General features: G+C 42.4%; 3 protein-coding genes and 1 long non-coding RNA gene across 43 annotated transcripts; 1 reads left to right on the top strand and 3 right to left on the bottom strand.

Annotated features, from left to right (window-relative positions):
• Positions 1–25,931: 25,931 nt before the first annotated feature.
• PPIF (peptidylprolyl isomerase F) lies at positions 25,932–41,279 on the bottom strand. Its single transcript, XM_005300594.5, has 6 exons — positions 40,992–41,279; positions 37,107–37,137; positions 35,038–35,126; positions 31,206–31,302; positions 30,165–30,240; positions 25,932–27,999 (listed from the first exon to the last, which is right to left on the bottom strand). Exons 1-6 carry the CDS (start codon positions 41,157–41,159, stop codon positions 27,864–27,866), a joined length of 597 nt encoding a protein of 198 aa, XP_005300651.2. The 5' UTR covers positions 41,160–41,279; the 3' UTR covers positions 25,932–27,863.
• Positions 41,280–80,402: 39,123 nt separating this feature from the next.
• On the bottom strand, positions 80,403–577,878 carry ZMIZ1 (zinc finger MIZ-type containing 1). Of its 39 annotated transcripts, XM_065553356.1 has the most exons (26): positions 577,583–577,869; positions 503,114–503,236; positions 457,582–457,706; positions 412,361–412,440; positions 379,046–379,189; positions 295,742–295,852; positions 268,908–269,021; positions 250,693–250,798; positions 144,213–144,357; positions 120,632–120,746; positions 118,592–118,809; positions 116,615–116,813; positions 115,305–115,595; positions 111,021–111,203; positions 109,190–109,364; positions 107,499–107,685; positions 103,346–103,556; positions 101,995–102,100; positions 100,565–100,725; positions 99,420–99,487; positions 98,451–98,519; positions 97,538–97,785; positions 97,059–97,139; positions 94,446–94,609; positions 88,525–88,773; positions 80,403–84,689 (listed from the first exon to the last, which is right to left on the bottom strand). In XM_065553356.1, exons 6-26 carry the CDS (start codon positions 295,799–295,801, stop codon positions 84,582–84,584), a joined length of 3,258 nt encoding a protein of 1,085 aa, XP_065409428.1. In that variant the 5' UTR covers positions 295,802–295,852; positions 379,046–379,189; positions 412,361–412,440; positions 457,582–457,706; positions 503,114–503,236; positions 577,583–577,869; the 3' UTR covers positions 80,403–84,581. The 39 variants fall into 39 exon arrangements, with proteins under 39 accessions (XP_065409428.1, XP_023963003.1, XP_023963002.1 ...); XM_024107235.3 differs by lacking the exon at positions 379,046–379,189 and having other exon boundaries at positions 107,499–107,640; positions 577,583–577,871; XM_024107234.3 differs by lacking the exon at positions 379,046–379,189 and having other exon boundaries at positions 115,305–115,577.
• Positions 166,988–169,034, top strand: LOC135972889 (uncharacterized). Its single transcript, XM_065553382.1, has 2 exons — positions 166,988–167,564; positions 168,559–169,034. The coding sequence occupies exons 1-2, from the start codon at positions 166,988–166,990 to the stop codon at positions 169,032–169,034; spliced, it is 1,053 nt and encodes a 350-aa protein (XP_065409454.1).
• Positions 577,879–654,459: 76,581 nt separating the features above from the next.
• Positions 654,460–694,253, bottom strand: LOC135972887 (uncharacterized). 2 transcript variants are annotated; one of them, XR_010589477.1, is made up of 6 exons: positions 693,932–694,253; positions 693,325–693,434; positions 686,510–686,621; positions 675,748–675,832; positions 667,667–667,773; positions 654,460–657,884 (listed from the first exon to the last, which is right to left on the bottom strand). It is a non-coding gene; the product is annotated as an uncharacterized LOC135972887 (long non-coding RNA). The 2 variants fall into 2 exon arrangements; XR_010589478.1 differs by lacking the exon at positions 686,510–686,621.
• Positions 694,254–1,045,831: the final 351,578 nt, after the last annotated feature.

Genomic DNA, 1,045,831 nt, shown 5'->3' with positions numbered 1-1,045,831 from the left:
TGTAGCTCTGCTGTCCTAGCCCTCGCTGTAGATGAGGCTAAGTTATGGAAGAATGTTTCTGTCAACCTAGCTACCATCACTCAAGGGGGCAGAGCTCCCACAGCAACAGAAAACCCTCTTCCACATCTACACCACAAGGTTACAGCGTCAGAGCTATGCAACTGTAGCACCCCTAGTGTCGACATGGCCTTAGTCTGCAGCAGAACAGTGAAACGCTGGGACTTGTAACCGGACAAGGGGAGAGGAGAAACCTCTACAGAACAGAATCAAGAAGAGATAACAGGGAGGGATCGGGAAGCCAAGGTTAAGGGCAGAGAAGATGGCTGTGAAAGAGAATCTCACCATGAGATTCCAGTGCATTGTATGTAAGGGCCTTTTCTTGAGGGGTTTGAATGTTGTTTTTTTCATGTCACAGAAATGGAATTAATCTTCTGCATTGAGAAAGAGAAAAAGTGCGTTCTGCATGGGTGCTAAGTCATTCCTCCTGATGCACAAGCCTACAAATGCACTTGGAGATTATTCCCAGAATTTTACAGTATTTCACAAACTACCTGAGAGACGTTATCACCTGTCGTGTGAGACCAGTGCAGTATGTTACTGCAGTTATTTAGAAGGAAGCTGTTCGCGCCATTTTTTTTTTTTTGGGGTGGCACCTAGTTAGAGACACCAGCATCATCAGGAATAAATGTGAGGGTTGGACTAGACAGAGGATTAAATCTGAGAAAAATATGGAAAATTATCTCTCATTCACTACCCAGGATTAACTGCGACAAGAAGCGTATATAGAGAAGGCCAGATTGCGACTTTTGGCTCAGCCCCAAGCAAGCAGAGGTGTGTAAACTACAATGCTGTGGGAGGCATTCTGATTCCTCCCTTACTTCCTGCTTGCCCTGCTGGGTAGCAATTTGTTCCTGGTTTATACCAACAAAAGTTCTAGCAGCCCCAGTTACACTGGCCAGTGAGATGGAGAGAGTTGCATGCTGGGATACCTATTCATGGTGCCTCATATGTGACATCAACACAAGTACTCCTGATGAGTATGCACAGTGCTGTCGCAAGCAGCCGAGCATGCAAACTTCGACAGCTGTATGCTCATTAACTTGTGACAACCAAAGTTTGTAGTATAGACACAGCCTGAGAATTAACACTCAACCTGCAGAATAATTATATTAGCTGCAGTGATTGCATTAGCAGCAGAGAGTGACTGTGTAGGCAAATGACAATTTGTGCTCACTCTAACTGTAGCCTGTGCCCCCTGGTGGGCCAGGCAACTTGAGTTAGAAGTGCCACTACATTGGAATTAAGGGATTTTGAGTGTAGACAGGATTCAAGTTAACTCTCTGAAGTCAAAGGGTATATCTACACTAGAAATGCTACAGTTAGGGTGACCAGACGTCCCGATTTTATCGGGACCGTCCCGATATTTCCTTGTTTGTCCCGCGTCCCGACCGACGTGCGGTCGGGACAACCGGACAAACAAGGAAATGCCCCGAGCCTCGAGCCCGGAAGTGCTCGCGCCCCCCCCCCCCCTGCCCCGACTCCGCCCCCTCCTCCCCCGATTGGCTCCCTCCCCGAATCCCCGCCTCTTCCCCGGGCTCACCATTCCCCCTCCCTCCGCAAGTGCTGGAGGGAGGCCCGGGAGACTCAGAGGCAGCGCGGGGCCGGGGTGAGTAACAGTCCGGCCTGGCCCAGTGCAGGCAGGACTCGGGTGGTGGGAGAGGAGGGGGGCGACCCGCGGGGCCAGGCGACGGGGGAGGAAGCGGCCATGGCGCTCGGCGGCTCTGGCGCCCCCGAACCCCCCGAGCCGGGGCCTGCAGCAGCGCGTACGCTGGGCCCAGCCCCTGGCTAGGCACGTCTGGGCTGCCCAGCTGGTGCTATCGCGCGGTGGCCCCGGGGTGGAGGCATCGGCCGCCCAGCCCCGTTCGTTCCCCTGCGGGACGGGGGGGCTGGGGCCTGCTGCCCCCACTCCGGGGCCGCCGCGGGATAGCACCAGCTGGGCAGCAGCCCAGACGCTGGCCAGGGGCTGGGCCCAGCGTGCGCGCTGCTGGGTCCCCGCAGCAGGCCCCGGCTCGGGGGGTTCGGGGGCGCCAGAGCCGCAGCCGCCGAGCGCCATGGCCGCTTCCTCCCCCGCAGCAGTGGGAGCTGCAGCCGCGGCTGCTCCCGAGTCCCGCTGCCCGGGGGTGAGAACAGCCACCACCTGGCCCCGTGGGCCGCCCCCCTCCTCGCCCTACCACCCGACTGAGTCCTGCCTGCTCGGGGCCAGGCCGGACTCTTACTCACCCCGGCCCCGCGCTTCCCCTGAGTCTCCCGGGCCTCTCTCCAGCGCTTGCGGAGGAAGGTGTTTTTTTTTTTTTTTTTTTTGGCCCCGCCCCCCGCCACGCCCCCCCCACGTCACCCCCCCCCCCCCCCCGCGTCCCGATATTTGTCTTTGGTGATCTGGTCACCCTAGCTACAGTTGTGCTTCTGTAGCGTCTCCAATGTAAACACTTATTACAGTGACAGAAGGGGTTCTTCCATCACTGCGGTAAATCCACTTATCCAAGTGGCAGTAGCTAGGCCGATGGAAGAATCCTTGCATTGACCTATCAGTGTCTACACCAGGGCTTAGGTCAACTTAACCACATCGCACAGGTTGTGAAATTGTTCACAGCCCTGAGTGATATAGTTAGGTTGAATTAACTTATAAGTGTAAACTTAGGCCATGTCTACACTATGGGCACTATAGTAGCATAGCTACAGAACCATACTTGTGCCGGCATAACCCAGAGTGTAGACACACCCTAGAGCAGGGTTTTCAAACTGGGGGTCGGGACCCCTCAGGGGGTCATGAGGTTATTACATGGAGGGGTCGCGAGCTGTCAGCCTCCACCCCAAACCCCGCTTCACCTCCAGCATTTATAATAGTGTTAAATATAAAAGAAGTGTTTTTAATTTATAAAGGGGGTCACACTCAGAGGCTTGCTGTGTGAAAGGGGTCACCAGTACAAAAGTTTGAGAACCACTGGCCTAGAGGGAGGAAAGAGTTTTTCCATCACTGTACACCGGGGATTACACTGACATAGTTACGGCACTCAGGGGTATGAAAAATCCTGCCAGTGTAAGTGTAGTCCATACCTTACTCCCTTGCCAAGGAACATTGTCAGAGTCACAATGTAGTCCTCAGTGTCAGATCCTGTCTTGAATTTGGAGTAAAGGGTGCGTGGGAGGGGCAGGTCTCATTGGGATCTACATAGATAGGGAAACACAGAAAGAAAACCTGTTGGAAGGGTGGCAAGTGTAAGCTCTTTAAAACTGTGTGTGTTTCTTCTGATACAGCCCTCAGTCTACCGGGTAATGGGAAGACAGTCAACACAATGTGCTGTGAGGCAGCTGAAAATGAACTGAAGTCTCATGGGGAAGATTTTAAAAACACATTGTACTGGGAGGAATGGATGACTCAAAGAAACATAAATTAGATTCCAACCTACTTCTAGAACAGTTGAATAGTCCAAAGAATAACTGCCTAATTTTAAAAGATTAGAAGCATTTCTGATTACTAAAGCAGAATCAACTCGCTCACTGTCAGGGTTGTCCCTAGGGGGGTGCGGAGCCCGGGGCAGAAGTGACGGATTCGTCTCTTCTGGGACCGACCGCACGGGCCAATTGCACCGGCCCGTGGGGCCTGGAGTGGTCACCCCGATTTGCCCTACCCAAGGGACAGCTCTGCTCACTGTCACACCTCTGGCATCACAAATGACATCTCTTTTCCAGCACTAGGGTCAGAAATGCCAATTGCAATATTAAAAAAAACAGCATAAACAAATGGGTTTCACAGTTAATTCATTTTGACAAGGGCTTCTTACCCTTTGACCCTTCCTATGACTGGTGGGGAAAAACAACCCACAGTTTTCCTTAAAGTCCAAGGACTTCTGCCAGCTTATTCAGTGAAGCCCTCTCCAAGTCTCCGTCTCCTGAGCAATCTGCTATGCCCATAAAAAGAGCGCTCTGGGACAGATCTTCAGCTGGTACGCCCTGGCATTGCACCACTGAAGTCAGTCGAGCTATGCCACTTTACAGCAGCGGAGGATCTGGCCTTGCATGTTTATTTTTAATCATGTAAGCATTTCCCCCCCTTTTCAAAATCCATGCAATGAGTTTGTCATGCCCATCTGTAGTAACCTCCAATCAAAATCATTGACTGTCCTTGCCAACAGACTCTGGTCAATCCCAAAAACCCTCTCTGCAAGACTATTGCATTTGCTAGTGATAACTCAATGGTGCTTTCTGGAGGCTCACCTCTACTAAGGCAGGGCCGGCTCTACCATTTTTGCCACCCCAAGCAAAAAAAAAAAAAAAAAAAAAAAAAAAAGCCGCTCGGACTGCCGCCCGAACTGCCAAAGCAAAAAAAAGCCATTCGGACTGTGCCACCCCAAGAATGGTTGGAATGCCGCCCCTTAGCATGTGCCACCCCAGGCACGTGCTTCCTCCGCTGGTGCCTGGAGCCGGCCCTGTACTAAGGGAAACTAAATGAGGTGGGGACGAAGGACTAACAACTCTTTTCCATACTGAGTCTGGATTGTCCCAGGCTAAAATTAGCCTTTTGATTTAGATGAAGTGATCTCACTTTCTGCCATGTTATAATTGGTGAAAATATATAAATAGAGGGGAATTTTGCCTGTCTGTAAATAAAAGTTTGGTTGTGTAGCAGCACACACCAATCATATTTAGACCTTCCCGAATCTAATAATCACCATGAAATAGAACTGGCATGATGCATTGTGCAAACAAGCATCTTGTGTGAACTTTTCCTCCTCCACTCCCTTTGCCTGATGATATCCTCCCCCAGTGTCACATCAAATTGAATCCAAACAATAGTAGATATTCAGTGTCTAGGGGCAAAGGTGGTGCCTTTTTATGCTCTCTGTACAGCTCCGTGCACGTCTGTGGTACTATGCAAATGGTAACTAACTATGATAATAATTCATGATAAAGTTCCCCACAAGCTGAATCAAGCAGCAGAGAATCTTTTGTTGAATAGCTACAGTTCCATTTACTAAATAAAGCCCCAGTCCTGCACACTGCTTTGCACAGGCAGACCCTTGCACATGAGCAGATCACTAATGAAGTCCATGGGAAAGCTGTGCATGCACAAGGGGCTGCTCATGTTAATCATTTTGCAGGATCAGGGCCTTAGTAACCATTAGCAACTAATATAGAAAGAAAAAAATGTCAGTGATCTTGTTAGCAGTGTAGACTGAAAAACAGTAATTTCTGGATAAGCTGGGAGCATTTCCCACTACAGAGCTACCATCAGGCCTTTATTTATGATTGTCTTAAAAAAATATTGCATTTCAAGCTGTCAGCTTTTTTTTTTAAAGATATCTCAGTTTTGTTACAAAAAAAAATCTAGGCAGGAGTGCTGAATATTAAAAAGTAGTGCCAATAAAAATTAGCCAGAAGACCAAAATTCCTTAAAGAATCCACAGTAAAAAGAGTTGGACATGAATATGACATTTTGGAGCATGGGCAAGAGAAATTAATACTTTCACTGTAAATTATTTTTTCAGACAGAACAAAACATCAATGAATTATAAAAAAATAAAATCACTGATCCCTGCCTGGCCTGGGATGAGTTTAAAAGGAACCACAAAACTAGAACAGCTTCAGACTCCGCTCTCCACAGCAGGAGTTTTGCCATTTACTTCAATGAGCCAGGATTTCGCCCACAAGCTTTACAGCAATGATGTTTATGAGTGCCTTAAAAAACCCCAGCATTGACGCATATTTTAAACAAGCAGCAAATTCCGCATACAGATCTACCCTTTCCAAAGTTCAGGGATGTTCAGATCCAATGGCTTGGTCTAGGCCCATTTCGATTTTTAATAGACTAGTGCGTACAGCACAGGAAGGGGAGATGTAGAACATGGAGAACTAAAGTATACCTTGTATAGTTTGTCCTGCAAGGTAGATAATTGGTGTGTCACTGGTGAGTATTAGTAGTTGCTGGGATCAGAGATGGAGAGAGTAAGGGGTCCCGTTTATTTTTTGTTTTTATTCTTTTCCATTCCATTTTAAGGCACCTTTGCACTGCATCTTGTGGCGGCATTTGCACCAGTACAAAGTGGTTATAAACCACTACTAATCTGGTAGCGTTTTTACACCCACCTTGCATTGGTATAAATGACTACACACGGGGCCTGCCTTTACACTGGTGAACATCACTGACTTCCATGAAGTTACTCCTGATTTATTGGTGTGAGAACAGAATCAGGCCCAAAGTGCAGATCAGTGGGAAGCGGGTGTCTTAATTGCCTTTCCATTTAGTGTAATTATTTTATCATCCAGACACATTTTTTTTCTCCCAGAGCTATTGAGGGCTTGACTGACCAAAGGATACATGTTGAAGCCATAGTTTTAGAGACAAGAGAAGTCCAAACAATTAAAAAACAGGATAACAAATGACATCACTGGAACAAGAACAATTTGGGATCTTGTTAAACCTAGGACCTTAGTCAGCGATTTCATGCTGTGGCAACATTATTATAACCTGTCTGACTCCTTGATATAGTATTCAGTCTATCTTTTTTTTAGGCGCCTACTCTCAAAAGAGTAACATGGAGTGAGTTTATGTATCTGCAGGCTGCTAATAGCCATTGCAAACCTGCCTGCTTCATTTTTGGGAAATTGAGATATGACTATCTGGAGGTTGACTAAGCCAGCAAGGAATGGTCCTTCAATTCTTTTGCAATGTGACAAGAAGAAACTGAAACACTCTTAGGAGATGACACACAACAATGGTTGCAACTGAGAATCCTCACTGATATAAAGGAATAGCCGTTATGCTGTACATGTAAGACACAGCTAAAAGATTAAAGGACAATTCTGCAAGCTATTCATTATTTCTAGTGCCTGTGGAAGGGATCAGGTTGACATTCCTTATATGTGAAAGAACATGAATTGTAAAGGCAGAAGGTGTTCAACTTTCCCCAGCTATGTACCTCAACCCTGAAGTGAGAAACCACTTCCAAGGATGAGAGGATAGTTTCATGGCCATTCAATCCACAACCTCTCTTCTGGGACTGCCAACAAGGGGACAGATATTTGTGATGTGGACCCCATCCAGTAGGAACTAGACTGAGATCAGCATCACCATGGAGTTCTCACTTACAAGACATGACAGTGCTGTACGGCCCTAGCGTTTGTGCCAAGTTCCAATTCGCTGAGGGCACATTCAGTTCAGATGTCAGGGCAAACATTGACAGGATAAAAAAAAGCACATTACAATGAATATTTTAAAATACAATGGACCCACCTTAAATGGCCCCATAGGTGCATGTCTGTACCAAGGCTCTGCTCCTGCATTGAAATCAATGGAACCCAAGGGGGACACCCAAATAGAATTCATTACAGGAGCATGGCCTAAGTAAGGAAGCCATTTCTGGTCTACTGGTTACATGTTATACATTGCTTGTGCTTGCCATGGTTTAGGGGGTCTTTTAAGATGCACTGCGCCATGCCATCATCTCAATGTGTAAACTACTATGCCACAAACCATAGGGGAAACAACCCCTGTCCAAAGTACACCGATCCAAAACACATGGGAAATGTCCACAGAGCAATCAGCTTGAGGAGTATGGAATATGAATAGGAATATGCCCCTAGGAGTCATGAGCTTCCTGTACCCCACAAATCCACATGGTCTGTCTACATTTCTTGTCTGCCTGCAGACTCAAACATGTATCCTGTTTAACCACTGAGAAGAATTACCAGGCAACTTCAATTCATTTCGGTCATCCTTTTTGCCTACTAAGATACACAGCAAGAGACCAGGTTAAAAAGGTGTATCTTGTGTTACTGTTGGCCCCTCCTCTTTAGCCATGACCACATCCCCTAATATCTCTTCCATCTGTTTAGCGTTACTTGTAATCCAACAGCAGATTTGGCATATTAATAAAACCTAACTCTTATGTAGCACATTTCATCAGTAGATCACAAAGCGCTTTACAAAGGGGTCAGTCTCATTACCCCTCCTTTTACAGATAGGAAAACAGTGGCACAGAGCAGGGAAGCGACTTGCCCAAGATCACCCAGCATCAGACCTGGGACTAAAATGCAGGATTTAGGAGTCCCAGACTAGCATACAGGGGCGGCTCTATGTTTTTTGCCGCCCCAAGCACAGCAGTCAGGCGGCCTTCGGTGGCATGCCTGCGGGTGGTCCGCTGGTAACGTGGATTCGGTGGCATTTCTGCGAGTGATTTGCTGGTGTACCCGCCGCCGAATTGCCGCTGAAGCTGCGGGACCGGTGGACCTCCCACAGGCATGCTGCCGAAGGCTGCCTGACTGCCACCCTCACGGTGACCGGCACACTGCCCCCCGCGGCTTGCCGCCCCAGGCACGCGCTTGCTGCGCTGGTGCCTGGAGCCGCCCCTGCTAGCATACTATCTTTTAGGCCACGTTGCCTCCAGAGTTCTAGCACAGCTTGCATCAGCACCCTTCCATCTGTACTGTGCTCTCATGGGAACAATCGTGCATGCAAACTAGAAATGGCAAAAAATACACACGTCTTCCCTACCCTATAGTCTCATGTGCTATTGAAATAGCTTATATTTTTCATTAACAACAAAGGATAGAGTTTAGATTATATTTTCAGTCTGTGATTAGATTGATGGAATGCATCCCATGACCCCCTATTCTTCTGAGTCATTCAGAGGCTGATGTAAGTGAGCAGCAGTGGGAGAAATGTGATTGGCCTAGATTAAAATTTTACAGGGATGACTGGGCTGCAAAATTGAAAAACAAATTTTGAAACCCCCGAAGTTTGAGTATGTTCAGATCTGGTCTTTGGTTCACCCATTATAGAAATAGGAGCTAGCTACAAATTTTGGGATTTGAATATTTAAACTCCCCCAGACCAAAAGACATTTAGCTCTAGGGTTCCAGTTAGGGCCCCATCTTTACTGAATTACATTAAATTCAAATAAGTGACATCAGAAATATACACAGTATCTATAATAGGTGGGGTGGGGTGGGGTGGGGTACATTTTTTACCAAATTCTTTCAGTTCATTATAAGGGTATAATTTATTTTCTTCCATTCATTCTGAAGCCAGAATGGTGTGGGGAAATAAGACTTGGAGCTCAAGCTAAAAATAACGTGCACTTCGCTTTAATCAATGATAGGCTAAATCCCAACCAAAATCAAAAATATCTTCACACCAGTTCCAAATCAATGTTCACGCATCTATAATAAAACACAACATAATCCCCCAATTTATGCCAGAAATGAGGTCTTCATTCCATGTAAAGGAAACATCTTGTTTTCCTTCATGATGTCCTGCTGCATATGTGTGCATGAATACTATTTTCCAAAGCTTAGAAGCATCATGATGTCACAATACTTGGAAATGAAACAGAATTAAGACAACTGGAAAATGACCTGCTATGTCTTGACCCAATATGACTCAGTTCATTCCAATGAACTATTGGTAAAAACATCCACAGCAAAATAAAAGGTAAATAGGCTTACAGTTATGTCTCTGCTTTGTATAAGACAAGACAGCCTGCTTTTCTGCTCCCAGTGAAGTCAATAGGATATTTGCTACTAAGTGAAATGGGTGCAGGAATAGGCCTTGCATTATAGGGCCAGTTCCTCAGCTGGTATAAATCAGTGTAGCTCCATTGACTTCAGTGGAACAATGACCTCCATTGAGCCATGTAGATTTACACCAAGTCAAGATTTAGCCCCATATTAGCTCTGGGGGGACTCTGATTGAGAGATGGTCCTAAGCTACAGAGACATTCACATCTAAGTCCCTTGTCCAAAGCTACTTCAATGGCATAGGTGGCACGGATTGGTTGTCTCTGTCAACCAACATATCTGCCACTACAGCTGGCACCCTTATTGGCAAACACCACTGAGGTGCCAAGGTGAAGGAGCTCAGATACTGAACCCCTCGTAGCAGCAGTCCCTCCAAATTAAAGGTTGAGGTTCTGGGAGGAGGCTTGCTCAGTAATTTGTTACCCATGTGCCCAAGACCCTGTGCTCCGGTTAAACAGAGGATTTCGGTTTCCAACATTGCCAATCCAACAGCTTCCAGGTGCACTAGATTTGCTTTAAAAAATTAAAATAAACTAATAATGGTAGAGTTGACCTGAGGACAGTGAATCACAGGAAGTCCAAGAATCTGTACTGCCCTTTGTCTTTGTGAAAGTAAGGAATTTACTTTAAAACAAAAGATTCTCATTAAGATTCAACTGGAAGTTTCACTGAATCAAGTGTACTTGAAGTCGCCACAATTAATTGCATGTTTACTTAAAAAAAAAACAAGGCTTTTAATTGACTTGTCCTATATCTAACTGTGAAGCTGCATCTGTTCCTTGCTAATCAAGCTGCAATGGGAACATTCTGTACACTAGCAGCTGAGGGCAAGGATTTTTGCCAAACAGGTGGGTTTCTTCTCCCATCATGATGTGCTGCCCTGGCTGACTAGTACATGTAACTGCCTGCAAAGGAAAGACAGGAATAGCTACAGTCTACTACACCTTCCATTTTGTGAGATGATAGGGAACCACACCTGCCTAGCCAGGAGTCTTTGGCCTTGGACTCAGGCCTCATGGGAATTCCTTCGGCCTGTCTCCAAACTCTCAGGGCTTTTGGCACTGCAGCTGTGAAAATGATGTTGAATAGAAGAGAGGCTTAATAGAGAGAAAGATGGCATTCGAATACATCTGAGCTTCAAATAAGACAGTTCATGAAACCCTCCATTGCCCTTCCTTCTTAAGGCTAGGCCAGGCGTGTATTTAATGCCAGATACAGAGCTGTGATGCAGCTAGCTTCTGGTGCCCTGTTGGTGTAGACATCCCAAAAGCCAGCTCTCAGAGAATGATCTCAGTGCTGGAGGATCTTCTTTGCGTATAAAGCTGGGGTAGCAATGTCTACCACATTTCACCTCCCTGCAGCCAGTGTAGAGAGAGAGCATGGGTGTACCTGCACCCCAGTGATTATTGGCTGCCATATCCACCTACTGGGACTATTGGCAACTGGTGCAAGTTAGAGCTGCCCTCAGGCTGCCTGCTTGGTCTTACCTCAGGCGACTGGCCGGCCCGTAACCAGCCCAGGATCAAGATAGCTTAAAGCCTCCTTTGCTGTCCCCTTCCTGATTTGTTCTGTGCACTCATTGGCCCCTGACAATGATCTGGGCCATTATTGTCCAGATTTTTAAATATGTTTTATCTTCTTCCCATCTGAGGGAGAAACGGTGTGTGTTGGCGTGAGAAAGAGAGAGAAATAACAGTGGACTTTTGGGTTAGCCACAGAGAAATTTGCCGGGTACTTTTTCATTCCTCCCTGTAATGGGATACTGAAGAGAATTCAAAACAACTATTGTGGAAGAATTGTTGCCATTAATGATCCCATGACTTTTTTTCACTGATGGGCTGTTAGCATCAGTGCCTGGATCAAATTCCAATCTAAGTTATAAGGAACTATTTGAAATACTGCTTTGGATATACATTACTGTTCCTATACAATACCATTATGTTTTATTGCTCTGTAGTGTAGAACTCAATCCAATATCTGCTGAAGTGGATGGAAGAATTTCATTGACTTCAGTGGTCATAGGATCATAAGATTTGTTCATAAATGGCTGCTTTGTTCCACCAGAGAGGCAGCTGTAATTTAGTGGTTGCAATTCCTGTATATATATATATATATATATATATGTTTTAGTGTTACAGTTTGCAATTAACTTAAGCTACAATTAGCTGTTCATTCAGGTAAAACAAGTAGATAAAGCCCGTTACCAAAAGTAGAATGTGTGGGTCTTGGTGCCAAATCAAGCTTTAAGGTTCATAATTTAAGGACTCCAGGAAGACAAGGATGGTCTTGCTGTTAAGACACTGGGTTGGATCTCAGAGAGACCTGGGTTTATTCTGAGCTTTGACACTGGCTTTCTGTGTGACCTTGGACAAATCCCTTAACCTCTCTGAGTCTCATTTCCCCATCTATGAAATGGGGATAAGACCTCCATTCTCCCACACTCTTTGTCTACTTCGATTGTAAGCTCTTTGTGATGGGGGCTATCTCTCACTATGCATAAATACAGAGTCCAGTACACTGACGCCCCGGTTCCAACGGGATCTCTAGGTGCTACTGTAATTTAAATAATAACTGAAACAGACTGCGTGATCATAAAGAGTAATAAATGCACACACTGTTGTGTACATGATGTAACAATATGCATTGTTTTTACAGTTTTGAACATGTGTTTAGTGTTCGCGAACACAAGGGAGTTAACAGGGCCACGGGTTAGTGGGTGAAGACAGGCATAATGTCATTTCAACAAACATTTCACACTTAGGGTGTGGAATATAGGGTGTAACTGAGCATTGGGTGTAACTTGAATGCTGGATCCAAGTTACATCTTCTGCACCTCTTTATAGCCAGCCCTCTCACACCCGGCTCACACACATAACCATCCAAGTGTGGCTGCACAGCCCTTGATGTGCTCAAGAAAAACAGATCTGAAAATATTTCACCCATGCACCCAAGAACATTGGTAATACAAAAAGGAAGCATTGAAAACTTTCTGAGAGTTTGGCAGTATAGCCCTGTCCTGTGACAGTCTGCAGCAGTGTGGTTATGGGCTGGCATCCCGTGACTCTTAATGTACAGAGTTACACAGCTCTTTCAGAGGACTCTTTGCACTTTATTTGGCCTTGGCAATTATCAATCTAACAGCGAAATCACTTCCAAAAAAAAAAAAAAATCCTAACCACAGACTGACTTTCAACAGGAAAAAAAAAATCCAAGACACTGCCTCATTTGGACCCCGTGCTGGTTAGCACTAATGTACAATTTATTACTCCAGCAAACCCTAAACATTAGCAGCTGCCTTCTCATCGCACTCCTCCGTCTCTCAAAGGACTCCCTCACATCAGCTGTGCCAGTGGTGGGGCTGGATTAGTGACTCCTCTGAGGTCCATGCTAGGCCTTGTTCAGAGCCCCTCCTATGGGCTGAGGTCCCACTGGAGGCTCATGTTCCAGCTGACACATATCACAAACAGATTACGTCTGGCTCTTCCAGTGGCTGTTGTTAGAGAGACACCAGCGGCTCTACAGCTTCTCTGGAGGATACTGCAGTGAGTAGGGGATGAGGCAGGGGTGGATAGAGAGAGCAGGAAAACCACAAAACACTTGCGCCTACTAAATATGATTCCCACTTGGTAATTTTAGCAGCTGTTGTGTCCCTCTGCCCAACCTGCTGGATACATTTTATGTAAGAGGTAAGTGAAAATGAGAATTGTGACAGGGTTTTTCCCTCAACCTCTATCTCCACACATTTCAATTTCTCAGTGACCTCTTCTCAAAGACACACAGCCATCTTTCCTAGCCACATATTTTTAGTCCAGGTGGGTGAAAATAGCTGGATATTCAAACTCATGTCTCTCAAGTGTGGTTGAAAACAACGACACTTGAGCGTTAGAATGAGCTGAACAGCTGCTCTTGGCTTGTCCCTTCTCCCCTCCCTCCCCTCACTTAACAGGAAATTTCAGTTTTAGGTGTTAAGACTGGATACAAATGAACAAATTTGGAGCTTTTTAAACATGGGAATGAATAACTGCAGGCCAAATATATAGCATCATATCCTTATTGTGGTGCTTAATAATGGAATCGGTCTTCAAAATAAACAACACAGAACCATCTAGGTCAACGCACTTGGATTTATTTTCTGCTGGTAACCAATGCTAGCTTAAATAGCTATCTCCAGGTTTATTTCTTGTTGTCTCTTATCTGCTCTCTCTCAAATCCATAATACTTCACAGAAGTGAGGAAGATTCCATGACATGTCTGTTATCAATGTTGAGCAGCTATATGTAAATATAGATAGAGCCTACATGGCAAGTATATAGCAAGAAATCCAAGATATAGTCCCCTGTGCTACAAAGACTAACACGCTTGCTTAACTTGGCTCACGGACATCAAGGCTTCCACACAGCTTAAGTTCCAGCTTCATCTACTTGATTTGCCAGGGAGCATGTCATGCCTAGCATGCTGCACAGCTCCCAGGAACCTCTAGTGGCTAAATGATATGCTACATGTAACCATCATTACCAGTCTCTTCTTGTTCAAGTTATTATATCCAAGGCAACTTATCTGTTTTCATCTACCATTCTGAACAAAAGGGGAGTGGGGGCTGATGCTGAACCATTAGGCTGAGTGCTCGGATAGGAATCAGGGGGTTCCTGTTCATTCCCCTGAGAGTTGGGCATCCTGCTTGGAACAGGTATCTCTTGGAAGTGGTGGCGGTCTCCCTCTCCAGTGAGGACTGGATATCTGAGCGGAGATTGACTTGCACATAACCCAACTCTTCCAAAACTGGTGTATGTTTTCAGCCAAGAAACTGGTTTAAGCAGAGCATATACAGCATGTAAAATAGTTTTCTACTAAGGACAGTAACTGAGCCTATTATTCACTTATTAAACTAAGAGGAACTGGCTACAGGGGGCCAAAAGAGCACTGTTTTCAATGCCCTTTGGTCGACAAGGTAATGAAATCCTAATGCATAGCTACACTTCAGCTTTGCTACCGCTAGAACTGCACACCTCAACCCACTGGCATGTTTTACACTGCCTCCCTAATGAGTGTATATGTGCATAGGGGCATACATTGTGTATACACACACACACACACAGAGAGGGAGAGAGAGAGATTGAAAAGCCAGAGATTTTCCTCCTAGCTATTTCTTGCACCTTTTCCCCAAAAGTTTCTGTTTGATGTAAATTATGTCAAATCTCAATAACCTATTCCCCCACTTTAGGGTGAGTGTGGACCAACGTCTCAGAGCTCAAGAACTGTCTCCTTGATATTCTGCCTTAACAGGATTTGTTTGTCTATCCCTCCTCTGCTCTGTTCAATGTCACTTTCACAGCTGTAGTACCAAGACTCCTGAGATTTTAGAGACAGGATGGAGAGACCTCTATAAGAGCCTGAATCTCAGACCGAAAGCCTGGCATTATGCAAGCATGGGGCTTAAAGGCACACACATTAACACAATCACAACAATGCTACAGTTCAGATTGTGATGTGGTTTCTACTCTAACCCTCTCCCGTACACACTACAAACTGCATCTATTTGTAATCCCCAACAAGGCTACATAGTGCAGCTAGGCTTGTATAAGTAAAACAAAATGCATTGCACATTGCTAGTGGAGAGGAAGAACTGACTCTTGAATGGGTTATGCTGAGGGATGGGGTGCAGTTAATTTTGTTTACATTCAGTTTATCATCTTGGATGTGTTGCACTTCCAAAACAAACAGTTGAGACCTGGGACTTTTCCTAGAGCCTTATTGACTGACTAGGAGCACTGATAACAAGCAGCTTTGCTTTAGTCCGTTTGAGCTAAAGCTGCTTGAGTTTTCTTTCAAACAAACAATAATGTGGGGGCAGATTCATCCCTGGAGTAATGCCCCTGAAATCAGGTCCAAGACACAAAAAAACATTTTGTTTCCAATACCAAGAATGGCCCAGGAGCTCTCCTGCTTCAGCCCAGATACATTAGCTACTAATAACTCTCTACAATCAGGCTCCATCCGGTCATGTGATATGACCTCATCCTACACCATTCACCCACATCGCCCATGACAGAGAATGTTCCAATCCCCCCATTTCCCTGTTCTTTACAATGTCCACAATAAGCTTTCCAATCACACCTGATGCTTCCCCAAAGCCTCTGCCCCATCCAAAGCTTAAAGCTCACTCCCAGTTAGGCTCCCCTGGAACCTCCGCCACCCTGCCAAATTCCAGAGTCTCATCTTTAGCTCCTTCTCCTAAATCACATTCCTTCCAATAGATTCTCCTTCCTAGAGGCTGGGTTTGTTGTTGTTGTTTTTGCCAGAGTTGAGGTCAATCCACTTACCTTCTTGCTGCCACTCCCCACACCACCTTCTGCTTTTTCCATCGTGCTGGGCCTTCTCCGTCCACAAAGCATTGCCATCGTCCAGGCCTGCGTCTCTGCCATCTCCCACTGTTGGTGGCATCATGATGCAATATGGGGAGGAGACATCTTGTAAAACAAGAGCATACTGAACACCACTAAGACATGAAGGTGGGAGTGCCCCCTCTCTAGGAGTTGGGTGTGAGGTAAAGCCCCATTTGGGGGGCATGTCAGCAAAGGGAGTAACCAGTTTTAATACAACATTTCCTGTCCATACTTTCTTTTTTCAGTTGGCTGAGAAACCTCTCTGCCTTTACTCTTCTCCGTGTTCCTGTAGGGAGGAGCTGCTAGACTGTACCTCCCTAGCATCAGCTGAATGGCATCGCTGTTGTAATTGCTATTTGTTAAGCTCTCTGGTAGTATGCGTGGCACTGTATAAAACAGGGTCCCTCCCCCCAGAAGAGTTCTCCTAATATGCTAAGGCTATACTAACTGCATTGGGGAGGGGCAACATGACTCCGGGTTTGGGAGGTTGTCCTGGCCTTTGGTCTACAGGAGACTTACTGAAGAAACAAGAAAGAGAAATCCTTCAAGAATGAGGGGTTTTGACAGAACAGATGCAGAGCATGAAAGCCCAAGCTAGCTCATCTTAAGCACTTGGGTGTCTGGAGCTGAGGTTTGGTCAGGTAACAACTATGTGGAATGGCTACCCCTGAAGGGAGCTCTCAGCCCTAACTAAAAAAAAGCACTCTATGCTGGCTCATGGTAATTGGTGCCTGAGGTGAGGGTAGCTATGTCACTTCTCCCTGCACACTGTGCCCCTCCCTCCATCCCATGGCCTTCCCTCTTTCCAGTCACACCTTGGTGCTCCCCTTCTAATCCAGCTGTTGACTCGTTCCTGTGGTACGAGAGAGAGAAACCCACATTAAAAGCTGGATGAGTGTCTCTGTCTAGTGGTTAGACCTCATAGTAAGGTTTGTGAGTCTAGTTACTGCCTCTGAACTAATGTACCTGGGTGGGGGTCCTTTAGCTCAAACACTAGACACTCATGCTTTTGATCCAGAGGACCCATGTCCAATTCTCACTGTTGATCCACACAGGAGGTGGTTACATGAGCAATGTTTATGCTGCTGTCAGTGCATCTGATTTATTGTGCTCCTGCTGATTGGCTCTACGGTTATTGGTAATGGGGGAAGGGAGCATGAAATGGACCTCTTGTTGTGAAAGAATCTTGTGCAGTCTTTTCCAGAGGATTTAATGACAGCATGATGTCAGGACACCATCTCACAGTAAGAGTGTACTAGAAAATGGAGGGAATTCTCAGAAATGTCAGTTAAAATTAGAGAAGGCTGAAGGGGTGGTTTTCACTAGGACTTTTTAAGATTTTCAGCTGGGTTCCAGTTTGAATTTGACAGTGCCAAAATGCTGTGGGATCTTCTAAAGATTTTGGCCCAAAGTTGCAGAAATCTTCTGAAATCAGTTGATCTCACAAGACTTCTGCCATCATGAATGGTGAAAAATCTCATAAATTCACCTATATTGACATGGTGCCTTCCTTAAAACCGGAACTGGGAATTAGGCTCTTTCTTGTTTTGGATCAAACTCCAAACCAGATAGATTGAGATCTGGGGATTTCAACTTTAACTCTTCCAAGATTCAAAGGGTTGTAGATTTGAGACTCTAGTCAGAACCCATCTAGTTTTAATCTGTGGAGAAGTGCTTTTTACATTAGGAATTTTCAGAATGCAGAACTGAGCAAAGTGGGTTCTCTTTTAAAATCAAATAAAGTGATCATTGCAAATTTGTGTAAATACACTTTGCTGAAAGTCCTTAAATACTGAAGTTCTGCCACCTGCTGAAATCCCACAGGATCATAAGAGAGAACAATAGTTACGTCTTGGGTGCCTCTTCTCCAAGTATTTTAATTTTTCCAAACAAGAGGACAGATCCTCAGTGTCGCAACAGTAAAATCAATTTACATCAGCTGTGGGTCTGGAACAAAGAATTACATCACAAGGCTAAACAAAAAGGCTTGCTGAACAGCTGGAACAACTTTAAAATCTGATTTTATTTTAGTGGGGAATATTTGGTAACACTAAAAAAAATAGAATCTGTAAAGGATGTTAATCACATGTGTATTGCATTTGGAATTACATCCACATTAACAAATAATGCCACCACTTGTATTCTTTCATTGCATTCATATCTCATGCCAGAAGAATTCAGTGTTGGCTACAGAGGGCATAATAAAATATTCTTTCAGTGTGAAAATCCTCACCATAAACATTAAGGTGTAAACTTCTGTCCTTCTGAGCATGGTGACCTTTCTTAGCACAGTTTATTAACAAAACTATCTACAATGTCTTTTAGTAGCACTCTTTTCCTTTTTGAACAAGGAAAATTAGAATTGCTCAAGGCTTTTAGAAGATGAGTCAAATCAAAAAGACTCTTAGCACATGTATTTCCATTGTTATAACATCTTCCACATCATCTTTAAGTTAGATTATGATAATGTGGTGTGATTGCACTTAGTAAAATTTTATAAGATTAATAATATTGTCCGACCTCCCAATGCCAAAACACTAAACTAATCTACACTTCTTTTTAGCAAGTCATGCAAATCAAAATGCAGTCACTTTTAGTACCTCCAGAGACTATACCAGTGGGATGAGATGAATGCAATGTAACTGAGGGAGAACTAAGAGCATTAAATAGAAACAGTATTAGAATTTTACTTAGAATTCAGATGCTCTTAATAAAAGCTGTATACTGTGACTTCAAGGTTTCTGCTCTGAATGTTAATGAAAATGCATTTGCAAGTCTATCGTTGGGACTTGCTCTTAGCAGCTGTCAACTGAGCAATGGACAATCCTTTGGTGCCACCTAGTGGTAGAATAAGACTAAATAAAACCTCCCTAGCAAAGTCTATAGATTTAGGATCATAAGGCATTAATGGGAGCTCATGGCAAAGGCCTTGGGGTAGTAAGTATCACCTCTTGAAAGAGTTATATGAAATGTGCTCAATAAAAAGTAGGAGGGAAAATTAGTTTATATATGAGAAACTGATAGTTAAGGTACAAGTTCTATACAAGATAATATTTTAGATAATTTAAAACTCTTCTGCTAAAGCAATATTGTACCAGTCCACTATCAGTTCATAAATAAAAATGCATACTAATTGTGTCGTATAACGATCAGCAAGTTGAACACAGCACTGCACGACTATCAAATGCACCACAGCCATAGAACAGATACAACTTAGAGAATTTTTCACTTGACCAGAGCTCTACTACACCTATAGCAGGATTAAAACCACAACTCAAATCTCCATCTTTACAACTTAGATACATTGGTGAAGAAAATTCCAAGTCAAGACTCAAAATTTTACTTGACAACTAAAATCTAAATACATGAAAAAATTACCATAACTGACCTATTCACTAAACCCAAAGTAATTGTGCTCCTGTTATTTTGTGGAGTAATTAGTATTCCACTCTGTCCCCAGTTCTGCTGCAGGATTCCTGTATGCTATTGCAGAAGCCACAGCGTTGGGAGCTGTAGCTCCTTCGAAAAAAAATCATATCACACTTCAGCTCTACTCTTGCAACTCTTCACATGCCTAATTTATTTGAGACGGCTAATTAACTTCTATGAGACTATTCACATGCTTAAAGTTAAGCACCTGCTTAAGTGTTTTGGCGATCAAGGTCTTTTTCAGGTTTTTGAGACCCAATTTAGAACAGCATGCCTATCCAGGACAACACTTAAGGACATGCTTGACTCCCATAGCTGGCCCGAATACAAAGGGACTTAAGCATGTGCTTAAGTTCTATCCTGAACTGGGGCCTAAATATTGATTTAGTACTTAAACTTTGTACACCCAAGTTGAAAACTTCTGTCTCTAAGCTTCCCCCTCCCTGTCCCTATTTGTAAGATAGGGAATAGTTATCTACCTTACAGGAGAATTGAGGCCCCGCATATTCATGGTCTGTAAAATGCTTTGAGATCCTCAATTATATGTTTAATCCTCACCATATCACCACACCCAATATGTTTTCCAGGCAGGGATTTTACCTTCTTAAGTGCATTTGGACAAATGCATGAGGTGGGGTTTTAAATCTCACAATTTAAATTAATTAATATCCATGTTGCACATTGGGGTGCTTTATCATGGTAACAACCATTTAAATATCCAAGGGTACCCGCATGGCCCCACAATATGCCAACATTTTTATGGCTGACTTAGAACAACGCTTCCTTAGCTCTCGTCCCCTAACGCCCCTACTCTACTTGCACTACATTGATGACATCTTCATCATCTGGACCCATGGAAAAGAAGCCCTTGAGGAATTTCACCATGATTTCAATAATTTCCATCCCACCATCAACCTCAGCCTAGATCAATCCACACAAGCGGTCCATTTCCTGGACACTACTGTGCTAATAAGTGATGGTCACATAAATACCACCCTATACCGGAAACCTACTGACCGCTACACTTACCTACATGCCTCCAGCTTCCATCCAGGACACACCACACGATCCATTGTCTACAGCCAAGCTCTAAGATATAACCGCATTTGCTCCAATCCCTCGGATAGAGACAAGCACCTACAAGATCTCTATCAAGCATTCTTAAAATTACAATACCCACCTGCTGAAGTGAAAAAACAGATTGACAGAGCCAGACGAGTACCCAGAAGTCACCTCCTACAAGACAGGCCCAACAAAGACAATAACAGAACACCACTAGCTGTCACCTTCAGCCCCCAACTAAAACCTCTCCAGCGCATCATCAGAGATCTACAACCTATCCTGAAAGATGATCCTTTACTCTCACAGATCTTGGGAGACAGACCTGTCCTTGCTTACAGACAACCCCCCAACCTAAAGCAAATACTCACCAGCAACCACACATCACTGAACAAAACCACTAACCCAGGAACCTATCCTTGTAACAAACCCCGATGCCAACTCTGTCCACATATCTATTCAAGTGACATCATCATAGGACCTAATCACATCAGCCATACATACCATCAGGGGCTCGTTCACCTGCACATCTACCAATGTGATATATGCCATCATGTGCCAGCAATGCCCCTCTGCCATGTACATTGGCCAAACCGGACAGTCTCTACGCAAAAGAATTAATGGACACAAATCTGACATCAGGAATCAAAATACTCAAAAACCAGTGGGAGAACACTTTAACCTGTCTGTTCATTCAGTGACAGACCTGCGAGTGGCTATATTACAACAGAAAAACTTCAAAAACAGACTCCAACGAGAGACTGCTGAGCTGGAATTGATATGCAAACTAGACACAATCAACTCCGGTTTGAATAAGGACTGGGAATGGCTGAGCCATTACAAACATTGAATCTCTCTCCCCTTGTAAGTATTCTCACACTTCTTATCAAACTGTCTGTACTAGGCTATCTTGATTATCACTTCAAAAGTTTTTGTTTTTTTTTCCTCTTAATTAATTGGCCTCTCAGAGTTGGTAAGACAACTCCCACCTGTTCATGCTCTCTGTATGTGTGTATATATATCTCCTCAATATATGTTCCATTCTATATGCATCCGAAGAAGTGGCCTGTAGTCCACGAAAGCTTATGCTCTAATAAATGTGTTCGTCTCAAAGGTGCCACAAGTACTCCTGTTCTTATTTTTATTTAAAACTCCACAACAGCTTCAGCGACCTATAGCTTCTAAGCACATAATAGATCTACCAGATAGGGCTTGGCCACATAAGAAAGTTGCACTGGTTTACCCTAACATCTGAAATTAAACTGATGTGGTGAAACAGGGGTGTGGACAGTCTTATTTCAGTTTAAATCCACTGGGAACAAGTTTAAGCTAAATGAAAATCAGAGCATACACACAGGAATCTGCACCAGTTTAATTGCAAGCAATTAGGTACTTGGGTGCTGAGAGTACTCTACACATCTGAAAATAAAGCAACTTTTATTTAGGTGCGTAAAGTTAGGTAGCTGATTGAAAATTTTGGCACCAGTGTTTTATCTTCTACCATGCTGATTTCCTATCTAAGGCTAAGTTTGTAGATAAAAATCAGACCATGATGATTGCATTAATCACCTGTAACAGATCATATTTTTCTTTAATTGAATTTACATAATGATCTTTGTTTTCCAGTAATTTACAAGTGCAGAATTGAACTAATTTTGCTACATCTATTTATACCACACAGAGGCCTTGACAGAGTAATGAATATTTGTTAAACACTCAGCTTCTCAGTTGAAATATACATCCTTAGTAATTGGCATTCTTTATTAAAAACACCATTACCTGTTTTAAATTAATTAATAACTCAGCCACAGCATCATCAATTAATAGGGATCAAAATGCTAACAAACTAAGCCAGATGTCCCAATTTTATAGGGACAGTCCTGATATTTGGGGCTTTTGTCTTATATAGGTGCCAATTCCCCCCACCCCATCCCAATTTTTCACCTTTGCTATCTGGTCACCCTAGGATCACAACCCTGTTTAAATGGGGTTGCTAGGGCTGGTATTAGACTTACTGGGCCTGGGGCTGAAGTCCTTCGGCTTTGGGCCCCTGTACTGGGTGGCAGGGCTCGGGTGGGCTCAGTCTTTGGCCCCCCCTCCTGAGGCTGTGTAGGCATTGTTAGAACAGGGTCACAGTGCAATGAAGTTGGAGAACTGCTAGTTAGCCTGATATCAATTCCAGGCAAAGTAATTCTTTATCAGTTGAATCACTTACCAACTTTTCCATTAAAGGATAGGAACAGAACAGTGCTAGTCAATCTTTTTTTTTTTTTTTGGGGGGGGGGGGAGGGGGGGGAGAGAGCATAGATCTTGTCAAACCTGATTTCATTTTCTGAGAATACAAGTTTGGTTGATAAAGGTAGCCATGTAGATGTAATAGACTTTAAGGTATTTTGTAAGGTGTACCAAATGGTAGATTAAAAAATTAGCACTACATCAATAAAGCACATGGATTTCAAGAAGGCAGACTTTAGCAAACTCAGGAAGTTGGTAGGTAATATCCCATGGGAAGCAAGTCTAAGGAGAAAAACAGTTCAAGGGCGTTGGCCCTTTTTCAAAGAGACCTTATCAAGAGCAAACTATCCCACTGTGTAGGAAAGATAGGAAGTATGGCAAGCGACCACCCTAGCTTAACCAGGAGATCTTCAATGACCTGAAACTCAAAAGAGTCCTATAAAAAGTGGAAACTAGGTCAAATTATAAAGAATATATATATATATATAAACAAAGAACATACGCACGTAGGGACAAAATTAGACAGGGCAAGGCAAAAAACAAGATCAAACTAGCTAGAGACAAAGGGTAACAAGAAAACATTCTACAAATACATTAGAAGCAAGTGGAAGACCAAGGATATGGTAGGCCCCATTACTCAATGGGGGTGGGGGGGAGGGCGGGGAGAGAGAGAGACAGTAACAGAAAATGAGGAAATAGAAGTGCTAAATGATTTGTTTCAGTTTTCACCAAAAGGGTTACAAGCAATTAGATGTCTAACATAGTGATGTGGTATATCTTGATTTTAGTAAGGCTTTTGATACTATCTCACATGATCTTCTCAAACAAACTAGGGAAATACAACCTAGATGGAGCTACTATAAGATGGGTGTATAACTGATTGGAAAACCCTCCCAGAGAGTAATCATCAGTGGTTCACAGTCAAGCTGGAAGGGCATGTCAGGTGGGGGCCTGCAGGGATCAGTTCTGGGTCCCTTTCTGTTCAATATCTTCATCAATGATTTAGATAATGGCATAGAGAGTGAACTTAAAGTTTTCAGACAAAACCAAGCTGGGAGAGATTGAAATGCTTTGGAGGATAGGATTTGACACAATCTGGCCAAAATGGAGAAATGGTCTGAAGTAAATAGGATGAAATTCAAAAAGGACAAATGCAAAGTACTCCACTTAGGAAGGACCAATCAGTTGCCCACATACAAAATGGGAAATAACTGCCTAGGATGGAGTACTGCAGAAAGATCTCAGGGTCATAGTGGATCACAAGCTAAATATGAGTCAGTGTAACACTGTTGCAAAAAAAGCAAACATTCTGGGATGTATTAGCAGGAGTGTTGTCATCAAGACACAAGAAGTAATTCTTCCACTCTACTCCGTGCTGATTACTCCTCAACTGGAGTACTGTGTCCAGTTCTGGGAGCCACGTTTCAGGAAAGATATGGACAAATGGGAGACAGTCCAGAGAAGAGAAACCATTATTAAAGGTCTACAAAACATGACCTCTGAGGGAAGATTGCAAAAAAATGGGTTTGTTTAGTCTGGAGAAGAGAAGACGGGGGGACATGATAACAGTTTCCAAGTACATAAAAGGATGTTACAAGGAGGAGGGAGAAAAATTGTTCTACTTAAGCTCTGAGGATAGGACAAGAAGCAATGGATTTAAATGGCAGCCAGGGTGGTTTAGGCTGGACATTAGGATAAACTTCCTGTCAGGGTGGTTAAGCACTGGAATAAATTGACTCGGGAGGTTGTGGATTCCCCATCATTGGAGATTTTTAAGAGCAGGTTAGACAAACACCTGTCAGGGATGGTCTAAATAATACTTGTCCAGTCCCCTGCACTCAAGGCAGGACTAAGATGACCTCTCGAGGTCCCTTCCAGTCCTACAATTCTATGATTCCATGTTAAAAGCATTAAGAACTGGCTAATTGACAAATCTCAAAAAAGTAGTAGCAGACAATGGGGAATCATCCCTGAATAATTGTTTCTAGTGGGATTCAGCAGTGATTAGTACTAGGCCTGGGATTCAGAAGTAAACATATAATCACTGCTGATAAAATTTGCAAATGACACAAAGATTGGGAAAATTATAAATAACGATGACAGGGCAGTCATACAGTGATTGCTTGGTAAGGTAGGCCCTTTCAAACAAAATGTGTTTTAATGCAGCCAAATGCAATGCAGCCAAATGCAAAGTTATTCCTCTAGGAACAAGAGCTCAGACTTACAGGAAGGGTAACTTTATCCTGAAAAGCAATGACTCCAAAAAGGATTAGGGGGTCATACTAGACAAGTAACTCCCACGTGACCTTCCAGTGGAGTACTGTGGCAAAAAGGGCTAATGCAATCTGTGGATGTATAAACAGAAGTAGTGACTAGGACCAGGAAGGTGATTTTACCTCTTCATATGACAGTAGCGAGAGACAGATAGTGGAATACTGCATCAAGTTCTGGAGTCCATATTTTAAAGAGGATATTGAAAAATTGAAGACTGTTCAAAAAAAAAAAACCAAATGATTTGAAGGCTAGTGAAAATTCCCTCCATTGAGATAAACTAAACAAGATTGAGTGCTGTGTCAAAAAACATTAAGAGTGTATAAGTGCCTTCACAGTGTATAAGTGTATTACAGTGTATAAGTACCTTCACAGGGAAAAAGATACTAGATTTCTTTAATCTAGTGGAGAAAGGTATGCTAACAACCAATGACCGGAAGCTAAAAATCAGACAAATTTCAAATTAGAAAGAAGGCACTTGTTTAAACAAACAAAACAAAAATTAATTACTGAAACAAATTGCCAGGGGAAGTTATGGATTCTCCATCTCTTGATATCTTCAAATCAATATTGGAGGCCTTTCTGGAAGTTTAACTTCAGTTTGACTAAAGCATTTGAGCTCAGTACAGGGATAACAGTGAAATTTTATGTCTTGTGTTATCCAGATCAGGCCAGATGATCCCTTCTGGCCTTAATCTCCACAAGCACATATTAACCCATTTTAGAAGAGCTATCTTGCCAGCGTAAGATGATCATAAAAGTTTGACTTGCTGACTACAACCAGTTTTGTGGCCCTCAGTATCTACTAAATGAAGAAGTGGCAGCTCTGAGGACCATTGATATAGACCATATGACAAAGGGGAATTTCAGAGAATAGTGCAGCCTGAGTAAAACACAATCAGTGCAGTGATATTTCAGCTGTTTGCATGCCAGTTTTCAATCAATGGGCAACATTATACTCACATAAGAAACAGACACTTTTTTAAACCAAAAAAATGTATTTAATGATTTTCCACATACAAATGAAGGGAACATAAAATATTTTATGTCAAAATTCAACATTAGCTAAAAAAGTTAAAATTAATATTTAAAAAACATTTCAAAAGAAAAATCAATAGTGGAACTATAATAAAAAGCTGTTCAGTCCCATTTTCTGTGACATTATACTTGAAATTCCATCACACACATACACAAATGTATGTAATCTTCAATTAGCTAAAAAGACATTGATCTAGTGCAAGATACATTTTAAACTTGCATACTGTTGTTCTATATGATGGACATTAACTCACATTTGGAAAGAGCCTTCACATTTTAGTTTTATTTCCTGAATAATTACTGTACTAGCCACCAAGGCGCTTCTTCCACCACTAATACATATATATTTAGCAGTTTAAGTGACTCTAAAAATGCCATTATAAGGTTTTATCATCATTATTTCTCAATGCTTCCCTATCAGATGTACACAGTTTACAAGTGAAAAGATGTATTTTCTAACTGCCAGCCCTGAAAACTCTTGCTGGACTCTCAGTCCATCTGTATTCTTTCCTTCTCACACATCAAGCCCAGTAATAATGGTTCTGCAGATTAAACCAGGCCTCAGTTACACTGAGTAACCAATTTTAAATTAGTAATTCTGATGATGATGCACCAGAAGAAACGGAATCCAGCTAATCCCCAAGATGAGTTGGCTCTGATGGGCTAACAAACAAAAAGCAGTAAAACTTATTTGTCATTTGGGATAGCATTCTGAATACACACAGGGAACGAATCTGCTGTTATTTTTACCTAGTCAGGTTTCAGAGTACAGCTGCACTGCAGGTTAGTTTGCAGTTGCAGTACAAAAAAGTCACTTGATCAGTTCTGGTTATCTCTTGATTCTATCAAGTAAACGACTGGAGCTGTGGTAGCATGCCCACCAACTCAGTTTCATATAATGTAAAGCAAAAAGTTAAGATCAATTAATTTAGATACAAGATACTTTATGTCTTAAGTTTCCCTCCCTCTGTTGAAGAATTAGCAATGGCCCAAGACAATAGAAAGCCATGGATTTAAGTTGTGTTGTAAGTTTTGTCATCTTTTGCAGAAAGAAGATTCTAGCCCTTCTGGTTGCAGAGATAGCCTTGAGAGCATTAACTAATTTGCTTTATCAATACAACTTCAAGTCTGCAACCAGACGGGAATGAAACATAGCACCAAAGGAAAGGCAGCATTCTTTATTTCATCTTAATGAAGCATTTTAACCCCAATTACAAAAGTTTAAATGCAACATCCTTAATTACTTCACTGTTGATCCTACTGCCTGAAATATCCAGCTAATGAATTTATCCCCTGTACCTGAATGTATTTATCAATCACTAACTTTACATTCATTTGAAATAGAGAAGGGTGCAAACACTGACTAGCCAAGTCAACAACAAGGTAATCTTTCAAATATTCTGATAAGGCTCACAATGTTTCTTGAAACACATGACAAAATTAATATTCATATTGCTGCCAAATACAGTGTTGAATGACTGCACTTCAGCTTGCAGGATACTATGGGGTTCTCTATCAAACTTGGCCTGAGAGCCTCTATTTTGGTAGTTTAGTTTAACACGCTAATACATACTTTAAGAAAATGCTTATTGTTCTTAGTAAATATTATACAACAATGTAAAAGTTGGGCCAAGTTAGATAGAAAATGTGGACTCTCTAGACCCTACCCACAGTAAGTTGAATAAATTTTTAACTAGAATTCCTCACATTTCTACTGTCCCTGATCATGGTACCTTCAATGAATTATCTTGAACAGAAATAAATAGATTTTCACATCAGCAATTAACAACCCTAAAAGTGAAATCAGATATACTTCTTTCTCATTTTTCTTTTTCACAGCATCTAAGTTCTCCTGAGTTACAGGCAGTGGGGTTATGACAGCTGACCACAGTCAGTAATGACAATCTTTTTTGATGTCTTTCCATTCTTGGAGCCAAAGCTCTCGATTTTTTTCACAACTTCCATTCCTTCCTTTACATGGCCAAACACAACATGTTTTCCATCTAGCCTGTAATAAATAATAAATAAGTGTAAGTAAAAGCAATATTAAACTAAATACACACTAAAGTAAGGGGGGTGCTGAATATGAATGCATATTCAGACTAGCTGATGACATTCTGACCAACTCTAGTTACCAAAAAAGTAAAATACAATACAGCTTTAGGACCTGATCCTACAGGACCTTCCTCACATGAATAAAGGTTAGCAGCATAATGACCTTATCTTGCGTAGTGCCCATTACTTAAAAACGTAAAGCATGTCAGGTTGCAAGCCTTAAGTACCAATAGCAGAGGGAGATAGATATAGAAGGGAACTGGTATAGTTGGGGAGGATGGGCAAGGAGAATGTCTTAAATATTGGAACAAAACATACTGACACAATGAGGCAGAGAGCTACAGAAAATGTGTTCCAGATGGCAGGAGCAGTAGAGAGGGATATCTGAACAAAGGCTGTTCTAAGCGGGGCTAATCCAAAGCTCACTGAAGTCAACAAACATCTCTCTTGAGTACAATTCAATCTGGATCAGGCCTTTAGGGACTGTAGGGCAGTATGGTGTCTAGTGAACCAAACAGGTCTGGGAGACCGGAGGCCCTAGGATTGACCAAATCACTTAACCTTTCCATCTCCACTTGTCAGTAAGTATTCTATACATCATGGGGCTACAGTGAGAATTTGTTCATGGAATCTTTTCGCATGGAGGGGAGGGGAAAGCATAGATTGCATTCATTACTGTCCTGCAGTTTTGTAGGATGTCTCAATACACTTACAAGATTGTTATTTAATTATGTGGCGGGGGTGGGAGGGGAAGATGCATGAACCTTCAGCTAACCAAGGTTTTATATTTTCTAACTCACATAATGCTTAGTGAAGTAGTCCCAGAGTCCAGAATCACTTGTGATTTCTTTAGAAGTTAAAAAAGTAAGCTTTTTAAACATGCAATGGAGAGCAGTCCTCCACCCATGTTCAATCCATTAACTTATGTTTAGAGCTTCTGGCTCAAACAGAATATTTCCTAGTAAGTGATGGAGAAATTTAAGGTCACAACTCACAAGGTAAATATTTGGTTAAGGCTGACTCTTTTCTTAATTGCCACTCCTGACCTATGGCTTCACCCTGCTCTACACCAATGCTAATCATTTTGGACCTGGAAAAAGCAAAGGCTTGTTCCAGCAATGAGGGAGTATTGCTGAAGTATGCTAGAAACAGCAGGAAGTACACTACTGCATCCAAAGAAAATGAGAATAAAAATCAACATGATGCCTTCATTTTATAATAGAAAAAAATCAATCTTATTGGACCCCATTCAAATGCACAGAGCAACATCAACTGTTTGATTTATCTCCCTTATGTCTTCAGTTTCCTCCAACCTCCCCAAATCATAGAATCATAGAAGATTAGGGTTGGAAGAGACCTCAGGAGGTCATCTACTCCAACCTCCTGCTCAAAGCAGAACCAGCACCAACTAAATCATCCCAGCCAGGGTTTTGTCAAGCCAGGCCTTAAAAACCTCTATGGATGTAGATTCCACCACCTCCTTAGGTAACCCATTCCAGTGCTTCACCACCCTCCTAGTGAAATAGTGTTTCCTAATATCCAACCTAGACCTCCCTCACTGCAACTTGAGACCATTGCTCCTTGTTCTGTCATCTGCCACCACTGAACAGCCGAGCTCCATCCTCTTTGGAACCCCACTTCAGGTAGTTGAAGGCTGCTATCAAATCCCCCCTCACTCTTCTCTTCTGCAGACTAAACAAGACCAGTTCCCTCAGCCTCTCCTTGCAAGTCATGTGCCCCAGCCCCCTAATCATTTTCGTTGTCCTCCGCTGGACTCTCTCTCCAATTTGTCCACAGCCTTTCTGTAGTGGAGGGCCCAAAACTGGACGCAATACTCCAGATGTGGCCTCACCAGTGCCGAATAGAGGGGAATAATCAGCTCCCTTGATCTGCTGGCAATGCTCCTACTAATGAGGCCCAATATGAAGCCCCTTAGCCTTCTTGGCAACGAGGGCACACTGCTGACTCATATCCAGCTTCTCATCCACTGTAATCCCCAGGTCCTTTTCTGGGGAACTGCTAGGCTTGTAATGACAAAGCAATTAATGTAGATACATTTTTAAAAACTGCAGACCCATGGGTTAAGTGTTACCACATGTATTTCTACGGAAAACTTACCAGTCAGTTTTGGCAGTGCAAATGAAGAACTGAGACCCATTTGTATTGGGTCCTGCATTGGCCATTGAGAGTATACCTGCAAAAACATGAACGTTTTAGCGATGTATTCTTCTGAAAAATGTGCTGCAGAGAAAATGCACTTTTCCTTTGCATATGTAAGGCTAGTAGAGATGCGGAATAGGGGAAAGGCATGTTGCTTCAACCTGACTGCTAATGTCCCACCCTTTCCTTCGCCTGTCCTCTGTCTCCTCCAGCAATGGTAGTATGGGGCTAGTTCATCTGCCATTGGGACCCTGAAGGTGGCTCCTACCTTGTAACGACTATTGTGCCTTGCATGTAAATAGGGAAAACCAACACCAACTTGGTTCCCATGATAAATGGAATGGTCTGGTCTGATAGGAAATGTCTTTGCAATTCTAACATAAGTGTATGTTCCTAGATGACTGGGTTCTCCCCCCCCCCCCCCTCCCCCGCCACCCCCACATCTACCTGCTCTTTTGGCTATAGTTGGTTATAATTGGTCTGTTGGTATAACTGATCTTTTGGCTAAAAGCTTGTGTGCTCCCTTCCACACCATCTAGCCAGTGGACAGCCAACACCATGGTGACCAGTCAGATAGACCCATGACCACTTCATTTCACTCTGAGTAAAAAGTCAAGTCAGGAGATTCACAAAACAGAAAACTTAGCCAAATTCCATTCCATTACAAAAAAGTTGTTCCACATTTGGGAGTTTGTAAACATAAAACGGAACATAATCATGTTAGGCTATGATAATTTGCATAGCAGCCACTTAAAGCAAACTGTAAGCAATAGGTGTGATGATCTGACTGTCACCCATCAGAGGCGGTCTACATGATCACTGTATACTAGCACAGCTGAACTAGTAACACCTCACCACTTCGACACCACCTCAATGACCTTTTTGTAACGATCAAGTACCTCACCCACCTCAAATATGTGCTCCTTAAAATGACATTTTCTACAGGTAACAATCATTATAGGTTACTCAGCAGAAGGGAAAAAGAATAAGTTTATTTACCAGGTCCAACATGCTTAAGTATGAAATTTTCATCTGGAAATCGACTGCCATAAATGGATTTTCCTCCTGTGCCATTGTGGTTGGTAAAGTCCCCAGCCTGAAACATAAGTGATTTTTAACTTTACTAATGTACAGGTTGCATTTTTTTACTAGAATGGGTGCTATTAAAAATATACCCACTTTTGTAATTAAAATTTACATGGAATATACGGGCCCAAAGGAGTTAATATGACCCTGTCACCATCCAACATTAAACAACATTAAGCAAGGTTCAGGCTTTGGTATACAGAGACCTCATCCTGCTTAGTACCACAGCAAACACATGATTAAAAATTTTAAAGCTTTTATTAAAGATATAGAAATGAAGGAAAAACAGTTAACACATTTGAAATATAAAGTATTAAGTTGCGCTTTCATTTTAACATCTTTGTTCCCTTTAGCTGTAGAGAGTCCTTAAAGGGAAAAAACCAAAACCATCGTTCGACAGTTTTTTAGATGGTATTAAAGATGGAAATAACTCTCTCTCTGGCTTGGTCTGGTTAGGATTAGGATGATGAAGGCTCAGTGATGTGGTGGATCCCAGAGTACCAGGAAACGATGGGGGTGGCAGCAAGGATCATATACCTTGCTCCTGTCCTGTCTGCCCATTTCTCAGTCAGCAGTTGTCAGACAGCTGCTTCTGATAATTTCCCCCAAAAAGTCTTCTCATCATTTGTTATAGGTTCCTGTAGCAATTTTATAAACTTTCACTCACTTTTTCCAGTTGAGTTCACAATTAGGATAACTTTGCAGGAAAGAAGGTCGCCAATGGATATTTTATTCACCACTCCAATACAGAGGTACTGAAGATTCACCTGGTGATTATGCAGTATTGGCAGACTTCCTACCCTCAATGGAAGAGATTCAGATACTGTGGGAGTCTTAATCCAAACATTTTGCTTTTGTAGTTTTAAATTTGGAAAGAAGATCTGATTCTAGTCACGCTTGCAGCTGAATGCGAGTTTTCGTAGAGACAGCAGGATCAGGCCCCCCAATAGCTTTTCTTTTACAGGACAAAAATTGTTAGGCAATTAATCCTAATTCATAGGATCACCTGACATGTCATCTACCTGACTTGTTTTATCTGCCTTATAATTACCATAGTCTGAACGTTCCTCGAGACACAGACTGAGACTTCTTATGTATGTACAGTGCCAAGCACACTGCTGCAAACGAAAGCTAATCCTTGCAAACAGAAGATTAGGAACTATTAGGAAAGGGATAGAAAATAAGTCAGAAAATATCATAATGCCACTGTATAAATCCATGGTGCGCCAACACCTTGAATACTGTGTCCTGTACTTTAAAACCCATCTCAAAAAGGATACGATAGACTGGACAAAGTTCAGAGAAGGGCAAAAAGATGATCAAGGATATGGAACAGCTTCCATATAAGCAGAGACTTAAAAAGATTATAAATAATTTAATAAATTAATGGAGATATCCCATCTCCTAGAACTGGAAGGGACCTTGAAAGGTCATCGAGTCCAGCCCCCTGCCTTCACTAGCAGGACCAAGTACTGATTTTGCCCCAGATCCCCAAGTGGCCCCCTCAAGGATTGAACTCACAACCCTGGGTTTAGCAGGCCAATGCTCGAACCACTGAGCTATCCCTCCCCCCACTTCAGCTTAGAAGAGGGATGACTAAGGGGGGATATGATAGGGGTCTATAAAATTATGAAAAGTGTGGAAAAAGTGAATAGAGAAGTGTTATTTACTGGGGTCACCTGATAAAATTAAAAGGTGGCAGGTAGAATACAAGTAAGAGGAGGTACTTTTTACACAACAAAAAACTAACCCATAGAACTCATTGCCACAGGATGTTGTGATGGCCATAAGTATAACTGGGTTCAAAAAAGGATTGGAAAAGTTCATGGAGAAATAGGTCCATCAATTGCTATTAGCCAAGATGGTCAGATGCCACTCCATGCTGGGGGCAGGTCTAAAACCTCTGACTACCAGAAGCTGGGAGTGGAAGACAGGGGTAGATCACTTTAGAATTGCTCTGCAAATCTCCCCTAAAGCTCTGGCACAGGACACTATTGGAGACATAATACTGGGCAAGACAGACCATAGTCTAACCCAGTATGGTAGCTCTTATGTTCTTTGGAATCATAAGATATTGTGTATGACATTCACATTTTCAAGATTGCCTTGAACAGCCCGAGGTTGTGCTTTACATAATAGTGTGGCAATTCTTGTGTAATCCCAGAAGCATGCTTTACGTGCTGTGTATCATCAAGTGGCATTTGAATTGCAAAGTAAAGTACATGGCAACCTTTAATTAGGTGTATTCGTCAGGCTGCATCACACTAACACTGCACCTCCTACAAGTGGAATGGCCTTCACTATTTCCACCAGCTTTAGAATGTGAAAAGGAAAATTGTCCTAGAATTATTATATCGGCCTTGAAGCGTATAGCAGCAGTTACACATCTGTAACAAATACAGAGCACTTTACAAACACTAACTCATCATCTCAACACTTCTGAGAGACAGGCAACTAATTTTCCTGTTTTACAAATGGGCAAACAGAGGCAATAGGGACTATATGATTTGGATAGAACTATGTTAAGTTAGTGGTGGAGCAGCAATCAATATTTTCAAGTTCCTGATCCCAGGACACAGTCTAGACCTTGCTTCTTCACCACCACCAAAAGATCCAACATGTATTTTTTAAAAAAAAAGTCAGTCTACTGCAGCATATTTGTCCACTTTCTCTTATCAAAAGTAGGACAACATAAGAACATTTGCTTTTTGGTATTTTTTAAATTTTAAATGCAGTTTTTTGCTCAAGATGCAAGTGCCTTCAAGGTTATCAATTAATAACAGCAATTATTTACATGTTTATAAAGCCTTTCACCTCAAATAAAATCAAAGCCATTCAAAAACTCTATAAATACACTACTGTTGAAATGCAGCCTTCAGTTGGGTGAGAGAAAGCAACCAATTATCCAGTACACTGCAGCAATTGGGGGCGGGGGGAATTTTGTCCAAGTGCAATGGAACAAACCCCTACTGTCATGCACAGCATCATGGAATGTTAATACAGCATCCATACAAAACAGATAAATTAAATCACCTATCTTCCAAAAGCATATATACACTTTATTTTAAACAGGATCATAGTCATGTTTGTGTATACTTTGTAGCACTTTAGAATGATTCAGTCTTCAAATTAGAAGTAATTGCCACATTCAAAAATCTCTTAAGACACCAAGTATTCTTTTAGTGAGTTAGCCTATTTACTTGGAAAACACAGTAGGTGTTCTTTTTTCCCCAGGTGAGGTGTTCATAGGAAGCCTCTGATTGTTTTCTTTTAAATGCCTATATCTCAACAGCAAATATAACAAGATGTCAGCAAAGAAAGAACTGATACATTGTTCTCTTATCTCATATGTGCTACTTTACACTGATTATAATTCTACACACAGACTGTTTTCCTAACCAAGAGCCATTTTACTGAGCACGTCACTTGTTAAAATACATCACTACACAAAAGCACAGCTCCCGAAGTCAGGATTTCTAAAGCAGTCTGAGCGGCATTTGCATTTAGTTGTACAAACTCATGTGCTACACAACAGCCATAGCAACAGGATCAGAAATGCAAGGCACATTGTCATATCTTCCTTCTGCTGTTAAGAGGTTACACAGCAAAACTATTTAAAAGTTAAACTTGTGTTCTAATGCAAATAAAAATTATTCTTAACCAGATATCAGAATTCAGCATAATAGATCCATTATAATAGGTTTCCCAAAATAAAAGTTGGTGAAAATACTAAAGGTTACATTACCTGGCACATAAATAAAGGAATCACTCTGTGAAAGGTGGATCCTTTATACCCGAAACCCTTTTCACCGGTACAAAGAGCTCTGAAATTTTCTGGTAAAACAAAAACATATATGAACTACTATCATGTAACATCAGCATTATACAGTACCCTACAACCAAATTAAAATAAACTGGCAGGTAATTTAGGTCCCACCATCAGTGTTTTTTAAAAAACGTTTAACGCACATTCTTTAAAAAAGTTTAGTGCCCAACAGGAATATAAAGTCCTATTAATTTTTTTTAATTCTTCTATTGTTCATGCTTGAGAGATTTGTATTAGTGAAAGATGCTTATGAGAGAGTTTTGATGAAAGACAGTTTGTTTACCCCCACTACTGTGCAGTATTATAGGTAGCTGCAATGCAAGGTTTCTCATTTCACTTGCACTCTTTTGGCCTGGTCTACACTACAGCTAAGTGCCTCTCCCCTGACTGCAGCCCTGAGCCCCCTTTCCCTCCGTCTCCCAGCCCAGGTGCTGCTGAAGGTAGAGAAAGCTGGGGGGGCAGGGGGAGTCCTTTCTCCCCACTGTAGCCCCCAGGCAGCCTGCACCCCAAACCCTTCATCCCCAGCCCCACCCCAGAGCCTGCACCCCAAGCCAAAGCCCTCAACCCTCCACACCCCAATCCTTTGCCCCAGCCCTGAGTCCCTCAGCCCCCACACCCACCACATGAATTTTGTTATGTGCACCAATTCATTCCACATGTGTGGGAAAAATTAGAGGGAACACTGCACTACAGATAGGTCGACAGAAAGCAGCTTATTTCAACCTAACTCTGTAAGCATCTAAACTAAAACGTAGCTCCCACCGATGTAACTCGCCAATACAGTGACTTAACTCCACATCCATGAGAGGTGTAGAGCTTAGGTCTACATAGTTAGGCCGATGCAGTGTCAGTGCAGACACTGTGTTGCTTACAAGTATCAGGGGGTAGCCGTGTTAGTCTGTATCTACAAAAAACAACAAGGAGTCTGGTGGCACCTTTGCATCCGAAGAAGTGAGGTTTTTACCCACGAAAGCTTATGCCCAAATAAATCTGTTACTCTTTAAGGTGCCACCAGACTCCTTGTTGTTTGTGTTGCTTGCATCAACTGTTGCTGCCTTTCAGAAGCCATCCCACAATGCCCCACACTGACAGTTAAATCAGTGCAAGGGGTCCTGGGCACTGCTGGCACAAGGAGAGTAATTTGGGCATGCAAAAGCAATTCAATCACTGAGGTGGCTGTACATCAAGATTAGGTTGACTTAATTTTGTAGTCTAGATTTGCCCTTAATCTCAGTTTGAAATAACACCTCTACGAGTGAGATTTCAGTCTCCATGCCTTTTAAACCTTTGCTCTTGCTACCAGTTGTGAAAGTGGTATTTTTCCCAGGGATACTTGTCTACTAGAAAGTAGACCAAGACAACCAACTCATAGACTAAGGTCAGAAGGGACCATCATGATCATCCAGTCTGACCTCCTACACACAGCAGGCCACCCAGTCCTGTAACAGACCTATAACCTCTGGCTGAGTTACTGAAGTCTTCAAATCATACTTTAAAGACTTCAAGTTCACTTGGGTCATCAAAGAGCCCTCAAAGAAAAACTTTTGATCACTATCAGGGTAGGAGGATTGAAACCAGCTTAGAGGTGAAAGGGAAAAAGTCTATATCCCCATTACCAATCTCCCAAACCACACCATCCCCACTCCACAATTCCTCCAGTTTGCTGTTACTTTGGATTTCAGTGAAAGAAGTGCATGGGATTTTTTTGGTTAAACATTTTTGTCCAGCGTTGGTAACCAAAACATATCACTACCTTGCCTGTGCACAAAAGTTAACCCAACTGTGTCGGGGAAAAAAATTAGAAAAATTTGTGACGAAACATGCATTAATATTTTCCTATTTTTAACCAACTATTGAGCTAGTTAAAGTTTCTCTAAAGCTTTAATTTTGAATGAAACTGGAGGGAAAAATGCATCCTCCTGCCCCCCCCACAATCTAACCTAAATCTTAAAATCACAAAGTATGAAACTTTCAAGACACTTTCTTACCAGCTGTCTTTGGAACCACATCAGCTTTCAGCTGTTAAAAAGAGAGAGAAAAAGCACAAAAAGTCAGCTTTTACATAACAAAATAGACACATGAAAAACAGTTGAAAAGATACCTACATCTGTTTCATGAACTAAGCCAATGCAAGGAGGGGGAGACCTGTACTAAGGATGACCTTTTATTATACAATAAGCCACCCCATGTCCTAAACAACCATTTTAACATAGCCTAATAGTTTCTACAATAATGCGGTTTGACCTGTAATTAAAGACCACCTCTTCAAAGCAACTATTTTTTGTTGGGCCTGTGGTCAGTCATTTAAGACTGATTCATGTTGTATTGTTAATTATAGTTCTTAAATACAACTGCAAATTCAGGAAAAATTTGAAATTTGACTAGAAACACTCCGGATCACTGACCAAAACTATTTTGGACTATCATTGCAATTAAATTACTTCCAGCAGAGACCAAACTTTGAAGCCTGCTTAAAAATAGTTATATTAGGGAAACTGAGGTAGCAGGAACAGAAAGAAGAGCAGACGTTGCACACCTAAAATGAATTCCCAAAGTCACACACTGGCAAATTAATAAGTCTTCATTTCTAAAGATTTCACAGGAAGTACTTTTGTAGACAATACAAAACTCGTCATAACAGCCAGCATGAATTTTTTAAGACTAGTGACCATCTGCAAAAAATGTACATGATTGTTCTCAGGTACATATTGTCCCTCAATCAACTTAGACCCCAAATTAGAGCAGAGACAGATATCCTTGTGAAGATGCAGGCGTTGCCAGATCCACGAAGGGTACGTATTGGATCTGCAAGTGCAATGGCAGTTATCTTGGCTGACACACCAGGACTGAACTGGGAGCCTCCAGAGCTAAAAGCATGACCAAAGCTCTCTAGCTGGGGCTTTAACAGACTCATATCCTCTGCAGTTCAGCACAGAGGGGACCCTGTAGTATGTTCTCAACAGTTACTCACAAGGATAACACTATTGCCACATAAGTACAGTCACTGAAAGACCATGCAACCATGAACACCATGCTACAGCCAAGCATGCGGACTTCCTCCTGTTACCTTAACATTCAGTCCCAAGAAGGTGCTATCTTTATAATCCCATCCAATTTATAGGAATGATTTTATGATACCAAAAGAGAAGACTATCTGGTAATGAACTACTTGCACAATGGTATTTTTACCAGAAGTCCCTCTAGTCAAGACAATGTGAAGATTATTTGGTTTTGGTTAGTTTTCACAGCAATACTTTCAACAAAGGTTTTGGCCACATGGAAACCCTTCTCTGAGGGAGCATTTGAACCCTCATGTGCTACATCAAAAGAAACCTATGGATGGGTGGGCAAGAAAGAAGCTGTGATGAACTTTCTATCAATATCAAATCAGAATGGAACATGACAGTCTTTCTTGTCTTCATATTTTGAAGCATAAACATTTCAGTCCTTCTCCTACGCAATGTGTTCACAAACAGGTACTAATGATATAAGTGATGCATCACTATTATAGATTCAGTATTTGTCATGACTATCACAGGAGTAATACGTGCCATGATTTTTCTGTTTCTATAGCTTTACTGGCAAAGATTTTTCAGTATCTGTGAATTATTATGACCTAGCAAGCAACCGCTTGCATGGTTGAGTGGATGTGAAAGACAGCAGCTGCCCTAACTTGTAGAGTGTGATCCTGCAGGATCCTAATGCAAAGCGTAGGAACTGGGACAACACCTCCAGGAAACAAGACAAGGAACCAGAATAGTAAACGCCATTCCCTTAACCAGAGTACAAAACACACAAAATAAAGGAAAAACAGGCAACCCTAAAACTTTATGGAAGTATTTTTAACAAATAAAGCAGCTGAAAACTCAGAAGCCTATGAGAAAGAAAGAGACAATAGCTACAGACCCAAAAGTCTCAAGTGCGTTTACATAAGCTATACTAAAGACTGCAACTGGAAAGGCAGTTTTGGACAACTGAAATAGAGTTTCTGGTGTTTTATTATTTTGGAAACACTTTGCTTACTCTATGCAATTTAAGCATAATTTTCTAGATACATATTTTGTTTTTAATCAATTTAAAAATTCAGAATTTTTCTTCAAAGCATTTTAGTCCAAACTTGCCTCTTAGTTCAAAGATTAACAGTTGAAGCAAACCAGTATTACTCATTTCTCTCCATTTCTAGATGCATTATTTAACTTCTCAACAGAAATTGTGGGGACATAACCCAACAGAAAGCTGAGAAAGCAAAAACAGATGGATCATTTTCTGTGTGTATTACAAACATACTCATTCCCAGGACCTTTCATAATTGTCTATCTCTCCACAATTTCTATGATTCTTTTACAGGTAATTTTCATACTTCACCTTAACAAAGAAGCCAGCCTTAACAAAGCTCTTTAGCTGAAAGAAGACAAACACCACATATAATGCCAGAAGCCTACCACTGAAAAGTTCTCAAAAAACTGCCCTATCAGATCGTGAGGAAGTTAAATAATAATAGCCACATACAGGAAGTGGGCGGTTTCATTTTCATAATGAAACTTAAGCTTAAGAAATAGGATTTTGGGAGGAGTGGGAGATAAAATAAGAGGATCCAAAGTCTGTGGAAGTTACTAAAACTGTACAGCTTGAATTTCAGTAGATTGACTGATTCTACAAAGGAGAATTTTACAGTCTTAACTACTCCATTGTATCAGTATTTATGTACTTTCATAGCTGAGTTCCTGAAGACAGAGCAACAGTTCATTGAGCGCTCAATATGTACCCAAACACCTGGGGGTTTTGCTGTTTGAGTTTGGCTAGGGAGTATATACTTGCAACACCCTACTCAGTAACATTTCCTGTTTGAACGTTTTGGTGCTCTCCCTTGGTAAATGACAGTTCTGCTGAAGTGGTAAAGTCTGCTCCTCTGCCAATCATGACCTTGCCTGTGTCATTTTCAAAGTCAGGCACTCATCTCCTCTATGACAGGACTTTTTGCCCCCACCTCATCAATTTAGAGTAAATCAACATACAAATAAGTCTGGATATCCAGCCTTGCCTGAGACACTTTATATACTAGATATTAAACCAATTCCTCCTGGAGTTCCTTCTGGTGCTGCCTAGAACAGGCATTCAGCAGCAGGAGAGGGAACAGGAGGGAACATATTATATTGAAAGGATGCATGGTCTAGCAATTAAGGCACAGGACTGGGAGTCAGGATATCTGGTGTGCATTCCCAGCTCTGGCCGGACTTACTGTGTGACCTTGGAAAGTGCAAAGTAAATAATAAGAACTCAGCCTGCCAGTGGTCTCTAAAAGGCAGTGATGGGGACTGTCCTGTTGCATAATTTGAAGACAATGTCCCTACCACACACTCCCTGTGCGTGCGAGACACAGGCCTGGCGATTTCAAAGGCGCTCGGGAAGAGTGTTTAGAGGGCTATTTGTAAGGCAAATATTCCTGTAGCAGCTGGGTACGATACAGGTGGTTCAGATCTGGAGCAAACACTATTTCCAGATAACAATCCTTATTGAATCCCGATTCCCAAAGGGCTTTTTACAGCTGCCTCCCCCCGATCTCCTTGGCCAGGCGCAGAGAGGGGGGGGGGGGGGGCGCTCAGGCAGCAGCCGGAACTCGCCCAAGGTCACACCGCCAGCCAGTGGCGAAGCCAGGAACAACCCCGCGGCGACTCTCTGGATTCCCAGGCTGCTTCGGGCACCGGACACCATCACCCCGAGCCGGGGTCTCCCTCACCCCACGCACCGCCTCAGCCCGCTGCAGGAGCCTGGATCAGAGTTGGGGGCTGCTCCGGCTAACTCCCAGCGTGGGGCCAGCAGAGCCCCGCCGGCCAGGCACAGGGGACCCCGAGGGAGGGGGGGGGGGCGGCTACCTCCAACACGACGCGCCCCAGGGGCTGGTTGTCGGCTCCCACGTCCAGGTAGACCAGCGGGTTCCGCGGGCTGGCGCTGCTGCAGCCCCGGCTCCAGACGGCCCGCGGGCAGGCGAGCTGCGCCGGGCACAGCAGGAGCAGGCGGCGGGCGGAGCTCAGCGTGGACATGCTGGCGCGGCGGAGCAGTGCGCACGCGGCCGGTTCTCTGCGCTGCGAAGGGGGGCGGGCGGGGCCGCAAAATACTGTGGGGCCGCTACTGCGGCGCTTTTTATGGCCTCCGCCGGGAGCTTCCGCAGCGCCTCTAGAGGTGGAAAGCGCCAGGAGGCGGCGGCCAGGTGAGGTGACGCGCGCCAGCTGCCCGGGGCACGGGCCAGGCCGGTGCTGCAGGGAGCCAGATGCAGGGAAGAGGCAGATGTAGGGAAAGTGGGGGGAACCGGGGAGAGATGGGCAGCTGGGAAAACACTGCTCTTGCCAGTCTGTGACAACCCTGGCCTTGCTGCCTCAGCACCTGCTTGCCCAGCACCCAGCCTGAACAACAGCCCTGACACCCTGGGCTAGTAACTAATACATGATTCAAACTTGACAGCCCAACTGTTTAGATCTGAGATTCCCACACAGCGGTGTGTGGCAGGCTGGTAGGTCCCCTGGTGCTGCCCCTTTCTGCCTCCATCTTTCCAACTGTTAAATCACACCAGACAGTTAAAAATACATTAAATACTTTCCTAATGCTACTTTTCTATGGAAGCAATTGCTAGAATTGCCACTGTCTTAGACCTTTGTGACTAGGAAAGAAGGCGGTGATGAGACAATCTAGGTATTGAGGTCTGGGTCATGCTATAAAAAAAAAGTTTGAGAACCTCAGACTGAGACTGTCCGTGTTTTGGAACAAAGACTATGTCGGTATTCTGTCAGAACTGGGTGTACAACTCAGGGCCATAAACCGACCATAATTCATCTCCGGAAAGAGAACCAGCACCACTTAAAGTGCTCAAACTAGGTTGAGTTTCTGACTGAAATAGGTTGAGTTTCTGGCTGGTTTCCACATAAAGGGGCATTGCCAAACTGAAATTTAGGCCCTGGTTCTCATTGCCATACACCTTTTTCTTGACCATTTCTGTCACAGGAGATGTTTAATTTCTTACCATACATACATAACTACATTCTTAAGAGTTGCCACTTTTAGAAGGGTGATTCATCATATTAGTTCAAAAAACTGAATAGCCATCACCATTAAGTGTTAAGAAGGGAATGAATAGACTCTGCCAACTAATACCCCAATTCTGCAATTGATGGCCCACCAACATGCAGGGTCAGGGCCTAAACTAGTTTCGCTGACCCAACATGTTTATAATAATAATTATTTGTAGCATGCCCAAAAGTGGGATACGCCCTCAGCTATTATTTATTTAATTTTTGTTGGCAAACTTCCCCAGGAGGTGCTTTAACTTTGACATGCAATGACCAGCTCAAAGACAGGGTACTACTTTCTTCTGAGACTATGCACAAGGGTGAAAGTGGATTTTGACAGAGTTGGTAATCTACCCACTAAGAGCTAAATAGAAGCCATCAACTAATTTCCCCAGTCCCAGAACAACCATCCAATGAGACACACACTTGGAGCACTAAGATGTGAAATGCAATTAAATTGGTTATTACCACATGCATTGGGTAGTGTGATGAGCCACAAGGTCAGAGAAGAAAAGTAATTAGCTACCCATGGTGTACAGCAACCCTTTACAAATGCATTGACTGGAACATATTATTACCCATTATGAAACAGTATTTATAAATAGAAATAAGTAAAACAGTCACACCCAGGTGTGTAATATGACTCTGACATCACAGACATCCACAGACATCCACAGGTGCCCAGGATACTAAAATGCTTTCCTAATCCTATGTAGTTTCCTGTTGTTACCTAAGAGACTATTACAATGATACAGTATGTCATTATACCATATCATGGTGCGCCAGGTTATGCTGGTTTATAAAGGAAAGTTGTGTTTCTGTTTAGTAAGATTAACAATTTACAAAATAACAAAAAGCCACAGTCTGGCAGCTTAGTTGCAGTTCTTCACCCTAAATTAGTAACATTTAGTTCAACAATATTTACTAATACATTACTAACTCTTTTTTAGCAAATTTCATCCATTATTTTAGAATTATTCCCATTGAGTTTCCGTATTCTGTTCATTTGCCAAAATTTTCAAAATCTCCTGCTACTACAAGCTCTTTTGGGACTCTGTTGTGCTCTGTTGAAATCAAAGGCAACATTTCCAATAATTCTCACTGGTAGCAGGATGCGGCCTTTAGTAAATCATTCCCCCGCTTTCTTTTTCTCTTTTTAAAAACATTACAGTGCAGTTTCTATAAAGGGAAACAGTAATTCTCAGACCTGCTAGAGTTCTTTGAAAAAATGAATAAAGTAACAGCTAAAGATGACTTGATTGACATAATTTACCTGAATTTTCAAAAAGCTGTCAACAAAGTTTCTTTCAAAGTCATTCTGAAGAAAAAGATAACTATGGGATAAATGGCAAGGATACAATATAAAACTATGAAGATTATGAGAAATCCCTTATGAGCACATTTGGTCAAATTCATCCCTGGTTCACTGCCAGTTTCTTCATGGCATGTATTCCCAGATACCATCATATAATGTAAAGTAAGTGAAGGGGCACCAGAGTAAATTTGGCTCATTGGGTCAAATGCAATACTGTATGCTAAGTCAATAGTTGACCTCCTTATGCAATGGCAGGTAAGTAAACCCCATACTCATCCTCCATAAGACAAGCCATACTGGGTTAGACCAATTGTCCATCTAGCCCAATATCCTGTCTTCCAGTAGTGGCCAATGCCAGATGCTTCAAAGGGAATTAAAAGAACAGGGCAATTATCAAGCAATCCATCCTCTGTCATCCAGTCCCAGCCTCTGACAGTCAGAAGCTTAGGGACACCCAGATCATGGGATTGCATCCAGAACCATTTTATAGTGTTGGCCTTCACAGCATCCCCTGGCAAGGAGATGATTGACTGTGTGTTGTGTGAAGAAGTACTGTCTTTTTTTTTGTTTTGTTTTAAACCTGCTGCCTATTAATTTCATGGGGTGATCCCTGGTTGTTATGTTATGTAAAGGAGTAAACAATACTTCCTTATTCATTTTCTCCACACAATTTATGATTTTGTAGACCTCTGTCATATCCCTCCCTCATTTGTTTCTTTTCTAAGCAGAACAGGCCCAGTCTTTTTCATCTCTTTTCCTACTGAAGCTGTTCCATACCCTTAATAATTTTTTTCCTTCTCTGTACCTTTTCCATTTCTAATATATCTTTTTTGTGATGTGGCGACCAGAAGTGCATGCAGTATTCAAGATATGGTCGTACCATGTAGTGGCAGTATGATATTTTCTGTCTTATTATCAATCCCTTTCCAAACTTTGCCTTTATCAACGTTGAATTTCATCTGTCCTTTTGTTGCCCAGTCACCCAGTTTTGTGAGATCCCTTTGTAATCTTCACAGTCTGCCTTGGACTTTACTATCTTGAGTAATATTGTATCTGCAAACTTTGCCACCTCACTGTTTGCCCCTTTTTTCAGATCATTTCTGAATATGTTAAACAGCACTGATCCTTGTGGGACCCTGCTATTCACCTCTCCCCACTCTGAAAATCGACCATTTATTCCTATCCTTTGCTTCGTATCTTAACCAGTTACTGATCCATGAAAGGGCCTTCCCTTATTCTACGACTGCTCAGTTTGCTTAAGAGCCTTTTGAATGGGATCTTGTCAAAGGTTTTCTGAAAGGTCAAGTACATGATATCCACTGGATCACTCTTGTCCACATGTTTGTTGACCTCTCAAAGAATTCTAATAGATTGGTGAGGCATGATTTCCTTAACAAATCATGTTCATCTAGGTGGTTGATAATTCTGTTCTTTATTATAATTTCAACCAATTTGCCTGGTACTGCGGTTAGACTTACCAGCCTGTAATTGTCAGGATTGCCTCTGGAGTCTTTGTTTAAAATTGGCATCACATTAGCTATTTCCAGTCATCTGGTACAGAAGCTGATTTAAGTGATAGGTTACATACCACAGTTAGTAGATCTGCAATATCATATTTGAGTTCTATTAGAACTCGTGGATGAATACCATCTGATCCTGGTGACTTTACTGTTCAACTTATCAATTTGCTCCAAAACCTCCTCTATTGATACCTCAGTCTGGGATAGTTCCTCAGATTTGTCACCTCCCTTATTAGAAACACAGCAGATGTTTGCAGGTGGCATCAGGTCTGGTTATGAGAGAGGTTCTGGGTGCTGGCCCCAACACCTATTATATACAGTGATTGGAGCACACACCATTTGGACTTAGTCTGCCACCCTGGACCCATTTTTGACACTCAGTGGTAACCCATCAGCAAGAAAATTTTAATTGCTGCCACATGTTAGGCATATGTGTGGTGGTTATCACCAAGGTAGAGATAGATCTGGAAATGATGCAGTTTTTCTTTATCACCTAATGTTTAAATATTATTGAGCACCAAGGCTGAAAAAAATCATAAAATCGCACAACCGGCCATAACTCATAAAAACTTAGTTTAATTTTGACCAAAATTGGCAGATAGCTTCAAAATACAATTTATAATGCAACTACGTACTCAAAATAGTACAGTTTTGGAAAGGTTGGGAAATATTTAGCCCCAGGTAATATATTTTGTCCATTTTCCCATACTACTTTGTGTCTGGTTAAAGCAAAAGTCTGTAGTCATACCACAGTATGAGCTTGTTTGTACCATGCAATGTATCAAAATATTTGTCATTATTTGTAGAATGGATTTATTTGAGAACAGTTTTTCCATCTGCTATTTTTATGAAGTTATGTAGATAATAAGACTCCTGTCCCCTAATTACAGAACTTTTTTATGTAATCTGCTCAGCTGGAGTCATAACTCTAAAGCACACATAGTACACCTGTAATTATCTTCTTACTATCACTGAGTAAAATGACAATACATGTAAGCTACTTATGTAACAGTAAAAACTCTTAGTAGAAGGGATGTAGAATGTCTTGTATGAATATAATATGTGAATAACAAAGTGTAACCATATATGGTTTTGTAACACCTGTTGGGATGGTGCCGAATTGGTGTGGCCATACTGAATGAATGGTGAGAACATGGCTTGACATGACTGAACTGCGAAAGAGGATTCTGGGAGCAGAATCCTTCTCTTAGCATCAGGCAGATGGCAGAGGTGAAATTGACTGGCTCCATGCTGCATGTATGATCAGTACTGATCATTGGGTCAGCAAATATGTCCACTTGAAAGGAAGCAACACATGTAGAACATCCTGAGTGGAGTATGGGCTGACCAGGGCATCTCGACCCTGTTGAAGGACATCATGCAGGGAGCTGAAGTAAATGATTAATAAGGGAGTGAATGTAGGGTAATGTTCAGTAGGCACCACTCTGCAGTCTCCTCCTAAAATATTAACTAGATAAAAATTAGTAGCCACATGCTTGTAAGACATGTGACTCCTTTGAAGAAAGAGTATAAAAATCAAGCAAATTAAATTACTGTTGGGAATTCCTTAATTAACACTTAAAGAAGCAACGCTGCTAGACAGAGTAGCCAAAACTCTGCTCCGTGGGCTCGAGTAGGACTGTGAAGCCAAGGCCTTGCCTCGAGGAAATCAGAGACAGATCAGAGGGCTGAGGAGACCAGACCTGGAGGGAAGAAGTCTTCCATGGAATTGGTAACCACCTTCTCTACCAAGCAGGAACTGTGTGAGCTAACACAGGGCATGTTTGTGAAAGAGAGGCTCACTAAGAGGAATGTATAGCTCTTACTGTATAGTTTTTTAATGTCTAACATAGAAGTTATGTGCTCAATGTAACCTTTACCATTTGTGTAATTCCCTCTCAAATAAACATTGGTATGACAGTAATCTGCTCCTCTGGGAGCCATTAAAGATCCAATCAGGGATAGTAGCCCCTGATGCCAAAATTTGGTAGCAGAGGATGGTTACTGTCACGTCCAAGAAAAAAGGGTCTTTAAACTGAATCAAACTGTTTTCTGGACTGGTGGCCTTTGAGGAGTTTGGTATCCTGAATCGCTGGTGTTAACCAACTAATTTAAACATTGTTCTGAATCAGTTCTGCTTTATATTAATTTTAGCTCGAGGGACCAGATTTAGTTACAGTACGCAGAAAGGGAAATATACCAGTGAGCGGGGTTGTATTGGTCATTCCTAGAGTCAATAATTTTTACAAATGCAGGCAGGGAAAGGTCATCAAACTGGAGGATGAGGGGGACACCCCAAATCCTCCGCGTGTGGTTGATGAGTGTTTGTTAAAACAGGTGTTTAAAAGCTTGGGGTCTGATCCATGTCTGGCTGATGCAGTCCCCACACTGCATAAGAAAGTTTTGGACAACTTGTTGTTGAGGTACCGAAAAGGTTACACTCCCAAGAAAGCCCAAACCGAAGCACATGTCATCTGTGCTATGTATTGTGCTGTAGATAATCTTGTAAAGGAGCGAGATGTTGTGCAAGAAAGTTTGGAACAGGAATTGGAAAAACTAAAATTGCAGAATGAAAGCCTGAAACATGACTTGCAAACTGCTGTAGCACAAAATGTAACCAAGGCTCAGCAGATAACAGTTTTAACCCATACATGTACAGAAAGAATAAATCTATATGTGGAAGAGAAAGAGGAGCCCCTTCCAGGGCCTCCAGCAGCCCAGCCAGTAGTGATAGCAAAAATGCCTCAGCCTTCACGGCAAATACGAGAGGAAGTAAATCGTCCTCTGACTGAAACTATAAAACAGGCACTGGCTAAACAAATGGACTCTTTGACTAAGAAAACATGTTTGTCTTGGCTGTTGGAATACATGGCTAGAAAACCTTTAGATCTTGAAGATTTAGAAGAACTGATAATAACTTGTGCTGGCCCTACGGAAGGAACGGCTTTGTTGGCAGAAATTGAGGCAGAGTTAAACAAAGGTGATAGAGGTGGGGTTATCCAGAAGGTAGCTCGATACTTTCTGACCCCCTCTGAATTGAGGACAGCTTTGTTAATACATCAGAAGGAAGGAGACTCTGTTATGGCTTATTGTATTAGGTTGTTGTTGGTATGGTCTCTGGCTGAAATCAAGGAGAAACAGCTGACATTTAATCTATGATGGTTTAAGAAAACCTATTAAGGTGTTCATAGGATCCTGGATGGATTTAGATCAGGTTGAATTGATTAAAGCAACTCGGGAGGCAGAAAGGGTAGGAAGTGGAGCAGGTAGTTCTTCTCGGAAAGTGATTAGTGAGGCTCCCTACATGCAATCAAGCAGGCTATAATGGCTCCAACCACACTGATATGTGACGTGCTAGTTTCAATGACATAGGACAAGGCCGAGGACGGTATGGTAGGAGACGTGGAGTGTTTAGTGGGGGATCATTGCGAGCACAGATATGGTCTCAACTTCAGGAAAGAGGGGCAGATATAATCTGTTTGAATAGGCAACCTCTGGAGACTTTGCTAACTGCTTTCATAGAATCATAGAATATTAGGGTTGGAAGAGACCTCAGGAGGTCGTCTAGTCCAATCCCCTGCTCAAAGCAGGACCAACACCAACTAAATCATCCCAGCCAGGTTTTTGTCAAGCCGGGCCTTAAAAACCTCTAAGGATGGAGATTCCACCACCTCCCTAGGTAATCCATTCCAGTTCTTTACCACCCTCCTAGTGAAATAGTGTTTCCTAATATCCGACCTAGACCTCCCCCACTGCAACTTGAGACCATTGCTTCCTGTTCTGTCATCTGCCACCACTGAGAACAGCCGAGCTCCAGCCTCTTTGGAACCCCCCTTCAGGTAGCTGAAGGCTGCTATCAAATCCCCCCTCACTCTTCTCTTCTGCAGACTAAATAACCCCAGTTCCCTCAGCCTCTCCTTGTAAGTCATGTGCTCCAGCCCCCTAATCATTTTCGTTGCCCTCCGCTGGATTCTCTCCAATTTGTCCACATCCTTTCTGTAGTGGGGGGACCAAAACTGGACACAATACTCCAGGTGTGGCCTCACCAGTGCCAAATAGAGGGGAATAATCACTTCCCTCAATTTGCTGGCAATGTTCCTAGTAATAGAGCCCAATATGCTATTGGCCTTCTTGGCAACAAGGGCACACTGCTGACTCATATCCAGCTTTTCATCCACTGTAATCCCCAGGTCCTTTTCTGCAGAACTGCTGCTTAGCCAGTCGGTCCCCAGCCTGTAGAGGTGCATGGGATTCTTCCTTTCTAAGTGCAGGACTCTGCACTTGTCCTTGTTGAACCTCATCAGATTTCTTTTGGACCAATCCTCCAATTTGTCTAGGTCACTCCAGACCCTATCCTCCAGCATATCTACCTCTCCCCCCCAGCTTAGTGTCATCTGCGAACTTGCTAAGGGTGCAATTAATCCCATCATCCAGATCATTAATAAAGATGTTGAACAAAACCAGCCCCAGAACTGACCCCTGGGGCACTCCGCTTGATACCGGCTGCCAACTAGACATCGAGCCGTTGATCGCTACCCGTTGAGCCCAACAATCTAGTCAGTTTTCTATCCACCTGTCACGGAGTATTGGGGGACTCAGGGCCCTGCACCCCCGGCTTCCTGCGATCCACCATGACTCTCAGCCAGCCAGTAAAGCAGAAGGTTTATTTAGCTGACAGGAATACAGTCCAAGACAGGTCTTGCAGGCACAGACAACAGGATACCCCTCAGTTAGGTCCATCTTGGGGTCCCCGGGCACCCTAGCCCCCCTGGGAGGTCAGAGCCCCGGCTGCTTCCCAGCTATGTCCCTAGCCAGCTTCCACCACTCTGCCTTCAGCGACCCCTCCCACAGCCTTTGTTCAGTATCCCGGGGCCAAGGTGTCACCTGGCCTCCAACCCTTTCCTGGGTTCTCATGTTACACGCTCAGGTATTTTCGGGCAGTCTCCCATCCCCCAATGCAGACTATCCCAGCCACACTCCCCTGTCAGCATTCACAGACCACAGTAAGAACAGTCCCAGTTCGTCACATCTCTCCCCCCTTCGAGACCGAACTGAGCAGGGTCACTTTAGCCAGTGACCCGGGGAAGTTCGAACCTACCCCCGTTCCCATGGATGCCCCCGCATCCCTCCTATTCCTTGGTGAGAATTACACCAGGCCCCTCCAGTTTCACGCTCCCCCTTAGGTCGGGGGTGCTTGATGGCACTCGCAGTTCGCATGTGGGAAGGTTTATGCGGCCTGTGCCCTTTTCCCACCCCAATACCCCTGGGGTTCCAACTGGGCTGTGGTCTTCTCCCAGCGCTCCAGTCTGGAGGTCTGTGCTTTGGGCTCTCTTGGTTCAGAGCCGCCCTTTTAACCTTGGCCACCCTCCGGAAAGGCTCCTCTATGCTGGGCAAGGGTCCTAAAGCCATTTTCCCCTTGTCCCGGGCCTTCCTCCCCCTCTGACAGGGGTCACAGGATCGGCAGTACTGTCGGACAGTAACAAAGACCCCAGGCCAGTAAAAGCTCCGTAGCAGCCTCTGCTGGGTACGCCAGGTTCCCTGGGGGTGTCATGGGCCTGGCACAGCAGCTGGCGGCGATACTTCTGGGGTACCACCAGCTGCCTCCTGATCCCCCCTGACTCCATTTTCCCTGGGGGACCCCATTCTCGGTACAGGAACCCCTTCTCCCACAGGAACCTTTTCCGGCCACCTCTCCCCATGGTCTGTACCGCATTGAGGTCGGCCAGGTCCCTTATCTTCCGCAAGGAGGGATCTTTCTGCGACTCGGCCTGGAACTCAGCAGCTGGGACAGGGATGGCCACCTGCTCTTTCTCGCCAGCTGGGTCTGAAGCTGCAGCCTCCCTGAGCCGTGTCCCTGGGCGTTCCCTCCCCACCAGGTTAGGGTCCTGCGCCTCAGGCCAGGCACCCTCCCCAAGGCCAGGGCGCAGTGCCCCTCGCCGGCTCTGACTGCGGGTCACAACCAGTGCCCTTTGGGGGTTGCTTGGCCAGTCCTCCAGGTCCCCCCCATCAACACCTCAGTGGGCAAATACGGGTGTACCCCCACATCCTTGGAGCCCTCCTTGGCCCCCCACTTCAGGTGTACCCTTGCCACGGGCACTTTGACTGGTGTCCCGCCCACCCCCGTCAGGGTCAGGTAGGTGTTGGGCACCACCTGATCTGGGGCCACCACCTCGGGCCGGGCCAGCATCACCTCTGCGCCCGTATCCCAGTATCCATTGACCTTCCTCCCATCCACCTCCAGGGGAACAAGGTACTCTCTCCGGAGGGACAGCCCCGCGCCCACCGTATAAACCAAAAACCCTGAGTCTGGAGCATCCAGCCCCCCAGAGGAGCTGGCCTGGAGCTCTCCCTCCTTAGCAGGTGGTACTCTGCCAGCCCCCCTTCCCTGGGAATGCTGCCTCTCCCGGCTGGGTCTCTACCCAGTCAACCCTCTGTGGGTTTGGTCTGCTCAGTCTGTCCCTGAGCCTGGGGCACTGGGCCCGTATGTGGCCTTTCTGGCCACAGTGGTAGCAGCCCATGTCCCATGGGTCCCCTTGAGTGGGTCGGATGGTCCTGACGCCGGATGTTCCCCTTTGATGGGGTTTTTCTGTATTTTCCCACGGGGAGGTCCCACGGTGACTCTCTCTCTGCGTTGTGGTGGGACTGTTCCTTTGGGACTCCTCCCTGTTATCCCCTGACCGGCTCTTTACAAACTCATCGGCCAGCCGCCCTGCTTGTCACGGGTTCTCTCCTTCGTCTGGGCCCCATCAGCCCACTTGCTGGCGTATCCCTCCATGCGGACGGCTAGTTGCAGATATGAGAACTCAGGGGGTTTATCCTGACTCCGGAACCTTTCCCGGTACATCTCAGGGGTCAGCCCAAACTCACGTAGCAGGGCCTTTTTGAATAGTTCATAGTCCCCTTTCTCTGCCTCTTCCAGTTGGCGGTACAATGCCACGGCTTTGGGGTCCAGTAAGGGGGTAGGGACCCGGAGTCTGTCCGCGGGATCAACCCGGTGCAGCTCGCAGGCTGTCTCAAAGGCATCCAGGAAGTCATCCATGTCCTCCCCCTCCTTGCGTGGGGCCAGGATGCACTTATCAAAGCTCCGGGCAGTCTTGGGTCCCCCCCCTCACTCACCGCAGCCGGGGGTCCCTGTTACTGCAAAAGTCCTTCTCAGGTATTCTTCGGGCAGTCTCCCATCCCCCAATGCAGACTATCCCAGCCACACTCCCCTGTCAGCATTCACAGACCACAGTAAGAACAGTCCCAGTTCGTCACACCACCTTATAGGCTGTGACGGGTTAGAGTCACAGAAACCCCCTTGGGAGCTGCCACCTGATGTGCTAAGACTACTTCTATCCCTGTTTTCCCTGCCAGCTCAGGACTCCAGCACTCTGTCTTGCTGAGCCAGACACTCCCATCTGCTCCAACACAGACCCAGGGTCTGAATCACTTTCCCCAAAGCTGCAGGTTTACCTGAAAACAGCTCACAGAAGTGTGCTTGTCTTTAGCACTCAGATGCCCAACTCCCAATGGGGTCTAAACCCAAATAAATCCGTTTTACCCTGTATAAAGCTTATTCAGGGTAAACTCATAAATTGTTTGCCCTCTATAACACTGATAGAGAGATATGCACAGTTGTTTGCTCCCCAGATATTAATACATACTCTGAGTTAATTAATAAGTAAAAAGTGATTTTATTAAATACAGAAAGTAGGATTTAAGTGGTTCCAAGTAGTAACAGACAGAACAAAGTAAGTCACCAAGCAAAATAAAATAAAATGCACAAATCTATGTCTAATCAAACTAAATATAGCTAAGATCCTCACCAGTTCCAGAATGCTCCTTTTTACAGACTAATCTCCTTTTAGCCTGGGTTCAGCAATCACTCACACCCCCTGTAGTTACTGTCCTTTGTTTGGCTGTATAATTGCTTGATTTCTAAGTAGCAATGTTTATAACTTTGAACACACAAATGGTGCCTGCATACAACTAGAATAAACATAACCAGTAAGTCATAATCTTTACATAGATATGTTACATGGCATATGTAGCAAAATCCTATTCAAGGTATATTATAGATACATTTATAAGCACATCCCCCCATAAAGCCTTATGGGGTACACAGTCACATAGGCCATTCATCCAATCCATACTTTTTTAACTTGCTGGCAAGAATACTGTGGGAGACCATATCAAAAGCTTTGTTAAAGTCAAGATATATCACATCCACCGCTTTCCCTATACCCACAGAGCCAGTCATCTCATCATAGAAGGCAATCAGGTTGGTCAGGGATGACTTGCCCTTGGTGAATCCATGTTGACCGTTCCTTATCACCTTCCTCTCCTCCAGGGGCTTCAGAATGGATTCCTTGAAGACCTGTTCCCAGATTTTGCCGGGGACTGAAGTGAGGCTGACTTGTCTGTAGTTCCCTGGGTTCTCTTTCTTCCCTTTTAAAAATATGGGCACTATATTTGCCTTTTTCCAGTTGTCCGGGACCTCCCCCGATCACCATGAATTTTCAAAGATAATAGTCAAAGCCTCTGCAATCACATCAGCCAATTCCCTCAGCACCCTTGGATGCATTAGATCTGGACCCATGGACTTGTGCACGTCCAGCTTTTCTAAATAGTCCTTAACCTGTTCTTTCACCACTGAGGGCTTCTCACCTCCTCCCCATACTGTGTTGCCCAGTGAAGAAGTCTGGGAGCTGACCTTGTCTGTGAAGACTGAGGCAAAAAAAGCATTGAGTATTTCAGCTTTTTCCACATCATTTGTCATTAGGTTGCCTCCCCTATTCAGTAAGGGTCCCACACTTTCCCTGACCTTGTTCTTGTTGCTAACATACCTGTAGAAACCCTTCTTGTTACTCTTCATATCCCTTGCTTTGGTCTTCCTGATTACACCCCTGCATGCTCGAGCAATATTTTTCTACTCCTCCCTAGTCATCTGTCCAAATTTCCATTTCTTGTAAGCTTCCTTTTTGAGTTTAAGCTCACTGAAGATTTCACTGTTAAGCCAAGCTGGTCACCTGCCATATTTGCTATTCTTTCTGCACTTCGGGATGGTTTGTTCCTGCTCCTCAATAAGGCTTCTTTAATATACAGACTGCTCTCCCGGATTCCTTGCCCCCTCATATTAGCTTCCCAGGGGATCCTGCCCATCAATTCCCTAAGGGAGTCAAAGTCTGCTTTTCTGAAGTCCAGGGTCTGTATTTTGCTACTCTCCTTTAAATGATTTGATGGCAAGAACTAGATCACAGTCAACACTGCAACCAGGAGTTAAGGCTGTTGAGACCGTGGGAACAGGTACAGAAGATCTGCCGGTGAGTTCTTATGGCTTGTTATCTCCGGAATTGGCTCAAATGAAACTGGCAGCTCCCTATCAGGGTGGCTCCACGTTTCAGTAAAAATGCCTCGCCTTCAGCAACCCCTGTCCCTGCCCATCTTGGCTAATAGCCTCTATGAATTTAGCTCTTTCTTTAAAAAAAACAACAACAAAACACCTTGTTATAGTCTTGTCCTTTATAACATTTTCTGACAAGAAGTTCCACAGGTTAATTTTCCTGTGTTTATTTCCTTTTGTTTATTTTAAACCTGCTGCTTAGCAATCTTAATTGGTAACCCCTAATTCTTGTGTTACATATATAAAAAAAGAAGTAAATAACACTTTCTTATTTACTTTCTCAACAACAGTCAGATTTCATAGACCTCTATTGTATTCCCCATTTAGTTCCCAAATTGGAAAGTCCTAGTCTTGTTAATCTTTTCTTATATAAAGTTGTTCCAGACCCCTGATTATTTTTGTTGCTTTTTTCCTATCCTTTTTTTCTTGGATATGGCTATTGCACATTAAGTGAATGTTTTTAGGGATCTATACACAATGATTCCAGAACCTTTTTTCTTTTGGGTGGTAGCAGCTAATTTAGACCCAATGTTTTATACGTATAGTTGGAATTATGTTTTTCCAACGTGCATGACTTTGCATTTGTCAGCATTTAATTTCATCTGCTTAGTCACCCAGTTTTGTAAAATCCCTTTGCAACTCTTTAAAGTCTGTTTTGGACTTGACTATTTGAGGTTTTGTGTCATCTGCAAATTTTTGCCACTTCATTGTTTGCCTTTTTAATATATAGATCATTTAACAGTACTGCCTTTTCCCAGTACAGACCCCTGGAAATGCCACTGTTTACCTCTCTCCATTCTAAAAACTAACCAGTTATTCTTGCCTTTTGTCTCTTATCTTTGAACCAGTTATTGATCCATAAAGAACTTTCTCTCTTATCCAATAACAGTTCACCTTGCCTAAAAACCTTCAGTAAGGGTTCAAAGACTTTCTGAAAATCTAAGTGTACTATATGCACTAAATCATCTTGTCTGTATCCTTGTTAATCCTCTCAAAGAATTCTAGTAAACTAATCTTTACTATGATTTCTTAACTGTAAAGATGAATGCAAATTTCTTTAGTTCTTCTATATTGGCTTTATTCTTCTTGGGTGTTCCAAGGTGCTAAGGAGACCTTAATTACCCAATGGCCTGACTGGTTCTGTAGTAGGCTTCCTGCTTTTGATATTCTAGCAGTATAGGAAAATCTCAAAATCTGAAAGCAGCCTCCAGGCTTGATTCTCTGAGGAGGGGAAAGTTTAAAAAAAAAAAGATTTTGGAAAGTCTAAATTCCAGTATTGGGATAGATAACAGTGCAGATTTAATCAAAGTCCTAGCCAAAGTAAACCTTACTGTGGGACCAACTTGAAGCCAACCTCTGCAAAAAAGTCCTGTACAAAAGTCATGTTAGAGTTGTTTCCCTGATAATGTTTACTCTAGCAGCATTTATTTCACTAAGCTCAAAGGAAAAGAAAAAAGGCTGAAAGAAAGCAAAGTAAAAGGGAATAAAAGAAACTTCTATCCAGGTAACTGATTTTCCAGTACAAAAGCTCTCCACAACTCAATAAAGGAATATCAAGTTGCTAAACCCAGTAAAGGGGATGATAAGAAGGAAGAATTTGGAAGATGGGGAAATCTGGCACTCTATTGTAACAGAATCTGCCATTCCCTTTAAGGCCATAAAAGACACTCAGGGAATATGGACATTTCATATACCAAATAAGGCATGTATTTCTGTGTGGGTACAAGGATTAACATCCAAGATATTAACATAAGGGTGGCAAGAAGCTTCAGGAAAACATGCTTTAGTAGTTAAGAGGGAATATAATCAATCTGACAAAAGGTGCTTAGGGATCTCAAGTGTAATAAATGGTGCATATGCATTGGGGGCCAACGTATCCCAAGCAATTAATACCAAAACTGGGGAATTGTGGGACGCACATACACCACATAAAAAAAACCCTCAGATGCACCAACACCATCAGAAAAAAGCACCCCAAGAATACATAATTCAAGGGGCTTGCTTTAAAAATAAAACTAAAATTCCAGTCATAAATATAGGATCAAGTGTAAAATTGTATAACATCACTGAGAATATGAAAATGTGTCAATGAAAATGTAATTGGTGCACACAGAACACATTTACTGGGGTATGGTAATAAATCTGTATTTAAAGTGTCCAAACAAAAGTTCTCTAACATAGATGTGCTTTAAAATGCCATACCACATATGGGGACAATATGTAATATATGGAAGTATAAACTTGGGTTAATGTAACCAACTCAACACAAAAACACCACAATGTTCCTAAACGTATGAAATGGTTATTTCCCAATTGTAATCATAGTATATACACACAAGGAATCTAAATTTAAGATTTCTGTAATCTTACTTCCTCCCTAAGAAGTGGATAATCAACAGTCTGTCACAGAGTCACCAGACTAATGTTCTAAAACTGCTCTCTAAAAAGCCAGTCAAAACCCTGGTAAAGCATGCCTCCCCTCACACTGTTGCCGGGGCAAAAAAGCCTAAGTCAGGGGTCTCAAAGTCCCAGCCCGCGGGCCATCTGCGGCCAGAGAACCTCCCCACTACGGCCCGCGAAGGAGAGACGCATGCAGCCACGCGGCCAGCACTGTCTGCTGCAGGCACCGCCCCCCGCAGCTCCCATTGGCTGGGGGAGAGGGACAGAGATACCATCACTAGTCGCCGGGCAGAGTCAGCCATGGAGGCACATCACTTTTTTCCACAATGAATATAAACGAGTCAAAATACTGAACACAACACTCTGATGCACACCTTGCTGCAATCCTGAAGGTTTCAACTGCTCAGTCACTGAGGCCAGACATCAACAAACTGACAGAACTGAATCATTGCCAGGTGTCTGGCAAACACTAAAAACTCTCTGGCAGGTGAAGAATTATATAAAGTTGTATGACAGTTTTATTATTTCTAAGAAATTTGAAATAAAAAATACAATATAAACGTTTTCTTTTCTGAACACCATCTTCAGTGTCATTATTGGCCCGCTGGGAGGATTTGAGGACTGGCACTGGCCCTTAAGTAAATTGAGTTTGAGACCCCCTGGCCTAAGTGGTCTTGGCCTTCCTGTGTCTGACCTCGGGGAATTTAGTATCCCCGCAGTGAGTCCACCTGGGCACGGCTCCTGAGGAAGCCAAGGGGCCCTGTGTGTCAACTCTGTAGTCAGCTGTAACTCTCAGCCAACATTGTAAAACAGAGGGCTTATTAATTAACAGGTGTACAATGTGGAACGGACTTGTTGGCATGGGAATCGTTAAATTTTAGCCAAGTCCATCTTGGTTTCCCTGCCTCTCTCCCAACCACAGACTGCCCAGCTTCTAGCAACCCGATCTCCAACACACCCATTGCTCCTCCTCCTGGTCTTTGGCTCATTTCCTGGACAAAGTGTCAACTGGTCGCATCCCCCATGCCTAGGTTTTAGGTTACGAAGAGCACCTTCTATAGCTTACGTGCAGGCAACTGTAGTAGCCATACCTGCCCTCAAGGGTCTTAGCAAGTCACATACCCTTCTTCTTGGGGGGAGGGATAGCTCAGTGGTTTGAGCATTGGCCTGCTAAACCCAGGGTTGTGAGTTCGATCCTTGAGGGGGCCACTTGGGGATCTGGGGCAAATATCAGTACTTGGTCCTGCTAGTGAAGGCAGGGGGCTGGACTCGATGACCTTTCAAGGTCCCTTCCAGTTCTAGGAGCTGGGATATCTCCATTAATAATAATTATAACTCTCCTACCACCTAAGCATTGGTGCAACACACAGGTAAACTAAGGCACCACACAGTATTTGTGCAAAACAGTCAGAACTCACATAGATTCACAACAAAAAAATGTACCAGGTAATATATGCCAGCACCTGGAAAATAAAACAGGATATTATGGCATAGTACCAGAAGGAAATGGATTATAGTAAATACCCAAAGTGAAATGGAAACAAATAATAGGAGCCCAGTAAAAATAGGGCACCTTAATCATAGAAGGAAATTGAAATTTGGATTAAAAAGGGGGTAACCTCACCAGAATTTACAGTGAAAAAAGGATTGTTGGAAATTATATAAAATAAACCAAAACATATGTTGGTATCAAAAGGAAAAGAGTAATGTAGTAATAAATAACCTGGCCTATGGACCAAGGAATGTAACGTACTCGTGAAAAATGTAACTCACTTCCAGTATGAACAATATCAATGGCACCCTCAGATAACTAAAACCTTTATGACTCACCCTGGATTAGCATCGCCAAATTTAAGGAAATTAAAGTGAAATGATACAGATTGGGATATGAAAATACAAACTAATCAAGGCATACTAGACCAAATAGAATGGTCAACTAGATTGATAATATCTGTAAAAGGTACGCTTGCTCGGAAACATAAAATTGTTAAAAAATCTGTAGAAAAAATAAGATCTCAAATGTGTGCTTGGTATAATGTTGTATGTCAAGTTACAGCATAAAATGAAGTTGAATGGACAATGTTATTTTAAATTTCTAAAACTGCAGCATTATTCCTTGTATGTTTCTGTTTTAAATACCAAATGTGTAAACAATATAAAAAAAAACAAGCTTTGCAAAAAACTTATAAAATTAAGTTATTGGATTATGCTACTAAAAATCATAAGATAATGCTTTGAGTTTTATAAAAACCAGAAAAGGAGACACACAATCTAATAGTGTACAAATTGTGGGTATGATTGATGCAATATTACAATTATCTTTGTTAATTGAATATTGAATGGGGGACTGTTGGGATGGTGCCGAATTGTTGTGGCCATACTGAATGAATGGTGAGAACATGGCTTGACATGACTGAACTGCGAAAGAGGATTCTGGGAGCAGAATCCTTCTCTTAGCAGCAGGCAGATGGCAGAGTTGAAAGTGACTGGCTCCATGCTGCGTGTATGATCAATACTGATCATTGGGTCAGCAAATATGTCCACCTGAAAGCAAGCAACACATGTAGAACATCCTGAGTGGAGTATGGGCTGACCGGGGCATCTCGACCCTGTTGAAGGACATCACGCAGGGGGCTGAAGTGAATGATTGATAAGGGAGTGAATGTGAGGTAATGTTCAGTTGGCACCACTCTGCAGTCTCCTCCTAAAGTATTAATTAGGTAAAAATTAGTAGCCACACGCCCATTGGGCATGCTTGTAAGACATGTGACTCCTTTGAGGAAAAAGAGTATAAAACTTAAGCAAATTAAGTTACTGTTGGGAATTCCTTAATTAACACTTAAAGAAGCAACGCTGCTAGACAGAGTAGCAAAAACTCTGCTCCATGGGCTTGAGTAGGGCTGTGAGTCAGAGGGGTTTCTAGGCAGCCAAGGCCTTGCCTTGAGGGAATCCAAGACAGATCAGAGGGCTGAGGAGACTAGACCTAGAGGGAAGAAGTCTTCCATGGAATTGATAACCTCCTTCTCTGTTTGCCAAGCAGGAACTGTGTGAGGCTAGCACAGGGCCTGTTTGTGTATGTTTGTGAAAGAGAGGCTCGCTAAGAGGAATGTATAGCTCTTACTGTATAGTTCTTTAATGTCTAACATAGGAGTTATGTGCTTAATGTAACCTTTACAGTTTGTGTAATTCCTTCTCAAATAAACTGCAGTTTATGCAAGTTAATTATTGTGGACCTTTTTCATTGGTATGACAGTAATCTGCTCTGGCAGGAGCCATTAAAGATCCAATCTGGGGTAGTAGCACCTGGTGCCAACTACCCCTACATATAACTATGAGCTACTGAATGTCTAATGCAACACCTCCTCAACCTATATTTACTCACAAAAATAGTCACAGTAATTTGCAGATAGTTGAAACATTTCTACTCACCCTCCAAACCTGTGTCTAATGAGTACATACACGTGTCACTGTCACAATTGAATGCATTGAATGCACGGAATCTTCCCTGTGACATTTGCATCTCCTTGTTGCACAGGTACTCACACAGCCACATTGCACAAAGGTGGGGATGGCTTCTGGAACAGGTGGCAGTGTGACAGATTTTCGTTACCAATCTGCCTGGAGCATTAGGTGATCAGGCTGATGCTGCAGGATCATTTGGGGAGGAGATGACGTAACACACCAAGTGTTTAAATTTTAAAGCTTTATTAACAAAATAATAAAACTACAGCAGAGAGTGCTGGGAATGCTCCCATGTCACTCAAGGGAAGAAAGAAAGCAATAGAGACCCAAGCCCTAACCCACTTTCAAACGCAGACCCCCACTACCCAAAGCTGGCCAGGTCTGGGTGTAACGTAAGAAGAAGAGGGGAAGGGGTGGACGGGAGTTCTTGCCCTGGGCCCAGGTCGTCCGGGGGATCCACTGTAATCTCCGAATTGCTCCAGCTCTCAGGAGGGTTTTAAGTCCTGTGCTCCTTTGGGGGTTTTCCATTCCGCGACCTCTGTTCCTGGTGCTCCTTGTGCCAGTCCAAATCGCTTTCTGTGGTCTCTTTCCCTTTCCCAATACATCCCGGCTCTGAAGACTGTTTTCTTTTCTGTCTTGGCCTTCACTGACCTCACTGTTATCTTTGCAGCTCTGTGTCTCACTTAGTTCTTCTTTTCTCACAGCTGGTTGGGGGGGGGAGTTGGACTTCCCCCCTTCTGTCTTGGTGGGTAGCAGCTGGCCTTGGGCAGGAGTTCTCTTATCTTTGGACTGAGCTTGTTAATTGCAGTGTTGAGTTAACCCATTCTCTGCTCTTTTCTTTTTCTTCTCCCCCCTTTTCAGCCTCTTGTGACCTACAAAAAAACCTTCCACTCTCCACTCACACACCTTTAATCCTCCCCAAAATGCTTTGCGATGCTTGCAACAGTGTTAGCAATATACAGTGCTGATCTGCCTTCCCAGGGGACTCCCTAAGGGGAGGGAGCCATTGGGTTGTGACAGCAGCACCCTTATTTTAGGAACAAGATGTTCTGAGTTACCTATCACCTATCCGTTGTTGACAGGGGACACTTGAAAATACTGAACTGTTGCATGAGTCTATATATATATATATATGACTGATAATTTGCACATTTCAGGTACTGCCTGAAGGAGTCCATTGTTGGTGGCAGTTTCTCACTTGTTTTGTTTTTCTTAGCAAACAACTCATAGTACACATTATCCAAAGATGTGTGTTTCTTACTACAGTATAATAAAGATACCAGTGAGACAGGGAGAGGAATAGACAGAAGCAGTCTGAGATGCACTGCTTCCAAGATGCTTCAAACCCTCCGTTAGCTCTGGGTGTTCATCTGCTGTCTTCAGCCATCTTTTTTCCCATGCCACTGAAAGCTGAAGTAGAGTCACATCCATTGACTGCATGAATGTTTGGCAGCATAAGACACATGTCCATTCTTAGCTCCGTAGCCACTCCATGCATGGGAATGAATCTCTTGTTTTGGCCAAAACCTCTTCTGAATAGATATGTACCCCAGAAACAGAGCAATATCTTGGGCACATAGATGCAACATCTGAGTCCAGTCTCCACATTAGCACCCTGTTTACTCTGACAGTTTGCTTTGCGTGAACATGCAAAAGCAGGCATGAATCTGCTTCCTTGTGAACTGCCTCGAGTTCTGCTATTGCAGAATGGTTGCTGGGCACTATTTTCACTGCTCATGCAATGTCGCAAAACCCAACAGCAAGGTATACTTCACGATGAGGTGACAACCTCCATTCACACTCCATGACCCAGTTACTAAGGAGAAAGTTTGCAATGTTTGGTTTATTCTTTGAATTTGATACCTTCAAGTGCTGCTTTGATATGATGGAAAACAAAGTGGGGTTCTGAACGTCTTGCATTTCGACAATGCGGGCTCTCTCACCAGATTTGATTGATTCTTCATTGGCATGATTGTCACCACCCAACAGCAGTGTATTGACATTTTAGTCCAAGGATAATGGTCAGCAGCTGATCGACAGCTCCCCAAAAGTTTTACATATTACACTCTTAGTGCACATCATCTGCAGAAGATCATGAGGTCAATAATAGCTAATGTTGGCTCACAGGATGGTGGTACCTCAAACAATGACAGATTTTTCTCCTGCTAAGACAGTGTTGCTTTTTTGAGTCTTTCTTAGAGATCCATTCAAGTTGAAGAGGGAAAGATGCCAACTTATATTTTATCAGACCTTGGCTGTCAACATCTCAGGACTGGGAAATAACTCTCAGCTTGCTGAATAGCTGGCGATCAGTAGTTATTCCTTGTGAAATCTGCTTCTACTTTTGTTTGATTGTTTTGTTGAGATTTTCAAATGATTTGAGATTATGCCTTTTTAAGGAATCAAAGACATCTCCCTCACCCCTTTGCGGCCTGCTGGTTAAAAACTACTTCATTTCTTGTGTGCCATTCTCTCTTATCATGCACAAATTTCTGCAATTTCAGTTGTGGTCACAGTAGACGATGCAGTGTCCACAAGTGGCAGTCTGTTGTCTGGGATTGTTCCAGGTTCAACGCTAAAAGTATTTGTCATTCAGTCACAGTGTTTACAGTTTGTTGTTTAGGAGTTTCATCTGCAGCAATGCACTTTGTGGTAGCTTCTTTGTGGAGATTTGGTACTGAAGGCTGCATTCTGCACATTTGTTATGTCATAGCTGTTACAGCTGGCTTAAAATGTGCAGTCTGGTAATACTTGGTCAGAGGTTTATCTTTCATGCAAAGATGTTGATGCTTCTCACAGTCCTTGTTCAGAAATTGCTTGATGGCCACACCATGCCATACACCACCAAAGGGTCTGGCAGTCCAGTATACTACTCCTTGACTATCAGCTAGACAGAGCATGATTTTTATCCGTCTTCTGCTACATTTATACAATTCACATGACCATACTGGAAGGCAAATGGAATAATCTCTGCAAATGTCTCATGCTCCACGGACTTGTTTTTGTCTCTCTTTGCTACTATATAATCCATCAGTAGCTGGGAAAAACCCATTACATCGTTTTTCCAGAACAGAAATGTATCTGAATAGGTTTTTTCCTTGGGTATTCTAAGTGTCCATGAGCTGCTGGAGTGATTGGGTATTGTTCATGAAGTCTGCCAGAGCATTTTAAACATCAAAAACATTTTATAATTAGGGGCTAAGCGTCTTAGTTGCATAACTTCATAAAAAAGAAGACAGAAAAACTACTCAGATCAGTCCATTCTTCAAATAATGACAAATATTTTGATGTTTGCCAGAAGCTGGGAATGGGCAATGGGATGGATCACTTGATGTTTACCTGTTCTGTTCATTCCCTCTGAAGCATCTGGCATTGGCCACAGTTGGAAGACAGGCTACTGGGCTAGATGGACCATTGGTGTGATCCAGTATGGCTGTTCTTATGATATATTACATGGTACAAACAAGCTCATACTGTTGTGGGACTACAGACTTTTGCTTTAATTAAAAATACAGTCTCGCCATAGCTTACTTAGGGTGCAGTGCGTAAGGTTACATCTTCAGTGCAGTAACCCACATGGGCACAACAGCACTTCACCAGACAGTGATGTAGCAGTTACTTGCAGATCTTTGCCAATGTAGCCTTCCCTGAACACACAGCAGCTTGCTACATTACTATATTTTAACAGTCAGGGAAATCTGTTGCCTGCATAGGACTGGAGAATTCACTCTACAGAGCTGGGGTGGGGAGATTTGAGGGGTTGGAAGCACTTCAAGTAGGTACTGATTTTTCATCTGTCCTCCAACATAACTGGGTCTGCAGCCCAGTCTTTCACAAAGCTTTAGCATAGCAAAGCTCCCAAGCTTCATCAAAGCAGAACTTCTCCTTACCCCAAACCTGAATAATGTATCAGGCCACTTTTTCCTTAGGGTAGGTCTACACAGCAAAAGATGTGCCTGGGCTGGCCTACCCAAGCTTGCTTGAATTCAGCTTGCATGTGTAAAACTGTGAGCGAAGACAGAGCAGAGTGGTTTTCAGAGCAGGCTAGTGGGCTAAGCAGGTACCCATTGGCTGTGCCAGGCTTGTACTACCCGTTCTGGAGTCTGTATGGCTATTGTTACCCACGCTAGCTAGATTCAAACTAGCCCAGGTAGGCCAGTCCGTTCACAAATAGGACTCTGAAAAGATACCCTGCCCAAATGGCAGCTCGGGGTTTCGTATTTAACATCTCCATGTTTTCCATATCACATTGCCCAGAAAGGAATTAATCTCAGTCTCTCCCAATTGTGTTGGCTCTGCAGTACTAAAAACTTCACTTTGTCACCCCAGGGGATAAATCTGGTTTTGAATGCACAGGGGGAGCAGACCTGCCCCTAAATGGACACTGGGAGAAGAGCTGTTGAATGAGAAGGCACTATTTCTGCATAGTCTATTTAAAGCATGGGCCACACCTTAAACATTCCTTTCCCCCTTACAATATGGTTCTTCTCTAGCTGTGCCTTTTGCCAGTATGTTAATTGGGTGTTTTCTCCTAAACTAACCTTACACTGTAACTCTCATTCTCTTTCCCTCAACAGGAAGCAGCTATGCAGATAGTCAGAAATTACACTTATCTCACTATTAGTTTGGCTCAAAAAGTCTGATGCAGACCGATAAACTCTACCGCCAGCCACGCTGCCTGTCACAGCCCTGTGGGGTTCCCTAAAGGCAGTCAGCTATTCAAAATGTATACACATACCCTCGCTCCCCAACCACTACATATACCCATCATCTTATAAAGTGAACCTGCCACGATCCAAAATACAATCTGTTATACTTCAGATACAGTCAGATGGAGAGATTCAACAGTTGTTAAAAAGCCTGATCCTTTGGGGAATGAAAGGGAAGTCTGTAAGAAATATTGTGCTTAGGAACTAAAAATGACTTCCCATGGCATATCCCTTTGTAAATGTATATCCAGAAGATGAAAAATCATTCATAGTTAACAGCAATGTGTATGTTACAGAGTATTTAAACATACCATACAGTACTTTTGAAGGAAAATATTTGGAGAACATTTCTGTATATGTTCCTTAAAGCAAAACACTATGTTTTCATATATTTAAACAGCAAACAAATGCTGTTACTGCAAGAAACCAGCTAATTAAATATGCCAGATAGCTGATTTTACACTAATTGCTGGAATAATTGCTACCATGTTCCTAAGCAAAATTAGAACATTTTGTGTATGTAACAATATAGCCACCTCAGTATTTACCAAATTAATTCTTGTTCTTGGCTCATCTATATTTAATAGGAAGACTATTATAAAGACTATTATACTAACCTCTAAAAGATAATATAGATATGTACTGCACCAAGCTAATTGGCTCACTCATCCGTATAGGAAAGGTGGTGTGACCTCTATTATCCTAACATGTGTTTATTCATAAATATAAATTCCTTTGTTTTGCTTTATTCTAATTGCACTCCATTGTGCCTCACTGTGTTAGCTGGGCTCTTGAATGAATATGGACAGGATAGAGGAGAGACAATGTCTATCAATAAGGCAGTGGACTGGGAAGTGAAAGCTAGGTTCTCTTCCAATCTCTGCACTGATCTGCTGTGCAGTCACATCACTTCACCCCTTTCCACTCCCACCCTTTGCCCGTTTAAATTGTAAGCTCCCCAGGGCTTAATGAGCATCTTAATGTCTCTTAAAGAGCAGCAGTACAGGGTCTAGCACAATGGGGCCCTGATTTTGGCTTGGGCCTGTGGCAGGGCACCATCCGCTATGTGCCCCCTCATGGAATGACATGGCTCAGGTCCCTCCTAGTTCTCGCAATAATTTACTTGTGCCCCAAAATACATTCCTTTTCTAGGGATCTAATTATAAAAATACAATCCCCCTTTGGCCCCTCAGACCCAAACCCTTCCCTCTTGGGGCTTCATGTTCACTCTTGTTCCAAGGCTTCAGGTGCATAGTACCCATACAGTTCCTCTGAACAAGGAAGCTTCCCAGTCCCAGGGCAGCCCCTGGCCTCTCTGAAGAGGCTTTCCTGCTTGCATCCTCATGCCCTGGTCCCTAGGCTTACAATTCCTTCCCCCGGGTTAAGGAAGTCCAGAACCCTCTTCTTGATGGGGCTATGCAGGCTTACCCAGCTCACCAGGATCTGGGTCCCAGCCCCACTCCCTGGGGGGGTACCCTTTGTCTAACACACTTCTTCCCCTTGGTTCAGGGGCCTCACATCCCTCCTTGTAGGGCTGTGCTACAGTTCAGGCAGGCTTCCCCATCCCTTTCATTCCCACCCCAGGGAGCCTAGCTGATTCAGTGTTCCCAACTCAGCATTCTTCAGGTTATCTGTCCTCTCTCTCCTCTTCCTGGCATCAGCTAACCTCTGGGCTTTATCATGTTCAAGAAGCAGCTCCCTGATTAACACCTGTCCCTTAGTCCCCAGTTTGTCTGCTGCTCCCTTGAACACCTGTTTCCTTAAAGGGGCCATGTCATGAAACAGGGTTTGACTGGCCCTGAGTTCCCCTCTCTCTTACTGGGGACAAACCATGCTGTTACAGGGCATTTAGGTACTACCATAATATAAAGAATAAATGACATGGCCCAGAGGTTCACAGGGGCAAGAGGGTGGTAGAGAAGGGCTTGGAAGGGGTATGAACTTGAAATGTCATTTATCACCTAAAAGGAAATGGATATTTGGATTTCATTGAGTTGCATTTCAGTCTAAAAGGAACTCCACACCAAAAGGCACTCAGCCAAAGCTCTTGGGACCCTTGATATGCCTTTAATAACACAATCATACTGTTGTCACACGACATAAAATGGAGCAGGACTTTTCTTCCCTCCTACCATGTATCCTTTAATTACCAGTTATGCAAACCATACAGCTAATGAAGAATTATTAATGACCATTTGATTTCAGTGCAAGGTAGAGACGGAGAGTAGACAGTTGGATATTTGGAAAGGACACCCGAAAAAGCTGCGTCCCATAACATCAGAAGATCAAAGGAAAGGAGAAGGCTCCTGAACAGCTGGCCGAGGTGAGCCTACTGTAAGGTTGACATCTTTACTTCAAAGTTGGAGGAATTATAAAAGGGATTGGGTGGCTGAGCAAATGTGCCATGCTTCTCACAGCTCTGAGAAAGTGCCAAGGCTTTTACCATGTATGGGACAAGGCAAACTATCCACTTGACGCCTGGGCTGCACTACGGGGTTAGGTCGAATTTAGCCGCATTAGGTTGATTTAAAAATGACTGCGTCCACACAACCAACACCATTCCGTCGACCTAAAGGGCTCTTAAAATTGACTTCTGTACTCCTCCCAGACAAGGGGAGTAGCACTAAAATTGACCTTGCTGGGTCGAATTTGGGGTAGTGTGGATGCAATTTGACAGTATTGGCCTCTGGGAGCTATCCCAGAGTGCTCCTTTGTTACCGCTCTGGACAGCACTTTGAACTCTGATGCACTAGCCAGGTACACAGGAAAAGCCCCGGGAACTTTTGAATTTCATTTCCTGTTTGGTCAGCGTGGTGAGCTCAGCAGCACAGGTGACCATGCAGGCCCCCCAGAATCGCAAACGAGCTCCAGCATGGACCGAAAGGGAGACACTGGATCTGATTGCTGTATGGGGAGAATCTATGCAGGCCGAACTCCGATCAAAAAGAAGAAATGCAAATATATATGCCAAAATCTCACAAGGCATGTTGGACAGAGGCTACAACAGGGACACACCGCAGTGCCCCGTGAAAGTTAAGGAGCTCAGGCAAGCTTACCAAAAGACAAAGGAGGCAAACGGTTGCTCCGGGTCAGAGCCCCATACATGCCGCTTCTATGATCAGCTGCCTGGCAGTCTACGTGGGGACCCTACCACTATCAAACCACTGTCCGTGGACACCTGCAAGGGGGGAGTCTAATGCAACAGGGAGGAGGATTTTGCGGATGAGGAAGAGGAAGAGGAGGAGAATGTACAGCAGGCAAGCGGTGAATCCGTTCTCCCCGGCAGCCAGGACCTTTTCATCACCCTGGAGCCAATACCCTCCCAAGGCGGGATCCCCGACCCTGAAGCCGGAGAAGGCACCTCTGGTAAGTGTATATTTGTAACTACAGTACAGGGTTTAAAAGCAATTGTGTTTAATGTTTGATTTGCCCTGAAGAACTGGGATGCATTCGCAGCCAGTACAGCTACTGGAAAGGTCAGCTCACATGTCTGGGGATGGAGCAGGAATCCTCCAGGGACATCTCCATGAAGCTCTCCTGGAGGTACTCTGAAAGCCTTTGCAGAAGGTTTCTGGGGAGGGCTGCCTTATTTCGTTCTCCACGGTAGGACACTTTACCATGCCAAGCCAGTAGCAAGTAGTCTGGAATCATTGCAGCACAAACCATGGCAGTGAATGGTCCTGCGTTTTGGTCACATTCAAGCAACATTCAACCTATATCTTTCTGTGTTAGCCTCAATAGAGTGATATCATTCATGCCCACCTGGTTGAAATAGGGGAATTTTTGTAAGGGAACAGTAAAAGGACCCCGTTTATGCTGGGCTGTTTGCGCTTGGCTAAAATGGATCATCCCAGAGAATAGCCACGCAGTGGGGGTAAGGGGTGAAGGGATCATCCCGGAGAATAACCATGTGGCAGTGGGAGGGGAGAAGGGATCATCCCAGAGAATAGCCACGTGGTGGGGTGGGGGTAGGTGTGTGCTGCACATCCACCCGAAAACCGCAGCCCCTCCTTTTAAATGTGAAACCCAACCCACTGCTTGCTCTGGGAAAGGAGTACACTGCAGTTTGAAAACATTCCCACATGTTATGAAGGCATAAGAAGCCAACCAAAAGGCTTACCATGGCTGCATGGAAACAGAATTCTGTTGCCCAGCCGTGTGTGATGTGTCACCATACCGGCAGGCGCTCAATATAAAAGGCATAATGTGACCTTGTACCTAAAGTACATGTGCTGTCTGCTGTGAATTGCTTGATTCACTGTGAAAGAGTCTCCCTTTTGTTCTCAGAAATGTATCACCTTAAATTTTACTCTCCCTTTTTATCTCCCCCCGGTGCAAATGTTTCTATGCTCCCCCTATCATCTCCATTCCTGAGGTTATCGCAGATTAGAAGGCGAAAAAAACGCACTAGCGATGACATGTTTTCCGAGCTCATGCAGTCCTCCCGCACTGATAGGGCACAGCTTAATGCATGGAGGCATTCAGTGGCAGAGGCCAGGAAAGAATTAAGTGAGCGCAAAGAGCGGAGGCAGGACGCGATGCTGAGGCTAATGGGGGAGCAAACAGACATGATGAAGCATCTATTGGAGCTTCAGGAAAGCCAACAAGAGCACAGACCCCCCCTGCATCCACTGTATAACCGCATGCCCTCCTCCCCAAGGTCCATATCCGCCTCACCCAGACACCTAAGAACACGGGGGAGGAGGCTCTGGGCATCCAGCCACTCCATTCCAGAAGATGGCCCAAGCAACAGAAGGCTGTCATTCAAACAGTTTGATTTTTAGTGTGGCTACAATAAACAATGTGGCCTTGTCCTTCCCTCCTCCCCCACCCCACCTGAGCTATCTTGTCCGTTATCTCATTTTTTTTTTAAATTACTAAAGAAAGAATGCATGGTTTCAAAACAATAGTTACTTTATTTCGAAGGGGGGAGGATGGTTGGCTTAGAGGGAATTAAAATCAACAAAGGGGGCGGGTTTGCATCAAGGGGAAACACACACAACTGTCACACTGAAGCCTCGCCAGTCATGAAACTGGTTTTCAAAGCCTCTCTGATGCACAGTGCGCCTTGCTGTGCTCTTCTAATCACCCTGGTGTCTGGCTGCATGTAATCAGCGGCCAGGCGATTTGCATCAACCTCCCACCCCACGATAAACGTCTCCCCCTTACTCTCTCAGATATTATGGAACACACAGCAAGCAGCAATAACAATGGGAATGTTGGTTGTGCTGCTGTCTGACCTAGTCAGTAAACAGCACCAGCGAGCTTTTAAACGTCCAAAGGCACATTCTACCACCATTCTGCACTTACTTAGCAGCCTATAGTTGAACTGCTCCTTACTACTGTCCAGGCTGCCTGTGTAAGGCCATGAGCCATGGGAGCAAGGGATAGGCTGGGTCCCCAAGGATAACTATTGGCATTTCAACATCGCCAATGGTAATTTTCTGGTCTGGGAAGTAAATCCCTTCTTGCAGCTGTTCGAACAGCCTGGAGTTCCAGCGAGCATCATGCACCTTTCCCAGCCATCCCACGTTGATGTCGGTGAAACATCCCTTGTGATCCACAAGTGCTTGCAGCACCATTGAGAAGTACTCCTTGCGGTTCACGTACTGGTTGGCAAGGTGGTCCAGTGCCAAGATGGGGATATGCGTTCCGCCTATCGCCCCACCACAGTTAGGGAACCCCATTGCAGCAAAGCCATCCAGTATGACCTGCACATTTCCCAGAGTCACTACCCTTGATAACAGAATGTCATTGGCTACTTGGATCACAGCAGCCCCACAGTAGACTTGCCCACTCCAAATTGATTCCCGACTGACCGGTAGCAGTCAGGCATTGCAAGCTTCCACAGGGCTATCGCCACTCGCCTCTCAACTGTCAGGGCAGCTCTCATCTTGGTATTCCTGAACTTCAGGGTGGGGAAAAGCAACTCACAGAGTTCCTGGAAAGTGGCCTTACGCATGCAAAAGTTTCACAGCCACTGTGAATCATCCCATACTTGCAACACTATGCAGTCCTACCAGTCTGTGCTTGTTTGCCGGGCCCAGAATCAGTGTTCCACTGTATTAACCAGCCCCACTGCCATCATGATGTCCCAATTGCCACAGCCTGTGCTTTCAGGAACATCTGTATCCATGTCCTCATCAAAATCCTCCTTGTGCTGGCGTCTCTTAGCCCAGTTCTCCATATACTCAAGGATAATGTGCAAGGTATTTACAATGCTCACAGCAGCAGCGGTGATGGTGAGCTGAGAGGACTCCATGCTTGCCATGGTATGGCATCTATATGGGTAACCCAGGAAAAAAGGCACAAAACGATTGTCTGCTGTTGCTTTCACAGAGGGAGGGGTGACTGACGACATGTACCCAAAACCACCCATGACAATGTTTTTGCCCCATCAGGCATTGGGAGCTTAACCCAGAATTCCAATGGGCAGCGGAGACTGCGGGAAATGTGGGATAGCTACCCACAGTGCACCACTCCATTAGTCGATGCTAGCCACAGTAGTGAGGACGCGCTCCGCCGACTTAATGTGCTTAGTGGGGACATATGCAATAGACTGTATAAAATCGATTTCTAAAAATCGACTTCTATAAAATTGACCTAATTTCGTAGTGTAGACATACCCTGAGTCTCTAACGATAATTAGCAACTAGGCAGAAGGTGCTTTTCACAGTAGCTGGAGCAGGCATGTATTATCTGACCCTTTTCGTTTTGTTCTCTCTCATCCCTGATTTTATTTCATCTGATTGATAATACTTGCTGATGATCACAAAAGAAAAGAAGCTCTTATTGCTGTTATATTACTTGTATCACTGCAGCACCCGGATTGGGGCCCTATTGTGTTAGACACTGTACTCACACAGAATAAGAGACAGTTCCTGCCCTGAAGAGCTTCTGATCTAAACAGACAAGAAAGACGAAAGGTGGGAGAAAGGAAGTATGATCCCCATTTTACACATGGGAACAGAAACAGAGACACATTAACTAACTCTCCCAAAAGTACACAGGAAAGTCTGTAGCACAGCGGGGAAGAGAATGCAGGTCTCTTTAACCATAAGAACGTGCCTCCTTCCTTAGTGACTGTTTGCTCAGATTTGGAAGTTTCTGGTGCATTGTTATTTTTCCAGATGTATTAAAACAATACAACTGTCCAGTCACTTGGGATTATGATGTTTATTGTTGTGCAGCAGGCAGAGTTAAAAATAATATGAACTGATGAGCTAGTTCCAAAGAGTTCACTCTCCAGTAAAGATTTAAAATGTGAAAAATTCCTCTGGAAACTCACTGTCAAACGATTATCTTAGGTCACTAGACAATGAGGTCTAAAGCTAGCTGAGCTCACTCAGAAGTGAAATGAGTTTGGTGATGGTGTCAAGCCTTGTTGCTTGAAGACATTTGGCCACATCACTGAAACTCCACAGGATTTGGCTAGAAAATCAGCACAACTGGTGCCCTCTGCACCTGCAGTGATAAAAAGTGGAATGAGAAGGCTCGGTTACAAGTCAGGACAGGTAAGTTGGCAGAGTTATAAAGGAACTTTATATAAGCACTAGAAATTACATCTATTCATTGGGATCATGTCTAGTCCCGGCACATGGGCACAAGGTGGGAGGTAAGAGGGTGGAAGGAGCCTTACTTGCACAAGGTCAGACACATTTGGCCTTAAGAGACTTGTCCCAGATCACAGAAAGTGTCTTTGGTAGGGTGGTTATTAGAACCTAGGAGGAGTCCCAGATTCCTGCTTCCTGCTCTACTCACTAGCCTACACTATGTTTACACACATTCTGCTTATGAGATGGGATCTTAAAGTTATTTTAAAGTTCCTTAAAAATTCAGTTCCCCTTTTAAAGTCTGCCTCCTCCTGCTTTGATATTTCCCCCTCTGCGGCATAGCCAGAAAAGTGTGTGCCCTTGAGAAAAGAGGCAAAGTGTATTGAACAAATGACAAACTATTTTCAGAAAAAAGAGACATTTTTCCAGCACAATAAAAGAAAACAAAACACAATAGCCATCCATTTAACAAGCCTTGTCCCAGAGTTTTTAGTTAGTTCCAAGCCTCCGTCCCCCAAAAGGCAATACAAAATTATACAAGTAAACAACATAAGAAACCAACAGGAAAGCCCTTATAGAGAGGGCTCATAAATGGACCCTGGATAAGACATATTAAAAAAAATACCACAAGGAAAAGAAATCAATGTATGTAGCACTCGAGGTGAGCGTGGGGGTTTCCAGTTTTTTCATATGGTTATATCAGTATTTAGTATTTATACAGTGCTTTTCAAATTCCAGGCTTTTTACCCATGTGAGGTAGGTCAGTAAATGGTACCCACATTTTGCAGATGGCAGACAGGTTAAGTGACTTGCTCAAAGCCACAGAGGGGGTAAATGCAGGAGCCAGGATGAGAACTCAGGAGTTCTAGTCTCCAGGGACTTAGACATGGCAGCATAGTCCAGTAGACAGGGCACTGGACCGATAAGGAAGGAGATCTGGATTCTATTCCTGACTCTGCCACTGACAAGCTCAAAATCTTGTCTCACTCACCAACAAAATTTGGTCCAATAAAAGCTATTGCCGCTAACACCTGATGTCTCAATATCGTGGGACCGACATGGCTACCACTGCACTGCATATGGACCTGTTGTGTGACCTGGGGCAATTCACTTAATCTCTCTTTGCCCAAGTTTCCTCTGGCATACTTTGTCTCTCTAGTTTAGGTAGAATTTATGCATTTTGGGTTAGGGACTGCCACACACTATGGGTGAATGCCTTACCTTATTGAAGTCCAGGGGAGTTTTGCCATTGATTTTAAAGGAATTGTGGTTTCACCCTACAGTGCATAATACAATGGCCCTCCAGCTTCAGATGGGGTCTATCAATGGTACTGTAACAAATAATCCTGTAATATGCTTAAACATGCTATGAACATAATTGTTACGACAATAGCTGAGAAAATGCACAACATCCTTGCCATACAATGGAGCCACACAAAGTTCCATTTATAACATGGTGATTCGATAGCTATTTTTTAAAGTTAAAATAAAGGATTACTGTAGTTTCATGTTTAGCCTTGTTGAGAAAGAAATAGGGCTACTAAAACTGACAATACCTGCTCCATAGCTCTCTGCTGAGTAAGAAGATAGGTACAATAATTGCATGTCTGAACGAAGACCTTGAACCTGATGTTACTTAGTGTAGTATAGTTTTAGCAAAGACAATGATGCAAACCTTGGAAATCTGATGACAAAATTCTGGTGCGAAATTTAATTAATTAATTAAGACTACCCATCATAAATTCTGTATGCTTTGCAAGATTAAAACACACAGTATTGCAAACAAAAAATTAAAAAAAAATCTATAATTGACTTGCGATGAATCTTTCTCAGTTCAGAAGCCAAGATTAGCAGGGAGACCCACTACCACATACTTAGAATTTAGCGCTAAAAATTAGAGATGGATCCAAACTGGAACAAGTGTATATGAACCTCACTGGAACCTTGAAGAATAGCAAATCTAGATCCAGACTTAGATTCAGACTAAGAACTAAATCTATTGAGAATATACTGAGATGTTTGGCTAGGAGAAAAGTAGATGACAGCATTTTAGTTAACTTCTAAACAATGGGTTTGACTAAGAAACTCTACTTATCTCCCTCATTTAAAGTGACGCATCCACTGAGGCTGTTGTCTTATGAGGTAGTGGATGAGTATAGCTGGCTATACCACCACATCATCTACTTTCTTTTCTAAAGATCCAATTGCAGAGAAGACATGCTCTCAACTGAAAGGCCATGCATTCCTGGCAATGACTGAGCAAGTAGAAAGGATTTTCTGGTATGGAATCCAGAGCCAGAATGAGTAGCGCTGAGTGAAAAAATGTGGACAAAAAGATGGGCTGACTCAAAACAAACCAAGAAAAATTTTTTTTTGCATCAACCTGAAATATTTTGGTCAATTTGAAATGAATTTTTTTTAGTTCTTCACTTTTTTTTTTTTTTTTTTTTTTTAAAGATGGCTTTGGTTCAAATTGAACTGGATTTTTTTCTTTTAGTTTTTGATTCAGTTCCTGAAGGCTCTCTCTGACCCAAACTCAATATCTAGATGAATTTGGGGCTTTGACAAGAGCTAGGTGGCTGCAACTTGGTACAGCTAAGCCTAAAGAAATGTTGGTGGGTTGGATGAAGCATGCACAAATATCGAAGTTAAGAAAACAAGAACTGCCATATTGGGTTAGACCATGGTCAGTCTTGCCCAGTATAGCATCTCCAACAGTGGCCTATACCAGAGCTTCAGGTGTGAAAAGAACATGGCAATTATGGAGTGACCCATCCCTGTCTTCCACTTCCGGCTTCTGTGGTCAGAGGATTAGGGTCATCCCGAGAATGAGGTTGCGTCCCTAACCATCTTGGCTAATAGCCATTGATAGAGCTATCCTCCATGAACTTACCCAGTTCTTTTCTGTACCCTGTTATGCTTTTGACCATCACAAGGCAATGAGTTCAATAGGTTAGTTGTGTGTTGTATGAAAAAGTACCTCGTTTGTGTTAAACCTGCTGCCTATTAATTTCATTGGGTGACCGCTGGAATTTGTACTGTGTGGAAAGATAAATAATACTTTTCTGTGAATTTTTTCCATACCATGCACGAATTTATAGACCTCTGTCAGCTATATGACAGATGTCTCAAGACATCTAGATAGACTTATGTGCAGTGCTGGGGAGGAACTAATGGTTGTGGTACTTGTAGGTACCAGTGACATAGGGAAAGGTAGGAGAGAGGTTCTGGAGGCCAAATTTAGGCTGTTAGGTAAAAGATTGAAGTTCAGGACCTTCATGGTAGCATTCTCTGAACTGCTACCATGTCCAGTTAGACAAGGTCTCAGTGTGTGGATGAGACTATGATGTTGGGAAGAGGAATTTAGATTTATTAGGACCTGGAAAACCTTTTGGGAAAGGAGGAGCCTATAGAGGAAGGATGGGCTCCACCTAAACCAAAAAGGAGCCCAATTGCTGGCATGTCAAATTAAAAAGTTCATAAAGGAGTTTTTAAACTAAGGGCTGGGGGAATGCCAACAGTTCAAACAAAGACATCCCCTAGGGGATGATCTATTAAAGGGGATACTCTATATCATGGTAAAGAGGAGAAAATAGAAGTTGATAAAATACAGGTAGGAACTGAAGAGAAAAAGTCAAATGAAAAAGAGTCTCAGTTACATCACTCGAAGGCAGACAGCTAAAATGACAAATTTTGTAAGTTCTTAAATGCTAGAAGTTTAAAAACTAAGATGAGTGAATTTGAGTGCCTGGTATTAAATGAGGATATTGATATAACAGGCATCACATCTTTCTTGGGTGGTAATAGCTAGTTTAGAGGTTTTTTTAGGTGTAGAGTTGGGGTATTTCCCACCCCCCCCCACACCCAGTGTACATTACTTTTCACTTATCAATATTGAACTATATTGGCACGCCTAATACAGCGAGTCCATCTGCTCTTTTATAATGCAAATTCATAAATTAGGTATATTAATAGATCTTGGGTCATTCCCAGTAGCAGCTGTGTTCAAGAGCACGTTCTTCCACCTCTAGGTGGTGATAAGTGTGACCATTTATCTCTAACATGGATCTAGCCCCAATTATCCATGCCTTTTGCTGTGATGTGCCCTACCTTGGCCTACACATTTGAGACTCCACAGAAAAGAACCCTAATGCAGACTGCAGAGATCTGTTTATCAAGCACCGTTTCACATGAGAAGCACATTACCCCTGTGACTTAGGGTCTTCACTGCTGGTAAGTAGGTTTCCAACTTGTTGGTTTTAACCAATGGCTTGGGACCTCAGACACTGTATCAAGGTCATGTCAGGTTTTAAAGAGAGTTGGCTGTTGTCAGGACATTACCGTTGAAAGGTTCTCAGCTTTGCAATTACCCCTTCTTCATCCTTAATCTGACAGAGCCTGGAACTGTCACCCTGCAGGGCACACCAAAAGGGTCATTTTTCTCCCAATGGTTTGAGGAGGATGGGCTGAGAGTGGGTGTGGTATTTATGTCAGCTAGCTAGAGCTTTTATTAGCTGGTGTGTATTTTGTTCATTAGTAGATTTGGCATGGGAAAAGAGGGTGAAATAGTTGTCCATCACATTACTAGATTGTGAAATTAAACTATGTAAGAGCCCCCAGCGCATGAAAAGGGACACACATGTGTTTATAGATTGAAAGAAACACTAATAAATATTTGCTCTGATTAATAGGTCTATTCCTCAACTTCCTCTTACAAACATGCAGTGACTTGTCTCGCAACACAAACCTTCTCTCTGTCACACACTGTCCAGAAAGAATGGAGTTCCCCACATCTCATCTTAATTACCTACAAAAAGCCATACGAGAAAAACCTCATCCTCCTACTCATGCTTCTTATTACCATAATTAGGCAGTTTGGTTTCAAGTGTACTGAATGACGTTGTATGCCTGGAATTCATTACTCGACCTGCACTATGTATCATTTTATAGAATGCCTTTAGCTAGCCCCAGAATGCCTTACAGGGGTGCTTCCCAAATGGTGGTCAATGGAACACGTGGTCTATAAGGCAGTTCCTGTGGTCCACAATGAGCTGTTTGGTCACAATGGGCCAGTTTTTAAAAAAGTTCTTCATTGCCTAAAGATGCAGATAGGTGCCCAGTGCGTTTTACAAATACCCATTAATACCTACCTCCCATTAAAAATCAATGAGTTCCAGGATCACTTGTGGGAGAAGAAGAGGTCTGCACAATCGTGAATGAGAAGGTCCATGAGATGATCCCTATTAAGATGAGGCCCCATTCTGTGAAAACGTTTGGGAATCCCAGCGTTATTGAATTAAAAACTCTACATCTATAGGAATCCATTCACTTTACCTATCTGTAAAATACCACCTTTGACGCAAGAAGCAGCTACCACTATGATAGAACCAGCCACACTAATTCTGGAACAGGATATGAATATTGCCTTATCCAGTTGAAGCAAGAGGGAATTTGGGAGACAGGAGGCAGAATGCAGTTAATCAAAATGGAAGTGGCCCAGGACTCTTACAGAAGGACAAAGAGCTCTTTAATGATCATGAAGACTCAGTTTCCATCCCACAGGATGGCATAGCCAGCACCACGTTGCCCCCCAGCACCATACTGGGACATTACTACACTACTGGCTGAAATGCAAATGTGCCATCTATTGCAATACTACTTCTTGACGCACCTGTTTTTTTCCCTGTCTGTCTCATCCAACAACTCTACTGACCGAGTCTCAACTTGATTATATAAGGATACCTGACGAAATCACAACTGGATGCTTGTCAACACCACATGCTAGATTAGTATCTACTATCAGAAACATATGCGTTAAGATAAAAAGTGCCAATATATTTTGACTATATTAAGATTGTCAGAGTGGGGCTGTAAAATTGCAGATTATGGCAGCTCTGAGGGACTAATCTTGTTTACAATTTAAATAAACAAGACAGAGAAAAGGTAGAAAGGGAAACAGAAGCATACAAAAATGAAGTTATTTGCCCAAAGTCTCACACATCTGTAGCAGAGCCAGAAACAGAACCCAGGACTCCTGACTTGCAGTAGAGTGCCCTACCTACTAGACTACACTACACTACCTTTTGCTACATGTTGCCCTATATATTAAAACTGGCCAAAAATGGAATCTCTATCCTATGGGAAATTCCAACATTATGAAATTGTCTCATCCCAAACCGGGACAGAAAGTTGAAATCTTGGAATTTTTTGCCAAGATAATATTTTATCTTGACCTTATTGAAAGGTTTTGTGTTGATAAGGTCAAAACATTTTGTTTTAGGGGATTGTTTCACCTGTTTATTATATTATACATTGTATTACAACATAAATCAAAACAATGTCAAAATGAAATCTTTTGATAATTTCCCATTGACAATGTGGATGAAATTGGTATTTTCCCATACAATGTTTGATTTCTGACCAGCTCTACTAGATATCCAGACAATATAATGAAATCTTTTATGGGATGGGTTTTGATACTACCCTTCCCCAGCATATTAGTCACCCATTCTCTTTCCTCTCAGACCCCTCCTCAAATCTCACGTGGCCCCACGAATGCTAACCCATAAAGTATTTCATAAAAATATCAACCACGCATCTAAAAACAAAACAAAACCCTTCAAGACAGAATCTTCGTCTGAGCCTCCCAGTGCATTTTGCACTGTGACTAATTAGACTGTAAGCTCTTTGAAGCAATTCTTCCACTGTGTCTTGTACAGCACCAGGCAGTCTGTACTAAACTAGCAATAACAATAGTTTTGAGGCAGCTGCTCTTGATCCCATGAAATCACAGCAGAAATCTATGAGCTAACAATGGCTAGTAGAATGAGTTACTAGTTCGGAGCAGAGTCAATTAATCTTGGGGAAACCTACCTTTTATTTATTAATTATTATTATTATATAAAGGCAGCTCCATTAGTCTTGCAACAAAACTTTAAAATTCCAACTAATTCTTTAACATTAAAGTCCATCCTAGAACAGATATATCATGATGTCTCTGCTTCCTCTGTATTTAGCTCCACTTTTTGCTATATAAAAGGATTACCTTTCAGTCTTTAGCAATGTTAGCATGCTTGCCAATGCACTGCTTTACGACATACCTCGATGACAACCGCATGTGGCAATTCTGGATACATAACTCCTCACTTGTGGTTCTGGTACAATTGTCAAGAGTACATTAGTATCTGTGCCACATGTATAATTTCACAACAGGTGATAAAACAAGATTTTACAATGAAACGTTATGGAATATTTAAAATGTGTGTGACTCAGGGGCCTAAAACATTTTGACTCAATGTTTTTCCATGACATTTTTATCCTCAGTCATGAAATAGGAATCTGAAAATACTTTTTTCCACACAAGGACTGAAGTTCATAATTTCTACAGCCAGTGGAAAAAAATCAGTTTTGTAATCAAATAGCATTTATTTAAAACAAAAAATTTCCATTAAAAATTTCATTTCCTTCAAAATTTTCCAGTTTTAGTTTGAAAAACCTCAAACTGAATATTTTTTTGGTTTTTCATTGAAAAATAGAAACATTCCATTGAACATTTTGAAAAAAATACTATTTTATTTCTTTCAAAAATTTTCACAGAAAATACTGGCCCTCGCTGTTCTCACTTTTCCTCCCACATACATTAGAGTTACTTTTAAATTAACATACAAACTGGGTTTTGTTTGTTTGTTTGTTTTAAAAAGAAACTTCAAATTTACAAAACCGCTGCCAATTAGCCAAACCTTAATTTTGTAAATTTATTTAGAAAAAAAATTAACATGAGCAAATGAGAATATTTCAGTGTTACAACAGAATATATGTGTCTAGCAATTGTCAAATAATTTGATTTTTAAATACAAAATAACCACATGAACACCTAATATACAGGTTTCATCTGAATACATATTTATTAGATAAATATTAGGTTGTCACATCATCTAACTACATACAGTTTTGCAAGACTAAAAATCACAATTATTTTTTCTGACCAGTTTAAAGTATGAAATGATTGCATTGTACTGTACATACAATGTACAAACAAAGACAATGGCCATTTTTGCATGTTACTTCAGATTGTACTTTTTTTTTTTAATTCTCCTCTGATCATGATATCAAAAATTGTACAAAGTATGAATTTGGTTACAATTTTTTTAAATCCCCTTATTTTCTTCATTATTTCTGTAGCACCCTAAAAATACACAGGTGATAGACTAGTACACTTAAGCTAATTATTACATGTAGGTAAAACAAAAACAAAACAAACAAAAAAATTCTTTCCACAAAGGGTCAGAGTATATTACAGAAGTGAAAGTGAAACAAATGCTGAGACTTCACAAACGCTAACGAACAGGATTCATTTTCCACATAAGATGGCGCTTCAAGCTTTTTTTTTTTTCCTGCAAAATAAAAACAATGCACATTCCAAGGAAAATGAATGCGTTTCTGTTAACATGTCTCTATTCATCATTTACATATGTACAGATGTCCCTTGAGTCTCCACTGCAGACATCGGTGTGTATCTGTCAGTCTTATAATAATGTCTTGGCAGACTGTAGATCGTTGTGGGTTCTTTCCCAGATGAGCTTCCATAAGGAAACAATTTTTAAAAACCAAAAAGCAGATTAAAACACTACTGGGAATTTGATATAATAATTAAGCTTTAAAGGAAAATAACTGTGATTATCCTATTTGGTAGGTCTTTCCCTACATTTTAACATTATGGCAGTGAACAGATTAAAAATTATCCGTATTTTCATTTAGAAGTTTTTTCATATTGAATCTATTGTACAGTACCTGACGTCAGCTGACGAACAGTCTTGAAACTGTCTCAAATTTCTGACAGTTTGATGATGGCTAAAAATCCTAGTGTCACTTTTTCTTAGGAACCAAGTGTTTCTGTAGGCTTAAAATATCCATTTAATTCTCTGTTATTAATGTACGAAGTAGAAAACCACCCCAACCACATTGCCATTCTCTGTGGGATTTTCTGTTTATGTTTCCCAACAGGTACCTCTACATGATACAGTTAGACGACTACCAATTAGCAATAGATTGATTCTTAACGTATCTGGTTTGAAAAGCGTAGACTCATTTTAATAGATGAATCATTTCAGGTGGCTAATTTAGCCAGCTATTCGAGCAACAATAGGGTAGAGCAATTAAATAATCATTAACAAAATCAATTACAGAATCCGAGCAACCAATTCCAACTCAGAGTGAGAAGTGTTCTTTATTCCAAGATCTAGGACTAAAACCCCCCAAATACCTAAAGGCAATACAAAGTCAGTTTATCATTATCTGCCCATGCAAATGACTTCAACACCTACATAAATGATGCAGCAAAAATACAGGGGGAAAACTACTACAGTAAAACCGGCTACAAAACACATTGGTAACTGAAGGATGGTCTTTCCTACTAATTGCGTGAGAGTGGCACCACACCACAACCACGTCACCATGTATTATACCAAGATCTCTTTAACATTCTGCAGAGATCCTCTACATGTGGTCAAGTCTAGAGAAGAAAAAGACAGTTCTAAGCAGAATAAAACATACTGTAATGTTTCCCTGCCCCACCCACCAACACACTTATGTGTTAGACAGCTCCAGTCTCGAAGGCTGGAGGAACAGAAGAGTGATATACATATTGTATCTTATATACTTGCTGCTTGCCTTAATGCATGTTTACTTGTTTTCAGGGCTGGCTTTAGGAGTTCTGCTGATGTAGGCAAAATGTCTGCCACTAACCAGCCCATAATCACCCACACAAGTCAATGAAGATTATTTTGTGCCCCAGGAAATTATTATTCACTTTGCATGGCAGAGCTGGAACCTGATTACCCAGGTACTGCCTGATGTATCAATTCATTTGAGAAATGGATATGAAAGTTGGGCTAATTTATCAAAGAAAAAATGCTCCCTCATTCTGTTAAAGAACCCTACTTTGTTTTTTTTTTAAGGACCCATTTTTTTTCCAGACAAGGTATTTAAAAACACCAGCAAAATGATAACCAGATGATGAAAATGTTGAATATTATCAAAGACGATACTAAAATATTCACAAAGATATTTACAATAGCAATTCTTAAAATAATTGATTTTGCATAATGAACAGCGCCTTTTAAAAAAACGTAAAACAGGAAAAATATAAGCGTGGGAACACCTCTACATAAAATGTTTGACAAATTCAATACGCCTATTGGAAAATAAAAGAACTAAACCGCCATTTCCTTTAATATCTACAGCAAGGTGCTGCGGACTAGCATATATATATATCACGATGCATGTACAGCAGTAGTGGGAAATGTTAACAAAAAATATGCAAAGAATTTACAAATATTGACTTTGGTGAGGAAAGCAAATCCAGAACTGTAAGCACATGTCATGCCATTTACAGCATTGCAAACTAAAAGGGAAATGGGGGAGGAGGGATTACATATTCAAACAGACAAAAAAAAAATCCTAACAAAATTCTATCTGGCACTTAAGTTTAAAACATATTGTTCAGAACAACTAAGGGACTATTTGATAGGATGTGGTGGTCAAATTTGCTTTTGTAATAAAGAAAGCAATAACTGTACAGTGGGCAAAAGCTGAAATGTCGCACCACGAGGGCAAAGTTGGCACACATGCACTTTTTACACAGCTACTGTACATAATTTATGAGAGCGCGAGAGCGAGCGCACAAAAATGGGCACCGAAGCAGTAGGAAGCTCATGCAGGAGAAGCAACCACACGAGAAGCACAGATCACAAGGGCAAGACAGTGATTGTGGCAGCAGGGTCTGTTGAGGGCAGTAGTAACCTACTAACAATTACTTATTCTCCCCATGCCCATCCTTCTTGAAAAATAAAACCTCCTGGGCTGCTAAAGAGTTAAAAAAACAGGGCAGAAAAAGGCTTAATTACGTGTAACAGTCTTGTAAACAAAACATAAAGCAAAACAAAAGAGAAGCTCTAAGGTGTCTGTCCAATTTCAATGCTCCTTTCAAGCTCTTAAAAAAAAAAAAAAAAAAAACGCCAAGAGCGATGTCACTCTCCCCATCCGGCATGGAGCTCTTCCCTGCCTTCATCCAGCTTGTCCTGCTAGGTATTGTGTAGTACAGAGGATCTAATGACACAGAGGCTGAACACACTGAAGGCTCTGGGAGATAGAAAACTTTTTACACTTCCTCCCCGCTCTTTTTCTGCTTTGTATGGATACATGGGATAAAAATAATCATGTCAACAATTGGATAACGACACAGTTACAAATGGTAGTGATTGGAAACCAATCTCCCCGCCCCCCCAAAAACCAAAACAAATTTAAAGGTTTTTTTCTGAGTCTGTGTGTCTAAGCAGAGGGATCCCTTGCAAACAGGTGTCGCAGATTCCTACGCTTTATAAACACAAACACACACTGTCTGCAGCCTGGAGATTCTCAGGGCTCCTCTACTGAAGACAAACATTAGTTATGCAGATGTCTCCCTTTGATGCATTTCTTCCCGACTTTTGATTTTTATTGTATTATTTGTGCTTTTTGGTGATTTAGATGTTTGTTTGTTTTCCTTTATGCGTGTGGCCAATACAATTTGTCCAACACAAATCTGCAGTTGAGGGGGGAAGGAGGGAAAGCAGGGGAAGGGTTTAAAAAAAATGGAAGAACACTCGTTGGAAGGACATTCCGAGACCGGTCAATTAGGACAGTTCCATTCTTTTGCCTTTTGTTTCCTTGCCAAGATCGGTTCTTGCCAGTATACTTCACACTATGTGTATCATAGAACTCTCTCCCTATAGGATTAACAATGAATGGGGTTTCCATTAGCTGCACTATTGTCTATGCTTTGTTATGACAAGTAGCGGCAGTCTACGAGATCACTGCATTTCTTTCTTTTCCCCCCTCGCCTTGCTTTCACAGTCAGTGAAGCTGACAAAACCAGTTCTGAGATGAAGAAAGCGGGGAGTGCACCATTCGATCGAGTCTGAGTTTGTTGGTTTTTCTGTGGAAAGGGAGTGTGAAGATTCCTCTTTGTGCAGCTACCCACGTGTGGACAAGTGAGGGAGTGGGGAAAATACATAGGGTTTCAGTTGTTCTCAAAGAGAGAGAGAAGGTCGTCATTGCTATTGCTTGGCAAGTCGGGAGGATCCAGGTACGAAAGCAGCTCATCTGGATTTGTGAGTTCTGGAAGCAGCTACAAAATATAAAGTTAAAAGGAAAATTAAAGGTAATAAAATTAGATTGGCAGAACGAGGGATTAAAAACTGCACATACCTGGAAACTGACTGTAATATATCTACATCAGAACAAATCCAAAGCATAAACAAGAAATTAAGATGGTGTAATGTCAAGATTTTTTGGCCACTTCATAGAGTCTAAGACTAGAAGGAACCACTGTGATCATCTAGTCTGAGCTCTTGACTGGGAAAGTCTGTATAACCCACTTTTGGCATGAGAATTGCAGTCATCCCAGTACGTCAATTACAGTCTCAAGGCCAACATCCTTAACATGAATTCCTTTTGTGTAGGGCAAAGTGAGTTTATTCCATGGGTTACAATTTATTCCCTGGCTGGTGATATTTGCAAAGGTTTTTCTTGCCCATGTATATGACTTTCTCATAGGGAGCACTCATAAAAGTTATATGCAAATACATACTCTAAATATGCACTAAGTTTGATCAACAATTATCTCTCAGCTTTATGTAGGCAAAGTAGGATTATGCATATCTGCATGGAAAGATGAATCGGCAGCAGCATCTTATGGGTGACCCAAGCTGGGTTAATGACTCAGAGGCACTATACCCCTGTCTGACAGCAGAGTGCACTCACTATTCACTATAGCTTTTGAAGAGTAACTGCAGAAATATTTTGAGATATATTCCCACTGACATAATGCTTCAAACAGGGAAAATTTCTTCTTCAAAATTCCATTCAGATCCCTTTTTGGTCTGACATATACACAGGAATCCTAACTACTCAGTTTTACAACCAGTGACATTTTACAGTTTATTCTGCTCCTAACACTTTCTTGGTAAAAAGCAAAAATGACAAATTTAAACTGTGGCAGTGAAAAGGAGTATGTAATAAGCACTTTTTATATTCAAAATTCTTTTAGTGCCAAAATAAAAAATATGGATTACTTCAAAAAATGAGATAGCAGCTCAGATGCACACTTGTAGTTGCTATGTGTTTATCCAATGCTGCAAAACTAAAAGCTAGACTTTAATATATTACACTTTGTATATTAACGTTACACTAATATATTTTTAGTATTCTTATGCAAATACAGGTTTCATTCCCTAACTTTAAACAGGTAAATTTATATTGCAATATTTTAAAAATGAAATGTAAACATAATCTCTAAGTTTTATGAGAAACACAAAGATTGTATTTTTTGTATTTGCTTTTTAAAAGTATGATTGCGATGATTAAAAAAGTTGCATCTCCCAGAGGAAATAATTGTTATTGTTCTTAACAATATCTACCTTCTATTCAGGAACATGCATTTAATGTAAAAAAAGCATTGTCACCACAAAGATTACTGGGCATAATTTGCATTACAGTTCTGTATAGAGGGCCCTGTTCAGAACTACGGCCCCACCGTGCAAAGCGCTGTACAGAGTACAAGGCAGCCCCCACTCTCAAGACCTTACAGTTAATTAATGATAAAGAATTAACGTAATGTTATTGAGGCTCACTGTATTCATTTTTTGCAAGGGTGGATGTAAACAATCTCTCCTTCCACTATCCCGCAAGCCATACTTTTCCAAGTTTGGGGGGTGCATTTAAAATAAAGAAGCAGTTGTAAAAGATCAGGGAGTCGTTAGTATGTGGCTGAAACCAAGCAGTTATACCTGTGTGGCCCTCCGTGAATTATTGTGTAAACATAATCTGTTTAGTTATTTGTGTCAGTTATTAGGTATCTTGGCACACTGTCTGAGCTTGTAAAAAGAAGACTTCTGAAAACTAGAGTGTCTTGAATTGCTGTATAAACACAAGAACAGATCTACATCTATATCTGGATAATGTAGATCTTTGTACAGAAGAGAAATTCTCATGTTACGGGAATCATCATACTGAGCCACACTGAAGCAGATTATTCTGCCCAACAACGAGTACACCATGCTAGATTACTAGCCATTGCACATTTGGAAGTTATCTTTTAGTTCACTGATAACACTGCATGGCATTTTTATCCAATCGTTACTTCATAACATGTTCACTGAAGTCATCACCTAATGAACTCAAAGAACTCCCACTGAACATTCTGCAGTATTTGTCTCATTACCTAGGTAAAGCAATTTCAGGGCCTCTTCAAGAATCCAACATGAGTCTATCGGTGATAACCATCTCTATCTATCCAGATTTCTATACTATGATTATCCCCAAAGAATGAGTGCTTCAACCAAAAGAGCATTCTCTACGTTACCTAAACATGTGTATGAGAAGGAGCCTAGCTGTTTATGTGACCCATTAACACTATTTGAATGTGGTCTTTAATGGCTTTGTTCAGTCTCTGCCCCCTCAAAGTGCATCCCCCAACGGCTTAAGTGAGCTTGCTATGAATGGCAGCAGAATCTGGCTCACAGTAAGTCCATGTCTATACTAACACTTACGTGGGCAAAACTTTTGTCGCTCAGGGTGTGAAAAAACACCCCCCAGAGCGACATACATTTTGCCAGCATAAGTGCTTGCGTGCACAGCACTATGTCGGCAGGAGACGCTCTCCCATTGACATAGCTACCTCTGCTCGTTGAGCTGGTTTTATTATGTCAATGGCAGAGCTCCCTCCCGTCGGCATAATGTGGCTACAGGAGCACTCTTACAGTAGCACCCATATCAGTACAGCTGTGCCGCTGTAAGCTTGTAAACGTAGACATGGCCTTAGAAACTGACCTGCCTAGAACTTTCATAGTTATTAAAGGAGGAATGACCAAAATGACTTGGGTCATCCTGTTTCCCCTACTTCCATCCTTCCTCCTTTTGTATGGTTATTTAAAGACACAGTGCTGTTCTGTGACAGAGAACATTTAAAAGCACGAGCAATAAATACATGTGCAAGACTGCAGCACAACAGTAAGCACTTCTTTGGAAGTTATAATCACACCATGTATTGAGTTCACAATAGAGACTGAAAATATGAGGATAGGAGCAAGGTATTCAAAACCAAACCAAATCAAACCAAACCCTAGCATTAAGAAATGTATGTTCGAAGAAGTGCCTGGCTGACCAAAAGGATTCCTGGAGACAGATAAACTAACTCCTTAACCTTGTTTGAAAGAGAGGATTACGATTTGCCTTAAAACAGGATACAGAAGTAACTCAGGATTCAGTCATGAGCTGCCTTAAGCAACCAAACAGGGAAGTAAAGGGACAAAAGGCATTCTCTTAGCTTGCTCCTCTGCAGTGGAACCGTCAGGGCTGGTCAGTGCATAGTGAGGGAGAGCAGCCATTGCAGGGCTGCTACTGCACAGGTGGGTGTGGGTGGAGATAAGCTTTCACCCAGACACCAGTTAGCATGGAAAGGGATGGTAAAGGATGCCAGACTGGCGCAGATTACTATGTCCTAGGAGCAAGTGGGGAAGCAGGCTCTGAATTGTGACTTTCTCAGTACAATTCAGTCCATTCACCTGGGGAGGGCAACTGTGCCCTGCCCCTGACTCAGGGCCTGTGGTAACTTCAGGATCTAGCCCTTAATATGCAGGCTCACCAGTCCAAAGAAGAAAAACAAATCAGATGCTTAAATGATCTGTTGTCTTGAGAAAAGGTTGGCCCCATGGAAACACCCTCACTAGAAAGAAGATACGGCTTGCGTTTCATGCAGCTGCTTACAACAGAAAGGTTTTCTCAGCAAGCCAAGAGTGCCTATCATCTCAGCTTCAGTGATTACGTTCATGTAACAATGCATGAAACGATGACATGTGCTGTGAAAGCTGTTTCCCCTTCCCTCTCCCTGCCCTCCCCCGCCATCTCTCAGAAATGTAAAGCACATTCCAAGGCAGGCAGATGATAGTATGACACAAACTTACATCCAGTGAGGGCTCCGGCATGTCAGATGCTCCCTGTCCACCAGCCTGACCTTCTAAGGCTGAGGAGGGGTTAAAAGTCAGGTCACTGTGTGGATGGTTGCTAGAAGCGGCCTGTGGTGGCTGCCGGGACTGCTGGGTAGGAGGACCACTGTGATGTAATGGCTGCCCTGACTGGCTGCTGGGGTGAGGTACGTGCAAACCTTGCTGCATGGAACTATGGGATTGATCAGTGCTGCCAGGATGAGGGATCTGCGAAGGAGGAAAAAAGCAGGAAAAGAAAGTGAGGCCACAAGGTACAGTGCTCAAGGTGTTTGAAGAAAATGAAATTCCTCAACTGAATGTTAAAACAAAACAAAACAAAAAAAGCCATCAGAAAAGAGAATCCCATATCCCAATATCAGAGGAAATGTTTGTCTCTTAAAGGTTTTCCACAAAGGGGGGAGGGCACTGAATTTGTGCTATTTATTTGCTTCTTCATGATGGGTAAACAAAGCCTTAAACGTGAGAAAAGAGCAGGGTAGGAAGGTTCTGCTTATTTCTTTGCATTAATAATCCAGGTCTGGTTGACCCTGTTTTTCCTGGAAGTGTCTATGGATGACTGGAGAAATAGTAGGTGACATCAAAGAAGCTAGTCAAGGGAAACCTGCTTAACTGAGAAGACAAGTGATCGTTATTCAGACTATTTTGGTTAAGTTGGTAATATTAACAACACTTTATTCCATTCTGATTATTACTTTATTAAAAACACCTGGCAGAAAACCTTTCTTTGTCAGGGACCTCTGTCCTTCAGTTAAAGGTGGAGAAAGTTCCCAGTCCACCTCTGAGTCACCCAAGAACTCCTCTTTCAAATCCGAGAGGGTGAGGACTTGCCAGTCCTGACATTTCTATGTGCAAAAAAATTCCAACCCCCCAAATTAAACAAATATTCAAAACTCTGTTATTGGGGTGGTGGGGAATGGTCTTCTGTTCTTCAATTCACATCATAAAGAAGCAATCAAAGGGCACAAGCCCTATTTCCCCCCTTCCTTTCCATGCTACCTTTAATGTTGGAGTGTTCCTGGGAATTTGATCTTGGTGCCATGAGAAAAAAAGTGCATGAATGTTCATGGAACCAATGTGTTCAAGTTAACTGGGTAGATGGATAAGCAAATGTGAACATTTTTTGAGGAATGCTACATATTGCCACAAAGTAGAGCTGAAATAAAAGAGCAAATGCAAACAACAGCATGAAAACAATCCAACACAAACCGACAAAAGCCAGCAAAACTCTGTCAGAATTCACTTCAAAGGGAATTGTCAGGTTATTTAGCTAGAACATTTTAATTTTAATTTTTGGAAAGTAAAAGGGAGGTTTATTATAAAAGCCTATGTTAATAGAAATATTTTACAACAGTCAAAAATATAACTGAAACCAGTCATTTTTAGTCAAATATTTGTCTACAATTCTGTATTTTAATTTCCAGTGGGCCTGACTGTCATTTACACAGAGGGCCCTTTACAATACTCTGGCTATGTAAATGGTGCTGAAAGTGGGTGTAACTGTAATTTAGGTCTCTTTATATTTCCAGAATAGTGCAAGGGAGCCTTAAGCCTTGTCAACACAAAATTGCACTCCTTTAACTATACTGGTATAGTTAAAGTGGTGTAACCCACCCTAGTGTGGGCTTTTGTTATGCCAGTATAGTTATTCCCATATAAGAAGGGGAATAAGCTCTGTACTAGTTATAAAGCACCTTTATGCCAGTATAATTGTGTCCACAGTAAGGGTTCTACTGGTATAACTAGATCAGTACCAAAAAAAAAAAAAAAAAATTCACATCCCTCACTGATGTAGTGATACAAGTACAGGCCTTACTGTACATGAGTGTCAAAGCTAATAAAGTTATGAAATGCAAGAGAAATTGGACAGTCAGTGTATATCTAACCAAGTGAGTAAATGTACACCAGAAGTCGGGAAAAGTAAGCTAGCATTTTTAAAAATATATTTATTTTTAATAATTCAAAGTAGTGTTGATAAAATGGGAAAGATTTTTAAAAAAATATGATTATCTTGGACTCCTGTTTAATTTATGCCACTTAAACTGAAAAGGCACAACAGTATAAGTATGCTGGAATAATTGCTAGAAATTTATAAAACCAATTATTTAAACCAAGAGTCATTCTTATGTTCTCAGACAGACACACTTCAAAGCAGAGAAATATTTTAGGCAATATGTGAATACCACTGTTGACAAATGATATTTCTGGCTAGCGAAATAAATATTTTGGTGCCTGAGCTATTTACTGGATGGACAATGGTCGTTCATAACAACATCAAAGGATAGGGAATCCAAAAAAGCTGCATTATAGACCAATGTCTAACTCTACATTTGAGTGTTGTTTATAAGGTGAACTTGTGTCTCAGACAGACATCTGGCCTTTAAATCCACCTTATTTAGTGTATTATTTACCATAAAACCCCATAAAATCTACCCGTGAAAAAAAGCCCATGAGGATGCAAAAGCAGGATACAGCATTTCTAAACATCACTCAGACATCTTTAATTTCTTCATGTCCCTATCCTTGTATCTTAGAGACACGAATCCACATTATAAAAAAGCTGGATGCACAGTCTAACAAAACTGCTTTTGTTTTACAGCGTGGCATACACACCAAAGACATCTAAGACCACAAACTTTTCTGGGTTTTTGTACTCCTATAACTTAAGATGGAGATATACACAATCTATACAATAGCAGTTTATACCAGAAATAGGGATGCAAGCCCCTTTTCCAATTTAATGTCACAAAATGGCACTGACCACAGTTATAAGACTGACACTAAGTTCTAGGAATCTTGATGTGAAGTACACCTGCTTACTATTTTGAAAATGCCAGCCAAAACCTAATATTCCTTTGACCTCAATAGAAAATTGATGGTGGGAAAAGGACTAAGAGGTAAATTCGGCAGCCCATCTTTGGATCTCACCGCAGAGAATTACAGTGCTGCTAAATGTACGGTATTAATCTGGGTACCAAGTTCATATGGAACTCTTCTCCTCTGCTTTTCAGAGCAATAGGCTTGAAATTAGTCTGAAATCTCCTTCTCCTTAAAACGTATTTGAAACCTCTGAAATGTTATGAAAATATATAAATATGAAGGAATTGCACCTACTATGTTGCAGTCTTATCTTACATCTGTATAGAGCCTTTCCCTCCACGGAATACCAAAATACTTTATAATCTAGGGGTTTATTTCTCCTCTCGTAGCCACACGCTGGATTGGGGATTGATTTTCTCTTCTTGCTACATAGGTGGAACACCACTGTTGACAATGATATTTCTGATGATCAAATTCACTGTTACCAGAATCTGTCTATGTCTCACCACACACATTTCCTGGAGCGATCTACATTGTGTGCGAAGAAGGATCAAGTTTCACTAGCTTCCCCTCTATGCAGGCTACTCTATATAGTCCATTAAGGGATTACTTGCAACTTCCTCTGAAGTATCCGGCATTCACTGCTCAATGTTAGTTAGATACAGGACACTGGCCTAGATGGCCATTGGTATGGCAATTTTATATTTCTATATTCTCAGTGAATAGCAGAATAATAAACAAGCTATCTGTATAGCGCTAAAGGTAAACAGCATATAAAAAATGGTCATTGAGTAGTTTGTGTGTTAATACATCTCTTATCATGCAGTGTGTTACTTAGTTATTTTAATGTATTGATGTCCAGTTCAGGTATGCACTTTATGAGTCTGTGCAATGGAATGCAGTTACTGAAAAGCTGAGGGTTTAAAGTAATCTTTCCTGAATGCTTGCTATAGGTCAAGCCAAGATTTATAATTTTAAGGGAGGGAAGAGAAAGAAAGACAAAGGGATAAAAATGGATACTTTATAATACTCAAATAGCTAAATTAGAATCCTGACGTAACCTCTTCTATGGGAAATATCTGAAGATTTAGGGAAAGATTCTCTAATCCAATCTGATTTCCTTGTGCTATTCAGGCAGCACAAGGGAGATGGAAACTGTCTATAACTTGTCAGCTGAGAATCCCCCTCATGTACAGGAAGGAACTATGAGCTGACATAAACTGGATGGAGCCTACTTTAGTGCCATCTCCACTCCACTAGCATAGAGTGCACTTCATGGTGGGGAGAAAGCGAAACAAAGCAAAGCTCTGTTCCATCAGTTACCAACTAGTATGAGTAACTAGCTCACAAACTGATCACAGAATCAAGGAGCCATAAATAGCTCCATAATTGCCCCTTCAGTCTCCTGCACCAAGTGAAGCCCAGAGACTGGAGAGAATTTTGCCCTTCATATTTTCTCTTAGCTTACCGAAGGCCACACAGCTCCTCAAGCTCTGCATTCTAATATCAAGCCACTTGCCTTTTGAATCTTCTGCCACTTGTCATGTGAAATGTCACTGGGCCAACTAGAGGAGCAGTGACATTGCTTAACTCTGATGAAGTCAATCTGCACTGGCTGGCTTAGGACTCTTGTTTGAAGTGTTTCATAGCTGGAGGCAAAGCAGAAGTCCCTGCAGCCTTTATATAAAGGGATAGTTGCTTTGCATGGATAGTTCTTGCTGGTAGCAAATCCTCACTATATTATATTTTAGGGCTATTTCAGTTGGCTCTGATACAGATAGTCTGGACGGTTCAACAAGCTGATTTCCCAAGGCTTGTATGTATGCCTTGCACTATTGCTTATTAGCCTACAATTCACAAAGTTGCTATGGTTTCTGGACTTTTCCTCTGCCGCCAGCCTTCTGTTCACTGGGACACTTGGGCCTGTCCTAAGTTCCCTTTTCTCTTCTCCCTTTATTACCGTCTTCCTAATTCCCCACCACCCTCTTTCAGGAAAACCTGCTGCCATCTAGAAGAGACCTGTCCTAAGCTGCTGCCACCACATGTCCATGTTACACACTGTAAATGTGCTTCACAATACTCATTAAAAACGCGGCACATCTGACATGTCAAGTTTTGCATTCTTCCTTTGCATGTAATGCAGTGCCAGACGATATACAGCCCCTACCCTGTTACTTAAACAAATACAGAGGGGGATATATATATATACACATTAAATTGTACTGCGCTAGTTAAAACAGATGATTAGCCAAGCCTAAAAGCTAAGTGTTGCTGTTAGGTTTTGTACTGCTGCTGTTGCTGCAGTGCTGTATTTTCTGGATATAAAGTTCCGTACATGAAATAGTCACAATCCAGTGTTCTGAAATGAACAAACTCTGTTCCTAACTTGTGGTCTTGTGTCTCCATCTGAGATCTGAGGATCCTCTGTTTTTTTCTCTCCTCAACGACTGATGTCCTTTCAGCACAGAGTTGGCATCTATCCTTGAAATCCACAGGTCTACCTCGCCTCATCCAAGGTACTCTCCTATGTCCTGCCAGACCAGTTTACAGGCTGTTTACCCCCTCCCGCCTCAGTTTACCTTGGGAAGGATACAATGTTACAATACTGTGATGCAAAATTCTCTCCCAAACGACAAAGGCAGACAAGATAGCACCCATGCGTTGAAGCTAGTCAGTGCCATGCTTTAACAGGCTCTCTGTTGAGGATGAGTATTTACAGACCCTGCTGCCTAGGGAATGAAACACTGGGAATGAAATCTATGTTTTCCATGTGCTAGCACAAACCACTGCGACTAACATACTGGACCAGGCTGCCTCTTTCAAATAGACAAGGTAGAGTGACAACTCAAAAAGCTCAGAACTGCTGCTTCACAGGCCCCAACCTAGACTCTAAACGTGGCACTTCTGACTCTATTACCAGGACATATCTTTTTTAAGAATTGACAAGGGGAATCCACTAAGAGCTATGAACAGCTCACAGTCTGATACAGATTCCTCTAGTGCTGCAAGACCTCCACCCTGCATAAGGAAAAAACAGAAAGATCTGATGTAAGGTTACTTACTGATTCTTGCATGGGGTGACTGAGGGGTTTGTCAAGAGCTGCCATACTGCTCGGCATGTCTGGAGGGTGAGACAGCTGTGGCCCGTGCATGAAGTCGTTCATAGAAGTTCCACCAGGATTCCCATGAGGGAAATCAAAATTGCCATGACCTTGGTAACTGTTGCCTAAAAAAAGCCAAAAAAGAGTTACCATGAAAGAGACTCTTAGCTTTCTCTCACTGCTCCCTCAACAGTGCAATTCACACTGCACAGCGCTGCAATGCAGTGATTTGGACTCTTACTGTGGAATTTTGTTCTGTGTACTAGAGCAAAGTAGAGGAAGAGAAACAAATACCAAACCAGTCTCTTATATGTCGTCTTCCACAGAAAAGTAACCATTCACCGATTGATACCACATAGTTCCTATTCTATGAATAAGGGGAAACTGAAGCAGCTCAGATACATTCATGTAGTAACTTGGCAAATGCTGGTATTTTAAATGGCAACCACTTCAACTTAGCACATTCATTTAAGAAAGGAGAAAAACAATACACAGTAGCGAAGACATAAAATCCTGGAGGATATTCCACTTCTGGGGACATGGGTTCAAATTTGACTGATGTCCTACATCCAAAAGTGTGTGGTGGTCTTTGTTCCTAAAGATTATTGTCTAACTAGGATTACACGCTTGTTGCAGTTAATCAGGAGGCTTATTGGCAGAACTGCGTAAGGAAGTTACTGCAGTGCGTGCTCACTGTTGGCATCTATTTTACTGCCCCCTCTTTAGAGTAAACATATAGCTTCCTTTAAGATTAATACAGAAGAGGCCTTAATGCTTTGGCTCAAGCCTGTGCTATCATGTTCCTTGTTTTCACAAAACCTAATAAAATTCACTCAGTGATTTGGAAAATGGAACATTAATGATCTACTTTTTAAGGCATTTATTCTTTTAATTTGCAGTGTTACAATCTGACTGTGGCCAACATTTTAAAACATGAAGTGAACATTCTTAACGGAAGATTAATGAATTTCCAAAACTAAATTGAGGTTGGTTTGAGTCTGAGTTCCTTGAAGCACAAAAGTTCCAGGGGTTTTCAAAATAAATGTTTTGGTTTTAGCCCTCACTCACCTAGTTTTAAATGAAGTTAGAGCTGGTGAGGGATGGGAGATTGCCATATCTAGAGAATAAAATCCTCTCTTTGTCTGCAGATAAGGTACTGTATGGCCAGCACCAGTGTGTTTTGCTCCATTCCATTCCAGCGACTGTGCTCCAACTCTCTTCTGAACTGATCCTCTATAGGTGAACAGATAAGTTCACCCTCCATATCCTTTTCTATCCTGGGTGTCTCTGTTAAGATTTCCAACTGGGCTGCCAACTCTGGTGGTTTACTTGATATGAACAGTGGAAACTGAACTAAAGCTACCAAGCAATCACATAAGCCAGGAATGGGATCAGATTGAGCTCTGAAATAATACAACGGCTTTGGAGCTTGTTTGCAGTTTGTCAGCTGAAGTAGAGCAGCTTTAAATGTACAAGTCAAGCAGGTAGTTTGACAAACTGAAGTATCTGCATCATTTGCTTTTCAGCACAGCTCATTTTAAGCAGAAGTTTAATCTCAGAGGAATAGAAGTCATTAGCCATGTAAGAGTATTTCTCAAAGAAGTTGGGACTTTGATCTATCATGTAAATGCTGTAGAGCCTTTCTAATTCTCACTTTGCTAATCTGCAAACTGGATAAGTCTCATAGTACAGAGCTGGTCTCACACCATTTCTCAGGAAAGATTTAGTAGCAGGGAGCTGGAATGAGGTCTCGTATTACTGACATACTGCAGTGTGTTTACTGCTATACTGGAAAATATTGCAATAAATAAATAAAACTAAGCTACGAACATCAAAGTAGTACTATTACTACTACTTTGTCCTTCTACAGTGCCTTTCATCACAGGACATTAAATGCTTTTAAACACTCAGTCTCACTGTCCGGCTATGTGTAATGAGAGGAAAAGCGGTAATTTGCCCCAGGTGTCACAGTCAGTGGGAAGAGCAGGGAGCAAAGCCCAAATTAAGTGACTCCTGGTCTCATGCTCTAACTACGCTTCCTCCCTATTGACTGAGTGAAACACACTTTGTGATGGAGTACCCATGATATTGTTATAGTGTTTGTCCCCCTACTTGATAATTCAAAAAGCTGGATAATCTATTGTTGGTCTCACAATCATTGGAGTAAATTATATATATATATTCTCTCCAAAATGCCTGTAAGAAGCACATCTATTGTCTTGTAATGACATTTTCTGAAACTACTGAGAGCTGTACTGAGAGTCATATCATACCACTGCAAAGATAATTGTTTCTAGTTTTACAACAATATCATGAGAATTTGAGCTACAACCTGCCCCTATAATATACCAGGTCCTTGAACAGATATCTCCACCGCCTGCATTTAGTCCAGTGTTTCCCAACCTTGGGGCATGTGGTGGTGGAGAAATTCGCATGACTCTAAAACTGACTTCCTAATGCAAAAACACTCCTGTGCTTCTCAGCAAAGCGGTGTATGGTTCTTTAAAAGTTGCCCACCTTCTGTCCCTACACCCACAGTGGCCCTTAATGAAGCTGGCCAATGGAGAAGCTTACATGTACAGGACTGCAGGCTCAGACGGCAGCCCACTGGCCCAAGCTTCTCCATGGTTATCACCCTCAGCAGTATGTGGCCTTCTGTAGAGCGGGAACAGGGAAAGGAAGTCACCAAAGGGAGGGATGGAGGAAATGGACAGAAAGCAAGATGAAGGGAACTGTGTTGGGGCATGACAAAAGCAGACATGGGAGCAGCCGCTGCTCATCCATTGTAGGGGGGATAGAGGTGCTTTATCATAAAATGGGTGAGAATAATTGATTTACTTCATTACAGATTTTTGCCTAAATAAATTCTAAAGTGAAAGGGCTGCGTTAGTGTTTCATATCAGTAGCTGTATATTTTCTTACTTGCTCAAACAATCTTCCATGCAAGGGCATTCATAGATTACACTGCTACACATGTGGATCACAAAAACTGACTGAATCGCTCAACAATTTTTGGGATATGTTTTCTATACTCTTGAAATAATAAAACCAACCTTGGTTACCATACTCAGAGGAGTTATTGCCCCCTGGTGGAGGTGGAAGGGATGGGTAAGGTGATGGGCCGGGACCCAAAGCTGCAATCATCTCCATCACATTTGGCATGATCATCTGGCTGGGACTCATGGTTTTAAATCTCTTGGAAGGAATGCCATCTGGATCATCTTTGATGTGAATATCTGACTTTATAGGGACTGGCCTCCAACTGCACGTTGGGTCGATTGTAACTTCTTCAAACTCAGAGCTATAAGACAGAAACAACTTAGCAAAGCAAGAGCCAGTGATATTGTATCAGTTCTTCTGAACTTCCCACGAAAAGCTGCATTGTAACTTGTGAATTCCATTTGCCCCAAAGACAATACAATTTCAAAGTGTTTCCTTTGCAAAGAATGTGTAGGCAGCACTCTTAAAAGGTGATAGTTTCAGAGTCTTGAAAAATGAACTCCTCCCTTTGTCCACAAGTGGGTACAGTAGGACTGCAGCATTGCAAACATCTCTGTATGGTCCTGCCTAAAGTGCCACCAACCTGAGTTAGACGGGTCGCTTCTAGAAGCGAGAAAATAGTTCATTCCCCATTCCATCTTTTGCCTCTCTGATGAGTCTGCCATCAAGAGTGCCAATTAGGAGCCAGGTCCATTAGCAACCAGACTGAGACCAAGTCACTTCACCTAAGTTACCAAACAGCCATCAGATTTATAATGAATTTCACTTACTACTAACCTGCCCTGCAATTGAACAGGTGACAAGCTTCATACTCAGTAACCCAAGCTATTCAGTCTCTCCCTTGCAACTTACAGATCTAATACCTTTAAAGAGCCCTAATCATTCTGGGGAAAATCTTTTTAACCCAAGCAGAGAACTGATGCAGCTGGTCAGAACCAAAACCGGAAATAAAGAGAGTTCACTTACTTTTGTATAGCGTTCAGAATACCCCACATATACTGGTCGACCTCCAAGCCCTCCAGTAGAGCAGTTTTACTAGAAAGGAAGAAGCCTAAATTGTAATAGCTGCAAGTATGTATATAGAGAGGAAGGATGGTTTGGGGGTAAGTCACCAGAATGAGACCTGTTCAGTTACTGGATGTGCCACTTTCTTCAGGAACTTGGATTTTGTGACTAGCCTATCCCCAGATTAGAACATTATAAGGAGCAGTGCATTACTGTTTCAAGCTCAGTGTAGATTTCCTCTCCCCCTCTACAGTAGATTGATTCCCACCTCTAAAACGTGACCTTGCCTATATTTTCCCAGTGGATGTACTGAATGTGAGCACTTTAATATCTGCTCATCTGAAGTTTAGTCATTTGTGAATTACAACATAGAAGAACAGAAATGCAATCTCAGAACAGACCAGAAGTCCTTCTACTCAGGTATCTTGTCTCTGATTGTGGCTTACACTTGATGATCCAGAGGAAGGCAATGAACCCACAATTCAATTGTCCAGTGCCACCGCTGCTTGGTAGAGAGTTTCTTCCTGAATTTACCTGGAGTTCATACTGTGATGCATAAGGAATGACAGCCTTAGTAACTATTATCCTAGCTGAAATAACCAGGTAGGTACCAATCTTATCAATATAAAGGTTCAAATCTCTTTTTAATCCTGCACAACTCCTTGCCTCATTAATATCCTGAATCAGTGAGCCACAGGTTATGAATTGCAGGGGAAAGTATTTTCTTTCATTCATTTTAATTTTGTCGCCCTTTAAATATCATGGAGTGTCCCCATATTCTTATAACATAGAACAAGATAAACCAAACATTCTTAATGGCCTTCTCCATTCTTTTCAACATCTCTATCCTATTGCCTCTTATTGTTTGTTTTGGAAGATAACTTGGGACAAATTCTATGCAACTTGCATTTGACATAATGTTTCACTTACTTGCATACAGGACACCTCCAAGTTCCTCGTTCACAGTTCAGTTGCAAGTAAGATTCCAGATCAAAGCACTGCAAGTCAAATACACACACACACACAAACAGACCATATTAACTGAGCCAACTGAGCAAAAATAAAACTGCAGACAGTGGAGAAACAAGACTGCAAGCACTGAGACATAAATCTTCAGAAGTAAGAAGGTGGCTTATGGGAAATATCCTTTTCCCTGCTGCATAAAGGCACATGAGACTTTCCAACATTTCCCCCCTTGGTAAAAAAATGAAGACAAAGAAGGGGGATCGTTTTCTTGGATAGTGATTGGTAATAGGAATTGTTCAAAACAAGCAGATGCATTGTGTTTATTTATTTACATTTACAAAATGCTGAAGCCAAGTGCTGACCATATGTTCTAGGCACCCTTGATATGGCTTAAAAATACATCACAAATAATTCCTTGAGTGCAGCAGTACAATTCAAGAGGACCCACAATCAATAAAACTGGGTAACTTAAAAACTCAATCCCCAACTGATCCCTCCAATAATTTCTCAGCCCATTTTCAAATGCCTGGAAATAAAGGTGAGCCAAGCCACCAGAGACTGGACACAAAGCATTTTGGGCCAAATCTGGAAGGCCTTACTTTTTTAGTTCATGTTCTTACTTAAGTCTTTACTCTGTCAATGAAGTCAGTAGCAGCTCGCCTGTTTGCCTACGTAAGGACTCAGGCGCTGTTCCTACAAATACATACATGAGTAGTTCCACTGAATTCAATGGGATTACTGACATGTGTAAGTGTTTCAGGACTGGAGTCTCAGTAGCAACCTGAGGATCTGGCCAATGATGGTATTATTCACGATTACAAGTGAAATGTTATGTGACATTTCTTATTTCATTCATCACACTCCATGTGATTTTGCAATAGGATAAGAGGAATTAAAGCTTTCATCATCAATTGAACAACTTAGTATTTATTTAAAAAACAGTCATACCCTTTGGTTGAAATTAGACAAATTTAAAATATGATCTCGAACCACAAAATCCATATGATAAACAGAGAAATTCATCACATCTCCTACCCACAAAAAACCACTCAAAAGACATTGTAATGCACAGCATAGGGAAAAATATCAGGACACTGAAATGCACTCACTTGTACATGCTTGCAATCATGGCCTCTCGCTGGGAGCTGGATTCGCCGGAATGTGATTGGACATTTCAGAGACACTTTAATAGCTGTCTGCTCCACTCCATCCTCACCGTTTAGTGTTGCATTGCCAGAGGAGGCTGCCACGCTGCTGAAGTTCCTCTTGACTGTTTAGGAAGATGGTATATGTATGTGAAAGAAACCACTCATGCACTATGGTTTCTAATGTAACTGCTTGAAGTCTGGCTGTGCAAATACACCTCTACCCCGATATAACACGAATTCGGATATAACGCAGTAAAGCAGTGCTCCGGGCGGGGCTGTGCGCTCCAGCAGATCAAAGCAAGTTCAGTATAACGCGGTTTCACCTATAACGCGGTAAGATTTTTTGGCTCCCGAGGACAGCGTTATATCAGGGTAGAGGTGTAGCGTCTTCCTCTGATCTGATAAACTGCTCTTAGGAGATGGCATAGAATCCTATATACTTAAGCCAGGTATTGTGTGCACAACTGAATATAAGCATAGGTATGATAAAAATCAAATTTAGAGAAACTATCACATACTGAAAAGTTATAGGGCTCAGGCCCAGTTTGTCCAATTTGTGTTGCAAAGGGGATGGAAAGCAGCCCTAAATGGACAGCTAGGGATTCCCCCAGCTTGGGAGGATCTCTGAGTGATGAAAAGCTGACATGGTTAGGGATTCCCCCAGCCTGACAGTTCTTGGGTCGTGTAAAGCTGACATCACTGGTCGCTCTGCCCTGTTTTTCACTCCAGAATTGGAGTATGCCAGGGAGGTAGCCCAACAGCATGATGCTCTGGCAAGCCCAGGCCAGAGTTATTAAAAGTTTCAATAGGTGAATAAAATATTATAGCTGATTATAAGGCACTTTGGATAGTCTTGGTTAATACAATTAATACAGTCATTGTTTGCAGTGTTGTTGTAGCCGGGTAGATCCCGGGATATTAGAAAGACAAGGTGGGTGAGATAATATCCTTTATTGGACCAACTTCTGTTGGTGAGAGAGACAAGCTTTCGAGCTTACACAGAGCTCTCCTGAAGCTGGGAGCATGCGGCAGGGAGAGAGGAAGCTGCTGGACTGTAATCCTGTTCTACGTTTTCTTACAGAATGCAACTTTGTTCCTGGTGGTTTGTCTGAGTAGGTCTGGTCTGAGTTGAATACACACTGGCACACAAAGCAGAGTACACTGAGGAACCTCAGGCCCTGGCCCCCAAAGCTGTGTAAAAAGCCACAAGGCAGACTTATCCTGCCTTTAACAACCCCACCCTGGCCTGGTGGACAGGAGGGGGTTACATTTTATTTGGCTGAAGAAGATCGAAAGCTTGTCTCTCTCAGCAATAGAAGCTGGTACAATAAAAGATAATCCCTCATCCACCTTGTCTCTAATACATTCTCTCTCACACACACAAAACTCACTCTTAGTGATACAATGTTCCGCTGGGAGAAGACGTTTCTTTAGCAAGCCTTGAAGCACAGAACGAACTGATGGCCGGTGCACTAACTGCAACACGAACAAGTGTGACTGAAAAAAAAAAATCACTGAGTTACTAACAGAACCACGCATGTTACGTTGTTATAGACCACTGGGTGGCGCAGAGTTCTGCCCTTGGATGGCACATATGCAGCTCTGCACTGATTCCAATGGGAACCCTGCAAATACATGCTAGAGTGGATTTTGCTCATCTGAGTTAACACACTCTCTTTAAGGACAGTCTGAAGTTGCAGTCTAGGATTGGGTAACACCTATCACCTGGCTACGTTGCTGTTAAGAAAAGGTAACATTCGCTGCATCATTTTCCCCTTGAAAGTCAAAAACGTGATGCGATAATCTGTTATTTATGGGGTTTGTCACAGTGACCTCTGGATTTTCTACCCCTGCCCTATTGCCCACTTGCCCTGCACTCAGAATAGCTAGGAGGGTTGCTGAGATGACCTCTCCTCCTAGCCATCAGATAAGTGATCCACCACTACACTGTGGGGCACAAGACAAGGAATGTGAGACTGTGCACGGAAGAAGAAGTCTGAAGTAAAACAATGGGTTTAAGCTTGAGGTCTCTCTTCAAATTGTCTCAGACTCTGACCCTGGGAAAGCTGTCCCCAGACTCTCTGCCCTTGCCAATGGCAATGAAATGGCAGAAAGCCCAGACTATGAAGTGTGCAGCCCCTCTCCATTAAAAGTACAATCTATGCTAATTGTAATTGAGAGCTATCAGTGGGAGGCAAGTTGCATGGCTCAGTGGATTGAGTAATGGGATATGAGCCTTTCACCTTTATCTCACTGGTTTAAACCCAGCCCAGAGTCACAGTGGCAAACAAATGGCAATTTGATGCTCTGTGTGAAGTAAGATTTTGGCCTCAGTCCAATTCCCAGTGGACAAGTGTCCACAGCAAGAAAACCATCCACCGTCACATTACCTGCCTTGCTATCAGGACTGTTATCCAGGCAAGTACTGACTGGGCACAGAGAGCTGATGCACTCTCCCCTTCAGAGGTGGGTCCTTCTAGACATATTGGCAAGGTAGCTGCTCTGCCCATGCTGCCCCAGTTCTACAGCTAATTATGATCTGGTCTTTAGCGCTCTCTCTCTGGCCCTGTCCTGTCCCAGCGCTACAATCAGTGACACCTCCCTTCCCCCACAATGAACATTTTAAAAAAAGTAAAAGTGAAAGAGGTAAGAACTGCTGGCCTAAGTGAATATTTCCAAACAGTTCTTTCCTGTGCCGCAGACCTTTAGAGTCAGCGGCAGCAGCAAGCCCCATGTACTTACACAACAACACGCTGTTACTGTAATTTGAATTGTGTTTCTTCCCGGCTGACAGACGTGCTTTAGGTGCAGAGGTTTATGAGATGTCTTGTTGTCGCCACGTTCAATGGTAAGAGGAGTTGCATTAACGCTGACCTGGACCGATGCTGGCCAGTTTGTGTTCATTTGTCTGTCTTCATGGTGGTAGCACTTGAACTGCAGCTCCAAGTCAGACCTGTACCGCAAGGCACAAACGTGGCTTAAACTCTGTTTTCATATGACTAAAGGATTTTTTTGTGGATGCTAGAAATTCTATGCCATCCCACCCCCTTCACTTTAACTCTGCTTTGCTCAACTCTGATTTTTTTTTCTGGAAATGTCTCACAAATAATAAATGCATAACACATATCCTCCCCATAAAAGCCATTAACAGAAACAACACAGGATGGCTCATGCATCTGAAATTTGAGAGAATAATAATAATAATACTTTACACTTATACAAGACTTTTCACGTGGAGATCTCAAAGTGCTTTACAAAGGTGGGTTGTAAGTCGGTGGAATGACTCAGCAGAAAGGAAAAAGTTGCAGTCAGGTAGGTCTTTCCTCAAGCGTTAGTGTTTATAATAAGAAAATAAAGCAAGTAACACATTCAGAGAGTAAGCAGAACTCACCCAGCCTGGGGATCATCTCAGTAGCAGAATCCCTGCCTACCTACCTAAAAACACATGTCCCACTCTATCTCCAAAGCAACCACTCTTGATCTACCACAATGATAGATAATACCAAACTGAGCTGAAGTTAACCCTTGAGTAACTGAAGGTATGTCTAGACTACAGCCGCTACAGTGACACAACTACACTTCTGCAATAGTGTCATAGTGTAGAACAGTCCCACACTGATGGAATTATTTTTGTAATCCATCTCTCTGATTTTTCATCAACCTAGCTGCATCTACTGTGGGGGTTAGGTCGACCTAACCATGTCGCACAGAGCACAAAATTTTTCACAGCCCTGAGTGATGTATCTAGGTCAACCTAAATCTTAGGTGTAGACCAGGCCTCAGTAGATAGTAGTGCACTTGCACCTAATCACGTCGGTATTAACCTCATTTTACAAATGAGTAAACTGAAATACAGAGAGGTTAAAGGTGGACTGGAAAGTTAAACTGAAATTTTGGGGTTTTGTCCTTCACTGTTAATTTATTATGAACAAAGACTGCCACAAAGTCCATTGATGACCATTTTTTACATAAGAAAAATCAGGTGCTCATTTCCTTCTTTTTGCTGGACTCTCCTGTAAGACCTTTGAAGGCCATGAATAGTGATGTCATATGAGACCATAATCTGAGATGCAACTTGCTCTCTCCCCCACCCCCAGCAGGTGGGAAGAGTATGCAATTTGTTAGAGTCTAAGAATGGAGGCCCTGTGCTGAGACTGTTTCTTAGAATCTGATAATTTTTTTAAAAAAAGCAATGGGCAGCCTCGCGTTTAGACTGCTTTTACTGAAGGCCCAGATATTTGTACTCAGTTTTTTCCCTGTAAAGGTCATGTTTATGTCCTATACTGGTGGTGTGGCCATGCTCAGAAATTCAGGAGCTTTAGGTTAGAATCACAATCTCTATTTTTGGGGAAGGAAAGCAACTCAGGTGAAGATCTCAAGTGACATCGCTATTCAGAGCCTACAGAAATCTAGTTAGCACAAAAAATAAAAAGAGGGAAGCAGGGACCCGATATCTCTAACCTAAAACCAAGTAGATTAAAAAAACCAGGGAAAGTCTTTATACATTACGCAGAAGCTGTAAAAGACAAAACTGCCTCCCTGACCCCTCTTAAAAAGTTTGTCCACGGTCACATAGGGAGGAATGGAAATGCGGAGAATCTCGTGTTCTAGCCAGGCTGCTCCACAATAATAGATAATACATAAATTGTGGTGAGCAAAGACTGATCCATTTTTAAGGCAAAATTCTCTTGGTTGATTTCCTCTCCGTTCTTTTGCTTTGTAAGAGCATGGAGTCCCCAGTAGGGAGAAGAACATTTGCGTCGCCATCAGATGTGTGACTATCAGAGGGATATTTTACTCAATATTTTAACTAGCATAAAAACCTTCACAGCTGGCCCCATTCCATCATTCTCTATTAAAATCTAAAGGCTTGGTCTAGAATTCACGTGACTAATACATGCATTGGAATCCACACAGTCCAAGGTAAACTTCATATTTACTTCATTATAATTTCAACGTGCAAAATCTCTTAATGCCATCTAATATCTATTCTCTTTTAGCCGAGCTATTGTACAACAAATGCTAACACAACTGATGCTCCACACACAGCTGACAGGGTTAGAGACACAGTCTGGGCATTTTCCATGTGGGTGTAACTGTGTGATCAAGCAGAGAAAAATGAATGAGATAAGGATGACAGACACAAGACTCAGTTTTCTGAGTGTTCAGACTGCCCCTGGCCTCCCATCACTAACAAGTTTTTCAAGGTGGCAAACCTGAGCACAAATTACCGATGAGTCTTCATTAAAATGAATTTAAATACAAGTCCAAGTCAGGGTGCTAAAGCTGTTTTTTGTTTTTTTTTTTTTTAAAGAAAGATCAGGTATTAAGAAACAGCCTCATGCCTCAGTGCAGCTCTATAAATCTATAGAACTAGCCTGCACAATCCCCAACGGTGATTACTTATTAATAAGAACCAGCAAATAACTGCCAAAACTCCCTCTTGCTGTGAGTACTCCAGGATAATGAAATGCAAGTAAGCAATAACTGACCTCAAAGTTAGGCATTAATTATTGGATGTAGCCTATTTTAGATCTCTCACATTTCTAATTCCTAGGCTTGAGACTACCAACATCATGCAGGCAAATAAGTATCTATATTCTAGGTCAAATCTCAACCAGGAGTCGTGATGCCCAGGAGATTACAACCACCCACCCTTCCCACATTACAAAATGGGTGGGTGATTGCAATGGATCCCAGTATGGAAAATGTTGAGGTCATAAAACATTATTAATCCAATGATTCACCTAGCTTGAAGGATGACTTAGAGAAACTGGAAGAAGGGGAATTTTGGGCACACTGGAAAGTGTGTTGACGAGAACAGGTTTCATTTGCTCAGCTATTTCATGTGTTACAAAGGAAAGCTCCATACAATAAGACAAGATAATGAGAAACTAAATTCTCCAAGGCACACAAGCACAGATTCAAAACAAGTCCATCCTACAGTATTTGGAAATGAAAACAAATCAAGGCTTTGGTTTTGATTTGATTTAATGCCATTTCATTCCTTGTCCATATATCAAAGCCAGTACAGAATCTGGAATCATTTTATGCAAGTTTGAATTACAGAGCTGCAAAATATAATCCAGAGGGACTATTCGCTCTCTCTGTCTCTGATCAAAAGTAATATTTACTGTAGGTGAAAGAGCTATATCGTGTGGGGAAAGCTGCACTTCAGCCGCTTGGCTCATTTCTGTTCTGGGTAAGTTAAAACAGCTCTTTAAAATCAACCTTCTATCTGAAATTTGGGCCTTATCCTGAGAGGGGTTTAGCACCTATAACTGCCACTGAATTTACCATCTCTCTGAATCAGGTCCTTAATTTGCCTACAATTTTTATTTTCGGATACCTTTGCACCTCTGAGTTCCAGCTGAAAATAGAAGCAACCTTGTCAAGTTATTGCGAGAAAGCTTATCACAGATTGTCCAGACCAACTACCAACACAGTAACAAAAGATCACCTGTGGATGATGCAAGGAGTATGCCTAGTTCAGAAATATTCCATGAATGATCCTTGCATGCTGGTCTCAGCTACGCATGCTCCTAGCACTTTTACCAGAAAGAGCAGAAGCAAGTCAAAAGGTACATTTAAATAATTATTTTCCAGACATTGCCCTTTGCCTCATTCACATTGATTCCATCAGGTTTGCTTGGAAGGATGGCATATAACTTGGCACCAGCCAAAGGGTTGGGAGCTGAATCAGGAAGCATATTATTGCACTTTACTCTCTGGAAGTTGAGGGTTGTTCACATATATATGAGCTAAAGGGATTTTTTTTCTATCCAGACCATATTTACTAATGTTGAAATCCATGACTGACTCAAACAAAGTTCATCTGCCCCACCATTTTGCTTTCAGTCACGCAAGATTGCCTCACAACACTGCTCAAACCTACCTCCACATCAACGTCTGATGGACGGTTGGCCGCAAGTGAAAGACATGGTTACTGACTGCCAGGTTGTGCTCCAGCCGAAAGGGCTCCAACACCACCCCATCTCTCACAGGGAATGTCAGACGCAGCTCATCGTTGTGGTTGGCTGGGATCGAAGAGGGAGAGAAAGTGTGAACTTTCCCTTTAGCATCTGCAGTGCAATAACAATGTGTATATTTATACAGAATAATGACAAATGATACAGTGATCTATTGCTGGGGTTAACCTAGTAGAATCACATATAGAAAAGAAAATGACAAATAATTGTATAGGTGGATTTCGCGCAGGTGATAGGGCACAGACTGACAGCTCTGGAGACTGATGTCTTCTACTTATATCCACAGATAAGGTTTATGAAAGGAGCAGCAAAAGTGCCTCTCACTACAGTCATGCCTTACACCTGATGTGGGGGGAGCATTTTTCATTGTGAGAGATTAGTTCAGTTACCATTCAATCACTCTGCTGAGCCTGCCAATTAGTGCCAGTTGTGGTGGTGCGTTGCTATTTGTTTTTCTGTGATGTGGCTATTTTCCCCATAGAAATTGGAATTGAGATTACCAAACTCATTTCAAATGTGCCAGTAGATAGTAATGACTCTCGGTTCTAATGGTGATCTACAGATGGAAGGCTCTGGTATTCTATTACTAGTTCCACAAACAATCCAGTCTCCCATCATGAAGAGCTTTGCTGCTTGTTATGCACAATTTATGATGGGCAACTATTTTCAGCAGATATGTTCTGGCTGAAAAAACGGGTTTGTTTGAAGTGATTCTGAAGCAGGAAGACCTGGAGTATGAAAAGGTTACCAGTGTCCATTGTAATTACTGGATTTAAGATTGTGTTTCTTCTTTACTCATCAGAAGCTGCTGTTCAACTCTTACCTAAAATACTCTCCTCCCTCTGAGGCTGCATGAACCCCAAAATGCTGGTTGTAAAGAGCTAATACAACAGAGATCTTTCTATAGAGAACATATTGCTTCTTCCAGTGCCTAACTTTTGATTATTCTTTAGTCACTTTTAGACTGTAGACAAATTGTATGAGTACACAGCCACTGAGATGGTGTTATTCCTGACTCACTCTCAGCCAAACATAGCTGTGAAGTTGAGTGGCTTTGAAAGGAGTATACATTATTTTTTTGGCACTCTATTGAATATTTTTAAGGGGTCTGCATGGACATAATAGGAGTACCATTATAAATATTCACCCTTTAAGCTATTCTTCAGTAGTATTCAAAAGCTTTGCCCTTGACCAAAACACACTACATTACTATTGATGGAGATTCTATGCAATAAACAAACCCAACAACATGAAACAGCTGAAAATTAAGAGTTTCATTCTGAGAAATCAACTACAGGAATATTTAAGGGGAAAAGTCCTTAAAAGTTTAACTTTGGAGAGAGTTTTCCATCTGGCATTTTCCAGTACTTTGTTTGGAAACAAATATTCTTCTTTCCTGTTTCCTTCCTCTCTGAGTAGCTTGCATAATGTGGTTGGTTGATGCCATGTATCAACTGGCAATCAACATTTCTCTCCATGTCAAAAAATAGCAAACAAGATGCTATTTTTAAAGCATCACTTCTGGGTTGCGTGATATGCATGGCAGAGGAAAGAGAGACAGTAAAAGGCTGAGGGGCCGGCTGCATTTGCTACTCACTTGGAGGTGGCGGTAAAGCATTGATATTTGGCTTAATGTCAGGTGGGAATGGTGGTTTGACATCCTGGTTAGGTGACAGGTATGGTGGAATACTGCTCCCTGGTGTCATGGGTGGTGTGGGGTTTCCTGGAACTGGTGAGTGAGGGTAATTTGCCACAGGTACAGGCCTTGATGGCTAGAAAATAAATAATACCAAGTTGTTACTGAATTTTGAAAAAAAAAAAAAAGACCTAATCATATGTACCGCTATTAAACACTGAATCTATATCTAGGTACTGTGGCTTGGGCCTGGCACTATTTAAAACGTACTGAGTAGGAGAGCTAAAACCTAAAACCTTAATTACTTTTTTCTTTGCATTTACTTCTCACTTTTAAAACATACAGTAGTCTAAATTTGAGACAAGAAGTTGCAAGCCCCAGAAACTGCAGATGCTCCCCTTTTTCATTCTTCCCTGCCCCTTTATCCAGCTTTCCACCTTTGATCTCTCCTATTTTTGCCCTAATTTTCTTACTCTTCTCCTCTCCTCTTGATGTAGCAGTAAATATTATAGCACCTCATCTTTGGCTGAGAGCATTTTATCTTTGGTCACTGAGCAGTCACAGGTTGAAAGGCACTACAGACTATACCCATCCCTGTCTCCGCTGAGACCAAACTTCCTCACAGTTCTCAATTCATCAAGGCTTTAGTCTCCACAATCTTCAAACTCCCAAAGACCAGGTCATCAATATTGCAAATCAGAGCCTTGCCCCCTAGCTGGGAGAACTGTCTTTCTCCATGAGCTAATCTCATCTATTCATCCTGTCACCGCATCAATCTATATTTCCATGAAAAACATGCAACGCATTTCGATAGACCAAGGATTCCCCTTTCAAATTTTGTTGTGATTTTCTTCTCAAACCAAACTAAGATTCCCTTGTAATAGCCATGGGTCACTCCCAGAAAAGGCTATTTTATTCCTTAAACTGCTCCGGCTATAAAACAAAACAAAATGTTAAAAACCTAACAAAAATAAACAGGATAAAAATATATATAGAATCTTTCACCTTTAAAACACTCGTGACTGATCTTCAGCTGGCATAAATCATTGTAGCTTCAGTCACTGCAATGGAGCTACACTGATTTACACCGGCTGAGCATATAGCCCCTTGGAGCATTCATCTTGACAATGTGGGACAGAAGCTGCCACAGTATAACCAAAATTTCTTTAGAAAAAGCAATGTTTCTAGGCATCCCACATCAGGCAATGAGTGACCTGACTGCATGCAAGACTGATGTTCTGTGGGAAATGATTCCTTATTCTTTTCCAATAGTGCTGTCATCTCAAACAGTACCCACCTCCCATGCAACTAATGACAAAACAACCCCATTTCCAGAACCATATGCGTCTTAATGGCCCTAAGATTCTTCTGGCTCAGAATCCAACACCAGAAATGACTTGGCTACTCTAATCTTAAAGCAGATCTGATCTACCAGCTTTACTGCAATTTTCTCAGTTAATCCAAGAACCGTGCACTGTGTGCCCTCATTGTGCTTTGCCACAACTAGAAACGTCAAACCTCAAAGGCAGGCTCAGTTTGGCATTCACTTTTACTTTGGTCCACCATTTAGCTAAAGTGCCCCCAAGTTATGATGTGGCATAGCTTACTGTACTATGGGCTTGATTCTGACTCATTAAAGGCAATGGCATAACTTCCATTGCCTTTAATAGCGTATTATCAGGCCCTATCTGGGGATCCTATGGTATTGCCGGCGTCTCATTTTATCCACCAACAAGGAAGAAAGAACTTTCACCAGCACCAGATGAGAAAGTCAATGAACCCAAGGTCTCACCTTGTAATACTGTCCCATGTTGACTGTCGGAGGAGGGTACTGCCCCGTGTTTTGCTGGGTAGGCATCCTCTGTCCAGGGTAATTGGGAGATGTAAGAGGTCTTGGAGGGTTGGGAGTTGGATACTGACCAGGCTGGGTAGGAAACTGGCTATTTGGTCCATACTGCTGGTTTCCATAATTTGGCTATTTTACAACAGAGATGAAACAAACCAAGAGATAATTTTGAACGGAACTTTGAACTATAGAATTAAAATGAAAATAAAATCAGGCTGATGTCCCCTGTCTCATGAACTCTTTGCCCAACATTTTCAAACCTGGGTGCCTGGAGTTGGGCCTTTGAGGGACAGGGGATTACGGACATTCAAAGGTGCTCAAATCTTATTAATGTTCAGTCTGGGGCACCAAACCATTTGTGCCATTGAAAATCTCCACTCCAGGATGCCCAATTTTAGGCACTTAAATAAATAGACAGATTTTCAGGAGCCGAGCACCTGCATCCATCTATCTAAAGTACTTTTATGGTCCCATAACCACAGTATCTGAGGGCCTTACCACCTCACGTGTGTAATGTTCACAACACCCCTGGGAGACAGAGAAGGGCTATTAACTCCATGTTTTACAGTTGGGGAACTGAGGCATAGAGCTATTAAGTCACAGAGACATAGAGTTTAAGGCCAGAAGGGACGACCAGATCATCTAGTCTGACCTCCTGTGTACAACACACCACCCAACAACATACACACTAAATCAAACAACCGAAATGAAACCAAAATTATTACACTCCCCAGGAGATAGACTATTATATGCCACAGGAAGAAAATAGGAGGGACTGAGAAGCATCAGTGCCTGAGGCCACTTCAGTGGCAGGGAAAGGATTAAGTGAGATATACCCAGATAATCCTTGCAAGGACCCACACCCACATGCTATTAGGATTCTTTGAGGGGGGTCAACAAACACATGAACAAGGGTGATTCAGTGGATATGGTGTACTTGGACTTTCAGAGAGCTTATGACAAGGTCCTTCATCAAAGGCTCTTAAGAAAACTCAGCAGTCATGGGATAAGAGGGGAGGTCTTCTCATGGATCAGTAACTGGTTAAAAGACAGGAAACAAAGGGTAGGAATAAATAGTCAGTTTTCAGAATGGAGAGAGGTAAATAACGAAATCCCCCAGGGATCTGTACTGGGACGAGTGCAGTTCAACATACTCATAAATGATATGGAAAAAGGGGTAAACAGTGAGGTGGCAAAGTTTGCAGCCCATACACAATTACTCAGGATAGTTAAGTCCAAAGTAGATTGCGAAAAATTACAAAGGGTGACTGGGCAACAAATGGCTGATGAAATTCAATGTTGATTAATGCAAAGTAATGCATATCGGAAAACATAATCCCAACTATATATACAAAATGATGGTATCTAAATTAGCCATTGCCGCTCAAGAAAAAGATTGTGGATAGTTCCCTGAAAACATCTGATCACTGTGCAGCAGGAGTCAGAAAAGCTAACAGAATGTTAGGAACCATCAGGAAAGGGATAGATAATAAGACAGAAGATATCATAATGCCACTTTATAAATCCAGGGTAGGTCCACAACTTGAATATTGCATGCAGTACTGGACACCCCACCTCAGAAAAGATGCATTAGAAATGGAAAAGGTATAGAGAAGGGCAAAGAAAAATGATTAAGGGTGTGGAACAGCTTCCATATGAGGAGAGATTAAAAAGACTGGGACTGCTCAACTTGGAAAAGAGATGACTAAGGGGGGAATAAAAAATCATGAATGGTATGGATCAAAAAAAAAAAAAAAAAGAAGTGTTGTTTACCCCTTCACATAGCACACGAGCAAGCGGGATGAGGGTGGGGTGTCACCCAATGAAATTAATAGGCAGCAAGTTTAAAACAAACAAAAGGAAGCACTTCTTCACACAATGCACAGTCAACCTGTGGAACTCATTACCAGGTGCTGTTGTGAAGGTCAGAACTATAACTGGGTTAAAAAAAGAACTAGATAAGTTCATGGAGGATAGGTCCATGAATGGCTATTAGCCAAGATGGTCAGGGATGCAACCCCATGCTCTGGGTGTCCCTAAACTTCTGATTGCCAAGTGCTGGGACTAGATGACAGGGGATGGATCACTTGATAATTGCTCTGTTCTGTTCATTCCCTCTGAAGCATCTGGCATTGTCCACTCTCAGAAGACAGGATACAAGGCTAGATGGACTATTGGTCTGGCCCAATATGGCCGGTCTAATGTTCTTATGTTACAAAGAAAGGCTAAAGCCCTCAAAGATCACTGCCAATATGACCTGGGGAAAAATTCTTTCTTGACCCCACGTATCAGTTAGACTCTGAGCATGTGATTAAAAACCAGCCAGCCAAGCACCCAAGAAAGAGAGAATGCTTCATACCACGTCAGAACCTTGGCCCTTTCTGGCCAATGTCCCATCCCCAGCTGCGGTAATCATGGATGAAATGAAATTCCCCAAAACTAGAATACGTTGGGGGGTGCGGACGGAATCCTTATAGGTGGCTGGCTGAAACGCTGAAGCAAGTGACTTGCCCAATGTCACAAAAGAAGTCTGTGGCAGAGCAGATGACTGAACCCAGGCCTCTGAAATCCTAGGCTAGTGCCCTAACTCCTGGGCCTAAGTTCCTTCCTATTTTCCCTGCAGTGATCCAACAGGAAGTCAATGGGCATGGTTATTGCTCAGCACCTTTAGGGTGAGGTCAAGAATATTACCGTTCTGATGGCAAATCTATTTATGAATATTGAATACTGACAACAAAAACAAAATAATTCTGGAGCAAGCTAATTTATAACAACTATCCCCTTTATGACATTTTCATAAATCAATCAATAAATAGCATCTACTAAACTTACACAGCACCCTTACGACAAGCATATGATTTTATAGCACTGTAAAATGCGTATTACTTGAGAACATTCTTGTATTCACTTGTGACGAAAAACATGCTATTGGAACAGTGAGGAGGGATTCCCAATCTTCAACAAAGGTGTGAAATATGAAATATAACAATGAAAATAATCATCTGAAGAAGTCACACACTATGCATTGTTAGCTCAATTGGAAAGGAATGATAGCATTTACAGAGTAGAAAAGCCTTGTTAGATAAGCAACTCCTGCAGCAGTAAGTCATTTTTGATGTATAAGGTAACAACAACAACAGAATTCATTTACAGACCAGGATACATTGCATTTAGAAAAACTGCAAGAAACTCAATAAATATTTGTTAAATGTTGGATATCAGTTGTATATTTTCTGTAAACTTACATTGCCACTATTATATTTTGGCCAATAAAATGCTAGTGTAAACTCTACCGACTAAAAGCATAGCATCAATTTAGTATATGTTATGATTCTATCTAAAGTTATAGACTAAGGGCTAGATTTATAAAGGTATATAGGCCCCTAAAGATGAAGATGGGTAACTAGTGGGATTTTCAAAAGCATCTCGGTGCCTAACTCCCATTGATTTCAATAGAACTTCCCTGAAATCATACAGCAAGCCAAAAGCTGTGTGATTTTGATTACTACGTCTTGGGAAATGCTAACATCCTATGCTAATCTTATAAAAACCTGGAGAGACAAATAGATATAGACAGGCAGACAGGAAAAGAACTCAGATAATCTTCACCCCAGACCAAAAGAAAATGACCTAAATGACACCGTGGGAATTTTCAGGGATGCTGAGCTCAACAGGAGTTTTGAGTTTGAGCACCTATGAAAATCAAGCCACAGGAGGTTTGGAAAGCAATGGGATTTTTAAAAGTTTTACACGCTTTTGGTGTTTATGTGAGGTACTGCCCCATATTTCTTTAAAACAATAAAAAATCCAGAGTAAAGAAAGCTTATGCTCTGCCCATGACAAATTTATTTTAAGCATTCAGGTTGAAATTCGTCTCTGCGCAGAGAGTCTGTATAAGACTTATGAACTTAAGCTCTATTATGAGGGCTTCAAAGTGATGTTCTGAGGGCTCAAGAACTTCACAGGGCTGTGTGGGCTTGGTGGTGGCCATCTTGGCTGACACACCAGGGACTGAACTCTGGGGACCTCCAGAGCTAAAAAGCACAAGCAGCTAAAGCTTGAGCTGAAGCTCCATAGGCAGGGCTACTATTTGTGGACTAATCACAGAGGTGACCTGCTACACACACTCACCAGGGTGTTATACAGGTTTTCTCCACAGGGTGAATTTCATCCATAGCATAATTGGTATCGTTTGTAAGACAAAAGGAATAAGGGAGCGAGAATACTCACCTCTCCTGGGTACGGTCTCTTCATGCCCTGTATAGGCAAAGACTGGGGGCGTGGGCCTGGGTAAGCTTGCTGTGGCATCCTCTGCCCATGGCTGCTGAAGGGGCTTATCCCAGGGGGCCTCGGCTGGCTCATACCCATAGGCGGCCCACTCATGCTGGAAGGTGTCATTCCGGCTCCCATGCTCGCTGGGTTCATGCTGCCTGGCATAGAAGCAGGGCCGCGAGGGCCAGGTTGATTCATGAACTGGCTGTTGTAAGCCTGAGTCGGACCCATCTGGAAAGAGGAACAAACCTTCAACGGAAGAAAAAAAGAAAAGAAAAGAAAAAAAAAGAATAAAATGCGACATGCATTTAAAATGGGAGCGGGGAGCTGAACATGTTTGTTAGCAGGGGCTGGGATTATGTCGCATTTTCTTTTTATGTTCTGTAACCTTCTGTGAGGTTTTTTTTTTTTTTGGCATAATAATAATTCAACTGGAATTCTAAAAGCAACAAGAGACAAAAATAATAGTTTAGTAAGAGAAAAACTGCTTTAATATGAGCAAATAAAAATCCACTGACATGATCAGTCATCTTCCTCAAGGTAATGGCCCGGGATCCTCAGCTGGTGTAATTCAGCATCCCTTTATTGACTTCAAAGGAGCTTTGCTTATTTACGCCAGCTGAGGTTCCGCATGCGCCCCACCCTCATCCCCTATGCTTAGAACCACTACACGGAATGGAAGCGGTGACAAAAGCAGCTGCACAGATCAAACACTCATTCCTTTTTCATTAATAGTTATTACAGGAAATAATTGTGTGTTGAGCTTAGGGTCACCAAAAACGGGTGCTTCAAATTGCTATTCTCACAGATAATACCTTAAAAGGTGGGGTTTTTACTGTATTTAGAAAAACTAAACTGAGTTGATCAACATAATTCATTAGAGAAACAGCAAGGCCCTAAAATAAAGCTTTAGAACACTTAGCTGTGTGCTAAAGTTTGGGGGAGGGGAAGTACTAATACATCACATTAGAAGTGGGTATAAAACTTTGTATGCAATTTTTTTTAACTAAGTGATGTCCTCTTTGAAGTACAAATGCATTACTAGTGCAGATAACAGGGATTCATAAAGATGATGTATTGGCCACTCTGTGTCATTAATGTACACATACTTATACATGCTACAAGAGATCTCTTGGTCTCCGTCTCTTGTGCACACAGACACACAATACAGCTGATACCGGAATAGCTCACATACTAAACAGGGGCACTCACTTCTCTCTAAAGGCAGAAGTCAGAAGGATACGAGTTTGCAAGATCTACTTTCTTACCGGTCCATACTGGTTCATGTCCTTGTTCTGGGTTTCCTGAAGGGCTGCTACAGTGGCTGTAGCTGTAGCTGTTGCTGTGGCAGCTGCGGCGGCAACTGCAGCTGCGGCGGCAGCTGCAGCCGGCTGAGTGAAATCTGCAGGCGGCCTCGTGTGTGGAGGGATCCCCATTCCCGCAGGAGTATTTGGGCCACCAGGGTAACTACCAGGTGAAGAAAGAAAGGAATATTAAAATGGGCCTAGTGTTTTGGGCCTAGATTTGGGGCCTCAGTCTGATGTCATTTGGAACAGTTCCAAAACCATGTCTAAGTTTCTATTGAAACAAGCACTCTGACAGGAAGAGAGAAGCAGGGATGTAAATGAGGATATAAGAGCTGCTCTGGCATAGAGTGCAGATAACGTTGGCACTTTTCAATGGAGTTAGAAACTCCAGACTTCAGGAGTTTCTAACTAATTTTTAATTCTCTGTTCTACCAAGCTGCTGGACTCAGAGGTTGTAAATGAACGTGTGCGCTGATTATCCACAATTTAGGGGCAGCACGGACAGTAGCATCCGTTTTGAGCTTCCTCCACAATGCGCCATCTATGTACCTCAACAGTGGAATGTATCAGCTTTTCCAGGAGTAGAAAAGTAAATCTGTCCCCACTGAAGTCTCAGCAAAGAGGCCGACAGGGGCCATTTGTGATCGACAGTGACTGACAGCTGTCATTTGGTGCCTCTTCAGAGTTCTGCATGAAGCAAGTTGGCTGTGCCTGCACCTGCACACTTCATGTACTAATCACAAAACTACCACAAAATAAATAAATGAATAAATAATCTAAAGTACTTCACACCTGTAATCTTTAAAGGTCTTTAAAAAGGTGGGTCAACATTATGCTCATTTTACAGATGAACTGTACAGAAAGTTTAAGTGAATGGTACAAATTCATGTAGCGAGACAGTGGCAGAGATGAAAACAGAGGCTAGGTCTCCCAATTTCTAGGATAGTGCTGTTCCACTGTACCCTGCTGGTACCCTTTTCAGCAGTAACAACAAAGGAACCCAGGGATTGATTAGGACCGGAGACAGAGCTCACTATCACCATAGAAATGCATTCAGGAAAAGCGTTAGGAGCATGGGAAGCTTGCATGCTTACTGCCTGTGTTTACTTTTTAACTGCCCATGCCTGTGTTTTGTAGATAACCTGGGCTATTAATTTGACACATTTCACAAGAACTACACTTACCCCACAAAAATAAATACATAACTTAAAATTTAAGACCAAAGCCCCGTCCCTCATTCATCTGAAGTGCTTTATAAATTCCTGTAGTGGTGCAAACCTTCTGTTATTAGCTTTGCAGGACTGTAGCCTTACTAATATTCGAGCTCATTTCTTTGTACAGACTGATGGAAGTTGTACCATCAATACTTCTCACATAGTAGCCCTACTGAATGTTAATCATTCCTAGGAGCTTGGTTTGTGTCTTGTATTTGTGGTAATTAAAACTTTATTTTTGGTGTTTGTCAGCGGTAATTGATTGACCTAATTTCCAGGTATAGTGATGAATTTCCTGCTCTTTGGGTAGCCAATTTTTCAAGCAATGGACCCAGTATGCAATTTAGCTAGGCCTCATGAAATAACCACCAAGACTTGGGGTATTTCTAAGCAGCAGCTGGGAGGTGTGCTTACCAGCACAAGTAAACATGTGCTAGCCCTGATCAAGCTAAGAGCAGCGTGGCTGCAGTGGCCTGAGTATGTACCCAGGAAGTTGGGTGGCTTGCCGGAGCAGCTGCGGCCACGCTGTTATTTTTATTACACTAGCTTAAGCAGAACTAGCCCATGTACGTCTACCCAAGATGGGAATCACACCATCCAGCTGGTGTGTAGACTTACCCTTTAACCAAAGGGAACCTATGGCATATCCAGTAGATTGCTATGCAAAGCTAGAACACCCTGAACTATTCACATCCAATTTCCATCCCATACAGACTCGACTTACCTCCCGCCAAAGCCTCCACTTCCGGGATAGTTGGGTCTCCCGTACATGCCCTGCTGCATATAAGGTTGAGCGGAGCCTGCCTTGGCTGAAAACTGCTGCTGCTGCCCAGCAAACTGAGGGGAATTAATGCCAGGATTGCTGGTAGTCATCCCAGAAGCCATGGGGTTTCCTGCTGGGTTCATAGGGTTATTGGCATTTGCCATTGGGTTTCCCAGCACCTATGAGGAGAAATATTCAAAATAAAGAGAAAGCCCTTAGAGAGTTTGCTACAGACATTAACGTACAATCAACTAACCTATATACTCTGTACTCAAATGAGTCCAGGGTTCATTGTGCTATATGTACCTAGGTATGTTAATTTCTTATGAGCTCTCCCTTGCCATTTTCTGTTCCCTACCATAAGATTAGTCCCTCACTGAAGCTTCTGAAAAGTTACAATAAGGAACAGCAGATATCACATTTTTTTTTATCATGTGGAGAATCCATCTGATTAAGTGAAGAAGCAAGAAACAACTGTGTTATTTGACAATTTGTTGGTCTCCAAGATGACAATTTGATTTAAAAAAAAAAATATTTTGCCCCAACATAATGTCTTTGATGTAGGACCTCAAAATGACTTACAAATATTAATTAAGCCTCACAACACTACTATAAAGAAGTATCTCCATTTTACCGATGACCAAACCAAAGCTACGTCTACACTATGAGCTATGCTGTGATTCCCCTGCCCATGTAACGTGTACTTGTGTTAAGTCTCTTCGAGCTATCACAAGTACAAATAGCAGCATAGCTGCAGTGAAGGCACAGCTGAGCCGTGTCTAGTACATATGCTCTGGTTTCAGGCAGGTTTCCACTCGGTACGGATCAGCCGTGCCTCCAGTGCTGCTGCCTGTGCTACTGTGGTTACAGTACTATTTACACTCGTGCTAGCTCGATGAGACTAACACAAGATGCTCACAGGAGATGGGGAATCACACTCCTAGCCCATAGGGTGGACATAGCCTAAGGCATAAAGTGGTTCAGTGACTTGACTAATGTCACATACAGTGGGTGGTCCTGGATCCAGCTCCTTTTCAAGTAAAGGGAAGTCTTTCTACTGGCTTCAACATCAGCTGGATGGAGATTTGAGTCCTTGATATAGAGAACTGGTTGCGAATTTGCCAGCTGAATGATTTACCAATAGAAAATAGAGTTTTCACAAAACTGAATTTTTCTGTGGCAAAATGTAAATTTCCCTGAAAAATGTCAATTTTCCACTGAAAAAAATTGAAATGACAGCTCCCAGCTCAAGAGAAAGCAAAATGGACAAGAACATTCCAGTCAGGCAGCCAGACAGATGTAGCTGTGCTGGGGGAGAGGTGGAGAGCCAGGTGCTTGGCCTCTGGCATTTTGATTGGAAGGTTCTGGTCAATTTCACTTTCTGCCTGCAGGGAAAAAGTGAAATTGACAAGAACTGTCCAGGCTGGCTGCCTGCAAGCTAAAACATTCCATTTCAGTTCTCCTGAAACAAAATTTTGTGGAAGTCCCTTCCTGTGAAAAGTTTCGTATTTTGAACTTTTCATCCCAATATGAGATGACATTTTGTTCAAAAATACAACATTTTTCACGGGAACGGATTTCTATTTTCTGGACAGTTATACTCTGGCACTAACCACTTAGCTCTTGCCTCTGTCCCAACGCTTCAGAACATTGCACCAGGCTAAACGAGAAAAGTTTTCCATTAAGGACTCAAGAAAAAGGCTATAATAAACACGTTAGGTCTGATAATCACCCCTCTCCTGTACAGAAAGCAAGTGATGCTTGCAACTGCCACCAATATAATCTGACACTTCCACCCACATAGTTAAATGTGTTACCAGCTCAAAATACGTCAAACCCTAATATGTAGCCATTGTGCTGCCAGAAGAAGAAAATAAGTGGGAAAAAATACAGTTTTATAACAGTCCTTTCCCTTCTTTTCTCTATTTTTTTTTTCATTTTACTGACAAACATTTAACCAAAATGCATAGCTCAGGGTAGCGAGCATAAAATGAAGCTTACCTGGCTTTGGGAGGTATTAGTCACACCCCATACTGTAGTGACCACCGATAAAGAACCTGGTGGTTGGTTGGTGTTTTGCTGCCAAGGAACAGAGTCATAGGGGAAAGACCCATCACTGTAAAACACAAACACACCAGAGTCATGGTTTGGAACATGGAACATTAAATGAACGATGGTTGGGGAAGAGGGATTGATTTCTTAACTGACAAAGGCAGATGGAGCAATCTTAACTCCTCTCCAACTCATCAGCTTTATAAGTATCTTAGTATGTTTAAGAAGTGGGAAGTTTCTGTTTGGTTACAAGCAAAGCGATCACCACAGCATCAAAGCAGAAGGGAAATTAAGTTAATTCATTGCACATAAACCCATTTGGTGATGGATGAAATGAAGAGTTCACCCCTAAAACTCTGCCACCTGCGGAAGTAAAAATAAACTCTCGGCCACAGCTTTCAACAATAAGAACATTAAGCTAGCTGGATGTTTGGATGCATTCATTTTGCAAAAGTCATCCATCTCAAGCTCTTCAACAATCATTGCTTCAGCTGTCTCATTCCAATTCAATTAGGTTTTGAGACTAGACTGCAGCCCCACTGTCTGCAGTTGGTACCAGCATGGCCAGAAGAGCCTTTAAAGGAATAGCAGTCCAACAATAATTTTCAAAAAGTGAATTAAAATCCAGATGGAGTCCTACCGCACGATGGATGAGCTGTATGCCAAAAAATATTAGCTAATCAGTATTCTAGAAAATCAACTGCTGAAACTAAAAATGCTCCTTTCAGATAACTATGTGGTGGAGAGCATTGGGTTTTTCCATAAACTAAATCCAACAGATACAAGCAAGAAGCCTGTTACATACAAGTCTTGGTGCATCTAATACAGAGAAAGAATATGTATATGTATATATTTTGAACTAAAACACTGTGTATATGCAATATAATTACCGGATACGTCAAACCTCAGTTAAATAACCAGAGGTATAAATACAATATTTTTTCCTACGTATCCTATCATGTGTTATTATTCATTACTTTTTAAAGTTGATTTTATGTTTATGACTTTTTCCAAGTATATACAAGCTATTTAAGGAACACACATATTGTCCTTTTATTTTAAAGAGATACTGATAAGCGGTATAGGCCATGAATTCATTTTTAAACTAAATTACAAATTATAACTCTGACCCTGCAAATGCTTATCTGGCTATCTAAGAAACTCATACAACTTCCATTATCATAGAATCTGAGTGCCCCACAATCTTTATCCTGCAAGGCAGGGAAGTACTGTTCTCATTTTCCAGCTGAGACACAGAAGTGTCATGCGGGGGTCTGTGCTGAGCAGGGAATTGAACATGGGTATCCAACTATCACTCTGACCACTGGACGATCTTTCCATTCCCCTATGCCTCAGGACTACTTGAGTGTAAAACTGAGTTAATAGGTATGTACTTGAAGGATCAAAAGACATAAATATTTTTCTTTTCAAAACTTGGTGTGAATATTATGGGGTCTGGGATGCCCTTGTGTTAAGTACTGTACATGCATGCTCCTTGCCCCCAAAGAGGCTACAATCTAGTAAGAGTAACATTAATAATATAAATTAAAATTAAGTAATTAACATACATTTGTAAAAGGGGGGGGGGAAATCTTTAAAACTGATTTTCCAATTTTAAAAAAAAACTTTCTCCTGACACAGACAGGAAGTCCACCAAATCTACATTTTAATAATAATAATAAATTAATTAATATAATAATAATAATATGGAGATATCCTATCTCCTAGAACTGGAAGGGCCCCCAAATGGTTATCACATCCAGCCCCCTGCCTTCACTAGCAGAACCAAGTACTGATTTTGCCCCAGATCCCTAAGTGGCCCCCTCCAGGATTGAACTCATAACCCTGGGTTTAGGAGACCAATGCTCAAACCACTGACCTATCCCTCCCCCCATTTTCTGTCTTATACAGCACATCACAATGTTTTTCACTGCACAATGTTTCAGCATGATGCTATATTTTTAATACATGCAGCAGCAACATCCCTCCATCAACACTGCAAAAAAGCATATACAGCCAAGGATGGGAGATCCTCAGGGTCTGGAATTAGGGGCTGATTTGGACTTCTGCTTTAATGCCTTCCACCTTTTCCCCTCTACCCATGTGATGTTTGCCACTTTTACTTCTTTCCTTACTCCTTTTGGTGGATGTCTACACTGGCCTTCTGTAGTCATTTATGGTACATTCTAACATTTGAAGAAAAATCCTCTCCACAACATTGTTCTTGTTGAACAGCACAAGGGTAATTAAGTCTCTTCATTACACCCTGGAGGGCAGTGAGTCAGCTGGAGTTCACTAAAAGAATATTGGCTAATTTAAAATAATGTTAATGAACCCCCACATGCTAGGGGTCAGCAGAGGCGGGCCAAGCAGCAGAGGAAGCAGGAGCGGTGCCAGGGTTTTTGCCACCCTAGGCGGCAGCGCTCCTCCTCAGAACATTCGGCAGCGGGGGTCCTTCCGCCCCGTGTCTTCGGTGCGCTTCGGTGGCTGGTCCCAGAGCAAGTGAAGAAGCAGAGTGGAAGGACCCCCGCCGCCAAATTGCCGCCGAGGACAGCAAAATGCTGCTCCCCAAATCCTGCCGCCCTAGGCGACTGCCTAGGGTCGCCTAGTGGATTCGCCGGCCCTGAGAGGAAGCCATCAGATGAAAAGGAAGGCGATTACTTCTCAGGCTATGATGTAGCGATGCTGCAACCATTCACCACAGTGCAAAGAAGAAAGATATAAAAAAAGATTCCCTAGCTGCTAACGCATATTGAAGCCAATAGTCAGTCAACACTGATGTCAAAGAGGTAAGTGAGGCTTTACGTTTAAATAACCTTTTTTAAAATAGTGGCATTCAAAGAACAAACTGACAAACTAACACCATGAGTTGGTTTCAGATTTCCATATCAGACCTGGATTCACTTTTCTTCCTGACTCCTCTTCCAGGTTGACACAGGGTCGCAGGTGCCCATGATTCTTCACCACGCTGTCCATGGCACAGGTTCATAGGTCTTGGAGTTCCAGTCCTTTTCTCTCAACAGTCTTTCCATCGAACCTTTGGTTTTCCATGTCCTTTCTTGCTGTCCTCTTCCTCTTATGTTTTCTTTGCTGGTCGTTCTTCTCCCGATCTTATCACACCCAGTCTACCTCAGATGTGCACTCCCGGCCTATCACGTAGAGTCCTAAGTTCATTTATCCCCTAATTTCTCCCAGGCACATGTTCTACCCTCCACTTGCCTGCCATTATCCTCAGTATATTATCTTCTACTGCCTATATCTTCTTTTCTTCCAACTCCATAAGGCCCACTGTTTCCAAACCATAGAGTAGGCAGGGACAAAAACATGCAGCATATATCTCTTCTTTCAGTTACTTAATTGCCAGTGCTGCAGTACTCCTGCCACCTTTTTCACTGCCACCCAGGCACACTGGGTTCTTATTTTCAATTCTCCAGATCTCCCTCTGATGGCACAAAGTGTACTTCCCAAGTACACTAATTCTTTCTTATGATTCAGCTTCTCTCCTGAAACGTCCATCAATAGCTTGTCTTCAGTTTTCTTTGTGTTTTACCTTCAGAGTATGATCTTCAAACTCAGATGCCCACTCTGATACCAATTTATCAGTTCCTCTTTGTCATCAGCAAAAAGGGCTAGATTGTCAACATGCATTAGTTTTCTCTGTCTCTTCACAGGCTCAATTCTCCTACTAGTTGTCTCCATAACTAGGATGAAGTGAAGTGGACTCAGCACACTGCCATGTCTCAATCCCACCATCACCTCAAAATGCTTCAAAATTCCAAGTGCTATCACCATATTTCCTGACCCTCAATACAACTCCTTATTCTTGAAGTCCCGCTGCCATCCATCTCAATACTCCAAATACCAATTCCTGCAGAACCAACTCATAGGCTTTCTCAAGATCAATAAATGTAACACAGCAATTACACCCTCCATTTATCATTCTTTCAAACTTCTGTCTCATTGCAAATGTCCTTCCCTTCCTAAAAACATGTTGCTCCTCTCCTACGTTTTCCTCCACCTTACCCTCAAACTTGCCTGCAAAACTCTCTCAAGGAATTTGAGGGTTGACTTAACAAAGTGATGCCACATTAGGCATTGGGATCATTTGCATCACCCTTACTCTTCTAAAGAGGCACGATCAATCCTGATCTCCAGTCTGGTATCCTTATTTGATCCCAGTAAACACACAGTAATCTATGAAACCTCTTTACTCCGGTACTTCCAACTACCTTGATCATATCAACAATTATGTCATCTTCACATCTGCTTTACCATTCTTCATCTTATTCAGTGCTGCTTCTACTTCATGTACAGAGATTGATATCTTTTGAAACATCTCCATAATTGTTGACGGTGTTTGCGCTCGCAAATCTTTCTTCTCATTTAACAACCTTTGAAAATATCTTTTCCATACCTCTACTACCTCTTTAGACTTAGTCACTGATTTCTTCATCTCTTGTGCTTCATTGTTTCTTTTTTGCCAACCCAAAAATCAACTTCCTGCCATCATCTTCCTCCAGCTTTCTGTACAAATTCCTCTTCAGCCTCCAATCTTGCGTTAGCAACTTCCTTTTTTTCCTGTTTGAATTTTTGATTGTTTCATTATCAAAACCTGCTTCCTCAATCTCTTTGAATAATACTTTTCTTCTTTTTAACTTCTCTGGTACATCACATTCTATCACCAACTTGTTCTCCGAAAGCACCCCATCTTTCTACTCATTCTGCCACGTATTATCTCCATGAAAAATTCTTCAAAATTCCTCTGTTCTCCCCCCGCTTACTTCATTGCCATTGGCATGAAAGCCTTCACTGACTTTTTGGCAAAACTTTTCCTTTCTCCCCTCCCTTACATAATCGCCAATGCAATTTCTTTCTCAATTTCATCTTCTTTCCTCAGGTTGCTGTCAGATTCCAGTTATTAATACTGTATGTTGTTCTGCTACATATTTATTTTATATCTTTCACCATTTTCATATGTTCTCTTCTTATCAAAGTACAGGCGACACAGTCTTTACTTTTTCCACTGTAGTGTGTTACCAGGCAGGATTCTCTTTTTTCAATCCATGTAGTCATCACTGAAAACCCATTAAACAAACACCACTCAATTCACTTTTTTCCTTCTGCATTTCTTTTATCAAAGCCAAATTTACCCGCTTCTCCTTCTACTGGTCTCCCTTCACCAAAATTAGTGTTAAATCTTCACCGACCACTAACAAATTATTACTCTCAACCACACCAGTCATCATGTCGGACATGGATTGTTAGCTAAATTCACTATGAGAAGTCACTGCATGAAAAATGAGGTTTACGTAGTGAATAGAAACTAGTGATTTGCAATGATTCACACATGATTTGTGGCATTTATTTGGAAATACTGTGTGTATGTGTAAACTAAGATTTATTTTAAAAAAAGGTTTACATAACTGACATTAATTTGTTAGTTCGCTTGTTAATGCAAGTGTGTGCGTGTATTGGACACTCCATTTACACACCTCCACTCACTGAGAGAGCAGCGATTCACATTGCTTTTAGTGCATGGAGAGGGTTAGGTTTGTTTAGACAATTACTTACCTTTATGTTTATAAACTATTTATTTTAATAAAAACAGTCAGTTTAAACATAGCAAATACATTACCTATAGTATGTAAATGGGCAGCTTTGTTCATGAGGTAATAAACATACGATTTACATGGTCAAGGATTTGCAAAAGGTAATCTAACAAAGAATAATAATGAAGATGTATGAAAGATTTTTGGTGATGTATTTGTATTAGCATAAAGGACAACTACTGATATACAGACGTAATACAAACCTCACAGCAAAGTTAAAGTGAAGGAAGGGGAAAGGACAGACTAGCTAACCTTTAAAATGTTTCCAGTCCATGCATATGCTGTGATGAACATACTTCTCTTGTTACCTTTTTCCTGTTTTATGGTTCTGGGGTTCCCAACAAAGCCCTAAAGGCTGATGGAGACACAACCCACATGTACTTTATAGCACTAGGCATTAGCTTTCCTGAATAAATTTCACCACTTTCACTTCAAAGTTAGGCTACGGTTATGCATAAACCCAGCTATTTCATGCAATTAGGCTCCCAGCAATTTATTTCCATTGTTTTTTCCCACGTCTGCTCTCCAGTTTTGGTTGAATCTCTGTCATTTGAGGCATAGGTGCTCTCCTTGGCTTAACTACAGTATCTGCAAAACTGCTAATACATAAAAACAGTCCTTTAAATATACTACCTGCACCAGTGATCCTTGGAATGACAGTGATGTGGATAGACAACGGCCATCACAACACTCACTGTCATTTCTCCCATTTCCTTGTCTGTTAGTCACCTATGGACACCTACAGAAACACTTGGTTGCAGGGAGTGAAATTCCAGAGTTCAAAACTAGACCAACTTTCTTGGCTCCTTTTCACAATCATTTAAATGAAAGCAGTGTGGTCTAGTAGATAGCATGCTGGACTGGGACTCAACAGATTTAGATGCTATTCCTGGATTTGTTGTTTGATTGACCTTGGGCACGTCACTTTGCCTCTCTGTGCTTTTCTTCTGCCTTTCCGCTGTCTTATAGTTAGATTATAGCTCCTTGGAGCAGAATCTGCCTCTTACTATGTGTATGTATAGTCCTATTGACTATACATACACATAGTATGTATGTATAGGATCTCAACCTTGGTTATGGCCTCTGGGTGCTTTTACTGTAATACAAATTAAATATTTATTATTAATAATAATAAATATCCTCCCCCCAAAAAACCCAGAAAACAAAAAACAAAAACCATTACACCTACAATGGATAAATACAAAAAGCCCAGAGTGAGAAAAAGAAATAAACCCTCAAGCCTCTCTTGTACCAATCAAAGGATTTCTTATTATAGGTCTATAAATTTAATAGCTTTATGAGTTTCTACTTTATTTTATTTAATGTTTATGTGAGATTCTCTATAACTGCTATACAAGTTAACTAATGACACATTGCCATCAGTGAGCTCTCTTAGTCAGGTCACCATTGTAAACTTAGTGTCAACTTATTTCAATGGTTTCTTATTGTAGAAGATCTGCTATATTACTAAACACACACACACTGAATTCCAACATTCTTTAGATTTTTCAATGTGCTCACCGCATAGTGTGACCAGGCTTCTCTGCTTCGTTCCTTTTGTGTACATGAATAGAACCGTCTTCAATAAAAATGAAATTACAAAAATGGACAGAACTCCATTAATACCTTAGTTTTGATAACAGTAGAAGGCTTCAGAAAGGAACTCAGGTTGTATCTCACCACTGCTCTGAAACTGGATGTTCCTGGTAACCTTTTCAATATATACTGAAGCAAGTCAAAATTTTTATTCAGAAATTATTTTTGGACGAAGAATGGCTTTTGTAGTGGTCAACACAGAAGTTCCCATGGGAAATAGCTGATTGTGAGAAAATTTTGGGGACCCCCAAACTTGAAAATCAAAATGCTTCTGCTTTTGGCAATCAAAACCAAAACATTCTCAGGTTTCAGTTTTTCAACAACCCCCCAAAACTTCTGAAGAAAATTTTTGACGTTTTCCACTTTATTGAAATTATTTCACAGGAACAAAAACGAACTCCCGAGTAGCTGTAACACACACATGCATGTATGTATGTATACAGTGCACCGTTCATTCAGCAGAATGTAGAGTACATATCTACAGAGTCCTCCTAGCACAGGTATAAACAGCACTGTAGCTGATGGGGCATGGCTGAGGCAAGGAAAGACACACCTGAAGGGTGTGGGTATGTATGCAAGCACATATCATACATGCTCTACACTCACCCAAGCCATGTCTTTCTGTCTCCTCTGCAGCAGTGTGGTGTCCTCCTGTCTCCCTGCTTCTGGATCCTTTCCCTGCTATAAGGAAAGCCTCCCCGCAGTGGGGAAAGGATCTGGTCGGGGGAAGGCAACGGAGAAAGGCTTAGGCAGCTCCTTCCCCTGGAGCCTTCCCACAATGAAAGGCTCCAGCTGCGGGGAGCTGCTGAAGCTTTCCTCTATTGCCAAAGACTTTCACTGACACATGTAGCTACACTCCAGAGTGTGGACACAGCCTGCTTTTCACTGCAGTGTCTGGCTACACATATGCTATGCCACTGCCAGTTGTGTGCAGTGTAGATGTAGGCCCTCCAACACCCCCACAGATGGAGTGTTCCAATTTGGAGCTTTTTTGGTTTATAGTCAACTTAAAAAAAAAAAGCATTATTATTAACTACATTTTATCAAAAGTTACATGTAGTGAAGTTATCACGTCCTTTTAGATCTTTTATGTGGATTTTAAAAAACATTGCATACCATACAGAAACACACAAATACATATTTACATATAAGCACATATAGTCTTAACTTTGAATACCGATACATTTGAAGCTTGCCGCTATGAATGCTGTGAGTTGTAATCAGATGCCTTTCTGTACGGGGATGGCCAGACCCTGGATATATGCAAGATAGGGACCAGAAAGCAAGCAATGGCATGGGAATGGGCATAAGGACCACATACATTTGATTAATTCATTTTTATTAATGATTTCGGGTGTAGCCTAAGTGGTCCAAGCCAACAGGGACATCTAAGGAGTCACTGTAAGGACAACAAATAATATCTCCATTTATGTAATATCCTCTAAAAACTGGTTTTACGTGTTTATATATATGATAGAGAATGAAATAAAAGAACCCAAGCATGATGGTGTCATGGTGTAAAGATTTGTACTAGCGTAAGTTTGGGGTGGCTACAATACTTTGACTGTTGAATTCTGCAGCTCTTCCTAAAATAAGAGTCAATATTTACTTAATATTGTCATTTGTATTATGGTCATTCTTAGTGGCCCTTAGCATGAATTTGGACTCCACTGTGCATACAAATATATAACAAAGAGATGGTCTTTGCCCCAAGCACCATAAAAACTTTATCTCACGTCACATCACTGACTAGTCTGAATATGCCACATGTTATAGAAAAGCTATTTTAGAAATGTTTCAAAAGGTTCTTATTGAGACTATTTTTTGTATAATCTCCACCAGACTTTCTTAGTAGCATGAGTATAAATGCACAAACCACAGAGGGCAAGACAAAATATAATTTTTTTAAACTTCAAAAATGACCCCAAGATGTTTTCTATACATAAAAATGTCTAATCTGATATCTCTCAAACTTCCCAACAAGATGCATGTGTTGCGTCTCCCTTTGGAAGGCTCTGAATCTCCCATTTCCAATGGCATTAAAGCAGGCATTTCTAGCGCCTGAACCCCAATGTTCCAGGACTGAATGTTGCCTATATTGGGCCATGGGCCAATGTAAATTGGAAGGGAAGGGGGTTAGGAATTCCACTTTTGGGTGGAAAAAAAGGTAGAGTTTTTCTGGCTGGTTGTTTGGGGGGAGGGGGAGAGTAGCTGATCAAAACTGCTCTAGACAGACAATTTGTCCGGTTTTAAGCGGGACAGTTCTGTTTTTAAATGGTTTGTCCCCAGTCCAGTTCTGAGAGAAAATCAGATGTGGTTTTGTCTGGTATCACAGATGAGGGCTGCCAGTCAGGGCCGGCTTTAGGAAGTGCGGGGCCCGATTCGAACAGTTTAGACGGGGCCCCGACAGGGATGACTAAAAAAAAAAAAAAAACCACGTAAAAAAACCACGTGGGGCTTGTACTCACCAGGCCGCGCTCCTAGTCTTTGGCGGCGGGTCCTTCACTCACTCCGGGTCTTCAGCGGCACTGAAGGACCCGCCGCCAAAGTGCCCCCAAAGATCCGGAGCGAGTGAAGGAACCTGCTGCCAAAGACCTGGAGCGCCGCCGGGTGAGTAAAAATTAAAAAGGTGCCTCTAGGCAAGGAAGGGATTCTCTGCCACTTGCCCCCCACTCTGGGCAGCCCTGCCACTGGGCGTGGGGCCCTCTTAAGCGCGGGGCCCGATTCGGGGGAATTGGTGGAATTGGCCTAAAGCCGGCCCTGCTGCCAGTTTCAAGAGCGTGCTGCTCTGCCCCCGCTGTGATCATGTGTACATGATGTGTGCAAGGTCACACCAGTTGGGGCTTGGTGTGCTCTTCAAAATGGTGTTCTCCATGCATGCAAGGTTATGCCAGCATGAATGGACCCACCCATTCTGTTCCAGGAAGTACTGGAATGTCTGGTATTCTTGGAATGCAAGAGTGGCCACCCTAAAACTGCTCTGAGGTTTGGAATGTCACTCCCCATAAAGATTAGTCAGTGGGCAGAAGGCAGGTTACATAGTGAAGAGGTGCATGATAAATGCAGTTCATAACATGGCTCTGCAATTTAGCACATGGCTAACACCACCAAATGCACACAGATGTTCATTAACCACCATCGCTACTGAAAATCAGCTATTTTTGGGGTGGAATCTGGTGGATGTTTAACACTGCAAAATAAAACCCGGAGGTTGGAGGAGGATAGCACCTCTGGATGCTGTGTGACTTGAACATTTTTTCTTTGAGGTGTGCAATGGCCCAAGCCTGTGAGGCCTACACAGCCTATGTATCGCATTGGGGTTACTTGCATAGTAAGACACTACTCAACTTGAGTTAGAGTATTGGGATCTGACTCTCTATATCTGAATATGAATCAGGCCCAAGTATTTCCCTTATAAATAAATTCACGTTTCTTAACCTGATACAAACTACACACAGAGTCCTGTTATATTATATATTCCACATGTCCAGACACATGTGCATGCAAACATACACAGCTATATGCAACTTAGTTTTGGTTGTGTAGAACAAATGACAACAAAGCTATGCAGTTAAGAAACAAACACACTCCCTGCATCAAAAAGAAGCTGGATGGGGTTATCACCATATGACATTGTGGGACTACAGCATCCATTCTGATTAAAGAAGAAAGATTAAAGCATCACATCCAATTCTGTCTATTGTTACACAAGTAGACCATGCAATGTGCTATCACAGTCGCAGATTACAGTTACAAATTCCAGCACTAATGGCTCTGTTATTAACATGCCACCTGTTACCTTTTCTAAGATGTTGAAAAATATCTTAAGAACATTTTCAGCTTGACAAACGCAGTTTAATTTTTATTGCCTTTCATAGTACAGCCAGACCCATGTCTTATTTATCTCATGTGCCAGAATGCAAAACCAATTCCTCAGTTTCCCCCCCAGTCAGTTGCAAGGCATTCATTTTGCTCTGGTTTATCAATATACCTGGGATTCCATATCCGATTGCTCCTTTGCAATAATAAAAAAACAAAAAAACAAACACCCACCCAGTATTCTACCATTGCCTGTTGCCTTGGTAATCCAAATGCCTGGGTACTCGCTGATTATCGGAGAATGAGACTCGCATTGTTCACACCGCAGCGCGTCTGCTATGTTAATGTGAGATAATGGCAGCCAGAAGACTCCTTTTGTTCCCAGCTTTGCTGTTTATTCATAATGCCTGGAGGTCAGCGGCTGCTACAACAACCCAGTAAGGAACCGCTGAAAGCGTGAGCAGATTCCACTTCTGCTTTTGCTTCTGAGACAGCGGGTGGGGGGGATGCACAGAAATAAGACTACTGGAAGATCTGCAGACAGTCTGACTCAGAGAGAAGGTGCAGCAGCAACCAGGAGGGTTTGATGCAATTGCACTTCTGAGATTACAGACGAAGCTGTCCCCCAAAAAGCAGAAAAATTGCTTTCTTTAAAAAAAAAAAAAAAAAACCCTACAGGAACTGAGGCCGTTGATGAATTATTTTCGATGGAAAAGTCACAATGAGATTAGCTTGGTTTTGAATTTCAGACGCGAGTTCAGGGGCTGATCGATTTGCAGTTCAGATACCTCAACACCTCTGAATAGAAGGAAATTACTGAATGAGCAGCTTGTGCCTTTTGATCGGAACCAATGAATTATTTTTTTAAAATTTCGATTTCTAGGACAGAACAAATTGGCCCATGCCCAGTGGAAGAGAATGAGCTTTTAGAATGAAGCAAAGTAATTAAGTAAAATGTGTGGATGGATTTTCCTTTGTTTTACTTTGAGATGCAGTTTGTGGACTAATTCTTAGTAGTCTAAGACAAACACAGCATAGTGCTTCCACAGAGATCAGGGATGTGAGTATGTTGTGTTAATACAGAGATTCAGATTAGCCAGGGGTGACTGTACTGGGGGGTTCAAATGGGGGGAGGGAGGTGGAAAGCCTTCCCTAGGCAAATATGACTTCACTGTTCTGATGTGACTAAACTTCATAGCATGTAAAGGACAGGTTTGAGAAATGTTAACAGAAGTCTTTAATACTTTGCCTGTCAAAATTATTTGGAAAATGCTATTGCTTTGAAACAATGACAGTGGCAAACAAACTATCACATCATATCTCCTTTGACATGGTAAGTGGTAAATGAGAGCATGAACAGGATTACTGCACGTTCCCTGAATTCCTTACTTAGCATGGTGGGAGATGAGCAAATTCAAGCAGCTCCCTTGGCTAATGTGTTTTTCCTCACTCTTTTAACAGCCTCTTTATTTGAAGAAATAACCAATGCCCATTAAAGGCATTGTCAGTATCTAATTAATTTCACAGATACATCTGTACAGGTTGTTGATGTGCTCTGTCTATTGAACAGTCTTTGTTGTTATCGCTAATGAAACACAGGCAGTGATTTTAGCTAGAGTTCCTACCCACTTTAATTTAGGGGAACCATTAGAAAAGCCCTCCATCACTTCAATTACTAGCGACTACTTCCCTTTCTTCCCACTGTGAAATTTAGTGAAACTTGAGAGCCCAAGTGTATGAGAATGTTCAAAAAATAAAAAAAATGATAGTCATAGATGAAGAATTTATTCCTTTTATAATTTCCACCTTAACTGAGGTAACTTATTGAGGAGGTAATTGAGGAGATTCATATTTTCATCCAAGTGAATTAATTACAGGTATTTTTTAAAGAGAAGGTGTCAGGATAAAAATCATATTAAAATTCTCATAGGTGTTACCACTAATATTAGAGCAGGGGTTCTCAAACTGGGGGTCGGGACCCCTCAGCGGGTCAGGAGGTTATTACATGGGGGCGTCATGAGCTGTCAGCCCCCAGCCCAGACCCCACTTTGCCTCCAGCATTTATAATGGTGTTAAATATATTAAGAAGTGTTTTTAATTTATAAGGGGGGGGTCACACTCAGAGGCGAAAGGGGTCACCAAAACAAAATTCTGAGAACCACTGCATTAGAGTATTAATAAAGAATTCTAAAAAACAAATGCACTTTCTACCATTTATGCCATTTTTTTTTTACTTTTTGCATTTCACTTAGATTTGAAAATGAAGCTAGATTGGTAAATTCACTTTCCATTCAGAGTCCTGTCACTTTCTGGTTTTCAAGCAAGAATGTGATGTTAGCCAATTGTTTGGGTTTCCATCACTTCAGACAGCCCTTTAAATAACTATCAAAGTAACAACCATTTCTATCAGTAACACCTTGTAAACCATGTCCCCTCCCACCAACCTCACCCTCTCGTTCTCTCTCTTTTTTAAAAACAGACACAAAACTTAATTTGGACCTGAAACTATAGTTGTCTTTTAAATGGAAAATCCTGATGCTCAAAGGGCCTGATCCAAAGCTTACTAAAGTCAGCAGAAAGACCCCCCAATGACTTTAATGAGTTTTGGATCAGGCCCTATATAAAGTACACCTCGCAGTGTCACCACACAGTTATCAGGCTGACAATCAAATTGGTAAAGACAAGAGATATGGCCACAGCTGAATGATTTTAATACAATGCCATCATAAAGGAGTTGGTTTCACCAAAGACAAGTGACAGAGGGAACCTTCCTATCACACTAGATGGGCACAAACAGGGTTGTATATTCAGCACCAATTATTTGCTTTGTACAGTAGCCTTCATGTAAAGAGATGATACTGTTATGAAAGTCAGTAAACTAAACAGTAAGTTACTAATGTATTAACTGCAAATAGTAAATATTCAGCAAAGTTTCTCCAGAAGCATTTTAAAACCCTAGCATAGGCAGGGCAAGCTGTATTTCAACAGGTTTTGGCCACCTGAGGTGAACCCTAGCAAGCCGCTAAAGTTTAATCGCAAACAGCTAGCACATGTAAAATTAAAACTTGCCCTATCTACACTAGGGTTTTAAAATGTGTTAGCTAATACCTTGTATTTTAAAAAAATCACCTTGTATCCTAGCGTAGACAGGACAACAGAATAATATTTTAAACACAATTCTAATACATATACACACATTCACAAAAATACATACATGTAAATTGTATGCTATTAATATCATTGCTATTTATTATTAGCATTGCAGTAATACCTAGAGGCCCCAGTCAAGAATCATTGTGCTAGGCACCCACCGCACACAGAAATAATTAAAAGCTGGTCTTTGCCCTAAAGAGCTTGCAGTCTAAGTGTACATAAAGAATATACACTTAAAAGAAGACATAAGAAGGAATCTTCCAATTGTTCTTTGAAGAAATGAAGTCTCTAATCCCCATGTGCACCATTAAGACAGATCTCCAAATTATCTTGTCCAGAATGTAAACACCACTCTTTTACATTCTTTATTTAAAAGACAGTATCTAGCAATTATAAATCATAAGATGTGGTGAACAGTGTCTCAAGACTTCAATGCTAGAATCTGGATACTTATCATTTGGCTTTTGCTTCTGCACTTCTGGCCACAACATGCATTCAAGACCTTCTTCCATCTCTTCCTAATACAACATGCTGACCCCAGATATTAATAGTGGTCTCATTTACAGAGCAGCATGTTGAGCAAAGGCAAGATTGCACAGAACATTTTGGGGAATCATTTCCTAACAATCACATCACAACCTTTTCTGTACAAAGTTTTCAAGCACGAGTGGCCACTTTTACCACAGTTTTAAGCAAACAACTTCTAGGCACCGCAATGCTTTCCCTAAGTCTTACTACTTGATCAAGGATTTATCATACAGAACCCAACAGATTTTGGATTACGAACTTTTCTTTAATCTGTTTCCTTCTGATGGTGCAGTCCACCACCTTCCCACATGATAACACCACAACATCACCACTACCCTTGCAGAATCAGGAGTAGCATAGGTTGTCTTACTGGACATATTCCTTTAAATTAAGCATTCACCATCTGTTAGTCCTGTTCAGTCCCTTATACATATTTCACAGTTTCATCACAAAAAGATAGACATTCTCTGAAAGTCAGCAGATGCCGCATTTGTGTGGATTTTCCCCATGTTTCAAGCCCAAGCTAGGTGTGGAAAGGACCCAAACTCTCAGAACAGAAGTGTACATAATATAGAAAGGGTTGTTTTCACACAAAAAATGGCCTCTGTTCCACTGCTTCTACTTTTAAAATTACTGGACTTGGAGAGTGTTTAAAGCAGCTATCTTCACTGTTAGTCAAAACTGCCAGAGATAGTGATGGAGGCAGGCTCTCCAGTTGCTTCAGAAATGATTCCATCAACACTCTGGAACTGGATGACATCTGACCTTAACAAACCATGCACAGGGCAGGACCCTAAGCGCACACAAAAAATTTAGCTGCAAATTATCTCCAACAAGCCACAAACACCTCCCTACAAAATACCTCAGTTACTGGCTATATTTCAAATGGAAAAAAACACCACCACGCTACCTACCTTAAAACAATTTTAAACAATATCGAAAGTGCTATTTTGGAGCCATGGCTTAGACATAAAATAATAATGATAATTAAGAAATAAAGTGCCTAAAACCTAACTGAATTACTGGTTAATTTGAATGTCAGTTTAATTTTATCACAACCTCCAGAACCAAATCATTTGTATTAAAAAATAGCTGTATCCCTCTATTTCAATCAATTTTGATTGCTCTAAGCAGGCATTATTATAATTCAATCACTGGCTATAAGAAAGCTGCCATTTAATTAATATGGAAGGCCAAAATTCAAAATGAGATAGAAGATAAAAAGAACCAAAGGAAGACTCATGGTAACATATGAGACTACAGCAGCCAGCTGTGTGGTTTCAGACATTGTTATTGACAGTGTAATCATAAATATGCGCTGTACCATCTGTAATATGCACCCTGGCACTTATACAGAGTCAAACTCATCACAAGCAGCAGTAACATGTAGCTCCCACACACTTTGAAGAAAGCTGTGCCCATTTAAAGCTGGGCTTAATAAGGTCCATGTAGAACAAGGTCAACCACTTAATTCAATAAATGCGGTAAGCATAGACTTGATCAAAATAAGAGGAAGATACTGTAATAATAATAATAATTTGTACTTACACAGCACCATTCCCCCAGGATCTTTAAGTACTCTACAAATATTAATTAAAACTCAACTACCTTGTGTGATAAGTATGTGTTGTTATACATATTAGCACAGATTGGGAAACTATAGTGTATGTCACTTGCCCACAGCCACATAGTGCGAAATTTACCCTATGCTGAGGGCCAACCACAAGATTATATGCTAAATCCCACTTAAACTCTCACAGGAGGGCTAATTTGGGACTTAAGTGATGGACAGGTCTCATGTTGGCGCTCTGCTCAGGGATGGATTTTCATTAATCAACAATAGTGTTGCGAACAAAATTCATGAGTTTATTATCCAGTCTTGCACTAACTACCGCACCACACTGTGATTACTGAAATATTAAATGAGTTATTTAAGAGCCAACGGAGATCTCAGTGCTCCATAAAACACAGATGACAATTCCTGCCACAAGGAGCTTACAATCTAACCACATTTCATGTTAAACCAAAAGCATGTCTTTTTTCAAATTGAAGTCTTTATTTTATTGAACTGTTTGGCTTGCATGCAACTGACTGCACACCCAGTTACTTTACTATTAGTGAAAAATATTGAATAAATAATTAGAGCACATAATTGCCTCTAACCTTTAAAAGACAACATTTTGTATTTATGAAAAACCCAAGCAGAGAGGGATTTTCAGGTTCTGTGTGCTCAGAACCACACAACCCGAAGCCAATGCTAAAACCATCCAAATATATACCTTTTAACACAAGAAACTTTCAGCCTTGCTTTCTGCTTCCCTTTGCCCTATGTTTGACCTGTCAGGGCCCTCTTGGCCTAGTTGTTTAAATTCTTCACCAACCCAGCTTAAGCTTTCAAAAAACAGTTGGACTATACATGAGGAATGGGACAAACCTGGAATCTTGTCCCTGAGTTCCTTTGAAATTCATGTGCATGTATAATCACTGATAATTCAGATGAAAATTATCTTGACTGTTATGATTCAACATCTTAACAGATAAAAACACAAGATGGGGTATTAGTTGGCGTATGCTACAGACCACCAAATGACACTACGGAACAGGATGTAGGGCAAAAAAAAGCTGTATGATCATGAGGGATTTCAATTTGACATAGGCTGAAGGTCTCATGCTGCCAGTATTAAAACATCCTTGGAATTCCTAAACATTATAGATGACAATCTCCTAACTCAAAAGTGTTGCAGCCAACATGGATGAATTCTTTATTAGAGCTTGTCTAAAAGAGGAACAGATCACAGAACTAATAAATAAAGGTAGCTTAGGTACAAGAGATCATGACTTGATCACATTTATAATGTGCAAGCAGAATAAATTCCAGAATAAATAAATATATATATTTATTTATTCTGCTTGCACATTATAAATGTGATATATATATATATACTTGGTCCCAAATCTGAAAACAATTGAGCCAAATCAGCTGGAAGGAAGAATTTAATCAGAAAAATGTGAATGATAATTGGGAATCATTTAAGAAAGCTTTATTATATCCCCAAAAACCCACGATCCTGGAAGAAGGCTGTACAAGTTAAAAAATCAACCTGGTTTAGAGGGGAAGCGAAGGCAACTTTAAGCAATAAAATATATAACAAATAGAAGAATAGGGAAGTTGACAGCACTGAATACAAATCAGAAGTTAAGAATTGTAGAAAATTTATAAGGGAAGCCAAGGGACACAAGGAGAAATCTATGACCAGGATAGTTAAGGAATGAGAAGGAGTTTTTTAAACATATGAGGAACAAAAAGAACCATGACAATGGTATTGGTCCATTAGTAGATGTAAATGGTAGAATTATCAGTAATAATGCAGAAAAGGCTAAGTGTTCAATAAATATTTTTGTCATGTATTTGGGGGAAAACATATGATATAGTCTCATTAAAGTGATAACACTCTTTCTATTCCACTAGTATCTCTGGAGGTTGTTAAACAGAAGCTATTAAAGTTAGACTTTTTAAAATCAGCAGGTGAATATGACTTGCATTCAAGAGTTTTAAAAGAGCTGGTTGAAGAGCTTGCCGGACCCTTAAGGTTAATTTTCAATAAGTCTTGGAGCACTGGGAAAGTTCCAGAAGACTGGAAGAAAGCTAATGCCTCCTCAACCCAGTTTGACTTTGTATCCTTGAGGGGAGATTTAATGGTTGCTGTTGGTCCTCTATTTTTTAAAAGGCAAAATAGAATAGAATAAAATAATAATAAAAAAAAAACACCCAAAACCAAAAACCAAAAAACAACCCAGTAAATCCCCACTCTATATTTAATTTCTGTTTTATAGGTTCACTGCAGAACAATCATGGAAATGTACAGTTTCAGTAAGGACTGCAAGGCAGTTGCAAATCAGCTACATCTGTCCTACCATCTGACATATAATTTACAGTGGCTAGATTAGGGTCCAATTTAGAGCTGAAATGAATGCACATTCTGAAGTGATGATACAAATACCCAACAGGCCTCAGAGGCTGCTGCGTGCCATTATGTTAAATTTCACCACTACAAGAAGATATGCCACAGAATTGATGTTTCCAGCGGGACATCACAGCATTGGACAACTCTGATTTAGGATTTACCTCATAGTGTCAGCCAAAGTAAAGCTTTTTTTTTTTTTTTTCAAGACAGTATTCCAGGAGAAAGAGAGAGAAGTGTGGTGTTCAACTGGACATGCCCATTTGTGAACATAACTGGAGGGCATGCATTAGTACAGGCAGTGATCTATTACGGGTACATGAAATACACGAAGAATATAGTATTGGTTTTATAAACATAATATGTATCAGTATGGGCTAGGGATTTTATTCTAACCCCATGGAGGAGTTACAGGAGTTTCCTAGAGGAACAAAAATCACTGGGGGGGTAATACAAATTCCTAGGCCAGTAACCTCAACGCTTCGGGGGAAACTGTATATACTAGTGTAACCTGGTTTAAAAGACCTGACACACAAAGAAAGGAGAACTGTGTAAAGTGACCAGCCTGACATAGAGAGGGAGGTCACTCTCACTCAGTATAAGAACTGACATGCTGAGACCAACAGGGACAGACTTTGAACCCTGCCAGGGTCTCCAGGTGGGAGAGGGATGTCTGCCTGGTAAGCTAAGGCCTGCACGTAAACTGTGTATGGTTTTTAAGATAAGTTTTCTCTGTAATGCTTATATTCTGAATAAATAATAGTTGCTTTGAAAAGCACTGGAAAACCCTGGTCACTGCCCCTGAGAGAACAGGACAGGAGAGGCTGAATTGCTAAGGTGATCAGACTTGCTAAGGTGATCACTGTGAATGGAATTGTAGACTAACTCCCTGGTCTACAGGGAGAGTGTTGCAGGACTCTGCCTGAGAAAGGTGACAGCTAGAGGCCTAAGACTTAAGTGGGATGCCCTCAGAGAGGCCACAAAGGGGTCAGAGGTGTAATTAACTCAGGAACTGTGACATAAGTCAGTCAGGTATTTCAAGACCTAACAATCTTAGAATCTAAATCTAGGCTTTGACAGGATACATTATTTACACTATGATACATGATGGACTGGTTCACTGGATGACAGCCATACAGGATTATTGCTGATTGCTTTTTTTATCCCTCTTAGCTACTTATATGGTCTCCATTACTGTACTATTTGAGAGCCTCACAATATTTAATGTATTTATCCTCAACGCCTAGGAGGTAGGGTGGTGCTATTATCTTCATTTTACCGATGAGGAACTGAGGCACAGAAAAACTAAGTGACTTTCTCAAGGTCACACAACAAGTCTGTAGTGGAACAGGGAATTGAACTCAAGTGTCCCAAGTCCCATACTAGTGCCCTAAACATTGGACCATTCTGTCTTTCCCTAGCTCTACTGACTAGTCCCTGTGGGTCCCAATAAGAGCATGTTACTATGCAGACTTCCCATCTGATTTCATCTTGGATGATGAAAAGAGGACAGTAGTTTATTTAAAGTCCAAACAGCAGGAGCCCAACTATTATTTTTAGAATCAAAGGGGTTTTCTAGTAAGAAATATGTTTTCGTCAATCTAATGTAATTAAGTATTTGATCCAAATCATTTCATAAGCTAAGTTAGAAAAGAAGCAGCCTATTCACAGATATCACTCAAATCAGTGATAGGAGAATAAGGGGCATTGCTATACCTTCCATTCATTAAACAGAAATATACCAAAACAAAAACAAAAGGAAAACCCCAAAACCCAAACCTGAAAATACAGTGCCAAACACAGTGGCATAAAGTGGAGGCATAAAGTGGCAATTCAACTTAGTGTACAGTGTTATCATGATTTAATAATAAAAGTTTCCTACATTTTGGCTATAAACAGAGCAGCTGTAGAAATTATTTTTGGTTTGTGATGTTAAAAATAAAGAAAAACAGAAACATATGGGATGCAGTTCCAATGTTTGATGTTGCCTACATGAATCCTCCCAATCTCTCATTGACCTGAAGCAATACCACTGCTCTTTTCCCAGCTAACTGGGAACTCGAGGTTTCAAATCCTGCATGCTTTAGTCTCTCCTCAGACAATCCTTGGGGCTCACTTTTCCACTCAAATGTTATAATTCTTTTATGAATTTCTCCTGACTGATGACATTAGAGTGCAGTGAAGGTTCTCATTTCCCTGATTAACCCCATAATATTAACACCTTCATGCAACATCCAATCTACTCTAATCTATACAGATTTTTCTAATGCAACCATCAGCATGGAACCTAAAAGAAAAAAAACCTTCAATAAAACATTTGCAGCCCAGAGAAAAAGCAGTGTTCTTTAAATATTCCATGGGAAAAAAATCTGATGAGTGATGCACAGCAGTGTTGTTTTAATTAATGTCAGTACAGTTTGCCTCCTTAGGGTGGGGCTTAAGGCTTGATGTCTCAGGGGGCCAATTACACACTTCTTTGCTAAACCTGAACTCAGGTTGGGAAATGGAAAAGTCACATCACCATGTACTGGGTAGTTAGCAATGCTGAAAATTTAGCTTATTTAATATGTGCTGGTATCTCTAGTTCCAATCAGTGAAGGAACCACTTTAGCTGTCCTTCGTTACAGAATCATAAAAGTGTAGGACTGGAAGGGACCTCAATAGGTGATCTAGTCCAGCCCCCTGCGCTCAAGGCAGGACTACGTAATAACTAGACCATTCCTGACAAGTGTTTGTCTAACCTGTTCTTAAAAACCCCCAATGATGGAGATTCCGCAATCTGCTATGCAATTTTTCCCCATGCTTAACTACTCTGATAACAATTTAAACCCATTGATTCTTGTCCTATCCTCAGAGGTTAAGGAGAACAATTTTTTACCCTCCTCCTTGTGACAACCTTTTATAGGTACTTGAAAACTGTTATCATGTCCTCCCTCAATCTTCTCTTCTCCAGACTAAACAAATCCAAGTTTTTCAATCTTCCCTCATAGGTCATGTTTTCTAGACCTTTAATCATTGTTGTTGCTCTCTTCTGGACTTTCTCCAATTTGTCCACATCTTTCCTGAAATGTGGCGCCCAGAACTGGACACAATACTCCAGTTGAGGCCTTATCAGTGTGGAGTAGAGCAGAATTACTTCTCGTGTCTTGCTTACAACAGCTCCTGCTTATAAATCACAGTATGATGTTTGCTTTTTTTGCAACACAGTTAAACTGCTGACTCATATTTAGCTTATGATCCACTATGACTCCCAAATCCCTTTCCACAGTACTCCCTCCTAGGCAGCCATTGCCCATTTTGTATATGTGCAATTGATTGTTCCTTCTTAAGTGTAGCACTTTGCATTTGTCTTGATTGAAGTTAATCCTATTTACTTCAGACTTATTTACTATTTTCTCCAATTTGTCCTGATCATTTTGAATTTTAATCCTATCCTCGAAAGCACTTGCAACCCCTCCCAGTTTGGTATCATCCACAAACTTTGTAAGTGTACTTTCTCTGCTATTATCTACATCATTTATGAAGATATTGAACAGAACTGGATCCAGGACTGATCACTGCGGGAACCCACTCAATATACCCTTCCAGGTTGACTGTGAACCACTGATAACTACTCTCTGGGAATGGTTTTACAAACCAGTTATGCACCCACCTTATAGTAGCTCCATCTAGGTTGCATTTCCCTAGTTTGTTTATGAGAAGGTCATGCAAGACAGTATCAAAAGCCTTACCAAAGTGAAGATATACCACATCCACAAGGCTTGTTACCCTGTCAAAGAAAGCTGTTGGGTTGGTTTGACATGATTTGTTCTTGACAAATCCATGTTGACTGTTACTTATCATCTTGATTGCTTGCTTATTTGCTCCATTATCTTTCCAGGAACTGAAGTTAAGCTGACTGGTCTGTAATTCCCTGGGTTGTCTTTATTCCCCTTTATATTTTCCCTCTTCCAGTCCTCTGGAATCTCTCCACCCTTCCAAGAATTTTCAAAGATAAATGCTAATGGCTCAGATATTTCCTGAGTCAGCTCCTTGAATATTCTAGGATTTCATCAAAGACAGCTAACTTGTCTAAATAATTTTTAACTTGTTCTTTCCCTATTTTAGCCTCAGATCCTACTTCATATTCCCGAGTGTTCACTATGTTAGATGTCTGATCTCTACTAACCTTTTTGGTTAAAACTGAAACAAGAAAGGCATTTACCACTTCCGTAATTTCCATATTTTATATTATTGTCTTTACCCGCTCATTGAGTAATGGGCCTACCTTGTCCTTGGTCTTCCTCTTGCTTCTAATGTATTTGTAGAATGTTTTCTTGTTACCCTTTATGTCTCTAGTTAGTTTAATCTCATTTGGTGCCTTGTCCTTTCTAATTTTATCCCTATATGCTTTTGTTCTTTGTAATTTGACCTAGTTTCCACTTTTTGTAGGACTCTTGAATTGAAGATCTCCTGGTTAAGCCAGGGTGATCTCTTGCCATTTTTCCTATTTTTCCTATGCAGTGGGATAGTTTGATTTTGTGTCCTTAATAATGTCTCTTTGAAAAACTGCCAACTCTCTCAAACTGTTTTTCCCTTAGACTTGCTTCCCATGGGATCTTTCCTACCAACTCCCTGAATTTGCTCAAGTCTGCCTTCTTGAAATCCATTATCTTTATTCTGCTATCTTCTCTCCTACCAGCTGTTAGAATCATGAACTCTACCATCTCATGATCACTTTCACCCAAGCTGCCTTCCACTTGCAAAGTCTCAACCAGTTCCTCCCGATTTGTCATGGTAATAAGCATTTCAGTTAAAAGATTTCTCACTGTAATGAATTTGTATATGCATCTACTTTCGTAATAGCAGGCTTGTGTGACTCACCTATGAGAGAGTGTGGGTTTCATGGAGCTCATAGAGTTCATGGGGGGTTGCATGGGTAGCTTCCCAGGAGGATCGTTTTGCCGGCTTTTCTGGTGACGAAGGAGCAAGAGCCGTCCCAACTCCTCACACCACGACGAAAGCAGCGCTGTGCAAACACAACAAAATGAAGGTGTACAATGAAGAGTCCAGCTGTGTTGAGATGCAGGATATTTTAACCACATTAGTCACTAACTGAATGGACATACACCAGTTCTGAAAACTTTCCCCATGAGCCATTACCATCATATGAAGAATATGTTGCTACACTAAAAGGGGAAAAACTATGGGAAGAAACAGAGATCATTGGTAGATAAGAAGGGAGGGGAGCAAGAGAAATCAAGATTTCTTTCTACAGTCTCCCACAACCCGTTCCACCTCTAATGTTAATAGGCAACGGATGATAGCTTTAGTTCTGTTAGTTATTCTAGTTTGGATTTAGTTTATTATAGATAAACTCCACAATCTGCACAATCAGCATTTCTTAATATAGCCAGTCTTATATATGATTTATTGTGATGGCTGTTCTTTGCCTTCTTGCATAACTAAAATAGTATCATTCCGTATGATTGACAATACTGCAATTTCTTTGTATGAAATTTTATTGCAGAAGACACAGATTACAAAAGAAAAAATCAGGCGTTGGATTTAATTTGCAACATTATATTACCTACCCCAACTGTGAATGAGCTTACAAAATAGAGTGGCCATGATATTCAAATTTGGGTGCTTAAAGTTAGACACTGGATCCATATTTGGGGCCTAATTCAGCAAAACACCTAAACATATGCCAAACTTTAAGTATGTGAATATTCCTTTGGTCAATGGGACTACTCATATATTCACAGATCAGCACATTCTTACACAATTTGATAAATTGGGGCCTTAGGCACCTAAATAAGAGGCCTGATTTTCAGAGGCACTAAAATTCTGGCCTATGTTACAAAAGCATACAAATTCTGATAAACAGAGCCTCTAGAAATGACAGTGAGCACAATCTAGGCTCCATTGATTGCAGTGAAGCAGGATTTTATCCAGTACGTCTTCATAGAAAAGTGATTAAACCAAGGAGCTGCCCTTTTAAATTCCAATGTGATAACTAACTGTTGTGAAATGTAATTAAAGATCTTTTGCGCTAAGTGGTGGGTGAAGAATTCCAATAAGATACAGCTCAGACCAACTGCAAAATTTTGTGGTTGATACAAACAACTTTGTCAAACAGAAGGGTCTATTTTGTTCTTCCTTAAAAAAAGGTTTTGCAAATCTTCATGCCGATAAAAAATGGTCTTGAATGTCAATTAAAAGGTTTTAAAATGTAGATGTTTCCCTACAAACAACAATTTGTTGTGTACCCAAACAACAATTTGTTCTAGTGGGCAAGAACCAGAAAGCCAGTCTAAAATAAACATGTGGTATAAATAGTCAAAAACAGATGAGGTTTAAAACATTATGTCAGGTTTACCAATGTAAGTGACACAGGTGAGGAGATGTCCAATACATGGATGTTTATTTTCACTTGTATGCTTTTTGTAATGGTGTGATACCATAATTACCCATCATTTAAAAGGGACCTCACCTTCTTCTTCCATTATACACTCAAAAGTGGTGTAATTGATAATTATCAGAACCAGTTTTAAAGGATGTAATTGGAAAGTTACACTGTGAAAAGTGTAAGATTCTCAGATTTTGACAGGAACACAGAAAAATATGTCTCTATATAAAAACACTAGAAATTAAAAAAAAAAAATCAACTGGCCATACCAGAGAAATATTTAATAAAACCAATTCTATTAAAGAAAAGTAAACACACATCGGGGTATTGAGGATGTAGTAATTTCTTTGTATTTACCACATGCAAGGTCAATAATGGTGCTTTGGGAGGTACTTTAGAGTCCTTCTATGACAAGAAGGGGATACTGCTTCTTTATATAACTAAATATGGTTGCTCTGAAATTGTTAGAATCACATCTAGCCTACAGAAAGCATTCCCAGTGAGCTCCGTGCCTAAATGTTCTAGCAACGAGTGTCATTCTAAGCTGCTTCTCTATTAGCCAAGGAATCTGTCAACAAGCATTTGATCAAATTATACTCACCTTTTATCCCTGGCATGTCATTACTTATGTGCCAGTGACAAAGGGTCTTTCCTCTCCACCCCCTTTTCAAGCCGCCTGCAGATAAAAATCACTGCCTAACATAGTTTCCTCATGCACACTATGGCTACTTGAGTTCTGAGAAAAATGAACAAAGTGTTCTGCCGAGCTGTAAATGCAGCCATGTCAGAATAATAGCGGATGCTGAGCACTTCCACAGCTGAGTGTAATTACTATGGTGTCGAATGGAAACCGTCCATCTTAAACGTGGCTTTGATGTGAGGAGGGAGCTGTTCCTAGTGCACACATATAAGTGCTTGACAAATAAAGATAAAAAGCAGCTGCCTAATGGATTTGAGGACATGAATCTGCAAACAAAGCCAGTACCTGCTTTGAAAAAACAGAGTTAACTCCTGGCCAAATAATTTGCAATGGAAATGAGATAACATCGCATTGAGTAGGTAGGGAAGGTTAGATATTAATGAGTTATTATTATTACTAATATCAAATGCACACATTTGTAAAGGTGAAATGTAAATGTCAGAGAATGGCCAGGCTTTTGAGATAAGGGAGACAGTTACATGCTACAAATTATCAGGAGATGACTTACATTTTTGGAAAGTAAGAATCTGAAGGTATAAAACATAACAAATGTACTCATCCCCATCTCACTGCTCATTACTGAGAGGTTTAACCTTTCCTCTCCTAGGACTTTTCCCAGTCATGTACCATGTATAATAATAATTTGTGTTTGTGCACTGAATGAAAAGAGACCGGTTCAGAACTGTCTCAAAAAATGTCAAATCCACCATTATCTCCATCAAAGCGGGGAGGTGGGAGAGAGAAAACCCCTCTGGGTATGCCTACACTGCAATGTAAGCCCTGGATAATTGGAACTTGAGGTAGCTGATCCTGGGTTTGTTAAGCTAGGACTTGAGCATCTACATTCATTTGTAACCCTAGATTAGGAACTGCAGAACCCTTGGGTCCCAGCCTGAGGCTGCAGGATCTACATTGCATTATGCAGGCCTGAGTCCAACCACCCGTATCCCAGACTCCCTAGCACTCTCCCAAAACGTGGTCACTCTAGCCTTGTGTTTGTGATGCAGTGTGGGAAAACTTTACTGTCCAGAGGATAAAAAATCAGCCAGTGGGGTTCTTTTGGTGGACCTCCAGATCAAGAGTCCAGTGGGGTTGTGTCAACACTGCAAAGCAGTTGGTCTTGAACTCTGGGTCCCGGCTTGACTCAGGTTCGGACCCTCCAACACCATGGGGTCCTTGGACCTGGGGTCCAAGCCTGAGGTTAGTGCAATGTTTGTGTAGACTGAAGAGGGGTTAGGCTTGAGCCCAAGTTCAAATCCTGGGCTTACACTGCCGTGTAGACATTCCCTCAGTGATTTTGCCATTGTCTGTCTGAAATGTTGCAACTTCTCCCATACCTCCCCCGCCTCTTATATTGGTTTGCACTTAGTGTAGTGAGATGAAATGCGCCACACAAGCATCTGGTACAGCTGGATTCTGAAGAACATTACTTCCTTTGCCTATTCAAGTAAGATGAAAATGAATTTACAGATTACACTATTCATCTTTAGTGTACTTAGTTTCAGCTTTTTGTGCTGACAGTATTAGGCACATCTCAACTCATTTAAACTCAAAGCACGAGAAATTCAGCATCACTCTAATGAACAGATAAAGAAGGAAGCACAAAGGACAGCTACAGATGGTGCCAACAGTCAGTCTCTCCCTCTCAGAGAATAGCCAAGCAGCTGCTTTTTCTCTCCCCACACCCTCTAATCCCTCCTCCTTGTAATACAGGAGCACAGATTTTGCAGATGGACCATCCACACTACCTCTCTCAGCCTCTTTCTGCTGCAGTTTAATGATTGATTTAAATTGTGTTCCTATGCTGCATTGCTACAATGCCCCTTCAATATAATAATGTAGCTTGCTTGTTAAAATAAAAAGTCAACGTTTGCAAGGGTAGAACAGGAATTCTTTATACCTCCATATCCCCATCCCAAACCCAAATATAAAGGATATTCTGGTTAAAATACTAAAATTGACATTTTCCCACAATACTCAGTCACATGGGCTTTGCCAGGTCACACCAAAGCAGCATATACAGTCAACCAAATGATGGGCTGACAATTTTAGTGTATTTCCCATTTATTTTTCTTAAAGGGACATTCTCACAGTTGATTGGCACAATATTTGACCTACTTCTCTTTTGTAAAACCCATGTAATTCTTCATGTGATTATTTTATTTTAAGGATTTCAGTATTTTTAGTAAAACAAATTAATGCTAGCTTGCTAAATTGGATGACAGGAGCAAACCAACACCAAAACCTATAGCAACAGGCCTGTATGTTTGTGAAATGGAGAAAAATGGAATCAGTAAAAAAAAAAAAAAAGGGGGGGGGGAGAGAGCGATTTCATTTACAAGCAGCCAAGGAGTTGTTGAAAAAGTGAGAAAAATATATTTGAAAGTTAGGAAAGGTACTTTCAATGGTGTCAGCTCCTGCCATCTAGCTCTGTTGTCTTACTTTCATTCTTCCAGGGGGACTTACAAATATAGTGCCACATGATGTGTTCACATGTGCATACCTGAAGACAGAGTTTAACCCATATCCTCTCAATATTAAAATCACGTCCTATTACATCCATTTTATAGCCTTTTGCATATTTAAGATCCAGTATTGCCAAACCCTCATATTTAAATGAGTTACGCCTCAAAAAATCATGAAGAATGGTTTAAAAACATTATATATATATGTGTGTACACACACACACACACAGACACACACACACATTCATATGGTGTTCTTTTAATTTCCTTCTGACTTTTAAGAGACACTTGAATAACATCTCTCTGCAGCCATGTGGGCTACAAACTTACTAAAACACGGAGATGTTTGTATAATCACTTGAGTCTAGAGTCTGGGGCTTTAAAGAAAAACACTCGATATCTCAAGACTTGCGATTAAAAAAAAATCATGAGAGTTGGCAACATACCTTAATATTGCTCCTATCTTGTTAGGCCCCCTTTATACTGAGATGTTGTCCACACAGTGCAACATTGTTTCCACCAAACATACTCCGGTGTATTTGATCAATGTATTGCATAATTATAAGTGTATCAATCATTGTCTTGAAATTAAAAACATGTTTTTCAAAAATATTTTAATAAAATACTGATAACTATGATCTTAGAAAGTGCTATGCATGTTCATGTGGACCCAGGATGTAGCACAGTCATTGCAAGTGCCTATATATGTGCTGACGTGACCAAAAAAGGGAATCCATTCTGAAAGACGGGTCACTAGGTGGTGCAGGAGAAATGGGAAAAGGAAGCAGCCTGTTTGGAAAGAACAGAGAAACTATTTGAGGAATGACAGAACAGGAAGGGTTCATGGTTAAAATGTATGCTTCTGCATCAGTGCTCAAAGGTTGAAAGACTAGTACAATTTAATTAGTAAAATGAGTTTAGTGGTCCTGGCTCAGCCCAGAGCGATCACCTGTTACACAGACAAGAGATGCTCGGGACTGAAGAATGCATCGCTACCTGCCCTGAGGGCAGCCTTGGTTTAGGTCATTAACACAGAACAAATAAACAATGCTTCGGCTAATTAAAGATCCATAGTCTCCAGAAAAGCCAGACTTTTAAGAATGTAAAAGTAATTAATCCAAGATGGGGAAACCATGGATGAAACCCAGAATGCATATTCAGTTTTTAACACCTTGCTGCAAATGATCCGACTGTACTTCACATCATTCAAAACCCCAAAATAAAATAATGATGCATTTCAAAATATATAATCATGGTACTGAATAATGGATTCCATTATAATCCTTTTATGGGGGGAGAGGTGTTGAGGGAGAAAAGAAGAGATCCTAAACAATCAATGCTATCTGATAGATTCACTAATGCATTTCATTAGCTTTATACATACAACCATCAATAGCTACAATCCTGGAACTGATTTAACTCCACGTATTGCAAAGTGCTGTAGTAAGCATCTACAATGAATGAATGAGCCAGTGGACTCCCTAGAAAGCAAAATACAGAGAAGCACTGTGCTAATCTATTTACCTATTATGATACCCTAGTATTAGTTACAGCTTATCACCTCAGTAAATCACCTCCTCTTGTTAGGGAACGTGCTTAAAGGTGCAGCAAACTGTTATTTATAGGCAGACACTATATTTACAGCTACAAAGGCAGGTGAGGAAGGGACAAGACAACTGCTCAGTAATTTCAATGCCTTCTGCTTCCCAGGAGACTGCTGTAGGAGCACAATAGGATTACTGTTTTCTTGCTGCAGTTAAGCTGCAGCAGATAGTTCAATAGGCAGCTTGGCAGACTCATATTTCTTACTCAGTGCAATGAAAATTGTGAAGAAATATCTGTTGAGCACCATCCCCCAGTTTTTGTTTTGTTTTTGAATCTCAGCAAGAAATGCAATAAGGTGCAAGGGCTTTTGTGGCAGATGCAGCGCCTTTCACAGATCTACACCAATAAATTACATGTCGCTTTTAAAGGCAAATTCACATTTTCTTTATGCAGAATTTTTTAGACCTTTCAGGTGGTGCTGTATCTTCTGCTGTACAAGCAGAGTCTGCAACACTCTTTTTGACAAATCATCCTGGCAGATAATTTGTGGCATTGGGGGAGAGAGAATATTGTGCTGGCTATTTATTTATTTCATTTCTATCCTCACAAGGGACAAATAGGATGCAGAAGATACAGTCACATATCTATCTATATGAATGCTAGATAGATTTCAAATCAATATTTAACTGTCACATAGATTGAAGTCTTCAGTCATGATTTTGGAATACAGCAAAATTGAGTGCTCTCTCTCTTACTTAAAAGGGTGGCAGGTTTTGGGGAGCTGGAGAAGAGAGGGGCAACTCTGTGGCCCCAAACTACTCAATTAATTAATTAAAGACCTCTTCTTCCTGCTCACCACTACGGTCTGAAAATCACTTTCACTCACTTAACAAACCTGGCTAGGTTCAAACCAGGGACTCCAAGGTGAGAAGCTGTGTTTCCCATTATCAATACCCTGAGCTAGCAAAGTACCACAAAAGCATCTTCTGAGAAGCATTTTTGTTTATGCTAACAGGTGTTAGGAAAGGTGTTTAGGTGCTTATTGTCTAGCATATGGGAAATCTATGCTCTGTCATATTACTTTACACAGCTATTCAAAACAAAGATTTTGAATTTGAGCAAAGTTAAGTTTGAATTCTTTCTTGTATTCTGTTTTTTCAGAATAATAATTTTACTTGAAATCTATAACATTTTAGTTATGGAATAAACAGCTCCTTACAAAGATCAGTAAACTAAGCCACCCAACAAAGACTAAATTTTAAAGATGGAGAAACTACAGCATAGACAAGAGGGGAATTCCTCAAGGTCACATTGTTAGTGGCAGAATCAAGATGAGAACCCAGGAGTCCAGATTCCTAGGAGACCACACTCCCTTCTCTCAGTGGAAGGAAAAACCACATCAACCACATCAAGGTTAGTTTTCTAGCCCCATATTTTCAGTACTGGCCCTGGAACATGTTCATACAACAACCATAAATCATCTGTACACGCTTTCAAAAAGGGAGAAAAAAATATGAAAACCATGCAGCCAAAATTTATTGCACAAATGTATTTCCTAACTTAACATCATGCTGCCAGATTCCCGGAGAAGACCCACAAGCTATTTTAAGAACTTTTGCTCTTGGGTTTTGGTTAAGGCTCGACTTAACTTGAATTTTACACTTTTACCTTGTGTGTAAAAAAAAAAAGTTTTATTATTTGATAGCTACAGAAAATATTTTTGAGCAGAGAAGAAGGATAAGATCATTTGGTCCTAGCCGATTTTACTTAAACTGTTAAAAAAAAAAAATCAGTCTTGAAAGCTGTGGAGGTGGTTTTTTTGTGACATGGACACCTGACTGCTTGAACTGAGACCATCCACCCAGTTCACTGTGGACACCTGATTTGACCACATCCCAGTTTCCCCCTTGTCTTTCATATGAATATAATTGCAGAAGACTATTTAGCCTGCAAGAGATTTGAAGTTAATCATAATCCTAATGATGCAAGGTAGCTAGAATGATGCAGAACAGGTGTAAGGGATATATAGAACAGATATGCCTTGATTGATTAATAATTACTGATTCCTTATGGCCCTTAAAAATTAGAAAAGCTATTCACCTCTGTTTATTCCTAAAACAAGATCCGCCTAGGAAGAGAAGAAAGCGGCATCCATCACATGAGACACTTTGTCTAAGGACCCACAGATCAGCCAAAGTCAGGAGTTCTCCCCAAGAATAGAAACTAAAATGGCTAAATGAGAGTATCATTAATCACCTCGGCAGGAATCTCTCAGAATTTGCATATGGATAAAAGCTCTTTCTCTCTTCCAATCTAGCTAAAAAGTATTCCAGGTCTTTCATCCCAAATAAGAATCTGCATATTTGTTTGCCTTGTGAGTCAGATCAACATCCTTTTACATGTGGGAAATGTCTATTGTAAGTCCTAAATAAGGTGAACTGCTTAATATAAGAATGGCCATGCTGGGTCAGACCAATGGTCCATATAGTTCAGTATCCGGTCTTCAAGAGTGGCTAATGCCAGTGCTTCATTCATCTCCTGTTGTCCAGTCCCAACATCTGGCAGGCAGAGGTTTAGGGATACCCAGAGCATGGGGTTGCACCCCTGACCATATTGGCTAATAGCCAATGATGGACCTATCCCCCATGAATTTCCCTTATTTTTTTTTTGAACCCAGTTATAGTTTTGGCCTTCACAACATCCTCTGGCAACAAGCCTTCCAAATTTAGAAGATTATAAGGATTGTGTTGGTTATCACTGTAAATAATTGCATTGTAGAAATAATAGCAGAGGTGAAAGTAAACCAGTACGGTCCAGTACGCTGTGCCGGCAAGAGCCGGTACGCCGTGCCGGACTGGACCGGCTTCTCCAGCGGTGATTTAAAGGGCCCAGGGCTTCAGCCACTGCGGGGAGCCCCAGGCCCTTTAAATCACTGCTGAGTTCCAGCCGGGCTCGGGCAGTGCTCCTGCAACGGCAGGAGCACCGAGCCCTTTAAATCACCGCGGGAGCCCTGCCGCCACTACCCCAGGGCGGCAGGGCTTCCGCGGTGATTTAAAGGGCCCAAAGCTCTGTGGCGGCCGGAGCCCCGAGCCCTTTAATTCACCCCTGAGCCCCGGGGATCCCAGCCGCCTCTGCAGCTGGTAGCTCCGGGGTGATTGAAAGGCCCCCCCCCCTTCTGGTTGAGGCCACGCCCTCACTCAGGACTCCGGCGTACCGGTAAGTCCTTTAAGTTACTTTCACCCCTGAGTAATAGGAATTGTCTGGCACTGGCACAAGGAAAAATAAATGTTAAAAGACATAAATGAAGCTATAAACTTTGGGATATTAAAATAAAAGGAGGGATCCCAACTGACAGTAGCGGCTAATAATGAAATACAATCCTTGAAATAGATCAGACTTAAAAAGCCTCCGATAAGAAAAGGATTGAAGAAATCTGTTATACACTATCACCATCTACTGGATACCAATGGAAGCTGCAAAGAAACTGAAAACTCTAAAACTTGATCACTCTCTTGGCATGTTCCCAGTAGCAATGGGGGGTGGGGGAGGGTGTGTGTGGATGAGACCCTCCTACAAGACCTGAAACTAGGTTGTATAAACTGAAGTCACCATGTGCTCAAGAGAGTTGACTGGGAACAATGCCTGTGGGAAATGCCCCTTCCCCCATCCCAGGATGAACAGGATAAGAAGCTGAGATTTCATTTCAAAGACTACTGGCTCCTCTCCTTTTTAATATAAATCATTAAACATTATCTTGCTGAGTCTACGCTCTCTAGTGATACCTCAAGTAACCATATTTTAGATTTTAACTCCTTTATAAGTCCAAGCAAATTGGCCTAAGAAATACTGAAAAAAATAACTTTAAGCAATTTGTTTTAATATTCTAAACTTGTCCCTTTGGGATTAATCTAGTCAAAGAGACACAACCGTATGGTTCAAAGCTCCTTAAAGACAGGTATACCCATGGAAGTGTGATAAATGTATTAGGTACTAAAGAACTGGGAACTCATGGTCATATGTACATGTAATAAGAAATCTTGGTAATTTGCATTGTTTCTTGATATAACTGCTGAGCCTCAACTCTAGTCTGTGATAATTGCTCTCAAACCTGTATTTGTGCATGTAGTACACACGGTTGCATTTACTGTTGATTGTATATTAATGCGGTTCTGGGTGAATTAATAAATTGTTGGTTGGTTAAGAAGAAACAAGTGTCCTGATTTGAGAAATACTGTTCAAGTTAAAAGTTGACCTGAAAACCCTCCAGCATTAAAACTAGTAAGACTAACCACTCCCTAGACTCAATAAAAAAGTGTCATCCTCTTGGATTCGATTATATATTGCAAAACCGAGTTTGCTAGATTTCAGCTTTAAAAATCTAAATGACATCTTGGCAAATTCATAAATTGACCCCCTTTCATGCTTACACATGCATGCATGGTGTTTATCTACTGCAATTAAACAGCTGCTGTGTTTCACCTCTAAGGTGGCTGCATTATACTGGTGGGGTATTGAAAATGGAATATATGATTTCTTATATATTCCAAAGCTTATTTTCCACAAATATGGCAAAGAAAATAAAGCTATTATATTTTCTATTTAAGCCTAAGTTTTCAAACCTGGGAACTAAAATAAGGAACCAAAAACCTAAATACACACCAACAGATTTTCATGGGTACTTAGTGAGCACACACAAGCCTGAATGAAATCATTGGGAGCTACAGATACTCAGCACTTTGGAATATCAAACAGTTATTATTTGGGAGCCTAACTTCAGACAGCCTGATCTGGAAAAAGTTGGTCTTTGTCTTCAGTGGAACACGTATTTTTTCCCCCTGAGTTACAACAGGTTGTATGGGGAAATGGAAGAGAGGAGAAAAGAATGATCATTTAAGGACCTGGTGATTCAATTTTGTTATGCACATCCAGAGAAGAAGCCAGTGACAATCACAGCCCATTCTAATTTTTTACAATACCCTTTATTTTCTGCCTTTGAAAATAAAAAGATGGGGAAGGCTATTCTGCAATCATCTGATAGTTGGAACATTTACAAAACGAGCCATCGATCTGAATTCTTGTGGAAGGCATCTGGCCCTGTATCGCTACAGAAGAACACTATAATTTCAGTCCTGAACGGTGCTAAAAGATAATGCCATCACTACCCCTACCATCTATAAATAACAGCTGCACTGGATTCAACAGGGTCACGTGGAAAGGCTGACTAAGGATATATGTATGTGTGTGGGAGCACGCATTTGGAAACCAAGCTTTAGTGTTCCAAATTTAGCTCTGGTCCATTCACTCCCTCTGGTCTCCAGAGAAGTACCGTTATTTATTTATTTTCCAATCCAGCTCTTCCCTAGGAAGCTACTGAGTAGGATATTAACTGGGTATTGTGTAAAATCATATCATGTGCTGCTGTGCACACAGACAGCTCAGAAAGGCGGACAAGAATCAATTCCTGAGGCAGCTCTGTTAACCCTCCCGCCCCTCTAATTGACACAGTATCTCAACCACTGAAAAGGCGAATGGGCCCAAGAGATGCAGATGAAGGAAAGGAGTGGGTGGCATAAAAGAGCAAGCATGCACAAGACAGCACAGAATGGAGGCCACACAGTGAAACAGTTTTGCGGTCTTGTACTGAACTGCAGTTTGTCTACCCCCTCCCTCCTATGAATATTTCAGAAGCAGGATTAGGACAATGCAGAAATGAATAAAATCTGAATGAGTCAAGAAATCAGATCTTAAGACCAATTTCATATGGCAAAACTAGCTGTAGAAATGCAGAAGAACCAAATGATTTTATCTGCTTTGACTGCTTAAGTAATTCTACAGTATTAGTAACAAAGGTAGATAGGAAAGCATTTTGGACAAGTTATACCCGACTCCTCAGGGTTTCTCTTTGAAAATGTTTCGAATAGAAGCTGACACGGCCAATATAGAATGAAAAAAAATGTTTTGTTTATCTATCTGTAATAACCCCAAGTCGTTATCAGGAGGTAGATTTTGATCTTTGGGAGCAAAATCTGGGGGGAAAAAACAAAAACAAAAACAAAAACAAAAGGATGTTCCCAAGGCTTCAGTTCTGTTATTTCTACAGAGCTGTTGTTGTGTGTGGAGGTGTGGGGTTTTTTTGTTTTGTTTTTTTAAATATAAACACAGACAACCTTTCTGATATCTTATTCTGCAAAAAATCAACAGCTCACATCACTACCGATCATTTTATTGGAATAGAAACTAAATATGTGAGACAATTCCATGGCATCTGGAGAAAAGGAAACAGAGAGGACATCAGAACACAAAGTATCGCTACATGACAATTTGGAGGATGCTATCCAAGAACATAAGATGGTGAATAACAGGTCCAGTTTCTTCTTGATCAGCACAAATCTGGATTTGATCCTGCTAGTGAAGTCAGTGGGAGTTCTGCAATTGACTTCAACGGTAGCAGGACCAAGTCTTCTGTTACCTCTGTACAATGCCTACAGTTCTGATCCTTCTAGGGGAATATACAGTCAGATGTCATGTTGCAAAAGGCATTTCTATTCTTCAAATTAGAGAAAACTGTAATCTGCTGATCTGACATTTTTAAACTTTAGTGATAAGATCATATAAGTTATGGAAAAAATGACTGAAATGGGGGTGCGAAAAGAAGAGAAAACAGAACAGACGGTAAGAGCTCTATAAAAGTGGAGAAATACAGATTTTCACCAGTGTTTGGAGATAGCACTCCAGTGAAGTTATCAACTGTCTACAGACTGTTGTGAGCATACATGGTCCTTTGCAAATACAAAAGACTTGGTCCCTATTCTGTGGAACTTGAAACAAACACAATACATGGGATAATAGTTCAAAACAAGATGGCTTGGACAAGGAATTTTCAAAGATTCTAATGTTAAACTAAACACAGGCAATCTGCCCACGCTCCCGTATTGGTGTAGTCCCATTAAAAGAGAAAAGCAGGGTTGACACCTAGATTCTTCTTGATGATGACATCAGGAACATGTATCTGCACGTGTACAAGCATCTATTATAGGGGTCGGCAACCTTTCAGAAGTGATGTGCTGAGTTTTCATTTATTCACTCTGATTTAAGGTTTTGTGTGCCAGTAATACATTTTAACGTTTTTAGAAGGTCTCTTTCTATAAGTCTATAATATATAACTAAACTATTGTATGTAAAGTAAATAAGGTTTTTAAAATGTTTAAGAAGCTTCATTTAAAATTAAATTAAAATGCAGAGTCCCCTGGACCGGTGGCCAGGACCCGGGCAGTGTGAGTGCCACTGAAAATCAGCTCGCGTGCCGCCTTTGGCGCACATGCCATAGGTTGCCTACCCCTGATCTATTACATGTGGGTGGAATGGGATCAATGCAGAATACCAGCTGAAGTTCAAGTGCCTGCCATCCAAAGTCTAAGAATTAAAATGAGAAAAGCTGCTATTATGGTACAGTCACTGTGGTTTAAGTGTTGCAATGGCCAGAAGACTAGTATCATAATTACCTTCCTGCACAACATACCTTCTCTCCCTGAGTCTTCTGAGTCATATCTGCTCATGCTACTGACAAAAGCCTTGCAGGGTCAAAACCATCAAGGAAGAAAAAGATACATTTTGTGCTCTCTCCTGCATTATCAACAAAATTATCAACTAAGTTCTAGCTGCAAAATCTTTATTGCTAGAAATGATAGAAGAAGCAGAAGGAACATCTTGATTTCAGGTTCCAGTGTGACTTTGCAGGACTGGACAGCTGGGAAAAAATAACCTCTGACTTGTAAACAAGGGACAATTGATGTGGAAGATACTGAGGATAATAAGGTGCCCATCTAACTCCTTTTAAAGATGATCAACACTTCAGCAAGGCCGGGACAGTGTCCACTTCAACTTTTGCACACCACTCATTGTAGTGGGACCAGAATCCAAACTGGGGCTCTTGGTATTACCATAATAAAATTATTAAATATCAATAATAATGTGGAATATTTTCAAAATAGGAAAAATATCAGGATTAAGAGGGCCGTATTCAATTCTGCTAATACTCAGCATCTCTCTTTTATTGTTCTGTAATATTTATACTGCAGCAGCGTCCCAAATTAGGTACTTTCCAAACAGAGGAATGCACAGTGCCTCTGTCAAAGAGCATGTATTCCAACAGATATACATGTACATAAAGCACTTTTAATCTTTAAGTCACCTGATGAACACTCGCTAAGCTGCACCTAACCTGTGAAGCATGCATCATCCTAATTTTACAAAGGGAGAAACTGAGGCAGCAAGATTATCCCTTAGGAAAATGGCCAGAGGGCTGTGCTGTAGGGACTAGTTTATTTCATGGGGGGTATGGTGAGAACCCCATCATGGACACAGCATCAGGGATAAACGAGGTCTGTGGCTGCTGAGTGGCGGTTCTGGAGCAGGACTCCTGCCTACAATCTGTTTGGTCACATTCTGCTGACAGGAACCATGCTGTCTCCCTAGTTGGGTAAGAGTGGACATGAGGGGTACAAGGGAGAGCTAGAGCTTGGCCATGCATATAGGGGAGGAATCTTCAAATTTCTATAGCAGGGCCATGGAAAGATGGGAGGGAACTGTGCTGAAGGATGAATATCCTTCAAACTCAGTATCTCAGAGTCAGTTACTGAGGACAAGCATACTTGACCATAGCATCCTAAAAGGCAGACATTGCTTAAATCAGCATCAGAGCTGGAATAAAGACTCAAACTCCTTTGAGGTCTGTGCTGAGATCACTAGATCACACTAAGTTGGCTATCCAACTACAGAAGCAGTTTCTCCTCCCTTGGTGTTCACACCTCAACTGCTAGCAGAGCACCTCACCCTCCCTGATTGAACTAACCTCGTTATCTCCATACTGATTTATACCTGCCTCTGGAGATTTCCATTACTTGCATCTGAAGAAGTGAGGTTCTTACCCACGAAAGCTTATGCTCCCAATACTTCTGTTAGTCTTAAAGGTGCCACAGGACCCTCTGTTGCTTTTTATAGATCACACTAAATTGTTGTTAATGTCTTGCACTATCACTGGGAGAGATCCTCAGCTGGTTGAAATGGGCATAGTGTCATCAACTTCAATGCCATTCCATTTGACTCCAATGGAGTTATCCAGCTGAGGATCTGGCCCCTCTGTTTCTTTTGGGCAATTTAAAATATATGGACTAATAATTATATGGGATAAAAGAGAAAGATATCGAAGAAACTGAACCCTGCATAGCACAATGAGTTCTGCAAAGGCAGCTGGAAGAGTCACAAATGTAATATTTCTATTTCATAAAGGAATAATTGTAAAAATGTTCCTAGTATGATGAGCACACCAATGAAGACTTGTAAAGAAATAAAGGCTGGGTCACTAATCTTCCTTAATGGGTGGGATTCTAGGAATACCCTGAAATTAATGGAGGTTAGTTCATGTTCTTGGTATAATGTAGAGACTTAGTTACACATTTTGATCAACACCAATAAAGATCAAAGGCTATTCTGGTTTTAGCCCTAGAAAATGTAAGTCAGGTACATTTTAAAAAAGGAGTAGAGGCTGAGGAACAGGATCTAGCAATCAACAATATAAAATGAAGTAGGCTAGGCCACTGAAATATACATGAAAGGCCACCTCAGGAGGCCTGGACTTAAAGCTTTCATAAAGTACAGAATAAGCTTATGCTATTAAAGTCTGGAATAAACTAATATAGAAAAGTAGGATATGTTTAAGGAAGCATTAGAATGGCAGCAGCGTAAATTCATCCCAGTAAAATCTAGGAATAAAAAAGGATAGCAGGACGCAACATGGCTAAGCCAAGATGGACCCTATGTAAGTTAAAAGGAATGCACAGAAAAGGTACAAAGGTCTTGGTATAAGGGAAGACTGGAAGAATGATATGGTCTACAGCCCATAAACTGGAAATGACATGATGAAATAAAATTAATATTCTAAATAAGAGAACATCTTAACTAACTAAATGTTCCTCAAGAACAGACAATAGACGAATAGTGATTTTTTTTTTTTTTTTTTAAGAAAAGAACTGGCCCTTTGAGGACTAAGAAGAGGAAGAAACTGAAGATATGAAGAATAGTCATTAAGCAAGAACAGTGACTCTCTTTATAAATGGAGAACACTTGCCTAAGTCAAGGGTAAGGTGTTTAGGCAAGGAGATGAGAAACTATTATAACAAGAGCTGATAGAACAATTAACAAACAAAGCTGGAAGTTTTTAAAACTGATAAAACTTAATGTCATAGCGCTGACGTTGCACACAGCAGTCTACAAGACATGGGATCACTACTAGAGAAATCTTTGCTCATATGGGAAGCTATAATGAATCAGCCAATTGGTTCAATAAGCCCAGTTTTCTTCATCAATAAGTGGCCAAACTTGATGCTTCAGAGGAACGAGAAAATATTTCCAACACATTTACTTATTCAGTTGTATTTTCCAGGAATTTCCAACTCCTGTGGTGCACAGTTGAAGCCCAGACAAATGAGTTTTAATTATAATTTTCTATGCACACAGATCTTGAAATATAACTGGTCACAAAATCAGGTAAGTTAAACCTAAATTCTAAATAGAGTCTTGAAATATATTAACAATTCCTTTTTAAGTGGATCATGCAGCAGTTGCTTCTAGAATTATTTTCATCAGTGAATGAATTTTATCAATTTAATTGTAGTCCTGTTTGATGATGTACTGGAATCTTTTTGATCTACTAGAGTTTATATATTCCATCCAGGCAAAAAACCAGATAAATAAAAAGTGCTACTATAACTACAAAAATGCACAAGTGATCTACCAGATAACCAGAAGTGAGTGGTGAAAAGAAATCACTCTAAGTAAGTGAAAGGACTAAATTAGAAATCTGCTTAGATCTTTGGAGCAGGGAGTGTGTCTTTGCCCAACAATTTTGGCATGGCAAGCTGAATAGTGTCTGAAGCCTTACATAAGTCAGTATTTAACTCTTAAGATCACAAAAAGGTGAAAAATTAAAATCAAAAGCAAGTCAAAAGTGGCAAGGGGAACAAGACGCAAGCCACAAACAGTTTAAGCAGGAAGGAGCCGACAAGAACGCATCAGGTGCATCAATTCTGAGAGCCAGTACCATTCTTCTATATGAAACCATGTGGCTGCTGGCTACAGAAGTTTGGCATTTGACTGCAGTTAACTTACTGTCCTGAGTCAAAACAAGCTGTGCTGTATATATAAATAAATGGTTTGGCTGTTGGCAACAAAAGGAGAATACATATTAAAGTTTCAAAAGAACATTCATTAATTGGGATGCAAAGCAAGTAATGAGAAACAATCTAGTCAGCTACAGGAGAACTTTAGATAATTATGTTACCTAGCTCAGATGGTACATGCAATCGGAGAAGGTAAATATATATCTGGGAACTATATGCCAAAAGAGAAGACAGGTCAGTGGACAAAGTGCTAACAAGAAATGACCTGTAAGCACAGTGGGTAAAAGTATGATTTCCATGTGCTTAAAACAAGCATATTGTGACAAGGCACAAGTAACAGAAGGGCAATGTTTGGTTTATGCTTGCAAGGATATCGTCACACCTAAGGGCTAAAAAAGTACTTAAATCAAAGCTTAGATTTTGAAAATATTGATGCCACTTGCTTGGGAAACTTTCCTTTTTACCCCTACCAAGGAGGAATGTTCAAGCCCTGCAGCAGGAGTTCATTACTACGCTGTATAAAAAACTCCTTAGACATTCAGTTCCCCAGGACACTGTTGATTAGCATGTTAGACACTTTGAGGCAATGTAACAATTAGGAAAACAACTCAAATATTTCAGAAGAGAAATGCTGCTATTGCTTCTAGAGTTGTTTCTCAGTGAAAAGAAATGAGTTAGGTGAACTAAATAGTTCTGCTTTCTATCACTGAAGATAATAAATGTGATCTAGGCAAACATTTTATATTGCAAAAACTGCTTCCCAAACAAATTGGGAGACACTGCCCAATTAGAACCTGTAAGCAAACAAGATTTCTATATAGCTCATTCACAAAATATGAAAGAGTCACCAAAAGGGGCCGTTGAAGCACCAATAGTGTCAATCAGTTCATGAGACCTACAGTAGATGTGTTTCTATTCAAACGATCCTTCCCCTCCAAAACCTCCTACCCTTGCCACTTCCTCTCCCCCAGACTCCCAATCCCAGATTCCCCTCCTTGTCCCTCTTTACTCCTTTTCCTTCCCCCAGTCCGGCTTTTGTCCCCGTTGTGTCCAAATCAAGTGGCTTCCTCCTGCATGCTGCTTGAGTGCCAGCAGGGGGAGTTTTGACACCACAGGAGAGACAAGCTCCCTGTTCTCAGTTGTGGTTGGTACCTGTCCCCTGGCCCAGAGCAGCAGGGACCGTTCAGTTCTGCCTGGGTAGCCCTGCACAGGAAGGAGCATGCTCTGTCACTCTGTGGGGATGGCACATACAAAGTCCTGTTACACACAGGAGCTGTGAAGGAATGGAGCAGGCAAAGGGCTTGTCTACACTGGCACTTTACAGTGCTGCAACTTTCTCGCTCAGCGCTGTAACGTGCCGTGCTCCCAACGCTGGTAGCTACGTCCCTCGTGGAGATGTTTTTTTTAAGAGCTCTCTCCCAGCGCTCTGCCACGACTACACAAGCCACGTTAAAGTGCTGCTGCGGCAGCACTTTAACATTGCCAGTGTAAACAAGCCCTAAGTCACTCTGTGGGGATGAGTCATGCGTTGTCTGGTCAACACTAGGAGTTGGGAGAGGCTTGACATGCTCAAGTGTGGCCAGAATCTTTGGAGATTTAGCTGCTAAAATCGAAGTAGTTGCTATTGAGCCTCTGCAAAATGCATTCTTTCAAAGGCTTATGATTAGCCAAATTTGGGGAGATTTTCCAGGGGATGGCCAAATGCGCATACCTCTCACAAAGGCCACCTCCTGCCAAATTTCAAGTCCCTGATTCAAAGCATGGGGTATTAGAGCTGTTCAAAAAAAAAAAAAAAAGTCACCAGTTTTTGTTTTTTAACAAAACAATGTATTTTTGTCCTAGCTTTGTTCACAGAAATGGCGGGACCATTTTGGCTGAAATTCATATATAAGCCTGATGTAGACACTCATCATATAAAATTTCAACCCAAATGGTTAAAGTTTGGCAAAATTATAAGAAACTGAAATTAGGGTCTAATAATAGGCAGTGACAGTCTACCTTAACAACAGGCAGGGCCTACCAGCCCTACCTGCAAAATAAATACATGAATTGAATGCTCAGATTTTACCATTGCACCATGTAAGACTAAAATGATGCAGATGATCTTCTGTCAAGAGCTTTAAACCAAAGAAAGCTTGATGAAATTTCCCTCTGTAACGGCTAATGTAATTTGGGTATTAAAATGTAGCCTAAAGCGTATGGCATAAAGCACTGATACAGCTTACAATATGATGATTTATTTTGGTCAGGTCAGCCTTTTCCTGCCTACATGAAAAAACTGGCAATGAACAGTGTATAGGAAGAACACACACACACAGTATTTAGTTTCCTAAGCAACACACACACATGCAGGATTTAGTTTCCTAAGCAATGAAACTCGTCTACTATAGGGTGATTTTTTAACAAGGTGAAGTTATTATTCCAAAAAAAACATTCAAATATGTTCTTTCTAGACTCATTCCCCCCACCTTTCCCCCACTGGTGAAATGGAGAATAACTTGAATTCAGGTAGTCTAAAAGCCCCATTTTTCTTACAGGCTATGACATTTAGTACCACTATCAGCCACCCTCAAGGGTGCCAGAGTCACTGAACTTTTTCTTAATGTGAATTTAGTGGCTCATGAAAGGTTCTGGAGTGACAAATTTGGGAGACTAAGGCCCTCTATTTAACCAGAGAAAAGTTACAACACAGAGAACACACATGAGCTTTTCCACACAGCCCACCAATATCCCCTTACCTAGAAGAACACTGCATTTTGGGAGATGCCCATTTAATCTTTATTGAGACTACAACATGAGTGCCAACTGTAATGGTAATTTAGGAGGTGCAGACACCTGTTCACTAGCAACTGGAGTGAGATCAATGGCTATTTGAAAGAAAGCATCAAATCGCTGTCAGAGTCAACTACTTGAATTAACTCTCTCCTTTATGAGAGAAGGGAGAGAAACTTCAAATTGCTTGGTGGGGTTTTGTTTTTTGATCAGGAGCTCAGATGCTCCAGAGAAGAGTGGATATAAGCAACAAGATAGATTAGAGATCTTAAAGTTACAGATAATGATGTTAAAGGTGTCTTTTTTTCTTGTAGAACAGTTCATTCTTTTTAAGTGGCATAAACTGTTTAGGTGCAATTTTTTCAGCTTTAACAAATACTTCCCCCCCCCCCCCCCCGCCTTTCCAAGAAGTTCTTTCTAATCTTCACACATCTTCACAACTGTACTTTGGAAATGAATGGGATACTGAAAACCAGTTGGCCAAAGCCTACAAAATTGCAACAAAGTCAATAAATACACTGACCCCTCCCCCGCCCAAATCAGCACTCACTGAAAGCATCATTTAAGTGCTTCCATATGTAATTAGAGGAGATTGTGGTAAAAGTTAGCAAATGGTATCTTTTAATGGATTATGTTGCACGTTTCTTTAAATGAAAAATAATTCATTCCCATCCGGATGAGGCAAGAAAGTCTTTTTTTCATTCCCATTTTAAAGCTGGGAAAGCTAAGATGCAGAAAAACAAATTAAAACTTGGAATAAGCAGGAAGGTGCAATTCCACTGAAGTCGGGTATGAATTTGCCCCACAGGCTAAAAATCAACATTTTCTAAAGTGGCCTCTGATTTTAGGTATCCAAACTCAGATGCATAGGGCCATATTTTCAGAGGCTAAGTACCTATAGCAAATTAACTGACTTCTGTTAATTCTGGATGGAACCAGAAGAGGACACAATAACATTTTGTGAGAAAGGCTGTTCTTGCTTATTTACAACTCTGCCAAGAGGCAGTAATAACTGGGGAACCTGGAGTTCTGATAGCCTGGAGACCTGAGTTCTATTCCCAATTGCCTCTGACTTCCTGTGCAATCATGAGCCAGCCACCTGGCCACACTATGCCATAGTTTCTCTGTCTGAAATAGACAGATATTTGAAATTTACTCTGGTGCAATACAAGAATAACTAGCATTATCATAGCTGTGAAGTACTAACCATCTCATTAAGTGAGACAACCTGTTCTCACGAGGTACCACATTCCAGGGTGCCATCCAGACCAGTAAGGGGCTATGTCATGCTTGCCCTGCAACCTGGGGTGCCTCACACAGCTTTGCTGCTGTAGCTCCCAGCTGGGCCTCTCACAAATAGTCTGCCAGTATACAGGTCATACCCTGAGTATCTGTGTACAGTCACATCCCTGGTCCAGCAGCTCTGACCCCTGCAACCTGTCGGCAAACATCAGCCATACTCTGGCTTCCAGCTGTCTGGTTACTGTTTGCAGGGTGACCCCAACACACTCCCAGTCTCAAATTCCCCCCGCCCCCACCCAAAACGTGTGTTCTGCACTGTCCAGCCCTCTCCTGGACAGTTTAGATGTATTAGGTCGGTTGCCCCTCTAATGGGATCAATATTCAACAGTCTGCTACCTTAAACGGAGTTACCCAGTGTTGTGAATTTTGGGTAAGTTTTTATTAAAGAATAAAACAAGTTTATTTGACTACAAGGAGATAAGTTTTAAGTGAGTACAAGTAAAAGGCATTAAAGTCAGAAATGCTTACAAGAGAAATAAAGTAGTGCTGTCAATTAATCAGAGTTAACTCACATGATTAACTCAAAAAAATTAATCATGATTAATCACGATTAATTTTTTTAATCGCACTGTTAAACAATAGAATACCAATTGAAATTTATTAAATATTTTGGATGTTATTCTACATTTTCATATATTGTATTCTGTGTTTCAATTGAAATCAAAGTGTATATTATTTTTAATTACAAATATTTTCACTGTAAAAAATGATAAAAGAAATAGTATTTTTCAATTCACCTTATACAAGTAGTGCAATCTCTTTATCGTGAAAGTGCAAGTTATAAATGTAGATTTTTTTTTGTTACATAACTGCACTCAAAAACAAGACAATGTAAAACTCCAGAGCCTACAAGTCCACTGAATCCTACTTCTTGTTCAGCCAATCACTAAGGCCTGCTCTACACTAGGCGTTTATGTCGAAGTTAGCGCCATTACATCGAATTAACCCTGCACCCGTCCACACTGCGATGGTATTTAGTTCGACATAGAGGTCTCTTTAATTCGACTTCTGTACTCCTCCCCGACGAGGGGAGTAGCGCTAAATTCGACATGGCCATGTCGAATTAGGCTAGGTGTGGATGGAAATCGACGCTAATAGCTCCGGGAGCTATCCCACAGTGCACCACTCTGTTGACGCTCTGGACAGCAGTGCGAGCTCGGATGCTCTGACCAGCCACACAGGAAAAGCCCCGGGAAAATTTGAATTTGAATTCCTTTTCCTGTCTGGCCAGTTTGAATCTCATTTCCTGTCTGGACATCGTGGCGAGCACAGCAGCACTGGCAACGATGCAGAGCTCTCCAGCAGTGATGGCCGTGCAGTCTGGGAATAGAAAGAGAGCCCCAGCATGGACTGATCGTGAAGTCTTGGATCTCATCGCTGTGTGGGGCGATGAGTCCGTGCTTTCCGAGCTGCGATCCAAAAGAAGGAATGCAAAGATCTACGAGAAGATCTCTAAAGACATGGCAGAGAGAGGATACAGCCGGGATGCAACGCAGTGCCGCGTGAAAATCAAGGAGCTGAGACAAGGCTACCAGAAGACCAAAGAGGCAAACGGACGCTCCGGATCCCATCCCCAGACATCCCGTTTCTACGAGGCACTGCATTCCATCCTCGGTGCGGCCGCCACCACTACCCCACCAGTGACCGTGGACTCTGAGGATGGGATACTGTCCACGGCCGGTTCCTCGGACATGTTAGGGGACGGGGAAGATGAGGAAGGAGATGAGGAGGGCGAGGCAGTCGGCAGCTCTCACAACGCTGATTTCCCCGACAGCCAGGATCTCTTCATCACCCTTACAGAGATCCCCTACGAAGCGTCCCCAGCCGTTACCCCGGACACAGAATCTGGTGAAGGATCAGCCAGTAAGTGTTGTAAACATCTAAACATTTATTTTTAACAAAACAGGAATATTAACAATTAAAAGAATGGGTTGTTCATGATTAGTGTGCCCTAGGCGCTTAACGGTTTAGTAATGGGCAGTGCAAGTTTTGAAAAGAAATCTAGCAATGTCCGGTTTTCAGTGATTGTCCTGCACAAGCCGCTCTACTGTTTATTCCCTGCTACTGCAGCTACAGTAAAATGCGGTCTATGTGTCCGGGGATAGAGCAGTAATCCTCCTGGGACATCTCGATGAAGCTCTCCTGGAGGTAATTTGAAAGCCGTTGCATGAGGTTCTTGGGAAGAGCGGCCTTATTGGGTCCTCCGAAGTACGACACGTTGCCGCGCCACGAGATTATCAAGTACTCGGGGATCATTGCTCTGCACAGCAGGGCGGCATACGGCCCTGGTCTTCGGAGGCTTTCCCGGAGCATTCTCTCTTTGTCGCTCTCGGAGATCCTCATCAGGGTGATGTCGGCCATGGTGACCTGCTTTTAATTAGGTAGGGGAATGTTAGTGTTGGGACTGCTTTCCCGTTCCTTTACAGAACTGTAACCGCTGGTTTGCAGCCACGCGGTGGAGGCGGGAGAGGGGCAGCCGAAAGGGATCGTTCCCGGGGACAGCCGCGAGGGGGTAGGACAGGGGCAGAGTTCCCGCTTGCCGGATTGCTGGCAGCAGGGACTGACATTGCTTTAAATGTGAAATGAGGCCAGTGGTAATATAAAAGTTTTAAACTGCCATAAGTGTACGGCTTACCATGTCTGCCTGCAACAGAAATTCCGTTGTGCTGCCTCGCTTCTCAAATGTGCTGTTCAAGACCCCAGGCACTGAATGCGAAGGCCGAGAATTCGACCTTGTGCTGAGTGCGCATGTGAAAGGTGCTGTGCATGGTCTTGTTCACAGAGAAAGACTATGTTCTTTGTTCACAACTACATTTATCTTTCTGAGGAATTCACTCCCTTTTTCCCATTTCCACAGCCCCGTCTGCGACTGTCTCACAACCTAGCCTGGAATCACACTCCCAGAGGCTAGCGCGGATTAGGCGTAGGAAGAAGAGGACACGGGAGGACATGTTCTCTGAGCTTATGGCCTGTTCCCAAGCCCAGGCAGCACAGCAGACCCAGTGGCGGGAGAACTTGACCCGAATGCACCAAGCCAACATGGATCGGGAGGAGAGGTGGCGGCAGGAAGACCAGCAGGCGACTCAAACGCTGCTTGGACTACTGAGGGAGCAAACGGACACGCTCCGGCGCCTTGTGGATGTTCTGCAGGAACGGAGGCAGGAGGACAGAGCCCCGCTGCAGTCCATCTCTAACCGCCCTCCCCCGCCACCAAGTCCCATACCCACCTCACCCAAAGTGCAAAGAAGGAGAGGCGGCAGAGTCCCTGCTAAGTCTCACTCCACCCCTGCAGAGAGCTCTAGTAGCAGAAGGCTCTCATTTCCCAAAATTTGAAAAGTTCTTTCCTTCCCGCCTGACACAAGCCCACGTCCAAGTTTCACCTCCCAATGCCATGTGTAGTTGATAATAAAAAATTCGTTTCTATTAACTACTGTTTCAATCATGTTCTTTTGGAGGAGGAGGGGAAAGGGGGTTGGTAATTGGACAGGACAGTCTCCTTTGGCAGGGTACATAGTCGGGGGCAGGCACAGCAGCAGGGCACATACACAGTGCAGTGATGCAGTGACTAGTTACCCCGGTTAGTCTGGGAGGTTGTTTTGATGTAATGTTGGGGGGGGGTGGGTTGCTCTGTGACTTTGTGGCGGGGGAGGGCAGTTACAGATCTTAAGCGCCGGTCCTTAGGCAGGATCACAGAGCCACAGAGCATGGGATCTGTAACCGTCCTCCCCCTGCCACAAAGTCACATAGACCCCCCATACACACAGTCCCGATCAGGAGGGGTGACAGGCTCCGTTGAAACAAGCATCCCACCGCAGCGGAGCCTGTCAATCCTTGAGTTTAGAAGCTGCATTCGCGTCACAACACTACACCCGCTCCGCACCACAGTCTGCGTCCCAGTTTTAAAAAATTCCCGCGAAAACAGTATTAAAGAAAACGGTGTGCTTTAACAAAGTAGAACTATTTTTATTTCGACACGTGTGTTGGAGGGGGGGTGAAGGGGGTATGTAACTGGATAGGATAGTCAACATTAACTGGGTAAAGAAACGGGGGCAGGTTTAGCTTCTCAGTACACAAACTTTAAAGTCACAGGTTACCCTGCTCACTCAGGAACTTTGCTTTCAAAGCCTCCCGGATCCACAGCGCTTCCCGCTGGTCTCTTCTAATCGCCCGGCTGTCTGGCTGTGAGTAATCACCAGCCAGGCTATTTTCCTCAACCTCCCACCCCGCCATAAAGGTCTCCCCCTTGCTCTCACAGAGATTGTGGAGCACACAGCAAGCTGCTATAACAATGGGGATATTGGTTTCGCTGAGATCACAGCGAGTCAGTAAGCTTCTCCATCTCCCCTTGAGACGGCCAAAAGCACACTCCACCACCATTCTGCACTTGCTCAGCCGGTAGTTGAAGAGTTCTTTTTCAGTGTCCAGGGCGCCAGTATAGGGCTTCATGAGCCAGGGCATTAGCGGGTAGGCTGGGTCCCCGAGGATGACTATAGGCATCTCCACATCCCCAACAGTTATTTTGTGGTCTGGGAAGTAAATACCTTGTTGCAGCCGTCTAAACAGACCAGAGTTCCTGAAAACACGAGCGTCATGAACCTTGCCCGGCCATCCGACGTAGATGTTGGTAAAACGTCCCCTGTGGTCCACCAGTGCTTGCAGCACCATGGAAAAGTAGCCCTTTCGGTTAATGTACTGGGTGGCCTGGTGGTCCGGTGCCAGGATAGGGATGTGAGTTCCATCTATGGCCCCACCGCAGTTTGGGAATCCCATCGCTGCGAAGCCATCTATGATCGCCTCCACGTTTCCCAGGGTCACTACCTTTGGCAGCAGTACATCAACGATTGCCTTGGCTACTTGCATCATAACAACCCCCACGGTAGATTTGCCCACCCCAAACTGGTTCGCGACTGACCGGTAGCTGTCTGGCGTTGCAAGCTTCCAGAGGGCTATGGCCACTCGCTTCTGTACACTCAGTGCAGCTCGCAACCGGGTGTCACTGCGCTTCAGGGCAGGGGACAGCAACTCACAAAGTTCCAGGAAAGTTCCCTTCCGCATGCGAAAGTTTCGCAGCCACTGGGATTCATCCCAGACCTGCAGCACTATGCGGTCCCACCACTCAGTGCTTGTTTCCCGTGCCCAGAATCGCCGTTCCACAGCATCAACATGACCCATTGCCACTGTGATGTCCTCGGCGCTGGGTCCCCTGCTTTCTGACAGGTCTGTGCTACTCTCAGACTTCAGGACATCACCGCGGTGCCGTAGCCTCCTCGCCTGACTTTTCTGCATCTGCCTCAGGGAAACCTTTATGATAAGCTGCGAGGCGTTGAGAGCGGCCACAACTGCAGCGATGGTCGCAGCGGGCTCCATGCTCGGAGTACAGTGGCGTCCGCGCTGTCAATGACTGGAAAAGCGCGCGAACTGATTTCCCGCCGGCGCTTTCAGGGAGGGAGGGCGGGAGTGATGGACGGATGACGATAGTTTCCCAAAAGCACCCTGGACTCATTTTGTTACCCAGAAGGCATTGCCGGCTACACCCAGAATTCCAATGGGCAGAGGGGACTGCGGGAACTGTGGGATAGCTGACCACAGTGCACCGCTTCGAATGTCGACGCTTTCACCGTTAGTGTGGACGCACAAAGTCGAATTACTGTCCTTAGTGTGGACACACACGTTCGACTTTGCAATATCGATTACAAAAATTCGATGCAAGTAAAATCGAACTACTCTCGTAGTGTAGACAAGGCCTAAGACAAACAAGTGTGTTTACATTTACAGGAGATAATGCTGCCCTCTTATTTACATCATGAGAAAGTGAGAACAGGCATTTGCATGGCATGTTTGTAGCCGGCACTGCCATGTATTTACATGCCAGATATGCTAAACATTTGTATGCCCCTTCATGCTTTGATCACCATTCCAGAGGACATGCTTCCATGCTGATGACACTCGTTAAAAAAATAATGCGTTAATTAAATTTATGACTGAACTCCTTGGGGGAGAATTGTATGTCCTCTGCTCTGTTTTACCCGCATTCTGCCATACATTTCATGGTATAGCAGTCTCAGATGATGACCCAGCACATGTTCATTTTAAGAACACTTTCACTGCAGAATTCACAAAATGCAAAGAAGGTACCAATGTGAGATTTCTAAAGATAGCTACAGCACTCGACCCAAGGTTTAAGAATCTGAATTGCCTTCCAAAATCTGAGAAGGATGGGGTTTGGAGAATGGTTTCAGAAGTCTTAAAAGAGCAACACTCCAGTGTGGAAACTACAGAACCCGAACCACCAAAAAAGAACATCAACCTTCTGCTGGTGGTATCTGACTCAGATAATGAAAATGAAAATGCGTCGGTCCGCACTGCTTCTGATTGTTATCGAGCAGAACCTGTCATCATCATGGACAAATGAAGCATGAAGGGACAAATGAATCTTTAGCGCATCTGGCACATAAATATCTTGCGACACCAGCTACAACAATGCCATGAAAACGCATGTTCTCACTTTCAGGTGACATTGTAAACAAGAAGCGGACAGCAATATCGCCTACAAATGTAAACAAACTTGTTTGTCAGTGAAATTGGCTGAACAAGAAGTAGGACTGAGTGGACTTGCAGGCTCTAAACTTTTACATTGTTTTATTTTTGAATGCAGTTTTTTGTACATAATTCTATATTTGTCAGTTCAACTTTCATGATAAAGAGATTGCACTACAGTACTTGTATTAGGTGAATTGAAAAATACTATTTATTTTGTTTTTTACAGTGCAAATATGTATAATCAAAAATAAATATAAAGTGAGCACTGTACAATTTGTATTCTGTGTTGTAATTGAAATCAATAGATTTGAAAATGTAGAAAACATCCAAAAATATTTAAATAAATGGTATTCTATTATTGTTTAACAGTGCGATTAATCGCACAATTAATTGCTATTAATTTTTTTAATCGCTTGACAGCCCTAAAATAAAGATAAAATGCTCCCTAAGACTAAAACTTAACAAGCTAGACTTGGTTCAAGATAAAATTCTTACCAAATGCTCCCAAGTTTCAGGTCAGGGTCTCTCCCAAAGTAAAATGGGCTGGTTTCTTTTGTGCTCTTAGGTGAAAGAGAGAGAGATGGTATTTTTGTCCCTCACTTTTATAGTTCAGTCACCCTTTAAAATGCATTTTCCTGAGGGTTACCCGGAGATAAAGTTCATTCATGCTATGAGGATGAAGACAAGGAGTCTGGTGGTAAAAGAGGTTTCATGCTGTTGTTAGCTAAGATGCAGATCTGTTTGCTCTTGCCCTCCTCCCTTGCCATAGAATGGCCACTTGACAGGCCCCTGCCCATCAACTTTGAGGACACCTGGCTAGAGGCATTAGCTTCTCCTTTGTCTTTGAGAAACTGGTCTACCCACTGCCCAGACTTCTCTGGTAAACACACTTAAGTCATGATTGCAGCTTATGTTCATAACTTTGCATATAATGTTGCTACATATATTTCACCATGATATTACTGACCAGTATGTTATTCATTTTCAAACAATACCTCTCAAGGCTTATTTTGTACAAAGATTATTACAATAGTCAGTGCTTAGGGTGCAAATACAGGGGTGCATTCAGTCTCACCAAATACCTGTCAGGATCTCAGCTGCCTCCGGGCACAGCTCCGTTGCAACAGCAGCACTGTGGCTGGTCAATGCATTTCACACCAATAATTGTGCCAGACCTGCTTCCTATCTGGCACTTGCTCCAACCTTTGCCTACTCTGCTCCAGCCCTAGTCCCTGCCTACCTCTGAACTCCTGATTCTTGGCTCTGACCACTGGACTGTCTCCTAACCATGACTCTGCTTCTGCCCTTTGTTTCTGTTCTGGCTCCTGGATCCAATCATTGGCTTATGTCCTGACCACGCCTCTGATTCTGCTTCGAACATGAGGTCAGACTCCTGCTCTGACCATTAGGTCGCACTGTGATGTGTGACAGTATGCCACTCAAAAGAGGATAATCCAAGTAGTTGGTTCACAGCTAGGGGGTCACATACTGGCATGGCAACCATCCATCTCAAAAGATATGGTGTAAGCGCCAAAGCAGTTCAGGCACTGTGTCATGTTGCAGGATCATGAATGGCTAAAACCCTAATTCTTGAGCAATAACCCTTGTCACAAATAGTGCACGCATAAGGCACAGGGTCAGCAGATGAAGCCACCACACTACGAGAGCCTGAGGCCTGCTGTGCTTTCCTCTCTCCCAAGCACCTTTCTTCATCCTCTTTGACTCCCTGGCACAGTACACTTTCCAGCGTGACCTGTTGCTACCCATATCTTTCCAGCTTGTGGTGTCAATGTTGGAAGTTTTCAAGTGCTTCTTCCAAATGTCCTTGAACCTGAAACCTGAACTTGGGGTCACATCCCATGAAAGGGTTTCCCCTACTGCTAAATGGGAGATGAATACCAGATAGATCCTGGCTCTACGGGAGGATGGTCCCAGTATGGGAAAGTTTCAGAGCCAATGATTTAAGGTAAAGATAAACATAAGATCGACTGGACACTTACCCTGTTGAATCCTCAGACCTATTTAAGTCCATCTGTTATTATGAAAACAAGTTTTGTAAGTGTACCTGGGGAGAAAAACCCTAGCTACATAGCTTTGTCTGCTTGTCCAGAAATACAACCTAGTTTGCTCGCAAGAGAAACTATTCATGGATAGAAAAGGCAGTGCATAATTTGTAAGTGTTTCCAGGGTGCTTTCCCCCCCCAAGATTCCCTTTTCCTAGAAACAGCATGAGCCAGACAGAGCTTTGCTCCCCCCTACTAGTCTTGACTATTTTAGGGCTTGTATGAGTGAATCGTGAAGAGCTCTAGACACAAAGTTCAGTATAAGTAACTGCCAAGACGGAAAGCACTCATTACTAGTTTAAAAGCACCCTTTGTGTGAATGACTACAGTAGGGAATGTTGAATTAAAAAAAAAAAAAAACTCCACACATGCAAAATGAACAGAGTCCATCTATCCAATGCAGCATAAACAGCCGGCAGACACTACTTTCTCCTTTATCCGCTTTCTCAAGCTGACCTTGTTGATCCAATAGAGCGTGAGTCAGTGCACTGTATTTATAATAACAGAGAGCGCCAGCAGACAGCTGACTTCCACTAGAATGTCAGCAAAATGCCAGCTTTTCCTTTGCCTTCAAGACTCCCTTCTGACCGCCATGCAATTAGAGCCTCAGGAATAAAACATTTGAAAAGTTTGCTCAAGGAGTGCCAATCAATTAATACTATAGACAATTACAGTATCATAGAATAGATCCAAGAAGAAAAGGAAGGTTTTGTATTGCAGTTCAAACCCAGTGACACCCATCAGTTTACAATTATATACTATAAATCATTTACATTCTGTATTGGCAACAATCTGATTATTATGCTTTAGACTAAAATGGAGGATCAACAAGTTTTCCCCTTCACCTCATGTAGAGTCTATTACATACACTTATCAGGACATTTGATCTAAACCCTCCCTTTAAAAACAAAAAGGAGCAGAGGTGTTAGGGGTCATCCTGGGAATTTCAGATGAGTAGATCTTGCTTCGGTGCCAGGGAAACTGGTTGAAACGGTAATTAAAAATACAAGAATAAAACAACCAGATGATTTGCATATGAGAGAGGTAAACTACTAGAATTCTTTGAGTATGTCAGCAACATGTCAATCAGAACATGCTCAGATAATTTGGGTTGGTACTATTTAGTTTAGAAAGCAGATGAATAAGAGGGGACAGAGAAGTATACAAAATAATGAATTGTCCAGAAAAAGGAAGTTGAGCACTCCTGTTTCCCCTTTCACATAATCCAAAATGCTAGTGTGTGGAACTAACATATATCACTGACGCCAAGAGCACAGCAGAATTCAAAAGATGATTAAGCACTTATGTGAATAATGAGCACGTCTCCAGTGACGTTAGAAAGGATAAAAAAATAGGGACATAAAGGGACCGCTGGCATTGGCATTTGCCAACCACTAACTTGTTTGGGGCCCTTATAGTTATCCCAGTGTGTGTGCGCATGTGTGCACACATTCTGACTGTGTGGTGGTGTCTGTAGTTTTTAAGAACTGAAAGCACGAGAACAAATCATACCATTTTATCCATTTGCTGAAACATGGAATACCATGGGAGTTCAGACCCATCAAACTAATGTTACTTAATATTTTACTTTGATTTTCACCTCCACAATGAAAGTAGCATGTCTAAATCTCTTGTATGACTAAGAGCTATAAAGGACAACAAATCAAATCAGAGGATCAGAAAAAACAAGATTAGCAAATCAAGGGTCAGAAAAAAAGAACTGCATTATATAAGACCGTTGCCTATACAGTCTGTTGGACTGGTGCTTTTCAAAGTAAGCTGTTCATTCCAGGCAGCATGTACATCAAGACAATTATTTGTTTTTATTTCTCCAGTGTTTAATCACCATAAAAACGTAACTCTGCGCCTTACATTTCTGATGACGCTCATAAAAAATTAATAGAAAGAGACGAAGGAAACATGATGTGAGGTGATATTACATCCAGATGACAAGACGACAATTGCAAGCCTTGTATGCCCATCACAAATAGTAACACTTGCTTCATTTTTAAAGGGAAGGCAGGTATCATTTTGAAACTAGAAACTGAATTATAAAATACACAGCAAAAGTTGTTAGCCATGACGACAGAAGTATATGCACTGGTCAAATATACTGATTTTATTTGTTAGGTTCTTTATAGTTTAGTTTTTGGGAGACACAAATATAGGAGAAAAAAACTCTTGTGGTGACATCCCAACCTCATTGACGTCTATGGCAAAACTTCCATTGACTTCAGTGGGGCCAGGATTTCACCCCTTTGGATGAGATTCTGATTGTGCAGCCCAGAACTCAGACTCTAAGGTGGCTTTAAACCAACTGCATCCTCCTGATCCTGGAATGCTCTACAGCCCCCAGCATAATTAAGATAACTTATGGGTCCATGGCACTACCCAGAATCATTGCAGATCTGTGTGTTGTGGCCCTGCCCCTGCCCCAGCTCTGCATTTCCTTGCAGTATTCCCTGGGTCAGGATTTGCAAGGGGATCACTGGAAATTTCTATCAGTTCTGTTATCTTCTGATGAAGGACTGACTAATAACTTAGGCTATGTCTACACTAGCGTGGTAAGTCGACCTACGCTACGCAACTCCAGTTACGTGAATAATGTAGCTGGAGTCGACGTACCTTAGGTTGAGTTACCGTGCGGTCTACACCGCATATGTGTGTGGGGGTGTCGTCAACGGGAGAAAATCTCCCATCGACTTACCCTACTCTTCTTGTCGGGGGTAGAGTACAGGGATTGACTAGAGAGCGTCTGGAGAGCGTCAATCCCTGCCGTAGTGTAGAATTGCCCTTATTTACATATCAGTGATGAGCAAAGATACTCCTTTCACAACAAACACTCCTTCTAACTTACAGCAACCTAATACAATAGGTGGGCTTGCTGTACTTTTTCCAGCATACTTATACTATCCTACTCTTGCAATACTGTGCTAAATCAGAGCTGCAGAGTTACTGTTTAGCTTCATAGCAGTAGGCCTGCACATAAGAGTACACTGAAAATGTTATTATTTCCTTCTGAAATAAAAGTGCCAACACATAAATGGCAACAACACATCAGATGAAAATCAGTCACATAGAATATACATTAGAACTGAACTTAAATCATAGGACTTAACCTGTTTCAATGAGGGGATTTAACTCAGTTGTAGAAAGGAGATGGTTAGATTTCTTATTTATTCCTCTCCATGACATTCAGATCAAATCTGATCAGTTTACAAGTCAAAAGCTGATTCTTACATCTGTTCTGCAATCTTGCCCTGGGATTTCAAAACTCAGCTATGTTTTTTGCTCATTAACATCACTGCGAGAGGAAAAAAAAGTTAGAATTTAGTTGGTGATTCATGAGAATAAAACCCAGTTCACTTTCCAAAGCTGTATTTTATCTTCAAGGCTAACAGTAGTAAAGCAAGTAGATAAGAACCCAAAAGAGAACAGCTATGAAGAACTGGAAGAGGCTGTTTTCAGTTAGTGACTTTTCTGACTAAAAATTACAGTTTAAAGTTTCAAGCATTAGATCTAATAATAGTACAGAAACATTTCTGAAACGAAAAGAGCTACCTTCTCGAGTGGAGAAAATGGCATGTTTAAAATGATCTGCCCTATCTCCTCTAACATTTTGACACACTTCTGATACACATTAAGCAAATTTTGTATAATTCCACAGTAAATCTTGCAATTGTTTTTGGATTTCTTGCTGTATTGTACTTGTCTACACAATTACATCTCCGGCTGATGTTTTGCTACTGTAATTGTATGGTAATTCCCTGTGTGTTTATGATTGGTGCTTATAATGCTATTGTTTTCTAAAGCACTATTTAAAAAAAAAAAGAATAAGTATTTACCTCAGTGAGTTTGTACCCCTCATAAAAATTAAATTAAATTGAACAAAAACTTCTTGTACTAATCCCTCTGATGAGCAGACTGACTGGGGCTGTCTACTAAACAGATCAGCAGCATTCTTGAATCATATTAGTAAGCAATATAACAAGCCACTAAGCTTAAAAGGGATGGAATTATAAATACTAATGAATCGTAAGAAGACAGATAGCAACAGAGATTACAATTCGATGAAAACTACCCTTCCATTAACAAGGACAATGAAAGAAAATGTACAGCACATACTAATTCAGTCCCCTCGCAAACTGGTGCTCTGCAAGACCACTTAGAGTGTCAAGATTAATCATTTGATTCTGGTTCAGAATCATGCCTCTGCTTATGTCATTTTGCTTTTCACATCTGTCCTAACTATTATATACCTGTTTATTTAAAGAAAAGAGCATATGGCACTGGAGAGACTCAAATAGCAAATGCAGACTAATGGGTACAGCTGTGATGCAGAGAAGTCGCTCAGGTACATTCACCCATCTGTCAACGCAGACCTAGCATAACATCGGGCAGCCCCCTCCAGCAAAAAAGAACAGTTCTGAAAATGGGAAGGTTTCTTAAACTGTAGTTCGAATTGTATTCGCCTTTCACATTTTAATTCAACAAAGGTTTTATTTTCAGGCTAAAATGACAACCAAAGACTCATTGTTTCCATTAAGTATTAACACGTGCAGCAAAAAGAGACATTTGGATACCTTATTATGGGCTTGATTCCCATCTCATCTGCACCAGTACACAGTTGCTTTGACTTATGGATTTATTCCTGATCTGCACTGGAATAAGTGAGATCCAAATCTGGTGCTATCTGTTCCATAGTTGCGCATATTGGTGATTACCCATGTACGTGCGTGTCCTTTTGACTTCAACCATAATGACTGTGGTTTAGTGGGTGTTCCATTGTTTATTTAGCTGTGATTATTTTGGAATCAGATCGCTAGCAGAACCCTTTTTATATAGTGCAAACAGACTGGGTTACAGATTTACTGCATCAAACAATTTTCTTCACTATATTTATTCACTTAAATGTTGCTTTTCTCTATTTCCCTATTTATTTTGTATTGATCTTTACAAAAATCTTTCAAATATATATTTTTTAAACACAGCCAAAGAGAGTCTGGAAAACTGGACCACATGAATTTTGGTCTAGAAGGCATTACTGCATTTCTATTCATTTACTAAAGCTCCATAGATGTGATTTAGACCAGTGTTTCTCAAGCTGCAAGTATGTCTTGCCCTCATAAGCATCAATTTCTTCCAAGAGGTGGGTCTAAGTGTGGGAGTGCAGAGAAAGCACAGGTAGTACAGGGTATATGTGAAAGCATTTTCACTCAGGGCTACAGCAATGCGTATTTGCTTGAAACCAGGCTGACCTGACTTAGTTTTCAGTATAGTTATCAAAGGAAACTCAGGCCAGGTTGGCCAAAGAGCAAGAAGAGATTGAATGACCTAGGGTCAAGTCTTGAGCAACTACAAATTCAGATAAAGAGAATGTGAAACTCACTAGTTACAATCATTAGCAGAGCCAAGCCTGTTTCTGCTGAGTTCTGTTACGAATTTTTTTGTGGTTCTTTGAACCAGAAACTTGAAGTGAAACTTAGGGTGGGATCAAATCCATCCAAACTGAAACCTCCAAATTATGCTCAGCTCTACTAGGACTCATCTTAAATGTGACCTGCAAAAGGAAAAAAAAAAGTGTTTTTTTTATGCTGCTTTATGATGTCAGGAAGGGAGAACAAGAACAAGTCTGAGAAGCTGCTCTAGTGTAGTTAAATCACTTCAAATCTACAGATCTTTTCTTTATCTCTTTGCAAAATTGCAGACTATTCAGGTTTACTGGCACAATACCATTACTTGTGACACTAAAGGGATGTCACAAGATAAAGGAAAATATAATGCCACAAGGAGAATGGCTGTTTCTAGCTAGATATTGAAGAGTGTCCACAGGAGACTTTCTGGGAATGAGTTTTATTTTTCTTTTGTGGGAACTTGAAGAAACAGCCTGAACTAACCTCACAAGCTTTTAGAGTATATTCATAATTCTGACATTCATGAACGAACAACAGGGAAGATCTAGGTATGATTACTCAGTGTGAGAGACAAAGAGGAGTATAGAGAAACCAGTGATCGGTGAGACCTCAAAAAAAGTTTGCAAGTTCAAATCAGCACTGAGAAATTTTGATAGTCCCAGAATTTTAATGCATCTTGCCTCTTTTGCTACTTGAGACAATTCGAGTAGATCAGTGGTTCTCAAACTTTAGTACTGGTGACCCCTTTCACATAGCATACCTCTGAGTGCGACCCCCCCTTTATAAATTAAAAACATTTTTTATATATTAAACACCATTTTAAATGCTGGAGGCAAAGCGGGGTTTGGGGTAGAGGCTGACAGCTCGCGATCCCCCAGGTAATAACCTCACGGGGGGTCTCGACCCCCAGATGGAGAACCCCTGGAGTAGATCTTCCATCCACCCAACAACCCTAGAAAAGGTTTGGTGTAACTATACCAGCAATTCCTCCTAGTGTAGATGTAGCTTTTAGGCCTTGTCCACACTGCCACTTTACACCACTGCAACTTTCTTGCTCAGGAGTGTGAAAAAACACTACTCCCCTCGTGAGGGTGGTTTTTTTACAGCGCTGGGAGACCTCTCTCCCAGCACTGGTGCTGCCACTACACAGCCATATTCACGTTGGTAGTGAAGACATACCCTTAGACTGTCAAAAAAGTGCTTTTTCCAGTATAGTTTATACTGGTTCCCTGAGCAAAATACTGTATATACTCGATCATAAGCCAGTTCATTTATAAGCCGAGCCTCTCCGAAGATGGATAAGTAAAAATGGAAATTTTTTATAACCCATTCATAAGCCGACGCTATAATTCAGGGGTCAGCAAACTTTGGCTCCAGGGCCATCAGGATAAGGCGCTGGTGGGCCAAGATGGTTTGTTTACCTCGAGCGTCTGCAGGCACGAAGGCAAACCTAAGTAAACAAAGTGTCCCGGCACGCCAGCTGCTTACTCTGATGGGCTGGGACAGCAACTGGTGGGGAAATTTTGGGGGGGGGGGGGGGGTGAGAAGCTGGGGGTCAGGGGAGTAACCCCTGTGACCACCACCCCTCATGACCCCACTCCTAGGGACCCCCACACTCTCCCCAACCCATCCCTTCCCACCTTATCTGGGGAAGGCCAGGGGAGGATGTCTCTGGCCTGGCTGGAGCTGCTCTGGCAGGCTGGGCAGGGCGGCCGCAGCCTGCTCCGGCGGGCCAGACCAGGTGGCGTGGCCGCAGCATGTTCCAGCGGACTGGGCTGGGTGGCACGGCCGCAGCATACTCCGGCGGGCTGGGCGGCCGGCCCCAGCCTGCTCTGGGGGGCGGGGCCGAGCGGCAGGGCTGTAGCCTGCCAGCCCCGGAGCTGCAGCTACTTCGGAGGCTGGGGGGAGAGCAGCGTGGCCAGAAGCAGAGAGACTCTGGCCCTACCTCTTCTCTACTGGCTGTGCTGCCTTGTTGGGGGGAGGGGCTGTGTCCCACATCTCCCTCTCTCTACCTGTTCATAAGCCGACCCCCTTCTCTGGTGCTTCCCTTTTTTACTAAAAAAAGTTGGCTTATGAACGAGTATATACAGTAAGCTATATCAGCAAAAGCATTTTTTTGCCAGTATAATTGCGTCTATACTAGGGCTTAGCCAGTATGGAAATGTCATTAAAAAAAAAAAATCACACCCCAAACCAACATTACTATATTGGCAAAAGTTTTAAGTGTAGACCCGTATTCTCTTCTCCACACTGCAAAACTCCTCATCATTCTGTGCCTTCATTGTGTTATTCCCAGAAGAGACAGGCTGTCTAAGCACGCTTGCTTTCTCTTCAGAGACAGTTAACAAGTACCACACTGTTCTTATGCATTCTTAAGGTAAAAGCATTACAGAGAAAACATTAAAAATAATAAAAGAACCTACACTCATGCTAATATGTTTACCAGAGATCACCCCAACCCTAACATAGATTCTGGTGGGCAAAGTTCTTCAAATTCCCAACCAAAGGGATTCCTTGTGGTAACAAGTTCATTACAGTTTCAGCACCATGGGGCCAAGGTAGGCCTAGTTCTTCCACCCCTAACCTAAGGATTGTGCCCTCTCAGGACCAGGAAGAAGGCCCTGAGCCAGTTTAAAACCAGGGTATTTATTCAAAAATCTTTTTTTTTTTTGGTCTGTTGGTCCCTGGAAAATCCATTTTGAATGTATATGCACAGGCTCGGCTCCAGGGTTTTGGCCACCCCAAGCAGCAAAAAAAAAAAGCCGTGATCGCGATCTGCAGCGCCAATTCGGCAGGAGGTCCTTCGCTCGGAGCGGGAGTGAGGGATCGTCCGCCAAATTGCCGCCGAATAGCTGGACGTGCTGCCCCTTTCCGGAGCGGCCGCCCCAAGCACCTGCTTGCCAGGCTGGTGCCTGGAGCCGGCCCTGTATATACACACCTCCCTGAGAGGGTGGAGGGGGAGGGAGAGATGTGGCTTCCAAGGGCTGATGGTGGCATAAGTACATTAGCAACCCCTTCCTCCTAGAGAAGGTTTTGCATTTTTTATACAATATACCCCAAAGGTGTTAACCTGAATTCAATTTGGGGCCACGAAATGAAATTAATGGGCAGCAGGTTTAAAACAAATAAAAGGAAGTTCTTCACACAGCACATAGGCAACCTGTGGAACTCCTTGCCTGAGGAGGTTGTGAAGGCTAGGACTATAACAGGGTTTAAAAGAGAACTAGATAAATTCATGGAGGTTAAGTCCATTAATGGCTATTAGCCAGGATGGGTAAGGAATGGTGTCCCTAGCCTCTGTTTGTAATAGGGTGGAGATGGATGGCAGGAGAGAGATCACTTGATCATTACCTGTTAGGTTCACTCCCTCTCGGGCACCTGGCATTGGCCACTGTTGGCAGACAGGATACTGGGCTGGATGGACCTTTGGTCTGACCCAGTATGGCCATTCTTATGTTCTTATAAGGTTTAACTTCACTCAATAAAGTTCATTTTAATTCCACAAGGTTTGTTGAGGCTATTACAGGATATTGTCACAGTCTGTCACAATTTCCTATATGAATTTACACCAAAAATTAAGTGGAATTATTTTCAAGCTTGTAAGAGAGACATTGTCAACATGGAGGAATGAGCAAGACTAACACCAGCAAAGACAAAAAGACTTGAGAGTGTCCTTTCATACAACAAAACTACATTACAAAAACATGACAAGCATCTTCAACATGGGAAGTGTAAAGGTGGATGACCCCATATCTTTGATTCACCAGAGTGTACATAGATATTGCAGCACATATGGAATGTAACACTAGCTTTGACCCCTGTCCTAATTAAGTTAAACTGGGTGAGTAAAGGATAGGCTGGACGGGTCTCAATCTTTGAGGAAATCTGAGCAGAAGCTTCTGGAGTTCGCAAGTTAGATTTTCTCCCAGAAAACTTAGTTCATGCATAACCAGTTTCAAAAGAGATTACCAGGAGGTGGCAAATACAAGTGGGAAAGCTCTGCTGTAGGTTCTTGTTATAGATTATGCCAGTGGGTAAAATTTTCAAAAGAGCCTTAGGGCTGGTCTACACTGGGGGGAAGGAGGGGGTCGATGTAAGATACGCAACTTCAGCTACGGGAATAGCGTAGCTGAAGTCGATGCATCTTATTTCGACTTACCTCGGGTCCTCACGGCGCGGGATTGACAGCTGTGGCTCCCCCGTCGACTCCGCTTCCGCCACTTGCTCTGGTGGAGTTCCGGAGTCGACGGGAGCGCGTTCAGGGATCGATACATTGCGTCTAGATGAGACGCGATATATCGATCCCTGATAGATCGATTACTACCCGCCGATTTGGACGCACCCTTAGTAACTATGGAGCTTGAGTTCCACTGACTTTAAATATTGTGTACAGTTCCACTGCTTGCGCTGGGTAAAATTTTCCAAGGTGCCTAAGTGATTTAGCAGCCTAACACCCAATGGAAATTCAGGTTTCAGAGTAACAGCCGTGTTAGTCTGTATCCGCAAAAAGAAGAACAGGAGTACTTGTGGCACCTTAGCGACTAACAAATTCAGAATTTTTTTTCAGAATTTTACCCAGTGTTACCAATGGAACTATACAAAAGATCTAATTGGAATAATTAGGAGGGTGGTATAATGACATGAAACTGAGATCCACAATTATCCACAGCTAAAAGTATACAAGGGTGACCAGATGTCCCGGTTTTATAGGGACAGTTCCGATATTTGGGACTTTGTCTTATATAGGCGCCTACTGACTATTATCCCCCACTCCCATCCTGATTTTTCACACTTCGTGTCAGGTCACCCTAAAGTATACAGATGCTTTCAGAAAGAGATTTTGTGAAATTCTGAAACTTTCTGATATGCTATTTGAAGATTAAAGACTTTTCATTGTCATGTTAACTGATTAATAAATGAATATTACTTCCACTCTAAGACACTGGCTGCTATATTTCAGCCCCTAAGACATTTTTACAGCTAGGTTATCATATAAATGTAGACAGAACCTAAAACTAAAGCTGTATGTAGATAGGACTGAATTACAAAAGAACCACTCTGGCTTTATTTAGGACTTCACTTTAAAAATAAAGTGTTTAACTCACATGGTATTATTCTGCAATCAGATTCTGCCTTCTTGAAATAAATTCTCCTGTTTCAATCCGCTCTGGGTCACCCTGACACCTTTTGCAATTTGTACATCCTTAAACTGATTAAATGTCTGGAGAACAGAATGCATATTTCAAGTAAAGTACCTGTCACCCAGTATTTCGGATGATTTAGGCAAACTCTTTGAGTGTTCAAATGGGCTGCGTGCATGTGGGGCTAGCTGCAAGGAGGGCATTTATAATTGAGAACTGTGGAGCTGTGAGTGAACACTGGGCTCGTGTTGGGTGAGATTTCAGATAAAGAAATCTTAGTACTTACAGCGATCTAATACGTGGTGCAAATCAGCTCTGTTGGCTTCTAATCTAAATAGTCACCATGCTGCCAAAATTATAAATAAAGATCCTGTCTCCAGTGGTAGTTCACAGAACTATAATTCTCCTTCTAGAAATGCTGAGCATAGGCTGGGTCACATTTACAACAAAGGCTTTGAATAACATACACATTTTAAAATAATGTATTTGAAAAGTCTCATTGATTAATTGTTTTCTTGGTCACTAATAAATATGAAGCATGTGAGACTGGGAATACCTTTTGTTTTGTTTTTTTAAGATGTAGGTCCAGTTTTCCACTGGGTTACACGACTGACGTGAGTCCAGGGAGAGTACAGTGGACAATCACGTGAATTTGGTACTAGGGAAAGTCGCAGTGGCAGTGCAAGCATCCCATACACAATGTCTCACTATAACAGTTCAGCCATATTCGGGCACGCCTTGGATTACGTGCTGGTGTGATCTCCCCTAGAAATGAGAGAGTGCCATTTCAATTTTCACTCAAATCCTTGGTGTCTCAGCTATGGCTGTCAACGAAGCTGCCAGTTAGTGCAAGCTATGATAGTGGTTCTTGTTGTATAGGTGATGGCACACAAGGAAGTGGATTGACTCCACCTGCTCATTTCACAGACGCCAAAGAACAACCATCAGATGGCAATGAATAATAATGTCAGGTTACTATTGACCCAGGACAGATTTCAACAAATGACAGAGACAAATGGCTCTACATACTGTACTAGTAGGGATAATGGCTCATTGCAGTAAATTATATGAGAAGTAATGGTCTTATCACGGGGAAGAAAAAGGTACAAATCAGAAATGTATAGTTAAGTCACATATTTCCTGGTTTCAATCAAAACACCCTTCACTTTGCAACTTGGGGACGAAAGCCCCCCCACAAACAAGCAGACCAAAAAATAACCAAAGAACACCCCTTTGGTAAGCCCATTCCATTCGAAAACATTTAACCAGCATCTTAAACCCATTGAAAACCACTAGCCTGGGGTTTGGTTGTCCAGTGCTGTAGCAGCAGTGTGGAAAGTTCTTTTTCAGAGCTGCTTTCCTCTCATCTTTGCAATGGAAGCAGGAGCACTGCACAGACTCCTTTTATGTAAGCTCTGGGTCTGTATTTACCATAAACCTGAGAAATCACAGAAGCCCACCAATGGCAACCCATTAGTCCCCATTCATTTGGGCAGGGAGCTGGATCCATCTCTCTGTCAGCTGAGTATTTAACTCTAATCCACACCCAACATTCCCAAAATATCAAATGTCACAGACAATTGTGTTTAAATACGAAAATCAGAGAACGCACTACTCTTGTGACAAAAAATGAAGCAGTAGCTATTAGCTAATCCCCTGATGCAGCCAGCCACCCGGGAAAATATTTTACAGTTGTGGGTACTGCCTCAAAACTTCAATTTTGATCAGCTAGCAGCAGCAGACAATGAGCTAAACTCACTCACTCCTGGACTGCCAAGGATTGAGAATGCTGCTTTGGCAGTGTATTGAAGGGGTACCTATCTCATAACACTTGCCAGTGTCCCCTGCTGGTTGACTTCAGTAACGTAATCACATCCAGTCGTACACTGTACGGAGGGTCATTGTATAGTAAGTTTTGGGGGCCTAAGGATAATCCTCGGGACTAAGACTCCCTAGGGAAAAGCAGCACATCTGTTTTATTTTAAAGGTCAGACCCTTGAGCATTCCTAGTCACCATCATAGGACTCAGAATTGAGCCTGAGTGCTCCTGGAGGCTCCCAAATATGATTTTGGTCAGCGAAGCAGGAGAAACTTCCCCTCCAGAAGGATACAAATTCTGCTATTTGTTCCCTCTGTTTAAAGGCCATTTTGTGCCATCCCCTACCCCAATTAATTTCTCCTTTAAACAGCCCCAAGATGGCCTTTTACTGCCCCCCAAAATTAGATTGGATTAGAGTTCAAGTGTAAGGACCATATTTTGTTTTTCTTTTTCACATCTTACTGTGCTTGGCTGTAATGTTATATGAAAATAATGGAGATGTGAAAACTCACTGAAAGAGAAGGTCTTTTCCATACAAATGCAAGGGCTGCAGGACATTTCCCTCCATCAGTTATATATCAGGTCTCAAACCAGGCATATTTTCAAACAGCCACATACAGTTCACCCTCCATCTTTGCCTTGAGTCACTCTCCTACTTAGTGTTTTGAATCAGCACAGCACTGTTGCTTCACATGTCAAAGTCAGATTAATCTTTAACTAACCAGAATAATGTTAACAAAATCCAGTCATTTGAGACTAATCATTTCACATCTACGACCTCCCTGTAAATAGGGAAGATCATCTGTGGATAGGGCACTATACTGTGACTCCTGAGACCTGGGTGCAGGTGAAGTGATTTGCCTGGCTTAGCCACAGACTTCGTGTGTGACCTAGTGCCTCAGTTCCCCATTTGTAGATGAGGATAATACTTTCTACCTCACAGACATGTTCTGAAGTGCTCCAACGCTGTGGTGATGGGGGCCATAAAAGTGGCTACATAGTTTCCAACGTTGCAATAAAGTTGAGGTTGAGTTGTCAGCCATTAATCGACAGAAAATTCAAATTCTACAATGGGGACTGGGTGGCTTGGGAACTGGAAAGCAGAGCTATTCACCTTGACGACACCTATTTGAAAATATTCTACTTTGGTAGTGACTTCAAGCTGTCACCAGCTGCTTACTGGCTTGTGTGCAAGTATCCAGTAGATTCAGTCTATTTCTATGTGCGAACAACAAGGTGGGAGTGGTTTTTATGGGCAGTATCAGCAGGGAAGGAAGGCTGAACTAGCTAAGAGTAGACTACCCTGTATCTGTCATTTATTTCCTTGAGCTCAGGGTGAGACACACTGGTGATGTAGTGTAGGGAAATTTGCACTGCTACTGCTATACACTTGCACTGCAGATTAAGCAGATGACATCAGTTGCTGGAGTTGTCAGTTCGACACCTTCCATGAGCACAAAATTGATTTTAAAAAACCATACAAAGCAAGACTGACATTCCATTCTAAGTCATGTCATCATGTGGTGTAAATTGACTGACAAATGCATGTGCTGGATTGTGGTTATTGCTTACTTAAGGGGCTATGTTCCCACTGAAAAACCTGTAGAATGTCCATTACTATTAATGGGAGCTCTACAGGTGCAGTGAAGGGAGAAGAGTAGGGAATCCAAAAAATACTAGTGAAACTGAACCAAGGAGGGGAAAGCTGTACAGTACTTTTTCTTCTATATGGAAAGGAAACTGGTTCTTACAAGTTTTTAAATAAGAATAGGGGGAGGGGACCTTTAACCAGGTCAAATGTATATTCAAGTGGAGGTAAGAAACCACTTAAAGCTCTTATAGGATTCCCTTTGACAGCTCTGATTATTTTAAAGGCTTAATTCCATTACAGTATCTGGCAGCCTGCAAGGGCATATTTTACTAACTATAGGTCATACAGTCATGATAGATGTTGACAGAAAACATTAAAGGTTAAGTAGATGCAAGACTATAAAACATTTCAAGCTGTACTATGCCAACCGCATTAACTAACAAACATGCAGCTACTTAAGAGAAAAAAAATCTATTCATCTTTTCCAGATTTAAGTTGCACTGACTTCTAGAACAAACAGTATTTCCGTGAGGGTTTGCAATGGTTCTTGATGTATGCATAATTCGTGTAATATGGGACATGCTTATACTTAAGTAAATACATTCTTCATTACATTTAGGTGTGTGGCAATACTCCACAAGGACCGTATTTTTACAGTTCAATGTATCCATGCTACACACACACACACACACACACACTTTAAAAGCTTATTTTATGTATATTTAGATGAGATAGGAGGTGGAGTTGTCAAATGGTGCCATAACCCTGTAGGCAAGGTGAAAACATGGTACCCAAAACTGAGAGGGACATTTTTTTGCAAAGTTTCAGAAACATGGCAACATGACTAGTACTACAGTGTTTACTATTTAAGTTAATGTCAACACCTTAATATGGTGTTTATTCGTCAAAGCTACCAAACAACAATGTATTAAAAGATTTGTATTGGTTTTGCATGGGCAAGTTTTTTTTTTTCCAGAAATGATTAAACTATTTAGCATGTGGCAAAAAGGATAATATCAGCATTTTCAATATACTAATATGAAATGCTTTCACATTGCATATTCTTAATTGTCAACGTATCTCACAAGTGATTCGAATAGTATTCTGTATTTTTAATTGAAATTTTCTGACCAGATCAGTCTGAAGGTTGTGTACCAGAAGCAGTAGATTGTATGCCCACAGTTCGTAGTGCATAGTGGGTAGATATAAATGTACATGAATTCCTAATGTAATACTTCTCTATTTGTAAGCTTTTGTACCTACAACATAGCATCTAATCTGCCCTATGCATGCAGTACTAGCCTTTGAAATATTATAGAAACTAGCTTTTTAATTCAGTGACACTTATGCACAGGTTAATATTATGTTAGAGGTGACAATACACAGCTTCATATTGGGTTTCAAAGAGCGTACTAAACAAAAATGCTATTTTGATACTGACCAATTAATCTAATTTATATCTAATTTAGCACAAGTCTGTATATGTGTACAAAATGAAAACTGGCGGTGGTGGGCATGGTAATGCTAACAATATACTTCAGGAATTTTCCTCTACAGGCAAGTTACTGCATATGAAGACATGGAGAATACAAGCCCCTCAAAGCTTACATCAAGGAGACAAAGACTCCCCACAAACTTTGAAAAATGTGTTATTTGTCAAGAAATTCAAAAGAATGCAGAAACTGTCAAAAGCCACCAATGCTGGACAGAATTCTGTGACGCTGGCAGCAGAAACCAGGAGAGATGAATTGTACTGGATCAGTTTTCTAGTTTAAATGATGTGTCACCAATATTCTATCGCAGGGGTTGCTTTTAGAAATACACAAGCAAGTTGGATTTGGCACATGTCAGAACTGTATTGAACCTAGGAACGAAAACAGAAATCAGAAATCTAATCAGAGAGCATCATGTTGACCTGCTTTTATAGCCACCAGAACAAGCACATCCTCCAGCGATTAGTCCTATTGTATTGTTTGCCTGAGAAACACACACAAAACAGATAAGAACCTTCATAAAACAGAAAAATTTGAAAGAGCAACCAATCTAAAGGAGGCAGTTCTTCAGAGAAAAGATGACATGCTCACAGAATATCTGTGGAAGACTTGATTGCTAAGAATGTAGTTTATCACTCACCATGCCTTTCTTCCTACTTAAGTTAAATGAATCTAAGCAAAACCATCTAGTTACACTGCAACAATACAGTCACCTTATGCATTTTATCCGCTGATTGAAGACCTAGACAATGATCTTATACACAAGCGGCTCTTCTCCTGTCCTAGTTGCTACCAAGGTATAAAGTCCTACTAAGATGTAGAAACTGCAAACTATTCCAGTAGCAAGTTACAGGCAAGGTCAGAAAAACGTTATGGTTCTGCAATTTTGTTCCATGCACAACAACATTAGCCGATGCTATCCAAGCTGCTCGTAATCTGAAGCAAGAACTTAAGTCATCCAAATGTTTATGGATGTTTTTCTGGCGAGTGAGCCTGATAAACAGCTTTCAAGTAAACAAGTGGTTTTGTACAATGTCGCTTCAATCCTTTGGTCTGAAATAGCCAAAAATGAAAGCCTCCGAATATTATCCAAAGCCAGGCGACTGTAGTTTACAGAGGTCAGCTACTTATGTGCCGGAGTTTCTCCTTTGGTTGATATACAAAGAGGCACCTAATTTAGCCAGCAATGTGTATCATCCTTCAGAAGACATTCAAAGAAGGCCCCTTTCAGTTGCGGAGTATATAGTATGTAACAGTTGCAAAATTATCACACCACTGCACATAAGCCTTAGTGCACAGCTACACCATGAGTTTGGGTCTTGCAATGTAATTGACATACAAGAAAGAAGCTGGCCCTTGTCAGATTGACCCTCACAAGCCATGTTCCGTGTGACTATGCAAAAGTTACGAGAGAAAGAAGTGACCGAAGAAGAAGTAGTGAAGTCAAAGTCCAAAAGTATTACTGAAAAAAGCAGATCGTGGTGAAGAAGAAATGAGAGATTTGTGATAGGTGCACGTGATTCTGGTGATTAATGTAGCTTCTTCAGGCCCAGTCAAGAAACCTGGCAGCAAAACATTTGCTGACATGGCCAAGAGGATCAAATTTAAGTCTGGCAAGGAAGGGACAATCACAGCAGCCAACTGTCCAGAAAATTGTTTTTTGCAGAGCCCTGTCCTTAACAAGGTGCAAAGATGATATTTCAGTGGCAACTGTTCTTATTCATCCAATAGAACCTGTGTGATGATGAACAGTGAGAAAAAAAGACAAAGCTGAATAGGGCATCAAGCTGGAAGTTCAAGCTGAAAGAGTCCTTGAGCTAAGCATATGTAAAAAGAAACTACAGTGTACATCAGAGATGCCATGGCTGTCATACAAATGACGGCTGGAGACAAATTCCACACATTTGATGAATTGGCTGCTGAGTACTTGAGGCAAGGCCCTAAAAGGATTTGACAAAGCTAATTCTATAATTGACTCTTTGACAGATACGACAACAGTAACTCTGTGAAAACTGCAGAAAGACAGCGCTGGACAGGATCTAAGATTGGATTCAAGAAATACCAGGAGGTAAGTGGACACGCTGGAAAAAATTTCTATGTGTGTCACCCAACAAGCAGTCACTTGTAAAATTCCTCTGTGAATATATGGTTCAAAATGCACCTGAGTGTGTAGGAGTGCAAACACTCCTTCTTGCTGGAGGTTTCTCCAATAGTGAAGTAGCAAAGTCCATCACCAGCAGAGGTGTTGAAGAAACCCAAGTCCTTTACACTACTTTAGAAGAAGCAGACACAGGATGCTTCTGCATGCTGTATGTGCCAATGACTTTTGGGTCAGTTGGTGTCAGAGGAACCATACTAATTAGGTCACCAGATACAGATGTTTTGGTTCTTGCTGTTCACTACTTTCCAAAAATGGAACACACAGATAACATGTGGATTGAAACAGGCACCATTGCCAGCACCAGTGACAAGTTTTGAAGAATATGTCAAAAGAGGATCTTGGCAATCAAAAAGTTAGATGTCTTCACAAGTAAGTAAACCAGATATTGGATTACCATTGCAACATACATGGAAAAATGTGGATGATGAACTGCTTCCTGTATTCTTCAAGGGCCCAATGGCATCTGAGCTTCTACAAGACCCCATTCGTGCCTGTATCAGTAGGAATCGCTGCACAATCAACTGTGTTTGTAGTCAGAACAATCTCCTTTGTACCAAACTGTGTACATACTGAAGAGAGTGGTAACCCACACACTCTCGACAGATTACAATGATAAATAAGATGATAATGTTGACTAGAAATGTCACCAGTACTATTACATTTCACAGATACCTGGATAAATTTATTATTAGATTTTGATTTACCCTTTAGATTGTTGTAGGGGGTGTGCTGAGGTCACAAAGGAATCCAATTTTATGTCTTGAAATAATACATAGAGATATTAAACTAAGAGAAACAAATGTAAATATTTCAAAGTGGTCATTTTAACATGTTGTTAGTGTCATTGTTTATCCCCATTTCTATGGTAAAGGCACCACTTAATCAGGGCCGGCTCTAACTTTTTTGCCACCTCAGGCAAAAAAGAAGAGCGCCGCCCCGCCGTAACACCCCCCTGCGAGCAACGCGCAGCCGAACCCACCTCCACCAGCGCCGCCCAAAAGCTCCGCCCCCCCAGCGCCGCGCAAGCCCCCGCCCCCCCAGCGTCGCGCTGCCTGAAGCCCCGCCCCCTCCAAGCGACGCGACGCCTGAAGCCCCCGCTCCCCCTCCGAGCGACGCGTCCCTGCCCCCCCTCTGAGCAACACGCCGTGCCAAGCCCCTGCCCCCCCTCTGAGTGCCGCACCAAGTCCCCGCCCCCCCGAGCGCCCCGCCTCCAAACCAAAATAAATAAATAAAAATCCTAGCACTGCCCCACTCCAAGGTGCCGCCCCAAGCACGTGCTTGTTCGGCTGGTGCCTGGAGCCAGCCCTGCACTTGATAGCTCCATATCATACCTCATCTTGAAGTAGCCATAATAAGCTTTCAAATGCATGTAGACAGGGTACATTAAGTTCATCAAATCGGTGATGTCTACCGCTTGACTAATTGAAGTCTGAACACCATTTTAAACTTACTGTGTACAAGTACAAGCTTATATTCACTTTGCACAAACCACTATCAGACACTTATTCAGTTGAATACACCAGTTTGCTTCAGTCTATTCTTGGGGATGGGCTTGTATGAGTAAATTAATAGGTTGATTAGAATAGAAATGCTGAGCTCCCACAGCACGGAGTTGTAGGTTCTCAGAACTCTGAAAGGCCAGCAATAATATACAACCAGCACATAGCCAGTAAAGATACTTAGGCTTTGGCTACACTGGCGCTGTACAGCGCTGCAACTTGCTGCGCTCAGGGGTGTGAAAAAACACCCCCCTGAGCGCAGCGAGTACAGCGCTGTAAAGCGCCAATGTAATTAGTGCCTGCAGCACTGCACACTCCTCGCAGCGCTGCAAGCTACTCCCCTCGGAGAGGTGGAGTACATACAGCGCTGCGAGAGCTCTCTTGCAGCGCTGGCGGCGCGACTACACTCGCGCTTCACAGCGCTGTGAAGTCCCAGGTGTAGCCAAGCCCTTAGTTGCAATTGTCAGAAAACATGTATTGTCTCTATTGCTACAATAAAATCATATCATTTTACCTTCGAAAGGTGAAGCTTAGAACAACACAGCGATGAAAGAAACCACATTCATTTTTCTACTGCACTACAGAACTATAAGTGTGAGTCGCACAGCAAAAGAACAGTTTAACAGATTATAGAGCAGGGATTCTCAAACTGGGGGTCAGGACCCCTCAGGGGGTCACGAGGTTATTACATGGGGGAGGGGGGTGATCTGTCAGCCTCCACCCCAAACCCCGCTTTGCCTCCAGCATTTATAATGATGTTAAATATACAAAAACATGTTTTTTAATATTATGAGGGGGGGTCACACTCAGAGGATTGCTATGTGAAAGGGGTCACCAGTACAAAAGTTTGAGAACCACTGTTATAGAGCACACCTCACGCCTTTTGTACTTGCATAATAATAAATAAAATAACACTTCAAACTACTAACACAACATTGACTTATCATTTTGGTTATTGTCTCTTGTAGGTCCTCGGATATAATGGAAATGGGCACCATCATAAGATGATGAGATAGAAAGAATAAATGAAGTTGAGCCCTTCTAGTACCCTGCTCTAACCATCAGACAACTATCCTTAAAATCTAACATTTCAACATCCCAAATGTGTTTAAAAAAAAATTAAACCTCCTCAGATAGTTTCTGTCTCGTTTCAGAAATGCTGTAATGTACATGTAAGAGGCAATATTTTCATCCATCTTTATTTATGATCATATTAACAAACAATTACTTCAGTTTTTAAAAAAGGTCCTCTTCTGATTGACACCTGTCTGGATAATAATTTGCCTCCATGATAAACAATTACATTAAAAGCTGTTCAAATGTGGGGAGTGTGGGTGAGAGGGGGGGAGGTACCACCCATACCTAACGTGCAAATAGCTTGTTAATTTGTCAATCAGCCAAAATAAACAGAATGGGCATGCAACAGATTTAGTTAAATGCCTGAGGAATAGATGTCAAATAAATCACTTAGTTAGCCCTATCTACCATGCTAAATTATAGTCATTTAACAAGGAGGAGGATTTCTTTTGTTAAAGCTTTTTTCCTACTCAGAATCCATCAAATGTAGTTTGTGTCATTTTGAAGTCCCTATTAAACAGTAGGGGCAGTTGGTGTACAGAATGGCTCTTTTATGCTTTCTTACAAACACTTTAACAAAAAATCTATAGACAGTAGTGTCTTTATGGGCTTTTTCAATAGTTAGCTCCTATTCTCCACCTAGTTCCTTGGCCCTGATTGGCAAGTTAAAAGTTGTGGCTTTCCACTGTGGTTCTTGGGGGCAAAATGCATGGTCCAAAATTACAGCAAAGGTGAGCATTAAACTTGATGAATGCTCAAGATGTGACACTGTCGTGAGAGCCACAATAAGTTCTCTATGTGGGGGGGGGGGAAAGAAAAAGCCTAGCTCAGAGAAATGAAGGCAGTATTTTAATCTGGTTGTGAACTTTGAGGAGCTCGCAGGGGAGGGACAGGGATGGACAGCAGGATACAAGCCTTCAGTGCACTGTGGTACATTGCCAACCTGGTCTTTTTTAGACCCTCACATTTCTATAGCTAAAAAAACTGCTGCAGAAATCAGCCCCTGGTCACAGCATCTCCCTGCTGTACTAGTATCTTCTCTGCCCTCACTCTCCTTGTTGTTACTCTCCACCTAAAGGGAAGTTTTCCCTCCAAGCCCACAAACTCATGTTCTGCCTTCTTTCTCCCTGCTAGCCCTTATATAGTATGCATCTTTGCAGCACCTGTGATAGGTTCTTACTGTCTGAGGCAGGATCAATAGGAGGTCGGCACATGGAGTGAATGAAGAATTGGGACCAACATAAATGCATTTCATGTGGTTGTAGTGTCCAGAGACTCTTTGGCTCCAAGCTGCAGTACATGGAATTGATGGGCTGAATTAAGAATGCAATGGCAGTTTTAACTCTAAATATATTGGCTTTAGTGGATTTAAAGTTGGTTTCAGTATAATTTTCCAGTTTTCTCATATTTCATTTCAGCTGATGCAGCTCTACGAATAAAACACTCAATCGTAAGGATTCTTGTGTACCACTAACTAGGCATGCATCTGACGAAGTGGGTATTCACCCACGAAAGCTTATGCTCCAATACGTCTGTTAGTCTGTAAGGTGCCACAGGACTCTGTCGCTTTTTACAGATCCAGACTAACACGACTACCCCTCTGATACTTAACCAGCAATGTTCCCTGGTTATCTTGCTGATTCTGAGCCATTGCCTCCTGCCCAAATTATGGCCACAATATACCATAAATGACATGCCACTAAATACTGTATGATCACTAACGCTTAAGATGCAGTTGTTTATGGATATTGGGAAGTTTGTTAATGAGAAGTCTAATGAAGGTCAAAAAACATTTGCTAGTCAATGTAAGAAATGTTGCCTCAGGAAATAAAAAACTATACCACAGCACATGCTGAAAGCAAAGAAAGTTGCGCTGGAAGTTCAAAGTTACAATTATTATTCTTCTCACTCTGAATTAGAGTGGAAATTAACAGTAATTACACCCCCCCAAACACACTATTTTATTGGGCCTTTTATGCTAAAACATTGCACAGGCTTATAGGTAAGTAAATTAATCCACCAGGAAAAATCTAATTGGGGGTTCAAAAGGAAAATAGGTTGTCCCCTCACTTTAGAAGATAGGTTTATCCAGAAATAAAACAGAAGCATAACCACCTAAATCTCTTTTCCATAAGGCTTGAAAGTGAATCTTGGAACCACAAACAAATTTTACTTGGAAAATCTAAAAGAACATCTTGCAACGCAGGATTAAGACGCTCAGCAAGATCTGATGGACTAAGGCCATCTAATAGTTTAGAAGTAAGGATCTCAATTTTTAAGCAGAATGCAATGCACAGTGCAGTACATTGTAGACAACCATGTTTTACTCTGTGGAGTCAATGTAAAGTCTCTGTAGGCAAATCAGCCAATTAAGAAATTATAACGTTTCTTCCCCAAGGAACAGAAACAAAACAGGGATAACCATCAGGAGATCTGACTGAAACAGAAAAGCGCATACACTGGAAATGCTCCCCCTAAATGGTAAGAAGATATAGGCCAGATGTTTCTTCAAAGATAACCCTTCATTTCTGTACAGCTAGAAAAATAATATGATTTCAAACAAATGAAATATTATGTAGTAGCAACAAAAGACCAACGCGATGTTTAGGGCTACGAGCATTTCATTTTATTAGAGCGAAGACAGAAGGAGTTTTCCAATACTCAAGACCAGATAGATATCTGACAGATAAGTGCACTGGAACCAAAAACGATGTACTGATAAGAATAGACAAAACTCAAAGAATAAATCCAGATTACAGCTATAGTGCTTATTAAAGGTATCATCACATGTAGTAAAAGGCATAGCACACTGAACATAAAGAGAATCAATCAGAGATAAAACTATTGACAGCAACAAAATGAGAATGTAGAGAAATATAAGAAGTAAACCAAGTTAACAGAACCTGGGAGACCTAAAAGTTGCTCAAGGCAGTCAAATAACATTCTGTGATCAATAGAATCAAATGCTGTTGACAGATCAAGCAGGATCCAGGCTACCTAAGCCACTGAAGTTTGCATGAACAAGTAAATCAGGATGGGCTCTACCGAAAGTATTGGTGTTATAGGTAGGAGTGAAACCAGAGTGAAATTTCCCAAACAGTTTTACAGCTGCTAGATAAGACAGTGCAAGTAACTGCACAACCACCACACTTCCTAGAGATGTAGCCAAAACACAGGTAATTCATTGGCAAAGTATTCTCACAATGCACATTTTTTGCTTCCTAGTGATGCCCAGTAAAGAGATAAGACAACTTCTGACACTTGCCTAAATTTATGATTTCATTAAAACAAACAAGGGGCCAGACTCAGCTCTGACTTTAAGGTTAGAAGGTCATTTAATCTAACCTGCTGCACATTGCAGGCCACAGAACCTCACCTACCCACTCCTGTTAAACAAGGCTAAATGAAGTTTGGCGGGCAGTGGTGGAACAACCAGCCTCTAATAATATCAAGTTTGATCTTTGAGAAAAAGAACGACAGCCACTAAAATATTACTAGTGTGATTTTTACACTGAGCGCTGGCCTAACTCTGCTGCCATTGAATTCAATTGGAGCCAAGTGAGGCCAAAGCTGAGTGCTGTTGAAAATCCCACCCGAGAATTTTAAAATGTCAAGTATTTGAAAAAGAAAAGGCCCTACTGATGTTAACACAATCTAAAAATAAATTACACGCAGCTCATATTTGCCAAGGCTTGTATGTTTTTGTTCACTTCCTCAATGGTGCCAAGATAAAATATAACACTCATAGATGGATGAGCTTCAAGGAAGAGGTCAAAAGACACTAGGAGTCATAGCTAGAAGCCTTCAAACCTGGTTTGAGGAATTAGGTTTCAAGAAAAAAAGAACAGGTATCAAAGTTTGGTTTCTCACAACATTTTTGGGAGTTACACTTGGACTATATCAGACAAAAATTAGGGACATGAATGGGTGGCTGAACATTTTTTGTATTAATACACATAATTTATGCTTTGGCAACAGGTTGAATGGGCTAACTCTCAACAGAAGGAATCTTAGGATATGCCTTCACTACTGGCCGGATCGCCAGACAGAGATTGATCCAGCGGGGATCGATTTATCGCATGTAGTCTAGACGCAATAAATTGATCCCCGAGTGCTCTCCCGTCGACTCCTTTACTCCAGCTCGGCGAGAGGTGCAGGCAGAGTCGACGGGGGAGCGGCAGCAGTCGACTCACTGTAGTGAAGACACCACGGTAAGTAGATCTAAGTATGTCGACTTCAGCTATGTTATTCACATAGCTGAAGTTGCGTAACTTAGATTGAAACCACCCCTCTCCCCCCGAGTGTAGACCAGGCCTTAGTGAAGTGGGCATCAGGATTAACAGTGCTGTAGAGGAGCTGTAAAATATCGGGAATGAAGTACGTTAGTGAAATGCAGCATGATTACAGGTATGCTGGTCGAAAACATTCGATACTGATGAAGTAACTACTGTTTCAACTTCATTTATTTTCATCCCTCTGTTCTCAGGGTTACTTTGTCTTGATACTGAAGGAGAAATTCTTAAAGGAACTTCTAATTAAGAGTGAAAAGATGGTATAATTGTTCTGGGCTTCACTCTCTTCAGTGAGTCCTGAATGAATGATCCTAGGTGTGTGCCAGATGGGCTGGCTTTCAGATTGATGATGAACGATAGACACTCTTCACCATGATTTAGCAGCAATTACTGCATGATTTTATTGTGCACTTGCGTACCTCTTATCATTTTCGAACAGTTACATTTCATAAGGGCTCAACCATCTCTTAATGTTATGTGGATTTCCTGGCTGAAGGGCTTGTTCAGTCAAACACATTTGATTCTTGGCCAACAGTTTGCAAGCTTTTATTTATCCTGACAGGCCTCGATTGCCCTGCCCCAAGCCCTGCTTGGGGTTTGTCCCAAAGTGATCCACAGATGCCATTTTGATTGGGGTATGTCTGTGGGATGACAAGGGCAGATGGGGGCAGTTGATTCTCATGAAGTCTTTAAACCATGATTTGAGGATTTCAATAGCTCAGACATAGGTTAGGGGTTTGATACAGGAGTGGGTAGGTGAGATTCTGTGGCCTGCGTTGTGCAGGAGGTCAGGCTAGATGATCATAATGGTCCCTTCTGACCTTAAAATCTATGATTCTATGATCTCCAGTACCCGTCACCCAAGAGGCAACTTGGCATGACCACATTCACTTGCATTATCTATTTATCTCTGGAAAGTCAGGATGCTTATTCCAAGGAGAACCCCCAAGCATTATCTACATTTTTGGTTCCACTGGAGGAAGAGGCGGCTTTCTAATAGTCTCTCTCCCACACACTTTTGCACACACTAACCACGAGGAGCTTCTTGATCGCAATACTGTTTTAATTGAATAGAAGGGCCTTAATTAGAGTAGCAGAGAGGGAAGATCTACTCATCTGTGCCCTGTCTCCTATTCTGATTTCTATCTTGGATGCTTATTAGGTAGGGAATAACGCTGCCATAGTTCTAGAAAAGCTAAGCAATGGATTAGTGTCATGTAGCAATATTTCTTAGACACTGATGAGAAAAGATGTGCTCACTTTTACTCATTTCACCTCCTCTCCTTGTCTGTGTAAACTGTCTTTCTGTGTCACTTTCCAGACCCTGCTACAAACTGGAATGGGAAACTTTGCCATCTTTTCTGATTTTTTTTTCTCTGTACTTTTCTATCCCACTGTTGAAGCGCTACAGAACAAGGGATTCATTGGACCTGAAGATGTTCTGGGGAGGACTGGGGGAGGGGAGAGCAATGAAAAAAATGGGGGTAGCTATGTTTACAGCACTCCAACCCTATGCTGAGGTGAGGCTTGTTTCTTTCAGCCTGTCTGCAAACTGCAATGGGCTATCCCTGCAGCCCAGCTTGTTTCATGAAGTCTTCTGTAATGACTTCCTATAAGTTTTCTGCGTAAGACACCTAGCAGTTACCCCATTTATAGGGGCAGCAGCAGAGGAAGGAATTTCACTGGTAGTCTCTTTTTACAGATGTTAACGGATATCTCTGGAATGCCAATTTGTGTCAATAACTTTGCAAATCGTAAAAATGTATTTTGTTTGCTGGCATTCCTAAAGCAATAAAAGGTGAACAGGAAAAGTAAACTTGCCTCCTGTCTTAACACAGAATTCGATCTTTTCTTTTGAGTCATCTAGGGAAAGAATATGAATATGATCAAAAATTTCTTTTTGTTCAATAAGATCCTTGCCTCAGTGGCAACTAACACACAGACTTGTGTGTTATCAGTTCAGCTTGTAACATATAGAGCAGCAATAAACAGCTTATACGCAGATTCTTATCCCTGGTTAAACCTCTTGGGTAGGCCACAGCAACTCTTAACCTAATTGTTACGCTAACCTTTAGCGAACAAGAAGTCCATGTTGCCAGATCTCTCTCTAAATTACCTCACTATAATTAAAACCACACAGCTACTACATTGATAAGCGACTTAAATAACCCCCATCCCAAAACGTACTCCCCACATTATTGTCTCACTGTTTCTTTGTATTCCTGTCTTTCTGTAACCCTCTGTTGTCTCTTTCCTTATACTTAGATTGTAAGATGTCTGGGAGAAGGACTGTCTTTCCATTCTGTGTTTGTACAGCACCTGGCCTGGTCCACGACTGGGACTTCCCTAGGTGTTATGGTAATACAAATGTTATGTGAGTGTCACTCAAGCACAGTCAATGCAACATTTCTATCAAGGCCATTTAAACAGAGATGTGGAAATTTTATGTTTGCACCCATTCTGCTACAAAACTATGCAAGATCAAAGATTTTAAGACTCAACTTTGGACCCCTCTTAGGTAAGCATTTTCATTTCCTACCACAAAATTGTCTCTTACATGTTCAGATTGTCTCATAAAAAGATCATAGAATCATACGGTTGGAAGGGACCTCAGGAGGTCATCTAGTCCAACCCCCTGCTTAAAGCAGGACCAATCCCTAGACAGATTTTTACCCCAGTTCCCTAAATGGCCTCCTCAAGGATTGAACTCACAACCCTGGGTTTACAAGGCCAATGCTCAAACCACTGAGCTATCCTCCCCCAAGCAAACTGCTTTGAGCTGGATACTTCGATACTATCAATGCAGTTACATTTCCCCCAAGAACTTTTTCTGGTGGCTCCATCATAAGGGAACCCACTCCTCCCTAAAATTACCGTTTATACTCGATCATAAACCGGTTCGTTTATAAACCGACCCCCCCCCCAAGATGGATAAGTAAAAATGGAAAATTTTTATAACCCGTTCATAAGCCGACGCTATAATTCAGGGGTCAGCAAACTTTGGCTACCGGGCCATGAGGATAAGGCGCTGGTGGGCCGAGATGGTTTGTTTACCTCAAGCGTCCGCAGGCACGAAGGTAAACCTAAGTACACAAAAGTGTCCTGACGCGCCAGCTGCTTACCCTAATGGGCTGGGACAGCAACTGGTTGCTGGCTGTGCTGCCTCTCCTTGCTCCCTCTGTTGGGGGGAGGGGCTGTGTCCCCCCTCTCCCTCTCTCTACCCATTCATAAGCTGACCCCCTTCTCTGGTGCTCAGGACCGGCTCCAGGGTTTTTGCCGCCCCAAGAGGCGGGGGAAAAAAAAAAAAGCGCGATCACAATCGCGATCAGCAGCACTCCAGCGGCAGCTCCATCGCGCCGCCGAACAGCCCGACATGCCACCCCTTCCTCTTGGTCACCCCAAGCACCTGCTTGCTGGGCTGGTGCCTGGAGCCGGCCCTGCTGGTGCTTCCCTTTTTTACTAAAAAAATTCGGCTTACGAACGGTATATATGGTAATTTTAAATGGTTGTAAGCAATTTTTCACCTCAGTTTCAGCCCAAAAGCTTTGCTCCAGATGCCTTTTTGATATACAAAATAAATCAAAAGAGAAATAAAAAAATTGCAGAGCAGTGTGGCACAAAGTAGGAAGAGAATGTATGTTTTTGTTACTTTAAAATGCAGCATCTACTATGTATTATAAAACCAAGACAAAGTCAAACGACAAGTGATTTCTGTGATGGATCCCATTCACATCTACAAGATCCACAGCAACAGATGCTTAATCAAATCTTATTAATAAAATTGTAATAAAGCTCTATGCAAAAAATGGGTAACTATGAATAATTTATTTGAACTTTATTTTTAGTTTAAATACTACCACTTTTCAAATGGCATATTGCTCATACAGATGAAGTTTGTCATCTTGGCCCAAGTAACTGCCTAACCTAACCTGATCAAGATATCACTTCTTAAAATAAACCTGGCTACTTCATTATCAGGCTAGTTCATAGTTTCATCCTGCACACACAAGAGAATACATTTCTACTTATTCGTCTTCAAAAACTAAATCCATAGGTTTTCAGAGCAATCTCCCTTTCGACAGTTGTGTCATCCTGGCATAGGGCAACATGTAAGTGGTTGACAAGAATCACTATAATTGCTCAGTTCAGGCCACTCTGGACTGAAGGCCTGATTCAAAGCCCGCTGAAGCCAATGGATTTTGGATCAGGCCCTAAATGAAAACAGTTCAACTGCATGTCTGACCCTAGATGACTGAAATCAATAGGTGCTTTGCTGCTAACTTCATTGGACATAGGATCAGGCTCTAAAACTACTCAAGACACAACAGGATTCCACCGGATCAGGAGAGTTGTTACATACTGTACTACTCTCCCCCCAGTAAATAGCTGGAAGCATGCTATTCTTTACACCCATGTTGCTGATGTTTATTAGATACACAATTTTGAGTTCCGAATTTATGCACTGCTTCATTCCAACCACATCTCTGCATGCCTAATTTCTGTCCAGATTTAACTGAGCCTGGTTTATTTCACTCTAAAACTATCACTTGCTCTGCTCCATGTAATTAAGAACATCACCAAGGGACTTAGCAGGACTTCAAATGCTTCAGTGTCACTAGTTTTAATTTTCGAACTTTCGAAATACTCTTTCAAATGTATCAATGGTGTCCTGTATTTTTTTTAAATAAAGCTAAATATCACAATTAGTATTGAAGACTGCATTCCACTTGGGAGGAAAAAATACCTGTCAACTTTAGGACCTGAGATTGCTATTGACACCGTCATGTCTGTGTCAGTTTCCTTGACACCACTTGCCAGGATGCATGTTAGTTGTAAGTTACGTACAGCAAGGTCTTTATGAAAGTAGCGTAAATGAAATGGTGACAACACTTACAGTATTTGCTGTTTCCAGAATATCTTTTGGAATATACAACATTCTGACAGTAAAGACAGTTTAAGGAAATGCCATCAATGCTTGATGCACATTCTGCTTTTATGGTTGCAGGTAAAAAAAAAAAGCAAAAAAAGATCTTGTAAAATGTCTGCTTACTAGTCAACATTTCACCCTCTAAAATAACAATGTGCTAAGGATCAATCAATCAAATTAGTAAGATCTGAATATCCCCCAGCTTCCCAAATTCTCTTCAGGGGCAAGCACAAGGAACAGTAACTGTATGCAAATATGTCCCAGTTTCCTACTCAGTCTGCCTTTCATCTCCTTATTCTGCCTTTTCCATCTGACAACATGCAGTATTGCTTTACCCACAATGCTCTCTCTCTCTCTGTCACACATACACCACACACACAGTCTCAGACAGACTGGAGCAAACACACACGCGCACACGCTCGCACACATCCATATATACTCCCTCCCCCCAAAAGAAACCAACTTACCCACAAGTTATATTTCATTCAAAAACTAGTCCTCCTCTGCTCCCCCTCCTCTGTTTTTCCTGCCTCTCTTCCGTTGCAGAAAAAGGCCACATATGTCTGAAAACACTTCTAGGCAGAAACCATCTAGTGCAGAACAAAGACAGCCAGGGTTGCCTTAATCTCAGCATAAGGCAGCCAGTAGCTATTTTCAAGCTTGTTCTCTCTCTCTCCCCCCTCTGAGGGCACCCTGCGCTGCTCTGTTTCTCTCTCTCTCTCTCTCTTCTCTTTGCCTGTCCAGCCACTGCACAACACACATCAATTATTCATTGCTTGTCTCCCGGTTTCCAGGCAAAACCAATCACAGATGGAGTCTTGCTAATGGGCTCATGCCGTACTTGCCAACAGGCTATTTGTGCTCAAGCTACAACCCTCCAGAGACAATAAAGAGAATCAGGTTAAGCTTTAAAACTTCACACATACACGAACAGACCTGAAACAGCGATGTGCATGTCAGCATCCATATGACATTGCTTAGGAGCATGTCTTCAGTGCACAGGATGCAAGAAGGCTGCTTTAAATCTTCTGAAAGGGTTTTAAGAAAAATCAAACACTCAGAAAATCTCACCTCAGCTGCATGTTACTGATATGGCTGGTTTTCTTTTCTGTCTCTAGTGATCCATCTCTCCCATTACACACATCTCTCTCATCCATATATACATCCACTTCTCTCTCTCTCTCTCACACACACACACACACACCACACACACACACATACACAAGCAATCACAACCACTTTGCCCAGAAGGGAGAGAGAGAAAGGAGGAGGGGAGGGGGAAAAAACCCAGGCAGCTCACATTTCAAACTTGCAAGGAGGGGTGGTGCTTAGAGCACTAGGACAAAGCCTCTCTATTTGGCATCCAGCCAAAATACTAAAATAAAATCCCTTGATCAATTAATTTGAAGCAACTTTTGTTCGAATGTATATAACAAATCATTAAGGGTGCGGAGGCTGAAAAGTCTTCAGAATTGGAAAAATTAATACACTTTTTTCCCCCTCCCCTGCTCAGAATGCTGTTGACTAAATCCATCAAACTAGTCATGCTAATTAGCGCCAAGAGAAGCCTCTGCATTTAGGCAGTGCTGGTGGCTTCCTATGTGAAGAGGAATCAGTCCACTGGAGGCAGAGTGGGAGGAAGTGAATGGACAAGTTTTCTAGTCAGATGAATGTTAAATATGCATCAGGAGCATGATTGATCTTAGTTACTTGTTGAAATACAGGAAGGTTGGTTAGTGCCATTTGATCGGCACTTATATCTGAATTTGTTTTTTGGGGTGTGAGGGGTGGGTTGTGAGAAAGGAAGGATTGTGTTACTTGAGCCTTCGTTTTTATTTAGCCTTGATAATCCAAGATACTGCAATAATACTGAGCATTTATGGATCATTAAATATACAAAGCACCATGCAAGTATTTAGCCCTGCCAAATGGATAGGAAATATTATTCCTAATTTACAGATGGGGAAACTGAGACACAGATAAATTGTGCTTTCAAAGGAGCCTAAGGGAATTCAATGGAAGTTAGGCAGCTAATTCCCATGGCCTGCTTTGAAAATCTCACTCAAATGATTTCCTCAAGACCACAGAGAATGGCAGGATTAGAACTCAGTTCGAGCCACCTCAACTACCTACCTGTGACTCATTCTTCTTAATAACTCCAATAATTTTCCATGTAACATAACTAAAACTGTTTACGTTTAAAATTAGACTTGTGCGCATTTTAAATATTTTCAACACTTCAAAAGTACTCTTTACAGAGAAAGATATTTCAATAAGCTCTTCTGTGTAAAGGCTTTCTGTAAGGAGTTGACAATATAAAGGACAAGAAAGAAATGTACAGGAAGCATATGTGACTTTTTTTCCTCCTCTGAGGGAAAACTGGCAGTTTAAGTTGTGGCTGACCAAGAATCAGCCTTTTCCTGACATAGCATCCTGTGGTAAATAGCCGCTTCCTTCCCAGGCACAACCTTCACAAATGTTCCTCCACTTCTTAAAGGGGCACTCGGACATTTTATCACAGAGCTCACTGGGTTAATATGCTGCTGCTTCCATTCCAAAAAAAGAAAACGGACCATAAATTACCAAAAAACAAAAACAAAACACCCCCCACAAAACTAGCAGGCCCACCTACATTCCTTTTTGTTAAAGAACCTAAAAAGGCTCTGCATTTTTTTCCAGTATTCACAGTTACTCACTGAAATGTTTTAAATAAATAAATAAATAAATAAATAAATAAATAAAATACAAGTGTCTGCAACATGACCGATCAGGTCAGCAAACTACCAGAGATACCTAAGTGTGGTTCTGCTCTGAAAAGTGACTCAAAAAATGACATTGTCAGGTTCAATGTTTATTTTTTTCTGTGAATCCAGATCAAACAAGTAAAAATACATTTTATTCTCACTAACTTCCATCCCTGAAAATACAGCTTCAGGTCAGATAGTCAAACTGGGTTCTTGCCTCCTTTCATAGTTCTGCCAGTGTAAAAAGGTGCTGCAAGTCAAATTCTCCTCTCAGTTACAAACCCCAGAGCTGCACAAGTACAACTAATGGCAGAATTTTAAAACAATATGGCTTGCACAGGTGCCACAAAAAGCATGATTTGGCCTATATAAGCGTTAGTATTGATGCATGCATGAGATGGAAGGAATCCAGCTAGATTCTCATAGCCCAGAAAGAGAGTCTGTAGGGGGTGATAGAAAAACAAACAAACAAACAAACAAACAAAAAATATTTTAATTTGCAAACTGATCAAACTTGAGATGGAGGCAATGAGAGAAACACACAGAATCTCATGAAACTGTTTTTATCACTTTTCAGAATAGAACTGTACTTTAAGAAGATGTGAATTATATTGATTGGCAGGCAGAGAAAATGATAACATGTATGAGTTCCAGATGACAATGTTATTCGGAACTGGCAAAACTAGGAGGGATTTAGGATGATAATCCTGAACAAAGACCAAATTCCTTGCTGGCATAACTCCACTGATTTCAGAGTTTGAAGTTATGCCTGAAGAAAAATATATAGATAGATATAATTTCCACTTTGATATGTTTACACTTTTTTTAAACTTTCATTAAAAAAAAAGATCACTATTTTTTTTCTGCTATTATATTCACTTTCCAGTGTCAGAGTGTAGGTTTCTCTTTAAACTGCCTGTCTTTTCAACGGAAGTGGTTTAGAGTAGACAAATCATTTATCTAAAAATTATGTACTTACTTCTCCTTTGACAAATCTTCAGCAGGTTTCTAATCCCACCCTGCCACTTGAAATAACACTTTCTGTGATGACTTTTGAGTCACAGTTGTCAGAGGAATCTGGCACTGTAGTTAAATGGATTAAATCATACTTCATAGCCTACCGTATTTTGGCAAAGAAGTGGTTTATCATTTGTAGAAATTAATCATAAGAGTTTTTTCTGCAGGGCAAATTCCCAATCATTTTTAAGATTACTATGTTTAAGCCCCAATGACAGCAGTATGTCAAATTACATCATAGGAAGGGTTGTCTCATGCAGTGATAACTATTAACAAGACTCACTGAAGTCATTTACCACTGGGAGGAGTGTGTGTCCGTGCTGGGGAAGCCATTTTTAAAAGCCGGTGTAGGAGAGCAAGCCCAGTGGCTGTGCTTTGTGCTGCCATTTGGGAAAACATGGATTCTACTTCCAGGAAAACCACCTCGCTCCTATGACTAGAGAAGTCTGGTGTCCTTTGGACTCTCAGTGTCATTCAGCCCTTGCGGGAAGAGCGAGGAGTACTTTATTTGCAACATCTCTAGCTGATTAAGGAGAGATGGTGATAGACTCCCAAAGGAGTATTGCCCAGCACTTATATCTACCTTGAACTATAAACTCTTTAAGGCAGGGACTGTCTATTTTTGCATACTGTGCAGTGCCAAGCACATTACTAATGCTAAATAAAACCTAAAAAATTAAATAACAAAAAACAACAATAAACATTTCTCAGCAAGCAGAAGAATGAAAATAAGTGGGCTGCAGAAGGGACAATGAACCAATCTCCAATTTAAATGCTTTAGTGCCAATTACAGTGTCAGCCCCACACCACCAGTGGTGCCTGATGTATTGGGATATCATGATACGTCAGCGTGGTTTCGTTATCGTGGCAGGGCAGACACTTATGTGGAGGGGCAAAGCAGTTTAGAGACATGAAGTGCGGGGGATGAAGGAACCACTCATGCTCTTTGTCAAGCAGCGACAATGTCAGTTATTCCCAATTCTGGAATAACATGACACTTTGTATAATTAAAGTATAACTGCTGACTTGGCAAATTACCCATAATGAAAGAAATAAAGCATCTAAAATTATCCAAGGGCCCAATCTGGCAGTCCTTATTCAATGGGAGTTTTAGTGGAGTAAAGTCTTTAACTGCAGGATCAGTCCCTTAGTACATTAATTCAAAGGTTATTTATCTAAAGCAGACAGGAATGCCATCGCTGTGTATACATCTTAGCATTGATGCAATGGCTTTTTAAAACCCTTTAGAAGAATTACAATTACATGTTAAAAATATAGAGACTCCATGGGTCAGTGGCCTTGTGGGTTTTTTTTAAATGTCTCACAGTAGACTGCATCAGTAGAAGCTGTTATAAATCACAAAGCTGCATCCTAGTCAGAAAGCAGCAATATACTTAAAAAAAAAAAGAATATCCTTTAACTCAGCATCAAGTGCCTTTCATGCATAATCCACTTTTCCAAGATCAAACCAACTCAATCCAGAGAGGTGGGAGAGGAAGCCCAGCATATTAAGCAAGGAAAACAAACTCTGCAATGTGGTTAGTCCTGTTCTTTTGTTTAAATCAAAGATTGCTACACTACACAGCTCACCATACCCATGAAGTCCTGATCTCTGCCAGGTGTCTCCAAAAGCAAGGCAGAAAAGTTCCAGAATGTAATGTAGCATCTCGGCTCACACAGGCTCCCTCTTTTCACCACTGCTACTCTGTGCTAACTTTCACGGACTCTACAATTTTAATATTCTGAGGTACCAAAGAATACAGGAAATACTGAAAACACTTCCCTTTGGACAAGCACACCCTATATCTGTTCAAGTGGACTTGACCTTTTCACATTTTCTTTGACAATCTCAGGTGCCATTTTTAATGTTTAAGACCTTGGACATTTTTATGTTCTTTTATAACCCCATTATGAAAGAACCTTCTCTCCTCCAACCCAACAGATGAGGTCAGGATGGACTGTGATTATGGAAGCTCATAACTATTGTAAGGAGGAAATGCCCTCCCCTTTTCCCTTTATAATCACCATCATCTTCGGAAGAGGAAGCCCACCTTACAACCCCATCTCACTTATTAGTGTAGGATTTTGCTACCTTCTCATTCTATTTCTTCTTTATTAAATGTCTTTACCATACATAGACCCAAAAGAGCTATGACAATTACAATGAAATATGGAAAACTACAGAACGATAGAAAAAAAAGCCAAATTCATCATGTTCATATATTTACATTTTATTCACTGCTATCCACTGTAAGAAAACAGAGGGGAAAAGGAACCAAAGCAAAGAGAAAGGAGGACATAAGGGAAAGATCACACTCCCAACATAGTGTGGCAGACAGAAAACGTATCATGAAGAACCAGAAAACCATTATACAATGACACCATCAGTCTATAACTGTCTCCAGTGCTGTTTCACCATTCCCATCAATAGAGCTCCCTGTACACATCGCTAGCTGTCAGACAACTCTAAAAAGAAAGACCAAATATTCTCAAATCTGTTGAGTTTTTCCGTTCGTCTTTCAAGAGCTACTACATCATTTAACTCACCGGGACAGTTTTCTACCCTGGGAGGTGTAGGTGACTTTCAGCATGATAAGATCAGACTCCATACCATTAAGAATAATGAGGATCACAGGAACCAGCATTTTTGTGAATTCATCATGTGGGAGATTTAGGCTGGAGAGTCCCAATATAAATATTTCTGGTTGCAGCAAAAGAGAAGCTCCTACTAGTTATTAAATTCTTACATGTCCCTACTCCCCAATGCTCCTAATTTGTAGACAGTCCCATACAAACCACCATATAGATGAAAGCCAGAAATGTACATTTCCAATGGTCATTTGCATCTTTAATGCCTCCTTTGGACACAGCAGTTGGGAGTCCATTGCATGCAAAGCACTTCTGGTGAATTAGACAGAGACAGAGGCCTTTTTGTACCAAGTCCAATTTCGTTACACTGTTGCGTGATCAAAGGGATTCCCAAAACCAAGCTCCATTTATTTTTAACCATCTCTGTACTTTTTTCAGTAGCCTTCATTAAGTAAGTAGATACTTCTGCAGAGGGGTTGGCAAGCTGCCCAATTTACCTTGTTACTTCAGTAAGTCTAGAGATGCAGGAACTACTTTTAGATGGGGGCAAACCTAATTGACTAATTCTAATGGGCTTATGTGTTATTTAAAGGGTAAAGCCCCCTGTTTTTGCCTATATTTATTTCACAAGACCACCCTTTTGTGCCTGCCTCGTCTAGCATTGCATATTGATGATAATTCAAGCTCATTAGAGGCATCACTTGCTTCACTTTCATCTTGTACCTTCTCCAGCATCTAAGCACAGCTCAAGGCCCACCATGCCTCTCCACAAATGGGAGACCAGTCACATCTATGAGGTAGCTTTGTCTCTGTTTGTTAAGCACTTGAGGATTAGAGTCACTGTCTATTGACTTCAGCAGGAGCAGAGTTAGGCCAATGCTATCCAGGCATTTACTATTATTTATTTGGTTCCACTCCTCTATTTGTTTTGCACTTGCTGTGTGCCAGCAAACTAAAGCCACATGTTGGCACAGGCATGCAGAGGGTTAACTATAGCGAAGCTCCTTCCTCTCCCTGCAAAAGGTGCTCAGGGGTAGATAATGAGGCAGGTCTGGAGACAGCAAGCTAAAAAGAAAGAGGACAGGAAACTCCACAAGGAGGTAGTGGGTGGGGATGCCGTGGAGTAAAGAAAATTCCATCCCCAGTCACTCCATGACTGATAGTAAAAACCCTGGTCTGGGTTCTGTTTTTTCTTGGCACTGTAAGACCAGTTTGTTTTGTTTCAGCTGCTGTCAAGGTTGCTCTCTAAGACCCTCAGGAGATAAAAGCCTTCAGGAAAACAAGGTCAGCCTAAATGACTGTTTTTACTTTGATTATTACAAACATTCCACTACCATTTATCATACCATACCTTGGGTCACTAAATGTCATCTCCTCCTCATTCCATACCCACTCCCCCATGTCAGGGCCATTCAAATGGTTCTGTGAATAGGGCCCTCAGGGTTTGCTTGTACTCATCCCCTTGAGCCTAAGTATGCCACTGTCTGATGCAGCTGAGCTTCAACAGTGAAGGGGAATGTAAAGGTTCCCTCTCAAACCCAACTCATCCACCTATAGCCACAAGAGAGAAGCGAAAGTATTAGAGGGACCAAAACTAAGAAAGAACAAGTGATGCAAATGCACTGAGTAGGACATGAATAAGATAGGAAAAGGCCCTCATCTTCCCACAATGGTTTGCATCTTCTGCATTGGAAAGTCAACAAGAGAATGCCAGTCCCACAGTGGGCATGAGTTGTTAGAGCATTAGAATTCAAATGTAACAAGAAAGCTGAGATGAAACCGATTGGATTCCATTCAAAAAAACGAGGACAATGTTGTGTGCCCCTCTCCCAAGACCACCATCAAACCATGAAAACCATCACAAATGCACACAGCTCTCTTGCTGGTGCCATTCTGCATATGCTAGAGGAAGATGCAGAAGTTGTCAGAAGGCAACATTATCCAGAATCACTTAAGGAATGGCATCAGTGTTTCAGGCCAGAAAAACTGACCTATTTTGAGAGTGGACCACACGCTGGAAAATCTTTCCCGTCTACATGCAAAAAGCATATGTGTGTGTGTGCGCGCGCGAAATCTGTTTCAGAAATACCACTGCATGTTTTTCGCTATCTAAACAAACCTCTGCACATATGCAGATACTTGTTTTTCATATTAATCTGACAGAAAGCCATCCAACATTGCTTTTAGTGGATATTGAGATGTAGCATGGATCAGGTGTTTAAGATCAATAAGGCAAAATTTTCTTGATGTGGACCAAATCCAGTTATTGTCACTTTTTTTCTCCTTGCACCAATCTGACTTTAAGAGCATCCCTCAATACCCATATTTGACTGTACACTAAGGAGGATTACAATATTAGCAAAACCAAAATAGAATTATTAAAGTTTTGTGCTATTTTGAAAGTGAATATATGCAGTTACTGCAGAAGAAAGGGAATGGACCTGAATTGAAAGCGGTGTAGCTCAGAGGAATCCCAAGAGAACACTGGTAGGTAATCACTACAGCTACATAAAGAAGAGCTTTAGGGATAACAGATATTTACCAAATTTCTCTCTACAACATTCTGTTCAAAGCAGGTAGTTCTCCAAAAACTGCAGACCCTTATTATAAGAAAGCCCAGAGCTTAATCTTGGTATTTCAAAGGTTACTGGACTATGGGCTCATTCAACTCTGAATATTATGGGCCTGATTCTCATTTTACACTGAGCTCAGTTACACTTTATGCCCCCTTAGCAGTGTAAAGGAGCCTCCGTGACTGTGTTTCAATACTGGAATGGCTTCTCTTATAGCTAAAAATGCCTTAGACCCCATTAGCTTATTCAGAATCTGAAAAAAAGAGTCACTTCAGCATTTTTTGCGTAGGGAAAAAATATCTGTAACAATTTATAAGAACAAAATTAAAAACAGCAATTAACACAGGCTTCTATCTTTAGTAATTATTCATATACCTGTTTAGCTGATAATAAGTAGTAGCTCCAGGCTGTCTGCCTGCATTGCTAGGACGCAGACAGCAACCTTTGCTAAATTGACTCTATTGGTTACACTCATGCTGCAAGAGCTGTTTTCAAGGACAGATGTACAATGTTATATGGGTAAAGAGACAAGCAAATTAGAGATGGGTGCTCTGTCAGAATTGGACTGAAAAACATGTGTCAGCATTTCCCTACATTAATAAGGCCTTACATTTTTAACTCTTCACCTTCTGGCTATTCCAGGGATGCAAGAAGCATCTATACTCACAAGTACAATATATAACAGAGTTTTGTCTTCTAAAATACATTTATTTATTTAATCCCTGAAATGTAATGGAGGATCAAAAACAAAACAACAGCAAGAGTATGAAAAGGGGTACTATGGGGATTCATACGGAGTATTTAACCCCAATTAGCTCATGGTGCATATTATGTCACAGATTATGGATTAAGCAAGTTTAGAACAGCTAAGCAAAGCGACAGAAAATTGTGTTTTTGCTATTAACCACTAAAATACAATGAATTAGGGGTGGTCAAAAATGACAAACATTTTGTAAAAATGTTTGTAGCCAAGTTTCTACGAAAAAGATGTATCACAATGTTGGAAATTTTTGACCATCTCTATTCTAAAGTCACAGGAGGCACTATGCTGCCTAGTGGATAGAACACTGGACTGGGATTCAAGAGATCTGATTTCTATACGTGGCTCTCCCACTGGCCCGCTGAGTGGCCTTTTGCAAGTCACTTCACCTCTCTGTGCCTCAGTTTCCCCATCTGTAAAATCAGCATGTTTGCTACCTCCTTTGTAAAGTGCTTTGAGATCTACTGATGAAAAGCACTATATAAGAGCTAGATGTTATATTATTATTATTAATGAACAAATGAAGGCAAGCAACAATCATTTAGGCCTACACTAAAAAAGGTTTGCCAGTATAGCTTCCCCTCCCCCCCGCTCAGAGACATATACCAGCAAAAAAGAGTGCTATACCACCACAACCACATTTTTGCCAGTGTAACTGCGCCTATAATAGAGCTTTTGCCAATATAGAAATTCAGTTAAAAAAAAAATCACCTCCCTAACAAACATATCAGCAAAAGTTTGTAGTGTAAACCTGGCTTAACTGGAGGATGACAGCACGAGAGGATGGCTTAACTGGAGGATGAAATCCCCTGAGAGACTGGTAATGAGTTCGATGTGATCAGTCGAATTGGAGTCAGAGGGCCCACATTCTCTGGAGGGGCTGCTATTGACAAGACACTAGGAAAACAGACACCGTGCAGAGTTAGACTAGAAACATCTCAGCCACATGGAGAGGGCTGTGCACAGGGCTTAATAAAGTTCCACTTGTTCAGCTTAGCCTGCATTCAGCTTCACTCTTTGCAAATGAAATAGGATAGCATCTTTCACCTGTGCAAGTTTTCATCATCATGTTCCTATTACGCCTCTGGCGTTTAGGGCAGTGACGAAGCTCCTCCACTCCAGTGTGTTTCTGGCAAGTCTTTCAATGGTTCCCCAGCTGTGCCCCAGGTTTTTCAGCTTGGATTCCACAGCTCTTCACCATGTTGTTTTCGGGCAGCCTCGTTTTCGCTTGCCTTCAAGTATCCATCTTATTGCTACTCTGGTGATGGAATCAGTTTCCATCCGAAGCACATGGCCAATCCATCTCCAGTGCCTCCTGGCAATGATGATGCTCAAATCCTCTTGGCTTCACTGTGTCAATAGATCTTGGTTTGAGATTGTTCTGGGCCAAAAGATACAGAGGATTTTTCTGAGGCAGATTGTATGGAATGAAGACAGTTTGGACATGTCATACTTTCTCATTCTCCAACATTCTGCACTGTAAAGTAGTGTTGAAAGTACGCAGCTCTGACAAATCTTGAGTTTGGTTTTGGTGTTGTATTTTGATGATTTCCAGACTGTATTTAAGCTCCCAAAAGTGATCCTGGCTTTATTGATTTTGTTCTGGATGTCCTGGCTTTTTCCACCGTCCTGGCTGATGGTGCTGCCCAAGTATGTGAATGTTTCCACATTGGTGAGAACATAATCCTCTATCTGTACTGGCGATGGTGAGTGTAAGTGGGGCAGCTGCCCCACTCCAGAAGAGCAGGAGTTAAAAGCAGCCCTTGGAGAGGGCTGTGGCTGGTACCCAATTAGAAAAGGGAGTAAGAGCAGCTGAGGGAGGCTGGCTGGATAGCGGGCCCCAGGTGTGGCTAGCTCAATCAGGACACAGCTTGCCCTGATAAAAGGGCGGTGAGCCAGGAGACAGAGAGTCTCACTCCAGCCTTGGAGTGGGAAGGACCTAGCTGCCCGGGAGCATAGGGTACCTGAAGCAGAGTAGTGCTGGGGAAGGACAGGCAGAGCTGGGGAGCTCTGGCCTGGTGAGTCCCCAGGCTGAGGCTTTGGTGAAGGCCAAAGGAGGTACTGGGGCTGCAGGGAGACAGCTGGGCCAAGAAAAGCAGCAGGTCCAACCCCTTTGCCAGTGATGAGTGGCCATTACAGACTGCAGTCTGTACCAGAGAAAGGGGGCTAGATGATGACTGGCAGTAGCCACTGAGATAAGGTGAACTTAGAGGGTTGGGGGTTCCGAGGGAAAAGGGCACCGGGGTCTGGGACGGACACGAGGCCTGAGGCAGGAGAGACACCGGCCATCAGGGGGCATTCTGAGTGCTGGAATCAAGCTAATTCCAGGACAACCAGCAGGAGGCACTGCGGCAGTGAGTCTGCGATCTGCTACACAGAGACAATATTAAAGGTCATGATATCTGTCTTACTGCGGTTGATTTTCAGTCCAATTTGCTGGCAGAATGTGTTGAGTCGAGTTGTTTTTTCTTGTATATGGCGTTGGGTATGTGATAGGAGAGTGACATCATCTGCGAAGTCCAGGTCTTCAAGGGATGAGAAGAGTGTCCATTTAATGCCTCTTGGCATGTTTTCTTTTGTACGCCGCATTACCCAGTTGATGGCAATGTTGCAGAGGATTGCAGACATGACACACCCCTCAAGTACTCCTGTTTTAACTTCAAAACTGAGCTCACTGTGATCAACACTGCATGTAAAGTTGCAATAGAAGCTTTTGATTACGTTGATTATACGGAAAGGAATTTCATATGCCCGCAGAATGCGCCATAGGCTGGACCTGTGAATGCTATCAAAAGCCTTCTCAAAATTTATGTAGAGTTGCCGTTGCCATTCTAAGTACTGTTCTATTATGTTTCGTAGAATGAAGATCTGGTCTGTGCATCCACACCCTTTCTGAAAACCAACTTGCTCTTTTCTGCGAACGCGATCAACTGCCTCTCATATATGCTGGACTATGATCTTACACAATACTTCGCTTGGCACAGATAAAAGTGTGATACCACGCCAGTTATTACAATCGCTGAGAGTTCCTTTCTTTGGTATCTTTACTATAACCCCATTGGTCCACTCATCTGCACTTTCTCCCTTTCCTAGACTGATGTAAATAGAGGGGCCAGGATAGATGCTGCTAATTTAGGATTTACCTTGAACAATTCTGCATTCAAGTTATCCTTGCCAAGAGCTTTCCCATTTTTTTAAAGATTTGATGGCTTGAATGATCTTTTCCTTAGTTGAGGTGTTTGTGTTGATACCAAGATCTTCTTCTGCCTCCTGGATATTTGTTTCCTCTTTAGGTGGCTCCCTGTTCAGCAGTTCTTTTTTGGTTGTTAGTAGGTTGTTCCTGATGAGAGTGTTTGTTGGTGTTTGCCATTTACCACTGATAAGATGTCACTTTGTTGACGGTTCCTTGTTCACCACGAGCAGCTGCATCCTCTGCTTGTGTTGCCAGATTATCAATATTATGCCATTGTCCGCTCTCACAAGGCATTTGACCTCCTGGTGTGCCTTGTTATACTGCTCACAGTATTTGTCCTTTAGCGTCTGGGATTTTGTGTCTAAAACTTTTTTCTTCAGGGCTTGTCTGGTTTCTATGGCGTTCCATGTGCTGGGTGTAATCCACTCCTTCCTTCTCTCCTGCCTGTAGCCTAGACAGGCTTCGCTGCTCTGTTTATAAATTGCTGTTACTTTGTCCCACTTCTTGTTCATCTCCTCATCCGCATTCCCCTCCTCTTCATCAAGGTCTGCAAGTGCCTGAAACCTGTTCTTTAACTGCAGAACGAAGACTTTCTGTATTTCAGGGAACTTTAGCTTGTCAATATCATAATGTCTATGTCCCTTGTTTGGTGGACCCACACTTCTCAGTTTCAGCTTGATGGAGGCTGTCACAAGGTGGTGGTTGCTGCCAACATCTGCTTCCCTTCTCACTTTCACATCTGTCAGTGAGCATCACCATTTGCCATTGATCACGATATGGTAAATCTGGTTCTTATCTCTGCCATTTGGAGAACACCATGTCAGGTTGTGAATTTCACAATGTTCAAATAGGGTTCCGCCAATGTCTAGGTCATTCATATTACAGAAATCAACAAGCCTTTCTCTGTTTTCATTCATGTCTTTCCATTGCTCTGTCGTTGTTTGTGTTGTCCTTACAGACCTTGGCAGTCAGGTCTCCCATGACAATAGTTAAGTCGTGGCGTGGTACTCTCTCTAACTCCGCCTGTAGTGCAAGGTAGAATTTGTCCTTTACTTCTTCATCACTGTCATTTGTCAGAGCATAGCACTGAATCAGGGTGATATTATTATGTTTCCCTTTCAGTCTGGCTCTCACAAGTCTGCTGCTGATGGATTTCCATTCAAGCAGGGAATGCTCCACTCCCTTCTTCAAAAGGATGGCAACACCCTCATGTTGTTGTCCATCATCCCATCCAGAAAACAGCAAAGTTTCTCCCAAGGCTGTTGTTAATCTTCCTGATCCCATCCATCTGCTCTCGCTGACACCCAGGATGTGTAAGCTGTAGTGTCTCATCTCTGCTGTGACCTGAGCTAACTTCCCTGTTTCGTACATTGTCCGTATGTTCCAAAAAACAAGTTTGGTTTTGTCTTGGTGTTGAGCACTTTAGTCTTCATGCCAGTGGTTTCCTTTCGGCTTTCGCCACTGGCAGTCATACGGGTCATTGACTCCTGAAGGCCATCACAGACAGTAATGGGCAATTTTTCCGTCGCTGTTTCCGTAACATATTTTTTTTACGGGACAGGGTTGTTAGCCCTGTGCCTAAACCCCAACCTGGAGGACCAGGGTGTCTGTTTTGTCTGGCACCTCCCCTACAGACCACTCCAGCATGGCTGAACCTACCAGGAGCAAAAAACCCCACCGACACAGACTCTGGGGATCGTTAGAGCACGGAAGCTGTTCCACCACGACAAGGCATGGACACCAGAGGACAGTCTTGTTTACATGGCATTATAATAATGCATATTTTTATTAAACAAAAAATGCTATTTTACTTGAAGCAAGTAGCAAGTGTGCCAGTTTTAACCCAGTCTATTCCCATCTGATCGCTATTCGGGGCCTAAGTGAAATCAAAGTTGTGATCTTAGTCCATTTTCTAGTAGACAAGTATTCATATCACACATACACAACCCTATTCTTGTAGATGGCACCTCTGATTAGCACTTTAAGGGTCTCACAGGTTTAACTTCAGTGAGGCAGTCTGGTCTAGTGTATAAAGCACTAGACTGGGACTCAGGAGCTGTGGATTCTTATCCTCAGCTCTGCCACTGGATTGATGAGTGACCTCAGGCAACTCACTTCATCGTCCTTTGCTCTCAGTTTCCCCATCTGTAAAAACAGAGATAATGATGACTACTTCCTCTGTAAAGTACTTCGAGATCAATGGATGAAAAATGCTATATAACAGCTATATAATATTATATAGATGTGTATTTTGTGCTTGGCTATGTTTACAATGCAGCTGGGAATGTGCTTCACAACACAGGTACATAGACACACACTAGCATACTAAAAATAGCATCATGGCTGGGGTAGCACAGGCAGCCTCCTGAGTACAAACCCACTCGCACTCTGTGGGTATGCACTTGGGGAGTCAGCCCAAGTCACTGCACATGCTATCCCCAACTACACTGCTATTTTTAGCATGTTAGGTCAAGGAGAGTTAGCACGTACCTGTCTACTTATGATGAGATGCACGCTCCCAGCTGCTGTGTAGATGTACCCTGTGTGCACGTGTAAGGACTCTCCCACATCATTCTGAAATGGGTTACTGTATTTTGGTTTTATTTGTGCCTGTGAATGTACAGCTACAAGCTAAACTGCTGTAAGCCAGGTTTTAATCAATATAAGCCTGTCAACACACAAAGTTGCACAGATCTAACTAACTCACTATAAAATTACACCCCTAACTATGTTGTGCACAGACCAGGTGTAAGATTAGGCAAAGAACAGAATGGGCATTGAGACTGTGCCATCCTTCCACGATTAGAAGTTGTTCCTGTAAGTCAAGGTTTACACACATTGGTACAGAATAGTGGGGAAGCTCAAGTTGCAGATGCCTACATTTTACCTCTTTGCGTAAACAGAAAATTAGGAAAGCTTTTCAGATTTTCACCTGGGATATCTTACTTCCTGGAAATAGATATGAATCTAAGACACATTAAAAATTGCACAGTAGTAATACAAAAGTCATAATGGTATGTTCCTAATAACTATGATTAATGCAAAGTTGATGTGCAATAGACAGTCAGAAGGTAACACAATACAAAATTTTCTTCTAAATGAAAATTGGTTTGTGGTAAGATAGGTAAATTTCCTGTGCAGTTTATTATTTTGTATTAAACAACAGAAACAACCCAAGATGAGGTAACTCTTTAGGGTAATGCAAGGGATAAAACTAGGTTCCAACCATATGATATTAAGAATTGAAAATTTAGGCTATTAAGAAAAGAAACCTTCCTAACACTGCGATTGCTCTGGTTTTGGAATAATCTGCAAGAGGAAGTGGTAAAAACCCCATAAATTTATGGTTTCAGAGAGCGAAGAAGCCACTCATTAGGAGTTTTTCTTAACTTCCTCCTCCACGCCCCCCCCCCCGCAAAAAAAACCAAACAAAAAATACCTTGTTTGAAGACAGAGAAATAAATATTCAAGTTCCTAGTTCAACATTTTGAGCATTTTCAACATTTTGAGCATTTTCATCCATTTGTTAAATAATTTATGCGTTGCGTGAACATGTGTCAATAGCATAGCTACAAAAGTACATATTATGCTATAACCTGGAAACTATCCATCAGTGTTTAAACCGTCATTTTTATATCTCTCATGCACTCATGAGGCCTGCACAAAAGTAGACCGTTAATGATTTACAGCCACCGGGCAGGATTCCTGTCCATAATAAGATACACCATTCAACTGGCTTGAACAAGTCAAAGACTTCTTGCATTCAGACTAACTGATGTTAGCCGGTATTTGTCCCTCCTGCCTGGCATATACACACAATACAAAAAGCCCTAGCACAATGATGATCCACAAAATGAAACATTTTGAGAACCAAGCAATAGGAGACTGGATCTTGGGAGGAGAGGCTGGATCATGAAAGGATGTATTTTAAAACAGGCCTGCACAGTGGATGTTGGAGAATCACACCCCTTGCACGCACAACTCTCTCAAACAGCTTATGTGTCTTTTCCCTCTTTGTCTTGTGTTCAAACTTCTTGTAAGTGAACATTACAGAAGAATGTATCTTACATTAGTTAGAACAAAGACACAGAAGACTTTAACTACTCAGAATTTGGGTTAGTAAACCATGCCACTTTTGGCAATAAAAACTGCCAGATACCACCCACAGCCTTGAATGTTGGGAGCCTTTGTCTGGTCAGGGAAAGAAAAGGGGCTGTAGCTCATTTAAAGGTTAAGGGAGGGGCAGTGGGGACAACATCTGAGCCAGGGTGGACTGGAAGTGGCTCAGGTAGGCCATTGGACCATGGGCACCTGTAGAAGGGAGGGTATCTATACCATGGTGCTGCCAGACAGAGCCCCGTTTCATCCCAGAGCAAAAGCACCCTGCCTCCCACCCACGGGATCAGAGTACGACTGGGGGTTTTCAGGTCTGTGGGGCTGAGAAGAAAATTTTCCCTCCAATTTGTCACCTCCTCTGTAAGCAAAGGGAACAATGTCTCTCCATGAGCTTGGGATCCTTAGACAAGGCGACACGGAGGAGGGAGATCTAGGGAACGGTCAAGTTGGTTTCCTCACTTGTAACTGTATTTCTCCCATGTAAGTAACCAGCTACTGTCAGTCAGTCTTGAACTAATGAGTTTCCTGACCCTAATCCCATGCCACAAAGATGCATCTCTTTTTTGGGTGCCATTAGTGGTCAGCTCCCTCAGTAGCACACTGGGATAAAACTGCTGAAATCCAGAGCCCGGCCATTCATGTTAGGAATGCATGGGCTCTGCACATTGGGCTCACCATGAATCCAGGCAGTATTCTGGGGCTCTTCCTCTTGGCCTAGCAGCAATTCTTGTAGGGATGGGGTACACAGAATGATTCTGAGGGAAGAAGACAATTTCCTCTACTCTATGCTTTTTTGGTGGCTTCAGTGGAGCCCAACATAAAATGAAAAGGTCTCTGCTCCACACTTAGCTCTGTGCACCTGTTATTGGTGTATTGTGGTAGTGCCTAGGAGCCCATGTCCAGCAGCACCCCACTGTGCTAGGCACTGTGCAAACACAGAACAAAAAGACAGTCCCTGGCCTAAGGAGCTTCAATCTAAGGGTATGTCTACATTGCAGCTAGGAGCATGTTTCCCAGTGTGGGAAGACAGACACGCACTAGCTCTGCTCAAGCTAGTGGTCCAAAAATAACAGTGTAGTCAGCATAGCAAGGGTGGCAGCTCAGGCTAGCTGCCTGAGTAGATATCGAAAGGGTCCGGGCAGATTTGTACTCAGGTGCTTAGCCCAAGCTGCTACTGGCAGCTACATTGCTATTAGCTAGGCATACTCTAAGTATTCACAGACAGTTTGGTTTTTTCCTGCAACTTAATCTGCCTATTACTTGACATGGCTTCTAAGAGCAAGAGCAGGGGACGGGTCAATCAGAGGAAAATGAAATGCCAACGGAGTTGGAGGCAGCAGTTCGCTGAAGCAACAAGACATACAAAACTAGTTTCCTGTGATGTAGGATTTGAGGTGCAAACCCCCATCAGGTCAGGTCTGACAGTGAAGCAGTATCTACATGGGACAGGATAATGAGCAAATCCATTTTAAAAAATAAAATAAAAAAACTCACAGGCCGGGAGACACCAATTAAACTGAAGGAATTGCAGGTGTGATTTAATTATTATTAGTATTAGCACTATTGCTGGTATTATAGTAGTGCCTCGTAGAGGCCCTACTATAAATTAGGGCTCTGTTATGCTAAACACTGGAGCGCAAAAAGGAAAATGCAATTAATAATTTTTACTCTTAAAACACAGACAGACACAAGGACATTATCTAATACAAATATAAGTATCATTTTCATGGATATCTAATAATTTAAGAAAGACTTCCAACAGGAAGACTTAATTTATATACTAAACTTTGGAAGATAGGACTCATGTACGTTATCAAATATTTATATGATGTTATACTAAGTAGAAAGAAAAGTATTGATTGTGATGTCTGATTATTTCAAACAGATAAAAACAATTCTTGAAACAGTTGCATTGGATTACAGAAGTGATTCTTTAGTGATTTAATATGTTTTTAGAGTAGTCAGTCATCTTTTAGAAAGAAACATGCAAAGGTAAGACAAAACATGGGCAGGCACCACTTCCATATTTTTATTACATAATCATCTTCACTGATATGTGCATGTCAGCCAACTGCAATGCTAACTGGAGGATACAATCCAACATGAATTATAAATCGTGAAAAAAATCCACAATCTTTTCCATTTACGCCTGCAGTGCTTAGTAGCAGCAAGTGGATTCTTTTGTACAAGCAACCAAGACACAGAGATCAGCAGCAGCACTCTACTATAAACGCTGTTCACTGGCCAGACACGCTTGGGTGAATCAAGGCAACAGTGATGTGTGATCTACTCAACATGGAATTCCTGGGGGTGGTACCAAATCCTCCAGGGTAACCTGGCATGTTTTTCACTCTAGTTTGTAAACATAAACACCTACTTCAAAGAAAGTCACAGGAGAGACAACATTTTTGCCCTTAAACCTTCCCTTTAAAATACAAAAAAATAAAGCCAATCTCCCTATCTATCCTCAGTTTACAAGCAGTAACCAGATGCAATACCTTAATTAGCTTAAAATATACACAGAGTCCGAGAACAGAGGGGGGAAAAGAAAAAAGAGAGTTCACTGTGTTGCCATTTCAGCAGAAATTGAACACATTAACAGAATCAATTATATTAACTCACCATGCATTTGTAATACTGATAAATAAGGAATAAATGACCCAGAGGTCTGTTGACATGTCTGATAGCTAGTGGGTTGGGAAGTCACCTTGCTCTGGGAGACATTTGTAGTTGGGCACAGATCAGGAGCTCTCAGTTCCTGTGGGTAGACTGGCTGCCTAAATCTGTGTTACCAGGAGCTGTAACTTCCTGTTTGTGAGTCCCCTGCTGACAATATCCCTTCTGTTGGGATGGCATCAGTGGCACCTTTCCCTTACAATGAAAACTGAAAACTTCCTTCTATTATCATCTATTATCCTAATTCTAAACTAGGTTCCAGGAATCCACACTCCTTAGACATTTATAATGGGACATCATAGAAATATCCTGTAGTCTGTTCTCTATCTCCCATCTTCAGACAGAAACTCACAAGGGGACACATTAGTTACAGTCACCCTAAAATCTCTCATAATTAGTTAACATTATTACATTCATGGGAGTCTCCAGTGCAAATGCAACGTTTCCATCACTGCCACAGAGGGACTGTCAAATTCAATGGACAGCTTCAGGATTATAGCAAATTCTTTATCCCGGTCCCCCTACAAAGAGGTAAGATCTCACCAGGGAAAATATGATCTTGTGGTTATAGCATTAGACTGAGTTTTAAGAGATGGAGTGCAATGCCTAGCTCTATCACAAACTTTCTGGGTGACGCTGGTTAAGCCATTTAACCCACTCTGTGCCTCTTTCCCCAATCTGTAAAATGGAGATAACACTGCCATTCTTCCACCCTTTGGCTGCCTGGTCTATTTCAATTATAGACTCTTCAAGGCAGCAGACTAACTATGTATGCATACAGTGCCTAGCATAACGGGGTCCCAATCTCACTGGGGCCTCTAGGCATTATTAACACACAAATAATAAAACAACAACAGCATAACAGCCAAGAGATTCTCTGCATAAGATAGGATAGAAAATATAGCAGACACTGTTATAATTTTCCAATTTTACCTTTGATAAATGTGGTAGATGTTATTGCCTTAGCAGATGCAGTATTCCCTTTAACTTCCTTATATTATTTATAGGAAATACTCGGATATTGCAAATACTGACATAACATTATTTAGTTATCTAAGGAATTGACTAAAGGCAAGCAAATTTTTGATTGCTTACTTCAAAGGGGATCACTACATATTTAATAATGAGAGAAGGGAATTAAAAATAATTTTTAAAAGAGGTTTCATTCTAAAGGTTTGTCTGCACAGCACTGCAGTCTATGGGGCTGTGAACTGCAGAGTGCTCTAATGTGTTGCACTCCAACTGCCCCATGTAGACCTGCTGGAGCAAACCAAAAGGTGCCTAGTATGCATTAACCTAGTCCTGTTTAAAATGGGACTAGGTACCGTGTAGTTGCGCCAACAGGGTCTACACAAGACACAGAGAGTGCAACACGAAAGAACATTCTATAGTTCACATCCCATACCCTGGACAGCAGTGCCATGTCATGCCATCTAGAGAAGCCATAAGTCCCATTTTTTGTTAATTGGGATAAAGCAGCCTTTCAACTATAGGCTGGCTTGAATCCCGCCCAGGCTATCTTGTTACCATTGATGGCTGTTCAGTGGCCTGTGTGAAACGAACATGGTGGCTGCAGTCTAGTTGCCAGTGGACAAATGTCCACATCACCAAAACACTTAATCTAAATTTGGTAACTTTGTCGTCAGCCTCAAAGGTCTGAATGGGCCTGGATACTGAACACTAGAGATGCTTCCTCCCAGATCAGGTTTGAAAAACACTGGCAGGAATGACGAGGCTAGTTTGCAATGCCTTTGCCTATGTGGTACCTGTCCAGTGGATGACTAGAAGACTGCAATCCTAAGGGATTTTGCTTTGAGCAACATTATATTCACATATACAGCTGTGGGGGTGTCTCATTTTTCAGATGACACCTAATGCCTAAGAAGCTTCTGAAACATCCATCAGCCTTAAATAAAAGCCTTAAATAGCTACTTAGAAGGACAGACACACAGTGACAGTCCTGTCATCATTCTCTTGTAAACCATTTGCACTTCTGCAGACTAAGATCTATGTAACAAAAGAAGCAAAATACTGTGGAATCTTATCACTAATCTGACACCACCACTTCTTGCTATTAAAACACACGCACACAAGCACACACACACACTTTAATTCAAGATAATTTGCCACCAGACAAGCTTTTATTTGCAAAGCTGCTGAACTTCCATCTGCAAAGGTTTATGTTCGTGTCTATTTGCTTTTTTTATTGGTTTCTCCCTCATAGGATAAAATTAAGGTTTTTCTCCAATTTCCTCATGAATGCAGCTCTCCTTTTAATCTTCCCTCCTATTCCCCTAAGGCAGTCACCACTCAATATTTTACTTCAGCCAGGGAAACTACAAAAGCATTTCTAGCTGCCAACCTCACTATCTCTCCTACCAGTTACAAGACTGAAGTCCTAATATGCCATAGCCCCAAATCATACCCACACAAAGCCCATGTCCCCCACTTCCAAGACCTCTATGAACTTGGTGGTCAAAGAATGTGATTGTCATGTGAGTCACAATTTGCTAGCATAGTCTCATTGCACAATGCTCGGATTTTTAATTTTTTAAACAGCGAAACTCTCATTCGATAAAACAGTCGAAGCTAAGAAAATCAACTAGCTAAAATTGCCCTCCTCCCTGATAAAAAAATTACCACATAAATCCACGTTATCATCTCTCTTAACCCGCCAAGGCCCAAATATAGGATGCTATTTGTGACAAAGGCCCAAAAATGAGGTGAAACAGACATTATCTATTTAACTTTAAATGAGGCGAGATTCATTCCTTTTGCCTAAATAACATTCTATATCGCCAGTTTCATGATTCTTTATTTCTGATGTAAGTAATTTTCAATCATAAAAGTAAGGAGAGGCCAAATTTGTGTGGAATTTGGGAACTTTGGGACTACTGAGTAATATCCCTTGAAATCAGAGACAACTGAGACATGTGTTTGTCACTAACAAAAAACCACAGAAGATACACAAAAAAGAACCTTACTTTTAAAAATGTACTTAAAACCACCACTCTGTCTCCCCCATGGAGTTCAATAAGTGGAGCAATTTCTCACCGTCTGTGCATTAAAAGCCAAGGCAGAGGGAGAAGTTTCCATTTTATCTAGTAAAAAAACTGTTTGCGCATACATGGGCCCTTCAGACATATGCAGCCCTACGCTTCAACACTTCATGGCAGATGTTTAATTGGAAGGAAGTGATTTTAAACATCTGCAAGCAACATCTGAGAAGGTGGTTGAAGACCACACAGAGCCTAAAGGAAATTAAATTGTATGCAATTATGTCACTTCCTATACTGTGTATTTAGGAGAATGAACATAATAAACAAAAACAGAAGTTTCAGTGGTGAGCCATCAACACCCCCACCCCCCCAGCAAAGAAAAATGATGGTGCTTTAAAAGATACAAAGATATTGAATCACAGCCACATTTGATGCCAGCCAGTATTTGACCAACAGAAGATGTTGCCATCCATAGAAATTTGCCCCCTAGGGAAAAAGGAAAATATAGACTCAGAAACAATTTATTACCAAGCCCTTAAATCCCCTCAAGGTTTGGGTGGCTGAAGATGTAGTATATATAAATACTGTCAGGCTTTTCACCAAAAAGGCAGGAGACAGTGTCCTACTGCAGTTCTCCAACCACACTGCAGAACCTTTGCTGGTGGCCCACACAAAACTGGCAACCTACATGGTACTTGCTCCTTTCCCTTGTTGTTTCTAGCTACACCTAGAAAACTTTAGGCTCTTTATTACAAAAAAGCATTGGGGATACTTGTAAAAGCAGCTAGTAGCAAGGAAGAGTAATCAGCCTAGCTTTCTCTGCTAGGGTTGATGCTACCTTGGAGGAAGAGGACAAGAAATGAGAGTGGATCACAAGTACTGGAGACAGCAGCAGGACAGGGGCTGCTAAACAAGTAACTGTAAAAAGTATCCGCAAGACAATTTTAAGAATTCGTCCACATTATACAGTTTAACAAACCCAGGTGCAATAAATCCATCTCCCAGGAAACATTTTCTGAAGTTTTCATTTTTCAGCACTGCTTTGAAGATTTACTGTAAGGTAACTAAACACAGCAACATTTGTACTGACAATGTTGGAATGGTTTTAAATGAAAAATATGGATGCTTTCTTGGTCCTTCCTTTATGTCAATAACTTCAGAAGTCCTTTGCTTGCACCTGTGTTTTACACTCTTAGGATCTTAAGTTACAGTAACTCCTCGCTTAGCATTGTAGTTATGTTCCTGAAAAATGCGACTTTAAAGCGAAACGATGTTAAGCGAATCCAATTTCCCCATAAGAATTAATGTAAATAGTGGGGGTTAGGTTCCAGGGAAATTTTTTTCACCAGACAAAAAACTATCTATTATACAGATATACACATAGTATAAGTTTTAAACAAAATTTAATACTGTTCACAGCAATGATGATTGTGAAGCTTGGTTGAAGTAGTGAAGTTAGAGGGTGAAAGAGGGAGGGATATTTCCCAGGGAGTGCCTTGCTGCTAAATGATGAACTAGCATTGAGCTGAGCCCTCAAGGGTTAACACATTGTTGTTAATGTAGCCTCTCACACAAGGCAGCATGAACACGAGGGAGGGGAGACAGCATAGCAGACCGAGACAGACACACACCTTGTGTGTGGGGGAGAGAGATGCACACTGCCCCTTTAAGTAAGCTGACCCACTCTTAAGTGGATCAGGAAGTTGAGAAAGCAGCTGCTGCCCCAAGCTCTCTCTGTCTCTCTCCGTCCATGTCCCCTCCCTGCTCTATATGGAGAAGGGGTAAGTGGGGTACAGGAGCAGGGGGGAGGAGGACACCCTGACATTAGCCCCCTCCCTTCCCCCCCTGCACAGCAAGCCGGAGTCTCTGGGAGCAGCTCCAAGGCAGAGGGCAGAAGCAGCACATGGCAGTGGGGGGAGGGACAGTGGAACTGCCGATTGATAGCTGCTGGGCAGCTGCCGCACAGGGAACTTAGGGGAGTGGGGAGCTGATAGGGGGGCTGCCTGTCCACCCTGGTTACAAGACCCCATCAGCTAGCTGCAACGGGCTGCTCTTCCTGCAAGCAGTGGACAAAGCAGGCAGCTGCCAAACAATGTTAGAAGGGAGCACTGGGAAACTTTAAATGAGCATGTTCTCTAATTGATCAGCAATGTAACAACGTTAACTGGGACGACTTTAAGTGAGGAGTTACTGTATTTTAAAAGAGAATAATATTCTAAGCAACTTATAGGCCTACACTTGAGTCCCAACCACAGTGTAGAAGTTACTCGTAATATCTGTATTAGAGTTATTTTTAAAATAAACATTATTTCACCAGGAATGTATAAAAATAACTGTCCCATGGTTGGAGGTGACGTGAGTTAAGAGTTGTGGGAGCTCAGCATCTCTGAACATGAGACCACTTACTTAAGTGTCTAATATAGCCCTAGATGCCCAACTTCAGACAAGTCTGAAAATGTTGGCTTATCATTCCAATAGTTAAACATATGTCAATAATTAAATAGCACCACTGTGAAGTTTTGATTTAATTTTTGAGACTACTAAAGTGCTGAAATCTTTAAACTGAATTAGGATCAAGCCAATTGAAAGGCAAAGGCTGAACTTACACAGGGACATCATACAGTTTCATAAAAGTAGTAAGTGACCCATAAATCTTTTCTATAAAACTGTATGATCACTTAAATGTTCTGCAGGGGGAAACCAACCCTTTTGATCAGCTCATTGGGAGCGATGAGCTACTACTTAGAGTGCCCTGTAAATAGCACTGGTAGTCTACTGGAACTGGGTAATATCAAAAGAACATTTAAGGATATGTGACCTACAAAAATACTGGAGTGATGCCCAGCAGAATATGAAGAAATGGGAGGAGAGTATGCTGTGCTCTTGCTATAATATTCTCCCTTATATAGCTGATATGCCTTGACTTCCCACTATAAATCCTTTCTTAATCTAATGGAGAGTCAAAGACTTTGAAGATAAAAGCAAAAAAAGGGCAACCTAAAAGGGATGGCATCCCTGAGGAAGAGATGACTCCACACCATTTGTCAGCCCCTGTCTTAACTCTTATATGCAATACACTTTTCTCTGGAAGATTGATAGTTTTATAGTATGGAAAGAAGGCTGCTAATCCACTTCTGGGCAACTTGGAAACATTTACAGGCCAGTGGCCACAGGTTACCAAGCTCACACATATTGGACAATGTGAAACACACTTTGGTGGAAAGCACTGTCAACTCTTTATTCTCTAAATGCTATAAACTGGAACTGTGCCTGTCTTCCTCCAGGAAAAAAAAACAGTCATAACAGAAGCAGGGAAAATAATTGCTTAAAGTGATGTAAAAAGGTCTCATTTTGTCACACAGAATGCATAGTACTTAGCAACGGTGGTGTTGCCCCAACTTGTGGCATGTACCTTCATTTTGAAATATTAAAAATATTTTTTTAAATTAACCGCTGAGAAGGAGCAACTCAAGATGGAAAAGCGAGTGCTTTCTCCCCTCTGACAAGTTACAGTGGCCCACTCAGAGCCACCTAAGGAACTAATGTGGTTGTTTTAAGAAGCAAGATAGCAAAAGATTACATCTTTGCCAGCTGTTAAGCCATCAATTTCATCACGCCTGTTCTGTACTCCATAATTTTACCAGATTATGGGTTTCACTTCATTTGTGACAGAAAACAAACACTGTGCTTTTGGAATTGGGGAGAAACAGTCTCAAAATGGAGCTGTTGAGGAAAGAAAAGGGCTCAATATTTTTGTGCATTAAAGTGTGTTAAACCAACTCCTCCCCTTACATGAGGAATTCTGTGTGTGTTTTGAAGCAAAAGCAAATTGGAATGCGCCACACTGACCTGAAAAATGAGGATGTGGGAAATAGCTGTTGTTAAGCACTTTACTGAGGCAGTACAGTGGATCTTATCATTATTTCCAAAGGAAGACTCTAAAAGTACCTGTTGCTCCTCTAAGAAATCTATTATTAGTGAAAAGGGCAGATTTCTTCAGATCAAAAGTTGTAATTTTTCCATGTAAGCTCTTAGTGTTACAAGAAACTGTGGGTATAATAATGGTCAGTGAGTATCCAATGAATAAGAGCCGGTCTCTCCCAAAACACAGCACATCCCTTCCTCTCTCTCCCCACCATGAACAAACAACAGGCAGTTCTCTGAGATCACATGTTCACAGAAGAAGTTAGTCCCACAGTTAAATTCACCCATCCAATAACTTCTTAACACCTATTATAGGGTTTGTCTTCACTGCAGAATTAGCCCAGATGATCGGCACCTGGCTCTGATTCCTTCCCAGTGAATAGTGGGAGAACTTGTTTGTCCTCTGGGCAGACAGTAGGGAACTGTGGGATGGCACTGGAGTACTATCAGCACTGCAGTGGTTTAGCCTGTCTCCTCACTGCAAACTAGGCAGGTTACCAGCACAAGTGAATGTGGAACGCCGGCTCTAACCCATTACCCCAGTCAAACTAGCTAGCCTAGATTGAAAACACTACTAAGCTTTGGGTAAGAAGTTTTGTTTGTGATTTTAAAGTGAGCAATTTGTTTGTGAATGGAAGGGGGTTAGGGGCAACACCCAAGTAAAAGCCTGGGCTAACTCTGCAGTGAAGACATAGAGGAGGCCAGTCAACATGAAGCACCCTCTTGCTGAATGATCTGCCAAGGATCCTGATAATAACTCACATATATATTATAATTATTGATTTCAGTGGGACTACTTCAGGGAATGAAGTTAAGCACATGCATTAAATGTTGCTGAATCATGACAAAATCTAACAGAACTGGCCAGCAAATGGGGAAATAAATAAATTGAAATAAAATTCACTGTCACCAACATTTTTCAATCAGTCCCTTATAAATAACTTAAATTTATCATCTTCTGCAATAGTCAAAACTAAAAAGGGAAAGGCATATATTGATTTTAAAGTGAGCAATTTGAATGTGTAAGCAATCTGAATACAAGGAGAAATGTGCAGAACAGGACTTTTGATGGGAGAAATGCACTTTACAATATGGTGTGTTGTGTCGTTTAAAAAATTTTTAGTTGAATTTTACATATAGATAAAAATACATACAAAAAGAAATAGTCAAATATATAATGAATCAAGAGCTTGACTAGAATGTAAAATTGGCCAACAGAACGTAAGAAAAATTAGTATTAGTATTCTATTAAGTGTGCTATATTATGCTGTAAGATTTGCCATATTGAGGCAAAACATAAATCTGTATGTTCACAGTTGACAGCATAACATCTCTCAAAGGAGTAAGTCTAGAAGATGGAATGGATCCAATGGTTTATATAAGGTTGTGTATCAACTTTCCATTAATGAAGGATTATTTCAACGGATTCATCACCTTTCATCTCTGCACACACAGTTGAAGTATAACAAAAAGGTTACCACAGGAGAAGTTTTCTTTTCTCACAACACTTGAAAATACAGTGAGGTATATTTCCTTCTTTTTAAACTTTTAAGGGCCTGATTTTTAGAGGTGTTCCAATTGAAGTTAATAGAAACTGTAAGTGCTCAGCAGAAGACATCTTTAGTTTTTAGCCACACACTAGGGTAGGCACGGTCAACAATATATTCCCGGGCTGTAGTTGACCTGGCCTAGTTCACCTCCTGATAAAAATGACAAGTGTCTAGTCTCCACTAGGATTTTACAGCAGGATAGCTAATGCACATTAATTATCCTGCTGTAAAGACCCCACCATTTCTGCAGTGAAGTCATAGCTTGAGACTGTGAACACAGCTGCTAGCTGGCATGCAAGTAACATTTCTGACAGAGATACACATTTGCTGAGAACCTCTCCTCCATCAAGTCATCTCATGAAGACAACCAAGCAACTTCAGAAACCAATAACTTTCAGTGGATACTAACCTGAAGAATTCAATGCAGAAACCTAGAAGGGAAAGGTGTTTATTTTCACCTTTTAAACATACACACACGCAATCATCAAACATGGTGCTTCATTTCCAGTATCTTAAGGCAGCCTATAATTTTAAACTTGTAGGCTCAAGCAATTACCAGGAAATAAGGATTAGAAGATGTGTGCATCTGATCAGAATATTAAGCACATTTTAAAATAGAAGTCATGATTTATTTAGCCCTCTTACCTGCTTTTCCTTTCTGAATTAATTGCTGTTGATAACTTTATTAACTTCCTGTGCAGCCCATCAGTCCCCATGGCAGGAGTTTTACCAAGTGGAAGAAATCTGATCTTTTGCAGTATACCTACTTGATTAATCCCCTGGTAGTACATCAGGGCAAGTTTACTGTGTTATTTAGGGAGGGAGCATACTTAAAAGCTCACAATCAACCCTAGTCATTTAGGAAGCTTTACTGAAGGTCCCACGTGAACATCTCCATGTGAGGAGTATCACGTTGTCCTTTACATCCCTTTGGGGAAAATTCCTACTAACTCCTTAATGAGCTAAAACCAGCAAATGCTGGCTTTATTTATGACATTAAAAAAAATCAAGCATAGAAAACCAAAAGAATAAAAGCTTCTCACAAAAGACAAGGAATCTTCCTTTAAATAATTTCCCCCCTTACACACTTTCCTTGGTTCCAATTTTGTAACAGAGGCAGCTGGGTAATTTGGTTTCAAAGTACGGGCAAAAAGAGACTCATTTAAAAAAGGATATGAAAAAAACAAAGTTGAAGAGATCTGTGTGTCAGGCAATATTTTTGAATACCATGAGGTGCGTTAAAAATACCTGAGATCAGACAGACACACGTTTCATTCCGTCCTTACAGTATTGTTGACTTAAATTAGGAAAAACTCAAAAACACAGATGTTTAACATTGTTTCACAAGGGAATTAACCCCAGAAATATATCATAGGGACTGTTAAGAGACTAGGAGAAGGTGTTTGAACACCTTTCCATTCACAATAGTGTATGTTTTACCAATAACCATTTCCAGTAACTCAGTGGTTTGAATACACCTGATTCATCGAAGAACTTAAGCATTTGCCTAAATTTAAGCACTTTAAACTAACTTTGATGTCAATGAAACTACTCGTATGCTCAGTGTTAGACATGTTCTTGATGAATCAGAGCCCATCTCAGTAGAATTTCATTGATTCTGATTTGGCCACATATTCCCTTCTGCTGCCTCCTCTCCTTCTTTATCGTTTGCAATAACTGAAGGGAAGTGAGGTTTTTTTTACCCACGAAAGCTTATGCCCAAATATATCTGCTAGTCTTTAAGGTGCCACCAGACTCCTTGTTGTTTTTGTGGATACAGACTAACATGGCTACCCCCTGATACTGAAGGGTTAGTATTAACATCCTGATTCAAGAAAGCACTTTAAGCAAGTTCTTATCTATAAGGGCATGCACTTAAAACCCACAGAGTTCAATGGAAACTAAGCATGTGCTTAAATCTAAGCAAGTGTTTGAGTTTTTCTGAGTAAGGATGATTTAATGAATGGCCACTTAAGTCGATGACAAAAATGGGGCAGGATTACCCTTTTAAAAAGCTCAACAGCATGAATTCTTTGGTAGTGACAAAATGTTCCTTTTTTACTTATTTAAGGGAAGAGCTGCAGACTGATACGGCTTGTCTCCAATGAAAATAAATTGACAATTGAGTAGATGCATTAGATAGAATTTGATTCCTACATAGAAATCCTTTTCTAATTTTGGTGTGTACCAGCCTGCTGTAAATCTTTCATTTACTGAACAGAATGATGTGTAATTCTAGATCCATAAATCAGAAACATTTTAACAATTTAGAAATAATAAAGTATTAATTTAAAAAAGCAAACAGTTCTAATAGTGCTCAGAAGATAAACAAACCTTATCGAGAGAGCAGAAATAGCAATGGGAGTCCCTGGAGGTCAAAATACAGCTAGCTGCCTCTGCAACACAGAGCACCAGGGCAACGCAGCAGAATCAAAACCGAGACTCCCACCAGACTGCTCTGCTAAACACTTCCACAGGAATATCTGATTTCTTTTAACATGCCTGTGCAATTTTATTCAGCACACAGAGAGCAGCTCAAACAAGCCTCTAAGGCTATGTCTACACCAGAGAGCTTACAGCAGCGCCGCTATAAGATCTCTCGTGTAGCCGCTCTATGCAGACAGGAGAGAGCTCTCCTGTTGACATAATTAATCCACCCCACAAGCAGCAGCTTATGCCGGCGTAATTTGTGTTGCTCGGGGGATGGAATATTCACACCCCTAAGCGACATAAATTTTGCTGACATAAGTGGTATCATAGACATGGCCTTAGCTTTGATAATTCAGCCCATTCCTCTCATTTATGGCCATTTTAAATTTAATTTGACAGACTATATGACAACCATTATTAAGTGCTGCAGTGTTGCAATTAAAGGTGGATGTGGAAGGATACAGACTGTGAGGCGAGGCGGGGGCAACAGTAAACATATCAAGCAAAGATGTAACTTCTAGACTGGTGCAACTAGATTTTGGTGCAACTGAGGACTGTTTAATGAAAAATGTTACAGAAATATAACTATTTTCAAGTATACAAACAAATAGGATAGTTATGGAGTGCTACATCCTTTAGTCTCACTGATCTGCGGAACTCATCTCCGGTGTCCCCAGGGGCCCCAACTCAGCAAGGTACTTACATGTTAGCACATGATGGGATTACTCACACGTTTAAAGTTAGGCACACTCTTCACTATCATGCTACATCAAAGCCACAATGCTGACAGTACTACTGTTGTGTAGAGCAGCGGTTCTCAATCTTTCCAGACTACTGTACCCCTTTCAGGAGTCTGATGTGTCTTGCGTAACACAAGTTTCACCTCATTTAAAAATTACTTGCTTATAAAATCAGACATAAAAATACAAAAGTGTCACAACACACTATTCCTGAAAAGTTGCTTACTTTCTCATTTTTACCATGTAACTATAAAATAAATCAATTGGAATATAAATATTGTACTTCTGTTTCAGTGTATAGTATATAGAGCAGTATAAACAAATCATTGTATGAAATGTTAGTTTGCACTGATGTCGCTAGTGCTTTTTATTTAGCCTGTTGTAAACCTAGGCATATATCTAGGTGAGTTGATGTACCCCTCGAAGACCTCCGTGTATCCCACAGGAACGCGTACCCCTAGTTGAGAACCACTGGTGTAGAGGAACCAAGCAAAGCAAGCACTAGTCATATCCTCTGTGAGACTGTTGCATTAAATGTGCATGTGGGAGGAGGAGGGGACATACAGATTGAGATTTTCCTGTAGCAGATTTAACTATGCATCTTTAGTGACTTTTAATGGAAGACATATGGCTAAATCCCCTACAAGTCTTTGAAAAATTGCAATCACAATTCACATAATCTTGTGATAAAAATCAGAATGAGTAAAGAATATACCAGCTGAATTTTCAAATCAACTAGCTTTAAACAGTCAAATCCTTTTCAGGCCACCCAATCTGCAAATCTGGGCCAACATTCTCATCTTGGGCGGTGATGTGAAATGAACTTCAGTTAACTAAGAAATTTGGTTAATTGGTAGTTTTGTTTGCTTTTTAACCCAAGCATGGATAGTGAGAGCCAGAAGATTAATTGCAGAGCTAGCAGCTAATAAATTGCATGTATCATGTATCTTTTGACTATGTCACCTGCACTCTTCCCACTAATCCCTTTTCACTGCTCTGGGGCCTGTTCAGTTGATCTCATGGTAGCTAAGGCATGTGGCTCTGCACGTTGATAGGGGTGGTGCCCAAAAATAGAACATTTACAATCCTCTAAGGACTGGACTATATGAACATTTAGTTTGCAGTAGGCTGGGGTGTGACTTTACCCCGCAGTAGCCAGCCTGCCATGCACGGACTGTCCATGCAGATCCTGCTGATGTGCATTAACAATTCCTTAGTGTGCTTTAATCAAGGCAGGCTAGTGAGGGGTAGATTCACAATCCAGCTTGATGCGAACTAAGTGTTTGGCTAGACAAGCCCTAAAGCATTGCTATTAGAGTTTTTTCCTCTAGCATAAGTGACATATGCAGAATAAGAGCTTTAGTGGTATGGGATGAGTAATTTACTCACCTGAGTAGTATGATCATTCAAAATTTACAGCATGCTTATAGAGACTTTATATCATACTCAAGCATAGGGTATTTACTTTATAATACACATACATACACTTCTACAAATCCCCAGATTTATATCCAAAATCCTAATCTGTTCCCAAGATTATATGAAGGGTATCACCCACTTGTGCATCTCAACATTTTGAAGAGGGCAAAGGAATCTCTTTGGAGATACCAATTACATCACTCTGTCATCATTCTATTGAGTCTAAAACACTTACCTAACTGTTCATTGATTGATGACCTAAGGTTAAATAAATGTATTCAGCACATTTATCCATCTCCCCCCACGACCACCACACATATCCCTTCATGTTTAGTGCTTGAGCCTCCCACGCACAGGACAGGTTTTGAAAACAAATCACTCCACAGTGAACAATCCCAGCCTCTCTCAAACCTGTACATTTCTCAGTGAAGTCCCTAGGACATGAATTCTACCAGATCATAATGAAATGAGAGAGAGACAACATAGCCTTTAACAAAACAAAAGGCTAGCAGGCTCTGGAGCTCAGTGACTCAAAGAGGGCTGTGTCATAGGAAATTGTCAAGACAGCTCTGACTGTTGGGATTTCTCCTCCATTTCCCCCATGTATCATTTTCGGTGTTTCCTTTCCCCCTTCTCATAATCAAAGCTGTCAAATATCTTGAAGTCCTTCATGTTCCCTGTAATAGGTTCTAGAAGTGTATGTGCTCTCACAGAAGTTTATACACTTAGGCCAAATTTCAGGAGCATTTTGGAAAGAGGTACTTTGATGATACTTGAGTCAAGGGAGAAGAAAAATGCTGATGTGCCAGAGAACACCCAGCCCTATATGGAGCCTGTGTTGAAAGCTGTTCCAATGGGGAGTCTACCTCCCAGCCAGAAGAGAATGCTGCCGCACTTGAGGAGCAGCTAGTCTGCTTGGGGGTACAAGTGTGACTGCACTGGAAGGACTGGCTGCTGCCCTTTGGTCAACTGAGTCTTTGTCCTTGGATGTGGTGTGGGTTCCCATATTTGCACATAAGGCTATTTACTGTAGCTGAACGTAGAGTGCCCTGAATTAATTTTATGCACAATTGCGGGTTAATTTATATACAAGCATATATAGAGTAATCAAAGCCTTCCTTTGAGCCGCAACTAAGAAGTACTTGCCCTGTTTTTATAGTATTATTTATGTTACTGTAGAGGTTTAACTATTGCAATGGGGAGCCACGCTTTTGCTAAGCAGCATTCCAAGGGTGTGGAATTTGCTCCACTCAGAGCATCTGCCTCAGCCAATTCTTCTGCTCTTTGGAAAATAAAGAAAGGACAGTCTCTCTCTCTCTCATCCTGGGACATTGCTAGCCCCTCCTCCCTTTGCTCACTGACGTTCCTCACATTGGTATTTTTACTGGTGCCATGGGGGTTGTTTTTTATATATTTTGTAATGTTTTAACATAAGTGCTAGAACTAGGGGTGATGACACTCCCCCCTTGGTTGAAGTGGTTTCCATTATATACAGTTTGGTTCAATGACTCTCAGCTCCCCCACTATACAAATTGTTCCAGCACCCCCTGTATTTTAAACAACATCCCAAACAATTTAATGCCAGGGCCATATATTTAGCTCCCTCTGTAGCACTCCAGGTGACTGATGTGACCAGGGCAGGGAGAGTACGTTTTGTAACTGTACTTTTGTTGTAATGATTCTCTGGTAAGATTTTGTTCCCAAGAAAACCCCATCCTCTCCCTGCCCCCGCCCCACACGCCTTCCTGCTTTGTGGTTTATACTTTGGTCAATTCACAGTTCTTGGGGTTACCACTAATTATTTCAAAGAAAGACAGATACACATTTGACTGCAGTATTTAAAAAAAAAAAAAAAAAAAGCCAGGAGTATTCCAAAAAAAACCCCTTTCACACTGCTGTCTGGCATTTCAAGGCCAGAAGACGTGCACAATAACACCCAGTGGGAAACGATGACTGTTACAAATTCTCAACAATTTACATCTACCAATCTCATTTTAGACCTGCGGTGAATCATTTTTCACACCGAGAATCTAGAGGCCACTACAATTCTTTGTTTTAATGAAATTGCTTCTATAGTGAGCACACTAAATAATGTGATTTGTTTTTCTTATGATGAAAAGGCCCTAATTTCCAAAGCAAGTAAGATTAATATGATTTGGGTCCAGCCAGGCAATTGTAGAGGAGACCATCATACAAAACCCAACCACTCTGTTTTCAGAAGTTGTCCAGGTTTGTATGTTTAAATGACTCCAAAGTAAAGTAAGAAATAAATAAAATTGACTATTAAAAATATTTTAATATATGAGGCACTGCAAGAGCCTGCATTAGAGGTTTTCAGGGCTCAGAGTGATCAGCTGGAATTCAAGGTATTGGTTTCCATTTGTAAAGCCCTGAGTGGTTTGGGAAATGATTATGTGCTTAACTTCTCTTTCTCTTTCCTTGTGTGAAAATGCCACATTGGGATCAGCAGAGATGCACAAGCTGGTGTCTCCTTGGTTTAACCAGGACAGGGGGCGTTGGCAAGCATTTTCCATGAAAGCACTTAAACTTTGGAACTTCCTTTCTCCAAACCTGGGATCTGAGCGCCGGGATTGATCAGCCTCTCAGTTTCCATTTCATCTGGGGAGGGAATGGGCTGATGGGCTAATGAGACTTCTGTGTGGGGTTTGATTTCAGAGGGGTTTATGGCAGCTTCATGAATTTGTTCATGCTTAACATTACTGTATGGAGTAAAGTATAACATTTTGTAAAGTGCTGAGAGTGTGAGGCTGGTGCTCTAGAATCCACATACAGACATGACTCAGCTTTAGCAAAGGGAAGCAATGGCTCTTCATACGCCTGCCTAATTGTTGCAAACTGAGAAATGAACTAATAATAATATTTAACATTAAAGAACACTTTTACCCCATCTACAAAATGTGTTACAAGCCTTAAACAATTCATCCTCACAATGCCCCTGTGTAGATATGTAGGTAATAATCATCCTCACTTTACATATGGGGTCAAAAGTCTTGTCTAAGGCAGCTCAGCCACACTTCAGCTTCAGTTTTTCTCTCTCTCTCTCACTCACTCTCTCTCTCTCTCTCTCACACACACACACACACACACACACTCTCTCTCTCTCTCTCTCTCTCTCTCTCTCTCTCTCTCTCGCCATTGAGGTCAGCTTCAGAACAATCAGCAGTTGGAGAGTGTTGGTTAAAAGCAGGGGTTTGATTCAGGCCCCATTTCTAGTTTTAGGTCCCTACGTTTTTGATTGATCCAATCTTCATGCAGAACGCTAATTTATTTTTGTAAGTGAAAAGTTATTTCTCCCCTTATTCCTTAATTTATTTCCTACCTATAAGTGCTACATACCATGATTTAGCATGCTTGGATGTGAAGAATACAAAAGAAAAAGGGGATTTGTTAGAAAATTAAAACAGGTCGACAAAAAAAATGCAAATCAAGTAAACAAACAAATAAATAAATAAAATAAGGCAGTTTTCCCTCTACCTGAAACACCTGCAGAGGAAACACACACTGATTGTTTTCTTTATGAGTTATTAAAAACCGAAGTAACATGGAAGAAAAACAATGTATATAAAGAGAACAATCAAGGTACATTTTCAAAGATGGCCAAATTTACTCCACTGAGTTTCATAGAAAACATACATTTATACACTGAAGGGAACAATCTTGCACCAATGAGGGGAATATATGTTTTAAAAGGTCTTTTCATATCTACTCTTCTTTTACTCTAGGACATTGCTCCTTGACTTCCACTTCCATACGATGTCAGAAAGATATGGTTTAAAAATGAACATAATTTATTAGACTGGATCTGCTTGATTCTTTGATTATTCTTATTTGATGTTTAAAATTATGTTTTATCACACAGTACTTAATCTAAATTCTTTGTTACAGGTCTATTATATCTGGAAAGAACTAAGAAGAATGAAAGGAGAAGTAATAGTAAAAACTATTCAAGAAAATAATACTTCTCTGCATGGAAATTAACCTAATTCATAATACTTCTCTGAAAATAAGCATTGTCTACTAACTTTTATACTGGGACATACTAGTTTCCTTTGCAAGGGGTTAAGAGCAAGAACATTCTTTAAGGCTAAGTGACACAGGAATACAAGAATTAAGAAATGGATTTGGGATTTTGACCAGCAGAAACTCAGTTGCATATATTGACTGCAATTGTTATCTTGGGATAGAATGAGCTAATTTGCTCATCCAATTCATGCTCCTGCTAGCACTGCACATCAGTGGCAAAAAGCTATCAATCCCAGTGGAAGCGGCTTATCCTACTGTCCAGGTGGCTGGGCACTGGAATGACCCAAATGTGTACATCTGGATGAAGCACAGCTGGAAAAGGATAACATGCCAGACTGTATTACAGCTCAGAAAGGGCAACTTGTGATGGGCAAATGCCACTATGTCCTTGGCTACACTGGCAATTCACAGCGCTGCACTTGCTGAGCTCAGGGGTGTGAAAAAACACCCCCCCTGAGCGCAGCGAGTGCAGCCCTGTAAAGTGCCAGTGTAATCAGCGCCTGCAGCGCTGCACGCTCTCTCGCAGCGCTGCAAGCTATTCCCCTCGGAGAGGTGGAGTACTTGCAGCGCTGCGAGAGAGCTCTCGCAGCGCCGGTGGCGCAACTACACTCGCACTTCACAGCGCTGCCGCGGCAGCGCAGCCGCAGCAGCGCTGTGAATCTGCGAGTGTAGCCAAGGTCTATAAAGAATTTGCTTACTTCTCTCCTCCGTATGCATATATGCATTCCCCTATCTTCCACCCCTTTTCCTTTCAGGTTTCTGTTGGACAGTTAGGTCACCAATTTCTTCACTTTCGAAGTGCTTTACAAGGATTGGGCCACGGTTTAAGTTTGTCTTTACCTTAAAAAACCCAAGGACAGCATCCTGAAGTAGAGGTTCCACTGAGGGAAGGATACAGTAATAAAAAGGGGCTGAAATCTTTCCACAACCACTGTCAGCTCCAGCCTAGCCCCAAAGTGGATTGTGCTCATTGGGAAATGAATGACAGGATGAGCTAATTCACTGTATCCCTTCCATAGTCTATGCTGATGGGGTGCCCACGGAGCACAGACACAAGCTACAGTCTCCCCCTAGGTAGCATTAACACTGGCTGCTCTCCTACATGGTGAATCACCCTGGTGTGCAGGGGGCCAGGCTGCGCAGGGATGTGGAATTCGTGAATCTAGTCCATTGATCTAAACTAAGTATCAGAGGGGTAGCTGTATTAGTCTGGATCTCTAAAAAGCGACAAAGAGTCCTGTGGCACCTTATAGACTAACGGAAGTATTGGAGCATAAGCTTTTGTGGGTGAATACCCACTTCGTCAGACGCATGTGGTGGAAATTTCCAGAGGCAGGTATAAATATGCAGGCAGGAATCAGTCTAGAGATAACGAGGTTAGTTCAATCAGGAAGGATGAGGCCCTCTTCTAGCAGTTGAGGTATGAACACCAAGGGAGGAGAAACTACTTTTATAGTTGGCTAGCTGTTCACAGTCTCTGTTTAATCCTGAGCTGATGAAGTCAAATTTGCAAATGAACTGAAGTTCAGCAGTTTCTCTTTGGAGTCTGGTCCTGAAGTTTTTTTGCTGCAGGATGGCTACCTTTAAATCTGCTATTGTGTGTCCAGGGAGGTTGAAGTGTTCTCTTACAGGTTTTTGTATACTGCCATTCCTAATATCTGACTACAAAACTAAGTAGTTAGGCATGAATTACCTGCTTGTGTGCTGAAGCCACTATAAATCGTTGAAAAGGAGATTTGTACATTTAATAGAGCTATATTTCTTGGATCTGTACTCCAGCATAGAATTATTATTATTTGAATTCTAGCAGTGCCTAGGGGTCCCACCTGTGATCAGGGCCCCTCTTTGCTAAGCACCGCACAAATACAGATTTAGAAGCAGTCCCTGCCCCAAAGGCCTCTCAATTTCAACAGACCAGGTAGGCCATGGGTGAGAGAAAGGCAAGGCCCCCCACAGGATTCAGGGGGCCTGGGGCAAAACAATTTCAGGGGCCCCTTCCATAAAAAAAAGTTGCAATACTCTAGTAACATGCATTTGGAAATGTAAAAAATAACCAGTGAAATACATTAAAAAATTAATTTTAATAATTTGAAAATACACGAAATACATTATTTAAAAATATTAAATGCTTTAATGGTATGTATACTTTTGCAATTACATAATGGGCTGTTGCTGGGTGATGGTTGGTGCCAATGAGCTGTCGCTGCCTGGGGGTGGCGCTACTGTTGCCCAGGGCTGGGTGGGGAGCTGGGCTCTGGGTTGGGGGGTGCCCGGCTCAAAGGGGCTGGGCTTGGAGCTGGGGGTAAGGGCTGGGGGGGGAGGAGGTGTCTGGCTCAGAGGGGCTGGGCTCAGAGCTGGGGGTCAGGGCTGTGGGGGGGAATGGGGTTGGGGGGTGCCTGGCTCAGAGGGGCTGGGCTCGGAGCTGGGGGTCAGAGATGTGGGGGGATGGGGTCGGGGGGGTGCCCGGCTCAGAGGGGCTGGGCTCGGAGCTGGGAGTCAGGGCTGGGGGGGTGCCCGGCTCAGAGGGGCTTACCATGCTGCTTACCCCCGTCTCCCCCCTCTCCCAGAGCCTCAGCGAGCCGCGTCCAGGAGCTCCTGCCGTTCAGCCCGCCGGAGCTCACAGCCCCGCCCCCTTACCACGCGGCTCCGAGCGGGAGGACCTCAGGCCCCGCCCAAGCCACGCCGCTGAAGCGCTGTCCAGGGCCGCTCCTGGACGCGGCATGCTGAGGCGCCAGGGGATGGGGGAAGGCGGAGGTGGGGGGGAGCCGCCGACATTCTCGTGGGGACCCCTGCGAGGCCCAGGGCAAATTGTCCCACTTGTTGCCCCCTGCCCCCCAGGCGGACATTTTAATCCTTAATTCACAGACGGAGAGCTGAGGCACAGAGAGATTGACTGACTTGCCATGGGGCACACAGTGAGTGTATGGCAGAGCTGGGAACTGAACACAGTCCAGTGTCATACATACAAGACAACCTCAAAAGGTGAGACCTAAAAGCAAATACCACTCTTATTTAACCACCCATGATCAATGTTCTCTTTTAGGATACTGTATATCTAGATTAGAATCCACATGTTTGCTGGAAGCGTAGTGAAGAGCCAAGAGTTCTCTGACTAGATAACCTGTGTTAAAATACGACTCGCCCTGTCCACGCTAATGTTTTAAGTCACATTAGCTAACACACTGAACAAGAAAAAGACCTTTTAGCCTACTCAAGACAAACCCTTTGGCTCCAGCACCATGTCAAGGCTATGTCTTAAAACTGCGACTTGCCAGTTCACTTAACTGCAATACAAACTGGTTATCCCAGGGTCCTTTGTACTGATAACTTTGGTATCTGACCCACTAAAAGCACAGCTTAATTACTCTTACGATAAGCCATTATGGTCTTAAAAGGATACCCCAAAACCAAACAAATCTTAATATACAAAACCCTAATGACATGAAGCTTCATACTTTATTTAATAAAGTCCATAATTAAGAAGATTAAGTAGTGTTATTGTTTAACTGCAATACTAAAGAAAACCAAACAGAGCCAATTGTGGTTGAAAACAAGCCAATCACAGCACTCTATCAAAGAGAAAGGGTTGCTATCTCTGCTATCAAATGTCTAACACTTAGCCGCCCATCCAGGCTGTCACAGGATTCATTTGCTGCAGTTTCTCAGTGACTGCTGAGATACTTTCTCTGCACAATACTGCCCTCAGGCCTCTCTCAGTGCAGAGATATCGAACACTGTCTTTTTCTGACAAAGCTCCTGTATGATCTCATCCTGTCGTCCCCTTGTCTGGCCCCAGCTTGGCCTACTGACAAAAGCAAAAGCTACTCTGAGAGGAAGGAAAAGTTCAGCAGCTTGTTAAAGTATTTATGAATTTTTTTTTAGCAAATGATTAACTTACTGACTTACCAATAAATAAATCAATCAATAAAAATAGAAAACCCACCATGATCTGTGAACTCCATTTTACTTGCATAATAGGCCTTAAAATAAATGTATTATACAACTGAAAATGCTGGGATTGGAAGGGCAAAATCAGCTAAGCTCATGCTCCAAAGAGCCTTCATTTAAATTCTGGAACCTCTAGGGGTTCCAATCAGCACTATGCTACGAGGAGAACTCAGGCAGCACTGAGGGAGGAGGCATTAAGGAGAGAGAAAAGACGGGCAAACACAAAGGCACACAGGTAGCCCTAGTTCAGAAGCAAATGAGCATGTAGCTAACCTGCTGGGCCATTCCCTATAGGTGTCAACAAGTCAATGGAACTTACCCTGATGTTTTGGGAGTAGCTGTCATGAAAAGACTCATAAATCTATTTTTTAAAGCTGTGTCATCTGTCTTCAGGGTGGGAAATGCTGCATTTGACCTGCTACAGAGGCAGTGGCCCAGACACAGCAGCGTGGGCTTTAAGAGTAAATGGAGGTGCAGACATTATGACAGGTTAAATGCCAAGAAACAGAGGCAAGAGGCACAAGTTATTAAATCACCATTACTACTGAAAAACCACACAATAACTTTTTAATACTTTTCACGCCACATGGGTCTCCCTAGGCACCCTCCAGAACAATTCACATTAACCACTTGGATTAGCTAAGTAAAATAAATAAGGACTTACAAGGAGCACTTCAAACCCAGTCTCAGCAACACAGCGCAAGAATGGAAGGAAACTGATGCTCTGAAGAGCTGACAACTCCACGCCCAAAGGGCTTAGGCCAAAAAGTGGAAAAAGAAGCTACACAAGTACACTACGTAGGAGCTGTGCCAGTACTGGATGAACTTTTCAAGGGCTTGGGGTAGATATTTTCCCCAACAATAACCTAACAGGCTTTGTTTTCACTAGGAAAAAACATGTATTCTCAGCTTACGGCAACTAATATGTGGCAACGAACATGGAAGTAAAATCCTAGTGAAGACAAGACCGTTTTTCTACTAACGTGTTAGCAGATCAAGATAAACTCTAGGCTCCCACAGTCTTCACTCTGATTGCTAAACACATGTGAAAACTACAAACTGCCTTCTCTTCACTAGGACTTTACCTCCTTTTAGTGGCAATGCATTAGCTAAGACAATGTAAGAACTCACCTTTTAAAGACGCAGCCCCACAGAAGCCTCTCCTTTCCACCACACCCAATGAACCATCTTCTTTCATCTCTGTCCTTCCCAGGTCTGGAGACCTCTACATGCTGCTCACATCATTACTCTGGCAATGACTGGACCCTCCAGAGCGCACACCATATGCACAGTGCTCTGGGGCACAAGTCGATGTAGGGGTCTAAAATCCAGTGGGCAGCAATTCAGGGCTAAGCAGAGAAACCTAAGGACTGATTTGCCCCAAATTAAAATGTTAGGGGGATGGAACAGTAGTGGGAGGAAAGACATACTGGCTGCAGGGCTTAGAGAGAAGAGGAGGTGGTGAATGACACTGATCTGGATCAATCCAAGCTTCCAGAAAACTTGGGAGACGATTGACATTTGAAGCCACTTGTTACTTGGCACAAAGTCGTTTGTTCATCTCTACAGTATATACAACTCAATGAGTAGTTTAGCAATTGATTTTATTTTAGTATGCCATTTACCAGCCCCTCTCCCCCAAAAAAGAAAAATAATAATAGTTCTAAGAAAGTGGATAGATATTTACAGTTGACACTCTCAGTTTTTGAATGCATATTGTCTTATTGACAATGTAACAACAATCTCTCTCTTTTTTAGGGTGGGGTTGGACATGGGGGAAACAGAACTTTATAAAGCACATTTAATGTTTGTGAAAAGTAGCAGAATGAATTTTCTCTTCATCCACAGAAAAGCTGCAGCACGAACAGCAACGGTGCTGGCTCCTCAAAGTCCCTCAAGCATATTGTGGAGGGTCTCAGTACAAGTTCCAACTCTGGCCTTAATTGTGATATTGATGCTAGTGTAAATTGTTATGCACTTCTTCTACAAGAGTGAGGGACTTGTGTATTGCAAGAAGTCTTGTATTGTGGTACACAAAAAGGCCCATTTATACATTGGGGTGATATCCTGGTCCCACTGAAGCCAATGGGAACTTTCTTTTCACAGAAGGAATGAAAGATAATAGCCAGGTCTTGTGGGACACAAAGTTCTTGCAGTGTGTCTGATGGGTTAATCCAGCTGTTCAGTTGCCTGCACAATACAAACCACTCCACTGCTTTGTCCCAACATTTGCTCTCTTGTCTTTACTTCACAAACTCCTGTGGATCCTCAGGTATTCTGCCTCTCTGATTTGCCAGTCATTCTTTGTTAAGGGGCTATCAAAGTAGAACAGGGAAACCAGACCCTTAAATACAAATTCAATACAGAAAGAAGATTTGCACACCTTCCAAATCTAGTCCCACAGTTAATGCTTGCAAAGTGCTTTAGGATCCTAACATGAAAAGCATTACTGAAGGGCAAATAGTTAACAGTCATACTTTTTCTTAAACCCAAGACTGTTAAAATATTACCCTTTGCGTTACAACAAATGGATGGATCAATTTAGATTGTTAAGAATTTGCATGTGATAAGTTTGCTCTCCAAAATTTTGCAGTGAAGTAATTTGGAGTCTCACCATACTATATGAAGTACTCAGTGTAAACTGTAAAGAAGACGCTCCTTGAAGTGGAAATACTTTCCTACCTGACAGGAAGTGCCAATACCAGCCCCTTTAACCATAACAAAGTAACTGATTCTAGTAAAGCAATTCCAACTCATGGGGGAAAAAAATACTGTTTCTACAAAGGGGAATGACATAAGGGAAAAAAGTTCAAAATCTGCATAATAATAAAAAGCAGATCTTCAGCTCTCAAGACATTGGATTGCAAATGCAAGAAAATGCCTCTGTGAAAAGGCCATTCTAGGGTACCATATTTAGTCTCTCAATTATATCCAGATTAATTCTGCTCAGTTTAAAAGTAAAAAAAAGATGTTTACTCTAATTACCAGCTCTACAAACTAAATCTGAGAACTGAAAATCAAGCTATGTTTCCCCCCCAACATCATCCCAGGAAGAAAGATTCTGCCATTAGAATTTAGCTTACAATTTGGCCACTGATGCATGAGTCAGAATACACTCCAGCTTGATCGCCGAGATATGTATGTCCTGTATGACAATACTCTTCCACACTCACACAAAAGAGGTTTTCAGTAATATTAGCAGGTATGATTTGGGGGATACACACGCAGCAAATATATATTGAGCAAGGGCAATTTTAACACTTTTCTAACTAGAACCTCATTTAAAAAAAGATTCAAATAAGCCACTTTAACTTGTTGGCAATAAATTACTACTAATGGGAACAATTTTCTTTTTTAAGGCAACACTTGACTTTCCTGATGATTTGTATGTAACACATATAGAAACAATAGATAGGGGATACATAACGAACCATTTAAGAATCACTGCATTTCATATTTTTGGACTTTTAAACATAAAAAATGAGGATCATATTCATTTTAGACCAAATAAGTAATCTAGAAATTATGGGCTGGAGAGGCGTTTACAAAAATTTCTGGTTACCTCTCTTTAATGAAATTTTGCTTATCTCACATCTCAAAGAGGTGGACAATATGGAAAAACAGCATTTATAGAACTACCTTTCCTTAATAACATTTAAGTGTAACTTGTAGGAATGGACTCAAGTCCAGAGAAAGAAAATACTCCAAAAAACTATTGGATTAAAAAAAAAATCACACGGGATATACATCAGCACATATTAGGAGTAGGAAACGGGGGGTCATTCAGATAAAGTTTTGAAGGTGTCCTATACAAAATCAATAAGCCAGGCCAGGGAAAAAGAAAATGTTATTCAGAAACTACACATGCAAGAATTCTTGACATAATAACTTAAGTGAGTCATGAAGGGAGCTATAAATACTGAGGAATAGAGAGTACTTAGAAAGATCCAGAGAAAACGCTGAAGGAGAAAAGGTAGTGTCAAGAAATAACTGACAGAAGATCTTAGAGGAGGTTTCATGAGGAGTAGAATCATTGTGGCTTAACAGACCATAAAACAGTGGGGATATCTGGAATTTACTATGAAGCCCCTCCTGTCAGAATGATTAGGAGTGACCATACTTTTGTAACCCGGGTCTGCCTATCTTCCAATTTCCCCACTTATTGTAGTAGCGCTCACATGTCTGCTATGTGAACATAAGCCCTTCTGGGCAAGGACTGCGTCTACTGATGTGAATTTTCACAGATTCATTAATAGATGCCCATGGTTATGCTCCTACTCTAGCAAATTTGGTAATAAGGGCGATTGTGAAAAGTTGATGTTAATGGAAAAGGAAATGCAAAGATTATTGGTGAAACACAGGTAGACAAGACAAAACACAGGCACGGGTGAAAGCAAATACTTAAGGTCATTGGAATTAAAGGATGAGGCTATGTACATGAGGAGGAAATGGCAAGCAAAGGAGGAGAGTGAGAAGATTCTTGCTATCATATGTTAAGCTAAAAATTAAAGATTTTTATTCCCAAATACATAAAGATACAAGCAGCTAATGACAGAGACAGCAGTACCTTTCTGGGGTTGCAAGGGAAATGCACTGAGTGAAGACAGATATGACTAAAAAATAATTATTTGCAGCAGCTAAACACAGACATAACATTTCCCTAGAAGGAATGAAAAACTGGAGGTTGTCAAGACTACGCCAGAAAAGTGAATCAAGAAATGAAAATGTCTGACAACCTTCCCTCTGCCAGCACCGTGATGGGATACATGTCAAGAAAAAGTGGCAAAAGAAATGACACGGCACCTTTAGTAGGTCTATTTTAAACATATTTAGAAATAGAGGAATCTTAATGCACACAAAGGTGGACTTAAAAAGCCTCTGATAAGATTAATCAGGAAAGAACAGATAGCTGTCACTGGAGATAATTCACAAATGGGAGATCATGCCTAATACATTGGATAGAACATTTTGAGAGCCAATAAGTATTTCCTGGAGGTGCTTAGAGGAGTAAAAATCATGGACAATTTATTGGACATTTAGCAAAATTAATAATCTGGTAATCATACAAAAGGCAAATCTGTGAAGTCAATGAGTATGACATAAGGCATGACCCACTATTTGATAAAGAACTGCCTTGAACACTGAAGGCAAAAGTTACCCGTGAATGGAAGTTTGGCACCAATAAGAAACAGCAGTATGATCCAATCAGTTCACTATAAGAATTACTGTCTTGGAAGGAGGTAACATTTGTTAAGGTTGTGACTGTGGTGGCATGGCAGTCAATACTAAGCATGAAGGCAATACAATTAAGTATGTCCAATTCTGAAAACGTGCAGTTATCTGCTCATTTTCCTAGATTATGCGTGTTATATTGACATTCGTCACCTAAGAGAATAGGTGAAAATTAAGCACAGTAAATAAATGTAAGCAAGTGCGACAAAAAGACACAAAACAATGGATTCTTCATCTTTCCCACACAACAGTGACATGTCGAGGGTCCATTATTGCTACTTTGGTAGCAAGCTGTGGTACAATGGAGGAGAATGCATTGTTTGCCAGACTATTGGAATGGTGGTTGCATGGTATTACACAGGTTAAGAATAGGTGAGAATACTACCAAACAGCAAGAATTACAAGAACAAGTGGTACTCTTTATACATCAGAGGGGTAGCCGTATTAATCTGGATCTGTAAAAAGCGACAAAGAGTCCTGTTGCACCTTATAGACTAACAGAAGTATTGAAGCATAAGCTTTCGTGGGTGAATACCCACTTCATCAGATGCTTATGCTCCAATACTTCTGTTAGTCTATAAGGTGCCATAGGACTCTTTGTCATCTTTTATACAGACACCTATGGCCCACACAACAAAAAGTCCACACTAGATAGAGTTAGGATTGTAGGAGGAATTTGAAGGAGTGAGACAAATAGACACATTATGGAAAGGCAATGCGAGAGATTAAAAGTTCACTAAAATGGTGGGAGTGGGTGTATAGTTTCTCCCTTAGGCCTTTTTTTCCATCTCAGGGTTACAGAATATTAGGGACCTTGTTTCTGGAAGTAACACTAAGTAGGAGGAGCACCGGGGCAGCAAGTGACACTTTTTGGAGAGAATGCAGGGGTTCCCAGCATCAGGTATCCCTGGTTCATGGCCAGCACATTCAGTGGCTATGGTGGAGCAAGATACTTGGTGATATTTGTTCAGAATCTGACCCTCAAAGAACCATTGATAAATGGAAATAGCCTTTTCCTACCAGCTGATTTTGGAGTGAATTTGTCCCTGTTGGCTGCACATACGGCCAGTAGCCTGTATCCAAGATCCAAGTCAAATCCTTGCTGTGCTGCCACTCGACTAACAACCTGTGAAGGGAAAGAGAAAGCTTCAGTGGGGGTTACTTCTGGCTCCTTGCAAAGTCACATTAACCTGCTTATTGGCACAAATGGCAAATGACTGTCTGCTGTTGTGACATCCATAGCATATACACGGGTATGAGGCATTGTTCTCCAAGAGCTTTTCAAGCAAGCACAGAAACCTGCACTTTTGCATCTGTTATCTGTTCGTTCCCCTGGAGAGGCAAAGCTTAATACAAACAAACAGTAGAACTTTTATATACACTTAAGCATGACATGTTTTATTGTGTTTAGGAACTATCAGACCAGATCTTAAACACTGATGTACAGACATTAACAAGCACAATGCATTGTTCTTAAGAGCACTGTCTTGATCTTCGTGATTAAAAAAATCCTCCCACCTCACTGCTATGCAACATGCTATGTTCTAGTCAGCTGCCACCCCAGAGATGGCTGCACTTCAGTAGCACTGTATACTGTCTGGGAAATATCTTGGGATACCTTCTGGATAAACAGGATCTATAATAAAAGGTGCTATATAAAGTATTATCCAAACATATATCATACAAGCTGAAAGGAGAACTTAAATAAGGTGTAGGCAGTTTTATTTATTTGTATTGCAACAGTACCAAAAGGCCCCCAGCCACAACTGAAGCTCTATTGCACCAGGTGCCATGAGAGACAATCCGTGCTCATTAGTGTGCAATTAGCTGTGTCTAGAACTGGCTCTCAAAAAAGCAATGGTACAGAACTGAGTTAGAAACCAAGATACACAATAACTTATAAATGGTAATGAAATGTACCATTCTGTGGTAAGTAGTCAGTTCTATCACATGAATCTTCTTATTCCAAATTGTTTTCCAGTATCTACTTTTCCTAATTAACAATAAAGAATCAGATTTCTTTATTAAGAGAGTATTATTACAGATAATGCTGCAGTTTATGGATAGATTTTTGTTGATGTTAATTTGGAAACTAAGATTTATGCAACTGCATCAGGTGATTTCCCCTCCCATTTTCTTTAACACTTCTAATCTCAAAATTGAGCACCAGTGATCTTCATGACAAATAAATAAGATTAAATTTGGAATTATCAACACAATAATATACAGGTCTGGAACATTGCTGCTAGCCCTTTTACATCCAGTTTATCTGTGTTAGTTGCAGAGATATAAAGTAAAATTTTAGATAGGAAGAGAATTATAATTTAGGAGAAAAGACCTGTTTATTTTTTGATAAATCATTAAACATTTTGAACTCAGTAAAATAATCTTCAGACCCTTACATGTAACAGTACAGTTGTTAGTAGACAGTTAGTGTCTTTGTTAAGATTCAAGGTCTAGAGCTTGCAAAAAACTGATGCAGTGGGACGACTCACCTGCATAAAGTTAAGCTCATGCAAAAGTCTTCACAGGATCAGGGACCTGGAGACATTAACAAGACCCCGAGATGGCTCAAGCCCTTTTGGGACGGAGGGCTGTCAGACTCATATTTGGAGTTGGAGGATACTCACATTTGGAAGGCTCCAGATGTTTGCACCCCCTAAACTGAGTATCACCAGAATCCAAATATTAATCTATTTGCCCATTCATACCGTCAGGTACATGTCATGAAAGAGAACTGGAAAAAGCAAACTGGAAGCTAATTTTTTAATCTTGTTAAAGGCTCCTGAGAGGGATCTCCTGTTATTATGCAAATATAATTGAAACTCATTTAGGCACCATCTACTCTAACATCACACACTAGCTAATTTAAAGCATGGCTCACTTCATTGAGATAAGAAAGGGAACCTGCCTCCCTGCCTTTATTAAAATGCTGTTTTGACTGGCACATTATCTGCAAGCTTAATATTTTGAAACTGGATAGGAATGAAAGCAGATACGTCTGCTCATCAATGAAACTAGAGTAAAGTATGTTTACTTGCAAAATTCATTGACATTTTTACGCTTGGTTCTGTTTAAAATATGGACTTATGGACACAGATGCTGCTGGCCAAAGGCCAAGTACGGACTTCCAACCAACGTCTTGCTAATTATGGAAAAAGTTCTCTACATTAATTCAGGAGACACACAATCACAGACCCTGACCCATGACACACAGTCTATGATTAAGGTAACTTTATTAGTCATATCAGAAAGTCAGGGTCAGTTTAAGCCTAAATACAGACAAGGCACAATTTGCTATGCTCATTAATTGCAATAATTATTTATTTATTTAATTTAACTAATTATAGTAAATATTCTTCTATACTTGACCCGATCTTGATCTATAATAATAAATAATAATATATTGAGATATACTTATCTCATAGAACTGGAAGGGACCTTGAAAGGTCATTGAGTCCAGCCCCCTGCTTTCATTAACAGGACCAAGTACTGATTTTTGCCCCAGATCCCTAAGTGGCCCCCTCAAGGATTGAACTCACAACCCTGGGTTTAGCAGGCCAATGTTCAAACCATTGAGCTATCCCTCCCCCCACCAGTCTTATTGGCTTGTCCGGGCCCAATCCAAAAGTGATGTATAAAGTAATTTCTGTAAGTAGGAGTCTGTAAATAAGGGAAGGTGTGAAGCAATCTGAATCTATGGACATCTAAATAATAGAATTGGTCCAGAAATGCTTTTCCCCCCACATAAGAAATTTCATTAAAAAAATATTTTTCCAACAACAATCCAGCATATGTAATCAAAAATGGACATTTCCTGTGGAAATCTCCATTTTGACAAAGTAGCCATTTTCTACTGGGGAAAGCGCCCCCTCCCCCCATTAGTTGTACTAAGTAGAGGGACCACCCATTCTATGTCTGATGGAGGATGCCCTGCTGGAGTCTACAAGATGGTCAGCTCTGATGTCCCTCTGGGCTCCCCTCCTCTCCTCTGCCCTTTTGGCTTCATGAAGCCACACCTATGTCTCTATTGGGTATCTAAGTTAACATGAATAGGGCAGTTCCCACCTCTCAGAGCTTTTGTCCTAGGCCCTCTGCAGATTCACAGATTACATTTGGTTCACATTTTTGATATCTTCTTTGCAACTGTAACAGCTAGAGAGCTTTTGAAAGCCGCTGCCGCCATCAGAGCTAGAGACTTTCTTCTTTTCCTTCTTCTATTTTAAATCAACACTGATTCAGGAGAACAAAACGGCAGTCTCAGAAAGGAATACTAATTTGCTGACTGGTACAACCCAACCCAATTTGAATCAGTTTGTCTGCATTACAAAGTTTTATTGTGTTTGAACCCAGCTGCAAATTAAAGTGCAGATGCAAGTTAGATTACACAGTGTGACCACAAGTTAGTGGTTAGGTTAGGCCAGGATGAATTGTGATCAGCATCATTTTAGCTAACTGTGCAGAGTACAGTCATGATTAGCGGATACACAGCACCAGCTGCAATTTCTCCTGACCTACGCAGACTGCAAATTCATCTTCTACAGTGAGTCAGCTAACTCAACTGTTTACCACCATGGTCAAACATGATGTAATTTTATAATGTAGAAAGCCCATCCCTGCTGGGCCAGGTATGGCGAGCCATAAATCTGGATTTAAAATGAGACCCATCTCTTATAAAAGGGGCAGCTGATACACCTCTACCTCAATATAACGCTGTCCCTGGGAGCCAAAAAATCTTACCGCGTTATAGGTGAAACCGTGTTATATTGAACTTGCTTTGATCCACCGGAGTGCGCAGCCCCGCCCCACCGGAGCACTGCTTTACCGCGTTATATCTGAATTCGTGTTATATCGGGTCACGTTATATCGAGGTAGAGGTGTAGTTATGCCAAGGCCAGAAATTGAGCCCGGGGTCTCCTTCATGGTGATGTAAAGCACTAGATCAAAGCCATTTGGCCAGCCCAAGGTTTGTATTTAATATTTTTCTATGGAATTTTATTGAAGTCCTTAGGGCATTCATAGTTTGCTACATGAAATGGTGTGGTTACTTTAGTTTAGATGTGTTAACAATTTCAAAAGGTGTTTTTAGGTGAAGTACATACACTATTTTCAGATTCCTGTATTATTTCAAATGGTTGCCTACAGGCAGATCTGACTGCCTCCAGTACTTTAAAACCTTTAACCTACACCGTATTGCATTCGTGACTGAAACACCACATTCAGCCGCTGTGACATAGTTCAGCAGTGTTCCAGCAGGTTGGAATCTCATGGGCATCAATAATGAGCAAAAAGATATTAGTGTTGGGTTCTAATAATGGGAAACTGACACCAAGTAAGCACAGAAATGCAGCTATCAACTTCTCTCATTAAAAAGTAGCACTGTTTTTCTTTCCCCTTTTTCTCCTTTTTGTGAGGCAAAGGGCATGACTTGCTGTAGCTAGCTCCACTCCCTGCCCTTCTTGTCATCGCAACATGAAGTACTGGAACAATGCACCTCTTAACCTAACAGGCCTGTTAATCAAGAGAGCTTTATGACTGCTTATTACAAAACTCCCTTCCCATTATGTTGCACTTTCAATGAATCTCTTAACTGGCAGCAGTCAAGAGCACCCCCCCTGCTGGCATCAGAATGAATTTTCCCAATTCAATTTGCCAGCTTTTCAAAAAAATAAAAATGCCAACTGATTGCTAGTTCAGAGGGCTATGTGTTCAGCCACTTGTGTGCCCTTGAAATTATCTGAATACAGTTTGAAGACTACAGCAGAAATTTTGTAATTACAATTCTGCAATGTAGATGGTAATTCCCCTCCCCACCCCCCCAGTAGCAGAGGAAGATCAGATAAACAAGAAGCAAACAGGATTTTTGCAGCAAGACTAGAGAACTGCTTTAAAAAGAACAAGAGGGAAGGGAGGGGAGTTACCTTAGTGAGCTCAGCGCCTCGTTTGACTAGACTCACAGATTCAAATCTCAGCAGGTTTGCTTCAGCAATTCAGATAGCCAAAGTAGGTAAGTAAAATGACACACAATGTATTAGTCTTTCACAATGGACCTTAAAACAGAGATCGTGCCTGTTCTCTGTGGACATAAAAGAGTCTATAAAGTCCCCGTTCCTTAAAGCAGACATTTTCCACATTTCCCTCCCCATCACATGGATAAGGATCATGTTTTGAAAATCAGACCCTGAGACCCTTGTGGCAACAACGATTAGCATTGTGAAATATTTGATTGCTTTGCATCCTGGCTCCTTTTTTAAATCTGTTCCATTTGGAAAAGTTCCACCCAGAGCAGTGGAGTGGAGCTCTGCTTTTGCCCCACATCTGTCTCTCCCTTCCCTGCTCTCTATGGTTCTGGCAACCACAGAGATTAGTTAGGGAAAGGAGGGACCTAAGATCATGTTCCCAATGTTGTCCCCTAATGGGCCAAAGCAGGGATTTTTGACTGATTAGACAGGGTAATCAATTCATTGGACTCATTGCAATATTGTCACCTGTCACATTATGACGAGCTTTGACCTTGAGGAGTGGTTAGTGAGTGATAAATTGGGTTAGCAGTCTACCTCAAACACTTTCAAGCGGTAAAATATACAAACATTTTGACCGATAAAGTGCAAGAACAAAATAAGTGCATAGGACGCCAAGATCTCATATGAAAAGCCAGGACTGACCCAGTAAAACTGGGATTTATGGGTGTCTTTATGCTCCTGCTGTTATGCAGGGTGTTCTGTGCCTGCTGGCTGCCTTTTGATGGTTCAGTACATCCAAAGCAATAAAGTGCTTTGGGATCCTTTGGGATGAAAGGCACTATATACACTTGAGATGTCTCTATAACTACACCTCTATCCCGATATAACATGACCTGATATAACACGAATTCAGCTATAACGCGGTAAAGCAGTGCTCCGGGAGGTGGGGCTGCGCGCTCTGGTGGATCAAAGCAAGTTCAATATAACGCGGTAAGATTTTTTGGCTCCCGAGGACAGCGTTATATCGGGGTAGAGGTGTACTTCGTTCATTTGAAAACCTCACAGGTAGGTAGCACTGACACGGGTAGCTCCCCTTCTTTTTATCTCTTCCGTCTCCTTTTCAATCCATATGCATTAGGGTTTGTACAATATATCCCCTGTAGACTGCAGCCACACATTTCACCCACAGAAGGCAGTGAGTACACTGTATACACACATGAGAGATCAGGCACAAATACAAATCTGTCTTAGGACAGATAGTGCTCTGTGTTCTCCCACCATGCATATGTGCCCAGCTGGGGTCTACTGAGTGGAATGTAAGCGCCTGCTTATAAGTTCAGCCTGATCATGTGAGTGGCAGCAGTCTACAGAAAATATGAACTCTAATACTACTTCACAAGCAGAGCTGTTTCACAGGTGGTTGGAGTATTATAAAAAGTGTATTAAATAAAATTTTAAAAAGAGAAAAATGGATGATCACACGTCTCAAGTCTGTGGCACTGAAGCTAACTATGGGAATCCTGTGGTAAAACTCAAAAATGCCAGGGGGGAGATATGAATTCCTTTGTCGACCTCAGCACCTCACTACCTGGACCAGCAAGGAGCAGAGTGCCAATAAGGACCTTCAGCCCCCCACTCCTCACCCCCAGAGCGAGTGTCTGATGTTGCGTATACACTAAGCAAACTTCCAATGATGTAACTACATTGATGTAGCTACCCAAAGTGCAAACACCAAATGTAGATGAACTGCACAAGCACAAAGCAGGGCTTACCTCTATGTAATACACTGAAGTCAGAGCTCAGGAGCGACCCCTGCAGACAGTTAAAGACTGGCACTGAATGAGCATGAGGGAAATCTTCCTATCTAGTCATCCAAGGATGTCAGAATGGTGGCCATGACACACACCCCTGAGAGAGATCCTAAACTTAGCTGAACACAGTTCACCATTTGAAACACACAAAAATATTTGTCTAATGAATGTAGGGAGAGGACAGGATGGAATCAGAATTTCTCCACAGAAGCCTTAGAAGCAAGTAGGTATGTGCCATCCTTAGGGGTCTGCAGGCTGTCTCCTCTCCTTTCATCAGGGCCGGCTCCAGGCACCAGCCGAGAAAGCATGTGCCTGGGGCGGCACATTGTAAGGGGCGGCATATTCCGGACACCCTGCCGTGGTTTATTTTATTTTATTTTATTTTATTTTGCTTTGGCAGCCCCCCCGGACTTCCGGCCAGCTCCCCGCGCTCTGCTCCCAGCCCAGCCCTGCAGGGGCACGGACCCTGGCCTGGGGGGGCAGGAACTAGCAATCCCCGCCGCTCACCATGCCTCTGGGCTCCCTGGGATGCGCCACTCCCCGCTGCCTGCACCGGCCTCCGATCCCCCACCGCTCTGAGCCTGGCCCGGCCGAGCCGCCTTTAAAGGAGCGGCTGAGCCAGCACCTCCTGCAGCCCCCGGGGGCTCCGCCTGCCCGGCCGGGAGAGACACCCCAAGGCGGGAGGGGGGAACCCCTCTTGCCCGGCTGTGAGTGGGCTGCAGCACCTGGCTGCCCACGAGCGGAGGGAGCGGGTGGGTGCCGCCCTTCACCCCCCTGCGAGCCACCTTGGCTGCCCTCCACGCGGCTGCCGTTTTTTTGTTTGTTTGTTTGTTTTGCTTCGGCGGTCCGGCACCCTTTTTTTTTTTTTTTTTTTTGGCTTGGGGCGGCAAAAAAGCTAGAGCCGGCCCTGCCTTTCATGGGTATAGATGTGATCTTCTATCTGTAATTACTGTGATCCTGATCTGATCTGAAATCTGATCTTTGAAGTGTCACACGTTGATTTTCGATTCTGTACTTCTCTGTATTAAACAGAAAGAGCCTAGACAGGCATGAAGTCAATTTAGTAGCAGATACCTTGCAAACACATTAGCCTAACTTTGTTGTTTCTGCCATCTGAGGCATTCTGTTTTGGAAACCTGACCTCATCCAAACGTATGGTTCTTGTCCTTTTTGTTTTTAATTAAATTTTTTAATTACACGTTTGATGAGCTAAAATGGGTTTCCATATCACAAAACTGACAACAGCTTTCCTATTCTTAAAATGATCTGAAAAACGTCAAGAGCTTTGCTTCAAAGATTTTTTCAAGGAGAAATGGAACTCAGAAGGTTATTTTGCATTGTAAAATGACTGAGCATACGCAATATCACAACCACAAATAAGTGGCCCAAAGCATTGTTCCTTTGGACATTTTAATACAACCATTTTTGACTAATGCTTCTCTTTAGAGTATATAGAGAGCCTCAGGTTACAGAAAGGATACAAATGAAAACCTGGAATTTCAGATACAGCATGACCAGAGTTATCAAAGAATTTTATGTCTAACAATCTTTCTGTCACTTTAGTACAGTCATACCACCTTGGTTATGACTCCATCAGGTCACACCGGCTAAGCAAGGTTGAGCTGAGCCATTATTTGAATAGAAAACCTCCAAGAACACCTAGGCGATGAAAGAAGTGTTGTGAGTCATGAGGTATCACTTCTCCCTCTATCGATGTTTAATGAATACCTCAGCATAGTGTTTGTGGTCAGGGTGGCATGGGAAGTGACATCTGTCAGATGAGATGAGAAAGGTCCTGACCATCTGTGGTCAGCAATCCCACAACACTTTTGATAAGCAGAGTTGCGTAACTCCAGTGTTTTGACCAACAGCCCATTCTGGTAATTACATTCAGCCTGCCTAAATTCCTCCTGCCATCCAAACTGGATATGCTATTGCTTTTCATAACCTATCGTGAACTGTTAAACAACTGCAGTATTCCACACCAGAGATGACTGCATGAAGCTACGTGTCCCTCTCTTTGAACTGCCTTGCAGGCATGTTGTGAGGCCTAAATAATGTAAAATACTGTGAAATAAGAGTGCAAAAGTACTGCTATTATTGTTCCTTGCCGAAAGTGTTCAAAGACAGGCATATGCATATGTCCAGTGGTCTTAGCTCTCCCCTTCTTATTACTACTGCTCCATAGTACGACACAAGATGGAAATCTCCACACCACCATCATTAATATGCCAGGATATTTTTCAATGGTAGAATAATGCAGTGGGATGGGGATGGATTTAAGAATGGGCGAAAGGGAGAGTTACAACTCTTGACCAGATTTAAGTTCTACTTGATACAGTGGTCTAAATTATTTTACTATTGGCTTTGTTTTATTTGGGGGGAGAAAGGAGCAAGACAACAACCTTCACATGTTGCTCCTGTTATGTGTTACTCATTAACACAATGAATATCATCAATTTCTTAGGAGTCCTTGTCTGGGACTTCATTGAAGAACTGCAGGACCAGTTCTATGTATGTACAAACTCAATAGGAAGGTCAGACACATGCCAAATATGCAGCATAGTTGTAGCCGTATTGATCCCAGGATATTAGAGAGACAAAGTGAGTAAGATAATATCTTATTGGGCCAAGTTCTGTTGGTGAGAGAGCTGCACAAGCTCGAAAGCTTGTCTCTCACACCAACCAAATTTGGTCCCATAAAAGATATTACCTCACCCCCCTTCTCTCTCTAACATGCTAAACATGACTATCTTTCAAGAGTTCTCAAGGTGAATAACATCGATGTTGCTCAACAAGAAACTCATACTAACAGGCTATGAGCAAGCTGCAAGATACAAAATTCATGCCTATGAATTAACTGCCACTGTGAACAATGCGAAGTATGCCGACGACATCGCTCTTGTGGTATAAGGCAAAGACCTCGCCACTATTGGTGATATCCTTTCAGCACATCAAGATAATGGTGGCATACTTTTAATACTGGAAGCTCTACCCAAATGCCTCCAAAATTTTGGTAATATCCTTTCACCTAAACAACAAAGCTGATAAGGAACCACTCAGTGTCACCTTTTACAGTCAGCAGGTCTGAAAGGAGCCCTATCTGAAGTACCTGGGTGTAACCTTGGCCTTTTAAACCTTATTTGGAAAAGACATGGAAAAAAATAAAAGCAGGAACTAGTTCATCCAAACACTTGCAAACACAAAATGGGATGATGATGCGCGCGCGCGCACACACACACACACACACACACACACACACACACACACACACACACACACACACACACACACACACACACAGAACAGCGACTCTAGCACTGGTATACTTGATTGCCGAACATTGCGCATCAACATATACTAAATCTTTGGAGGTGTAGTTTAATGTCGCAAGGAGAATCATAACTGGAACATTAAAATCAACAATCCTTCAATGACTGCCCACTTTGGCACATATAGCCCCACCCAAAATCTGGACACGCGCACGCGCACCCACACACACACACACACACACAGCTGGTGCATACAATCAAACCATGGCCAACTAGAATTTACCAATTCATGAGGACCTCCAGAACCTTCCAAAGACATGCCTGAAACCTCACAAACCTATTTGGGATCGGGCTAAAACTCTTGAGGCAGCCTCATTCAATCCTGAAGCACACTGGAGAGAATTCTGGGATAATGCTAATGTCTCAAACAAACACCTGATTGCTGACCCCACAAAAAAACTTCCAGGCTTCAACCTGCCCCAGAAACAATGACTCACTTTGAACCATTTCAGAACATTGAATGGCAGATGCTGTCTCATCTCTTCCACCTCTGGAAAATAGGAGATAATACACAACGTAACTGTGGACACCAGTTGCAAACTATGGACCATACTATAAATCACTGATGCTTCAATCATGTGTCTGTGTTATCTCATGAAGCCACTTCCAAAGGTATTCACTGGCTCACTAATCTGGACTTGGTTATTTGGGGTTGCCATTGTTTGGGAAGATAGTAAGTACAGCTGCATGTATAGTATACTAATATGTATAATACTAATGAATATTCTTATGTTTACAGAGCATAAAGATTATTACTCACATAATGTAACTTTAGTTTTATAAAGCAGATTTAATTCCAAATTGCTTTACAAATTTCACACCCGCTATATTTAGAAAATATTTCTCCTAGCTATGAAATGCAGCCACTTTGGGTTACAAACTGGCAGCTATTTTAATCAGTTTTTTACAACCGTATGCAACAGTTAGTGACAGACAGAGAAGAATACTACATCCAAATAAAACTTCAGGAATATTAACAGGACAGATACAATTTCATTTATAGACAGAATTCAGGCTTCAGAATACAGATTCTCAAATCTGATTTGCAAAGTAACCCTTGTGGAAAAGCAGCTCACACAGCACCTCGTTTTCCTTTGCAAATTAGAAGACTCACACAGGTTCTCACTAGAAGAACACAAATATGTGTTTGCATTTTATGTATGTTTCTACGTATTTCCTCCAAGCTGTTTTCTGTAATCTCTCTCTGGAGTATGTAACTTGCAAGAAGAAAATATATATATAAGATTTACCTCGACCTCCTTGCATGTTCTCTATCTGTTTAAATGGGTTTCTGTTGAAAAGTATATTAAGCTCTCATTTCAGGAGTTTTCATGGGTCAGATATAAAAATCAGTTCTAGGATTACTGTTTTTTGACATTATTTTGCATGGTGGTAGTGCTCGTAGGCTAGGGTTATATCCCCCTAAAGGAAGTGTCCCTTAAAGGGTCTTATTTAAAAGGAAAGGGTCTTCAACAAGATAAATCTAGCTCACTATGGGTCTAATAAAACCTGTCCATTTTCTTTTCTGGCAAAGTTTCAGTAGCTCTGACAAACTCTGAGTTTATTCTTAAAATAAGAAAGCCAGACCTGTTATCTCCAGTATATTCTCACTGGCTCCTATAGGAGCAATTTCAACCTGAATAATGCCAAGTGCAGGGAACGCACAAAGGCAAATCTATTCATTAGCCTAAAATGTGGTCACTGGGAGAAAAGTGATACTGTGAAAATTATGTTTTGATGTTCCACACATGTTCTGTATCCGATTCACGCAGTTTACCAGTCAAAACAAGATTTCCATAACTGCTGGCACTTCAAACTCAATCTAGGATCTGAAAATCATGCTGTGATGGCTTTCTGTTTCTTACATCAACAACAGTGATTTCGCAATCAAAGCAGGCAACTTTGCAGATGACGCACAGAATGATATGCAGCATGTTCTTTTGCAGCTATATTGATTCAGTGGGACTGGCAGAAGGAGAAAATAATTGCTTTTGTTATTAAGCTAAGTAGAGCTAGCTAAGACCGTACACAGGAAACTGGGGTGTAGCCCCAACCTACCATTTCCCAAGAATGACTGTTTGGATCAAAACCACAATTTGAGGGATTTGAAGTAATCTGTCTTATGTAAGGGTAGAACTCTTATTTGTTATTTCAGCAAAAATATTAGTTTTAAAGTGAACTACCTAGGGAAGAAAACTGCTGTTCATGAAGATCTGCCAAATACATTGGACAGGCTTTTCATAACAGCACACAGGTCTGTGTTGAAGACCTGGTCTTGCAACTCACATTTCTAAATTTTGCAGTTTGTGAATGCTCTGCTCATTTTAGAGACAGCCTGCACGTTGTTCGCATTCTCTGAATACTTTAGGATTGGGATCTTGCCTAGTATATCCTGAGTGTTATCCTATAGCACAAAACTCTACATTAGTAAGTTGTTCTTTCATGTCATTTATGTGCTGGAAGGAGTAGTTTCACGTTGAACTTTTTTTTTTTTTTTTGGCAGTGTGCGCAGAAAATCATGTCTGTGTGTTGTATGAAAAATTAAGAAAATAAATTTTTCTTTACACACGAAAAAGGAGGAGACGATACTGCAAACCTTTCTAATGTTTTGTAGAAATTCCTGGGTCATTTATCAGCGTGCTTGCTGCTTTGGAATCCCGTGTAATGCAAATGTTCTAATGATGCCAGAGGCTAAGTGCTTTTTAATTTATATCCCAAAAGTAATGAAGTTCCAAAGTAATTTGTTTTCAAAGGTCATTTTAGGGATTGGAGAAATAAAGAATTAATAATCCTGCTGCAATGGAATGAATAGGCTTTTACACTTTTTGGGGGGGGAGGGGAATCATAGTATAATCCCCCACAAGGTAAAATAATTGATAAACATTTCCAAAGATAAGCAGCTTTGGCTCTTAATATCATAGCGCATGCAGTTGCTAAATTAATATTAATTTTGCTTATGACTAAGGCCCTACTTGAATTGCGGTATGATTGTCAAATAATTGTGGCTGAGTTGTGGACAAGACATGGAAAATCATGGAAAGTAATAAATGGAGCCCCAGCCACCCGGAGCTGACAGCACAAGCCCCACCCACTATAGCTCAGATAAATGGGGTTCTACTGTACTAATGAAGAAAGAAGTGTGTGTTGCAAACCTCAAAATGTATGCAACTTTGTGGACTATGCAAAGTGAGCTAATTAAAATAAAAATTGTGGTGGAAATATTGTAAATTAAGTAGGGCCTTACTTATGACGGTCCAATATACAATTTGTTTTCAGTTGCTCATAACTTTCTGAAAAATTCTCCTTTGGTGTTGAAACACCCCTTGTTTGGTCTTACCCTCCTTACAGGTGGGTTTGTTTTGGTTTGTTACTGAAAATAACGTACATATTCTCACTGTGATTGTGGTGGAAGTTGATGCCATATCAGTTGCATCGACTGCAGCTTGTAAAGAGGTTCTGGCCACTAGTTTGCCCTCATCAATAAGGGCCTGATACTGAGCCTTGTCCTGAGGCAACGTGTTCCTGGAGTCCAGGAACTTAGAGTAATTCAAGAAATTGTATTTGGCATGAAGGGCCTGATAGTCTGAGATTTGACACTGCAGTGGTGGTATATGTAAACACCTTCCACCCCATAAGGTCAAGATGCTTGGCCTCCCTATCTGCAGGGGGGCCCTTGGGTGCTGTTGCCTGGATCATTCAGTGGCTGCCTGGACCTGTAAGGAGTTCAGGGCAAGGTGGGTGAACAAGAATTCTGCTTCCTTAGCTGCAACTAAGGGATGGCTCTGCATGCAACAATATATACCAGTGAGTTTTTTAGTTTTCCAGTGCTCTATTGTGTGCCACCTTTCGGATAAATATCATGATGACAACAGTGTGAGAGATGCACAGAGCTGGCCAGGCCAGGCCATGATTCACAACAGTGTGAGAGATGCACATAGCCGGGGGCTCATGCCATCTGGCCCTGCGGTGCTCTTCAAGCCACAGCAACACAGCCCCTGCTGGTTCTCATATAGCTTAATTTACTGGAAGTGCACCCCGACTGGAGCGCCTGGGCTGCAGGATATCCAGGAGTTTATGCTGAAGGTCCTGGATTTCCTTTAAAGAGATGTGGAGCTCTTGCACCATTCTCCTTAGGAGCTCCTGAAACGGTCTATGATTACCCAGGGGAAAAGAAAAGGTTGGAGCAATCGCCTCATAGAGCAACAATGATGGAACCCGTCTCAGAACCGATGTTACCAGTGGATCCAGCTCATCTTCCCCTTCTTCCATAGGCTCAGGGGATTCAGACTGTCCCCTTGGAGCAGAAGGGCAGTAAGATTTCCTATAGGAACAGATGGATTCTAGGTAATGTGTGTAAAGATGCCATGGGCACCAATAAGGCCAGTATGAGGAGTCGAAGTTGGGTTATGATGGGACCACCTGTCCAGATTAGGAAGTTCCTGTCTCTGTGGTCGAGGCTGGTTCCAGGAAAGTCTTGATCATGTCCGGGCTGAATTCACTGAGTGGAGGAGAAGCTGGTTCCACTGGTATATCTGTCTCCCAAAGATGAAAAAGTCAGATCCTGGTCCATCAGTGGTGCTGACAGATCCATGGAGAGGAAACTGCTGCTAGTGGACGGCACAAGGGGACAGACTTCTCCCAGAGTCTTGCACTCTGTAAGAGGGTCCGGACTCACCCCTGCAGCGCCTCCTGCTGGTCGTCCAGGGAATTAGCTCACCAGCCCCTGGAGTGCCCTCTGCAGGCCGGTGATCCGCCTTGTCCTCTTCCTCAGGCTCCCGTGTCCCTCCCAGGACCCCGGTGCCCCTTGCTCTGGGTGCTGCCCCCTGGCAGTACCCACACACGCTAGGTCTCCCTCCCAGGGGAACCCCCACCCACTAACCCCACCTCACCTCAGGATAAGGCCACTGCCAGTCACCAGCTAGCCCCCACTCTCTGGGGCAGACTGCAGTATAGGCCACTCATCATCGGCAAGGTTGGGTTTGGACCTGCTGCCTTGGCCTAGCCCTGGGCTGCCCTCTGCTACCCCGAGTACCCCTTGGCCTATTACCAGGCCGCAGCCTGGGGCTATCCAGGCTGGAGCTCCCCAGCTCCTCAGACTTTCCCCAGCCCTGCTCCACTCAGGTACCCTATCTAGCTCCCTGCAGCCAGGCCCTTCTCTCTCTGAAGGCAGAGAGCTCCTGGTTCCCAGCCTTCTTATACAGGCCAGCTGGGGCCTGATTGGGGCATGGCCCAGCTGTGGCTACTTCCCCAATCAGCCCAGTAGCTTTTCCCTTTGCCCCAGCCCTCTGCCAGGGCTGTTTTAAACCCCTCAGGCAGGAGTAGGGTAGCCACCCTGCTACACACTCCTACAGGCATTTGCATCTCCCTGGTGCGGACTAGTCCCAATAACAAGGGAGATTGTGGGACCAGGAGGTATCATCTGGAAAGGTTGTCTCTTGTCACTTCATACCACTAGAGTAGGTATAGACAGTGGCCCCTTACAGGAATGTAATGGTACCACCAGTGAATGAGTCACCAACATCACAGTTTTCAGTGGTACCGACAGTTTCCAGTCCTTTGGGTCCCAGTGTTTTATTTAGGTGGTACAGCAGCTGGTGTCGAGGTAGATGCAGAGACTTGTACTGAAGGAGACTTGCTCCTTGGAATCTTTTGAACACGATCATGCAACTTAGGAGTGCCTAAGTCCTTATGGCTTGGGTATGAGCGCACACCCACTTGGATGGGGCTGGGAAGGGATCTCTCCTCCTAGAGGAGGGAGTCTGGGAGAGTGCCCCTTATTCTAATGAGATGGCCCAGCCAAAAGTTCCTTCCCTCTGCATTCCTATCCTTGCCAACTCTGGCCAATGCACAGAGGGTCTCTCAGGTTTGGGTCTGACTGAAACCTTATTGCATGCTCCACTTCTGAAACCAAAGCTCTCATGCTTGCTGTGTTTTGGTGGGGGAAAAAGCAGCAGATACTGCACTTAGTGGAGATCCGAGCTTCTCTGAGGCAGTAGAGGCAGAGCTGGTGGCCATCCAGGCCAAAAAGGAGCAGGGGCAGGAGATGCAGTTTTTGAAGCTCAGTAGCCAGGGCATAATCCCAGGATCAATCCCTTGCTGGAAAGCCAGGAGGGCTCCCTGGGGTGGGAATTCTAACACACACTAACGTAGGAACTACCAAAACACTAACCACAACAAAACTAAGACCAATACAGAATTTGAATATTTACAGGAAGAAGAGAAAGGAGAAGCTCCAGATACTGGAGGATTTTTACTTAGGCCAGGAGGGGGTATAAAGGAACTGGAGAGGCGGAGGGTCTGCCCCCCTTTTATACCTTTGGTGACGAACACATGGAGAGCAGGGGCATAGGTATGGACCAATGGAACTACTTGCAAGAAATCTCTGCCACATGGAATGCATGCATGCCCACAGTGAAATCTACGTATGGACCAGCACTCGGAGAAGGAGGCCCTGATACCAACTGGAGCCTTTGGGGGCTTCAGTTATAATATTATATGTGTGTGGCTTTGTTTACATTGTAAGTTATTTGGGGCAGGGAGCATCTTTTTATTCTGTGCTTGTACAGCACCTAGCACAGTGGGGTCTTGGTCCGTGGCTAAGGTTCTTAGGTGCTGACAATACAAATAATAAAAAACAGACAAATGAATAAATAACAATAAATCATTCAGACAGGAAAAAACTAGGCAACTAGCCATGAGTGGTATCTTGGAGTCTAAATGGGTGATTCTCTGTCACTTGCACAGAGTTGAATCAATCAAATGAAATAGAGCAGGGTGAGCTGGGCATTCCTTTTCTTTCTTGCTCTCTTATTGAACTATCTTTAGCCATGAGGTCAGGTGAGCATAGTTAACCCACAGACACAGGAGTCTACAGGAGTTCATAATGCGCCAGTCTTTCATTTGTCTCCTTTTCACAAACACCAAACTCAGACACAGTGTTTATCAATCGCCAGATACAACATAAACATATAGGGACAGTATAACTATGGCCACATTACATCATGTGTATATTTTGAGAAATCAGGGGATTTGCTGAAGAGAACTTACAGTTTAAACATCATCAGAAGTCTGTGGAGCCCAATAACATTTATAATTCTCTCAAAAAATATTTCCTGCCTGGAAGGATGATATGCAATTTCTTATAGATCACTAGATTCATTCCATACCTTGACAGAGTTCTGAGAGATGCTATACACTTGAACACATTAAGATGGAGCCATTCCTTAACATTTGAAGTATTACAGCTGAATCTGGCTCTTAGTAACTGCTATATGTATGCTCTTTACAAACTGTATGAAACCAATTTGTGTATTTTTGCCTGGATAACAAGCATCTGTCAACACTTATGCTGAAGGATGGCATAAGCTATCTAGGTGATCTATTTGTTTCTCTTGCTATTTTGTTGGCTTTTGTTTTAATTTATCTTTATTATGTAATGTTATGAAAATAGCAAGAAAGCTTTTGAGTACCCCCACCGCACAGTGTTTACTTGACTCTGTGAATATTTCTGGGCTGGATCCTAAATCTGCCAGGCAAGCGGCACCATTCAGAACAAAAATTGCTGCTGTTGTAGGCACTGAAATGTACATTCTGCATTTGATAGTTGCTCTGGGATCAATCACCGCTCATTTGACTCACACAGGCAGTCCCATTAAAGTCAACAGCACTCTCACAAGTAGTAAGACAGGATTTGACCCACGTCTTCATATGAAATAGGCTAAGCCAAATGAAATGGATTTCTCTAGAGTGCTCATCAGCTGATGGACTAGCCCTGGTTACCTCAGAAGAGTGCCCTTCCACCCACTTCCTCAAAAATAAGCAATAGGGGAGATTTGTCTGAAATTTCGATGGCTCCTCTAATTAGTGGCTCAGTTAGTGTATATAGAGAGATGCAGTCTAGCTATATAAGATTTTACCCTCCAAATGATTAATTTCCTATTGCCTTCTTAAGTTGCACGTTAAGTAAGATTAGTCACCCTGATCGCTATGAAATATATAGATATTAGTATGTGGGGATTAAGGAGCCACATGCTGTACAAAACCAGTGACTAACTGCAGACTCAGTTACAAGTCTTTGACAGACAGCACACAGAGAGGAAGAAATGCCATCACAGAAAGAGCTGACGTACCGTCAAACAGCCCATCAGACTCTGCTCAAAAGGTCTCTGGAAAGCTCTCGGGTCTCCACACCAATCCAGGAGCTCTGTAGCTGCATTATGGAAGTTTGCAGGATTCTGTAAGTGCTGAAAAGGGGGGAGATTAAACAATATTGTAAATAAATCATGTTAACTGCTAGATGCATTCTCATCACACTATTTGAAAGCCAAAAAACCAAGGAAATGATAAGAGACGAATAGAGTAGACCAACTTAATTAATTCTCTATTATCTGTATATGGCTCCTAATTTAATTTTATTGCGTAGAGGTAATAACTCAACTGAAAGTCCAGATCCAGTTCCCCAAAACTTCATGAATTGTGCCCAGAGATGTAATAAGTTGAACTAGGACACCAAGGCTCGCCAACCCCAACGCAGGGCAGACTTGAATCTCATTCTGCATTTCACCTCTTTGCCTCAGGCCCAACTCCAACTGCTGGAAAGGGGGACACAGAGCCAGCAATCCTTTTAGAATAGCTAGATTTCAGCATCTGCCCGCTTAATGAATGTGGCCCGACTGCCTTGCTATGGACATTGCTGATACTTATTAAACAGTTTGCACAACTGTAGCTACTGTGGTTGCAACAAATATTGAGACATTTGCGGCACTGTATTTCAGGAAAACAGCACACGGAGGAAAACACTGACACCAAGGTATGGCTGTGACATTGCTACAACTGAAAATACAAAAGCACATAGAGTGTTGAGAAATATCCAAAGGAAATCTCACAACCCCTGCAGGAGCAGGATTTCATTAGCCGGCAAAACTTGGAGAAGGAAACCCATCTAACTGCTACTCTCTTGGGTTCCCCTGCACTGGTCAAATTACAGTCCTGTTTTGGGAGACATTTAGTAGTATTATTTAATACCATAATGCCTACTGTCATATTTCAAAGTACTCTAAAACCAAAATGCTCCAAATTTTTAGCGTGGGGTGGAATTCAAGACGGTAGCCGCTAAATCCCCTGAGAAGAAAGCACTATTTGTCTGGATTTTGAAAACAACTGACATTTACATATATCCATATCCCTATCTGGGTTTGTATAAGGCAGGGGTCGGCAACCTTTCAGAAGTGGTGTGCTGAGTCTTCATTTATTCACTCTAATTTAAGGTTTCGCGTGCCAGTAATACATTTTAAGATTTTTAGAAGGTCTCTTTCTATAAGTCTATAATATATAACTAAACTATTGTTGTATGTAAAGTAAATAAGGTTTTTAAAATGTTTAAGAAGCTTCATTTAAAATTAAATTAAAATGCAGAGCCCCCCGGATCGGTGGCCAGGACCCAGGCAGGTGAGTGCCACTGAAAATCAGCTCATGTGCCGCCTTTGGCACACGTGCCATAGGTTGCCTACCCCTGGTATAAGGTCTCCATTAACATGATGCCTGTGTGCCTACATACTGTACAATGCTCACGCCCAGAATGGGGATACATTATGGGCACAAGAGAGCCACATGGTACAAGTCTTTGCTTGTCGAGCCTTCATTTGTGAGGTCTTTGGGGCAAAGGCCATTTTTTATTGGTGTAGAGCACCTAGCAGACATCAGGCACTATAAGAGTTTTTGCTTGGGGGACAGGCATGACTGGCAAGGTGGTAATAGATCTAATCAGTGGCCAGAAAGAAGCTGGGTTAACAGCTACCAACAGCACAGACAAGGACAGTCTTATTACCCCCAGTATGACTATGGCTACAACTCCTACAATCCAAGGCCTCATTACGGCCGCTATTAATATGGTATTTTGCTGTTAAGTATCCACTAAAACCATTTAACTTGAATGCCAGATTTGGGGTTTTGTTTTGCTCAATTTTCTCATATTTTCTATGTAATGCCTGTTAATAATAAACTAATACTATTATTAAAACAACAGTAGAATTAAAAGAAGAATAAAATAAGAATTCTTAACTAATGGAGACAATCACTACCGTGGCATATGAGGTGTATAAAAGATTTCCACTAGCCTGTGGTGAGAGGGCCTTGAGCTAACAAGCCAATGCTTTCTAGCTGTGGCTGTAACAGACTCATATCCTCTGCACATTGGGCATAGAGAAGGCCCTGTAACATACACTCACCAGCAAGTTACATACTTTCTCCGATCAAAGAAAGCTCAAGCCGACCTCTGAGGCTCATAGTCATCTGAATCCCGACAAGCCCCTATTTACATGGTGGCTGCCATCTTCCTATACCTCCCCCTTTTTATGTATTCATTTATCTAAGAGCTGGAGGACATATTCTATGTCCAGGAGAACAGCACCTGGTTATACCAAAGTTCTGTATATCTGTCCTTCATACCTTGCAATGGAAAATGCAAACCAAAAAAACCCCAAACCAAACCTCATTATTGAAGGACTACACACTATATGCACCAGGAAATTGTCAGCAATTCCCAGAATTGCCATTTTCAGGAGATCGGACTGGCCCATACGGTTCATCAAAAAGGGTGACCCGTTGGCGTCCTCTCTGGCATATCCAAATATCTAACTTTGAGAGTTAGCTGAATTTTTTCAAGCCCTTTGGCTTTTTGCTTCACAGATTTTGCATAAAGGGGATTTCTGTCAATGGAAAACTTGGAGAACTCTCCAGCTCAACAGAGCCAGCAGCGCTGACAAAAATGAGATGGTCAGTGAGGACCCAAAACTACTTTACTCAGTTTATACATGTTCCAATAAGACTTCACAGTAATTAAAAATACTGATATTCACTCTAAAGATTCACTTATTTACTTTCCCATGTGTATCATCAAATCTCATGTAAGTATCTTCCTAAATAGGCTACATACACAGTAATGCCAGCTCTCACAATAGGTGTGATGTTTGACTTAAAGCCCAAACTTCTACAGACAAGAGCTCACATGGGAAACTCAGCTTGATTTTTAAAAAGTAAGGTCCTAGCCTTTCTGGTTGCAGAGAAAAGTCTGAAAATGTGCACCCAGAAGGCTCAAAACCCAGACGGCAAATAAAAGGAAACCAACAATAAAAGGAATTTATTAAATTCTCATTATTTTTAAGCCAACCTGATGAATTTAGGGAGGTTGTTTGACTCATGATTTTTGAATATTTGGAGTTGGCATTGCTATAAACATATGTCCTACATCCAAAATCTATTCACATGAAAGAATATTCAGTTCTCTCCCCCTCTTATTCTCATGCCAGATAAACCAAATAAATTAGCTCCAAGACAGCGGAGTGAAAACAAGTATCCTCCCACACCAGGGTGTGACAAGCTCTTATGTCTGTGACCTTTTGGATCCTGTTACACTAATCCTTGTTCTATGGAGGATCTTTGTCAGAAGCCCTTGTATTGACAAGAGATGACTGGTATGTGGGGCAGCAAGTTTTAAAACAAAGGAAGAATTAAAAAAAACAAACATTAGGCAGCATGGTATCTTCCCACTCAACAACATGGAGCCAAATTTATACCAACTGCATGACTTCCTCTGGATTGTATTTTCAAAGCAACATTTCCATGCCAGCTCAATGAGAGGAGTCAAAGCTCTTTGTATACTTATGAATATTAACATATCCAAATAAACAAAGATAAGAGGGGTCTTTTATGTCTGTTATAAAAACCAACAGGCCAAGTAGTTTAGGTTATTTGTCCTGACTATATAGCAAGCAGAAAGGTGAGAGATTGGGAGCTTTCAAAGCTGCGAATGTCTGTTGCAAAAGCTCTCAGTATCTACAGTCATTTCAATTCTCCATTCTCATTCAGCAGAAAAACACAAAAACCAACTCAAAACTCCTTAGAGCATCATACACCAAAGGCAACTTCTCCTGCTATAATGCATCTGCAAAAATTGCAGAGAAAGAAAAATGTGAGCGTAACTGGAGCACAAATCATACTGCGATAATCACATGCTGCAGGGGTAGCAAAAAGATCGCATGTTGCAACCTCAATAACACAAAACCAACATTAAATATAATAGAGAGGAAATGTGGTATGCACATGTTGTTGGGCATTGTAGGTTTCGCCACCAAGACTAATACATATTTTTAAACATACACGATTTTGTAGGTGATGTTTCCATCAGACACATCCTGCACTGAGAGCAAAGAACTCACCAATCCTGAACACAAAGCACAGAACAATATAGCTAGTTTTTGGTTGCGGTTTGAGATCATTGGGCCCAAACTGCTTTTCAGTATCACTTCATCAGCTCCTCCTACAGTGACCTGTCAGTCCACACACTCAGAATATGGAAAAAAAATAGTTATTTTTGTTTTACTGATCATCAGGTAAGTCTTGTAGCTCAACTTTTGGGTGCTGAACTGAGATAACTTAAAGGGGCCTGATTTGCAGAAGTGCTGAGCACCTTCCCTCTGAAAAATCAGAAGTCAAGTTAAGAAGTCAAGTTGGGCACCCAAAAATGGAGGCACTCAATCATTTAGGCCACCATTAAAGAGGCCTTACACATGGGTTTAATTTTCACTTCACTGTATCATACACTGACACCTACTTAATGTGAGACTACCAAAAATCAATATGCTTTGACACATGTAAAGGACTGAAATAAGTTTGTTTCATTTTTAAACTTCACTCTAGAGATATATACTCATTTCAATGGGATACGTCAGAGCAGAAGCTACCTCAAAGTGAAGCTATTAATGCAATGTTGATGTTGACTTGGACTTCAATTAATTACGCGTTATGCAACTCTCACTCAAGTCTCCATCTCATCAACCCATTGCACTTAGGCTTTTTTTTTTTTTTTTGGCATGGTCAAGCACAGCAGGGTCCTATCATAAACCAACTACTAAAAGATGGGTCCTCTACTAAAAAATAATTTTATACACACACAGCATGCTGAAAACGTGACGTCCTACACAGCAACTGTGCTACTGAAAATTAATTTATACGTTAGTTATGCAAGATGAGTGACCCCTCCCCCCCACCGTTGTCAATTCTGTCAAAGACAAAAGTTCCAACCAATCTAAAGGAAGAAAAGAACTTGCCAAAACATTAATGGGTTTGATCTCCATCCTCTTTATGTTTGAGTAGTTTCTGGAGCAAGAGAGAGAGTTCATGCTGTACAACGTAGGGAACCTGTTGTAGAGGCTGCATGAAGCCTTTCATGCCAAAAACCTATTTCTCATCCTTTTCTAATTTTCTCAGTACATAATTTTTAAAATAAGTAAGGGTTTGGGGGTTTTTTGCCTGAAATTTCTCAGGATTACAGAGACCAAAGATGTTTTCTGTGGGGATGGGGAGTTGAAAGGAAACCACACATGAATCAAAACATACATATGGAGAAGAGATTACATCCTAGTAAATGTTGCCTTATGCAAGAACTACTACTATAAAACTACCACTACTACTATAAAAAAACTGAAGACTTCAGCACTCACTTTGGGCTATTACATCTAATGCAATAAGCACACAAGACATTAACAGGCTGGCCGAGCTCTAAGCCCAAAGGTTCTACAAGAGAACCACAATATTTAACCTACAACCATGATGTTTAAATACGTGTTACTTATTTTTTCATCACCAACAACGTACTCAACACTGCAGAAGCACTTGTATCAAGGTAGTCGCAGGGAACTCACAATCTAAAATAGCAACAAACAAACCAAGACACACTGTAAGAATCAGTTATTTACAAGACTGATCTTCAGTATTACTTAATTTTACTAGAAAACAACTATTGACAAAACATCACAATTTCATTATTTCACAACCTATCACAGAGGTGGGCAAACTATGGCCCGCGGGCCACATCCGGCCTGCGGGACCCTCCTGCCCAGCCCCTGAGCTCCTGGCCTGGGAGGCTAGACCCTGGCCCCTCCCCTGTTGATCACCCTGGCGAAATGCTCTGGGCGGCGGGGCTGTGAGCTCCTGGGGCAGTCCAGTGCTCTGTGCTGCATGGTGGCAGGGCTGACTCCAGCCGGGCAGCATGGCTGTAGTGCTGCCAGCAACTGGTGCTCCAGGCAGCGCAGTAAGGGGGCAGGGAGCGGGGGGCGGGGGGGAAGGGGGTTGATAGAAGGCAGGGGAGTTCGGGGTGGTGGCTAGGGAGCAGGGGTGTGTGTGGATAGAGGTTGGGGCAGTCAGAGGGCGGGGAACAGGGGTTGAATGGGGGCAGGGGTCCCGGGGGGACAGTCAGGAAGGAGGGGGGGGAACGAATGGTGGGGGGCAGTCAGGGGCAGGAGTTCTGGGGGCAGTCAGGAGACAGGAGAAGGGGTGGTTGGATGGGGCAGGGGTCCCAGTGGGAGCAGTCAGGAATGAGAGGAGAGGTTGGATGGGGGCGACGGGGGTAGTCAGAGGCGGGGGTTCTGGGGGCTGTCAGGGGACAGGGAGCGGGGGGGGTGGATGGGGAAGGGGTCCTGGGGGGGGAGGGGCGTCAGGGAATGGGGGGAGTTGGATGGGGCAGGAGTCCGGGGGGGGAGGGCCATCAGGGGGTGAGAAGCAGTGGGGGTCAGATAGAGAGCAGGGCCAGGCCAGGCCACGCCTGGCTGTTTAGGGAGGCACAGCCTCCCCTAACCGGCCCTCCATACAATTTCCGAAACCCGATGTGGCCCTCAGGCCAAAAAGTTTGCCCGCCCCTGGCCTATCAGAACTTTCAAGTGAAGTTTCCAGAACTGAGTTGTTATAATTAAGTGCTTCTTAGGACTCCAGCTGACTTAACTGAATGAAACTGAGAGACTCGAACGCACAAAAATCAGCGACGTGTGGCTATATATTATTATGGGCAGGAATCACCAGGTGGTGCTGCCAGTCTCCCAAGTTCTTTTTTTTTTTTTGCAAGCAAATTTTAATTTATTTATTTACTGGTGCACTATTTTGCGCAGGGGAGCTATGGTAAGAAGCAAGGGGGTTCTCTCTCTGCCTTAATCTCATTAACTTCTTGAGGCAGAGTTGCTCCCTGGGAAGTAGGAATTGGTGGTTGGGCTGAGATCCCTGAAAGAGAGGATTATCTATATGTTGTCTGTGAGCACCTCTGCTTTGGAACTGGTATATATGTGTAAATAAAAGAAGCTGCATTAAGATTATACCTAAACTCTGCATCACTGATTTTTCCTTCAATGGGAAGTCAACTTGCAAGGCCCTGACATCTGACACCTCTCATCTGTTGGCCTGCAACAGGGGTAGGTAATTATTTTTGGTCAAGGTCCAATTTCTTGGGCAAGATATAGTCAAGGTCCAGACTCCATAGAAAATAATAAAAAAAATAACCACAAGGATAAGTAAATAAAAAGATTTTGGGGTCCGTTCAAAAGCATCTGGTGGTCTGGATTTGGTCCGCAGCCCACCTATTGACTACCCCTGACCTACAATATGTAATCACATGCACATCAACCTGCACACACACACACACACCAGTATATGCCAGTTCATGCACAAATATGGGCAAGACAGGCATATGTAATAAAGATTTGACATTTTCAAAGGATCCCAGAGCACTGTAAAACAAAGTCATATACCCTTTATATACTGAGTTCTCTATACACCCACAACAAAACGCATGCCTTATACAACTGAAATCTTGCGGAAAAAAATTAGGAAGACAGAAATCAGTTACCTGGAATGAAATACGGCTAGGATACCAGGTGTATCTCCTCTAAATACACTGGTCTACAATTTTTGAGAAGTCGTCTGCTTCAGAGATAAAATATACTATTTATTATGTATTTTGATGTGCTGCATTCAAATATGACAATGAAAACAACTGATTGGCTACTGTTTCTAAGATATTTAAGTTTTTACATTTTATGTCTATGTATATTGTGTAGATAGTAGAATTTTAATCATAAATTGTAAACCTAGGTCTTTTCATGTGTTTATGGTTGCTTTACATGATAATATTTCACCTGTCCTGTTTATGTAACACTTTAAAAATCAGCAAAAGGGTTATATAAATAAAATTTTTTATGAAACAAAAGGCAAAAAACTATTATGTACATAGTTTAGTCCTATTCAGTGTCTACTCGGCGCTTCTTGGCTTATCTCTTGTATTCATTAAATGGAGCATCTCTTGTCATTGTCCAGCAATAGTCTGCAAGCACTGATGGGCTCCATTTGCCCTGATAGCGTTTCTCCATTGTTGCAATGTCCTGGTGAAATCGCTCGCCGTGCTCGTCGCTCACTGCTCCGCAGTGCGGTGGAAACAAATCTAGATGAGAGTGCAAAAAATGTATCTTTAGTGACATGTTGCAACCAAGGCTTTTGTATGCCTTGAGGAGGTTTTCCACCAACAACCTGTAGTTGTCTGCCTTGTTGTTTCCGAGAAAATTTATTGCCACTAACTGGAAGGCTTTCCATGCCGTCTTTTCCTTGCCACGCAGTGCATGGTCAAATGCATCATCTCGAAGAAGTTCACAAATCTGAGGACCAACAAAGACACCTTCCTTTATCTTAGCTTCACTTAACCTTGGAAATTTTCCACGGAGGTACTTGAAAGCTGCTTGTGTTTTGTCAATGGCCTTGACAAAGTTCTTCATCAGACCCAGCTTGATGTGTAAGGGTGGTAACAAAATCTTCCTTGATTCAACAAGTGGTGGATGCTGAACACTTTTCCTCACATGCTCCAATGACTGTCGGAGTGGCCAATCTTTCTTGATGTAGTGGGAATCTCTTGCACGACTATCCCATTCGCAGAGAAAACAGCAGTACTTTGTGTATCCAGTCTGCAGACCAAGCAAGAGAGCAACAACCTTCAAATAGCCACAAAGCTGCCACTCATGTTGGTCATAGTTTATGCACCTCAAAAGTTGTTTCATGTTGTCATAGGTTTCCTTCATATGGACTGCATGACCAACTGGAATTGATGGCAAAACATTGCCATTATGTAGTAAAACAGCTTTAAGACTCGTCTTCGATAAATCAATGAACAGTCTCCACTCATCTGGATCGTGAATGATGTTGAGGGCTGCCATCACACCATCGATGTTGTTGCAGGCTACAAGATCACCTTCCATGAAGAAGAATGGGACAAGATCCTTTTGACGGTCACAGAACATGGAAACCCTAACATCACCTGCCAGGAGATTCCACTGCTGTAGTCTGGAGCCCAACAGCTCTGCCTTACTCTTGGGTAGTTCCAAATCCCTGACAAGGTCATTCAGTTCACCTTGTGTTATGAGGTGTGGTTCAGAGGAGAAGGATGGGAGAAAATGTGGGTCCTGTGACATTGATGGTTCAGGACCAGAAGTTTCATCCTCTTCCTCGTCTGACTCAAGTGAGAATGATTCTGGTGCATCAGGAACCGGCAGTCCTTCTCCGTGGGGTACTGGGCGTATAGCTGATGGAATGTTTGGATAATGCACAGTCCACTTTTTCTTCTTTGACACACCTTTCCCAACTGGAGGCACCATGCAGAAGTAACAATTGCTGGTATGATCTGTTGGCTCTCTCCAAATCATTGGCACTGCAAAAGGCATAGATTTCCTTTTCCTGTTCAACCACTGGTGAAGATTTGTTGCACAAGTGTTGCAGCATATGTGTGGGGCCCACCTCTTGTCCTGATCTCCAATTTTGCAGCCAAAATAAAGGTGATAGGCTTTCTTAACCATAGTGCTTATACTGCGCTTTTGTGATGCAAAAGTCACTTCACCACAAACATAGCAGAAGTTATCTGCACTGTTCACACAAGCACGAGGCATCTCTGCTCACTTTGGCTAAACAGAAATGTGTCCCTTTGCACAATCAAACACTGACAAATAAGAGAGCACGACACTGTATGATTTCTAGAGCTGATATAGGGCAATTTGTTCAGCAGAGTGATGTAAGCTTCGTTATGATTGCATCATCCATGACTTCTAGGAATAACATGATGCAATTCATATCATGTATGACGCAATACCAGCTTCAGACTGCATCATTCATTGTTTTGCCTAAAAAGCAAGTACTGTCCAAACCCAGTCATAGATTTATTCATAGATCCAGTCAAAGATGTATTTTAGTCATTTCTGGTTTAAACTGAGATCCCTTCCCTTTATAACTCACTTATCCTAGCCATTCCCAAGTCAAGGATTGTATATACTGACCCAACAGCATATCTTGAAAACTAGAGCCAATCAACAATTTTAAGCATCATTTTCGTTCTCAGTGACCCAGAATTAGTAAAGTTTGACTACATTTATTTCAGAAGCATTTTGGCTGCAGAGCAGTGATATAGAAGATTACAATCCAGATGTATACCAACATGTTGTAGATATAGCAATGCAGTAAATTCTGGGACAACTGTGCAAAATTAAGAGTAATTACAGAGGGTTAATGTTATCATGCATATATCAAGACACCACTGACATGACAGCAATAATATGGAAAACAAAACAATCTCAGTGCAGACTCTGTGTTTTTATATGTTGCTATGGAAATTAAACGTGGAATTTTAATTTACAAGCTTGCATATTTGGGGGGGGGGGGGGGAGTATTTTTTTTCTTTTCTTTGAAACATGCCAGGCTCTGAAGACACAGAACTAATTTACCGTAGCTTAACTGCTGCTCAAATGGGATGTCATGCAAATAGGGTGCTTTTGAGTAGTAAACTGCTTAACTATGCTAAACAAGTTATTGCATTTATTTATGTGATGTCGCACCAAATTATGAAGGCTGACTCAAGTTGTCTGTTTATTTTGCCCAGTTACGTCTGCTCTTTGTCTCATGTCTCGCTTTAATTGAACTGCTGAATGATAACGTAACTAATCACACAGACGCTAAGCCATGTTGCTAGATTCTAGGTTAATTAACAATGGCCTACATTCACTGCATTTCTCACATGGATAGCCACTTTGGCCCCTGCCTAGTCTCTGGCTTCACTAGCCACATGAAGCCTTGCAATTTTGTATTAGAGTAGAAGAACACAACTACCAACAAATGGAGATTTTTCACTGCTTGAAGACATATACAGTATCAACTTGCTCCAACTAGCCATATGTTGCCTTTTCTACACTAGGAAATTAACCCATGACTCCAAGAGCTGGGGATTAAAAAGATATCCACCAAACATCATGAGACCCTATATTAAAATTTCAAGAGTTGGCAACACTGAAATTGGCCTAGTTCCTTTGCAGAGAAGTCAATTAACACCAGCTGACAATCTGGCCAAACTTATTTACCTCTAAAAGCATTTTCTCCATCTCTGGCACTCCCCAAATCTATTCCTTTAGTGTGGAAGATATGGGGTCCAGCTGCTTTTGAAGAGTCCACCAGCCAAGAAAACTTTTTTGGCTGAAGATCAAAAACTATCATTTCTATCTAAAATCAGTCAACGTTTTCTAATCATTTACTACATCTTAATATTCACCTGGACTTGCTTTTCACTGTGTTTAATGAAAATATACTGCAGCCTTGAATACACACAGAACAGCAAAAGACAAACAGGAAAGATGAGAAGGATTCTCTGCAACTTAAACAACATTGGAGCAGAATTAGTGTGGTCCTGTGTACTTGATAAAGCAAGCTTAACGCTGAAATTAAAATAAATTGCCTGTCTAAATAATGTAAACATAACTCTCATTCAGACACCCTTGCCATTGACTAACTGATATGAGACCAGGCAGTTCTTTGTGTATAGCATACAAATATGTGGCTATTAGACCTAAATTTGATAAGTCATTCCCACCACATGCAAAAAGAAAAGGACCTGCATATCAGCCACGATCATTCACGGTAATTCATTAATACAGCCTTTTATTAGTCTAAAAGCTCAAGAGGCTCAGCGAGTAAGCCCAGCCATGATCCCCTCCCTCTCATGCATGGATAACTGCTATGGTTCTTCATTCATGAATTAAGTCCCTTTCTCACTCCCCGACATGTCCTTCATTGGCTCTTACGGAACTAAAGTGGTGTTGTAGAAATATGAGCCTCTAATTGCTGATGTGCTTCTAAAACGGAAAAAGCCATGACCCAAAATAGGTGGTTTTTCTCTTTTGTGATGGTAAAGTAATGCGATTATACATCTGAGAGTCTGTATACGTCAGGAACTATACTTAGTAAATTAAAAACACAACTGAAACCAAGAATCAAAATGTCCTTTCTTTCCTCAGGAGGATAGAGGGGAATATTGAGCTATTTTCTTTCTTTTAGGGAATTGAACTGTGCTTATCTACATATAGCTATACATAGTGCAATTCTCTAAAAGGAATAGCTCTACAGACTCCTTCTGTAGCAAAGATTGTTTTATATATAGGCAAATAAAAAGGTTCAAGCTATGAACTTTGCATCCAGATATAAACTTTTTCAAATTTCAAATGCTTTTCTCATTCCGACTAGTCTTTAAGAATACCTTGCATTTATATGGAGCATCTTTCATCAAAGGCTCTCAAATTGCTCTACAAATGTTTATTAAACTTCTAAACACTCCCTATTATCAATGGGTAAACTGAGGAACAGACAGATTAAATGACTCATACAAGGCCACAGACCTAGGAATAAAATCCACAGCTACTAAGAGAAGATACACTGAAAGCAGACTGCCTTCGATACACTTCAGTATTTGCAGTTCCCATTTCAAGGGAAGGAAAACAATAGACAATGAGCAAGAAAAGAACATCTTTATCCAGAGCATTTCAATGAAAACAGGAAAAATATCAGCACAGACAAGCAGAGTCCAATTCAGTCCCTGGATAAGTAAGTGCCACTCCCATGGAAATCTCTGAGCAAAATTCAGTGTACCTGGGTTGAAAATAGGCGCAAGGAATTGTATAGTAATCAGTGAGGCAGCGTAACTGATACTGATGCAGAATCCAGCAGACATGCAAAGTGTTCTCAATGTACACACCAACAGACCATACTATGTGTTAACGGGAAAAGCAATGAGAGTATACCAAATAAAGCAGTGCTTCCAAGCTTAATTATCCCCTTGCTTTCCTTTTACACCTCTTCTGCTTCTTAACCTTATACTAACGTGTTTATTGCAAAGCCCCGTTTGCTTCCCCACCATTTGTAAGTGACATGCTTTTTTTTGTATGGCCAGTGTACACCAAATCAATTTCTAGGGTTGCACAAATATTTTGGAAATTTTGACAAAGAATTTTTCAAATATTGTTGCTGGGTTTTGTTCAGTTTATAGAGTGGTTGAAATTTTTCAAAAATGTGAAGTTTCAGCTAAAGAATGTTCATGGAAAAATGTTTCACTACCGTTTTTTCTGAAGTTTTCAACAACCTGTTTTCCAACCCGCTTGTCCCCAAACAGGTAACTGACCCCAGTGTGTAGGTCAGAACTGAATCTGGCTCACACTGAATCTTTCCAACTCAGGTTAAATATTCTATTCCCATGAGAACATTGCCCCCGCGGGCAGGGGATCACCTGCAAAACAAAGGCCACTCTCACAATGATACACAGAGGTTTGCAGAATTGATTCCAGAATTTATCCAATTCACTTTTCAAAATTTAAATAGCAATGTCAGCTAAACTACTTTGCAGTGTTGGTCTCTTAATTTAGTGATCACAAGATTTGCTTTTGAATTGCGGAGGAGGAGTGGGGGTGGCTGGGGTAGGGGATAATCTGTGTCTGGGAGCAACTCCATCTTGTCCACCTACTTTAAAAAGCCATGTTGTGTGTCAGCAATATATCCATCATGAGGCTGTTCTTGAAAACCATTAGCAGAAGCTAAAAGAGCTGAAATGAGGATTACTGTCTGCCTTTGCTGATCAGAATTACATGGGCTGCATCTCTTTTCTGGGTTATATGCTTAGTATATAAATAGCTACAGTGCACTCTGAATATTTACAATAGAACCTTTGTCTCCTAATAAGGCAGAAAACGACAAATGCACCTTCTCTATAACAAAAATTATTGGGTGCTGTTGTGCTATACTCTGCCCTGCCAAGCCAGCCAACGTGCCTTTGCGATTTAAGACCAAGATGAGCTGTTGCCGCTAAAGTGAGCCTGTTTTCTCTGCTGGCTATGAGAATGAGATACCAGGCTCACTTTAGCGGCAACAGCTCATTTTGCTCAATAGTAACGCATATATCCAGTAACATTTGCCAATCCAGTCTTTAGCCATGTCACCATCACCACCTGAGGAATGGTAATACTCAACCTGGAGCTCTCAGATCAATGTGGTACATATCAGGAAGGCCTGATTTGTGCCTCTCCTTCTGCCTATTATAAGGTGGAACAAGAGCGATGTCAATCATGAGAACACTCCATGACATGGAAAGTGCCGGACATCTGGATTATCATCATGGACACTGCTTCTTGAATCCTTCCTTCAGAGAGGAGAAAAGTACCTTGGAGGGGGGGAGTGTGACAAGTGAAAGAGATGCCACAGTGAGTCTCAAGATAATCAGACCATAGTGATCAAGTTGCTTCTTTAATCATATTTTCCTGACCAGGCGTAATGATACAAAGCTTCAGTATTACAATGCAAACATCAACATGTAAAGTTAGGATTTCCTGGCACGATTATTTGGTGGCTCTTCAGGACCCTTTTTAATGATTATATGGTTCCTCACATCTTCATGTCTAAGCATCACTGCCTAAGGTTATTAATACCAAAAAAATTATTAAATCTAATTTGTCTAACTGGTGCACTACACTCATATTGGAGAATTAAACTAGACTGATCAATTTCATTTTCTAGCCACCTTGACCTGGTTTACATGTGCTAGCACAACGCACTAGTAATTAGGATTATAGCATTTCTGGAAAACTTTATGTATACTTATACATTTACATCCAAAATATATTAGAAATAAAAAGCCTGTACATGAGTTCTAGGTGCCCCAATAAAAATTAAACGTACGGGTCTCTTAGAATATCACTCATAAGTTAACATACCCACAAGAAAATATACAGAAAAATATACTGCCTCTTCCTATTTCACACAAAACCCAAAACTTCAGCAGCTCCTATCAATTGTGTATGATTTTGCAGTGTCCCCAGAAGGTCAAGAAATTTGGGCCATTTTGGAGCAGGAGGAGTAGGGGAATGAGTGCCAAAGCTAATGGGCTTTCAAATAGAACACACTCTTCACAACCACCCTCTTTTTTATTCTGGGGGACAAGCTAGAGCCAGAACAGTGATATGGGGGTAGGGGTGGGATTCCTAAGTGGGCAGGTTCCGAGCCATTTAGATCTGTGAGATCCTGTCTGCTGTGAAATTTAAGTAATAATCATGAAAACATCTGTACTCGTACTGGACTTTATATAGGTTTCTCCCCCTTTTCCTCCATTTGATTTCCAATATAAAAGGTTGTAATAAAATACAACGCCATGGGTGGGTGAGTCTAACATTTACCCCTATCTATTCTGGATGGGTGAATATTGTATATTGCCCACTCTAGTTAGCCAGAATGTTTACACAAAGAAAACCTCAGCAAAGCTGTTGGGACCAATTTAATGATATAGGAACTTCCATCTGCAATGCCTGTGTCATTTAGCAAGGCCGTTTGAGCTTTTAAATACACCTCTACCCCGATATAACGCTGTCCTCGGGAGCCAAAAAATCTTACCGCGTTATAGGTGAAACCACATTATATCGAACTTGCTTTGATCTGCCGGAGTGCGCAGCCCCGCCCTTCCAGAGCACTGCTTTACCGTGTTATATCCAAATTCGTGCTATATCGGGTCGCGTTATATCAGGGTAGAGGTGTATCTCAACATGTTTCTGAGTTACCATTCTCAAGGTATCTGTCAGTCTTTCCCTCCAAAATATACCAGGTCTCCCTATGTGGATGACAATCTAAACCTTTACTTCAGGTAAAGTTGTTAATGGATATTATTGATGGAAGCTGATTTGTTCCAGACACATGCTTACTTGTCTTGTTTACAAGAAACTACTCGTGCAATGTATTTTAAAATAGGATATGTGGAGACAACAGGTCAGTAGGGTCCTCGGGCTGCAAAATTCCACATTAGGAACAATTATATAATCTGAAGCTGAAATGACAGCATTTTGAATTGTCTGAGTTTATTCATAAGTAATGTCTGAACATTTATTGGAAAACGCAGATTGTTACACATGTGCAAAATACAATTAATAAGTAATTCTATAGCACCTTCCGCTGGAGAATCTGAAACTGATTTAAAGACATGGCACAGGGACATTAAGTGAGTTGCCCAATAGCACAAAGGGAGCCAAGAACAGAGTTGGTAAAAGAAAGCAGAAGTACTGACTCCCATTTCCTTGCTCTTTCCAATGAACCAAACTCAATTTTTATTCTATTTTCTCAATTCTAGTGGCATAAGGGCAGAGATTTTCTTAAAAAACAATAAGAAATCCACAGCCAACAGTCAAATTACATATACTGTATTGGGTTTGACATGTATTTTTTCAAAGGTTTTTTACTCATTTACTGAACACTTAAATATTTATCATGTGTCTTCCTTGTATTTCAGTGTTTTAGCTTTATTATTTTAATCTCATAGTCCATATAGAATGAATAGAACTGATGCCACTCTGATGGCACATACATCCAAACATGTCCTATTCTCACCAGCCCCCATCAGCAAAATATACATTATTAACATGTTTCAAATTCGTACATAAAATGTCTGCATGGGAATGATTTTTCAGTATTCCTAGGAAAGATGAAATTTGCAATACTCATTGCAATAAAGATAAACATGCATTCAGAAAGCTTCTGGGTTATATTTAGGTAGGGCCACGTATAGGAAGAGGCGCATGTAATTGATTAACGTTTTAATTGTCTTAAATTGTCTTCAGGCCAACCTGAAGGCTACAACTAACATTGGAAATTAAAAGTTCCATTGCCAACAGCAATTTTACAATTTCCAGTATGAAGGAGCATTCAGTGATGATTACCCTGAGAAACAACACAAGATATCTGAATGTTCAAAATGTGTTCCAAATCATAACCTGATAAATTTAACTTAATTTCTCACGTTATGATCACTTATAGGATGACTGTTTAAGAGATTCAATTTTGAGTGGTCAAATCCCCCATACCACTAGATTCATAACTCAGTACTTTTTTTTTTTTAAATCATCATCGTCTACTCCAGTTTCAGGAAGAATATGTGTAACTGGCATTGCAGGCAGCTGTTCAGAGTTCGATTTAGTCTTTAAAAAATCATCAATTTCCTTTTCATGAAACCCTGAACAAACATTTTAAAATGCTTTTGTTTGACCACAAACAGAAGACAAATACCCCATAGAACCATTAAGTGTCCTTAATTTTCCAGGATACAGGAATGACACTTGCCATCTACCTTCCTGAAACCTAGAGTCCAACCATCCACTTTACTTCTCCTCTTCTTGTTTATCCCTATCCTACTCTGGAAAAAATAGGACTGATATTTCTGAAGGGAAAAAGGTTTTGCAGGCAGCAATATCAGATAGGAATGCACAAGTTTGTAGGCATATACCTTGTCTGTTCTACTCTTTCTGTACCTCCAATAGACAGGGCTCTTTTAGTTACAGTCCTATACATTTTGCCCACTTCCATCTGTGTTTACAGTTTTCAGTGTAGGACTGCTTCAAAACAAAGTAATAAATAATTTGGGATCCTGGCTTTTTATATAAGCTAAGCATCCCAGTAAGCATCGTATTCAAAAAATCCTTTTCAGGATTCATTTCAGACTCTCACGTTTGGAGTGAAATGAAAAATTGTCTTTAATTAAAGCTCTAGAAGGCACTGCACTGTTGCTTCTGAATCTTACTTCTGCTTTCAGACAGGAATAGAGGGAAACTGACCGTTAAGACATCCTCTCCCTTCCAAGCCTGCTGCCAAAGGGGAAAGCAGGCTGGCCCTGGAGTTCCTGAGCTAGAACAGGAATGCAGTGTCCCTAAAGACCATGACACCTGGAGGTCTCCTCAGTTACTTGTGCCACAGGGCTGGGCCTGTTACGAGATGCCCCTAAATAACCCTCATCTCCTGCTGAGTCATCAAATGATGCTCTCCTTTTAGTTGCTCCCTTGTTTCTATCCTCTGGCTTCAATTTCAAGTTAAACAAAATGCTTGTTTACTAAGCTAAACTGGTTAGACAACATTACCTGTCCAATGCACAGCTCCAGAGCTTGAATTGTCTGTAGTATCACCTCCTCCTCATTATCTGGCTGTGAGAGGCTGACCAAGAAGGGACAATCAGTTGTCACCATACCTCTGATTCCGACTCCAGTCTCAGCAAGTCTAGACTGCTGTAGCAATAACTTTGTAACCGGAGTAACCGCCAAAGTTCTGATCTCAGATTCCTGAGTAGCCCTACTGACTCTCTTCTTGGGAGCCATAATGCTTCCCACAAACAGCGAGAAAGGGAAGAGGAAAACCAGGAATCTTCAAATGCTCAGAGTAGCAGAACTGCACCTCCTGGTAGGTAATTAACAACTAAGGACACAGAGACCCACCCAAAGAAAAACATTTGCTGTTGGAAGTCAAAGTCTCAGCAGCACTATCTCAGCAGCTTCTGTAACCAGTTCATCCAAATAGGAAGTGACCCTCCCCCAAGGAAATTACCCTTCTCCCCACCCTTCCTTACCCCACGTACTTCTGTGTTTTATGCATTTGGGGGAGGAGGGCAACTCTGTCATATCAGCTTTTTTTTTCAGTTAGAAATCAAACAGCTCAAATGTGGGGAGGAGGGCGGGAAGATCTCTGGCAGCTAGCCCTAACCAGCTAAGGAAGAAAAGCTCCATTATGCCATGGAGCACCGTGATTCTGTTAATATAAATGGCCATTATGTCTGCTTGGAAATAACAGTGTCTTCCCCCTACCATGATCCAATATTTAAAGAACCTGATGGAAAATAAGTACTTCAATTGGCATCATAAAAGCTTCTTCCCTCCTCCTTAGCAGAGCAGAACGTCAGGACTGATGGGAGACTTTTCTCAGGGCTTGTCTATATGGAGAGTTAGCGCATGGCAAGCTGAGATGTGAATCTGTAACGCTCTGGCCTGCCACGCACTAACTGGCCATGTGGACTCTGCTAGGCTGAAGAAGACTCTGGAATTTTTAGTGCACAACAGGAGGATCCACATTTGCAGCAGGCCAGAGCATTGTAGATTTACACCTCAGCTTGCTGTGCACTTACACTCTGTAGAGACATGCCAATAAGCATCTGTGGAAACTTACAGACACCTGGAGACTTGCCAGAGCAAAAAGGAACATAGGGTAACATTTTCAAAAGTGCCTTAGTGACTCTGGAGTCTGCTGGCCATATTTCAAAGGTATTTAGGCACCTAAAATGAAATCAATGCTAGATGCTTTTGGAAATCCCACTAGACATTTATCTGCATCTTTAAAAGGCACTTAAGTACCTTTAAAAATCTGGTCTTAAGCCCAATTTCCAAACATGATATAGGCACTTAGGGACCTAAGTCTCATTGAAAGTTAATGGGATTTCAGATCCTAAGTACTTAAGTCACCTTTGAAAATAAGACTTAGGATCCCAAGTCAATTCCGTGCTTTTAAAAATCTGACCAGCAGACTTTTAGCAGATTACCATCTGAATACTGGAATGGCCCACACAATACCCGTTATTAACAGCAACAACATAACAGATTTACGGACTTAAACAATTCATATATTGATTGGGTTTGAACCATTAAGTAAATGAAAGTCAGGCTAACTTCTCACCTAGCAAGCAGGATATATCCCATAGCTGTACAACTGACTCCCTCACCCAAAGACCTAAGTCAGGTACACTAATCATTTACAGAAAAACAAAGGACAACATAGCAAACAACCAACATACTCTGGTGCAGCTCAAGGCTCAGACACAAACTCCAGTTTGAAGATGCATAAAAATGGTGAAAACTTGTGTTCCTTTTTAAAAATCTAATCTCTCTGGAGTTACCGACTTTCAGAACCGCAGCATGCCCTTTGCCCCAGCAAACCCACACATGCTGCTGTGTGGTTTAGCCAACATTCTGAAACTGCATTCACTATCACAATGTGCTGTCTTGGTGCACTTCACATTAATAAATGAGAATGGACCTTCCTGTCTGGTGAACAGAAGAGCACATTCCACCACCACCGACAGAGTTCTCCTTCAGTTTTAATGGCAGAGTTGTGTAAAATGGAAGGATCAGGGTGCTAAAAGAGAGACAGTAAGAAAATTTTGAAGAAAAAAATTGATACAAAAAAAGATTCCGTATTTACCCCTCCCCCCCCATTTTTGGACAGAACTAATCTAATCGAGCTGTCCATGGATAATATATTAATTGTATCCATTGTCTGAAGCACATGGGTTCATTACTGTACTAACAGGTATAAGCATATGAAAAGAAATAAGCAGAACCTTGCTCCTGTAAAGATATTCAACTTGACGGACAAGGCAAAAATGGGATGTCAAAAATCAGAGACATGCTACCAGCTGTATCACATATTCATTGCAGAGCAAAGGCCAGCTGCTAATCAAAGAATTCCATGTGCATGATTGACCCATAGCCTTTTGGATTTCCAGTATTGTTAAAATTATAGCCTTTATTTACCCATGAAAATCACATGCCATTTTTAGCAGTAGGTCAGATGAGATAATTATGTGGAAGAGTAATAGTCTTCCTGATATTGTAGACTTTAAAGATTAAAAGCTTTGAGAGAGTACATTCCCTCTATGGAAAAATCACTCATCCCTTAGAAACAGGTGCTACGATAAGGCAATTGATAGAACTTGGGGAATAGGCACACTCACCACTAGCCCAGATCAAAAAGTTGAAGGATCATATTCAAGAGGCTGCACCTTTCATAAACACAGCCAATTCTCAAGTAACAAGCCACCCAAATTCTGCCTTTGACACAAACATGGGTACAAAGCATACGTTTCCTTCCCCGGGCCTGTTCATACCACGCCACATCTTTTTCTCTTTCCCTCACATCCTGACTGCCCACATCAGAAGGCAGCCTACTAAGATGAAGGATCAAAGATGGTAGAAATGTTGACTGATAAAGTCTATAAATGGTCTTGAGAAGCCAGGGAAGCAAGTCTTTTCCTAAACATATTTACCCACAGCAGAGAGATGTTCCAATGGACCGAGGAGGGAAGCAGACAAAGAATTTGTAACTATACAGGCCTCAGGAAAAATAGGAGCAAGATAGATACTAGGACACTTTTGATGGACAGACCAAACAATAATCTATAACACAACTTTTTTTTAAGGTAAAGAAAGGGCCTTTTTCAACCTTATCTTTATTGGTATAAGCCACTGGATAATTCAGTACTAAAAAAAACAACAGTAGCTACATGGAACTACAACCACTAATAAGAAGGTGTTTCTGCCCAAATATTCTCTATGGCAAAATGCCATTAATTTTTAAAATTAGTGAATTATGCAACTTTCAAGTATCTTTATTACTACCTTTACACCATTAACCCACACCAATCAAAAATATGTTAATAGTGTAGTGCTTTTATGCTTATGAGTTGGGAACACCGACATTAATCTCCAACAAGAGATTTTGGAAAGTAGGAAGATTTTTTTTCAAATGGTTTCAGGATTTTCATGCTAACAGAAGTTATGCAAATATGTGAAGAATCCAACTTTCCACCAAATGGCAAGTTACCAAAAAATCCAAGCACTGAAGGCAGAAAAAGAAAAAGGCTGTTTCCAAGGTTAGTCTGCAATTGCAGAAAGAAAGAAGCAACACAAACACATACAATTAGACTTTTTAGCATACATCTGCTGAATGGCCAGCTAGACAATAAAATGCATTCAAACCACAGCAATTCAGCAAGCTCCTTCTTTGAAGAGAAGGGGAAGAAATGCTAATCTGTTTCTAGAAATCAGCAATATGATGTGTGCTTCCCATTAGGTTGGGTTCACAGAGTGATAGAGCATCGCTTGATGTGACATTGCTCAGTGCACCCTGATGTAACATGACATGCAGCGGAAACAGCACTCTCCACTCCCACCACAGCAAAATACCCCAGATACCAGAGAACCTCCAGATACTTCCTTTAACCTATTACTGGAAATAAACGTGGCTATTTCAACACAGCTTTAACATGCATCATGAAGGCAATCCTCAATCCAATATCAAGATATCAGGTGTATTTTGAAAGGGGTGATTTCCTTGTAATTTTTACATGGAAAGATTTTCTGACCTTCCTCTCTTCAAGAATTTCATAAAAGCCATAAAAAGCTGTATGCACACAGAGCCAGTTCAGAAAGCAGTAGACAGCAGCCAGGAAGTCTCAGGGTTGGGGTAGCTCTACATTTCGGATCTAGACATTTTTAAGGCCACAGGGGTGCAATCCAAAGACTTTGCAGGAGGCCTGGAATTTGCTTGTACTGCCTAAGAAAAATAATGAATGCTATGACTCAAGTCATTATTTACTTGGCTGAAGTATCACAAGGGTATTATGAGGAATGAGTAAAAAAGCAAATACTACTATGGGGATGACAGGATTGCAGGGGGGACTGGTCATGGGCTATACAGTCAGTCTTTTATTATTATTATTATCCTAGTGGCTAGCTCATATCCAGCCCAGTTGTTTGGCCGTTACTGAAAGTTACCAGTATGAATAAGGCTACTGGGTTGCCTCCCAAAATACACCACAGTGTTGCGCACTCATTGGGCAGTCCCAGCAGAGGACTGAAGGGGAACATGGAAACTAAACTACCCTCTCACCACTGCGTGGGCTGGTCAGGCCAGTGGTTCTCATACTTTAGTAACCCGAGGATCCCCATTTTGATTTAAAAATTTTTGCAGCCCCCCCAAGCCTTCCCCGCTCAGCCTCTTCCCCCAAGGCCTCACCCCACCCCACCCCACTAGGGGGGAGGGGGAGAAGTTGATCAGCGGGGCCGGCTGGTATGACTCACAGACTCCCTGAAGTACCCTTGCAGACCTCCAGGGGTCCACGGATCCCAGTTTGAGAAACCCTGGGCTAAGCTATATTAGCCAGATGGCATGGGGGATCTGTCTGTGCTGTAAGTGTTCTGGGAATAAACAGAGAACTTCAGTTTACAGGGGCTATCAGTCCTGCACCTTTGATGAGCACTTCGTTTAAACAAACATGTAAAAATGTAACTAAGGTCAACCCCTCCCCCTCCCCGCCCCCCCCCAGTTCACCCACAACTCTCCTTTGTATCATGGTGAACTAATTGTACATACCAAGGGAAGAATATCACTTAAGTTTTTCTACTGAACACTGAAAAAAAATGTACCCTTGATTTTAGAGAACGTACTCCTATGTATGCTATAGTATTCACACCGAGAGACCACACAAGCTGTTACAGTTTCACAGAACAAAAGGCTGGTAATTTTTTTTAAGAGCTAATATATTTCCTTGTCTGCTGTTTGTCCTGTTTTATCTACTCTGAAACATTTTTGTTACTAATGCACCTCATTTGCTCGCGAGCAGATCAATATACAGGTTTTTGTTTCCTTTTTTAAAATGTAAAATATAAAGAGAAAATCACAACTTTGATCCTGAAACAGGAGTCAGTGGAGTCAGAAAAGGATTGTCTGTGTCTTAGAGACTGGGAGAGCTGGGAAGAAAGAAACCTGCGCTGACCCTCTGTTGTAACCTGATCCAGTTAAAGAGGCACAGGGATTACCATTTATAGTGTTTCTCAGGGGTTGGGGTGAAGGGCAGGGAGTGCAGCAGACAGTTCTCAGTCTGGTTGCATGGGCCAATAGCTGCAGCAAGGTTATAAAATGTGTAGACACTGGAGGCCAAGGAAATATTTTTGATTTTTTTTTTTTTTTTGCTTTGCCTTTCGTGCTCCTGACGTGTTAACCATCTCGCAAAGCACACATCTTTCTAAGAGAGAAGGGTGATGTTACTTTTTGTTCACTAGGTGGTGGGGTGGGTGGTTGTGGTGGAGTGGAGTAGATAAGGTGGGGAAGGATGTCTGACACAGCCATGATTCCCAACTGTCATTACATAGCACAAAGTATTATCAGGCTCCCCACATCAAGGAAGGTGTATGTGAGTAAGAGCAAGGGCCTGACCCTTAGTTGCTGTAAAGCAACATAGCTCCACAGATTTACACCATCTGGGGATCTGGGCCAACCTACGAGCAAACCCAGTTAACATTTTCAAACAAGGACTCTGTTGATACCAGGAGGGCATTTACAAATGCATGGGCCAAAGATTCCCAGCACTGAACCAGTAGGGTGGGTTCAGTTTATGTGATCTTTTCCCACTGTTATAAAAGACATTGTATAGGATTTTAAAATTGCCATTACTAAAACAGTGATAAACTAAGGGGCTATTTATAGGCTAACCTTTTCATGGAAAAAAATACATTACTCTATATAAACAAAGCCCAAAGCAAAGAAGCTTCTGCTGAGGAACTAAACTTGGTGTGCATTCTCTGCGTTCAACTGCTGTCTTGCCAGGCTACAGTTGTTAGTGGGTGAGGGTAAATAAGCAACCGTATTCAAATTTAGATAACCAGAACTCTTCTACTTTCTCCTTTGTAGGAGGTGGTGGGCCATTCTCACTTGCCAAGGTTGCCACTTATCTTCCTGGTGTCTTGCAAAACAAAAATCACTGTGTTTGCTGGGCTGTGGCACCATTCCCTAACCTACACAAATGGAACACAAAGTCTCCTGTTAACTCATCTTCCAGACAACCTCCATTCCACACACAATTGGGAACGTCCTATGAATGCTGGGAAGGTTGCTGGCTTTCCTTCCTTCCTCCTCTTCCTGGTCACTAAATAGAAATACAGGTTAGGTAACTAAATCAAAGCAACAGTGTTTGGGTGCAGTATTAGTGGTTTAACTGACAAATTATCCACTATGCAGCCAAAAACTGTTCTTCTGAAAAAGCTTCATTGTGTTTTGCCTTGGATTATTACAAAAAATATATGTGAATTCTGTGCATATGAAAGGCTGGTGCCTCTGGAAAAGAAGACCCTTCATTTACCCATGGAATACACAGAGAACAGCATCTTCCATCCGGCCCCATCTGTCTCTCTCAACCTGACCTGGAGGTCTACTTCTAGGGCTGGGAAAGCAAGATTGCTCCCCACGCTCCACCTGCTCTTGGCCTCTTGGTTGAGACTGTCAGGAAGCAGGCCAATTAGTGCCAAACAAGATTGATTTGGGGGATGTGGATACTTATCTCCAAGGAGTGGGGCTGAGGCCCCACAACTTAATTTCATTTGGGCCTCTGTACAGCTATGAGATAACTTTCAGGTCACTTGACTTGGAGTGGATTTGGACCAACTGAATTCCATGAACCAGACTCATCGGATTTGTCCCAGCATCTGCGCTTTTGGGGGGGGGGGGGGGGGGGGGGAGGAATCAGCTGTTTTAGACGATCTTCTAACCTTCCCAAAAGCAGCTGTTTTCAGCTCACCACATCAGTAACACCAGACTAGCAAATAAACAAACTTTCAGAACCAAAGCCTCCAGCTGCTTTAAAATAATTGATTTGTATGAAAAAAATATCCTTTAACTTAGAAAACATAATCCTTGGCTAACAGCCACACACCAGACAGTGCTGCATAGTGTGATGCTATAAAACAGTGGCTATTTCTAAAGCTAAGAGTAAGGGAGCAAATAAAAGCAATAGAAGAAGACGTTTCAGAAGTCTAGGTGTAGCCAATATACCACCACTTGTTCTTACTTTAAACTGAGCTTCAAATGAGGATTTAAGCTAGGGTTCTAAATTCTCACTCCACTGTGCAAAAGAAAGTTATGAGGGGAAAGAGGACCACAGCATGATGTATGCTTTTAACAGAGAGAGATTTTTATGCTACAAGGGCAAGATTTCATACTTAGTTAACACACACATTAACCGGGGATCCTACTAGAATTATTTATTATTTGTATCACAGTACTACCTAGGGGCTAGAACCCCATCATGCTGGTAGAGTATAAACATATATTAGAGACCAACCCTGCCCTGCAGAGATTAAAAAAATGGAAGCAAATAATCTATACCGGCCTCTGGATCATCATGGTTCCAAATTTTTCAGGAAGTAGTACAAGAGGTGAACTGGTCAAAAAAGGGGGGAAATTGTGGAAAGTGTTATGAAAAACGTGTCCCCTTTTTTTGGTTGTAATTTGAAATTTCACTGAAACAAAAATTCACAACATTTCATCCAACTCTAATAAGTGATATTTTAGAGTTCATCTCCTGGATCCAGTTGGGTTAAGAGATCTCCCGAATACATTTTACACATGGTTGGAAATAAAATACAGCAACCTTTAGCCTCATCTCAAATTGAGAAACTGCACCCCCACCATCACCCACCCACAGCGACAGATTCCTGTCAGAGAAAGTATGCAGCTGGAGGTCGGGAGTCAGGCAGAATAGCTCACAAGGAGGAGTGAGCAGGCAGAGATGGTGTCAGCTTCTGCCATCAATTAGACAAGCATTTGGAACTACTTCTTTCCTCCCCCAGTAATGCAGAGAGGGTAACAATTTCAAACCCAAAGGGATTCTGGAGCCTAAATTCCATTTTCAAAAGTGTTTTAGGTATTAGGGCCCAGATCCTCAAAAGTATTTAAGCAACTAGTTTCCACTGAAATCAATGGGAGCGCGCCTAAGTCCCACTGACTTTCAATGAAACTTAGGCTCCTAAGTGCCTACATCATTTCTGAATGTGGGTGTTAGATGCTTATGAAAATTTAGCCCCAGTCTCCAGTCCCTAAAACTCAGTTTAGCAAGAAATATTTAAAAAAACCCACACATTAAGAACAAACATCTACTAACTATGAACTCATTCATTTGGTTTGTTCACTGCTCTCCGCTTCTAGGGAACAAATTGATTAACCCAAGCAGACGACTCTCTGGGGAGTTTGAAATCTGTGGCGATCCTTGCAGGAGTCGTTTGTATACTCAGCCAGATTAGAACATTCCCCCCCCCCACACACACACCTTACAAAAAGGCAAAGATGATGATCATTATACAGGCTCTGAAAGCAGCTATGTGCCATGCCAGGCAATGCAATGCAGTGGCTGCTCTAGCTTTACTCGTAGTAGCGGTCTCCAGTTTCAGCTTACCTGTTTTATGCACTGCAGCCGGTCATTGGTCTGCTGTATGTGCCTGTCCATAGAATTCATTTTGATTGTCTCCACTTGGCTTCTACCTGAAAGCCATTAAAATCCCTCAATCTGCAAGATAAAAAGAACAGGAAAGATGACTGAACAAAGTCCATGCACTTCTGCCAACTCTACTGTCAGAGAGACCATGGATGTTACACACCACAGGTTTAACCTTCCTTCCTGGGGATGATTTTTTTCTCTTCTGGTTTGGGAAAGGGGACTGTCAGGGGGCCCACAAGGTATGCACAGGCAGAGGCTCCGTATTTTAAATTCAACAATGACATTCCAAAGTCACATGATGACACCTAGCTAGGTAAAGCAAACTCCACTGGGAGCTTTTGTGAAGCCAATGACAAAGGTTCCTTTTACACAAAGAACTACAGAACTGCTTCACCAAATGCCACTAAAATGAAACAGCAGAGCTGCTGGCAACATCCAAGAAAGTCTAGATTTTATGAAGACAAGAACATAAAGGACTCATCATTCTATTTCTATGGGAAAAAATACCTCTCGCTCTCACAAGTATTTCAGATGCACTGTACCATTACATGACCAGCAAATAAGGACTGGGATTACACAACTGAGCCTAGATATACTTGCCTATGTATTAGTTAGGAAAGCTTTGGATCTCGGTACTTTTAATTAGAATGATAAGAATGCCTTGATATAAAACGTCATTTAAAAATGGTTCTGGAAGGAGTTGTGGTGGCAGCGAGCACAGCACTGGGATTCAGGATTCAGGCAAGATTTTCAAAAGTGACTAGTGATTTTGTGACATCTTGACATACCTTAAAGAAGTCTGATTTTCAAAAGTGCTGAGCAATAGCCACCCTCTAAAAATCTGGATCTTTTCAGATGTCTCTCTTTAAGCCACAAAAACTACTAGTCGCATTTGAAAAATCTTGGCTTGTTTTTATCCCCAGCTTGCTACTGACTTGCTATGTAACCTTAGGGAAGCCACAAACTCTCTGAGCCTCATTTTATGCATCTCGAAAATGAGCAGCATATTCCCATCTCAAAGAGGTGTTGAGAATTTTGATTTGCATGGGAATAGCACTAGGAAATCACCACATGAGAAATGACATCAAGGAATTATGATGATATAAACAGCAAAACTGCTCTGTTGGCCCCACCATCAACACTCAGTAAGAGGAGCAGAGTTAAATAGGTTTCTTAACCCCTTTTCAGAGTCAGGCTTCATGCTACCCTGCACCTGCACATTAGCATCTCTGGTCAAAATAATTAATATATCAGCACAGAATTGTTTTTCAGCAGTGGTGAAATGTAAGTAAAGAATTAAGATCAGTGACCAAGCTAGGGCCATGGAAGGTACTGGGTTAGCAAGTAACCTCTGCATCTCATTCTGGATTCTGTTTTCTAAATCCCTTTTATCTCTGCCTCAGCCCATCCCACAGCTGAAAGTGTCGGCTATGCCACTTATGGCTCCATCCATTTTAGAGACAGGGATAAATATCTACTTGGGATTTTGCTCTTTCAACTACTGTAGTCAAAACTAGGCTTGGCACCTAGGCCAACTGGAATGCAGTACAAACAAAGGTAACCCACTGAGCCCTGCAGCCCATGCGCACTGTCTGTGGATTGAGTTTAACAGAGTCCCTCTTGGCTTTATCTGTTCTTTTACTTTAGTGGCAAAGCAGTTGCTCGGAAAGATGGAAACTTGGATTCCAACCAGCAATTTCTGTCCATAATTCACAATATCAACTGATATGCACTGTAATTTGTTTAAAAGCAGAACTGTGACAAGGCTCCAGCTATGTATAATTGTACTTAACAGGCTTAACAGTTTTAAAGGCTTTTTTCTAATACTCCTTTCTCAGGGACGGGTGATGAGGGCCCCCCCCCCAAACACACACTCCTCTTTCTCCCAACCCCTTTCATGACACTCTGAAGCGAACAAGGAGTGAATATTGTGTCACAAAACTGATCTTTGCCTATATTGATTTCTCTGTCCTTGCAACACTGTAATAGCCAGCTTGGAAGAACACTGTAAGAAGCTACTTTCTCACACCCAATGACTGGGGCGGGGGAGGGAAGGGGAAGAGGAATATTAGGATTTTGGATATTAGGAAACACTATTTCACTAGGAGGGTGGTGAAGCACTGGAATGAGTTACCTAGGGAGGTGGTGGAATCTCCATCCTTAGAGGTTTTCAAGGCCCAGCTCGACAAAGCCCTGGCTGGGATGATTTAGTTGGTGTTGGTCCTGCTTTGAGCAGGAGGTTGGACTAGATGACCTCCTGAGGTCTCTTCCAACCGTAATATTCTATGATTCTATGAGAGGGGAAGGACAGATTCTGCAAGACTCATAGACTTTAGACTCATAGACTTTAAGGTCAGAAGGGACCATTATGATAATCTAGTCTGACCTCCTGCACAACACAGGCCACAGAATCTCACTCACCCACTTCTGTAACAAACCCCTAACCTATGTCTGAGTTACTAAAGTCCTCAAATCATGGTTTAAAGACCTCAAGACACATTCTCATGGCATATTTACAAGAGTGCAAACTTTATACTGGCACAACAGGATTCCAAGTTTGCATTCCAATGTCTGCCGTTGTGAATTCTAGTTTCATTCCTATTACACCTAGCAGTTCGTTTTGTTTATCGTAGCTCTGTCCCTGATGGAACATCTTTACACACACGAGACAGAGGGTGGATTTTTCTGAAGCTCGTTCTGCTAGGGAAGCTAAAACCCTTCCCCACTCCCACCTCACAGCACTTTAAAGCCCTTCAATTAGAGCACCTCTAAAAGCCTGCAGTGTGAATGCCCAGCCCCCAGAAAGGGAATTGTGCTCCCCTGGATGGAGATGCTGAATGCATCACTGTCACAGCACGATGGATTCCAGACCATGGCATCTGCGTGTGTCCCACGCACCCGAGCCGTCTGAGATTTCTGTACCTAACTGATAACGTTCTCTCACGGCTCCTGCTGGATTAGACTCCAGGAAAGAAATCTTTTCTGCTAGACAGCTAAATGAAGTCTTACAACAGCAGCTCAAGCGCCTCATCCCCACACTCCAGACACAAGAGGGTTCAATAAAGCACTCCTGTCAATAAATTATAATACTCATGGAATGGTAAAGCCAGTTTCATGTACAAGTATCATTATTAGACTTTGCCAACGCTACCTTCTCAATGGCAGGCACTGTCCAAGGACCCTTTAGAAAACGCAGATTGATATATTTTATTAAAAACGAGTAACACATTCTTATCTGCGTACAAGACCCCAAAACAACCTCAGTAGCCATGGCGTTTAATCTTTCAGTGGACAGCAGAGGTATTTATCATGAGATAAGCTAGCCCAGACATGACACCACTTCAGCAACAATCCATCTTAAGAATTGGAATACATTATCCGCATTTTAATTGTGTATTGGGACAGAAGGAAAAGAGCATATTACAAAAATCTGCCCCTTCTCCCCCCCACCGCCAAGTGTTGTTAAACATAACTAAGGAATTAAATCACTGGCTTCATTTCTTTTTACAAACAAAACAAAACAAAACAAAAACAGTAGAAATTTTCTTAACCAGGCAGTAATCACAATGCTGTGTTTAAGCTGCTTTTGGAACAGAGATAAGTGCCCTTTTTTTTTTTGCATTATTTAATTAACCCTCTCACAACTATAGAACCCTGTAGAATGCAATCTCAAAAACAACTCTACTCCAGGCAACAGATTCAAGGACATCCCCAATACCTCCAGAAAAAATGATTCCCGTGGATGCAAGGCTGGATGTACCAGGCACTGAAGCTGTCAGCTAATAACAACAGAAAACTCCTGTGTTGCTGTTGGCAGTACAATGTGGGGTTGGGAGACTGGGGGATTCTATAGAGATAATGATAATGACTTGCATTTATGTAGTACCATTCATGCCAGAAGATTGCAAATAATTTTACAAATTGATTTATAAACTGTATATAATACACCTCTAATCATCTGACTTCCAGTTAACCACATGTGTAAATGAAGGTGATCTCAGCTACCTGAACCGTGCATTACTCTCCCATTTGTCCAAAACCCCATTTTCCCCAAGAGCGGTAAATTTCTCAGAAACTTTTCGGAAAATCAGGGCTGTACAACATACATAAATGAACCACGATAGTCATGCAGCTACCTCTGAGAGTAACATGGAAGCTGTTTCATTGCCCATAGCAACACTTAATGGTTTTGGATGGGAAGTAAAGAATAGCAGCATATGCACATGAAATTGCACAGAGAATATAGAAAGCTGAATAACTGCCACGGTACTGAGGGCTGGCTACATGCGGAAAATTAGGCCTGGTCCACACTAACCCCCCATTTCAAACTAAGGTACGCAAATTCAGCTACGTTAATAACGTAGCTGAATTCGAAGTACCTTAGTTCGAACTTACCGCGGGTCCACACGCGGCAGGCAGGCTCCTCCGTCGATGCCGCTTACTCCTCTCGCCGAGCTGGAGTACCGACGTCGACAGCGAGCACTTCTGGGATCGATCCCAGAAGATCGATTGCTTACCGCCGGACCCGGAGGTAAGTGTAGACCTACCCTTTAAGGCACGACTATACTAGTATAATTACACTGCTATAGTTATACCAATAGATCTCTATGTGTGGACACACTCATTCTGGAATAAGAGTGCTGTTTTCTGGTTTAGTTTATGTCTCTTTGAAAGAGGATGCAACCCCACCAAAGATTAGCCACAGTACTGTATCTTACTTTGAAAATAACAGTGTTTAAGCGAGGGCAAGCCCAACAGAGTGGAATGGGACTAGCCTTCTATTATTTAGCTAAGTGCTGTATCAGGTCACAAGTGAAAATGACTTTGTTGGGTCTCATTCTAGTCTCTTGTATATCAGCGTTAGCAAACCATAGCAGGATTCAGCACAACAAGCAGCCTCTGCTCAGAGGAATAGCAGCGGGGGCTGCTGATCAGGATTAAAGGGCATCAACAGAGCTGTGGGGAAGAGGAAGCTTACTTGGTGCCTTCAAAAACAACAAAATATCACACACACACACACACACACACACACACACACACGCACACACCTGTTTTACATGCTAACTCCATCTACAAGGATGAAAAGAACTGTTCTTGTTCCCCTTTGATTATATTGTTCTGTGCACGGAGAGCATATTCTCCTGTTGTGTGTTTCTGAGGCATAGACCTGCTCTCTTTTAAAGAAAATACTATGTACATTATTCTTGCCTTCCCTCCCCGCAAGCATGCGAGTTTATAGCCCCAGGCAGTAATTAAATAGACCTTATTTACATATTTATGATGCCTCAAAAGGGGAAGAGGTTTTTTTTAAAGGAACAGATGTATTGACCTATTAGACAATGATTTTTTTTAACCTTAAATGTATTGAATCTTTCTCTGGTGAACTACAGTTAGTAGCATGTTCTTAAGTAGGGATTATGTAGTGGATAATAGAAAAACTGGAAAAAGGAATTTCACATCTTGCTGTTATAGTCTGTTATATTGGTTGAAATTCCCCACATTTTGAGTTTTCAATTAATTTTTTGTCAAAAGTTTGATTTTCAACCAAAAATATTTTCAAAAAGCATTTCTGTAAAAAAAATTTCAAGTTTTTAATCAGCTTTAGAGCTGTTTGAAACATTTCAAAAGTCACACATTTCAACAACATTTCAAAATTTTGACATTTTTTTAAATTAAAAAGAATGGTTGTTTTGAAAAAAATCATGTTCTTTTTAATCATCTCTACCTCATATGGTAGATTATGACATGAACCACTATTAAATCAATCACAGAACAGATTCAGACTTCAAAATTGCATGTCATTTGTGACATAACTGAGAATTGCTGGCTAGTGACCTCGAGAATGACTAGGGTGACAAGTTGGTTCAAAAATATTGTATTTGGCACTTTACATCCATGAAACCTCGCAACACCCTTGTAAGATAGGTACATGTCAGCCATATTTTACAGGTGGCAAAACACAATCAGAGCTGATTGACTTGCCCATTGCCATGTGGAGAGTCAATGGCATCTAAGAATAGAATCCCTGAGACTCCTGGTCCCAGGTCTGAAGCTCACTGGCGGATTGGTGGGAGGAAGTTGACACATATTTTGTTTTACAACTGGCTCTAATACATGTTGTCAACCACTCACTTTCATGAGCACTCAAGCTGCTGACCAAATTCCTTACTCTACATATACACACAAAGCAGCTACCATCGTGTACACCTACTGTAGCAGACAACATAAAGAGTAGACAAACTGGATTGCATAAAATAAGAGCAGACCCAAGTCATCAGCTAAAACCTGAGTCCAACCTTTTAGAGACGTTATCAAAATTTTGGTCCCTTCTTCACTCAATGCTTGTGCCCATACACACTTTCAGACCACTCCACTTTCTGGTTTTGAGCTGCAAGTAGTATTGAAATACCATAGGAAATTGCTTATGCCTGGTCAATGGAAGTAGTAACTGAGAATGTCCCAAGAAAGCCTATTCAGTAAGTTTCTGCCTGATTTTTAGACCACAGAGGCTCAGATAATACTTACGCACAAAGCCTGGGAACCATTACGCTCATATAGGCCCAGCATATAAACCAAAGAGATCAATTTGTAAACAATTACTAACTGATTAGTTTCAGCAAATAGATGGGAGATCCTTTAACATACAGGAAGAAATAGAGCAATAGAACCTGTCTCGAAAGTAAATAATGCGTCAGCATGTATGATGGGTAATAAATAATACGCCATTTTGTAATTTAATTACTTAATTCATGTAATTACCTAACAGTTGATTAGAACATCACTGACACATGAGATGGCATTTTTAGACTCAAGAGATTAGTGGTAACGTAAATAAAATAAATAAGTAAGTATAGTGGAGTAATAACCGTGAACAAAAAGTAATTACCTGAATTTAAAGTTAATGTTTTAAAAATTAAAGATGGAGTTACAAATAGATAACAAGATAAAGGAGAAGAAGTTTGGCAGGAGTGCACTCCTCTTAACTCACTGCATCTCATCTATTGATTTTTATCCCATCTGCTCTCCGAGAGGTAAAGGAACATCCACCACAATGTATGTGCTAGGAACATCTAGTGTCTAAAAGGGAGAGAAAATAACTGCCGTGGGGCAAAGAACAAGGGCCTAAAGATGTTGCCAGGTGAGAGCTCAGCAGGTCAAGATACTTGGTTTCAATTTTACAAGTTGAGGATATAAGGAAGATGCACACTAGCAGCCACCATCTGGGAAATCATATATTTGTTATCAATAAAAGGGTCAGACTTGGAGCCACTTGGAACCAGTCAATCGAAGTGGGAAATTTATTGAGAAAAGAAATCACACTGGTGTGGTGTATTTCATTTCTTTGTTTTAACCTTAACAAGGTGCGAGAAAGGGAAAGAAAACAATTTCCAAAGCAAGGATTCTACAATACATTTAAATAACCCTGTCTCCCCTCGGTATCGGATGGTAGCATAGGATGAAGCACAAACAACTGGTGAATGCTGTTGCTATGTACTACTGATGCTTGTTTATTCAATCAGATACAATGGAATAATTTGTTATATGTCTCTAATATGCTGAAAATCATAAGAGAGGACTGAGGTTTTTTTTTTCCATCTAATAAATGTCTTTGATCAGGCTACAAACCAGGCTATGAACAGGGTGGGAAGGGATTACATTGGCTAATTAATCAATTAAGTCAGCAGCAAAGAAGTGGCCCAAACTATGGTGTTGTAGTTTAACACAGAGATGATTAAGACAAGACATTTATATTGTACCATTAACACATCAGGGGGGTTAAAAACAATTAATTTGCCTAACATACCATCTCTCTCAGGAGAGCAGCCAACTGAGTGCTTTACCTATACAAAAGGAGTTTAGTTTCTGCACAAAAGCTTGGCCAAGGAAGATCATTACATATTAAGATGGAAGCATGTAAGCCTGGAGGATTTAGCACCATTCATGATTTCACAACACTTGCTGTTCCAATATCAAAGTACTCTATTTACTGAAACACGCCTTGAAATGACATGCACTGTTTTCACTTTATATGCACACATATCCTATATTGCTATTACATATGTTGGTTTGTAGTATACATCTATATTAATAGGAAGAACAATGCTAAATGAAATTATTTCATTTAAAAGTACTTAAAGAACCTTCCTGTTGATTAGCTGGGTTGAAGTGAGGTTGTAGGTCTATCTTGATTAACAAAAGTACTGGACAAATTTCCGCCCCCCCCACCCCATCCTAGACAAGCCAGCAGATGTCTCCCTTTTCTACTAAAGCCGAGAAAGCTCCATTCCTTTCTCACACAGCAGTCTTGTGTTTCTTTAAGCCTTTACAAGCCCCTACAAATCCTTTGCTGCTGCTTCCTAACAGGGAGCACTAAAACTGACACTGTCTGTCTGACCTTGTGGTTATTGATTAACTATCTCCCCATTTGCTGCCATCTTTCACACCTCCAGAGCTTGCAAATAGAGAGCTAAGGAGTTGCAGTCATACTCCGTGACAGCTATTCTCAAAAAGGGCTGCCTTTGGAGATGCAGAGAGAGAACACTGCTGTTTGATCAAATGCGTTAATGTCAAGACTAAATACCAAACAGGTTCTGACAGCGTGTACCGTTTAATATAAATTTGTTACAACAATTCAACACAAATAGGAGAAGGGGAAAAAAGAATCCTAAACCCTATTATTTATTGGCTAAAAAATATTCACTGCACTTTCCTTTCACAGCGATATGCTCCCCTAAAATTCAGAGAGGGGGGGAACAGGGCAGAAAACCACTTGCATGCTAAATACCGAAAACGTTCCTGAATACCATATTCTAATCTATCCATCTTTAACAATACTAATCTCAGAATAGTTTCCAACATTTTAAACACAGTGTTATTCCAATACAACCATCACTCATAAGCATCAGAATTAAATAATGCTTTCCATAGGTTTAAAACATACTTTCCAGTCACAGACCAAGTAGGATTGTTTGAGTGCTCAGGTATTTCTGTTTCCTTATGAAAGGCAGTGAAGGAAACCACTTGCCTTACTAAATATTTTATAAGCTATAAAATTGTATAGTAGGTTTATGTATGCTTGGGATTATAAACATTTTAAATAAATTATAACATTTTTCTTTATTGAAAAGCAGATTTAAAAACAAAGTTACTTCCTGAACAATAGGTGGGGGGACAGGGTTGAGGAGCGGTGGTGACGTATACACACAGATTATATATTAAATTCATTTTTAGGTACTTATGCTAACGTCCTTAGGTATCATAACAAAAAAATGATGACATATAGACCTTTGGGCATAGGCACCTAAAAATAAGATATAATCATTACATATTAAGTATATGCTTTGTACATACACATACTCACAAAAACACCTACATGCTATGATATTACATTAAAACAGCTTTGTTTTTAAATCTGCTTTTCCAAAAAAACATTCAAAAATGCCCTTAAACGTTGTTTTCATCTCGAGAATAAAACTGCGATAAGTTTAATATCCATCCATGACAACTATTTTATTTCCCTTGCTAGATCAGTACTTCAAAAAATGAGAAGCATGAAATGTCAGGTGAAAGGCCATTTAATCATTATACACTTGAAAAAAGGAAGTAGTTTTAATAAAGCTTTATTTACCATAAGCTGCTAAACAGCTACTGCTTTTGGCTTTGAGCTATTAAAAAGGGCCAGATGTGAGACAAAGCAGCGTTTGTTATGCTGGGCGAGGAAGAATAGATATTTGTGCAGTACTGCTTTCCATTGTTGCTCTACAAATGTGCAATAATCCCCCAAAGACTTTCTATCATCTTTGACAGAGAGAAAGCAAGAGAGAGAGAGTTTGTGTGTTTGTGTGCATGCATGCTGCCAATACGCACAGCTTCAGTGAGGGGTGGGAGTGGATTTATTTAATTTATGGTGGCTTGAACTGTGAGCACTGGCAGTTATGTTGGGTTAAGAAAGCTTTTTCTGCAGCCATGTGCTTGAGAACATGTCTATACACATGGTCTATTATAGACAGACGTGCACACAGACACACAAAAAACAAATCCACACATTTCTGAAAAAAAAAGAAGACATGACAGCTTGCATAAGCAAGCCTGCTGGACTCCTCTGGGAGGAGAAGCGGTGGTGCGCAGAAATTATTCAATCATCAAGCACATCTGCAGCCTGATTACAAAAGCAAAGGTGGTAGTGTTATCTGTGGAGCGCAAAGCACTATGATCCGACCTGTGTGGCGTGAGGGTGGGAAACCATACATGAGTGGGATCAGAGGGCCAGAACAGTGGGGGAGGGATAGCTCAGTGGTTTGAACATTGGCCTGCTAAACCCAGGGTTGTGAGTTCAATCCTTGAGGGGGCCACTTAGGGATCTGGGGCAAAATCAGTGCTTGGTCCTGCTAGTGAAGGCAGGGGGCTGGACTCAATGACCTTTCGAGGTCCCTTCCAGTTCTAGGAAATGGGATATCTCCATTTACTTATTTATAATTTATTAACAGTATCACATCTCTAATCAAGTGTAACACTTATTAAAATCTCTACACACTGATCATTGGCCAGTACAATAAACTTAAAGCACATGAGCAGTCTTTTGCACCTCTGGCCACCTGGCTGAAATGACTGGTTTCCCCAGGCCAAATACAGTATCTGTGCAGATCTAGTTTCAAGTAATCGTCCTGCTGCATGCTTATATTATAAGGCTGGTTTCCCTACATTCCACCTAAGCACAAGCATCAAAAACTCTGTCAACCTTGTTATATTTAGAGAGGGTAGGGGGAAAGACAGACACTGCAGTTTATAACAGCAAGAAGTAATAATACAAAATTAAAGGCAAAAGCGCTTAAATGTGTGCTCCTAGGGAGCAGAGCTGACAGACCTGCTGTAGCATTCTCAGAGGCTTTGCACATTACTATGTAGACAGATCAGCCAACACAAACATTGACAGTTCCACAGCAAAGTCCACTGATCCAGTGGTTTATTAAATATACAGTAGCTTGCAGGCAAGAAATGCTAATCCGCACAGGGACAGCTATAAGCAAATGAGCCATCTCTAACTAGTGACCCTGATCACTCAGCTAACACCGCTGCCATCAAAGGAAACTCCCCAGGAAACTTGCAAATGCCTAAAATGACAGGGGACAAGACTCCCCTTTCTCCAATCCGTGGTCCCATTCCAAGAAAGAAAGTAAGCTATTTTAAGTAAATTAATTGGAAGTTTCTATGCACTGGACTGGAGCGTCTGTTGAGGCAATGGGTCCCTTTAAGAGGGGAAGAGAGCAAGGAATGGGATTGGTATCCAAACAGGACACCCTTCACCTGACATTCAGATCTGAAGTTAGGTCTGTAGTGACAATGTTTTTACCATTCTGTGGCCTCCCAGATTTCTCAACAGAGTGGCCTCCCAGAACCCTAAACAGAAGACAGGACTGAGCAGACTAGCCGCCTAGTTAATGATAGTGCTGCGTTTTCTCTCCAAAGACCAGCCTGCTCAGTGTCTGAACACGACAGCTGAGGCCCCCATTGGTAGGCTCAGTGGTGCAATTAAGGATGGAATCTCACTTCTCAGCAGGTGAGGATGGACCATAGGCACACTAGAAGTGGCACAGGGAAACTTCTGTTGCTGCTGCCACCTGTGCTGTACGTGTTCTGTGGGTAAGGGCCCCAGTCTCTAGGGATGTCAATACAGTGTCTTTGCACTGTGTCTATATAGGCTGTCTTGCTGGCCAGTAAGTTACAAATAAACCCCCAACTGGGTTGGACAGGTTCACCCAAGTCCTCTCTGGCTACGGGCTCACAGATGTTGGGTATTGCAACAAGAATTGAAGGAAAAAAAGTCAATATTTTTCTAGGTACCAGAGTGACCAGCAGCAACAAAAGCTTCACAGAGAGGACCTCAGAAACAGGAGTAGAGAAAGATAGAAAAGAGTTAGTACTAGCAGCAAATGTTAGTAACAATTTAACAATTACCTATCAAAAACTGAAGATGCTGGTTTGTGTTTGCTCTGCTCTGATAATATCCCTGCTGTACCAGACAGTCGACAATATATCAAGCAGAGAGAGGTCAAAGCCTCCTGGGCCCAGCCAGCAGAAACGCTCCTAGCAAGGTAAATCTCAAGTCCACCAAGAATGAGAACTGAGAAGGATTGCACTCTGACATGAAATGCCTTCGTGTTTGTTTAATGTAACTAGGCATGTTTTGGAAGCTGCATCATAAAATTTGAAGGGAACATTTGTTGACATGAAAGGTAGCATTTGTTAAAAAATAAAAACAACATTGTACCATCAGGCATTTTCTTGTATTCCCCAGAACCCATTAGCAGTACAAAGCACTTGATCGTTCTCTTCAAAACCATTTTCCACACCTCACATGTACACACAAATGTGGATAGATCTGGATTTTTTTTTGGTCACTAGAATTAAACATAACCCAGAAAAATATATAATTAATTAAAGTAGCTAGCATTTTCCTTTTATGGTCCATAAACACAACACAATTTATTCTGTTGCTCTTTCATTCTAGGAGAACTGAAAAACTGCTCCCAAGACCAATACTTTCTGGTTAACCATCAGGGATTGCTTCACTCTTTCAGAGAAAACCACCGGGGGTAAAAAAGAAGAAAAAAAGAAAAGCATTGCTGCAATTAACAAAATCTCTAGAGAACAGAGAGAACTGAATAGCTGCTGTGGGACATGGACTCTAACAACTTAGATCTACCATTATCCTGGTCTGTTCTGATGAAATTTAAGTAAAGATTTACCCAATTTCCCAGAATGGAAGCACAATGAATTCCAGGGGGATGGGCAAAACTCATAAAAGCTAAACATAGCTGAAGGAAGAAGGTAGAAATTAGATGGCTGAGCATCTTTTTTATCTTTTTTTTTTTTTTTGAGCCAGAGAAACAAAGTAGTCAATGGCTGCTGAATTACATTTTCGACATTGCCTTCCAGTATTTACTGGAATGTAACCTCTCTGTACTCCACATTTATCTCTGCTTACTAGGAGTTCTAGCATTTGGGGTGGTGCTTGTTGATAATGACCGAAGCACAAGATATTAAACATCTACACTTCCTAGACCAGGGAGGGGTTCTCACAAGAAAGTTTTTGGTGGCCTCAGAGTGCAGCCACCAACTTCCCCCGCCCCCAAAATACTTAATTAACTTTAGAAAAAACAAATAAATATGGACATATACATGTCCACATCGTAATTTATTTATGTAGGTTTTTATTGCAGACTCAATAATAAAAATAATGTACTGTTGTATCTACTGTTTACTGGACCTAAACAGAATAGAAACAAATAATTCACTTTGCATAGTCTTGTCTTTTTGTTGTTGTTTCTTTTGCTTTTTTGGTAGGTATTTTCTTTTTTTTAAAGACTTGCTAGCTAATAAGTCTGTTTCTGTGAAAAGTGTATATTTGTTAACACTGCTTTGCCTCCCCAGTGACCACCCAGGAGGCTGTGGCTGCACAAAAAACTCCTGTTGGCCACATTTGAGAAACGTTGTACCTAGACCTACAGTTTTGATATCTTGTTCAGCTTAACCCTTCATCCTTCCCAGGTAGCTATACAGAGGTCCATGCAGTTTACCACGTGGAAGTTTTTGGAATAACACCTTGAAAATAATGGTCTTTGGTCACGGTCCATTTCCTCATGTATGAGTGGCATCTCAAAAGTCCCATCCCATCCCAATTGACAGAAACTGACAGCCTTGTTCGCAGCCTTTGCAAAAAAACAACAAAAACTCAAGGGTTGAATGGGCAAGAAGAGTAACTAATAACGTCCTTAATGGTGGCCCTTGCTGGTCAGGAGTGATGCACACTATCAGGACAGTGCCCGGGATGCTTGGGCTGCCACTGTCACAGCCATACCTATTCTATGGATAAAATATTTCAGTCTCCACAGCTGTCATTCAAGCACACTAAGGAGCAAGTTCAGCCCTGATATAACTCCTCTGAAAAAAATATTTAGGGCATGGCAAAGTCCAAGATCCTGCCTGTTCTGCATAGAAATTAGGATCCTCTGGTACTTCTCCAAGAGAAATAGCTCCCCCTTGACTGTCCTTGGTCAGACCACCCCCTCCATCCACTCTCTAATTTGCCATGTGTTGCATGTCTCTTTCCACCTCATAATTGGCTCTCTCTCCAGAGGTATAGGTAGTCTTCTATGTACATAGATTTCAAAACCTCTGCATAGATGCAAGACATTCTAAATATCTTCAGTTCCAAAACATTTTCCTAATGTCACATTGGGTAACTTCTGCTTCAGGAACACAGGTAGGTCCCTAACCACTTTAACTAAAAGAAACATCTCATTGGGCTGTAAGTACCAATAGGGCTATCTTCTCTAAGCCCCAAGTCACTGAAGGGCAGAGGTGCACATGTCACAGATATGCTTGATAAGGTTCCTCATTCTGTAGAAGTGAGCATGTCCACAAGCCTACTACCATCGTGAGTAGGCAAAATAGGTAGCCACAGGAATAGCGGAAATTGCTGTGGTTCCTTTTTGGTGTCAAAGGGGGTGGGGTGAGAGACAGTGAGAGAGCTGTACAAAATCCCATTTATTTAAGTCTAATTTCCTTTTCACTATGCCTATGGACTTGACATTAATGTCAGAAGGAATAACACACAAGTGTGCCTATAGACCCTTAAGAGCACAAGGAAACTCCCAACAAGTATGAAATTTTCAGTTTACTTGGCCAAGCAATGACTGGCCCAGGCATTTTAAAAAGAAAGTGCTTTCATATGCGAGATTCCACTTAGCGTGACAATATACGAGGGCACTTCATCAAACGGGGAATACCAGCCCATGAAGCCATTGCACATTCTGAGGTTACAGTTCACATCACCAAATGTCTATTGAAATAATAATGCATTTCACCATACAGATACTTCTTTTTATATAGAGCAGCAATTACCATAGTGTAGATGATTTGTATTGTGCAGCAATTTTGTGAAGGGGACTGCTCTCTAGAAGGAACTGAGAAATTAATTTCATCTCTGACTTCTACCAGATAAGAATACATTCTAAGAAATTTAACTAATTCCACTAGTAAGGTACAGATGCCCCATGTATCACTACTAACACATGTCCTGTCTTACATATCCTCTAATCTGATCTAATAACACGCAGTATAGACAGATATTAGTGTCAACAAATAGACTCCCTAATCCAAGATGTAGAATTATAGTGAAAAACATGATATCTGGTAAATAAATTTCACAGTCAACTCTGTTTCTAGAAGTTTGAACAATTCCATGGCAGCGGACTTCTGTCACCTACACTGGTCACTGCAGCTGCATAAAATTCTGACGTATGATCAGGTCTAGAATTCAGCACTTTTTGTTCCAAGAGGACAGAAGATCTCTGCTAGCTATAATTATATTAGAACTTGTAACTTTTGTAACCTGCATCACATGACCATGTGAGCAGATATGAGATGACATGCAGCAGAAAACTAGTGTAGACACTGACTAGACAAAAGCATTAAAAAGCCCACAGGCATTCAGAAGCATTGTGATGGGGTGTCCACCCTACACAAGCCTTATGGGGTAACATTAGGACAATTAACATATAGTCCATTCCTGGAGGAAAACCAGGGAGTGTTAAGGCCTAATTTGCTGATGAAGTCCAGCTCGGGGAGGAGCTGTGTTGGGTTTATAAAGCCAGGAAGTTGGCAACAGATGGGGGCTGCAGGGAAGTAGGCTGCAGTCACTCCCTTGGAGAAGGGACATGTGTTGGAGCGAGACAGTAGCAGCCTACAGTTACTCCCTGGGAAGAGGGAGTTTGAGTTAGTACATCCAGAGAAGTGTGGGAACCAGACACAGTAGGAAAGAATCCCAGGAAGGAGCAACAAGAGCTGAGGGAAGAAGACCACAGGTGCCAGGTACAGGGTCCCTGGACTGGAATTCGGAAGTAGTGGGCGAGCCAGGATTCCCCTGCCGGCCACTGGGAAAGTGGCACTGTCAGGACAGTGCTAAAGGAGACTGCCTGAGACTTTACAGAAGGACTTTGGTTAACACCCGGAAGGGGACACCATGTAGTGGACCGACTGGAGGGCTGAGTCACAAAAAGGAGGCTGCAGTTCCTGGAGCAAGAGGGGCCACAGGATGAGACAGGACGGGTGAAGACACTGCCAGAGGAGGGTGTGATGCCTGGAAGAGCTAATCCCCAAGACAGCCAGGAGGTGGTGCAACCTGCAGTGAGTGGCCCTTGTTACAAGCATTAATTGTACAAATGCCAAGTTGGGTCTTGAGCAAAAACTGGCACAATGGAAGAGATCACCGATCCCCAATTAATCCCGTATCCTTTCTTCAGGAGATGCCACAACCACCACCATCTCCATTGTCCCTGAAAGCCTCAGAATTCTAGTTCAGAGGTTCTCAAACTGTGGTCCGCGGACCAGCTCCATTTTGGTGGTCCACAGATAGTTCCCTCTAAGGTGTGCACCTGAGCAGCTGCACTTGAGAGAACAAAAGGGCCACCCACCTAATTAGTGGAGCCGCGCAGGCGTAGCTCCACTAATTAGGTGCCTGGACCCTGGAGAAGATGCACACGTAAGGTGAGGTGGTGGCCTTGGGGGCAATAGGGGGTAGGAGGGAGGGGGAAGAGGGGTGAGAAGAGGGGGTGGGGGGAATTTGGGACATGCAGGGCTGCGGTGGCCAGAGAAAGAGATGACTTTCCCCAGCTCCAGGGCTGTGGCTGCCGGGGCGAGACGGCCCTCCTTCCCAGACTCAGCTCTGTGGTGAGGGAGATACCCCCATCCTTCCCAGTCGCAGCTCGGGGGCTGCCGGGGCTGGGGAGAGAGGACACATCCATCGCATTAGAAAGGTGAGACTACTGATATTAAAATATGAGTTATGTGCTTTTATTTGTAGAACAAAAAAACGTTTATTATAAAGTTTTTTTTTTATATAGCGCTTTTATCCAAAGTGCTTTACAATAGTTAGCTAACGGTACAAACAACATTTGGAAAGATCATTAAGTGGTCCGTCGAGACCCTCAACAAAATTCAAGTGGTCCACACAAAAAAAAGTTTGAGAACTACTGTTCTAGTTGATGATCATCTTATGTCCCGAAGCATGAAGACTCATAACTGTTATCCTAGTCAGTATATATTCAGTTACTATCTTAATGAATAATGCAAAATAGTCTATGAGACCAAAATACCTGGACTCCTTTGCTTTTTTATTAATTATTATTATTATTAGGTAGCTACACAGACAGAAGCAGGCAAGCTTGCACCATAATTACAGGACAACAGTGTGATCTAGAAGATAGGAATCTGGAGAGAGAGTCAATGGACCTAGGTTTATTCCTAGCTCTGTCACAGACTTCTCTTCTCTGCACCTGTTTCCCTTTGTCGGTCTTGTCTATTTAGATGGTAAACTCTTCAAGGCAGAGACTGTCTCCACCACATGCATGAACACCACCAACACATGTGAGCCCCAATCTCAGATGAGGCCTCTAAGTACTACTGTAATACAAATAATTAATAATATGATAATAATCAGGGTGAAATATAGATGGTACATTCATCTGAACCTTACCTATGCTAATAGAATGTAGCTTCCCATCCTTCCTGCAATTAAAAAAAAAAAAAAAAAAAAAAAGACAAATTTCCAAATACAGCATAAATTAATCTGTTAAACTCATATTACACATGCACATGACATCTGGAATAAAGTAGTCTGGGTCCAGCTGGCAGTTTCTTTTCCTCTTCCCTCTACCCCTCCTTTCATAGGATTTTCTTTCCTTTCCTTTCAAAATGCTCATTATGGCATGGCATAACAGGCCTCAAAACACTGAACACTTTTCTTTTTTGTTCTGAACAGCAACACTACACACTCCAGAGGTCAGCTTTATAGCCTTCAAATTTTTCTGAACCCCTGCTTGATTAGACAAACACTGAAGTGAGTGACATGCATACAAAGTTGGCAGTGCTGTAGGCATTAGTAGGTGCGGCATCTTATTATTTGAAACAATACACAGTTCTACCAAATGTAATAACAAGGATACGCCTTTGAATTAGAACTATCTGTACAAACACAACATCAGATACACTTTGTACATAGACATATGTACCTGGCCTGTAGTGCCCCCTGCTGACCTCGTGTGGCACTGCAGACACTCCCTCAGTTTCGCTTCTCTCAGAGCTCCTGAAGAACTCCACACAGTCCAAAAGGGAGTGAGACAAAATTCCCTCGCTGGGGTTCTACATTATTAAACACAAATTACTTTGAAACAGACTCTCTGCTCTTGGGTGCAGAGATTGCACAGCCTTCCTTCTTGGGGCCTGGGGTCTCTGCAAACTCCTCTCCCTTAGGAGAGTTTCTCTCTCCGTGATCACCTGGCTACAACTGAGCCCTTATGGGCTTTTATCAGCCTGAGGTGCTCATTATTCACTTAACTGCTTAGATAGGTTTGTTTCCCTTAAATTAGATCATCATGGGTTCAGACTCCCATTAAAGGAGTGGCTGGGGGGTGGGCAGGACAGCTTCATCTTCCTCTTTTGGAGATAGAGTTCCCTGCCACCCTTCCCCCCACTGTAAGGTGGTGATGTTAGGTGAAGATTTCTGGTGGTTTCTTCTTTTTCTCCCTATAACCCTCCTAGACAGAAAGAGAAAGGACACTGCAGTTCCAAACGAATCACTTTTTGCCCAATGCTAAACTTCCAATTTGGCTTGATACAGATGTCAGAAGCAAAACAGAGATTCTCTCTTTGAGGAACACTCGACTTGATCAGAACAAGATCAAGCACAATGCACTAAGTTCACAGGTCTCATGAAGCGTAGACCACCGCGTATTTGACAGAGGTCTTTGAGACTAGTCCAAGAGGGCAAAACTCAGGAACCTTCTACTTTGCCCCAAGTCTAACTCTAAGTAGCTGCAACTTTAAGATTAGAGAATGTCCATGAAAAGTTATTATATGGCTGGAGTGGAGTTGCAGAAATATTAATATTTAACAGGAATATTAATTTACTGCCCAGTTCAGAAATCATGGGACAATCCTGTTTTACATTTACTTTGGCCAACATTCTGTGAGCATTCACTTGCAGGACAATGAAACAGACTGGACTTTATTTAATACTAAGGATATTGTGTCAAGACGTATGGAAGAAAAGTTATCACATAACAGTTCAGAATCACAGGGCAAGGGCGGCAGCATCATGATACAATTATTTTATCTCACAGAACAAATAATGATAAAGTAGTTGATCTCTCTTCCAGTTCTGAACTCTTAAACTACTAATTTAATCTTTCAATCTCTAGGCAAGCAGACATGTCACAGGCAGTAAGACAACACCAACAAGGTAGATTTCGCATGAATCTCTTTCATTCACCTGCCAATGTCATGGCCATTTGCAAATGGCTGAGAGATCAAAACAACAAACCACAATCTGACCTTCAGCTGCAGACAACTAAAAATATATATTTTTAAAAGGAGGCTGTAGGAACGAAAGAGAACACACTAGCCGCTAGAACAGTTCTAGTATTGATGGCAAGGTGAAAGGAGAGGTATAAGCAAATGGAAAATCTATGGTACAGTAAGTGACAACAGGCCAACTCTTTTAAACAGTGCTGTGAAAAAACATATCTTCTATTGTAAATCACTGTTAATCCAAATGATACTGAGTAGGTCTGAGTAGATCTGGTTGACATTTTTTGATTTTTCAAAAGTGTGTTGAAATTTGTCCTGGAAAAATTAGCATATTTTTCAACTTTTTAAAGAAAAGTCAATGATTTTTTTATGAAATGTTCACCATCTTTGACCGGCTCAACTACTGAGTTTGACTATTGTATGTGGGGATTTCATATTCAAGATTTATGACAACAATGTTTATGTTTATTTTTCTGTATTGAGCCCAGGCACTTTACCAGGAATTTTGGGGGAGGAGACGGAAGAAGAGGCACTGTTTTACAAATAAAATTATTAACACAGTCCTATGCTTTTCAAGGGCTAGAACAAATGCTCATTCCTCATGTGTTAGGTACCTAAAGTTGGGGATGACTCTCATTGTACATGCTTAATCACAAAGTCCTCCTAACACAGGGGTGGGCAAACTACAGCACGCGGGCTCGATCCGGCCACTCAGGGCTTTGGATCTGGCCTGCGGCACCGCCAGCACCACCTGCCTGCGGCCCCCGGGCAGAAGGCTTTGTGCGATGCCTCCAGCCACCGTCCCCCGGAGCTCCCATTGGCCGGGAATGGGGAACCGCGGCCAATGGGAGCTTCGGGGAAGGTACCTGGAGGTGCGGCAAAGGCAGCACATGAGGAGCTCCGCAGCGCTTCCTGGAGCGGCGCAGGGCCGGGGCTGGGGCTGGGGCTGGGGCCGGGGCCAGGGCATGCCGCTGCCACCCCGGAGCCACTTGAGGTAAGTGGTGCTGGGCCGGAGCCCAAACCACTCCTGTAGCCCGCCCCCCAACTCCCTGCCCTAAGCCCCCTGCTTGCACCCCACACCCCTCCTGCACCCCAACCCCCTGCCCTGAGCCCCGTCGTTCACCCCACATCCCTCCTGCACCCCAACCCCCTGTCGCAGTCTGCACCCCTCCTGCACCCCTGCCCTGAGCCCCCTCATACACCCCGCACCCCTCCTCTGCCCCAATCTCTTCCCTGAGCCCCTTCCTGCACACCACACCCCCTCCCACACCCACACTCCCTCTCACACCCCAACCCCCTGCCTCAGCCCTGCATACAATTTCCCCACCCAGATGTGGCCCTCGGCCCAAAAAGTTTGCCCACCCCTGTCCTAACACCAACAGCAAGAATTCAATTGGTTGGGTGCTATTACCTATATCTGAGCTACAGTATATAGGAGTTGGCATCCCAGAATATCATAACCATTATCCCTTTCCCTTAGCAGTTTTAAATTCTATATATAACTTGTTTAAAACGACAGAAAAGGTCAGCTTACATTACTTGTACTTTAAGTTTCCCCAAACTTCCATATCACTTGTGTAAGCACTTTTATAATACCAATCCCTGTGCTGCAGTTCAAGGAATAACTCATGGATGACATCCAAACTAGTGTTATGAAACGAACACATGCAAAATCCCTGTGATCATGCTGGGAAGCAAAGTTATACAAAGCGTTCTAATTTGGATGAGAAAAACACCTTGTCCTTTTAGTGTTTTCAGCATAAGTTGCACACTCATCCTGGGGCTCAACCAACTGAGTTTAGACTTAAAATGTCGGTTTTGGTTTAAAAAAAAAAAACACATCTGGATGGACAAGTGGGGAAGACATAGATATTTGTAAGAACAAATATAAGCATTACAAGGTTGAACACCCAACTGTAATAGCATTTTGGTAGTGTCCAAAAGACTGAAGTTTACTCAAATGATATTGACCAGATTTTTTTCATTTCCACAATGATGGAATGCAAAAAATGAAGCAACATAAATGGTTTAAAAATACTAGGGCCACGATCGTACACACTGTTCTGCCTGTGCCAAGTAGCTTGCAGAACGGCCTAGATTTTTGCAAATCATCCAATGTGTTAATAACACAGACTAAATTTTAAAGACTGTATGATAAATATGTTTTTATATTGCCAACATCCCAATTTTTAAAATCTGGAAAAAAAGCATGATACATTTGGATTATTTTTAAACACTAATTTAACAAACTATGTTCAGAAATTAACAGAGCAATGTTAAAGAATATATATAATCCGCAAACCCAATGACCTGGTAGGCTCCTTTATGGATTCAGTGAATGATAAGGAAGAAAGAAATGATGATGGTATCCGGAAAGGAGCCTCTTACAACACTTACTGGCATGGAAAATATCAGAGTTGGAAGGTCATATAAATTGCTAGAAAAGATCTGTCAAAAAGACAAACTACCCAGCAATTTTAGCCTATTGACTAGAGCTGTCCATGTCGACATAATGTTAACATATATTACAACCCCATCCCAAAAAAGGCTGTGTAGTGGGAAGAGAAGCTTCATCCCATCCCCTCTCTTCATATAGAACAGACCTGCTAGTAAGAAGTGGCTTAAGGAAATATTTTCTCCTCAACCATTTGATTTCCCCCAGCCTCCCTAAAATTTAAAGTTGTAAATGGAGATTTATTACTGAGGTAAAAGCATCAAAGCTTAGTTCTTTTACCACTACAGGCTCAGCTGGGGCTTCCAATATGGATTCTTCTAATGTAGATGACAATTTTTTAAAAATTAATAATAAAATATTTAATAGTATGAAGCACTGCATTTTGTTGCCAAGACATTAAATAATTTTTCAACATCTTAAATTTATTTGCAATGTATTTGTCAAACACACACACAGTGTAAAATTCAACTATGGCGCTATAACTGGCACCTTCATAATATACTGCTATGTTGCTGATGTCGCTACTGATTCGTAACGGATGCCATTTGACGGTTTTACTTATACTTTATTAATGAACTGCAACTCTGTCCACATTGTAACAGTCCTTCACCTGCAAACAGATTGCCCTAGTCCTCCATTGCCCAATACCATTTTATTACGTTTTGTCACATCTTCCCCCAAGCCTTGTTTGGATCAGTATTTGGAGGAGTGGCCTCCAGGAAGGGCTAATGGGAGTAGTGTTAGTGATTTAGTAAGTCAGATTGTTCCCTGGGAATCAAAATACTAAACAAGCTCTCCAGGGGGACTGTAAGGGGGACTGTGCTCCGAGGGTAGTTTTGGACCATGTCGGGGAGTGTGGATGGTTTTTATGAGACAAGGCCTCTCCACTCAGGAATTGATTGATCCAACAGAGCCAGTCAGTTGACCTTCAAGAGTGGGTGAAATCCTGACTCCACTGAATTCAATGGCAAAACTCCCATTGATATCAGTGGGGTAAGGACTTCGCCTATGCCATACAGCCCATCCTGAGTGAATAGTTTTCCTAATGGTGTAAGTTGGGACGCATTTTAATATTACAACTTGATTTTAGCATCAGCCTGTAGATCAGTTAAAGAATGGAAACACTGATTTGTGAATGTTTTTTGCACATAAAATAAGAGCACTGAGTTGAGTTCTCTAGGATTCATGCGGGTATATTATGTTGCCGAAGTATTCAGACAACTGCTAGGCATTTGTGAATCCCAAAAGTTACACATATTTGATCACAAATGACTATTCATCCAAAAATTCATGCCAGCAGTGCTTTATCCATTGTCACTTTTGCTTCTGGTATGAAGTTTCAATTAGCTGTTCAGAAACAGTATTGTGTGGCTTAAGTACAGGGCCGGCTCCAGGTTTTCTGCCACCCCAAGCGGCGGAAAAAAAACAACAAAAAATTCGGCGGCACATCGGCGGCAGCTCAATCGTTCCGCTCCATTCTTCGGCGGCAGTTCGGTCCTTCACTCCCTCTCTTCCTCTTCAGCGGCGCTTCAGCAGACGCTCAAAGAGGAAGAGAGGGACTGAGGGACTCGCCGCCAAATTCCCACCAAAGACCCGGACGTGCCACCCCAATAGCGGACGGAGTGCCGCCCCAAGCACCTGCTTCCTTAGCTGGTGCCTGGAGCCAGCCTTGCTTAAGTGACCAACTATACATAATGCAAAACTAATAATGAGATTTCAAACCAAAGAGTTCATGAAAAAACAGGTTGAAAACTATTAATCAGAACTATGGAACTTGTAAACTTGTAAGTTATAAATTAAAAAAGCAGCACTAGCACAGGCACAATTTTCCCTTAACCCCATCAACTGCTATCCCCAAACTCATAAATCTTTTTTGATGCTTGAAAACATCAACTACCACATCTGGTTAGTTACTCCATCATGAGCCAAACCTTATTGCTGTAAACGTACACAAGTTACTGTATAGCTGACAACTATAGCAGTTTGTCATACCTTCTCTGAAGCATCTACTATTGCCCACTGTCACACGAGTTACTATACTAGATGCACCACTGGCCTAATCCAATATGACAATTCCTACCATTTCTCTCAACCTTCTGACCTCGCAGTGTGTGACACAAGCAACTGAAATGTGTGGCAAATGACTGAACTGTGGATCCTTTGGCTTTTGTAACATGTCTTCCATAATTGGTAACAGGTAACAGATTTTTAATGGTAAAACCTGCCTTAAAGATTGTTTCTCTCACTCACTGACCCTCTCATGCACCAGATTTTTTTTTTCCCTTAAGGAAACTGGGAAAATGGAAATTCCATCATGGGATAATTATAAGGACCCCCTGTTCTGGACAGTCAGCAGAGTTTGATCTCTGGATCTTCAGATTTCCAGAACAGATCTCTACCACTTAAGCTAGTGGTAGAGCAACATTTCACTAAACATACCCAAACCAACAAAAACAAAATTTCCACTGATGATGATTAACATTTACAGATCAGCAAAGTGAGAAAAATGATGCTTGAGAACTTATTTTAAGGAAATTTATTTTGTATATTTTGACATGTGGTTACAAACTTTTAACTTTTTAACTTTTAACTTTTTATACATAACTTTTTTTTAACTTTTAATATATCAATGTTAAATAACTATTGTCTGATCCCCAACCCCTTAAAGTTCCTGCACACATCTCTGGAAAGGGTGTCTAATCAAGCTACTGGGTTGTGGATGATGGAGACTACACTGACTTAGGAGTCTACATTACCTAATTTATACCTAAAATCATTTCTGTGAATATTTGTTGAGGGGGAAAAAAATGAATCCACTTCATTTGTGTTTGTTTTATGTTAATATTATAGCCAACAAGTCTATGGTTCAATAGCATATATTAAAGGAATTTTAGAGGGTACTGAACTCTCATCTCCTGAGAAAGGCAAATTTCTGGTACATGAGTCAGGCACCATATTATATGCTGCTTTTCATAGATCAGGAGCACTACGCTGTCTAAAACCCAGACTGTGTGACCATATCTATAGTTGAGAAATTTCTAAATACTTCCCACCAATGCTATTATCCATTCAGTTGCACCAGTGGTAGTCTTAGCAAAAAGGGATCTCTGGATAGCAAAGACACTTTATCAACTACTGTGTCATGTTCTTCTGTTTCTCTCATGTGGAGTAAAAAAAAAAAAAATACATGAAGCCTGTCTATACTAGGGCTGCTAATGATGTTAACCCCAGTGGAGATGAACAGATATTGGTGATGGTACAAAATTGTGACAACATGGCCTGCAAGGCTTCACTGATGTGACCCAATTTAAACCTCATCCTTACCCAGGTCCAGTACAGACAACTCAGTAGCATGTCTGGAGAAAGTTGATTTGACTGAGTTTATATCACTGAACGGAAATGTTGTTTAGGAGGAAAAGCCCTATGGCTTAAAGCTTCCAAGCAAAATAATTTTAAAAAAATCTTTATGTTCTACCATATACATAGCACAGTAAAGAAAGCAAAACTGACTGATTCCAAAAACTAAAAGACAAGGCTTTACACTGCTCAGTTTTAAAGATATCATATAAGACAACAACAAATAGGTTGGGATTTACACTGATTCTTTCTTAGGAGAAAAGAAATAACAAAGGTATTTAAAATTAAACAGGACATTCACAATTAATCTGTTTTTTAATTAACTTGCTCTGCTGCTCTAAGTGATTCTGCATTTACTCTCATTCTTTCGAAAATTCCAAGTGCTATTCCTGACCTATGATTTACTGTTGCTGTACATCTTTATAAGCAGTGCTTTAGTTTAAGTGGCAGTTGCATATTAATTACAAAGTTAATTATGTGCTGTGTAATCATGCTGTAATTCATTAGTTTACTCTACAGTGTGAAAGTATAATGCTAAACAGAAGACCTGATGCAAAGTATTTCAGTCATTTCCATATGAAATATTCAAACTATTAACTAGAAAAAAATAAAAACCTGCTCGTTCCTGAGGAATCCTTCACACAAATTATCAGCCTGACTCTGCTAACATTTATGCATGTAACTTTTCTCATGCAAGAAGTTACTCACATGTGTGAAAGTTAGCAGGACTGGGACCTCATCTGAAATCAGTGAGTTTACTTAGGGTTACCATATTTAAAAAATAAAAAAAGAGGACACTCCACAGGGCCCCAGCCCCGCCCCTTTCCCACCCCCAGCCCCGCCCCAACTCCGCCCCTTCCCCAAAGTCCCCGCCCTAATTCCCCCTCCTCCCTCCCAGCCACGCGAAAAGGGCTGCCCAAGCGCTACTGGCTTCACGGTTTGCCGGGCAGCCCCCAGACCCTGCGCCCCCGGCTGGCGCTTCCCCAGCACAGCTGGAGCCCGGGAGGGGAAGCGCGCAGCCGGGGGCGCAGGATCTGGAGGCTGCCCGGCAAACCGTGAAGCCGGTAGCTCTTGGGCTTCGGGCAGCCCCCATGCCTCCGGACCCTGCGCCCCAAGCCGGGCACTTCCCCTCCTGGGCTCCGGCTGCTCTGCTCCTCCCCTGACTCTTCAGATCTGTTTAAGAGCCGAGCTGCCCGAGCGCTACCGGCTTCAGGCAGCCCCCATGCCTCCGGACCCTGCGCCGCCGGAGCAGAGCAGCTGGAGCCCGGGAGGAGAAGTGCCCGGCCGGCGGCTAGGATCCGGAGGCCAGGGGGCTGCCCGAAGCCGGAGCGCTCGGGCAGTTCGGCTCTTAAACAGAACCAAAGAGTCAGGGGAGGAGCAGAGCAGCTGGAGCCCGGGAGGGGAAGTGCCCGGCGGCAAGGGGGCAGCCCGAAGCCGGTAGCGCTCGGGCAGCTCGGCTCTTAAACAGAGCCGAAGAGTCAGGGGAGGAGCAGAGCAGCCGCGGGAGGGGAAGTGCCCGGCCGGTATTTTCCCGGACATGTTCAGCTTTTTGGCAATTCCCCCCGGACGCGGGTTTGATTACCAAAAAGCCGGACATGTCCGGGAAAAACCAGACGTATGGTAACCCTAGTTTACTTCCTTACTGTACAGAAGATCAAAGGCCAAAATTTTCGTTAAGTGATAAGTGATTTTAAGTGCTCAGGTTGAGATGCCTTACCCGGGTCTGATTCTCAGAGGATGGGTGGTCAAGGCTTTCTGAAAAATCAGGCTCCTTCGACACCTAAAAATCACTGGCCAAATTTGAAAATATAGATCACAGTCTTTTGTCATTCTTAGTTGTTGACCTTTTTCATATAGTACTCACCACCAGATACTTTATTAGTGGGCCTGCCTGGAATGTACTAACAATTAGAATTGACGTTTGCAATGGTCTCTAATAGGTCTCTCACCACAGATCTATGTTTGCCAATAGAAATATTGAACACAAAGGTAAATAAAATGTATTTAAGAAAAAGATAATGATTTCTGGGTGAAAAATTAACTATGCACAATGCTATAAAGCTCCCTCTCTCTCCTCCTTACTTTCATTATCCTTGGAACTCTCTAACTCAACCTAATCAATAGCCACAGAAAAATTAATTTTTACAAAATTACTCTTAGTCACAAAGAGTTCTTCTTCAGCTTTGAACATTTCCCTCCACCCCCCAAAACTGACCCAATATTTCCTATTCTTCCTCAAGGAGTGCAGTTTTCCAGCACCAACTCTTCACAAGTTTTAGTCTTTTTCTTTCCCACAAGCTATCACTGCTTTGCAAAATGATGCTCTTTATGTGGCATTTAAAAGCAAACATCAGTAAGAGTATCTCTTCCTAAAAGAACCACCGTAAAATCCACAATAAAAAGCAGCTCTGACTCTTTTTAGTAAACCATCACTTAGTGTAAGACTACAGTCAGAAAAATCACTATATCAGACAGTGACATTCTTACATCACCTGTCTGCTCTCTCTCTGTTTGAGCGATCGGTGCTTACTTTACTAACAATAAATTAAAAGCAATTTTTACTAGTATTAGTCCTGCAGAATCAAAACACCTAGTGAGTGAGCTGGATTCTATTCTGGCTCCTGCATCAGGAACAGAATTGTCAGCTAACTTTTGACTACTGAATCTTTATTCCAATGACTATATTCGAAGACCAAAGGAAAGTCAGCTTGATAATCAGATCCAAAGTTAAGTTTGCAGCACTGGAAGTTACAAAAAGTGCTTTTTCTCTTTTGAACTGAACACGTTTCATGTTTATCACTGAAAAGAGATAGAGATCCTGCACTGTTTTTATAGAGGAATTATGACATTTAAATTTAGACTGTAAATGTTTTCTATCTTCAAATTGTTATTGTTTGATGGGGGAAATTACAGCTGGGATCTAAATATACATATATATAAATATCCACTACATATGTGTGTATGTGTGTGTGTATATGTATCTCAATTAGTCGCTGCCAACACAAAACACATAATTGATTTCTTATTTTTACTTGGGATCTATGCAAAAATGTTTTGTGCTCTGTAGCAATAGACAAAAAATAGATGATTTTTTTCAGATGTTAGTGAACATGGATGGTACGCAACCCAAGAAATACTTTTAAAAATTTGTTAATTTCAAGCTCTGTTAGAAAAAGGAAACTAATTGTTTTGAGCAATACAGAAGAAAAAGGACAAATCTGTACAGAAATTAATTTCACTTTCACAGTTGAATGAAATATCAAAACAGCTAAGAAAAATGAAAATATGGGACAGTCTCTCATTTAGAAACAGCCACAAAAGTTTCAGATTTATATATAAAGTAGGTATATTGCTGAACTGCTTAATGTAATACTGGTATACAAACAGCTGGTTTACAGATACTACATATTCACTGCTGCCTTCGGTTTGTATTTTGGATCAGATACCTGCTGCATATTCATAGAGGGCACGTGATGTGGAAAGGCATATATCTACATTTCTAATAATACAGAACCCAACAGTGTGTGACCTAATGATATGATGCATGATGATACATCCAAAGAATACCAAAACCAAAAAACACATCCTTTAAATGACCTAAATTGTCTATAACAGAAGACATATTAGTTCACTATCTTGCAAACGATTAAAGTAAATGGATGAAGTCTGGGGTGTTCAAACAAGTCCAGGGGAGTTAGGTGAATTTCAGCGGGATTCGAGTGTCTAACTCCCTTCGGCTCCTTTGAAAATCCTGCCCCTAGTGTTTACTAAAAGTGACACGTTTTCGTTAATGAATATTTCCCTCTACCTTTGTAAGAAGCAAATTTATAAGAACTCTAGGGAGGCTGATGAAAATTATTTCACAAAGAGCACCTAATGAGAAGTTATGTGGGGCAACTCAAGAAGCTTTTATATTCATCACAGTTTTCCTTTTGGACATTATACGCTGTAGCTAGAATATTGATGCTATCTCTTAGAAAACCCCAACAGTGACATTCCAATCTAAGGCAAGTTGAAATAAAGTTTCAAACTGTTTCAATGTACCAACTTCAGCTGTAGTTATGGTGTCCTTCCACACATGTAGCAAATTATTCTATAAAATCAAAAAGAGATTATACTCTAAAAGAGGAATCCCAATATATTTCTACTTAAATTGTTTTATTAAGAAACACACATATAAAAAAGCTTCAATTCTAATACTACTGTAGCCATAGGCTTCCTATGTATTTGGGTTCTTAAACTGTACCAAGCACTGTGATATCTGAGCATATAAAAGTTTCAAAAACACCTAAGTAACTTAGAAGCCTATGTGCTTGTCTACACTTACAGCGCTACAGCGCACCAGTACAGCAGTGCCGTGTAGCACTTCATGAAGACGGGAGTCGGCGTAGGTACTCCACCTCCACAAGAGGCAGTAGCTATGTCAACGGGAGAAGTACTCACTTCAACATAGCACTTTCTGCAATGTGAGTAAGGCGGTATAACTATGTCACATAGAGGTGTGGATTTTCCACACCCCTGAGTGATGTAGTTATACCGACATAAGTTGGTACTGTAGACCAAGCCTAGGTGTTACTGACTTTCAGTGAGATTTAGGTGCCCAAGGCCCAGATTTTTAAGGATATTTAGGTGTTGCTGTGCTCAGACTTGCAATGCCTAACTAAATTAGGAGCCTAAAACTCATTTAAGTACCTACGTGACTTTTGAAAATGGTAATTAGGCTCCTAAGTCATTTTTGTGCTTTCAAATTTTTTATCCATAGTTCACAAAGGAAGTTGGGAAGCATTGCTACATTCATTCAGTAGAATTAGCTCTACCAAAATAAAAATTAATAGAATAAAATTTCTGAAAGAAAAGGATCCTAAATTACTGCATGATCCTTGGTTTTCAATTAAAGGGAACTAGACCCCAAACCTGAAAAATCCTTGTTCACTGATGTTTCCTGTTTACAATTATAGAAATATTTATTTTTTAAATATAAATGAGCAAAATTATATTTGCCCATTAGTAAAATATAAGTATTGTATATTTATTGCCAATTGTCATCAGGGTAAGGGGCTGGTGACTAGACTTTGTTCTAGAGGTGCAAAGTTTTACAAGGCATATACAAACATACACAAGATCATTATATATTATAGGGTGAGAGGAATCTGTCCAGTGGTTAGGATGCTAAAGCCAAGGATTTGGGAGACAAAGCTCCGTTCCCAACTCTGCCTTTCTTTGTGACCTAGGGCACATCTGTACAGCGAAGCAATGTTCACTACAGGCGTGTGATTTGTAAAGTCCACTAAAAGTTCCCTAGAGCACTTTGAATTAGGGAACTTTTTGTATCCACCAGCAGGGTCTACGTGAACCAATTAGTGCACAACACATTAGTGTGCTTTAGAAATAACATCCCCATCATGTGCATTGCCACACTATGCAGACATGCCCTCAGTCTTCCTGTGCCTTGATTTCCCATCTATAGAATGAGGATAATAGCACCTTCCTACCTAACATGGGTGTTATAAGAGCAAATACATCAAAGATTGAGCCACTCAGATACTACAGTAATGGGGGGGATCTGTTAAAAATAGATACAAAGTTGAATGACAAAAATTCATTTCAACAGAATTTCCTACAAGAAAGTTGTTAGCCGAGAGTGCTGCCTATACATTTTTGTAGTCCCTTATGCTTTATTAATGACCTTTAATTACCCAAAATTGAAGGCACACAGATTATTCAGGCCCTTTGCCCCTACCAGGGAGGTGATTCTAGTACAAATTTCCTAAGAGCACAAAAAACATTAAAATTTGGGCATAACCATTAAGACGTTCTATTTTTGCCAGACAATACTCTTAACAAAGGACAGTACTGCTGATTTACAACTCTAAAAGTAAACAGAATTGCAAATCTCTCACACAAATCTTCCTTATCACCCTACTAGGGATGTGCAGGCATGTAATGAATTCCCTGGAACAGACAGTTCACCACCTCTTCTCACCTTCCCTAACACAACACTTACGCTTCTACTTCGCTGGCGGATTGCTGCTTAACTGTCCTTCTGTGTCTGTTATGCTCAAACGGTTTACAGCTCATTCAAAGGAAGTCTAATATACACCAACTGCTGTTTACAAAGCAATCTTTAGCTCTGTACTGATTACCAACCACTGGGCAATCAAGATGATACACTCTTTTACTTAATTATTGGCATCTGGATGAGCAGTGTTATTGTTAAACAAGAAAGGGCTCTGTTGTTTAGCAGTTCCCAGTGAATCTGAAATGTTAAGATTTGTTATTAAAAGACTTATTTCCACTAATGAAACTCTAAAACCAATTTTCCCCTTCAATCATTTTGAATGTTAACTAGAGTTAGGCCCAAACCACAAATCTGGATCTGATCGCCTCAGAATTGAAGAGATTGGGTCCATTTCGGATATTGAACATGTGAGCTGCTGCAACTTAATTTCTCTCCACTATGCATCAAGTTTTTATTTGCATTCAGGTAGTTGTTGCAATGCAAAACTAGAAGGAAGATGCAGTACCTGCTGCACAGAACTTAAAATCTAAATTATACAGGTGGAATTGTTCAGACAATATGCAGTATATGGAGAACTGGCAACATCGTACTCCAAACAAGAGCAGCACATTTCTTATCAATTTAGGAAGTCACCCCTTCTAGGATGTGATTTTATGTTGAAATTATTTTTGGCTAACACCACTGCATTAATCCCCCAGTCAAAGACTTCCCCATAGGCCTGACTTTTCCTAAGCTCTTCCTATCATGATTGGTAGCTCCTAGGGTTCCTTCCCTCATAAGCCACTTTTACCTCAATTTAATTAACCTGTAGCCTACTACAGCGTTCCCTCACCTGCTAAGAAGGTTCTCCAGCAACAGGAGAAACATTTCACTCTCAAAATGTGTGAGTGCCCTCTAGTGAGAGTCCCCAAGTGGATATCAGACCCTCCACTAGTGTCAGCTGAATGTGTATTTATGTGGCAGTGGTCTGCTCTGTAGGGTATGCAATTACTATAATATTGTCCCATAACGCACCATCAAGCATGGGAAAGCATTGCCAGTCATCAGTGGACTCTGTAGATAGTACTGATAGCTCAGAAAATTGGCACTAATATCTTTTGTCTCGTTAAAGAAACCACAAAACTAATGCAAAGTTAAAAAGAGTCAACGTGAACCCATTTTACTGCTGCTTAAGGGCTACTTGCTGAGAATTGTTGGAAGTCTAAACTCAGGATGTAGATAGAAACACAAGGCATAGAACTGGAAGGCATCTCCTGGGTCACAGAATTCAATCTCCTGGTATCATAAGCAACTGCATCATACAATCCCATTCATAAATTTATCAAACTCCATCTCAAAACTAGTTAGGTGGTTTACACACACTACTCCTATTGGAAGACTGTTCCAGAACCTCATTCCTCTGGTGGTTCGTACTGGTTAATATTAGGCTTGGCAGAATTTGATTTTTTTAAATAATTTTGATGGATAATATCAATGTTTACTTTTAAGCCTTTTTTATTTTTATTAATTTAAATGTTCTCAGTTGTGGGAAATTATTGGGGGGGGGGGGAGGAGAGTCAGACAATGACAGTATACATTCAAAAAGTTAAAGCTTTGTAACCGTTAAAACACAAACTGTCAACATCATACGTCAACATTTTAGCCATAATTATACCATAGTAAGTTCTCAAACAGTATTTTTCTTACTTTGCTTACCTGTAAAATACGGTTATTATCAATGGAAATATTTTTTTCATTGGTTTTTGTGTGCGTGGGAAATTGCCATTTATCAACATTTACCAATAAAAATCTAATCCTTCCAAGCATAGTTAATGTGATGTAGTATTGTTTGTTAATACGAGCAAAAGTTTAATAAGAGACATAGGCACAAACTGGTACAATTCTTGCCTTCATACGAGACATTTTGTAATGCTCAACTGTAGTCTATGAACATACCCGATTGTGTTGTGCAGGAAAGTAAAATTATTATTGTGTGAACAGATGCAGATAACACACTAAGCAAGTAAAATGTGGTGTATAACTGTCAAATAGGTAAACTGAGAAATTCCATGTCTTACTGATTTAGGCTCCAAAACTGTTGATCCATCTATTATACACTTACTGTAATCATGAATCTTGTAGCGTGCCTGGCAGCATTGCTTGCAGCTGATACCTCAAGGTACTACTCTAACTTACTGTAGATCTTTTTCATCAGCTCGTAATGGCAGTACTTTCTAGACTAAATAGCATCCACATCCACTCTTGTTAGCAATATATAAATAAAAATATATGAATATTTTAAACTAAGAACTTGTATGGATTGGGGAGTACGTTTATCCGTTTGGACTGAGATCTAGAAGAAACACGTGACAAAAAATCCTTATCTAATGGCCATTAATAAAGATAACGGTGCTCTGGGAATGGCAGTTACACCATTTGCACAAAGGAGCAGTATAAGCCATTATGATCTACATTTTATGGGAAGGCGTGGGGTGCCAAGGAAAGCTGAACTACAGCAAGCTGTCCATTGAAGAACATGGAATAACTCACACATGTAAGTGGTGGGTGTTGAATTGTTGCATAGACAGAATCTCACAGGCGGTTGTACAACTGTATACGTGGTGCTGGCCGAAAAGTTTCTGTGCAAATGATTTTCATACGCAAAGCGCATTTTCCACAAAAATCAAAATATTCCAGAGGAAATATTCAATTTTCCCTTGGAAAAATTTCCCCAGCTCCACAGGTCCTCGGCAGCCCTCCTGGACTTCCAGGGTGCCTGGCTCCAGTGCAGCCACTGGATGGACTGACTTGCAGCCATGGTTCTCAGTGCTCCCAACTCCTTAATATCTTGAAAGTCTTGGGAGCCGCAGCTCCCAAGTTTCCCAAGCTCCCTAGCTCAGGAGCCTTAGAAACATTTTAATGGGGTCTGATGAAATGTTTTAGCTTTTTCTAAACAAAATTGCAGAATTCCTGTTCTGTAGGAATTTTCAAATTTTTGGTTGTGTGTTCTGTTTTGGAATGATTTTTTTTTTTTTTAATTTTGTAATTTCCCATGTAATGGGAATTCCAGTTTCTGTCCAGGTCTAGGTGTAAACCACTTCTCGGGAAGCTGTTGTATAATGATGCAAACTATCAACTGGATATTTACTGGAATGACTGAAAGGAAGGCATCCAGAAAGCATCGTCACTATCAAAATAGCAAAATTAGGCAAGTCCCCAAAACACTGAATACCTTCTAAAAAGTGTAAAAAAATAGCTAAACCTGTTTTTCTGAAAATCTCCTTTTCAAAATGCAGGAGGGTTGCTCTTTAGATGGGACATTTTGCATCAAGCTCTCATCAAACGTGAATGTTAATTAATGTGTAACAATCTTACAACAGGAGGGCTTATGACAGGAAAAGTTGACAATTTTAAACTATAACCATGGAATAAACCAGCAGTTCTCAAACTGTGGGTCGCAACCCCATTTTAATGGGCTCAGACTTGGGGCCTGGGGTTGGGACCGAAGCTAAAACCCAAGCGCTTCAGCTTTGGGCTGCCCCTACCCCAGGATGGTGAGGCTCGGGCTTTGGCCCTGCCATCCCAGGAAGCTGGGCTCAGGCTTTGGTCCCCCCTCCTGGGGTCGTGTAGTAATTTTTGTTGTCAGAAGGGGGTCACAGTGCAATGAAGTTTGAGAACCCCTGGAGTAAACAAAACAAAACAAAGTCTTTACAACTGAAGGAGAAAATGTTTTCCTGAACTGTACACATTCATGCATTATTTGGTGCTATGTATTTCCTAGTCTGGGTATCATAATAAATGTATTCAATTGATGGCTCATGGGATCTTAATGGGAGATGGCGGCTTTCACTTCTAGGTCAACAGTTCAAATGCAGCCTAAGTAAGCAATGACCAAACATTGTTACCATCTGCCTGTTCAGTGGCCTATATGAGATGAGTTGTGTTGATGGCCTCTGCTCTGTTCTTAGTGGGACAGCGTCCATGTCACAGAAACCACCATCACAAGTGGCCCTAATTGGGAGTTACAGCAGAGAGGTCAAGGACTGAATGGGTGCAAAGCTTGAATGCACAGATTAAGGATGCAGGCTGTGACGCATGGCTAGAAAGGGTTAAACAGCTTGCAGGCTGAATGACCCAAAGTCCACCTTTAAAGTCATGTTAGAAAGGTATGTGAATGATAATTAGGGCCATTCATGTTAAATAGGCTAGAACTTTGAAGTGCAAACCTATATTGTTAGAAGTAATAATAATTGTGTGTATCTTAGATGCTACCCATAAACAGACAGTTCCTGTCTCTCACTATAACTATTGATTCAGAGATCAAAAGGGAATATTAACATTTAGCTGAATCTTGGGTAAAATAATGTCATTGTCTATATGTCTCTTTCAAGTTTGTAATAGACTACTTAATGGATAAATTGCCTTATGTTAATGTGTGTAACTTATTACTGGTGGTGTTTAGAAAGCAAAAGGTTACATCAAAAGCCTATTGTTTAATGAGGACTGTGTGGTCAAGTGGATGCTAGAACACTGTATAAAAAGACCGTTGGGTCCTGATCCTGTTCATCTCAGATCTGCTTAAGCTTCATCAGGGAAGTTTGAGTCGCAAGACTGAGGTCCCAGTTACGCTGGTACACCCTGAATATGATATTTGGACATTGGACTATAACCTATTAACTAAATTCTAAAGAAACTCTTTGCAACTAAAAGCTCACCATCTCTATTATGAATCTGAACCTCAATGGATTGAACTCATGTCTGTATGTATATTGATCTTTTAACCATACACTGTTGTTTTTTAATACATTTTAGTTTAGTTAATAAGAATTGGCTGTAGGGTGTATTTGGGTAAGATCTGAAACATTCATTAACCTGGGAGGTAATGTGTCCGATCCTTTGGGATTGGCAGAACCTTTTCTTTTATATGATGGATCACTTTAAGCCTTAAAGTTTAAGGGAACTGTTGTTGTTTGGACTTCTGAGTAACCAGTGAGGTGATAAAGAAGCTGTTTTACGCTGGCTTGGTAAATCTAAGTATTGGCATATACACAAGCATTTGGAGTTTGTCTGCCCCATTCTTTGCAGTTCAGTAATTGAGTGACCATAGCTGGCCCCCACTAGGACCCCAGTCACACAGGCCCTTTAGATCAGGGTTAAGGTACTTGGGTTCTTGTTCTCTGGATAAAGAGCATTTCCGTCTCCTGAGCTTACAATGACATGCCTATCACAAGAACGAAAGTCATTTAAAAATGGAAACAATTGAATACGGGACGTTTATAATTTAATTTAAATTTAGCCATCCAAAAGGTATCCATTTCCTTTATAACCAGCTGGAGGTATACGTGTGTGTAGGCCCATTTTATGTCTTACAAAACCACATCATTAAATATCAATATTGTGCCTCAGATTTCATCCAGCTTGAAGGACAGATGAATGATGCCACAGACATGTAAACATGGCCACAGCCATACTACAACCACTACAAACCAAAGCCACTAGGGTTTTATGTAGTAGGCACTGAAAGTCACATACACAGCTGAGATTTAAATAGTCGGTCTTGGAAGGACTGGTAGTGAAAATACTAAATATTGAGCCTAAACTATTTGTCAACCTCCTTGTAAAATTTACCATAAGTTGCTGCTTATTGAAGTTTCACTTAACACTGACACAAAAGTACACTTAAGACTAGGGGGGGGCTGTATTCCCTTAGGGAAGAGAGAAACTTCTACTCTAATTATATTTTTTCTATCTGTATTTGAAGCCTGTAATTCACTTCCTGAAAAATGACAGCTTTTCAAAGATTTGCACTGTCTTTGGCGTGGCAGCAGATGGATGAGTACATATGCTGGAAGAAAGAGGATGAGCCAACAAAGAGAGTCAGAAGAGGTCCTCACAAACAATGGAAAATTATTTTAGCCAACAGGTTTTAATCTCCAATTAACTTGTGTTTCAAGACAGGCTGTGGAGAAACAGCAATGGATAGTTCAGATCCTTTAGAGCGGATTCTAAAAAGATAGTGGGTCAGTGCAAGGGTGCAGGTAAATCACTAACTTTTTAATGTCCTGCCCACGTGAGTACCAACCATGGTGTAAGTGTGTCTTGTCCACAACAAATATTGGAGGCCAGGTCACTCCTTCCCTTCAGCCTTTGAGCCACTTGCTGTGCAATTCTTCCTTACCTCACTGAGTGAGCAATTCCTTTTCCAGTGAGTGTCATTCACCTACCATGGCACTGTGGTTGCCAATTTTGGTTGGACATATTCCTGGAGGTCTCATCATGCCACATAATCTTTAATTAAAGAATTTCATTCCTGGAGACTCCAGGCCAATCCTGGAGGGTTGCCAGCCCTATATGGCACCATCTGTCCTGCAGCATCACCCTAGTTAATTAAGATGTCCTAATTGCCAGGAATGCAGTGTAGTTTAGTATATAGGACATGATACTGGAAGTCAGAAGACCTGAGTCCTGTTCCCAGGTCTGCCACTTACCTGCAAATCACTTCACCTCTCCACCCCTATGTTTCCCCACCCACCCTTTGTCTTATCTAGACAGACTATAAGTTCTTTGGGCTCAGTACTGTCTCTTACTAGGCTTTCGAACAGTGCTTAGCACAATGAGACCCTGATCTTAACTGAGGCCACTTGGCACTAATACACCTCTACCCCTATACAACGCTGTCCTCGGGAGCCAAAAAATCTTACCACGTTACATTGAACTTGCTTTGATCTGCCAGAGTGCTCACCCCCCCCCCACCCCCCGGAGCACTGCTTTATCGTGTTATATCCAAATTCAAGTTATATCGGGTCGCGTTATATTGGGGTAGAGGTGTAGAATATGAACAATAATGTTACCTGTACACCACCTCTCCATGTTAGGTCACAGCATAACCTAAATCGATGCCCACAATTCATTGAAATTACTAGGGTAAAGAGAATTGTGAAAATCCCTGTCTCTTTAGCAACTATCCCCAAAAGCTTGTCTGCGAGGCATTCAGCACTCTAATACTTACCTTACACTGAGCTAAGCAGCCCCTCTAAGATTGCCGGCTCTCATTCTGTGATGAACCCAGCATGCGCTGTTGCTGGTGACAACACATCAAACTGGGAGCCCCTCCGAGTAATGAGTCAGCCATTTTTAATCTGGGCAATACAGCATAATAGTGAACACAAATGAACCCCTCCGAATAAGGGACCGTGGTTCAGCAGGAGACTATGGCGGCTGAAATTGTCATCAGTGCTTTGCACACTGGAACATTATATTGAAGTAGGAGACAGTGAACCAAGTGAGACTGGCTGTCACAGAACCTAGGGAGAGAAAAGTGATTTTATGGGAGTGTGTTGAATTGCCTCACTTAGCTTGGCTATTGGAAGATAGTCAACATGTACTGCTAAAGGTGAGGGTATTCAATTTCCAGGCCACCTTTAGAAATAAGAGACACACTTCTTCCCCATTAAAATTGCTCCCAGGAAGCTAGCCCTTCTTACAATGCTCATCACTCATTACCCAAAGTTATGATTTTCTGTCCTCAAGTAACTGTACCATATAGCCCCTTGCTAAATCACCAGGAAAAACACAGTATTAAAGGTTATGTTTAAATGTTCAGCTATTTAAATATCTTTGCCGTTTTAGTAAAGCAAAAGAAACCAAAAACTGCACACCTGACTAAGGTCCCACATAGAAAAGTGCACTATCAGCTGAATATAATCCAGATACAGACCCATTATCACACCCCTAAAGTCACACATAGCTGCTGCAGGTAAATCTATCAAGTTGTTTTGTTGTAGTCTGCTTTTGTATTCACTGGGAGTTAGCTCATTGAGGAGCCAATGCTGCGGTGCCAAACCAAGCAGAACATGTGAATTGCTGAAGACATGAGTTAATTCTGGAGCCTTAGCTAGCTGGTCACTTGTATACAGGCAAGGTCCAATCTATGCGACACAATCAACTGTGTTTGCAGCTTGCAGCATGTTAGACCAAACTGTGTCCTCCAAACTGTGCTAAAGTCTTCTAGTCTAAGAGACAATACAGTTGACCACAGCACATTACATTTGCCGACCTACCACCAGCAAAATGCTTAATGTGACGGAACTAGAAGATAACTGCATTATTCTTATGAATATAATCAGTGGTTCTGTTTCCCTGTATCAATTTGCCTGCCTGAGTGCACAAAGTTTAATCAAAGGAGACTGTAAAGGGGTTGTAAGAATCGAGCAGAAAAAGTGAAACAATGACACAGATAAAAGCAGCCTCAGGTACACAACTGCAAAGCAACTGAGGGAACAATGGGGCTATCCCAATGGCTGAGACCCCAAAGATCAAAGGATCTTGACCAGATAAAAGGTAGTCCCTGGCAGAAAAGAAGGGGGAGGAGAAGTGGTCAGCATTCCATGAGGCTGATACAGAACTGGGATAGAGGGAAAAGCTCCAGGCAGGCAGGCTCTCTAAGCAGGGCCTATGCATCTAGGCCAGGGTCTCAAACTGGGGGTCGGGACCCCTCAAGGCATCGCGAGGTTTATTACATGGGGGGGGGGGGGATCACAAACTGTCAAACTCCACCCCAACCCTGCTTTGCCTCCAGCATTTATAATGGTGTTAAATATATTAAAAAAGTGTTTTTAATTTATAAGGGGGAGTCACACTCAGAGGCTTGCTATGTGAAAGGGGTCACCAGTAAAAAAGTTTGAGAACCACTGATCTAGGCCAGGAGAAGCTAAAAGGCTGAGTAAGGTCCGTGAGGTTAGGTCTCTTTTTGTGCTGAAGCCATGTCTCTCAATACTGTAGTCCTACGGGTAACATTAAACAATACTGTCTGGGAAGTCTATGTAAGCACTGTATATTTTGCACTAGGCCAAAGAGAAGTCACCAGTACAGTTCAAACACCAGTCGGAACTACTGAAATAGGCCTTATTGGTACTTAGACTGAGAACTTAGCATCTCCTGTGCCTAGTGGCACAAAGCCGTTTTCCCCACAGCTGTCTGTCCTCAGCAAGATGTTTGGCTCCATCATAAATTCTCTCGATGATAGCAGCATCCTTTTAGATTGTCATGTGAAAGGTCAGTCTTTGTCCTCCACGCCTTCTCTTTCCTCTAGGTGGAATCCAATCTAAGACGTACCTTGTGCTTCTGCCACAGGCTAGCCCAATGACATGGCCAAATGACCAAAGTCATTCCTTTCTAATTACTGAATCCACAGTTTGCTAACCCATGCAGGGCAGCACTTCCACAGTGGTTACACAATCTCTCCAATATGGTCCCAAGATTCTTAACACTGGTGGAACGCATTCAGCTTCCTGTTGTGTACTTCCACCTTCTGCCATATTTCTGAGAGATACAATAACATTGGAAGGACCATAATCATTTTAGTGTGTGTATGTATCTTCTTAAGCTTCCAGATGTTTGACAAATGGAAAAACAATCCACTGGCTTTACCGATTCCTGCCTTCACTTACTAAGTGAGCTGGCCTTTAGCAGATATTGTACTTCCAAGACAAACAAAGTCATCAACTCCTTCGTACTCTTCTCCATCATTTACACATACACCAATGTAAACAACATTCTCTCATATCTCCATGTCTTTGGTCTTCTGCATATTGATTTAAAGTCTCACTTTAGCAGCTTCTGCTTTTATGTTCATGAAGAGTCTTTTCATTCCATCCAACTTGGTATCCAGTATGACTATATCATCTGCCAAATCCAAGTCTCACAGCTTATCTCTTGCCTGAATACCACCAGTGTCCTTGGCAGCAGCCATCACTCTTCTCATCACAAAGTCTATGACAATACTGAAGAGAAGCGGGGACAGTATGCAATTTTGTCATATGCCAATAACAATCTTAAACCATTCTGTGTCTCCACTCTGTCCTGATGGAGCACAGATTCATCATATGAAGCTTTTATCAAATTAACCATCTTTGATGGAATTCCATAGTGTCTCAGGATCTTCCAAGGTGCTTCTCTGTGGACGGTATCACTTGCTTTTCTAAAATCAAGAAAAAACATCTTCTGCTGGTATTCTAAGCCTTTCTCAATCAGTCATCTCCAGATGAAAATCTGGTCTCAACATAACCTACCAGAGTGAAATCCAGCCTGTTCTTCTCTGAGTATCAGAGTACTATCACCGGCAGTTTTCACCCTATTAAAAATGATAATGCAACACAGTTTTACATGAAGAGATAAGAATGTCATCCCTTTCCAGTTATCACAAATAAGCTGGTCCTCGCCCCTCTTTTTAGAAATTCTGTGGATAACACCTCTTCTCCAATCTTTAGGAGAAATCGCCTTCTCCCAAAACAGTCCATACAACCTGCACACGTAATTCACCATCACTTCCTCTCTAAGTTTTAACATTATAGTATCTCTCTTATCACAGCCTGGTGCTTTACCATTCTTCAGTCAGTTTATGCCCTCAGTTACTTCCTCAAAGGTAATTACTTCTAGTGATAAAGATAAGTCCTCTATTTCTTCACATCTCTCTCAAAGTGTGTTAGTGGTTCTGACTGGTTGAGCAGAGCCTGGAAATATTCCATCCATTGGGCTCTCTGTCCTTCCTCTGTAACACAAAGTATACCATCTTGAGCCTTCACAGTGCCACAATGGTTTGAGAACTATGACCTCTGTTGTTTAGAAACCAGAAAAACCTTTTTAGAACTCCCTCTCTTCTATGTCTCCTCAGTTTCTCTTGCTTTATTTTCCATCCATTCTTTCTTATCTCTTCCGGTTCATCTTTTAAATTCCATAGTTTTGTCTGCAATATTCTTGTTGCAGAATAGCTCTTACTGCTCTCTCATTCTTGTAGAATTCTCTTCTTTAATTTTTGCCTCTCTTCACCAAGCCTCCATATATTTGGTTGGACACATTCTTCTTTCTTAGATTGTCTCAGCCCCACTGTGGTCCTAGCTGCATCCACACTCGCTTCTTTGAAAAACTTCCATTTTAGTTCTTTGTCTTCCATCAGTGTCTAACTCTTCAGATCTATTGTTAAGTTTCAGCTTGAAACGTGCCTTAACTGCTGGATCTACTTACTTCATAGCATCATACATACCCTCCACCTTGCGTGGTGTTACCTTCCTTAGTTTTATTTTGATTAACCCAAGATCATAATCACATCCAATGTCGACAGTTTTACACACCCTGGGATCCAAAAGTGAACTTCTCCATGTCTATTCATGACAACATGAGCTGTTTCTGGATAAAACTATCATGTTTATGACTTTCCTTGTGTGGAAATAATGTACCACCAAAGCAAAGACTGCACAGGTCACAGAGTTCAACAAAACATTATCCATTGGCAACCTGCCCTGGGATGCCATATCTGCCCATATTGCGGTCATATCCCCAGTATTGTAATGACTAACCCTGTGCATTTAGATCTCCGATGAGGATAACAATGTCAAATTACTGATCTTGCCAAGGATGCTCTGCAATCTTTCATAGAAATAACCTTTGACCCGTTCAGCGCTTTCATTTGTTGGTGGATAACACTGAACCAACGGTTCCTTTTTCATGTTTTGTCACAAGAATTTACCCGATTGACACCCAGCATATTGTAACCCATGTGCTGCTCTAAGAGTGGGTGAACTGCAGAATTCCATCCCAGAAATGGTAAAGAACACCTGTGGGGGTAAATTTGGTGAGACCCTGCGAAGGGAGAGCGATGCAGCTAATCCAGTAACTGTGACACACACACACCCATGCCAATTAGTCTAGTATCATGTCTCAATAGTGACCAGAACCACAAACGTCAGCGGCAGGTGTAAGAAACCTTGTAGTGGACAATACTAGAATAAGTAGAATAAGCCTTAGGGAGGGTGGGCAGAAACTATCACTGAGAGAATGGAATAAGCCATGTGGTTTTATATAAACTCAAATTTTTCAAAAATCCTACCTAATGTAACTGTACACGTCCATATTATATGTTAATGCCTAACCAGTTTTTGAATCCGGCTAAATTCTTTGACTAATAATCTTGTGCAAGGAGTTCTATATGTTAATTATGCATTGTGTAAAAGTGCATTCTTTTATCAGTTTTAAATTATTTTGCCTTTCAGTTTCATGAACTGTGCACCCTTCTTGTATTATGAGAGAGGGTAAGCAGGAGGGCCTGATTTATCTTCTTTAGCTCATTCATTATTTTGTATATGTCTATCATATCCCAGCTTAGGTGTCTTCCTTCTAAACTAAACAGTCCCTATCTGCTATTTCTCTCAGTTTATCACTAATCCTTTTCAACTACAACTTTTTGGTGACATGGTGACCAGAACAGAACACGTTATTTCAGATAAGGATGTACCATTGTTTTATTAATGTCATTATAGTATTTTCAGCATTATTGTCCATTCCTTTACTGAGTTCAAAGTCACCTAAGTTCCAATTTCACTACTTTCTTGTAAGGTTTTAACGTGCTTTTTTAACTTCTATTCTTAATTAAGAATCCAATTACATTAACAAAAACCCCTCTTCATAAACACTCACCTTGTTACAACATGCACATGCTTTTTAATGGGAGACTTGAACAAACAATGGAATTTGTCTTTGTTGAAAACGACAACCTGTGACCACATCATACTTCCCCTCTATATAGCTAGTAATTAGAATGCTACAAGTACTATATCACTATTTATGCTGGAGAGCTTCTTTGAAATCTGTGTCTGGCTACTAATTATGATTTCCCCCCTACCCTCGGATATACAGACTCTATGAAATATGGAAGGCAAACTAATTAAAATTTGACAGATTCCATCTTCAAGACAAGCCTCCCAAGATAACAATTTTCCTATTATTAGTGAGGAGCTTGATCTCTCTTTCACAAAGGCACCTTGTCTCCAACTCCCCAAATGTCATAGCAAGTGGTTTATGTTATCATGCCATCTGATTTACCTATGCGGTACCATGTGGAGAGACTTCTGGTTTTTTTAAGCCTACCTAATATTTAAAAAATTGCTTGGATACCTTCCAGAGTGGGATGCAGGGGTCTGTTTTAGCTCTCAAGATAACATCCTGCCAAGAGTGGCCACTTTAGATAAAAGATGACAAGTCCCTGAGATAACAACTCTTTCCAAGTACAAAGGACTCAAAAGCAGACCCATTTCTGAACTAAATGCCTGTTCTTTTGATTCTATTGCTGAGCCTGGTTACTGGTTAGTGCCTGTGATACTTTTATATACTACAGCTACTGCATTCTGTTAGACCCGAAACGGAAGCCAGCAAGGACCCCTTCCTCACTATCTATACTCAAATCTGCAACTCCTGCAGGAATCTTTACAGCATGCTGCCAATATCATACACAATCTGCCGATGTTCGTTTTCTAGCTCACAGTCCCCCCTCCCATCTATAAATTAGACAACATTTGGCTACCAAATACCACTGTCGTTATAACATTACCAGTGTTTATTTAAATCTCTTCCTACAACTAGGAAGAAAGAATATTTTCTCTCTCTCTCGCACACACACACACACACACACACACACACACACACATACATCATTTCTAATTCAATATGAACATTTCACACTCAGCTCCTTGGTCTGTTTTTTATTACATCAAGGCATTTATCTCAACTCCTTGATTTGTTTGTATTATATCAAGGCATTTATGTGATGCGTATTAACTCTAAGTAGGGTTTATGTTGACTATTTCAGCCATTTTATACACAAAACAGTCATTTAACAACAACAGAATGATAAGACAAATGCGTCTGGACTTTGGACTTAACTTGAAGAGTTTTCCAGTAAATCGCAGAGGCAGAAGATTGAAGTCAGATAATTCAGCATCTTTGGTCATAATCTAGAACTCAAAATACATTCCTTCCCCACCCCAAAATGAGCTCCTCTATTATAATATGCTTTCTGAATGGGACTACTCTACCTTGGTTCTCCAGCGCATTGAATGACATTATAATTGCCCTGGTTATAACAGTGCCTTCTTTCAAATGTTCAAAATGCTTGGCTTCATGATTGCTGGGGTTATAAAGAGGGTGCAATGTAATTGCAAACACTGAAACCGCGACACCAGCTTGTGTAGACAAATCATCATTGTCTGTTTCAGCTCTCTTTAAAAAATTACTTTAAAAAAAAGTCTTTAATGCTATACCACCAACCAGAAAAGTTTAAGATTATGATAATTTTCTGTTACTATTCTATGTCCATGTCTGATACTTTCTTATCTACATTTCTCTTGCTAAAGACATTTGCTGATCTTAAACCTGGCTTGAATGAATAGCAATTGTTCCCTTCTGGTTTTGAAGGTACTTTGTTTGTCTACCCCATTCACTGGCCTGAAATCAGCAAGGCCTCAGATGGCTGTTGCTATGGTAACTCTGTTCATTCAACACTGGCATATAATGAAGACAATGTGTTTTCCATTTAGATGAGTTTTAGAGCAAAAGAGAGGAGACTCCTGCTTAACAGACCCCTAGAATGCCAGAGTAATATAATCAGGTTTTCTGGAGTACCAGTTAAAGCATGATGTGTGACTAAAAGAGAGAAAGTTACACTGATATTTAGCAATAATTACAGCATTGGCCAAATTAATCAACAGTGCTTTTGCAGTTATGTTTATGTTTTAAAGACTTCTCCCTTGAGAACAGAAGTAAAATGCAGTCACAACCAGAAAGCAACAGCTGTGCTCCTACTTTTTTCTATTAATATGACATTTTATACCTCACTGACTTGAAAATGGACTCTTTGGAGCGTCTCTTTAACCCCTATTACTTTCTGTTTCTTTAAGTGGAAAGGATATTTTAAAATACAATCAACATGTGCTATTTTTTTTTTAAACACAAACTTGCATGAATACTCACTGAGGGAATAAATCTAAAACACCAACTTTTTCAGCATTACACTATCATCTGAGTGCTGAGGAGGTAAACTGGACCTACGGGTTAGCGAGCCCAAAAACACCCTTTATGAAGTGTAGGAAATACAGTAAGTTACTTAAAGGGAATTCTAGAAAGATAGTATTATTGATAAAACAGGAACCAGATTTGCTTGGATCAATTCAGTACACAAACAACATGACTCACCCACGAAAAGAATAACATCAGTACAGGCAGAAATATTTCTTTGATTTGATGCATTTTTCATACCTATGCTGTAAACTATCTTGCCTAGTTTGGTTTTGTTAATAGTAAGTTGAAGAAGAGAATAAACAGTGTATCATGAGAAAGGAAAAAATAGGGACTCTTTCCACAAAGAACAACAAACAGCAGGAAAGACTGTTTATTCAATCCACTTAGTATTTGCCTGGGATGTACAGTTGAGTATTGTTACTCTAAATCTACTGCTAAATTGGACATTTTAAAGAGACATTTGCAAACACAGACACTTGCTAACTCAGCCTTCCCCCACCTCAAAAAAAAAAAAATTATACAGCAAAAACTGTTTTAGTCCCTTGATAGATTAGTTATAGACCCCCCCAAAAATGAAAGCCTTTTTCCAGCTTTTATATTACAGCTTCTTGTCTAATTGCTTTTATATCCCTTGTGAACTTCACTCAGGAAAGAAAAAAAGGGACTTTGAGATCCCCAGTAATAACAAAGTGGAAAATGGAAACGAGACGTAGTTTTTCTTCTATTTACAGTGGAAACAGTGACTTGAAAATGTTTCACTTTTCCACTGTTTTTGCAGAGCAGTAGGGAGCAAACACTTCCTGAAGGGAAAGCCAGTTTTCCAAGCTTAGATGAAGTCCAAGATTTTACAATTCAAAAAGGAAACATCATGTTTCCAATTTACAAGTTCTACACTTAATCAAGTAACCGCTCCCTCCCTCCTCTTATTTCATTCCAGAATGGCAGTGCTGGTGGCAGGAAGGTTTTATTTCTTTTAGGAATCACATTCATGCCATTTTTGTTTTAAGAAAATAAAGTGAATTTATGTAGAACAAGAATGTGTGTACAAGACTCATGTTTTTCTACCTTCAAGTTTTGTTCCATACACTCTTTCAAGCCTCACACATGTGAGTAATCTTGACTTTGCCAAGTAGCCCTCATTAAGTAAATAGGATTTTTTGTGTGTGTGTAGGGAAGGGTTACAGAATGATTCTCCAAGTTTTGAATGGTGTGAAGGTAGCAGATATTCTGCTTGGTTTAAATAGCCAGTGTGCACAAAGAATCAGGTTTTGTGAAGCTATAGACATTTGATGAAATGCTATAATAGTACCAGTGTTTGGAATGTCAACAATTACTGTGCCACTAGCTTGTTTAAAATTCCTGAAAACAAAAAAAATATTCCTCGCCCATGTCCAATTACTCATGTCAAGCCAGGCCTACAAAATACACACAATTGTCTCCACACTAAAACCTCTGCCATTTCTAATTGGCTCCCAAATATAAGACCTATATGGATGGATCTAACTAGTATTTCACACTGTTTTCAAGGGAGCTGGCTTTGATGAATTAGGAAACCTAGTGACTAACAATATATTTTGTAAGACTACCTAAGGAAGAGGAAGATGTGTGTCAAGATCTGTGTTCATTCCTTTGTACTTCTACAGTTGAAGAAAGCAGTCATGTTAACGTCTGTCAGTTCTTTTCTGGCTCTTCATGCGTGCTGACAGTCAACAGCCTTACTTCAGCCCCTACAAAGCTTAAAACCTGCAGCTGCACTAGCTGGCATGCCTTTTCTAGTTCCTTTCCCTCCCATTCCCCCACCCTTTTATTTCTAACTTTTTGTGTCTAGATCAAAGGAACAAAGTCACAAAACCTGACTGAGCTCCAAGTACAGACAAAGAGTAAATTTTAACAGATGACTGTGTGTACATATTTATATATAATCATTTTTTCCTTTTCTCCCAATTTCAAACAAACATTCTCCTTTCTAAGGGGTGACTACTTCGGTGATCTCAGTTACTGACAGAATACCAAAAAGCAGACACCACTTACGCAAGGAAGACAGCAATATAAATCAAGACAACCTCAGTGTATTTGAACATAGAACTATTGTCATTTCAGACCTTGAAATACAGTCCTTCGTCTCCTGCCAGCTCAGTCAAGATTCAAGGCTATGACCCTCTGGATAAAATGTCAGACAAACCCATTCTGTAGAACCAGCCCACTGAAAATATATTTTGGTTTAAAAGCAATAGCTACAATTGCTTACAAATAATTTAATACTTAGTTTCTAGAAGAAAATAGGGGGGTTGAATAGATTACCTGTACTTATGGGTCTACATAGCCAGTTTTTTTTTTATTTCAGTGTCCACATGAAGATCTGTAATGTTTAGATATAAAAATAATTATAGCTTGAAATGAAATTATGGTGAATGTAGCTTGCTAGGAGCTAGAGACAAACTTTCAAGATAGCTTGACAAACTAGCTTTAAAATGCACCCAGAGTAACATTGTTCAGGCCTGGCAAACTATTCAGTACAGGATTCATTTTCTCTCTCTTCTTTTCTGGAGAAATGACTGCAGCTTTACTATACTAATTAGAAATAAAAAAGCATATGAAAAAACTAGACAACGGCATACGGAAGACATCAGTAAAGAAGTGGAATGAAAAAAAATCACAAATAAACAAGAAGAGATGAGAGAAGAAAATTTGAAAGGAAAAAAGGCTAGAAACATCTCCCTACTCAACAAACATAACCAAAACAACAGCCACAGCAAAAATCCTTTACCAAAAAACATTTTAACAAAACAAGTTTGAATTGCTATAAATTGGACTACATATATTTAGGCCCTGGTTCAGCAATGTGCTTAAGCATTAATATAATTTGTATTGCAGTAACACTGAGTTAGGTACACTGGTCATGGACCAGGACCTGGTTGTGCTAGGTGCTGTATGGGCCGAACCTCAAGCACGTGAGTTGACCTTTGATGTGACTCACAAGATTAATAGTAGGTACATGCTTAAGTACCTTAGTGTTGAAAAACTACTCTTGAATTTTGCAATTCATTGGATTATTATTGCTAAAATGTTTAGAGGAATCTGGAGTCTGAAAACTTCCTAATTTTAAGAAACAAAATGGGCAGGTCCCCAGCTGCTGTAAATGGTTATAGTTCCATGAAGACAACGGAGATACGACCATTCACACCAGCTGAAGGTCTGACCCAAGTTATTTTAATAAAAGAGTACTTGCCTTTTTTAATATAAATATATATATATATATATATATTTACTTTTCACCATTATGTGTATGAACAGCAACTAGCACCCTGATCTTAGTTGTGGCGCTAAATTGTAACACAAATAATAAATAACTGGAAGAATTCATGCTGCTTACTTGTAATACTTCATTTAGTTTGGACAATGAAAATTAACTAGTCTATTTGAATGTTCTGGTTTTGATTAACTGATTAACAGTAACAACAACGATTAATAATGCATAATAGCAGCAGCTCCATGGTGCAATCTTTAGATTTCAAATGCTGCAGGGAATGTTTAAACATAAAAGAACATAATTTTTAAATTCATTTTCCCTGTGTGTCCCTTATATAGATTAGGCCCCCACCCCGCATTGGCTTCTGCTAGCACTGATCCATGCAGCATCTCACAGGCACAAAACTACATGCTAGTGGATCCTTTTGTAGAACAGAACTAAGGCCTTCATGTGCAAATGGCTTTGAAAAAATAATTGTGTCCACAAAGCATGTAAGTAATAGTTTCTCCCAATAAAAGCTACCTCCTATATGCTCCTATTAGCTTACAAACACTGTCATTTTAAAAAAATCTTCCTCTTGATTTATTCTGTATTTAAAATATATCAATATAGAGGCTGACAAGTTATGCATGCTTGTTTATGACTATTAACAAAGTTTATGCCCTACCCACAACAGAGTTCTTCACACTCTAGATTTTCCCTAACCAGAACCTTAACACACAACTATACAAATTTTCAGCAACAGAATGGAATTTTATGGGAGGAGATTTACTTGGCTAAATGTCCAGTAGTTCTTATTTTGCCCTTTCTGTATTACACTATTGTTTATCAGCTGAGAAATACTGTTTAGTAGAAATATCATAGCAGTAGCAAACACCATGGCTAAACTAAATCCTAATGTAAACTCCAGTTAGAGGGCTTTTACGTTGCTTTCATTTGCTGTGTGTGTACAGTTGCAGACTTTAAGATAATAATATTGCTCAGTAATAGCAATAGTTTAATTTCATGTTGTAACACCCTAATGACTTTACTGTTTCACTCCCATTCGAATTCCAATAGCTATTACCATTTAAACACCTGTATTATCAAAGAGCTGTGCATGAATGCCTTCCGGATAATTTACTTATGTTACAAAAGACTAATTCAGTGGAAGGCTATATGTTTCTCTAACTGTTGCACCATTTATCTTCTCTAGCATAACTGGAATCCATCAGAAGAGCTGCCTAAAATTAAAACAAGTCATACTTCAGCTGATATACAGTATGCATTTCCTTCCATCTGATAACCAGACAGAGACAGAAAAATAAAGATCAATTTTAATTTTCAAAACATTTATAAAATATTCCATGGTGGCAAATTCATTGCTACATAAAATTAAGAAATTTAAGCTTCTCAGACTGTACAGCTAAACTATACATTTAGGCTGACAATTTAAGATTAACCAGTAGAGGCTCAATTATCATTTAGTATTTGAAGAATGTAGTTGACTCCTCCACAGAGTTAACTAATAACTCGAGACCAGTTTAAGTTTCAGTGGAAGGCATGCAAGTCAAATGTGGGGATGTCTCTAACTGACTTACACTGTCAGTGTGACATCAAAGAGGGAAAAAATGACCAATGAGATTAAATTACACTATCTGTTAAAAAGTGACCCATCAATCTAACATCATACCAAATTATGAGAGCTAGTCAAAAAATGAGTCAAAAACTTGATAAAATTTTTGTACCATGTCAGCAAAATTCAAACATTTAATGAAAAATGTAATTGAAATTTCAAAAATTTTCAACTGGGTCTACAAATTATTGCTTGACTCCCACTACTATCAACATGTAGATGAAGAAAAGCCTCCAGAAGAAATGTGGAAGTCATAACTAGAGACAAGTACTTGAACTATATTTCCATACATAAATACTTTCCAACAAGTTAACTCACTGATACTTCTGTGCATTATCAGGGTGTCCAGACAACTGAATGTGGAATCTCTTGGGGCATGAATGGTTGGAATGACGACATTTAATGACTTGCAGCAGCCAGGTTACACGCAATGTGATCTTTCAGGCCCTGTCTTGAACAAATACTGCCATGTTAACCTGGTTACAACTCAGTTGTCTCGTAATCTAGTTAGAAACATGGTTCCAATTTGTACTAAAGTCTAGACCATAACAGTGATTTGTTATCAAGCTGAAGCACCCTTTGCTAATACTTCAGTAAAAGCTCTTTAGAGTGGTTATCAAATGCTACTATGGTCCAGACTTCACTAAAAATTACATCCTTGCCCCTGCAATGGAGGTAACTGTGGGACCAGCGCCCATAAACACGTTAGGAGGCAAAGGAGTCGTAAGCAGCTTTCCTGCCATGGTGGTGCTTCTAGTCATAATCTTTGTTCCCTCTGCTCTTCCATGTGCCTTTTTATTCATGACTGTCTTGGTACCTCAAATGATTCGCATTTTACAGATTACCATTTATTTACACAAATATACTGTATCTATTTTAATCGCAGGTGCGTTGCCAAGTGTTACATCAAACACGCTTTCAACAAACAAAACAGGGCGCTCCAACACAGCAGCACATGTAGATCTTACAGAAGAAAAAACCTCATGCCAGCTCTTCTCAACCCCTCATGTTCCACCCAAGTCTGACACAAGGGCCGCCTCTATGCTGCTTTTCTGAAAACTTTTCCATCTACAAGACCAGAGTTCATATCAACAACAAATCTACATGGGGGAATCGTTCAAACATTCCTACAATTAGCCTGAAGTGTAACAAAGTATTTTTTAATTTGAAATTCTCTCTTGATTTTTCCATTAAAGATACCCAAGACCCCTTTAATAAAACAATTAACTATAAACATGCATTTCTCTGATGCACAAAACTTTAAAGTGTATTTTTCATCGTATATAATGAAAAATATTTCTGCACTAAATCAGCTCCCCATGAAATATAAAGAATCTCTCTCTCAAACGCCAAATATTTGGTGACGCAAAGACCTTGTTTGTCAAAATTCATTAAAACCAGTCATGCCAACATAATTAGTCTAGCCTCAGCATGGGCGGGATTGCTTTTTGAAGTCTCTTCTAGCCCTACATTTCTTTGTTTCTATAATATGCATATCCTGGATTTCTTAATCATGGAGGAAATAATAAAATATATATGTCTATTTTTTAAACAAGTTTTTTACCTATAAAAAGAAAAGCAAAAGTTGAAAATAAGAAATATATATTTCAACCACTGCAAGGAAATGCACAATATAATGGTACTGATAATTTTATTTTAGGGTTCAGATGACTCATGGGTTTGGTAATGCTATATGGAACTTCTCTGGTTTAATTTCCATGGCCTAAAGTTGGTCTATGTTTCAGAAGTAGTAGTGACCAGCCATTGTGACTGTTCTAAAGGTGTTTCGTGGCCTATGTGAATCAGCATGTGATCTCAGTCCAACTTTTAGTTACAGCTATCTGCAATACAAGAAACCAGCACCACAACCAAGACATGTGTTTGCTGTCTCATCCAAGACGCCAAGGACTGCATGGGAATAGAGACTGAATCATCATTACACCCTAAGGTGTAAATACCTTTGAAGTCAGGATTGATGGTCTTTGGTAGGACATTTCTGGGAAGCTTATACCACTAGAGTTGGACCTATTCTGTAGATATTTCAGGGATATGAAGTAAAATTTTGACAGTATTGTCTATACCAGAGGTGGGCAAACTATGGCCCGTGGGCCACATCTGGCCCACGGGACCCTCCTGCCCGGCCCCTGAGCTCCTGGCCTGGGAGGTTCGCCCTCGGCCCCTCCTCCTTCCCCCCGCAGGCTCAGCTCACTGCACTGTAGGCGCAATGCTCTGGGTGGCGGGGCTGCAAGCTCCTGGGGTAGCACAGCTGCAGAGACAAGTCCAATCCGGTGCTCTGTGCTGTGCGGTCCGTGGCTGGCTCCAGCCGGGCGGCACGGTTGCCTGTCTTGGTGCAGCCGCGCCGCCAGCCACCAGGTGCTCCAGGCAGCGCGGTAATGGGGCAGGGAGCAAGGGGTTTGGATAGAGAGCAGAGGAGTTCGGGGGGGGGGGGGCTTAGGGGTCAGAGGTGTGGATAGGGGTGGGGGCGGTCAGAGGGCAGGGAACAGGAGGGTTGAATGGGAACAGAGGTTCCGGGGGCGGTCAGGGAGAAGGGGTGGTTGGATGGGACAGGGGTACCAGGGGCACAGTCAGGAAGGAGAGGGGGGGTTGGATGGAGCGGCGGGGGGCATTCGGGGCGGGGGTTCCGGGGGCAGTCAGGGGACAGAAACCAGCGGGAGTGGATGGAGCAGGGGTTCCAGGGGGGCCATCAGGGGGGCGAGAAACAGGGGGGCTCAGATAGGGGGTGGGGGCCAGGCCACGCCTGGCTATCTGCCTCCCCTAACTGGCCCTCCATACAATTTCTGAAACCCAAAGTGGCCCTCAGGCCAAAAAGTTTGCCCACCCCTGGTATATACTGTATACACATAAGACTTTATCCTGAGAATACTATGGCATTTGTGAGATATGGGGTTGAAATGTATCCTAAGTAAAAACAGAAATATTTGCTTTTTTAATATAATTTAACATTTCATGCATTGTTCACTAGCACTCTGTATTAATGCAGAAACCCTCATTAATGCAAGATTTAGGTTCAGTGTAAACCCTAATTAAGAATGACACCATATTTTTTTTCCCTTTAGAGGAAAAAATTGATACCTGCATCCCCTGTGTATTATAAATGTAAATATCTGTGCTTGAAAGCAGATCCCCTCTGCTGATGGGAATCATAATGAAGTCTTGCTTTTGTGATCTTAACATATAATTCATTTTCCCTATGGTACGGAGACACATTTTCCATGTGAAAGACTAAAGTGGTTTCCTTTCTACATTCTGTGTCACGTTTGAACCGGGAATTTATTTGCCAATATTGTGCATTATTTTCTTTATGCAATGGAAAATAAAGGCTGTTCAAAGCCTGAATGTTTACAAATACCTAGAAGGTGATGCTATATTTTAATGAATCAGAGCACTAGAAAAAGTCGTCCCTGGCTTGCCTGAAATATTCAGCACATCATCAAGATAAATGCACACATGAAGGGCTTGAGGGGGGATGTTCCAAAAAGTTCCTACTTCGGACAGAATGCGCCTGCTGCTACTCTGAAACCTCATCAGCAACAGTCATCAGGCTTCATCTCCATCTTCACTGTAGCCCACAGAGGTATACGATGCTGCATTATTTTTCCTAGAGGGCATTCTTATTGCATCTATGATCTCTATGTAATTCATTTTCTAACACCTTACAAAGACTTACAAAGAGCATCTCACGGAGAGATTTTTAAGTGGTTTTTATGTTTGATTTTTTTAAAAGTATAATTATGGGAAGTAGTGCTTTGTACTGGTGCAACTGGGGGAGCTGGTGTCAGGACTCTTGGGATGTATAAGTACTTATGCCACTGACTCACAGCGTGCCCTTAGGCAAGTGGTACAATTTCTCTGTGTTTCATTTTATCTTTTGTGAAATCCACCTTACATGAGTGTTGAAAAGACCTTCTGAGATCCTTGGACACAAGGATGCACTCAACAACAGATACAAGTGCACTCAACAACAGACAGACCTGAAACGCCCAACCTTGGAACCTGACTTTTGCTTGGAAATATTCATGAATTAACTAAAATTAAATTATTTCACAATACAAATTGGAAAAAATTTGGTTTTCATTGAACTATGGACACAAAAACTCTTCTATGATACTGTTCCTTTCCAATACCTTCTTGATACATATTTGCTTGTTTTTCTGCTCTCCTCCAAATATTCCACAAAAAAGAAACAAAATGGAATTTATTATTAATTATTATTATTATTATTAGTGGTAGCAAGGAACACACGCGCACACACACACACAATGGCAAAATAAATTATTTCACTGCATGAGATACAAAAGACTTGACATTAATTTGTCAAGAGAGAACCAGCAGTAATGTCCATTAAGTATTATTTCAAGGGCAGAAAAATGACCTGCATAGTATTTTTTGAAGAAAAAAGTTCCTTTAAAACATGATTAATAAATTCCATTGACAGGCACTGCAATTAAGATTTTTGTCTGTGTATCAAAACTATCATTTAACAAACCTCTTCTTTAATCTCTTTAATAAGTCAACTTTCCAGTCTATTTAGGAGGTAACGTGAGTGGAACAGCTTTCACAATACAATGGTCTGCTTTTCCAGAAATGCTCAGTATTTATGGAGATTCAACAGCCCTAGCACTACTTCCATCTACACAGAAATCTTTCCCACTTGGGCTCAGAACTAAGGTCCTTGAACCCTCAGCGGCTGGAGAATTCGAGCCCAAGCCAAGCTGGGACCCAGGGTTCGGGCCCTATTGCTTTGTAGGGTTAATACAGCTCCCTGACTCGGGTCCTGGGAGTCCACCAAAAGCAACCCACAATCCCATGGGCCAGCTTTCTTTGTCCTCTCTATCCCAAGGAACTCCAGCAGACTCCAGGGAAATGGGAGCAGCCCCCCTTGGTGTAGTGCAGCAGCTCAGTGGGTCAGTGTTTAACCCTTCCATTGTCTTCTGAAAACCAAGCTGCTAACAAACCAGCAGAGCTTTCTGTGATTGTAATGGAGATTGAAAAGAAGTCTTCTGCAAAGCACACTGCTTCAAAGTCACAGGAGCACAGCCAGATTTTGGTAAATCTCTGGTGCTGAAACCAGGCTCAAAGGAGGTTTTGGAGCAGAAGCAGCAACAGCACATCCTGGGACCATACTCAGAAAAGCTGTTTTATGCCCATCTCCTAGGGAACAGCTGGCTGCAGAGACGGCAGCAGACACAGAAGGGATAGGAGCTGCCCCTGAGCCTAGTAAATTTCTGGCTCCATTTTAATGTTTATTAATACAGTAATGGGAGGGATTTCCATTCTATGAACCAATGCAAAATTAGAGGCCCCACCTAGCAAAGTGTATCCGCTAATGCCAGATTGTATGCCACCAGCAGCTTGGCTCCCCTCACTCCCCATTAAAATGGTGACCAGAAAATGCAAAAGAGTAAAAATGCCTTGAAAGGGAATTTTAATTTGAGATGGCATAGATTTTTGCTAGGGCCTTCCTGTTTCTTAAAAATAATAACCTTACGTTGCCATGCCTGTAAGTACACTGCGCTGTAACCACTCAATAGTGTAACGAGCCACATGGCAACAGTGAGTCGAGGTGAGGGGAGGTGGAAATGTTTTCCATTTACAATCTCGTCCATTTCAATTAAAGGCGGTCCATTGGTGACAAAATCGTTTCTGGATAAAATTTGAAACCCCAATTGAATTTGGCACAAACGTGGTGCGGGGAGGCAAGGGGGTAAGGAGGATGGCTGTGGAATTCCATTGTTTGCATGTCTCCATAACCAAAAGTCTCAGCCATATGGAAGCTAACGCATCATCCCGTTGATTCCATCAAGAATTGTGACCCAATTCTGGGGGCTGAGCACTGCAAACTTTTCCATATTGAAGTAAGAACTCCAGATAGATAGTCACATTATAGGGAAGGGCCAACTCAATAGCTGACCAGCTCACTCCACTCTAGATGTGCTGTTTAGTCATTATATGTTTGAATATTTGGGTTGCATCCACTACAGGTTTCCCAACAGAAACTTGGAATAACATCTCCCTTTGGCAATTGGGCACAACAAGAACTGTTATGTCTTCCAAAATGCAGATGTCCTGAAATGATAGAAAAAGCTTTTGTAGCACAGCCACGGGCAGCACTTCTTCTGGAAACTCAAGTAATTTTGCAAAACAAAAAACAGTTTGAATATTAAACTTAGCATTGTCTCTGCACTTCACTCACTGCTATTAACCAGGCCGTGTTCAAGGAACTTCTGTGTCTGAAGCATCCCTCTCACAATGTACACCAGTTCAGTTTGGAAAAGTAACAATTTATAACCTTGAAATTCAACAGGGATTTATTTTGTGCTCCTCCACTGAGCTATTTAAGACAATAACCTCGCCTTTGTCTTGTCCTATTCCTGGCTCCTCAACCTCTACCGGCTGCAGTACCGTCACAGCTTGCCCATACTGCAGCAAAAGTCTGGGACAACATTCCTTCACTGATCATTCCAAGAGGAAGCATTTCCATGATGAACACATGGTTGAAGTTCTGAACAGGGCCAAGCAGGACAAGTACCAAAGATAGAGGGACTTGCAGCTAAAAAAATAGGATAGCAAGAGGCAAGAAGAAAGACTTAAGCTGGTTGCACAGCTTGAGGAGAGAGTTTCAGCAAGGGAACAGGCACTTGCTTTGCAATTCCTGGAACAGAAACAGTGGCTAAGAGAAGAGGACAGAGCTCAGCAGAAAGAACTGCTTGAGGGGCTCATCTCACTATTGGCTGCAAGAGTATCGACTCCTGCTGCATCAGCCACACCAAAGTCTGAGTCCCCTACCAGTACTCAATGAAGAAATCCAGATACTGGTTGGAAAACTCCATTACTGAGTGACTCATGCAATCAGGCCCCATATATGACTGGGAAGGGCAACTTTGCCCCTTGAAGCCCTCCATATTGCCCCCTCCCCTGTGGATATCTCCATCCCCCTTCCCGGGGCCAAGTGCATGGCAAACGAGGAAAGAAGGGAAAAGAGAATGGGGGGGCTAGAAGACGTGCAACAGTAGGGAATTTCTGTTTTGTAGATAGTATAGGTGTTTGCACATCTTCATGCACTTGTTTGTTTGTTGTTGTTTAAGGTTCTGTTGTTATAGGTGTTTCAGTGTGGTAATGGCAGATGGCTTACCTGGCAATGAGTGAGTGATGTACTTTTCTAATCCATGGTTATAAATAAAACTTTTTATTTCATCACCACAGTTTATTGTTATCATTGTATCACAATGAGCATTTAAAATAATAAAGTTAAACACATGATCAGGGACAATTGGTAATTACTTTGCAAACACTATTCTTCAATACAGTGGCCTACATCACTCTAGACATCAATCACTTCCTTACATCAATCCATATGGTGAATTAACTCCCACCACCGCATTTGATAAGTGATCATGTTATTCACAAAGTACTTTGCAATCAACCCCCCCACAATCAAGGAGCCCCATTCCCACGCCCCACAAGCATGTTCATAAAGGTACTATTCCCCCTCTTCCATTGGGCCATGCAAGTCCATGATGTGGGAGCATCAAGCTACCCTCTGTTGCCTGGGTACATCCAGCTCCACTTGTGGTTGGTGCCCTTTCTGGCTGTACCAGTTCAGCAGCCCCTTGCTGTTACAGGTCCATTCAGGGGGAAATGGTTCACCTCTGACTTCACAAAGATTGTGAAGAGCACAAGAAGCCACAGTAATGCGTACAGCATTGATGATACTGGACTACAAACAGGTCTGTAGACATCTCCAACGGGATTTCAATCTGCCAAAAGCACACTGAACTGAGAGTGTAATTAAGCCATCTTTTTCCAGGGCCTCTTAAATCAGGATACAATTTCATAAGGCAAGCTAAAAGGGTGTATTGTGGGATCCCCCAGAATAATGGTGGGTACAGTAGCTCTATTTATGTTAATGTCATTTGGTAGGAATAGTATCAGAGCCTGTCCATGAATTCAGATTCCTGATCGGCAAAAAACCCTGGCACCATGAACTTTCCCAGTGCAACCCATGTTGACATTCATAAATCGCCCTCTGTAGTCCATGGGGGTCTACATAACAATGGAGTTGTACCCTCTGCAGTTTATGTATTCATGTGGTCCTTGAGGAGGGCAAACCATGGGCACGAGTCCGATCAATGGGCCTGGTGCAGTTTGGAAACCCCCATTCTCTCAAAGTCAGGAATTATATTGAAGTAGCAGAGAGGTTATATTGAAAAGGAGATGCTTCATTAAGCATATATTTGCTTACTGCAAAAAAAAAATTGTATATCTACCCATAAAAAAATATATGTAATCGTTTCCCTAACCACTTTCTCAGGTAGGGTGTATTTAGTGGATAAGCAGCTGGTGTGATGAGGCCACTGCATGACCTGGTGACCAGCACTGTCGTTTTATTTTCTTGTGCTTTCCCACATCTGTTTGTTGTATCCCCTTGGTTGTCTCTTGTCTTAAGACTTAGATTTTAAACTCTTTGGGGCTGGAACCATCTATTTGTTATGTGTTTGTACAGTAGCTAGCGCAATCCATTCCCCCATTCATGACTGCAGCTTCTCAGTGCTACTGAAATACAAACAAATTATATGTAAGTCTGAACGTGTTTGTGCCCACACTATAAATTGCAGATGTCGGGAAAAAGGACAGTTACCTGTTCCGTAACTGGCGTTCTTTGAGATGTGTTGCTCAGGTGTATTCCACAGTAGGTGTGCGTGCTCGCCACGTGCACCGGTGCCGGAAGATTTTCCCTTAGCAGTACCCGTAGTGGGAGAGCCCCACTGCGATCCCTAAAGTGGCGCCTCTATATCATGCTATAAAGGGGGCTGCGCACTTCCCCCACCCTCAGTTCCTTCTTGCCAGACAACTCCGACAGAGGGGAAGGAGGGCGGGATGTGGAATACACCTGAGCAACACATCGCGAAGAACGCCAGTTACGGAACAGGTAACTGTCCTTTCTTCTTTGAATGATTGCTCATGTATATTCCACAGTAGGTGACTCCAAGCTATACCTGATGGAGGTGGGTAGGAGTTTAGAGGTTATCCGGGTGGAGTACTGCCCTACCAAACGCAGCGTCATCCCGTGTTTGGGAGACGATTGCATAGTGCGATGAAAAGGTGTGGACCGAGGACCATGTAGCAACCCTACAGATGTCCTGAATAGGGACATGAACCACGTAGGCAGTCGACGAGGCCTGAGCTCTCGTCGAATGAGCCTTCACTATAAGAGGCAGGGAACCCCCTGCCAGGTCGTAACACGTGCGTATGCACGAGGTGATCCAGCGGGAGATCCTCTGGGTGGAAACCGGTTGCCCCCTCATGCGCTCAGCCGAAGCAATGAAAAGCTGAGGGGGATTTCCGGAATGGCCTGGTTCGGTCTGGTAAAAAGCCAGCGCTCTACGCACATCTAGCATGTGCAGGCGTCGTTCCTTATTAGAGGACTGGGGCTTAGGACACAGGACTGGGAGGAAAATGTCCTGATCAACGTGAGAAGCCGAGACTACCTTCGGCAGAAAAGCCGGGTGCGGACGGAGCTGGACCTTATCCCTATGGAAGACCATATTTGGGAGTTCAGAGGTCAGGGCCCTAAGCTCCGAGACCTGGCAGGCTGAGGTGATAGCCACCAGGAACGCCACTTTCCATGATAAGTGGGACCAGGAACACATGGCCAAGGGCTCAAAGGGGTGACCCGTGAGGCAGGAGAGCACTAGGTTCAGGTCCCAGAGCGGGACCGGGGGTCTGGAGTAAGGGAATGCCCGATCCAGCCCTTTTAAAAACCGGGATGTCACGTGGTGGGAAAACACTGAGTGACCATGCACCGGGGGGGGGGGCGGGGTAGAAAGCCGAAATGGCCGCAAGGTGTACCCTGACCTCCTCGTTTAACCATGGAGCAGCCACGCTGTCAAATGAAGCGTGGCCAGATTGGGGTGGAGGAGACATCCTCCCTCCTGGGAGAGGAGGTCCGGTCGAAGCGGCAGCCTGCGCGGGGGGGCCACTAAAAGTTGCAGGAAGATCCCGTACCAATGTTGATAGGCCCAATCCGGGGCTATCAGGATAATCCACGCCCTGTCTGCCTTCACCTTCTGTAGGACCTTGCTTATCAGGGGGAAGAGCGGGAAGGCGTAGAACAAGCGGCCCGACCACGGAATTAGGAATGCATCCGATATTGCCCCTTCGTCCTCTCCCGTCCTGGAACAGAACCGAGGGCAGAGGCGATTCTGGACGGTGGTGAAAAGATCTACCTGGGGAGTGCCCCACTCTAGGAAGAGCCTCTTGGCCACCTCCCTGTGTAGAGACCACTTGTGCTGTTGGGAGAAAACCCTGCTTAAGCGATCTGCGAGTGTATTGCACTTGCCGGGCAGGTGAAAAGCCCTCAAAAGGATATTGTGGGCTATACAGAACTCCCACAGGTGCTGGGCTTCCTGGCACAAGGCAACGGAACGTGTGCCCCCTTGCCTGTTGATATAATACATCGCGGTCGTATTGTCTGTGAGGACTCTGACCACCTTTCCCCTTAGGTGCTGGCTGAAAGCGTACCGCCCTGAGCTCCTTGACATTTATGTGCAGGGACAATTCCGGGGGTGACCATCTGCCCTGGGTTTTGAAGCTCCCCACATGGGCTCCCCAGCCCAGGTCCAAGGCGTCCGACACCAGATCTAGTAATGGAGGGTTCTCCCGGAAAGGGATACCGTGAAGCATGTTGCTCGGGAGGGACCACCACTGCAGGTTGGTCACTACATTGGGTGGCAACGTGACGACCTTGTCCAGGCCATCCCTGGACTGGGAGTACTGGGAGGCCAGCCAGAGTTGGAGGGGCCTCATCCTGAGCCTGGCATGTCGCACCATGAAGGTGCATGCTGCCATATGGCCTAGGATTTGAAGGCACACCCGTGCCATCGTCACAGGGAAGGCCGTGACCGAGGCAATGAGACTTTGAGCGTCTCGAACCTGTCCCGGAGGAGGGAGGCTGTGGCCTGCACCGAGCCTAACATCGTCCCTATAAAGTGTATGCGCTGAACCGGGACTAATGTGGACTTGTCCTCGTTTACCACTAGGCCTAGACTCATGCAGGTATCTAGCAGGAATTTCATCTGCGCCTGCCCCTGGGACCAAGACCTGCCCTTGAGCAGCCAATCGTCCAGGTAGGGGAAGATCTGCAACCCGTTCCTCCTGAGGTGGGCTGCCACTACCGCCATGCGTTTGGTAAAAACCCTGGGGGCCGTGGAAAGGCTAAAGGGAAGGACCGTAAACTGATAGTGGTCTCTCCCTACCAGGAAGCGGAGGAAGTACCTGTGGCCCTCGAAAATGTGGATATGGAAGTATGCAAACTGGAGGTCCAAGGCTGCAAACCAATCCCCCAGGTCTAGAGACGGAACAATAGAGGCCAGGGACACCATACGGAATTTGCAGCGGACCAGAAACTGGTTGAGATTCCGCAGGTCGAGGATGGGCCTGAGCCCACCTTTCACCTTCAGAATCAGGAAATACCGGGAGTAAAATCCTTTGCCCTGGAATTCGTGAGGTACCCTCCCCACCGCGCCCAGGGTGTGGAGGCGCGTCACCTCCTGAATTAGAAGGAGGGCGTGCTCCGGGTCTCCGGTGACATCACGGGACGGAGGATGGTGGGGTGGGGGTGAATCGAACTGCAGCATGTTCCCCTGGGAGATGGTACTGAGGACCCACCAGTCCGACATTATACGGGACCATTGCACTCGGAAGGCAGATAAATGGTTGCCAAAAACCAACTTTATTAACTGGAGGGGGAGTTTCCCTGGCAACAGGCCAGGTGGCCCCCCGCAAATAGTCAAAAACGCCTCTTCCCCTGCCTCTTGCCCTTCGAGGGACCGGGGCATGGGGTCGAACGGGACTGGCGCTTTGACCTGCACCTCTGGTCCCTAGGCCTCTTAGGCGGGGGCTCGTATCTGCCCCTTACGGGGGGAGACAAGGGCTGCAGCCTGGGTTTGTCCTTGGCTGGAGGGACATACAGGCCAAGAGTCTGCAGGGTGGTGCAGGAGTCCTTCATCCCGTGCAGACGAGTGTCCGTTTGGTCCGCAAACAGGGCCTTTCCATCAAAGGGCAGGTCCCGCATGAGGGACTGGGATTCCACGGACAGCCCCGACAGCGAGAGCCCCGTCGCATGGAGATAGCCGAGGCCATCGAATGAGCCGCTGTGTCGGCCGCATCCAACGGCGCCTGGAGCGCCGCTTTCGCCACTGCCGCACCTTCATCGACTAGAGCCTTAAATTACTTCCTGTCCTTTTCTTGGAGGGAAAGCTCGAATTTCGGCAGAGACCCCCATAAGTTAAAATCATACCTGGTCAGGAGTCCTTGATGGTTTGCCACCCTGAGCTGGAAACTCGCAGAATAAACTTTTTCCCCAAAAGTGTCTAGTCTCCTGGCGTCTTTATCCTTGGGGGTGGGTGCGGGCTGGCCGTGTCTTTCACGGTGGTTGACGGACTCCACGACCAGTGAGTTCGGGGCAGGATGAGTGTACAAGTATTCATGCCCCTTCGTTGGCACGAAGTACTTCTGTTCTGCCTTCTTAGAAATGGGCGGCAGACAGGCCGGGGTTTGCCAGAGCCCGACAGAAATATTGGCTACCCCTTGGTGAAGCGGCAGGGCCACACGGCCTGGTGCCGAGGAGGACAGAACATTAAACAAAATGTCCGACGGCTCCTCCATCTCCTCAGCCTAGAGCTGGAGATTTGCAGCTACGCGTCAGAGAAGCTCTTGATGAGCCTTAAAATCCTCCTGAGAAGGAGGGGGCGCTGCTGCTATGGGACTCGTCCGGTGCTGACGAGACGACCGGTACCGCCCCTAGGGCGTCGGGTGGTACCGTCGGGTTGCACTCCGCGTCTGGGTCCGGGCATGGTGCTGGTGGGTCGGTACTCGAGGACTGCTCTCGGTGCCGAGACGGGGACACCGAGTGGACCTGGGATGCCCCAGCCACTGAATGGGGCCTCGCTGGTGCGGGCGCTTGGGGCCACGGTGCCCACTGGCACCACTATCTTGCCAGGGCGCCCCTTGCCGCTGAGCCGTCTGAGGTCCTAGCAGAGCTGCTTGCTATTGAGGGATGATGCGTCCCAGGGAAGGATGGCAGGGGGCCGAGGCCGAAGTTACCGAGGAGTGCACGGTGCCGTACGAGCGGCTGGACCGGTCCCGGCCATGTCGGCTTCGACCGCGGGATTTGGACCTTGATGACGAGGAGATGTACACGTCGGAGGAGCTATGTCTGGAATCCCTTTGGCAACCGTGGTTACAACGCCTTGGTGCCTGTTGGGATGCACTCCGAGTACGGCACGCGCCATGGTATGAGCGGCGGTGCCGATGGCGTCGAGATCTGCTATCACTCCGAGTGGAAGAGGAGCATCGACGCTTTCTGTCCTGGCACCTGTGACCCTTCTGGGCAGAGGAAGACTCCGGAGACTCGCTCTTAGGCGACCCAGTCAACGGAGTGGAGATCTGCCGCGGGCTACGGGAAGGCCCCGCAGATCAAGCCGGGACTTCAACCTCCGACCTGGCATGGGAGGGCTGGTAAGCGCCCAGCGGCTGTTTCCCTCGAGACCGGGGGCCCGACTCGGGCGGCACGCCCGGCACCGGCAGGACGAGGATATCACGCGCTGCCTGAATTGCCTCCGGCGTCGACGGCATCCTCACCGCCAGAGAGGCACGAGCAGACAGGGCCGGATTACTCCGCTCAACGGGAGTCGGAGGTCTGGGTCCCGAGGGAGATCGTGGGCTGCCCAACTCGGGTCCAGCCTCACCCCTGTCCTTGTCTCGACGCTGCTGGGTCTTATCTTGTTTCTTAGCGGGGGGAGCGGTGCTGACTGGTGGATGGGGCTTTGCTCCGCACCGAGGACGTGGTGCCCGGCGCAGGGTTGGGTCAGCACGCCGGTGCCGGGGCCAATGCCGACTCCATAAGCAGGGTCCAGAGTTGGATATCTCGTTCACGCTTAGTCCGGGGCTTGAATGACTTACAGATTTTGCAGCGCTCACTTATGTGAGCCTCGCCCAGACAGCGAAGACACAGAGTGTGAATCGCTTCTGGGCATGGGATTGTGACAGGAGTCGCACGACTTGAAGCCTGGGGCTTGGGGCATGCCCCGAGCCAAGCCACTAACTACAGAAAACTATTTACGGTTGAAGATCGTACTACTAAGGATAGACTCTACAGTAATGCTGGAGCACAAAGTTCCAACTACCTTCACTGGAGGCAAGAAGGAACTGAGGGTGGGGGGAGCGCACAGCCCCCTTTAGGATGTGATTTAGAGGCGTCACTCCAGCAGTCGCAGCGGGGCTCCCCCACTACAGGTACCGCTAAGGGAAAAACTTCCAGCACCGGTGCACATGGCGAGCACGCACACCTACTGTGGAATGCACATGAGCAATCACTCGAAGAAGAACTTATTTCATGTGTTATTTGCTCGTTATAAGAGGAAAACTAATCAATTTGAGTTGGTCAATGTTAAGGGAACAGTGGATGGGGTGGAGAACAGTTCTAATTAGGGCAGCAACATTGTTTTTACTTCTTATTAATATAACAGAAAAGTAACATCATGCTATATTGAATGGAAAGTGTATGAAACGTTACTTATTTGATGAGGATTTTGCCTTTCATTAGACTATTACTGAAAGACTCCACTAAGATTCTGTATGAAATACATGCCCACATTCAATTAATTACTTTGAACAGAATAGCACTTAAAGCAGGAGATCTTATCAAGATGTAGGAGTAAGAGAATACTACCTGTTTAGGGTGAGATTGAGTTAAATATAAGATCAATAAAAAGAATAGCATAGAGCTGCTGAGCTCTGGAATAATAACACTGCTACCCCATTAGCAACAATATCAATGTCAGCACCCAAGATTTCCAAAAGGTGAGTCTCAGCCCAGAAGCAGTTTGCTTATCATTTGGTTGCTTTGCCAGCCGCTGCACTGGGAGATGGCTGACTTAAAAAAAAAAATCACTAAATTTAGTTTGCTATTGTTTGACTGACGTCACTTCTAATGATTTTTCCAGCATGGCAACTCTAAGGAAACTAACACATACTGAACAGTGTACTGTAAACAAAACCAGAGTCAAATTCCAAGCAGGGCATCACATCCAAATCTGCAGCTTTCCTGCTCTCCCTGAGCCAACTCAAATACTGGATTTCAAGGTATATTTGCTAGTTACCTTGGCACACCCATCAGAGAGGTCTGGTTAAGCTTCAGCTGAACTTTATGGTGGGACAATCTATATGGAATAAGTAATTCACTCCAGGAAGCCCATGAATGTGAAAAATTAGTGTATGCTGGTAAGACAGTCTGGGATAAAGATATAAGGAAATCTAAGCATGGGGACAAATGGGGAGGGGAGGGGAGAAGGGGCGGAAATAACCTTGATATGGATACATTCCTGATTCAGGATGTACACACTCTTTTCTCCTCCCCCTGATCTCTAGAATAACCACCGTCATAACAACATACAACTTGTCTGCAGGTGGCAAAACATCTGACAAACACTCTCAGCCCTTGGCTACACTTACCCGGTAGTTCTGTGGCGAGCGATCGAACTTCTGGGTTCGACTTATCGCGTCTAGTCTGGACGCGATAAGTCGAACCCGGAAGTGCTCGCCGTCGACTGCGGTACTCCAGCTCGGCGAGAGGAGTACCGCGGAGTCGACGGGGGAGCCTGCCTGCCGAGTGTGGACCAAGGTAAGTTCGAACTAAGGTACTTCGAACTTCAGCTACGTTATTCACGTAGCTGAAGTTCCGTACCTTAGTTCGAATTAGGGGGTTAGTGTAGACCTGGCCTCATTCTACAGCACTTTAGCTATTCATGGTCCTCCTTCCTGTCTACGGCCAGTCCCAGTAACACTGGAAAACATATGGAAACGACAAAAAGAGAACAATCCGAGACAGTTCAACGATTACCTGTGTAAACAGAAATGGATCTTAACCTTGTTGTAGCCTCACAAAATGCAAAACAATGTTTCCTCTTCAATTTACGTTACCCCTGAATTCTCACACAGCAGACCTATAATGCAGCATGTACACAGCTGTGCTTTAAGGTCAAGCACATTATTTAGTATAAGGTCCAAGTCAGCAAGGACTCTACCAGAATACAGTTCAAAGCAGTGCACACTTGACAGAGAAAGGCTGACCCGACTGCAAATAGTTATTCCTGAGTAGCAGAAGCCTTTTTGGAGCTGTGATTTGGTATCATAAACCCCACATTTTATTCAAGAAGCAGTCTGGGTTTTCCCAGAGACAGAAGAATAATTTTGTAAGGGGTGAACATTTATTTCCCCCTTTGATTTGCCAGACTGGCAGTCATGGAGGCAGAGCCCTTAGTAGAAAAAGGAAAAGCACAGTGCAGCACAGAGTGTTTCAATCCGATTGTTTGGAAAGCATATGGAGAGCTTTGGATGGTAAGAGCTGTGTAAATGCAATGTATTATTATGTATTATTTAATTATTGTACGGGAACCACTGACAGTGCTGATAAGGCACTTCAGTCCAATTCAAACTTCAACCTCCCTGGTAAGACTGACAGGCTCCTTGGTTTGCAATGGTAGTGTCTGTGACATGGATAGCTGACCACTAGCAATGGAATCAGAACCATACAATCATTTCACAAAGACCCAAGAACAGTCAGACAGTGATAACATTTGGTTACTATCACCATGCCTAGGCTACAGGGATTATAGCAGCATAGATATGGCACCACAGCTGAACCGGCATAACCCCTTAAGTGCAGACGCAGCCTACAGCAACGGAAGGGGTTTTTCCATTGATGTAGGGACACTACCTCCCCTCAGTGAGGATAGCTAGGTTGACAAGAGGCATTCTTCCATCAACCTATCTGCGTCTGCAGCTGGGGTTAGGTCAGCATAGCTAGTCGCTCAGTGATGTAGATGTTTCACACCCCTTGAGTGCCATAGTTGTCAACCTAAATTTCAAGTCTGGACCAGGCTTTTCTTAGGATGGATTTCAACCAGTGAATCATTTAGAGGTGAAAAGCTTCATAGCCCTTGACTACTGAGCCTTCCAGAATTGGACATTTTTAAATCTGTTCCTTAGAAGGGCATTTCTACTAACTGGGTGATACACACTGGATATCATAAAGTGGTTTGATAGTATTAAAATTTCATTTTTAAATGCACGTACAGCAGAAAACAATGGTAGGCAGTGACGTAAATATAGAGATGTGGTTTCCTTACCAAGGCCAGATGTGTATATCTAGAAGTAGAATGAAAACTGAACAGAAATGTCAGTGTAGATCCCACATAGTAAATACTACTTTGATTAAGATCACATAACTTGAAAAAAATTAAGGTGTTTATAAGACAATAGCCGTTAGACATGACACTTACTTACCAGGCAACATTAAAAAAAACAGACCAGCTTAACAGCTCCCTTAATACTTTAAGTGTTCTCTTAACCCTTGGCAAAGACAGTTAATTTCTCAGTGCCTGGTAATATTTCTGTAGGCTACCCAACCCTTTATCTTTTGACATAGCTGAATTTTTTTTTATTAATATTACGCTCAACCATAAAAAATGCACTTTTTCCTCATCATTTCCCATTCCCAAAGAAGAGGTGGAGATAAATTGCATACCTGTTAAAAACAACAAGATTTAAAACTTTACGACAGAACAAGGCTCCTGTTGTACCATCTGGTTAATAAGCTGTCTGTTCGTTTATTAAGAACTGTACAGATCTGATAGAATTTGGGGGAAAGGGTTGACAGCCCATCATATTTCTAATGGTAAGGTACATCCTGTCTTTCAGTTCATTTTGAATAAAACACAATTCCACATGCCAGCTTTGCAAGTGAGCTGCACAAAGAACAAAGACACTCCGAGGGAGGCTTGTAAAGATCTAAGGCTCTGCAGTGTCTAGAGAAATTTATCTATAACGAGGCACTGAAGCAGATTCTCATTCTTCCCCCACCCCGCGATTTCTCCCCTCCCTCCTCCACTCCGTACCACCTTCTTTAGAGCAACACTGTCTGAAGGAAGGTTAGCAGAAGGTAATCAGTCTTCGAGGTTGGGAGGAGGAGTGGGGGATGCCTCATCTGAGTGGCTAAAGGGAGGAAGCTGATCTTAATGGATAGCATCTGTAACTGTTCTCCGGTTGGCTTTTTCAGACTCACTGAAGAACAAAAACAACTCTCAGCTTGATCTGAAAGAAAATGGAGGGGACGTAGGGGAAGAGAAAACCCTTAAGAGTTGTGTTTCACTGCAGCGTAAAGTAGTCTTTGAAAAGAGTTCTTGCAGCACAGAAGCTAAAAGTAACAAAGGTAGCTTTTAGTGCCCTTCCTGGATGTTTTACTACCTCCTCACCAGGGTCTCCATTAAAATCCTATTTAAGTTTAAGTTGCTGGCTGGTTGCAATGTTAAAGTGGCACCCCTGGGATGCTGCCCAATGTGATTAAAAAGCACACCGCAGAGTGTCACAAATTGTCGCTTTTTCGATTGAAAATACTTATGCTCAAAAAAAACCTACATTTAGATTGAAATCTATTGTGTGTAAAAAAAAACAACTTGTGTTACTGGAGGGGGAGGGGAAGGGCACAGCACTAAGTAGTGGGACTCCAGCAAAAGACTGGACAAGTGGTTTGCTTTGATAAAATACCATTTGCCCACTGAAGAGCTTACCTGCCAAATAACCAATAAAAGGAAATTTTCAACATCAAGGAAAGGCAGTCCTGGTTCTCTCCACTCTGACTTCTACCTTCTTTTCCTGGATGTTGCTTGCGACCTTCTGAGATTCGAGCAAAAACACCATAGTATCTATTTATAATTATTTGTTACTTTTATTACAGTAACCTTGAGAGGCCTCAACTGGACATTGTACAAATACACCATAAGGGAGAATCCCTCCCCAAAGAGCTCACAACCTAATACAATGATCCTGCAAAGGCTTAAGCACAAGCTTAAGTTTATGCATTAAGAGCAATGCCAGCATGGACCTATCTTTGCAGGATTGAGGTTTAAATAGACATGTCCATCAAAGGGAGACTGTGAGAAAAGATGTATTATCACAGATGGAGAACTCAGACACAGAGAGGCTAGGTGACTTGACAAAGATTACACAAGGAGTATGTGGCAGAGCCAGAAACTGAACCCAGAGCTCCCAAGTTCCAGTCCTGTGCCTTTATTTATAGTTTCACATTTTTAAAATACAGCCATATTAACAAAAACATCTTTCCTCTTAGTTAATGTTTAGTCAGCCCTGTTTATGAATTCTTGGCTGTGAAACACCTTGAACAGTAGAGGTTGTGCAACAAGTTTAACTTAAAAATGTTACAAAAATGTCCCTGTTATTAAGGTTGATCTAAATCAGCAGTTCTCAAACTATGGTGCTGGCCTACCTAGAGAGGCACAGGACACAGATGTGTCAAGGGAAGCGCAAGCTGTGTGCCTTTTTTTTTTTTTTTTTTTTTTGAGTGCTGGCTGTCAGCCCCAGGTGGCTGGGGCAGAATGGTAATGCACATCTGGGAGGGAGGATAAAGGGGACAGCCAAAGCCCCACCAACCTGGGGCTGACAGCCAGCCACCCAGGCTCTCTGCCCCAATCACCCACCAGGAGGCAGCCTGGGCTCAGGCTCTGCCCCCCCAATACACACAAAATCCCTCACCTGGAGTCAGCAGGGCTCCGGCTGTGACAGCAGCAGCATAGAAGTAAGGGTGGCAATGGGGCGCTAAGTCTGCGGTGAAAAGTGATATTGATAAATATCACTTTTCACATTGCCACCCTTACTTCTGTGCTGCTGCTGGCATGACACTGCCTTCAGAGCTAGGCGCCCAGTGAACAGCCACTGCTCTCTGCTCCGCCTTCAGAGGTGGGTGGCGGTAAATGTACTTATGGGGGTGTGTGCGTGTAAAGGATTACAGACACAAAGAAGGGGGGGGCGATCAAATAAGTTTGATCTAATTGATAAATAATGTATTCGATTTCAAAATTTATTTTTTCTTTGTGGGGGTGGGGGGAAGAGAAGGGATAGGAATCCAGTACTGCTACCTTTATTTTACCTGGATTCTTATCTTTATATACATAAAGGTACTTGATTCTCATAATGCCTACTCTGTTATGTAGGTATTATTGTATAGCCATTTACTGATGAATAAAATGGAGAATCCCATGAAACAGAGAAAATGAGGAGCATAACCAGAAACAAGACCCTTTATTCCAGAGTTCCCATGCCATGTTATTGGCTATTAATTAATATTCTCTGAATATACTAAGGCCATGGTAATATTTACATAGGCCCCAAGCACAGATTTAAAGAGGGTTTCCTACACAGCTTTGAAAATCCTCCCATCCTTCCTAAAATGTCTGTCTAACCCTTGCCCTGCTCCTGGTGGCTTCTCACCAGCCCCATCCTACGAGTTCCTGCTGGCTTTGTCCCTCACCCAAGTTTCTCTGCCCACTTGCATTTGAGGTTACTAAAGGAAGCTGCCATCACTGTTTACCACGCCCTAGTGTGGGTGGCTGCCTTCCTATATGTGCTAATCCCTTGGCTGGCTGCTCCAGGGGCCACCGCATGGGCTGGTGGAAAGGAAAAACATGAAAGCAGCTAAACAATTTTTCTGGCAGTGTAGGGAACTTCCTGCAGTGACAGCTGAGATCTGGAAGCTTTCCTCCATTACTTGTGGTCCTACCCTCCCCTCCACCATTCCCTGCTGTTCCTCCTCTGCCACAAAACTTGGTGAACTGGGCCACAAAATGGCAGATTAAATTCAATGTTGATAAGTGCAAAGTAATGCTCACTGGAAAAAAGAATCTCAACTATATATACAAAATGAGGGAATCTAAATTAGCTGTTACCACTCCGGAAAGAGATCTCAGAGTCATCATGTCTAGTTCTCTGAAAACATCTGCTCAACGAGCAGTGGTAGTCAGAAAAGCTAACAGAATGTTAGGAACCATTAGGAAAGAGATAGATAATAAGACAGAAATTATCATAATGTCACTATATAAATCCATGGTACAACCACACCTTGAATACTGCATGCTGTTCTGGTTGCTCATCTTTAAAAAGCTACTGGTATACTAGACTTGGAAAAGGTACAAAGAAGGACAAAAAATGATTAGGGGTATGGAGAAATTTAAAGGATTGGATTGTTCAGCTTAGAAAAGAGACAACTAATTGGATGCAGGGGAAAGGGGAAGATATGTAAGATATGAAATATTGGGTTTGTTTAGTTTGGAAAAGAGAAGACTGGGAGGAGACATGATAGCAGTTTTCAGATATCTAAAAGGGTGTCATAAAGAGGTGGGAGAAAACCTGTTCATCTTAGCCTCTAAGGATAGAACAAGAAGCAATGGGCTTAAACTGCAGCAAGGGAGGTTTAGGTTGGACATAAGGAAAAAGTTCCTAAACTGTCAGGGTGGTTAAACATTGGAATAAACTGCCTAGAGAGGTTGTGGAATCTCCATCTCTGGAGATATTTAAGAGTAGGTTAGATAAATGTCTATCAGGGATGGTCTAGAGTATTTGGTCCTGCCATGAATGAATCTATGAATCTATGTTAGAAGTCTATAAAATCATGAATGGTGTGGAGAAAGAGAATTAGCAAGTTTTATTTACCCCTTTCACATAACACAAGAACCAGAGGTCATCCGATGAAATTAATAGGCAGCAGGTTTAAAACTAACAAAAGGAAGTACTTCTTCACACAACACATGGTCACTCATGGCCTGGAGACTTTGTAAGAGACATTGTAAAGGCCAAAAGTAAAACTAAGTTAAAAAAAAGAAGTACTTAAATTCGTTGAGTGTAATTCCAGCAATGGCTATTAACCAGAATGATCAGAGATGCAACCCCATATTCCGGCTGTTCCTAAACCTCTGACTTACAGAAGCTGGGACTGGATGACAAGGGATGGATCACTTGAAATTGCCCTGTTTTGTTCATTCTCTCTGAAGCATCTGGCACTGGCCACTGCCAGGAGACAGGACACTGGGCTCGACGGTCTATTGATCTGACCCAGTATGGCCATTCTTATTTTATGTTCTTTCACCACAAGTAGTCAGCTGTAGAGGAAGCGCCAGCCTTTCTGCAATTACCTCCGTGGCAACAGTTGCTTTTGCAGGTCCTTGGACTGGCAGGTCTCCACACGCCACTGGGGCTGCTAGAGCAGGGTTTATTCCCCTATATCTAACTTATACAATTTTTCCTAATATTACAGTCCTGATTCAGCATAGAACCAAAGTATGCAAAACATGTGGTCAATGTTAAGCATGCATTTAACTTCCATTCAAGTCACATGCTTAAAAGCTTTGCTGAATACAGCAAAGGTTACTCTTGTGCTTCAAGTTAAGCATGTCCTTAAGTCCTTTTCTGAAACAGGGCCTATCCTGGAGATTCCCTCATGACTTTTGGGAATCATGCTTTATATCTCAAAATCCATTCACTGGTTATAGCACCTCAGATGTCTATAATGAATAAGCTTTGGGTGTGCAAAATGTGTTTTTAGAAAAAATCTACATTGCACCAGTTCCTCACTGGCCAGACACAAGCACCATGTTTGTTTAAAACACAGACAGTACTTGTTTTGTAATACAGATCTGAGTATGGCTCCCTTATTCATAACCATAAGGAATACACAAGGGACTAAATATGTAGTCATTTTTAAAACTGGGCATTATTTTTCAACACATTGCTCTACTCAAAATTGCAGTTTATTCTCTTCCTTAAAAACAGAATAATGGTAATACAGCAGAAAGGAAAATACATCAGCTCTCCCTTAGGTTCTTGTGTTTATATTTCAAATGTAAGCTTTGTAGCAGAAAGCTGATTTGTGGAAACGCCCGGCATCTGAACACTTTGAGCTGAATAAATGTAGAAATAAGAATCAGCAAATTTGGTTTTGGAATTAAAATTAATGGTAAATCTTGAAAAATGTTCATTCCAATTCTAAAGGCCCCGTAAAGCAAACAGGCTTACCAAAAGCCTCATAAAACCTGCAAGGAGCATGTCATGGTGGGGGAGGGTTTTCTTGGAGTTATACTTTCCCTTCAAATCCACTGGGACCTGCAAGACTCAGACTTCAATCAGAACAGTATTAAATAAAACTCATGTTATATCACACTAAGCTGAAGGTTCCAGAGTGGCTACAAAATCATCCATGAAGTACGATAAAATGGCTTTAGCTCTCATTTTCTAGACACTCCTGGAAAGCCACAAGGCATCCCAACGTTGTCTTGTTCCTGTTCTCTCACCAATGGCATGTAGCTCTGGACCACACAGTAACAGCAGAAACAGGAGGTTGGGTCAGCGGCACATCCATTTGCTTGAATGAGAAAATAAGCAAAAGTTCTAATATCAATAATCCCACTCCACATATATTTATAGCTAATCTCTTGGAAACTAGAAACCCGAAATATGAATGCTGCATTGCTTCCAAGAACAGCCCATTTCTTTTCTTCAAAATTAAAAACAAACAAACAAACAAAAAGCAAAGGGACTCTCTAGTCAGGTGGCTAATGTCTGAAAGGCAGGTTTTTTGGTTAAATTAAAATTTTGAAAAGCCTAATATCAATGAAAACTCTTTAATAAACATCTTTTAAAATCTGTGATGACAGTTCTTACTTCACTTGCAGAATTTGCAAATGATATAAAATTTTGCTAGTGTAGAAGAACCAGAAAGATAAACAGTTAAATGTCTCTCCATTAAAAACTGGAAGTCAAATCCTAGTGAGGAAAATAGTAAGAAGCATAAACTCTGGCAAGCAAAGTGTAAAAGTATGCTAAAACAGATCAAGAAAGAATTTGAGGGGCAACTAGTTAAGGACACAAAAACTAACAGTACATTTTTTTTTTAAGGATATCAGATTCAGGAAGCCTGCCAAACAAGTCAGTTGGGTCACTGATGGACCGAGGTGCTAAAGGAACATTCAAGGAAGTCAAGACCTTTGCTGAGAAGCTAAATGAATTATTTGGATCAGTCTTCAATGCAGAAGATGAGGGGGAGATTTCCATACCTGAGGCATTCATTTTCTATGACAAATCTGAGAAACTGTCTCAGGCTGAGCTGTCAATAGAGGAGATTTTGGAACAAACTGATACATAGTAGAAATCACCAGGATGGAATTCCTCCAGGAGTTCTCAATGAACTCAAATGAGAAACTGCAGAACTACTAGCTGTGGTATGTAACCTATCACTTAAATCAGCCTCTGTACCAGATAACTAGAGGATAGCTACTGTAACATTGATTTTTAGAAAGGCTCCTGAGGTAATCCGGACAATTACAGGTCAGTAAGCCTAACTTTCATACTGGTAAATTGGTTGATGAATATGATATGTTGGAACAGTCAACATGGCTTTGTAACATGGCTTTTGTAAAGGGAAATCATACTTCACCAATCTATTAAACTTCCTTGAGGGAGTCAACAATCATGCGGACAAGAGCGATCCAGTAGATATAGTATATTTGAACTTTCAGAACACTTTGACAAGATCTCTCACCAAAGGCTCTTAAGCAAAGTAAAAAGTCATGGGGTAAGAGGGAAGGTCCTCTCATGGATCAGTAACTGGTTACAAATAGGAAACAAAAATAAATGGTCAATTTTCACAATGGAGAGAGGTAAATAGCCGGGCTCTCCAAGGATCTGTACTGGGACTAGTGCTGCTCAACATATTCATAAATGATCTGAAAAAAGGGTGAATAGTTAGGTGGCAAAGTTTGCAGATGATAACTATCTTGAATAATTTTCTAAGTCCAAAGCTGACTGCAAAGAGTTACACGGGATCTAACTAAACTGGGTGATTGGGCAACAAAATGGCAGATGAAATTCCGTGTTAATAAGGGCAAAGTAACACATGTTGGAAAAAGAATCCTAACTATACATACAAAATGATGGGTTCTAAATTAGCCATGCCACTCAAAAAAGAGATCTAGAGTTATCATGAGTATTTGCCTAAAAGCATCTGCTCAATGTGCAGCAGCAGTCAAAAATGCTAACAGAATGTTTGGGACCATTAGGAAAAGGATAGATAATAAGACAGAAAATATCATAATGTCACAGTATAAGTCCACACTTTGAATACTGCACACTGTTCTAGTCACCTCATCTAAAAATATATATATAATATTATAAAATATATATTAGAATTGGAAAAGATGCAGAGAAAGGCAGAAAAAATGATTTTGGGGTATGGAACAACTTCCATATGCGGAGAGATTAATAAGACTGGGATTTTTCAGCTTGGAAAAGAGACAACTAACGGGGATATGATAGAGGTTTATAAAATCATGACCGATGTGGAGAAAGTGAATGAGGAAGTGTTATTTTCTCCTTCACATATCACAAGTCCGGGGGTCACCCAATCCAATGAACAGGCGGCAGGTTTAAAACAAACAAAAGGAAGTAATTTTTCTCACAATGCACAGTCAACCTGTGGATCTCATTGCCAGGGGATGTTGTGAAGACCAGAAGTATAAGAGGGTTCATAAAAGAACTTGGTAAGTTCATGGAGGATTGGTCCATCAATGGCTATTAGCCAAGATGATCGGAGATGCAATGTGCACATGCTCCAGGTGTTCCTAAACCTCTGACTTCCAGAAGCTGGGACTGGATGACAGGGGGTGGATCATTGAAAATTGCCCTGCTCTGTTAATTCCCGCTGAAGCATCAGGTACCGGCCACTGTCAGAACAGGATACTCGGCTACACAGACCACTGCTATGACCCACTATAGCCATTCTTATGTACTTATAACTAACTGAAGAGAAAATGGTATGAGCAAACCTAGTATCTGTCTCCAAGCTAGAAATTAAGGCATGCACTACACAGAATGATACTTTAAGACCAGAAGGGACCACCAAATGATATAGTCTGACCTGCTGTATATCACAAGCCACCTACATATTAAATCCAACAACCAAAAGCTTTGTCCTTTATGTCCCAGTGCAGGATCATGGATTTTAGCATGGATTTTTTTATTTAAATCAATGAGGGGCTCTGGTCTTTAAAGAAACTATGTACATTGGGACCTTGGGCCTGTTCAGAGCTCAGTGTTAGATCAGGGCCTAAAATACTACTAGTGACACAGGTGAAGAAATTTCCTATGCTTGAACCAATCTGTTTTCCTGAAGCAAAACCAGATTGCAGGTGCAAAACTGGAATTCCTTAATCAGATAATGGATATGGTCATCATGTTTTTATACATAAACATAAATAAAACAGAAAGAACCAACAGTCAACCCTGCACCATTCTACCCACTTGCCAGCAGTAAACTGGGGCCACTATTCTGGGTGAAGACAAACCTAGGACCTGGATTCATCCCAGAAGACGTCCCAATGATTTCAATGGGAATTGCATGCACAAATCTCCGGAGGGTGATCAGGTCACTTATGCTCAATTAACTCTGGCTGGCTGGTACAACTCAAATGAGCGCAATCAGAACTTAGGTCAAAGACACAGAAAGTACTAAATACATAGTATCATCATCTTTTATTATTTTTAAGTAGTAATGGGGTTAAAGATTAAAAAAATACTTTCTCGAATAACAGAGAGCAGAATGCTGCTTTGTGTCCTGTGCTTAAATATAGCTGGCTCTGTTACTGCATCTGCAGTACACATTTCTTAGAAATTTCCCACCACTGTCTCTGGTGCAGCTCCCCTGGTGGTACAAACAGTAAAGAACCAGAGCAGATTGCCTGGTGATGCTTGAGCCATCTACTCAAAGCCAGTGGCTAAAATGCAAGTGGGCCAAGAGCACCCTTGCTTCTACTGGTACAGCTGTATCAGATATAGCAAAAGAAGAGATTTTTAAGAAGAAAAGCGCAGGGTAGGGAAGACCCAAATTGATCAGTTTCTCATCCCCAAACCACTTTAACATCTAATACATGTTACATATTGTTGCACGTTTCCTGTTTTTCAAAGGCAAAATGTGCATCAACCTTTTTTGACATCATTAGTTGTGACTAGCTTTGGGCAAACCTCAAAATTCTCAGAAGTTTGGGCTTGTATGCACAGCTGACATACCTGCCAAACATCTTTGATCTAAAAATCCTGAGAGATTTCCAGTTCTTCCTGGTTCCAAACTGGTAAGAAAAATTTCAAGAATAGACCTTTCTGTGGCCTTTCTCTTTCTTATTCCAAACAAAATCATTAAGTTCAGAGGCATATTAAAAATGTTGTAAAAGTTTATCTATACCTTTTTCAAGCTTCTAAAAAGGTTCAGTTAAATTTTTGGATGAAGACTTCCTTTTAGAGTAGAACATACACATGATTATTAGGTGCTGTAGAAACAGAAAAAAAATTACCCCAAAGGACTTACAGTCTAAGTTTAAGACAAAAGACAACAGATGGATACAAACATGGGGGAGTACAAGGAAACTGTGGTACAGTACTGGTTAGCATGACAGGTACAGATCATGCCAGCAGCCTACTCGTCATCACATACAAATGTGACCCATAACGACTACAAAGTATGTTCAATGCAATAGTTTATTCTATTGAGCAAATGGGACATCCATGTAACAGCCCTTTAGGACTAGTTAATGCATTTAAACCCTTCTACAACAAAGGTCAGAATCTCAACAGTGTCAGCAACTACTCTGCATCATTTACAATGAAGATATGTTTATGTCCATACTTTCCCAATGGAGTTACTCAAGCCAATAGCAGATCTGTCCCTTTAATTTTTAGTTAACCTTGTAACAATGCAGGCACCCTGAAAGCAATCAGGCCTTGCTATTCATTGATTTCAGTGGGAAGTAGATTTTGCACAAGGATGCATTATCATCTCAAGGTTGAAAAAGACTTATATAATGAAACTTTGATAAAAATCAACTCCTAAGAGTAGTTACAGGAGAAATCAAAGGCTCCAACTATTTGAGGCAGCAAATAGGTTTCAAATTATGTTCAATTTAACACCTGCTGGGGCCAAACACTGGATGTGTATCTCCATTAATTTCTACAGAGCTGCATCTGCTTACACTCCGGCTAAGTCTGGAGCCCTATATTAAGGGATGACCTAATGATCCATTCTGGCACTAAAATCTATGAAACATTACATCTATAAGAATAACTGCATTCTGTTTTACAAATGGCTAAATGTTTGGAAAAATGGTCAATTTGTTTTTAACAGTGCGACTATTCCTGTTTCTGATTACTCTACATTCGCATGTTGTATACCGATGGTGGCTGGTTAGTAGTCTGTTGAAGATTCTTGGTCTCAGTTTGGTTGTGTCCTCATTGAAAGGCTTCATCACACTGGAATCCTTAAAAGGTAGTTTCAGGCCAATGACTCAATGGAGAAGGCTGTTAGATATCTTCTCCCCTTTAAGGATTCTCTTCACTACAAAACACAACCCAAATTAGAGGGGCCGAGTTTAAACATGTAGCTTGAATAATGTCGCGGCTGGGTTGTGTTCCCAGATAGGCATGAGCTTTAGACACAACCAAAGCTTTAGCTCAGTTATGTAATATGGATACACGCTAACCATGACAGCAGGGTCAGGGAACAACTGTGTTGTAACTGGGTTCCCCCAATTTTATTGTACTGCAGACAAACCTGCAGAGGAGGTCTATCCCAAAAGAGCACTGGGGCACATTGCCAAGACTGTGAAGAAAAGCTGATATTAGTTCTGCTGCATCTGTTCAGTGGACAAACAGCTGACTTCACTCTCCAGGCCTGTTGAGCCGGTACTTTTTCACAAGCGTGTAATTCATTCAAAAAATAGTCACCCTCCTTCCGCAAGACTAGCGATGCTAACTTATGTTGTTATGTTATTTCCGCAGCCTGGTTACAGAAAACATTTACTGCTTACATAAAAGCTCTGAAGAAAAGTCTTAGAAGAAATAAGGTAGTTGGGCTTTCTATACAACAAGGACCTGTCTAAAAGGCAAACTGATCATAGTTTAACATCAGTGTTATCATTACAACCATTAGGGGGTGGTCCACCTACATCAAACCATATTATAATATGGTCAGGGACAATCTAAAGAGATGAGGGATAGGAGAAAGGATGTACTATTGTCCCCCTTTTAGACAAGGAGGAACTGAGGTGCAGTAGGATTAAGTACAGTGCCCACAGTCAGATAAGAAGTTTGTGGCAGGGCCAAGAATTGAATCCAGGTTTCCTGAATACCTGAACCACAAAACCATCATTCTCCCTGCCATCCCTAGGACGATCAGTCTACCCAGGTAAACTTTTCATCTCTCTCCAGTTTGATCACAGGTCTCCACTTCTGGAGAAGTGTTGTATCAAATGCTCTAATCTGATGGTCATGGGAAATCTTAAGTGAGGAGACTGTAGTTTATTAGTAAACCAATTAGCACCTCACTAGCACCATGTTCATATTTAATTGTATTTTGGAAGTAATTATCAGCACAGGCCTTTGCCAATATCCTCAGCACTGTTAGCAAAACCATGCCCAGGGAGATGATAAATTGAACACTATTCAACAGTTTAACCACTTGACTATTACTTGTTATGCCTGCTGTACACTGGCCCTCTGCACATTTTTAATTTTTTTTATTGCTGTATCCAGTGATTGATCTGTTTAAAACATTGATAAATAAAATATAAACTTGATGCAGAAATTATTGCTTCAGGTTCTGTGACCTGAGTTATGCAGGAGGTCAGACTAGATTATCACAATGCTCCCTGCTGGCCTTAAAGATCTATGAATGATGAAAATCAGACTTTCCTCCCACTATCAAAATATACACAAACTTTCTAAAGCTACCGCCGAGGCCTCACCTGCACTAGCGATTTGTGCTGGTTACATCTATCGGTGCTAGCTCCCAGGGCAATTGAACCAATCTAAACCTTTAACGGAAACAGGTAAGGCTACAGTTTGCCCCCATCCAGCTTTCCTGCTTATCCCAGTAGGTAGGGATGAGCTTCCTCAAAGTGCAAAATGCCAAAAATGTCTGCTCAGAATATTGCCCATGGTATTCTGTATGCCTGGAAGATAAGAAGCTGAAATGAGAATGTGATTGGCTATACACCAGTTCCACAGTTTTATTAATTACTTTGGCACACAGAGAAGGGAACTTTGATGAGCTGCCGGTACCAGAGACACCGGCTGCCTCAGCAGTAGCCTTTCTGGAACATGAAGTCTCCAATTTTGACTGTGACACAAGTTTCTTTGAGGTAGGTAGGATGAGCTTCCTCAAGGTGCAAAATGCCATTTATAGCAGCTTTGCCCATCTGCACTAGGGGGTTTCCACGAGGGGCTCCTATCACTGGCTGAAATCTCCAATGCCGACAAGGCCTCAGAAGCAGATTTCCCCTGTAGTATGAGCCCTCAAGATCCTAGAAGAAGAGCTGATCAGTCCTATCTACCCAGCACTCTGCACTGTTAAAAGGGCCAGCTGAATTCCCTGCGCATGCAGTATGCTCCTAAGACTGTACAGGCTAGTTGCGACCATAGTTTGGCATGGCAGTAATAGCAGTCATCATCTGAAAAAAGTTACTGAATTGCACTGGTCGGAGGGACTGTTTGATTGTATCATGATGTTAACAATAGTTAATATTTACTTAAGTCACAGCTCCTGAACACAAGTGATTCTTAGACAGAAATCTCAACCTTTATTAAAAAAAATTAAGTTATTAACCCACATAATTGTGGAGAAAGGCTTGAATATATGATCCAAGCAAACTGTAAAAGCTCAAAAAACAGAAGGCAAATAAAAGGAACCCCAAATGAATTTTATCTCATGATTTTTAAAGCAATCTTATGACATTTTGGCATCTGACTCATGCATGATATTTGAATGGTTGGTGTTGGTAACTCCAGGATTATTAATTTTATTTTTTTAAAAGACCTATTAAAGCATCTCATTGATATTAAAAGTTCTAAGTCTTTTAGTCAAGTTCTTTCTGTAGGGGTAAGAGGTCAGAGAAGGTACAAGCAGCTAAGATTTTTCCCCCCAATGAAACATCTTTGATGCTAATGCTGCAAAACACAGGGCTAGATTTCCACATGAGCCACACACATTGCAAGTCAAGCTCTATGTGAGGCAAGAGAGCAATCTTCTAATAATGGCTGGTTGTACTGGTAAAGCATTTTGACATGACCTATTATGCAACAGGCTATTTTTCTACACAGGCCATGGGCTAAATAAGAACAGCTCAGCAGCTACACTGCATCACAACGTAAGTAAGTGGCCTGGACACAAGTCAATCATCCAGAGAGGCAATTTCCCTGTGAAGATTTTTCTCCAGCATCAACACAGGCAACAAATTATCAGCTCAAAAAGGGAAAGTGTTTGGAACCAGAGCTTGATCATGTATAATAATCCAGTTACTACACATAACAAAAGCCAGGCTCATTATGATGTTTATATGAATGCAGGTAAAGTTATGACTGGTTGGCTGCCTTTCTCAGAGTGGCTGCCTTCTACTGAGAATGCATGCATTGTGCCTCCAAGTCTAATCACCAGTCAAAGGGGAAACTGCCAGTAAAAACTGCTACATTCGTAGAAAACACTAGTGATAGTTATTTTTTGATGTACTTTTGGAAGATCACTCAATTATCCCATTTATTTAATGTAATCAAGTGGCTATGGAAAGATCTTTAAAAATGACATAAGCAGGTTCCTCTCTGGCAAAAATCAAATCAGGAAAGCAGCAGTATGTAGAAGTCTCTATGTAGCTACTTCCTGCAGCAAAGCAGGGGATCTAGGTTTACACAGCAGCCTTGAACTCCATACAAGTCAGAGAACTGCAACGGTATAGGGCCAATCAGAGGGGAAGGTCTTCTGAGCACCCCTTGACAATCTAAACAGCAGTTTTTAAAACATGCCCAAACAGTCACTATAGATAAGAAGATACTGGGAAACAGATGATCATTTCCAAGAATGAAGTGTTCAAGTGTGTGACACAAAAGGGCCACCTTATTATTGTCTATATTACACTAGCACTGAGAGGACCCAACTGACACCGAGGCCACGATACACTAGAACCTGTACAAAAAAAATACAAGACAGTTCTTGCCCCAAAGAACTTACAATCTAACTAGGCAAGACAGAGAGGGGAAGTGACTTGCTTGCAGTCACACAGAAGGTCAATGACAGACGCAAGGACAAGAGGAGAGGTTACTCACCTTGTGCAGTAACTGGAGTTCTTTGCAATGTGCGTCCCTCTGGATGCTCCACTCCAGGTGCACATGCACTCCATGTGCCTTTGATCAGAAATGTTTTTGGTAGCAATGCCCGTTCAGCCTGCGCATACTTCCTACACATCCTTGTGCCCCGTATCAAGGATATATAGGGCTGCACTGGAGAACTTCCCTCAGTTCCTTCTCCACCACAAAGACCCGGAGAGGAAACTTCAAAGCAGAGAGGAAGGAGAGTGGGTCTTGAAACACCCCAAGGGACACACATCTCAAAGAACTCCAGTTAGGTAAGTTACCTCTTCCCGTCTTCTTTCAATGGCATCCATATGGGTGTATCACTTCAGGTCACTTCCTAACGGTATCTCCTGTTAGGAGAAGTGGGCTTCAGAACAGGATCCAACACTCCAGAAAGGACTGCTGTGCCAACAACCGCGTCTGATCTAGAGACAGATATCAGAGCATAGTGTTTGGAAAAGGTGTGCACTTATGCCCACATTGCAAGTTTTAGCAATTAGAACATCTTTTCTCCCAACTGGGTATCAGCTGCAAATTTTAAAAGTATTCTTTCCACTCCATTATCCTAGTCATTAATGAAAATATTCAACTGCACCAGACTCAGGACCAACCACTGCGGGACCCCACTAGATATACCCCTCAATCTGACAGCAAACCATTGATTTTACTGTTTCAGTATGATCTTTCAACCAGTTCTGCACCCATCTTATAGTAATTTCATCTAGACCAGATTTCCCTAGTTTGCTTATGGGAATGTCATGTGGAACTGTGTCAAAAGCCTTACTAAAATCAAGGTATATCACATCTACTGCTTCCCCCCATCCACTAGCTCAGTAATCCAATCAAAGATATGCATAAAGAAGGTCCCTTGTTCAAGGGATGAGGAACGCATCTCCCAAAAAATGAGGAACCAGACCTCCTCTTGAACAGAATCTTTTGCACTTCCTGTTGATGGCAGTCAGGAAAAGGTCCGCACGTGGAAACCTCCATGTCAGGAATATCTATCTGCGGATCTGAGTGTTCAATTCCCACTCAGAGTCCAGAGAAAAATGTCTGCTCAGAATATTGCCCATGGTATTCTGTATGCCTGGAAGATAAGAAACTGAAATGAGAATGTGATTGGCTATACACCAGTTCCACAGTTTTATTGCTTTGGCACACAGAGAAGGGAACTTTGACGAGCTGCCGGTACCAGAGACACCTGCTACCTCCAGCCTTTCTGGAACATGAAGTCTCCAATTTTGACTGTGACACAGGTTTCTTTGAGGTAGGTTCTCTGTGGAGAGATGAAGAACTCTTCTTGGAAGCTCTAAGAGAATTATCAGAGCTCTTACCCATTGAAGGTCTATGTTCTGAGGTTGATGGGGCACTCTGTTTGCTTGGAGGTAAATGTCCAAGGGTGGTATCCAGGCCTGGACCTGAGTCTGGTCAGAGGGAGGTTCCACCATGAGAAGCTTAAGTTTAATCTCCCAATTTTTATAGGATCTGCTTTTAAAAGCTGAGCAGATCTTGCTCTTTGATGGGATGTGGGTATCACCCAGACAGTGGACACAGTGGAAATGTCCATTGCTGACGAGATAGCTTCCAAGCAGTCAAGACAGCATCTGAATCACAGAAATCCCAGCATACCAGTAGAAGAGAACTCCTGAACAAAACCCCTCTGAATGGAGGGGAGAGGGGAGAGGAAGGGGGCGGGGCATGGAAATGGAGTCCCTCAAAATAAAATCAAAGTTAAATCAAGATAAACTAAACTACACTGACTGAAAATCAAATTTTAAAATTAGAATTTGAGGCTATAGTTATGAGGTGGAAGGCGGGCACTGCCAGACACTCCATCGTAGGCCATAAGTTGGTTGAAAAGGAACTGAGGGCAGTTCGCCGGTGCAGCCCTACAGCCAAAATGCTTCTGAAATAAATGTAGTCAAACTTTACTAATTCTGGGTCACTGAGAACGAAAATGATGCTTAAAATTGTTGATTGGCTCTAGTTTTCAAGATATGCTGTTGGGTCAGTATATACGACCCTTGACTTGGGAATGGCGGAGGATAACTGAGTTATAAAGGGAAGGGATCTCAATTTAAACCAGAAATGACTAAAATACATCTTTGACTGGATCTGGACAGTACTTGCTTTTTAGGCAAAACAATGAATGATGCAATCTGAAGCTGGTATTGCGTCATACATGATATGAATTGCATCATGTTATTCCTAGAAGTCATGGATGATGCAATCATAACGAAGCTTACATCACTCTGCTGAACAAATTGCCCTATATCAGCTCTAGAAATCATACAGTGTCGTGCTCTCTTATTTGTCAGTGTTTGATTGTGCAAAGGGACACATTTCTGTTTAGCCAAAGTGAGCAGAGATGCCTCGTGCTTGTGTGAACAGTGCAGATAACTTCTGCTATGTTTGTGGTGAAATGACTTTTGCATCACAAAAGCGCAGTATAAGCACTATGGTTAAGAAAGCCTATCACCTTTATTTTGGCTGCAAAATTGGAGATCAGGACAAGAGGTGGGCCCCACACATATGCTGCAACACTTGTGCAACAAATCTTCGCCAGTGGTTGAACAGGAAAAGGAAATCTATGCCTTTTGCAGTGCCAATGATTTGGAGAGAGCCAACAGATCATACCAGCAATTGTTACTTCTGCATGGTGCCTCCAGTTGGGAAAGGTGTGTCAAAGAAGAAAAAGTGGACTGTGCATTATCCAAACATTCCATCAGCTATACGCCCAGTACCCCACGGAGAAGGACTGCCGGTTCCTGATGCACCAGAATCATTCTCACTTGAGTCAGACGAGGAAGAGGATGAAACTTCTGGTCCTGAACCATCAATGTCACAGGACCCACATTTTCTCCCATCCTTCTCCTCTGAACCACACCTCATAACACAAGGTGAACTGAATGACCTTGTCAGGGATTTGGAAGTACCCAAGAGTAAGGCAGAGCTGTTGGGCTCCAGACTACAGCAGTGGAATCTCCTGGCAGGTGATGTTAGGGTTTCCATGTTCTGTGACCGTCAAAAGGATCTTGTCCCATTCTTCTTCATGGAAGGTGATCTTGTAGCCTGCAACAACATCGATGGTGTGATGGCAGCCCTCAACATCATTCACGATCCAGATGAGTGGAGACTGTTCATTGATTCATTGAAGACGAGTCTTAAAGCTGTTTTACTACATAATAGCAATGTTTTGCCATCAACTCCAGTTGGTCATGCAGTCCATATGAAGGAAACCTATGACAACATGAAACAACTTTTGAGGTGCATAAAATATGACCAACATGAGTGGCAGCTTTGTGGCTATTTGAAGGTTGTTGCTCTCTTGCTTGGTCTGCAGACTGGAAACACAAAACACTGCTGTTTTCTCTGTGAATGGAATAGTCGTGCAAGAGATTCCCACTACATCAAGAAAGATTGGCCACTCCGACAGTCATTGAAGCCTGGAAGGAAAAGTGTTCAGCATCCACCACTTGCTGAATCAAGGAAGATTTTGTTACCACCCTTACACATCAAGCTGGGTCTGATGAAGAACTTTGTCAAGACCATTGACAAAACACAAGCAGTTTTCAAGTACCTCCGTGGAAAATTTCCAAGGTTAAGTGAAGCTAAGATAAAGGAAGGTGTCTTTGTTGGTCCTCAGATTCGTGAACTTCTTCGAGATGATGCATTTGACCATGCACTGCGTGGCAAGGAAAAGACGGCATGGAAAGCCTTCCAGTTAGTGGCAATAAATTTTCTCAGAAACAACAAGGCAGACAACTACAGGTTGTTGGTGGAAAACCTCCTCAAGGCATACAAAAGCCTTGGTTGCAACATGTCACTAAAGATACATTTTTTGCATTCTCATCTAGATTTGTTTCCACTGAACTGCGGAGCAGTGAGCAACGAGCATGGCGAGCGATTTCACCAGGACATTGCAACAATGGAGAAACGCTATCAGGGAAAATGGAGCCCATCAATGCTTGCAGACTATTGCTGGACAGTGACAAGAGATGTTCCATTTAATGAATACAAGAGACAAGCCAAGAAGAGCCGAGTAGACACTGAATAGGACTAAACTATGTACATAATAGTTTTTTGCCTTTTGTTTCATAATAAATTTTATTTATATAACCCTTTTGCTGATTTTTAAAGTGTTACATAAACAGGACAGGTGAAATATCATGTAAAGCAACCATAAACACATGAAAAGACCTAGATTTACAATTTATGATTAAAACTCTACTATCTACACAATATACATAGACATAAAATGTAAAAACTTAAACTTAGAAACAGCAGCCAGTTGTTTTAATTGTCATATTTGAATCCAGCACATCAAAATACATAATAAATAGCACATTTTATCTCTGAAGCAGACGTTTTCTCAAAAATTGTAGACCACTGTAATCAGTACGGAGCACAATGATGCATAGGACCCATGTGCAGGCTGAATGGGCACTGTTACCAAAAATCTCTGATCAAAGGTGCATGCTCACCTGAAGTGGAGCACCCCAGGGGACACTACTCAAAAAGAACTCCTGTCTCCTGACTGAGGCCAGCACCCTCTCCACTAGACCAGTGGTTCTCAAAGCCGGTCCGCCGCTTGTTCAGGGAAAGCCCCTGGCGGGCCGGGTCGGTTTCTTTACCAGCCGTGTCCGCAGGTTCGGCAGATCGCGGCTCCCACTGGCCGCGGTTCGCCGCTCCAGGCCAATGGGGGCTGCGGGAAGCGGCGCAGGCCGAAGGATGTGCTGCTGCTGAGAATATAAATGCTTTCAATGAAGCCATGAAGTTAACATCTCTGAGGTGATGTGGAAGGGCTGGGGGTAAGGTTCTTGAATTTGTATTATTGCAAGATGAGAGTGAAAGTTCCTGAATTACATCCATAAGGTTACTTTCAAATGGACAAAAGAAACCTTTAATTAAAGTTTATGACCCTAAAATCATAAGATCTGACAAATTGTTCCTCTTGAGATGTTTATTGCTGCTAATCTTCTATGAGCAACATTTTAGGGAGAACTCAAGTAATAAGAAGCATAAGCAGAACTACTATCCTCCTTCCCTGCTTGCCTTTGTTTACCATTTAAATTGCCACCCACACACTTTTCCATATAGAACACTGTGGGGTGTTATTCACCAGCACAGAAATTCAACAAATGCAGCTCCTGTCCCCAGCAGGAATAAGGTTCTGCCTGGCGTTCCCTCTCTTTAAGTCATATAAATTTATTTGGGGGAACAGAAAAGAGGTCTGAAAACAGTCACTGAGCTAATCTGACTTTCGCCTAATGGACTGGGGAAGGTGAGAATAGAAAACACATAGGAATTAGCTAATTTCACGCAAAGTCATTTTTAGTCACATAAATTCTCATTTTATTTGGTTCCTTACCAATATGTATAGCCTACATATTTCATTTAGAATCTGACAAGGTTTAAATAACCCAAAGATCCAGAATCACATAGGTTTCAATTCTTTGAGCAATGAGAGTTGTGCATGAGTATCAGAGTTGAATTTGTCCCTCAGAGTATAACATCTTCCACCTTCAAAGTGCTTTAATAAATACTACATCTCACAACAACTTTGTAAACTATCACCCTACCTGTTTTAGAAATGGGAAACTGAGGCACAATTTAATCAACTTGCCCAGACAAGTCAGTGGCAGCTTTTGCATCTTCTCCCAAAGATTTAGTATATACTAGACAAACCCATCCACTACAGAAGTTTGGTCCATTGATTAGGATGCTCCCCTGGGACTTGGGAGACTTAGATTCAACTCCCTGCTCCACAACAGACTTCCTGCGTGACTGGTGGGCAAGTCAGTCTCTCTGTGCCTCAATTCATCATCTGTAAAATGGGGATAATAGCACTTTCCTACTTCACAGGGTAGCATAAGTACATTAAATACTGCAAGGCCTAGACACTTGTACATTGTAGCTTAGGGGGGGAAATAACACTCTGTGCACAGAGCAACTTTCATCCTAAAAGCACTTCATAAACTTGGGTTTTTACAGATGGGGAAAACTGAGACACCGAAAAGCAAGCCACTGCAGAGCAAGAAACATGATCATTGCCTCCTACAACTGACACACTGCTGCTTTTACAGCCCTGAACACATGTACCCAGAAAGTCCAATATATCTATATTTATTTAGATATAGATACAGATATATACACACACGTACGTATGTTCTGCTTTAGTAAACCCCTAGCGTTACTGCTTTCCTATAAAATTGCGTGATGAAACACATGCCGCTAGGGCAGGAAAGAGCCACAAAGCAACTTAATTCAAAATGCATGTCCAAGCATTTCCAGGTATCGCTTTTCAAGGTACCACGGTAATAAACTTTGGGTAGCTCATAAACACAGCACCGGAGCCTCTTCCAGGTTTCAATTAGTCCTTACTATCTGAAAGTCTTCACTTTTTTGAGTGTGTGTGCACGCACGTGAGTGAAATGCTTTGCCATTAAACCAAATGGAGGATTAGGAGTAATTACTATTAATGGAGTAAATGTTTGTACAATGAAATCATGCTTGTATCTGCAAACAAAGCAAGACAATGAGGACAGCCTTCCCCATTCCAGATTTGCTACTGTGTAGCCTCAACTATTACAGGAAAACAATTTAGAGTGAAGGATTATCCTCCGGCTCTTGATCTGGTGTTGTGTTTACTGGGAACAAACACAGGCAATATTATCCCAAGTGACATGCTTAGCATGTTCAGAACTTCCTTTCTTATTCTGCTGCCTATTTCTTTCCCTCCCTGCCACCTTCTAAAAGAGAGATCTTGTGAAATACTTTAGTATTTTTAAAGGTCTGTTTATTCCCATCACAGAACAATTTCCAAGCTGATGAAGTACGGTGTTCAATACCTAGTACAGCCTGTTTCAATGGGATCCCAAATTTCTCATTTTACAGACCACTTTATAAGAGTAAGACTCTTTCCTTCCAGTCCCAATCTCCCAGTACTTGGTTCTCAAAACATTCCATTCCATGGGCCACCTAAAAGAGATCTATGGCCTACTGTGTGCTCAAATTTTACAAGAGCGCTATATTTTCAAGAGCCAAATTCTGCCTCTGATGTATATAGGTGTGATTCGCATTGAAATCCAATGGGAGTTGTGCGGACAGAATTCAGCCATAAGAAAAATGCAAAGAGTTTGGATGATAGAAATTTCCTGGGAAACTTTTGCAATTGAAGCTGTGTTGGAGAATTTTATTCAGATGGGTTTACACGCGAGTTAAGTTCTGAGTTGCCTTGTGACACATGAGAGCATGATTTTTCACAAATAATTTACTAATTGCACAGTTATTCATACAATTGCCATGACATATCATAAAATATTAGGTTGCTTATTTCAGTAGTGACATGATTTATCCTGAGTTAGTGAGTGCATACCGAGCTATAGCTATAGAAATAGATATTACTCCCAGCCATAATATTATACCAAAAAATATGATTAGGACACGATGAAAATCAGATGTTCATGTTATTGATTACTGTGCACCTCTCTAGATTGTAGATCTCAAAACTATAAAGAAAAACACCTGGTTCTCACTTCTCTGATCATAAACTGCAGTGACACAGTCACGCCTAATTTTTGAATCAGTGATTGCTTACATTACTGTTAACACTTTTAGATACACCTCTACCCCGATATAACGCGGTAAAGCAGTGCTCGGGGGTGGGGGGTTGCGCACTCTGGCAGATCAAAGCAAGTTCGATATAACACGGTTTCACCTATAACGCGGTAAGATTTCTTGGCTCCCGTGGACAGTGTTATATCGGGGTAGAGGTGTAGTTAAAACAGACATTCAGAAGTCTAGTTTATTTCGCATGGTTTATACCAGTTGCTTGTCGCATTTAACTTAGCAGTCAAACTAGACTGGTTTATATTCAGCTTCATGCGCTGGCCCAATGCTGTTGTTTTTGGAATCCAAACTCTGTAAGGGGATATTTAACGGTATCTCTAGGGACCTCTCCTCCACACCCCAGGCAACAGGAAGGGGCACTGGGACTCCCACCCTCCACTGTGGCCTGGGCTCCTTCCCTTCTTCTTTCTGTCATCCCCTGCTCCGTTTCTCTGCCTCCTTTTCCTAACAAGGAGATGAAACAGAGAGAAGGGTATGACACTGGGGAACTGTCCAGGAAGGGAGACATGACACGCACTGGGAAGCGAACATGGGCAGAGGTATGGGTGGTGCTTAGAGTATGGGCCTAAGATGGGAGATTATCACCATTTTCCCCATAATGTGGACCCCTTTTTCTTACATATATGCATACCTATGGAGTGCATGACAATATCCACATGCATGTAAATGGGGATTTGCCCTCATATATCAGAGGTCATAGCCCAGAGAAATCACTGAAGATTACCCTTCCATGAATGACAAGTCCTTACTGACTCAGTTCATGTTCAATCACGCCGTATTTCCTCAGATGCCACGCCTTCAGTAATTCATAGGTGAGTACTGCCCCCCAAATGACAACAGCAAAATTACTGAGCAAGCAGCTGCACCAGACCCTCATAAGGGAAGAATTATGTCAATCTTGTTTGCTATGAGGAATGTAACGCTGCGCTTTTCATTAAAGACCTTCCCTTCCAGAGTGGAGTGACAGCAATTTGTACTTATAGTAACAGGTTCTATTATGGAATTCGTTAGTAGTTCTAAGATAATGATCTGTATTATTTAGGCAACTGCACCTGTGGATTTGACTGGTCAGTGTTGTAGTTAAACCGTTTTAATTAATTTATTTTATTTTTGATGGAAGAAACACAGTCAAGGAGATGTAGATGCTATAATCTTCCAAAGAATACCTAGCAGAGCTCAGGGAGCAGTGAATAGGGGGATACAGTGTAAGGGTACGTCTTCACTTACCGGAGGGTCCGGCGGCAGGCAATCGATGTTCTGGGATCGATTTATCGCGTCTGGTTAAGACGCGATAAATCGATCCCGGATCGATCCCGGAAGTGCTCGCCGTCGACGCTGGTACTCCAGCTCGCCGAGAGGAGTACGCGGCATCGACAGGGGAGCCTTCCTGCCGCGTCTGGACCCGCGGTAAGTTCGGACTAAGGTACTTCAAATTCAGCTACGTTATTAACGTAGCTGAATTTGCGTACCTTAGTCCGAAGTGGGGGCTTAGTGGGGACCAGGCCTCATAAGAGGAGAAATTAAAAGATAAAAGGGAAAAAGGAGTTTCACTTTCTTGTCTTTATAATATTAAACAAACCTTAGAAACAGACATACAGTATAATGTAAAGGAAAGTCAGACACTATCCTTCTAAATATAAATCAATATTGCTACCATTGGTGTTTTAAAATGTGTTCTTAATGATCTTTACAGCCTAAGGCTCAACTGACTTTTTTTTTAAATAGTCAGTTTTCTGATCCTTGGAAAGATTGGTTATGTACAGTATTGTATCCTTCATCCACGCTCCCAGTTACTGCATCTCACTGTTAGTTAACCTATTGTTTGGTCCCTTGTGTGCTGATAATTTCTATCCTTTCCTCTGTGCATGTGTGGGTAGCATGGTCAAAACATTGTATTTTAACTATACAAAGAATACTGTTCTGCTAAATCACATTTATGTCTCAAATGAGTGGCAGAATTAACCACCATTTTTATCTTATAATCAAATATTTCACATGTATTTTAAAAAACTGAAAGGCATTTTTGAGAAAAACACTACCTCCTTCATCCTTGCCTCCCTCTTACCTCCAAAGGAGCCAAAAATACATAGAATCTACAGACATATTAAGAAAATAATTTGAAGGTTTTGAGCTTCTCCTTGCATACGTGCAAGCGACGCTCCACTCATGCCTTTAACTGATAAAGTAATACAGCTGTCAGAATAATGGGTCAGCCTGTAATAAATTTCTTCATACAATATTTGCCTTGGGACAAGGTACAACATACCCCAGGCTGCAATTCAATGTCTAGTAAAAAGAACTTCCAACACATATAAGAGAATGGGGAGAGGGGGGATGGACATCATGTTAAAAATGCTTGATTTATCCTCTAAACTATTGTAAACAATTTTTTCCCCTCAAGGAATCCCAGAGATGTACCTACATTTAATTATACTGACAGCATCCCTGTAGGTTTTATTTATTGGGAATGGTGTGATTAGAGTGAATAGAATTTCCTAATGCTTTCATTTAAGGGTAGTCAACAATAATATTACACCAAGTGCACAAAAACAAGGACTGACCTTTTTATGGCAGGTCCAAGATACCACCCTATCACCCTGACTGGTGAAAATGGTCTATGCCACAAAATTCCCGGAAGTCCAGGGGCATTTATGTCTGAGGCTTTGGTTCAAACCCATCCTTCGTAATTAATAGTTAAGTTTTAACTGCCAACCTAACACACATGCTCACAGATGTTTAATGGAATGGTAAAGTGTGGTCACTTTATCAAAATTAGATTAGATTTGTGCTGATGCTTACATTTGGATTTGTTCAATAGCACATGCTGAAGGGCAGCAGTCTGTATCTGATATCATCGCTGATATCCCAGGTGTACAACCTCAAGCAGGCCAGACAACATGGCAGCTGGCTCCCCTGAGTCCCTTATAAGAGAAGCCAGCCAGCTATCCCCAATAAAACCAACTGTGGGAGAGGAGACTGTCAGCTGCCCCAAATTCTCCCACCCCCAAGAGAAGCTTGCAAGCAGACTGTCTCCTGTTCCCCATGACAACTTGGCATAGACATGTTACTGTACTAGTCTTTAGGCACTGAAGTGCCTATGAGACCAATGAGATTAAGGACTTCAGGGTATTTAAGAGAAACAGATATAGTAATGGTTTGTCCAGGGACATTACAAGAAGTCAATTTTACTGCTAAAAACAGCTCCTATGGCTGTGTACATTACCTTCTAGCTTTGGCCAATACTGGATATATCACAACCTCAAGAATAATTTCTACAGATGAACATTTTTTTACTGCTATTGACTTCTGAACTATTCACTATTTCCATGCTTTAACAAATTTAGCCAATATTTTGCTGACTGTTCATGAAAGGATCTTGATTTCTATGAATACATTTGTTATTCATCAAAGAACAAATTTCAGCCCATGTGTTATTTGTGACCTGTTCACCTCTACTATACGCTACTCATGGTATTCTTGCTGCTCTCTGATCTGGCAATCAAATAAGGAAGAATAGCAAATAACATGCTTCCAACATGAATGTTCAGGAGAATAATTTGTGCTAAAATTCATGGATCTTTCACTTCACTAACATTTTCATGAAAAACCCAGATTTTGCCCAAACACTTGAAAAAAGTAATAATGTGATCCCAGAAACAATAATAGAATCAATTTCTTACATTTACTTACAGATCACTTCTTGTATCCTTCAACAGCTTCATTTTACATAAGTATATATTCAGATACTCATATACAGCATCTTATTGTTAATTACTCTGTCTGAAAGTCTGTAAAATTCCTCTATCCTTTTATTTGTAGCCATTTCCAAGTACTTTCTGTCAGGGTTTGAACACTGGCAAAAGGTATGTAAATTTTTATTAATCAATCAGTGATGGCAGTGGTGGTGTGTTCTAGTTTTTCATTCTGACTGCAAAGCAAAATTAAAAGCTGCATTTTGCAAATTTACGCATTATACATTGCACTGGCAGCTGGTGGACTGCTGCTGAGACAGACCGTCTTTTCCTTTCCAGTCCCCTGTGACCGAGATGGAAGAATTACAGGACAGCAATAGCAGCTGCTACTGCCACCCCACAAGCAGCAAGCCAAGGTCCCGGGGGGAGGAGTGTGTGTGTGGGGGGGGGGGGGGAGGGAGGGGGGTTGGAGGGGGCGGACGACGGCAAAAAGGAAGAAGGCAGTGCCAACGCTGGCAACACAAAACACTGCATCTCACTCACAAAAGAAACAGTGGAACTGGTTTTGGCTTCCCCTCAGCCGACACAGGGGCTCTTGCAGTGCTATTCACTTTGAAAACACTAAAAATTTTGATCAGAGCTTTTAGGAATCAATGGCATTGTTCTCTCCTCTAGATGACTGAAGCAGCTTGTTTTGGGGCCTTCGGTCATTCATAGCCAAGAGTTGCCAATTCTGGTTGGACATATTCCTGGAGGTCTCATCACATGACATAATCTTTAATTAAAGGTTAACCTTTAATTCCTGGGGACTCCAGGACAACCCTGGAGGGTTGGCAACCTAGCATAGCCCCTCTATTAAAAATACAGCATGGCATAAGGAGTCACCCTTTGTTTAACACAGGGCAATTCAATGGCGTGCCACTGAGTAGTGATGACATGAAAACCACATTAGGTGCATCATTTCAGCAATCAGCTCCCCCGCTCCAATGATTGGTAAGCCCCACCACTCCTGCCATGAAATAATGGCTAAGCCACACCACTCCTCCCCTGCAATATTGGCGAAGCCCTTTCAGCCATACCATTCCATGGCTCTCCTGTAGCCATACCATTCCTCTCCTCCAAACCCTCATGCCCATGTTCGGTCATAGTTGCAGTGCCTTGGCACAGGGAGACAGCACCTGCCCATGCTGCTCAGTGCACCGAACGCCAAAAGCATCTGGCAGAGACAAATAGCAACCTGCACAAACACAGTGACCAAGCAATGTTGGCAGCTCCCTGTGCCTACAGTACAGACCCAAGTTTTAGCCCAGAGCATTCACAGATCTTAGTAGATCTGCCAGAGGCCACAGCTATCCATTCACAAACTCTGAGCTATCCCCACTTCAGGCAGCTGCAGAAAGAGACCTCCTGGAACACTCGAGCGTTGTCAAGCAAGTAAAAAAAGAGAGAGTGAAGTACACATTTTTCTAAGGTCATTTTCACTAGAGCACAACTACTCTAGTGATTCATATTTTCACAGAGATATGGTTACAACTTGTATTACACAGGACAAATAAGGTCACTCTTGCCCAGTGTTGAAAAACAACGTTCCTAAGTACTCTCTACACATAGGTAACTACACAAATTCTAAATACTGTTGTGTGAACTGGAGACTGCGTCATTCCCACATTTTTGAGGACAAGGAAAAAAATATCTAGACTAACCACAAGAGAGTCAAATTCTATGAAACATTAGGTTATTGCTTCCTTTTTACATACTAGGATTCTATTCAGGATCTGTATGGGCAGATGAGCATAAAAAACATTCAAATGATCTAAATAATTTTTGGCTGCATAGAAGAACTGATTTGTTGTTTAGGTGTTGATTTTGTGTCCTTATCTTTTAATTGCAAGTGTTCTTTTTCCCAGTATGTTTGGTCATTCAAAAAAAAGAAAAACATCAAATCCTCTTTGAATGAATCCTATACACATAAACTAAAGGATACTTAAGGTCACAAGAAACCACTGGTGGTTGAAACTGTTTTTTTTATCAGTTTTGTTGTGTGTCAGAACCCCCTACAAGATAAGAGCAGAATTCTGAATACAAAACAGCACCATTATAAGCGGATACAGGCCTCTCTCAATGCTCCAACTCCACGTTCATTTTGGGAAGCTAAGCCAACGATTACTATCTGGTGAAACAGCTTTTGAAATATCATCAATTTCCTGAAGAATGTATCAGTTTATTGAGCAGAGTTTTTCAGACTCCTCGTATCTCATTCGATAGGATTATGCCTCACAATTTTTTATGAACCGTATTTAAAATATTGATATGCCTGCACAAGACACTTATTTCCCCAACAATCTAACCACTGTTATCTGCTGTTAAGACTGTCAGGGGCTCAGCCTGTTAAAAAGGTAAAAAGAACAACAACAAAAAAACCTGTCGTCTGAGCGTATTAGATGAAATCCTGTCCTGTATCTAAATCCGAAGAATATCTAGTCAAAACACTTGTTCATGTGTCACAGACTCAGCCTATTGTCGTTAGTTTTTAAATATACATATGGAAGCACTCTCAATAGCATTAAGTCCTTTTTTTCTGCCACAAACCCTTCAGAGCTCCTTCCACACATACAGAGCTTTACTAAATACACCTACAAGCCTTTATCCAGCAACAAAAATTTCAGCCTCATGTCTGCACAGTGTTCATTATGAAACATCTTTCAGATTTAGTTCTATGATAGTACCTGGAAGTTAGCAACCCAAAGTAGGTATCATTTGATGCCTGTTGTAGGGCTACTCTGAAACGAATTGCTCATCTCAGTCCAGCTCCAAGTGGACACGTGACCACAACACAAACTAGTGACACAAATGGCAGGAACCAACATCCTTTCTGGCAGGCTTCGCAGAGGAGCCAAGAACTGAATCACCTTGTTACTCATAGCAGGGTCTCTCACGATCAGGACTGAAGCACAATGAAAGGGCACAACAGGGAATGCTGTTCCCCACAGTATCAGAGTAAGACATTCTGCTGGTCAGCCCAGTTTTAAAGATTGGGAAACAAGGTTCAAGTACAATAAAAATGTTTGTGCTCCTGAGGATGCAGACACACTAAATTGCCACGGATATCCTAATCTGGCCTCACTTGCATTTTTCTCGGCTCTCCTGAAAACATGGGGAACTTTGTTTCATACCTCATTCTTATAATTTGCATTTTCAGAAACAGAACACCTGCTCACATTCTTAGCATGACATTTCGGGAAGATAATGGGTTGTGTGCGTGCATGCAAGAGAGAGAGAATTACAAAAAGCATTCAACTAAAATCATTTGTAAGACTGAAAAAGTTTAAAAAAATAGAATCTCAGTGACACAATGAAGTTATTCTAATAAAAGGAAACACCTTTAGGTGCTTCTCACATTATTGCAGTGATGATGATAACTTATGGTATTTCATCCATGCTATAAACACAGACAGACATGGAAAACTGAGGCACGTCAAAACAAAACAAAACAAAAACAAAACAAACAATAAGCCAAAGATTGGATTACACTACAGGTATATGCTGGGCCATTACACAACCCAGATTCAAGTCTGCTTTCTTCAGAAAATCCCTAATGGCTTTATTTAATAAAATAGGTCAGTTTGGTTAATTCTCTGGGGACATAGAATCATAGAAGTATAGGAATGGAAGGGACCGCAATAGGTCATCTAGTCCAGCCCCCTGCACTCAAGGCAGGAATAAGTATTAATTAGACCATTCCTGACAGATGTTTGTCTAACCTGTTCTTAAAAACCTCCAGTGAGGGAGATTCCATAACCTCCCTAGGCAATTTGTTCCAGTTCTTAGCTACCTTGACAGGAAGTTTTTCCTAACTTCCAACCTAAACCTCCCTTGCCGCAAATTCAGCTCATTGCTTCTCGTCCTATCCTCAGAGGTTAAGAAGATCAATTTTTCACCCTCCTCCTTGTAAGTACATTTTGCATACTTAAAAACTGTTATCATTTACCCCCTCAGTCTTCTCCAGACTAACAAATCCAAATTTTTAAATCTTTCCTTATAGGTCATGTTTTCTAGACCATTTTTGTTGCTCTTCTCTGGATTTTCTCCAATTTGTCCACATCTTCCCTGAAATGTGGTGCCCAAAACTGGAAACAATACTTCAGCTAAGGCCCTATCAGCACAGAGTAGACCAGAAAAATTACTTCTCATGTCTTGCTTACAACACTCCTGCTTATACATCCCAGAATGGTGGGTGTGGTTTTTTTTTTTTTTTAAACACAACAGTGTTAAATAGGTGATTCATATTTAGCTTGTGATCCACTATGACCCCCAGATCCCTTTCCACAGTACTCTCTCCTAGGCAGCCATTGCCTATTTTGTATGTGTGCAATTGATTGTTCCTTCCTAAGTGGAATAGTTGCAACACTCATGTGATGAAACCTCCACGAATACATTCAACCAAATCTGGCAAACCTATTAATTTGTCCTTATTGAAGTTCATCCTATTTACTTCATACCATTTCTCCAGATCATTTTGAATTTTAATCCTACCCTCCAAAGCACTTGCAACCCCTACCAGCTTGGTATCGTCTGCAAACTTTATAAGTGTACGCTCTATGCCATTATGTAAATCATTGATGAAGATATTGAACAGAACCAGACCCAGAACTGATCCCTGTGAGACCCCACTCAACATGCCCTTCCAGCATGCCTGTGAACCACTGACAGCTACTCTCTGGGAACGGTTTTCCAACCAGTTATACACTCACTTTATAGTAGCTCCATCTACAATGTATTTCCCTAATTCGTGTATAAGCTCACAAAGGCAGCAGAACAGAAACCAAGCTAGTCACTGGTGAGCCAGTGTTTCTAATGAGCCATAATTTGTTATTACCTTAACACCACTCACACTGAGCAACTAAGGGATAAACATTCAAAGATAACTTCAAGGAGGCGCCTTACTTCTAAAATGCTCTGAGGGTAACCCATAAGGCTGTCCTCTGAGTAAAGCATCCTCCTCCTTCAAGTATGAGCTGAAAAGTTAACTCGGGAACAGTGCAGCCAATAAACTTTGTTAACATTCAGACTCATTTAAGAGGACTACCGGTCTTGTTGCACACAACTCCCATTCACACTAATGGGTATGGCATGGTTGTATCAATGGGGGAATTTATACCTCTTACAGTTCGATACCTTTTTAAGAAGGTCAGTGGAAAATGAGTATATACAGGGCTAACCTAGCCATATTTTTGAAAAATTGAAAACTAGATCCTCATTCTTAAGCGTTTATAACTTTTAAATGGAGACCTTAATTTGTGATGTTATAGCAGTGGCCAGAATCTGAAGTGGGGCAGCCTCTGATCAATCCAGACAAGTCAGCTGGCACGACGTGAACCACACTACACATTGGAAGCTCTCCAGAGTAAAGTTGCATTGAGGTTTGTACTTAAAGCTGGATTCAAATCCCTCTATTTCATGTTTTAATTATCAAGTTCAGTCTCCAAATGTAGCACAATAATTCTGCATGTGATTTTTGTGGTAATATTTTTACTAACTTTTGTCAAGGAAATGTTGGGGGGGCCCTCTTGCAAAGAATCACAGTCCCTCCAAATTTCTCTTACACACATATATATATGTACTTTAACGAGATCCCAGACATAGGCCACTTTTCAAACATTTAACTTAATCATAAGAAGACAGTCTGAAATGCTAGATTTTAGCTTCTATTTTAATATCTAGTACTTTTAAATATAATTTCCCCCAAACTCTAATAATTCTCCTATGTATCCATCACTATGCAAGTTGGGTATAATATGTTAATATAAACGCATCAACAGGACTTCGCCTCACAGAAATATTAAACATTGCAGACATATGTAGACTTGCACACACCTACCCACCCTTCAAGTCCAGAAACTTATAAATTATAAAATTGCCAATACAAACACTATTCTGTGTAATTATCATCCAATTATGGAAGGAATCAAAGGTAATTAGTTGCAGTCCAAGTGCAAGAGCACTTATCCATAATTTGAGTAGCATTTATTGCTACTGGTAACCTAATGTTTTTAGCTGTTTGTATTAAGCTACAACTGCAGAATGAACTTAGGATAAACTGCTATATGTTTGGGGAGGGAGGAAGAGGTGGACGGGCAGTATTTGCTGTAGATGTTCCTCTTCCTCAAAGAATAGGCATAATTTGTATTTGACAACGTACTTTTCCCAGGAATAAGACCCTTCATCCCTGGAAGCTGCATGTGGTGTAAGATACCAGATAATAGAAACATGCATATCTAGCAGCCTTTATAATGTACCACCAATATGAATTTGGATTATTATTACTATTACTTGTATTCTCACATTGCCCAGTCAGCAGCTTGCTAGGTGCTGTACAAATGTATAATTAAAGACTATCCCCGCATTGCCCCACCAGTAGTCTGACGTGGTCACTTCCACTGACCCCAAAATCTGCCTATAAACATACTGTAACACTTTTAACAGTGTAGCTCTCACCAGGACAATAGCTGGAAAAATTCCATCACATTATGTTGTCATGGGTTGCTGCCTGGCAACAGATATGAAGATATATGACAACATGATATAATTCCCAGTTTCTTACATAAACCTCTATATATTGCCTGGGAAAAGCTTTAATTATATAAACATATGATCTTAAATTATTTAGCAACTTCACTTAGAAACACTTTTTACTTTTTTTTTTTTTTTTTTTTTTTTTTTTGCCTCAGAGCCTTACAGATAAAATGTTAGAAATCTCTTGGATGCCAGCGGAGCAATGCACTATCCACTGATCTGTAAATAAAGATAAACTAAACTGACAGCATAGTCAACAAATTTCACTAAGGCAGCACAGGGCACGTGTGCTACCCTCTCCATATCTACATAAAGAAGCATCCAATTGACTCTGTAATAAGTAGGAAAGCCTGTTAAATATGTATAATCTTATATAGACGTTTGCGTTTGTTATCAGCCATGCTATGCTCACTACCTCCCTAACACTCATAAGGGCTTAATGAGCTGTAGGTGTAGCTGGTTTAGTTTATTGCACTCAAGCTTCATTTAAAGTCTAGTTTTAACAGTCAGACAAGGGAATTTAAGCACAGTGTGGCAAGTTTCCAGACCAAATACTAGGCCAACACTGTTTCAAAATTAGTCTATCCAAACAGCCCATGATGGGTGAAATTGCATGTCACAGAATGCCAAAGGAGTTTGTATTCCAGATATCTGCCTCCAGTGAACTAGGGGAGAAATGGTTTTCAATTATTTACCATCAGTGAAACTGGCAAGATTATTTCCTGCTTTGACTGAAATTTTCAGCTGTTGGATCATCCGAACCCTAACTACAAAATGTGAAAACGGGAGCTGGTCCTGCCACAGATATGCTGAAAGGGCAATTGAACTGGCATGGTGATGTTAAGCAAATAAAAGCATGCATTAAAAGTCTGGGGTGGCACAGGGTTAAGGTTTCTGCCCAGCCTGAACTTTGTGTTACTTCTATTTCACCATGTATGCCTGTGCCCTTCAGGCAGAAGTAGGGGTAACGGAAGGTCCCCAACTTTATTTCAGGCTAGTGCAGGGGTTCTCAAAATTCATTGCACTGTGACCCCCTTCTGACAACAAAAATTACTACACGACCCCAGGAAATATTTATTGATACAATAAAGGGAACAACATCAGATTATTATGTATTTTGCCCTATTTTTTCCTAAGGGATCACTATGCTGACACCTTTCTTACATTTAAGTTTTACAATGAATGTTTTAAATTCTCTATTTTTACTTAAAAATGACAGCTCGTGATTAATCACCAGCCTCCTCGGTCACTAGAGACCCATCCCCGGCTGAGATCTGTTTGTCTAGGGAAATTTCTGAAAAAACACCCATTGACTTTCACTTCAAAAACCCATCCAACACGAGAGCAACATGGAGCAGGAAGCTAAGGTCATGCTGCTCATTTTAAAATGAAGGCTGATTACTTTTAAACCACCACCAAAACTGTGAAATGACCATCTGCTCTGATTTGGGTGGAAATTATCTCTGTGCAGAGGGCCAGGACTAGGTCTATACATCACTTAAGTCCTACTTAACTTCTGTTATAAGTGTTTACATGGTGCTTAGGCCATTCATGATACTCTGACATGGGTGAATTTAATCCATTTGTAAACCCAAACCATTAATGTGATCAAACCCAAGGTTCCCCCCCCCCCCACACACACACACACACACACAATTCCAAAGTCAGAGAGCCCTCACACAAAACACCCTGTCAGCATTCCCTTGCCTTTACATCATATTCAATTCTATCAACATTGAACAGCTGTTATTAGTTTCAAATATAGGTTTATACTAAGATACCACCATCTCCATTACATTTGGAGCACGCAGTGCCTCAGACATTCAGGTGTGTTAGCTGCTGGTAAATGCTGAATTCTAATGGTGATCATTATATAACATCACAGCTTGCACTGTATTCTGTTCTCGGTGCAGCAAAACACTAGCAAAAACTACAGGTGCTTGGCAAGGATCACACCTTTGACAGGTGAGATAAATTTGCCATGTTCTGTTCCAGAGGTTAAGCCATGTAATGGATTTGGGTGGCAAGATCTTGCCACCACATTAAAAAATATGCACTTTTTTAAATGTTACCTTATCTCATTCTTCTAATTTATTATTGCAACTTGCTTTAGACTGGAACCTTCTCAACCACCAGCACTATGCACTGTTTATAGGATTGGCAAGTTGCCGTCAGCACCGCTCCTGCCATTTTAAATAATTTCCAATCACATGGAACATAGCAAGAGGGAAACAGAGTTGCCATACTGTACAGAATCTATCTACATAGGCCAAGATAAATAAGTAGCTGGATTTTCAGAACTGCTGAGCATCTAACATCTCTCACTGAAGTCAACAGGGGCTTCTGGTGCTCTGCACTTTTGAAAAATCAACACACTGATTAAGCTGTCTAAATATGAATTTAGAGGGAGATTTTCAAAGACATGAAGGGGAGCTAGATGCCCACTCCCCATTGTGCTTTCAACAGGCAGTGGGGGCCTAATTGCCCTTTGTGCCTTTCAAAATCTCCTCATTAGGAAGCCAAATTTAGCCTTGTATGTTTGAAAGTCCTGGCCTTCATTCTGAACCTTGCCAATATCTGGTGCTTTATAGGAAGACCAAATCTTCAGATATGCACCTAGCCACTGGCTGCTTAGATTAGATCAGAGAAACTCTCAATAAATGTAGAATTACCAGTTGGCCTCAACAGAGAAAATCTTTAAGCAGATATTCTTTGTAAAACTGGTCTGGATCTGAAAATCCCTCAAATTCAGGTTTTCCCCATTATGTCATCTACCAGTTGAACTATTTACGTAAATGGCCATGTTTCTTATTCCCACTGTCTTCTGTCTCTGTCTGTCTCTGTCTCTCTCTCTCTGTAAGCATTTGTTCTGGTAAGTATTTAGCGGTACAAGCAGCAGATAAATGATGTTCTGGGCTAAGGAAGAGAAAGCGCTTTGGTCCGTTAGGTGTAATTGTTTTTATAAAACCTCTAATCTATGTATTTGGAGAGGCAAAGTAAACACAGTTTATACAATTCACCCTTGACATTCTGCCAAATATCCTCAATCCTATAAAATGCCTCCTAATGACCTGAATGTAATACTGTGATGCTATAGTGTCATTTAACTACTTTAGGGTTCTTTTAACAGCAGCACTATCTGCAGACTTAATATGAAACGTACAGGATTATGCTGCCACTAAAATATTATTCAATGCTGCTGAAATTTCAAATTAATTCCAAGAGACAAATCATTATTCAGTTCTGTCTTTAGCACAGATACAATCCCCCAAGTTAGTTTAATAAAAGCAATTTTACAACTAATGAAGGTTGATATTGTCTTTTTGAGGATACTGGCTAAATGGAAAAATTACTTTTTAAACAGCAAGTGAGTTAGTATCAGCGATTCATTAAGGTTTGTGTGTGACAGAAAAACTTTGGAGGAAAGAAATAATTTGAGGACCATTGAATCGAGTTACAGAAGAGTTGGTATGAAATGTGCTGAGAAAGCATTTTGTTGTTTCATTAAAAGACTAGACTGATCTAGCTTTCACTAGATGTTTCAAAAAATTTTCTCTCTCTCTCTCTCTCTCACACACACACACACACACACACACACACACACACACACACACACACACACACTCTTGCATGCACATATCTTCTCTATGCTGGCAACCCTTCCCCCCACTGCTAGTAACATAGGGAAATTTCCCAAGAATTACTGGCCATGTATGTAGGGACAGAGTCTCAGCTGACGTAAATACATATAGTTGCCGCTAAACCTACTGAAGTCAACAGAACTAGGCCAATTTATGGCAGCTGAGGATGTGGCTCACAGGCTTTGCTGTGCAATGGTTTTCCAAAGTTGAATACACAAACTCTGGCTTTTTAGTTTTGTTTTGACATAATTCCTGTTTCTAGATGAGTATTATATACCTTTAACTTTTTTCATAACTACTGGCACTGAGAAATACCAGTCTGGTACTCTCCTATAACCAATGTATAATTCAGCAGTGAACATTTGCTAACCGACAAGCAAGGGCATTCGTTACAGAAAGTGGTCGGAGCAGAGGGTTGAGATCAAGAGAAAACTTTCCTCCTGTGGAATTCTGTGGGTTTCTAAACTTGTATTTTAGGTTAATTTCTCTTCTCCTTCCCCAGTTAGGACATTGGGCTACTCACCTCCCTCATAATGAAGCAGCTTAAATCTGAGAGAAAATACCCTGGAAAAATTAAAGAAAAAGAGTGTATTTTGGTAGTATTCTAAAGAACAGGAGAAAACACAGTGAAGCCAAAGACAGGGAATGAAAACCATTTATGGTGGCAAGCCTAAATCTGGAATAATCAGGCCTTTTCCTCTTTAATACTGCTACTCACCTCCTCATTCATTAGTCCACCCACTCACCCGGACATAATATTTCCCCCTCCCCATACACACAGTTTCCTACTATTGACAGACCCTTTCATGTCCTGATTGCCTGTGTATCTACTCCTGGCTATTTTGAGCCTGTTTCTTTTCTATTGCCTGCCAGCGCATAGACACTGAAGTGCTCCGAATGCTACTACAGCATGATTGATAAGAGAAAAGCTTGCTGAGGCTTACTAGTGCCACTACAGACAGCAGATGGAAGAAACAGGGACCACTGTCACTCTGGGGATTTCAGGGGAGCTGCAAGAGCTAAGGCAGCAGATAAACAGTTGTGAGTGTAGGGATGGGAAGGAGGAGATGGCTCTGGGGACTGGTAATGGGAATAAGGAGTATTTCACCTCTAGGTCATCAGTTCAAACCAGGTCCAGGATGTTAATGTCTGAAAGGCATTACCATCTGACAGATGTTCAATGGGCTCACGCCAGCTCCTGGTGGGCAGGAATCAATATGACCAAACAAAGGAAAACTACACCCTATTTAGCAGCCCTACTGGTAGTCTCAGCAGAGAGACCAAAGGTGGAATGAGTATGGAGAATGAAATATCTCATATCACACTGCAATGGAGGTTCATACAGAAAGTATTACAATGCCATTATGGAAATCAATGGTGCAGCTGCACCGACTGTACTCTGTGCAGTATTGGTCACCCCACTGCAAACAGAATATTACAGAAGGGGGGGGGGGGGGGAGAAAGGTCAGAGAAATAAACAAAAATTAATAGGGCCTGTGGGTCTCCCAGAGCCTCACAGGCTCACATGTTATGGAACTGTCCCAGGACAGAAGTAGGCAGGAGGAATAATATAATGGAGCCCTCCTAAAAAGTACAGCCCCGAACTGTGTTTTGGGATGTATCTAGGGCCCTATCAAATTCACAGCCGTGAAAAATGCATCATGAACCGTGAAATCTGATCTCCCCTGTGAAATCTGTCGGGGATGGCAAGGCAGGGCTAGAGATGCCCCAGCCAGGGCTCCTACCAGGCCTCAGTCTCCAGCTGCTAGTCCTGGCTGGCCTAGGGAGGGATGGGACTTCCTCTTCTCCTGCAAGGGCTGCTCTGCACTCCTGTCCCACTTCCTGCCCCATCACTCGGGTCTCTGCACAGGGAGCAGCCGCAAAGCTTCATGCAGCGTGGGGGAGGGGGAGGTTTCCAGTGCGGGGTCTGACCTGGCCCTGGGAGCGGCCCCTGCAGGAGAAGAGGAAGTCCCATCCCTCCCCAGCCTAGCTGGGACTAGCAGCTAGAGCCCACCCTACGGCAAAAGCCCCCGGCCAGGGGTACCCCAGCCAATGGCACAAGAATGAGGGAGGGGTCATCCAGGGGGCCATGCCCCCAACTTTTTAACATGGGCTTAGTTTGGGGGGGCAAGGGGCAGCATTGCCCCCCCAAACTGCAAGCCTTGCTCAAACGCAGAGCGGCACTGACAGGGGCTACACTTCGTGGCAGAGGAACTGAAACAGTGATCGGCTCTGTGCCTGCCCAAGGTTGCAATTTGGGGGGGCACCAACACCCTGTCCCCCAAACTAAACCCATGTTAAAGAGTGGGTAGCATGGCCCCCAGCCCTCCTCAGTTCTGACACCAGTGCCCCCATTCCCCCCTCATTTCTACAAAGGTTGTGGTGTCCTTGCCTCCAGCCCTGCACCTCCCCGGCTCCAGGCCCTGCACTCAGAGGTTAAAGGGGCCTTGGGCATTCTGGTGGTTGGGGAGGAACCATAGTGCTCCCTTGACCACAAGGCCTTAAGCAGTCGCCTGCATTCAAGGCTGGTCCTGCCCCTCCACCCCCCACAATACCATCTGACCCTCACGTCTGCACTGCCCATTGCTCTCCGGCTGCCCAGCTCTGAAGGCAGCGCCTCAGTCAGCAGTAGTGCAAAAGCAAAGGTGGCAATACCACAACTCCCCTACAATAGCCTTGCCACCCTTCCCACAACTCTCTTTTGGGTCAGGACCCCCATGGTTATAACACGGTGAGATTTCAGATGTAAATAGCTGAAACCGTGTAATAGATTATTTTTAAAATCCTATAACTATGAAATTTATGAAAATGGACCTTGAATTTGGGAAGGTCCTAAATATATCCCATCATCTTTGCAACTCTCCAACTCACGGAAAGTGTGGTTCTCCAAAGCAGTCCTTGTAGCACAACGCCACATTATTCAGCAGGAAGAACAGACTGCCTGCTGGGATAGGAGCTTGGGTCAGTAATCTGGCAGCTAAAGAGCAGGTAACATTTCAGAGAAGACGGGCTTCCGACATATTTGAAAAAAATTGGCATGACTTATTGGAAATCCTTGGTTAATTTCTGGCTCATGGAAATCAAGATGTCATTCTCTTTTCCCATCCCTGTCCTCCTTCCTTCTTTTCCTTTCTCTCCCTTTCCAACACTTAAACTTCTTTGTTATTTTTGCCTGTTTTTGTTTTGTTCTCTCCTTATTTTGGAGGGATGGGAGGAAATTAATAAAATATGAATAAAAAATTATTAGGACCATAAGGAAATTCTCATATGAAGAGATATTGAAAGGACTGGGATTGTTTACCTTAGAAAAGGGATATGATAAAAGTATATTAAATAATTAATTATCTAGAGAAATTAAGTCAGGAGCTTCTGTTCTCTCTGTCCCATAATGCAAGAACAATGGACCATTCAATTAAATTAACAGGTGGCAAATTCAAGACCAATTACAGCAAACACTTTTTCTAATGTGTAATAAGACCGAGGAACTCTCTGCTACATGATGTCAGGCTTCAGGAATCAAACCAATCTTTAAATAACTATTAGGGAGTACTAGACACCTAACAGGGGAGGCAGATTATCTGACATCTGCCTAATGCAAGGTTTCTTGCATATTCTCCGAAGCATCTGGTGATATTGGAGACTAGATGGACAATAGGTCCAATCCAGTCCAGTCCAGCAACTTTCAGAACTGTTGCTTCCACTTGCACACCTCTTCTTACCCCATTTGTAAAGTACAATTTTTAATGTTCGTTTTTATTTTTGGCTTTATACTGCATATGTTTCAGGGTAGAAACCAGTAACAGGCAATTTACCTTCTGCAAATAAACCATCAAGAAGACATGATCTTTTCTTGTTACCTTTTTTAAGCCGAATTTTGTTTATGTTCATTAGGAGATTTCAAAAAAAGGATTTTTTTTAATTTATTATTATTATTTTGTATATGGGGACATTTGAGGTCTCTCTAACTCAAAAAGTATCCTTTGAAAATCCTGTGGTCCTTAGGGTAAAATAGACATTTTCAACAAATAGCTGATCTACTTTGAATTGAAATCAATTATATTCACGTTAAATCATAATCACGTTAGTTACGTACATTCACCAACCTTGTCTCTCTTCCATTCACATGTGCAGCCATATTACACTGCACTTTGTGTGTGTGTGTGTTATTCAAATAAATAGAAATATTGCAATTTACATATCTTTATGACTTTAACCAGCATTTACATGAACAGGTAATTAATTATTCCCTCCCCCCTCCCATTTTTATATATTATTGTAATAAATCTAGAGGAAATTTAAGAATACAAACTAGATTAAAGTAACGTAAAAAAAGATTAAAGTAAGGTAAAAAGAAAAGATTAAAGTAAGGTTAAGAGACATATCTAGATATACAAAAGGGAATGAAATTCAGAGTTAAGATTGAACTCACAATGTGCCTATGTATTGAAGCTTATATAGTATAAAGGTGGTGTGAACAGAAGTACATTTCACCATCCAGAATCTAGTCCATTTGTTTGTATTACGCCAGTGGCTCTCAAACTTTTTTACTGGTGACCCCTTTCACATAGCAAGCCTCTGAGTGCAACCCCCCCCCCCCCTTATAAATTAAAAACACTTTTTATATTTTAACACCATTATAAATGCTGGAGACAAAGCGGGGTTTGCGGTGGTGGTTGACTACTCACGACTCCCCCCCCCCATGTAATAACCTTGCCACCCCCTGAGGGGTTCCAACCCCCAGTTTGAGAACCTCTGTATTACGCTTTGTTTAATTTTATAGAAACATATGCCACACAAGTCATACTACCCAATTATCCCTTCGACATGCATTTCACTAAAACATGCCAATTCCTAGAACAGCTTATGAAAGACCCCTAGAACAATACATTTCTGATAGCTGGAAGAACACTCTGAACAGATAAACAAGATTAAGAAAAAAAGTAAAAATGTATCCAGTTAGCCAATAAACTGTTTTTATATAGCAGAAAAAAATAAAGACGCGGGCAGTATCTTATTTCTTTTGGAAATATTTCTCTACACACAAAGAAAAAAATGCATGCTAACACCCTTTAAAAGGACACGAAAATACGCTTGGATCTTCTCCATAGCAAAATAAAATGTTTTCTAGTACAGGATACAGCAATAACCGTCCTGAAAGGTTACATGATGATAGAGTATTTGAAAAATTGCTCTTAGTCAGTCTCCTTTAAAGCAGTGCAGACCAAAAAATCCCCAAACAGAAACAAAAAACACCCCACAAGAAGCCCTATTTTCAGAGGAAAGTACACCAAACTAAGGGCCTGTCTACACTGAGTTTTTCTTTTTGCACCCGTGTAACACAAATTCCTGATATGGAAGTGCTACACAGTATAATTTATCCCAGCCAGTAAGGAATCAGGTCGTAGCGTGTCTACATTAGGGGGTTACACTGTTGCAGTTATGTCAGTATAACTTTGCCAGTTCTAAGAACTCAGGTTCAAAAATAGAACCTATTCTGCCCGCTTTTCGTTACCGTGAAGCTCCATCTTTCCCAATCGCTGTGAAATTCAATGAAGGAAGTGTAGCTCGTGAAAAGTTAGTTTCAACTGTGAATCCCTTTGGTCTACCGTATTCAAGATTTCCTTACAAAGGCTTAGAGGGCTTAAGATGACTTTTGATGGTTAAGTCTGTGCATGAAAAATAACCTCCCAAAAATAAACTTCCGTTTAAAAAAATGAGCTGCAGAAACTCCCTTTGGTGTTCCCACTAAGACACAGCTCTCAGATAATGGCAAGATAAACTAAGAGACAAGGGAAAGCACTGAGACATTTTACCTCCAGGAAATGAAACTCACATACAATGTTTGCACTATCTAAGAAGTTATGTTAGTGTCTTTTATTCCAGTTGGGCATTTACCAGGGTGTTACATGTGCCAGCCTTGAAGACAACTCAAGTATAAGGTTAATAAAAGTTTATTCAGTTCTATCCAATACAGAGTTAATTGGGTATTTCTCTATATTTATCTGTGTTCATTTCTCCTCTGTATCAACTTTTTTTTTAAAGGAAATATATGCTTAAAGATCTGGCATACTTATATTTAATCTGGTTAAGACAGTATTTGTTTCACATGTAAAAAACTAATGTTATTTAAGGAATCATTTTACCTGAGATTGTTTTTCTGTCACTTGGCTTCTCTAGTCACAGGCCGATGAGTATTCCCGTTCTGGTCTATGCCACTTTAACAGAGGCAAACAATAACCTTCATATGATTTTTATGACTCAGGACACAGTAGTTTGCTCTGGATTCCTCAACTGAAAATCCTTAGGGGTATGAAGGAAAACTAGGGTACACTTCTAATCCCTAAATGAAACTCCACTAGTGTCAGGTGAGTCTTGCAACAGGTTGATAAGACCCCCCCAAAAAAATAGAGCTTTAAAAAACTTACCCATTTTTAGGTTCAGTGCAGGCATCAACCCAAATTTATGGGTTTCAAACCTTGAAGCAAGGTAGGCTAAGGAACCAGACAGTGCTAACACTGCTGCCCAAGGTAGCACTTGCTGCAGCCTGTCTAAATTTACAAAATTTAATGTACGCGAGAGAGCACTTCCAAAATAGTCACGGTGTACAAAGGGAATACAGCACAGGTGCAAACTGCTCTTCAGTTTACAGGAACTACATCGCTTTCTGACCTGCAAATCTGCCTGTTGTTGGCTTCTATTTCTTCGAGCGTGACAACCCTACAGACACTGTCTCTTTCTTGAGATGTCCCAAAAGGACAAACTAGGCATGAGTTTTACAGGCCAATCAAGAGCTTTGGAGTAAAACTGAATATCAATTCACAGAGGTTAAGATGGAGATTAATTCACTGAGATTGCATTGTATGCCATGTTCCCCTTCCAAAGAGGAACTATAGTCTCTTCCCCGGCAAGGAGACTTCCCTTCATTCATTCCAAGCTACACTCACGAAAAGCAGAGCAGGACTAGTTAGTGGTGTGCTGTAAAATATGGCATCCAGTTTCTTTATCCTCACAACCATGATACAGCTGCTAGAGGATAAAGCCTTCATAGTAAGTGTAACAAGCCCTATAGTTTCCTCCAAACCAGGCTAAAGTACCCAACAGAGGCTGAAAAGTCACTGAATGTAACCTGCAGCCTGTGCTGAGTGTGGAGAGAACTCTTCTGATCGAAAGGCATTCCTGGACCATTTCCATTTCCTGAATATGTCGATTGCTTTTCAGGGACCAATCTACAAGAACAGTTAAACACATCTGCTGTGGTGACCTCTTGATGGTAAAGGGGAGGAGAGATAAGAAACATCTGCTTATCAAGGAAGAGTATTTGACCCAAGCCCTCTAGTATGCCTGTAGATCTTTCCAAACACCCACCGATCTGACTAGCATACTCTGGTTAAAAATAGCCTCTCAGAAGGCCAGTGTGACATGTGGGATTTTCTAACTGCTCTCTAACATTGAATATGTACATCAGAGATCAGCAACCTTTGGCCCGTGGCCCGCCAGGATAAGCACCCTGGTGGGCCGGGCCGGTTTGTTTACCTGCCGGGTCTGCAGGTTCGGCCAATCGCGGCTCCCGCTGGCTGCGGTTCACCGCTCCAGGCCAATGGGGGCTGTGGGAAGCAGTGCGGTCCGAGGGATGTGCTGGCTGCTGCTTCCCGCCGCCCCCATTGGCCTGGAGTGGTGAACCGCAGCCAGTGGGAGCCGCGATCGGCCGAACCTGCGGACGCAGCAGGTAAACAAATCGACCCGGCAGGTAAACAAACCGACCCGACCCTGGCGGGCCGCTGGCCAAAGGTTGCCGATCCCTGATGTACATGTTTATTTGGGTCTCTTTTTTGATCATTGATCTTTAACAGTGACGTTATCACACGATCCCTTAACACTTAAGGTTCGCATTAACAATTCAACTCATCCAATGGTGCACGCTGCAGGAAGACCTAGTAAGACCCTATTCGCTGTGGTAGAATTATAAGAGGTAGAGCTGTGAGCTGTACTTCCATTTTGGTCTTGGGGAAAATAATGGAAGAAAAGACGAATAGCGTGTGACCTCTATTTCCAGTTCCAAAACCCAGAACTGCTGTTACTTCCCACCCACACCTCCTGCAGCCTTGAGACCCAAGGTTGGTACATTTACTTCTCCCTATACAGGTTACTGGCTCCTGCCTTTCCTTTCATGTAATATTTTCCTTCTATGAGCATTGCTTTTTTTTTTTTTTCCCTTTTAGTCTCTTCCATTCCTTTCCTCCCTCACAGCTCCTACTTCTTCTTGTCCTTTGCTACTCTCCTTCTTTCTTTGTCGTCCATTATTGTCCTGGATTTTTTTTGTTTTCTCACCTGCCAACCGGAAGATTGCCTCTCCCCCTCTTCCCCATGTGAGGTTCTTCTCCACTCAGTATCCTTTACTCCCTTCTGTCAGACTTTCCCAACAGACCCTGGACACAAGTCACAGGAGTTCAGTGCTAATAGCTGAGACATACAGGTGGCACCTGGTGTGATCAATATCCCAGAGTTTACTGGAACAGGAAAATATTCCAGTTTCAATAAAGCCACTGAGACTGCATTTGTAGACCAAGATAGTCTCATTCAATAGGAATATTCATTCACAAGATGAACTGCTGAAGAAAAGCTTAAAAGAGAAGGATGGTTTGTGGTTAATGAGCTGGTCTGGGATGCAGGAGCTCTGGGCTCACTATTAGACTCACCTACAGACTTCCTCTTTGGCCTCATGCAAATCACTTAATCTCTCCTTGCCTCAGTTCCACAACCATGACATGGGGGTAATGCTACTACTTTTCCCTGCCCTTTCTCTGTCTTGTCTCTTTCGAGTGTATGATCTCCAGGACAAGGACTGAGTCTTACTATGTGTAGCGTCTAGCACAGTGTGTCCCAGACCTCTGCTGAGGCCTCTAGAAGTACCATATTATAATTTAATGGAGCATGTCAAAAGCATTTTTTGTTTATGAAAAACGGCCTTCCATTTTTAAAGGTGAGTATTTTCACAGAATTGTTCAAAAATTTCTAATTTAAATGAAAACCTGAAAAAGTTAGGTTTTTTTATCTATTTTTTTCCAAACAAAAAAACCTGAGAATTTCAGCAATATTTTTAACCAAGTTTTTTCATTTCTTTCCATTTTTTCATGGATTATACTTACCATTGTCCAAACAGCATTAATGAGAGATTAAAATAAGACGGAGAGTTTTCAGAGAAGTCCAGAGAACTCATTTTTAACAGAAGAAAGATTACTTCCTCTACAAGAAGCCTGTGTTTGCTATTCTCGGGGCCAATGGCTCTTCCCTGGCTGGATGCATCTACAGTATGAAATTTTGCAATGCTGTTTCAACACAGTCTTTGAGAGCAGGTATATATTTTTGAAGTTTAAACAAGGCCACGGTGTCATATTGTGCAATTGCAATGGGACCGGTATGTTCGTCTCTAATTTCATCACTCATCACTAATCTCACTCATGCATAAAGCTGTATCGATATGGCTATAAAGCTTCCACTAACCAGTCACTCGAGTGGAATGGCCCCATCCTGTCCAAGATCGAGGCCCTCTCACTTCATCCTCCAGCCCGGTCTGGATTGGTGTTTACAGAGTCTCAGAAGGAATGTGTGCTTTTCTTACAATGAGAAAGAGCAGGTTTGCATAATCTTAACTGCAGGATCCCAGGAGCCAGAACTAATTCAAAGCTCTCCTAATTTGACTTGGGGATTCTACACTGTGACAGCAAGACTTAGGGAATGGCTCTTCTCTATAACCTTGTTTGAGTGATCATCTTTTGTTTCCATTACTCCAGTTTGCAAGATGACAGCTATCAAGACAGATTCCAGAATGCCTTTTAAAATGACACATGTCAAAAGTGAACTGTTAAGAGCATCTAAACAGAGGGATTTGCGTTAATATTTAGCTTGCCAAGAATCACATTTCAATAACAACTGATTTATTCTCTCACACATGTGCAACAACAAAAACATTGCCTGACATTGTTTTTCTGATTTTTCTTTAATTAAAAACATGCACTTTAAGACACACTTGCACAGTTTATAAGAGAAACCCTCATCATTTGAGCTTTTAGCACTCTTGGATTGTAATGTCCTTGTGCTGGCAAAAAATAAAAAAACCTGCTCTTTCTGTGTGTTTATGAAGCCTCCGGAAATACCATAGCAAACATTCCTGCTCTACAGCAGTGAAACCATGTGACCTGAAGGCACAGCCAGGAACTTCTTTCCCTGAGTTTCTTCATGGAATGGAAAAAGGAAATTTTTCCTTTGAAGCCAGAATCCATGGCCAGGACAGCATACACAAGGTTGTTTTTAAAGATTATTTGGCTGAATTCTCTAATCTATGGCTGGACACGTCATATTATTTTGTACTGAAAGGGTCAAGTCTTTAGACATATATTCAGATGTAGGACACAAACCCGAACGAACCTTTTAGGACACTGCTACAAAAATATTCCCAGGGTATTCTAAAGCAAGGTTTATCATTCTTGTTCTGCAATATTCTATTTCTTGGTATAAATAATTAAGAGGTATTTCCCTCCAGTGAAGACTTGGTTAATTGCTCTCCTTTTTTTTTCAGTCTTCCCATTTTTCAGTTTGTTTTTTGTTAGTACTGTTAATGAACGGATTTGTCCATGCAAGTTCTGCTAAGTGTGACCAAAGATGACTTAAAGCATAAGCCTGAATAATAGCTTTCCATTTTTATCAGTATTTGTAAGTAACCATTCATGATGTAGGGGGTAGAGGGGGGTCATACAATGCTAGTTTTATACCAGTGAATATCTGTTTTCTTGGTTTAAAAGACAAAAAAACACAAAAAAGGAAGGCAGCACTGCAGTAAAAAAGTACAGCAAATGGCAGCCATGCACCACTAACTGGTTCTAGTGGCCATGTCAGAAATGTTTCTAATTATCGGAGGCAAAACTGGGATGGCATTTTCTGCTGGAAGCAAGATTTACATTATACCCTCCCTCCCCACACACCCCCAGCATATAAATATTGGTCAAACAGTTTTTTCTCATTTGGTTCTTGAAATAAGCGGTGGGTAGGAGCAGGGGGCATTTGGAGGGGAGGCTGGGAAGAAATATTGATGAAGAAATGCTTCAGGTCAACCGTCTGCACCTCACCAAGATGTATCATTGAAATGCTGGGGAGCAATATTGGTAGTAATAGATAAGGGAAGTCTATTCAATCATTAATGCCAATCCCTCTCAAAGTGGGCTTTCAAATTATGATCCTTGGACCACTGGCTGGTGAGCTGCAGGAAGCTGGATGGTCACATGGTACTAACACCACCTCCTTATTTCCAGCTGCTAATTTGCATTAAAAACAACTGAAAATACATTAAACATTTCCCTAAAGTCACTTCCCCACCTATGCAGTGCCATGTAGACATTCTTGAGAGTTGAAGTGGAAATGGTCCACATGATAGCAAGTGAGAGGGCAGTTGATTCATAAGACAAAATGTGAACCACTGCAAAAACACTTGAAACCCACTAAGATACTCTGGAACTATGCCAAAGGCAGAGATGCAACAACCTATCATCTTATGTATTTTAAATACTATAAAAAATAGATTGAACCAAACAAAGAGTAGAACAAGTTTGAAGGAAATGTCTAAATATGACAAAAACAAATAAAAAAATACTTGTTGTGTACTTTTCATTCCTCACTACACCTGGATAGAAATACTAAACACTACTTCATTGAAACTACTGTTGAATTTCTACTAAGGAACTGCTAGTTTGTTTATTATAAGTGCATGTTTACTGGGAGCGCGCAGAACATACTATTTTACAGCTGGAAAGGCCAGTGCAAGCATCATTTGTTTGTACTGTATATTAGAATCAACAGAATTAAACCAAGGTAGCCAATGAATGTTTATACCGAGGGCTTTGCTAGCAGTGTTGTGTCATTGCCATCAATTGAACTACTTCTCAAAAGAGCTGATGAACCTTGATAGCAACCAGATGAGTGGTTAAAGTATAAACGATGATGCACTGGCTAGAAAAGACAAGAGGCCCATATGTATTTTACCAGCTGAGAATAAAAATCTTCCTACCTGAGTTCCACAAGTGCCTTCTTCCTCTCAGGAGCTGATGACTATTTCTTCAGTGCCTTCACATAACACGATCCATTTTCCTACAATGAAATATAGATGCGTTACTCACACATCCTCATCGGTATAATGCAGCAGCATTTAAGCTGCAATAGCAGATCTGCAAAAATTCATGGAACTTTAAAAGTTCTAAAAAGCAAGATGTGGGGAGAAAGGATTAAGATTTGGGACCACAGGTTCTATAACAAGCAATTCCACTGATTCGTTGTGGGACTAGGGTGAACCACTTCATCAGTTTAAACCTCAAAGTTTGCTCATCTGTAAAATGAAGATGAGAAGCTGATAGTGAATTTTACTAACATGAGTATCCAGATTTATTAACCTGAAAAGTAAATATTTTTTCTTCAGTTAAATGCCATGTTGAACTCTCTTTCAGTCTCTTTATGGAGAGTCTTTGCTGAATGTTATGAACTATCATTAAAAAAAAAAAAAACAACCCTGAACTTTGCTTAGGTGGAGGAGACAAAATACCACAAAACACCACCCTGTCTGAAGCAAAACAAAGCACATTTACAGATTACTTTGGCACGGCCCCTTGACTTCTAGGAAATGCTGTTTAAATCATAAAAGAAATGCTGTAAGGGGGGGACAGTGGAATGTTTACTGGCAGCATGGGTTCTGTTACATGCTGTCTCAGCAATCAAGCAGGGTATCCTTATAGGCTTCTGTTAATAGGCACTAAAACTCAGAATACTGGGCAGAAAAAATGAAGAACGTTCACACACGAATACCGTTTGTAATCCTTTTTATTCATTTTCCACTAACTTTTACACAATGATTTTTTGTTTGCAAGAACGTTCATGAAAAGCCAGTCTTCTGAAGCAGAAAATATCCCACGTGATTTCAGTGCCCAGTCCATCAGCAACCGCTAATGATCAATTATCAGGAGTTGAAGCCAGATATTAGGGAACAACTCAGACACCGCAAAATACTCACATTCAGGGTTAGATGACAAATGTAGAATATGATTACTTCCTATTTGGATTGCAGGAGCATTTAGTTTGTTAATGGATAATTCACAAAAAGTAAAAAAGCTAAAAATTAAATTGTTTCCTAAGAACAGCATCCTCAACTGAAATAAGTATATTGTCATGAAGACACAATCTGCCTAAGAAACGGATTCGGCTGTATTTCTTATCCAGGTAAAAAATAACCATTTTAGGAAGCCTGCATTTTGACAGACACTATTGGTGAAAAATTGATCTTTAAGTCTCCTGACAATAATCTCTTCAAAACTCCATTATGTATTTGTTCTCTTCCACAGATTCCTTCCCTCTCCCCCCACAATTTTAACTTCTTTCTACTAGAGGTTAAACTTTTGTTCCACCCAGTAGAGAAGTCAGGAGTCCTGGGTTCTATTTCAGGTTCTGCCACTGACACTCTATGTGATTCTGGGTAAGTCACTTCACTTCTCTGGTCCTCAGTTTCCCCATCTGTAAAATGGGAATGATGATACTGATCTTCCCTTTTAAAGTGCTTTCAGATCTATGGCTGAAAAGCATTATGCAACAGCTGAGTATCATTATTATTAATGATCCCACATTATGGATTCTCCATCACTTTTTTAAAAAGCTGGCCCAAATCCATCTCTTCCATGCTGCCCATATCCTATACCCCCACTGACACTCGCTATCACCAACCCATTGGTTCAGTATCTCAAACTTCTCTCTGTCCTTCTGACACTTTCCTGTAAGTACTGCACATGCAATGAGGCAGTTGTATAAGCAGTGCACTGTGAAGAGGAACCGTGTTATACGAACATGGACAATCTCTCCTAACAAAGCTTCCAGTTTGCATATCAGCACTGTCAGTGCAATCATGGCTTGGGGAAGACAGTGCATGTCTGCTGCTCCTGTAGAGCCAGCAGAGGGAGCACAAGAACCAGTTTGTGGGACCCAAAGGAGTCATTTTTTTAGATAAAGTTTCTTGGCTATGAAATGCTAAATCATTAAAATCCAAAGCACTTGGTATTAGATTACTTCTAGTACCAAAGGCATGTGTGGTGCATTACAAGTTATAAGAGACTAAAATCTCTGCTCTGAGGCAATGGCGCTCTAAGATCAATAAGTGAAAGGACAACCAACACATTACATACAGACTAGGAACGTTGTGGGGGTGATGGAAAGACAACAGTGTTGTCTGCCAACTCTTGTGATTTTATCACGAGTCTGACAATATTTGGTGTTTTTCTTTAAGCCTCAGCTCCTGGAATCCTGTGATTACATGAAAATCTCTGTTTCCGTTTTAAAAGAAAGGCAACTGTCCAATTTCTAGCCCCCATCATTGTGCAGAAAAGTTCAGAAACGTGACCCAAGTGCACACCCCAAAGACTCGAAAAACAAAAGACAAATAAAAAGAACCCAAAATATGGGGTGGGGTGGCGGCGCGTGGTTTTATAAGTATAATGACTTTTAAGCCAATCATAATTTTGGGCACGTGACTCATGGTTTTTGAATACTTGGGGTTGGTAATTAGCAATTCTGCAAGAGTAAACAAAGGGAAAGGAAAATATAGCTTGAGATTGCGTAGGACGCACACAGAGCAAACCATGCATGATGGACAGTTTAACATATTTCTCATTTAAATGCATCTCCTCGGTGGCTTATTGTCAGGCCTTATGGAGCAGGGGTTTTTTAAGGCGGGATTAGAACAAAGCCTGTTCCAAGCACAAAAGGGCAGCAAGGAAGAAGGTCTGAAGGCAAGAGTAGGAGCAGGATACACAGGAGGGGCTTGTGCAGGGAAAAAAAGAAAGAGGTGAGCAGAGAGGAATAAGCAGTGATTTAGCCGGAGAAGAGCTGAGCAAAAGCTTGGAAGGCTGAGAGAAGCCAGTGAAAGCGTATGAATAGGGAAGTGACACGATCCAGCGTTGGATCTTAAAATTTGCAACCACTGACAAGGCTCACAAGAAAAGAAGGCTTTCCCTTCCTTCTCACATACACTGGTCCGACATCACAGATACCAGCCTTTTGACACAGGACGGTCAAGACTTCTTCTCAGAGCCAAGCAACTCTGCTTTGCAGTCATCTGGAGAGGTCACTGCTGAGAAACACAAGATATTCCTCCTCAGCTGGAAGAACAATCACATTACATCCCCTTGAGCTCCCACCTCTGTTGACCCAAGGAAAAAGAAGAGAAGTTATGACCAGGAGTCAAACCCCCATCTCTTGAAAGACAGTATAAAAAACTAAAAGCAAAACCCAGGGAAAGTGAAAGCAGGAGAGATCAAACAAGTGAACCCCAGGCAAACCAAAATGGCCTCAGCCCCCAAATCTGCAAAAACTTACACATGTGCCTTAAGCACATAACCTCAGTCTCACTGAGGCCTAAATTACGGTGGGTGCAACTAAACATTTCATTCTGGTTTTAGAGTTATTACCTATTCCACTAATAATCTCATTAAAATGGATGATACCATTCAAATCAGGAATACCCCCAATACCAGAATGAACAGTTTAGTGTGCTAGAAGCTTTGCCTCCTCCTTCATAAACACCATATCCAGTATTATAATTGTATCCTACATGGGAAGCATTCAACAGACACGCTTCCTAAATAAGATTGTTAACCCACAAGTGTACTATACTATTCAGGAAAACAAACAAACGTACAAAATAGTGTCTTTAAACATCAAATATAACCTTCATTATGCAGCCTGTGTTATAAATTAGTTAACTGAGCCCTCTATAGGCTTGCAAAGTTTTTGCAATGTTATTGCTCCAAAATTTGGTGTAGCAATTTATATTCACCATCATTTAAACTCTCTACATATTTCTTAGGCCCCTACAGAGCTCCCACCGAAAAAAGGGGAGGTGTCTGCTAGTTTTATAGTGAAGAAAAGCCTAAGAACTGGTGGTACAGATTTTAAGTGCCATACTGGTAAAGAAATAATGGATATAGATCAAAGAGCCCTGTCACAGCATAGATGTAATAAGACCATTTATTTGATTTAACTAACCTCGTTAACTCTTCTTTCAAAATGCACACGGGTGCTTCCCTGTATAGCAGCACATCATCAGTCTGTGCTCTCTCCAAAGCACAAGCACTGCTCCCTTTGTGTACCCCCTATACAACACCTTAAAAAGAGGACAGGCTTAGATAACCCCATACTCATCAGCCAAAAGAACTAGCTGGCTGCACGGGGCCACAGTCTGTCTCTTTCCCTGTAGTTGTGCACAGACCCCTGCTGCATGCTTGTGAGCTTCAGGGAGCAGCCTGTTTTCCCTGAGCTCCCACTGAGGGCAGTGATGGCTCTATATCCATTATTTCTTTACCAGTATGCCCCTCCTCCCAGCAGAGGGCTGGTGCCCTAAAGGCATAAATGAACCCTTCGTCAACAGCCATGTGCTACATAATTTCTCTTCCAACAGCAGCACAGGGTTCTGTAGGTGCAGAATGAGGCAGTGATTATGAAGCTGCCTTAGGTGTACACTTGGGTGGCTTATCCAGACTATCAAATGTGCACTGTATTATGTTTACACTGTAACATGTTGCTTAAAAACAGCTTACTATGTACTTTTCTCCTAAATGACTATAACGGAATGACTAGTGGGTGCAGTACCAAGAGATTACAGCTGGTCAGGAAAGGATTTTTTTTCCCTTATAAAAAACTGATGAATTTTTTAATTTTGTCAACATTGTCAGGTTTAAAACGGGAAATTTTTGGTTTTCAATAGCTGGGTGGTGGGCAGTTTTGTTCCATTTTGTAACAAAACCCTGTTTTTGTTTAAAAGTAAGTGGGCAATTTTTTAAAGATTTTTTTTTCGTTTTGTCAAAAACAATTTCCATCATAAAATAATGAGGGTAAATTTTCAACCAGCTCTGTACAAGATGCTTCACGGATGTATAGAAGTTTATACGTTAGACTGTATTATTTGAGATAGAGTAATCACAAACTAGACTGAACTGTGTATACGCTTAACTTTGCAACTTCCTGACTTCTAAGTGCCTAACAGTGCATCCTTAACATTCTGTTATTTTCTTATGAAAGCGTATACATCCTCAGACTTCTCCATATGTCTTATGTGGCCAGGTACTCCCAGAAATGGAAGTAGCCTCCTCTAGCCCACCAAAATACCCAGACTCCTTTGCTGCAATACAGCCACTCCTAGCCTGTTCTGCAAAGATCCCCGTATTAGAGGGGCAGGCTTTTCAAATCTGTTCCCTGACCCCCTGCTGTTTGAGGACCTGGAGGCCAGTGATCCAAGACCATGACCCATGCAACCTGGCTTTGCAGTTCAGTCCGATCAAAATGCTATGTACAAATTACCCCTCCACGAACCACCAACCTGAAAGGGCTACCACTAGGGTGACCAGACAGCAAAAGTGAAAAATCGGGATGGGGGTGGGGGTAATAGGAGCCTATATAAGAAAAAGACCCTAAAATCGGGACATCTGGTCACCTAGCTACCACCCAGTCTGGTGCAGTGCATGTGGAGCACCATTTGTGTGGAGAGCACTCTAATACTGACTCATGAGCATCAGACAGTGGTCTCTACTAGAGCGGGTTCAGCATTTTTCAGTGGCATGGATCTGAGGAACAAAGAGAGACATCCCAGAATAGCTGAGAGCAGGGTGGTTAGGGCACTCGTGGGATGTGGGGGACCCAGGTTCAAGTCCCTGCTGAGAACCAGGCAGAGCAAGAACTTGCATTTGTTTCCCCCACATCCAAGGGTAGTGCCTTCATCACTGGGCTATTGGCTAGTTTCTCGCTCTCAAAAAAATTATTTTGTTTATGGAAGGGTCTCAGTTGAATATAGAACAGGGAAATTTCGGAAATTCTGTGAAAATTTTCACACGGTGGCAAAAATGTTTCCTATCCATCTCTAGTCATTATAAATCTTGCCTGGAGATGAACCACTCAGATGGGAGAGCCCGCTCTGTATACTGTTACCAGGAGCACCAGCCATCCAGCCCCGCCGCAAGCGTTTTTAGTCTATTTCGTATTTCTAATTTAACTGAATCCTCCCCCCCCCACGCCCCCCGTAGCTAAACGCACAAACTATCACGCACTCTAGCAGAGCAATAGAAGTAGTCTGTAGGCACAAAGGTTCTGCTTCTGTCATTATTAGAGCATCAGATTCTTCTTTACGTATGGCCACTTGCCCACTGAACACATTTGCAGAGAAGCAGAAGTAACTGATTTTTTTGGTGCATGTGTTGGATACCAAATAACCTGTAGGCAGAAACTACACTTAAAGCAAAGACTAATGATATAGATGAATCACCAGGTAGTTCAGCAGCTATTACTGCTAAAAGAAAAGGTCTGAGTAGGATAACAAGGATAGAAAGCAGTACGCATTAACAAGACTTACATACAAGACCAAATACAGGGAGGAGGTAGGGAGGAGAGAAAATGTCTCAGGTTCTCCTAAAGTAGATTATTGCTGCATCCAGCAGTGAGCCTCCCACCCAAATGTGTGCTATAAACTTAATTCTCAAATGACAGTATCGCTACTGGGTGCATAAACACTGAGACAAGATTAGACATGCTTGTTTTTAACTATTCATTTCTCTCTCCAGTGAAACGCTAACAGCATAACTTTGCTATCAAAATTATTGCCCTTCAGAATGTATGCTTTTAGCTTTATACATAGCAATTATGTCTTAGTGGGTTATTAATGTAAAGTGGCAACAAAAAAAAATCCAAAATGTTTCAAGAAGGACAAATTTGCTTGGTGAGAGTCCAGAGAAAAATCAATCATGCACAATTCGTAGGATGATTCTGTAATCTGGACAGAAACTGAGTTGACAATAAAGCCATTTAAATTGTGGTTTAAATGAAATTTAAAGATATAAAACACCAACATCTAATGAATTTAAGACTTTATTTGCTGGGTCTAATAAATCTATCATAGTAGTTCTGGCCACACATGGATACATTTTTAAAGAGAATTGTTTGCCTCTGGGATCTCCACTCAAGGACTATAGAGCAAAACAGTGTGGACTCTCCAAAGATTTTAGTATATAAGTGCACTTAGCCAATGTGTTTTATTATAGCTGACTGAAAAAGAGAAGTATATTTCACTAAAACTATTGAAAAAAGAAACATGTTTTTTCAGAAATGACTGAAATAAATGATTTTTCATTTTTTTTTAAACAACTTGCTTGTTAATGGAAAAATTTGCTTCATTTTGGGTCAGAAAAAAAACCTTGTAAAAAAAGAAAAGAATGGAGAATGTTCCAGGTGGTAAGCTAAAGGCCTGCATTAGCGAAAACAAGGCCTACCTGCCAGAAGAAAATCATAATTCTGATAACTCAATTTTGTCATCAACCAAAATAGATTATTAAAAGTCTACATCTCATACACTTACCTCACTGGTTAGCAGATATGTAAAAGCCTTGAGCTATCAAACTGTATCCTAAAGCTGGGTATTTAACACAAGAACATCCAAACATTGCTCACATGTACACCTGCACAGCCAAGACCTTTTCCTTCTCATTTTTCTGTGTGGCATCTGCAACTTTGGCTCACCACAGCAGAAAGTATTCTAAGTTACAATACTGTATCCATCTCCTTCTGTACCACTATACATAGCACAGAGCAGTAGAAGGTTTGATTTTGCAGCCCTTACTCATATAAGTAGTCCCATCATTTCTAAGAACAAACGAGTAAAAGCTGCAGCATCACAACCTAAAGGAGATACAAGCACATTATCTAGTTTGATTCTACAGTTCCAAGCCCTTTACCCTGGATTAATGTCACATAAATCCAGCACTGAAGAAAACAACTAGTCACACAACCATGCCTCAAAGGAAAAACCTTCATATACAGGGGTTTGTTGGCGAGAAGCAGAAGGCTTGAGGGCTTTTTTTTCCCACTGCCTTCCAATTTGTTCAGTTACAACAGATGATCGTCAAGAGCTCTCCTTACTGATTTAATCAAATAAGCAGTTATGCAAGTACCCCCAAACCGGTAGGCCTAGATCTTGATTTTCTGATCTTTGGAGATCTTTGGATTTGGAGAGCTTTAGACTAGGATCCAGGGCCCGCCCTCATGACAAACCTAGTCAGCAGGCCCACGCTGAAATTCTAAACCATCAACACAGAGAAGCAGTTGAAAGCAGAAAGCATTGCAAAATTTGTATCCAATATGCAGAACTGACTTGAAAGACAATCTGAAGTTTGCCTCAGGATCTTTGAGATTTTACAAGTTCTTCCTAAACTCTGCCACTGATGAGGATGGCAAAATTCAGTTAAACTGCTATGGCATTTAAGGGGAAAAGCTACTGCCTTGCACCCCACTACTCACACCCACCTAAACAGTTCATCTGTATTGTCTATTCCCTCCACAACAAAAATGGTCTGATCATGAAAAGTGATGAGAATTTGTCACTCTCATTAAAGTCCATGGAAGTTGCTAGTCCTTAGGACCCCTCAGATCAGCGGCTCTGGCAGCAGAAGATACAGCTCAGCTAAGGTATATTTCCATAGAATGAATACTCCCTATCCAGGGGATTCCTCCCCACCCCGCCCCCACTCCCTGAGCAAACAAACATATAAGGGGGGTTGGGAGGGATAAGTGAGAGAAAGGAAACAAGCAAAACAAAACCCAAGCATTAAATATTTACATAAGAATGAAATGTTTCATTAATTACATACAGAATCAATTTGCAGCTATTTTCCTTAAATTTCTCAGTCAAACCCACAGATTTGAAGCACTTTGAACTGCGCTGCACCAGTAATTGTGGATGAATATTTTAAATCAGTCTTGAATCACTGTATTGCATTCACCAAATGAACTAATAAGTTGCTCATGTGTGGACTACTAATGTCTTTTTTCTTTCCTAGACAGATGGAGTGCAGTCCTGAAATCAGTTGCATTTGCTATTGGGAATCTTCAGAAAAAGACTTAAAGAAATTCTTAATTTTTCTGTTTTATTAAAAAACACAACTCTCTAGCCTGTGTGTTAAAAAAGGAAATTATAACAGATTAAGAAAAGCTCAAACAATTTGCAAAGATGGGACACAAGTGTTAGAGTGATATAATTAATCAGAACATTACAATCTTCAGAGAGAGGCAATTGTGAAATACGATTATAATCTATCTAAGGGACAGACATTATTGCCAACTATGGCGTATATATTACAGTATTTCTATTTATAGTCAGACAGTTAAAATGATATACACTGGCACACCAGTTTCCCAAATCTGACAGATACGTTCTAAGCAATCTAAGCAAAAGAACAGGATAGTTAATTGTGACTATTTTTGAGGTGGTTTATGAGACAATAATCTCAATCCCCAAATTTAAAGCAACTGTAAAATTCCCCATAGATTAACCTCCCATTCTTAACTAGAATTAGGATATCCACCCATGCTCCACGGTCATTAAATGTTAGTGTGAACAATACAAGAAAACTTAAGGAATGCTTTGCTCCCCTCTTTGCAAACACAGTCTTAACTGTGATGCAAAATAATACAGTCGAAAAAACAGCATATGACCCTCTGCATAATTAATGCCACGTCTATTGACTTGATACATTATGCAGGGATATTAAGCTCCAAAAAGGAACTTCCTTTAAAAAAAGGGACAGGTGAATACTTTCACATCACATCTATAGAAGGGTGATATTTGCTTTTTTTCACTAGGTGTCTATAATGCTCTCAAAACAAACACACAGGGGCCAGATCCTGCCCAGTGATGGAGAAGTTTTGAGCCAGCCCCTCAGTCAAAGATGCCGCCTAAACCCATCGGACTTGAACCCTTGAAAAGACACACATACACACACCCCTGTGAAAAGGTGTGGGGGGTTTTGAGTGATACAGAGCCATCCAATAGCAGCTCCCATATTACAAACCATCCCCCATCACTACTACCTCCCTAGTAACCAGAGTAGGAGATGAGGCCAAGTGTCCTATACCTGGATAATCTGTAGGTGCTGTAAGAAGCCACTGTAGATTAGGGGAGCCTTTGGGCTGCTCTAATTTATACCAGGGGTTGGACCATATTACTCGCCCTTCTCCAAAGCTGTGCGCTCTAATTTATACCAGGGGTTGGACCATATTACTCGCCCTCCTCCAAAGCTGTGCTGACTGCTCCTTGATTGCATCGGAGGATCTGGACCAGGATCTCAGTTTCTCTCTCTCTCCAAATGGAAAATTATTAAAAACTTAAACTAAATACACACACCGTGTTGTGTGAAGCCTACATGTGTTTTGCAAATCCAGAGGGGCAGCCTGAATACCTCCAGTGCTCCCAGCCCTAAAGTTCACTAGAAACTTTTGAATTCACAGTTATACCTTTATTTTCACATTGGGTTAGCAAACCTCATTTTCAAAAGAGGGTTATAAATCCTAAATTTAGAGTTTAAACCAAGTCAACAGTATCTTTTTAACAAGATGAAGATAGGTGCAGTCTCTCTATTTATTGGACATCACTAAATCTGTGTGCTTTGTGGCTTACAGATCATTGGGTTTTCATGACCAATCTAAATCAACCTAATATTTATTTCACTAAGTAAGTGATCATAAGGCTCAGGTGTTACTTGGTAACCAAGAACTCAAGGATAGAGATACCAATCTTCCATCTGTCTTTTGTTTTTTCTATAAAACATAAACTGACAACCCATCTTAGCCACTGTAACGAGCACATTATTCTTGAGCACCGAGGAAATCAAACCTAAAGTGAGAGTGTAAAAGTTGAGACAAGTCCTGTTAACATGGCCAAGCTTTAAAGAAGGTACCTCGTCGTTTAAAAGTTACTGCATATCCTTTCACTGCTGAATTAAACTAAGACTGCTGTCTCAGTTGCATTAAATTATTAGCTAATTAGCCCTGACTAAGGACAACAGAGTGTTTGTGCTGGCAAGCTGTGAAAAGAACACTTCAGCAAAGAAGATCAATGGCATTTTTGTCTGGCTCACAATAAGAAAACTGCTGGCCCGGGTTATGAGTTTAAGCCATCCTTCATTTGGCAGACAAGACAGCCCTAGTGACAGATCAATACAGTAACTTTATGATAGGCTGCTGCTCCTGCAGATGGCAGAATCATAAACAGGCATCATTTTTAAAGCCATGAGCAGTGTATTACTTGGACAAAAACTACCTGACCTTTTGTAATACTTACACATTTTTTTTTCCTTTTTATGTAGCAAAGAGATAAAACTAGTATGATTTGTATCCAACGCAGCACAGTGATGTCCCTCCAAGATTAGATGTCCTTTGGGGGGGTAGAAGTGGTGTGAGGAAGTCAATTTTTTTGGTTGTGTGTGTGTGTCTTGTCCCTGAGTTATTTGATCTGATCTGGGGTCACTGATGGATCTGTTTATTCATCTATTTTTAAAATATTACCAAGGTTCCCCAGAGTGCTAGAGGGGCACTCTTTCATCGTTGGTTAGTCAAAATTTGACTAAAGAAATTTTCACATGGTCATTTTATTCTTCACCGCTCCATAAGTACGAAGCATTCGTATGTCCGTTATTGCTCCACATCAATATTGGGGTTTTACTAGGCATGTTGCTGCTTTTTCCAAAAAGATGACTGAAAGCAAAAGAAGGAATTCATAATTCTATTGCATAAATGATTAGCTCTGAAACCAGACAGATAGAACATAAAAGATAAGACTTCAATAAACTTTTTAGGCCAGATTTTCAGCTGGTACAAAGTGCTGTCATTCCACTGAGGTCAATGGCGCTACACCCATTTACACAAATTGATCATCTGGCTTTTTGTTGATAGTAAGTTTTTTACCATAAGTCTGGCGTCAACACAGAATATGGTAAATAAACCCTACATACAGATGGATTTCCTTTGCCTCCATTCCCGGGACTGTCTTCTTTTAATAACGGCAGCATCTGCCCAAGAGGGAAACATTCGAAAATAGCACACAGGCACTGTACTTTTTGGTCTCTGCATTATCCTCAATACAAGGGTGGGGGAAAGGGAAGCTATTAATGAGCACAATGCAATAATTGAGCTGGCTGCTTCTTCACATATGGCACTGTGGTTCAAATGGAGCCAATTCTATACTGCATCCTGGGCACCTGAAAATGAATTATGAATTTGATCACTTATTTTACCTCAAACCTGAGAGAAAACAGCACTGTTTTCCCCTAAATAAAATTACTTAATGATCATCTATTAAACTGTTGACTTTATGAAAACATAGGAGAGATAAGGCACTGTTTTTCTAAAAATAACTCTGGTGGCTAAGTCACCCAAAAGTCTACTTAGCCCAAAAACTAAAACATCAAGGTCTTCTGTAAAACATTATAGGGATCAGGTTTCATTAAGGCAGGGACACCCCATATTTAATGTACTTCAAAAACAAATCCAATTTCATTACGCTAAAGGGAGGGGAAGAAAGGTTTGAACAAAGTTTTACGTTTATAATCTCACTTCTTTGCAGTCTAAATTTTCCATGGTGCTGTCAGAGTGCACAAGGGTTCTTTATACCCTGCTGCAATTAGACATTCTGGCTGCCAAGCCTGCCAACCACCGACATTTGGTTTCAACCCAGAGACTCTGCCAGTCTACCGCAAAATTACTGACACATGACATTGAACTGGCACAAACACACAAAACTGTGGCCCAGAATGCCAGTTCACAGGACACTAAATACACTTGGACAAGATGCCTTCATGTCTCCATATAAACAAGACATTTTGAACTAGCAAGTTTTGTTTGTCTGTTTGATATACATCTTCTAGGTCTCTCAGAATCTAGGTTTTTGTATGCAACTGGTATACACATTTGAAAAAAACTATAGAATATACCATTTAGAAATAAAGACTGATACAATGTATCAGTAATACGGTTTGGCTTTTAAAAGAATAAAAATTTTCATTGATACCAAAAAGCCTCAGATACTTAAGTCATATTGAGGCAAGAAGTGATCCTGCACTAAGAGCTCCAAAAACATGAACCATTGCATCAGCCCTTCCCCATCCTTCCCAACTGACTGAAGCCTCAAGCTTAGATCTAAGAGTCACTATCCACAATAGCCAAGCTACGAATGGGGTCTGAAGGAAGGCCCAGTCATGCAGGTCATACTGCTCCAAATCTCCAGGGGACCTGACTACGTCAGAGGAAGCCTACTGTACTCACCTGGAATACCGTCAAGATCAGTAAATGGCAATACTGCAAAGGCATAAAGAAACCACGTGATCAAACCAAAATATGAGGATACATTGCTACTTCCTCCTACCACTCCCCTCATCATATACCCTCTGCAGGAAAACCTCAGTGTTTTATCTGTTAGGATAATGATCCATAAGTATTCAAGATCCTTTTCTTCTGAGTCATCAGTGCTTCGGAAAAGGTAATGCTATTTTTGACAAAGTGCCATTCCCTCTCCCCTTCTCCCACTTGATCCTTCCTAAATAGATTATAATCATTGACTTTAATATTCCACTCACGTGAATCATCCCACCAGGTTTCAGTAATACCAACTAGCCTGAAACTATGCTTATAAATGAGCAATTCCAATTCCTCTTGTTTGTTACCTAGGCTCCTAGCATATAGGCAATTCAAGAATTTCTTCTCTTCATATGTTTTGGTTCCTTGATTCATTTAGTTCTCAACATCTTGATGTTGTACTAAGTGTTCATATCTTCCCTCTTTTGACCCTCCCCTTTGGTTCTTAATTTAACCCATTCCTGACTACTGTAGCCAGCCTACTCCCAAAGAGATTGGTCGCCCTTGTATTGAGGTGGATGCCATCCAAACTATTCAATCCTTTCCCAACAGAAGATGGGCCAGGGTTCTGCAAAACCAAAACCCTCCACCCTATGCCATTTACCTAACCAGCAGTTCACATCCACAATCTACCACCCTCTGTCTTCCTTTGCTTGTGGGACAGGAAGTATGTCAGAGAAGATTGCTTCGACATTCTTTTTCTTCAGCATGCTTCTGAATTCCCTGAAGCCATCTATTGTCTACGAGATATCTTGCAACACAGTGTCATTAGTGCCGATATGAACCATCACCAATGGATCCTTGCCCATCGATTTCAGAAGCCTATACAGTCTTTGAGTGACATCTCTTGTCTTGGCTCCAAGAAGGCAGCATACTGTCCTGTAATCTGCCTGTTCCTTGCAAAATGTTCTTTCAGTTCTTCTGAATACTGAATCTCCAACAAGGATTGTCTGTCTTCCTCGGACAGCTGGATAACTCTGCACACAAGTTTGATTTTCTTACAGATTGGCCTAACCTATCATCCATACATGTGCCCTGTCTATCTCTTTGTTCCCTTAGACCTACTTGATCTTGAAAGGAATCTTCCAAAGTTTCCATGTTGATGCCCTGGTATAGATTTGAAACTTCTGTCTGTGTGGAATTCCTCCTGTTCCTCTTCTCTTTGGTAGCCTCCCACCTTCATCTGTCTCCAGCTGTGTAGAATGCCGCCATGACCTGCTGCCTCTGGTGGCGGCCATCTGCTCTTATCACTTATTTCCCTCAAAATCTCATTGAAATCGGTGCAAAGACTCCCACTGATTTCAGACCAGGCTTTTAAGTGTTCATAATATTTAAGGTCTGAAAACTAAACAGCAATCTCCTTCATATCAAGGAGGAGAAATAATTAGTACATTTTCTCCATTTCTTCTTTTAAAATATTGTTTCAGCATTAACTATTTAACAAAATACATTTTGGGGAAGCTTCTCCCCTTCTTTTCAGAGCTACAAAATACTCAAAAAAAAAAAAGATTTTTAATACGTATAAAACAAGTACAAATTAAGTACACAAAACAAATAGCAGGCTAAACAGTTTAATCCTCACAAGGCAGATAAAGACCATAAATCATGGCTTTCATACGGATGAGATGTGGGTCTATTCTTTATCAGTGGAGATAAATGCTCCCCTCCTCAATCTGTAATATGTTATTCTTACATAACTACGGGGTACATTTCCAGGTCAATCTGTGGGAGATTTAGATACACAATGTTAATCCCAGGGCTGAAAACTGAAGCAACAAGAGCACATTTTCTAAGTGGTGCACAATGTTTTAGCCACAAGCAGTAACTCCCATTAAATAGGACACCATCAAGATAAAAATCATTTATTACTAACCTCCTCAGGCCCTGATCCTGCCAACATTTAAATACATATCAAACGCAAATAGCATTGCCTACTAGTATATATTGGCAGGATCAGGTCGTAAATAAGGATTTTATATATTTTAAACCTTACATTCAAGTGAACATTTATTAAAATTCTAATGACGCGTTCATCATCTGTGCTGCATTTCACTAAGACTGCACAATGACACTAATCGGATCAGTTTCTCACCAATTTCATCACTTGGTTCTCATGTAATTACGATGTTGTTCATGTCTGGTAGGAACATTTACACTAAAGTATACCTTAAATTTTCAGAAGTAACTAGTGACTTTCAGTGCCCAAACTGAGACACACTGAAGAAGCCTGGCTTTCAGAAAGTACAGGGCACAGCCTGCTTTTGAAAATCAGGTTCCTTCGTGGAGTCACAAGCTGGGCACCTAAGAACTGAGACACTCAAAACTGGTCATTTTCAGAAGTGCAGACCTATTCTTCTGACATTAAAATAAATAACATTCTTTTATCACACAAAACCTAAATATCGGGCATTTATGTACACAGGGATTCTGTTAATTTATATGCCATGATGAAAGCCAGATACAGCACGTGAATCAACAGGGTCCTAAACTACTTAATAACGTCCCTTTAAAATGAATGGGAGTCATGCAACTAAATACACTGCACAAGTCTGAAATTATGTTCTTATGTCCAATTTCCCCCAAGGCAAAGCATTAAAATAATCACCATTGTTGTTACATTTGCTGACAATGACCCTCACAAGGTGATAACATTTTGATCTCACTTGATTAAATTCTTGTTAATAGATCCTAATAGAAATACAAGTAAATCCTCTTTCTTATCACTCATTCTCATTAACTTCAGCAGTCACTGTAACTTAACCTCTCAAGGGCCTTCAAGCATACCTTGAGCGCCATTGAAGGGGAATGCGTACTGCCTTACATGCTTCATAACATTCTGAATGAATTAGGATACTTTAAGCGAAGTGCCCCCCAGTATCCAGATAAAGTGGGGTACAGTGTTCCAGGAGGAGATAATCCTATTAATTATTGTTTGAGCACTGACAGTGTGCTCAGCACTGTACAAGAGAGAACAAAATCCAGCCAGGCCTTCTACCAAAGAGCTTGCAATATAAATAAGACAGACTCAAGAATAGACAAGATGCACTGGGAAGCCCATAAAAGAGAATAAATAGGATTATTATTATTATTATTATTGATTTACTTCTTGTTGGCATCATGAAAGAACTGAGTCTTTAGGAGGGATTTGAGCAAAGCGAGGCCATAGTGGCTTGACTTATTTGGAAGTGCATTCCATGCTTAGAGGTTGATGTGGACAAAAAGAACGAACACTGTTGTGGGAAAAGTGGATGAATGGAGCACCAAGACTTGCACTGCCAAAAAGAAAGCCTTCTGGCAAGTACAAGTGCAATGCAGTCACAGTGTCCAAGAAAGGTACTGGAGAATGAAAGAAAAGTGCAAACCACATTGAATGGCTGCTGTTTACGCTTAAGCCACCCCTTAGAAAATAAGACATCCTGAAATCAGACTGGCCCATAAATGAGACAACTGTGCTGAAATCTGGTTTAACTGCATAAGTCAGGGAAGCTCATCAGACAGCTGTTCTGCTATGTAAGTGTAACAAGACACCTGCAGCTCTCTGCTCCTCTGGCGTAATCGCACAATTTTGTCCTTTGTAATAAAACATACTACCTATACAGTATTATAGAGACATAACTAATCCTCACAGATCCCACTGAGAGGCAGTGGATACATATTATCATCCCCATTTTACAGATGGGTAATATATATAATAAAAAAGAACACATTCGTGACTGGCATAATGTGATGCAATTCAATAGACTTGTAGTCACAGCAGCATTCAACTTGGCATGAAGAGGTTGAATGATTTGTTCAGATCCACAGAGATGTTTAGAATGTATTCCTGGCTCCCAGATCTGTGCTCAAGCAATCAGTGGTGGGCAGCTCCCACTGGCCAGGAATGGCGAACCGCGGCGGCCACTGGGAGCTGCGGGGAGCCATGCCAGCGGATGGTCCATGTCAGCAAAATGTCTCGCGGCCTGCAATCAGGTTACCCTGATGGGCCGCAGGTTGCCCACCACTGCATTAGACCATGTTGCCCTCCTGGAAAATACCTTTAATAAAAACAAGTCATAATGAATTGTATAAAAAGTTGTTTAAGCTAAAATAAAGCTAGAACTTTGCTCATTATTCTTACAATGGAAAGAAATCTGATTCTTCCCCAGCTCCACTTATTAAAGGTCTATCCTGCAAACAACTATTTATTATTTGTTTTTGGCAGCACTCACAAAATGCTATGGTAGACGATCTCCAAGTCACAGCCTCTGACAAAGACCAACAGTAGGGGGAAAGAAGGAAACATACAAGTGACATGCAAAGGGGGTACCAGGCTACATTAGCTAATTGGTAGTGTTCTTGCTACGCTGTATTTCTTCACTTTTCTTTTCCTTGGTTAATGTTGAACTATACTGATTATCCCTAAATGCCCAGGACTGTGCTATGATCACCTGGTTAGTTTCTTATTGACAATGCACTGGGTCTGGATGGAGCAGAGGGTAGCTGCCTGGCAGACTAGCTTAGGAGGGGCATTCCACGATTGGAGCAGTATAGAAGCAGATGCAGAGGTTCTTGTTAAAGCAGGGAATCATAAAAAGTGCTTTGAGGCTGGCAGTGGGAAAGGGACAAAGATGGTGAAGCCAGGACTCGTCCTCAGTCATGAGCACTGTGCCTGAGAGTATATGTGCACAGGATTGATTTGTAAGTTCTTCTCATCATGGCGTGTGTCTTCCTGTGTGCCTGTGAAGTGCTCCAAGTTTAAAGTGTTGGACAAGTGATTTTTAATGATCAATAATGCTTTCTTTTCAAACCTGAACAGTCAGCATGTAAACAGACTGTCATTTGAAAAAACAAGTTTATACCTTTTGTATTTCATGGGTTTAAAAAAAAAAAAAAACCTAGCTATTTCAGTACTGGCAACCTCAAATGTTCATGATAATGAATCAAGCCTCATCCCAAATTCATATTATTACAAAATAATACATTTGGGCTTCTTTTTATTTGCCTTAGTTTTTGAGTCTTTAGGATGTATTGGGGTCATATTTTCAATCTTTTCTCTGCAACCAGACTGGTTAGAAATTTCAGGGTTTTTTTAATGACAGCTGATAGTCTCTTATAGTCACATGACTCCAGGAACTGGGGCTTTAAGTAAAACAAAGCATCACAAGACTCATGATAAAATCACTAGTGATGGCAACACAGCAGTCCAGCTCTATTTCCCAGTCTCTCCTCAACCAACACTGATGGCAAGTGGGGGTTGGTTATTTACTGTAAAACCTTACACTGATATAGTTTTATTGCACTGTTTTTGTGATCAACAGACAACATCTGCAAAGCAGTTTTGAATCACAGCATGAAGTTCTAGATGGAGTCGTATAAAGAGATTCCAGTATAATGGCTAGCCCCTGCTTTTCACTAAGGCAAGTCTTAGAGTACATCTACACTGCAAGTGAAGGTGCAACCCTAATGCACGTAAGCATAGCAGTGCTAGCTTTAATCTACCTAGCAACGGTAACAGTAGCAATGAAGACATAGCAGCATGGGTTAGCAACCAGAATATAAACCCACCAGGAGGTCCTGAGTATATTCTCTGGTTACTAGCCCATACTGCTACATCTTCACCGCCTGTGCTAGCTAGATTAAAGCTAGCATGGGTATACCTACCCAAGCTGCAATTACACCTTCACTTGCAGTGTAGACATACCCTTAGTCATGTTTACTTTCAGCCAAGTGGCATTTCCTTTATCACCATCAAAGGTTTCCTCTCAAATCATTTTAAATTTTGGTGGAAAGAGGAGGGAAAGGGAGTTTTGCCCCAAAAATTTAAGTGTTTCCTATTAACCACCAGTCCTCTGGGGAAAAGTGGTGGCTAGAGCTAGGATTGAGGTTCAGAATTTCAATGTTCTGGTCCCAGCACTGCCACAGGCTTCCTGAGTAAGTGGGTCATCAGCACCTATGTCTCTCAGCTTACTCATACATAACACTGACAATGCCACCCAGCCTACAGGGAAATCATGATATTTGCATGTTGCTTGCAAGAAGCTTTGAGATTCTCTGTTGAAAGACACGATAAGGGGTTCTTATAGTGTAATCTAGTGTCACGTTTCTGCCTATTGTTTGCTTGAGGATTCCTGCTAGACTGACGTCTTTTTTGATTGTTAACCAGTTTATTGTATCTAAATGTGAAAAATAGATTTTCCTTCTCCTTTCGTAGAGAACACAGGGTACAATACACTTGATGCAACTGAATTTAGCAAAGATATGAAGGTAAATTATGTGACACCATACACACCAAAACCAGCATTAAAGCAAAAATAACTGTTTTCAGTAATCAGTCCAGCCTGTTCACTAAACTAGCTGGCTAACAGCCAGAAGTTAGCAGTCTGAAGGGGATTTATACAATCACTTCCCCCATCCACCCAAAAAAACAACAAAAAACCACACACCACTTTTCCAGAAAGCATTCACAATTCACCAATTCCTTCTCAATCAAAAGGAACATGTAGAAATGCTACAGCAACCTTCTGTTCATTTTAGAATGTAGACACAGTTCTTGTGATCAATCTCATCTAATGTTTACCCCCCCCCCCCTTTTAGGTTTCTGAGTTACAATTTACCCATGAGTTTTTATGGATTATGTAAACAGTTATTAATAACATATGGTTTCAACTAGTACAGGAAAATCCTGCATGAAACAGTTTGCCAAATTACTTTTTTTCTCCCATTACATTCAAGATTAAGTCTTCTGATGAGAATATCTGCTTTTTAAGTGACATTATTCACTAACAAAGAAGAGAAGTATTCACATCTTTTTAAAAAAAAAAAAAGAAGCCAGGTTCATACAAAATACGATGGATTAGATAGCTGCTTTAGAGAACATCTAAACAAATTAATACCAACATACATGAAAAATGGATGCACAGATTTTAAGGCCAGAAAGGCCTACTGTGATAATCTAATCCCGCCTCCTATGTAACACAATCCATAGAATTTCACCCAGTACAGTAACTCCTCACTTAACGTTGTAGTTATGTTCCTGAACAATGTGACTTTAAGTGAAATGATGTTAAGCGAATCCAATTTCCCCATAAGAATGAATGTAAATGGGGGGGTTAGGTTCCAGGGAAATTTTTTTTTGCAATACGGTACAGTACTATAGTTGGGAGGTGCCCCCACCTTACCCCACACAGGCACATCCCACTGGCTCTGGAGACAATGAGGCAGGCAAGGAGGCTGAAGGTGCTGTAGGCTAGGAGAAGCACGTTGCGCAGCGGGGCGGGGGACTCAACCCTTGGCCCGCCCACACCACCCCCTTCCCCAAGTCCCCACCCTTAACCCGCCTCTTCTTCCCCTCCTCTTCCCCCTTTACTCTGCACGCCGCGTCCTCGCTCCTCCCTCCCCTGCCTCCTGCCCACGGCAATCAGCTGATAGGAGGGCTGCCAGCTGTGGACAAAGCAGGCAGCCAAACGTTATAGTGAAGCATTGCACAACTTTAAACGGATCATGTTCTGTAATTGAGCAGGGACATAAGATCAAAACAACGTTAAGTGAGAGGACGTTAAATGGGGAGTTACTGTGTTTATGAATCAAGCCCATGACTTCTTGCTGAACAAGAGCATGGTAGGGTCACTTTATATTAAGTTTCCATTTATAACTGGGTTATGAAGCATTAATAAATGGTTAATAGATGTAATAAGTATGTTACAGACACACATAGTATGTTTTATAGATGGTTATAAGCCAAGCCAGTCGGAAAATTGGGTTCTACCCCCCACCAGTGGAATATATCAGTGAAAATGAATTTTTTCATTTTTGTCAAAATTTTCAGTGGAAAAATTTAACTTTTCATCAAAAAATAAAACCATGAAAACCAAGTGTATTTTGGGTTTTGACAGATTTGAGCCAAAAATTGCCAGAAGCCAAAATAAAAAAATGGTTTAAACCAAAACCTAATTTTCTGTTGAAAAAATGTTTTGATGGAAAAATGTTGACCATCTCTAGTTATAAGCCATGGTTACAGAAACCAACTGACATGTTGGTCTGTATAACTTTAACCATTTATTAAAATATCTACTAACCATTTCTTAGTTTTTATTAACTATTTATTTACTATTTTATTAACTATTTATAAATGGCATCTGAATATAAATGTGACAATATAAATTGTAGAACTGCCATGTTATATGCTTGCTACTATCCAAAGGATCCCATGTGCTACATATTGATCCCAAGCCTCCTAGCTACTGTCCAAGGCGGCTCTACCTACTGTGAAAGGGAATCAATGCCCCATGTTGCCAGCCCCAGAAGTGATTTAGACCACATTAATAAAACCTGACATTGCAGCAGGGCTCCCAGGTTATGGAGATACACAACCCAGGGACAGATTGAAATGTTAGGGTGTGGAGATTATGGCCCACTCTCCAGAACCAACTGAGGTATAATACAGCCTGCTTTGCACTAACAGAGCTCTTGAGACAACTGGAAGTTCTTGCGCATTCAGGGTGTCTTCCCTTTTTATCATACCATGGGGGGGGGGGGGGGGGAGATTCCTTCCTTTTGTGTTACAACACACAGCCCAGTTCTGCACACATTCTCCCTTCTATTCTCCTTCCCAACAGCTCTTGGGGCAGATGGGAGGGAGGAGATATCTTATGGAATCTTGGGCCTTGGAGCTAGCAGACAAGCACTGAAACGGCTTTTTTTGTCCTGTGGTCAAAGTGTAGGAGAATGGTGTAACCTGAGCACAGGAACGCCTGGCTCAGACTCAGCTGTCTAAGGACACAAAAGACAAGTCACATAACCTTCCTGCCTCGGTTTCCCCAATTACAAAACTGGGACGAAACTCACCTATTTCTGAAAATGTTCAAAGTGCTTTGCACACATTAATTAAGATGAAAATACACTTTACTTCTAGGCTCTGAGCTACTGCCCTCTACTTCAGAGAGCTCACAGCAGCTGGGAGCTTCCTATTCAACTGGATATAAAAGAGACGCCACTCTCTTGACAGCTCTGTGTGACCCACATCTCCCCCGTGAGCCAGCTGATGTAGTATCTAAATGTCAAAGAGTTTATCAGTACATAATTGAAATGCTGTGGGGGGTGGCAGGAAGTGGATTAGTGAAATTATGAGGCAAAATTTATGATATATAAAAATTGCAGCTTATTCAGACTAAATTTATTATAGACCATTTGAGATGAAACATCAAGTATGCATGAAATCTTAACGCTAGCATAATCGAAAAGGGAGACGAAGAGAACAGAAGTCACTGCACGCTCTTAAAGAAGAATCTAATTCTGCAGCTTACCAGGTAAAACCATAACTAGCTTCAAGTTTATATTTGTCCTATCCAGGTATCTATAGCATATAAATAAAGATTAAAAATGAAGCTCTGGAAATTAATGTGGGGGGAGAGAGGGGAATATAGGAACAAGCTGGTAAAGAGTGGATATCAATGGTTTCAAATGTATTTTCTATTATAGTCTGTGGGGTAAAAGCATAATGATTCACAAGAGATCAGGACTGGGACTGTGTCTTATGTGTTTGTACGGTGTCAAGAAAAAAACAGATGGCTGATCTCTGTTGGGATTTCCAGGCACTTCTATAATAAAAAATAATAATGTCGGTTTCCACATCAGAGGTGTGTACTTCAAGTTGTTTTCAAGTGAAGCTTTTCTGGTCCATTCCACGAGTAGTGCTGAGAAACTCTGGAGGCTGCTGTCTTAGCCCTCCTCTACTTGCGGTTATGATTTGCCACACTGCAAAGTCTCTGAAGGCAAGTGTGTAAAGGAAGAAGAATAAGGGACAGAGAATAAGGAGAGCAATCTGATTAGTCTTCAGTCATGCAAATGGCTTCAGTAAGTGGTGAAAGAGGAGCACAAGAAACACAGCTGTGACCACCAGTGGGCCAGAAACTGAGCTGCCTTCTCAGACCTAGAGATGGTCCGTTTAGGGTGTGACTTCAGGGTCTAGGAATGTCACGCTCGCCAGTATCATAAACAGGGCCAACTCTAGGCACCAGCAAAGCAAGCAGGTGCTTGGGGCGACACATTTGCAGGGGCAGCAAGGATCCAGCATGGGAGCTGAGAACCAACAGGGGGCCCTGGGAGCTGTAGTTCCTTGGTTAGCTCCCTGCCTATAGAGCCAGCCCTGGAGCAGGGAAAGAACTACATTTCCCAGCATTCCCTTGGCAGTGATCGACAGGAAAGGGAGGGGGAGGGAGTGAGGTAGCTGAGACCTCATGCTGCAGCTTGCTGTGAATGGAGAGCTCACTGCTAGAACGGGGTGGCACTGTGAACGGGGAACAAGTATGCCCAAGGAGTAGAAGGCTTTGGCCCAGATATCCCCTTCAGAAGACATCCCAAGACTGGATTAGGGATACTGGTGTGACCTTACCTTGCAAAGAAAGAATTGGGTGGACTAAATGGACAGTGCACCTCTCTATCTGAAGCCTAGCAAGGCAGATACGTGGATCCCATCAGAATTTAAAATGAAAAGTAAGGGAGGGGAGGCTCTACTAGAGGACCTGGGCAGCTTCAGATACAGTACCAGGCACGTAGGAGGATTTCCACTTCTGAGCCATGGAAGCAGAGATTGGCTTTTCCTTCCCAGATTTATCTAATATTCTGAAAGGGAATCTAGCACCTGCCTTCCAGATTTGAATACCCTCAAAATTCAGGTGTGCTCAAGCTCAATTTGGGCAGCTGTTACTTCATTTCTCCCAAATCAAATATACTGATCCACTGTAACCTGCTGTAGAAAAAGTAGGATAAAATTGAGCAAGAAATGCTTCCCAGTGGTTATTAGGACTGGAATTGCTATTTTCAACAGCCATTGCCATTTTTTTAATTTTTTTTTTTTTTAGTATTATTTGTTTAAAAGGAAGACAGTGATATTGCATTGGCAAATTCCCCATAGAAACAAAAGTGGAACAAAAGAATAATAAAGGCACCTCAACTTTTCCTCATTTATGTAGGACAGTCTTATAATAAGCATCCAGATATCCTTCAATCACACAAGCTGAAAATTGTTGCACTTTACTGCAGTTCTGTAACCATATAGGAACCAATCCTGTCTGTGTTCTGTGCACATCCAAAATTCCTGCTGAATGACCCGCCCTGGGAGCAGGTTACCAGTGACCCAGGGCTGGGGCGACAGGAGGGTGCAGTTGGGGGGGGGGGGGGGGAAGCCCAGGGCTGGGGCAGCAGGGTGTGGGTGGGTGGGGGGCGGGGCCCAGAACTGGGGCAGCAGGGGGTGTGGGTGCGGGGAGAGCGCAGGGCTGGGGCAGCAAGGGGGGGGGGAACCTAGGGCTGGGGTGGGGGAGGCAGCCAAAAATTTTTTTGCTTGGGGCGGCAAAAAACCTAGAGCCGGCCCTGATCATAAATACTACAATCTAGTTCCTGGCACACATTCCACCCAGCCCCTCTCTTAGCTCAATATTTGCACCAGATGAATACATCACAGTTTTAAATACTGGTTTACAAGGGACTAGATCAAAGCAGCAAATATAAATTGACCAGGTCACTGAGGCATTTTAAATGATATCCTTTTTGAATGCTTTATTTTCCAGATTAAGCAACAATCGAGTACATTGGCATGGCAAACCAGAGCAGTCTTTGGTGCCAGTTAATTAAGGAGTCTAAAGAGGAGGTGACACAACAGACATAGAACTGACTGTTGTGTCAAAAATCCATATACTCTATTATGGTCAGCCAAAACCTGGACATCAAACTGTAATAGTTCCAACCATCAATATGATTGCATCAACAGCACTCATGTTAACAGCTCCTTCAGAATTCAATAGTATAATAGGTCTCACCACCTCCAGTGAGTTTTGTTTATTTATTCGCTTTAATAATAGTACTGGGGGAAATAATTACCCCACAAAGTTGTATTAAAGTTAAGGCCCTGAATCTGGAGAAAGCAACAAGTAGGACATTTGAGAATACACTGCAAAAACCTATGCACAATGAGGTGAGTCGGGGTAACTGAACTGTGATTCCCCCTGTTTTTATAGAAAGTTTTTTTTACAAAACCCAGTATGAAAAAATATATCATTAAATGTAAACACACAAAGCAGGTTCGTTTTGGTTACATTTAAAAGTCCTCTGCAGCGTTGGAAAATATGAAACTGCCACCATAGAATTAGTATTAAAGAAAAGTAAATAATAAATGTATGATTCCACAAAACAGTAAATGTACAGTAAATTGCTGCTAAATAGTAATTTGCAATTTTTTAGTAAAAATTAACTAAGTTTCCCAAAGTAACTAGTGATTTTGGGTGCCCAACCTCAGAGAACAATTCTGGAATAGCTGCCATCTCGCCATAATACCACCTGCCTTCCTGGAGATGTAGTGAGGCTTAATATTTGTATAGCACATTGAAAGCCATGGACAGAATATACTATGTAAGTGTTCCGGGGGTGGGGAGGAGAACGATGTTTCAGCAGAAAACAGCGTTCTTTGGAGTTAAATTAAGAACCTTCATACCATTTTATTACACAACATTTAATGTAGGATCTGCCTGGGTTTAATAACTATATTAATTATTGGCTAAGGGTATGAAACTTTATATCAATGTCAGCTAACAGTGTAGAACTGCAAGGAACAAGATGTTTCATACTTCAACATGTTGGTTTGGGCAAGTATTCTTCAAGCAAATACAAAAATCCAAATCACGTTGGCCAGTGGCCATCAGACAGAAAACACAATGAAGAAAGTTATGGTTGAGCAGCTACACAAGTTTGGGGGGGTTTGTGTTTTTTTTTTTTTTTTTGAGGGGGTGGGGGTTTAGTTAAAAAGAAATCCATACTTCTTGACCAGTTTTCTCTGCTGGGGGTTTCCTAATTCACCCTCAGGCAAATCATGCTTTCTTTGAATTTTCACTGTGAAATTAACTGCTCATAATTTTATCATGGCATTGTTCTTAAAGTCCCAGCATCTGGATTCAGGTCACTATTTGAAAATTGCAGCTTTCACATGTTTTGAAAAGTAAAATTTTAGCCCTCATTGTTGTTAAGAAATGTTTTAAAAGGGTAAAGGGTCAAAAACCAGGCAGCTAATATAATGCACCCCAACACGTGTTTTCGTTAAAATGGGTCTGACTTATGATTTTTGAATGCTTGGGGTAGTGATACTATTAACCGGAGAATGCTGAACCCATTTACATAGTACAGGACTGGTAAACTATGGTACTGTTCTAAAATGCCTACATGGAGTAAAGTGTCAGCCTGCTATTTAACTTGAGGCTTTACTGACATTACAACAGCAGATTCTACCATGTTCCTAACTTAAGGATCACAGTCAAATAGGCAGCTTATAACTACTCTTCTAATTTTAAATGCACATATATGAGAACCTATCTTTTTTGGTGCTCTGCCTCAAGCATGACAACCCTCCCTCTTACCCCACACATACACAGATACTATGATTTGTGCTAAAGAGACAGAAATAGCAGTTTGACAGAGGCCCAAGTGCATGATCTGACGCATGCAGCTGTCTAAATAGCACCAGTCTTGGCTTCACTATGTGCTAATGGCATTCCTTCTGCTTGGTCTCCTCTCTCCCCTTTTCACCGGAGCTTAAAAAGTCAGCCACTTCCAACTCCACCAGGACTGAAGTGCTTACTTAAACAAATAGGAAAAATAGTCACACAACTGGGTAAGATTTCATTCACTTTGGAAGAGATTCAAAAAATCTTGGGTCATATGGCAGCAACCCGACTGTCTGACTTCTGTAGCTTTATGGAGTAACTGTTTGATTGAGGCGGGGGAGGGTATTTTCTTTCCATCCTTAAGGTCTCTTTAGAAAAACATCAGTTTTATTACCTATATTTGAATGACAAATGCAGAGCTGTGAAAATAATGGCAGAAAGATCTTTAGCTGTCTGGTTGTCATTTTCGGAGTCAGTTTTTATAGTAAAAACAAGACTTCTGCTTTTGTATATGCATGCTTTTTTTTTTTTTTTTTAGGTGTCCCTCTTAAATGCTACATAGTCTGGAACAGTTTTTAAAAAATTAACATGAACTATTCCTGCTAATTTGCTAGCCTAGCAGAGATATGTCTTTGTAGCTGTTAGGCACAGACACTTTACCTAGATCTAGAGTGGTAGGGAAGAGAATAAGTTCCAGCATTCCTTTTCTCATATTTTCAGACATATCCTCCATCACTGGTGGACTTGAAATCCTGACACAATGTGGTGGCACAACATTCCTGTCATTTAGCTTCCCTCTCCACAGCAGCAGTGCAACTGGTGAGCTTCGAGAGCTAAAAATATCAGCCAAACATTTCTCTTCTCCAAAGGATTAGGTGTACCAGAGAGAAAACCCACTGGATGATAGTGAAATCCAGGTAACACAAAATTGTATGTAGGCCTTGGGAAGCATTTAAAACTTGTAAAATTGGGATATCATAAAAATGAATGTTGGGTTGGATGTGAATTTCAGATACTGCTCCAGAAAGGAGTGTCAGACAATGTGGATATCTGGGGTTTGGAAAAAAAATAAAAAAGGGTTTATCTGTGATGTTGCAGTCATGGGTTAGCTTTGCAGGAACAAGCTATGAGAAACCACCAGCATTCTTTACCAAAAGATAAGAGGGAACCCCTTCAAAGAGGTGACAAGAATCTCAAATGTCATTTCAAGAGATTGCTAGCAGAATATGAAGCTCTTATGCCTCTATCACCAGATGGAATCCAGCCTAGATAGCAAACAAAAGTTATCCAATCCTATTTGGTGACCTCAGCGCAATTCCTAGTGAACGACTATTCACATCACATAAACCCCCCATCTCACTTAACAATAGTACACGTCCAACTTCAGTGAGAGGGAAACTTGCACCATATGTGTTCTGTGAATACAAAGGAGGCTTTAGTCTCCAGGACTGTCAATCTGGGACTTTTCACCAGCACTCAATTCACTAAAATGGAAACCATTCCTTCAAAGAAAATTAATCCTAGTTATCAAAAGAGATTGAGAAGAGAGACAGAGAACATCACTATTACAAAATAAAGTGATAGAATAACATCACTAAAATGCTTCCAGAGTTCATAGAGCTCTGGTAGATTTATAGATTACAGGGTGATTAAAAAACCTTACATGTGGCTTAAATGTTAACTAGTATACCTAGGTATACCGTTAAAGGTTGAGCTGATCTAGCTTTAGCAATTAAAAAAAAAAAAGTCTTCCTTGTGTTTGCCAATCTGAGCACAGATTTCTGCTTGGCTCCACCCACAAGAAGAGTTTACACCTGTTAATTTCCTTATCAATGGTATAGTGCTGGGTTTGAGTTAGTGACAGTTCCACACAACTGGAGAAAGGGGTGTGTGTGTGTGGAGTTTGAGGGAAATATCGAACATCTGCACAAATCAATGAGTTCAATTTAATTACCTGCTAACAGAAAGATTAAATAGGGTGCAACAGGTGATGTTGAATCTTCCTAACCAACTCCACTATTTGAGGGGATTGCTCATCAAATTGAATATTTTTTAAACAATGTAAAATCAAACATCACTGTAGCCGGGCAACAACTCACCGCTGTGGCGCCTCCTACTGTTTGTCCAGGGAATTAGCTCGCCAGCCTCCGGAGTGCCCTCTGCAGGCCCAAGTCTCGCCTGTCGCTGGCCCCCGTGTCCCTCCAAGACCCCAGTGCTCCTCTACATCAGGGTTTCTGACCCTGCGGTACCCTGCAGTCTCTCGGGGTCTCCCCCTCCCTGGGGAACCCTATCCCCACCTCGCCTCAGTCTTGGGCTACTGCCAGTCACCATCTAGCCCCCGCTCACTGGGGCGGACTGCAGTATAATTTCCACTCATCATTGGCAAGGAGAGTTTGGACCTGCTGCCTTTGCCTCCCCTGGGCCGCACCTCTGCAACCCCATTACCTTTCCCGGCATTTACCAAGGCCTGCAGCCTGGGGGTTTTCCAAGCTGGAGCTCCCCTGCTCCTCTCGCCTTCCCCCAGCCCTGCTACACTCCTGGTACCTTGCTCAGCTCCCAGCAGCCAGGCCCATCTCTCTCAATGAAACTAGAGAGAGTGTCTGTCTCAGCTTCTGGCCCTCAGCCCTCTTAAAGGGCTAGCCGTGGCCTGAATGGGGTCTGGCCTCACCTGTGGCTGCTTCCCCAGTCAGCCTCTCTTTTCCCAGCTGTAGCCCTCTCCAGGGCAGCAGCGGGATGGCCATCACACTACAATCGCTCATGAGATATTGTCACAGTTCCCATCTCAAACTGAGTATATTGTATATAGAAATGTGGGGGTTTTGTAGGGAGTTTTGGTTTCCTCATCTCCTTCCAGCGCTCCAGTTCCGCTGTAAACGAGGTCTGATGGACTAGCAGTGATATACGGCAGCATTGGAATAGTAGCGCCAACCTCAGGATGAAAGGTATACAGGTATACTATTGGTAGGATTCTAAAAGAACTCATCACACTGGTATAGCTCCCATTAACTTCAATGGTAGAAGAGTTAGGCCAACACTTTGAAAGACTACCCCATGTCTAAGAGCAAATTTGTGAGTATACAAGTGACCTCCACAGAATGGTTAATTCGTGGTAACCTCTCTCTCTCATACGGAGACAGCGATCCACATTAAGCACTCGTAAAGTCTGTCCTGTACCACTCTGGATTCAAAAACATGCCAAGTAGACATAGGGACTTTGGTATAAGATAGTTGAGCTTACATCCTGGGTAGATAATCTTTGGTCTCTTCCCTCCCCTTCCATACTCATGTACTGTTGCAGGAGACTGAACCGGAAAGCAGACACAAGAGTGTAAGTTCCATTCCACGAATCCATCATCTTATTTTAATACTTAAAATATTTTTAAATGTTAGGATTTATGCACAGTCTGATGAAGTAAAAAGGGGAAGGTGATATCAGCATTTTCAAGAAAGCAAAAAGAGGACCAAACCCTAAACGGTGCCATGTAACCATGTAATCTGGGAGTTAATTTCATAAATTTGCCTCAGAAATATGATGAATAAAAGCAGACTACAACATTAAATAGAAATTCGTGTTTCACACTATGTTGTTAGAGCAAAGATTTTCAGATGTCACTTGTGATTTTGGGTGTCCAATCTGAGACACCCTAAATGGGCCTGATTTTCATAAAGTGCCTACAACTCAGCTTCTGAAAATCAGAGCCCTTTAAATCACCTTCAGTTGGGGACCCAAATACGGGGGCACATAATATCACCAGCCACTTTTTAAAATCTTGGCCTAGATGGAAGAAGAATGCTAAAACATACCCTCCGCTGCACATTTTTCCTGAATATATTTATTAAAAGGTCCTTGAAGAAACTACACAAGTTATATTTTTGTTTCCTGGAAGAGGCTTCCTTCCTATCAAGAGTGCAAACAAAAAACAGTTAACTCAACTCTGAACATTTCAGGTTAATTTTACCAAATACGGATGTTTCAAAAATGCAACTTGACAAGTTCTATCTTCACCAAAGTGATTTGTAATTTGACTGGTTGCCAAAGAAAGATCCATTTATTCATCAGAGCCTTGTGTTGGGCAAGTGTTTGCTAGGACAATTGTTATCCGTGTCAGAAAGCCTCAACCCTAATCATTAAATGTATTAAGTGCTAAAACGCATCTGATATTTCAAATGAAATCCAAGTGCTGTTGGCATAAAAGGCTCACTGAACAAGAGCAATCAAACAAAAGAAGGCCATATGAAAAGAGCACAACAGACGTCTTTGGAATAGCACAGTTACACCTGTTCAATCAATTTTATTTCTTTGCTAATCAATAGATTAAATGCAATATTTCCAATATCGGCTTTGTGTAACTTTTCCTCATTCCATCATGCATACATGGAAGGAAATCATACTCATCCAGTCTAAAAGTGAAGAGTACATTCCATGTCAGGTCAAAAAGTGAAAAGGGAGGGAAAAGAAGGAAAAAACCCACACCCTGCACAATGTTAAATACCTAACAGGAAATGATAAATCAAATGGGAATTACTGTAGTAAAAACATAATTAAAAACTTGATTGAAGTTAAACAGAATTTACATAACACTGCAAATTAACTTTACACTGAAAGTCTTCACTGAGAAAGCAATAAAAAGGCATTTCATTAGTAATCTATATTTAAACAATACGCACAATAGAGTTGTTCTAATGAGAAACATAGGGTTTTTAATAACAGCCGTTTCCAATGGCTGCCAAGAGACACTGCTATCACTAAGACTGCTGTGTATTAGCAAACAAGCTTTGGGGATATCATTTGTGGACTGTAGCCACAAGAAACCAATGGACAGATAAATGCAGGTTCTTTCTGTATAGCTATTATAAATGGACTGAGTTGAAATCACAAGTACAAAGCCCTAAATTTAATGCACTGTGTGAAATCCTGGTTCCATCTTAGTCAATGGTAACTGAGACTTCAATGGAGCCAAGATTCTACCAATTTTTCTTAAAAATAAGCCTTCAGGAAACCACATTTCTATTGGCTAAACATTACATTTTACTGTAAATTCTTTGGCCAGTGACTTTTTGTTATATGCATAGACAAGTACATTCCACAATGAGGCCAGAAAACAAATATTAAATAGAATTAATACCATTTTTATAAAGTGCATCTAATCCCTGCACAATGTTTAGCTAATGTGAATTTTTTTCAGATTAACAAGACTCATCACCAAATGAAATAACTAAAATGACAACAAGATGAGTAAGAAAAGAAATGTATTACAACTACCCAATGAAAACCAACCAGAAAAACATGGTGCAGGACATTGATTCATCTTATATTTTGTTTGATTTTGTGGGTTTAGTTCATTTTAACTTTTGTCTTATTCTTACCAATGGAGGAACACTGGGTCAACTTTTATTTAGGCAACTCCAACAATTCTTTAATGCTGTTCATTTTGGCAGCTTACAACAGTAGTTTTATTTCATGTTTCTGAATAAGTACTGATTTTCAATGTTTTTAAGTGCCTAAAGATGGAGATAGGCACCTTGTGAGATTTACAAAACTATCCAAGTGTTTAATTTCCATTTTGGGCTCTTTATCTTTAGACACCTAAAAAATAAAAAAATTGTCCCTGAGCTACCAGGCAACAGGGACTATAAAAATGAAGAATCCTAATCAATACATCAAAAAGCAAAGACAATAAAAAATGTCTTGTGTAGATTTCAAGGGTTCTGGGTCCAGACCAGGCATTTTTATGCCTTCTGTAAGATGCGTGGCATGCTGCCCTTTTTTTCGGGGGGGGGGGGGGGGGGGTAGCGGGGCAAGGGGGGTACCGCTCCTGCCCTGCCCGGTTGGAAAATCCCTGAAGAAGGCTGGTGTCTGGGAGCTGCTAAACTGGGCTGATTGGGGAAGCAGCTGCAGCTGGGCCACGCCCCAATCAGGCCTCAGCTGGCTCTATATAAGAGGCTGGGAGCCAGAAGCTCAAGAGTCTCTCTCTGCCTTCAGAGAGAGAAGGGCCTGGGGGGGCGGCTAGACACAGGGTACCTGTAAAAAGAAGAACAGGAGTACTTGTGGCACCTTAGAGACTAACAAATTTATTAGAGCATAAGCTTTCGTGGACTACAGCCCACTTCTTCGGATGCATATAGAATGGAACATATATTGAGGAGATATATATACACACATACAGAGAGCATAAACAGGTGGGAGTTGTCTTACCAACTCTGAGAGGCCAATTAATTAAGAGGAAGAAAAAAAAAAAAAAAAAACTTTTGAAGTGATAATCAAGCTAGCCCAGTACAGACAGTTAAGAAGTGTGAGAGTACTTACAAGGGGAGATAGATTCAATGTTTGTAATGGCTCAGCCATTCCCAGTCCTTATTCAAACCGGAGTCGATTGTGTCTAGTTTGCATATCAATTCTAGCTCAGCAGTCTCTCTTTGGAGTCTGTTTTTGAAGTTTTTCTGTTGTAATATAGCCACCCGCAGGTCTGTCACTGAATGACCAGACAGGTTAAAGTGTTCTCCCACTGGTTTTTGAGTATTTTGATTCCTGATGTCAGATTTGTGTCCATTAATTCTTTTGCGTAGAGACTGTCCGGTTTGGCCAATGTACATGGCAGAGGGGCATTGCTGGCACATGATGGCATATATCACATTGGTAGATGTGCAGGTGAACGAGCCCCTGATGGTATGGCTGATGTGATTAGGTCCTATGATGATGTCACTTGAATAGATATGTGGACAGAGTTGGCATCGGGGTTTGTTACAAGGATAGGTTCCTGGGTTAGTGGTTTTGTTCAGTGATGTGTGGTTGCTGGGTACCTGTAGTGGAGCAGGGCTGGGGAAAGGCTGAGGAGCTGGGGAGCTCCAGCCTGGAAAGCCCCAGGCTGCGGCCTAGGAGAAGGCTAATGGGTACTGGGGGTTGCAGAGGGCAGCCCAGGGCTAGGCCAAGGCAGCAGGTCCAAACCCAACCTTGCCGATCTTGAGTGGCCTATACTGCAGTCTGCCCCAGAGAGTGGGGGCTAGTTGGGGACTGGCAGTGGCCTTATTGTGAGGTGAGGTGGGGTTAGTGGGTGGGGGTTCCCCTGGGAAGGGAGATGTAGTGTGTGTGGGTATTGCCAGGGGGCAGCACCCAGGGCAAGGGGCACCAGGGTCCTGGGAGGGACACAGGGGCCAGAGAAGAGGACAAGGTGGATCACCGGCCTGCAGAGGGCGCTCCAGGGGCTGGTGAGCTAATTCCCTGGACGACCAGCAGGAGGCGCTGCAGGGGTGAGTCCGCTCCTCTACTGTGTGTGTGTGTGTGTGTGTGTGTGTGTATATATATATATATATATACACACACACACACACACACACACACACACACACACACACAAAAACAATGAAATAATAACAACAGGCTCCATGACATTATATAACAATGATCCAGACATAGGCAGAATTCAGCTGCCCAGCAGGGGCATGAGGAAATAGATAACCACTTTATCATCATAGCTGTAACAGACACTCAGGTTAAAATGGAGGCCTAGAGTGAGAAGAAAGAAGGGAACTCACCTTTTTGTTCCGCTTGATTTTGTGTGTTATTGAAATATCCTTACTCCAGATAAAGCATGCAAATTATTTAAAAAAACAGAACTTCTACTTTTATACCCATTCCTTTCTGTCACCATTGGAATTTCATTTCATGGTCATGCCAGCTTTTACCCTTCTCTAACAAATTAGCAACTAACATCAAAAAACTACTAATTCTCCCACTTTACTTTTTAAACAACAAATGTAAGCTAAAAACCCAGCATAGCCACGGGGTTAAGTGCCAATTCATCTTATAGCCTTGCAATTAGTTCCTTTAGGAGAGCAACCTAAGAGGAAAAGGAAATTTTGTTTTAAATAGTCATCCAGACAACTTCACCTTCCCATTGACAGCCATGATGAATTATCACTTTCACAAGGAAAAAAAACACTCTACAATTGGAGAGGTTCAATAACCATGAGAACGACTGTCTATCTTCTCCCCAACCTGCTTAAATATTCATCCAAAACATTAGCCCTCATTATTTTTCATTTTCAGGATCTTCTTGGTTCTTAGGCCTATTGCCATCTGACAGCAGTGAGCTAAGCTGGTGGTAAACTGGGACTGCTGCAGCTACTGTGCATAACATGTTCCTGTTAACTGGTTCCAGTTTCTATTTTGTCTCTGTCTTCCACTTGCTGTGCTTTGCCATAATTCTGGATGGTGAGATGTGTGAGGCTGGGATGCTCTAATTTATAAGCATCTAGTATAATGGGGCCTGGGATCCTGGATTGGGACCTCTGGGCACTACTGTAAGACAAAATACACAAAACAATGAAATAGGTTGTTGCTGGGGAATGTATGGTACACAGAAGCATATTTCGTACATAACTGCAAATATGGAATGACACAGTCCCTGCCTCGAAAAGCTTCCACATTTTATGTTCCTGACAGGCTAAAACTGGAGAGGATGACAAACAGCAGAGACGGAATCAAGTTAAGAAGAACAAGGAGTTACGTAAAAAGGTTCATGTCACTGCTCAAAATATAGTCACATACACATCCACGGAGGTGCTCCTCCCCTTTCACTGACATTAGTGGAGTAAGTGACTCACTTATTGTGGTCATCCCAGAGGAAGTGCTTTCATAAGACTTACATGATGAGAGTGCAGTGGTTAGCAGATAAGGGTTGGAAGGGCATTTCATTTATTGGAGGTTGGATAGCCATCTGTCTTGGATGGTTTAGACACAACAAACCCTGCATCTTGGCAGGGGGTTAGACTAGATGACCTTGGCAGTCCTTTCTCACCCTATGATTCACATAGAGTACCATGAACAATAGTATGGAGATACTTGTAGTAGAAACAGATTAAGGTATCAAAGCTCATGTTGTTGGCAGAGCAGAGGGAGTGAAGACAACACAGTCAGACTAGGTGGGATAAATAGGAAAGAGTCGGAGTGGCATAAGACCTTTAAAGCAAGGGCAAACCCTTTAAATCGGAGGTGATGTAGAAAGCAGAGTCAGTGGAGTTATTCAAAGACAATGACAATGTGACCGTATCAGTAGGCAATTTTACAAGCTGCATTTTGTATGGCTGAGAGGGGATGGTGTGGATGTCTGGAACACCAAAGATTAGGAGGTTGCAGTAATCAAGATGTAAGATGATCAATGCATGGATGAAAGATGGTCTGGATAGAGCTAGAGAGAAAAAAAATAAAATCTCATTAGACAGTGGTGTGGCAAAGTGTACTCATAGTTGGCACAGCTGGGAGACTTGTTCAGTTTAACACATTGGGATGCAGATATGGGCTAACAGGTTGATGCTCCACCCAGATAACACCTAAGTAGCTCTTATAAATGGTGAGATAGCAACTGGAAGGAGTCTTGGAGATTATAGTCTCATTCCTGATATCAAGAGCATGTCCATTTGTTATAAGAACTCTCAGTTTATGGGTCTTGTTGGATTTCCATATGCTGTTGGATGACCACATAGGATCAGTTGTCAGGAGTGTCTTTTCATCACCTGCAGTTGCCAAGGAGGCTGAAACATTTTCCTTTGAATGAAGACCATGCCTTTGTGTCTCAAGGTTGAATTATTGCAATGTGTTCCACATGGGATTATATGTTTGGACTATTCAGAAGCTTCAAGTGCAGAAGAGGGTTGATCGTGCATTACGTGATACTCCGTACGGAACACATTACACCAGTGCTCTGTGAACAGTATGGGCTACTGTTACATTTTGATGTAATTCATAGCACATGTCAATATTAAGAACCAAAAAAAACTGTGTGGGGGGTTTACCAAGATGTCTAACCAAAAGTGGCACTGCCAACCAAAGTGGTCTGTGAACGGTTGTATCTGAGATATCTTATCAAGTCTTTGAAAGACAGCTACTCATCACTGTCAAGGGTTTTCTCTTCACAATGGACAATATCCTAGAAGGTAGAGAATGAAACTGTTTTACTAATGTCTATTGTGTGCCTCTGTCTCCAGAAAAGAGCTTGGAAAAACCTGTTCCATTTAAAAAATTTAATAAGGATGTTCAGGGGGGAAATTGAGGTTTTGTTGGTATCTGGACAGTAATTGATGCTGACAGTCAGGCCAGACTGGTGAGAGAGGGGATTGCTTTCCAGAGATGTAAGCAATTCACTTTTTTCCTCACTCTAAGACAGGGGTCGGCAACGTTTGGCATGCGGCTCGCCAGGGTAAGCACCCTGGCGGGCCGGGCCAGTTTTATTTACCTGCTGACACGGCAGGTTTGGCCGATCGCGGCCCCCACTGGCCACGGTTCGCCGTCCCGGGCCAATGGGGGCGGCAAGAAGCCGCGGCCAGCACATCGCTCGCCCGCGCCGCTTCTCGCCGCCCCCATTGGCCCGGGACGGCGAACCGCGGCCAGCGGGGGCCACGATCGGCCGAACCTGCTGCATCAGCAGGTAAATAAAACTGGCCCAGCCGCCAGGGTGCTTACCCTGCTCTAAGATAAGAAGACCTTATCCTGCTTACAAGAAGTGTAAAACTAGAGATGTTAAGCAAACTATTTATTTTATTTTAATTCCACCTCCTCTCAAATAAATCTTGGTTTTGCTAAGATTACTGTTGAATGGGTAATTCCATGTAAATGCCCCCAATGAGAAAAGAGTAATCCATCTCCTCTAAAGAGATGCCGAGAAGGGAGTCACCTGAACCTATAATCAGGCTTGAAAAGATTACATTTTTATCAGTAAATATTGGTAAATATCGATTTCACCATGCACATACAAACCAACGAAAAATATTTTGATCGATAATAGAAATTTGCACAAAGACAAATGCTCCTTGAGATTATATTAGAGTTTAAGGATATTTACTTTGTATGTTTTGACAATTTGTGTTAACATTTATAAACCTTTAACTTCTTACAGTTGGTATGGCTATTTCCACCTTTTCATGTTCTCTGTATGTATAAATATCTTCTGTGTGTTCCATTCTATGCATCCGATGAAGTGGGCTGTAGCCCATGAAAGCTTATGCTCAAATAAATTTGTTAGTCTCAAAGGTGCAACAAGTACTCTTGTTCTTTTTGCGGATACAGACTAACATGGCTGCTACTCTGAAACCTTTAACTTCTTGAATCTCAACATCTGTTATTAAATAATTATTGTCTGACTCCCCCAAAATTTCCAGAAACTCTGAAAATTTAAACTTGAAAAAATATTGAAAAATGCTAAAAATAAAAATTGATAGCTATCAAAGTTATAAAAAATAAAAATTGAATTCTGCCAATTCTATCTATAACACACCCCCTCAGTCTCAATCAAGGCACACAGACAAACATGTCCTCTCCCAGCAATTTGTTTTGCCATCAATCTGCAACAGGAGAACACAAGGAAAAAACCCCAAAACACCAAGAGATTTTGCCGTGGTATTAGTCACCGTTCCCTGCTGATTTCCGTATCATGATTAAGGTGTTGGTTTTATCCAAAAAAAGCTTAAACAGTTTGGGCCCTGCCTATTGTAAAGGACTCCTCTCTTCATGAGAGATTCCATGGCAGTTGTGATCAATGCTAAGGTAATCAAGCTTTTATTCCCTTTGTGTAAATGAGAGGGGGATGAGGATAGGGCTCTCTGCAAATAGGCCTTGGCTGTGGAAATTAGTTCCCTTCTTGATCCATCAGAGCCCTTTGATAACTTTTAGGGCCCATTTGTTCTTCTGGTCTTTCTTGGGAGATGTGATTTTAGAGAGTTGATTGTTGGCTTTGAGTCAATACATAAATGTTTTTGCCCAATTAGTTTTTACAATATCAGACACAATGCTTGACAGAGTTATGGACCCATTTAAAATTATTTAAATGAAGAAAGATACAAACTTTCCAACAGCATTCGTTTAATAATACTGCCTACCTCTCAAATCTCCTCCTTTTCCCAGACCTTAATGCACTCTAGACCCACTGGTTATTACAATTATATCATGTCCTACAGGAAAGCACATGACACATTCATTAATAGAACATCTGCACATTAGGAAGTGGTAATAAACCAATAACTACAGACTGATTCTTGTTCCTCTAGGACAGCAGTCCCCAAACGTTAGAGGATCGCACCCCCCTTACCCGTATCTGTGTCCCCCCGGAGCCAGCGGGGCCACAGCTCGGGAGGCAGATGGGGGTAAAGGGCTGAAGTTGGGGGTGGGTCTGCAGCCAGGAGCAAGGCTATGGCCAGAGGCAAGGTTACGGGCTGGTGCAGTAGTCATGGAGCCATGCCAAGACTGGGGGGTGGGGCCAGATGCGGAAGCAAGGGGGCGCACCCCACACTTTGGGGACCTCTGTTCTAGGAGGTGATACTTCAGAAGACCACTCCGACAACTACTCCCCAACCTCCCCACCAACTCAAAGGCAATCACATTCTGCTAAATATGATGTGGAGCCTAAACTAACTGGTGGTTCTTGCCATCCGTGTATACTCTGTACAGAAAAGTCCTCTCAGCCTTTCCTGCTCTTGCCCACTGAAAAATTACTAGCTTAAAGCAGCGCAAAGTTATGTTTTATTCTGAAAGTGCCTATGGCGAAATAAAAAAATATTGTCTGGAGAAGGGATGTTTGGGGAAAGGCCCAGTAAGTGTGCTTCAATCATAAAACTGATGGCACTGAAAAGAGAAGCTCTAGACAAGTGGTTTCCAATCATTATTACACAGATACTTCAGCTTTTTCTGATTAGTACTCTATGCTTCCCCCATCCCCACCTTAATGATCTGCTTCTGTGCTAGGTCACCCCAGCGCCATCTCCCAGTGCAGCTGTTTATACTCTTCCCCACAATGGCACACGGGATGCTCACAAGCAAGGTATGGAATAGTCCAAGCTCATTTGTGAGTGGTAACTGAATGGAAATTGGTGGGCACTGGCTGAGAGAGTTGAGCATAAAAGCTATGACCCAATGCTCAGCATATTATGTCATGAAGTTCTTGTACTGCTACTGATTTTGCCACTGGACAAAAGATATATAGGGGAGTATTTTCAAAAGGCACAAAGGCACCAAATTCCCATGAGAAACCAATGGCAACCAGGGGCCTAAAGCCTACCTGTGCCTTTGAAAATCTCCCCCTTAGTGACTTACACTCTCCAGAGAATTGCACAGCTTTTCAGTAGCAATTAAAGTGCCTTTCTCTCATCAAGGAGAATTCTATAGGATAGTTGAGGAAGAGGAGCAACATTTCAGAAAAACCAACCAACCAACCATGCGGTGGCTGGAATCCTAGAATTTCCACCTTTTATTTGGATTTCTGAAAGATAAAATGCACTAGGTACATGTTCATTAAAAACTCCACAAAGTATGTAAGTAACACATGTTTTGGACTGACCAATGTCACATCCGAAGATGTTTTCTGGAGCAGAAAGCTTACTTTCATACCATGGTGATGGGCAACCTTAGAAAAAGATAGATTAGATAGGAAAATCCACCTAGGTTTCGTCTCCCTGACACAGGGAAGGAGCGTGCATGGAACTATTTGAAAAATTGTATAAGTATTAGTGACTCAAGTGGCCAGGTTATATGTTGCTGCTTTGCCCTGGGTAATGTTTCTTGAAAATCTTTGCACACAATAACCTATTTATTACACACTGGTTTTTATGTAGGATGGAATAAATAAAGGATTTTTCACCCAGCTGAGATTTACTCAAATTAACTTCTGTTATTTCTCCATTTCACAGTCATAAAATGAGCTCCTTTTGGAGGAGAAAATAAAACAAACAAGCTATGGTAAAGGTCAGGTGAGAAGTAAAACAAGTGGTGCAATAAACCTAACAAGAATCTATGTCTTGGTAAGCAGATAATCCTGGAACCTCTGCTTGTTACTCCGAGAGCTGATTTCTCCAATTGGCTGCGGGTAGTTATTGTCCCTAGACTTACTCTGGAATGATGATCTCAGGAGAAAGGAATCATCACCATCAGTTCCAAGAAGAGGATCAACACACCAGAAAGCATGCTGCTCTCAGTGCTTTTCCTTTTATACTGTGATATATTTATACCCAGGAGAACGCTGTTCACGTGCAGCATCTGCTCTGGTCAGGGAGGCCCCTACTGTTACCCAATTTTACAACTGAGGCACAAGGAAGGCTGATGCTGGCTAAAATCCTCCTACATATTCCACACATGAGCCAATGAGGGTTGGTAGCAAGAAGAAGATTGTTTTCAAAAATACTCCTCAAATCCTGATTAAGCACCCTTTACACAATACATACATAAATAATAAATGCTTTTCATCCCTAGATCTCTCAGTGGTATACCAAGGAGATCTGTATCATTTTTTCCATCTTATGGCTAGGGCAACCATGCCACAGACAAAAAAGTGTCTTGCCCAAGTTTACCCAGCAAACCAGTGGCAGGAGCTGGCACTAGAACCCAAAGCTGATGTCCAGCACTCTATCCATTAGAAGACACTGCCTCTCTTACCAATTTACATTTATATGGTGATCTCTCCATAGAGGAGCCTTGCAAAATTCTATTTGTTTAGTAATACATAATTAGTCATTTACATAATCATCATGTTCCCCCACCTTGGGTGGGCAAGCAGATTTTGTCCCTGTACGTTCATTATAATTTTACAAGGCAACCGTAGAGTAGGCTTCCAGGATTTTATGTACAATGGTGCTTTATTTTAGCTCATCGTTTTCCAGCCTCTGCCCCCTCATTCTGTGTCTTAGACTATAATCTCCTTAAGGTGCGGCCCATGTGTCTTTCCTATGTTCTATAAAGTGTTGTGTACATTTATGGCAAATATAAAGGTTTAATTAAATACATGACAATGAAAACAAGATCAGAAAGGAGTGCTGCCCTCATGCTGGATGCAGTCCAGCTCCTCAGGGCATGGAAAAGGAATGCTCCAGTAAGAAATGCTGGAACACTGGTCTAGTGGTTAAACATTGGAGTGAGGAAAAGGAGACCAATGCTGCATTCTTGGGTCTGTCACTGACCAGCTATGTGACCTTGGTCAAATCAATGCATCTCTCTGCTCCTGCTTCTACTCCCAGCTTTTGTGTGACTTGTCTATTTGGACTGTGAGTCTTTTGGAACAGGGACTGTCTCTTACTATGTCTGTATAGTGCCTAGTACACAGAGTGGGGGGCTCCCAACAGAACCCTGCCATCCTGACTCCAAGCCTCCTGCTCTGACTAGTAGAAAATGTTTCCTTTAAAAAAATTAAAATTTATAATTCTAAATACTGAAAATACATCTTAGTACTAGCATAACTCTTCCAATGGCTTACACTAATTGCCCTCATTTTTTCTCCTTATTACTACTGCACATTTGTTCCCCATTTCAGAATGCTTGTGATTTTTTCCATAGATTCCTAACTCAAAACAACGTGCTTCTAAAATCCTGACTGTAATTAATCAATACAAATCACTAGCTAAAATCTAGCCAGCCTAAACAAAGAGCATGAAATATTTGCTTTACTACAATATCAACATATTAATAAGCAGACAATCTGGTGTAAGCTTTGGGGATTTTTCCTCTTTTGGAGAGAGTTAGGCAAATTGTCAGGGAAAATTAAGTTTAAAAAACTGCAAGCTAGACAAACCAATATACCTCCAGCTATGAAATCCCTACCTTTGAATTACATTCAACCATAACATTTAAAAATATTGATTGTACCTAAATTCCCTCCTACATGAAAACGATTAAGAGAAGTTGGAGCACTGAGAAAAATACTAGCTCCTCAGGAAAATGAAAGAAAGAGTATGAATAGCAAGATCCTGACACCCTCTCCCGAGTAGGAATCCCGCGTGTTAATGAGACCACTCTGATAAATAAGGTTTGCTAGAAGTTCATTTTGGATCTGAACTAAAGGCAGGTCTACATGGCAATTAGACACAGGTGGCTGGGCCGTACCAGCTGACTCGGGCTTGTGGGGCTCAGGCTCGAGGGCTCTTTAATTGCGGTGTAGCCCTTTGGACCCAGGCTGAGCTCTGGGACCCTCCCACCTCACAGGGTCCTAGAGTCTGGGCTCCAGCCCCAATCTCTACAATGCAATTAAACATCCTCTTAGCCCAAGCCCCAAAAGCCCAATTCAGCTGGCATGGCCCAGCCTCAGGTTTTTAATTGCAGCGTGGACGTACCGTGAGCCCCAAACTTACTCCTGAGTTCTGATATGAACACAACAGAATATCACGCTTCTCGCCCCATTCATTTTATATGCAAGGTGTGTGGTTGGGGGCGCAGGGGAGGGCAGACCCGGGAGAGCTTTGTATGAAATCCTGCTCTTTCATTAGCACCTATTATCGTAATTTACCAGTGGGATGCGATCACACAATTCCCATTACAGCTGATGTGACCTATGCACAGAGAGGGGAAAAACAGACATGAGAGCATGCAAGTGATGCCATACTGGGCAATCTCTAACTCTCAGAGGATGACGTTTCTGATGGTTATTGGCAGATGCCCTTGGCTCTTCATCAGGGCTCCCATCATGATTAACATATTGCTTGATATCTTTAACCTGCTCGATCATTACCCAGCTTTTAACTACCATGGGAGGAGCTGGGGGGGGGGGGGGGGGTGGTAAAACGTGGTACCTGGATCAGCCAATGTGGCGAAGCACCAGACTCCTGTGACATCAAAACCCCTTGGAAAAGGGTCCCCTGTTCTTTACAAACAACTTTCACCCCAGACCTGACAAACTCATGACAGCAGACACACGTCTTTCAGGATATTTATTCATAAAGGGTAACATGTAAGGTATCTACAGAAAGCTCGTAACTTGTCAAGATTCATAATCATGGTGAGATGTCTGTATGAATAATATTTAAGGAATAATGTCTTTCAATATAAAGTATGCTTTATGGACTTTGAAGCAACTGAAGGTAAAAAGGAACTTTGCAAGACAGGGGTTCGCCCTCTGTGAATGGAAACATAAGGCTGTTTTCAGTATAACAGAGGAAGAAGAAGCCCGCTGAATCCTTTCACTGAGGAGACATCTTGAGGAGCAAGGTGTTCTCATGAAAAATTGGATCCTAGTTCTTGAGAAACCAGCCAGCTCTGTAACAGACTGAACTTGATGGGGAAAACCTACTTTATTAGATAGGAAAGGTAACTATTAATAAAGTATATGCAGGTTCGCCTTTTATGATTGTGTTTTGTATTGTAACCATTTGTTTCCATCACTCTCTCTTGTTTCTAGTTAAATCTTTATTGTTTCTTAAATAAACTGACTTTTGTTTTATAAATAAGTGCTCACATGCACTCTGTGGTTCACAGGAGTGGTGGTCTGAGGTAAAACCAGTAAACTTGGGTACGCTGCACCTCGGGGAGCAGAGGATCTGGGATCTCTGTGTGTAGCCAGTGTCAGGGGCTAGATAGCACAAGGGGATGATTCAAAGGCAGTTGTGGGTGGGGGTGCTCCTATTGTTAACCTGCAAGGCGAAGGTAGGGCTGGCATAGCCCAGAGGAGAGTGCGTGAGCAGCTGAAAGGCTGGTGGTGTCAGGGATCTGACATCCAGCCAGACACAGGCAAGACTCCCTCATGCTGGGGGCAGGGCCGGCTCCAGGGTTTTGGCCGCCCCAAGCAGCCAAAAAAAGAAAAAGCCGCGATCGCGATCTGCGACGGCAATTCGGTGGGAGGTCCTTCGCTCCAAGCCGGAGGGAGGGACTGCCTGCCAAATAGCTGGACGTGCTGCCCCTCTCCGGAGGGGCCGCCCCAAGCACCTGCTTGCCAGGCTAGTGCCTGAAGCCGGCCCTGGCTGGGGGAAGGGAGTAACAAGGTGACCCACAGTCCTGGCTGCCCCAAGAACTGTCACAGCTCCCATTTTAATAGGCAGGAAACTGATCCACAAAACAGTTAAACAACTTGCTGAAGGTCGTGGAGTTAATTGGTAGGATAGCCTGGAATAGAATTCAAGTCACCTAATTCCCCACCCTGTGCTATTATTCAGGCTGAACATCACTGCTTCCTTCCTTTAGGGCTCACCTCTGCCAAGTGCTGAGTACCTCCTGCAAGGTGCCATGTACTTTCAACATCCATTGACTTCCAGAGCAGCAGTCAGGTCACACAGGCATTGTTCAGTACCTTGCAGGGCCAGGCACCTCATTAGTATCTGAGCCAATCCACTCCCTCTCTATCTTGCTGGCGCTCATATCACAGTTCACATTACTACTGCTTGGCACTTAAAATAGCACCTCGTATTTTCAAAGCTCTGTACAAACTAGCTCCGTGTATGTACTAATATCAAAATCAGGACCAGCTCGCACCCAGCCACAGCTAGCAACAACATAAGAGTTTCCTCTGCAATCCAAAGGAATAGATATTTAGCAGAAATGCGAAGTCCTAGACAGGCTTTGCGTAAAGGTAGGTCTGATCAGTGGCAGAGCAGATTAGAGAGTTCCCGCCATGTGTCAATAATGACAAAAGAACAAAAGGTATTTGACGTAAACATTGCTTCCAGAAAATTGGCAAGTACCAAGTGTGGTGTCCCTGAACTCTCAAAATCCCAAGTGCTTTTCTTTTCCTTTTTATACTAAATCTGAGCACTATTGCAGCCAGAGACAAAACGTAGCGTCCACACTCTCCTGTGTGCAAGTGAGCTACTTAGATGAGGAATCAAAATGGATGTGGAAACATAACCCAGGCACTTTTGTAACATCTTCAAAAACAGAAAGTTTTACCTTTGCACTGTTCAGCACTTAGGAATAAACTATATGTCTGTTTCGAGTCATTCGTCGGACACTGCTGGCAAGACGTGTAATTTGACGACAAGTGGATCTCGTAGAGCAAATTGCTCGCACTCTCTCTGGAAAAAAAATTAAGAGGAAAAGCATTTTTTTACTTTGTGTGAAAAATCTAAGTCTTTGCTTGAGAAAAGTGAGAGAAAAAGCTAGAATTGTACTCTCAGAGGAGAGAGATCTGTTTGGGAATAGATTACACTTCATCTTTTTATGCAGATAATCTATGTTTTCATTGAGCAACTCATTGTGCAGCAAGCACTTTTGCATGAATTGAAAGAAACTTTGATTTATCCAGCTTGCCAGGTTTTGTTTAAGAAAAACAAAGTAATATCTTGCCTGTGAAGATGATAGTCACTATGACAGGGAAAGGCTAGTATTTTTAGCTGAATATACAAAGCCCTTGCTGTGTCTCTCTCCTCTCCTTTCCCCCCTCCCCCAATCACCAGCCCAGCTTCAGAATTATCTCACATAGCATTGGTTGCAGCAGCCGCTTCCAGCACTGCACTTTGACCTGCTGTTAAGTTCTTTACTAAATATGAATTAGTTAGTAGATTCCTTACTGAGACTGTGTGTCTGCTCACACACACGTGTGTGCACGCACATCTGTATTTCCACTTTACACAAGACTTGCAAAATAAAAAAATCACTGATGATGTGGCAAAGGCTGCTTTTAAATTTACTCTCCCCCCGAAAAGCTTACAGGAAATAGTTTAAACTCAGCAATCCTTAGAAATCATGTGTATGAATTAGTGCATGTTAGTTAATTCAAAACGTCTTCTACACAGTCTAATAATATTTAACATTGATTTCATATACAGAGATCTCCATTAAAATCTGTACCCTTTTACTTTTCACAAGATTGATGGTACTAGAGTATTTCCTGCACTTGGTATAAGGAATACCACTGTAATGCTAATTACCTGCAAACAGCAATTGCAGAGATTTTAATGGGGAGCACTGTCGGTCATACAAGGTTTTAAACCAATTCATGCATACCCAGGTCACTTATATTTTTCTACATTTATGTAGAAAACCTTTTTTATGCACCAAACTAGACGAAATTAGATCCATTCAACATTGAGCTTAATAATTACTAGTTATGGGGGAGAAAAAGAAGCAGAGAACAGGACTAAAGGTCACAAAATGATGTTGCACCTGGCTAGTGTGGTGACATAGAAATCATATAGTTTTCCCTAAAACTAGAAATAGTCCACAAAGCCCTGACTGACAATGCTGCATGCTTGTACACAGACTATTGAAATCAAGACAGAGGATATAGCGTCTAATGCCTTCCAGTAGAACAGAGAGAGAGAAGGGGCTTTTCATTACAATCTGATGAGAACACCACCAGAGAAGCAGGAGATTGGTAATTAGGAGGGGAGATAGGCCAGAAGAGGGTTGCTCTCTGATGAACTGATCCACAGAAGAGGAGGATGACAATTTCCCTTTCCTATTACCTAGAACGTTCACAAATATTTTAGCTGTCTGATGAAAAAGCCAAGCAGGAGGCGGGACCAGGAGAGTCAATGGTTTGGGAGTATTTTAAAGAAGAAATAGGCCTACACCCATTGCCCAAACTCTACTGCTCCCTAAACTTTGGATGTTCCTATGTGGAGGTATTTCAGAATTTGAGTTTTCCATCTTTGCCCTCTCTCCCAAAGGCAAAACCCAAATCCTGCCACACCTGAATTCTGGGTGACAGAACAAAAAAGCCTCCTCTATTGAATCAAGCACATATCTGCTTTAAAAACCTTTACAAAATGCAAACATCCATAAAATCAGGAGATGCACAACAACTAACGTTGATCTTAATCTCCATTGGAGGTCAGAGGAAACACCCTCAGTTTCAATTTACGAGTGAAGCAAACCAGAAAGTTACACCAGCAGAGCTCCTCATTTTAATCGGCCATGCTATCACTGTTTGCATTAAAATTAAAAGAAAAAGACATTGAGGCATATCAAAACGAGTATGGGGCGGAAGCTAGGAGTTCCCTATCACAAAGTCCTAGTTCTTCAGTACACGTGACCAAGTCAATCAACCTTTCTGCCTCAGTCTTCCCCTATATAAAATGAGAGTGACAATCCTTACCACATCAGGACATTGGGAGGAATAATTAACAAACATCTGCAAAGTACTTTTTAAAAATGTCAAGCACTACATAAATGCTAACTATTTCCATTATAATTATTTAAAATGCTAACAACGGTTTAATTTTAATAGGGGGGAACATACAACTACAATTTCATTTTTTTCCACTTGCACAACAGTCAAAGAAAATCCTAGCCAGAGTCAAGCAAAGCCTCTCTTACTGCTCTACCAACTGGGATGGAGGAGACTACATGTGCGCATGTGTGGTGAGAGATGGTGGCGAGGGGAGGGGGAAATGAGGAGAAGGAACATTGCTTTCCAAGGGCCAGACTGGTTTACCACTGAGCTGAGTCCTGGACCGCACAGCTGCAAGTTATAAATGTCCAGGCAGGCAAACATGAGTGGCATCCCCTCCAGTCTGCCAAAATTCCAAGCAATTAGAACAGCTAGCACTTTCAGCTCTTTTGCAGGTTGCCTAGATGGAGCCTCAACAGCAGGGAAGAATGAAGGGAGGGAGCGTTGTTTTAAGAAAATATGTTAAATCAATTTTATTTTTTATTCCCACTGCTGAATATTACTTGGCTCTCTCCACGGCCTTTATGAATGTTTGCCTTACGCTGTAATGTGTTTGCCAGAAATCAATATCCTCTTATCCTCACTAACTAGTAGCCAGTGTCATCACCTTTCAAGCTGCCCAGTGTAGCCGGAACAGGAGAACTGGTTTCTTACTTGTCTCATTTAGACAATTCATAATGTTCGACTTAGACACCAGAGATAAATACTCCTATTGCAGCTGGTTGCCAACAGCTTTTAAATCAAATTCTTTGTCTTTCAAATGCACTTTTCCACTGAGTAAATATGGAGGGGCCATTCCAGGACCTCATTTAAAAAAATAGTGCATGACCAGAATATGGGGAATTTTAAATTGACCCACCAGGATGGCTGGTGAAGGGTTCTTACCCTCAGGAGATGTGGGAGAAAGGAAGGGACAAAGCAAGTGATTTCAAGTGCTCCCATAGAGTACAAATGATGGGAACAACAATTATTATTTGTACGGTAGTAATGCCTAGAGGCCCTGATTGTGCTAGGCACTATATATACTTGTAACAGTGGGCAGTCCCTACAGTTAACAACTCACAATCTGAATGGACAAGAGAAATGGTGAAAGGGCACAAAAAGGAGAAATGATCCCAAGGTCAGTGATAAAGCCAGCAATCAAACCTAGTCATCCTATGTCCCAATCCCATGCCCTAATCACCAAACCATCCCACTCCCTCAGTCATTCAATGGTCCCTCAGCTTCAGCATTTCTGACCCCTAATGCAAAAATCAGAGTAAGTTCCTTAGAAATGGGGGTTACAAATTTTATAAAAGCTTATAGCTTTTTTCCCTCTGTTACAAATCTTCCCAACACATGAACAAATGGTTTCTAGATCAAATTTGTGATATGACAGTATATCCCCTTTGTATTTTAATCTTGCCTATGCTCTTCATTTTCTGTCTTGTAAAAGAGTGTTAATAACAAGCTATCATTCTAATTCTCTGCAACTGCATGCTGGGTATGTCTACACTAAGGAGGCATAGCTCCATAGTGTAGCGAAGACACAGCCTAAAGCGACGAAAGGGCTTTTCTATCAGTATAGGAGCACCACCTTCCCAAGTGACAGCAGCTAGGTCAATGGAAGCATTCTTCCAGTGACCTATCTGTGGCTACACTGGGGGTTAGTTTGGCATAGCTACTTTGCTCCTGGACATGGATTTTTCACACCTGACTGACACAGCTAAGTCAACCTTAATTTTCAGCGTAGACTAGACCTCTATTGAAAGTTTATCCTCCCAGAGCATTGAAGATGAAGTTATTCCAACACCCATCAGTTGGGTAGCATCTGAAAGCAATTCCAGACCATTGGGACAACAGTCTGACTCAAGATAAGCTCGGGAGACTTTACCACAGAGCAGTGCAACCCTGGATGCTTTTTTTGAGTGCCTTCAGGCTCCACCATCTGACAATCACTGCATGGAAATGGTATCTATATGCCAAGGAGAAAAGTTGTGACACTGCCTCAGACACGGCCACCATTCCTCTTTTGGAAAGGACAATGCAAAAATCCAGCTGTCTGAAAAGCATATGTGATTCTACAATGGAAAATAACAACCTTTAATGATCAGGCAGAAGAAATCCCAAAATTCCAGATGACCCAATATCTTGCTTCTGGGAAGCATGTGCGACACATCTTGGTATATGCCCCTTGGATTAGTCCAATCAGTGATAGAAAGCCTGTATTGTTAAAAAGTGGGGAGTGGGGGCTATTTCCTCATCAGCACCACTAGATAAACAAATTCTCACCTAAAACACCAGTGACCCAGCCACATAAACACTGCCCAAGTTAGGGCCAAAATAGCAAGTAGCCAGGAGGCTGAGAGGGAGCTAGTGGTTATTTTGGGGGAGGGACGGGGAGGTTGTATAAAACCCATCTCACTTAACACACAATTGTCCTGTGAAGACTGTGTGAGTCCCAGCATGCAATGCTTGATGTTGCCACACACCGCATTATAGAACGGTCTTTGACCCACACACAGTACAGTACAGGCTGCATGGAACCCGAACCCACACCTACTCAGGGTGGTGCTCTGTCTCCCTTTAGTGGTGGCTGGGCCATATCTACAAGCTGATGACCCTGCTGCAGCCTTGGTGAAAGGAGCCGTGTTTTAGATCAAACAGCAGAGACTCACGCTTTCAGATCCTAAAGGTCCGAGTTTTGATTCCTGCTGCTGATATCACTCAGGGGTGCAGTGTATTATGCACATTGGCCACCCCAATAGAACATAAAATCCTCAAGACCTTATAAGCTAGTCTGTTTATACGCTTGCCTCCTTACACTCATCTCTTGGAATTAAACTGATCAGTTGTAACCTTTATATCAGAATTTCATCATACAGATGCTGGAAAGAAAGCGTCAGAATGCTGCTGTTGGAAATGCCCCTACATTTTCCTCCCAAAGGGATTTAGTATTGCAGTTTAATACATTCTTCTAAATGGGCAAGTGCCAATTTCGACTCTGTTAAGACGAGTACATTTTAAATTTGTAATGCATGCTTGGTAAAAAGACAACAGGCTTGTTCATGAAACACCAAGGTTGGTAGTACAAAATAGTGAAGCAAGAAGTGGCTTATAGTAAAGCAGGATCCGTCATTCTGGTTTTATATTATACCTCTTCAAAACCGTAAAGCTGCCTCTACGGGGAGAGATCCATCATTCAAACAATAGCTTGAAATAAACCACAATCTGATGACTGTCATAGCCCCTTTGACACCACTGCCTACCATCTCCCAGCGTTTATACACTAATCAGTTTAGTCTTCCCACTTGGATGCGCGTGAGGCAGCTGTTTCTAATGGCTTGTATTTTCTTAAAGCCTCATAGAGCAGACAGCCAGGGCTCTACAATTTCCTCTGCTCTCTCGGCACAGACTGCCCCAAAGGAGAAACAAAACAACAAGAAAGAGGGCATGGAAAAAAAAACATTCATTTTCATGCTTCCTGAATCATGGAAAATCTCAGCTCATTCTAGTTAATGATCAATTGTTCTTTTCCAGTGTTTTAAATAAAAGCCTTTCTACAAAATCTGACAGCTATCTATTACTAAAGTTAAAATTCAATCGCTGGTCTCTTCACAAATAGCATAGGGTTTTCCTTTTATTTATTTTTTTAAATTAATATATTCAATTTTAAAAAGATCTTGCCAGCAGCTGAAGTTGATGCACTTGAAGTATATGTGTCACTCTTATTTGTAACTTTGTTTTATAAATAAATTATATAAATAGGCTTCTTTGATTGCTCAGAGCATCCAGCATTAAGTACTGGGGCATAGCTTTAGGCATAATTGTACTACTGAATTCATCAGCTGCCTAATTATCATTCATTTTGCATCTATTTCTGCTAATTAAAAAGAAAAACTCTTAACAACTTTTACATAAATACTATATTTGTTCTCTGTAAAGACATGAGGTTAATTTACCAGTTATTAACAGATTATCTAATTTTATAGCTGTCATTCTGCAGAGGCCAGTACCCCACAGTCCTGGCAAAAGGAAGCAAAAACGGAGAACTGAAGTTCTCTCTCTCTCTCTCTCTCTCTCTCGCTATAACCCCCCTACCTAATCTTAGTCACACTCATTTGCTGCATCATTTCCAACTTTGGATTGTAAGTGGACAATCACCAGGGACTGACCCCAGGGGCTCTCCCAGAGCTAACGGCGGGAACCTCCACACCCTGAGCAGAAGACGACTCACATTGAATTCAATGACTCTTGGATCAAGCCCTAAGGGTCTTCACAGCAATTAAATAACCACAGCTGGTCCAGACCATCTGATTCAGGCTCAGGCTCTGGGGATGTAAAATTGCTGTGCAGATGTTGAGATTTCACAAGCTCTGGGACCCCGCGAGAGAGGAACGTCTCAGAGCCCAGGCTTCAGCCTGAGCCTGAACGTCTACACAGCAATTTTTAGCCCTGCACTCTGAGCCTCAGTTAGAAGACCTGGGCCAGCCATGCCATGATCTTTAATTCCTGAGTGGCCTCGCTGGGAGCTGTAGTAAGCTCCTCTCCACTAAAAAGAATGAGGAGTACTTGTGGCACCTTAGAGACTAACAAATTTATTTGAGCACAAACTTTCGTGGGCTAAAGCCCACTTCATCAGATGCATGGAGTGGAAAATACAGTAGGAAGATATATATATACCCACACACACACACAGAACATGAAAAATGGGGGTTGCCATACCTACTCTAACGAGACTAATCGATTAAGGTGGGTATTATCAGCAGGAGAAAAAAAACTTTTGTAGTGATAATCAGGATGGCCCATTTCAAACAGTTGACAAGTAGGTGTGAGTAACACTAGGGGGGAAATAGTTTTTAGTTTGTGTAATGACTCATCCACTCCCAGTCTTTATTCAAGCCTAATTTAATGGTGTCCAGTTTGCAAATTAATTCCAGTTCTGCACTTTCTTGTTGGAGTCTGTTTTTGAAGGTTTTTTTGTTGAATAATTGCGACTTTTAGGTCTGTAATTGAGTGTCCAGGGAGGCTGACGTGTTCTCCGACTGGTTTTTGAATGTTATAATTCTTGACGTCTGATTTGTGTTCATTTATTCTTTTGCATAGAGACTGTCCAGTTTAGCCAATGTACATGGCAGAGGAGCATTGCTGGCACATGATGGCATATATCACATTGGTAGATGTGCAGGTGAATGAGCCTCTGATAGTGTGGCTGAGGTGACTTGAATGGTGTCCCTTGAATAGATATGTGGACAGAATTGGCAACGGGCTTTGTTGCAAGGATAGGTTCCTGGGTTAAGAGAGCATGACACAAACACACTGAGCTCTTTGGAGCAAGGTCTCGCTCTTTCTTTTTGTATGTCTACATGGAAAAGATGTGTTCTTGACTTGCATTAGCTAACACATTTTAAAACAGCAGTAAAAACAACGAGGAGTCCTCGTGGCACCTCATTGTTTTTACTGATTCAGACTTAACACGGCTACCCCTCTGAAACCTGTCATAAAACAGCAGTGAAAACATATCACTGCCCTATAGAGTAGCCTGGGCTTGCTTGAACTGGAACTGCTAACTCGAGTTAAAAGACAAGTTGCTGTATCTTCACTGATATTTTAATCCAAGTTACTTAACATGAATTAAGATAACCTGAGTTAAATTTCCAATTTCAGGAAATCATGGAGAGAGTCAGACAATAATTATTTAACAACAGTAGAATAGACACATTCAAAAAGTTAAAGCTTTATAACTGTTAAACATAAATTATCAACATCACATCAGAAGATATAAAATAAATATCTTTCAAACCAGAAACTCTAATACAGTCTCAAGAAGCATTTTTCTTGTTTTGCCTCTCTGTAAATTGTGATGATGTTCATCAATGGAAATATCTTTTTCGTTTGTTTGTGTGCAATAGATATTGGCCAACATTTACTGATAAAAGTCTACTTCTTCCAAGCCTGTATATAGATAAAGAGTAGCAGCATTCCCATTTTACCCAGGGGCTGTCCCTGATCCTACCTAGCCACTCCAGACAATGGGCTCTCCAGCCAACCTCACTGGTCTCGGATGGGGACCCAGCAGCACCTTTCAGTAATCCTCTCCCCACCTCCTCTGATTACAACCTTAGCTGCAGCAGCAAGAGCTCCTGCCTTCCTGAGGGCTGCCTCTCAGCTGTGCTCAATGGGAGCCTCTGACTGAAGGTGAGAATCGGCTGCTAGCACTTACTTTAGGCTGAGAAGGTTGCAAAGCCTGCACTCCATGCTGGCATAGAGGTCTGTCCCAGTTCGAAGGAAGGGAGAGAGAAACAGAGCAAGAGCACAAATGATCAGTAGTGAAGGTGAATGACTGGGGTGAATAGCCAATGTAACAAGACAATTCTGTTTCAAACAACCCAGGGATCTGGGGGCAGGTGGGAGACAACACACATTCAGGTGAATTCTCTCTCTCTCTCTCTTTCTTTCTTTTCCTATCACCATTCTAAGGGAAAAAATAACTTAAAACACACCCTACTGCACACAACCCCTTAAATGGTTGGTGGTGAAGACCACCATGCCTTCCACCCAGCACCTCAGCTAACTTGGACAACTGTCCCTTTCAAAAGACAGCTGTCAGCATTTAAAGCCAAGTTCTTTCTCTGAGTGGAGAATGCACATAACCTGATGGAAGTGGAGGGAAAAAGGAAAGCTGTCTCAGGTACATACCTAACCCCTCCAGTCGGCATATGTGCTATTAGGACAAAGGGATCAATACCCAGCCAGCCTCCACCAAAATACAGGGCTTTAAGATGGGCTGAAGGGCATTTAAAGTAGGGAGCCAAATGGGATGGTCCTCAGGATGACATGAAAAGTGCAGATAATCCAGGGGGAAGGAAGTTAAATACCAAAACTACAATTCATTGGTACACCCCCAAAAAAATGTTTAAGGGCCAGATCCTGAGCTGGGGTAAATCAGTGTAGCTCCACTGACTTCAGTTTACGCAAGCTGACAATCTGGCCCTTAGTCTTTAAAGATAGACAATGCAACCAAAAGTTCAGGCAAGAACAAACAAGGCTGATCCCACCAGCTCAGGTTTTGTGGGCAAGCAGCATTTTAGCTCCCCATAAATCTTCTATTGGTGCATTAATTATAAATATTACCACTCCAGAACTCCTCCGCTCCCCGCAGGTAGTAGCTGGGTAGCCAAGTAGCTCAGTTCAAGAAGCATGGGTAGAAGTTTTAATTAAGATTAGACACTACTACTTAGGGTTAGTCACTCTGTACATCAGAAAAGGGGGAGGGAGTGTAGACATTCGTATATTGACTTCTGAAGGATTCTAGTGGGGATAGATCGTATTTAATTTTTTTATCTGAACTGAAATTAAAAAAAAAAAAGAATCCCACCAGACCACAGAGATGTGTAGACTACTATACTATTAACAAACTGTACATGCAAGAGCTAACTGAACATACAGGAAGATGTAAAAGATTAATTTCACTACTAGCAAGGACAGCCAGTGCTGGCCTAGAAGTCGCTAGCCATACATACAGAGTGTTAGATTGAATCATTCATTTGGTAATAGCTAAACATTTGGGTTGGCTCTTTTTATTTTTCTCATGTTTGAGCACCTCATGAGTAGCTCCTTTTTGTTTAGGGTCCTCTTAAATTTCAATACATTATTCAAATTTGAAAAATACACAGCAATAAAATAGAAAATGTTGTCAGAGGAAAAATGAATTCTCTTCACCAGTATCTGGAGTTCTACTGATTCGAAATAACCCACCCTATTAACTGTGGTATGTTCATTGTTTTGGGTTTGGTTTTAGGGTGGGTTATTTTTTATGTTTCTCTTGAAAAATTAAGAATAAGTTTAAAAATAACTGGAGATTACAATTCATAAAAACTAGATTACATTGTTTGATCTAAGCTATTCTCTTATATTACAAAAACAAAACAAATGAATTGGCTAAGTATTTCTTTACCTTGGAATTTTATTGAAGGACTTCATGATATTAAAATGACAAACTAGATCATAGAGTTCAAAAGGCAACATATACTTTATATAAAAATAAAGTGTTACCTTCATCCCCATAGTGTATTAAGAGGGCTAGAATAAATTTAGATAAGATATCCACCAATGGAAACGGGATTTGTGATTACAAAGCCAAATAATGAGACCCAATTCTGCAGAGACTTACAGGTGTACAAGTAACTGGATGCACTGTGAGCAGTCCCATTAAAGTCAGTGGAACTAGTCATAGGGGCAGATCCTCAGCTAGTGTAAGCTGTCCCAGCTCTACTCAAGTCAATGGAACTGTAACCACTGAAAACAGCTGAGGATCTGGCCCACAGTGCATAAACTTAAGCACACAGATAAGTCTATGCAGGATCAGAGCTAAGGGTTTATATTTGGAAAGGTGATTTGTTATCCCCATGTTTAACCCTACCAATGAAAACTAGCTCACTTTAATAGCCAATGAAACTACTAGCCCAAATGAATGTACGTACACCCATCAAAGCTAAAGAAAGTGGCCTCATGGCGGAATTTGATTAAAATATGGAACAAAGCAGTAGGATCTCTAAAAGCAGTCCATTTTTTGACAATATAAAATATAGACATTATTCCAATGCACCTTCAAATGAGCATTGTTAACTGATAGGAAGTAATACCTTATCAGTTAGATTTAATTAATATAGTACTAAAATTATTTCAAAAGACAAATTAGAAGAGTTAAATTTAGCATTTCATAAATATTTACAAATGAGAGAGTGCAAATATTTTGGACCAGATTTATTTACAAGTTTGGACCGCTCTGTATTCCATCGGACAGAAATCTTGTCCATAATTTTGATGAATAAAAAAGCCCTACAATGTTTACCAAAACGCAAACTAGCAATGGCCTCAACAAACAGATATTTTATGGATGAAAGAGTAATGACTAAAATTTTAACTGACGATATATTGCCTACAGTTTTCAGATCAATTAAATATCCTCTACAGATACTACTCTAGATGATTAGTACACTTTTCTAGATTATTTTTTCATATCTACAGATGTAAAGTGACATTGGACACTTTATTTCATATGCTGTGTTCTAGTGCTTCATTAAGAAAATTTTCACGTATTTTGTGAACGTGCTACACACAGTTACTCAAGTGGTCAGACTTTCATGCCCAACTGTGTGTGTGTTTGGCATCTATGTAACCATGCTAGAACGAAGAAAATAAGGAGAAGTTCTGTCCTATGGCTTAGTAGGTGGCCAATGAAGCCGCAACATTGGCAGTTCTGTGGTAGAATTCTTGAGCAGTATTGTCTAGTGGATAAAGCAACAGCCTATGACGCAGGAGACCTGGATTCTAGTCCCAGCTCAGCCACTGGCCTGCTGAATGACCTTGGGCAAGGAACTTCATCTCTGGGTCTCAGTTTCCCTATCTGTACAATGGGAATATGATGGTTGCCTCCTTTGTAAAGGGCTTTTGAAATCTACTAATGGCAAGTGCTATTTTAAAGAATTAGGTACTATTAGCAGTAATCTCATTGTGCCTCTGTTCCTGCAAAATGGGTGAAATATAATCCACTCTCTCTCACTTATCTATTTAGACTGTAAACTCTTTGGAGCAGGGACTGCCTCTTAGTACATATTTGTACAGGCCCTAGTATAATGGTATCCTGACCTCAGCTGGGGCCCTGAGATGCTATTGGAATACAAACAAACAACAAATGCAAAATTGCTGTCCTTTGGAAATATGGCAAATTGCTTAATATGCTTTCTTGATTTAGTTAAAATATTTACTATTTCTAACTAGAAATAACATGACAAGGCATAAGGTTAAGTATATTTTACTCGTCTGGTACCCATAGATAGCCACTTAATTTAAAGTTTATATGGTGTAATTGTGACTTTACTCAATGACAAGAACAACAGAAAGGAAATTTTGGACACAACTAGCAGGATTTTTGGTTTCTGTCACTCCCCCTTTTGTGTGTGTGTGTGTGTGTGTGTGTAAATGATAAAATTATGTAAATAAATGCATTACAAATAATTGACAATTATAGGAGGTACACACATTTATTACTGGCTTTATTATAACTGCATATAATCTGTGCAGGGAGGGGGACTAGATGATCTTTTGAGGTCCCTTCCAGCCCTACAGTTCTATGATTCTGTAACAATTATAAATTGAGATATTTGAATTTATATGTAATTGATCAGAAGTAATAATATTCATGAGCATTTTATTATAATGTTCCTTAATGGACAGAGATCATATTTAATATAACAATTTGAAATTGAATAATAGTATTGTTAGAACTTATTACGAATGGTGAACAGAACAATTTCTGCCTCAGGAATTATTTCAGTAACATTTTATGTCATAAGATATTCATACACTCCCTTTTGTATTTTTATTACTAAGTTCAATCTATAACATTTTTTAAACTGCCAGGCAAAACCAGAAGCTTGTCAGTGACACAATAAAATACATTCAATGTTGAGTAGTCCTTTTCTCACTAAATTTTGCAGATTACAGAGAAAGGGAGGAGGAGAGAGAGGCACAAACATCTGGAATATCTTCCCCCTTTCTATTAATCAAGAAACCCTGTTAAAACCCTCTTCTTCCACCTCACCCTTCATCTCTCAGATCCAGTCTGCTCCCACTTTCCCCCTCATCTTTTATTGCTTGTATTGTAGCTACCTGAGTTAGTCTGTAAGCTTCTGAGGGTAATAAGGGGGTTCCTTTTGAGTTTGTATAATCTAAATTTGAAATTCTAGCTCATTGAAGTCAATGGCAAAACTCCATTGACTTCAATGGGGCCAGGATTTCACCCTAAGTTCTCTGTAAATAGTCACGCTCTCGCCTCTCTTTGCATTATTTACAAGTGGCAAAGCCATTCCCTGGTTTCGCAGGTCTTCCCGAAAGTGGTAACAGAAATCCCAAAAACTTTATAGTACTCCCACACACACACAGTCATCTATGTTGTTATAATCACTGTCTCCTGCTGAATTTTCCCATTTGAAGTCTGTTAGTGGAACAGTTGGGGCGGGGGGCTGACGCTGCTGAGCAACATTTGCAAGTGCTGCACTAACTCTGTTTTTAGAATCATTTGTAATTTAAGCAACCGTTTGTGAAAGAAAAGAACCATCACAAACGCTTATATCCATAGACTGGTATATGGAGAGCAAGTATACACCTGCTACTACACATTCAGTGCGGGGAAGCACAGAGGAGCAATCAGAAAGATGCCAGGGTTGCAAGGGTTAATATATCTGCTCTTTATTTAGATAGACTGAGAACCAGCAACACTCTTGGCAACATTTAGAGTCAGTCTGTGAAAGGCACAGGCATACACAACCTCTCTTTATATTCCCCTTTTCAAAGCACATTTCATGTTTTAATCATTTTGTTTTTAAATTGAGTTCACTTCCAAATATCCCCCCCAGCTCCAGCGCCCCCTCCCCCACCACACACACACACACACACACACACACACACACACACACAACCCTTTATTGCCTGGTTAATATCGTTCATACACGAGGGCAGGCCTGGGAAGCATAATTACATATCTAGTACCTGGCTGTATATGAACACTCCCAGTGATAGGGGGTTCATTGCCAAATCTAATTTGTGAAGAGCACGATTTGCAGCAGATGGATAGAAAAGGCCCCCGCATGGGGTTGCCTTTCATTCTGCCCACTGGCCTCAGCAAGAAGCTATTCACTGCCTCTTCCCAAGGCTAATGATACAGAGCATTCTGCGCAAGACTGAAATAATCCTCGTCCAAAGATTCCAGCATTAGCCTTCCCTTGCAAAAGGAGCACTGTCATATTATAAGACAGAGAATGGCCATATCACAACTATGATTTAAGGAGATTCAGTATACAGTATATTAGTCACCTTGCATTCCTTTGCAGCCTCGAATGGCTCTCTTTAGGCATATCAACACTGCAATTAAAAAAACGCTGGCTGTCCCGTGCCAGCTGACTTGGACCGATGGGGCTCAGGCTAAGGGATTGTTTAACTGCAGTGTAGAAATTCAGGGACCCTCTCAGGACCCTAGAGCCCAGGCTCCAGCCCAAGCCGGAAGGTCTACACTGCAATTAAACAACCCCTTAGTCAGAGTCCCATGAGCTAGAGTCAGCTGGCACAGGCCAGCCATGGGTTTTTAACTGCAGCGTAGACATACCCTTTGTGTCATGCTTCCTTTTGACCTCTTAGCTTCTTCCTGCCAATAAGCTTGGAACAACCTCTAACTTTTGTGTTCCAAATACCTTCCTATTCCTCTAAATGAGTCCTTTAAAAAAAAAAAATCAGCATATATCTTTTGCAAACACACAATGAAATCACTGACATGTCTGATCCATTGTCTTGTGTATTTTTTTTTCTGCATTCTATTATAAGGAACTCGGGGCAGAAATTTGATCTTTACATGTCTTATAAGTCACTGCATACACTTTTTTTCAATTTTAGAATTGCAGAAAAGGTTCCACATATACAATTCTCCCACCAGTTCCTGTTGTTAGTTCTCACTGTTCATACCATGGTTTCTCTACGTGCAGAGAAGCCAGATGGGATTCCTGCTTTCCCTCTCTCTGCACCCCACCTTTTGGTGTTCCATTTATACAATGATTGTTAAAAGAGGAAGCGGAGAAAAACTTGTATGGCTCTTGTTTTGCCATAAAATTGCCAGGTGGGCCAAATGCACATTTGCTGTGAATTGCCATTTGCTTTTCATAAGTTCAAGCTTCATGATGCTAGACATTGGGGAAACACTTTCATTTTGTAAGTGAGCGGCCTTGTCTGGAAGTATCATTAGCAAAAAGAAACCTACATTTCCTATTCACTTTGTCTCATTATCCAAAATACCATGTTCCTTTTTATTAAAGTAAGAAGCATTGGCACTCCCAGCACCCATCCTGCTGCATACCAATTGATTTTTAAGGTTCATGGGGTACCAACAAATGTTTAAGCAAAAATGGCTACCCCCTTGGGTAGTCATATATTAAAGTGTCCTATCTTTACTTCTGTATTTCAAGCAGCAGAATAGTTCCCTGCACAATATGCAATACTCCATGACTTGTTGCAGATGAGAGGTAGTCTATTCTTAGAACTCCTGGTACTGGTATACTGTGGTTAAGCAATGTAAGCTGAAAAGGTCTCAGTAGCAGGATTCTCTACTGCAGTGTAAGATGGATCATTTCAGATTGTCCTCCCCAGTGTGTAAAAAAAAATTCAGAGATTGGAAAGTAAAAGGTACCTTATGTGGATGATTGGTAGGACACAGTAAGCAATGGCCAACAGCAGCATAGCCGTGCTGTCAGAATCTGCACAGCAGTCCCACTGCTACTATATTAATGATTTGGAGTGTTTAGACAAAGAAAGTAGGAGGAGGGAAAGGGTAGCGAAGGTAGGAAATTTACCTCAATCAGATTTTCAATCAAGCTAACTACGCCTGCCATGTATGCACAAAGCCTAAGCTGGTACACTTTGCATAAGGGTAGCAGAAAAAGGAGAAAATCAGAACATAAAACAAAAGCACCCAATGAAGATCAAGTAAGAGTCAATGCAAGTTCACAGACAATTGGAAGAATTTTCCTCTTCCTAGTCTTTTTTTTAATGTTTTCCTGGAAGCTGAATTTGCCAAGAAACAGTTATGAAAATGTCAGGGGGAGGGGAAGAGTTAGCCTCGTGCACCAATTATTCTGACTTTGAGTTTACAAAATGTAAACAGCAAGGTCAGATTGTCAGAGCAAGTGCAGGATGCTTGCATTCCGATCAGCCCGGCTGCTGAGGATTTGGTTCTCTTTGGTGAAAGATTCAGGGTCTGATGAAGTTCATGCCCTGGTTGATAGGGCAATGCTGACCTCAGCTACAATATTCTCTTAGTAAGACAGAGAGTGTCTCTTCCACCCGCCCCCATGAAAGCTCACATTCCCTTGTGGGTGCCATTTTATTGCTATCAGGAGCCCAGCTTGTTCCACCCAGTGCCTAGGCTTGATGCGTGAGGGGGGTGTTGGGAAGAGGGCAGGGAGAGAAAGTGAGGTGGGGGTTAGTCGTGGTTTCTCCAAGCTGCCACAAAATGCATCTCTCCAGAGTTATCCCAGTGCTATTCGTCAACTGTTTTTCAGGGCTGTGAAAAATCAATGAGATTTGTGCTGCAAACTGATCATTATGACAGGAAAAACTCTGCAATGAAATTGATTTGCTTAAACATAATAACAATTTAACAGTGAGTTGTAGGAGGGGAAAACCCTCAAGATCTGAGACAAAAAATGAGATAAGCAATAAACCTCCTTGCTATGCTAACTCAACGGATTTTTTTTTTTAAATAGGCTTCAGACTTGTTAAAATGGAGATTCCCCATTCCAGCTAACACAATGCAGAAAAAGGATAGCGAGGGCAGCCGAATCACAACATGCCTTTGGCTGGGCAAACAAATGAATCCAGATTAGTGCATTTATAAATTACATGCAGCAGAAACAATTAAAGACTGTGAGCTGTCCCAGTCTTTTGGCTTTATTTCACCCTTTTGTAAGAGTGTACAGAGCATATATCTAGCAACATTTCCATGAAATCCCAACCTGCTCTTCTGCAGGGCTCAACACCCTGAAATCAGTGGCGGTCTTGCCATTCAGGGTAAGGAGAACAGAAATTCAAATAGGACAAAGTAAGTTTTTACTTCCATTTCAATTCATAGCTATTAAACTAACATTGTAGCTCTTCTCAATCACAAATCCATTGTAGGGTAACTGCTGCACTGGTCTGGATGGTGTATAATACACATTCCAATCCAGTGGATAGAGCTCTGGACTAAGAGTCAAGAAATCTGGTTTCTATTCTTGGTTCTTCCACTATATACTTCATCTCTCTAGGCCTGCATCTCCTCTCCCATTCTGTATTATTTGTATTATCATAGCCCCTTTGTTTGTCTTGTCTATGTAGATCGTAAACCTTTGGGCCACAGACTGCCTCTTATTACGTATTTGTACAATGACTAGCACAATGAAACCCCTGCCCCAGTCTCAGCTGGGGTCCCTAGGCACTACTGTAATGCAACTAATAAAAATAATAAGAAATAATTCCATTATATGGTTCTATATTAGCATCAATTGAGCTAGAAATGTTACGTATGCTTCATTCAACAAGTTAACAAGGTCAACAGTGAGAAGATCAACTCTTCTCCTTTTCCCCGTGAAGGAAGAAAAACAGAGGTAGATCACACTGACACCACACCACCATTGCTTTTAGTGGCTCAACGCTTTTATGTAGAAATTCAATAGTTTGCATACAAGTCAGAGCATTTTATTTTTGAGGCACTCGCATTCCATTATGCACAAGAATAATGTTTGCACCCAGAATAGGTGCATATTTGAATCCATGGCTAGAAATACAGTCACAAGAAGCACACAGCTAACTGCTTGATTTACAGGCACAAACAGGTAGGTTCCTATCAGAATCAGCTCTACCTCCACTATCCCCATGTAGATGAATTTCAGTTTATGAAATGCCGTGGTGAAGCACATTTCGTCACCACAGGTGAGCATGTGCAGCTTAATGAGTTTGTATGCTTCCGATCTGCTTCACTACCCTCACTGTAAGCATCCTAATTTCCGTGTCAGTTTGGGGTCATCCTCAGAGAAAAATTGCAAGAGAAGAACAGAGTAGTTAAGGTCATATGATGCAAGTCCCCTTTCCATCCCACGCAGTATTCTAGTAGAGTGATTTTATTCCAGAGATTGCACCAAACCCTCCGACAGCAGCCACATGTTGCTCAGAAGTGGTCAATCATGCAGACTGACATTTAATCTCCATCACAGATCCTTTATTTAGAGAAGTGATGGACAACGCTACCTGGGCACATTACAATGGATGAGCTGAAGGACTCATTTCTATGAACCAATCCAATTTTTACAAGAACAGAATCATTGTTTTCTTTCCCCGTTGCAATTTTTTTTAAAACATATGCACTTCAGTCTACTGGGAAGACAACTTCTTTTTCTGCAGGCTACTGTCAGCAGCCTGTTTGCGTCATCATGCAATGGTATGTTTCTTAATATAGCAATAAAGGATTAATCATTCTGCTTGAAAGAGGAGATTCAGACAACCATGGGTGAACACTGAACCAACAAATGAGTGATCAGCAATGTAAAATGAACTTTGTGTATAGCAGATAGAGAAAAGTAAGTATTTAGCATACAGCTCTTGCGAGTGCAGAACACTTCTGAAAATGAATACACTGCAGGTGGAAAGGCAACGGAAGTCAACAAAGAATTATAGTCACAGCTATTTCTCAAATTCAATCCCACCTACAGTAAATGCTTGTAATTGCATCAGTTTTAAATCTGCAACCAGGCGATCGACTGAGATTCAACTTCATGCAGTATTGTGCCATCACTACCACTAAAAACAATGGCTACAGGAGATTGAGAAGTTACAGTTCAATATGTCAGGTGACAACAAAGAACAGAGAAATTGCACGCGTTAAAAATTAAGGGCCAAGATTTTCACAATTTAGGTGCCTAAGTGAATTGTTTTTTTGAAGTGTTCAGCACACAACAGGCAGACTTCGAAGGCAGTAAATGGGACCTTCCAGTTGCTCACTTTTCAAAAACAGGATCCTCACGTAGGTGCCCAATTATGGATCTGGGAGATTAATTTTTGGTGCCAGTTTTTGTTTTTTAAAATCTTGACCAAAGAATTTATCTGGTAATCAGACCAGCATAAGGATCTAGCTAATTCTGCCTTCTCATTTTTAAATTCTTTGCATGAGTTTGATTCCCCTCCAGATACCAATGTTCTTCAGGATCTATAATATAGATCCAATTATTCAATCTACAGGTAAGTCCACTTCTATTGGTGCCAGAAACAAACTGTTCACATCTTCTCATGAATGCACGCTGGAGTTACATGTTGTTTGGGTGGTGGTGGGGGGGGAGTTTATACAGAGATCTGGACATCCGCAAGGGGCAATTGCCCAAATCCCATTGGCTTTCATTAGACTTAGGGACCTAAGCGCACTTTTTGAAATTCTCCCCATCGAAAATTAAATTATATTATCAGACTTATAAAATTACTTTCTAGTAAGAAAAAAATGCTCCTACTTAAGTCAAAAATCACTGCTCCTGTTTCTTCTGCTTCTCTTGTTTCCTGCAAATCTTAGCTTCATCCAAGACCTAAATCACAATACTTCATTATAATGCAAAAACCTCTTATTTCTCAAATCTAGTCATATACTTTCTTACTTCTTAAAGTAAAGAAAGATGGTTTTGTCAATCTGGACAATGCTGACAATATTGATTGTGATTTAATATTCAATTAATGATTATTCTGAAAGTAATCTGAACTATAATTACTGTACGAGATTAATATTATGGCTCCAAGATATGTAATTTCTCTGTTCTTCTTCAAGATGTTTGGAGACTTTACTTTTTTACACGATATGTGGGTATGAACTATTGATATATAATCTTTCAAAATTCTGTCCTTTGCTATCAGTTGATGTCAGAATTGGAGTAAGAGATCTATAATAGTTACATAACCAAGGTAACATCCTAAGAGCAAAGTTCATACTGCTTACTAATTATTATGGTTTCAAAAGCCAAATGATCCAATGGTTAGGGTGTTAGCCTGGATCTGGAACACCCAATTGCCAGCTCTGCCATAGATTTGCTTTGTGACCTTGGGCAAATCATTTAGGCTGGTCTACATTGGGAACTTATGGAAGAGTTCTTCTGTCAACCTGGCTACCTACCTCTCGGGAAGGTGGATTACTTGCACCGACAGAAGAACCCCTCCCATCAGGATAGGTAGTGTGCCGCTGTAGGGCTTTAAATATAGACATACCCCCAGTCTCTGTGTCGCAGTTCTCCCACTATAAAATGGGGATAACAGCACTTCCCTACCTCTTAGGGGTGTTGTGAGGATTGCTATATTAAAAGATTCTGAGGCACTCAGATGGTATTGGGGGCCACAGAAAGTATCTAGTGCAGATAGACACTACATGTTATTGACCAGATTGGTGCTACCACAACAACAGTAATAGATTGCTCCCACAGCAAATAGGGAAGTAAACCTATTTCATTGGGTATGCTCCCCACCCTACATTCTCCTCCCTCACCCCAGTCACACCTCCCTCCTTTACCTTCTTATCAGGGCATTCTTTTCTACAATGTGAAAAAAGTAAGTGCCTCTCCTGAGTTGCCTGATGCCTTTGTTAATCTAATACTCAATCACTACATGTGGATGCCTCCAGCAAGGAGTGGTGAAAAGTCTTTATATATTCAGCTTGGAGAATCCTCCTTAAAACCACAGATGACTTCTCTTGTGGTTGCTAAAGTCCACCTGATATAAGCAGCTAATTTCTATGGTTGAAGCCCATATTGCTGCTCCACAGAAGTCCAACACAGACCCATCTTACTAAAGCCCATGGGATCCAACAGCCAGCCATACATACAAGGATGGTCTACAGTGGACACAGGAAGTGTTAGTGAAACAATATGTTCACTCGCACGTGTGTACACGAACACACACAACCCCCCCTTCGCCAAAACAAAGACAAAGAGAAAAAACTCCGCATGTGCTCATTGGTCAAGAAATCCAGGAGCAGAAAGAAATTAATTACAAGAGTTTATCTCAGAAAATTAAATGAAGACAAAAAGGAATCACTAAACAGAGCTCCCTACTCCCCAAAAGTGCCCAGCTTTCCTGGCCGATATAATGCAATGTCCAAGACCATACTGCTTTATCAAACAACGCTGGCTCAGACAGGGATTTGGAGCAATCAGATTTTTGAATTGCTCTGCTCCAGCACCAATAGTGACTGCTAGAGCTCCGCTCCAGCTCCGGGCAAAAACCTGCAGCTCCACTGCTCCGTGCTCCAGTTCCGGGCTCCGCTCCGAAGCCCTGGGTGCCCTGACAGCTGTGCTCTTCACCCAAATCTGGTCTAACTCTGGTTTACCTTTTGTGAAAGGAGATTATTCTAAATGAAAAACCCTGAACAGGATAGCTCCTCTGGGTGATTTGAGCCCTGCATGATTCCCACCTTGAAAGATGACACTTCAGCATGATAATTTCCAAACACGCAACCAAAGTCCAAAGTCACAGGACAAAGAATCACTATCCTGCTTGCTCTTCTAGACACCACTCTTCAAAACATATATAAAAGCAAGCGAGTCAATTGCAAAGATGGGAACCTCTGGAAGACATCACAAGAATCCTCCACAAGGTCACTAGAATACCCTTCTTGAAAGCAATGGAATTCTTTGTTAGGTAACATCGTAGTTCAATTCCCTGCTGATTTCATTTGGCTGACTGTCAATGGTGTACCCCTTCTGCCAAGTGTATTGGTCACAGAAATTTTGCTCATCACTTCTGAGCCAATAATTCTTGTCCCCCTGTGGTACATGCTATCCAAAGCTGGCAGAGTATTAATAGTAAACATATTCACTAACTTTCCTCACTCATGCTACTGATGGACATTGGTCCCTAGCCATTCTAACCAATGAATCATATTCAGTCTCCTTCCATGCTCTCAGAGTTTTCAGGCCCTAAAATATGATGTTATTCCATTTGGGGGAATTTTTTCAAACGTACCCATGAAAGTTAGGCACCTGAAGGAGAATGAGAATTAAAGTACACAATTCCCATTTGTTCTTTTGAAAAATCTCCCCTTTCCTTAATTGGAAAGAATATCATCACCTCCTACTCCATTCTGTGTATTTTCTTTTTAATAGGAAAAATAATTTTCAGAAGTCACAGCAACTGGGATTTCATATTTACAATCACAATAGAGTAAATTAATTCGCCGTGTTATTTCCCTCAAGTAGGCAGAAGCCAGAGGCATGATGGAGCAGTCTTATCATAGCGGCAAAATATGCCTTGCTAAATGACTGCTCCAGCAGCTGCAGCCCATCTATTTGTTTTATTTGGCCTTTTGAACATCTGCATAACTTGCATGCTTCAAATACTGGGTTACTGTTTTCCTTCTCTACAGAGGAAAAAAAAGGGCAAAAAAAAAAAGCACAGCCTTGGTGTTTACCGGGCTTTCAGATTCACAATAAGTGGGTGAAACACGACACTCAAACTAATGCCATAATATGCTTTAGAGGCTTTGTTTCCTTATATAGAACCAATGTATGGTGTTTCATCCTGGCTCAAGTTACATCCATCAATTACAAAGTTACTAGAAAGAATGATATCCACATAACTAGATTCTTTCTAACTTAAAGACTACCAATCATTATTATTCAGCCCCTTAGCTTACTTGATAACATGTTTGTAGAAGATAAAGACCTTACTACAGATACATTATTTAGAACTATTGAACCCATGTTATCACTTAAAGATCAGATCAAATAAATTCACCTAAATTAGTTTCTTCCTTCCCTCCAGCCAGTCCTCCATGTTGGCTGTACTACCTTTTCCACTCTGTCTGGTGCACTAAGATTTTAAATGTAGGGTCAACTGTACCAGACTGCAAGATACATTAAAAAAAATAACGGGGAGAAAGGAGGAGACCAAAAGTGAAAATTCATGTGTCCTGCAGTAGCAAAAGAGGATGACATCAACTGCACAATGAAAAGTTTGTGTGGTATAGAGTTTTGTCACAGAACCAGTCCTGGAGTTATGGTGCCCACAGCTCTTGTCCCATCCTGAAATCTGGCACCCTAGGCACTGCCTAAAGCTGCCTCTGCATAGAAATCAGTGTTGCATTAGAGAGCACTGCTTTAGTTGCCTTAAAACTTGGTCACCATCAAAGATACTACTATATGCTGAAGTAAAGTGGAATTTAATGAGAGAAGAGTTGTAATGGCCAATCTATGGGTCAGATTCTCAGCTGACGTAAACTAAATTGAAGTCAATGAAGCCACACAAATTTACACCAGCTGGATATCTTACCCTGTAACCAAGTGATGCACAGCTTTTAGAGTCCCTGAGATGGACTAGCAAACACACCATGAGCAAAAGCCTTAGGCCGGGCAATGTTGGCAGTGGAGGAAGAATCAGAGGCATACCGTAGAAATAAAGATGCTAAACTAAAAACATTTGTCATTTTTTAAAAAAAGGTTTGATCTTGTTTAAACCGGTTGTAAAATTAAAACACTCATACAAAATACGTTTCTCAGTATAGTCTCATCAAATTGATCTGCTTAGGAATAGTGACTATTGCAGTGGTTGCAACCTTTTCTATACCATGACCCGCCCCCATTCCCGTTTGGGCATAAATGCAGGGTGGTCTTGAGCCACCAGATCTTTGAAAGGGGCTGTGGCATCCAGGTTCAGAACCCACAGGCTACTGAACTGGGATTAAGAAATGTAACTGAGATCAGTTAGACTATAAAATTGAAATGAATGACATTAAACTGTTGTATCAAAAGTTATTATGCTCACGTGCATACACACCCATTTTAAACTGAAGCATTTGTTTTGGATATATTTCCAAACAAAGCAAGGAAAAGTGAGCCCAAATTCTTCCTAAATTAAAAACAACGTATTACTACTAATTTCCCAACAATCACTTCAATCAACTTCAATCTAAGAAAAAATGATAAAGCGATCAGGTGGGAACATATCAAAATAAAATATTATTCCTGTCTCTTTTCATCTGACAAAAACGTAATGATTCCATAATGTATTTTTTTTCTTATAGCGCAAGGGGACTATGATGGAATTTAAGTGAAACAATCTCTGGGTATTACTGAAAACTATCAACAATTGTACACTCTATTTTGGTTCCATTCACTCACAAATGAACATTTTTCTATAATGGCTGTTGAGACAATCCCTACTGCCTTACAGAAAAAACATTGGTATTAAGGCTTGGTCTACACTACCCCCCCTAATTCGAACTAAGGTACGCAACTTCAGCTACGTGAATAACGTAGCTGAAGTTCGAAGTACCTTATTTCGAATTAGTTGAAACTTACCTTGGTCCACACTCGGCAGGCAGGCTCCCCCGTCGACTCCGCGGTACTCCTCTCGGCGAGCTGGAGTACCGCAGTCGACGGCGAGCACTTCCGGGTTCGACTTATCGCGTCCAGACTAGACGCGATAAGTCGAACCCAGAAGTTCGATTTCCAGCCGTCGAACTTGCCGGTAAGTGTAGCCAAGGCCTTAGTGTATTTTAATCAGGCATTTAAAGCATACTACACACACCCCACTATATCACAAGTACGAATCAGTTGGATAGATTCACTCTTGGTGAAATTTACATGACTGTCAAAAACATCTGAAAGTATCAGTCTTAAGATGTCACTGAGCTTGCATCAAAAATCAGTAAAGTAAAACCTACAAATAACCCTAAAACAAGTCTTCCAGGCACATGGTCCACCACTCTGTATTTCTAAAATAATAAATCAGCAGCAATTCTCGGGGGGTTTTTTTGTGTGTTTGGGGGTGGGGAGAGAGGGATAGCAGGGCAGAAGAAAAAGTAAGAAGGGGGAAGAGAAAGCAGAGGGAAATTTAACTTTACAGGCAATCAATTCATATAATCTGCAAAGCAAGTGAAATTCAAAATTTCTAAATGGGCTACTTCCTTCAAAATGAAAATGGTAATTTTTCCCCCATTAGCAAAATCTGGACCTCAGTGCTGTCTGTTAAACATATTCAGACATTAGCATTTTGACTTATGGTATACTCAACAAACCTCCACTCAGTAACACTTGGGGAATTAAATAGGTACTTTAAATAAATTTTAATAATTTTAATTATAATTTTAATTAAATAGACACATCAATACATGTCAAGTTGTGTTTTTCTGCTTCTATAGAATTTCCTCTCTTTTTGCAATGCACCATAACTGGGGACCTTATCTTTCTGACTTCTTGTTATAAGAATCTATATATGGCTAATTGTAACTATTTATATTCTGCTGCGTGTCCGGTCCTATCTATCTACTATAACATCATAAATGGAAATACTTTGGAAGGTTCCACCTAACAGCGATATATTTCATTCAATAATTTTTAGCTAAGATCAAGTGTAATATCAGATAGGGACTTCAGTTGATGAACTATATCCTGTACATATACAGAGACGGATTTGATTATCTAACAGGTCTGTTTAATCTCCAGACATGTTATAAGTTTGATTAAACTGTGTTCCTGGTTGCAGACTTTCACTAAATGAAATTTATAAAGGATTTTCAGTGTTCCTGTCTAAATGAGTATAATATTTTCGTGTGTGTGTGTGTGTGTGTGTGTGTGTGTGTGTGTGTGTGTGTGTGTGTGTGTGAGAGAGAGAATTTGAAATAAAATATAGGATAATACTGACAACCCCTCATTAAACAGATTCACTCTGCATTCTACAAGAGAACTATGTTCTTATCTGCAATCACATTAAAAATTGCATGTCACAGAATTAAAATCAGTGTGTAGTCCATAAATAGAAAAACAAAATCAAAACAGCATACCATGTCATGAGCACTATTTTACTAGTCTGCTATCAGCCCACACTAGAAATTACCATCAAATCCATTAGATGGCAGGATTAGGCCCATAGTTTGTAAACATCTGGCCCTTTAGTGGGTGGAGGCCTGACATGATGATGGTTGTTATTGGTGCTAAACTTCTAACAGATTTATCATTTGGCACAAATTGTGAAGCTGCTGCTTTTTGGCTCTAAGGGACTTTGTTTCCAATTTCAGGGACATGTTGCATGCAAATTAATGAAGACTGAAAACCCTGGTGCAGTGGTGTGATCACAGTTCTCTTGGGAGCGGGGTGAGGTGGAGATGCATCTAACCAGGTATTTGTACAGTGCCATACCACCATAGTTAGCGGAACACTTGGTCTCATTCAGATACCTTTAGTCCTGCACTCTATGCTTTCTAGGAGTTTCTTCATTATCAGCCAAATTTTGCTACAACAGATAGAGCTAAAAGTGTTAGATACTGACTAGAAGGATTAAATAGCCATAGAATAGATGAACTAATAGAAGAGGGATGTGTTCTATTTTAAATGCAATCCAAACAAAATCATCTCAGCTATTGTAAATTTCCGCCAGTTATACCACAACTAAAATATAAGGGGTGGAGGAAAGGGAATAATTATCAAGAAAGTCATGCCAACTCCTGACAAGAAACTTTTTACCCCATTTAACTAGAAGGGCTTACTACATTTCTGATCTACACTGTCACATTTGACACTAGCCAGCTTGAAGGACAGTATTATTATACTTTGTACCTATGAATATTATTTAATCTAATGATTACATAAATTTCACAATATAAATAATTTTGGGCTCTCTAACAGGATTCCATTTGTAACTCTAAGTAGTGTAAAATACAAGAGTTAATTGCCTGTGCAAATATTTCAGGGTAGTGTTTACGTAATCAACAGTACATTAAGTACCAGAGTTGTGCTCGCTGATAGGTGAAAGAACAAGTTTGAAAGGCAACTGCACTGCCAATTAGCTTTCAACAAATATGTACACAAGCTGTGCTTGCAGGCTTATACTTAGCTTCCTCATTCTCTGTAGGATGCCAGGTTTTAGAATAGCTGATTCTTCTATACTGAAACCCTTAGTTAGCATAGGAGAACTTGAACAAAAGAGGGTGGCAAATTTTGGTCAACCAGAGGTCTAAAATGTCAGACTTTAAATTTCAAATCATTATGGTCATGAATATTGAAGCCAAGGTCTGACTTGGACAAAAACCCAAACCAGAGAAACTTGTGTCTTCAGGTTACCTTAATATCAGGGTCAGTCCAAAGAGGAAGACTGAAAATTGCCTATCCATCCAATGCCTTTCTATTCATAGAGAAGAATACACAGATACTTTGCTTTCTACAGGGCCTCCTACAATTCTCAGATCTTATGCGTCTTCCAGGTACCCCCATTCAAAGCATTATATCCTGCCGGTGGTCAACTGGCTGGGCCAGATGTTTTTCTTAAAAAACACACCACAAGACTTCCATGGATGGCAAGGAGACATTTCATTGCCAAGGTGATGCTCCACATTCCTTCTACCCTTTCCCCACATTCCTAACTCCCCCCCCCCCACTCATTATCCCCTCAGGGATAGCTCATGGAAGTTGGTTGAGTGGAGAAAGGGTAAAAGGAGAACACCCTTCAGATGGTACAACTCCCTATCAGAGCAATGGAACAGGATCCAAACACAATCAATAAGCCTGAAGGAAGTCCATGTATAGAAAAATGTAGCAATTTCTCTCCCAGGCTAGGTACCTTGGATGCTGTGGGTGTGGGCAGAGATGTAAGGTATAAACAGCCCAGGTGTCCCGCAACAGAACAGTTTTCTTTGAAGGAGGACTCATGCTCACAGAGATTTATATTTGGATCCAAAACTGCCCCCAAACTCTGCCCAATAGAACTATTAGACTTCATGGAAAGACTACCTGACTACATGTTTCTAAATATACATGTCCAATTGTAATCACAGACTAGTTAGGAAAGAGGTTTTCTTCCATACAGGATGTAATTTCTCTGCATTTTGGAATATGTGCCTTTTTCCACGTGGCACTACAAATGCCATCACTGGGAAAAAATGCAGAATGACCGGTTCTACCCAAACATTTCAACTGCACTGTATTTTATAGTGAATACGGTTCTCCAACACCCAAATTTGCTTATTAAGGGATTGAAGGTATTCCATTCATGATTCAAAAAAATGCACTTCTGTTTGGCCATGTTTACAGATTGTAAATCCAGTATATCAAGTTGGGGAAAACAGGGAAACCCAGCCATATACCTAAGCAAGTCCACACACAAACAGATCTTTAAACTCTTAAGGGCTGTATCAAGTTTTAAAAGCTCTGTGTTACTCTAGCAAATCTTTAACAGCCAGGAATGGTGACAGTGAGTAAACAAAGGATTTTTCTAGTAATTCATTAGCTGGGTTATGTGGCTAACCAACAAATTAACAACAGTCTATTTTACCCACCCCCTCCTTCCCCACAGAGCCTATGTGGGGGGAGGGAGAAACACATTATAACAGACTCTTCAAGCCCAATCATTCACACACTGCTATTTCCACTGGGGATGTAAGATGAAGATGACAGCTTATGTCCCACACACACTATACTTGCCACAGGAAAATTTATTTAAAATGCAACTAACTGCTTTGATGCCCTGTTCCAGATAAGACCAGTATATCCATAGTTGCTCCTGATTTAAACACACACACACAGAGCTTGCTTTTTCCAGTGAAAACCTTGAAATACACAAAATTCTACTAACCAATAGAAAGAAAAATTACACACATCGGCAGTATATGCGGCTCCCTCTCCACAAGGCACCGGCAATATTAAGAATGTTTTCTCCTGCAAAATATTCTTTACTCTGCTCTCAATCCTCTTTGCAAAAAGGGGACTTTCTACTGAGGCATGTGCAATATGCAATAAAAGGCTCTGAAATGGGCCATCAGCTCTAGATCTAATGGTAGTAATTTGCTACTACTGTGCAAGGGTTCAGGGTTTGATTTGCAGATTAGGGACCTTGCTCCCATGACTGGGAGGCTCATAGAAACAAACAGATTGAACCAAGGGAGAGAATGGATAGGATTAAATAATAGGATCTCTGCCTCTCTTGCAGTGACCCCCACTGGTTTATCAGGAAAGACACAAACTCAGAGACAGAGACTACAACCAAAACAGAAATTGTGGGAAGAAATATTTTATATTATCTGTATATAAAATTAAACTGTAGACAGAACTAGTTTCACTGGGATCACCATTCTCCGAAACTTCTTTGCACTTTTTGTTTTGCCCTTTTATAGCAGTAATTTGAAAAAAAGAGACAAATAATCTCTACTTTTATTTTGATCATCAATCTGAAAGTCACAATTGAGTCCTGCACACCACATTTGCCTGTCACTGGGGTTGTTGGGTTTTTCTTTTCTTTCTTTTTTTTTTTTTTGGTGTGCACTTTCACTCACTCATTGGTCTCTGTACTGTACCAGTTTGAGAGGCACTTCAAAGCCAATTCCTAAAATGGAACAAAACCATTGAGACAAGGACTGCACAGGTTTTTAAGCTAAGTAAAAATGATGTGCTGTCTTTACTAAATTATATCGAAACCACACAGCTCATCAATATTATAGATTAATATTGGCCTTTGCTCTTCAGTTCACAGTATTTCTCCAGATGTATTTAATGGCTATTATCATACTTTCATCTGAATTTCAATTTATCAGCTTTCAAATTTTCCACTATCACCCCTTTCTCATAGTGTCCATAATCCGTGGAGAAGAGATTGCTGATGGTGTTATCACAGGCAAACAGAATGAAGTTAATGGTAACAGGCACTCCTTGCTAGGTAATTATTATAGGAGAAAGAATGCAAATGAGACCTAATCTGTCTCTCACAATGGCAGAGGCCTTGGATTTGCATTAAACCTTTTGCAGCACTCTGCTAGATAGGAGAGTTTACAGATAACAATGCATCTGAAACACAGACTGCTTCCTCGACTCATTGCTGTTTATTAAATTGTTCCCAAGCAGGTACAGTTGTCCCTGAATGCCCTTCCCCTCCTCCTGCATTTCACTGCAACATTCCCCCCTACACACAGACCTTTGATGCAAGAAGCTAACTGTGCATGCCATTTCTGACCGATTCACGTTCACAGTGCATAAAAAGAAAACATTGTCTAGTAATTATAGCAGGAGACTGGAAGTAAGGAAATCGGGATTCCACACCAGCTATGCCGTTTACTTGCCATGAGACCCTGGGCAAGTCATTTAAGCTTTCTGTGCCTCAGTTTGCTCATCTATAAAAAGGCAGAAGTAACATTCACAGGGGCCTAGGGCCATACTGCACCTGAGAATGACATCTACCAAAAAGCTCCCAAGACTTCCCGGAAGGGCTCACAACCAGCCCAATGGAATGAGGACTATGGGCCCTGTCGGAAGGGGTACTGCCTGGCTTCTCTAGCTGTTAATTGGTTTCAGGAGAACAATGGCAACTCCCATCTTTTCATATATATACTGCTTATTGTATTTTTCACTCCATGCATCTGATGAAGTGGGGTTTAGCCCACAAAAGCTTATGCCCAAATAAATATGTTAGTCTCTAAGGTGCCATAAGGATTCCTTGTTGTTTTTGCTGATACAGACTAACATGGCTACCCCTCTGAATCTTGCCCCTTGTTTCACAAGAATGATCCTCTAGACCCTTCAAGAAGGATTTCCTCAACATCCCCAGTGACCAACTTCAGTTACTGTGTACAGCTGTCCCGGTGTCTTCTGCTGGAGTTTTCCTGGGAAGGAATGGGAGTAGTTAAGACACAGTGAACCCCTCACCAAGGAGCCTACTAAACAGAGAGACAGTTCTCTTGGGAACAGTCAGGGGCAGCTACACAGTGTGAGTGTCCCAGTCCCATTATTGTCAACCTCAAGAGATAAACAAATCTGTTGTCAGCCCCTGCCCTCCTCACCCCCAACATCATGAGATTTTTAAAAAAATTATAATGTGTGTGTTTTTAATCTGTTCTTTTGATTTTTGAATTCCACCTGCTCCTCCCCAGCAGCAGTGTATGACTGACAGCTAGTACTGCCACTCCGGAGTTATTAGGTAAAATGACTTTGATCCCTGCTGCAGGAGCATCCCTTCACAACATCTGCCTGTCCCCTGACCAGCAACTAATGCTGCCTCCCAACCAATCTTGTCTCCCCAGTCCCTGCATCAATTCTGCCTCTCAGCTTCTGGCATTCTTCCCCCCGTCCCAGGCCTGAGGTGGGGCCTAGAGTCATCCCCCCGCTCCCCAGGTTGGGTGAGCAGGGGGGAATGAGGAAGAGCAGAGGAACTCTCCTGACCTCACTGTTCACAGGTGGTGTAGAAGTAGCAGAATCACCCTGAGCTACTGGGCTCTTAGCTCCCTCTCCCCTCTTTCGAGAATGCTTTTGGGTTGCTGAGGGGAAGGGGAAAAGACAGAGCTCTTCCTATAGCAGCTCTGATTGGTAGGAGGCAGGCAAGGGGGGCAAAGCAGCCAATCAGAAGGGGCTCTCTCTTCCCCCACAGGCAGGGCTTTCGAGTCCTATGTGTCATAGGACAAGAGGTATTGTTACTTCCACCTACTGGAGACAGCAAAAAGTTTGGTGAGCTAGCAAATCCCTGTCATACAGGGGGATGACTTTCTCAAGATGAGACAGAACACTGAATCTACCTGCTGGCAGAGAGGAACTCGACCTAAACCGATAGAGGACACTGAAGAACAAAATAACCATGGCTTAAAAAAAAAAAAAAAGCAACCAATATATATTTTGAGGACAAATAGAGGCAGAAGGGATGGCAATCAACAAATTATAAACACTGATATTCTGTACTGGGTGTTGCTTCAAAAGCCAACATAAGCGACAATTCAATATTATGTCACCATCTATTCTCAATATTTCACCTAAAGGGCCCACAAAAACAGTACATGTTTATTCTTTAGTTTGTATCTGTAAAATTAGCAGTATGGAAATTATTATTATACTTTTTAAAATTTAGATTTATAAACAGGCAGGGGGCATGCACTGCAAACCTCAGATTAAAATATTTTTTGAAATATTAGTTGCTCACTCCCAAGTCACTGGTATACAGTATTGCCTTTAAGACAGACACATGGAAAATACATTATCAGCAACAATTCAAATGTAACATATCCTATTTCACATAATTTATATTACGAAATAAGAAACTTAAATTTTTGCTAACACTAGAAATTTAATTATTCTAATTTCCTGTACAGTAAGAATAATTAGAGCTGACACCTGTGTAGGACTATGCTAAATGATTTGTTTCCTTGCCCTTCAAGCCACAGATATAGAGACTCTCATGCTCAGTCTAATTTATAAGCCTGTTGTGGGACCTCGTTCACAGAGTTCAACTAAGGAGAAGAAATTCTAGCACCCACCTGAACAGACCAAGATGTCAAATTCCATTGATACCACGACTATGAAATATGCCATTCTGAAACACTAATAGACTCATAGACTCGAAGGTCAGAAGGGACCATTATGATCATCTAGTCTGACCTCCCGCATGATGCGGGCCACAAAAGCTGACCCCCCCCACTCCTGGAAGAATTCTCTCCCTTGACTCAGCTGTTGAAGTCCCCAAATCATGATTTAAAGACTTCAAATCGCTGAGAATCCTCCAGCAAGCGACCCCTGCCCCATGCTGCGGAGGAAGGCGAAAAACCTCCAGGGCCTTTGCCAATCTACCCTGGAGTAAAATTCCTTCACGACCCCAAATATGGCAATCAGCTGAACCCCGAGCATGCGGGCAAGATTCTCTAAGCAGACCCTCTGGAAAAGTTCTCTGTAGTAACTTTTAATATCCCATCACTGACCATTGTTACTAATTACCAGCGATGGCACGTTATTGACCAAAATCACTTTATCCCATCAAACCATCCCCTCCATAAACTTATCAAGCTTAATCTTAAAGCCAGAGAGGTCTTTCGCCCCCATTGTTTCCCTCGGAAGGCTGTTCCAAAACTTCACCCCTCTGATGGTTAGAAACCTTCGTCTAATTTCAAGCCTAAACTTCCCGACGGCCAGTTTATATCCATTCGTTCTCGTGTCCACATTAGTACTGAACTGAAATAATTCCTCTCCCTCCCTGGTATTTATCCCTCTGATATATTTAAAGAGAGCAATCATATCCCCCCTCAGCCGTCTTTTGGTTAAGGTAAACAAACCGAGCTCCTCGAGTCTCCTTTCATACAACAGATTTTCCATTCCTCGGATCATCCTAGTGGCCCTTCTCTGTACCCGTTCCAGTTTAATTTCATCCTTTTTAAACATGGGAGACCAGAACTGTACACAGTACTCCAAATGAGGTCTCACCAGTGCCTTGTATAACGGAACCAGCACCTCCTTATCCCTACTAGAAATACCTTGCCTAATGCATCCCAAGACCGCATTAGCTTTTTTCACGGCCACGTTACATTGCCGACTCATAGTCATCCTGCGATCAACCAGGACTCCGAGGTCCTTCTCCTCTTCCGTTACTTCCAACCGATGCGTCCCCAGCTTATAACTAAAATTCTTGTTATTTATCCCTAAATGCGTAACCTTACACTTCTCACTATTAAATTTCATCCTATTACTATTACTCCAGTTTACAAGGTCATCCAAATCTCCCTGCAGGATATCCCAATCCTTCTCCGAATTGGCAATACCTCCCAACTTTGTGTCATCCGCAAACTTTATCAGCCCACTCCTACATTTGGTTCCGAGGTCAGTAATGAATAGATTAAATAAAATCGGACCCAAAACCGAACCTTGAGGAACTCCACTGGTAACCTCCCTCCAACCTGACAGTTCACCTTTTAGTACGACCCGCTGCAGTCTCCCCTTTAACCAGTTCTTTATCCACCTCTGGATTTTCATATCGATCCCCATCTTTTCCAATTTAACCAATAATTCCTCATGCGGTACCGTATCAAACGCTTTACTGAAATCGAGGTATATTAGATCCACCGCATTTCCTTTATCTAAATAATCTGTTACTTTCTCAAAGAAGGAGATCAGGTTGGTTTGGCACGATCTACCTTTCGTAAAACCGTGTTGTAATTTGTCCCAATTGGCATTGACCTCAAGGTCCTTAACTACTTTCTCCTTCAAATTTTTTTCCAAGACCTTGCATATTACAGATGTTAAACTAACAGGCCTGTAGTTACCCAGGTCACTTTTTTTCCCCTTCTTGAAAATAGGAACCACATTAGCTATTCTCCAGTCAAACGGTACCACCCCCGAGTTTACAGATTCATTAAAAATTATCGCTAACGGGCTTGCAATTTCTCGCGCCAGTTCCTTTAATATTCTCAGATGAAGATCATCCGGTCTGCCCGATTTAGTCCCAATTAAGCTGTTCGAGTTTGGCTTCTACCTCGGATACGGTAATGTCAATCCTCACTCCTTTATTCCCATCCGTATCGCTTCCACTATTCCTCAGCCTTTCATTAGCCTCATTAAATACCGATGCAAAATATTCATTTAGATATTGTGCCATGCCTAGATTATCCTTAATCTCCACTCCATCTACAGTCTTAAGTGGTCCCACTTCTTCTTTCTTTGTTTTCTTCCTATTTATATGGCTATAAAAGCTCTTACTATTGGTTTTAATTCCCCTTGCAAGGTCCAACTCTACACAAAAGACTTTTGGCTTTTCTCACTCCATCTCTACATGCTCTGACCTCAGTAAGGTAGGTTTCTTTGCTGATCCTTCCCATCTTCCACTCCCTGTACGCTTTCTGTTTTTTCTTAATGACCCCTCTGAGATGCTTGCTCATCCAGCTCGGTCTAAATCTCCTGCCTATGAACCGTTTTCCCTTTCTCGGGATACAGGCCTCTGACAGCTCCTGCAACTTCAACTTGAAATAATCCCAGGCGCCTTCCACCTTTAGATCCCTAAATATGTTAGCCCAATCCACTTCCCTAACTAGTCCCCTTAATTTATCAAAGTTAGCCCTTTTGAAATCGTAAACCTTAGTCTCCGATTTAATTCTGTTAATCTTTCCATTTAGTTTAAACTGAATTAGCTCATGATCACTCGAGCCAAGGTTGTCCCCTATAACCATTTCCTCAACGAGGTCCTCACTACTCACCAAAACCAAATCTAAAATGGCATCCCCCCTCGTCGGTTCAGCAACTACTTGATGAAGGAATTCATCAGCTATCACGTCTAGGAAAATCTGAGCCCTATTATTGTTACTAGCATTTGTTCCCCAATCTATATCCGGGAAGTTAAAGTCTCCCATGATTACACAGTTCCTATTAGTATTTACTTCCCTAAAAACATTAAAGAGTTCTCTGTCCATATCCAGGCTAGATCCCGGCGGTCTATAGCACACCCCAAGCACTATCCCAGGGGAGGCTCTAGTAGTTCTTTTACCCAATGTGAGTATTGCCCAGACAGACTCTGTCTTATCCATTCCATAACTTATTATTTCTTTACAGTTTACCTCATTATTGACATACAATGCTACTCCCCCACCTTTACCTTTGATCCGGTCTTTCCTAAACAGCACATACCCTTCCATACCTGTACTCCAGTCATGACTACCATTCCACCACGTTTCAGTTATTCCTACGATATCCGGTTTCATTTGTTGGACCAGGAGCTCCAATTCCTCCATTTTGTTACCTAGGCTTCTCGCATTGGTGTATAAACATCTTAATTTATGCCGTTTGGCCTCTCTCACATTCATTATCCCATTTGGTATGGACACCGTATTGCTAGTATGACCTATTAGTCTAGTATCCATCCCCCCCTCCTCCTTATGTCCAATCTCTTCCCCCCGGTGTATCTGTTCTTATCTCCCTTTCAATGTTATAATCTGGTGTGGAGATGAACTGGACGTCTCCCAACCGTCTCCCCCAAATTCCTAGTTTAAAGCTCTTTTGAGGAGATGAGCCAGCCTCCCTCCGAGAAGTCTATTTCCTTCCCTACTCAGGTGAAGTCCGTCCCGTGAGAACAGTTTTCTGTCCCCGAAAGCCTCCCAGTGGCCATACATCCCAAAGCCCTCTTTATAGCACCACTCCCTTAGCCAACTATTTATCATCACAATCCTGTCACCCCTTTGCTGCCCTTCTCTAGGAACAGGCAGAATCCCACTGAAGATGATCTGAGCCTCGATTTCCTTAAGCATCTTCCCCAGCCTGGCATAATCTCCCTTGATTCTCTCTAGTGAGAACCTAGCTGTGTCATTCGTTCCTACATGAAGGATGATCAAGGGGTTCTTACCTGCTCCTTTTAGGATCCTTTTCAGCCGCAGGTCCACATCTCGTATCTTAGCGTCCGGTAGACAGCACACCCTTCTGTTCTCTGGGTCTGCCCTGGTCATAGGCCTGTCTAACCTCCTCAGTAAGGAGTCCCCAATCACGTAACCTGCCTTTGCCTGGTGACAGTGCGATCTACTAATCTATCCCCTGTTCCCTCTAGTTGCAAGACCTGTCCATTCCTATTTTCCCTTATAATCCCCCTTATGCCATCCTGTACCCTCCCGGGGCCCAGATTTGGTGCTGTCTCCATCAACTCCTCCCCTCTTCTACGGGACTAACCGCTCTTCTCTTTTTCCTCACTCTGCCCCCTTCGGTTACCACCTGCTGCACCCCTTCCTCGTTTTCCAAACACCCAAACCTGTTCCTGAGCTCTATTTCTCCTTCACTGGCCCTCCTTTTCACTTACTAGCTTCATGTTGGAGGAGATCACATGCATTAGTCCTTCAGCCTGTGAAACACTAGCATTTTCCCCTACATTTTTTTCATCAGACCCAGTTTCGAATTAATTGCTGACTTCTAGGCTTCTTCCCTTCTTTATGTTCAATACTCTTCCATTTCCCACTGATGCTATTTTCATGGGTTCAGTGGCTTTTATCCTTCAGGCTTTAATTCAGCCAGTTTAGCATGTGCTAAAGTACAGTTTGCCTTAACTAGAGTTAGTTATAGAAGGTGTTAAGATTATGTTAGCTAGCTCAGTCTAATCCAGTGGTTCCCAAACTGTGGGTCGTGACCTCCTCTGAATGGGGTCACCAGGACTGATTTCCACTTGCTGGGGCGAAGGCCGAAGCCCGAGTCCCACTGCCCAGGGCCGAAGGCAAAGCCAGAGGGCTTCAACCCTGGGCAGCATGGCTCAGGTTGCAGGCCCCATGACTAGGGGCTAAAGCCCTTGAGCTTCAGCTTTGACCCCCCTTCCCAGAGCAGTGAGGCTTGGGCTTTGGCCTCCTCACCCAGGGCGGTGGGGCTCTGGCAGGCTCAGGCTTCCCCACACACACACACTTCCATCCTCCCCCGGGGTTGTGAAGTAATTTTTGTTGTCAGAAGGGGGTCACAGTGTAATGAAGTTTGAGAACCGCTGGTCTAACCTAATGTCATCCTGTTAGATCCAATGCAACACATGGTCCAAACAGGTTGCATGCACTTTTTCTTGCTTTACAGGAAAACAGACCACGTTTTGTTCTGAGTTCTACTTTTAAAGCTTCTCCTCCATAGCTAGCAAGGAAATTCTTATGGCAAAATTATTAAAAAACCAAAATGATGGTTTAGATGCAGAAATATAAAGCAAAAAACCCCAGAGGTAGTTGGCGCATTCTTTGAACAAAATACTGGGACTACAATATTGCCAAACTAGGTAGCATGCTCTCTTCATAAGAAAATAATCGCACAAAAAATGCAATTCCTGAGTTACTGACTCCAGCTTCTCATTTCCCTGGTTCAGCTGTGCTTTCAAGGCACCCCCGGCCTTTTACCTACCATTCTAGCCAGCTTTTTGAGCATTTGTCTCACTATAATGGAATTATTTCGTTCGGTGGATTCAACCTTTCAACTTAAGCCTGCAGTATCACTTACACCCTTGAACCACTAGGGACGTCAGTTTCTCCTTTGTTGCTAGGGAATTCATACTTGAATGACTGTAGGCAGCTTAGTCTTTTAAATAAATTTTCTTTTACTTGCTTATGTCTTACTATCAAGCCACTCAAATCCATTGGATACATTTCTCTAGTTCACACAAGCATATTAACTTATTCCTACAAAACTTTGTAAAGGGACTCAGGAACAATTTAATAGCATGAGTTGTGCATTAAAAGCCCTGCTTAGTCAATTTTTACACCAGTCTGAAATATAAACATTTAAAACAATGTAGGATAGCTCAGAGTAAATTTGCTAATTCCACCAAGAATACACTTTTCCTTTTGTAAAGGGGGAAAGGTTCCCATTTGTTATAACAGAAATACTGACTTTTCAGTAGATCGCAAAGCTCCTCAGCCATTTGCCTACTGTAATTTGCATTGCCATTCATATCCCAGAACACTCTCTTACAGTTTCCACAGCATTTCAGGTGACACCACTGGAACGAGCCCAATAGTTTAGAGGCATTGCTTATGGCAGACGATCATTTGGAAGGGACTAAGCAAATCATCTTCAGTTTAATAGCCAAACACACACTGGCTCATGACCCTCTGAGTCTAGATAAATAGCAGGTAACTCCCTTGTGGATTACTACCCAGAGGCTGCGAACTCCCCTAGATTATGCAGGCAATCATGTGTTGCACCAGTTTGGGGTACACTAACATTAACTAAGCAATACCAAATTGTTTACTTTCACATATTCTAATTTCATTTGTGAAGCTGTGTAGTTTTTCTGTGAAAGCCCAGTTATCCCCAAAGGCAAAATAAGTATCTGAATTATCAGGGCCAGTAATTATTGGCCTCTGGCATACAGGAAAAATGTAAAAGGAACAATTTATCTGTTTTTAATTTAATTCCAGTCCCCTATTTCCCAGCAATTGCACATGGCCACACATTCTAAACACACACCCCTAACTCAGAGTGCAACAAAAGACGCTAGTAATCTCCAAAGCCAATGCCTCACTACAGGCCCAATCAAACCCACATGTGGAGGAGACCAAATATTTTGCATTTTGCTTACTGCTAATAATGCTGCTTCACTTCATTAAAAGCAGCTTATCATTTTATCTACTCTCTCTGATTAATTAACCTCTGGTTAAAATGAATGAGCACTTGATTTCAGGATGCTATTAATGTGTCACTGGTGAGCCACTGCTTGCATATTTCCATTCTTTTCTTTTTATTCCCTGATCATTCACACCACACTAACATTGTTTTTCAGACCTTCCTGCTTACTGTCCCCCCCCCCCCCCCAAAATATGCCACAAATATGTTTTTTTCCCCGGGGGGGGAGGAGATGGGGGAGAGAGAGAGACAGGAGCTGTAACCGAAAACTTTCAGTGCCTCTGCAGGAAAATGCAATTTAATAGTCTGCATTTTAGTATAATTTCCATACTAAAAATAAAAGAATGGGAAGAAAGACTAGGCTGGTGAGGGCAGGTCAAAAGATACCATTAAGACATTCAAATCATTTAGCTATCAGGAGTAGGATATAGTTTTACATGGTAATCACAAACAGTAGCTCCATTAAGAAAACCTACATTCGGAAAGAAGGAAAGAATTCCCTTCCTGAGCCAAATTCCATGTGCTGTATATGAATAGAGACCTGCTACCGTATATACCTGCAAGTTCACCATGGCACGTGATCCCTGTATCTTGATTTCTAAGAAGAAAATAAATAAATGAAATCACACCACCACACTTAAACTAAGTATTTTAGAACTGCAACAATCCCATTCAAACCTACAATTCCCCTTTGACTTTGTATTTCTGAATGGGGAAGTTATTGAAATGTACAAGACTCTCACACGCATGTATATACAGAACCGAAGAATGGAGCAATGTGTACACACACCAGAGCTTCCTTAACAGCAGGGAACAATTCTGCACTTGAGGGGGAAAAAACACTTTTCATTGCAAATTTCCACAAATGGGCCTTAAACTTTCCCATTAGAAGTAATGTGGAACATAGGCAAAAGTAATGATAAAAACTGTCATACACACACACACACACACACTTTTCCTCCCAGTCACTGATTACAGATTAGCTCCACAAACGCACTTTAAAAACTTCATTCTGCGGATTGTTAGGTTGCACTCCCACAACTCTGCTGCAGTCATTGCAAAGCATACTAGTCACAGCTCCTCTTAGTGAGAAGAGAATGTACAAGAGAAAAGACTTTAAATGTATAGCTCTGCAGGAAACTCTTTTCCTGGCCTGGGAAATTTTAAAAATTTAGGGGACAAACATCCCATTCTAAATGGGACAAAAAGTTGAAATCTTGAACATTTTCAAGAACCAACAATGTGAAAAAATTGATTTTGATAATTGCAAAATGTTTTATTACTTTGGCTTCTTTTTTACTGTAATTAGTTAAATTGCAAAAACAAAAAGTCATTTCAAACAAAAATTTTCATCTTAAATTTTTTTTAAAGTATCCAAATTGTCAAAACAGCTCATTAGAACAATTTCAAAACATTCTTCTTCTCCGCCCAAGTTTTTTCTAAACAACACATTCATCAAAATCTATCCTTTCCCATTGACATTTTTGGATTTGATGAACTGGTGTTTTCTGACAAAATGCATTTTTGAAAAATTCCTAACCAGCTCCTCTTAAATGTAAAGTCCGACAATATTTGTTATTTTTTACTGCTTTATTTAGAAGTCTACTTAGTTAAGATTCACATAACAAATGTAAGAGACACAGACCTATTCCACTAATTCTGTACTATGTAGTTTATGATACTGATGTCCAGCCATCATATGTCATGCAAGTAAAAAACTTAGCTCATCTCACAAATTGTCTTCCTCCATATTCTGTGTTCATTTTCTTCTCTTCGCTCCAAGTTTTCTCCCTTCCATATATCTATAACCTGTCCTCAACTCCACAGACTACAGAGGGGGTCTCCTCTTCTCTAATATCAGGGGTGGACAAACTTTTTGGCCCGAGGGCCACATCGGGGAATAGAAATTGTATGGCAGGCCATGAATGTTCACAAAGTTGGGGCTGGGGTACAGGAGGGGGTGAGGGTTCTGGTTGGGGGTGCGGGCTCTGGAGTGGGGGGTGTAGGAGGGTGCTCTGGGCTGGGAACATGGGGTTCGGAAGGCGGGTGGGGGATCAGGGCTGGGGAAGGGGTGCAGGTTCCAGCTGTTGGTGCGGGCTCTGGGGTGGGGCTAGGAATAAGAAGTTTGGGGTGCAGGAGGGTGCTCCGGGCTGGGATTGAGGCGTTTGGAGAACGGGAGAGGGATCAGGGCTGGGGCAGGGGGTTGGGGTGTAGGGAGAGGCTCAGAGGTGCAGGCGCCGAGTGGCGCTTACCTTAAGTGGCTTTCGGAAGCCATGTCCTTTCTCTGGCTCCTATGCGGAGGCGCGGCCAGGCAGCTCTGCACACTGCCCCATCCGCAGGCACCACCCCTGCAGCTCCCATTGGCGCACCGGAGAAGGCCATTGGAGCGTGTAGGAGCCGGAGCGGGGCCATGCCACGGCTTCCGGGACCCCCGACCCAGCGCCCAGGACGGAGCAGGGACGAGCCGCGTGGTGCGGCCCCCCAATCCAGCGTCCTGATGGAGCGCGAGAGAAGGGCGAAGCCGCATGATGTGGCTGCCGACCAAATAACCCGGCCGGAGCAGGGCCAAGCCACAAAGTCTGTCCCCTGCCCTAGCGGGAGCTTGCTGGCCAGCTTAAAACAGCTCGTGGGTCAAATCCGGTCCACGGGCCATAGTTTGCCCACCTCTGTCTTATATGGTATAACAAGACTTGGCAGAATTTGATTTTTTTTAAATATAATTTTACATTATCAATTTTTATTTTAAGCATTTTTCCTATTTTTATCAATTTAAATTTTCAAATCTGTGCAGAATTATGGGGAAAGGGGTCAGCCAATGGTTATTTAATGACAGTGGACACTGATGACATTCAAGATGTTAAAGCTTTGTAACAATTAAAATGTAACAGATGGTCAGCATCACATGTCAAAATATACAAAGTAAATATTCTTAAATGGTTCAAAAAATACTCAGGGAGCATTTTTTTTACTTTGAGTATCTGTAAATTTTGATTACTATTGATGGAAATATTTTTTCGTTGGTTTGTGGGTGGAAAGTGAAATCGACGTTTACTGATATTTACCAATAAAAATCTAATCCTTCCAAGCATAGGCATAACTAGCGCTTAAAGAGAGCTCTTCAGGCAGAGAGAAAATGCAAGCCTCCATGAAGCGCTCCTCCTCCCATCCAAGGAGTGCTACTGAAGGATTACAGGGTCAATGTATAGAAAGGCCCCAATTCAGCAAATCATTTAAGCACGTGCTTAAGTCCATCCCTATTCATCAAAGTACTTAAGCACAAGCATGTGCTTAAAATTTAGCATAACTTAAAGTTAAGCATGCACTTAAGTGGTGATATACTGTTTAATCAGGACTTAAGGCTTGTGTGAAGATTAGGTCTCCAGAGACTGGAACCCCTGGAAACACAAGCTCTGCTGTTAATTCATTGGGACTCAGAAGTCTGACTCCTGGATGGGTTCTGGATAGCTTCATAGCTTTGACACTGGATATGTTTGCTGTACTAGAAATCCTAACTCAAAACCTATCTTAAAAGCTTTTTTTTAAAAAAAAAAAGACATTAAGCAAATATCCTGTTGAAACACTGCTCAAAGTCTTGAAAACTATTAACTTGATTTATGTGTGAAAAGAGAAATACAAACAGAGTAAGCTTACCACCAGTAGATAAGCTATTACAGACACCGCTTAACATATCACAGCGTCACCCACCTGAAATATGTTAGCTAGAAGCTGTATCACCTTTTCTCTGGAGATGGGTTAGGAGAGTGGGAAAAAATAAAATAAAGAGATGACTTTGCTCCAATCTTGAAAGCACTTTTTTCTTCTTGTTATTCTAAGTGTGTCAATTATGAACAGGGTCTCACCTTTGTATATGATTTATACTTTCTAGGAGCAAAAAAAATCTTTGCCCAAGTTTAATTGAAGAAAGGACAAAAAAGGTAACTCCACGTATAGCTATGAAACAACAAACATGAAACTTCAGCAAACGTTTGGCTACTTAACAATCAGACATTTCTTCCTTCCCCACCCCCTCAAAAAATACTTCAAAGTCCAGCAAGAATACCTTTCCTTCTTCCCTCCCCCTCCCCCCAAAAGGTTTCAGCCCAACAAACTTGGGAGAATTTCCTTTTGCTTTGTTTCCAAAATATCACTACCATGTCCCACCTCTTCTCCTAAAGCTTTTCTCCCCAAGGGATACAGACTGGGTGATAGCATTTGATAGCAGACTGCTGCTTAAATACCATACATAAGCAGACAGTTAAAAACACATGCTGCACTAAGGTACTGTCAAGGGGCTTAACAATGTACATTTCCTGGAGTCTGACACATGGAAGCAGTTGGAAAAGGACATCACCCAAAACCACCATGATCTCCCCAGACCTCTGGCATGTTGGTCAGGTGAAGAATAAAGAAAAGAGGGGCATATAGGGACAAGGGGTTTTATGTCTGAGCTCCTGGCGTAAGCAACAGCCGAGGAGGAGGAAAATATCTCTGACTTGTTACAGTAATGTGAGCCAGCAACAGGAAGAGAGGGGGTTATCCAAGGAAAAACCCAGTACTATGCTGAGGTAACAGAGGCACAGACCGAGTACCCTGACCTAAGAGAAATGGCAATAGTCCCAAAGCAGCGCCTTCACAGGAAGAGACTGGGAATATAGGGTAAATGCAAAAGTTTTCAGTGAAAAAAATATGATTGATCAAAACAAAACAAAACACAAACAGAACTCCCCCCCCCCCCCCCGCCCAAGGCTAATGAGCAGAGTCCCACCAAAAACCCCTCCACAACCCTGTGAGATTTGGGTTTACAGGTTTACATTAACCCAGTCCCTGAGAGTTTTGGGGTCTGAAAGAACCCAGAGACTGTAAGCAAACTCAGCTGGAACTGCCAGGTTTTGCAGTGGCTTTTGCCCAGAACTCCAAGTCAGAACAGGCTTGCAAATCTCAGTCAATTTGCTCCAAGTTCTGGGTTTGAAATGAACATATCCCACAGCTCTAATAAAGAATCTATCTGGGGGAAAGTGGACTTAGGGATTGTGAGGTGGCTTCTGCTAGCCTCTCTTCCCTATCAACTCCCTCTTACCCATATGGCTAATTCAGGGAATACATGCCTGAAGTAGTCAAGAGATTCCCATGATTTGTCTGGCAGCCAGGGAGAAAGGTTAGCAGCCATTTTTAAACAAGATGTAGAGAGCCAAGCCAGCTGGGTAGTTGGTGCCATTTTTCAAAGGTGAGAAAGGGAGGAGTGAAACTTACTTTTCTACAGTAATAAGGATTAGTGGTCTGGGAGTCTAGCACTCCTCCCTCATTAAAAGATAGGAGACAAAGTGATAGACAGGTAATTACCTAGAAGGAGCCCTAGGGAAATTCCAGAAGACTCCATTAGAATGCTTCAACTGGTCTGTAGGTTTCTGCTTGTCTCTTAGTATCAATTGAAGCTCCCCAGAAAGAGTAACCCGAAAGGTCCATTGCTTTGTTTCAGAAGGTAATCAGTCACCCAATAGGGGCCCTTCTAATAAAGGATTTGCTTTCTTCCCCACTGTCAACAGCACGGTGGCAAGCATGGGACAGAACTGCTCCAGGCAGATTTGCGTACCTGCAGTTTGTCATTTGGTCAGCAAGTTATACCTTGCGGTATCTGCACTTAGTCTGAGGTTTTACATTTTGCATCAAACAGTCTATGGGGCTGTTGTCCATGGGTGCCCCTGAATCACAGGGTGAATGATTCATTTAGGAATCAGTTATCGTAGGATACAGAGAGCTAAAGAATAAACAATGGGCTTTCCAAAGGAGCCTAAAGGAATTAGGTGCTCAAATCAACTTGGCTTTCAATGGAACTTGGGCACTTAACTCTCTTAGCATCACCTGAAAGTCTCAGCAGGAAGTAACAACATTTAAAAACATGTTCTAAGATAGGTTCATCTAAAATGCTTGTAAGGACAGAAACTGCTTTGCAATCATTAACTTGCAGGGCATTGTGGACATGGAATATAAACCATATTCCAAGAAATGGAAAGATGAGTGAGGATTACATAAGATCACGCCATCATCTATGGCCATGGAATTTATTACATAGAGGCTCACACATACCATATTCTGGCACTTCTGCCTGGAACTAGAAGCATTTAAATACATGAAAAACAAGTTCAGTTGGAAGGAAGCATAGTGTAGAAAAAAGGGCACTGGATTTGGACTTAGGAAACCTGGGTTCAATTCTTGGCTCTGCCACCAGTCTCCTGTGTAACCTTTGGCAAGTCACAACCGCCCATGCCTCACTTTCCTCATATGTAAAAAAAGGATATTGATACTGATTCCGTTTGTAAAGTGTTTTGACATCTACTGATAAAAATTGCTATGTAAGATCTAGGTATTACGATTATTACACAATCTTTTCCAAATCTCAAGGAAAGATGTGATTCAAATGCAGAGTTATTCAAATGTAGGTCATTTTACCTGAACTGGTATTTTGCCCAATGGGAGGCCTTTCTCCCCTGATATTGTTGTTCCATCATTTTGATGCAACAAGAGATTGTAAATGACCACAGAGGACCTGAGGTGGAGGGCAGGGGCCCAGGAACTAAGCTAATGCAGATAGGTCATCATTCCACCAATGCATTGGTCGTTTTTTTAACACATTATGTTTTCTACTAACATTTTAAGCAAACCTTTTCCTGCAGTTGCTAAAAATGAGCCCTCTGTCCTACACGTAGAAATAGGCACAGGACAGGACTGTATACATGAAGGAACATACACAGAAGCCTCTCTTTGCATGAGTACATTGAAGAGGATGGAAAACCATCCTCATCAACTTGGAGATGATCTAAGAAAATAAAAATTCCACATTGACAAGCTTATTCTAACCTTACCCTCCCTTCCTTTCCCACCTGCTCCAAAAGAGGTTTAACAGGCAAGACACCTAAAGCAGGCAGATAACAATTACCTTTTACCTCCTGAAGAGGCCGCCGCCAATTAGCACATTCCTGGAGCTTCTAATTCAGGCAAGAAAAAATAAAGGGGGGGGTGAGCTGGGATTGATGTCTCAGTCTGTAACACACAGTATTTCCTAAGAGAGAGAAAAAACAGAAAAGGGAAAGGTAAATATCAGCTTTCTTGTCCTTTGAAGGTGCAGCAGATTACAGCAACTCCTTAGTCCCGCCCCATTTCTCCAGCCCCAAAATAGCCATCCATGGCTGTACTGATTTGCTGATCATGTCAAGGTCCAGAATGTGTTGGCCAAATCAACTGCTAAAAAAAAAAAAAAAAAAAGAGCATGGATTGATCTGAACTGTCAGATATCTTACCCAAACCAAATGTTTTCCAGGGGTGGGGGTGGGAAGACTCTAAAGAGCAAGATACTGATCCTAAAATAGCCTACAACAGGATAATTGCAAGGGAGATGCTAAAATATACCCAAGTATTCATTCAAATGAATTTGCCTCAGTCACGATCAGGCCCATTTCTGTAAAACATTCACATTAGCTGCTTTTACTGGCAAAACAACAATGGAGGATTTTAAAGTCACATGCCCAAGTATGCGTACACATGCATGCGTGCGCACACACAGACATTTAAAAATCACACATACAAATGATTGTGTGCTCATCCTATCAAAGAACATTAATACCAACACATGACGTATCTGAATAACCACTACCAAATTTAAATATTTTTATTTTTTATTTTCATTCCAGTGTATACAAACACCAAGGAACTCCTAACCCAGGTTACGTTCTTTAACAAATACTTTAAAATACAATCCAATAAGATGAGGCACAAACCAACAACCCTTCTCCAGACTGAGGTACAAACCAGCAACCCTTCTCCAGACTGAGGTACAAACCAACAACCCTTCTCCAGACTGAAGAAGCCAATTCACAAAACAGAAACTTTCCCAACTCAGCTCCCACAATAGCTTAATCCCTCCCCTCAGAGGGATCTCTGGCCCCATATGCCACAACTGGATGTCCAAGGAAGAAACACACCCCTGACTGACACAAGTTTCCCCAAGAAAGGCGCTGGTGTGGACAGTGCTATGTGGGCAGAAGAGGCTCTCCTGCCAACACAGCTACCACTGCTCATTGTGAGTGGTTTAATTATGCTGGCGGGAGAGCTCTCTCCCGCTGGCATAGAGCAGCTACACAGGAGACCTTACAGCGGCTATCCATAGTGCAGACACAGCCGTAGGCAGGCTTAGCATAACCCTTAGCCGAAAGAGAAACTTAGAACAAGGAACCCAATGCTCAGCCTCAGCCTCTAGCTTCTCACAGAGTTTCACTCATTTCTGTTATCCCAGTCAGGACTAACTTGCCCTCCCCCTTCACATACCACTGTCAGAAAAAGAGATGTTTACAGCCTGTTCCATTCCTTCCCCCACAGCTACCACCAATGTTAGGGAGTACTCAAAGGTGTCTCATATTTCATGGTCCTCTTCTTCTCACTGGTGGCTAGCCCCCAAATGAAAGGCAAACAAGTTGGGGGCGGGGGGGATCAAAGAGATACATAGGAAATAAATTTGCCTGATTAATATATTTGAGGAAATGGCAAACTGCTTTCTGCCCTTCTCTGACTGAGGGTTTATTTAAAGAATTGTCCCTGAAAAATCTGAGTATGAATTGTCTGAACACAGAAGAAACTAAGATTACCCTTCTCCCCAAAAAGAAAAAACAAATGCATCTAATACCAAAAAGTGACTAATTGTGCCACTTGATCTCGCTAAAGAGGTGATTTTTATCTGATGCTGGGAAAGCTAACAGGGAGAAAAGGGAAGGCAACCCCATCGTAAGGAAATCTGTTCTTAAAACCATTCAATGCACAGTACAGTTTCTCCAATTCCAAAAGGCCACCGCTTCTGCATCTGCCAGGGGGACTAAACCTCTACTCTTCACCCTTTTCTACCTGATCGGCAGACTTAAAGCTGCAAAGATAATTCTGACCAGCTTCCCCTCTAGATACGTGATGGCCTAAAAAAGAATTCACAAAGTAACAACAATAGTGTAAATAAACAATGAAAACCTCAACAAAGATCCTGGAGGAAAAGACACAGAGACTGCACATAACAGGAGTGAGAGAGATAAAGAACAAAAAAGATCAGTGGCACAAAATGTCTCCTGTTCAGCTCTGCTACATCTGCCCATTGAAGTACCCAGACAAAATAAACCAGTGATCCAGAATGATAGATCCTAAGATACAAAAGAATCATCTATCTTAAAAAAAAAACCCTAACGGCAGACTCTCCCACATAGTAGAAAAGCACAATTATATACAGTTTCCCTATTTGCATCTCCTCTACACATCAGGTACCACGGCTGTTTGCATTAAATTGCCTTTAACCAATTTCAGATAATAAGTAGAGTACTCAAAATGTGACACTTTTTCATGCAAAGGGGAGTAGGCTTAGAGCCCTGATTGTGGAGAACTGAAAAGAAATGACCCTCAATGAACTGGTTGTGACATATGTACTTCCTGAGGCAATGCACTAATCAATATTTACTGACAGACTCACCACAGACCATGTCGGGAAAGACAGCAAAAGAAATACACACACTTATTTTGCATTCATCAGTGATACAAATCAAATACATCCGTCTTTCCTTTTTAATTATTAAATCAAAGACACGCTTTAGGCAGCATTATGATGAAAAGTCTGTACGGATGATTATAAAAACCACAGACACCAGTCAGGTGGAGCCAGTTAGGAGTCGCTATACTAGTTAAATGTCATATATGTTTTAAATACATATTATATATAAAAATCATACACATAGTTTCACTCTCCTAAAACAGATCAGGGACTTGAACCTGGGTCTTCCCCATCCCCGGTAAGTATCCTAACCACTCAGCTATTGGCTATTCTAGATTAAGGGGTGCGGGCATCTCTTGCTTTCACAATTCCATCCTGGTCCCGCGAAACCTTTCCTGATGAATGTTTCCCCTAAACTCACCCTTTTTCAGGAAAAGCTTTGGGTTGGCATTTTCAACAAAAAACAGTTTTCTCAAACATTTCCTGACCAGTTCTAGTCACAAGCCTCACCTAGGTCCAGAGCCAGGACTCAACAATCACTGCTCTTTTAGAGATAGTTGTAGTCCTCTTCCCACCATGAACAAAAAGAGAATTGGGACCTACGGAAAAGCAAAACATCTGCAAAGCTCTCGCATTATCCTCCTTTGCCATAATGCTTACAAAAGAAAGGGAGTTCTGTGTAGTACTTCTTTTTATAAAGATCATATTCCGCTCAGGTTATCTGTGGTATTAACTTGCCTAAATGCCAGGAGCCCAGACACTGGCAAGTGAGGCACAGCCAAACCAAGAATTCCCAAAAGCCATAAAATACATTTTGCATATTCTTTTTTATTTCATTGATAAATATATACAGATTTAAGGACAAATTGTCACTAGGCTTAAATGTCATAACTCACTCTTTCCAGTGGTGAAACACGATGCCAGAAACTTTGAAGAACATAGTGCCACGTGAGACTCAAATCTTGGCATACCTAATAGTGCCTCAAGAAGTTGCCTTGTTACCATGGCAATTTAACAACGCCCAGGAGTCATTTTATAATGGCGTTGCTGTGGTAACCACTGCTTGGTGAGGCCATGGCAGGTTTGTAGCAGCCCAGGATGCAGGAGAGTTGCGGGCATGAGGCCTACACCCTGCGCCTTTCTGACCCCATGTGTGCGCGTGAGGAGCTGCCATTAAGCCCTGTGCCTGCCTTATGCTCTTCTTCCCACCCTCCCACGCTGGGCTGGGTAGCGGCTCCAGCTCCTGGGTTCACCTGCTGCTTCTTCACTGTAAATAAGGACAGCTTTTAGTAGCTATTCAATTAAACACTGGGTAGCCTATTTTGTGATTTATGCCTCGCCAGTCAAAAACTTCACGAGCAACCAGTGGCCAGGAGTTAAATCAAAAGGAGGCTGTAAAGAGAAATGAAACAATGGCAAAGACAAGGGTCCTTGAGGGAAACAATTTGGACAATACCCTGTCTGGCTCCATGCAGCCCAGAATGGATGACTCTTCCCAAGGGTGAGCCTAAGTAGTCTGCTGTACTCAGAGAAGTTGCTTCTCCCTGCCAGTTAGATGGAGTTAGATAAGATGAGAGGAACTTACACCTTAAACTTTCTTTGCCAGCTGTTGTAAATATGACCCAAGAGGCCTTTTATTGTTTTTATCCTTTGCTCTACATGCTTTGTACCTTAGAGGAATGAATAAATTATGCTTTGTTTTGATGATGCTGTTTGTGTCACTGCATACTTAAGATATGCCTGCACTACAACAGCCACACTGGTACAGCTATGGTCATAGTGCCATAGCTGTACCACCATAGTATAGACCAGGGGTCGGCAACCTTTCAGAAGTAGTGTGCCGAGTCTCCATTTATTCACTCTAATTTAAGGTTTTGCGTGCCAGTAATACATTTTAACGCTTTTAGAAGGTCTCTTTCTATAAGTCTATAATATATAACTAAACTATTGTTGTATGTAAAGTAAATAAGGTTTTTAAAATGTTTAAGAAGCTTTGTTTAAAATTAAATTAAAATGCAGAGCCCCCGGACCAGTGGCCAGGACCTGGACAGTGTGAGTGCCACTGAAAATCAGCTTGCGTGCCGCCTTTGGCACGCGTGCCATAGGTTGCCTACCCCTGGTATAGACGCTTCCTCTGTTGACAGAAGGGGTTTTCCTGACGCAGTAGTTAACCCATTTCATGAAAGGTGATGCTTAGGTTGAAAGAAAATTTTTTCCATCAACCTAGCTAGGTCTACAGTGTGGGTTAGGTTGAACTAACTAGGCTGCACATGGTGTGACATTTTTCACAGCCCTGAGCGATATAAATCTAGACATTAGACTAGGCCTTATTACTGTCACAGGCTCCTGAAGGTAAACTATTACAGGTGGCAAAACCAAGTTGGGCCTGTGTTATTAACTCGGTTGGAAACTGGGTGGCTGCAGCCCAGATATCCAGTCAGAGTGGCTGGACTAGAGTGGTTCCATCCAGTGAGGTGCAGGAAGCCAGGCTAGTCACATAAGAACTGCATTCCAGAGGGACTAAAGCGATCTAAGGCACAGTTCATCCTGTAACCATGAAACATGACTCCCCCATGTCTGTCTGCAACTGTTAACACTAGTCTTCTACTTCCAGCGTGAACTCTGGGAGGCAGAAACCATCTTCTTGTTCTGTGTTTGTACAGCGCCTACCACAATGGAGTGTTGGTAAATACACACAAACTACAACATAGTCTGAGAATACAGAAATGGAGAACAGAGGACATTCAGTACTGACACAGAAACTTCAATATTCATTGTAATCAACAGTAACTGATCCTAATTGAAGGGAAGATCCACATATTCACAACACAAGCTCTCTCACAAGATCTGTTGATAAATTCATCAAGGATTTATTCCAATAATTTTGCCATATCTAACTTTTAATAAATATAAGCCTACAGCCACATTCAGCGTGAGGTGAGGTTTCATTAGATCTCAGCCTAAGCAAGATAATTGTAGGTAAACACTAAGGCCATGGGAGCACTGTTCTACTGCAGGTGCCATACATATCCCACCCATTTTTTATCATTCAAAAATCCCACTGTGCTTGCAAGAGTAGGAGTATTAATCCTGGTAGTTCTGCCAATATCCATTCCAGACAGCTATAGCATTCTGCCTACCTAAGCCGTCCAAATCACAGTTCAGGGGGAAAAACAATGAGGAGTCCTTGTGGCACCTTAGAGACTAATACATTTATTTGGGCGTATCTCTAAGGTGCCACAAGAACTCCTCGATGTTTTTGCTGACACAGACTAACACGGCTACCACTCTGAAACAATTCAGGGGGAAGTTATTCCTCATCATTTCCTGACCAAGACTGATCACCTATCCCCCATCCCCCTTTCTCTCTCTCTCTCTCTCTGACTGACACACACACACACCACACACTCAGTGCCAGGGTTTTGGAAGGAGAAGAGATGATTTGGGTAACTGCTCTGTTAAAAGTGATTTGGTTTATAATCTGGTTTTGTTTCTTGATTATTTAAGACCATGCCCAAAAGTTTATTATTTGTGTTACAGTAATACCTAGAGAAATCAACTAAAATCAGAGCCCCATTGTATTAATGCTGAACATATACATAGTAAGAGAAAGTCCCTGATCCAAAGAGTTTACAAGGTAAGTAGGCAAGACAAAGAAAGTATTATCACCATTTTACTGATGGGAAAGTGAGGGAGAGAGAGATTAAGGCTATGTCTTCAATAGCACTTTTGTCAGTCAGGGGAGTGAAAAAGTGTTTTCTTATCCCAGGAACAAATGTTCAAGATGACAAAGTTTTTTTCGCATCCTGAATGGGGATGAAAAGTCAAATCAACAACTCAACAACTTCCACAAACCAAAAATTCAAACAAAAATTTGGTTTACATCTCTCAACTGTTCTTTTTATTTTAATAATTAAAAGTTGTTTCAAACCTAAAACAGAACTTTTCATTTTGAAAGCATCAAAACAACATCGCCATTTCAACTTTTTTCAAAACTGGAAATTTGTTAACACTGCAGAAAGTTTCAATTTTGTTCAACCAGCATTTTTTGACAGAAAAACATTTCATTAAAAGATTCCCAACCAGCTCTATTGCTTACATCGTTAAAGGTTTATTTTGGTCATTTTCATGTTATACCTATATATACTTCCCCAAATACACCCTAAGAACTATTCTTAAATGTATTCTAACCTGGAAAAAGACAAGAAAACCATTTGTCAACGTGAAACAAAGTTTAATATTTATATTCATATTCATACACACACATTTAAATTTACCATCCCAGGCACTAAGTTTACTCACACAGCCTTTAACCACAATGACCAACAAGAAGAAAGCAAATTACATTGGACTATTTCATCAATGTAATTTATACATCCAGGGCAAGTAGAATTTTGCAGTGTGTGTTTATTTTATACACAAGGCCTGAGGACCAAATCTAGCAAGATGCCAAGTGCCTTCCACTCCAAAAGATGACTATGGATGAAGACACTCAGCACTTCATAGGACTGGTGCCTTCCAGAGAAGCAGAGACCCAGTTATATCAGTCCAAATATCTATTTTCCCCTCTCTTTAATTCAGGGATGCCACCTTTCTAAGGGCTGGTAACCTAGAGGCCCCGCCCCCTTCTCTGCCTCTTGCCCCAAGATCCCGCCTCCATCGCTCCCCCCCCCCGCCCCGCCCCCCCTCCCCCAGGTCAGTCGCTTGCTGGATTGTCTCAAGGAGCCTGTCTGCAGGTAGGAGAGGGCGGGTGCAGGTTAATGACCTGGTGCCTCCCCCTACCCCGCGGTAACCAGACTTTTGGTTTAGGTGCCATTTAGGGTTGTCAGGTCCGCTTTTCAACTGGACTTTCCAGTCAAAAACTGGGCACCTGGCAACCCTAAATGGCACCCGGACACAGAAGCCAAAACCTGGACTGTCCGGGTAAAAACTGGACAGGTGGCAACCCTACTTTAATTCCTGATTTGCAGTTTTCGGTACCAGGCTAAGGCAAATGATCCCAAGAGTTACATCTAGAAGTAATCCCCTCTCTTTGTTTTTTGTTTTTATAAATGAATTTGATTATTGGATGCAGATAAATCAAGTCAAATAACATTTCTGTGCGACTTGAGCCCTGGGTTAGAATAGAAAAGGCAGGAATGTCAGGCACATGGATACACTCTCTAGAGTGGCGTTCTCTTGGGGATCCCTGTTAGTTACACCATGTCAGGCTCCTATGCTTTCCATTATCGATGGGCAGCATGCGAACATGACAGCAGACACAGGTTCTTATTTAGCTTTGAAACAGTTTTCAGCGATTCAGAAAACCAGCTATCTTGCTACAACAGAACTAAAGGATACTGAAAAACCAGAACCATTTGTTTCAAGAGAAATACCTCTACCTCATGTCCCCATATTTTTTTTTTAATTAAAAAGGGAAAACCTCTAGCTCCTCAAAACAACATTTGTGAAGCTTGAATCATTTAACCTGCCAAACCCAAGCCTGTAAAATGGGTGCTATTTCTTAAAAACATACAGTAAGTGCATTAAATTATTGATAGCCATTGAACAGGAAAAAAATTAAACAGCTCTCAGCTTTTATCAATCATTAATGCAGTTTCCAGAGCATCTCACTGGGTAGCTATCACATAGCACAGTGCAAAGACTACAAATCCTGAAGGCATGAATTTGTTCACCGTGAATGGAGAAGAAAAAAGAGTTCTGTTGGGAGGGGCTGAAGCAGATAGGGAAAAGGGAGATTTTTGTTGTTAGCAATACAGGGAACTGGATGATTTCATAGAGTGGTAACAGGCTATCCACCTCCCCTCATTTAAGGTCCAATGTGTAAGGTGGCAGGCACCCTCCACTCTTATAAGCCTCAATGGGTGCTGAAGGCACTTGGTATCATCCAGGAAGCATTCAGTAACTTAGAGGATCAGGCCCTTTGCTCTCTAGTTCAAATCTAATCTATCTCAGTAGCAACCAGGGGTGAAATCCTGAGCCCACTGACTTCAGTGAGGCCAAGATTTCACCACACACTGATAACTAGCTGGCAGCTAATGTAAAATGGGTTGTTCACAAAGGCAAGCCACCCCCACCAATAACAACTGGTAGTCTCAGCACAAAAGCCAAGGGCTGATCTGCATACAGACTGATCTCTTTCCCATATATGAACCCTCCGTGGTCAAGGCTGCATCCTACATCTGAACAGAAAAAACTTCAAGGGATCCACCATCCATCAGAGAATACAGGTGGGTCTAAGCTGAAATACTACGCAAAACTGTGTCCCTTTCACTAACGTTTTGTTTGAGGGGAAAACCAACATTTTTGGAACAAAAGGTTTTGATTTTTGTTTGGAAATTACTATTAATAAAAACCACATTTTGATCCACCCAAAATCAACTTTTTTCTCTGAATTTTCTTCTGTATAATTTTTCAGGTTTCATTTCTAATCAGAACAAAGACAAAGACAAATTTCTAAATCTTTCATGAAATGCAATTTCCATCATCTGCACAGCTCTAGTTGTGATATATGGGCCAGGCAGTGATGTTAAGCCTGCAATGCCATGGCCCACGTTGTGACTAAAAAGGAAGACTTCAATATTCCACTGTCAGCCTCGCATCTTTCAACCAGCACTAAATCCACTGAAATTCTTTCTTTTAAAAATTCAGTAAATTAAAGCAATTAAGAACTACATACAGGCTAGATCCACTAATGCACATTATTGTTTGTGAGCCTCTGTTCCCATTATCCAGAACCCAAGTAGAAATTACTGCCAGGAAAGATTCCTGATGATCAGAATGCTGCATTGTACATATCAGCGTAAAAACTGAAGTAGAACATTTCTCTCCATGTAAAAAAAATAATTTAGATGTTACAATAGAACTATGCTTAAACACACAAGATTTAAGTCTCTATTTGCTCCCAAACCTAAATCCTAAGGAGTTTTTTGTTGAAAGCAATTAAAGAAAGCAGAGTCAAGCAATGAAATGGTGCCAAATGTTGATATCCAACTAGCCAGGAAAAGCTGCTGTCATAACAAAACATTTTGTACAATGTTTGTTTACAATCAAAAGCTGTCATCAAAAAACCCCCCACCAAACATGTTTTTTTCAAATTGGTGCAGGAATGCATCAAACTTCTTTAAAATTTCTCTTTCCAAACCAGCTTATGACTCGTATGATAACGAGTCTCATGGAATGTAATACAATAATATTGGTAAAATGAAAAGATATGACAATGTTGAATTATTGATTTTATGCTGCATCACAAGCACTCATTTGCAATCAATTTCAGTACAATATTTCATCCTCATCTCTATACTTAACTACAAGAGTAATAACTCAGATTATTAACATAACAGGCAACAACCGCAAGCTTTCACACTGAGACAGGCACCAGTGTCAACCTCAGAGTAATGCGCTAGCCTATCCTCAGGCCATAAGCAGTCTACCACAATGCTAGCTAACTGCAAAGATAAGGAGGATAAAAATCAGGGTGGGTCCAACAATTCATTGTGCTTGTAACAGCTCCATGGCATGCATGCCAACAACACTGCAGTTAAATCACACACAAGCTGAGCAATCAAGCTGAACAAGGGACATTATGGGTAGCTATATTCCTGCCATCCCAGGCCTTGCCTCCTAGACCTATGTGATGAAATCAACAGCGCTTGCCTGTCTAGAAAGGTATCTTTTTGTCCTGTGCCACCTTTGCAGCTCATGAAGTCATTTGTTTAAAATGGACAGCCCCTGAAACTGTGGCACTATTTACACCTTCGTGTCTATGTACTTCAGATATGTGAATTTAGACATTTTGCATTACTCTTCTTTGGATACAAATACATTTAATTTACTGGAAGCAGAGGAGCGAATTATTAAACAAGTCCTGGGGTCTTCAGAGGGACGGGGACACCTCATGTTCCTACCATGAGCCAATACAATAGACAGCACAGTATTCCATGTACCTTCTCATACATTACCCATTACTTTGATCCACAACAGGAGAGGGCTTTCTGGTCCCATTAATTTGTAGCATTCTACATTGTGGGGTCGCATGCGGAGCGGATAAAGCACATGACCAATGTGGTTGCAAGCTGAATCCAATCCTGTTTATTACAAGCTTTCTTTTATAGTTTTTTCTCAACATTACATAACACAATTAGGCTATAATCACACATCTACGGATTGGACAAGAAGGAGAATCATGTGTTTATCACATGTATAGCCCCACACCAATTGGTTCAACTGTTCCTTACATAAGGCCATGATTTATTACCTTGCAAGTGTCCCATCGTGACCCTTACCTCCTCATGGAACTTTCCATTAGGTTGGTGTAGGGATGATACATCCCCACACTACATGTAACCCATCATAGCTCATCTGTATTTAAGTTTCACTGAGAATGCATGGTTCATCGTTATTTGAATACATCTGACTCATTAGGATAAGCTTCTTGCACCTATTTTTTTCTCAATGTCATGTGCTTAGGTTTATCAGATTTGTTATATTAGATCTTTAAAGTTACGACAAGAAGTAACATACTTGATCACCATCTCCTCTGTTTGCTCTTATGCTTTTGTCTTGTATATGGTACTGTTTAAATGCTGTTATCTATCGCTAGCATTTAAGTGCCTTAAAAACTGCCTTAATATTCCAACATGACCCCAAATAAGTGATACTGATCTGCACAGGTATGCCATGGGGAAGCCTACCAACCTCTACTAGTTTCATCTACAGGAGATGGTACATTTAGTATATGGCGAGTTTTCCATCATAATGTTTTCTGAATGGAAATTGCAATTTCTGGAAAATTTAGGTTTTCCCCACAGGAAAATTTTCCATTTGGAAAATCAAAACATTTTCGTTTTGGGTTAGTGCAACAATGAACTGTAGCTGCTTGAGCTGCTGTATAATGCCTCATCGGAGCTGTAGTATCTCATGTCTCCATTTTTCTCTATAGGCTGAGTTCCTCTAGATTAGAATAGGGGCATGAAGCATCCAAACTACAACTCACATCAGGCACTGAGGCAGTTCAGTGGATGGAGAACAGATGACTGTCGAACCAAAGTAAAATAAAATTTCTTGATCTGAGAACGTTAACACAATCTGTTTCAATGGGCAATGTCTACATGAAATGTTTAGACATTTCCAAATACATATTTTTCAGAACTTTCCATTCCACAAAAGAAATGGATACTTTGCATTTTCACCCCAATTCAGGTCAAAAACAACATTTTGAAATATCGGTTTCCTGTAGTACAGAAATTCCAATTTTCAACCAGCTATAGTGCTAAGGTTAAATATATTATCACTGGAGCCCACGCCCACTCTCCCTCTTTCACAGAATACACATTCACAAAGAGACCACAGCTCCTCTCCATTCTACGTTATATTTGAGATTTCCCCTAGTATTCCTCCTTCATATCTTAAAGCAGCTCTCGTGGAGAGGAGACATAGCCAATGGCCACAAAAAGTTCAATTCTCCAAGAAAAAACATAATATGAAAATGATCTACAGCATCTACAGTTACCTTTGCTAGGATAAATGGGAAGGGTGCTCTGTGAACCAATAAATAAAGGCAATGAAATCCTCATGCTTTAGGGTATAAGCAGATCAGAAAAAATTCATAGCCTGTTCCATTATGACGTTGCACAGTTAGCTGCACTATCGTGGGTCCACATCTGGCATTGGCCTCTTTCAGAGAGAGTGTACCCATCTACCTTTGGACTTCTCTCATATGGCTGTACCAAAAAAGTGTTGGTTTTCCAGAAACTGATCCCTTGACAAGAAAGTCTTAGAATAATGAGGCCACTCATTTGAGCAAACAATTACCAACCCATTGCTAATCTGAAACTTAGAGTAAGGTGTCCTTTTCATAAGTCATTTGCTGATAAATAAAACTGGTCTGAACACCTGGGGGAAGTTACAAGCATAAGAGACAAAATTTCATTATCTGTAAACAAAGATCATTTGGCAAGAGCATCCCCACTATCAAGGACTTGTAATGGTATTCTGATACTTGTAATGGTATTGTCATTTCAAACCATTTCATGTGCAACGGAGGGGAGAGCTGTTTAAAATCTATGGGTCAGTTCTAGTTTTGCAAAATCATAATCAGGGCAATTCTGCTCCGGATCCTATTTTACCTGAGGGCATGGCTACACTCGAAACTCCAAAGCGCTGCCGCGGGAGCGCTCCCGCAGCAGTGCTTTGAAGTGCAAGTGTGGTCGCGGCGCCAGCACTGGGAGAGAGCTCTCCCAGAGCTGCAGGTACTCCACCTCCCCGAGGGGATTAGTTTACAGCGCTGGGGCACTGTTTACAGTGGTGCTTTACAGCGCTGTAACTTGCTGCGCTCAGGGGGGTGTTTTTTCACACCCCTGAGCGAAAAGGTTGCAGCGCTGTAAAGCGCCAGGGTAGCCATAGCCTGAGACTCTCTTAAAAGTCACAGGGTGGTGCTGGCAAAGAGAGAAGAGAATCCTGCCAATGGGTCCAGTTGCATTTCTTTGCGATATATAGGGAAATTAACTTCGACCAGCTCTCTCAATTTTACTAATCATTTCAAGAGTCTGGAGATGTTAAAAATGTAGTGACCTTGAAAGCTAAGGGGAGACACCCTAGCCTACTCATTATCCTAAGTGTATTAAAACAAATTACCACCCTCAAAGAAAGTACTATGACTAACAATGCTTCACTTATATAACTTCCCCCTCATCCTTTCTACATTACACAGGTATTTTGAAGAGCTCGGTGTGTTAAAATACTTGGTTATATTCTGTAACGAAGACCTGCATGTTTAAATAAAAATAGCCATGTGTTCCTTGCAGTCTCAATATTTCTATAAAATACTATTGGCCCTTTTTCTAATAGTAGGATCCCTTTCTGACACCAGCATCATGTCCTGCCAAACAGCAGCAGATGGTCAGGGCCTTGCTGGCTGACTTCCCAATGGAGGAGAAATTATCAATTCATAGTCTGAGTATATTCTTAATGTAACTTATTTTATTATTACATATGCACCAGTTCCGGAACAGCAGCAATCACTACAGCACACAAGTAATCCCTTCTCTCAGGGTTCTCACCCAAACACCAATGTCTGGTTCCTAAAGAGTAAATAAATACATTAATTAATGGAGATATCCTATCTCCTAGAACTGGAAGGTCATTGAGTCCAGCTCCCTGCCTTCACTAGCAGGACCACGTACTGATTTTGCCCCAGATCCCTAAAGTGGCCTCCTCAGGGACTGAACTCATAACCCTGGGTTTAGCAGGCCAATGCTCAAACCACTGAGCTATCCCTCCCCGCTCAAGAACAGACTCTAATTAGAGACCAGGCAGAGAGCAAACTCTCCTGCTCCCACTGCTCTTCCTTCCAGTAACTACAGCCTCTACACAGAAATTTGCATTACCCAAATCACCACCACTCTGGCTTGTCTTCCCGGTGCATGCGCAAAAACCAGTGCCACCTGGCGATGCCGACCATAACTCACTTTTATGAATTAAGTTGTTTTCAATTTTTCTAAAATGGAAATATTTTCACATTATCCTATTTAATTTTGTTCTGCGATCACTGATTTTAAAATGAGGAAATAATTGGAGCAGGGATAAATTTAAAGTAAGGAATATTCAGATGGAATTTGGCAATTTTGGATTTGGATATATATTTGTAAATGTGTGGGGGGAAATCACTTGGCAAGCTGTATTACTTACGGTATATTAGCATGTCCCTTAGAGATTGATGATAACCGAAATTTGCATTAGAGATAAAACAGGTATATGGGTTTCCATTTTGTGAAATTGTATCCAAAAGAATAATTCTGACCTCCGTGTTCACTTATAATATTTATATTGGGATTTTATGTCTTTCCAAAAGCTTCATATGGAGGAATAAGAAATATTTCTAGAACCTGAAATATAGAACTATTCCTAGAAATGTAATATTTTTAAAAGATTACTAACATTATTATTTGATAAATAATTTAACACACATTAAATTTGTAATCAACTGAAAGCAACAGAACTGGTGTTTCAAGGAGATTAGTCCTGCTGGGGTTTCTCAAAAATACTATCGGGAAAGGCTGCGGTGAGGAGAGGAAGTTAAGGACCAAAAGAGAAATAGCCGGCTCCCAGTAGATTAATAAAATCCAGAGGTAGGCTACATGCAAAAAACATTACAAAGCAAGGCCCTGATGCTGTAAATAAAATCATGCAGCTGGATCCTGACTTCAGTAGGGCTTTGTGTGGTTTGATTTGTAGGACTGGGGCCGAAGGCCTGCTCTTACCCATAAGTTAGTCCTTTCTTTTTTGCATCAATGGGAATACTCATGCAAATATGAGCTGCAGGATTGTGCCCTTGGAGTCTGAGCAAATCCAAAAACAAACCCATTGAGTTTCTCTGAAACACACATGTTTTTTTTTTCCAACCAGCCACCACAGCTCTTCTGCACTAGCCTTTCCCTATATACCTTATCATTCCACTCTCCTTGTAGTAGCAACAATTGAGTGCTATAGGGTAGACAGGGCTCTGGGGTTTTACTAGTGTCAATTAGGCCTGCTCTGAGCAGTGTTAGATAACATGGTGTTAAAAGGGCTTCCCCACTGGTCACAGGAGCCCCTCTACTCTAGCACTCTGATAGTGGCAGTAACAATAGGGACATTTTGTAAGGGGGGGGAGGGGGGGAGACTAGTGTAGATACAGAGTAAGATGTTCAAAAGCACTTGAGATTTGAAAACCTAAATTCCAAGTCATTTAGGCATTTTTGAAAGTTTCACCAGTAACCCATATTTCTTGTCTGCCTTCCTCCCACCCTCCACCCCTTACTCTTTTAAAACCTGCCAGGATAAGGTATTAGGACAAACTCTACCCTTCATTTAATCAACAGTCATTGCTTGCTAAAACTACTCCTTTTTTTTTTTTAAAGGTGAATTATAACAGCCACTGTGAGGGAGAATTTCCCATCATGGTGTGGTGTGTATGTAAAGCTTCAGAGCAGATTGTTCCATGACAATGGATTTGCGAAGCAAGAATGGAGGGATTATTTGATTCGGCTCCTAGTCAAGTGGCCAATTCCTTCAGCAATCAATACTAATCAACCGGCTGGCACCTTGCAAGAGAAATCAGACAGTATTTGAATCCTTCCTGTGGCAGGGAGCAGCTCTCTGAGTAAACCTTAACCTTCTATACAGATACTTCACTGCAATTAAAGAAAAGTGATTTTACTTAGGACTGTTTAAAAAAAAAAACTGAATCCAAGCAGAACTCTATATTATGCCTATGGAAGGTATTTCTTGCTCAGCACCTCCAATCTATATTTTTATGTTAAAACATATAGCCAACTAATGGCATCTATTTCTAACTGGCAATTTGGTTTCACAAATGAAACCTTGAGGTGACTGCAGAGGGAAAAATTCTGGAAATGTACTGTTTAAAAAATATGTATCTTACATTAGAAATACTAGGGATTTTAATCTCTTCTATGGTTTTCCTGGGGAGTCAGATGTGGACAGTACAGCTCTGTCAGTTCATAAGGAAAGGAGAGTGCTGAATCTTCAGCAATTGCTTCTCCTCTCCTCCGTCCTCCGCATGTCTGTAGGGTGATTGAGTTAAACTGGTATTTTAAAATACCCAAACCACAGCTTTAAAGTAAAAAATGCCATCTCTCATGTAAATAGATTTCATTTCCTTGGGATCATGCTATGTTATCATAACCCCATTAGTGATCCACTATGCCAAAGAATCTCCCAGGTTAGGCAATACCCAAGAATAAAGATTTGCAAGTTGTTCCTTATGTAATTAAGAAGTGAAGAGAGGCACAAATCCATTTTTCCCCTTTACAGGTCACTTACAAAACTGTCGCAATTATTAAATTATCCTTCGCATAGCTAAAATCATAATGACTGAACCACACTGGAAGAGTCATACAATTGGGAGGCAGGCTGTCTATGCAGCATTCTCTTCTCCTCTCTTCCCACCCCTAATCCAGCGAACACATTACTTTCATGAGTACGATATACAGAGCCGTCCCTTGGGTAGGGCGAATTGGGGTGACCGCATTCTCTCCTCCCCAGCCCCAATCCCCCACTCTGGGCCCCACCCTTTGGGGGGCCCCGCAGGCTGGTGCAATGGGCCGACGCAGTCGGTCCCGGAAGAGACCAATCCATCACTTCCACCCCGGGTACTGCGCCCCCCTAAGGACAGCCCTGACGATATACCATCATGTACGTAATTATTAGAGTACATGACCTTACTTTGGATAACAGGACTTTTTAGCTAATTGAGATCATATTGCATGGCCAAACGAAGTAAAAAGCACTAAAATTTGGGATTATTAAAAAAACCGGTTAAAGAAAAAATGACTGGTTTTACTAAAAAATCAAAAGCATTTCAGGCACACATTTAAGTTGAGGCTCTAAACACTAGTTCAGCTTCTGTTCTTTACAATGCACCATCACTAATCTGATAGTACTCATAATATTCAAATGTCATACCCTATTCTTCTTCAGCCACACAGAATACTAACCTCATTCCCACCATTCTCTCTACTACGCTCATTATGCTGTAATACAAATAGTCTCTAAAACAATGTATCAAATCTCTTAATTATATATAATGAAATTTAAAATATAGCTATGGAACATCTCTCTTTATTTGCATGCACTCTCCATATAGTCAGATTTGTTTAAGTAGAGTAGAGTAAACATTTTAGAGGAGACTGAGTTACAGTTCTTCCACTAGGCAACAATGATTAAAACTTGAATATTTCATACTGGTGGATCACATCACCAGGTCTCTAGGGACTCGAGCAATTTGAATTGGCATAAACTAATGTTTCCCCTATCTGCTGCAGCTTGTATAATGAGTTGTGTTCCAGCCCTGCCAATCATCTCCCTGAACACAGACATCCTCTGCAGCTTGATAGCCTAACCCTCCCCTCACCAGCGCTGGGAAGGCTGTGCTTTCACAAACAGAAACGGCTGTTTCTGTTTCTCACAACCAAAGCATAAGCACTTTGAATCTTTCACCTGAGCCTCCTGTGCACTTCCTCAAAGCTTTTCCAGCTTCAGCTCCACAATGCAAGGACAGAGAGAAAGAAGCCATAGCTGAAATCCCCTGCCTCCTTTCAGTTTTACCTTCTTAAATCACTGAATACACAATTTAGACAATTTCAATACAGGTAACAAGGTTTAGCTTCGCTCCTCTCTAAAACACCCTCCTGCTGGGTTTTTCGTGGGAGAAGGCTCCACTGAACAAGCCCCTAGAAATGTAACACTGATCTCAAAACACTAGTCTATTCCCCTGCTGAAATAGGTTTACCTCACCAGAAAGGGAGGAAGCAAGCTGCCATGCACAGATTAGAGGGGTTGAGCAATAAGTAATGACTAGAGAGCTGTGTCAAACTGTGGTTACAGCAACTTTTTCTTTTTTGGTGTGTGTGGGTTCACACACCAAAGTTTCGCTTTGAGTTTCCTGTTTGAGTGAACCTGAACTTCAACCAAAATTCAGCTGAGAAAACCAGTTGGGTTTGAGACACAAATATTTTCTTCCTGGCACCCACAGACAAGGATTTCTTCCGAAGGGTATGAGAAATCCTGGGAAACCTAGGCCTAATTTCAGGTTAATAACCAAACCATGCGAGTTGGAGTTGTTTTGGAGTTTTGTTTCAGAAAGATGCACAACTGAGCATTTAGACTAACTAGAGCTAACAGATGTTAAGTCAGACACTGCTAAAGTGAGTCAATTCCTTCTTCCCCTCCCAAAATATGACACCTGGCCTGTGAGGCATGGCCAGGGAAAAACACCTTGCAAAATCAGACCAGAACTATTGCATTTACACAGTTAACCAGTAGTCACACAACACACCTTGTTTCTATATGGGCTAAAGTAGCAGAGACAGACACTGCAAAGTATCTACATTTGACTTTCTGGAAGTCTCCCACAGTTCATCAGCTACTACCGCTAACATAGACAGGGTCCGGCATTTTTACCACTGTCAGTTAACCCTGCTCAGAGCTAGCATAAGCAACACGGTGTTAAAAATTCTGACAGCCCTGGTGAGTGCTCTCCCCTTTATTACCATCAGTGGAACTACACTGATGGGAGATTTAAATAAAAGAAGCGAGTTTATGCAGAGACTGAGCCACAGATCCAGAATGCAGCGATGATGAGATGGAATGTAAACATGCAGACATATAATATAGACAGGGCACTTACCAGTATGGCACTGTGTGGCATGTAGGCACTCTAATAAGCGGTCTCTTGGGACCCAATCCAGCTGCCATTGAAATCAAAGGAAGTCTTTCCATTGACTTCAATGAGAGCTGGATCAGGCCCTGGAAACTCCAAACTCAGTATGTAAACTGCCAGAAGTTTAATTTTATTAAATCTACACAAAAGAAAAAGGGATACCTGCAATTAAAACCACCAGAAAACACCTAGCAAGAGAATTAGAAGCCTGGCTCTTTTACACCAACTCCCAATATCACAAATGCAAACCGCTGTCCATCACGCCACTGATTCGAACCCTGCGCCCCGCCCCACACAGCCATCCTAACTGCTCCTACTCCACCAGAGTCAGGTAAGGGGAAGAATTTGGGTTGTCCCAAATGACTTTCCCAGGAGGCTTAGCTCCACAAATGAACTTTATTTTCATTTCTTCATTACTGAACCACTTTTGAGCCCATCTTCAGATCATGCTTTTGAATAGATTCTTCTCTTTTGACATCTTTTCAGAAAGTGAAAAAAACCAACAAACTAAAGCAGTACCACTCTTGGGAGAACCTCTAGAAACCTAAATAAAACAAAAATCCTCAACCGGCGCATGTAACCCAAGTCCTGCACCTACACTTTTCGTTTTCTCAAGTGCTAGTCTTTGAGTGAGTTTATAACAGCATTGGATAAGAAGAGTAAGAGGCACTATTCCAAAACATGGTTAGGGACTTTGTTCATACATTAACCATACCAGATCGCTCCTCAGGTATACCTAAAGCAGATTATTTTAATTATTATATATATTGCAGTATTGCCCACACATCTCAACTGAGATCAGGGCCTCGCTGGACTGGGCACTAAAAAACCATGGTGTATAAAGAGATTTGTTTTTTTAATTTCAAAATCAGATTTTTTTTTTTTAGTACACCTTGCTAGTTCCTTTGTTTCTATTTTTGAGTATAAAATTTTTAACGTGGAGGTTTTGTTCTTGTTTCTCTAATCAATCCTCATTATTAACAGAATTTCTGACTTAACAGTTTCCACTAAGAAGTTTCACACTCTACATGTTCATCTATGCTGAAAAGGGCAAGTGCAATGCCTCATTAGCATCCTTACTGCAAGAAGATCATAAACTCTAAACTCATAAGCAAAAAGCCTGGACTATATTTGCAACAAACACCACCTTCCAATATATTGAACTGCCACATGTCAAGAAAGCTGAAATGCTACAATCTCTTCCATCAGGGTTTCCATCTGGAGGTCAGTGGGATTAGTGCTCAAATCAATTTGGGCCTGTGTACAAAGAAGTGCACAATAACTTTGCAAGTTTATTGAAAATCTAAATAGCTTTTCACTGTTAATGCTAAAGCATTTCTGTTTTGGAGTGACAAAGACGGTATGCCACTAAGTAAAAAGTTTTTAATAAACATACAATTTTTGCCTCTGATGCTGCTAACACTTATGCACATGCTTCACTTTGCTAACAGGGATAGACCTGTTAACTTCAATGGGACTACATATGTGATTAAATTCATGTACCAGTTTAATGGTGAAATCCTTTCAATGATTACATTTATTTCAAGTGTGTAAAGGATCAGGACAATAGTTTTTAGTATTTTCTTGTGCCTATTGCAATTGTGTAAAATTCAAATAAGATATCACAAAAGTAGAGGCATTTAAAAAAACCCTAACGTTTATATATTAATTAATTGTAACTGTTAATCTAAAGTGGCAATAGCTCAAATTCATTTTACAAAGCCTCACCCTGATTTAAACCATTTTAAAAAAAAATTAAGATTTAGATCATGGTTTAAATGGCCTTCATTCAATTTGCTCTACCCTGGTACAAACACATGAAGACACAAGACATCCCTACCTTGAAAAGTTTTCAATTTAAACAGATCAAGGGTGGGAGGGTAAACTGAGGCACGGAGAGGCGACAGTGACTAGCAATGGTCACACAGGAAGTCAGTGGCAGAGCCAGGAATAGAACACTGATGTGAGACCACTGCCCTATCCACCAAGTAGGCCACACTGCCTCCTTTCTAACATTGTAAGCACCCATGATTTCAGCTTTCGTAAATAACACCCATTAATGAGGTCGGTCACCAGTGCCAAGTCAGCAGAAAGAAGCTTTTTTTGAACCCTCCTATCAGTATAATTCTACAGGATTTTAGAGTAAGTTTGTGGAGCGTTATTTCCACAGTGCCAGTGTAGAGGGTAAAATGGGTACTAACTTAATTTTTGCCTTTTACAACAAAACAGTTTCTGGGGCCTGATCCAAAGTCAATTAGTATAAATAGAAAGACTCAGACTGCCTTCTGTGGGCTTTAGTTCAGGACTGTCTATCACTCTTTCGCTGGCCTTGGAACGCGCCACGCTATTAACCCTTTATAAAGTCCACCAGAAGACTGTTTTGTTGTCTAAAAACTCTGGTGCATTTTAAAATTTTAACAGGCTCTGGAACTATACAAGTAAAACTTACATGTACCTATCTTTTTTGGGTAGAGCCAAGGTCTTCTCTCTGTATAGCACTGAACGCTCCCCCATCAGTGCTTAACAGATATTATGCCAAACTCTCCTACTCTACCACTTCCACCATTAAATCAGTATCTGCACAAAGTATAATCAGCACGGATTATTTTCTTAGAATACAGCATGGGAAATATGGAAAAATATCTAATCTAATAAAAATAGAATAACTCATGATTTAATAGAAGGAAATTCTATATAGATGTTCTCATAAAAAATACTGCAGATTTTCTACTTAGCTATTGTGGTTTTAGCAAGTCACCAGAGCCCCTTAATGGAATTGTTCTGCATACAGAAAAGGAATTAACAACTCAAAAGGAATAACAAAAATTAGTTGTTTTTACTCTGTGCGGGCACGTATTTTGGGTGGGGAGCGAAGATACCAAAATGTCATCAGTCATTTTCAAAAGCCCCCCAAAAAATCATGTTGCCAAAAAGCCCAATAGTTCTTTGAAGGAAAACAAAATAATCTCAATTTTTACAAAAATTTTGGCAGACGAGACTTACCATTTTTCAACCATCCCTACTGAGAAAGCTAACCTAGGTTGATGTGGGTTACTTTAGCTGGACATTCATTACTGTGATTAAAGAGCTTGGTGGACAAAACATACTTAGATATTTGGTTATTATTTATACCATACTCAGACAAAGTGCACTTCCCTACCAAAAAACAAACCCACACACTTGTCTGTTTTTTTGGTTTTTTTTTTATATTAACATTTGAAAGGCATGCCTGGTTTGTTTAGGGTTACCATATTTAAACATTAAAAAAAGAGGACACTCCACGGGGCCCCGCCCCTGCCCCTTCCCCGCCCCAACACAAGCTTACTGTTGCAATGATATGATTATTGTACTGTCTCTGATATTTACATAACAAGAATTTGTAAACAGATTAAAACTTCCTAAATAAATAGTTAAAAAAGCTTGCTGGACTATATTTCCAAAATAAGTTATAAATGAAGACTAATGCACATATGCCTCTTTCCAGTCAAGATTTTAAGCAAGTGCTCAATTCCTAGCATGTGAATCGTCCTCCTGAAGTCAAGGGGCTGCGTGTGTGATTCAAGTTAAGCATGTGCTTACATGTTTTGCTTGAATGGAACTACAGCTCCTAACTATATCTTCTTAAAAAAATTATTCTCAGATCCTGCCACTGCACAGGGGGAAAGGAAAATCCTCCCACAAAGGGACCAGGATATTCCAGTGTTCCCTTCATCGTCTTTCTACCAGATGGTTTCGTCAGAACAGGGAAAACAGAAAGTTTGCTTCCCAACTTACAATAAACTCAAAAAACAAAAACCCTAAAAAACTATAACATAACATAAGAATGGCCATACTGGGTCCGACCAAAGGCCCATCCAGCCGAGTATCCTGTCTACCAACTGTGGCCAATGCCAGGTGCCCCAGAGGGAGTGAACCTAACAGGTAATGATCAAGTGATCTCTCTCCTGCCATCCCTCTCCACCCTCTGACAAACAGAGGCTAGGGACACCATTCCTTATCCATCCTGGCTAATAACCATTAAAGGACTTAACTAGATAAATTCATGGAGGTTCTCTTTTAAATCCTGTTATAGTCCTAGCCTTCAGAACCTCCTCAGGCAAGGAGTTCCACAGGTTGTGCGCTGTGTGAAGAAGAACTTCCTTTTATTTGTTTTAAACCTGCTGCCCATTAATTTCATTTGGTGGCCCCTAGTTCTTATATTATGGGAAAACGTAAATAACTTTCCTTATTCACTTTCTCCACACCACTCATGATTTTAAATACTTCTATCATATCCCCCCTTCGTCTCCTCTTTTCCAAGCTGAAAAGTCCTAGCCTCTTTAATCTCTCCACATATGGGACCCGTTCCAAACCCCTAATCATTTTAGTTGCCCTTCTCTGAATCTTTTCTAATGCCAGTATATCTTTTTTGAGATGAGGCGACCACATCTGTACGCAATATTCAAGATGTGGGCGTACCATGGATTTACATAAGGGCAATAAGATATTCTCCATCTTATTCTCTATCCCTTTTTTAATGATTCCTAACTTCCTGTTTGCTTTTTTGACTGTCACTGCACACTGCGTGGACGTCTTCAGAAAACTATCCATAATTAGTTTCTTCTTAGAAAACTTTCCTGATTAGTTGTAGCTAAATTAGCACCCATCATATTGTATGTATAGTTGGGGTTATTTTTTCCAATGTGCATTACTTTACATTTATCCACATTAAATTTCATTTGCCCTTTTGTTGCCAATCACTTAGTTTTGTGAGATCTTTTTGAAGTTTTCACAGTCTGCTTTGGTCTTAACTATCTTAAGCAGTTTAGTATCGTCTGCAAACTTTGCCACCTCACTGTTTATCCCTTTCTCCAGATCATTTATGAATAAGTTTAATAGGATTGATCCTAGGACCTTGGGGAACACCATTAGTTCCCCTCTCCATTCTGAAAATTTACCATTTATTCCTACCCTTTGTTCCCTGTCTTTTAACCAGTTCTCAATCCATGAAAGGATCTTCCCTCTTACCCCATGACAACTTAATTTACATAAGAGCCTTTGGTGAGGGACCTTGTCAAAGGCTTTCTGGAAATCTAAGTACACTCTGGCCACTGGATTCCCCCTTGTCCACATGTTTGTTGACCCCTTCAAAGAACTCTATTAGATTAGTAAGACATGATTTCCATTTACAGAAACCATGTTGACTTTTGCCCAACAATTTATGTTCTTCTATGTGTCTGACAATTTTATTCTTTACTATTGTTTCAACTAATTTTCTGGTACTGACATTAGACTTACTGGTCTGTAATTGCCGGGATCACCTCTAGAGCCTTTTTAAATATTGGCGTTACATTAGCTATCTTCCAGTCATTGGGTACAGAAGCTGATTTAAAGGACAGGTTAGAAACCATAGTTAACAGTTCCGCAATTTCACATTTCAGAACTCTTGGGTGAATGCCATCTGGTCCCGATGACTTGTTACTGTTAAGTTTGTCAATTAATTCCAAAAACTCCTCTAGTGACACTTCAATCTGTGACAATTCCTCAGATTTGTCACCTACAAAGGACAGCTCAGGTTCGGGAATCTCCCTAACATCCTCAGCCGTGAAGACTGAAGCAAAGAATTCATTTAGTTTCTCCGCAATGACTTTATCGTCTTTAAGTGCTCCTTTTGTATCTCAGTTGTCCAGGGGCCCCACTGGTTGTTTAGCAGGCTTACTGCTTCTGATGTACTTAAAAAAAAGACGGTTACTCACCGTTGTAACTGTTGTTCTTCGAGATGTGTTGCTCATATCCATTCCATTAGGTGTGTGCGCGCCGCGTGCACGATCGTCGGAAGATTTTTACCCTAGCAACACCGGCGGGTCGGCTATGGAGCCCCCTAGAGTGGCGCCTTCATGGCGCTGAATATATACCCCAGCCGACCCGGCGCCCCCTCAGTTCCTTCTTGCCGGCTACTCCGACAGTGGGGACGGGGGGCGGGTTTGGAATGGATATGAGCAACACATCTCGAAGAACAACAGTTACAACGGTGAGTAACCGTCTTTTCTTCTTCGAGTGCTTGCTCATATCCATTCCATTAGGTGACTCCCAAGCCCAACTTAGGTGGTGGGGTCGGAGTGAGACATTGCTGTGTGCAAAACCGCTGATCCGAAGGCAGCATCGTCCCTGGACTGCTGCACTAGTGCATAGTGAGCCGTAAACGTGTGGACTGATGACCAAACCGCCGCTCTACAAATGTCCTGGATGGGAACTTGCGCCAGGAAAGCCGTCGAGGAAGCTTGGGCCCTCGTGGAGTGAGCGGTGAGGTGCGGTGCTGAGACACCTGCCAGGTCATAGCAAGTCCGGATGCAAGACGTAATCCAGGAGGATAGGCGTTGTGAGGAGACCGGTGAGCCTTTCATTCGGTCGGCCACTGCAACGAAGAGTTGCGTCGTCTTTCTAAAGTGCCTTGTGCGGTCAATATAGAAGGCCAGGGCTCTGCGTACGTCCAGAGAATGCAAACGTTGATCCTGGCGAGTAGCATGTGGTTTAGGATGAAAGACCGGGAGAAATATATCCTGGTTGATATGAAATGGAGAAACCACCTTAGGGAGAAAGGCAGGATGTGGGCGGAGCTGCACTTTATCCTTATGGAAAACTGTGTAAGGGGGCTCGGATGTAAGCGCCCTGAGTTCAGAAACGCGCCTTGCTGAGGTGATGGCTACGAGGAAGGCTGTCTTCCAGGATAGGTACAGAAGTGAACAGGTGGCCAGTGGCTCGAATGGAGGACCTGTGAGCTTGGAGAGAACCAGGTTGAGGTCCCACGTCGGAACGGGCTGACGTTGTTGTGGGTACATCCGGTCTAAGCCCTTGAGGAATCTAACGACCATCGGGTTAGAGAATACCGAGGACGCGAGTTCTCCTGGGTGAAAGGCTGATATAGCGGCCAGATGAACTCTAATTGAAGATATCGCCAACCCTTGCTGTTTTAGGGAGAGGAGATATTCCAATATGAGAGGAATAGGTGCCTGTAACGGGGACATGGCTCGTTGTTTGCACCAACAGGAGAACCGCTTCCACTTAGCCAAGTATGTGGTCCGTTTTGAGGGCTTCCTACTGCTCAGCAGAATCTGTTGGACAGAGTGCGAGCACTGCTGCTCTGCCTGGGTGAACCATGGAGCAGCCACGCCGTGAGGTGGAGTGATTGCAGGTCGGGGTGACGCAGGCGGCCGTGGTCCTGAGAGATGAGATCCGGGCATAATGGAAGCGGGATCGGTGTCTGAACCGAGAGCTCCAACAGCGTGGTGTACCAATGTTGTCTCGGCCACGCTGGGGCGATCAGAATCACCTGTGCCTGGTCTCTGCGCAATTTGAGCAGTACCTTGTGGACCAGAGGAAACAGAGGGAAGGCATAAAACAGGTGGTCTTTCCAGGAAAGGAGAAACGCATCCGAGGGGGAGCCCGGAGCTCGACCTTGCAGGGAGCAGAACACGTGGCACTTCCTGTTGTCTCGAGATACAAACAGGTCTATCTGGGGAAACCCCCACTTCTGGAAAACGGAATGTATGATGTCCGGACGGATAGACCACTCGTGCGTTTGAAAGGACCTGCTGAGTCGGTCCGCCAGAGTGTTCTGGACTCCAGGGAGGAACGATGCCGTGAGATGGATTGAGTGGGCGATGCAGAAGTCCCACAGGCGAATGGCCTCTTGGCATAGAATTGACGAACGTGCTCCTCCTTGCTTGTTGATGTAAAACATGGCAGTGGTGTTGTCGATGAGAACTAACACACAGCGGCCACGTAGGAGATTGAGAAATGCCTGGCACGCCAGGCGCACCGCCATCAGTTCCCGAACATTGATGTGCAGGGCTATCTGGGGTACAGTCCACAGGCCCTGGGTATGGTGTTCGTTGAGATGGGCGCCCCAACCCAGGGATGAAGCGTCTGTGACCAGGTGCAGAGAGGGTTGTGGGGCGTGAAACGGCATCCCCTCGCAAACCACCTTGTGGTCTAGCCACCATGTGAGGGAGATCAGGACCGAGTTCGGGACCGTGACCACCATGTTCAGGCTGTCCCGATGTGGGCGGTATATTGATGACACCCAGGTCTGGAGTGGGCGAAGCCGAAGTCTGGCATGCCTGGTTACGTACGTGCAGGAAGCTATGTGACCCAGCAGGGTAAGGCACGACCTCACCGTGGTAGTTGGGAAGGCCTTGAGTCCTTGAATGAGGCTCGTGATGGTGCAAAAGCGATTGTCTGGCAGGATGGCTTGTGCACGTCTGGAGTCTAGAACCGCGCCGATGAATTCTATTCTCTGGGTAGGTTCTAGAGTGGATTTGTCCTTGTTGAGTAGGATACCCAACTTGTTGAATGTGTGCACTATTATGTGGACGTGATCTCGAACTTGTTCTTTGGTGCGACCGCGTACCAGCCAGTCGTCTAGGTACGGGAACACCTGTATCCCTTGCCGACGAAGGTACGCTGCCACGACAGCCATACATTTCGTGAACACCCTTGGGGCCGAGGATAGGCCGAAGGGAAGGACTGCAAATTGGTAGTGCACCTTGCTTACCACGAACCGCAGGAAGCGTCTGTGAGGCGGGTAAATTGCTATGTGAAAGTATGCATCTTTCATGTCGAGGGCGGCGAACCAGTCTCCAGGATCGAGGGAAGGGATAATGGTCCCCAAAGGGACCATGCGGAACTTCAACTTTACTACGAATTTGTCGAGTCCGCGCAAGTCCAAGATGGGTCGCAGACCTCCTTTGGACTTGGGAAAGAGGAAGTAACGGGAATAGAATCCCCTGCCCCTTAACTCCACTGGAACCTCCTCTATGGCCCCCATAGTAAGGAGCGTGGAAACTTCCTGTATAAGAAGTTGCTCGTGAGAAGGGTCCCTGAAGAGGGACGGGGAAGGGGGGGAGAAGGGGGGAATTGAGGAAAACTGGATAGCATATCCCCTGTCCACAGTGCGAAGGACCCAACGGTCCGAAGTTATAAGGGACCAGGCATGGTGGAAATGGGAAAGGCGATCCCGAAAGGATGGGGCTGGATCCTGTGGGATGACTGGGGCGCCGTCCTCGACCGCACCTTCAAAAGTTCTGCCTGGGGCCTAAAGGTGGTCTAGGTGGCCCCTGGTTCTGACCAGGTTGAGGGCCGGTCCACCTTCTTCTACCACCTCGCCCTCGCCTCCGGGTCGAGTCCTGTCTCTGACGAGGCGGGGGGGGGGGGGTAGAAGCGCTGAGGCTGCGGTCTAAATGGCCTGCGCTGAGGGCCCACAACATGCATCCCCAAGGAACGCATGATCGTCCTGGAGTCCTTGAGACTCTGCAGGCGAGAGTCCGTCTTTTCTGAAAACAACCCTTGTCCTTCAAAGGGCAGGTCCTGCAGGGTTTGCTGCAGTTCCTGAGGCAGACCCGAAACCTGGAGCCAGGAGATCCTCCGCATAGCGATACCTGAGGCCAGGGTTCTCGCAGCAGAGTCCGCTATGTCTAAGGAGGCCTGTAAGGAGGTCCGAGCCACCTTCTTACCCTCCTCCACCAGGGCTCCAAACTCCTCCCTGGACTCTTGGGGAACCAACTCCTTGAACTTCCCCATAGAGTTCCAGGAGTTAAAGCTATAGCGGCTCAAGAGCGCCTGTTGATTAGCCGCTCTAAGTTGCAGCCCTCCGGCTGAGTAAACTTTACGGCCGAATAAATCGAGGCGCTTAGCCTCCTTCGATTTGGGCGCTGCGGCCTGCTGACCGTGGCGCTCCCTTGCGTTCACTGATGCCACCACCAGTGAACACGGCTGGGGGTGGGTATACAAGTACCCGTAGTCTTTAGACGGGACAAAGTATTTCCTTTCCACCCCTCTCGCTGTGGGTGGGATAGAGGCAGGAGTCTGCCATATCGTAGATACATTGGCTTGTATCGTGCGGATCAGGGGTAACGCCACCCTCGATGGGGCATCCGCTCCGAGGATATTCACGATGGGGTCGTGCACCTCCACTATCTCCTCCGCCTGCAGGTCCATATTACGGGCCATCCTACGCAGAAGATCTTGGTGAGCCCGAAGATCTATTGGAGGTGGACCTGTGCACGATGTGCCCGCCACTGCCTCATCCGGAGAGGAAGAGGAAGATGCCCCCGGTGGAACAGGATCCAAGGGAGGGTCCTGGTCTCCCTGCTCCTGGGCCGGAGCATCACCTGCGCTTGAGTCCAGGGCGTCAGGTGGTGCGGACACGGAAGCCTCCATGCCCCCTGGCGGAGGCCGAGAGATGGTGGACTCCGGGGCCCTTCTAACAGAGTGACCGGAGCGAGAGGTCGAAGCAACTGGAGCCCCTTGCGCCTGATGGTACGTCCACGGGGTCCAAAACGACCAGTGAGATGGGCCATGAGAATGGTCCTCTGTTATGTTCTGCCAATGGCCCAAGTCCTGCTCCTCGGCTTGCCCCTGAGGGGGGTATGCCGATCTCGAGAGGTCCTCCGAGGAGCGAGACCCCGATCTCGATGGCCATGGCGGTGCCGAGAGCGTCGAGACGATTCCCGTGGGCTGCGGTGCCGCACGGTGCCGGTCTGGAGATGATCTATCTCCACGCGGTGCCGGCGATCGGTGCCGGGACCGCGACCGGTGCCGATGACCTCGACGGTGCCGGGAGTCGGATCTGGACCTCGACGAGGACCTGGAGTACGCCCGGTACCGGGAGCGGCCTCTCGACGTCGAGCGGCGACTGTAGCGGTGCCGAGAACTACGTCTCGACGTTGATCGGTGCCGACGATCATAGCGGTGCCGAGACGTAGAGCGGTGCCGCGAAGAAGATCTTGGCCGCGAGTACGACCGGTGCCGAGGTGATATTCGGTGCCGGGACTGCGAGCGGCCTGGGGACCTGCTTCGGGACCTGGATCGGTGCCGAGGTTCCAGCCCTTGCGATGGAGGGCGCATCAAGGCAGGTTTCCCCCTCGACTGGACCGGGCGAGGCAACGGTGCCGTCGGTGCCGGTGGTTGAGGCGGTGCCGGCTCCGTGAGAGCTATTAAGTCTCTCGCCGCCGCGAAGGTCTCTGGCGTCGACGGGAGGCACTGTATCACCGCCGGCCTCGGTGGAGACGCAGTCTGCACCGGACTCAACGGCCTCGGCGCCGGAGTCGACGGTGCTGGAGGCACCTGTTTCCGGTGCTCCACCGGCGTACGCGGCTCTACCCCCGGCACTGGGGGAGCCAGCGTCTTCGGCACGGAGGTCCCCGTCTTATGGGCTTTCTTATGCCCTGGGGATAATGACCGGCGCCGAGGCACTTGCTGTGCTTGCGGTGCCGACGAGGTCCGGTGCCGGGAAGGCTCATCTGACGCCACTCGCGTGGTCGTCATGGCCGGTGCCGCCGGGGCACTGCGCACCGAGGCGCTAGGTGCCGGGGCCTGACTTGTAGATGGAGCGTCCGGACTAAGTGCCGCCTCCATCAGGAGTTGCCGGAGCCGAAAGTCCCGCTCCTTCTTGGTCCTTGGTCTGAAGGCCTTACAGATCTTGCACTTATCTGTTTGATGGGACTCTCCCAGGCACTTCAGACAGGAGTCGTGCGGGTCGCTCGTGGGCATAGGCTTAGCGCAGGAGGCGCACAGCTTGAAGCCGGGAGCGTTGGGCATGAGCCCGGCCCCGCGGCCGGGGGAGGAAGGGGGAGACGACCCCCTTAATCCCCTGACTATTATAACAACTTTTAAAACTATTGAACTATTTAACTATAAACACTAGGACTATAACTATAACTATAACTGCGAATAACGAACTAAGCTAGGGAGAGTGGAGAACAGCTAAGCAGCGCTCCACAGTTCCAACGACCGTCAGGGGCGGTAAGAAGGAACTGAGGGGGCGCCGGGTCGGCTGGGGTATATATTCAGCGCCATGAAGGCGCCACTCTAGGGGGCTCCATAGCCGACCCGCCGGTGTTGCTAGGGTAAAAATCTTCCAACGATCGTGCACGGGGCGCGCACACACCTAATGGAATGGATATGAGCAAGCACTCGAAGAAGAACATTTTGTTATTACCTTTTGAGTTTTTGGCTAGCTGTTCTTCAAACTCTTTTTTGGCTTTTCTTATTACATTTTTACACTTAATTTGGCAATGTTTATGCTCCTTTCTATTTACCTCAGTAGGATTTGACTTCCACTTTTTAAAAGATGCCTTTTTATCTCTCACTGCTTCTTTTACATGGTTAAGCCAAACCACGATGGCTCTTTTTTAGTTCTTTTACTGTGTTTTTTAATTTGGGGTATACATTTAAGTAGATTGCCATTTATCAGTACAACAAACTCTTTAAATAGTCTCCATTTCAAACCTACACCATTTTATATAAAACTAAAGTCTTCAAAGTAACAAACAAGTGACATAAATTAACTTTAAGATGCGCATTCAGTTAACAGCTTTAACTTCATTACAAACATTTCTGCAGCATTCACCAAGTAGCCACAACTGTACCATGACAGCTAGTCTGCAGCTGTCTAAGCCTCTGCTGAAATGTGCCCACATCTTAGTGCTGCATTTGGCTATGCTAACAAAATTAATGGTCCCGTTTCCGTTCTCTTCTCCCATTCATGCTTTGAGGCATTACTGTTCCAACTACAAAACCAAAAAAATAATCATTTATTTTTAGTAAGATGTAGAGCTAGTGCAGATAAGAAGAAAATAAAGCTTTCACATGCAGAATCATCACATGCTGGCAGTTTTAAAAGATGCATAATAAATCTGGAAAGGGCTGCCAATTGTGTGTTAAACCCCCAGACCTTTTCGAAGGGCAATCACAGAAATACCTGGAGCAAAAATTACAGTAAACAAGCCCACTCAAACATAGAATAGCTATTTTTATGGTGCTATTAGAAAAACCCTCCCATACAGCATCTTTAATAATGGTCATGTTCTGTATGATCAGTAATTGATTAACTGAAGATACCACATAGTAATTTTTTAAAAAGATATTTGATGTTGAACCAACCCTCTAAACATTAAACAAACACAACCCTGATGTCCAGAGGAGGGGAGATTCCCCAAGCTGTACAGGGACAGGATCAGTCTCTCTAGCAGAGTGGTTCTCAACCTTTCCAGACTACTGTACCCCTTTCAGGAGTCTGATTTATCTTGCATACCCCCAAGTTTCACCTCACTTAAAAACTACTTGCTTACAATATCAGACATAAAAATACACAAGTGTCACAGCACACTATTACTGAAGCATTGCTTACTGTCTCATTTTGTCTGTATGAAAGTTTAGTTTGTACTGACTTCGCTAGTGCTTTTTATGCAGTCTATTGTAAAACTAGGCCAATATCTACATGAGCTGATGTACCCCCTGGAAGACATTTGCGTATCCCAGGGGTATGGGTACCCTGGTTGAGAACCACTACTCCAGCACATCTCACACCCCAAAGTGAGGCTTCTGCCCTTCCTCCCATACTCCCACACTGCCAACCTCACATAAGCCAACATGGAGGGTAGCAGTGAGAGCAAGCCAAGTGAGTTCAGCAGTCCATCCCTATTTAGCGCAGCATGTATGCTTACGAGCTTTTCTGAATAGGGATGGAATTAAGCACGTGTTCAAATGCTTTGCTGAACTGGAACCCTCCACTGGCCCTAACCAACCACTGAAGTGGCACACAGTGGCTGGGTTAGTGGCAACATAGGATGGAGGAATGTGCACTGCAGCCTTTACCCTGGGATCTCACGTACATTTCACCTCTCCTACTCTCTCCCACTTCACTCAAAGAAGTGAATTGCACCAACTGGCTGTTAAGGGTTTAAAGAGAAATATTTTCAACCTTATGGAAAAAAAAAAACCTGATAAGATTCCATATCAAGAAGGATACTGGTCCTAAGGATTATTAGATCAAGACAACAATCTACCTTTTAAAACAATAAGCCATTTTACGACTGCAATCCAAGGGATGCATTTCTTGAATAAGAACAAACCTAAAGCAACCAACTGACCCAAGTTAGCGTGTTATAGTTGGGAAACCCAAGTAAGGTCTCAAAGTTCCATCATCAAAATTAATCTCATGAAACAAAGTGGAAGCAAACCAAAGCAATGCTGGACTACTGTTGGATGTTAAACAGGTTCTATCATCTGTATGATTATAACAGAAATAAACCCAACTGAAAACTCATTCCACATAATACCCTTAGTTTATGGAAGAGCATAAGGTGCACTATTTCACCAGTTGGGCAGTATCTGGAAGGCACACCTGAAAGCTGTCATAAGAACATAAGAAAGACCATACTGGGTCCATCTAGCCCAGTATCCTGTCTTCCGACAGTGGCCAATGCCAGGTGCTTCAGAAGGAATGAACAGAACAGGTAATCATCAAGTGATCCATCCCCTGGTGATCAACACAAATGAAGCAAATGCGACACCAAAGCTATTCCTCATCTTTGTCAAGTATGATCATTTTGTGGCTGAACATTAAAGAAAAGCTAACACTATCTTCTGAGAGAGAAAAAAATCTGAAAACAAATTAAGGCATAAATAAAGCAAAGCTGAGTCTCATCTTCCTCCGTCTGTTTTTTCTACTGGAGAAGTTGGGTCTTTCAACAGCTCAGCCTCTTCACTTGTTACCATTCCTTTTGTCTTCCCATATCAAGCAGATATGAAATCGGATGTAATTCAAAGCTAAATCAGTCTCTAATTAGTTTGGGATCTTAATGGCCCTGATCCTACACGTTAATTCTAATTTTTATCATCATATTAGATACTTCACAGATGTCCCAAATTCTTGCTAATCTGGATCGGCTCTTTTCAAGAATTTTTAGTAAGAGAAAAATTGAGGAGGCAGCAAAAAAAAAAAAAAAAAAAGTTAAACAACAGATTTGCTCATGACAATGCTCTAGAGAGCAGACAGATAAAAACAAGTGGTTTCATTTATTTAAGGGATAGGATTTATTTGTCTTCTGGAAAGAGTTAGGGAAGATAATCTATTACCATATTAGCCCCTATGGAACCCTAACTCTATGTACGCTTTTAACCCCCCAAAAGGAAGGGAAAAAAACATTATTTAATAAACGGTGACTATTGCAAGTGGTTAGACACTACATTTGAGAAAGGCAGAAATAAAGTTATTTTTTAAACCAGAAGCTTTTTTGGTGGAGCAAATTTATAACAGAGTAACTGAGAACAGAATTCTGCAGATTAGATGAGATGTAGCGGATACATGAGTGAATGGGATAAAGGCTCTAACAGCAAGAATTATGCAAGCTACGCCAAACACATGCCAATAAAACCTATAAACCACACCAATCTGCATTTCCTATATTTAATCAAATCTATCAAATTCTGCCCTCAATTATTCCACTGTAAATTAACTCCAGATTTATACCAGCATATCCGAGGGTAATATTTGGCTCTATATCTATATATCTATATATCTATATATCTATATTCTAAAAACGTAACATGTTCTCTACAGATTAGTGTCGTCTCCGTAGAGCAGAGGGTCAGTATAACAGCAAAGCTCCTTGCCTCTGGGGAAAGTTTACATCCTGGAGCTGACCAGCAGAAGCCAGTTTAATGTCCAGGTCTTCACCAACACCATTACAATACCACCACATAGTTATCATGATCTTCATAAAAGGGGACCAAAGTTTAACAATATAGATAGTACAGGCCAGAACTGAGAAGCACTGGAAGAGATGTTAAAGTGAAACTTTCCCAGCATCTGCCCCAGACTAGACCTGGCTCAAACTAATGCTATTAGTTTCCCACATTTAGGAGGATGATAATCACAATTGGGTGGAAACTGGACTCAGTGATTAGAGCCCGGAGCCAAGAATCAGTCAGTACTCCTGGGTTCTATTTGCAGTTCTGCCACCCACTCACCTTTAGCAATTTGTATAATACCTACTTTGTAGAGTGAGACTTAACAGTCTAAATCAGTGTAGCTCCATTGAAGTCATGGTGCTACACCGATTTATACCATTATAAGATCCAGCACTACACATTTTTAGAATAACAAACATAATGACATGCTGAATTTCTGTTAATCAAAGCCTTAACTCTAACAAAACTGGGTTCTGCAGACCCCTGCAAAAGGAGGAAGGGAAAATGGGTATATGTACTCAACTGCGTGTTTTCCTACATAGAACATTCACAACTGAGTGTACATTTTTAAAGAGTGCCAGAGGAATATATTTCCCCTTATCTGAAACACATCACGTCTAGAGAACGCGAACGACAGTTTGTGTTGAGTTTCTACAATAAACTAAGAGGGCTGTCAAGTTTGATGGCATATTAGTTTGTCACTTGTAACAGGCAAAGCTGTGTGAGCAGATTAGACAATGCTACATAATTTAATAATTTTATCATCTATTCTACCTGACATCACCAGCTATTCCTCATCACTCTTGCTGCCTATAGTAGCCTAAGTGCCAGATGCAGAACCTCCTTAGCCCTGACTAAAACAAATATGTTCTACACACGTACAGTTGCCTATTACACAGAAAGTCCATTTAGCTTTACACACTGTCAGAATACAAACTCTGTAATTTCTGGAAACTATCAAATCTATCAGATCAGAGCAGCTCCTTTACACAGCTACTGTGCTCAACTCATGCAACTCTAATCATATTAAAATATATCACATGTACTATAACCCCCTAACCAAATTCACAGGAACAGAGCCTTAAATGCTCAACCTCTGCAGGAGAAGGATACAGGGAGGAACAGGAAGGTTAAACAGTGTGTAAAAAAAATTAAAAACTCTATGGAATGAAAAGCATTTATTTGGCAGCAATTTGTTTTGAGAAAGCCAGCTACCTATGAGGTATCACTAGTACCATGAATATTCTATTACCCTGAACTAAGAAGAAATGTAAGTATCAACAAAAGGAGGATTAGGGTGGGCACCTACCTTTGCGCCAGCAGGGACATCTGAAAAACAAGTAGCAAATCAGCCAAGTCAGCTCGCATGAAGTTATCTGGTTCGCTTTATAGTTTTCTTTCTAAACACAGCTGCTAATTCTACAGCTCCAGGGAAAGTAGGAACAGATATATGTATATATTTAGGACCACAGGAGGAGTCAAAGATATTTTGATTAAACTAGTTGGAACCAGAATTAGCGTCTTTTCCTCTATGAAATCCAAAGTTTCCAAGGCTGATGATGCTTCCTGCTTTACCTCCCAGGCCTCCAGTTTCAGGCTGTAGGAGTAATAACCAAATCTCTCACCTTAAGTATTGGGCACTCAACATAATCTGGGAAATAAACTATTTTATTTTTATTTGTCAATGATAGCTGTGCTCCTTACTTTAATAAAATACCTTTAAAAGGCGCGGGGGAGGGGGGCGCGCGCAGCTTCTTGGATGTGTTTTTAATAGGCTTACAGTCCTGTATTTATTACATATTTGTAGAATTCTTGGGGTTGACCAGTACCCCAAATTCATAGGCCAGCAGCCTTTAGAAATTACGTCATCTACCCAAGCTGCCATTTACAGAAGTAGCAATCTGTCAGTGATCAGAGTTTCAACTCTGCTTTAAGCCACCTTTTAGTCCTGGGCTGGCTGTGTACCATTTCAATGCTGAAATCAACAGAGCTGTTCTAACTCGGATGAACCCTAATCAGACCCCCCAAGGGGCATATGTGTTTTAGAAGCCATTAAGCAGCTCTGAGCCACTGGTAGATCCCTGCCTACACTGAGGTGCTCTTCCTATACACCAGCTAAAACTAGGGTGACCAGACAGCAAGTGTGAAAAATCAGGACGGGGGTGGGGGGTAATAGGCGCCTATAGAAGAAAATGCCCCAAATATCGGGACTTCCAATAAAATAGGGACATCTGGTCACCCTAGCTAGAACAGCCTTATATCCACAATCTGCCAGAGGTGCAATGCAAAGCAACTGCAGCACAGGAAGAATCCAGGCCTACAGATTTTTAGAATACTTTTTTAGTAGATCCCAATTAATTTTCTATAGAACGCTATCATTATTAAATTCTATAGGACTTCACTACAATGCATACCACTCATACCTTCACAAGGAGGTGGGCAGGAGTGATGGGGGGGGGGGAGATAAACAGTTTTATAATTGAAGTTTTATTCACACCTGGGCTCCCTTGAGGCTTTATCCATTTCGTTCTGAGGAATGTTGTATTTTCCAAGGACTTTGGCGTTTCCTGCCTTTTTATTATTATTTGCTGTTTGATTTAGAGGCTTACTTCACCCCATCAGAGTGGTTATCATCAGGGTGATCTTTTAGTAATGTTGTCTGTGAGGTTGGGCCCCACAAGTTTGTTTACACACAATTCAGAGAGTATGGATTCAAAGTATCTGAGGCTCCTCTTCTGAGGTTTTACCCTCAGCTAGGTTTACAATTTTGACAGAGCTTCACAGCACAGAAACAACACCACTTTCCCCTAATCCTGTCAAGATTAGAAATCACTGACAATCTCATGCTGTAAACCAGAAGGGAAATGCCTTCCCTGGCTTTAGTTTCAAAATGCAACAATACACCTGCTTTAAACGGCTTTCAAGTAGTTTTTACAGCAAACACTTTTAGGCCAACTTTGGCTCAAAGCCACCCAAAAGTCCACACTGCCGCAATACACAGTTATAAACTTTCCCCTCTGGTGGCAAGGACCCCATTTTCGTTTATGGAGACCTCTTTGTGTTATTGGATAACAAGGGTGAACAAGGCTTTAATGAAAGTATAAATCAGAGCAATCCCTAAGGGGAGCAAATCCACCTGGCTGTGTGTTCCTTACAGGCTGTAAATGGAGACTAGCTCACTTATCAGTATTTGCTTTAAGCAAACTAGTTTGTTTATTTTTCCTTAAAGTTGCAGATATTTGCACCACTTTCCATCCATTTGGTCTTTGCAACGTACCCATTTGATTTTTGAAGTAATCACACGAGAAGTAGGCGGTTTAAAATGATTTATCAGAAATTATCAGTATCAGATGGTTCAAAGCTTGAATGGAAAGAAAAAAAATTCAGAGGCCAAATAAAGAGGAGCCAATCCATCAATCAGCTCTTTGGGTTCCCCTCCTAGACAAGGTGGCTAATTAGGATACTAAATAACTGACTTGCTGTTCTAGATGTGCCACTGTAACTTCTTAGCTGGCAAGTTCGGCTTCCAATTTCCATCAAAAGTCTTATTACTGACAACAGATACCTAACCACTGCCAATTATAGCATTACATTCCTAATGCTATGGTACTGGTATAATCAAACAACATATTGAAAACGCAAAGCTGATTCTTCCTTTAAACAACGTTCCCAATACTAAATATTAAAAAAAGCACAGTTAGCATTTCAGCCACCAACAGAAAGGGCAAGGAAGACCACAGATGTAGTGAGCACATAAGACAAAAAGGACAAAAATTGATAAAAACTTCATCATATGGCTGACACCCCATATATCAAAACCCTAAATCTCATTCTCTGCTTGCCTCCAATTTCCATCAAAGCCTGCCAGCTGCACATTTATTGAGAAGTTTGTGATCTGACAGCCACTGTATTACCAACATTAATGATGCATCAGTCTCTAGAATTACTGGGGAAACAGTCCAATTGATTTTATTATTATACAGAGTTCCTCACATTTCATTTCAGGCAGCTTCCTACCACAATTTTTAGCAATAACTAAAAATGCGATACAGCTGACACACAATACACTGAGGCTAAATATGGTTAGCGTAGCTTTATTCCACCCCATTCCCTCGCCAGGAGAGCGTGGAATCATTCATACACCACTGTGTTACCTATGAGTTATTGTTCCAAAACTGAATCACTTATACGCTGTAATATGACAAATGGCACATACTAACATTCATTCATTTGGCCAAGAAAGCCAAAAATGGACGCGTGATGTCTTCCTGCACCAAGGAAACCAGGTTTACTAAGTCCTACGAGATAAAAATTATGGAAAATGAAGAAAGGCATACATAATGGTTGACATTAACCTGCCACGGTAGAAGAATTGCATTTGCCCCATTTTGCCTCTCTGTATTCTATAAAGAAGGCCTTAAAGATTTTCTTCAAATTAGAAATTCAGGTCTTGTCTGCCCTTTTCTCCATGGACAACTATGCATGAATGGTGAACAAATAGCATGACAACACCACAAACACCAAGACAGTGCAATGTGACATGTCAGACCATTAAAAGCTACTTTAGTTAACTATTTTATTCAACATTCTGATCAACATTTGGAAGGCTAGATCTCTTTGTGAAAGTTCCAACACCCCTTCCTGTTGAATTATGAGCTCTGAAATCTCCCATTCCAGTTCTCTGGTCCTCCAAGGGGCCCTCTAACATAAACTCCTAAGATAGGACTTGCTATTCCTAATACTTCTCAGGTTAAAAAAAGACACACACAAAGTATTTTTGTGAGCAATACTTTCAGGGCCGGCTCTAGGATTTTTGCCGCCCAAAGCAAAAACAATTTTGCCCCCCACCCCGTTCTTTAATTACCCCACCCCCGGCCCCGCCTCAACTCCGCCCCTTCCCCAAATCCCCAGCCCTGCCTCCTCCCCCCAGGCTCTCAAGCTTAGGAGGGAGGAAGGGGGAGAAGCGGCGCCCGGGCTGCGGCCACTCGGAGTCTCCCCCCCTCGCAGGTTTGAGAGCCTGGGAGGGAGGGGAAGACCCCGAGCCGCCGCGGGGCACAAAACAGCTGATTCGTGCGCCGCTGCTCCCCCTCCCTCCCAGGCTCTCAAACCTGGGAGGGAGGGCGAGTAGCGGCGCGCGAATCAGCTGTTTCGCGTGCCGTGGCAGCAGCAGCGGAGGTGAGCTAGGGCGGCCGGGGCACATTTTTAGGGGCAGTATTCTGGTGCTGGCCATGCCGCCCCTAAAAATGTGCCGCCCCAAGCACCAGCTTGTTTTGCTGGTGCCTAGAGCCGGCCCTGAATACTTTTCAGGATTTCATCTCTCCTAAAAAAAGGGGAAAAAAACAAAACAGCACTAATAATTTTCCTCCCCCATCCTGCAGCTCTGCTTTAAGCTAGTTCTGATTTTCAATATTTAAAAGGCAAAAATATCTCTCAATCTAAAGACACTCTCCTTCCTTCCCCAGACCTGAGGAATATCTGTGTAGCTCAAAAACTTGTATTTTCCATCAACAGAAGTTAGCCTAATTAAAGCTATTACCTCACCTACCTTGACTATCTCTACATATATGTAATTAATACTGGTTTACTCATATGTTTTCAATAGTAGGGAACAATCTACAACATGATAGTAAAAAGCATGCATAAGTGGAATAAACAAGACAGAAGCAAAATGACACTCTTTCCCACTTTACAATACAAATGTCATTTACCTGACAAAAGTAGGCTGAAAATTATGACTGCCCTGGCCCCAGCGGCTGCGGCCCGGCTTGGCTCAGGCCCCGGGGTGCTGGCCCCGGTTCCGGCCGAATGCACCAGCCCCGGCCCCAGCGGCGGCGGCCTGGCTCGGGCCCCAGTACGGCGGTCCCGGTTCCGGCCGAGCGCGCCGGCCCCGGCCCCAGCGGCTTTGGCCCGGCTCAGGACCAGGGTGGGCGGCCCGGCCCCGGCCCCGCACCCCCGGCGGCTCCGGCCCGGCTTGGCTCAGGCCCCGGCCGAACACACCAGCCCCGGCCCCAGCGGCTCCAGCCCGGCGGCCCCGGTTCCGGCCGAGCGCGCCGGCCCTGGCCCCAGCGGCTTCGGCCCAGCTCGGGCCACAGGGTGGGCGGCTTGGCCCTGGCCGAGCACCTCCGGCCCGGCCCCAAGCCCCGCGACTTCGACCGGAGCGCAGCCCGATTCCTGGGCTCTTGTTAAAGCCGGCCCTGGTCAGGGGACGGGGGGTGGGGTTGGATGGGTCGGGAGTTTGGGGGGGGCTGTCAGGGGGGCAGAGGTGTGGAGAGGGGTCGAGGCAGGCAGGGAGAAGAGGGGGTTGGATGGGTCGGGAGTTCTGGGGGTTCTGTCAGGGGGCAGGAAGCAGTTGGATAGGGCATGGGAATCCCGGGGATCTGTCTGGGAGCGGGGGTGTGAATATGGGGTGGGGGTGTAGATAAGGGTTGGGGCAGTCAGGGTGGGGGGTTCTCAGGAGGGGGCAGTCAGGGGACAAGAAGCAGGGAGGCTTAGATGCGGGGGGGGGGAAGAAATGAATGCTGCAGTATATTTATTCTCTATTTTCCCCCTCCACAAGGCTCGCCTCATCCTCTCCCCAAGCACGTGGCTATGTAGGTGAATAGATTTGGGTTGAGGTCTTGTCTCTGCTCAAATTCAAGAAGAGAATTTAGCATATACCATTGAGTAAGGGCAGCTGAATTACTTGTTTACTCTGAAGCTATTAACATATTTAGCAAACATTCCCCTAGATTCATACTACTACTTCAAATCATATAACCACTTTTGGGACAGGTATAATGACAAAAAGTTTTCCCCTCATAGATACGATGAAGGTTCTATGGCTGATGTTCACTGCTAACTGGGGAAAGTTTTCAAAAGGAGATTGAGTTTTCCTATTGAATGGGATTTTTATTCCCTTGTATTCACTCCTGTTAAACAGAGTAACTTAGTATGCTGGGACTCCCTATAGAGAAAGCAGTCTGTATAAAGGAATGCATGGGGAATATTTCACCTCTTTTCGTGGGGTGGGGTGCGTGGGGAAAGGGGAGCAGATAAAGAAGGTCCTGAAAGCAGAATTTCACAGTATTGTTTCCATGGTATTAGATATGCATTTGAGCCACCATATTTGGATAAACCTACATGAGGATTTTGGCCCATCTTACATTTTTAAAATCCCTTAATACACCAATTGTCTAAAAAAATTCACAATCATTGTTTTGCAATACTTGTAACAGCCCAAAAGTGTGCAACTCTAATGGATACTCCACTCAATTGGTAACAAACAGTTCAGCAGACACCCAACATGCATTTACAGGTTTATTCTTGACTTACTGAGTACAACCAACTCTAGGCACTAAGAATGAAAGCCTGAAAAAACAAGTAACTTAGGCATTTCAATTACAATCTGTTAAACACATTGGACACAATTGGGTAAGAGGGCACATTGGATGTACAGTCTATCCTCAAATTCTATATTTAGTATCAAGAACCAAAATGACACGCTTTGTTTATGCTATTTATTTGTACACGCTGCTGACTCTGTGTGGCTTTCAGATTTAGCGGTTTTCCAAAATGCAAACTGACTTATTCTATAGGTCAAACACCAGCACATGCAAACTGATAAAGATCACCTTAAACTGGGACTTTTTTCTCCCCATACAGCTTGCATGGAGACAGACATAGTAACTAATGTTTTGGACTATTTTAAAAAAAATAAGACTACTTAAGTGTAAAATACTTAAGAGATGTTATGACTATTTAGCATCTGATTAGTTTTCTGTTTCCTTCACGTGCTTGATTTACTGCATTTTTACCAGGTCCAAAAAGAAGCTATGTAACACACCTTTTATTATGTATTTGCCATACACTCACCTTACCAACTATGAAATGGATGTATCCTATTGAAAGTTTGAAAGGGGAAGTTTATTTGCCAGAGAAACTGACTGAAATGTGGTTACGTGCTTTGCTTTCAACTCAACCACCAAGTTCACTTAAAAGTTAACATATTAAAAGCAAGTTACACCGGGATAATCTGGTCTGATAAGCTATCATTACATATTATAATAATAATAGGCCTCTAGGGAAGGAACAGGAAGGATATATAAATGGAAAATGAGCCCTAAGAGACTTCATAAACCAATAAAAGCCTTAGACTTACAGCCTTAAAGTTACAAGTTCAAATGCTGTCATGACAATCATATGCAGATAATCTGATGTCACATAAATGACATCACATTAATGACATCTTACGTCAAATAACTGACATAAGAGAAAAAAGCTAAATAATTCTAGACCCTGGTCTTTGAAAGATGCAAGAAAATGTTTATCTTGTAAGAGTAGTCTCACTGAATTCTACTGAACTAGTCACATCAGTAATGTTACACATACATTTAAAGCATTTACAGAATTCATGTACTAAGAGCATTTTCTCCCCTTTTAATTACTCCTTATAACGTAAGCTTTAAAGCAGTGTTTCTCAAACTGGGGTAACCACTTGTGTAGGGAAAGCCCCTGGCGGGCCGGGCCGGTTTGTTTACCTGCCCCGTCCGCAGCTCCGGCCGATCGCGGCTCACACTGGCCGCGGTTCGGAGCTGCAGGCCAAGGAGAGCTGCTGGAAATGGCGCCCAGTATGTCCCTCGGCCCACGCCGCTTCCAGCAGCTCCCATTGGCCCGGAGCAGTGAACCGCGGCCAGTGTGAGCCACAATCGGCCAGACCTGCGGATGGGGCAGGTAAACAAACCGGCCTGACCCGCCAGAGGCTTTCCCTACACAAGCGGCGACCCCAGTTTGAGAAACACTGCTTTAAAGGGACTCTCAGTTGAAAGTACAATTTAGAATAAACTGTTTTAACTAGGTGTCTTGGACTGTTAAAACTGAAAGTTCTTTTTTGCACTTCTTTAAGTTCAGGCAACGGAAAAACAAGCAAGTCAGTTTCATATTGGTTTATAATGTTTCTTTACTTGGTTTTAAAAACAAAAACAAACAAAAAAACCCTTTCCATTGTAAATTTAAAAACTCCACACCAGCATTAGGCCCTACATTAGTAAAATTTGTTATCAATACAATGACTTGCATTAGCTAATTGTGCATATACTTAAATGTTTGCAGGATCAGGCCCTTATTTACCACTACATTAAAGAAATAAGCTTCAAAAGAAAAAAGTGAACATAGCCTACCTTATTTTTGGTTCTTAGGCACCACAATTTTGATTAGATTGGCATTCAGAAGCACACGTGATTTTTTTTATTAATTTAGTTTTATTATTAAAGTCCTAGTTTTGACCTCCGACCTATTTATACCCATTCTATGAAATTATTTCCTTTCAGAAAACCTAAAACGTGACTAGAACACTGTGCAAACTGTGTTCCATTCCTAACAATTTACATTCACCCCTAAGCCACACGTTTGTTGTTATATTCACTTTTCCAACCCAATGATGATAGAATTAATTAAAACATCTCAAACTGGCTCCAGATAATCCCCTCGCATGGAAAGGTGGTCAGTGAAGAGTTTGTCATGCTGTATAGCACAAGATAAGTTTCATTAGCGTCCATTAAAAATAGAACTGGACCATATATAAAAGAAAAACCCATAGTTGTTATTCTTTATTTGAGAGTAAAGAGCCTTTATCCTATATTGTCACGTCTTCTCAGGGGAAGAGAATTAACTAGAACAGTTTCATATTTTGAACTCCTCAGTGGTACTAAATAAACCCAAGAGTGTTGGCAAAGTTAACCACAATCCTGGGACCTGATCCAAGTCTCCCATGACAATAGGAAAAACATTAGAACTATAACATTCAAAATATTATTTAACTTTTAAAATCTTTGCACACTTCAAATTGTCCTTTGTTCCAGCTTCGCCTTTGAAAATGTCAGTTACATTCTGGAGACAAAGTATTTTCCTCCTAATCGTGTACAATATTATCTGAATAGTCATAAAAACCACCCTTCTGGTTTAACCCAATTGCCCACCTAGCCCCATATCCTATCTTCCAACAGTGGCCAATGCCAAATGCTTCAGAAGGAATGAACACAACTAGCAATCGGTCAAGTGATCCATTCCCCATCATTCAGTCCCAGCTTTTGGCAGTCAGAGGCTTATGGACACCCAGGGCATGGGGTTGCGTCCCTGACTGTCTTGGCTAATAGCCATTGAAGGATCTATGCTCCATGAACTTCTCTCATTCTTTTTTAACCCAGTTATAGTTTTGGCCTTCACCACATCCCCAGGCAATGAGTTCCACAGGTTGACTGTGCGCTGTCTGAAGAAGTACTTCCTCATGTTTGTTTTAAACCTGCTGCCTATTAATTTCATTGGGTGACCCCTGGTTCATGTGTTATGTGAAGGAGTAAAATAACACTTCCTTATTCACCTTCTCCACACCATTCATGATTTTCTGTAATTATATCAGATGCCCCCTTAGTCGTCTCTTTTCTAAAATGAACAGTCCCAATATTTTTAATCTTTCTTCAGATAGAAGCTGTTCCATACTAGGGATGTGAATATCCTTTTTTAAAGTACCCATTTAAAACTATTAAAATTATATTGGTTAACCGTTTAATCGTTAACAAGTTCACAATCTACCGCTGGCTTGGGAGGAAGGGCCCACCTTGCTGTCTCTCCTCGGAGGTGGAGTACATTGGGCTGGGGCATCGTTTTTGTGTGCATGGCTGGGCACTGCACACCTTGCTCTGATCCCACCCCTCACTCTCCCAGTTACTAGGTGCTGCCTAGTGCAGTTGTTAGTTGGATCGCTGCCAGGAGAGCAGCAGTGCCAGGGCAGATCCAAGCGTTCTGGCAGAGCCAGTAGTTCCCAGGAAGACCCATTGCTGCAGCCAGCTGCAAGAGAGAAGCAGAGCCGGAGGGAGAGGGTGGAGGGGGGTGTTGCAGGGCTGCCCCCCAGCGGTGCCCTCCCTGCCGGGCAGGGGCTGATGCTGCGGTGCCCTGAGCTGCGAGAGTGCTGCAAGCTCCTGTGCCCCCCAAGTATTGCTGCGATGTTTTTAATGTGCACATTAGGTATTACGGTGTCATGAAATCATTTTACCAATCTGTTTTAAACGTTAACTGCAATATATTAACGGTAAGATTAATACTTATTGGTTAACTATTTAACCGTTTAATATTTTACATCCCTAGTCCATACCCCTAATCATTTTGGTTGCCCTTATCTGTACTTATTCTAATTCTAATATATCTTTTTCAAGATGGGGCAAAGAGTCAGGATTTCTAATAAGAGCACTAGACACTCAACAGAACTGGGGGAGGGGGAAAGGGGAGGGAAGAGAAGGTGCTTAAAATGATTGCAGAATTCTTAAAAGCTGGTAAAAGGTTTAATCCTGTATAATGATTTACAAAGTGACAAGTAAAATAGATTTACTGTGACAGTTTGAAAGGAGACCAACATAAATAAAATTACCACTCACGTGGTACAACCTCTCAACCACCCTTTTTACAGCTAAAAGCATACACAAAAGGAAGTGCTCTACCAACCTATGTAATGATTCCCTCAGCCCCCCCCTCCCCCCCCACACACACACAATCCAGATCAACAGGGGGAAAGAAAGGAAAACCCAGTAATGCATGAAAGCTGTATTGAGTAATTGCTTTTTAACCTAACGGGAGAGGGGGGAGGAAATCAAAACACTGAACTGTTTGTTGATGACAAAAATGCTGCAATTCAAAAATAAAAGATATCTATATACTATATTCCTAAGTAAAATACTACCAATGCCCATCCCCCAAAAAACTTAATGGGATTTGAAGATCAATGTTTTATCCATTCAATTGTAGATGAACTTGAACATTACTGTAATAGTTGTATTGCACAAAAGAGGCAAAACAGAGCACACAATATTCATAGATTAAGTGTCCTAAATGCTTCCCTGGCCAGTAAGTGTGATACAGCCACAACACAGCTCAGATCCTCTGGCATTGTTTGCATTACTTTTACCGCCAGCTATCAATGATTCAATGCTTGCATTAGGTACCCTGGGCCAAAAATACATACAAGGTCTTACACTGTTTATTCCTGCCACTCTAGTCCGTAGAATAGAGCCAACGTCTTTCACTGAAACACAACAAAAACGTAAAACTTTACCAACTTGTATAAATATAGTTCTCTCTCACACTGTACTTCTGATGTGCAAGTCACATTTCAGTTTCTTTGTCAAGGCTGTTGTCTCTCAAACTGTGTTTACACAAACACCAAGGACTGAGTTTTCCTCCACTGAAGCAAACTCATTCAGCTTCCAGCTGTGCAGCAAAAAAAAAAAAAGCATTTAAAACACACTGGCTAGAGACCAGCTGCTCTTCTCTGCCTGCATTGAATTTCTGTCAGCTGCACTAGGCTTCACAACCTTAATCCACAAACAGAGCAGATCGCAGGGCCCCAGAATGACCTGATCTTCAGCCACAGAGCAAGGGGACGCTGCAGCTTTGGCGATGCCATTTCTCTTCCCATTAATCCCTCTGCTTTGCACAGATCACGAGGAACTGAATCTGCCCTTAAGAGGCTCTCTCTCCTTCCCCTCCCCCCATCCCCATCCCTTTTCCAGCCTCCTCCCCATCTTTCACCCCCTCGGCTCCCCTAGCTCTAGGGCACATCACAGCCCGCTGCGGGAACCCAGCTGATGCTAATCATGTTTCCATCAGCGGTCCCAGGCTCCCTCTCTTGGGGATGGGGGGGGAAAAGGGAGAAAGGAGAGACACACATGCTCCAGCCCCTTTGCCAATTACATCAAGCCCCGGACGCTTGCTGTAACTGCTAGCGCCAGCAGCCCATCCCTGGCTCCAAAGCCCAGCCTAAAAGCCACACAAGCCAAGCGGGTCTCCCCGCCTCCCCTCTTTTCTGGTGGGGCATCATCATGTAAAGAACGCCCCCCTCCTCCCCCAATAGGTGCTGGAACTGGTTTGAAGTGGTTCCCATCATATACAGCGTTTATAGTTTGGTTCAATGGCTCTCAGCACCCCCACTATACAAATTGTTCCAGCACCCCTGCCATCCCCACCCCAGATCAATTCTCCCCTGGATGCATGGTCCTTTTATACCACCTCCTTCAGCGGCTTCTCAAAACTAGTGTCAAGCATCTGTTTCCTTTATCTGAATGTACGGAATCAACATGGATAATGCCCGCTACCTCCACAAACCACACCAGAGACTGTAAACAGGTCAATAACCGCCAAGGGCATCTTCCTTGCAAAAGAAAAATAAAAGTGTGACATTAAGAATCTAATATACAGAATTATTTTAAGAAGCAGCTTGGTGTTTCCAGCAACCCTGGGCTTGAGGACACATTGGAAGTCATCTGATTCAACCACATGACTGTGTAAAATTACTCTTCATTAAGCAGGTTTTGGAAAAATTCAGTCTGATTTCATACTTGCAAGAAACACACACACACACACACAGTTCTCTGCAGAATTCCCATTGTTTAACATAGTCTCTAAATAGAAAGCACTGATTTGAACATGTCGTTTGGAAACTTGTAATCAAGCCTGCCACCATTCCCTCCTCTCCCTCACTCCCTTCCTCCGCAACTCTCCCTATCAGCTCTGTTGGAACACACAATGCTGCATCTCTATAAGCTTAGGTAAAGTGAAACACCCATGTTTCTCCAATTTTCCCCTCTCCCTCCTGCAAAGAGCATGCATCTTCATCTGAGTCTTAACCACTGTTTGTCCACAGACTTGTAAAGTACACGCAGAAATGCCTAATGAGAATCCAATGTGGAATCCAAGTGTTCTCCCACCATCCCTCTCCCTGGTGGGCAGTTGCCTACTTAGCACACTGGTTGATGTTATAATTTGCTTACCAATCCTCCAAGGAAGGAAGCAAAGTGAGGGATCTAAAATCAGTGTAACATCAGCACATGGCTGCTGGACTCTCAGGTTTTCATGTGCTGACAGCTTTTCTCAAAACACATAACAATAGCACTTAAGAACTACCCAAAGAAGCAAACAGAAGAACAGGAGTACTTGTGGCACCTTAGAGACTAACAAATTTATTAGAGCATAAGCTTTCGTGGACTACAGCCCACTTCTTCGGATGCATATCCGAAGTGGGCTGTAGTCCACGAAAGCTTATGCTCTAATAAATTTGTTAGTCTCTAAGGTGCCACAAGTACTCCTGTTCTTCTTTTTGCGGATACAGAGTAACACGGCTGCTACTCTGAAACCAAAGAAGCAGTTACCACACAAGCTTTTCCTTCAAACCCAGGGCACCTGAGTATCCTTAGCTCTGAATTGACTGAATTGAGATTATTCATAAAGAGTTATTTTACAATAATACCTTGAGGCCCCAACTGAGATTGATGCTCCATTGTGCTTGGTGCTGTACAAATAATGTAGGAAGGCAATCCCTCCTCCAGATAGACAAGCCAGACAGAGGATGGGACTGCTGTTTTCCTTTTTATAGATGGGACACCAAATTACAGAGAGTTTAAGTGATTCACCCATGTCTGTAGTGCAGGACAGAATTGAACCCAGACTACCGGAATCCCAATTCAGTGCCTTAACCCCGAGACACTCTTTTCTCACTCCATCCAGTAGTAATCTTTTATAGGCTGGGTCCATTGTTTCCAGAAAAAGAGTATATATACATATTTCTTTAACTATGTAAATATGTACGGCTCAAATCCTCCAAGGACTTATGCATGGTGCTTAACTTTACATACTGAGTAGTCCCAACTCCCATTGTGGGATCAGGGCCTGGTAATATATTGTGCATTTGACAGTGCTCTGTAGAGTCAGTTTTGCCATTTCATATGTCAGTTTCCTCTGTTTGTGTCTTATACATACAAACTGGAAAGAAACTTTTTTTTTTTTTTTTTAAAGGGGAAAGTATGAATATAAAGCCATGCAAATTGGTATGGTAACTCAGTAGTAAATGAAATACTTGAAACTATTTTTTTTACCTGAGCCATTAATAACTCATTTAAAGTATTAAAGAGATACCAACCTGAAATCTAGTAAGTTAAAAAAATTATTAATAATTTTAATTATGAGTGCCACTTTAAATGAATTTCCTACTTTGTGTTATACTAACAACAGTACAGTGAATCCTCAAAAGTAAGATTTTGTAATAATTACAGATTTCAGCATCTACAAATTTACATTCCCTTTGATAGGAAAATAGTTTTCATATAAAAAGTGGTTCTGATGACACATTCTGAGAGTTTAAATATGAAGTCCTCTGCTTAAATATTTTCAACTATCTATATTTGTCAATACATACATGTCTGAAAAGTGTTAATCAAATGTGTATAATCAGGGGTCCTGGAACAATTTTATAGTGGGGTGCTGAGAGCCATTGAACCAAATTGTAAACCCTGTATATGATGGAAACCACTTCAAGCCAGGGGATACTGCAGCACCCCCAGCATCCCTATTTCCAGCACTTGTGTGTGTGTAACGCACAGATCTCTAAGGCAGATCCTTTTGAAATAGAGGGGTTTCAACATGAAATTTTCTCCTGAGAATTATTATTAAAGCAACCAATCATGAAAGGAAAAATGACAAATTCTATGCACAAAGAAAGTGTATGCTCTAAATTTTCAAAAGGTGACTAGTGATTTCGAGATACTCTTTTTGGATGTCCAACTTGAGTTACCTTAAAGGGGCCTGATTTTCACATGGGAAATGCTTAGGACAGATACTACACTTGATCTTAGCGATTTGGGCCGCTTTTACAGCATGTCATTTAATGCACCCAAAAAACTTGTCACCTGGGAAAACGTGCAGAATTGGTCAGAAAAATGTTGTCCAAACCAAATTTTGATGGAAAATGATGGGGGGAATTATACGAAGATGTCTATGATTTTTTGTGTGTGTTTGTTTTCCAACCAGCTGCAATTAGTAAAAAATAAATAAATTAGTTAGTTAGTTACTTAAGTTTGAGAAGCATGCATAATTCAAGGCTCTATGAGACGAATGGGAGGCTTTCCTGATAGCAGCTACAGAGAATGTGTGACAGGATCATTCTTCTGGGATGTTTTATAATAAAGGCTGAAAAGAGAGGACTGTTATTCTGTTGGCAGCACTATTCTAGTCAAAAATTTTACCCAGAGATGAGCCCTAGCCCTGATCCCGAAACACTTGTACACATGCTTAACTTTATTGTTGTTAATTAATGTATTGTTATTTATTATTTGTACTACTAAAGTGCCTAGCACTCCCAATCATGGAGCAGGACTGCATTGTGCTAGGTGCTGTACAAACACAACATAAACTAGTTCTAATGACTTCACTGAGACTACTCAGAGTGCCCAACATTCAGCATGTGCATAAGCATTTGCAGGACCAAGTCCCTAGTTCGTATGCATTTGTTCCATCTATTTGTTCTTTAGGAAGTTGAAGACATTTATTTAATTCATTTCTATTCTCCATTTAACATATGTATGTGCCTCCCATTATGCACATCAGTGGGGGAAGAGCCCCTTAAATCTCTCTCTCTCACACACGCACACGTTTTATATAAAATCGAGAGAAATATTTCATTCCCAAGGATTCTAAAGCACATGACAGATATATTACCTAAGCACCCACAGAGTAATCCTAATGACTTTATCCACCACTACTAAACTGATGCAACCACCTCTAGGGCAAAACTTGGCAGCTGCTTAAGAACAAACAGAAGCAGTGCGTAGACTACACAACAGTATTAAAAATCATGGAGCAAAGAATATTGCACTCAGTGTTTCTTGGGGAACTTAAATAAGCAGATAACTTACTACCAATTGGATATTAGTCAGCACGAATTTCTGGGTTGACACTAGAGATTATTATTTATTATGTGTCTTATTACAGTGCTTAGGAGCCCCAGTAAGGGACAAGGACCCCATTATGCTAGGAACTGTATAATGTGCAAAATACCAAAACCTCAAACTCCTCCTGCAGCACTTCAGCGTGCCCCCCCCCCCCCCAACTAAGCTTTAAAGCTTCAAAAATTGAACAGGGGATTGGTCAAGCAAGCAGCTAAAGGATTCTGCCAGTTGGCCTACTTGACAGCTAGTCCCTCCCAAGAAGCAGCTGACTGTACTGGTTTTGTTTGCATGAGTGAGCAACATTGATAACTAGAGGCTGGCCCACAGGGAGGCTATGAGAGCTGCTGGTACTGCAGTTCTCCTTTAGTTCAGTGAGTAGGGGCCTGTGTTTCTGGAGCATGAGAACCAGGGTTCTAGTCCCAGCTGTCCGTGTGTGGTTCATATATCGTAACAGAGGATTTATTCTGTAGCTATACCTAGGGCCTTGCCAAATTCACAGTCATGAAAAATGTGTCACAGACCATGAAATCTAGTCTCTTGTATACTTTTACCCTATATTACATATTCAAACTGGGGTCCCGACCCAAAAGGGAGTCGCAAAGCTATAGTAGAGGGCTCATGGTATTGCCCCCCTTACTTCTGCGCTGCCTTCAGAGCTGGGCATCTGGAAAGGCGCGGCTGCTGGCCGGGTGCCCAGCTCTGAAGGCAGCGTAGAAGTAGGGGGGGGCAATACCATGAGCCCTCTACTATAGCCTTGCGACCATCTTTTGGGTTGGGACTCCCAGTTTGAGAAACACCATTACGTCTGAAGGTCTTTTACATCTTAATATGTTGTTGTTTTTAAATACATATTCATGCTTTGTTACAACACTGTGAAATTTAAGATTTAAATATCTGAACCCATGAGATTCAAGATTTTAAAAATGCTATGACCATGAAATTTACAAAAATGGACCGTGAATTTGATAGGGCCCTAGCTATACCCCACCTCAAATGTGTTAGGGCCTGGGCTTCAAGGTCATAGCCCTGTCTCCCACCAAATTTCTCGGGGGAAAAAGTCCCAGGATGGGGAGGCTATCTACATAAATTGCCAGTTTTGTAGCAAAACCCAATGTGTTTAATAAGCTTCACATGAAGATTTTGGATCTGTGGAAATATCAACTTCGTCTGAACCACAGGAACTTAACTGGTTGTTCTAGAGAAAACTAAATGACTAAATCTGTGTTAACTAAATCTACACTTGCCAGAATTGTCATGAAATCTTAAATGGCCATGAATGCTCAGGACCTTGGCTCTATGGCTCATCTAAGGGTATATCTACACTTAAAATGCTGCAGCTGTGCCGCTGTGGCGCTTCTGGCCATCTACACAACCACTTATGTCGGCAAAACCCATGTTGCTCAGGGGTGTGAATATTCCAACCCCTGAGAGACATAAATTACGCCGGCATAAGCATTAGTGTGCACAGTGCTATGTCAGCCAGAGAGATTCTCCCACCAGCATAGCTACCGTCACCTGCTGGGGGTGGATTAATTATGTCGACGGGAGAGCTCTCTCCTGTCGGCATAGAGCAGCTACATGAGAGATCTTACAGTGGTGTAGCTGCATCTGTAAAGCTGTGTCATGGTAAGCTCTCTAGTGTAGACATAGCCTCAGTGTAGACACTAACTACGCCAACAGGAGGAGTTCTGTCGACCTAGCACTGTCTATATTGGGGGATAGGCCAGTATAGCTACATCTCTCAGAGGTGTGAAAAATCCACCCCTCAGAGAAACAAGTTCCTAGTGCAGACCAGGCCTTAAACTCAGTATCTTATAGTACCATAGTGTAGCATTTGTTGAGTACTGACAAAGGGAAGAATGACACATACTGAAAAACCAAACACAACTTGCCCTGCAGCACCAGATGGAGGGAAGAGGGGGTTCTTTGGAGATTTCTCCTTTGTAGTGGCCAGGCTAACCCTGTCTATTTTCTGAGGCATGATCAGATCACAGCCTGAAGTGGTATGGCTTCAGGCAGAGTGTTTCCAGCATCGTTTCCGTTCTCTGAATCACTTCGCTGAAGATCAAAAGGGTTTCAGCCTTCTAAGTTCATAAACTGGACCAAGGGCTTCGAATAGGAATTGGCTACAATCACCCAGCCTCACTGACTGGCTATGTTTGTTTTGTTCTTGTTTTTCTTGATCCCTGATGATTTCCATTACCAGCAAGGGCTTCTTAGCACAGATTTACTCTGACTTTTACTTACTCCCTAATAATAATGATGCTAACAACCAAGTTGAAATGTTACCCTTGTTTAGAGCTTTATACCAGAGCCATGTTAGGAAAAGATGACCTCTGTTTGTCAAGGCTTACATGAGCCAACTACACATGAATGATTACATAGTATATTTGTAAGTAAAGCAAGTCTTTTGGAAGTTTCTTACCCTGATAGCTTTAGAAAAGAAAAATATGTTAAAGAAAGAGTTTCTTCCCTAGAAAAATCTATCACACTGAATTTAAAGACCTCCAAATTTACCTTCTTCGGAGATTTAACAATATTCCTTTGATTTTGCTTTGGGCGTGCTGTGAAGTGGCTACAGGCTAACTATGGCTATTTCTAGACTTTTTTTTTTTAAGTGCATCTTGGGAGCTATAGTTTTGAGCACACATTGTTCTGTCTGCTTTAAAAGCTGTCTGTTTAAAAGAAACATTTCTCTTAGGATATATTGTTTGCACTACACTACTGAAAAAAAAAAACCTTATAAAGACAATCTGGCACCTTTCATATGATTTCCTTAGCAGACCTGCAGCCACAGAGCAGGTATAGCAGAATTTAAGTATCCTCACATCTGCTTAATTATTGTACCTCTACCCTCTTTGGAGGTATGGACTGAGAGGTCAGGAGAATGCATCTAGGGGTAGTTCATTCCGGCTATATCTACACTGCATACACCACAACAGCTGGGCCACTGTAGCACAGTAATGCAAACATTTAGTACAGAGACAGAATGGGTTTTTCTGTCTCTGTAGTTAATCCACACCTCCAAGAGGCAGTAGCTAAGTTGACAGCAGAATTCTTTCATTGACCTTGTGCTGTCTACACTAGGGCTTAAGTCATCTTAACTTCCTCTCTCAGGTAGGAAGCCCATTCATCCAGTTTTAAGCTAGACAGTTTTGTTTTTGTATGGTTTTTTCCTGTCCGGTACTGATATATAACCGGACATGGTTTTATCTTGTATCATCATAGACACACTGAAGATGCCATTTTGCAAAGCATGGGCTCCACCCTTGCTACCATGACCTGCATGGCGCTCTCTTCAAAATGGCATCCTTATATGGTGTCACCTTGCACTCACCATGCATATGACATAACGCAGACTGGGGTAGGCTCATGCCATCCCGGAAGTTTGTGCAACTGAGATGATGCTCTGTATTCTAGACATACATCAGTGGGCATCCTACTCTCGGGGCAGTGAATTTTTCAGATCCCTAAATGACAAAGCTTGGTTGACCCGTGTTTTAGATGTAAACCAGGCCTAAGAGCTTTGTAACACCTGTTAGCAATCCTAGTGCAGACAAAGGCAACTGTTGTTGATACACCTCTGAGCTGGTTGAGGTAAATCTTAGGGGTTGGGAGCCTACTGTTTCCCTCAGACAGCGAACAAGTTAAATCTACAATTTGCCTCGTCTACTTTAGGATTTTAACAGGTGTTAGTTAATATGTTAGCACCTCTTTTCCTAGTGAAGGCAAGGCCCCTAAGCTTGAATACAGATCATTAGTCTGCTGAGATTTCTATCAAGGTTATCGGTAAGTGATAATTCTAATGATTTTTTTTTTTTAAAATGTGGACATATAGGTCTCAGAATTAGACCAAGATCAAGCTCATTGTAAATAGGTACTAAAATGAGACAGCAGTAAAGTAACTTTTGGGCACCTCTGATCTGGGCTACCTTAAACCTATGATGTGGCAAGATGAAAGTAAATTAATTGACAACAGGAGATTTAGATTTAATTTAAATATAAACATCTGTATGTTAAAGTCATGTTCTGGCACTTTAATCTAGTATGAATATAACTTAATTAAAGATTGTTTTATATTGACATGCATTTTGATACTCCAGTTTGTGGGGTTCAAAAGAGACATTCTAGTCACTTAATCCTTTGACAGACAACTGTTTTACACCATCATTTCACACACACACACACACACACACTTTATGTTTTTTTAACAGTAGAATACACACTGGCTTTCTATGGGATGCATATTGCCATCTCATTTGCCTACATGGCTGCATTTTCATCTTTTTCTACCAAGGCAAAAAAAACAAAAACAAAAACACCACTCATGTGTGCACTCTTTCGCCTCTTCCTCCCCCACCCCCATGAGCTAACAAAGTAAATTGGTTTTAAAACAGTGGAAAACAATCCATTCTCTCCAGCTGTCAAGAACTGTTCTCCAGAGTCTCTTAGGAAATTAAGTAAAATAACTTCTCTGATGGAAAGGCATTAGGATTTTCCTCATAGAAACAGAAAGCTCACACCTGAATATGCCTTGGATGAAAATGAAAGTCCATAGTACAGTATGTGTATGACATCCTGCAAAACAGTTACCACACCAAGTCAAACTACCAAAACTCCATTGATTACATGACCGTGACTAGCAATGCAGCAGGGAAGTCATCCACATATAAGGGCTAGAGGTGTATTCTGAGTACTTATCTGAAGCCAGTGCAATAATTCTTACCTGGAAAGTGCTGTTTGCAGCTGCTCGTTGATTTGTCAGCACACATACTGCTCTCTCCTCATGATTTATGATGTTCTAGCATTGAGACTTCTATTACTGTCCTCATTTATTGCCTGCAGCTGTCATTCTTACCAGGAATTCTACAGTTGGTTTGTAGGTGAAGTACCTAAGGTATTTAGAGCGTACACCTAGAGATGCAATTTTAAATCAAACTGATTCACAAGCTGCATTTAGATGTTGGAACGATGCACAGAACATAGCAATTAAAGTGGACTTGACCGACAGAGATAAAAGTCCTATCTCTCTCTCTCTCATACGCAAGCAATTAAATACCTCCAACAGTATTTGTATCTAGCAGCACTATGGATTTATGTGGATTTGTTAAATAAAGGTAAAAATTTCTACAGCTCAGACTCAGAGCCCTTGACAAATATTTAAAAATGCAATATATATGTTATATGTGTTAGAAATCCAGCATTTTCACTTCACCCTCTCTCTTCTCCCACCCTCACCCAAAATGACCAAGCAAAAGGTAAACAAACAAAAAACAACCCCACTCACCATTTACTATTCCCTCACTATTCTTCCCCCGTTCAAATAGATGGACTTTCCAACATGTCCTAGAAGACAACAGATTCATGCTATTTCAGACTAATGCGGGTGGGGCCTGAACTACATTATTTCCTCAAATAGAGATCCTCCCATCTGAGGAAGCATTTTCTACACATCAAGAATTTGAGTTTCAAAAGGTACCAAGCCTCCACAGCTGCCACTTAAGTCAGTGGGAGCTGCAGGTGCTTTGTACTTTTGAAAATTAAGCCCCCAGTTTCATAAATAATTGTTTATAAATAAATGTTTTAGAGACAGTAAACTGAGGCAAAGTGTGAGATAGTGGACTCAAGCAATAATGAAAATCTCTGCTTTCATTTAAAAAGGGGGGGAAAGGCATTTCTAGCACTGATGGTTGTGGAGAAAAACTTGTAGGCATGAATACTAAAGGAACAAAAATAAGAAGGCAAATAAAAAGAACCCCAAGTGAATTATTATTTACAACCTTATGATTTTGGGCGTCCTGGTTCATAATGGATGAATGTTGGAGGTCATCAGTTCTGGATTGTTGACACCTAGTTGTCTGCTTTAATCACTAGACAACACCATTTCTGTAGTACATTCACTCTTTCAAAAACTATGCAAAGGACACAACCTAAAACTACAACACTCAAGCAGTGCGGTGCAAGGATATTTTGCGCCCTAGGCGAAACTTCCACCTTACGCCCCCCCGCAAATTGGTTCATTGAGGGGCAAATCCAACGAGCCTTTATAGACCCCAGGGGTCAGCCATGCCCAGGGGCTGCTCTCCAGACCAGGTTCTCCCCCTCCCCGCTTCCTGAACTCCCCTGGAGGATGCACAGCCCCCCTCACAAACCCTCCCCACCCCATCCCGGCAGCCTCCACCCCGAGTCCACTCACTGGCTTTGCTGGACTTGGGCTGCTGCAGCAGCTCGGCAGGGAGGAGCCACCTTCCAGAGGCACCAGAGAGCCAGAGCGTCCCGCTTTTGGCGGAGGCGAGCCCCAGCCACGGAGGAGCCGGCGTGGCGCAGGGCAGCAGCACCTCTGTAAAGGCAGCGGCGCCACTAGCGGGGAGCTGCTGCGCCCCCCACCCCTCCTGCCCAGGCTGCGGCCCGGCGCCCCCCCACCCCCGGGGGCTCCTGCAGGCTGCAGCGGATGCATGTGGGCGCTGGCCCCCCATGCGCCCCCCCCCCGGCTTCCCTCTCACCTAGGGTTACCATATTTCAACAATCAAGAAAGAGGACCGGGGTGGGGGGGGAAGCCCTGCCCTAGCCCCGCCCCCATCCACTCCCTCCGACTTCCCATCCCCTGACTGGCCCCCTCAGAACTCCCAACTCCCCCCTGTTCCTCGTCCCCTGACTGCCCCAAACCTTATTCACACCCCTGCCCCCAGACAGATCCCCGGGACTCCCATGCCCCATCCAACCACTCCCCACCCCCTGACAGGACCCCCAGAACTCCTGACCTAACCCCTGCTGCTCCCTGTCCTCTGACTGCTCAGATCCCACTCCACAGCCCCGCCCCCTGAGAGCCGCCCCCCTCCCGCCGAGAACTCCTGACCCATCCAACTCTCCCCCTGCTCCCTGACTCCCCCCGCACCCTGTGACTCCCCTTACCATGCCCATGCTGGTCAGACGCTGGGTCCACGTGGAGGCAAAACACACTGCCGCACGCACAGCCCCTCCCCCGCAGAGTGCGAGGAAGCAGGAGAGGGAAGCTTCGAAATGGGCAGCGGTGGCGGCGGCTCACACGCCCGGGAGCCGCAGAACCCAAGCGCGGTGAGGGGGGATCCAGGGGACACGCCTCCCTGGGCTGCGGGCGGCGGCCCCCGTGTGCCCCCCCAGTTCCCCCCTCGCCGATCTCAGGCTCTGCGGCTCCCAGGAGTGAGAGCCGCCGCTGCCCTTCCTGGAGCAGGCTCAGGGCCCCATGTCCTGGCGGCGACACACATGCCCGGAAGCCGCAGAGCTCAAGCAAAGCAAGGGGAGAGCCGGGGGGCACACAGGGGGCGGCGCCCGAATGCATCTGCTGCAGCCTGCAGGAGCCCCCTGGGGGGGGGCACCAGGCCGCAACCTGGGCAGGAGGAGTGGGGGGCCCGGCTACTCCCCACTAGCAGCCGCGCCGCCTTTGCAGGGCTGCTGCCCGCCTGCACTGCATCGGCTCCTCCATGGCTGGGGCTCACCGCCCCCACAAGCCAACGCTCTGGCTCTCCGGTGCCTCCGGAAGGCGGCTTCTCCCTGCCGAGCCAGGACACCGCTTTTTGGTGCCCCCAACCACATGGCACCCTAGGCGACCGTCTAGTTTGCCTAGTGGTTGAACCGGCCCTGCACTCAAGTCAAAAATGTTAATCATCAAGTTACAGAAGGAGGGTGCCTGAAAGCTACCATTTCTGTAGTCAAGCATTATTTACATTTTAAAAGATGATAAAAAACACAAAAACCAAATTACAAATAACAAATGAAGGCTCTTGACCTAAACCTCTAAAAGCAAAAAGAAAAACCGTGCTTTGGCTCATACCATCATATTAAGGTATGATAGGACAGCTAGAGTGTAAAACCATGTGGTATTCAGATATTGGTCGGTCACATTTGTGCAATCCCATTATCACCCTTAGAAAAGTTTGGTCTGATCATATCAGTGCGTATTTCAAGAAGTGTGCAGAATTGAACCTGTGGAATAATGGGCCCTAAGAAAACAATTAGTTTCTACTCAGTAGTCTGCTTTCCAGGTTAAAAAAACAAAATCAGCTTTTAAATAGTATGCTAAATAGAGAACCACATGCCGTCCAAAGTTGTATGATGCTCAAACTATTTTTTCACCATACCGACATTTACATCTGCATTAAACCCCTCATCCTCCAACTAACAACATTTAGGAAAAAAAGTTCAGTCTAAAATTAAACCTGCAGTTGTTTAGGGATAAAAGTAGCCAACTAAAGCTAGCCTAGCTTTTAATCTTTATACTGTATTCTTTACGAATGAAATTTCTCTCACACACACTTTCACTCCCTTTTCCTCCATCTCTGTGTGTAACTGGAAGACACTCTCTAATTATATCCTTTTCTATAGATGCTACAACACACAAATATTACAAGCACACACAAATTTAAAGGCTGCTTTCAGGCTGAGACTGTCCCTGTTCAGCTGGATGCAAACGTTTCTAATTAAATTAAGAATATCACAAATACTTAGCCTCTCCCCCACACCCTCTTAAGTACAGTGGGAGCCACAATTGAAAAGGGGAGTTTGTTCCAATTGCCTGCTAATCACCTGATGCTGTCCTGATCCATTGATGTGGCAGAAAGACACAGGTGGAGCACTCCAGCTGTTGAGCTGATCTCTTGAAGTTCCTCATCCTAGTCACTCAAAGATAGCAATGAAAACTAATAACATTTGGAGCATCCCTCAATCATTAAAATTTTATTAACAGAGGGGCAGGAAGATTTAAGCATTATCAACATGGGGAAAAAAAACACACCTCAAAACATTTTCAAACCTGTTTCACTTACAAGTATTGTTTAAGCCACATTTGTTTTCAAGACATAAATCTCAAATCTGATCTTACTTCCTGGCACGAAACCTTTAGGGCACAATCCTGCAAACACTTAAGCACATATCTTTACTAATGCAAGTATCTAGGTGTACTATACGTGCAACTTAAGTTACTCATCTGCATGTGTGGGCAAGGGCAGGCCAATATACATTAATTGTAAGGGTTGAGACCCAGATTTTTAAAAGTATGTAGGCACTGCTGTGCTCAGTGTCCCAACTCTACGTGATATAGGAGCCTAAATCTCATTTCAAAAGGGATTTAGGCACTTGGGGGGGTCTAAATTCCATCAACATTTAGGCTCCTAAATCAGTTAAGCATTGCAATGTTCAGCACAGCAACACCTTAATGCCTTAAGAATTTTGGACCTTAGACCCCTTAGGTTTTAAAGTAAATGGAAAGGGTACGGTGGTTATATCAGGGTGTGTGTTTGTATCTCAAACTAAAAATATTACACATTCACAAAACAAGCCATGTCTATCTTCAAACACAGCAGTTGCCAGAGAACACCAGCCTTTTCAGTGTTGTTTATTAGGGTTTTGTATTTATTGACCAAAGAAGCCAAGCAATCTTTTAAAAGGGATTGGCATACGTATAGCTCATCTTTAGCCTCCTTTGAAAATGTTTCCAAATCCACATTGGAAGTGAGGAAAGAAACTTGGCTTCCAAATTCTTTGCTTCCTCCATAAGAAAATTTCAGATCACTTTCCTGCCTTACTAATTTCTGCCACAAAATAAAGTGAGAAGTCACGAGAGCCTGAGGGGAATAAACAGAAAAATATAAGTATTTAAAAATATATTTAATGCGCCAGGAGATATGTATGTTTCATCATTTTGTGACTTAATATACTGGGAAATTGCTAGGCAATACTACCAATATTTTTATTTCCATTTCTCTCTATTGAGAAAGACAGTTTCAGACAACGGGGAGCTAAAAATGACATGCCAGGCCTCTATTTTTCTTTGTTTAAACCAAGTTCAGTGAGGTACAAAGTACTAAACTATACAGCAGTGTCAGAAATACTTGAAATTCTTCTGCAAAGAAGCATCAGAAATTTTGGTAGCGCTTTCATGACAGGACTATTCCCAAAATAGGAATTTCTCAAACAGTTATAACGAAGTTTATGCACTGAGAAAATAATTTTCCTATTATTTCAGGTCATGTCACATCATAATAAAGTCAATAAGCATTGGAGTGGACAAATTACTTGGAACCTATCAGGGTGTTTTCACTTTCTGCATTTAAGTGTGAAAGGAATCTAGTGAAACAATTACATGAAGCCCTGATCAAAAACCTATTGTTAAGCATCTCGCTTCGCCTTAGTAATGAACTGTTATAAATGGAACAAAATTAGTATATATTCATGTGATTTCCCCCCCCTTTTTACTTCAGTGATAAATACATTCACCTAGGGTTGCCAAGCGTCCAGTTTTCAATCAGAATGCCCGGTCGAAAAGGGGCCCTGGCGGCTCCGGTCAGCACTGCCAACTGGGCCATTAAAAGTCCGGTCAGCGGTGCAACAGGGGCCCGGGGCTAAGGCAGGTTCCCTGCCTGCCCTAGCTCTGCACAGCTCCCAGGAGCAGCCACCAGGTCCCTGCAGCCCCTAGATGCATGAACGGCCAAGGAGGTTCCGCACACTGCCCCTGCCCCAAGGGCCGGCTCCGCAGCTCCCATTGATCGGGAACTGTGTCCAATAGGAGCTGCGGGGGCAGCACGTGTCCAGGGGCTGCAGGGACCTGGTGGCTACTTCCTGGGAGCCGGAGTAAGTGTCGCCGGGACCCTGTACCCTCTCCCGCACCCCAACCCCCTGCCCCAGCCCTCTCCTGCACCCCCTATTTCTGGCCCCACCCAGAGCCCCCCCCCCACACCCCAGCTCCCTGAGCCAGCCCGGTAAAAGTGAGTGAGGGTAGGGGAGAGCGAGCAACAGAGGGAGGGGGGATGGAGTGAATGGCCTCGGAGAAGGTGCAGGAGTGGGGCCTCAGGGAAGGAGTGGGGCATGGGGTGGGGCAGGGGTGTTCTCTTTTGTGCAATTAGAAAGTTGGCAACCCTACATTCACCTGTGTTTCTAACAGCATTGAGCAGAGCCAGGCAGGGTACTACCAGAAACAGCACAAGCTTGTGGGACAGTTGTACTACATGAATCAGTGTTGTTGTTGTTGTTGTTGTTGTATCTAAACAGGTCTAATATCTGTTAAAATCGGCAAGGAACCTCTATCACCTAAGGTAGCATTGAACCCAGATATCCAAAGATTAAAGATAATGTATTAACACACTGCACCAATCAGTCAACTTACATTCTAACCCAATCCATGGAAATATGTCAAATCTTCAATACAGATGCTTAACATCTCTGTGTTTTAGTTAAGGGAACTACAATAAACCCAAATTGAGCATATTAAATATTTTGTTGCAGACCTCTTCTTATTTCTGAGCACATAAGGTATTTTCTGACAAGGCAGGCTGAGAGAGAAGTGGAGGGGGAAAGTTGTAAGAGCCAGTGGATCTGTACATATTTTGGTAGATTTACTTAGTAAGTTGTTCTGGATAAACATTTAAGACATTATTTACTGTTGTTGCATCTGCCCTTAAATGGCAACTGTAAGAGCATGGATAAATGGACTAAGATGTCATCTATCCACACTACCGTTCCTATGGAGCAGTTTACTTTCAGACCCTCTGCTTTTAATCTGTGTCAATGATATTACCAACTCAGTGCCACTCCCACTTATTTAAATCAATGCCAGATAAGGTCCTAGTTTTTTAGCTTCCTAAATAAATGCTTCTGAACAAATTTTTCTCCATCTTCTACAGCAGAACAAATTATCACAATAAAGCTGTGACATACGAGGACTATTGCCTTTTCTGGTCCTGATCCTGGAAGTCTACCTTTTGCATGCACAATTTCCTTTAAAGTGAATCGGAATCCTGCATAGAGAACTTCCAGGTCGATGAAACCAAAAGATCCAGAGTTAAAAGCACAAAACATACCTAATGCAAAACTGCATACACAATACTATGCACATGCACACAGGGAATATATGATGGTGTGTGGTCTGACTTAAGGATTTTATTGGCAGGTGGTTAAGATGTCCTCATTATTATCAAATGGCTTTGCCACTGGTCAGTTATGTAGGTCAATTCAAACCAGTGCCAGTAAAAGCTATACACCACACCACTGTTTATTCTGCATATGCCACAGACTTGACAGAAAAATATTTATTAATGTTTCAGGGAGTTTCAAAAGAAAGTTACTAGAATTACTATTATACCCCTCTGCCTGTCAAACCAGTGGTCTGAGTTAAAAGAGGCCTGATTTTTTGAAATACCGAGCGCCCACATCTATTTTAATCAACTGCAAGCTCTCTGGGGCAAGGACTGTCTTTTACTATGTGTTTGTAGTGTGGCTATCATAACGCAGTCCCAATCCCCAATTTCTACTTTAATACAAAACACAAATAATAATACTAAAAATGAGTGCCCATCACCTCTTAAAATGTAACCCTGTAAGTCCTAGCACACAGACCTGACAGGGAAATTACAATTCAAAGTCACTGGCACGGGATTTTAAAAAATATTGGACTTGTGTCTGCCTCATGCTTCTTTATGAAATATAAACAAAGTCTGAATGGGTTTTTCTTTGCTTGCACTTATACCTTAGATGCTAGGTTCCCTGTAAGCTGCAAGGCCGCGCAGCAAGCTATTTAGGGCCGCGCAGGTCCCCCAGCGCAGCCTCTCTGGAGCTGCCGCGGTGGGGAGAGGTGCTCCTCCCTCCCCAGCCCAGGTGCTGCTGCGGGGAGAGAGCTGGGGGGAGTCCTCTCTTCCTGCCGTAGCCCCGGGGCAGCCTGCGCCCCAAACCCCTTATCCCCAGCCCCACCCCAGAGCCTGCACCCCAGCTGGAGCCCTCACCCCCCGCACCCCAACCCTCTGCCCCAGCCCTGAGCCCCTCATACCTGGCCCCACCCTGGAGCCCGCACCCCTCTGCCCCAGCCCTAAGCCCCCTCGCACACACTGAACCCCTTGACCCCACCCCACCACATGAATTTTGTTATGTGCACCAATACGGAGGCATTTTTTTCACACATCACCTCCATATTGGTGCACATAACACAATTCATTCCGCACATGGGTGGGAAAAATTAGAGGGAATGCTGCTTAGAAGTATCAGATCTGCAAGGTCTGGTTTTGCCAGAAGACTTCTTGTAGGCCTCAGATGACTGAAGTGAGCTCTTACACCATAACTGAAAGATGTGGGTGTGAGATATTTGACAAAGATGTCCTTTCTCCCAATTGTTAATTGCACATTGGAGCTTTGTGTGTGTTAACAAAAAACAAAAGTTTCAAAAAGTCTGACCAAATATTTCTTCCCCATTCAGTCTCTTGATTTGCAACACTCCTTAAACAGGTCATCTGAAGAATCACCATCAGCAGTTTTAAAAGCTTGTTCGATCAGTCGGCTATGAGGGAGGAGCAGCAGAAAAGATGAATTGGTGAGGAGTGCACAAAAATGCAGATGTTATTATGGCGGAGCAGCAGGGAGTCCACAGTTAAGTTGCCTTAGAGTTTTCAGTAAGCGTATACTCTATCTGCACAGTGTTCACAAACAAGGAACTACTTCTCAGTGCCTCAGTTTCTTTATCTATAAAATGGAGATAATACCTACATAACAGTGCCATCATGAGCTGTACTTAAAGTTTATAAAGTACTTTAATAAGGTTGGATTGAAGAGATATAATAATCATAGAAGCACTGTCAGGAGGAAGTTCACTAAACCAGGTTCCTTTTAGAAGGAGCATTCCAATCTTAGATACAAAATGTTAAATCAAATGTAAAGTGCATCACCCTGCAGCAGAACAAAAAGAGGAAGCTTTCTTTGAAAATGCTTGGGGGTGGCATAGGGTTGCTGCAAGGGCAGCCAGTGCAAGCTGTGCACCTGTTGTAAACAAGTTAACTTCTGTGATCCTATTGTTGGGAAAGAGTTATAAGAGCTTTAAACAAACATCGAAATTGTAGGAAAGACACAAAGAAATGAGACAGATCTTATGAGAGTCACATCATTCTTCTTTCCCTCTGCAAACCGCAGCAGAAGAAACCCTCTCTCTCATTTATAAATTGTTCTATTAAGAATTTAATGCCACTGAGGAAGTCTCAAAATTATTTTTAATGCTTTTTTTCCCCCTTGGGAAGAGGAAAAGGCAACCAGATGGGATGTCTGTTGACCTATGAACACTTTTCCGCTTTTAACAGTGATGGCTCTTTACTGTCACACACTTCTTACCCTGGTAACCAGCATTCTCAAACTCTCTCTTAACCTGAAACACACTCTAGGCAAATTTTCCTTACAGATAAGCATTCCAATTTCTGGTCACTAAGGTGGCCAAAATCTTATGAGCAACTGCAATCCCGTGGAATCCTTAAGGTTTGTGTTGAGGCCATGCTGTGTGTGATACTTAATTGAAAACATTACAGCTCCTGGAAAAAGAGCCTGTTCCAGACTATAAAGGCTTTGTTTTGCTTTAACATTATTAAATTTGGAGGCAGAAAGGGGAGCTCTTAAAAACCTCACTGTGAGAAAGGAATCCTCTTATTAAACCCAACTTAAGTCATTGCCCAAAAGCTTCCTTAACACACAGTTAAGGTTGCCTGACAGTGCCTCATTCCCTTTCAGAACGTTGAATACCTATACCAAAACCAGGAAATACATAGTCAAGGTACACACCAATCCCTCCCCACAACCTCCGTTCTGCCCCCTGGAGCTGGCAAGAGCCATTGATGATAAAGTGTAAGTATGTTTCAGCCAGGGCTGCCCTATAATAGGAAGACACTAGGAATAATTAAATGAATGTGCTATTTTAAGTGGTTGGTTGTGTCCCACAGAACTGTATTCTCTCATTTGTCTGCATTCTGTGCCAACGGCTCTTCAGTGTGTTATTAACAGCTATATTGACTGGTGCAGGGATACTTGCTGTAGATTGCCACAGCTCACACTGGGATATGAGGAGAGGTGCATCTGCACCCAAATGTATCCTGGGCCCCTCCTTTCTGTGTTGAGTTATGTGGGTTGTGTGGGCAGAAGAGCACAATGGTCTGTTGTTGCCATAGGGATTTGTAGCAAGCTGCAAGCATACATGACAACACACTACAGGAAAGAGGTAAGTTTGGGTGATGTTCCAGAAGGAATCCTTAGGACAAGGGTCAAAGGGAGGTAACATCTGCCAACTCTGAGGTGGTTTGTCCTGAACAGGTGAAATGCTTTGGTATAGGCCCGGCACAGCCAGCTTGTGTTCACTAAACCCATCCTAAATATAAAACTTTTGCCTTAATGAGGACATAGCCTGACATTTTCTACTGCTGTACTCAGCTACCATCCCTGGAGTGTTCCATATCATCTGGAAGGACAGAGTGCTGCAATGTTATCTGTCGGGGTGGGCTGGGGTATCATTCAAAAGAGGGCAGAGTTAAGAGTGCAGGGCACAATTGGCAGTACTTTAACTCTGTAGTTCCTATTTTTCATAGATTAAAGTATAGGTGCATTTGACTTCCTGATGACGTAAGAGGCACTCCAGTCAACCTCAGCCCTGCATTAACCATTTCTGGGCAGTGAATTTCCCTTGTTTTTTGAGGAAATGATAGTACTGAGGGGGCCATGATGGGAGGGCTGAAGGAGATCACCTGGGGAACACCTCATTGCTATTCAAACACTTTGTATCTGTAACATCCTGGAACCAGCATGGCTACAAGAACACTGCATACCTCACTGCCATTCACCTACCTGCTCTGCCCTCTTCCTGGCTCCTTCATGCCTCCTGCTATAGCCTCTTGCAATAAGGGTGCCAAACTGAGATAAACTGCAAGTGGGTGATACCAGACTGGGGAGGATCAAAGCCATCATTTGAGCTTCAAATATGGGGGGTGAGGGGAGAGACATTAAGAACTGTAAAATTTTGAATCATGTGATTTTTAGGAGGTGGGGTGGGGAATGTATTTCAGGAACACCTTGATCGAAAGATCTCAGATTTGGACCATTAACTCTCCCTGGATTCTCATGAGGCACACAATTTTCAAGACAATCTAAGTAAGGATGTGGATTTCAAAGCACTTAGAAAAATCAGCTGCTAAACAGTAAACTAGTCTCAACCTTAACTATAGTAGCACTATCACCCAGTGATAGTGATGACCTATTAATAGTCATGACCTATTAACAGAGGAAGGCAGAAAGCTCAGGCTGACTGTATTTGGGGAGGGTGGGTGTTTAAACAAGGAAAAGAGAAGAGATGCTTACTCTTTAAAAACTGCTGGCTAAGGCACAGAAGGTGTACCTTTCAGAGCAGGCTGAAAAGCTCTTCTGTTCTCAGAGGGTAACAGGAGCACAGCCAAGAGACAAACACATAGGGTGACCAGATGTCCCGATTTTATCGGGACTGTCCCGATATTGGCTTGTTTGTCCCGCGTCCCGACCGATGTGCGGTCGGGACACTGGACAAACAAGCAATTTTGACGTCCTGGAGGGACTCTCGCCCCCTAGGCTCACTTAGGGTCACCAGGGCAAGCCGCTTGGCTTCACCGCCGCCTTCAGGGCCCGGGGCCGGGAGTGCAGTGCGGAGGCTGCTCCAGCCCTGCAGCCCGCGGGGCAGTGCGGTGGGTCGGAGGCGGACACGCTCCTGCCGGGAGGGGCCGGGCCCGGCTACCTGGTTCGCCCCCTGCCCAGGTCCCCGAGCTCCCCGCGGCTGGAGAGGGGCTGTCCGGGGCTGCGGGGGCGAGTGTCCCAGCCCTGGCGGGGTGGAGCGGAGCAGCCCCTGCTGCGGGGCCGGGGCGACGGAGCCCGGGAACGGCTGGGCAGGGAGCTGCAGGAAGGGCCCGGAGCGCGGCTCGGCTGGGGGGTGCTCCGGCCGTTTTTGTTTTTTTTTTCCCTCTCCGCCGCCGGCTTTTTTCTTCTCTGCCCCCCTCCCCCGCGGCCTCCCCCCCCCCCGCGTCCCGATATTTAATCTGTGGCATCTGGTCACCCTACAAACACATATTTATCAGAGGAATTGTTTTTCCTACTAAATGACCAATTGAAGCCCTTACCATTTTGTCATATATCTGTGTCACTGTAGCCCCAATAAATAAACTGCTCTGATTAGTTATGAGACTATCTGGAAACCCCTATGAGACTGATAACACTGGCTTTGTCAGCCAGTCAATCATCATGCTCTGCAGTCTCACAGACATGCACAAACAAATAAACCCCAAACTTGCTCACAGCTGAGCTGCATTTCTCCATTTATTTCACTCCTCCAAGTCCCCTCTGCCAACAAGTGTGTTAATCTGTTAAGCAAAAGGTCCTTACAAAACGAGGGCAGATAATATTTCACCAGGTACAGAAAACTGTAACAAGATCAGGGCACAGTTTATCTACACTGTATGCATTTGTGTATTAAGCAGATCGACCTGTTAGTATCCTTCAATTAATACCATCCTGGCCCAGATTGACTTATGCTTGTGAAATAACTCACCAGGAGACTGTTTACACACACAGCTCCTTCCCCTCTTCCTCCCTCCCCTCCCCTCCCCAACCCCCCATTACCTCCTCCAGTGATTTCTTACACGTGGTTTACAATAGCAGAGGCAAGAAACAGTTTCAAGAGGCCAGACACAGTGATTAGAAAATTACCATGTTGATTTCATATCACACTGTATGGAAGGTATATAATGTCTGTTGGCTTCATTCTGATGCTAATTTCCAGTAGATACATTTATTAATATCTAGTTTGGAATTGCTCCCAGTTCCTACCTTATGTTAAGCTTTCAGGAAGTAGTGGCTGCTGTGGAGAGTAGTAAGATAAAAACATGTGCCCTTCACAATTAACAAAAAGCTGAGCAACCAGTTGAGTCTGCACACACAATATTCATGGAAGCTGGGGCCAGCCAAAGGTAGTTCTACCTCGCCACGGCCTTAGCCCAGTAAAGAAGGCTCAGAGCAACCAAGCATGACTCTGAGCTTGCACTCCATACAGTACTGAGAAACTAAAATATGGTTCTATTGCAAAGGAGATAGCAGGGCAGGGAGCCACAGAATACTTTATGAGAGAGAGAGAGAGAGAGAGACAAAATTCAAGGCTGCATAGATCTGGAGAAGGATGTCTTAGTATTATGACATCTGTTTTATAAATCGACTCTCCACCATCCGCTGACATATAAACATTTAGTCAGGAGAAAATCAAATAGCAAGCTCCTTACGCAGACAAACAGTGAACAGTAGGGGCAATCCAAATCCACAGATTTATGGTACTTCCACAGATTTCTGTAGTGCCATGAATAGTAAAGGGATTTTATATTTAAAAAAAAAAATCCTACCTAGATTGAACCAATAGGCTACACACTTTACTTTGTGAAGCAATTCACTGCAGCTTTGTAGAGTCAAAGAGAGACAGTATCAACAGAAGGAAAATTTCCATATTCATTTTAATGAAGTGTTAATTTGATAGTTTAGATGTGACCACCTGAATGCAAACTTATTAAATAACTAAACAAAATACAAAAATTACTGAACTATCATTACAAAGGGCATATGGGTCTATTTTGTTTTTAGCCCTTTAGAGACACCTTTAAAAAGTAGGCCATCATCCCCTCACCCCAGAAACAATTGGATCCAGCTGTTCCAGAATTGAATGATAGGAATATAAGCTACTGCTTTTACCCCCATATGCAGGTTTGAAAGGTATAATTATCTCAACTGATGCAAACATAAGACAGCTTGAATCAAATGAACATTTCTGAGTTACACAGAGGGGTATGTTCCTTGCAGATTTGGGTTCTTCCCACTGATTAAAGTTAATTTCTATTACCATGGGCTGGATAATTTAGCTAGGCACACTAAGGACCTACACAAGATAGTTTTCTCTCTCCCACTAGAAAAGTACTGTCTACACTATTTTTCATCCTTCTCTCCTTGGGAGAAAGTTGTACCACTTTGCTCATATAATCAGAGCCCAACGTTTGCAAGTAGTAAAAACCACTCAGTTTTCAATGCATCTCAACCTATTAGAAACAAAAGCATCACATGACAAAGCCTAAGACCATCTCTACTCTCATAATACACTACTGCCTCCAACAGTCAAACTAAGATGATCCATTACACCTCCTTGCCTGGACATTTCTCTTGCAACCTACAGCCCTTTTAAAAACCTCCTAAAATTAACCAACCTAAATGCAGATTGTTCTATAAAATCCAATGTAAACAAATAAAATGAAAATTGCTACATAAGTTTTTGCTTTGGGGGAAGAGAGAGGAATAAAATCATTATGACAAAGTAACACTTGCGTTTGCAAACCTTTTGTTTTAAACCAAAAAGACACCCATTTGAAGAATAAATTCTAGCTCCACTGACACTGCCTAGCCTTATGTCAGCAGGGAAGTTTAGATCCACACAAAGTTCAGTGAAATAACAAAACGCTCCTACCATATTCAACTACTGGATATACCCCATGCATATTTGCTTTGTACTACATCTTGATGAAATATGCTTCCTCTTTAAAAAACAAACCAACATCTTAAATGGATAAAGAAGTCTTGTCAGCACAGTAGCTGATGAGTGCAATCATAAACCAATTCTCAACTCCGCAGCAATATTCTCTCCATGTCTTTACGCTAATACTGTATAGGATTTCAGAGAAATTGGTATAACTAGGGGGGGAAAATTAGTCAGTTGCATAGTGGTTAAATTCGCTACCACAGGCACCTACTGCAGTCCCAGGTATGTATAAGAAACAGATTTTACAGGTAGAACAATAACTAGATTACTCTCTGCACTGTTTGGTTCCCCAAGTTGTTATGACATAGTGACTAAAAACTAGTAGATCCTGAGCCACCCTTATGTTCACTCCTCAAGTCACACTGTACTCTGTATAACTTGGAAATGCAGGGCCCCATTGCCTCCAAATGCTAGGGCACGTTAGCAAGACAGAAGGCAAAACAAAAAACAAAATTAACAAACTTATACGTTTTTCCGGTTTACAGTGAGAAACCAAGCTTTTCTGGCAGATAACACACATGTCAAGTTGCTAGGGACCAGCTAACTTTGGATCAACTGTAGTGTCACTGATGTAATTACCACCCATGAGTTTTGTTGTGGACACAAAACCTTTGGAACCTATAAAAGTGGAAGAGATATAGGGTAAAGGGCAGGCAACTCCCAAGAAAAGTTATGAATGGAAACATATGGTACCTAGAATTCCATCACTTCAACTCCTTGTAAAACTTTCTGATTATTAAAAAAAATCCTTTAAGTAATGGGAAAAAATAACTATTATCTTTTGTGTGATACAATATTTTGGAAAACAAAGTTCTACACCATACTCATAGCCAGGTTTCATGATCTCAGACACTACAAAACATTCACTGTATAGATGTCCAGCAACATGGTTCTTTCCCCAACAAAGTTTTAACTGAGCCTTTGCCATAGACACAATTTCTGAAATCATTAAATTTTATTTAAGGTGTTGTGAACCTTAGCTGCTGTAAACAATGAAAGCATCCATTCATGTTGACATTAATGAGACAGACAAGTGAAATACTAAATTAACTGGCTCTGCTTTTTATTTTTAAATGAAACTAAAATCTCCTTTAAGCTTATCCTACAGAGTAGACAAGAACTACTTTTGATATAGGGCAAAACCACAGATCTGGCAATTAAATCCTGAGCAATTTTTTATTTTTTTCTTCTTTTTACATCCTAAAGACAATTCTAGAACTTCAGTTCTCATGTTCTTTAAAACAATTTTTCTTTAAAAAAAAATAAACAGGATAGATACTTCAAAATTCATATCATTATTGCACTCAGGAAGAAAACATTGTAGTCTCTTTCCTTAGCCTCAGAATTTTGAAGAAACTAAAAAGGCGATTATTTTAAAAAAAGCAAAATTGTGTCCTCTAATTAGGGGTGTTTAGATTATTTTAAGTCATTTTTTCCACAATCTCATTTTAATAAATGGCCTTTTCTCTCCCCTCCCCCCCAACTCCCACCCGAACTCAGAAGAAAACAGTGTCACCAAATGCACTCAACCAGCCTCAAAGTCACACGTGCTCTATTGCAGATCTTGCTTTCAATGTGTCTTTTGTTTGATGGCTGGTGTTTCAACATCCTCGAGTTGAACAGAAAAAGGTCAGCGCAAGTCTTCTGGCATTCATAAACCTGAATCAGGCCCCGCCAAGAGAAGATTGATGCCATAGTAAACTTCCCTCGATCAAAAGAAGGGGGTGCAAGTTTGAGGCAGAGACCAACTCTGTGTCTGCTAGATTAATCCTAATTCTCCCAAAAACTGTCAGTAGTTCTAAGTGTATAATTTTGCTGAACCTCTTTGTCAAACTTTTTCTCAGTTGACTGTATATTAATTTTGGGTTAGAACTTTTGCCACAGTGCAAAATGATTGCACAAGTATTAAAGCTGGAATAGTCTTTCATTAGCAACAGCCCTGCCTAATCATTTATCGTGGGGCTTTTTTTTTTTTTTTTACCCTTGTATCCATATCCTATACCCACCCCCCATTCTCCTGTCTGGAGAGGAGGAGACTGCATCATTAACCTTCCAATTTACAAGGCCAAGTTCCATATTGCCACTATAGAGAAGCTGTTGCTAAAGATTCTTTAAAAGCTCTGGCACTTCAAGGCAGTTGGAACTACTCAACCAAAGCCCAGAGCCAAAGCTTTGCCAAAACATTAATGGGCTTTTGCCCTTTTAAATTTTATAAGCCTGTCACCTTTCTGATGCACACAGTTCTATTCAGGGTTCTAAATGGCCATTTCATATTTAAAAGAAAGCTTGCATAGGTAGCACCCTAAAACTACCCCAGGTCATTCATCTCCCACCGACTCTCTTACTGTCTCTTAGGAAACCTTTGATAGAGCATTTGTTCAGGCTGCCAAGTTAAATCCTCCTCCCTCATGTCAATGCATTGAAAAAAGCAGTCAGAATACCAGTTTCACTCAGGCCTGCTGAAGTAAATGGAGAAAACCAATTCCTCTGTGCTACAGAGCCATTAAGCCGTTTGCAGATTATTAACTGAGGCAAAAAAATATACACTGTGCACAATCAAACAGTAATGCAGGGCTATTGCTTAAGTTAGCTTCAGTTTCAATAAATTACCTATATGTGGTAGTTTCTAATTCTCAGTCCAGCTGCCTGGACCAGTTAGTGAGACCCACAATCAGAGCAATTTGTTATGTTTTCACCATTATACATGTCAGTTTTATTAAGCATAAGAATGAGGTCTGCAACAGCAGAAGGAACTTAACACAAGAACTAGTCTAATGCTCCCCATCACAGACTCCAAAGTAGGATTGAAATTAAACTATACACGTGTAAAACAAAAGTTTGCAGAGTAAAAAAATGGGTATAGTAACAACTTCCCCATTCCTCCTTTTACCTCTTCACCCCTTCCCCATTACAAAATCAGCCTAGAGAACCCCATTCCAGATTATTAGAGCAAGGAATACAACATGACTAGATGGCCCCTATTTTTATGTTTACATTCCTTAAGTGTCTTTTAACTGGCTGCCATTCTCCCTTTTACTGCAGCTAGCTCAGCCAGTCTCCCGTGAAAACGATTCCCTCCTTTTTCCTTTCACAATGGCAAGAAAGCAGGAGCTGGGTTCTTTCAATCGGCCCCTCTCCCCCCCCCCAGCTTCCTGGACAGATGTACACAGGAGAGAGAGAGACTACTCCTGCCTTGTGATTGAGAGAGGCCCCAGTCCCAACTGGCTTTCAAAACCCAGACACAAGGAATTTACACTCAGGCAAGCTTCCCAAAGCCCGGAAAACATGCCCAATCCCCCCGCCACACACGCGCCCCCCGCCCCGGAAAAATACTTTGCTATTGCAACCTTCCTCTTCCCACCCCTTACCCCCAAAGATTCTTCAGTGCCAGCTCGATTGATTACGAGCCTGTCGGTGCACAACCGGAGCAGTCAGGAAAGGTAAACTGGCCAGAAAACAGAAGCTATCCGGAATATTTTAAAACCTCCTTTGTTTTTATGGCACAAGATCGCTCGCTCTCTTTCTCTCAGGCATGCCTAATTCGCCTCATTGTTTCAGCTTTTAAAACTTAAATCTACAACACGACACCCCCCCCCCCGGTATAATTTTCAAGGATTCCTCCTTTTACAGTCAAGACACCTATTTCCCCAACACTGCCCCCTTCCCTCCCCAGCTCAAAGGGGGTGAGGGAGTGATCTGAGCCCCATATCCATAATATAGAACACTCTGGCTCCTTAATCTCTATTCGCTACAATCACAAAAAGGCAAGGAATTTCCTTTTCCGCTGGATCTCCTGTTTTCTTTTTCTGTCTCATTCCCCCTTCTCCTCTCCTTTTCCAGACACACAGATACAACCTGTCCCTTTAAGAAATCTTCACACATTTTCTTGTCTCGCAAAAAACAAATGTTCTCTCTCTCTCTCTCTCTATATATATATATACATATATATTTCCTTAGCTTGGTTACTCCATTCTTTCGCCTCATTCAAGATACAATCCTTGCCCAGTCACAAACACAGGGAGGTGTGAACATAAGACTGAAATAGACACGAAACTTACCTAGATTGCACAGCAGGCTTGCAGTAAGAAATATAATAAGAAAGCAGGCAGGCAAAAATCCTCTTTCCCCAACTGATTGGCAGCTCTGTTCAGGTGCTTTTAAAAATATTTTTCATTTAAAAGCGGTTTCTCTCTCCTGCTCCCCCCCCCCATACAGACAGTGAAAAGGAGCTCAATGTTAGTGGGTGAGTAAGTGAATCAACTAGCAGAGAGCACAGCAAGTTGAAGTGTCAAATTACATTGGCTATTCTATTACCAAAGGGCCATGCTTTGTGGCTGTTGGCAAAATCTGTCCCAGATTCCTATCTGAAAGGGAGCTGCCTCCTGTAGGGATGTTCTGTCCCTCGCTCTCTATTCTCGCCCCCTCTCTTCCCTCCCCGCATCACATAAAGTTAAAGTTAAAAATGCAAATATTGTTTTACAGGATTTAAAAAAAAAACCACAAACTTCCTCTTAATCCTAGTGAATGGCGTGCAGTGCAAACCATCCCAGAGTGAACGCATGGGACTATCCTCCCCTCTGGATTTTGATATTGCTGATATTTTTGATATTCCCACTCTGGAATTTATGTAATTAAAAGCGTGCGATGCTGCCCCAGTTTATGTTCTCCTCAAAGGGGATCTTTGCCGGGGTTTGGGGGAAGACGGAGTGGGGGGGGGGGGGGACAGAGACTACTGAATGGCTGGTTGCAAGGGTCAAGCTCTTTTGCCTTTTTGATGCGTTTCACTTTATATTAGTTCTGTGGGGTTTTATTTTCAAGGCGAGCAGCCCTAATGATTCAGGAAGGAAGGGATAAAGGAACCGATGGAGAGGAGCGCTGGATTACCCTTCTAGCCCCACGGAAAAAAGGCTCTCTGTTCTGGTGGGGAAGGAGAGAAGCTTTTCTAGGACTAGCAAGAGAATAGAATCGTTCCTTAAGAGAGCTTTCTGACTGCCAGTAGCAGCCCCAGCCAACACAATCTCCAGACCGAAGAGGAGTGGCGGTATCACTACACGCACAAGCTTCCCCAAAGAAGGACGGCTTAGGGAAGAGGGAGGGGAAAACAGAAAAAAAAAGAGGAGGGGCTGTTTTTTATTTTAATAGCAACTACTCCGGATGCGGGTGTCCAATTGTCCCTGAAAGTTTGATCGTGTTCTTTGCTATCAATTCAAAGAGCTATCCTCCCCGCCCCACACACTTTTTGACCATGTCACTGCAAATCTCGGGGCTTTAAGATGAGCTCTCAGACCTTACTGCTAGGCGGTTCAATCGAATAACAAAAATAATTTTTTTTTTTAAAGAACAAATCCAGCGTGATTTCCAATAAGAAAAGACAAGGACAATTCTTGTTATTACCAGCACCAATCCTCTAAAAACAACTCCCCCGACTTCTCTTTCCCCTGATAAAACACTTCCAGGACAATCAATATTTTATGATGAGTTGTTAATAAGCCTAATATATTCATTCCGGTTCCAACGGGGTTTGTTAGATTATGCAATTAAGATAAGCAATTTAAACAGTGCTATAGAGCTCTTCATCGGCTCGGATTTATTTTGATGTTGGAGGAGGAGAAAGAGATTTAGTTTAAAGGTTGTCGAGTTACTAGAAGGGGGAGGGACTATGTTTTTATCAGTCAAACTGCAACTGTATTCACATTGCACTATTTACGGTAGGAACACTTTTGCACTTATGCCGACTAACGACTGCAGTTGTTTGCCTGACCCATTTTAATGGTGCTCGCTTATTTACGTGGGTGTTCCGTCTGTAAGGAGAAGGGCGAGTAGGAATTCAGAGTTGATTAGTAGGGGAGGGGTCATACCCTTAACTGCTACCTTCTCTTTTCCAGCCTGCTTCCTAATACATAAATCCCTCATCAAACCAGAATTTAACCTCATCATGTTCTTGTTGCTATTATTACCTCAAAAAATGTAGCCCCCCCCCAAATCCGTTTAACCTCGTGTTATTCCTGCTTTTCATTAACACTTTAATGCTCTGAGGACCTGATCCATTATTGAAGTCAGTGGAAGCCTGGCCATTAACTTCGGGGGGCTTTTGATCAGTCCCTTAGTGATTTTGTTCCTGTTCCTCAATCTAAAGTAACCTCCCCACCTCCTTAGTGCTTTTTCCACGTCCCTCTCCCAAATCTACCCCACTAAAGGGTCTTAGTGCTTTCCCCTGATCTCCGAATCCCAGCCCAGTGTGCTTTCTGCCTCCCCTTGCCCCTCTGACCCTGTTTGTAACAGACCAACCAGAAGGCGTGGAGAGCTCCTTATTGCATAGAGCGAGCCCCTTCGATCAGGGACTGTCTCCTGACGCGCCTGCAAAGCACCAGCCCTATGCAGCTGTGTAAATAATAAATCCCCGCCAGCAGGTCACCTCTATAGCTAGGGAAATGTGGGGAGACATACAGGGGCGCAGATCTGGGTGCTATTGCAATGTACCACTGGCAGGGAGATCCGAAGGGCCCCCGCGGGGGGAAACGAGCGGAATGTTGCTAGAGGCCAGCGCTGTCGGTAACGGGGAGGTGCAGCAGCAGCGTGCGTGGAGGAAGCTCCAGTCCAGGTGCTGCGGGGCCGACTCCGGGCGCCGCGTTTTGCAGACAGCCGCCGTGTCAGCCGGAGAGCGCTGAATAACAAAGACAAGTTTGAGAGCAGCGGCAGCCGCAGCCGCGGCGGCAGGGCTGGCGGAGTGACGTCAGGGAACAATGCCAGTGCCAGCCGCGCTGACACACGCACCGCGCCGCTGCTGCTCCCCACCGCCACACGCAGCGCGGGGCTCTCCGCTGCTCTGCGCCTTAAAGGGGCCGCGCCCCGCTGCAGGACTAGCCCCGCTGTGCCTGGCTGCCACTCACACCGGGGTGCGGGCACCGGCCGGGCTTGGTGCTATTTGGAGCCTTGCTCTTATTTGCTCAAGGCAGCTGCTGGCCCTGCATGGGCCTGGAGGGGGACACCGCTCTTGCCCCCAACGGGGCCGTTCCTACAGGCTCTTACTTACGAGCGTAAGCCATACCTGTGAGCAGGGGTGCAGGATCGGGCCCCACCTCGGCCACCAGCCTAGACTCCAGACTCCACACACCAGATGGCCCGATCATTAGTTACTAGATTATTTGATTGTTGAAAAAAAAAAACATTGCAGTAGTTCCATTAATTGCCATGGTGCTCATTACACAGGGTGCTTGCTGTGAAAGGCCAAGCTCCTTTTTTCCATGTTGCTCTACTGGGTCAGGAGAAGAAGGGGAGGATAATTCATCTTGTGGTCTGGTCATATGAGTAGGGCCTAGAACAGGGGTTCTCAAACGCTGTTGGGACCCCTCAGGGGGTCATGAGGTAATTACATGGGGGGGGAGGTCACAAGCTGTCAACCTCCACCCCAAACTGCGCTTTGCCTCCAGCATTTTTAATGGTGTTAAATATATTAAAAGGTGTTTTTAATTTATAAGGGGAGTTGCACTCAGGCTTGCTATGTGAAAGGGGTCACCAGTAAAAAAGTTTGAGAGCCACTGGCCTAGAAGATCTAGGTTCTTATTGGGTGTCATTCGCCCCATGTGAGTGACCTTGGGCTTGGCACTCAGGAACCAATTGAGATAGCCCCACTACCTTTGGACCCCTTAAGCACCCATTCTGGTTCACCTGGGGGTGTAGTTGCTTATTGACTTCCAAAGGGAAAATTTCCATGCATAAGTGTGGCCAGCAGCAAATTTAAATTTTGAAATGGGTCCTCGAGTTTGGGTGCTGCAGTTGCTGGGTGCCATTTTGGAATACCCAGGGCCTGAGTGTCAGAGGTGCTCAGTGCATAGACCTGCTCCAAAGCCCCATGCAGTCAATATAAATATTTCAATTTACTTCAATGGGCTTTGCATCAGCAACCTGCAGCTTTCATAGGCATCAGCTGGGGGTACTCAGCCCCAGAGGGCCAGATTTTTAAAAGGTATTTAGTAGGGTTGCTAACTTTCTAATTATATAGAACCCTGCCCTGCCCCTTCCCTGAGCCCCGCCCATACCCACTGCATCCCCTTTCCCTCTGTTGCTCCCTCTCCCCTACCCTCCCTCACTTTCACCAGGCTGGGGCAGAGGGCTAGGGTGTGGGGTCTGGGGTAGGGCCAGGGATGAGGTGTTTGGGTGAAGGAAGGGACTCAGGGCTGGGGCAGGGTGTTGGGGGAGTGAGGGTGTGATAGTGTACCCTGTAAGGCTTTATGGGGAGGGGGTGCTTATAAATGTATGTATGACATAACTGGAATGTGTTTTGTGCTGCCTGTACCATGTAATATATCTCCCTAAAGGTTATGGTCTACTATATCTATTCATCCTATTTGTACATATATATCATTTTCTACTTGAGGTTAAGAATATGGGCTGTATGCTTGCTTGGTTTCTAAGTAAGCTTTGGGAGGCATTTGGTCAGCTTCTTTAGGAAGGAATTTGCCAGGTTAAGTACCTGATGAGGAAACACTTGGAGAACAATGCATCTTGGAATGCTCCAATCCACATAAAAAGTCTTCCTGGAGACATGCAAGATACCATGTGGACAATGGCTTTGGCCTGTAAAGACTGAGTCATGCAGGGACATGTGACTTGCTCAGGTGACTCCAGAACTCCATCTTGGAGCTGGACTTTGCATAGGAGGAAGGAAGGGGGTCTCCACCCACGAGAGAGAGTCTATTTAAACCCGTGGGAGATCCCTCCATTTTGTCTTCAGCTAGCTAAGGAAGGAGTCTCTCCACCCCCACAAGATACTTGAAGGGAACTGGAACAAACGACAGTAACTACAGGGGGTGTGAGTGATTGCTGGACCCAGGCTAAAAGGCGTGGCGCATTCTGTGTGAGGGAGAAGGTACGGGGGTCGCTGTGGGGAACTGACAGAAGCCACATGGAGCTAGGGCAGGTGGGGAGCCTGCCTTAGCCTCAGGCTCCCACTGTACCGGTAAATGGACTTTTAACAGCCTGGTCAACAGTGTGGACCGGAGCCGCCAGGGTCCCTTTTTGACTGGGCATTTGGGTCCAAAACCAGACGCCTGGCAACCCTAGTATTTAGGCATGTAGACCGTAAGCTCTTTGGGGGCAGGGATTATTTTATGTCCCCTTAGCACAACGGGGACCTGGTCCATTACTTGGGCTGCTGGATTATAATTATTATTTGTATTACCATAGCAGCAAAACACATAAACAAAAAGTAACAACAACAATCGGGATTTTCAAAACATGCAGCTGCCTAACTCCCATTTATTTCAAGGCACTTTTGAAAATCCCCCCCGAATGCCTACTGCCTTTAATAAACTGGTCCTTAGTGGCTCCAGCTGGGCTCCCAAAAACAGTGATACTAACTTTTAAAAATGTAGTCCTTAACCAATCTATGCTTCTGTTTCCTTATCTGGAAAATAGGAATAATCATCATATATTACATGCCTGAAAGATATGGAAGGCTCCCTAAAAAGAAAAAAAGGAGTGTAATTTTATTTACTATGCTAGAAATGCAAAAATGTCAGTGTTATATTGTCTTTGCTCCATGTTTGTAAAGAGCCATATAAAGTTTCATAAGAAGAGTACTAAGAGCTTTGGTGGATTTTCATTGAATGGCTGTAGGGACAAAATGTGTATTAAAGTTGGATTTTAATGTAGGTGATTTGATTAGGGTGGTTATTTTATATCAATTTAGGATTAGACAGGCTGTTTGTACAGCCTTTTAAAAATGTACAGTACTTTGCAAGTGCTAACCATTACCAATACAATTAGAATATTTGAAACAACATGTTTTTAAATTGGGAAAAACAAGGGTTTCCCTTCCTACCACCTTAGAGGGATCCCTGTGTCAGAAACAGGGTTAATACTGAGCTGGATCTCTTGGAGGGTGAGAATGCCCGTATCAGACATTTGCAGAAAGCCCCATATGATTTTAGGACAGCCTGAGGACAAGACCATCAGTCCCAACATGTCTTACCTTCCTTTAAATATGATGGCCCCTTTGCCTCTCCATTTCTATACTCCATTGCCCTTCCTTTGAGATCCATATAAACCCCAATAATTTTACCTAGCAGTCCAGAGATTAAAAAGATGGATACTGTTTAGTCAATGCAGCCCATAAATCATTCTGCTCTCGAGCCTGCATTTGATGCCCATTATTGAAACGTGGGCTGTATAAACCCAGGCTTCTAAGTAACTGATGATGACATTGTACCCATGCAGTCATTTCATTATAATCACATAGATATGTCATTAGCATCACACCTTAATAGTGGATTAATTAGCAATTAATTTCCTCTTCTTATTAAATGATCAGCTTGCTAAGGAGTCAAAACTTTTGTTGTAAGAGTCCACAAAAGCAAAGGCCAGAACTAGGTTTAATGTTTCACATTCTAACAATTAATGGTTTAGAACTGTGCTGGTTGAAGGCAAAAGTATTATAAAATTAAGAAATTAAATGTTGCTCTGGGATGGAAAAAATGTTTACAAGGCCATATTCTAATCTCTCTAGTTAAACATCATTTCCACTGATGTCAACAGGATAGAAAATGGAAATTGGAAGCTGTGTTATTGGTATGTTGTGTAGTAACTGGTTTAATTCTTCAAGATTCTTTGGGACTTTGCCACCAAAGTACCCCCGTATCACTGCATTGTGTGGGTTTTTTAATCAACCATACCACCTTTTGCTGTGCTCCTGCAGTTTTCAGCAGCTAAGCAGATGTGGACTGAATTTGTACAGGGCTGGGAAAAGTCAAGGTGTTGCAGGAAGTGGTGGTGTTGATTTAGGAGGTGTCATTCTACTCTCCCAGTCTGTACTAAAAATCTGTCTGAGTACAGTGTTAGGGGCACGGTGATGCTAGGGGTGCCATGTCCAGAGACATAAAACTGAGGTCCTGGCCCCTTATAAGAGAGAGATCAGACTCTCTTGTAAGAGTAAGGGTGTAAGCCACAGTGCCTGGCCAAAAGCCAGCTGTTACATTCTGCCTAATACCCGCCTGAGAATGCACTGGGGCAAGATATCATCCTTTACTTTCTCCCCAACTGTTGCTGTGTTTAACTCCAGCCATGTTCATCCCAGAGGGGGTTTCAGTGGTCCATTTGTAAGGTATATTTGGAGATTATTTTAAGTTTGTGAAGTTCTTTGGGATGAGAGGTGTTATATAAATGCAAGCTAAGAGATCCCGAGCTGGTTTGATCTGTGCTCTGCATAATTCAAGGAGCTGCAAAGGTGACTTTATGACACGGTATACTCTCTACTTCCCATCCTTCTGATTCTGGGGCCATCTTGGGGGACTAGGTCAGTCCTCAGCATGAAGCAGAGCATCCCCAAAACTGCTCAAATATACATCCAGCTGCCCAAGGGACAATTCTGGTAGTTGAGGTTTACCCAGGCATAGGAATATCGTGGGGGCTCAGGAGAAGGGGCAATGTAAGAACCACTACAGTGGCCTCATGTCACCTGGAGATTTCCAGTATAGGGAGCAGCAGCCTTTCCAAATCCTTCGCACTGCCAGAGCAAGACAAAACAGCATTTGCAGGGCCAAGGCTTAGGCCCAGTTTTTTGGTTGGGTGTTTTTTACCATGGAGGCTGCATTTAGTGAATGAGTGCTCTTGACAATTAAAGACTCATAGCAGTGGCTATAACCAGCCTTCACATAAAAATCCTGGCTTAACGTTATAATGCTGAAGTACTAAAACCTCTCCTGAGAAGAGAGAATTGTTCTGAATCATGTTGCACTATGCGGTGGTCCTGTCCTCAGGGACTAGACTGAATCTGCTAAACTCATTTCTCTTCTATAACCCAAGGCAGATTTGAATTCCATTCTGCAGAGGATCGAGTACTAAACCAGTGCATCACCTCACCCTCTACAGATGTAGTTTAAATTATTAGTTTTTGATGCGCCCATAATTCACATTGTAATGAAAATGAAATTGATCATGATTACATGCAGGAACCTAGGTCATCATATGATATTCTCAGAAAACCACTCCCTATTTGATTCCTTTGCTCTATAACTATCACTGATGATCATTTCTCATTGTCCAGCATGGTTTTAAGTCAGGATTGCTTTATTTTCTTGCTCTTTGCTTATTATTCCGGACCATAGATTCTAAGGCCAGAATGGACCACTGTGATCATCTTGTCAGACCTCTTATGTAACAGGCCATAGAACTTCCCCCAAATTATTCCTGGTTGAATTAGAGCAGGTCTTTCAGGCAAACATGTAATCTTGATTCTAAAATTACCAGTAATGGATATTCCACCAGTAGTGAGGCACCATTATGTTAGGTGTTGTACAGACACATATGAAGATCTTTGCCCCGAAGAGCAGTGCATTGTTCTTACCCTTTGATCCAGATTCCAGGGGACAAAAGTCTCATCATGTATCAATATCTCTCATATGTGTTTCTCTATTAATTACCAACCACCTATAGAGGCTCTCCTGCAGATACTTAGTCATGTAAATAGTCCTACTAAGGTTCTACTAACATTGCCTCAGAGAAAGGATGTGGACTCAGAACCTGATTCTGATCTCATCCCAATGTAAATCAGACCTAATACCATTGAAGACTGTGAAATTCCACTAATGTGAAACTAAGGGTACATCTACACTGCAACTAGAGATGTAAGGTTGTCAGCTTGGGTAGACGTAACCTTGCTAACTCTGATTGAGCTAGCATGCTAAAAACAGAAGCTTAGTTGCAAAGATGGACAGGTTAGCTGTCCCAAGTATTATCCCATCTGAAACCTTAGGCAACTACTCAGGTGACTAGCTGGTTCAGCAGGTGTTCTCTGTCCCTGACAGGCGCAGGGCTGTGGCTTCTCTCCAGCTTCTCCGGGGCTGCAGGCGCTGGTGTTCTCTGTCCCCAGCAGGCATGGGGCCCGCCTAGCACCCAGAAGGGGAGAAAGGCCAGGGCCCCCTGCTGGGGACAGAGTGCTGCGGGCGCCGGTGTTCTCTGTCCTCGCGGCTTCTCTCTGCACTGCCCAGAACTGCCGCCAAAAACAAAACAAAACAAAAACGCTCCACCTCTGCAGAATGGACTGAATGTTTGATATTTATTTTGTAAAAACTCCTTAATTTTTCTTACAGGTAGATTAAAAAAAGAGCAAATTCACATGGTAAGGTGAAAGAGTAATTGCCGAATAATTTAATACCTTTTACATGTAAAATTATCTTTATCTTATGGATTCATATATTATGTAATATATTAAATATGATGTTTTTTGTATTATTTAATGTACAAATACAAAATAAGCCTTGAAAAATTGTTGGCACCTGCCACACTCTTCTGAAAACATGAATATGCTACTGGCCACAAAAAGGTTGGGGACCACTGTTCAAGAGGGCTCCAGGGATACAGGGGAGGTGGAATCTGTTGATCTAGGGCTACCATATGTCCGGATTTCCCCGGACATGTCTGGCTGTTCGGTCTATAAATAGCCGTCTGGGGGGGATTTCTAAAAATGTCCGAGATTTCCCCCCCCCCTCGGCTATTTATAGATAGAAAAGCGGTGGCCATGAACCGCTCGGCAGCCAAAGCCCCTTCCCTGTTCCCCCCATCCCCTGCAGCCTTATAGGGTGACCAGATAGCAAGTGTGAAAAATCGGGACAGAGGGTGGGGGGTAATAGGAGCCTACATAAGAAAAAGCCCCAAATATCGGGACTGTCCCTATAAAATCGGGCGGGAAGACTGAGAAGAAGCAGGGGCAGGCGGGCGGCAGCAGCAGGTAAGCTGGGGTGGCCGGGCGGGAGGAGAGCTCCGGGGAGGCGCGGCCCCAGCCGCTCCAGCCTGGCTTGGGCCCCAGGGCTGCGGCCCCGGTTCCGGCCGAGCGGTGCCGGCCGAGCACCCCTGGCCACAGCCGCTCCGGCCCGGCCCGGCTCGGGCCCCAGGGTGGCGGCCCCGGTTCCAGCCCAGCGCGCCGGCCCAACCCCGGTCGAGCACCTCCGACCCGGCCCCAAGCCCCGCGACCCCGGTTGGAGCGCAGCCCGATTCCTGGGCTCTTTAAAGCCGGCCCTGGTCAGGGGACGGGGGGTGGGGGGTTGGGGGTTTTGAGGAGGGGCAGTTAGGGAGTGGATGGGGGTGGGGCAGGACAGGGGCGGGGCTAGAGCGGGGCTCCTCCCCCACACGTCCTCTTTTTTGCTTGTGGAAATATGGTAACCCTAGTTGATCAAAACAGCCAGCAGACACCAGGCCCAGTCCAGACCAGCTTGCACACACAAATTAAACTTCTGCATCTGCCCCTAAACTTGATCTTTCTGAATTTGGTGTTTAAATCCCAATGCCACACATTGCTCCACATAGATGGATCCTTGCACTCACATGGAACCTCCCTGGCTTCAAGGGTGCCTGTGTGGAGCAGTTTTCAGGACTGGGGCCTAAATGGCCAATCTTGCAAACACTTATATACGCGCTTAACTTTTAGACATGAGTAGTTCAACTGAACTCATTGAGACTGCTCATGTACTTAAAGTTAAACGTGTGTGCATGTGGGATTAGGGTCTCAGTCTGGATCATGCTTAGGTTTGCCAACCCTCCAGGATTGTCCTCGAGTCTCCAGGAATTAAAGATTATGTTGTGTTGAAACCTCCAGGAATACGTCCAACCAAAATTGGCAACCCTCTTCATGCTACATTAGATGAGAAGATTTGATAAGTTTGGCAATAAAATTAAACTATTTTATAAAACAAATTAAAAACTAGGATGTGGCAAGAAATCATTGAAATCCAGGATTTGAATGTTGAAGATTTAGGAGTTCCATTAAAAAAAAAGTCAAAAAATAAGCCTGAGTAGATAGGAAAATAAGGCTATTCATTAGCATATGAGAAGGGACCTGGCTTATGTGCACTGGCTAAATGCAGTGTGACTGGGTCATTCCTAGGCTCCTAACAACCCTCTGCTGCATCCCCCATCAGCTGTAAAAGACAAAAGGATTTTATTTGGTTGCTGCCCCTTTGAGGCAGGGCACTGCCTACAGCGGTATTATTCAACCGCAACAAGCAAGTCACTGGTAGCAAATCAAACAATAGTCCTGTATCAGGCTACCTTCCCTCAGAAAGGCTCTGGCAGCAGCAATGGCCTCTACTCAGTTTTTGGCCCTTGCCAGACTTTTTACCACAGAATGAAACCTAAGAGTCTGTTCTCCCTCAAAACCTGTTCCCAAATATGCTGGACTCTCCCCCTTTTAACTCCTCCCTCTAAGACAGACACCAATTGCAGATGTAGCAGAGGGTGTCTCACAGTGGCTCATTAACCCTTTTCTAACCAGTGTGGGATTTGTAGATCCCATCATGTGCAGCATCATAAACATTATTGGTACAGTGTCCAAGATGTACATTTAAAAAGACATCTACAATAGTCATTGTTATAGTCTCTAGCATCCTTCATTCTAAAAGGATCTCGACCCACACTGTCAGCGATTTGGCCAAACCGAAGTTTCAGATCCAAACACCTTCTCAGCTTCGAGGAAATTTAAATCTAGACTTGGTTCTGGCTAAATCCCTTTGCTGGCCCCAAAATCTTGGATCCAAACACACCTGAACAGTAGGGAAATTTGGATTCAGACCTGAAATGAGAGATTTGGGCCCCACTGGTACTATTTCACTTATTGTTTCAGTAACACTTCACAACTTTGTAGGACAGGAAGTGAAGGAAAATACCTGATGAGATTGAAACTCAGGCGAATATAGGCAAGCAGAATATAATTATCCATACTGGAATCTGGCCAGGATGTTGTGCCTAACAAGCCTGCTTTTGCAAGAAGTGCCAGAAAATCTTTAATGACCACAAGTGTCAGGACCTTGTTTTTAATCTCCTCCAAATGATGCAATCGGGTACCACCCACAGAACCAGACATGCATATAGCTTCCTTGAAATCATTCTAGTTACTATGGACCCGATCCTCAAAGCTCTTTAGACTCCTGAATCAATGGGAGTAAGGCACCTAAATCTCTTTGAGGAGCTGGACATGTATATGAGGTGCCTGTGATGTATGTTCTCACTTTTGAGAGGGTAGAAGGAATGTATTGCGTCTGTCTCTGTGACACCTACTGTCTAGCTGGAAAGGAGTACACCTTCTCTGGCCAGCCTGATTTTTAATGGAGAAAGAGAATGCGATTTAAGAGGAAACAGACAAACATTCTTGCTTTGCAAGTGGCTGTAAGTCTGAGAAGTTCTTCGCCTCTGCTCTGGATCCTGATATATGACCTGGACCAGGCAAAAAGGCAAATTACAAGAAAGAAGCCAGATGTTGGTTGTGGGAGGTTGTTGTGAGAATGGAATAGGAGATGGGAACTCCCTGGGCTTTGGGGGTGTTTAGATCAGGTTTTGGTCACAGCTAACCCTACCCGCCATGACATCATGGGATATCAGACTATACAAAAGTGAACCAACATTGATGAAGCCTAATAGTGAATGAGGATAGTCCCATTTAAAACAGAGCCCCAAGATATAATATATCAGTGACAAGGCTAATTGTGCTAAATAAAATGCAACCTTGTCAGGGAGGGAAACTTGTTTATGACTTGCTTTCCTATAGGTATCTCTATTTAACCTCCTTTACATTTTTCATTGCCTGTATTTTGTGCCACAGGGAGATGGTTAGTCAAATTTGTAGGAAAAAGCACTTCACAAAATCTGAATAAATAAACAAGTTTTTCTGAGGCATCAGGTTTTATGTAATAGCTGCCTTAATACGGATGAAGCACAAAGTCTGACTTCCATTGAAGCTAAAACTGTAACACTTAGCTTCCCTTAATCTTCAGTGCTTCAACAAATACTAATGGTTTGCTGTTCGCAGGCCAAACAAAAATGCCGACTTTCAAGTGTGACAAAACTCTTTTGATGGGCACGTGTTTGGGGGTGTGTGCACCACATAAAAGCGTTAAGGTTGAAATAGTTTCATGGAGTCCAGCTAGCATAAAAAATAGGTTCCTTTCTTTATGAAGATCCAATAGGCTGTGTAAGTCAGCTAGGGTGAGAGTGAGTGATGAAGGGTTGTAGGGCAGTGAGCTCCTTTTCAGATTCTTTCCCAAGCTTCCAAGTTGAGAATGAGATGAAGCCTACACAGTTTTAGTTTTAGTGACACTGGTTTCTTTCTAGGCAAGTTACACTAGATGGGGATTGAAAATAGGGTTTGCAATGGGAAACTAACTTCATCCCTACCTCTGGAGTAACTAATATTGCTGTACATTTCTTAGAAAGACATACACATTCATGCACATTTATAAAGCAGATTAACAATTTCTAGCACTTGTGTCCAAGTTAAGATGCCAATCTAGAAATTCAGATCTGGCATTTTAAGATACTTGTTTAAGAGCAGAACAACCAAGTTACTTAAACACTTCTTTGAGTAATCAGACTAGATACAAGGGGTGAAATCCCAGTACCATTGAAGTCAATGGAAGTTTCGCAAGACTTCTTGACTTCACAAGAAGCCTAAATCTATTTCACTTACTGAAGAAACCTTCTCATGCTGGAAACTTAACTGGGAACTGTTTCTTCTGTTTTCAGAATGTATCAAAGATCTCAGTGAAACAGTATATTTGACAGACAGCAGCTCATGTTGGTGGGGACTGATTACTTTTGGTGTCTTGAAGTTCCAACTATTATGAACCAGGAAAGAGACATGGAATTTTAAACAGTGTATCTGAGCACCAGGGCCGGCTCCAGGTACCAGCTGACCAAGCACGTGCTTGGGGCGGCACCTTGTAAGGGGTGGCCAATCTTGGGGTGGCAGGGGGCGCTCGGGTTTTTGTTGTTGTTGTTTTTGTTTCGGCCGGGCGTGCTGGGGGGGTGGGGTGGATTGTTTTTGTTTCGACAGCACAGCGCTCTGGGGGGTGGGGGGGTGGTTTCAGTGGCACGGTGCTGGGGGGGGGGTGCTCTTTTTGTTTTTTTTGCTTGGGGCGGCAAAAAAGTTAGAGCCGGCCCTGCTGAGCACAGGCAATTTCCCCTGCTAAAGTTTAATAAGGATTGTTAGTACATCATTGTAGCTGGTAATTGTATAGGTACACATGGTAATTGCATGTATTTGCACTAATTATGCAAATGCACCATAATTGAAGCTTCAAGGTTTTCATGGTAAATTTTTGAGACACACATGGATTTGTCATGGCAAAAGTGTCAGAAGTCACGTAAACTGTGGGAAAAATAAAGAAAACCCAGGAATCCAGGCCTCTTCAAAATCGAAGGTAGCAAAGCTCTATTATTAAAAAACAACAACAACAATGTCCCACATGTTCCTTTGGGCACCTGGATACTGCTACTCTTTAAAAAAATGTCCTTTCCGAGTTGGGCTTTTTTCCATTTTGTTAAAACTTTTTATGTTTGAAATATTGGGGGGTACAGAACTTAATCTTTGGCCCTTTTCCTCTGCTGAGTGTCCCAGTTCTTCTGTTTGTTTAGGGAAAGGGAGCAAGAGGAATTTTTATTGCTTTTTATTACTACACTGATCCCCCATACTCCCAATAGCCGCCCATCTCTCCCTAAGGACCTGATCCAAGTCCATTGAAGAAGTCAATGGAAGGACTCCCATTTACTTCAATGGGTTTCAATCAAGCCTTATACCACAACCCCAGCAGGCTGTGCTGGCTTTTGGATGTTGTGTAAAAACCGGAGGCTCATTTCACTTGTGGTTATTACAGATATCAAGGTACTTTTTTCAAGAGTAGAAGTTTTAAACTTTGGTGTCCTGGCCAAATTCCAACTCCTTTTTCCTACCTAATTTCTAGAAACGGGCTTGGAGAAAAATTCTAAAGACAAACAGCCCCGAAGACTGGGGGGAATGTGGGTCCAAATTTATTGGGATTTCCTCCTATAATGGTTCAAACCCAAGCAACAGATCTGCCTCCTAGCTTCATGGGGGTTGAGATCCAGTTTTGCAGCAGAGGCCTGTATCCTTTAGACTCCAAAATATTGCAACACTAGTAACACAAAGATGCTTTTCACTTGCCCTCCAAAAACTGTTGCATAGCAGTGCTGAGACAGTTGCTGCAGAGATTCACTCCAGAGTTTAGTAAATAGCAGATGAAATGATCCTCTAGGGCTGGATGGAGCCTTCAGGCTCAACCTTGAGTATAGGGGGACATGTAACTGCTCCATCCCAGAGAGGAATTGGGACTCAGCGAACTGTAATTCCTCCCCTAATCAACTGTTGTCCAGATAAAGGAGGAATGTATGTCATTGCAGCTCTTGAAAGGGTGAAGGTTCAGGCCCAGATGAGAGAAATTTGGGGATCTGTGCACTATGGAAATTGTCACACACCCCCTCCCCCCACCTTCCACCTTCCTTAAACTAGTCAGAGCACGTGATATACAATCACCACCCTAGGCAAAACTTCAATATGCCACCCCACCCCACTCCTACCCCCTAGAACAGAGTTTCTCAAATGGGTGGGGGAGGGAGGCGCGCACACTCCTGGGGCAGAATGTTGGATTTTCACAGGGGTTGTGGCGAGTCTTCTGATAGTTTGGTGGTTGGGCGGGGGGGATTGCCAATCACCAGCTCACAGCGCCACTTGGGTTTGACCCCTCATGACGGTGGGGCGGCCTCACCAAATATGTGTGAGTTGTTGTGACTAGGCACATGGGGTTGCAGCACCACTTAGTTTTTTTTCCTCCATTTGTCAGGCACACTGGTTAATCTAGGCTGGTGCAGCTTCCTTGCCCCGCCCCCACACATGGCTAGCAAGCATGGAGGTACAGAGGCAAGGCTCTACCTAATCCACACCCTCGCCACTACTTTTTTGCACCTTCTTGCTGAGGGGGGCAGAGGGAGTACCTGAAATACAGAGACTGTGTTGGCACCAAGCCTAGGCCCAACATCCAAAGTATGCCGAGCCAGGCAGGCTGCATGGGCGTTACTGCGCTACTTGACCCACTAAGAGAAGAACTACATCGCCCTGTCTGAGTAGTCTGGACAACTTTGAGATCCATCTGCATGAAAAGTGCTCAAAATATGAAATTGTGATCAACCCTCAAGTGCACTGGATGTTTCACCCCTAAACAAACTCCTTAGTTGTTATGAGCTTGACCATCTTGAGGCCAAAATTCTATTCTCCTTTTCCCCCCACTGTAAAGTAAGTCCATTGAATTCAACAATTACTCCAGATTTACACCAGTGAAAGAGCAGATTCCCCCCCCTCTCCCCCATTCTGTTGCTATGCAAAAAAAATATATATTTATCTTTGGTCTCTCTTTTCCTGCATCTGAAGTGAGCCTAGCAATTAACATAGCACCATTGAGAGTGCCATGTTTTTCAGGTAAACATGTCCATAAGTAGGTCCTTCTCAATAAACTATCAGCTCTGCTCTCTCCTCTTAGAGAGTTAGGAGTCTGTTAGAGACAGAATTGGGTCCATCATGTGGATCGTAATCATGTATGTGGAGTTGAGGTTGACTTCGACACAGGTTGGTTGTCCCACATGGCACTGGGAAGGGAATTTACCCCAGATTTGGAATAAAGTTTTGATTGGACCTGCTGCATTACTTTAATGTCACAAGGAATTAATGACCTCCTTTCCAGGCAGGGCCGGCTCCAGGGTTTTGGTCGCCCCAAGCAGCCAAACAAACAAACAAAAGCCGCAATCGCGATCTGCGGCAGCAATTCGGCGGGAGGTCCTTCGCTCCGAGCAGGAGTGAGGGACCGTCCGCCGAATTGCTGCCGAACAGCTGGACGTGCCGCCCCTCTCGGAAGTGGCCGCCCCAAGCACCTGCTTGGTAAGCTGGTGCCTGGAGCCGGCCCTGCTTCCAGGTAAACAATTTGAATAGGTTTGTTTAGACTGAACTAAAGGACCAGGAGAAACTAAGTCCTAGATTCTAACATCCTCACTATCACTGACTAGTAAGTCACTTTGATATCAATGGAACTACTCACAGAATAAGCTACTATTAGGTGCGAGTAAAAGCATCTGTCTAGCTCTAGGTAAGTAGTAGCGATTACTAACTAGAACTGTTCAAAACAGAAAGAGAATTCACTAGAACTTCAGCAAATTTAAAAACATTTCTTATACCACTGCATTTTGCAGTTGTCTGATTTTTTTATTTTCCACATTTTCTGTTTTAAACAAAAACATCACACATTTTCAAAAAAAATTGAATTAGAAATTTTCTAAATTAGTTCAAATTTTAAAAAAATCCATCATGTGATTAATCTGAACAATCACAACTGGCAATGCTGAAAAAAAGAGAAAAAACAGTAATTTCTAGCAATTAATGGGATTACCTTTTAGCAAAGTGAGCTCTTTGGGACAGCTACTATGTTGTGTTTGTACAGCACCTACCACACTGGAACTCCATTCATGGTTGGGGCATAGGAACTATCATAATACAATAATAATATTTGACCTGGTTTAAGTGTATCAGAATATAACCCTAAATATATTTGCTAAATTCAATAAATTTCCTAATTTTTCTCTTAACTTACAAAAATTAATAGCAGGTTTTCATACAAATATACAGTTTTTGTTTAAAAGGAAAAATTATTCAAACAAAATTCTGACCAGCCCTGTTAATTTCCAGCACTTGATTTACAACTGAGTTCACCTGTTCTTCAGCTGAGTTGTACAAGAAATTGCTTCATTGCTAGAATTTAGAGGAAGTATGGTTTGTGGTTAAGGCACAAGACTTGGACTCAGGAGACCTGGTCTCTGTGTGTAGCTCTTCAACAGATTTCCTGTGTGACCTTAGACAAGTCACTTCAGTTTCCCCATCTTGAAAGTGAGAATAATAATAGCTTCATCACAGAGGCATGGCCAGGGCCAGCTCCAGGCACCAGCCGACCAAGCACGTGCTTGGGGCGGCACCTTGTAAGGGGCGGCCAATCTTGGGGTGACAGGGGGCACTCGGGTTTTGTTTTTTGTTCGGCAGGGTGGTGCTCGAGGTTTTTGTTGTTGTTGTTTTTGTTTTGGCCAGGCGGCATGGGTTGTTTTTGTTTCGGTGGCGCAGCACTTGGGGGGTGTGTGTTATGGTAGTGCGGAGCGGCGCTCGGGGGGGGGGGGGTGTTACGGCGGGGCAGGGCTCTTTTTTTTTTTTTTGCTTGGGGTGGCAAAAAAGTTAGAGCCGGCCCTGGGCATGGCAAGGCTCAGCTAATTAGCATCAGCACTAGAGAAGGAGAGAGTGTTTTTGTTTTTCTCTAGTGTGATCTGCAAGATCTCACGGATGTCTATCTGTGGCATGGTCCAAAGGCATGGCTATGCCTATCAGATGAACTGCAACCAAAGGAGGCCCACAGGGCCTGATCTTCCAGTGCTTTACACTTGTGGAAAATGGGTGTAAAATGCTACCACTGCATTTGGGAACAAGATTAAGGGGTTACAGGTTGGAAGATAAATCTGTCTGGGACCCTGGAAGTGTTGGGAAGAGACCAGAGACCCTGGAAGTGTTTGGTGAAGTCCCAGAAATCTGATGAATCCAGACCTTCTTCATCCTTAAGCCATTACTATCATATTCATAGATTAGTAATAATACCAGTGTTTACCTATTACTTTCCATCTCTCAAGCTACTAGAGGATTATCACCACCCCCCTTTTGCAGATTGAGAAACAGAGGCACAGAGAGGTGAGGGGACTTGCTCAAGGTCACCCAGCAGGCCAGTAGCAGAGCTGGAAATAGAACCCAGGTCTCCTAAGTCAGAGGACAGTGCTCTGTGCACGAGGCCACACTGCCTCTTGCTTTGCAAACTTATTTTTGTTTCATAGAACTCCAGGCAGTGGATGTATTGTCAGTCCTGGCCTAACGTATAACATTTTAGTTTCTGGTCAGCTACCTGATTTTCAGCAGTGTTTCTCAGCTACATCCCATACTGATCTTTGCTCTTTCAAACTGGGCACTCACAAACTGAGGCATCTTCAGTTAGTGGCCATTTAAAAATTTAGTCCCTGATTGATGAAACTCAACTGGCCCATCTGAACAATGGAAATAATAATGCTTATAGTTATCGCACATGGCCTTTGTGAAAATAACTGCTTGCTTTGAGAACTTTGCATAAAAAGTGCTATAGTGACAGGTTGTTCAATGCTCAATGACAGAATATTTGAACTGTGGTTGCTTGGCACCTCTGTTGCTCAGACATTAGCTGTCTCAAGTTGAGTACCCAAAATTAGTGAAAACTTGAAAATGTAGGCTAAACTGATTTGCTCAAACTCATACAGCAAGAAAATGGCAGAGCAAAGAATAGAACCCAGGAGCCATGATGACCAGGCTCTTGTTCTAACTACTAGACAACCCTTCCTCCCACTTCCCCAGTAGCTTCAATCCCTACATTAAAGTTACAGCAATTTAAATGGAGGTGAAACTATGCATCATCTTCTCTGATCTGCTGCAAAATTGCTATTATTCTTCCTTTAAGTAGCCTTTGCAGCAAATTCACCCCTTCTCTTTTGAAACAAAGTTAGGTGGTGATTTCCTATCTGATGCATCACAATATATCTGTCCAAATGAGAGAGTACCTGACCAACCTATTTTTGCTCACTGATCTCTGCTTGTATGGAAGAAGAGAGGTGATACTAATGTTCCAAACTAAACTCTACTTGTTCCACTTTCCCTCGCATTTCAAAAAAATTCAGAGCAGAGAAAGCCATCCCTTTGTCTTTCTCTTCTGCTTTTAGGGTTCGTTCTATTCATTCATTTTTAAAAGTTATTTTGCCATGTACAATCTGACAGCACCCATTTCATTTCCTGTGATTGTTAAAAATTCAGTTTTGTAGAGAGGCTCTTTAATTGATGGCTTCCTGGCTTTTGATGGTGTTCTTTTGTACCAACCTTACTTCTCCACATTTCCGTTCTGAGAATTTTTCTTTTGGCAACTGGCATACTGAATGCCTGTCAAAGGCAATAATACTCTCCCCCACATGGAGAAATGGCTTTAAGAGGACTGGCAATTGCCTAGACTAGCCTCTTACAAAGCTAAAAATCCCCCAATGCCCATCTGAACCTATATGTGGCATGTTTAGCTATTATGTATGACCAATGCCTTTGTTTTCTGCATAGTGCATCTTAAATATATGTAACCCTTCTGCCAGGTGGAGCCGGCAGCAACCAGGGCCAGGTTCATTATCTAGGGCAGGGATCTCAAACTCAAATGACCATGAGGGCCACATGCGAACTAGTACATTGGCCCGAGGGCCGCATTTAGTGACACCTCCCCCCCCCCCGCCGCCCTCGGCCCTGCCCCCACTCCACCCCTTCCATGAGGCCCTGCCCCTGCCCCACCTCTTCCCACCCCTTCCCTCCCCCCATTCCAATCCCTTCCCCGAAATCCCCACCGCAACTCCGCCCCCTCCCTGCCCCCAGGGGGTGCAGGTGGGGTGCGGCAGGGGTATCAGGGCAGGGGGTCAGGGGGTGGGCTCTGGACCAACGTGCACTGGGAGCAGGGCAGGCTTTCTGAAATACAGGGCTGGCGAGCCTGCCATTTCCTCAATAACATGAGCTCAACCTGAGGGACCCTAAAGGACATATAGAGCTTGTTTATCATAGAGCTTTTAGTAGTTTGGAAACATAGGATTGTAACTCATTTGTGTACATATATTTACCTGCTTTAACCTAGTAAATAACCCTCTAATTTCCTTTTCCTATGTAATAAATCTTTAGATAGTTTATTATAGGCTATTATAGGCTACAAGCATTGTCTTTGGTGTGAGATCTAAAGTGCAATTGATCTAGGGTAACTGGCTGGTCTTTTGGGACTGGGAGTAACCTGAATCCTTGGTGTAAGAGACCATCTATCACAAAGATACTCTGACGTGGGGGGCAAGACTGATCAGAGTACCCAAAGGGACTGTCTGTGACTCTATGTTAAGGCCGGTATAGTGCCTGAGGAGTTTACACTTGATAATTGGTTGGTAAATCTAAGTATAACCCTAACAGCTAGTGTGGGGTTTGTGCACTGGTTCCTAGAAGTCTGCCCTGAGGTGGTACTTATGCTCTTTGAGAGCCTCGTCCTCCCAAAAACATTTTTTCTCCCAACTCCTGATTTTTTAGCCAATCTTATGATTTCTATGGGCCTTGACTCATGCTTTCTGAAATACAGGGCTGGCGAGCCTGCCATTTCCTCAATAACATGAGCTCAACCTGAGAGCCCTAAAGACTTGACACCTTTCACCACAGCTGAATTCATTTAGTGTGACTATAACAATAAGACATGTAAGGGGGGAAAGGGTTGGATACATATTTGTTTTAATTGGGAGAGTGCTGAGCCTCTCAGACTAAATATAGTTGTTGCTAAGATATTTTGCAAAACATCCTTGTCTCTCTTAGGAAAATATATGCCAGGAAAGCTGGCAATTTGGCCCAGCACTATATATATTTCAAGTACTGTAAAATGTACATAACAATGGACTGCTTTTATCCTCAGGAAAAGCAATTCCATGGGGGAGCAGAGAGAGTACAGTCAAACTTTCTTCCATTTCTTAGTCCCTTTCCATTTTTGCTTCAGGAAATTAAGTCCCCAGTCCTGCATTGACAGCTTCACAAGCAGACACTGGCACCCAGTAACTTCAATGGAACTCCCCCTTCCTTGTGAATCAGAGTTTGAGTCACTTCTCCTCCCACCCACCCCCCTTTCTCTTTTATTCGAGTGGTTTTTAATATTGTGTTCATGCAATTATAGTGGACATTTTTGGCAGACCCTTGATTGCCTCCTGAAGATCAGCATTCGCTTTATAAATACATAGATTGGCCCCAATCCTGCCAAAGCACAGCAGTGCCATGATTGGGCCAATTAGTGGTCATAGAAAAAAATTACCAATTTGAGTTACACAAGGAAAATTCCTGTAAACCCACAATTGAGCGTTAAGTGAATTGCCCAAAGGTACCCAACAAAGCTCGGATGTCCCTACGGCAAAGAACTCAGAAATCCTGAATCCCAGTTTGCAGCTCCAACCACTCGATCACATTTCCTCTTCCAAGATCAGACCACTAGCTTGTTGGAAAACAGAATTTCAACTACCAGGGCCATTCTGACATTTTGAAATCTGTTTGTGTTCTGAATCAGAATGAGAAGTGGACATGTACAAATTTCTGGGCAAAATTAACCACTAAAAAAATTCCATTTAGATATCATAATTATGTGGATATTAAATATATATTTAAATGTTCAAAATGGAATGTAGCAAAATGAAAAAGTCAAAGTGAAGCATTCTTTCCTTATTGTAATGAGTTTAAATGATTAATTTAGATTTTCTTCAATTGACAACTGTGTGGAAATAAACACATTCCTGAAGAAATAGCTAGATTAACAAAACTACATTTTTCTGAGCATATGTACTGTTGGGCGCAAAACACCTCTATTTGATACCACTCTGTACCCACTTTGTGTTTACTTTGCACTAGGGGCAAGTGACTGCATAAGGGGGAAAGGAATAATATATCTGCTGCTCTGGATTTACACCCATGTAAAGGAGAGCAGAAGAGGTCTAATGTATGATTTATCAACACACATTTGCAAGCTGTAGGGATTTCAAAATGTCCAACTTCTTTAAATATGGGTTAGGCACAATATGAACATATGAAAAGCGGGAGTAGAAAAGCCAGCCTCACTACAAAGAAATTCTTGTGCCTCTTTAATTACCCTTCTTCACCTATAGGTGGATTTTTCCACTCAAGCTGTTTCAGAAATGAGGATGTTAACCTGGGAAGAGATTTCTGCGTTTGTCTTTGCACAGCAGACACTGGCTCTGTTATGTGGCTCGATTTTCTGATTCTAATGATTTCCTCAGTTCGTTCTCTTTTATACCTCAGGGAAGGAAGAGGTGATCCTCCTGAAAATTCATATAATTGCTTTTATTTGATTTTTATTAAACCTCACTCAAGAATAATATGATGGCTTTCTTTATTATCTTGTTCATCACTATGGCATTTTAAAATTTGCTTTTATAACACAGTTTACTGAGCCAAAGATCTAATTCAAGGATTTTAGCAGAGATGGGGTGAACTGGGAGTAAGGTGGGGGTTTGTTTTGTTTTTCATGCCAAGCCTTTTGTAAAAGGGACACCTATCATCACCCCCACTTTGTATATCAATATGCTTGCTTCTTTGCAGGCCCCCACCAGCCACACTATTTTGCCATTTACATAATACTTTACAAATATTAGGAGCCTGCTTTGCCTGTCTGCACAGCTAAGGGCTGCCTGTAACACATAGCCTCAGCAGAGGTACTACTCCCCCCTCCCCTCCCCCAGGCAGACAGGACAGATGTCCTTATCTTACCCAACTCTGTGCCAGCACACCAAGGGGGATGTATGATGTGCCAGGTATAGGGCTGCTGCAGAGGACATCCCCACAGCGTGCAAGGGGCTGGTCCCCAGAGGCAGGTTGTGACTGAATTAAAAGTCTGCTTCCCATGCAACTCAACAATAGGCTGCTCCTTTCACAGGGCTCATGGAAAAGCCATGATTGGGCTCTAAGTAATTAATCCTCGCAACAGCCCTCTGAGGTTGGTAAATACTATTATTCCCATTTTACATATGGGAAAGTGAGGCAGATAAGCAAAGTAACTAGCCCAAGGTCACTCAGCAAGTCTGTGGCAGAGGCAAGACTAAAAATACTCCATACTCCTAGTACCAGACCATGACCTCTGCAAATAGTCTAAGGCTACATCTACACTACAGCACTTACAGCGGCACAGCTGCAGTGATGCTGCTGTGGTGGAGACACTCTAAGCAGACAGGCAAAAGCTCTCCCATCGGCTTAACTCCTGCCTATGCAAGAAGAGGGGTAGCTATGTTGTGGTGTATACTGGCACTTAGGTCAGGGGGGTGGATTATTTACACCCCTGAGTGATGTAAATTATGCCTAAGTAATCTGTAGTGTAGACAAGGTCTACAATAAACTTCCTCTTCACTTATGAGGCAATCACCACACAATCTAGTTGTACAGAGATTATGTGTTATGAATTAATTATACTGAGATCTATTCAACTAGACAGAAAGAGACACGGTGGGTGAGGTAATATCTTTTTTTGGACCAACTTCTGTCAGTAAGAGAGAGAAGCTTTCTAGCCACACAGAGCTCTCCTTCAGCTCGGGGAAAGTTTATTGTGAGCTTTTGAGGGGGCAGTGCAATTATTTTGGTGGCTTGGCATTTTTTTATTTGATATGCTGGATACCCCTTGGCACTGTTCCTTTCTCTTTAATCTTAGCTTTCCCTGGAGTAAAGTACTTTGATCCTTATCTATGGGTTCTTAACTCCCTGCAACAATAATTTGTAACATCCTAGATGTCATAGGGGTTGTCTTCTAGTTTATGCACCTGCTCACTAGGTGGAAACACAGAGTGCGAGCAACTTAACATCCATTAGTCACCAAGCCCTGGAGAGGGAGAAATAAGGGAATATATTGCTCTTCAGCAGCAATGAAGTCTACATATGAACAGTCAACAACAAACCCAAAGTTGGGTTTTCATTGACATTATTCTGATATCTCAGAATGCATCAGATCCAAAATATGCAATAGAGAACCCTAGATTGGATTGGACAATAGAATTTTTCCATTCTTCCGCATGTTCCACCTCTACAAGGGGACTGACCATGAATTTTTTGTAATTTTGGTAAGTGCAGTTGCACCAGTTGCTTCAGGTTACCATTCATAGAAGTAGGGGCAACAGCAGTTTTCAACACACAAAAGGTTCTTGGGGGGCACCAACAAATGTTAGAGAGGAGGGAGACTCAGAGGGTTTAAATTTATATCTAAAATAAATTTATTTTCTTTGCAAACCTCAAACATCTGCAAGCTCCTCAGAAGCAGGTTTTCACAGAGTATTTTAGCATCTCCACTGCTACCAAGAGTGGTGGAAGATGAAAGTTTTCCCATTTGCTTTCCTCCCTATTAGTATTCCTCTTCAGCCTAGGCCTGAACTTCATAGTGTGTTCCATTTAGGTTAGGGTGAATGTCCATGTGCGTTTCATTGAGGAAGAATAATAAGAGGCCAACAGGGCTCCATCAGGAGCTCTTTAGTGACCTGACAGTCAAAAAGGAATCCTACAAAAAGTGGAAGCATGGATGAATTGCTAAGGAGGAGTACAAAAGAACAGCACTAGCACGTAGGAACAAAATAAGAAAAAGCTAAGGCGCAAGATGAGTTACATCCAGCAAGAGACATAAAGGCAGGGAGATGAGGTTCTATAAATAGATTAGGAGCAGCAGAAAGATAAAGGAAAGTGTAGGTCCTCTACTTAGTGGGGAAGGAGCACTAATAACTGAGGACATCAAGATGGCTGAGGAGTTTAATACCTACTTTACATCAGTCTCTACTAAAAAGGTTAATGGTGACCAGATACTCAACCCAATTAAATACTATTAAGGGGGAAGGAACTCAAGCCAAAATAGGAAAAAAGAAACCCTGTAAAAAATATTTAGGTAAGTATTCCAGTTACTAGTTAAGGAACTAGCTGAAGCCACCTTGGAACTGTTAGCAGTTATTTTTGAGAACTCATGGATTACAGATGAGGCCCCAGAGAACTGGAGAAGGGCAGACATGGGACTTATCTTTAAGAAGGTGAACTATAGACCAGTCAACCTGAAAGATGCTGGAACAAGTTATTAAGCAATCAATTTGTAAGCACCTAGAGCATAAATAGGTTTATAAAGGAATAGCCAGCATGGATTTGTCAAGAACAAATCATGCCAAACCAACCCAATTTCCTTCTTTGGAAGAATTATGGGCCTAGTGGATCGGGGGAAGCAGTAGACATGATATAGCTTGATTTTATTAAGATTTTTTTATACACTTCCACGTAACATTCTCATAAGTAAACTAAGGAAATGTGGTCTAGATGAAATCACTATAAGGTGGCACAAGGGGTTGAAAGACTGTACTCCAAGAGTAGTTATCAATGGTTCACTGTCAAACCAGGAGGGTGTTGTGGTGCTTCCTCAGGGGTACGAGGCACCTCCCCACCACCTGCCCTTAGTGTGAGAAAGTCTCGTCTGTACCCGCTGTGGATCATTTCCCTGAAGAACAACCACCTCTGGCAGCACAAGCACGGCCTTCCAAGCCTCTGCAGGCCTTGCTCTATCTGTGCGGGTTAGAGATAGGCACACACCAACCCGAGTCCTCTGAGCATCGTTGTAGTGCTTGGCCCCTGTTCCACTGAACATGTGCAGAACTCCTATATCTGCTATTGCCAAAGGCATAGTACACGCCAGCTTGTAAGAGTCAACTCAGGATCTCCACTTAAAACACAGCACTTCACTTTTTTTTATAAGGGTGACCAGATGAGAACTTCAAAGTATCGGGACCTCCGCAGGGGGAATGCTTTTTCAATTGTTACACTCACCGCGTCCGGGTCTTCGGCGGAACTCCGGGTGCGGGTCCTTCAGTCACTGATGGTCTTCGGTGGCATTTCGGCAGCGGGTAATACATTTTGCCGCCAAAGAAAGAAGTACCTGCCACCAAAATGCCGCTGAAGACCGTCAGCGACTGAAGGACCCACCGCCGAAATGCTGCCAAAGACACAGACGTGCTGGGTGAGTGTAACAATTGAAAAGGTGCTCCCCTTGCCTCTCCCCGCCGCCTAAGCAGAAAAATAAAAATAAAATAAAAGTGGGCTGCCGCGCCCGAAACAAAATATCGGGACAAATGGCATCTCGACCCTACTTCGGTCAGGATGCGGGGCAAACTGCTCAATATCGGGACAGTCACGATTTTTTCAGGACCTCTGGTCACCCTACTTTTTTATATATTATATACAGTGAAAACAATATATTTATTATTGAAGAACAGAGATTCAAGTGAGAGAGAGAGAGAGACAGAGTGTTAGAATATTGGAAACAAGTGGTTACATAGAAAACAAAATCATAACTTTTTTTTCTAGAAAGTATGCAAATAACAAGGCTTTCCCCTGTCTTCTGCAAGATAGCTTACCCGAAGTCCTTTCCCCAGTATTTTCAACCAGTTTGGCTTAGACATCTTCTCATAACATCTAGCCCCCTGGCAGCTTGTCTTCACTGATTGAATGAACCAAGCTATACCTCTGTACCCCTTAGTTATACCCCAAAAAGTTCATTGTCCTTACTTGTAAATAGGGTTCTACCCTGCTGATTAACTTCTTTTGTAAATTTACTCTTTGAAGATTTCACAATCCTTCCTTAGCACTTGGCTCAGACTGTAAATGGAGGCCCATTGTGAACCATACAATACTTAATTTACATGTAAACAGACAAACATTTCTTGCCTGAAACAAGAAACTGTACAACTAGATCAAAATGCCCAAATTTAACTCACCAGTGAACTTCAATTCTCTTAGCATGTTTTCACGTGGCAGCTGAACTCCATATGGAAAGAGGAGTATGTAGTTTGTGCCAGTTTTCTGGTCTATGTAAAAGGAAGGGAAGCAGGACACAGTCAATTCCCTTGTGTTTGAAGAGGAACTCCACAAGAAAAAAAGATGCTATCCAATGGTTATGAATATTGTATGGAACACAGTAATATGTGCAGTGCTGCCCTCTGTTGGATGGATTCAGTACAGCTCAATTGTGTCAGAGGACCTCTACTGATGATAGCCAGTGGAGAGTCTTCTTTAACTTAAAGGAGTAGACCCAATGTTTTTAAGCAGAAAGATTCAAGGTCTACTTCTGCTGACTCTTTGAAATTCTGAGTGTCCACTGCCTGTAGCATACTTGCAATCATGAAGTTCCTAGAAACTCACAGATTTGTTAAAATAAGCCAAGTGTGATTGATGAAAGATTTGTTCGTACCAGAATGTTGAATATGTTACAGACTCTAGGGAATCTTTTTTGAGGCCTGTATGATTTGGGAATTTGATAACATCTTGAGCCCATGCTGAGAAGGATTCTAGAGTGGGGCATCCGTGGGGATAGCTTTACAGAGTCACAGCCCTCATCTCTAGACCTCTTGAGATTACATCATGCAAGAATGAGCAGCTCCTGTTTGCAGCTGCCTCATCAGGACGCGAGGCAGCAGTTGTCTATTATTTAAGGCCTTAAATATGAATGAACCTTGAATAACTTGCTGGATAACAGGCAAGTAGTACAGTTGGTGGAGCACAGGTGCCAGGGGCACTCACAAATGAAGGCCCTTAAGTCATTAAGCCACTTCCAATAGTTATCTGCAACCTGTAATTTGCGTAGGAGGCATACTGCTTTAATACCTGCAACCAGGCATTGGTTTAAGATTGAAAGAGTAAAGACAAGGGACCTTATTCTGGAAGGCACAAGGCAGCAGACAAAGAAGAGTTTCTTTATGTAGCACCAGCTACTCCAGCATCATCCTCTTGGACTTCCCATGGGGAAAGGGGCAGCTATTTCATACCACATAGGTATGAAACTTGCTCTCAATCATCTTCCATCATATATATCAGCAAAAGGAGAAACCCAGTGATACATTTCTATTACAGTAGTATCCAAAGGCCCCTATTGAAATTAATGCCCCATAGTGCTGGGCACTGTATAAACATTAAAGAGAGAACCTCTACCCAGATTCGTCAGAAAGACATCCACACCCTGGATCATGTTCCTTACATTACTACTTAGATGGTGTACTGAAAAATAGGAGTGCTACAGCCAAAATCAGGAGGTAAAGAGAGGAGAATAAATATAAACAATGAAGTGAAAAAACACGACTGAAAAACACTGAGTGCTAACTGGGATATTTCAAAGAACTTAGCTGGGGATATGTTTGTATTTCCATAAGAACAACATAGGTGTTTGCTAGCAGAGATTTCATGAGCCTCTTCTTGGTAATTTGTTTTCCCAGACAAACTTATTCTAGGACACCTTAGTCTTAAATAGCTTAGTGCTAACGAAAGTAACCTTCAGAGAGACTTAGACTTTCACATCATGTAATAAATTCCTTTCCATCTAGAAAACTGCTGGGTATCTTTCAACTTGAGAACTGAATTGAATAGTCTGTACAAAGCAGACATTTTTTAAAATAAAATAATAAAAAAAAAATCTATGGACAGTTTACAATTTATTGTCAATAACTTCTTAATTTCAAATCCAAGAGACCAATATATGAAGAGACAAAAACCCGAGGGCTGAGAATCTGTCTTATATAGAAGACTTTCTTTGGGGTAAATGTTACGTTTTCTGTGTAACAGACATTTGCATTAAAAAAAAAACTTCTTTGCCTATTTGTGTGTGTTTTAAATCCTTTAGAAACAACAGTAGCACTGAGATTTGATTAATACAGAAATTGTACATAAGATAAAGGCAAGGAAATCTCTTTGCTTTGAATCTAAATGTTTTGCATGTTAGCCTGATGTGATATAATGGGCCTGGACCCCTAACCCGCTGCAAGGCCTTGGACAAGTCATTTCACCTCTCTGTGCCTCTATTTCCCCTCCAACTCTTTGACTTGTCCATTTAGACTGCAAGCAATTTGAGGTAGGGACTGTTATTTACTGTGTGTTTCTACAGCACCTAGTACAGTGAGCTTGATCTTGGTTGGGACATCTAGGTGTTACTGTAATAGACATAATAAACAAACAGAATAGAATCACAGAATCACAGAAATGTAGCGCTCAAAGTGACCTTGAGAAATCATCTAGTCCAGCCCCTTGTGCTGAGCCTGGGCCAAGTAAACCTAGGCCTTCCCTGGCAGAGGTTTAGTTTTGAGATTTTAGAGCATGGCTACACTGGAAACTTCAAAGTGCTGTCGCAGGAGCGCTCCTGTGGCAGCGCTTTGAAGTGCGAGTATGGTCGCGTGCGAGGTGGTACTCCACCTCCACGAGAGCCGGTTTACACTAGCGCTTTAAAGCACTCTGACTTGCTGTGCTCAGGGGGGTGATTTTTTCACCCCCCTGAGCCAGCAAGTTAGCGCTATAAAACGTAAGTGTAGCCAAACCCGTAGGCTCTTTTCTCCAAAAATGCAGAGAAACAGTTTAGGATAACAAGTGAAGAATGATATCACCCTCTTGCTCTTGAAGGGGGTATTTAAGAGGTAGAATATAACTACCCAACCTGTAATTTAGCCAGGACATTGGGACTATCATCTACCATGTGATCATCAATGACTATTGTAGAATACTGTAGATTTAATACCACAAGGGAAATATTCTCTCTGACCAGGGAGTATGCTCTTTGCAGAACACATGGCTGAAGTCATAATAGAACGTTATCTGAACTGAGATTAATGCTCATGCACATTTTTATGTAACCACACTCCAGCACCAACATTAATAATTTAATGTTGCATTCAAGCTCTGCCTACATTTAAGAATGGGGTTCTGTGACATTTCTTTTTCTCCAGACATTAGGATAGCATCATACATAACTGCTAGAATTAGCACAGATGTATGAGCATGGTGGCCTGTTTTGGGTACTATAGAGATGTAATGAAGCAATCAAAGCTTCCAAACAATGAAAGGTTTGAAAAATGGCTTGTGGCTAACTCCAGAAATGAGGAGCTGGTCTTAAGATTTCATGGACACCAGGTTGCTTGTCCCTTTAACAATTGCTGTATCATCCATCTTGTTTTCTGTCATTCCCCTAAGGACTGCCCCCGAAAGCAATAAAAATTCTTTGCGCTTGTATAGTGCCTTTCATGCACTGAGCTTACAGTTGAACAAACATTAATGAATTGAGCCTCATAACACTCCTGAGTGGCAGGATAAAAGATATACAGTGATGACTACACCTACTACTGAAATGCAGGATGTGTTTAACAGTACACAGCAACAATAGAGATGTGAGAACTACTGTAGTCTTTTGAAACACTGAAAGATGACAGTAGGTGAGAATTCAATTACTGTGCTAACATTTAACCAGGGCACTGAGCCTGAAACCCTAGCCTTATAAAAATGCCATGTGATATTGAGGGCACAGTTCATCAAAGCACTTAAGCATGTGTTTAAGATAGTGGTTCTCAACCCTTGGCCCAATCAGTACACAACTGTGGCCCATGTGACAACCCCTGGGGCATAGAGGTAGTATATGTATTGTATGGATGCAGCCCACAAGACACAAAGCTGCATATGTGGCCAAGAATGGTAAATAGGTTGAGAACCACTGGTTAAAGCCTTATACTTAAAAGCAATGTACTTAAGCAAGCCTCTAAAGAGTGTAGCCTTTTATATTCTACACGTGTGTCTGGCCCAGTTAAGGGATGCACCAAAAGAGAGCCAGAGCACCTAGAAAATCATCTAATAATGAGACAAGTCCAGCCACAGCAGAAGTTGCTACCTCTGTTACCATCTCCTGAGAATAAGCTACCAACAACGTGGCTAGGACTTCATGAAGTCCTGAACAAGATACGCCCTCTCACCATGAAATCTATGCTAGGCAGAGTAATGAAGCAGCTGTCATAACATGTGACCTTCCTAAAAGAGGAGAAGGAGAGAGCTCCTTCTATTAAAAAGCTAAGGAATATTTTTCTTTAGTCATTATCAGTAGAGCTGCCAATTTTGGTTATGAAAGTTGCTAGACTGAGTCTCCCCGCAGGGAGAAACTAGAATTTGTATGGCAAACACCCTGAACTCTAAAATTGTTCTCTCTCAGATTAGTATGTTTGAGCCCAAGGTTACGTACAATACTTCTCCTATTGACATTGATTAGAGGCTTGTGCATCCAAGAGCAAAAATTAGGCTCCTAGACCTTTAGTTACAGAGCTGCATTGTCTTATAGCAGGGAAAGAATTGTCTTTCCCACTAGAGGTTTGCTACTCCAGCAAAAATCTGATATGAAATTCATCAGTGCAGGTGCAACCTGGTGTTAAAAATTCCCCAAGTCCTGGCTACTGTTACAATTACCAATGGCCCCACACTGGTAGTGAATTCTACGTTCAATTTGTCAGCGTAAACACATCCTAGAAGTATCAGTAGTTGTTCTCGATTCAAACGTGAAAGTTGAAAACTGTACTGGAGTTATGTACCTGACATAAGTGTTTTGTAATTAGAGCTGGTTTAAAGAGATGCATTTGTGTGCAAAAAAACTTGTCCCTGTTATTCAGTGAAAATTTTTTCACCAGCTATAGTTATAATGGGATTTATAATTTGCCTCATTTTATCTCCCAGAAAATATCACTGGAAAAAAAGAGGATATACCCCAATAGAACTTTCATGGACAGTAATGTTAGCTAATAAAAGATAAGAGGGCTGCTGCTGCTACTTTGAGACATTCATAATCAGTGCAAGTCATTTGACACCTACTTAAATGGGTATTTTAGTCCTGTGTGGATTGAGGACTTGTCTACACAAGGAAACTGACCTGAGGAACCACAGCAATATAATTACAGTGCTATAGCTATGCAGGTATAACTCCACATGTGGACACTCCATTCTGGAATCAGTGGCTTTCTTTGGTATAGTTTATTGCTATAGGGCAACCTCCAACTGGGTCATCCTCCAACCATAGGCTGCAGCCTGATAGGTACACCTGCCTCAGTTTCCCCTTTATTCACTTATGCTAAGGAATGCTGTCTCTTTCAGTAGCAAATTCAAACCCTTTTATTCCTATAAAGAGCTACATTTTGCAGATCCCTTATGGTAACAACAACTCTTCTCAAAATCTCAAAGTAGAACAAAGTTACAACATATCAGCTTTCTAATCCCATTCAAAAGTCACTACTCCCTGGTCACTCACCCGAGAGTGACTAACCATTCCATCCTGGCACCTTTAGCTCCCATGCCAGGGACCCTCTCTCCTACCTGAGAGTTCCAAGACCCACTTCTGTCCCTTGAGTCTTCTGCAGCCCCAAGTCACATTTGCCATAAGAAAGCTCCCTCCATGGTTTCACTTCCCTAGGCCTCCTTGCCTGGGAGTCCTACCCCTGCTCCTGGGGACCTTCCTCTGGAGTCAGCGCCTTGCTTCTGGGCCTGGCTTACACTGATCAAGCTAGTTCTTTCCCCTTCTTTCTAGTGGTCTCTGTACAAGCCTTCCCACAACACAGCAGGATTCCCCAGCCCTAGCCAGTCCTCCTAGCAGCTCACAATTACTGATCTCCTTCAGATCTTTCCCTCAGGCAATTCTCTGCTGTTCCTGCCATCTCTCCTCTCAGACAGCTCTCACCTACCCCTCATGACTCTTTCAGTCTCCTGTCAGGCAGTTTATATCTTCTCCTTCCTACCTTTTCAGGCCCACCGAGCTCTCTCTTAAATCCAATTGGGAAGCAGCTGACGAGTCACAGGTGCACTGGATCCTGCTCCATCTTAAAGGGGCAAGTCACCCTGTGATACTTACTTATATTCATGCCACTTCAAGCATGAAGATAAATAAAAACAAAACAATTGAACAGAGTAACTGAGATAAAAGACAGGTTTCAGAGTAGCAGCCGTGTTAGTCTGTATCCGCAAAAAGAAGAACAGGAGTACTTGTGGCACCTTAGAGACTAACAAATTTATTAAAGCATAAGCTTTCGTGGACTACAGCCGAAGAAGTGGGCTGTAGTCCACGAAAGCTTATGCTCTAATAAATTTGTTAGTCTCTAAGGTGCCACAAGTACTCCTGTTCTTCTTTTTGAGATAAAAGAGAGTCTTTAAACTCACTCTACCAAATTCACCCTTGGTATAACTCAGAGTTAAATTAAGTTACATCAGGGATGAATTTGGCCCGTGTTTAGCCTCTAAAAGGAGACATATCAGGACATATAATCCCTGCTTTGAAGAGTTTACAAGGTAAGGATTAGATCCTGACATGGACATGGGCCCAGGCAAGGATTTAAGGGGGAGTAAGAACTCCCTTATATTCCTGTGTGGGTCACTGGACTTTTGTTCTGGGTATTTAGTAGTAAGTAGGCAGTAAAATCTGGAGCAGGTGAGTGAAGGAGAGAGAGGATGGAACTTTTGCGCTAACTCTCAAATCAAGTCCTGCCCTGTTGTGGGAAGGCTTGTACAGAAGCCCCTAGAAAAAAGGGGAAGAATCAGCTTGGTCGGCATAAGCCAGGCCCAGAAGCAAGGGATTGACTCTGGAGGGGAGATTCCCTGGAGCAGGCATTGGACTCACAGGCAAGGAGACCTAGGGAATGTAATTCTTCAGGGAGCCCTCTGGCAGAAGGCCTGAGTGGAGGGCTGCAGGAGGAACCCAGGAGCAAGGGGCTGGTCCCAGAGGGAGGTTCCCTGGAGCAGGGATAGGATTCAGAGGCAAGGATACCTGGGGGAATGAAGCAGTGCAGGAAGCTTTCTTGTGGCAGATGTGACATGAGGCTACAGAAGACTCATGGGAGAGAAATGGGTCATGGAAATGATGAAGAAACAGAAGTATGTGTTGGCCTAAACACCATTTTACAACAAAACCTCAACCTCAAACTCCTGGAAGTCAAATGAAGTTTATCATGTTTAAATCTCCTGTATTATCATCAGTGACCATATTGTAAGTTACCAGGTTCTGAAGCTCCTCTCATTTCCTGGCAGATAAACATGCTAGTTTTATAGAGATACTGAAAAAGTCATACAGTAACTGACATTGCATACTCCAGCATTGACAAACAGTGGGATTCAACTGTATTCTTTACAACAAGGAACACACGGAACACTAACTAGATGTTAGCACAAACCACTAGTGCTATTACATAAATCTTATAGCGCCATTCACAAGTAAAGTGAGGCATAATGGTTAGATGCAAATGAGATGCACTATCACATTCAAACAGAGGTGATGAGCAGAGTGACCTTTGAGCAGAGTCTGAAGCATGTCATGTGTGCTGAAGTTTGTGGCAAACAAATGAAAAATAATCAAATACAAAGGTGAAATTTAAGTTTGGTTTTAAAACCAAGATCCAAATCAGGGGCACAAATAGCCTACGGGAGGGAATTCTAAGGGAACATTTTATTTTGAATCAGCTTCCATTTTGTAAACCAAATTCAGTGACATGTGTCCTTTGCAGGTTATTGATCTGTGTCTGCTTTATTAATACAGATATCTTCTCCATACATTGGATAAGATTGTCTGATTTGTGATAGCAGAAGACCCCAGTGTAGTGCTGTAACTCTAAACTAGCCAGGTGACTGAACAGAGGAAGAAAGAGTTCTAAAATTTAACCTCATTTTAACTTATATAACAATAGAGGAATTCTTTTTGCTGAACCTCTAGTTACTGTGAAGAAAAATACAAACAGATAAGTAGAAATTTTCTGGTAACAAATGTAAACTCTCAGGATTCCATTTTTAAAAAGGCAATTGGAAGTTTGCACTGTGTAATGAATCTGTATTAGGGTCTGAAGTTACGGTGATTGCATATGCAAACAAACACAGAATCATCTAGCCAGTTATTTTCATGCACCTGCAATGATTAACATGTAAGTGCAAAGTTGTACATGGCTCTAGAACCTCTGTTTTTGAAGCTTTGGTCTTACAGTTTTCAAAGTGTCGTTGTCCATACTGCTTTCATCACTGTGGTGCAACTTAAATAAAAAAAACAAAAAACAAACAAACCCCACACTCAGTGCCAGGTTTACAATGGCACCAGTGGCTCCATGGAGCTGGTCCCATGCTCAGAAGGGGCCCTGGCTTGCTCCGTTTGCACTGCATCCTGGGAACCCGCCAGCCTGCAGGCTCCCCACCGCCCACCACTTGCTTCTCAGGCCGAAGGCACCTCTCCACCCCTTGGCCCCACCCCCCTGCTCCTCTCTGCCCCCTGGCCAGACCCCAGTGCACCTCTGGCTCCAGGCAGTCTCTTCTTCCCAGCACCTGTGGGGCCCCGCCTGTCTCCCTGTTGCTGAGCTGCCTAGGACTGGTGCAGAAGCCTGGCCAGTCTCAGCCAGGTATGTGGGGGGTGACAGTATGGGGGGGGATTGCCTGTGTCCCTCCAGGCAAATGGGTCCTGAGGGAGCCTGGGTGGAGCAGGCCCTGGTCTGGCTGATCGTGCCATTCCTGAGGGGCCATTCCCGGCCCCGGGACCAGCTCTGGCTGCGCTGCTGGCTCAGCCCAGCAGACACAGTCCTCCCAGCAGTGCTGGTGTGTGCAGCCGGGAGGCAGGGGGTGGGAAGTGGGTCTCGGGGGGGGGGTGGGAGGGGGTACTGGCCTGTGAGGTGGCGGGGAAGAGCTGTGTGTTGGGGCACTAGGGAATGGAGGTTCAGTAGGGGGTGCTGGGCAGTTGTGGTGGGCAGGGCCGTCCTTCGGCATATGCAGCTACGTAGGGAACCTGAAAATTTGGGGCACCATCGGGACAGCAGGTAAGAGTGGGTCAGCTCCCACACACCCAGCACACATGGCAGTCTCCTTAGGCAGGGGCTGTATTCACAGAGCCAAATGCACCGGCGTGGCACATTCTGCGTGAGGGAGAGGGTACAGCGGTCTCTGTGGGGAACTGTGACTCTCTGCCACTGTGAGACGGGCCGGGCAGCTCGGTATCCTTTGGTGCCTCATCTAGGGTTACCATACGTCCGGATTTTCCCAGACATGTCCGGCTTTTTGGTCCTCAAATCCCCGTCCGGGGGGAATTGCCAAAAAGCCGAACATGTCCGGGAAAATGCTTTGCCGGCATCCCTGTCCCCTGCTTACCTTAGAGCGGCTCCGGGGGCAGCGGCGGCTGCTGCTGCTCCCCCCAGACACCTCACCTCTGTGCAGCTGAAGAGCCGAGCTGCCCGAGCGCTACCGGCTTCACGGTTTGCCGGGCAGCCCCCAGACCTCCAGACCCTGCGCCCCCAGCCGGGTGCTTCCCCTCCTGGGCTCCGGCTGCGCTGGGGAAGCGCCCGGCCGGGGGCGCAGAGTCTGGAGGTCTGGGGGCTGCCTGGCAAACCGTGAAGCCGGTAGCGCTCGAGCAGTTGTTTTGCGTGGCTGGGAGGGAGGAGGAGGGGGAATGCGGGGCGCTCAGGGGAGGGGGCGGAGACTTTGGGGAAGGGGTTGGAATAGGGGTGGAGTTGGGGCAGGGGTGGGGAAGGGGAAGGGGCGGAGTTGGGACAGGGATGGGGGCGGGGAAAGAGCGGAGTTGGGGCAGGGATGGGGATGGGGAAGGGGCAGGGCCAGGGCCCCTGGACTGTCCTCTTTTTAAAATGTTTTAATATGGTAACCCTAGCCTCATCCCTCCCCCCTGGGCTGTGAGCCCAGGCTGCCGCAGCATCTGCTGCATATGAAGCTGTGTGTGTGTCAGCATTTGGGGGGAGTGTGTGTGTCTTCTGGTTGTCCGTGGGCAGAGATGGTGGCTGTGCCCCAAGTTGGGCATAGGGGCACCAGTTTAATCATACCCATAAATCCTAAGGATGGCCCTGGGGGTGGGGCTGTGGGCAGGGGGGCACTGTGCAGGGTGCTGTGCATTTGGGGATGGGGGAGGTGCTGGGCATAGTGCGGCCAGGAGACTCTGGCCATAGGGAATGGGGGGGGGGTGCGGTGTTCCGGCATTGGCCGGGGTGCTTTGTGGCACAGCATGGGCCGCCCCCGCGGGGAAGGGGCATGCTGGCAGCACAGGGTCAGGTGGGCCACTGTGTGTTTGGCAACTGCCGGTTTGTAAATAGTGCCCCAGCCCTGCCATGCCATACCATGCCCCATTGCCTCTGGCTGGCCCCTCCCTCTGGGGACTGACGTCCCCGCGCCATGCTCCATTGCTTCCATGGGGGCCCACAAATATGTTTGGCGCCGGGCCCACAAAAGGTTAATCTGGGCCTGCCCACACTTGTATCAGTTACCTTCACCAACATCAACACCCCTGCTGCATGACTGTCACTAGAAATCCATGCAAATCCATGGATCTCTGCTTTATATCCGCAGATATCTGCAAAAATGGTCTGCAGATCAGGGATTGGATGCGGCTACAAATTGTGTGTCCGTGCAGGGCTCTATCCGTAACAGGCAGAAAGGGTGGACCAGCCCCTAATTTGTATAGACCACGCCCTGTTTCCATTACCCAACTCTGTCCCAGCCCTGAGCAAGGGGTTTAGCACACAGTTGCACTAGCACTGAATTGCATCAGCTTGCACATTGCACTTCCATCTCACTTACTGTATGCGTCCGAGGAGATAGTTTGTCAACAACTAAGTCATTACACCACTCCTTACATGGTGAATGAGGAGTCAAGCCCTTGATATTATTTATGATCTTTTCCTCCCACCTCATCCTTCCCCCTGCAAAGTGTTATGCAAAGGATTCTAAAGCATCTTTATCAAAAAGAAACTCTAACTTAAATTGAACTGCTGCAAACAGGTCTGACTTTGACTGATGAACTGCAATTTAACTTGAAATAGTACAGGGACTTGTTAGACCTACCTGAACCATGAGATCAAGTCAAGAGGCTAATCTGCCAGGCTCTTACTAAACCCGTCGTATGCCTAATCCATTTTAAAGTCCTGTAAGTAAATGGGTATTCTTCTAGTATGCTCAGATCTGTGAATGTTTGCGTTGGGGTTCTTGGAGCACACCCTTTTAATGAGTAGGTCATAGATATTCATTGCATTTACATCAAGTTTGGTACCTTTTCTAAAGGTAAGTAGTGACCCCGCCCTCTTGAGGAAGAACAGTAATGTTAAGTGAACAGGAGACTTCCCGTACACCATATCTTATTATATTCTGATTACACCAGCAAAAATCTGATAGCCTCTCTGCTAGTGAATGTGCTTTCCAAGATAAGAGCTCCTTCTTAACCTGCTATAGCACCTGATCTTTTGTGCAATGAGACCTTAAATTCAACTTCTTTTCCTGGTTCTGTCATAATAAAAGCTGAGACAAGATGGTTACGGGAATATCTTTTATTGGACCAACTTATTGGTGAGAGACAAGCTTTCAAGTTTACATAGAGCTCTTCTCAGGTCTGAGAAACGTACTCAGCTGTTAAGTTTTGCTTCCTTTTTCTTCATATTGTGGAGTTTCCATTTTTCTACATGTTCTACATACCCAACACTGTATATAACAAAAGCTGTAGAGCAGGCCTGCACAACTCGTAAAGCGGCGAGGGCCATATTACTCCAAAGAAAACAACTGAGGGCCGAAACCCCCCAAGCGCCGCCAACCCCCCCCCCAGCACCACCCAGCCCCCCCGAAACACAACAACCCCCCTCCAGCACCGCCCACCCCATGGAAACAACCTCCCCAGCGCCGCCGAACCCCCCCCCCCCCGGCGCGCCATCTGCTCCACGGAATTAAACCCTCTTCCCCAGCGCCACCCCACCGAAACAGCAGTATTGAACCTCAGTAATATGTTATAGCGGCCCCTAAGGTAGTATAATTAAGGTAAAAGAAAAATGTCTTTTTCCTAGAAGTAGAATAAGATCTTCCCCCCCACTTTGTAATCGATTGCCCTGTTGAATGAATGAGGTGTGAATGAGGAAGGCGTGGAAGGCAGGCACCTCTGGACAGCTGCAACGCTTGGAGAGGGCAGGGCCAGCTCTAGGATTTTTGCCGCCCCAAGCAAAAAAATTTTTGGCCGCCTCCCCTTTCTTTTTCGTGCCCCCGGCCCTACCCCAACTCCACCCCTTCCGAAACCCTTCCCCAAATCCCCAGCACCGCCTCCTCCCCTGGCGTGCCGCATTTCTCGCCCCCATTGCTTCCTACGGGCCCCCTGTGACGTCCCGCCCTAGCTCACCTCCACTCCGCCTGCTCCCCCGGGCATGCCGCCGCTCTGCTTCTCTCCCGTCCCTCTCAGGCGAGGGAGAGCGGAGAAGCGGAGCAGCAGCGCGTTCAGGGGAGCAGGCGGAGCAGAGGTGAGCTAGGGTGGGGGGGTGCAGGAAGTAATGGGGGGGGGTTAGAGGAACCGCTCCCCACTCCAGCTCACCTCCGCTCCACAACCACCGCCTCCCCCGAGCGCCCGCCGCTCGGCTTCTCCTTCCTCCCAGCCTTGCTGCGCGAAATAGCGGTTTTGCACGTGGCAAGCCTGGGAGGGAGGGGGGAGAAGCGGAGCATTCAGGGGAGTAGGCGGAGCGGAGGTGAGCTAAGGTGGGGGGGGGTGCAGGAAGTAACGGGGGGGAAGAGGAACCACTCCCCGCTCCAGCTCATCTCCGCCGCCTCCCCCGAGCACCCCGCCGCTTGGCTTCTCCTCCCTCCCAGCCTTGCTGCGCAAAACAGCTGTTTCGCGCGCAGCAAGCCTGGGAGGGAGGGAGAAGAAGCAGAACGGCGGCGGTGCGCTCAGGGGAGCAGGTGGAGACGGAGCGGAGGCGAGCTGGGGCAGCGAGGGCACTTTTTTCCCATGCCCCGGAGTCGGCATCTATGATGGCTGGCGCCAGAATGCCGCCCCTAGAAATGTGCCGCCCCAAGCACCTGCTTGTTTTGCTGGTGCCTGGAGCCGGCCCTGGGAGGAGGGGATGGAAGCAAGACCAGATCAGTAGAACAGGTCAGCAACCAACTCACCACTCGCCTCCTCAGCTCCCTTGCCCCAGCTCGCCTACTCACCCCCCGCCACTGCCCGCCCACTCGCCTCCTCAGCCCTCCACCCTCCCGGATCGCCTACTCATTCCCTGCCACTGCCCGCTCGCTCACCTACTCAGCCCCCCTCCCTCACCCGCCATTTGTCTACTCACCCCCCCCTCCGCCCGCGGGCCGCACAGTGAGCCCATCTACTCAACCCCCGCGGGCCGCACAATGAGCCCACGCGGGCCGCATGTTGTGCAGGCCTGCTGTAGAGGGTCACCAAGTTCTGCATAACAAGTTCTCTTTCCAGGAGGTGTAAATTTTTTGTATATAGTTCATTAAGTCAATGGGAGTTAGGCATCTAACTCACTTAGATGCTTTTGCAAATCCCACTGGGCACCTAAATACCTTTGTAAATTTGACTCCTAGCTTCCAGTTTGGTGCATAGACATCTTAATAGTAGCTCAGCTGATCTACACTTGGTAGAAACAGTATCAGACAGGTAGCCGTGTTAGTCTGGATCTGTAAAAAGCAACAGAGAGTCCTGTGGCACCTTTAAGACTAACAGGACTCTCTGTTGCTTTTTGGTAGAAACAGACAGCCTCATTCTCCACATTGTTACAGTAGTTTTAGGATGATGCAACTCCAACCGGCCCTGTGTGGTGGTCCTGACAAAACAAGAAAGAAGTTATTTTCTGATTTTAAGATAATTTCTCTCTTCTAGGCTGACCAGATAGCAAGTATCAAAAATCGGGACAGGAGGTGGGGGGTAATAGGTGCCTATGGGAGAAAAAGACCAAAAAATCGTGACTGTCCCTATAAAATCAGGACATCTGGTCACCCTACTCTCTTCTGACAACTTTCCTGGAAGGGTTAAAGAGTTCTCACAAAGCATTTGGCTTCCCTGGTTCTGATGGTAAGAGACTAATAAACATGGAGAATAGAGCTGGTTGCAAACTTTTTAAAACAACAACAAAGCTTTTGCAGCCTCATTGTGGGCCACAGGAAGGAAGGAAGGAAGGAAGGAAGATGATCCTTTCCTCATACTATTACATCCCTATCCAGAAAGGCTCCCATCATCTGGCTCTGTTAGAACATACAAACAATTTATTGCTATTCTAATTATGCATGTTATGATCAGAAGGTTGTTCACCTATGGAAGGTAAATTACATATGAATTCACTGCCATGGGCCATAGTGCCCATACCTTAGAATATGCTGATCCAAGAGAAGTCTTTGTGCTAACTGACCAGGTTTACACTTACAAATGGATTCTTCACTTCCTTGACAGTATCTGATCACATGTGACCTATCGACATTTTTACCTTGATATCTATGCCCTGAAATGGTGATTCCTTAAACCTTTCCTTATTTATGTGCTAGGTGCACCACAAACCGAGAAGTAGTCGCCATCCCTGCACTGAAGAATTACACACTGGGGGGAAAAAGTAATCAAACCAAACAATCCACCAACCCCCCAAAACCTAACAGAGGATGGGGAGTAACAAACAAATAAAGTTGGCAGATGGTGATTGGCCATATCCTTATGAGCCTTTATTGAAATCAAATGGAAATCAATGAGCATTTTCCTATTGCCTTCAAGACTAGCAGAGTTAGAAACTGGGGAAACTTTTGGGAAAGGGGGAGCATATACAGGAAAGATGGGCTCCACTTAACCAAAATGGAACCAGATTGCTGGCACTTAAAATTAAAAAGGTCATAGAGCAGTTTTTAAACTAAGCGCTGGGGGAAAGCAGAGGAGCACGTGGTTCAGAAAGCAACATCCCTTAAGGGAGGATGTATTAATGGAGATTCTTTATGTCCTAGTAAGGAGGAGAGGATGGAAGATGATAAAATACAGGTAAGATCTGATAAGAAATAGTCAAATGAAAAAGAATCCCATTCAATTACATCGTGTAATGGCAGACAGCTAAAAAGTTACAGGTTTTTAAAGTGCTTATATACCAATGCTAGAAATCTAAATAATAAGATGGGTGAACTAGAGTGCCTTGTATTAAATGAGGATATTGATATAATAGGCATCACAGAAACTTGGTGGAATGAGGTTAATCAATGGGACACAGTAATACCAGGGTACAAAATATATCAGAAGAACAGAACAGGACATGCTGGTGGGGGAGTAGCACTATATGTGAAAGAAAGTGTAGAATCAAATGTAGTAAAAATCTTAAATGAACCAAACAGTACCATAGAATCTCTATGGATAGTAATTCCATGATCTAAGAAGGTGAATATAGCAGTAGGGATATATTACCGACCACCTGACCAGGATGGTGATAGTGACTGTGAAATGCTCAGGGAGATTAGAGAGGCTATTAAAATTAAAAACTCAATAATAATGGGGGATTTCAACTATCCCCATATTGACTGGGTACACATCACCTCAGGATGGGATGCAGAGAAAGTTTCTTGATACCTTAAATGACTGCTTCTTGGAGCAGCTAGTCCTGGAACCTACAAGAGGAGAGGCAATTCTTGATTAAGTCCTAAATGGAGCACAGGATCTGGTCCAAGAGGTGAATATAGCTGGACCGCTTGGTGACCATAATATTAAATTTAACATCCCTGTGGTGGGGAAAACACCACAGCAGCCCAACACTGTAGCATTTAATTTCAGAAAGGGGAACTACACAAAAATGAGGAGGTTAGTCAAACAGAAATTAAAAGGTACAGCACTAAAAGTGAAATTCCTGCAAGCTTCACGGAATTTTTTTAAAGACACCATAATAGAGGTTCAACTTAAATGTATACCCCAAATTAAAAAAAAATAGTAAGAGAACCAAAAAAGTGCCATTGTGGCTAAACAACAAAGTAAAAGAAGCAGTGAGAGGCAAAAAGGCATCCTTTAAAAAGTGGAAGTTAAATCTTAGTGAGGAAAATAGAAAGGGGCATAAACTCTGGCAAATGAAATGTAAAAATATAATTAGGAAGGCCAAAAACGAATTGGAAGAACAGCTAGCCAAAGACGGAAAAAGTAATAGCAAATATTTAAGTATATCAGAAGCAGGAAGCCTGCTAAACAATCAGTGGGGCCACTGGAGGATCGAGATGCTAAAGGAGCACTCAAGGATGATAAGGCCATTGCGGAGAAACTAATTGAATTCTTTGCATTGGTCTTCATGGCTGAGGATGTGAGGGAGATTCCCAAACCTGAGCCATTCTTTTTAAGTGATGAATCTGAGGAACTGTCCCAGATTGAGGTGTCATTAGAGGATGTTTTGAAATAAATTGATAAACTAAACAGTCCAGAATACCATCTGGTCACCTGGACCAGATGGTATTCACACAAGAGTTCTGAAGGAACTCAAATGTGAAATTGCAGAACTACTAACTATAGTCTGTAACCTTTCATTTAAATCAGCGTCGGTACCAAATGACCGGAGGATAGCTAATGTGACGCCAATTTTTAAAAAGGGCTCCAGAGGTGATACCAGCAATTACAGGCCGGTAAGCCTGACTTCAGTAGCGGGCAAACTGGTTGAAACGATAGTAAAGAACAAAAATGTCAGACACATAGATGAACATAATTTGTTGGGGAAGAGTCAACATGGTTTTTGTAAAGAATTCATGCTTCACCAATCTACTAGAATTCTTTGAGGGGGTCAACAAGCATGTGAGCAAGGGGGATCCAGTGGATATAGTGTACTTGGATTTTCAGAAAGCCTTGACAAGGTCCCTTATCAAAGGCTCTCAAGCAAAGTAAGCTGTCATGGGATAAGAGGGAAGGTCTGCGCATGGATGGTAACTGGTTAAAAGTTAGGAAACAAAGTAGGAATAAATGGTCAGTTTTGAGAATGGAGAGAGGTAAATAGTCGTGTCCCCCAGAGGTCCGTACTGGGCCCAGTCCTATTCAACCAATTCATAAATGATCTGGACAAAGAGGTAAACAGCGAGTTGGCAAAATTTGCAGGTGATACAAAATTGCTCAAGATAGTTAAGTTCCAGGCAGACTGCGAAGAGATACAAAAGGCTTTCTCAAAACTGGGTGACTGGGCAACAAAATGGCAGATGAAATTCAGTGTTGATAAATGTAAAGTAATACACATTGGAAAACATAATCCCAACTATACATATACAATGATGGGGTCTAAATTAGTTGTTACCACTCAAGAAACAGAGCTTGGAGTCATTGTGGATAGTTCTCTGAAAACATCCACTCAATGTGCAGCGGCAGTCAAAAAAGCAAACAGAATGTTGGGAATCATTAAGAAAGGGATAGATAATAAGACAGAAAATATCATATTGCCTCTATATAAATCCATGGTACCCCACATCTTGAATACTGCATGCAGATGTGGTCACCCCATCTCAAAAAAAAAAAAAAAAGATATATTGGAATTGGAAAAGGTTCAGAAAAGGGCAACAAAAATTATTGGGGTATGGAACAGCTGCTGTATGAGGAAAGGTTAATACAACTGGGACTTTTCAGCTTGGAAAAGAGATGACTAAGGGGGGATATGATAGAGGTCTATAAAATCATGACTGGTGTGGAGAAAGTAAATAATGAAGTGTTATTTACTCCTTCTCATAAGACTAGGGGTCACCAAATGAAATTAATAGGCAGCAGGTTTAAAAAAAAAAAAAAGGAAGTATTTTTTCACACAACACACAGCCAGCAAAGGCCAAGACTATAACAGGGTTCAAAAAAGAACTAGATAAGTTCGTGAAGGATAGGTCCATCAATGGCTATTAGCCAGGATGGACAGGCGTGGTTTCCCTGGCCTCTGTTTGCCAGAAGCTGGGAATGGGAGGCAGGGGATGGATCACTTGGTAATTACCTGTTCTGTTCATTCCCTCTGGGGCACCTGGCATTGGCCACTGTCAGAAGACAGGATACTGGGCTAGATGGACCTTTGGTCTGACCTAGAATGGCCATTCTTATGTCCTTAGGCCAATGTTGAGCCTTTTCAAAATTACAAATGAAATATGTGAAGAGTTATTTGTGCACATCACACAGACATCACCATACAACCATGCTATTAAAGTTATTTGTCATTAGTTTTTTAAATAGCAAGGACAGCAGCATCCACTTCCATAACTATAGGCTAATTCTGTTTCCTCATGATTTCTAGATATTCTTTTCATTTCACTGCCTTTGTAGTACATAGGGAAATTTCATTTACCTGCTCTGAATTGCTGTCTTCACTCTCACTTGGAGTCTCTTATTTGTTCAAATGTAGGTGTGTCTTTTTTCCCCTTAAAATAAGGGTTTTGGATTTGCCTTCCTAGTAGCTGTACCTTAACTTCCTCTGCACATCCATCCAACATGCCCGTTTGCCTGGTCTTTTGTGACAGTATCATACATCGGCTGAGCAGCCCTGCTTACTACAATGAGAGCATCCTAACTTGCTTTGAGTCTTTCCAGGGCACTACCTGCTTTTAAACTGGTTAGTTCCTCTGCCATCTTCCCATAGCCATATCCATCACCTTTCTTAATGTATTGCTGTGTATCAATAGCTACAGTACCGGTGTGTTTCTTGTTCATTTCACCCTTACCTGAATCTGTTCTGTGAAGCAGAGTAGGACCAGGAGCAGAGTTGGACCTAACATTGGCCCTGATTTAGCAACATCCTTAAGTTCGTTGAACATTAAACAAAGGAGTAATCCATTGACGTCAGTAGGACTAAAGTTAGACACATCAAGACCCTGCTGAATCAGAGTTCTTCTGCAGAGGGTTTATGCAGATGATACTGAAGCCCTGTAGCGATGGTGCAATGGGTTGGAATGGGGGTCATGGCCCACTGCTGAATCTCCCATGTTTGTATAACTTTGTGCAGAGTCTATGAGTTGTGCTGTTTATAGGGACCAGGATTTGGCCCTTGATGTCCGATGGAGTGACTGCTTGTTAACGATTGATAGACCTGCAGTCACGGTGAAGTGCTATAACCTTGAAACGCTACTGAAGTATTAAAGGAACTATGTTCCTAGAGTTCAACAATGTTTTAGTAAGTTCAATCATGCTTTCTGCCAAGTTTGTTCTCTTTCAGAGAAGCCAGGGATTTCTTCTGAAAAAGACACAGTATCCTCTGTTCAGCAGTCTGCTCTGGAAGCCATACTTGCAAATGCTTGCTGGCACCTTAGAAAAACACAGCAACTTGTTTACATTCACTCAATATGCATCATGGCTCCGCCTTTGGATATAATAGTTTGAGAAGTTGGGGGACTCCAAAGTTTTAACCAGAAATACATTAACATTTAATAAGTTTTAGTTAATAGATATGTGGGACTCTGGAGCTAATGGTCTGATAATATAGACAGCACCTCCACCAACAGATGATAATTTACCTTTGTGTTAAAGTTGTTGTCTTGTTATGTTGTATCTGATTGGGAGATGGGGTGGTTTCGTAAGAAGTTATATCCTACCTGGGATGATGAAATTGTTACTTGTAGTGTGCCAATAAATCCCTAGGATTTCTATGAGCAAGTTTTACACTAAAGCCTTCCATAATCAATGGTGCCAACTCTATTTTGTCATGAGTCTCATGGTATTTGGTGTTTTCTTTTCCCCTTAGAGTTTCAGCTCCTGGAAATGTGATTAAGTGAAAATCTCTAGGATTTTATTTGTTTTTAAATTATAAGTTTCTGGTTATCATGCTTGTGGTGAAAAAGCTTCAAAAAAATCAGAGTAAAGCCTCAAGACTCAGAGCCAAGGAAAGATAACCCAACATTTAAAAAAAATAATAAAAAAAGGACATGAGTTTTTGGGACTTGACTCATGAGTTTTGATGGCTTGGTGCTGGCCACACTTCACCCTTTTCAGGCAGGCCCGGGCAGGTTTTGAATCAGAGGGTTTGGGTCAAGTTTCACTGAAATTGAAAATATAGTAAGTGTAAGTTGGCCCACTCTATCAAAGCTAGATGGCTATAGCTGGCAGGTGGACAAGAATCTGCTTTGGAGAAAGATAAAGTCCTTCAATGATCATTCTGAAGGAAAAAAAGGTGGAGCAGGAGGAAATATCAGAGGTTATCCTGGAGGCTTCCCGATCCTAAACAATGTAATGTTTGCTTAGTGGTTATGTAGAAGAACTGGATGAAAAATTGAGGAACAAAAAAAATCACAGGTGTTTCCATCTGACAGAGTTTAAAAGCAGATCCATTTTTCTCTCTTTATTCTTTTGCAAAGTTTAGTTGAAGTTGGTCAATTATATTTCAAAACATCGAAAGGGTTATTGACTCTCTTTGTTTGCTGAAAAGCAGGTTCAGATAAACAAGTTTAGATTCCTTTTCTACATTTATCCAAACTGTTCAGTATTTTGGGAAATTTCTCATTCTTAAAAACCCTACCCACCATTTCATTTGAAAAATTTTCAACCAGCTCTACTATGTTAGGGGCCTGATCCACAACCTATTGAACACTACTGGAAGACTTTCATTGACTTCAGTAGGTTCTTAAGTGGTCGAAGTGGGCAGGTCCAGGTAGGACGAAGTAGTTTAGAAAAAACACTGAGCAGCTTTGGGGCAACAGGTAACTGACCACTTGAATGGATTCTCAGGAGCTGGATTAACTTCAACCCTGGAGATTATCAATCTCTTAGATGTTTGTGAGGTAACAAGAACCAACACCTTACAAATATCTAATAGATATGTGGTTCTGGTCCCTTTCTGTGGTCTTACTGCTACAGTTACAGTGGAAAAGGGAGAGGTGATGTTTGAAACTTGTAATTCTCATACCTTTGTTTTGTGTACTGTGTCTAACATTTTAGTAACTGTACAGCCATTTTGTTCTCAGATGCTGTACCCTGATAGAATATTTACTATACCCTGTCATGACAATTTTTTCGTCTTGTTTTTCTTAAGAAACTTTAGTCTACAAGAATGTTTTGCTACCTGTGTAGGAAAATTTAAGAGCAGTTGAGCTGGCTAAAAGTTTATACACACACATACTATCTATATATATATTTGCAAATAGTCTCTCTCTCTATCTACAAAGGCTCTGGCTCTGGTTAACTGGTGAAGTTAGTTGGTTCTTGTTCATCAAGTACTTTGACTTCAAGAGGTTTCTCACAATGAACATGAGACTAGAAAAGGGACTTACAGATTTCCTCTAATATTCAAGGATTTAGGTTTTGTAAATAAGAAATGCAATTTTTTTCAGATGACATAAAAATCCTCCTTCAAACCTTTGCCCAAAACACACATGAAACATTGAGGTTCATAAAGATTTTTCTTCTTCACTTTGCATACAGATTATCGTAAGCAGTAATCCGCATACGACAAGAGAACCTGTTCTCGTAAGACCCAGCAGGGTGGGGGTGAACAGCAGACCTTTGAATGCTTTTCTTGCACCAGTTGTGTGAATTTGAGGCCGCTAGATTATTTTTATTACCTTTTAATATACTATTAGGGGAGAGGGATAGCTCAGTGGTTTGAGCATTGGCCTGCTAAACCCAGGGTTATGAGTTCAATCCTTGAGGGGGCCACCACTTAGGGATCTAGGGCAAAAAATCAGTACTAGGTCCTGCTAGTGAAGGCAGGGGGCTGGACTCAATGACCTTTTGGGGTCCCTTCCAGTTCTATGAGATAGGTATATCTCCATATATTATATTTGTGACTTACAATAAAAAACCCAACCAGTTAATCATGCAAAAAAGGCTTATACTAAAGAATTACTTTAATCAATCACATCCCCAGCTTCTTGCTTTGTTTTTATTCCAACATTCATGATACAAGGCTGTTCTGGCAGTATGTAGAACCCAATCATTGCATAATTAAGAAACAGGGCTTGTATTGCAAGTCACCACACGACATAGGAGTGGCAAGTATACAAGGGATATTTGAAGTCATTTATTGTGCAATTAGTAGCAACTAATATGGAGATTTTTTTCAAAGCGCTTGCAAGATGTCTACAAGGGCTTACTTTTAAATACTGGTGGTTGGAAGTTAATAAATGTAATGATTTAGGAGCCTTTTTTCCATTCGATTTAAATGAATTGCTCAAGGTTTTTCTGAACAGTTAATCACTTCTTTCCATGGTTTTTAAAAGGAGGCCCATATATATTTATTGTGGACGATGAAATACAGTACCTATGTCAAACATACTACCTGGTATTATCCATCCATGAAGAGAGAAAGGGAGAAATAATTTCCCCCAAGTCTGCCCAGTAGTACGCCCTTCTCCAGGCTTTGCAGCCAAGTTTCTGTTCCTCATGGCTTAGTTTCCTAATTCACTTAATGCAGATTTATCAAAGTCTAAGTGTTTCATCTAAATGGTGTTAAGCTCAAGATATTATCTAGTAGTGATGTGGAAGTAAGTAAAGTGACACTATATGGCACTCAAGCTCATATAGTATGGAACACAAACATTAAGGACCAGGAGAAGAGCAAAACCCCCCATAAGCACCAGGCAGCAATATAGTACTGGAGGCAAAAATGGCACTTTTAGTTCATGAAGCTTTACAGTGAAATTAAACTGTCATTACTGTACTCTGGATGGAAAAAATGATGAGTCTCTTCAGCAACTAGCAAAAAAAAAGAAGGCAAGTTGGGGGAAATATGCACTTGGGAGAAGAGGTGATGGGTAAGGGAAGCAAGTTCTTTAAGAGGCATTAAGTGTCACTTTGGTGAACAGGGAAGTGAAATTAAACAAGCAAGGAGAAGTTTGTGACATCACTTTTTAATAACAGTCATTAACTAATAGAGTAACATTGAAATCAATAAAAAACAGGAGTACTTGTGGCACCTTAGAGACTAATAAATTAGTCTCTAAGGTGCCACAAGTACTCCTGTTCCTTTTGCGGATACAGACTAACACGGCTGCTACTCTGAAAATTGAAATCAATGGGAGCTGTGGGCTTTTAACATCACAGGGTTTGGCCCAACAATAGACTAATATTTAATAATACAATTTACAATACATTTACCCCACCAATGTGCCTAGGGCACTCTACATACAATTAGAGATGCTAATAAATTAGGAGCATTGTAATTTGTTATTAAAGCTGAGTCAATAAGATGTTTTTTGCTTAAAGAATTGTCCCTAAGAAGATTAGATCCTTTTAGAAACATCAGGGTCTCTGGTTCCAGTTCAATTGCTGAATTGCTTTTGCAATTTTCTATCTATGGACTGATTGCAAATAGTTTATGAGTATTCAACATTTGGGCTGTGTTGGCTAGAGTTGCTGAACAGGTCATTCCTTGATAAGTTAGACTTCTTCGGTAAGATGCATTATCTGGGTGCAGAGCTAAAATTTCAGTTTGTCTTGTCACATTAATATATAATGATTACATGTGTTTATGGTTCTAGCTATGATGGGTACAGTCAGATGTTTGTGCCAGGGCTCTGGGGAGGGTTTTTTGGGAGAATCCCATCTCATATAGCCTATATCGGGGCGGCTCCAGGCACAAGCACACCAAGCGTGTGCCTGGGGCGGCAAGCCGCGGGGGGTGGCCTGCCGGTCAGGGCCGGCTCCAGGCACCAGCCCAGCAAGCAGGTGCTTGGGGTGGCCCCTAGAAGGGGGTGGCACGTCCGGCTCTTTGACGGCAATTCGGCAGCAGGTCCCTCAGTCCGTGTTGGAGGGAAGGACCTACCGCCGAATTGCGCCGAAAAATGAAGCGGCGGCATTAGAGTTCCCGATTGCAGCTTTTTTTTTTTTTGCGCTTGGGGCGGCAAAAACTATAGACCCGTGGGGGCGGCAGTCAGGGAGCCTTTGGCGGCATGCCTGCAGGAGGTCCGCCGGTCCCGCGGCTTCAGTGGCAATTCGGCGGCGGGTACAGCAAAGCCGCAGGACCAGCGAACCTCCCGCAGGCACGCCGCCGAAAGCCGCCTGACTGCCGTGTTTGGGGAGGCAAAATACATAGAGTCGCCCCTGGTCTATACCAAGTGCATACCATTTCCTGGTTTGCAATCCACAGCACAGTCACTGACAAATTAACTGCCTGTGCATATGTAATCTAGCTGCAAAGCAGTGAAGTGAACTCTTAAAAAGAGTGGTGTCAGTTTATCTGACCATACATACCAGGAAGCAGTTCAAAGGGGAGGCCTTGCTTGATTAGGAGTTTCAATTAAAAACAAAAGCTCGCTACTGAATCTGGGTGTTCACCTTCTAATATCACTGGAACAAGCATGAAGAACTAGCAGAGAAAAGAGGGGAATCTTAGGAAGGAAATAGTGTTCTGGGAATGATTAGCTGACACAACATTGAACATGATTTGCCCTGAGCTGCACTGACAACCGAGTTGTGGTCAGCAGTGTATCTGCCAGCTGGTCTCTACATTGTGTACACAGTAACATTTTTTAATTAAGAATGCCCTAGAGAGGTAACTCTCTGTGGTGTGACTATGGCCAGTGAAGGAATTTGCTAGACCTGCTGAGGTTCTTTATATGGAACTTAACTTTTAACGGCACTTACTTTATTTTATTTTTGAATACTCTGCTTTATATTAAACAGAGATCAGTTGAATCAACATCCCCAAACTCTAGGGTGGGATTGGGTGTTTTGAAATCCAAATTTAGATCCCAATATGATCTACCTCTACAATGAGCCGAACAAAACCTCAGATCCAGACACCCCTGAATCTCAGAAGATTCTGATACCCTGGACCCTGGCAGAGTGTTCTGAAGAGTTCACGTATTTGGACTCTCAATTTGGGCTATAAATTGTTCTCTCTTCTAGAGAAGAATGTCTTATTTTGTCCATCAAAAAACCCTACCTATGGCAGGGAACAGCAATAATGATGCAGTGAAATTCAAGCAGTAAGAATGCCCCATATTGTTTCAATGTCTGTACCAGTTGCAGTTCTGGTTACAGTTATGTTGTTCTGTGAGGGCAGGAAAAAAGTGACTGTTGTAAGTATAATTATTCAGCCAAGAGATGCTTCTAATTTTTCATCTCGGATAAGCTTTGCAATGTGATTAAATTAGATTTCTTATATTGTTCACTGACTTTTGGTAAATTACACCTTTGATTTCTGGTCCAATGAAAAGGTGCTAATTACCTTTTTAAGTGCTCATTTAATGTTCTGCGGTGACATAAACCATTAGTGCAGCAGAGTGCATGCTGGAACCTTCGAGAGGTTTCCCTCTGGTTGCTCTCTTTCATCAACTCTTCCCATTTTCCCCCTTCACTTTTTTCTTCAGACCTTTCAAGGTCCCCTGAGTACTAATTCTTCTACAGATGAATAAATCTACAACATTGTTTGCTGCAACTAGCTATATTTTAACCAAGTTAAAAAAATTGTATCCCATCCAGAAATCTCTCTGTCACTGTCCATCTCAGATTGTGACTTTTCTACTAGCAGGAGACTAATGAACCCCACGCTGTCAGCGCAGCCACCTCCTCTCACTGCAAGGAGGTATGTCTTTCTTCAAGGAAACCCTTCACTCCGGCCTTGCACAGCCTATATCTTCTGCAATTTATGAATGCTTCCCCCACTCTGGTGCTGCCTGTATCTGAGTCACTAGCACTGTAAGGTTGGGATATTTACACGAGCAAATCCCATTGAAATTAATGGAAGTTGTTAAAACCACCTGGCCCAGTCCCCCTTCTTGAAAGTCACCAGTCTATTGCAGGTGTATCCAATTGCTGGGTTCCAACTTCCATGTGCTTCCAAGCTAACTGGATCTAGGCTGAGTCTAATCACTGTTTCTAGCTCTGGGTCTCTAGGGCGCACTCCCAGCTGAGACCTCTTGTATGAGCCCTTCTTGGGAACATGGGACTCTGCAGTCCAGCTACTGCAGACCCTGTAACCAGTGCCTCAGGCCTCCCAACCCCCCTCGTAGTTTACACATGCTTTCTCAGCATCCCACCTATGCTGGGGCACTCTGGATTCTCATTTAACCTTCTGGGGACAAAATAGCTGGCAAGCAAAGAACAGCTATGCAAAGGAATTTCTTAACAATCACATTTACTCTTAAAAGTACTACAGCGTAACAGATATTTGCAAATAACAAAAGGTCTGACCTCACCTCAAATATCTCCACTGACCCTCCTAAACCATCTGTTATCTACAGACAGGCACTCAGATACCACAGAATATGCTCTGAGGAGAAAGTTTGGGATATACACCATAACTCGCACAAAACTGCTATCATCAAACAAAGACACTCCACCAGAGAAGTAGATTGCACCATGGAATGGGCCACCAAAATACCCCAAGAGAACATGCTTCAGGTTCAGAAATAAAAACCCCTCCAACCTCACTCCCTAGTTGTCATCGACATACAGTGCATCATCAAACAACTATAACCCATACTCAATGGGGACCACATCCTGAAAGAAATCTTTCCTAAACCCCTACTTCTGGCCTTCAAACAGCCTCTCCAAGCTAGTCACCAGAAGCAAGCTCCCCACAGCCCAGGACAGACCAAATCAAAGCGGCACTAGACCCTGTCACAACATCAGATGCAAAATCTGTAGAGATATCTCCATTGCTACAATGATCAACACCCCCCACAACACACCTTTCAAGATCCATGGGTCCTACATATGCCAATGACAACATGTGGTGTAACTCATCCAGCGCACTAAATGCCCCTATAGCAACTATGCGGGTGAAACCAGATAATCAGTACACTCTTGAATGAGCTCACACAGGAAAAAAGATAAAACCACCACATCACTTGTGGGTGAACACGTCTCACGAAGTGCTCACTCTGTATCTGACCTTCAGTCCTCACCCTCAAAAGGAAACCTGCACAACACTTCCAAAAGACGAGCCTGGGAGTTTAAATTCATAACTTTGCTAGATACTAAAAATCATGGACTGAACAGAGACACTGGATTTATGGCATATTACAACACTATAAAACCTACTAACACCCTCCCCCAGATCCTTCCCCAGTCTCCCGCCACTTTCTTTCCTCCCTATGACTGGAGGGATGTTAATGGGCCACTTCACCTCAATTGTTTGAAATGTGTTAACTGCTTATGGTAAACAATCTGTTCCACATTTGTATTTAGCTGTGACGCTAAGCACATTTCCTAGACTTGTAGAACAACTCCGTGTAAGCTCCAAAGCGGGTCTCTCTCACCAACAGAAGGTGGTTCAAAGAAGATATTACCTCACCCACCTTGTCTCTCTAGTATCTTGGAACCGACACAGTTACACCACCACTGCATACTCACCCAAGAGTTTGAGATCTTGTCAGCATTTCAGGCTAGGCAGAGTCCCTCCTGCCTCCTCTCTCCAGCCTATTTTTCCTTGTACATGGTGATGGAAAACTGCTATCTGTCCTCTCTCCCCCTCTCCCCCACCACATACCCAGACTGAGACACTACAGTTCCTCCAGCCTTTGTGATGACTTTTCTGTCATTCAATTACATGTCAAAACACCTTTTGTGGGCAGGCTCTCTGGTATATGTCATAACAGCATTGCTGTAGGTGAGGTTGCCAACCCTCCAGGATTGGCCGGGAGTCTCCAGGAATGAAAGTTAATCTTTAATTAAAGATTAAGTCATGTGATGAAATCTCCAGGAATTCATCCAACCACACTTGGCAACCCTAGGTTAGACATGAGTTCATTGCATAATACAAAATGGTTGCAGTACAAAACTAAGATCACAATTTGTCCCAGACATATTGCACTCTGTCACAGTTGTGTTTTAAATCTTCTAGGTGATTCTGGGTTCCATGTGTCACAACTAAGAGTACCAAATTCAGGACAAACTGCTAAGAAATAGGGCAGACACCCACCCCCAGAACTAGTGGTTATTGTCCCACAAGATTTACCAAACTAGCAACAAAAGTAAATTTCTGTCTCACCATATTGGCTAACAAGAAGTCAGAAAAGCAGTCTCCTTAGGCATTCAAGTCCTTGTACCACCACCAAAAACACTAGAGTTAATGATGAGTGGTTATTTAAAACCAATTTAATCAAACAAAAGGTTCTACTGATCCCAAAGGACCAGCCACACACCAAGGTCAATGCATCACTCAGATCTTACCCAATAATCATGCTGTTGCTAATCCTTTAGTATCTAAAATCTAAAGGTTTATTTATAAAAAGAAAGAAAGGTGAGGTTAAAATTGGCTAAAGGAATCAAATACATACAATAATTGCAAAGTTATTGGATCAGACTTGTAGCAGTGATGGAATAAACTGCTGGCTTAAGTCAAGTCTCTGGTTGCTTCCAAATCATTGGAAGGTCCTCAGTCCCTTAGGCCTTGGCTACACTTACCCGCTAGTTCGACGGCTGGAAATCGAACTTCTGGGTTCGACTTATCGCGTCTAGTCTGGACGCGATAAGTCGAACCCGGAAGTGCTCGCCGTCGACTGCGGTACTCCAGCTCGGCGAGAGGAATACCGCGGAGTCGACGGGGGAGCCTGCCTGCCGAGTGTGGACCAAGGTAAGTTCAAACTAAGGTACTTCGACTTCAGCTACGTTATTCACGTAGCTGAAGTTGCGTACCTTAGTTCGAATTAGGGGGGTAGTGTAGACCAAGCCTTAGTTAGAATGCTCTCATTAGTATAAGTTCAAAGTCCAGAGGTTTGAGCAGAAAAGAGGCAAAATGGAGGGGTTACCAGAGCCTTTTATAGCTTCTGCCAATTGAAGGGAATCCCATTGTTCTCACTGTGGAAAATTACAGGGACCAAGATGGGGTTTGGAATCACATGGGCAAGTCACATGTCCATGCATGATTTCGCTTAGTCACAGAAGATGCCATTATCTATACTCCAGATAGAATGTTCACAGGAAAGTCCATTAAGTGTAGATAGGCATCTCCCATGGTCCATTGTGAGTTAAGTGTTCCTTGACGAGCCATTTAACTTGAATAGTCCCTTCAAGATGTGCAGGCTAAATAGCTTGTCGGCGTTACCACAGGAGCAAACATATTTGAAATACATGTATAGAGCCAATACTCAACTTCCAATACAAAAAATATACATTTATACAAATAATCATATTCAGCAAATCATAATCTTTCCATAGATACCTTACTTGACATACTTAGTACAAGATTTGTTGCAATTATATAACAGTGGTAGCAACAGTGCTCTACCTGGTCATATTTTATCAGATAACATCACAAATTAAATTTTTTTAGTTAGTTAATAAAACAATTATTTTTTTCCTAACTGCCAGCCTCGCATATGCACCTTGGAGTCTTGCTGAGATCAGGTATAACCAACAATAATAATCTGGGAGTCCAAATGACTCGTTCATTGACAACCCATTACCCTTTAGTGGGATTGATGGGTATTGCTGAGGGTAGGATTTGGAGACAATGAAAGTGCGCAGGTGTTATTGTGGACAATTGGCCTACAGAATCTTTAGTACTAGTGTTGTGTGAGAAGTGAAGATCCCAGTTAAGAAGAAAAAAAATTCTACTTGTAAACTGCAGAAATCAGAGGTGGAGTGATTGACACACAATACTTTTAAAAGTATTTTTTTCCAAAGCAAAATCATACCCAAAGTTGATAAAACACAGAGTTACCCTACGAGTGGACTGGACCTCCACAGTTTTACGTAAATTTTCCTTCTTTTAAACATATTTAGCGCTTTGTTTGTCAGCACAGTTGTCAGACATGACCATGTGGGCTTTGCTCACAAGGAAGGTGCACAGCCATTCTCTTGTGAACTGCTCTGAAAACTAAAGCATGCATAAGTCAAACATGGCAATAGCTCAGCAGAGCTGAGTGGTGTGTGCCAATGTCACTTCAATTAGAGTGCCCCTTAAAATTAGACCAGCTTATTTTTTGTTATTACTTCCAAAGAAGATTAAACATGTCCCAATTTGAACTGGAAGAATTATTTTAGTTGCACTGAAATGCATCCCTTCCACTATGTAAAATCCCAGGATTGTGAAGCTGTTACATGAGACCTGGAGTTTGTTCCTGATCTCCTCACCACAAAACCCCACTTTCCAAAGGGTCTAGTCCCTCGTCAGTAGCCAGAATATACATTCCGATGGGCAATAGCAAAGTCCATTAGAAAAGCAAAATCAGACATATTTCAAATGTATCCGTTATTCTACTTGAGGACAGGCCCAGCCAGGATGCTTATTTTTATCTTTTTCCTCCCGATAGTTTTTATGGAGTACAGCCTAGTTGCTCAGTGGTCACATCATGCCCTCACACAGAAACCCCTGCCAGAGGGTGCTAAGTGAGGTCGGGAAGGAAAATTCTTTGGTATCTCTTTGGCAGTTTTCCACGTGTTAGTATTATGTAATGCCTAGATGCCTCAAACAGGAGGCCAGGCACTGGGCAAACACAAGAAGAGACAGTCCATTGAGCTTGGAGTTAAAAAAACAACAACAAACAAACAAACAAACAAAAAACAACAACAAAAAAAGAAGGGTAGATAAAGGGTGGAAGGAAAGAGAGGTACAGAGAGGTGACATGACTTGTCAAAATTTCCATGGCAGTCACTGGTGGGAATAGAACCTAGGTCTCCAGAATCAAATTCTTGCATGCTATCCCTTAGGCTAATGCACCCCTCCAACTAGTTTCTTCCCATTGGTGTGACTGGTTAGGGGAGCTATGGAATTTGGCAGGCATGCCCACATGGCTCTTGTGGATTCATGAGAACCCACAGCAATAGCTCTTACTCCACTCAACACCCATTCCCCACCCACTCTTCCCTCTTACTGGCAGTATCGCTTCCAGTTTAGATTTCCTTGTGGACATCTCCCATCCTCTCCCACACTTGACCCTTGACTCCTGAAATCCACGGTGTCCCTTCTGCCAACTGTCAGCATGGTGGCGGTACGAGACACAAGGGTCAAAGGAAGCAAAGGAATGGTGCTTCAGAGGCGGCGTGCCCTCCCCTTTCCCTACTCCCTTGTCATGAAAAGAAAAGGAGACGAGACCCATGAATGGGAAGCTCTCTCCATGCATGGATCTCTACAAGATGACCCAGACCTTAACTTCTCATTTTGGTACCTGCTTCGGTAATAATGCAGCGAAGTATTTTTTTCCTAGGGTGGGGAACAGCATGGAAGAGTTATATTTCCAACACTGATCACTCCTTAGTACTTATTCACAAAAAAAAAAAAAAAAAAGAGCAGTGAGATGGGGTGGAATAGTTTTAGGCATAATTTTCCTCACTCAAAGTTTCATGCTATGCTTATCTATTCAATTGTGTCATTCAATTTAAAGGGACACCATGAAGGCAATTCATTCTTTTGAAATAATAGTTCTACTTCTCACCAGGGTGTTGAGAGAGCTAATTCATTAAATACTCAAGTGTTTTGAGATATGAATGGGAGACATTATGGGCTCATTCCAGTTCTCACTATTGTCATTCTGTTTTATATATTAATAGTTTGCTTTATATAAAGTGTACAACAAAACATTTGAAATCTACGAGAGTCTCTCTCTTGTCATCAATGCAATTGGACTGGGCCCGCTAGATAGACAAAATATTACTAGTTTATAATGTCTTTCCTCAGGTTACTAATACATTAGATTATTAAACAGGAATTTTAAACATCAGAGTGAGTGCTCACATTTATTATGTTTCCTTCTTGCATTTCATTGAGCTTGGACAATGAAAATAGTCTGGTTGGTTTCAGTTTCCAGGTGCTGTGGTGTTTGGGTTCACAGCACTGCGGAACAGTGGTTAAAATATTTACAATGAAATAAGTGAAGAGCATTTTGAATAGAAATGTATCCTTTTTTGTCTGAAGGCTTTGGTCCCATTTCAGCAAGATATTTAAGCACAAGTGTAACTAAGATGCAAGTAGTCCCACATGCTGCTTGAATTTTCACGGGTACGTCAGTACCTTTCTGAATCAGAGCCTTAAAGTGGAAGAGTGTGCATGCACGTGAAAGCTTTACTGGTTTTCAGTGTGTGGTGGCCCTTGCAATCCTGTTCTAATGTAAACTGCTGGTAGCGACTGAAGTCTTGGCGCATATTAGGCAAAGCCATTGTAAGTAACATTAAATAAAGCAATTACACAAATGGAAGCAGGGATTGCAACAAGGTCCTAATGTCTTGTGGTTAAAGCACTGGACTAGGACTCAGGAGAGCTGGGTTCATTCTCAGCTCTGCGCTGCTGAAGCCTTCAAGTGTCACCTTGGGCAAGCCAATCTCTTTGTGTCTCAGTCCCCTAGCTATAAAACATGGATAATAATGCATTCTTTATCCTGCTACTGCATATGTAGATCAGGACAGGAATTGTCTCACTTTTTTTTTCTGCAATGCCTAGCACAATGGTCTCAGCTACACCTCTACATGCAACAGTGGACGTAGGGATGTAATTGAGTAAGGAAAAATGCACACACTCAGCTTTTTGCAAAACCTGGAAACATGAAGGGGTTACCTCACTGAGGTACAGCAGTTTTCTCATCCATTTGTTTTCTTTCAGTGCCCCAGCTTTCCTCCAGCTGTCTAGTTGTTTGGAAATAGTCATTTTTACACTGAGAATGTCGGCTCTCCGAGCTCTGGTCAAGTGTAGTATCTGTTCTTATCAGTTTAATTTTTTCTGATGGACAACTGCAAACACCCGTCCAGAAGATGGAATCTCCTGCAGCCATTTTTGAAAAAATTGATGCTGCTTTAAAGATATACTCCACTTCTCCTATTTTGGAAGAAAACTCTTTTTCAACTTCAGCTATTCTGTCATCGGCTGCTGCTGTTCCTGCTTCCCAGAAAGCTCAGCAAAAACCTATCCTGAAGGCCACCCTTGGTGCCTCACAGAAGACCCAGACCACCTGCAAGAACCAAAACATTAGGAGCTAGCTGAAGAAACCCCTTGTGGATACCTCTGCAGGGAGACCTGGCTCCAGAAGGACGGCTCTTCGGGACTTCATATCCCGGAGCAAGAATATCTCAACAGCTCTTCAGGATGGGGACCCCCGGAGAACCCTGCCCGCTTCCCAGGACCAGGATGCTGATCGCCACCCCCGCCGGGAAGGATGCCACCGGAGGAGCCTCCCCGGCGACCCAGGACCAGGACCAGGACCAGTAGTTTTGGGGTCTGGGGTTGAGGAGGTGGTTCCTTCCGGAGCATCCCTCTCTGGAGCAGCGGGACAGCGATCGCTGTCCCGCTGCTCCAGAGAGGGATGCTCCGGAAGGAACCACCTCCTCAACCCCAGACCCCAAAACTACTTACCACCCGGCTGTCCGGAGGAGGGCCGCTCGAAGGGGAATGCACCTCAGAGCCCAAGATCTCGATGCCACACGCTGCCCTTCTGGGCAAAGAGACAATGTGGCCAGTGCGTCCAGCGCCCCCCAAAGAGCGACTTCACCTTCCCAAGCTTCTCTACCAGACCCAGAGGAATCACCTGGTGAGTCTGCAGGCACAACAGAGATCCGCCCCACGGAGAGTGAGGCAGGGGAAGAAGACCACATCTACCTCCAGTACCCGCTCCCTACAGGTCTCCTCCTCTGCCCCTTCTGTCTCCCCGTCCATGGAGTCCAGGCCCTCGCAGCCCTCAGCAAACACGTTCGTAAGACCTACAACAAACGGATTGCTTTCCGGTGTAGCCGCTGTGTTCTCCCCTTCGAGACCCAAAAGAAATGTAAGTTTCATCAAGCCACGTGCAGGGGACTCCCCACGACCGCGAAAGTGAATCCCACTGACATCCTCTGGGTTCCAACCCTGACCCCCACCGATGATCTGGCTTCAGCACCCCAGCCAGCGTCCCCAGAGTCACAGCAGATAAGGGGGGACCAACCGCCAACTGAGGGAAGCGTAACTCCCGCCTCGAGGACTGACGATGCCACCAAAAGGACCAGTTCCGTCTCCAGAATCCCCACGCTGGACCCTGCTGTGAGGGGGACCACCGTCACCTCTCAGGTCAACAACCTCACCAGACGCCTCAGCGACCTCATAAAAACCATCCAGCACAACACGGACACGAGACTCTGCAGCGCTCCCCCACAGGTAACCTCATGCTGCCCTGCTGTAGGAGCAACTAGCATAGTCCCCCAGCCTGCACGGCGAGATCCAGCCAACGGAGGAGCCTCCCGTAGCCCCCAGATCCCACAGCCAGACCCCGCCCCCAGGAGACCCAACACCTCCTCCTAGGTTACCCAAAGAGCCTCTGACCGCCAAAAACCCCATGCCTCACTGAGGACCCACCAGCCGGATGCCGCCCGCAGAAGAACCAGCGCTTCCAAACACGACCGCGCTCCGACAAAGCCCGGCACCGGTGCTTCCAGAACCCCACTCCCTCCTGGAAGATCCAGTGCTGCCTTGGAGACACCGAGAGCTGCCCTCCCCACCACACCAGGACCCCCGCCTCAAGACCCACCTGAACACTGCTCCACAGTCCGGGGGACAACAAGGCCGCAAACTGTCCCTGCAGCACCTGAACCTGCAGAGACAACGCAGCAGGACGAGCAACGGCCACGAGCGAGGGTCGCCATGCCGTGGCAATCGGCCTGGATGGAGGAGCTGGCAAAGGCTGAGGACTTTGAGAACTTCGACACCCTGATGGACAGACTGACTGCAGAACTGTCTGCGGAAATTATGGCCAGAAGGAGGGAACCCCAGGAAGCCGCATGGGCCACTCGCAGATTCCCTGCGCCGAGCCGTAACAACACCGCCAGAGAAGGCAGGAGAGGGGATGTCGGCCGCTGCTACGATCCGGCGGCTGCATCCCGTATTCAGAAACTATACAGGATGAACTGGACGAAAGCCATGAGGGAGATCCTCGACGGGACCTCCTCCTACTCTGCCATCCAGCCCGAGAGGCTCTACTCCTACTTCAAGGATGTGTTCGATCACAAGGCCCAGACCAACTTGCGACGCCCAGAGTGCCTTTCTCCGCTACCCCGGATCGACCTCATGGAGGACTTGGAGCGAGATTTTTCCCCACAGGAGGTGCAGGCGAGGCTGTCGAGGACCAAAAACACCGCCCCTGGAAAAGATGGCATCCGCTACCCACTGCTGAAGAAGCGAGACCCCGGCTGCTTGGTGCTTGCTGCCATCTTCAACAAATGCAAGCAGTTCCATCGTGTTCCCCGCTTCTGGGGAAAGACCATGACTGTGCTCATCCACAAAAAAGGCGAACGAGACGACCCCGGCAACTGGAGGCCCATCTCCCTCTGCTCCACCATCTACAAGCTGTATGCCAGCTGCCTCGCGGCAAGGATCACAGACTGGTCAGTGTGCGGGGGCACTGTCAGCTCAGTGCAGAAGGATTTCATGTCCTGCAAGGGATGCTATGAGCACAACTTCCTCCTTCAGACGGCCATCCAGGAGGCCAGGAGGTCCAAGAGGCAGTGCGCAGTAGTATGGCTTGACCTGACCAATGCCTTTGGGTCCATACCCCACCATCACATCTTTGCCACCCTGGGAGAGTTCGGGATGCCAGAAACCTTCATCCAGATCCTCCAGGACCTCTACAAGGACTGCACCACCACCATCCGCGCCACAGTCAGAGAGACGGACGCCATCCCCATCCGCCGTGGCATGAAACAAGGATGCCCCCTTAGCCCCATCATCTTCAACCTGGCCATGGAACTGCTCATCCGAGCCATCTCCAGCGGCCCGACCGGCTTCAATCTGCATGGCAAGAAACTCAGCATTCTAGCCTATGCGGACGATCTGGTCCTGACCGCGGATGACCCAGAGAGCCTCCAAGGTATGCTAGATGCCACCAGCCGAGCTACTGACTGGATGGGGCTCCGCTTCAATGCGAAGAAGTGCGCAACACGGCACATTGACGGCAGCAAAAGGGACTCGGTGCAGACAACAAGGTTCCAGATCCAGGGTGAGCCCATCATCCCCCTGGCAGAGGGGCAGGCATACCAGCACCTGGGCACGCCAACAGGGTTCCGTGTCCGGCAGACACCCGAGGACACCATCTAGGAGATCTTGCAGGACGCCGCCAAGATGGATGCCTCCCTGCTGGCACTGTGGCAGAAGATAAACGCCCTGAACACCTTCCTGATCCCACGCATCTCGTTCACCCTAAGGGGATCCACCGTGGCGAAGGTGCCCCTCAACAAGGCAGACAAGATTATCTGGAAGCTGGTGAAGAAGTGGCTGTTCCTTCCCCAGAGAGCCAGCAACGAGCTGGTCTACATCGCCCACAGGCACGGTGGTGCCAATGTCCCCCGCATGGGTGACCTGTGATCACCCACGCCTTCCGTCTGCTGACATGTCCCGACGCCACGGTGAGGAACGTTGCGGCGAACGCCCTGCGTGATGCGACAGAGAAGCGGATCGGCAGAGCCCCCTCGAACCAAGACATCGCCACCTTCCTGAGCGGCTCCCTGGATGGGGAATTTGGATGGGACGGGCGCAACATCGCTTCACTGTGGTCCCGCACTCGCAACGCCACGCGTCGCCTGGGGAAGCACATCGGCTGCTGCTGGGAGTGGTGCGAGGAGTGCCAGGAGCTGGGAATCCGGGTGTCGCAGATCAGGTCGGACGACAACACCATCGTCACCCCGACGGCCAGGGGCTTGCTGGAGAGGACTCTGAAGGCTGCCATCCGCTCGCTGTACGTGGAAACCCTGAAGCGTAAACCAGACCAGGGTAAAGCCTTTGAGTTGACCAGCAAGTGGGACGCCAGCAACCACTTCCTCGCTGGGGGCGGCTTCACCCGCTCCGCCGACTGGCGGTTCATCCACTGTGCCTGTCTCAACTGCGTCCCGCTCAATGGAGCCGTCTGCCACGGGAACCGAGACAAGCGTTGCAGGAAGTTCGGCTACCCCAACGAGACCCTGCCCCACGTCGTGTGCAGCTGCAAACCTCACTCCAGAGCCTGGCAGCTGTGCCACAACGCCATCCAGAACCGCCTGGTGAAAACCATCGTGCCACGCCTGAGGGAGATCTCCATGAACTGCACCATCCCCGGTACCGACCGCCAGCTATGACCTGATGTGGTCGTCACCAACGAGGCCCAGAAAAAGATCATCCTCGTCGACGTCATGGTCTCCTTTGAGAACAGGACTCTGGCATTTTGCGAAGCCCGAGCTCGTAAGCTGGAAAAGTACGCCCCTCTGGCTGACACCCTGAGAGTGAAGGGCTATGAGGTGCAGATGGACGCCCTGATTGTCGGAGCCCTGGGCGCCTGGGACCCCTGCAACGAGCGTGTGCTGCGCACCTGCGGGATCTGTCGACGCCACGCACGTCTCATGCGGCGCATCATGGTCTCAGATGCCATCCGATGGTCCAGGGACATCTACATCGAGCACATCACCGGCCACCGACAGTACCAGGAGGCGTGAGCCAGAGTGACATTGTTCTCCCACTACGAGAAAGGGACCAAGTGACCTTCTCCATTAGATCATATGAACTGGAACAATAAACTCCCTAAACATTAAATCTCACCAAATGAGGGTCAATCCATCCTCATCATCATATCCACTCATTATACTCCACACCCGAACACAATCACTCTATGAACTTCATACCCTCGAATCTCAATGTCGGTACTTTGACCCATCAACCTTTTACCCCCAATCGGGGATATTGCAGATTATGTATTCCTCATGCCACCTGATCTTAAGCCAAACTTTGCACCTTCGATAATCTATGTTATTCCCTGACAACCAGAAACTTCTATGCTCAAATTCTGTTCACAATTTTTTTTAACATCATCTTAATAAAATTTTAAAGTCTGTTTTAATAAAGTGTTAAATGAGGTTTGGAAAATCATTAAATCGGTTTGTGGCAACATTGTGTCTCCAGGTGTTTATATTTTGGCCAGAAGCTAGGAGTGATTAGTTTTGCAGTCAGGTCTCCTGTTGCTTAAGATGAGCCTAACTAAACAGGGTTTGCAGAATCCTTTGCTCTGATTTTTCCAGCTGCCATCTAAGGGTACATCTACATTGCAGCTGGGAACATGCTTCCCAGCTTGGACAGACAGACTTATGTGAGCTTTGCTTGAGCTAGCGTGCTAAAAATGACATGTGGCTGGTGGCATTAGAGATGCTCATGCTAGCCACCCAACTACCTACCCAGCAGCCTGGATGGGATTGTACTTGGGTGACTAGCCAACATCGCTGCAGCCACATTGCTCTGTTTTGCATACTAGCTCACATAGAGATAACTTGTATCTGTCTACCCACCCTCGGACACAAGCTCCCCGCTGCTGTGTAGATATACCCTAAAATTGAAGAGAATTCCCTTTAGATCCTCATGCTAGAATGTCTCAACAGGGGCATTTCTCCCTAGTGAAGAATTTCATCTTGCCCTCATAGGGAATGAAAACCCTCTGCAATGCTTCTGCTGGCCTGGGCAGAACTCAGCTGAGCCAAGGGAACTATCTGGAGATTTCAGATGGCAGCTCAGAGTTGCTATTAGTCTGTGATGCTTCTAGTTTAGCTCTAATGGGCATTGTGATGATTTAGTCCATCTGCGCGGCTCACTTTGGAGTCAACTAGCCCTTTAGGGCCTGATGTGATATCCACTGAAGTCAACAGGTAGGATCCTTTTGTCTTCACAGAGCACTGGATCAGAACCTTAAGTACTGTATATTCTTGAAATTAAATGTAGTTCTGGTGGAGGGTGGTGGATTGGCAGCCATAGGGATATTAGAGACCAGGTTCTGATACTCATTGCATGTGTCTCAAATCCAGAGTAGCTGCATTGACTTTTGTGGGGTTATTCTGGCTTTACATCAGTATAGCAGAATCAGAATCTGGACCATGCTATAAGCTAGTAAGAAAGGCAGTGGTCCATAAGTGCAGGTCGCTGCTTTATTTGCACTAATTTGGCATTTAGCAGGAATCTAATTCAATCTTTGGGCAACAGGGGGCAACTGCAACTCAAGTAAGAGATTAATCATAGCAATCTCCCAAAGTGAAGTCCAACACTGGCAGGCCAGGTGCCAGCTCATGCCAAAGTCCCCATGTCTCAGCTGGACACAGAGATACAGAGCTGGAATCTGTCCAGCTCACTTGTGGGTTAATATTGATAAAATAGGTATTAGAATGATAAGAAAGTGTTTAGTGTTTAAACTAGTGAATGCTTGTGAGTTGCTGCCTGCATTAATTTTACTTGTAATATCTGTGTTCCATGCAGTAGTGTAATATTTGAGCAGTTGTATTTTGAGCCTATGAATCACCATTCAGGTGAGGGCCATTAATTAGCATGAAGAACTGCTCTTCTACAGAAATCTTTACGCCCCTGCTGAAAGAGGAGACCCATTGATAGCAGACAGGCAGATCTTACAACTGGAAACTTCACACATCTGCTTTGAGGAATCGTCAGCCAAATGACTGAAGACTCTTGTTGCCGTTATTTTCTTCTCCCCATGAAGATAAGTCATGCAAGTGGATTCCTCCCATCAGCTGAGTTTGCAGCTCAGAGCACTTGGTAGGAGGGGGATAAAAACCCCAAACAAAGGGAACTAGATATTTCTAGGATGCTTGGACTCTGTGGAGACAAAGTGTTTCTAGGCATAAGAAAGAGATCCCCAGATGCTGAGCTTGGATTAGCCCTAAGGGACAAATTGAGCTTGCTGAGTATAGAAGCCTATACTACCTCCTTCATGTGTCTATGTTTGATTGATTAAATAGGAAAAGGAAAATAGAGAGTTCTTTACAAGATTAAAGCAGTCTTCATATATTTACTATAGCATTGGCTACAAGCTTTGTCTTTGGTGCGAGACCTAAAGCGCAATTGACCTGGGGTAAATGTCTGGTCCTTTGGGATCAGGAGAAACCTGAATATTGGTGTGATTCTTGGACTAAGGGGCCCTCTCTCACAGTGGTACAGTCCCCTGGATGGCAAGACAGACCAGAGTACCCAAGGGGACTGTCTGTGACTCCATGTTAAGGCTAGTATAGTGCCTGAGGAGTTTGCACTTGGTGAAGTTGATTGGTGAAATCTAAGTTTAGAACTCACAACCAACTAGAAATTTGTGCCCTGGTTTTTAACAGTCTGCATTGAGGTTGATACTCATACTCTCATATAACCTTTGGGAGTGTTACAGGAAATAATGTCAACGGGTATTGCGCCTGATTACTCCAGAGCTGAATTTGGCCTGGAACCATTTTGGATGGTGAAGCATAAGTTAATGGTCTTCTCTTAGCTGTTTTTCCTTTTGGATTCTAACTTATGCATTTTGTACACCCACTAAATGCCAAAATGGTGCATGTTACAGTGTTGCCACATATACCCTTTCTGATAATCTTACGCTGAAGTGCATTTCTCACTGTTTACGTGTCTGCTGAGTTTGGCCCAGAAATGTCAAATGAAATTCCACTTGCTAGCTCCAGGTTGCAATTGGCCCTATGTCTTGCCATCTCTGATTCCAGTAAGAATTTGTGATGGTGAAACTGATCAAGACTCTTAAAACAGAAACCACAATGGCTGTTTATAACAGTTGAATCAGAAGACCTAACTGCTAGAGATTATATTGTGGCTTTGAAGCCACAGCCTTCATTGAGTGGGAGAGGAAGGCTTAATCAGTAGCTAGAGTCCTCTATCATTCTGTCTACCCCAACCTGAGTTCCTCCAAGGGTTCTGAGAAAGACACACACACTTGCCTGAGAATTCCATTATGCTATGCAGTAACATGGGAGAAGGTTCCTTGCACACACTCCCCTTTACACACCCATGCACAACCAAGCCTTATGGATTTATTTTTGTGTGAGCAGTGCTTTGAGTTTCAGTGCTTACTGAGAGCCATATCAAGCGAAAAAATTGTTATACCTGTACTGCACCTGTATTACTCCTCCGTGGTCCACGGCACTCACTCTAGCTTCCAGCTCCTCAGCTGTCACATTTTGGGCAGAGACCTGCGTATCTCCCCCTACTGATGGTTTTTTTCAGGCTGCACAGTTCCCTGACTGCACTGCGAGTTCCCCAGGAAGTCAGACTGCCTACGCAGGCCTGCTTAGGCATTCTCCTCGGAGGCTATAAACAGTGCAAGTGCCCACAGTTAAAAGTTACCACACAGCCCTTTCTAAGCAAGCATATTAAGTCTTAAAGTGAAAGCAGAGGAAACATTAAAAATAAATTAAAAACTCTACACACATGCTAATAAGCTTACAAGGGATCACCCCACAACTCCAACAAGGGCTCTGGTAGGATTCAGTCCTTCAGACTCCAGCAAGGGGTTTTTCTGTGATCACAAGTTCCTAAAAGCCTTAGCTCAGAACAAGAACCCCTATGCATAGGTTAGCCTTTCCTTCATGCAGCCTGGGGCTTTGATCTGCAGAGACCATGAATAGGTAATCAGCTAGACAATACTTCTCGCTTCTGGGTGTAACTTCAAAAGGTTGGGTCTGGAGGTGGGAATTTGCAGTACTCTCCCCCCAGGTATTTCCTAGGAACCCCATTTACCTTTGTTGATCCTGAAAGTTCCTTCTTGTCTGGCACATTGTTTAAAATAGTCCTTTGATGCTCCTAACACTTCCCAGGATTTACATTGGCCACGTCTCCCCCACTAGAGAAGTTACATACAATCTTACAATAATACATAAACTTTGCATTTCTATTGCAACGGACTCCAAAGCCAATTAAACTTGATTCAATAAGATCTCCCAAAGATACCGTAGGAAATTGCCATATCTGTCACAAATTCATCTCAGTCTTTAGCAGCATGACATGATTCTTTTATTGCTCTGTTATCAGGTGCTGGCTCCATACAAAGAGCTGCAGTTTAGCAACTATGGATGCTAATGTGGCTATTCAGATTTCATCCTGAAGACAAAGGCAGGTCTTCCCATCCGAGGTGAGGTTACTGTGGCCTTAGGACTAAAGAAGCCTGGGGAGAAGGCTGAGGCTCGGGTGTATGTAGAGTTTAAATGATCTTCATATTAATATACCCAGACTCCGGAAGGGGATGGCTGTGACGGGTTCAGTCCAGAGACCCCCTTAGGACTGTCACCTGAAGTGCTGGAATTACCTCTGAGCCTATTTTCTCTGCCAGCTTGGGACTCCAGAACCCTGCCTTGTTGAGCCAGACATGCTAGCCTGCTGCAACACAGACCCAGATCTGGTCCACACATCCCCTAAGCTGCAGACTTTAACCAAAAACCGCTCAGCAGGTCACCTATCTCCAGCACCCAGCTCCCAATGTGATCCAAATGCCAAATAAATCAGTTTTACTCTGTATAAAGCTTATATTGGATAAACTCATAAATTGTCCACCCTCTATAACACTGATAGAGAGATATGCACAGCTGTTTGCTCCCCCAGGTATTAATCACTTACTCTGGGTTAATTAATAAACAAAAGTGATGTTATTAAGTATAAAAAGTAGGATTTAAGTGGTTTCAAGTAATAACAGCCAAAATAAAGCAAGTCATCAAGCAAAATAAAGCAAAACATGCAAGTCTAAGCCTAATACATTAAGAAACTGATTCCAGGTAAAATCTCACCCTCAGAGATGTTCCAATAAGCTTCTTTCACAGTCTAGACTCCTTCCTAGTCCTGGCCCAATCCTTTCCCCAGGACAGTCCTTGTTAGTTCCAGCTCAGGTGGTAACCAGCGGTTTTCTCATGACTGGCAGCCCCTTTGCTCTGTTCCACTCCCTTTTATAGCAGCAAGGTGGGAATCCTTTGTCTCTCTCTGGGTTCCCATCCCCCCTTCAAAATGGAAAAGTACCAGATTTAAGATGGATTCCAGTATCATGTGATATGGTCACATGTCCTGTGAGACTTCATTCTTCATTACCCATGGGCTGGCTAGCACACGTACATCAGAAGGTTTTCAGGTAAATAAACCCATTCACAACCAATTGTCCTAGTCAATGGGAGCCATCAAGATTCTAGGCCATCATTAATAGCCCACACTTTGCATAATTACAATAGGACCTCAGAGTTATACTTAATATTTCTAGCTTCATATACAAGAATGATACATACATGCAAATAGGATGAACACACTCAGTAGATTATAAGCTTTGTAATGACACCTTACAAGATACCTTTTCCATAAAGCATATTCCAGCTACATTATATTCACACTCAAGCATATTTCCATAAAATATTATGGAGTGCAGCATCACAATGGCATTTATTCTGTGCAGAAAGGCTGCAGTTTGTAGGAGCTGGGTGGGGATTCCACCAGTTGCTGAAAGCCATCAGGCTGATGTGCATGGCTGCACCTGCACATATGGCATCTCATGGAACCTGAAGAGAGCTTGTTTTTGCTGGCTTTTGCCTAAAACACGAATATTTACATTTGTCTCTCTCCCTGCATTTCAACTGTGTACACCTGGGATAGTTGTTTCCAGAGTTACTAATCCTTATGCTTCAGGGTCTGAATTACTACCTTGGATCAGGAAGGAATTTTTACCCTCATGGTATAATATCCTGCTAAGCAGGGGCTTTGTGGGATTTAGTCTTTATTCAGAGTATCAGCCATTGGCCAGAGCCCAAGACAGTCGATCAGATCCTCAGCGGGCCTAAACCAACATTGTTCCCCTCACTTCAATGGAGCAATGCTGATTTACACCAATTCAGGATCTGACCCAGAATCTACAATCTATGTGCCTGGTCTAGCAGTTCCTCATCACCTCACATTCCAGCAGCATGAATGATCATTTAGTAGGCACTTTGTTTCTTACTGCCGTGGCTTAAACGCTCTGTTGGAATGGGCACAAAAGGGCAGAGGGCAACTGCAGAGCACAAAGATGACAAAATAAAATGGGGAGAAGCTGTGGGCTGTTAGGATCCTAATGGAGAGCCCTGTGACGAAATGCAATCAGACAGAAAGGACTTGGTTTCAGATGTAAAGTAAGCTACATAGGTGAAAGGGTTCTCTTTAAACTGTCAGCATTAATTTAAGCCAAACTTAATTAAAAAAATAAACCAAAACAGCTGGATCTAGGAAGTGGTTGATTGACCTCAGCACTGGCCATTTTCCTTTTCTCCTCTTAAACCATTGTTCATCAGCTTCCATTTAAAGCAAACCAGAGCTATCAGGCTAACCACAATCAAAACCAGTGGGTTTGCGTCCATATATTATTTCTCTGCATATTATTTGACGTGCATTAAGAAAAAGTACAAAGCATTACTTAAAATCTTTCCTCCCCATGTAAAAAGGTGCTGTGTTGTGCTGCTTAAGTGGAAGTCCCAGCAAAATAATGTATACTAGCATAGTGCCTTGTACCCCAGAGAACCTCAAACTGCTGTGCTCACTGAAAATGACCTGCCGATTATAGATGAGGATCAGTGCAATGATTGTACCAGGGAAACAGTATTGTGTGGTACTTAGGGTACAGGATTGTGATGCAGAAAAGAGATTCTACTCTTGGCTCTACAAACGAACTTGTTGAGTGAACTTGGAGGAGTTGCATTTTCTGTCTGTCTCTTTTCCCTTCCACCACTTGTCTTGTCTAGAGAAAATGTGAGCTCCTTAGGGCAAAGATTATCTCTTACTATGTGCTTGTACAATGCCTAGCACAGGGGGTCCCCACTTGCTGTTGCAGCCTCTCTAGGCACAGCTGTAATACAAATAAATAAATACTAAACTCAAATGCAACTTCCTTTGAGGTGAAACATGGCAACTGTATAGAAGTATACAATAGCATATACTCAACATGGATGGTGGGGTGGGAGGACTTAGGCAGAACACGAATTTGGCCAGGACACTGGATTTAATATCCCACCTCTTGTGGAAAAAGCTGTAGCCCCTGGTTTTATTTCTCAGCTTAATCAGCACTGATGATGACTAGAGAGAAACACCCAGCTCCTTAAAAGGTATTTAGGTGTCAATCTCATTGAAGTCATTGGGAGTTCGTGTCTAAATACCTTTGAAGATCTGAGCCAAATTAAAAAAAAAATTAATAAACTGGTGTTATTCATCACATCAATACCGTAAAGCCTACCCAAAAGATTAACATAACACTGGTGCGGTTGGTGATGGCCATCATTCAGTGTAATTAATACTGCAGGGCCAATGATTTCTCTACACCCCTTCTCAAAGCATCTTTTCTCAAAGCATCTGGGCTACCTGTGGGAAAGCCAAATTGTGTTTCTTCGAAAATTCTGTCATGTGATCAGTGTGTCTGCCACTCATTCAACCTCCTGCAGGGAACTCACTCTGATACTGAAAAATAAATATGTTCATCATGTTTATTTTCTGAGCTGTTTCTCAGAAGCTACTAAAGGATGACATACGGTTTACTTACTCGACTTTCTATTGTGGGACTTCCAACATTCCCCCATATAGGTACAGAGTGCTGGTACAAGGAGCAACTGGTACAACACCTGAGTGGGCGACTGGATGGCTTAAGAAATTACTAACATAATACCTCTCACTCCTAGGTTACCAGTTTAAGTCCAAACCATGGAGTATTGTCTAAAAGGTGTTATCCCACAGTTTGTCAGCAAACCAGTTCAGTTCTCAGTCCTGTTCCTAGTGGACAGTTGTGGACAAAACATTCTGTTAACCTGAGGTTATTAACCTGTTTAAATTTAGGCATGTGCTTAAGTTACTTGCTTAATCAGGGCTCAAATCTAGTAACAGACTTTAGAAAATAATTATCTGTCAAAGGGATTGTTCATATAGTGAAACAGTATCTGGTGCTGAGGGATCTTCTAAAATCTCTATATATGATAATTTTGCAAAGTATAAAGCCAAAATGTTCAAAAATACAATCTAAGATCAGACTCCTGAGTCCATATTTAACTTTAGACTCCTATTCATAAAGTTTTGCCTAAATGTTTTGATTCACTGGGTTTTGTTATTTTATTTGACCCTCATCTTGATTACCACAATAGTATTGAGAAAATGAAGTGTATGGTACTGGCATTCTTAATGGCTAACTGTACAGTAATCTGAGCAAATATAATTAATTAAGGTGATTTATGATGAAATATTGTTGTCCCTCTCCTTTAAATATTAGCAGGACATTGTGTCAGTATTTGTATTAGAATAAGAAATGATTTGATGTTTAGTTCATTAATTGTATTTGGAAAAATATCTAATACAAGTACGTGTTGGCTTTTGTTTTAGTGGAAATCTGTTGATTTAGTTGGTGAAATGGCTCATGTGGTGAGCTGGCCTTATTTCCCTTTGGTACTTGAGAAGGAAGCCTGAAACTCTGGGGTTGATTCTGATCTCACTTACACCAGCGTAAGTCAGGCGTAACAGCGTTCAAAGTCAAGTGACACTGGTGAAAGTCAGATCAAAATTAAACCCTCTCCCCGTACCTGTATCTGCATCCAACATTCAAGCCAAATTGCCACATTTAACATTCAAAAAAGTTTGGCTAACTTTTTCCTTAGTGTTCATGGTCTTTACATTTCTAGATTCTGTCCAGCAACAGACGTTCCAAATTGCCAACATAAAGGCTATTCTTGTAGTGTTTTTGAATAATCAGATTTCTGGTGCAAGTGGTTCATATAACTGTAATAAGCATCTCCAGCCCTTTGAGTGCTTATCAGAAGCACATTGAATTATGCACCTGAATTCGAGTCAGGCCCCATTATGTTCTACCACACAAAGAGTAACACATTCAACCTCGATGGCCTTTATTTCAGTTTGCGAGAACAGGGGGAAACCAGGAAAAACTAGCATAAGTTGTCCATCGGAGAGAGGCCTCAGTGACTCATGAATCAGAATGACAAAATGGTGGCACCCTCACAGCTGCTTATGCATCAGGCAGGGAAGCTTACAATTAAAGATGACATCTTTTGCCCATGCTGTCTACATAAACCGCAGGTGAACTTTGGATCTGAACTTTGCTGCTGACTCCTATTTCTATAACCCCCAAGCTAAAACCTCTAATCCAAACAACCCCAACTGCTGGAAAAGTTTGGCTCCAACTTGGGCCCATCTCTGCTCAAAGCCTTTCAGTTTGTTTGCTAGTCTCACTACAGCAAGGGAGTAAGAGTTTTAGTCATTTTAAATTTTGTAAGAGTCCTCTCTCTCCCTTTCAATTTTGTCTTAATGCATTTTTCATCTCAGTGACACTTGTCCCAGACCACCGTCATGGCCTAACAGAATTGTCAAATAGCTTTGAAGAACTATAATTTGATGTCTGGATAGTTTGATATATTTAAAAAGATTTTCTATTAACCTACAATTTAAAATTTTGAGGGAAGTTTATTTAAAAAAAACAAATCCAGCCTAGAACACCTGTGGCAGTGCATTCATATAAAAGGTATAAGTGTTCAATCTCTCCATTTTATTACGTGCCACTGTCTCCTACATTCCTGTCATATATGCCTGTCTCTTCCTGCTTCAGCATTATGGTTGTCCTGCTGCCTTTTCCTCTAACAATTAAGAGATCAAGCCAAAGATACTGTAGATGAACTCAGAAATGCGCAATATATGGTAATGAAAGATGGCCATGAGAGCAATTTGTACTGTATTACTGAGATTTTCCCTCTTCACTACATTGGCCGTGAACCACCTACAGTGGGACCAGGGAGAATTTCCCTAAAGCAGGCACTGTGTTACCATAGGTGACCGTACACAGTCCTGCTCACAAGCTCCAGCAGAGGGGTTATGCCAGGGAATATGGAGGGGCGTTTGAGGCATGGCTATAACACACATCACACTATGGCCATTCTGGCTTGTGCCAGTGGTAGTCCTGGCAGAGATGCTGTAATTTAGAGCTGCTCCTCGCAAAGCTGCCTGCTTTATAGCAGGGCTTGGTCTATACTATCAACTTGTGTTGGTACAGTGATGTTGCTCAGTGGAAACTCCACACCCCTAAGTGATGTAGTTATGGTATAGCTACCTAACCCTGGGTGTAGATGAACTTCTTCTGTCAACATAGCTACTGCCTCTCGGGGAGGTACCTATGTTGATGGGAGAAGCCCTACTGTTGGTGTAGGTAGTGTCTTCACTAACTGCCACACCACTAAGTGTCGACAAGCTTCAGAACAGTTTCAGCACCGGGAGCAACCCAGAATCAGGAGAGCAAAGGTGACAAAGCCCCCTCTTTCCTTCTCCTCCTATGGGCTGGGCTGTGCCTGTTGTACAGGTCTTAGGGCTTCAGCCTATGGCTATAACTACCCTAGCATGCTAAGCAACACAGAATCCGTCTGATAGCAGTTTGATGTGAAGTGACAGTGTCATCTTGGCTTGAGGATGAACAGAGATTTTTAAAGCTGGATAAAACCTTGTTATGGGTTGAGTTAAAACCCTTTTAAACTGATGTGTCAATGAGTCTGTGATGGGTTGGACCCCCACATCCGGGATGCCACCTGATGTACTGGGGTTTCACTGAGCCTCTCCTGCTCCACCAGCCTGGATTCCGTCCCCGTTCTACTGAATTAGGCTCTCTGGCCTCTTGCAGCACACACACATAGGTAGGGCCACACCCAGCTGCAGATACAGACTGAAGTCAGCTCTGTGAGAGAGGACTCCCCCAGCACTCATGTGCACACCCCTTTTCAGAGACAAACCCAAAATAATACTGTCTTGAACTATAGAGAAAAATCTGCACAGTGTAAGTTCATAAAAATTCACCGTCTTCCTCAATGTGAAGAGAGATATCCACAGCTCCTTGCCCTCCCACCCCAGTTAGAAATTGCATAAACTGGGTTTAATGATAAATAAATCTTATTAACTCAAAAAGGCAGGTTTTAAGCAGTTAAAGAGATAGCAAACAGAACAAAGCAGATCACTAAGTAAATAAACAAAACATGCAAACTAATCTTGATTCACTAAAGAAATTGTCTACAAATAGTAAATTTCTCATCCTAAATATTGTCACAGGCACATTACAGAGAGTCTTGAAAGCCAACAGGACTGGCCTACAGCTTGAAACTTCAGGTAGTTCCACTCCCTTCCAGCCTGGGCTCAACCCTTCTCCACCAGTTCAGTTCTTGCTTCCAGGTGTTTTTCAGTATCTCTTTGGGTGGGGAGGCAGAGGAGAACCACGATGATGTCACTCCCCTGCCTTATATACCGCTTCTGTACGGTGGGAACCCTTTGTCTCCCAGTGTAAGAACACTGGCATTCCAAGGGGGGAGAGGAGGATCCAGTACCAGGTGACTCAGACCCATGTCTCTGCAGGGTTGTAGCTTACGAGTAATGGCTGCTATCTGCAGCGTCCACAGGAAGACTAAGCTCTTTCATAGTCCATTGTCTTTGCTAATGGGACATGTTGCATAAAGTATATCTCAGTTATGTCATATACATATCATAAGCATATTTCCATAAAGAATAAAGAGTGTAACGTGACAGAGTCCGCCACTTAAGTCAGCTGTAAGAAGCTACACCTAAAACATAACCTATTAGCCTCTGCCCAGCACCATGTGACAGAGGATTTGACAGGGTATTGCGACTGGGGGTGGGTGCATAGGGGAGAGATTCAGAACACATCAAAACTCAGAACAGACTGGGTGAGAGAAGCTGAAGGAGCAGTTGAAATCTTGTGGCTGACTTTTTAAGGAGTTAGGACTTTTATCATTTTAAACAGCACCTAGGTACCTATCTGCATCTTCAGGCACCTAAATATCTTTCAAAATCTGAACCTGAGCATCTTTTGCAGCAGGATTAAAACTAATATTGCTAATATCCCTAGACCTGCCTGCATGAAACCTCTGAGGAAACCACCTAAAAATCTACTAGTAAGCAAAGGGTAAACTTGACTGTAGGAAGTAATTCATGACCTCTTTTTGATCCTATAAGACAACAGTGGTAGTGGAATTCCTCCCTGATTGCAGACTCAGCTTCCTGCTGGAGAATGGAGCAGTTTTCTTAGAGCTAAACATTTTCTAGATTTAAATAAAACAGATTAACCCCCCCCTCCCTCCAATTCAAAATGGTCTCCACATACTGTCAGACTCCTCCCGTCACTCCATATCTCATGGTGAATCTAGGAGTGTTTGCATCATCCTATTGACATACAATACACTGGATTGCTAATTGCTTTTTTCTACTATGTGTGGGGGCAGCCATTTTTAATTGTTTCCATAATGACAAACAAGCATGAGGGCCTATCATTAGATTAGCAAGATGAATGTATCAACATTCAACTTTTATTCCAAAGACCCCAGTAAAAAAAGCCCTTTTCATTTTTGTATTGCATACTTTACACTGCAATTTGCTTGTATCAATCTTTAATAAAAAGAATATAAAAGTGTTTTCCACATGATGCACATTAATAGTTATGATATCCCAGAAAACAAGAAACTGCATTCCTGTAATTAACATTCCCTAGCAGAGACTCCAGGAGAGCTTGCTGCAGAAGTAGGGCTCAAAATGCATTCTGACAGCTGTAACACCACCAGCATATAACTGCCATGGCAATCCTTCTCTAGTGCATGCCTGTTCCTCTAACCAGTATTGCCTCATGGTTTCCTTGTACTCCCCATCTGCCTCCCTATTATCTGTTGTCCTAGACTTAGACTGGAAGCTCTTTGGGTCAGGAACCAACTCCTTGTGCTGTGTTTGTTCGGCACCCAGCCCACTGGGGTCCTAGGCCACCCCGGGGCTCTTAGGTAGTATGGGGTAGTTATTATAACAGCAGCTTAGGATAGGATCTTTGAAACACAGAGAGAGGGAAAGACAGAAATCATGGCATATGACTGCAATTTGTCTGAGTCTGGAAATTGAAAAGGGCCACTATTTCTTATTTGTGCTACAAATAGATCTGGAGACCCTAACCAAAATAGCTGTACATACACACGATTAAGGGAATCATTACTCCCAAAAGCTTACAGGCAAAATAGAAAGACACACAGAGGAAGCATTTTCCCCATCTTAGAGAGGGAGGACTAAGGCAGAGATAGTTGAAGCAATTTGCCAAAGGGAACATAGAAAATCTGTGGCAAAGGTAGGAATTGAACCCAGAGATTTCCAGTCTCTCAAAGTCATTTTCCTCTAAGGAAACCCTCTAAGAAGTGGGCCTACATACTTATTTTTTTAAACTTACCCTTCAGTATTTTAAGTTTCAGGACATCATAATTACACCTGGTGATCAGTTCATTTTAAACAGTGAATTTAAAAAAGTGGCTTTGATTATAATTACACATTTATTTATTTATTTTTGGCAAGTTACTGAGTTTTCTTCCTTTGTGCCAAATTCAGGAAGTTGAAACAAAAACCACCACCACCACCATTTTACCAGAAAGAGTGGGGTTGGGCTTTGACAGCACATATACTAAAAGTTGGTGATTCTGATGCAAACTGAATCAACTGTCTTATCTACGGTATGCCTTTTTGTACACAAACTGAAACCCTGAATGTGGAAAGTGCATGGATCCAAAGCATACTGTAGGAGGATGGAATGACTCAGGAGAAGGGAAGAAACACCCCAACACAGCTACAACCAGCAAAAACATTTTTTCTAGAGATAATAGCTAAACAAGAAAGCCAAATAAGTTATCATAAACAGAATAGCCACTCCCTACCTTAAGGCTAAACCTAGCTTGACAACTGCATACAAACTGGCCAGCCTTCCACAAAATATACTCAACCCCAGTGCTTTTAAAGCAACCAATTTACAGTCCTAGTCCTAAGCACCTGTGCAGGTAAGGGAGCAGCTGAACTGAGCTTAACCCCTTGTTTGCTGGTAATGCCCCTGCATCCGTTACACAGACATAAATCAGAGCAGCAGATTGTGTCAGAACTGTACTCCTCTTTCTTCTCAGCGCAACTAATAAAAGGCGAGCAAGACAATATCTGTTCATGTTTTGGTCAGAGATAGGTGTAACATGGTCACACAACCTGGGCTATATCTATGCTATGAGCAAGGGGTGTGATTCCCCTGCTTGTGCGCACATACTTGTACTAGCTTGATGCGAGCTATCACAAGCTTACATAGTAGTGTTGCTGCGGTAGCACGGGTAACAGTAGCTTAGCCATAACGAGTACACACACGCCTGAACCCTATGGGTACATACTTGGTTTAGCTAAGCTGTGCCTCCACTGCTGTGAGCCATGCTATTGTGGCTACCCTGCCATTTATGCTCATGCTAGCTCAATGACTGCTAGCGTATGTGTACATGAGCAGGGGAAATCACACCCCTAGCTCATAACCTAGATGTAGCCACAGAACTGTCCCTGTCCTGATTTCTCTCTCTGCCTCCCGGTTATCTTTCATTCTTGTGCAGCTCTTGACTTGCAGGATCTGGCAGTGGACATGCCAAAATAGAATGAAAAAAAGGTTATTTATGGGTTGAATGCATTCACAAAGTACCGGGAATCTTGAAAGAGCTCCTGTAAGCTTGAGATTTCTGGATCAATTCTGGAGAGCCAAATTCAGCCTTGTGTATGCAGGTTACTTCCTTGGAGTCATGGCTGAATATGATTCAAAATTTTGCTTAGTTCAGATAACCAGCCCAGCTTCTGGATGCTAAACCTTCTGGGATCGACAGTATTTTTCCTTTGCCCAATAGCCAAAGTGCTAATTCACATGTGAATTCCAGCTTTGGTCTAACTCAGGACAACCACAATTTGACAAGTAGTTCAGATATTCTTTGTTTGGATTTATTAGAGATGATCCCAAACTAAATTCCCAGATCCAAAGACCTTTGAACGTTGGGGCAAGGTCAGCATCAGAGATGGAGCTGAACTTCATGTTTCAAACCCATCTTTACATTCACAAGATGAGTTATAATCAAAATATTTGTTCAATGCTGGGACCCCAACCACCCTTTTAAAAATACCCTGCTAATAGGCTAGCGAGATCTAGATTTCAGACATATGAAACAGATCCTTCACTGGTGTAAATCAAAGGGCTGTGCCACTTTCCACTGGCTGCAAATCTGGCACTACGAGCTACGAACTACTAAATTAGTTTACAGTTCTTACCAGAAGGGTGTAAATATATTTGTTTCTATGTTTATATATTTATATCAGGATTAAAGGTCTGAGTCCAAGAAGTTCTGAGCAACTGCAACTCATATTTGCAGTCAATGAAAACTGCGAGTGTTCTGCACAAGTCCGTGGCAGTTACATTTCACAAACTCTGACAAAAAATGTCACTGATTCACTCATTTGCGGGATTCCTGGATTACTAAACCACAGGATAATGTAACGCGTGTGTGTGTGTGAGAGAGAGAGAGAGAGAGAGAGAGAGAGAGAGATGGGGGAGAAAGGGAGAGGGCATCAGCTGCTTCTAAATATACCTGACATGCTATTGTGCGATTGCAATTTGCTTTGAGGTTTAAGGAACCATATCCCAATGGGCCAGTGTTGGATACAGCTATGTGGTTTGGTAGATTAAGACATGCTGGATATCAGTCATGCAGACAGAGGGTTGTCATCCCGGTGGGGGTCTGGAGCAGGAGGAATGTTCTCCGAGGGAGGAGATAAGAGCAGTAAAGCTGTTTTGCTCTTATTGTTCTGTGAGTCAATGGTCAGGAGCTATTTCCACTACTGAAATGTTCAGGTCAGACAAAAGCCTCTGGCAGTATTAGCCCGTGACTTCATGACGGATTCTGCCAAAGTCCTTCACTTCAGATAGGTTTGAATTGAAACAATCTGGCAAAGGAAAAACATCAAGTCAGAATTCAATAAAAGTACCAATCAGAACGCTCCCCCTGCCCTGCCGGTTTTTAATGAATGAATAGTTATAAGGTGACTAGGCTAGCTCACTTTTCTGGTGTCATTAACTGAGAGGAGAGCTAAAAAAGTGTCCCCACAGAAATCTTATTCATATGTTTTATTATATGCTCTAGCACAGGCACCACTTTAGTTTAATGGTGTGTTGGATGATGGTACAAATTTATAGCCAAAGGTTTACATCACAGACAGCTGGAATGAATAACAATAAATTAATTTAAAGTGCTACAAAAGTGCTCCCCATAGTATATGGTGCTTATGTGCTCAAGGCTAATAATTTATAAATGCACGTCTTTTATAATCCTGATCTAAAGTCTTGAAAGCAGCTAGTTAAAAAGCAGTCACATGACATAAATTATTTTTATTCATATTTCAAATGCATGATTAGGGTGGGCACCATGGTCATTACCATTAGATGGCTTTCATTTATGACCCAAGTGCAATGAAACCAATAACCACGCACAGACACACTAGTGAAAGCAATGACACAACAACTTTTATGGAACTGGGGATGAAATATACCTATATTTTCCCACGTTCTATATGTTAGCAATCCCCTTGGCTGTTACAACCTATTATTTCCTTGTCTCATGGTCCCTTTCCTTTTCCTGATGTATCATGTTCACCCCATCAAATACTCACATGGCTCCCAAAATAAAAATACATGCTACCTCAGTTAGCCAGAAACAGTAATGATCTGCTGTGTAATATTAATTCTGTCAACAAAGGCTGAACATCAACATTGCATAATGGAGTTGGGTGACCAGTCGATGCACTAATGGTAGCTATGTTAACTTAATCACTGATCTAAAAATAACACATATACACAAGGTAAGCAAACCCTGTTTGGCTGAGAAAAAACTACTTTAAGGTGTTTTGACATGCTTTGAGAGGCCAACACTATTTCTGGAACAACGGCAGAAGATTAGAAAAAAGTCTTGCCGACAGGCAAACAAATATTTGCAGGAAAAAAACTGAGGGACTAAAGCCAAGTCAGAAGTTTGCACCTTTTTTTTTTGGTGGAGGTGTTGGTATTTTTCTAAAGTAACCAAATACTAATTGCAGTCTTTCTGTGACTTCTCTAGTGAAAGAGTATGTTGGCTAATGCATGCTATTGTAAAAGAGCAGCTAACTGAGGTCTAGATTCTGCTCCCTTTACTGACATGGAATAGCATCTTATTACACAACATACTTCTCAAGTGTACTGCACTTGAGGGAAGTCACCCATGTTAATCCCAAAATTACCTTCATTCCACACATATTTGCCATTCCCTCACTCCTGCCGGGGAAAATCCTTTATATGTGAAATGTAACGTCATGAAACTGAGGTTAGAGACATTGACACTAAAAGAAGGGATCTGCATGAATTATTTTTGCGTTCTTCGTTTTGGGCCTTTGCCACATATATTAGCATACCCATTTGGGCCCTGACAGGTTGAGATGTACACTTCCAAAAGCAGTCCTGTTCACTTCAGCGGTGCTTCCGGTGGAGTAAACTGCTACACAGTGTGTGTAGGCAGGTATCCTAAGCTGACCTCTCCACTTTTCCTTGGCAGAAAGATAGCTTTCTGCTTTCTTTACCAAATTATGAACTTTTGAACTTGGATCCTCTATTTATTTTACAAAGCTTTGCAAAATCTTCTTGTCCCTTTCACAAAAGTGACACCTGCTTTCTTTGACAATACATTGTAACACCAGACATTTCCCCCCTCCCATATGTGCACCTTGGTATAGTCTGAATTCTTACCTCCAGCAAGCCACTCAAATGCAGAGGACAGTATAAATTAATCAGACCCATATAATTATCTCCTAACTACTTTAAGAGCGTGAATGGTCAGATAAAAGCATCAATTAATGGAGAAAAAAAGTGAGAGAGAAATATATGAAACTTTAAAAAAGGATATGATTATACTACCTAGAGAGGTTCGAATTGGTAAACTAAAGAATTCTGCATGGAATAAACAGCTAATGTGTTTATGTGCAGCACTGAGGTGATAAGGGGATTCAGGGGACTGTTGAGCTGAACTCACTGTACTCCTGGAGCTTCCGTTTCCCTGGGACATATCACTTGTAAATCACTATCCTTAGATGACAAATAAGCACTTCTGAGGGTGTCTTATACAATCAGTGATCAGAACAAACCATATCCAAAATTATGCAGTGTCTAGAACAATGGGACAGTAACAATGCTGTTCTGAATTGAGTTTACTGGCATTTCAGTCCATGCTCAATCAGAATTTTGGGTGGCCTTTCCTTTATAGTAATAGTGACATGTTTACTCTCAACAATTCCTGCTCCTATGGGGTGGGAAAAAGATAAAAAGAGCAGAGCGCACTCAGACATGTCATGGATTTTTTTTTTTTTTTTAAAGCTAGAAAACATTTGCCGTACAGAAGCACCAGGAAGCATTAGCACTTCATCATTAACTACAACACTGGAAGAAAAACTCCTGATAAGCAGATGTTTTGCAAACAGCTCAGCTGGGCAATATGGTGTGTGTATGTGTGTGTAGAAAGGGTATGTGAGAGAAAGAGAATCACGTGTGAAAGCAAAAGTGAACTCCACTATTTGTGTGTGTGTGTGTGTGTGTGTGTGTGTGTGTGCCTAAGTAAGAGAAGGCAAGAGGAGGAGCTAGAGAGAGAGAGCACGCGGGTGAAAAGAGGAGGTAGGAATGACCAGCTAATAGAATGACTGGAATGGCAGCAGTGCAACATAAGAAAACTAGACAGCAGGGAAATCAGTTAAAGCCATATTGATTTGCTTTAGAGGTGAGAAAAAGCAGATGCACTCAGCTGCCATGGAATGGCTTTTACAGGAGCTGCAGCCTCTTGATGTTTTCTTTTTTTAAATGACTTTCATTTCACTAAAAGACCACAACGTAAAAACAAATCCGCTCACACCCCTTGCTGCGTTTCCCCCCACCCCTTAGTAATAGGAGATGCAATCAAAGCATCCCCAGAAAAAGGAAGTGCATTCAGAAAGCCAACTGTGCCCTCAGGCAACAGAGGAAAGAAAGACAGGTAAAGAGAGCAAGCGAAGGGGAGAGATGGTAATCAATGGCTCAAAAGCAGATTTCCGTTAGCACTGTTGTCGTAATAAGCTGCAGAGCATTCAGCGCTGGGTACTAGAAAAGCAGTACACATCAAATCCAAATCTTTTGCTAAAAGATGTCTTTTAATGAGAAATACTCTCAAAGCTTCATTTCTTCATCAGTACATGTGGCAGGCTACGAAGGAGGGTTCCTAAATCATGCAGTTACTGTTTAATTCTTGCATCCAGTAGAAGCCCAGGCAGAAATATGAATTAGTTGAACACACTGGAGCACGTTCTGCTTTCAGCTACATGGCTGTCACGCCAGATTTATGCTGGTGCAGCTGAGTGCCAAATTAGCTCCACGTTGTTTATTTTCAGCATGTATTTTTAACAAATATTTATTTTGATGAAGAAAAGTACCATTTGCATACATGGGGGTGAAAGCAGACTCTTTCTTTACTACAACAATTGGGGGCCAGTCCAGCAAAGCACTTAAGCAAGTGCACAACTTTAAGCATCTGAGCTAGCACACACAAGTCACTGAATCCCTTCAAAACTTGGCTGAACTGGGGCCTTGGTATCGTTACATTTATGTGTCTGAAAACCTCCTAATCTTTAATATATTTGTCCTCACCATTCCCTGTGAGGGTGGGCAGTGCTATTATCCTCATTTCACAGAGGGGGAACTGAGACACAGAGAAACTAAATGACTTGTCCAAGATGAGTCTGTGGTTCGCCAGAGAATTGAATCCAACTCTCCCATGTCCCAAGCTAGCAATCTAACCACTGGAACATCCTTCCTCTTCAAATTACAGCTGTCCTTGAATGTAATCTCATGGGAAAGGGAACACATGTGTGAACTGGGGTTCTCACTAGCTCCCTCATTCCTGAATTTCAGCTTAGCACTGTTTTATTTGTGTGAATTATGAGTCAGATTTAGAGCTGGTCAAAAATTTGCCACCAACACCTGTTTTTCTACAGAAAAATGGCCTTTCAATTAAATGGAAAATATGAGCAAAAAAGCTTCCATTTTCATCATTTTTTTTTTAGGTTTTTGTTGAAAACCCCAAAAGATTTCCTCCCCAGCCAGGTTTTTAGGTTTTTGATGAAAAGGCCCCTCCTCTCCTCTCCCCCACTCCAAAAAATTAGAAGAAAATGAAAAAAAAATGTTTCCATCTTTTTTTACAGAAAACAAAAACAAAAACAAAAAAAGATTTCCAACCAACACTAATCAGATTCTCCTCTTGGTTACACTGGGAGGTGTAAATCCAGAGTAACTCCATAGGCCTCAGTGATGTTACTCTGGATTTATACTGATGTAAATGAGATTAGAATCCAGTGCCACATGCTTGGATCTTGCGACATGTATCTTTCCCTTCTGGATACATCTCAGGGAATCACTAGACTAGATGTTTTCAGGGTCAAGGCCATCATGAGGTGGTTTATTTTAGCTACAGCTGGAAAGGAAACTTTAAAATGTGAATTTTTGATGAAAATGAAAAAAATTGTCTGAATGTTTTTGTGGAAATTCATTCCCCCACTTTTTTTTTACAATTTTTTGACCAACTGTAATTTGAACAGCCTGTGACCTGGATACCACTATCCCAGTTTTCATAAGGCTGGTCCATGTCGTCCTGAAGTACATTGAAAGCATACTGAAATATCTTTTGGGCTTATGATGGATGGTACTGTTTGCCTTACAATGTCAACTGACCTCCACAGGTCATTAGTTCATTTATGGGCCAACACCATCTCTCTTTCAGCCTCTTATCCCTTTCTTGTGATTTAAAAAAACCCCTTATATTTCAGATTTTGAAATGAGAATTCTCACAGTGTAGGGATAAATTCCCCACCTTCAGACAGCCATGAGCAACTTGCAGTGAAGTCAAACATAATGTATACATATGTACAGGAGGACAGACTAGCTCTAAGCCAAGTCTATATATTAAAAATACCACTTCTCTGTCTGACCAGGGCTGGCTCTAGGTTTTTTGCCGCCCCAAGCAAAAAAATTTTTGGCTGCCCCCCCCACCCCAGCCCTGGGCTCCCCCCCGCACCCCCCTGCCACCCCAGCCCTGGGCTCTCCCCCCCCCTCCCAGTGTCCTCCCCCACCTGCACCCCAGCACTGGGCTCTCTCTCTCTCCCCGCCAGTGCTGACTCTGGCTGCTCCCCCCTCGCCTCCAGCCAGCAGGATCAGGCTCCCTGGTCGCGCCTCAGCCCAGGCGGCCACCCTGCAGCACCTGCAAGCGGCTCCATGTGCCCCGTGGGGTGGCCCCCAGCCCGAGTGTCCTGCGGGAGCGCAGAGCCGGGGGGACCACCCCAGCAGGGGGCTGAAGAGGCAGGGCAGCCCCAGAGGGAGCGGAGCCCCAGAGAGTGGGATGCGGGCCCCTCAAGGCAGCGCCCTGGGCACCGGTCCCCTCTATGCCCCCGCTGCTGCTGCTGCCCTGCCGCAGCCCCTGGGCGGCTCGGGCCGCTTCGCCCAGCCCTGGCTGTGGCGCTGGGGGGCGGCCACCCTGTAGCACCTGCAAGCGGCTCCATGTGCCCCGTGGGGTGGCCCCCAGCCCGAGTGTCCTGCGCTCGGAGCCGGCCCGGCCACAAGGTGCGGGCGCTGCTCCCTGATACAAACCGCAGTGGCCCCAGGGCGCCCCCTGCGCAGGACACGCTGCTGCTGCCAGGGCTGGCTCTAGGCAAAAAAGCAAAAAAAAAAAAAAAGGATGGCCGGAATGCCGCCCCTGAGAATGTGCCGCCCCAAGCACGTGCTTGGTTTGCTGGTGCCTAGAACCGGCCCCATGTCTGACATACAAATGCCTGGGAGTTCCCACACATCTCTGAGTGGAGAATTTAGGTTGTTAGTGTGCATGTGCTGCGTCTTAATTTTCATTCACTCAGTTCAGAGGCCAGCTCATTTCTGCTAGAATTATCAGTTGAAACCACTATCATAGTTGCACTACTTTTGGCTGACAGGTACAAACACAAGCTGGAATTCTTCAGCTTAGCTTTTAGTTGCTTTTTTCAAGCTGGATGCCAATATTTTTAGAATTGATCGAGAGCTAATTGTAGGCAATTCTGGTTTCCAAGGCAAATAAATAATCTATGAAAAACACCACGAGGCCGAATTCATCCTTGATGTAATTCCACTGAAGTCAGTGAAGTCAAACCAGAGATGGTTTCGGACCAGGACCTATTACACAGAGAATAACACAAATTGTATTAAATAAAAAAGTAACTTAAATCATGCCACAGGCACAATAGTTTAGTTAAACAATCCCAAAGTGTTTGTTGTGAGAAAATTCCTTCTGCCTTCCCCCAGTGTTCCAGCGAACCTAGCAAGCAGTTTATTTAAACTTTCTCAAAGAGTTTAAATAAATTCTCCCCCTTAGATCAAAATTCAGATTTTCTTGTGAAGCTTTTTATCACAATAAATTTCCATAAAATACATGCTCATGGGATTTTGGGGTTGCTTAGTGCAAAACTCCATGCTGGATTTCTTTGAATCCTGAACCCTTGGCTATACGAGCATTCTGCCTCCATGCCTACAAACATGCATGTATGTTTCCCATCTGAGGCAGAATTTGGTCCTTAATTTAATGATTTTGCTTTCATTGAAGTCAATGGGAGCTTTCCTCCACACTACAATAAAACAGGATTAAACACATTATTTAAATCCTAATTCATAAAAGCTGTGCAGGAACTGGAATTTCCATTTTGTGGGAAATTCTGCAATTTTGAAATTTGTTTTTGTTCCAATTCAGAACATTTGACCAGCTCTGCTTATTAACTTTGATATGACAATCAAGGTTTTTCATTCACGAATTTTCATGAAGAGCCAGGTTGTGAATTCCATCCTCATACTGATAATACTTTACAGCATGAGCATTTCCACTGAAATCAACACAGATATTTTTGGAATATGGTGTTACTTAGGGTTTCACAATCTGTGTCTGACAAAGTATTTATGATACATGTAGCTAAGAAAAATAAAAGTGCAATTACATATTAACAAAATAAATACAGATGGGTTACATCAAGTATTTCCAAATAATGGGATGGAATGCCATGCATTTGTTTTACAATATGGACACCAATTTTATCATTACAGGTCCAATCCTGAATTTGTACTGGGAGCAATGCTTACTACTTTTAGGGCTTCTCTTCACTGGCAATTTACAGTTCTGCAACTTTCTCGCTCAGGGGTGTGAAAAAACACCCCCCTGATGGCAGCAAGTTTCAGCGCTGTAAAGCACCAGAGTAGACAGTGCACCAGCGCTAGGAGATAGTGCACCAGTAGCTACGCCCCTCGTGGAAGTGGTTATTTTAGAGCACTGGGAGAGCTCTCTCCCAGTGCTGTGCCGCGACCACAAGGAACGTTAAAGCGCTGCCACAGCAGCGCTTTAGTGTTGCCAGTGTAGACTAGCCCTTAATAACCTCTGTCTGCTGCCCCCGATATCAATGTGATTACTCTTACTAAAGCACTACTCTGGGTAATATGTTTTGGCAGTATTGGAATGTTATGCTTCAGTCCTGCATACACGCACACACTTTATCCACGTGAGTAATTCCATTGAAGCTAGTATGCCTGTAAGCTCTGTGGGCAAGGCCTGTGTCTGTCCCTGTTTTATACAACACAAAGTACACTGATGGCTATCAACAAAAGATAAAAATAGAAGTTTTTAAACAGTCTCTAAGCAATTTGTGACATAAATCAATCACTTCTTCATTGCACATTTTAAAACAAATAACATGTTTTGGAGTAATAATTAAGTTAGCCAAATGTGCGCATTAGAACTGGTCAAAAGTTTTGAAATTATGAAATGTTTGATTAACAATTTTACAAACAGATCAGGGCATTTTTGACTTTTTCACAAAATGTTCCCTCCATTTTTAACCAATTACTGAGCTAGTGAAATTTTTTTCAATTTTAAAATTTCTGATTTAAGGGGAAAAATTAATTCTGTTTGGCAATATTTTTCATGATCCCAACCACACCCTATTTTTTTTGACCAGCTCAAATGATCATGTTTGCTGAGATTAGTCTAGCAATACATCTAATATTGCCAGCCCTAAACTTTGATGAGTCAAGTCTCTCAACAATAAGAGATTGGCTTCTAAGTGATGAGATATTTTTTTAAAAAATAAATATTTTGGATTCTTTTAATTTGCCATCTAGTTTCTGAGTCTTTTGCGGGTGCATTGAGATCATGTTCTCACGATTTCCTCCACAACTCTGAGGACCAGAAATGTACAAGTGAGATTCTCACATATTCACATGACTCTAGAAGCTGGGACTTTAAGAAAAATGCCAAATACCATAAGACTAATGATAAAATTGTCAGAGTTGGCAACACTGGAAAACACTACTTCATTCATGAAAGTCTAACACAGAATTGCAAATAGATACTGCCTGTTTTTCGGCTGTTGCTCCTTCATCCCTCTTAAGAAGACTGTCAAATAACTGCTAACCTAAATATCAGACAAATTTTCAGCTGCTAGGATACGTGTATTAGGTGCCTTGATACCATGATGAGGTATGTGGCGTAAGTATATGAAGGGAAGACAACAGAATATTCTTTCCAAGGTAGCTCTGTGCCTACAGTTGATTTACAGGCTGGCATTGCTGAAGTCATGCCATTGTGAGCATACTCAAGGAACAGCGTGGTCCACTTTGTGGCTAGCAGTGGACTCCTACAGTCCAAGCTTTGCCCCTCTATTCTACAGGTCTCTTGACAAACAGGCCTCTTTTCAGAGTCTGTCAGCCTTCGTATCAGCATGAGGGAGGAAGTCTGTTCATCATTCCACTCACCACTTCTCCTGGTCCCCCCCACCCCCTCACTTGTGTGCACAAAACTGCAATCACAAATGTAAAATCTATTTCACAGATGGTCCCTAATGCATAGAACTTGGCAGGACCAGATGCAGCAGCCTGCAACCAGTCAAAACTGTTGATCCCAGTGCAAATTGAATATAGCTGAATAAGAACAGTAGGATTTGGATCATAGTGAGTTGTACATATATTTATATATAACAACTGGTGGGTGGGAGGGGCATATATTTAATTAATTAAATAAGTATTCCAGTTCACCCTTTAGTTCCAGGGGATCCCATTAGTCTCATTAAAACCAGAGGGATGTGACAGCATTAGGAGCCTCGCTTACAGAAATGCTTTTGTCGATTCCATTCAAGACGCCTAGGTACATTGTGTATTAGTTCAGCAATACTTCCTTCCTTCTTTTCTTCATTGTCCTGATCCTACCGACCTACTCATGCCTCGTTTTCCTTCTACCCTTTAATTTATTCTCCTGGTTCAGCCTTCAAGGTTTATAGATTCCGTTTTGATTGACAGTTGTGTATGTAAAGTTGATTTATTTTGTTGGCATAGCTCTGAGCCAAAGTACAGGCCCTCTGAATGGCCAAGCTGTTAAGAAACTCATTGTATGATGAACTGCAGTTAGAGTGGTGCCTTTGCTGTTTGCTTCATCTAATCACATTTACTACCAAGAATTTCTCTTCTTTGCGCCCCTCCCCCCACTTTCCATTGTTTGAATTGGAAACATACTGGAGTTACACCAGGGATGAACTTGGCCTGTTGGTTTCAAGTCCTTTATCATCAGTTTGTAGGTGCCTTCAGTTACCATGAATGTTTCCTTATTTTTGCCTGGAAAGTTTTTTACCTGCCAGGCTCTAAGCTTGGGGAGCTGTGTTTGTTCTGCCGGTGTTGATGAAGTCACTAATTCCACAATCAAGGGCAAGCAGCTTTAAGGGGTAATGATTCCATCACCTGTAACAGAGAAAACACAATCTCTAAGAAAATCATTTTCAGTTGTTTTGGGTTCAGATGTATCTAAACATGGATCTAAACTAAAACCTTAGGTCCAAAGACCTTAGACTTTGGGAAAACCTAGACCAGGGTTTAAACTTTGTGCCTCAAACTCATCTCTAGTCAGGCCTTGATTCAGCCTAGGTCATACAGAGAGCATTTTCCTGTCCCCGCAGGAACCACTACCCCTTGGTGGGGATTTACTCAACAGAAATGCAGGGGCAGTTTACACTGCTGCCTTTCCTTAGGGGTTCAACTGCAGGAAGATGACTGCAAGGGGATGGAGCTCCAGCTACAGAGATGGGCCAAATCAGCACATTCCTCAGCCTCCCCTTGGCCCCTGCCACCCAGTTGTGCCCAACCACAACAATAACCCTCTCCATGGGTGTGATGCTATGTACCTCGAGGGAACAGCCTACACCCCCATGTTCATCTTTATAAAATGATTGTGTGGTATCCAATGCAAAGTTTGTCATGTTGGGTATCTTCGGAAGGCTCATGATGCACTGAGCATGGTTGTTATAGTGAGGTTATCGTAATTGTTACAGTGATGTTATAGGTTATAATTTCATGTATATAGTTATGAGGCTGAAAATGTATCCTTATGGCTTAAAGCAAGACCAGACAAAAGCTCTCCAGCAGCAGAGGGGCAATTCACACCTCATCAGGGCGTGGATGGGACAAACCCAGTCCAGTCTCACAGGAACAAAGGGTGCTGGCCTAGGCAGCAACAAAAGAATCTATTAAGACTCTCAGGGAGTCACCCCCCTTCCTTTGGTCAGTTTGGAACTGCGATGAGGTAATGCTCACCTGACTCTGAAGCCGGGCAGGAGCCAAGAGGGAAGACAGGACAAGATAAAAAGGGAGAGACATTTGCCATGCTCTCTCTCTCTCCCACCTACATCTACAGACACCACCACCACCACCACCAAGCGACTGAAGCACTGATCAAAGGGGAGAGCCTGGCTGAAGAACAACCAGCCAGCCTATGGTGAGAAGCATCTAAGTTTGTAAGGGCACTGAAAGTGTTAAGCTCAGTTTAGAATGAGTTTTGCTTTTATTTCATTTGACCAAATCTGATTTGTTATGTTTTGACTTATAATCACTTAAAATCTATCCTTATGGATAATAAATCTGTTTGTTTATTCTACCTGAAGCAATGTGTTTGGTTTGAAGCGTGTCAGAGGCTCTCCTTGGGATAACAAGCCTGGTACATATCAATTTCTTTGTTAAATTGATGAACTCGTATAAGCTTGCAGTGTCCAGTGGGCATAACTAGACACAGCAAGACAGAGGTTCCTAGGGTTGTGTCTGGGACCAGAGATATTGGGTAGTGTCATTCAGTTGCATGTAGCTGGGAGCAGCTTACATGCCAGAGGTTGTGTGTGAACAGCCCAGGAGTGGGGGTTCCCACAGCAGAACAGGGTAAGGCTGGCTCCCAGAGTCAAGGATTGGAGTGACCTAACAGATCACTGGTCCAGATAACACCAGAGGGGAACGTCACAATGGGGAATCTATACCACTGGGGCTCTGTGCCCAGGGTTGCTATTCTCTTATCACAGAGGTGGACAAACTATGGCCCAGGAGCCACATCCAGCCCTTCAGATGTTTTAATCCAGCCCTCGAGCTCCTGCCAGGAAGTGGGATCTGGGCTTGCCCTGCTCCAGCACTCCAGCTGGGGAGTGGGGTCAGGGGCTTACCCCTCTCCACATGTGTCATGGCTCCCGGCAGCAGCATCATGTCTCCATTCCGGCTCCTACGCCTGGGGCAGCCAAGGGGTTCTGCGCGCTGCTCCTGCCCCAAGCACTGCCCCCACAGCTCCCATTGGCCAGGAACTGTGGCCAGTGGGAGCTGCAGGGGCAGCACCTGCAGACTGGGCAGCACGCAGAGCCACCGGGCCACGCCTCCACGTAGGAGCCAGAGAGGGGACATGCTGCTGCTTCCAGGAGCTGCTTGAGGTAAGCACCACCCAGAGCCTGCACCCCTGACCTCCTCCCATGCCCCAACCCTCTGCCCTAGCCCTGATCCCCCTCCTGCCTTCCGAAGCCCTCTGTCTCAGCCCGAAGCACCCTCCTGCACCCTCAACCCCTTATCCCCAGCCCCACCCCAGAGCTCACATCCCTACCCTGAGCCCTCCCCTCCTGCACCCCAATCCTCTGCCCCAGCCCAGAGCTCCCTCCCACAACCTGAACTCCCCATTTCTAGACCCATCCCAGAGCCCACACTCCCAGCTGGAGCCCTCCGCACCCCAACCCCCCAATTTCATGAGTATTCATGGCCTGTCATACAATTTCCATATCCAGATGTGGCCCTTGGGCCAAAAAGTTTGCCCACCCCCATTATCATTTGTGATTAACAGTTATGTGAAATTTCCTTTACCTGCAATTGATGAGCACATTTCCAGTCTTAGATAGGGTTTGCACCAAATTTCACTCTGAGATTCAGTTTCATATGACTCAATCAAAACTAGTGAACTTCCTATCAAATCTGAATTTCACATAATTCCAGTGCAAAATGCAGAATGGTCCTAGAGTCACTCAAAAGCTTTTATGGGAAATGCGCACTGAGTTCTAAGTCTCCCCCCACCTCCCAAAATAGGTGAATTTTGCATGATGGCTAATTTAACTATGACCATTTGGCACAGCTTGTATTAGAGATGGTTTTAAAAATCAGTCTAGTTGTTAAGTCATTTCTGTTCCCTTTAACTTGCATAAAACCTTTTCAAATTTAACATGTAATTTAAAACCAAATTCTCAGCTGGGGTAAATTAGCTCTCTCTCCTGCAGGCAATGGACCTACTCTGATTTACATTGGTCCTTAGGTCCGGATCCAAAGCCTATTGAAGTCCATGAAATACTCCCATTGACTTCACTGGGCTTTGATTCAGACCTGAAATGTCTGAGAGGTTTTTTCCCCCCTCTGTTGTCCTAGTCCATAACGATGCATTGAAAGTGCTGCACTTAAGCAGCATCACTGAGGATTGAGAGATACAAACTGTCAAAAGCCACAAGCTTCAAAGCAGACTCTGGCCTTCAGGTGCCTATGAGAAAAAACAACCACCAGAGGGATGACAGCTTGAGTTAAATGCAGAACGTCAGCCTTAAATTTGTGTCACATTCTTAGAAGGAAACTCAGTCCAAAACTTTTGCCAGTTAAGACCTTATTTCTGCTCTCTGTTTCTTCTGCAATGGTAGAACAACATCCAAAACAGCATTTGCCACTGTGTTAGGTGGTTACCACTGGGAGTTGTGCAAAATATTCACATCAAACCCACCTCAAACTGAACTTTGGGCTTACAGTTCTCTAGATTCAAGAATTTCAGCCCATGCTTGAGAAAGTTCAGCAAACGGGTTGATTTTCCCCTACACGTTCCTCTCTTCCACCACACATTGAGATGGAAAACTAGCAAACCTTCCTCTTCCCAGCCAATTTACCTCTCTTCTGAAGAGCTGCCCTCTTTCCCAGCAATAGGTCACAGAGTGACTTGGACAACGGAAGTACTTGTGAAACAAAGTCCTTCTCCATGTGAGTAGAGTATCAGAATCCAGCCTGTTGAAAGCATCCGTGTAAGAAATGTGTCTGCAGTAGAGATTGCTGGGGAGGGTGGAAGAGAGGGCATGAGTAAAGGTTTCCTCTGAATTAAGCAAATTCTAAGCTTCAGGTGTTGGTTTCCTTTGAACCACTTCAAATTGAAGTGCAAGGACTGGTTTGTAATCCCCTTCATGAACTGAACCCTACAGGGTTCTCACTGCCTTAGCTGTCAGATTAACAACACTTGGAGAGAGACAGATTGGATAAACAGGCCATTGCCAGATATGTACAGCAGAAAGCCAGGATGGAAAAAAAGATCCATACTTGCCTGACGAGGTCAAAACAGCAGATTCGGGTTTCCTGGTGACTGGGGCTTGTCAAGTCACTGTAGGCTACCCTGCAGGAATTTACCACCAGCCAAGCCACTTTACTGAAGCAGCTTTGAAGAAATCTGATCAATATATTTGATTTTTCCTTCAAAGTCGGCACCAAAAGTCCAGAATGTGTGGACATAGAGCAGCTCATTTTCCACCACTGATTGCAATGCACTCTCCTCCAGCCCCCAGCACAGGATGAACTGCACATACACTCCACCCCCCAAAACACTTATTTGTGGGGAGAAGTCTTGATACTGCTCTCCTGACCTCTTTCTGGGCTTCTGCAAAAGCAGATTGGCACAGCAACAACAGTTTCCCCCCCTCTTTGACATGAGGGGGACAAAAGCATCCCTGATACAGTTCTCCTGAGATCCAAGGAATTAGCAGGGCTGCTTTTGGCCTGAAAAGTGACCCATAAACCATTACTCCAATTCCAGTGTCACCTGCTCTGAAGAGCAACAGGAAGTGGTGCAAAGACTTTTGAGCTGCATCCAAAGATAAGTTGCGAGTAGCCAACTATGGAAGATTCAGGTGTGAAAAAGTTTGAGAAGCCCTGACCTAGAACCAGGCAAAATAAGAGTAGAAGTTTCCCCATTTTCCTTACCCCTCCTTACTACACACAAATACAACACACTGCATCATAGCCTTGACCAATAACATGTTCCATTCCTTGCAACTCCTGATAACAGATTGCCAAAGTGCGGGGTGATTTTTGTGATATGGAAATACAAATGTCCATTGGCAGGATACTGAGAATTCTAAACTCATCTCCACGTGTAAGAAGAGTGTGAACTATTGATTCCTTGGTTAGTTTGTTATTTTTTTTAAAGAAGGAAGTGATTTCTAGAGGAAAGAAAAACCTCAGCTGTCTAGACTTACATTGCCTCTCAGCAAAACCTGGTCATATGGAGAGATGAACCATCCTTCTTAGAGTTTGGAAAGCTAATTGAGAAGTAAAGCCCTGGAAGCTCATCAGAGTTACAGTGCTTGCACATCACACTCTGCCTTGTCTGTGGTTTTCTCTTTCTACCTTTGAAAACAAAATTCTCATTCAACAGGGCAGTTCTTTTTTTTTGTTATGAGGGGATGGGGTGGGGTGGGGGAAATCACCACAGAAGCCAACTCTTTAACTGTAGAGAAGTTGAGATCAAGGTGGCCAAATGTCCACCATTATTCAGTCGCTGCTCTATCTGTGGGAACAGTGTATTCCTTTAAACTAATGAGTGGTGCCAGATTCAGTGTAGACAGGCCTTCATCAAAGGAAAATCCAGGCACTTCTTTTTGAACTAAAGTGTTCTCTTTCCCATGGTAACAGCAATTTATTTTTGCACACAAGGAACCTCGTCTTCCACTGACACTAGCACAATAATAATCCTTCTCCTTTTCATTTTCTTTTTGACCATCAAAGAATCCTTTCCACTCCATGTCACATGACCCTGCTCTTCCCGTGACGTATGTACAATGACCTCTCTTCTCCTGGATCCCATGCAGCCTAATTCTTTTCCTCCAGTATCATTTACACAGTAATCCTTTTCCTTCTGTGACACAAGCACAAAACTCCCCTTCCACCACTGTCACTTGCAGAGTAATCCATTACTTCTAGTGTCACACAGAGAGTAACCATTTGTGTTCTATGTCGCCTACAAAACAATCTTCCTCTTGCACAATAATCTGTCTTTCCCTATTGCATGTGCCCAGGAACCTGTCCTTTAGGCTAATTCTGTTTGCTGCAGTGAACCCACACTACGGTCCTTCTTTTCCTCGGTCATTATTAGCCCTCATTCCATGAGCTAGGATCAGAAGGTGTGGGTAAGACAGCCCTTTGGAAAATGGGAAGTAGATCAGTAACACGTTTTCATTATTTTGAAAAATGTCAAGAAAAAAATCGAAAGTTTTCAGATTTTTGGATAGAAAAATAACTGAAAATTTGAGCATGTTTGTGTTTTCCCCATTTCTCTTCCTTTTCCCTCCTTATGCTTGCCTCCTTTTAACCTTTGTGTGGATATACTTGTACTCATGTAGAACCACCTTTACAAATTTACAGAGGCAAGCTAAAGCAACATAAGGCAGGTTTCAATAAGTTTACGTGTGTCAACACACACAGTGGCACCAGTTTAACTAAACTGATTTAACATTGCAACTTCAGTTAAACCAATGCAACGTTCTTGTGTAGACAAGTCACAGCTATGTCTACATTGCAATCATGGGTCACGGTTGCAGTTTGTGGGTGTATAAATACCCAAGGTAGTTTTAATTTAACTAGCTGAAATACTAGAACAAAGAAGAGGAGCAGCATGGACTTTACTGCAGGCTGTACAAGCCTTCCTGGGACTCTGGGTAATTACTCGGGTAGCTAGCCTGCACTGATGCCCGTCCTATTGCATCGTCACTGCTCCAGTATCCAAGTTAGCTAGATTAAAGCTAATTTGGGTATGTCTACATGAGCTGCTATCAGACCCTGTAATTGCAGTGTAAATATACACTTAGTCGGTTCATCTCCAAAATGCAGATAATACCTCTCTGGATCCTATGGGAACCTGTGTTCATAAAATGCATTAAGATTCCTGGATGAAAGATGCATTAGACGCTTACAGTGTAATTATGGTGATCACCTCACCTTAGTACTATTCTTGCCTGCATTACAAAAACATCACATGACTGTGTATGAATTAATTCCTGGCCTGGGACAACGGCGGTGTAGGTGCAAGGAGAGGTCAAGCTTGTGAGCTGGTGGGTAAATATATTTTATCTGGTATGTCTGTAACCCTGCATTACACATGCACCATAATTCTTTATCTCTGTTGTCCCTTGCATGGCAGTTTTTTTCCCCTTTCTCCACCCTTTATGTCATATGTGCATTAATTTTTTTTTGCACAGGCTACATAAACTCCCCCTCCCATGCTTCTCCCCCCTATTCCCTAGATATGCTGGCCTGGATTATGTAGTCAAAAAAAATTCTTTATCGCTAATAAAAAGCCCCCCTAATAATTGACGTTGCTGCTATTGTTGCCTCCATTTACTATCAAACATATGGCCCAGAACTGAATAATCAAACTGGTATTCTGTGTCAGCATTTCAATGCTGATTAAAACCCATTAACTCAATAGTGGGTCCTTCCGCTAACAGACGCAAGGACCTTGAATTTCAAACAGTGCTGAGAGTGAACTGCCGTGCACCAGGACTGAGTTATGGGCCAGCCCCTTTAAAGAAAATCTGGAACACTGTTTTGGCACTTAAGGTTTTGCACTGTGGTGAAAGCAGCTTCTGCTCTCCCTTCACTGTTTGCTCCCCTGTTACGCCCCCCCAACCCCCATGGAAAATGTTGAAAGACATTCTACCTCGATAAAGTTTCGATCATATTTCATACTATTTTTTTTGTACTTCTCTTCTCCTTTTCCTTCTGAACACTAAGGACATTTGCATGAAAGAGGATCTTTGTGGTTTATGGGCTTGTCTGCTCATGCTTTTCCACACTTGAAATCACCATAATACTCTCTCCAGCCCAACCATTCTACAAGTAAAACTATGTTAACTGTAACCAGCCTTGAACATGCTCATGAACATGGATACAGCTGAGATAACATGTTTCCATGCACCTGATTGGCAGCAATATTCCTGGCACAAATGTAGGTCAATTGTGTTGCGTTGTCCACACCAACTAAGCTGTACAGCCAGTTATGGGATGTTCTGGGAAAATGTGGGCAGCTATCCCATACTGCCTCAGCTACTGGAGTTGGAGGCAGAATTTTGTGGGTGCTTCTCATATGGTGCAGTGTGCTTTGGGATTTCCTCCTGGACAGCTTCCTGGGAGGCAGAGTGGCAGGTGAACTCAGGCTATGATTACATTTTAAGCTCTTATTGAGCTAGTGTGAGTGTAAATAGCAGTTTAGCTGTGGCAGCATGGGTAGCAGCAGCAGAGGCACGGCTCAGGACAAGTACAAACCCGCCTGAACCTGGTGGGTACATATTTGACATAGCTCAATCATACTTCTGGTGTCACTCTGGCTAGATCACTATTTATACTCACGCTAGCTTGATGGGAGCAGGGGAATCACATCCTAGCTCGCAGTGTAGACATAGCTTCAGTGAAACAGACATATCGGGTGTCCTTTCTGCACAAAAGAACAATTGTGTTAGAACCCATTTACAGCTTGATACACTCATGTGAGATCAGGGGAAAAACACTACTTACTTATGGAATATAAGGCCAGAAGGGACTATCATGATTTTCTAATCTGACCAGCTACATAACACAGGCCATTGGATTTCACCCAGTGATTCCTGAGTTAAGTCCAACCTCTTCTGGTTGAACTGGACTCAGCATCTCTTTTTCAGGGAGACATCCAAACCTACATTAAAATTGATGGGAGAATTTTACCACATCCCTTGGTCATCTGTTCCAAAAGGTAGTCAATTAATTCCTCACTGTTCTCATGGCTAGGAACTAGACGGTAACCAGGCTGTATGGGGACATAGACTGCATGTGGAGTCAGCAATGCTCAACGGGGTACTTAAATGATTAATTGGGGTGGGATCAGGCTCTGTGCTAGGCACGTTGATTCAGGAGCTATGGAATCTCATTCCAGGAATTGAGGTTTGGGATTGTTATACTGGAGAAGGAGTGACACTATTGCTTGGTTACAGGTCGTTCAGTGTGTAAGAATTTGTATCCTACTGAATCATCTCCCCTCTTGGTCTGTGAAACCACAAACTGTTTCCTAACACTTAAATCTACTTACCTAGCAGTCTGGCAGGTTAGGAGATTAGAAAAATATAAAGGCTTTATTGATAGTTACATGGGCACACCTAAGATGTGATGTCACCGCTATCTGCTACTAGCTGTGTGATGAAGAGGGAAGATCAATACCACACAGCAGCCAAACCTGAACTCATTAGAGCCAAGAGGAGTTTTGCTATTGACTTCTATGAGACCAGGATTTGACCCTACATATTATTTACTCTTTAATATTCTTTATACATTTTAAAAATCCCTCTAAACACAAATTGAAAAAATGAAATGTAGGATCAAAAATGAGAAACATAATATGAAAAAATCATGAACATATTTGGGATTCTGGACATATGTCCTCAGTCAAAAACAAAGGCAGGAGAAAATTTAAAATTAACTCATCTACATATGTATAGTCAAACTCCCTATGATATAACTCCATTAACTTAAGTGGCATTATGCCAGGAGGAAGTTTGGCCCATCGTTTAATTTTTAATTTCAAGACATATTCCAGGATTCAGTGTATTAATATTTAGTTCAGATGTTACCACAAGAATATAATCACTACCATAAAAAATCTTTTATAAAGAGTCTTTGAGAAACCTCAAGGACAAAATCCCAAACAAGAGATTAATTAAACCATTATTTTAAGCTCAAAATGCCAGATAAGTAGGAGTTGACAGCCGATGTTCAAATTTCCTTCTGGTACCTTTAGGAGAAAATCAGTTTTAGGCCCAGATCGTGTTCTGAGCGCTTCTTGGGCATAAGGCTGCACTAGAATGGAGCCCCATTTGCTATGCATGGAGCTCAGTGCAGGAACAGAGCTTAGCTCAGGAGGTGTGGAAATATTTGCAAGTTTGGAGCCTTTGATTTTAAGTAGTCTCTTGCATCACCCTAATTAAAAGATCTGTATTTTACATTTCCTAGAATAACTTGCAATTGAATCTGAATACATTCTGATTTTAATCAATCTCATTTCCTACTCTGGTATTTAACAGATCTTTGTTATTCCTTAAAAAAAAAAAAAAAACACTTGTTTATTTCTCTCTCTCGCTTGCTTTGTCTACACTGGCAAGCGAATGACAAAACTTTTGTCATCCAGAGGTGTTAAAAAAAACACACCCCTCCCCCAAAGACAAAAGCTTGTCCAGGAAAAGCACGGGTGTTAACAGCACTTTATTGGCAGGAGCACAGCCATGTCCCTAAAAGCTGCATAGTGTAGACAAATCCTTTATGCAATAGACCAGTCCTGTCCCCTAGGCAGAAATAATAATTGTATACTGACTAGTATGTAGTCACCTTCTCTCCCAGAAACTCTTCTAGAACCAGAAATCTTGGCTGTATAATGATACATTTTAGGGCCACATTCTCAGCCCTGCTAAATCCCCTTTGTGCAGCTGTGGCCTTACTTTAATGGTCCTTGGAATATATTTAAGGCCTCATTCCTTAAACCAAACTCAGAGATAATGTAGAAAGGTGAAAGAGAGGACTAGAAATTCCTGAAGATAGGGGAAGGCTCTTTCCTTATGAGGTGCTTCCAGAATTACAACCGAACTTGGCTTTAAAAAGGATTCCAATGATTTAGGCCCCAGATCTTTTAGCTTGGACCCCAAGATCTTTACAGAGACAGTGAGACTCAGACTCTGATACAAAATGAAGGCCATTGTATTTGATTCTAGTTTGGAACAATTCTGTCAAACTGCCTTCTCAGAAATAGAAACCCTATAATTAAAGAGGCAAAGGCTAAACCAACAGAGATTCACACAACACTCACCAGCACATATCAAGTTTACTCACTTGCTGCAAATTGTTGAAAGGTGTTCTGAATATTTCTAATTGACTGAACAAGCATAAAAACATAACTCTCAAATGTAGCCGCTATACTTAATCTCTGTAGATGCTTGTAGAGCTCCCATCGCTGTCCTCACAACACTCCTGTGAGACGGGAGAATTGTCCCTATTTTACAGATAGGGATCAGAATTGCACAGAGGAACGGATCCACAGAGGTTTTTAGGCAACTCTCTTCAGGCACCCAATTCCACCATTTTGGTGCCACTGATTATTTTCCAAACCACACCTCAGCTGTCATCTAGCTCCCTAGTGCCTATATTCCCAGTCAGCATTTGCAAAGCTGCCTAAGACCTAACGCTTGGAGCCCTAGATCAAGCGGAAGCTCTCAAACTAAATAGGGGGGAATGCCTTTCTCTTCAGCTGGGCCCGATCCTGTAGCTGTTCTCAGAGCACGCCTCAGACCTGATACCGATCAGACCCTACAGCTGCAGGGCCAGATGCAGGACACCAATAGGTAGAAGTGCTGCATGGCAGCCCCACAAAAGACTGCCAAGGGCAAAGGGAAATGTAGGATGAGTATGAGAGATATGAAGCATGAGCTGGAGACAGAGACACACACACACAGTTTTGGCTCCTAGTACATGTGCTAATTCACCTAACCTGGCTTAGATGCTTAACTCCATGAGAGGGTTTGTGGCTGAGGATCTCAAGCAGAGAGAAGTACCTATCTGCCTCATCAGCCAGGCACACTAGGTCAGCTGCTTAGGTGCCTAAGCCCCTCTTTTCTCACCACCTCTCCTTGCCATTTCACTCTGGAGAGGCAGCTCCCTGGCTTCTGAACATCCCACTGTTAGGCACTTAACTCTCCTCATACCTTTTACAGGGATGCTGGGAGCCTCACCCAGGGCTGAGAATTCCACTGGGTGGCCACTGGCCTACTGGTTAGGAGTTGCAGTGGTGAATAGAGCAATGCTTGAGTACCTTTGAGGAGTGGGGCCAGAGAGACTAAGGGTATGCCCAGGGCCGGCTCCAGGCACCAGGCAACCAAGCACATGCTTGGGGCGGCACCTGGTAAGGGGCGGCGGGGGGAGCGCGGTGTGGCATTCCGCGGGGGGGGGGGCGCTCCGGCGGCGCGGCGCTCGGCGGGGGGGGGGGCGGGCTCCGGCGGCGCGGCGCTCGGGACGGGGTTCCGGCGGCGCGGCGCTCGGCGGGGGGCAGCGCAGGGCGTGGCGCTGGGGGGTGTGTGTGTTCTGGCGGCGATCGGCTGGGGGGGCGGGCTCCGGCGGCGCGGTGCTCGGCGGCGCTGGGGGGGGTGGCACGGCGCTCAGCGGGGGTTTGGGGGGGCGGCACTTTTTTTTGCTGCTTGGGGCAGCAAAAAAGTTAGAGCCGGCCCTGGGTATGCCTACACTACAACCCCACCATGGCAGCGAGTCTCAGAGCCTGGGTCAACTGACTTGGGCTCATGGGGCTCAAGTTACAGGGCTAAAAATAGCATTGTAGATGTTCTCGCTTGGGCTGGCAGTTGGGCTCTGAGCCCCATTCCCCTCACTGGGCTTCAGACCCTGAGCTCCAGCCCGAGTGGAAATGTCTACACTGCTATTTTTAGCCTTCGTCTGTTGACCTGGGTTCTGAGACTCACTACCATGGGTTTTTTTCTTTGCAGAGTAGATGTATCTTAAGGGTATGTCTACATTACACATTAAGCCTGGGCTCTGACTCAGGTTTGAGCCCAAGCCCCCTGCCATTCACACACAAATCAGTCTGACTCAGGTCAGCAAACACTCAGGATCCAGATCCTAGCATCCTACTGGGGGTGGGTGAGTCAGAGCCCAAGTCCCACTGTAACTCGGGTCTAAGTCCTGTCATTTTGCAACATGGACACTGCTCAAGCCCCAGACCTGAGTCAGAAGGCCTGTATACTACAGTGCGGATACATTAGCCTGGCTGTGAGACCCAAGTCAAGCAATTGTTAACCAAGTTTTACAATGCAGTGTTTTTATATGGAGACACTGAGTCCCACAGATCCAGATTTACAATACAATATGGACATACCTGAAGTGACTCACCCAATGCCACACACAGCAAATCTTTGACATAGAAAGGAATTGCATGCTGGTCTCCCAAGTACCAGGCCAGTCCCCAACCACAGGCCAGGGCTGAGCATTTCTCTCTCAAAAACAGGTCAACATCACCAGACAAAGGGAAGATAGACAGCTACAACGAGAACCACAAACTCTCACAACCAAAAATAGAACTAGTGTCTTAAAAGTCACTAATAGAAGTGGCTAGATTAGGGGATTTGACTGTTTCAGGCAGGGAGCCCAGCTCATTATACATTTTAAAATAACACACATATTGAGCCCATTTCATCCCTGGCAGCTGCAGGACTTGGTCCTTTGGCACAAACTGTAGTGTCGTATTCTTTTAGCTCCCAAGGTCCTTGGGTTTAATCCTTTGCCAAGATGACAGTTGTGGCACTTCCACGTCTGGTGATATCACAGATGCTCTTTACAAGGTACTGCCAGCAGTGGGTGTTTCAGGACACAGAGATGCAATGGGTGCTCTGCAGAACACAGGATCAATAGTAGGTGCCTTAACCTATGGAAAGGCAACATATGGTTTTGCAGGACAGAGAGCCCCAGCATTCTACATCACATGTTCTAATGATGGATGCGGAAAAAGAAGCAATAGTAGTTCCTGCATATTTCATAAAGGGAGAGTTACAATCTGGGAAAGCATTCTATAGGGCGGAATGCCTATAAACACAATCAGCAAACAGTGAAGGGCAGAGGCAGTGGAGTGGAATCACAGCACAGGTGCTCATGCAAGTTAATCTGGTATCAAAATATTAAAGACTAAAATAAACTATCCCCAACCTTAAGGACTATAGATAGATAATATGCAGCAATAAAGTTTTTATCTGTGCTGAAGTACATATTTTTTTATGCAGCTAAAGCTATGTCACAGATGGTCTTCACTAGAATAGATTTTGCCTTTGCTAATCCTGTATTAATCTGCTGGTAGAGCTATGTCTGCATTATTACCACTAGGTTCCTTACTGAGAGGAGCTATTACTCACTGATGGCACAGTCCCTTTACATATTAGCTTCTTGTGCTTTGGTCCTGAATTCAAGCTAGCTTGATTGTGCTTGGGGTGCAATACACACACAGCCGCCCAGTTCAATTACCACTACAACAGTGCTCTGCCATGAGAGGGAGCTGGAAGTCTGATATTCTGTAGCCTTTTGTGTTTTCTGTTCACAAATGATGAAGGTGTTACTGTTGTCCAATATACTGTACAGGGCTTTCTCTTTGACTGGATACTCCGGAGCCAATGATTTTGCACATAGGATTGAATTGGGAGGGGAGAAACATATTGTAAAAAGGATTTCAGTTTGCTCTAGGATCCCAAAGCACTTTGCACATTGTGGATCAGATCCTGAGGCCCTTTGTCATTTTTGCTGAGCCCTTCACCAGGTCAACTCCAATGAGAATTTGAGCTCAGGAAAAAGTGAATGTAGAGCTCAGAATTTGGTCTAATGCTATAATACACATACAGGACCACTGAAATGCAGTCACCTCTGAGGCGGTAGGAAGCAACCAACCAACTCATGAATAGCAAGGCAAGCAATACCTAGGAAGAGAGGACATTTTGGTTAAGGGCACCAGATGGTATATGGATGTTGGACAACATCTATTTTAGCAGGAGAAACTCAACCTTCTCCTTCCCCCCACAGTGTATTTGTTTCATTCTGAACAGGCAACCAGCAGCTGTAGAAAAGCATTAGAAGATGATAGGTCTAAGTGTCCAGCACTTGCAATAGCAGCAGAATTACCTGCCTCATATCCCTGTCCAACTTCTTTTTTATTTTGTTGGCTTCAAATCAGAATATTCTGAAGAGATGTGCCAGCAAGGGAATAATCACAGCTCTGAGCTGTTTAGCGTGTAGAAAGAAGAGTTAAACCCAAGCTGGCATAGGTGCAAAGCCACTTATTATCTGAGTCCTGGCTGTGGTTGGACTACCAGTAAGAACACAGGAAATGAATCATTAAAAACTTGAAAAACAGCTGATGCTCTGATGCAGCACTCCCTGTTCAAGTGTCTGTGAGTGCTGATAAAGGAGGGCATGCGAAGGGAAAATGTCCTATCAGTATTAAAGCCCCTTCAGTTTTATTTCTGTTTCACGTTACTTTAGTAGCTAGATTCTGGCCAAAGGAGGGAGAATAACCTAATTTTTTTTTATTGTTGAAATGTGAGCATTTACCATTGTGTCCTTCTATTGCACTGGGTGTTCAAGGTGATAATTTGGATATGATGGGACTCACGGCTCTGAGGTGCTTCTAAAGTACTTGTAATATTTTGCACTACAGCTGAAATTGGAAACAGAGCTAATCCTCATATAATCCTCCTCCTAGAACGTTCACTTCATTGGGTACTGTTGGGGAAAGTAGAAAACTTTGCCTGGTTTCATTCATTTCTAGGATGGAGGGATAGCTCATCAAAAGCTGCAATGCAGCAATAGGAGCAAACACCCATCCAGGCAACAACTTGGTGTAACAGCTGGCTACATTCAGAACTTTTAGGTAAAGTTGGCAGTGTTCCGTATCATGCAGAGCAGTGAAGGCTTCTCAGTTTGGATAGGTAGGTTTTGCTGGGTCTGTTTAGAGTCAGATACAGTATGATCTGTACTCTAGCCATTATTTAGCTCTAGCCCCTATTTTCTACATGTCAGTTTTAGCTGCCCACTTTGAGGACACCAGCAGCTGCTGCTAGCACTTGCTCACAGTTTTAAAAAGGATTCTTTATTCTGGTTCTCAAGAGGACAGAGATTGGGGTGGGGATTGTTTGGGAGCAGGGCTGGCTCCAGCATTTCTGCCACCCCAAACAAACAAACAAAAAAGCTGCGATCGGCGGTGGCAGTTCAGCGGCAGGTCCTTCGCTCCTAGAGGGAGTGAGGGACCTGCCGCCCCCGAATTGCCGCAGGTGCCACCCCTCTCCCTTGGCCGCCCCAAGCACCTGCTTGTTAAGCGGGTGCCTGGAGCCGGCCCTGTTTGGGAGGAAATGTTTGGTGGTAAAGGCTCATCCAAAATTTGCAGTTATCATCATTATGGGAGCTTTCCTTTGCAACTCCCTCTTCTTTGCAAGAGATCTATGACAAAGAATGGATGATGCTGAATCTTGCTGCTTCTGGCTCCTCATTGCCACACCAGCCAACTAGTTATTACACAAATAAATACCTCTGTGGCAGTAGCAGTATCAATCCCAGAGGCCATTTAGTAGTACTGGCACAACTCATCCCTGTTAAGGAGCCCAAGCCAAATCCTACAGAGACGAGTGGGAATCTCTTCAGGCTTTTGGAGATGGAAGTGTACTCAATGGAGAAAACATTGATACTAAGTCATATTTATCACCATGTCAGTTAAAACGTGTCAGCAGTTAACACCTTTTCTAACACAACATGTTTTCTGAGCCTGAAAGGAGGAGACAAGTTCCTTTTTTCCCCCTTCTCTATTCCCCCCGCCCCCCGAGATATAACTCGTAATTCTGATTTACTTCTGAAATTGCACAACATACACTGTGAACGGCAGTCTGTGGAATGTCCAGGGATCAATTACCCTTTCATGTGTAAACTGATCTGAACGCATCTATCAATCTCCAGGAGATATGTCTCACTCTGGATGACAGAGAAAACACAGGAAGGTGGGAATGGGAGTTCTGCTCTTCCTTAACTTGATTTCTAGGAGCATGTGTGTGGGGGTTGGGAGCGGTGGTGAGGTTACTTTTTATAAACGACAACAAAATCACAGCCATCATGGATAAGATAAAATGTACCTACCAATTGACTTCTCTCATTTCCTTCATTTGCACACACCTTACTGTAACTCATTCTTTTGCTTAGGATGCAACTATCCAGTGGGAAGGACAGAAAGGTATTTTTCTAAAGGCCTTGTCTATACAGAAAAGTTGTACTGTTTTAACTATACCAGTTTGGATGTATAAACGTGCCTATAGCAGTATAGCTTATTCTCATATGGGAAGGGGAATAAGCTATGTACAGATCTAAGGCATCTTTCTCTCTCTCTAACTGCTTCCACTCTAGTGGTTGTACTGGTATAAGTATACTGGTGATAAAAGTCACACCCCTAAGGAACAATGCCAGTACAAAAACTTGTTCTTAGGACAAACCTAAGAAAACTATGGATTTCATTTTTGGGGGGGAAGCGGGTTTATGGATTGATTCTTCCCTGCCATTAAAAGTTTCATGCTTTGTGAAGACAAGGCATTTCCCATGCTGATGCACCTTTGGTAAAGAGAATACAAGGGGCAATGCACAATTGATCAGTTAATTCATATTCAGCTATTAAATGTGACATACTATAGACAATAGGCTCTGTTTCACTCCTGTTAATTTAGGGGCTGGTCTACACACAAATCCTGGCTTCAATGAAGTCAACAGAAGTTTTGCCATGGACTTCTATGGGGCCAGGATTCCACCTAGTTTTTGTACCACTGTAAATATATCAGTTTCAAATCATTATAATCAAAGCAATACAATCAGGGCCGGCTCCAGGCACCAGCCCTCCAAGCATGTGCTTGGGGCGGCACCTGGAGGGGGGCGGTGCTCACCCGGGGAGAGCGGGGACCCGGCCGGGCTCACCGCCCTCCCCCCGGCGCTCCGGCCGGTTGCTCCAGCTGGGCTCGCTGCTCTCCCCTGCCGCGCTCCCCACTGGGGGTGGGGGTGGGGCGGTGGGAGGCTTTTTTGCCTCGGGTGGCAAGAAAGCCAGAGCCGGCCCTGAATACAATCTCCAGTGTAGGTGCAATTAAACTGGTTTAAAAGTGCTTATCTTGGTATAGCTTAATAAACTGATACAGTTATAATGGTAATTCTCAAATAATACAGCCCCAGTGGTCCCAGTTCCAGGTTCTTAAGATTTCAGTCAATTCCCTTTACAATACCAGGTTTGCTTGTGTCTAAAATCTTCTGCTCCCTGAATGTTTCACAGAGCTTCTCAGTCCTAAGTCCTGGCTGTTTCTTGCCCTTTGAAAGTAAATAGTAAGGAAATTCAGCTGGTGACTCTGATTGCTGAATTGTCCTCTCATGTCCTTTTCCTCAGCTCCTGTTATGTTTCTTTCACTCTCAAAGTGCGCAGGATATACTCTCGAGTTCATTTTTATTTAAGACAGATAAAATTTAAGTAGATAAAGGGAGTTTACGTTTACAAAACCCCAAGAACCATTTGTTATATTTGCATTATATTTGAGCCATTAAAAAAGGGTTACATTTTTTACTAATTCAAAGCAAAATTACCCTGCAATGCCACCTAGTGATAGAGAGAGGCGTGAACTAGCAGCAAGCTTCCTAAGCTTTCATAGTAAATTGGCACAGACAAAAAAGTCAGCCCCAAAGCCACAAGAAACACACTGGGTAAGAACCCTAATGTTTGTCAATTATTTTTTTTTTAAATAGAGAAAGAACATTTCTAAGTTATATCAATGGAATGGAAGTATAAACTTGAAGACAAAATCTGTCTAAACAAAAACAAACAAACTTGACCTTGTCCCATTAATAATGACCCTGATCATGAAGATAATTGACTGTTATTAAATGTTCATTACAAGACTCCTTATTACAAATGAAAGCTGATCTATGGTCCCTCTTACTTTTAACCTTGTTAGTTTCAATGGAAGTTCCTTGCACTTCACTCATAGTTAGCCCCTCGTCGCTACCACCATTTTTGCCTCTGTATAATTGTGAGTGAATTTAATGTGCTTGAACAGTATCAGATTAACAGCTACAGTGCTTAAGGAAAAACCTGACACACTTCTCTGTATGCCCCTTTGCCTGGCCACATAGGACAACAGCAGCATTTCCATCCTTTCTGGGAGAAGTGGTATCTACTTTTGCCCCAGCTCTGTACACTCACATCCTTCCCACTGCTGGGAGGGCCACTCAGATGTGATCTGAACAAGAGAGCACATTGGCTTTTGTGCTGAAGACAATTGGATAAAATGAAGCAAACAGCTCATACTCTCCTAGTGTGTTTCAAACCCAATCTGGAGGGAGCCCATCCTAGGGTGACAAGGTTTCTGTCCTCTATAAATCTTTGGCGTTTTTTGCAGATGCTGTCCAATAAGAATGCTAAGTGTAATGGCAATTTCTTGTGGTGTGACACCAGTCTAACACAAACTGTACTGATATAATCAACTCGTCTCACAGAGGTCTCTAATAGCTATCAGACAGTAAAGACCAACAGAACAACACCTACCTAGTCTGGATTAGAAATGGTGCTTTAGGTGTCACAAAGGCTTCATATCTCCAGTTCTAATCCTCTGAGCCTCCAAACCATAGCAACATACTTGGCAAAAGTACCTAGATATCTTCAAAACAAGATGGAGAGCAGGAAATAATTAAGTTTCATTTAAATAAGTTTTCCTGTCACCCTCATGATGATTTAGATTGTCCACAGTTTGGTCTTTCAGGAAACATGCAGGCCAGTTTTTCTTACTGATGTTCCCAAAGAATTAAAGTCTGCAATGTTTATATCTGACAACTTTATAGCCTCTTTTTTGTAATAAGTGAGCCCATGGGGTTTATGTTTCCTACTGGAGTGTATGTCTGGCTCTACAGAACATCAAGAGATTTTAAATGTTATGTGAAAACCAACCCATGCCTTTTAATTCCATGATCACAGGAAGACAGTAGCAATATGCCACTTATTAGCCTTTGGGTATAATGTTACGTTGAAATTGGGTACATGTCAAACCTCAGGATGGGATGCATAGAAAAAATTTCTTGACCCCATAAATGACTGCTTCTTGGAGCAGCTAATCCTGGAACCCACAAGAGGAGAGGCAATTCTTGATTTAGTCCTTAATGGAGCACAGGATCTGGTCCAAGGGGTGAAGATAGCTGGACCACTTGGTAATAGCGACCATAATATAATTAAATTTAATATCCTTGGGGGGGGGGGGCACACCAAAAAGCCCACCACAGTAGCATTTAACTTCAGAAAGAAGAACTACACAAAAATGAGGAAGCTAATCATAGAATCATAGAATCATAGATTATAGGACTGGAAGGGACCTTGAGAGGTCATCGAGTCCAGTCCCCTGCCCGCATGGCAGGACCAAATACTGTCTAGACCATCCCTGATAGACATTTATCTAACCTACTCTTAAATATCTCCAGAGACGGAGATTCCACAACCTCCCTAGGCAATTTATTCCAGTGTTTAACCACCCTGACAGTTAGGAACTTTTTCCTAATGTCCAACCTAGACCTCCCTTGCTGCAGTTTAAACCCATTGTTTCTGGTTCTATCCTTAGAGGCTAAGGTGAACAAGTTCTCTCCCTCCTCCTCATGACACCCTTTTAGATACCTGTAAACTGCTATCATGTCCCCTCTCAGTCTTCTCTTCTCCAAACTAAACAAACCCAGTTCTTTCAGCCTTCCTTCATAGGTCATGTTCTCAAGACCTTTAATCATTCTTGTTGCTCTTCTTTGGACCCTTTCCAATTTCTCCACATCTTTTTTAAAATGCGGCGCCCAGAACTGGACACAATACTCCAGCTGAGGCCTAACCAGAGCAGAGTAGAGCGGAAGAATGACTTCTCGTGTCTTGCTCACAACACACCTGTTAATGCATCCCAGAATCATGTTTGCTTTTTTTGCAACAGCATCACACTGTTGACTCATATTTAGCTTGTGGTCCACTATAACCCCTAGATCCCTTTCTGCCGTACTCCTTCCTAGACAGTCTTTTCCCATTCTGTATGTGTGAATTTGATTTTTCCTTCCTAAGTGGAGCACTTTGCATTTGTCTTTGTTAAACTTCATCCTGTTTAACTCAGACCATTTCTCCAATTTGTCCAGATCATTTTGAATTATGACCCTGTCCTCCAAAGTAGTTGCAATCCCTCCCAGTTTGGTATCATCCGCAAACTTAATAAGCGTACTTTCTATGCCAATATCTAAGTCGTTGATGAAGATATTGAACAGAGCCGGTCCCAAAACAGACCCCTGCGGAACCCCACTCGTTACGCCTTTCCAGCAGGATTGGGAACCATTAATAACAACTCTCTGAGTACGGTTATCCAGCCAGTTATGCACCCACCTTATAGTAGCCCCATCTAATTTGTATTTGCCTAGTTTATCGATAAGAATATCATGCGAGACCGTATCAAATGCCTTACTAAAGTCTAGGTATACCACATCCACCGCTTCACCCTTATCCACAAGGCTCGTTATTCTATCAAAGAAAGCTATCAGATTGGTTTGACATGATTTGTTCTTCACAAATCCATGCTGGCTGTTCCCTATCACCTTACCACCTTCCAAGTGTTTGCAGATGATTTCCTTAATTACTTGCTCCATTATCTTCCCTGGCACAGAAGTTAAACTAACTGGTCTGTAGTTACCTGGGTTGTTTTTATTTCCCTTTTTATAGATGGGCACTATATTTGCCCTTTTCCAGTCTTCTGGAATCTCTCCCGTCTCCCATGACTTTCCAAAGATAATAGCTAGAGGCTCAGATACCTCCTCTATTAGCTCCTTGAGTATTCTAGGATGCATTTCATCAGGCCCGGGTGACTTGCAGGCATCTAACTTTTCTAAGTGATTTTTAACTTGTTCTTTTTTTATTTTATCCGCTAAACCTACCCCCTTCCCATTAGCATTCACTATGTTAGGCATTGCTTCAGACTTCTCGGTGAAGACCGAAACAAAGAAGTCATTAAGCATCTCTGCCATTTCCAAGTTTCCTGTTACTGTTTCTCCCTCTTCACTAAGCAGTGGGCCTACCCTATCTTTGGTCTTCCTCTTGCTTCTAATGTATTGATAAAAAGTCTTCTTGTTTCCTTTTATTCCTGTAGCTAGTTTGAGCTCATTTTGGGCCTTTGCCTTTCTAATCTTGCCCCTGCATTCCTAATTAAACAGAAATTAAAAGGTACACTCCCAAAAGTGAAATGCCTGCAAGCTGCATGGAAACTTTTAAAAAACACTGTAATAGAGGCTCAAATTTACCGTATACACCAAATTAAAACACATAGTAAGAGGATCAAAAGAGTGCCATCATGGCTAAACAACAAAATAAAAGAAGCGATCAGAGGCAAAAAAGCATCCTTCAAAATTTGGAAGTTAAACCCTACTGAGGAAAGTAGAAAGGAACATACTCTCTGGCAAGTCAAGTATAAAAGTAAAATCAGGCAGGCCAAAAAAGAATTTGAAGAGCAACTAGCCAAAGACTCAAAAACTAACAGCAAAAAATGTTACATCAGAAGCAGGAAGCCAGCTAATCAATCAGTGGAGCCACTGGATGATCAAGGTGCTAAAGAAGCACTTAAGGAAGATAAGGTGGAGAAACTAAATGAATTCTTTGCATCAGTCTTCACTGCAGAGGATGGGAGGGAGATTTCCACACCTGAGCCATTCTTTTTAGGTGACAAATCTGAGGAACTTTCCCAGATTGAAGTGTCATTAGAGGAGCAAATTGGAACAAACTGATGAATTAAACAGTAGGAAGTCACCAGGACCAGATGGTATTCACCCAGGAGTTCTGAAGGAGCTCAAACAAGAAACTGCAGAACTACTAACTGTGGTATGTAACCTATCACTTAAATCAGATTCTATACAAGATGATTGGAGAATAGCTAATGTGACACCAATTTTTTAAAAAGGCTCCAGAGGTGATCCCGGCAAATACAGGCCGGTAAGGCTAACTTCAATACCAGGGAAACTGGTTGAAACTATAGTAAAGAAAAAAATTATCAGACACATAGATGAACACGATTTGTTAGGGAAGAGTCAACATGACTTTTGAAATCATGGCTCACCAATCTATCAGAATTCGTAGAGGGGGTCATCAAACACCTGGACAAGGGTGATCCAGTGGATATACTGTACTTAGACTTTCAGAACGCCTTTGACAAGGTCCCTCACCAAAGGCTCTTAAGCAAACTAAGCAATCATGGGATAAGAGGGAAGGTCCTCTCATGGATCAGTAACTGGTTACAAGATAGGAAACAAAGAGTAGAAATAAATGGTCAGTTTTCAAAATGGAAAGAGGTAAATAGTGGTGTACCCCAGGGGTCTGTACTGGGACCAGTGCTGTTCAACATATTCATAAATGATCTGGAAAAAGGGATAAACAGTGAGGTGGCAAAATTTGAAGATTATACAAAACTACTCAAGATAGTTAAGTCCAAAGCAGACTGAGAAAAGCTACAAGGGGATCTCACAAAACTGGATGACTGGGCAGCAAAATGGCAGATGAAATTCAATGTTGATAAATGCAAAGTAATGCACATTGGAAAACATAATTCTAACTATACATACAAAATGATGGGGTCTAAATTAGCTGCTACCACTCAAGAAAGAGATCTTCAGAGTTCTCTGAAAACATCTGCTCACTGTGCAGGGCAGTAAAAAAAGCAAACAATGTTGGGAACCATTAGGAAGGGGATAAATAATAAGACAGAAAATATCATTGCCTCTATATAAATCCATGGTATGCCCACATCTTGAATACTGTGTGCAGATCTGCTCGCCCCCTTTCAAAAAAGATCTGCTAGAATTGGAAAAGGTACAGAGAAGGGCAACAAAAATGATTAAGGGAATGGAACAATTTCTGTATGAGAAGAGATTAAAAAGACACAGACTTTTCAGCTTGGAAAAGAGATAACTCGGAGAGGTATGATAGAGGTCTATAAAATCTTGACTAGTGTGGAGAAAGTAAATATGGAAGCGTTATTTACTCCTTAACATAGCACAAGAACCAGGGGTCACCCAATGAGAGTAATAGGCTTCAGTTTTAAAACAAACACAAGGAAGTGCTTCTCTACACAATGCAGAGTCAGCCCATGGAACTCATTGCCAGGGGATGTTGTGAAGGCCAAAACTATAACTGGGTTAAAAAAGAACTAGATCAGTTCATGGTAAATGGTTATTAGCCAGGATAGTCAGGGATGCAACACCACGCTCAGAGTGTCACTAGCCTCTGTTTGCCAGAAGCTGGGTTTGGACAGCAGGGGATTGATCACTTAATGATTGCCTGTTGCATTCATTCCCTCTGAAGCACCTGACATTAGCCACTGCTGTAAGACAGGATACTGGGCTAGATGGACCATTGATCTGACCCAGTATAGCCATTCTTATGAAATCTCCAGTCAGCCTGTCTGTGGTATCCTCAATTAATACTGATGTGAGTAACTATATTCTGCCTATGGTAGAGACATTTCTCCTACAGTTTCTACTAGGTATAGTATTATTCTTCATTGCCTGGCCTGAAGACTTGTGCAGTTTGAGTGTGCACTGTCAAAAGGCTACCGTGCTCCAGGCCAGGATCACCAGCATCTAAAGATGCCCTAGATGTGACCCCCAATCATGCTCCTGTGATAAAGGCTGGAGATGCTGGCACCGGAACATCTGTGGTAGCTCTATGACTTCCACTGATCCCCTATGCAAAGCAGCCAGAAGAGTGTCAAAATCTGGCAGGAAGTGTTTCGGGGTCAATCCTCCAGCTGAAATATGTTATATTAATACAAGTTATTAGTACTATTTTCAAGCAAACATTCCTTCCCCAATAACAAAAGTTATAACAAGATCTTCTTAGCAGATGTGCAACATGCCTCAGGTTGCATGTGACCAGGATTCATCATCAAATTTGGTCCTCTGGTTGGATCATTGGCATCCCCAGCTTGGGCTGGGTACTGACGGGGAGCATGATGTGATCGCTGATCCATGCCCCCCTACATGGTTGTGTGTGGCCTCTTGCTGAGAGGACAATTGTGCTCTGTTAGCCCACAAAGCCACTGTGGGAGGACATCTCTTCTTGTCATCATTGCCTGCAGGCCATAAAGCATCATTCACCAACATTTCTTCCTTATTCAGTGCTGCAGTGTCCAAGTTATCATAGAAACATCTCAGTTCAAAAGCTAAACTCCCTCCCTCTGTCTTGGAGATCCCACAATCCAAGGGCCCAGTCCTGTGAAGACTGAGACCTGTGCTTATCCTGTAGCCCCACTGAAGTCCATGAGACTTCTCAGAGTGAGTAAAGTTAAGCATGACTTTTCTGGATTGGGGCCTAAGTATGTTTGAGGAGTACAAAGGGGCCCAAAACCCAACTGGTGGCTTTGGTTGCTACCATAATACCAATGATCGAGTAATTTCTTCACAATGAATAATTCGACCAGTTCTACAGGAAAGATTGGAAACTCGATAAGAAGACACCTTTACTGGGACAGTAGGAGCCTCTCTGTCTGTTGCTACCCATTTATCTACATGGGAAAAAAGTGAAAAGCAAGAAAACACAGTGCTTCTAACACACTTAAAAGGGATCATTGTGTAGAAAAATTCTCTCAACGTGAAAATCAAAAGGTGTATAACAGCCGAGAGGCAGCGCCTGCTCTGCAATGACAGCTTCATGTTTATTTATTCCTAGAAAAAAATAAATAAAAAGGAGATACTAATGTAAAGACATGATAATTTTATTCCCAGATCAAATAAAGGAACCCAGAGTGTGTTCTCATCAAAGTGATTACTTCAGGGGGAACTAATGCAATGAATGTTATTAAATGAAACAACCTCTTTATAGAGCATCTTACATTAAGGATTTTAGTGTAAGTAATATTTGTGTCAGCCAAACTGACATGAGACAAAACGTCTTGCAGAAGATATGGAAAGTCCTTTCAAAAGCCCTAATGAACAAGGGACATGCACTGTTGTAAGCTCTCATGTGAGATGGTGCTTTTCCAGTAGTGGGCATGCATTTATACATCTTTATAGATGTTTTTTCATATTCAAAAACCCATTCCTGTGAACCAGCCCCCTCAAAAACTAGATAGTGCTTACTATGCTTCTTCTGCAGCAAACAACCCTTGCTCCACTCCAAATGTAGTTCTGAGAAACAGAGACATCAGGAGCAAAAATGATAGCCTTTTCTTTTGTTTGGCCAAAATCTTTAGGTTGAAATTTAGCTTTCAGAGGCTGGTATACATAAAACCAAAATCAATGATTAATCAATAGAAACCTCAGCTCTGGAAGAACATAGCTGGGGAAGAGTTTTATGTATCTCCCTCCATGTACCTGAGTGCCACGTGGAGAGGTGGTAGCTCTTCAGTTCTACCCTACAACAGGTGAAACCCCAAGGAGGCAGAGCAGTGCAAAGGAGCTGTATCCGGGCCAGGGATTAGGCGCTGAAAGATATTGAGAAGCATAAGAAGATAGAGATATTTTTATGCATGTATAGTGTCCTGTCTATGTATTGTGGCAGAGCTCTGACCTTGTCACCGTGGGTCCTGCGCTTCTAGACAGTATCTGCTAGCCTCAGTGGCTCTCTGTGACCCTCCCCGTAGCCCTTCTCTCTCTAGGGCCAGGGTAACAGTCTACTGAGCCCTTTTCATCATAAGCCAGCAAGGAGGTTGGTGAGAGAATTCCCACAGTCTCTGTTGTCCCTAGGGCTTGTTTTAGAACAGTTTAGCCTCCTATCCTGACAGGGGCTTGACTTCCCCTCCCAGGAGGTGTTCCTGTAGTGGTGGGTTGGGGGGAACCCGGGCCACCCTCTACTCCGGGTTCCAGCCCAGGGACCCTAATGGTAGCAGCTGTTGGCAGCCAACCTTTCACTGCCAGAGTTACTACATTTCCCTGGGCCACTTCCCCACAGCTCTCCTGCTTCTCCCTTCTTCACCCTTACCTTAGGGCTCCCTTATCAATAACTTGAGGGTGTCTTCATTAACCAGTCTTTCAGCCACACTTCCTCTCCTCTGATTCCCTGGCTCTCCCCTGCCTGACTGGAGTGAGCCCTTTTTATAGTATCAGCGGGGCCTTAATTAGAGTCAGGTGGTCACATTAGCTTAATGGCCTCACCTGACTCTTTGCAGGTTAATTGGAGTCAGATGTTCTCATTAGTCTGGAGCAGCCCCTGCTCTGGTCAGTCAGGGAACAGAAAACTGTTAATCCAGTGGCCAGTATATCTGCCTTCTGCTATTCTGCTGTACCCAACTGGCCTGGGTCTATCACAGTATATACAACAGTATTAATGCAAGGTTAAGGTTGCATATAATCAGATAGACCAAAGTCAAGCAATATCCCCTTGGCCATATCATTCATTTGTATATCCTGAGCAACGCACCTATATTTCAGCACACAACTGAAGACCTAAGGTGATTTTTTACTGTGATAAGAGTCTTAGGGCTTGTCTACATGAACAATTACTTTGTGGCAAGCTGGGGTGTGAATCTACCCCTGCACGAGCCTGCTACAGGCTCACTGTCTGGTGGACCCTGCTGACTTGCTTTCACAGTTTGTTAATGTGCTTTGATCTAGACCTCTTTGAAATCAGAGTAGATCAAAGCATCAGCAGGGTCCACATGGACAATTAGTCCACAGCTGGCTAGTGCCCATTAGATTTGCACCATAGCTTGTGTCAAACTAAATGTTCATGTAGACAAGCCCTTTGCTGCCCAAGAAGTGCTTATATATAAAATGGTTAAAGGATTATAATAAAGCCAGTGCCATTGTGATGGACTTGTGTGAACTTCTGAAACACCACGGCCTATGGAAGTTAGAGATGGAAAAGCCCTGTTAGGTCATCCTTATAGTACATTTTCTAGTGTTTTCTCCACTCTAGTTTTATCTTAAGTACTTATATAGGACACCTATTACAGTACTATCTGAGTACCTCACAATATGCAGTGTATTTATTCTCAAAAAGGTGACTTGCCCAAGGTCCTACAGGTAGTTTGGGGAAGACGAGGGAATTAAAGCCAGAACCCTCAAATCCTTGCTTAGCACTCTAATACCATACTATGCTTCCATTCTCTAGTGATTTAGTGAGTGAGCAGCATGGCAGAGTGAGTGCGTGCTGGGGCCTGTGACCCAGGCGTTGATGGATCAAAACTGTCCTGTGCTTGCTGCTACTTGGCTCCACAACATATGGGGCTCAGTGCAGGGATTGCACACATTATTGAGCATGATACAGGTATCACTAGGTGAAATTCTATGGTCTGTGTTATGCAGGAGGTCAGATTAGATGGTCATTATGGTCCCTTCTTCCCTCAAATATCTAGGAAACTCACACGCTAATTTTAATGGACACATTTTATATTAGAAGTGTGCGCGCTCTCTGGGTGGGGAGGGAATTTTAGGTTTCCCCAAACACTCACTGCCGTAGAGTCCAGCTGCTTTTTTGCTTTCAACCCTAAGCATTAGCTTACTTTGGCTTCTTCTACTTCATCCCCAAGGAAAAGGGCTAGAATCCCACTAACAAATGAACAAACAAAACTAATCAACCAACCAGGCCTGGGTCTCTCCTGTAACTGGCTTGAGGGGAATCTCTACATGTAATCTCAACTGCATTAAAAAAAGGCAATTTTCCTAGCCCTTTGCCTTGCAAAAAAAAAAAATAACCCGAGAACGTAAACTGATATAAACCAACTGCCAGGGCTGAAATGGACAAGCACTTGGGCTGCCCTTTTTCAGCAGGAAGCTGTAGTGGAACTGAGGATTGCTTCTGACAGGTATACCCTGTATGGAAAAGGAGACTCGCATTAAGGATGTATCCCAAAGAGTCATCTCAGTAACCTTCCCCAAAATTCATAGGCCAGCCCCATGAATAGTAACATGGATCACTGTAGACAGGAGTTAGTTGGTTTGGAGGAGGTAGAAGGATAAAAACAAATTCTAAGCCTGCCTCTGTCCTTTACATTTTTAATTCTCCTACATCAGGGGATCGCAGGGCAGCAGCCTTTGCAGACAGCAAATGCTGGCTCTGTTCGTTATGGCAGGCAAAGTTCAGAGTCATAAGATGACACATCAAAGTGGCTCATATGGTAACAGAACTAGAAAACTCTGCTATCACAGGACAGTCTGAATAATGAGATTCTTTTAAGCTTAGAGGAAACATTTTTAGCATCATAGAAAGCATCCATTTGCTAGGATAGTTTTCATATTTTAAATTTACAATTTTATTAGTTTTTACTACCAAACAACTTCAGCCACAGCATTTACAGGTGATGTCAGATCATACTGGAACCAGCAGGTCTGTCTCAAGAAGATTAACAGACATTTCAACCTTCTTCTACAACTTATCATCAGAAACATAATGGAATAATAAACAGAATGGCATACGAAAAATGCCTGAGGACTCTTTTCAAAACTCAGCAAAAGGCCTATAATGTGGAGAAAGATGCATGATGCTTCAACTCATAACTCTCAACTAGTCATTCTTTCACTGTCAATTTAATAAAACCCCCACAGCAACCTTGAATAATGCAGTGAAGAGGTTACGTGCATCATCACTTACTCCACAATTTACCTAATCCAAAATTGGGGCCCTACCTGTGGATAAGTGGCCAGATTCTCAGTTACAGTAAGGCCCCTTTATACCATTCTAACAACGTGAAGTGGCCTTAACGAACATGCATGTAATGTACACCTGCCTTAGTGTAAATGAGAAATTAGGCCCAAAGAACTAACTGTAAGGATAGTATATCTTCACTTAGTAATTCACTTAATAGCCACAACTTTACTGTTTGTAAAGTAGCCACATGGTTTAGTAGCCATTCCTTTATCATGTAAGTTACAAAGGAAAATAATCAAAATCACCCCCACTTTTAAGCCACATGAAGTAGTTGTACTTTTATTTAGAAAACAGCTTCAATTAAGTACTACTTGCTATTTGTTCTTTGATCATTATTTTTACATATTGCAATGCAAAATTTTCCAGTATGTCACTATCATTATTATCATAGAATGGAATAGAATTGTGCAGAAAGGTTCAACCAATCTTTTCACTCCAGTAATGAAGCTTTCAAACTCCCTTTACCAGATGGATGTTGGTTCACGCTGTGAGATGTCAAACACACCAGTTCACTGTTCGTAAATATGCAAAATGGAATTCTGGTGATACTGAACCTTCCCATAAAGTGAAATTGCTCTGTGAAAACAATGAGGCCAGATGCTGATGTTGCTGACACTGGCACATATTCAGACTTTGTATCAGATTCAGAAATCAGAATTTGACCCAATAATTTCCACTCTGAGGGAATCCACCAAATGCCTCCAAATTCACCAAGACCTATCACTTGTGCACCATGGCGCTCAACTAAATTCAAATCCCACAGTAGCAAATAGAAGTGGATCAACAGGCTCAGTCCAGCATGAGTAATTTAATAGGTCTAAAAATGGGTGGCTACCAAAAGATAGTAGAAAAAATAAAGAGCCAGATTCTTAGCTGAGATAAATCAGTGTAACTCCATTGAGTCCAGTGGAGTCAATGGAACTATGCTGATTTACAGCATCCAAAGCTCTGGCCTAAATATTTTATTCTTGACTTAAAGGCCATTTCTCTCCCAAATATTACTTGGAATCTATTCCCCAGGCACAAAGAGTAAATAAAAAGAAAAAAAACCTTGGATTTTTGACATAATTAATTTATTTCTATAATTAATCAAAGCTATTTTAAAATCCAAATCAGAAAGGAAGGGTAAACTCCCTGTGTGGATGAAGCATATAGAGCTAATATTACTATTTGAATTTGGCATGTACAATAAGCTAGTAACATTGTGTGACCTATTGTACTATGCTGAAGAAAACCAATCTCAAGCTTAAAAAGGGAGGATGAGTGCTCCAAATTTATGACTAGAGGTGTCTGAACCATTACAAACCATAACCCCATGGCAAGTTAGACCCATTTTATTTCATATTTCATTACAAACTCCAAATCTGGCTGACATGTTCTTGAACCTTCTGAGTCCTTTCTGTGGGGTCTGGGAATTCATAATCCCAATAAAGGTTTAATGGATGAACAGATGTTTGGGCCTGGATTTTTAAAAAGGAGATTCTGAGAGCCTTATTCATTAGAGACTCTCTCTTTGACTATCCCCCCGTGCCTATGTGCTACTGTGATGGCCACCATCTTGGCTACCACACTTAGAATTGAAGCAGCGCCCTCCAGAGCTAAAAGCATGAGATTCTACAGCATGAACCAGAGAGTCAATGATCTGTAGCTGGGGGCTGTCACAGCTCCTGGGGACTGGCACAGAGGAGGACTTGTAACCCACAGGTGAGTGTATTTCAGGGCTGGCCTTACCATGAGGCGAACTGAGGCGTCTGCCTCAGGTGCCAGACTGGGGTGGGAGGGGTGCCACTAGGACCCAGAGTGTAGAAAATTGTGTCTGCTGCTGGTGCATATGTATTCTCTCTGCTCTAAATGTGCAGAGATATGGTGGAGTGCTGTGCTGGAGGAAGGGGGGCACAAGAGACATAACAGGCAGGCAGGAGAAAAGGTGAGAGGGAATAACAGAAAGCAGCAGGAGCTGCAGGGAGAGCGAGGAGGAGCCTCTTATGTACCTCTCTGGCACCCCCCAGGAGCCTGGACTGATTAAGCCCAGCTTCTCAGGGACCTTCCTGTTTCCTGCTGCTTCCCTGAACCCACTTGAGGAGAACAGGCAGCCAACTGAAGTAATAGGAGCCAGTTAGGCCCTTAAGACACTGGTATCTTCCCTCACTCAGGCCATGCTACTAGCCTGCTTATTTGTCCCCTTCAATTGAGTGTTGAGAGCCACTATTGCTGGCACAGAACAGCAGTCATGAGTGAAAGAAGAAAACGCCCCTCTGGGGCAGCATTCAGAAAAAGAAAGAAAGCAAAGGAAGCTTTTCTATCTAAGTAGGAAGGAGCTCTCCTGAGATACATAGACACAAATGTTCACGGTGACCCTTCCAACCCAGTGAGGTGTGAGTGGTGAGGAGATGCCTGATCTTCCAGTTAGTCAGAGGGCAGGTGACCTGGCAGCTACTGCAGCATCCATATCTCCATCTCAAATGGATGTAACCATGCACATTCGTGAAGAAAAGTGTAGATCAGAGAAGAGTGTGGTGGAGGCGCAAGAAACAGCTGCTGCTGAGTTTAGTTCCTTAAGTCTAGATGATCCAGGACTGTGGACCCACTTGAGCAGTAGCCTGAGGGGTTTCCTTGTACTGCGTGGGCCACAGCAAGTGAAAAACTTCATGTTCCCCAAACACAATTAAAATAGAAGTTTCCATCCAACACATTACTGCCGTGAAATCCCCAATGGTGACAAAGTGGAGAGGCCATGGCTTATGTACTCAAAAATCCAGAATGATGCATATTGTTTTTGTTGCAAACTCTTCCAGTCTAATGTTCCAGCCACATTGGGTTCTACAGGAACAAAGGACTGGAAAAATCTGGCTAGAAATCTGGCATGCCATGAGAAGGCAGCAAATCACCAGAGAGTATTCCATAGGTGGAAAGAGCTTGAGATGAGACTAAGGTTAAAGGCCACCATAGATGATCAGCATCAAGAGAAGGTTGCATCAGAGTCTCTTTACTGGCAAAATATTCTGAAAAGCCTCATTGCCATTGTGAGAATGCTTGCTACCCAAAACCTAGCACCGTGTGGCACTTCAGATCAGCTGTATGTGCCAAACAATGGAAACTTCCTTAAAATTGTGGAGCTGATGGCTGAGTTTGATGCTGTACTCCAGGAGCATCTAAGAAGAGTCACCACCCAAGAAATGTACACACACCACTACCTTGGAAAAACAATTCAAAATAAGATCATAGTTACTGGCAACAAAAGTCAAACAGAAGATTTGTGGCAGAGCTGAAGTCAGCAAGATATTACTCTATTATTCTGGACTGCACACCTGACATCAGCCATGCGGAACAAATGACTTTAATGGTGCTTTTTGTAACAACAACAGAACCCAGTGAAAATGTCCCTGCAATGGTGACTGTCAGAGAGCATTTTCTAGAATTTATTGACATTGATGATACTACAGGAGCTGGTATGAGAAATGTGCTTCTTAAAAAGCTGGAAGATACAGAAATTGCGATAGCTGACATGAGATGTCAGGGCTACGATAATAGTGCCAACATGAGAGGAAAGAACAGAGGAGTGCAGACACGGATCTGAGAGTAAAACCCTCGAGCTTTTCTTGTCCCATACAGTTCTCATTCATTGAACTTGGTGATCAGTGATGCAGCATCAGCTTCTAGTGAGGCTGCTGCATTTTTGAATATAATTCAAAGCATCTATGTATTTTTCTCTGCATCAACTCATTGATGGCAAATTTAGAAGCCACATCTGGGAACATCCTCTCTGACACTGAAACCACTGAGTGCCACATGATGGGAAAGTCGAGTGGAGGCGATAAAACCTATCAAACACCAAATTGGGAAGATAGATGATGTCATAGTTGCCATTATGGAGGATAATGCTATGACAGGAACTGTTTGTGGGAGAACAGTGGCAAAGGGAAATGGAATCAATAGAAACATACATAACTTCAAATTTCTGTGTGGCTTAGTGTTGTGGCATGACATACTGTTTGAAATAAATGTTGTAAGCAAGAGACTTCAAGGTGTTGACCTTGATATATCTGGAGCAATGGAACAACTGGACAAAGCAAAGTCATACCTACATTCTTACCGATCAGATGAGGGATTTCAAAATGTTCTGAAGAGTGCACAGAAATTGGCAGAGGAACTTCACACTGAAGCTATTTTCCCACCCATTCAAGAATACAAGAGTCACCGAAGAAGATGACATTTTGATTACGAGGCACGGGATAATCCCATAAGAGACCCCAAACAACAATTCAAAGTTGAATTCTTTAACCAGGTGCTAGATTGTGCAATACAGTCAGTTGAAGAATGTTTCATGCAGCGCAAGGAACCCAGCAGTATATTTGGGATGTTGTATGATATTCCAAAACTCCGCACTATACCTGAAGAAGACCTACACCAGCAATGCAGGGCACTAGAGACAGTGTTGATACATGATGACACGATATTGATGTGAGTGATTTAGGTGATGAACTGAAAGCCTTTCAAGATACATTTCAGCAGGATCAACTCTAAAGGCTGTTCTGGAATATATGTGCATAAATAAGATGACCACCCTCTTTTCAAATGCTTTTGTTGCTCTGCGCATACTTCTAACACTTCCTGTAACAGTTGCCAGTGGAGAACGCAGCTTCTCCAAGCTGAAGTTAATGAAAACACATCTACACTCCACAATGACACAGGAGAGGCTGGTTGGCCTTGCAACCATACCAATAGAGCATGAGCTGGTCCAGACTGTGGACCTTTAACAGGAAGCAGTTCAAATCTTTGCAACCAAGAAGGTACGGAAAGCACCACTTTGCTTATTCAAACAGATAAAAATGCCAGTGTTTACTATGCAGACAAGAAAAATTACATTTGCTGTTCAGGCGTTTGAAAGTTAAGTGTTACTTAAAATTTTTGAACAAGGCATTTTAAGTTGTTAGTTCTCCTCTATTGGGGTAGGTAGAAGAGCAATACCATGAGAGGAGTAGAACAGGAAGAAGGCAGAATTGAGACCTTTCAAAGTTTTGGCCCAAGCGAGAGGCAATGGGGTTGTCATTTGAGCTCCTTGCCTCAGGTGCCAAAATGTTGTGGGCAGGCCCTGGTGTGTTTCACAGTACCATAACTTCCACGTTTTTTGTTGTAATAGGATTCTCCCTTATCAGAATGCAAGTCCAACTGGGTAACGGACAATTCCTGACCAAATAAACAGCACAGAGAAAAAGTAATTTAAAAGCTTACAGTGGTAAGTCTCAGAGTGTTGACAGCTTAGAGAACTAATATGCAAATACTCAGTAAATTTATTAGACATATCTATCTACGGTATCTGCATTTTCTATCTAGAACTCACTGAAAAAGTCCTGTTCCAACTTTCAAAGGCTCTTGTGTAAAACCTAGGGCAGATTCTTCAGGGAGATCTTTTTCCTGTTATAATTTTCCTTATCATGACCATACAGGGCATCTTTCCAGGACATTACACTGAGCATTTAAAACTTCTCTCATATGGTAGGTGGAAGAGAAAACAATATTTTGGCAACTGCCAGCCTAGCTTTAACCCAGAATGCCTCTGACACTAGTGATACTGTCAGACTATTGTTCTTAAAGTTCATCAGCATGAAAATGAAAACATCTTCTCCTTATAAGCTTCCAAATTTGAGCAAGTCCTCAGAGGAAGGAGCTTCATACAAATCCCTAATTAAATTCAGAAGGGCAAGAACATTTGTGTATGTCTGGCATCCAACCTCACTTCCTAACTCTCTAAGACATTTTTTCAGTCAAGGGTTTGAAATGTGATTTAAATGTAACTCTGAAAAAATCCAGTAATCCAGCAACCTGGGAATCCAGCAAAAAAAAGAGCATGTGTATGTGTGTGTGAGAGAGATGGAGAATAAAAGTGGAAAAGGTCCAAAGAAAGTCTCAGAAGTGCAGACACAATTAAGCAATATGCCTAATAAGGACAAAAATCTCCACATTCTGATTTTGGAAAATTTAGACACTAACTTGAGAAAATGAACTGGAGAGCAAAGCATTCAGGACCAGGTTAGAATGGAGAAAATCCTCCAGCAATCCCAGTCTACGTCCTCACTACGGTGGGGGGGGGAGGAGCGGAGTCGATTTAAGCTACGCAAATTCAGCTACGTGAATAGCGTAGCTGAATTCGACGTATCTGAGCCCACCTACCCCGCTGTGAGGATGGCAGCAAATCGACCTCTGCGGCTCCCCCATCGACGGCGCTTACTCCTGCGCTGGGGAGTACAAGCGTCGATTTGGGGATCGATTGTCGCGTCCCGACGAGACATGATAATTCGATCCCCGAGAGATCGATTTCTACCCGCCGATTCAGGCGGGGAGTGAAGACGTAGCCCCAGTGTCATAGTCCTGGCTGAGCTTCCCCTTCTTGATGTTCACCAGGCAGCTGTGTACAGAGCCACATGCTGGATCGGTATGCTTCTAAGCTTCTCTGGTAGTCTCTAGCTACAGTCTCTGGTTCTGGCCTTGCAGGTACCTTTCCAAAGAATAGACTCTGCCTGGTAACACTTCTAGGGAATGGGGTCCCATGGTCCAGCTGTCCTGGGGCCCCAGGACCAGCACTGACCCCGCAAGCTATCCCAATCACTCAAACACACCCTCCCCAGAGCTTCACCAACATACAGTGCAGTTTATAGTTTAACCCTTCAGGGACAAGTGTCAGCTGAAGCAAGTAAAAAGCATTTTGCAGAGGAATTTCTAAGCCAATCACACTTTACTCAGATAATGCATATGAGAGACACAGATCTAAGCAAAATAAAAAACAATGCAATTCCTGCTTCAAAGTCCTCACCACTCTTGAGTTTTCTTTGGGTTTGGTTGGCGCCTTCATGGATCCCCATATATCATCTCCTGGATCCTACTCCCCAAGTTCAGTCTTCTTTCTCTGATTATCAAGTCAACTCTCACTCCTGCAGCAAGCTCTCTTTAGCTTGTTCAGGTCCAGCATTGAAAGAGTCCCCAGCTAACAGAGCATGTCCCTTTGTCAGTGGTCCCTGAACCTCCCAGAGTTTGTGTCTTTAGAAGCCAGTTCTAACACCTTGTGTCTTCCTTCTTTATTCTTCCTGGGAATTTCCCACTGATCCAACTGCAAGCAACCTGGGGAGAATTGATTCTTCTGTAGATTACAGCAATCCCATTGTTCTAAAACCCTCCCATTTGAATGGCAGGCTATTCAGGTTAAAGCCTCTCCATTGTTCCAGGCCTGGGAGATGTGACACCAGCCCTGGTAGCAAATGACTGATTCAATATACAGTGAAAAAAAAATGAGGAGTCCTTGTGGCACCTTAGAGACTAACAAATTTATTTGGGCATAAGCTTTCGTGGGCTATAACCCACTTCATCAGATGTATGAAATAAAACATACAGGAGCAGGTATAAATACATGAAAGGATGGGGGTGCTTTACCAAGTGTTAGGTCAGTCTAACGAGATAAATCAATTAACAGCAGGATACCAAGGGAGGAAAAATAACTTTTGAAGTGGTAAGAGAGTGGCCCATTACAGACAGTTGACAAGAAGGTGTGAGTAACAGTAGGGAGAAATTAGCATTAGGGAAATTAAGTTTAGGTTTTGTAATGACCCAACCACTCCTAGTCTTTATTCAGGCCTAATCTGATGGTATCTAGTTTGCAAATTAATTCCAGTTCTGGAGCTTCATGTTGGAGTCTGTTTTTGAAGTTTTTTTGCTGAAGAATTGCCACTTTGAGATCTGTGATTGAGTGACCAGAGAAATTGAAGTGTTCTCCTACTGGTTTTTGAATGTTATGATTCCTGATGTCAGATTTGTGTCCATTTATTCTTTTCTGTAGAGACTGTCTGGTTTGGCCAATGTACATGGCAGAGGGGCATTGCTGGCACATGATGGCATATATCACATTGGTAGATGTGCAGGTGAACAAGCCCCTGATGGTGTGGCTGATGTGGTTAGGGCCTATGATGGTGTCCCTTGAATAGATATGTGGACAGAGTTGGCACCGGGGTTTGTAGCAGGGTTTGGTTCCGGGCTGGTGTTTTTGTTGTGTGGTGTGTAGTTGCTGGTGAGTATTTGCTTAAGGTTGGGGGGCTGTTTGTAAGCGAGGACTGGCCTATCTCCCAAGGTCTGAGAGAGTGAGGGATCGTCCTTCGGGATAGATTGTAGATCCTTGATGCGCTAGTGAGACCTTCGGTGACAAAACAACTTCACAAAATCAACCAAAATTCACAAATTTCACAAAGAGAGATTTCTCAAACTATCACATCCAGCAACATGATTACAGAACAGTCACTGAGATCCGGGCAATGCAAGACTGTAAGTGGCACATGCAGCTACATTGGAGATGCTTTGGCCCTGGGAAGTATCCGTGTATCTAGTCCAATGTGTATGTGTGAATGTCAGGGGATCTAAGTACTTAACTGACAAAAAGTATTGGATGAAGCAGAAGCCTTGTTAGAGAATTTGTCTCTTTCCAGGATTGCACTTCAGGGCCTAGTCCTAAAGGGTGCTGAACACTCAAATCTGACTGGCTCAGGCCCAAAGCCCCTAAAATTCTCTGTTGTAAAGTTGTTCATGGACTTGTCTTGGGAAAGATGGAATCACTCTCTAGGAAACTTTTAGTGACAGACTTCATAAATGACAAACTGTTCAAGAGTTCACTGTTGCATAAATTGCTAGTGGAAACAAAAGAGAGAATCTTGGTTTCATCACAATACTTAGGAAAATAGGACATGTGGAATCTTGTGCTCTGGTGCAGAGCAGAGAGGCATTAAGGAAAGAGTGTCCAGGAAGACCTGAGAAAAGTGTTCAGGGTAAACTAGGCTCTATTCTATACATGTTTTTATACCACATTGATCACTGTTGTAGCTGAGTGCTTTCAGTGGTGTGTTAAGCAACATGACTAAACATCTGTCACTTGTTTGCTCTCTCATTCTTTCCCCAGAGAGAGAACTGTGTTCAGGGGAGTGTCTTGATTTGGTAAGGGTGTACCTTTATTTTTAAACAAATATATATAATTATACCTTTTGCTGTGTGTTTATATTAGAGAAAGCAAGGTCAAAGAAATGTGCCTTGCACTTGGAGTGGAAGGTGGTGAGGTTTGTGATAGTCCTTAGTTCCTGGGGAAGTTCATTCTAGTCTTGGACTGCCCCCGGAGAAAGTTCTGTCTCTGGCACAGATGAGCTTTAATCTTATTGTTGAGAGTGTAGTTGTTGACCATGGTCTTTGTCCCAGAGCTTTAAATGAATTTTCAGATATCTTGCGTACAGTGAATGGAACACTGTGAAGGACTGAGACCTTGAACTTGATTCACAATACTATGGGAAGCCAGCACAGAGAGAAGAGGACAGGCTTGATAGGCTTATGGTAGTCTGTTTTGCTGAGCAGATGTACTGCAGTTGGAGTTTGCTAAGTACTGAATTAGTTGGAGTTTCCTCAGTAAATGCTGAAGACTTCAAGTGTACTGCACTGGTGTAATTCAGACAAGAAGTGACCAACAGAATAACTGAAGCCAGGTCTTTGTCTACCAGAATAGAATGGAGTTTCCTAGCCAACCAGAGATAATAGAAATCATTACTCGCAGATGCTACTACATGAGAGCTCATCATCACCAAGGAATCCCAGATTACTCCTAGACAACAGGCTGAACTGACCAATTGTGGGTGGGTATCTTTAACCAGTATGAGATGTCTGCTTTGCCTCTTCCTCAGCTAGAATTATCCTGCTCCAGCCAATAGCTATAGAACCAGTCATGGTTCACTCTTAAAACTCATCATCAGAAGCAGTTGTAGGGGCCTCATTTTGTTAACTGGGTTTCCTGCCTGCTCTGGGGAAAAGTCCCCACCCCCGTTTCTTCTCCATTATTGGGTTTTGTGCTGAATCAGGACTTTCTGGCTTATACAACAGAAGCATGTGGCTTGCTCCTTGGAAACAGTCAGCCAGTAGGAGGATCCTTTACAAAAGGTTATGTGAGGTAATTTTGTCACAACTTGCTGTGATGAGAACAGAGCCAAAGGTTGCAACTGCTACATCTTTCAGCAAAGATGAACAGCAGTTTTTCTTCTTTATTTTCAGTTTAGTTTTTCCAACCATTATGCAGACACAGACATAACTGGTTGTACAGTAGGCTCTGCTTGCTCACGGAGAGGTGTAAGTTACAACTCCCTGCACCACTGCAGCTTAGGAGGATGCACCCAAGAGGTAATGCCACCGATCCTACCTCATGGTCAGCAGGGGGTAGATTTAGTTTCTGCTGGGGCCCTGACCAAGGAAGCTGCTCAAGGGGTAGAGTGGAGGAGGACATCCCTTGCTACTATAGCGCTGCCTTCTTCCAGGCTGGTGCTGGCTCCCTCCATACCACTTTGGAAGAGATGGAGGCCACTTTGCACAACTGCATCCTCCTCCCTGGCTGTCTTTCCACTGCCTGAAATACTGCAGCTGTGGTTATGCCATCATAAACCATGAGGGATTTCAGCTCTCCAACTGCTCCATCACATAGAGCCCAAATATGCACACTCATCATAGTGGGCCATATTTGGCTCTCAGTTACACAGGTAACTCCAAATCAAGGCAGTGAGGCTGCTCCAGATTTACACCCTTGTAAGTAATACAAAGATTGGCCCAATCTCTTAAGGCCCAATTCGCAATATGTCTAAAAGTGGCCTAGCAACAGTCACATTTACATATCATTTTTCTCCATGATACTTCTAGCCCAGGTGCTCCAAAGAGGTATTTTTTCTTGGAATCATGGTAGTTGATTCATGCTACCACCTAGCCCCATGGGTGACTGATTGAATAGTTTTCAGAGAGGAAAAAAGTCTGTGTTCACAATGACCAGAGAAAGTTCCAGCAATAGATGTGATCAATATTGTTCCAACGTCAAAATTTGATGCAGTTTTCCATCCAAATATTGATGAAAAATGTTCACAATTCCCACTCTCAACATGTTTTCAATCAACTTTTGCTAGCAACAGCCATGTTTAAACATGGTTTCAACAATACTGTGGCAGGGCCATATATTTAATGATTTTTGACATCCAGACAGATTTCCAGAGATTTTCATCTTTACTTCTGTTGATCTCTTTGCAGCTTTATTTCCCACTTCTAGGATTCCCTGATATTTTAATAAACTGTAGAAGGTTCCATGGTGGCTTGTATTGCACTGTGAGGAATGGCACATGTCCTGGTAATGCTCCTCTCTACAAAGTTTTCCTGGAATGTTAACACCATATACCTTGATATATAGGAATGTACTGGAATTACTGTTAGATCTTCCTGGAAAAAAAAAAGTTTACAGTAATGACTGTAACAGAGTGGAAGAAAATCTGAGCTCTCTAAATTGTAACTCCAGCTGGGCATTTGGTTTTAATACATCTTGGGTGTTCCTCATGTCTGTATTTGCTTCCCATGTCTGCACTTGCCTTCACCCTATGTCAGTGCCAGCCTGTATGCCATGTGAGTTGATAACTTTCTTTATGAATGGTGAATTTGCTCTCTGAGTCATGGATAAAAGCAACACATATATATCCCCCCCAACTCCAATCAATTCAAATGTGTGAAGTCTTTTGCAATGCAGCAGTGCTTTAATCATGTGCTTAATTTAAGAACTCAAAACTGACATTCTAAAAGCTGCTGCAATTATTCTTTATCCTAAAACTGTGATGTGTTTTCATAGCTTCTTGCTGTGTCTGACAGAGACACGCCTCTCAGACTTTGTCTTCACCCTTTGAAAAGTTCAAAGTAAATAAATAAATAAAAGTGAATTAAAAATAAAAACCAGCCACCCTCAGCAATTCCTCTCTCCCACCCAAACTGGCCTAACCTGCTTCTGACTTGAAGAAACCTTTCCTTATAGCATAAGATTCTTGCCATTGAGATAACACTTGGATTTCCTTCCCGGTTCTAGGGTTTAAGGGTTTTTTTTGTGGATCCAGAAAGGGCTGCCTCAGTGTCCTCAAAGATTTATTAGTCAAAGTTGAAGAGATAGCAGGGAGGTTAGTGATTTCCCCCTGAACTAAAAGACAGTGAACATTAACGACTATAGTACTAGTATAGTAATTCAACACTAGCAATGACTGCAGTAGGAGTATAGTAACTGAACACTAGTAACAATTGCAGTGGCAATAGACTGAATACTAGTTATGATTCTAGTGGTGCTAGTTTTGGCTTCGATCCTGCTGAGTATTCTGTCTCTGATCCAGCAAAGCCCTGAAGCATATGCTTCAAGCCTGTGAGTCATGCTTGAATTCAAGCATGTGCTTAAGTGCTTTGCTGAAGCAGGGCCAGGTGCACCTTGTAGAACCATGTCCCCATTGTAATTTTAGGAGGGTAAAATTAATCTCAAAGCCTTCTGCACCAAGTAAGTCCCACACAGAGAATGCATAGTGGGGTTCTACTGTTCAGCCTGCCACATGAACATGTATATAGTTGCATATAAGTGGATAGAATGCTATAAATTTACAGAACAATTTACTGCTCTGAACAGTTTATAATCTAAGGGCCTGATTGTGCAAACATGATCAGAGCATTGCTAGCTATCATGAAGAGTCCCATTGAAAAGCTGTATAAATTTATAGCAAAATAAACAAGACCCTTAATAAATTAAGTTAATGGGTAGTAGGCATTGAGTTGGATAATAAATGCTTGTAGGGTTGGGCTCTAAGGCAAATATAAGACAAAGACAAGACAAGACACGTTGCAAGTCCCTCATTAAAGGATAATGTGTATGCTCAGCATTCCAGCCTATATGTTTACATATGCTAACACTTTAATCTTACAAAACATCATAGCCTACATTTTCAAAAGTGACTAATGATTTTAGGTGGCTCCATTCTCGGGTGCCCAACTTAAAACACCTTAAAGAGCATCTGGTTTTCAGCAAGTTCTGACCACCCACTATTTGAAAATCAGGCCCATTTTGAAGTGTTTCAAGTTGAAGCATCTAAAAATTCAAAAAGTTAGTCACTTTTGAAAATGAAGGCTCCACCTTCCAGGCTTAGTTATACAAAATCAATGAAATACGGAGTTGGAACAGAGGAGTTCCTTACACTGCCTCGCCCTCCTCCCCTCCCCCACAAAAAAGGAAGAACAGTGTGTGTATTTGTGAGTGTAAGCAGTATTGCCACCATTAAGCTTTCAGCAACCAGGAGTCAGTCCCCTAAAAATGATGAGCCTGGCTTAAAAATAGTGAGATTTTTAAAAATAAAGACTCCTATTTTGAGTGTCCAAACCCCCTGATTTGTACACCCAAGTAGCATTTGCACACACAAATCAAGCTGTTTGTTATGGAGAGGGGCTCCACAGTCCATCACCTGAGACCACATGGGGTCTTTGCATTCTAGCATCGGCTAGGGGACATCCTGGGCTCAGGTGCTGAAGATGTGTTCAGGATGGGCCCAGGGAGCAGCACCCCAGAAGCATGTGGAACCAGAACCTGGTAAGCGGTGCCTGCCGTCTTTGTTGTTATAATGGTCAGAACTGCAGATTTCTGGACTATGACCAATGCAATTATTGTTATAGTGGATATTACATACAGGGGGTTTGATTTAGTTTCAGCTGAGGGCGGAAGCTATGCCATTTCCCTGGCCTCCCTTCCCATCATATGGGATCCAAGTTGGATTCCAAGTGAGGGGGAGGGAGGAAAAATCTAACAAGCCACTAGTGGTTAATTTTTACTAAATATCTGCTCATTGTTAGAAAAGGGGCTCAGGATTACAGCTTACCTTGAGCGCATATTTCTGCATGTACTGCTCTCTTTATAACTCTGTTGTCATGCTGGTTTGACAGCTGCTAGCATTGCTGCAGGGTCGCAGTGGCTGGAGTAGGTGAAGAAGCTCCTTGGAGACAGCGATGTTTGGTTTCTGGAACTCCTGACTCATCGCAGCATGCTGGCGAGGGCGGTAAGGGAGCTCAGTTCCATTGCTAGCAAGCCTCGGGGTCCTACTTAATGTTTGTCTGAATTTTCACCCACTGCTAGCTGGTGAGGCTTGCAATCATCCCATGGAGTAGAAGATTCCTGAGCAGGACAAACTTGCAATGGCTGCCTCTGTAGCTCACTAGCTCCCTCCATTCATTGATATGCTGTTAGGTCAACTGATGCCAAAAATCTCCTTTGCCTAGATAGATGGTATTCCTGGAATAAGAACCCCCTCTTCCAGTCTGGCACCTCAAGCAGATTTGTCTCTTCTAAGGCTTCCCTAGCCTGAAATAATATTGAAACCAATATTAGTAAATGGCCCCTTGATAGGATCATTGCCCTCCACCCAGTCCCCCCCCTTTTTTTGCTTAAAATAATTATGCAATTCTTCCCATAATGTATTTGTGGGCTGGCAACACAGCTAGCCACTGCTTCTTAACAGGCCAGTGAGTAATGACTGGATTAAATATATCAAGGTGATAAAATGATCAACTTGGGGCCTTGGCATGAAGCAGGATGTAAGAGTGGTGGTGGGGATTCTTTTCTCTCCCCTGTGGACAACAAATACTGTGATCTGTCATTGTGTAAGCAGGCTCTTCCATCTCTGATGGACTGAGGCATATACCGAGGACTTGAGCAGTGGACTCAACCAGCCCGGGAGAAGGAGACGGTTCAGGGATTCAATGTTGCACGACGCTGTGGCCAAGACAGATGGCCAAATGGAGTACCAGAGAGGGAAGGAGGAGTGGAAGGTGCAGAAGGAGAGGGAGACAGCTGAGCAGAAGGAGAGAATGGTACTGCATTTCCTCCAACATGAGGTTGAAGGAGGAGGACAGAGCATAACAGAAGGACCTGGTTGAGAAGCTGCTTATATTCATGGCCTCCAGCTTCAGCTCAGTCCCCAAAATGCTACCACCTTCTGCAGCCAATAGACAGCTCAGGGTTGGGAAGGCTTTTGAATCACTCAGTTGAGTGGAACAGCCAGATGTATGTTGCACACTCCACCCCCGTACAATTATGGATAACCCACACATTGTGTTCTAACAGGGGCAAGGAGAACAGGCACACAGTAGACATTTGGTTCCACCACCAGCGAGACTGCACCAGTTGCACTGTACATAGTTAGCCAGTTTTACAATATTTTGCACTTTTTTTGTTTGCTTGCTGGCAGCTGGGATGCCTGCAAGAGACAAAATCTTTACATGTTAACAAATTGTTGTGGCTGCACTATGTGTTGGCATCTCAGTGCACGGTTTAAAAAGGATGAGTCATAAAGTTGTATACAAGTTTTGTTAAAGAATCTGAGTCCATAGAAATCTAATTCCATATACAAGCAGTAGCAAATAAACTGCACTGCTCACCTAAAAGATACACTGAGCAAAAACTGCAATGCCCACAAAATTTTCCATCCCCTCCCACACGTCACCCTGCAAAGATAGGATATGGGCACACAAGGCAATCCTGATTTTTGTTGCCCAGCTGGAGTCAGCCCTAAGTAATGGTTGGTGCATTTATTCGCTGCCTGTACCAAATCTGCAAGCTAGTGGAACCACTCCCATTCCATGAGCTTTTTTCCTCACCGATATTGTGCAGGGTGCAGCATTCCACAATAATACCAATGAGATTGGACACACTGGCATCCAAACAGTTTTATAGACAGCACCATCTTGCCTTGAGCCAAATGCACACTCCATCATCATCCTGCAACTGCTAAGTGTGTATTTAAACTTTCTTTTACCAGGCCCTCTGAGGTATGGTTTCGTGAGCCATGGGAGTAGATGCTGGGCAAGGTTTCCTAAAATCACAGTGGGCACTGAGACTTGATTACTCTGCAACTTGGAAGGAATAAGTTCCCTTCTTGTCTAAAGAATAAATGCCAGATCTCCTCAGCCTGCTGGCATCATGCACCTTACCAGTACATTCCACATTAGTGTCCATGAACCTAGCCCTATGGTCGGCCAAGGCCTGCATAATGATAGGAGTAGTACCTTTGTGGTTAACATACTCATGTGCTCCTTGTGGTGGGTGAACTATGGGCACATAGTGCCATCCATGACTTCAGTGCAGTTTGGAAAGCCCATTTTCTCATGCCAGCTATTATTTCAGGCACATTCGTTATGCCCGCCACCTGTAGGCAAACCACAGTTCTAACTGCCTCAACAAGCCTCCACTACCAGACAACCTCCACAGTTGAGTTGCCAACACCAAACTGGTTAGCCATGGACCTGCATCAGTCTGTGTTAACCAGCTTCCAGGTGGCTATGGCAACCTGTTTCTGGCTTCCCTCATGTATCTGTCCTGGTGCTGGAGGGTCGGGCAAACGCCTCACACAGCTCCACGAAGGTCTGATTCCTCAGATGGAAGTTGTGAAGCCACTGCTAGCCATCCAAGTTCTGCATGATGACAAAGTCCCACCACTCTGTACACCAGAAGCTCTGGTTTACATATGGGGCATGAGCAGCTAAGACAGCAAGCTTCAGGCACCTCAATTGTGCCACGGCTGCCATGCCTGCATCCCTTCTCTGACAACCACTGCCACTACCTTCTGAAGGACAGAAACTGCTGCTGAAATGTCCAGCACTCATCTCATGGACCCTATGTGGCTCCTGCTATGACAGTGCATGCAGGAAAATCTTTTCCACTGGTGCTGGATCCATGGCTTGTTCCTGGCTGGAATGGGCAAGAGCAGGAAGCAGAAAGACCTGGAAGTGCGTCTGCTAAATGTGTTGTCAGGCTAAAAATGCTTCTGCATGGGGGCTTGGGAAGGACAGACAAGTTCTCCCATGATGCACCACAAACCAAGCCCTAGAGTGGCTTCAGGCTAAGAACCCTGGAATGCATCGCCCAGAAATTCTAGCTCCAAACATGTGTCAAAGCAGTGCCAGTGTGGACACAGTCACGCAAGTATGAGATGTGTAGTATGGATGCTCAAAGGTGGTTTTGGCAGGCATGGGTTTGCAGGCCCAGGAGCAAGTAATATCCTTTGCTATACTATACCCTAAAGGCCTGATTTTTAAGAGGCCTTAATCAGGCCTCTGTTTTTTGCACATACCTGCACCTTTGTCCCTACAGGATGCTAAATGGGAGGCTAGGTTTTAAAGATGATAGAAATTAGCATGGTGAGTGTTGTGAGCTGTAGTTTAACCTTAGAGAAACACTGTTGTATGGTATAGTTTTATTGATAAAGGTGGAGATTTTCAAATGAGCCTAAGGGATTTGGGCATCCAATTCATTTAGACTCATGTGAGAATCTCAGTCTATATCTTTCAAAGCACTGCTGTTGGAATAAATCAACAAAGTTTCCCAGCCTCTGTCCCGCAAACTATCTGACATGTCTTCTCTGTAATTGTATTTGTTATCCAATCACAATTCATGACAGGTATTCAAGAGGGGACACATCTAAGGAAAGAGTGGATTTGTAACATGTCTATTATTCATAGTACATGAGCACATTAATGCTAACAAGATCTGAAACATGCTCCAAGAAATATTGTAATATATTTCAAGTTAAATGCATTTTATAGGGTTTTTAAAATCATTTTCATCAGTTTCTGTGATACAAAATATTGTTGGTTTTGTGAATCACAATATTCTCAGATATGCTCAGAAGACAGCACTGTAACATATAACAATCGCTGTATGTATCTGCAATACAACCTCATCTGGGTTCACTAGACATTGGTCACTCTTCTGGGAACGCACAAGGAAAGAAATATCTTTTTTCCTTTAAAATCTGTATTACGGAATTATACAATTCAGTTTCATGCACCTCTTTGTTTCCTGGCTCGAGAGGGACATAAAAAGAGCAGATAACAAAAAACGAAATATAACGAGGGGGATAGGGCCTCTTAAAATATTCATTGTCTGGGGAAAGAGGGAGGGAAGGGACTCATCTGACCCTGACCATCCAGCTTTTAACAGTAAAAAGGAATTTCAAGCCTTTCTGTTGAAGATTTACAGTGTAAAAGGATCATTGGAATTATCCATAGAGGCGTAAGTCATAAGATCACCACAGAGGCATAAAGAAGTTTAAAATTCCCCTCCCTTTCCCCCAACACACTACAGTCGCTTTTGCATTTCTAGAAACATTATCTGAATTGGTTTTGGAATTGCATTCTTGTTAGTATCTAAGGAATTCCTGGCTGAACACACACAATCTCTCTCCAGATTTCTCCTATTTCTCTTATATGAGCTTTGCATCTAATGCCCATGTTTTCAGCCAGTTCTGTGCCCTTTTTAACAAAGGAGCCCATTACAAAGACTCTGTCAATAGTGTAATTAACACATTGAAGTGATGGTTTCTTTTGAACCTATACATACCTAGCAGGTTTTCTCATTTTGAGAAAAGTAAATATTGTGGGCAGGTGTTGCAGTCCTTGAGCTCCTGAAAAGTTGGCAATGGTGGCCAAGTTTGGATGCCTCTTTATGGTGCGGGTATTATTTGCTGTACTGTAGCATCACTTGCAAACTCCAAAACGGATCAGAGCCCAGTTGTGCTGGGTACTGTACACAGTGACATGCTTTATATGATGTCAATAAATGTGTCAACACTTCCAACTTTATCATAGAACAGCAATAATTTCTAGTTCCTGAATCATTGATAGGACAAGGACTTCCCCGTCACAGTTGAATTTTCCTAGAACTCTTTGGGGGCAAGGCTGGCTGTCTATACACACACAAAAAAATGTTTTAATCAAAGACTACTTGAATATTGAGGAAACTATTGCAAAGAAGAGACCTAAAATTCTGCAGCATCTGAACATCAAATTCCAGTGCCAAAGCTAGATTTACACAGGATTATTCTAGTGGTGAAAAAGTTTACTGCATCTCTTCTTGGAAAAATCATCGCTTGCAAAATTTCCGGATCCTTGGGGTTTCGACCATACTAGGGGAAACAGCATAATGATGCGGTGCCCCGGGGGATGTATTCACCTATTTGATACAGTTAGATATGCAGCATGAAGAGAAATGTTGCATTTTCTTCATGTTGTATATGTGACTGTGCTAAACAGGTAAATACAGGTATTGCTGAATTTATTTCAGTTTCTCTGTTGAAGTTATTGAAGACTCATCACCAGCTCCATCAGTGAGTTCTCTCTGTCTCTCTCTGGTTTGATTTATCTTGGATTCTAGCTCAGATAAATAGAGATGAATCCAGACCCAAACCCTGGATCCAAGCACCCTTGAATTGGTCTGAAGCACACTTGAGTCTGGATCTGTATTTGCAGATGAATCCTACCTTTATACCTCCCTCAAACTTTGGAAATGTTCGTATAAACATTCAGATGTGAACAGTAGAGTTCAGATTTCTCTCTAAATGATTCTATTCTGTTGCTTCTTCTTCATCATCAGTATGCATTTTGAAAGTCAATAACATATGGAATGTATCAATGTATTCAAGTGAAGATGACATATTCATAACTCACAAGGCTTCCCCCCCCCACACCTGAGATGATATAAAGCAGCACATCAGTGCTTATCCACAGCTGTAACACACAAATAAAATAAGAAGGTAAAAAGAAATGGCTGATCAAAAGAAAACTCAGCTTTCTGACATCCAAGTTGCTGCAATACTAGATAAACAATTCTAAGAGTTAATTAAGCACAATTATGAAACATTATTGCTTCCAAAATTAATGCTTTCCTAGGGAACTCCAGCATCACTGATTTTATGATCATATGATCTGAAGTGAAGGATTTAAGATTGCATGAGTAAAATAAAAAGGTTCTAGTATACCAGGTGGAAAGACAAATGTTCTGTGCACAATATACTTCGAGATGTGCCCATGGCATTAAGGTTACAAGAGAGTTTTCATTTAGAGACCTCAATAAATACAACTTTTCTCCTGTAATTAGAGCAGAAAATTCTGATGGGACAAACTCCTCCTTCATGATATTGGAAATGAATCTTAATGACATTTTGCAACACCCTCAGCATGTTTGCCAATACATCAGGTGGCAAGGGATTCTGAAGTGGTTTTGGGACTCAGGATTGTTCCACAAGCCCTGCTTATGGACCATGGAATTCCCCTGAAAAATTAGATTCAGCTTGCAAATCCTAGCTTGCACCTGGACTAAAAGCACTCATGTATTTCAGACAGATCACCAATGCCATTGGCCTGGGATAGCTTTTGAGCACTACCATCCTGGTCTTGATTCAAACCAAAAGGCAACCTATTTCTATTAATTAAAATGTACTTGTCACCATTGTGTGAGTGCAACAATTCTCTGAACTCTGTACCCCCCCCCCCCCCGGCTTTTTTGCTAACTTTATCTATTATCTTCATGGAGAAAATTTGCTCATTTCCTTAAATCTTGCTATTAAATATATATGTATATTTGGTTCTTCAGTTCCCTTTGTCATGTCAATAGGAAAGTCTAACCTGAGGACTGCTTCTTTGATCACTTAGGACAATTCATTAATGAATAGAAGGCTGCAGCAGGGCAACTGTTTCCATGTGTAACAAAAGATGTTGTATAACCTTAAATTGACCTCAGAAGGTTAACAGAAGAACCAGCAAATATAACAATGCAGCATTATTATAACTTGATACTCATTCACTTTTATTTGTAAAATGCATCCATTTAAATCCTACCATGGCAGATAGGTCCAAAGGGCTCAGCCATATTGCTCTGCCATGGATTTCTCACTCATCAGTGTATGAATGTAATTTTCTTTTCTTGCCCAGTGTTTGCTAATATCTCATTGTACTACTCTTCAGAGAGTGTCAGGTTTAATTTCTCTTTCAGGTTGCTACAATTTTGACTCTCGGATATCAGAGTGATTTTTTTAATAGTTTCAGGATCACTCAGCATTTTCGTTTCTGGTTCCACCATACAATCAGGGCCGGCTCTAGGTTTTTTGCTGCCTCAAGCAAAAAAATTTTTGTCTGCCCCCCCTGCACCCTCCTGCCACCCCAGCCATGGGTCACTGGTAACTCGCTCCCCGGGCGGGTCATTCAGCAGGAATTTTGGATGTGCACAGAACACAGACAAGATTGGTTCCCATATGGTTACAGAACTGCAGTAAAGTGGAACAATTTTCGGCTTGTGTGATTGAAGGCTATCTAGATGCATTTTATAAGACTGTCCTACATAAATGAGGAAAAGTTGAGGTGCCTTTATTATTCTTTTGTTCCATTCTTTGTTTCTATGGGGAATTTGCCAATGCAATATCACTGTCTTCCTTTTAAACAAATAAAACTAAAACTTAAAGAAGAGCCCAGGGCTGGGGTGGCAGGAGATGCGGGTGGTGGGAGAGCCCAGGGCTGGGGCAGCAGGGGGTGCAGGTGGGGGCCAGGGCTGGGGTGGCAGGGGGTGCGGGTGGTGGGAGAGCCCAGGGCTGGGGCAGCAGGGGGTGCAGGTGGGGGCCAGGGCTGGGGTGGCAGGAGATGCAGGTGGGGGGACCTAGGGCTGGGGGTGCAGGTGGGGGCCAGAGCTGAGGCAGCAGGGGGTGTGGGCAGGGGAGAGTCCAGGGCTGGGGCAACACAAGGGTGCAGGGGGAGCCCAGGGCTGGGGTGTGGGGCGGCAAAAAACCTAGAGGTGGCTCTGTTCCTACCATTTACAGCAAGCTGCAGCATGAGGTTTCAGTTCCACACTCCTTTCCCCTCCCTTTCCTGTTAATTGCGGCCAAGGGAATGCTGGGAAATGTAGTTCTTTCCCTGCTCCAGGGCTGGCTCTATAGGCAGGGAGCTAACCAAGGAACTACAGCTCCCAGGGCTCCCTGTTGGTTCTCAGCTCCCATGCTGGATTCTTGCACCCCTGCAAATTTGCCGCCCCAAGCACCTGCTTGCTTTGCTGGTGCCTAGAGCCGGCCCTGACCACAATGACAGTTTTGGAACATGCTACATTAGGACACAATGGAATAGTCTGTCATGCCTTTCTCATGAAAGTTATTGCAAAATGCTTTAGGAGAAAGCTGCAAAGTTCTGGCAGTGCAGTAATGGTGTAGGCAAACTGAGGCAGATCCTGCCTCTCCCACTATGTACAGAACACCATACCATTGCACAATCTGAGTAGATCGCACAGAGGTTTTCTCCATCCCTGCATGGTTCAGAATCCAGCTCCCCGCATTAATGCTTAAGAGTGGGGTATTTTAAGAGGGCCTGGGACTAGGTCAGAAGTTCTGCTGCTACTTGAAATTTCCTGTATTCTCCAAACCCCTGGAGACGGCAAGGAAGCGATTGGTGTAGAACCTACTCTGCTCCTACTTCACAGCCTGCATCCAGTAACCAGCCAAGTTATTCGGCCTCAGCATTTGGTCACAGAATTTGGGCCTTAAAGCAGAAATTCTGGCTTCCGCTGCATAGAGCTTCCACTTTACTGAAAGCTCACTTGTGCCATCAAGTCGTGACTCCAAATTGCACTGCCGCAACGGGAGCACGAGGAAGAATGATCTCCTAGCATACTATGAAATGTGCCTGTTACAACATCCCTCCTGAGGGTGCAACACACTTGGCACTTTCTGCCCAGCCACCCCTATTGCCTCCCGAGAAGGGAGGTTGGAGCCATGGTGGCCCCTCCTCTTTCCCTCTGACTCTTTTCGGGTATGTTGATTCTTTGTGGATGCACAAAGAGAGCAGCCCCTGTGCTCCAGGTCTGACTCCTGCATGATGCAGCTGGGCACAGTGTATATGCAAGAGAGGATGCTGGCTAAGACACTGATGTAGTGTCCCACTCTATGCAGCAAGTGCTTAGGCAACTATAAGAATCATCTTAGCAGCTACCTGAGACAAGGGGTGGGGATCCTGACTCAATGGCACCCCTAGTGACAACCGCTTTAGTGAAAGTTGAGTAAACTTAACTCTATTTGCCACCTCCACTTAACATTGACACATCTCTGATCTCCTATTGATTAAGTTTTCTGAAGTCTACTGCTTATGTTTGTCAAAGTAATAGAGGAGGAAAATGTGACCTACATTTAGAGCTGGTCAAAATTGATATTTTAACCAAAAAAGAGAAAAAAGTTATTTTGGCTATGATCCAATAGAAAAAAAAATGTAAAAATTTAAATTCTATTTTTTTTGGTCAAAATTCTAATTTTTGACCTAAATAATAAAGCAAGTTAACATTTTTTGGTGAAAATTATATACTATTCTCTACCAGCTCTGCTTATAATAAAAAGATAATCTGGAGGGGAGGAAAAAAGATATTCCCCAGGCTGGGAATCACCCACCATTCCAGGTCTAAGAAATGAAAAGAAAAAAGAAGTAGCCACTATTTACATCAGACCTACACAAAAACATAGTTGTGTGCTTTTGTGGCCATGCAGAAGCAAGGTAAACTAACAAAACTTGGTCCCAGAACAGTGTCTGGCCTTTGCTGATCATGCTGGCAAACAACTAAAATAGCAAACAAAACCCCCACATTAATTATCAAGCTCCAGTAGGAACATAAGGCTGAAGGGCGGGACGTGGAAAATCCATATTTGGCAAATGGACTGGGGCATAATTGAAACTGACCTTTGTTTTCAAACTTTTGAAAGGGTGTGACAAAAAAGAGAGAGAGGGAAATAACTATCAGGGAATGCAACTACTTTAAGAACGTTTCTCCCTCCCCTGCCTGAAAAGCAACTTTCTAGGTAACTCCTGCTTGTCTATAACAATTTACCATGAGACTGTAACTGCATTTAAGAGTTTGATGCCCATGTAATAGAAAGCTGTCACAGGATGATGGTCTTCTGCTCCTAGATAAATGCCCAGGATTAATGATTAGACGTTATCTCCTTTGCCTGACGGAAGATGCTGTAGTGACAGTTTTTCACTCTACAGGGAGGTCACCAAAAGGTACTATCTGCCTATGGTAAATTTACCGTGTGACCATGACAAGGCTCATAGAAAAACATCAGCTACCTTGCAGCCTGATAGTACATTTATCAAATAGGAAGATTGTGTTTTCTGCTGACCTTCACTCAACCTCACCTCCATGCCCTCCACATTGGCTCATGACACTGTATCCCTCTCCCCGATGCAGCAGAACTGCACTGGTTGTTCCATGTGAAAGGCCCTCCTCACCTAAGGGATTGTAGGCTGGGGCAGGAGCTGTATCTTGGCACACATAAATCCTACTTCTTGCACATACAAAACCGAGAGGTTTAAAAAAAAAAAAAGAAGATGCCAACATTTTTAGAGAATGTTTTTTTAAAAATTTGACCCTATATGTTAAAAAAAGGATTTTTAAGTCACAGCAGCAACACTCTGCTTCTTCTGTGCTCTAGCATTATATCTAGTGCTACTCACTGCTTAATTTCAAAACCAACTCCCACTCTCAAAACAATTAAAATCTAACATACAAGATGACTATTTGTTAGAATGGACTGTTTTTAACAGACCATATTTCTCTCTATATAGCCCATAATTTACCTCAGACACTTCCCACTACTTGAGCTAGGAATTCTTTTAGCTCTAGAGAAGTAGTAATGGAATATGATACTAATACGCAAACAGGTCTGTTAATACTTACAGCTCATAGCAAAGGTCTGGTCAGTGTTTCCTTAGTTTCCTTGGAACAGTCTTTTTTCATTCAATAAATAAAAACTAGACATCCTTCTCATTAGAAATGCACCTTGCAGTGTTAGGTAATCACCAAAGGAAAGATTATTTTTCCTTTTCATTGTTTTAATCTCTAATTTTTTACATGGGAATAAATGTGCCATAAATAGAAAAATATGCCAAGTATTAAAAGGTTGGAAGATTGATCATTTTTAGATGAATGTTTACAACAAATGAAAAAATGTATCGATGGGATTAAGGTAATTTGAAATGTGGTTGCTTAAGGACTTGGATTCTGGTTCCATTCACACTGGTTTAACATTCTATTATCTTCCTTCCGATTTGCACAAGTGTAAGTGAACTCAGAATCAGGTCCTGGTTTTCTTCTGATTGATTAAAGGGTGGCTATCTTGCATTTTATCTCTAACTTCACTTTGGATTGCCTTGCTGGCCCATAGCAGTTGACACAAGTCTGCTATTATTATCATTTTTAAAATGATAAAGCTTATTCTCAACCCTTTAAATGTAGTTTTCATTTTCAGACCTTGCCTGTCTCTTGCTTGTAGGTATTGTCTGTGCATCACTCTACTGATTACATGCCCAGAGCAGCTTGCAGGCGGTGTCCCGGCTGGTAGGATGGGACATTGTCACATGTAACTCACAAAATTCCCCTTTCAGCTTCTCAACTCTGAAGATCAGATTGTGAGAAGGGTATTCTAAACATGATCTGGTGTGGGGGAAGATGTTTTTTGGGGAAGTACTTAGTGATGTGAGGAGTAGGCTGTACAAATAGCATTAGCGAAATTCCACCATGAACCTGATCTGATGTTTACGAGTTTGCCTGTAACCTGACCAAACCTTGGTTTGCAGGGTCCGGGTTCTAGAATAATTGTTTATACTGCTCATGCGCCAATTCCCACTGCAGGGGAAAATAAACATGAAGGAACAAAGAAAGAACCAGCTTGGGAAATCATTGCTGTCATAATTATAAAGGGAAGGGTAACAGCCCTCCTGTGTACAATACTATAAAATCCCTCCTGGCCAGAGACTCCAAAATCCTTTTACCTGTAAAGGGTTAAGAAGCTCAGGTAACCTGGCTGACACTCGACCCAAAGGACCAATGAGGGGACAAGATATTTTCAAATCTTGGTGGGTGGGGGGAAGGCTTTTGTTTGTGCTCTTTGTTTTGGTGGAGTTCGCTCTTGGGACTGAGAGGTACCAGATATCAATCCATGCTCTCCAAATCTTTCTGAACAAGTCTCTCATATTTCAGACTTGTAAGTAAACAGCCAGGCAAGGCATTAGTTTTATCTTTGTTTTCTCACTTTGTAAATGTACCTTTTACTAGGGTGTTTACCTCTGTTTGCTGTAACTTTGAACCTAAGGCTAGAGGGGGATCCTCTGGGCTCTTTAAGTTTGATTACCCTGTAAAGTTATTTTCCATCCTGATTTTACAGAGATGATTTTTACCTTTTTCTTTAATTAAAAGCCTTCTTTTTAAGAACCTGATTGATTTTCCCTGTTTTTTAGATCCAAGGGGGTTGGATCTTGATCCACCAGGAGTTGGTGGGAGAGAGGAGAGGGGATGGTTAATTTCTCCTTGTTTTAAGATCCAAGGGGTTTGGATCTGTATTCACCAGGGAATTGGTGAGGAGTCTCTCAAGGCTACCCAGGGAAGGGAATTAGCACATTGGGAGTGGTGGCAGCGGACCAGATCTAAGCTGGTGGTTAAGCTTAGAAGTTTTCATGCAGCCCCCCACATCGGTACCCTACAGTTCAGAGTGGGGAAGAAGCCTTGACAATTGCCAATAAATATAGTAACCTTAAAAGCAGCCTCCTGAGATTAAATGTATTTGATATGCTAATTCAAGGCTATTTTGCACTTGAACTGAACTGTCATGAGACCATGGCTAAAAGTTCCATGTCTACAAAGCACACAGACATCCACCAGCATCACTTACCTCAACTGAGCAATGTTATAAAACCATCACAGTAAGCTAGCGTGACCAGATAGCAAGTATGAAAAATCAGGACAGGGCTGGGGGGTAATAGACGCCTATATAAGAAAAAGATCCCAAAATTGGGACTGTCCCTATAAAATCAGGACATCTGGTCACCCTACAGTAAGCTATAAGCATATTAGTTACCCTTATTATTGGCTAAGTTCAGATAGTGTGTTTATTGCTGTGGGGCACATGGAGAATGACATGGATCCTGTCCAGAGGAATTCCTACTACAGAAAATAAAACCCTCCATCACAAAATATTTCATCAGAACAAAAAAGTAGTAATTTTTATTAGGGTTACCATATTTCAACACTGAAAAAAAGAGGACACTCCACCGGGCTCCCGCCCCAACTCCGCCTCTTCTCCACCCCCATTGCAACCCCTTCCCCAAAGTCCCCGACCCAACTCTGCCCCCTCCCCTGAGAATTCCCCCTCCGCCCTCCTGGGCTCTGGCTGCTGCTGCGCTGGGGAAGTTGCTTCGGCCCCGGCGCGCGGTGGAGAGTGGCGGGAGCCGGGAAAGTTGGAGCCCGGGGAGGTGGCAGCTGTGTGCTCGGATGCCGCCCGCTGCCTCTGTGCCCCGGCAGATCGGCAGATCGCGGGAGTTGTAAGTTTTGCTGCAGCCACTTGCACTCGGGATCCCCTTACCATGCCTCCCTATTTTCCCGGACATGTTCAGCTTTTTGGAAATTCCTCCCGGACGGGGATTTGAGGACCAAAAAGCCGGACATGTCCGGGAAAATCCGGACGTATGGTAACCCTATTTTTATAAAGACTGACCAACCAAGGCAGATTACATCTGTAAACAGGCCTCAAAGTTTGCCCACCACTGAGATCAGATGGGTGTTTTTTCAGGTGAAACAGGATAATTGGTAAAAAGTCATTGTTATTATTTATCATTTAGATTATGTTAACACTTAATGCCTGCAGTCAGGATTGGGGCTTTCCACTAGGTGCTGTACAAGCACAGATGATCTCCAGCCCCAGAGAGTTTACAATCTAATTTAAGACAAGACAAAACAAGCAATTTTAACAAATTATAGAAGGAAGATGGCAACAGTGGAAATCACTGCTGTGATAAGATGGTGAGAGAACTAAGTAGAGGAAATCATTTAATTCTGTAGAATAAACATACAGCTTTCAGATGCTTGTAAATCCTGTTTGCTATAATTGATAAAGCTAAAAATTCAACCCAACCCAAAACAAATCTCAAGAACGTTTATTTTCTTAATCAACATACACAGGTAAATCATGATTCCTAAGAGAAGGAACTCACTTTTATGCTAGATCTCATTTTGGAAATGAAGCATAATAGTTTAATAGTAATCATAACAACAAGAGATAAAGATGCTGCTACCTATTCTCCATAGACATGTTAGTTTGTTGCTGGAGATATCGGTTTCTCTCTCTGTATGCGTGTGTGTATTTGTATTATATAGCACTATTTAACATCCAGCAACTATCAGAGTTTACCATGTGGATCTTCAAAAGAAAAAAATATACCACGTGCAGTAGTAATTGATTTAGATAAGTAATTTTTCACAGATCAGCCAGCATCACTTAGATTCTAAATACATCCTGGTCTTGTTGTATCATCTGGAATCAATACTTATGATAAAAGCAAAGCAAAATGAGTCATTGGAGAAAAAGGTAAATACTAACAATCAAAAATGTTTTAAATTTTGAACAGTGGAAGTGAAGAGTGAGAATAACAATTTGTCAGAAGATAACTGGCAACATTTTCAAGAGATTTAATTTGTGTGTGTCAACTCCTTAGAGGTTGCTGAGAAATTCCAGTCTGTTACATTGACACAAGGTTCTAAGCTATTTCATCTGACTTGTGAGTTTTCTGAGGCATTAACCTATCCCAGGTAACTTAAATGTTCTGACATGGAGATATTGGCTACTGAAGACATTTGTTACGTGTCACAGAAGTAATTTGAGCAGATACTCTCTGTAGCACTAGACAGGCTATTTTAATGCCACACATAATATAAAGCTTTATGAGCTCTTAGAGGTCAGGGAGGCAATGAAACGTTCAAGGTAGAAAGCTGGAATCATCGTTCACCTTGAATTTATTTCAGGTTTAGTCATTTCCCCCATGTTTCAATCTGTCTCTTCCCATCTTTCAAGCCCACCAATGAAACATAGAATTAGTTCACATGAATAGTTTGATGTAACCATTCACCAGTATGTGAAAGCAAAGGTCAATAGGAAAAACCAACATGACATGAATACACCCGTCTTTGCAACTTAAATGCCATATATTCCATAGTTCTGATCTAGTGTTATATTATGTTAGTGTGATATTCACCAGCTTAATTCTTCTATCCCACCAATGTATCAATGATCTGCTCAGACTTTCTTTCTCATGCAATTTCATGTTGCAAAGCCATACTGCGCTTAAGATGTTTTATTTTGTCATTTTCAATATAGTTTTGGAAGCTTTTATAGATTAAAAGAATGAGATCTTTGTCAACATAGTGAGTCCAGAATTTTTTTGGGGAAAAATCCTCTTTAAATATATTATTGTGTGATTTCTAATATTCTCCCTTGCCTCCCAAGAACTAAGAGCTGGTGAAAGGCAAAAGATTGACAGTGTTGGAGACATAAGACCTCTGTTCATCCCATGTAAGCGTCCACATACTGCGGCCCATATACCTCACTCCTTACACAGAGCACATAGGCACAGATATCCTTACACACCTGTAGGTGTAAGATGTTGGTTTAATTTCCATTTCCATTTTATCTTAAGCTTCACAGCTGAATCTGCCAACAAGGAAACTGGCATGACCCCAACCATTCCTCTATGACAATTGCAGTTCCTGCAGTATTTGCTGGCGGTGTGTTGTTTCATGTCTACCCTGCTGTGTGAATTACTGGGCATGTTCTCAGAGGTTTGTCCACCAGTCCACATGTCTGTAGTCAGATGCCTGTGCCTGCCCTCACAGCTGTCAAGAGCCTGCCATAGGGCAGATCTGAATTGTTGGCAAACCCATGGCACAGCCTTTTCATTGGGGAAAAACTATGGCATGGCACTTGCCACTGGGGCTCAGCAGCAGCTGTCAATTTCTAGAAGCTTTCTACCTCTAGATGGGGCAAGGGCAAGAAGTCACATGCCATCATCCTTGCATAGATGGTACTCAGGAAAAAGCCTGAGTGTACATGGTGCTAGATGGTGCCCATTCTCAACAGTGGCTTGCCATCTTGCTGCTGCTCATACGTCAATATGTTTGCCCTGACATGAGGAAGTCTCCACTCCATCTGAGCCATACTGGAGCCCACCTTTTTTTCCTGTATATATATATTCAGCTAGAATTATTTGACATGATTTAGGGAGAGGAAAGTATTTTGAAGAGGTTGCAGCCATGGTGCAAATCTCCATTGGCTGAAGATACACACCCACAGTTGGTCAATTTAGTCTGCAGTCTAGGAGTACTCTTGGATTCCTCACTGACGCTAAGCTCTCACACAGCAGCATACCAGAGAAACACTTCCTGTCATCTCTAGTTGGTAAGGACGCATCATCTTCTCCTGCACATGAAGACCTGGCTTCAGTTGTACATGCCTTCATCACCTCTTGGCTGGACTTCAGGAATACAGTATAGCTGAGCATGAAGCCTTCAGCACGTAGGAAACTCCAGTGAGCACAGAATACAGTAGAGCATTTCCACAGAAATACCGGCTACTGCAAATGGATCAAACCTCCAATCTCTACACTGGTTTCCCTTGGAATTTCTAATCAAGTTCAAGGTCTCCAGTCCTGATCTTCAAAGCACTGCATGGCCTGGGCTCAAGGTACCTAAAAAACCTCAAACTCCAGGATGAAGATCATGGTAGACAACTACACTTCTGTGGAACAATGGAACACATAAAAATAATTATAAAACTCTTCTGTGTCAGAGACAGAACTTTCTCTAGTGGTGATTGGAGACCGTGGAATGAATTCCCCCAGGATCTAAGGACCATCACAAACCATACCAACTTCTGATCCAAGTGCAAGACAAATCTCCTTGACTGCCTTCTCTAATATAAACACATAACAGCAAGTATATTTATATTAAGAAAACCCAACAATGACAACAAAATCCACTACCAACCCAAGACATTCCATTGTTCACACTTCTCGCTGGGGAGAGAATGAGAGGACAAATAACTGTGACAGATATTAGTCACGTTGCTTAATGCACTACTGGATGGCATTCAGATTCCACAGTGATGAGCATGGGATAAGATCCTATATAGAAGAGAAAAGAATAGATTTTGCAGAGATAAGGTCCCCAACTGTTTGGGCTCAGTTACACATTTAAGTGTCCGCTGTCATATCACATTAAGTACATGGTTTTGCATCAAAGGTATTAATGGAAAAACAGTGCCACTAACCCAGTGCTGCTGCTGGTGGCTGCCTGTGTGGAGCAGTAGAGACAGCACTAATGGGCATCTTCAGTGCCCTTACTAGTCTTTGTACTCTGTCATCTTACAGTATGCCTAGTAAGAACTTCGCACACACCCCATCACCACTATGGCTGTATGTGTGCCTGTATGTGTGCCTAGATGCTAGTAACACACAAAGATTATATTTATGTAGGTATTTACTTTGATTTTTAAAATGACTATCCTAATCCTAGGTGCTCAGACTGAACATTATAATTATGCAACCAAATAAAACTTTAAAGACAAGTTACTGCTGCCTCCCAAACTGCAATAATAATTATAGTGCAATCCAGTTTAAGTACCTTGACAAATCCAATAATTAATGCCTGCATATGGCTCCCCACAAACCCTTATCTCATCTTTCCAGAAAGAGATGAGCCTTGTAGTGTGTCCTGAAGGTCAAGAAATCTGGGTTCTGTTGAACTCAAGAGGGAAGCAAGTCCAAGTCTAGCAGACACAGATGGATTAAAAACTGGTTAACTGATAGATCACAAAAAGTAAATGAGGAATCGTCATTCAGTTTCTAGTGAGGTCCTGTAGGTAGCTGTTCCTAGCTCAATATTATTCAATATCTTCCTTAATGATCTGGAAGAAAACATACAAACATTCCTGGTAAAATTTGCAGATGATACAGAGATTGGTGTCTGCTTTAGAAGCCACCAGAACCCTGCTAGACTAGTCGTATATATAGGTAGCTAGGCCTTGCATGTTGCATATAATTAGTAAACACAGTTATTTGGAACCCACTGTGACCATGTCATTCCTTCACATTATGTTTGACAGCAAAAAGATACACCGGGGTAGGTGGTAAACAACCAACTAATAAGCTCCCAGCTGTAAATAATAGGGTAACACACCCCTGGGATGCATAAGCAGGGGAATATTAAATAGGAGTAGTGATGTGGTATTATTTCTGTACACACCATTTCAGACCATTGCTGGAATACTGTGAGCAGTTATGGCATCCACATTTCAAAAATGATGTGGAAAAACTAAAAAGGATGAGAAGTGAGCTACCAGAATGATTTGTTGTCTGGAAAACATGCATTACAGGGAGAAATTTAAGAAACTCAGTCTATTTAGTTTATCCAAGATAAAGTTATGACTTGGTCATAGTCTTCAAGTACCTACATAGGGAATAGATTTCTGATAGTGGACAGCTCTTTAATCTAGCAGCAAATGGTATAACAGGATGAAATGGCTGGAAACTGAAACTAGAATCATTCTGTCTAGAAATAAGGTTTAATTTTTTAATAGTGAGGGTAATTAACCATGGAACAACTTACCAAGGTATGTGGTGGATTCTCCATCATGAAGTCAGAATAAAGACTAGATACTTTTTTAAAAGATAAGCTAGAGCTGAAAGAGAAGTTATAGGCTCCATGCAGAAATTATTGAGAGTGAGGTAGTATAGCAAGAGCCGAGAGTAGATGATAACGCTCCCTTCTGATATTCAATCTATACATCTCTGCCCAGTTTCATTTCACTGGCTCCTTGTGCTTCTCCTGTCCTAATTGCATCCACCTGCTGTCTCATACGTAGCTCTTTGGGATAATGTCCATCTCTTAGTTATATGTTTGTACGGTGCCTATCATTACGGGGCCCTGGCCTCTAGACACTACTGCAATACAAATAATTAATAAAAATAAGTGTCGAGGATCATTCCTAGGATTTGTTTTCATTAGAAAATTAGGTAGTGGTAGAACATGACCTTGAGGAATCATGTTAACTAACATGACATTAAATATGACTTTGCAGTCAGTGGAGACAGCAACAAGTTGTGTCAGCCCAGCAGAATGCATGAGCTCAAGTGTCTCCAATGATAGCAATTGGCATGGTGGTTCTCAGCCACTGCACAAGTCCCTTAGATAGCCAGAGCCCTATGGAATTTAGAGCTTTACACTGGGATTGTTGAAAGAACCTAAGGAAGTTCAGCATCTCAATCCTGTTGCATTTCAGTGGGGCTGCAGCTTTGAAAATTCCAGCCCTGTAGGTCAAAAACAACTTCTTAAATTCTACTGCTATGACTTCCTGAATAAGAACACCTTGTATTTATATTGTATCTTTATGATCTAACTGGTAACATGAGCAGTACAAGGTCTATCCTACAGCAAAACCATAGAATGTTGGACACATGCAGTTCTCTATAACAGCATTATTGTGTGTTCCAGCTTTTGTACTGAAATATTCTACAGCTTATCTGCCTTTTGCCTTGAAGACCTAACTCACACAAAACATTTGAATAAAATATCTTGTTTATCTCCAGGAAGATTGTGCCTTAAGGAATAAAAATTAATGTGAGGCATCAATAATCTGAAGGAAATTTGTGAAATCCGGTCACATTTGTTTCAGGGATTTTTTTTTCTCAGTTGATATGGGGATGTTATTTAGCATTTTAAGTTTGCAGATAATTGAAGGGAAATAACCACAATAATGAAATCACTGCTGGATCATATTCTGATAGGTGACACATCAATTCATTTATGATACTTTCTTTGTCATACTGAGCCATTTTACTGCTCAGTGGAAACCTCTTAAATTAATAAAACTGTTAAATCCATAAAATCCTATGTACCAAATAGCATATCATGGAAAAAAGAAGTTTGAGTCATTAAAGGAATAAAACTGATAAATGCTTGCTTGAGATTGTCTGAAAAAGAACCTTGCTTTTAAGGATACGCTATAATAGTAATAAGCTGCAATATATCCTCACTATATATAGCAGAATGGTTGGAAGAAGGTACCATTTTGCATATTACTGAGAGAGTGAGCATGGTGAATTCCAAGCAGTTGCATCGTATGCCATTTTAATACTGTTTTGCAGTGGGTTTGCTTTTTAAATAAAATATGATTTAACAGCAAGAAATAAAGCTTTCATTAGATTCCATCTAACATGATTTAGCTCAGTTGGGATTTTCTAAAGTAGCTACACTTGTGTACAAAGGAAAGAGATTAGAGAGACTTTAAAATTACATAACAACACATTAATTCAGAGTCCCCCTCCAGATGCTATATACAGCACACTCATTTATGTTGTCTGTTATACTTGAAGACACTGATGAAGCTATGACTCTAGTTCTCTTGTCAATGATACCGACTAGACAACTTTGGAGGTGAAGAACAAAGCAAGAGGCACTAAAATGTTGACCTTAGTATTGAAGTTATTTCTTCTTCCACCACTAAAATTCTGCTGCTTTGTAAGAATGAAACAAGTAACTTGTTTAACAGTGTAAAGCAAAACTGCACAACAGTGCTAGGATGGGAAGTGGAGGGATACCTTCTCCAGATGAAAGAGTGGTGAAAATTTCTGATAGGGTTGAAAGAATGAAAGTCTGGCCATGATATCCAGGTTAACACCTTTACTGTTTTAAAAAATGCTATTGGATCTTCAATGAACCCAAAGTGCTCAGTACAACAGCTGGTCAAAATTTTTCAACTTTCTTTCCCTCATTAAATGGCCTGAAAGTTTAACAAAAATATTTTGTTTTTTTAAATGTTAAGTATTTCTAACAAAAACTGAACAGTTTTTGCTTTTTTATTTTTCAGTTTTTTAATTGCAAAATGGAAAAAGCAGTGGGAGGGAAGTAAAGGTCGAAGGAGGAAAGGTTAAAAAAATCAAACCCAACCAAAAATTTTCAGTAAAACTTTGAGAAAAAAATTTAAGTTTGTTTTTTGTGTGTGGATATGGATAGACACCTCTTTAATATTTTTAATGAAATAAATAGTACTGGGAAATGTGTGATTATGGGAGACTTTAATTCCCAGATACAGATTGGAGGACAAGTACTACTAATAATGGTAGGGCCCAGATATTCCTGGATGGGATAGGTGACTGATTTTTTTCCACCAAACAGTAACTGAACCAACAAGAGATGATGCCATTTTAAATTTAGTATTGGTCAGTAGTGAGGACCTCATAGAAGAACTGGTTGTAGAGTCCAACATCGGTTCAAGTGATCATAAACTAATTCAGTTTAGAGTAAATGGAAAGATAAACAAAAAATAGGTCTAAAACTAAGGTCCTTGATTTCAAAAGACCAAACTTTAAAAAAAATCAAGGGAAGTAGTTATGAAGTAGACTGGACTGATGAACTGAAGGATCTAAATGTGGAGGTGGCTTGGAATTACTTGAAGTCAAAGTTGCAGAAACTATCTCAAGATTGCATCCCAAGCAACGGGAAAAAATTAGTAGGGAAGGGTTAGTGACCAGACTGGATGAATAAGCATCTCAAGCATATTATTAAGAGAAAGCAGAAAGCCTACAAGGAATGGAAGATGGAATGGATCAGTAAGGAAAACTACCACTTAGAAGTTAGAAAGTATAGGGGAGAAGTCGGAACTGCCAAAAGCCAAGCAGAGTTGGACCTTGCAAAGGAAATTAAAATCCATAGTAAATGGTTCTTTAGCCATATAAACAAAAAAGAAAAGGAGGAAAGAAGAAGTGGGACCCCTAAGCACTGAGGATGGAGTAGAGATTAAAGATAGTCTAGGCATGGCCCAATACCTAAATGAATATTTTGCCTCAGTTTTTAATAAGGGTAATGAGGAGCTCAGAGGTAGTGGCAGGATGGCTAATGGAAACAGAAATTACCACATCTGAGGTGGAAGTCAAATGCAAACACAGTTTAATGGGACCAAATTGGGGGGCCTGGATTATCTTGACCCAATATTATTAAAGGAAGTGGCAGATGAAATTGCAAGTCCAATAGCAAGGATCTTTAGTGCATCTGTAAACTTGGGAGGAGGGGGTTGTACCCTATGACTGGAGAATTGCTAATATAGTACCTATTTCTAAGAAAGGGGAAAAAATGTGATCTGGGAAACTACAGGCCCATCAGTTTGACCTCAAGTGTATGCAAGGTGTTGGAACAAAGCTTGAAAGAGAAAGTAAGTAAGGACTCAAAGGTAAACGGTAATTGGGATAAAATATAACATGGTTTTACAAAAGGTAGATCATGTCAGACCAACCTGATCTCTTTCTTTGAAAAGATAACCAAATTTTTAGACAAAAGAATGCAGTAGATCTAATCTACCTGGATGTCAGTAAGGCATTTGATACAGTTCCACATGGGAAATTATTAGTTAGATTGGAGAAGATGGGGATTAATAATATGACAATTGAAGGGTGGGTAAAGAACTAGTTAAAGGGGAGACTATAACGGGCCATACTGAAAAGTGAAATGTCAGGCTGGAAGGAGGTTACTAGTGGAGTTCCTCAGGGACTGGACTTGAGAGCAATTGTATTTAACATTTTCATTAATGATGTTGGCACAAAAAAGGGGAGTGTGCTGATAAAAATTTGTGGATGACACAAAGTTGGGAGATATTTACAATACAGGAGGAGGACCAGATTATCATATAAGAAGATTTGGATGACCTTGAAAACGGGGATAACAGAAATGGCATGAAATTTAGTAGTGCAAACTGCAAGGTCATGTACTTGGGACTAATAATAAGAATTTTTGCTATAAGTTGGGGACATATCAGTTGGAAGCACCAGAGGAGGAGAAAGAGCTGGGTGTATTGGTTGATCACAGGATGACTATGAGCCACCAATGTGATGCGGATGTGAAAAAGGATTATGCAGTCCTAGGATGCATTAAGTGAAGTATTTCCAGTAGATATAGGGAAGTGTCATTGCCATTACACAAGGAACTGGCGAGACATCATCTGGAATACTGTGTGTAATTCTGGTCTCCCACGTTTAAGAAAGATGAATTCAAACTGGAACAGGTACAGAGAAAGGCTACTCGGATGATCAGAGGAATCAGAGGAACTTAGGAGAAGAGATTTGAGGAGCTTGGCTTGTTTAGCCTAACCAAATGAAGGCTGACGGACATATAATTGCTCTTTATGAATACATCAGAGGAATAAACACCAGGGAGGGAGAAGAATTATTTAGGTTAAGGACCATGGATATAAACTGGCCATCAACAAGTTTAGGCTTGATATTATATGAAGGTTTCTAACCATCAGAGGAGTGAAGTACTGGAACAGCCTCCAAAGGGGATCAGTGGGGGCAAAAAACCTAACTGGTTTCAAGACTCAGCTTGACAAGTTTATGAAGGGGATGGCATGGTGAGACTGCCTACAATGGCATGTAGCTGATCTGTGATTACTAGTAGCAAATATCTCCAATGGCTGGAGATGGGACACTAGATGAGGAGGGCTCTGAGTTACTACAAGAGTCCCTTATGCAAAAGATTTATACCTGACAATCTTTTACATAAAGACCCGTGCAAAACAGCTGTTTCGCGGCGCAAACGCTGGGAGGGATGGTGAAGAAGCAGGACGTGGAGGCGTGCTCAGGGGAGGAGGCAGAGCAGAGGCGGAGGTGAGCTGGGGCAAGGGGGCAGGTCAGGGAGCTGCCGGTGGGTGCAGAGCACCCATGGAGTCAGTGCCTATGCCTTCAGACCCTGTGACTCATGCTGCAGATGAAGGCACTGTTCAAAGGCAACCCTGCTTACCTAGTGTTCACAGCACACGGTGGTACACAGCTGTGCTAACAATAAATTAGACCTATTTTTGAATAAACTTAAAAATGGGTTAAGATGCCCCGACTACATCATTATACTATTGTCAGAATATAAAGCTCAGTATTGACACAAAACATTTTCCAAAATGTCATTGGGATAGGGTATACAAATCTCGCACTGGGCAACAAGGGGTTAAAGAACTGCTCTGGGCCCAGCCAGCCCCACCCCGCCCCGCCACACCTGCAGTAAATGCACCAACTAGAGGAGCAGCTGCTCATTTGGTGGCAGCCCAGGAAGAGAGCAGACCTGTGACCTGCTGCCCCAGGAGAGAAGAGCTGAAGGAAGGCTGAATCTCTCCGTAAACAACTGCCCAAAGGTCCCTCCACTCAGGGAGTGTGGACCTGACACAGAGAGAGCCTGAGAGGGAAGCATTCCCCTCTCCCTCTCATATGGACTACCCCAGTGAGGGAAGCCCTGAGATGGAGGGCCATACTGCAGGAGGCGGCAATGGCTGTCCGAGAAAGATAGAGACCTCGCTACACGCAGCCACCAGAAGGTACCTTGTGGTGAGCAGACAATCCTCGTGCCACCTTAACCCCGACAGCAACCTTGGGACAATTGCGGCGGGGATAGGAAGTGGTCCAGGGAGAGCAGCCTTAAGCAGCCCCAGCTGTCACAGAACTGACAGCCCTCAAAAGGCCCTGGGTCAGAGCCCAGTGGAGTGTGAGGGTCCGGGCTCCCTACCAACAAGCCCCCTGCATGTCACAGGCCTAAGCCCTGACCACTACGTGATGCTACCCTACCAACCAACCCCTGAGCCAGGACTGTCAGAGTCATCAATATAGGGAAGAAGAAATAATGAGCAATCTACAGCTAGGCTGTGGAGTCCATTGTGCTGTCAACTGATACGGGATGTATATCGGTTGCTCCCATCAATACTTGTGTGCAAAGACCACTGATACTCAAAAAGGCCCAACAATAATATCTCTAGATGGCAGGCACTCACACATCTGTTAGAGGCTCTTCATGATCCCTGTCTTTTCAGGAGTTCTTGTATTCCTTTCCATGTCATGGTTTTAATTTCTTAAAGTACTCTTTGAAACTGACATGTACTGTTTGACACTGGCACATACCTAAGTTGAGGTGAAAGAGATGAAGCGATTGCAAGAGCAGTTTTTCTACCATATTTGCAAAAATTTTCCATGCTAGTAGAAACAACAGTAATAAATGTTTCAGTGGGCTTGCAAAGGCGCTAACCTTTTTCGTAAATAGAGAACACCCATTTTAACAACTATATACTTGTAGAAAACCTGATAGCATCACACTGATCAGTTAAAAGGTGCCTAGCCTGCACCGAATCACTCAAGCACAACTTTCAATAAAGCCAACGAATGCCTCAATAGGGACTTCAGAATCAAGTCCTGAATCAGCTAAATAGGACATACACTCAACAGGTAAAGGAACATCCAGAAAGATTACAGAGTTTTGAGGTGGTTTGTTATTAAACTGACTCTGACTGTTGCAAACCAGGCTTTATGCAACACTAAAAGAATCCCAACCCAGTTTCACAAAAATGGACTTAATTCATATTGAGTAGAGGGGGATACTGTACCCCCAAGCATCAACAGGCATCTGGCACTCCACAGAGGGTCTCATTTCTGGAGAGATGACTCTTCAGCCTTCACTGCAGTTTCACCAAGAGAGGGCAGCCTGAATTTCCACAAAGGCTGCCTAAGAGATGCTCTGGGGTTCTGATCCCGCTTCCACTAAAGTCAACAACAAAACTCCCATTTAATGGCCCTGAATCATCACCCCCCTACCCATTCTGGCTACCCACTTCATCCTGAGGCAGTACCACTCACTTTCCAAGCCTGTTATGGACTCTGGGCAAGGCAGAGCATCGATTGCAGGTACTTTGCATCTCAGGTGGACCTGTCACAGAGCCTTGCACCTTAGTGGGTTATATGTCAGCAAGCATAATCCATGGTTTGACACATCCCCATTTCCAGATGGCATCATAATAAAGGACATGTCTTTAATGTTTGCTCATTTATGCAAAACCAACATTTCTGAACACAGTTGAATACAAACAATCATTAGGTGTTTCTCATGTGTCTTCAGCTGATGATGCGGTATTGGTAATTGATCTGATTTATTTATAAGAGTAAATAGGTACATACTTTCCAAATTCCTCTCATATAACCACTGAGCTAAGAGTTAAAAGAAGTGGAAGCTTCACCTGCATCACTCATGACAGTGATCTGAAGGGGAGGTGGCAAATCGACATATAATGAGACAAATGGTTTTATACCTGACAATCTTTTACATAAAAAAAGTGTCGAGTATTTGACAGCATGAAATGAGACTAAAATGTTAGCATTAATTGCTAGTCAGTGCTATATTACCAGCCCCACAATCCAAATCAATTATAAGAATTTGTACTGGTTGTGAGACAAAAGAGATCTTGGAAGCCTGTCAGCTCTAGGATGTCATTACTTAATGCTGATATGACTGCTCATAGTTCTGATGAGAACAATGAAAGTCACAACCACCCACTTTCAGGATTGCCACTGAAATTGGCACAATTGGAATGTTTTAAAGGGAAGTTGACAGGTGTACTGCTAAACATCATGTGTTTGAATAAAAGCTGTACTTCCCACATAGGGATCTCAGTTTGCTCACTTGAAAAAAAAATCCACATCAGATTAAATGAGAGCTACTTATGTGTTCTATCTCAGCGGTTAACAAAAATTAAAGAGACTTAGGTTTATTTTTTTTAAAATTACATATTTTTGGTCCATTTCCTTGCAGGAACAATTATTATGCCTACCCTTCATTCAAATATCTGCCTCAATGAATTAGTAGGATGGTTACTTATTAGTCGTAGTAGCAGGAGAGACTTACTAGAAAATTTGACAGTGTGTATTTGTTAATGAAAGGTCAAGCCATCCTCTATGTTGAAAACTATCCATGTAGGGACCAGCAAATGGAATTTCTGCATTTTGTTCCATAGGGGGAAGGGTACTATGTTAGGAGGGAAGATAAGGGGAGGGTGTTGCTGTGAGTGTAACAGATCTATGTATCCACAGGACCATGAATATTAAGGACTAACTCTCAGAAATGCCTCCGTATATAGTTCATGACTGTCCATAAAGGGATTTCCTATGCTTTCCATGATGCTACAGAAAGGCACACAGGGAAATGATCAGGGGTTGAGCTCTAAGTGAGACAGACACCCCAAACAGAATACACAGTGGACTATCCTTCACTACAAAGAGTGCCCCCTTACCACCAGGGAATGCAACCCATCCAAGTTGCAAACATCCCAAAATGTTACTGCAAGATGTTGATCCAGATCTCTGTGGGCAGGTGCCTCCAACACTGCTCTTTCTCCCTATCCGCCTCATCTCCTTTGAGGGACATGTGTCTGAACTAGAAGGAACCAGGGGGAGAAAATTCTGATTTGGGCAAAATGATTTTCTGAAAGGAAATCCTGCAGAATGATTGGGGTGGTGATGGTCATGGTTGCAGTGAAGGGTCATCTACTGATCCTATTCCCTCCCACTCTGAAGAAACCCTCCTTCATAACCATTGAGTCTCCCTGAGAAGTCATGGAGTGACTGTGTAGAGCAGCTGTCACTGTTGCAAAAGGATGCGGTGTATGGCACAGAGACAAAAGTTCATCTTCCATTTTGGAAGTTTGGGCTCCAGCCTGCCGGGAGAGATCAGGGAACTGTAGACAGCTCTGTTAAAATGTTCTATGATATTAACTAGAACAAATTGTGATATACAAGCTTTTTGGTCCTTACCAAGACCAACACAGATCTCTCCCTCTCTCTCTCCCTGGATTTTGGATCCTCCCACTTCGGTGCGGAAGGAAGCATTTGGGCCTAGATATGTAATATGATGTAAAACACATTTAGAGAATTTGAGCATTTCTGTCCCAGAACAAAACCAACTAAACAAGAAAAGCAGAAAACAAAGGAGCCAAACAAGAAGAGGAGGACTTAGGACCAAAAATTCTTTCTCTTTCTCTCTCTCCAGCGTAGAGGGGTTTGGAATTTTAGATATAAATATTCTGCTAAGAAAAATTGTTTAACTTTTTCCTTCCCCAGCCTCAAAGGAGCTATTGATAATCTTTAATGGGAAGACGAGAAGAACTACTGTGTGTTCTTCTTCTGGACTCTGCTTCAGTCTGCCACCTAAGGATGTCGTTGGGTTGGAAATGGAAACAAACTACTCCAAAGCAGAATGCAAAATTGCCCTAAGTGGTTTGATTCTTGCTCCACAGGACAGGTCCTGATTTGTTAGCTGTGATTGGGTCATAGAATCATAGAAGATTAGGGTGGGAAGAGACCTCAGGAGGTCATCTAGTCCAACCCCCTGCTCAAAGCAGGACCAACACCAACTAAATCATTCCAGCCAGGGCTTTGTTAAACCGAGCCTTAAAAACCTCTAAGGATGGAGATTCCACCACCTCCCTAGGTAACCCATTCCAGTGCTTCACACCCTTCTAGTGAAATAGTGTTTCCTAATATCCAACCTAGACCTCCCCCACTGCAACTTGAGACCATTGCTCCTTGTTCTGTCATCTGCCACCACTGAGAACAGCCGAGCTCCATCTTCTTTGGAACCCCCCTTCAGGTAGTTGAAGGCTGCTATCAAATCCCCCCTTTCTCTTCTCTTCTGCAGACTAAACAGGCTCAGTTCCCTCGGCCTCTCCTTGTAAGTCATGTGCCCCAGCCCCCTAATCATTTTCGTTGCCCTTCGCTGGACTCTCTCCAATTTGTCCACATCCTTTCTGTAGTAGGGAGCCCAAAGCTGGACACAACACCCCAGATGCGGCCTCACCAGTGCCGAATAGAGGGGACTAATCACTTCCCTTGATCTGCTGGCAATGCTCCTACTAATGCAGCCCAATATGCGGTCATCAGCATTTGTCCCCTCTGTCCATTAGCAAGTTGCCATACTTTACAAATGTTGGCATTTAGTCCTGGAGGACTCTAGCAGGAACAGTTTTTGAAGTTCCCCCGGAGGGAAGGGCCAGTAACTATGTTCTGTCTGCCTCACTGTCTTCACCCATCTCTATAACTGAGGTTAATAGGATTTATTATTAGCAGGTATTTTGGTCAGCCCCCCCCGCCCCCCGCCAAAAAAATTCAAATCAAGAGCCATACAATTTCTTATGCTCTTCAGTGAGAAAAGGAACATCAGCTCATCACACGATGGAGCTAAGTTAATGCTTATGTACTTTCCAGTGGGTTTCCTTCCATATGGAGGCTGTATAACGATCAGGCCCAAACGATTTGATTTTTGCCCCTAGAAGCCTCTAAACAGACTAGCAGAACAAAATATTGATTGTTGAGTCCTTGTGACAGCTAGGCTCAGAGTTTACTACGAACCTTGAGCCCTAGTGAAAATTGTGTTTATCGAGCTACATAAAAACCAGATTTAGCAGGCTTCCCAAGTTCTGAACCCATTTCTCTTTCTTCTGAAACACAGCTCTCTGAGGAAATTTATCTCACAGGAAAGAACAGGCAGTTCATGGGTTTGAACGGGGAATTTAGTATAAGGGGAAGGGGCATGAAGTCACCGGGCGATGCTCTGGAACTACTCCATACGAAGCCAGCCAGGACTCTGGGGGAGCATGCCTACCTCTCTCTGACCATACTGTCACCAGGGCAAGAAGCTTACACAGCTTTGACCTTCCCCACCCCTTCTCTGAGGCCCCGCCCCCACTCTCTTCATTCCCCCCCTCTGTCGCTCGCTCTCCCCCTGCTGGTTTAGGAGGCTGGGTGTGGGAGGGAGTGAGGGCTCTCGCTGGGGATGCGGGTTCTAGGGTGGGGAATCTTTTTTCTGTCACGGGCCATTGACACACAGAAAACAAATCAATCGCGAACCACACACCGGCCTGAAGGGGCCTCGGAGGCTCAGGGCTTCTCCCTGCAGTGGGTCAAGCTTGTGGCTCCAGGGGGCCCTGGTGCTTGGGGCTCCCACCAGCGGGAGAGGCTGCTGTTGTGTGTGTGGGATTTATCATGCCTCCAAAAGCATTCGGGGTGTGGGTGTAAAGCAGCTTGCCCAACCTGGGGGAGAAGAACAGGCTCAGGTGAAGCTCCCACATCCCACCCAGGAGGAAGGTGCTGTGGGCGGTGGAGTTGCTGCTACTACTACAGATGCTCTGTCTGTCTCTGTGTGTGTGTGTGTGTGTGTGTGATCACTGCTACAACTAGTGTGTGTATCTCTCTGTGTGTGATATATCACTGCACATAGTGGGGCCTGAAGTTCCCATTCCCGGGCAAGGGGCTGTGAAGACACACACAACAGCTGAGCATCTCGACCCTTGGAAAGCACTTAGTGGGTATGAGCCCAGTTATGTGCCTCCAGCATGGTTGCAATAATTTGGTGGGAAGCAGCTCCATATTGCATGTGTTTGTTCCTTACTGTACTGCAGGCTTTCAGATTGCAATAGCTTGACCCCTATTAACCCTAATTTCTCAGCCCTAATATGGGTGTGCCTTACTTCTGGAGGATTCTCAGTTAAATCTAGTCTCCGAGGAATGCTGCAGTGTGGAAAAGGACTTCAGTTTACCTTTGCACAGAAAGGCCTGAAAGCCAGCAATGAATCCTGCTCATTAGCTGTTAAGCACATAAATTGTTTTAAAGTCCAGGTGGTTTGGCAATAAAAAGCAATGTTGTAGGTTAGCATTTGTGCTTGAAGCTCCTTCCAGCTATAAAATCCATCTGGATTTGTAGTGGGGAGGTTGGGGTGGGGTGGGGAGGCAGAGGCTCAGGGCTTCGCCCCTCCCCCCCCTCCCCCCGCAGTGGGACGAGACAGCGCAACGGCTCCAGCCCCATGGCGGGGAGGAGGGGAGGGAAGCACAGAGGCTCAGGGCTTCCCCCCACAGCGAGACAAGCCGCCGCTCGTGGGTCCTGCCCCACGGGCCCTAGGTTCCCCACCCCTGCTCTATGCGTAGGAGCCAGAGGGGGGAGACGCCGTCTGCTTCCAGGGACTCGGAGGCACAGGGAGCGGAGGCTAGCAGGGAGTCTGCCAGCCCTGCTCCGCTGCAACCAGACAGTCAAAGGCCTGTCCGGAGCCGCCAGGCTCCCTTTTCAACTGGGTGTTCCGGTCGAAAACCGGACACCTGGTCACCCTAGGCAGGCACCAAACATGGTGATAGCATTGAGCTTCCAATTGGCCACACCGAATCGGATCGACCCATCTTTCCTGAGGCCCAGCACCACGGGAGAGACCCCCGGGCTGGTGGATGGCTGGATCACCCCTAAAGCCAGCATGACTCTGACCCCTCTCTCCAGGGCCTGGGCTGTGTTCCCAGTTACTCTGAATGGGGAGCAACTGACGGGAGGGCTAGCTCCTGTCTCCACCCAGTGGACAGCTAGGTTAATGAGCCCAAGCCAGTTGGGAAACAGCTGAGGGTAGAAATGCAGCACCTCTCGGATCGCTGCGTGCTGGGCAGGGCTTAGCTGGTCCAAGAGAAGAATTGATTCCAGTGGGAGGCTGGCTCCTGTCTCAGGGAACAGACCCACCAGGGGATCTTCCCCCTTCTCCCACTGTGCACTCATGGCCAGTACCAGCCTCTGCCTGTCACAGTACAGCTTCATCATGTTGACATGGTACACTTGGTGGCTGTGAGCCCGGTTGGGCAGTTCCACCATGTAGTTCTCCTCATTCAGTTGCTTGATGACCTTGAAGGGACCGTCCCTGGCAGCTTATTCTTTCTCACCCGGATGAGAACCATCACCTGGTCCCTGGTGACATAGAATATCAGGGTGGGAAGGGACCTCAGGAGGTCATCTAGTCAGGGATTCTCAAACTGGGGGTCGCAAGGTCATTACATGGGGGGTGTGAGCTGTCAACCTCCATCCCAAACCCTGCTTGCCTCCAGCATTTATAATGGTGTTTAATATATTAAACAGTGTGTTTAACTTATTGGGGGGGGGGGGGTCGCACTCAGAGGTTTGCGATGTGAAAGGGGTTGCCAGTAAAAAAGTTTGAGACCTACTGATTTAGTCCAACCCCCTGCTCAAAGCAGGATCAATCCCCCAACTAAATCATCCCAGCCAGGCTTTGTCAAGCCTGACCTTTAAAAACCTCTAAGAAAGGAGATTCCACCATCTCCCTAGGTAACCCATTCCGGTGCTTCACCACCCTCCAATTTAAAACTGATGCTGCAGGTGAAGGGCATAGGACATAGGAGCGGGCACGTGCTGAGAAGTTGTACCAGACCTTCTGCCTCCCTTGGGCCCTGGCTAGGATCTCCCTGGCCTGATCCGTGAGCTCTGCAAGCTTTTCCCGGAAAGTCAGTACATACTCCACCACTGATTCTCCATCTGAAGAGGCCTTCTCCTCTCTATTGGTCCTTCACCAAGTCCAGGGGTCCCTTCATTCTCCTCTCATACAGTAACTGCAAAGGAGTAAATCTCATGGATTCCTAGGACACTTCCCTGTCCGCAAACAGCAGGTGGGTTAAACACTTGTTCCAGTCCTCCAGTTGCTGGCCCAAGAAAGTCTAGAGCATCATCTTCAGGGTCCCATTAAATCTCTCCACCAGCCCATTGGACTGAGGGTGATAGGCCGAGGCCCAGGTGTGCTGGACACCACACTTTTCCCACAAGCACTGGAGTGGGGCTGACATGACATTGGAGCCCTGGTCTGTAAGGACCTCCCAGGGGAACCCCCCCCTCTACTGAAGATGGTCAGCTGCATGTCCACCACAGTGTCTGCCTTGTTGGAGGAGAGAGTCACCACCTCTGAGTAAAGAGTAACAAAATCTACCCCGACCAGAATGTATTTCTTCCCTGCCTGGGTCGCCTTGCTGAAGGGCCCCACTATGTCCACAGCCACCTTCTGAAAAGGCTCCTCTATGACAGGCAGGGATCTCAGAGCTGCTTTCCCCTTGTCCCAGGCATTCCCCACCCTCTGGCAGAGGCTGCAAGACCTGCAGTACTGCTGGACAGCATCACAGACTCTGGGCCAGTAAAAGTCCTGTAGCAACCTCTGCCTGGTGCACTGGATCCCTTGGTGTCCCGAGAGAGGGACATTGTGGGCCAGTAGCCTGCGGCGGTATTTCTGGGGGACCACCAGCTGCCTCTGGCCCCCCCACAGTTCCACTTCCCCTAGGGGAGCCCATTCCCAATACAGAAATCCCTTCCCCCACAGGAATCTTTCCCCAAGGGGTTTCGCCATGTTGTGGTCAGCAAATTCCCTCAGCTTCTCTAAGGAGGGGTCCTTCCGCAACTCAACCTGGAATTCAGCGGCTGGAGAGGAGAGTGAAACTAGTTCCCTCTCGCTGCCTGCGGTCACAGCCTTCCAGACTGGAGCGCTGGGATTCGGGATCTTTTGGTGAAGACCCCCTATCTTGACATAGGCGCCGACTTCTGCTCCTGCGGGTGGGTGCTCGACCTCCCTCTGCCCCTGGCCCTGCCCCAACTCCATCCCTTCAGTGAAGCCACGCCCCCATCCACCCTTGCCCCGCACCATTTCCAACCCCTTCCCTGAAGTCCCCATCCCAATTCCGTCACCTCCCTGCCCCTATTCCGACTCCTTCCCCAGCCCTGCCTCTTCCCTGCCTCCTCCCCTGAGCATGCCACATTCCCTCTCCTCCCCCCTCCCCTCCAGCATGGCCAAACAGCTGTTTGGCAGTAGCCAGGCGGGAAGTGCTGGGAGGTAGGTGGAGGAGCAGGGATGTGGCACGCCCAGGGGGAGGAGGCGAGACGAGGGGAGCTTGGCTGCCAAGGACCCACTAATTTTTCCCCATGGGTGCTCCGGTGCCTATGCATCTTGATCTTGGCCACCCTCTGACCAGGTGTGTCCGTCACCAGCCGCACCCTTTTAGCAGCTTCCCCCTGCCCTGGGGTCTCTTGCACTTCTGGACAAGGCAGCCCTAGTTGGTAGCCATTCGGCCCTGGCTTTGGTTCCCCACACTCAGCTGGGGTCTTTGATCCCCCCAGGCTCAGCTTCACCCCTGCTGTCTCAGTGAGGGCAGGCAGCAAGCCCGCTACTTTGCTCATAGCATCAGAGCCAGCGTGAGCCACCTCCCCCATTTCAAGGGGGTAGGGAGTATCTCTCTATCCCACTCAGCTCCAGGGGTCTGATTGCAGAAAGGTAGGGCACCTGAGGTTAACAAATCTTCCCCCATGCCAGGTCATTTGCATTTACACTGACTGCTTCAGTCTCAAGTGATTGGTTCAAATTCAAATTCAAATCCTCAGCCATTACAGGAGCAGGGCCTGGATCCTTCCCAGGGTATGTCTACACTACGAGAGTAGTTCGATTTTACTTAAAGTGAATTTGTGGAACCAATATTACAAAGTCGAACGTGTGTATCCACACTAAGGACAGTAATTCGACTGTGTGAGTCCACACTAACGGGGCAAGCATCAACATTGGAAGCGGTGCACTATGGGCAGCTATCCCACAGTTCCCGCAGTCTCCGCTGCCCACTGGAATTCTGGGTCGAGCCCCCAATGCCTGCTGGGGCAAAAAATGTGTCGAGGGTGGTTTTGGGTAACTGTCGTCATTCAACCCTCACTCCCGCCCTCCGTCCGTGAAAGCGCCGGCGAGCAATCAGTTTGCGCACTTTTCTGGTGATTGACAGCGCGGCCGCCACAGCACTGCAAGCATGGATCCCGCTGCAATCATCGCTGCAGTTATGGCTGTTAACACCTCACACCTTATCATCCACCTTTTTCAGAGGCAGATGCTGAGAAATCGGGCGAGGAGGCTACGGCAGCGCGGTGAGGACATTAAGTCTGAGAGGGGCACAGACCTCTCACAAAGCATGGGACCCCGCGCTGTGGACATCATGGTGGCAATGGGTCATGTTGATGCTGTGGAACGGCGATTCTAGGCCCGGGAAACAAGCACGGACTGGTGGGACCGCATAGTGCTGCAGGTCTGGGATGAATCACAGTAGCTGCGAAACTTTCGGATGCGGAAGGGAACTTTCCTGGAACTTTGTGCGTTGCTGTCCCCTGCCCTGAAGCACAAGGACACCCGGATGCGAGCAGCCCTGACTGTCCAGAAGCGAGTGGCCATAGCCCTCTGGAAGCTTGCAATGCCAGACAGCTACTGGTCAGTTGCGAACCAATTTGGAGTGGGCAAATCTACCGTGGGGGTTGCTGTGATGCAAGTAGCCAACGCAATCGTTGAGCTACTGCTCTCAAAGGTAGTGACCCTGGGAAACGTGCAGGTGATCATAGATGGCTTTGCTGCGATGGGATTCCCAAACTGTGGTGGGGCTATAGATGGAACTCACATCCCTATCCTGGGACCGAACCACCAGGCCAGCCAGTACATTAACCGAAAGGGCTACTTTTCAATGGTGCTGCAAGCACAGATGGACCATAGTGGACATTTTAGCAACATCAACGTCAGATGGCCGGGCAAGGTTCATGATGCTCGCGTTTTCAGGAACTCTGGTCTGTTTAGACGGCTGCAGGAAGGTATTTACTTCCCGGACTACAAAATAACTGTGGGGGATGTGGAGATGCCTATAGTGATCCTCGGGGACCCAGCCCACCCGCTAATGCCCTGGCTCATGAAGCCCTATACAGGTGCCCTGGACAGTGAAAAAGAACTCTTCAACTACCGTCTGAGCAAGTGCAGAATGGTGGTGGAGTGTGCTTTTGGACGTCTGAAGGGGAGATGGAGAAGCTTACTGACTCGCTCTGATCTCAGCAAAACCAATATCCCCATTGTTATTGCAGCTTGCTGTGTGCTCTACAATCTCTGTGAGAGCAAGGGGGAGACGTTTATGGCGGGGTGGGAGGTTGAGGCAAATCGCCTGGCTGCTGATTACGCCCAGCCAGACAGCCAGGTGATTAGAAGAGCCCAGTGGGACACGCTGTGCATCCGGGAAGCTTTGAAAGCTAGGTTCCAGAGTGAGCAGGGTAACCTGTGACTATTAAGTTTGTTTAAACAGAAGCTGAACCTGCCCCCGTTTCTTTACCCAGTTAATGTTGACTATCCTCTCCAGTTACCAACCCCCTAACCCCGCTTCCAACACACCTTTAAAAATAAAATAAATGAAACTTTGTTCATTAACACCGTTTTCTTTATTAAGGATTTTGTGGTAAAGTGTTGAAACTGGGACGCAGACTGTGGTGGGGAGCGGGTGTAGTGATGGAAAGGACGCTTCTAAACTCGAGGAATGACAGGCTCCTGCTCCTAGAGCGGTCCGCAGTGGTGGACTGGTTGTTTCAAAGGAGCCTGCCACCCCTCCTGTTCGGGACTCTGTGTGTGGGGGCTATGTAACTTTGTGGCGGGGGAGGGCGGTTACAGATCCCCTGCTGCGTGGCTCTGTCATCCAGGCTAAGGACCGCTGTATAAGATCTGTAACCGCCCTCCCCTGCCACAAACTCACATAGCCCCCCCCCCCCCACAGAACATGAAAACCACCTCCCAGACTGACCAGGGTGCCTAGTGACTGCAATGTGTGTGTGACCTTCTGCTGAACCTGCCCCCGTGTCTGTACCCTGGTAAAGGTGACTGTCCTCTCCATTTACCAACCCCCTTCCTCCCCTTCAAACACACTCTCCTCTAAAAGAACATGACGGAAACAGTAATTAACAGAAACGTATTTTTTATTAACAACTACACAGTTAGGGGATGAAACTGGGATGGGGGCTTGGGTGAGGTGCTTTTGGAGTGAAGGAAAGGACTTATCAAATCTTTGGGAATGAGAGCCTTCTGCTACTTGAGTAGTCTGCAGGGGTGGAGTGACTGTTTTCACGGCCCCTGCCGCCCCTCCTTCTTGGGACTTTGGGGGGGGGGGGGGGATGGGACTTTGTGGCGGGGGAGGGTGGTTAGAGATAGAATGCAGCGGGGCTCTGTCCTCCTGCCTCCGGTCCTGCAGAACATCTACAAGGCGCCGGAGCGTGTCCGTTTGCTCCCTCATTAGTCCAAGCAGCATTTGAGTCACCTGCTGGTCTTCCTGCCGCCACCTGTCCTCCCGTTCGCTGTGTGATTGCTGGTATTGCAACATGTTCTCCCTCCACTGGGTCTGCTGTGCCGCCTCGGCTCGGGAGCAGCCCATAAGTTCTAAGAACATCTCGTCCCGTGTCCTTTTTCGTTGCCTGATCTGCGCCAGCCTCTGGGAGGGGGATGCCGGGGTAGCTCGGGAGACACTCGCAGCTGTGGGATAGGAAAAAGGGAGTGAGGCCAGACAATGGAATTCGGCTAGCAGGCGGACATGGTAAGCTGTAGACTTTTGGCTGCTTAAAGCTTAATTTATAGCAGTGCCCTCCTTTCACGTTCCAAGCAATGATCCTAGCGTTGGCCAGTTCCTGCTGCCGGCAATCCGGCCAGCATGAACTCTGCCCCTGTCCCACCCCCATCGCGGCTGTCCCCGGGAAAGATCCCTGCATGCTGCCCCTGTCCCGCCTCCACCGCGTGGCTGTAAACTGCCGGTTACAGTTATGTAAAGGAACAGGCAATCAGTCCCAATACTAACATTCCCCTAATTCAAAGCAGGTCACCATGAGTGATATCACTGTGATGAGGATTTTGGAGACAGAGAAAGAGCGCATGCTGCGTGAATGCTAACAAACACCAGGGCCGTATGCCGCCATGCTTTGCGAGGCAATGATCCCGGAGTACTTGCTGCTAGCCTGGCGTGGAAAAGTTTCCTATCATGGAGGAGGCAATAGGGCCGCTCTCCCCAGGAACCTCATGCAAAGGCTTTCACAATACCTCCAGGAGAGCTTCATGGAGATGTCCCAGGAGGATTTCTGCTCTATCCCCGGACATATTGACAGAATTTTCCAGTAGCTGCACTGGCAAGGACTAGAAACTAAAGCGCTTAGGGCAAACTAATCATGAAAAACCTATTGTTAAGATACCATTCCTATTCTGTTTAAAATAAATGTTTAAAACACTTACCTACTGATCCTTCCCCTGATTCACGGTCCGGGTTATGGCCTTGGGAGGGTTGGTAGGGCATCTCTGTGAGGGTGATGAAGAGATCCTGGCTGTCTGGGAAATCAGTGTTGTAAGCGCTGTCGACTGCCTCGTCCTCCTCATCTCCTTCCTCATCTTCCCCGTCCGCTAACATCTCCGAGGAAGCGGGCATCGACAATATCCCATCCTCAGAGTCCACGGTCAGTGGTGGGGTAGTGGTGGCGGCCGCACCTAGGATGGAATGCAGTGCCTCGTAGAAACGGCATGTCTGGGGCTGGGATCCGGAGCGTCCGTTTGCCTCTTTGGTCTTCTGGTACCCTTGTCTCAGCTCCTTGATTTTCACGCGGCACTGCGTTGCATCCTGGCTGTATCCTCTCTCTGCCATGGCTTTTGAGATCTTCTCGTAGATCTTTGCATTCCGTCTTTTCGATCGGAGCTCCGAAAGCACGGACTCATCGCCCCACACAGCGATCAGATCCAAGACTTCCCGATCAGTCCATGCTGGGGCCCTCTTTCTATTCTGAGATTGCATGGCCATCTCTGCTGGAGAGCTCTGCATCGTTGCCAGTGCTGCTGAGCTCGCCACCATGTCCAAACAGGAAATGAGATTCAAACTGCCCAGACAGGAAAAGGAATTCAAATTTTCCCAGGGCTTTTCCTGTGTGGCTGGTCAGAGCATCCGATCTCGGACTGCTGTCCAGAGCGTCAACAGAGTGGTGCACTGTGGGATAGCTCCCAGAGCTATTAGCGTCGATTTCCATCCACACCTACCCTAATTCGACATGGCCATGTCGAATTTAGCGCTACTCTCCTCGTTGGGGAGGAGTACAGAAGTTGAATTTAAGAGGCCTCTATGTCGAACTAAATAGCTTCGTTGTGTGGACAGGTGCAGGGTTAATTCGAGTTAACGCTGCTAAATTCGACTTAACCTCCTAGTGTAGACCAGGCCCCAAAGAGAGACAATCATACCCCAACAGGAGGTCACAGCCGATATCTTGGAGAACCTCAACTATGAGCCAGCCCAACCCCTCCTGTGGAATTTGGGCCAAAAGCAGGGTGAATGGCTTCATCCCTAGGACCTTCAGCCAGGTCACACAGCCCCTCAGCATCTGGTGAGGCTGCATCACCCGGGGCCTGACAACAGTTCTCTCTATCCCAGGATCCCGTCAGCCCAGGAATGTCTCCCCATTAACCATCACCTTCCGCTCCCACTGGGGGTCCGAGGGACCTGAGCCCAGGAGAGTCCATGCAGACATAGCTGCTGGGGCTGGGAGTGGGAGTGAATCTGCCATCCCACCCATCTGGCTAAACAGCTCTATGGCCTTGGGACCCAGAAAGGGAGCTAGACACTGGAGCCTATCCGCAGGGTCAGCCTGGTTTCAATTGCAAGACTTCCCAAAGGCTGTGAGACGGGCATCTATATCTCCCCCCTCTTTAACCTGGAGCAACAATTTAATGTAGAGTTTCCCTGCAGAATCGGCACCACGGGGTCCATCCCCACTCACCCCTGGATGGTCCCACTGCCTCTCAGCTCAACCATCGTTAGTTCATGTTGCCGCTGTCTCTCCTGCTGTTCTGCTTCATGCCTTCCCTGTCTCTCGTGGTCCTCTGACTCCTTCAGTCTCAGCTCCAATTCCATCTGGCTCAGACCCACCAATGGGGAACCCAAGGGAGACCACCTGCTGGTCAGGAATGCAGGTCTCGGGGATGCCCGGCTGCTCCCGGCCTCTCACAGCCCCAGCTGGGTCAGGAACCGGCTCCTTAGAGTGATCATCCTCTTCCAACTGAGCAATTAGCTGTGCCTTGGTGAACTTTCCAATGCACAGCCCTTTCTCTCTCTGCACAGCTCTACAGTGTCCTTCTTAAGGAGATGGTTATAGGCCATCTCTTCGCTCTTCCCAAGTTGCGGAGGACTCACAGGCCTGTGCTCCTTCAGTTCCCCACAGTCCCTGGGAGGAAGCCCTTCAGTGCGACAGCCCTTCTTGGGGGTCCACTCTCTCTCAGGTTTAAGCTGTAGGTTCCTCCACCTCCTGGAACCACACCTCTCTGAGCCTTCAGCACGCACGTCTCTTGCTAACCCCCCTTTGTTTTATTGCTCACCAGTCACTTATTGCAGGATGCTCTTTCCACAGGGTGCAGTTTATCTCACCTCTGTCACCAGTTGTCACAGAGCCACTGGGCAATGCTCTGGAACTACTCCATGTATGAAGCCAGCCAGGAATCTAGTGCCTCCCTCTCTCTGAGCATACTGTCACCAGGGCAAGTAGCTTACACAGCTTCGACCTTCCTGGATCTGACCTTGGAGTATTCAGCATCCCTTTCCACACTGTGCATTTCCCGCAGCGAGTTCACCTGGGCGGGGCTCCTGAGGAAGCCAGAGGGCCCTGCACCCCAACTCCGCAGTCAGATGTGACTCTCAGCCAGCATGTAGAACAGAAGGGTTTCTTAGGCCTGGTCTACACTAGGAGGTTATGTCGAATTTAGCAGCGTTAAATCGAATTAACTCTGCACCCATCCACACAACAAATCCACTTATGCTCAAATAAATTTGTTAGTCTCTAAGGTGCCACAAGGGCTCCTCGTTCTTTTTGCTGATACAGACTAACACGGCTACCACTCAAACATTAGAGGCAGGTACTGATCCCACTACATACCCACTGACACAACCTGGCCCAGTCCCCATTTATTGCTAATGTATTCAATTACTGAATCCCACATGATCCTAAGTTAACTGTGTCTGGGCAGAGCTGGGTCACTGTTCTTCACCCTGGATCTCAAGAATGCTCCCAGGTGCATACCTCATGTTTGTCACTCTTTCTTGGGACAAGGGGCTCTACATCCCAGCCACCTGAGATGGTACCTTAGACCTCTTCAACTTCCAGTTGTTCATATACACTCCACATTGCTGCGGGTGTTCTTAATTAACACCTTCAAGGAGAAGGTGGCAGGCAAGAAAAGAACACAGACAAAGGAATTTCTTAACCATAGTCATTCTACTCTTAAGAAAGCACTAGGAATTACAGATCTTTGCAAAATAATGCATTCCAGGTGTGCATCTCCCCCTCAACCTTACTCTGATCTCACCCCAGAGTGCAAGTCTGAGGTTTGGTCAGCATTTCAATAGTATGCAGAGTTCTTCCTGCTTTCTTTTCTCTCTCCAGTCTGGTCTTCTGGCATTTGGCAGTGGATTTCTACCATTCTCAGAGAGCATCTCCCTTAAATATGGTCTCTAATCCTGTTTTGCCTTGAGCCCAAGCTGGGAAATTCCAATCCCCCAAAACGTGAGTCCCACATGAAGCAAACCCGTTGCCCCCTGAGTAGGCGAGTCACAGAGTCATTCAGGTGGATAGCTCTTGATGGTCCTCTCATTGTTAGTCCTCTCCGAAGTGTCCCACGTGCTTCCCTAGCAGGATAGCATCTGGAATAGGTTGACCTCATCAAGATTGGGCTTTCCCCCCCCCCCCCAAACAAAGAACTGCACAATGCCAATTAGCACACAAAATGGAAGCTAAGATACAAAAATGGAGTTCACAGTGTTATACAGTCATAGTCCCCCACGCCACACCAGCTACTCATGAAAGTTTAGCTAGGAAGGATGCTTCCAGCCCCCCAAAATAATCCATCTGTTATCTTGTAATTCTAGTCATCATACTTTGTTTGCTAGTATTGCTGTTTCAGTCCATAGCCATATCACTACCTCAAGCTGTGCCTCTGTCAGATCTAAAACAGGATCAAGCCTGGTCATTACTTGGATGAGAGAAAGAACCCCGCAGTCAGGTGTTCTTGGAAGCTGGTAATGATTGGATTAAGTATCTGACACTTCCTCCCAAATCAGGCTGTATATGGAAACAATGCCTTCAGCACAGTATGTGGAAGAGCTGGGATACTGGAAGTGCCAGCTTTCAAGATGAGATGCAGAAACAAAAGTCCTGACAGTAAAGAGAAATATTCAATTACTAGCATGGAGTAAATTGTGTTAAGCCTGTGAGCATACCTAGTGTGGACTAGATGTGTTCAGAAGAATGGGCAAAGTCAGCCTGAAATGGTTGCTTGTGCAGTTAAGAAAAAAAAAGTGTTGTAACTTCTCAGCTGAGTGCTTGCTGAACATTACATTGACCACCTGTGGTCAGTTAAAACATGGCACAGGTCTCATGTGTATTGTTGTTCTAGTATTCTGGTCAGATTCCCGTATGGTTAATGACATTCTGCCTAACTGAAATTCCCCTCTCCCACTTAAACTGGGCATGGTATTTATCTTCATTTCCTGCCCAGAATGACTGTTGCTTTGCATTGTAAATAGCTGCCACGCCATGATTTCTGTGTCATGCTTTGAGGTCCTCAAGATGAAAGTGTCTCTACAATCCTAAGTAAATTGCTTATATGCCAGTTGCATAGACTTCCATTAACTGCACTATGACCTTCACTAAAGGACTGCTGCCTTTAGGTCAATCGAGTAAAAGGCAATATTGTTAAAATTTTAATGGTGACCACTAGAGCTAGTTGACTAGTATTAATAAATAATTCAGCTATTCCCCCCCCCCCATTGTCAGATAATGTATTTGTGACTAAATGTTGCCTATTATCCAGTCAGCTCTGCACAAAGGATTACTATTTATTACTGTAGGGTTAATAGGTCTACAATAGTGCCCCATTGTGCTAGGCACTGTACAAATGTAATCCTGTAATGGCATGGAAGTCACTCCAGTACACTTCCTGTGGGCAGATGCAGTGCTGCACGTGAGCACCTGGCTCAGTTTCTTCTCACCTAGGGTATAAATAAATCCAGGCTGGCCCTTCTAGTATTAAAGAGCATTAAAGGACTTGATTTATTTAATAGAAAAGGCCAGCACAAAACAAACAAAAGCTTCAGTCAGTTACTCCACCAGAAACACTTTGCTCCTGGGTTAAATCAGTTTTGTGTCTCGCTTCTGTAGCGCTGGAGCACTCTCAAACTGAATTCTCTGGCTGGAGCTTGGGCCTCTACTGAGCCTCCATGACAAACCCACATGCTTTATATTGCAGTGTTTTATTTATTTATTTTTTTAAAGTCCAACAAAAGGTAGAGAAGCAGTAGGGCGGAGACATGGAGTTTAGTTGGAATCCTCTGTGGCAACGGAGCTAGAAGAGCTCAGAAACATCCAGAAGTTACTAGACATGCCCAACACCTGTGTCTGAAGTTGTATAAGTTTTCATTTCAGGGCAGCAGTTTTGAAGGTCCCACCCATATTTGCCATTTGAGAACTGAGCTAATCAAACCTCAGCGGGGAAAAGTAATAGATACAGGAGTTAAAGATAGCCCTGTTAACTCTGCGGCTGATTCATGCAGGACCAAGAGATGTTTTTGTGGAGAGGCTGGGTGCCAATCTCTGTACCACTTTGGATACATGTAGCTGTTATTTCATCTTTACTTACAAGGCAAGTTCTACATCTGGATAATATTTGAGCCACTGTGGTGTGTTTTCTGGACCTGGAGGGCAAACTGGGAGGGGAAGCATCTACCAGCCCCAGGCTACACAGTTTATGGGACTTACATTTACATTACATTAATTAGCTAACAGCCTTACATTGAGATTTGGTCCCAGTTCAAGAGAGAGTGGTGAGGTGAAGGTATATAAATAATATTCTTACCTGGGTTTATGGATAAAAGATAGTGCTTTATAAAATGAGAGCCTTATAGATATCATGGAAGGGCTATTTTATATGATGACTCCAATACCTATACCATTTTGGATACAGCAACTGAGGAAACTAGCCAACTATTAAACCTAGGGCTGAAATGACGGCACATTGTAAGGATCCCCAGACTTTTGTTTGCTGGCAAGGCTCTGAAGTGTTTAGAAAGAGCAGAGATGCTACCATACTACTCAAACTTCAAAGAATCCAGGTGACTGACACACACACACACACACACTCACTCAACCTGTTACGGCCACACTATAGAGAAATCATCTCTGAAAGATGATGTATTCTAAATGTATAGATGTGTAAGTGTTATGATGAAACTTTGCGTTTAAATATATGCAACAGCAACACAGTGGGGAAGTTTATATAAGGACTGGTAGACTTACTACCGAGTAGCTTGTTTAAAAATTATTCATAAGTAGTTCAAAATACTCTTTATAATGTTTATGTATATTAAATGCATGTTTACTAAGAAATTGCATGGTACTCTCTCTCTCTGAAACTGACTGAGAACAGTTATTAACAGCTATGTTCAGGGTTTTACATACAATAGCCTAGAGGTTTAACTCGGTCTAATGATTTCTGGAAAGAGAACTCTGGCTTGTACTTCAGCAAAAAGTTCAACTGAAGGGCTGAAAAAAGGGATTGTCAGAGTTGAACCTAATATTACCTCAGCATCCCTCTCTTTACCCCAGTACACAAATACAAAACATGGTTCCTGCTAAAAAACTTACAGAAATTTGAGCAACCAGCAATTTTTTTTTTTTAGCATTTTCCTCATTCAACCAGCTCCAGTGACCAATATAATTTTATAATTCCCTACATATAATAAAAACAGTGAAATTGCACTTCATCACTGTCTATATCTGTTACTTCTGTGAAGGTCTGGGTATATTTTACTTGGGTAGCATCTGTCAAGTCACGAATGGAACATATTTTAAATTCACCCTACTACTTACCATGTTTTAAAGACACGCACTATCATGTAATCATACAGAAATTGTGATGTCACTAAAGCTACTGTGATTGAAAGGACTACTCCGAACTGTCTGGTTATTTGTACAAAGATATGCGAAAAAGAAATCCATTGTAAAATTCAAGGACCACGAATAAGGAACATACAGACCCTTTTGAAAAAAACAAGAGCTACTCTGGGCAGATCAACATCATATTTATTATTGTAACCATGGAAACCATATAAATTCCCATCTGCCACGGCAGTCAACACACTGTACTTGATAGGGGGTATGAAACAGTTACAGACTCAATAAGTAGCCAGAATTATGATTCTGTTCAGTATAAAACTTAGAGAACTCAAAGAGTATGATATAAAGCCCTATCACATGGTTGGAATGAAACCACAAATCCTGGGACATTTGTCTGATTCTGAAGTTTTGTGACAAACTAGAAACTCAGATTCTGTCCATGTGAAGGTTCATGCTCAAGTTTCTGAACCCAGAGCAGTGTTGGACAGTTCTATTGTATGAGGGTGAGAGAATTTTGCCATGCCACATGATTTTAACATGAATCCACATGAAACTTAGTGACTGACTTTTGGGCTCACTCAAATTAGAGACCGGTCTGAACTGGAATGTCAGATCCGAACTGCAGGCTCAAGTCCCAAGACTCTCAAAACCCAGTTTTGGATTTGAACTTTGTGGATTGAGCCTTTCTGTGAAATGGATTGAACTGGAATCTAAGCACCCAAGGATCCACATCCAAACTATGGGATGTGGGGCTATTTCTGGATCACAGCTGGAATGAAATCTTCAGTTCTGTGTTTATTTATGATAGCGCCCATGAAGTGCTAGGCACCTTCCCAGAATTCAAGAAGGAATCATCTGTGCTCACAGTCTAAGGACAAAGAGGTAGACAGAGGTTAAAGGAAGAGCAACAACAAATGGGGATTGTTTATACAACCTACTAGATTCACTATAAGCAGCATGGCAGAAAAGGGTGTTTAAGAGACACACTCAGTTGTGACAATGTAGGGGGCCTTATGAATGAACACAGGGAGATCCTGCTATGCACGGGACCCACATGGAAGGAGACATAGAGGAGGCTGAGAGAGAACTTTTTGCAGCTTTATGTGCGCAGCACTGACATCATTCTGATTAGTACGCAACAGCAGCAGGAACAGAGGTTCTTGTTGGATGGAACTGGCAAGATGACAAATTCGGAGAGATCTCCATCAAAGTGATAAATGATCACAGCTTTCAAATGTACTGCTCACTAGTTTTAATGGGTAAATCCATACTATTAACACTTCCTCTACAATAACTGTCCCATATGAGCAGAAGAGTAGTGAGTCGGGAAGTATTCAGAGGGTGCCAGTGCTTAAAATGACACCATTGAAAAAAATCAAGCAAACACTTGATTTTCCATGCTACATTTATTTAAAATACCATCTTTCTTATGATGCTTTTATTTGAATAACTCCTCTCCCATCTCCCCATTCACTGATGCTATTGAGTACTAGAGTTGTGCTTAGATTTTGCTCACTCTTCCCTTACATACTTTCTTTTAGTCAATGTATTTCTCTGAAAAGTAGACTAGGAAAGTATAGCAATAGCCAAGAAAGCAACTATGCAAACATGGCACATTACATGCACAATATTCTGCTCCCTATATTACTTTGAGTAATAAGTGAGAAAAGAAGATTTTACTCTTGAGTTTTGAGTGATAACTGAGAAAACACAAATTTTACTCATTAGCCATGCAGAGCCAAGACAACTATGGACAAGTAAACTGGATTTGGTTCTGTCTCCCACCCCAAAGGAACAGCCAGCTGAGATCTGACTGCAGCATGAATACAGTTAGTTTTTCAGATTTAGGCTGAGTTTGCAGAGCTGGGCAATTAGGAAAGATCTTTGGAATGGAACAAATATGGAAGCCATTGAGAAGAAATAAACGTGGAATCCCACAGATCACTTGGTCATATCTGCACATTAAACAAATAAAATTGTCTATTTAATACTAGCCTGGAAACTACTCCTGGATTCACTGCTGCAGTATAAATTGTTAAATTCAAGCCACCAGGGTACTCCAAATCAGAGTTAGTTTGAGTCTGACATCTGTGCCTATTAACTGTGGAAACATTGAGGATTATATTTTTGCTCTAGCTGGGTACCCACAAATATTTCAAGCTGTTCCTGGTATATTTTTGAGTGCATGCTTGTTGGGATAGATCACAGGATAGAAATTACATGGTGTTTCTCTTATAGTACTGGTTCTTTGAGCCCATTCTGTGCAACCAGGAGGGTCAGCACAGTTCAGCAGGAGTAGTTTTCAGATGGCATCTCATAGATAAAGGCTGCATGCATATCCCTGAACATCCAACTGCCAGAAGCTGGGACTGGGCAACAGGGGGTGGATCACTCAAAACTGCTCTGTTCTGAGAGTGGCCAGTGCGAGATGCTTCAGAGAGAATGAACAGAGAACAGTATACCAGGCTAGATGGACCATTGGTCTGATGCAATACGGCCATTCTTATTTCACTTGAGCCCATGAACCATCTAGAAAAGTCTAATGGGGGGGGGGGGGGGAATCTTTTCTGCTTAGTCCCTGTGTTTGACTGACAAGAACTGGCCTCATATTTATTTCCTTTTTTAAATTACCATGGAAACCATCTTATTTTTATTTTATATTTGGCCTTAAACAAGCTGAAATGTATTTGTTTTCCTGCTATCGGAGTTCTCTTGTGACATCACACAGAGGCCTATACTGGATTTTTCCTGGACAGAGGCCTATACATACAGAACATTATTTCTGTAATTCCCCCAGTCAGTGGGAGGTCACTTTGTTTTCCTCACTCTTTAATATTTTGTCTGATATACATGGTCTCAGTATGACAAGGGGAAATTTCACTGATACTGGAGTTTTCTTGTGTCACCACCTCTAAGATTTGGCCTCAGATGAGGAAAAAATAGCTTACACACCCCATACAATGAAATCTGGGTGAACAAGTGCAACAAATTTCCCACAAATATTCATTTCAATTTTTGAATAAATTCACTGTGGGCTATATTGTAGCATCCTCACAGTGAGTACCATCTTCCTCCACAAGTAGCACCATGCCTGTTACTCTGTTTCCTGAAGATGGGCAGATGCCATATCCAGGGGACAGTCCCAGGAAGAAGTGGTGGAGCCATCAAGATGGTGTGGACTCCACGTCCATGCAGAATTGTGGAGATCCACAGCAAGGGTCCTCTTTGAATACAGATGCCCTTGGTGTAGTGCAAAGCTGTAGCGGGATGGTCACCCGCTCCTGCCCTGAGGGGTTTAAAACAGCCCAGGAGAGGGCTGTGGCTGGGGCAAGCAGCTCCCAAGGTGATTGGGGAAGCAGGCACAGCTGCAGCCACGCCCTGAACAGATCTCAGCTAGCCCTTATAAAAGGGCGGTGAGTCAGAGGCTGAGAGAGAGTCTCTTCTAGCTGGGGGGGGGGGGAGACGGGCCTGGCTGCTAGGGAGCGTACCTGAGGTGGAGCAGTGCTAGGGAAAGGCGAGAGGAGCTGGGGAGCTCCTGCCTGGCAACTCCCCAGGCTGCCGGCCTTGTGCAAGGCCAAATAGGTACTGGGGATGCAGGGGGCAGCCCAAGCGTAGGCGGAGGCAGCAGGTCCAAACCCCCCTTGCTTGTGATGAGTGGCCTTTACAGACTGAGTCTGCCCCAGTGAACGGGGGCTAGATGGTGACTGGTAGTAGCCTTATACTGAGGTGAGGTGGGTATAGTGGGTGGGGGTTCCCTCGGGTGGGGAGACCCAGAAACCGTGGGGGGTACTGCCAGGGGGCAACCCCCAAAAGAAAGGGGAACCGGGGTCCAGGAGGGACACTGGGGACAGCGAAAGGTGAGACACTGCCACTTGTATCGGCAAAACTTTTGTCTTTCGCAAGAGGGCTTTTTTAAGTACCCGTGAAAGACAAAAAAGTTTTGTCGACAACTTTGCAGTGTAGACATACTCTTAGATACCATATACCCACATTAGGAGATTAGAAAAAAAGTTTGCCTTAAATCATTTGACAAATTTTACATTGGGCCTTCCTGAAAAAAAAACTCATAAGTGTATATTTCTACATTTTGTGCACATGCAGAATGAGTGTTTATATGTGGTAACTGCAGTTTAATGGGGAAAGACGCATCTGGTGAAGCAACAGCAAATTTTGTGGGCATATTTAAGGATGCTAATTTAAAAATCTGTGCTATAAACATTTGCTAATTTCAGAACAGAGCATAGAGAACAGTAAAGCATCAAAAACAAAACACTTAAAAAAAGGAAACTAAAGAACACATCAGCTACACCCAATGAACATAAACAAGTCCATTATACATTTGTCATAGTAAAATTGTCCCCAATAATTTCCAAGATTGAATCAAAAAGCACCTTGAAGCCATCACTTAGCAGCCAGTCAGGATTGGTTTATTATGTGAGGGAGGTCATGCTTAACTAACTTTGTAGAGATTTTTCTTTCCGGTGACATAGCTGCTACAGTAGACAAGGGAAGCATATTGTACACTTTGATTTTCTAAAAGCATCTGATATTTAGTTCCACACCAGAGATTATTGGCTAAGGTATGGAGTCATTAAATTGGGGATAAGCCTGCTTGTTTGATAGGAAATTGCTTCAGAATTACTTTTAGCGGCAGCTTTCTTGGTAAGAGATTAAAAGGAGTGTAATGTCAGATCAACCTAAGGACCTCTCCTGTTTGTAATATACATCCATGATTGAACCAAAAGGATTAAAAGTATGACAGGTGTAAAGTTATTTAGGGTACCAACATTCAAGATGTTTGCTATATATAGAATTTGGAACAATAAACTCTGAATGGGAATCAGGATTTTAGGAGACAAGGCCTGCAAATGCAATTTAATGTCACAGATGAAATGCGAGATGTCTGGAACCCAAAATATCTTCAGTAAGGGCATCATCCATGCATTGGAGGGAAGTAGGTAAGCCCAAAGATATTCTGTACCACTTTTCATCCCAGGATCTCAAAGCATTTTACAGAAGTAGGTCTGAAGAAACAGGCACAGAGAGGTTAAATATGATCAGAAAGTCAGTAGCAGGATGGGAACTAGAATCAGTGGAGGCTTTTCTGGAAAGGCACTGACTGTTTGCCTTGAATTAAACATATTATGAACTTTATCTGCTGCTGTCAAATAGATTCTAGTTCCGAGTTCACCCTTACGTGCCAGTTTCAGCTATGCACTGTCACATCTCATCAGCCTCGAGTAAACAGAATCTGAGTCCCTTGACTCGCAGTCCCTTGCTCTTGCTGTGGTCTCTTAAAAGGTTTTCTAAGGGGTCTAAATATTAGAAATAAAAAGTAATACAACATTCCCTAGAAACAAGGAGCATTTTACTCCACTGAAGGGTCATGAACATGGAGGGTTAGTAAGAAGTTGTGGTTTACCATGCCTTGTCCCATTTTGACTGACCTCGACCACCTTCTTTCTTTCTAACTAGATTTTCTCCAGTTTCATAAAAATATTTGGCTACCTCCTAAATCCATTTGTACTGTGGCTGCCAGTTGCTGTTCTTTCCTATTACTGAACCATACATGACAACGATTCAGCTTTTAAAGCAAAAAGAGTGCCTTTTTTCACTCTATGTATTCTATAAAAATTTTGAACATAATATTTGAATTATCTAACTTCTACTCCTCACCTTAAGGGTGTTTGTATTAATTACCTTCAAATATTGGCACTTGGACTGCATCATTTAGAGAATGAACTTTCATTCCTCTCTCTATCAGTGGTATGTATACATTAAACGAGAGAGCTGTGAAGGATGGTCATAAAATCCAAACACAGGTAAAACTTGGCTGGATTAGAGTTTGACTATAAATGTGAAGGTTGGCCTAACTTCAGACAAACAAACAATCACAAAAATAATGACAAATGGCGCTTCAGGCAAAGCTAGCGTATGTTTAAGCAAACCCATTCTTGGGTTTCCTGGTGGAATTCCTGGTGGAATTTACAATCTTTGTCAGAACCACCCAAAACAACAGTTATACAAAATGTTGACATGAAAACAAGCAAACTTCAGCAGCTTTGGTTTCATTTCACTTTGAATTTATAGGTTTGAGCAAGCTTAGCTAAGCTACAGGTAGCTCCTGACAGACTATTACAAAACTCAGGGTATATCTACAGCACACCGCTGGTGGGCAGTGTGGGGGATATGTGTAGCTACACACTGCAGTGAAAGGCAAGCTGCATCCACACGTGTCGATGAAAGGCTCTTGCACGGGAGCAGTGGCAGGGAAAGAGTCTTTCTCCACTGTTGGAGCCTTTCGCTGTGGTGAGGGAAAGCTCTGGCATCTCACTGTGGTGGGGAAAGGCTTTGCAGCAGGACAATATTTTTAGCTGTGTAGACAGGAGTCAGCCAAACCTTGACCAATCTAAGTAGTGACTCACCATCTACACTGCTATCTACACCCGAGCTGGGGCTGTATGTGCAGTGTCTGTACTCTACACACCACCATAAGGGGTATGCAACATAGATGTAACCCTTACAGATCTCAAGCTACTGTGTTTTAGACAGATAATGTTAGCAGAATACTGAAATCAAAGAAAATACCCAGAGATACTGAATGTATCGTAGCGAACATCCTCACATAAGCATCTACTACTACAAAACAGGAGTCCAGAGACATATCTGCTCTACTCAGTCACACACTTCCCCCTCAGTTCTACAAACAGCCCTTTTATAATTCCTAGAGATATCCCAAGAGTCTCTCTGACATTCCTCTGTTCCTGTGGATAACACTAAATCAGCTGTAAGCAGTTACTAATTTATGGTCTTATCTACTACCTTGTTCTGGGGCTATTCACTTTCCTACAAGGGTTTCTTAAACAAACAAACAAACCAAAGAAACACAGTGAAGGCTTCAGGGGTTTATTTCCATAGGGTGACACCCAGTGTGTCCCGTTTCTGTCCCTTCCAGCTAGACAAGGATTTGGTTGTACTCTTACATAATCTGTGGGAGAAAGAAGAGGAAAAGCTCTTTATAGCACTCCAGCTCATAAAAATGTATTATAAGTGAAAAGTGGTAAACATAGAAGAGACCTAACTCTGCTGCCTGAACCCATAAGAGCTCCCCTGAGAATGGGGTTCTTCCTTACTTTGAACATCTCCTGCAACACAACCCAAAGCTTTTTCCTGCATCCCAGTGGATAACTCAACCCTTATCTCAAGCCTGAAATTCAGAGTCAAACACAGGGGTTACAAAGCAGCTGGTTGAGCCTCATGCTATCCGGGACTACTGGATTTGGCAGAGCACTAGTTGATGGGTGGAATTTCTCTGCTGTGCCGAACTGTCTCTGATGAGTCTGCCAAGCAGGAAGGACCAGATCCTCAATAGTATTTGGGCACCTAACTCTTCCTGAAATCAACAGATGTTAGGCACCTAAATACCTTGCAGGATCTGGTCAAAGCTCCCATTCCATATAACTCCTTCCCTGGTGACCTAGAGTCATGGTCCACCTAATGCTACTGTGTATTTTATGAGCTTTGGTGCACCACAGTACTGAGCTGTATTAAATACACAGCTGGAAGAAGTAGATACTGTCACATTCCAGGTGGGATGAGACCAGTTGGTGGTATTGGCTGGTAGAGTTTACAGTGCAAGAGCCATAGGTATTAAGTGACAGAGGGCTACTTAGTGGATGGAAATGAACAACTCAGATAACCAAAGTGTTCCCGAGTGTCCCCCCTGCAGGAGGAGATGGGCAGGTGTATGTGTGGGGGAAATGTGGTGGCCCATTTTCATGCCTAAAAGATATATTGGGGATGGCTGAACTGAGCCAACTGGATCAACCATTCTGAACAAGCTGCAAGAATAAGTGGCTAGAATGAGGCCACCAAGATGACCTTTCTTCGTCTGCTGCTCCAAGACAAAACACAGGAGGCATTTGACGGATGGACACAGGATACCCAAGGGGTATTTGCCTGTCAGAGGTGCTGGATAGTGGTCTCTGGACAAACCCACAGACGGAGTGAAACTGAGCAGCCTTCAACCACTGGAAACAAAATAAAGAGAAATCCATCAGTCATTTTGATTATGCTCTCTGACAGCTGGCTACCAGCGCATTTTTGTAGTGCCTGAAGTACTAGCAGCACAGCAAGGCACTTGGAAAGGAGGGAGACACTGAAACAGACTAAACATGGGAACGAAAGAAGTGGGGGAAGAGAAGATCTCGTTCAGGATTTGGGGTTGAGGAGGAGGGGGTCTTTCACTCAAACTACTGAGAGCAGCTCAGAACCTTCCTAGACCATTACTGCAATGCACAGGGCTGACATAGCCTGGACTGAGATTGGAAATACCAAGTTTCGCAATTGGGACCATGGAGGATCCCAGTCCACCACTAAGTAGAGGTCAGCAAACAACTGTAACAGATAGTGGAAAGAGGTATCATGTAGCCCTCCATGAGCCTATGACTGTACCCACAGTCTCAATAAGGAAGTAGTATGGAGGGACACAGATATGTGTGGACAATCAATGGCTGGATGACATTACAGTGAGAGATCTCTCATTCCTAGGACTGATGAGATTCCAGAATTGCTGGAGGAGGCCTATTGGTTCTCCAACCTGGACAGTGCCTACGGACAAGTAGAAGTTCATCCAAACCATGGATATAATACTGCATTCACCATCTATTAGGGCCTCTGAGTATAACATAATGCCTTTGGACACTAATGCTCCTGGAATGTTCCAAAGGAGCTTTACAGAGCACTTCTTGCCTGCAGGGACGTCTCTAGCTTTTTTGCTCCCCAAGTACGGCAGTCAGGCAGCTTTCGGCAGCATGCCTGTGGGAGGTCTGCCAGTCCCGCGGCTTCGGCGTACCCACCGCCTAAGTGTGACCGGCGGACCTCCCGCAGGCACACAGTCAAAGACAGCCTGACTGCCGCCCCCCACGGCTTGCCGCCCCAGGCACGCGCTTGCTGCGCTGGTGCCTGGAGCTGCCCCTGCTTACCTGGCAACCACAGGTGCTCTGGGGGAAAAAATGAGCCACCCAGAGAACTGTCCTCAATAATGGGTAGCTATGGCCTATCACTGATGGGTAAGTCAGTACATTCTCATGATAGCAGATTCATCACAGATCACTCCAGTAATATTCTTGTTACTACAATATTGTACTGACTCATTACATCAGCTCTCTGGTTCCTGAGATTTCCTTTTATTCATAATGGAAAAGGAATGAACTAATAATTACGTGTACTAGAAATGGCTGAAAGTAGCATGGCTAATAACTAACCCCTCATTACTGAATTACAAAGGACTAAACTTCATAGGGCTGGTCAAGATTTACCAGGCCTGGCATCAACAATTTTTTTAAAATGTGCCTCATCTTGAAAGAAAAAAAAAAAAAAGAAATGATTATGACTCCACTGTTCTTTTTAAACAGAGGGGATGTTGCTTTGAATTTCACTGAAAATCCTTAGTCTTTCTCCCACAATTTAAATACATGCTACATGAGATGATACATTGAGAGCTTGATATTTTCCGGTGTCAGTAGAACTGGCAAGAATCTAAGAAGAGGAAGATACAGATGAGAATTGTGCAGACTGTTGCATTCAGATCCCTCCTAGAAACAATAGTGCTTGGATTAAAACCAAAGTCCAACGTTGTAATTAAAATTTATTAGAAACAAAGCTAATGGACTAGACCCTTACCCGATGTAAATTGGTGTAGCTTCTTTGGTGCTGTGTCATAGCTGAGTATGTGACCCAAATTATTCTGTAATATACACCAAAATTGCCATAGTGGCTCAGACTCATGGTCCATCTACTCCAGTATCCTGCTTCCAATAAGGGGCAGCAGCAGATGCTTCAGCGGACGATACAGTATCCCACAGCAGGCAGATGTGGTACAAACTGCCTGCCATAAAGGTCTCATCCTAATTCCTAATAGTCAGAGATTGTTTTAAACCTTGAAGCATGAAGTTAATCCCCAGTCTATTTTGTTTAGACACAGAAGTGGTTCTGTGCCTAATTAATTTGTTAGGACAATAGGAGACTGGAGGAAATATTACCTGTGCAAAGCAAGTAACACTTTCTCTGAGGAGAATGTTAGTCTCATCATTAGAGTCAATAAGCAAGACCAACGACTATGTTATACTGCTTTTACGTTGGTGTAATTTTAGAATTAAAACCAGGACCTGTGACTTTTCCCCATTTGATCTTATCCATTATCAAACCCACCTTTTTTATTAGGCATGAATGCAAATGGGTAGAATATGGGAGTAAGAAGAACTTGAAAACATGATGGCTTGTTATTCCTGAAGCTTGGCAAAGAGATAGTATTATATCAGCAGGAAGGAACATTTTGACATAATTACATTTATTGACTATTTTCACCAAGAGAAAAATCGGTGGACAAAATGGATTATACAATTTTACAATCCCTCTTTAACTATGTAGCTTTCCCTCAGAGTATTTCAGTTTAATGGAAATTTCAGGGCACACAGTCTTGGAAACATGATCATGCAAGAACTCTGCTCAGACTTGCCTATCAAATTTTGGGATTAGGAAAAAAAAATGTTAGCAATGCTAAAAAGAATGATTTCCTTTGAGGAAGATACAGCTGAGAGTTCCACAAGCATCAGCTTTGCATCTGGATCCAGCTCTGAAGGAGTTTACTATGTTCCCCTGCCTCAAATGTTTCTCCTTCTGTCACGATGGGTTTATGGAATGGCATGCCACTATATTTTGCAGTATTGATTAAATGATTTATGTATCTATTTTTGGTGGTCGTTTCTCATGCAACAAACATACACTCATTTGTTTTCATATAGACATAACGGACTCAAGTTTAATGAAAAAAATCACAAGGGCTTTTCACCTAAGTACCCACATCAGTGTTGAGGGAGGCAAGCCAAAACAGCTAGACATGTCAATGCATTCAATGTACTGCTCTCTTGAGTCATGTGGTCATGCAAGTAGATCACAAAATATACTAGCATGCCAGAGAGTGAAAGCCTGCGCCAAAGTCCACTGAACTCAATAGGAATCTTTCCATTAACATAAATGGGCTTTGAAACAGGCTGTAAGTCCACTGTATGCCACTGACTTTCAATAAAGTCATGGGTCACGATACCATTTAATGTGTTATAACACATGGCGACCAGGATATTGTCTTGTTTAATGACTATCATCTATTTTCTTGTGTGGTACCATCATTCTCTTGTTTGCTCTTTGAAATTTCTTCAAATCAGGCTTTTATATGTAGACCTTCCAGTTTGTCCTTAATTCATGCTGGTGAGCCACCATATTTCCATTTATTTAAACATTAAAGTGATCCCTTAGAAGCCCAGAGAGGTGATTAAATAAGGTTTAGAGGGGGGGAAGTGAGTTGTACCAATGTAATTTATTAGCTTTCCCCATGGACAGTTTCTTAGATCATTTTTCTTGGCTCCCAAGTTATTTTCAAAACTAACTCATCCCATAGTGTTTTAGGTATATTTCTCAAAGTGAAACAACAAAGCTGTTGATTGCATCTCTTGAGGCAAACTTTCCATTCAATTCTCCATAACTTTGGAAACAGTTCATTTTAAAAGCACTCAGAACATTAAGTATCATAACACCTAGCTACTTTTATTACTGCTAGAATACATTTGCATTTTCTAAAGGATGCACAGGAGGCACATGTACTAAATGTATTAAAATATTGGGGTTTGGTCACACTGCTTTGAGAAGGTATCCTGAATTTATTGTACTGTCTTGGTGGGAGGGATAGGATCCAGTCACCACTTTCCAAACTGAAGACTTAAAGAAAGTAAACTTGAACTCCATCACTTTAACAGCACTCAATATTTAGAACATATTGAGAGGAATTTGAATTAAAAGCCCAACAGCCAGACCTACATGGAAGACACTAGCTTACTTCACATTTTCTTTAAAAAACAAAAAGACCAAATTAGACTGGGACTAGAGTTTAAATTCAGGTTCAATGGCACTGAAATCTTACAAGCTGTTCTCACATGCTTTTGGCCCACCAGGCAGACATTTCGTAAGGTCAGCTGATTTTTGTCAAAAGTTTTGCCATGTTGGACGGAGTCTGAACAGAATCTGGAAAAGAGACCTCTTCTGCTCTGGTTTTGGCTCTGACCAGGGGTCAAAATTTTAGGGTTGGATTTGGAGATGAAGATTTGAGTCTGTCTTGCCAACCCACTGGTGAAGTTAAGTGTGATGGGGCAGTCAATACAAGGTTCCCATTCTCTGGAGTCTAAAAACATACATTTATTGATAACAATGAGCTATTCCAGTCATTTGTCTCCATATATCTACAGCCAGAAGAAACAGACTCTATACAAACAAACAAAAACATGAAGAGCTAGTTTGCACCTGTTTGTCCCAGTCCTTCCTTGGGTGGTTGTGCAGCCAAGGGTCAGGGATGCGGGGGAGAAGAGGGGAGTACTGGAGACATTCTGCCTCTCCTATCCTCTCCCTCGAATCCCTGACCTGTACTGGCTGGTTCCCCTCCAGGAAAAGGGGAAGGAAAGCAGACACCCTCCTGTGTCTGAGCACCAACTATGTTTTAACTTTAGAAGAATGGTTATTGGCCCAGAATGATCATTTATTTACTACACAGAATTCTTCATGGAAACACAGAGTTTTCCAGTCAAAGGGAGGTCCTACCCCACCCACCCCACTCCCCACATGACTCTTTAGGATATATCTACACCAGGGGTCAGCAACCTCTCAGAAGTGGTGTGCCGAGTCTTCATTTATTCACTCTAATTTAAGGTTTTGCGTGCCAGTAATACATTTTAACGTTTTTAGAAGGTCTCATTCTATAAGTCTATAATATATAATGAAACTATTGTTATATGTAAAGTAAATAAGGTTTTTTAAATGTTTTAGAAGCTTCATTTAAAAATAAATTAAAATGCAGAGCCCTCTGGACCAGTGCCAGGACCTGGGCAGTGTGAGTGCCACTGAAAATCAGCTCGCGTGCCGCCTTCGGCACGCGTGCCATAGGTTGCCTATCCCTGATCTACACCTTTAGGACTTGAACCGGTTTTCACTAAAGTCAGTGTCAAAATTCCCTGCAAGGAGGTGGAGTTCCCACCCTACTTTCAACAGAGTATATGTTCACCATGACTTGTCCACCCTTACTCTATTCCTCAGATTTGGCTTTGTTGTTTACGGATATTAAATACCACCATACATACCAGCCTAAGCCTTCTCCTCAAATGTCATTGCTCTTAAGTTTTTCCCTGTAGGACCTCCTCTATCTCAGCCCCAAGTCCTCTCTGCTTCGGAGTGGGACCCATCAATCACTTTTAGTTCTTGGTTAGCATTACTGAGATCCGCCTGCTGGCATGACTCAGCTAAGCTACTTCTGCATCTCTGTGTAGACTTAATGCACCTGACATCAGAATAGGCATGCAGAATGCTCTTGCTGAGTCAATCAGGGCCCTATAATCTGCCACCCTGTTATATTCTCTGTGGCTTCAATGGCAGGATCAGAAGTTAGGGCGAAATGGGACAGGTGATGGAGTGTTGCATTGACATTTATCCCCAACATCACCTGATTATTAGGTAATAATGTCTGCTTCATCCATTCAAATGACAAAAAAATAGTGTAGTTTCTGCATTTGGAAATGAAGAACATACATTGTTACAGATAGTCTCAGTGTTGAGCTCCTTAGTAATTGCTAGCGCACATACTGACAGTGTTATGATTCATTTCAGATTGCTTGGTTAAAGCAGGTCATTTATTGGCAGAGGGCAGAAAAAGCAATTTCTTCACATCCCACCATATGGAAAGCAGTCAGGAATAAAATAATGAGGCAACATCTCTCTACAGTAAATTCTGTTGCAAACAACTTCAGAGCACCCGCTTACGGGTCAGGCAAGGCTACTAGAATGATGAATTTCAGCGGATGGTGGTTTGTCCAAAAGTTTCAACCTATTTTCCCTTGGCAAATCCTCTTAGACTACTTATTTTGAAAACGGTCAGGTCAACTTTTTAAAGAGTGGCCAGTTATTTTGGACGCTCAATTTGAGAAGTGTTAAATCATTTTCAGATGGTGGGACTTCAGCACTGTCTGAAAAATCAGGCCCCTTTAGGGTGTGTCAAGATGGGTACCCCAAAACCAAGTCATCCCAAATCTCTAGTTTCTTCTGAAAATGTATGCCCTAACTGCAAGGGAGGAGACCACAGGAAGTGCGGTCTATAGACCATCTTCTGGTCCACTGTCGTCAATGGAAGTTTTACCACTGACTAACAGGAGCTAGATCAGGTGCTAATTGGACAATTTAAAGGTGATTGTTTAATTTAAGTAATCAAGAACTATCTTCATTTACACTAAGGTCCCTTTACATCATTCTGCTAGTGCAAAGGGTCTTACAGTAGGTGATATGCATATGATTGACGTAAAGGCCACTTTATACTGCCAGAGTAATGTAAAGGGGCTTTAGTGTAAATAAGAAACAGGCCCCAAGTGTGGCGGTGGAGGTGGCAAAGGGAGATAGAGGAATTTAATTAGGCCTGGCCTGACTTCATGTTGTGTACTCATGCAAGTACATCCTTATTTAAATTCCTCTAAATTTTTAATAATTGGGGGAGTAAATGAGCACTAGGTTATATTGTTCAAAAGCGATGGAAGTAATTAAGCTTCAGTTAATAAAATCATCAAGGAGAGGGAAGCATTAATGACTGCTGCTCCTTTTCTGTGAGGGAAGGAGGATGCGCCCGTACATTGGTGCTCAAGTACCACTGTGATGAGCGCAATATAAAAATATAACTGCTAAGATAAGTAGCAGACCACAGATTGAAAACCTCAGATTTAAGACCCGAAGCTACAATAATATTCACGTAAAGCTACTAGGAAATTGTAACGTGTCTGGCTGGTGAGGACAGAAACATTTAAAAGAATTTTCCATCATCCAAGATGGAAAGGGTGTACATTAAATTATTTTCAAATGTAGAGCTGGTTGAATACTGGCCAGCAGTGTTTGAGAACATGTTCGAATTCTTAATGACTGTTCATTTTGGTCATGCTTGTGCCCCTCTTTATTCTATAAATTTACAAATGGTTTAGGAAATGGTTAATATTTATACAAACACTTTGTTTGTACATGAACACATTTATTCCTTTTTATCTACTTAGGAGAATAAGATGGAGAATATTTTATTGCCCCTATACAAATCCATGGTACGCCCACATCTTGAATATTGCATACAGATGTGGTCTCCTCATCTCAAAAAAAAAGATATACTGGCATTAGAAAAGATTCAGAGAAGGGCAACTAAAATGATTAGGGGTTTGGAACGAGTCCCATATGAGGAGAGATTTTCAGCTTGGAAAAGAGGAGACTAAGGGGGGATATGATAGAGGTATATAAAATCATGAGTGGTGTGGAGAAAGCGAATAAGGAAAAGTTTTTTACTTGTTCCCAAAACATAAGAACTTGGGGCCACCAAGTGAAATTAATGGGAAGCAGGTTTAAAACAAATAAAAGGAAGTTCGTCGTCACACAGCGCACAGTCAACCTGTGGAACTTCTTGCATGAGGAAGTTGTGAAGGCTTGGACTATAACAGGGTTTAAAAGAGAACTAGATAAATTCATGGAAGTTAAGTCCAATAATGGTTATTAGCCAGGATGGGTAAGAAATAGTGTCCCTAGCCTCTGTTTGTCAGAGGGTGGAGATGGATGTTATGTTATGTTCTTATGTACTTCGAGCTTGTCAGCAATTTGGGGACAGGGACTGCCTTTTTGTTCTGTATTTGTACAGCACCTAACAAAATGGGGCCCTGGTCCAAGGCTGGGGATCCTAGGCAGCACCTCAATACAAGTCATAATGCTATTAATGAACAAGAGAGTGTTCACTATTGACCTTTTGCTTTTCATTTTCACTAAGACAGTTGTCATTCTCCTATTTAAAAACAAAAAAAAGGTTGCCATCCAGCCAAGAAGTAGAAATAATACCATGTGACTCAAGTGATATATCAGTACAATAATAATTCACAATTAAAGTGAGGCTAGATATGATGGAAAATGCAGAACCAGCACATTAAGAAAAGGATTATTTTCTTCATTGCAGTGATGGAATCCCTCCAATGCCACAAAAACGGTGCTATCAATCTCTCTATGTAGATATTAACAGGTACTCAGGTACCATTCTGTGAGGATAGTGCAAGAATCCAAACAGAACTGAATTCAAACCCCAGTAGTAGCAAAATATTTCTTTTTTATATTATCTAGAGGTTGTGTGGCTCTATGGCCTATTTATTATTTCAGTTAGAGATGATGGATGACAGTAATGGATATTTACATTTATGCCAAAGACACTGGACATCTGATGAAAAGCAGAAAATGATTATAACTAAAAAGGTCAACTGGCCTAGTGGTCAATGGGAAGGTTAACGAAAAGAGACCAAGCAAAAATTCAGACCTACTCCCAAGCTTAGGAGTAAAATGCAGCTCTCTTCCATTGGACATTAACTGCAAAGGAAATCAACATGCAAAAAGCCCAATGCAGAAGGATGCCATACGTCTTCTTTAGTTTGACAGAAGAGTCAGGGACTATTGATGAAGAAGGAGCTCTCTTGTCTTTTCAGGATTATACAGTGAGATGGCCAGCAGCTCCACCTTTACTGACTGCAGTTGCCATACTGGGACATAGTTCCCTCAGATACCACTAAGACCTACAAGAGTGCAAAGTGGATAATAGACTGCCAGTGGAGGTACATGACGGCCTTTGAGAAGTCTTGTTGCCAAGTAGCACTCAAATGGTTCCCAGATAAAGTATATAACAAGCCAACCCCCCTGCAACGGCTACGAAGGCATGCACCATTGTGGCTAAGTCCATGTCTGAAATAGAGAGCTCAACGTCTAATATTTTTTAAGTAACACAGCCACCATTTGACCACTGTTAAAACCTGGACTTCAGCCCACGGTGAAAAATGGCCCGTAACATTTTGCAATATATCAACTTTCCCTAGGCATGCCCCATTAATCAACAAGAATTGATTAACAAGTGAGATCCTCCAGCTTTTTTCTCCAACCAGTAAGACCTCCTTGTCTGGGTTCAACTTTAACCCACTTTTTCGCACTTGCACAGCTATCCGATGCACAACCCTACATTTTATGAACAGTTCAAAGCATTTAAAAACTAAATAATGAAGCTAAATATAAAACAAGCAAAAAAACATTTGTTCCAGAGAACAAGTGGTACCTGAATTATGAGAAGAGGTTTTAAATGATTTCTTAAAAAAAAAAAAAAAAAGCTTTTATAAAAATTAAATGTTGATATTTATGCTCCTAATATGTTGAAGAAACATCAATACATTTGGCATAGATTTGACCATTAAGAAAATGCACTAAGACCATGACATATATCAATGTTCCGTGTGATAAATGTCAATAATAAATTCTCTGTATTTCTGGCCGAATGGCTTGGCACATGTTGCACGGCTAGTGCATCAGGCATGCTATTTTCTCTTGCATGGTGTAAGAGATCAAGCTCAGAGGCCAATGGCCAGATTCTGATGTCAATTCCAGAAGCATATGATGGAATAACTCTGCGGACTGCAGAGTTACTGTGGATATGCATCAGAATGCTTGAGATCAATATCTGTCCTTACAAGTGCATCAAGGGATGATTTTCCTTCACTTGACGTGCAAAGCGAAAGGGGTCATGCTAGGAGCAATGGTCTCCTGAGGGAAGGCAAGAGCAAAAAAACAACAATGGGGAAGTGTTCAATCTTGTAGCATTAAGGCGGCACTTCAATTTGCTTAGCACTAGTTGTCACAGTGTATGAGCTGGCATTGTTGCCATTGCTTATCCAAACAGATGCAGCTTATTTTGTGAAAAATAAGGATTCTCACAGCACCATGGACCCCATTCTGTATTCTGAGAAATCTATTATTTCTATGAGAAGAAATATCTCTCTAAGGTATATTGGATAAAAGTAATGGCTCAGGTTCCAGGATTCCTCTCTCACTTGTATTAAGCAATGACTGTCTGTCCAGTGATGATGTCTGAATAGCTAAGAGTCAAAGCCTGTTCTTTAACAACTTGGGATCTGGAATTAAAATCAAGTTTAATATGGAATGCGGGAAGTTCGTTTGCCGGATTGGTTGGGGGAGGCTGTCCAATTTACAGTGGGACACACACTTCATCCTGCCCCTGCATGTGCAGAAAGACCCAATAGACAATGGTGGATCCATTGGCTGAATGCTGTACAAAGAGTAGATACAAAAGGACATTGTGAGGGAGCTGTGGTGATGGACCTTCTGTGATTGTACACATGCCATATACCCAGAAGTCTGATGGGCACAGACTCAGATTTACATTTTGGTTTAGACTCTCCGTGACCTTAATGAATTGGACCTCAGATACCTCTCTGAACTCCTGGGTCCCACTGTGCCCTCCTGGCCCCTGAGGTAGAAGGGGTTGAGATGGATGGAGTGGTATATTCTGCAGCCCCAGGGCTGGGGACTGGCTCTGCCTTTTCACTAGAGGAAGACCATGATATTGACCTCTTTTAGAGCAGGTTTAAAAACCTTTTTATTTATAGAGGTTTTTAGCCTGCCTCATTGGTTTTAATCTGTGGCTTTATGCTATTTTCATTCATTTATTCTTCTAACAGTTGGACGCATTTTACCTGTATTTGTTTTATTGCAGAGCACCCAGGATGGTTTAGCAGATATGTAAATTGTTGGAATAAATAAAATTATGACATTTTGATTTTACTCATTATAACAAAAGGGGATATTTGCAAAATTCAGATCCAGATGTGCATTTGGATTCAACTAACCCTTCAAATTTGTATATTGTATATAGCCTCGGTTTGATTCAGGGCTCTGATTATTACTGTTATTAATTATATACTATTATTTAAACCACAGACACAGTAATGAAATATTTAATTTGCCATGCATTGTGTTTTAAAATATTGAGAGAAATTAATGGTTTAAAAGCAGCGACTGAATTTAATCTTGTTAATTTCAGTCTACTTCTCCAAATTATCATGGTCATTTTGAACGCTCATCCTGTACTCCAAGGTGCTTACTGACCTTCCCAGCTTGGTGTCATCTGCAGATTTTATAAGTATGCTCTCCACCCCATTCTTCAAGTCATTAATACAAATATTGACTAGTAGCAGAGCCAGGACACAGAACTCAGGGATCCCACTAGACATGTCCTCCTAATTTGATAGTAAACCACTGACAACTACTTTTTGAGTACATTTTTTTCAACGAGTTGTGCATCCACTTCATAGTAATTTCATCAAAACTATATTTGCCTATATTGGTTATGAGAATGTCATGTGGGACTGTGTCAAAAGCCTTACTAAAATTGAGATATATCATGTCCACTGCTCCTACTGTCCAGTAGGCCATTAAACTATGAGAGAAGGAAATTAAGTTGTTTTGACATGTTTTGTTCTTGACAAATCCATGCTGGCTAATCCTTATAACCCTATTATCCTCTAATTGCTTACAAATTGATTGTTTAATAATTTGTTCCAGTAGCTTTCCTGGTATCAAAGTTAGGCCGAGTGGTCCATAGTTCCCTGGGTCCTATTTATTCCTCTTTTAAAATATAAGTATCAGTTTGCCCTTCTCCAGTTCTCTGGGATCTCACCCACTCTCCATGAGCTCTCAAAGATCATTGCTAATGGTGCTGAGATTTGCTTCAGCTAATTCCTTGACTTGAAAAAGGGGAATAGCACAAAAATGAGAAAGCTAGTTAAATGGCAATTAAAAGGATCAGTCACAAGGGTGAAATGCCTGCAAACTATTTAATAACACCATAATAGAGGCTCAAACTAAATATATATCCCTAATAAAAAAAGAACTAAAAAAAGCCACCATGATAACCAGCAAAAAGGAGTCTGTTAGAGATAAAAGGCATCCTTTAGAAATTGGAAATCAAATCCTACTGAGGAAAATAGAAAAGAGCATAAACCCTGGTAAGTCAAATGTAAAAGCAGGGCTTTGAAGCTGTGCTCCGGCTCCGCTCCAGCTCCAGGCAAAAACCTGCAGCTCCACTGCTCCGGAGCTGCTCTGCGCTCCAGCTCCGGGCTCCGGTCCAAAGCCCTGTGTAAATGTGTAATTAGGTAGACCAAAAAAGAATTTGAAGATCAACTAGCAAAAAAAAAAAAATGCTTTTAGTTTTTGTGTACGTACATCAGAAGCAGGAAGCTTGTCAAACAATCAGTGGGGTCATGGACGATCAAGGCATTAAAGGAGCACTCAAGAAAGACAAGGCCATTACAGAAAGGCTAAATTAATTCTTTCCATTGGTCTTCACTGCCGAGGTTGTGAGGGAGGTTCCCACAAGTGAGTCATACTTTTTAGTTGACAAATCTAAGGAACTGTCCCAGATTGAAGTGAAAATACAGGAGGTTTTGGAACAAATTGATAAACAATAGTGAGTCACGAGGACCAGATGGTATTCACTCAAAAGTTCTGAAAGAATTCCAGAACTACTAACTGTAGTATGTAACCTATTGCTTAAATCAGCATCTGTATCAGAAGACTGGTTTTACATTAACTGTCCGCCAATCTTTTAAAAAGTCTACAGAGGCGATCCTCGCAATTATTGGATGATAAGCCTACCTTCACTACCAGGCCAATTGGTTGAAACTATAGTAAAAACAACAGAATTATCAGACACATAGGTAAGCATGATATGTTGGGGAAGAGTCAACACAGCTTTTGTGAAGGGAAATCATGCATCAATCTATTAGAATTTTTGAGAGTGTCAACAAGCATGGGGACAAGGGTGATCCAGTTGAGAGGCTGCACTTGAACTTTCAGAAAGCCTTTGACAAGGTCCCACACCAAAGGCTCTTAAGCAAAGTAAGCAGTGATGGAATAAGAGTGAAAGTGCTCTCATGGATCAGTAGCTGATTAAAAGATAGGAAGCAAAGGGTAGGAATAAATGGTCAGTTTTCACAGTAGAAAGAGAAAAATAGCAGGGTTCCCAAATGATCAGTGCTGGGATCTGTGCTGCTGTTCAACATGCGCACAAATGATCTGGAAAAGTGGGTGAACAGTGAGATGGCAAAGTTTGCAGGTGATACAAAAAATGACTCAAGATAATTAAGTCCAAAGCAGACTGTGAAGAGTAACAAAGGGGTCTCACAAAGCTGGATTACTGGGCCACAAAATGGCAGATGAAATTCAAGATTGATTAGTGCAAAGTAATGCACAATGGAAAACATAATCCTAATTGTACATACAAAATGATGGGGTCTAAATTAACTATTACCACTCAAGAAAGAGATCTTGGAGTCATCATGGGTAGTTCTCTGAAAACATCTGCTCAATGTACAGTGGCAGCCAGAAAAAGCTAACAGAGTGTTAAGAACTATTAGGAGAGAGAAAAATAATAAGATAGTGTGACACAGAGGCCCAATGATAGTTCATTACTCATGTCAGCAACTCTTGTCAGGCATGACATACTACACTTAACACACGGTTGTCATATCATCTACCCAAAAGGTATAATGTAATATATCATTGGAAAACTAACAACACACTAATCATTAATATTGTTGCAGATAGGTTGTGTAATTCAGCAGTATCTATGGAGTTAGTGGGTTGGGAATCATATCCAAAATTTGGTGATGTTTAGATCTGGTGTTTTTGTTCCACTCATGTCTCTAATAATTACATATGGGATAGAGCACTGAACTGGAACCCAGGAGACCTGGGTTCTATTTGTGGCTCAGACACTGGCCTGGTGGGTGACCTTAGGAACTTAACTATTTTGTACCTCAGTTTCCCTATCTGTTAAAGGGGTAGAATGCTACTGACCTCCTTTTAAAAGCACTTTGAAGCCTATGGATGAAAAGAACTATGTAAGAGCTAGGTATTATTATTCTTATTATACACGCATTTGAAAGCAAGTATGCGTTGTACATTATGAATCAGTTGTTTCAAGATACATTTCTTAAAAAGTCCCCAAAGTTCCCCTGTTAAAAAAAAATCCAAAATTCTCATATGCATAGGGCCAGAATTTGTTTACTGTGTCACTGGAGTAAATCTCTAGTAATAGATCAAAATTTGGTCCTGCACATTAAGTACTGTACATGGTACCTGTTTTGAAGAGTCCTTCAATACATTCCTATTAATGTATTATGAAGCCTCTCCATATATTTATTTCAAATATTACAAAATTGGTCAGATAAATACTAAGGGAATCTGAGGAATGCAATTATAGACTTTAAAAATAGCAATAGAAATATATATAGAAATATTATATAAAAACCATACTATAAAGACTAATCGTGTTACAGCTAAGAGTTTGACTTTTCAGAATCTCCTTGCTTTGAGTCTGAAGCTCTGTTCTGACTGTCCTTGACTCTGCCTAATCATTGCAGCACATATGGTATGTAAAAATCACCCACTGCTTGGAGATCCCTACCATCTAGGCCCAACAGGGGAGCAAAGGACAATGTCAGAACAGATATTTAGCTTTAACTTTGTAACACTGCACTTCTGTGAGTTTAAGACTGAAAATCCATTCCTCTACCCCATCTGCAATTCACCACATTGCACCTATTGTTATGTATTTCGGGGGCTTCAAACAGTGGGTGATCTTACAGACCATATGTGCTGCAATCCCTAGACACACTAAGGCACATTAAGGATGGAGCATCAGATGGAATTTGCAGTCTGAACTCAGTCGTCTTGTTTTTGTAGGTTCAGGCTAGACCCAAAATGTTACTTTTGTGTTGCTTTAGGAGGGTTTTTACACAGATGGCACAGAGTTAATCAATCAGGATTTCAATTTCTCAAAATGACTTTACGAAACAGTTGAGACGACAACAACTCACCAAAGTATCAAGGTTGAAAACAAACCTCAGTGGGTTTCTAGTCTACTCCATTTTAGACCACTGGGAATGTAACCAGTATAAAGGACTGCTGAATCAGGTTATTGTTAAAAAAAGTCACTTCCTTGGAATAGCTAAAATGTAAACTGCAAAATAAAATTGAGGAATTTTGTCAAGTTTGGAACATTTCCATCTCCCAAATTGACACAGTGGTGCAGGATACCTAGTATATAGTATTCACTTATTGTGAGGTTGTATCCTGGCACATATGATTGACCAAGGGTACAAAGTGCCTGTGGCTTTGTACTAACCAATTTGAAGGAATGAGTATTTCTGTGAAGCTTTGTCCAATTTTAGAACTAATCGGTAACCAAACAGCTTCAGATACTTTCCATAAGCTTTAGAGAAGTCACTAAATTGTGCCAGCCTCTCTGAACTGACTGCAGCTTGAATATTTTGAATATTCTAATCATTGTATTGTCTCTTTAAAACAAACAAACAAACAAACAAAAAAAGATTAAAATGGACTAATCAACTTTGGAGATAGATGAATATCTGCTCCAAGTCTAAGAGTAGAGCCCTAATACATGCGTGTACATGCACACTTCTGATGGGGGAAAATAAAAATTCTAGTAACAAGTTACATTTACAAGATCATCAGTTATATTACCATAAATGTACTAGGCACTGTACAGACCTACAGCTAATTACAGTCCTTGCCCCACTGAGTTAAAACACTGTGGGTGAAATCCTGGCCCTATTGACGTCAACGGCAAAACTATTTTCAGTGGGGGCAAATTCTGCCACCCTTACTCATATTAACATCTTGCTCCACAAGTAATCTCCTTGATTTCTATGGAACTCTTCTCAAGGGTGTCAGAATTTGGTCCCATTAGATTACGAGTAGTTAAGAACATATTTAAAATAGCAGTGAACCTATTCCTTTAATCAGGTTTACATGTCAATACAGACTGAGCACTGTGAATAGTGAGAAGGAGAGAATTCCACAAGGGAGGAATATATAAACAGAATGCTTTGGGTGATATTGATATGAGATTATAACCTGGGTAGATTAAGAAACAAGATAATTCTGATATAAATGAATGTTCGGGAGTAGGGGCACTTGCTAATTAAACTAGACCACATCCATGGAAGGACTGGAACACAAATTAAAGAATTTTAAGTCAACACGTAACAAGGATAATTTTCAAAACACTGGTTTAAGAGTTGAACACAACAAATTTTTTCATTTAATGTGTTATGTCTCATGGAAGAATATTCTACTAAACAATGTCAACATTTTAATGGTCTGGCAACTGTTTTACTTACTTACTTACTTACTCTCTCTCTCTCTCTCTCTCTCTCTCCACCCTCTCTCCACCCTCTCTCCTCTCTCCACCCTCTCTCTCTCTCTCCTCTCTCTCCACCCTCTCCCTCTATGCAGAAACCTTAATCTGCACAAATTTGTCAGAATAGCAGAATCTCACATTACTGAGATTATATATGATTTCCCATAGCTTTGATTTTCAAACACTTCTAAAAATCCCAATGAAGAAACCCTTTGTAGTTTTTCAATCTAGGGCACTGGACAGGCTAACACCACTAATCAAACTGGGAATTACACAAGGGCCTGATCCAAAGCCCATTGAAGTTGAGGGAAAAGCTTCTAATTGGGTCATGCCCACAGTGAACATGCAGTATATGTAGACAAGATTAGAACTTGGTTATATCCACTTTCACACTCAATGTGTCTGAAAGCACTTTACAAAGCAAAGAGTTAGATACTAACAGCACATTGACTATGTAGGTAAATGTGGCACACTGCATTAACACACCTAACACCTTGCTTATTGAACTTGTTCTTTGGAAAGCATTTCTAACCATGACATTAGGATTCTCTTACTCTTTTTATGAAGTGCCAGAGGATCATTACCTTCAGTCTCAGAAACCATGGTTACAAGTGTGGTATAAGAACCCAGATAGAATGGAACAGAATAGGACTCCTGTTCCATGTTTCTTCTGTAGGGAGGCATTCCTACCAATGCAGAACTACCCTAGGATTACATTTCAACATCCACACAACATATAGGAACTGAAGACTTAACCAAAATGCAAGAGGGCCATCAGCTGACCTACTGTACACTAAACCACACCCTATCTCTTGCTTTGGCAGCTACATACATCGAGATTTGATGAAGCTATTTCAGTAGACCAAAAGAGTTTTACTAAATGAAGCCCTTAGTCAGTTTATTACCATTTAAGAACTCTATGGTGTGTTCAATTTTTTAATGATGATCCTACGCACTGATAAATGTATGGATTTAGTCAGCATCCGTTTGGTTATTACTGAGCACCGTGGGAATTAGTGCTAAAGAGCCAATCAAATCTACATATTGCACACCGTGATCTAACCAGGACATTTCTCTCCAGCTTATTTATAAGGCATTGATCACCTTCGTATCTAAGTGCTGCGTAGATATTTGGGAGTCTGTCTTATTTACAAAAGTTGCAACAGTAATTTTTGCTAAATGGATGTATTTTGGCAAGATGCCTTAAATATTCTGTATCTGACCGCCCCCCCACCCCCGCCTTCCCACAACAAAGAATGGGGCATTTCACTTCTTTCCAGGGTAGGGTTACCATATCTGAACTTTCAAAAAAGAGGACACTCGGGGGAGGGGGGGGAGAGATAGCCCCACCCCCTAGCCACTCTCTCCCACTTCCCGCCCCCTGACAGCCCCCCCAGAACCTCCGACCCATCTAACCCCCCTCGCTCCCTGTCCCTGACTGTCCCAACCCCTCTCCACACCCCTGCCCCCCTGATAGCCCCCCCCGGAAATCCCGACCCATCCATGCCCCCCCCCCCCCCGCTCCCTGTCCCCTGACTGCCCCCCTTCTCTAACTCCCCGGCCCCCTTACCGTGCCGCTCGGCTTAGAGCAGGTGTCTGGCCCCGCCCCGCCTGCACTGCCGAGCGGCGTGCTGAGGCTGTGGAGGAGGGGGGAATCGGGGGAGGGGTCTGGCTGCCGCTGCCAGCCCCGCCGCCGTGTTCCCTCACAGGCGCACAGCCCGGCCCCCCAGCACTGCCGGGCGGCGTGCTAAGGCTGCAGGGGATGGGGGGAGCCAGGAAGGGGCTTTGGCTGCCGAGGCCCCAATGCGAGCGGCGCTCGGCGCCCTGTCAGCCGCTTTTTCGGTCGATAAATAGCTGACCGGGGGAAATCCTGGACATTTTTAGACTTGTAGAAATCTCCCCGGATGGCTATTTAAAGAGCGAAAAGCCGGACATGTCTGGGGAAATCCGGACGTATGGTAGCCCTATTCCAGGGCAGAATGCAAAAATCTAATGGATATTGTCAACTGAACATTAAACACATTGTTAATCATTAAATCAACTTCTCAGCATGCCCAAAAATAGTGCTCAAAAAACAAGTGAAGTGACAGGATGTGCCTTCTAGTTTCAGGCCTCAGTCCTGCAAGTGCTGTATCCTCATAGCCACATGCAGCTTGTTGACCTGGCAGACTAGCGCTTTAATTCAAACATTACACAACAAACGAGAGTTGAAATCTAGATTGAAAAAACAGGGGAAAAAGAGTGGAGAGAAAGGACAAGGGTACAATAGTGCCACATGGTTAACTGTCAAGCCTGCACACACCTCAGCAATTCCCATTAAGTTTGCTATATTTTATATATATAAACTTCTTGAAGGCAAAACAAACCTAAGTTAGCTTTTAGGAGGGACTTGAGGCCCTACTTCAGCAAAGCACTTAAGTGTTTGCTTATTATTGATGATGTAAGCAAAGCGCTTAAACATGTTCTGAAGTACTACTGAAGTTAATAAATGACGGTCAAAGTGTAAGTTAAGTCAATAGGATTTGAGCAGGTTTAGGGAGGGCATTCCATGTATAGGATGGAAGAAAGCATTGGATCTGGCCAAGGCTGATTTTAGGTTACAGTTCAGTTCTCATATTTATTGTATCATAAATAACTTTATGATAGCTAGTTTAAATAGACGCAAATCCTTAGCTGGCCTAAATTATCATGTTTACACCAGCTGAAGATCTGCCCCATATATAAATTGAAACTAGATAAATTCAGACAGGAAATAAGGCCTAATTTTTACCAGTGAGAGTAAATTAATCACTGAAACAATTTACCAGGAGTTGTGGTAGATCGCTGGCAATTTTTATATCAACATTGGATTTTTTTTCTAAAAAGTTCTGCACTAGGAATTATTTTTGGGGACATTTATGGCCTGTGTTATATAGAAGGTCATATTAGATGATCATAGTGGTCCCTTCTGTCCTTGGAATCTATGACTCTATATTCTGCTTTAACATCCATGTAATATTTGAAACTATTCTGTTTAGGGTTTTACTTTTAGAACATTGGCGTGTGACAATTGTTGAAGAGTCAGCAAGCTCCCCCAAGCCAGGTCTGGTGAATAAACCGTAACCTTTTAAGATTTCCAACCCATGTGATAAATAATTAATAATGCAGAGAAAGAAGGCAATGTTTATCTTACTTTTCTGCTTGGGGCGGGGTGGGGGGGGAGGGAAGAAGCTAGGTAGCAGATGGTCATCTAGGTGAGCTTGTTGCTCATTTTTAGTTTTTCAGGGTTGTGTGTTTGTTCTTATCGATCATAATGATTTTTGCAAGAGAAATAAATTGCATTTTCATGGGAACCCAGAGCCAGGGTGTTAGGCAAATGCGAAAAATGAAGATGAAATTTGGATTGGGCTGGCACCATGCTTTAAGTCTTGAGGGTTTATAAACATTCCTTTAATATTACAAAAAATTCAGTCCTTAGGTGCAATCCTGGCAAGCTGGGAGAAAATAAATTGTACACAAAATTATTCTGATTTGATTTATAGTGCTTTTTCCTATTGGAAAACTTACTCTGAGATGCTTGCCAAGGTCAGTGCTTCTGTTTTCAGATTTCTTTATGAAAAAGGAGGAAGCAAACTACATTTTCAATTTTTACAGTCTTTGGCACCATGCCAGCCAGTAGGCATTCAAAAGGTGTTCTGTAATTCATTCAACTATAACAAAGTTTTGTTAAAGGTATGCTAGCAGATTCTGTTCTAGGCTGTGTTAATAAGTAATGTTCCATTAAATCGGCCACTGTCATGTTAAAGGAAGATCTACGCGTTCTGTACACCCTTGTAACAATAATACTTGACAATAATTATAGTGACACCTAACTGTAGGTGGTCCAGTTAGCATGAATAGCACAATATTTCTTTTTTATAGATGCTTGATCAAACTTGTTACTGAGGCTTGAAGGAGATTATGATAGGCTGAAATCTCATTTGTTTTCAGTTCTCTTTTAAAATTATCGTTTAAGAGAATGCCTATTCCTGCATATATCCACGAGCGCACACACACACTGCATTGAAAGAACTACAAAGGCAGAATGCTCAGCTCCAGAGGGAAAATGGAATGTGGTGTTGTGCTTTGTAATGACTGTACCAGGCTGTTCCTTCCAGTAGATATTTACATGGATGGGACCTTCTGCACTAGCATCCTGGTCCATTTTGGCTTTCAGCCACATGGGACAGCTGCTTATGAGGCAGAAGCCTCTAGCCAAGGGACAGCACAAAGAGCTGGAGTGAATAGTGGGGGACTCAGGAGCCAGTGCAGATTTTAGGGGGAGCCAAGATTCTGAGTATAGAAGCCCTTTTTGGATTCCATGATTTTGGGGGCGGGTTGGGTGGTAGGATAAAACCAAGTCTCTGGCAAAGAACTCAGAGGAAACTTTGAAGCTAATCTAGATGGGTGCTCTGCTGAATTCTGTGACACTATGCATGGACACAGGGATTAGCCAATATGGAAGAATTGCAGAATTAGAGTCTTTGTGAGGGGAATCAAGTTTTCCTCCATCATACTCTTCTCCTGCAGGTTTACCAGGAAGGCAGAGTCTGGGCATCCATGTGAGTGAAATCCTGGCCCTACTGAAATCCAATTTTACCATTGACTTCAATGGGGACAGGATTTTACCAAGATAATGCCAGTATTTCCGTTACATTTCCCTGGCTGCACCTGAGGGATGTATCTATCATAACACTGCAAACTTATTAACTTGCTCTACCAGTTCACAGCCCAGGAATGAATTTGTATAACCCTGGTTTAAATCAGTTGGCACTTTCGATTTCAGAGGAGGAATCAAAACTGTATTCCGGCCAGTTCAGATGCTCTTTCCTCTTCTTAAATCAATCCTGTAACTAAAAATTGGCTGTGTTGTTTGTTTAATGAAATTTTGTATTCCGTAGTCAATAATGCAAGCATGCTGCTTTTAGCATTCTCTGAAATCCAAAACAGCTGAGTTATTAATGTCAGAAAAGCAGTTACTGCTAAGACTAAGCAACTAATACTACTCATGATGTTCATTGGCACTAACCATATATTATGGAATCATTAAGAATTATGATATTATGCCAACGCTTTGTTATTTCTCTTTGCATGTATTTTCTCCCATGGCTTTGTATATGCTGTACGGAACTCACAGCACAGCATACTGCTATCCAGACATGTACAACCCCATCCTATGTTAATGCGGTGTTAAGATGGAACTGAAATGGGACAGTAGCAGTTCTCACCACAATGTGTGAGCTTCTCCATATAGTGCATAGCCTCAATAATGTCCCTCTCACACTCTGTCCATAAAATCATTTTCTTCAGGCCTCTTTCTGACAAGTCACCCCTATCATGGAAACCCTCCACTGACCCTCCACATTAGCTTTCTACATCAAGTTCAATTTTTTGTTATTGTTTTCAAGGTCCTTAAGCATTCCACCAGGACTTTCATCTCTGTCCTTGTCTGCTATCATGTTCCCTCTCACATTCTTCACTTCACCCATGACCCTTAACCTTGTTTCCTTTCTCACACCCTTCCCACCCCACTGCCTTTGTGGATGGAACATTTTCCTAACCCCCAGTTCAGCAAGATTCCTCCCTCTCCTCATGCAATTCCCTCCTAAAAACCCCAGTTCACCAAGATTACTCCCTCTCCTCATGCAATTCCCTCCTAAAACCTCACTTCTAAAGACTCACCTACAATCAGTGAGTTAATTCACAGACCATTTTTTTTGCACAATTCCCACCCCTAATTCTTGAAATGTTGATGACATTAAAGCCAGCTCTAATCTAAATGGTTACTTCAGACAGGGACATACACATGCTCTTCCTTCCCACTTTAGTGGGGTCATTATATTACACATCAGGTGAAGTAATTTATTTTAAACATAGGTAAGAGCTTTTGAAGTTTGCTACCCTTCATGCCTGTAATTAGTTTTTTTTTTAAATAACATATTTTGAAGTCTTTTTTTACATTACTTGCTTTGTTCCCTAATAATAAATTCCTTTTAAGATCAACAGTATTTTTTCCATTCAGTAACAAACCAAAAAAGTTTGAACAGAGTCTCCGTAAACGTTCCACAAATATTTCCATTGGCCTAAGATAGAGAATGGAAACGTCTCCTAAAGGAGATTATTTAAAATGGGATAGTTATGAGTCACCAAGAGATAGTTTAACTACTGCATTCACTGTGGGCTCAATTCTGATCTTGTCAATGGGCAGCGAATTAAGTTAATGGGAGTCTCATCACTGACCTCAGTGGCTGTTGCACTGGGCCCACTGAGCAGTACTTTACTCTGTAAAGATATTGATTTTGACGGGACTACTTGTAGAAAAAGATAGCCACCCTCAAGCTGAGTAGTATCAGAATCTGACCCTGTATCACTTCACCTACCACAGAAATTAATTCAGCTACTTATAGGGTGGAAGGTGAAAGCCCAGGAACACTGCAAGAGAGTTTTAACAAGACAGAACAAAAGTAAATTTGTTCCATTAAACAAAGAAAATATAAATGTCTGAGTAGAGCTTAGCCAGCACAGCCACTCTTGTGAAGAGGGCCATGAAATCGTCAGTGACTAAAAGGACTCAGTGTCTTGATTTTCCTTATCTGAGCTGGACATGTCTCTAGCACTATATCAGGGCATTGGTTCAATACAGATTCACAGGGAAGAATTCCACATGCTGAATCACTTGTCCCCTACTTCAGCAGCACTTCTGCTTCCCCTGGAGTTCTCCCACCCAAGTGCTGATTTGGACTGACCCTGCTTAGTTTATGAGACCTGACAAGTTCACAGCCTGAAGTGATGTGGCCATCTGCACTTCCGCATGAGTGTTCTCTCCCCCGCCCCCCTACCCCCAGCATTCAGTCCTGCATAGAATTAATCATTTAAGCTTGTGACAAACTGACAAAATCCAGTAAATTTCAAACCAAGCCTTCCATTCTGTCCTGAACTCACCCTGTTTTGCCCAAGCATTACAGTATATCTGCTGCATCAACCTCACTCAAATATATTCTTTTCTGACCACAACGATTTAACATATGTAACTTTCTATGCATCGGGATAAGAACAACATGTTTCCTTGCAATGTTATGCAGCTGTAACCAAAATGGGTTATAAACCCACTGGTTGTTGTAGATGAAGTCACATTATACTCAGTTTTATAATGACACATTTACAAGTCACATTATAGTCAGATTTAAAAAAACAAAAACAACCCCCCCCCCACCTCATGTTCTTCCTTTAATACTGATATTTTATGATCAGCCAGAATTTCACTGGTGATATTGAATTCCTGATGAAGTAGATCCACCACTATGAGCAAAAAACATTCACCACACTGTGCGCTGTTGTGTCTGCTGGCTAGTGAGGAGGCAGAGACAGAGTCCCTGCCCTTTTTCAGACAGCTACGGCCAGATTTTCAAAAGAGCTCAGCACCAAACATGAACATCTGTTCCCAAATGTGGTGGCTGAACACTTGAAAATCTGCCCCTGAGTGCCCATGGAGACACTACTTGGGATCAGCGAATCTATTCCCTGTATGGGAATCTAGCCAGCTTCTGCACTGGTTGAATGAGTTCAAGGACATGGGAACCACTCAGCGTTCTGCCCTGTTTATAAAAAACAGTCCTGCTAGCTGTAACTGGACTTCATATAACGTTTCATGAGCACTCATCTTGTTAAAGAAATATTTTCAACAACAAATTAAAAAAAAAAAAGCAATCTTGTTTGAACTAAACACTTTAAGGATCACCCTCTACTCCTCACCACCACCACCACCACCACCACTTCAGTCCACTCACAGGGCACAAGACCGCCATCTCAATTTTATTTAGCTAACAAGAGAGAGAGGGGATACACTAATGATTCAGGAAACCTAGTGTCTATTCCTGGCATTGCCACACATCTTGTCTATACAGATTAGCCCTAATTTTCCCACCCCTCCTGCAGCCAGCAATTGGTATAGCTTCACCAGCACAAAATGTTCGTGTACACATGGAAAACCATGTTTTGTGTTCCTCATGTTTGAAAACAGAATTAGTTCAACTGGTGCAAATCCTGGCTTTCCTTTGGGTTTGGTCCTTTGGCGCTGCAATGCCGGTGGCTATCTACCAATGGCTGTAATTGGGGTCAATGCTCAATTTAGATAAGGCCACGGACTTCCTTCAGCCTGCATTCTGCCTCGTCTGTAAAATGGGGATAATAGCAATTTTCTGTGAAACTTAACCAAGTCTGTGAAGTGCTTTGAGATCGTGAGATGCAAGGCGTTAGAGAAGTGCAAAACATGCTCTTTTTTATTACATAAAGCCTTTCAAAGATAAATAAATGTTTAGGTTTCCAAAACCATTAACTTCCAAAGCCATTTTTTAAAAAAGGTGAGTTAACTTGCATCTTGAAATACACTATTTGTCTCTTTTGATAATAGCATATTATCTCCCTACCAAGAGAGCTCAGATTCCAATTAGATTTCCACAATTTAACAACTTGTGAAAAACCTTAAATGTCACATTTTACACATGCAAATTTTGGATATTGTTTAAAAACAGTCACCTCCTAACATATGAGCTCAATACATTTCACGTCAAGGAAGCTAAACATAAATGGTCCTATTCTCCACTCAATTCATACACGTAACTCCCATTGACACGAACGGATGCCGCATGCATATCTGACTGAGCTAACTATAGCGCTAACAAGAATCTTACAATTATAGACAATTACCTTGGGTTTCTTGCACCTGGCGTTTACAAGAAGCCTTTGTTAGCTGGATCCCTTGAAGAAGGGAAGATTTCCCTGTATGTAGAGGCCTCCACACGCCTCAAAATTTTAAAAAGTCCTATTAAAAAACCCCTCAGCTACCTTTAATTGCTTGAGAGAAGAATCTCAGGCCTTCTTAGCCCAGGAAAATCAAACATCCTTTTCCAAATGGCACAGAAATCATTATTGAAATTATGAGCTTGATTGCCACTAGTCCCATGCAGGTGTGTGCGATGGAGACATTTCCCCACATTTATGCCCTGCACATGGCTAATGACAGTGTCGAGCCTGAGTACTGAGGCAACTCAGAGCTGCCCTAGATCTGCAGAGTAGGCATGGAAGAGTGTGGTGAAGGTAAGGCAATAGCCATGTTCCTGCCCTCTTGTTATTTTATTGGCAGCTGGTAGTGGCCCCAAAATTTAGGTTGTATTATACTTTCCATTATAAAAGATACTTATAACTTTTTTGGAGAAGCTATAACACCTCTCATTGTTTGCAGCAAGCCTTTAAAAGTCAGTAGGGCCAAAGCCCTGGAGTTAGAGAGTGCCGTTTGCTTCTCATATTAAATCCTGTTCAGGTTTGACTGAGTTATTCACTTTTGAAAAATGCCAAGTCCCTTCCCTCATGACAGTGCCCCAGGAAAGTTTTGGCAACAAGTCAAAATAAAAATCCAACAGGTTTCTGATGCCAGGGCCAGGCCACTGCCAAAGCAGCATGTATGTGGAAAAAAATATAATAGATTTGAAAAGTATGAACAGAGACTAGCTTCCTTATACAGCTTTTGTTTTTATGACAATGTCAGTGCATTCATTTCGGTGATGTTGGCCAAATGATGATTTGTAAGCGAAGTCTAAATGAGCTCTCCCTGACAGCTAGTGATGAGCTGGGGCTGGGGGAAAGGCTTCAGGACCAGATTGTATTTACAGTCACACCTAATCTACCTAGGTATCCAGCAAACAGAGCTGTGTTGCCCAAGTTACAAATCACTTGAATGCAGGGTGTGTGTGTGTGTGTGTGTGTGTAAGATATGAAATGTTGTTATTCTTATTGTATGAGTAAAGGGCAGTAGAACTGTACTTAGCCTGTGCTGATTGAGGGCATCGAGAGAGGGTGGGAACAGGTGTTTTGCTTGATGGATGCCCTGATTGTCAGAGCCCTGGGCACCTGGGACCCCTGCAACGAGCGTGTGTTGCGGACCTACGGGATCAATCGATGCTACGCACAGCTCATGTTGCACCTCATGGTCTCAGACACCATCCGATGGTCCAGGGACATCTACATCAAGCACATGACCAGCCACCGACAGTACCAGGAGGCGTGAGCCAGAGTGACATCGTTCTCCCACTACGAGAAAGGGACCAAGTGACTTTCTCCGTTGGATCATATGAACTGGAACCATAAAGTCCCTGAACATTAAATCTCACCAAATGAGGGTCAATTCATCCTCATCATCATATCCACTCATTATACTCTGCACCCGAACATAGCCACTTTATGAACTTCATACCCTCATATCTCAATGCCTGTACTTTGACCCATCAACCCTTTACCCCCAATTGGGGATATTGCAGATTATGTATTCCTTATGCCACCTGATCTTAAACCAAACTTTGCACCCTCGATAATCTGTACGTTATTCCCCGATAACCAGAAACTTCTATGCTCAAACTCTGTTCACTTTTTTTTTTTAACATCATCTTAATAAAATTTTTAAATTTGACCTGTCCCTCTCCACTGTTTAAAGACAGAGCTGATTAGGCTCCACAGATAGTCTTTTGTTTTGTTAAGTGACCACTGCAGCTGAAATCACTGATAATCAGGTCTAAGTGGAAGAGAGGGCCCAATCTGCACTAGCAGCAAGGTTCCCTCACTGAGAGCTCAGCTGAAATCACTGTGAGTTAGGTGAAACCTCCAGAGACATGTGAACAAACATGGGTGTAGCATCATACTTTCTATTTAAGCAAGAGATACCACACACTACAAACTGGAGGCCAATGTTAAGTGCATTGTCACTTGTTCATCCTGAAGTTGAACACTGGCTCCAAATAAGACCAGCAAATGCTCACTATCTTTCTGCAAGAAACTCAACTGATTGGCTAGAAGCATATGGTGCAACAGTGAAAGACTCAACAGTTGAAAAAGTGAAGATCTCTCTCACCACATTCAAAAAATTTGCATACATGGCTAATGAATGCACCGATGCAAATGGGCAAGTATCGTCATTGTATACATTATCTTGATGTCAGTGGTAGGCCAGTAGATGCATTTCTAGATGTTCAAGTTATAGAAGACACATCGGCTGCATCTGTGACAACCCACATCTTAGAAGAGTTAAATGCTTGTCAATTGGACCCCAAACAGATGGCTGCTTGTGCATTTGATGGAGCTGCAAACTTCTCTGGAAGACATGGTGGAGTACAAGCTTTGCTCAGAGAAAGTGTAACCATAATCTCTCCTATACACACCGCAGAGGCCATCTACTCCAACTAGCACTAGTACAAGCTGAAGACTCTTCAAAAGACATTTAAAAAGCTATACATTTAATGTCTTTGTCATATTCTTTTTTTCAGCAAGAGTCCAAAAAGACTGAATATCTTGGAAAATATAGAAGATACACTGGACTGAAGTTCAAATTAGTCCAACCTGGGAAAAACCCCTGGCTTTCTCATGAACGATCCTTGGCTGTTGTCTTAAAATTACTCCAGCCATTATTACTGACTTCGGAAAGTATCTACCAAGATGGAATGGATCTAAGTAGTGAGGCTGGTATATTACTTTTGCTACTACATTCAGAGAAGACTATTGCCAGTCTCTCTCTTGTAAGTCTACTGTTGAAACCACTTGGGTCATTAAACAATGCCATCCAGGCATCTGATACAACGGTAGTAGATCTTTGTCCAGCAATAGAACCTACATTTGGATCAGAGAGCTATCCATTGAAAAAGTACTGGAAGAAGCAAAGACTTCAGTCCAGAAGTTGACAAATGAAGGCATTTATATTGAATCCTTAAGTGAAGAGGAAAAGAAGTGTTTAAGACAACTGAAAAAAGTACACAGATTTTTAAGAATAAAGTCTACAACAGCAATTTCTAGATTCTACTCAACCTCTACGTAGCTTTTACAGATTCCGGTCCTATAAAAAACAGTGACAGTTGAGTAAAGTGAGGCACTACCAGCAATGGGGCTGCCATGTGCTCAGGACAGAATAAAAAATTTGAACACAGAGTGGAATATCATACGACAAATGAACGAAGATTTGACTTCAACTTCTTTTTTTATCGTCACTAGTGGCTCGACCCGATCTTTATGCTATGTTCAGGGCTGGCTCCAGGAACCAGCCCACCAAGCACGTGCTTGGGGTGGCACCTTGGGGCAGGGCGGCGCTCGGGTTTTTATTTATTTATTTATTTGGTTCATAGGGGCAGCATTGGAGGGTTTTTTTGTTTGTGCGGCGCTCAGGGGGGTGGGGCTTCGGGCGGCGCAGTGCTCGGATGGGGGGGGTGGGCGTTGGCGTGGCACAAAGCTCGGCGGGGGGAGCTGGCGCGGCGCTGCACTTGGTGGGGGGGGCGGGGGCTTGGCGCAGCGCTCGGATGTGGGGGCGGGGGTTTGGCGCGGTGCGGCACGGCGCTCAGAAGGGAGGGCGGGGGCTGGCGCAGCGCGGCGCTCGGAGGGGCAGGGGCTTCGGGCGGCGGGGCGTTTGGAGGGGGGGCTTCAGGCAGTGTTGGGGGGCAGAGGCTTGCGCGGCACTTGGGGACTGGACACACGAGAAGCCACCAAAGATGAACACATTGCATTCAAGAAGTTCATTAACAGAGTTGTGCAAAATTATAACAGGAAACCAAGAAGGATGTAGATGTCGTGCATCATAGAATGCTTGAACACCCCTGCCTAATTTCAGTTCCTGGGGAAAACACGGACCACAACCACATGTTACACTGAGAACAACAGGAAACTGCTGGAACAGTGGGAAGGGTGTGGGGGGGGGGGGGGAGAGGGGGGGAGTAAGAGAAAAGCTGGGCTGAGCTCTCACCCCTGTTTCAACCACCCATAAACTTGGCACATGGCACCAGTGTCCCATTCCTATTCCCACACAGGGCAGAAGATCCCACTCTTGCGAGACAGAGCTGGCCTTGGCTTCCCCAATCAACCCTCAGACCCAATATACAGCCCCAGTGGCTCATGGACTCCTCTGGGATAATAATCCATGCGTTCAAGGAATATGGTGATATGAATCATAGAAGATTAGGATTGGAAGAGATGTCAGCAGGTTATCTAGTCCAACATCCTCAGGCAATGAGTTCTATAAGTTGACTGTGTGTTGTGTAAAGAAGTACTTGCTGATGTTTGTTTTAGACCTACTGCCTATTAATTTTCCTAGGTGACCCCGGTTCTTGTATTATGTGAAAAGACATAACACTTCCCTATTCACTTTCTGTACATCATTCATGCTTTTATAGACCTCTATCCTACCCTCCCTTAGTCATCTCTTTTCCAACCTGAACAGTCCCATTCCTTTTAATCTGTCCTCCTATGGAAGCTGTTTCACCCCCCTAATTGTTTTTGTTGCCTTTCTTGGTGCCTTTTCCAGTTCTAATGTACTGGGTTTTTGAGATGAGGTGACCACAACTGCACACAGTATTCAAGGTGTGGGCATACCATGGATTTCTATAGCAGCATTATATTATTACCTACCCTTTTCCTAATGGTTCCTATCATCGCTAGTTTTTTCAACTGCCCCTGCACATTGTGGATAATTCTTTGAAAACATGTGCTCAATGACTCCAAGGTCTTTTTCTTGAGTGCTAACAGCTAATTTAGACCCCATCATTTTCTATGCATAGTTGGAAAATATAATCCCAACGCACTTTACTTTGCATTTGGCATTGAATTTCACCTGCCATTTTGTGCCTAGTCGCGATCATGACCGAGACATGATCCTCATCTGGTGTAAGTCAGCATAACTCCATTGAAGTCAATTAGTAGTATTACCAGAGTTCTAGGTATTGTACGCGCACAGACTACAGCTAAACCAATTTGTGGCAGCTGAGGATCTGCCCCTTAAAGTTTGCATATTATGGTTATATTTTCATATATTCATTCTCTCTCTCATATGCCTTGAGAAGTCTTGCCACCATAAAATTCTATAAATTGAAGTTGTTGCTATACCTTGCACAGCAGGAAAGTGGAATAAGAAAATAAGAAACACATTTGGTCAAAATTGGCCTATTTAGATCTTTTATTACCCTTTCCATTAAACTCTTGGCTCAGAAATAGCATTTTTTAATGTGACTGTCTCAGAGAAATTGTCTGCAGATTCCAAATCAAGATTTTGAGTTTACAAACAAAGCTTGAGGCCCACTCAGTGTTTAGTCCACAGCTTTTTTGTTGTTGTTGCTAGAAACGGCAAGCTCCATTTTTGAGCTAGCCAGCCTGAAGGGATTTAACCTTTCTTTTATACTCAGTTCATACATTTCTGAAACTGGGGGCTGCTGGTATTATTAGGGTATAAAAACAGGAGGCAGATATTCACAGAGCTAGCAATATCCTAGTCTTTATGGAATGGATATTAAAAAAAAAGAAGCCACCCTAGGGAAGTCAGTAAGTGAATTGTACTGGATGCAAAGTTCTGCACCCAATCTCAGGATTAGTTTAAAGTGATGGAATGTCTGAAGATGTGTAGCTGCTCATGCTCTCTCTCTAATTACTGGTGAACCTGAAAAGATTTGGGGGTTCAATACAAATGAGCATCCTAAATTTCTAAACTCCACCCAGTTTGAAGAGTTGGCCTAGAAATCTTGCAACAGGCCTTTCCCCTGCCCCCCTCAAAATTCACTGTCGCTTCCTACTCTGGGGAGGCTGGAAATATGGACCAAACAGAAGAAAACAACATGCAAAATGAAAAAAGGCTAGATTCAGCTGCCCTTACTCACAATGAACACCACTTTCCTGCTCATGTAGTCTCACTGAAGTCAATAGGACAACTTGTCAATAGGAGGCTCCTCAAGCAGAGTAGGAATAACAGAATCAGGCCCATAAGACTCAGAATTCCATTTCTCATTAAAAGATTGGATTGGTCCAATGACAAGAATGAACACGAGTCAAATCTCCATGGGAGAACAGTTTGCGTTCTCCTGTCTGTACCAAGGACTTCTGTTTCTCTGCTCACAAGGTCATGTCTATGGATTTCTGCTGACATAGCTATATCAGTGAGGGGTCTGACCAGGTGTGCCGGCAAAAGTCCCAGTGCAGATGCAGTTATCCTGGGAAAATAATGCTTATGCTGGAACAGCCTAATTTGCTCAAGGGAGGTGAGGAAGGGGACTGGAATAAGCGATACTGGGAAAAGCACAGAATAGACGAATTTCAGAGTAGCAGCCGTGTTAGTCTGTATCCGCAAAAAGAAGAACAGGAGTACTTGTGGCACCTTAGAGACTAACAAATTTATTAGAGCATAAGCTATCGTGGACTACAGCCCACTTCTTCGGATGCATCCAAAGAAGTGGGCTATAGTCCATGAAAGCTTATGCTCTAATAAATTTGTTAGTCTCTAAGGTGCCACAAGTACTCCTGTTCTTCTTTTTGAGGATAGACGAAGTACACATTCTGCTTTCATAGCTAAACATACACCAGAAAAATCTCAAAAGAATTTAGGGCCAGATTCTATCACCTTTACTCATTTTGCAAATTTAATTTTTACTGTAATACAATGACATAGGACATGCAAAGAGCGTCCCAGAATAGACAGACATGGTGGACCCTTGTTTGTACCCTAAGCAATGTTTGATGCAGGGCCGGTTCCAGCCCACCAAGCACGTGCTTGGGGCGGCACTTTGGGGCGGGGCGGCGCTCGGGTTTTTATTTTATTTATTTATTTTGGTTCGTAGGGGCAGCGCTGGAGGGTTTTTTTGTTTGCGTGGCGCTCGGGGGAGGTGGGGCTTCGGGTGGCGCAGCGCTCGGACGGGGGGCAGGGACTGGCGCGGCGCTCGCATAGGGGGCGGGGACTGGCGTGGCATGGCACTCAGGGGGGCGGGACTTCGGGTGGCACGGGCTTGCGGGGATTTCGGCGGGGCGGTGCTCGCGGGGCAGGGGGTAGGGCGGGGCGGTGCTCTTCTTTTTTGCCTGGGGCGGCAAAAAAGTTAGTGCCGGCCCTGGTTTGATGGCATATGAAGGATTCAGATTCTTTAGAACCAATCGGGTCCCATCCATTACCTTCCACGGTACTCTCCTTTGGTTACCCTGGCTCTGTTTCAGCTCTGCAATCTCACAGTTGATCAAGAGGAGCAACTTTTAAAATTATTTACTCACAAGAAAAATAGAAGCTGCTAAGAGAAATATCCATCATTCACTTGTGTATTTCCCCCAGAGCTATGTGATTCCTTAACAGGTAATTACCGGTAGGTATAAAACAATAGAGGCTGCTCATCTGGCTGAAGTGTGAAAACATATTTACATTGCATAGTTGGGGATGATTAGCTCTTTCAATGTCAACAGGAGATGAAGGATGACAGGCAGAAACAGTCAGCTTTTAAAGACAGAGGTACGATTTCATTACTACAAAGATTAATTTTTTAGGGTATTTTGTACAAGATATAAACTAAATTTAATAGCAATTCATTTCTTAGTTTCCTATTGAGCAGAAGATGGTCTAGTTTAAAGTCCTAGTTTAAAGTTACAGAGGTCTGGTCTACCCTACAACTATTTCCTTACTGGAGAACCCAATTACAACACAGGCTTTCCCTCAACAGTGTTGAAATATGTATTCCAGAACCATGCTGCAGCCTTGGACATGATTCTGACCATGGCCAGCCGGAGCCTCCCCATTGAAGATGCTGGAACTGGAACAAGAATTGTAGGCCACTGGAATGATTTCAGAATATTCCTTAAGGAAAGGAGAGGCAAACCTATTCCTGGAATATTTCCAACCACATTTACAGATTGAAGGGGTTGATATAAGCTTCCAAAGTATAGATTCTTATATAATGCAAACCAGGACCTCCAAACATTTGAGGCTCATCCTATCATCAGTTGCTGATGGGGTGTATCCTTTCAAGACAGAAAGTAGCAGAGTACAACTTTTCAGCCAGGCCACTGGCTGACAGGATGTAGCATCTCGTCAGTATGGATAAAGGACTTACTGAACAAACTCATGGCCGACTAACTAGCCTTTTTGAATTCTGCCACATAGAACATTCCAAACATGCAGTCACCACAGCTTTACACTTGCACTCAGAACCTCTCAGGAGATGCTCAACATTTTTGTGAGAGCAGGCCCAATGTTTGCAAAAGCACTTCTTCGGGACTGTAAAAAGCAGCTCCTGTGGATTAGTTTAGAAGAACAGAATTTATTTTCCAATCAATAGATCCTCAACTGCCTTTGATAGAGCTATACCAGCGGAGGATCGGACCCTACATGAGAGGAGAAAGATTTCATTTTAGTTTTTTTTCCTAGTTGTATCTCTCTGTGTGTGGGATTTCTATGTATGAGAATGGACTAAAAGGCAGACACTAAAAGAATGCCTGATGCAAGTATTGGTTGTCACTAGCACATTAGTATAACCTACAAAATGTAGAGATCTGTAACCTAAAGTTAGGTATTTATTTGCCGTCATCTTGGGGAGCACAGTGTATGTGTGTGTGTGTGTATATATGAGGGGCAGGCTTCAAATGGATGGAATTTGTGCTGCTAATTCCCCCAAATTCTGTCCTGTGCCTTCCTTTCAGTCCTTGTCTCTGCCCAAATAGCTAATTCTCCCTGCTAAAATAGCTTAAAAACATGAGTCACAAGACAGTCTTTTCCCCTCAACTGAAATTCATTTTAAAACAATAAACTATGTAACTGGATTTATGTTTCTATTATAAGTTAAAGTTCTATTCCTGGCAGTGGAGATGAGGGAAATGGGGTACTGGAAAGCAAAAATATAATTCTTCCCTTGACTTTAGTCCCTTCAACTTTCCCTCCTTTGCTACACATTACACAGTGATTCAGTGCAAAGGCAATACACGCAGAGTCAGAAAATCTGAATTTTCCATGTATTTACATTAGGAGTATTTGTATACGAGCGGTAGCGAATATTGGTTAGATGCTGGGGACCAGCCTGCCTGTACCTCTGCTAAAAACCCTCAGACAGCTGATGAAACAGCAATTCCCTGCTGCTTGTCAAATACAAAAGGTTGTGAGGAACATGCTTTCCTGTAGGGGAAATATGAGATCAAGTGACACCCTCCCCCACCCCCGTGATGTTACGTTATTCCAAATATCGATTACAGCAAAACTCCAATCTCTTGGGCTAGATTCAAGAATAAATTCAGGAATAATTCCATTTAAGTCATTGGAGTTACCAACTGGTGCTAATGGGAGCTGACAGAATACCCGGTACCATCCCTGCATTGTCCATAGTGCAATCCAACAGATCAAGATGCATTGGGTGATCTTATCCGCATGGAAGGTTTCAGAAACTCTTACCATTGCTTTTGTACCCGTAAAGTTCCACCCATACAGTTCCACTGGTGACACACAACAGGAGCAGTAGTGTAGTTCATCTGCTGGCATTTTTATCGCTATGCTGACAACCCTCAGACCAAGTCTTGATGGTAGAATGGTAAAACCACCAGTGATTCATCTCAGCTAGGGCTCTCACCATTGCTAGCATGATGCTGGTGTTCATAGGTGACATCAAGCAGGTCTGACTGATGGACGATCACAGATTTCGGCCAGGTCTACACTATAAATGTACATCTGTATTGTAGTAGGAAGAGAGCCTGAGAGATAAGCCCTTGTATCAGAGGCCTGGTATGAGGCCTGAGCTAAAGTAGTGGGCAAGCTATACTGATATAAAGCAAAGTTAGAAAAAAAGTCAGGCTGTGAGCAAACATCAGGCTGTGCCTGCTTGCAAGTTCACAGAATCTGGCAAGAACAGGGCTGATATTGCAGAAACACACATTCCTAAGAAGTGCTAGGCACAGAGCACTCTCGCAAACACATTTCAGAAGAGTGGTACCAGAACACCCGATATCAAGGATGGTACAAAAACAGTCCCCAAGGATAACAAGAACACACTGACCTCTCCTAAAAGATAAGGTCAGGGTGACAGTATGATGAATAGAGATGTTTGGCTCAAACCAACATGTTCAAGGAGATGGGTTATGGTTAGTTACTGCCCCCTGACGTGGCTAGTTATGTCAGAGGGGCAGTACGTAACTTGTTTGTATCAGGGTATAGAGAGGTATCTCTGAGAGTGTGTCTTGGTACAGCTGAGGGGAGAATGAAAAAACCCACCGTTCAATGAGCTGCATCCATTGTCACAGGCATACATGTGTTAGTAGCCTCGTAGAGTCTGCCAGGTGCTATCACTGTGCTTTGTCAAGAATAAATCTGGCCCGGTGCCTTTGTACCTTAACGGATCTTGTGGTCATTTGGCGGTTCGCTCAAGGTCTGCTGTGCCAGCTGTCTGCGCAGAGCTGGGGCAGCACACAGGGAAAACACAGGACGCAGCTGAACATCTAACAACAAGTATAACTACATTGCTCAAGGGCGTGAAAAATCCATCCCCCTGCGTAACACAGTTATACCAATTCAACCCTGATGTAGACAGTACTATGTCAACAGGACGGCTTCTCCCATTGACATAATCCACCTTCCCAAGAGGTGGTAGCTAACTATGCCGATGGAAGAAACTCTTACATCGGCATAGTAGCATCTTCACTGAAGTACTGCAGCTGCACTGCTGCAGTGTTTAAGTGTAGATCTTCCCTAGATTAAAGCCAATGAGGGTGCTAAGCACTCTTCTTTCAGGTTAAATGGAAGGACCAATCAAACCCCTTTATGGAGTGAGATAGCAGGAAACAATAGAAACCACTGTCCAAGTCAATGGGACCAAATGGGAAGTCCTGATCAGAAGCTTAGTTATGTGGGCTGAGGGGCTCCCCGATTGCAGATACAGAGGCTAAGAGATTCTTTTGGCAAGCAGCACATGTGTTAGAAGGAGAGAGAGCACAGTCAGCAAAATAAACAGTTGTGACCATGGCTCCGAGAGGGAGCAGAGAGACAAAGATCCTTGGGGCATAACACTGACTGGAAAGACAGCCTTAGAAATTGTGAGCAAAGAAACTACCTGTTGTTTGTTTCCACTGTGTCCCAGAAACAGGACTTTGAGTACATTCTTTGCAAATTAACAGGATTGAATTAAACAATGGGCAGCACAATATGGGGAGAAGGTGACCAGCCCTCTGTGGAGAAAGAAGTGGTTCGGGACTATTTAGAAAAACTGGACGTGCACAAGTCCATGGGGCCAGATGCGCTGCATCCGAGGGTGCTAAAGGAGTTGGCGGGTGAGATTGCAGAGCCATTAGCCATTATTTTTGAAAACTCATGGCGATTGGGGGAGGTCCCAGATGACTGGAAAAAGGCTAATGTAGTGCCCATCTTTAAAAAAGGGAAGGAGGAGGATCCGGGGAACTACAGGCCAGTCAGCCTCACCTCAGTCCCTGGAAAAATCATGGAGCAGGTCCTCAAGGAATCAATTATGAAACATTTAGAGGAGAGGAAAGTGATCAGGAACAGTCAGCATGGATTCATGAAGGGGAAGTCGTGCCTGACTAACCTAATTGCCTTCTATGATGGGATAACTGGCTCTGTGGAGGAGGGAAAAAGCAGTGGATGTGTTATTCCTTGACTTTAGCAAAGCTTTTGATAAGGTCTCCCACAGTATTCTTGCCAGCAAGTTAAAGAAGTATGGGCTGGATGAATGGACTGTAAGGTGGATAGAAAGCTGGCTACATCGTCGGGCTCAACGGGTAGTGATCAATGGCTCCATGTCTAGTTGGCAGCCGGTTTCAAGCGGAGTGCCCCAAGAGTCGGTCTTGGGGCCGGTTTTGTTTAATATCTTTATTAATGATCTGGAGGATGGTGTGGACTGCACTCTCAGCAAGTTTGCAGATGACACTAAACTAGGAGGCGTGGTAGATACACTAGAGGGTAGGGATCGGATACAGAGGGACCTAGACAAATTAGAGGATTGGGCCAAAAAAAAAAACCTGATGAGGTTCAACAAGGACAAGTGCAGAGTCCTGCACTTAGGACGGAAGAATCCCATGCACTGCTACAGACTAGGGACCGAATGGCTAGGTAGCAGTTCTGCAGAAAAGGACCTAAGGGTCACAGTGGACGAGAAGCTGGATATGAGTCAACAATGTGCTCTTGTTGCCAAGAAGGCTAACGGCATTTTGGGCTGTATAAGTAGGGGCATTGCCAGCAGATCGAGGAACGTGATTGTTCCCCTTTATTCGACATTGGTGAGGCCTCATCTGGAATACTGTGTCCAGTTTTGGGCCCCACACTACAAGAAGGATGTGGAAAAGTTGGAAAGAGTCCAACGGAGGGCACCAAAAATGGTTAGTAGGCTGGAGCACATGAGTTATGAGGAGAGGCTGAGGGCAGAAGAGAAGAATGAGGGGGATTTGATAGCAACCTTCAACTACCTGAAGGGGGGTTCCAAAGAGGATGGAGCTCGGCTGTTCTCAGTGGTGGCAGATGACAGAACAAGGAGCAATGGTCTCAAGTTGCAGTGGGGGAGGTCCAGGTTGGATATTAGGAAAAACCTTTTCATTAGGAGGGTAGTGAAGCACTGGAATGCATTACCTAGGGAGGTGGTGGAGTCTCCTTCCTTGGAGGTTTTTAAGGCCCAGCTTGACAAAGCCCTGGCTGGGATGATTTAGTTGGGAATTGGTCCTGCTTTGAGCAGGGGGTTGGACTAGATGACCTCTTGAGGTCCCTTCCAACCCTGATATTCTATGATTCTATGAATATACCTGTCTCTCATCATCCACTTTGCCTCCCAATGGGAACAATCCTTCAGAGCAACGAGTGATGAATTCCCTAAATCCTACATATTCTATAGCCCGACTGAGGAAGCTGTGGCTTTCCAAAAGAGGATATGCCGTTGCTGTGCCAGCTAACCAGAGTGCGTATTCAGTTATGCTTCCTCAGTCAGTCAGTCAAGCAAGGAAAACAGAGGCTCCTGGCTTATTTGGACCTAAGAATACTGTGTTAACGAGCTGTCATTATTTCAAATAGAAAGTCTGACCCATGGAACTGTTTAGTAACTTGTATTAGGCTGTCCTGTTTATGACGCATGTGTTATCTTGCAACAGTGCCTATAAATAATGTTGCCCCGAATATAGTTAGGTCCAATACGGTGTTAATCCTGGAATCCTAGCTTAGTAATGTTATTGGAACAGTGCTTCTCTTTCTTTTCTCGAAGGAAGAAAAATCAGAAAGGAAAAAAAATGAATATGATAAGGTTTCTCTTTTCCATTCTAACTTATTTTTGTCAAGCACAGTGAGTTGTTTGTATTCCGGAAAACTGGCCGCTGCTAGCTGGTGAGCTCATTGCTGTTTGTTCTCTGAAGAGACACTGAGCCAGATGTGCAGCCTGCGCCAATCAGTGAAGCGTCACTGGAGTAAATGGAGCTATGCTAAATTACACCAGCTAGCGACTGATATGTACTCTCAGCCATTGCTGCTGCTGAGCATTCCAACATGGAATCCCCTGCAGAAGCAGTTTGCAAGCGACAGATAAAGCAGCAATTATCCGGGAAAGAACACAGTGAGAGTCCCCAGTGCACAGAGGGAAGAACCTACTGTTCAAGGATATGTTGTGAAGGGGCTGAGAGGTGGGAGTCTAGTTACACCAGTGAGCTTGCTTGGCTCCTGGACAGTCTTCAAAAGGAAAAACAAAACAAAACCACATATGGCTACGCTCTGCCTGGCTAACACAGTCCTGCACTGGAGTGTAGAGGGACACCAACCAGGAGGGCATCAGAGGAATAAAACCTCAGAGATCAGAATGCCTTGATATGCTCATTGGTGCACTCAGGCTGTGGGGAACAAGGTAGAGTACAAGCTTCTTCACCTTGTGAAGAATGCAGCATACTTCCGCCCATGCATGGAGGGGAGGGAAAGTAGAGTCCCAGCCTTGCTTACTCCCCCTCTCTGTGGGACAGCACATTTCAGGAGCAGCTCTGTACTCCCACAAGGGCACAGGCTGCCCTACTGTCCAGACCTTCTGTAAGGAGATATACAGAAGCTACTTGTTCCTTTCAACAGCTCAGCTGCTGGAGAGCTGGACAGAACCTAGCCCTGAATGGGTTTTTGTTATTCTTGTTTTTAAAAAAATTGTTTACCTTTATTATTAATACCAGACTATTAAAAACATAGATCGAATTGTAAACAGATTTTTTTCCTGTGTTTGGGCTGTGTGGTTACGTTCTGTGTTTGTTAGAAGCCTGTGTGGTCAGATGCACTGCCTAGCATTCATGATCTAGCAAGATACTATTGGATGAGGTTTTCTAACATTGCCAAAAATTAAACGTAGAAAAAAAAGTTTTCATTGAATTAAAAACCAATTCATAGTCATTAGCCATGCAGATTTGCTTTCCATTAATATGCCAGCATTTGAACTTCAAATTTGCCTTCACAAGTATGCACAACTAATATACCGGTAGCTCCCTTGCTAGAATATTCACCCGAAAGCAAACACAAAAGGATAACGCAATTGAATTTATTTAAAATCAATGGCACCTGTGATTTTTATCCAATTCCTGCACTGAAACTTTTACACCAGCGCAGAAACGGGGTTAATATTGCTACATTGTAGCATGACAGCACCAATCTGCAGCATTATGTAATATGACAGTGTCATGATGTTGCATCCCAGTGTGGTGACACAAAGTGAGTAAATCATGATAAATAATCACACTTTTTGTGTATGATTGGGAGGAACTGCCAGAGGTCACCCAGTCCACCCCCCTGTGCTGAGGCAGGATTAAGTATACCGTTATGAACTGGGTTAAACCTTGTTTTGGGCTGAGTTAAAACCTCGTTGAAAATGAAGCGTGTACCTGCCCTTCATTTAAGACCGTTGTAAGAGACAGTTAGTGGGACACACCTAAAACAAGGCATAGTGGAGTTTTACTCAAAACCAGAGGTTTGGGGCTGTAACCTACAAGAGTATTCTTTTGGTTCCAATCCCTCCTGCGGTCAGAGAAACAGAACCTCACACGTTCCTTGTAAATAAATAAGATTGCAAAGAAAATACCAGATTCCACCATCAAGTTAGACTCCCAACTGGACCATCTCCAGAGCCCTGAACTTTGACTAGCCACTCAGGTCCAAAAGGGACGACGATACCTAGACCGTCTCTGTCTAACCTGTTCTTAAAAGTCTCCAGTGATGGGGATTCCACAACTGTCCTAAGTAACATGTTCCTCTGTTTAAGTATCCTTATAGCTAGAAAGTTATTCCTAATATCTAATCTGAATCTCACTTGCTATAAACTAAACAGATTTCTTCTTGTCCTACCTTCTATAGCCATGGAAAACAATTGATCACCATCCTCTTTTTAACAACCTTTTACATATTTGAAGACTGAAGTGCTCTTGCAGCTCCCTCATCTCCAGGCTAAACATGCCCCAATTCTTTTAACCTTTCATCACAGGTCATGTTTTCATCATTTCTGTTGCTCTCCTTTGGACTCTCTCCAATTTGTTCACCTCTTTTTTGAAATGTGATGCCCAAAACCGGACACAGTTCTCTAGTTGAGGCCTCATCATACAGTGGTAAACTATGTATTTTGGCTTCCAAATATACTGAAAAATGCTCAAATTAGTAGAGCTGGTCAAATATTTTTTATCAGAAAACAGGTCGAACAGTTTTCCATCAGAAAATGGAGTTTAAATCAAAATTGAATCATTTTGCAGGAACACATCGATTCTGACAAAGTTTCCAACGGGGAAGATGTCAAATAATTCTGACTCCCATTTCATCTCACTTCTTTTTGTTTGGCTTATATTACGTTATACAATAACATTTCAATGTTATCAAAATGATTACATGGTTGAACATGAAAAGATTTTATATTTGCTTGGTTGAAAATTTTGGCTCTTTGTTCCAAATTGGAGCAAAGACATCTGAAATTCCCACAGAATGGAGATTCTTGTTTCTGATCAGCTCTAATAATTAGTCTCCTAAAAGCACTTTCAATTCCTTAGTCTACCACAGATTTGTGGAATAAACTCGCACAATTCACATAAACACTCTGTACCTCAGAGCTTTTCTAGACTAGAGAAATGTGTAGATCTTGAAACTATATACAGTAGAGGCGCGGCTGTAGATAGATGGCATTGGCACAGTGTCTACATTAGGACGTTGCACCATTAATTCACACCAGCGAGCACTCCCCTGAGGTAGATAAACTTTCAGTTTTCTCTGCTGTAGTAAAACAAGGATAAAAATGCTCCAGAGAGCTGGTCAGAAAGTTCTGATGAAAAATAGTTTTTCCAGCTATCTCCAATTCCCTGAGCTATAGGAGCACAATGTAATCCCCCCTACAGATGGTAGGTAACTGTATTGTCTCTTTATACTTTTCTGTGGTAGAGAGTTCACAAACCTACTGTACTAGGTGAGAAAATAGGCAAGGAAAAGGTAAGGAAGTTCAGTGACTCTGTGCAATTCCAGAATTAAAACCACTGAAATGGCTAATACACGGGAACAGCAATTCCCTACCAATGGATAGGATGTGCATGCACTTGCATGTGACAACACATGGGGGAGGGTGCTGAATGGCTGATGGTATTTAAATAGAGTTGTCAAAATGTGTTCTTTTCAGCTGCTTGTGAACCGTAAGGATGTTACAGCTTCAGCCTCCTCAGCTGAAATGCACCCCCTAGTTGTTAGGGTTCCCCTCTGGGAACACAGACAAGAGCTGCGGGTTGAGATTGGTTTTCCAGCTTGACTGAAGACATCTCCGATTAAATAATGCTCTACATATGTGTTATCAAATGCACCTTGGTGAAAGCACTTCACCTATTAACAAGAGCATTAGCAGATATTACTCATACAAAGAACAGAAGCTAGTGAATATTGTACATGTATTAGGATACCAGACATTAACTACACTGAGTTTATGCAGCACATCTTCCCACAGCTTGCCTTCTTTAAATGCCTTCCTTGAAGTGGCAGGCTTCCATCGCACAGCTACCTGATAGAGATGTGAGCAGGCAGAGACTCTTGAAGTTGTAGCTCAGTGCTAGCCATATGTTATTTGCAGTTGCAGAGGACTTACCTATTAAAATTCAGAGCAGCTGTGTTCAATAATAACTGCATACGACCAGCATTACTTCTTTTCCTGGGAGCCATGCCATTGTCAACTCTATCAGGTGAAACAGCAGCCAAAGGCAAAGAAAGTCGCAGGCAACTGAAAGACAGACATGAAACCCCAAGGACTGGTTTCAACTGTAACATTTATTCAGCTCAAATAAAAAAATTTGGAGACTCCTAAGAGCAAATACTATTTATCTAGAAGTCCTGTCCACACTATTGTGTTAAACTAGCCTGATTTTCAGAATGGTTTCACTTCACTGTATGTTAAATGAAACAGCTCTCAAAACCAGTTTGGAATTTCCCTTTCTAGCAGCCATGCCACATGCACTAATCTAAAGTAGAATCATGTCGGGACTCATATCACACAGCTCCAATAGGATTCAGGAACCAGTGATAGTACAGTTGAAACATGTTGTGTGGATACAAGCCAGGCTCTCAATTTTTATTAGGTGTTACTGTGAGGCATTCTTCCACACAGAACAGGATCAGCCTCTTCCTGACAGGTCCTCATCACCTTCCCCATCTTTAAAGACTATAGCACTATGGTATTCTCATCTCAACCATACTCCCATGTTTCCTCAGTTCTGGTTGCATCTCAGCCCACCATGCTTTGTTGGAGGTTGATCCTCTGCTGCTGCTGCTGTCGGAGGGGACAAGAATGGTCTGCCTGCCTTCTGCCCATCATACCCCTTTTAAAAATGGAGGTCAGAACTGGAGATAGGTCCTGGTCAGAAGATGTCAAATCTGCCAGTATTTGGGGTGCGTATAGATCTGGGGTCCCAGTTCCGACTACTTTAAAAACAGGATTAACTAGTGCATTTTGTGAGTCCAGCCAACCCCAACCTTATGGCTGGGGTGTATGTGCTCACAGGCTGATCCACCTTCACTCCAGTTGTGTGGTTTTCTTTAAGGATTGTCTCCATTACCAGAGAAAGTTGGGAAAATACAATAACCTCAACAAGTCTCTTTTTGTACATTCCCGCATTTAATTTCTCCATTTACTTTCATGAAACTCTCAAAACAAAGCCACTTGGGCTTACTCAACACACACAGGTGATATTCCCAAGCTGAATCAAATCAAGAAAGAAGTTGCCATAAAAATCACATATGGTGGGCATGTCAATGTTCCGTCTATGAGCAGGCCAAATACCAGGCACACTGCCACGACATACCACAATGGTCCAGACAGAGAGGTCCTTGTATGGATGCGCAGTGCTGGAGTGTTGAACAAGAAGCTTTCCACCTAGAACAGTTGCACAGGAGCCGCTCATAGTAGCTCTCCCTTTGCTCTTGGAAGCTTAGGGACTACTTGTCCCTGTTCCTCCTGGGAAGCAAATCCACAAAACAGGGCAGGGAAGAGGCTAGATCATATCCCGCCTTGCACTCTCCAAGCCAGCCTGCAGTAAGCTGTACTAACCTAATGGACAGAGCGAATTGCACCCCTATACATGGAAGAAGCAGGTCCTCTCTACACAGGTGGCTCAAAAGCCCAAAGCTGCTTAAGGACCTGAGCCAATGACTGCTGAAGTCAATGGTTGTCTTTCCAGTTACTTCAAAGGGTTCATAGCCTAAATGAATTGCTACAGCTGAAGGGAATGAAATCTCCATTGCAGACACTCCCTTGCATACAGCTTCATTTCAGCAGTCTCAGTGGCTATGTCTATACTGCAGCTGGGAATGTGCCTCCCAGCCAGAGTAGACTAACACACGCTAGCTCTGTTCAAGCCAGTGTGCTAGAAGTAGTGCTGACATTGCGCCATGGGTAGCTGCCTGAGAACAAGCCTGTCCAACCACCTGGGTCCACACACAGGTGGCCAGCCAGCTGCCACAGCCACACTGCTATTTTTAGCATGGTCTCTCTCGAGTGGAGCTAGTGCATGCCTCCCAGCTGCAGTGCAGACATACCTAAACATACAAGCGGGAAATGCTTCAGAACAGCTAGGCACAGACAGTAATCACCAACTGGATTGTAGTCACATCTGGGAATCTTCTTGTCGTGTTACAGAGAGTATCTCAGACTCCCAAACCTCTCCATTTAAATCCATACCAAACACCCTGCTTGCACAAGGCCTTCAAACAATAACCATGCCCATTTAAGCACCATATTGCCACTCCTGTCTCCAGACCAAGATACCACCCCATTCTCCAAGACCCTTCGTGCACTGTTATCTGGCATTTATCTTTAAGACTGTAAACTCCCAAGAGCAGGGACCATGACTTTGTCTGGGTCAGTATTTAACCAATAAATACCTTATGAACCTAGGAATTGACGGACGCATCCGATCTGTGGTCTGTCTAATCCAGTATCCTGTCTGACAGCAAGCAGTTCTGGATGCTTCAGAGGGAGATGTGAGAACCCCACAAGTAGGCAGATGTTGGATAATCTACCCCCTAAGTCCCTGAAGCAGAAGGTTAGATCATGATTGTTCATAATGATGCCCACACAGGTTTAGTGGACAATGGCCTCACATCAGAACCTTTGAGCAGTCATTAAAAACAATCAATGAATCATCCTCCACTCTCGGTAAGTCCTGAGCAAACCAACAGGAGTAATTTACACTTTGTTTCCTACTCTTTGGAGTTAGACATCCAGCCCCTGCATTTGCTACCCCTCTGCCTCCATACTATAGCTCCCCAGTCCATCCAACTTTCCCAGCACGTAGGAAGGATATTGTTTCACATTGTGTGTGTTAATTAGGAACATTTTGGGGCAGCCTTTCTTCTATGGCCTTATGCTAACAGGCCACAGAAAGCCATGCTGCAGACTGACAATGAAAACTCCTTAGCTTTTTTAGCTCTCACTGTAAACTTTATCACCTCACTGTGCCTGCACCAGACAAGCAAGGCAAATAAGAGTCCTTCGTCTGTGCCTTATAGGCAGGGCCCAGCATTGTTGTTCATACAGTGATTCACTATCAGCTCAGAGAATTTTGTAAGGAAAGAGGTAGGGACCAAGAAGTGGGTTTAGAGCAAGAGTAGCAATAAAGGCCAATCAAGTGAACAATTAAGCTAGTCATTGCAGAGCATGACTCATGTCAGAGCATAACATGCATGTTGAGAAATGCATTAAGTCTAAGAATATATATTGGTTGGGAAGGGAAGGAAAATGCTAATTATAAGTTTGATCTCTTACCTTGCTTGGCTTTTAATATAAAGACCTTTGCCTTGCAAGCTCAATAATGTTCCCACCTTGCCCAAGTGATATTTAAACATAAAGTTCTACTGCAATCCTATAATAGACAAGCTGAAGGCACTTCAAGGCCCTACTGTCCACAGGAATAGGCCACTTTTCTTGCAGTGAATGCATAGCATCTGCTTTCTTAAAAATAGGAGGAGGATCCACTTCAGAGGACTTGATTTTCATGAGATGCATGACTAACCAAGAAAGGAAACTTGGGGCAGCAGCATGGAAGAAAGGATGGGACATCAGTCCTGCTCTCATATTCTAGTGATGTAGGATGTGGAAAAGAAGTTAAAAAAATGCAACATGCTAATTATGCATCTTTTCCTTTAGTATCTCTGACTACCAACTTCCTCTTCCACACTGTTCTTCAACTGTACACATACAGAATAAATATACCAAATAGAAAGGTATGTTAATGGATACATTTCTAAAATCTCTACGTTTCTAAACAATGTCTGGTCTGACAAGATCTCTACTTTTGCAGTGTGCTCTCTGGTAAACACATACTCAATAAAAATGGAATTAAAGTTATAAATAGGTAAGGTTCATATCTAGGACTTATAAATAGTGAAAGAAGATGGATCAGCTTTTCTTATAGGGGTCATTACAATTTTACTACACAAATACTGTAAATCAAGCACTGGTATGTTCCAGTGTTCACGCCAAGTCAACAATTTTATAACCTATATTGTGGCCCTAGTCTTTTGTGAAGGATGCTGTGGGGCAGTTGTATCATGTTACCTTATTGCATTAATTGGATGCAAGTGCTCTGACTTGAAGAAAGAAGGTTATTTCTGGTTTTACAGTGATCTTATATGATCTGACTGACTTATTTGTTTAGCAATGTAGCTGTTATGTATACAATACAATGTAAACCCAATTTTATAGACGTCTTGGGAGACATCCAAACCTTTATAAAAAAAATGAAGTGTTTGCATAATCAGGGTCCGCAGCTACAGCCTAAAGAACTGGCTAGCCAATCAGAAGTTGGCTGACTGGCCACCAAGGAGTTTAGAAATCAGACTTTGCTATTGCGGATCTTAGGCAGTTTTCAGAAGCTGTGATCTGTGACATGAAGGACATAGTACTACTTCGATAACCAAAGATTAAGAGACTGAAGTCAATGGGAGATGCAGGTGCCGAAACAGGTGATTGATAATGCCTCAGATTGGGTGTCCAAAATTGCAGACACCCAAAATCAGTTGCCATTTTGAAAATCTTGGCCTTAAGTGCCTTGTATGCCTCAGTTTCCCCACCTGTAAAACAGGAACAACAACAGCAACCCTTATTTATCCCCTGGGATGGGACGAGAGTGGAAGGGAAGTTTAATCAATGTTTGAAAAGCATTTTGATACTGTTAGGTGACATGCACTATGAGTGTGAAGCCCTCTGTGGTTATCTATTATGCTAAAGCAGGAATAGGCAACCTATGTCATGCATGCCAAAGGCAGCATGTGAGCAGATTTTCAGTGGCACTCATGCTGCCCGGGTCCTGGCCACCTGTCCGGTAGGCTCTGCATTTTAATTTAATTTTAAATGAAGCTTCTTAAACATTTTAAAAACCTTATTTACTTTACATACAACAATAGTTTAGTTATATATTATAGACTTATAGAAAGAGACTTTCTAAAAACGTTAAAATGTATTACTGGCACGCAAAACCTTAAATTAGAGTGAATAAATGAAGATTCTGAAATCTTCACTTATTCATCAACACTTCTGAAAGGTTGCCGACCCCTGTGCTAAAGAATGCACTATTTTTCCTTCAAAGAAAGGACTGAATTGCTCTTGAAAGAGCATTTGCTAAATATAATAAGTTCATAGGAGCAGCAGTTTAAGATGGAAGAGACCCATTAGGCCACTGAGCACACACCTAACACCTTAAAAACAAGATACACAGCAGCCCCCCAAATGGAACATCTCAGATTTTGATAAGTTAAATGAGCTAGGGTTAGTAACAAGGGCCAGAAACTCAAGCTTAGTCAAACAGGTGCATGCTTGGCTTTTCAGAGCATAGTCAAATAGCCAAGGCGCTTCCAACATTCAAGGTTTTAACTGAAAACCATGGGCGTAGATTAGGGTGTGCGTGCGTGCGTGTGTGTGTGTGTGGGGGGGGGGGACACGGGACAGGAAGAGGTATGGTTGACCCCCAAACTGGAAGCCTTGTACAGGCATGTAAATTGCCCCCCCCCCGCCCTGACTGGAGCTGCTGCTGCACACCCCGCTCCCCCAAATATAGAAGTCAAACTATGCCAATGCACTTACTCCTGATGTGGGCTTTGATTGACACCAGTAAAATTCTGCACAGAGTAAGTGCACCATATGCAATGAAGATCCAAGGAGCCAATTGAAGATGAGACCTTTGTCCTATACACAAAGGATTCACTTCAGCATCCACTGGACTATATCTGCCTTGGAGGTGGAAAACCGCAGCTGTTTAGCAGAGCACAGCAATGCTATACAATAATTTTAGAACAGGAAGTTAAGAAAATTTGAATTTCTAATCACCTTCCAGTTTACACAGAACGATTTCTTCACTGCCCCCAAAATGACAAGTTTGATAGTGCAACATATTCCACACCAAGTATCTGTGGCACATCATCAGTCCAACTGGAAGGGCACCACCTTAAATGGTGACTAATACAAACACTAGATGAAACAAAGATCAGATTACTAACTGCACTAGCATTCTTTTCTCTTCTTCCAGCGTGGGGCAATTTCTAATTAGTGACATATATTTTAGTAATTTACTAAATGGAGGCACACAAATCAGTTTAGGAGCATGCTCTCTGGTTAAGGCTTGTGGTGACTTAAACACTCTGTATCCCTGCCTTATATCACACGGCTCAGAAGAACAAATGAGCTGTGTGATCTCTCTAGCATGCAGGGTAAACTCACAACATCTGGCTAAGCAATGAGATATGCTCCCATCAGAACCTCATCATGCAAAGAGCTTGCAATTAATCCAATCTGTTTTACCTCAAAACTGCCATAGCTCAGTCCCACTGTTATAGTCCTTGTTTTGTTTGTTTTCTTTTCATAGTCGGTATTTAGTTTCTTCATAAAACAGAGTCTAAGTGAGGGAGGGCTCTTTTTTGGGAGGGGAAAAAAATCAGTGTCAGATGGCAAGAAAGCAGATATGTAGGAATGCAGGAGGACAAGAATAAATAAAATTACACACAAAATGGTGTTAAAAGAACGTTATTTAAGGTTGCAAAGTCAAGCACTGAATTGTCAGGAATTACCCATTCATCTTTAATCTGGCTCCAAACAAAACTCAACACCCCAAAATAAAAAGTCAGCTAAGTCCAACACAATACTCTGCTTTTGGCAAGCCACTCCCAATCCTACCTGACTGGAGTCTTGTTCCCATGGTGTCTCAAGCTCTTCCCCTTCTTCAGCCTGCAGGTGCCTTCTAGCACTTTCCTGCTGTTTCCTATTCCTTTCTGTCCCTTTACAGAAGCCAGGTGCCCTCTATCAGCCCCATCATGAGGCTATTAATGAGGCAGACCAGCTCCCTCTTAGAGGGCCCAGTCTAGGGTCAGGCATTTGACTGGTCAATTGACCAGTCAGCTATTTTAAGGCACTAATTTATTAGAAGAGTAAGAAAAAAGAATAAGACTTTATGGTCTCCAACAGACTTAGCCTCAGATAGATACTTATGCCTAATTACAAAAAACAAGTTACCGGAGTGGTTCTTTTCTTTAAAGAAAAAAAAAGAAAAAAAAGATTAGCATGAGAATCAAAAATGCAGGACACTGCCTACCATCAGGGCATTCTTGCTGGAATATTTGACTGAGGTCAAACAGGAAGTCAATTGACATTGTTTGACCCATTAATTGACCAGCTTGCCAAGCCTAGCCCAGTCCACCCTGTGACAGGCGCTAACAAAATGTGGTATCATCGATATGCTGTTCATTCCACCTGCATCTCCTTTTCCTCACCTTTTCCTAGCATTTTGTCTTTTTAGATTATAAGCTCTTTGGAGCAGGGACTGTCTGTTCCTATACAACCGTACAGCACCAAGCACATTTTGGGCACTTCCACAATGTTAGTAGCAATACTGAAGAGTATTATTTATTTATTGTATTATCAAATCACCTAGGACTCCAAATAATGGACCAGTACACGGTTGCACTAGGTGCTGTACAAACTCTGAAGAAAAAGAGACAGGCCTTCTCCCAAAGAGCTCACAATGTGCATATATGGTAAGAGATGACAGATGGATACAGACAGATGGGGGAGTACAAGGAGAACATGACAATAATACTGAAGAGTTTTGTGATTAAGGCACTGCAGTGGATTATCTGTCTATTGATCTTAGGGACTTCTTTGGCCCCCATCACAGTAGTATTTGAGCGCTGTACAATCTTTAATGTATCCTCACAACATTCCAGTGAAGTACTATTAGCCCCCTTTTACAGAGGGGGAACTGAGGCATAGAAAGGCTAAGTGACTTGTCCAAGGTCACAGAAGTAGACAAATTCAACCCAGCTCTCCTGTGTTCCGTGTGTTGCACCGACTTCTTGTGCAACCTTGGATAAGTCACTTATCTCTATTCCTCAGATCCCTCTCTGTAAAAGGGGAATAATAATGTTGTCTCTATTTAGATTCTGGGTAGGCACTGTGTTACGTGTTTGTATGGTGCTCAGCACAATGGCGCCCTGATCTAGGTGGAAGCTGTAGAGGTTACTATAATACTAGTGATAATATGGCATCTTCACCTCACCTGTATCTCCCCCTTTGTTGCACAGTGAGAGCAGAAGCTCTTCAATCAGGTGGAGAAAAAACTGACCAAACTCTAATGTCCTATGTTGCCAAGTAGACACCCATAGAATTTGTGTTTGCAGGAGCAGAGACATGCCTACACTGGGGCGGGAAGGGATAAATTCTAGCTTGAGGAGATATACTTTTGCTAGGTCTAATTGAGCTAGCACACTAAAAATAGAAGTTTAGCTACAGTGGCACAAACCAGCAGGAAGGGCTAGCTGCCCCAAATGAGTACCTAGGGTCTCTGATGATATACTCAGGAGGGGTAGCCCCTTCCACTGCTTGCACATCCATGACTACACTTCTATTTCTAGAGTGCTAACTTGATCAGTACTAGCGCACGTATGTCTCCGTGAACTGGAGTTACAACTCCCAGCTCCAGTATAAACATATCCCAGTACTGCCTAGAAGCATGCAGTGAAGGGGGCTCGATGGTGCAAGGCATGGTCCCATGGCAATGCATATAATTTATGAGACAATTTGCCATGTAAAAAGGTAGTAACTTGAAAGTGCCAACTACTATTCAATAGCTTCTGAATATCCTCAGAGAGGGCACAAATGCCAGCAGGAAAGCCTATGGCAGGCCTGTAAAGGAGACAGCCATACAGTTGGCATTTGAAATTATACACAGCTCTATGGGTTTAGCACATAAATTTCCCTATAGATTATCCACTTCCAATTCTGCATCACCACTTGCTGAAGGAGCAGGGACTAGGGTCTGGCCTAAAGCTTCTATTCTGAAAATGCTGCATTGTTAACATAAGAGGAATGAAATAGGATTAGCCACAGGTTCTTACGAGGATAGTTTGATGGTTCAAGGCTTATCTTCATTCTGTGAAACATTTCATATTCTAAATATGGCCAATTCTCGCTACTGTATCACAAATCTTGTGATATTTAGTGGTTCCCCCCCTTCCTAAAATCCCAGTTCCTGGAGTCATGATATGCAAGAATTTCAGCTTAATTTTTTTATATAAGGGTTCTAGCTTTCATGGCTGTGGAGGAAAACTTTCAAGAGTGTCCCCTAAAGGTTAAACAAGCAGAAGGAAATAGAAAGAAAGAACGAATGAACTTAAAATGTATTGTGTTTAAAATGTCATGATTTTCAGAGGCTTGACTTATGATTTTTGGACGTTTGGTGTTGACAATACTTATTCCAGAATTTAGCATAGGAGAGTTCTCACTACAAAACATGACACACAAAACAAAAACCTCTGGCAATGTTTTGCTGACACTGGCCATCTTGTCTTGTGGAGAGACTGAGGAATGAACCAGCAAAGAACTATTCCCAGCTACTAGCCTTCCACCCTGAGATAGAAAGAAAAAAGTCTCCGTCTCCAAGTCAAGATTGAGGTCACTGAGAGGATATTAAGAGAAAGCAAGTTCATATTGCTGCAGCCAGCACTATAGCTGGCCAGCAGATCAGAGAGGGCGGCTTCCTCCATCCCAAGCCCTGATAATTTAAGAAGATTAGGGGTCAGATCATATCCTGAGGACATTACTCAGTAATGGTTGAGTAGCTTTTCCTTTAAACTGAGGGACTCTTCAGAGTCCCGAGGACCTCAGAAATTTTCTTATGTTTTATCAGATTCCCCCTGACACCCACTCAGGCTAAATTAGGACTTAAAGTACAGCCTGGAGTGCAGGGTGGAAGGCAAGCAGCACTAACCCAGGATCAGAATTGGGAGCCACTGCACCTCAGAGACACGATTCCCTTCTTGCATTCCCTTGGCTGCTGGGAGTTGCAATGTACTGCTGGCCTACATTATGCAACCCATGCTGCCTCAGCTAACTACTCTGACCAGTCCGTAAGAAATGGGTGGAGACAAGGTTAAACTCATTTCCTGATCCCTTGCTCCATTGAGGAAGTAAGCAGGTGAATAGCTATCCTTACTCCTAGAAGGGCAGACCCAGTAGTAGGGTTACCATATTTTCAGCCTCCAAAAGGAGGACAGTCCACAGCCCACGTCCCGCCCCCCGCCCCAACTCCGCCCCTTCCCCAAAGTCCCCTCCCCGACTCCGCCCCCTCCCCTGCTTCCCGCGAACATTTGATTCGCGGGAAGCCTGAAGCAGGTAAGGGGGCTGTGGGGGGAGGAGGTGCGGCCCAGTCTGGCCCCCCCGGCCTCTCCAGCTTGGGTCGGCTCGGGCCCTGGGGTGCCGGCCCCGGGCACCCCCGGCCCGCTCAGCACCCCTGGTCCCCGGGCCCCCGGCCCGCTCAGCACCCTCCGGCCCCCGGCCGAGAAGCCCCGGCCCGCTCAGCACCCCCCGGCCCCCGGCACCGCCAGCGCTCGGCGCCCCTGGCCCCTGGCACCGCCGCTGGCCCCAGGCACCGCCGGCCCCTGGCGCTCAGCCGCGCCAGCCCCCAGATCCTGCTCAGCCCCGCTGGCCCCCGGTGCTCGGCCCCGCCGGCGCTCGGCGCCCCTGGCCCTCGACACCGCCGGCCCCCGGCCCGGCCCAGCCCCTCCGGTCCCGATTTTCCCGGACATGTCCGGCTTTTTGGGATTTCCCCCCGGACGGGGATTTGGAGCCCAAAAAGCCGGACATGTCCGGGAAAATCCGGACGTATGGTAACCCTACCCAGTAGTCTGTATAAAGGGTAAAGGGAGTTTCTTCCTCCCTCACATGGACAATTAGTCCAAGTCAAACCTAGCCCTTGGAGTTTCCAATATGGTAACTTTCATCTTGGGAGGGGAGAAAACTCTCCTCGCCTGTTATCCCTGAGCAGCTCAGTTGGACACCGAGTATCAAGTTTATTTCAGGTTCAATATTCACTTCAGCTTTTGAAACCATGTTCTCTGCACACAGAACCCCCATGTATTTATAGCCAAATGGTTGTACTATTCCTCTGGGCCGCCCATTGATTTTATTGGGAATTGAAAATCCCACTCAGTCTTTCTGTGCCTCAGTTCCCTATCTCTAAAATGGGGATAAATGCTTCCCTTCCTCAGGGGACTATTGAGAGAATGAATACATTAAAATTACATTTAAATAAATTGAAGTGCTCAAATATTATGGTAATGGAGCATAGGTAGTGATAGTACGTAGATAGAGATTCATTTTTGAAAGCGTTCTGTAGACTTTATCCAATCAAGTCTCATCATACGCCTGTGAATTAATTATAGCAGAAATCCAACTAGCCAAACATTTGGGCATCCCCAGAAGTGTAGGTTGAGTACTACGCCCACTTTACATGTGGAGAAACTGAGGCACAGTGGAGCTAAGCAATTTCCCCAAAGATTAGAACTCAGCAGTTTGACTCTAAGCCACATCTGCCAAAGCAAGAGACTTCGTTATCTGGCTTTTCACATATATTGTTGGAGAAAATAAGAAGAATGTAAGTATTGTTTCTTTTTAAAAAGGAGTTGGTACAATAGTGTTTGAATCAGCGGTCTTAGATTCCAAAGTCTAGTACAGAGACAAGGAGGACAACACAATGTGAACGGAGTTGTTCAAGCAGCTACAGATTATGCACCACATTTCCAGAATCTATCATGTAGAAACACATGCAGTGCTTATAAAATATTAAACAGTTGACATTTTTTCCACTCTGTGAGCTAGGTCTGATATTTCCTGTCTAACATGCATTTGGAAGAGTATTCATATCGTAGGCTTGTCAACTGAGTGCAACGTGACTGTAACTTCTTAGGTTTAAAAAAAAAAAAAAAACACAACCTGATTTAATTAAACTAGGGCAAACCCCCATTTGGGCACACTTGTATCGGGAAACTTTGCCTATAGTGGTTTAGTTTGCTCCTGTAATGGCTGATCCAGCCCTCCTGAGATTTGCATCTCAGGTTCTAACTGTTCCAGACCAATATAAACCAGGTTTAAAATTGATTTAGGAATGTCCACATTCACAGTTGCACTGATTTAAAACAGATGTGACTTCCTGTACTGACCAACCCTGTGAGAGAATCTCCTTTTGAGAGTCTCCCTCTAGACTGATCTGGCTTATAAAGGAAGTGCTGCTAACCAAGGGGTTCCATATCAATCTTTTATTACTGGTACATGGCTGCCTAGCTCCTCTTGGTTTGAGTCCTCTCCCTACCAAACCTAGTTTCTGTTCTGAGATCACTGCCAACATGCCAACCAATTGTGCATTGTCATCTTTTTGGAGCTTATGCTATTGGGAATCCCAGTCTCACAAGATTTGGAAAGCTGCAGGATGTCATTAGCATTATAATCTGCCATCAGGATCTAATCCAGATTGCACCAAATGAGCCTGATTATTCAGGTGCACCACAGCCGTTGGATTAGAGATGAACAGGAGACTACCGGAGACAATGCACTGAACCTCAGAACACAGGCGGGGCACGAAAATTGTTATTAGTATAGGAAGTTTGAGGATGTTTCTGATCAGGGATGCAGAGGTTGCTGGCTGGTACTTCGGAAAGGCTGGAAACCATTGTGCTAATATGCATATTTTTCTTGGTCATTCCATTAGACACGCAAATCAATTCCATCTTGTTTTGGAAAAGTATATTACTCCAATAGGTTACACAGCAGTAAACACACAAGACTAAATGCTTCTGTGAGTCTACAGTGAAAAAGATGCTTTTGGAATGTTTTTCTACATGAAATATTGTGTCCTCTATGGCCTTAGTTCAATCCCATACCTGCTGTGCAGTGAATCGAGGCTTACTCACATCTGCTCCATTTAACTTTCCATTGATCCCAAACCAGTAGCCTGTTGCAACATACCAAGGTACAATCCAGACTAATGAGCACCTGCCCTCTAACCTGGAGTGCCCTTTACAATGCCTTGCTGCTATAGGCTCCAGCCTGGACTGCTCACAAACAGCTTCCAGCATGCAACTCACTCCCAGCTAAGTCTCTGTGTGTGCTGCAGTCAGGCAGCTGCATCTTGGATCTCACCAACCTGGGTTATACTGCAGGGTGACCCCAACACATTACCAGTCCTAGATTTCCCCCTGAGGAGTGCATGTCCTGTACAGCCCAGCCCTCTCCTGGACAATACAAGTTTATACAAAGCCCATTTTTGGGAATAAAAATAAAATGCACAGAATTTGCCACTCCAAATGGAATTTCCCCAAACACTTATAAAACAAAGAAACAAGTTTATTAACAGAGAGATTTTAAGTGAGTACAAGTAATGAGGCATAAAAGTCAGAAATGGTTACAAGAAGATATACCGATAGTTTAAATTAGGCACCAGTAGCATTTTAACTGTATCAGATTCTAGCAAAGTTTCTCATCACATGCTTTCAGCAGTCTTACTAACCAGACTTCTTAGGTCAGGATCTCTTGTCTCAGAGTTCAATGAATTTTTCCTTTATAGCTTCTGGTGCCAGGAATCCAATGGGCAGGGAGAGAGAGGGGGGTCCCTTGGGTTGTTTGTCCCTCCTTTTTATAGTATGTGCCCCTCTTCTTGAAAAACATTTTGCCTCCTGAATCTCAGATGGAAGTCTATGTGGAAGGATGTTCCCTGCTGCTTTTGCCTTACTTATTTGACCATCCTTTATTTCCCTTCTTGTTTGAATTCTCCATTTACTGTTTACATGCAAATTAAGTAGAGTACACATTCCTTTGTTTGAGACAGACTGGTTTGCCAACCTCAGTTTGGAACATGTGTTGAGAACACCATACAGTGGAATCTTTAACTTCACACACAATGTTGCCACATACATTTTACCAGGATAAAAATGATCGGTAAATTACAAGTTCTCAAAGGATACCTCACGGTATACTTTGTACAAAGATTACTACAATAGCGTGTGGGATGTGGACACTGGTACATTCTGTTACACCTCTAACTTTTTCTGTGAAGATCAAGTTAGTATCTTTTGAATGTTTTCTCTCCCCATATAAGCAATGGCTTTCAGTGACATTTTCTTTGGCTAGCACTCCAGGATCGGGGGAAGTGTCCTCTAATTACAATGGGTGCGATGGCTTCTCCCTTATCTAATGTCACTGGGAAATAAACTAGCCTCTGGAGCAAAAAGACTAGAGCATCTCATTTGTGGAACCTCAGTTTACTTAATCTTTGTGATCTTGTGGGTTACAGCTCATGCAGAGGGAGACTGCATGTGCATGTCCATGCATGAAACAGCTACCTCTATAAACCAGTGTCTTACATGCATATAGCACCTTTCATCCCACAGCATTTTACATAAATCCTAACACCAGAACCAAATTTCACCTATTCCTGGAATAGACAGCCACCAACCAGCCACCGTCAAGCATCCAGCACAACATGGCAGGAAGGAGCCATTTTGGCCAAGGACACCTGGGTAAACTGCTACCCATAATACAAGTACCTTAAGAGCATTAAAGTCCAGACCGTACCACAGTTAGGTATTTCATACCAACGATGCTCCAACATAACCTCAATACCTAAAATGCTTATCAAATACCTGGATGATACAGGAAACCCCAACTCTATTGGCATGGTCTCACACACCCATTAAAGCTACAGTATGTTAAAACCTATAAACCCGTGCTTCGACTCCATGGCAATTATGGACCTGATTAAATGCCCCTTTAAGTTAATGGAAAGACTCCCACTGAATTCAGTGACTGGGCTTTGAATCTGACTCTAGATTCCTTACAGATGAACAAGTACATAAATTTGCACACATCAAAATTCTGCCTTTGTGTCACCTTGCAGAAAAACACAAAACCCCTCCTAAAAACAACCCCCCCAATCTTTTCCCTCTCCTCTGAGAGGGTCTTCAAGATTTCGCCTCCATCTGATGCCTCATGCCAACAATAATAAAATGTCCATATAAATGAAAGATTTTGAATAGACACCTGCATAATGAAGAAAAACAAGATACAGAAGCATGTTTGAGAGGTAATGTGATCCAGTGGGTAGACAGGGCACTGGATGGAGAATCGGGACACACAAGTTGTGTTCCTGGTCCTGCCTGTGACCTTGGGCAAGTCACTTCACTTCTCTGTACCTCTGTTTCCCCTCACACCATTTGTCTGTCTTGTATATTTATATACAAGTCTAATTCAAAGCCTACTGATGACAATGAAAGGACTCTGATTAGCATTAATGGGTTTTGAATCTGGCCCTTAAAGAGTGGGCTGAATTCAGCTCTGGTGTAAGCATGGATAACTCCCACTTAAGTCAACTGTAATTGTGTGAGGGCTGAAATTGGCTAGCTCTCTTTATTTTAATGAGCTGTGGGCATAAAATAGAAAGGTACTTTGTTATGCAGTTTCCCTTCTACAGTTTTATTAACTATGACAAGCAAGTCAAAGTGCATTCAACTTATTGTTTTAAATACCAAGTGGCAATATCCACATCTCCACTCCAACAGGGGTTCCACCTCGGGTTTGAGTTTTGGCAAAGCTAGCTCACAGGGTATGAGTAGGATTTCTAAAAAGCCTTTTAAAGCCAGTAGAGAATGGGAGCCAAAACAGCAGTGAATATTTACTGCCTTTTGGCCCAACTTGTTATACAATTAATTTGATCCAGAAATTGAGTATTTACAGGGTAATTTGCAATCCGTAAACTGTTAAGCACAAAATGGCACTCTTAAGTCATTAAACACAATTCACTTTCATTACAAGCACAGTTGGAATCCTGGGATTTCTTTGTGTGTGTGCATGAGCTGGGAAAAAATGGTTGTTGTCACAGATAACTTCTATATAAGTTAATGGAGACTAATTCCAAGTATAAGTGATCAAAATGATGTTTGAGCAACACCGCCACCCACAAAATGCTCCTTCCTAACAAGAATCTGGTATAACAAACTAAGCTCATTAATGCACACAGGAATTCACCTTTAAAAAGTGTAACTTCGGGAGTACAAAATAGCTAATGTGATCACAGTCAAAAAGCAATTAGGTTTCATCAAGACTGAAATAATGGTATTTTTCTTCATGCAAGATAAATTGTTAGTTAAGGGATTATATCATTTGTTCACATGGCCTCTGATTTTAATAAGCAAAGCACACAGATTCGAAGAAACCCAGTAGTGGCTGCTTTTCAGTATGTTTAAATTATCACAAATAGTAATTTCTAAATCCATGTCTGAAAAAGTACACACACACTCAACTCTTCTGTTGCAGGATTTCAGAACAGCAAATTCTATTTCTCCCTTCTCTCATGCAAACATACATAAAAGGCAAAGCAATATTTTTCCTAAACATCAAGGGCCAAAGAGTTAGACTGACATAAGGTGAAGTCCTTGCAGCTATGTCGATTTACATCAGCTGAGGATCTGGCCCAGATTCCTACTGGTAGACTCCCACTAGTGTTTTCTGAAAATGTCTGGGATAATAGGCATCCTCATTTGTGTGTACAAATCTTTTGTACATATTGGGTAACTGCATATACAAACAGCCAGTTAGACGTCAATTAATCATGAAATCACATGCACCAACTGCTGTGTGCACAATCTAAGGGCAAGATCCAGGAGCTCCCTAGGACTCATTTAGAGCAGAAACTTAAAACATGATACTCACCCTCACTTATAGGTGAGGGGATAAACCCATGCAGAACAAACTAAAACAACAACCATTTTTATGACACACAGACAATTTTTCTAAATTTGCTGCCTGATTTAGAAATGATTTAGTCTGGGAATTCTCCCATAACAACTTGTATTCCTCTGAAATACCAGTGGAGTTTGGATGAAGTTTCTCATTCCGTGATAGGAAAGAGTGGATATAGAATGTCTTTATTTCCCTCTTGCTGTTTTGTGGCAGGGATTATTTGAATGACCCTATAACAAGACCATTCAATACAATTTCAAATTATTGTCATCCCCCAAACCCTATGTTCATTAAAAAAAAAGGCAGTTAAGTTACCAAGATGTTTACCTTTCATCATTTACAGAACCCAAGCACTTAAAGAGAAGTGTCTGGATTCTGGTTTTACCTTATACTTGTTTTACAAAGATGTTACTTCATTGATTTCAGAGACATTATTCCCAATTTACACTTCTGGAAGTGAGATCGGAATCCAGCTATTACAAATTCACAATCCCCTTTACTGCAAGACCTGGCATTGCAGTACTCTACCGCATTTTCCCACTCCTCAGGCTCTTGAACAGGAATTTCCCAAACTCCCTGTTTCAATAGCATTCTTCTTCAGGCTCCTTTATTAAGACAAAGATAAGTCTTCAAAGTCCAAAGATAAAGTCCTCAGAGTCCAAACCTGACAACGTACAATAGATCACAAATCATAACCAGAGGCTCTTCCACATTCACCTGGGCTCCTCTTCCAAGCTAATCTGCAACAGTGTTCTAAAACCATACCCTTGCTAAAATCAAGGAAAACAAATTTGGCTCCTTTCCTGGGCACCCTTTTTATATGCTCTTTACCCTATTCTTGGACTCAGCAGAAAGTCTTTTAGCTGAGCACTCAGGGACTACTACAAGAGATTATCCTCTTCTGCAGCTTCTCTCCCCCAGTTTCCCCTTCCCTGCAGCTGTTTATAAGGAACACCTGTCCACTTCTCAGCACCATCTAATCAATGAACAAGATTGTCTGGGCCACCCTGTTACACTGGCCCTCTGTTTAATCCATGTAGTACACAGTATATCACATGCAGAATATGAATGTTCTCTGTTCATGCTCCTGATGCCGGTGGTATTTAAAAAAAGAGAACTACGTGCTATCCTAAGGAGTTATTTACGGAGCCAGCATCTTCATTTTAAGTGTAGTGGGGCTACAAAGATTTGCTATGACCTTGGCTATTATTTACAAATTTAATTGATTGACCCAGATTTGCATAGGGAGTCCACTGTAAATAGGGATAATGATAAAGGGGGAAAAAGGGGGACTCAGCCTCCCCTCAAACATCTGTAACTGGGGTGAAATGGGAGGGGGTGGGGCAGTGAACATGTACCAGCACCCCAAATTTCTTTCAATGGAAATGACTGCAAATTAAGCTAATTCTAGGAAATTAATGAAAAACAAAAGACTTTTCCTTAGTGTTAGCAACTGCTATCTTCTGGTTCCATCGACGTACTCCAGTGTAGGTTTCCCCTTGCCTATCAGCTTCTTTCCAGACCTTTTCTAAGATGGATTTGATCTGGCATGGTTTAGTTAACCAGATCCAAATAGTACAATTGGTACAATCTTCTTGGCAGTATCACCCCCTGTGATTGTATTGCAAGTCTCACAATATTTAGTGGATTGATTTATTTTAAGCTCCAGCTCAGGAAACATTTAATTGAGAATATCAGCTATCAATTTTAATCCAAGTTGCTAGCCCCCATGGTTGCAGAGAAAAGCTTGAAAACCACATGGCTAATAAAGAGAAGCCATTTTTTCCCCATCAAATCTCATGATTTTTAAGCCAACTTCAAAAGTTTTTGGGGCCTGACTCATGACTTTTGAATGCTTAGGAGTGGCAATACTTCGACTGTCAGGAAAGAAATAGCAGCTATCCCCTACACAAAATATTATAATTCTCAACAATAGCAGTTCATGTACAAGGATGTAGTAACACAGGAAACAATTATATATTCTTCAAATAATACTGTAGTGCAAGAATATTATCTGCTTAAGGATCAGAGATAGCTAAAAGGAAACATAAAACCAGGGGTCTGGGTGATAGGCTGTGCAACTTAGAAGTGATTCTTGCTTTTGCATTTACATAATAGACTGTTGCTGAAGTTTAACAGGACACCACTAACTTGAAGTCTAGTTAATTATTTAAGAGTGGTAAATGTAGTTTCAGCCCCCACATCTGCCCCAGGATTCTTTCTAAGACAGATTACTTCAAGACTCTCAGAAGCATTCTGTAATATTTTACCCTTATACTGTGCTCCATGCATTGACTAAGAATTCACTCCTGTGAGGTAGGTATAATGTTATGGCTATGTTACAGAGAGGTAAACTGAGGAACAGGGAGGTTAATATCACCCAATGCATCAGAAGCAAAACAAGAAATACATCCAGTATCCTCCATTTAATCAGACAGCCACATTTCCTCCTTGTAGTGAAAAAATAAACCAGAGAGCTTCTTTATTCACTCTATTTTTCCTGATAGCCTAGAAAGAAGTTTGGGTGAGGAATTGGACTCTAGTCTCTTGCTATGGTTCTCTGTGATATTATACAATAAGCACAAATATATTAGACCTAAGTCTCACCTATCTTTACCAAGCCTAGCAATTTTGGGTTAAGATCCCTCATTGTTACTGGCCAGCAATGGCCAAATAATAGTAATCTCCACTCTCCCCAGACATCTGCAGGAGTTTACACAGAGTAGGGGAAACAATAATATATCAGTATTTTACGCTACTGTAGATAGAGCTTCTGAGAATGGTCTCATGCAGTGTTTGGTTTTTCCGGCTACTCATGCCACACCCAGCAATTGAAAGGAGAGTTTGCTGTGCTAATAAGAGGCAAAAGTTTCCCTTTAAAGTAACACATATCCAGAAAAGATTGACCTGTCATCACCAGCAGCTAGTAGACAGCAAGTTCTATTTATCATCAAGTTCTGCTATATACTCAGTCTATTTACACAAAAACATTTTTAGACCCTTTTGTACAGCTGAATTAATAAAGCCTAGAAATAGTCCTTCCGTAGATGCAGTTGTACTCTTTGCTACTTTAAGCCCCTGATTCAGCAGTCCATTCCTATTCAACAAACAACATGTGCCTAATTTTAGGCACATGCTTAAATCCTGTTGAAGTCAATGTGCTTAAATGTTTTGTTGAATTGGGGCCATATTTTCACCCAACACTTTTCTAGAGGCTTTTAAAAGGTGAAAGCTTGTTCAAAGCATCAGAAAAAGTGATTAAGTGGGTCTTCTATGACCATGTAAATACAGAATTGTAAAATTAATTTTCCTGTAAACCAGATGCTGATTTTGCATTTGAATCACATTACAACCAACTGTTTTTGTGATCCCAACCAAATTCTAGTTGGTGTAACTATAAATTGTCAGTCTAAAAACTCCCTGCAGTTTCAAATACGGCATTCTTCACTCCCTGTCCTGAACTGTTGTGTGACATTTTTGTTATGTTAAATGGCTGCTTTTGCTCTAGTCCAGAGGTGGCTACATGAGGGAAAAGTGATTCTTAATACATAATATATCATTCTATAAAGAACTTTGGGATGTATAATGTTAGATTTTATTGTGTAGCCTTAGTTCATAATATCTATCTTCTTATTCAAAGTTTAATACATACTAGTAATAGCAGATTCTGTAAAAAACAGGTATAAGCTCTGAAGCCTCTGTAAATATCTCATGTCATCTGGCAAACCCTTGCTATAACCCAAATAAGTAACTAAATGGGCTATTAATTCATAGAGCAGGGTGTGATACTAAAATGCTCTTAAAATGAGAGTCAATGTGATTGACTGCTTTTCACATTTTAATGAGCATCATTAACTTCTTATGAAGGGTTATATAAACATTTACTCTGAAACCTAGTATGGAAGTTTTGCAATGCATCTGCCCAGTCTTAAATGCTTTTGCTCAGAAATAGTGAACTAAAAGTGATCAACATGCAGCTCAAAAGTAATTACAAAATGAATCTCAGTACCATAACTGAGTATTGTAAAGCATTCACCATTTCTAGGTTCTAATTACAACACTTACCGTAAGATGATCCCTTACATTCACTGGAGTTTACTCCACTTTGGGTATTTTCTTCCTTTTTCTGCTTCACATCATGTAGAAACCCCTCCACTTTAATGGGATAAACCTATTAGAAGTCAATCATTAATTCCTAAGGGCTCAATTCAGTAAAGGAGAAATTACCTCCATGGCTGCCTGCTGTGAGAGCTCCTGGATGTCTTCTGCAGCTGAAGAGCCTAATCAAAATAACTTATGTGGAATTAATAAAAGGAACACTTTGTAGTTATATGGCACTTTCTTATTTTAGGATCTTAGAGCATTAATTAGTGAAGCTTCACTACACTGTATGAAGCAAGTAAGTACTATCTGCCATATCAGGTACGTGTAAACTGAGGCACATAGACTTGAAGATGGCTCTCCAAGGTCACACAGCAAGTCACTGGCAGATTTGGCAATAGAACCTCTAGGGAAGATTGCTGGTCTGACTATCAAACTATCTAGTTTCTAATATGGCACCAAACTCCAGTTAGTATCTGAGCAATTGAAGTTGATTTCCAGGTCCCCTACTCTAACCACTAAAGATGCACCCTTTTCTTTTGTGCCTGAAGAACCTCAGAGTATTCTTTGTGCTATTCCCCCCTCCCTTCCATCTTCAACCCAGTGCAGACTCAGTTCCATCCTGCCATTGGGTGATGGCAAGTTGCTAAAACTCTGTACCACATACAACTCTTCCAGATCAATGTCAGGCCAGCAAGGAGGAGATTTCAAGGCACACAGAGTTCACAGAATGAATTAATATTAATTATACTTATTTATTCACACAGTGTCCACAACCAAAGCGTGAGAGGCACTTTATAAAACAAAACTAGGATGTAGTCCCTGCCCCATAAGAACTCGGACATAAAGGGCAGGTTTTTCAGACGCATTCACCATTGGCCAATCTCTGGTCCCATTGAAGTTCATGGTAAAATACTCATTGACTTCAACAGGAGAATAGTTAGGCTAACACTGAGCAAGTTACAGAGTCTGAAACTTGCTGTCTTTCTGCCTGGCCCAATGATTCTTTCATTATTTAGCTACAAGTTATTATTTAGCTTAGATATTAGGCCAGAGAGAGAGGGGAAAAAGAGAAAGCACGGGAATGACTCTAGCCAGGGAGTTAGAATGCTCTTGTGGGAGACTCAGGATCCAGTCCCCCTGCTCCAATGACTTTACTCATTTAGCCACAGTGGAACAGCTTCAACAGGAGAAACTGAGGGGCCCAGTAGCTAGAGCACTCATATGCGATATGGCAGAGCCCTGTTCAAATCCTTTCTCCACTTTAAGGAGAGTTGAACTGGAGTTCTCCCACATCCCTAACCATTGGGCTAAAAGTTATGATGGAGGTTGTCACTCCCACAGTGTTCTCCATAGGCTCATCTATAGGGGACTGATTCAGTAGGTGAGCTCCAAGCATGCTTACCGCATTGGGTCCTGCAGGCGAGGTAGGCGGAGGAACACCTATCTTCTGATTTGTGCCTCACTCATTTGGATGCCTGGCATGGGTCCACAGTGTGCATGCGTAGAAGCAGAAACATAGGTGCCTAGGTAACTTTTACTGCAAACATAAGCTGCTGAGTGATTTTAGGTGTCTATAGGGCTCGGGCTCAGCTCAGCAGGGATTTTGTGAATCCCACTGGGGCCTGATTCTGGGATTTAGGTGCCTAAAATGGGAATTTGGCACCTAAGTCCTTTTGTGACTCCAGCCCCCAAACAAACAGACATAAATGGGGTAGAGGAATAAGCTAATGCAGTAATTTAGGCTTGTTATGAATCTATGTTCGTGGGCATGTCTTTTTGTGGGTTTTATTTTGTAAACTCCACTTGCAATCTATGAGCGAATATGTTCAATTATACCAATAATCACTTACTTTTTAAAATAATAATATACAATTTAATAATGAAATAATAATTGTAGGCCTGATTCTCCTTTCACTCACACTGATGTAAATCAAGCAGTGGAGTTACTCTGATGTAAACTATGGCAGTAAGAGGAAAATTAGTTAATTTTTTTCTTATTATTGATAAAAATAACAATAATAGTGATAATTAGTACCAATAGAATTCCCTGGGAGAAGGGTAGAATAGCCTCTCTCTTGCTATCAGGACAATTAGATATAGGTATAGCCACAAAGCTAAAATCTACATTCTAATTGTTAGATGCTGGGGTTGTTTGCATCTCAGAGTTTATCTCAAGTTCACCTGTAGAAGAAATAAAGTACTTAGGTCCCAATATCAAATAAATGTAGCTATTCTGGGGTACTAGAATAGCACAGAGTTGGCAATATAAAGTGATAAAAGAAACTGCATAAGTGTTTTCTTGTTTATCCGGCAATAAACATGTTAAGACTCACTGTCCACACTTGCTCCCTATAATGTGGATAGTTGCTGTTGGGTTGCTAGTTTTTTCTAGTAGGCAAAATTAGAGAGGAATGATTTGGAAATATTAGAGAATCTTAAAGATCCTTGCTTTTCTTCTTCTCTTTTCCTTGTGGGTAAATAAGCAATGAATCAGTTCAGATAGAAGTAATGATTTAGTGATTGATCTAAGCACCAAGTTTGAAATACCTATCGCAGACTCCTTGAAACTGCAAGGTCAACTCAGCCCTTCCTCCTTCGAAGGGAGATAAATTGAGTGCCAGGCCATTACATTGTACATGGGATTCTTTCCATTTCCCTGTTAGGACTTAGCTTACCAATATAACCTCCAAACCTCCACAGAAGGAGAGACCCCATATAGAGTGATTTAAAAAGAATGACATCTTCCACCCAATTAGCACCACTAAAGACTGTGGTGCAAAATTTACTATGAAGTTACAATATTAATTCATCACAACAGATTCCTGCTGATAAACAGGAAGTCCACATATCATACTGTCTCTTGCATTTGAGTTACTAGGCTTTTGGGGCCAGATAGTAAAAAATATTTAGGTACCTAAAAATGAATATCCGTGTTTGGTGAGATTTCAAAAGTGCCTACACAGATTAGTAAAAAGCGACAAAGAGTCCTGTTGCACCTTATAGACTAACAGATGTATTGGAGCATAAGCTTTCGTGGGTGAATACCCACTTCGTCAGACACATGTAGTGGCAATTTCCAGAGACAGGTATAAATATGCAAACAAGAGTGAGTCAGGGTAGAGATAACGAGGTTAGTTCAATCAGGGAGGATGAGGCCCTCTTCTAGCAGTTGAGGTGTGAACACCAAGGGAGGAGAAACTGCTTTTGTAGTTGGCTAGCCATTCACAGTCTTTGTTTAATCCTGAGCTGATGGTGTTAAGTTTGCAAATGAACCGAAATTCAGCAGTTTCTTTTTGGAGTCTGATCCTGAAGTTTTTTTTGCTGCAGGATGGCTACCTTTAAATCTGCTATTGTGTGTCCAGGGAGTTTGAAGTGTTCTCCTACAGGTTTTTGTATATTGCCATTCCTAATATCTGACTTGTGTCCATTTATCCTTTTACATAGGGACTGTCCAGTTTGGCCGATGTACATGCATAAACAACAATTTACATTGTAGGGTATCAAAACAACAGTGAGGGGATTGACTGTTTCACGGGGGTATAAGAACACGGTATAAGGCATTTCATCCTTGGGCTGTTCCTCTGACTATAACCTAGATGGTAACAGACAAAAGTCTTTACTATCTAACAGGAGTGTAGAGTGACCAGACAGCAAATGTGAAAAATCGGGACAGGGGGTGGAGAGGTAAGGAGCCTATATAAGAAAAAGACCCAAAAATCAGGACTGTCCCTATAAAATCGGGACATCTGGTCACCCTAGTTGAGTGACCTATATTAGATTAGGTGACTGTTTTAATCCACCTCACAATGACCAGATAAAAACTGGAAGTGTTGGAAGCAGTCTCAGGAGACTGGCCAAGGACTAAGGATGAAGCTCACCCCTGCATATAGGGCCAGCATGAACCACTCAAGCCCAGTTTTTAGTGGGGCATAAACATTGTTTTGGCCCTGTACATAGAGTGAATTTCTCCCTTGACAAGCATGGAGATCGAACTAGATGTGATCCCTTCACTTTAGGGGTCAGAGACACCAGGGTGGGGCCACTTGTACTGCTCTCATCTTCTAACTTGCTGCTTTACTTGGACTGTAACCTCTTTTGGGGGGCAAGGCCTGTCCATTTGTTCCGTTTGTACATGGCCTAGCACAATTGGGTCCTGGTCTATAACTGGGGCTCCAACGTGCTACTGCAATAAAAAAATAAATATGAGGAAATCAGTCTCTAGAGCTGCCAGCCGTCAACTTTTTCCTTCCAGCAGTAAATTCACTAATGACAGTTGGTTTTTTTTATATAAAGAAAGAAAATCCACACCCAACATCCATTTCCCACTGAAAGAAAAACAAAGCATCCCAATGCAGGAAAATTAATTTCATCCCATTTTTGTAAGGAACTAAACAGTGGAGAGAATTAAATAAGCAAAGAACACTTGTCATAATCTCTGCCAGTTAGTTTGTCAAGAAATCAAAGCAAGTTTGGGAAGCGTATTTCTCCACTACTCAGAGTTCAGCTGAAGTAACTGTTGCATTAGCCAACACAAATCAAGAAAGCCTCCAAATCTGTGACTTGTATCCACATGTCAAAGGGAGCATCTGCTCCTGTGATTTGCCGAGAATGAAGAATATGGCTTAGTGCAGGGGGAGGTTTATAAGTGAGTCACGAACAAAAGATACAACTATTTGAGTGCAGGAGATGTCTGGTCTAGTTTCAGTTTAATCTTTGATCTTGTGACTTTTTTGTTTGAATCTATCACTGCAGAGGGGGAAGAAAGAGCGAACGAGCTCCATTCAGTTTAAAAAAAATGAAAATCATCTACTGCTGAAATTCATTTAAATTGCAATCTGCAGCACAGAGGAGGTGGCTATGGCATCAGAGGGACATGTTAAAAGGAATCATAGCAAAGATGTGTATACTTTTGATCATAGACAAGCCCTGAATTTTTTCCATATATTGTCTGTACTCTGTGTAAGTGTGCTACTCCTGAATGCAAGAGACTAGGAACACTGATTTGAGCCCGGCATAGAGCAGACAGATGCTGTGCAGTTTCCCATATACACAGCTCTGCAGGAAACCTGCCTCAGTCCTGCTATTCTAAACACAGGGCTTCTGGAGCTGAACGCAGGGCTTCTCACTATCTCTAAATCAAATTCAAAACTGCTCTTCTTGTTTTCAAACTCATTCTATCCCCTTCTCTTTGGCCCCGTATCCACCTACTTCCCCTCCTGCTCAAGGCCACATGCTAATTTTGGTCTGCTCTCTCTTTTCCCGAGACTCCACAATTAGTGATCATTGCTGTTATGTTGTGCATTCCCATTTATCTGGAAGTCGCCTTCTCACCCCTTCTCCCACTGAGTTATTTCTCATTTAAAACGTTCCTGTTTGCTTTAACCTTTGACCGATTGACCCTATTCATCTTTTCTTTCCCCTCCCCTCTATAATTAGCTTGCAAGAAGCCTGCTTACTTGCATCTTTCCCTCTTTGAAATTTCTCATTCCTTACCCTCTCCTGTACTGTAAACTATCTTCCCCTTTCTGTTGGTATGAGAGTTGCTGAACCCAGTGCTGCACACTTTATTTTATGTATTAATTTATTTTATGTTATGACAAGGTAAAGGCAGTCTGCAAAGGATTCACAGGTCCTGGTCCGTCACAGTGTTGCTGAGGGAAGAGTATAAAAAGAAAGGGAACCTGGTGGATCTTGGAGGGAGGAGCACAGGTTGCAGGAGGAAAGAATTTGGAGGAAACACAAAGAAGTCAGTCTGTGTGCACATGACTAGAATGCTAGCTGCAAGTTGCAGCAATTCTGTAAATAGTTCTCTTAATAAAGACCCAGCTTAGTTTTAAAAGCATGGAGTCTTTTCATGTTAATACCCAGCATATGGTACATAAAACTGATGGGTCAGAGAGGAATTAAGTTGAAAGCTGTGTCCTCGCCTCTTCTTCTCCTTCTTTAAAACCTCTTAAAAAAACCCCAACTACTTCAAGTCCCACAAGAAGCAAGTTTATGACTTTTATAAATCCCGTTACCCACTAAATCATCCCTACTTCTGCATTTCCTACTGTCTCCTAGGTCGGAACTTGAAAATCTTTAAATAAATACGTTTATTTCTAGATGAGTTCTCTCCTACCTCTACCTGTCTATCTCTGCTTTTGCACAAGCCCTTAAAGTTCTAATTTCAGGTCTTCAAAGTTTGATGTAGCCTAGTTTATGCTATATATTGGAATAAATTAAAATATAAGGGTAGGTATTAAAATACTTCTGTCATACAGTGAGCTGGGCCTGTAAGAGGTTAAGGCCCTTGGATGAATTACATATGTTGAGTCAGTCAATGCTACTTTCTGATATCCATGGCCCTACACATCCTATTATCTTTATTTAAATGTATTTCTATATTGTCTAACCAACATGTAATTCATCCTGCTTTTAAGCAATAAGCTATCAAGAAGAAATGGACAAAGAAAAATCAGGGGAAAGCGCTTATTTTAAACTGCTTCCAATCACAATCAATTAGTACCAGAGACTGAAGGCCAGATCTTCAGCAGGTGTAAAGTGGTGTTGTTCCATTGAAGTTGATGGAGCTATGCCAATATACACCAGCTAAAGATCCAGATCTAAAACAGAATTGGCATCTTAAGCTGTGTAGCACTGAAACGCATGCACATTTCCTGATGTGCATTGATACAGATAGAAAAATATTTTATGTGCTTTGAAGATACTATGACTTGAGCAAAAGGCACACATAATGCTTTTGAGTTTACATATGAAACTGCTTTCTGGACTCATTTAGTTAGATTTATTTCACTGCTGCCTTCCATCCTGTACATTCAGCCTAATACTATAAAAATCAAACTTATCTTATTGAAAGAGTTGATGTCCTCCAAAGAAATACCTGGAATAAAATATGATTAAAAAATCCTCTCCTCCTCCTCGAAGCAAAATACTAAATGGAGCCCATATTTATTTTTAAACTTATTTTTTTCCAGGCAGCTCCACCAGTTGTTTTTATAATATCCTGTGTGAGTAGTAAATTTTATAACCACAGATGGCTGTTATTCCATTTGAGTCTGTTTTAGGGAGAAAATAAAAGATAGCACAGCCTAATTGCCAGTAGGTTAGCAAACACTTCTACTAAGTAAATAAAGACAAAGAAATAAAATAATGGAAAATAAGATGATAGAAATTCCCCATTAAGTGGGTTCTTTCTGGACTTTGAACATTAAAATAATGTGCGATATTTTGCCAACACATCAGCTGACTTGAAATGAGACAGGAACACTTCGTCTATAGAATAATAACGGATTAGCAGCCTTCCACTATCTGCATTAAGGATGGGTGAACTGGTTCAGAGACTAGGCTCACCCTCAGACCTCTCAATTTGCCAGTGGACGCAAGGTATCACAAAGATCCAAAACAGTTTAAGTTAAGGGGAAACACCTTGCTCTATTGCAGTCAATGGGAGATTTGCCTTTAACTTCAACAGGGCCTGTATATCTCCCTAAAGCACTTTAAAGTTCAACATATGGTTAAGTGCTTTGCTGAGTCATGGTCTCTTTACGGAAATGTAAATGCTCTGGGATTCATTCTTTTGGTGTGAAGAACTAGTTTAATGATTTTGCATTTCTAGTGTATATAATTTTCAACAACAACAATAAAAACAAAAGTGAAGGAGACACCAGATTTGTGTGGAACATAGGTACCTCTGAGACTAATGTGAGTCATGTCCCTGAGACTGAAGAACACTTGAGTGATGGTTACTCACATACTGAAACTTGAGCCAAAGTGAACTAGACTCCTTTTTTTGTGCATGAGTGGGTTTGTGTACGGTTGAGAATGGTTCTGTTTTATGGCAGGAGTTTCACAACTTATATCATGAGTTCTTATTATTTGATCAAATAATAAGAACAGCAATTTGTGACTATTTTAATTAATAAACCAAGCGAGTGGACTCTCCTGTTAATTTGCTCGGTCATATTATTGATTCTACATGAGTATTCAGATAACTGATGGTTTATTTGAGAAAATGTTGGCACATGGTACAAGTTTAATGTATTCTAAGTGTGAGTAAAAATTAGGCCCAGAAGAGTGCTGTAACACGGTGGGCTGCCCCTTTAAGAGCCAGGGAGCAGCTGGCCTAGTTCTGGAGGGAAACACAGCAGGTAGGTCCTGGGACTCACTTGAAAAGGACTTAATGAGTGGGTCTGATTCCTAGCTAGAAGATACAAATGAGGACCCCAGCTCATCAAGCCCTCGGATCGCTACCCCTTCCTGCTTCTCCATGTGGGCACCAATGATACTGCCAAGAATGACCTTGAGCAGATCACTGCAGACTAAGTGGCTCTGGGAACAAGGATAAAGGAGTTTGAGGTGCAAGTGGTGTTCTCGTCCATTCTCCCTGTGCAGGGAAAAGGCCTGAGTAGAGACCGTCGAATTGTGGAAGTCAACGAATGGCTACGCAGGTGGTGTCAGAGAGAAGGCTTTGATTCTTCGACCATGGGATGGTGTTCCAAGAAGGAGGAGTGCTAGGCAGAGACGGGCTCCACCTAACGAAGAGAGGGAAGAACATCTTCGCAAGCAGGCTGGCTAACCTAGTGAGGAGGGCTTTAAACTAGGTTCACCGGGGGAAGGAGACCAAAGCCCTGAGGTAAGTGGGGAAATGGGATACCAGGAGGAAGCACGAGCAGGAGAGTGCAAGAGAGGAGGAGTCCTGTCTCAGACTGAGAAAGCAGGACAATCAGCAAGTTATCTTAAGTGCCTATACACAAATGCAAGAAGCCTGGGAAACAAGCAGGGAGAACTGGAAGTCCTGGCACAGTCAAGGAACTATGATGTCACTGGAATAACAGAGACTTGGTGGGATAACTCACATGACTGGAGTACTGTCATGGATGGATATAAACTGTTCAGGAAGGACAGGCAGGGCAGAAAAGGTGGGGGAGTTGCATTGTATGTAAGAGAGGAGTATGACTGCTCAGAGCTCCGGTATGAAACTGCAGAAAAACCTGAGAGTCTCTGGATTAAGTTTAGAAGTGTGAACAACAAGGGTAATGTCGTGGTGGGAGTTTGCTATAGACCACCAGACCAGGGGGATGAGGTGGACAAGGCTTTCTTCTGGCAACTAGCACAAGTTACTAGATCGCAGGCCCTGGTTCTCATGGGAGACTTTAATCACCCTGATATCTGCTGGCAGAGCAATACAGTGGTGCACAGACAATCCAGGAAGTTTTTGGAAAGTGTAGGGGACAATTTCGTGGTGCAAGTGCTGGAGGAACCAACTAGGGGCAGAGCTCTTCTAGACCTGCTGCTCACAAACCAGGAAGAATTAGTAGGGGAAACAAAAGTGGATGGGAAGCCTGGGAGGCAGTGACCATGAGATGGTCGAGTTCAGGATCCTGACACAAGGAAGAAAGGAGAGCAGCAGAATGCGGACCCTGGACTTCAGAAAAGCAGACTCTGACTCCCTCAGGGAACTGATGGGCAGGATCCCCTCAGAGAATAATATGAGGGGGAAAGGAGTCCAGGAGAGCTGGCTGTATTTTAAAGAATCCTTATTAAGGTTGCAGGAAAAAAACATCCCGATGTGTAGAAAGAATAGTAAATATGGCAGGCAACCAGCTTGGCTAAACAGTGAAATCCTTGCTGATCTTAAACACAAAAAAGAAGCTTACAAGAAGTGGAAGATTGGACAAATGACCAGGGAGGAGTATAAAAATATTGCTCAGGCATGCAGGAGTGAAATCAGGAAGGCCAAATCACACTTGGAGTTGCAGTTAGCAAGAGATGTTAAGAGTAACAAGAAGGGTTTCTTCAGGTATGTTAGCAACAAGAAGAAAGTCAAAGAAAGTGTGGGCCCCTTACTGAATGAGGGAGGCAACCTACTGACTGAGGATGTGGAAAAAGCTAATGTACTCAATGATTTTTTTGCCTCTGTCTTCACGAACAAGGTCAGCTGCCAGACTGCTGCACTGCGCAGCACAGTATGGGGAGAAGGTGACCAGCCCTCTGTGGAGAAAGAAGTGGTTCGGGACTATTTAGAAAAACTGGACGAGGACAAGTCCATGGGGCCAGATGCGCTGCATCTGAGGGTGCTAAAGGAGTTGGCGGATGTGATTGCAGAGCCATTGGCCATTATCTTGGAAAACTCATGGCGATCGGGGGAGGTCCCAGATGACTGGAAAAAGGCTAATGTAGGGAAGAAGGAGGATCCGGGGAACTACAGGCCAGTCAGCCTCACCTCAGTCCCTGGAAAAATCGTGGAGCAGGTCCTCAAGGAATCAATTCTGAAGCACGTAGAGGAGAGGAAAGTGATCAGGAACAGTCAGCATGGATTCACCAAGGGCAAGTCATGCCTGACTAACCTAATTGCCTTCTATGAGAAGATAACTGGGTCTGTGGATGAGGGGAAAGCAGTGGATGTGTTATTCCTTGACTTTAGCAAAGCTTTTGATACAGTCTCCCACAGTATTCTTGCCAGCAAGTTAAAGAAGTATGGGCTGGATGAATGGACTATAAGGTGGATAGAAAGCTGGCTCGATCGTCGGGCTCAACGGGTAGTAATCAACGGCTCCATGTCTAGTTGGCAGCCAGTTTCAAGCGGAGTGCCCCAAGGGTCGGTCCTGGGGCCGGTTTTGTTCAATATCTTCATTAATGATCTGGAGGATGGCGTGGACTGCACTCTCAGCAAGTTTGCAGATGACCCTAAACTGGGAGGAGTGGTAGATATGCTGGAGGGTAGGGATCGGATACAGAGGGACCTAGACAAATTAGAGGATTGGGCCAAAAGAAACCTGATGAGGTTCAAGAAGGACAAGTGCAGAGTCCTGCACTTAGGACGGAAGAATCCCATTCACTGTTACAGACTAGGGACCGAGTGGCTAGGCAGCAGTTCTGCAGAAAAGGATTTAGGGGTTACGGTGGACAAGAAGCTGGATATGAGTCAACAGTGTGCCCTTGTTGTCAAGAAGGCTAACAGCATTTTGGGCTGTATAAGTAGGGGCATTGCCAGCAGATCAAGGGACGTGATCGTTCCCCTCTATTCGATATTGGTGAGGCCTCACCTGGAGTACTGTGTCCAGTTTTGGGCCCCACACTACAAGAAGGATGTAGAAAAATTGGAAAGAGTCCAGCGGAGGGCACCAAAAATGGTTAGTAGGCTGGAGCACATGAGTTATGAGGAGAGGCTGAGGGAACTGGGATTGTTTAGTCTGCAGAAGAGAAGAATGAGGGGAGATTTTATAGCTGCTTTCAAATACCTGAAAGGGGGTTCCAAAGAGGATGGATCTAGACTGTTCTCAGTGGTGGCAGATGACAGAACAAGGAGTAATGGTCTCAAGTTGCAGTGGGGGAGGTTTAGATTAGATATTAGGAAAAACTTTTCACGAGGAGGGTGGTGAAGCACTGGAATGGGTTACCTAGGGAGGTGGTAGAATCTCCTTCCTTAGAGGTTTTTAAGGTCAGGATTGACAAAGCCCTGGCTAGGGTGATTTAGTTGGGAATTGGTCCTGCTTTGAGCGGGGGGTTGGACTAGATGTCCTCCAGAGGTCCCTTCCAACCCTGGTATTCTGTGATTCTATGATTCACTGAAGGAGCCTGAGCGCATACTCTCCTGTGGCTGCAGCAGAAGATGGCCAGAAGGCAAGCAGGTCCTGTGAATCCCCCTAGGCTGGACAAGTCCAGACCCTTTAATTACTGGAGGCCAGTCCAGAACAGGACTTTTGTTCTGCATTTCCTTATAGTTTTGTGCTGAAGAGTAAACTGACAGAGCCCTGAAGAAAGGGCCACAAATGGAACTGGGCATGGCTGACTGACTGTCCCGGGCTGGTGATAGAATCTACCAGTTTACATGCACTAATCACTATTCACTATCAGTTCTTCTATAATCAATAGCCCACTGTTTAAAATATTCAGTCATCCCATCAGGGACTAGAAACAAAACCATGACCAGTCACACACTGTGAATATTCAAAATGAACAATTTGCAAACAACTGATATACTGGAATTTGTTTGGATAAACTTCTTGGCAAATACAAATAATGAATTCATTCAAAGAAATCAAGCTATTTATGAGCAGAATAAAAGAGCTATATTCATGTAATAATTTATTTGCAACAAATAATTCAACCAGAAGGTAATGAAGACAGATAATAAAAAAAATGTTTTTTTTTGCTTAAAGGAAGACTGCATGGTTATTGCTTCTATAAATTAAAAACAAAACAGAAAGCCCTTGATTATTCCCTGATGCCCAATCAATGGCAGCAGTTACTGTAAAGTGCTTTAATGAACTAGCCATATCATAAGTAAAAAAGAGAAAGATTTCACACAGACACACACAGACACATACTGCGGTCATCATATTGCCTGAGTCCAGAACCAAATAAACTGGTTAAAGTTTGAAAAGAGAAGAGAGAATGGAATGAAAAATAGTGTGTTTTTTATGTCATTTTATCATAAAACCTAGTGAGATGAATATTCTGACTTCGCAATCAAAACATGCTATAATTGCAAACAGATTCTTTTAAAGGAACAAGGAAAAAGACAGTGAACACATTAAATACCTGCTGATCACAGCAGGATCATACTTTACTATCTTCCAATCTACACAGTCCTGTTATTGCAGATCAATTCTTGTATCCTTTAATTCAAGCAATGCACATCATTAAGCTGTCCCTGTACCATTATGCTGCTCTAATTACTCTCTAAAACTGCTATTCCAGCAACATATGTCTATTTCTCAAAACACACCCCTTTACAAAACAGTGACCAAATGAGAGCTTGGAGATTCATTGTGTATATTTTATTTGGAAGTAGAATGCCCATCCAGAGTTCTGACCACTGTTGGCATAGATTTCGATACACAACACAGGAAACTTACACATTCCAAGCAGCAGCAGCTGTTCTCCTTCCTGACCCCCAGCCATGTCTCATACCAAGCAGCCGCTGGCAGACCCCCTAGCAACTAAAACTGCCATGCCACGGCTGAAGAGTCTGTGTTGTGCCTCCTGCAGCCGGAGGGAAGGCAGCACAGAAATGGCTTTAAGCCACCAATGTGCTTGACTGACTCTGGGCTGGGACTGTGCTCTGGGAAACAGGGATGCTGGAAGAAATTTTATAGTCGGGGTGCTGATCATAGAAACCATGTATTTGGTGTTTGTTATTACTACTTCAAGCCAAGGGGTGCAGCAGCACTGCCCCCCTCCCCCCAGTACCCATGGTTCAAGCACCATTGCTGGGAGATGGTCACAGAACCCCTCACATGCCTAGATGTCTAAGGGTTGGTTTTCAGCCCAAAGCAGCTGAGTGTCCTCATAGATGTGTTTGCTATAGAGCATTGGTTTTCAAATGGTAGAGCGCACCCCCTCCCAGAGGTGCAAGGAGGTTATCGGGGGGGCATGAGGTAGGGCACAGGGCTATAGCTGGCCTGGTGTCTGAGCTGCTATGGGGAGAAAACACAGGGAGCCCCCAGTGGTCAGGAATGGGGGTGGAGTGCAGCCCAGCCCTGCCCTGGCAGCAGCCTGCTGCTCTTCTCTTCCTCCCCCCCCTGACTGCTGGGGACTCTCTGTGTGCAAATTTTAAACCTTCTGGCATAGGTGCTGGAACTAGGGATGCTGCCGCACCCCATGGCTTGAAGTGGTTTCCATTATATACAGGGTTTACAGTTTGGTTCAATGTCTTTCAGCAACTCCACTATACAAATTGTTCCAGGATCCCTGGCCTCCAGAACCTACAGGAGCCAGAGGCTCTGGGCTGGGCAGGGCAGGTGGAAAAGTGAGGAGCCCTGGTCTGCTCTGTGCTGTGCTGCCGTGGGCTTCTTTGAGGATGGAGCCAACCAGGTCCTGCCACCACCCTGAGCATGAACTACCCACTCCCCTCGGTGAGTCACTTCAGGTCCCAGGCAGGTGGGAGTGTGGGGGGAAGGTAGGAGTTTGTTATGTGACTCCTATAGAGAAGGGGGGCACAGCAAAATATGTTTGAGAACCTCTGCTCCTGAGAGCCCTCCAGCATCTAATACACTGCCTCCCGCCCTGGCACACCCCTATGTAACCTATGTGTTACCCAGAGCCTGCACTGGAGAAATGTCCCCAGAGTGGATAAAGGGCTTTCATTGTCCATTTTCCTTTGTGGAAAGTCAACAGGTTCAAGCTATTTTGGATCAAAGGGCAGAGCATTCAAAGTAAAGGGGCCCAGATGGAGAACATGAACCCTAAAGTGTGTTTTCATATACTAAAGCTTCTTTCTTTAAGACAAATTTCTTCTATTTTTATACCCTCTTCTTTTCAATACATCCAAGTGATGTTTGGAACGCACAACTAATTTGTTACGGGCTAAAGATAGATGAATTTGAAAAAGCTCAGAATTAGCCACGCCCTACCTTCCTTATGAATTGCACAATCAACAAAGCTCCCATTGTGTTCAGGATAGATTTTGCCTGATTAAGGATGGAATATGAACTGCAGAACTTGGCCTATGGCACTCAAGTTGACTTAACAACATAGCTGTGATCCAAGAACACAGCTGGTTGAAATTTACCCCAAATTTGGAAAAAAATCCAAATGATTGAAGTGGGAATTAAAAAAAAAAAACAACACAAGATTTTTTTCCTCTTTTTTCAAACAGCTCTATCAAAAATGTGTCTGTATTAAAACTAGGAACTTCCTCCTCCTTCTATTAAAGCCAGTAGCAAAACTCCAGTTGATTTCAGTAGGAGGTTGTGTGCCTGTCTTGGAGTTACAGCTGTTTACTTTTCCTGACAAAAACAAAGGGCCTGATTCTCTATTGTCCTGCCACGAGTGTCATCATTTTCACCAGTGCAAAGAGGGTGTAACATGCCATCAAGCCACCACAGGAGTGTTTTATACCCTCTTTGCCCTGGTGAAAAGTAACTACATGAGGTAAGGGAGCTCCTGTTAGCCCTGCTGAACCCGTTCAGTAAGAAGTGAGCTAGGGCTTTATTCTTTCCTCCTGCATCAGCAGCAAAACTGTCAGTGAAGATTTTGACTGAAGAATTGCTCTTACTAGGTGATGCTGTAAGAGGCACTAGGAAAAGAGCTCTGGTTTGCAGATCACTGTTTGAACTGGATTTTTTTTTTTTTAACTTCTAGTGTCAGAATCCTGGGCAAAGGAAGGCAGGGCTAGTGGCAGGAGCTTGGGAACCAGGAACCAAAGCCCGGGGTCAGAGCTGATGTCAGCGTCAAGAGTCCAGCTGAGACTCAAGCCAAGGGTCGATACCTGGTATCAGGGTCGGTGTTAGGGTTCAGGGGGTTCAAACAGGATTCAAGTCAGAGCCAATGTCAATACCAGGAATTCAGAAGCAGGACAGCAACAACAGCTAGTTAGAGATCCACATAATTGCATGGACTTATATAGGATCCAGGAGCCAATCAGGGATTTCTAAAACAGCTGTCAGTTGGATCACTCGAGTAGAACTTCCTGTGGCATTCAGCCTTTATGGGTTGCATGGAGAAACTAGATTAGAGCTGTCAGAGGGCACAAGTGTGAGGCAGTTGGTGGTCTAGTAGTCCTACAAACCTGGCTTCAAATCCTGCTGATCCTTAGATAAAGAAATGGAATTTGATGTTAAAAGTAGTTGAGAGAAAATAGCATGGAGAAGGAAAACATTTTGCTCAGTTCATCGAGCTCACAAGCTTTGGGTGAGATAAAGTAAGCAGAAGTCAGTGGAGAAACATAAAAAGAGGGGAAATAACTAGGATGCTAAGAAAGGAAACCTGTTCAGTCACATTCTCAAATCAATATGAGTTTTGCACCAAAACTGGCAATATGTTTTAAAACCTGCCCAACCGTCAATAAAGCAATTAGCATGTGGCATATTCTGCAGGAGGATCACCAGTAGAACATAAATTCATGTGCCTTTTTAGTACAGCAGCAGCTGGGCAAAGAACTGGGAGATCACTCATAGTTGTTGCAGAATGAGACAGAAAGAAAGGAAGACACTAGTCCACATCCACTGGGATCAATAATAACTTCATTTCATAAGAAACTCATTGCTTGAGCCAGAGCTGTTCTATATGCCATTTCCTATCCTCCCCCCATTCTGAGTCTTTTACTGTACAACTGAGGAGGGTAGCAGAGAAATCATTTTTGGACAGAATTTGAAGGCTACAGATATTTCCTGCTGTGGAAAGGGCTTCAGTTCTTAGAACATTTTGCTCAGTATCAAAGGAAGAGAAGACAGGAACAACGTGCCATGGGCAGGTATTAACACGGATCCGTGTTCTGTTTTGAACATTAGAAAACAGAGGGCTGTTGTACCAGATGCACTGATGTTGCAGGAGTGTAAATATACCATTATGGCTTATAGTGCTATGCTCACACTTATACTGAGCACATTGCCAGATCCTGTTATCACTTACACACACAAATATCTGTACCCACACATGCAGCCCCAGTACAGTCAATGGGACTACTCCAATGAATAACGTTTTCCAGGGGGTGTTTGCATGATCCTGCCAGCAGAGTGAATGGATTTTAATGTAAAGTATGTGCCACATCAGTGATATAAGTTCCATACAACTATTAATTGTTTATAGGCCTGTAGACTTGGGTATAGAAAAGGATGGGTTGGAGTTCTCCCTTCCCTTTCAATACAGTATAAGAGCAAATTCAATTTAAAGAACTATTTCTTAAGGAAATAGCTGAAAAGAAATCACTATGCAGAAGGGACAAATTTTCATAAATAAGATGTCTTCCTTTCCCCCTTGATTACATGCATGTTCTAGTTTGTATCTCTCTCTCCCACCCCTTAAAAGTAGTTTTCCTTTCATTTCTATTGTGCTAAAATTTCTATTCCAGACCATTATCTCATTCCTTATCCAGTGTCTCTAAACCATTTGTGATTTAATGCAGTATATTTCAGTTCAAAAGACAAACCAGTTGATTCCCACACAGCAAATAACAATGTCCAGCAAAGCTTTCCTCTTGTTGGTAACAGACTCAGTGTCCCAAACTCTGATTCAGCTGAGAAAAGGGGTTCCAAATCACATAAACATTTAACAGGTTTCATGATGCTTCATGGATATGTAGCTATAGTTACAGTATTTACAGTTAAAGAGCTAGATACATAGTTTGTTTATAATCTAAGTTTACGTGCAGTCCACCATCACCTTATTGTAGAATGGGATATATATTGGTATTTATAGTTAATTATTGAACAAACCATGGACCGTTCACCCTGGCACAATTGTATATTGTCACCAGGAATGCAACTACACACCTAGTCAGAGTTTCTTATTATTTCATCGCTTTAGAAGCACAATTTGATTTTCCTCAGGCCTGTCTAAGAGCTACCAGCCATCAGAATATAATTATTGGAGGGAAAAAATACATCTTATTCCCAACAGCTTCTTCATTAGACAACACATCAGCTTTCACTAGTAAAGGAGACACTTTATTTTGGTTAAGCAAAGCAATATACAATATTTACCACTCTATTACTAACACAATTTTAGCATACCTGATAATAAAAGGACCTTGAGGGGATCCCAAAACTTGCATAGCATATTTATGCATATTAAAGGTGTCATCTGAAAATCCTTATCTGTATAAAGATAGAGAGGATGCTGGGAGCTGAATTTTAAACAGTCTGATGTTTAGTGTCTGCATTTTATATCAGACAATATTAATCAAGCTTTTTTCTTTATTTCTTCTCTAGTAGTTACCAGCAATTTCATGTAAGATTTTAATTCTAAACCCAAGAGAACGTATCCTGGCACATTAAAACCCTAATATTGCGGATGGTTGTGGATTTATACTTTACCTGTTATGACTACTTATCCTGTCTTTTGTTTCTCAGCATCTTGCAAATGATAAGTGACCATGTGTGAAAATGTTCACAGAACTTTTAAAATTATTTTGTCATATGTCCCTTATCGCAGACCTGCCTTTGCAAGACTCCCTTTCTCCTTAAATAAAGTGCCTTGTGATGGTGCTTGTACTATACACCAGAACAGATCAAACTTTTGAAGGTGTTTTTAAATCACATTAAAATTCAATTTATTTTAAAAACAGTTACATCGTCAAAACCAAATGACAGCCACAAAGGGACTACTAAGTCTAACACGGCTATGCTTCAGTATTATGTTGCCAACTATTGTATTTGTATCAGTTCCAGTCTTCAGATTATAGAAAAACTTCTCTTACTCCTGTGAGAATGACAGTCAAGCAAAACATGAGCGGCTCCATTTTCAGGTAAAACTGTAATAAATAGCATATATGGTACACACACTGGCAATAGCACTCCAATCACTAATTCCCAAACCAGCTTCCAGTTTGTGCCTTTTACACTACTTGGTCATGCCAGATTCAGTTGACATAGCTTTATAAAACTCTTGATACAGCCTGGGCTAGATTAATTGGCTCTTTGGAAGTGCCTGCTATTGTTATCATAGCTACTGATACAGGATAATTTTTTTCTTCCCTGTAAAATCTCTCCCTCCCTTCCTCCACTGAGGCTCTGTTTGCTAAGTTAGCTCCAGAGAGGGAGATCCCCAGACCTCTGTGTAAAGTTAAGTTTCTGAAGCTTGCAATTTTGTTATTAATAGAGCTGGACAAAATAACATTTATTTTACTGAGAGAAATTTCAGAGGCACTATTTTAAATTTTAAAATGTCCCATTGAGAAATTTCATTCAAAAACACATTTTCCACATGAAAATAATATTTTTGACAAAATCTCATTTTTCAGAGGGATAATTTTTCAGCTGAAAAATTTCAACCATCTTGAGTTATTAATACTAATCAGATGGTCTCAGCATGGATGGGGTACAGCATCTAACTTGAGACTCTGTGGTACCATTCCCCAACATAATACCCCATGAAAGCTGTGGCAGTTCCAAGAAAACTCTGTGTGAAAGTTGTTCCCTATTTCTGGGGTTAGGCCAGTATTAAGGAGGGAGTGGAGTCGCTAAGGTCCCATCCTTCTATGTCACCACCCCCTGCTCTACACTCATATTTTCATGGTCTTCTCTGAGGTGGGAAAGTCATCTGGCAAAACAGTTGTTTTGCGGCACCAAGTTCTGGGAGGGAGGGGGGAGGAGGGAGAATGCAGCACACTCGGGGAAGAGGCGGGGCTGGGGTGGGAATTTGGGGAAGGGATCCAATAAGGGCAGGGAGGTGGCAGAGTTGGGGTGGGGACTTTGGGGAAGGGGTTGGAATGGGGGCGGGACAGGGGTGGGGAAAGGGTGGAGTCAGGGCTGGGCACCAGCTATCCTGGGCCACCCCTTTCTCAGGCATAGATCCCTGGGCCTGAAAATAGCCCTCCTCTGTGCCACATATACGGCTAACTCCCTCAGTCCAGCTTACAGATAGGATGGAGATGTGCCCTAAGAGAGCTGCCTCTGTGCACAGCCTCAGAGGGTGATCAGTCTCCCACACTGTCCCACCACTGTAGTTATTTGACACTGGGAAAATCAAAAAAAGTAGCCTGAAACATGATAGCAGTTGCAAAAATTACAGGACAGATCCAAAACCTAATGAAGTCAATGGGAGCCATTCCAATGACTTAGTGGACTTTGGATCAGGTGCTACATAAACTCAATTCCCAGAAAGTTTTGCAAATGTAAATCAGTTCTTTCTTTCCCCTTAAAAATAAGCTAATTTCTCAGATCCCTTGTTCAGTGGACCATAGATGTCATGTCAAGCCCTTGATGGAGACATGTTATAAATCATTATTCTAAATTGCTAATGTAAAACATTATGAAATTTGACCTGTGGGCAGCATGGGCATGTGGGACAGAGCTATTTGGACTATACGTTTGGTGAGTCTGCTCATTAAACGCATCAATATTCATGAGTCAGTGAGTAAGAGCCAGAGGAGAGTCAGTGCCCAGGAGAATGATGGTGAAAGTTTAGATTTGAGAAATTAGAAGACTGGGAGAGCATATGAGACAATCTTTTGGGTTGGATGACACCATCCGCCAGCATTGTTAAAAGAGAGTGCATTCATGGGGAAAAGGCAATTGTATTCCAAAGGTATTAATGAGAGCACCTAATTGAAAATAATGAATATGTATTTTTTAACATGTCTATGACATCTAAGAGCTGGGCTAGAGTTACTTTAAAGTTCAAAGCCCTTACAGGGCCAGATTCTCTGCTGCAGCCAGTACCACTAGGCACTGCAAGGGGTGTACAAAACGAGCACATTGGGTTGATACCCATTCTAAGCCAGTTGCAGCTTAGTTGGCTCCCATCTTGTCTGCTGGCTGGACACTGCTGGAATGCAGTATGGTCTGGTCAGACCCTCCTCGCTGGCCATTGCAGCAGGGGTGGGGCTGTAGGAGCTGGCTCCATCAGTTGTATGCCACCCACCAGCTCCCCCATGCCAATGCAATGCCTAGCTGGAGTGAGCTACTAGTTTTCAGTGCCTTTGCATCACTGCAGTGACACAAAAGTGTAGGTGTTGAGAAGAGAACCTTCTACTCGATGCTACATAATATGAGATAGGTGGAAACTGAAAACCCAGAAAAATGGCTCAGACAATATCTACTTGCAATGTAATCTCAATGATAATTCAGAATGTTATGACAAGTCCAAACAAAGGATATTGCTAACAAAGGGTTAAGGTTGAAAGTATGTTTCAGTGGAGTCTGGCTAACATCCAAACATTCTACCCTTTAAAGAGAAGTATTAGAGTGTCTGGAAACACAGTTCAACACCTAGGAGTCCCAGTCATGGACCAGGACCCCATTGTGTTAGGCGCTGTCCAAAGAGAACAAGAAGGCACTTCCTACCCCAAAGAGATGCCAATCTAGCCAGTTTCCCACATCCAGAGAATCCTTTGTCATTTATTATTGCCCCACTTGCCTTACCCCTTCATTGGTTCTCCCAAGTTCCCTAACAAAGGGAGGGAACATCTGTGGGAGAAGGTGGCAGAACAGCTGCATTCAAAAGCACCTATAAAGAAGGCAGTCTTGAAGGGAGGGGCTGCGGCATTGGGCAGAAAATGACTCTCCACTTCCTGAAGGAGTACTCCAAAGGTGTGTACTTTTGTTTGTTTATTTGGCACTGTGGACCTTGCTTAAAGATGCAGCCTAGGAACTCAGAGCTTTTATGGAGGGGCTTTATTTTGTTATGGCTCTAAAATGAACAAACAGGCCTCTTTGCCAACAATATTTCTTTGTTCTGTGCCAGACAAGGGGGTTCTGTTTGAGGGAGGGCCATGGGACAGGGCTTTGCAACTCTCCTCTTGCCAATACCTGTTAAAGGCACCAGTGTCATAGGCAGGACTTTAGAAGTGGCTCTCTGCACAGCTGAGTGGAAATCATTATTTGTTCTGAATGCTCCTTGCAGATGCTTTCTTTGTGTTTCCACAGTCTGTTTACAAAGCAAAAAACAAAACACAAAAAAACAAAAATCCCCAAAATTAAACCTAACAGCTGTTTGTTTAATTGGCTACAGGGGCAGTCTCCAGTCTGGTGTTTATCTGCCATGTTTGTGTACACAGAAGGCTTTTAGATTTGCAAATGCAGGAGTTTCCTGGTCAGAGAGACCAGGTGCAGTATTTTTTGCAGCTGGTTGCCAGGTAACCCTCCTAAACAGTGTTGGTGACCAGGGAATCCCTGCAAGTTCAGCAGGCTGGTAAGGATCAGAAAGTGGTGCTGTCTCCCAGGGACTATTTACATTGCACCACAATCTTTGATCTTTGCTCAGGTTTCCTGAGGTTGGAAAAAATAATGGCGTGACAATTAGTTCTCTCCAGTAAACAGATTTTAACCAGAAGAAAATTAACCATGTTGTTGCAGTGTGCAGCTAGGGTTAGGACTATTCACACATTTCTAGTATTGCAACCACCAGCATCCAAAAATCAGACAGGCCCCAAAATATCCCAAGTATGGGTTAAAAAATCATCAGACTTTTCCTTTGCCTTCTAGTTTCTGAGCCATTAGGTTGCACTTGTGTCATGTTCTCAAGCCTTCCATTGCATCACGCTGACTCAACAGACAATGTAGACTGCAGAGTGACAATCCTGGAATCTTATTATATAGATAATATGTATGTGATGTAATTATTTTGGGGTAAATGTCAAAACTGCTATTAGCAGTGATCGATGCTGAATTGCAGTGTTGCTAGCTCTTGTGATTTTACTGTGATAAACTGCAGAGCATGTGGTATGTTGCCAGTGACTTCCCAGATGGCTAATTCCACACAATGCCTCTCAGGGTAGATTCAGATGACAGTGAAGAAAATGGATAAATTAATGCTGACCAGTATTGTATTGCTGGCTAAAGTCCCAGGGATTTTGGCATGATATGAACATGGTGTGGAGAGTGGCCATAGACCCCCAGCACCAATCCTCTCCTGCCTCAGCCATGGAACCTGATACCCACTGGAAGGAGGGGGTTCACCAGGGTCAAAGTGCCCTGTTCACCCCAGCACAGATTCACCAGCCCCGAGCATTCAATATGAGATTGGTTTAAACAGAATGATATTTTAAAAAATAATGAAGTGGGGATTCCTTTTATTTTCCTTCTGGATTTTGAGCCTCATTTTCAACTTCTATCTGCAGCCATGAAGGCTAGAAATTTACTTTTTCCTTTTGTAAATGTAAGTTGAGATGCTTCTGAGAGCTAGGCCTTTAAGAAAAAAGCCTAATGATTGTGAGACTGATCAGCAAACTCACAACTGTTGAAAACAGCGAGATTGTGATGGAACAGGGGTTGTTAGGTCCATAATCAGTAAAACCAAATGAAGAAAATAATCCTCTTTGTACCTTTGAATAATTGAGAAGCACTATGGTATTTGTATAGCATTCATAGCTGGGCACTGATTTTTAATTTTGCAGAATAAATTACTTCCAACATGTTTAATTTGCTTTGTTTTTGTTTTGTTTTGTCCCACATATGTAGCATTCTTTATATAACATCCCTCTCTGCTATGAAAGCAGAAGCATTAGGTGTAGATATAATAGCATTTTTAGTCTGTTGTAGAGACAAGATAGGATTATTTTTCAAAGGAATACACAAAATGGCTATGTACTGTACAACGTAGCGTCATTGAAAAGGCAAGACGAGCCGGGATTTTAGGAGTATCTTGGTAACACCCCTCACCCTGAAAAACTTGAACGGTGAGTGCTATGGGTTTAGATTTCCAGTTTCTTTTATCTGGATCAATGGTTGCAAGCATGTCCCTCACCCCCTTTATCTTATAGCCATCTTCTGTGCTTTCATCCAGATATAACTTCAGATACTGGTTTCCATGAGGGATTTTCCCTCCCCTCCACCCCCTTTTCAGTGCAGAGAAAGATGCTAAATAAGAAAAAAAGGCTCTGGGAAAATCTATGAAGCTCAGATTAGTAACTTAAAACAACAAAACAACCCCCACCCCAAAAGCCCCCAACCTGACACCCACAAAAAATCCTCTAGAACTTACACTAATAGTTCATTGTAACTTACTAGTTTGTTTCCAATGTCCACAGTAACTACCCTAATTATCATGGCAACAACCCTAAACAAACAAATATTATCCATCTTTCTGGTCCCAAAATTCACACATTTAACGCTGCTCTAATAACTAACAACAGTAGCAGTTCCCCAGCTGTTGCTCACAAAGACATACCATGGCAAACATATTTTCACTGCACCTCCCAAAATATGCAAGCAATTGTTGGCGCCTAATAAATAATAATATAGATGGCTCTAGTCAAACAATTGCATTTCATTTAGTAACACAGGTACTTTTAACAGTAAGTAATATATGTCGAGGAATTAGCATTTCAGCCAGAGAGGGTTGGTGAACTCATTGGCATGCCTTATCAGTATGTCTGAAAGTCTGAGAAATTAAAGAGCTGTTTAGCATGTGCATGAATATCTGTCAGAGGCATATTATGAGATTAACTTATGATTGTAAGGAAAATAAATGCCTTTAAAAATTATTCTAATGGAATTTTCTCTCCGATCACGCAGCTATTTGGCTCTTTTCACCTTGATCTGTTCAGCAGTGTTATTTACATATTTCATAATTTGCTCCCCCGTGCGATTTTTGTTTGGTAGTTTGGTCATGTAAACCATTAAATTGTCTAACATGAACACACAGCCCTTTACTTCTGCTTGGTTGTGCAGTGTGAGCTTCACAAAGGGTTTTTGTAGTTGAGCGCCCACCCATCCCTGCATTCCTCATTCCCATCTAAGGGAAATACTCCACAGGAGGCGTGGTCTTCAGCTGGTAGGTGGAGAGGGAGGCGAGGAAAGAGACCAGCTGGGGTTTAAAGGGTGCAGCCAGGCAAACAAAATAATGCATGTTTGTAGCGTTTTAAAGAAGATGACTGGAGTTTTGCAAACACATTGAACCTTGAATCTAGGGCCATGCTTGACTGGGTTGCAGGTCAGAGGCAAATATTCTGTTTAGTTCTATTTGGTAGCTCCTTGGTTCTGGGCATGACAAGATGTTCCTGCACAGCAGTTTTGCATGACCTCATGTTGTCTAGAAAATGCTTCATTTGCATTCTGGGCTGGAATCAGAAAGTTGGTAGAGAAAGGAAGTATTTGTTACCCATGATTTTTTTTTCATTGTCTGTTTCACTTTATCAAATGTTGACAGTTATTGAGGAAGAATCTGTTGTGCTGGCTTTCAAAGGTAACAACCAGGAAGAAATTTCCATTGCAATGGGAAATGAAGTTCCATCCAGGCAAACTCCCTACTATTTGTATAGAATACACTAGCAATAAACTATTGACTCAGCACCTGTTCCTATACTAAACATTATGCAAATACAAACCAGGAAGGATCTTACCAATGTCATATGGCCATTGTCACTTTAGTTTTAAATGGCTAATGGCCAACTCAACCACCTGCCATTTGGTGAGTCACACTGCAATGTTAAATAGACTGAAAAGCCTTGAGAAAACAAGCAGCCTAGAAGTGGAAGATTATTCCTTTTATTTCTGAAATTTCTTAGCCTTTCTCCCTGGTAGACAGTTACAGCCAACTGAGGCACCTGCTCATTGTCCTTAAGTTCTTGATCACATCAGAGCAGGACTCTCACTGTCAGCGATCCTCAGCAACGGATTGTTCCCCACTGGAGTCTGACTGGCTGTCTTTAGAGCCTGGTGCTTGTCCTGCATTAGCCTCTCCTTTGACAGTCTTTTTGAGCTTCTTCCCCTGTTCCTCTGTATGTTGCAAGCGAGGGCCATTGGGAATTGATTCCTTTCACCTTGTGGGGCATCCTATCTGAGGGCTATGGTGTTTACTAGGACCAGATCCTTTGGACTGCTTGGCATGATATTTGGGCTTCTGCAATTTTAGGGCTTTGTATGGATTATCATGTGTGTTTGACTCTTTGATGATAGACACGTGCTTTGCAGCTCAGACGCATGTGAAAAAGATAGAAGAAAGGAGCACAAGAACATAAGAATGGCCATATTGGGTCAGACTAATAGTCCATCTAGTCCAGTATCCTGTCTTCCGACAATCACCAGTGCCAGATGCTTCAGAAGAAATGAACAGAACTGAGAAATTATCAAGTGATCCATCCCATTATCCAGGACTACCTTTGGCAGTTGAAGGCCTTATTCTGATATCAGGATGATATTGTGATAGGAGCTGTACAAACAGAACAAAACCAACAGATTTGCTTTGGTTTAATAAAAATATAACTTTTGTAATGGGTTTTAGTGTTTATTTGCAATTATCTGGTTTTGATTTCTGTCTTGGCAAGACACTAGATATTAGTTATACAATCCAACTCTAAAACTGACTCAGTATTGATTTTAATACAGAAGCAGTGAAAGGCCCTAGATTTTCATAGGTAGCAATAATAAAGAAGAATGTTGGATTTCCAGACAAGAAAGGTCACGAGCTTTCACTCTATTGAAGCTGCATTCCTTCAAAATGTCACTCATCAAGGTCTCTAGCAACTTCTTCCTGGCCAAATTCCTTTGTCTGTAGTCCATTTTCACCAGGTAACCTTGTAGCCCCATCAGTGCTCGTCCTGAGCATCATGACCCTACTCCTCCTTACTGTCTTATTATCTTTCTGGTAAGTCTGTCAAGGAAATACATTGATTATCTTTTATCTGTATTGTGAGGTAGTCAGCATACTCTTAGTAGCACTGTACAATAACAATAATCATCCATGGTAAATGGCCTCTATGAAATTCAGGAACTGAAGAACAGGAGGAAGACCCAAGAACCTGAGGAATGGGATAAAAGGAACATTTTGAACACAGATAAATTGAGGCTGTAAAGTGAACTGAGAAACACTTGAAAAGCTAGAAATGGGGAAAATGCGGATAGGATTGTGTCCTGATTTGACTTCATGGAATTAAGATTTGATCTTTTCCAGAGACACTGGAAACTAAAATTGATGCAACTGGATTTTGTATCATCCAGGGGATTTTATGATAATCTGCTGAGAATCTGGTGTATTTCAAAGTAAAGTATTTTGCTCTGAAAATCTGCAGCTTTAACTGAATATTTTTATTTTCAGCTCTTTCCAAGTTATTAAAGTTCAAGTGAAGAGGGCAGCATTTCTTGTGTACATTACTTTTATTAACCACCACCAGGAAATCTTAACTGTAGGAGAAACAGATTACAGCATGACGGAACAGTGAAAAATGAAGGAAGAACTGCATCATCCAGTATTAGCCACATTTTGAACACTATACCACAAAGAAATCTCTAATGCTTCTCCTTTCCAGACTAACCTTCCCTGCCTGAGATCTTTCTATAACCAGTGCTGGATTCAGGAACTGAGATAATAAGAATTCATTCATTATTCATCCACTCATTATAATGTCATTATAATATTGTCAGAGTTTGAAAAGGCTTAGTGAGGAGTCACTAACACCAGGATATGTAGTATAGTGACTAGTAATTATTTTTTATGCCTAAGAAGCTAAAATAAACAGTCTAAAAAGTCTAAGAAGTTACCTGCTGATATAGAATTTCATTCCCTTTTGCATAGGGCTTGCTACTAAGTAGTGCTGCTCCCACATTCCTTGTGCCTCCAGTACAGACACAATTCAAACAGGAAATACTCCTCTGAACTACTACCACAAGTCCACTCTTTATATCCATGAAATTACCCAGAATCCCAAACCTTAAAGAACCAGCCTCCCCCCCCCCCTACATAAAGCTGAAGATAAACTCTATGCCATTGATGGGAACTGTACTCAGTGTAACAGAGGGCAAAATTTGGCATCTTGAGCATTATAGACAAGATACAGTTCATGGCACCATTATATGACCCAATCATAGAAATAACTCTTCTCCTTCCTCTCCCTTTACATAGATGCATGGGAAAGAGTTAGGGTTCCTGGTCACAGTGACAAATGGGAATAACGCCCAGGGGAGGCAGGGCTTTGCATTAATCAACTGAATCAAATGCTAGGTTGGTGATTATTGTTCATGCCAGATCTCTTGAGTCACAGTCCAGTGAAAACTAAATTAAATGATTAATAGAATTCTGCTGTATCACCTCACCAGTTTACTGGCACCCATCAGCCAGTGGGCCACATTCACCAGACCACCACAAAGCCAAAAGTGCAAATAATTTCCACGATCAGGATTCAACTCTCCCTTCCCCCTGCTAGTTGCCATCTATTGCTCGTTACAGGGAACCCCAGTTATCAGAGAAAGGAACAAATTAAGTAGTAAGGCTTTCTAGATGTCACTGAGCATTTATTTGCATAAAGAGAGACAAACAAAGAGAGAGAAAAAAGTTAAAACATATGTGGTTACAGAAATTAAGTCACCATAATCTTTCTGGGCGTTAAGGGCAGCTGTAACTAGTTACCTGTGTGGGACATTGCTGGTACAATGGAATAGATCTTGTACTGGTGTGAATGGGTACAGATCCACTTACTTCAGTGGAGCGATTCCCTTTTACATCAGCAGTGGATCAGGTCCATTACTTTCCCAAACAGTGAAAATGCAAACTCCCACAGACTCAAAATCTTCTTAAAGGAGTGGGATCTGTTCATAATGGCCCTTCCCAATGTATTTCCTATCAGATGTTAAGGAGTTTTATGTTAACATAACTCAGAGACACTCAAGAAAGCAAACAATGTTTGCTGGCTAGCAAAAGAGCAAGCTGCATTCCCATGAATATGCATACATACAAACAATGCCCTGAGATTACATCCAATACTATTGCACACAAGCAGGGATTTATAAGCATAGTGTACTACTACTTTTACCTATAAAGTAAAATAAATCCAGGATGGGGATGATTGCCTCACTGCATCCTTGAAGCCAGAATTCCTCTTACATTGTCAGATAGCAACAGCCCTAAATGTACTGTTTCTCAGGATCTTCTACTAAGTCTGTTTGCTCTGGAAATGGTCATAAACTCTCATATTTTAAAAGATTCCCAAAGAAAACAAATACAGTTAGAAGCAAACTAACGAGGTGGAGACAGATGCTCTACAGTTGCTTTTGAATCCCTTGTTTAATGCAATGGATTTGATTTTTCAAATGCTGCTGCACACAGGGCAGATATCTTTATTCAACTAGCTGTGATGTCTCTTAAGTCTTTTCCCCCACAGAGAATCATGTAAGTTCTTAGCCCAGTAGCATGTAAAAGTTCAGACTATTTTTAGCAATGAGCTTTACTTTCCATTTACCCAAGTCAAATTTCCCCTTCCATTGTTCTGCCCACTACCTGATGTGTTCAGCTCCATCTGTCTAAACCCACATGTTTCTTTGCAGCCTTCACTGCTATAGAAGAGGTGGGGATGACATGGGTCTATTTCTGCTCTGGCGTGTTGCTGAAACTTCATATATCAGATATTTAATGGCCTGTTTTTTGCAGCAGTGTCAGCATGGTCTGGCTGCTGCTGGGGTTGTCTCCTCTGTGGGGATTCCTTAGAAACGCTCCAATGCTTCATTGTTGGCAAAGTTGCAGGAGGTGGCACATAGGTTTCGAAGGTGGAGCACGATGCCGTCCCTGGAAGCAGCCCTTCCCCAACCATGGGGCTGGCCCTTGGCACTGACACCAGACCCAATTTGTGCTTTCTGTCACTGCATAGCCAATGCCATAGAAACAGCTAAGAGAGATGCTGTTGCTGTTGTTATTTTGGCAGTGGCTGAGACTTTAAATTTGCTAACGCCAGCTGCTAATGCTTCCTCTGTTATGAATACAGAGGACGCTAAGGACTCAATCCTGTGTCCACAGGAGTCAGCCACAACTCTCATTGCCTTTGGTACGACTAGGAGTAGACCCTAAGTTAGGGAGTCTGAGATCTGATCATCCTCATGTGAGCTGTGTGACTGTAGTTTTTGTAGTAATAGATGCACAGAGGCTTTAGAATGTGGGGGCGGAGAGGCTGCTGCACCTGCTCCTCCACTCATCATTTTGATTAACATTCAGACTTTTCCAGCCTTTGGGAATGAATCCTGTTGCCTGGCAGTTTTCTGAGAGGGAAGCATGAGAGGGAACTTCCAGTCTGATGGATGATTAGGACTGGTTTTCTCCTTTTCCCTTCTCTTTCGCCCATCCTAACATTTTTGGTCTATCTCCAAAACAATGACAAATAAACCCCCTACACATCAACACTCCAGAATAGCCATGGGTGGCGGGTATCATAGGCTGGAGGAGGCTGAGCCTCCCCAAACAGCCTGATTGCTCCACCCCCAGGAATGCCTGTGAGTTCTTGCTCTTTCGTGGCCCAGGCTGGGGCTGGGTTGGGGCCGGATGGCCTGCTGCCAGGACTTGGGGAAGCTAGGGCTGGTGCCTGCCTGGTGCGCCAGCCAGGGATGCTGTGACGCCACCGTCCACCTGGAACTCCAGGACTGGGGTTAGTGCGCTGCGACCATGCCACCCGCCCCATGCTCTGGGGCTGCGGACAAGGGCGCTGGCCTGGGGCGGGGGTGCCAGAGGCTGCAGGGGTCTCTGCCAGGGGAGGGGGCAGAAGGGGAGGAGGGGCGGGGCCTCGGGCAAAGGAGAAGGGGCCTCGGGTGGAGGGGGATGGGACTAGCTTCCCCCAACTGCCGGTTCACCCACTGCCCATGATAATCACCATTCATGCCTCTTACCCCCACCTCCTTCCTTCCCCAAGGAAGCAGATACCATATCTTTTTCTGCCATGTCCTAACTAGCATACAACACAGCTTTCTCTGACCCCCTGCTTTACCGTAAACTGCAGCATCCCTACGTTCTCTCTTTTCTTTCACTGAGAAATCAAGACCGCAACATTTACAAGACCACTATGTTTTTAAAATGGTGATTTTACTGATTTTTACACCATAGGAACAGATGATGATGCATAGTATGGTATTCCCCAATAGCCTGATTGCACCACCCTTATTTTGATGGGACAACTGTGAGTAAGCGATCACGGGGGTGAGTTCCACATTCACAAGTTCCTACAGCACCTAGCACAGTGCAGACCTGTTCTAGGTGCTACTGTAATACAAATACATAAATAATAATCCTACATATTTTCTGACAAGATGGCAACCTGAGCTCCCCCGACACTCCTCCCTCCTTGTTATGATTTGAATGCTACATGTAACCAAAGTAATCTCCCTGGTCACTCAATAACAGTCTTAAAAGTGGCAGTTCTTCAACAAAAAAACTTCAAAACAGACTCCAGAGAGAAACTACAGAACTGGAATTAATTTGCAAACTGGACACCATCAAATTAGGCCTGAATAGAGACTGGGAGTGGATGGGTCACTACAGAAACTAAATCAATTTGTTAGTCTCTAAGGTGCCACAAGTACTCCTCATTGTTTTTACAAAAACAAATTTCCCCTTGCTAAATAGTCACACCTTCTTGTCAACTGTTTCAAATGGGCCACCTTGTTTACATTGGCCTCATTAGCACTACAAAAGTGATTTCCACTCCTTCTTATCAACTGTTGAGAATTGCCTACTTCCTACTTAAATTGAATTGGCTCGTTAGCACTGACCCCCGCCCCACTTGGTAAGGCAACTCCCATCTTTTCATATGCTGTGTATTTATACCTCCCTACTGTATGTTCCACTCCATGCATCTGATGAAGTGGGTTTTAGCCAACGAAAGCTTATGCACAAATAAATTTGTTAGTCTCTAAAGTGCCACAAGGACTCATCGTTGTTTTTGCTGATACAGACTAACACGGGTACCACTCTGAAACCTGTCACCAGAATAAGATTTCCCTCCAGGAACTCATTGCAGCAGATCCTTGACCTCCTCATTCATAAACACAGTGTAATACAAAAGTTATGGGAAGTTTTCAATTTTTTTTTTTTTGCAAAGAGCTAAAAGGAGCAAAAAAGAGCAGCTTCATTGGTGTGGGGGGACGACAGAGTTTTTAGGTTTATAGCAAAAATGAATGCAACTGCAACTGTCTGAAATGGATGTCTGTGTCTTGCCATTTTGCACTGAGGACAGAAAAGCAAGCTGATCTTTGTTGCTTTTCCTTTGCTTATCAAACTTTCCTTTTGGCTGCCGCTCCAGTTGTTATGCTGCTCCTTTAATAATTACATTGTTTCTGTATGGTCAAAAGGTGAATAAAAATGTTCGGAGTTTGGAAGGCGTATTGCTCGCTGGGGATCAGGGCTCATAATCCATACTAGAAACAGTAGTAAAATTAGAGACCATCTGGCCTATTTACCTGCTCATGGAGAAGCAGCAATCCCCAGGCCAGCTGGAGCTCTGCTTGCCAGCATTGCGGAAGTCCCAAAAACTGAGATTAATGGCCAGATGTTCATGGAAGTTCAGCATCACCACCCTCTGCTTCACAGTCCCCACACCTTTTGGTCACAGAATCAGTTGCCTTTGGCTGCATGGGATCACAGAAAAATGGCTACAAACAGACTTCCTGAGCTACACTTTGTTTCTTCCTTGAATAAGCTGATTTTACACCGTAATAGAAAAATGGCTGGACTGTATCAGTGAAGCTGAGTGTCTGCTGAGACAGGCCTTTGGCAAATTGCAGTCTCTAAAGTAGGCTGGGTATTTTTAGGGCTGTACCTTTGACCTGGTGACCAGACATTGAATGATGCAATTCAAAACTATGCCTAGCAGCAGCAGTTTTGTACATATAATATCAACAATTCCTGTTTAAGCTGGAGACGTTTTTCTCCCTCAGACCTTCTAGTTCCTGCTTGGGAAGCCTGTCACCTGCATCACAGAGCTAAAGAAACTCCGAGAACAGTAGCTTGCATGTTATCCAAATGCTGTTTCAGTAGCATCGATTCCTTCAGGAGACAGTCCATCAATGATGATATAGCGCCTAGACAGCAAGCATGCCATGTCTTGCAGCAGGAGAACATCAACTGCAAAGCTGGGCTGCATTTGTTTTCTCAAAACAAACTTTTGGCAAGTACTGTGTGCGCACCATCACAGCACTAGCCACCCTATGGGGACTAATCTGCCATGCCATTCATTGTAAGGAAATTTAAAAAAGAACAGGCCTATATGTGACTTGTAAGGTGCAGAAGGGTCACTCAGTCTGTGGGCTTTTCCGTTGGCCATTTCCTTGGAAGCTATTTCTGGTAGTGTAGAAATTCCTACCCTATGAGAGGCAGAATCCGGTGACGGCTGAGTGACCTTTGCTGCTGTAAATCAGTGAGAGTGGATGCTCAGTACCTTCCTGGATCAGGCCCAGAGATAGCAAAGCAGGATCTTGTGGAAATCTTTGGGCAACTATGCACTGTACCTGGACAATTCATGTTTTCTTTCAGAATGATATAGGAGGAAGGCTCCCCTAAGCTTAAACTTGGTTTTCACAGATTCATAGAGTCCAAGGCCAGAAGGGACCACTGTGACCATTTAGTGTGACCTCCTGTAGAACACAGGCCAGAGAACTTGCCCCAAATAATGCCTCTTTGAACTACAGCATCTCTATTTCCCGGCACAACGTTGGTAAATTGTTCCAATGGTTCATTACCTTCACTGTGAAAAAATTACACCATGTTTTCAGTCCGATTTTGTCTTGGTGAAAAGAACATGTGGACTCTGTAACTTCCCTGTATCTTGATCAACAATCCAGATAAACAAGGGGAAAAAATCCCTTGCTCTGCCATCAGCCAGCCATTTTTTTAAATGTAGGAGCCAACCAAGGTCGATGTCTGTTGTTAGTTTCTTATTCTGTATTTAATTTTTTCTGTTATTTCAATGAGATTTTTAAAGCCCTTAACAACTTTGTTATCGACTGTTGCGTATTTTGCTGTATTCCAGTACTGTAGTAATCCCTCTCTTTTGGGATTCAATAGACTTGGTGCTAATTGATTCTTATTCTGAATGAAGTCAGTTTACCTGATTTGTCTACCAATGCCACTTGCATGCCTGTAACATAAATGTGAATGTAAGCTGGGAGTGTTAATGGCTCAGGTGATTATTAAAGGTATGGAGCCTTTCCTGACTGCTGGTTTGAATGTGGCCCGGGTTAAAAATAAATGAATGCTATTACCACATATAATGGCCTATGGGCAGTGAGATGGTGGTCTTGGACCAATTCCTAGTGGACAGGTATCTCAACCTTCACAACAGGTAGCACCATTGTTGGCAATTTCATTGGAGACACCAAGAAATGAATGGGCCTAGAAACTCTTACGACCCTTCTCTCAGGACCTCCAGATCAAGGTTGAGGCAAACTGGAAAGATTAATATGGGAAATGTTGCACTCTTTCTCCTTGTTCTGTAACTATTCGGTGAAAAAACGGAATGCCTTAAATGTCTAGGAATGTCACTTTGACACCTTTCGCCAACACCAAGCCAGTCTCTCATTTTTTCAGTGTCTTATGCCAAGTAGCACTTGGAATGTACCATCCAGTTGCCTCCTCACCTATGAAGGAGTCCTTCCCCCATGGCATAGCCATGAAAATCTCCACTGATGTCCACTGGCTTGCCTACATCATCCCCACTCCCTAGCCTCCCAAGTTTATCTACATAGCTTATATTGACTCACCTCCCATAAATGGAGCAAGAATCCAGAATGAGGAACCAAGAAACAAACTTTCCAAGAGTTCAGTAAGGAGGGAAGTCAGGAAATTCAATCTACGTTTGGCCTGATGGTCCTACAGACTGATGGCACTGAACATGAGAAATTGGAAATGGCATACCAGCTGCCCACTCACTTGCAGTACAGGATCCCAATAGGTCTACACAGATTCTGGTCACCATGAAGTTGACTAACGAAGATGCACCCAAGATCTGAATAATGGCTCAGACTCTTGTAACCCACTGGCTTCCCCCAACAAGTTCAAATCCCACCGGGTTGTCAATATGTACATCCTTCTATATGTAAAACAATATGAATGATCATACATTTCTTACAGCAACCAATGGTTGTTAGTGAATTATATTCTGGATCTCAGAAATTCCATCGTAATATAAACCAGATTGTATCACTAAATATTCAGAGAGAGCCCCCACCTTCCCTCCATTTCAATCAGTTCCAAATGTTCAGAACTTATCAGAAGGCATATGGGGCATCTCAGCTTCTTCCCCATTTGGTAGTATTTATCCAAGTAAAACATGAAACGCTGGCAGATAAATCAATGTAAGAGGGAAAAAGACATTAGTAACGCCAAAGCAGCTTGTTCGTATTTAAGTCTGGACATTTTTCCTTTGCCCGTGCTTGCTGCTTCTTTTGCCTAGGCTAGATCAAGAAGTGAGAGATTTCAGAAGCTGGCCTGAAACTGCATGAACTGGAAAATATTCTATTTGTCTAATCATATCACTATGTCTGTCACGGTAGACAAAAATATACTTTCTGCAATATTAGAGTGAGTGGTTCAACTTACCTGGGGCCTGATCCACAGCCCAGGGAAGTCAGCCAGAGTCTTTCCACTAACTTAGGACAGGACTGATCAAGTGGTGAATTGTCATGCGCATCATAAGCCACCATGTGCTTTAGGCATACGTCAGCAGTGAGTGCAGTCTTATATTGCAGAAAAATATGCACTATGTTCAGTTGGCCTCACAGTTGTGCTGTGTGTTGTTTGCTGGTTAGCAGTCTGTCTGTATTTCACAAGTGGCTGAATGTCAGTGGTAGGTAAAATGATTCAGACTCTGCCTGCCCTTATGTGGATGCACGCTGTCTAGAGAGAGTACCAAGATGGCAGGGCTCTGTGCTCTGTGTCCCCTGAAGGTACAGTGCCCCCAACAGGATGTCAACAGCACCTTGGCTTCTCCCCAATCTCCACATCAGTCCATGGGATGGAGCAGGACATGGTGGGGAGCATGATGCACCCCATAAAGACATGCTTCAGCAGGTTTGACTCCCCTGCATGCTGGGGAGCTCTGGCAGACAGACATTCTCCTCCCCTAGGGGTCTCCCCTTGGGTGGTGCTGTTCCTCTCTGCCCCCAATGATGGGCTTTGCCCTAAAGAGACAATTGAGCTCCTGGTTGGAAAGCACTTTGATCTTAGGGAAGAAGGGCACAATAAGAATGAAAAATATTCATATTACTCTATTGTCTTATTTTCATCTGCAAATCGAGGGGAGGGTAGCTAAGACTGTGCCTACAAGTCTTGCCAAATGATGGATCAAAAGAGGAATCTACTCTCAAAAAGATGAATGGCCTGAATTCAGGATCGTCCCCATTAGCTCTGTCAGGCATTATTAATGTATTTTTTTCTGTCTTAATTTATTTCACTTAATAAAAGTGCTTGCGAGTGCCTGTCCTGTGCTCTGGCTGGCTCCTCCGTCCCTGACTCAGTTGAGACCAGACAAGAGAGCATAAAAAGAAATACTGCTCTTCCCACATAAAAAGAAATACTGTTTAATAATTATCATAAACATGAATGCCCTGTATAGCATAAAGAGGTCACCAATATGAGGCATCTAGTAGTTGACAGCAATCCCTTCTGCCCACCTCCCTTCAGTTAGGGTCTGCAGTATGCCTGGAAGATTAACAGATCTGAGCACTGGAAGACAGGGCCGGCTCCAGGCACCAGGCACCCAAGCACATGGTTGGGGCGGCACCAGATAAGGGGCGGCGGGGGGAGCGCGGCGCGGCATTCTGCGGGGGGGGGGGCGCTCCGGCGGCGTGGCGCTCGGCGGGGGGGGCGGCGCTCTGGGGGGGGTTTCCAGTGGCGCTCAGCGGGGGGCGGGGGCGGGCTCCAGCGGCGCAGCGCTCGGTGTGGGGGGGGGTGGCGCGGCGCTCGGGGGGGGGTTTCCGGCGGCGCTCAGCGCAGGGGGGGGGCGGGCTCCGGCACGCAGCGCTCGACGGGGGGGGGGCGGCACAGGGGGGCGGCGCTCTGGGGGGGATTCCGGCGGCGCTCAGTGGGGGGGCTCGGGGGGCGGTGCTTTTTTTTGCTGCTTGGGGCAGCAAAAAAGCTAGAGCCGGCCCCGCTGATAGACCAAAGGGGAAAATTCATTCCAGAGTTGAGGGGTCTTCAGAGAGATTATCCAGTGGGCAACCCCCTCTGTTTTATATTGAGAGAGCTCCAGCTCAAGTGCCTCAAATCCTTACGGGCTTTAGACATCGATATTAGGAACTTGAATTCCACCCGGAAAGGCAGCCTAGGCAGCTCCTGAAGCACTGGTATTATGTGCAGTCAGTGTGAGCCCCAGTTAATAAATGGCACGGAAGACGAATCTGCTTAGGCATCTGATTGGACATAGCCCCCTATAATAAATGCATAAGAATAGTCTCATCTCGATGTGACGGAGGCATTGAGGAGTGCAGCAAAGTCTGCACAAGAAGTGGTTGCACTTGCTTCACCAAGAGCAGATGGAAAACACAGGGAGTTGGGGTTGGCAAGAATAACATTTGGTAGTAATTAATAAAGTGTTTAATCTTACAAGAGATTGGTTAGTTCTGCCCTCTAGGGAAATTTGTGGTCTAACGTGGACCAATGAAGAAAATTAAAGATACATAACATGGAATTCTCCAGAAGAAATATACACTGATGTATACACATTACATGTGTACATACACACGCACCTAACAGTATTTAATATTTGATCCTGAAATCCTATGTCAGACTCCAGTTCATCTATTCTCAGGTCATCATTTCTTGAAACCCAATTTATCATTTTAACTTAAAAAAAAAAAAAGTCAACCAAGAGAAAAAATATGTTGCAATGGATGAACATTTAAGTTCTGTTTCATTCAGACATTTCATTCCTGGATGAAATCCAAGTATAAATTCTCCAAGTGTTATAAAAGCTTTAACAAGGCCATTATCGGGTTAGTATGTTTGTTTCACACATACACACACTAAGAGGTATGATCAGATTAGATGTAAAGTTGGAAAGCGTGGAAAGAAAATCATAAAGGCCTTTGAAGCAGCAGCAGCAGACTGTCAAACTGAACAGGGTAAAGTACCATATGTGAGACAAGAAAAGGGCATGGAGTTGAGATTCTCAAAGTACACCAAGGGCATTTCTGTAATCTGATAAAAAACTCATAGCACGGAGTCTCAGAGTCTGGGTCAATTTATTCAGACTTGTGGGCTGTGGGGCTAAAAATTGCAGTGTAAACATTCAGGCTCGGGCTGGACCCCAAACTCTAAGACCCACCCCCTTTGTGGGGTTTCAGAGACCAGGCCCCAGCCTGAATCTGAACATCTACCCTGCCATTTTTAGCCCTGAAGCCAAAGCCCAAGTCAGATGAATTGGGCCAGCTGCAGCCATGCCATGGGTGTTGCAGTGTGGACATACCCCAAGAGGTTTAGCTACACAACTCACAATTAAGTTAATAGGGGTAATGTGGCTCAATCTTCTATTTGTCTTGGAAAAACCTCACTCTGGTACTATTGTCTCTTATTGAGCCTAGTGACTAGTGAAAGTTTGGGGTGATAGTTGGGTATTTCTTTGATGCAATTGTGTTTATTTACAGAAAATATACAAAGTCCTGTGTCTCTGAACATAGAAGGAATCAAATAGCAGGAAACAGCTTCTTTTACTCACAGCACCAAGAGTGCTCTTTCTTTTCTGCCTGGACCTCAGAACCACAAGCTTCTCCCCAAGTTTCTTCCAGAGTCAGCCACACATTTTTTTGCTGCTCCTTCAGGCTGCCTCTGCTTTTGTCTAACGTCAACTTGTGTGTTCTCTCTTTCCACACATACATACCTACCCAAAATAATACTTAGCAAAAGCTCCTGGGGTGTGTGTCACACACTTTTTGTCTTAGGTGGGGTCTTATGTTTACAATTATATTAATTGAATGGTGAGTTCACACCTACCAATCTCAATGAGGTTTTATCCAGCTCATAGAAATACCTAGTTAAACTTAATTTCCAATTGACATTTTTAAATAAAATCCAAAACAAAATATGGATTTCCAAAAAAATTCTAGAAAAAAATGGAATCAAAGCTTCTAAAACCCTAGCTTCATATTTATAATACTCATTACCCCCCCTTTTTTCTTTAGTAGACAAAAAATAATAATTAAAAAGTAACTTAATATTTTTAAAACACTGGGCTCCAAATGTGATTGGCAGCAGTAGGTATGAATTTACTTTCATGAACTCCTTTTCCATTCAGTAAATTGCATCTGTTGGTATTCATTAGAAGTACATGATCTAAACACATCTGAGGTACCCAGTCTCCACTGGCTATAATAGCAGCAGAGCTCAAAGAAGCTGGTTGTTGGCGCTCTGCTGGTCATAACACAGTTCAGAGCAGTCTGTGGGATGCTCTAAACTACATCAGCCAGTAATGGTCCCCAAATTGCTGTCTACCTGCTGAAAATGGCCAGAACACAGGGACATTTTGATATTTCCTTCTGCCCTGGCATACACCCTACACTAGGGCTGATAATGAAGGAGCGGCCTCGAGTTCAACTATACCATTTCAGGCCAGTCCTCGCCCACAGACAACCTGCCAACCTTAAGCATATTCTCACCAGCAACCACGCACCGCACCATAACAACTCTAACTCAGGAACCAACCCATGCAACAAACCTCGATGCCAACTCTGCCCACATATCTACACCAGCAACACCATCACAGGACCTAACCAGATCAGCTACAACATCACCGGTTCATTCACCTGCACGTCCACCAATGTTATATATGCCATCATATGCCAGCAATGCCCCTCTGCTATGTACATTGGCCAAACTGGACAGTCACTACGCAAGAGGATAAATGGACACATGTCAGATATCAGGAATGGCAATATACAAAAACCTGTAGGAGAACACTTCAACCTCCCTTGCCACACAATAGCAGATGTAAAGGTAGCCATCTTACAGCAAAAAAACTTCAGGACCAGACTCCAAAGAGAAACTGCTGAGTTCCAGTTCATTTGCAAATTTGACACCATCAGATCAGGATTAAACAAAGACTGTGAATGGCTATCCAACTACAGAAGCAGTTTCTCCTCCCTTGGTGTTCACACCTCAACTGCTAGCAGAGCACCTCACCCTCCCGGATTGAACTAACCTCGTTATCTCCATACTGATTTATACCTGCCTCTGGAGATTTCCATTACTTGCATCTGAAGAAGTGAGGTTCTTACCCACGAAAGCTTATGCTCCCAATACTTCTGTTAGTCTTAAAGGTGCCACAGGACCCTCTGTTACTTTATACCATTTCTGTGTCAGGTGAGGACTGCTCCACACCAGGGAATTCTCAGATGCTGAGATTTAGATTCCTCAATGCTAAGGGGCCAAGATATTTTTTCAAGTTTATAAAGGTAAATTTTATAGTGCTTGTGGGATGCACCACAATGCCAGTGCTGAAAAATCAAGTTCTGTTCTTTTGACAGTTCTGCTATGGCTGTGGTAGCAACAAAGCAAATTTCCTCATGTGTTAAGTAATATTATTTTATTCTCCTGCCAACTCTGACCTGGAGAGACCTATAGGACTGAAACAGTAGTTCCATCTCCAGACCTTTTCAGTATTTGGCCACTCTGCTAAGACTGCCTACACATGATGTGAGTTAGTGCTAACTGTGGTAGTGGTTTATGTGGTGTGGGCAGCTGCTCACTGAGAACAGGACTGAGACCAACTCATTTTGTCACATAGGCTACTCAGTGATTAACAGATAGTAATGAATTTCAAACACTGGGCCAGATATTAACCCATGACCTAGAGATGAAAGGCTCTGTGTCCTATGTTCAATCCTCTGAGCACTGTCTACTCACATTTGATATGCAGAAGAGGCACCACAGAGATCCTGGCTCTTTGCAGAACTTTTAATAAATTCTTCTCCAACCTTTTGGTGTCAATGATACTCTAATTGTCTTCCTCGCACTTAAAGTCCATTGCTGAAATTTTGTTTCCAGAGACACAGCTTTCACAACTCAAAGCTTCCACCTGTCTACTATACAGTACTTTTATATACAGTAAGGCAATATTAAGTTTCATTGATAACTAAGAGACCATTTGCAAAATAGTTGAATTTAGCAACAAATAAATACATTAAAATGAAACTACAGAAAATGCAACTCAGGGCAAAACATACTTTATCATGCACAGATAGTACATGAACATTTAGAGGAGATTAATGCATTATATGAATTTTCAAGCGTTACAAAAGGTTGTGACTTAACAAGGTCCTGAAATAGTAAACAGTGCGTTCATCTTTTGACCTCTAATGGGATGCACTTTTATGCCTTTTTTTTTAATACCCTCTGCTGGTGATATCTGAATGTGATTAAGCAAAACTGACACAAAAGTGGGTCCAGAGCCACTTAATAGCAACAGGTAAAGACCATACCATATCTGCCTCAAAACTGGATAGGTAATTACCTGTTACAAGTAACCATCACTGGCCTGTTGCAATAATGTATCCTTTTAAGGCTTCAAACATTTGTACTCCAAGAACTCCGGCATTGCTGGTATTATTACTTATATTGTGATGGCACGAGGAGCTGTCACTACATACAGAAAAATACTGTCCCTGCTCCAAACAGTTTGCAGTCTAAGATGATGGGCAGTTTGGACAACAAGAATCTGGTTGCCTCTCTGAGTAAAAAAATACCAGGAAATTGACTCCTGTGCAACACAGCTAAGACATAAAGAGGTTTATGGAAAGCTAGTGAACCTACTAAATGCTTGGTCACAAAGAGGATGGAATATCACAAAAGAACCATAGAGAGAAAATGAAATAAAAAAGCTTTTACTTTTAATGGAATACCCTTTTGCCAATTATATGAGTGAGGTCAATCTATAATAGGATAATATGTTATATATGCAGGCAGGAATAAAATTTTGACCATGAGGATAACGACTACATGCTTCAATTTAACAAAATATAATGAATGCTTAGAGTCTAATTCTGCCCTTGCTTGGGGGTAATTTCCATTGACTTCAATGCGCAGTGTTTAACCTGTAGAATCCTTTCTTCTAACACATACCTTATTTTAACTCCTGGATTTATGGTGAAATCTTCCAACTGCTGCTGGAAGAGTTAGGCCTGGGTTATTAGACTGTATGTATGTCCTACTTTTCTCTGTCAGGGCTTGGTTTAAGTCCATGATGGAATTTTATCCCTCCTCCTGTACAACTTTGCATAATTAGCCAGGTGTTGGCCACTGCCAGTAATAGAATATTGGATTTGATTGTCTGAGCTGGCATGGCAAACCCTGGGTTCTCTCTTCCCAAACACACAATAAAAACTGGTTGCCTTGTGGTTCTCTTTTGTTCAAAAGGATCTTTTCTTTCTCCTCCCCTCCCACCACCAAAACTGTTGTCTCTTTTGTGTCTCTAGTACAAATGTACAAAATCTTTGTGGCTTTATATCTCAGATCTCTCACTTACCTTTTTTCAGTTCACATAGGTTCACAGTATCTTAGTTTCATTTGTTCACTGAAGCTGAAACCACCAAGCTGTATATGGTTTGGGGTTGACACCATGAAAAACCACTGAGTTTCACATGTTTTCCACCCTAATTCATAAATTGTTGCTGGTTCAAGGAAAGAATCTGGAATTGCCGATCTTCTTACAAAGCTTGTCTGTCTTTTTTTGTAACTAAATACCAAACCAGAGAAGTTTCATGTGATTTGTCACAAGTATTTTGCACAGGTCCATTAATTATCAGATTTAATTTTACATTTGTTTTACCTTCACTTTCTGAAGGGAGAAGGCTTCTTTTTAGTCCCTTCTGACTCCTGAAAAATGACTCTTTGTACTGCAGCTAAAATTCACACCAACTCACATTCATCTTTATATTTTAGAGAGATAAAATAAATTTCCATGTTTTGTGGAGTTCTTGGAATGTAATTGTTAATAAAAATCTAATGGCAGGGTTGTCAAATTAGGAATATAAATCCCATTGAGTTTCCATAGGACACATGTGCCTAATTCCCTTAGGTGTTCTTGAAAATCATTTAAATCTTAAACATTACTGATAAAAATCTAAGAGTTCCGTAAAGTATTTTTCTTCATTCTGAACAGCAATATGCTTTGAGCTTGTTTAAAGGGATATTGGACTTAATGGAAAAATGACACAAATCAATCTTGTGCTCTGAGTGTCCAGAAGTTATGGCATCATTGGAGGCAAGTGGCCATGTCAGCGGGTTTTCAGGTATTAGTCTACATCTGGAGAAGAATTATTGCACTGCAGGACACCAGAGACAGCTGTGAGTGTTTTCCTTTGTATGAGGTAAGGACAACTGAGGAAAATGGATGAGATTTTTCTTCATTTCTGTCAAAGCCCATGCACAAAGAAAACATTTCATTTTTGAACAGAGTACGAAGCAACCTGTCTAAAACAAACAAGACTGGCTTAAAAAGAAAATCAGGCTTAAGATGGCAGGGACTCCTGCTGGTATCTACAAGGAATGATTCTGTAGAGTGGGTAAGGTACATCTGAAATGACAGGACAAGATAAATCTAGCTGGATCACACCCATCTCCACTGGCTCACGGAATATTAAGCTTTAGAGCAATGTTTACCTCTGCTGTTGCTACAGATGGTCTAAAACGAACCCTTTTATGACCAAATGTTTAGAGGAAAGGGCTGGGAGAGGGAATTATTTTGCTTATGAATAACACACTTGTTTTTCCAACTGCAGTGATCTCAATTAAAATTCCTCTCCCATGAATGAGTTAATTGTTTTAACTTTCATGGCAAAAAATAAACCCTTGACATTAAGATTTCCTAGAGCAAGGAGCTTACTTTAGGGTTAATGGGAATTATACACATAAAATAAATTCTCCACAAACATCAAGGGGACAAGAAACTCCAACATTAGCCTTTAGGGATAGTTAGTTAGTGCCTTGTTGTATAAATTTTCCCGTTATTAAGTTGAAGGGTTTCACATACAACCAGTAGTGTGATCGTAGCATTGAACTGAGATTATGCCAGGCATTTTGCACATTTTCTACAAGTAGTGCACATCCAGATGCCAACAGCTATGAACTGGGATTTTGTGGCTCAAGGAAGGCCCATAATGAACAGAGACATTGGACAAAAAGGATCTTCCATCCTTAGTGGGAATGATTCACCTGGGTGCAGAGCTAACTGGTATTAGAATATGAATCCCATCGTAGTTGCTTGCACCATGCCCAAAGTGTGAATAGCTCTCCAAGAGAAGCAAGACTGTTGATCTGCTATAGTATTTACAAAAATAAAGTAATCACAATGTCAGTAGTGGTAGAATTTCTTGATAGATATTGCAAGGCAATTTGATATTCTAGATCTATGCCTAGAGTGAAGCAATGACTTCAGAAGACCAAAAAGATAACTTGATCACTGTCTATAAGTACCTACCCAGGGGAAAGACAGAGAGTAGAGAGTTCTTTCATGTGACAGACAAAGACATCACAAGATATACTCGCTGGGCATTATGGGTCAGATTCTCAATGATGGCCAAAGTGCACACAGCACAAATTAGCTTCAAAGGTGGCTTGAAGTGAGGGAGCTGGATGAGACACCACATGAATGAGTTTCACAAAGCCTAGGGCCAACTCTATGTTAATGGCACAGCGAGAGTTAGCTGCAGAAGTTTTTTTAAGTCTCAACCTCTCTCTCCTTTCAGACTATCTTGTGATACAGTTATTGAGAAATGGCTCATTTACATGTTTATTCTCCACTTGAAGTTGACTGTGATTTTGTATGAAAGATGCTCTGAGGTTTGCATGGAACCTGCACAAGTGGATATTTCACAGCTTTCTGAAATGGCAAACATTTTAAGGGTTCACTTCAAATTTGGGGAAGAAAGAAAAGAGGAATTTGTAGAGAAAAATACTTTGTGTAATGGGGACAGGGCTTCTTTGGTTTTCTGAAGTCATTGCTTCACTCCAAGAATAGCTCTGGAATTTCAAATTGCCTTGCAAATCTATCAAGAAACTCCACGACTATTGACAGTGTGATTACTTCATTTTTGAAATTACTATAGCAGATGAACAGTAATGCTCCAGACCAGGAAAATTGTTTTTGTTTTTCTTTAAAGTGTGGCCCCCATCTCCTCTTTGGGCTACTCTTGCCCCTTCCCATTTTACAGAACTTATTGCCAGAGCACTGGCTCGTATTGTGCCATGAGAGACCCGAGTAGCGTTCTCTGTTGTCAGGTAGATCTAGGACTTGTAGAAAGAGAATGAGGCTCTCTTGCTCCTTCTTCTGTCCTCCAGATATTTTATGTGGGCCCCAGATCTACAAAGCTGACTAGAGCTGAACTTCACACAGGTTGTTTAGTTGAGTAATAAGGGATGATGACAGGGAAATATTCACAACAAAAAGCTGCATTTGTGGCTTGAGTGGCATAATGATTCTACTGGGAATTTCTATGACTGTAGTGCCTACAGTCCCCGACCAGACCTACACATACTAAGAGACAGATATTAAAAGGTTGCAATCCAAATGTACAAAGAGTAGGAGAAAGGAAGCATTATTCCCCACGTTATGGATGGGCAACCGAGGCCCAGAGATTAAGCATCTTGTTCCAGGTCACACAAGGGATCTGACACCTGAATGGGAATTGATCTTATATTTCCCAAACTTCAGGCTAGTGCCTTAACCACAGGACCATCCTTCCTCATAATCACACTCAGGAATACGTGAGCTGCTCCATGAGAGTGCTCTCGAAGAACCTGGTGATCAATTTGCACAGGAGGTACGTGGTACTGGATGGGCTATTCACACTAAACACAGTGAATTCTGGATACAATTTTGAAAGGATTTAGAATGGCTGATTCGGTTTCAAATTTTCTTGAGTGTGGCCTATAGCAATTTGGAGGAAATGAGCAAAGATGCGGTTCTGGAGAATTCAGACACACTGCTCGAAAGTGACAGAAATCTCTGCTGAACTCCTCATAAAAGGTAATAGCAAAAATTATCAGTCATGTGTACTAAATTTAGTCACATACCCTTTTCACCTTAAAGAGCTACCAGCTAATTGAATTCAGGGTTTTTAATGTGAGTATTTGATGTATTCTCTCTCTACCACTAACAGCTAAAGTGATATATAGCAGAGAACAACTTGGCTTTGTTTTAAGACAATGCTTCTTTTAAATATAATTCCCTTCCTTTTTTAAAAAAATGAAAATGATCCTCCAGTCATAGATTTCTGCTCACAAATAATTTTCTGCACACATAATAAATTACTCCCTCTTTTTCTCCCACCTAACAAGTTAAAAATTAAAAAAAAATAAAAATAAATATATATATATATATAATACTGTAGCACTAAGAGACGGACCCATAGAGAATTGAAATCAATGGAAAGACTCCCATTGACTTCAGTAGATCAGGCTCCGACTGAATTAGAAACAAAATGTTTCTTGTTATTTGCATCAGGACACGTGTTTGTTTAAAATTTTTATATATATATATATATATATATATATATATATTCAGTAAAAAGGAGTTAAAAAAATTGAGATAAAATAACCTGGAAATTTGCTCAATTCTCTTGACCTCAACACTTTTGGGGACTTGGAAAAAAAAAAGTCAGCTTGTGCCTGCCCATTTTTTTCCCCACTAGGGCTGTTGATTAATTGCAGTTAACTCACGTGGTTAACTAAAAAAAAATTAATCGTGATTAATCGCAGTTTTAATCACACTGTTAAACAGTAGAACAACAATTGAAATGTATTACATGTTTTTGATGTTTTTCTACATTTCTAAATATGTTGATTTCAATTACAACGCAGTATACAAAGTTGAAAGTGCTCACTTTATATTATTATTTTTATTACAAATATTTGCACTGTAAAAATGGCAAACAAAAGAAATGGTAATTTTCAGATTACCTTATACAAGTACTGTAGTGCAATCTTTTTATTGTGTAAATGCAACTTACAAATGTAGATTTTTTCTGTTACATAACTGCACTAAAAAATAAAACAATGTAAAACTTTAGTACCTACAAGTCCACTTAGTCCTACTGCTTGTTCAGCCAATTGCTAAGACAAACAAGATTGTTTACATTTATGGGAGATAATGCTGCCAGCTTCTCATTTACAATGTCACCTGACAGTGAGAACAGGCATTCGCATGGCACTTTTGTAGCCAGCATTGCATGGTATTTACTTGCCAGATATGCTAAACATTCATATGCACCCTCATGCTTTGGCCACCATTCCAGAGGACATGCTTCTATGCTGATGACATTCATTAAAATAATAATGCATTAATTAAATTTGTGACTGAACTCCTTGGGGGAGAATTGTATGTCTTCTACTCTGTTTTATCTGCATTCTGCCATATATTTCATGTTATAGCAGTCTCAGATGATGACCCAGCACATGTTGTTCATTTTAAGAACACTTTCACTGCAGATTTGACAAAACGCAAAGAAGGTACCAATGTGAGATTTCTAAAGATAGCTACATCACTCAACTCAAGGTTTTAGAATTTGAAGTGCCTTCCAAAATCTGAGAGTGAGGAGGTGTGGAGCATACTTTCAGAAATCTTAAAAGAGCAGCATTCTGATGCAGAAACTACAGAAGCCGAACCACCAAAAAAGAAAATCAACCTTTCTGCTGACTCACATAATGAAAATAAACATGTGTCGGTCCGCATTGCTTTGGATGGCTATCGAGCAGAACCCGTTATCAGCATGGATGCATGTCCTCTGGAATGGTGGTTGAAGCACAAAGAGACATATGAATCTTTAGTGCATCTTGCACATAAATATCTTGCAACACCAACTACAATAGTGCCATGCAAATGCCTATTCTCACATTCAGGTGACATTGTAATCAAGAAGCGGGCAGCATTATCGCCTGAAAATGTAAACAAACTTGTTTGAGCGATTGGCTGAACAAGAAGTTGGACTGAGTGGATTCGCAGGCTCTAAAGTTTTACATCTTTTTATTTTTGAATGCAGTTATTTTTTGTACATAATTCTACACTTTTAAATTCAACTTTCATGTTAAAGAGATTGCATTACAGTACTTGTATTAGGTGAATTGAAAAATACTATTTCTTTTGTTTTTTACAGTGCAAATATTTATAACAAAAAATATAAAATGAGCAGTGTACACTTAGTACTCTGTGTTGTAATTGAAATCAATATATTTGAAAATGTAGAAAATATCCAAAACTATTTAAATAAATGGTATTCTTTTATTTTTTAACAGTGCGATTAATTTTTTCAATTGCGCGATTAATCGCGATTAATTTTTTTAATTGCTTGAGAGCCCTATTTTTCACCTTCGTCCACCTCTATATTTCCAGCTTCTAGGTTGGACCTATAGGGGAAATACAGAAAAAAATGCAAGACAGGCTCTTTGCCCAGAATATTTCTAGTCCAGCTAGGAGCTGGAAATGAATACTGCTATTATTTATTGAGCAGTGTCAATTATACACAGTATACATAAGGATCTAAGTCATGCATATGACAAGTTGTTCTTCTTTGCACTAAGTGGGGGGAACACACTGCACCAGAGTTGGGATTCACTCTCCCAGAGAGAACAGTGGTGATTACACTGCTGTACCAGGTGTTACCCTTGGGCAGTGGTTCCCAAACTTTAACAACTTGCTAACCCCTTTCACAAAAATATCAAATCTTGTGAACCCCCTCCTAAAAATGAATATTTCCAGGGATTTTCTCCCTTACCTGAGCATAAATTATAGAAGCAGTGATCTTGGAAATAATTTGGCTTTTTTACGACACACTTATTACACTATTACATTATTAATTTTATTACATTACATTATGAAAACGGCAACACTCTTCCAAGATTTCACTTTTGTAGCTCATATCACTTCGATTAAGCCTCCTACATGTTTCATCAAGGAGTACCAGACGTGAAACAGCATGAAGGTATTTAAGAAGCCAACTCAAATAAAGAGTTCCTCCCACAAGCATTTGGGTCTTGAGCAGTCCAGCCAAACCACGCCCGACTACAACAAAGCTTAAACTTGTTCGGCCAGGAAGTAATGGTCATAGGGCTCGGACTGCCGGGCCCCGCCGCCCCTAGGGACAGCTCTGTCTACTATTACAGAATTTTTTTCTGAGTAACTCCTGATACATTTCGTGAACCCCTCAAGGATTCACGAACCCCAGTTTGGGAACCACTGCCCTAGGGAAAGTCAGCTTTAAGATGCTCAGTTACCTTGGTTATGAGTACATTATGGGCCTGGTGTTCAATCAATAGTCACACCAAAAATCAGTGGATGAAATTCTCTGGCCTGTGTTAGTGAGGAGGTCAAATGAGAGGATAATAAATGTGCCTTCTGGCCTTAAAATCTATTAATCATGGGAAGACAGTTAAAAATAGAGGTTTCAGAGTAGCAGCCGTGTTAGTCTGTATCCACAAAAAGAAGAACAGGAGGACTTGTGGCACCTTAGAGACTAACAAATTTATTAGAGCATAAGCTTTCGTGGACTACAGCCCACTTCTTCGGATGCATATAGAATGGAACATATATTGAGGAGATATATATACACACATACAGAGAGCATAAACAGGTGGTAAGACAACTCCCACCTGTTTATGCTCTCTGTATGTGTGTATATATATCTCCTCAATATATGTTCCATTCTATATGCATCCGAAGAAGTGGGCTGTAGTCCACGAAAGCTTATGCTCTAATAAATTTGTTAGTCTCTAAGGTGCCACGAGTCCTCCTGTTCTTCTTTTTAAAAATAGAGGTAGCCAACCTTTTTGAAAACAAAGCTCTGGATATACCTAGATTGGAAGAGAGGAGGCCCACCAGCAGAAGTCACAGACAAGATTTAAGGGGAACCCCTGATTAGTTCTGCCCATTTTTTGAAGCAGAGTCGACTAGCTTCCACCATAGCAGCAGATAGGGAGGGGCTGTGCTTTGCAGTGCTTCAACTGCCATCCCCCTGGGAGGACTTTCTGCCATTGAGGTTTGGAAACCTGCCAGCCCATAGCTTGCAACCTGTGATATCGTTTTCTAATTTTACCTCTCTTTTGTGTTGGGAGTAGCAGGAAAACACAGGTGTCCTCTGTATTCAGAGATGCCTTTTGTCAAGGCTTCCCCAGGGAATGCCCCCTAGTAACTTCCATAGTTACAGAAGGAAGTTGATCCAAGGTTTTCTGTCTCCTTCCACTACAATTCATGAACACTACAGTTTTTCTTCTCTGACAGCAAACAACTCTCCCCACCTCAAAAAATAAGCTTGGACTGGCAAATCAGAGAGACATATCATGCTGGTATCAAACCAACAGTTTCCTGGCTCCAGAGGAACCAGCTCCTCAGCAGGATACACCTGCACAATTATGCTTTTAAAAAGCTATATATTGTAATTCCCTAAGGCTTAGGTGGAAGATTTGCTCCAAGCCCGGGTAAGAGGTGGCACAAAGCTGCTGACATTTCAGAAAGAGCCCCTGGAAGGAACTAGGTGTCTCAAAATCACAATCTCTTTTGGACTCGCTGGGATAGCAGTCAGAAACGGATCCTGACTTTACTCTTTCAGGGGGTTCGATACCTGCTACCTGCAACAGGCCCGGGAGGGCATTGTTACCTCAGGACATATATTAGAATGCTCATTTGAAAGATTGCTATGGTTGCAGTTCAGTCCTGATTCCTGACACGGCAAGAACACCATCTAGAGAGGCAATGCCGCCAGTTCCTACAGTGGTTGTTGCGTTAGGAAGATTTCCAAGGACTGACCTGGTCCTGTTCAGCTTGTGAAGTCTGACCAGAACCCTTGCCTGAGGAGCTGTGGCTTCAGAGGAAGTTATAGAGAGGATACACTGGCAGTTATTAAGCTGTCTGCTTCAGCTCTGACTGTAGAAAATGTACATGTCTCATAAAAAAAGGAATTTCTCAGAAGTCTAGGAATGGTAAGTGTCAGCCTTACAAAATTGTCATGAAAATGGACTTGTTCACAATGATGCTGATAAGTAAAAACTACTATTGTACTCTCCTGTCAAAGAAAGTGATTTGCCTTGTGTAAATAGGCAAGTATAAATCTAAAAGTTGCAGTAAGAGGTGTTGCCATATGTATTAAAAATGTATACACTTGGACTGAGGTTAAGATGGAAATAGGAGACAAACTTGCTGAAAGACTCTGGGTAAAAACAAGGGTGATGTCATGGGAGGGGTCTACTACAGACCATCTAACCAGGAAGAAAGGGTGGATGAGGCTTTTTTTAAACAACTTACAAAATCACACTAAGCACAGGATATGGTGGTGATGGGGGACTTCAGCTACCTAGACATCTGTTGGGAAAATAACACAGCAGGGCACAGATTATCCAACAAGTTCTTGGAATGTATTGGAGATAATTTTTCAGTTCAGAAGGGGGAGAAAGCTACTATAGGAGACACTGTTCTAGTTTTGATTTTGACAAATAGGGAGGAATTGGTTGAAAATTTGAAAGTGAAAGGCAGCTTAGGTGAAAGTGATCATTAAATGGTAGAGTTCATGATTCTAAGCAATGGTAGGAGGGAAAACAGAACAATAAAGATAATGGATTTCAAGAAGGCAGACTTTAGCAGACTCAGGGAGTTGAAGGTAAGATCCCATGGGAAGCAAATCTAAGGGGAAAAAATACTTCAAGATAGTTGGCAGTTTTTCCAAAAAGACATTAAGGGCATAAGAGCAAACTATCCCCAAATATGTGTGGGAAAGACAGGTAGTATGGCAAGAGACTACCCTGACTTAACCAGGAGATCTCCAGTGATCTGAAACTCAAAAAAGAGTCCTACAAAAAGTGGAAATTAGGTCTAATTACAAAGGATGAATATAAACAAAGAATATATAGGGACAAAATTAGAAAGTCCAAGGTACAAAATGAGATTAAACTAGCTAGAGACATAAAGGGTAACAAGAAAATATTCTACAAGTGCATTAGAAGCAAGAGGAAGACCAAGGATGAGGTAGGCCCGTTACTCAATGAAGCGGGGGGAAACAACAATAGAAAATGTGGAAATGGCAGAAGTGTTAAATGACTTTTTTGTTTCAGTTTTTACCAAAAAAGGTTAGTAGCGATTGGACATCTAACATGGTGAATGCCAGTGAAAATGAGGTAGGATCAGAGGCTAAAACAGGGAAAGAACAAGTTGAAAATTACAAGTTAGATGTCTGAGTTGGCAGGGCCTAATGAAATAGATCCTAGAATACTGAAGGAGCTGACTGAGGAGGTATCTGAGCCATTTGTGATTATCTTCCAAAAATCATGGACGATGGGATAGATTTCAGAGGACTGGAAAAGGGCAAATATAGTACCAATCTATAAAAAAGGAAATAATGACAACTCAGGGAATTACAGACCAATCAGCTTAACTTTAGTATCTGGAAAAACATCAGAGCAAATAATTAAGCAATCAATTTGCAAACACCTAGAAGATAATAAGGTGATAAGTAACAGTCAGCTTGGATTTGTCAAGAACAAATAATGTGAAATCAACCTAATAGCTTTCTTTGACCAGGTAACAAGCCTTGTGGATAGGGGGGAAGCAGTAGATATGGTATATCTTGACTTTAGTAAGGCTTTTGATATTGTCTCACATAGGGTTACCATATCTCAGAAATAAAAAAAGAGGACCCTCCACGGGCCCTGGCCCCGCCCATTTCCCCACCCCTAGCCCCGCCCCAACTCCGCCCTTCCCCACTCTAACTCCGCCCCCTCCTCCCTCCCACTCCCAGCCAGGGGGAAAGGGCTGCCCCAGTGCTACCGGCTTCAGGGTTTGCCGGGCAGCCCCCAGACCCTGCGCCCCCAGCCGGCACTTCCCCAGCGCAGCTGGAGCCCGGGAGGGGAAGCGCCCAGCCGGGGGCGCAGGGTCTGGAGGCTGCCCGGCAAACCATGAAGCTGGTAGCACTCGGGCTTTGGGCAGCCCCTATGCCTCCGGACCCTGCGCCCCCAGCCGGGCACTTCCCCTCCCGGGCTCTGGCGGCGCAGGGTCCGGAGGCACGGGGGCTGCCCGAAGCCGGTAGCGCTCGGGCAGCCCGGCTCTTAAACAGAGCCGAGTTGCCCGAGCGCTACTGGCTTCGGGCAGCCCCTATGCCTCCGGACCCTGCGCCCCCAGCCGGGCACTTCCCCTCCCGGGCTCCGGCGGCGCAGAGTCTGGAAGCACGGGGGCTGCCCGAAGCCGGTAGCGCTCGGGCAGCCCGGCTCTTAAACAGAGCAGAAGAGGAGCAGAGCCTCCAGCCGCGGGGGCTCTGCGTAATTTACACTGTGTCAGTTACACAGAGCCGAAGAGGAGCAGAGCTGCCGCGGCTGGAGGCTCTGCTCCTCTTCGGCTCTGTGTAACTGACACAGTGTAAGTTACGCAGAGCCGCCGCGGCTGGAGGCTCTGCTCCTCTTCGGCTCTGTGTAACTGACACAGTGTAAGTTACGCAGAGCCGCCGCGGCTGGAGGCTCTGCTCCTCTTCGGCTCTGTTTAAGAGCCAGGCTGCCCGAGCGCTACCGGCTTCGGGCAGCCCCGTGCCTCCGGACCCTGCGCCGCCAGAGCCCGGGAGGGGAAGTACCCGGCTGGGGGCGCAGGGTCTGGAGGCACGGGGGCTGCCCGAAGCCGGTAGCTCTCGGGCAGCCCGGCTCTTAAACAGAGCCGAAGAGGAGCAGAGCCTCCAGCCGCGGCGGCTCTGCTCCTCCCCGACTCTTCGGCTCTGTTTAAGAGCCGGGCTGCCCGAGCGCTACCGGCTTCGGGCAGCCCCCGTGCCTCCAGACCCTGCGCGCCTAGCCGGGCACTTCCCCTCCCGGGCTCCGGCGGCGCAGGGTCTGGAGGCACGGGGCTGCCCGAAGCCGGTAGCGCTCGGGCAGCCCAGCTCTTAAACAGAGCCGAAGAGTCGGGGAGGAGCAGAGCCGCCATTTTCCCGGACATGTTCGGCTTTTTGGCAATTCCCCCCGGACGGGGGTTTGACTGCCGAAAAGCCGGACATGTCCGGGAAATTAGGACGTATGGTAACCCTATCTCACATGACCTTCTCATAAACAAAGTAGGGAAATACAACCTAGATGGAGCTACTGTAGGGTGGGTGAATATCTGGTTGGAAAACTGTTCTCAGAGAGTAGTTGTCAGTGGTTTACAGTCAAGCTGAAGGGCATATTGAGTGGGATCCCACAAGGATCAGTCCTGGGTCTAATTCTGTTCAATATCTTCATCAATGATTTAGATAATGGCTTAGAGAGAGTACACTTATAAAGTTTGCAGGTCATGGCAAGCTGGAAGGGGTTGCAAGTGCTTTGGAGGATAGGATTAAAATTCAAAATGATCTGACAAACTGGAGAAATGGTCTTAAGTAAATAGGATGAAATTAAATATGGACAAAGGCAAAGTACTCCACTTAGGAAGGATCAATCAGTTGTACACACATACAAAATGGGAAATGACTGCTTAGGAAGGAGTACTGCGAAAAAGGATCTGGGGGTCATAGTGGACCACAAGCAGGAGTGTTGTAAGCAAGACAAGAGTAGTAATTCAGCTCTACTCTGCTGATTAGGCCTCAACTGGAATAATGTGTCCAGTTCTGGGTGCCACATTTCAAGAAAGATGTGGACAAATTGGAGAGAATCCAGAGAAGAGCAACAAAAATGATTAAAGGTCTAGAAAACATCACCTATGAGGGAAGATTGAAAAAAACTGGGTTTATTTAGTCTGGAGAAGGGAAGACTGAGAGGGACATGAGAACAGTTTTCAAGTACCTAAAAGGTGTTACAAGGAGGAGGGAGAAAAATTGTTGTTCTTAACCACTGAAGCTAGGACATGAAGCAATGGGCTTAAATTGCAGCAAGGAAGGTTTAGGTTGGACATTAGGAAAAAATTCCTAACTGTCAGGGTGGTTAAGCACTAGAATGAATTTCCCAGGAAGGTAATGGAATCTCCATCATTGGAGATTTTTAAGAGCAGGTTAGACTCTTGAGGTCCCTTCCAGTCCCATGATTCTATAATTAGAAAGAAAATGAAAACAAACAATGGAGCCAAAAATAATACAGTAAAAATATGCCTAAAGCTGATGGAGAAATTAGTAATATTCTATAGCGAAACAGACAAAGGCAACAAACCTCAGTGTAAAAGAAACTCTGATGTATTCTAGGATGAATAAAAATACCATCATATGTGAAAAGTCAGATGCATGGCTTCATCAAAGAGTCTTCTGGAAAAGATTTACTACAAATTACACCTCTGCTCCCTACTCACGCTTCATAAATGAAGTATAGGATTTTTAAGAGACATTTTCTCTTTCTTTTGTCAGATCTGGAGTCATTAAACAGAGATTAGCTGGATAAATAGAGGAAGTGATTTTTAAACTGTTTGCAAACTTAATGTGAAGAGCCCAGCCTTGCAAATTATCATGTCTAATCAGAGATGCACGCTTCACTGCTCCAGTAATTGTACTAGTATTAGTCAAATTCTTGTTGTCTCCTCATTAGCCATGAAAAGGAGACTCAAGATGTACTTCATTAGAGTATCCTGAATATAAATTGTTAGTGGAAGGAGAGAGAGAGAGAGAGAGAGAGAGAGAGAGAGATGCACTGCAGACCATACTGTATATGGAAGGAACACATTTTTAGAGCAGAAAGGATCTGGTATCATTTCATTATTTTATTGGATATATGTATTTAACAAACAACCCCACGCTAAACTTTATTAATTCCCCCTCCCCTTTTATTTGACGTTAGACTGGGTATTTTACAAATTCAATTCATAATTGATGCAGCAAAAATTAAGTTAGTGTATTATATAGTCTTTATTGCTTCCTTAGACTGCAAGTTTCAACTAAAACAAGAACTGGTTGTTTTTATTAGTGACAGTTGGTAACTTCTTGATCACTGCAGAACAGATAAAGACAATCTAATTTACTGTAAACATGGCTCTAATTAAAAGGTTTAGGCCTCAATTCAGCAAGACATTTAAGCACACGCTTAAGTCCATCCCTATTCAACAAAATACTTAAGTGCATGCTTAACTTTATGTCAACAGAACTTAAAAGCATGCCTAAAAGCAAGCATGTGCTTTAAATGAATTGAGGTCTGAAAAAAATCTTGCTAGAATAGGTTTTTCAAGAGGGTCTACTGCAATGGATTGCAAGTTACAATTAAATAGAAGTAAAAGACTTTAAGCAAATTTCATAGGTCTAGAGACAGAAGCAAAGCAACTATTCCCATCCATGTTTTCATAACTTACTATTGGTGCAAATCTAAATGAGTTTTGGACATTCATACTATTCAAAGAGTTTTGAAACCATGAATGAGTTATGCAGGGCATCCTAAATATATGCCAACAAATTCTCTTTTTTACCACCCCTTACCATAATGTATTGTGGAGATGGTGAAGTTGCTACAGAGTTTACTGTAACATTATTTGTTAAATATTTAGGGGGTTTTACAAACTGTTATTGGTTTTACTTTTTTGTATCCCTTCACCTAGAACAACCAGGTACCATAGTTACCATAAGATCAGCTGGCTCAGGCCTCAGAAGATGAGAAACCGTCAAAAATAAGCTAATTAGAGACAGGTCTGGTTAGTGCTTGTGTGAGAAACCTGCTGTGCAGCGGGCGGGAATAACAATGAAGGGAGGCTGGGGATTCAATAGGCGAGTTCTCTAAGTCCATGAGCCAATTCCCGAATGGGGTGTTAGGGAACACGCTGCTGCTAGAGTGCTGTTATTCAGAAAAGATATAAAGCTGAGTCACTGTCCCCTGGTGTTCACTAATGTGCCTATGGCACTTTTCTCTAGAGTAAAGGTGTTCACGTCAAATTCCACATGGGCAACTAGATTCCATCTACAGTTCCTGTTGCCTAGATTAATCTTTACCTCATGTGCCAGATTGCTCTGTAGTCTTGTTATTAAACAGTGCCAATGTCCCTCTACTCTAAGGCTGGTGATGTGATTCTTCTACCTGAAAAACACTTCGGGCTCCTTCTGTATCCTTCCACTACAGAGAGAGGTTTCAATTTAAATGATCCTTTTAATGCTTTATCCCCATGCTTGTTGTTACAATCAGACATACAAAGGAAGAGATGATGAATGCAATCATAAGAGTGATAGATAAGAGTTGATTACAATCCTACCTAAGATTTTAAAAAACTCTCAGTAGGTCAACCCTATCTAAAATAAAACAAGAATATCTAATATAGCAACATGATCACATACAGTAAATGTGTGTCAGGGTGCCTAGATCTATGGCTATGTTTATTTCAGTATAAATAACTAAAAGACACAAACAAAAGATATGGAGGACAGGTAAGCATGGATTTTCACACTGCTCAACCAAGCTGGAAAATTTGAGTCCTCCAGCCTACTAAAATATATATAAAGTACTGAGTTTCATAATATCCATATTCAAGCTGCATATAGTCAATGGGACTACTCATGGGAGCAGAGTGATGCAGGTACGTATGTAATTGCTGGATTAAGGCTGTGATTCCTGCCCACTCAGGTCCGTCAAAACATGAAGCTACCACAGCTCCCCTCCAATATACCTAATATCTTAGGACTATCATTGATATTATTTATTTTCTGTATGACCATAGTACCTAGAAGCCCAATTTATGAAGCAAGTCACCATTGTGCTAGGTGCTGTCCCTGGCCAGTGATCCCTTGGGGAAAAAAATAATCTGAAATACTGGCTGGTTGTAAAATTATGCCTCTTTGAACAATATTAAAATCTTTCAGAGAGAATTAATATAAGAACCAGCATCCACAATAGAGTAGAGCCCTAAAGTGGTTTCCAGAATTTAATTAGACTAACTGTTCCCCCCCTACATTGGTACCACTTTATAATAAGTGCAAATCATTATTAATTCCTTTGGTGTTCACTGTAACAACATAAATCATGATGAACTCTTTTGGTAGCAACACATATGTTGTTCCATAATAATTTAGCATTGCTTAATATTAACTTGAAATTAATTTATAAAATATACTGTTTGTTAATACATAGTATACATTGATAAAATAATATTTTTATAGTCATTAGTATTAAGATTATCTGAATGAACATCATACATGGCTGGAGCAGTGCCTCCTTGTGGACCTTTCACGCACCCCAACACAGCCACGGGACTCTCTGTGGGGGAAGAAGGCTGTTTCTTCTACCCATTGAGGTGGGCTCCGGCCCACAGGCTAATTGTCCCTTCTGTCTTATCCCTCTGCTGGAGCATTTGGGGGGAAGGACTTAGCCCCAAAACATTCTACAACAAGAAGCAAACCTCACTCAATACTGGGCCATCCCCCAGTGGGGTAGCCCTGCTCTTTCCTTTGGGCTTGGTTCTCAGAACAGTCTTTGATTCATGTATCACTTGCTCCTTGGGGTCTAACTATTCTTCTCCAGTGGCTGCTCCAGCCAGCAGGCCCATCTCTCTGCATCTCTGTGTGAGGAAAAATTTAGCAGGCCTTAAACTTTAGTCAAGGCCCTGAGTTTGGTCAAGCTTGCTTACAGTCATTGAACTAAGATCCTGCTTGTTTCTGTGTACAAGGGACAGAAGGAGTCAGAGTGGAAAAAATCCCCAAACAGAACAATTTGTAATAGCCCAAGCTTAGGAAATATATAACTGTAATAGCACTGTTAGAAAAGTCAAACCGCAAACAAACCAGACTGTGAACAACAATAACAGGAAAAGCCAAATAAGAAGGATGATTGTTCTTTCTGCTGTTGACCTGTATTAATTTTGCAATGTATTCCAAATAAGGTAATTAATACGGAAGTAGTGTAATTTGTCTGTGGTTTTAAGCTTTATAAAGCTTGTGTGTTCCTCAACTCGGGGTGGGGGAAGCTCCAATAGCTGTCACTCCCTGTACGCTTGTAATCAATAAAGGGCCTCAGACTGATCTGATTGAAAACACAATGTGTGGATTGATTTTTCCACATCAATTGGTGCCGTGACTCGGATAGACAGCAACCCCGAACACCGGAGGACTGCGAGCTGTTCCCCACCAGTCCCCCGGGCCCATCGGAAAGGTAAGAGACCTTCTGAAATCTCTATTTAGGGTTTCTGGTGGAGGACCACCCGTAGGCTCTGGGTTCGGGTGAGTTGCACGCTCTATTTGGACTTTTTGCTGCCAGACACACCTGACGCCCTTCTGATCTGTTCTGTACTGTACCCCACCCCGGGAACAGCCAAGTGTGTGGTTAGATAGGCCTCTGACTCTATTACTGTGTGCCAGTGTGTGTGTTGGTGTGAGAGTGATCTGTTATAAGGGTCACAGGAAGACGCCCAGAGCTCTCTGCGAAGCTTGTTGGCTCGTGACTGGAGATGTCTCTAAAGCAAGCCCTGTGACCCCACCTGGAAGGGCCGAAACAGAAGGGCCCTGACCGAAGTAGCCTCACTCTGCTGGTTTGACCGCCGAGGGGACTGCCTGGGTCTAGGTTTGTGTGACCCTATCCTCCCCGCCTTTGGGCGGGGAGGATTTCCTCAACCTCTCTCCTCTGATTCTCCTCCCCACCCCCCAAGGGCAGTGTCTGAGCCACTGAAGGGTCCAAAACCCCACCAAGAGCAACAGAGTAAGCTGCGCCATTTTCTCTGAGACCAGCCGATACTCTTTGCTGAACGGGGGTGTAGACGGTCGTGGACACCCTACAATAAGCCTTCCCTGTGTAAAAGACCCGAGTGAAAGTGATCTATTAAAATGGGGATGGTGAGACAAAAGGAATCACCGTCCCACCAAAAGGGCGCACCTGAGTATTGTATGTTTGTATGTACGCAAATTGCAGTCCTTTCACTTGTAAGCTTTTTAAAGGCTGGGATCCCCACAAAGCCAGTTCGATGCATATTTTAATTGGTATGAAGAAGCAGAAAAATGGTGCTATGAATCTCAAATGAGGAGTCTCAAGGACTCCCAGGAGAAACTTACCACACAATTAAAAGAAATAAAAAGGGAATTGGCAAAGAATTTATATTCAACTAAGCTGGCAAGAAATATTATGCAACAAAAGCCCCTTATGTTCACCCCTCAGACAGTGTCTCCCAGTGCTGAGGAAATATTCCCCTTGTGCCAATTCCCGGGCATTGGCGCTTCGGGTCAGGAGACCTTGGTGTCTGTGCATGCATCTTGGTCTCCCATGGATTTGTATAATTTAATTATTTTTTTCTGAAAATAAGAGAAGACCCTCTTAAATTTCAAGAAGAATTAAAATCTGTCATGCACTGTTATAACCCTACCTGGGCAGACTTAAACCAACTCTTGAAGGGAGTCCTGCCCAGGAAAACATTAAATCACCTTTATCAGGCAGCCCGGTGGCCCATGGAGGACCCAGGCCACAACCAGGACACAATAAATAGGATCAGAAACAGGCTGTGGGAAGCAGTTCTCACAGCCTGCCCAAAGAAAGCAGATTGGGCCAAAATTAGCACCTGTAAACCAAGTAAAGAAAAGAATCTAAATGAAATTTTAGCAGCTACCCAACACTATCACTGCCACATTGAAACAAAGTTAATGACCCTCCAGCTCCGGGACATACAGGGACCCTGCAATAGCCGCCCATTGCTGGGGAGAGGGGAAAGGCCAAACCAAGGTCCCCACCATCCACCTCCCCAGGGACGGCATGTGTCACTATTGCAAACAGATGGGCCATTGGGAAAAGGGAATGTCCCTACCGTCCGGCTGCTCCACAAGTGGTAGGGGTGGGCAAGGTTCTTGTGCCCCACCCCGTTTCTTCACCTCTGACAATTTCTGTTGGTCCTCTGTCTAACTATCATGTTTTTCTCCTCAGCCCTTGTTCACCAGCTAACCTTTTGGGAAAAGACTTGCTGTGTAAATTAAATTGTATAATCTGCTGTATCCCAGATGGTGTGTATCTGGACGTGCCGGTCCCGCTCACAATGAGGTCCTGGCAGTTTACAGGAGAAGACCGACCCCAGCCCTTCCTCGTTGCAACAGGAACTGCTGGCTAAGGTCTCTCCCTCCCTGTGGGCCTTGTGAGCTGATCATGCCAGCCAGGTTGGGTGCATTGGGTCTGTCCAACCGTTAAGATTCGCCTAAACCCAGCAAGGCCCCTTCCCGAGGTGCAGCAGTACCCTCTATCAAAACAGGCCAAGGAAAAATCCAACCTATTATTACCTCCTGCATTCAGCAAGAAGTCATTATTCCTATGGTCAGTGAGTGTAACTCCCCCATTTTACAGTGCTGTTAATGTGGCTGTTCTCCCTACCTTTCCCGTTGTCCCTAGCCCTGCTACTATCCTTTCGTACAATGCGTCGGTGCTGAGGGGTTGTTACCGCCTCAAGGAAAGATTGTATTAAGTCCGGACATAAAGAATTAAGGTTATTATTAAATAAGATGTATCTAGAAATAAAGAAATAAATGTGTGTGTATAAATAAATAAAAAGGGGGTTAGTCAAAAAGCCCACCCTCCTTGCTAAATTGATAGTGAAACAATGCCTGTGCCCATGGAAAGAAATAATGCAACAAGGAAAAAAATGATCGGGCCCAGACATGCAGGCAACCACAGTTTGAGAAAGTTGCTGCCTCACTGCCAGACAGATAAGTGAATTAAGACAACAAAATCTCAAAAAATAGCTTGCGGAAGCTAGCCAAAACTACCTGAAGATGAAATTTTTAATATTCCTTAGCCTCTCCTTCTTAACGAACTTAGGGTGGAAATGGGAAAGTAATATTTTCCTAAATCTTAGCCAATCAGTAGCCTCACTAGTGACTAATCAAATGTTTACCCAAAGAGTCTGTTCTGCCACTGGAAATTTTACCTGTACTGAAAATTATTCCTGTAACTAATAATTTATCCTGTACCCTATTGCAATATACCCCTTCCTTTGCCATTGACGCTGATGCTTCTCTGCCCTTTGTGAAGGTGTTTGACCAACAGATGAGGTATAATACTTCACAGAGGAGAGATGTGTTAGGACATCAATGGACTGTAATTAATGCTACATTAGGGACCATTAAATTCACACTGTCCTTATCCAGTTTTCAAATTACCTCTCCATATCCAAATTGCTCTAAAGAGCTGCCATTCGGCTAGCTCAGCAAAAGACCTGCGTTTCCCCTAAAAAGAGAAGGGACTTGGCTGGACACTTATGGGATGGTGCAAATAGCGTAGCTGCAATCTGGAATGTCCATAAAAGCCAGGAACTTGAGGAGAAATTGGGACACTTAGAAAAGGCCATAGGCCTTATTACTGGAGCACAGCTAACCCAGGTACAGCTGTTGATGAATTATGTATTATTTCCACCCTCAGTGCAATGACCCAGAAGCTAGTAACAGATATGGTGCTTAGTATCATTGGGGCTGGGAAGGCATTGCAGTGGGATCTGGCCTGTTTGGAGATCCAAGATTTTCTGAATGACCAGCTAAAGGACATTCAGAGGGACTGTGACGGGGTTGGGACTCACCACCTGGCGCCTCCTACTGGTTGTCTCGGGAATTAGCTCTGTCCAGTGGAGCGCCCCTCCTGATGGTATCCCATCCGGCGTCTCACCCTCGGTTGGCGTGTCCGGACCTGCATTGCTCCCAAGCTCACGGCATCCTCTTCGAGCCACTGCCCTCCGGTAGTGCCCCTTAGTCCATCCTTGCCCCTTCCGGGGGGGGGATCAATCAGCTGCCTCTCTGTGTCCTGGCCAATGTGGCCAACTGCACCCTCAAAGTCACTCCCCTCTTGGCAGGGGGTTGGTGCAGCTCTAGATGGCCACTCTGTCGGCCGGATGCAAGGCAAGGGGGAAAGGGGGGACCCAGGCCCGCCCACTACTCTGGGTCCCAACCCAGGGACCCTCTAGTGGCAGCCGTCCTGCCCTCCTTCTCTCCCTCTGTCTCTCCACGTCCCTGGGCCGCTTTCCCTTTGACCCCTATCACCGGCTAAACCCTTCCCTTCAGGGCCTGCAGCCTGACAGACTCCAGGCTGGAGTTACCTTCTGCTCCCCCGGGCCTGCCCAGCACTGCGCTGTCCCGGGTGCTAGTCTCCCAGCCTGGAGACAGACCTTTCCCTGTCGAAGGCCTGGGACAGACAGCCTGCTCCTTTCCTGAGCAGCCTTCTTATAGGGCTGAGCCTGGCCCTGATTGGCTCCCTATAAGGCCTTCCCTGATTGGCTCCCTGTCTGCGCAGGCCCACTGGCCTGCTGCAGTCCAAATTCAGGGAGTGGGGCAGCCGCCCCACTACAGGGACCTTAAGCATCAGGCCTGGCCTCTGCCCTTACAGCCACCTCGGGAGTACCACTTGATCTGTGACCAAGGAGACATACTTGGAGATTTTCTGGGTGGGAGTGCAGTCGTTCACAGTGTTCCTTCCAAGCATATGGGCTGGTCAGAGGGATGTGGGATCCCACAAACCGAATCCTTCTGGGTCCGTGGGGAGGATGCATGTGGGATTGGGTAATTCACCAAGACATTTGGGAAATTAAACCACCTGGTATGCCTAACCAATTTATAGTTAGTGCTCCTGAAATAACACTCAATATCTGGATAGGGATAGGATCAATCAATGAACACTCTGACCATTAAAGCCCCCACAGCTTCAGTGTATACGGAAACTAAAGCCAGGAGAGGTTGTCTCAATTTATAACAGCATTTGTTGGGAGGGTGAAGAACAAGGAACTACCCTGACAGGACACCTGAACTTTAAAGCTAATGACAGCTGTGTGTTTGTCGAGGCTACCATTTTGCAGAATGTATATTTAAATCTTACCACTTCTGCAGGAAGCCATATCATATATTGGCCTGCAGATAGAATTTTGCAATTGGCCCTTCAACCTCAAATACCCTTTAATTGGACTACCCTAGTACCTGACCGATTCCAAAATTTGCTTTCAATCCTACCAGAGGTTCAGAAAATTTCTGACATACAGGGACAAATTCACATGCTCCAAAATGTATATCAAGTTGAAAAGAATGCCTTTCATACAGCCTATAGAGTGTCCACTTTATGTACTAAGTATGATGCCGTATGCTTTATAACCAAGGCTATTCAGCATCCCAAACCACATTATTTTCTTATTTTGGGAATGTTATCACTTTTATTATTTTTTGTCATAGAATTGTGTTATTACTGTTGTTGTAATGAATGCATTTATCATTGTGCTAGACCTGCTAGGCTCAATGTACGAGAGCAAGTGGCGCTAATGATTGTTAATGAACATAATGACAACAGTTTGGAAAACCGGAGGCCAGAGGCAGTAATGAATGTGTATGAGGAAATGCAGGTAGAGGGAGAGGAAGAGAGAGAGGAAATTAGTGGATTAATGAACATAGAGGCGTAGGCTGAAGTGATGCCAAAGAGGCATCAAAGGGGGGAATTGTGAGGGAAAATTTAGCAGGCCTTAAACTTTAGTCAAGGCCCTGAGTTTGGTCAAGCTTGCTTACAGCCCTTGAACTAAGATCCTGCTTGTTTCTGTGTACAAAGGGCAGAAGGAGTCAGAGTGGAAAAAATCCCCAAACAGAACAATTTGTAATAGCCCAAGCTTAGGAAATATATAACCGCAATAGCACTGTTAGAAAAGTCAAACCGCAAACGAACCAGACTGTGAATAACAATAACAGGAAAAGCCAAATAAGAAGGATGATTGTTCTTTCTGCTTTTGACCTGTATTAATTTTGCAATGTATTCCAAATAAGGTAATTAATACGGAAGTAGTGTAATTTGTCTGTGGTTTTAAGCTTTAAAAAGCTTGTGTGTTCCTCGACTCAGGGGGGAAGCTCCAATAGCTGTCACCCCCTGCGTGCTTGTAATCAATAAAGGGCCTCAGACTGATCTGATTGAAAACACAATGCATGGATCGATTTTTCCACATCATCTGCAAGTCATGATCCCTTCAGGCAGAGCTCCATCCTCCTTCCTGGCCATCCAGCACTCAATTGAGCCAGGCTCTTTTTATTCCCCCTCCAGGCATTGGCTACAGGTACAGTGGGGGCAGGACTAGCTGGGCCATTAGGCTCTCCTTAACCCCTTCTTTACTGGTGTGGGGCTACTCTGCTCCCATCACAGACTTTATAAAATCCATAGGTACATGGTATACAGATAACTATTAACAATAGCTTGTATTTATTCATAGAACAAATGTCATCCCCAAGTGTTTTGCAGACTGTATTAGGGTGACTGTAACAATGATGGTGGAGGTGCAGTTCACGATTCCATAGTTAAGGTTGACATGAGTTTTGCATTTAATATTATATAATGGGGTTTGGGAATGAGATGTAAAGTATAACTTACAGATTCATAGATTCCAAGGCCAGAAGGGACCATTGTGATCACCTAGTCAGAGCTCCCATGTAACACAGGTCATAAAATCAAATAATTCCTAGACCATATCTTTCAGAAAAAATCCAATCTTGGATTTAAAAATTGCCCATGATGCAAAATCTATCACCACCCTTGGTAAATTGCTCCAATGGTTAGTTACCCTCACTGTCAAAAATTTACACCTTATTTCCAGCCTGAAATTATCTAGCTTCAACTTCCAGCCATTGCCTTGTGTTATGACTTTCTCTGCTAGATTGAAGAGTCCACTATCAAATAGTTGTTCACCACGTAAGTACTCGTAGACTGTGCTTCAGTCACCTCCAAATCTTCACTTTGTTAAACTATTAAATGACAAGAGAAATGCAGGTAGAAAGAATTTAAACTATAGCTAGAGTGTGCCAAAAGAAACACACATGCAAAGTTTCATGGGGTGTTCAGTAAACAAGTGATCTGACTAAACTGCATCACCCCCAATGCACTGTCTTGATATTGATTCTGAAAGAACAGTGTCACCTACTGAAATGCCTTAACTACTGCCTGCAGGACGTGGTTTCCATTGATAGGCTACTACTGAGGTACTGACCATCAAGATACAATCAGAGTAAATAATTCAGAGAGAATCATTTATTCAAAACATTTTGCCTATTTTTCTATTCACAAGTTGTCTGTGAACGGTCTATGATTTTCTCAAAGTGGTCATTATTCCATAATGTTCAGTGAACAATTGAAACTCTTCATCTGTAGACTGATCATGAAATGTTTGTTGTGAATAGTTGATAGTTCACATTTTGAGTGTGTTAGTTTAGACTGGAAACATAAGTCACATGGTATTAGTTCTGTTCCCTGATTGCATGAGAAAGTGAATGAGTAAGATATCTGAAAGGACAGCTTCTAAAGTTTGCAGAGGGGGTGGAATAAAAGTGTAATTAAAAAGGTGTGTGGTCAAGTAACATATCTTGCGATTGTAAATGACAAAGTGATTAAGTTTATGATATTCTCAGACTCTGAATATATGGAAACGTACTCAGTAAGTGATAACTGTGGAAAGAAACAGTTTTGTCTTTCCATGGATTTGCTTTAATCACTGGACAATACAAAAGCTCTGTGTTAAAAATTCACAAAGCAGGCATTTGGAATTCCTTTTATCTTTCTGAAGTACATTATGAGGCACTGATCACCATGTATCTGATGAAGTGGGCTCTAGCCCACGAAAGCTTATGCCCAAATAAATTTGTTAGTCTCTAAGGTGCCACAAGGGTTCCTCGTTGTTTTTGCATGTTATCTAAAGGTACTAACAAAATAGTTAACTTTTATTACAGATAGAAAGATTCCAAAGAGTGCAAGATCAAAACAGACAACTAACCAGCTACAGAAACTCACTCGCTCTTTCTACTCAAAAGCTGCTCTCAGGACAACTCTAATGAATTGTCCAGGGCAGAGATCAGAAGCAGGTATCAATTTTCACCTTTGCTGGGGCCCACACTTTTTAAACCAATAGGTACACCCTAATTTACACGGTCTGCAGCTTTGCCCAGTTTCATACATGGTGAAATTCACTCTCTAGGTACTGGACTAAACTATAGTTCCAGTTCTGAAACCAGATATCTGCATATATGTTTTTCCTCTTTGTAGAAATTAAGGCCCTGATTCAGCAAAACACTTCAGCATGTACTTAAGACCCATTCATTTTAATGGCACTTAGGCAAACAGATTAGAGGCCACCACTCAGCAGAGCACTTAAGCACATCCCTATTGAGCAAATCACATGCTTATCTCTTCTCATTTACACATGCATAACGCAGTGCTTTTACTCTTGATTTACACTGGTGTTAATGAAATCAAGAATGAGGCTCTGTAAATGTAGGCAATACTGGAGGGCCTCTCCAATCCTTTACTAAAAATCTGCTAGGTATGTTTAGTATTATAAATAATTATTTTTCTGCTAACCCTGGAACTCATGTAAAAATGAGTTATTGAAAATATTTCTTTCAGTACAACATGTAGAAACATATATTGCTCTCCATGACCATTTAAAAGTCTCATTTACATCAATGGGAGATTCCACCTTGGCACAAGGACAGGGCATCTATGTGTCTCATCTGTTTCCTGGAATAATTTCATCATAGATAATGGGAGGAGGGAGGGATTGCAGATCCTCAGCTGGTGCAAACTATCAGCTAGCAATCTGTTCCTAGAAGTATTCTCCTTTTGTGCATTATTGTTAGAGGAGCACATCTGTAAGTAATTACCCCCATTATGGAAGCGTCAGTTGCAGTTCTCCGGCTTAGGTTAAACTGAGTTTTGCCTTTAAGCAGGGAATCACCTTCTTTGTTATATATGAAGAATACCATGTATCCTCACCAAACTTACGCTCACTCCTTGAATGAAGAAGGAATTTTCTGGGAATTTACAAGTAAATGGTTAATACTGTCTGTTAATATCCAAATGACTTGCATTTGAAGAATCTCTTCAGACCTATATGCAGTTTAAAGTTTGAAGAATTCTATCTAAGCTCAGTCTCAAAATCCTAGAGCACCCTGAGCAATTACAATTTTCTGGAGTGATAGCAATTTCCAAAATTATGGTATCGTTCCCCCTATATACTGGATATTTAAATAATTTTTCCATGCAGAAGTCCTGCCACATTGAAGAGCTCTTTCCACAAAGCTTCATTCTGCACTCCTTTTTGTGCATCTCTCTCATCAGTGTTTGGATTTAACCACCAGAATTAGACAGGGACAACTTTAAATTGGTCTGACCCCTCCTCCTCTCCTCCATTAGGAGAGATAACAGGGCTCTTTCTTGAACTACCACAGCTCAGCATTTGCCTAATTCCAGCATCATTTCTTATACTTTCTCTCTTGCTTGCTCTGCTATTTTTCTTAATCTTATTCTGTCATTTTTTCCCCTTCACAATTTGCATCACTTTCATTTCCTCTCCTTGTCCCTCTATTTCCTTCTGAATCCTGTATCTGGCCTTTAAATCTCTCTCTTCCTTTTTCTTTCTTCCATTTTTCTTTTCTCTTCAAAGTTTCCTCTTTGATGCAGACCTTCCTGTTCCCCCACCCCCACCTCCCCATCAGCATGTAAAAAGAGAAACCCCAGCAAATTTCCTCCATGCACAGACCGAGTCGTTCTTTAAACAGACCAGTTTTTATTGCAACTAGAATGTGCTCCCACTGACTGATACTACAACTTGAGTCAACTCAAGTCATAAAAAGTAGCTTATATGTTTTACCAGGCTACTGGTTTTCACTGTTTATTCTCAATAGATGTGAGCCTGCATCAAAATTTCCAATACATAGCAGAAATCACAGCTACCTGTTCGAAAGGAGTGCCTAACGGTACTCCAAGCAATCTCATGGCCTCGTCATTCCCAGAAGGTGGTACTTCTTGTGCTGATATCACCGCTGAAGACAAGTAACATTTGAAATCCCAGTCCTAATATTCTGTGTGTGCTGAATACAAGCGGCTTTTACCTCACAGTGTCCCCTGGCTCTTTATCAACTATCCCTATGTAGATCCCTCAGGAGTGGAGGAAAGCAACAAATTGTCACACAAAAATGGTAGGTGGAGCAATTTTAGCTAAGGACACAGGGTCAAATTCTTACCCAAAATGATACAGCATCTTTAAGATACAGAGAGACTCGAATTTTGAAGTCTCAGCAGAAATACCCTACAACCAGTACAGTCCGTGGTACTCTGGATGTCTGCCTCAGAAGAGACTAATTTGATAGTGCGGGGATTTGAACTTAACATGCCAGCAAGGAAAAGTGTTTGACACCTGCTGCCACTGAACTGCCCTTCCATTAATATGGAGTCCGCTGGTACCTTCCTAGGGAGAGAATTGCAAGGGCCTGATTCTGAACTCATAGCAATATAAATCAGGTGCAACTACACTGAAGTCATTGGAGTGAAACTGTTGTGAGTGAGATCAGGCTCAGGCACTAAGGATGAAATCCTGGACCTAATGAAGTCAATGACAGTGGTCCCATTGTCTTCAATGGAGCCAGGATTTCACCCTAAATGATTTAGACCGTCCATTATTATCTACTCTCCTCCCCCAAGCTTGTGCAGTCCCCTGCCTGCATGGATCAGGCATGACCTGAGTCAAAATGTAAGAATCACATAGTCATTCACCTTTAGTATTTATATTTGTGATCAGCAGCTGGTAGATAAACATGCAATCATTTTATTAAATATAAATTGTATCCTTATTTGAGTGACCCGATGGATCCTCAACTAACCAGGGCACCTGACTGGCTTCTGGAATAACCTAGAGCTGTGTAGGTTTACTACTTCTCTAGCTTCTCTTTGGGATACAATCAAGACAACAACTGTGAAAAGTCTGAAGTGATGCTAAACTGTTACAACTGTTCAGCAAGATCTAAATGATTCACAAAGCATTCTACAGCGCTGGGCCAGATTCTCCGCTGAAATAAACTGGTTGTAGCACTGTTTGACTTCAATGGAGCTATGCCGATTTACAGCAGCTAAGGATCTGCCTTTTGTTTTTGAAAGGGAGAAGTTTTTTATGTTTAATAACTGTATAATGTAAAAATAAATGAAAACCAAGCATTTTAGATGTCTATCTTAGGTCTCTTGGGAATGACTTGCTCGATAATGATGTGAATTTGAGCATCCCTTTTTGTATAGAAAATGACAAAGTGAGAAGATGCACTCAAATATATAAAGAAATTGGACCATGTAACATTCACACCACAGTCCTCCTGTTTGCAGTGGCCTGGCATATGAAAGAAACATGATGCCTCCAGAATACCCTGGGACAGTCCTCAGCGGGTGACAATCAGCACCACTCGTACCATTCTTTGCATTAAAGCAACAAGAGTTTATATGTAATAATTCAATTATTTGATGTAATCACTGAACAGCAGCAGCCAGAACTTGCTGTAAATGACATGCTCCCACTGTCTAAGTGCCCCTGGAGTTCAGAGCCCTGACAGCCAAAGTGGAAGATGGCATTGCTTTCTACAGCTGCGCCCACCCCCAGACACAAATGACAGCTGCATCACAGAGCTCTGTCAAAGTTAGTGGAGCTGTGACCATTCACATATAGGCTCTTTGGCTTTCTGTAAAATATCAGAGAAATCAAAGCTGAGTGCCTTTCCTTATTTCAACGGGGGAGGAGGGGAGAGGGGAGAAAAGGGCATCTGCATGGAGATCATTGCAGGATCAGGACCTAAGATATGCCTTGTGGGATACGTCTCTAGCATGGTGATTTTCAGAAAGGAAGGCACCTCTATCATGTGCTTTAAGTACATCTGCTGGTCAAATTGTTTTTTAAACTGGAGAAAATATAGTATAGGCACACAGCATTTTGGAGACGGGACTGGTGTGTGTGTGTGTGTACGCGCACACACAGTGCCTTGCTCAGCTGGACTGTGATCCGTGATGAGATCCCCCAGGCACCATTGCACTACAAATAATTAATAATAATTATTAATCCTCATAATAAATGCAGCATTTTATTAAGGAAGAGAGTTTGCTCCACGCACCTTAAAAGAATTAAATCATGTTTATGCTTTTAAAAACTACCATTTGATTTTCTGTTTCAGTTTAATTTGCATGTTACAAATGCCAGTTGATTAGCAGCAGAGACAACAAATGCCCACCTAATTGTGTATTTCAGCTGCAGGATACATTCAAACAACAGCTCTGCAAGTTATTATCTGAAATCACCTACAAAAAGCAAACAGATTCCTACCACCAGCAGGGAGATGGGGGTGGGGTGGGGGAAGGTGTAGGGCCGGCTCCAGGCACCAGCAAAACAAGCAGGTGCTTGGGGTGGCACATTTCTAGGGACAGCATTCTGGCGCCGGCCATCAAAGGCGCCGACTCTGGGGCATGGTGAAAAAGTGCCCCCGCCGCCCCAGCTCGTCTCCACTCCGCCTCCACCTGCTCCCCTGAGTGCGCTGCTGCCGTTCCGCTTCTCCCCCCTGCCTCCCACCCAGGCTTACCGCACGCACAACAGCTGTTTCACGCAGCAAGGCTGGGAGGGAGGAGAAGCCGAGTGGCGGGGCGCCCAGGGGAGGCTGCAGAGGTGAGCTGGAGTGGGGAGCGGTTCCTCTACCCCCCTGAGCTAGGGCAGGAGGTCACAGGGGGCCCGCATGAAGCAATGGGGGGCGGGGAATGCGGCACGCACGGGGGAGGAGGTAGGGCTGGGGATTTGGGGAAGGGGTTTGGAAGGGGTGGAGTTGGGGCGGGGCCGGAGGCAGGGCAGCCAACATTTTTTTCGCTTGGGGCGGCAAAAATCCTAGAGCCAGCCCTGTGAAGGTGGATTTGTTTGGTTGCCCTCACCCCACCCAGACAGAATCCTACCACCAGCAGGGAGATGGAGGCGGGGAGGGGGAGAAGAGGGTGGATTTGTTAGGTTCTCCTCATCCCACCCTGTGACACATCTTTTAGTAATAAACTGATTCAGATGGAGAACATAGTCTGATTGGCAATGGAGTGACTGTACCAACGTGTAACAAAGATTAATGTAAGTCAGTTTGATGCTGTCAATTCACATTTTTTAAAGAGCGGTGATGGGAGTTAAGGTATAAAGCCACTTGCTGTTCACTCACCCAAAAAACACAAATAGAAACTCTTGCAACATCCAGCAAAGCCATTCCTATATGGCTGCTCTTATCCATAGGGACAGAGTAGCAAAGGTATTTGCTTCTGAATATTTTACTGAAGAGATGAGATCTCACCCATACCTCCTGCAAAGTCCATGGCATGCATGCTCTAGGAGTTTTCTAATGAGACAATATGGCTCAGTGAGTAGAACACCAGACTCTGGGACACATGAATATGGTTAAAAATGCTTGGGCTCATTCCCAAATCAGGGACTGCATTGCTGGATGGGCTATTTTATAAGTGGCAACTTCTCCTTTGATAGGAGGGATATTAAACCACTCTTCTACACATCTCAGGCTGCTTTCCAGGAAGAAGTATATTTCCATAGAGAGTCATGGTTACGTGTGAAATCCATGCGTTCCTCCCCTGAGAGGCTTGGTTGAATTGATTTTAACATCCAGGAGAATCGTGCAGAGTTCTGTTGTTGTGTATACCCACAAAATCAGTAAAGCCTAAACCCAAAGCTAACAAGCCTAGGTGAGCTTTGTCATTTTAGCTATTATACAAAAGGAACTCACCTGAACCTCAGAGATTCCCATATCCTCAACAAACTCTAGTTTTCCCTTTTTGCTGCTGCTGGGCAGTAGTAGGGTGTGTGCAAGAAAGAAATATCCTGCAACTCTTTTTCCACCCAGTAAAGTCTCCTGGAACTTTAGGAAACATATAGGTGGGTTGTCCATCTCATGCAAGGCTGGCGAGATAAGTCCTTTCCTCCCACCCTAAATCCCTGCCATCACCTGGAGAAGATGAGCTCCCTGGAACTTTTCTGTAGCAAAGCACAGCTGGCAAATGCTCTTAGGGTTCAGCTGCTTTCACTGATAGATTTTACATCATTCTAGGGCTGTGACACCCCATAATACGCCATGCACACTCTCGGGGTATAGCTAGCAGGATGATGGCTAGAGATGGGCTGGTAATGTGTCTGTAGAGGCAAAACACTTGCTCCTCAATGGTTCTGAAGAGTATTTAAGAGTGTAAAGAATCATTCTTTCATTGTTCACATAATTGGTGCTTTACACTCATATGAAAATCCCTTTTAAAAATTCATCAGAGATTACTGAAGTATCATCCATTTGCCATTAATGGTGCAGCTCAATGGGAAAAAAATACTGGTTTATGTCCTGAAGCATGAGAGTTTATAGTCCTCCAAAACTCTTGTTTATGTTTAAATAGTTACTAGTATAACTCTGGATATTCTTGTGATGTGTATACACATCTAATCCCTCTTTGAATCCTCTAACTCAGTATGGCAGCTTTTTATACCCACTTTGCACTGGTGTGAAGGATTACCCAGGGTGCAGGGAAAAGGTGAATTGGGCACACTGGGGGGGAGAGGAAAGGGCTGAAACTGAATACGAGCTAGCAGGTCTAGATAAAATGAGAACTCCTCCTCCTCCTTGAAACTCTGCCCCAAACCTAAGAAAACACTGTAGTTTAAAAGAGTTTGACTGCCTTTTATTTTTCTATTATTTCCATTATTTTTGGAAGGCCCTACACCAGGGGAGGGCAAACTTTTTAGCCTGAGGACCGCATCAGGTTTTGGAAATTGTATGGAGGGCCAGTTAGGGGAGGCTGTGCCTCCCCAAACAGCCAGGCATGGCCCGGCCCCTGCCCCCATCTGAACCCCCCCCTGCTTCTCGTCCCCTGACAGCCCCTCCGGACTCCTGATCCATCCAATCCGCCCATCTCCTGACTTCCCCTGGAACCTCCATCCCTGACTGCCCCCTGCTGCCCCATTCAACCCCTCCTCTCATTCCTGACTGCCCCCCGGGACCTCTGCCCCATCCAACCACCCCTTCTCCCTGTCCCCTGACTGCCCCCGGAACCCCTGCTCCTGACTTCCCCCCGCCGCCCCATCCAACACCCCCTCCTTCCTAACTGCCCCCTGGAGACCCCTGCCCCATTCAACCCCCCTGTTGCCTGCCCTCTGACCACCCCAACCCCTATCCACATCCCCGCCCCCTGACCACCCCCCAAACTCCCCTGCCCTCTATCCAAACCCCTCCTCTCCCGCTCCCTGCCCCCTTACTGCACTGCTTGGCGTATTGGTGACGCTACAGCCACGCTGCCGAGAATACCAGGACAGGCCACGGCTCTGCAGCTGTACTGCCCCAGGAGCTCGCAGCCCCGCCGCCCAGAGCATTGCGCTGGCGGCACAGTGAGTTGAGGCTGCAGGGGAGAGGCCGGGGGCTAGCCTCCCGGGCCAGGAGCCCAAGGGCCGAGTAGGAGGGCCACCACCTCTGCCCTACACTTATGAGTTCTACGTGAGGTCATACATGTGCTGAGGCCTGGATTCTCCTTGCCCTCTCTCTATCTTGTGTACTCTCACAGCTGTGCCAAGTGAGTGTCAAATGCTACTATTTGAGCACAGGTGCACACGATTACCCAAGGTGCAAGATGTCAGAGGTCCAGGTTCTGTGGGACTGGAAGAAATGCTGCCAGCTCCACAAGAAGCAGAAAGCCTGTTCTCACAAGTTTTCCTCTGCCCAGTTTGGTCGATCTAAATAGTTTAGGTACATGTGTTAAAAATCCAAAGTATTGGTCAATTGTTCAAACTGAATCCAAACCCTGAACTCTTTAAACACATAACTTAAGAGGATCCATTGCAAGATATTAAAATCCTCAGGCTGCTATGCAGGTGCTACAATTATTAGTAGCTTCCAGCGTGTATTTCTAGTGCATACTCTGCCTCCTCTACTCTGCCATTCGTGCCACAGGGATTAAGCATATCAAATATGCAGTGCAAACAGAGCCACCAAGCCCAGCCTCCTCCTGAATGTGTCGCTCCCATTTTGCAGCTGTTATTGCGCAGTTGCAGGATAGAAGCATTAGTGCATCACGCAGAAGTTTCTAATCCAGAGGTTGTGCTATATGCCAAAGAAAGGACCGAGACAATTGAAGCTGGTGAAATTCATTCACTTCCTCTCAGATTCATTTAAATTGCTTCTGCATAATCCCCTCTCACTGATAGAGAAGCTGAGATCCTCAGCAGTCAGCACTGTGTTTCTGATTCTCTCATCTTCCATGCTGCTATGTCCTTACTAAAGCTGCCACTCTCTCTTAATATACTGCTGTTATCCTATAGGACTAAGCTCCACTATATAATATAATCCAGGGGTGACAAAATTCAGAATAAAATTATTATATCCTCTTCTAAACCATTTTATATTAGGGTTTTTTGGGTAGGGGGATGCCCCCTCCTCTCCAAATCCAGCACCTTAAATGAATCATTTCCCACAGTGAAATGAACAAAGCAACCACCCATAGTAAAATTATAGCCAATGCCTTCAGTTTTAATCAGCTAAATTCTGGCCAGCTGACTGATGGATCCACTCCAAAGAGGAGCAACATGACACAGTTTACAACCTTGAGGCTTATAGTAGTCCAGATGCTATCATCTTAACTGGAAAAAAAATGTTGCCAACTGTCCCTGTTAGAAAATAGAAGGCTGCATTGTTATTATTTTTATGCTTGAAATTGCTTAGTGTTGGCTATCAGGCTTCTGCATACTTGTTCTTATCACAGTTTGATCAGCTGATCTTTAAGAAGGGGGGAAAAACAATAGCTGGGTTTTTAGATACAACAGCTGGTCCCAGTTTATAGAATGGGAGCGCCGTGCCTCTCTAGTTTTCCCACTAAAAGGGGGGATAGAGACCTTTTCAAATATTTAAGTTCACCCTCAGAAACAGACTGAGTTCCAGCCTGTGTGTCAGTAAAATAATCAACACACAGGATCAGATTGATCACAAAATAATTCTCACCCTGAGCCAAGACAGGAAGGATGGGCTCCTGGTTAAGGTACTTGCCCAGCCATCAGGAGAGCTGGCTTCAATTCCCAGCTCTACAAGGGCTTTCTTGCTAACCTCTCTCTTTCTCCATCTTAGGTAGTTCTATGCCTTCCCTTGTCCCACCCCCTTCCAATACCTCCATATTGGAGTGCCTCCCAATCTTTAATGCATTTACTTTCACACCACTGTGAGATGCTATTATCCTCATTTTACTGATGGGAAACTGTAGTCGCACAAAGTGACTATGTGATTTGTCTAACATCACTTAAGAAGTTTGTGGCATGGCAGGGAATTAAACCCTTGAGTCCCAGGCCACTGAATTATCAAGCCTTTCCTAGGCAAGTCACTTAATCACACTATGCCTCCATTCCTCATCTATAAAATATAAAACTTCCTTTCTCTCACCCTTGTTTGTCTGGTCTGTAAAGGCTGAAAGCTCTCAGATTGTAGACTGTCTCTTTCTAGGTGTCTGTACAGTATCTAGCAGTAGGGAGCCCTGATCTTGGTTTGGTGGAGATCACACTCACTAGTGTAAAATGCATAGTAAATAATAATTCTGGCTGCCTGAATGTGGGTGAAAAGGCTACAAAAAACCTTATTTGTGCCCTTCATCCAGGTGCCAAGCACAGTTTTGTTCCTTGTGTAGAAGCAACTCCTAGAAGAGTATGGAAAAGACAAAACTTTGGCCCTGCCTTCTCCCCTTTGCACCAACTAGCTGCAGAGAGAGTCTGCAACTTAGTGAAGTTCTACTCTGAAAGGTGAGTATGTAATAATGGCACCTTCCTACTCCCTGAGTGTATTCAGAGTCTTGTCTAATGATGCTACTAGCTAAAAGAAGCCTTTAGGGTGGAATCTTCAGAAGCACACAAGGTAGTTAAGGGACACTAGCCCCTTTCACTTTCCATGGGATTTGTGCTCCTAACTCCCTTGGGTGCTTTGAAAATCCCCTCCTTAATGCTATTTACTCCAGTTAGTCCCACAGAACCAACACAGTGAAGCAGGGGTGAGCAGGATTCTATTCCAGATTCCATGTCACCAACAGAATTATCTACCAATGTTCCCATCAAAGTGTTGATCAATTGAGACTATACAATGCCATTGAAGGTCATGGAGGTGCACAGGTGAAGACAATGCGATGACCCAGGTGTAAATGCATGCATTGTTGGGTATATGGAACCTGGTAATGATAGAATGAAAGGAAACAAGGCAACTCGGCTTGAAGAGCTTGGGATGAGGTTGTACAGCTGGGGACAGGGAATCATCTTTTTATCAGTAAGTTGAGAATATCTGATTTGGAATAATTGAGGAACAAGAGATGTGGAAACCCCAAAGGCATTTTTGGAATCCCTTTTAGATTAGAGTCTCATTTTACCAGGTGGTGCAGCAGACATGCTGTACTGCAATGCTGAGAAGGTCCGGAGGTATTATGGAGGTGTGCCTATAAGGCACAATTGAGGGTAAAACATATATAGGGTTGCTAATAAACAGTACAATAATACGGGGTGCACAGTTGCTAAATAAAGAAGGAAATTAGGGGGAAAAGAGGCATAAAATAGCAAACCAGTGAATCAAATCCAATCACTCTGGCCCATGAGTAAGGCTATAATTACACTGGTCTACAATTTTTGAGAAGTCCTCTGCTTCAGAGATAAAATGTGCTATTTATTATGTATTTTGATGTGCTGAATTCAAAGATGACAATTAAAACAACTGATTGGCTACTGTTTCTAAGATATTTAAGTTTTTACATTTTATGTCTATGTATATTGTGTAGATAGTAGAATTTTAATCATAAATTGTAAACCTAGGTCTTTTCATGTGTTTATGGTTGCTTTACGTGATAATATTTCACCTGTCCTGTTTATGTAACACTTTAAAAATCAGCAAAAGGGTTATATAAATAAAATTTATTATGAAACAAAAGGCAAAAAACTATTATGTACATAGTTTAGTACTATTCAGTGTCTACTCGGCGGCGCTTCTTGGCTTGTCTCTTGTATTCATTAAATGGAGCATCTCTTGTCACTGTCCAGCAATAGTCTGCAAACATTGATGGGCTCCATTTGCCCTGATAGTGTTTCTCCATTGTTGCAATGTCCTGGTGAAATCGCTCGCCGTGCTCGTCGCTCACTGCTCCGCAGTTCGGTGGAAAAAAAGCTAGATGAGAGTGCAAAAAATGTATCTTTAGTGACATGTTGCAACCAAGGCTTTTGTATGCCTTGAGGAGGTTTTCCACCAACAACCTGTAGTTGTCTGCCTTGCTGTTTCTGAGAAAATTTATTGCCACTAACTGGAAGGCTTTCCATGCCGTCTTTTCCTTGCCATGCAGTGCATAGTCAAATGCATCATCTCGAAGAAGTTCATGAATCTGAGGACCAACAAAGACACCTTCCTTTATCTTAGCTTCACTTAACCTTGGAAATTTTCCACGGAGGTACTTGAAAGCTGCTTGTGTTTTGTCAATGGCCTTAACAAAGTTCTTCATCAGACCCAGCTTGATGTGTAAGGGTGGTAACAGAATCTTCCTTGATTCAACAGGTGGTGGATGCTGAACACTTTTCCTCCCAGGCTCCAATGACTGTCGGAGTGGCCAATCTTTCTTGATGTAGTGGGAATCTCTTGCACGACTATCCCATTCGCAGAGAAAACAGCAGTACTTTGTATATCCAGTCTGCAGACCAAGCAAGAGAGCAACAACCTTCTAATCGGCACAAAGCTGCCGCTGATGTTGGTCATAGTTTAGGCACCTCAAAAGTTGTTTCATGTTGTCATAGGTTTACTTCATATGGACCGCATGACCAACTGGAATTGATGGCAAAACATTGCCATTATGCAGAAAAACAGCTTTAAGACTCGTCTTCGATGAATCAATGAACAGTCTCCACTCATCTGGATCGTGAACGATGTTGAGGGCTGCCATCACACCATCGATGTTGTTGCAGGCTACAAGATCACCTTCCATGAAGAAGAATGGGACAAGATCCTTTAGACGGTCACAGAACATGGAACCCTAAAAGCTCTGCCTTACTCTTGGGTAGTTCCAAATCCCTGACAAGGTCATTCAGTTCACCTTGTGTTATGAGGTGTGGTTCGGAGGAGGACGATGGGAGAAAATGTGGGTCCTGTGACATTGATGGTTCAGGACCAGAAGTTTCATCCTCTTCCTCGTCTGACTCAAGTGAGAATGATTCTGGTGCATCAGGAACTGGCAGTCCTTCTCCGTGGGGTACTGGGCGTATAGCTGATGGAATATTTGGATAATGCACAGTCCACTTTTTCTTCTTTGACATACCTTTCCCAACTGGAGGCACCATGAAGAAGTAACAATTGCTGGTATGATCTGTTGGCTCTCTCCAAATCATTGGCACTGCAAAAGGCATCAATTCCCTTTTCCTGTTCAACCACTGGCGAAGATTTGTTGCACAAGTGTTGCAGCATATGTGTGGGGCCCACCTCTTGTCCTGATCTCCAATTTTGCAGCCAAAATAAAGGTGATAGGCTTTCTTAACCATAGTGGTTATAGTGCGCTTTTGTGATGCAAAAGTCACGTCACCACAAACATAGCAGAAGTTATCTGCACTGTTCACACAAGTACGAGGCATCTCTGCTCACTTTGGCTAAACAGAAATGTGTCCCTTTGCAAAATCAAACACTGACAAATAAGAGAGCATGACACTGTATGATTTCTAGAGCTGATATAGGGCAATTTGTTCAGCAGAGTGATGTAAGCTTCATTATGATTGCATCATCCATGACTTCTAGGAATAACATGATGCAATTCATATCATGTATGACACAATACCAGGTTCAGATTGCATCATTCATTGTTTTGCCTAAAAAGCAAGTACTGTCCAAACCCAGTCATAGATTTATTCATAGATCCAGTCAAAGATGTATTTTAGTCATTTCTGGTTTAAATTGAGATCCCTTCCCTTTATAACTCACTTATCCTCCGCCATTCCCAAGTCAAGGGTCGTATATACTGACCCAATAGCATATCTTGAAAACTAGAGTCAATCAACAATTTTAAGCATCATTTTCGTTCTCAGTGACTCAGAATTAGTAAAGTTTGACTACATTTATTTCAGAAGCATTTTGGCTGTAGAGCAGTGTTATGTCACGGAGGTCACAGAATCCATGACTTCCAGATACCTCCATGACATTTTCTGTCCCAGGGCTGGAACTGTCAGCAGGTAGCCACCCTACAGCTCTCAGCAGGGGCTTGGCAGCAGGGGGATCCCAGAGCCCCCAGCCACTGTGGGTGCTGGACTCTCCTTTCTCCCCATTTTGTCAGGGATATTTTTGGTAAAAATCACAGACAGGTCATGGGTTTCTGTGAATTTTTGTTTATTGCCCGTGACTTGTCCATGGGTTTTACTAAAAATATCTGTGACAAAATCTGAGTCTTACCTATGTAACCCTTCTGCCAGGCCGAGTTGATAGCAGCAAGGGCCGGGTTCAGTACATAGGGGTCCCCTCCCAACAACACAATGCAAAACCGGCTCAAGCCCCCACCCAGTGACCTGGGAAAAACTTACACATACCCCTGGGCGCCTCAAAGAGGCAATACTTCCTTACTCTCACAAGCACAGAGTCTTGGTGTAGCAGACAATCTTTTATAACATGAGGTAAACGACATCAGCATTAAATTGGGAAAACACCACAACTAGGGTTCATAGACCAAACCATGAGCAAAGACCCACCCCAGCAAATTGGGCCGTGTCCTTTCCCTTGGGTTCTTGAGCCCAGCAACCCAAAAGTCACCCAAAGTCCCAAAAGTCCAACAACCCAAAAGTCTCTATCCCTGGTCAGTGCAGCCCCAGAGTTCAAAAGTTTATCTGCAGAGTTTTACCTCCCAGCCTGGGTGGAAATGGGAGGGGAGTGTTAAGGGGCACCTTACATGGTCTGAGGCCGACTGCATGGGGTTCTGCTGCAGCCTTCACTGCGAGCCACTCCGCTCCACCAGCCATCTCATGAGCTGCTCCAGCCATCCCACAAATTGCTCTGCCAACCGCTCAGCAATAGAGCTTCAGTCTCCCCCCTTAACACAGCACTCAGTTTAGCTCTTTAGTGAGTTCAGCTTGTAGTAGGGGAGCCTCAATGCTGGTGCCCCATTAGCCCAAAATAAATTCAGCTCAACAGCCTGTAACTAGATTCCTAAGGGAATCAGAATTAGCTCTGATATTCCACACTGAAGAGGAGAAGGAGGAGATTCAGTTAGTGTTGCACACCCTCAAAAAGGCCCACTCCGCCAAGTAGAAATACCTGTCCCTAGCCTCTCTGAATTCACTGGGTTTTGAAACCCATGTCCCTTGTCTAGCGAGTGCTACTTAGTTGATGGTGAGTCCCTCTGTCATAAAACCGTTCCACTGTCCTTGATTCATATAATCAGGATAGCAACACTTTATTCTTCCTTCCCCAATAACAGAGAAACTGGGGATCCCACAGCAGTCCAAGTGACCATTTGGACTGCTGTGGGCTCATGCTAGGCAGGGTGGGTGTGCCTATGCAAACAAGATCAGCCCCTGAAGTTCTTTTGTACAACTCACCACCAGATGTCAGGGTAGAGCTCATCCTGACTCTGCTTACACCTAGGAGTTTAGTCTAGGAATCACAACTCTGGGATACTGTTCTCAGTTCTAACTCTGACTCCATGTGTGATGTTTAGCAGTGAATGGAGCAGCTGGTATTCCGGTGTAGGGTGATGCCTGTAGATGTCAAAAAGGTCACCCTCCATGTTGGAGGGTGAGGCTTTGGACTACAGGGCAGAACAGGTAGCTGCAGGCTCTGTGGTCAGCACCGGTAGAGTTTTATAAAATACAAATAAAAGAATGTAATGGGTGAGTACAAACTCTCCTAGTTTTCATGAAAAGAATATCCCAAGGAAGTCTGCTAACCCCTCTCTGCCCCAGCCATCCCATGTGTAAAGTGGGGCAGAGAGGGGTTTTAGGAGTTTTGCAGCCCTTTTATTTGAGATGTCTTTTTCTGCTATGGTAAAGCTGTGTAGACCAGCATGCCTGGGTTGGGCCTTTTTTCACTTTTTTACAACTCGTTGAAGGTATGTTTTAGAGTTTCTTTCCTAGCCCAAGGGAATTAGAAAGAAAGGTCATTGGAGCACATGGGCTGAGACAAGAAATTGGGTGGAATGGGCAGGCTGGGCAAAGGTTGGGGGCGCATCATGCTCTGTTGGAGAAAGATGAACTCTGTAATGGAGTTAGATTCAGTGCTACCATTTGGCTAGGAGGTACATTCACATCAACAGCTCACTCTGGAGCCAACCAATTTCTCCTCTTGTGCTGCACTATGTTGCCAAGTAAATCATACTCCAGCATGTTGGTTCTCTTCACAAGATGTCTGACATCTGTGGCTGCATCAGAGATGCCAACTTGGTTTTTCATGAGTCTGAAAAGCTGCAGGAAGTCCAACACTTCACACTTTTCCTTGCTGAATGATGATGTCCTGAATAATTAGTGGGCTTTTTTCCTCCCTTCCTTTTAAAATCCAATCCAAACATGAAACAAACAAACAAACAAAAAAATTGAGCAGAAAAAATCTTACAGATTTAAAACACAACTCTAATTGCAGCACTTTGAATGAGCAAGCAATTATGAAGATGAGCACTAGGTCAGATATTGTTTCTGTTATTATCTGGAATGGGAAATATTATAATTAAAAAGCTTTCTAAAAGCCCTTCTGAAAGTTCTCCAAGTTCGGCAGGCTTGGGCGCCTGTGACAAACTTAACCAACAAACAAGTCTATGGAGATTTTTTTAAGACAAGGAAAAAGAAACATGTTATTTTTAATGAGGTTACACACAGCAACCTCCCCATTGGACAACCCCACCTCCCAAAGCACCTTAAGTAAAGCAGTCTGCATGTGGCATAATGGCCCAATGGATCAGCAGTGGCACATCTACATAGCTATGTTTGATTCAGCTCTTGAAAACCAGCTTACAGAAAGAGTAAGGAGGAAGTCACCCATGGTTGTTGTACAGAGAAAGTGAACAATCTAGCACTACTGTTTTGCTGCAAATACAGCAAAATAACCTTTGATGTATCTGCTGTGTTACGCTTGGACCATTTCCTCCTATCAAGAGCTGAATATTTGAAGCTTTTTGCTATTAAATATAACTTGAAGCTGGACAAACCTTTTAGTCCAGGGGCTAAAATGTCTGACAGACAGGAACTGAGGGGCCATATCGCCATCAATCACTTTTCCTAGTCAAGTGAAGGCCTCTGCTTTGTTCCTCCTCTCTCATTTCCTTGTATTCCTTCCCCATCTCTACTTTTCCTCCATTCCTCCTTTCTCTTGTTCCAGCTCTGTCTGTTCCTTCTCTCTTTTTCCTCTCTTCTGTTTCTAATCTTCACTGTTTCTTTCCCTCATGTTTTCTACGTGGACAGAAAATTAATGTTGGAAATCCCATTTGCTGTGCTCTCCGTTAAAATATCAATATTTGTCAATAGATACCACCCAGTTACCCACTTTATTTCCTGTTCTTAGGTAAATTCAGATAATACTTTATGGTAGCTGTTGGCAAATCCTGATCTGTTCAATGTAAACCACTGGAGTGTTACCCATACTCCCTTCCCTCTGTGTGTTGATTGTACCATTGCTGTTAACATTAAAGCACATGAGCCACTACTGTTCCTTCTATGGCTTTTAAAGCCACCACCACAGTGCAGCAAAAGCACATGGAGATGGCATGAAAGTATTAGAAAATTCTTCATAGTGCAAGCACTGGAAAAGTAGATTAATAGAATTTGAGGCAAGAAGGGACCAGTAGATCATCTAGTCTGAGCTCCTATAGAACACAAGCCATCAAACTTCATCCAGTTATTCCTGTATTGGGCCCAGTAACTTCAGCTCTATAGTAAGCAAGCCTTCAAGTATACTAGTATTCCCCATAGATGTGAGCCATATTTAACTTTTGAACCGAATCTCTCAATCATTGGGTGTAAGTAGGCTTTCAGAGGTGCCACGGTGATGGCTGCTATCTTGGCTGACACACTGGGGATTGAACAGAGACCTCCAGACCTAAAAAGCAGGAGCTGCTACAGCTCAGTAGGTGGGGCTGGATCAGGCACACAAGGGGACCTATAAACACACGCTTACCAGTGGGTTACACTATCAGCACACTGGCCTTCAGGAGGTATGGTTATGCTGAAAATAGCACCACTATGGATACCACTCTATCAATCTACTGACTTCTGACTTCTCAGAGATAAGCTGGGGAACAACCTTTGATTGCTGTGTTTGACCCTTGTGTTGCTGTTGATATCCTTGTGTGCAGTTAGGAAAAGCAGCAGTAATTTGCTGCCTTCTGCATCTGTGGTTAGGTGCACACAGTGTAAGAGCCAGTTTCAGGCACAAGGGCATGTTGTCAGCTCTTCAGTTACAGCTGCTTCTGAGAAGTCAAATGGCAGAATTAAGGTGGGTGTTTATACCCTAAATGCAAATTTTCAGTCTTTTGTATGTTGTCTTTAGATAAACCCCCAAACTCCATGATGTTGTTTTATAGTTGGTTTCAGAGTAACAGCCGTGTTAGTCTGTATCCGCAAAAAGAACAGGAGTACTTGTGGCACCTTAGAGACTAACAAATTTATTAGAGCATAAGCTTTCGTGGGCTACAGCCCACTTCTTCGGATGCATATAGAGTGAAACATATATCGAGGAGATATATATACACACATACAGAGCCATTACAAACATTGAATCTATCTCCCCTTGTAAGTATTCTCACACTTCTTATCAAACTGTCTGTACTGAGCTATCTTGATTATCACTTCAAAAGGTTTTTTTTTTCCTCTTACTTAATTGGCCTCTCAGAGTTGGTAAGACAACTCCCACCTGTTCATGCTCTCTGTATGTGTGTATATATTTGATTATTCTCATACTAAGAGTTTTACTGGAGCCTTCATAAAGCCTTGCCCACTTAGAGTAGCTTGATTAGAGCTGCAGTAAGTACTGGGACTGCTGGTGGGACAGTGTTCATGGAGGACACCAACACAGTCTTTCAAAGCATTCTTAATCCAGTCAAGGACAGGAGTAGAAAAAGCAATGGGCCTTGCAGTTTTTTTCTGCATTCTGCAAATTCTAAGTTAATCACAAAGGTCTGAACTTGCTTTGCCCCCATCTCATTCTCTTCAATGAAGGCTGAACTTCAAGGGCTAAGTGAGGCAGTCATCTGTTAAGTGCACATGCACACTATTGGCCATATGCAAATGAAAGACCCACAGGCGGGAGCTAAAAGAAGCACCTCTGCAAGCTTTTCCCCGTGAAGATTTCTTCCAAGTTGTCCCCTGGCCCCACAGAACAGGCCAGGGGCCAGCATACAGTCCCCACAGAATCCAGGGAAACAGCAGGAGACCTGTGCCAGTTCTGTGAGCCCTGGCAGGCAGGACACTTAACTTGTGGCTGCCCCTCAATTGGCTCCCATAAAAGGGGAACCCCACAATGAAGAGGGAAGTCTGCACAGCCTAAGGCTATTTTGGGCCAGATCCTCAGCTGGTCTAAGTTAGACTAGTTTCAATGGACCTACACTGTTCCAAGCTGATGTAAACCACTGCACAGAGGAAGCCATCTGTTGCACAAGAAGAAGCTTTATTGGTTCTACAGAACGCAACAACTGTGCTACATGTTCTTGAGTGCCATCTACTAGCACTGCAGATATTAACTATATATTATATGTACACGTACACACACACACACACACACACTGAGCACTCTTGTAATCAGGGGCATCATTTGATATAGGGCAAGGGGGGCAATTGACCCCCATCCCCAGACCTTGGTTTGCCCCCTCCCAGTATTTTCGTAGGTCCATATGGTCCACTTCTCCCAACCCTGCCCCAGTTTTGCAGGACATAATATTACCACATACAATGTCCTATATGCTGACACAACTATGTCCCCCCTCCCGTTTTTCTGAAATTACACCCCTGCTCATAACAATAGCCACCCAAGGAGCTGGACCTATATTCCTTAGCTACATTCCTTAGCTCCATAGACCTGGAAGTGGAGTAATCTGAGTTCCCACAAAATCTGTTGACCCACCCAATTCCCATCTCCCCACCCACATGAATTCCCAAAGAGCCCTCTTGGGGATTAGAGGGAAGGGGCAGATGGTTTCACATGGGAGGGGTGAGATTGGTATACAGAAGCTCCATTCCATCTCTGGATATAGGGGGTCCATAGTTTTTTGTATCCAATATGCAGAAGCTTTTGTGCTGTGTGTGTCTGGGGTCGGGGGGATTTTCCATCAGAGATTTACAGAAATCCCAACTGCAGCAAGCATTCCACCCTCCTTTAACTATAATTGCGCAGCAAAGTCTCTGACAAATTCAAAACTACATGGGAAAAAGCTAAATCTATTTGTATATGGAACAATAAGAAAGCTAATAATTATAATTAATTTGTTTGCATTCAGTGTCTCTGCTAGAAGTGTCTGATTGCTAGAAGCTGGGACTGGATGACAGGGGATGGATCACTCGATAAATTGCCCTGTTCTGTTCACTCCCTTCAAAGCATCTGGCACCAGCCACCATCAGAAGACAGGATACTGGGCTAGATGGACCATCAGCCTGACCCAGTATTACCATTCTTATGTCTAGAACAGTGTCATTTGCTAGAACTTTTGCCTGCTCTTCCCTATGTCTGTATATACAATGCATAGAATGCTAGGGAGATTGGACAAGCTTACTTTGCAGAGAGCAGTTGGTTGTGACATTGCAAAGCAGAGACATATTTGAACAGGACCAATGGCTGAAAAATACAGAAGACTTGTAAGAAGCTTAATGTGCAGTATAGTAGGGGTGAAAGGGAGGGCACTGGGACAACCAATTTCTCTGGTCTCTGTATAGTCTCCCTTTTCTATAAAGACAGATGATCCCAAAGAAAGCCACATTATGGGCTGATTATATTTAAATTATTTTGAAAGCTTAATTTATGTTCTAACAACACTTTCTAGCGATTTCTAGAAATCTCTCCCACAATGTCAGACTCTAATGAGACATTTGCAGCATCCAGGGCTACTCTTGTCTGGTCCATATTCTGTAGGAAATTTATTATGCGGCAAAAGATTGTTTTAATCCCTCCTCAACATGAGAGAGGCAGCAAGGAGTTTACTTAATATTTTTGGTGTCTATTGCACTGAGTCTTGTGAGTATTAGATTTAAATCTGGCACAGATATGAGAAAATTCTTCTTTTTCAAAGTAATCCAGATACGTATCCATGCAAATTAGTAACATGTTAAATATTCTGACATTTTATTTAAATGTCTCCTACACCACAGATCAAATTCAGTTACCCCAAAGTAAATCTAGAGTAACTCTGTTGAAGCCAGGGGAGTTACTCCAAGTTTACATTTGATTTACCTAAGAGCAAAATTTGGCCCCACGTGGTAGAGAACACAACTGAACTGAAATTGATTATACAAAGTGAGAGGATTGGAGAACTTTACGACATCAATGGAAATGGCATACAAAGTGGATGTAAAGTATACCAGATCAGAGCAGTAGATTTTACACCCACTTTGCCTAGGTGGAAGTGACTATGCAAGGAGCAGGACAACAGAGTATCAGGCCCATAGCATGCACTTCAGTGTTGTTAAAGGCATACAGCACTCTGCCTTATCAACAGTGGTGTTTCTTAACCATAATGGTGTATTAACGGCTCTTTGTATTGTTAATCAGTTAGGCCCCACTCCTGCAAAGACATCCTTAATTATGTGCATGTGAATTGTTCTCTGACTCCAAAGTTGATCAAGTGCATACATCTTTGCAGGATTACATCCAAAATAAGGAACAACAATATCTCCTCTTTAGATTGCAAGTGGTTGATGGTCATTAAGGGCCCAAGGTGAAGCTGAAGGTAATTATAATCACATCCTTAGCTAGCAGATGCACTAAAAGGCTACTCCGTATTAGTATTCATAAGCCTAACGCTTGACAATTAAAAAAGGAAATGCTTTCTTTTCTTAAAGCATGAGGTACATTTCCTTTGCACTCTCCAATATTTGGCCACTGGCATCACAGAAGTTTAGTGCTGAATTTCAGAAGTATAATTACAGGAAAGAGCAATGATAAGTGTAGTTGTTGATTGGAAGTGGCTAGGAGCCAATAGGAATGACACACACCTCCACAGTCTTGTCTCTAGAGGACAAAGAGTCATCAAGCTTTTGTCTGTTGTCTTCAACACAGCCCTGCTGATTTGCACCAGCTAAGGATTGGCCCACAGTGTGACTCTTCATCTGTGAGATAATTAAAGAGTATTAACGCACCAGTGGGGATGTGGCATTCCAGCAAGTTCATAATTAAAACTCTCCAAGTTTTAGCAGTTGTAAATTCAATCCACGTCCGGCGACCTTTAATTTAAAGTCATACTGCAATTAGTTGTTTTCAGGGACAAGGCTTTCCAACGGGAGGAGGAAAGGATGCATCCTGACCCAGAGACAGTCACAGAAAAAAAGATTCAGAGCTGCAAGTTGGGCTGCCTAGGCTACCAGCAAAGCCAGCTAGTAAGAGCACCAGATGTAGCCACTGGTAGAATGTATTGTACAATTTGGCACAGAGCTTTTAGTTTTGGCAGCACTTTATATTGCTCAGTCCAACTCTACCCGTTCTGACTGCAAGTCAGCTCTTTTATCTCTTATTGGAAACCGAGTAGATAGAACAAGGGAGAGAGGGAGGCAGCATAGTCTGGCACCCCCACTGATAAAATGTAGATAAAGCAATCTGCACTACACACATATTGGGCCATATCCAGCCTTAGTGAAAGTCTCCATGGAATTCAGTTAATTTACTTCAGGGCTGAATTTGGTCCACAGTGGAAAACATTGCTAACTGGCTCAGTATTTAGGACACCAAACCATTATTATAATAAAAGGAAGGACCAGGTCCTCAGTGGACTTGATGAAATGACCTGGATTTACTCCAGCTAAGGAGCTGGCTTATCATCTTGATCAGGAGATGGTTGAATTTCTTTTGCCTAATTTTTCACTCATTTGGGGGTTCAGATGTCGGACTCCAAACTGAGCATCACTGAGCTTGCGACCCTCTTGGGAAAGAAAGTGAAAAAATGATCAAAGTGTGAGAGAAAAAATTCAGAGTGAAAAAGAGACCAAACATCAGGCAGAGTGAAAAGCTAATCAGTGAGGATGTAGGAGGAAAAGAAAGGGAGTAGAGCAAATGAGTGGGGGAAGGAGAAGATGGGTCTAATGAACAAACCTTATAAAGTCTCGTATGCCAGCTAGTTTTCATGGGAGGCTTCTGTCCCTAATAAGGGGTTTTCATTTTAGCTAGAAAATATTTTTTCCAGTTCAGTCAAACTTGGGAAAAAAATTACAGGGGAAACTAAATGTTCATAAACTTCAACAGCTTCCACTCTGTGAGCCTCAAAATGGTTTGAATTGTTCACAAACAACATGAGGTTCGCAGGTCCCTAGTTTTAAAGTAAAGGTGGATATGTATAGTCAACACAATAAGGTATTTTGAAAACGTTCTTTTGTTTTACAGGACAAAAGAAAACTATGAAATCATACACCATTGTGAAATAACTGGCTCTTTCCATTCTCAAGAGTTTGAAAGGAATTGCATTCAAAGACTAAGATAAGATGCTTTCACCTTTATAAAAACTCCAGTATTATGGCATGCTGAGAATTCCTTGGATTAAATGTTAAACTGCCTAGGAATATTATGCCCAGAGGAAATATGCAGGTACGGGATAGTGATGGGATGCACAGTGGAGACTAACCACTAGACAACACTAACAGGGAAATTCATAGGCCAACGTTATCAGAAGTGGCCACTGAAGCTGAGCACTTAGTTAACCTGGGCACATTGGATAAAATCCTGGCCCCATGGAAGTGAATGGCAAAACTTCCACTGACTTCAATGGGGCCTGGATTTCACCACTTCCATAAATGCTGAGCATCCCCAACTTCAAATGTAACCAGTGAGAGCAATGGATACTCAAGTCTGAAAGTCAGGTATTATGGGTGTGAGTATGCAAAAAGTGAGCACCAAAATTAGTGAGTGCTTTTCAAAATGGTGACCATACTATGTTAAGAATTATAAAGGATATACTAAATATTGGAACAACTGTTAATACTGTGGCATTGCAAGATAAAAGGACCACCCTGATTAGCGTTATTGGGTTCCTGTAGGACAGTAGTCTGCTTTTATTTCCCAATATCATGCAACTCAGATAAGAAATCAATTTTCAGCAAGAAAATGAATAAAGGGTAATTTAGGTTCATGAATATAAGGAAGAAGTTCCCAATAGTGGGGCCTATCAGACTGAAGAATAGTCCCCAAAGGGAACCTGAGGAAGCCTCTTTGCTTTGTCAATTTAAGTTGGATGGGACAAAGCACTTGCAAATGTTCTGTAGGGAACAAGCCTGTATTGGCAGTGGGATGGACAAGATGACCTAGTAAGTCTTTTCCAAGTGTCTGCGATCCAGACAAATGCTCAAATGCTAAAAATGTTTGTCCAAGGATGACTGATGATTAAGCAGAACTGCAAGCGTTTGGGAAAACATGCTTCATGGACACAGTCATTTTAAAAAACAAAATAGAGCCCAATGAGTGTGCAGTATAGAAAAATCAAATTAAAGTTACTGGAAACATTAAAAAATGGCAAGAAAAATTAAGGCAGTAGGAACAATAAATTGTGAGGAGGTGGAATTTTCTCTTCAGCGTACAGTGCATTTTCTTTCGAACCTCCCACCTAACTGACAACATGCTACTGGTATTTAGCACTAATTAAGAGGGATGTCTGTGGATTGTTAACTAGGTTTGCAACCTAGGGATCTTTCTGGATCCTTGTCTGGTCCTGGATCCGTGGGTAGCATTACCACATATTTCATTTGCTTCTGGATAGGAGGTTGTTCTCTCTCACTACACTTACCCAGGCCCTTTGCTAGAGCAGACTGATGCAATGTGCTCTCCTTGGCATTACACTTGATGATCACTGAAAACTTCAGCCAGTGCAGAGGCCATAAAGAAGCACATCATTTCTCCATAGATGACAGTGTCTGCCAAGTTCAATTCCAAGTGTTGTTTTGAATGTATAAAGCCTTACATGGTCTGGATTGTTATTTGCTACCTTAGGGTTAGATTATGACACCACTTTATGCTGGTGCATAGGATGGAGGATAGTAAAGGATACACCTCTCTCCTCTGCACACCATGCATAAGGGCCCACAGTGGTGGCAGTCACTGCTCTTGGCTGCCATTGCACTATTCCATTTCTCCTTTCCACACAGGCCCACAGACTGTGCTGGGCACAGCAGGGAGCTCAGGAAGAGATTGTGCCTATCCTTCCCTACACAGTGTAGTCCCTGCTACCTGCAACCCAAGCTAGTGTTTCAAAGGCACAATATGGACTTTGAGGCCACTTTTCTCCAAATGTACCATCTCTGGCCCTAAGTTCAGCTGAAATGCCCTTGCTAAGTCTCCAGATGTAAAGGATGGCGGGCTTGAGGAAGGTGTTTTCAGTAATAGGCCCAGAGCTCTAGAATGCACTTTTCTCACGTGTCTGGCAAAGTCTGGGTTTGTTCATTTTCATGGATCTCACTGATCAGGCTGAGTTACTGTGTGAGAGCCTGTGCTTAAGTAGGTGAACAAGGGAGTCCTCTTTAAGTTGGTTGGTCTTTCTTGTTTGACATTTTACCCCTATTTGTGAATGTTCCCACAGATTACTGACAAGTGCACATTTTTGTGTAACTTAAACACCATATATAGAGAAATATACAGATGCAGCAGGCCATGGAGAAGAAATAGTACAGTCCCTTCTATAGTAAGATCATACCTGGTATGTTTAGTGTTCAATTCTGGGCACCTCATTGACAAAGGAACAGGGAGCTGGAAGGACAGCTCTCAGGAAAGATTAAACAAGCTAAATCTCTATCATTTGATCTGTGTAATGTGGCTATGTAACAAGCAAAGGGGGAAACCTGTAGTCACCTGTATGCGTCTGAAGGGCGTTTTATACCATGAATACAGAGAAATTAGTTAGGCCAAACCAAGGAGGTATCACTAGGGGTAATATGATGCAACTGGGAAAGGGGAAATTTAGGTTGAATATAAGAACTATCTTCTGGCTGTGGAATAATCTCCCAGAGGAAATAGAGGTAGCCTTGTCACTTAGGAATTTGAAACTAGCCTGACATCACTAGAAAAATATACTATAGGAACAGTCCTGTACTGGAGGGGAGATGGGCTAGCAGGTCTTTTCCATCTCCAGGGTCAGATCCAAAGCTGGTGTAAATCAGCAGAGTCTGCAGCCAAAAGAGCGATGCCAATTTATGCTAGCTGATGACCTGACCCTAAATTTCTATGGGCCAAATTCTTCGACAGCCATTACTCAGGAGGAAATTCCACTGAAATCGGGGTGAAGAGCTGTGATTGCATAAAGATTCCCAAAAGTCTTAAAAGAATTCACATTGAGATTGTGTGGTTGTTTCCTCCTAGGGACTCTGTACGTTGCAGTGACAGATCGGATATCAGTGGGAACTATGTGAGAGTATCTGATGGCAGAATGCAGTCCCTGCTCTTTGAGGAGGTCAAGAGGAGGTGGGATGCTTAAAATTGAGTTGAGACAATCATTTCTTAGAGCAAGACAAAAGAAATGTCAGATGGCACTGGCTTCCGTTTCAAAGCATTAACTAACAAGTGAGTTATTGGGTTTCCCCCCTCCTTCTTTTAAAAAAATAGGAAAAGAAAATGCTTGCTGCAAAAGCAGCTGATAGTTGGGTACTCATTGCAGAGCAATTATATGTCTACAGCAAAGGCACTTCTGGAGCTTCCATGAAAATCTTCTGCCACTTTTCCACTGGTCACAGATCATATTTTACAGGCTCAGACATCAGAGGTCTGATAAGTGAGTAATCCATAAAGAGTTTGCCTTCATCCTTTGCAGCCTGCCGGGAAAGGGCTTCACTGAGATCCAAAAGCTCACTGATGGCAAATGGCTCCAGGCGAGACCCCTTTCTCAGGCAGTTTTATCCTCACTGCAGTAAAAACCCACTGCTCCTAGTACTTTATTGCTATTTGAAGGGGGGAAAAAAACTGAGTTCTTTCACCAACTCAGTGCAAATGCCTTTCCTGGAGGTCCTTGGAAGCTGATTGCCATTTCACCTGCAAAATCTATTAAGGGCCAGATTGTGTTTTTGGGCACAGCAGTGAGCAAGGGATAGTGTGTAAACTGCACCTCCATAGGACAAGCCCCCGCAGGCTCTGTTAATGACAGACACCCCTTTGAAGCACAATTCCGTCCCTGCTCCAGAAGTGGAGACAGCAATTTGTTGTTGGTCTGTACTAGTAACAAAGATATGATCCACTTTAGGAATGTAGAGACAAGGTGCTACCTATTCTTCATGCATCACCACCCATTTGCTGCAGAGGGATAAAAAGCAGGCTCTATTTCAGCCCGCGCCGCTTTCCGCAGCTCCCATTGGCCGGGAACGGCGAACCGCAGTCACCGAGAGCTGTGGGCGGCCGTGCCTGCAGACGGTCAATGTAAACAAACTGTCTTGTGGCCCATCAGCGGATTACCCTGATGGGCCGCATGCAGCCCGTGGGCCACAGGTTGCCCACCACTGCTCTATTTACTCCTTATTCTCCTCTCTTCCACTTAACTCCAAGGTATGGGTAGTGTGACAAAGTTCTGTCCTTGACTCCGTGGGTCCTGCGTTTCCTGACGGATTTTTGCTAGCTTCAGAGGCTTACTGTGACCCTCCACATAGCCCTTCTCTCTCTAGAGGCAAGGGTCACAGTCTACTGAGCCATTTTCATCATAAGCCAGCAAGGGAGGTGAGGAGAAACAGCCCTCCCTCACACAGTCTCTGTTGTCTCCCAATATCAGTGATTAATCAGGGGGGTAGGGGGGGGGAGCCCGGGCCCACCCTCTACTCCGGGCTCCAGCCCAGGGACCCTAAACTTAGCAGCTATGAAAGCTGACTTTTTGGAAATAGGGCATGTACAATTCCCTGGGCTACTTCCTCACAGCAGCCCCCACTTAATATCTTCTTCACAATTACCTCAGAGCCTCCTTCCTTGCACCTGATATGGATTCGTACTACTTCGTTCCTCCAACAGCACAGCTCCCTCCTATAGCTCCTGACACCCACCCCGCACTGACTAACTGAGAGGCTTTTAACTAGTTCCAGCCAGTCCTTAATTGGCTTCAGGTGTCCCAATCAATCTAGCTGTCTCTCCTGCCTTCTAGAAGGATCTTAATTGGCCTCTGGTGTCTTGATTAACCTGGAGCAACTGCCATTTGGTTACCATGGTACCAGGGATTTGTTTAGCCTGGGGCTAACATATCTGTTCCTCACTACTTTACTGTAGCCATCTGGCCATCACAGGAGCTTGTGCAAGGGTTTAAGGTGGGGTTCTCATCCCCCCCTACTCTCACCTGCCTGGGCATGTAGTTCAAGTTACAACTTAGCCCTGGTTCATGTTACAGAGAACACATCACTTTGAATGTTGCTGCCATGGCTGTAAACGTGGCCTTGTCTTTTCATCATGGCTTCCCACACCCAATCTTTCCCCCCCTTCACCTGAAAGCAAACTCCCACCATTTAGGAAAGGTTAGCAACATGTTGACGAGGGCTGGCAACCAGGGGCGGCTCTATGTTTTTTGCCACCCCAAGCACGGCAGTCAAGCAGCATTCGGCGACGTTTCTGCGGGTCATCTGCTGGTCCCGCGGCTTCGGCATATCCACTGCCGAATTGCCGCCGAAACCGCAGGCCCGGCAGACCTACCGCAGGCATGCCGCTGAAGGCCACCTGACTGCTGCCCTCACAGCGCCCCCCGCAGCTTGCCGCCCCAGGCATACGCTTGCCGCGCTGGTGCCGCCCCTGCTGGCAACAGCACTCTGTTTCATTGTCAGCAAAGCTGTGACTTATGATAATAGCAGCAAATGCCGTTAGAAGGCAACATATATATTTTCCATTATCTCATGTACAGAATCTAGTATAAACGTAATGGAGCATTGAGTGCACCTCCTTCTAGTAGTATCTCTCATTCAGTGAAAGTTTTTTTCCACATTCCCCACACTAGAAATTTCAGGGGATATTCCTAAAGGCTATACATTGTGCTGCAACATATTCAGTTCTGCCACTTTAAAACTAGGTATATATCAGCTTTCCACCCCTGGAAAGAAAGCCCTAATATTGAGTCAGGCGCACAAAGAATTCTGATCCACAGCTGTGCTACTCTAGCTCTGTCAATAAGGTGTTAGTTGTTTAGCTATGTTCCTCGTTATACTTCCTGAATTCCTGGCACATCAGCATATTTAAGGGGATAACTTCTGAAAGCACTCCACTGTATCAGAGACCAGGATAGTCAGATAGAATGTGAGAGAATGGGATTCAGGCATATTTTTCTACAACTTCTTTCTCCATGGGAACGGTTGTCAGTCATCTCTGGTTCCCCAATAGATAGCTGAACAGTTTTCAATGAACAGTTCAAGTTGGCATCTCACAAGTCACATGTTGGGCTGTATTGTATGGACCACATTGGTTACTACTGTCATGAGCATAACAAGGGCAGTGTAATCGGTCCTAGCCGGGGCTCGACCCTTCCGGGCAGGAGGGGAGCCACACTGACTCACTACTGGGGGAACAAGCAGTCAGTTAGTCCCGAAGCTCCGGCTCTCTGGTGCAGGGCGGAGCAAAGCCAACAGTTAGCTCAGGGCTCAGGCCCTCGGTTGCAGGGGACTGAGCGAGTAAATAGTTCAGAGCCCGGGCCCTGGATCAGGGCGGGGCAAACACAGTTTAGCTCAGGCCCTTGTTTGCAGGGGCTGAGCGAGCAAATAATTCAGAGCCCAGGCCCTGAATCAGGGCGGGGCAAACACAGTTTAGCTCAGGCCCTTGTTTGCAGGGGCTGAGCAAGCAAATAGTTCAGAGCCCAGGCCCTGGATCAGGGCGGGGCAAACGCAGTTTAGCTCAGGCCCTTGTTTGCAGGGGCTGAGCAAACAAGCAGTTCAGGAGCCCAGGATACGCCTAGGCTGCTGTAGCTGAGGGTTGGGTGAGGGGGAAGCCTGCCACCCGTGAGCGGGGGTGGCAGGGGGGAACGCAGGCCTACCCACCCCACTGCGTTCCAGCCCGGGGCCCTAGCAGCGGTTGCTGCCGCTGCTAGTCAGTGGGGTATCCAGACTGCAACACACTGACATTGGCTCACACTCGGTTGCAGCCGGACCGGGGTCGGCTACCCCCGGGCTACTTCCATGATCCCCCTCAGAGCCTACCTCGTTCGTCGCGCCGGGCTCGGGCCAGTCCATCTGCATGAGCTCCTCTCGGCCAGGGCTCGGTGGCAGGTCCGGTAGCTCTGCCGGGAAGTCAGGCCAACAGTCCTCGGGCGGCTCCTCCGGGTAGCAGCAGGGGCAGAGGGGTTCGGATGCAGTCTCGCCCTCAGGGTTGGTGGGGTGGGGTTCCCAGGGATTCTCCCAGTGACGGGCGCGGACGGGCTCCGGCGGCTCCTCCTCGTAGCGTGCCCGGGGTAGCTCAGGCCAGTTAGGGCCCGGGCCTCGGAGGTCTCCTGGGCGGGAGCTCCCAGCCGCACGTCTGCTCCCTGCGGTGGCTGGCCGCTGACTGAGCTCTGGCGGCCGGCCTTTATACTTCCTGTCCCGCCCCTTGACTTCCGGGGGGCGGGGACAGGCGGTGGTGGCTCCACCCACTCTGGTGCCTGCATGTGGGCTCCCTCTTCTGGGCAGGAGGGGAGCCACACCAACTCACTACAGGCAGTCAGGACCAAGGGTCAGAGGTGGGTCTAACTTGAGACTGGAACTAGCAGAAAAGTTCATAGGCAGACTCCAGGCCAGGGTCGATACCAAGTGTCAGAGTCCAAGTCAGGTTTCAAGATCCAGGGCAGGAGACGAAGTCCTAATCCAGCCAAGGTAGAAACCAAGCGTTCAGGAGCAGGAATAGTCATGGCAGCTACAGGAGATCTACACTCTTGCCTGGACACTACCTTGAATGCCCCTTGGGTTTATATAAGGTGTGGAGCAATCAGGAGTCATGAGGCTGCTTCCTGTCATACCCCTTGAGGTGGGACTTCCCATGGTCTTCTCCACAGCAAGTCATGGCCAGCGGAGTGCAATCTTGTTATAGGTCCCATTGTGTGGCAGCATAGCGATGTCAGCTGTCTGACAGGTCTGAGTTCTAAACCCATGAGGCCTTACAGTCACTGCAATCAAAATTAGACTATATCTTTAGTTCCAAGTCACAGAATGCAGTTGATCTATATACACATTATTAATTACTTGTTTTGTAATAGCACCCACAAGCCTCAGCCACATCAAACTGTGCACTGTAGAAACATATAACAAAATGACAGTCCCTGCCCAAAAAGCTTGCGATCTAAATAAGGTTCTCAGATTGCTCCCATCACTATAGTATCTGAGATCAATTTCTGTCCATTTTGCCAAGAAATGGCAGAGTTACAAGCTGATGGTAGAGACTTCTTAGGTATGCTGCTTACTGGTTTCCAAAATGAACTGACAGAACAAAAGATAAGATATTTCAGCAGAGCAACAAATAAATTATTATACACAAGATCTGGGGTAATGGAAGTCAGTTACAGGCTATCACATTACATTTTCCTACTGGACTAAAAACATTTTCTGCATTCCAAAAATAATATATTCATAGTTTCCCATGAGGCATCAGCATCTCTCTTTTGGAACACTGGTATATTTCCCTACCTAGTTTAATTCCCTCCCTCCCCCAAACATGGAGCCAGACTCTTTAGTTGCTTGGAGATGAAGAGATCTGCATTTCATGTTTTCTAAAGATTAGGACATGATTATTTTACTTGCTGCTCATTCATCATCACAACCGAGAAACACCCCCAAAGAAAAGCAGTTATTTTGTAGCAAATCCATTAAGGAATATACTTAAAAGACATGTGTGAATCCCAATTTGACAAGTCCAAAAGGAAATTTTTCCTAGAAAAGAGTTCTAACTGAGCAATAGCAATACACCACAACCATATGTGGGAGGGAAAGTGAAGAATAAATTCTCTAATTAAGAGCTACAGGAGGAAATTTCACCCCATGCTTTATGCACTGCATGGTTAGGTACATTATAGGTTTTTAAATGATCTTCCTCTTTTGGGAGGAGGATACCAAATTACATCATTTGACCTTTCCAGTATATGGTTTTTACATTCCTAAAATGTATGGATGAAATCTTTGCCCCACTGCAGTCAATGGCAAAGCTCCCATTCATTTCAACAGAACTAGAGTTTCACCTTATATGTGTTAAAAAGTAATTTCAAAGGCCCTTTCTCCAGAGACCCCATCTAGCAAAGCCAACTGCTATATTAAGTATCATTTGGGATGTGGTGGTGTGATGAATGGTGTGGAGAAAGTGAATAAGTAAGTGAAGGAATAAGGCAAGTCCCCATGCCCCAACCCCACTCCCAAACTGGAGCCCTAGGTGGGCAGAGTGGGGCAAGCCCCCACATCTTGACCCCTGGCTTAAGTGCCCAGTGGGCAGAGCAGGGCAAGGCCTCCGCGTCCCAACCCTGCTCCCTGGCTGGAGCACTGGGCAGGTGGAGCCGGTTGTGATGCGGGGGGGCGGCGCACATTTTTCCGGGGCCCCCAATTGGCCAGGGCCCCTGGGCAAAGGCCCCAGTGGCTAATCCGCCACTGGCCCTGGCTACTGACAGAGACAGGATATTGGACTAGATGGCCAAAGGTTCTTATCCTATCTGGCAGAATATACTGCCCTGTATATCCTATGCACTGGCTATACTGATAGGAAGCTATGGAATGCTATTGAAATATCTAAGAGAGAAAAAACACATCCTTGAGTTTGTTTCATTATAAACAGACCAAATACTATTTTGGTCATTCATTAACTCCCTAATATTTTCTTAATTTAATCTTTTCCTCTTTCAACTATAAAAGCCTTTGAGATTTGAGTTGTTGGTTAGGCGTGGGGGTGCTTTGTGTAAGGGCCTTTTGCAATGGTTTAATTAGCAATCAGAGGCTTAGCTTCTCTGCTTACATTGTCATTATAAATGGTTATCTTTTGATACTAACTTTGGAGAAGTTGCGTTCTATTGTCACTGCATGAACTGGTGCCCAGATCTGGGCTATTCCTGTTTTTTACCTCTCCCCCCACTATTATCATATCACATTTCCTGTTACATAGTTTCTCTGCAAGCAAATCCTCCATGCCCTCCAGCTTTGAATACACTTAACTTGAAATATCCCTGACTAAATTTGCAAATTTCATAGATTTTAAGGCTAGAAGGGACCATTAAATCATCTTAAATGACCTACTGCATAACATAAGCCCATACAATTTCACCTAGTTACCCCTGCATTGAACCCAATAGCCAGTGTTTGACTAAAGCATATCTTCAAGAAAGGCATCCTGTCTTGATGAAAATGCATCAAGAGGTGGAGAATTCACCACTTCCATTGGTAGTTCTAATGGTTACATTACAGTTAAAAATTTGTGTCATAAGAGAATATTCACTACCTCTGTAAAAAGATTTGAGAGGATTTGAATCTGTGAGCACTTGCACACAGAGCATGGCACTTTCCACTGCTTGCATGATCTTCTTCAACTTTCATTGCCTCGACATCATGGTATCCAGGACCACTGATATGGGTATTCTGCTTGCTTTTTAGCAAGGGATTATAAAGCAATTTAAAAAGGGTGGGGAGAGTGAGTTGGTATGGTTCTATTGAAAGTGAGGGACTAATAGACTTCGCTTGATTTGGGCATTATAGAGAAAGGTATAGTATGATCCCCACGTACAATTCAGCTCATGGATCTCATATCTGAGATACATCATGCCTTCAGTTCCAGTTTTGAGCAGAATTTACCAGTTGTGATAAAATGTTTGTTGATACCATAACAGTGGACAAATGGGGATTAAATTAAGATAGTCTAAACTCATTTTCCTTTGCGCGTTAATGCCATGGTTTCAGGAGTCAGGTTTTCACAACTCTTGTATCATGAGCTGGGAGGCCAGGAGTCTCATGGATGACCTGTTATTTCTCAGTTCTCCCAAAAGTGTAAACAAAAGTCTATTTTGCTATTGTAGGCTTGTAACTGGGATGTCAATCACCCCAGCAATCACTTTCAAAATAAATCCCTACCACCAATTACAAGCCCATTAAGATTTTATCACATCTCTGCTCCTCCATTGCTTCTGGGGGTAGTAATATATTGTTGGCCTCTACAGGTAATAAATTACAAGTTAGACAGGTAATCCACCTGCTTCAGGGAAGGGGTAAGCAAGTGCATAACTCCGCTTACTCTTGGTATCTGAACCCAAGGGCTGGCTAGGAGTGTGAGGAGGGTTCTTACTCCCTCACGTGGCTGTATAGTCCCAGTTACTATCTAGCCCAAGAGCAGATCTTTTAGAAGAACATGCAATCTTGATTTAAAAATTGTCAATAATGGAGACTCCACTATGACTCTTGGAAAATTGTTCCAATAGTTAATTATCCTAACTGTTAAGCTGGTGCAGTTGGTAAGGTGTCTGAAATGTTATCTGCACATGTTAATACCCTGTTTGCTCATCACAGTAACTGCGCACAGACTCCCAACTCCCGCCTCAAAATATGGTCCATGGTGTGATCCTGAAAGATTTTGAGAATATTTTCTATAGTGTTCTCCTTTCCTGTATTTTTTAGAAAACAATTTCCTGGTCTAAAATTATTATAATAAATAGTATACCTCTTCCCCACCATGTAAGGATGTGGGTCAAAGCTCACATTTTAAATCCTTATATAATAATCCAAAGTATATATTAAATCAGTCTGTTACAATATATGGCATTCTGTAGGAAAGTAGATGGCATAGTTTCTATTGAATGCTATAGATTTGAATAAACTGGCTGTATCTGCAGTATGGGTTATATACAAAGATTTGAATATGGTAGAAACTCAATTACTCTACTTCCAGTTAACCTATGCTTAAAGCGGGGTGAAAAAATGGAATTTTCCTTTTACAGGGAATTTCAACATTTCAAAATTACTTTCCCTTTTGAATCAGAATGAAAAGTTGATTTTTTTTGTGTGAAATGAAATATTAACAAAAAGTTTTGGATCAGAAATGTCAAAGTTTTGCTCTTTTTGAATTAAACAAAACTATTTCATATGTTTAAATGACATTTTTTGTTTTCCAGTGGTTGATTTGAAATGACATTTTTTGTTTCGGTACTCCTGATTGGAAAATTGGAAGAAAAAAAACGTCATTGAAATTGACTCTTGGCTTTTTCAGCACAGAAAATGTTAATTTTGATGAAACCATATTTTCTGATGGATAGGAAAACATAGTGTGACGTTCTCCTCTGGTGTTGTCTGGACCGGTGATCTGCTAGGCCTCTCCAATCCTTGACTCTGGGAGCCAGCCTTACCTTGCTCTGCTCTGAGAAGCCCCATTCCTGGGTTGTTCACACACAGCCTCTGGCATGTAAGCTGCTCCCAGCTACTTGCAACTGAATGACACTACCCAATATCTCCAGTCCCAGACACAACCCTAGGAACTTCCATCTTGCAGTGTCTAGTTATGCCCACTGGATGCTGCAAGCTTATATAACTTCATCAATTTAACAAAGAAATTGATATGTACCAGGCTTGTTATCTCAAGGGGAGTCTCTGAGATGCTTCAAACCAAACACACTGCTTCGTCAGTCAGCCTCTCCCTTTTGATCAGTGTTTCAGTTGCTTGGTGGTGGTAGTGGTGTCTGTAGATGTAGGTGGAAGAGAGAGAGCATAGCAAAGTGTCTCTCCCTTTTATCAGTCCTGTCTTTCCTCTTGGCTTTGCCCCCTCACCCCCTTCAGAGCATAGGCATGCGCAGCCCATTTCATTAGGGTGTGCACCCAGGGAGCCCCACCCTGCCCTAGCCCCACCCCCATCCTGCCCCATCCACTCCCTCCTACTTCCTGCCTCCCCCGCCCCTCAGAACCCTCAACCCCCGCTGCTCCTTGTCCCCTGACTACCACCTCCTGGGACCCCTGCCCTTACCTGCCCCCCAGAACCCCTCCCCCTATCTAAGCCTCCCTGCTCCTTGTCCCCTGACTGCCCCCCCTAGGATCCTACCCCCTACCTGTCCCCTGACTGCCCCGACCCTTATCCACATCCCTGCCCCTAGACAGACCCCCAGGATTGCCACGCCTATCCAACCGCTCCCCACCCCCTGACAGGCCGCCCCCAGAACTCCTGACCCATACAACCCCCTCTGCTCCCTGCCTCCCCTAACCCCTCTCCAACCCCTGCCTCCTGACAGCCCCCCCCTCGAACTCCTGACTCATCCAAGCCCCCCCAGCTCCTTGTCCCCTGACCACCGCCTCCAAAGACCCCTCCCCAATTGCCCCCCAGGACCTTCCTTGCTCCCTGTCCCCTGACTGCCCTGACCCCTATCCACCCCCTGCCCTCTGACAGACCATGGGACTCCCGTGCCCCATCCAACCCCCTCTGCTCCCTGACTGCCCCCTCCAGAGTCCCCCTGCCCCTAATCACCCCCCCCCGGGATCCCATCCCCTATCCAACCCATCCTGCTCCCTGCCCCCTGACTGCCCCCACCCCTTATCCAACCCCCCTGGCCCTGGACCCCTTACCATGAGATGAGGGTTCTAGCCTCCCTGCGGAGCCAAACACTGTCCCGCAGAAGCACGCAGCCCCAGCTCCACAGGTGGGATGGGAGACAGAGGGGCTCAGGCCAGCTCCACACAGAGTGGGGCCAGGGCTTCAGCCCTGCAACTTTTGCCACTAGGGTGGCTGGGGCTCCCGAGACGGGGACTTCAACCCCACATCTTCTGCCAGGGTCCAGGGCTTCTCCTCCCTACCCCAGTGTGGCTCCTCTCCCCCCCCACAGTGCAGCTCCTGCTGGGATCCGGGTTTCTCCTCTCTCCCTCCCCTGCCCCCCCAGTGCAGCTCCTGCCAGGGTCCAGGCTTCTCTTCCCTCCCCCTTAGTGCAGCTCCTGCCGGGGTCCGGGCTGCTCCTCTTCTCCCCCCTCCCCCTGGGCAGCTCCTGCCGGGGTCCAGGCTTCTCTCCCCACCCCCCAGTGCAGCTCCTGCCGGGGTCCGGGCATCTCCTCCACCCCCACTCCCTCCCCCCATGTGGCTCCAGCCCCGTCTGGGGCTTCTCTTCCCCCACCCCCGCATGGCTCCTGCCGGTATCTGGAGCTTCTCCCACTACACCCAGCCCTAGCCTAGCTGGGCTCCCTTGGGTCACCTGCTGCCTGCTGTGGCCGGAGTGGAGCCTGGCTCGCAGGGAGCAGCCATACATGTGGACACCATGGCCACCAGCCCAAGAGGTGCGGGGCAGCCCTAGGCAACCAGGGGCTGGCTGTGCTGCTGCTGATAGCCCTGCACTTCCGCCCACACCTAACGAAGGCTTTTTTTTTTTTGGAAGACTCACTCAGCCCCTGCTGGAGCAGGGAGGCAGGAAGCGGTTGATTTGAGCCTGCCCGGCATACAGCTGAGGAGGGGATGGGGAAGGAGCAGCCTTCCCAGCCGGAGCTCAGGGCATTAGGGTGTGCCGGGGCACACCCGGCACACCCCGTGCGCACGCCTATGCTTCAGAGTCAAGTGAGCATTAACAGTCCCATTGCAGTCCCAAACTGCCCAAAGGAAGGGGGTGACTCCCTCCAGGGTCTAACAGATTATTTTGTTGCTGCCTAAGCCAGTGACCATTGTTCCTGTGAGGCTGGGCTGGGCTTGTCCCATCCATGTCCTGACAAGGTGTGAACTGCCTCTCTGTTCTTGGAGAGTTTTTGCATGGCCTTGCTTTAAGCCATGAGTTTACATTTTCAGCCTCATAACTATATACATGAAATTATAACCTATAACCTCACAATAACATTACTGTAGCAATTACTATAACATCACTATAATAACCATGCTCAGTGCATTATGAGCCTTCCGAAGATACCCAGCATGACAAACTTTTCATTGGATACCATTTTATAAAGATGAAAATGGGGGTGCTGGGTATTCCCCCGAGGTACAGAATATCACACTTAGTGTCTGAAAAATTTAAGCCAGCTCTACTCACATTCCAGTTATCTGAAGTTCTGATATGCTAGGGTCATGAGCTAGGAAGGTTACTACACTATAGGGATAACACACAGCAGACATAGAAGAATATAACCCAGATAATGTGATTTTAAGGTCTGGTGTCTCATGAACCATAAATCTGGAAAAAACTGCTGTACATCATTGGAAAGCTGGGGTAATGTGTTTCCAGCCCCATCGGCTCAGAAGACATCAGGCTTTGAAATCGTCACTGGTACTTCAGACAAAGCTAAAAAGCTTCAGGCCATCACAAGCTATTTTCCAGACAGGTTAGGATGCTTTTAACATCCTAAGCATCGTGGACCTGTGTGCCTGGTATTCCCCAAGCCCCTCAGTTTGCTGCTTTTGCCAGCTGGCTGAAGACAAGGGGAAAGAATAGTTGCTTCACTGGAGTGGCTGGCGAAGAGCTGGTGTGTCTGCTGATTTCTGTAAGACCAGCTTGCTAAAGAGGGGAGTGAAAGGGAGACAGAAGTCCATCCATAGGCCAGATCCTGAACTGGTGTGTGCCAGCTTATCTCCACTGAAGTCAATGGAGTTACGTGGAGTTTCACCAACTGAGGAGCTAGGACCTTTTCTTCTGGCCAGCCCTTGAGAAGCAAAGTTGGTTGATTTAAAGTATACTAACAGAGTAAGAACACAAAACAGGTTAGTGTGCTCAAAGGTGGTACACCTAGTAACTTTGAGTGTTAGATGTGGGAAGCTGGGTCTGAGAACTGCAGGTCTAGGAGTAAGTTGCCTTCTCCCCTCCAAACAGCACCATAGCAAGGCAGAAGAGGGGCCATTGCTTACATGGGGAAATACAAACAATCTAAAAGGTAGAAGGCATGATTACACACTTCATTGCCATTCAATCTTTGGCCTCTCTGCTGAGACTGCCACGAAGAGTGACAGTGATAGCCTGTTGGTGATGCATTGGAAACTTCATGCTGTCAGAGCATACATAGTTTATCCTTATGTGGCTCTTCCTTTTATCAAAATATTTTTAATAAGGATTATTTTGGCCACTGGACTGCTCAAAAAGTTAAAAGCAATTGTTCTCCTGCTAGGAGAAAAAATTAAACGTCTGAGCATCACAGGTAGCATATTACTAGCTAGTTTATCTGTATGTGTGATTGTGATGACTAAAATGACTGGCTTTCCTTACAGACTGTACCACTGGGGATAGAATAATACAGGCAATGGCTTACGGTTTGTGTGTCTGATGGTAAAAATCAATGGTTTTCCTCATTGAAAGGTGCCCTCAGGGGCAAGAAGCAGTGAATGGCTTATTAGTTTGTGTGTGCATGCTGGTAGATGCTAAAGCAGCACTGAAATCAGTCATACACCATAATAAAGTACCTATCCCCATCTAAAAGCTAGCGTGTTCTTATCTCTCAGGAGAATATGCCTCCATTAACCCAAACCATGCAGTAACTCATCTTTAACCACAGTAAGGGAATGCAGTAGGAGAGCAACTGATAATGATTTCTTAGGGTTACTGATGCAAGAATATAAAGGATAAATTGCTGGAGTTTGGGAGTCAGATCTTCAGCTGGTGTAAATTGGCATAGTTCTATTTAAGCCACTGAAGCTATGCTTATTTACAATGGCTGAGGATCTGGCCATCTGAATGCTTTCCTCACTTGTCAGCAAAAGAAAGGAAAAAACCATGACACACCAGCAATTACGAGCATAGAACCTTCTGCTGTTTTTCTGACATAGATGGACACTGCTTTGAACATTCTCTTCAACTCATGATTCTGACACATTGGAACCACCTTCAACAATTATATTGTTACTGAAGTGTTTATTGACATTTAAATGTCATTCTAGGCAGTTACATATCATGCCCTGGAATCCTTTGCTCTGACCACACACATCTGTACAAAGCCAATATTGCCTACAGCACACAGAATGGTCATTTCATGTGAAGTTCTCTCTTAAGGTCACTAGGGCGGATCAGGAATAAGAAGCAGAAATGGGGATTTCTCTTGGTTGCAAGGTGGAAACATTGACTTTGTGCTTCCAACCTGTTTCCAGGCTTTAAACTTGGAACTGCCGACCACATCCGTTGGGCATAGAAGAGGCTTCTTGTTAAACCTATTGCACCATAAATATGTAGTGTTTTGTTTTGAAACTTACTGAAATGATGGCCATGTTTGGCAGAAAAGTTCCCTTAGGTGGAGAAGCTGATACGTAGATATGATACGGTCATAAAGCAGATGGCTAGAGACATGTATCTCCACATATTCAGATCTGTTAATATAAAGATCATGAAGCTAATATGAGCAAGTCAAAATATGATGGTAGTTATGCACACTCTCTGGAGGACATGTCTTCTGGAACTACACTGTCATCAAATTGTTATGGCGAAAGGTGCTAATCACTCGCACATTAAGGATCACAGCTGTATAAGAGTCCAGGAATAAAACTCTAAATAGAGAGAGTTAAAGATGCCCTCCAGAACCCAGAAGGTCATTATGGACACTCACTGGGGTAAAGCACTCTCCCTTTGCTTAGGTGTGTCTGAATATTCTTTGTGTCAAATAGCAGCTGCTGACTAGTTAGTGGTCAGGTGACAGAGGTAAAGGCAGCTGCTTCTGGGAACAGGACACAGGTGCTTGACTTGAAGCTTCTGACAGAGGGAGTTGTCCGTGTACAGTTTGTTGCCACTGCTGCTCAAGGAAACAGGACTTGGTCATTTACAAACTACACAAAAATTACATTAAGAGGAATATCTGAGTCTGCATCACCAGTTTCTGCTCCACACAGGGAACTGGCCCTCAAGGCCCTGAAATTTTCTTCTGCTCAATAAAGCAGGAACAATATAAAGGCTTGTCTACATGATGCGTTACACTCCTCGGTTACAGATTATATTCTAATGTGTCACACTCTGTCCCATCTGGGTCCAGCACAAGTTCCATAGTATGTGTTAATGTAGTTCTGTTTCAATCAGTACTACATTACTAGCAACTACACACCACTCCACAGAAACACTAACCCAGGAACAAAACCCTGTAACAAACCTCATTGCCTACTCCATTCCCATATCTACTCTAGTGACACCATCAGAGGACCCAACCACATCAGCCACACCATCAGGGACTCATTCACCTGCACATGTATTAATGTGATATATGCCATCATATGCCATCAATGCCCCACTGCCATGTACATTGACCAAACCAGACAGTCTCTACATAAAAGAATAAATGGACACAAATCGGACATCAGGAATGGTAACATACAAAAGCCAGTAGGAGAACACTTCAATCGTCCTGGACATTCTATAACAGATTTAAAAGTAGCCATACTTTGAACAAAAAAATGTCATAAACAGACTTCAAAGAGAAATTGCAGAACTAAAATTCATTTGCAAATTTAACACCATTAATTTGGGCTTGAATAGGGACTGGGAGTGGCTTGCTCATTACGGAAGCAACTTTTCCTCTCCTGGAATTGACACGTCCTCATCAATTATTAAGAGTGAACTACATCCACTCTGATTGTATTGGCCCTGTCAACACTGGTTCACCACTTGTGAAGTAACTTCCTTCTCTTCATGTATCAGTATAACAATGCCTGTAATTCTCACTCCATGCATCTGAAGAAGTGGGTTTTTTACCATGAAAGCTTATGCCCAAATAAATCTGTTAGTCTTTAAGGTGCCACTGGACTCCTTGTTGTTTTTGTGGATACAGACTAACTCAGCTACCCCCTGATACTACTACATCAATGTGCACTAGGGAACGTTTAGTGCCCACAAACAGGGTTTGATGGGACAGTTAGACACGCTAGTGCACATTAGACTTTACACCACTCTGGTACAAATGAACAGACTGTGTAGACAAGCCCTAAAACACATAATCCTACTTTCATACATCTTGTCCAAAACCAAGGGAATTTGTACCCAGGTTCTTCATACTAGCAATCAGAAATATCTGGAGACTCAGCTGATAGCATGAAATACCAGCAAAACACATACCAAAGAGAATAATCACTTCCAAATGCAGACCTATGAGAGGAAGAGCCAAATGGAAACCATCATCAACTAACTACTATCAGGCTCAGATACATGAAAAGACACCACATTATATCAAGATGGAAAATGGCATCCTTTTGGTAAACATGGGCAACATTTTTCAAATGCAACTTTTTAATCAGGGGGGGAAAAATGCAGATTCTGCAACACCAAAACATTTTGTGAATGTGTTGTTTGATTTGTTATGTGAAACCACTTTTTGCTTTGAAATTTTCTTACATTTTAATTTAATAATGTAAAAAAATGCTTGAAATCAAACTATTGTTTGTCATGAAATATTTTTCCTTCATTTTTTTCAAAATTGCCAGCGAATTGCGCTCTAAATATGACACAGTTCATTGACTAGCCACTGATTTGCTGTCTCTTTAGCTCTGCCATGTCCCTGTAACTTGTGGTACAGAACAGCTTGATTTGCCTATCAGCACACACATCAGCTTTGTCCCTGACTTTGTGTGTCACTGACATGCACACAGCATGCCACAAAGAGCTGCACACTCTACTGAAGAGGTGATGAAGGCTGGCCTTGTGGTTAAGGCCTTAAACTCAGCCTCAGTCTCCAGCTCTGCCATACACTTTCTGAGCAAATCCCTGAAAAGCTCCGTGCCTCAGTTTCCCCAATGTAAAATGGGGATAATAATACTTCCTTAGTTGGTCTTATATGCAGATTGTGAGCTTTTTCAGGCAGGAACTGTAGAAAACGATTCCTCTTTTGAGGTAGCTGTCTCAAGAAATCTGTAAGGGTGCTCAATATACACTACCAGCTGTCCAATTTTATGGGCTCAGGGTCATCCCAGATGTTTCTTTTTTTGTACCTCACAAGATGCAGCCCTGCCATAATATAAATATGGTTGGAGACCAACTGTTTGGCGATGGTGAATAGACTTGACAGAAAGGGGTACAGTGGAAGAATTACATGCTGCATCCTAGAACTTGCTGTTCTGATCCTTGTCTTTCTTCACTGCCCTCAATGCTTATTGTGCCAACTGTCATGTCACATCTAAAATCACATTGGAAGCTCACAGGGTCAGGGATCTTTTCTTTCTAGTGTGTGAAATACCTATCGCAGTGCGGAGAGATGGTCTAGTGATTTCATGTCACATCTAAAATCACATTGGAAGCTCACAGGGTCAGGGATCTTTTCTTTCTAGTGTGTGAAATACCTATCGCAGTGCGGAGAGATGGTCTAGTGATTTCAGTGTTAGCCTACCAGCGCATAGACACTGACTTCAATTCTCTGCTCTACCACAGACTGAGAGACCTTGGGCAAGTCACTTAGGGTATGTCTTCACTACCTGCTGGATTGGCAGGCAGCGATCGATCCAGCAGGGGTCGATTTATCACATCTAGTCTAGATATCGACCCCCGAGTGCTCTTTTGTCGACTCCTGTACTCCAGCTAGGCGAGAGGCGCAGGCAGAGTGACGGGCAGGGCCGACTTTAGGCCGATTCAGCCGATTCGGCTGAATCGGGCCCCGCGCCTAAGAGGGCCCTGCAGCTGTCCACCCCGCCCCCGCCCCCAGCTCACTTCCCCATCCTCCCCTCCCCTGAACGCTCCGCCCCCCTACTCCTCCCCCTCCCCTGCTTCCCACAAATAAGATGTTTGCGGGAAGTCTGAAAAGAAGCAGGGGCAGGCGGGCAGCAGCAGCAGGCAAGCTGGGGTGGGGGGGGCGCGAGGAGGGCTCCGGGGAGGCGCGGCGCAGTCCGGCCCCCGCCAAGCACCCCCAACCCCGGCCCCAGCGGCTCTGGCTCCAGCCCAGCTTGGGCCCTGGGGCACCAGCCCCAGTTCCGGCCGAGCGCTTCGGCCCGGCCCCGCGGCTCTGGCCCGGCCCTGGTCGAGCACCCCCAGCCCCAGCCCGAGCGGCTCTGGCTCTGGCCCGACTCGGGCCCCGGGGCGCTGGCCACGGTTCCGGCCGAGCGCACCGGCCCGGCCCCATGGCTCCGGCCCTGGCGCCGGCCTCACACCCCCGGCCTGAGCGGCCCCGGCCCCGGGGCGTCGGCCCGGCTCGGGCCCCGGGGCGCCATCCCCATCCCCGGCCGAGCGTGCCGGCCCAGCCTTGGCCCTGGCTGAGCAACTCCGGCCCAGCCCCGGCTGAGCGGTGCCGGCCGAGCACCCCCAGACCTGGCCCCAACAGCTCCAGCCCGGACCCAAACCCCGCGACCCTGGCCCGATTCCTGGAATTCCAGGAATTGGGCCCCGCTCTTGCTAAGGCCGGCCCTGTCGACGGGGGAGCAGCAGCAGTCAACTCACCGGGGTGAAGACACCACGGTAAGTCAATCTAAGTACAAGTATTAGGGGGTAGCCGTGTTAGTCTGTATCTACAAAAACAACAAGGAGTCTGGTGGCACCTTAAAGACTAACAGATTTATTTGGGCATAAGCTTTCGTGGGTAAAAACCTCACTTCTTCGGATGCATAGAGTGAAAGTTACAGATGCAGGCATTATATACTGACACATGGAGAGCACCCTGATATAATGCCTGCATCTGTAACTTGCACTCTATGCATCCGAAGAAGTGAGGTTTTTACCCACGAAAGCTTATGCCCAAATAAATCTGTTAGTCTTTAAGGTGCCACCAGACTCCTTGTTGTCAATCTAAGTACGTTGACTTCAGCTACATTATTCACATAGCTGAAGCTGCGTAACTTAGACCGATCCTCCCCAGTGTAGACCAGGCCTTAATCTGTTTGTGCTGCAGTTTCCCATCTGTAGTGTGGCCATAATAGTACTTTAATGCCTCAAAAGGGTGTAGTGAGAATGAATACATTAAAGACTGTAAGGCAGCTAACATGCTGTGGTAATGGGGCTACATAAACTACCTGAGACATATAAATATTAATGATATATCTTTATTCTATGTGTTAGAAAAAATATGTTTGGAAAATGTCATAGTTTGACTACTCCATCTTGGATCTATCTTTTATTATAACTGCTGTGACACCAGGATTCCAAAACAAACATGAAAAGATTTCAGAAAGTGGTAGGTGAGAGCAAACTAAGGAGTAAGAAAGCAAGATCAGGGGTCCTTGAACAGAGAAGACTGGCTTAAATCTACTCACAGATGGTTATGTGCCAAGGTGTGCTGATCCCTCTGCCGGGTCTGCAGCAAGTAGGTATGCGCAACAAGTAAAGGGGGATCCAAAAAAAAAAGGAGCCCACTGGCCCTGATTTTGTGCTGAGATTTGTATAAAGTGCCTCCCCCTACTTATCAGCATTTTCCCTGGTACTTCTTGGTTCATGTACTGCCTGTTGGATAGTAACATGAGAGGACTCCATGCTTGTAAAATTAAACTCTTAATAAAGAGAACTATTTACAAAGACACTGCAGCTACAGCTAGCATTCTAGCCATGTACATACAGACAAACATGCAGGTGCCTCCTCCAAATTCTTCCCTCCTGGAGCCTGTGCTCCTTCCTCCAAGTTCCATGCAGGTTGCTATGCTTCTGAGGTGGTTCCATCACAGACTCTGGGATGGAATTGGGGAGTCTATGTTGGAAATATGGGCAGCTGTTTGGAGCCTTCCCACAAATCAACTGTGATTCAGGGATTCACAGATAAGTAGCAAAATCAGCTGTGTTGCACATGTGGGTTTGTGTAGCAACTGCTCCACACAATGTGCATTGTAATATATGTCCATGCACGAAGGCAGCATCAACCTCTTGGAACTGACTTCCTCTGAATGAGAAAAAGAGGCTGAAGGTTGCATCTTAGAATCTTATCCAAATCCTACTGAAGTCAATGGGAGTCTTTCCAATGACTTCAGTGGGCTTTGGATCAGGCCTTTAGTTTTTTCTGGACATTTGACTATAGTCACAAACCACTTGGACAGTCTGGTACAATTTAAGAGGACTCTGCACAAGAGAGGGGCGGGCTTGGAGTAACCTAAGGGGCACTGTAGTCATGGTCTAGTTTCATTGGCAGAGCTGCAGGGGAAAGGGGGGAATGCTTTCAGAATACTTGGCTGCACCTTGTTTTGCTTTTGGTAGTCCTGCGTGTTCAGGAGAACTAAATTCACCCAGAGAAAGGGAAAACAAAACAATAAAAATACTGTAGGCACCAAAACACTGTTCCCTCTGAGCTTTCTTCTTCTAGAGACATCATAAAGCTATCCTGATGCCCCAAGGAAATGAATTTGATATCTCTTCAACATGAATCTAGACCCCTTCTAGATAGTAATCCACTTCCTAACATCATTACGAATATTTTAGCATAAAGGCAGTGTCTTTCCTCAAAAGACAAAGAGGTAAGGTTGAGGCATTTGTAGAGCAGTGTAAAAAAAAAAAAAACATACTGTATTTGCCTTGGCATCATGCGGGCTGAGTATAAATAAGGAATTTTGGCTTCAAATGTTCTCAGTCTCTTACCCTTATTCAGCACAAATATTCAGGAAAAACAATGATACTACCAGTTGGCATTTGTTTTAAAGTGCTAAGTCAATGCATAATTACTGGGAAGTATTTTTGACTGAATTTTAGATGAGCATTTTGACAAAATATAATATTGGAAACAATCTTTATCAAACATTCATGTGTAGTGTGAGAGATAAAAACAGGCATCCATAATTCATACTGCACAGTGTATTACCAAGTGTGAATAAGAGGCTGAATTTAAATGAGGAGGTCTGTACAATATTTTCTGCAAGGCATCTGCTTTAATCATTTACATTATTCACTAGACTTTCCAGAACAGCAAATCTTAAATATATATTTGTTTGTGAGAATGTGTATGTAAATACACACAAGCATACACACACACACACACATATATATATATATATAGAGAGAGACATATATATATATATACACACCACGCACACACAAATATAGAGCTGTGAATATGTACACACACACACACTCTCTCTCAAGCCTGATCCAGACACACACACACTTAAGCCTGATCCAAAGCCCATTGAAGCCAATGGAAAGACTCTTATTGACTTCACATCAGGTCCTTACTGTGTGTTTTTGCTTGTATTTTAAATGGTGACTACAGGATAGGTGTGCATACGCATAAACACAAGCATATACAGGAGTTGGCATTACAAGGTTAGCTCATATCACAGCTCCTGAGATACTGGAGTTATTTCTTATTCAAAGTAGAGGGAATATTAAGGGATTACTGTTGATAAGTGTTAGCACTCTCCAAGCACATATCTTAACCTTAATATCAACCTTAGCTTTATAAAGGAGATAATTTAGTATGTTCCCATTCAGCAAATCACTTAAGCATATGCTTAACTTTTAATGTAAAATGCCCCGTTGAAATCAGTTGAATCAAGCATTTAGTTGTGTGGCTGAGAATGCTCTAAATTTTAAAGGTGCAGTAACCACACACACAATCACCAGTTTAGAGCTCTATATCTCCCTCAGGACAGTGCAGCTGTATGTGGACACCTTGTGCCTGAGACATGAGGAAGGTTAGGGAACAACACCTGCATAGATTTGTGAAGCATTTGAACCTGGGCTTGATATTCACAAATTCACCTGATTAGGGAGGGTTCTTCTGTGCAAACTGCACACCTAGCCCAAGTGATTACATTCTGCCCAACTTTAATTCCCTATGTAATTTCACTTATTCTTCAATACCTGTCCTAAACTGTTGTATAGTAGTGCTGTAAGCAATCAGACAACTGTCAGATTTGGGTGCATCTCAGTGATGGGGTTTTCAAAGTAGGATTTGTAAAGCTTTTGGGCATCATTAGGAATAAAAGGCTCTATGTAAATGTAAAATACTATTATTTATTATCTCCCACCACTGCATAGATTGTCTGTTGACCTACAAACTCACAGAGGAGTAAGGGGACATAAGAGACCCCTTTACTACCATTGCGCTGGCTACCTCATGCATCATATGAAGTGGAGGACAGAACAGCCTCCAAGGAGCCACTATTTCCCATCTCATGCAGATGGGCAAAAAGTGCAGGGCCAAGATGGAAAATGAATTAAGCCCAACATACCAGCCAACAGAGCTGAGCCAATGTGGAAGGAGAAGCAATCTGCTACTGTAATAGAGCAGTAATAGCTTACCTCCCCTCTGAGGCCAGGTGGGAGACAAGGGAATGAACAGTGACTGTCAGAGTGACTATTAATACTGTGGTCTTCTCCTGGGGCAGTTATGGACTTGATAATATGGGCTCCAAGATCGCCTTCTTACAAGAAAAGTGCACCCCCTTCATTTCTTCCAGAGTTTATTAATTATTCCCATTTTTTTCCAGTGGATTGCTGGATTTTGCCTTTATCTCTCCCACCATCTCTTAGAAATGTGTTTCTTGATTCTAGAGAATCTGTTTGCCTGGTGCCAAGAACAGTTGGTATTTCTGTCTGGCAAGCTGTGTTATTGTTGTTGGGTTTTTTTGTTTGTTTGTTTGGAGAGGAACAGCGAACACACGACAGAAAAAAAGCAAAACATTGCAAAGCTGTCTCAACAAGCTACTAACTGAGTTACACAGGCCATATTACAAAATTCAAATTTTTTAATTATATCCAGTAGACAAGTCAGCAGGGAATCATGCATAAAATCCAAGCACCCTGAAGACCAAGAGGGGAAATTTCACCTCTCTTTATGAAGCAGAGTCCAAACGATTAAAATGATAGTGGCCCATCATTTTAATTATCTTTCCAGTATGCGTCCTCTAATAGTGCTCTCTCCCTTACTTTAACACAGTGAGGCATTAATTCACTCCTCCCATTGTGGTGCAAAAGGAAAACAAGACTCAAGATGTCCCATTTGCCAGTATCTGATTCACTAGGTAGATTACAGTTACCCAATTTTCTCCTTTGACTATTTTACGCTGGTATCCCAAGTGATATATCAAGTTCCCAGAATTCATGATTTGGGGGGACATTCTGATTAGAGTTTGGGGCTTGGGGAAAAGTCAGAACATGAAAAACATGTTTAAAAGACAGACACACTACAAAATTGAGTGAATTGATTTTGAACGAAGCACCACTGAGAGAACAGGGAAGGGTGATGCTATGGGAACCAGTGTACTCCAAACAAGAATTTCTTTGAGTGGGAGGTATGCTCTTGTGGTTAAGGCACTAGACAGGGATTCAGGAAACCTGAATTATATACCTGGCTCGGATACAGACTTGCTATGTGACCTTAGGCAAGTCACTTAGCCTGTCTCTATCTCAGTTTCCAGCCTCTAAAATGGGGATTATAGTAATACATTCAAAATGGGCAAGACAGAAAAAAAGTAAGCTCTTCATGGGAGGGACTGTCCTTTGCTATGTTTGGTTGGAACCCCAGTGTCTGTGGGGGCCTCTAACTGCTAACATAAACAACAAACAATAATACATCTGTTGCCAAGGTACTAACTTTAAGAATGGGGTAGAAGTTGGATGTCGATAGCTCAGCCATGCCTTAGAGAGGAGTTAACCGCCAAAGGGTTGGAGTTTTTTTTCAATCAATGATTCTAAAGCCTACATAAAGCTTACCAAAATTCACCAAGACTTTGTAATGACACTGCTTTAGAGAGCATCTCCCGCACCCTGAGTTAATATTCTGACATTTGATTTAATGCATTCCTAAATGTGCCTATCAATAGGTTTCTAAGTGACGTACAATAAAACAAATATAACTTAACAACTTATACAGACAAACTTCCCCAGAAGATCGGGCACAAGGGTAAACCTGACAGCTTTCAGTCAGAGCACCCCACCAGACAAAAGGGATCAATTAACATATCACCATAAACAAAGAACAGGTTTCTCATCACACTGCCCTCCCGATCCCAGGAATTGTCTGTGTATGAAAATAAATGCTGCAGCATATAATAATATGTGCAATTCCAGTTGGTTGAGTGATATAGATTTGTGTTTTTTAATATTTATATATGGGTGTCCACATTTACTCTGTGCTGGCTTCATGCAGCAAGTGGGATGCTGGAAAAACACAGGAGGAGAAGAAGCCTATTCTTATACTTGGCAATACCCTGGTTGCTCACAGGAATGGGGTTATACAGCCAGCGTGGAAGGACAATGGGACACACAGACATGCAGATCAGCAAAACAAAGCTGATGCCTTTAAATGTTGGTGTGATGGGGGACACGCACCTCTCGTCAGTTGGATGCAAACCTGCACTCTCTGCTCGCGGTGCCCTGTCAGCTGTCAGCCTCCTCAGGTGGATCTTCAGTGGCTCAGCCATCTGGCCAAGTCACACATGGTCAAACGCATGAAGGAACCCCTTCCAGGGTAAAAGGTCCAACATGGCCTGTCCCTGTGCCCTAGGTAATGGCAAAAGCTCTGCTTCTGACTCAATCATCAGCCCCTTCTGGGCTATCTTTAAGTCCGCGTTTGCCCTGGTATAGAGCAGTGCCCCCAGGGTAGGGTTACCATTCGTCCGGATTTACCCGGACATGTCCTCCTTTTCGTGCTAAAAATAGCGTCCGGGGGGAATTTGTAAAGCACTCACAATGTCCGGGATTTCCCCCTCCCCCGGCAGAGCAGAGCGAGCGGCTGGGAGGGCTGCAGGAACGTCCCGGGCTGGACTCCGGAGCAGCTGTAGAGGAGCCGGATCCTCCCTGCATTCTGAGCCGGCCGGCAGCTCCTCCTCCTGCAGCCCGGTCCGGCAGCACTGTGCAGGGCCAGGGACCGGGTTTTGTTGCACTGGGGAGCGCAGCCACGTGTCCGGCTCGCACAGAGCCCAACACCCTGTTCTGAGCAGCAGGGTAAGGGGGCCAGGGGGCAGGAGAAGGGGCAGGGAGGTTCTGGAGGGGGCAGTCAAGAAACGGGGGGGGGGCTTTTGGGGGGGAGTGGAGAAAGTTTTGGGCAGTCAGGGTACAGGTAGGGGGTAGGGTCCTGGGGGGCAGTTGGGGGGGGTCTTAGGAGGGGGCAGTTAGGGGACAAGGAACAGGGAGTCTTAGGTAGGGGGTGGGGTTCTGGAGGGCAGTTAGGAACAGGGGTCCCAGGAGGGGGCAGTCAGGGGACAAGGAGTGGGGGGGTGGGGGGCTGGGAGTTTTGGGGGGGAGCTGTCAGGGGGCAGGAGTGCGGAGAGGGATCGGAGCAGTCAGGGGACAGGGAGCAGAGGGGTTTAGATGGGTTGGGAGTTCTGGGGGGGGGGCTGTCAGGGGGTGGGGAGTGGTTGGATGGGGCGTGGGAGTCCCAGGGGTCTGTCTGGGGGTGGGGGTGTGGATAAGGGTTGGGGCAGTCAGGGGACAAGAGGCAAGGAGGCTTAGATAGGGAGTGGAGTCCTGGGGGGCAGTTAGGGGCAGGGGTCCCAGGAGGGGGCAGTCAGGGGACAAGGAACGGGGGGAGCGTTGGGGGTTCTGGGGGGGGCGGGAAGTGGGAGGGGCAGGGGCGGGGCTAGGGCGGGGCTCCTCCCGTCCTCTTTTTTGCTTGTTGAAATATGGTAACCCTACCCCAGGGCTGTCTCCCTGGGGACTCTAAGTCCTGCCCTTCATTTGGGCCTCTAAACAGCCTTATCCCATTCTTGTGGCTTAGGCCACCCTGCCAGTGGCTGGTGGGGGATGAGGGAGGATCCAGGCCTGCCGATTATTCCAGGTGATGGACCCAGGGACTCTATAAATAGTAGCCATGTGCTACTTTCTGGAATGCTGCTGCTATGCCCTGGGCCATTTCCCACATAGCCCCTTCCCCTCAGGGCTGAAGATCTCAACTCCTCTCCTTCCTCACCCTTCTGGTCCTAGCCAGCAACTGATCTGCTCTAGCCCCGCAGCTCCTTTTAACTGGGCCTACTATGCTCAGATTGGCTGCTTCCTTGTAGCCTCTGTAGGAAGGCCTGGAAGACCCACCTTCACTGTTCCTTTTTGTGTGTGTGTGTGTGTGTGTGGTAGGACCACGAAGCCTCCAGCAGTGGGCCTCAAAGGGTCCAGCACACCCCGTCACAGTTGGTTTCCCAGCTTTCACAGAGTCAGCTAGAAGAAAGCAAGTTCTGAGCTGTGAGCCAGGAAACTTATTACCTATAAAATTAAAAATCAGCAAGCACAATTAAAACCCTAATAGTCAACATTTAAATACATTGCAAGTCACTTTTTTTTATGTGGCCAGTTTCTGCTTAAAGAAACAAATTCCACCATAGCTATACATTCAAGAAAAACCATGATTTAGAACAGACCTTCTGATACAAGTTTAACTGGAGCAATGCTAACAGGTAGCTCTCTAATAAAGATTCAACCAGCATAAATGATGGTTTATTGCAGCCTAATAAACCTTCCCCTCCTACGTAATTACTTTTGAAGCGTAATGTGCTGCCCTGGTCCACACCCTCCTCTCCGTCACACTCACACACACATTTTTCCTTTTGTAATTAAATGGAAAAAAGTCTCTGTATTCGTTTTCTTAACACTTTATAAAATAACAGCGAGATTAATTAAGAGGTCTATATTTCTATTTCAAGGTTCAAATGCTTTCACTCAGTGCGTTGTGCTCTCAGAATCCAGTGTCAGCAGAATCTCTGACTAAATATACAGACTTTTTTTCTTAATCTCTTTCTCCCTATATACAATTTCTAAATGAATATGAGTGGTTAAGAGCCCTGGGCCACATTCTCAGTTGTAGTAAACCACCAGAGCTTCATTGAAGTAAATGGAGTAGGAGCCAACAGTAGTGGCAGAGGAATATTGAGTAGGAATAGACAGGTTATATTACCTCTGTATGTGGCACTGGTGCGATTGCTACTTGAATATGTGTCCAGTTCTGGAATCCACAATTTAAGAAGGATTTGGAAAATTTAGAGAGGGTTCAGAGTATGATTAAAAGATTGGAAAACCTGCCTTACAGTGATAGACTCAAGGAGCTCAATCTATTTAGTTTATCAAAGAGAAGGTTAAGCAGTGACTTGATCACAATATGCAAGTACCTACATGGGGAACAGAAATCTGACAGAGGGCTCTTCAAACTAGCAGACAAAATTCAGTGCTGGCAGCTGAAACTAGACAAATTCAGGCTTGAAATAAGGCAGAGATTTTTTTTAACAATGAAGGTTACTAATCCCTGGAACAATTTACCAACAGTCATTGAAAAATTTTAAATCAAGATTGGATGTTTTCTAGAAGATATGCTCTAGTTCAAACAGGAATTAATTCCAGAAACATTTACTGTGTAGCGGATCACCCTCAACTCCCTCTGAGGTCAATGGGAGTTGAGGAGACTCAGTTGCTCATAGGAGGTACTCAGCACTGTGCAGTATTAGGCCTCAGGGACAAGTATGTCTAGCTGATGCTTTTAACCATGGAAGCTCCCCAGGAGTTAGCCTTAAGGTCAGGGTTAAGAGGAAGAAAGGAAGTCAGCCAGATCTCTCACCAAAGCAGAATCTGAACAAAATTCAACACCCTTCCTGGAATACGTTTGACCCATCACTAAATACCAGGAAGTCACACTTTGAAGTTTTGGCAGTTCTTACAGAAACCTTCAATGGCTGACACAGTCAAGATACTGGGTCTCTAGGAGTAGAGGAAATGCTATGATTTAAAAAATATGTAGTGCTGGAACAATTGATCATTCTGAGTTATGTTCCCAGAGGAATATGGTCTCTGGCTGAATAGTTTAATCATAGGTTTAATTTACATGATATTCCTGACAAAGATTGAATAGGATGCAGTAATTTAAAGAGGTATATCTAAGCATTTTGTTTTCAATGAATCCCTTGTAGTTCATGACAAATATGAAATGTTGATATTGTGCTATAAGATCATGTGCATTTTTGTACTTGTTAGAGATATAACTAATTATAAAGTGAATATATATTGTGTGAATAGAGTTGTAGCCAGATATATGATACATAACATATAGGGCAGATTTCCAAAGGAGATCAGCACCCAATCACTCCCATTTTGGTACCCAAGTAAAACTTTGTCTAGAATAGGATAAAAAGTGTGCTGTTGGCATGTTCTAATATTTTTTAACCTCTAGAGGTGAACCTAGTCTTTAACTCAACCAGCTTAGCACGTGTTAAAATGTACGCTGCTTTTATCTATACTAGACTTTTCAAACGTGTTAAACATGCAGGCTAACACATGCTAGCAGCTTACCTTTAGGTCCTAGTCTAGATAAGGCCTAAGTGGCTAAGTTTTTAGAACAACCCAGCTATTTGGGCACAAAAATGAAGTGGCCAAAATTTCAGAATTTCTAAGCATCCAGCACTTCCATTGTTCTGGATGGTAGCTGCTAGGTGTCAAGAACTTTTGAAAATCTGGCCAATGCACAATTAGAAGACAAGGACTACATTAAGGCAAAATTTTAAAAAATCAGGACTCACAAAAGTTAAGCCCTGCCTCCGGGGTGAATTACATGGTCCATGATGCAGCACAGTGGTTCAGCAAGAGGGGAGACCTTGATGCATCTTGGGAGTCTCTAGCCACGATTCAGTATGTGAGATACAGTTCAGCTGAGGAATCCAATCCATAGTAGAGAACATGAGCATGAGGCAGCCAATTAACTCCCATGAAGCATCACAGAGGTATTTCCAAATACAAATATTTCAGTTTTCATGCATTCACTTTTTCAAAAAAAAGTCAAAATTTTCCATGGAGAGCAGAGTCTTTTTGTGAAAAATAATGTGTTGTGGGGAAAACAGAATTTCCCATTAAAAAAAACAGTTTGATAGAAAAATGTTGACCAAGCCTAAATGATGAACATTTCGATTAGGTCAACCCCAGAATAGAGCAATATGCTGCAATACAAGAGCCAGCAGCTTACTTGGTTTGGATGGCTCCTGAGGGAACAGAATAGTAAGACCCTAAGGAGCCAGTGTTAGGGGAAGAAGTTGTTTAAGTTCTCTTGAAGATTAGAGAGCCACTTGGCAGCAGCTGTCCTTGTCGGTGAGAGAGGGAGGTGGAAAGCATTCTTATAAAAATAAGTTTTTATTCTTAGAAGTAATAATATTCCCAGTGTTTATGCAGATTAATTTTAAATGAGCATGTGTAACCATAAGATTTGGTGCTTGCACAAAGGAACTGTTAGAACATGTATATTTCATTTACATAAACTCATTTATGCTAATTTAATTGGTTCTTTGTTTTGTTCTTGATTCACCACTGAACTGTGAGATGCCCTCTGTCACAGATCTTCAGAGAATAGGGGTGGGAGAGAGAGGGACATCTACTAAACACGTCCAGATGGAGGAATAAATAGAATCCTGGGTTCCTACAGACAAACATCTGTAATCTCCCAGGCCAGAATCTCAGAGGGAGCATTTCAATGATTCTCCCCACCCATAAGAAATATTGGGAAAAAACTCTTCCCCATCTCTATTCCCACCGGCACATTCCATATTCAAGCCTGATAACATCAGTCAGTCTTCATGGCCCATTTAAATCTTTACTGCTCTACTGAGTCTGCCAGCAGGGATGCCAGCTGAGGAGTGGTGGTTTTTAAAGATGAGACTATTAAGCCATGTTTTATTAAAGACTTCTCAATGCAAACAGTATGAAATCACTTAAAAAGTGGAAATCCGATAGAAAACAGAACCAAATATTCTGAGTCAGGAATATCCCAGGTGGACTCAGTCAATACATGTACAGCACAGATTTTGATATGAATTTTCAGTTATACCCTTTCCCACGTATGCAAAACTGAAAAGTGCAAACCACTGCTGGCTGGCATGACTACGCTATGTTCATGTGCAACTCATGGGTGGCACATCTATTGGCTCCTCTGCATGAAAGAACCAATGTCCAAGCTGATCCTCCAATTTGTGTGGGCATATTGTGATCTGGCTACTGGAAAATTAGACCCAGAATGTTCCTAGGATAACATATCTAAAATGATCGGGGTAGGGGAGAAGGAAAATAATAAACAATCAGAGATAGAGTGAAAATTATCCTAAAAATATCCCATTGACAGGGGATGGGATGGATCAGGCATTTAGCAGTGGACTATGGAGCCTTTCACTAATAGTGATTATTAATCCAGCTCAGATGGTAGTGCACAAAAGTTATCATCATCTGATGATTGTTCAGTAACCTACGTGACACAAGCGGGGAACCTCACTCCAGTTCCATCCACATCCAAGTGTCCATTCACATCAAACACCTCATGATCGGTACTAACCAAAAAGGCTGACTAGGCATTGAGGATGAATTACCCTCTCACCCCACAATGTGAGGTTACAGAATAAGATGGAGGTCATAGGGCAATGCGAGGAAATTTTGCAGGGCAAGCTCCTGTATATGTTCAGTAGATAAACTAAGAACTTCAAATCCAAGGCTGTCAAATTCAGCACCTTTCCCAGTATTAGATTCACTCTTAAAAATATGTATATTGTTTAATGATTTTAAAGTGTTGTGAAACATTTGGAACATTAAAAAAACATGGAGCCCAAGACTAGCTGAACTGTCTTGTGTTTTCCCAACTAATATTCAGCATACAAGAAAATACGTCTTTTGGGTACATCTACACTGCATCAGGGAGTGAGTGTCCAAGCCCAGGTCCACAGCCTTATGCTAGCATGCTAAAAATAGCTTGCGTAGATGATGTTTTGAGATTTTGATTCCAGCTGGAGCTTGGGCCCTCAAACCTACCCACGCCACCAAATTTGACCCCGAGCCAGGATGCCTACAAAGCTATTTTTAGCATGCTAGCCCCATCCTTGCTAACACTACTCTGTGGATGGTGTGGGAGCAGGGCCCCCGAGAGCGGGATCAGACCCCGGTGAAAATTTTTTTTCGGGCCCCCCAGCAAGGGCAGACTGGCTAAACAGGGCCGACAGGGGGGTGGGAAGCCAGGTCCTGGGCCCCCTTCCAGACCTCCAGGCCCCGGTAAGGCAACGAGGGTGGTGGGGAGCCAGGCCCTGGGCCCCCTTCCAGACTGCCGGGCCCCGGTAATTTGTACTGGCTTCCCCCCCCTCTCGTCAGCCCTGTGTGGGAAGCTGACTCTCAGATGCAGTGTAGACATACTCTTTGTTTCCCAAAGCCTTATCAAACCTTACTCAGCCCTATCTGGTTTCACAGTGCCTCTGCATGGCTGACACATGGATTAATAGATCTCACAACACGGTGAAACTGGCACCTCACACACCATCTTCTTTGTCAGCTACCCCTCAGTTGTACACCCCTCCCTACCACCACAAACTTTATTCCTCCTTCATCCACTTGACTGATTTGCTCTGTCTTTCTACAGGCACTTTGTCACAGGACCAGCATGTGATCAGAGACTTGAAATATTTCATCCCACCCTATCCAAAGGCTCCCCTGAGATCACAAATATGGTATTTTAGCATAGGCTCACTTTCACTGAGTGCCAGGGCAGGATGCACCTTGGCTGAACATCTTTCCATCAGTGGGTGAAGTGGCAGTGAAGTCAGTCTTTCAGCATTTGGGTTGCAACTGTCTCTTATCTTCCAAGCATGGTCTTAAAGTCTCCAAAGGATCATTCCTTTTAAAACCCGTGTTTTAGGGGAGAAAGGAGAATGGAGATTACTAGTCATGATTTCCGGAAGGGGGAATCCATCCCCCCCATCTCTCCTCTGGCAATGCTTCTGCGACCATCCAAAGCCAGGTTTCTCCACATTGTTCAGCTAATGCACCTCAACCACAATGTGCAACAGCCCAAATATGCTCCAGTCCCAAGGAGATCTGGCCAAACACATCACATGGGTGGGCTTATTGAGTGAGAATGTTAAATTCATTGCAATTGTGTTGTAAAGCAGATTCAAACCTAAGTCTCCAGCTGAGCAAGGCCGATGCATTAACCCATGATGCCCACTTGACTCTCTCCTAAGGATCACGATAGATTTCTTTTCATCTGCAGAAGAAAATAAATTGCTGGAGGGAAAAAAAAAAGATTTGGGCTCTTTAAAGACTAATCACTTTCAGACACTGTATGGCAAACAGTGAGATTCAGACTGAATCCTTTTACAGCATTACTCATGACAGCTTACAACCCAGACTATTAAACATTCATCAATAAAAATTTAACATCCCATCTTCCCTTTGATATCCTCAACTGCTCCCTACATAAGACAACAAGGCGGCTTTCCACAGCTCAGTGTGATGGCAGGACATCAAAGGAGCCTCCACAGCTAGCCTGCTCCGAACAGTTTCTTGTATTTAGAAAGTAGAGATGTCACATGGGAGGAGAGAGAGTAACACAGGAGCTTCTCTCTGGCTTGAATATATATAATCCCTCCCGAGGGGTGCACTATGCCCAAATTGTGTCTGTGCTGCAAGTCGCAATACATGTTTCTCCTGTTAAGTATCCTGCAGACCACACAGCAGCAGAAAAAGAGCAGTTAAACAGTGTGTGCTATATGAGCTTCTGGAAAACCGGAGAGGATTTTTATCTAAAAACGGAAGGATTTTGTTCCGTCTCTTAACTGAACCATTTGCTATGGCTGCTGTTCACGAGGGGAAAGAATAAAACAAGATCTTGTAAACAAATAAATTTCTTTGTTTTCTTGCTGCCTCAGGAAGGTAAGTTCATGTGATTCCTCACCGTTAAAAAAAGGCTGACAGGGGATATCAAGAGCTTGAGAGGTTCAATTTGGATTAGCACTCCAAGAATTCAGATGCTGAGTCAAATGATCTGTGTGTTTAGATCAGAGTTGGGCAAACTACGGCCCACGGACCACATCCAGCCTGTGGGACCGTCCTGCCTGGTCCTTGAGCTCCTAACCGGGGAGGCTAGCCCTGGGTCCCTCCCCCGCTGTCCGCCCTCCCCCACAGCCTCACCTTGCCACACCGCCAGAGCTCTGGCCAGCCGCTCCTGCCGGGCAGTGCGGCGGCATGACTGGCTCCGGCCGGGTGGCGCAGCTGCGAGTTCCTGCTGCTCTGAGCGGCATGGTAAGGGGGTGGGGAGTGGGGGAGGTTAGATAAGGGGCAGAGGGTCTCAGGGGCAGTCAGGGGACAAGGAGCAGGGGGGTTGGATAGATCAGGGGTTATGGGGGGGCAGTCAAGGGGCAGGAAGTGGGAGGGGGATGAGGCGGGGGCCAGGCTGTCTGGGGAGGCACAGCCTTCCATACCCAACCCTCCATACAGTTTCGCAACCCCGATGTGGCCCTTAGGCCAAAACGTTTGCCCACCCCTGGTTTAGATCCTGAAAATTAACCTGGAAATTTCATGAGCACAGGGTAATATGCAGAAGACTATGGGCATCTTCTCTAATTATACTGCAAACACATCCTTCTCTTGTGATGTTTTACTGCTCCTATTTCTATTTCATGACAAGTTTAGTTTGGGGCTGAACAAGGAAAGAGGGTGTTTTTTAAAAAAAAAATTGGTCCATTTTTAACAGTCGTTCTAAGGTTTTCGATGTGTAGGGAAAGGAACTGAAGTGTGTCGAAAGATTCTTTGGAACAATGTCATTCTCCGGCAGGAAATAAACATTTGGGTAGTCGTGCTGTACTTCTTTGAAAAACTTCTCTTTCCATCTCTTCCCCTGTTCCCCCAATCCATGCCCCTTTTAAAGCTCTTAGAAAATGTCTTTTTATTAGGTGGATAAGCTTGCCTCAAATCTACTCCTTTCTCTGGAATTAAAGAACTGTTTCCACACCACTGGTATCACTCCTTGTGCTCAAATAGGATTATACAATACCAAAAGAACCCTCTAACTGCTTTCAGGAAGATATCTAAACTTTATATGTCATATGTAATGTTTACGTGGAGATGTATTTTTTAGGGCTGTCAAGCGATTAAAAAAATTAATCATGATTAATCACACTGTTAGACAATAATAGAATACCATTTATTTAAATATTTTTGGATGTTTTCTACATTTTCAAATATATTGATTTCAATTACAACACAGAATACAAAGTGTACAGTGCTCACTTTATATTTATTTTTGATTACAAGTATTTGTACTGTAAAAAAACAAAAGAAATATTATTTTTCAATTCACCTAATACAAGTGCTGTAGTGCAATCTCTTTATCATGAAAGTTGAACTTAAAAATGTAGAATTATGTACAAAAAACCCTGCATTCAAAAATTAAACAATGTAAAATTTTAGAGCCTGCAAGTCCACTCAGTCCTACTTCTTGTTCAGCCAATCAGTCAAACAAGTTTGTTTACATTTGCAGGAGATAATGCTGCCCGCTTCTTGTTTACAATGTCACCCGAAAGTGAGAACAGACGTTCTCACGGCACTCTTGTAGCCAGCATCGCAAGTTATTTACGTGCCAGATGCGCTAAAGATTCATATGTCCCTTCATGCTTCAATCACCATTCCAGGGGACATGTGTCCATGCTGATGATGGAGTCTGCTCAATAACAATCCAAAGCAGTATGTTTATTTTCATTATCTGAGTCAGATGCCACCAGCATCTTTTTCGGTGGTTTGGGTTCTGTAGTTTCCACATTGGAGTGTTGCTCTTTTAAGACTTCTGAAAGCATGCTCCACACCTCATCCCTCTCAGATTTTGGAAGGCACTTCAGATTCTTATACCTTGGGTCGAGTGCTGTAGCTCTCTTTAGAAATTTCACATTAGTACTTTCTTTGCATTTTATCAAATCTGCAATGAAACTGTTCTTAAAGTGAACAATATGTACTGGGTCATCATCCGAGACTGCTATAACATGAAATATATGGTAGAATGTGGGTAAAACAGAGCAGGGGACCTACAATTCTTCCCCAAGGCGTTCAATCAGAAATTTAATTAACACATTATTTTTTTAGCGAGCGTCATCAGCATGGAAGCATGTCCTCTGGAATGGTGGCCAAAGCATGAAGGGGTATACGAATGTTTAGCATATCTGGCTTGTAAATACCTTCCAATGCCAGCTACAAAAGTGCCAAGCAAATGCCTGTTCTCACTTTCTGGTGACATTGTAAATAAGAAGAGGGTAGCATTATCTCCTGTAAATGTAAACAAACTTGTTTGTCTTAGCGATTGGCTGAACAAGAAGTAGGACTCAGTGGACTTGTAGACTCTGAAGTTTTACGTTGTTTTGTTTTTGAGTGTAGTTATGTAACAAAAAAATCTACATTTGTAAATTGTACTTTCATGATAAACAGATTGCACCACAGTATTTGTATGAAGTAAGCTGAAAAATACTATTTCTTTAGTTTATCATTTTTACAGTGCAAATATTTGGAAAAAAAAGTAATATACACTTTGATTTCAATTACAACACAGAATACAGTATTTATGAAAATGTAGAAATATATCCAAAATATTTAATAAATTTCAATTGGTATTCTATTGTTTAACAGTGCAATTAAAACGGTGATTAATCGTGATTAATTTTTTTAATCACAATTAATTTTTTTGAGTTAACTGTGATTAATTGACAGCCCTAGTATTTTTGCTTATATTGATAGCTTTCACAAGTTCTCATATGTAAACCTTTCATTCAGTATAGTATCTTCATGTTTACCCAACTACATAATAGTTCATGCCTTTCTTCAATGAATTGTCTTTTAATCTGGCAGCAAACTGCACTTTGATGTACTCACCCCTTAGAAAGTTTCTGTGGCTAAAGCTTCTGCTTTTTTTGTTATCAGAACTGCTAACTGTTTTGTCACAGGCAACAGAGGGTCCTGTGGCACTTTTAAGACTAACAGAAGTATTGGGAGCATAAGCTTTCATGGGTAAGAACCTCACTTCTTTTTGCATCTGAAGAAGTGAGGTTCTTACCCAAGAAAGCTTATGCTCCCAATACTTCTGTTAGTCTTAAAGGTGCCACAGGACCCTCTGTTGCTTTTTACAGATTCAGACTAACACGGCTACCCCTCTGATACTTGTTTTGTCACAGCAACTTTCTGGTCTGAACTTCCTCGTTTTTATAGTTATCAGCCTACTCCTGCCTAGCTGGGCTTGATGATGAACTAAGCATGGCTCCCCCTTCAGACACATCCTGGTATGTTAATTGGCCTCTGGGGCCCACATGAGGTCATTCAGGTCTGTGTGGTACACACCCCTTATTAGCCAATTATCCAAGGGCCTGGTTCAAAGTCCATTGTAATCCATGTAAGAATTCCTTTTGACTTCACTGGGCTTTCGATCAGACTCTATACTGGAAAAGGTCTTGGGGGTTTATCAGAGTTATGCAGTTAATTTCTTGTCTCATCCAATTTTCCCTTTAATCTTTTCTGTTAGACCCTAGCACAGAGAATTTTTACCCGCTGCCGCTCAGCTATCATGGACTGGAGTTTCATGAATCTCACCCTGCCCCTACCCTAGCTGTTCTAATAGATAGGGGTGAAGCAGGTTGACAGAGAAACTGGAAAGAATAAACACCAAAGATTTTGAAATACTTTTGACCCTCTTAGTCTCAGCTGCACCAGGATGAAGGAGCCAACAGAGAGGAGGGCAGAAAAACAGAGGAAACAATGTTCTTGGTGTGTTATGAACTTATTTTCCTTTAACTATTGGATTCCTTCCATTTTATCAGGTGACTAGTAGCTTACAGAACAGATGACTCAGCAGACACATCCAAAGATGCTGAATGTATATCAGCCAGCCAAAGCAATTATATTTTGGCCAGCTGGAGAGGGTGAAGAGATTGTTACATTAGAGGTTACAGTTAGTTGACCTGGCTTTTGTTTAGTTTTTAGTGATCCCCAATTTAAAAAACAACTAACAATATTTGACAGTAATGGTCCAAAGCCCTTGTCATATATGGCTCTGTTCTCCAATCCTTATTCAGGCAAACTTCCCATTAAACTTCCCCTTAACAATTAAGGACTGTCCCATTTTCCTCTCTATATAGGAATAAACCTGTCAGAGAGAGAAAAATCAGTTTTAACTTTCAAAGCTTTTCATTTTTTCATTTGAGGTGTGGAGTTTGGCTCTGTGTGCATATGCACATGTACACTCCCACACACTCTGCTAAAGAAACCTAGCTCCTCCTAGACAGCTAGTCCAATCACTTTGGATTAGCTTCGCTTTCTTCCATGCTGATGGAGCTACAGAAGCTGAGATGCAGAATAACTTTGGGGAAAGCCATTGTTGCATGGTTTCCAGATCAACCCCAAAATCTCATAAATACCAAAATCTCATAAGATTCCCCACCCAATTTCTACAGACTTAAGACCTTTGAATAGTGGGGATAAGCATGTAAACTTTTGGATATTGGGATGAATTTTCAACCCTCCATTCACTACTGTTCATTAGGGATGGATCTGAGCTGTGGAATGCAGATGAGGATACAGATTTTGCATGTCCCTGAGTTTGTGATGTTTAGATCCAGGCTCTCAGTTCTGGCCCATCTATACATTTTAGGTTTGTCACTGGCTCTTCATCTGCAAACAGATACAAATATTTGAACAATAATGCTAAGGCCATAATCTATTATGTTCTTCCAAAGTATTCAGATCTGAAATTCTGGTTTGGAACCACACCTAACCTTGAGGGAAATGAGGTGGATAACACTGACTGCTGTAGCTGAGAATTCATCCTTTTATCACAGTGACATTGGAAGCATTAAATTTGGAACTGGGGCCCTGTTTGATGGAGACAGCTCATTTGATTTGAGTCAGCAAGTGATGGTTCTATAGTCACCAGCACATGAATCTGGGAGTTTCCTTGAAATAACTTTCTTTTATGTACAAATAGTTTCTTCTGCTAAGGCGCTTGTTTCAAGAGGGACGTTTTTCAAATATTTCCAACTGCTGCTAATGCTGGTTCAGCTCCACTGATGTCAGCAATGTCGGGAGCCCTCGTCTGTAGAGCCCGCTGGCTGCCAACACTGTTTTAAAGCACGCGTCTTACTGATGTGGGGCTTGGGAGAACAGCAGCAGCTGGCAGACTGACTATATTCCGGTTCCCATTGTTGCCTAAAGCAGTGGAGTTAATATAGAGGCTCATCAAGAATATCTTGCTTCTTACTTCCACATTGTATTATTATCCAAAGACTTGTACTTTGCATTGTTCAGACTCAACTGCACTAATTGCATAGCAATTGTGGCTGCTCACACATTTTGCTGTGGCTTTTGTACTTTTTTTAGTCTCTCTTGCCTTCTAAAAACTCCCCATTCTCCCCCCACCCCCAATCTTCAGTGCCTGGAACATTTAGCAGCTTATCAACAGTAAAATGAAAAAAATTGCAGTCCTTTAGGACACAGACACAACATCTCCTCTGCCTCTTTCACATGCCTTTGCCTCTCCTGTGGTATTCTGAGGACTTGTCTTTAAAACCACTTCCCAGTATTTTAAAATTACTAGTGAGTAGCAGTGGTCTATGGTACCATTTCAGAGTGGATGGGTGTCTCATTCCTGGAATGAAGTATGACGTCTGTTCTGGGACAATCACTAGTTAAAGAAAATTTAAGCAAGTTGAGTCTATACATTATCCCCTCACTTATTTCTTCTCACTTAAGAAGCATTTGGTATGGCAGTTTTGGAAACCTTTCTGTATTCAGCTGTCCAGTATCTGTTCTAAAGGTTATTAGATTCGTCTAACATCTACCACAGTCATGGGCTTTTCTTTTCTTTTTTTAAATCTATCTAAAGACTTTCCCTTGAGGAATGACTTCCAGGCATTACGAACTAGCTAACACAGGGCAAGCTGGAAAATGAAATGGCCTAAGCAGAGCCAGAGCTCTTGTTTGCCTTTGTGAGCCAAGAAGGAACAGAGCAGCTGAGAATTAACAAACACTATAGTTCAGTCAGAGGGCCAGATTCCAGCACTCACTATGACCCCTCTGTGCTGCTCCAGTGGTGTAAATGAGCTGTAAAAGCCAGTTCCGTTTTTCTGCTGAGCACATGCCCCTGCGGACATCCCCAAGGATTATATAGCCTTCACAGCTGGCTCTGGGCCACCTTCCACTCTCAGCCCCGAGTATAAGGGACATGGCTGGACTACTACTGCAGTTTGGTGACCCCCCTCCCCAGTTTGTATGACATGGAGCAATAGGAACATAAAGGTAATGTGTGGTCACATTCACCTATCCCCTCAGCTCTTGCAATGCTGCTAGCTAGACTAGACTCAAGCATTAAGCCTAGAGTCTGTAATGAACCCTCTACCCCTCTTTAACTGGGTGGAAGGGGATTGTATCTTTTAATAAATAGGAGGAAGCATAACATGTCTGCACAGTGTGTATCACATCCCTTTCTAGGGGTTGGTCCACACACAAGATAACAACCTGTTACAGCTACCAGCTAATGGAGTTCCTCTTATAGATCAAATAATTGCGGTCACTGCTATGGAGCTGATGATCCTAGCTGCAAAACCTAGTGGGAACCCATGCTAGGGGTTCTTTGAATAAACAGTGTTATATGGAAGCTATTCTCCCAAAAAGGGAAGGGGAAACGAGTGCTAGTGGTTGGATTATGGGACAGAGGCTACCTAGGGGGTGGTCTCCAGCTACATGGGGAATTCTGTGACTAATAATGCATTTTCTTTTGACACTGAGAAAAGGAACTTTCTTAGAATGAGGAATACAATGTGATCCCTAAAGTTACACACTCTTCCCCTCTTTGCTTCGCTATAAAACTTCTGCCTTGTGCAGTGGTTCTCAAACTTTTTTTTTCGTGGACCACTTGAAAATTGCTGAGGGTCTCAGCAAACCACTTAATGATCTTTCCAAATGTTGTTTGTACCATTAGCTAACTTTTGTAAAGCCCTATGGATAAAAGCACTACATAAAAAAAACGCCTTAATAATAATTAACATTCTTTGTTCTACAAATAAAAGCACACAACTCATATTTTAATATCAGTATCTTACCTTTCTAATGTGATGGATGTGCCCTCTCTCCCCCACCGTAGCAGCCCCTGCGCTGGAGCTGGGAAGGAGGGGGGATCTCTCCCTCTCTCCCCTGCCATGGCAGCCCCCGAGCTGGGGCTGGAAAGAAGAGGGGGTCTCTCCCTCTCTCCCCTGCCACGGCAGCCCACGAGCTGGGGCTGGGAAGGAGGGGGGTCTTTCCTTGGCAGCCGCAGCCCTGGAGCTGAGGAAAGTCACCTCTTTCTCTGGCCGCTGCAGCCGTGCACAACCCAAATTCCCCCCACCCCCTCTTCTCATCCCACTGCCCCCTCCCCCCACCACCCTATTCCCCCCAAGGCCACCACCTCACCTTACATGTGCGTCTTCTCCAGGGTTCAGGCACCTAATTAGTGGAGCCATGCCTGTGCGGCTACACTAATTAGGTGGGTGGCCTTCACTTTCTTGTGTGCGGCTGCCCAGGCGTGCACCTCAGAGGGAACTATCCGCGGACCACCTAAATGGAGCTCATGGACCACAGTTTGAGAACCTCTGACCTAGAGCCTGCTCTAGCTCTTCTTGCCTGGCAGAATGCCACAATTTTAAAGAAATAGTACCCATATCCTCATACCTACCTCCCAGCAGACCTACCTCTTTTCCCTGCCAGCTCACCTATCCTTTTCCTACCTGCAGCAAGTTACTCTGGCCAATGAATCTTTCCTTTCCATCCACCTGTAGCCTCAGTTCCCAGTCTGTGACATGTGTTGCTGAGCCTGAGAGATGAGTCAGGTTCCAGAGGCAGTGAGGTGGGCAGTCATCTTGGGATTCACTCAGCTCCAGAGTCCTGACATAGCCCCACCTCTTGTCAGCAATATATCTTCCCTCCTCCATAGGACAGAGCATGCTAGCATCTTGGCTCTAACTCTCGGAAAGGGGCCAGCCTCCAAGGTATTCACACCAGAGGGAATTTGTTCAAGGGTGAACGTTACTGTTTTTGTTGTACAAGAAAGCAAAATTCCCACTGGGGGAAGCACAAGTCTTGCAGCTAAAAACAGATTTTTGCAGCAAAACAACATTTTTGGGAAAAGCAAAACAAACTCGCACAAAATGTCCAGCTTTTCTATAAATGAGAATACATGTGATTTCTTCCAGGTGTCAGTTTCACTGTCGGTGACATTTCCACTCCACCTTCCCCCTTGGTCACTATAAATAAATTGTTCACGGGTCTAATTGGTTTTAAAACCAGTTACAGCTATAGTGTAGACCCAGTTTAAGTGGTTTAACGAGCCTGATTTATCTTCACTGAACCCATTTCAGGTGGTCTTGAAACCCATTGAGTAAAAAAGGTCAGGTCATTTTAAATCTCCTGAAATGGGGTCCAGATTATGGCATTAACCAGTGTTAATTTGTGTAGCTGAATCCTTTTTAAAATATGTTAGAAAATATCCTCCTTGTAGGTAGGCCCTAGGACTCCTTCTTGCCGTTTCCAGCTGCCATGGAGGGTGAAAGAAGAACGAAAGATGAGAAACCTCCTCATCCCGTACCCCCAGCAGTCAGGTGTTGTAAGTGGCAGAGAGGAGGAGAATGGGACAATAATATATCGGATGGAGTTGCAGAAAACCTAACAGCTATTCTCGGTACAAAGTCTTGACATGATGGCATGACTGAAATGTGATGTAAGTCCATATGTGATGTTGCAACGTCAACACCTCATGCCATGATGGTTCTATGTCTCTGTGACGTATCCTTCACACTCCTAATGACTGCATTGTGGAGAATGGAGTTCCCTGGCCTTCCACTAGTCCTGACTTTAGAGTGGGACAGCAGACACAATCCTGTAGCTGGCCCTGCTGCCATCTGGTGGCTTTGAAACTGCCACGGTGATAGTACATGGGCCACATTTTACTGCACTTATTGCTGAAATGCCTAACATTCCTGCCAGTTCAGTCTATATTAGGCTTGTCTCAGGGACAGGAAATGGCCTGACTTAATGATTCTGTCTGATCTTTGAGTGATTTTCCCTTCTGCTGCCAAGGTACAATATTTATGTTTTTAATGGCTGTAGGGGTTGTGCTTATTTTAATTCTTGGGTGCATGTGCTCTTTGAGGACATTTGCACTCTTTGAACAGAAATTCTTTTGTATAAAAATGACTTCTCTCTAGGAGTCTTGCACTTCTCCTAGTTTCAGTCTTGTCCTCACAAAAATCAACCAGTAGGCCCATAACCATGCCCAACTGCAGGCGGGACTTAAATAGGCAGAATGCAGTTGGAATTTGGCCAGCACACTGAGGTGAACACCTCTAATGCCTGTGCAAAGTGCCATAGGATTTTTAGTGACAACAGTTTTTAGGGCTTCAGTTTTACATTTCATCTAAAAGTCAGCAACTGGCAAAGTTTTGCAACACCTAACACTCTAGAGAAATGGTTCAGTAGCCACTCATAAGAAAGAGAAACAGCTGGTGCATCATCTTCTCCAACATCTAAACATTCCTTGGCAGTTTCTGAGCCAAAAGCTGGTCAGGCTTATTGGTGGTTAGTGCGTGAGAATGCTCCTTGCCTGTGGTGGCGTGGCATTGATTTAAGAACACCTGGATTTTACTTTTAAAACTCTATTGAGTGAAAATTTTATTTAAAGCATTTGTATTAATAATGATTTTTAATTCATTTTATATTCGAGGGCACTATTCCACTGTCAAAAACTGGTGTAGTGTGTGTATAAATAGATATAATAGGATATATTCCTAATGTAGCGATCACTTGATCTACAAAGTAATGTTTGGCTGCATGGCAGCACTTCATCTGTTATCACAGATATGTAAGCAAGCCTTTTAAAAGCAAAACTATCCAGCAGTTGCACAATGATCCTTCCATCGGGAGCTCATTCTAATCTATTATCTGTTCCAGTACTATTGCCATTCTGTTTCAGTGAGTGCTGAACACTTATGATGAAATTCACCCCCATGCAGAAAGACAGCACAAAGCCAACATGCCACTCAAGTCTCACTTAAGCTGTCTGAATTTTACCTTTACTGAACATCTGCTACTCAGCCAACGAGAATAGCAGGCGCTCAGTACATCTCAGAACCAGACACATTGTTCAGGGAACTTATTCATTTAAAAGTGTCTAACTTCTGTGAATGATGAAAGGAGAATCCTTCAGTTTGTAATCAGAAACCTTGACTTTAGAAAGATCTTTAAAGCTACTGAGTCACTGCTCTGGTAACAGCTGAAACTTACTTAGAGGGAAAATTATAGCTAACTTTACAGGATATTGTCAAGTTTCCACCCTGGCATTAACATCAAGAAAGGTATATTTTGCTGAATGTAGTTAGTAATTTTAAGCTTAGATAGTAATGATGGTATTATAGCAATATAATAATAACAATGAAGCCATAAAGCACTAGTATTGGTATGCTGTTATTAACACTGACTTTGACATGTCTGTAGTAGAAGTAGAATGTAAAGATAACAGGTGGCAATTACCTACAGTACCACTGGTGGAATGGGGAAAAGTCTCTGTCAACGGTGTTCTTAAAACTGGTAAAATCAATTACTTTGCCTCAGTATGAGAAGCAACAGGAAAATCCATGTTAGGACAAGGCTGCTAATTTTCTTTGTTAAAAATGAATGTATTGGTTATGCCCAGTGGCATATTGGCAACCCCATGAACATAAGTTCTCTATATGGTCCTGATCGTAACCCCTCTATAAGCAATGGAAAGTGTTCCATTGCTGTCGCTGAGAGTTGGTGCAAACTCCATAGTCTCTAGCACATGCACAGTATGAACAACAGCTCTGCAAGCTTCCGACATGCTTCAAGCCTGATTTGAAGAGAACATGCAAAGGGAGGAGATGGCAGTTCAGTCTTCACATCCAATCAGTCCTCAGCCCTACTCCTGAGACAGCTAACTATTAAAATCAGTCGGTTGCTGGCAGTTATGATCATGACCCTTTATAATGTGGACTCCTGTCCTTTAGGAACTCGACCAAGTCCATTAACTCATTTCACACACATGAAACACAGAGGAGCCATTTTGGGCATAGTGGCCTTACTACCCTTGAGATTTCCAAATAGTGTGATTCTGTTTTCCCTCCAGGTGCCACTGAAATTTTCAGTGATTGAGGGGCTTTCCGTCAGTCGAAGACCGTCATCAGGTAATTCTGCCCCCATATCTTGTGTAGCTGTGACATAGACTTTTTGATTTCTGAGCTACAATTGTGACTTTTATGTCCAATTTTATCACAGAGCCTCCTAGGGCATCCCTGTGCTGCAGAGAGTTTTCAGCTTCCAGCATTCAATAATTTATTTCCTGATCAGCTAAATATTATTTACTTTAGAAGTTTTTAGAAAAAATAGATTGAAGTATGTAATGATACTGTAAACTTTTGACGCTTGCATTTTGGGAAGCAGGCATGGGGAGAGAATAATTTATATTGCACTTTACCTTGAATCTCTTCCTGTCCAAATAAACAGATTCACCTCAAAACATTTGTATGACTTTAAACAATAAATCTTGTAACAACTTATGCCAAATCTTTGAAAAAATTCTTAAAATACAATTTCACCATAACAATACAAACTAAATGGAAATGCAGTAATTTTCCTTTTAATGAGTTATAAACATCTACAGGCAAAAAAATAAAAATAAAAAAGCCTTATAGTAAAAAGGCATAGACTTAATGTTTTCTTGAGTCCTTCAACTTAAAGCAGAGTTAAGAAGCACAAAATAACTTCTGAACAAGCACTAATATTAGTTGAAATCTGGACATATTAGGGTAACTTAGAACTATAACCTGGAGAATAATTTTTAGTCAATAACACTGCTCTAGAGCCAAAATGCTTCTGAAATAAATGTAGTCAAACTTTACTAATTCTGGGTCACTGAGAACGAAAATGATGCTTAAAATTGTTGATTGGCTCTAGTTTTCAAGATATGCTATTGGGTCAGTATATACGACCCTTGACTTGGGAATGGCGGAGGATAAGTGAGTTATAAAGGGAAGGGATCTCAATTTAAACTGGAAATGACTAAAATACATCTTTGACTGGATCTATGAATAAATCTATGACTGGGTTTGGACAGTACTTGCTTTTTAGGCAAAACAATGAATGATGCAATCTGAAGCTGGTATTGTGTCATACATGATATGAATTGCATCATGTTATTCCTAGAAGTCATGGATGATGCAATCATAACGAAGCTTACATCACTCTGCTGAACAAATTGCCCTATATCAGCTCTAGAAATCATACAATCATACAATGTCATGCTCTCCTATTTGTCAGTGTTTGATTTTGCAAAGGGACACATTTCTGCCAAAGTGAGCAGAGATGCCTCGTACTTGTGTGAATAGTGCAGATAACTTCTGCTATGTTTGTGGTAAAGTGACTTTTGCATCACAAAAGCGCACTATAACCACTATGGTTAAGAAAGCCTATCACCTTTATTTTGGCTGCAAAATTGGAGATCGGGACAAGAGGTGGGCCCCACACATATGCTGCAACACTTGTGCAACAAATCTTGGCCAGTGGTTGAACAGGAAAAGGAACTCTATGCCTTTTGCAGTGCCAATGATTTGGAGAGAGCCAACAGATCTTACGAGCAATTGTTACTTCTGCATGGTGCCTCTAGTTGGGAACGGTGTGTCAAAGAAGAAAAAGTGGACTGTGCATTATCCAAACATTCCATCAGCTATACGCCCAGTACCCCACGGAGAAGGACTGCCGGTTCCTGATGCACCAGAATCATTCTCACTTGAGTCAGACGAGGAAGAGGAACAGGACCTGAAGTTTCATCCTCAACCATCAATGTCACAGGACCCACATTTTCTCCCATCCTCCTCCTCTGAACCACACCTCATAACACAAGGTGAACTGAATGACCTTGTCAGGGATTTGGAACTACCCAAGAGCAAGGCAGAGCTGTTGGGCTCCAGACTACAGCAATGGAATCTCCTGGCAGGTGATGTTAGGGTTTCCATGTTCCGTGACCGTCAAAAGGATCTTGTCCCATTCTTCTTCATGAAAGGTGATCTTGTAGCCTGCAACAACATCGATGGTGTGATGGCAGCCCTCAACATCGTTCACGATCCAGATGAGTTGAGACTGTTCATTGATTCATCGAAGACGAGTCTTAAAGCTGTTTTTCTGCATAATGGCATGTTTTGCCATCAATTCCAGTTGGTCATGCAGTCCATATGAAGGAAACCTATGACAACATGAAACAACTTTTGAGGTGCCTAAACTATGACCAACATCAGTGGCAGCTTTGTGGCGATTTGAAGGTTGTTGCTCTCTTGCTTGGTCTGCAGACTGGATACACAAAGTACTGCTGTTTTCTCTGTGAATGGGATAGTCGTGCAAGAGATTCCCACTACATCAAGAAAGACTGGCCACTCCGACAGTCATTGGAGCCTGGGAGGAAAAGTGTTCAGCATCCACCACTTCTTGAATCAAGGAAGATTTTGTTACCACCCTTACACATCAAGCTGGGTCTGATGAAGAACTTTGTCAAGGCCATTGACAAAACACAAGCAGCTTTCAAGTACCTCCGTGGAAAATTTCCAAGGTTAAGTGAAGCTAAGGTAAAGGAAGGTGTCTTTGTTTGTCCTCAGATTCGTGAACTTCTTCGAGATGATGCATTTGACCATGCACTGCGTGGCAAGGAAAAGACGGCATGGAAAGCCTTCCAGTTAGTGGCAATAAATTTTCTCGGAAACAACAAGGCAGACAACTACAGGTTGTTGGTGGAAAACCTCCTCAAGGCATACAAAAGCCTTGGTTGCAACATGTCACTAAAGATACATTTTTTGCACTCTCATCTAGATTTTTTCCCAACGAACTGCGGAGCTGTGAGCGACGAGCACGGCGAGCGATTTCACCAGGACATTGCAACAATGGAGAAATGCTATCAGGGCAAATGGAGCCCATCAATGTTTGCAGAGTATTGCTGGACAGTGACAAGAGATGCTCCATTTAATGAATACAAGAGACAAGCTAAGAAGCGCCGAGTAGACACTGAATAGGACTAAACTATGTACATAATAGTTTTTTGCCTTTTGTTTCATAATAAATTTTATTTATATAACCCTTTTGCTGATTTTTAAAGTGTTACATAAACAGGACAGGTGAAATATTATCATGTAAAGCAACCATAAACACATGAAACCTAGGTTTACAATTTATGATTAAAACTCTACTATCTACACAATATACATAGACATAAAATGTAAAAACTTAAATATCTTAGAAACTGTAGCCAATCAGTTGTTTTAATTGTCATATTTGAATTCAGCACATCAAAATACATAATAAATAGCACATTTTATCCCTGAAGCAGACGACTTCTCAAAAATTGTAGACCAGTGTAATATATTTATTTCCTGTTTGCAAACTATTCACAAATGGTTTCCTCACATTTGTTACTCAATATTATTCGCTGTAGATTACGCATGAGCAGGTCATTACTAATAATAAAAATTCTAGCTGTTAGAACCTTTTGATTGAATACAGCTGACATGGTATGTTTCCTGCCCCTGGATTGGATGAATGCAACTCAAAGAATCCAGCATGAATACTTCCATTTTATGAATTCAGAGTCCACTATCCATAAATATTTTGCAATATTTGCTTAAAATGCATTGTTTCTGTTGACATTCCCACTAATACAGTCATTCAGTAGAATATGTACATAAAGTGAACACAAAAAAGGCACAACCGGATTAAAAGTGAATGCATTTAAACATTCAAACTAATATATAGGGCAAATGTTTGGATATTCATCCTGCTCTATTTGGAACCCCAGATAACCAACTTCTTTTCTGTAATTGATATAAATCCAAAGTACCACTCTTCTTTGTATGATAATTTTAAATAATACATCATTAGAAATTTTCATAACCCCAATGCAGCAATTGGAACAGAAACCTTAAGATCAGAACAACACTTTTTATGAGTAAACATTAGGCTATCAAAGTGAAAGAACAATCATGGTAAGATTAATATAGCTACTGCGCTATGAAAGACAAGTATGCCTGATTCATAATGCCAAGCATATTGGGACAGGTAAATATATTGCATACAGTATGGACACCCAATAGCAAGAAAATCAGTCAGTTAATTAACAATGCTAATGGACTACTGTTCCTTCCCACTGGGGTTGCATCCCTCAGATGACCGAGAAAGGAAAACAAGCAATACAAAATCCTGTATAATATCAACCAGGCAATTGCATGTCATTTAACATCAGTCATGATCCCACTACATCTCATTTGTAGAAATGGTTGGTCTGGAATACGGGGGGTGCTCATTTGACGTCTGTAATAGGACATAAGCAATGGTGTAGTCCTGAGAGTGATTGCTCACCAACAGCAGTTCACAGTGTGGCCCTTAGATTCTCTTTAAAGTTCTTGAGCCCAACGATGCATCTCTTACTGTACAGTACCTAGCACACCCAATGTTGGTTGGGACCGCTAGATACTATGGTTATACAAATCCAATAAATAAATAACAATGAGATTTTTTGGGCCAGTTTTGCATACCCTAGATGTTCAGCTAGTTTTGCGTGCTTATTCAAAATCGAGCCAAATAACTAACCAACTTGAGATTCAACGTTCAGTATTAAAATGTTACAATGCAACTGTGTAGAGCTCTATATTAAAGAGTTTTTGTGCATTCTTGGCTCATAACTCATCTCTAAGATTCTCCTCAGGGGTTAAACTTGATATAGAACCCCTTGGTGTGGGAATTTCCCCATTGTTCCCCCCGTCACACACCTAAATTTTAAATTAAACCGTTTGGCCATTGTTTGGTCCTAAACGTTCTCTGAGCGGGATTTCAGTGACAAGATCGCAAACACTGCAAAGAGGAAAAGTGCCTTTATTCTTCCCTGTAGAAATGGCTAGATAGCAGCTAGTTAACTCAAAATATAAAAAAAATCTAATGGTAAGAAGAACTGTCAGTAACAAAACACGAAAGTCAGAGAGAGTGCAATATGCTGACCAGCTCATTTTAGTGTTGCTTTGAACAACAAATGGTGGAGCCAGTGGTTAACTACTGCTCTTAACATTTTATAGACGTATCCCAGGGCTTGTAATAAACACACAAAACCTCCTGCAGTGATGGTGTCCATTATTTGTTGAAGCATCACTTGCCATATAGCCTGGAAAGGGAAAAGACAGGCTATACACGAGTAATGATGTTAAAGCACATAATCACAGACAGGCCGAGTTAGAGCTGTATATCTAGAATGACATGTTGGTCTTAAAGGCACACTGTCAACATAAGACTCAATTTTTAAAAAATAAATCCTGACTTGTCTGGTGCTTAAATCAGGAGACTGGAAGCTAACTTAGGTGATGCCTACACTGTGAGCTAGCCATGTGATTTTCCTGGTCGTGTGCACATAGGTGTGGTAGTTCAGTGAGAGTTAGCATGCGTGTAAATAATAGTATAGCCATGGCAGGCCTGGCTGTGGTGGTACATACATACCCACTAGTTTCAGGAGTGTTTGTAGTTGGCACAGCTAAGCGTGCCATCACTGCCCATGCCACCGGGGCTACACTACTGTTTATAATTGCACTAGCTCTCATTTAGCTACCTGAATCCATGGACACGAGCAGGGGACTCACATCCTTAGCTTGCAGGGTACACAAAGCCTTAGTCACAAAACATTAAGTTACATTAAGTTTCCATTTAAACATGGTTTCTAGCGGGTTAATAAATGATTCATAGATGTTTAAAACATGTTATAGACATGAGTAACATGTTACGGTCATAGATAGTTGTCGATGGATGTAGGCAAATGGCTATAAGCAACTTTTTGACCTGTAACAATGGATTAACCATTAAACATCTACTAACCATTTATTAACCCTTCATAAACTATAAATGAAACTGTTGGGTCTGTCATAGACTTGCTGTATAACCTTGTGCATATCACTTAACTTTTCTTTGCCTCAACTTACCCAGCTACAAAATGAAATAACATCTAACATCAGAAGTTATGAGCTTGATGCAGAAGTCACTGGAGGCCAAACGAGATGATCATAATGGTTCCTTCTGGCCTTAAAATCTACACATTTACCTACCTCACAAGGTTTTGTGAGACTGAATTCTTGTAAAATAATTGGACATCCTTGGATGAAACCTCCTGTCTAGGTAACTATTATTATTACTTATTTACTATGTATTGAAAGTAAGCAGACAAGCCAGGCAGAATAGGAGGAAAGACATTATCTCCATTTTGCTTATAGGAAATTGAGGCACAGAGAGATTAAGGGTCTGATTTTCCAAAAAGCCAACCACCCATATGTTCCCCATTGATTAAATGTAGAGCTGTGAGTATGGAGAAGCTCTGAAGAAAAGTCTGGCCTAAAGGGACTTGCAAAGGGTCACACAGAAAGTCTGTGGCAGAGCCCAAAATTCCTACATCCCAACCCAATGTCTTTACCACAAGACCATCCTTCCTCTCTTCACAAACGCCTGAGGTGAATTTAGGCAAAAAGCGGGTCTAAAACCACCTACCCTTTGGGTATCTTGGACAAATTTCTTCCCATCCTCCCCATTAGCTTTTTGTCTCTGGTGTTGCCAACCACAAATGCTAAAAAAAAAAAAAAAAAAAAAAAAAAAAGTCACAAGTCTGGTTGCAAAAGAAAAAAGATTTTAAAAATAATGCATTGGGAATTCTTTTTATTTGCCTTCTGGTTAATGATTTGGGGTAGGAATTGGCAATAAAAGCCACCAGCGCCTGCTCTGCAGATGATTTGCTCAGTATTCAAGTTCCTGATCCCAGGGGGATCCAAGGACCTTGCCTTTAACATCCCTCCTAGGTAGAAAAGGCTCTCCTAGCCTGATTTTTGCTACATATCGTTAGAATAGCATCAATCCTGACACATCCAGCTCTGCTTCTAGGCAGACCCTGGAAATGCAAAAAGGCCAAAAAGAAAAAAATAGCTGCATTGTTTTGAATATCAAAAAAGCTTTGATTTAGATTTGGCTCAGGTACCGGGCAAAGTTTCACATGGAGTGCATGTCTTATACTGTCCAGACTGGTTTGCATTTCCCTTCATGTGAGATTAATGAGTAACAGGGGAACCTGAAACTCTGCTATCTAAATTGTGTGCACATTTGGGTTAGTTTATCTAAGTCTGAAGAAGGATTAGTAATTGGGAACTCTACTGAAATGTGGAGTTGCATTAACAGTCTTATATATAATGCTAAATTGCTAAACTTGTCCCTGTGATTCTCAGATATATGGATACATTTGACTCCTCTCTCTCAAACAATTAAACTGAACACTTAAATTGCAGCAGAACAGGAAAGGAACCAAAGTCACTTTTCAGATTTTAAGGGTGGGGGGGAGGGAAAAGCTCATGGACTGTGCTATCCATACTGGAGACACTGCTTTTAAAACTTCTAAGAATGAGGCAAACATACACTTTTCCCTAATAAGACAGCCAATACTCCTAGGGCTTGTCTACAATGGACCAGCAATGCTATTCTAGAATAGCTCGATGTATGGATGTAGTATTCTGGAATAAAAGTGACTTATTTTGGAAGAGAATGTTCATATGAGGACCTATTTCAGAATAGCTGTTGTGTAATATCTTATTCTGCCATAGGTATGCCAATCAGTCCATTTCCCCCTGTAATCAAGACCTTAGGTTTCATGGAATTTTGTCAGATTATTAAATCCCATTTACTCCTCTGTCTCATTTAAAAGACATAGTGAAGTGACTCTTGCTTATTCCATCACATCTTTATATATTTCAATCCAAACATATAGAATTATACTTGGAAACAATTGCAAGAGAAATATCATAAATGGGAATTGTATACATTTAATTATTTCTTCAAAGGGTTTCTTCTTAAAAGGTTTAAAGTAACTTGTTTCCTATCAAGAGGAAAAAACTTCTAAAGCTAAGATGTCTGACTTATTGGCTAGTTCCTAAATAAACAGATTACTAAATTGTGTTGTTTGCAAGAAGAATGATGACATCTGGTCATACGATGTTCAAGTTTATTTTTAATTTTGTTGATGGATGAAGGTTGAGCAGTTGGCTATTGCCAGGTAGTTATTTCTATAGGAGTTTAGATTGGACTTTCCGTAAACTGGTGACCATGTCTTCTCCAGACCTTTTCACACAGACAAAGCCATGTTAGCTTCTTCAGAAATGATCTACTGTTTTGTATTTTTGTTGGGATATGGAAGTCTGAGAGCTGAAGAGTTCCCACACTCCCATTATCTTATTTTCCCTTTTTCTATTTTTGTCTTTTGTTTTATTAGCTGGCAGATATCCTAGCCTTTTAGTTTTTTTTTATTTTAGGGTGTGAAAGTGTGGTTGTGTGTGTGCATAGCAGCAGGAGCACCTGCAGAGTCCACACAGGGAAGGCACCAGACACAAAGTTTTAAACATCAGAGGGGTAGCCGTGTTAGTCTGAATCTGTAAAAGCAACAGAGGGTCCTGTGGCACCTTTGAGACTAACAGAAGTATTGGGAGCATAAGCTTTCGTGGGTAAGAACCTCACTTCTTCAGATGCAAGTAATGGAAATCTCCAGAGGCAGGTATAAATCAGTGTGGAGATAACGAGGTTAGTTCAATCAGGGAGGGTGAGGTGCTCTGCTAGCAGTTGAGGTGTGAACACCAAGGGAGGAGAAACTGCTTCTGTAGTTGGATAGCCATTCACAGTCTTTGTTTAATCCTGATCTGATGGTGTCAAATTTGCAAATGAACTGGAACTCAGCAGTTTCTCTTTGGAGTCTGGTCCTGAAGTTTTTTTGCTGTAAGATGGCTACCTTTACATCTGCTGTTGTGTGGCAAGGGAGGTTGAAGTGTTCTCCTACAGGTTTTTGTATATTGCCATTCCTGATATCTGACTTGTGTCCATTTATCCTCTTGCATAGTGACTGTCCAGTTTGGCCAATGTACATAGCAGAGGGGCATTGCTGGCACATGATGGCATATATAACATTGGTGGACGTGCAGGTGAATGAGCCAGTGATGTTGTAGCTGATCTGGTTAGGTCCTGTGATGGTGTTGCTGGTGTAGATATGTGGGCAGAGTTGGCATCGAGGTTTGTTGAATGGGTTGGTTCCTGAGTTAGAGTTGTTATGGTGCGGTGCGTGGTTGCTGGTGAGAATATGCTTAAGGTTGGCAGGTTGTCTGTGGGCGTGCCTGCCTCCCAAGGTCTGTGAAAGTGAGGGATCATTGTCACCTGATGATTTAATTCCAATTTAACATTGACAGTAACTTGTTGATTTGACCTTTTTTAAAATCTTGATTTGATAGTTGTATTGTTTTAATCTTAGGGCATGTCGACACTGCCCCACAGTTTGGTTCATGGGGCGGGGGGCAAATAGCAGTGCACACCAAAGGGCTGTACTGCAACTCCGCTGTTGGACATTGCAGGCGCGAACTAAAAGGTTCCTAGTTCACATGAATGTAATCCTCCTCAAATAGGACTGTGAGATAGTGTAGACACGCCCTCGTTAGTTTAAGGTATAACAGAGCTTGGTTTTAGTGATATGTTTTCTTGATTTTATTATTGTTTAATAGCTTTAATAAAAATGTATAAAACTGCTACTGAGTCATATTTATTTCAATAAGCAACTAGGGTCCAAAACCTTAGTGGAGTTGAGTAGACATTAGCTGATCAACCTAAAAGCATAATCAGCTTCCCGTAATTAGCCTTTGGTTCTCATCTAGTTAACACTATAGCATCCATCCCTCCCCCTGCATTCTTCTGAATACTTCGTCAGTGTGAGCACGTCCACAGATGTGGTAAGGAAAAGTAAGAAAGGATTGAAATGCCAGAATTGTTTCCCTGGAAAAACAGATATCTACATTAAGCTTTCTTTTGTCTTGCACTTCACCACCCAAGACCAAACGTTCTCTAAAATACACCAGAGATGGATATATTTAGCTCATGGGATGCTAAAGAAACAAAATCGTGGGTGTCAGAAGGATTCATATTTTGCATATAACCAATTGCCTCAGGCCACTAGAGGCTACTGCAGGCTAGTAGTAATACAAATCTTCCAGACTGTTCTGTCAGTTATCAAGGTGTGGGGGTGGGGGTCAGGGTGGGAGTGGGGGAAAAGGAGGCTATCAAAACTAGGAACTTGACAAATTAAACATACAGGGACACAGATGAGTTAAGAATGTACATCTACTCAAAGAGATTTCTATCAAGAGCCAAAACAATGGCATTTGCTAAAAGCTTCAACTAACTGTCTTGTAATTTTTTAAAGAATAGAATTCTGGGTAATCTTTTGTCTGCAGTCTCAGAGCAATATTCAGAGTTTTCTTCACCCTTCCCCGAAACACACCCGCACAAAACAAACAAACAAATCAACCAAAACCCTGTTCTATTTTTATGGTATTTTCACAGACAAAGAAATCTCCTATGAACCAATTCACTGTTTCCCTGAGCTTTGTATAGTCATTTATACCAGTGCACAGTCAGTGTAAGGTGCTACCAGTCGGAATGGGAGCATTTCACATCCATTTTGCACTCACACTGCACTTGTGTAAATGGCTCCATGTGGTACACAGCAATGGGGGAAGTCAGCCCACATATCTTTTTATTCCTTTTTTTTAAGATTAGATATTTCTAAAGCTAGAATACTTTACATTAACTCAAAGGGAAAAATGAATTTACACTAACTAAAATCTAGGCTGATTTGCTCAGTACCTCTGTAAATCAGGCCATTACTATATAAACAGGTGGGGAGGGGCAGTGTCATTACAACTTTGGGTGATAGTTTGGTGATATTCTCATCTGGGATATGATTTTAGGCCTTTGGCCAATGAAGATAAAAGGCCTGTTCAGCAATTTATGGAATGCATCTAGTGCTGGCTCTTAAAGGAACTGCTATTTAGCCAGAGATACAGACTGTGGCAGACATTAGTGGGATGTCACACAGCATAATAAAAGATGGGAGAAATTTAAAAACTACTGCCTGAAAAGAAAATTGTCACTGCAAACTTAGCATTTTGTACCCAAAGCGATTGTGAAAGACACACTTTCTTCATCAGTTTTAACAAGGATATTTCATCAGTATATTGAAAACTTTACTGGGTGACTTTTCCAAAGCATAAACTGTCTCTTCCCTTGGGCTTATACAGCACCCAGGGCCCAGCACAGTGGGGTTCCAATTCTGATTGGGGCCTTTGGGCATGACCATAATATAATTTAATAACCCCATTACAACAGTACTAGTACTTGTTGAACCTTCAGTTAGGTCCTGCAAACTGTTACTTTTTACTCAGGCAATTAGTCCTATTGATTTTTTGATGACTGTATGCTCTGAATTACTTAATTCTGCTGTTCCCCAGAGTTCCCAATTTACTCTTCTAAGGTAGTCAATATTTTCTCTACATATTTTGTTGTCCCATTCAGTGTCACTCCCTGTTTTCCATATATGCCATATATGCAGTAGTGGCAAGAGGTCCGCCTTAATACTCTTGAGGTCCAGAGCTTGTCAGAGTGATGCTAGAGAGTGGAAGAGAAAGCAGAACTCCACTTGGGCAGGAATTTGTCACTACACTGTGGCTTTTGGTATCAAGAGGCCTCAACGCAACTGCATATCCCTCTTGGTGAATTCCCACTGGCAGAGGGCAGGCACAGAGCAGCTAAGCCTCCACAGAAATTCCTCTAGTGGATGTCACTGACATGTCAGGGTTGGGCCAGAGGCAGGAATAGGTGGGAAGGGGGGGTGTCCAGAGCAGACCTACACTCCAGTGATTTCCCATGGCTGTAAGACTGTTGGGGCTATAATAGTGGGAAGTTGGCTGGCCACCCTAGCATGCACCAGCATCAAACTAGCCCCCGAAATAGGGTTGGTGCAGGCCACCTCTTCTGGCACTTGATTTGGAGGCTGAAGTAGCTGGAAATCTCTTTCCCATTAAGACCCACTTTCCCACTTTATTTTCCACCCCCATGCTGAGCTTTTCATATCACAAGAGGCCCTGCTTCTACTTTACCATGGGGGGTGTGGGGGGGAAAGCTGAATTCATGCAGTAGAAAGGGTCATATATAACACAAGTTTGTCCAATTCTAAAAAGGTAGGTACTTATAGAATAAAGGGAAAGGACTCAAGGCCAAGGCTCACACTTCTGCCTGCGCTCATGCTGCACCTCAGTGTCCTAGACCATTTGGGCTGCGGTATTGAACAGGTGCAGAGTGATGGGTGCCTCATGCTGCTGGCTTGCTTAATCTGGAGCCGATCCAGAGATACCAGATGGCTGTGATCTTCAGTAGCCAAGAGGAAAAATTCCATCCCCGGGAACAGATGTCAGTGATGCAGAAGGTTCCAAATAACGACTATATGCACCTATATATGGTAACGGGTTACACACAGTCTCACTAGGAGCTACTGAAGAGGTTGTTTCCATGGTGGAATGTAATCCCAGGCTCAGGGAGGTGACCAAACCTGGGACATGCTGTTAGTTTTCATTTCAGTATATTTCATGGAAACTGTTGGCTAGATTATCTGCTGTTGTAAGCAGTTGAAAATCCATTGAAGTCACTGGAGCTGCCAAACTACATAAATGTCTTGTCAGCCTGGATCTTACTTCTCGGATGACTCACACCCCTGCAGTAGTATTCCACAACTCTCCTAGGACCTGTCTCATGAGTTCATTGGTGGATTCAATCGTGTTGCCAAACTTGAAGCAGGAACTGGAGTTTCATAAGTGTTTAATAGGCTCTTCATAAAAGTTCCTGTTCCATGGGACACCAGGATGAATAGGATGTCTGGTTGTGAGAATGCATCTGGTGGCTTTACCTTATTTGTAACCCGAATGAGGTTATACTTTATAAACTGTTCATGAATGCAGCCTTAATATAAATGATTCATAGATGGTCAATACTCTTTTCATAAATGGTTAATCAATAGTTAGAATCCAACAGATTGCTTAAAATTTGTTTTATAAACATCTATAATACCTTCTGTTGATGTCCTCATAACCATCTATACACATATACAGCCATGCAAATAATTTTTCAGTTTGCTGGCTGAACCAAAAAAGATTTTTAAAAAAATTAAGGATTGAACAAAACATTTCATCTGAGGATTTTTTTAAAGCCTTTTTTAGATAAAATTGAAATACAATTGAAATACAATTCTAAACAAAAAAACTGTTTCAAATAAAAACATTGAAATACCTGTTTAAAAATGTCAAAATGAAACATTTCAATTTCTTCAGAATTTGTTGTTTTTCAATCAAAACAATGTAGTGCATTCGACACATAGTCATGAAAAGTTTTGATCGACCTGAATCTGCATTTTTTTCAAAAAAACTGTCATCCAAATTTTTTTGCCCCACTGTAAGTATATACTCCTCATACCTGTAACATCTACTAATCATTTTTAGCCTTTCATAAGCCATTTATAAATGGAATAGAATAAAGTATGCCCAGGATTAAGATTTATTTAAACTGAGTAGGAACAGTGTGGCATCACTGAAGGCCTGTACAAATGAAGATATTTAAAGGAGAGTAAACAGTTGGTTCTAACTTGCCCTATATTTATTTTACAGGTGCTACAATGCTAGTAACAATCCTTCTAGTGTAGTTCCTTCTCTTTTTGTGATCAAAAGTAAAAGTATCTTCACATTCCTCATGCAACTTTCACAAAAGAAGTATTTTCTAAAAAGAACTTACTCTTCTGAATGAACCTTTCTGAAGGGACATTCTTTTCTGTTTTTCAGCTCTTTGCAGATGTTTCTTTAATTTAGAAGTATTCATTTTTAGGGCTCTGTTGTATTAGCAAACATATTTCGAGTTGCTGAACAGAAAAATGTTCTTTAGTAGGTCATTTATTGCAATTTACCTTTGGGCAAATAGGAGCTTATATTACAATGTTCTACAATGTTTGGTTTGTTGAAGATAAAAAAACTATTTTTCAGCCAAAAATTTCTTTTCCTGGTAAATTTATTCTAGAAAGGCCCAATGTGCTGGAGATGAGACATACTCCCACAAGAAAAAGAACAACTTGCCCAGCAGATAAAAGGACTAGGCCTTATCTTAAAATAAGAAAAATAAGGAAACTACGTGGAAGGATTAAGTCATGTGGAGAAACACTCCAGTCAAAATAAAATTGTCCTTTTATAAATTACTTTTTCAAATTGAAAAACAGATTATGTTGTCTTAATTCTTTTGTTTTAAATGCCAACTTCAATGAGCATTAAATATAAAGTAGGTCTTTTGATTTCAATTACATAAATGGTACATGGAAATTACTATGAAGATGGGGTTGAGGGGGAATGTAATTTCAAACATCTAATTGCAGCTTGGAACTAAAGAGTTCCTGGGATGTTCATGTTAGTTTACCAAAAGTGTCCCATTGTTTATGATTAAGTTACATTTTTCACATTAAGTAGAGATTCTTTATGTCTGGAACTGAAATTTGTAATATAGTGGAATATAGGAATTTCATTCTACTTCATTCCCACCTCAGTATTGCCTCAATTCAGCAGCCCACCGGTATTCAACATAGCACTTACACATGTGCTTAACTTTATGTCCCATTGACTTCAGTGGGTCTTACGCATATGTTAAAGTTAAGCATGTGTTTAAGGCCTGGTCTACACTAGGCGTTTATGTCGAAGTTAGCGCCGTTACATCGAATTAACCCTGCACCCGTCCACACTGCGAAGCTATTTAGTTCGACATAGAGGTCTCTTAAATTCGACTTCTGTACTCCTCCCCGACGAGGGGAGTAGCGCTAAATTCGACATGGCCATGTTGAATTAGGCTAGGTGTGGATGGAAATCGACGCTAATAGCTCTGGGAACTATCCCAGAGTGCACCACTCTGTTGACGCTCTGGACAGCAGTCCGAGCTCGGATGCTCTGACCAGCCACACAGGAAAAGCCCCGGGAAAATTTGAATTCCTTTTCCTGTCTGGGCAGTTTGAATCTCATTTCCTGTCTGGACATCGTGGCGAGCTCAGCAGCACTGGCAACGATGCAGAGCTCTCCAGCAGTGATGGCCGTGCAATCTCAGAATAGAAAGAGGGCCCCAGCATGGACTGATCGGGAAGTCTTGGATCTGATCGTTGTGTGGGGCGATGAGTCCGTGCTTTCCGAGCTGCGCTCCAAGAAACGGAATGCAAAGATCTACGAGAAGATCTCTAAAGACATGTCAGAGAGAGGGTACAGTGCCGCGTGAAAATCAAGGAGCTGAGACAAGGCTATCAGAAGACCAAAGAGACAAACAGACGCTCCGGATCCCATCCCCAGACATCCCGTTTCTACGAGGCACTGCATTCCATCCTAGGTGCGGCCGCCACCACTACCCCACCACTGACCGTGGACTCTGAGGATGGGATATTGTCCACGGCCGGTTCCTCGGACATGTTAGCGGACGGGGAAGATGAGGAAGGAGATGAGGAGGACGAGGCAGTCGACAGCGCTTACAACGCTGATTTGCCCGACAGCCAGGATCTCTTCATCACCCTTACAGAGATCCCCTACCAACCGTCCCCAGCCATTAACCCGGACACAGAATCTGGGGAAGGATCAGCCAGTAAGTGTTTTAAACATCTAAACATTTATTTTTAACAGAACAGGAATATTAAGAATAACAACAATGGGTTTCTCATGATTAGTTTGCCCTAGGCGCTTAACGTTTCAGTCCTGGGCAGTGCAACTATTGAAAAAAAATCTAACAATGTCCGGTTTAGCATGATTGTTCTGCCCAAGCCGCTCTACTGTTTAGTCCCTGCCAGTGCAGCTACAGTAAAATGCGGTCTATATGTCCGGGGATAGAGCAGAAATCCTCCTGGGACATCTCGAGGAAGCTCTCCTGGAGGTAATTGGAAAATGCTTTACTGAATTGGGGCCTATAACAGTGGAATTAAATTTTAGTGGAATCCATCAAAAGCCCCTGAAACATAAATGCACTAAATTTGGAGAGTAAATTCAAATAGTTAAAATAGTGAAACTGAGGGATTTAACTGAAAAGCTCAACTACACCTTAACTACGGAGTTGCCTACCAACATACCCGTCATATAGGCATTTATAACAGGGTAACTACTAACACAATTAATTTCCATGTTCTTGATGAACTTGAATCTTGAAATAGAGTATTCTCATTTTTTAAAATGCGTGTGTATATTGGGGATAGAGAAAGCCTCATGTTGACATCTGAATTTTCAATCACACATCACGCAAAGTCCAGCAGAAATGTTTATGATTTCAAATGCCCAAGTGTCCTACAATCTTGAAATCTCATGCATTTATTCAATATGAGCTGGATTCCGTGACTTTCTGCGACCTCCATGACTTCTGTAGGGGCTAGGGTGGCTGACCCCAGGGACAGCCACACCAGTTGCGGGCAATGGGCTCTGGCCGGCCAAAGCAGAGCAGCCGCTGTCTGTTGCCCCCGGAGGCGGGCGCCTCCTCCCAGCAGTACCCCCAACCCAAATTTCCCCCACAGTGGCTGCCCCCCCCACTCTCCCCACATCAGCAGCCCTTCTCCCCCACACGCCCCCAGCTACGATTACTAAGGCTACAATTTAGTCAGAGGTATTTTTAGTAAAAGTTTATTGCCCGTGACCTGTCCATGACTTTTACTAAAAATATCTGTGATTAAATTGTAGACTTAGTAGTATGACATTCATTAGTTTTATTTATATGCCAAGATTTTCATAAATAGGTATCTCAAGTTAGGCTCGTAACCTTCAATGGGAGCTCCTTGAGTGCTCAACACTCTTTGCACCAGAGTGAACTTAGGTGCCTTATTTTAGACACCTATTTCTGGAAATTTCTGCTGCACGTCTGTAGTGAGTTGGTGTGGCTCCCCTCCTGCCCAGAAGAGGGAGCCCACGTGCAGGCACCAGAGTGGGTGGGACCACCACCGCCTGTCCCCACCCCCCGGAAGTCAAGGGGCGGGACAGGAAGTATAAAGGCCGGCCGCCAGAGCTCAGTCTGCGGCCAGCCACCACAGGGAGCAGACGTGCGGCCGGGAGCTCCCGGCCAGGAGACCGCCGAAGACCGAGGCCTGGACCCTAGCTGGCCTGAGCTACCCCGGGTACGCTACAAGGAGGAGCCGCCGGAGCCCGTCCGCTCCCGTCACTGGGAGAATCCCTGGGAACCCCACCCCACCAACCCTGAGGGTGAGACTGCACCCGAACCCCTCCGCCCCTGCTGCTACCCAGAGGAGCCGCCCGAGGACCGTTGGCCTGACTTCCCGGCAGAGCTACCGGACCTGCCACCGAGCCCTGGCTGAGAGGAGCCCATGCAGATGGACTGGCCCGAGCCCGGCGCGACGAACGAGGTAGGCTTTGAGGGGGATCGTGGAAGTAGCCCGGGGGTAGCCGACCCCGGTCCGGCTGCAACCGAGTGTGAGCCAATGTCAGTGTGTTGCGGTCTGGATACCCCACTGACCAGCAGCGGCAGTAACCGCTGCTAGGGCCCCGGGCTGGAACGCAGTGGAGTGGGTGGGCCTGCGTTCCCCCCTGCCACCCCCGCTCACGGGTGGCAGGCTTCCCCCTCACCCAACGCTCGGCTACAGAAAGCCTAGGCGTGCCTTACCTCAGCTTAACTGTGTTTGCCCCGCCCTGATCCAGGGCCTGGGCTTCTGAACTGCTTGCTCGCTCAGCCCCCTGCAAACAAGGGCCTGAGCTTAACTGTGTTTGCCCCGCCCTGATCCAGGGCCTGGGCTCTGAACTGTTTGCTCGCTCAGCCCCTACAGTCAAGGGCCTGAGCTTTAACTGTGGTTGCTCCGGCCCTGCACCAAAGAGCCGGAGCTTCGGGACTAACTGACTGCTTGTTCCCACAGTAGTGAGTCGGTGTGGCTCCCCTCCTGCCCGGAAGGGTCGAGCCCCGGCTAGGACCAATTACAACGTCTTTCTGTTCAGAAGGGTCTTTGCTGACTCTTCAATATATAAAGGGATCATGGAGTCAGAGCTTTTACTAAGAACAAATAATTTGTAAAATGTTAAAAATGCAGGAGAAAAGTCAGCAATTGTAGGCCTTGTCTACCTAAAGGTGTTGCCGCAATCTCAGCAATTAACCAGTATCGCTGCACCAATGCAATTGCTCAGTGTAGACAAGTAAAGCTGCATCAGTGGTGTTTCCCTAGGTTTAAGTGATTTTTCAATTCCACTATTGCAAAAAGTGGCTTTGTCTACCTAAACTACATGTTTGTACCCACACAGCTACACCAGTGGTTGAAATTGGGGCAAATTCCCAATGCCGACAAGGGCTTAACGTATCTCTGATGTTTGTCACCACACAGCTTAATGGCTCCTTGTACAACTAAATTACTACAGTGCCACGCCATTTATAGTATACAATGTTAACAATATCCACACATTAATTGAGCTTTCTGGGTTAGATCCCAATACAAAAAGGACTAAAAAAGTAAATCAAAATGGAGGAAGACGCAGTCCATTTGGGGGGAAAAAATCACTGATCAAGTCTGACACTAAAAAAGAAAAATGTGAGTACAAGGAAACGTGCCAGGATAACATACAAGAGGAGATGAGGAATGGCATGTAGTAGTTATTGAGGTTAGTTGCTGGCTTTAGTTAAAAATCAGAGGAATGAGGAAACTGAAGTTGCTTTTTCAGAGCAATTCCCTATTTGAATCATAACTCACTGTGAGGAAAAAACTTTAAAATAATATACTGTTATTACAGAAAAACTTACAGTACTAGAGAAAAAACAACCCTTTGTTTACAGTGATGGTTATTTAAGTAGTTGGATCTCCATAAAGAAATTTTTAGTCATTTGTATCACATTACCACATATCATTGTGTTTGACTAGGGTACTTGGCTCCCAATAGGAAGAGAAACTTATCACAATCAGTGCCACCACAGCCTAATTCATCTTGGATGTAGGAGGACGATTTCATAATTAATACTGCTGGCAGACATTCATGTCTGGGCTAAACGTGATTATGTAGGTCCTGCAAATCTTCATCTCTTGTTATGTTTGCTGGACTTATTTCATAGTCTAAAGACAGATTTTCAAAAGGTTTAATTTTAAATGGAGTTGGGTGACTAAATCTCTTACTTGTCCTAGAATAAGTACCAAACGGCTGAGATTTTCAGTTTTTCAGCTTCTGTTCTTGCTAGATACTCAGGCAATTGCCACTAGAGCTTCTACATAATCTTCACGGTTTCTCTCACTCTTACCATTTGGTCTACTTATCTCTCTTTTACATATTATAGCAGTTATCAATAATATATTTTAATGCTTGCTTTACTGTCTATCTCCTAGAATGCCCATGTTTTTACTTAATATGCAATGACATATAGTACAAGATAACAAAAACATACGGACTTAGTGTGAAGAGTTTTATTTTTCATGGTGTTGTTATATCTTCTAGCTTTGTATTTCATCAACCTGTTTTGGATCATTTGGCCCAGATAAACATACTCCTTGGCTTTTAAATTATTTTCTATCAATCTATTTTTGTTCCATGTTGGACACAAATTTTGTCTTCTGTATATTCATCCCAATTCCAAGTTCTCATACCATTCACATTCAGTTTTCTGATTCAGTTCAAGGGTTTTTGAAATCTGCAGAACTGAAAGGACCCTGTTACTCTGTGGATGTTGATACTCTCTTCTTCCCTTTTAAAGGGACAGACTCTTGGCCCATTACCAGATGCTTTGTGTTGTTCTACTGGTGCAAAGTAGCTGGAACCCAATTAATGTGGTCTCCTGGAGATTCTCCCAGCACAGGGGACATCCATGGGTGCTGCAGACTGGCTGAAGTGACACCCTACCACTACTCATTACAGCCTACACCACTGCATTACTGGCTAAGACAGCTGCTGAGTTCCATGGATCTCTTGTGGCTGGAACTGCCTCTTATGGCAGTGAGGATCACAACATGATTTAGAACAACCCTGAAGCTAATCCAAATTATTCTTGGGGGTAGGACGGCCCCAAGCTCACCCCAGGTTCAGGAAGTTGCCAAGATGACGTACAGACACACAGTCAACCCAATCCTCAGCACATCAAGTACAGCTTGTCTGAATCCAAGGCTCTGTTTCGTACAATCTAAAGATTTTCTCCAAATAGGAGATGATCCATTTAGTGGAACAATGTCACCTTTCCTAACTATTGTCTGTGGATAGATCACAATTATTATTCAATATTGTTCAATGAATCATTCATCAAAACATATTCTAGACAATCAGATGTAATGAGGAGTACAAAAAATACAAGTATGTAGGGACAAAATGAGAAAAGCTAAGGCACAAAATGAGTTACACTTAGCAAGTCCTCCGTGACTTCTGTAGCTGCAGCGGCTGGTGCAGCTGACCCCAGGGTGGCCTGCCCAAGCAGCTGGGGCTGGAGCTGGTGGCCCCAGGCAACTAGTCCTGGGCACTGCCCTGGAGCAGCGGTCTGGGAGCAGCAGGGGCGCCACAGGCTGCCCCCCGCCCCTGCCCAGAGGAACAGCAGCAGTGGTGGGGCCCCGGGATGCCCCCCACCCCCAGGAACAGCAGCATCCGCTGGAGCACTGCCCCCCTCCCCTCCGCAGGTAAGATTTAGTTAGGGGTATTTTTAGTAAAAGTCACAGCCAGGTCAGTGCCGTGACTTTTTGGTTATTGCCCATGACCTGTCCTTGACTTTTACTAAAAATACCCATGACTAAATTGTAGCCTTAGTGTGATAAGGAATAGCTAGCATGGATTTGTCAAGATAAAATGGTGCCAAACCAACCTAATTTCCTTCTTTGATAAGGTCACTGGCCTAGTAGATGGGGGGAAGCTGTAGATGTGATATATCTTTATTTTAGTAAGGCTTTTGACTAGGGCTGTTGATTAATCGCAGTTAACTCATATGATTAACTCAAAAAATTAATCACAATTACAAAAATTAATTGCGATTAATCACAATTTTCATTGCACTGTTAAACAATATAATACCAATTTAAATTTATTAAATATTTTGGTTGTTTTTCTGCATTTTCATATATAGTGTATTCCGTGTTATAACTGAAATAAAAGTGTATATTATTTTGTATTACAAATTTTTGCACAGTAAAAATGATAAACTAAAGAAATAGTATTTTTCAAGTCACCTCATACAAGTACTGTGGTGCAATCTCTTTATCATGAAAGTGCAACTTACAAATATAGATTTTTCTTGTTACATAACTGCACTCAAAAACAAAACAATATAAAACTTCAGAGTCTACAAGTTCACTGAGTTTTACTTCTTGTTCAGCCAATTGCCAAGACAAACAAGTTCATTTACATTTACAGGAGATAATGCTGTCCTCTTCTTATTTATAATGTCACCAGAAAGTGAGAACAGGCATTTGCTTGGCATTTTGTAGCTGATATTCGTGTGCCAGATATGCTAAACATTCGTATGCTCCTTCATGCTTTGGCCACCATTCCAGAGGACATGCTTCCATGCTGATGACACTCATTAAAAAAATAATGCATTAATTAAATTTGTGACTGAACTGTTTGGGGGAGAATTGTAGGTCCCCTGCTCTGTTTTACACACATTCTACCATATATTTCATATTATAGCAGTCTTGGATGATGACTCAGCACATGTTCATTTTAAGAACACTTTCACTGCAGAATTCAAAAACACAAAGAAGGTACCAGTGTGAGATTTCTAAAGACAGCTACAGCACTTGACCCAAGGTTTAAGAATCTGAAGTGCCTTCCAAAATCTGAGAGGGATGAGGTGTGGAGCATGCTTTCAGAAGTCTTAAAAAAGCAACACTTCAATGCGGAAACTACAGAACTCAAAACATCAAAAAAGAAAATCAATCTTCAGCTGGTGGCATCTCACCAGATAATGAATATGAATGTGCATCGGTCTGCACTGCATTGGACTGTTATCGAGCAGAACCCATCATCAGCATGGACGAATGTCCCCTGGAATGGTGGTTGAAGCATGAAGGGACATATGAATCTTTAGTGCATCTGGCACGTAAATATCTTGCAACACCGGCTACAACAGTGCCATGAGAACGGCTGTTCTCACTTTCAGGTGACATTGTAAACAAGAAGCAGGCAGCTTTATCTCCTGCAAATGTAAACAAACTTGTTTGTCTGAGCGATTGGCTGAACAAGAAGTAGGACTGAGTGGACTTGCAGACTCTAAAATTTTACATTTTATTTTTGAATGCAGTTTTTTTATATAATTCTACATTTGTAAATTCAACTTTCATGATAAAGAGATTGCACTGCAGTACTTGTATTAGGTGAACTGAAAAAAACTATTTATTTTGATTTTTTTTTACAGTGCAAATACTTGTAATCAAACATAAATATAAATTGAGCACTGTATTCTGTGTTGTAATTGAAATCAATATATTTGAAAATGTAGAAAACATAAAAAAAAACCCAACTGTAATCGCTTCACAGCCTTATTTTTGACACAATCCCCATGATATTCTCATAAACAAATTAGGAAAATGTGCTCTGGATGAAATTACAAAAAGTGGGTGCACAACTGGTTGAATAAAGGTCTTTCAAAGAGTAGTAGTCAATAGTTTATTGTCAAATTTGGAGGGTGTATCTAATGGAGTCCCAGAGGGGTCAGTGCTGAATACAATACTATTTTCATTAATGACTTGGATAATGGAATGGAGAGTATGCTTATACAATTTGTGGGTGACACCAAGCTGGGAGGGGTTGTAAGTATGTTGAAGGACATGATTAGAATTCAAAACAACCTTGACAAATTGGAGAATTGGTCTGAAATCAACAATATGAAATTCAAAAAAGACAAGAGCAATGTTCTACATGTAGAAGGAAAAATCAAATGCACAACTACAAAATGGGGAATAACTGTCTAGGTCAGTGGTTCCCAAACTTGTTTTGCCATTTCTGCAGGGAAAGCCCCTGGTGGGCCAGGACAGTTTGTTTACCTGCCACATCCGCAGGTTCGGCCGATTGCGGTTCCCAGTGGCCGCGGTTCGCTGCTCCAGGCCAATGGGAGCTGTTGGAAGCGGCAGCCAATATGTCCCTTGGCCCGCGCTGCTTCCAGCAGCTCCCATTGGCCTGGAGCAGTGAACTGCGGCCACAGGGAGCCACGATCAGCCGAACCTGTGGCTGAGGCAGGTAAACAAACCAGCCCGGCCCACCAGGGGCTTTCCCTACACAAGCGGCGGAACAAGTTTGGGAACCACTGGTCTAGGTAGTAGTACTGCTGAGAAGGATCTGGCAGTGGATCACAAATTGAATCTGAGTCAATGTGATGCAGTTGTGAAAAAGTCTAATATTCTGGGGTACAGGAGTGTCGTATGTAAGACATGGGACATAACTGTCCTACTTTACTCAGCACTGATGAAGACTCAGATGGAGTACTGTGTCCAGTTCTGGGCATCACATTTTAGGAAAGAAATAGATAAATTGGAGAGAGTCCAGAGGAGAGCAACAAAAATGATGGAAGATTTAGAAAACCTGAACTATGAGAAAATGTTAAAAAAACTGTGCAGGTTCGGTCTTGAGAAAAGAAGACTGAGGCGGACCTGATGACAGTCTTCAAATCTGTTAAGTGCTGTTAACAGCAAGGATGATGATCAATTGTTCTTCTTATCCACTGAAGGTAGGACAAGAAATAATGGGCTTAATCTGCAACAAGTGAGATTTAGGACAGATATTAGAAAAAACTTTATAACTGTAAGGATATTTAAGTCTGGAACAGGTTTCCAAGGGAGGCTGTGGAATCCCCATCATTGGAGGTTTTCAAAAGAACAGGATAGACAAGCACCTGTCAGGGATGGTCTAGGTTTACTCGGTCCTGCTTCAGTGCAGAGGGCTGAACTTGATGAGCTCTCGAGTTCCCCTCGAGCCCTACAGTTCTATGATTCTATGTTTGCAAACCCTTCATGGAGTGTATTTGATATTCAGAATGCAGAGGTATTCTTCCATTTCTTAACTGAACGGACCCAAACTTTATGAACTACTTCTGCTTTCACTCAAAATTATTTTTTTTTTTTTGCCAAGAAAAAGATTGTTTCCTGATCAAATAAATCTTGGTTTCTGGCCTGAAATTAATTTCTGCAAACATTCACACAAACAAAACTCTGCTGACACCAACACAAAGTAAATTTTACTTTTAAAAGGGCCAAACAGAACAGAGGCTGTCTGAAAAGGCAGCATGGCTGAAACCAGGACAGAATTAATACATTAGTCCACAAATTCACTTTTGTCCCTCACACTTTCCCCATTTCTACATAATAGGCACTTTCCATGAAGCTGCAAAGCCAATAATCCAGGAAGTGAGCTGACACGTCCGGGTTGCAGACTGGAACATGGGGCTGGGGGGGCGCATGTCTGTTGAGTTTGTTCTCGAGTTCTGAGAACCACCTCCTCACCTCACTTTTGTTTTTTGCAAAACTCTCATGAAAACCATTCCCACAACAGGTAATATTTTGTAAAAGTTGACATAGAGTACAAAGCCAACCTGACTTAACTGTAGGCAGTGATGTTCAAACATATTGTGTTTTTGTACACCCACTTGATTCACACACTGGTTTCTCACAACGACTACCTCTTGCGCATGAGTAAGCAAGGCTGTTGGTATTTTCATTACACTTACAATAACAATGAGACAAAGGGCAAGCACCAACCAATCACAGCCAACCTTCTTACTGTGTAATTACTGGGTATCTGCCATACAGATTTCAGATTTGCTCTGTTACAATAGAAAATCATGATTTAAAACAAACAAAACGCTGACTAATCAGTACTAATTAATCTAAAAATAAGGAGCACATGCTCTCAGCCTTTATTAATGGACTGATATGTTTCTTTGGTGAAAGCAATATAACAAGCCTTTTGTTTTCCTAGTGTCTGTCATTCTACAGCTTTGAGAAGTAAAAATGATTTAACTGTAGTAATGAAAATATTAAGAGGTTTGTTGTTATTGGGGCTGGAAAATAGTCTGATTTACTAATGTAAGACACTACCACAATTGTTACATTACAAGATATCAAGGGTATAGACTTTGAAATCTCAAATGGCTGCTATAATTAAATGTGACATCCTTTCACGGGCGTAATGGAAAAATCATGATTATGAACATAACGGCTATCCAGAGGAGAGGATAAAGAACTGCCAGTAGTACAACAGACAATGCCACTGAAAGCCAGAAAGGCCCACCCAAAGAGATTTTGCAAGGGGAAGAATGACTCATAGGTTAGTTATACAACTTGATTTTGCATACTGGCCCAAGAGAGACAGTGGGTAAGCGAGAGAGACTTGACAAATAACTTGCAAATGCAGAAGCAAAACTGCAGCAGCACTGTGAGAAGTTAAGTGGAAGCTTTCATTATTTGAGATGTGTATGTTACATGCTGTTGGAAGCAAAAGGCATTGCAGAATAAAATCTCAACATCAAATAATGGGCTGAAGTATAGCTCTGTAGCTAGTTTGCAATATTGGAGGGGGTGGGGGAGGGAGAAGTATTAAGGGATATACCAGAGATAGTGTCCTTGACTCAGGCACAGTGCCTCCTGGTTCATTAGTACCTCAGCCAAAGCAGCCTATTGCACCCTTTCAAAGAGTGAGAGTGTAGCATGCATTACCTCTGTGCTAGCTCAACTCTGCTGGCTGATGGATACAGTGGCTCTGCCCTCCTCTGTCTTCAGCCTTTCCTGGGAGTCTGGCACAGCTGTTGGCAGTAGCCTAGAGCAGTTCTGTGCTGTGATTTTTGTCTAATCCTCGTGCCAGGGCACAGGGAAGCTTGTGTGCTTGAGCTTTCTGCCCTCCATGCACACTTGCGCAGAGACTGTCACGGCCTGACTTAAAATAGATTTTCAATTAAAAACAAAACTGATTGACACAGCTCGTCAGGAAATATTTCCCCCATGAAAAATATCATCCAGCTGGGCAAAATTTTTCACCTAAGTGGCTGAAAATTTCCCATTTGCAGCTGAAAACCAAAAGTTTTGGGGTTCAGGCTTTTGTTTTCTTGATGACTGCCCCCCTTCCAACCCCAAACAAAAATTGACACAAAACAGATATTTCCCATGGAAAGTTCTGTTTTGATGAAACAGCCATTTTTCGTCAAAAATGTTTTGACTAAAAAATTTCAACTAGCTCAGTGATATCTCAGAACAGGAACTCTTTCTCTTGCTCTTTCACAATTGTGTCCAAAGAAGCAATGATAACCTCTTTTGGTTACTCCGTAGTCGCCCTCTGTACCCAATCCACAGTGTAAATGCATCTGTTAGTAACTCAAGCCATAATGCTTATAACTCTGAAGGTCCCCACTATATCAGCCAAGATAGCGGTTGTCACATGGACACCAGTACATACTGCCTTCAAACATAGTGAATGTGAGTTGCATGTGTGTATCCGACGCCATACACACACATACTCCTGGAACTAATTCCCTCACGTGGTTGTACTGGTGTAAGCTGGGAGTAAGTCCATTTAAGTGGACCAATGGAATTACATTGGTGTAAAACTGGGGGGGAGAAGAATCAGTCCCATTCTTATTACACTACATTTATTATGATGTGACAAGTAGGTGAAATCTATGAATGTAGTAAACAAACCTTTACATGAGGAAGGGTTAAATCTGAGTTAGGAATTAAAACTGTTGCATAGCCTTGCAATTAAAAAACAAATTGCTTCCATCTGTGAAGAATTAAGTCAATCAAGGGTTTGCAGTGAGGCTTTTGCAGAGCAATGGTTGCCTTTGACCCTGATGGCATGTTGAGAATAGACTCTTGCCCGTTGATGAGGATGGGATTGTGGCGTGAGGTTTCCTCAGCAGATAACAGGCATCAGCCCAGGAAGGGCTTGTCTACACTGATAGTTATAGTGTTAGACCATGTGTTAACTAGCACAAAGTTAAAGATGACTTAGAAATCGGTGAGGACAAAGACTACTGCATTAATCAGATCCAGCTGACAGTTCTTTTCTTAAGCCATGACAGACCTTGTCTACAGAAAACAAGGCTGTGCTTTTCAAGAGAGGCTATGGGAGTTAGATGCCCTGTTTCCTTGGTGTCCTCTGAAAATCCCAGTGTCTGTATTTAACACGTATTCTAACATAATGTCCCTTCCAGCATGGAAAAGCCCTAAGGGTGTTACTCATCTTTGAGTGACAACCTGGAAAACATTCTCTTATAGAAGCAGAAGGTTCCTATTCTTAATATGTTGGTGGAGAAACATAATTTTAAAGCTAAAATGTATATACAATTATATTTCAATTTGAAAAAGATATCAGGTAGTAGACTTGAATGCTTAACTGTATCTACTGTATTACCTACTGTAATGACCTTCCAGCCACTCCTTCATTTTGAATGCCCTATCACATACAGCATTTGATACATAATATAAATAATCAGGTCATAGAGCAGCGGGGCATAGAAAAGTGATGCTAAATATATATATATATACATGCCACATCAGACCGAATATTTTAAAATGAAGCTGCAGAGCACTGGGAAGGAAGGAAAGCAGTGGCACTATGTCCATGAGCTAAACTATGGTAAGAGATACTGTAAGCCAGCAGAAAACGTACACTGACTGAATAGAACAATGATGAATTAAGTGTCATTCAAAACTAGGAGCCGGATGTGTTATTACAAACGTTTAGAATACCCATACTGCAGATGTGTAAATGCATCCTGGGATGAATACATTCTAAGAGTTATAGTAAAATGAAATTAGAACCAAAGAATTGCTCTCATTAGCTGGGTCTTAGGGTTACTTAAGATGAGTGTTCTCAATATATAGTGCACATCTCTGGAAATGGCTCATTTTGGTAGCTGGGCAGCTTCCAGGCACAACACAATACCTATCTATTGCATCAGGCTTTTCTGTGTAGAAGCTGATGTTAGTGTAAAGAGGTATGTGTTATAAGTATCGTATATAACTAGAGACATGTGTTAATGGTATTGGGTAAGAATAAGGGGGGATTTGATAGCTACTTTCAACTACCTGAAAGGGGATTCCAAAGAGGATGGATCTAGACTGTTCTCAGTGGTAGCAGATGACAGAACAAGGAGTAATTGTCTCAAGTTGTGGTGGGGGAGGTTTAGGTTGGGTATTAGGAAAAACTTTTTCACTAGGAGGGTGGGGAAGCACTGGAATGGGTTACCTAGGGAGATGGTGGAATCGCCTTCCTTAGAGGTTTTTAAGGTCAGGCTTGACAAAGCCCTGGCTGGGACAATTTAGTTAGGGATTGGTCCTGCTTTGAGCAGGGGGTTGGACTAGATGACCTCCTAAGGTCCCTTCCAACCCTGATATTCTATGATTCTATGTAAAGCACTCTGATTAGGCATTGTCTCATAATAAAAGCTATGTGGATCTGAGATTGGTAATACCTTGATAAGTGAGCACCTGGTGTTTTATGCCTGCTGTTACATATTAATAATGTATTATTCTAACTTTATATTAAAAAGCACCTTTCACCATGAAGAGTGACAAAGTCTTTTAGAGGCTGTATATATACTAATGATTTCCTAGAGAGAACTAGAAAATAACTTGTTATCAGACAGATTACAGTAAGGGTATTCATAAGGGCCTTGAATACAGAAAACACTTAAGCATGTACTTAAGTCCCATTAAGTGGACATTTAAAATTAAGTGCATGCTTAAGTGCTTTATGGATGCTTTCCTTATACAGGCCAGTATGCACAATTAACTAAAGGGAGGTACACAAACTATGGGATTATAAACTCTCCAACTATCACTGATTCCTTAAAATGCTCAGTACTTTTCTCTGTATAAACTTCTAACTGGAATTCTCTTTTATTCTCCATTTTTGGCTTCAACCAGAATTCCGGACTAGCCTTATTTGGTGGACCCTGACACAGATTCTTTCAATATATAGGCCATCTATTGAGTGCTGCCTGCCACTTCTAGATAGCAGCCATTCTGCACCAGCACAGCTATACAGCACAGTGTTTTAGGAGGTGAGGGTAAAGAACACTTGGTCCAATTGAAACTATAAATGTGTGGATTTTGGCTAGGAAAAATGTTATGGTTTAAATTGCAATTTGACCTGGATACTAGGGATAATACCCTTATCAGATAATGAGAAATACTTTGGGATCTTTTGCAAACGTGAGAGTGTTGTATGGCCAGTGGAAAAGATGGCATCTCATGAATGAAAGTGCCTCCTAACATCATGCTGGTGTATGAGGCTGTCAGTCTTTCCTCACAGTCGAAATCTCCAAGAACAAGTCTTGCAGCACCTGAGTTTTCCTTGTTCTCCCTTCTGAGTATTAATCAGATCTGGACTTGCTTAGCTTAGAAGATCCGGGAAGTTCACAGCTCAAGGTGATATGACTAAATGTCCTCTAGATAGATATAACAGGTGTAGCTGTGTCATTTAATTCACCTAGGAAAGGTTGGCTCCTTGTAAGATTTGCCTTGGAGCCAGGCCTTACTTTTACCCAATGTTAAAAGTTGAATTTATCAAGATACAAGAAGACCAAATGAACTGCCTAAGGTCACATTAGGTGATTTAACTTAAACTAGAACTCAGAATTCTCTGGGGAGCCAACTTCTCTCACTCTAAATCACAAAGAGTAAGAACAGACAGCTCGGAAATGGAGCAACATTAGGCCAGCTGAACTTCGCAATACTACTTAAATGAACACAGCTGCCAATGCATTATGAAGTATTAAACTTGTATTGTACTAATGCTCTTACCCGTTCCTCTCATATCTGTCAGCTTCTGTCATTTTCATTTGAATCTTATACTTAGCAAATGCACAATAACCATGAACTTTTCACTTTTTATAACAAAAGTTGGACTTGATTTATTTATGAAAAGCACATTTAAGCAGTTCACAAAGTAGAGCAGTGACAAGAGTGTATTTATTTGGATTTATTAAAGGACCTTCAGCAACCCTAGGTGCTGAACAAATAACACACATTAGGGGATAACAAGTCTCAATAACAAGTACAAGGGGCCCGATTCCAATACTAATTATTGGTGTAAATCAGGAGTAACCCCACTGAAGCCAATGGAGTTTGCTAGTGAAACCCTGAGATGAGAAGGAAAATAGCTCAAGAACTCTACCAGCCAAGCCCCATAATATTTTTATAATATGTGTTGTTAACTAATACAGTAAGTAATACAGTAAGTACATAAGTATAATGCTATAATAAACCTATAGCATCAAACATACATAAGAATTAAAAGACCACTATAAAACGAGACTTCCCAACAAACCATCCCTAAATGCCTCATCCACGTCTCCCAGAAAATGTCTGGTAAAAAAAGAAAAGATATGTCGTGAATGTGTGCTAAGAGATTTTAATTTTTTAAAAAAATTGTTTAGGACGAAGAAGGGAAGCATGTTCTAGAATCAAAGAGCCAAAAATGAGAGGGGAAAAAAAGTCTAGCAGCAGCCCCTTTTTGTAACATCAGTCAGCAGTAAGCTTGCTAATGTCCAGCGACTGAAACTGTCATTGTCTAACCCCAGAAGAGAGGCTATCACTCATGTAGTCTCATGTATGGAACTTGTGGATAAAATACAGGTTCTTGTAAATAAAAATCACCATATGTAGGTCCACCCCCAAACTGGATCAGAAGCCAGTGAAGCGTAATGTGGGCTCTGCAGGAAGCACCACTTAATAAGTGAGCAGCCAATTTCTGCACTATATTTGAGTCACCTTCAAGTGAAGACCTATTACTGTAGTCTAAATCATTAGTGGATACTTGAGGCCGGGTTCACAAAGGAAACACTGCACTCTTCTCACCTGGTGCAAATGAGAAGCAGTGATCCTGACCACTGCTACTACTGGGGTACTTAACATGACCCCCAAGATTGTAAACCTGAGCAATTAAGAGGGATGGATATAACCTTTGCTATTCCTTCCACTGCGTCTCTTAATCCGTAAGATCAACTCATCTTCTCTAGGCTGAGTTCCAGCCAGCAAGACCTCATGAAGGCTCCAAGCAATTTCAGACACTTTGTAAGTCACTCAACTACAACTAGATGAGACAAAATAGAAATAGAGATAGAGACAGTCCTTTAAAAAAAAATCAATAAAATTTTCACAAAAAAAATCAATTTTTGACCAAAAGTTCATGAAAAGTTTAAAATTTTCGTTAGACATTTTTGAGGGTTTTGACTGGCTCTAAATATAGAGCTGGTGTTATGAGTGTATTGGAGGGAACTCTGCCCACATCTGCTTATTAGCAGTCATCAGCCTCATCTCTCTCTCTCTCTCTATATATATATATATATATATACACACACACACAGTGACAGACCCAGACCAGTGGGGTACAGGAATCTGGTAGAGGGCAAATATACTGGTCACTGGATGAGTAGTTTTCTGTTCCCTGAGTGACCAGGGCAGGGGCTGCACTAGAGTAATCAGGAACCTGCTAGAACCAGTTAAGGCAGGCAGGCTAATTAGGACACCTGGAGCCAATTAAGAAGAAGCTGCTAGAATCAATTAAGGCAGGCTAATCAGGGCACCTGGGCTTTAAAAAGGAGTTCACTTCAGTTTGTGGTGTGAGTTTGAGGAACTGGGAGCAAGAGGCGTAAGGAGCTAAGAGTGAGAGGGTGTGCTGCTGGAGGACTGAGGAGCACAAGCGTTATCAGACACCAGGAGGAAGGTCCTGTGGTGAGACTAAGGAAGGTGTTTGGAGGAGGCCATGGGGAAGTAGCCCAGGGAGTTGTAGTTGTCATGCAGCTGTTATAGGAGGCACTATAGACAGCTGCAGTCCACAGGGCCCTGGGCTGGAACCCGGAGTAGAGGACGGGCCCGGGTTCCCCCCAAACCTCCCAATTGACCTGGACTGTGGGTTCTTCCAGAGGGGAAGGTCTCTGGGCTGTTCCCCAACCCACATGGTGAATCTCTGAGCCAAGAAAATCCGCCAATAAGTGCAGGACCCACCAAGATAGAGGATGAACTTTGTCACAACACACACGCTGAACAGGAGGTGTGCCAGGTGAGAACTCTTTGGTACCCTGCATGAATGTCCTCAGGGCAGGTGAGTAATCTCCTGGGATTAACATCTAGGATCTCCTGGAAATAGAGGAATAGAACTACAGCAAGGCAACTGCACCTATCCCTGCTAGGATTCATTGAGATGTTACTGTTTCATTGCCAATAAGGGATGCAAAAGGCAGGCAGAGTTGAAGGAAAGAGACTTTTACTGAGCACGCTGAAAGGTCAGTTTACCATGCTGAAGCTCTAGAGAACGTGATAGCAGTCTGGCCCCAGTTTGCCCTTGTATCACATTAAATTTGGTGCTTCCTGAAACCGGGACCCCTTTTTCTCTACTTCCACTCATTGCACTACAGTCACCAAAACCTCATGATCAGCTGTATCTAAGATAGCTGAAGTAATCAGCAAGGACATCTGATTTTCTTCCATCAGCAAGGGAAGACCATCAACTAATACAACCAGCACAGTTTCTTGCCCTACTCAGGCCTAACTGTAGTGTCTTCCCTCTCCCTAACATGGCTCTACTATCACAGACTGGGGAAGAGGTGAGCAGGCCAGCAGAGGATGCTGGGTGTGCAGCCTCCTAACAGTGTGATGCCCATGGATGAATGGAGAACACAGACCCTAACCCTGTGATCTTTGAGATACCTGTATATTTGATGCCCTAGCAGCACCCAACTCCTTTAGATGTCTTACTGCTGCCCCATGGTTGCCTGGCATGTTTGGTCCCCACGAAGACGTGTGCCCCTGTGCCACAGCTGAACCCAACCAACCCATGCTATGAGTGGGGTATAAACTAGGATCAGAGGTGGGGTATAAACTAGGTGGGGTATAAACTAGGATCAGAAATTTAGGCTGCAAGGAACTTCTAATGGACTTCGCACTCCAAAATCATCTAATTAATGAGGATTCCAGACCTCCCTGACTCTCCTTCCCTCTGGTTTCACCTGCTTCCCCAGACCCCTTGAGCTCCAGATGGCTGCTGGGACTGCCAGAACTTTGGGGCTAGGAGGGGGATCATGCTGTGTTGGTTCTATTCCTGTTCCCTCATCTTTAGAATATCAGCATGTGATTATAGTCTCCTATTTGCCACAGAAGGTGGCGGGAGACAAAAGGGGCAGAATTGTCACTTAGTGCTCTTTATCTACTAAGATAAAATCAAGAAGATATAAACTTGCCTTGGCATCCTTTATTTATTTATTTATTTAAAAGTACTTACCCATCTGTACTTCAGCTACATTGTTATTCCCACCAGAATGCTGTGAAACCTTTCGAATTAAATATTGAAAGTGCAAATCTGTTATTTTTATATTTTGAGTTATGAAACCTTTATTTAGATTCCACCTTTTATTAAACTTCAGGGTTCTCTTGTCTTCTCTAATGACATTATATTGCATCAAAATAAAGCAGATTTTTTTTCCTGGGGAGCTGCATTATTTCTCATGACTTGGTAATGTTAAATTCTGAGTCCTTTTACTGCTGATTAAACCTCTAAAGACTACAGCAAAATTTCCGCTTCACTGCTAGAAAAGAAGAAAACCAGCACAGTTTGTACCAAAGAGATCACTTGAAGAATGTGCGTAAGGTTACTGCATTTATGAATAAAGCAAAGCATTATCATTTTTAATAGGAATTAAACAGCTAGAGGGAGAAGTAGGGCAATGCTGTGATCAGTGCAAGGGAAAACAATCTAACAATTTTAATTAACTGTATTTTAATAGCTTTAGTTATAATTGAATAATTTAAATACCAAGGGAAACAGTTAAATCTCCTAAAAGCCTGCTTTTTATTTACATATTAAATACAGTTCATGGTGAAGAAATGATAGTGTGAGGGCTGGAAAGAAGAGGGAGAAAAAGAAAACCCTGCTCATTTCTGTAGCAGCTGGACTAACAGGAAGTATTTATGGGATTTTAGCTACTGCTCTGCAAGAGCTTGAGAGCAAATCCTAATGAGTTCTCCACCTCCTTCCCCTACAGAAATATTACACAATCTCTGGTGTTATTGCCTTTTGACTATCATAGCCATAAAAAACACCGGAAAAACAATGTGAAGCAAGGACTATCTAATCCAGTTTTTTACATATGCACCTGTGAAGGGGATCACCACAGGAGAGAACTATGGAACAATGTAAAGGTTTGTTTGGATGGATTATAAAACACCATGACTTTTTTTGAGTTTGCTGCATCTTTCTTATACCAATCACATCGTATATGTAAAACTGTGCTCTTTTTTTCATGTCAACTATGACTACAGAGATGGTTCATTTATGCGGGTGACACTGTGGAGGACAGATGTAGTGCAGAGTTAATCTATAAACCCTAGGCTTGAGTCTCTTCTCACACTAGTTTTATACCATCATAATTCACTGAGTCCAATGGAATTTCACTTGTCTAAGTTGGACGACAATGAGATCATCTCTCTCTCTGTCTCATTACCCAATCCATGCATGTTGTGGTGTCTGAGAAAAACACAGAGACAAAAGATAAATGTTCATCTCTATGTAGAGTCTCCAGAAAACCAATGTGTGCATTTTTTTATCTAGATCTAGATAGATCTAGATATAGATAAAAATAAAAAAATATATATAAAATTTAAAACTATGGAATTACTAGTAGATATGAGCCAAAACTTCAGGTCCAAACACCTTCAGCTTTAGAGCCAGATTGCAATGCCTTTACTCAGATTTAGTGTTGTCTTACTCCATGAGTAGTACAGCGAGACTTCACACAGAAAGTAAGGTACTACTTGACATAAGCCCATAGCAGGTTGGTTCAAAGGCAACTACTTTGAAGGCAAGCAACGTAAAAAGGTCAGAGGGAGGAGGCAACATAAAAACAAGGTGATCACTCTGCCTGTGGGTTGACATTTTACAACATTTTAGCTTTTAAAAACCCAGCCCTTCTGGCTTTACCCAGATGTCTCACGCTTGAGGCGTTCAATCCTCTATTACCATCAGGTTAACAATCCCCTCCGTGTGGACTTCCTTTCCCCCACAGACCTTTGTGTTGCTGCACTGAAGAAAAATCAGGGAAATGGACAGTTTCAGTTTCCATTGCTGTTTTTGAGCTCCATATCCTGCTGAGGGCAAGCAACAGCCTTCTCCCATAGCTGCCCTACCCTATGTCCTTGAGTACCTCTTAAAACTACTAATAGCCTGGTTGTGGCAGGAAGTTCAGTTCAGCACTCAAATGTTCCGAATTCTTGAGACTGCACAACTGTGCTGGAAATCTTCTGAGAAAGAAGATACTAGATGACTTTTTTTCACATGTTTTTCAGGCATGGATGTGCAGGAAATAATGTATTACAATGTACTGTTCCCCTACTCCTTACAAGATTACACAGAACCTTTGAGCCCCCTACTGCATGGAACGGAGCCTGATTTAATGTACACCTATTCCTTGGTGTCAGCAAGGTGCAAAAACATGACTCTAAATCACATTAAAATGCATTTGGTTTCAATACAAACACAAAACTGCAATCAGGTTCATTGAAAGGTTTGTTAATAGTCACAAAAATTTCAAGAAACCCCCCTGAACCTAGTCTTGGCACAGTCTCTTGCATCAAAATAATGCAAAATTTAGAGTTTTGCATGGTTTCAGCACGAGATAAGTTGACACTTAGCAGTTGTACTTTGGAGATTTGAGGCTTGTTGATACATGAAATTCAAAACCAAAGCTGGGATTATGAAACCAAGGAAAATGTTGACATGAATGCCTACAAAGTGAAACTGTTGAATTTTGTTCTGCTTTAGTCACACATCAATTACCATGTCTGCTTCAAATTTAACATAAATCTATGAGAGCATCCCCCACTCTGGATCCGGCTTTTTGCACCATCTCATGAAACTTCTTGAAATTAACAAACAAGTTAATGAGGAATTTAAAGTCCTGTGACTCTCTCCATTTCCCTCCAATGAGTGGCATTGGGTATCAAACAATAGTCTTATTAGGGAACTGGCATAATCTTGGATGACACATCTGGTAGGTGTGGGTGGCATTCATTAGAATATGCATTCCAACAAATGATATGCTGAAGTCCTGACAAAAAATATGTTTATGTTCATTATCCGTCATTTACTCTCTGCCAGTTCAAATGCACATCCTCCCAGGAATGGCTTCAATCCATCCTGACATCTGAGTTACAATGAAAAGTGATGCCAGATTTTGGATGTTAATGTGAAAGTGTATGTGTAAAAATGGCAAACTGAAAAAATCATATGCTATATAGATTGAATGGTTCTAAAAGTCTCTGGCACATAGCACACCAAAGAGAGGGCTAAAAGAATACAAGAATTATCCAGTCAGTCATAGACAGTACAGGGTCTAAATCTTCAAGAGAAACAGGTCACGAGAACCAAGGGTAAGAAACAAACAGCAATGGGAATATCCAGAGCCTAGCTGGAGATCAGCTAACAAAGGGCTTTCTTCATCCATCTAGCAATGGGAGCAAAGAATAAAAATAGAGTGACAAGAGCTAATTGGCTTCATTATCAGATTGTCCACCCTGTATGCAACAGACTTCATGCAGACTCTACATCTCTCCTTCCTGAAGCTTGTCAGTAACTTGGAAAGGATAAGCATGGGCAGTGTTTGTAGATCTGTAGACACCATTAGCATGGAAAGTTGGACATGCTGAAAATAAGTCGATGATTCTTTTTGACATGAGCCTTAGAGGAATGAAAGAATGTTTACAGCATGACTCTTTCATTGGGGAAAAATATTATATATATGATCTAAGCTGTATGACAGATGTCAAAGTGATTGATGTGTGGGTTAGGAAGCTCTTTTAATGACATGCTTGCAGCAGCTGGAAACAACTTGTCAGATTAATGGCAACCATCTTTTCTGCAGGCCAGCAGAGGGAAATGGAAGGCAGAGCTCTGCTTTGGAAAAAAAGGAGCGAGACTTCTCTAACCTCAAGCAAACATCAGGGAAAACTGTAGTCAGTGCAAGTCCTATTATTTCCTGAGTTCTGATTGGGTGTAGCTATTTGTGTGGGTGTGGTATGTGTTCATCTGCAACACCAAAATTATTCTGATGATGAGAAGTAAGGATATTTTCTTCTCCAGTGACTGTATTTGCTTCAAAATGCCCCCTATAAAAGAGGGAAGTAGTATTATCTCCATTATATAAATAGGGAATTGAGGCACAGAGAGACTAAGTGACTTGCCCAAGGTCACACAGGAAGTCTGCAGCAGAGCCAGCAATTGAACTAGACCTCCTGAGTTCCATCCCAATCCCCTGACCACAAGACCTTCTTCTCACTCCCAAGGAGGATGTGACATGTGTGTTGGGTAACTGAATGTGTGTGTTTCCTCCAGTTTAAATACCTCAGTTGAGAATGGGGGAGACAAGAAAATGGAGTAATATAGACTTGTAGGACTGGAAGGGACCTCGAGAGGTCATCTAATCCAATCCCCTGCACTCATGTCAGGACTAAGTATTATCTAAACCATCCCTAACAGATGTTTGTCTAAGCTGCTCTTAAAAATCTCCAATGTCGGAGATGCCACAACCTCCCTAGACAATTTATTCCAGTGCTTAAACACCCTGACAGTTAGGATGTTTTTCCTAATGTTCAACCTAAGCCACCCTTGCTGCAATTTAAGCCCATTGCTTCTTGTCCTATCCTCAGAGGTTAACAAGAACAATTTACCTCCCTCCACCTTATAACAACCTTTTATGTAGTTGAAAACTGTTGTTATGTCCCCTCTCAGTCTTCTCTTCTCCAGGCTAAACAAACCCATTTTTTTCAATCTTCCCTCATAGGTCAAGTTTTCTAGACCTTTAATTATTTTTGTTGCTCTTCTCTGGACTTTCTCAAATTTGTCCACATCCTTCCTGAAATGTGACACCCAGAACTGGACACAATACTCCAGTTGAGGCCTAATCAGTGTGGAGCACTGGAATATTGTTAATGTGTTCCTTCTCATCCTTTGATGTGAGATGTTCAGGGAAAACCCAGGTGCTCTGGGATATGATGTTAAGTAAATGGTGTTCTTTGAGTCAATACTGAAGCAATGTCACATCATGTTAAGAATGCTGTGCGGCTTGGGGCTGTTGTCTTTCAGATAACATGGAAATGCTGAGGTCTTCCTCAACATTTGACATCAGGATACTTTTTATAAAGAGTCAAGCCACCATAGTATTCAGGCCAAATTCCAGTATGTTTAATTCTATTCTACCTACCCAAATCCCTCCATAGTTACAACTGGATTCGATATTTTACTTGGTTTCCATTCCTAAATGGTAGTTTAAGGCTGCTATGCATTGTTAAACAAGTGGCTGCACTTTTACTATGTATGCTGATAGTGAAACACTTTGGAATCCTTGGAGATAGAGGTAGCCTTATAAATATAAATTCTTTTTTTTTAAATAAAACTAATCATGATTATTGCAGAGCCCACTGCAATCCGAAGAGACCTCTTTAGATCCCTTGCAAAATATGTACTGAATTTTGCATTCTATTTATGAAAGCTATTATCTGGTGCTTTAATCCCTCTTTCTCAACAATTGTTCTTTATTATTTGCATGACAGAGGTTCCAATTGAGATCCAGGTCCCATTGCATTAGGCTCCATACAGACACATAGAATGCTGGATTAAAAAACGTTGGGTCCCAATGCACTATGGCAATTGGGGAGCCCCCCCTTCAATGTCCCCAGGAGGGTGGGAGTCCCAAAGGAGGAAATTGGGTCCTGCCTTTAGTGGGGCTGCTGAAGTGCAAGTCCACCCTCCACTTACCCCACAGCAATTCCGGTCCCGTGAGCTAGCCCAGCTCCTCGCTGCTGCCTGTTGGCTCTCACCACAGCACGCAGGCAAGTCCCCCTTCCCATGTGATCCCCACCCTTTTCCAGACCCTAGGTTGTTTTTGTTTGTGTGTGTTTTTTCCCACCTAAAGCCCCAGCAGTAAGGTCTCCTTCCTCACCCCCATGGTGGGGGACCTGTGCACATGAATAAAGTACACATTTGTTAATCTGGGACTGAAGACAGCCCCTTCTCCAAAGGCAAACAACAAGACAAGAGAAGACACAGAGGCACAGGGAAGTGAAAGGACTTGTTCAAGCTCACATGGCGGACAAGTGCATCAAGTGATAGAACTCAGATCTCTTGACTATCTCAGTTCACTGCCGCATCCATTAGACCATGAATATAAAACTCTATAATTAGTGAATTGCTGGTGCATATATTACAGACCTCTCTGATCAACTTTAGATCATTGTTGCCCCCCTATTCTAACAGTTATTTTTGTAATAAACATATAATTTTTCATTTTTTTCTAACAAAAAGGAAACTAATTTTTTACTCCTGAATCCTTTGATGCATTTCTCAGATATATGATAAAAATGTCAATTTTGCTTGAGAAAAGTGGAGATGATGAACAAAAATTCTACATTTAACGAGTTACTATCACCCCAACGTTTTTAATAGCTTGCCTGTGTGTCTAGTTGAATGCTTCTTTTAGTGGGGGTATCTGTCCTGCTGGTGAACCCCAGTTCATGGCTATGAAAAATATGCCCTTCAAAGCTCATCATATCCTTTTTTTAATGAGGAAAAAACATGCATTTAAGATTTGACAGGAAGGGACTAACAAAATATTTAATGAATCAAGCCAAACTTGACTAACTGCTGATGTCAGCAATAGACTAAAATAAATCTTCTGGAAATTAAAACCTACTTTCATACTTAGCTTTGAGGCTTTTATTATAATTTGCTGTTGTCATTTCTGTGTAATGAAAATTTCTTTTGGGGCAAAAAAACATTCCCTAATTACAAGTTTACATAACATATTTGCCATTAGACAACAGTAATGTAATATGATTGTGTTCTGCTCTTATTATTTAAGAAATGGAACATTCCCTCAAAGTGGCTAACTGTAGCTCTGTGGTTAATATTCTCTTGCCTTCAGGCAAAATATGTCAATCTGAACTAGCAGGAAGGGGAAGGAGGGTCTTGTGGGTAAGGCAAACTGGGACAATGGAGATCTGGGTTCTATTCCCAACTGTGTCACAGACTTCTTATGTGACCTTGAGCAAGTTACTTAGCTTTACTATACTTCACGGCAACATCTGGAAAATGGAGGATAATACTTTAATGTGTCGTTGATGATGATATGTGCACTCATGTATGTGATGGGCTCAGATAGTATGGTGATGAGCATGAAAGAAGAGACTAAACATAATACCCTGAATCATTATACAAGCAAGTAGATTTCTAGTAAATACTAATGTATGAAGCTGGTCAAACTATTTATTGCATATATATATTAATTCAGCCCTTTTCTTCCATTTGTGGGTTGCCTGCAGACATACAGAGTTTTACTAACTTCATTATGACAGCACAAGCATTTTCCTAGCATATAAATGTCTCTACTCAACAGGGTGAAGGCTGATTTGTGAGGCAGTATAAAGTTTGCACTGCTGCTATTGTAGCTTGTCTCTGGATAAGTAAAACAGATCTGTTTCTGAGCCTCTTAGTCCCATCCTTTTCATAGGTACTAAATTCACTTCAAATATTTTGCTACCAGTCATTTCTAGTGGAAAAAAACAAGGATTCCCATCAGATCTAAAGCTCATTGAAGTCAATGGAAAAACTCCCATTTAGATCAAGCCCTAAAAGATCATGCTTAACACAGGGAAGAGCTTTTATTCATATGTTTGCTTTCACTTCTTAACCACACACAGAGAAAAATAATTAATGGAAGCTGTGTTATGTGGGTTGATAGACAGGGATGAGGGGGAGATGAGGGTTTGATCTGCAGTGTTTAGCATTATAATGATTTGATGGGCTTGTCCTATGTTATTTATTTTAATCTTCCAGTTAAATCTGGCAAATTTAATTTATGGGAAATGCCTAGTGTGTTAGATGCTATAAAATCAAAATTAAATAATTAACTTGAAACTGGAACAATAAGTCTGAGAACAGAGCCTCAAAAAGAACCACAAAAATGATTTGAAGGCTGGGGACAATGCCTTACAGGGAGAGATTTAAAGAGCTCAGCAGTGTATTAATTTGTAATGGAAGAGGTGCTCAAACTATTTTTTTATTTTTGTAACTCACGCTGGAAGCCCAGAAGTGCCAGGGCTATGAACTGCCAAGCCTAAAGGTGTAGGGGCTCAGTCTGTTTTGCTTATCAAAAAGATTGAGAGTTAACTTGATTACAGTGTATAAATACCTTCACTGGGAGAAACTACCAGGTATTAAAGGGCCTTTTAATCTAGTGGGGAAAGTCTTAACAAGAACCAATGGCTGAAAGCTGAAGCCAGACAAATTCAAGTTAGAAATAAAGCCTATTTTTTTTTAAAAAACAGTGAGTGTGATTATCCAATGGAACTAACTACCAGGAGAAGTGGTCGATTCTCCACCTCTTGGAGTCTTAAGATCAAGACCGGGTGCCTTTCTGGGAGGCATGCTTTAGCCAAACAAAAGTTATTGGGTGCAACTGGAATTTAATGGCCCGTGTCATATGGGATTTCAGACTAGTTGATCTAATAGTCCCTTCTGGTCTTGAACTCTGTGAATCTAGGAACAACTGAAAACTTCTGTTCATATCAAGTTCTGCACAAAGCTCTAATGAACTGGGCCCTGATCCTGACAACTGCACGACAGACCTCTGAATTCAGTGGGGTTCCCAGGATGTGCAGGAGTCTGTCCCCATGGCTCTAAGTGTAATATCAGGGCCTTAAGCTGCTTTGTTTGGTTCTTTCCCCCCCACCCTCCCACACCATGTTGTACACAGATTCCAGGCTGTTCGGATTGCAGAGGTAATCTTAAATAGAAGATGAGTTGCTGATGCAATCAGTATCACAGATAATGTTTGAGTTTCTTTATGATGACCACAAGGCAGAGCTTGAAGACAATGTAATGGAATTCATTAAATAATATAAGATGACGGGGGGGGGGGGGAATCATCATTAGGCAATTACACCCTACGGTTCTTATGAGGCACGAGGCACAGCCAAGTGCCTCTCTGATCCCTAGGGGCATGATTATTTTATAACCACCACACACAAACCCTGGAGCTGTTGTTTGCCTTGTAAAAAAAAAATCTTCATTGTTGTTTGTGAAGGTGGGGGATGTGTCATTGCTTACCAGTTAAAAGTACAAAGGTGGCAGTTTAAACCTGTTAAGCGACAGTTTTGGCTGGCCTGTGTCATTTAACGTGAATCAGTCCAGTCAAGCATGCCACCTACTCATCCCATGTGGTTCTATATAAGAAAAGGATGTATCATTGCAACAGACAGTTGACTAGCCCCTGAGATGTGGGCTTAGTCAGAGATTCTGGGACTAGGTTCCGAGACTTTGCAGAGCACTTTGGATAAAAGGCCTCCCACCTATAGAAACACATGCAAGTCATTTTTATGTAGTGAAAATATTAAGAACTTAAAAGGCATGAAAGGATTAGGAGCTGTACAGTATTTAGAGTCTCCTGAAAATCACCATGCGCAAGAATGACAAAATGTTGTCATGCTGTGCGCCTTTTGTCAAAATAGCCTGTTCTCTGCATTAACCTTAGTGTTTTATATAACTCAGTGGAATAACATTGACATGAGCAAGCATTAGCTAGCTAGTCACAGACAATCCCCAAGGTTAGCAGTCAAACCAAGCACTTATCTTTGGCTGTGAAGTCTGAATCTCCTTGCTCAAGAAGAAGATATTTTCCCACACATACATTTTTGGATCGCTTTTTGGTTTTCAGAACTTTCCTTGCCACTTTTGACTACTTGTCAAAGAGAGCTGTAGAAAGTATTTTGTCACCTGCTGTTTTCCTCCCTGATCCTGCTATTTAATCACTAGGGTGGACTTGCTATGTCAGTCATTTACATAACAAGAGTCAGTGAGGCCATAATTGCAGGGTTATTATGTCCACATTATATGGTGTCAAGCAGCAGGACATTCTGAGTCACGGTAGAAGAAGATATCATTTTCACTCAGATACTTTGAAGAAAGACATCAACTAGCCAAATAAACTGGTTTTTGCATGGATGGTCTCTTTGCCCTAGTATGAAAAGCTTTCTTTTAAAAAAGGAAGCGATGTGCCTCTAGCTTCTATTAAAATAATGCAGTGACAGACAGAATGACAATTTGGAGAAAGAACAATTACACAAATGAACACTAGTGTTTGAGGGTTTCCTTCTTGGCTGTAGCATATGGTTGGCCATTATTTCTTATAAAGTAATTATTTAAACTCATATACTAATTATAAAACTATTATAATCTCTAATAAACAACCTCATACTTTCATAACCACAGTTATAGGACTGTCCATTTCTAAGAGCTGTGCTTCAGCTGCCCGCACTATTCACTCAGGCTGCCTGCTATAGACACCGGATATTCAAATAATGCCAGAGAGCAAATGAACTAACAGGAATACTTTCTAATGGTGTTTTTTCAAAACGCCTTTGATCAAATCATAATGAAGGATGCAGTGACTGTACTGCTGGAGTCTGTTACAGGCTTTAAAACCTCTATCTGAAGCAATAGCTTGAAATCTGCTTTCAATTCATCAGGTGGATTTAATCTCTTCAAATGACTCCAGTTTCCCCCCTCCCTTCCAACAGCATCTTAGATAACTTCTTCCCCCAATGGAATGTTGCATAATAGCACATCAGAATTTCCTTTGATGCAATGTTTTAGAGTGTTCTGACTGACATCACTTATGTAGATGGGAGAGGAACTGTCCCTTTTCCCTCTAGGAAGGATCACACTTTATATATTCTTCTACCTTCTATATCTAGCCACTATAAAGCACATGACAAGCCATGGACGCCACAGTCAGATTTGAGGCTAACACCATTGTTTGTAAAAGGGCAATTGAATGGGTGAACTGAGCACTGTAAAACCTTGTGGAAGCACCCAGAAGACTTCCCCCAACTAGGGTTTAAACTAAGAGTTCAACAAAAGATTACACTACTTAGTGTCAGAGTCATGGTCAAACATACAATCAAATCTGCTTATGATGAGGGTTTCAAATGAGTTTTTAAGTCTTTGTGCAGTTAAAGCATGATCCCAGCAAAAAGAGAGATTTTTAGGCCCTATTCTCTCTACTTTCCCTACAAAGTATCTAACCCTTATTATAAAACAATCCAAGTCTCAGGAGCACCTCCCTGTTATAGAGTGCTGGGGAATTACTTAACTCTTGACAGCTGGGCCAGCCCAGCTATACTGACCATATCTGTACTTAGGGCATGCAGCTGTGGTCTTTCATTTCAGTGAGCGAGTTAACTCTTTTCCTGGCCAGAGCCTAATATACTCCATCTGACACAGTAATAAAATAAGATCACAGCACAGACATCTCAAAAGATTTACTGCTCATCTTGAATAAGTTATTTGTAAAGCTTATCCAAAGCTTGACAGAATTCCTGCAGTTTTCAATCCTGGGCTAGAGATCTCCCTGGATGAATCCCTCCATGACATTTCACAAACTTTTGGAAGGTTTGATACATTTTTCTTTGTTTTCAATTGATATGAAGATACATGTCAATTAAAACAGTCACTTCTGAATTGAAACACAGCAGACATTTTATGCCAGTAACTCTACACTACCATTTTTGGAGGGAGAAGGAAAAAACAAAACACAGAACAAAGCCAACCCTTGAAACTGCAGGGGAATCTTCTGTAGGAATGAGTTTGTCCTCGATATTGAGGCTAAATTGCAACCTGGGCCAAACTTTGCACGGGGATGGGTACACATTGGGACAGAATTTGACCTCTTTACTGTTATGACATGTGATCACCAGCGGTTTGGGATTTCATCCAATATATGATGACCAAGATTTTCAAAAGTATCATTTTGTCATTTTGGAGGCCTCCTAGTTCAGGCACCCAACTTCAGACACCTTAATGGGATCTGTTTTTCAGAAAGTGCTGAGCATGTGCCCTCTGCAAATTAGTTGCCTAATGTTTAGAATGTGCTGTCTTTCAATTGCATGGGTTGGCTGCTCCCTTTTGCATTATAATTAGCTCAAAGGGACTACTTGTGTGAGTAAAGCACAAATGTTTACATGATCAGATCCTAAAATAATAAGGAAAAATACACAAACACCTTTATTCCACCACACTGTAGGCTAACCGTTGCTGAGTAACTATGCTGTTGTGTTGATGTCACAGTATTCTTCCTGAGGAGAAATTCCAGCTGAAAATTTGTGCCTGTTAGCAAATGGTTCTGGACCAAAGCAGCACATCCAATAGCCTACACTTTCAACAGCAGAAACCAACTGGTCTCTATTGAAGATAGAGGAGTCTAATGGAGTCAACTAGAATTCCCACTCGGGTAGGTATGAGCAAACTGGACTGGCTATAATGGGAACAGATCAGAACCTCCACCCATCTACAGCATTCTGACTTATGACAAGCCAGAGATGTGAGGAATGCAAATTGTCCTCACTCCAGCCTTGCAAAGATTGCCTGGAAAAACAATGCAGCCGGAGTTATATTACCCTTTTGTAGACCCTGCCTTCCATGGGGTAGTGGCGGCTTGTGGAGAAGCCATCAAGAACCATACCAAGTTCAGAGGCAGAGGGCCTCTTAATGGATAGCTCTGTCCTCCCAGGGATTCCTGGGGCTCCACCAGGTTTGGAAGTTGGCTTGTGAGGGGAACAAACCCTGCCCTATCCCTGACATAATGATTTAGAGACCACCTCTGTGTGGGAACACCACTCGGATTTCTATCCCCAGAGCCCTTGCCCACAAGTTTTTCCCTGAAAGGGGATGATCTAGACCCATATTTACACACAGAAGTGTTTATCACATGACATGTGTTGAAATGTTGAGTTTCACTACACTGCAAAAAACCCAAGCTTCTGAAAAGACAGAAATATCCTTAATAAATACGTGCCACATGGAGTGCTCCCTTCACCTCAGGATCAGAAAGTGCTTTACATATGTTAATTAGCCCACTCAGAAATCTTTTGACAGTTGGGCAAGGTAAGGGCCAAAGAATCTTTCATTTAAGGATTTCAAAGTGTTTTACAAAGTTGGGTATTTTGAACTTCATATTATTGATGAGGAAAATGATTGGTTAACCAAGATTACACAGCAAGCGAATGGCAGAACTCAGGTCTCCTGTCCCATGCTTTAACCATTAGACATACTGTTTGAGAAAATTAATTATGTGCTAACACGGCAGTTCCTATATAGCATTGTGCCAACTTATGAATTTACCAGGAGTATAGAATCAGGAGGAAATAGGCTTCAGAGAGCCATGAAGACATAAAAAGTTCAGGGATTCTCCAAGCTAGACACTGAATCCAGTTCATCCATTATGTTTTTCATGCTATAGGTAAGTATAAGCATTCCACTGAAACCTGAGATTCCCTCCGTCTTTGAGAGCAGAACGCCGCAGGTAAAAATTGTTGGCAAAAGTTTACAAGCTGCTCACAAAAATGCCCTTCATTGTGCAAGGAAGCAGGTATGAACGAATAATATCAGACAATATGACCTATCACCTCTTCACATAGCTGGACAGTTTTCCCAGTCATTTGACTTTGATACTAAAAGCGATCACAGTGTGATACAGAGGTCAAAACAACCCATTCATGAGAGTATGCAGAGGAATATACAAGTTAGGTGGAAACATTCACTCTTTCTTGCCTTTCTTTTTAGGAGTGGAAGAGAAATGTATCAGTTTGGGGAATGTGAGAGCTCAAAGAGCATGCAGTATTGTTCACTCTATTGCACGGAAGGAGACGGTAATAAACCCGGGAGTCTTCAGCATTAGTACCTAAAGGAAAAACTTGATTGCTGTCCCTTTGAAGTATTGTGGCCTAAAGAGTTTATTTGGGTACCTGAGTAGATCTGAGTATCTGGTTTCCTGAGGATCATAAACCAACCACTGCTACTGCTGTGCTCACAAAACATTCAGGGCCCCAAAAGTCTCAACACAAACATTTTGGCATGTTGCTTATATCATTACAAGCTCTATTTAAAACCTTAGTTGAAAAGGAGCTGCTGCTGTTTTTATCAGAGAAGCACGTACAGGCCCCAACTGAGATGAGGGCCCCATTGGTGCTAGGTGCTCTACAGGGGAGACAGAGGGACACAGATGGTAAGTGATTTATCCACACTCATGCCACAGGGCAGTGGCAAATCCAGCAGCTGAAGACAGAGTTCCTGATTCCCATTCCAGTGCCCTATTGGCCCACATTCTAAACAGTGTTTTCTGCTAATGTTCTACTGACCTACGGGGGTTTGAACCAGTGACCAAGAGGGAAAAAGGCTTTTTTCTCCATTGACAATCCCCTCATCCATCCAGTCACATCTCCCACTCCCTCTTATTAAGGAATTTTTAAGTAGGTTACTTTGAGTTTGGTAAAGTACACTACAAAAGATTCAGGCCGTGTGTATCAAACTCTAATCTCACCGGCTGTGTTTGCATTAGGCTTTATGCTGAAAAATAATTTCCCACACTTTCTAAGGCTGAGGCAGCTTCACTCGTGAGAGCGCCAGTGCAAGCTGGCTGCTGGCATCCTAAGCACTGGGCTGTCTAAACCTGCTCAGAGCTCAGTGGTAAAAACACTGACAGTGGCAGGAGCCCTATCTTGCACTAGATGAACTCACACTGGTGTTAGTAATAGAGACACATTTTTCAGAAAAAGCCCAATTAAAAAAAAAAGTCTTTGCAGATAAAAGCAAATCAGCTAAACCAATGAAGAAAAGCCTGTAATCTGCTACTTAGAAACAGACAGCCACACTTCTCCTTTTACAGACAGCAGCAACCCCACTGTCCAATAATTGCACCGGAGCCAGGGGAATCTGCTACCAGTTCATTAGAGGCTTTCCCTGCTGACAAATGACAGTGAATTGGTGCAGACCAAATGTTAGCAGTAGCCAAAACTCCTCTTACTGTTTCTGTTCTAAAAGCAAGAGAAGGTCAGCCCCCTACTAATGGGCCTGCATTTACTTTGGTGTGTAAGCTCATGACAAGAAATGGGATGGAAATTCCCTTATGATTACCATACTTACCAGGAGGTCAAGCACAGAGTATCCTGCCTAATGTCACAGATTTTATTCAGCTATCAAAAGGAGGGCATATTATTCTGTAGTCGACCGTGACTGACAACCTGAAACAGAGACCTGTGGATCGTGGTTCAACAGCCAGCTCTAGAAAATTGTCATCTGCTCCTGTGCCTCTAAGCTTCAACTGCCCATTTATACTGCAGCTGGATTGTGTTGTATCGCTGAATCTCTCTCTCTCTCTCGCCTCGCGGGGTAATGTAGAATTGGACTTATATCCTTGTGTCTTCTGAACCAGACACTGGCTAATAACGTAGGAGGCTAGGTACTGAATGACATTTGACGCTGTGAGTATTTGATGTTAATCAATGGCTGGCTGGCTCAGTGGGAGATTGCCCATTTTTGCCTAAGAGAGTTAAAGTGCTACATCCAGCTGCGCTGGGCTGTACTGAAACAAGCAGTCAATACTCTCTGCTAGGATCAATATTTTAAAAGTGATGCAAGCAACCCAAACAAAACTGTGAGGAGGAAAAGAGTGGGAAGTACTCTGTCTCATGCACTATGCCTCACACTGGTTAACTAGGGTTACCATATGTCCGGATTTTCCCAGACATGTCCGGCTTTTTGGTCCTCAAATTCCCGTCTGGGGGGAATTGCCAAAAAGCTGAACATGTCTGGGAAAATGCCGGCATCCCTGCCCCAGTCCCCTGCTTACCTGAGCGGCTCCGGCAGGCTGCGAGCTGCAGGCAGATTCCCCGCTGCGGCGGCGGCGGCTGCTGCTGCTCCCCCCAGACACCTTAGCTCTGTGTAGCTGAAGAGCCAAGCTGCCCGAGTGCTACTGGCTTCACGGTTTGACGGGCAGCCCCCAGACCTCCAGACCCTGCGCCCCCAGCCGGGCGCTTCCCCTCCCGGGCTCTGACTGCGCTGGGGAAGCGCCCGGCTGGGAGCGCAGCGGGTCTGGAGGTCTAGGGGCTGCCAGGCAAACTGTGAAGCCAGTAGCGCTCAGGCAGCTGTTTCGCGTGGCTGGGAGGGAGGAGGGGGAATGCGGGCCACTCAGGGGAGGGGGCGGAGTTGGGGTGGGGCTTTGGTAAAAGGGCGGAGTTGGGGCGGGGGCAAGAAGGGGCGGGGCCAGGGCCCTGTGGAGTGTCCTCTTTTTTTAAAACCTTAAATATAGTAACCCTAGGTTAACCAGACCCAAAAGTACAGCTGGAAAGAGGCTAGGCTCTTTTAAAAGAAGAGTCTCTTTGAACCCGAACTGACCATAATTCGTTAATGGTAAGACTGAAGATTAAAAACACAACACATGAGCATTTGTGCCCACTGAGGCCCTGATTTAACAGAGCAGTGCTTAAATCCATCCCTATTCAACAAAACATTTAAGCACATGCTTAAGTGTCATTCAAGGAAATTGGACAGAAGCCTGTGCTTAAGTGGAGATGGTTTAGGGATCATGAATAGGGATGGTTTAGGGATCACTTTCCACACTATCCTTCCGCCATCCATCCAACAGCAGCAGATGGCAGAGTGGGACGCCTTTAAGAACAAACAACACCTACCTGTTATATAGTGCTTTTCAGGAGTAGATCTCAAACCACTTTGCAGTCTTGAATGTATTTATCCTCACAATACCCCACTCGAGGTAGGGAAGAGTGATTCTTCCCATTTTACAGATACAGAACCGAGGCCCAGAAAGGCTAAGTGACTTACCCAACGCCACACAGGACATCTGAGGCAGAACAGGGAACTGAACCCATATCTCCCAACTCCTAGGCCAGTTTTCTAACCATTTAAGAATCATTCTTCTTAAAAAACTAGAGCCTAAAATTTGAAGATTCACTTCTCAGTGCTGCTTACCACTGTTGGCCCACCCTCCACCAGTCCAATGGCTGTTTATCAAACAGTTTGTTTTGATAAAAGAATGAATTGAAGTGTCTTCCTGCTTTTGTGCTAGGGTGCATTTCCTGGGAGCAGCTGAAGGAGGGTGAGAGTTACCAGATGAGAAAGAGTGGGTACTAAGGATAGGGATAAAGAGGTATGGTTGTATACAGGGTTGAATTAAAAGGGAGCAGATGGGTAGGGGGAGTGCAGTTCTCCTTCCTCTACTTAAGGCAGAGGGATAGCTCCTCGCATGGGTTGTGCAGGCTGGTGGGAGACAGAGGAGAGTGTGAATCTTAATAGTGGACCAAGGAGATTTCTTAATTTTTTTTGCAAGAGCTTCATCATCGGAACAGAACAGTTTATCCAATGTGGCAATGGACAGGGTTCCTTTATCTTTGCTGGATCCTGATTTTACTCCTGGGTCTTCATGTATGGATATAAGGGATAGCTCTAGCTGCTCAGTCTCAGGGACAGAAGGGTAAGAGGGGACAACAAACAGAATTCACATTTAAAAAATACTTTCCATTTTGAATGATCCAGACACACTGATATATTTGAAAACTCATGGTGATCGGGGGAGGTCCCAGATGACTGGAAAAAGGCTAATGTAGTGCCCATCTTTAAAAAAGGGAAGAAGGAGGATCCGGGGAACTACAGGCCAGTCAGCCTCACCTCAGTCCCTGGAAAAATCACGGAGCAGATCCTCAAGCAATCAATTCTGATGCACTTAGAGGAGAGGAAAGTGATCAGGAACAGTCAGCATGGATTCACCAAGGGCAAGTCATGCCTGACTAACCTAATTGCCTTCTGTGATGAGATAACTGGCTCTGTGGATGAGAGGAAAGCAGTGGATGTGTTATTCCTTGACTTTAGCAAAGCTTTTGATACAGTCTCCCACAGTATTCTTGCCAGCAAGTTAAAGAAGTATGGTCTGGATGAATGGACTATAAGGTGGATAGAAAGCTGGCTAGATCGTCGAGCTCAACGGGTAGTGATCAATGGCTCCATGTCTAGTTGGCAGCCGGTACCAAGCAGAGTGCCCCAAGGGTCGGTCCTGGGTCCGGTTTTGTTCAACATCTTCATTAAAGATCTGGAGGATGGCGTGGACTGCACCCTCAGCAAGTTTGCAGATGACACTAAACTGGGAGGAGTGGTAGATACGCTGGAAGGTAGGTATAGGATACAGAGGGACCTAGACAAATTAGATGATTGGACCAAAAGAAATCTGATGAGGTTCAACAAGGACAAGTGCAGAATCCTTCACTTGGGACGGAAGAATCCCATGCACTGCTACAGACTAGGGACCAAGTGGCTAGGCAGCAGTTCTGCAGAAAAGGACCTAGGGGTTATAGTGGATGAGAAGCTGGATATGAGTCGACAGTGTGCCCTTGTTGCCAAGAAGGCTAGTGGCATTTTGGGCTGTATAAGTAGGGACATTGCCAGCAGATCGAGGGATGTGAACATTCCCCTCTATTCGGCATTGGTGAGGCCTCATCTGGAGTACTGTGTCCAGTTTTGGGCCCCACATTACAAGAAGGATGTGGAAAAACTGGAAAGAGTCCAGTAGAGGGCAACAAAAATTATTAGGGGGCTGGAGCACATGATTTATGAGGAGAGGCTGAGAGAACTGGGATTGTTTAGTCTGCAGAAGAGAAGAGTGAGAGGGGATTTGATAGCTGCTTTCACCTACCTGAAAGGGGCTTCCAAAGAGGATGGAGCTAAACTGTTCTCAGTGGTACCAGATGACAGAACAAGGAGTAATGGTCTCAAGTTGCAGTGGGGGAGGTTTAGGTTGGATATTAGGAAACACTTTTTCACTAGGAGGGTGGTGAAGCACTAGAATGGGTTACCTAGGGAGGTGGTGGAATCTCCTTCCTTAGAGGTTGAAATTGGGGTTGAAATTTAGGTGTATTCTTATTTCACCAGAACTGGTTTTCCTATTCCTGCATGAAGTGTTCACAGTATATCTTGGCAGCTACACTACCTCTCAACCTTCTCTGTTCTGTTTTGGTGCAAAACAGCTTTAAAGTCTGTTATAAATAGTTCCCCTACCATGCAGATCTTGCAAATGCTTTAAATCTCTAAAGACTATAGGCTGAAAGTAGGAACTGGATATTTTATTTGGCTACTGCATTGGTATATTTGGGATAAAGAGAAGGAAAGATATAAATATAGAGGGCATATGTTCTGAATAGGATAATGTATGCGAGAGAATACTATTTGCTTTTGGTTTTGTGTCTCTAACATATTTACTTTCAGAGTTGTTGTTTTCTTTTAAATCCCCAACTCCAACTTGTAGGTGGGGCTGTGGGAGGAAAATCAAGAGGGAATAGGAAATAAACAAGAAAAAAAGGATCTCAAGCACTCTATGCTATGTTAAAAGTAACCTAAACACGGCAAAAAACAAAAACAATAAAAAAAAAAAAAAAAAAACCCCTTCAGAAGTTATGATAATGGCTGTCTGGGGCTGGTGTTTTGCTAACTGCAGATGAATAAGTTGATTTAAGCAAAAATACCATAAATGCTCCCAAATTCTCCTAAGAAGTTTTCCTGAAAAGCACTAAACTTTGCTCATTTTTCTGTTTTTTAAGTCATATCTTGTCTGCACTTGGACACATGGATTTAACCCCTCTACCCACCAAAACCTCATTTAGAAATAATGTTGTCCATGCATGTATGTAACATTATTTGTTCATTTAGCATCTTCCCTTATTTTTTATTACTAGTGGCATTTGGGTGAAACTCAGATTTTTGGTTGTTTTTCCAATATTTGCAGGTTACATTCCCGCTAACACATGAAGAAACCTCTTTAGAAATAGGATCAATCTGTTAATCCAAAGAAGTACAATTCAAGGTTCACAGCAAATCAGGCTAGTTCTATCTTATTTAAGGTAGCCCATTGGGAGGATGGGTAGGCACGGTTCTCATGTTCTCCAGGGCCCACACAAGGGATCTATGGATTTTGGAGACCATACATAGAGACCAGGCAGGACCAGAGGAGCCATGGGGGATGCATGTCATTGTGTCAGTGCTACAGAAATTGGGAGACAGCGTAATCTAAGTGCTGGACTGGTAATCAGAAGACCTGGGTTCTAGTCCTGGTTCTGCCATTAGCCTGCTGTATAACCTTGTACAAGCTGCTTTGCCTGTCTTTTCCCTCTTGCACGTTGTCTGTCTTGTTTATTTAGACTTTTAGAGTGTTTGTTACAGTATGATCCTCATCTCTGTTGGGGTCTCTAATAATTCTCTGGCTATTAGGTTTTTGGCAGAATCACCTAGCATGGTTCCAAAGGGAAGCTATGGCCCAGGGGAGAGTTGGCAAGGGGCAAACTAAGGGCCAGGTCAGCTGCAGACATCTGCATGTACTGAACCAGTCTCCCACAAGTGCCAGCTGTGGGAATGGGCCTCATAGTGGGAGTGGGGGGTCAATCACCCTACCTCCACCTCCAATGGAACAATATAAGATGGATGATAGCATTCTTCTCATGTTTGTTAGGCTAGAAGATTTAAGCCTCTGAGAAGATCTTACAGAACATTGGTCTTCTATATTTATTTTATCGGGATCGCTTCTGACCCATAGTAGCAAGAGAGGTGAATTTCTGAATGGTTCTAGCTGGGCATTACTATTTTTTCCTGTTGATATATAAACATGTTGACAATTCTATCACTATTATAGCAGGTATGATTAACAGTTAATATAGGTGTGTTGGTTTGATTTGGGTTTGATTCTCCCCTCCCTGTGCTCTAACTTCATTGGCTTTGATGGAACTGGCTCCTGATTTACCCCAGGGTCAGTGCAAGGAGAATCAGCACTCCTCCTCCTCCCTATACACACACACACACACCTCTGTTCATATGCTGCTGACTCTCCAACTGATCAAACCTATGTGATGAAATTTTCTGTACTTGGTTCCAGTCCACTCATGAATTTTACTTATTTTATAACTTTAGTAAAATGCTTGTGACAAGTTTTGAGCACAGGAGAGTTACCTTTCTCCTTGTAAAAAACAACAACGTACCCACAGTTTTTCAGCAGGGCTAGCTGAATAGCTTCACAGCAAGGAACCTAGAAGTGCTACTAGCAATGCTGGGGAAGTCTGTAAAAGTCTCAAAATGAATAAGTACATAGCAAAGAGTTTACAAATGGCACATTTACTGTACAAGCTGAATAGTTCCCCTTTTAAGTTTTCTTTTCCTGTGATGTATTCCTCCACAATGTTTCTCCCCCGCTTTTTTAAAAAAAAGCCCCAAACCTAGGAAATTAAATGCCAAAGACTGTGTTAATTGAACACCGATAGTGCAGAGTTTAACACATGCAAAAATCAGACTCATACTTTGTATACAGTTCTATTTATAAATGGTTTCTAAAGGGTTCATATATGACTATGAGGTTTTTTAAAAATGTTACAGACATGAACAGTATGTGTAACAGATGGCTGAAAGCACAACAGTGGAAGGTATCATAGATGGCAATAAGACATGGATATAAGCAACATTTTGAGCTGTTGGATTCAAACAATTCAACCATTATTAACTATTTACTAACCCTTAAAAGTATTATAAATAAATTTTTAATAGAAAACATTCTCCCAAACAAAAAAAATCAAAAAACGTGATACAACGCCAACATCAAAGTTAACCTGGCACCACAGGTAATGTTTACTATCCCTGTTTTCTGGCTAAATGTGTAGTATCATATGCTCTTAAGTTGTAAATATACAGTATGTAATATACCTAATGTTCAATGAGGCTGCACTAACGTTACTGAAGTAACTCTCCCTTTTCCTTTTCCCAGCTTGTTCATTTAAATGGTACAACCTTAATGCTTCAGTAGCATATTTTTATATTTAAGTGATATTAAGTTTGAAAAGTGACCATCAATAATGCACTAGAAAAGATTTTTTAAAAATTTCAAAAGATAATGGGCCAGATTTTCAGTGGCTGTAAATCCTGTTACTCCACTGACTTCAGGGGAGATAGGCTGTGTTTTCAGAGTTGGCAACAGTGTTTCAAATTTCATCAACATTTTTAATGAAACATTTTCACACTTATTCCCTTCCCCACGTTTTTGGACCAGCTCTGTCTGTTTTCCTGAAGACACCTCATTCAGTGAAAGGGTTCAGAATCCTAGTCAGATTCTGAGAGTTGAAAACCCTATTATGTGAAATCACTGACTTTTCCCACTAGAGAAAAGGATAGGTACATACATCTAGCAGTAAATAAAGAACTGTGGGAACCTCAGGACTACTGTTTTAAAACCATGATATCAGGGGAAAAGTCTGGGGAAAACAAGATATCGGCGATATAAGAGAACATACCAATAAGCCGTACTGATCTTCCCCTCCAAAACAATTAATTGATGGACACGTGCCCCTATACATTGAGAAGTCCCCAGGTGTCAAAACAGAGTGCCTTTGAGTGCAGCTGTACCCTCAGTATACCTGAACAAACACCCAGGTGCTTTGACAATAAGCCTGATTTTTCAGTGTCATCTTTATATCACCAGATGTCATGCTTTGTCCCAGCATTGCAGTTCTTTCATCTTGCCAGAGACCTTTACAAAGGCTTGATTAAGAAAAATGCTATGGTTACATGAGAAGCAAATCTTTATTGTATGTCTGGGGTGTATAATTGATATTACTTGCCCCAAGGGGCATTTCTTGCAGACCAAAATGTAATCAGGTGCAGGGCAATGAAAAACCATGATAGGAGGTTTTTTTTTTTTACATATCAGTGCAGCAAGGAACATAACCTGGAAGGTCCCATTGGCCATTAAAAACTGTTCTTACTTCAACTAGGTCATGTTAGGTCAGCATGGCTGCATATATTACTGTCTTCTGTATTATAAGTAGACATTAACTTACCATCAGGACAGCTGTAGCCTATAGGAGACAAGAACTTCATGCTAACAAGGCCATGCTTTGCAGTACCAGAACGGAGAAAGTGGGATTGTGTTGTACAGAATTGCATAGAGGGAAAAAAGTTCATCCAAACCGTTGGCAAACTGTTCAGAAACTGAATTCACTTTGCAATGTCCTTTAGCATGGGAGCTTAAGTTTAGTGACAGCTGAAGAAACACAGGGTAAAGAAGCCCACTGTTTCAGCAAAAGGAAGAGAAGAGGCCCATGACTACTCCTTTTGCACTGCACTGACCTTCCAGATCTCTAGCTAGATCCATTCCAGAACAGACATGTTTTCAATCTGGTCAGAACCTTATTGCCACCCAAATTAATCAGGTTTTTCCAGATTTCTGATTTTCACCAACATCAATAGAGTTCTGACCATAGTGGAGGAGGGAGAGGCCCAGCTGGGTATACAGCTCAGCCTACATAAGCCACAACATACAAGACCTTCTAGTCCATATGCATTTGGTAACTCAGGTGAGAACGGTACAATTTTTCTCTGGCCTTAAAAGGAAATTATATCAGATTAAAGGGCTTGATCTAAAACCCATTGAAGCCAATGGAAAGACTGCTATTGACTCTCCATTGCACTGTAATAGACTAAGAACAACCAACAGACATGATTCTACAACCCTGACACTTGACTTAGTGGAACTTATTCACATGATTACTCCCACTGAATCCAATGGAACTAAGTCATGAACAAAGGCTGAAGAAATGGACCTTAAATGACTCTAGTTCATCTCTGCAGACATGTCAAGACCCCAAAAGCCCCCTTGATAAGAATTCTATTCAATTGTAAACAGAATATTATTAGAGTTATTCTTCATGTCAGATACCATGCATCACCCATCCTGTCAGCAGTATCTGAATGTTCATTATCTCTCCCTCAAATCCTGATCAAATATCCCTGCTATAATCTTAACTAGTTCAGAGAGCTATTCAAATGGGGCTTCATCCTGTACATGAATAATAAAAAGATTAATAGTGGAATTTGGAAATGCTTGACAGAAAAAAAAAGAACTATTCTTAGTGAAATTGTATTTATTTACACCCCAGGCCTGCACAGATTTATGAACGTACTTAACTTAAACACATTGTGAGTAGTCCAATTGACTTTAGTTAAACTATGCACAGTGCATTAAGTTAAGCATATGTGTATGTTTTTCCAAAATTAGGACCTTAATTTGGAAGGCAAGGCATGTATGTGATGGGGGAGGTTAAAAAACCAGCAATGCACTTAAGATTGGTGAGCAAAGCTCCACCAGGTAAAAACAGCTGTAATCCTTCAGATTTAGGTTTTAAAAAGGGAACGTTATACCCCATAAATTGTCATGCTTTTTGGCCACTTCCAATTGAGTGGGGGGGGATCAGCCAGTTATAAGACAGGATACTAGGCAACCTACCTCTCATTTTATTTATAATGCACTTGCTATCACAGCCCCTTTGGAGCCATCCGTTCTTGAGGCGTTTTATAATCATTTCAGAGGTTTCCAAAAATCAGTAGCATGAGTCACAATTTACTAGTTTTAGCATTTTATTGTGTCATATGTGGTTTTGTTTCAGCATATACATCTCTTGTGATGAGAAACTCAAGTTTAATATTCTACTACACACGGAAAATAAAAGCAAACCACTTATTAATTAAAGCCTGTGTCACTCAGTTTAAGTGTGGCTTTAAGAGTTATAAACACCATTCTACATAGGTTTATAACTCTGCCATAAATATTTGCTGGAGGCTGACTCTTTTATGTAATCTCTTAGCCCAAGAATGTTTTTTAAATCACTGAAGAGATTAGCTTGCCTTTTCTGAGTAAACAGTGTCATTTAAAGTGAGAGCTCAACAAGCCTCAAAAGTCTCAATTCTCATAGACTTTGTGAAGAGAAACCTGTGGGGTTGGTTTGCAAATACTGGCAGTGCTCCAGCTCAAGTATAACGTGGAGGTATGAGTTCGATTTACTGATATGCCTAGAAAGAACTCACCATTCTTCCCTAGCCATTTGAACCAATGATACTCTCCATAACCCATACTATAGGGTTTGCCTTCCCCAGTTTCCCTCCTTATGTTGGGCTTCTTGGTCGGAAGTATCTAACCCAAAACTCTAGTAGAGCTGTGCAGGAACCAGATTTTCCATTTCACAGGAAGTTCTGTGATTACAAAAAAAAAAAAAAAAAAATCTGTTCCAAAGCAGAACAGAAAATTGTGAAACTTAATGAAAAACAAAACTTTGCAAATAAATTGTTTCGGGTGAAGCAAAATGTTTCGTGTCGATAATACATTTTGTTCTCATTTTGACCTTAAGTTTGCCTTAAACTAAAAAAGTTGAAATACAGTCATTTTGAAATTAAAAAAATCAAAGACTTGCATTCTGAAAACGTGAAAGTGGAATACTTTGACCTTAACAGAATACTACATTCTGATTTTTTTTAAACTACATTTCATCAAAATTAACATTTCCATGAAAAACTTCAATGTCTATGAAACATTTTCTGACAGAAAAATGTTGTATTGGAAAATGTTTAACTAGCTCTACTTTCTAGAGGATCTCCCGGGGATAATCCATTCTCATGTGTTTATTTGATTCAGAAACTATTGTTCATTAAAAATTCCAGTTGTTCCTAACATTTAGTATTGGCTACCTTATGGAATGTGTCTTCAAGAGAAGTACTAGGGACTTTCAGGTGAACAGCTGAGGGAATTTTAACGATCATTGTATTCAATCAATTTGTTAATAAGATGATGCTATAACGTAAGTGATATAAAAACAGGGCCTGAATGTGCAGTCAAGACCTGCCTGTGGACTTCTCCCTCCTACATGGAAAGGGAGGGCCAACTGTCTCTACAACAGCATTCTCACTTTTTTCCTGGACCTTATGAAGGGGAGAAAAGCAGGAAGGAGGTGGGTCAGAGAAGGGATAGCCTGGTTGAGGTGAACATACATACCCTCCTCCCCAACCAGCTCTGTGGACATTACCCAGAAAGGCTAACAGTGTCAGACCGTATTACCTTTCCACAGCTGGTAGCCCTCCATAAAGGTAGCTTTGGAGGGGAAGCTACAGGTTGTTTGGAGCTTTTCCACTGGTATATTGGTGCAGCCACTGGACAGCTAGAGCCTGCATGCAGGTATGGGCCTTCCCCTGGATGGCCCTGTTCTTATACAAATCATACAGGATCTGTAGGGTCTCCGGGATGGCCCAATGGCCACTTCAACAGAAAGGAAAATGCTGTCCCCCATGGAACAACTGGAAAGAAAATTCTGCAAGGGTAGGCTTGTGGCGTTATCTTCATAGTAACTAAGCTCAGTAGGTATTAGGAATCGTTCACCACAGCAAGCTTTATGGTCTGAAACTCAAATCCCTAAAGTCTGGGCATATTCAGATCCAGAGTTTTAACTCAAGACTCCCTAATAATTATATTTGGGCATTTGATAAAGTAGTATACTATTAACACTTTGGCCTAACTGAGTTCCTTTCCTTTTAAGATCTCAAAGCATGGCACAAACATTATTGAATAAGGACTTGCAGGTTACTCACCTACCTACCTGAGGAGTATCATAATGTATTACAGATAGGCTGAGTGACTTTCCCAGAATCACACAGCAAATCCTTAACTGAGTCAGGAACTGACCCCAGCCGTCCTTAAGTATAACCACTCCTAGCTCTAAAAGCGCGACAACGCTACCTTTAGTATTGGTACCCTTCCCCACACCCAAAACCAGTACTTCTGCAAGTGCCATGAAATATTTTCAGAGCAGCAGACAATTGCTCATGGGATATGGTTTTATTTTAATTTTTGTCCTTGAACTTTAAAAAAATAAATATTACGGGAATTCAAAAAATAAGTGAAATACCACTTAATATAAAAAAAGTTCAGTAATGTGCAAAAGAAAATTTGGACCACTGCTTTGGCCTTAATTCAACACATTGTGATTGCATGTGGGAGGGAAGGAGGTACAAGGAGATAATTTAAGTCAGTGGTTCATTTTAGTGTTTCAGATTCTATTTAACTTACACATACAGGGGGGTTGATAATTTTCTTTTGCAGTTGATAGCTATCAATAATTTAACTCCTCTGCCCTTTTAAAGCAATGCGCAGAAGAGCTATGCCCACTGATGAATATTCACATACAATCAGCATGCAGCTGTTTCACATGCCCACACAACCAAATGTTGCAGTGATTTTTGCTTGTCATTCAACAGAGTACCTGATATTGGAATATGCTTGTAACAGGCAACCAATTGATTCTGTACTATGTAATTGCAAAGGACAAGTTCTCTTCACAGCACATGGACAAGTAAATGGGACGGGCAGGTCTCAAGGGGCCAGAAGGAGAATGCCATCTTTCCCACCCCAGGGTGCAGAGAAGCATGAAGCTGCTCCATATGTATAACAGCAGACCCAGAACTTCCTGCAGATAGGGGTCCAGTAGCTCACTCTCTCCTCCAGCATTGTTCCCCCACACCACACCTGAATTTGGTGGAGCAGAGTGTCCTCACAGAACGCAGCTCCCTGCAACCTATCCCCCTTCACAGCAGAATCCCACTGTATTTCACCAGCTCTTTCTTAGGCATCAGAGTTTGGCTCAAAGCAAATAACACCTTTTTTCTTAATTCTTCAGCATACAGGATTTACACAGTAATTATTTTTACACCCAATCTGCAGAACAGCTCTGTAATCTCCAGTCAGTAGAAACATGTAATTAGTAATTATGCAAGAACATTGTGTTTATTAAGTGAAATTACTATATAAAGAAATAACCTAAGAGAAGAGCATTTAGTTTTATGAAGCACCTTTCATGCTCAAGGGATCTCAAAGTACAAACAAATTAAGCACAAAATGGATCAATTAAAAGTATGTTTAACATCCCATTTCTAAGAACGTATCTAGGGGTAGTAGGTGTGTTAGTGAGCGGTGATCAGTTACTTAATATAGAGCAGCAGCTGAATCTGAAAAGGTTTCCTTTTCAGTTTGGCTAAGTAACCACTTATCCAAATTAACTGACTTAGTTCAACGAAAGTAGACTGGCACTATCAGGAGAACAGGAAAAGATAACGAGAATTCTCATGGAAAATTGAATCTCACATCAAAGGCCCTGACATTGTCAACATTTAAGCATGTGTGTAATTCTACACACCTGAACAGTCCCACTGAAAAAGGACCATGCTCCACCTGGAGTGTAAATCTGCTGAGACATAATACAAAGATGAGGATTAAATGTAACAAGTAGCCACCATTCACAGGTCTCGGTTTCATGTTGTCAAACATCATGCATATGACTGAGCACAGAACAATACATCCTCCTTTTTATAGCCGAATAAAGTTTGTTACATTAGTCAGGATGCTGTGCACATGGCATCCTGGTAAGCATGGTTATCATAAGGGAATTTCACCTCTCTTTGTCTCTCCACACCTGACCCTGTTTCCCTCTTTGCCCCTACCCTGCCCTCTTTACCCCTCTTCCTTCCATTTAGCTGATCCCCTACTAATTAAATCCAACTGTGCAGGTATTCACTCACTGTTAGAATACCTCCTTCTGGCTGGGCATGGTGTAGCGCCTCTCTCCCTACCAGTTGCTCTAGCATAGTGGCAGTCACTCACCCTGGCAATTCAGCCCTCTGGCCAAGACACGATTTAGTCCACTCCTTCTGGGGTAATGGAATTCAACAAATTAACCTCACCAAGAGGTCTTCAGCCCCAAGTCTGAGCCCTGTGGTCCTCACACCCCTTCTCTCAAAGCTCTCGGCTGGTCCATTTCCCCTTCCCCAAAGTTTCACGCCACCTTCTCCAGGGGCTGGTAGGGGAACCCAGTCCCCTCCCACTACACCAGGTTCCAGCTCAGGGACCTCATAACCAGCAGCTATGGTCTGCTCTAGCCCACTCCTTGTTGCAGTTTCTCTGGGCTTCTAACTACCCAGCCTGTCTCAGACCTTCTCTTCTGCAACTTTTTCCAGCTTCACTCTTGTTTCAGGGCCAGAACTCACAGGGCTCGCCCCTGGAATCCCCTAACAAAATCCCAGCATAAAATTATAAACAAAAACACAATTTCACCCTCCATGGGCTTGACCTTACTTCCCTCCCTCCCAGGGCTCTTTCCCTGTAAGTCCAGTTCCTGCCCTTTTGCCTGGATTTCCCACTAGAACCTGCTCTGCAGGCTGTTCTATACCACTAGTGGCCACTTTCCAGCCTCCCCTACTCAGGTAAGGATACAGGGCTTGATCTCTCGGATTTCCTTCTCATTAACCCTAGAAGTGACTGCAATCAGAGAGAGAGAGAGAGAAAGTGTGTGCGTGTGTCTGTCTGTCTGCAGTCCTCTTTTGCTCTAAACTTCCTGCCATTCAGCCCTTCCCTAGCTGGGCTTTATCTCTAAACCTGGTTTTCTCCTCTCCCCTCTCCCTGTGCCACCAGGTAGCACAACTGGCCTTTCAGGGTCATGTTAACTCTTTTTGCGCCTGTGAGGTATTCACCTCATCACACCACTCAAAAAAATAAATAATGGAACTACCATTACATTTGATGCCATCTCATTGTTCACTCTGCTTGTGTGTTTATACCCCTTCCCCCGAACTGGGTCTGTCTGGTCTATGTCAGCTGTAAGCTCTTACGGGCAGGGCTGGCGCTTCCATTTAGGCGACCTAGGCAGTTGCCTAGGGTGCCAGGATTTGGGGGGGCAGCATTTTGCCGCCCTTGGTGGCAATTCGGCGGTGGGGGGTCCTTCCGCGCTCCGGGTCTTCAGCGGCAATTCTACAGCGGGTCCTTCACTCGCTCTGGGACCCACCGCCGAAGTGCCCCGAAGACTGGGAGTGTGGAAGGGACCCCTCATCACAGAATTGCCGACGACGACCGGGAGTGTGGAAGGACCCCCGCCTAGGGCACCAAAAACCCTGGCGCCGCTCCTGCTTACGGGCAGTCTGTCAGCTACTCTGTGTTTGTACAGGGCCTAGCACACTGGGGCCCCATACTTGTTTGACCTTTATGCATCACTATAACAAACATAATTAATAATAATAATATTTTCCATCCCTTTTCTTTTCAGGAGATTATGTGCCAGAGTAAAGTAAATGCAGGCCCATTAGGAAGGGTTTGGCCTTCCCCTGCTTTTAGAACAGGAGCAGCAAGAGAAGGTTTGGCTCCTGCTAACATTTGGTCTGCACCAATTCACCATCTGTAGTAAAAGTTTCTAATGAACTAGTTGCTCCACAACAATTGTTGGCTAGTGAAGCTGCTGCTGTATGTAGCAGGAGGAGCATGGCAGCATGCTGCTAACTAGGTGTTATCTGACAAAGAGCTCTTCCTTGTAGTTTTAGCTGATTTGCTATGCCGTGGAAGAGACAAGGGACCTGGTTCTCAATTATGCTAAAGCTGCTTTGGGCCACTTTGGCAACATAAGGCCCTTAACATGGACATAAAGAGTCCCCTGAGAATATCGCTTCTGCAGGGAAGTTTCCCTGGCTGGTGTGAAATTGGTTTAAGGGTTTCACACAAGCACTGCTCCCAGCCCCCAAAGTACAGTGGCGGTGTGTGTGTGAGACATACACTATACTATGGCTATTCTCTCCTTTTCAGGGCCCAAAGAGGGTGGTGATAAACAGACTATAAATTAACTTACACCAGCATGGGCCCCTGCCTGGCCTCAGAATACAGGAAGCATAAAGTTGGCTGAAAGTTTCCATTGCCTCTACCTCCTCAGCTGCCTGTCCCAGGTGCTAGATTTTGAATGCAGAGCCTGGATCTTTTAGAGTGTTTTCTATTGAACAAAAAGAACCATCTGTAAAAATAAGTAATTTAAAAAAAAATTCTCCACAGAAATTGGGTAGAAATTTGTAATTTTTGTATTTTTTTTTCAAACCTGGGGATAAGGCTGTTAATAGCATACAAATCCTTTCCTTTCTGGGGTACTGGTTTGAATTCCTCCTACTCAGTAGAGGAGGTCATCTGTCTTTATTGCTAACATTTGATCTGCATCAATTCACTGTCATTTATAAGCACAAAAAGCCTCTAATCAACTGGTAGTGCAGCGCCCAGCTGAAAAATCCTGTATATACTATAGTGAAACTGCTACCTGTTCAGAATCAAAATATGCTATTGTGCTTCCTTCTAGCTGCAGGTATCAGCTAGCCCCTCCTCATGAGTTAGTCAATTTGATTTTGACCTTTAGAAGACTGGGATTTTGAATACAAAAAGAGAATTTATTGGCAGGCACTTTATTGTTCATCTGCAGCTCTTGGAAAATGTAACCTTCTGCCCTGGACCAGCGGAAGCTATCAGAGGTTTGCATGCAATGGTCAATTTTTTTTCTTGGTTCTTGTATATTTAATATATTCTTGACAGGGGAAAAACCATGCTGCATGACACACAAATTTACTATCAAATAGGGGTGAGCACAAGAAGTAAGACACTCAGACACCTTGCTGTGCAGATTTTGTGACATGGTTGTTAGGGGGAAAAACTCCGCAGCTCTAGAGCTCATTTCACAGGCAGACATCAATTACTATGATACACATGGACACCAGAGTCATCAGTGAGGACAGAACCCAGCACCTCATACTTTGTAGTTACTGTAGAATAATGACTACTGTGAATGGTGGTAGTGGTGACCGAAAATAGTGACCTATATAAATGGCACTTAGCAGATGCAGTTCCCTATGTATCTGTGCATCTAGTTTGATTAATTCCCAAGGAATTAATCAAACTAGATGCACAAATTGAATTTAATAATGACCCAAGAGTTCTTATGTGTCTTTGGGATGTAGCTAATTCCCAAGGAATTAATCAAACTAGATGCACAAATACATAGGGGACTGTTTCCCTCCCGCTTACCAATTGTGTTAACCTGACAGACCCAACTGGGTTAGGCCTTTTCCTCTGGGAACCTGTGGCAGTGGCTGATTAAAATGACTCAAAAACAGCTTCTTCTAAACAAAGCATTATAAATTCACCCACAGGTATGTAGCATGTAGAGTAACAGGATAAAACAAAACAAAAAAAATATTGCCTTGAAAGCTTTAGTAAGTTCTTTTCAACCCAGCTACCTCCATCTCTGGGTTGGGAGAAGCAGATTGCCCTTCTGCAGCATGTTCTCTCTCTCTCTCTTTCTGTCCTTGCATCCCTGTCTGTTCTCATGGACTCTCCAGCCTTTTCTTCCCTAGGCCAGCATCTTTAAGGATTTATTATCCCCTAGGCTTAAGTCTGGGGAAAGTAAACTTGTGAGCCTAGTTGAAGCCAGGCAAAGGGCATTCCCCAATTAATACCTTCTTCATTGTTTCCCCTAGGACCCTTGGTATTCTCAGAGCTGTACCTTAACTTTGCCTGTTGTTTCCTGTTGATTCTCCTTAACAGCCTCCTTTGATTTAACTCTATGCAGCCACCCAGGATAATATCACACAGGTAAATTGAGGTACATATGCTATTTATAAAAAATAATACAGGTATTTCCCTTATTTGTAGAGGTCTCCACCCTCTCCATGACAACAATGATTTGTTCGAGAACTGTTCCTGTTTGTAATCCAGCTGTGGAATGGAAGACATTGTACATGACTTATAGGTACCACTACCGGAAGGAATTTGTCAAATTTAGAAGTAACATTTTTAATAATGACCCAAGAGTTCTTATGTGTCTTCGGGATGTAGCTAAACCATAAGAAAGAGTGACATACATGTTTTTAAATGACTACTATAACAATCAATTTTCATGAGTTCTTCAAGGTTGAGAACAAATTAACCAATCAACCTCCACTTCAATCAACTCTTTGGTGATTAACGTGAGTAATTTACATGGCTGCATGAACACCACATACCAACTTGCTGTGTTTTTGCTGACTCAGAAGACTTCTGTGTTTGCATAATAGATCTAATAAAGACTGAAAACTACAGCTGTGGAAAGCTTCCTGATATGAAATATTTTGTGAAGGATGTTGTGATGATAATCATTCCACCCTCCTCATCTATATAACTCAAGTCTTCCCCTCCTCCCCCAGACATTCCCAATTACTGGTTAATATAGCCTAGAGTGTAGCTATTCAAAATAAAATAATAATAATAAAGTATTGGCAGCCTCTATCGTATTTAACTGTAAAAATATGATTAATCAAGCTGTTCTATTCATTGCTGTTGAATTTCTTCAACAGAGAAAGCTGTTCTGAATATCTTAAATGCCCCCATGAGAAAAGCACTTCTAAAAGCAATGAGCTTCTCAAAAACCAGTCCGTCCCCAGTGGCATAAATAGGTGAAACAGAAGAGCTGGAGATGCAACAACAACTAAGTGATATTAATTATATGTGCATCATCTTCTCTTAATTACTGAAACCCACATGTAACCTCAATTGTAAAATAACACAAAATGTGAGAATCTCCATTGTAACTGGATCTTCTGAGCCAAATCAAGAGGCACAAATGGCTTGGAATCCTGGGAACAAAGACAGGCGGTAAATATGGGGTGCTAAATAATAGACTAAATTCTATGAACACCTACAAGTACAGTGTTCATCAATGGAAGATGCAGATGCTCAGTACTCCATCTTGAGGGCTTTCCAGTAATAATAATAGCTACTGTCTTCTTCTCCAGAAAAAATAGCTGTGTTGCAGTATTCAACCAAACCAAAAAAATGATGAAGTCAAAGTTCTTCACCTTTGTCTCTAACATTTTAAAATATGTATTTGCAAAACTAAAATACTTACATGTATATTACTCATAAACTGGGACATTTTCTAAGGTGAAAGAATTTGTTGGTGACGCTTACAAAATTATAAATATTTGTAACTATCGGAAAAGCTGACTCTTTGTGAGATAGCAGGAGGAAATTTAAAAACTGACCCCACACCCACTGAAGTCCATGATAAAGCTCCCATTGATTTCAACAGAGTAGGAAAAGCCCCTTGTACACATTGGAGCATATTCTGCTTTCAGTTACAGCTGTATATCCTCAAAGTAAATCAACTGAAGCCAATGGAATTACTGAGGACGTGCAGGGGTATAACTTAGGCCATAAGGGAAGGGTCTAGTCAGTGGATAGAGAACTGGACTAGGACTCTCATGATCTGGGTTCTTGTCCCAGTCCACTGGTCTGTTGGGCAAATCACTTCCTGCTCTTTGGCTCAGTTGCCCCATCTGCATAATGATATTAATCTCCTTTGTCAGGAGCTTTGAGATCTATTGATAGAAAGTGCTTTATAAAAGCTAGGCAATATAAATAGAGATGGTTGGGAATTTTTCAACAAAGCTCTTTTTTTGGTCAGACATCACCAACTAATTGAAACTGAAAATCTTCAGTGGAAAGAGTTGGTTTTGGCAAATTTCTCGTTTAAATTTTTTTTTAAATGTTTCCAAATTGTGCAGCAAAAAAATCAGTTATTTTTATTCTAAATTACATTTCATTTTGAAATTTAAGCTAAGTATAGTAAACAATTTAAATTAAAAAGGTGGACATTTAAATGAAATATTTAGAAAATGTTTAAACAAAACATTCTGTTTGTCGCAAACTGAAAAATATTTGGAATTGTTAGTGAGATGGGTTGGGTCACAGAGATCCCCTTGGGACTGCCACCTGATGTGCTGGGACTACCTCTGAGCCCTTTTTCCCTGGCAGCTTGGGACTTTAGTACCTTGCCTTATAGAGCCAGACACGCTAGCCTGCTACAAACACAGGCCCAGGTCTGAACCACATCCCCCAAAGGCTGCAGACTTAACTGAAAACAGCTTAAGAAGTGCTCCTGATTCCAACACCCAGATACCCTGTTCCCAATGGGATTGAAACCCCAAATAAATCCATTTTACTTTGTATAAAGCTTATACAGGGTAAACTCATAAATTGTTTGCCCTCTATAACACTGATAGAGAGATATGCACAGCTGTTTGTTCCCCCAGGAATTAATTACTTGATCTGGGTTAATTAATAAGTAAAAAGTGATTTTATTAAATATAAAAAGTAGGATTTAAGTGGTTACAAGTAATAACAGACAAAACGAAGTAAGTTACCAAGCAATATAAAATAAAACACACAAGTCTAAGCCTAACACAGTAAGAAACTAAATGCAGGTAAATCTCACCCTCAGAGATGTTCTAATAAGCTTCTTTTACAGACTAGACTTCCTCCTAGTCTGGGTACAGCATTCCCGCACACTCCTGTAGTTACTGTCCTTTGTTCCAATTTATTTCAGGCATCTCTTTGGGGTAGAGAGGCTATCTTCTGAGCCAGGTGAAGACAAAATGGAGGGGTTTCCAGGGGCTTATATAGTCTCTCTTGTGAGTGGAAACCCCTCTCTTCTCCTGTGTAAAATCCCCTCAACAAGATGGCGTTTTGCAGTTACCCGGGCAAGTCACATGTCTATGAATGATTCAGCTTTTTGCAGGCCGACTCCATTGTTTACATGTTAGTTTGAATGTTCCCAACCAAGCTTAGATGTGGATTGGCATCTCCCAAAGCTCACTGTTAGACAAGTACTCCCAATTACTTGAATAACCCTTCACACTATGTTGACCAAATCTGTCTTACGTGCTTCCTATAGCAAACACTTTAAATACAAACATAGAGTCAACGCACATAACTTCAGATATAAAAATGATACATGCATACAAATAGGATGAATACATTCAGTAGAACATAAACTTTGCAAAGATATGCTACATGGCATATCTAGCATAAAACATATTCCAGGACATATTTGTAGGACTGTAGTCCTTGAAGGCCTGGGAGGAACAAACATATGCCTTTTTCTGTAGGTTACCCCGTCTTGGACATCTTGGGGTTCCTTATTTATGGGTTCCTGCTTGACTGGAGGCATCCCATGGGCCAAGGCTTATTGCATGAAGGTAAGCAGATCTTGTGAGGAGCCACACCCAGAAAGTTGATTCTTGAGGGGGCAGGAGGTTTTGGGGTTCGAGTGCTTTAGGTCAGCGTAATATTTGCCCTTACAGGACAAAGTGTTGACTTTAGCTATTTTTGATTCCTAGGGGATAGGAAATACAAAATCAAAGTGTGAAAAGAATAAGGCTCACTGAAGTTATAATGGTTGGAGGTCTTGTCCGTATGCAGATATCAAGGTTCTTATGAGCGGTGCACACCTGGACAGGGAATTAGGCCCCTTCTAATTAGTGGTGCCACTCTTTAAACATGGTTTTAATTGCCAGGAGTTCTTTGTCCAAACTTTTGTAATTTTGTTCCGGGGGGTGAGAGTTTCATGGAATAGAGGGTGCACAGATGTAGTAGCTGTTGAGCACTGGGCATTTGGGATAGCACCTCTCCAGTAGCCAAGTTGGACACGTCCGCTTCAGTGATGAAAGTGGGCAAGGCGTCAGGATGGACCAATATGGGACTGGTGGTAAATACAACTTTTAATTGCTTGAAGGCTGCTGGGCTTTGGGAGACCAGAGGGACCTGGTGTTTTTGCAGAGCGGCTCAGTGAGAGGAGCAATCCATTCCAAGAACTTTGGGATGAACCACTCATAGAAGTTTGTGAACCACTGGAGACGTAGTTTCCAAATGTTCTGCAGTGCCACCCACTCAAGGACTGTCTTTACCTTGCATGGATCCATTTTCATATCAGCCGGAGATAGCTCTATGGAGGGCTGATCAAAAGCACACTTTTCTAGCTTCCCATAGAGGCCACATAGGCATAGCCTCTTCATGACAGAACATACGTGCATGGTGTGTTGTTCAGCATTGTCAGAAAATATAACAATGCCATCAAGGTATGGGTCTAGAATGTCCCAAAGTACATCATTGATAGGGTTCCTGGGTGCTATGATAACATAAATGATAATAAAGTAATACATTTTCAAAATCTTAACATTTTTCTGATGATGTGAAAACCGTATTACACCCAGCTCTAATTATAAGTAACTTTACTCACCTGCCTAGACCCACTAAAATCAATGGGAGCTGCTGGGTGCTCTGCACTTTTGAAAATCAGGCCAGTTACTGACAATCCTAACTGCAAATTTAGGAGCCTAACCTTAGGCTCCTAGCTTTGGAAACTTTGGACATAGTGTCTTTATTAGAGATTTTGTAATTTGAAAATGAGTATGCAGCAAAAACTTTAATACAATATAAATGTAGTAAGACTTACCCAACAGAATAATGCACACATGCCTGGACCAGTATTTTAGCACTTCCCCAGCAATGATGTAGGTTTTAAATTTTTCTTGCTTGTTGCCTAGGTGTCCTTTAATATAACAAGCCCAATTGTGTCCATTCAGAGTGGCAATACTCAATTTTGTCATTGGTTTTATGAATAAGATGCTTGTATAGGCCCATATCCATATAAAGATGCTTTTCTCAGCAGCTCTTACTATTATCTCAGGTAAACTGCTAGGCCCTTATTCAACAGAAAACTTAAACACATTCTTAAATCCAACCTTTTCCAGCAAAGTACTTACTCACATGCTTAACTGCTATTGACGTCACATGTATGCTTAAGTGTTTTGCTGAAATGGGTCAGCAAGTTTCAGCAAAATGGACATACTAGATAGTCAAGGTGCCTGTTTCTCAGTGCTCTTTAACAAGCAGCCTGCAAATGAAAATAAAATCAACATATTTTGCAAAATAATGTTATATTTTACAGACAGATCCATCAAAGCAACCATTTTAATAACAGTCTTGTCTTCCTGCAGAGCTATAGGTCTAAGGGTTAATCTGGTTTACACTTAAATACATATGGATACAGGCACAGATGATATCACAATATGTGGCATGCATTGCCACTATGAAACCCATGGTGCTAGGAAACAATGCAAGCATGCACGCATGCCCAGACAGATCTTTAAACATGGGGTTCTTAAAACCCACTTGGGACGAATATTACAGCATGAAAAATCAAAACACTGCATGAGCCTTTGCAAAACTGTCAATTGAAAAAAAAACCTGCCCTTTTTAGAAAGGAAACCAAAGGGAGACCTTCCTCAAAATCACTTTCTCTATTTTTTGTAAATGCATTTGTTCAGATTTTCCAGAATTATTGCTGACAGATTTAATTAGATTGACATGTTTGTAAATGTACATGATTTTCATAAACATGTGCATACTGCTGATTTAATAACTGTTTCCAACCTATCTGTGCAGCTCTAATAAAAAGAACTGTGTAGCAATTAACCATTACCCACCTATATATGCAAACACAAGTTACATACTGCAGCAAATTAGCAGGACAAATTGTTTATGCTATAATAAAGAGATCTGGGATATTGTGAATATCAGATTACATTAACACACTGCCTAATATACTTTAGGAAATTAAACCAAACATCATCCAACAGAAAAATATTATTATAGTTTCTTTGTATGATATGCCTTCATTTACCATATGTTTTCCTATTTTATTGTTACATGGGATTTAACTTAAAATCAGTTTGAGGGAAAAAACATATGAAGTGGTAGAGAGATCTTATCTTGCTGTGTTTTCAGGGTCTTGAAAAAGATGATGCTTGAAGGATGTTTCTCTGTTTGATTTTAATGGAAAAGATCAAATCCCAGTTAATGTTCTAACGGAGACAACAATGGGAGATATGGGCAGGGGACAGAGAAAAGGTAACTGATGCACAAGGATAACTTCTCCAGCTATATCCTTTTCATTTAACCCTTCAGACACTGCCACCTCTCAAGTGTACAGAACCTGGGAACGGTCTGTTTTAAGGATCAGCAAGGTGGTCTGCTGGGAGTGCCTGTTGTGAGATCCAGAAGTTTTCAGCAGCAGGAAACTGGGGGAGGTTGGGACTCTCCCCTGAAGCCTTGCTTTACCATTGCCAGAAATAGTCTCTAGTCTTCAGCCTAGGTTGCTCATGAATCCTATCTCTCTGCAGCTGATTCTCGACTGGATTGTTCTATCAGGAACCAGGGTGCCGGAAATGGGAAGACCAGAGTACAGTCAGCAAGGGCTGTTGGAGAACACTAGCAGTGGGAGAGCAAGGAAACCATTTGAAAAGGAATGGGCTGAGGCATTTTCAAGAGGGCTATTAGAACAGCAGGACCAGATCTTTCATCGGGAGATGGTAATGGTATTACCTGGAAAATGACTGGGGCAACCTTGGGGACTGAACCGAAAGAAAGGAAGTGCTACAAATCTGTGGGAGAGATTACTCATCTGCAGAGTAATTGCTCTCAGGGTTAATCATTTAATACTCCATTTAAATCACATTTGAACCCGTTGCTTGTTTGTCTATGGTCTCTAACAGTCTGTACCTTACTGGATTATTCTGACATCTGTCTGACCCAAGCAACCCGTTATGGGCTTTAGTGAACAATGCTGTACATTTTCAAACCAGCCCTGAGCTAAGGAGCACTATAGAAGCGTGAAACAATTTGTGCCTTTCAGCAGCCTCATCTCATTAATCTTCCAGCTCTATAGCCTTACTAAAGCGCACATACTTAGGACTGCTTGTTCATTACAGCTCTAATAACAGTGGCATACATTAAAGCAGCCTGTCCAGGTGCAGGAAAAACAGTCTCTTTTAAAATACATTTACAAAGCAATAAATAAAAATGATCATAGTTTAGCTGCTTATTAAATTGTATTTGCTATTTTGAATTAAGGGCCGTCTTTGTATCCAGCCATTCACTTTATTCTCATTTACTGCCCACTTTTCTGTTCTTAGGAAAACAATATATTCTTTACTCTGGGGAACAAAATTGTAATGTAATTCTGATGTTAAAACCAGCACAGATTCTCCGTAGATTAAACTATTAGTTAGAGCTTCAGACAGCCTCCAATCCAAGTTCTACCTTGGCCCCCATGCTGGCGTGATTTAAACCTAATGGGATAAAAGTATCTTCAAGTGAATCATTCTCAGGGGCCAATCCTACAGTATTTACTCATGCAGGTAACCCTTACTGACATGAAGGGTCCCATCTAGGGCTGTTAATGAAAACTTTCTATCAAAACTGTTTTTCAATGGAAACTGGGTTTTCAACTAAATGGCATTTTCTTGAAAAGTGTCTGATTTCCATGGAAAATTTTGAGATTATATTTATATGTGTAAAAACAGAACACCAGAAAACTGATATATTACAGTTGAAAACCAAAATATTTCAATTCTGAAATGCGGCTATGGTGCCCCATGGGATTTAAAATTTGAATATATCATTCTCATTTCCCAGCTACGCTCCCCAGCTGGACTATGTCTTGATGTACTGCAGCTTTGTGACTGCCATGACCCCTCACCCAGAGGGATACCATGGTGTATAAGGGGAGATGTAGTCTGACCAGGGAGCCCAGCCTAAAGAGGAGAATGGAAGCAAGCCAAGTATCTGGGTGGGTGCAGAATGGCCCCAAAAGTTCAAGTCAGGCCCTATTGTGGCATATGTTTTTCTAGTTTATTAGCATTAATGGGCAATGTTAAAAAAATGGGGGGGGGGTGGGACACATTGAGGCCTGTCCTGCACAAGGATGCTAGGGGGATGTTAAGTAATTGCCCCCTTATTCACTTGTGCTGGTGTGCTATATCACGGCTTCCTACATGCTGGGATAGCAGATCCACAAAGTCATTTCATTCCACACTCATTCAGATAGGCATGAAAGAACAGCAGCGGGGGTAACTTTACTCCATCCTCTCTAATGCTCCCAAGGACATTAACCAGCACACTGGAGAGTATATGGTGCGACAGATAAAGACCTGGAGCAGTTTATGCCCTCCAGGAGCAGTGAGGAGACCAGAAGGTAGATTGTGACCCAAGGAGAGTCAATTTCCCTCACAGGCTGCAACAGCACAACAACATGGCACCCATACTCCAGGCTAGATTGCAAACTGACAATCTACCCTTTGGTGATTCAGTTCCGATAATAGCTAACATAAACCACTTTGACTGAGAGTCTGAAAATGTCATGTAATCAGACTTTTCCCAGATATTTCTAATATTTCCTGATCTTAGCTGGCCTGGAATACCATAAGGAAAATGTGAGAACATTCCCCTCACATTCTTGGCGGCGCTTCTGACAAAGAATCACAATGTTTATTAAAGGTAATTCCACTTCTCTAAACTCAGGAATGGCTTGAATTCAGTTTGGCTTGGCCAGGCCTAAATTACAGACCTATACTGGTAATAATAATGGAGATATGCCTATCTCATAGAACTGAAAGGGACCCTGAAAGGTCATCAAGTCCAGCCCCCTGCCTTCACTAGCAGGACCAAGTACTGATTTTTACCCCAGATCCTGAAGTGGCCCCTCAATGATTGAACTCACAACCCTTGGTTTAGTAGGCCAATGTGCAAACCACAGAGCTATCCCTTCCCCCCCAGATAGTGAAAAATCCACACCCCTGAGTGATGTAATTATACCGACCTAACCTCCTGGGTAGACAGCACTATATCAGTGGGACGGCTTCTCCCACTAACATAGGAGAAGGAATGGTGTCCCTAGCCTCTGTTTGTCAGACGGTGGAGATGGATGGCAGGAGAGAGACCACTTGATCATTACCTGTTAGGTTCACTCCCTCTGGGGCACCTGGCATTGGCCACTGTCGGTAGACAGGATACTGGGCTGGATGGACTGACCCAGTAGGGCCGTTTTTATAACTGCCGTCTCTCGAAGAAGTGGATTAACTCCGCTGATGGGAGAAGCTCTCCTGTCAGTGTAGGAGAGTCTTCACTAAAGCGCTACAGCTGGTGCAGCTGCGCTGCTATAGCACTGTACGTGAAGACAAGCCCTTAAATTAGGAAAAACTTCAGATTAATTATTATTATCTGAAGCAATAAACCCATTTCTGTTCATTAGTGTTTTTGTTTTTAATCTAAAGTTATAACAGGCATCAGTGAATCACAGGAAGCGACAGCCCATTTAGCAAGTGAGTCATGGTACCATACAGTAGGGTTACCATACGTCCTCTTTTTCCCGGACATGTCCGGCTTTTCGGCACTCAACCCCCCGTCCGGGGGGAATTGCCAAAAAGCCGAACATGTCCGGGAAAATGCCGGCCAGGCACTTCCCCTCCCGCGGCGGCTCTGCTCCTCCCCTGACTCTTTGGCTCTGTTTAAGAGCTGGGCTGCCCGAGCGCTACCGGCTTCGGGCAGCCCCCGTGCCTCCGGACCCTGCGCCGCCGGAGCCCGGGAGGGGAAGTGCCCGGCTGGGGGCGCAGGGTCCGGAGGCAAGGGGGCTGCCCGAAGCCCAAGTGCTACCGGCTTCACGGTTTGCCGGGCAGCCTCCAGACCCTGCGCCCCCGGCTGGGCGCTTCCCCTGCCAGGCTCCAGCTGCACTGGGGAAGCGCCGGCTGGGGGCGCAGGGTCTGGGGGCTGCCCAGCAAACCATGAAGCCGGTAGCACTCAGGCAGCCCTTTCCGCGTGGCTGGGAGTGGGAGGGAGGAGGGGGCAGAGTTAGGGTGGGGAAGGGGCGGAGTTGGGGTGGGGAAATGGGCGGGGCCAGGGCCCGTGGAGGGTCCTCTTTTTTTATTTGTTAGATATGGTAACCCTACCATACAGTACACTTTAGAAGTATCAATATCTTTAAGAAAGCTAAAATCCTGAAACAAAGAGACAATAAAATATTTACTCCCCATCTTTGTGACGCAATCACATTTTCCTTTTATTTTCTCTATGGTAGCAAATTGCTACTAACAAAAACCAATCGATCTCTTCACATTATTTTGAACCAGTTATGCTGAAAATAGGAAACAATGCTCCCAATAAAGAGTCTTGATAGAGTTAAATACTTTTGCTTGCACAGGCACAGCATGACAATTTGATTTGCATAGGAACTAGCCACTAGCTCCAAATTATTACATTATGCAGGTTGTGACTCCATAGCTAAAAAAGAATTGAGTTTTGCACTTAAAACCTTTTCGTTGAGTCTAGGCCTCAGACCAGATTTATGCAAACACTCAGCTTTAGGTATGTGAGCCATCCTATTGACTTTCAATGGAATTACTCCCATGTGTAAAGTTAAGCACATGCATAGTTCTTTGGAGGACTAGAACCCTAGTGTATCTGCCGGAAACAGACAGCATTTGTTCTATGTGTGTGTTTGTAATTACAAAATGTATTTGAATAATTTTAGATATAAAATAAATTACTCAGAATGATTTTTCTGGGAATTGACAAGTAAACCTGTTAATTTCTTAATGAATGACAATTAAAAACTGGCTCTAAGAATTTTTCTGGGAGTGTGTCACTTTTTTCCATACTCCTCTGGATAACAAAGGGCTTCTTACAAACCTTACTAATAGTGGAGCTAAGCGAAGTGAGGCCTAACACCCAACTCAATGGTATTGCTCTTTTGCTTGTTTGATCCTCACAGTACGCTACATTTGAAGAAATTATGTATGCAATTAAGCAAAGTTCTTAATTGCATACATAATTTTCTTTTTGTTTATATTTGTACATTTGTACATATTAATGTTCTTGTATCTAGTTATTATGATTTTCATTGGCTGGCATAAGTCAGTGATGTGAGAGGACTGTACATGTGTCATGTTCTTGATTATTTATATACATATGTAATTCAATGCCCCTACATGAGTTGTTGTCTACAGGAACGTGGAATTCTGGATCTAAAAGCATGATCATCTACTTCTTGAGCTAAAAGACTCCTCTCCACTACCTCAAAGACTGTAGCAGAGTCATAATCCTCTGTGTGGTCCAGCAATTAGCTGGGGACAAACAGCCACACTGTGTAAGTGTGGGGTACACACAATCAAACAGAGCAATTGGAGTGGGTGATTCTCAGAGGTTGACTGGGGACCTGTGAATCTAGAGTCAAATATTCCCTGGCTCCCCATGGATCACAGTGCCCTAAAAAGCCTTAATTCATCTGATCCCATTGCCTGCCAGAGTTCAGGCCCTGCACAAGGTGTTCTGCTGTCTGCCTACCTTGCTACTTATGTAGGATGCAAACACTTTTAATGCTAAACTATGGAAATACCCAGATCAAAACTACTTTAAGCTGTGGTTAAAGCTGACATTATGTGAAGGAAGGCAGAGCCTGTACAACAAGCAACAGACAAAAACAAAACAAGGAAAAAGAAAAAGATGTTGAAATATTAAAAGGAAAAAGAAAAGGAAGAATATAAACTCTAAAGCAGTCATTCCAAAAATGGAGAGCATACATGGTGGGATGGAGATCATGGTCTATAACCATTCTTTCAAGAAAGTATTTACAAATATTCAAATACACTGAAAAATATGGTGATTTTTTTTTAATTGCTGACATTTTCCATTGCTGAGAAATTATTTTTCAAAGGTTTTTTTTTAAATGCCTGCAATTATTGGTGGCTGAAGCTACTGTTTATCAATCCCTAAAGGGCCAAATTAATGCTACACACATCTAATTTATATTTTCCATAGTTATTTCTATCCATAACTGTACACTGTAATAGTTTTGGGGGAGTAGAAGGAAACTGCAGAGTTAAGATTGAAATTTCATGTTTAATTCTGCCCCCTTGTGCCTATGTCTTAAATATAGTATTTCCCTATGGCCAGGAGCCTGTGCAGGCAGCTGCTCTGTACCCCTGTAATGAGCCCTCCAGTCCCATCCTGAAAGGGAGGCCAGCATCACAGAACCACGTGTCACAATTTTGATACCCTCTTCCGAGACTGTGCTGATCTTACCATTGACTTTATAATGCTGTGCTTTGTGCTTATAGATGACATGATGCAGAGCTAAGAGAGGAAACTGACCTGCTTCAGTGTGTGGCATCTTTTCATGCCTCTCTAAACTATTTGTCAAATTATACAATTGATAATATCATGCAAACTGGTATTTCTTACAGTCATACATACAGACTTTAGACTTGCTCTGATACTTAAGACATTGTGAGTTCTTGAAAACAAGCCAGGTTGCAAGAGATAAACAATTCAGGAGGTATTTTAAATGCTCTGTGCATTCAGCATCACGAAACTAACACTCAATAGCAGGACAAATCTCTATAGCATCTAATTTGCTTAACAACACTCTGATGAGCCTCTGCATTTCACACCCAGACCATACAGCTTTGAATCTAGGCAGCAGGGAACCACAGTTTCTCCCAGGCTTCCCCGAAAAGATGCGATCAAATAGGCTGGCCTGCCAGCTCGATAGGTGCCATGTTCCTCCCTCATAGAGCGGTCTAGCAAAGAATCCAAGAGGGAGGATTGAGTCACGAGTATTGATGAAACTGCATATTTATGCCTCCCCTGAAGTATTTCTTTGCAATGGTTTCCCCGAGGCTCTTCCCTCTCACTCTTCTTACAGTGCACTAAGCCAAGGTGCCCTTACAGACAAAGAACTAGTTTTTGCCCCACTACTGTGACCTGGACATCACAGAGCTAGAACCTTTGTAGTAGACAGTGGGGCCACTCCCCAGCCACTTGCTCTGTGTGCTTGGGCGCTGCTGTCTATCCTCCCTAAGGGGGTATGAATCCCCCCCTTTACAATCCACCTGCTGGTACAGATTGGACTGTCATCAGAGGGTGAACCCTGCTGTCTAGATTCAAAACAGCAACTAGTCCCAAAGAAAGGTCTCCACCTGTGTCCCTCATGGGGGATATTTTACTCCTCAGAGCTTAGCTCTCACGCGCTATTCTGATGTGCAATCTCTTTTGTGTTCGGCCTGGTCTACACTGAGCGGGGAGGAATTGAACTAAGTTACGCAACTTCAGCTACGTGAATAACTTAGCTGAAATCAATGTACTTAGATCTACTTACCACGGTGTCGTCACTGCGGTAAGTCGACGGCTGTCGCTCCCCCGTCGACTCCGTCTGCGCTTCTCACTCCGGTGGAGTACCGGAGTCAACGGGAGAGCACTCAGTGGTCGATTTATCGCGTCTTCACTAGACACGATAAATCGACCCCAGCTGGATCGATCGCTCTGGAGGTAAGTGTAGACATGCCCTTAGTCATGTCAGAATTCAGAATAGGAGAATGATAGGAGGTTTGTAGTTTATATATATATATATATATATATATATATATAAAAATGTACATATATTATATACATATATAATGTAGTTTATATACATATATATATGAATCATTAACTACATACTTCTGGTTGGGGGGGGTGTCTGTGTGTATACATATATACATATATACACACACACACATACCCTAAATAGAGGCTGTGTGTGTGTGTATTATATACAGATATATCACTATTGGAATTTCTGTGAAATTGTTCTGTTCCATGTCTCCAGTGGGCTTTGATTTTCCAAGGCTGCCCCAGGTTTCTGCCTGATGGCTTTGTGAGGACAAAGTTGGAAGTTGCCCTAATTTAGTCATCTTTCAGCAGGGAAAGAAGAAGTGTATAGTCTGGTACTGAGAAGCAGAGTTAGCAATACAGCAGCTGATGCAGTCAACTCCACAAAATATTCACTGCAATCCTTCAACACCAAACACCATTTGACCCATGAATCCTCTGCTTTCTACCCCAGTCCCTCCCATATAAATTACTAGAGATGCTCGAAGTTCCCACTCTTTCTCCTTGCAAACTTCCTGAGATCCTCAAAGTCCCTATTCAACTGGGATAGATGGAAAAGTGCTTTGTTTAATATACCTAATCCCTTTTCATCAGAACTTCATCATTGTCAATCTGTACTCAAGTTCCATCAACCAAACAAAATAAAAAAAAGAAATCCAACTCCTTTAATAAAGGGAGCTATTTTTTAAGTAAGACAATTTACACTGGATCTTGCAACAAACCAAAAGAAAGAAGGAAAGAAGGAGAGAAAGAAAGAACGAACTTTATAACCTCCCAATTCCTTTCTATTAAATACACCACAAGACAGGAAATACTTCCCACCGCTGACTTCACAATGCTGGGCTTTGTGCTGATAGGATGACATCATGGTGCGGACCTAAGACAGGAAGGTGCCTTGCCTCAAAGTATAGTATCTCTTTATATCTGTCTAAATTACTTGCCAAATAATACAATTGATAATAGCATACAAAATGCAGTGCCAATCTCTAGTCCTGGTTTGACAGTTGAGACATAGTGAGTTTTACAAAGCAAACCAAGTTTGAATAAAATCAGTTCAGAAATGTTAAGGCAATGAAGAAGGTCCTATGACCTGTGTGCCATGTTTTACTTTAAGGCTATCTGAACAGAAGTTTGAGTGCCTTTACTCCCTCCAGCAACTAGTCAATCCAATTGCAGCAAGTAGTCACAGTGGCCATACAAGGAGAAGAGAGAGAGGATGTGCCATCATGGGTAAGTGATTGGAGACATTTTGACACTAAACACATAGAGCCTGGTCCAAAGCCCACGGAAATTAATGGGAATATTTCTATTGATTTCCACAAACTTTTGATCAGGCCCATTGTTAACAGTGTGGCTGGAATAGATCAAGTAGTGAAGTGGAGAGGAAGGGACTTGACAGTAAGTTGGGCTAGGAACACTTAAAACAAGCTGTGACCGGAGTCCCAGGGGAGCCAGCTGAGGTCACTCAATTAGGGTGAACTGCAAAGAATGGGGCAGACAATCCCCAAAGCTGGTGGATATTCCAATACTTAGATTTACCAAACTAGCACAAAAAAGCTTCTATAGTACCTCACTGTTTACCCAGAAGCCAACAACACAGTTACCTTAAAGCAACCCAGCCTTAGGCCTCCACCCAGACACCCAAGTCAAATATGATGAGGATTACTGAAAATCTTATTCCTCATATAAATAAGTTCTACCAGTCTCAAAGGATCAGACACATTACCTCCCAGATTAATGAATATTCCAGATTTTACCCAAATACATGCTTACAGCCAATTCTTATTAACTAAACTAAAATTTATTAAAAAAGAAAAGAGAGAGGGTATTGGTTAAAAGATCAGTATACATAAAGACATGAGTTCAATCCACTGAGGTTCAGATTCATAGCACAGATGGTGAGCATTGTAATTGCATAGAGTTCTTTCAGAATTAGTTAATAGATTATAGTCCAATGTTTGTATTCAGGGTAATTCCAGTTTGGGATTCTGGAGATCTCAACCTTTCGACTCAAGCTTCCCCCACATGAAGCATTAAGCAGGTCGGAGATAAAAAGGATTGGGATCCAAAGCATCTTTATACAGTTTCAGGCCTTCTTGTGACAACTCCAAGTCCTTTGGCGAACAATAGGCAATTATGGGGACTTTTGAAGTATATCAATTTCCTAAGCATCACAGGTAATTATCAACACCAATTAACATAAGGCAGTTGCCCATTTTTCATCATTCTCAGGTGATTTGCTATACATTTCAAAGAGAGATTAATACAACTATATCCTATGTTTACAGTTCATCTAAATGTTAATATGTCCTTTTGATCTCTGAATTAACAGAATACAGCATAGAGAGGGACTGTTTGATTACATTGTTAACCTTTTACAATATATATGTAAATACACAAAAACACAAACATTATCTACCAAAATGTCTTTAAGAGTTGAATTTGGGTCAATTATCCTGCAGGATGCTTAACCCTTTCTGGGCATGCGTCACACAAGCTATTAGAGAAATCTGGGAACCAGGAGCTGAGAAACCTTTGACAAAAATGCAGGTAAGAGATAGTATAGCTACCATAGCAGAGGATACCATGGGAAAAATTGCCAGTATAGCATGAAGAGAAGTTAACATTGGGATGCCTCAGACATCAGAATGGAGACAGGTGATATTCATCATATTTATACATGACCTGGAAGAAGAGGGTAAACAGTGACGTGGAAATATTAGCTAACAGAATTTCTTTTAGGATAGTAAAGACAAAGAACGTTTTTGAGAAACACAAAAATAGGGTCAGAGACAAATTCTCCATGACCAAGCCCAAGAAATTATATTGCGCTGTTTGGTGCATTATGGTGTTTGACACATTTCTCAGAAGCAGCTAGTACTAGTCATTGTGGAAGACTGGACATTACATGAATGGAACGTTAGTCTGCACCTGAACAACTATCTCTGTATTAATATTCAGCTAATTGAGACTCCCCCAACTGTAAGAAAAGTACATCTAACAATTTTCTGATAGAATCAGATATTTCATCTTTTGTTGTCTCAGCCATTGCACTGCACAAACTGTGTCCTGTCTAGAGCCGAGTGCACAATTCGTAATGGATAATTTATTTGGCTAATTTAGCCTGTTTTCTTCCTCTTAGTGAATTGTTCACATGCAGATAATGAAATTACCCACTTTCTCTGTTACTCACATTGTGGTGTGAATTTTTAAGCTGATAATTCTTGGTCTGAAAATCATTTAAATTGTAGATTACAAATTTTTGCAATATGCAATCTGTGCTGTGTTGGATACTTATGTAAGTCACGTGTATTGGATTTCTTCTCTGATTTGGCTTACTAGTGTAACTTATTAGCACCAATTTAAGTCATATTTTTAAAATACAATTTTTACATAAATATTGGAGATTTGACCTGAAAAAGTATACTTTTTGCAGGTATTAATTTTAGTCGAGTTTCAATATTTTCAGAGTAAATACAACTGAATCAAAAGTCTCTTTGGAATTTGAAGACTTTTTTGCAAATTGGTGAAGAGACTATTCTCCCACACCTAGTTGTGATACTCTGATGAATAAAATGCTCCCCACCCAGTAATTAAAGAGCAATATACCTTTGTTTTCAGCTGTGAATTTTCTACTAGTAGGGTGCAGAAGGCTTATGCAGTGCTCTTCATGCCCCTTGTCATAACTATAAAGGGAAGGGTAACAGCCCTCCTGTGTACCATACTATAATCCCTCCTGGCCAAAGCCACCAAAATCCTTTTACCTGTAAAGGGTTAAGAAGCTCATGTAACCTGGCTGACACCTGACCCAAAGGACCAATAAGGGGACAAGATACTTTAAAATCTTGGGGGGGGGAGGCTTTTGCTTGTGCTCTTTGTTTTGGTGGGTGTTCGTTCTTGGGACTAAGAGGGAGCAGACATCAATCCATGCTCTCCAAATCTTTCTGAACAAGTCTCTCATATTTCAAACTTGTAAGTACAGCCAGGCAAGGCGTGATAGCTTTATCTTTGTTTTCTCAACTTGTAAATGTACCTTTTGCTAGAGTGTTTATCTCCTTTTGCTGTAGTTTTGAACTTAAGGCTAGAGGGGGATCCTCTGGGCTCTTTGAATCTGATTACCCTGTAAAGTTATTTTCCATCCTGATTTTACAGAGATGATTTTTACCTTTCTTTCTTTAATTAAAAGCCTTCTTTTTAAGAACCTGATTAATTCCACCTTGTTTTAAGATCCAAGGGGTTTTTGGATCAGTGTTCACCAGGGAATTGGTGGAAAGTCTCTCAAGGCTACCCAGGGAAGGGAGCTAGCCCTTGGGAGTGGTGGCAGCGGACCAGATCTAAGCTGGTAGTTAAGCTTAGAAATTTTCATGCAGGCCCCCACATCTGTACCCTAAAGTTCAGAGTGGGGAAGGAACCTTGACACCCCTTATGCCACACACTGGAGATGCACAGAATGTCATGGTCTGACCAACTATGCAGAGGTCTCCATACTTCCTGCATGGTACAGAAGGGGGCTTCACTTCAGATCCAAATAAACTGGCACAAAATGGGAGCAAAAGGGGAGGATCTACACACATCCAGGTATCTTGACACCCTTCATAAATGGCACAGAGTGTCCCCAACCTTGTTTCCAGTCTATGGGTTGGAGTAGCAGCTGTCAAGAACCTCACTTGCAGCTCCCGACCTCCTGCCGATGTTTGAATTTCATCCCTCACTCCCCCCGGAGAGACCAACAGCCTGATGACACTGGTTTTGTATGGAAGGGGTGGATTCCCCCTCCCCCAATACATACAGCCATGGTGCCGCTTGAAATGAAATACACAAATATTTTCTTAATGGTGCTACATGTCCTCCTCATTCAAAGACATGGAGAGAGGCCAGGAACTCTGTTCAAATTACCAGCAAACCATTCAATCCATCAGAACCGAAGTAGATATTATAATATGTGAGATGGTACAAAGAAAACTTGATTATTAGGTTGATCAGGGGAGCAAAAAGTATGGCAGTGAAGATAACGTAAAACCCTTAATCCCAATAATCTGAAGGATGAGAAAGGATTAAGAGGGGCATATTAATTGAAATACACCTGATTTTAAGATTAAGGATATTGCTGGGTAGATAATCAAGCATAAATTGTAGGACAGTGGGTAAAATGGAAAGGAATAATTTCACACCTGACAATTGAATTACTTTTCCCCTGAAGAATAATGACTGAAATGTTACCTACCAAGAAATGTTGTTGAAGTGGGAAACTTAGGGTTCTCTTGTGTCCTTCAAGAAATGATTAGTGCTATTTTAAGGCAAACAATATTAAAAGCAATGAGACTCAATGAGCTGAACAACCTTCCTTCCTTCCGACATTCCTGATGTTCTTCATAATGTATCCTTTCTTTAAACATTACACCCCTCAATTAGCTCATAATTGCAGTCCATGCCATATGAATTATGCATTATTTGATACAAATTCAGGTTCTCTGGCACAGAGCAAATCTGAGACAGTTACAGAACCTGGAGTAATTACAAAAGTAATCCCCCAAGACCCAATGAGAAAATGAATGTTATCTAGTTTAAAGACACCAATTGGTTAGCATGGTGCCCCTGTGCTAGGCTCCCCATTAGGCTGCCAAGGAAGCAAGTGAGTTTGTTGCAGTGGGAATTAAGGTCTACACCCTTAAGTGGTGTAAATCAGCAGAGTTCAGTTGAAGTCAATGGAGTTACACCAGTTTACACTAGCTGAGGATCTGGGCCTAATTAATCTGTATTGACCCAAATTTTATCCTTGATAGGGTGCTTGATTGAAACTCTTTTTATTGAATGAAAAGAGGACTTGAGAACGTTATTGATAAAAACAAAACAAGCCCCATGAAACACTATGGCTTGATTTATTTAAATGCTGAAACGGCAGGAAAAGGAGGAGACTGTAGCTCATTAGTACATTAAAATATATGGCAGTGTGTGAACTACCTGGACAAAGGAAGCTGTTTCTCACTTTTTGGTGTCTGTGTAGATTTAGATAACAATACTTGAGAGAGAAAATAAATGTAATACATTAGAAAGGAGCCTAACTTGTAAAAGTGATTTCTAACTAAAGTGTGAGCCATTTCAGAATAATTTGGTTCCCTCAACTCCTGGCAAGCAATAAATATCTGGTAAGAGACAAAGCCATCATACTTTTTTTTTTTTATAATCTCCATGGCACGGACAGAAGTGAAACTGTCTGATTTAGGTGCTTATTTCTATGCTGGAAATATTTTTGATCCCCAAATACCCATAAATACTTAAATAGAATTTGTACAATGCAGCCATACTTATATCTTCCAGGTGAAAAAAAGTCACATTGTAATTCTTGCCATTTTTGTTCCTTGTGGAGATCAGTGGGAATTCTGACTGCATGAAGACTGAGAAAAAATTTATGTAAAGACCTCAAGATCAGGATCCATACACATTTCTTAGCTGAGCTGGTATTTTCAGTCTGATGGAGAGCAAAGTAATGGTTGCACTGTGTTATCCCACCTCCCAAAAAGCATGCAGAGGAATGGTAAGACCCATTCCCAGGGAAATATCAATAGAAAATGCATTTAATGAGTTGGAGTGGAATGAACTGGATAATAAGTCATTTTGATTGGAAGGAGCCTTCTTTGTGGGCTATCTAGACACTTCCTACATCCTGTTACAAAACTGAATTAATTACCAGAGCTGTGAAGAATGTTTACAATGGAACCAAAAACCATAGGAGAGTCACCTGGTTTCGGGTTTCATCACAAACTTGAGACCAGTCCTCGGTTCACCAGGATGTTTATTATGGCTTGCAAACCTTCTGAGGGAACCTGGGCTCAGTATCAAGGAGATTTGGGCCAATTTACAGTTTTGCATCAAAACAAATGAAACTCTGATCTTGACTGACTTTCACTTTAAATCTTTGGAGTTTATTTGCAGTTCAGTATCAAAGGGTACAAAATCCTTGTAAAATGAAACTGAAGACAGTGTTTTCAAGTAAGCCTGAAATCCTAAACTACCAAGTCTCACATAAGGATCCCTAAGTGTCTGTATATGAAAAGGAAGCCTAGTTTTGCTATCTCCAAAGATGTTTATTCCATAGTTTGTTTAAATGACCCTTAGCCCAACAGCCAATCAAACAAGCAGCAAAGAAAACATATTCATTTCTATTCGAAATAGGAAATTAAATAGCACAAATTCTTTAGCTTTCCCGAATTCTTATATCAACCTATTCTAATTCAGGATTGTTTATATAACTTCATTTGCCAGGAAAATTTGTATCTGAAAATGAAGTTGCATAACCTTTAAACTATTACAGATCTTTGGCAGATCAAACACATTCAATTCTCTAATGATAGAGCTATCTCCTTAATCTCCTTGAGTAAAAATTCTCAATTCTAACAGAGAAGTGTTTTAACTGCTGTAATTACAAGAGACCATGAGCTCTGAAGTGATCATGTTAATTCAATAAATTAGATGGTATTTTTCAAGTCTTTTCTACCTATTTATAGTGTGCCAGCTACCCGAGGGTGGCATCCTGGACTTCAGCGAAGGGACAGACTTTGAAAGATCAGAAAGATCCCATGTTCACAGTCTACCAATCTATCTTGACCCCCGTCAGCATAGTATCTGAGCACCTCACAGTCTTTAACGTTTTTATCCTCACAATATCCCTGTGAGGCAGAGAAGTTCTATTATCCTATTTTACAGAGGATTAGAAGCACAGAATGATTAGGTGACTTTCCCAAAGTCACACAAGAAATCTGTGAAAAGAACAGGAGTACTTGTGGCACCTTAGAGACTAACAAATTTATTAGAGCATAAGCTTTCGTGGACTACAGCCCACTTCTTCGGATGCATACAGAGTGGAAGAAATCTGTGGAGAAGGG

This window comes from Chrysemys picta, chromosome 7, assembly GCF_011386835.1.
Source record: "Chrysemys picta bellii isolate R12L10 chromosome 7, ASM1138683v2, whole genome shotgun sequence".
Lineage (NCBI taxonomy): Eukaryota > Metazoa > Chordata > Testudines > Emydidae > Chrysemys > Chrysemys picta.
The sequence above is the reverse complement of the archived record's forward strand: the minus strand, read 5'-3'. Positions and strand labels throughout refer to the sequence as shown.

What these genes read in the sequence shown, in the direction of transcription:
- ZMIZ1 (XM_065553356.1), bottom strand. Translation starts at nt 295,801, where the DNA reads ATGAATTCTATGGACAGGCACATACAGCAGACCAATGACCGGCTGCAG. An exon ending in ACATGGGACAGTATTACAAG is followed by an intron (nt 109,365 to 111,020) that starts GTGAGACCTTGG and finishes TTTATTTTCTAG; the next exon opens with CCATCAAGGCCTGTACCTGT. An exon ending in TGCTTTACCGCCACCTCCAA is followed by an intron (nt 107,686 to 109,189) that starts GTGAGTAGCAAA and finishes ATTGCACTGCAG; the next exon opens with ATGCTAAAGGGAAAGTTCAC.
- LOC135972889 (XM_065553382.1), top strand. Translation starts at nt 166,988, where the DNA reads ATGCAGAGCTCTCCAGCAGTGATGGCCGTGCAGTCTGGGAATAGAAAG. An exon ending in ATCTGGTGAAGGATCAGCCA is followed by an intron (nt 167,565 to 168,558) that starts GTAAGTGTTGTA and finishes CCATTTCCACAG; the next exon opens with CCCCGTCTGCGACTGTCTCA.
- PPIF (XM_005300594.5), bottom strand. Translation starts at nt 41,159, where the DNA reads ATGTCCACGCTGAGCTCCGCCCGCCGCCTGCTCCTGCTGTGCCCGGCG. An exon ending in ACTTAAGCATGTTGGACCTG is followed by an intron (nt 30,241 to 31,205) that starts GTAAATAAACTT and finishes ATGTTTTTGCAG; the next exon opens with GTATACTCTCAATGGCCAAT. An exon ending in TGCACTGCCAAAACTGACTG is followed by an intron (nt 28,000 to 30,164) that starts GTAAGTTTTCCG and finishes TATTTATTACAG; the next exon opens with GCTAGATGGAAAACATGTTG.